Source organism: Canis lupus, chromosome 14 (genome assembly GCF_003254725.2).
Source record: "Canis lupus dingo isolate Sandy chromosome 14, ASM325472v2, whole genome shotgun sequence".
Lineage (NCBI taxonomy): Eukaryota > Metazoa > Chordata > Mammalia > Carnivora > Canidae > Canis > Canis lupus.
The window spans coordinates 59,656,307-60,809,739 of record NC_064256.1 but is presented as its reverse complement, the minus strand read 5'-3'; the positions used below and the strand labels follow the sequence as shown (position 1 = coordinate 60,809,739).

The window sequence follows — 1,153,433 nt, the reverse complement described above, 5'->3', positions numbered from 1 at the left end:
TCCTCAGTAAGTCTCCCTCTTCGGAAACTAAACGTTCAGAAAAGATACCTAAATTGATCTGAGGCTGTTTGCCTCAGCACAAGTGATTTCTCAAAGCTTTATGCCACTATTCTTCATTCCAGTTATTAAAATTCATAGCAGCAAACTCTGTGAACATTGGATCCATGTGGGTTGGAGGTAAATTTAGGCCTTAATAGAGGATGTCACTCACAAGGCAAGATAATTTAAAGATGGTCTCTTTGCATTTGAATTTTAAAGTACTACAGCAGGAAGAAAGAAATGTTGCCAGTGTAAATTTATGTATAGATATGGCGTCTGAAAAGTATCTTTAGAATCAACATATGGATCCCAGAGATCCTATAATAAGCTTGGATAAGGAAAGATCACTTATTTTTATCTCAGTTTATTTTTAAAGATGATTTTATACATTTTAATATACCCAGGAGCCAAAACTACATTTCCACAGGAGAAAGACATGTTTGGTGATCCAAAAACTTGAAGCCAAGTACCTGCCCCCAAAAGTTATACGACTATGTCATTTGACCATCTGGGAAAACAATATTAAATGGATAAATTGCAAACAGTGGCCATGATCTGCAAAAGTAATCTTTTTATTGTAGTTGCATCCTGTCTCCCACATGGCATGGCAGTAACACTACAAAGGTGATTTTGGCACTTATAGGTGTAGAACATCCAGTTAAGTTTAAATGTTTATTTGCTATATATTTTTTGCTAAATCTATCAACTCTATTATAGTGGTAATTCTTTTTTCTTATGTGCCTCATTTCATTTGGCAGCAGGTAGAGAACTGGAGACTTTCACTAGAACCAGAAAATTTATTTATTATACCTCTATTTTCAATAAATTTTCTTCATTTCCTCCCTAGGCCTTTCATCCTCAATAGCTATAAAGTGCAGCAAAACCAAACCAAACAGAACATGGTGAAATTCATTAATGGTGTTTTAATTTCACTTTTGTCTGTGCTTATCTATATAAATAATGTACATTATTATAATGATTTTAGCAAGACAAGCTGTTCAGCCTATTTACAAAGCCTTACTAGGGCAGCAGAAGGTGTCCTGCCTCCCAATCTAGATTCTTGGACATTCTCTGTTAAATGTCTTATGTTTTTAAATAAATTTAGAAATCTACGTATTAGTGCTCCTGTTAACTAAGCCAGGGAAGCCAACTCTTCAGGTCAAGGAGGAGCTTCAGCATCCGGTTTTGTATTTATGTGAAATTTGCATCAGGAACCAAGGGGGAAAAGCCTGGGTGAAGGTCGGGGAGACGGAGGGAGGGAATGAGACAGTGCTGGGTGAGGGCTGGGAGGAGCCGAAGCAAGCAAGCGTGTCATTTGGGAGAGGTTCTTCAGGAAGGAGAAAGGCCAGGCTCTCTATGGCCCTGGATACACGCCAGGGAGCAGCTGTGTAAGTGGGGCCGTTGTTTGGGCTCCCAGGCTAACGTGGGTTCCAAATTCTTTTGTCTTTCTGATGTTAATTTTACTTGCCTCCTTCTCATTCTAATCTTTGTCCTACCTTTCTTTCCCCCCCTTTGGAACTGATCACTTGTTCACCACACACAGATCTAGATTTCTCTGTGATCACTGGGGGAGACAGTGATTGCCAAGGGAGGATGGGCATGGGATTTCACAGGGCAGCCGTTCAACCAGAGTTCTGTGATATTTTTATCTCTAGCATAATTTATTCTGGCTACAGTATTTGGAAGCAAATATCTTCAATTTTATTTTTAAGGCTTAAGTTTGATGTGTGATGATATAGTTTCTTTTTTGTAAGTATATCAAAAACATTTCCTATTGGGCTTAAAAGCCAAAATGATCTGCCAAAGCGCCAATGATAGGCAAAATCCGGGCTCTGGAAAAAAATGATTGGGGCTCTCTTTACCCTCCCACGTATTTACTCATTTGGCTGGCCCTTCCCTGACCTCAAATACCGGAGCCTGATTCCCTCATATTGCATTCTGTCTTCCCACCAGGGTACTCTGTCCAGCTCTTCACCTTTTTCTCCTACCTGTCAATTCATTTGTTCATTCAGTTATATATTAGTTCATCTTGCAAGTAATTATCATCCATCATGCACTTGGCTCTCCTGGGTGCTGAAGTGCTGCAGTGAATGTCCTTGCCCCCATGTGTACGTGGGGGTGGGAGACAAATAATGCATAAGTAATATAATGTGTATGTATATAAATATATATAAATATTTAAATATAAAACATAAGTATATAATGTTAGCTGGAGATAGATACCATTAAGAAAAGTCAATCAAAGTAAGAAGAGAGAGGTTCTATTAGTTATGCTGTCATGAAAGGCCTCTTTGATAGGATGATATTTAAGTAGCAACCTAATTAAAATGAAGGAATAAGCCAGGCAGATAACTGGGGTGGAGAGTTCTGGGCAGAGGGAAGAGCAAGAAAGCCAGTGTGGGAGCAGGTGAGATCCCAGTGGTAGCCAGGGGCCAGGTCATACAGGTCTTTAAGGACTTTGGGACTCCTTTTATATATATATATATAAATTTATTTTTTATTGGTGTTCAATTTGCCAACATATATAATAATGCCCAGTGCTCATCCCATCAAGTACCCCCTTCAGTGCCTGTCACCCAGTAACCCCCACCCCCCACCTCCCCTTCCACCCCCCTAGTTCATTTGGAACTCCTTTTGGAGTGAAGGACGACTCTGTAGGGTTTTAGATGCAGGAAAATAACAAGGTAAAACTGCTATTGTGAGACACTTCAGTAGGACTTCCCAAACATACCGGTTGTTTCCATGCACCTGTGGCTTTGCACATACTGTTTTGTCTGCCCTCAAATGTTCTCTCTCAACCCATCTCCCTGCCCCCATTGTGTTCTTATGCCACAGTGCTTATGCCACATTCCTTATAAAATGCTCTAATCTTTTTTAGAAGACTATCTCTTTCGATTGTGTAGCTGCAGATGATATCCTCAGGCATTGTCCCCCGAAGTTAGAACAATGCATGTAGCCCTGCCCTTATCAGAGCGTTGAGTGGATACATCAATGATATGGAGTGGATAAATAAATAATAAACACTTCAGATTCTTGTTTGACTAAGACAGTTCCACATTAAAAAATACCTTTAACTCTGAAGATTGGTTTAATAATATGTAGCATGAACTTGGCTTTTATGTATTTTTCTAAAAAGTCTTTAAAAGCTAACTAGAGTCAACAGCCTGTTTTACTATGTTTTGTTTTCTAAAATTTTTTTCTTGACACTCTATAGACTTCTATCAACCCAGTGCTGTTAAAATAGGAGCCTGCTTAAATGGTATCATTCCTACCTTGTTTTTTCTTGTTAAAATCTGTGGGTGTGCCAGACATTGTGGGTTAGTACTGGACCACAACCCCTCTCTTTCACATGCTCTACTGTTTCCAGAGAGACCAGAAGCAGTTTCCCAGAACCCCTTGAGGGTTAGGTTTCCGACAGGTGCTGCGGGGGGCGGGGAGGCACTAGAGCAAAATTAGAAGGCCGCAGGAAGAGAGACAGCCTTCTGCTTCTGGCTCTGGTAGTGGGAGATAACTGGAGATAACTTCAGGTTCCTCCACGATGGCCTTGGATCCAGCAGCCAGGAAGAGCTGCTCCAAGAGTTGGTACAGCACAGAGCCAGCTTCATCTGTAGCCCGGGTGAGGGAGCAGGGCACCCCCTTCTCAGCTGCAGTGCCTGAATCTCCACCAGGCTTAGCGATGAGTCCAAGTTCCTGGCTCTGGCTCCACGGTGATGGAGGTGGCTTCCTAGTTTTGGGGTAACATCTCATCTCTGCTCTTCCAACGGGTTCCTTATAAATTCCCTGCATTAAATCCCCTTTTGTTGGAGATACTTGAAATAGGTTCTGTGTTCCTCACTGGATGCTGACTGATAAAGGAAGGAGGAGACTGCATTTCTACATTCACAGGTGTTGACCAAAACGTAGGCCGGAAGTCATTCTCCCTACCCTAGTTCCTAAATACATATGCTGTCCAATGTCATTCAAAATGATGCACTAATGATGCACTTAGTGCCTAAGTGCTTTTAGGCTCAACAGAATTCTTGTCATTTCCAGGTTTTTGACAGTTTTTTTTTTTTTTTTTTGGTTTGTTTTTACTTAATTAGGAGACGACAAAATCTTCTGTTACCCCACAGAACCCAGCATGGTGCTGACTCAGAATCACATGTACAAAAATATACCTATTGAACTGAAGGTAGGTTCATACAAAAGAAACTATAATCCATAAAGCTAAAAAATATGGATAAATACTCGGATGTATGTCATGATCAATCTGTATTGGGGGCCTAAGAAAGGGTGTGATAACCTTGACTTTGCCAGCTTTCGTGTTATCTGTTGTCTGTGGGAGGACTAAGATGATGTGCAGACTTTACTTGTCTCATTCACATAAATACGCCAGTTTAGTAGGTGAGTGTCTTACTCAGCCATGGAGTTTGAAGTGACCCACCACCTCTTCAGTGAGTGCAGCTCTGCTGATAACTCTCTGGCAGGGGGTGAGTGGGTGGTTGTAGAATGTAAGGAGCATTTGGGTTCTTTGAGAAATATTCAACTACTTTGGAAATGTGCAAAAGCTAATTGTCTAATTAGCAAGCGTCAGCAAAACAGGCATTTTTCCAGGCCAAGCAGATTGTAGATGTAATGGGGTGCAGGGTTAAGGGTGGGGTGGGGGTGGGGGTGTAAAAAGTCTTCAATATAATGAAAAGGAATTTGGACTTGATCTTACTGTGAAGTGTTAGCTATATGGCTGAAAAGGGGAGTTTAAAATGTGCCCTACTGACCCTTAGTACTATCCACCTGGGTATTTTTCTTTTTTTTTAAAGTAAATAATCCAAAAGATAACGTGTATCCACCAGGTAGACATAGCCAGTTACTAGTAATAAATTTGAGGAGTATGATATTAAAAAATTGAATTCATGTGCCAAAAAAGGGGCCATTTCAAAAAAAGTTGTAGAGCCAGGATTTCTGAATTCAACCAAGGCTTTCAGATTTTAAAAATTGGTATGTCCAATTTCCTTTGCCTCATTATCTGAAGGACATGTACTATGAATTTTGCAAATGGGAGTCACCATCTGATTTGATAGAAACAGTGATCATCGCTGCAATTTTTCTTCATATCTTAACTAGCTGTAATTTGTGGGACATTTGGGAGGAGTACAGAATCTCAGACTGGGATTAGAACAGTGCTAAACAGAAATGGAAAGATGGATAAAAGAGACAGCATGAGAAAAGAATAAAAAAGACAAGTCGATCCACATGTTGTGGAAAGAGCAATGGGGAGAGTGGAGGAAGAGCCTAAAGATCTCAACCTGAGAGTCTAGGATTGTTAAAGGGAGTGGGATTTATAGGGTTCTGAGGGTATAGGAAGGAGGACTTGGCCTAAGTGCTTTCAATGCCTTGCTATCCTACAAGCCTGTAATGGGTTTTGACAGCTCTCTAGCAGAATGGAGCCCTCTCTTACTGGGTTGGTTTGTCACAGTTTTCTATGCTTTATTCAAGCTCAGCCTCCTTTGTTTCTTCTCGAGTCTGCTGCACAGTTTCAGGGAGGTTTTCCACCTGCCAAAGCTCCAAGCAAGGACAATAGATTTTTATGAAATTCAGAGAGGCATAATAAGGAGGATTACTTTAAAAGACTAGAAAAGTCTGCTGAAACACAGAGATTTCTCCTGGTATATGAGCTGCCTATAACCTCTAATTTCAAGGGTTAGTAATTCTAATGTTAACAAATCACAGTTCTAAGTAGGGAGACAACAGCAGGCTGTACTAGTGGAAAATTTGGTTTCAAGATGAAGGCATTGCTAGTAATGACAAGATGAGCACTGAAACATTTAAACATGAATCTTTTTTATCTTGATGTGGAAAGCTATTCAGAATCCCAGCAAATGAGCTAGTGGCTGCTTGCTACGTCTTTTTGTTGACACCCAAGTATCCAGATCTGCATTCTATCTAGATCTAATTACTGCGGACTCTGTGAGAAAAGGTGGCTTATCCTTTTTTCACCTCCTTGAGTCTCATCTTGTTCTTTTTGGGGCCTTATTTGGTTAAGATCATGGCAGGATTCTATTTGAATTTATTTTTCTCGTGAAAGCTTCTTTGGAGCACTCTAGTCAATCTCTCTAATTCACTTTTGAATTAATGTGAAGCTTTGTTTAAGCCACAAGAAAGTGATCATTTCAACCTAGGATGTATTCTGAGTGGCAGTAGAATTTATAAAATGTTAGTAATGGGGATTGATTTTTCTCAGGCAAGGAAGGGAATGTAAAGAAGTTTCTTTTATAATAAAAGCTTAGCTAGAAAAGATTTTTACCAGTGTAGTTGCAGTTCTCTTCCATATGTAATGGTATTTACATCTAAATATTTAAAGAGAGCTACTTTGGGAATTCCGCTAATTAGTAGTCAACAATGAATTGCAATTAGATTTATTACCTCCTTTGTGTGACTAGTGCATGCCAGCCGTATGTTTTGTGTGTAAGTCATGACTTCTAATGAGCCTGAAAATGCTTGTTCCCTTTAGTAGATAAAGTGCTAATTTCTTACACCATTAATATATGCATTCCCAGGATCCTACAACCAGATTTTGGAAAAGCATCCTACATTCTAGCCATCATCAACTAAACACTATGAATTGTGCTAAGATACAGTTTTCATCTTCATCATTCTCTTCACCTCATCATTTATTTTTTGAGGGTTCCTTGTTTATTACTGTGAATTAGTAATACTTTATGTACTCTATCATCAAACTGTCACAAGTATTCCAGTAGGTGGTGAATTTTAACATTTTGTAGTGGTTCATCTGGACCAATTCACTTACCAAAGAAGCTGTCGGCGAAATGTGATATGTGTGTGTAGGGATCCCTGGGTGGCGCAGCGGTTTGGCGCCTGCCTTTGGCCCAGGGCGCGATCCTGGAGACCCGGGATCGAATCCCACGTCGGGCTCCCGGTGCATGGAGCCTGCTTCTCCCTCTGCCTGTGTCTCTGCCTCTCTCTCTCTCTCTCTCTGTGTGTGTGACTATCATAAATAAATAAAGAAAAAAAATATTAAAAAAAAAATAAAGTGATATGTGTGTGTAAATACCCATATTTTATAGAATATATATATTTTTATATATATCCACTTTAGAAGTGCTATTCATATCTAGAAATTGATCAGTTTATAATTTATCCTGGTGTATGGTGTGGAGAAGTCAATTTTATCTTTTTACCATTTTCTATTTGGTTGTCTCACACTTATTAGAAGTTCTTTCTCTTTCTGATTTCATATGATGCCTTTATTATATATTGAGATTTCATATTCGTTTTGGTTTATATCCTCATATACTAAATTGTTTCACTCATCTGCCTATTTATGTATCAATACTGTACAGTTTTATTTATAGACTTTATAACATGTTTTATGATTTGGTCTGGTTACCTCTCCCACATTGTTTTTCTTTCACAGGGCTTTCCTTTTCACTCATTTTAACAATTAGGTTAACTAATGAACTTGTAACCTAAGAACAACGTGATGGTATTTTATTAAGATTGTTTCAGATTTATAAATTTCAGGAAAATTGACATCTTTATGATGTTGAATACTCTAAGAACTCATCAGTGTCTTTCCATTCATTCTGGTTTACTTTTGTGTTTTTCCAAGAATGCTATAAAATTTTACTCATATGAGTCTTGCACTTCTCTTTTTTAGTTGATGTTTAGATATATTATTTTTTGTAGAGTAAAATATAATCTGCTCTTCCTTTATTTCTTCTAACTAAATTTTGTTTGTATGCATAAAATCTATGAGTTTCTATATTTTGGTTTTATATTCTGCTACTTTATTTTATTAAGTTCTTTAATAACTTTTAGTAGTTTTAATCATGGATTCTTTTGGGATTTCCAGATATTTAGCTGTATCATCTGCAAATAGAGGTGTTTTTGCTTCTTCTTTCCTAATTTTATGTTTATATTTACTACCTCTAATCTGTGTTAACTAATACCCCAATCCATCATTAAATGATTGTAAAGATAGCAGATCATGTTTTTTCTCAAATTTTATCATGAAAACCTCTAGAGATTTTCCGTTATGTGAAGATGCTGGCCTTGGGTTGAGGTATGTGAGTGTGTATATCTGTGCATGTGTGTGTGTGTGTGTATGTGTGTATGTGTGTTGTTAAAGAAAGTACATCAATTCTTGTTTTATTGAGTTTTTTAAATGGAAGTTGAATTTTGTCAAATTTTCATTAAAATCATATGATTTCTCCCTACCTCTTTTAATTAATATGATGAATGTATTAATGGTTTCACCTTATATTTTTGCAATAAACTTTAATTGGTCATGATATGTTGTTTATTAATATGTTTTTAAACTCTTCTTGCTAATCATTTATTTAATTTTTTTGTGCCAATTTTCTAAAGGGAAATGTCTATAATTTTTGTGGAATTTTTAATATGTTTTGACATAAGTGTTAATCTGTTTCACAAAAAGAACTTGTAACTGTTCCTTTTTTCTTGGGTCTAGAATAACTTAAGTAGCTTTGAGAATTACTCATCAGAAAAATCCAATAAAATTCCCTTGTGAAGCTGGTTGGGCCTGGTACATTGTAGCTTGGGAGTTATTTTATAATTTTCTTAATCTGTTTATGATAAATCATCTATTTGGACTTTATATCTCGATTGGGACCAATTTTGCTAAATTTCATTGTCCTGGAAGATTATGAATTTCTATTAGAATTTTAAACTTAATTTTATAGAATAAGTGAAGTTAACCAATCAATTTGATAGCTTTTTGTTTCTAGGTCATATTTTCAATATATCTTTACTTTTAAAATTCATAATAAGCTGACATTTTATAGTCTGTATTAAAGTCATGTGTAGTGTTCAAATGTTTTTTTCCCCCCTGAATCTCACACTGGCTTACTTGATTACATGGTTAACATTTTATTATTATTTTGAACTCATAGTTTGCTGAACTTAACCTAAGAGGCATGAATTAAGTCCTCCCAGCAAATATTTTCCACTACTGGGACCCAGAGGGTACCATCAACTGAGACAATGTGGACCCTTTAAGAAAGGTCTTGTTGCCCCCCTACAGAGAGTGTGCTAAGCAGACAACCTCTAGCTCCTGGCCACTTTAGTCCTGCTCAGCTGTAAGAAGCTACCACACCTGAGATCACAAAGCAGGTAAAGTGGCCTGGCTATTGTAGCACAACTCTTGATCCTCTGACAGGCAATACTCACTCCAGCTCACCCCGCTGGGTTGGCTAGCCTTTGGGAGGCAGTCATGTCTACTCATTTTTACCCCTGACTATCCTGCCCCCTCTTCCTTTCCTTTACAGGCATTGGTCCCTAATATAAAAGTCTCTCAATCTCTTAACCTCAGCCGTGCTCCTAAAGAATCCAACTTGCAAAAGATCATTTTAAGTCAATATATTGGCAAAGATTTTTCATGACCTTGCAATTAACTTAGATATGAATCCCAGGCCCAAATGCAGGAAGAACTGTGGTTAGAAGTCCCAAGAGGAGACTACCATGATTACATTTCCCCCCATTATGAACCATGGTGGACACAGATTTTAAGTTCCCTTTGAAATTTTGCCTCAAGTAGGCATATTTTCTTCTATCCTACACTTTGATGGTTAAGTGTGGTTCTTTGTGGGGATCTCAGGTTTATTTCCCTTTCATCTCATTCTTTCAAAACCAAAGGCCGGTGTCACTGGCTGCCTCACAGACTGCCATTTAATGCCTCAAACCCTAGGACCTCAGATCTTTAGTTCCCATTTGGCTGAATTTAATCTTGAGAATTTTAAGTGGCCTAAGGTTGAGAATGCTTCTCTTCATAGAGGACTTAGATGGTTCTATCAGATGCCTGAAGGAACTGCCAGTCACAAGCAGCGTAAACTGAGTCTTCAGTTTGGGGTGTTGGGACCTCATTGGAGCTCCACATGAGTGTGAGCTTGTGGTTTTGACTTCTCAGGAGGCACTTCCTCTGCCCACTCCCTTTTACTAGCAAGGCTGAGATAGAGCATTTTCTTACCAGCTCCCTTTGTGTTTATGTTTGCTTGATTTTTGACTTTACCCACTGAGAGTGTTACCCACTGAGGGTGTTGGCTTTTGGAGGTACGTTTATCTGGCTACAACTTCCCGCATGATGAGAGGGCTTGGTTTTGTCTTTTCACCTTGTTATGTTCCATTAAACCAAAGACTTCAGGGACGGACCCATGTCCTTAGAGGAACTGTAGCATTAACACATGCTCAGCTCTCAAGATTTCTGCTTTTTTGGGGTGTGGTTTTGAGCTTCTGAATTTTCTTAGCTTTCTCATTGACCAGGTAGGCATTGAAAGGGTACTTAAAAGGGAAGGTGTTTTTTTTTCTGGATATTTGGTCTTTTATTGTTATGAGGAAATGTTTTAGTTTTAAGCTAATTTGAACTGAGTCATGAGTTCTGAAAAGGAGGCATTAAAGGAAATAAATTCTAAAAGACATTGATAGAGATTTGAAACTATCTTGACGTTAAGGCTTATTATTATTATTATTATTATTATTATTATTATTATTATTATAGCAGGTTCTGACTATTCAGCTGTACCGAGAACGTTCCAGGAGAAAAACACGGATTCTGATCCAAAAGGATAGGTATGCAAATGAAGTTCTAAGAAAAATATTGGTATTTTCTTAAGGAAAAAATGAATTACCCACAATCTGAGATGTGGTCCATCTTTAGGATCTGCGGCTGCAAACATTGCTAACAGCATCGTGCTGGCATGGATGACTGGGAGAAGGTAAAGGTCAGATTATAGGGTAGCTGAATAGTAGAGAAAATCATCTTTCAGATGACAAATTTGTAGCTCAGAGAGATTCGATGGTCAGCATATAATCACAACGGATTGCGGTGCTATCTTGTGGCTACTTTGCTATAACAAGAAAATCTAGAAATGAGGTCAAATCAAACCGTATTTCTTTTAAAAAAATTTTAAGGACAATGTGCACAGTGGATATCTGTGCATATCCACAGATATTATTATTATTAGCATGAAAGTTTTAATGATAGTCACAGGCATATAGACCTTGGATGGTGTTTGGAGTGGAGCTGCTAGTGTGTGCAATACAGTGAGCACTTTGTTTTGTATATATTGTACTGATTTAGATTATCTCCAAACACAGTTTTGGCAGCAGATGCATAGAGTTTACTTTAAGAGCATTACGTTATGAGGACGACTAACAACTATCTTTCGCAAATATTCTTGCTCCCAGGATTCCATTCTGAGTGAACTCTGGGTTAATAGTGAGAGCCAGTCTTGGTTGACTCTGCTCTTTTTTTGGCTTTTTTCAGTGCTATCTTGCTCCTCACTCTTGCCATATGTCTCAGCAAGTGCTATAATAGGGATGATGGGCGATGTGTGTGTGATATCTTGGCTAAAATGAAAGCCTAAAATATATTCTGCAAAAAGCAACAGTGACAACACTTTGGGCATAAGCAAAGGTGACAGATGTTGTTAGGAGAAGGGCCATATTTTTCATGGATACAGAGCACCTTTCTCTGGGGCCAACATTATGTTCCTTCCCAACACACCATGTGTCAATGACTCCAAATGCTCCTTCTGCCACAGAATAACAGAAGCACTGATCCTTGAGGCTGTAATCACTGTCGCTGTAATTGCTCTTGTTACCGTACGCTTCGTACCATCTAGTGTTTTCCTTCCTGATGGGTAAGAGCATTCACAGCCACGTAGAGGTTCTGTTCTGTGCTGCTTCCAAAATCTTGTGTATATGTGCTGAGTCCCTGGTCTCCCACTTCAGGATTACTGGGCTGAACAGGGGCGGCCCTGCGTGATGTAGGTCTTGAATTGGCCCTGACACAATTGGCCCTGAATTGGATTATTGTCCATCGTTGCTGCCCTTCTCTAAGGATGAGAGGGCAGCTCTGATTAATTCAGATTCATTTCTTTAGTCTCACTGAGTCTTGGAAGGATTTAAATTCCCTTATCTTTTTCTACTAATTTTCCATATATTGTAAATGTTTTTAAGGGAAAGGCGATCTATACTGTATTTCAGACTTGGTGCATCCGGCTACACTCACGAGGTGTCCCTTTGTAATGCACCCTGGAGAGGTGTACCTTGCAGAACAAGGCTTGCTGCCCTCAGGACCTGCCTCACCTTCCCTCCTGGCCAACAGACCAGTTGGTAGGTCCACTAAGTCAAGGAAAGTCCTCTGCGCCTTCCAAGAAGTAGACTGTTTCGAGTTTGGGGATTTACATAATATATTCATTCTAGCAAGCCCGCTCCCCTGAGCCTTTGGTCCCTTTCCATGCTTTGTCAGGGCAGTTCTGGTAGTGTTAGTCATTTGATGGGAGCCAACACTTTTCCAAGTGTCTAAGAACCTTATCAGCTGTGCTTCAGGACTGGCACTCGTGCCAACACACTAGATTTTGTTTCACAGGAGAGTACCTCCATATTGATAAGTTTTGTTTAATTCAGTTTTGCATTTTGCCACTAATTATTTCATCCGGCATCATTAGTGCCCTTCCTAAGTACACCTTCCTGGTTTTAGCTGGTAAAGCCAAAGCCCAGAGCAACTTTGAGTAAAATCTGAGTAAAAGAAACAGTATAGGGAAGAGAAAGGAGATATGGAAGAGTAGATCCCTGGTAGTTTCAGGAAGAGTATTACAAGTATCTCAGCCAGAACATATTGTTCTCTTCTCTCCATGTTTACGACATGTCGCCTAAATCCCTGTTTCTTTTCTTTATTTTTTTTTTTTTTTAAAGATAAGCATTTTCTTTTTTTTTTAATTTTTATTTATTTATGATAGTCACAGAGAGAGAGAGGCAGAGACACAGGCAGAGGGAGAAGCAGGCTCCATGCACCGAGAGCCCGACGTGGAACTCGAACCCGGGTCTCCAGGATCGCGCCCTGGGCCAAAGGCGGGCGCTAAACCGCTGTGCCACCCAGTAAACCCCTGTTTCTAATCGGTTTAAAGTTTCTGAGTTACAGGTAGTTGTTTATGTAGTTGTACCCCAACTCAATGGTACATTTTTGGGGAATAGTCAGCCATTCTCCGTTGGACCTCACAGAGTGAACTTATACGTAGTATTTAATAATTTTTTAAAGATGTGTTTGGTGATATGCATCAGGGTTGGCAGGAGAAAACCTATAGCAATTCCTTTCATAAAGATGAAATATTCTCATTTTAATCTTTTAGGTCAATCTGAATCTTCACATGTTGTATTTGCTCTGTGGTTGTGTACGTCAGCCAAGATCTCAGAGATCCTCTGTTAGATACTTGTACAACCTGAGCCAACTCAAAAGGGTTTGCTTTGTAGCTGACAGCCAGCCAGCGATGGTCTTAGGAAAAGCTGTGGTCACCTTCTCAGAGAAGATCCTTGAAAAGAGATTCATTAAAGTAAATGTGGAGATAAAGTTTACTGAAATAAACTTTAGAGCCATGCCCAGAGAAAAACAAAATGTGCATAGTGAATTTTCTTCTCTAGTGTGGCAGAAAAGAAATATCTGCCACCCAAAGAATATCAGTAGAGTAGAAAACAAACAGGAATGAAGCTTTAACAATATATCAAACGTTGAAGGAGTTTTTTTAAATTGTTAAAAGGCAGAGGGGAATAACATGAATGAAACCCATTCTCTACGTAATATAAATCTCCTTTAAGGCATGAGGTGAACGCTTTTAATAGTTTGCTTTTTTCATAGTTGGTTGCTTTTACAATCTAATTAAAAATTATTCTTTGTACAAATATTCTGTCTGTGATGTTTAATCTACCCATCTCTCAGAGCAAGGTACTGAGGTACAGAGTTAGTAGACAACTTACCAAAAACCTAAGAGTAGAACTATGACTAAGCCCAAGTAAAAGGAGAGTTCATTCTGTGTTTGCTACAGCAGGCTCACTACTTGGTAGGACTCCAGAGCTTGCCACAGCTCTCCAAGCAGTCGTTGAGTCTTGAACAAATTGCTGTGGAATTCTCCTCTAGGATCAAGGAGAAACCAGAAGAAGGGCCTGCATGTTCTATCACGTATACCAAGATCAGTGTACTTATTTGGCATGCAATCCATATTTATTGAATTAATCAATATTCTCCTTGTTTTATGACAATATTCATGTTATAGATGGTTACCATATTATTTAACATTTTATCTCAGTACATTACTGAAATTTCAAATTTGAGTTCAAAATAGAGACGTAGTAGGATGTGGAGATTATCAAAGGTTGGAATAGTTTAGCTTAACTAAACTTAAACATGCTTCTGTTTAGCTGAACGCATTTGAAAAGATCTCTGTAAGGCTCATGAGTGTTCTTCAGTGAAGACTAAGTGAAGGATATCTGTTAATAATGACTCAGATATAAAAGTGTTCAGATAAAGTCCACATTTTGTCACATTTAGGTTTTACTTTTTTTTTTTTTTTTTTTTTTACATTTGGGTTTTAAATTGTTAGGTATATTCTCAGATCTGCTCTAACCTGAGGACTTGCAGTTAACTCCTTGGTGCTTATCCATCGAGCTCCACAAACCCCAGTTCCCTCTTCTCTCAGGAGGCCTGGCTTTCCCTGCATGGCCCACAGGAGGCTGGTGTGTGTCTCCAGGACGGAACTAAACTTCTCTGTGTTGTGAATAACGGAGGAAGCAAATGATACACAACTGAAACAAGTTTCTTTTTTTTTTTCTCTTTTTTTTTTTTTGTGTGTGGTATAGATTTAAATCATGATGTGACCGTTTTCAGTCCCTCCCTATCATTTTCCCCATTTTATAAGCAGGCATCTCTTTCCAGCTTCTACCTCTCTATGAGAACCTTGTCAACGTAAGGTGCTACGATACGTCTATATACACATTTCCAATCTCCGTCCTATCCTGGCAGTTTTGGTGCTACTGACCTATTTTATAGATAAGAAAATGAGGTTTAAAGAAGCTCACAAGCACGTGGCAAAGGTGCAACTCAAATCTTTGCTTCTCTCTGGCTCTGTGTTCCTTCCTGAATTCTGAGCCGGCAGACTAGATCCTTGGTGATGAGCGGATGATTGCTTCAGTGGTACACTCTTTTCCACCTTTTGGCTCCAGCTCAGTCCTGTTTATCCCTTTGGATCAATCAGTAGGAGAAGAAGCCTCTTTCCTATATGGGCTTTAGTTTCACTCACATTTGACTCATTTATTTGTTCTCCTTAAAGAACTTTAAAAAAAAAAAACTGATGATTTTACCGCTTGAAAGAAGCATATATTCCAGAATAGGGTCAGCTTAGGGCTTCAAATTCTCAGCAGCAATTCTCACCCTCCCTGAGGGAGTTTTAGGTTCGTAAGCCGTGAACTTCCAAATTTGAACCCAAGAACCAGGCAGATTTCTCACCTTGTCCTGAGCGACACTCTCTTCCTCCCCTTCCTCCTCCCCTGGCGTGGCCCTGCATACCTTACAGCACAGAGGGCAGAGGAGAACTTGGGCTCTCTGGAAGGAGGTGCTTCTGGAAGAAGGAAGGATGGAGCTGAGTCAAGCATGGGTTGCTCTCCCAAATTTGTAATTCATATAAACCATTTAATCTGCACAGGGGTAAAGTGAGTTGAGGCACAGAGAGGAGCCAATAGTTACTTTAACTGGGCTTTCTTTTCTCATCAGGCAAGGGGAAACCGTCCTACAGTAAGAGAGCCAATGTAAGAGCTTTAACGTAACTGTCTATAATCTCAATTTCAAGTATCCTTCTGAGACCACTACCTCCTCTCTGCCCAGCACACTCGCTTTGATACCCTGGCTTCATAGTAGAACCTACTATTCCTCATCTCGTTTTCCCATCTCCATCTCTCCGGATGGTGTCAGCTAGACTATGATTTTAAATACTAATCCTGAGGTGCCCTCTACATGGCTTATCAAGGGATCTCTGTAAGGTTAAGCCCTAGTTGCCATGGCTGTAACCAGCTCTATAATACTGTGACTTAATGTAAGAAACTCTTATACAGTTGAAGCCTTCGCATAATGGGTCAAATACTCAGAGGACTACTTGTACTGAGGAAAACCCATATTTGGCCCAACAACTTCATTGCAGGATTGTTAACCAGTTGGCATTTGAGATAGGTAACCAGAATCAACTTGCTTCCCTTGAGTTGGACATGGGTGACCTTATAGCTTCAATTCAATGCAAACTCTAGGCTTAGTGGTTGAGGACTAGCAGATTGCCTGAGATTTTTGGCTCTTTGGTCAAAAAGCACCAGTGTTGGGGCACCTGGGTGGCTCAGTCGGTTGGGTGTCTGACTCTTGGTTTCAGCTTAGGTCATGATCTCAGGGTTATGAGATCGAGCTCCGAGTCTGGCTCTGCACTCAATGGGAAGTCTGCTTGAGATTTTCTCCCTCTCCCTCTGCCTCTGCCCCCACTCGAGAGCTGTCTCTGTCTTCTCTCTCTCATCAATCAATCATCAATCAATTTTTAAAAAAGCATCAGTGTTTTGGCAGAAAGGATACTCATCTAGCCAATAACTCCCCAGGTGTTTATCTATTGATGAGCATAATGAAGCCTCCAGTTGTGTCTCTAACTTGGTCTGTCCTCATTCATGTTAGCCTCCTCTAGACCACTGACAGAGCATCAGTGTAGAAGCCTGAATATCTCATTGTTGGAAATTGGAAGGAAAATCTCTATCGACCTAAGAAGTAACTCTTCTCTCAAGGACATATGACCTCATAACTGGAGTTTTAGCTATTTAATATAATAACAAAATAGATAAGAATGTCAGGAGGTGGTGTGAGGAATAAATATATGAACATATTTGTAGAGGAGAGACCCAGGAGGAAGGTTTAAACTTCTAACTTTCCATACCCTAAACTTATATAAATTGACTCTCTATATATATATATGCATATATATATATATATGCATATATATATATATATGATTTGTTGAGTCCCTTCTTATTATATGCCAAGTACTTGCATTATTTTATGACCCTTCGTAGGCCTATGAAATAGGGAATATTATTATCTTGTTCAATAGGTGAGAAATCTGAGGCTTCAGAGGTTAAATAAAGAACTCGCCCAGGTGACCCAGCGAGTAAGTACTGAAGCCCTATTGGCTCTACCCACTCGTTCCAGAGGTCAGTGGAGATGCTACAGAGATTAGGTGATGGGAAGGGCACCCCTGGGGCTGTGCAAAGAGTCCTTTCACCGCCTCCATTGCCCTGGGCAAAGAGAAGGGTGGACTTAAATCCCCCTCATTTTATTCTCTATCAAACAGCCTCAGGTTGCAGGTAGTCTCTATTTTTGATGCTCTAAGGCTCTTGAAGGAAAGGCAGCACTAGGAAAGGGAAGATCATTTTTTTGTTGCTTCTGTTTAGTGTTTGCCTGGGTTTTAGGGCAGTGCCAGATTGACTTATGTTCTTTCTTGGGATGAAAAAAAGAAAACAATTTTTATTTAAAAAGGAAAGATTCTTGAAGTCTGTGGGAAATGAATGGGATTAAAGAAGGTTACTTTTTTTTTCTCTTTTGACATTTTCTGCTATGTTGACATTTTTCTGTGGTGTTTGGTAGGGGGTGAGACCTTTTCTGTTTTGCTTTATTTATATTTGCCTTAAACCAATCAAGGTCTTTGTTTTAAGCCATTTCCATTTCTTTTCCTTTTCTGCTTTGTAGGGGCATGCCTTTCCAAGAAAATACTAAACTGCTTTTATTTGGTTCAAGGTTAAAACACATTTATTGAAAAGATCTATGTTATTTTCCTGTGTTTAAAAAATTTACACTAGAAATAAATGAACATTTCTCTGGTTTAAAGGATTTTAAATATTTAGTTTCTGAAAAAGAGAGAGAAAAAAAAGACCACAATTATATGAACACTAAAGCCATGTTTATACAATACATGCAATTTTATTGAACTTGATTTTGGTAGGCAGAGTGAATAATTTAGGCCCAAACTCTCCTTTGGTATAAAGAAATATCAACATGCCATTTCATCAGGGAGCCCAAGTGAAGGCTTCCCAGCTCAGACTGTAAGGCTAGCATGCCACATTTTGGGAGTTCTTACATTAGTAAGTTGGTCCTAATGAGGACCATTTATGTAGATAATTGCTTGACTACACAATTTTTCTGGTTTAAGAGTCAGAATTATAGAATGTCAAGAATTAAAATGACTATCAGCTGGCTTTAGCCTTCCTATTTTGTTAGATTTTTTTGTTCTCTTTTTAAAAATAACATTATACATATTATAATAAAGAAAATATCCTGTTTGTCCCCCCTCCCCTCCTTGTATAAAGCCATTGACACCTCTTTTAGCTTCCTAGACCTGCCATAACAAGGTGCCACAAAAAGGATGGCCTCAAACAACAGAGATTTTTTTCTGTCACAGTTTAGGAAGCCAAAGTCCAAGTCAAGTTGTCAGCTAGCTCGGTTTCTTCTAGATGTTCTGAGATGGAGGTATCTCTTCCATGTGCCTCTGGTGATTGCTAGCAATCCTTGGTGTTCTTGCCTTGTGGACACATAGCTCCAATCTATGCCTCTGTCTTTCCTGACATTCTCTCCTGTGAGTTTTTGTCCAAATTTTCCCTCTTCTTTTTTTTTTTAAAGATTTTATTTATTTATTCATGAGAGACACACAGAGAGAGGCAGAGACACAGGCAGAGGGAGAAGCAGGCTCCATGCAGGGAGCCTGACGTGGGACTCGATCCCAGGACTCCAGGATCACGGCCTGGGCCAAAGGCGGGTGCCAAACTGCTGAGCCACCCAGGAATCCCAAATTTCCCTCTTCTTAAAAGGATACCAGTCATTGGGTTAAAGTTCTCTATAATCTAGGGTGGCCTCATTTTAACTAGATTATATCTACAAAGACACTAATTTCCACATAAAGTCACACTCACAGGCACTGGGGTCAGGACATCAACATATCTTTTTGGGAGATCCATTCAGCCCACACTGGCTCCACTATGATATGTTAGAAGTAGAAGTCTGGTCTTAGAAGACAGAGTCCATGCTTGAGTGAATAGTCAATGAAATGTTATTTACTCATTAATTCCATCATTGTAAATCTTAAAGGACTGTTCAGAACATTTTATTTTCCTAGAACATTGACTTGAAATGACTCAGCTATAGATTAGTGTATGAAAATCTCATATTGGTTTCATATTATTGATATTTGCTATAATAAGATTTAAAAACTGGTGATTTTAGTGGTCTCGGTAGTTTGTATGCATTAAAAAAAGTGAGTCAGGATGTGTGTGTAACAGTCTGTGGCCAGAGGAAGGATTTTGAACTTAGCACTTCCCACTCCTCAAATTGCTTGATGAAATTGAAGGCTAGTCCCCAGAGCAAGCAGGAGAAACAGCTTGGGGTGGGGGCAGACTTGGCACCGAACGTGTTGGGTGACTTCACTCTTGGGCATGGGCAGCCTCACTCTGGAGTCTCATCGCTACGTTCAGTGACGTGCTCATGTGCCTGGATGAGGACTTCTATACAGCCTCAGCCAACATACGTTTAGGTGCCCAGGGGACTGTGGAGAGGTCTACAAGAACGGAGGCCTGCATGTTAGGTTCTGCCTCTGAATAACAGGGCAAGAAGAATAGGATGGGAGGCCCCCACTGACACGAGGGCTGGGCCAATAAAAGGCAGAGCAGAGGATTCCCTGCAGGGAACTCACTGAGGAAAGATGAAAATATCTTGAGCCAGGACCCCATGTGTCAAGTGGGAATGCTCATGGTCAGACATTGTGAAGTTACTGAGAAACCAGAACTTGCTTGGTGAAGAGAAACAGCTTTGAATTTTCCTATATTGTCACCTAAAACCTCCTTCTGCTGTACATTGGCACATGTGCCTGTATGTTCGGGAATTGAGGGCAGCTTGCTGGGTTCTCCAGTGGAGAGATTGTCCCCGGGTGTCTGGGGGGAGACTTTGAGCCAGGGAAGGTTCCACTCAAATGAGGTGGTCTGGGTTTGTTCTATCAAGGACAAATCAGGTATGAACGTTATACTTTGAAAAGCCCTAAAAGTGTATGCAAAATTTCATGTCAATTTTCATGTATTCTCTGAGGATGAAGGTCCATAACTTTCAACAGGCGGCCTTCACGACATGGAGGAACCTCTTCCCAATCTCCTTTGAGTTGACTGAACACATTGAATTTTGTTTCATTTAGGACTTTTGTAATATGTGGGGATACGTTCCCTTCTCTTCCTGCCCTCCTTCCACCCATCCTCACTCCCCTGGACACCTTCTCAGACTTCAGGTCTTGGCTTACGTTTCATCTCTTTGACTCTCCCATCTCAAGTACGTTCTCTTCTTCCCTATTTTTCTCTGCTTAGCTCCCTGTTTTCTCTAAAACATGCATCAACCAAACTCAAATCTCATGCACAGCAACTCACAGAGCTGTGTACTCACAAAAAAGGAGGCTCAGGTAAGACTGACTTTGGGCCCAATTCACTGACAGATTTCAATGGCTAAGCCTTTCTGGTGTGTGTGTGTGTGTGTGTGTGTTTTAAAAGTGATCTATACCTAAAAATATTAGTCTGCCTTTCATTCGTAGTTCTAGTTAATTTTAAATTTCTGAAGTCAGTCAGATAGGATATGTGAAATCTATTTCTTTGTACCTAATGTGACTTTTTGTTAAAGAGTTTCTTAGCAGCCAGCCCCTTTCATGGGAGTGTCAACAGTGAAGGATTTAACTCTTCATCCAGGGCCAATTCCTAAACTTAGCAAAGTTGTCACTGATGTAATGGCATTTCAATTTAAGCAACAGAAAACTTGCTTTCTACAGATTATTGTTCTTTCATATAAAAATATATTATAATGCACATCAGAGAGGGCTGAGTTAAAGCTTGATTACCCAATGAATATTTCACAAAAAAGATTTTTCTCCAGTCCATTGCTTTAAGAAATGTCCACATTTTTCAGCCAAAGAGGTCTCAACAAACTGCACAATTGACCTAGGTTATAGCTCTACCTGTAGACTTCTAGGTTCAATAAAATATATGTTAAAAGCAAGTTTTGTATTTATTTATTTGTGACCTAATTTTCTATAGACATATAAGGAAATACACTTAAAATCTTAAAATATTTTTTTCTAACAAAAGTACTGCACAGTCATTGTAGAAAAACTTAAATGTGAATTAAAAAAATAAAGCATGCCCTAATGAAACTGTGATGATGTCCTTTTGGTGAAATATTTGTATCCATTTTTTAATTATTTCCAGAACAAATTTTCAGTGTGTACAATTTTCAACTATAATATGCATGTTTGAACTACATACTGATACTTGATTATTATTAATTAATCAAATGTAGTTTTTCTTTAAGAAGCAGTCTAAATATTAAGATAAAGCACAGATCCAAACAAACTTAAAAAAGAATGAGAAGTAAAACATTCCTAAAAGTATTAACTAGGAAAAAATAAAATAAGCCAACTCAGTCCTCTGGGTGATGTTAATTACATTGTGATTATGTTCAGGCTCCATGAGGACAGAGATTTTTGTTAGTTTCTTTCATTGCTTAATTCTTATGCCCAAAACAGTACTTGTCATATATCAATATTAAAAATCATTTGTCTTTGGCCAAAAAACAAAACAAAACAAAACAATCATTTGTTGAATGAATTAATCAAGGAAATATAATAAAATTGTGGTTTATAGGCAGTTTATAGCCCCTTTTGGCAGTATAAACCTAAATAATTGAAATGTATTCATTCAGTACTTTTGTGTTTGGAGCCCACAGATATTTGCCTCTACCTTACATATGAGGAAACCACAGCCCATATTGGTCTGTTTGGTTTTTCTTGCTCTAATAGTTCAGCAAAATTAAGAACTGGTCTACACACAGAGAAATGAGGCACGAATCTACTACAATATTTATTAGCGGCTATCTAAAATTGAGATCTATATTTTATACATAACTTACTAGAAAATCGTTCTCTTTTTTAAAAATGTTAATTCTAGTGTAGTTAACCTACAGTGTTATATTAGTCTCAGGCGTACAATACAGTGATTCAGCAGTTTCATACATCACCCAGCGCCACATGACGAGTGCCCTCCTCAGTCCCCATCACCTACGTCACCCACCCCTCACCCACCTCCCCTCTGGGACCCACCAATTTGTTCTCTATAGTCAAGAGTCAACTCCTTGGTTTGTCTCATTCTTTCTCTCTCTCTCTTTCTCTTTTGCTCATTTTTTTTTTTATCCTTTGAACTAGTGTTTTTGTATTTTGGGAGTGCTACCCAGTAGCGTGATTACTGGATCTTAGGGTAGTTTTATTTTTAATGTTTTCAGGACCCACTATACCATTTTCCACAGTGACTTCACCAGTTTGCATTCCCACTAACAATGCGAGAGGGTTCCCCTTTCTCCACATCCTTGCCAACACTTCTTGTTTCTTGTGTTTCTAATTGTAGCCATTCTGACAGGTGTCAGGGGATATCTCATCATATTATTGATTTGTATCTCCCTGATGATGAGAGTGATGTTGAGCATCTTTTCCTGTGTCTGTTGGTCATCTGCTCGTCTTCTTTGGAGAAATGCCTGCTCATTGTCTTCTGCCAGTTTTTAAATTGGAATATTTGCTTTTTGGGTATGAAGTTGTACAAGTTCTTTAAATAGTTTGGATACTAACCCCTTATCAGATGTGTCATTTGCAAACATCTTCTCCATTCAGTGGGTTGCTTTTTTAGTTTTGTTAATTGTTTCCTTTGCTTTACAGAAGCTTTTTATTTTGATGTAGTCCCACTAGTTTATTTTTGCTTTTATTTTCCTTGCCTCAGGAGACACATCTAGAAAATGTTGCTATAGCTAATGTCAGAGACATTATGGCCTAAGTTCTCTTGTAGGATTTTTCTTTAAAGATTTTATTTATTTATTCATGAGAGACACACACAGAGAGAGGCAGAGACACAGGCAGGGGGAGAAGTAGGCTCCATGCAGGGAGTCTGACGTGGGACTCAATCACGGGACTCCAGGATCACACCTTGGGCCAAACGCAGGCACTAAACCACTGAGCCACCCAGGGATCCCCTCTTGTAGGATTTTTATGGTTTCAGATCTAACATTTAGGCCTTTAAACCACTTTGAGTTTATTGTGTAAGAAAGTGGTCCATTTTCATTCTTTTGCATAGAGCTAACATGCCAACCCAAAACCATTTGTTGAAGAGACTTTTTCCCATTGGATGTTCTTTCCTGCTTTATTGAAGATTAGTTGACCATATAATTGTGGGTTTCTTTCTGATTTTTCTATTCTGTGCCATTAATCTATGTGTCTATTTTTGTGCCAGTACCATACCGTTTTAATCACTGCAGCTTTGTAATGTAACTTGAATTGTGATACCTCCAGCTTTCCTTTTCTTTTCCAAAATTTCTTTGGCTATTCTGGGTATTCTGTGGTTCCATATACATTTTAGGATAGTTTATTCTGGTTCTGTGAAAAATACTACTGGTATTTGATAGGAATTCCATTTAATCTGCAGATTGTTTTGGGTGCTATAGCCATTTTAATAATATTCCAATCCATGAGCATGGAATGTCTTTTCATTTCTTTGTGTTATCTTCAATTTCTTTTCTCAGTGTTTTGTCATTTTGGGTAGGTTTATTCCCAGGTATGAAATTATGTGTGTTGCAATTGTAAATGAGATTGTTTTCTTTCTTTTTTTTTTTTTTTGTAAATTTATTTTTTTATTGGTGTTCAATTTGCCAACATATTGTTTTCTTAATTTTTCCTTCTGCTGTTTCATTTTTAGTGTATAGAAATGCAATGGACTTTCATGCATTGATTTTGTATCCTGTGACTTCAGTGAATTCATTTATCAGTTCTAGTAGTTTTTGGTGGAGTCTTTTGGGTTTTCTATATATAGTATCATGTCATCTGCAAATAGTGAAAGTTTTACTTCTTCCTTACCAATTTGGATGCCTTTTATTTCTCTTTTGTTGTCTGATTGCTGTGGCTAGGACTTCCAGTAAAATATTGAAAGTGTTAAGATGGACATCCTTATTTTGTCCCTGACTTTAAGGGGGAAGTTCTCAGTTTTAACCAATGAGTATGATGTTATCTGTGGAGTTTTCACAAATGACTTTTATTATATTGAGGTATGTTCCCCCTACTTTGTAGAAGGCTTTTATCATAAATGGATGTTGTGTTTTGTCAAATGGTTTTTGTTCATCTATTGAAATAATCATATGGTTTTTATCCTTTCTTATTGATATGTTACATCACATTGGTTTGTGAATATTGAACCACTCTTGCATCCTAGGAATAAACCCCACTTGATAATGGTAAATGACTTTTAAAAATATATTGTTATTGGATATGGTTTGTTAGTATTTTGTTGAAGATATTTGCATCTGTGTTCACCAGAGATATTCGCCTGTAGTTCTCTTTTTTTGTGGTGTCTTAATCTGGTTTTGGTATCAAGGTGATACTGGCTTCATAGAAAAAAATTTGGAAGTTTTCATTCTCCTATATTTTTGGAATAGTTTTCAAGAAATAGATATCAACTCTTCCTTAAATGTTTGGTAGAATTCACCTGCGAAGCCATCTGGTCCTGGACTTCTGCTTGTTGGGAGTTTTCTGATTGCTGATTCAATCTCCTTACTAATAATTGATATGTTCCAATTTTCTGTTTTTTTCTGCTTCAGTTTTGGGAGGTTGTGTATTTCTAGAAATTTATCCATTTCTTATAGGTTGTGTAATTTGTTGGCCTATAGTTTTCCATAATATTCTTATATAATTGTTTGCTATTTCTGTGGTGTTGGTTGCTATTTCTCCTCTCTCTGTGATTTTGTTTATTTGAGTCCTTTCTCTCTCTCTCTCTCACTCTCTCTCTCTTTCTCAATGAGTCTGGCTAGAGATTTATTAATTTTGTTGCTCTTTTCAAAGAACTAACTCCTGATTTCATTTTTAGGTTCTCATATCACTTATATTGGCTCTAAACTTCATTATTTCCTTCCTTCTGCTGGTTTCATTTGTTCTTTTTCTTTTTTCAGATGTAAAGTTAGGCTGTTTATTTGAAAATTTTCTTGCTTCTTCAGGTAGACCTGTATTGTTATAAATTCCATCTTAGAACACTTTTGCTGCATCCTAACGGTTTTGGACCATTGTGTTTCCATTTTTGTTTATTTTCATGTCCTTTTTGGTTTCTTGGTTGCCCCATTCATTGCTTAGTAACATGTTATTTAACTTCCATGTATTTGTGGTCTTTCCAGATTACTTTCTTGTGGTTGATTTCTAGTTTCATAGCTTTGTAGTCAAAGAAGATGCATATTATGATTTAGATCTTTTGAATGTGTTGAATCTTGTTCTGTGGCCTAATATGTGATCTCTTCTGGAGAATGTTCTGTGTGCACTTAAAAAGAATGTGTATTCTGCTGTTCTAGGGATGCAATATTCTGAATATATCTGTTAAATCCATCTGGTCCAGTGTGTCATTGAAAGTCATTTTTTCCTTGTTGATTTTGTTTGAATGATCTGTCCATTGATGTAAGTGGGCTCCTCATGTGTTAGGTGCATAAATATTTACAATTGTATCTTTTTGGTAGATTGTTCCCTTTATTATTATATAGTACCCTTCTTTGTCTCTTGTTATAGTCTTTGTTTTAGCCTATTTGTCTGATACAAGTATTGCTATTCTGGCTTTCTTTTGACATCCATTTGCATGGTAAATGTTTCTCTGTCCCCTCACTTACAATCTCCAGGTGTCTTTAGGTATGAAATGAGTCTTTTGTGGGCAGCATATAGATGGGTCTTGTTTTCTCATCTGTCTTTCGATTAGAGTGTTTGGTCCATTTACATTCAAAGTATTTATTGATAAGTATGCATTGCCTGTTTGTTACTTGTTTTTTGTTGTTTTTCTCTGATCCTTTTTCTCCTCTTTCATGATATGCTGGTTTTCTCTAGTGATATACTTGGATTCCTTTCTTTTTATTCTTTGCATAAGTGTTTTGATTTGTGGTTAGCATTGGGTTTGTATATAACATCTGCATATGGCAGTCTTTATTAAGTTTGATTGCTTAAGTTGAAACTCATTCTTTACTTCTCTCCTCCATGACATTTTAGATATATGGTGTCACATTTTGCGTCCTTTTATTTTGTGAATCCCTTGACTTATTATTATTATTATTTTTTTACAGAAAGACTTATTTTTACTGCTTTTGTGTTTCCTACTTTTCATACTTCCATTTATGGTCTTTCTTTTCCCTTCAGAGGTCCCTTTAATATTTCTTGTAGGGCTGCTTTAGTGGTCATAAACTCTGGTGCCTGCTGCTTCCTGCAGGAGGCTATGTGTTTATGATGAAGGGCAGGGGAGGAACATGGCACTGGCCAGCTCTCCTGTTTCTGTAGTCCCTTAGTGAACTGAGATCAGCAACCAATTCTCCCTCATGCAAGCCCCAGACACCCCCCAAACTCCTGCTTCCAAGCTGCATCTCCACAGTCATTTGCTGTGCTGTCCCTTCAAGGGCAAGGGCTCAGCCCTCGTTGACCCCCTCCCCCCCACTCTCCCAGAGCCAAGCCTACTGACCTTCAAAGTTCCAGGCTCCAAGTCCTGATGATTGGAAGCACCCATAAATTCGGCCCTTTGATCTCAAAGCCAAATATCACATAGATTTCTCCTCCCTTTTTTAAGGCTCCTCAGTATGCTAGTTTGTTTCTTACTCCTCTCCACACCTGCGGATCCCTCCTTGTGGCTGTCAGATACGAGGGGTTTAGGTTCCCACCATGTCCTCACCTCTTTGATGTGGCTGCTTCCCTACATTTAGTTGTGGAGTTTGTTCAGCCAGTCTTTGGGTCCTTTTCTGGGTTATTTGCTCTGATGCAAGTGTTATCTAGTACCCATAGGATGAGATGAGTTTAAAGTCCTCCTACTCTGACATTTTCCCTGGAAATTAGAAAATAATTCTTAAAACAAGTTTAGAGAAACTCATCGAAGCTCTTTATGTGTAATATTACTCTTAGACCTCATTGTTGTGCACTCTGGGTTAATTTGCTACTCTGCTAATTTAACTGCAGTCTCATTTAGTTTCTCCATCTAGTAGCCTCTGTGTTTGTTTACATTTTCTGATTAGGCTGGATTAAGGTAATTGTTAATATTTCCCTTGTGAACAACTTGAAACGAATATAAACCACTTGGAAAATGCCTTTTCAGAACTTGTTGAACCCAAAGTTCTCTGTCCTGTAGCAGACAATCTGTTAAATTTCCCAAAGTCTTATTTTATGCATCTTCAGCCAAGCCTAATGATACAAGTTCAATCTCTATGCAGACTACTGCTTGTCCACTATCCTTATAACTCTGGTAGTTTCCCTCTCAATTCTAAATTCTTTAGCAACTTGGAAATCCCCATCTTTGCTGCCTTTTCTTCTGTTACTCCTCTTAGTGTCCACTCCTTGAGTCAGAGTAGAAAAATACCTCCAGGCAGAAGCCCAGGGCTATTTTGAGGCTCATGTTATGAGTTTTTCTTCTCTGAAGAATCATAGTCCTGTACTGCCTGTTGTTCACTACCTGAAAACAATAACCTCATATGTTTTGGCCAGTTGTGTAGTTTTTACAGCACAAGTGACAACCCTGCTTATACCATTTGCTCCTTCAAGTCCAAAATAGTAGTCTTATTTAATGTTTATTATGCCTTCTTCACCATTTTCTTCTTTTTTTTTTGTCCTGACTGAATACATTTTATTTATTTTGATTGAATATATATATATATATATTCAATTTATATATATATATATATTTATATATATATATATATTCCATTCTCTTTTTGGTGTGATTTGATATCAAGACTCTATTTCTATTAAATTAATGGCCATTAAAAAAAACAAATATATATGACTGATATTTGAACCTTTATTTTGTAACAAAATCAATAATTAAGGACTATGTTTAAGATTGCTCCCTCTAAGAATGTGGTCATGAAAATTGAAGCATAAATATTAGATAAGGAAGTTCTGAGTTATAATTTCAAATGCTGTTATTTATACCTAGAAAATCTAAAATAATAAATTGAAATTTATTACATCTAAGAAGATAGCTTAATAATTTGGCCACAAAATCAAGAGCCCTTCTGTGTACTAAGCCTTATGTATTGGCCCTGAGCAGAGAAGTGACAAACAGCCCAAGGTTGACTCCCTTGGTTCCCCTCAACTCTGGCTAATGCAGTTAGGATAATTGAAGTTCTCCAAAGGGAGTTGAAATCCCACCAGGATGAGTAGCCGGAGGTTAGGATTCTAATCCAGGTATCTCAAATAGATGAACAAAAGGGAACTGCTGCTGTGCATAACAACATAACAGGCTGTCATCTTTGTGGAAAATGCTTTCTTCAATATTACATTGCCTCTGATCCCTCCAGCTCCCCTTTGGAGGTGTGTGTATGTGTTTAAAAAATAGTTTCCTGTTGATTATCTTGGAAGGACAAGAAAGATTATCTTCTCTTAACACTGGTAAAGATATCTTGGAAGATACTAAGCCGTGGAGCGGTTAACTGGGATTAACGCAATTAACTGGGATTGTTCTATTGTCTGTGTGCATAACTACTAGCTATCCCTCAAGATGTAATTTTATTTTATTTTATTTATTATTTTTTATATTTTTTTAAGATGTAATTTTAAATTGAATAACTACATCTTTGGGAAAAAGTGTCAGAGTATATTATATCCTATGGATCACATTAGTGAGAGGAGGGAAATGGATCCTAAGAAGAAACATCTGTGAACAAGAAAGGGTAATGTTTTTCTAAAAGGTGGTAGATACTGGCTCTGTTGAGTATAAAGAAGAGACGCTCTTTAAGGAGAAGGAAGAAAGGCAGCTGTCAACTCAGAGAAGCAAGGATAACAACTGGATGGTCACTAACAGAGAGGTGATCTATTAAAAAAGTGACCTTCTTTTTCTTTTTTTTTTAAATTTTTTTTTATTTATTTATGATAGAGAGAGAGAGAGAGAGAGAGAGAGAGAGAGAGAGGCAGAGACACAGGCAGAGGGAGAAGCAGGCTCCATGCAGGGAGCCCGATGTGGGATTCGATCCGGGGCCTCCAGGATCGCGCCCTGGGCCAAAGGCAGGCGCCAAACCTCTGCGCCACCCAGGGATCCCGACCTTCTTTTTCCTAGGACTGTGGGAAGCCTTTTATTTACTATGTAATTTACATTTTTTCTCCAATATTTTAATTTCTTTAATTTACCCTTCTCGTTTCTGGTATACTTCTGTAGCCTGTGCATTAGCACTGTGAACAGTGACATAATGAGGAATTAAGGAAAGTGCAGTCTTGCCAGCTTGTGGCATTAAAACTGGATCAAGAAGGATGGTAGGTATGGGATCCCTGGGTGGCTCAGGGGTTGAGCATCTGCCTTTGGCCCAAGGTGTGATCCTGGAGTCCCGGGATCGAGTCCCGTGTTGGGCTCCCTGAATGGAGCCTGCTTCTCCCTCTGCCTGTGTCTCTGCCTCTCTCTCTGGGTCTCTCATGAATAAAAAATAAAATCTTTTTTTTTATTTTTTTTATTTTAAACAAAGGACAGTAGGTCTCAGTGAAGCAAGGGAAGCCCAGAAAAGCCACAGAGCACTAAGAGGGGGATTTAGGGGAGGACATAAGACAACCCATCACCTATTTGTCAAATACACCAAAGAAAGGCAACACTTGGTTCACAGAAGGCTAACAACTGGGTTATATAACAATTTAAAGAAGTTCATGAGTATCTTCTTTAATGTAATTTTAACTTCTGAGCTATGATATGCATATGTAACATCATTAACAACAACAGTAATAGATAACGTTTACTGAGTGCTTGCTATTTCTATACTTGGTGTTATACTTGAGTTCTCTCATTTAATCCTCAAAACTGTTTTATGAGGAAGATACTGCTATTTTCTCAGGGGAGGTAGTAGAGTTTTGTTGAGATTAAGAAACTTGGTCTTGCTCCCAAATCTAGTTAATGAAATAATCAGCATTCAAATTCAGGTACCTGATTTTAGACCCTATCTGTTTATATAACCTGAAGAAGCCAAATATATCGAGTACCAATATGTAGAATAAATAATACAGCTTGTAGCATAGCCCCATGGATAAACATCATTACTTCCAGAAATGACCTAACACACTGGAATTTTATATCCTCATGAAGTAAGTAGAAGGAGTATTTTCTGTAGGCAAGGTAAGCTGGGCATTCTATTTTCTGACTGCCTAAACAACAGGAGTAATTCCTTCCAGTTAAAAATATTAAGCAAGTTAAGGGCACCTATGAGCATAAAACACTGGGCACGTAAGGTCTAGAAGATAAACACCTGTTGTACCAGGAGTAAGGCCATCTAATGGTTTTTGTCCTGGACAACTCAAGGAAGGACATTTCTCAAAAGTTGTTTTTGAAGTACATAATGTTTTGTGGAAAAATGAAGATAATAAATGTTGCATATTAAAATGTTTGTGACAGGTGCATTTAAAGCCTTCTCTAACCTCCTGCCCCTAAGTGTGTTCACATGACAACTTCCTTGAATAAATACTTAGTCTGGAGACTATTCTGGAAAGCAGAGGCCCCTGATACATTTGGTAACTATAGTTACAGTTGTCTCTTCTTTTCCTGGAATGTAAAATAATATATCATCATCTCAGAAGTCATTTTAAAAGCCTTAATGAGATAAGCACTCATTTTTTCAGGCAATATTCTTTTGTTGAGTGCTAGTCATAATTTCCTTCTCTTAATGATAAAAATGATGCCTAGCCATAACGCAGAGGCAAGATGTGAATGCTAATGTCTTACAACTTGAAGAACAAATATATTAATTAAAAAAGGTATTCTAAGGAAAATGTCTTTCTTGTCTTTATTAAAGGAAAATAACTAATTTATTTAATTAATGACTATTCCAGATAATGATTATATTGAGTTTTAATTGGCTTATCCATACAAACTTGGCAAAACATTAATACAAACTGATTTTTAAAAATGTTCACCAAAAATTGAAATGTTCCTCTCAGCTTGAGAAAGCCATTGTAATACACAGAAGAAATGGGAAATTAATCCAGTAGCTTGGCAATGTGAAGCATCCCCTCAAACCCTTTGTATCTCTTATGGGAAGGGACTCTTCTCCAGGGTGCAGAAGGAAGGGAGTCAACAAAATTTGTCTCCTTAGTTCTTATTTGTGAGAAGAATTTATGAGGAAATTTAAAATTTTACTCCCTTAGTTATACTAAGAGGCATATCTATAGTAAAATAAAACACCTTTATCCTTTAAGATAGATTTGCCAACGTTTGCTATTATGTCCAAAGTATGGTATTTTCCCCACAAAGAAATAGAGTGCTTGATGTGCCAAGTAGAATTCTTCTCCAACTTATTTTCTACTCCCATTGTCGAGATCTGTGACCTGGAAGCCCAAGCCACTGTGACTCCTGAGCTCAGCTTGGGCTGGGAGGCTGATTTGCGTGGGTCTTGATGCTGTCCCTACCTTTTTATCCTATTGTGAACATAATGGATACCAAGAAAATACACTGATAAGGACACAAGAAATGATTTGGCTGCAGATTTTTATTTCTTAAGCAAAATTTTGTTATTCTGTTCACTTGTACCTCACCTTCAGTATTGACTTCCTTATGAATTCTGAGCCTTCCTATCACAGTAGGAGAACCCCAACTCCGAACACTGGAAAGACTGTGACTGTCAATATGACTCCTTATTCTCTACGTTAACCCTGTATTTCAGTATCCGATGTGTTTTTTAGATTAAAAATGGCGATTGGGAGACTGTCAATAACCTTTGGTTTCCGCCATTTTTATCAGATTGAGATCTTCAAGGGTTAAAAAAAACCCCAAAACTATGAAATGGGCACGTTTCTGGAGTACAAGTCATTAATATTGTTTTGTGAGTGCTGATTGGTCTGAGCCACCTCCATGGTGGTTAAGTGTAGATGCATGGTTGGAGTTGGGGGTTTAGGCACAGAAGAGCTCATTCCTGTTAGTATCCCACCAGGGTAAGTAGCCAGGGAGAACTAGCCAGGGGATCCAAGTCACAGTCATGTCAGGAGTCAAAGATAAGATGCGTAAATGCCAGGTCCACAGTAGCAAGCAAGTTTAAAAATAAAATGAGACCAAAGCCAAGAAGCAAGGTAAAAAGATGACGTGGATTAAAGCAGGAGTTCAAGAACTAGTGAGGAGGACTGCAAATAGCTTTTGGTGTTTGCATCTTGTCACCATGGGCCAGCAGGTAGGTAGCTCACACATGGGTCAAACCAAAGGGAAGAAACAGAGTTGAAATGGCCATTTTTCAAGACACTAGCATGTAAGTAGTTTTCATGGGCGTAACACATAAGCAGGTCTATTGGCTATATATTTCAACAAATTACTAAATAATTATTTATACAGGTGACTTTTCAGTATTTTATTTGAAAATATACATTAATTTACTCTATCAGAGAGTGAGCTGCTTGGAGGCAGCACTGATTCATATTTATTCTATCATCTATCTATCATCTATCTATCTATCTATCTATCTATCTATCTATCTATCTATCATCTATCTATCATCATCATCTGTCTATATCTATCTATCTATCTATCTATCTATCTATCTATCTATCATCTATCTATCTAAAACAGTGTAAGCACCCTTGCAAGGCTGGAGAACTCTTTCTGCCTCTCTCTCTGTATACTTATGTCTATACGTATCTATCTTCTACTATCTATCTATCTATCTATCTATCTATCTATCTATCTATCTAGTAAATCTCACCAAAGCTGGAGAAAAACAGAGAGGAAGAGAGAGAGAGAGAGGGAAGAAGGGAGAAAGAGAGAGAAGGAGAAGGGAGAGAGGTGAGTGAAAGAGAGAGAGAGAGAGACATACACAAATTGCCCATGTTTTCCTCCCTTTAGTAATAGAGTGAGAAAAAGAGTTGCAAAAGACAGCTGTGCTCTTGGTTGCCTTGAGAAGTCATTTCTTGTCCTTTGGTTGGCTGGAACTGCTGCTCCAACTTTCAGACACAGGCTCCCGTGGGCATGTAGTAAATCCAACATTTACCTCCATCCCATTACAGGATGCTTACATTCAGTCAGCTCTCCTAGACACCAAAATTCTTAGAAGATTCTTTCCACATCATCTTGAGGCAGCTGCCTCTTCACCTCAGGTTATGGTAATGAACTTCAGTATTTGGGGTTCTGTACCTAGTTTTAATGTTGGGGATGGTTTACGTCCACACCACCAAGCAAAGCTTTGGACACCAACTGTGTATCCTACAATTCACCTCAGTTCTGATGCTGTTCACTCAGAGATAGCATCAGATCCCACAGGATCTGTCCTGGAAGACTGCTTTCTGCTTCAGATGCCAGTTGCAAATCCAGGTTGTTGGCGGTGCTTCTGACTGACTGCCTATAAATTAGAAGTTCCCACGACCCTCTCCTTGGTTTTGATTAATTTGCTAGAGCAGATTTCAGAACTCAGGGAGCCTATTAACTCATTAGATTACTAGTTTATGACATAGGATATTAAAGGATACAAATCAACGGTCAATTGGAAAGATAGTAGGGCAAGGTATGGAAAAGTAGGGCAAGGGCAGAGTCCATCCCCTTGCCAAGCACACCACTGTCCCTGAATCTCCCCATGTTCACTAACCCATAAGTCCTCTGAACCCTCTCCTTTTGGCTTTTTATAGATGCTTAATTACATGGGCATTATTGGTTAAATCATTGGCAATTGCTGACTAATTCAAACTCCAGCTCCTTCCCTACTCCCTGGAAATCAGGGAGTGACACTGAAATTTCCAGCCGTTAATCACATGGTTGGGTTCCCTGGCAACCAACTCCCATCCCTACGTACTTTCCAAAAGTCACCTCATAAACATAAACCCAGTTGGCTGGAAAGAGGCTTATTATGAATAATAAAGTGTCCATTTAACCTTTATGGCTCTGAATCAATTTCAGAAACTGATGACAAGAGACCAAATATTATAACAAAAGATGCTTCCATTTCCCTTATCCCTCAGGAAATTCCAGAGGTTTTGGGAGAAGTGAGCTAGGAACCATGGATGGAGATCAAGTAAATATACATAAGAAATATATTTTGGACAACTGGGTATATGTCAAAATGCAAACTGCACACAGAGTAAAACAAAGCAGAAAGATGAATTTATTGCAAGGGTTTTAACCTGCAAGCTGGGAAACTCAAAGCTATGGGAGCTGTGAATTCTGAGTTGCTCACAAATTTAAAGGATTTTTATGGGGTAAATATGGAAGTTATTTGGCTTTTTCAGCTGATTGGTTGCCTGGTGGTCTTCTTTATTTGCATTAGGGTAACTGAGTCAGGGGAACAAGGAAATCCAAAGATGATGCAAGCAGACTTGGTGTTTGGGGACTGGTTGGCATCCTCTGCTGATTTTTTTTGAGAAAAGCTGTAAATTTCTGCAATTTATGTTAGGTAAGGTTAAGTTTTCTTTTTATTTAGTGCATCTGTGTTGGTCAACTCCATTTTGTTCCCAACATAAATGACTCTGTTTTTGTTTTGGTTCTACATATATTTCTTATAAATATCACACTCTGCAAGGTGGTAGGTTCTAATAATACCACCTTCTGCAGCTCTCAAATCTGATCATCTATGGAATTCATATCCTATAGATCTTGGGAATGGGAAAACTAAAATTTGGTGGGTAATTGTAGAGGTGCGGTGGTACTTATATATGGAGTTTTGCCATAATGTTGCCTCTGAACAAGCCTTGAAGAAAAGTGTTGGTCCTGATATTTGTAAGTTCTCTATTCTTAAAATACAGGCCATGTGCACCCAGGATAAGCTTTTGTTGTCAATTCCTGGAAAATAAGATCCTACATGGCATCTGACACTATCTTGTTTATATTATATGTCAGAGTAACACTTTAGCATTTCTTCATGTCACTTAATCCTTATTAGTAACTTATTTATTTAAGTATCATTAGTAGCTAATTCAGTCAATTAACTATAACTTTACAAGATGGCCTTTTGGTAGCTTGTGGGTATAGAAATATGGAATTCACCTAAAGTATGATAAATGAATTCATCTTTTTAATCATTGACACATGATCTTTAATGTCAACAATCTAATAAAGGTCTTAGGGTCGACTCATAAAAATAAGTAAAGATTAGAAAATGAGACCTCTGTGAAAATATTGAAAGTTCATTCAGGAAAACTGAGAACTCTTTTACTGATGATCTTCAGTTTGCTGATAATAAAATAAGGAGAATGTTCATAAAGAAAAGTTACTGTTCTTCATAAATAATAGAAGGAAGAGTGAATAAAGTATTAATTACTTTATGGGTCCGAAATTTCAACCACTTGGAAACTATTGAGGATTACTTTGGAAATGAAAGAAATTCAGAATTATTCTTTCTGGATTAAGATGGGACAGCTTTCTGATTTGCTGCGACCTGGGACAGATTAACTGAAGCACACAGACAAAGCAGGTTCACTCTTGGAAACCCTCTGTCATTCTCAGATCGGGCTCTGGGGGTCAGGGTTGAGGCATGGTGCTCGCTAAGCTCCCAGGTTCAAAATACAGTTCAAAATACAGCAAACATTGATGCTTTCGGTTCTCCATCTGGTATCATTCATAATCTCTAAGTTTATTTACTCATAAATGATAATTCAACTAACAAGTTAATATGCAATATTCTGTGTTATTGGATATTTGCATATACTTTTAATGTATACATTTAAGTAAGAGTTTATATTAGTCTCTCTATTAAAATAAAGAAGTTAAAGCTCAAAGAATTTTTTTTAAAAAATCTATTTAGGGGCTCAGTGGTTGAGCATCTGCCTTTGGCTCAAGGTCCTGGGATCGAGTCCTGGGATCGAGTCCCGCATCAGGCTCCCTGCATGAAGCTTGCTTCTCCCTCTGCCTGTGTCTCTGCCTTTCTCTGGGTCTCTCAGGAATAAATAAATAAAATCTTTAAAAATCATTAAAAATAAAAATAAATTTAAAAATCTATTTAGATCTTGAAACATGGAAGGATTTGTAAAATAATATAAAATAATATGTATCAAGAATGAAGGTACCTCAAGTCTATAATAATAGGATCATTTCAAGTTTTCTCATGTTCCTAAAATTTAGGATTGCAATCATTCTTTTAATTCAAAAGCATTTGAAAGCTCTCCAAAAATTTAAAAAAATCATTTGGAACAAGACAGAATAATTTACCATTATTATTGTACTTCAGTGTTTTATCAGCCCCAATTCAGAGAATGGCAGACAGCCAAAAGACATCTGTCCTCCGCACAGTCCCTCCTGTGCGTCCTCACTCCACAATTCAATGACTAGTGAAAGCTGGCATCCAGAAAGGGAGAATTAGAAGAAGGTTCTATATCGAAGAAGCTCTTTAACAATTTTTGGAGCTACATGCTTTCCTATTCTTTAGCTATTTTCTGCTTTCTTCCCATTTTTATTTATTTATGTATAAACAATGCTCCCAGATATCCTTAAATATTTTGGAAAAATATGAATGGTAGTCTTATCTTTTAAACATCTAAATGTTTAAAACATTTAAACATCTAAAAGTCCAACTGAGTTGCTATATTTAATTATATATATTGTGGTTGTATGACTTGAGCTGCTTCCGAATACTACGCGGTTGGGAAGAGTCTACCCTGGTAATTCTAGCAAGGCCCAGGCTTCCCTTGCTCCACTGAGCCCCTTCCCCCACTCCTGCCTCACTCTCAACTGTATTCTTTAAGGCTCCAGTGTCTTCTCTGTGAAGGCTTCTCAGATGCCGTCACGTGAACTCCATGCTCCTTGCTGGGTTCTTTCACTGGACCTTGTAGAAGTCTCGATTCAAACTCATGTAGTGCTGTGTTTTAAGTTCTTCTGTATTCCTTAAGTTTATCATCATGAACAACAAGGTGAGAGAGGGTATTCAAAACCTTTAAAACCCAGCAGTGTGTAGATGTTGACCAGTCAGAATGGAAACCAGCTTGAAATTACACCGGTGTAATTGGGGCTAAATAAGAAATCTCCGAACTAGCTTCTGAGCTCATTAAGTACAGGACTTCTGCACAACGTGGTGTTCTTGGGACCTAACACAGTACTTGGCATTTGGTTGACCAATAAGTGTTTTATGAGTGAATGAATGAGACGTCAAGGAAAGTTATGCATTAATTCCAGGACAGCTCTTGAAATCTTAGTAGTGATTTCAGGATGGCCGGGCACCATTTAGCCTTAGACATTAGTTTAGCTCGAGGCAGGTGTGTTGCTCCACAAAGGAGGCGATCCTACGGACACAGTCCACAAGGTCTACACCCTGAGTTGTCCCGCAGCCAAATTGCCCTGGGCCATCTGCTCTCAAACACTTTTCTGGTATATTTTTGAAGGACAGAATGGGTTAATTAAATTGGATTTGTGGAAGAACAGATAGTGGGAAAACCTACTTCTCAAAGAAAACAGTCTATGATGCCATTAAAAAAAAAAATAACCTGTAGTTAATTATTTAAAACATCTCAAACATTTTGAAAGCTGTTATTCCTCATGAATTATTATTATTATTTTTTAATTTTTATTTATTTATGATAGTCACACACACAGAGAGAGAGAGAGAGGCAGAGACACAGGCAGAGGGAGAAGCAGGCTCCATGCACTGGGAGCCGGACGTGGGATTCGATCCCGGGTCTCCAGGATCGCGCCCTGGGCCAAAGGCAGGCGCCAAACCACTGCACCACCCAGGGATCCCTTCCTCATGAATTATTATCACATATGGAAGAATATATACTGGATGAGAGTCATTCTTCGTTTAATGTTTATCTAGTGTGGGAAAAGATTATTTAGATACAATTTGGAATTATTTAAAATGAAGAAATACATGTTCAGTTTCCCTCGGGATAGTAATTCTTCAGAGCCCTTTTTTTTTAAATGTCAACCTGGTTTCCAACTATCTTTCCTGTGAGCAATTCCTTTATCTTATTCATTGGAATAGGTTTGGTTCCTTTGCACTTCTTTCTGGCAGCTGAAACTTTCTGCTCAGCAGAGCGGCGGTTCCTTCTGTCCTCCCCTAAGCAGATGCATATACGCTCAAAACACATGTTGAACCCAAGAGTCAATTGTTCATATTAGACTGACTCAGAGGAGTGAGGGTGGAGGCCTATGGTAGCTCTACATAGAATAATTATTTACCTTTACTTAATGTAGTGCTTCTAAATGATGAAACCACAGCAAGGATTAAAGGGCATGTTAAAGTTCTGTCCCCCAGTGCAAGTTAAGATGGAAATGAGGGTGGAGCTATAGGAAGCTTTAAACCAGCAGTCCAAAGGTCCCAGCTTTCTCCTAGGAGACCGTGTGATGGCAGGCAAATCTTGGACTTCTGGCGAAACTTCTTTTCATCAGAAGGATTAAGCATTTGGCTTAGCTCACCACTAAAGTATTACCCAGCCCCAAAATTCTACAATTTTTTTAAAGATTTTATTTATTTATTCCTGACAGACACAGAGAGAGAGGCAGAGACACAGGTAGAGGGAGAAGCAGGCTCCATGCAGGGAGCCTGATGGGGACTCGATCCCAGGACCCCAGAATCACGCCCTGAATCAAAGGCAGACCCTCAACCGCTGAGCCACCCAGGCGTCCCCCAAAATTCTACAATTCTTCAAAAGGGTTTCCATAGTTTTTCGTAGTTGTGATAAAGCGGGTGTTGAGGAAGAAGAATTTTCTTCTGCCCTTTAAGGTGCTTCTAGTTGGATTAAGAATCAAATTGATGAGACTGATTAACAAGAGAAAGTCAAATTTAGAATCCACGCGAACATGAAATTCCAAAGATAATGAAGCACCATGACACTTAGATGAGGTAAGGAGAGGGGAAGGGTCTGAGGACACTAAGGGGGAGAGAGACCATTAGCAGGAAGGTGAGAGGACATGTTTAGAAAACAAAGGCCACCCAATTTTGTAGATAAATTTCTTAGGAAAAGAGGAATCTTTGTTAATACTCTCTTCCTGGTATAAACTGGCAGTTGAAGGGGAGGTAAAAAGCTTTTCCTGAATCTGCTGGTTTAGATTGTTTTTCATGCGAAATAATGTTCATGTGAAATGAACCATCTTGGGGTGGGCTGCCCTTGGCCCCCACACAGGTTATGAACTGAGCCTGTTCTGCTTGACCAAAGGCCTCTGTCACCCTAAACGCCCTAAATGCTGGCATTATGACAGCTGGCATCTCTTCATCACACAAACAGTCCTTATCGTTTCAGCTCCATCATGTTTTTGGAGTTACTCTCTTTCATTTACTGATTGATTTCAAGGCACTGTCCCCTTCTAAAATTATGCCTGGCATTTATTATTCAAAGTAAGAGAATTACAAATTTGCTTTCTTAAGACATCAATGTAAATAAGTAATTTATTCTTCCAAAAATGAGACCAAGACAATAGAAATTAGTCCAAAACATGAATGCAAAAAAGATGAGAATAATGATGCTTGATCTTAAAAATTAACATTTTCTGTGGTTATGAGGAAAGTGCAAGCAAAAAGACGGAGCTGCTTTTCATAGGCTGGGTCTCGGTGCTTCAGAGAATGCTCCTGGATGAGGTCATCCTATGTCCTCCAATTTACAGTACTAAAACCCTATTTTCTTACTCTAGTTACAGGTAAGTTCTAAATGATTGAGTCATTTAGAAGGAATTGATTTGTTTACAGTAATGCCAGCTGTTAGTTTATGCTAAAAAAAAAACAAAAACTAAGAAGTAGACTAGCATCCCATGGAGGTGGGCAGCAAATTGTGTTTTTTTTTTTTCTTATAAGAAAGTTTATTTATGAAATTAAATCATTATTAGAAGGTTCCTCAGTAATGATAATGTTACAAGGTGGGGAGTCACACAAATCTGGGGACAATTAAAAGAATAGTGGAGACTGAGGAAGTCTCATCACCAATCTCTATTATAAGTCTTTATTTCTAGATGGGAATTAACCAGTCCCTTAGACAGTAATGGAAACACACTGGCCATTTTTTTAAAAAGATTTTATTTTTTTATTTATTCATGAGAGACACACAGAGAGAGAGAGAGAGACAGAGACCCAGGCAGAGGGAGAAGCAGGCTCCATGCAGGGAGCCCGATGTGGGACTCGATCCCAGGACCCCGGGGTCACGCCCTGGGCTGAAGGCAGCGCTAAACCATTGAGACACCCAGGGATCCCCCCACACTGGCGAATTTTTGCTATTGAATCTGTGTACTTGGAATGTTGTAATCACCATAAACTTTAGTTCTGATGATACTATCTTTCTGATTAAAGATTTTCCAAGATTATAGTTCTCCCAATTTAATTATATTTCAAATGCTTTATTTTATAAGGCACAGGGAGTTGTTTATTGAGATTTCAGAAATACAGTTGTCTGAGCAACCTATTTATAACTCTTCTCCTTGGAGGGGTATTTCTTAAGAAAATGTCAAAGCCAATCATGTTCATGCAGGTTATAGCTAGTACTTGTTTCTTACCAATGTTCATAAATGTACCTTATTTTGGATCTGCGACCCTTATCCAAGCTTACTGAGTGGACTGAGATTGGCTCTACCAGGCAGAGAGCTTACCTACATAGTGGTTCTCAGGGATTTGCTAAAATTTTGCTAAATGGCAAGCATTTGTAAACTTCTATTTTATTTTATTTTTTTTAGTTTTCTTCAAGACAGAATTCATTGACAAGGCTCTGTTTGTCTCATGTAACTCATTGTTACATGTGACTCTCAGTTTTCAATATGTAATAAGGGTCAGTAATTGTAAAATACAGTAAAAAATTGAATATAAAGCCAAAGTAAATTTCTTTTTTACTAGGCAGATTGAATCATGGGTAAAATATTGAAACATTTACAGTATCTAAAATGAATTTTTTGACTAACCAAAGTTATTTAGATCTCTTTTTTTTATTAAAAAAAGGAAACCTGAAGAAAGTTCAAGTTAGTTACTTGGCTAAAAATATTGATTGTATTCACTGTTTTTTAAAGTTAAAATAAAATTATAAACTTCTGAAGATAGTTTGGTTTAGGAACCATTGTCTCAGGATATGTTCTGAGCAAAAATATATAATGAGCACTCCTTTGGAAGTGATTTTTGTGATCTATTCAAAATACCCATATAGCTTAACTTGATGGCTAATATTGCCAGCAACACTGACTCCCTGTTCCTATTAACACAAAATTTTTATTTGGGAGAGTCGACACTTAAGTTCAAATTTTCAGAAGAGAGTAGAGTTTTAGGAATGAGGAATAAGACAAAACATGTTGAGCATAAATTATCCTGCATAGTCAAGGTAAGGTATGGGCAGCTGGAGACCCTAGATGGACAACAGGATATTAGGTGTGAAAGTACTAAAAACAAGAAAGGGAGTACAGAAAAGTAATGGAGTAATGTTTTCACGCCTATATGGGTCTACATATCCTCATGCATTTTGAGTTCAACTCCCACCTATGCAGTTTAACATGTAGGACCTCTGAAAGTCCTCTTACTCCAAAATATCCCTTCTGACATTCCTCCACAGTTGCCTGAAATTCTCATCATATTTATTTTGGGGGGATAATAGCAAGGATGATCCTGCCCTTTTCTTCTAATCAGCCTATAAGCATCTTGTTAACAAGGATCTGTATCCTATTTCTCTGAACCCTCACACAGTGCATAACAGGTGACCTGTTCATGTGAAGGAAGGTGGGGCGTCTTCATTTCTACCTGTTGCAACCTCCGCTCACCTTGCTATCCGAGGGGCACGGAGAAGAGAGAAGTGCAGGCTCCATAGAGGGATACTAGTAAGAGTAGGAATGAGGAACATTGGGCCACACACTGGCCTGGTCTCAATTTTCTCGTTGGAGGAAGATTTCTCATAAAGATGTTTTGTTGATCGAGTGCCCTTGCACTGATAAGAATCTTGCATCATCTTTAGAAGATGGCGTAATGAGGAAAATGTGGGCTCGGGAGGCAGAAAACAGAATTGATTCCTGGCTGTGGGACTTTGAACAAGCACCTCTCAGCTTCAGTTCCTGATCTATAACATGGGATACGACGGTAACTACCCTAGCCTTGTGGGATCCAGTGTCTTCTCTAGCCACCTAATGTCTGCTACACTGGAGTCCACCTCTTTTACTGCTCCTCATTTCCCTACCATCCCCAACATACCTGGTCAGGCGGGCCAGGGATCAGCACAGTAATAGTTATTCCTTAAAGCTTGAAAATTACTTACTTAAATAAAAGAAAAATCCTTGCCATGTTCTGATTTCAAATAACATGAAGGTCAATATCAACTCAGTCCAGAGACAAATTCCAAGTTAGTGTAGCCTGATCTGAAATCTTCTTCTGGGCCCTTAGACTACATGTAGGAAACCAGTTCCCTGTGCCTTTTCACATTTGATATCCGTTGGTACACAGCTGAGTATGATTTTCAAGGTTACAATTTACAGAATTACAATAGGGCAGAACATTTCATTGCTGTTACTCCTTAGATTTTTCTGATTAAACAGGAACTGAGTTTTCTTGGTTGAAGAATGAAGAGTGGAGCAATGTGGTGGGTTATTTGTTTATCTTGCCCATAATCTAATCTCTGCATGCTGGGTATTATTTCTTTCGTAGTGTTCTTCCTCCTTCTGCTATTTTAAACTATCTTTTAATATTTCAACTGATGTTGTATATTGAACAGATGTCTTGAATTATTTCAGCATGGTGTTCTGAGAAACCTAAGAACAATTAGTTTTAAAAATCGCTATTTGTTGCTTTTCCAAAACTTGGTAAAAAAAAAAAAGTGTTTCCTCTATTTTTTTTCTTTCCACAGTAGTACTCTTGATTTCATCTTTTGAGGTCAATATGTTGCCTCATATCTATATTAATTCACTGGAGCAAGGCCCTGAGTACATTTGTCATATGTCCAATTTGGTTATAACCAAGCTAATGAGTAACATTTGTTATTAATTACATCAATAAAAACATCATAATCTTATAACTCTGGTTTGAGCCTAATAGAGTAGGAGGTTTGAGGGATAAATATCCACAGGCAATTAATGGACCATTCTTTAGGAAAAAAAATACTAAGAATCATTTTAATAGCCTCTTTGCATCCTAACCAGACTTCAGTCAAATCAAACCATTTCTGGCTATAAAAAAAAATGTAATCGGTTCCTCAAAATTAAATCCAATGAACTTGTCTCTGTAGAAGGTCAAATAATATACTCTCATGAAAGAAAATGGTTCCTCATTTAATGCATCAGTTATTAAAAAGATGTTCTATTTTCCTGTTTGGGTTCTGTTTTTTTTTATTACTGCATATTAAAGTACCCATCTTGCCAACAAGCAAATGATATGCTAACTGAACATGGCTTGGCTGAAAGTGATGATGGAAGGGCCAGAGAGACCTATCAGCTGCATTATTATGCCTAAGCAGTGGAAAATCACTGAACTACCATCACCTTCTCTAGTTTGTGCTTATATGACTCATAGAAACAACATTAAAATATGGTGGATGATTTCTACTTTTTAAAAAAGAAGACATCCAAAGAATCTTATAGAATCTTAGATTTTGGTGTCTCTTTGTTGGTAGAAGAATCATACAGCCTGCATTTTCTTAAGGAATGTAGAAGAGAGGAAGGGAGGAGAAGGGGAAAGGAGGGAAGAGGAGAATGAAAGAGAGAAAGGTAGATAGAAAAGGAAAAGGAGAGAGTGGGATTAGGTAAAAAGACAGAGAACTAGACACTTTGTCATAACAGAGAATGACGCCATGTTCATTGAAAACATCTTACCAAACGCTGCTGGATACTTGGCATATCTTACGGTGTATAATCCTTTGAGGTATGTTTTATCTTCAGTTTTGAGTTAAAGAAACTACAAAGGCTTACAGTGCTCCAAACAGCTTGTCCAAGGCCACACACTACCAGGTGAACCACTTATCTTTTTGACTTTGAAGCCCATGATCTTTTCATTGGGTAATGCTAGCAAAAGGCACATGGTATCTAGTTTTTGGTAAGGAAAATCCATTCCAGTCTTACTAAAATTAAATTTCAATATATCATCATTACTTTCTAGCCTAATTGAAAAGTTGATTAGGTTTCAGACATGATGAAAATAAAGGAAATAGAGATTGCAATTTCTTGGCAGGTATGTTTGGATGTGCATGTAAGTGTGTGTGTGTATGTGTGTATGTGCATACGTGCGTGCTTATTTCTTCAATGAGCTAAGTCTCTATGTCCTACAGAAAAAGGCCCTCATCAGCTAGAAGCTACAGATACATCTCATCTGGGCTGGTTGGAATGATTCTCTCCCTGTCCTTCCTATTTTGGTTCTTGGATAATAATCTCCAACCCAAGGACAAGAGAAGTTGTAGATGACCAGGGGTGTTATAAAGGTCATTACTTTAAACAAAGCTTCTACTGGCCAAGACAGAAGGTCTCCAGTAAAAGCAGCTGAGCCTAGCTCAGAGGATAGTGCTATAATTAAAAGATTCTAGGACCAGTGAGGATGCTTTGGTTGGTCTGGTTAGTGGCATGTAGGCCCTGAGATTTAGCTATTTCCTTTTTTAAAAAATCGAGATATAGCTCACATACCATAAAATGTACCCTTTTAAAGTAGGCTATTGAGTGTTTTTTTTTTGTATATTCACAATGTTGTGCAGTCATCATCACTCTTGAATTCTAGAATATTTTCATAACCTCAAGAAGAAATCTCATTACTCGTTAGCAATCACTCCTTATTCCCCCCTCCAGTTCTTTGCAAACATAATTCTACTTTCTGCCTCTACAGATTTGCCTGTCTAGCTACAGTTTATATGCAAATAGAAGGCCACACATTTGATGATATTTCCTGTTACTGTTAATATTATTCCCATGTGGGCACTGGACAGTACAGTAGGCTGTTTACCCAGGTGTTAAAGTGAAGGACCCAGTGTAATTTCCCCACACCCCATCAAATGTACCCAGCCTCAGTTTCAGCATAGGGATTACATTTCCCCCTGGAGTTTATAAGCTTCCTTTGGACTCCTTGAGTTGTGGATACTAGAAAAATCATTAGAAACTCAATTAAATTTGAGTCTTAACTAGAAATGTTTAGCCTCTAATCTCACACAAGCAAATATTCATTAGACCCATTACTTCTATCTGGTTTTTCTCTTTGTTGTTAAATCTTACTTCTCCAAACATCATTTGTGTGCAATTTAAGATCTCCACAAGATCTTCCAATCCCTTGAAATCCATTACCAAAGCCAGAAATCCAAGAATCATTTTAGACCTTTCTTCATGGTTTTATTTTGCTTCCTCTTTCAGCCTAATAAACCATCATCAGACTCTATAGATTTTAACCACCCACTGCAATATCTTTCCCACCCCCGCCTTCATTTCTAGATCTCCTACCACTGTGAGAGCTCCTTCAACATGGAGTATGTATGATGACCAGATTGCAAGTACTTCTTTTCTGGTTTCCCTGCCTCCCATCGTGCCCCACTTCATTATCCCCAGTAGTGCACCCAAGTGGTCTTCTAATAATGTCAATCTGTTTATATCCCATCCCTCATCTTAAAATTCTTGAAAATCTCTCCACAGTTTTCAGGATGGAGTTCAAAATGTACTAGTTTCTCCACAATCTGCCCTTAGGCTCACCTTCCACAATTTTTCACTTGTACCCTTCCCTGCACCCACACTGACTGGCTTATCTACCCCAAATGGGTCACTCATCTTCAGGTTCACTGTCCCTGCACATATCTTTGCATTATCTTGAATGTTATTATCTATTTTATTCTTTTATTAATCCTTATGTTGTAATCTCCCTTGTCTGGAATGTAGGCCCTTTGTGGATGGAGACTGTATCATTTGTTCATCTCCACACCAAGTGCTCTGTTCATTACTGTGAAACTTTACACATTTTCCTCACTTTTCTATAATATCAATGCAATTCTCAATATCTACAACCATATTGGAAATGTATCAAAAATACAGATTTACAATTTGTAGCGGCTAGTATAATACCTAAGAAAATGTCCTTAGTATCTATTGAATGGACAAGAAGGAAAGAGAAATGAAGAAAGAAAATGAAAGAGAAACAGAACCCAAATGCTGCTTTTTTCATGTGCTGCATGAACTCATAGTGGGATACAGCACTTTGCCCTTAAAGCCCACCATGCCAAAAAAGCATAAGAGAATGAAACAAGTTTTATACTGTTGTTTGGAAAAGTTTTGGAAGACATGAAGGAGAGACTTCATAACGTAAAACACTTGGTAAACATAAAAGTCCCTATTTGACCTTTTTGTTTTTCCCCTCTTCTCCAAGAAGACATAGCAATCTTAACATACATGCACATAAAACACAGCATCAAAACATATGAGGCAAAAACTGATAGAATTACAAGGCAAAATAGATTAACCCATTATGAGAGTTGAAGGTTTCAACCCTGCTCTATCAGAAATGGACAAATCCAGCAGGCAGAAAATCAATAAGGACATAGCTAAACTCAAAACCCTATCAATCAACTGGACATAGTGGACATCTACAGAGTACTTCATCAACAACAGCAGGATATACATTCTTCTCAAAGTCACATGGAGCATTCACCAAGGTAGACCAGATTCTAGGCCATAAAATGAACCTTAGCAAATTTAAAAGAATAGAAATTACACAATGTCTATCCACTCTCAGATCATAATGGAATTAAACCAGATATCAATAACAGAAAGATAGTTGGAAAATCCCCCAAATACTTGGCAATTAAACAACATACTTCTAAATAATGGATGGGTCAAACCAAAAAAACTCAAAAGAAATTTAAAAATATGTTGAAATAAATAAAAATGAACACATAACTTATCAAAATTTGGAGATCCTGAGAAAGCAGCATTTAGAGGGAAATTTATAACATTGAATGCATATATCAATAAGAAGCAGCTCAATCTATGCCATGGAACTTGGCAAAGATTCCGGACTTAGAGGCACCCATGATTACACAAGATGGGGCTGAATACAAAAAGAATTAGTTAAAAGCCTCTGTGAACATCAATTAGGCCTGATGATCCTTTCTTCCATTTCCTGTAGCTTAATCCTACCAAGAAACTGTACATTTATTTTGTAGAGAGTAAATCTCAAAAACACCTGAATAACATAATATAGGGAAGAGCTGCTACAATAAAATGGTAAATGATAAACTAACAATAAAGACTATATGTGGAAACTTGAACTCCCACCTCAGTGCTCCTTGCTCTGTGAGCATTCAAAGTCAAGAATAGGCTTTCCCTTTTTCCTGGATAAATCTTACAGAATTCTTCTCTGGAGAAACTGAAGTGTTCCAAAGAAAAGACCTGTGGATACTACCCTAGCAGGAAAGCAGACTCATTCTAGGCAAATTCAAACAAAGAGACATTAATGAAGGAAGTACTTACAGTCTGTGCATGAACGAAGGAGGGATGATGAGTTACCTAGCAACTAGCAACAGTAAGAAGTCACTATATCCCCAGGGTTGAAGGCACAACCTGAAGGAGGGAATTATTTCCCTGGTGAAAAGTAAAACAGTGCAGTGGAACCCTCTCAGCAGAAACGAAGTGTGGAGAGTTACAGATACTGCAAGAGACTGCTGAAGCAGGGAGGAGAGCAGGGAAAAATGCCCTCAGTCCAGTTATTTAGGGAGCCCTGGTGTGTAGTTCTCAGGGTCAACCTCAGGGGACACAGAAAAGGACAGAGAAAAATAGAGAAAAGACAAGATGAGGTTCAGTGCACAAACAATACCTAGCAAAGATATGACACTTGGAGGTCTTCTAATGAAACCTCTGTGCTCCAATTTCAACACTCCATAAATCTGGTAAAGTGAACTTCCTCGTGGCACTGTAGTACTGCATTCTTAAATATGGTCAGTCAGCCAAGGATAACCCAACAGTTCGAAAAGGCCTCCAACTTAAAAGACAGTTGAAAGACAAACCAACCATATAATTAGTCAAAAATCAGAAACTCCAGAGGACAAAAGAAAAAACAGTATATTTAAGTATATTTAAGTCCGCATTCTCAGAGAATTGATTATATTTCATTCATAAAACAAAAGCCAGAATATTTTTAAACAGCAGCAGAAACAGCAAGCTTTCGGAAATGAAAAATATAGTAAAATAAATCAATAAAAGAATTATAAAGTCAGGAAATAATTGAGGAAGTAGAACAAAAAGGCAAAGAAGTTTAAAAGAGGAGAGGACATTGGATGCTAAATCCATGATCTCTAACATCTGACTCATAAGAGTTCCCAAAAGAGTGAACAAAGAAAAATAGAAGGGAGAACATTTTCAAAGAATTTATCCAATAACGTCTGAATCACTGAAGAATGTAGGACTTCAGAGGGAAAGGATCATTAAGAGTCCAATGAAATGAACACAATTTCACACCACCAGGGATAACAGGAATTTGCTAAAAGCCTTTAGAGGTCGAACAAATTGATATTCAAGGAACTGAGGGCGAAGTGGCATTAGACTTCTCAATAGCAACATTGGAAATTAGATGACAGTGGAAAAGATATCTTCAAAATTATGAGGAAAAATGATTTTTAACTTAGAATTCTATACCCGTCCAAGTGATTTGTCAAGATTAACACTAGGAGACCACACTTTCAGACAAGTCTCAAAAACTTATTTGTTTGTGTTATATCTTAGTTGTTAATGAAGGATGTATGTGTATGCTATCAAATTAACATGTTTTACTAAATTGGTGTCTCCAGGTAAGGAGAAAGAGGAAAAGGTAAAATCCCAGATTGACAACTATGCTGTTAGGCCTAGAAGGGAGCGTAGGCCTAGGGAGCCTGGATTGAATGAAGAGGAGAGACGTTCCCAGGATGAGTGTCTAAAAAAAAAGGGACTTAATTATCTGGTGTGCCTAATAGTGACTCAGATGGCCTTAACATTTCCATCAGCTTGACTAAAGTCTAGACAGTTTTCCTTATTATGGGCCCCTTACATACCTTTTCTTAGAGCATTTACTTTAGAAAACTTGCCATTGTAAATTCTTTCTCTGCCCCCTAGATTTGCCAGTTGTACAGTCCAGGAACATCTTCCTCAATGACTTGGGACCTTTGAAATGTAATCATCAAGTAAGTTAGAGCGCCTGTCTCCTGGTGTCTGTGGAAGAGTAGGAGCCTAACTTTGTTAGGTGCCAGTTAACAGGTGTCCTGGTCATAATGATCACTCTCTCAGCTAATGTCCATCAGTATTTTCCCATCAGTATTTTTGTGGTACTTAAAAATCACCACTTTCTGTTCTGGAGAAGTTGAGTTCAACCTATCTCCCCTACTGCAATAGCCCTAAGTAGGCTCCACACCCAGGGTGGATGGACCCCAGTGCAAGACTTGAACTCATAACCCTGGGATCAAGACCTGAGCCAAAATCAGGAGTTGGATGTCCAACTGACTGAGCCACTCAAGCGCCCCTGTAATAGTCTTAAATTAAGTCTTCCTTCCATGTTTAACCTATCCAGTGCAATTTTTCTTTGATAGTCCCAAAAATAGTATGAAGAGGTGTTTATTCATTGTATTGGATAGTCTGGGAGGAACTCATAATAGTGACATAGAAAACTGAAGTAAGAAGAAGTAAGTGATTAGTAAATTCAGTGTTTTCTTGCTGTATCTTTTTCTATTCCTAAGTTTCCTCCCCCAAAGTCTTCTTTCTCTCTTACCTGAGCCACAAACTGCATTTTGCTTATGCATTTCTTGTACAATATTTTGTCCCTCCTGGAATGCCAAATCCCAGTCTTCCATAATAAGAAGTCTGTAGGCTTACGTTCTGCCCTTTCATTGTCTTCCTTCCCAATTCAACACAGTATTTAAACTTTCTAGATTTTTAAATCTCATGTCCTGGGTGGGACAGTGCCTTACATTTACCTAGCATTTCATGGCCCACAGAGGGCCCTTATGCACCATCTTATTTGATCCTTATAACAACCTTGTAAGGTAAGTTTTGGTGCTGGATTCAGAAAAATGTAGGTCAGTACCCTAGATCTAGTTGAGTTTTCTAATCTAAGCCGCAATCTTACGTTACAGTGAAGTGGGTAGTACGTAGCTCATAGGACAGTTGTGAGGATAAAATGAGATCATGCAAATAAATGCTTTGCACAATAGCTGGCATTGTCAGCACTCAGTAAGTCTCTTATAGATTATAGTTATTTTACAAGGGAAGACTATAAAGTTTAGAGTCAAAAGAAGAAAAGTCACTATATCATGAAACATATACACTTAAATGTGTATATCTTTTGATTCCAAAAGCAATTTATATCGACTGTCTATCTCAGGCTGTCTCTCTAAATATGTATTTTTAAAGCAGTACCTTCATTAGAATTCATTAACTCATTATTTTAGGTGAGATGTTTAATACATAGGTATCTTTTAAAGAAGAGTGTGGACTACAGTGTGATAGGGAAGGAGATACTGGACCATCAGTAGCAGTGGGGAGGGGGACAGAACAAAAAGGGACCTAACCTCTCAGGCAGCTGTGAACAGCTGGGAGGCAGGGAGAGGTGAAGGGGCTGAGGTGGGGTCACTAAGATGAAGAGCAGAGGCATCATGGTTGCAATCTGTGGCACCTGAAGACAAACAGCTCGTGCCTGTTCATGTGTATCTGCTACGCCCTTACCATCTGCTGTTCTTGACAGTATTGGAGGAACCAGGCTAAATAATATCCCTGAAAGGAAGAACCACTGGAACAGAAAAGGGTCCTCTAATTTTAAGCCCGGGGTGCAAAGCATGGATTTAATTCATCCATAGGAGCAAAGAGAAAGGTGAGTTCTGTACGCATTTTTATTTATCAAATTTTTAAAAGTTTATTAATTTATAAACTCTTCACCCAAAATGGGGCTTGAATGCAGGATTCTGAGATCAAGAGTTGCATGCCCCACCAACCGAGCCAGCGAGGCACCCCTGTAAATGCATTTTTAAAACAGAGTGCCTGTGATGAAACAGACTGTGAGCGGACGTTTCACGGACAACAGCGCAGACCTGGGAACTGAGCTGTCTCTGTGACGGCTCTGCCCAAGACCTGCTGTTGTTTTCACTTTCTGATGTCTTTGTTCAAACCATATGGTGTAGAAACAGTACATATTTGTAAACAAATTGACAATGATTCTACATTCCTTCTGCGTATGTGACTTGTTTTCATCTCAGATTTATCACTCTCTAGGAAGAGAAGAGGGACTTGATTTCAGACAACTTGTGCCCTTAGGAAACTCGTAAGATGATTTTTCGGTGTGTTTGTTTTCCTATTTGACACAGTGCTGAACCTCAGCGTAGCAGAATAGGTACGGTGGAGAGCTGTTTCTGGATTTTGTAACGTTGGTTTTTTTAGTAATTGAAGGGATCTCTATAGTGAGTGTAAGCATTCATATCCTTCTTAAATTCCTTGAGAAGATTTTGAGATTTTCACTGATTTTGAATTTAATTTTATGATTTTGAATACTTAGGGTACCCTGACTCTGGGTAGCTTTTGAAGATAAAACAGGCACCTTCGGGGTTATTGAAGGGCAAAGGCGGTACGAGACAGGGAGTGGCTGGGTTAGGTCTTCAGACTTCTCAGACTCTGTAAGCTCTTGGCAGATGTTTGTTTGTTTTGGTTGGTTGGTTGGTTTTGACTGCTGAGCGATTCAAGCTGACTTTGGCCCTGATGACTTTGTGGTAGATTCTACATGTTAGAGCTGGAAGGAGCCACAGAAGTCACTACAGATGAGAAAACTAAGACCCAAGGAGCATAGCTACTTGTTCTGTACCTAGTAAGATATTTTATTCACTATGCGCATTACCCTAAAAATACCTTCATAACCCACACTTTCAAGTACAAATAATGGCCAGGTGTCCCTTCAGGTTCCCCATCTCCATCTCCATGCTCAGCCCTGCAATCTGCCTTCCACCACTGGGCTCATTGCTATCTGAAAGCCATTATTCTTGTACCATTTCCATCCCTTCTTGCATCCTCCCTCTAAAGCCTTCCCATTCTGTACGTTATTCCACAGATGCCAACTGACTAATCTGATAAATTTGTAATCAATCTGCTAACAGAGAAGATGAAAGGCCCAAATTGGAGAATATTCCTGTAATGTTAACAACACTTGGCAGAAATTTCGGAGCTGGCCACCATTGTCCTTTCTCCACACATTGTTTGGGCTGTTACCACACACCAAGCCTGACCCTAGAAAACTATGCTTTCCTTTCCTATGCTTCAAGCTCTACCCAAAGACCTCAGGGTTCCTTGCTTTGATCTAGGTTCTAGTTTGGGTACTGCCCCTACTTTTTCCTTTCTTAAGGGATTTTAGTCATAAAATATGTGCGTGAATGATGCCTTTGTCTCTGAAACTCCAGAACTCAAGCATAATCTATATTTCTGTGCTCCCTCTGAAGAGTCCCACTGTGGTTACCTTTTCCCCTGATGTGAGGATTTTCTTTTGATGTACTTATTCAACTATACACAGACCAGGATATTCAAGGGTTTGCTGGATCAGATTCAAAGTGAGTAGTCCTCAGATGCTTCCTGAAAAAGTTCAAGAAATAACAGCATAATTAATTAGGGAAATGACAACTGTATGCATGACCAAGTATACAATGCCTTAGGAAAGCATCCTCTTATGAGACTTTAGGAAGGGCAAGTAGTACTCAGTGATTAAGAACATGGACCCTGGAACAAGAGAATCCTGGGTTCAGATCCTGGTTGAGTCCATTACTAGCTATGTGACTTTGGGAAGATTACTTAAACTCACTGTGCCTTAGTTTTCCCATATATAAAGTGGAAGATAAAAATAGTGCACATTCCAGAGTTGTAGAAATTATATAACTAAATGCATATAAAGTTACAATAAGAATTATGTATTCTAAAAAAAAAAAAAAAGAATTACGTATTCTAGGGGCACTTGGGTGGCTCAGTTGATTAAGCATCTGACTCTTGCTTTCAGCTCAGATCATGATCTCAGGGTTGTGAGATCTAGCTTCACTCGGGGTTCAATGTGGAGTCTACTTGGGATTTTCTTTCCCTTTCTCTCTCTTCCTCTGCCCCTCTCCCCCCACCCCCTGTTCACACACTTTCTCTCTCTCTCAAGTGACTAAATATTTTTTTTCAAATGACTAAATCTTAAAAAAAGAATTAGGTACTCCAAACTATAATATCATATACATAATTATATATAGGTATTATACAATAGGTATTATATATAATTATATATAGATATTCTAAAATATCATATATATAATTCCATGCTTAAAAAAAGCACTTTGGGGTAACTCATTTAGTTCCCACTTTGTTTCAGCTCAACAAACATAAGTTGAGCAGCTGAGTTCTCTCCTGGACTCGGGCGATGTGAGGATTAATAAGACGAGGTCTGCAGTGTTAAGGGTTCAGGGTTCCACTGAGGAAAACAACACCTTGTGCCTCTCTTGATTGATTCGAACCCTCAGAATCATCACTGCCTCTCTGAGCCTTGTAGACAATGAATATGAAGAATCAGATTGATGATGGAAATTCCCTCAAATGATCCACGCACCTCCTGTGAGCACGAGGACCCTGTTTCCCTCTGCACAGCTTCACCTCGGAATGGTTCCTATATACTTTTCCCGTCTGCTATAATTCTCTGAGGTAGGCAGTTTAGAAAATTGATTTTAGTAAGTCCTAATGTTTAACTAGTATGAACAGGAGCACATTTTCATAGAGAGAGATGATTAACTTGATTTCATTTTCACATGACTATCCCGTGATAAGTTGAATTCCTAAAATAAAAACATGTGTCATTTTTCTTCCAAAGGGCAGCTATTAGGTGCTCAGTTAGACTTTTCCCCTAATAGCAGGACTTCCTCACCCTCAGAGTTGCTGCCCAGATGCCTAAGGAAAAGTCCCTTGGATTAAACAGAATGTGAATCAGCAAATAATTTTTTAGCAAGATCTGCCACTAAGGTGGCAGTCTCATCTTTCCTGACACCTGCAAGCTTTGCAACCAGAGGCTTAAGCAGCACAGAGGAAGCAGCAGCCATAGGTTTCAGGCGTGTGATTAGAGGCTGAGCCCCGGACCCGGAGCAGTTGCTGGCGAGAGTCACAGGAATGAAGAGAGAGTAGAAGAGGCCTGGTGCACACTGGATGTGGACGCAGGATCTGCCTCTCCAATGATCAAGTCACGTCCCTCAAAGTAGACTGATGTGTCATGAGGTCACGGGGAGCAAATGGAATAGATCCAAGGCCCGAGGCCCCGAGGCCCAGTGGTGGCACCAGCTGTCCTGCGGTCACAGGGTCCAAGGGTGAATGCAGTCCGGTGCATGGAAGCACTCAGAAATACTGTACTACAGTTTTTGTTTTTACATCATAAGGGTGTTTAGGGTATTTTATTATTATTATTATAATGTGGACTCATAATTCATTAACCAGAGATCCCTTTCCCCAGTCAGTGGTGCAGCATTTATTCGGAGGCACAAAACAACAAAGACAATCCTTCATCTCAAAGCTTTTAAGCCATGTAATTGTTAGATAAGGTTCAATTTGTTTGTATAAAAAAAAAAAATCTCAGTATGCGTTCAAGCAAAAAGGGTATTTGTAGAAAGAATCTAAGCATATTTGTAAAGGGATTTCAGTCATCATTGGTGTCATCTAAGTGAACGACACCACGGGAGGGTGTCCTATCAACAGGGTGGGAAGACGGAGGCTGTGGCTATGACCCTGGTCCCCCCACCCAGAGGGGCTTCCAAGGAGGCAGCATCCATCCCAGTGATAGAGGGGAAATGGGGAAGGAAGACATCTGAGGGCGGGAGGGTAGCCAAGCCAACCTTCCGGTGCCATAATAAAGACATTTTTATTTTCAGAGAAGTAGCAGTGGTGAGAGGACGAGGAATGAGGGGAAGTATGAAAAGGCTAAGCACGAAGGAAGGAGGAAGAATGCTAATTGTCCGTGATGCTAGGGAATTATTTCACAGAATGCAGTGAACTTATCCATGAGATTGCTTGTCCTACACGTGCTTTATGTGGGTAGAAAGTTAAATATTATTTTGCATGAACAGCATTGTGGTACTAGTCAGATTGCTTTGATGATTTATTCTCGACTTGGCCAACATAGCCTGGCACGTGAGAAACTGTCCTCTCAGCAGCCATAAATTTTCTAAAAGTTTCATTTCATTTTAGGGAGAAAATTAAGTGTCCACTCCAACAGTAATAAGAAAGAATAAATCCCATTTTAGGCACATATTTCTTGCTGTGAGCTTATAAATACAATCTTTACCAGCCTGTTTCTCTCTTTATGGTGAATTAATTTTGAGTCGCGGCTTTGAGGTATGCGGAGTAGGCACAGGTCCATAGAAAGAAAAGCAAAAAAAAGGATATGTCTCAGAGACAGTTTCTTTTCCTAAGATCGCCCACATGTGTACATCCTGGCCGATATCCGGCGATGCTTATTAGCAGATTGGTAGGCTGGGGCCGCATCGACGATCCTGCGCTTAAACTGCAACGGCCTTATGGGGACCGTTGGCCTTGTCCTCGGGCTCCTGGCAGCCCAGGGCAAACTTTTATTTCCAGGCATCTGCTCGCCCCTTAATTCGTGATTATCATTCCGGGGGCAGCCAGGGCCGGGAGCAGCGGCTCTAAATCCCCACTTCGGACAAGCATCTAAATGATGAAACCTCATCGGTGACTGACGGCTCCGCAGAAGGGTGATTTCTGGCGGTGTCACATCCTTCGCCTGTGATTGAGGAGACACAAACCAGCAGCATTTCGCTGCAATAACCAACATAATGAATTGTCCTATTGTATTTTCCTTTTCTTTGTTTCCTTCTCAATTTTGGGAACGCTTCAGTCTGGACCCCTAGAGGCAGTTTTTCTCTTATTAACAATAGCTCGGACAGTCACACAAATTAGGCTGTAATATTGGATTATCCCTCATTTTATTAGGCATGAAGATATTACATAAAGTGGGCTTAAATGCCGAGAATTTAAGGCCACGTTTAACTCCTGAGAACTGCATGACACTGGCAATGTTTCTATTACATTTCAAAGTTCTTTTTTTAAATTTTTGTTTCTGTTTGTTTTTTAAATTTCAAGATTTAAAACTTCAGTGGCAGCATTGTAAAATCTGTTTGCATGCACCGAGGGGTCAGTGCTCCTGGGTCCCTTGCTTGCTGTATGTCAGGCAGGTCATCTTGAGGAGTTCGGAGGGTTTGGGTAACGGGCGCCAAACATAATGATGCTGTTGATGGCCCAGGTGAGGCCCGGCGGCCCCTCCACGGACCTGGAGGGGAGGCCTCCTGGAAATGGTCCCCAGGTGCCCACCGTCCTGATGGCCAGTGACGCCACCAGAGCCAGCGCATCTGTGGACACAGGGTCCGGCCCAGGCCCGGCCTCTCTGAGTGTCACCGCGCAACAGCTTGGGCCTCAGGACGCCGGAGGCAGAGACGCCAGTGACGGTCGACAAGCCAAGGAAGGACCGTGGTATCACCGACCCAGGACTGGGGCAACCTGCGACACTCTATACAGAGTCACGGAGGTGTGTGACCTAGCAGAATGGTTAAAATGAAAAACAAATGGAAACCGGCCTAGGAAAACTCTGGAGCAGATAAAACCAGTTTCATCCAACAAACAAAGCTTAATTTAGTCTGTTTTCCAGACTGACTTGATCTGGGTCAGTGTTGCCTCTGCCTCTGGAAAACGTGAGAAAATTTCAAACTGTTTCTGAGACTGATTTCAGGTAACCATTAATCAATTCTTTATCGTTTAAGAAAATTCTAATATTATAAGCTCTGAGCTCTCCTGTCTTGCGTTCCTGCCTGTGAACACAGCGTGCACCAAACCCCCAAAGAACCGGCCTGTGGCTCGCTACAGTCGGTGTGTCTCAAATTCCGAATCCTATTCTGTTCCCCAAGAAACTTCTCTTTTTTGACGACTTGGAGTTTGCCTCTGTTTATGTCATTATTTAGGTTGACAGGATGAAAAGTAAAATAGACACTAACTTTTCCTTTTTTTTTTTTTAAAGATTTTATTTATTCATAAGAGACACACAGAGAGAGGCAGAGACACAGGCAGAGGGAGAAGCAGGCTCCATGCAGGGAGCCCGACGTGGGACTTGATCCCAGGACCTCAGGGTCACAGCCTGGGCTGAAGGCCACGCTCAACCACTGGGCCACCCGGGCTGCCCGCCACTAACTTTTCCTTTCTAGCTCTGGGCTCGGTTTGGCTCCCTCTTGTTTATGGAACATGTCCTTCTGGTTAGGATTTTGGTTCTAAAAATCTCCATCCTGTGTAAGGGATACACGCGGGTGTCACTGGACGCCTGTAACCCGGACCCAGGACTGTCAGACCCCAGGGCGCCGTCCTGCTGCTGGGCCCTGGGCTTGGGGGTGGACAAGGAGGGACATCCAGCTCCAGGACAGTGCTACTTTGCCCTCCCGGTCTTTTGGCACAGAACGTGTATTTATACACTTCCACTAATAAAGTTTAACTCTCTTCGTCTGGTAATTTCTTCTGTTCCTTTATTTAGTGGAAAGAACTTTAGATCTATCTTCCCTACTTTAAACTCATTCCCCCCATTTTCCCACTGGGGTGTAAGTTAAAAAACCGACCGCTTTTCTATTTCGGTAGGTTTGTATCTGGAGCAAGTACACAGCGCTCCTATTTCAACTCCATTTTGAGATTTTTTTTGGGGGGGGGGATGAGCATTTTTAAAAGAAAAATTTTCCCACTGGAGTAAATGATTTGCCAGCCAGCTAAAAGAGCAAGGAAATTGCTCATACTAAATCTCAGAACACTCAAAGTTCTAATGTGCCTCTGAAGTTTAGCTCTTAGAACTTCAGGTGGTCTCAAATACCTGAAGCCTAAAGGGAAGTGATACTATATAAGCAAAGGCTTCCTACTTCTAGGATTTAAACAGTAATGGACCTTGAAGAAGCATGCTAGGAATCCATGTTTAGATGCCATCTGTAGGTTAGTATTCACTTTCTTGAGATATGCTCATTAAAAATTCATATTTTACAGCATTTGCACGAATAGGTGCCCCCTCGTACATATGCTCATTACACACACACACACACACACACACACACAGCCTTTTTTCCAGAATTTTATTTCCTTTACTATATACATGACGCACATGGAATATTGTAAATAAAATCTATCAAGGAGTTAGAATCAACAATCAGATTAACTTCTGTATAACCAGCTAACAAACTGCCAACCCTCACCTAAAAGAAGGCTACTAACTACAGGAGACACTCGCTATAGCTAGAATGAAATGTATATTATAGATTCCATTGCAAAAATACCCTTACTAAGGCCATGCTTCCTTTAGAATCTATCTTCGAGTTTGAGACTGGTTAATCTCCAACTGTTTTTCCCACTTCCTCACCAAAAATAATAAAGGCTTTGATGCCATATTTATCAAATACTTAGCACCAGAGAATCTTAATATGAAAAGAGCAATTATGGGAATCATCAGAGAAATTTTCAAAAGACTGTTACACCACAAAAATGGTAGTAGTTATGGGGTAGAATTGTACCGCTTTGTCTCAAATGAACCATGTTCAGAATGAATCAGGAAAGAATACATACTTAGCTTGGAAATAGAAGACAGCAGGCTGTTCCTTTCTTCTTGATGTTATTTCTTATTTCATTGACATTACAAGGTAAGTAATATCAAGGTAAGTAACTAATACTTTGCTCATAAGTGGTAATACTGTGAGTTTCTACTTCTTTTTTTTTAATTTTTTAAAAAATTTTTATTTTTTGACTTTCTACTTCTCAGTGTGGTCCCCGATTGTGCTTGGGAATAAAGGTCTTCAGAATTAAGACAAGAAAGCAACTGGAAGCTGCTAACATCCTCAAATATAAAAGTATGAAAAGGGGCAAAGAACCTGCAGTGTAAGTCAGAGAAAGTTATTACTAACTGAGAGAATATCACAAAACAGGAGACCACCAGCAGAGTTGGCAGCAGGGGAAATTAGGATGTGTCTTTCTGTTCTGGACATCTCCTGGCCGTGTGCTCTCAGGCTTCCTCCTCAAATGCTCCTCCCGGCCCATCTTTTAGAAGCCCTTTCTAACCCAACAGCATCTACCTTCTGTCATCTCAGCGCCCTGCAGGACATAACTTGTCCAATTGCTCTGTTACCAACAACAAAAATACCTGAGCATCAAATATGTACAAGAAACTAAGGACATAAAAATTAGGTACCATGTTTAATGGTGTTAGCATTCCCATTTGTTCCTCCATTAGAAGGGATTTCTGGACAGATTAAAAAGGCAAAACTTTGGGATCTTTTTTTTAGGAAATAGATATCTAAAGGTATAGTCTTGTGACTTCCCTTGAATGACACTGTTCATATATATATCTGCTAATTTGATATAACTTTATGACTTAGACTTTGAGAGCATACACACAAAAAATCAGATGGCTTTACGGTATTCCAATCACTAGTATTTTGGGTTTTTTTATTATACGGAGTGAAAAATCTGGATTCTCAGGCAGGTTAAAGGAGTCATGGATTAACAAGATATTTTTTCATCCTGCAAATTGTTCCTTAATTTCTTATTTGATGTTCTCACATAAAATATTTGTTCTCCATTCTAAGGACATACTGACTTCAAATATTTAGCCTGTTCAACTTGACTTCTAAGAATCACCACACATACGCTCACACCTAATTGGAGGTAATTTAAGGACTAATAGGAGATATGACTTAGAACTTGAAGGTGGCAATAAACACTTTCACTTTCAATTCAGCTGGAACTGAAAAAATGGAAAATGTGTATAAATAAGCCATTATAAAAAATGATTTACCTTATTTGTCATTGAAGTTATGTCTTCAAATATTTGGAATTGAAAATTTTAGAGATCACATGCTTGATTCATGCCCCTTAACTAATTCAACAAGTATATTAACATGATAGCTCTTCTACTGAAGAACATTAATTCCTTTCATTAAATCCACTAGCGGATACTGGCAGTCGTTGCTAAAGTCAACTACAAACATTCCCTTTTGACTCTTCATTGCCTGTTCTTATTTTTTTTATAAATTTATTTTTTATTGGTGTTCAATTTGCCAACATATAGCATAACACCCAGTGCTCATCCCATCAAGTGCCCCCTTCAGTGCCCGTCACCCAGTCACCCACACCCCCTGCCCACTTCCCCTTCCACCACCCCTAGTTTGTTTCCCAGAAATGAGCATTTATTCAGCTCTAAATATGATGAAGTGCATGACTGGAGGATGATGTCTGTTTCTTAGTTCTTTTGACTTCAGGATCATTATTGTACCAAGCCTCTCAGTAAAACTCGCACAAGGAACACAAGAGCCTTGAAGGAACGCTTTAGAAAGCAGTTACATGCGGCCTGATAACCTTCATCCAGACAGTTGAATGTGAAATGTGCATGCCTCTTTAATGTGTTGTTTTTAATAACAAGTACCAAACATTTATGAATAAAATCATTATGTTATTTCACTTCTAGACTGTTGCAATCTGCTGTTTCAGGACAACCTAACAGGGGGAAAAATACAGATACATTTTAGTTTGTTTGGATTTCGTTTTTGATTACTTTTTAAAAAATTTTTACTTGCTATAGATTTCAGTTTCATTAAGAACCTGTAGTGGATTCTGTAGGGTGCTGCTCAGGTTCCCATTCCAGGAATGAGACTTGAGAGATTTACCTTTTGATGGCTCTTGGCTGCACTATCCTCAGCCTGAGAGCCACCCACTCAAGGCCACACCCTTTCCTGAGGCCAGCTACATCAAATGACTAGTTGACTTCTCCAGGTATGGGTTTGTGTATCTCACTCCCTTCCCCAAAGGCAGAGCACCATCCCTGCTCCAGAGCACCCATGTGATTGGGCGAGCCTTATTTGTGACTTCATCCAGTTGAACATTCTCTCCACCGTGTCTTCTTACACCCCTTCCTACTCAACTTCCTGCATGCATGCAACACACTCTTACCTACAGTACCATGCAAGTTTGAAAATGACAGTCATCTTTTGACACCCTAGACCAGTATTTCAAAGAGAAAGTTGAGAGTATAGGATAGAGTGACATTAATAGGCAACAATCACAAAAGTTTTTTCTCCTGGGGGGCAGGGTACACTAGAGCTGTAGAATCCAAGAATTAGTCAACAGAAATCTTCCTGTGACATAACTGATCTACTGCAAACAACAGAGTGTTGTGGAAAGAGTGCAGGGCAGGAAGAAGAGGCTTACGGTTCATCCTTCCAAACAGTGTGAGACCCTGGGCAAGGTTGGCTTCTTCCTGAGTGTGTTCTCTAAGGCCCCTTCCAATTACACAGATCTGTGATTTTCCCCAAGTGTATGAAAGAAGTGCTACTTATATTTAGCTGTTAAAGATTATTAGGACAGGGACACTTCGGTGGCTCAGTCCATTAAGTGTCAGACTCTTGATTTCGGCTCAGGTCATGATCTCAGGGTTGTAAGATCGAGCTCCATGTCGGGCTCCACACTGGGCATGGAGCCTGCTTGGGATTCTCTCTCTCTCTCTCTCTCCCTCTGGTCCTCCCCTACTCTAAAAAACAAAGATACAAAAAAAAAAAATTATTAGGACAATATTTACTTCTTTATAGACGTCTTCAGCAAGAACTCCAGAGACCACAAAACAGGGTTGAATGACAGATAACCCAAAAGATAACACTATTTTTTTCTAAATCATATTACAGATTAACATAACAATAATTCACTACAGCTGACAATGTGTCAAAGCAGCTGTAATGTTTATGAAGGATTGGCCCTGAGAGAGAGGAGAGTGGTAAGACTATGAGGAGGCATCTGAGAAAATGTCATTTCAACAGGTAGAAAAGTTACTCCCACAGGCGAAAAGAAACACCACACACACACACACACACAAAACTTGTTCTGTCTTTCCTTTTCCACATTTCTTAGTGAGCTGTGTTAACTCCAAATACCCACCACAACCTCTGCTTCCAGCTATTGCAGACTAACTTGTTGCAGACTGTTCTTCCAAGAAAAGCTAGAAAAGTGAAAAGCTGGATTAAAATACACACACACACACACACACACACACACACACACACACTATCTGTCTGAAGACATTAGAGATTCCAAGATAGTAAGGACTTGGGGTGCAGACAGCTGAAGAGAAGGAAACGAAAGTGTGTGCAACATCCAGTGCTGCTTTTCTCCTCAAGGCATCTGCCAATTTGTATGTAATAGTTAAGAGGCTGGAAAGCTGACCAGAGCTTTAAGACAAAAATGGAATTCAGAGATCGTTATGGAGGAGACAGACCTAGTTAAGAACCCAGGATTTCAACTGTGACTCCTGAAGAATTACTCTTTAATAGTGATGACAAACCAGAAATAGACTGGCTCTAGCACAGGCTAAAGTCTGCTTCAAACTAGCTCAATTTCAATTTCAGACTGGATTAGGTGAATCTCCCTTATACTAATGGCCTGCTAGAAGCCAAATGTCTCTAGAATTGTTCATACCCCCACCCCCCCAAAAAAAATAGAATTGTTCATACCCTATGTGCAGCATTCATTTGTGAATTTACCAACCTATAGGAAATAAGAACAAATGACTAATAGAAAAAAAAAACAAACATAAGATACTAGTAAAGGTCTTTAGCAATTTCAGCTCTTGGGGTTATCAAATCCCCATCTTTTGTTAATGTGCAAGTACCCTAATTCCCTCGTTTTTCCCAAGGCCTCTGATGTATTCAAGGTGATATAAAGTAATTTCACATAATAATTCATGCTAATAAATGAGGAGAACTTTTCTTCCATCTCATTCAACTCTTTGATAAACTTCCATATACTTCTAGGAAAAGAACTAGTTAGTTGTATAAACCCCAAAGAGAAAGTAGGAATTTTAGGTTACGTAGGAGACAGGAGTGTTGGTAAAATGGCAATATGTGAGGGCAATATTTTTGGGGACAGGAAAGGCACCATGGGAATCTAAGATTGGCTTCATGCAGTCAACTCTTCGGTCTGCCTCCATGAACGTAAATTGTTAGCAAGCATAATTAACCATTGGCCGCTATGTTTTTGTTTCTGCTTGATCTGCACCCTATAGCTACTCTATACTTCAAGCCCCTCTTCAATATTTCACGCAGTTCCGTTGTTTTAAAACACTGATGAGGTATGATGTGTTTTCAGTGAAGCGACTCTAAATCTGTCAAATCTGCCACAGTCAATATCAAATCCACCAGGGCAAGATAGTTGCCATAAGAAATGCAGATTACTTTCTGCTGGCTGTGCTTGGGTGAAGATAGACCTTGCCTGAAGAATCTAGGACTCTGACAAGATGAAGGGCACGGGGCTCTTGGTTTTGTTCTTTAGAAAAAAGAGAAATGACATAAAATAATATTTCTAAGTCCAGTAAAGGAAAAAAAAGAGAGCATTTATTTATTTAGTAAGTTATACTGTTGCAAGGTACAATAAAATAAGAGGGACAACAAGAAATTCAGTTGGAAGATTGAATAGTTGGGTCCAATAGAGCTATTGTTCTGTCAGGGTTGACATTACAAATTCCCATCTTTGGGTGTTTATAAAATCCAGTTATACCTAAAACAAAATACACTGGCTCTAGCCAGCAAGCAATTTAAAAAAAAAATGAATAATAGACCTTAAATCATTTTTAACTCTAGGCCTTGCAAATTGCTCTACCACCAAACCACTCTAAATGTTTCCAATCTCATTTACCTGGTCTTGAACTTGATTTGTTTCAGACACAGTTATGGTATATATAAGTATGACAAAATGCTCTTCAAAGATACTTTAATATGGATAGATGTAGACATTAAGCTTCATTACTACTGTCAAGGGGTATTACCTTTAAAATAGAGTCACCAGTGTGTATCATTTGAATTGAGCAATTTTATTAAATACTTTATAAGTACTGAACTTCATTTAAGTAACAGCATTCTGAAGAGCTGAAATTAAGGTTGTAAATTAAGATTTCAACAGGCAATAATAACCAAGTATAATAGTCCCAGTGCTGACGTAGAGGCCAGCACAACACTGGTGCTCCAGGGCCAAACTGGATCAATCAACCCTGCCTTTTTCCAGCATTGCTACATAAATGTTGCCAAGTTTTATTGATTTTGTCTGAGAGACAGAGAATAGAAAAAGATGGGGGAAGACACCAGGATGGTTATTGAAGAGATAATAAAAGAAAGAACCAGAAAAAATAAAGCGGGGAAACAGAGGAGATGAGCAGACATGGGTGACCCAGAAGCAGACTCATATCAAGATTTATAACATATTCAATGGACATTATGCTGCTCTAAGTGTACCACACATTTCATTGTTACTCATTAATTTACCAAATGATCACCAAACACCTAATATAAGCCAGGAACAACAACCATAATACTATACTGTGGGATAAAAGGAAAGCCACAGAAAACTGAAATACTCGATAACAAAATCACACAGGTCAGACAGGTTTGGAGTTCTAAGGTCTTTACATTGTTTGAGAGGATGATAAAGAAATTTATTGATTTCAGACTTGAAGAAGCTAATAGCTCATCATAGAAAGTTTAACTTACCAACAAAATTGGATTGTGGTATATGTTCTCCAAATTTGTAGTTGAAAGAGGAGGAATAAAATACCATAATCCAAAGTGGGGGAAAAGCAAGAAAGGAGAAAAAAGAAAGCAACATTAAAAGCAAAAATAAGGGATCCCTGGGTGGCGCAGTGGTTTGACGCCTGCCTTTGGCCCAGGGCGTGATCCTGGAGACCCGGGGTCGAATCCCACGTTGGGCTCCCGGTGCATGGAGCCTGCTTCTCCCTCTGCCTGTGTCTCTGCCTCTCTCTCTCTCTCTCTGTGACTATCATAAATAAATAAAAAAAAAATTTAAAAAAAAGTAAAATAAAAGCAAAAATAAGACCACAGAAATAAATACAAAGGTATCAATAAATATCATGGATAGAAAAAGATAAATGCTTTGGTTGAAAAATTGGCAGATTGAACCAGTTAATTTTTTCCATCTTATCAGTCAGAAGCACATCTAAAACATAATGATCCAGAAGTTCTGAAAACCATAAAATAGGAAAAGATATTCTTAACCGAGCAACAGCTGGTGTACTTATACTAGTACAATACAAAGAAAATTTAAAGGTCAAAGAGCAGAAAAAGATATTCCCAATAAAATGAAAATTAGCATACTCACATTAACATACAGAGAAAGCTGTAAGGCAAAACAAAACAAAACAAAACAAAACAAAACAAAAAAACCAAAACATGATTAAAGATAAACAAGGGGTGCCTGGGTGGCTTAGTGGTTAAGGGTCCGACCGGTGATTTTGGCTCTGTTCATGATCCCAGGGTCCTGGGGACTGGCAATCCGCAACAGAAATTGACAAACGTCCCAAAGCACGATGGGACACTTAGTCATATTTGTCAGTAATTGATGAATCAAGTGTACAAAAAATTCATACCTTTATTAAAAACGTAGACTAATGGTCCCGTGCTTAAGTCGTTGTGTGCTTTCACAAAACATAACTAGTTGCAAGAGACTTTCACAAATGCACTCTGGCCAGAAGTAAAAAACAAAAAACAAAACAAAACAAAACAAAAAAACCGACCCAAACAGAAATGACAAGACAGCGCCTTATCAGACATAATTCTCTTATAATTAATAGTTGTTGGAAAATGGAACTTGGCATGATTTACAATTCAGTCAACACTCACGGAGGCTGGATACCTCAAACATAAGGTGCCTTCTGACCACAAGAAGTGTTTTCATGCTCTGCAAATGGTTTTGTAGTTCGTCTCTGAAGATCAGTTACCGGAGCCAAACTCAGTCTTAACAAACAGACCTTGCACGTATGTACATTCGAAGAGTCTCTTGCGTCTTTCTGGGCCTAGTCATTCTCAGGCAAGAATAAGAGCTGCAACAAGATTCTCCATAGCGTGCATTTACACGTGATGCACAATCTTCATACACTCTCCAATTGCTTTAAGGCACAAGGAGGGCTTGTGGCAGGGCCACATTGGTGCGGAAGTTCCCGATGGAGGCGATCCCACCCTCAAGTGTCTCCCATTTCATCTCTTTGCTCAGCTTCACCTCAAGCCCTCCGTCTCAGATGTCACGTCTTTTCTCATTGGGCGTCCAGGTGGCACTCTGCTCTCCTTGCCTGGCACCTGGACAACTTTAATTTCTCCAAATCTCAAACACTTTCAACGTAGAATGGAAGTCGGAGTATCTAACTGATGGCATTGTTGTGAATTTTAAGTGAGACATATTCAAAAAGCTTTACCCAGAGATATTAATATTCTTCTCTCTTCCTCTCACCCCGACCTTGCACCTCTCACTCCTAATACCCTGGGACTTATCTTTTCACTCATTACCCTTCTAAGCGAGAGAATAGGTAAGAGGATTAAGAGCAAAGGTCTGCGACTGTGCTGTCGTATTGTATGCTCACCCTAACTCAGGATCTACCCTTCACTCCTTTGGTGTCTCCGCTACGGGTCATAGTCCAGGTAACCTAGACGTCAAGCCTACCAGCCAGGGAAGCCGCATTATGCTTTTCTTTCTATGGCCAACGGTGTTGATATTGCATTGTTTTGTGTTCACCGAACACCAGGTCACTGTTATTATCATCATCATTGCAACTGATGACAATAATAAAACAATCTCTTAGGCTTTTGCGAATGATGTCAGCTCTCCTCAGGCTGTTTGGCTGTTTCTGCCCTATTTTCTCAGTTTGATCTAAAACAGATCCCTGAGTTGTCTCTTAGTTGATAATATCTTTCCTAACTCATTTGATTTCAGTCATTTTTCCCCCTCCAGATTTTAAATGATGAACAAGTTCTGTACAGACTCTTCTCAGAACTGATTTAGTTTAGATTCAGTAGCAGTCTTGCAGGATCATGGAGAGACTGCTAAGCTTAATGCCACAATCATCTCAGCTCCTACAGAGTATTCATTTCATTGTCAGCTGGTGGGAACAGGCAATTGCTGTGCTCTAAGGCTGATTCCCTTCAGTAATGAAGCAAGGCACTGGGACATTTTCATTTCTGAATTCCAAGTGAGTACATATTGTCATTTCAGATGCTATTCTAAGAGCTATTATTTGCTGGAGTGCATCTGGTACCACATTTATTTACAGCATTCTAATTTTTCTTTAAAACTTAGGGAATGTGGGAAGAAACTGAGGTATCGATTTTGGGTATGTAGAGCTCAGCTAGTAAGATAGGGTCAAGCTGTATCCTCCAAGGGAAAATGCTCAATTTCTCATCATTTCTCATACTGAAGGCAGCATTAGAAGTAATAATTGAAAATAGGTAATGGACAATCAGCCAGAGGGTTTATTTGATAGAAAAGAGATGTCTGAGTCCCAGGGAGAGAAAATCAAGTTGTATGAGAGGCAAAGTGCTACCATGCAGTAAAAATGGGAGATTGTACAACTTTTTACTTTGATTGTGAAACATTTCTTATCCCGCTCTAAATGAGATGGTGAGCACTATTACCTTGTTAGAAAAAATAAAGAAAGGAAAAGGAAAGGGAAGAATTGTGGAAGATAATAATTGCCTTGCCCTGAGACAAAGCCATAAAGCAAAGGAATATTGTAACGCAATATCAAAAAGTGAATTTAATATAATTAAACAACCAATTGAAGATGTAAAAGACAACCACATTTCAGAAATTCAAAAACTCTGGAATTGTCAGCAATTGTGTAGGATGTTAGATATCCTAGATATCTAGATTAGATAAAAGTAGAATAACATTTTTAAGAGGTTCGAGGGAGAATGTGTAGTCCAGGAATTTTATATGCTGTTCTTCAATTTTCACAGCTATAGAAAACCCACTTTAACCATGTAAGAATTCAGGGAATATTGCATTTGCAAGTTCTTTCTTCCTGAGAAATCTTCTAGAGAACAATCTTCATCCAATCAGGAGAAAATTTTAGCCAAAATGTTTCTAGTGTGTATCGTTGCATATATTTAATTGTATGTACATCTAAGAGTAAAACAAAGATAAGATTAGAATGTAAATGCCAAATCCTCTGAATAGATAGAAATGTCATAACTAAAAAACGGGAGAGGAAGATATAAAGCCAACAACTGTACAGAATGTACAAGGAAAACATTAAGTACTTCCTAATGAAATATAATTTAAACAAACTGGAAAGGTATTCAATTTTCTTTGAAAGGATGAAAAGATCATCAGGATGTTGATTCTATCCAAGGTAGTAATAAGACCCTGATAAAAATACCAGGTTTTTAAAAGAACAGAATTAGATAAATATATGAAGTTCATATAAAAAAAATCAATCAAGTTCTGATAGCTTTAAAGGGGAAAACAAGGAAAGAAGAAGGCAACAGGCTGTGAGGAGGCCAGCATGAGAGATTCTAAAACATACCATGTAGCCTCCAGTTAAAGCAGTGAGGACTGGCACCTAAACGGACTGACGATCCAAAGGAGCACAATGGGAAACCCCCAAAGAGACTCAAATAACGCAAGATCACTTATGCCTCTTAAATCACTGGGGAAAAGATAACTCAACAAATTGTGTTGGGTTAACTGGAGAAATGATGGGAAAAAATTAAGTTGGATCCTTACCTTAAACTACACACAAGAATAGACTCCTTGGGGTGCCTGAATGGGTCAGTCAGTTAAGCGTCTGACTCTGGGTTTCCACTGGGGTCCTGATCTCAGGGTGGGGAGATGGAGCCCCACGTGGGACCCTGTGCTCAGGGGGGAAAGCCTGCTTCAATGCCCTCTCTCCCTCTGCCCCCGTCACATGCGCATGCTCTCTCACTCTCTAAAATAAATTTTAAAACCTTAAAAAAAAGAATAAAAAAATCTCCTCTGATTGATCAGAGATCTGAGTTTTTCAAAAAATGAAAATGAAAAAAAAATTATACATGTACCTTAAAAAAAGGAATTCCTCTATTAATTGGAAATGGAAAAACTTTCCTAATTATGACTAAAAAACTTTCCTTGAAAAAAAACCAAAAATAAATAAAATAAACAAATAAAAAACTTTCCCTGAAATTATTAGGGGAAAGATTGATAAATTCACCCTCAAAAATGTATAAGGCAAAGAAAAAAAACTAAATTGAAATATAAAAGATTTAGAAAGTAAAGGAAAAGAAGATTTGTCTTGCTACTATTGTCTTTCTTCATCTCAATTTGTTCTTAAAAGGTTTTGAGTAAAGAGGTTGGATAAAATGATGTCTAAAGTCTCTTTAACCTCAGTATCCTAGAATGCTGATATGCATGGACTCCTTAAATAAGAGAGAAAAAAGCTTATATGCTTAGAATGAATCTTGGTCTCTTTTTTGTTTTCTGATAACCGGACCTCTTCTGTTTAATCTCTTTGCCCAATCATAAAATACAGGATTATTCCTACTATCGCTTCTTTCTGTGTGGCCCTCACCAACAGCCTTCCCTCTTTATTCCTCTCGATGTGAAATTCCTGCTGTTGGCCCATGAGCAGCTCCTCGGGCCTCACGGGTCAGCGTTCCTGTTCCCTGTGCCTTTAAGCATCGAGGAGCTGTGGACCTTCAGAGTGACCAGGCAACAGCTGGTTAAGGCCCCAGGTCTGTGAAGTGCAGGGTCATACAGCTAATCCGGGAAGCTTTAGTCTTCTGAAAGGTGGTGGGAAAGGACAATATCCAGCAACAGGAAGTTAAGTTCCGTGACCTCTGACTCTGGGTGTATAAAAGGTAGTTTATGATTAGGAAGCGTAAGAAGGTAAAAAGGCACATGTGCAAAAGAAGCAATATTTTTATAAGAATTGTTTTTGTCAGTGATGACGACTGTAGTTACAAGAGCTTGAAGGAAAACAGAAGCTAATCGTGATTTTTTTCTAGATAAGTATACAACGTTTAGCTATTCGTAAAATATTTATTCCAAAGATGGTTTGAATTCACTTACGATAAAAGACGCATTTACAAAGAAAAAATCATAATGGTGTATGAGATTGAGGATAATTATACATACTACCTTGGAGATGAACAGTTTATAAGTTATGTACTCATATTAGGCAAAAGTAAAAAAAGAGGACAGAAATGAGCTATGTGTTTCTCATTGTCATTTAAAAGTAAGCACGTCTTGGGACGTATGAGTGGCTTCGATGGTTAAGCATCCAACTCTTGATTTTGACTCAGGTCTGGTTTGTGAGATCGAGCCCCCTGTTGGCTTTTGTGCTGGATGTGGAGCCTGCTTAAGATTCTCTCTCACTCTCCCTGTGTCTCTACACACTCCTTCTCTTAAAAAGAAAGACAAAGAAAGAAAGAAAGAAAGAAAGAAAGAAAGAAAGAAGAAAGAAAAGAAAGAAAGAAAGAAAAGAAAGAAAGAAAGAAAGAAAGAAAGAAAGAAAGAAAGAAAGAAAGAAAGAAAAAGTAAGCATATCTTTTTTTTTAAGTAATAGTTCTATTTTTATTAATTTATTTTTGGGACATCTTTTTAGGAGAGAGACATTTTTGTGTTTTTTTTTTTTTTCCTGTTGTTAAATTCTTTGAGAGGTTTGTTTATCAGAAGGATCCTTATATAGGAATAGGGAAGGAAACATTAACAGTGGGTCTGTAACTAGTTTCCTCTTTCCTCAGAGCTGCCTGGGGAATAAGATTGACCTGAACTCTTGCAAACAATGACTTCTGTAACTTACAGCTACCAGACAAAGGAGAGCCTAACGGGAATGCTTTTAGAAGGCTATACATGGTTTAGCTAGTTTGATTCTTATCAATAAATCTTAAATTTATGTAATTCCGTGCCAGGGCTGTGATGAAGAATAGGATTTAATTATGTAGCTAGAACGGGTCTATGTGATTAATGAAATGTATAAGATATCCCAAACTCATTGGTTTTCCTGTGTCTGGCTGACACCCAATAGATGGCATAACTCTGAAACCAAAGAACACAGGTGCAGAAAAGGGTCCTTGAAGAGCTGCAGCTGATGTTCGGGGCTTTCGTAGATCCTAATGCTGTCTGTATTATTGCTTTGATTTTTTTGCTAATAATAAAGCTTGAGGCTGAGGCAGACTCTTATTTTATGGATTGATAATTCGGGCCTTTGTGACTGTGCAGGAATAGTGAACCGTGTAGGTGGCAGCATCTCCCACTTTCTTTTAGGAAGGGCGCTGCTGCTTTCCTATGGACAACCTTCGTAGCTGCTAAAGACCCAACACAGTGCAAGCAAACTGCTTCTAAAAGGACCCAAATAGGCACCCCAGAAAGAGTAAACTATCTTTTAAACAAAATAAATAAATAAAAGGACCCAAATAGGGGATCCCTGGGTGGCGCAGCGGTTTGGCGCCTGCCTTTGGCCCAGGGCGCGATCCTGGAGACCTGGGATCGAATCCCACATCGGGCTCCCGGTGCATGGAGCCTGCTTCTCCCTCTGCCTGTGTCTCTGCCTCTCTTTCTCTCTCTGTGACTATCATAAATAAATAAAATTAAAAAAAAAAAAAAAAAAAAAGGACCCAAATATCCTGGGCACAAAAATGTGGCTTTTTGGAGGTTGGGCTCAGTTCAAGGCTAGACTCCCAGGGATCTAGAGCAATGAATCACTAGCATGTTCTACAGACTGTCTTTCAAATACTAACAACCTCCATAAGGTTTGTGTCAAGAGCTCTGCAGGGATCCATTCATGACAAAGCTTTCCAGAGAGCGGCTGAAGAGTAAGTGTTGATTGAAAGAAAGGTCTTTAAGATGTAGAGACAAGATGTACTGTACAGTGTTGGCAATGTTATCAAGTTTAAGAGATTTTTCCTCTTTCTTTTCCTTGGGACTGGATGCAAGACACTTACATGATCTATTCACTATTTATACCTGAACAGCAACCAGCAAATACAAATTCTGCACACATTCAAATGAAACTCAGAATCGTTCTTTAACGAATATTAGTTGCTTGTTAGAGTTCCCTTTACATGTGTCTAGTATTTATAAGTTGTTAAGTACGTAGTAGTTGTGTCTTCTTCACTTTTTTAAAACTCAAGAATACTTTTCCCTAGTAGGTTTTCTTTTTTTTTTTTTTTTTTTTCCTAGTAGGTTTTCCTACTGGGTAAAGAAGGTGTGATCCAGTGTGAAATTTTTTTTTTTTTTTGCCCCTGGAGTAGTTCTTATTATAAATTAATGAATGATCTTTTTGTTTGATTGACCTGAATCAGTCCCCTAGAACTTATCACATCAAATTTATATTTTTTTTACTTGTAAATATGAGTATATGACTCTAGACTCACAGGGAGCTTATCAAGGTGAAGATACCCTTCCATGTGTCCTAGATAAACCTACTAGGAAAAGGCCTCATTGTTAGGAAAGGTAGGGCCAAGGGGACCAGGGGATAAAATAAAATAATTTAAGAAACAGGGGTTGAAAAGAGAAGAGTCTCTTGAGTCATGGCTCTTTAAGTCCAAAATTTTAATTTTTAAGTACAAAATTCATTTGTACATTCTGAATGTACTGATATTTTATTGGGCAGTATTATCTACATCACACCCAAGGTGGTGCTTTTAATCAAATTCATTCAATTGGCAAAGGTCTGGTTTTGCTTAGCCCGGGACTTTATGCTAAGGATATAAGTAATTAGCAAAATAAGGCTCTTTCCCTTGGGGACACCACTACCTTACGACAGAAACTCAATTGATTATTTCATTATAATTGTGATAGATATCTCATAGGAGCTGAATGCCACGGAAGGCTGTAAACAGATGATCTGAGGTAAAATGAGGTTAAGTAAGGTTTTGTTTGTTTTTTGTTTGTTTAGAGAGAGTTGGCGGGCAGGGCAGAGGAAGAGAGAGACTCCTCAGTAGGCGCCACATGGAGCTTGATCTCATGACCTTGGGATCATGACCTGAGCCAAAATCAAGCTGGTTGCCTAACCAACTGAGCCACCCAGGTGCCCTTTGGCCTTAATTGCCAAAGACCATACAGTTTAGAACGCAGAGCAGAGCACTGAGGGGGGCACTTGACGGGATGAGCACTGGGTGTTATTCTGTATGTTGGCAAATTGAACACCAATAAAAAAATAAACTTATTATTTAAAAAAAATAGAATGCAGAGCAGACATTTGAATCCAGGTATAATCTTACTCCAAGGCACCTACCGCCAACTAAATAGTGGCGCAAAATACCATGTGAGCAAAAGGAATGGTATGTTAGTTTTTTATGACTGCTGTAACAAATTACCACAAATTTAGTAGCTTAAAGCCACACAATATATTATTTAATAGTTCTCTAGGTTAGAAGTCCAACCAGGACTCAAGGGCCACAATCAGGGTGTCGGCAGGTGTATGTTCCTTGCAGGAGGCTCTCTGGGAAAATCTGTTTCCTTGCAGTTTTCCATCTTTAAGAGGCTGTCCTCATTCTTTGACTGGTGGCCTCCTTTCTCCATCTTCAAAATCAGAAACGATGAGTCAGGTTCTTCTCACGTCACATCACTCTGATCTACTTTGTGCTTTCCTCTTTTACATGTAAGGACTCTGGTGATCACATTGAGCTCACTTGGATAATCCAGGATAATGTCTCTATTTTAAAGTCAGTTGATTCACAAACTAAATTTCCCTTTCATATACAAGGTAACATATTCACTGGTTTCAGGGATTGAGATGTGGGTCTTTGGGGGCCATTAGCTCAACTACCACAAGGGGGACATTCATTGTGGCCTGAGAGTAGAAGAACCAGAGATAGCGCTTGGTGGAAAGGTGTGCGATAGACAGGTAAGTGCTGCGGTGTGAGCAGGACCTGCAGAGGTGCTCCAGTTACCAATTTAAGGACTGTGGAGTCCAGAGGAACACGAATCCAAACGCAGTTGGACTCTGATTCAGAGTAGCAGCTAAGACATATCTTTTTATATCTATAAATAATTGGAAATGGGAAACTTCCGAGATACTTGATGATATGGAGCATTGGTCATCTCATCTTTTAGCTATTATATGGTAGCATTGCCATGTGGATAGCCCGTGCCTCGCCTCTTGGGCACCCGTGTGACCTGGCTGTGGGCCGATCCTGAGACACCTGGACTGGCTTCCAGTCGGAAAGGGAGAGAGGAGATGTCTTGGCTGCGGGTACGGAGTCAGGGTGCTGCGAGTTCGGGGACTCATCCTGCCCCGTGCTTTGGAATTTTCCACAATAAAAAGTCAAAGTTAAAAATAAAGACATGCCTTTTGTCAAGCTGAATAATATTCTGCTGTGTGAATATAACACATGTTCTTCATGCATTTATCGGTCAGTGGACGTTTAGGTTGCTTGCAGGTGCGGCTGGCACGAATGGCGCCGCAGTGAACACAGGAGGGACAACACCTGAAACCTTGGGGACGCTTGGCTAAGGGAAACGAGGCCATCACAGGCCAGATCTGATGCAGGGCTGTGTAGATGGGGCATCTCGTGTGGTGGAACTCAGACCGGGGAGCAGCGTGGCGGCTGCCAGGGGAAGGTGCAGGTGGGAGTAGCTGCTCGGCACATAAAGTCTTAGCTACTTAGGTCGTAAGGTGTCTGGACGCCTGCAGGACGCACTGCGCTTGGCGTCAGCAACACAGTACTGTGCACTTAGAAACTTAAGAGGGTAGCTCTTGTGTTACATAAATTTAAAAAATGAAGTCATGTCACCATTTTGCATCTTTTGATGAAGAACGTAAGTGATGACTCTACCAAGGATCATTAATTTTACGTTAGTTATAATCTTTTCAGGTGTCTTATGTAATCTGGTCAGCCAGTTTACTGTCCAAACAATTCTCATTAAAATGTTCACCTTTTTACTTTATAGATAATGATCTTACTCCGTGATGATACTATACTTCATAAATTGAATTCACTGGCAGAGACCTCAAGTTTAATTATCAACCTACCAGTCAATGATCTCTTCATTCCATCTGATAATATTATGCTGTAGTTGACCTCCCTAAGCGAAGATATAAGACCTTTCATCTTAGAGCTTATAAAAATACTGAGTAGATAAAACTTAGGACTGTGGCCTATGAATCATCACACCTGCGTTACAGCCTTGGCTCCGTCTATCAAAATGCATCCTTTTAAGGCCATTCAGTTGACTCATTTTTGGACTAGGGCTAATAATACTCACTTAAAAGAGAATTATCTAGATCAGTGAATTTAAAAATGTTTTCATCTGTGACATTAAGCTTTGACTGAGAATTTCAAAGTAAAATTAATTAGTGAAAATAATTTCAATTCTAAGCACATTTGGTCAAATATTTGTGATATATGTTCTTGACATGCTTCACAGTTAAAATACAGACTTTGAAAGTTGGCTGTGTCATAGGCAATGAGGGCTACTCTAATATGGCTCCTTGCAAAACTTTCCAATTTAAAGTCATTTCTCCCATCTTTTCTTTTATAACAACTCACGGAAGTAAATGAGAACAGCAGAATCTAACATAGATAACAACTGGGGAAGGGCACAAGGACGTCAAATGAAGACTGCCCCTTCAGGACCTTACTTTATTCTCTGACTTTTCAAATTTTACGTACCCCTTCTAGGACTTTGAGGCTAGGAGAGATACAAAGCATCAAGCTCACAAGTTATTTTGCATCTTTGGAATCAGGTGGTGTAGGTTGTTGGGCCTCATGAGCGTCCCCGGAGCTTTCCGCAGGGGTGTTCGGATGGTTTACTTAAAAGCCTAGAATGATTTCTCTATAGTTTAACCCCGCCTTAGCATTCCCACTATTTGTAGTTAAAGCTGTTGTCACAGGAGTATTCGTCGGACCCATGAGTACAGGAGCAAACTTTAAGGTACGTGAAAGTAGTGGTTACAGATTTGTGAGCCGTTAGTTCTGGGCTCCTGTTTGTGAGCCCGGGGTTTGCAGAAGGCCTCGCTGGATGCACCACAATCTGGGGCTGCAGAGTTACCCAGCGAACGGAATGTTCTTGGGACCATGACCTCCTTACTATGGTTCTCTAGTCAAACAAATGAAGCTGGTAAATACAAGCATCAAACCCAGTGGCCTTCTAGAGTGAGCCCTGAGGGGCTGAGGGCTGACGAACCGTTTGAATGGAGACCTTGGCAGTGACTGATGAATTATGTTAATTCTGAAATTCTCTCCGTTTAGTTCACCTCTTGTGGTCCCAGGAATACAGGACTGCTTTGCAAAGCTGGAACCAAGAACAATCTTCCTGTCTCCATCATAACATCTAGTTTTGTTGCCTTCAGTATTATCCACATGCCAGAGATTTAATAATTAGAGACTGAACGTCTTACATAAAGTAGGGGGGCACAGTGATCTATGGTGATCTCCTATCTCCAAGAAAGTGAACGTGTTACATTTGACCCGAGTTTTATAATAGTAAATATTGTCTTCACAACAAGTTCTCTAAATGGAGGAATACTGGTTTTGTATTGAAGTAGAAATAACTTCATTTTTTTTCTGCTATAAAAGGAATGTGTATATACATTCATTTCAAATAATTCAGAAAATACAAAACATATGAAAGAAAATTAAAAATCGTCACAATCTCATCACTAAAAGCCAATTTCTGTATTTTTTCAGACTCTTCAATATATCCACTATTTGTCTTATAGAAATATGATCATATTATATATGCTGTTGTGTGACCTGATGCTGTTTGTGACCAACCCCTGCCCATGGCTGCCCCTTAACCCTACACATGTACACACCCCACTGGGAACTTTCTATTTCAAAAACGTGCTTATAGACAACCAAAACCTAAAGAAGTTGAATATCATGTCTAATCTGAGGGTTTTCTGTTGGGAGTGGGAAGGAGGAAGGGTTACTACTTAACTATGAGAACTACCAGAAGTGTGTATGTTCCCCGAAGGATCACAAAGCTGGGTTAACATGATAGAGGCACCGAGGCAGAGTCTTAAGGAAAATGTCATTTCAGGGATGACATAGAGTGCAGTCGGACGGGCCCCTGTGGCTGAGAACAATTCTGAATTCCATCTCACAATTTCAAGTCTACATTTGTATTTTGCTTTAAGACACTTTATTGCTAAGCTAGTTACCAGCAGCTATGCATGAATTTATTAGTTACTGGTTTTTGGGTTTATTAGCAACCATATCCTTGTTGCTATATAAAAGCTGAATAAGAGGAAGATAAACTATATTTGCTGTTTATTTATGTCAACGATCAGGGAACATGGGATAGTGGTGCTGAAGGAGGCCCAGACCTGGTGGTGCCCACAAACCCGTCAAGTTCATTGTGATTAGAGGAAGCCTTGAGAGAAGCAGTTACTCTAGCTTTTGCGTTGCAGTGTTTGTAAGCTGCATGTTGCAGGAGCAACCTGTCTACTTTGAGATTGACTAAAAACAAACAAACAAACAAAAAAACCCCACCAATAATACAAAAAAAACCCAGATGTATTCAATGTGATTTTCCCATATCAGACCAGATTTACTGGGGATTTATAGTCTGAATTCTTGTCCTGAGCAAGAGTGTTATCTTGTCGAATGTAATAAGCATCTCCTTTTTGACCTGTGATCATAGGTTAAGGAATGTTAAATATGTACCTAAACATATTAAAGATTTATCTAGTCAAACAGTGTTTAATTCACCATTGGAAGAATTAAAGGCTAGAGAAGTGACCTTTTAAGATCGCATAAATAATTACTGACAGAGCTGTGATAGGAACCTATGACTCTTGACACCTAGGGAGTCTACTGGGCAAGATCAGGTATTAACTCTGTGTTTTTTTTTTTTTTTTCTGTATTCTGATTCTGTGTTTTATATTCTGTATTCTGATGCTTTGACATCTGGAGCCCTCTTGACCCTGGAGAGGCTCCACCTTACAGAGCTAGCCAGCTTCTAGAGATAGTAAATAACTTGCTTACCAGCACACTTTTCCGTTGCAAACTAACCAAGCCAGAGCCCACATCCCCATGCTGGCCTTGCCATGCCTGAATAATCATTAAAAATCCATATATCAAAACACGTAGACTTCCATTCTGCTGCTACCACCGGAGTGAGCATTATGTGTGCAGAGACTTTAATCATTGCCTCTGATTCCACTTCATCCCAATACTGCATTGTCTTCAGCCATTCAAGTTATCTAAGAGACGTTAGTACTGTACCCCTGTGAGGGTGTTAAACACACACAAACACACACACACACATAATAGCATTGGTACAAATGATGCACCTATTTCAAACTTTCCTCCCATCCAATTTATCCTTTCCCTTTTCCAGATTCATAAAGAGTTCGGCAAATGAGGTTTGCCACGAGAGCCTCTGGTGAACTGCTGAATTTAATTCAATGTATACAAGGCATGTGGCCTTTTGGCTTTGCTTTGGTAGTCCTGGGCTTCTCACAACAAAGCTCTTGCAACATTCTAGAAAAAAAAAAAAAAAAGATGTACCTAAAGTTCACTTTATTCATAAATTACATTCCCATGACCACAAAGAGGTCTATTTCCTATTTTGGGAAATAGGAAGAAGACTTTGGGGGAATCAAAAGGATTTGGCAGAGCACTCAGCAATTCTCAGTCGGAGAAAGTTTTTGCATCGGAATTTAGAAAAGTCTCATGTTAAACAAAAGGTATAATTCATAGAAAAATTGCTATCACCTGTCAGATTGGACTATAGGAACTTTCCATTCTTGCAGATAAAAATGGTTGAATATTTACAATTCCCTATGGTTCAGCCTATTAGTGGAGCAAGTGGGATTTTTCTCTGGCAAGCACTGTTTTGCTTTGTTTTTTTAATCAATGTGAGAACTAGAAATATGGGACTTTAGTAATCAAAGTTAGACTCTTACTCATGTTTAATTATCCTCCTAACCTCCAGATGGAAGCTTACACTACAGGCACAGGGCCTCTTGCCTCTATAAGTCAAGAAGTGAGGGAGTCAGATCATCTTAGGACTAAGAAGATAGAAGCTAACACTTAGTTTTTCAGAGTAGAACTTATTTTCTGCTCTGGTATTACTACTCGATCTTGTCATCACTAATCCGACAAGTTTTCCAGTAGCCTCAGTTGATGGCCTGGTAACTTTATTTTTATATCTTCCTCTAACATTCACAGATGGTGAATCTCATGCTGCTTTCAAGAAAACATGGACTATTAACTGATTGTTGGAGTTTCCTCAATATTTTTCTCCCTGGTATTATATTTCAACAGGGAAGGATTTGCAAAATGGATACTGCAGTTGGTAAATAAAGATTATATTAGTAAAGACCTGTGTATCCTCTGAGGAAAAGGAAGGGATTGAAGTGGAAAAGAGTTTCTGTGGTGTTGATCTTAAAACTAACATTAGCAGAGCAAAGCGCCTGGGAATTTTTTCTGTTTGTCGGCTTCAGGCTTCGGTGTCCGACACCTGCCTTTATGTGCACTGACTCTCTCCTCTCTCCTGATGTTTGGATAGCCGGGGAGCATCAGTGAACTCACGCTGGGGCCGGGTGTATACAGTCCACATAGTGAACAGTAGAGTGGATGACCCAGGACACTCCCTTGGTCAGTTCTTCAGAAAATAGAGTTTTCTCTGTCTTACCTTTGTGTATCGACTCTTAGTATTGTGTAGTGAATGAACGTGTGCTTTTTGGCTTGGTGTGTTGGAGAGCAAAGACATATTTTCTAAAATCCTCAACAATTAGACATAGAAATAGTATGGTCCTGGACATAATAGTAGTCCCACCATGAAAACCTCTTGGTCATGACAGTGACAGTCTGGCCAACTGTTACCTAAGAGCTCATCACAGTCTGAGATAAAGGCCTGAAATGAAGTAAATGGCTTTTCGCAATCTAGTCAGTTATTAAAATAACCAGTGGCATCAGCCGACAGATTTATTTCTATTATCGGAGGTAGTAATTCCTTGAGGGTTATTTCATAGGAAATAAGGTATTAACAAATGATATGCTGAAACATGTTCAAACTCCTGGCTGATTAAAAAGATTTCAAACTCAGAGCAAGTATGATGGAAATTTGTAACGATTTGTGATATTAAAAACTGGAAGCATCAGCAAGCATAATACAAAGAACGAGGAGAAAACACTCAAGTCTGGAAAAGAAAACGTTAGGAGGTCTAAGAAAAGACTGAGCTTCGACAACGGTGGAGACTACAGTGTCTAGGAGATCGGTCCTCCAGCCCACGGGCACCGACCTCGTGAATCGCTAGGACACGTTCTAAACCAGTGTTCTCTGGCATTACTTCACTATCTGCGTTTTGTTTCTAGAGTTCTCTTGGTTGGTTTAGCCCTTTTTATGGTATTATTTCAACCAAGTGATTATTTAATGGCACCCAATATGGTCTTCCTTTCAGCAAAGTGGTACTCTAGGAGCCAGCGTCTGGGAATAGATTAGCATCTGCTGTATCTATTCTAACTACACATAGTTGATAATCTTGTAAAGACTTCTCATTTTAATTGAGGTCTTGTGTCTGCTTAAGAAACCTGTATCGTTTCCCACCAGTTTTGTTTTTTTAAAAAATGTTAAAAATAAATAAATAAATAAATAAATAAATAAATAAATAAATAATAAAATTGTGTCTTACTGTCTGACCTAATAGAAATTAGGTTAGTAAGTTTTTACATTATTGCAAAGTTAAAATGTGGAGTGTGACTATATTCTCATCTATGTAGACCATTAGTTATTTGCAGAAGAGTTAAGAAACGTTAAAAAAGATGGGCTATAAACTGAAAGTACTGTTATAAACTGGTGGTACTGTTACACCCTGAACTATCTCATGACTACAGAACGTGCCCCATGGAAAGTGTGCTCTGGAGGTCTGGTGCTGAGGCGCCCGAGGCAAGGAAGCAGAATCAGGGGTTCAGGTATGAGCAACGCGAAAAAAATACAGCAGAAGCAGGAGGTAGGAAGGTCCTTTAGATTCTTCTAAAATAAGGAGAAGACTTTAAAAACACCAAACGGAGCTGATCCTGGATGATCCCGGGGAATCCAGGACAAAAGAGCTATTCAGTCCTACTTTAGCTAGAATTAGGCACCTGTTGTGAAACTCACCTGGTGCTTCAGAGTCCCGGTCCTGGTGGCCTGAGGTTGGTACCGCAGGTGGGGGGGTTAGATGCTTTCATCTTTCTCAAACTTGGACACTACCTCTCAAGTTTGCCTTATAAAGCTCTGTCTTTTGCTGAATGGGCTCAGGGAACAGCCCAAGAGTATTTTATTGAATGCTATTTTCAGGGAGCTTACTTTTATTTTTTAAAAATTGATGGACTGTTTAAGCCTGTAAGTTGAGCGCATAGCGCAGGGCGTCCCTGAGAGCCTCCTCTCCCGTGTGCAGGATGTCTGCTGGCACTAACATCTCACACGAAGTGTGCTTCCCGTGTTATCATCAGTGAACCGATGTCAATACGTTGTTACTAATCAAACTGCATAGTTTCTATCGGGGTTAACCCTTCCTATTATACAGAAAGTTCTACAGTTTTGACAAACCTGTAACGATGTGCACGGGCCGTTGAACTAAGGTAATTGTTCAGGTTGAGTGAATCGAAGACAACTTTAAACTGGCCATATGACGTGACCATAAAGATGTTTACATCTCAAGCATCAGTTTGACCTTTTCTTCCTAAATGATACATGGTAGTGAGGCTAATACTAATTTGCAATAAAAAAAAGTGTAATATAGGGGAAAGGAGAGAAAATGAGTGGGAAATATCAGAAAGGGAGACCGAACATGAGAGACTCCTAACTCTGGGAAAAGAACTAGGGGTGGTGGAAGGGGAGGTGGGCGGGGGGTGGGGGTGACTGGGTGACGGGCACTGAGGGGGGCACTTGACGGGATGAGCACTGGGTGTTATTCTGTATGTTGGCAAATTGAACACCAATAAAAATAAATGTATATAAAAAAAGGGTAATACAGAGGAGAGTGTAATATAGACGGTAGGGCAAAAACAGAAGAAAAAAATCTCCCCGTTAGAAAGACGGAGTGCTTGGGTTCCCTCTGACCTGGCCAGAGATCAAGCTACTCCCAGCCAACGCCTTCGTGAGAACGCTCACCAGACCTCGAAGCTCGCGGCCGTGCAATAGTGGATTGAAGGGAAGCACCGAGAAATGAGTATTGAGGAAAAAATCTACTTACCAGCCAAGAACTATTCCAGATATTCTTGGGTGCCATGATTAAAGACAGCTTACTCTTTATTATTTCAGATAGCTTCCTGACTTAGAATCAAAACTTTACTTAATTCGATACTATTAAATGTGGGTCTTTAAAAAAAACAGTTCAGTAGCAAGAATACAGTTAAGTTTTATTTTTTTTAATTTTTTAATTATTTTTAAAATTTTTTAAAATTTTTATTTTTTGGTTTATTTTTTATTTCTTGGCTTATTCTGTCCTTGATTTGATTGACTCAACAGCAGTCCAACTTCATCAATAATTAATAAAGCAGCCGTTCCTAAATCAACCGTGTTGCAGGACGTGGCTTTGGTATTGTCTCAGCTGGAGGGCGTAATACCATCCGTTGGTTTCTTTTCTTCCCCATCTAATTCCGCCTTTGGCAACTTCTTCTTTCCATTATGCTTACACTTTGTTTATATTTAAATAGTACCATTGTCTTGGTTATCTTGGTGGTTATGGTCTTTTCCTGAGGCATTGTGATGTTTTTCTAGCCGTGTTTTCACTAACAAATCTCTTCGTGCTGTCTCCTGGAGGCCCTTTCATCTTCACGGGGTGAACACAGACTCTGGGCTGTAACACGAGCTGCAATAGTGTGTGGTGTGTGATCTAGTCACACCTGGGTTGTAGGTAGAGCTGTGTTCTAGGGATCCGCCCCCTGGGAACCCAACGCTCTTGAGGGACTGTGTGTTAGACGTCCCTGTGTCCTCTCCACCACCACCACCCCCCCTGTTAGTTTTTTCCAAATCGACTCTTATTTTAATTTCTGTTCCCATTTCCAGACTCCTTTGGGAAATTTAAATCATCTTTCTTTCCACACTAGGTTTGTTTAACAACCGCCAATTTGGAATCATCAGCCAACGTTGGTTCTGAGAAGTTCATCTCTTATTTCAGATGATTAATGAAGACAAAGGTTGTTCTTCCCGTCTAGCTCCTATAGAACGATGCTTATACTTCTCTTATCACCTCCCAGGCAGCCTTGCACATGATTAGTTGTGTTTATTTTCCTTAGGAGATTGTCAGTGTCTCTAGAGTGGAGGATATGCAGCTTGGCATTTTCCACAGGGACCGGCATAATGCTTTACTTAGTAAATATGTGGGAATTACATTATTATGCATATTTATAGTAAACTGTGCAAAATACCTCTAGAAATCTTGCCATTCAACCTAACACATAGTCTGTGTTTTTTCTTCTCAGTGTCTTTCAGCTGATATTTACTGCATGTACTTATGCAAATTAATTTGAATTAAAACTGTTTTTATGGTTTGGGATGCAGCATTATGTCTTTTAAAATCCGGGCACACATTGAGTGTTACATTTGTTCTAATCACAACATGAAATTCAATGGAGAAGTTTTTTTTGTTGTTGTTGTTTTTTAAGTTAATTGGGCATTTCCATCCTGGCGTTTAAGATTCTGATTGCTTTGGTTTCAAGTATTTAAATGCTTTCCCTTGGCATTTTCTAATTATTACATAAAATAACTGAGATATATAGGAGCACTGTTTCAGCCTTCACTCTTGTTTTGCCAGGGAATCCAAAGTTATTTTGTTAGCATTGAGAACTTTCTTCATAATTTCCACCCGGTTTTCTGTAATAATATATTCTCCTGCTTTAAAATGGGAGAACAACGAGTGTAAAACAATGGAAAACATTAAAAAGCATTAACAAGGAAATAAAAGTTAACTATAATTTATAAATCAGAGAATTATCATTAATGTTTTAGGAATATAATCTTACAGTTTTTTTAATAAATTTTTTTGTGTTATCATTTTCTTCCTTCTACTTAAATGCATATATGCAACGTTTTTCAAGTTCTTAAGTACTGTACGATAACATTTTCAATATTTCTTATTTAATATTTTCAATTTTGACATATGATTTTGGCGATCTTTGTTTTGGATATGAAAGACTTTTTCTTATTCAAATCCTTATAAACACAAGTGTATTACTGTCAAACATGCTTTATGATAAATTACTTTTCAATAAATAGGCAGCCTAAAGGGTACACAAGGGAACCCTGACTTGGACTACCATGATAAGTTCCTAAAGTCCAATTACCTGTTTCTTTACTATTCAGTCAGTGCCATTGGTAAACCTACAGTCCAGCAGTTTCTAGGCACTGAAATTATGGTTCTTTACCGGAACACCATAACTAGAGAACCAAGATAAAGGACAACTGCTGAGGCATTAGTATGGCCAGAGAGGAAATGAACAAATACCGCAGCTTACGCCGTGCCATGGAGAATGAAGTGCATTTTATTTTATTATTTCTATAGTAATGATAGTGTAAATGCTGGTATTGACTTAATGAAAAATTGAGATGTAACTAAATTGGGAAAATGGGGAAAGGAGAAACAGGTATCATGGTGTAAGAGTGCCGTATCAGTTGTATCTGTTAGGATTAGGCTGGGTCATATATAAAATGAAAATACAAAAGGAGATTGACTTAAACAGATAGTAGGTTTATTTCCCTTCAGGTAAATGAGTTTGAGAGATGGACTACCCAGGTTGATTTGGAAGTTCCATCAAGTACGCGGGGTCCTATACTTTTTAAATCACTGCTTTGTCATGCTAGTGTGTTGCCTTCTTCCTCAAGGACCCAAGTGGCTTCTGGAGATTTACAGATGACAACTGCATTCCAGGAAGCAGGAAATAGGAAGGGGAGAAAAAAAACACTCATACAGGAAAATACTGAATCATGAGTACAGATCAATAAATTATCACAAAGTGAGCTTATCCAAGTAGCCACAACCCAGGTCAAGGAGCAGAATATTACCAGCATCATAGGAACCTTCCTGTGCTTCTTCGGCTCTGCACACCGTCCTGCTCCCTGGAGATAACCACGGTTCTCACCTCTACCCTTATGGGTTGGCTTTTCCTAGTTTGCGTTTTTACAAATGAAAACATACAATATATGTTCTTCTGTGTTTGGATTCGTCCATGCGACATTATTTTCTGTGAACTGATTCACGGTCTTGTAGGTAACTGCACTTCATTCAAGGACTTGGGCAGTGTCCTTGTATGTTCTTCCAGCTTCCATGTTCCTGCTGAGAGTAACCTGTGTTGAAGGTAACCTGCCTTCTTTCTTTTTCTTTAAATTTCTATGTAGTTACCCTACAGTGTTCTGTTAGTTTCAGGCATATAATCTAGTGATCCAACAATTTTATACATTACTCACTGTTCATCACAATTAGTGTCAACTTACTGTTAATCCTGCTAATTTATTTCACTCATCACCCCACCCACTTCCTCTGGTAACCACTGGTATATTCTCTATAGCTAAGTCTCTCTTTTTGGTTGTCTCTTCTTTGTTTATTTGTCTGTTTTATTAAATTCTATGTATGAGTAAAAGCATGTAGTATTTGTTTTTCTCTGACTGACTTATTTGGCATTATATCCTCTGGGTCCATCCATGTTGTTGCAAATGGCAAGATTTCATTCTCTTTTATGGCTGAGTAATATTCCATTGTATACACATGCCCCCTCTTCTTCATCCGTCAGTCAGTGGACACTTGGGTTGCGTTCTTTGTTTGGCTGTTGTAAATAGTGGTACAGGAAACACGGGGGGTGGGTGTATATCCTTTTGAATGAGAGTTTTTGCATTCTTTGGGTAAATAGTGGTGGAATTACTGGCTCATATGGTAGTTCTATTTTTTCATTTTTTTGAGGAACATCCATACTGTTTTCCCTAGTGGCTGTACCAGTTTGCATTCCCACCAGTAGTGCACAAGAGTTCCATTTTCTCCACACTGTCAACAACACTTGTTGTTTCTTGTGTTTCAAGACAATGAGGTAGGCCAGAGATGTGGGATTTAGCTGTAAAGTTGGTCAAGTTGCCTAAACACTCAGATCTTCTTTTTCCATCTTCTAAATAAGAATACTGGTAGTAGATATCTTATAAGGTAGTCATGAAAAATTAAAATAATTCATACAAACACTTGGCTTATAGTAAATGTTATTATATGTTATTCTTATTGCCTAATAAAGTATTTTTTAATAACAAAGAAAGATTGTCACAGTAGTCACTAAATCTTCATCATCTTTGGTGGCTTATGCCCTGTTTCCTTCTTTGGTTGGTTGGTTGGTTTCTATTTTGAATCGGTGTTACCAGAATTAACTATACTTTCTCCAGATGTACATAAGCTTTTAGCAATTTAATAGAAAGACTTCAGGGTACCTTTGTAGTTTTCAATGTAATTTTACATTTTGCAAAAAGGACAGTAGGAAAATTGAAAATGTGAACTAAATGCACTACCCGTTATATACAAAATTTACAGGACATGTACATCACTAGATATGTACACCAAACTTTTGTCTCCCTTTCTTTTTTCCCACTAGTGGATATAGATTTGCATAAACCTGACCAGTCCTACCAACTCATATTCAGCCTCCCTTATGTCCAACAGAATGTGTTAAATAACTGAAAGTGTATATGTTCAGTAGCCGAGAAACAAAGACAAAGAAGACAAGAAAAAATTATACTTCTGTTTTAATCCCTTTTAAACTCTTCTCAACAACTCTGATTATTGGCTCTTCATCTTATTTAAAGATAAAATGTGGCATGTCATTCTCTAGGAGGTAAATATATTATTTTTAAGGCCTTGAACCCTAAAATCTAGAAGAACCAATCCCTGTATTACAATATGAACATCTGCTGATATCTGGAGTCTCCAGCCTCCAGGGGTTAGCATCACATGGGTTAGCAGCATATACCATTTAAGGTCAAATTTTAAAAAAGTATTTACTGTTGGGCTGGTGAGACTGGGGACCTCAAAACGGCCGACCCCAGGCCAGCAACCTCCTGCCAACGCTGCCCTGTTGCCCTACCCTAACTGAGCTTACAAAGACCTATGACCCTGGCCCTAACTGGAATGCCGCCCCGCCCCCATCTTCCCCCAAAAAACTCCTTATAGACCCCCATGCAATTGCCCCGGGCCCCGACTTCCCCTGCTCTCTCCCTTCCCTGCGGCCGCCGAACCTCGCCCAACAGCACGTCCTATGAAAAGCCTGTTTTGACCAACTTTTGCCAGGCCTCTCTATTCCATTTCACTACCGATCAGATTAAACCTGACATTTACATTATGAGGGTTCTTTTTTTTCTTTTGAGAGAAAAAAGAATTCAGAACCAACAAAAGTCTATTCAAGAAAAACACAAGATTTCTTTGAACGTGGAACCCGTGTCTCATAGTATTTCTTATACAGTCCCCATGCAAAAGGTGGCCTCAAGCCCTCAGCTTCCCAGGGCCTCCGAAGCACAGTGCTGCCCTCCCACATTTCCATCTACCTCTGACACACGTTCATAGCCTCCTTGGTAGGAGCCATGTGCCAACCTCACTACATCCCCCTGTATATGTAATATGGTGGCCTGCGTGTTTCATGTAAAATAAGTGAATAAAAACCAATTAGCATAACTGGAGGCGACACACTAATTTCTTTATGCTTTATCTTGTCATATTCCAAACAGTCTGTTAACGGTTTGTTAAACAGGTCTGGCTACTACTCTGCTCACCTCCACTTGCCCAGGAGAATGTAGGCAGGGACACTTTGGTTTTACCTGACTCTGATACTTATTAGTGGCAATTTGAACACATTATGTCACGTTGGAGGTCTTCAGTTTATTCATCTGTAAAAGGAAGGTAATGTTTCCTTGCTGTGTTGGCCTCACAGATTTTCAAAAGGATCAAATAAGAACTGATACGAAAAGCTTAAAATATGCCAGTATACAAAAGGAATGTGCTCATATTAACCAAGCACTGAGCATGGGTTCACAGGCCAGGAAAGCCTTTAAGCAGAGAGAGGGTGGCTGTTAGGGGGTCCTGTGTTAGGTCTGCTCCCTGTAGGCTCTTCTCTTCTAAAATAGCTGGAGTCACCCTGCACCAGCTAACCAGTACGCTTGCCTTCCTGATTAGAGGGAAACAAACGGAGCACATGGACAGAAATAAGAGAAAGTAACAAGCCAAACACAGAATTGGAAACCAAACTGATTTTAGTCTGGATTTAAAAATTGTATGTTGTCAACATTTAGCAGAGCCATTCAAAACATGCACCAGAAAAAAAAAAAAACAAAAACAAAAAAAAAAAACATGCACCAGGAGTCATTCACTAGCTTTGCCTCAATATGGCTATGTCCTTGCCTCTTGATCTCTCACATTTCTTTTCCTCTTCTATCTTAAATATTTTTTCTCTGAGATTTTTTTTTGTTGTTGTTGTAAGCTTGAATCTCCACCCATCTCCTCCTTCCCCTAAATGGGCCAGGGCAAACCTGGTCTCTCATCTAATGCTCTCCTTAAAACCAAGTTAATGGCTGACCTAAGTTTTTTTTAATCTGATATAGTTATAAACAGCTTTTTCCAGCAGCAATTCAATGTACTAATGGATCATGAAGCAAAGATAAGAAGTACAGAAAGGGAAAAGACACAGAAGGAGGTATGAAAGTCTGCAACAAGCAAATATTCCGCTGGATATAAGTCTCTCAGTGATGTTTCTCTGCTGATTTTCTAAGCAAACAGGCTAGCTGAAGCCTACTGAACAACCTAGCCCTGGACTTACATACATTGCTTAGAACTTCACTTTCAAACATATAGAATCACTTCTTTCTTTAGGACTTAGAGCTGTAGAAATGCACATATAACATATAATGGGCATATTATATAAATAAATTATGTGTGTGTGTGTGTGTGTGTGTGAGAAGCATTAATGGTGACAAACCTAGTGCTCAACAAATATGTATTGGGCATTTGCTCCAAGCCAGGCACTATGTTAGGTGTTGGAGATAAAGCTATGGATAAGTCAAATTCAGCTTAGAGTGTAGTTTGCTTATACTTTTATTAAAGCTTTTGGTTTCTAAGTAAGCTTTTCTGCTTTCCTTGAAGTACTTAGCAGCAAACAGTTAAGGAAAATATACTACAAATATATTTGACTGTAATGCGTTGCTTTTCCCAGCAGTTAGGACTTCCTCGTTCACCTCCATGTGATAACTGGGATACATAAATAGTACTTGAAACACTGTCTGAACACGTGACCGGTCAAAAAAAGTTAGGAGGCAGGGGAAGGTAAAGATGATGGTCAGAGAACTCTAAGTAACTACTAGCTTTGAAGGTAGCACCGTGCTCCGAGGTAGGGGAGGCGCAGTAAGTTGAAGAGGCTTGGGTGCGAGTCCAGTATCTGCCATTTTTGTTTGAGCAGATTAGTCTCTCGGGGCCGCCAGTTCCCATATCGAGAGGGGAGGATAAATCACATCCTCCCATGTCACTGGAGGCTGCGTGGATCAAATAACGTACCATATGCGATCATCATTTCGTGAGTTGTAAAAGTACTATTAAGTATAGTGGTTAGTCAAGCTTTACGCTGAAATAAATCAAAGTAGCAGTAGGTCCACCTTCTTTTACCTTTTATTAAGAAATTCATACCACCGAATGCCCGAATTCCTTGGAAAATGTGAGCTATATTTTTATTTCTCAGAATGCAAACACAAGGGATGTCCGAGATAGGCATGTATTGCTTTTATGGGAGGGATAGACGCTTAGTTGTTTGGAAAATGGTCCATGCTGGTGAGTCTGTGCCAGCTCTGCCGTCTCCATGGCAACAAGCTCTGATGTAACAAACAGGGGAACTTGATGGAGAAATCGAAAATAGCTCAGAGATATGGCAATGGGATTTCATAAAGTCACTAGCAAAGTAAGAAAATTGTTTCCACGTAAATAATTCTCTCTTCCACTTCTGTTCCTAAAGTGAAATTCTTCTTTGAAAGTCATTTGTTATTGTGGTTCTTAAATTTTAAATATCCTCTAACCTTTCCTTTCTATTAAAAAGTTGGTTGTCAAAATATGAGAGAGACTCCTAACTCTGGGAAATGAACAAGGGGTGGTGGAAATGGAGGTGGACAGGGGGTTGGGGTGACTGGGTGACGGGCACTGAGGGGGGCACTTGATGGGATGAGCACTGGGTGTTATGCTAAATGTTGGCAAATTGAATTCCAAAAAATAAAAAATAAAAAAATAAAATAAATAATAAAAAGTTGGTTGTTGCAGAGTGAAGCATTTTTAGTAAAACAAAACATGACAGGCTTATAATTCCTGACTCACTTAAGGGGACATGTGGTACCTTGTGCCAGATAACATTCTTTGGCCCCAGCTGCGGTCCTAAGAGTAAAGTAGTCAGGAATGGGTCTCACTGTCGCTGGCGCTTTGGCCGTCAGGGTCACACTATGAAGGACTGCTAACCGGATTGTACTGCATGTCCTTGTCTGTTCTGGTATTTTCAGTATTTATTGATTAAAACTGAATAGCAATAATAGTGAACACGTAGTGCTCACAACATGTCAGCAATATTCTAGGAGGTGTGTGTTTTCATTCATTTTATTGTAATAAATGAAATTTATTTATTTATTTAATAATAATTTATTTATTTAATAAATTTATTTATTTAAATTTATTTATTTACTTTATGAAATATGTACTATTACCTGTCATTATTATTTATTACTATTATGTACTAGTTTTAATATTATTATTATTATTATTATATGTACTATTATTATTATACATATCCTATATATGTACAAGGAACAGAGAATTTCAGTAACTTGCCTCAAATCACCTAGCCAGTAATGTAAATGCTGCTGTTTGTTTTATTTGGTTTTTATTTGGTTTATTTATTTGGTTTCATATCTAGAGGTTCACCATCTCAGAATCATGATAGACCGTACTCCAAGTAGTAAGATATCCCATTTTAATCAGGGATGATGAAACCTTTAATACATAATTAAGCTCAAAGCAAAGGGAATGAGCAATGTTCTTCCTGAATAGGAACGAGGAGGAAGGGAGATACAGTTCCTTCTGGTTCAGGCCAAGTCTGGCTCCTGCACTTTGCAATAACATTGGTAGCTGCCATCGATATAAAGCACCTTTTTAGTGCGGAGCAGTAGAGTGCGTGTGTTATAAATATTTCTCATTTAATTTTCACAATAGCCTGTTCTGCGGGTGCTATTTTCACCTTACAAGTGAGGAAATGGGGATGAGTGAATCACGTGGCGGTAGAATTGTCCAATAATTTTTTATTCTTTCAACAGGGCCTTAGAAATTTTAAGCAGTTCATAACGGTGGGTGATCCAGGGTTTAGATCATAGGCGGCTCGATTCCAAGCTCTAGAGAGTGATCAAAAGCAACTCAGAAGGTAATCTGCTGCTTCCTCGCACTCTCCTGGGAAGAATCAGACCTAACTCAGACTGGAGAGTGCTCTTCAGGCCAGGTCTTCAAAGGACTGGGAAAAAAAACAACTACATTTTACAAAAGACCAAGCCGACTTGGTTTGAACAGATTTGCTTGGGTTCCCCTGTCGCTGTGGCGTTCTGGGCTTGTTTGCTCTTTATTAAAAATTAAGAGACTGAACTGAACAATATCTGAATTTTGGGGGGAGCTCAAAATTAGAAGATTCGAGGAAGCTTAAGGCTCATTTCTCTCCCACACAAGCACACACGAATATAAGGGATCCGGCTCTTCTATAGTGTCATCGATTAGAATTGTCTGATTCCAAACAACTAAACACCCCGGATCACTGGATTCTATGAAGTGATTGCATCGGGACATTTACCAGTAGTGAAGAGGACGATTAGGGAAAAGCTCCCTGAAAAGAGAACAGTTTACGTATCAACTGGGATGCGTTAGCACTGAGGAGTGGAGGAAAAAATTACATTTTTTGTGATTAGAGAGAGCACTGTCAATAAAGCAGATGGTCACAAAAGTCTGGGTGGGGAGGGTTATCCTCACGAACTGTCCCCCTGCAACGCAACCATCACACTGTGACACATCCTGAGCTGCAAAATGTGCGTACGGTCACCGTCAGCAGGACTTGGGAGGCGCCCCTGAGAAAAACCCTAGGTCCCCACGGCACCTGGCCCTCCCTGGGGTCGCCCTCCTCTGCTGCTCGTGGACTTGGACCCTTCAAGGCCACACTTTGGGAGTAACCCCTGCTCAGGACCCCACGTAGGGCCGGCCTGCAGGGCTGCTGAACTCATAGCTGTTTAGGCTCCGTTCCTGTCAGTGGAAGCCTGGAACCGGGCGAGCTGCAGCTGAAGTCAGGGTGGCCGTGGGGTAGTCGAGGCACGGCTCGCTCACCCGGAACTGGCGCAGGTTGGTTCAGGCTGACACGCCGGCTCCACCGACCGAGCGGGCCCGAAGGCCGTGGCTGCGAGCTCCTCCGGGGCTGAGGCGGGCCCAGCGAGTCGCCCTCAGGTCGGGCTCTTGCAGGAGGCCTCCCAGACTGTCCTCCCAGGCTGTCCTCCCACGCTGTCCCCCCAGGTTGTCTCTCTACAGTGTCTCCCTAGACTGTCCTCCCAGATTGTCCCCCTAGTCTGTCTTCCCAAACTGTCCTCCCACGCTGTCCTCCCATGATGTCCTCCCACACTGTCCTCCCAGACTGTCCCCCCACACTGTCCTCCCAGGCTGTCCTCCCACACTGTCCCCCTAGTCTGTCTTCCCAAACTGTCCTCCCACGCTGTCCTCCCATGATGTCCTCCTACACTGTCCCCCCACACTGTCCTCCCAGACTGTCCCCCACACTGTCCTTCCATGCTGTCCTCCCACACTGTCCCCCCATACTGTCCTCCCAGGCTGTCCTCCCATGCTGTCCTCCCAGGCTGTCCCCCCATACTGTCCTCCCAGGCTGCCCTCCCACACTGTCCTCCCAGACTGTCCTCCCAGCCTGTACCTGGCAGTCCTAAGGCACCACCTGTCCTCCGACCCCAGGCTCAGCTGCCTCGGGCTTCTTCTGTGCACCTCAGTCCCCAGGCAGTGGTTGCACACGAGGGGAGCAGACCGGGCCCAGGGGCTCTGGCTGCTGGTGGCCCTGCGCCTATGGTCCGCTCCTACCGGGGGCCTGAGCCCTTGTGCAGAGCACGCTGTCCCCAGGGGGCAGTGGCCACTTGGCTCCGGGCTGGGCTGCTGTACTGCACCCTGGGCCCCCACGGCTGGGCCCCACTACTGGGCCGCAGACCCCCAGGATGCTTCGGGAACGGGCCTGCTCCCAGGGCGGCCTTCCTCCAGAAAATCCCTGTGACCCCTTTTGGGGTCAGCACCGTCGGCCCTCGCCCCCAGGGGTGTGCTAACAGTGAGGGGTGCAGGAGAACAGGCCCAGGACGCAGGCCCGAGCTACGAGCCTCGTGGTGGAGCCCTCCACAGGAGCGCACCCTGGGCAAGTTGACAGCGTTGGCCGCGTGGATCCCACAACGTTCTTTGCCTCGTGTAGCCGCCCGACATGCACTTAACTCTCCGGGTTATTCATAGTTTGCAAAACGTTTTTCATGAGTGTCCCCTCACTTAATTTTCGTAATACTCCTGCGGGGTGGGTATTATTATTTTGAAGATGATCTTATTCTGCTGATGATGCCCTGAATGTATTTTTTCTTACGTGTTGTTTCAACAAACAAATGTAACTTAACGTGACTCCTGTGGTCTGCAGAGTAATGGCCCCAAACATACTGCCCCAAGGACATCGTCATCCCAATCCCTGGAGCCTGGATTTGCTAAGGCAAAAGGAAGCAGGACTGCAGATAGAATTCAGGTTGCCGTCCCTTAAAATAGGGAGTTTATCCTGAGTTATTGGGGGGGGAGCCCATTGTAAGCACAGGGAACTTAGAAGTCGAAGAACGGGCGGGAGAGGTCACGGTGGTGCTCTCTGAGAAGGACCGGACCTGCGGGTGCCGGCTTTGAAGACGAAGGAAGGGCCCCAAAGCTAGAGGCGAAGGCCAGGGAACAGGTTCTCCTCCGGCGCCTCCGGAAGGGAGCATCGTCCTTACTGACACCTTGACTTCAGGCCAATTAAACTTGCCTTCGACGGCTGACCTACCACGTGGAAAGACGGTGAGCTTGGCACGGTCTTAAGCCACTACGTATGAGGGAATTTATCACAGCAGCCATAAAACACGGATTTTTGCACACAAGTGATCGGTCTAGGTAATTAAAGTATAATGGTGTGTTTACAGTTTTAATCCTTTAGATGGAAATATCTGTTAAATACATTTCGCATTTCTCTACTACGTTGAACAGGATACACTGATCACCATTTAGCTTTCCTAATAACTGTGGAGCGTAGTTATGAACATAAAAATTTGGGGCTGTAATAGTAGAGATGAACCCCTCGGGCTACTGATGTAGGAGGGGCTGTTGGCATTAATACTAAATAAGCCTAGCCCAGTGTTTTTTCTTTTCTTCCTTTTTTTTTTTTTTTTTTTTTAGTGCTTGAGTCTCATTTCTGCTTGTCATCTCTTGCTGCTGGTGGTTTATGAATTTCTGCCAGCCACCCCCAGGAATCCTTATAATCTGCTTAGAGCCAAACTTGTTGAAAAGTAACTTAAAATGACATTTGATTGCATTCAGAACTGAGTGATACACACGCGCACACACACACGTACTTTTCCCTAATGTGCTTGTCTTCTGGGAGGATTGAACATGATATGAAGCACTGCCCGTCAGTGTTTATGTATTTAATGGTCACGAGGATCCTGTGGGATAAGTGGGAGACTAACAAATGCATAGTTTCTGGGTTATCTCTGCATCTGGCCTCCGGGGGGAGAACAGTGTTATTTTGACTCAACAGTCTGGAGGTCGGGGCTAGGGGGTCTGCGAGGCTTGCAAGCTTGAGACCCCGGAAAGCCCGTGTGGCTGAAAGGTTTGCAAAAGAAAACAAGGCAGGCTGCAGAGGGAGGCAGGCCGCTAATCATGAGTTTGGGTTTTACTCCAAGAAGAGAGAATTAGGGGGAGAAGCAGCAGATTGGAGCAGAAGGTCACTTGCCTGGTGTGTGAGGAACGGAGGGGCCGGGGTGGCTGTGAGCAGGAGGGGATGACGGGGCACCCGAGCGAGGAGGCTGCGGGAGGCAGTCGGCCGCGATGGCGCAGCAGGGGACTAGAGAAGCGGATGGGGTCAAGGCAGAGCCTGGAGGCAGAGCATTTTATCAAATCTTAAAGGAAAGGGTCAGTTATTATGCGGGGCGCAACATGCAGCGTGGGGGGAGCTCTGGCTGATGGAGACCACGTTGGGCACAGGGAAGGCCGCGACCACCACGGCCGTCTGCCCAGCGGAGTCCCTGCAGCCCTTGAACCGAGGCTGGCTCTCTGCCCCGAAAGCCCGAGCCTAGACCAGGTGTGGGGGACCCCGGCCCTCAGGGGTCCTTCCTCTGCCCGTCCCAGTGCGAAGCCCCGACGCCGGCCACCGCTCGGCCTGGCGGGCACCCCTGCTCGGCCCTGCGCTCACACCTGTAGCCCCGGCCCTTCCAGGAAGGCCTGGAGACCCGACACTAACGTCACAGGACCCTTCACTTACAGGAACCCACGGTTGATGGGCCTGATCCGGAGCCCCAAGGTTGCAATGACGCTGTCTGAAGCGTGAGAAAATCCAGGAAAGAGACCTATGTTCGGTTAAGCAAAATAGGCTTCACATGTTGAATTTCAGTTCATTTGAAAGTCTCCAATTGTTTGAACCAGGAAAGGATCCAGACACCGAGATGATGACCCAAGATTCCTTGAAGTGGACGCCTGGCTCTGAACAGCACCTGCCAAGCTTTCCTAATAAAAGGGACATTTTCTGGCAAATGCTAACGTTTATCATCCAAATATACCTTCTCATTTCTTACAGGCATCCCTCAGAGGTAGCCTGATTTTTTAACTAGGCATAAACTCTGCACATTCAGGAGAAATGTCTTGAGTCCTGCGTCAGGGTTTAAGGCCAGGTGAGCCTCGGGCAGCCCGGGTGGCTCAGCGGTTTAGCACCACCTGCGGCCCAAGGAATGACCCCGGGGTCCCGGGCTCCCTGCCCGGAGCCTGCTTCTCCCTCTGCCTGGGTCTCTGCCCCCCCCCCTCTCTCTCTCTGTGTGTGTGTCTCTCATGAATAAATAAATAAAATCTTAAAAAAATAATAAGCCCAGTCCTCCAGAATGAGGCCGATAAATCATTCCCGACTCCTTGTATTGGAAGTAATGAGAACAGTAACTAAAACAATTCGTAGAATTTGTGCTTTCTCTATATTAAAACTATTCTAACTAATAGCCAAAAAGAAAAGAATTGCTGCTTTTTAAAAAACGCTAAAAAATGGTAATAGAGAGTAGTCACAAGAGAAAAAAACCCTGAACGTCCTTTCTGCATCTCTTTCAAAGAAACTTAGACTGATTTTTTTGAACGTAACAGAAATCAAATGTTGCGCAGCCACACGCTGGTGTCCACAGGTGCTCCGCGGTGCTCCTAGAGGCCCCGGTGCGTGACCAGGCCGTGAGGCCCGTGCACAAGTGAAGACGACCCAGGGTCGAGGGCACCCATGGCTCCTGCTGGCCCAGGGGCCTCCAGGGCTCTGGGGCGAGGCTCCCCCGGGCGGCTGGCCCGGCTGCGTGGCCAGGGTCTTGCTTCAGACGCGCTGGGGCCACTTGGGGGTCCTGTCCCAATGGGAGGGGGTCTCAGCGAAGCACGATTTACGGGTCTTGGGGTGCAAAGTGCATTGCATCCGGGGCCCAGGAGCTCAGCCATCTGCAGGCGGCCCGAGGGAGGAAGGCCTGCACCCTGGGGTCCCCTCGAGGCCCACGCAAAGCCCTGCCAGCCCCCGAGGCCTCCCCTTGGCAGGTGGGAGCTGCTTGGCTGCTGGGCGCACACCTTCGCAGGACGAGAGGCAGCTGCGGCTGTGACCCTGCCCCGCCCGGGACCAACACACCCGAGGGGGGACCCGACGCTGGGCGCTCAGGGCCTCGGCTCCCACGCACAGCCCGGGGCCTGTCAACAGGGGAGCATCGGACCCGCACGGCGGCCGGAGGGTCCATGCAAGGCAGCCCGGGCACTGGGGGCGCGGAGGCCGCGGCCCAACTGTCTCATCAGCCCGGCCACGGTGCGGGGGCCTGTCCCAGCAGGTCCCCAGGTGCACGCAGGTGGCCGTGGCTGCTGGACCAGGAGGTCGCCACTGGCCACGGTCAGGCCGGCACCTGCTCCGCTCGCTGCAGGCGTCCAGGTCGCTGGACTGCAGGCCGGTGGCAGCTGGGGCGGCAGCTGGCGAACATCTGGGGACTGTGGCCGACCTTAGCCCTCAGTGGCAGAGGCGGGACCATTTCGCCTCATGACACCATCACTATCGATTCACTCGAGCGACAAAAGGCCAGAATCACGTTTACCGATTTTCCGCGGGGTCTTTCCAAACCAGAGAGCTTCTCCTTCCTAAATCCATCACGTCAGCCCAGCGGCTCGGCCACGGCGTGGCTTTCCGCAGGGATGTTCAGGTCATGCGTTGGCTCGGGCCGGCCCTGCCGTCCATGCATTAAGCTCAATACTGCAAGATCCAGCCAGTTAAGCTTTATTTGTCCTAAATTTAATTATGTGTGTCAAGACAAATATTTAAGTGTGAGGATTTCCAGCACAAGAAATAAGAAAAAAGTAAACTTGATTTAGAGGGAAGGTAAAAAGAAATATTCTCACGACACCCATCGGCTAACCTATATGATTCCGATGCCTTGGACTGAATTAAAAAGAATAAATGTGTCGGGTATTTAACAATCATGTTGCAAACACACGTATTAAAGCACATAGAGGGCAGCCTGGGGGTGCTCAGCGGTTCAGCACTGCCTGCAGCCCGGAGCGTGATCCTGGAGACCCAGGATCGAGTCCCGCATCGGGCTCCCTGCATGGAGCCTGCTTCTCCCTCTGCCTGGGTCTCTGCCTCTCTCTCTGTGTCTCTCATGAATGAATAAATAAAATCATTAAAAAAAAAAGAGAGAGAGAGATACTTTAATAATGTTAATGTAAATAAATCCAACCCCGACAGGCTGCTGCTGTCGCAGGATGAGATGATTGGCCCGTAGATGACCGGGTGGCACCAGTGGGACTGAACTCCCTAATGGCAGCTGCTTCCGCTGAGCTGGCGGCTCCGGCCTGGTCCCCACGCAGTCATGCAGTTGGGAGCCCATGGGCCTCCCAGAGCCCGCGCGCCTCCACTGCCCTTCCTCTCACGGTTAACGGGAAGGCGTCCTGGGTCCAGGTCCTCCGCACCTCCCCAGGCCCCTCCCGCTCCAGCCACGGGGCCCCGCTCCCCTTCCCCTGCACCTGCTCCCGAGTCTCTGGCTCCAGAGCTCTCCGCCTCTCTGAAGGCACTGCCCTCACCTGGCTTCCCTTTGGCCACAGGAAGCCCTCATCTCTCCCCATTACAGAACGGCAGGCCCACAAAATCCGAACAGGAGGATTAATTAGTTAAAATCATCTTTTGAGCACAGTTTTACTGAATTCCCAAATTATTGATTTTCTGTTTCCCAATTAAGATTCGTATGTGCCCTTAAACTCTCGGGCTTCCCACAAATCTAGAGGATCTGGCGACGGGTACAGAAGCCCTGGGAGCTACGGTCATTCCACCCAAGTCACTCCGGAGGCACCTACCTGCCTAGAGACACCTGCTGCGGCCTCCTGCTGTGTAGCCGGGCGGGGCCCCGGGCCTGGGGGGCAGGGAGCTGGATGGTGCACGTCCCAGGCCAGCTGTGGGCTCAGGCCACCCGGTCACCAGTGCTCTCCCGGGGCCTGGGGGCTCAGGCCTGGTGCTGGAGGGGGGCTCAGGCCTGGTGCTGGAGGGGGGCTCAGGCCTGGTCCTGGCGGGGGGCTCAGGCCTGGTGCTGGAGGGGGCTCAGCCCTGGTGCTGCGTGTGGCCAGTAGCTTCTGGATGCAAGGACCCCATTCCTTGCTCTGTAGCCATGACTCGCCACAGCTTCCGTTCACTCCTGTGTCTCACACACATGAGCAAGGTGGCGAGGGTGACAGATCACTAGGGGTCGCGGGGTCTGGGTAGATTAAATCGCCCTCCCAGACACCCACCCGTGGGGGTGGCGAGCGACGGGCTGGGCCTCAGCGGGCAGGTGGCGAGTGGTGCCTGTGGCCTCCTCCCCTGGGTCCCCGTGTCCTGCTGGCTCTGCGGGCCCGCCGTCTGCCGCCCCCGGCCAACGTCCCGCTCGGGTGGCCTAGGCCCGCGCTGAGCTGTGCGGGACCCCCGAATGGCAGCTGCGGGGTGAGCGGACCCGGGAGGCGCCTGAGCAGCCCGTGGGAAGGAGTCGAAGCTGCAGCGGGACGCGGGGTGTGCACCTGCCGGGGCAGGGACATGAGACTTGCACTCGCTGGAGCATCTACAGGGGAACCGCTGCACCTTGCCTTCCTAGAAGCAGGAGGAAATCCGGAATATTGTACCTTATTTTCCCCTGGGAGTGACTTAACGACGAGGCAGTGTGACACGGCGGGAGCAGCTTCGAAAGAAATAAAGAATGAAAGAAATGTTTTGGGATCTACTTGCGAGTCTTCAAGCGTAGAAGATACATGGGAGGGCACACGTGCGTGCCCCGTTTTTATTTGGATTTACTCACTTATTTCATCGTCAAGCAGTGAGCGACGAGGTGGCACCGCTGGAGCCGCTGGGACCCGGGAGCCCGGAGGCGTCGCCGTCGCCCGCCAGGAAGTGGCAGCTCCAGGGCTCCGGGCCAGGGACGCGGCCGGGTCCACGCTGCACCGGGTGAGGCCTCCACGGACTCCCAGGAACCGGCTCTACTGACACCGCAGGACACCCCCAGCGTCCCGGTCCCGGGTGGTGAGTCGGCCTGGTGTCTGCTCCAGCTCAGGAATGATCTCAGGGCCCTGGGACGGAGCCCTACCCTGGGCCCCCCCTCTCTCAGGTAAATAAATAAAATCTCAAAAAGAAAGAAAACGAAACAGCCAGGACTCGCCGGGTGGACAGGGGCTCACAGGCCTTCATCCTTCTCGCGCGGGGTCCCGTGGCCGGGTGCTTGCCCTCCTGCCACACTTGCCTCCAGGCGCATCCCAGATGGGCCTCCTGCACAACGCTCCATGGGTCCCCGTGGGTCTCCGGGGTCCCCGTGGGTCTCCCCGGGTCTCCCTGGGTCTCCCTGGGTCTCCGTGGGTCTCCCTGGGTCTCCCTGGGTCTCCCTGGATGTCCCTGGGTCTCCGTGGGTCTTTGTGGGTCTCCCTGGGTCTCCCTGGATGTCCCTGGGTCTCCGTGGGTCTCCCCAGCGTGGACTAGGTGTCCTCCTGTGTCTCTGTCCCCCTGGTGCCCTGCCTTTGGCCTTCGACCCTGCGGTGGTAGTCCACTGCCGTCTACTCCGACTAGGGGTGCCTCGAGAGCGGGGACTGTGTTCGTGCCGGTCACCCAGAGGTTCCCAACAAGGCCGGGTGTGAGCCTACGAGACCGTCGCACACCTGCTGGGTTTGGAAAGACTCCCCGTACGGTTCCAGAGTGATTGGATGATGCCCTGTGTCACCTGTGAGCGTCCTCCAAGGGATGTCCCAGCCTGGGAGGCTCGGGGCCCTGGTCCCCCTCCAGGCCTCTGCCCGCGGCAGGTGATGCCCTGGGCCCCTCTTCCCGTGCCCCCCCCCCCGGCCTCTGGCACCTTCTCTGACCTCCTAGTCACGGAGACCACTTGGGTATCGGGGTCGGGTGCCGCTTGTCCCCTGAGCCCTGTGCCACCGGAACCTCCTAAGATACTAATTCGTGTTTTCTTTTCGTTGCTGTAGAAGAATCAGCACCCTGGGAGCTACTGTGTTTTGTTTCCATGTTTCTCTCCCAGGTTTCTGGAAGGCCTAAAGAGGAGCTTCTGCTGGGCACTCCAGGAGGCAGAGCGGGAAGGCCATGCCCGTGAGGTCGGGGTTACGGGGTGGGGGAGGACATCCCCAAACCCTGGGCGAGGGACAGAGCAGCCAATCCATGCGGTGGTTCCATTCCAGTTCCTGGAGGGACCTCACAGGAGGTTCCAAGTCCTGCCGAGCAGCCTCCTGTTGGGTCTCTGGGGATGTCGGTCCCTTGGAACTAGACCCGTTGCCTCAGCTGAGAGTTCTGAGCTCAAATATAGCTTTGGGGGCAACGGGCTGCCCACCCTCCCCGGGCCGTGTGGGCCCAGTGACTTCCACCGTCCAACCCCGGCCTCGCCGGCCTGAAGCCTGGAGGAGGAGGAGGTGGGCCCTAACCCCGCTGAGATGGAGTTTCCCACCAGGCTGATGTGCTGGGGACTCAGAGGTAGGTTTAATGTTGTTTGAAGCAAACACATCCCCCTGACAGTTCAGGCTTACTTGACCATAACCTATACCCACTACCGAAGCACTGTCATGATTCGCAATTATCGGGCTGTTTTCACTGGTTCATTGTTTGCCTTGCAGATTCCAAGTTTGATGAGGACAAGAAGGCGCTCAAGTAACTTTTCTCAAATCGGTGTCAAATTAATGAATGTTGCACATAATACGGTAAAGACTAACCATTCACTCAACCCACCGGTGCAGTATCCTTGGCAGAGGGCAAGGCAGTGAATAGCGTCAGGTAAAAAATAGTCACTGAGAGGTCGATAAGCTGTCTCCACTTTTTATTCCTAGTTATTAGCAGCAGAAACTTAACTGAGAAAAATGTGGCCAGACAACCTCTTCCAGAATCTTCCTTACTTATGTGACAGTCATTATGTGGGGTGGTCTGTTGAAAATGAACAAGGGAATGGGGAGGGGCGGCTGTAAGGATAAAGGAGACAAGGACCTGAGACAGGAATGAAAGAGAAAAGGGCAAAAGGGGGAAAGAGCACACTGAGGGGAGGATACCCAGGAAAGGCCTGAGGATGATGCCTGAGAAGTTGCCTAAGAACATTCTGGAAGAACTGAGTGGACTTAGGGAAAAGTCACCATGAGAGGCGCGCTCAAGATTTCAGAAGTCCCGTGGGGGCTGAGTCCTTGCCCACCATTATGCGGAAGAGATGGTCCATCATCCGCACCTGGGCTTCCTCCAGTTGATTTCCCTTCTTGGCATGGACTAGGACCTCACCACAGCCTGGTCTGCTGTGGACCCTGAACCAATAACAAGACTTGGGTGCATCCCGCTCTTCATAATCCTAATCAAAATAGCTCTTGATGATTCAAACTTGACATATATGCAGATATTCAAATATCAGATGGTTTGATTGCAAATTTCTATATTACTGAACCGAAGCTGAACATCTCTGTCTCCTTCGACTCCTGCCGTGTGCCCTTTCTTTGCTTGTGCCTTTAGCGTGTGCATAGTCTTCTTGTTAGATAACCTGATCCCCCAAGCACACGTTATACAGTGGGACACCCATTAGTAGAAGGCGAGAACCCAAAAACCAAGTGGACATGAGTAAGGAAGAGCCGTGCCTGTAGTTTGTGATCCCTGAATTAAACACATCTTAGGTGTCTGAGCTGTGACAGCCCTGGTTCCACAAGTCATTACAAACAAGAGAAATATGTGGTCGTTTGAAGCCTATAACGGGAGTTCCTAATCTCTTTTGGAGTGGGGAGAGATGCTATAACAGGAGTTCCTAATCTCTTTTTGAGAGATGAGGGAAAGCTTCCCAGGAGAGGCCACATTTTAGGTCCAGCCGTGAAGATGAACTGGAAACGGTTAGGAGTAGGATGGAAATGTGGGTGGAATTCTGTTTAGGAGCAGTCCTGGGGCTGGGGGAGCTCCGTTCTTGTCCTCGTCCTCCCATCTAGATCTTACTGCACACCATAATCTACATGAAGGGGTTGACTACCCAAAGGTAAAGGATAAGGGTTCCACTCTCATCAAAAATTGTGCATAAAGTACGGGACTTATAATGCTCAAAAGAGAAAGTTAGGGGATGCAGGTGACTTTTTGGTTTGTTTGTGCTCACTTCTCCTGAATCTGTCAACTGGTCTTTGTATCATCTGCCTGGATGTCCTAGTCTTTACAAATCATGACAGCGGTGAGCATTCAAGCGCTAAGATTCTACCATGAGTGCATTGAGTTATGAGCTCTATTTCTTTTTTTAAAAAATATTTTATTTATTTATTCATGAAAACATAGAGAGGCAGAGACATAGGCAGAGGGAGAAGCAGGCTCCATGCAGGGAGCCCGATGGGGGGCTCGATCCCGGGACCCTGGGATCACACCCTGAGCCAAAGGCAGATGCTCAACTGCTGAACCACCCAGGTGTCCCATGAGCTCTATTTCTAATGGTGAAGATGGCTTTGTGCAGAGTGGCCTTAAAACCAGCCATCATCCTTGGATGCTCTGCATCTGGCCACAGTGGACCCCTGAAGAGAGGCTGTTGATGGAGCAGAAAGTACAAATCATCCATTTCTGATTTCCCTATAATGGGCCTGCAAAACCCTCTCCTGCCCCAAAAGAAAGCTTTAACTAGTCACAAGGGACCACTGGTTATGGGGAGGAAAACTACCTTTCCCCCTTACTTTAGCAGTAAAAGTCAGGATAAGAATGAGGGTTTGAGACAAAGGCTGGTCTTCACCGGCTCTCTTTTTTCTGTTGTGGTTTATGATGGTGGTGAGCTTTGGAGTCAGGACAGAATGGAGGTGTGGGGAGAGGAAGGGCATCTTTCAAAATTTACAAATTACTAATTAAAATAAATGGCCGGGCAGCCCGGGTGGCTCAGCGGTTTAGCACCTGCCTTCGGCCCAGGGCGTGATCCTGGAGACCCGGGATCCAGTCCCACGTCGGGCTCCCTGCATGGAGCCTGCTTCTCCCTCTGCCTGTGTCTGCCTCTCTCTGTGTCTCTCATGAATAAATAAATAAAATCTTTAAAAAAAATAAATATATAAAATAAAATGAAATGAAATGGCCTTTTGGCACTCTCTGAAGGGGGTCCTTGTAAAAGAAGAAAATCATTTGTTTTCCTTTTGCTTTTGGCATCGTGAGTATCCCTTTAGGAAAACTGTGTGTGGAGACTCCGAGAGTTCGTTGCTCTATTCATTCAGTGTGACAGGAATGAAAATGATTCTATGAAAACAAGGCAGTATGAGTTGGATTATATTTTATATTGCTCATAATCTAAACTTTTCCAATGCCATCGTGGTAGTATCTGTTAATAAATATTCATTAAGCTATCAATGTGTTTTCTCCCTAAAGTAATTGGATGAGGATGAAAGGAAAGGAGGTTAGGTTGGAATAAAGACATAGAACCCACAAGACTCTGGTATCAACCCTGCCTACGTTTCTATTATAACTGGAAATTGTATTTTTTAAAAAGATTTTATTTATTTATTCATGAGAGACAGAAAAAGAGAGGCAGAGACACAGGCAGAGGGAGAAGCAGGTTCCATGTAGGGAGCCCGACGTGGGACTCGATCCGGGAACCGTGGGATCAGGCCCTGAGCCGAAGGCAGGTGCTAAACCGCTGAGCCATCCAGAAGCCCCACGGAAATTGCATGTTAATGCCCTTTTTCAGGATATGGACTTTACCATAAAGGAGATATTTAATCTAAAAAAGATATTTAATCTAAAAACCTCTACATACTTGGGGTGAGGTTTTCACTTGTAAATAAACACGTGTGAGCAACTACCTGTGGCAAAAACACCAAGGAATAAATAACAGTTGACAGTTACTGATAGTGGAGTTAATGACTTGGCACTGTAATTCATGCTGGATAATAAAACTATAGACAACAGTAAATTCTGGAGCTGCTAAGTGGTTCGGTCTTTAAAACCAATTTGAAAAAGGAAGACATAGAGCTCTTGAATAGAGCTGTTCCCTGGGACAGCTTTAGGAATAGTTTAGGAATAATTCCCTAAATTCCCTAAGGATATTATTTCCCATGACCACACCTCTGGTTTCGAGAGTGCAGATTCAGTTTATGCCTGCTGTACCAACATACATATTAATGGATCCCTTTTAACTCTAAAAAGTATAACGATTGGATTAAAAAAATTGTATTGGGACGCCTGGGTGGCTCAGCGGTGGGCGTCTGCCTTTGGCTCAGGTCGTGACCCCAGGGTCCCAGATCGAGTCCCATGTCGGGCTCCCGGCATGGATCTGCTTCTCCCTCTGCCTGTGTCTCTGCTTCTTTCTCTCTGTGTCTCTCATGAATAAATAAATAAAAACTTAAAAAAATTATATCTACTCATGGGTCATCATACTACCATGAAGCGGTCTCAGTTTGAGGAGGATGAACCGTGTGAGTTCCAACCGAGTGTATTTATTGAGCAGCCGCTATAGAGTCAGCAATGACAGTAATAGGAGCAGTAGTTTTCGCAGGTAATGCTTGTGCTCACCGTGCTCTAGGTAAGACGCTGGGCACTTCACATGCATTAGCTCGTTAAAGGTCTGCAACAGTCTTACAGAGTAAATGCTCTTATCATCGTTAGATTGATTTTTTTAAAAAATGGAATGGAAGCACAGAGCAATAAGTAACTTTCCCAACATCACACAGATAGTTTGTATTAAATCCATTATTTACCATTTTTATTCCAAGCCCTATTTTCTTTTTTTTTTTTAGATTTTATTTATTTATTAATAGAGACACACAGAGAGAATGAGAGGCAGAGACACAGGCAGAGGGAGAAGCAGGCTCCATGCAGGGAGCCCAAGGCGGGACTTGATCCCGGGTCTCCAGGATCACGCCCTGGGCCGAAGGTGGGGCTAAACCGCTGCGCCACCGGGGCTGCCCTCAAGCCCTATTTTCTTAACCACTTTTTAAAATCAAGAAGCCTACTAATTAGTTCAGTAATTAGGGTAGGAAGTATGGCATAAACACACGAAATGGGGAACATGGGATAATTAATAAAATAAAATGTGTCGTATTGCCTATTTCCCAGGAGCTCTTCCATCTGTGAAACACAGAGTTACTGCAAGGAGTTTTTAAAGTTATATAAAAATGAAGTATTATTTATAAATTGAATAAATAATATGCTCCGTATCTCTGCTATACTTTTATGATTGATAAATTATACCTTAAATTAAACGCAGTACAGAACTCCCAAGTAGTTTCTTTTGTCAATTCAAAGAGATTTCCTTAAAACCCTACTACTTTCAGGTTTTCTGTGGCCAGGGACACGGAGGGTACCAGCAAGTCAGGAAAAGCTGGATAAACGAATTGCACAACACCCGCGAGCACCCTGTGTGGAGACAGTGAGCGTGACCGCTGGAGGGTTGTATTAGGTGACACGTGTGAGTGTTCAGGGCCACAGCAGGCTCGCGGCAAATGCTTACGAACTGATCGCTCCACGAAGGCTACTGAGGAGTGCGGCACGTGCTGTCAGTAGGGTGTTCGGTTGGCGTGGCACTCGGAGCTGCCAGGATAAGGATGGGAAGGTTAAAAGGAAAACCATCAATGAGTTGCTGAAGACGTGCTGTAGATCCAAGTGGGTCTAGCAGGACAGGACCAAAGAACAAGCAGGAAACAGTAGCTGGTGGTGGTACTAGTGATTGTGAACAGAGAATTTTAATATGTGGTTACTTGAAAAGGAGAGTAAAACCCTCCAAAGCACTCACCAAATCCTTCGGGATATTTGCTTCCTCCTTTTCAATTATTGCTATAATTCGCTTTCCCAGAACTCCTTTTGGTGACCCATTCATCCCTTTATTTTTTTTTAAGATTTATTTATTTGAAAGAGAGAGAGAGAGAGAGCAGGGGGAGGGGCAGAGGGAGAGGGAGAAAGAGAATCCTCAAGCAGAGTCTCTCCTAAGGGTGGAGCCTGACTCAGGGCTCTATCAGGAGCCTGGGATCATGACCTGAGCTCAATTGAGCCACTGAGGTGCCCCATTCATCCCTTTAAAGATTTTATTTATGTATTTGACAGAGAGAGAGAGAGAAAAAGAGCTCATGAGCAGGGGAAGCAGCAGAGGGAGAGGGAGAGGCAGGCTCCCCGCCCAGGACCCTGGGATCATGACCTGAGCCAAAGGCAGACACTTAATTGAGCCACCCAGGTGCTCCCCCATTCATCCCTTTAAAGCCAAATTTTATGTATGTTGAATTATATATACTAAAAAATAAACAGTGGGAGCATTTATAATAAGTTCAAAGAACAAATAAATGAAGTGATTTTTTTTTTTGCACTTATATTCCTCATTGTTTTCTGGGTGTTTTGTGATCATCCTCCACCCTGCAGTGAGATGTGGTGAACACTCTTAATTGTGGTCGTCAGAAAGATGGAAGAGTTTTCATATCACAGGTGTTGACAGCAAACAAATCTGTGGTTTCAGAAAAGGAAGTTTCAGTCTGAAGACGAATGAATGTTTACCAAAGCAGAAGAGATACTGCAAGGGTAATAATCTCAAATTTTCTTTAAAAACTATTTTATTTATTTATTCATGAGAAAGAGAGAGAGAGAGAGAGAGAGAGAGGCAGAGACCCAGGCAAAGGGAGAAGCAGGCTCCATGCAGGGAGCCCGACGCGGGACTCGATCCTAGGTCTCCAGGATCACGCCCTGGGCCGAAGGTGGGGCTAAACCTCTGAGCGCCCCCAGGCTGCCCCTAATCTCAAATTTATAAGGAGAACAGGCCCCGTCATGCTTGCAGCCCAGCTTTGGGACGTTCACTGTGAGGAATGGCTTCCATTCTGACTCCAGCAAGAGTGTTCATCGTTCTCTTCCCATGCGTGTCTAGTGCTACAACACAAATCTTCTTCCCTTAATCAGATTTTGGAAATTTAGATTTTTGATTCAGAAAGGTCCCACTCTTGACCTGGATTGTTCTGGGTAGCAGCATTGATGAGTCTTATTTCAGCAGCCCGGAGGTGCAGCCCATCGACCAATCTGCCAGTTTGTACCACGTCCCTACTATGCAGCTGGCTTTGTGTTGGTGCCTTCCAGAGCCCACCCCTGAACCGTGGAGCCAAAGCCTGCACATGGGAAATAATCGGAGAACCGTGTGGACCGACTCTCAATGCAATAGGAACTCACAGGAAAGAGAGAGCAGTGTGAAATACATAGGTTTAAAATTTTTTTCTTATAATTTTAAATCATTATTATAAATCACTACCATTATAACAACATTTGCTGAGCATTGTGTGCTCACCGTATCCCAGGGACGATGCAAAGCACTTTGTGTATCTTCTCTGATTTAATCCTCCCAACAACCCCCTTTATTATTCCCACTTGCCAGGAGAAAACAGCATACCTATTATTATTATTATTCCTAATTTATAAATAGGATATTACTCTTAGGGTGGTTATGTAATTCAGCCATAGTAGAGTTAGCAATGCCCGAATCCATATTTGAGGGCTAGTTTGTCTGACTGCCGAACCGTGATGCACAGCGAGCTCCTGCAGCCTTGTAGCAGAATGAAGTACCCAGAGGAAGTCTTAAAAAGTATGTGCAGATTCCAAAAGGCAGGAGAGAAGAGGGAGGGTATCTCAACAGCAGGGTTAGCATAAGCACATACCCTGACATGAGAAGCAGCCTGGCATCTGTGAGGAGCAGCGGCAAAGAGCATGTCCACAGCAGAAGGTTGGTTCCACGGAGGACTGCAAAGGCTGAGTGGGTCTGGTTTGCATGATCTTGTGTTGTGCATCGACACAAACCAAGGCGTGGAGCCTGAAGTTGAGTCAGACGGGCAACAGGTGATACAGTGCAAGAAATTAGAATATCTGATGGCAAAAGATTTACATCCAATTTGATGGCCAAGAGACTCAGAGACACAAGAATCAGAGTAACAGAATGAGAATAGGTAGGGATGTCATGCGTTCATTCATATCCTCCCTTCATTCATTCACGCTGCTGTACGTGAGCATCTACTACACTCAAAACATTGCAGTGGGCATTGTAAAAATTATAGAGATAAAAAAAAGCAGATTTCTTCCCTCAAGTGATTTGCGGTCTAGACAGGGTTGACTTGAGCTGGGGTTGTTAACGTATGCGGGAATGTGGAACAGGAAAAGTCTTTGAGGAAGACCTAAAGATTCCAAGTCAGCTGAAAGCTCAGTCAGAGGATTGATTGATTGATTGATTGATTGATTGATTGAATAACTATTTTTGAGCACATACCTTATGCTAGGTGTTGGGGAGAATGGAGTCCTCATAAAAGTTAGATGTGGTTAAAGGGTGGACATTAATAAGATGAACTCACGGATGAATATAAAATTACAGGGTCAGGAAAGGTTTCCCTGCAAGAAATTAATTGACATTGAGGGATAAATAGGGAATAACCAGACACAGAAGGGAGGGAACATTATTCTGGGCAAAGGAAAGGGCAAACATGAATGCTGAGCATGGGGTATAAGTGCAGTAACTGTAAACAACTGAAGGCCAGAGCCTCTGAGCACAAGGGATCATACTGTGTGAGACGTGGAGGGAAGACAGAACAAAGATCTAGAAGCCATTGGGCAGCATTGTCTCTATCTTAAGAGCAGTGGCGAGCCGAAGAACAGGGACAGAGGGAAGTGATCCATCAGATCTGCAACAACGTGGAGAAAGGACTAGATTGAATGCAGAAAGATCAATTGGGAGGCAAAAGCTTAAATGATGGTGGTGTTGATAGTGCTGGTAGGGTGGGGATGAAAAGAAAAAATCAAAATCTATTGATAAGGTAAAACCAGGAAGACTTCGCAGTGAATTAGATATAGGGGAAAAGAAGAGGAAGCACCAAGGAAAACTAGATTTTGCTTGTACCACTGATGAATGATGGTGCTGTTTTCTAGAAGACCACATTCTGGGAGGAAGACTATGAGTTTAAATGAGGTATTATGGGGAAATCCAAGAAAAATCTCAAGTAGGCGGCTGTACGTACGTGTCTAGATCTGAAGAAGAGTTCTGAATTGAGCATATATATTTGTGACTTTGTTGTATCAGATCTACAAGTTGTAGCTGAATTCTAAAAGGAGAAATAGGGATCCCTGGGTGGCGCAGCGGTTTGGCGCCTGCCTGTGGCCCAGGGCACGATCCTGGAGACCTGGGATCGAATCCCACATCGGGCTCCCGGTGCATGGAGCCTGCTTCTCCCTCTGGCTGTGTCTCTGCCCCTCTCTCTCTCTGTGACTATCATAAATAAATAAATTTAAAAAAAATAAATAAAAATAAAAGGAGAAATATAAGTTTTCTTCATGAAAACCCTTATTTTCATGTGGCCTAGTTACACGCTGTCTGAGGCCAGTGTTGTGCTGATACTTCCATCCTCACAGAGGAGACATCCTCACAGGCGAGAAGTATCCATCCCACCAGCATTTGGGGGCGTATGTAGCAAAGGCATATGGCAGGGACTTATACCATATTTGGTCTAGGAAAATCCATAATTTGTTTAATAAAAATCTGTTGTGGGTAAGGTCTTCTATTGACCTATCTGGGAGTTGAAATTTGAGTGAGATGCGGTCCCCGGTGATGTTCAGCATCTCCTATGGCTAACTCATGTGAAATCAGCATCGTCGGTTCTCAATAAGTAGTAAATCGTAATCAAAGCTCGTGGGTATGTTCATTATGATCTTTATAACCTAGAAAGGTTCCTAAGTGGAGCAGAGTTATATTAGGGCATTGAAGACTCAGGTTGAAGGATAACCAATGTGCTAAGACTCTGAGACAAGCTAACAAAAGGGGAGAAATCGCATAAAGAAAAGAGATGGACACTTTCACGGGTTCTGACCAGTCATCAGATAAAGGACTAAAGGACCGTATTTAGAAATGCAACGCTCCTGTGCACAGAAGTCACATTACCACTCTGCTTTCTTTACTTAAAATTTTCAACAGAGCATCGATTTTAATTGGAGAGACTCCACCCATGTTGATTTAGAGCGCATCTCATGTGAGGTAGAATTGCTATTTTATTTTATTTTATTTTATTTTATTTTATTTTATTTTATTTTATTATTTTTGAGGTAGAATTTCTATAAGGAACTTGAAACATCAGAAGGAGCACTTTAATGTACGTGAACCCAGCATATGCAGTGTGACTTGAAAGAAAGTGGATCTGATGAAGAACTTGTATTGAGAATATATAAAGAATATTTACAACTCAATCATAGTAATAGGAATAGTAGGAAGACTAGACATTCTGATTTTTTTTAAAGACCAAGATTTAAAGAAAGACTATATGCTAGAATAGCTAATAAGCACACGAAAGATAATCAACATCATTACTCAATAAAGAAATGCAAATTTAAGCCATACTGAGGTCCTACTACATACCAACCAGAATGATTAGAACTGCAAAAACCTAGAATACCAAGTGTTGACAAGGATCTGGAAAAACCGGAACGCATGTTCTGCTGGTAGGAAAGAAAAACGATTTGAGCACATTGGAAAATAGTATGGCAGGTTTTTTTTTTTATTATACACGCTCTAGGTATTTACTCAAAAGAAATGAAAATAGATGTCTGCAAAAGACATGTATGCAAGTGTTCATAGTAGTTTTACTTAGAATAATCCAAAACTGGCAACGATCCATATGTCCACCAGCTGATGGCTGGATAAACAAATTGTGGTGTATGGTAGGCCCATAAATCAAATAGTACTCAGAGGTTAAAAAAGAATAAAAACTACCAATATGTGCAAAATTATGGATAAAGCCTCATTGACAAAACCAGTGTAGTTCTTAGCCATAGAGTTTTGGAAAAACTGAATTTTATTCCTTTTCATTCTCCTCCAAACACTATCCTGTCCAGCTGCTCTCCATTCAGTGCCAGAAAGAAAATACCATCATTGTTCTACTGGCATATATTTACTTTTTAAATACTTTTGGAAATATCCTCTATACGACTGAAATACTGATGTATTATTATCCAAGAAGGGAAAAAAATCTCGGATTTTGTCAACAATAGGTTACTATAGTTTTTTTTTTTTTCCATCAGTGGAGAATGCCTTGGTGTACTACTTAGAAATTATTGTCTTTATTACAGCGTTCTCTTGCTGCCCATATCTAACGTAAGGGTGGCCTGGTGTTGGCATGCACTTGCTTCTACCCCAATGATACATATTCATCTAACCATTCATTTAAAAAAATTTTTGAGTAATCTCTAAAATATTCAGTTCTATGCTAGATCCAGAGAATAGGACAATGAATAAATCTTATTTCAAAGGCTTGAGCCTCATGGCAAGATAAGACATGCCAGTAGTTGATGAATGTCAGTGGTTCTCAATTCTGGCTTCATAATAGAATCGCCAGAGAGACCTTTCAAGAAATAATGATACTAGGTTCCAACTGAGAGATTCTAGTTTAATTGGTCTGAGGCAGTGCCTGGACATCAGCATTTTTTTTTTTCTAAAACAAGATACAAGTAAATTTAGTAGCATCCATAATAGAGGAAAATACTGGGTGCTGTGAAAGCATTTGGGAGTTGCCTGGGATCGAATATAAATATCTGATGGAATTGATTCATTCAGTGAAAAATATCTAATTACATCAGGAAGACGTTTCTCCCAACCAGATGCGTCAGAATATGGCAAAACAGGAAAGTCCTGCCTTCATTCAACAAATACTTAGTAATATCATACCCCAGGCACAGTCCAAAGAACTAAGAACCAATTCCCAGTAACCAACCAGAAATCACTCCTGCTCTTACAGAAATTATAGTACGACGGCAAACACTGACGTCACACTATTAATTGTGGAAATGATAGTTAAATCACAATTGTGAAAACCTCAGTAAAACACAGGAACTGTGAGGATCTATTTGGGATAGACCCAGCTGGCTCTGGGGGGCCGGGAAGATTTGCCAGAAGGACTGATGCTTATGTCGAAACTTGAAGGATGGACAAACGGTGGTCAGCACAGGTGGGAATGCGGAGAATTGCTAGCGGAGAAAGTCGCTGTGAAAAGCCCGGGTGTGGGATGCACGGTGGGAGTAGAAAGATGGAAATTGGCTACAGAAGAGTAATATAATCTGTAGATAAATACACAGAAAGAAAGAGGGGCCCTCCTAAAGAGCAGTCATCCTACTGTTTACTCACAGGTGGTCCCGGGGGGCCTGGTTTTCCTGGAGGCCCTGTTTTTCTAACAACAGCTGAGGGGGCTCTGGGGGGGTCGTTTCCTCCGTGTGGCGAGGGCCCAGGATTCGGTAGGCCACGCGGGGGCCTGAGCGTGTCGCGTCCCTTCTGTTCTCGTGCCGCATCGGCAGGACATCAGTGTGGGCGCCTCTTGGCAGTTCACCGAGTGTCTCCACGGCTATTTCATGTCCTCAGAGCAGTCCTGCCTCTTCGATGATGTTCCAAGACGCGAGTTGGCTTGCTCGAGTCCACATAGGTTAAAGTCAGTGAGTGGCCCCCAGGGCTGGTGACTCCCAACCCGAGCCTTTCCCACCACGTCGCAGCTGGTGTTTTGTCACGGGCAGACTGTGAACACCGCATGCGGCCACGTGCGGGGCGCCCTGCTGACCCGGGAAGCGCTGGTCCAGACCGTATGCCCGCCCGACAGGCCTGGAGCGCTTTGTGGCTTGCTGGTCGCTTTTATAGGAACGATGGAGCCCGAAGCAAAGGGCAGATTCAGCAGCAGCGAGGCAGAGGCAGAGGCAGACCCCGGGGGGAAGGGAGAGAGCAGGCAGCTGCGGGCCCAGAGCGGGAGGCGCCGCAGCACTCGGTGCCCGCCCGGGGGAGTGAGTAGGCCCAGCCCCGGGACTGGACGTGGACACCGGCTCCCCACCGCCCGGGTCCACTGCTGAGGGAGAAGGGCCTGGCCCGGCCGGAGGAAGAGCCCAAGGCGCCTGCGGGGCTCTGGGAGGCAGGGAAGCCGGGCCACTGGCTGCCGTGCTGTGGGTAGCACCGGGTCGGGGCCAAATGTCCCCCAGGCCACATTCCCAGGGATTGACCGAGCGCCCGCTGGGGTGGAAAAGATCCTGGTAGACTGGACAAGGCCATTCATCCTCCGCGCGCTTTTGCTTGTTGTAGTCCAGGCCGACCGGATCGTAGTAGCTATTACCACAAAAGGATTCAGAGAGAAATGTTCTCTGCAGACATTAAATTGGGACACAAACTATATATTTAAATAAGTAAACCACTACCTAGGTAGAGTGAATGCCAGAAAAAGTAACATCTGATAACCGGCTGAAAACATCAACTCCTTAATATTTGTCCCTATATCCTAAGTTTGCAAGACCTGTAATACGCATGTATTCCAGGGAATGGAGGGCGGATATGTTTGAGTGAGCATCTCGACTCCTTGAACATAACCAAGGGTTTTATAAATTATAAAATTATATATTATTAATTATAATTATATATTATTTATATAATTATAAATTATTGCCTCATTTGGTTAGTGTCCTTAGAAGGCAAAATATCCGAAAAGCAAATTTCTGGAGGATTAAAAGCAGACCCTTCAAACGGCTGGCTATATTTTCCCATATTTTCACTTTTTACCATCCTTTAGCATAACTGCCCTTTGGTTTTACCACATCTGGTTAGGATTATCACTCTTCCCGTCCCTCCAGGCTGCCTCCCCGTGGCCCTTTATTTCTCCAGATCCCTTAATCCAGTCTGTCTTCCATCTTAATAGATTCGACCCCCTGAAAGCTCACATATTTAGTCTCGATTCCTCTTTTTTCCATTTCTACTGTTGGTGTCAAAGTTCAGATATCACCTGAACCACTGCAAAATGTCTTCAACTCTTCTCATGGTTGCCTCCTTCCAACTCTAACTCGATGACCAGGTGGGATGGCTGTCTGCCATGAGAATCCAGCACCTTGGGGCCAGGCTTGCTGTGCTTGGAGAATGGCCAACGTTTTGGAGTCTGCCTTCCCAGAGAAATCCCAGAAATCTATGTTCTCTGGCTTCTTGGTAGCAAGGGCACAGGAATGGGGACTGGGCCCCATTACTTAGGCTCATCCATGCAACACTTGGATTCCCAAGTGTGTAAATGAAAGAAGGAAGCTCTACGTACATTCCATTTTGCTGGCAATTGTGGCCGGAAGTCTGGTTCTGGAAACAGAGTCACTGGGGTGTCCAGAGGCGGCATTTGAGACGGCCGTCTCCGATGGAGCCAGTTCTGAGCACGATTCGGGGTGTCATTCTTCAAAGTCGCCTAGAGGCTAGGTCTTCAGCTTGCCTCAGGGTTCCATGGATCACTACTGAGTGATCTGGTTTCTTTCAGTAAAATCCACTCTTTTTCTTGCCCCCTTATAAGCCCAAAGTAATGTTTCTCAACGGTAAACCCAATCATTGCACTCCCCTACTTAAACTTCAGGACTCTCTACTGCCTACATAACGAGGTCCAGATTCTTTAACTTGTTTACTCCAGGTTCATCATCATTTAGGATCCATCAGCTTCTCCAGCCTCGTGCCCTCTAATTCTCCCCACACGGGCGCTGATCCAGGTACAGCAAACAACATGCAGGACCCTCTATGTGCGGCTGTTTTTAGGGCTCTACGCTTTGCTTGGAATGCTCCTAATTCCACTTCTGTCTCTCCAGTACACAGCGCTCCTCTCCTTCTCCGTGTCCTAACTCACCCTGACCTTTATTCCCCACAATCCCCTTGGCAGAGTTACGTGTTTTCCCTCTTTCTTTCAAGGTGCATCCTACGTGTCTCTGTTTTGAAACTCATCACATTAGAGAAATGGCGTAGACATGGGCCTTACACCCAGGCTGTATGCCCTTCAAAGGCAAAAACTGTGCTATTTACCCTTGTATGCCCACTGCCGGCAGTCGCTGATGCTTGATATAAACTTTATATATAAACTTTATATATCACGAATAGATGATGAATTTACCCAGTCCTTTTAATTCATCCAGCTTCACTCTCCTCAACACCCCACTCACACCCCACCTACTCCAGCCAAGTGCTCCCCTCAGCACCTCCACTACCGAGGGCGCCTGACATCTTTGTTCCTTTCTGTAAAGTCCTTCCTCTGGATGTTCTCTGGGAAACATTTACGCAGTTAACGAAGCTGTTCAGTTGTCTTCTTCATTTCTGTCCCCTTTTTTAAATTCCCCAACAGATAGAACCACTCACTCTTTTGTTTTAAAACTGTCACCTAAAAAAAAAAAAAAAAAAAAAAACCAACAAAACAAAACAAAACAAAACAAAACAAAAAAAAAACCTGTCCCCTAAAGAGGTTTCATCAGTCTCTAAAATACTTCCATGCCGTTATTCACACAGTCCGCTTCTCTTTCCTATGCTGTGTGCCGTTGGGGACCAATGACTGGGTCTTCTTCATCTTCGTATCCCCAGCACTGAGCAAAATGCCTCGTAAATGAAAGAGACTTAATGAAAGTTTGACAAATTCCTTGAATGATGCTACCACATATTTTCTAGTGAAAGATGTATTTTGGCCTCTTTTTCTTGATCTTCTTTCTCTTTCTTTTCTCTTTTCCCTATCTATTCTTTCACTAAAAAAATCAATGTTTCCAGAGAAAGTGGAATTTGATATTTAGTTTTAAGGAATGGAAGGATGGATGAATGGATACATAGATAGACGGACAGATAGGACAACATAACAGAGAGAAAATTTAAAAAATTACAAAGCACTGAAACTTAACAGCTGAAGAAATTAAAACACGCAGTCGAGAAATGAGATAGTTCAAATAATTAAAATTCAAAAATCACAAGGCCCCGTCCTAATTTGTCCTGAAACCTGTGGCCAGAACTGGCAATCTTAAGTGCTTATCTATTTAAGTTGCTTTTATGCTTTAAATCTTCCATTGACCCAAATCTTAGCAAGACCTGTAGAGTTTAAGTATAACCTAACCCTTCCTCTCTTCCAACCTGGGAAGCTGATAAGGGGAAGATTTTTTTTTTAAAAGATTTTATTTATTTATTCATGAGAGACACACAGAGAGAGAGAGGCAGAGACCCAGGCAGAGGGAGAAGCAGGCTCCATGCAGGGAGCCCGATGTGGGACTCGATCCCGGCTCCCCAGGATCACGCCCTGGACTGCAGGTGGGGTTAAACCCCTGAGCCCCCCGGGGATCCCGCATCTCTGTCTTTCTGTTGGAGAGTGCCCCTGCTGTGCCAGGGTGGTTGGTCCCCACAGCACCCCTTTCCTTGGGCTGATGAGTGGTCTGCCCTGGGTCCTTCCAGCAGAAGCAGTTTCCAGCAGGTTCCAGGGCCCACTGCCAGCTGCCCTCAGCGGCCTGCATGTAGGGGTCCAGGTCACAGGGCCCTGCAGCGAACCAGTCGCAGGCCTTGCTTGCTGCTGTTTCTGCCGAGTTCCAGGGAGAGCCCCCGAAGAGCTCATTCGGGCATCTGCGGGAGTTCACTCCAAACTCAGTCACGGAAAATGATTCTACAGCGGAAGTTTCAGTTTATTTTCTCCCTTGTCCCCCCTTTTCCCCTTCTCTTGCTAAGCTGGGTGGCTCGGCTCTGACGTTTTGGCTCTCGAAGCCGCTGGAGGTGGGGTGATCTCATGGGTCACCTCGTTCGGACCCTCCTCCCGCGGGGCAGCCTCAGCCGCTGACCCCGACCTACCTTGCACCACCCCCACCCCCCACCCCCCCAAGGAGCAGAATCCTGGGAGCGTCGCCTTTGAGGCCCTAGACTGTCCCGCAGAGGTGGTCACAGGGGCAGACATCGGGCAAAGTCAGCCCTGCAGCTTTCTCCCTACAAAAAGCAGTAGTTTAGGGATCCCTGGGTGGCGCAGTGGTTTGGCGCCTGCCTTTGGCCCAGGGCGCGATCCTGGAGACCGGGGATCGAATCCCATGTCGGGCTCCCGGTGCATGGAGCCTGCTTCTCCCTCTGCCTGTGTCTCTGCCTCTCTCTCTCTCTGTTACTATCATAAATAAATAAAAATTAAAAAAATATATTTTAAAAAAAGCAGTAGTTTATTTGGTTCCTCTTAATGTGCATTATTTATCAGTAAGGAGTGGACACGGGCTATGCTGTGGGGCTGTTCGCATGTCCCATCGTGACGCGATGCTACATCCAGTGGGATGGAGAGGGGACAAAGGCAGCACCAGCATGACTGCGGCTGGAGTCCGCTCTGAGTGTGAAGCCCAGTTGCTCATCTTGGACACAAGGATCGGAGTTAGGAGCCCGAAGGCCCCACTGCAGTGTGGCTTCTGTGTGTTTAGCTCACGTCCCTGCTGGGTCGTGACCCGCTAGTGCCCTCCTGAGCAGAAGGCAGCGCGTCTGTAGTCAGAGATGGCTCAGGGACCGCGCACCACAAACGTGCATCTCTTGGGACACAAGGATGACGCCGACCTCTCAGACCCGACTTTGACGTTCTTTCTTAATTAATGGTAACAATTTGTTCTGAGTCATCTGCGCGCTCTGGGATATGGGACGAGCAAGGCATAGGTCTGTCCTGGGCCACAGGACGGAGGTTTAGGAACAACTACAAACGGGATCGTATTCATGCCTTCAATTCCGTTAGTGTCACACTGAATCGGTTGCCAACGTTTAAATATCAGGAAATGTCACATAAAAGATTAGGTTTGTGAGGGTTTTTCTTTTTAGAAAATCAGAGAAGTCTGACACCCTGGGACCTGTGGCGTGTCACACCAAAAGACTGGCCCTGCGGATGCTCTGTGGCCTAGTGGGCCTTCGCTCGGCCTCCCCCAGGTCCTCCGCTTCTTCTTCCCCTTCATCCTTGGCAGTCCTGAACTAAAGGCTTGTGGGTCTGCAGCCCTGCTTGAGGGCTATTGTATCTGCTGTACAGGGAAGGACCCTGACCTTAATGAAAGCAATTCCTCCTCCGGGATGGAAGGGGCGTGAATTCCGCAGTAACTTTCACCACAACTGCATTTTATTTTCTCGGTGAGATGAAGCTCCGCAGCCTGTGAATCAGCAAATCTATCAGAATCATAAATAAAACTTCTCTCCTAGAGACCGTCTTGTCACGCAAACTAATTTTTGACACTCAAAAAGAGATCCAGTGTTCAAGACACTTAGTGAGTTTTTTAGTTCATCTTAGGATTCTGGTAGCTCCCAGGATTTCTAAAATCCTGTACTATGAACTAATCTACTCAAGTCAGTCTTCTTTTTTTTTCACAAGAACCCTCTCCCCAGACCCTCAAAAGATCCCAGATCTTTACTTTGAGACCCCACCTAGGGATGCCTGGTGGGGGGGGGCTCAGTGGTTTAGCATCTGCCTTTGGCCCAGGGTGTGACCCCGAGGTCCTGGGATCGAGTCCCACATCAGGTCCCCGCACAGAGCCTGCTTCTCCCTCTGCCTGTGTCTCTGCCTCTCTCTCTCTCTCATGAATAAAAAATAAAATAAATAAAAATAAAGGGGACCCCATGATGCAATCTTCCTGGGATAGCCCCAGAGTAATTATTGAGAACATCCCTTTTGTTCTCAAAAGTGTCCAGATTCAGCAATCAAATATGTGGCTCCCGCTCCACTGGCTACCTCGATCCATAATGAAGCCTGCGTTCGTGGTTATCGCGAACACAGAGCGGTCCATGGTCTAGGATTCAACAATTAATGATTTTCTTATTTAATAGCAGTCTTCTCTGAGCGTGAACTGTTGTTTGTATCAACACCAAACTGGGTGGATGCTTCTAACTGCCTACCTCGCATAGAAGGCAAACTTCTTTCTAATAACAATGGTCTACCGCCTGCTTAGGTTAGTGCTTCTCAAAATGTGGTACAGGGACTCCTGTGGGTCTACAAAACTATTTTCATAATCAGCCAAAGACCTTATTTTCCCTTCCTCCCTTGCTCCCTCACCAGTGTCCAGTGGCGTTTCCCAAGGCAACACGGCCTGTAGGCCAGGAGTTGGAATGCGGAATCCAACTGTTTTCAGGCTCTAAAGAGATTTGCAAAAATGTGAAACAATATCGCCATTCTCACCGTTTATTTTTTTTTTAAGAGTAAATTCAGACTTCTTAAAATGTATTATTGACGTTAGCCTATAATGGGGTTATTACTTTTGGCTTTAAACAAATTGCTAAACATTTAAAATTTTTCTCAGTTTTATTTTCTAACAGCGTGTGAGAAAACGTTGAGGTAAGAGTACAGAGGAGTTCTGAGGCTGAACGTCTGAGAACTGCTGACAAAGTGCTTTTCAAGTAATTTTCACATTTATTACGTAATTTCGAGTCACTTTACTTTTTTCTTGAATTGAGATGTGATTCACATGCCATAATGTTCACTCTTAAAGTGTGCAATTCAGTAGTTTTTCCACAAAGTTGTACAATTATCACTGCCAATTTCAGCATATTTTCATAACCAAAATAGAAGCCCCATTGCCCTTAGTAGTTAATCCCCATTCTCCCGTTTCTCCAACTCTTGGCAACCACTCACCTACTTTCTGTCTGTGGATTTGCCTATCCTGGGCATTTCGGATGCAGGTTATTGTATAAAATACGTAGCCTTTTGTATCTGGCTTCTTTACTTGGCGGGATGTTATCCAGGTTTGTCCGTGTCATAGCATATATCGGGATTTCATTCTATTTTGTGGCTTATTAATATTCCATTGTACGGACATTCCATGGTCTATCCACTCATCATTTAGTGGACTTTTGAATTGTTTCCACTTTTCAGAAATCCTGTAAAAAATGCTCTTATAAAGACTCATGCGCAAGTGTTTGTTTCACTTGGGTGTGTACCTCAGTGTGGAATTGCTGGGTCGTAAGGCCACTGGATGTTTAACACTTGAGGAACTTCAGAATTGTTTTTCAAAACTTCTGCACAATTTTATGTTTGGACCATCACGTATAGGGTTCAGTTCCCAAGTCCTTGCCAACATTTGTTAGATGTTTATTGTTTATTGTTATTGATGTTATTGTTGTTTATTGTAGCCACCCCAGTGAGTTTGCAGTAATACTCCATTATCGTTTGATTTGCATTGCTTCGGCGACCAATAATCTTGAGCATCTTTTTTTTTTTAATTTTTATTTATTTATGATAGTCACACAGAGAGAGAGAGAGGCAGAGACACAGGCAGAGGGAGAAGCAGGCTCCATGCACCGGGAGCCCGATGTGGGACTCGATCCCGGGTCTCCAGGATCGCGCCCTGGGCCAAAGGCAGGCGCCAAACCGCTGCGCCACCCAGGGATCCCTCTTGAGCATCTTTTTGTAAACATATTGGCCATTTGTGTATCTTTTTAATAGAAATGTCTATTGAAGCCTCTTGCCCATTTAAAAAATGTATTATTTATCTTTTTATTATTGAGTTGTAATTTTTAAAAATAAATTCTAAGTACCACACCCTTACCAGATATATGATTTGTAAATATTCTGTCTCATTTTGTAGGCTGTGTTTTCACTTTCTTGACAGTGTCTTTGAAGCACAGAAGTTTTTAATTTTGATGAAACCCAATTCGTCTAGGTTTTCTCTGGTTTTTGGTATCATGTCTAAACAAAACAATGCCAGAGGTGTCAAGGGTTGTAGAAGTGGGTGAAGGTGGTCAAAAGATACAAATTTCCAATTATAAAATAAATAAGCTAAGGGCATGTAATGGACCACATTGTACATTTAAAAGTTACTAAGAGAGTGGATCTTAGAAGTTCTAATCACAAGGGAAAAAATTTTGTAACTGTGTGGTGATGGATTTTAACTAGACTCTGGTGACTATTTCTCAAAGATACAAATATCCCAAACCATTACGCTGTACACCTGAAACTAATATGATAAGTCGCTTATATCTCAATTAAAAAATAGACTAGAAAAAAAATAAATAAAAAATAGACTAGATAAAGCCAACGACAACACCACGAATGAATGGATGAATGAATGAATGGGTAAATGAATGAAAATTAAAAAAAAAAACAATGCCAAATCTAAGGTCACAAATATTTAAACTAATGTTTCTTCTAGAAATTCTATAGTTTTAGCTCTTACATTTAGTTCTTTGATCCATTTTGAATTAATTTTTGTATATAGTGTGAGGCAGGGGTGCAACTTCAATGTTTTGCATGTGGATGTACAGTTGTCCCAGCACTATTTAGTGAAAAGACTCTTCTTTCCCCATTGAGTTATCTTCCTCACCTTCATCAGAGTAGTTTTATTTTTTCCTCAATTTTCACTACTTCCAAGTCAGTCTCAACTACTTGTGCTTTCACTCAAATTCAAAGTGCACATTCTTGGACAGACCGCTGGCTGCCAGATAATTAGTGAAAACATGTGACAATGAAGTCAATTGTGGGAGACAGTTTACTCAGTGTCTATGAACCATCTTCCGGGGTGAGTGATCACAGCAAGCTGCTGGGTCTATGGAAAGATGAATGATTCTGTATAAAATCATCTGAACATTTCTTTTATACTATCTAGATTGGATTTCTTGAGGTTCTATATGGCAATAAGTTTGTCCAAAGCCATTTTAAGTAGCAAATCTCTTGGCTATTTGTTTCGATTGACTTTGGATAGTTTCTTTTGTATTAAGAGTTTGTTTTGTTTTGTTTCACTTTTAGGAGAAACCGCACCAAAAGAAATCTGTACATTTTTCTAGAAAATTTTGAGAATATTGTATTTTTTGAAAGAAAAATTTTAATGTATATACTGAAAAGAAATTATTTGAATAGAAGTCAGTTTTAGAAATATAGAATGTAAGAGCCATGAGATCATATAAATCCTTAATTTTTAAAGGGAGAGTAATGAGGCCTACAAGCCTTATTATGAAGCCGGAAGCCTTATCTATTTGGGGAACGGCCACAGAGCAGTAACCAGGCACGGAGGAAAGATGGTAGGAGACTATAGCTAAGGTCTTAAAAGAGCCGAAAAATGGAAGGAACTTTACAACTTGCAGTAATAATCCAGATATAATACATATTTGTAGAACCTATCTACTTCGTAAAATGGGCTCAGATGAACAAGCAAACAAGGGATTTTTTTCTGCACCGGTGTGTCACAGGGGCCTAAACAATTTTCCAAACCAGAGATACTATGATTCTCCAAATGTAAAGGAAACCACGTTAGGTCAGGACTCTTGCTGTGAGAATTTCTAAGTAGTTATTTTAGGGACTATGAACACGGAGGCTGTTGTGAAAGACAACAGACCAGTCGGCGGTAGTCGCCCTCCCACAGCGTGAGTCTCACGCTCTGAGCCATGAGACGGTCTTCACCATGTGCATGGTGTCTTCCCCATTTGATGTAAGCTCTTGCGGAGGCACAGTATCTTATTCACATCAATTCACTACTAGAAGGGTCCATTTTATTAGCCTCATTTCTTTTAAAATCTCCCAGAATTCAAACTACTCACCACTGTTATTTTATATCATGCTTATCCTATCCAGGCCAAACACCTAAATTAAGCTGTGTCCTCATGGTCTGTACGTGAATGTGGTTTAACTGCACACTCCTATAAATGAGAGGAAAATGTTGTTCTGAAAATGTACCTCTGTGAATCTGTGGTTTAAAAAAATGGACGAAAACGTAAACATAAATAACTTGTCGGAATAAATGTTGGTTATGTTTCTTCATAAGGTCTTCAGTTGGTACAAGGCACATATTAACTTCCTCTAAACAATGAATTTTTTCTATAAGCAACCACTTTGAACCCAAAACTGCCAAACCCAAACAACAAAAGCCATGGGGTGAAGACCAGTGAATGCTGTAGCTATGCCAACAGAAAATTACTGCAACAGGTCAGCCTGGCTAACTTCCTGTGTTCACGTTAATGACATATTGTGAAATATCCTACACTTGGGCAAAAAATAACTCCCAAGGAAGATGGGTCAGCTTGACAGTAAGCTGCATCATGTCAGTGCCGCTTACTACACTTGAAATGAAATCACCGTTAGGAGCTATGTTAACCCTTTCTCTTTTCACTGTCATCAAGGACAGGAGATGTTCCAAGCTTAAATGGGCAATATTTTTGGTGCTAAAAATGGTGGGAGAAATACCAATGTATTTTTCTGAGAGAGAGAAAAAAACAAAAAAAACCAGACACGAGGCTGTGGAGCAATAGTGAATTCGTAGCAGAATGGAGATAACCAGGGGAAAAATTGTTACCTCACTGGTTTCTTTAAACTGGTTTCTCTAGCTATACCCCAAGGCAGTTTCTGACCGCCTGCTTTGAACCCTAAGAAATCCTTCTGACTTGACGAGAAGCCTGGACTCGTGGATCAGCTGGGGTCATGTGGTGCTTCTGTGGTTCCTCAGCTTTATGGCCGAGAGCCCTGGAATCCATCATACGCGACCCTTCTTTAACCAGAGCAGCCCAAGTAAGCCCTGGTCTGCTTTCCCATCCAGATCCCGACTCCTGCTACATCCAGGAGTCCTGGGCTCACCTCTGGATACCCTACAGAGTATCACGAGGATGACAATACCATCTCATGTGTGCAGACTGCTGGAACATGACTGTTACGCAAGGGGATTGGCAGGGCAGGGAGGGACGGGCAGGGGGCAGTAAACAGAGTTCTAGACAATTCACCTTTCTTCTCTGATGGTTACGCTAAGTATTCTAGAAAGTCCTTTCTCCTCTTTCTTTCTTCTCAACACTTCCCTCTTCCTCCCTCCATCCCCCAATGTTTCCCTCTTATCTCCCAGAGAGCCCAAGATAAAGACATATGGTCAGCCTTGGTCAAGGAAACACATTCCTCCCTCCTCAGTAGAGGGTGTGACCAGTTGTGTCTGGTCTGGAGCACTAAGGTATTTTGGCAACTGCTTTTTTTGCTGGGAATTGGTCCTCTTTTTGGAATGTGCTTTGCTTCTCAGTTTATGGGACTTCAGGTCCTCACCTCACAGGACACAGTTCAATCTTCACTGTTCAGTCAACCATTTACTTCATGACAGTGGAGGAATGATTAGTGAAGTTGTAGTTAATAATCAGTGTACCAATGTAGGTATTTAGCCGTTGCATGGGAATCTGGAGTTTCTAGGGTAGATTTTCCTTCCCAGATAATGACTTTATTCCTTATATCAGGAAACAAAAATTAGAACTGGCACAGTTAATTGATGTGGGCCTGGAAATTATACTATATACATTATCTGTATGTTTCATTTTCATCAAGAGAATTCATCATCTTACAGAATAAAAAAGGGCCAGAGGAAATTGAAAATATTAAAAATTACTAGGGAAAATGATCTTTAGATGCCACTTAGGAAGGAACAAATTACCTTAGTTTCCACAGCATCTAAAAAGGTTTGGGGGCACAGTTCACATACGGCACCAGGGAGTAAACCCTTCACAGTGCAATGTGTGGCAGTTATGGAATTTATACTGTAACCAGAACATATAAATGGAGACGCACCATGAGTCAGTGTCAGAATTAGGGATTAGGTGAAGTTTAGAAACAAATGACTGTGAGGAGACAATCCGACCTATATTCCTTGAGTCGATAGTCTCAAGAACAGTAGTCGACTAAAGGTGCCATCATGCACTTTGAACTCTAAAATTTCTAAGAATGAAAATAGGAACACACCATAAAAGCATTATTTTTTCCTTGTCGAAGTCTATACTGAGTACAGACACTTTCTTATCTAAGCATTTATGGGTACATTTGCAACGGAGCAAATATTCCCCCATTAAACAAGCCACATCTCTTGGCAAACTTAACACTCTGTTGAAGAACTGCTCTTATAAACCATCCTCGGGATCCCTGGGTGGCGCGGCGGTTTGGCGCCTGCCTTTGGCCCAGGGCGCGAACCCGGAGACCCGGGATCGAATCCCACATCGGGCTCCCGGTGCATGGAGCCTGCTTCTCCCTCTGCCTGTGTCTCTGCCTCTCTCTCTCTCTCTCTGTGTGACTATCATAAATAAATAAAAATTTTAAAAAAATTAAAAATAAATAAAAATAAATAAACCATCCTGTGTCAGCAATGAGGCTAAGTGGTTCCCATTTATCCATATTTGTAGTTAAGCTTAGAGAAAGTTCTCACGGAGCGTTCACTTGTCCCTAGCACCTTGTTGGAGACATAAGGGAAATGAATTCATGTCCCCTGTGCTCAAAGAGTTTGCAGTCTTACTGAGGATTTAGGATTGACATGTATTATCGAAAGAGTAAGTAATGTAAGTCAGTTTGCTCCAGGCCAGAAAATATCTTACAGATACTAAGTCAATGGTTCTCAAATATGAATGTGCATGAAAAGTACGCAGGGAGCCAACTAAACATAAAGCCACAACAGGGCAGGAAATCTGTACCTTTGTCAGGCGCTCCAGGTTATTTGGATGTAGCTGGCCCAGTAAGACTCTTGGGTGGGTGCATGGAGAGTCAGGAACTGCCAGGATGGGTCTACAGAAGGCCGCAGATTTGAGATGAGTCGACAAGTCACACTTCAAGGATTGGTGGGATTTAAAAATAGATAAGGGAAGCTTATTCTCGGAAGAGGGAAAGGCCTGAAGCAAAGCACCAATTTGGGAGCAAACGTGGCGTAAGGGACACCCAGAGAACAAGGCTGGGGGAAGCATGTAGGATAGCCACCTAGAAGCTGGTTTCCACTCCCTTCAGGGTGATTGTCTACACAACTTATTTATTTACTTATCCTGGACAGTCTAACCTCTTTACAAAGCTACTCAGAGCACATAAGGAAGGGGGCTTTCTTTCCCCATATACTTGAACCTGAGTTTCACGTGTCTTGTTCATTCCTAAGGCTCAAGAAACATAAAAAAAAAAAGCAAACCCTAGAGCTACGACTTCTAAGCTGACCGAATCATGTGCCTTTGTACAAATGCTAGATCGGATGATTTGGTGTTGAGTGTCACGTTGACAGTCATTATAGTAGACATATGACTAGCACACACACGAAAATCATTGCCTTTGAAGCCAGAAAGAACTGGATTTAAATCATCATAATATCACAGAGTACCTGGGACATTTTATTTGGCCTCTGAATTTCAGTTTCCAAATCTATAAAAGAGAACTAATTATAACGATACCTACCATATCAATACCTTGTATCGGGTTTTGAAGATTAAATGCAGTGGTGAGTAAACTCCCCGGCACAAAGCAGACAACTGTAAATGAGTGAATAATGTTTATAATAGTCTTATATTTGTAAAGAGCATGTTTTAAATGAATTAATCCATGATTGCACATGGTGTAATTCATCTTAGGTCAAACAGGTAAAACAGCACAGCTGTGATGTATTAAGCGAGACTCATGTTTTTCTTGCTTAGGTGCCAAGGAGGCAGGTGCAGTGTGACGATGGCAGGCCTAGGTGGCAATGCGATGTGGCTTGAGGGGCACCCTCAGATATGTTTCTAAGGGGCCCAGAGTCTCCCATTAAGAGGGTCGTGCCCTGGTGACTGGGGGAGAGGGTGCCGCACATGCATGCTGGGCGTGAATCATCCCCGCAGCCCCCTGATCCACGTGGGGGGCATGGAGACCGGCTAGACACAAGGGAAAGGCCGAACCATTAGCATCAAGGGCGCCCGCAGAACCCTGGTGGGGGCCGGCCTCCGCCCACAGGACCGCCCTGCAGCCCCAGCCTGGTGAGAACAGCAGAAGGAGAGAGAAGGCGGCAGGGAGGCACCGAGCAACGTCGAGTTTTCCCTTCATCCCTGTCTGGATTGGGTGCCACTGTCCCCTCATTTCTGTTAACTGTCACACAAATTCCTTCTCATTTTGGGTGTCATCTCATAAAGTAAAATCCTCTAAGGTAAGAAAGTGGGGCTCAAATGGTCTCACCAGGTGGCCTAAGGGAATTTAAGAACAGAAATGGTTTCTTAAAAAAAAAAAGAAAAAAAGCATCCAGTGAACTGTACAGGGTGTTACATAGGAAAAAAAGAAGTGTTGAGACGGCCTTGAGTAACTCTGTTCCTTTAACGTGTTTTTTTTTTTTTAAACACTTTTTAGTATTATTGATCACTATTTATTACTATCATTTGTAATTACCGTCTCTCTTTTTTTTTTTTTCACCTGAGAAATTCAAGATATAATGTGACTTTTCTGGTTTGGAGACTTTTTTCCTATTTACTCTGCTGATATCCCTGAATCACTATGTGTTATGTATCTTTAGAAATTTAGACAGTTAGAGGGGAAAAAAATGCTTCTTCACCTACATTTAAAAAAAAGTAAGTGTTGGCGAAAGAATTATTTTCTTTGTAGGAAAAGAAAGCAGAGTTCCATTAGTGTGGAATCAGAAATAAGGTCTCAATGCCAACTAGAGACTGCATCGGAGCAAGGTTATTTATGCCAAGAGAAAGTGACTATAAATTACAGAAAGAAATGTGTTCTGTTGACACCTAGGACTGGGTGCTTAGTAGTTGTTTAGTTGAAGTACATTGGGTTATTAATTTACATTATAATGAGAAACAAACCAGAGTCCTTATTAAATGTATTAAAATATATTAATATTACTTATATTATTAATTAATTATATAAAGTATATGATAATTAATATATATAATATAATTATTAAAATATATCCCCCATATCACTATCATAAACATCCCCATCTTCACATTTGTGCTTATACACACGTACACCCCCTCCCCGGACTCACCCCATGGGTGGCCCCCATGACTCATCTCTGTGCAGATTTCCCGTTAATTATCTAATCCATATCAGCACAAGAGCATCAGCTCAATCCTGAAGGAGTAGAACCAAGGAGGGTTTGAAAAGGCTTGATAGGGGATCCCTGGGTGGCGCAGCGGTCGGTTTAGTGCCTGCCTTCAGCCCAGGGCGTGATCCTGGAGACCCCGGATCGAGTCCCATGTCGGGCTCCCTGCACAGAGCCTGCTTCTGCCTCGGTCTCTGCCTCTCTCTGTGTCTCTCATGAATAAATAAATAAAATCTTAAATAAAATAAAAAGGCTTGATGGTAACTTTTGGTTTGCTGTCAAAAGAGGCAATAGGGTTCAAGAAATACACAGAACTTGGCTTTTAAATGGTGAATAAATCATTTTGCAGCTGAGAGTGGTACTGGGGAGGAAATGCTGCTCAACAGCAGGAGCCGCGTCATCCACCTCTTGAACGAGAGCCGAGAATTCCTGAATGAGAGAGGTCAGGAGCTCCTCTCTGAGCCAGGCTTCCCGTAGGCAGTGTCGAGGGCTGGCTCAGTGCGTTATCTGAGAAGCCCTAGAAAAATCCACCTGTACCAAGACCCTTACCTTTCACGCTGCCATACATGAAGCTCCTAGTACGGGGATTGCTATTTCAATTCACACCCTGCAAGCGCACCGGAGGCAGCCGGTAGAGATGCCCAAGGTACCACCCAAGTGCAGAGACCGAGAGTCAGGGAACGTCAAGAGGGGCAGAGGGGCCGCAGTGTAGACAGACCCAATTTACCTCCCAAGGCTGCCTTCCCCTAGATACGGCCGGTAAGTGTTCTAGCCAATGTGAACAAATTAAATAAAGGAAGGACAACTCTGTCTTTCAAAAAGCCGCACCAGCAAGTAGCATGTGATTTCTTGCAAACACTCTTGGGCTTATCTCTCCATGTTAATTGTGACAGTAAAACAATAAAAATCAAGATTTAATTTTAACTCATGTTGATCCGTCTAGCGCAGGAAATGGTGATGATGGGCTGGAGAAATATTAATCCACATTGGTTATTTAACGTCTGCCTTATTTTGAGGAGAGCACTGTCAAAGGCTCCTGCTCGGGACAATGAAAGTCTTCAGTTATATTTTAGTTTATCGCCGGTTTCTCCTTATAGTTCTCCCTCCGTTGGTTTTACTGCCGCTGCCAATCATCGTTCGCACCAAGGTGAGTGAACCTGGAGAGGAGGCTGATGGCTTTCCTGGGTTATTTCGTTGTCCCTTATTGTTTCTGTGTGACGGCCCGGTTCAGAGCTGAAGGGAAGGTGCTGCTTCCAGCTGAAGTCACGATGGTCATACATTGTGTTTTTCTCCTTATTCGTGGTTAATGTTGATCGATTCTCAGTATGACTAACTAGAATAATTAAATAACATACTCAGTCAGAATTGTTCTCTGCCTGGCTAGTAGTTGAGAGGAAGAGCAAAAGCAGCACATCGCTTGGGACCTTCCCATTCCGGTCATCAATCTCCAAGGAGATCCTGGATTAGCACCAATCCGTGCCCCGCGCCCTGGCAGCCGTGCGATACGGGGAAGAGCTGGAAAAGCAACCGGGAGCCCCAGGGTCTAGCACAGACTAATTTACATGTCAGCTCCCTGGCTGGTGTGGGCCCCCAAACCCCCGAGTAATATAGTTTCCTTATGGGATGAGACAACATTGAAAGCACGAAGCAATTTTCCTTGGTTAATTAAGTTTCCTTGGTTAAGAAAATTAAGTTATTGCACCATGTTCTGATCATCTGAGATGTTATTTCATTTTGGCACCCTTATAAGCATTTTTCTGTTTACTTTAAAGTAATAGTCTACTAGTCCGGAACAATAAACCCAAGACATTTTTAATTCCATGGTAAAATGATTTGAATCAGCAAACAGTGAGCATTCTTTGTGCCAGGCATGAGCATGATGACTGTCAGTTGGCACGAGGACAACCCCTGGAGCTAGGCTTTCTGCATCAGGTCCCAGGTCCACCACTTGTACACAAGCTGAGGGACCTGGGCACACCAGCTAACTTCCCTATGCTTCTATTTTCTTATATGTAAGATTGGGATAGAAACAGGCTTGTTGTGAGAATTAAATGCATAAGTTCAAGGAAGTTCTCACTTCCTTGGAGCGCAGCTGGCACACAGTAAGTTGGGCTGCAAGAGTTTCCCAAATGTGTTGACCCACAGCTGGAGCGATTCCCACCGTCCCATAGTGCCTTTCTGATGTTCTTCTCCAACAAGCATCAACCAAGGTTTTACCAGTCTGGGTTAAAATAGCATCACAGTAATCACGATACAGGGGATCCTCAGCCGCCTCGGCAGTCCGCCCCTGGGCTGGGACTCTGAAGGAATTCATGTGAGCTAATGGAAAGGCTACCAAGGTAGTTGGAGAAGGGACTGGCCCCTGCTGCCCTGGCTACCTACCAACCACCAGCTCTAGCGGCACCCCTGGCTGGGCCTCTCTTCCCACTAATGTCTCACAGTTCCCTGTTGGAGAAGGGACCTTCCCCACCCCTTTCTGGTCAAACATCCTTCTGAACCCTCACAGCCCTAAAGAATGTCTAGTGATAGCAACAGGCACAGTCCATTGTTTTGGTTTGGTTGGTTTTGTTTTTCCAATTTTGTGGGGCTAATCTTCCCCTCTCCCCGTCTTCCCTTCCTAATCTAGCTACTTCTGAGGACTCCTCTAGGAGTCTCTGGCGGCCACTAGACGACACAGGGCTCTCATCCACATGCTCGGCCCAAGCCCCCTTTGTAGACCTGTTCCTCTGGCTAGCATGTGTGGTGGTTCCCTTTTAACTGCCCTGGGCCTGGGGCTCCCCCCGATCTGGTGACTACTACCATTCCACTATGACTGCATCCTGGTTCATACCCGGACCTTGCTATATTTTAATATTTCTGGTTAGCTTCAGTGTGAGTCCTTACTTATGGCGGAGAAAATGAGAAACCAAACAAGTCGATGCAAGCTTAGGCTGCGGCTGCGTATCTTCTGTGCTGCTCCTTTGATGTACTCATACATGACACTTTGATGATCTTCCATAATTTTCAGAGACAGTGAATATAAATTCTTTGAAAGGGAGAACAACCAAATAAATAAAAAGCGGTGGTTTCAGCGCATGATTCATTAATCAGAAAGTGTATTCTTGCCAAGAAATGCAGTCACTGATTTTTTTCCCCAAGGTGTTATGATACGAGTACGTTAGGCCTGTGGAGAGACCAGAGACCTGGCACCAAGTTGCATTTGACGAACTGTGTTCCTCTTTCCGTTTCCGCTAATCAGCTCATTTGTTAAAACTCAATCAATGTTAATGTGAGGGTTTTTTCCTAGTACAATAACATGATTTCATTTTTGGCTGCTTCAAATGCATATTCAATCATTCAATCAACTGCTGAATAAACTCAAAGAATATTATTTTAACTCTTCCTTACAATGAAAGCAGAACTTTTTTTTTTTTTTTTCCAAGAATATGGGCCTTTGGAGGGTATGAACCTAAAGTAGAGGCTACTGAGACAAGGACGCAAATCAACCTATTATGACTTTTAGGTTACTGAACTAGAGAACTCAGTGCTTCTAAACACTCAGTAATAGAACAACTAAAGAATCCAGACAAAACAAAAAAATCAATTTTGATTTGTAAAGACACAGTAAATCTACACAATGTAGGATGAATAATGAATTACTGACTGACTTTTTCCCCATTTTCTACCGATTATTGGGTTGTTTCTATGGACTGGCCTTACCCCTTACTTTAGTTCCATCTCAGTTCAGAAATGTGGCGTCAACGATAAGGAGCCCTCCGTGGTTTTATGGTGAATTACTCAGAGTGAAGGAGAAGGGAACCCTTCGCAGAGCGCACCTCTCCACTCGGCATCCTACGTGATTATCTTATTTAACCTTCATCACTAATCATAAGACAATCATGTATATCGTATCATCACAATTGATGCTCACAGATATGTGACCCAACAAACGTCGCCCACCCAGATACTGTAGGAACTGGACTTAAACCCACATTCTGTCAGAACTCAGAGCTCATGCTTAAGCAGTAGTTATGTCTTTTCCGTACTTATACTTTTGAAGATTGACCCCCTATTTTGCACAGTTAGATAAAGTGTGACTGGAGAGTCGCTATCAATAGCTCGGGTGTTTCTCTGAGTTAATACTTCGGATGGGTCAAACCCCAGGCGAGGTATATCTCAGCCATTTCCTCAGTTGACCTCATGCTACCCAACGTCTTGAAGGTAGATCATTGCCGTGATTCTAACCACAGGGAGGGGCCTGCACCGAAGCAGCAGTCGTCTGTGCCATTTGCTGAAAGTCCCAGAGTCCCAGCTGCACACGTAGGTCACGTGGGCTTGTCAGGATATGCTGCCCCCCTTCACACCTGTGCCCAGATGTCCACCAGGATCACAGCATTAGGTTGGCATCTTCCTATCTTCTAGTTGGAAGAAATTTTAAGATTGTGGTTTTCAGTGTTTTCCTGGAAATATTTTATAGCAAAGAAGAATATGCTCCCAGGCATAAGTCAAACAGAAGCTCTAATTTAATCCTTATAAATTGGGTATTATTATTATTATTAGTCCAATGTTGCAGATAGAAGCAGAGATGTAAACAAGTAAATACCTTGCCAAAATGTGGTATATAGATGTTTCTGATCAGCATCTGTCTAACTCTAGAGCCGAGATTTCAACCACAACTGAATATCTATGTGTTTATGGCTTCCACGGTGTTGTGATATGTATACTCGTAATACGTTGGGATAAATATCACTTTACTAAAGGAATCCTGTTTTCTCATTGCTTCACACTAAAACATCAGGAATGCTGTCTTTTTTATTGTCACATAAGCACAGAGGTAGTCTTAGTCTTTCTCCAAGTAGTTGTTAGTGATCAATTAAACAAGCCTGTAATATTATTCCTACTAATGTAAATAATTGAATGAAATTAATAATTGCACTGAATTTTTCTCACTTTGGAGAGGAAGTTTCTTAAGTATTCCCAGAAAAAAAGTTAAAATTGGCCTAGAGTACATGCCATAGTTCCAACGATATCCTCTTGCAACTTTCTTTTTTTTTTTTTACTATTTCAAGTATCTTGTTAATTTTTGCTCTTCTCAGTACTCTGTACTATGTCTTTTCTCATTTTTTTCAATTATTGGCTTTTCTTTGTCTCTCTATTAATAAAACAAAGAGATAGAAAGAAGGCCCGGGTTTTTTGAGGAGCTGTAAGTGGTAAAATTGAGCAATAATATTTTCTGTGTGTATAGTGCATTTCTTCCAGGTATGTCTCACTCTGTCTGGCTTATCCCTGATTTGTCTTTAATTAGGACCCTCCTTTTTATAGATTTTATTTTTTTATTTGAGAGAGAGAGAGAACGCACACGCACATGTGAGCATAAGTGAAGGGGGAGGGAGAGGGAATTGCAAGCAGATTTTGTCCTGAGAGAACCCCACGCCCAGTCCATCTCAGGACCCTGAGCTCTTGACCTGAGCCAAAACCAAAAGTCTGACCCTCAAGCTGCTTAACTGACTGAGCCACCCAGGTGCTCTAGGACCCCTTCCCGAGATAAGGGGAAGGGAAACAGACACACGGATATTGAGCTGCTTGCCTCAGTTGATTGGTTGTAAAACCAAAACCAGATTTCAGTTATTTCTCAGATACATCAGGATTTCTCTGCAAAATATTTTACATGAGGAGAGACTTGAAGAGAGAACAGGAGAGTCAACACAGCAGAGCATGAGTGCACAGGCACAGCGCTGGTGAGGGAGGGAGGAACCACAGCATGAAGGGCCAGTGGTATTTCTGCAGCTGTCACGTGCTACCTGTGTTTCCTTCACAATATATTCATCTGTTTCATTATGAATTTCCTTTTTTTTTTTTAAAAGATGTATTTATTTGAGAGACAGTCAGTGAGAGACAGCATGAGAAGGAGGGAGAGGGAGAAGCAGGCTCCCTGATCAGCTGGGGCTCTATCTATCCCTGAGCAGGGAGCCTAATGTGGGGCTCTATCCTAGGACCCGGGGATCATGACTTGAGCCACTCAGATGTCCCCATATCATGAATTTCAAAGTTATGATAGAAATAATAAATAGAAGAAATGATCTATAATGAGAGACTTATGGTGCCAAATCTAAAAAAAATCTGGGAGAAATATTGTGCTCATAGAGAAATGCAAACCTGTAAGTGAGAAAGAATGTACTAAAAGGAGGGAAGTCTGACAGAGAAAATGAAAATGAAGGGGATAGAATTTAAAAAGACTACAAGTGAAAGAAGAGGAAAGGGAGGAATTCCAAGCAAAACATAATGAACTTTGAAAGGGACAAGTCAAATAAGCATATTAACAGAAATAATTGATATTGTTTTAAATGTTCTTTTAAAATATGGTAGGGATTTAAGATAAGGGGGGAAATGCTGTAAACTCCAAGAAAGTAAGCATTTTAGCCACAAAAGAGCATCAGAATGATGGAGGGCGAGGAAAAAGAAAAAAGAGAAATCATGGTAATAGTAATGTGGTCGATGAGCAAAACCAAGAAATCCAGATTTGGTGTATATTCTCCACGAATATCTTATGAGAACTTGCTAAGCCCAAAGTGCTGCGCTAAGTGAACTGTGGGATATTAGCGTAAGTGTAAAGGAATGCTTCAGCTTCCAAGTAGCTTGCACAGTTGCCACCTACGCTATGGCAAATATTAATCACAAAACAAGGTTGTATATAAATATGTGCCAAGTGATTTAAACAAATCATTTGTGTCTAGACGTGTGATTAAAAGGTAGTTAATCTCCGGGGAGTCATCCTCCTCCATCCAGCCCCTCCACGTCCCCAGCCACACCCAGTCCCATTGCCCACCACCTGCTGCTCCTTTCTTTATCTCAGAGAACCTGCTGGCCTTCACCCCGTTCCCAGGGCTGAAACCTGTGTCATCTCAGGTGCTTCAGGTCATCGGGCTGTGTTGCCTCATCTCCAAAATCCAACCCCCTCCCATCTGCTTTTATTTTTTAAAGATTTTTATTTATTTATTCATGGTAGACAGGGAGAGGCAGAGACCCAGGCAGAGGGAGGAGCAGGCTCCCTGCAGGGAGCAACGTGGGCCCTGACCTCGGGTCCCCAGGATCACGCCCTGGGCCCAAGGCGGCGCTCCACGCTGAGCCATCTGCTCCGTCATCTGCCTTCCCCCGGCCCTGCTTTCCTCGGGCCGCCCCCTCTCTTTCCCATGGACCATTTCACAGTCTTCTCCCCCAGGCCTCCTGCCCAAGTGCTACTTCCAAAATATCAACCTGGTCCTATTGCGCCCCTGGTCCAACTTCTTCGGTGATTTCCCTTTGCCTACAGGGGAAAAAGTGTCTACACAAGCCGTGTCTACACTGATGGGCCTTTAAGATCTTGCCATGCATTTGCCCTAACAACCAGCCCGCCAGCCCAGCACCTGGTCCCGCGTTCACAGCTCCCACACCAGCATCATCTCCCTGGATGAAGTCCCTGGGCGGCCGCCTGGAGTCTTGGGGGTGCATCCTCCACCCTGGTCCTGGGGCGCCCTCTCCCTCACTCTGTCCTGGACAAGGGGGCTGTGGCTGTGGCCTCACGTCCTTTCGGCGCTCCCTTGCACCTGGCCCAGGCCTGGGGACAGTGTGCTTCCCCCGGGCCTATAGGCCTTGGAGACGTCGGCCATTGCAGAGCGATGCTGGGGTGAGGGCTGATGGCCTGTCCCCACAGAAAGATGGCCTGTCCCCGCAGAAGGATGACCTGTCCCCACAGAAGGATGGGGAGCTTCCCCAGCCTCAGAGGCAAAGATAGGGCACAGGAGAAGAAAGATGGGGAAAGGAAGGGACTTCAGATAGAGTGGAAGTGTAGCAAGGGGACGCAGCAAGTGCTGGTAGACGAGGAGGTCCATTTTTATGCCTGGCTTGGCAACAGTAATAAAGGTGACCGTGCAGTCTACGCCTCACAGCAACCTGAGAAATCCTCAGTAGCATCCCCATCATCCCATCACCCCCATCACCCCATCACCCCCATTACCCTATCATCCCCATCACCCCATCACCCCATCACCCCCATCATCCCCATCATCCTCATCATCCCCATCACCCCATCATCCCATCACCCCCATCACCCCATCATCCCCATCATCCCCATCACCCATCATCCCATCACCCCCATCACCCCATCACCCCATCATCCCCATCACCCTATCATCCCCATCACCCCATCACCCCCATCATCCCCATCATCCCCATCACCCCATCACCCCCATCATCCCCATCACCCCATCACCCCCATCACCCCCATCATCCCCATCATCCCCATCACCCCATCACCCCATCATCCCCATCACCCCATCATCCCCATCATCCCCATCACCCTATCATCCCCATCACCCCATCACCCCCATCATCCCCATCATCCCCATCATCCCCATCATCCTATCATCCCCATCACCCCATCACCCCCATCATCCTCATCATCCCGATCATCCCATCACCCCATCATCCCCATCACCCCCATCACCCCATCATCCCCATCACCCCATCACCCCCATCGTCCCCATCACCCCATCATCCCCATCACCCTATCACCCCATCACCCCCATCACCCCATCACCCCATCATCCCATCATCCCTATCACCCCATCACCCCATCATCCCCATCACCCTATCATCCCCATCACCCCATCATCCCCATCATCCCCATCATCCCCATCACCCCATCACCCCATCATCCCCATCATCCCCATCATCATCCCTGATGAGCAGAGACTTGATGACAGGTGGAGCAACCTGCCCAGCTCACCGCCTCCTGAAGGAAGGGAGGGGGTTCAAACGCAGTCTGGGCGGCTCCCGAGCCCATCAGGGACATTGCGTCTTTACTAGGATTTGTGTCCCACCTTTAGGAGCTCGTGCCCAGTTTGCCTCCCTCCATCGTCTCTGGGTTTTAATCACAAAGCGAGAGAGGAGGGGACGTCCCCTGCCTGGGCCACAGGGTGACCACAACTCGGGAGGAGCAGGAGCGGCCGCAAGCCCCGGTGGCCCTCAACGACAGGGGCTGCAGCCACCCCGGCCCCCCTCGTCTGTAAAGTGGACCAGGCCCTGGAGGAGCCTCCAGCGGCATCTGTGGGCGGCTGTGGGTGCGAAGGCCACGGCGGCCCGGGGTCCGGAGGCGGTGGTGCACCCTGCACGTTGGCCCCCAGGCCGGGGCTAGTGAGCTGGGCCACCTGTCTGGTGCCACCGTGTGCACAGCAGGTGCAGACAGCACGTCCCCCTCGCTAACTAGCTGCAGGGGTCAAATGGAAAGAGGGAGTTAAACATTCTCCAGTAATTGGCAGAGTGACTCCACCCATGGCCTTTCCTTGCCATCCATTTGGGCTAAAAAGTAACAAGAAATGCTAGTTATTTTTCCTTGACTTTGTAAGTTGAGCTCCTCCTTACTCTTCATCTTCCGACAGGAGAATATTTCTAATCATTTTAAGCCTTGCAATTAATATGGATTGAGTCTTGAGAAATCCCTGCCGCAGAAGGGGTAGGTGTATCACAAACTATGCAAGCCCTTTACAGGCTCTGTCAAATAATAATAGTGTTTTTCTCGTAGCACCCAGATTTAAAATGCATGATTTTTCTCCTTTCTTAATTGCTTTGCGTTCTCTTTAGAAAATCAATTGCAGCGAGTGAGGCCCATGATTGGTCCTGCTTTTCTCAAGCTGTGCTGAGCGATCGTGCCCACATGTGTACTAATTCATCAGCCAAATTGCTCCCTAATATCCGTCAGAGTGTCATTAAAAAATGGAGGGAAGGGGTGAAAAAAACTATGTTTTACAGACTAATTTTTATTTCAATTCTGTCTGGAGGTATAATTTAAAAGAGAAACAAGGTGATTTTTAAATATAATCAGCCGCACTTCCCAAGACAGTTTGACAGTCGGAATTTGTGGGGGAGAAGCCATTATCCAAATTGCCTAGTCATGGCTTCATGTGCCTTCCTGCCTCTGCAGCGAGCACCCCGGCTGCACTCGGTTGAGGTGGTGAAGACGAGATACGACTGCATTATTGTTAAGTGGGGCCTGGGGAAGATAGTGTTCGACTCAGGAAAAGTTTTAGCTCTACTTCTTGTTTCCTGGCAAGAGAGATGAGAGCTCCGGGAAACACGGAGAAACATTCCCCCTGTGGGGTGAGGTTACGATATCCAGTGCCAGCAGGTAGGAGAGAATGCAGAAAAGAAAGCAAGGTTCCTATGCTGAAGAATTTTATATCTAGGGTAGTGATTAAGACTTTTACATAGGGGTCAAGACATATAAATAGAAACAACCGTAGGAAGAACACAGCAAAACTGTGAAAGGAAAACAACTCAACAAATATTACTGGTGCTCACTACACGCCAGGCATTGCCTTAAGTACTGGGAACAGAGCAATAAATGACAAAATATATGTTCTCGTGGCGTTTCTGCTTGGATTGAAGCCCGGCTCTACCTCATCTTAGCAATGTGGTCATTGATCTCTATTTGAACAGGCAATTGCAATGCCTACCTCGAAGAGTTTTGGTGCAGACTAAATAAGAGGAGTTGTGCGGAACTCCAAGTACTGTACCTGGTGTGTGGTAGCATCCTCATAAAGCATCCTTTTACTTATTCAGAAGACAGAAAAGCAGCGTTGTCTATTTACTTGACAACTTACTTTAGATGTCTTTACCTTTTAAGTAAGTTCTTGCATCTACAAAGCTTGTGATCAGCAGTTCAGCTCACACAGTTAGGGCTCCTCCACCCCAACCACCCTCCACTCTAAACAGATGCATGTTTCCTGTGGACCAGAGTGAGTCAGACAAGCAAACAAGGGTAGTGAAGGTGAGAACCTTATGATTGAAATGCTCTCCCATCATCCTGGGTTCAGGCAAGTTCAATGACCTGAACTAAGGGCCAGAGAGTAATTTTCTTGTAGCTACCAGGAAAAAAAAAAAAAAAAAAAAAGCTACATCGACAACTGTCTGTGCAGCATTCACAGGAAGCAGGCGCTTCCCAGCCTCTCATCTAGGACATGACTCAAGCTACTGGGTCCGGCTAGACGAGTGGATTTGCATGGTCCTGGCCGGACAGGACCCCAGGCTGCCAGGAGAAGACATTCCAGGTGGGAAGCTAGGGACTTAACTGGAGGCAACTGTAAAGATTCTAGATGAGGAATAAAAAATACAGAAAGAATATGCACAAAAATAAAACAACTACCACACAGCATAAATATGAAAACAAAATCTCGGGCAGCCCGGGTGGCTCAGCGGTTTAGCGCCGCCTTTAGCTCAGGGCATGATCCTGGAGACCCAGGATTGAGTCGCGCGTCAGGCTCTCTGCATGGAGCCTGCTTTCCCCTCTGCCTGGGTCTCTGCCTCTCTCTCTCTCTCTCTCTCTCTCTCTCTCTCTCTCTCTGTCTTCCATGAATAAGTAAATAGAATCTTTAAAAAAATTAAAAAATAAAAAATAAAATCTCAACATGCAAGAAGACAATTAAGACTGAGAATGGAAGCACAGCGATGAAAGCACTCCAAATAGAATGAAAACAAAGGGGAATCAAGGCAAGTTTGAGAAAAATATAAGATGGGGGCTTGAGACACAGATTGCAGAACTTGTTGAAAAGCTGTAATAATGAAAAGAGTTTAATAATTTTGCGATATGTGATTTTCAAAAGGTGGTGATGACTGAGGGACAAAATAAAGAGCCCAGAAACCTATCTGCCTGCATTTGTAGAAATTTGGCACAGGAAATATAGAGCAATAGGAAGTGGTGGGGGAAAGATGGACCATCTAATTTAAAAAGACAGGCATTTTGGCTACCCATTTATGAAAAATAAGGTGTCTGTTTCCTATACAAATAAATCAAGGCCCCACACTTGAAACTTTATAAACTTTAGACAAAAAACATGGGAGTGTATAATATAGGAAAAATTTCTCATACAAGGTCGTAAAAACATAGCAAAGAATTTGATAATAACTGCACTACAACCAAAAGTAGAATAAAGCAAATTGCAGAGAGGAGCCAGAGATCAAGAAAAATATTTGGAAATATTTAAGTTATAAAGAAATGATAAGAATTCTAAAAATAACTCTACAAATCCATGAAAAAGAGAAGCAAACAAGCAACAGAAAAATGGTAAGAGGCTATAAATAAGGTAATTTGTATGAGAGAAACAATTATGTTTCAATAACCATGAAAAAATACTTTAAGGTATTCAAGCAAATACAAATTAAATTAAGAGGAACTTTCCATATCATCAGATTGTCAAATAAATAAACTAGCCCAATATACCCAAAGTTGGCGAGGTGGAATTTTCTCCCATTATTGCTACTGATATAAACTGATAAACCATCTTGGATACCAAATGGGCAAATATCCCTACAGTTGGACTCCTCTTCCACTCAGAAATTTCACCACTACTTTTATACTCTAGCTTAGAAAATCTCTTTCCTTTATCCACACGAAGATACGTACGAAGATGTTCATAGCCTTATGATAATGAACAATTGGGAGAAAAGCCCTAAATAGCCTTCAGTAGGAAAATGGACAAATGAATTGTAATATGTTCATAAAAAGAAATGCCATGTCCATTTAAAAGGAATGAATAAGTCTATGTGTATCACTATGAACGCATTTGAAATACATGAGTAAAATGATAGAGTGAAAAATAATATATTTCTTCTTTCACAAGTGGAAGAACAAGCCGAAAAATAACATATACAGTAAACCTTATTTAGTCTTAAAATCTTGTGTCGTTTGTCAGTGTGTTCATGTCTACGTGTAGGAAAACCACAAAAACATGGATGGAAAGGATACGACCCGCACCGTAGACGGTGGCTGACTTTGGGGTTGACAGAGGAGAGAGAAATGAAGAAGTGGCTTACATGTCTTGAACTATATGAGGAATGTTTTATTTTCCTAAAAAGTTTCAAGCAAATGTGGCCAAATCTTGCTTAAAAATTTGAAGCATAGAGTGTGTTATATTATTTTTCATGTGTTCTTGGTATTTCATTAAAAAACTCTTAAAAGATATATTGCTAGCAGGGTTCTAATACTTTGTTCTATTGTCAGGGAAGAGGAATTTCTTATCCATATGGGTAATCAGTCTACACGTCCCGGCTTCATCCCTCGGGTGGAGGTGGCCCCGCCGGAGCCAGGGAGGCACGTTGTACCCACCGAGGCAGGAAACCATGGCTAAGTGCCACTGCCTCATCCTGTGTAACGGAATTTGCAACATCTGCATTCGGCACGACTACCTCTGTCCATGTAATTTTTGGAAGTGGTAGGGAGTATATATATTTTTGAGCAGAAAATTTTGTCCTTTTATTTTATTTTGAGGTATTTTTATTTAGGGAAGCCCTCTCAGCTCCCTCCACCCCTTGTTTCATGTGTGTGGTATTTTGAGAATGAATCATGATTTTATTTCTTTTTTTAAAGATTTTATTTATTTACTCATGAGAGACCCAGAGAGAGGCAGAGACACAGGCAGAGGGAGATGCAGGCTCCCTATGGGGACCCAATGTGGAACTCGATCCCGGGACCCCGGGTAACGCCCTGAGCCCAAGGCAGATGCCCAACTGCTGAGCCACCCAGGCGTCCTAGAATGAATCATGATTTAAAAAATATTTTTTGTAAGATGGGTCTTAGAATTTTGAACCTTCCTTTTCTTTCTGTATTTTCCATCACAATAAACAAAAAAGGAGACATTAACGTGTTGCTCTACTTTAGCTCAAGAACTCATGTACTAAAGTTCTTTGCTATTTCTAGAACAAAATTTTACTCAAATTGTTACTTGTTATGGTTGCAGAGTTCATTTTAATAAAGACAACAGTACTTCCCCATACCCGAGAGGAATTGGAAGAGGGGGGGGGACTTGACAACTGGCCTTCTTTTCCCGTAGCTTTACCATCGTTCACGGTAGTGGCTGCGGTCGCCGTGGTGGACAGCGGCGATGATGGTAGAGAGGCTCTATTTTAGGAGTAAGGCGCTTGCTGAGAAGGTGAAGAGAGGGAAGAGAAAAAAATGAAAGGGATCCACAGGAAACAAAGATGCTATAGCTACAGATAACGGGTCAGTCTCCGGATTTCCACTGATGGAATGAAGGAATTTTATCCAGAACACAATTCTAGTGGTAGCACAGACAACTGACAATTTTTCTCCTTCATCAGAAGAATGTGTTTGCCAGAAATTATTCACCCTGATATTAGTGGTTTTTTTTTTTTGACTAACTATATGACTAACAGAAAACAATGGAATGTTTGTGTTTGCCAAAAATTATTCACCCTGATATTAGTGTTTTTTTTTTTGACTAACTATATGACTAACAGAAAACAATGGAATGTTTTCCTTTATCTTTTGTTGCTTCTTCTTAACAAGGATATTTGTAGATCTTGTTTATTTTTATTTATTTTTTTTTAGATCTTGGTTTTAAAAAAAAAGGATTCTATATATTTTAATATTAGATTCTTAAAAGCATCGTATCTGGATTAGCCTTCTGTTGTTAAAAGCCTGAAGAGTGTTGGTGGGAAAGAGCACTTTCCTGCCCACCTCTCCCAGCCTGACCAAGAAGGATCACAGGACAGAAAGCTGGAAGGAGGTATTCCTGGGATGGTGGACCCATCAGTAGGACGACTGTCGTTTATCAAAGAGGGACACTTTAGGAATGAAAAGGGTTGCTAATCAGAAAGACACCAATACAACAGGGGTAAACCAGCACTATCCCCCCAAACTGAGGCAGATTGCCCTCCTGCCCACCAGCCCCGATTCCTTCTCTTCTATGCTTTGATTTTTCATTAAGTTATGAAAAATGGGGCATTTCCCACAGATTCTGGGAAGCTATCTCTTTAAGGACAATGCAGGTGTGGTGCCTTAGCCAGCTACAATTATAATCCCCTGGGACTTATATGCAAAAATATAAAATGTGGGGATGCCTGGGTGGCTCAGCAGGTGAGCGTCTGCCTTCAGCCCAGGCTGTGATCCTGGAGACCCGGGATCGAGTCCCACGTCGGGCTCCCTGCATGGAGCCTGCTTCTCCCTCTGCCTGTGTCTCTGCCTCTCTCTCTCTCTCTCTGGGTCTCTCATGAATAAATATATAAGATCTTTTAAAATATATATATATAAAATCTGCATGAGTGTTTGGAGGAAGCTCCATAGACAAGATATAAATTTGAACCTTAACTCTGAAGGATGGGCAACTTTTCCAAATAAGTTCTGAGTGTAGGGATTGTACTTAGGCAAGACATGGCCTGGAAGCAAGTGTCTGGTTTCCGAGTTGGACCCAGAGTTAGAGATAAGGGGGAGGGTCTGGGGAGGAGGTAACCCGGTGCTTCTCAAACTCCAGCCTGTGCAGGAGTCACCTGGGAAGCCTGCTCCCGATTCAGTCTGGGGAGGGCCTGATGTCTGCCTGTGTGAGCTGCGGGTCCAGGGGCCACATGGCGGGGTGCAGAGAAGTGCAAAGGGACAGCCTGTGTGTTGATTCTGGAGCGGCAGGGCAAGATCTACTCGCAAGGCAGGGTATCTGGGTAGCATTTTTATTACCAGAGATTTTATTCAAATGCCCACAAAGGCTGAGCAGGGAAGCCAGAAAAGTGACGGGGAGCTGTGCACAACTGAAAAGCACAAGGCTGTCTCTAAAGGGTGGGCTCCCCTTGAGTGCAAAGGACTGTTGACATAGAATATGGTCCTAGCATTACCAAATTCCTCAGTTTTTCAAGGAAAGCCAGAAATCCCGATTTTATTTTTAATATGAAATGTGTTGGTTCATAAATCATAATTCTAAGGAAACACACACTCACACACATTCCATCGTGAGTCAAATACGTCGTATTTTCCTGTTGGGCTTGGTCATCAGCTTGCAACTGCTTCATCTAACTTGTGGAGCAGGGTCCAAGAGTCCAGAGTGTGGTTACAGGCAGGTAGAGCCGTGACTAAGGGCCCCTGGGGACTTCCCCGCAGGATCCTGGCTCACCATTACCTACTCAAGTTCAGGAGGAGGCTGCGTGATAAGGAGCGGGGGTCAGAGCCCAGACACCGAGAAGGATGTAAATCAACTCTAGGAATAGAGACGTGATGCCATGAGGTCGTGGGCTAGGTCTTCATACAGTCAGAGTGGACGGGGCCTCAAATGCAAGATGAGGATTTCAGATCATTTCCAATAAATCACTGAAAATCCCTGACTTGATTTCGCATCAGGGAAGGGCCAGGTGAAATAGGAACGTTGTTAGGAAAACTAATAATTCAGTACTTGGAATTTTGCTTTTGATCGTGCTTTAAAGTGGCCACGCGTGAGCGGCCGGTGACGTCCCGCTGAGGAGGCCCGTGTTGGGATGAGGCCGGGGTGGTGGCAGCTGGCGCCGGGTTTCCTATTTACTTTTCTGTTCCGGCGCTCAGCTGCAGCTGGTGCTCCCAGCGTCGGCAGGCGGCCGGTCCCTTAAACTCCAAGTGGATCCTTGGAAGACGGGGTGGCTGTGGGGCGGCCTGGGAAGAAGGGGGTGCAGGTTGGGGGGTGGGTCAGAGAGGGAGAACGATGAGGACGGGGAGGCGGGCTGGTGCCGGGTCCACTCATCTTGGAGACCCAGGTTCTCATCAGCAGGACGGGAAGCACCGTCGGGAGGAGGCACTTCGGGGCGTCCCCGCGTGTCCGCCAGGAGGACCACAGGCCCGGGCATGCACAGCTAGGCTGGTGTGGGGGCACGGGGGGCTGTCGGGGGGCCCAGGCTATCCGGGTCCCGGCTCAGGCCATGACCTCGGGGTTGCGGATGGAGCCCCGCCTCGGCCTCCGGGCTCAACTCAGAATCTGCTGGAGGGTCTCTGCTTCCCCCTCTGCCCCCCCGCCTGCTCACCTCTTTCTGTCTTTAAAATAAATAAATTAAATATATTTTTAAAAAATAATTAATGACCTAATTGAGCTCGTATTCACAAATTCTCTCCAGGGCAAATTAGGAAGTTTCAGTCAAGGCCTGGCTTTGTTCCATTGCTTTATTGTCAAGGTTACGGGACTTTCCATAAAACTGTCAACCTGCGAACCCCTTTCTGCTTCCTCCTTTCAAAAGACACAGTGAGGACGTAGCGTGGTCGCAGCTTCGGAAGGGTTTCTGAGGCTTCTGCCCGAGGTGCAGGGCTGCTGGGTGAGCAAACACCCTACGAGGGGGCTTCTGAGGGGAGCAGAGCTAGAAATTTTGCTGCCCTGGGAAAAGCATAAATAAAACCCCTCATTAAACTCCTCCTCGGAGACCACTCGCAGCAAAGTTCTCTCTGGGTCCACGTCTCCGTGGTGATGGGAGGACAGGGAGGCCCACGTGAGGCGGGCCATGGGCCGGGAGGTGCAGTTGGCAGCGCGTGCGACCGGCCCGGGGGAGGCAGCCTGTGACTGGGTGCAGGCCCGGAGCTGGGGTGCATGTGGGGGGCAGGCTCAGGGGTGCACATGCTCCGGGGCCGGGGTGCATGTGGGGAGCAGGCTCAGGGGCACACACTCCAGGGCTGGGCTGGGGGTGCATGTGGGGGGCAGGCTCAGGGGCGCACGCTCCGGGGGGAGCCAGGAGCTGTGCGCGGTCCCCCCCACGGGGAGGTGAAGGAGCCCCGCGGAGGAGGACTGGTTGGCGTCGCCTTCCTCGCGGGCTCCAGGGTTTGGCTCCTGCTGAGCCTCCTGCCGCTTCCCGCCTTCTGGGCTCGGTTTTGGGGGGTCGGGGGAGGCCGGGGTGTGGGGGGCGGGGTGCTGGGGCGGAGGCCAGGAGCGCTTGCTGGGGGCGGGCTGCTGCGGGGGTGGGGGTGGGGGTGGGGGTGGGGTGCGGGTGCGGGTGCCGTCCGGGTGCGGGTGCGGGTGCGGGTGCTCCGCGCCGCCTCACCGCGTCTCCCCGCTCCGCCCGCAGGAGGCCGAATGCGCCTACACCCTGGCCGTGGTGGCCGCGCTCTGGCTCACGGAGGCCCTGCCGCTGCCCGTCACCGCCCTGCTGCCCGGACTCCTGTTTCCGCTCTTCGGGATCACGGCCTCCAAGGAGGTGGGTCCTCCCCGGGGACAGCGCACGGGACCCGGGGCCCCACGGCCGCTCCCGGACCCCGACACCCAGCCCGGAGCCCCCCGCGCCCCGCCCAGCACCCCGCAGCGCAGGCGCCCCCGGCCGCACACCCCCCGGGCTGCGCCCCCGGGGCGGGAGGGCTGCGTGGGAGGGCTGCCGCCACCCGCCTGCACCGGCCTGCACCCGCCTGCACCTGCCTGCACCTGCCTGCAGCCACCTGCACCCGCCTGCACCTGCACCCACCTGCACCCACCGGCACCCGCCTGCACCTGCCTGCAGCAGCCTGCACCTGCCTGCACCTGCCTGCAGCCACCTGCACCTGCCTGCACCTGCCTGCACCTGCCTCCACCTGCCTGCACCTGCCTGCACCTGCCTCCACCTGCCTGCACCTGCCTGCAGCTGCCTGCACCGGCCTGCACCAGCCTGCACTGGCCTGCACCTTCCTGCCTGTACCTGCCTGCACCTGCACCCACCTGCACCCACCAGCACCGGCCTGCACCTGCCTGCCTGCACCTGCAGCCACTTGCACCCACCAGCACCTGCCTGCACCTGCCTGCAGCCGCCTGCACCTGTCTGCACCTGCCTCTACCTGCCTGCACCTGCCTGCAGCTGCCTGCACCTGCCTCCACCTTCCTGCCTGCACCTGCACCCACTTCCACCCGTCTGCACCTGCCTGCACTTGCCTGTACCTGCCTCCACGCACTGGTACCTGCCTGCACCCACCTGCACCCACCTGCACCTGCCTGCACCCGTTTCCATTTGCCTCCACCTTCCTGCCTGCACCCACCTCTACCCACCTCCATCTTCCTGCCACCTGCCTCCACCCAGCTCCATCTACCTGCCACCCACCTCCACCTGCCTACGCACCTGCCTGCACCTGTCTTCATCGGCCTCCACCTTCCTGCCTGCACCTGCCTCTACCTGCCTCCATCCACCTGCACCCACCCACCTCCACCTACCTGCCACCTGCCTGCACCTGCCTGCACCTGTCTGCACCTGCCTCCACCTTCCTGCCTGCACCCTCCTCTACCTGCCTCCATCTGCCTCCACCTGCACCCACCTCCATCCACCTGAACCCACACATCTCCACCTGTCTGCCACTGCCTCCACCCACCTCCACCTACCTGCCACCCACCTCCACCTGCCTGCCACCTGTCTGCCACTGCCTCCACCCACCTCCATCTACCTGCCACCCACCTCCACCTGCCTGCCACCTGTCTGCCACCTGCCTTCACCAGCCTCCACCCTCCTCCACCTACCTCCACCCACCTGCCACCTGCCTCCACTTGCCTCCACCCACCTCCACCTACCTGCCACCTGCCTGCACCCACCTGCACCCACCTCCCAGCGACAGGGCCAAGCCTTTCACGTCCTGCATAAGCTGCTGCTTTTCAGCAGTTTGGCTTCACACCATGTAGAAAAGCAATGTTTGTGTTTAATGAGGACAAAGCCACCGTGTTCTCTTGTCCACGCTCCTGCCACCTCCAGAGACAAAGCCCAATGAACTTTGCCGTGTGAGCCATCTGCTCTGCTGGAAGGACTTTAGTCCCGCCGGAGGTGCGACCCCCGACGCAGGCCGAGGCTCCGGTGACCTCGGGGCTCCCGTCACAGGCCTGGCCACCCAGCTCGAGGAGCCGCCCCAGGGTGCCCTCTTCCAGCACCCAATGCCCAGCACCCAGCACCCAGGTCCTTGGGGCACCAGGCCCGCAGTCCGGCGCCTGTGGACTCGGGTCTTAGGCCACAGCCCAACGACGTGGGGGCGCCTGTCTGGCCACAGGGTGCAGACTTTTCTTTTTACCAACCCATGACGCAGGACAAGAATCTTTCTGGGGTTTCCCTTCTCTTCAAGCCATCCTTCCTCCTTTTGCTTTCATCTCTCTGCATCTCAGATCTGCCTGTTCCTTTGTCCTCACTGCCGTTCCCCTTCCCTCCTGACCTCCACGCTGGCCTGCACGCCCTGATCGCGGGGGGCAGGGTCTCCAGAGATGGGGCCCGCCGCCCCACAGCGCCTGGGCCCGGCCCCGAATCCCGGGAGTGCCCGCGGGCTCTCGGTGAAGGGCCTGGCGAGCTCTTGGGATGACGTGTCCCTATGGGGCCCGCCCCGCGGCCTGGGGGGTTCGCCCCGAGGACCCTCAGGTTCGGCAGGGACATGCTTGGCTCTTCGGGCTGAACTGAGTAGGGCGACTATTTAGAGAGAGGCTGAGATAGAGACCGGCTCCCCGGAGTCGGGGCGTTTCCGTGCCCACAGCTTAGAGGAGGACAGAGCCGGGGAGCCGGGCGGCACGACAGCTGCCAGAGGGACCCTGGCCCTGGCCCCGGGCGCTGCGGAGGCCGAGCCCGCACTCCGACGTCAGCCTCGGCCCGCTTGCCAGCCGCTGGACCTTGGCCACCGGGCGGGGACTTCCCTCCAGGATTCCTGACAGATGAGGTCACTCAGGAAATAAAGGCTTCCTGTGTGGGGGCCTACAACAGCCCACACGAAGATGCATATTATTTTTCAAGACTTTTAATATTTAAGTCATTCACCTGTATTTATTTTTTTTAAGATTTTATTTATTTATTCACGAGAGATGCAGAGATGCAGAGACACAGAGAGGCAGAGACACAGGCAGAGGGAGAAGCAGCCGCCCTGCAGGGGGCCTGATGCGGGACTCGATCCCGGGACCCTGGGGTCACGCCCTGAGCCCAAGGCAGACGCTCAACCGCCGAACCCCCGGGGCGCCCAAGTCACTTATCTTTATTGAGCTCAAGTGTGAAACTCAGTCACTTTGATGCTCAGCATTCCTCTAAACATCCCAGGTCACACACACGCACGCACACACCCAACAAGAACAACAAAACCCCCCTCGCCTTCCACAGGACGGTGTTGCTTGGATGGGGATAGCTGTCGTTTCCTTCTGACGCCTCCCCACCTCGTCTGTATGGGCCGCAGCCCTCAGCTCCCTTCCTCAACCCCCACCGCCTCCGCCCGCAGCATCACCAGCATCTTCACTCCCCTTCCTGGAACGGCCTCTGGTTTGTCAGTGACGCTTACAGATTAACTAGTTAATCACGTGGGGAGCGCTCGGTGCACACGAGTCAGCACTATTATTTACACACTGGCAGCAGTGAATAGGTCACTCTAGACACATTCGGACTGTTGCAAAGCTAAGTGAGTCTATCTCCCCTCCGCTCTTTCAGCCTAAATTCATTTTAAACTTCGTGTGATTTTTTTAAGCTTAATGGGAATTTACAGCAAATCAAAGTCCTTAGGTCTTTTAGTGTAGACGACTTCTCTTCAGTCTTGTGATTCTCTTTCCAGACAGTACAACTGATCTTTTACTAGGAAATATCTGACCAAAGCTACAGGGAAAGGTCTAGAGCGTTAGAAGATCTGAGCCTAAAACCTGATATTCAGGACACCCAGGGGGCTCAGTCGCTTGAGCATCTGCCTTCGGCTCAGGTCGTGATCTCGGGCCCCTGGGATCCAGTCCTGCGTCAGGCTCCCTACTTGGCCGCGAGCCTGCTCCTCCCTCTCCCTATGCTGTTTCCCCTGCTTATGTTCTCTATCTGTGTCAAATAAATACATTTTAAAAATGTAGAAAAACCCACCCAATATTCACCACTAATTACTTATATGACCCTGATCTCTCCCTCGGCAACGCTTCTTTTTTTCCACCTATGAATAAGGAATGACAATGCCACACAATCCAGGGGTGGTTGTGAGAGTCAAGCCAATAATAGATGTGTAATGCTAATGCGTACGACGCATCAAGTATTCTTATGAATTTTAATACCCACAGTCAAAGGTCTTGGACTCTCATGCCAGCCCACGGAAGCGTACTGAATCTCAGCTCCTTGAGAGCCATTGACAGTCGTGAGTCTTTGGTATCCTCCCCTAAGCCCAGAGCCCTCCACAGCCTTCTCTGTGGCCACCATAGTTTTAATCTCACTTTCTGTATTTATTAAGACAATGCTAAATGTCTATCTTACCAAGCACCTTGTACCAAAGAATATCAACAAGTATTGAATTTTCTCGTGTCTGTTGAATAAAATCTGAAATGCTAAATATTTAGTGTGCCCGGTTAGATATTCCAAAACAGACATCATTATTATTGTCATTGAACATATGTTTATACATGAATTTTACACCCATAAATGTGGAGGTATATGTGCATATGCATATGCAGATGTCATGTCACATATTTCCACAGTCGTTTGATAAATATGCGCTAGGCTCTTGGGAATACATTAATGAGTAAATACAGACAAGAGTCCTCGTCTTCCTAGGAGAGAAGAGACAATATACCTTAATGTATAGGTGAATTACAGTGAGTTAGGAGGTAATTGGTGTCATGAGAAAATGCAACAGGACAATGGAGATCAGGAGAGTTTCAGTCTTAAATAGGATGATCGGAGTAGACCTCGATAAGGTGTCAGTACTTGAACAAAGACTTACACATGAGGGAGTTCGTCGTGTGGCCATCAGGGGAACATCCATTGCTGAGGGCAAACACCCACCACAAAGATGTCGAGGCAGGTACGTGTCTGTGGTGTGATGAGAGCAGGTGCAGACAGGAGGGAGGTGTTGATCTCCAGGGAGATCATTAGCAGAGGGCCTCGACCCCCAAGGGCCAAGGTAGGCCACTGCAAAGGTGTGACTCTCAATGAAATGAGACTGTCTAGTGAGTTTTAAGTAGAAGAGTGACATTATCAGTTTGACTTTTATTTAAAAGGATAATTTGGACTGCTGTATTGAGAAATAAGGCAGAAAGAAGGAAACGGGTAGCAGGTTATTGCAATAATCCATTTGAGAGGCTGTGGTAATTCAGACCAGGGATAGTAATGGGGATATTGAATCTATTGTTAATGTATTTTTAAGATTAAAACCAACAAAATTTCCTGTATGATTCGACACGGCATATGACAGGGAAGATAAAAAGGATTCGAGGATGCTTCAAAACTCTTTGACTTGGCAGCTGGAAAAATGGAGTTGCCATCAGTTGAGATGGGGAAAACTATGAGCAGAGTAGGCTTCTTGCAAAAGAGAGGCTGACACTGAGAGTACAAAGCTTGATACTAAGTTTGAAATAACTAATGTCTAAGTGAAGGTGTTGGTTAGGCAGTTAAATACAAATGAGTCCAGAGTTTATGCGATAGACCTGAGCTGGAAATACAGATTTGAGAATTGTCAAGCAAATAGACGGTATGGAAAGCCCTAAAATTTGATGAGGTGATTTAGAGAGTGAGTGAAAATTTAAAACAAAACAAAACAAAATCAAAGAGGACGGGGATCCCTGGGTGGCTTGGCGGCTTAGCGCCTGGATCCTGGGGTCCCGGGATCGAGTCCCACATCGGGTTCCCGGCATGGAGCCTGCTTCTCCCTCTGCCTGGGTCTCTGCCTCTCTCTCTCTCTCTCTCTATCATAAATGAATAAATAAATAAATAAATATTTTTTTAAATAAATAAATATTTTAAAAAATCAAAGAGGACAAAGAACAAGCTCTGGAAAACTAAAATATTAAGAGATTGATGAGAAGAGAAAGTACTAGCAAAGAAGAATGAGAAGGATAGGTTATTGAGGTAGGAGGAAGGCCAGGAGAGTGTGGAATCCTGGAATCCAAGTGAAGAAATGTTTTAAGGACGAGGCAATGATCAAATGTGTCAAATCTGTTAATAGGTTAATTAATGTGAAAACTGGGACTTGACCATTGGAATTAGTAACAAAGCATAAATAAATATTTTTTAAAACAGCAAAATATATGTGATATAATAGAATTATTTCTAATCATATGCATTATTACTAAGAGCTTTTCTAAAAAATCTCATTTAATTCACACACTTGATGTGCAGCATTATTAAACTTTTATGGGCAAGCATATTGACTTGTAGAAAGCTTGTGAACTGGTACATTTTATAGCCAAGAGAGAACCCAGGTGCTGTGATTGCAAAACTGCATTTTTTTTTAATGAAATCTCATTTTGAGACAGAAATAGGACTATCTTGATCTTAAAAATAGATTTCAAATTTCATTAGGAATTTTATTTGACATGCCTACTTTGCCTCAAAAATATCAGTGGCCTTTTTAAACCAGTAGCATTTTCTCTTATTACCTCCTATGTCTGTAGGCTATAAAGAAACACATATGCTTGTGACTAATGTGCTACAAATACACTAACCTGATGAAACCCAAAGAATGGGTAATACAATGAAAAGCAAAGAATGTGAAAATTCCTCCTTAAACTGCAATTGATTTCATTTAGACAATTGGGCTAGAGGCCATTTTTTTGTTTACATAGTCTATTAAGAGATTGGCACACTATGAATCTGAGGGCCAAATCCAGCCCGCTACCCAACTTTTAAAATAAAATTTTATTGGAAACACACAAAGCCATGGTCATCCATTTACATATTTTCTTTGGCTGCTTTTTTTTTTTGCTACAAAGACAAGTTGAGTAGTTGCAATAGAAACAATAAGGCTCACAAAGTCTAGAACATTTATTATCTGACGTTTTACAGACCAAGTCAGCCAACTGTTAGCATAATCTAAAGAGATCACAGTAAGAATGTCTCATGGTCCTGGCCTTTCTTCTGTGTTTAAGTACTTACTAATAATGGCTTGCTGCTCCTTTGTGTTTTTGAAGTCATTCTGCATTTATTTTTTTCATTGAATTCTCAGACTGTGAGAATAGGGTGACTGGGTCTTATTTTCATGAGCAAAACTGTAAAAGAGATGAGAAGAGAAAAATTCAAATGTCTATTCATCTTCTAAGAGTCAACTTGAGTATCGGGTCCTCTAAGAAGACTTTGCCAATTCCCCTAGAAAAAGGTGGTCGCTTACTCTTTGAGCCTCAACTCTACCTTGAAGAAATATGTCCCATCCACCTATGATGCCTTACTGCAGTCTGTTAACTTGTTTTTCTTACCTAATAACCTCTAAGCTCTAGTCTAGGGACTTAGTAATTCAATATCTCCTGGGTGCCAGTATGTGTCGGGCATGGGCCAAGTCCACAAATTCAATGATTAGGAAGATACATCTCTGCCTTCAAAATATGTCTAGTCTAATAAAGGGGATAATTAAGTAGTAAATGATCACTGTATAGATTAAGATGTGCTCTGACAAAAGGAAGTAGCATCCAACCAAGCTGAGGACAGTCAGGGAAGGAATCTTAGAACTGACGCCTGAGTTCATCCGTGAAGGAAGATGTTGGATCACCAAAGAGAAGAGAGTCATTCCAGGTTAAATGACAGGCAAGTGTTAGAGCATCTCTGTGACCAGAGAATGTCACACGTAGGAAAAGTTGGCCGAGCACTAACAGACTAAGCTGGAAAAGCGAGATGGGACTAGGTGATGAAGAATCGTAGGAGACATGTTGGGGGACAGCCCGGGTGGCTCAGCGGTTTAGTGCAGCCTTCAGCCCAGGGCGTGATCCTGGAGACCCGGGATAGAGTCTGGCGTCGGGCTCCCTGCATGGAGCCTGCTTCTCCCTCTGCCTGTGTCTCTGCCTCTCTCTGTGTGTCTCTCATGAATAAATAAATAAAATATTTAAAAAAAAAAAAAGAAGAAGAAGAAGACATGTTGGGTGGGAAATTTGGATAAAGTCTTAAAAGACGTGAAGTCCAGTGAAGGCGTACAAGGAGCACAGTGATGTGATTAGATTTACACTTCAGAAAACTAGCTGTGACAATGGTAAGGGGCAGATTAGGAAGACACAGATCCAATAGTAACCGTGTGAGAAGCAGGAAGGAGCTCCATCAAGGTAGTAACATTTGAATAGAGCAAAGTGGACAATGCTTTCTTGGGCAATACTATTTTCCTACCGATATAAATAAATAAATATCAGAAAGGGAGACAGAACATGAAAGACTCCTGACTCTGGGAAAAGAACTAGGGGTGGTGGAAGGGGAGATGGGCGGGGGGTGGGGGTGACCGGGTGGCGAGCACTGAGGTGGGGCACTTGACGGGATGAGCACTGGGTGTTATTCTGTATGTTGACAAATTGAACACCAATAAAAATAAATTTATTTAAAAAATAATAAATAAATAAATAATCATGGGTTTAATTATAATTTCAGGTGGCATCTGCTTATTTCAAAGACTTTCACCTACTGCTAATTGGAGTCATCTGTCTAGCAACATCAATAGAAAAATGGAACTTGCACAAAAGGATTGCTCTGAGAATGGTCATGACAGTGGGTGTGAACCCAGCATGGTAAGTACTCCACGTACTGTTCCAGGTGTGCTTTCCAAACAGAGCAAATAGCTAAATAGGTAATGCACATCCAGGCAGTCATTCATATCTCCGTGTAATTCATGCCTTTTTTCCTCTGCAAATATGAGAGGGATGTAAAGTGCTCTAGTGTTGTAGGAGGAAACAATAGCACAAGAGCTTCCAGGTCTAATTACAGGGAGGCTGGGCTAAGAGCACAGGACCCCTGCACCTTCCACATGCAGTGAGCAGCCTTGAACCCCAACAGACGGGACGGAGAGACTTCAGAGTAGATTTCAGGCCTATCTTGTTTATTTGGCTGATTTCACATGCAAGGCTTGTTCAAGAGCATCCCTGATCACAGGGAGGACGTTCAGAACCAAAGACAAAGACATAACTGGCAAAATGCAGATGTGTGCAGGAAAATTCCAGGGTGAACATTCTTCTTTTTAAGTGAACCGCTGAGAACCCAAACAACCAACTTAAGAAATTTCATCTACAGAGTGTGAAATCGCTCAGTTGACTGATTTTCCCTGCTAAAATAAATACTTTTTTCCCTTTATATTGTCTATTTTAGTTTTAATTCTAGCTCTTGTTAAGAACATGGATGTGAGCTAAAAAAAAATTTTTCCAGTGTCATAAACACTTGCATCATAACGTTAAGCTCTAAAGCCTTAGGTGGTTCTTCCCTTCTCATTTTTCTTGGAAAACAAGAAAATTGTATTGAATCATGTTGCATAATTCCTCCTAGAATATATCCTCATCTGTATTTATCATTTATGAATCAAACAGTTTTGTTAAATACAAAAAATAACTTAGATGAACCAATTTTTTAAAAAAATATTCGTTACTTTAATTTTTATGACATATATGTATTCATAGAATTTCACTCTTGAGATGAAATGGTGTTTCCTGCCCCTTGGGGTGCCATAGAGATGTGTATCTTTTCCTTGACCACCTGTTCAGTGACCCCAAGGGACGGGGTAGTGAGCTGCACAGCGGAGCAGAGTCCTCCCCATTGAGCCACTACGTGGCTTTGAAGGCATTCTCCCCACGCAGGCTTATCTGCTCGCTATCTTTTTTTACAGGAAGATTTCACGTCTAGCCAATGCCTTAAATTAAAAGTATTTCTAGTTTAGTTTTCATCGAGAACCATTTCTTGTTTAAACAGATATCTAAAAAGTTTTATATGTAGAAATCATTCACTTGATCTGAAGTTGAAACCTGGAGTGCAGACTTTGTCTTGTAGATCTACGTATAAAGGGAGTCACAGAATCTCATAAGTGGCTCTATATGGAAAGATCTGCCTCTGAATGATTTTCTGGGATTTCCAACTCAAAAGAGATGATATTTTTTTCCCCAAGTGTGATTTTGAAAGCTTAAAAATATGATTTAAAACCCTACAATCTGAGGAGTGCTATTTTTAAGGGAGAAGAACTACTCTATTTATAAGAGAAGACAATGTCACACATCCAGTTCTTGACCACAGGCAGGACTGTTGAATTCGGGAAAGCACAAATAATAGAATCTACAGAAAATTCTGACACTGCATTTCAGCTGGTAATTTTAACCATTTTCCTCCACCTACTATATATCGAACCAGGGCAGGCAAAGGTAAAAAGTAGATTTACAAATATTAATTTCTCCGCTTGTCCTTGTGCCTCCTTGGCACACATACTAATACACAGAGATGTGACCAAAAGATCAAAGAAAGAGTAAGGGACCCTAAATTGAAAAACTGATTTGATTTCATCTAAGTAGTATTTCAAGGTAAGTGTCACTCATCAAGGGCCTTCAGATATTGGTGTGACATGTAAGCGGTCATACACTCAGTTTGACTTGCAGTTGGTCATACACTGACCCCTCTCCTGGGGTGAGAGAGTCTCGTCCCATAGGAACACCACTCTTCCAAATGCCACTTCCGTCCCCTCCCGGCTCCCACCATCCTCGGGTTCCTCATCTGAGAGGAGCCCGAACCTACGTGTGTCTTGAAACTGTCCCCAGCCCAGCAGCAGTGTCCCTTCCAGTCGAGTCACAGAGCAGGGACGCTGGAGAGCCCTTCCCCCTAAAAGCCCTCTCGTTCCAGGCTGACGCTGGGGCTCATGAGCAGCACCGCCTTCCTGTCCATGTGGCTCAGCAACACGTCAACCGCTGCCATGGTGATGCCCATCGTGGAGGCCGTGGCCCAGCAGATCATCAGCGCCCAGGCGGAGGTGGAGGCCACTCAGATGACCTCTCTCGGTGGATCCACCAACCATGGACTGGAGATCGACGGTATCACATGGCGCCCCAGCCAGAAGCTCAAGGGGCCTGGCGTGGGTTCCACCGGCCACACCAGCAGGACGTGCATTTAACTCTCTCCTTTCTGTAGTTCCCAGTATTTATGCAAGGGAGCCGCATTGCTGCATATTTTACCTTCCTTTAATGGTTGAATCCACATTCTCTGGAAAAAGAGAGAGAATGCCCTTCGGAGCCTCCAGCCCCTGAGGGAGCTCTTTCCCTCCCCGCCTCTCGTAGGCCCCGATTCTCAGACAGAATCGACCTTCCTGCATAATGGTGGGAATCGTTACTTCCGACATTCCATTTGGAAAGAGTATTATTACATTTGGCCGTGGTTATTTCTGGCTCTGATAAATTGCCCTGGTGGAGTGAAAAATGGTAGGGTGATATTTATATTTATGAAATGCTTTATTAAAATGAATGTTATGTCAGTACAGGTGAATTTATTTTCAGTTTCTAGTAATGCCTGCGTCTTTACACACGCACACAGGCACATGCTGATAACCCTTTAAATCGTTTTTCTTTACTACTTTGCAGAAAGTGTTAATGGACAAGAAACAAATGAGAGGAATGAGAAAACAATACCAGCTCCAGGGTAAGGAATATTGACATTTTGATCAGGATTTTCTAAATTACATTTTAATAAAATTATAAACTGGGTCAATTTATTTTTCAGATACGGTAATGATGCAGGAAAAATTTCGAGCAAGACGGAGCCGGAAAAGGTAACTTAAATGTGATTCTTTCTAAATAATTATATGTGAAATTATCTTAGACCTGCAGTTAGAGATGTATGCATTTTTTTCTTTTATTTTTAGAAAGGGAGGAGGGAAGGGCAGAGAGAGAAAGAGAATCCTAAGCAGGATCCAAGCTCAGTGTGGAGTCCATCCCTGGGGCTCCATCTCATGACCCTGAAATCATGACTGGGTTGAAATCAAGAGTGAGATGCTCAACCAGCAGAGCCCCCCGGGTGCCCTGAGATGTATGCACATTAAAACCTGTTACTTCCTTCCTTGCCTACGTCAAAGCGGGTGTAATGGTTTGATGAGTCCTGGCAGCCATAGACTAAAATCAACACTCTGATAGAAAACATATTTGGGTTTGAGGATTAGCATCGTTAGTTTCTCCTTCGACTGAGTTCATGGTGATGAGAGTTAGCATATGCAGTTTAAAGAAATATAATTCCAGTCTCAGAATGTCTCATTTTCTTATTAAAATCTTATCAGCCTGAAAGCCTGATTTTCACTAGAACTATCCTTATTTCTTTCAGGTCATAAACTTAGAGCAACTCTTATTTGCCTAATTACAATCCAGTTATCTTTAGTGTCCCCAGTAAAAAATTCAGTACAGAATCGCTTTTGTCAAACAGATGAAGGAGTCGTAATCATTCTAGCTATTGAAGGAAGGAAGGAAACTTTTGTAAACTATCGTACAGAATTCATTGCACCCAGAATAAATCAATATAAAAATCCTATATTAAGTTGTATTGGGAGCAATAGATCTTGAGACCACTGAAAAATAATCCTGCATAGAAATGGTTTTCTGGTAACCATGGCATTAGGAATGGAGTGGGGCATATGGTCCTTCCTTAGACTACAATGCATTTACTTGCGACTCACTAGGAGAAAGAAAACCTTCTTGCTATTTACAGAAATCTTCAGGGAAAGAATGATTTCTTTGTAAACAGAATACAAATAACGAAGATACGTTTTAAGCCATTAGCTACAGTGTAAGGGTTAGGGGCTTTAAAGATGAGTATTGAATATATATTTATGAGAACATTATCATCTTTAGGAATAGAAATAATTCTTTTAAAACAGAAAATCAATAGTACGTGAGGTATATTACAGAATAATACATTAAAAATGAGCTTTAAATATCATGAAAATTGGCAAGCATAAACAGAAAGAATATACTTGCACAGTAACTTTCTCACGGTTAACTTTAGAAACCCAGTTTTCTGGCACGATGCCTAAATTTTGGGTCAAGCCCCTTCAAATCAACCTGATATCTAACACTGTCCTCGGCATTTTAGGAGGGTCCATTGGTGAAAAGACCTGCCCCTTACTGTAAGCAGCTCAGAGTCTAGTGGGGAAGATGGACTTAAAAAAAAAAAAAGAAAAAAAAATGTGTGACATAAATAAATCCTACGACAAAAGCATGCACAGGGGCTGAGTCTTCCAAAGGTAGAGGGACTCACTGAATCAGGGGATATCGCAGGACGGGGTGCGAGCGAAAGGAACGTGAGTCCAGGAGGAGACTGCACGTTCCGTCAGCAGAGTGCAGGCTCCATGTATGCAGGCGCCTTGTCTACGTCGTTGACCACCTTAACCCCTGGCACGCTTCGTCCCCTAACACAGGGTAGATGCTCAGTAGATCCTCAGTGTTAGATCCTGGTTAATTAACTAACGAGTGGAAAGATAAGAGGTATTCTAATTAGAAAAAGCAATGAATTCAAAGACCCAAGTATGAAGAGAGCAGGGCTCCTTCTGGAAACGTCTGTACCGCAGGTGCCAGGGTTGAGTTGTGGTGAGTGAGATGCCTGGAGAGCTCGGGCCGCGTTAGACACGGTTGTTGAAGCCAGCCAACGAGTGTAGAGCTTGTCTCAGAGACCTTAGGAATCGTTGAAGCTGGAGAGCAGCATGGTAGGTTCTGCCATTGAGAGACTCACTATGGCAACAATTCGAAGGGCAGAGGGTGTGAACCTAACTGGACTTTTTGATTAATCAGACTTTGAAGACAAGAGAGAGAAACGTAGAGAAGACGCTTTGCTGGAATAAACTTGGTAAAGGTAGGCTGTGACGCCACTGCTTGAGAAGGGGAACACAGAGGAGGAATAACTCTCCAGGGGGGCAAAAGTAAGGCAATTTGGGTACATCATAGGCAATAAGGATTGAGTTCTGAGTTTGGGGGAAGAGAGCAAGGAAGGCCTTTAAACAATGATTCTATGGTCTTTCTAGAACTCAAGGTATAAAAATTCAGTTTCGTGTAAAAGAAAAATTAAAGGATGACTTTTTACTTTACAGAAGTGTTCTTTATTAGAGATACATGAAAGTATTACCTGCTTTTGGTGTCACATTAAAAAAGTGTTGCCAAAACCAATGCTAAGGAGTATGTGCCTATGTTTTCTTCTAGGAGCTCTACAGTTTGGGGTCCTTAACTCATTTTAAGTTAATCTTTGTGAGGAGTACAAGATAGGAATCCAATGTTATTCTTCTGCACGTGGTTATTGAATTTTCCCGACACCATTCATTGAAGAGACGAACATGTCCTCACTGGGTATCTTGGCTCCTTGACACATGTGGGTTCACTGTGTACGTGAGGATTTATTTCTGGGCTCTCAATCCTGTTGCATTGGTCTGTGTGTCTGTTTTTATGCCAATTCCAGACTATTGTGATTATACAGCTTAGTAATATAGTTTGAAACCAGGACGTGGGATACCTTCAGCTTTGTTCTTCTATCTCGATTGCCTTGGCTATTTATGGAGATTAGTTTTGTTTTTGGTGGAAAGAAAGCAAGGGTTGGGAACTAAAATTTATCAGCCCTAAAATTCTTGTTAATAAAACTGCAAATTTCTGATGTAGATGATGATGATGATGATGATGAGGATGAGGATGAGGATGAGGATGATGATGATATTTTTGCCATTACTTTGGCTGCTGATGGTGATGATTACATGTTGGTTTTAAAGATGGTGGATAGTCACTAGTCCCTTAGATTCCAGAAACTGATTAAAGAATAGTCATCTTCCAATGCTGCATATCTAAAAATAGATGTTTTCCACGACTCGCCAAGTTCTGTTCTTATCATAGGCCATGACCCAAACATTAGCAGAGCTTCCTACTTGTGTCCAGAATAAATGTGGTGGGTAGATACTTAGCCTGTAAATCCTGCATGACTCCAAAAGAAGTTAAAATATTTTTTTGAGAAGAAAAGGGACAAAAAGAATGGAATACCCTAAAAGGACACTGGCAGTACATGGAGAAATATATTTGTCAGGTTCCAGTGAGAAAACTGAGAGACCGGTCATCATCACTCATATTATTTCCATTTTTTTACATACCAAAAGAAGAATGAAATTGCTAGATTTTTCCCTTCCTCACAAGCACTAGTATCATTCAAAGAGATATCCCAGATTTTTATACTAGATCCATTTCTAAACTCCAGGCATCTTCAAATGAAAGGAATCGGAGAATCAGTTCGCTTTTAATGAAAGGTCTAAGATAATTGTTTTCCATTCATCTTATATAATTTGTAGTTCTCTAAAGGGAAAAGTTCAAAGGAAAAATTTCCTTGAACAAATTAAATATTGCTTTTTAATTGAGTGTTTAGTTTGGGGGTGAAATTCCTTATTTTTGAAAACCGAATTATGTTAAAGAACACTGTTTAATGTTCTCCAAGAATTCAAAGAACCGTATTAACGGTAATAAGCACGGTTCATAATATCATGGTCTAGGGTCATTGGTTCTGCCAAGTTAGGGGATATCAAATCTAGAATATCTGGTGTCTATCAAATGTAAACAGGAGTTTATCCTCCTTGATTATGCTTCAATTCAATGTTGGGTGAAATTGGGTGGCAAGGCCAATATTAGTCCTCACCTGACACAACCTACGTGTCTTCTTTCACTCATCCAGCCGAGTCCTGTAGTTTATAGAGAGATGATGACAGAGAAAGAGCAGCATCGAAGTGACAGTAGATAACAGGTGTTGGCAAGGATGTGGAGAAAAGGGAGCCCTGTGCACTCTCGGTGGTGTAAACTGGTGCAGTCAACACAGAAGACAGTACAGAGGTTCACTAAAACATTAAAAATGGGATAACCATATGATAATTGGTAATCCCACTTCTGGGTATAGATCCAAAGGAAATGAAACAAGATCCCAGAGAGATATCTGCGCATGTGTTCATTGCAGCATTATTCGCATTAGCTACAATACGGAGAATGTGTCCACCGACGGATGGATGGATACATGCATTATGCATATTCAGTGGAATGTTATTCGGCCACGAAACAGAAGGAAATCCTGCCATTTGTAAGAACATGCATGAAATTTGAGGGCATTCGACTAAGTGAAAGAAGACAGGCAGCAAAGTACAAATATAGTGCGGTAGCATTTATATGTGGAACCTAAAGAAAATAAAAAGTCAAACTCATAAAAACAAAGAGTAAAGAAGTGGTTGTCAAGGGTTGAGGGATGGGGTGCAAACTTGTGGCTGTAAGACGGATAAGCTCCAAGCGTATAATGTACAGTTAAAGTATACTTGGCAGTGTTGTATGGTTGAAGTTGGTTAGGTAGGGTGATGGTGCTTGAATGTCCGATGAAAGAAAGAAAGAAAGAAAGAAAGAAAGAAAGAAAGAAAGAAAGAAAGAAAGAAAGAAAGGAAGAAAGAAAGAAAAAAGAAGAAGAGAAGAAGGAGAAGGAGAAGGAGAAGAAGGAGAAGAAGAAGAAGAAGAAGAAGAAGAAGAAGAAGGAGGAGGAGGAGGAGGAGGAGGAGGAGGAGGAGGAGGAGGAGGAGGAGGAAGGAAGGAAGGAGAGGGACGTGGTGGGTGTGCTGATTGGCTGGATTGGGGTAAACTTTTCACGATGTCTACATGTCTCAGGTCACAGCCAGGTGGCTGGGTGTCCATGTGGCCGTGAGAGGATCGCCCCTATCCTTTGGCAGCACCTGGGTGCTCACCCACTTCCCCTGTTTGGCTCTTGCAAGCGTGTGTGGGGGGCCTGTGCTCTGGGCGCCTCCCGCTGAGCAGGCAGCACGGTCCCCTGCAGTGGCCGAGCGTGGCCTCGAATGCCAGCCAGGTCATCTCAGGGCAGGCCGTGTGCACCCGCTGTGCATTGCGCGGCCTCTCCTGATGGGGCAGCGTCCTCGGCCTCTGGGAGGAGAAGGGGTTTCTAGAAGAAACCGTAGCCCCCTTACTTCCTAGACCAACAGAAGAGATAACATTTCGGTCCAGAACCCGGGATCCTGTCACCCCCAGTGTTGTGTGCGAGCAGAAGCCTGGGCTTGTGCGGGAGGACGAGGCCGGGCCATGGTGGAGAGCGTGTGAGGATAAGCTCCAAGGGTATAATGTAAAGTTAAAGTATACTTGGCAGTGTTGTAGGGTTGAAGCTGGTTAGGGTGATGGTGCTTGAATGTCCGACGGAAGAAAGACCGGCAGCAGCTGGGCCCGGTCACCCTGGAATCACACCCCGAGGACTTCCCGATTCAAGAGGGAAGCCGGGGCAACCGCCGGTGAGAACCACCACTCTCCTGAGTGAAGAATTTTTTTGACATTCGCTGTAACGCGGAGAGGGGATCCGGCAGCAGCCCAGGCCCACGACCTCCCCGTGGTCCCAGTTGTCGTGGAGGTCAAAGGCCCGGCTCCTTCGGTGTCTGCGCTCAGCCGTGTTTCCACACAACATTGTGCTGTTGAAACGACCGGTGAGAAGAGCTTTGGTCCCACGAGTCTTCCATCTGTGAGTCCCCGAAACGGGGCTCCTGGCATCTGGAGCTAAGGGTGGGCTGGGGTGGGCCGGGTGGGAGCCTCCCGTGGCCGCGTCTGCTCTACGGTGGACCTTACCTTCTCAACCCTCAGCAGCGTGCTTCCGTGCATCTTCCAATAGCATCCCCTAAAACAGGAAAGCATTCATTTTGCTTTGTCCCCAAATGGCTTTTGCACTTGATTATGAAATATGTGAAATAGACACACATTTATTAAATGTAACAGAAAAAATTTAAAGGATATAAAAATGCATGACACGGTATACCTCACATCACAGCTTAACTAATTCCGAAAAGTCTCGGGGCCTTGTCTGGTTCCGCCTCCTCTGCTCAGTCACTCGCTGGTCCCCTCGCCCAGACACACAGGCCGGAAGGTCGTGTCAATCATTCTCTCGTCCTCTTTTTGGTGTTTCTGCTCGTCCTGGTTACCCCTTCATCACCACAGAGCCCCAAATAGCAAGAGTCTTAACGAGAGAGAAGTAAGCGGGCAGGGCGGCTCCACATCACTGGGCCCGACTCTGCCTCCCAGCTCCGCGGCCTCAGCACCAACCGCCCCCCTGGGGCAAGATCGCTGCCTCCCCTCGCCCTCCCCATCCTCTACTTAGGCTCACAGGAAGAGGAGAACGCAGAAGGCAGAGGCTCTCAGGAATTACTCTATCACTTTCCTGGCTTTAGGATTAATTACATTTTCTATTTCTTCTTGAGTTGTATTTTTCCAGGAACAGTATGCCTTCCATCCTGCGGCTAATAGCATATGGTTGTTTATAATATCACCAAGACCAATTTAATTTCCAAAGTATTTTTAGTTATAGCTTTTGTCATTGCTAATATTTCTACTTAAGCTTTTAAGCTTTTTTTTTTTCAATAGTCTTTCAAAAATTAGTTTTATTAGTCTTACGAGTCTTGTCAAAGAACTGACTTTTGGCTCTTTGATCATATTTTATAAGTATTCTAATTTATTCATTTCCTCTCTTTATTATTTTGTTCTGCTTTATCTTTAATTCATTCTGCTGCTTTTTTACTTTTTATTTTTTTATTATTTTTTTCTTTTACTTTTTAAATTAGACATTCACATTATGAAATATGAGTGTTTCTTCTCTTCCAAAGTAAGGATTTAAGGAGATGAATTTTCTCCCATTAACTTAGCTCCATCACATATTTTTCAGTTCTTTGTATCTTCTGGATTTCTGTTATACTAGATTCTTCCCTTCATGAGTTGCTTAGAAGTGTATTTTAAAATCTGAAATAAATGAAACTTTTGTGATACTTTTTGTTTTTCTGTTTTTATTTCTGACTTCATTTTACTGTGCTCAGAAATTGTTTATATGACATCAGTTCTTGTTGAGACAGATTTATGGGCTAACACATGGTCAATTGTGATAAATGTCTCGTCGTGCTTAAAAAGAATTGTATATTCTCAACTTACTGGGAGCAATATTTTCCAAAAGTCTGTTAGATCAAGTTTGCTGGTTGTTTTTCAAATTGTCTGTGACCTGATTTTTTGTCTACTTAACCCAGCAGTTAATGAAACTGTTCTGTTAAAATCTCCCTCTAGGCTATGGATATGACTCTTTCTCCTGCTAGTTCTGTCAATTTTGGTTTCTATATATTTTGGACTTATTTAGATTATGTTATTGTGTCCCTACCAGTTTAGAATGTTTATATATTCCTGGTTAATTAATGCTTTTACCATTTTTCAGTGCCCCGATGTTTTGGGGTCTTAGAGTTTATTTGTCTGATGCTAATGAAGCAATGCCAGCTTTCTTTCTTTCTTTCTTTCTTTCTTTCTTTCTTTCTTTCTTTCTTTCTTTCTTTCTTTTTTTTTCTTTCTTTTTCTTTCTTTTTCTTTTTTTTTTTGGTACTTATTTTCATTCCAATATAGTTAACATACAGTGTTATACTAGTCTCAGGTGTACCACACAGTGATTCAACAGTTCTCTATATTAGTCAGTGCTCATCATGACCAGTGTATTCTTAGCTCCCATCACCTATTTTACCTATTTCGCCCATCCCTTTGCCCACCTCCCCTATGGTAACAACTAACTTGTTCTCTATGGTTAAGATTATTTTTTGGTTTGTCTTTTTTTTTTTTGTTCATTTGTCTTGTTTCTTAAGTTCCTTGTATGAGTGAAATTGTATAATATTTGTCTTTCTCTGACTTATTTCACTTAGCTTTATACCCTTTAGATCCATCCATGTTGTTGCAAATGACAAGATATCATGTTTTTTGCTAATATTCACACACACACACACACACACACACACACACATATATATACGTATGTCATATCTTCTTTATCCATTCATCAGTTGATGGACATTGGGCTCTTTTTGTAGTTTGGCTCTTGCTGATAATGCTGCTATAAACTTCAGGGTGCAGGTGCGCCTTTGAATCAGTATGTTTGTATCCTTTAGGTAAATACCCAGTAGTACTATTGCTGAATCACAGGGTAGCTCTATTTCTAACTCTTTGAGGTCCACACACCGCCCCCCCCCCCCCCCGCTGCTCTCCACAGTGGCTGCACCAGTTTGCATCCCCACCCACAGTGCAACAGGGTTCCCCTTTCTCCACATCTTCACCGACATCTATTGTTTCCCCTGTTAATTTTAGCCCTTCTGAGGGCTGTGAGGTGGTGTCTCCTTGTGGTTTTGATTTGCATTTCCCTGATGATGAGGGATGTCGAGCACCTTTCCATGTGTCTGTTGGCCATCCAGATGTTTTCTTTGGAAAAATATCTATTCATGTCTTCTGCCCTTTTTTTTAACTGGATTGTTTGCTTTTGAGATATTGAGCCATGTAAGTATTGAAATAGTAGGTTTCCTTGAGACTTCTCTGGAAATTCCTTAAGTCTTGAGTTGCAGCTTCCTGGAAGAGCTTTTATACTATTGTTTTTATTTTAAAAGACAGGTAACACGAATTTAGGCTAAAAATGCTCATGATTAGGAGTTTTTAGGCTACATTTTGTTTTCCTGTAAGTCAGCATTAGATTTCCTTATTGTCAACTTTTGCAGAGGACACCAGCTTTATGCGTATTTTCCTGTAGGGTTCCTCATAGATGATGGGCCTTTGGCATTATCCGCCATATCCAGCTCTTTCTGGAAAAAAAAGATTGAGATTCTCAGATCAAAAAGCTGCCTAGAAAAAAAAAAAAAAAAAAAAAAGCTGCCTAGTTACTCACTTAAGATTCCCACTTTCACTTGATTTAGGGTCAAGGCAAATTCCCTATTTTTGTATAGTTTTGAGATACATTTTTAAGGTGCTTTTTAAACATTTTATTTAACAGGAAATCTGATTTATCATGCTGTGGAAAAGAAAAATACTATATTATTTATATATTATGTCAGTCATTTTTACTGCTATAGAAAGAAAAAGATTTTTTTCTAATACATATTTATTTTTGGCTACTCACAAATGAATTAAAAAGGAAGCTTCTAAATATTTAACATTTAGGATAACATATATAACATTTTATAAAATAAATCTTCAATTTAATTATGATTTTTGATATTGCTGAAAAAATAGAATTTTTATAAAGAGTCCTCAGGTCTTAAGTGCTTAAAGACTTTTCTATTCATCATACTATTACTATGTAAAGTAATATTCCAATTCACAATATGCAGCATAATTCCTTATTAACTACAGTGTATATAAATCGTATTTCCAGGAGTCTTATTGATAACTTCAGTTTTGTTACCAACTGCTCTGAGTTTTTCAGGTTATTACAGACTAGATTCTTACCAAAGCTTCATGATGAGTTCATATCAACAGTAGAAGAAGCGTCTCTCCTCTTATTTTCTTGCCGTTCACTTACGTATTATCTTTATTCTGGGCTTTCTTTACATGAATAATTTCTTATAGAAATCATTTAAAGCCACATGCACGTTATGAGAGGGCTGTTTTAATTAAAACTAGAAAGTGTAACTGTTATTCACTTAACCAAGCACATGTAAACTCAATATGCTGAGAGCAAAGAGGGAGACAGGGCCCCGCTGTCAATCGCTCCTCATACTATTGAGCTTTTCCTCCCTCCCATCTTTCCCTATATCACCCGCTGATGTATAGACCATGAACGGAAGTCAGTCTGTGCAATGATTATTAGTTAAGATTAATTTATTTTTTAATGTAAGAGAAAGGTTGCATCTTCCAGTAAGATGCTAGATTGAATACACCCATTTACCTTCAGTATCTCCTAAATCTCCATTAAAACAGGAACAAATAGACCTTTTAAGTCATAAGTCATGATTATGTAAATGTCAAGAGAAGAGATGACAGCAAAATCATTTTGGAAGCTGGAAAGTAAAAGGATGGATATGAAATGACTCAGTTATCTCATAAAAGTGGAATCTTAAATCAACAGTGAGGAGAGGCAATGAACAATCCAGGTTACATAGCAGCAGCCTTCAAAGTTTTTAAAATGTTGAAATTCAGGGGTAAAAAACTGCTTATGAAAACAGATGAATTCCCAGATTTTTCCTCAACTCCACACAGATGCAACTGCTTCTCTTCCACCAAACACCAGTGTCCTCTTTAGACCAGTAAAGCAGAGAGTAAGGAGAACCAGGCACAGTTCAGGTCACACAGGGTTTCACGATGAAAGGGGGGGGCATTGAGAGGCAGTTTACCTGCAGAATGGGGGAAACCTTGCTTCTACTCCACTGGTTCCAGGATCCAGGCCTGTCCCTTCCAGGCGTCAGCAGGCAGGACATCAGGAGATCCTCTCCTGGGGAATATAATCAACATAAAGGAAAGGTGAAAATAAAAAAAAGAAAAGAAAAGGTGAAAATATATACAATTGGATTTTCTCAGAAAAAGAAGAGGCCCAGTCAGAGGTACTGCAGCGAAGCCCACAGTCAACAACTCCCAAAGCAGGGGTACAGAGCTTCCAGACAGCTTTTCATGGTCTCAAATCTAAGCAAACAGCAAGAAGGTCCCGGATAGCTGAAGAAAACCTCAGGCATGAAAGAGAGTTCCAAAGAAGCAAAAAGAAAGCAGAAAGCTACAGGAAACAGGGACTATGCAAGAAGAAGGAAAACACAGGAAAAGAAACTATCATTAATATATTCAGAGGAAAACAAAAGAATTGCATTCATGGAATATGAATATCCTTTTATTTTTCATAACATAGATATGTTGTTTTATTTTTGCTTTTTTTTTTACAAACAAACGTAGCATACGATATGCTGTATTGCACATTCCTTTTTTTATCTTAATTTTTTTTAATTTTAATTTTTTAATAAATTTACACCCTCTTCACATATTTTATCTGACCCGCTGCCTCCAGCAACTACCAATCTGTTCTCTGCATCTATGAGCTTGTTCTTTTGTGTGTTTTTATATTTGTGGGTTTTTTTTTTAAAGATTATACTTGTGAGAGAGATCATGTATTTGTCTTTCTCTGACCTATTTCAGTTAGCACAATGCCCTTGATCTCCATCTGTGTTGTCACAAATGGCAAGATTTTGTTCATTTTTTGTGGCTGAGTAATAGTCCACCATGTACATTTACCACGATTTCTTTATCCATTTACTCACCAATGGACACTTAGGTTGTTCCCATATTGTTGCTGTGGCAAATAATGTTGCAATGAACACAAGCATGCATATTTCTTTTTGAGTTAGTGTTTTCATTTTCTTTTGATAAATACCCCAAAGTAGAATTGCTACGTCATGTTGTAGTTCTATTTTAATTTTTTGAGGATCTTCAATACTGGTTTCCATAGTGGCTGCACCTATTTACGTTCCCACTGTCAGTGCACAAGGGTTCCTTCTTCTCCACATCCTCACCAACATTTATTATTTCTTGTCTTTTTGATAATAGTTATACTAAAAGGTATGAGGTGATAGCTTATTGTGGTTTTGATTTGTATTTCCCTGATAATTAATGATATGGAGCATCTTTTCATGTGCCTATTGGCCATTTGTAAGTTTTCTTTGGGAAAATGTCTGTTCAGACCTGCCCTTTTTTTTTTTTTTTAGAATTTATTTATTTATTCATGAGACACGGAGGCGGGGGGTGGGAAGAGACATAGGAAGAGGGAAAAACAGGAGGGGAACCTGATGCAGAACTTGATCCCAGGACCCCAGGATCATGCCTTGAGCCAAAGGCAGATGCTCAACCGCTGGGCCACCCAGGTGCCCCCTTCTGCCCATTCTAAAATCAAATTGTTGATTTTAAAAATAAAATTGGTGTTTTTTTGCTATTGAGCTGTATGAAATCTTCATATGTTTCGGTAAATAGCCTTTTATCAGAAATACAATTTGAAAATATTTTATCTCGTTTAGTAGGTTGTCTTCATTTTTTTTATGGTTTCCTTTGCTGTGCAGAAACTTTTTAGTATGATGTAGTCCTACTTATTTATTTTTGCTTTTGTTGTTTTTGCTTTTGGTGTCAGATTGAAGAAATTATCACTAAACCCTATGTCAAATAACTAACCATCTATGTTTTCTTCTAGGAGTTTTATGGTTTCAGGTCTTATGTTCAAGTTTTTAATCTATTTTGAATTAATTTTTGTGTATGCTGTAAGATTGTGGTAAAATTTTATTGTTTTGCATGTGGCTGTCCAGTTTTTCCAACACCGTTTATTGGAGAGTCTGTCCTTTCCCCGTTATATATTCTTGGCTCCTTTGTCATAAATTAATTGGCTATATCTATGTGGGTTTATTTTAGGGCTCTCTATTCTGTTACACTGATCTGTGTCTATTTGTATGCAAATAGCATACTATTTTAATTGCTGTAGATTTTTAATATAGTTTGAAATCAGGCAGCATGATGCCTCCAGTTTTGTTCTTTCTCAAGATTACTGTGACTATTCAGGTTTTTTTTTGTGGTTCCATACAATTTTAGGATTGTTTGCTCTTGTTTTTGAAAAATGTCATTGGAATTTTGATATCAAATTTTCATCAAAACTGTAGATTGCTTTGGGTAGTTTGGGTCCTAAAGATTGTTTTGAGTAGTATCAATTTTAACAATATTGATTCTTCTAATCCATAAGCATGTGATATCTTTCCATTTATTTGTATCTTCAATATTTTTCATAGATGTCTTATAGTTTTCAATATACAGGTATTTCCCATCCTTGGTTGAATTTATTTCTAGATATTTTATTTTGGGGGCAATTATAAAAGATGTAGTTTTCTTTGTTTCTCTTTCTGACATTTCACTTTAGTGTATAGAAATGCAACAGATTTTTGCACATGGATTTTGTATCCTGCAATGTTGCTGATTTTTTTTTATTAGTTCTAACAGTGTTTTGATGAAGTCCTTAAGGTTTTCTATATATAATAGCATTTCATCTACAAATGGTGACAGTTTTACTTCTTCCTTTTGATTTTGGATGGCTTTTTCCCCCTTACTTAATTGTTCTGGCTGGGACTTCCAATACTATATTGAATAGAAATGGAGAGAGCAGGCATCCTTGTTTGTTCCTGATCTTAGGAGAAAGACTTAAAGCTTTTTACCTTTGAGTATGATGTTAACCGTGGGCTTGTCATATATGGCCTTTTTGATGTTGAGATATATTTCCTCTGTACCCACTTTATCATAAATGGATGTTGAATTTTGTTAAATATGTTTTCTACATTTATTGATATGATCATATTATTTTTATAAATTTCACTTAATAATGGTATATGATTCTTTTAATGTATTCTTGAATTTGGTTTGCTTCAATTTTGTTGAGGATTTTTGCATCTATGTTCATCTTGGATAGTGACGTGTAATTATCTTTTTTTGTAGTGTCCTTGAATGGTCTTGATATTAGTGTAATGCTGGCCTCGTAAAATGAGTTTGGAAGATTCTCTCCTCTTCTATTTTTTGGAAATTTGAGAAAGATTGGCATTGATTATTCTTTTAATGTTTGGTAGAATTTACCAACGAAGCCATCTAGTCCTGGACTTTTTTGGTTGAGAGACTTTGGATTACTGACTCAATCTCCTTACTAGTAATGTGTCTGTTCACATTTTCTATTTCATCATGATTCAGTGTTGGTACAATGTGTGACTCTTGGAATTTATCCATGAATGGCATTCTTTAAAAGAGGACCAAGAAGACAAAAAATAAAATATGAATATAAATAAAATAAATATATAAAATGTAGTTAAAAAGATATAAAAATATATCATAAATGGAAAATCTAGTAGAAAAATGGCAAGAAACAAAGTAAGAGAATAATAGGAAATTTCAGAAAAAGAATAGAGAAAACTGAGGAGACTACATCAAAAATTGAAGAAAATTTCCATAGTGTAAGAATATAATCCCACTGGGTGCCAGCCAAGAGTTGAAACACACATTGAGAAGGTTATTGATAGTTCAGAATATTATGAGAAAAGAGAAAATCCTAAAAATTTTCAGAAAAATGACAAAACTGATTCATTAAAAAAGATAAAAAATATGTTTAAAGACTTCTCTACAGCAACACTGGAAACTCAAACAATTGGAAAAGGATGCCTTCAACATTTGGCATGACGTTTATTTTCAAACTTGAAATCAATATCCAACCAAGCTATCAATGAAGTAGGAAGACTGACTGAAGTTGAGATAAATCTTTGCAGACCCAGAGAGAAAAATGCTCGGAGTTAGGACAGGTTAGGAATGTCCTGGAAGACGTGCTCTAAGACAATGAAATGGGTAGAATATTTTATGTACATTAAGTATCTTACTTGATTGTTCTGAGAGAAGATTTAAACAACCATGGAATGTTTGGAGACTTTTAGTTGTTACTCAGAAAACTAAGCGAAACTTACGAAACCAAGCAAGCCAGGAGGGGTAGAGTAGGAGTACGAAGCAGGAAAAATAATGTAGGTCATATTTCTCAGAAGTTCATGGATTTCTACTAGACAACATTCTAAATGTTGAACTCTGCTCTAAGTAGGATTATCACGTAGCCGTAATAGGAGGAGGATGGGGACATGAAGTTTAAGTGTGTTGGGTGGTCGAGTGTATCAACGAAAGCCAAATCCTCATCAACTAACAGTGGAAATCTAACTATAATGCCTACAACTGAGAAATCAATATGTGATATCAGATGGATCTAATGCAAGTAAATATCCAAAAAGAGCTAGATTTTAACCTGGCTGTTTGGCAAGCAGAAAATGATTAGTGATATTTTGTACAAGTCATCTCACATTATTATTCAACCATAAATAGAAACCCTAACGGTTTCATGCCACTATCCCCCCAGTGAGTTGTCTTGTACAGCGTTGGAGACCCTGGGCTTAGCCCCTGCGGTTCACGGATGGAGTGTTGAGTAAGCCCCTGGGTCTGCACCTGTAACCACCAGGTAGCAATAGTGAGGCGTCCCTGGTCTTCGTACCACATTAATTTCTGAATACTTTCTGCACTAAGGGGTCTACAATTCTTTCATATGTTGGAAAGACTTTTTATGGTTGTAGAAGATACAAAAAGTATCAAGAAGGCAGAAGATATTCCCAATCCCATTGTTAATATTTTGACATATTTCAGTTTAGTCTATTTCTGGGCATTATATGCGTGTGGACATATTTTTATCATAAAAACTACATCCTTGTGTGTATTCAATTTCACATAAGTCCTCTGTTGTGAAACAGTATAAAACAAGCATTTTCCCATTCACAGTGTGTCCATGGCAATGCCCTTCGGTCACCTTAGCACAGGAGGTTCCCTCTAGCCATGCCATCCCCGACTGCCTACAGTTCCATCCCTCTAGATGCTTTGCTTCTCCTCCCTTCTTTGGGAAGGAATCTTTTTTTCTCTCCGAAACTCTTGGGAAAAGATATACCACACACACGCGCACACAGACACACACACACACAAACACCAAATTCCTCCTCCACTTATGGAAAAATGTCATGCTTATTCTGTTGTCCTAATATCTGCAAACACATGCTCTTAACTTTCCAAATGATTTTTTCCAGATCCCTTTGGGCCAAGGTCAAACCCTTGGTCTCAGGTTGAAACTAGTGTCTTAGGCAAAAGACTAATCTGTTGATGGTCCACCCTTCCCTTGTTTTTGTAGTTTCTGTACTAATAGTTGGCTCAATTAATGGCTCATCTTAATGGCTTTCCTAAGAGCTCTATTATTCTGCCATTGACCTTCCCAACTGTCTCTCTGGTCCTCGGTCTTTACCCCTTACTACAGCATCATCTCTTCAACCAGCCCATCAATCACATGCCCTAAGCGAAAAACCGTAATAGAGCTGACTGCAAGGGGTTCATGTTTACTGCCAAGATAATACAGACGTTGCCCTCGATCCCACTTCCCAACTCCTGCACTTACTCCTCAACATATATTATGGTATATTAGCATTACAATTTACTGCAGAATTTAAATTCACCCTGAACTTTTAATGTGTTTCTAAATTGTAATATTTGCATAAATATCACCTAATGTATGTTTTAAAGGTCTGTACGTAGGAAAAAGTATGAGAAATCCACAAAGGATAAAGCATGGCAAATATATTAGCATTTTCTTATTTTGATTCTTTAATTTTGTATCTACCCATACCTTTTAATCATTATGTTTTATATACACATATATATATCTGTATATGCATATATTTGCAATTAAGAAAGTTTAAGTGTGGTGAGAATTATGTACATTACATCTTTAAGTTTCCATTCTTATGTTCAGTTTAATAATATCCAAATTATATATCACTTCCTGGTTTCTGTTGTTTTTTTCTACAGTAAAATAGTTAATATTTAAGCCCCAAATTTCAGTTGCCACTTAGTACTACACTATAAGAATTTTTAAACTTATTTTGCTATTTTATTTACATACCATTTGTTTTTCAAGTTTTCAATGGAAACTGTTATCATGGAAAATATAAAACATTCCCAGGTATGAAATATAAGGCAAACAAGATATTTATACATTAATTTGTTTGGGGTGAAGAGTAGATACCCCAGGGAGCTAACTTTAAATTAATTAGAACATAAAAGGCAAATTATAATCCAATGCACCTGACCCTACTATGCTAGGTCATTCCCACATCCATGATGGCTTTCAGTGAGTACTAAATACTTCCTTTCCATGATTTCTTAAAAAGATCCTTCAGTGTATATATCACAGACAGCATACCTCTCTGTATGAAACAGGGTGATTCTTCTATTTGTATATTTTTAAATAAGGACAGATCGTAAATAAGCAAGAATTGATACATGAAGAAATATAAGGAGGCTATTACAATAACCCAAATCAGAGGTGATGTTGATTTATTCCAAAGTGATAGCAATGGAGATGAACATGAAAGAGTCCAGACATATTTATATAGATAAAATTGACCCAATTTGGTGGGAAGGAAGAGAATGTTCTCAGGGAGGACAAGCAATATAGTATAGTGGCTGAGGGTATGAATTCTAAAGCAAGACTACATGGTTTCAAAATCCAAGTCTGCCATTTCCAGACTCTGTGACCTTGGGCAAGCCACTGAACTTTACTCTGTCTCATGTTTTCATGTGTAAAATGTGATAAATACAGTGCTAACCTCATTCCACTGTAAGAATAAGATGGATTAAATTGTTTATTTACTTTGAACTTAGAATAGTGTTTATTATATACGGAGCACACTGTGTTTGTAATTATAATGATGATAATGCTATTAGCTTATATAGGTGATCCTAAAGAAGAACTACATTTGAGGAAGAAAATAGTGGGTTTGGTCTTGAACATTTTGGGAGTGGAGTTTTATTTAAGATTTTCAAGTTATGTTAAATAGTCAATTGGATATATAGGTCTAAAAGGAGAAGTCTGGGCTGAAGACCAGAATTGATAGTATGGTGTATCTACAGGCATTAAATCAGTGAAAATATATGAGATTTCCTAAAGATAAATACTTCAGAAAAAAGAGGTAGCCGTGACGGAGTTTCAAGAAACTCTAGTTTTAAGGAAGGATAAAAGAAAATGAATTGGCAAGGTAAATAGAGAAACAAGTAGAGATGTGGGAGAAAAACCAGAAGAGTGAGATATCACAGAAGCCCCAAGAAGAGTTTTGCAGCAGGAAGAAGTGGTTAACTCTTCTGGGCACTGTCAAGAGGTCTACAAGACTGAGACTGAGAAGTATGTGTTGGGTTTAGTAGTACATTGATAATCAAAGCAAGTGCGGTTGGGGTGGCCTGAAGGGACGGAAGCCAGATTGGAGTGGTTAAAGGAACAGAGTCAGTGAATGTAGACGACTCTTTTACGTAGTTTGTGAAAATGGGGGTGAGGTAAGGCCGTGGTTTAATTGAGAAGAATGTAACGAAGGCCGCCATTTTCCCTTTTGTAAAGATGACTTGAAAATGATGAAATGTTGGCGGCATGAAGCCAAATATTAAGCAAAGGACCACATGATGTATAAACTTTTTTCTTGTTGAACAGAACTCAGACACAGGAACCAAGTACCGAACAAAGAAGGACCACATGATGTGTAAACTTATGTGCTTGTGTATTGCTTACTCTTCTACCATTGGTGGACTCACAACGATCACAGGCACTTCTACCAACTTGATCTTCTCTGAGCATTTCAATACGTAAGTAAAATGATTGGATCGTTGATTAAATAAATAGGCAGCACATAACTTACAAGGCTTATTCTTCACTGATTCAGAGAATCAGGAACGGAAATTGCTGTACTGAGTTAACCTTTTTTCTTTTTTTTCATCAGGACATCTATAGGTCTAGAGACCTTCCCTTCCACTAAGAGTTAAATATGGAAGGTGTAGTGAATTAACAGGTGCCTTAAGATTCCCCAAGTCAGCTCACAATAGATAGTTATGTCTGGCTGACCATTCTAATCAAATGGGAAGACTTTTCTTGTTAGAAATAATACTGTGAATGATAGTTAACTAATGTGAATAGGGATTATCTAGGTAGGAAAATTTATGTAGGGTTTGGGAACTAGCATTTAAACATAAAAAATGAGAGTTGCGTACAAAGGTGCTTATTACAGAAGTCTTGCCTAGAATTCAAAAAGATTTGAAGGATTGGGCAATTGCAAGAAATGTCAGTGATAAAGCATTCTAAGGACAGACATAGGACTCTAAATATAAGTTTGCAACCGTGATGTTCATCTATTGGAGAACATGGGGAATCTGTGGGTAGAGTCAGATAACTTGGGTTAAAAAATCTGTAATTTTCAGCCACTTACTTTGTGAATTTGAACAACAAAAAGTGAATTACTCTCCCAGGACTTAAATTTTTCATATCTAAAACAGTCACAATTCAGATGATTAGTGTGAGACTTAAATGAAGTAAACCATGTAAAAATACTTGATGCTATTTCTGAGAGCTATTGTAAGAATTATTGATACAATAGTTTGAAAGTCCATGCTTTCACGTGAGGACTCAAACAGAATTCTACACCTGCAGTGTGTTTTCAAATACTAACAGGACAGATGATCAGAGTTCCAGCAAGGTGGGCCACATTAAGGATGCCCTGGAACAGGATGTACGTCTTTTCACAAAAAGACTAGGGTTCAGAGTCAGGAAGACTACATTCTTCAAAGCAGATTCACAGATTTTATGACCTTTCTAAAATTATTTGCAAAATGTTGTGCATGCATGGCTTTTCTCGGAAACCTAAGACAAAAATAATGTCACACTCCATTGTCCTAAAAAGAACAAGAACTGTGTGCAAAAAGCAGTGGGATAGCAGTTGAAGACCGTCTAATACAGACCTCCATGTGTATTTATTGTTTCCCTGATTGCACGTCCATCACGCATGCTCCAGCGGCCAACATCGATAGGAACCTCAAAACGGCATTTGGTTTATTAAGTGGGAGACTTCTGAAGCTCTCTGTGTCAGAGAGGATTTATCTAATGTGTCTCCTAATTCAAGACAGGAAATGTACTTGATCTCTTTCTGAAAACTAGACTTCCATCCTTTTTCATGAGTTCCTCCAGAAAGAGATTCCACATTTTGGTCTTCTCTGCAAATCTTTTTCTAAAATGTAGACCAAAAGTTTATTGTTTTACTCTTGGTGTTAGAGAACTGCTGGTTTCCAACATTCTCATGAGATCGATGTTGTTGCAGTAATCCATGCTGACTTGCCCTGTGTCTGCGGTCTTGCACAATGTATCAACCAAATTTTCTTTCTTTTATTTAACTGTTCCCTTGATTCTTAGGATGCAGTAATCCATTTGCAATGACAGATTGGGAGCATTGCAGCACTTTAAGCAAAATGTTTCAGTAACTATTTTCCCTAATTATCTAATCTTCCAATTCTCCTATTCATGGGAATTTGGCCAAATATTCTTTAATTTAGAAAATGCTTAATATGTACTTGAAATTTAGTGAAGTTTTTTCTTCAAAAGTTTGCTTTAACATTAGAGAATTATACACAAACAGAAAGAAACTCAAAGTATCCCTTCCTGATAGAAAATACTAGAATAGAGGGGGAAAACAAACTTATGTGAGGCAATATGATTAATCCTATTAAACAAGCCAGACAGATATTTAACCCACTTTTTCTTAAACATTGGCCCCAAGATACAACCACATCTCAAAGCAACAGTGGAATGAAATGCATTCAATTTCATTGGAAAAAGTGCCAAGAACTTAGAAATACAGGGAAAAAAAATTATATTCTTTGTCAAGATGTTTGGACCTGGAAAGAAATTGCCCTTTGTTTCCAAATCTTATGCAATAATGCCACCTTTTCCTCTTGACACTGCTTGCCATCCTTTTTAAAGCAGTATCGACAGTCATTGTGTATAATTTAATTTGGATCTTGCCTAACTCCATGGGTGCATGAATCCTAAGAATCAGTGACTTGACATCTAGAGAAAGGTGCTATCTTACAAACAGTGGGAAGAAGGGAACGGATTTCAAAGCCTTTGTTTATTCATCTATTCACCTATCACTTGCAGATATAAAATGTATCATGTTTACTGACTGAGTGAATGGGTAAAGGTTTATTTTTATTTGCACTGAATAAAATTTAGCTTCCTCAGAATAAACATTTGTTCTAGGACTGATGATGTGCAAGCAAGGCACTGTTGTGAATTCTTTTGGAGAATGAAAAAAATGAAACTTGCCAGGAAGCTTTGAGATTCTCTCTGGGTTCTAGACAAAATGTACATCTGTGAAAAACATTAAAAATTTTAAAACATAATAGCGTTTGGTTTTTCACATGGAGGCCAGTAGGTAGGTGGTATGTGTTGGATTCCACCTGCTCCGCAGTACACACTTACCCTATATGCCCTTGCTGTGAGGGCAGCATATGGAGGTGAGAAAAGCACAGATTCTGGGCTTAACTGCCTTTGTTGAAATCCCAGCTCTTCCATTTCCAAGCTGGGTGATCTTACACTACTAACTCTCTTTAAGCTTCTTACCTTGCCAGAAAAATGGAATATTAAGAACTCTCTTTTAGAGAATTGTTTAAAGTTTTTATTAAAAAATAAATAGCACTTTATTTTTTTATTATTTATTTATTTATTTATGATAGTCACACACAGAGAGAGAGAGAGAGAGAGAGAGGCAGAGACACAGGCAGAGGGAGAAGCAGGCTCCATGCACCGGGAGCCCAACGTGGGATTCGATCCCGGGTCTCCAGGATCGCGCCCTGGGCCAAAGGCAGGCGCCAAACCACTGTGCCACCCAGGGATCCCTAAATAGCACTTTAAAATCGTACCTGTCTCAGAGAATATGCTCAGTAAATGTTGGTTATTACTATGAGATTTGAGAAAGTTGATGTTCATCTAGCAGACTGAAGTTCGGACTATGGTCATTCAAACCCCAAAGTCTGTCTCCCTAAAAAATCACCTCCTTAGAAACATAATTGAATATACATCCCAAAAGGGGACTGTAGCTGTATGCAGCACCCTTCAAACACTAGAGATTTGTGCAACATGGCTCAATCCTAAAAGAGGTAAACACCACATTTATGGAGAAAATGAATGCAAATAATTCATAAAATGAAAGCACAAAAAGTTTGTAATCATTTCTTTTTTTTTTTTTCCTCAAGGCAGTAAAAGAGCCTGTGGATTTTCTTTTTCTTTTTTTTCCTTTACCTTTTTTTGCACTGTTTAAATAACAATGTGCAGATTGATTGGCATTCCAAGAGTCTGGGGATAGGAGACCATTTAGGAGTCTGTTACCAAAGTGCTGACAAGTGACAAGGGGCAGAACTAAACTAGTTATGAAGTGATAGGATTTAGACTCAAGATAATGTACAGGCAGAAGGTGGTGAGTAATCAGGTGTGAGGATTTAAGGGCCATGAGGGGTTAGGGCAAGTCTGGGATTTTTGCCGATCCAGCTAGATAGATGGTGATGCCACGAACTTTTAGGTTCATTGAAGAAATTAACAAATTTGATTTTAGATATCTCGGGATGGCTGCTAAGAGCCTATGCAAGGGTTTTTTTTTTTTAATTTTTTTATAAATTTATTTTTTATTGGTGTTCAATTTGCCAACGTATAGAATAACACCCAGTGCTCATCCTGTCAAGTGCCCCCCTCAGTGCCTGTCACCCAGTCACCGCCACCCCCCGCCCTCCTCCCCTTCCATCACCCCTAGTTCGTTTCCCAGAGTTAGGAGTCTCTCATGTTCTGTCTCCCTCTCTGATATTTCCCACTTATTTTTTCTCCTTTCCCCTTTATTTCCTTTCACTATTTTTTATATTCCCCAAATGAATGAGACCATATAATGTTTGTCCTTCTCCGACTGACTTACTTCACTCAGCATCATACCCTCCAGGTCCATCCACGTCGAAGCACATGGTGGGTATTTGTCATTTCTAATGGCTGAGGAATATTCCATTGTGTACAGAGACCACATCTCCTTTATCCATCATCTGTCAATGGACACTGAGGCTCCCTCCACAGTGTGGCTACTGTGGACATTGCTGCTGTGAACATCGGGGTGCAGGTGTCCCGGCATTTCACTGCATCTGAATCTTTGGGGTAAATCCCCAGCAGGGCAGTTGCTGGGTCGTGGGGCAGGTCTATTTTAAGCTCTTTGAGGAACCTCCACACAGTTTTCCAGAGTGACTGCACCAGGTCACATTCCCACCAACAGTGTAAGAGGGTTCCCTTTTCTCCGCATCCTCTCCAACATTCGTGGTTTCCTGCCTTGTTAATTTTCCCCATTCTCACCGGTGTGAGGTGGGATCTCATTGCGGTTTTGATTTGTATTTCCCTGATGGCAAGTGATGCCGAGCATTTTCTCCTGTGCATGTTGGCCACGTCTATGTCTTCCTCCGTGAGATTTCTCTTCATGTCTTCTGCCCATTTCATGACTGGATTGTTGGTTTCTGTGCTGTTGAGTTGAATAAGTTCTTTATGGATCTTCGATACTAGCCCTTTATCTGATAGGTCATTTGCAAATGGCTTCTCCCATCTGTAGGTTGTCTTTGAGTTTTGTGGACTGTTCCTTTTGCTGTGCAAAAGCTTCTTATCTTGATGAAGTCCCAACAGTTCATTTTTGATTTTGTTTCTTTTGCCTCCGTGGATGAATCTTGCAAGAAGTTACTGTGGCCGAGTTCAAAAAGGGTGTTGCCCGTGTTCTCCTCTAGGATTTTGATGGAATCTTGTCTCACATTTAGATCTTTCATCCATTTTGAGTTTATCTTTGTGTTGCACGGGGTTTTTAGTAGACATTTGCAAATGGAGTGGAAAACTTTGAGGGCTGTGTATATATAAACCCAGAAATTAGCATCTTGAATGTAGAAATGGTCACATAGGGAGAAGAAAGTTGAAAGAACCAAGACATGGATAGATTCTTGGGAACTATTGACAAGAAAGAAGATGAGAAAAGTTTATCAAAGTGGGTGGAGAACCATGGGCATGTGGTGTTCTGAGGGCTAAATGAGACCTTTTTCAGAATGGAGGATGAGTTGGAACAAGCCGCGCGGTAGAAGGGTCAAGGGGGACCGTGGCTAAGGGAAGGCTCCTTTCTGATGGGTGCCCTCCCATAAGACGTGGGAGGCGGGGCAGAGCTAGGCCGAGGAGAGGGAAGATGTGAGCAGTAGGGAGGGAAACAGCTAATTGGAATGATTTCCTTCGACGTTGAGGAAGCAAAGAAGAAAAGAGCAAAGTGTGGTGTGCCCAGAGGCAGAGAGCCCTCGTGGACAAGGAGGACGTCAGTTTTGTGTTGCGCTCAGGAAGGAAACTGTAAAACAGATACATGATGTTTTGAGAAAGAGAGAGAGAGAGAAGGAAATGACTGGCTAAGTGTCGGGTAGAAGCAGAAAGAAAATAGAAACAAGCGTAGAAACGTCGGTCTTGAAAAAGAAGGACGTGTCGTCCTGAGGACTAATGGGGGGAAGTAGAAAAATGGGAAGACACAGAAACTTCAGGTCACATATACGATTCCCTCATTTCACAGATGAGGAAACTGAGGCGCAGAGACTTTAAATATGTATTTATTTATTTATTTGAGTGAGAGCAGATAGTCGGGGGGGGGGGCGGGCAGGGGAGAGAATCTGGGGCAGAGTCTGCCCTGGGAGCCAGGCCCCACTCGGCTCCACCTCACGAGCGCCTGAGGTCATGATCTGAGCCCAAACCAAGAGTCTGACGCTCCACTGAGTGACCCTGGGGCCCCATGGCTCGGACACTCTGTAATGACCCCTAGTCAATGAAGGGACTGCCAGCTGAGGGCAGACGGCCAAGTTCCAGGCTCCTTCGACCCCACGGCCTGCCTCACAGACCATGGGGAAGGTGCCAACCTGCAAAGATCTAGAAAAACAAGTGAGTTTGCTGCCAGTAGCAAGGGCTACATCCGTGTTCACTTCACGGGTCGCATTTTCTTCCTATAAAACGTGAGCCTGCAAACACGGCGCGTGTTATGTGAAGTAGTTGCAAAGCTCAGTTAGCTCCGAGTTAGACTGAACCATCCCCTCGTCATGAGCCGGTAGACAGCTCGGAAGGTGACTTTCAGGATAATACTAACAAGACTGGAGCGATGTACTAACTCAACTATAAAGTGTGACATTTCTCACGTTCTTAATCCTGGAAGCGAGCTCCAGAGGTACCTAAGCTCTGACTTCTCTGTGATTAATTCATCGTTGGCCTTAATTGATCCTTGGAACAGAGCATTCTGGAAATATTTTTTGTTCTCTCGCCTCCTGTTACAACTTGCTGCTTTGTTAGGTTTTTATTGGCGCCTCCAGTGGATAAATCCTGCTTGCTCGGTGCTCTCTACCTGCCCCCCATTCCCTCCTGCTCCACCGATAACGCCCCCAGTCATCACCCAATCTCCGTCTTTCCCGACGATATCGTCAATAAATACCAGGCTGTCAGTAAGCCATTTCCTCCTACTCCGGTTCCCGGAAGATGGGCCGACGCTGCCAACTTCCTCCTCGGCCCGTGTAGATGCTGTTTCATCTGCCACTCTGTTCAGGTGCTGCTATGCCACCTTTCCCAGCTCCTCTTGTCATGAACTATATTCGCGTTTCTACAAACCTGTCTCACCCACGCTCACGCCATCACCCCTAATGATTTGAAATCTTGTCGAGTCCGCAGGGACCGCTGTCTCATCCTTTTATCACACAAAGGGCGATCAATAAGCACTATCTGAGATGGACCGTACCAAGACATACATGAAGCGTTTACTGTTCTTGGGAATCACCTAAATAACGAAATAATCTTTTGATATTAAAATTATGCTATTGAGGGAAATATTATTAGAGACAATGACTGCTTTCATAGCAGAGTAGTTTTGGTGCATCGATAGTAAACAAACAGAATAGCTATTAGACTCAAAAAACCAAATCTACCGGATTAAAATGGAAGATTATCCCGAGAAATCTCTCCTAGCTTGCTAATTGTCAGAGAATATGATTCAGCTTGTGGGTGTCAGCTTGTGGGTATACCAGAAGCACAGAAGGAAGTTTTGTTATCAATAATTAGCGCAATGACTGTTACTAATTACCTGTTAAATTATAACTACTCTAGGTTCACAAACTAAGAAATGGCAAAATAAATGTGTTCATAGGGGCGCCAACTTCAGGGCCCACCTTCCCGCCATTTCTTCTTGGCGCCCTGCAGAGGGGAGGGTGAAGCGCTTACCTAGCAGCAGCTGCCGTCAGAGGTCGCCCCGATTTTCCCCTGCAGGGACGAGCAATTCTATTTCTCAGAAATAATTTCTCTGGCAAACACCATAGGGGAGATTTGGGCATTGCAGAGTTTGGACTCAGACTGGCTCAGGTTTCAGTCCTGCCACATGTTAGCTTGACGTCTGTGAACGTCGCTCCTTCTGCCAAATGCGGCAATGTCAGAGGACTGCGAGGACTGCCTGGAGAATGCGCGCGTGGGCCTTGGCTCGGTCCGTCACGGAGCCGCCGGCTGCCCTCCTGGGCCTTTGCCCTCGTGAACGGGAGGAGCTGATATTTGAAAAAAAACGTCTGCAAATACACGAATACCAACGCGACGAGTGGCTCGGACTCAGGAGTAATCAAGGCAGTCCGTAATCTAAAGGACTCTGATCAGCGTGGCCATGGCTTCGGGCACTCGAAAGGCCAAACGTGGTTTGAAGGCCGCAAACCTCCCCAGCTGCCCGCCGGAGGCCGTGGCGCGTGGCCCGGGCCGTGGGGCCGAGGAGGGCAGCAAGGCCTCCCCCAGCTGCGCCGCGCTCCGGGCCGGGGCTGGCCTTCGTCGCGGTGAGAGCATCTCCACGGGGCTCTACCGCGTCCTGAGGACACCAGGTTTGGGCCCGGCCTGGGCACGTTCCGCAGCACACACGGACCCGTCTGTTCTCACCGGGGCTGGAGTTGAGGACACTGGGCTTCGATGCAAACACGCTGCGCTTAAAGCACTCCTCCTGGGGCGAGAATTCTGTTCGGCTGCACAGTCTGCGACCTTGAAGAGTCCACCGAAGCTCGTGAGATGGTGTCATCCTGCGGAAAGTGGAAAGATGCTGGCCGCGCCTTAGAACGTAGCGTGCGTGGCTCACCTGCTCGTCCTAACCGTCCGTGTGACCTGTGGCTGGACGCCCGGGGTGCGCGCCCCCTTCCTCCTGCCTCCATTTACTCTTGAAACCATCACACCCATTCCTCTGGTTGGCGGTGTCACCTACCTGTCGCTACCTACCCATCTTATATGTAACCTGCCCTCTGCCCTCGGGGCCAGACCCACGTGAGCACTTGGGAGCCTGGGGACGTTCCCACCTCAGGTGAGCATGCCCGCGGGGCGTGTGTGCCCAGCCGCTCCCTCCCCGTCTGCCAACCTGTTCTTCCCTCAGACTTCATTTCAATAAATGGCACCTATTCCCCACTTCTCCACATTTTGTCCCAAGTATATTGGAAACCAATGGTCTTCTCTTCACCTTCACTGCCACCAATCCTCCTCCAGCCAAATCTGCTCTACTTCCTACGCCATCACACCCTCCTCCTCTGCCAAGCTTCTTTGCCCTCTAATGAATTTCCTTGCGTATTTGTTTTATGTGACTGTTGTACAAACTACCATTAACTTAGTGGCTTAAAGAAGCATGAGTTTATGACTTCATAATTCCCAAGGTCAGGAATTCTAGGCCTGGGTTATGTGAGTCTGCTGCTTAGGATCTCGTTAGATGGAAATCAAGGTGGCAGCTGGGCCTCGAATCCCACAGAAGTCAGGGCCCTGTTCTCAGATCACCCACTGGCTGAATTCAGTTCCCCGTGCCTCAACTACAGAGGTGCCCACTGTAGGTGGCCTGGGGTCACTCCCTGCTTCCAGAGGCTGTGCCTCGATCCTCGCCACCTGAGCCCTCCGCTGACAACAGGAAAGCTCGCTTCCTTAGGCCAGCGGGAAAGGCTGTCCTTTGAGCACTCGCCTGATTAAGTCAGACCCGTCCAAGTCTCCCGTTTGAGTCACCGGAGTCTATCTCAATGGGGACCTTGGTTCCGCAACAAAATCCCTTCACCTTTCCCATGAAAGAACCTAATCAGACTCTGCCTGCACAGAAGGAGGGAGGATTATACAAAAATTTATACCAGAGGCAGATAGGGGGTCACCTATCACACCGTGGCTTCTACTCCGTGGCCTTCAATCCTGAGGATCATCCAACCAGGATGTTTTGAGTAAATCACAAATTTACAGACTCTAAATCATGTCACTAATGTATTTCCTGTGTTTCGATCACGCCTAGTTGCATTCATACTAAAATTCACATTTCTTCTGACGGCCTACAAGGTTTTATATGGTCTGATCCCTACTGGCTACTTCGTAGACTCGATTTCACTGATTTTAGCTCACCACCCACAGCCTCACGGCCTTCTGATCCTCAAACATGCTCCTCTTATTACTACCCTAGGGCCTTTGGACTGGCTATTTCCTCCGCCTGGAATGCTGTTTCCCAGTTACTTACATGACTGGCTCCTTCTTGCCATTTAGATCTCATTCCGAATCTTACCCTCTTTAACCACACTATGTAAAATCTCTCCTTCCCCCTAGCCACTTTCTATTTTATTATTTTGTTATATTTTATGATTCTTTTTATGCTTACCTATTTACTGCCTGTGCTCATTTAAATGTAAACTTTATGAGAGGCTGGACTGCATCCATCGACTTCACCACTATTTCCTCATTATCTGGAAGAGCGCCTGGTAGGTGTCTACATGGTAGACGCTCAAAATATGCTGTTGGGCGAAAGATTCTATCAGAATTAATCGTACTTAACATAATTCATGATGAAGGATTCTATTTTTACTTTAGGCAGATTCTTACAGGGTATGAGGAAGTGGGAAAAGAAATGGTGAAACCAGTCCCTCACAGTTTGCCATTCGTTCCATCATCGTTCAAAATAGTCACTGCAGATGGAAGCGTAAAGGTTGTGATCATGGAGGCCACTGTCCTGCGCGGTGTTCACTTCCTTACTAAAGAAAGAAACTAACACAAAACAGAATTTCACTTTTGCAGGCTTTCATTTTTCTACCTGAACTATCCCTCCAGGCAAAAATTCCAAATAAAACCCCCATTCAGTTAAACAAATTCAACAGGGTTGGGTGGAGAGAACCTGATCTCAAGGTATGAGCCGCAGATGGTGACAGCTGCAGCTGGGCGGGTGAACCGCAGCATCTCTAAATGCCTTTAGGCTGGACAGAGTAACTAGGTCATCGACCTGTAATCCAAGTCTAATAAATTGATGGGAAAAAAGCTTAAGCATTTCCTCCTTAATGCATTTTCCACCTGAAGACAACAAACATTTTTTTTTAAGTGAGCATTCCCAATACAGTCTTGTGGACATGATAAAGCATTTTTCCATTCATCAATTTTCTGTGTTCTCTAGCATGTCTTATTCATCATTTGTCGCTTCTTTTATTTATTTATTTATATTTATTAATTTATTAATTAATTATTTATTTATTTTCATTTGTCGCTTCTAATTGCATAATATGTAAATTAAGCTTTAGATCTCTTCGTGGTCGATAATAATCACCCTCAACTTGATAATGATAACTCTAGAATCCACGACAACTTCTTATAACCTCAAAGAAATCTTAGGAAACATTACAAACCTAGAGTTTTAAAAACCCATTGTTGTTTTTTTAAAAAGTCTTTGCATTACTTAGCAACCATCCTAAAATAGAAGAAGAAACGATTTATAAAGTACAAAAAAAAGTGGCTTCTGCTGATGCATGTGGTATGAAACATTTCATTTATTTACATGACTTTTTTAAATGGGAAAATACAAGGTGTGATTTCAATAGAATAAGAATTTAAAAATCTATCCGTCCTAGAAAGTTCTCTGTATTTTGTAATTTCAAAAATAATAAAAGTATGTTAATGGTGTTTTTATTGCTTCTGAATATTTCCTATACTTTCCAAAGTTCCAACTCTTTGTGTCGTGTCAAGAAACAAAATCAAGGACAATTGTCTCTCAAATTACCTGTTTTTCCCTCTTCTGTCACAAAATAGATAACTATATGAGATTTTACTTGGAATTTATACTACATTTTGCAAAAATAAGTGTGAGGTTACCAAAGAAACTATGCTGGTGTGTGACGCCCCCCAAGTGTCCTGTTACTGCTCGTGACTGTGTGGCCTGAACACCTGAAAGTAGGAGGAGTGACGGCCGAGCTCACGTTCTCCACAGAACTTTGGATTGATTTTAACTGGTCTCAGTGTTCAAGCGAGCCCAGGGCTAGCCTCGGCCCGCCTGGTGGTGACGGCTGCTTCAGGGCGGGCGACCCGGAGGGGGAGAGCCACGGGGGCCGCGGGGGCAGGTGCGTCCCGCGGTGGCAGCGCCAGTCGGATCCTGGGACTCGTTCCGGTGGCCATTCTGGTGGCCGGGACCAGGGCAAGGCCCCCGCCTGGAGGCCGCGCTCCCACCTCCTGGCCTTGGGTGACGGCCGGGCCTGAGCCGGCTCGGCCGCGCTGCCTCACACATCGACAGGAGACCCCGAGCCCCAGCTCCCCACCATCCTTGGAGGGGAAGCAGCCACAAGGGAGCACTCACGGAATCGGGACCCAAGGGCAGAGGTCAGACCGACCGCTGTACGTCCTCCTGCTGGCTGGGCCGCGGGGAGATGCGGGCCACTGCCCCAGGCCCCAGGCCCCCAGGCCCCCAGGTCCCCAGGCCCCCAGGCCCCAGACCCCCAGGGCCCCAGGCCCCAGACCCCCAGGACCCCAGACCCCCCAGGCCCCCAGGCCCCAGACCCCCAGGCCCCCAGACCCCCCAGGCCCCCAGGCCCCAGACCCCCAGGCCCCCAGACCCCCCAGGCCCCCAGGCCCCCAGGTCCCCAGGCCCCCAGACCCCCAGGCCCCAGACCCCCAGGCCCCAGGCCGGGTTCCGGGCGCACCCCCGTGACTCTCCGTGTCTCCACAGGCGCTACCCTGACTGCCGTTGCATTAACTTCGGATCCTGGTTCCTGCTTTCCTTCCCGGCTGCTGTGATCATTCTGCTCTTGTCCTGGATCTGGCTCCAGTGGCTTTTCCTAGGGTTCAAGTAAGTAGAGCCCCCATGCTGATGGCGGGACGAGGTTGCCTGGGCTCCCCAAGAGCAGCCGGAGCCCCGCGGTGCCCGGACTCACAGAGCCCCCGGGCCCGGCTGAAGGCCCCTAGCAAGTCCCCACACCAGGTTGGCGGAGGAGGGGCCCATAGAACCCAGCCCGTCCTGCCGTCCTTCGGTCCTACGCAGTGATTCACTGAGCGCCGGCGGGCCTGAGGCCTCCTCCTGATGGGCCAGGCCAGCCGGTCCGGGGGTGCTCCAAGACGTTTGCCCCCTCGTGTACGCGGGCATCGCCTGCGCCGTCCAGTGCCCGCGGCCGCCGCCAAGACTGGCACGTCCTCGAAGAGCCGCAGGGAGACCGAGAGTGCGCCCTGTGTGTCCGGGACGAGGAGCCGGAAGACCGGGGACAGAGCTGTGGCTCTTCGCGACGAGCCATCTGTCTCGGTCTCGGTGTTTCAATCATAAAACGATGGAATTTAACTGGAAGATGAGTAAGCCCGCTTCCCACGCTGTGGTTCTAACACACATGGTGCAAGCTGAGAAAAGGTCAAATCTCTGTATTCAAGGAGAATCGGCGAATATTACCTCGGCTGTGGCTGGAGCTAATGAGCTACTTAAATGACTTAAGTGACGGGCAGCGTCTAAAATCCCGAAGGGCTCCACGGCAGATCCGAATGCAGCCTATACCTGGAGCACATAAAACAAAACCCCAGAAAGACCAGGGAAATGACTGTAAATCAAACCCTGAGGATCTTTTCCTGAGAAAAAAAAACAAAATAATTCAAATTCATCTTTACTGTCTTGTATTCAAATAATTTCAAGGACCTGTGAGCAAAACCACATGCTCTCTGCCGGGCAGGGGGCCCGCGGTCAGCTCTGCAGCCTCACTCTGCAAAGCAAAGCGCAGTGACCAGGTGGTGCTCCCTGCCGCCCTCCGAGCCCCACCAGGAAGGTGCTCCCCCCCTCCTTTCCCCTTCCTGGGTCCTTTCCAGAACGGCCACAGTTTTGTTCGTAGTTGGAAGACGGTACTGATGGCTATAAAACAAAACAACCCACTCTCTGTGCAGATTGTGGGACCAGCATGCGGCCGTCCTCCCGCTGAAGCAAATGTGTGGCAGGTCACGGACCCCAGCAGGGGCCCAGGGAGGCCAGCTGCATCCTAACGCCCCTTCCTGGAGACGCACGCTGTTGGGGTGGCTTCAACCGCACGGGTGGCAAAGTGAGAGGCGAAGGGCGGCAATGCCAGCCGTGGGACACAGCGCCCAGGCCCAGACCCACAGTGGTGTCCTTCCCTTTCGCTACATAGAAGGACTTTATAAAAAACGTATATGACCATGGTCATTATTTTGAAGTGGCCCACCGTGTATAAAGGGAAAACCAAGAAAATAGAGGGCAGGCGCACTGAAGGGGGTTGTCTAGGAGATCAAGAATGCGGTGAGGTGCCTGCGCTAGGCAAGGCCCCTAACCCACGGCCCCGGGCGCCTTGGGGCAGCCCCCGCCGCCCACTGCATCCCTTAGGCCTTGCACGGCTTTGCCTCTGCTAAGTTTGCAGTGTCCGCCTCAGGGCGGCAGGGTCTTCACCTCCAGAGGCCTAAGAGCAACAACCAGAAATGATCAGCCCCTCCCCGGGCAGGCACCACACATCCTGATCGGGGCTGGGGGGCAACACGGCTGATGCCCCGTTATAAGTGACCCCAGCACACTTGGCGGGAGCAGCTCGTCTGTCAGCGCCCTGAACCTACTCAAAGCAAGAGCTTGCCACCCTGTCACAGGCCGCTCCAAGGCACCAACCTTCATTTGTCCAAAGCCATCCTGGCTTTGGACTTAACTGTTTATCATCTTCAACCAAAAAGACCAAGTACGTATGCAGTCCACTGGGTAAAAAACATTTTTTAAGGAGACTCACCTTTTTTTTTCTTTTTCTTTTTCTTTTTCTTTTTTTTTTTTTTTTTTTTTTTTTTAGAGAGAGGGAGAGAGCGTCAGGAGGGGCAGAGGGTGAGGGAGAGAGAATCCTAAGCAGGCTCCACAGCCAACATGGAACCCAACGAGGGGCTCAATCTCACGACCCTGAGATCATGACCTGAGCCGAAACCAAGAGTCAGACGCTTAACCGACTGAGCCACCCGGGCGCCCTGAGACTCACCCTTTTTTTAAAATTCTACTTTCTGTTCTCTAGGTGGATCTCAAAGTGGTCCGTGGATCCGTTTCTCACAATGCTCTTATTTAAGTTGTGACAAGGGGTAAAATTTCAAGATTGGCACTGGTCAGTAGTTTAGTTGAGACCATAAAAGTTAAATATTACCTCATCGATCTTAAATATAACAACATCCATGTAATTCTGTCCAGTGGTTGGAGTGTGTCCAGGAGAATGATTTTCAGTATGTACGATGGATGTAAGAATTGAGGAAAATCTGTTCATTCAAAGGGAATAAGAGTTTAAACATATTAGAATAGCAGAGCTACGGAAAAAATAAGTAAATAAAAATGTGTGTGATGGTTACGGTCACACCATCCTAGAGTTCTTATTTTTTCCCTCATGTATATCCATGTTTAGCTCAGCAATTTTATTTATTTATTTATTTATTTATTTATTTATTTATTTATTTATTTATTTATTTTTAGCCCAGCAATTTTATAGGAGAACATGCTTCTGCACTCATTCTTTTTTCCAAAACTGCTTTTACTGAGGCACGATTGGCATACAAAAAGCCGTAGATAATTAACGTATACGACTTGATGTCTTTGGAGCTACGTGGACACCCGTGAACCATCATCAATGTGAAGGCCATAAACTTTCCCATCACCTCCCAAAGTTTCCTGTTGCCCCCTTTGCTTTTTGAGGTTCTTTTTCTTCTTTTTCTCCTTTTATAGTCAAAGCACTTAACGTAAGAGCTACGCTCTCGGTAAATTTTTAAGTGACAGTACAGTGTCATGAATTATAGGCCTTACTTTGTGCAGTGGATCTCCAGGACTTATTTCTCGTGACTGAAACTTTGCACCCTTTGACTAACACCTCACCATTTCTGTCTCCTTACATTCCCTGACAAACAACTGTTTTACTCTCTGCTTTCATGTGTTTGACTATTTTAGACTCTACCATACAATATTCGGTTTTTCTGTGTCTGGCTTATTTCACTTAGCGCAAGGTCCTCCAAGTCCATCTGCCTTATCACAAATGGCAGGATTTCCTGATTCTTTAAGGCTAATATTCCAGTGTATGTTTATACCACCTTTTCTTTTCTTTCTATACCGCTTTTTCTTTATCGACTTGTTTGTCAACGGACATCAGAGTTGTTTCCACACCTGGGCTATTGTGAGTCATGTTGCCGTGAACACGTGGATGCAGGTATCTCTTCAAGATCCAGATTTCAATTCCTAAATCTCCACTCAGAAATACCTTCCCTACCCACACATAATGTGATCTGAGCTACTTATAGACATTCCAAAAGATAGAACATAAGAATCTAAAAAAAAAAAAAGAAAAGAAAAGAAAAAGAAAGAACATAAGAATCTAACCATTTGCTCATTTGCTTGTTCCACTGGAGGAATTTTTTTTTTTTTTTAAATCTAGGCCTAGAGCAGTACTTCACCCAAAAAAAAATAAAATAAAATAAAAAAGTTTTGAAGACCTGAGACTTCAGGAAAGGAAAATTAGTCACAAGGGAAAGTGTCAGTAAAAAACGGAGACTGGCAGTTACTATTAGCAGAAGATGGGAAACTAGTGGATTCTATTAGGACATAAAGGATGAAAGAAACTTGAAGAAAAAAAAATGTAATAGAGTTGGTGTGCGTCCTGAGCGTAAGAGCCCTAGCTTCGACTCCCCTCACGATCAGCGTACATGACTTCTCTGCCCTAGAGAATGGCTCGAGTCTGGTATATTTTGTGCAAACTGATGGATCTGACAACCAGCTGTCCCATAAATTTGAGGAAGGTTCTGTTGAGTTGACGAGTCAAGTATTTGTCATGCATGCCAGCGCTGAGTTCCAGCACCAGCGCAAACACCAATGGCACTGCCCCTCCTTCCAAGACTTCATTACCTAAAGAGATAAAGCCTACACATGTGCAGCAAGTAACAATCAAGGTCGACAATAAAGAAATCAAAATCTGTAACACTCAGGTACGGAATATGTCAGAGATGAGCAGCACGTGGCAAAATTCCAATGATGTGAACACTTCGAGAAGGAGGCGATCGGGGGAGGATGTGTGAAAATACAGAACAAATATTAAGCCTTGAAAACGGAGCAAACCAGGCAAGACGGGAAAAGGGGAGAGGACATTCAAAGAAGGACCTGGAGGCATCGGCGTTGCACACAGATCTCTGTTATTGGCGGGAGGTTGGTATTTTGTGAAGCTTTCGCGCAAATCTCCTCTTTAGGGAGGATCCTCTGCTTAATGGGCTCCGTTATTGTTTTCAGTTTCAAGGAGATGTTCAAATGCGGCAAGACCAAAACAGCCAAACAAAAAGCTTGTGCCGAGGTGATCAAACAGGAATACCAGAAACTCGGGCCAATGAGGTGAGACACGCCCACGCGGGCGCACGTGCAAACACTCCTACACACGCAGAGGCTTATGCGGCCTGTGTTTGTTTAAGGTGAACGTGCACCTTACCGTAATTTACCGTATTTAAACACGTAATGGGGGCCTGGAGCCCACTGACCTTTGTAAATATGACTCGACGTGACAAAACACATACTTCGGCCCAACAAAAATTCCCAGATAGAGTGGAAGGGAGCCAGGGCCCCGGCGAGGAGTCGAGTCCTCTAACCCGACGGTCACCCTCAGCTGCTGGTCGCCGTCACCTGGCCACGGTGTGGGGTCGGGCGGGCTCCGGTGCCTGCGAGTGTCCTGGCCCGGGGCCGACTAGGCACAGACTCCTCCCGCAGGTACCAGGAGATCGTGACCTTGATCCTCTTCATCGTGATGGCTCTGCTCTGGTTCAGCCGGGATCCTGGGTTTGTGCCCGGTTGGTCGGCGCTGTTCTCCAAGTAAGCATCGTTCCGTGTCCCGTGTGCTGACCCTTCCCGTCTCGCCCCATTTCTCTCCTCGGTGGCCCCACAACTCAGAGGGTCGGAGGGACTCCTCTCTCTGCTGGGAAGGTGGCTCGATTGGCTCGGTTCTAATCTTTTCGGGACAAGAGGTGGGAAGGAGTGAAATGACAGGGGCGACCGCAGACAAGAGGTCTATGCCCAGCCGGGCTCCTCCGAACAGGCCCTGCTGGTCCCCAAGGGGTGAGGTGGTAACGGGCCTGTGGGTGCCAGTGGGAGCAGGGCCCCGGGTGGGAGCAGAGCCCCGGGGCCCCGCTGGGTCTCACCAGGCTCCTCGCTTGGGGCGAGTCCCCCACGTTTCCGGCCTGGAAGGGACACTGGCAATGGTCGCTCCACGATGGGGGGGGGGGGCGAGATGCGTGTTTCTTAGGTGACATGAATGCCACCCTGTCCTCGCTGGCCCCCCGAGAGAGGCTCACATTCTGGGATTCTTGCCGGCTTATTTTTTTATTCAGTTCAGTATCTCGTCTTGCCCTCTCATCGTGCTCACCTGTACCCTAGTTCACTATGACTCCATCCCTGCCCCTATTTTGTAACCAGGAATTTCCAAGTAAGTAGTCGGACCGATTCTACACACTGACGTTAGGAGCTGGAAGCTGGGTCACGTTAATTTTACCTCCTCGCATCTCCCAGGCCAGCAGTCATGCTGAGTCACATGAAGTGAGGGGGACGACGAGACTGTGATTTTCTAAATTAAGGACCAGCCTACATATCAATATAAATACTTGGGTTTTTGAGATTTGTGCTGTTAATCCATCTCTCACCGAGGTGCTCGGGTTCTTAAATTGAGCAGATTCCTGGTGGGGACTTCCTGCCTCACACCCCACAGCGGAAATCCACGTTTATGGGGACAGAAACCAAAATTGTTGGGGTTAGAAGTACCCGGCCCACATGGAGTAAAGAATTCCCCGACCCCTGAGCCAGAGCCTTGGGCCGCGTGGGCCCTGTCACGGCTGTTGAGAGCTCCACAGGGGCGCAGGTCTCCTCCGGGCCCCCGGGCGCAGCGGTGCCGCGTGAGGGCGGGTTCCACGGGGTCGGCTTCAGACGGTGAACTTCGTGTTTCGAACTAAGACTTGTCACTTTGCAAAGTCCAAACACGAGGCAGCATCCGGTTATTCAAAGCAGGCTATTCATAGCAAATTAGCACTTAACACCTTCAGTATTACTTTTTAGTCTTATAATAGGTCCTAAACCAACATAAAGTGATTATTGTCCTTTTAAAATCTTACTCCTGGGCCACCTGGGGGGCTCGGCGGTGGAGCATCTGCCTTAGGCCCAGGGCGTGACCCCGGGGTCCCGGATCGAGTCCCTTGTCGGGCTCCCCACAGGGAGCTGCTTCTCCCTCTGCCTGTGACTCTGTCTCTCTCTGGGTCTCTCATGAATCAATAAATAAAATCTTTAAAAATAAAATAAAATAAAATCCTCGTCCTATTACCTTAGGAAGGGAGAAGGGAGAGTCTTCTCTAAACACCAGGGTGTAAAGACCAAATGAAATCAGACAGTAGCTAATAAAAACCAGGAAGAAATCCCAGCAGAAGATTCAATATAATCAGTCTCTAATTTCTATTCCTTACTGAAGGAGAGTGTAATTCAGGAGATACTTTGTTTGCAGCAGGAGAACAGAGTATATTTGCTATGGGCGGGTGCTCAGGTTACCTAGAATTCTGAGAAAACAATAGGAAAAGGAACAAAGGTTTGAGAGAAAAGGGGATTTGAGGATACAAATCTAATCAGCTTTGATTCATAAATTGCCAAAGCAAATAAAATTTGTGTAAGCCTAATATTTTGTAATGGTGAGACAACCTTTGTTCCTAATAAACTAAAAATAAAATGAAAATAACAATAAAATAATTATAGTTTTAAAAGTCTTTTGGAACAAAATGACTTCAGTATTTATAGCTTGATTTTATTTAAAGTATAATCTGTAGAATGTACATTATAGAGATTTTAAGCATTTCGAATTTCCAAAGCTAGAATGATATATCAAGATTTATGGCTACCACCTAATGTTTTCATTCCATCTGTTTGAACCTGGACTGAATTCAATGTGTCGTTTCATATAAAACAAAATCAGATTACATGATGCCTGACCTAATTTGGCAAATATACCGTAAAAAAATACAGCTCAAATAAAAGAAATAAGGAACAACAACATAATAAATATTGGTTACATTTGTTGAATGAATTACACCAAGATAGCTTTTTATTCAGCAAAGAAATAAATAAAATCTATATTTAAGGAAAACAGACTCCTTTATCAGACTCCTTTATCCTTTGTCAGGTTGAATAAAATAGTCCATTTCCTTGATTGTTTAGACTGCTCAAGTAAATCACAGATGTAGAGGCATCTATACTGTGGACACGTTGCTGAGTCACAGGAGAGCAAAATAATCTCCGGGGTGTACATAGCTCTTCTCAGACTGCAAATATTCACTAGCTAATATTGCTGAGTCTTAGAACTGAATTCTAATTATTTATGTCTGTTTCATTCATATCTGGTTTCCAGGTGCTTCTTAACTGTTGAGGCTTCTGGGAGCCTGTCTTATTTGCTGGAATGGCCTGGTGATTCTAAGACCCCATCTGTTCCTGAATCACTCTTAATTTGCACAGTGATCATTTATGAGCATCTCATAAACCATTCTAATAATTAATATTCTTGATTGAGTTTCATAGGGTGCAAAGCACTAAATGGGTTGATTTCATTTGTATGATATGGCTAGGGCCTATAATCACAGTAGCAGATGTTGCATCTTAGAAAAACAGATCAATTTCTTTTCAGAAGAATTTTAGAGGACTCCAGAAATACCCTTTCCTTGCCACAATGCAATAGTAGGATGTTATACAACAATCATACAGGGTTTTGCCTGGGCTAGCCAATTGTTGAATTGGCTCAATTCTCTGCCAATATAATTAAAAGAAATAATTCAAAGAAAAAGTCGTTTATCAAATCCTTAAGCTTTACCTTAAAAGGAATTTGCCATGTTGCCCTTGTATGTCAGCATGTATATTCATGGTTTTGAAAATAAGGAAACATTATATGTTGGAAACATATGGAAACAATGGGAACATGGTCTGAGATTTTTGGCTTTACTAAGTTTTAATATTTGGTTGGAAATCCATAGATGTTAGACCAGATTATCCAGAATGAAGAACCTATAACATCACTACTATTTGTATGCTTATTAGCATAGTCAATTGTTGTTCAGTTCATGCAAATTCTTGATGCAATTTTTTTAATGTATCCATCTGTCCTTTTTCAGGTATCCTGGTTTTGCTACAGATTCAACTGTTGCCTTGCTTATAGGAATCCTATTCTTTATTATCCCAGCTAAGAGATTGACTAAAACTACACCTACAGGAGAAATTGGTTGAGTATTATTTATAATTCTGAATGAATTTGACAGAAGAGAAAATATTACAAAATTCCATTGGTTTCAGTTAGTACTTAAAACAGAAAGAATGGACGTGCTCACCCTGTCTGGGCATGCCTTGTGTGCACATCGCAACCCTGATTCAGCCAGCACATGTTCTCCCCCTACAAGAAGGATCATCTTTCTTGGCAGAAGTGAGAAGTAGATTTCCTTATGTACCATGGTTAGGATTCCATTACGAGTGATACTATTTGGTCCACAATAAACCCACTTCCCCTGCCATAATCAGAATTAATCTTACTATTGGCAAACATAGGAACAAGAACTTGGAAGTCACACTTCATGAGGAGCCCTTGGTAATAAATAAGTGCTAAGGATCTAAAAAGATGAGGAATTTCAAGGGAAACTACTATTACAGCCTCACAGTAATCCTGGAGGGAATGCAAATCAAGCCCACACTTAGCAGAACCTAGTGTCACAAATGAAAGATGAGGTATTCCGTGGGAGCATTTGTTGTCTTTGTGATACGTGAATAAAGAAGTACCCACGTTATGTGAACCTACCCTTCCTTTGCCTGACACACACACACACCTTTTAAACATAGGATTCATCTGCATCTATGCTGTGTACTAATACAGTATGTTTTGGGTAGTCAGATTCCTATGTTATTATTGTGGGACAAATAGCTTAAAATTGTTTGAAAATAGTCTAGTATAGTTGTGGGCTTTTTTCTTGATGGCTTTTCTTTTATTTCTCTCTTTCCATTTTTTTTTTTTTTTTTTTTTTACTTAGATGGAACTGGGATTCATGCAGTTGGGTTGGCCCTTCTGACTCCCTGAGTCCAAACTGATAAATGACTAGAGTCAGATGTCTAGGACATGATATATGTAAATACCACAGCATAGATATAAGTGCCTTTTGTTCTTTACTTGAAACTAGAACATCTCAAAGCATGTTAGAAGGAGATATTAAAGTACAGAGTAACGATTTCTATGAGACCCTGAGGACTGACCATTGCACAAAGCCCTAAGGCCTGTCGGTGGCAAATGTTGAAGAACCAATGCTTGACTTAACTTTCCTGGCTCCCATATCTGAACCACCCACTGAGAAAGAGCCTTGCTTCTGTTGGGAAGAAAGAATTTTCTTTGCCCTTCAAGATTCTTGTAGCTGGACTAAGAATCAAGTTGACATGAGACAGATTAATGGTAGAAAATCAAATTTAATAGTGTGCAGGCAAGGAATCCACATAGACGTGGAAGTTCCAAAGGCAGTGAGGCAACATGACACTTTTATGAGCTGCGAAGAAGGGTAAGGGTCTGAGGATACAAAGAGGAAAAAGACCATGAGCAGGAAGGTGAGAGGAGATATTTGTAAAACAAAGGCTGCCTAATTATGAAGATAAGGTTCTTAGGTAAAAAGGAATCTTTATTAATCTCTCTCTTCCTGGTACAAGAGGGTAGTTGGGTAGTTGAGGGGGAGGCCAGGAGCTTTTTCTGAATCTGCTGGGTGTTGATTGCTTTTAACTCAAAATAATGTTCATGCCAAAGAGGCCCATCTTGGGACAGCCTGCCCTTAGACCCCATGCCCCTATCCACAATTCTCTCTCTTCTCATTCTTCAACTCTTGTTCTCCCTGAAAACCCACTCACGCTAGGTTTAAAAATGATATCATATGTTAAATTTTACATGAGAGGTACATTTCAGAGATGTTTGCATAATAACAGGACATATGCCTTAATTCAAGTAAGAAATAACAAAATTTCCATCAATAGTGATGGTAGGTTTGGCTTAGGTTTGTGGGAAAGAAATCGGAAGGGATCTTATCAGTAACTCTAAAATCTTACCTTGTAGAAGGCTGCTTGTTACACACAAATGTCAAATGTTAATAATATATTCATGGATGACTTTTTTTTCAATAAATCAAATGAGCCATTATGACCCAAATATCAAGAGAAATCTTCATGATAATTGCTTTATAATAATTTTAAGAGTCTTATAAATACTTAAATTATTTAATCTGAGCTTTGTTTTACACTGAAATCCTGATGAATCTATTATGACCTTCCTCATGATTTGAAAAAAACAATAAAGATTCAAGTAAATATTAGTGAATAAAAGTATAATGTCATACTGATGATTTTAGAACCAATGGCATATTATACACATTTTGTATAGCAAAGAACAGTACATCCCAATGCACTGTGTCGCTCATAGTAGGCAAAGATGTTAGTGAATGAATGAATGAAAGGCATTATAAAGGACAATGATATAGTCTTTCTAAGTTTACTCTGTAATATGATCCAAAGGATTTTTCCAAGATATGGCATTTTTTTTTCTTTTTTTGTAATGCAGTGTTCCACCTCAAGATAGGGATATTAAAAACTTCTCCTGAGATGGTGATTTAGGAAAATAGAAAAAAAATGTAATATGGTCATAATTAAGCAATGTATAACTATTGGGCTTGTGTTTTGCAGTTGCTTTTGATTATTCTCCACTGATTACTTGGAAAGAATTCCAGTCATTCATGCCCTGGGATATAGCCATTCTTGTTGGTGGAGGGTTTGCCTTGGCAGATGGCTGTGAGGTAATATGCTGTGACTAAGATATTTAACAATTAACTAGACTTTTTAAAAGAAAAACAGGAGACATTCAAGCTTTGGCGTATTCAACTTTATCCTATCATTTTAATGATGCAGATTTTAATAGCCATGCAGTAAGTATACCACACAGATGAAGTGAGTTTAATAATTTTGGCAGGCTGCAGGCATTAAACATCATTTTTAAATGATGTCTCAGTATGTCGAAAGGGATAAAGCAGAGAAAATTAGAATTCTGCAGGAAGGGGGTAAAGAGGGGCAGAAGGAGAGGGAGAGAGAGAGATTCTCAAGCAGACTCCCCACTGAGCACAGAGCCTGATATGGGGCTCAGTCTCACCACCCTGGAATCATGACCTGGGCCAAAATCAAAAGTCAGACCCTTATCCAACTGAGCCACGCAGGCACCCTGAAGATTAGAATTCTTAATCCATGAAATAGTATTAGAAACTTGACCAAAAAGAAAAAATATAAAAGTCATATGTACAATGACTCCTCATAAAACATTCTGTTTATAACCTTATCTTACTTCATGATGAATTTGAGTAGCTCACAGACCTCTTTTCAATATATCATAGTCCTAAGGCTGTCAGAGAAAGAGAAGGAGAAATAATAGTACTTTATTACATCATTTATTTATTACATATTAAGTATGTTAAAGGTGCTTTGTACATGTTTATGGAATGAAGTCAGAATTTTATATAACCATGGCTAATATTATATTATGTCCAATTTTAAAGAGAAATAAAACCAACATAAGGAATAAAATTCATGTCAAGGTTACAATTGCTGATTCTGATTCCCTCACAATTCAAAGTAGCTGTCAAAAGAATGGAAGTTATTGATTCTGAGAAGCCAGATCTCAGTCTTGCTGAAATAGTAGAAAAGTGTATTTGTCTTATATTTCTATCATTTAAACTTGAGTGGTCTATGAAGCAAGCCAAATCTAGACATCAAACAACATTGTAAGTGGCACTCAGAATTGAGACAATTTCTAAGATTTTCACCCATTACTAAATCGTATTGCCGAGAGCTCAGTGTCCAAATACAAAAAAACCCAAAATGACAATAAAGTCAGAAACAAAAAAACCCTCCCTATAGGCTGTTAAGAAGATAGCTGATAGTTATTTGTCTTGAGAAGAATAAAAATTTAACTCCCCAGAAGCTAAAAGGGTGGATACAACACATCTCTCTCACCAACCTTTTTACTTTGATGACTGGATAAGGAAATGGAACAGCCATGAGCTTTAAATGTTGCACAGAAGGCTTCGAAATCCGGAAATGAGAGGTTTTTAATTAGTCAAAGGAGTAAAAAATTTTCATGGACTTTTTGAGAAGATACTTTCCTTCTAGGAGTCCTACAATGACTTTCAAGTGACAAAGGCCTCCCCAGACTCGTACTTTATATAAACTGGATAGATCATAGGACAAAGAAGTAGCAACTTTATTCTTCACAGTACACTAAGTGACTCAGGTACGAGCAATATTGATATAATCATACTGGCAAACTTTAAACATTGACTTAATAAAAATGTGGATATAAGAGTAAAAGAAATAGGGGGACACAATATATATATATATGGTTGATGATGTAAGAAAACTAAATCCTTATGTAACATGTTAGAAAGTTAGTAAACAATGTCTAAATGTGAAAAATAGGAAAAAGCATGTTTTAAAAACTAGCTATACATAGCTAATATGGCTTGAAAATTGTGTCTGAGGAACACAACTTAGGAGGGGAGAGAGGTAGACCAGAGGCTGCCATTTTCCTAAAGCCGTATAGTGCCACATGACTTGTTAAACTATCCACATATATTAATTAGATAAAATTAAATTTCAATTGAAACAATGTGGGAAGACAATTCGAATTTCCTAAAGCATTTCAGTAGTTTTGAAATAAGAATAATTGAGAGCTTCTCTGTGTCAAAGCCGCCTAGATCCACCAAACCATGGGAAAATAGGAAAGATTAAAATTGTATTTTAGAAACTAAGTTCTTAGAGCAACTGGCATCTTATGCATTTAAATTGTGTCTGATTAAAATGATTGTTAATGAATAATATTGAAAATTTTTTTTTTAGGAGTCAGGATTATCTAAGTGGATAGGAAATAAATTATCTCCTCTAGGTTCATTACCAGTTTGGCTGATAATTCTGATATCTTCTTTGCTCGTCACATCTTTAACAGAGGTAGCCAGCAATCCAGCTACCATTACCCTCCTTCTCCCTATATTATCTCCATTGGTGAGTATCTCATTCATCTGCTTTTATATTCATCAAAAGAAGAGTGTTCCACTCTGCTTGTTCTCATATTGTGGTATAGAATCATTTTGGGTGTGAATGATCTTCCTGTAAGTAACTTATAGGGTGGTCTTTATTTGCATGAATACATTTTTAGGAGACCTTAAATCCGGAGAACTCTTTTCTTCCACATTCAAGTAGAAGGATCTTAAGAGAAGCACTTACCTTCTTCTGTCTCCCCGGATTTTATATTTGCAGATCATCGGGAGGGTCAGCTTGAATCCTTTCTAGCTGTAAGACTTTGGGAATCCATGTTTCCTGGCAACTTTGGCTCTGACACTGACACTTCTCTCTTCGGATTATTCTTCAATTTCTGAGAAGTGGTTCATATAAGTGATCTGCAAATGAATGAAAACCTAGGCTTACACTCAGGCTTTAAGCTAAAATATCTTAGACACAGTTCTCTGCGGCCCAGGGAATAGTTTTTAAAGAGAAGTAAAAAAGCAGATTTGCAAGGAGAGAGAGGAAAAGACAGCCTTACTTCTGTCTCCCCACCTAGCTAGCAATTACAAGAAATAGCCTTAAGTAAAGTGTTTTTCTTATGGGGACAGCTGAGTTTGGTGAAAGGATAGCACTTCAAATTAAGAAGGATCGCCCTTCTGGGATTGTTCTGCTACAGCTCAAGGGGCAGATGTTGGTGTTCTTGAGCTGCTGCTTCAAATTAGAGAAGAAATGTAGGCAGTTTTTAATGGTAAAATATCATTTTGGTTTTTCTCTTTTTTGCTTCTCAACAAGGCACAGTTAGAAAATTAGGTGATGAATTAAGGGTAGTAGTAACTCTTCTTCTAAAGATGATCCCTAAGCAATTTTAAATTGTATATGGCACAGGGGCAGACAATTAATGGAATAATGAGAAGCTTTGAAGCCAGAGGGACCTGAGACCTTACATACGCTCTACTGCTTGTCAGCTTTGTGTCTGGACAAGTTACTTTTGCCTTTCCGTGCCTTAATTTCTTATCTGTTATTTGGGGCTATAGTAGCCATCTCATAGGTCACTGGGAAAATTTAGTTATTTTATATAAATGCACCCCCCCACACACACACACACACAGAGCACCTGGCACTAGATGAGTAAAAACTATTTTTGTTTGTATATGGTTCTTGAAGTAAATGATACTTTATTTTCTATATGAACTAAGCTACAGCACTTAAATAGCACTAATTACCATATAAAAACAAGAGGAAAATATTCTTCAAGTGATAACTGCATTTCTGAAGAATATTCTTCAAGTGATAACTGCATTTATGTGTATAGTATTAGGTCTTTAGATTTTAACGTGCTTCTGGGAAAGCTTATCATACTAATCTTGTTCATTTTGATGCTTGGTGCCTACCTCAAAATTTTACCTAAACTCCTTCTTATCTTTTCCAACAGGCTGAAGCCATTCAAGTGAACCCTCTTTATATTTTGATACCTTCTACTCTGTGTACTTCATTTGCATTCCTCCTACCAGTAGCAAATCCACCCAATGCTATTGTTTTTTCCTATGGCCATCTAAAAGTTATGGACATGGTGAGTGAGCTGAAATCAGGTCCAATAGACATCTTTGTGTGTGTGTGATGTCCTGGGTTATCACTCTTTTTACACACTATCAACTGCCAGGAAAAGCAAGGCTTTAGTTCTGCTTCTGAAGGTGAGTACATGATTGGTCACAGAACTGTTTTTAAAAATGGTAACTAGAAGCAAACTTACCATTAGGATTTGCAGTCACAAACACAAAGATACTGAATGCATCAATAACGTACTTGAAAAATGAAAAGAGCACAGAGTATGGGCAACACAATGGCTTAAACTCGCATATCAGGATCAGGATCCAACTTGACCTAGTCAAAAAGAAGAAATAGGGTTAATGAAATTCAGCAATTACACGCTGTGGTTTTCTTTCTTTCTTTCTTTCTTTCTTTCTTTCTTTCTTTCTTTCTTCTTTCTTTCTTTCTTCTTTCTTTCTTCTTTCTTTCTTTCTTTCTTTCTTTCTTTCTTTCTTTCTTTAATTTATTTATTCATAGAGACACACAGAGAGAGAGGCAGAGACACAGGCAGAGGGAGAAGCAGGCCCCACGCAGGGAGCCCGAGGTGGGCCTCCATCCCGGGTCTCCAGGATCACACCCTGGGCTGAAGGCAGGCACTAAACCACTGAGCCACCCAGGGATCCCCACGCTGTGGTTTTCTACCACAAATATTTTGCAGCAAATACTTGCTTCACATAATACACTGGACTCAGTACCTGCTGATGAAAGGTCATCTTTCTTGCTCTGATTCTAATGGTGGCACCTGACATAAAAGCACAAGCAATAATGAGACATTCAAGTGATAAAACATGGTCATTTTTCCCAAATACAAAAGTAGTGATTGTCAAGGACTAGTTTGAGAATATTCTAGTCTCCCCCTAACCTTGATTACCAACTTCCAAACCAAACAAGGAAAAAAAAAAAAAAAGAATATAACCAAAGTAAACTCAATGAGCTTACTATGAAAATTCAGTTCCAAGGTCTCAGTTGCCTCCTCCCACACACAGTGCTGTCCCTACAACCCTGCAATGTAAAAACTCTGGAAAGCTCTCTATGCAGAAGTCACATAATATCCTTTTGGAAAAGAAAATGTGCATAATAGAATACAACCAGTGTCGGGTGTATGTGAATTTAAAAAATTAAAACAGGATTCTTGAGTGGGAAATATCAGAAAGGGAGACAGAACATAAAGACTCCTAACTCTGGGAAACGAACTAGGGGTGGTGGAAGGGGAGGTGGGCGGGGGGTGGGGGTGACTGGGTGACGGGCACTGAGGGGGGCACTTGACGGGATGAACACTAGGTGTTATTCTATATGTTGGCAAAATGAACACCAATAAAAAATAAATTTTTAAAAAACAAACAAACGAAAAGAAAAACCAGGATTCTGGATTAAATGAGTGGCTTGCATGGACAGAAAAGGGGGCCTCTGTAATAAACATTGCTAGGTATCCCCTTTTGCTTCGGGGCTCCATGTTTTAATACAGAGAATGCAGAGATAAGCTTTCTCTGTAAAGAGTCAGATAGTAAATATTTAACGCTCTCTGGGCCATATGCTCTCTGTCACAACTGCTCGGTTCCACCATTGTACATGAATGCAGCCAAAATATGTAACCACCATGGTTGTGGTCCCATAAAACTTAATTTGCCAAAACGGATCATGAGCAGGGGTTTGCCAACCTCTGTTTTAATGGATTAAAAGCAACTTTGAAATTTTTAGTGGACACCAGGATGATGACACAAGAGCTAGAAAAATGATAACTCTAAAGAAGATGAATAGAAGTGGCATTTTATTAAATCTCAATAAGAGAATACTGAAGGCTAAACTAATAATGGTATTGAGTGAATTTGAAAGATCCAGTTATCATATAGTGACCTGAACCTTATCCACTGAAATACAAGACCTCAAAACTCATATTCTGATTTAACATGAAATGGGAAATTTTTAAAGGGATTTTTCTTGAATCAGAGTGATTCCAGTATATTCCTAAAAGGAACCTCATAGAATTTGCAACTAAATGTCATTTAGTTGAGGATAGATTCTGTTTTGATATGAATGGAGAGCTCAATGTTTTGTGAAGTAACAACAATTTATGCTAATCATTTATGACATATATAAGTCTGACATCTACTTTCTGCGTTAGTATTCTGATTCTCCTATAGGTTTTCTTTTCAGGAAACTGACATTTATGCTCTTCCCTATTCAAGGTTAAAGCTGGACTTGGTGTTAATATTGTGGGTGTTGCTGTGGTGATGCTTGGCATGTCCACCTGGATTTGGGCTCTATTTGACCTCTCTACTTACCCTTCCTGGGCTCCTCCAATCAGTAATGAGACCATGCCATGACAAGCTGAATGCTATGACTATCCTTTGGTGAGTTTTGGAAACTATTGAGAATTCACTGCAGATACGGCATTGGAAAATTGGTGACTCATTTAAATTAGTCCTGTTGTAGCTGCTGTGGTTCCAGTAAACACCCAAAACCTGCCGTCGTAACCTAGAGTTCACAATTCCTTTGAGACGCAACCAAAGAGCGACTACGTCCCTTTATCAAGAAGCCCACAGCTGAGATTCTGCTCATGGACCATATGCATCCTGCTTCATCATAAGAATAATTTATAACATGACCTTCAAAAAGATTAGGCGATTTACTTCATTTTACATTTTGGGTTTGGTGTAACATTTCAAACATCAATTTATTATCTCAAAAACTTCCCATAAAGTTTGAAATAGAAAATAAAACATACCAGTTAGTTAATACATGGATAAATCATTCCTGTTGTGTTGTTGAAGGGAATTTGTTGAAAAACCAACACTGTGGTCATCTGCACCGTATTGCAGAAAAAAGTTTTAGTCTAAATGAAATGTGCATCCTCCCATTTAGAAAATACCATATTATTCTTCATGTATAGATATGGCATGAAAATTGAAATTGAATTAGTAGTTTCAAAATTATAATTGAATCAACTAAACAACAGAAAACTTGTAGATAAGGATTAATTTCTACTTGACCGTGTGGTTAGATTAATGTAATTCATACCTTTAATATCTCAGTGTGCTAAGAAATGCATTTTGTAGGGCTGTGACTAATGCTTGCTGTGAGATGCACTGTTAGCACAGCATAGTTATAAAAGAAAGCTAAACACTATAGAACTATTAACACATTTATGTAGCTGTATAGCAATTTTGCTTTAGTGTTTATCTTACTTCAGAAATACACAAAGTTAGGGGTGTCTGGAGAGCTCAGTCGGTTAAGCATCTGACTCTCGATTTCGGCTCAGGTCATGGTCTCACAGTCATGAGATCGAGCCCTTGCCTGGATCCTGCTTAAGATTCTCTCTTTCATTCTCCCTCTGTTTTCTCTCTCTCTCTCTCTGTCTAAAAATAAATAAGTAAACAATAAAATAAATTTTTAAAAGTTTAGAAATAGAAATACATAATGTCATGTAAAAAGACTCAGAAATTTAAATGAATTATCACTATGTATAGAGACAGAAAAAGGTCACACAACTCCATTATTATCAACATTGAGATGAAATATCAGATGGAAAATAAGAATAAAACTGTTGAAAAATTTACAAAAAGAAAATGAATTATTCATGGGCAAACAAACAAAAAAGGAGATCTAAACATTCAAACAAAAAGTGGAAGAGAATAGTCTCCTAATATGAGGGTTGTGAACAGGAATAAGGTCTATTGACATTCCAAAATCAGACTACAAGGGGAAAAATGACAATCAAAAACAAAATAATGTGCAGTTAGGAAAAGATGGAGAAGTTAAAACATAACAAATTTCATTCTAAAAATAAAAAGGAAGAGAGGCCAAGAAAATATCTTTGGTATTTTTAATCTTCATAGAAGTCATCAGACCTGGTTTGGGGTTTTTTTGTTTTGTTTTGTTTTGTTTTTGTTTTTTGTTTTTTGTTTTTTGTTTGTTTTTTTGTTGTGTTTTTTTTTTTTTTTTGCAAATGATGGTATTTATAAAGTTGTTCTTAAAAATTAAATATAGTAAAAAGTATTTTTAAAAAGGAAGACATTTCTTTAAAAAGCATACATGATAGATTGTCTATTATCTATTTATTAGTCAATGCACAATTTGTCAATTTAAACCTTAAAATATACTGCCACTTTATGTATATCTTCTAAGTTCCCCCCTATTCATTTGTTTCTTTCCCTATCATATGTTACATATTTACTTAAGATCAATAGTATTTCTTTTGGGCTTTTTTCTAGTCATTCAATTTATCACTGCCGAATTATGTGATGAATACATTTTAATTATGAAAAATGAAATGACTTTTCAAATTAGAATGAGTAAGTTTTGCTCTCAAGAAAATAATATAAACATTTCAACTTGAATCATTTTAATGAATTACTTCCAACAGCTGCCAGCTGAGTGCAGGAAAAGTAATACTTAGTCAAAATTTGTTTAAGTGAGCCATATCATTCTCTTGCTACATCTTTCTGTTTAGTTGGTATATCAAAAATGACTTAACTCATCCATTTCACATTTGTTCCATTTACATCAAAGTTCTCAAGCTCTTTTAGTTGGAAAGATGATCAAACAAATCTCTGTCCTCCCACTCTATGGTAGATAGTGTTTTTGTCATTATCCTCATCCTTACTTAAAGGTTAACTAGAAATCTTTGTCACTTTAAATCCCAGTATCTCACTTAGGGTTGGATCTTGTCTAGATAATAGTAGCAATTTCACTAAGTGCCTATTTACTGTCTGTTCATGCAAGTGCTTGGAAGACTCCACCGACATGTGTGGATCCTTCACTCACCCCAACCGCCTCTGAACATGTCAGCATCTCCAGAACTCAGACTTCCTTCCTTTCAAATGTCTGCACTCTTTCCACCTCACTTGGTATCCAAGGCTTTGTTCTCTCCTTTCAGCCTGGACATTAGGAAAGTATGCTTTTTGCCAATGGTACTAATTAATCCTATTAGCCAAAATGGATTAAAAAAAATTATCCTGATACCTGAACTGTTTCTTGACATGTGTACTGCATAGGATTATATTTCAAAGATTTGTTATTAAATATATTATTCTATCTCTGCCATGGCTAAATATATGATAAAGATCTGTGTCATCCGTCCTTTTATTCCAAAATTTTACTGATTCAGTTAATGAATGACTCTCTTTGCTTGATTATGTGAATTTCACCAAATTAAACTTTTTTTAAATTTTTAGGAGGGGTAGGGTTGTACTAAGAACAAAAGAATAAACTCAAACAAACTGGGTCAGTTTTAGTACTCTAACATAATCTAAAAAGGAAAGGTTAAAATTGTTAGTCTAGGACACCATTAGCCATGCTATTCAAAAATGAAGCACTTTAGTCAAAGGAAAAATTTGCTAGGTAAGTTTTGAAAACACACATATCAAAACCACAGGTCCCCATTGTAGAAGCGAGACCAGACTAGCCCAAGAGCAAACAGTGAAACAACACATAACCAAAGCAGAAGCTAAAGGGTTTTTCCAAATATGGGGATCTTCATTTACCTTGGAAGAAAAAGACAGCGTTTAAAAAAAGAAACAAAGGGACTTTTCTTACTTATAGTATAGTGGTAGAGATACTAGGGACAGTTTTGAGGGGAGTAGATCTTAAAGCCAAATAATAATAATAAAAAAATATTGTATTATGTGCATTCTGTGTCAGCAAGAAAATAATGGAAATTCTCCAAAGAGAAAGATGATGGAGCATCAGCAAGAATGCAGACGTGGCAACTGCTAATCCCTAGAGAGCTCAACATTTTCTTTTAACAGATACACAAGGAACAAGGGGTGGGAGACAAAGCCAGGACCCAAGCAAGTTGTGGGTTGAGTGGAAAACTATGAGTGAGGATCTCAAAGGACTGTGTTCTCTGAAAAGATGTAAGGTAGGACAAAATCCCATTTTATAAAGGGAAACCTCAAGGGAACCTTGATGTCTTGGCCTATGCACTGGGTGAAGGAATCTCCCTGGAGAATTCACAATGTGCAGGTTATGGGCCAATACCAGTGTGGGGGTGGGGGTGAGGGAAGACCAAACCCTTAATCTCAAACTTTATTTTAAAACAATTCCGGGTTGATAGTGTGCCTGAGTACCTGGCAAAAAAAGGAACACTTTCTTCAACCTGGGGCTCAACATATTACTAAGATTAAAGCTCGGCAAGAGATTATGATCGAAACTTGTCAATTATGCTAAGACAGAAAACATTACTGTTCAAGAGCCACATGAACAAAAGAAACAATCCGAGTGCAAAGACAACAGATACTCTAATTATCAGATAGAGAATATAAGATGAGGAAGTATGTTTGAGAATATAAAAGAGGGTATTGTAAATGTAATTGTGGTAGGAAGAATGCTGAAAATGTCTCCTAAGACTTCTGGCTCCTGGTTACTCAGTCAGACTCCAATCTAGGTACTGCTGTGAAGAGGTTTTACACATGGATTCAGCCAGCCTTAAACGATGGAGATTATCCTGGATTATTCAGGTGGTCCTAGTGTGATCCTATGAGCCTTAAGAAGCAAAAGAGAAAGGTCGAAGGATCAAGGGGGTAAGATGAGACAAGGGGAAATCAGGGAGATTGAAAGCATGAGCAGGATGGACCCAATATTGGCGGTTTTGAAGGTGAAAGGATTTATAAACCAGGGAATGCAGAAAGCCTCTGGAAGCTGAGAATGACCCCTGGTTGAAACCCAGCAAGGAAACAGAGTCGTCAGTCCTACAGGCGCATGGAACTGAACTCTGCCAACACGTGGGAAGCCTGGGAGTAGCTCTCCTTAAGAGCCTCCATTAAGGAGGACAGCAGAGGGAGGCCTTGATCTTGGTCCTATGAAACTTGTTTGGACTGGCCTGTTCATCTACAGAGCTTTAAGATAGTAATGACTATTGTTTTAGGCCACTAAATTTATGGTAGTTTTTTTCATGACAACAATAGAAATCAAATAATAAAGAATGAGAGACTGTGAAAAGTGACCATATCTGAAAAAGTATTGAATAGGAATTTTAGATATGAAAAGCATGGTAATTTAAATTAAAAATGTAATGAAATGGTTAAATAGCACATTACACCAACTAGGAAAGAAATGTGTGTGAATGTGAGGACACATTCCAAAAAAATTAATTAGAACGCAACACAGAGATAGACAAAAGGAACTCTGAAAGGGACATTAAGGAAAATACAAGCCAGGATGATAAATATAACATATGTTTAATTGAAATTCCAAGACTAGATTAAAAAACAAGGGAGACAACAATCATTGAACACAATGAGTGATAATTTTCCAATACTAGTAAGTGAAACAGAATTTTTCAGGAAGCATAAAGAATCCAAAGCAGGATTTAAAAAGAAAAAAAAAAAGTAAATGTACACTCACCTCCATGATTGTGGAATAGTGGAACCCCCAAAGGAAGGACAAGATCTTTACAGAGAAATTAAGGCTTAGCCTAAGGCTACCTTCTCCAGAGCAACTGGAAACAAGTATCGCAAGTGCGAAAACAAGGAACCGTCAACCTAGAATCGTACATCTAGAAAATCTACATTTTAAGAATAAAAGGAAACTCAAGAATTTTCAAACTCGCAGAAACTAAGGGAGTTTACCACCAGCCAAAGCTCCAAAGTTACTTCCAATGTCTATAACAAAGGAAAAGATAATCCAAAAAAGAAAATAATGTGACACATTATACATGGGTTTAAAAAACCGACTAGAATTAAAATCCTGCAAAAGTGTAACATACAGTTCAAAGGAGACAAAACATTCTAATTTTCTCTGAAGCCCCCATTTTTCTTGGCGGCAGAACACTTAATCTAGTTGAATCCAAGTCGAATTCACCATGTCTGTGTTTGAATGGATGTCAGAGTTTAATTTAGTCAACTCGGCCTTACGTTTTTAGAGCCTCTCTCTTATTGATTTCGCTTAGGGGTTTTATCTAAACTGTGTAGCGGGTGCGTCCACAGCCCCCTGGGAGGCCGGCTGGAGCTTCTGAACCCAGACTGTGCCCCCCCGCGCCCCATCCGACCCGTCGCTCCACCTCTGCAGAGCCAGCCTCGTGCTCTCTGCACCCTGGCCCCCGGTCTCCAGGATGGAGCCCCACCTGTGCCCAGAAGCCCGGCCCCTCCCCGCCCCAGGAAGTGCTCACTGCTTCTGCCCTGAGTTCTAGTAGCAAGGGGTTCACAGCAAAAATAAGGAATGTGACCTCGTGCCCCAGAGGGGAGCCTCGCATCACAGGAGGCCCCGCCCCCAGCCCTCACCTGCGCGGTCCTCACCTGGAGCAGCCGGGCACGGCCTCTAGGGCCGCGGGGATGAGACGAGGGGTCGCGGAGGCCCCTCCCCGGGCTCGTGCAGGCGCAGCGGGGTTAGCCCCAGGTCCCCCCAGGAGTCGCACCCACCACCTGGGTCTAAGCCCTGCTTTGGAAGACTCTAGACGGGTCTCCCTGGAGCCTGGGATTTACGGTAGAAGGGCGACTCCTGTTTGTAACGCCTAAATGCAGATTTCCAGAAAATCTTATTTTTACAAAATCAGTCCTTGGTTGAGAGAGAGCCCTGGAGGTCAAAGGGTGAACGAAGCATGTATCTTTTTAGACGGGCCCCCACTTACAGAGCCCGGCTCAGGGAGACAGTCTAGGAGGGTTTCCACCCCACATGGGATGCTGCAACCCAAGTTCAATAACTTAGTGAAATAATAATAGTGGCATGTTGGTGTCGAATGAGCCTCTGCTCCATGAAATTATTCTCATCACTGTTCTCACTTCAGGGATGTTCAGAGAGTTCACCCACCCCCGCCCTGCTGCTGGTACCCCCAGAGCTTGCCCGCCAGGGTGTTGATGGATCCTGACACCTGTAGCCCACCTGTAGTGCACCTGCTGGGGCCCACGTGCCCTCTGACCCCCCGTGGCCATGGAGTCGACACCTGCCTTTGTGGCTACAGTTCTGTAAAAAGTATGACCGAAAGATTGACCAAATATTGGAAATGTCACGCAGCCTCCTCCTTTGTTCCCAGAAAACGTATGTGCTCTTGCCTCTATTTGCAACAGCCAGCATTTCCATTATTTTTCCTTATTTATTCTAATTGCTTCATTCTATCCTTTTTTATCAGCACACCTGTCTTTCTTGACATATTGTCTTTTATTTTTATTTAAGCAAATGCGCTTAGACTTCTCAGAAAGTCAGACGCTACGTTTGTTAGAATCTCTAAGAATACTGGTCTCTGACGGCGTTTCCACACACAAAAAAATTACAAATAGATCACTTCATCCATGTATTCCAACCTCTGTTGTGGCCTATGGATAAATTTTCAAATAAAGCTGGAAAATTACCTACCTTATATTCTGTGCAATGGCTTTCAAACTCCAAGTCATCTTGATAGAGAGTGAGGGAAATGTTTGCTGGAAAAGCTAGGAAAGAAGAGACGAGATGTTTTGAAAAAAGCAAGTTTGATTTATCCTAACATGACTGCCATGAAATTGGCTTCCAGTTTGACAAAAGACGTTGATTCTTCAAACACTTTTGTATCTATTAGACGTCAGCCCTCCAGACTAGCTTCCAGGGTCCTTCCTTAACACTCTTGATGATGTTCAGGGATTTTACCACCTTAGACAATGAAAATAAGCAGGTACCAGTCGCAAAAAAGTTTGAGACTAGCACAGGAGCCCAATGAACTCTAGTCATAACAGATAAATCAACTCAGGAAGAATTGACATCATAAAATTTCTGAGCCTCCTGACCCAGGAGCACGCTGTATCTCTCTATTTAGGTATTCTTCAACTTCTCTGGGCAATGCCGTAGAGCTTTCAATGCACAGTCTTGTTCATCTTTAAACACATTTATCCCTAAGTGCTTCATGTTTTTGATATCACTGTATTTCATTTTTTGACGTTATTGTAAGTGGTCTGTTTTTTGGCACCAATTTCTGATTGACAGTTACCAGGATTTAGAAATGCCGCACATTTTTATAAACTGATTTTGTATCTTCACCTGCACTAAGCTAACTTATTATTTCTACTTGGGGTTTGTTTGTTTTTAAATAGATTTCATAAGACTTTGTACTTAATAATATCTTCTTTGAATAAACTCAGTGAAATTTATCCATTCCAATCTAGATATTTTTATTTCTCATTTTATCTTAAGATATCCTTGTCTTTTTTCTGCCCTTAGTAGCAAAGCATTTTTTTTAACCATTAATCATGAATGTTGGCTGTAGAATTTTCAGAGCCTCTTTATCAGATTGAGGAAACTTCTATTGCTAGTTTGCCGAGAGGTTTTGTTTGTTTTTTAATCAAGAATGGATGTTGGAATTTGTCAAATGCTTTTTCTATATCTTTGGAGCTGATCTTATGATTTTCTTTATAAGTCTGTTAGTATGCTAAATTACATTGAATTAAACAAACTTTGAACATATTTTGTATTTTTATATATATTGTTATATTTTATTTACTAAAATGTCATTAAGAATTTTTGCACCAGTGTTCAGGAGGGACATTGGTCTGAAGCTTTCGGACCTTGTTGTTGTATTAAGGTAATGCTTGCCTTGGAGAATGAGCTAGAAAGCATTTCTTCTCTTCAGTTGTCTACAAGAGTTGTAGAATTTAAATCCTTTTGAACTTACTGAGATTTGCTTATGAAATTTACATTCTGATAAATATTCTGCCTTGAAAAAGATATGTATTCTGCTATTATTGGGCAGAGTCTTCTAAAGTGTTAATTGGGTCCACTTGGTTGCTACTTTTTTTCATATTCTATATTCTGACTGATTTTTTCCCCTACTTGTTCTATCAGTGATATATTGAGAGAGGAATGTTAAAATCCTTGCCTATAATTGTGGATTCACCAATTCTTGCATTTTTATCAGGTTTTGCTTTATGTTTTTCAAAGCTGTATTTTTTGGTTGATGTGCCAATGTTTAAAGTTGCACATTATGCCTTTATCCCCATGTGATGCTCTTTTATCAATGTTGGTATTCTTCACTCTGAAATACATTGATATTAATATAAGTATTTCAACTTTTTAAATTAGTTTTAGCATGAGTTATCTTTCTCCAGCCTTTTATTTTTAACCTACTTGAGTTTTTAAAGTGAGTTTCTTGTAGGAAATATAATTGAATCTTGCTTTCTTATGTTTTAATAAAAAATGACAGATTCTTTTAATTTAGGTGTTTAGGTCATTTATATTTAATGTGATTACTGGTATAATTGCACTTAAGTCTACCATTTTGCTATTTTTTTCTATTTCTATTTCTTCTGATTTATATCCTTTTTGATGGGAAATGTATTTTAATTCCTAACTCCGTTCTTTTGAATGTAATGTGTATTTTTTTTTCTTCTGGTTGCCTTTAAGATATTTTTCTTTATTACTGATTTTGTGTAATCTAATTGTGAGGTACCTTGATGTCATTTTCTTTGTTTCTAGTGTTCAGGGTTCATTAGGCTTTGAAGTATTTATAGGTTTGTTTGTTTTTTAATCAAATCTAGAAAATCTTCATCTACTATCCCTTAAAATATTCTCTCTACACCTTTTATTTCAGAGACTACAATTACAAACGTATTTGGTCACTTGAAATTATCCCAAAGTACACTTGCTGGAATGGCTCTGTTTTTGTTCTTTGTTTTTTCCACCATTTTCTCTGTATTATTTTGAATAGTTTCTATCGCTACGTCTTTCAGTTCACCAATTCTTTCTTTTGCACTGCTGAATCTTCTATTAAATCCATCAAGTGTATTTTCCATTTAATGGAAATGTAATTTTCAACTCTAGAAATTTGACTTAGGTCTTTTATATTTTTCCTGTCATTACTGAGCATATGTATATTTTTCTCTACCTTCTTGAACATACATAGTATAGTTTTAATAACTTTTAATGTTCTTGTCTACTAATTCTATCACATATTCATTCCTGCCTCTATGTCTATTGCTTGATTTCTCTCTTTCAAGAGTCAGATTTTCCTGCTTTTTCTACCTGATATGTTTTTTCAATTGAAAGAAAGACATTGCTTATTTTGCTTTGTTTAATACCAGATATATTTTTATTCCTATATACTTGAATGTTATTCTGGGACACAGTTGCATTATTTGGAAACAATTTGATCCTTTTGAGGTTTGTTCTTCAGAGTTTTTTTAAAGATTTTATTTATTTTTGACACACACATGCAGAGAGGGAGAGAGAGAGAGAGAGAGAGAGGCAGAGACACAGGCAGAGGGAGAAGCAGGCTCCATGCAGGGACCCCAACGTGGGACTCGATCCCGGGTCTCCAGGATCACGCCCTGGGCTGAAGGTGGCGCTAAACCGCTGAGCCACCAGGGCTGCCCTGCTCTTCAGATTTATCGAGTGAGACTAGAACACCCTTTAGTCTACAGCTACACTTGCCTCACTACTAAGACAATGCCCTTTTGAGCATTGTACTTAATGCTCCATTAAATTTAAGGTTTTCCATTCTAGCTGGTGGGAACATGAATTATTCCCAGCCCTGTGTTAGCTTTTGGAGTTTGTTCCATCTAATAATTTTGATTAGTTCTTTCTTCACCCTCAGGTAGTTTCCTCTGAGACTTGTGTTGATCAGTAGTCAGCAGAATAGTGGACAAGATGCCCACAGATCTTTATGCACATGTCCCATGTCCGTGCCTGTTTTTCCTTTTTGATTCTCTGCCTGAAAACTGTAGCTACCACCTCTCTTCAGTCTCCCAGCTCCAACTATTCAACACATGATCACCAGCATCTGCCTGGATTCCTCCTTTTTTGAACTGCTGCCTGGATACTCTTCCCTTGTTGTAAGTTGGAATAATCAGAGGACTCAACTATTTTTTCTCTTTCAGCGATCACTGCCTATGTTGCCTGATATCCAATGTCTGAAAACTGCCATTTCAAATAATTTCTCCTATTGTAGTTGTTTCAGGCAGAGTGTATTCCTGTTCCTCATGCTGCATTTTACTGAAAGTAGAAGTATCTAGAAGAGTCAGATTTAATTACAGTCTTTTTTCATTTTTATTTTTCCTAGTAAGGTTGAAATCAGAACAAGTTGAGTTAATTGGATGGTTATGAAGTCTCCAATTTTAATCACTGGTGTATAATGCAGCTCTTAAATAAGAGCAAACCCTGGATGAGGAGCCTACTCTTCCTATTACCTCAGGAATGCAATTCTGAATTTGTTGAGTTTGAGATTTATTCACCACTTATGAGAGACTCAAGAAGAAATAACTAATGGGCACTTAAATAATCCAAATGTGAGATGCAGAATAATGGTCGGACCTGCATTCTAGTTTAAAATATAAGATAGAGTCTAGAACATAGTAAAAATGTGTAGGAACAACCTTTCTGTTTTTTTTATCAACTTCAATACTATGACAGCTACTTAATATTAATGTCCTAAATTGATATATTTTTAATTATTATCTTAATTCAAAACTGAAGATTTTATGGCCATACTTGAAATATAATTGTACAATATTATTTAAATGTAACTCGTTTTTGTTGTTGTTGTTGTTTTTATGTAAAAATAATTAAGGAATAAGCAAGTTTAAAATCCTGGGGAAATTGTTCAGAGAACAATTCAGCCCCAAAGTAAGTTCAACCTGAGAAGATTAGGTCTCTGACAGAGATTGTGGTCTGGCAAGAAAATTGTATCTTCACAGCCACGGGGCTTTCTGGGTAGATCATCTAACAAATGTTAAATGAATAATAAATAATGGCAGGTTATTCCTCAGGGTCTGGGAAGGCATTTTTGACTGCAGTCCTTGATATTGCTCTCCATAAACTTTTCATCTCCATCTCAGCTAGGAAAGTAATTGCTTCTGGCCAGAGCTGGGGGTTCACAGGAGCAAGAAGTCCTTTTCTCACAGAATCTGGTAGGGTCCTCATCCTCCCCCATACAGAACCTACTCATGGGCCCTCCCTAGAATTTGAACAAGGCCAGAATCCATCATCAGAACTGGAATTCGAATTCTTTTATTGCATCTGTAGTCAGGACTGTATGCATGATTTAATGTGCTAGATATTTTATACTTTGAGTTAAAAACAGCTTCATTATTTTTTTTTTAAGATTTTTATTTATTGATTCTTGAGAGACACAGAGAGAGAGAGGCAAAGACACAGGCGGAGGGAGAAGCAAGCTTCCTGCGGGGACCCTGATGTAGGATTCTGATCCCAGGACCCCAGGATCACGACCTGAACCAAAGGCAGATGCTCAACCCCTGAGCCACCCAGGTGCCCCTTAAAGCAGCTTTGTAGTTAATATATTGCTGAGGGCTATTGTTACTTGTGCTTGTTTCCCTCCCCCCTCCTTTTCTTTTGTAAAACCAGAACTCTGAAGGTTATAAAGAACCTCAGTCTTCTCATGGAGACAGAAGTCCCACTGGCCTCTGTGTACATACATACCATCCCCTATATCTATCTCCTTTATCTTCACATATTCATTTGACTAAAGAATATAAACAAAAAAACACAATTGTATGCAATCCCCTAAAGCACTTTTGAGCATTTCTAGCAGCTTGCTTTTTAAAGATGTCATTAGCCAAGTACTTTGCAAAATATAAAGCAAGTTTCCAAGAAAGAGCCGTTCTAACTAGTAATCCTTGATGGGTTTTCCTGGGAAAACCTATATGGAAAGCAGAGATGATAACTAAACACACAAGTATCGGTGATTCTAGTATTACTATTGCATCTCATGCAATCTCCTCTGAATCTATTCTCTAAAGATTATTGATATTGAATCAGTAGTAAAGCGGCTCAGTATATCCAACAAAAACATTCAAAGAAATTCAAAATAGACTTTAAATTTAGATTTTTGAATGTCATGACAGAGGACAAAACCAGACTAAATAGTTTACCCAAGTTCAAGACTTATTAAATAGATATAGTAATCAAGACTATGTGCTCTTGGGAAAGAGATGGACAACTAGGGTTGACACGAAATGAAAACCCATAAATACTCTCACATAACTATGCTTATTTTTGACAAAGCTACAAAAGTAATTTAATGAAGGAAAAATAGCCGTTCCAGCAAATGGTGTTAGAGAAGTGAACATCCATGGACCAAAACAGAAAACAAAACAAACAAGACTTTGACCTAAGCTTCATACTTTGTATGAAATTTAGCTCAAGATTGATCGTGAACTTAAATGCATAAAGTGGAAAAACATAAAATTCTAAAACATTTAGAGAAAAATATGGAAGATAATCTTTATGGATCTAGGGCTTAGCAAAGAGTTCTTAGAATTAACACCAAAAGTATAGTCCACGAAGCAAAACTTAATAATTTAAAATTTAAATTTGCTCAACAAATACCCCATTAAGAGAACAAAAAACAAGCCACGAAATGAGAAAATATTTGCAAACCACAGGGAATAATACTGATAATGGATGAAGGACGCCTAAACTCAGTAACAGACAATCCAATGAGAAAGTGCGCAAAAGATAGGAAGATACTCTTCCCAGAGGAGCCCATGCGGATGTTAAATAAGCACAGGAAAAAACTTCAACATCATGATCCAGTTAGATAAATGCAAATTAAAACCACAGTGAGATATTACCAGCCTCGCATCAGAATGGCTAAAATAAAGAATAATGACGGCACAAAATGCTGGCGAGGAGCGGAGGAAGGCGGCCACGCGTTAGGTGCTGCCCTGGAAAACTAAGCAGCAGCTTCTTAACAAAAAATTGGACACAAAACTGCCATATGACCCAGCAATTGCAATTGTGGACATTTATTCCTGGGAAACAAGAATGTATGTTCTTACAAAAACCTATATAGGAGTGAAGGTCAGACCTTGGAAACAGCCTTGCTGACCCTCAGACACGTCCGGTGGAGCAGAGCCACACACTCCTACCGGGGAACATCACTCAGCACTGAAAAAGAACAACTGCTTTGCACCGAGCTGGGGCCTTGTAGGGCCTAAGCCCCTGAGTGTCCGTGGCCGCCCGGTGGAAAGGCCCAGGTGCCTCTCAGGGTCGTGGGGTCGAGCTTCCCGAGGCGCTAGGAGATTAGCGGGAGTCCCTGTAAACACCTGCTGCTGATGTGGCTCTGAGTCCCCCCACCGCCAACAGGAGATCACGGTGAGCAGGGGTGTGGGGCCCGAGGCTGCGCTGCAAGGTGCTGGGGCAGTGGGGCACCCAGAGGTGCAGACGCCTGGGCTGCACAGGCACCGCGTGACCCTGGAGGGAGCAGCTCTGGGCCTCCTCTTCCCTTCCCAGTGTCATCCTTCACGACCCGTCTGTTCTCATTCTTCCTATCTGGGTGGCTGACACCTTTCCATCAAGCCCGCAGAATGTCTGTGTGAGTTGGAAGACGCATCCCCCCATGACTTCTTGTTTTCCACGAACCTTCGCATTGTTCGTTCTCAGCGGAGTCCGGGGACGTGCCACGTGCGAGGCGAAGCAGCAGGAGCTGAACCATCAATGCAACCATCGGCTCATCCTCTGACTCCCACTTGTGGGAAAATGTCAGCTTGTGAATTAGACTTTCCAAAATTTTCTTGTTGACATTTTCTATCCCCCTTTTTAATTCCCTCAGAAAAAAATATAACAAGAGCTGATCTGATAGTGCTCTCTGTTTCCCCAGTGTTGTTCTTAATGCCTATCAGCGTTACGTGCGAACATGCCAGGAAGAGTTGGGAAATCAGCCACGTCCCCTACACACACACTCACACACACTCACACACACATGCACACACACGCTCAGCCACTCCTGTTCAGAGGCTAGAATTAGTTGGGGGCTGATTCAGCCTGTTGTACAAAGCAAGAGCTTGCAATCGGTTCTAGGAATTCTTTGTGAGAACATATCATTGTAATAAATATTTCTGTCACTCTTAGGGGAAAAAAATCAGAATAAACAATGATCATCCGGAAAAGATCATTTAGTCCACATTCTCGCCTTTTGTATAAATGTGGGTGCTCAAAGATCTTTGATATGAAGAGCTCGTTGACCAGCTGATTTTAAGGAAGGTGTGACCAAGTTGTTTTGAACGAGTGAGTGGAATTTGAAAGCCTGGGGTGGGGAAGTACAAGATAAGGTAGGAACATGTTTGTATAATATTTAAGTATCATCCAGGGCACCTGGGCTCAATTGGTTCCATCACCGACTTGGTTTCTGCTCAGGCCATGAACTCAGGGTCATGAGAAGGGCTCTGTGCTCAGTGAGGAGCCTGCTGGAAGATTCCCTCTGCCCCACTCTTGCCCACGTGCAAGCCCTCATGCGCGCTCTCTCTCTCTAAAATAAATAAATAAATCCTTAAAATAAACAAACAAACACTATCGAGATGCCTTGGATTTAGATTATTTGCCAGAATACCGTTGTCTAATTTAAGATTAGGAAAGTTAAAAAAAAAAAAAAATATATATATATATATAAGTTAAGACCTGGTTTGAGAGTAGGAAATCCCAAGGCCTGGGGTGCCTGGGTGGCTCAGTCGTAAAGTGTCTGCCTTCTGCTCAGATCCTGATCTCAGGGTCCTGGGATCGAGCCCCAAGTTAGGCTCCTTGCTCAGCGGGGAGTCTGCTTCTCCCTTTGTCTCTGCCACTCGCCCCTGTAAAATGTCATACTACTGAGAGTACAAGATATAGTGCATGTATTTAGTTTTTAGGAAGCACTTTAAAATCATCCTCACTATTTTATTATTGCTTATAAAATACATTTTTGCCTATATGGATCGCAACTCTTATACAAGAGTAGGGTCAGAAAATCAACTCCTGTTGAATCCTCTTGATAATTTCTTTTACTCTGTTTATTTTTAAACTTTTACCCTGGACTTCCTTCCAAAAAGGATTGTGATTGGATTATAGATATTGCAATCTAAGATAATTTTTTAAAAATAGAGGCAGAAAGAGTATAGGGAAAATAAATACAGGAATATCAGTTGAAGCTAAATGCATTACAGTGCATTTAAGATAATGTCACACAGAGTCAGGTGTCTTTTTACCTTGGTGCTAAAGAGGATCCCAGCCTTCATGACATTAATATAATAGTGAAGCTCCTGAGCTGTTTCTTAGAATGCTCTGTAATAAAATCCTATAAAATAATCACAAGATATCACTCAGGAAAAGCAAGTCTTGTTACGACCCGGGTGGGCAGTGGGGGCGAGTTGAGGTGGGGAGGGCAGATGGAGGGGAAATGACACACTTTCATTTAGTTCAGGTGTTTGGTATCCTACTGGCTTGACTCAATATTTTATCTAAAGAATGACTATCATTGTTTTTGTTTTTTTTTTTTATTATTATTGGAGTTCAATTTGCCAACATATAGCATAATACCCAGTGCTCATCCCATCATTGTCTTTGAATGTTAATCAATTATTTTTATCTATTTTTTTATTTTTACCATGAAAGACTTCAAATATATAGAAAAGCACAGAAAATATTAGTAACAATACCAGTACACCCACTATCCCATGAATCCACGATGCAGATCTTTAAAATTAATAACAATGTATGATGTTCATTCCATGTATTTTTTCCAAAAAGAAATAAATATTCCAAATAACATCTAAAGCCCCCCAAAACTCATTATTTCCACTAGAGGTAATCACTGGCCTCACTGCCATCCATCCACGATGCCATACGTCCTCAACATCTGTGTGTATCCATAAGCAATTTATAGCACTGTGTTGAGAGTGGGTTTTTTTAAGTTTTATATAACTTTTCTCATTCTATCAGTGTATTTTTACAATATATTTTTCTTAGGAACTGTATCAATGTGTATTATTAGATATTAACAGATAACTATTATAATAACTGTATTAATAGATCTAGTTCATTCATTTTAATTTTTGTATAGCATTAGATCTTATGTTAAAAGACAATCTTATCAACTCCTCTAGTCGTGGACAATATTTTTTTCCCTTGTAATATTCTTGCCCATGGCTCGTTGTGCGCACGTATGAATTTCTCCAGAGAAGATCAGTACCATTGAAATTGCTCAGTTCCAGAGTACGGACACCTCCGGTTTTACTAGGCATCACCAAGACGGCTTTCAGGAGTGACCATTCGCATCTATCCTCCCAGCAGTGATGCACAGGAGTTCTCACTTGCCCACAACGTACAGGAGTTCTCACTTGCCCACATCCTTTTCAACGTTTGTTGTTAGACATTTCAATTCTCGCCATTCTCATAGGAATTCTGTCTTGATACTGCTTTAACATTTTTCTAATATGTTCTGAGGTTGACCATTTTTCCATATATTTATTAGCCAGCCCTCAGAATTTCATGTTCTTTGAAGTGTCTATAAATTGGGTTTCCCTAATGTTCTGCTATTTCTTTTTATTGATTCATAGTAATTCTTTTTTTTTAATTTATATTTTAAATAACAGTCTTCATGCTGGTTGGCAGGTTGTTGTTGTTTTTCATGATGGATTATCTTTGAACCAATTTGTTAATTTTAATGTAGTAAAACTTATGAGTTGTTTTCTTTAGCATTTTGTGGTTTCTGCCCTTTTTGCCCTTATGGGTATACTCTATGCACTCATTTAGGAAACCCATCCCTGTGCCCCAATGTCATAAAGCTATTTTCTTATGTTTTGCAGCAATCTCATCTATAATATTAGTTTATAATTTTTCTTTCTTTGTCTTTGTCCAATTTCCTTATCAAAGTTATGATACTCATCATGTGAGTTAAATATCTTTCCCACTTTTTCTATTCCCTGAAGTCATTTCTGTTTGCTATAGACTATCTTTCTTCCAAGAGTCGAGAGAAATTGACTACATAAGTATCTAGAATTTTCCCACAAAATTTTACTGTAAAAGTTCAGATATAGCAAAGTCGAATGAGTTTTAGTGAAGGTCCCCGTATCTACTACCTAGATTGTACCACTAACATTTTACTCTACTTGCTTTATCACGGATCTGTCCATCTCTCCATCCCTCTGCCCAACTAGACTCTTGGGGATAAATAGATTTGATTCTGCCTTGACGTAATAAATCAATTCGGACTTTAAAAAGTTTATTATGAATGACTTTCACCTCAGTTTTCAGTATTATCAGAATAAAGTTTTCGATACTATCCTATTATTTTGTCTATTATATCTGTAACTGAGCCCATCTCTCCATTATATTTTTTTTTACAAATTGGTTGATCATGAACTATTTCACAAAACCTCTCAGTACATCACAACAAATCAATTTGAGACAATGTTCTGTGACCACAATGTAATAAAATTAGTAGCTAATAATATAAAGATAGTTCAAAATAACCTCAAGCGTTACACGTTTTAAAAACATCTTTAATAAATGATCATACGGCGTGAATTGTAAGTCATGCTGGTGTGTTTGTTACGTATGTTCCATAAGTTGCTTCCAGTAGCATCTCGGTGCTGTCAGCATGTCTCTACCGAGCGATTTGTGCTCGTATGCCCTGTGCATTTTCCTCTGTGCTACGGCTGTTGAGATCCTGCTGTGTGTGCTTTCATAAGATTCCAGCCTTCTCCTCATAGGTCCCCGTGGATTTTATGTTGTGACGTCGTGGTCAGAACAAGCACCTGTTCCGTGAGCTGCCGTGCCTGTGGATTCCACACGATGCCCAGTGATTCACTGTAATCCGTCCTGCTCCTGTCACTTGTGCACCGTGGGAGAAGCTGCCGTCTCCCCCGTTCCTGTGGGACGCAGCCTGTGTCACCGCTTTCCTGACTTGGATCTCTGCTCCTAGTCAGGTTAGGCCATCACCCTTTTGCGACCGGGCCCAGGCGCTGCTCGAAGAACACTGGCTGCACACAGAGAAGAGCAGTGGAGCCCCGGCTGCTCCCACTGTGTGTCCCGGGCCCCAGACACCCCCGGTGTCGGGCACTGGCCCTGAGGACTTGGGGGCCAGGGCTGCTCCCCACCCCTTCCCCAGTAGCGGGGGACAGCGGGCACTTGGGGCTGGCCTGGGCCCGGCTCCCACGACAGGGCCAGCGTCCTCCTGGGCGCAGGCCTGCCCCGCGGCTCTCGGGCTCCCACTCACACTCAGGGCAGCAGCCCTAAGGGCACTTAGGGCTTCCTACACTGGGCCCATTCCCTGTCGCCTCACCGCTTTGTTAAAGGTGGAAAATTAGTTTAACTCTGATTTAGCGGCAGCAGGATCAGTGGGGGACGCGTCCTCAGCATTTCCCTCCTGCCCTTCCCGTTAGGGTGCAGCCGGCGCCGCCAGGCAGGTTGGGTCAGCACCCGCGTGCCTGTGCAAAAACACGCAAAGGCAGCCGGACATAATTCATTATTTGGAATTATACGCCTAAAATCTCGCCGGTGACAATAGAAGATTCTAAACGATCCTCACAGGATTTTGTTGTTGTTATTTTTTCCCTTCTTCATTCGTTTGGTGCTATTTTCTAAAGCCTTGCTAACTGCCTTTGCACACTTATCCCGCGGTGTTCGGCGGGGTTCACATAGATGAGGGGCATCTGCACCCGCACGGCCCCCCAGCCGCCGAGGGGAGCACCTGACCTGTGTCTTCCTGGGGCTGAGCCCCCCCCCAACGGCCACCTGCTGAGGCTGCGCCAGGCCTGCCCCATCTGCTGGCCGCGGGTCTGGGCGCTGCAAAGCCAGGGGGGCCCGGGAGGGAGGCCCCCGGACTCAGGCAGGACAGACGTGCAGACAGGCGGCCCTCCTTGGGCCTGGACGCCGCCCATCCCAGGGTGCTGCTCGCTGCCTGTGGTCGCTGCAGGCACCCACCGGCCTGGCAGCAGTGCCCGGAGCAGCCCCCCAGGAGCCCCAAGCATGGCCTCCAGCCACAAAGGCCCTGGGGGTGTGGGGCCAGAGCATCCCTGGGGAGGCCTGGGGGTGCGGGGCCAGAGCATCCCAGTGGAGGGGGCCTGGGGGTGCGGGGCTGGAGCATCCCTGGGGAGGGGGCCTGGGGGTGCGGGGCGAGAGCATCCCTGGGGAGGGACCTGGGGGACACAGGGACCTGGGGCAGCCACCAGCACCAGTTGCCCGGGCCCGGGGTGACACCTGTCTTACTCCTAATCTGCAGGAGACATGATGGTGGGGAGCAGGGAGGCTGTCCTAGCAACACGAGGTCTAAGATCCCATGTGGACAAAAGCAAATACAATCCTTTTTCCTGGGGATTCCTGGGGGGCTCAGTGGTTTAGCACCACCTCTGGCTCAGGGCGTGACCCCAGGGTTCCGGGATCGAGTCCCGTGTTGGGCTCCCTGCATGGAGCCTGCTTCTCCCTCTGCCTGGGTCTCTGCCTCTCTCTCTCCCTCTCTCTCTCTCTCTCTCTGTCTCTATGAATAAATAAATAAATCTGAAAAGAAAAGAAAGAAAAGAAAAGAAAAGAAAAGAAAAGAAAAGAAAAGAAAAGAAAAGAAAAGAAAAGAAAAGAAAAGAAAAGAAATCCGTTTTCCCTGAGCAGAAGTGACACGGATAGTGCTGGGTTCGGGAACGGGTGTCGTGGCCGTGACCAAGTGGCCTGAGGCCTTTGGAGCTGCGGCGGCGACAGCACAGCCACCAGCCTTGCGCGGCGACACTGTCCCCGATACTGGGACCCCCGGGGGGGGCTGACGCCCAGCCCCAGGCCCTGTCTCCATCGCCGTCCGCCACACACCACTGGGGGGATGCGATCCCAGCAGATTCAAGGATGTGAGAGTGGGAGGTCGACCTGGAATGACAGTCTCACTCTAAGTTTTGTCTTATGTTCGTGCTTCGTCCATATATGTGTTTCCCTTAATATATATTCATAATACGACACACGATGACATGCCTGTTCCCTGAGTTCCCAACGGCAGCAGAGAACGTCTGTGCACGAGGAGCCCACGTGGCACTTCTGGGGGAACCCACGCTGGGGCACCTGGGGATGCTGCAGTGCCTGGGCCCACGGTGCTAGGGAGTGAGAGCCCCCAGCCGCCAGGTGACCCCTGACAGTAGCCACACTCCGCTCCCACCGGGATGACCGACCATTTTCACTTACCCTCATTTTTTTTCCCCAACAATTGATATTTGCAACTTTCCTATAATCTCGGCCCACTTGGTGAACAGATAATCAGTATTTGATGATTTAAGTCTGCATTTCCCTGATTGATAATGAGAATATTTTTAATTTCTTCTCTGAATTGCTTCTTCATGTTTTCCCATTTATGTTTCTGTTGAGCTGTTGGGCTTCTGTTCGTCAAACTACCATCTCCTTGTACCTTCTTGTTTGTAATCCTTTGACACTTGCAGCCGTGTCCAATCGTCCTGATAAACGATTGTCTTTTGCCTTTGTTTATTTTGTTTTTTTTTAATAGAAGTGTTTAGGTTTAAACCCTCATCAAATTAGCTTTTAATCCTCATTAAGTTTTTATCAAACTAATGTCTCTTTTCTTTTTTATTCTATACGTATCTTATTTAAGAAGAGCCTTCTCTTCTCCAGTTAGAAAGTTATTTTCTACAGTTTCTTTTAAAATATTTGTTTTGCTTTTCACATTTGTTTTTAACCCATTTAAAATGTATTTTGGTAAACACTGAGAATAAGCATCTATGTTAAGGCTTTCAGTATGAATAAACCTATTGCCCTGGTAATATAAGTTGAGAAGTCTAATATTTTCCCAGGCGATTGGCAAGACTATCTTCTCACGTGCCACATTAGAATAATCCCCGTGCTAGCATTTTCATCTCTTTCATTGACCTATTGGTTCTATTTTTTAAAAAATAAAGTTTTAATATAAATTTTAAATAAGATTTTTTCAGATAATTTTAGATTTACAGAAAGTTGCAAAGACAGTATAATATTTATGTCTTGCACCCAATTTCCCCTATTATTGACATCTTAATAGGTAAGATATATTGGAATTAAGAAACCAATATTGGAACATTATTATTAAATAAAGTACTTTCTTTAATCCTGTTTTCTTAGTTTTACCTAATGTCCTTTTTCTGCTCCAGGATAAGACCACCTTCAGGTGTCATATCTCCTTAGGCTCTCCCAACAATTTCTCGGACACTCTTTGTTTTAACAATCTTGACGATGTTGAGAGGTCCTGGTCAGGTAGTTTGTAGAATGCCACTCTACTGGGGTTTTTTTATTTTATTTTATTTTATTTTATTTTATTTTATTTATTTTATTTTATTTTATTTATTTTATTATTTTATTTTATTTTTTATATAAATTTATTTTTTATAGGTGTTCAATTTGCCAACATATAGAATAACACCCAGTGCTCATCCCGTCAAGTGCCCCCCTCAGTGCCCGTCATCCAGTCACCCCCACCCCCTGCCCTCCTCCCCTTCCACCACCCCTAGTTTGTTTCCCAGAGTTAGGAGTCTCTCATGTTCAGTCTCCCTTTCTGATATTTCTATTGGGGTTTTTCTAATGTTTTTTTTTTTTTTTCTCATGATTAGACTGGGCCTCTAGGTATTTTGATCTGCTTGGGTGCCTGCCCTGCTCTCCTCAGAAAGCTTCATTATGTGAGTAATACAACGTTTCGTACCTTCTTGGTGCTTGTGTAGCTTATTAGCCTGACATAGGAACTAAGTCTGAGGAGGAAGGGAGACCAGCAATCCTGCCTCAGCAGGGTGCCCATCACGGTTACTGTTGGTCATTAAAACAAATTAAGATCTTTGAATTGAGGCCCTAAACTGTATTCTGGTGAATGTTTACAGAGCAACTAAATATTCTTTTAAACTTCTTACCAGGATATCAATTATGAACCTGTGATGATAGATTTTATGTTGCATCTGTCTGACTTTCCCCTGTGGCTCCACATGATACTTTCTCTGGGACTGTCGTCATTTTCTTATATTAAAAAGAAGAAGAAAAGAAAAAGAAAACGCTTTAAAGCTTTCCTTCTAATATTTTGGTATTTGATACAGCTTTGAATTTATTTTGTGCTGCTATAAGGACAAGATACAACTTAATTTTTTCTATATACATGACCAACTATTCTAAAACTGGTTGTTGAATGCCCCTATTTTACCCCACTAGTTTGAAAGACTCTGCCATATAAAAGATTTCCATGTACGGTTGTGCGATGCCACCACAGACTTCTAGAAGGGGGAGCCTCCAGCTTAGGCCCCGTGCTTCAGGGGGTCTGCTGTTGTTCCCCTCCAGGCACAGACCTTCTCATGCAGAGAGGAGACGGCGACGCAAGAGACTTACCCACCCGGAGCCCGAGTCCCAGCTTTAGACCTAGCCAGCGATAGACCCCCGGGATCCCAGAATCTTATGCCCAGACAACTGTGGGTGCACTGGTGTGGCTGCAGCGAGCCCCCCCAAGGGCAGACCACACCGCAGTAAGCATGGGGGCTGTGCTGTCCACGGCAGGAGCCTGGATGTGCAGGCCACGGTCCCGGCGTCCACACACAGGTGCGCATGAGACCCTCGGGGATGGAAAGAGAACAGGGTTAGGCTGAGACTCGGGAGCTGGAGCTGAGGTCTACTCCTCCCATAGCACCACATCCTGAGACAGAACTCCAGGAATCCAAGAATTATAAATTCAGATCTTGCATTCCAAATATATATACATATAAATGTGCATATATCAAAATGAAAAGATAAAACATATTTCGCTTCATTGTTTGCTAGCTTGATTAAATGGCATATGGGTTTTCGTTTGCACTCTTGCCCGAGACCCTACAAAGGTTAAGGGGCATCTTGTGTTTGTGTATATTTCTAGGTTCTTTATCATGTTCCATTGGACCATTTGTCTAGTCCTGTTTCAATAACATTCTGCCTTCATTAGAAAAAATGAGTGGGAAATATCAGAAAGTGAGACAGAACATGAGAGACTCCTAAGTCTGGGAAACAAACTAGGGGTGGTGGAAGGGGAGGAGGGCGGGGGGTGAGGGTGACTGGGTGACAGGCACTGAGGGGGGCACTTGACGGGATGAGCACTGGGTGTTATTCTATATGTTGGCAAATTGAACACCAATAAAAAATAAATTTATTAAAAAAATAATAAATCTCAAAAAACAATTCCCTAGATAACTACTTAAGAATTTGGGGTATTAAAAAAATAAAGAAAAAAGAACTCAGGCTATTAAAATGAACATTAAATGTTCAAACAAATATACATAAAATGTTTATTTTTAAGGTCTTGACTGTTAAGTAGTGACTTTTTTAACATAAAAATTCTATAAAAATACCACTTAGGTATTTGGAGGAAAAAAATTCAGAATATATGGTCTAATTACTTGTTGGTATGTAGTGGTTGCATATGTGTGTCCGTATAATCACCTATCTTTTCAACATTTAGGATATTTATATAAAGTATTTGTGCTTAGACATGTACAATTTTGTTTACTACCTAACTAGTAAGTGGATTTATATTTAAATGTAAATGTCTTTGCAGAGTTCAATGTGTTGAAATTCCTAATTTTCATACTAGACATTTCAAAATTTGCATGTATAATTGCACATTCCTTCACGCAAATAAAAACTTAGTTTTTGCCCTCCTGGAAAAAAAATTCTGCCTTAATTAATATAATAATTAATCGAAAGGGCAATTCTCCTGCCAATTTTATTCAAAATCATCTTCATTATTTTTGTCCTTTTTTTCTTCCAGTATAAATTTGTGGGGCCAGAGTAGCAAGTTAAAAAAAAAAAAGTCTCCTTTGAGCTATCACTTTGAATAAAAACTGTTTCATTCTCTTTTTAATTTAAAAGCTCCCTTTTAGCCTAATTTATGAATTTTCTCATATTTTAACTTCCCGCCATTAGTTCTACCTTAGTCTCTCTGTCAGTGGTTCTAGACCAGAAGTGATTTCTGCCCTCCAAGGGACATTGGAGATGTCCGGAGACATTTTTTGGTTGTCACAGCTGAAGTGAGGGGTGCCCCTGGCATCTAGTGAGTAGAGACCAGAGATTCCCAGGGCAGTCCCCACAACAGATTGTCTGACCAAAAATGTCACTAGTGCGAAGGTTGAGAACCCTGTTCCAGACGACACAGGAACACGTAGAAGCCGTCATGACGCACCCTACTCACAAGTGTACATCAGAAGTGTGTGTACTTATTTGCACATACGTGAGCGTATTGTAATCGGCGCTTAGCTGACCACTTTCTCACCCACTGCCTTCAGCTGAGATTCTCCGAGCGATTTACCAACAAGATCGTGTTAATCCTCACCCGGTGCTCCACAAATAGGTGACACCACGATTCCACTGGCTTTGTTAATTCAGAGACACAGATTAAGCGCCTTACCAGTGCTCCTTAAAAAAGGAAAACTCTTGAAAAACATGTTCCATGAAGTCCTCTGTTTCAGCTATTATGTGATAGTTGATAGTTTCTTCCTTTCTTCTGCTTATGAAAGTTGGATGACTTTTCTTTTTTTTTATAAATTTATTTTTTATTGGCGTTCAATTTGCCAACATATAGAATAACAGCCAGTGCTCATCCCATCAAGTGCCCCCCTCAGTGCCCGTCACCCATTCACCCCCACCCCCCGCCCACCTCCCCTTCCACTACCCCTAGTTCGTTTCCCAGAGTTAGGAGTCTCTCATGTTCTGTCTCCCTTTCTGATATTTCCCACTCATTTCTTCTCCCCCTCTATTCCCTTTCACTATTTTTTATATTCCCCAAATGAATGAGACCATATAATGTTTGTCCTTCTCCGACTGACTTACTTCACTCAGCATCATACCCTCCAGGTCCATCCACGTCGAAGCACATGGTGGGTATTTGCCATTTCTAATGGCTGAGGAATATTCCATTGTATACAGAGACCACATCTCCTTTATCCATCATCTGTCAATGGACACTGAGGCTCCCTCCACAGTGTGGCTACTGTGGACATTGCTGCTGTGAACATCGGGGTGCAGGTGTCCTGGCGTTTCCCTGCATCTGTATCTTTGGGGTAAATCCCCAACAGTGCAATTGCTGGGTCGTAGGGCAGGTCTATTTTTCACTCTTTGAGGAACCTCCACACAGTTTCCCAGAGAGGCTGCACCAGGTCACATTCCCACCCACAGTGCAGGAGTGTTCCCCTTTCTCCACATCCTCTCCAACATGTGTGGTTTCCTGTCTTGTTAATTTTCCCCATTCTCACCGGTGTGAGGTGGGATCTCATGGTGGTTTGGATGACTTTTCTTCAGGCAACAATACACTTCCTACTTTTCAACATGCTGTTGAACTCTAAGTACCTAATTCTTAACATAGAAAAGGAGTCTGATTTTAATACACATTTAAAAACTTGATCTGGGTGGGTAGAAATATTTTCATACTTGAAGAAAAAAAATCTAAGGAAAGCTTTTATAAAAGATGGTAATGGTTTAGTGATTAAGAATCTGAAAAGAGAAGATGCTGTAAAGGAATTTACTGAATTGGGATCCCTGGATGGCCCAGCGGTTTAGCACCTGCCTTCAGCCCAGGGCTTGACCCTGGAGACCCGGGATTGAGTCTCATGTCAGGCTCCCTGCATGGAGCCTGCTTCTTCCTCTGCCTGTGTCTCTGCCCCTCTCTCTCTCTCTCTCCCTCTCTCTATGTCTATCATGAATGAAGAAATAATATCTTTAAAAAAAAAAGAATTTACTGAACTAATGAGGATAAGCAATGCCATTAGGTTTTAGACTTGATTTGTAAGCTTAATATTTGAAAGTAAAGTGATCTTCAGTAATTCTGAAGGGATTATTACTAAACACAGTGATTCTTAGGGAATTATAAATCTGTAAGTGGCTAGAAAAGAGTATTTCATGCTGAAGGCGTTGGTCATGAGGGCAAGTCCAACCTCCTTGCTCCCCCAGCTGGTGGGATCATACTTCCGAGTGTGTGATGATTGACTTTAAGTGTCAACTACGTTGAGCCACGGTGCCCAGTATGTGGTCAAACATTTTTCTGGATAATTCTGTGATAATCATTGCTTTGGGTGAGATCAGCATTTAAAACAGTAATTTAGAATAAAGCTCATTACCCTCCTTACGGTGGATGGGCCTCATCAGGTGAATTCCTGAGAACTGTAGGCTGACCTCCTAGCAAGAGGGAATTATTCTGCGGCAGATGGCCTGTGTCCTTGAAGTGCGGCGTTGGCTCTTCCTGGATCTCCTGCCTGCCATCCCACCCTGCAGGTTTCAGATTTGCCAGCCTCAATAATCATATGAGTCAATTCCTTAAAATAGGTATCTTTCCGCACACACACACACTCACACACACACACCCTATTGGCTCTGTTTCTCTAGAAAACTCTGAGTAATACAGTATGTCATGAAATCCTTTTAAAAAATTCTTTATTATGATCAACAATATGAAGGAAGATGGCTTGAGAGACATATACTTTGAACTAAAAGGAATTATACCCTGTGTCAAGTAGCCAGCTGTATTTTCTTTTATTTAGACAACAGGTTTACACACCTTTTTGTCTTCTCTACTCTCAGATCCCATCAACGTGTTGTGAGTTTCGCAGACTTGCTGAGACAAATACCGTACATGCAGTTCTCCTGCCCTTGAACATAAGGGAAACTGGATTTCCTAGGAGTTCTTGCAATTAGGCAGGCCAGTGGGACTGGTCTTGGCTAAAGGAATGTGAATGGAAATGACCGGGTCGCTTCCAGGTCGAGGCGGTCCTCAGGCTCTCTACGCCTCCTACAGCAAACCCTGAGACCTGACGCTGAGTTGTCTGCGCCTCCCTTAACCAGGATCCTCGAGTGATTCTGTGGAGCAGAGCCCGCCTCTGCCTGGCCCTGACACAGAAATAAACCTTTATGGTCTTTAACTGCTGGAATTCACCGCTAATAGGTTGCCCGGGCATGGCCTAGTGTGTCCTGACCAATACATGTGCCGTGCTTCCTGCGGGCCCTACAGAAATACTAGGAGAAAAGTTGATTGCGACTATTCCCTTCTGGAACACGGTCACAGTCTCTAAAGGGATAATAAGGTGAACCCAGAATTAACACAATATAATCAAGAATTAATAAAGTTCTAAAATTAGCACCACCATGTTAACTGATACTCTGACTAAATTCAAACGTATTTGAATCAGTTTATGTCTCACAGTTTTTCTGACATCGTCCAACTCATCTCAGGTACCATGGCTTCCTTACCACGGTGACATAAAAATTAGGAAGATGGCTAGTTTTCTAACGTCGCGAGCTTCTCAGAGAAACACGTTTCACAAATATCAGCACAAGTGTCATCTAAGGCTAACATTCCAGGCATGTACAAATCAAAGAAGAGTGATTATGTAATTTTAGACCCATTAATGTACCATCATCGTTAATCTCTATCATCGGGAGCTGGAGATTGATAGACTCTCTCTTCTACTTCTTCTCCTTCTAGAAATGATGGAACATAGATATCACAATGAATGTTTTTCTGGTTCCTGAGCTAGACTTCCCACCTATGTGGATCAGGAGAAGAAGAAGAAGAAGGAGAAGAAGAAGAAGAAGAAGAAGAAGAAGAAGAAGAAGAAGAAGAAGAAGAAGAAGAAAAGAAGAAGAAGAGAAGAAGAAGAGAAGAAGAGAAGAAGAAGAAGAGAAGAAGAAGAAGAAGAAGAAGAAGAAGAAGAAGAAGAAGAAGAAGAAGAAGAAGAAGAAGAAGAAAAATGCTTGAAGCTCAAACTTATCTCAGCAGCAATAGTCACTGGTCTTAGTCATCTGCTCTGCTCGAGCAAACTGTTTTTCAACTCTGAAAGTCATGAGGACGGTACTGGATTTGCCTGACTCTGTGCACCCCCTGGATTTACTCTCTTATGATGCTGAGCTAGTCATTTAATCAACCTCACCTTCAATTTCCTCAATTCAGAAATAAATGTGTTACTATGTAGCTCATACAGGTCTAATTGGTGGTTTAAAATGACTCAAAATTATTGATGAATAAATATAAGAATGGAGGGGTGGGTGGTAATCACAAGATCCATAGACTGCGATAATGCTTGTGAAAATGTTTTCTAAATGACCGAGAGTTCGAGAGCATAGAGTATCATCAATCAAACAGTGTTTTGAAGACATTTTCTCTAATGTTTATTTATTTTTTTTTTAGATTTTATGTATTTATTCATGAGAGACAGAGAGAGAGAGGCAGAGGCAGAGGCAGAGGGAGAAGCAGGCTCCATGCAGGGATCCTGATGTGGGACTCGATCCCGGGTCTCCAGGATCATGCCCTGCGGCAAAGGCAGATGCTCAAGCACTGAGCCACCCGGGCGTCCCTCTAATGCTTATTAGATGGGAGTCTAAAACCCGACGGGTTGACAATGTGGGGTTCTTAGGGCTTCTGTGAGCGCTTAGTGGGCTCCTCGGCAGCTGGAGACTTCCCTCGGCAGCAACCCGAGCAGAGGAAGCTCCGTGCTCCCCCTTCCCTGGAAACATGCGCTGGGGCTGGGCTTCTGCACCAGGAAGCTAAAGCTTGGCCTTGTGGAAACGGTGATTCAGAAGGAGGTTGAGAGAGACCCCGCAGGAGCTGCCTGCGCGCCCCGACCTTCCACCCTCGCCTCTGTGGGGCGGCCCTGCAGGAAGGTGTCCGGTCCGTGGGCCTCCAGGGAGGAACTTGCTCCGAGACCCTGAAGTGGTGTGAGGCCTCGGAGCTGCAAGCAGTGCAGGCGTCAGGCGGAGTCCGCGTGAGGTCAGGCTCAGGGGTCCGAGGACCCTCCCAAAGGCGAAGCAAGTGCTTCTGAGCAGCTCTTTATTTTTTTGTTTGTTTTCCTGCTTTATTTATTTATTTTTAATGTAAAAGCATTGTCCTTTATTTTTTCTTTTTTTCTAAAATATATTTATTTTTTATTGGTGTTCAATTTGCCAACATACAGAATAGCACCCAGTGCTCATCCCAGCAAGTGCCCCCCTCAGCGCCCGAGCAGCTCTTTAAAGAGAGCCTGTGAGCAGCCGGGAGCAGCAGGCGCCCTGGACCGTCCCCCCGACGGCTGGAGCTCCTCGGAAGGAAGTCGGCCTGGGCCAGGGTCTGGGCCTGACTTGCTATTGATTCAGAGAAAACCCTTTTCTTCGGGCGTCAGAGTTGGATTTTGTCCCAAGCAGCAGCCTGTCATGTCTCGCTGCCCGGACCGGCTCACAGCAGGGGGTCAGCCTCTAACTGGGCCACTCATGGGGGCTCCAGGGCTGCAGGCCGCCTGCTAGCTACGTCCCAGAGCCGTCTGACGTGTCACGCGCGGAGCCATGTGTCAGAGCCCAGCCTAGCCACGTGAGGAGGGCGAGGGCCCCTGTGCCGTCTGCTTTCCCCCGCGCTGCTGTCAGCCCCGCTGCTCGCCCCACGCCGTTGCCACGCACCTCCACGGCCTCCACGGCCTCCACGGCCTCCACGGCCTCCGTCTTCACTGCTTGGGTCATACCTGCTGGGACGGTTTGTGAGACAAGCAGTGAGACCAAGAGCTCAAGAAAAAGAAGCTTCAGTCATGCTGTATTTAGCGTCTCCCTAACCCCTTAGTTCTGAAGGATCCCCTGGAGCTCGTTCATCACGGACGGCCACCCGCTGTCCCCTGGCAGGTGTAAGGGCACGACCTCCAGGCCGGGGCGGCCGGCTCGGGGACAGAGAGCCCCGGGGCTGGCAGCGTCCCTCGCTGTGGCTGCGGCCTGGCCTCGGGGGCTCCGTGCGTCCGGGCCGCTCCCTCCAGGTGCACAGGGACCCGGTGGGCAACCCAGGCTGTCGACACCCGCTGCTCCAGCCGGCGACGTCCCCAACACGATGAATCGGTAGCGCCAGGGGCGGTAAAGCCACGGCGGTGGAGAGTCCCCACGCCGTGGAATGCACCGGGGGCTTTCTTCTGTGGTTTTTGTTCAGATCGAGTGGACGAAGGGTAGAGACCTGTCACTGCAGCAGATAAGCTCCTCCCTCGTCCAGGCCCATCCCCGCCTCTGCCAAGGCCCCTGTGGTCACACTGGGTAATGGAGGCGGCAGGAGGGGCCTGGGCCTGTGTCCCCACGTTGGCGCGGCCACCCCACCAGTCATGTCACACGAGAGGAGGAGGGTCCATGCAGGGCGCTTGCAACGGGCGAAGGACGCAGCGGGGACTCGAGGCGGGGGAGCCCCAGGGCCGGCCCAGCCCTCCCGAGTCGGTGGCCGTGGCCCTCCGGGGGTCCCCGGGAGCTGCCCCGACAGAAGCCGCGGCCCGGCCCACGGGGGCCACCTCCTGCTCCCGGACACGCAGGTGCCCGCACCACCGCCAGGGCTGCCCCAGGGCTTCGGCCTCGAGGCCAGAGGAGCAACGTGATGCCCCCTCGAGCAGGTGCTCCGAGAGGAGGGGCCCAGGAGCGCCCCAGGGGGCAGGCTGTCCAGGCCGGGGCGGGGGCGCTCGGCTCACGGCCGACCTACAGCGTCCCTCACCGGGCGACCTCCACGGAATGAAATCGGGTGGAAAATACCTTATTCTAGCAGCACGAGAAGGGGCGGCCCCGGTGGCCTCGTCGGGAGTCGCGTCTCCACCCAATAGCTGAAGACCATGCGGTGTCAGGACGCTCCCCGGTGTGTTCTGACTATTGTGATCAAAACACAAAACTGAAAAAAAATAAAAAAAATAAAAAATAAATAAAAAAAAAACACAAAACTGATTTTCAAGTGACATCAAGTTACGCTACGGCCCAAGTGACCCGAGGAGCAGCAATTACTGTCCACGTGCTCGCTTCGTGCTCGGCGCCGGAGAGAAAGCCTTAGACCCTTTTCTTGCGTTTAACGACGTGCGGTGACGGGACGGCTGGTTCGTGCCCGCTTCCACGGTCACAGGGTGAGCTTTCTCAACAAGAATCAAGGACCTTGATTCTCATTCCTCCCCCCAACCCTCCCCAGCTCCCACCCCGGGCACTTCTGGTTTGTTTTTGTTTGGAAGTGGAGAAGCTTGTTTACCACCTGCTTCTGGAACATACTTTACGTTCTCTAGGTGCCCGGAAGATGTCACATAAATAACACTGACCGCATCTGGGGTCGGGCTCAAGCCAGCGCCTGGAAGGCCATGAGCTGCTTCTGAGCGACAGCCCAGGCCCGCCCTCGGCCCTGGAACCCCTGTCCCCATGGGGCTCGAGGAACGATTTTCTGTGTGTGACCCTCCGTGGGTCTCCAACCGCGCTATTGTCTGGGAGCAGAGAGGAGCTGGAAGGGGCTCACCTCTCGCAGGTGCGTTTCCTTGGCTGATGCTGCCCGCGGCCTGCGGCCCACCCTGCCCGCCGCGGCCCGGCCCCGCTCCAGAAGCAGCGGGAAGGGAAGCCCTGGGCGCTGCGGCCTCCCCGCCCTGCTCCCCGCGGACACGCGTGGACACGCGCGGAGGAGGAGCTGGAGGAAAGGACGGGCCGTGAATGCCATGGGTGTCTGGGCCCACCTCGCCCACCTGCTCTGTTCGCACGCTTCCATCGCAGCTGTTATTACCTTGAGCTACTTTGTTATCCCTTCAGTTGCATCTCCCCAGACTCGGAGATGGACTCCACGAGCGGCACCCCTGCCTCACTGGCACCTCGAAATACTGCATCCCTGTCAGAGCTCTCACCTTGCTGATGTTCAGGGAGACAAAAGACCGAGTAAATAAACCTGTTACCTTGAAGATCGCTTGTACTCCTCCGGGACACGCTGAGGACGGGAGAGCTGCTGCGTGTGGGGTCCCCTCGGGGGCGGGGGCCTCCCTCACCCAGCACGCAGGCCTGGCCCTGCCCTTCTACAAGGCTGCGGGCCCGCACCGGAAGCAAGGACGGGGGGTTCCCAGGGCACCTGCACCTGCCCCAGGGGCACCTCACCTCCCCGACCTGCACCCCCCCACGCCCATACCTGCACCTGGCCCGGGGGCACCTCAGCTCCCTGACCTGCACACACACACACACACACACACACACACACACACACACCCCGTCAGCTCCCACCTATCACCACCCACAGATGAGGTGGCCGTGGGGCTTTCAGAAGAGTTTGGGCCGATGACTCAGGGGAATACCCCAGTCGGGACCTTTCTGAATTGAATCTGTACCTTCTAGAATGCGTGAAAAGAGAAAGAAAGAAACTATCCTGAAAATAATGATGATGCTTTACAATGTAATTTTCTTCAATTTAAGGATATGGTCTAGGTTTCTTTAAAGAAGCTAGAAAGTGATTTGCTCTCAATTCCAACGGTTTTAAAATGTTATTCTTTAAGGAACTCCAGGCAAGCTTAAGGAGGAAGTTGTATCACTTTCATTTAAAGTTGCCAGATTAGTCAAAAGGAAGGAATATAACTTTCTTATTTCCTCTTTTTTTTTTTTTTAATAAATCGTCCTTTTAATTATATAAAGACTTGGTAAAGAAAAAAATCCAAATAAGCAGAAACTAGCTCACCTATTTTTCTTTTCAGAGTAAACATCTTTGGTGCCTAGCACAATATCTTTTCTATTCCTGAATTTTTCTAGCAAAAGTTTTTTTTCAATTGGATGCATAATTCAAGATAGGCTGTGAACTCCCTGCACCCTTAGATCATGTACAGAGAGACTGCCAAAAATGCATCATTCACAAGTGGCATTTAAATGGCCATTTTTCAATAGTAAAATATAAGGCTATAATTAATAGCCATTATTGATGGGTCAAAATATGACACACTCGGTTCACACCTGTGATTTACTCTGTGATTAGCTAATTTGAGAAAAGCTGTCTCTGATATGTTGCCTTTGACTTACAAATTTTCCAAAGATTGTTTTAAATCATATTTGTTCCAACTTTCTGTTTAAGTGACATTGTCCCAGAAATCAGATTGGCGAGGATCCCTGGGTGGCTCAACGGTTAGCGCCACCTGCAGCCCGGGGCGTGACCCCAGGTCCCGGGATCGAGTCCCGCGTTGGGCTCCCTGCACGGGGCCTGCTTCTCCCTCTGCCTGTGTCTCTCTCTCTCTCTCTCTCTCTGTCTCTCATGAATAAATAAACAAAATCTTTAAAAAGAAAAAAAGAACTCAGATTGGCTAAAATAGCAAATGCCTGTTTGGAACAGGACTTTGAAGAAGCAAAGTCTATTCATCGTGTGTTTTAAATCAACTGAACTCGCTGCCGTACGGTAGAGTTGCCTGGGAAGATCTAATTTTTTTTTTTTTGTATTAATAATGGAAGAGCCTACAGATTTTAATTTAATTGAACTGGAGTGAGGCTTCTAAAAGGAGCCAAGATCTGAACGACTGATTTTCCCTGACGGGGACAATTGATGGGTCAGGAGAAACTGTAGGACCAGGAGTCTGTGCATTAGTGTACATCCTTACCCACGAAGGATTGAAGACCAGCCAATGGTGCAAAGACCCCGACCTACTTTCCTGTTTGCTATCCCTATAGATTTCCTTTTTTTTCTTTTTAAATATTGTTTTATTTATTTTAGAGAGAGAAAGAGAGCAGGAGGGGCAGAGAGACACGGAGAGGGTCCCCAGCAGACTCCCCGCTGGATGTGGGCCCAATGTGGGCTCCGATCTGGTGACCCTGAGGTCACGACGGGAGGTAAAAGCAAGCGTGGGACGCTTCACCGACTGAGCCACCCAGGCGCCCCTCCCCGTAGATTCTCCTACATGGGGCTCACCCTTCATTCTCCAGCAAGCATACGGGGGGAGACCAAGGGCACAGAGAAACTGCGGAAGAACCGTGTCACCTTCACGCGGAGCTGCGGGCCGCTACCTGGTGCCGTGGGGCCTGGCCCGTGGCCCTTGTGCTGTCTGGGGCCGGGGCCATAACGGGCGGCCCCACAGGAGACCTACACTTCTGACCCCAAGATCGAAAGGCCAGAGAGGTCACGTCCCCTCCTCCTGCTGATTCAGAAGACGGAAGGTCTGAAAAAGCCGGAGATGCGTGGACGCGTGAAGGCCTGGGCAAGAACGCGGAGACCCACAGCCCACCCCATCCTCCCACCAGTGGCGGACTTCAGTGGCCTTTTGCTCACTCAAAGGACACATTTCTGGCAAACTCTCCCACCGCTGGCATAACAGATGCTCTGAAAATCATTTGTGAATTGATTAGAAAAATGGCAATAATAAAATGCTTGAATGCACAGGAAAATCCACAGGAAAAGAAGTCTTCTTTGGGGCCTCAGATAAAAGCCCATTGATTTACAATGATGAAGAAATGATTTATTTTTTATTTTTTAATTTAACAAACTTGGTCATCTGTGCCCCTAGGTGACATTAAACAACCTCTTAGAAAGGACAATTCGGCTGTTGAGCCAGAAGCTGACGCTGAGCAAGAAGAGCTGATATAAAACCCAGAGCTGGAAAAAATGGGGTCTCTCCGCATCCGCAGTAAAATTGAAAGAATTGCGATTTATCACTCCGGCTGCACGAGAGAACTTTCCATTCTGTTCAGGATATTGTACTTAACAGGACGAGAAAGTGCCTGACATACGTTGAGAAGACTTGACTTAAATATCTGAAAAGCTTAAAAGTTACTGAATAAATTCTAAACCTAAAAAAAAAAAAATTCTAAACCTCAGCATCACAAAATTTTAATTATGGGAAACCATTTATTTTCTGATAAAGCTACACGGATGCAACGACGGTCTTTGTCTTCCCTAGAGGACGCCGAGGCTCCTGGCCCTGGAGCAGATGCGCGCTCCTCACGCTCCCCCCGAAAGCCGGTAGCTGCCCCCCTTCCCGTTCGCTTCTCCCCGCAGCCGGGCTGCCAGTCAGCGCTCGCTCCGCTCCCGGGGCTTCTGGAGCTTGCGTGCTGACTCTGTAATTAAAAGCCCGTGCCAGGGAGCAGCTGTCAGCTCGGGCCTTCCCTCCTACTGCTGAATGTCTGTCAACTCAAGGATTTATTATTTTTTTTAATATGAGAAAATGTCAGTTGTCGTCTGAAATAAGGTTTTTGATGATTCAAGCGAACTGAATACCTGATGGTTAAATAAGTAAAAATATTTTAAAAATACAGGATTGCTTTGAAAGACACTCCTACAGGATCCCTGGGTGGCTCAGTGGTTTGGCGCCTGCCTTTGGCCCAGGTTGTGACCCCGGAGTCCTGGATTCGAGTCCCCCGTCGGGCTCCCTGCATGGAGCCTGCTTCTCCCTCTGCCTGGGTCTCTGCCTCTCTCTTTCTCTCTCTATATCTATCATGAATAAATAAATAAATCTTTTTTTTAAAAAGAAGACACTCCTTTCTCATTATCAAAAGGAGTTTCCCCAAGAACGCATCATAGATCATAAATGCTACATATTCCCATTTTGTGGATTGTGTGCGCGTGCGTTCTAGGGGCAGGATTTTTTAACGAGAAGAACCTCAAGAAACCTCGGGATCTCTTATCACTACATCTGTGAACCCAAAAATACTCTTAGTAGGAAAATACCATGAAGTTTCATAGCGGAGATGATGCTTCTTCATGACCTGACTGCACACGAGTGAGCCCATCTGGATTCCGTGCCAGGACAACAGTCTAATGTTTTTTGATTCCGAAAAAAAAATGGTTTTGGCATATTATGGTGCAGTCGACCCCTGAACGATGCAGAGTAAGATGAAGTCGCTCGTTCAGGCGGTGACTCCGGTCCCCCGTGACGTAAGCAGCCAGAACTCTGCAGCGGAGAGCAGATGCCCCCGAAACCCCCTGCAGCAGGTGCACCCGGACCAGGGAGGCCTGCAAGGCCCGGGGTTGGTCCCGCTCCCTGAAAGGGAGAGGCCTTGGGCAGCAAACTGCCAGGCTGTGCCCAGGCGGCCCCTGTCGGGGGGAGCACCCCCCCCAGGAAGCGAGGGCGACCGGGGCCCCACACTGGGCTCGTCCACTGCTCAGCCTCCTGAGACTTTGCCCCGTGCTCCGTGAGCTGTGACGCGCGTGGGGCCAAGGTGGATGCCCGGGGTGGGGGGGCCTCGAGTCCGGCCCTGCAGCTGCTCTACGACGAGGGGCTGACATCACGGACACGCGAGCGGCCACCCCCGGCAGCTGCACATCTGCAGGGACGTGGGCGCCTCCAAGGCTCGGCCGCTCACGGCCTGGAGGCCAGCAGAGGCCTTGCCGGTGCCGTCGGGCCCCGTGAGCACACATTTTGCGTGTGTTATGTACCCTGTTCCTACAATACTGTTTGGAAAGGAAATGTCATTAAGAAAGCTCTAGGGAAGGGGTGCCCCGGGGGGCTCAGCGGTCGAGCTCCGACTCTTGCTTTTGGCTTGGGTCACGGTCCCAGGGTCATGGGATCGAGCCGGGCAGAGCCCCGAGCTGGGTGCAGCGCCTGCTTGAGGTTCCCTCCCCTCTCCCGGCCCCTTGCCCTCATCTTTGTGCACATGCTGCCTCCCTCTCACGTAAATAAATAAATAAGATCTCCCCTCGGTCCCCTCCGCCCCTGCCTCTGGCTTCCTTCCCTGCGAACCTCCTTCCCTGTCCCGTCCAGGCCTGAGCAAATGCCTCGGGCCACTGAGTCCCTCAGAAGATCAATTCCTCCAGGCCCGTCTGAACCTCAAGTCACAGGATGTACAAGGGACACAGCGCAGGGCCCCCCTTGTATCTGCTTGAATACACACGGTCCCCTTCCCAAACCAGATGGCAGGCGACCCTTGGGTCAGGGGCCCCGAGGGAATCTCACCCTGAATCTGTGCGGAGATGGAGCCCTACCTGGACTCAAACCCGCAACCCCGAGGCCATGACCCGAGCTCCTATACATTCCTTCCTTCGCGTAACCTTTATGGAGACCTTTCCGAATTTCCGGTGAATCACTTAAAAAAAAAAAAGAAAAGCTACACAGGATGCAGGGCAGTGACAGGACATTAAGACAGGTGAGTTCACAGAAGGAAGCGGAGCTTGAAGGAGCAGCAGGCGGCGCGTGTGTGGTCGTATCCCGTACCCGCTTCTACGAGTTGCTTCTACATCACTGTCATTATAAACCTCAAAGGCAACAATTCCATCTTCATTTCATAGTCTTATGAATATATCCAGAGGTCTGTTTGAGGAGCACACAGTTAAATCCAGTTAAGAGCTACTAACGCTCTAAGATCACTCAATTGCTAAAGAAGGTGGCCCATGCTACGTTTTTATCTGCAGGCGCTGAAATAAATTCCTACATTTTGATTCCACGCAGCCAGGGGTAGGAATTACGGGAGATGCTAAGTTCCGTGGCTAATCTTTTTCTTGCACAATCAGGAAATGCATTTCCAAGTTTTAGCCATACGTAAGACACTATGTTAGGTATTTTGATGCATTAAAAAAAAAATAAAAATAAAAATGAAGTCACTAAAAAAAAAAAAAAAAAAAAAAAGTCACTGACCTGAAGGTGATTGGTTTGGAAAGGAAACCGTGTGTCTATGAATAAATACAAGGCCATACACAGGGCTGCAGGTTTGTAGATTTGTGAAGCTATGGAAATCCGAAATGTCTAAAAAGCATGTACTTCACACTTACACCAGCGTCTAGACCCCTGGTCAGGAACTGTTCAGAGATAGACTTTGTGTCCTTAGTCTTTTGCCATAAAAATCTCCATGTAAAAAAAAAAAAAATCTCCATGTAGCTCCGCACAACTGAGTTGCCGAGATCTCGTTATGGACACGTGAATTCCATCCTTTTTGAAATAAGAACATGGTTTTTTTTGAGATATGTTCCTGTTTATTTGTTTGATGGGTGATGAAGGCATTTGGTATGACACGCAAATGGTCCGACACCTAAACGGTGAAAGGTGGGTCTTGATCTCTTTTTCCCTCTCTGGTCAGCACCCCCCGGCTTCTTGTGTATCTTTCTAGACAAATGTTGCGGCTTCACAAACAGCACTAATGCTCTGCCGTTTGTGACAAATGCAGCATACATTTTTGTGTTATTCACTAAGAATGTAACTTAGAGCCGTTCTGGTATCTCTGTGCGGTCCGTGGAAGAGGGGGACGGACCGAGCACACTCCATCCGAGCCCCCGTAAGGAACGTTTAGCTATTCTCTGGTTTGGCGAGCACGGGCCGTGTCCGGGGGCCACCCGGGCATCCACGTCCTGTCACACGCGAGGCTGAGCTGCTGGACCCGGGGTGGGGGGAGTTGGTCCCGCGTCCAGCCGACATGGTCTCTGTCCAGTGATAAGTGTGTTCAGCCGCGAAAGTCACTTGTGAAAATAGCAAACTCCAAGCTGAACCTCTGTTTCTGTGCAAGAACCACCTGGTTTAAAAGCTCACACGTGAGGGCCGTGTCTCTGCCCGGAGTGTGGAGGCCAAAATGGCTCAAGAACTCTTTCGAATAAGGCGTTTGTCTTCCTTCGGGGGAGAAGGCTCCGGGCGGCTGCAGCAGGTGCACGGCCCTCGGCGCGAGGCACAGGGGCGGGCGTGGGGCAGCAGGTGCAGGCGGAGGCGAGGGCACACGGGCAGGCCAGCGACCCCAACCAGCCACTCCGGGCCCGGGGCCGGGAGGCAACTGTGGTGAGGCCCCTGGGGAAGCCGGGGCCACCTGCCGGGACCCGGGGGCAGGGCCACCCCCCGCGGGGCGCTCGGGGGCCTTCCTCCCACGGATGCTCCCCCCGCCTGCACCTGCGGTACCTGTCAGCCGCGGTCGGCCTCGCAGGTGGCTCCCGGTGTGACCGTGGCCCGAGGCCGCCAGTGTGGGGCCCTGGGCTCCCCCCAGACCCCGCCTGGCAGCCCTTGTCCGAGCCGTTGGCCCTTCGATGAAAGAGCACTTATGCGCCTGGACTTTACCTGAACAGGTGGGCTTCTGACGTCCCTGCCGTGGGCTCACCACGCCCGCCAGTCACCCCGCTCCCTCCGGCAGGTGTCCTCTTGCGACGCACACGCTCCCCTGTCTATCACCATCCCACTTTCCCTTTAGGTTAATACTTAGTGGAAAAGGCTCTGACGATGTTATGGAAATAAGCCCACAGGAGACCTTTAAGCCTTTTATTTTTCTTAACCTCCGTTGTGCGAGTTGTGTTCACGTCCTGAGAAAGGACATTGGATGGGCCGGGAGCCGCAGCGGTTCAGAGGTGAGGGGTACGCGGTGCCACCCCCGGGCTCGCCCACTGCCCGCGGCTGGCACCCCGGGGGGCTGGGGGCCTCACACCCCGTGGCTTTCTGTCTTCCCTTAACAGTAATGATTGCGGGTTTTGAAGTGATAAATATTCTTGGCAGCTCAGGTGACTTTTCAGATTGTTTTTCCTACTTTCGGCAGGACTTGCGTCACCTTTTTTGGGCTCCTCTGTTCCTCCTGCCTCCTAGTTTCTTCTCCCGCTTCCGACAGCCAGGAAACCGCGAATGTGTCTCTTACTTTCATTCTCAGACTTTGAGGCCTTCACAAAAGTAGAGGAAAACGTCTGAAGTTAATGAAAGGCAATTTTTCCTTCACCCACTGGAGAAATTGAAACTATGACCTTTCGAAAAGACGGAGGGAGGGAGGGAGGCAGCTGAAAGTGTGACAAAAGCAGCGTCAGAGTAGGCAAGCCCCCCCCCCCCCCCGCCACTGCTCTGCGGGGGCCCGAGCCCCCCAGGACCTGCCGCTCCCTCCCTTTCACCAGGGTGAATGACTCCTAATTTTGGCTCCGTGACTTGCTTTCACCCATTTGCAGACTAAATTACACGTCAGACACTGGGAACTCTGAACACCAACTTCATGCACGGAAAGTTGAAAAGAAGAAGCTCAGAGCAAGGTCTCCTGTGCCTGAAGAGAGCATCTTCATTTCTGTGCTGAGAAGAAAACACGCGTCCCATTCTGGGCTTAGATATCACTAATAATTTAATCTGCACTCAGTCTCAGTTTTCAATTGTAAAACTGAATAGAGGGATAAATAAAATAGAGGGATAAATAATCCTTTTAGAGAGGTCGTGAGATTGGAGGAAGGTCCCACCACATGGGCAAAAAAAAAAGAAGGTAGAATAATACTAACACGAAGTCAACGGTTGCCTAGAACTTGCAGTGTGGCTGGTTTCACACGCTGGGGGTTTAATTCGCCTTCACAACCATCTTGGGCTCCAGGTCGCTAGTGGACATCATGGCTGTGGGAAGTTAGACGATTCAAGCGACTTGGTCGAAGTCACACACCTTGGAGGAATCAAATGGCTGATTGAAACGAGGCCATCTGGTCCCACTCCCCAGACTGTCTTTCTATGCATTCCCAGAAAAATTAAAGTCTGTTTCTCTTCATTCATGAAATACTATTATTCTGAGAAACAACTGAAAATTTGTCATTGAAAAGCAGACTCTAAAAATGAGAAAAGTCTGGTATTCCAGTCTTTCCCTCTATCCGTAAATCTCTTTCATGACATCTCAAATCCTCTAGATTCCTCTGAAACGCCAGTGTCTGGGAGCATCCCACCTGTATACGCAGCCTGTTCCCTTCCTGAGTAGCCCCTGTTCTGGGTGGAACCAACTATTCCTTGCCCTCTTCTTCTAAGCACCTCTTCCCTCTGTCCTTCCACCACCGGGTGGTTGCCTATGTTCTTCAAAGACATCCTACAGAATGGGAGAGGATATTTGCAAATGACGTATCAGATCAAGGGCTAGTTTCCAAGATCTATAAAGAACTTATTAAACTCAACACCAAAGAAACAAACAGTCCAATCACAAAATGGTCGAAAGACATGAACAGACATTTCACGGGACATAGACATGGCTAACAAGCACATGAGGAAATGCTCTGCATCACTGGCCATCAGGGAAATACAAATCAAAACCACCATGAAATCCCACCTCACACCAGTGAGAATGGGGAAAATTAACAAGGCAGGAAACCACAAATGTTGGAGAGGATGTGGAGAGAGGGGGACCCTCCTGCACTGTTGGTGGGAATGTGACCTGGTGCAGCCACTCTGGAAAACTGTGTGGAGGTTCCTCAAAGAGTGAAAAATAGACCTGCCCTACGACCCAGCAATTGCCCTGCTGGGGATTTACCCCAAAGATACAGATGCAGTGAAACGCCGGGACACCTGCACCCCGATGTTCACAGCAGCAATGTCCACAGTAGCCACACTGTGGAGGGAGCCTCGGTGTCCATCGACAGATGATGGATAGAGAAGCTGTGGTCTATGGATACAGTGGGATATTCCTCAGCCGTTAGAAGCGACAAATACCCACCATTTGCTTCGACGTGGATGGAACTGGAGGGTATTATGCTGAGTGAAATAAGTCAATCGGAGAAGGACAAACATTATATGGTCTCATTTGGGGAATATAAAAAATAGTGAAAGGGAATAAAGGGGAAAGGAGAAAAAATGAGTGGGAAATATCAGAAAGGGAGACAGACCATGAGAGACTCCTAACTCTGGGAAATGACCAAGGGGTGGTGGAAGGGGAGGTGGGTGGGTGCTGGGGGTGACTGGGTGGTGGGCACTGAGGGGAGCACTTAATGGGATGAGCACTGAGTGTTATTCTATATGGTGGCAAATTGAACACCAATAAAAAATAAATTTAAAAAGGATATGTGAATAAAGCAGTCACACAAGGAAAAAAAAGGGGGGCTTTTACCGTGGCCCCCTGGACACCTACTGTGTGCTGGCTCTGCACGCATTTTATCCCAAGCTTCCTCTCTGTTCTGTCTTCTGTTAGGTACATTTCCCCAAATCCTGATACGAGACATTTACCTGCTTCCTTTCTAGCCTTAGCATCTGTTTTTTGTTTTTTTTTTTTTAACATTTCCTAATTGTCAAAGGAGCATCCAGTTGAAATTCTAGCTCCCTTCTCTATAAGACATTGGAAAAGCCACGTTTAAAACTCCTGCCTTCCATCAAGGGATGAGAAAACCTCAGAGAGCTGAGGAACTTATCTAAGGACACAGAAGTCAACGCAGGGCTCCTTCACAATATCCACTAATATTATTCTATTATTATCATGGTACAAATGATTCTCTCTTCTTAGATCCGCAAATACGAAATGCTAAAGTCACTGGAATGTTAAAAAACAGTCACCAAAGGAATGTTCTCAGGTGATTCTGCACTAAACCAGTCATTTTTGTCCCTGTTTCTTGGGGCTAACTCCTGAGAACTGTCAGGGCTCCCACAGAAGCAACCCTTGCACGCTCACGGAAAGTCACCCCCCAGCCATTGTAGCTCTAACACCCAACTGTCTAATGATATCATGCATCTCACTTCCAGGGAAAATTACTTCCAAGACTATCGCTGAATCTCTGTTGCTGACCATCTGGAGGACTGAAGAAATGTCCTATGTGTCTCTCAGTTACTAAAATTAGTCTACCTGGGGATGCTAGAAAAAAGAGTGTCATATGCTTACAGTATATTTCTAAGGTCTTGGTACAAGGAAGTATTAAATATACAAATATTTATTAGCTGGTATAATCAAGGAATAGATGGTTTTGATCACTCCTCAAGCTCCTTGGCTAACTGAGCATTCATCTCCTCATGTAGTAAAATCGCTGGGGCAATGCAAAGATTTGCCACAGAAATTCTGTGTGTGTAATTGCTTGCTCTTATTTTTAAACAATGTGTTTTAAAGCAGATGGTGGGATCCCTGGGTGGCTCAGCGGTTTAGCGACTGCCTTTGGCCCAGGGCGCGATCCTGGAGACCCAGGATCGAGTCTTGCATCGGGCTCCTGGCATGGAACCTGCTTCTCCCTCTGCCTGTGTTTCTGCCTCTCACTCTCTCTATGTCTATCATGAATAAATAAATAATAATAAATAAATAATAAATCTTTAAAAATAAAAAATAAAGCAGGTGGTAATCACAGAGGAGGTAGGTGGGCAGTTGGGTGAAGTAGGTGAAGGAGACTAAGAGTACACTCGTCTTTTTTTAAAAAGACTTTATTTATGTATTTGAGAGATATAGTGAGAGAGTGAGCACAAGCTGGGGGGTGGGCGGAGGGAGAGGGAGAAGCAGGCTCCCCACTGAGCAGGGAGCCGGATGTGGGGCTCCATCCCAGGACCCCGGGATCATGACCTGAGCCAGAGGCAGATGCCTGACCCACTGAGCCCCCAGGTGCCCCAAGAGTACATTTGTCCTTGTTGAACCACGATATTATACACCTGAAGCTAATTACCACTGTCCTAGCTACCCTGGAATTACAATTAAGAAAAATAAATACGGTGATTCTACAACTAAGGTATGACGACAAGATAACCAAGAAGCCTGGTTCTCCCTCTCCCTGGCTCCCCCAGCCTGTGCTCTCACCCGCTTTCTCTCTGTGTCATATAAATAAATAAGACCTTAAATAATAAATGGAGTTTAAGTAGGCACACAGGAAAAATAAATCATCTAAACTTTACATAAGTAAAAAGCTTAAGGAATAAGTAATAATAAAATTAAAATTTTTTAAAATCACAAAAATAAGAAGTCCAAGGAGTTTATTTTTTTTTAAAGATTTTATTTATTTATTTGAGAAACAGAGAGAGAGAGGCAGAGACCCAGGCAGAGGGAGAAGCAGGCTCCACGCAGGGAGCCCGACGTGGGACTCGATCCCGGGACCCCAGGGTCACGCCCTGGGCTGAAGGCGGCGCTAAACCGCTGAGCCACCCAGGCTGCCTAGTCTGAGATGTTTCTAAGAAAAACCAGAGGCTTAAAAAGTATTTGTGGTGGTCAGAATTAAAATGCTGAAGTCTGTCCATCTGTCCCTGCTTTATCATCTTAGAAACTATGATTTACATGCTTACATAATTAAAGCTTACTTCTAAAAAATATTTATTACCAATGGATTAAGATCACCGAAATTTCTAAAAAACACATTTCTTCTTCTTTTTTTATTATAACAACAATAATATTCAACTTAGAAAACTGGGACATATAGGGAAGCATATCTACAAAAATTAAAATTAACAACTTCATTACTCAAAGGAGATCAGTGACAAATCTGCCATTTATTCATTTAGCCTTTATTTTTGCCTAGATGTAAATATCATCAAATATAAATTTGAAATAGTGGGGTCATATGATATATAATGGAGTGTAACTTTTTTCACTTATGAAAATACCATAAAGACTTCTCTGTATCTTTTAATATCCTTCAAAAATGATTTTACTAAAAATGCTGTCAAGACATTATTATGGATATACAAAATTTGTTTAGTTCCCCTATTATGCATTATGTTGTTTCCATTTATTGTATCAAATTTCTTTCCGGTAAATAATATTATGTATATATGTATGTTTTATATACATATATACACATATATATGGGGTGGCATAAGGATATAGCTATTTTAAAGTTTTTTGGTGCACGTTACTAAAACACCTCACAGAATTTAATGATTTGTACTCCCACCAGACAAATATGGAATTCCTGTATTTTTTTAACTCATTGTTTTAACTTGCACCTCTCATTATTACTAACAAAATTATTGTGGTAAATAGGATTTATTTACCAATAAATAGGATCCCAAACAGTCCCCCAAAGATGTCCTTGTCCACATCTCCAAAACCTGTGAATATATTCTCTGACATGGCCAAAGAGACTCCGCCGAGGGGGTCCAGATCATCTCGGATTATCCTAATGAGCTCAATGGAGTCACAAGAATCCTTGCAAGGGGGAGGTGGCCTCAAGAAGTCAGAGAAGGCAGTGTGGCAGCAGAGGCAGAGAAGATGGGGTGACCGAAATAGAGGACAGAGAGGGAGAGAGAGAAAGATGCGGCACTATTGGCCCTAAAGATGGAGAGAGGGACGACAATCCAAAAAATGCAGATAGTCTTTGAGAAGCTCAAAAGGCAAGGTTATAGATTCTTCCCTAGAACCTTAGGACGCAGGAACACGGCCCTTCTGACCTCCAGAACTGTAAGATAATAAGCTTGTGTTGTCTTAAACTTCTGAACTCGTGGTAACGTGTTACGACAGCAATAGAAGCTAACACAGCTGCTTTCATTGGTTGTGGTTATTGTTAAATTATTGCAGGTCATCTTTTAGACTATAAAAATATTGTCTTTTTTGCTTTTGCTTTCATGAACATAAAAAATACTTGACAGTACTCAGAGACCATCTGCTGTTACCCAAGTTAATAAAATTATAGGTCTTACATCAATGGGAGAAGTAGGTTTCATTTACATCCTTGATGTGTAGGTAGACTCAAAGACCATTAGCTCTCCAAGGGGGTTTAGAGAATACGGAGTCCCACAAAAACTAGATCTTTTTACTCATGAGGGATACTTTAAAGTTTTGAAGAAGTGATGCACAATTAGGTGACAGTTTCATTTCACTTAACTTTAATTCAAAGTCACGGCGAGAATCACAATCAGCTGCTCTATAGGCATGAAAACAGAAAAAAGATCATCAAAGAATCTCCCAACAATACAAGTAGGGGAACCATTCGGAACCTAGAAAAAAAAAAGTCACACTCAGTAACTGATGGAGGAAGGCAACAACCAGTACTTTCTAAACTTTCCTCACAAAACAGAAAGGACATAGGGATTGTAGCTCTACAGTGTCCAGCCCCTATTGCACAGACACTGCGTGCTGCACCCCAGCACCCGGACCCGCTCCTCTGCAGAGCAGATACTCCTTTGCAATCAATCAGTGCTCTGCACTGCCCTGAACCAACTTCTTTTAGGACCCTGTCGAAATGGGAATGAATAATCCCAATGTATAATTTTTATTTTTTTATAAATTTATTTTTTATTGGTGTTCAATTTGCCAACATACAGAATAACACCCAGTGCTCATCCCATCAAGTGCCCCCCTCAGTGCCCGTCACCCAGTCACCCCCACCCCCTGCCCACCTCCCCTTCCACCACCCCTAGTTCATTTCCCAGAGTTAGGAGTCCTCATGTTCTGTCTCCCTTTCTGATATTTCCCACTTATTTTTTCTCCTTTTCCCTTTATTCCCTTTCACTATTTTTTATATTCCCCAAATGAATGAGACCGTATAATGTTTGTCCTTCTCCGATTGAGTTATTCACGAAAGTCCCAATTTAATTGACTTTTTAAACAAACAATGAGATGGAAACTTTTGGACACCAAACAATGGAATTCTGTTAAAGTGATTGTCAACCTATACCTTCCAACACCTACTATTGTTGAAATAACATTCCACCCTTTACCGGTGAGTCTCCTGTTCTCAAAATTTTGAGCAGACACCAAATGACTACGTTAGGTCCAGGTTTTCTGAGAAGCAGACGTCAAGATGGCAGTAAATGTGCAAGGACTGTAATATGGGAAATGCCTCTGTGGATGGAATAAAGAAGATGCTGGAGAAGCTTAGGAAACATTGAGATGAAAGCCTGACGTCAAGTGAAGGAGAGGGTCCGTTTTCTCCAGCCAGCCAGAGACACCACGCTCTGGAAATAGGAATCCCCAGTCCTAACTCCCAGCCTCACTCCACCGTTTAAAAAGTGTGCAAATGTGGACAGATGAACGTTCTCCAAGACTTAGTCTCTTTGGTAGTGGAATGCGGAGACTAATTGTGCTCCCCTGCCATAGCTGGGCTAGCGAATGAAATAATGCGTGTGATTCCAGCTCAGCGGTTGGCATTAAGCCCTCAGTAAATCTGGCTATTACAAATATAACTTCACTAGCTCATTTTTCTTCAAGATAAAAGAAAAATGGGTTAAAACAACATTTCTCTTTTAAGTGGCAGCACAGGATAGTGAAGAGTGCCATGAAGATATTCAGAAAGCGCGGGCCGTGCCGTCCTACAGATCAGAGTTTGAATCCCATTTCAACTCCCGAAGCTTACTGACATGCTGTGAATTAATTAAAATGGCTGAGACTTCCCTCATCTGTAAAACAAGGGCAACTGCAATATCTACGGTAAATAGATATGGTTGTTACAAGAATGAAATGAAGTAATAAATGTATTTAAGAGTGTCTACCCAGTGCCTAACACATACCAAGAACACAATGAATTTTCGCCAGAGTCAACCATTGTTCTCTGTTACATATGATAATTTCATGGCTGATGAAGTACGTAGAGTTTATCGATTCCTAAAGCTAATAATTCCGGTGATTGTCCTCAAGGTTTTCATCATCCTTTTAAGAAGTATTTCAAAACCTCTTTTGTGTCGTTATTCACCATTTTGATGGTCACACGCATCCTCGCCACCAGAGGATCTGTGGCTGTTTCTTTCTTCTTCGATTTTGCTTCTAGGCTGCTGACATGCTCAGTAGTCAGCGATGCAAATTTAACTCAATTGTGACTTTAAAATTTTTTTGACTCAATTGTGTATAAAATAAGAATAAACATATTGTGCGTGAGGGACTGAGAGCTGTTCCCCGTGCAGAGAGTTGAGCTTGAGTACCAAGACTTCTATGAAATATATTTTAATCTCCAAAGGCCACCTTCCCATGCCTCTTGCCTCTGCGATATTTCCCCGTAAGAACTGAGTCTCAAGTGGGTTACACCTGCCAACTACACATAAAAAACGCCAATAACGGTCGCTAATTAAGTGAAACAGAAATAAGTGGAAACAGTAGCATGATGCCCAGTCCTCCTCCGTATAAAGGTGGTACAGACTACATGGTCTGTAAATGTTCACGTGACTTTATTTCCATCAATGGCATCACATATCTGGCCATGTGTCGCTGGGAACTTTGATTTTCTCATCTTTTATACCAGTGAGAAAATGCAAACTTTGCTAGTCCTGTTGCAATCCTCTGTGAGGATCCATGCCCGTGTCTGATTAGACGAGTGTTGGTGGATGAGCTTTGCCTTCAGTCACGGCAAACATTCAATATCCCTCTGCTTATTTGGTTTTAAAAGGTTTGTGAAGTGTACATCTGGGTATTTTCAGCACTTCATTTTCCTTCTTTTCCAAGTGGCATTTAATACTAAACAAAAGCTGAGCAGAGGTTGAGAATTATCCTTGGCCCGTTGTGTTTCCATGGTTACGGGTCTGTGTTGTTCATCTTCCGGATTCAGCCTCAATGACTTGCGCTACCTTTGTGACCCGTGCTTATTAAATCTTGATTACTATGTTCCATCCATGTTGGCCTCTTACTTACACACCACAATAGCTTCTAAAGGGGGCAGCCTTCCTACATTGTGATTGAAGCATCTGAACACAAACACCACTTTTTTCGGTATTTCTCACTTCTCATGACCAAGTCCACACTAAAATAACTGACCCCCTTTTCAGATTACACTTTGAGGAAAGTAACATCCTTTTAGCCTCTCTCACCAATGTTATTCCTTCACAGTTCTTTCCAATGTTCAGCTAATCATCCACTTCTCTACCTTCCCGTCCAGAAAAAATATTATTTGTTTGTTTGTTTGTTTTACCACCAGGGGAATGAACGGATTAATGTAATCTAGAAAACAATGAAGCGGTGCTACCAAATTAATAGAACATTATAATGCTAAACTAAATAGTAGAATATATTTTGAAAATGGAAATGTAATTCTTTTGGAGTGCCTACTGCCCTTTGTAAGTAAATTTTAGAAACCTTAGATGAGAATATATATAAATTAGAGAAGACTGAATTTTTTTTAGGATCGTATTTTTATTTATTCATGAGGGACACAGAGAGAGAGGCAGAGGGAGAAGCAGGCTCCCTGCAGGGAGCCCGATGTGGGATTCAATCCCAGGACCCCGGGGTCATGACCTGAGCCCAAGGCAGACGCTCCACCGCTGAGCTCTCTGGGCATCCCATGAGCTAAATTTTAAAACTCTCAAGCCAAACTTTCGAAATGGTTATAGTTTATTCTCATTTTATAGAAAACAAATTTAAGGAGGTAAGTGATTGGACCAAAATCATGGAACCATTAAGTGGTGTAGCCAAGACTAACTCACTCAAGTCAGCAGGGAATTCCGTTCTCGCTATACGGTGGCACCATTCACTGGCTGTGATCCTCATTTGTCTCTTATGCTACTTGTACATCCAATTCGTATCTCCCTTGACTTCTGCTTTTTACATCCAATTACTTTTTTCTACTCATGTTCAAAAAAAAACAGTAAATAACGTAGCTTTTCTACTAAGAAGGGTTAGTTAGTGTCTTCACTGTCCTATTTTGCCTGATATAGTCCTTTGCATAAAGTAGGTGCTCACTAAATAATTAGGGGCAGCGAACGAGAGGGCTAGAAAAAAGCGATGGGTCATGTACTGGCGAGTGGTGTCAGCCGAATGGTGGAGGGAGAATTAGACTATGAGGTGTGGGCAGGGCGCCTGGATGGCTCAGTCGGTTAAGTGTCCAACTCTTGGTTTGGGCTCGAGTCGTGATCTCAGGGTCGTGACATGGAGCCTCCCATAGGGCTGCGCACTCGGCGCAGAGTCTGCTTCAAGCTCCTCTCTCCCTCTCCCTCTGCCCCTCCGGCCTGCCCTCCCTCTCTGTCTCTTCCTCCCTCTAAAATAAATAAATAAATCTCAAAAAAAAAAAAAGTGTGATCGGAAAAAGAAAGCAGGCAATGTTGGGTGAGTCTATACCCTTAGGTTTTGCATTACAAGATTAGAGGTTAAAGAAGGTCACAAGGCTTAGCAGGATTTCGTGCAATCTTGGTTCTGATTGTTTGGTTTTTGTTTATTTCGATTTTAACATCTGGGAAGGTTGAGAATGTTTGAGGTATAAAGCGTCTGAGGAAATGAGGTGAAAGATCAGGTTTGTAAAGCAGAGGACAACATGCAAAGGTAACCCCCCAAGGAAGAGGAGAGGAGAGAGGAGGAGGGGAAGGGAGGAGAGGAGAGGGGAGGGGAGGGGAAAAGAGGGGAGGAGAGGGGAGGGGAGGGAGCAGAGGAGAGGGGAGGGGAGGAGAGGAGAGGGGAGGGGAGGGTAGGGGACGGGAAAAGAGGGGAGGAGAGGAGAGGGGAGGGAAGGGAGCAGAGGAGAGGGGAGGGGAGGGGACAGGACGGGAGGGCAGGGGACGGGAGGAGAGGAGAAGGGAGGGGAGGAAGCTGGGTGGGCAGGGACTGGGTTCATGTCCATGGGTTGAGACAAGTGCCCGGACAGAGGAGGAGAGGGAAGGGCATTGAGGTGGGTCACGAGAGCGGAGCATGGCCCAAAGCGGTGTCCGGTGTCCCCGAGGGCCTGGGGAGGGGACACTGAGCTCGGAGCTGAGCCACCAGCCTGGGTGTCCAGGAGGGGACGGGAATGGGGGACCTGAGGAGCCCCGAGTCCCTGAGGCAGGGGCTGTGGAGTCGGGGGAGTGACCAGGTGGGGACCTGAGGCCTCACAGACCCCCACACCCTGGGGAACCTCAGGGGGTTCCACTGGGCTCACAGGTCAGAGGGTCGCTGTGGACGCCGGGCTGTGAGTTGAGGGCAGGTGGTGGTGGGGCCACTGGACCTGGGGTCTGCAGGGGAGCAGAGGCAGCAGGGTGACGGGCTGGGACAGCATCACTGTCTGAGCAGGTGCACAGGGCGAGGTGGTCACCCTGGGGGCTCGAAGGCAGCGGGATGCAGCGGGAGACCACACACGCCCTGTCCCCGCAGGCCACCTTCCAGGGGCGCCGGGGCGGAGGACGGTGGCCCTGGTCAACCTGGACCCAAACCTAGAGGCACACGGCCAGGGTCAACTGTCTTGCTCCAAAAACCCTGCAGTGAGGGGGCGACCTCAGCCCTCGTGTCCTCCTACGTGTCACCTGGAGTCCGAGGAGAAGCCCCCCACCCTGGCCAGCATGTCCTCCTCCGGGCCAGGGACAGAGGCAACACAGTAAGGCTGATGGCCCCTGGCCATCAGTGGGGACATCTGGTGACATTGTTGTAGCGACAGAGAGGCTGAGAACCGAGAGCTGGAGCGGGCTCAGGTGCGTTGCAGCAGGAACGACGAGCCGGGGCCTGGGAGCAGGCTGCAGGGCTGTGTGTCCGTCCGTCCCTGCTTCCTCCTGCCTCGGCATCGCAGGGCCCTGCACCCCACTGGCCAGGCTGTCCCCCAGGGCTGTTCCACCCCTAAGAGCAGGGGCTCCTTCTATTTTGCTTATTGATTCCCGAGGGAAATCACGCACCTCGGGGTAATAAGGGAAATCATACACCTCGGGGTAATTTTCCCCTTTGGACCGACTGCATCCTCTCACTTTGTGAAGTGAAGTGACTGTGGAACAAAGCCTTCATGGCCCCGTGAAAGTCGTACATACTTCTCTTCACCCCAAGCGCTATAGGACCAGCCTGTATAGCCTTGACCTTTTCTGGTTCCCTGTTTCCCCCCTTTAGGAGGCAAGACAGTCTTTAAAACATCCTACAAAAAGCAAAAGCCAAAAACAAAAACAAAGACGACATGGAAAAGTTTGGCCGTCAGGTTCACAGGGTGCTCCATTCCCCACGGCCTCGCTGCCCTCCAGCTGCGCGATGTCCCCGGGGACGAGCTCCGGGCCACACGGAGCCTGAAGACCCCAGTCTGGGCCCGGGTCCCTTAGCAGCCCCATGTCTGCCGCCCTTGGGTCAGGGTCTCCGTCAGCCATGGGGTGACCAGCTGCTCACCGAAGTCACAATCGTCTCCCCTCACTGCCCGGGAGGGCACTTTATATGGTCACTTGGCCACAAAGGAAGGACACAGGCCGATGAATCACATCCAAAGCTGATCATATAAAAAAAAAAAAAACAACAACCAAAGCTGATCATATTGTGAAAACCTGGGAAGGGACATCACAACTGCTGTGCCGTATGTTTTACTCTAATGCGTCTACGTTACATGTATGTGCTAATATTTTAAGTCACTTGAGCCTTTTCATATCCCCGTAACTTTCTCCAGAAGGTGATTAAGAGAAGGTGCAGGAGACTCACTTGCAAATGGATACACACAAGTCGGGAGAGGATACAGGAATGTGAAAACGTGTGGCCGCCACTGAGAGTCTAAATATGTTGTTAACTGGACGCAGTCTCCAGACTTCTGTTCCACGAGCCTCAGCTCCTCGTCACTCATAAAGATGTCGTAGCATTTATCTCCCGTTATTTCCCCAAGTTCACGAGTCTTTCATCTGCAGGGTTGAATCTATTTCTCCAGCTCCACTGAGATGCTGTTGACAGGGAGCAGCATAAGCAGGTTTCCTGCGGGCACCGCGGTGACTGGGCGCCACCCGGATCGTGCAGTGAGCAGCCCAGCAGATCAGCTGATGCCGCCTCCCGTCATATAAACCTGTCAGTGTGTGTGGTGATGACATTTGCTCATTTATTTCTAAATGTTTTTATTTACTTGTGTCCTGAGGGAGAGAGGCGTGTGATCATGCGAAAGCTGGAGCGGGGCAGCCAGAGAGGGAGGGGGACTCGCAGCAGACTCCGGGCCGAGCACGGAGCCCACGGGGCCGGGGGGGGGCTCAGTCCCACAAGTCTGCAATTGTGACCTGAAATCCAGAGCTGGGCCCACTGCGGCGCCAGCCGAGCCCCCGTGGTGATGCTCGCAGCCTGCCCTCCTGACAACTTTCAGGTGGGTCACACAGTCGGGTTCGTAGTCGCTGTGACGTGGGACCCACAGAGCTTACTCAGCTTGTGGCCAGGAGCCTGCACGCACGGAGCAGCAGGTGCCACTTCCCCTTCCTGCCCCGGCGACTACCGTCCTGCTCCTCATTCCTATGACTTCGGCTTTCTAACGCTCACCTGTAAGTGGACACTGCAGATGCGTCCTCTGCCTTCGGCAACGTCCTCACAGTCCTCATCCGTCGTTGCTCCACCTGACCCGCACCCTCTTGGGCCTCCAGTTGGCAGCAGCTGCGTGGACCGTTCCCACGTCTTGGCCAGTGTGACTAGCGCAGCGACGGGCCTGGGGTACACACGTGTCTCTGGGCAGCGGTTTCGTTCCCCTTGGAGACACACCCGGAGGCAGATTGCCAGGCCCCGTGGCAGCTCTGCTTTTAGTTTCTTGAGGAACCCGCATGCTGCGTCCCTGGTGGCCGTGCCACCACTGTGCTCCTTGCCTCTGGGCACCGGCGGGCGCGGGGTGACACCTCGTCGTTGTCCTCGCTGGCCCATCCCCGGGCCTCTGAGCCCTGTGATTGCTCCGTCTGGCCAGTGCAGGTCCCCTGCTCTGCCGTCAGCTTGTCTCATGGTCATTGGGGCCCTGCTGGGACCTAAGCTTGTTCACAGCCTGGCAGCAGGAGAGGACACGGGCCAGGCCCTGAGGGCTGCATCCCCGGCCTTCTGGAAGGCGCCTGTGCAGCCAGCAGCTTGGCAGGCGCAGCAGCTCCTGCGGGGGGGCCGGGCCCTCCGTGTCTGCAGCACCAAGTCCTGGTGCCAACCCTCGATGGCTCCCGCCGCCTGTCCCGGCAGGGCCTGGCCTCTGGCCCCTCAGACCTGTCTGGGCCACACGTGCTCGTGGTCCTGGGGCTGCCACCCCCTCGGGTCCCCGGCTGCTCAGCCGCCGCCGCCAGCCCCGCTGTGTGGGTGAGGCCTGGTGACGGGCGCGCTGCTGCACATGCCTCTGGCTTCCACCCCAGGCTCTTACCCACGTGTTCGTGATCTCAGAGTCCCCACCCCTTGCCAGGTGGCCACAATCTGGGGCACACCATTCCCTGATACCCTCCCAGTGACCCACCATCGCACCCACGGGCAGTGGGTTCCACTGATGTGTTTCCTGGGTCACCCTGGGGGCCTCCGGCTGCCGGGCCAGGGGCCGAGTGTCCCCGGACCACACTCGCGCTGAGGTCCTCTGCCTGCTGGGAGGGAAGGGAGTGGGTCCCCAGATGCCATCCTGCCCCCTGGCCCTCCGACGGCTCCTCCAGCCCTCGTGCTACCCCAGCCTCCCGAAAGCAGGCAGCGCCCCGGGTTTGCTGCAGGCACCTGAGCCCCTCGAGGGTGGAGCTGGAGGAGCCACAGGTCGACCGCCAGGGAGGTGAGCAGGCGGGGGGGACAGCGTGGGCATCCCGGGGGCTCCGCAGCTCTCGGCAGCTCTCGGCAAGGCGTAGCCAGCCTGGGAGGCGTCGGAGCCGGAGTCGGAACCGGAGCCACACGACCGGGGTCCCTCTGCTCTGGGGTCGGGCCTGCGTTATCTCTCTTTCTTCCCTGCCGGGCCCTGGGCGGTGGCTCAGGTAGGTCCCGCGGCTGGAAGCCAAGCGACGCTGCCCTAGCCGCTGCCCCTGCAGCTCCTTGCTGGCCCGTCCAGGAATGCTGCGCCCCAGGCTCTGCAAGGCACGACCCCCGTGCCTCTGCCACCTCAGCACCTGCTCCACAAACCGTCCCTTCCTCGTCCTCAGCTGCAAGGCCTTGTTCCCTACCTCACTGAAAATACAGGAAAGGACCTTGTACAAGTTATGGCCATCACCGTGCGTTCACTTCTCTCCTTCCTGCTCCGGGGGAAGACGTCCTTGCCGGCAGCAGAGGCCGACCCGTCCACCTGGCTACGGGGCCCATAACCTCTGGGGCACTAAACACAAAGCTCCAGAAGTTCTGTCTCTCAGTGTCTCCTCTGCCTCAGTTTCCCTCCTCCACGAGATCATCGCATCATACAAAAATATGCTATTATTTGTCTTTGAAGTTCTCATCCCCCCCTCCCAGGTACTAGTCAGTGTATCTGCTTCCCCTAGACACCACTGGTCTCTGGTTCCGCTCTTCACCTTCTGTCTTGAGCCAATCAGACTATTTTTCCCCACAATTCTATCAAAATGGTTCTTAACCCGGTATATTACCGTAGGGGTTATGCTGGGGTTGCCATAACCAAGTACCGCAAACTAGGTGACTCGAACAACAAATATTTATTTTCTCATGGTTCTGGAGCCTAAAAGTCTGAAATCAAGGTGTCTGCAGGATTGCTCTCTTTGAAGACCTGTCTTCTTGCCTCCGGGTGGCCACCCTGGTGTCTTCCCTCTGTGCACATACACATCTATATCACTATTTCTTCTTTTTATCAAAACACCCGCCATATCAGATTAGGGCCCAATATCATAGCCTCGTCTTAATTTTTTTTTTAATTTTTTAATTTTTAATTTATTTATTTTTCTTCTTAATTTCATTCCTGTTTTAAAGACATCTCCAAACACAGGTACATTCCAGGAGAGCTAGGGGTTAGGACTCCCCATGAATTCTGAGAGACCCCATCCAGCACACACCACACGGCCACCTACAAGCTCCATGTTGCTGACACTCAACGCTCAGTTCTCAGTGGTCACCTCACTTCATCAGTCAACTAGACTATACAGTTCAGAACTCAACTCTCTTTGAAACACTTTCATCTTCTTTCTTCTTTTTTCTTTTATTTATTTTTTTGAAACACTTTCATCTTCTTTTTTTTCTTTTATTTTTTTTGAAACACTTTCATCTTCTTATTTTTTTTCTTTATTTTTTGAAACACTTTGATCTTCTTTCTTCTTTCATTTTGTTTATTTTTTTGAAACACTTTCATCTTCTTTCTTTTCTTTTGTTTATTTTTTTGAAACACTTTCATCTTTTTATTTCTTTTCTTAATTTTTTGAAACACTTTTATCTTCTTCTTTCTTTTATTTATTTTTTTGAAACACTTTCATCTTTCTTCTTTCTTTTCTTTTATTTTTTTTTGAAACACTTTCATCTTCTTCTTTCTTGTCTATTTTTTTGAAACACTTTCATCTTCTTTCTTCTTTCTTTTCTTTTATTTATTTTTTGAAACACTTTCGTATTCTCACTCACTGGTTCTCTTTGCTCTCCTTTGCCAATTCCTCATCAGCTTGATCACTAAAGATCGGGATGCTCCAGAGCTCCTCAGAGCTCATTCACCAGGTGATACTGTGTAGTCCCCGGTTTTCAAATAACATCTTTATACCGAGGACTCCCAAATTTTTATCTTCAGCCCAGACTATGTCCTTGAACCCTAGATGGGCGTGCTCAGCTGCCCACTCATTACCACCAGGACAGTACCTAAAATCACCCTCTCAAACTTGATATACCCAAACTCCTTCTCCTTTCCCAGGGCCCAGAAGAAAGCCTGGCTCATAATAGATGTTTAATAAATATTTGCTAATAATGAATGAGTGAACACAAATATAACTAGCATTGTTTTATCTTTCTGGAGGAAATTCTCTCATTCGTGAAGTAAACTATGACCTGCTAAACTATGACTGCTTCCTTTGCTAGTTTGTAAAATTGAGATAACAGGAAAGAATAAGATGCTCTTTGCTCACAGCAAGATTGCTTTAATGAATCTTCAGGGTAAGCTTAGAATTTAGTCTTTATATAAAAAAGTCTTTTAGAGGACACCTGGGTGGCTCAGCGGTTGAGCGTCTGCCTTTGGCTTAGGTCCCAGGGTCGAGTCCCACATCAGGCTCCCTGCATGGAGCCTGCTTCTCCCTCTGCCTGTGTCTCTGCCTCTCTCTGTGTCTCTCATGAATAAATAAATACAATCTTTAAAAAAATTATTTTGAAAGTTGTATCTCCTATATTTGCATTTGATATAGAGTTTTCATGGAAAAGCTTACATGGGGAATTCTAACCCTATGGACTCGCTTCTGCCTCACACACTTTTCCCTGTCAAAGTGGTGGAGTGTAGCTTTTTACTGACTTTAGGTCACATGAAGGGTGGAGGTACTAGATTTAAAGACATTGAGTCAGATTGGACATTCACCTGATATTTCCAGCATCAGAAATTCTAAGAAAAAATGTGACAAATATTAACCAGCTATGATTTGATTAAAGGCAGTTGACACTACCAACACCCCTTCTGTCTGTGACCCCAGTGGCGATTAACAGCTTTTATTCCTCTGTTCTGTGTGTGTGTAGGCATGAAAGTAGGGGCTGGTCCCAGCAGGATAATGGCATGTAGTTGGCATCTTTACTCTTGAGAAATGATTGTTTCCAAACTCCAGGAACATAGTCCCAGCAGAGCCTTCCTTGCCTCTGCAAAGAGGGTCCAGGCAGACTGAACAACTCTGAATTCTGGGGTAAGACAAAAACCAGGATGCTTGAGAACTCTTGTCCTCTTTATTAATCCTTTCATTTTTTTCACCTTACTGTCTTCTCCTCTTGCATTTCCATTCCTCTTGTTGCTTTTGTTCCTACTCAAATCCTTTGAGTAGTACAGAGGTATCCAAGTTTTCCAAGACGGTTGCCACCATTGTCTGCATCCAGGGCTGGCTGATGAGTCACTGACCTTGTAGTTGAGAAAAATATAGAAGGAAACCAAGGGAAGGTCTCACAGCTCTTCAGTAGCTCATCTGTCTCTTACTCTTTTTCACGATATATCATTAAGATTTATTCCAAAACCTCTCCCTAAGGTACTCCACCTCTGAAAATGTTATACTGCCCCACATTAGAACAAGGATACTTTCATAGTGGGATGTTGTTTGTTAAAAACAAAAGCAAAACCACACTTTTTTATATGTGTGGAGAGTCTCAGCTTGGGCCAAAGTGTGTCTTCCTTTAGAGTCAAGATAAATTTATTTATCTTTATTTATTAAATTATTATGAATTTATTTATAACAGGAACACCCTGCGGATTGGCCACAAGGTAGCCACAAGGTACAAGGTCCTAACTCCTTCCAAGGTTAGAAGGAATCAGATATGATGTATTCATTTCAATAATTCTCCAACTTTATCAGCCATCAAAATCACCTAAAAGCCTTGTTAAAATTCAGATTATTAAGTCCACTCTCAGAATCACTGATTCAGTAGGTCTGGGTAAGGCCCCCGAATCTGCATTTCTAAGCATTTTCCAGGTGTTAACGATGCTGTTAATTGGTGGGCACCATGGCTTTAGACGCTGGGGGAGAGGAGGGTCTCTGAGGGCAGGGCACCGTTCTGTCCTAACCCCTTCCAGCCTCATGGATCTACACGACGTCCTAGGGAGACGGGGACAAAGCAAATGAAATGTCTCTGAGGCTCTGGAGTGTTTGGCTTTGGTACATTTCGAATTGAATATGACAGAAGAAGGGGGAGGTTGTTCTCATCCACGGCCCCACAGATCACCAGAGCCCTACACCTTGAGTGTTCAAAGGTTCTGAGGCATCACGGGTCGTGCCCTGTCAGGGTGATGAAACAGAGACAGTGAGCCAGTGCAGCACGTACATCAACTGTACAGAAAGCTGCATATGTTTAATGTGTATAACCCGAAACACGGTTGCTTTGTTGATGATGGTGGTGGTGGAGTCCAACTCCCTTTGGTCAGAGTTTTGCCTAAGGCCTTTGAGTGGCATCATTTTAGTATTAAATTATAGTTCTTGCACTTTCTATAATTTGCAATTTGCCAATTGACTGGGTACATGCTCCCAGGGTTCCAATAATGTGTACATCCAATAAATTAGAGACTAAACAGATTAACGCTATGATTCTTATTTAAAGAATGAGATAAAAAAGCAAAGAAAAACATTACTTGCTTCAGGCCAGAAAGGTTAGTGGCAGATTTAGAAATAGGAGGGAAAATGCTCCCTAACCTTCTGCATGGACCACATTAGTTACTATTAGATAATCTTTCACTGCTGACCATTTTCAAATGAAAATGATTAATTTTCATTTTCAAATGAAAAAGATTAATTCTGATTATTCCTGCATACTAGTAAAATAAGGAAGAAAATGTATTTGACTAATTGGGAAATATCTAAATCCACTGTTTGTTGTTGTTTTGTTTTTGTTTTTTTTACAAATCTGGGATTGCTCTAACAGGGTCAAAGGCACAAGACTCCATGACAAGCCTATGACGGGAGTTCTATTTTTCAAGAAAGGGAGTTATGAAGAAGGCAGGTAAACAAAGCGTGCTATTCATTTTGGGGTGAAGATGAAGTCATTTTCCTACAGTCGTTAAGGACGGATGCATCTTCCTTCACAGAGCAAATAAATACCAGGAAAAATGAGAGCATCACAGGCTGAAAAGAAGCTTCTCCTACTACAAATAGGAGCAAGAGTAGGTTTAAGTCACCTCCAAAGCTGGATTATCTCTGGATTTATATCAGACAAGGAAATTTAAAAGAGGCATATGGAGTATAAATCCTCATAGGAAAAAAAAAAAATCCTCACAGGACCTTGAGAGAAGGCTTTGTTTAAAAGACGCAGCCCTCGATGTCGTATAATATGCAGGCTCTAATGTTACTAAATAATTAAAATGTGCCTGGAGTTCATGGACGCTTTGAAAATATGACACACGTGGCATTAAATGTCTCATATGCAGTCACAGAAAAGCGGTGGCTTTTCTGGTATAATCAGGGCACCAGAATGTACATGATATTAGGAGGGTCACATGCATGTTCACAAATGCGGAAACTATGAAAGCTCCAGTGAAGTCTATGCTGTGTGGATGCGCTGAGGCGTAAAATATATCTAAGGAAGAACGTCCTCGTTCCTTGGATGGATGAGAAATATTTCCTGAAGAATTAGACATTTTGTCATTTTCCAGCTGCTGAAAGCTTGTGAAATTAAGAGCTCACTTTGCCTCACGCATGACGTTGGAAGTAAAAACACATGCGGGGGTTTTGTTGTTGCTCCGCACGCAGTTATCTTCCCCACAGAGTGGCTCCAACCGCAGTGAACCTAGAAGTAGGCTGCCGTCGAGAATTCGGGAGGTGACCTTTTAAAACCCTAAGACGCAGGCTATGCCCGAGACAATGAAATCAGAGTAGTAGGATGGACCTTCAGCCTCAGTTACTGATCTTACTATGGTTTTTATTTTTCAGCCTTACTGAGGTATAATTGGCATCCAGTGGACCCCCAAACACTGGCTTATAGGGCACGGGTCCGCTCGCCCACAGACCACACTGCAGTACGATTGATGCATCTTTCTCTTCCTTATGGTTTCCTCAGCCCCATTGTTTTCTCCAGCTTACTTTACTGTGAAACAGTTTATAGTACGTGTCACATACAGAATACGTGTTAAATAGCTTATCAGTAGGGCTTCTGGCCAACACCAGGCTATTAGTAGTTAAGTTTGGGGGAGTCAAAAGTTATATGTAGACTTTCAGCTACATGGGGGGGGGGCTGGTAGTTGATGTCCTGTTGTTCAAGGTCAACTGTACAGAAAGCTGCATATGTTTAATGTGTATAATTTGATGCGTTTACACATATGCCAACACTGGTGACAGCATCACTACAAGGTAATAGCCATATGCAGCTCCTCCCAGGGTTTCCTTGTGTCCCTCTGTCCTTTTTGCTTTATTTTGTTTTGTTTTTGTGGTAAAAACACTTAACATGAGATTTACCCACCTGATAAGTGTTATGAACGCACGATACCGTATCGTTAACAAGAGGCCCCATGTTGTATAGCGGCTCTCTAGCACTTACTCATCCAGCATAACTTAAACATTTTGCCTGCTGAATAATAAACCATTTCCCCCACTACTCAGTCCCTGGAAACCACTGTTATATCCTCTGCTTCTATGAATTTGACTACTTTTGGTACGTCACATAAGTGGAATCATGCAGTATTCACCCCTCTGTGACTATTTTATTTATAGGATGTCCTCCAGGTCCATCCATGTTGTCACAAATAGCAAGATTTCCTTCTTTTTTAAGGCTGAATAATATTCCATTGTGTGTGTGTGTATATATGTATATATATATATATTTTTTTTTCTTAATCCATTCATCTGTTGATGAGCATTTGGGTCATTTCCACATCTTGACTATTATGAACAGTGTTACACTGAGCATGGGAGTACAGATATCTCTTTGAGATCCTGAGTACAATGTTTTGGATGTATATACCCAGAAGTTAGATTGCTGGATCATATGGTAGTTCTATTTTTCTGTTTTTTGAGGAATCCTCATACTATTTTTCGTAGTTGTTACACCATTTTACAATCCCACCAATAGTATTCCAATTTCTCTGCAGCTTCTCCAATGCTTATCTTTTTGTTTTTTAAATAATAGCCATCCTAACAGATATGAGGTGTCAACTCAGTGTAGTTTTTTCTCTTTTTTCTTCTTTATGATGATGTTTTTAACCTGAGAACAAAGACTAAGATACTTATCTTCCACATTTTCTTTATTGCACTTCTAATGAGCATTTTCCTGATTATTAATGATTATTAATGACTAATGATTAATTTCCTGATTATTAATTGAGCATCTTTCCGTACACCTGTTGGCCATTTTGCAGGATCACAAATTTGATATACAAAACTGATTGCATTTCCAAACACTAATAATGAACGATCTAAAAACAAAATTAAGAAAACAATCCTACCTACAATAGTACCAAAAAGGGTAATATACTTAGGAATAAACTTTTTCTATAGAAATAGAAAAATAATTCCAAAGTTCATGTGGGATCACAGAAGAATTACAATAAGCAAAGGAAGCTTCAAAAAGAATGAACAAGCTGGAAACATCGTATGTTCTGATTTCCAAGTGTGTTAGGAAGTTGCAGTAATTAAAACAGCACCGTACTGCCAGACAGACAGACAGACAGACATGCTGACAGAATGGAAGAGGGAGCCCAGAAATCAACCTATGCATACACAATCAACTGATAATTGACAAGGAATTGGGAAAGGATAGTCTCTTCAACAAATGGTGTTGGGAAAACTATACACACATGCAAAGACATAAATTGGACCCTGATACTAAAGGACCCAGTTCGGTTGGACTCTATGCTGAGACCAATACAGAATGCATTGAGGACTTAAATGTGAGACTAGAAACTGTAAAAGCCCTAGAAGAAAACTTAGGGAAAAGCTCGTGGCCACTGGACTTAGCAATGATTTCTTGGGTACGACCCCCAAAGCACAGGCAACCTAAGCAAAAATAGTCAAGTCAGGAAAACATCAAACTAAAAAGTTTCTGTACAGCAAAATAAAAAAACAACAAGGATAGAAAGGCAACCTAAGGCATAGGAGAAAAAGATTTGCAAACCATAGAGGTAATAAAGGGTTGAATTCCAAAGGAATAAGGAACTCCTAAAACTCAACAGCAAAAAATCAAATAACTGGCTTAAAAATGAGCAAAGGACTTGAATAGACATTTTCCCAAAGATGTCAGTTACTATTCCTGATGCTCCACGGGTGAGTCCATGTGAAGGACTACTGCTCACAGGGGCCTCCACTGAAACGCCTGCTGTCATAAATAGTTCCTATGCAGCCCACTCGCACATACCCTTTTTTGCGACCTGATTTTTCACAGGAGCCTTTGTCTATTCTCTTGAGATTTTCCCTGTGTACAAACTCATTATTTTAGTAATTACCAAATACAGGTACCATAACTATGACTCAAGCTCACAGAGTTTGGTGATCTAATTCTTAGAGCTGTCTCAGTATTAGTTTCCTGTTGCTGCTATAACAAATTACTACAAATGTAGTGGCTTAAAACAACACTGATTTTTTTTTTTTTTTTTGTCATAAAGTTCTGAAGTGAGTTTTAACGGGTCAAAATCAAGGTATCCACATAGCTGTGCTCCTCCTGGAGGCTCGGGAGCAGATCTGTTCCTTGCCTTTTTCTGCTTCTAGAAGCTGCCTAGATTCCTTGGATTGTGACTCCGATGCCTGCTTCCATCACCCCATCTCCTTCTCTGACTCTCACCCTCCTTCCTTCCTCTTGTAAGGACCTTTGTGATTACCCTCAGTCACCTGGGGGCCACCTTTTCCAGGATCGTCTTCTTATCTCAAGACACTTAATCATATCTGCAAAATCCTTTTGCCACATAAGGTAACAAAGTCACAGGTTTGGGACATTCAGATGTATTTGGGGTCCACTATTTTATCTACAACAATGTAAATAAACTACCATGTGATGGGGGCATGACCAGAGCATTACTCGGTTGACATAATATTAAGCTGGGGTTCATTTTGCCAGGCCCATTGGTTCTCACGTGACATACTCACGCAGGGCAGGTCGTGAGACTCCCTCTCCACAGCGTCACACACTATAAATCACCATCTGTCTCATTCAATTTCAGTGCATCTGTTCAAACGAAAGGCCAAGCCACAACTTTTTTCCTAAAGCACATCTGCCGACGTGAGCGCACCTACCCTTTAGCGTCCTGGCCAATGTCAGTTGTCCGAATGGCGTAGGAAAGTAATCACAGTATGTATTTTGTGTCGAGCTCGGATGCTGGCTACGGTGGAATGGAGGGCTCCCCAGTCTGGTCTCCTGGTGCTCGTCATTCATTCAGGGGGTATTTTCTTCGAAGTCCCTACTAGGAGCCGCGGTCTTCTACATCAGGGGCCCCAGAGGTTGCACCACGGGATGTCGGGCACACACGGTGAAACAATCTTTAGGGGCCCCGGAGAGGCTCAGTCGGTTAAGCATCTGCCTTCAGGTCAGGTCACAGCCTGGAGTCCCGGGCTCCAGCCCTACAGGGCCTCCCATCTCAGCGGGCAGCCGGCTTCTCCCTCTGCCTCCACCCCCCCCCCCCGCATTCTCTCTCTCATTTGCTCTCTCTCTCTCTCTCAAATAAGTAAGTAAATAAATGAAATCTTAAAAAAAAAAACCTCACCCCTTGAACTCCTAACCCTGAGAGCATCAACCAGCAGGCCGCAGGGACTCATTTTGTGGGTCTCGCATTCAGGGAGCCGGGGTGGGGTGGGCGCTGTCACGGGGGGGCGCCTACCTGGAGGAGACGCAGGCCACGGCCCTTCCTGCTCCAACTACTACGGCTGCTATTGTTGGGGTCACGACCGAGGCTGGCTCTGCAGGACCCCCAGGAGGAGGCCTGCACCCCCAGGAGGCGGTGTCTATAGGAGGCAACATGCTCAGTGCCTCCGGGACAAAAGGCGGGTGTCCATTCCGTTACTGCGTATTTCCCTTATTCCCATTCCTTCCCTCTTCTTTCTCCTTTCTTACATGTGGATACGTTTCAAGCCAGTCAGCCTTTAACTGCGAACTACTGTCACCTCACTTTTTAATTTTCTGATTGTTACATTTCATTGAGAATGAAAAGCAGATGCTATTCTGTTTTCTAGAGTAATTTTTTTAGAGTAATTTTTTTAAACCTGGTTTACCTTTGTATCATGAGTTCAGTGGTTTATTGTGTTAAGAATCCTAAGCTTCGTGTTGATTACTTCTGTTTTCTCTGCCTTGAATGATTAAAAGTCCATAAGGTGGGGCACCTGAGTGGTGGTTCAGAGGTCGAGCATCTACCTTCGGCCCAGGGTGTGACCCTGGCTCCCAGGATCGAGTCTCGCATCGGGCTCCCTGCATGAAGCCTGCTTCTCCCTCTGCCTGTGTCTCTGCCTCTCTCTCTCTGGGTCTCACAGGAATAAATAAATAAAATCTGAAAAAAATATAAAATAAGTAAAAGTCCATAAGGCTTAGTACTTATCACCCATAAAGTCAATGACCTTCACTTGGCCTCTATACCAGCTATTAATCTTTAGAATTTGCACCTCATTTTTGAAGCCACTAATTAAGTATTTGGTGCCTATCTGGTATAGTTTTCCTGGACTCATTTCCTGAATTCCTCCTCTAATCTGCCTTTATAGCTATGAATTAATTCCTAGATATTTGTCAGTCATGTGTAGCTTATCCCTGGTCCAAAACAATGCTCAAAGTCTACAGATTCAGAGGTCCCTGCTCGTAGGGATCTTTCTCTCGGTCTTTCAACCTCATCTTCAACGTGGATGGCACTGGAGGGTATTACACTGAGTGAAGTAAGTCAGTCGGAGAAGAACAATCACCACATGATCTCACTCCTACGGGGAATAGAAGAGATAGAGAAAGGGATTATAGGGAAAGGAGGGGAACTGAGTGGGGAAAACCAGCAGGGGAGACAAACTCTGAGCGACTCCTAACTCTGGGAAACACAAAGGGTTGCGGAAGGGGAGGTGGGCGGGAGGATGCGGTGCCTGGGTGGCGGGCACTGAGGGGGGACACCTGAGGGGATGAGCACTGGGTGTGAGGCTATATGTTGGCCAATTGAATTTAAATAAATTTTGTTTTAAAAATTTGAATTACTGTCTCAGTCAATCATAGAATCCTCATCTCGCATGTTGTAAAATCTCAGAAAGCTGAAAAAAAAAAAAAAACACAAACGGTGAGCTCCATACATGCATAGAGAATAGCAGGGGAAACGAACTTCACCTCAACTAGCACATACATGGACAGTCTTCCAGAAGCTGTTCAGTGTTTGTCACACTCTGTCTTCTTTTGTATAAAGTCCAACGGAAAACTCCGGACATACAGAAGGTGGGGTATTGGAGGTAGTTGAAGGGCTCCAGAAACAAAAATAGTAATAGGGTAGAAACTGAAAGCATGGGGGTCCCTGGGAGGCTCAGCGGTTTAGCACCTGCCTTCGGCCCAGGGCATGATGCCGGGGTCCCAGGATCGAGTCCTGCGTCGGGCTCCCTGCATGGAGCCTGCTTCTCCCTCTGCCTGGGTGTCTGCCTCTCTCTCTCTCTCTCTCTCTCTCTCTCTGTCTCACATGAATAAATAAATAAAATCTTAAAAAAAAAAAAAAGAAACTGAAAGCATGACTGCCCTTATGCTGTGGCACCTAGTAGCTCACATAGAGCTCTCACATACATTTTATTAGTTTCAGCCAAAAAGACAAGTCACGATCATCCACTCCAGCCCAGGGGGGCAACAGACCCAAGAAGGTCAGTGAGTGACCTAAAGGCACACGTCCGGTCAACATCAGACCTAAGAGGCAAAGGAAAAGAAAGGGACACCAAGGGACAAATTTGAAAGAAGCAAAAGGTTGCGCTCGGAAGCAGGCGGTTAGCACTTACAAGGGAAGCCCTTTGTGAAGAGTGACGGTGACGTTTGGACCTAGAACCAGGAAGCTCCTCTTGGAGACATGGAGGCCACAAGAAACGAAATTCGGGCTCCCAGGGGCGATGCACCTGCTGCCCAGCTGCCCCCAGTAGCAGCGTCACTGGCCACGGGCCTGAGCACGGAGGCGACAGGCACCCCAGAGGCGCCCGTGAGGGCCGCGGCCGTGGGGCACTTGCACACGCAGACTGCGGCCCTGCGGCCTAGGTCAGCCGGGCCGTGAGCCTGGGGACGGGCCGTGAGCCCGGGGCCCGGCGACCTGGGTGCGCTGGTACCTCCCACGTGCCCACCTCTGGCCCCGCGGTTCGGGCTACATGGGCCCAAAACCTCCAGTTGCATCATTTTGCTGATCTGTGAGCTCACTGAGGACTTGACAAGTCGTTGGGGCGCCCGGGGAGCTCCTGACCCCGGGTCCCGGTATTGAGTCCCGCATCGGGGCCCCCAGGGAGCCTGCTTCTGCCCCCGCCTGGGTCTCATGCATTAATAAGTAACGTCTTACAGCCCCGAAGCCTGGCCAGGCCGTCCTCCGAGGCCGTCCCCTCCCCGTGGCTCCCAGCGCCCTGCACCTGCTCCGGCCTGTCGCACCTGCTCCCGCCTGTCACACCTACTTCCCCCTGTCACACCTGCCGTCTTAGTCTCTGGTGTCCACCCCGCGAGCAGCCACCGCTTTCTTCCACCTCTTTTCCCAAAGCTGAGACGTCGCTGCCCCGTGTCGGCTGCACTCGAGCCACGCACCTCGGCGCCGTCAAAGCCCGTCGGGTCACCTCAGCCACGTGTTTCTGTGCTGGGGACAGTCAAGGTCTGGCTGGAGAGTGACTTCCCAGCCGCGGTCGCAGCGAGGCGCAGCAGGACGGCGGTGCTGCCGGGTCCCGGGCTCTCGCCGGTGGCCTCACACCCAGCCCCAGCCTCAGCCCCGAGCCCTCGGCCTCCACACGCTTGGCCGCCACGGTCGCGGGCGGGGGTGGCAGGGGGGCAGCGAGCGGGCCCCGGGGAGGCGAGGCCTCCCAGTCCCCGGACGGAGGCTGCCCCCGGGCCCTGCGCCCCCCTCAAGCTCCCTCACCAGGTCCCGTGGGCTTCGGCGGTGGGTGCTGCTTCCCGAAGAATTCAGCCCCACGAAGCTGCTAGGACCGGGCCGGGCCGCCGGTGTCCGGGGCTCGGCTCATCCTGCCGGGCAGGCCGGGGGGCTCAGCCAGGCCTGGAGGCCGCGTGCTCACCCCCCCCGCCGGGACCCCGCGTGGAGCCCGCAGCCACCGGAGGACACGGCCCCGCGGGCAGGTGCGGGCGGCCCTGGACGATGCTCGGCGCGGGATCCCAGGGAGCCGGAGCCGCTGCGTCCTCCAGCCGACCCCACCCCGGGTCAGGGGAGCCCCGCAGGAACACGGGGACCCGGGGGCTGAGGTCCTGTCCCCCTGACGCCATGTCCAGCCGGCCCGCCCTGGGCTGCCGGGCCTGCTCCCGGGCGCCTGGCCTTCCCCTCCCGGGGCCACCCAGCTGGACGCCAGTGCCTCGGCCAGGGCCGGCTCGCTGGCTGCGGGGCCCTGAGCCCCCCAGGGCGCCTCTCCCTGCTCCACAGGTGCCCGGGCTCCCCTCGGCCCGGGATCCCGCGACTGTGCGCAGGCACCGCGGCTCCTGAACGGGCGCTGAGCGGTACTTGTCACAGGAGGCCCTCGGGGTCGGGGGCTGACTCCGGGTCCAGGTGGCCCCGAACTGGGGCATGACCTGGGGCATGAGATGGGCCCAGGCGACCCGACCTGGGGTGTGACCTGGGGCCCAGGAGGCCTGACCTGGGGCGTGACCTGGGGCCCGGGTGGCCACTGACCTGGGGTGTGCCCTGGGGTCCGGGTGGCCCTGACCTGAGGCGTGACCTGGGGCATGAGATGGGCCCAGGCGACCCGACCTGGGGTGTGACCTGGGGCCCAGGAGGCCCGACCTGGGGCATGAGCTGGGGCCCAGGTGGCCACTGACCTGGGGTGTGACCTGGGGTCCGGGTGGCCCTGACCTGAGGCGTGACCTGGGGCATGAGATGGGCCCTGGCGACCCGACCTGGGGCGTGAGCTGGGGCCTGGGTGGCCGCCGCCCCCACTTGGGGTCTGCTCGCTCCCACTCCCTCTGCCCCTCCCACACTCTCAAAACTAAATAAACAAAATAATTTTTAGAAGGACATCTGATGGCTCCTTGAGGTGACGTCACTCTCTGCTCCTCTCCGATACACAGCTTTTGGTACGTAAGAAATTCAACATTAAAAGGCGATGATGACAACGCAGGGGTGACCAACGACACTGAATGCCGATGGCACAACACGGGAGTCGCCCCCAGTGCCACGTGCTCCACAAATCGTCCCCGGAACCTACTGCACTGCTGGGACCACGGAGGTGGGCGGGTGGCCACCGAGGACACCACGGGGACTTCCGACATCTCACACGGGAGCTCTGTCGTCTGCAGGGGCTGCTGGCACCGACTGGGACCCTCCTGGTTTCAGGAGAACCTGTGGTGGCCCCACGCGGGCCTAGAGCAGTGGGTGCTCGGTGGCAGGTGCCCCCTCCCAGCCCGACCAGGGCCCAAACCTGCAGCGCTAGGGACCAGCCTCCACCTGTGCCCCAACCCCTCGACGCTCAGACTCGGGTTGTGTCCCCGGGTCACTCAGAGGCCCTGGGAGGGCAGGAGGGACAGGGACGGGATGGGGACAGGACGAGGACGGGGGACCAGGCTAAGTAGATACATCAGGGGCAATTGAGCATCTTAAAGCCCCAATGGGAGACTAGTTGTAGAAAGTTGTGGCATCTGTAACACGGTCAGGGGTGAGAGGGAGCATCCTGGGGACAGCCTGGAGGCCGAGGGGACCGTCCTGGGGACAGCCTGGAGGCTGAGGGGACCGTCCTGGGGACAGCCTGGAGGCCGAGGGGACCATCCATGGGACAGCCTGGAGGCCGAGGGGACCATCCATGGGACAGCCTGGAGGCCGAGGGGAGCATCCCTGGGTCAGCCTGGAGGCCGAGGGCAGCATCCTGGGGACAGCCTGGAGGCCAAGGGTGGAGAAAGGCTTGTGTCTGGAGCTCAGTCTATCAACGCACCTGTTACAGGAGACCTAAGAGGCAGTCATCGTGACACGACACACCTGTCTAGGCCCTCTGAGGGTGTTTGTCCTGAGTTGTGTGGCACATTCTCCCTTAAAGGACCTTGGGACGAAGCCTTTCCTCAGAAGGAACTCAAGCTTGGGGCCCGGGCCGTCACTGCCCCTTGTCCCTGAATTCAGGCGCAGCAGCTCCGACTGCACCCCGGCCCCAAACACGTCTCTAAGGGGCTCCTGATGCGGGTGCTGCTCCCTGGCCCTGCTGGGGGTGTTGCTCCTTTAAGGACCTTAGAGTTCTTATATCTCAGCTGTAAATTGTGGCGAGTCCTTCCTTGTCTTATGAAAAATAAAGAAAGAACAAGCCAGGGACGATGGAGGAGCAGCATTGGAGCAATAAGACGATGGTGACATAACTACAAATGCAAATCAAATTTTTAAAACTATCCAGACTTACTCTTAGTCCTGAAACTTGTATTAAAGGAGAAAGTTTAGGGAACTCTTTCTTGTAAAGCCTCAGGGAGCATCTAGCTAAAATCCGTGGCAAATAGGTTCTCCATGTGAGTGTGCTTAATGTCAAAATGCTTCCTAACAGGAAGGGAAGATGCATCTTCTTTGGCTTTTCTAAAAAGAGCTTTAAATAGAATTCTTGAGACACTCCACCATCTATTTATTAGTCATTTCTTAAACTCCCAAAGGAACATTTTTCTTAAAGATTATTTGTTCTATTTTTAATAAACCTAACAGAAGTGTGAATTGACTTTTTGCTAGTTTTGATGGCAAGCATGGGGCTGTATAAACTATGTCGTGGTGCCAAGTTTCCCTCCAAAATTTTTTAGTTAACATAGGTCAAAAAGGACAGGTTAGATGGGTTAGAGAAGAGATAAGTTTGTTATCATGGATTAAGTTTTTCTTAAAATTTTAACCTACATGAGAGATTTTATAAAAGATATTTTTATTAAAACTGCTAAGTGCAAGACACTGAGACATAGCCAAGATACAGTCGAAATGACTGGAAATAATCCCCGACATCTGCAGGGGAAATAGATGTTAAGATTTAAGTTTCAAATTAGAAGAAAAATAAGTTTCCTGAGCCTTCATTCTTAACGTCTAAAGATAGACTGTGTAGGTCGATATTTCTCGAGAATATTGGCAGATTGGTGTTGTCAGCACTTGAAGGCTTGAATGAGGCCTGCTCCAGGAACTTGGAAATAGGATCATGTTCTTTAGAGGAAATCAAGGAATCAAGTTCCCTCCCTATTCCTGCCTGAACGCAGCGGCCTAAGCACTGAGGAGACAGTGGGAGGCTGGCTGGTCAGTGGTCGGCCGGGAGCACGGGGGATGGGGGTCGGCAGGGAGCACGGGGAGGACGGAGGTCAGCAGGGAGCACGGAGAGGACAGAGGTCACAGGGAGCACAGGGAGGACAGAGGTCACGGGGAGCACGGGGAGGACGAAGGTCACGGGGAGCACAGAGAGGATGGAGGTCACGGGGAGCACAGGGAGGACGCAAGTCCGTGGGGAGCAAGGGGGACAGAGGTCACGGGGAGCACGGGGAGGATGGAGGTCGGCAGGGAGCACGGGGAGGATGGAGATCACGGGGAGCACGGGGAGGACGCAGGTCGGTGGGGAGCAAGGGGGGACAGAGGTCACGGGGAGCACGGGGAGGATGGAGGTCGGCAGGGAGCACGGGGAGGACAGAGGTCAGCAGGGAGCACGGGGAGGATGGAGGTCATGGGGAGCACGAGGGTGATGGAGGTCAGTGGGGAGCACGGGGAGGACGGAGGTCACGGGGAGCACGGAGAGGATGCAGGTCGGTGGGGAGAACGGGGACAAGGCCTGAGCCAAGAGAGAACGCGAACAAGGCTGTGGAATTCATCGGCAATAGGTGAAAAATGCAGTGTTTACATCTATGAAATAAAATCAAAGCGGTTTTCGTGCGGAACGCCTTTAAAAACACAGATACACAAGTAATATCTGTGGCTTAAACACGCTACTCCAAAAGCTGTAAAAGGAAAACAGAAGAAAGCAAGAGAAAATAAAGATGAAAGCAAAAATTGATGGATTTGAAAACTGAAAAAGTCAAAGTAATAGAATTTAACGCTGTCACTTAAACTCTTTAACAACACGGGCAGATTAGTAGCTAATTTAATCGAGGAATAAAGGGAAAAACCGGAATCATCCACACTTAGAAAGAACAGGAGCATGTGTACAGCAGGGCTCAGGGGGCCTGGGGGCCCAGGCAGGCCTCCGGACCGTGGTTTGGGCTCAGGTCACGGGCTCAGGACCCTGAGATCGAGGCTCCCTGGCTCTGCCCAGGGCCCCGCGTCCCGCTGCGCCTCCCCCACTCACAGCTCCTTGCTCTCTAACACACGCATGAATCTTTAACATAGAAACAGAACTTTTAAAGAAAATCAGGAAACTACTTTGTACACTCTGAGCATTAAATCCCTTTAATTTTTTTAAGGAAGGATTTATTTCAGAGAGAGAACGCAAGGGCGAGCGCCCGAGCGGGGTGGGCTGAGGAGGGGAGCAGGCCGGGGCCCTGAGCGCCGAGCCCACTCGGGGCGGCCTCCCAGCCCTGAGGTCAGCAGCCGGGGCCGCCCCACCTTACAACAGATGAACATTTAGTAAAGTGGGGCAGAGGGCCCCCAGCTTGGGGCCACGTGGAAGGAGCCGCCACTGCCCTTGCAGCCCAGCAGCGAGTGCCCACCGCGGCCTCCTGGCCAAGGTCACCGGCGGGTCACGGGGGAGCCTCAGGCCGAGGCCCTGCTGTGAAGCAATGACAGTGACACTGTCTCTGTGGCCTCCCTCCTAGAAACCCAGTCTAGGGGCGCCCGGGGCCCAGTGGTTGGGCATCTGCCTTCGGCCCAGGGCTTGACCCAGGAGTCCCAGGATCGAGTCCCACATCGGGCTCCCCGCAGGGAGCCTGCTTCTCCCTCTGCCTGGGTCTCTGGGAATAAATAAATAAAATCTTTTTAAAAAATAAATTTAAAAAATACTACCTTCCAACCATTTCATTAAAAAAAAAAAGTGCTCTCCTAGACACCCCAGGCTCCCAAGCCCACACCTCCTTCTGCCGCCACCACTCTCCTCCCCTGATGCCCGCATCCCCACACGCACGCCCCCACATTCACAAGGACACACACTGCAAATCCTCTCTTTTTCCAGAGACACCTAAACCTTGTTGCCCGGGGCTTTGCCTATTTACTAATCAAAGCTTTGCATGGGAGAAAGTGTAGATGCTCACAAAGAGAAATAGGAAGAGAATCGAAAGGAGTAGAAGTTCTGTAGACATGACAGGAAATGGCTGCGTGGAAGGGGATCTGCGTGTGAATCTCTGCCTTCAGGATCTGGAAGAGCCGGACGACGTGGACGTGTGGATACAAAATTTGCGAGTGGGCGAGATCTTTGAGGCCGAGGCTGGCAGATAAAGAGAAGAAACAGGAGTGGAGAGTAGGTGACTTAATTCAGGAATTTAAATAGTTGGTGGGGAAACTGGAATTGGAAACTGCATCTGCCAGTTTTTCGATTAAGATGCTGAGTTGTTTTTTTTTTCTGTTCACACAACCGTAGGCACGTGCTCCTCCCAACCCACGTGGGACACGACTGCCATTTGCCGACCTCCTCTTGCGAGATGGTTGTCAGCCCGGGAAGGGCGGCTGCGCATTGGCTGATCCCCGGGTTCGGGGGAACCAGCCGTCTGGGGCTTGCAGGGGGGAGGACCTGCTGCTCAAACACGCGAGGAGTAAACGGAACAGTCAACGGTGTCGATCACCCCACGGAGCACTGGAATGTCACGCAGGGCCGTCCTAGGAACCCGGAGTTTGGTTCCTGTTGGGCGGTGACATCTTCCTGTCCTGCGCCAGTGTTCTCAGATGACGTGGACCCAGCTCACCCCAAGTCTGATGCTCTTGTTTTTGCTGATAATAGACCTTTCTTTCCCCTTCTCTGTGTGCATGACCCATTCCAAGTCCCCGAGAAAAATGGCAATCACCATTTTTGGTGACTGCGCACACAGTGCACCTGCGTGGGCCTACTCTCAAGGCCGTGACTTAACCCCACGATTTGGCTCCTGTGGGTCAGATGCTCGTCCCTGTTTCCCTCAGGTATGGCCAGGGTGGCCTCCTCAGTGGAGGCCATGGGCGGAGCAGCCGTGTGATTTCCAAAAGGATCGTCGTGACCGCAAGCACGTCACACTCCGCGTGGCCTTGCCTTGAAGAGCTAAGCCATGAAAAGAAACCCGTAGACGATGAATTAATACGTGATATATGCGTGGGGTCCACCTAAGGCAGAGGGTTTTCTGGCTGCAGCTGAACGTACACAGTGGCCCCCCCGGAAACACGCTACACGATGACAGAGGAGGCGTAAACCCACGGAGATGAGGAGAAAGGAGGGAAAGACCACAAACACAAGGTTTTGTAAGCGAGAGAGCAGACGCTGGGCCACCGAGTCCGCATTCCCGAGAAAGGCGAATCCTACACGGACCATAGGGAAACCAAGGAGCAAGCAACCTACACGACGTAACCCTCGAGGGAGACGAGGCACCAGGCACCTCCGCGACGGGAGTGGAAGGGGCCGCGGCACGGCGAGAAATGCTAAGTGCAATTGTTCTAAACCACCACGTTGGACGGATGTTCACCTGAAGATCGCGTGAGAATCACGCTCTTGCCTTTTCAAAACTATGCTTTGGTGACAGCCGGCTCGTCGGTTTTCTCAGGTTGAGATAATGCCTCAGATTGGGGGAGAAAGAGGCAAGATGAGCCTGTTACTTCGAGTAATGGGGTCAACGTCCAAAGAACCCATTAAAGTTTGAGAGCGTCGCTTTTCCCTCCCAATCTTTACAGGACTCTTGTTTTCTCCAAGTCTTAGGCACGTGGAACTTGGCTGGGAGCCCAAACCACCTCTCAAAACGGGAAAGCCAGAGAAAAAAGGAAGAGGAGGAAACGCGCCGAGACGTTCGTGCCGGTGTTGGGGCCGGGATGGTGGCTTGCAAGCGGCTCTATTCTGTGCTCAGGAACTGACTTACGCAGCCTCTAACACTGCTCTTGTTTTCCAAATTTTCAACAATGAGTATACACTGCTTACATCATTATCATCAGAAAGAAAGAAAAACCTTGGAGAGATACGGAAAAAACAAACGAGAGCAGTGAGAAAGGGAAGGCCCTCGCCCGAGCTCCTTGCTCTCACACACACCCGGCTCCTCCACGACTGTCGACTCTTTTTAGGTTTTTGGTTCTTGCAGAAGACAAACCTCAGAAAAATAAACTGGCCGGTATATGGCAACTTTCTTTGATCGAATCCTCCGTACTTCTCGGTACCTTTAGGTCCCTGCCGCCTCCGGGCCCCTGGGCCGCTGGCTCTGCCCCCCAATCCCCCCCACCTAGACCCCGTCAGGAGATGCAAACTCACATCCTCCAGGCCCACGATCTGATTGCACGTTAAACAGCGGTTAGACCTATGGGAGCCGAATTACAATCCCCGTTCCCAAGCCGTTGGTCCAGGTCCTGGACTGATGTTGGCCAGGGACCAACAGAAGGTTCCTGGTGGCCGGTCCCCCTCCCGGGAGCTCTTTGGAAGGGGAGCCGAGACGCCGAAGGTCGCCCCGTTGTCGCCCATCGTCGCCCGTCTACACCGCTGCTTGTGCTACAGGCTCATCTGCGAACCACATAGAGTCGCCGCAAACCCAAGGGCCTTACAGAGCCGGCCGCTCAGGGAAGCGCCCTCGCAGGGGTTTCCAGGAGGTCCGCTCTTTCGTTCTTAGGAAATGGGCCAATTTTCACAAAGAAGACGATGTGGGGACAGGGAAGGCCGAGAGGAAAGGGCAGAAAAGGATCTGTCCCTTCACTAAGACGCACGTATTTTATATGTGAACGCCGGGGGTAGCTTCCACTCTGGAGTTCGAGTTCTTTATTCTCCAGCTGAATATTGGAGAATATTCAGGAATATTGCAACGCGACGGCGTTTTCTGGCCGCGCCGCTGTCACGCTCCACGTTGGGGTTCACCCTTTACATTGTGCTTCAGAATACACATAAGGCGGTTGTCAATACTTTCCATATATGCTTTATAAATTAGTTTGAATATTTGCATTTTTTGTAGGAAAAAAGTCTCCCTCATCCTCTTTTCCCATCCCTCTTTTCTCTCCCTTTTTGGGACAGAAAAAAACCCCACTATTATTAGCTGAGGGCAGGGCTAAAGTATTGGCTAAAGTAGGAGTATTCATGACTAAAGTATTCACTCATATCTAAAAAAACCTATTTCGGCAAATTGTTGCCACAGACAGCTCTAAGAGCATGAAAAGATCCTGATTTCTACGCGGCGCGCAGCTGTGTTTATATATAGAAGAAGGTCTTGGTGTGTAAACACTAGCGGCTCCCGCAAGAAATAACACCGACTTCCCCGGTGCGGAGGGCCCGGGAGGACTCACCCCAGGGGAGGAAGGGAGGAGGAAAGGAAGCAGGGAGGAAAGAAGGAAGAAAACAGGAGGAAACAAAGAAGGAACGCTACTAATTTAGACTGCATTAACAAACCCTAATCCGCAAAGAAAGTTTAGAAATGCTGATTTATATTAAGAAACACATTTTCCATCATATTCAGAAGTGGGAGAAGGGACGCTGATCACATGAAAAAAAGGAATCCTAAATCCATCTTATAAAGCTGTGAACAATAATAATCTATCGTCATGACTTTGTTTTCAAAGGTACCAAAGAAAATAAAAAGATTGAAAAAAAATTAAAAATAAATAAAAATTTAAAAAATACAACAAAAAAAATAAAATTAAAAGATCGAAAAAAATAACTTTATTATACCTCCCAGTCATTGTAATAGATGAAAATTAGGGAGATGTGGGCCACTTACTTAGTTTTAGAGAACTTTTGAAGGATGGAAATCTGGGTGGGTTCTGGTTTTTTTGTTTGTTTGTTTTGGGGGGGGGGTTGGTCAGAATGTATTAAAATGTTTTGATTTATAAAATAAAAAAGTCAGAGAAAACTAAACATGATAAAGATTAAAATAATAAAAGAAAATGTACAAAGAATGGGGATGGGATGGAGAAGTTAATTACCAGCTTCTATAATGATTCCACCTATATATTTTTTTAAAGATTTTATTTATTTATTCATGAGAGAGAGAGAGAAAGGGGGGGGGCAGAGACGCAGGCAGAGGGAGAAGCAGGCTCCATGCAGGGAGCCCTATGGGGAAACTCGATCCCGGGACCCCAGGGTCACGGCTTGAGCCCAAGGCAGATGCTCCACCACTGAGCCCCTCAGGCGTCCCTCTTGCACCTATATTTTATCACAATCCTTGAATCTCACTTTATTTTTTTTATTAGAAATCAGAGTATTTTAATTACATAACCAAAGTTTGTAGTTCTTTTTTTATATAAATTTATTTTTTATTGGTGTTCAATTTGCCAACATATAGAATACCACCCAGTGCTCATCCCATCAAGTGCCCCCCTCAGTGCCCGTCACCCCGCCCACCTCCCCTTCCACCACCCCTAGTTCGTTTCCCACTTTAAACACCATTCCAAATTTCCCTTCTCTTCCCTTCAAATCTCCACACTCATCCCTCTTCTCCTCTTATTCCCTCTTCTTTTCTTGCTTCCCTTCCCTTCTCTCCCCTTTCCCTCATAGCAAGAGATATGCAAATTTTAAAACAAAATAGAAGTATTATTTTTAAATAAAATGGAAAAAAAAACATCAAGAAACACAGCAGAACATTTGGGAGATCAGCTCAATTGTGCTTCCTTTCTGCAAAAGCAGGATGAAGACAGAAGAGAGGGGGAAGCAGGAAGAGGAGGTGGAGACAGAGGAGAGGAGGAAGGAGGAGACGGGGATTTGCACAAGTGATCCCTCGTGACCTTGGGGCACCTACCCCAACGGGAAGCACGAGGAGTGACCAAGCCAACCAGAGGGACCGACGGGGGAGCGTACAGCGGGGGCCCGCGAGGAGTGAAAGCTCAGGGTTAGTGGTCAATATAAAGCACACAAGCAAGTGAGTACGTCGATTGCTAACGTAGCTTCTCAGGGCTTTCGGTCGGTCAAAGCAAGAGTAGGACGGTGGGTTAGGGAAGCTTTCGTTTCAGTGGCATCAAACGTCAGGAATGAGGAAGCAAAATCACGGCGAAGGACGTTACTGAAAAAATACGTTAGTAACACTTGAAAAATTATAGCACAGGGATCCCTGGGGGGCTCAGGGGTTGAGCGCCTCCCTTGGCCCAGGCCGTGACCCGGGATCAAGTCCCCCGTGAGGTTCCCTGCAGGGAGCCTGCTTCTCCCTCTGCCTGTGTCTCTGCCTCCCTCTCTCTGTCTCTCATGAATAAATAAATAAAATGTTAAAAAAAAAAAGTTATAGCACACATAAATTCTTAAATATTGCCCACTCAAAAGTATTAATAATTCAACTTAATATGTAGCTGCTGCTCCAGACAAATGGTTTTAGCATATTTATTTAAATAATGAAAGACTTCATTAATTATGAAGATTGGTTAGTGGGATAAAAAGGCATTCAAATTAGTCTCTTTCCATGATATGCTCTTATAGAAACTGTTAAAATCCTCTAAGTTTAAGCAAAGATGAGATTTGCAATCTATTAGAATACCAAAAACTAAGGGCTATAATATTGCTGGATATTTATTTGTACTTAAATTATACATTCTGTAAGGATTTACCTCCTTTTTTAAAAAAATTTACAATCGTACCTAACAGATTGCTTGATTGTTCTATGTCCAATTTTCTTGTGAACATTCTAAATAATAAATTTTTACATAAGTGGAATTATAGCCAGGTGACAAATTTTTTATTGAAAAAATACCATGATAGGCAAGCTTATTGGTAATTTAATTTCTGGTGGTAGGACAACTGTGTCAGAGCAAACAAACTTAATCATTTGCAGAGACAAATATATTTTAAAAATACATTTTCTAAGTTATTTCAGTCAAAATTGCTGAATATTTTAGGTGAGAGACAAAAAGACAAGTAATTACAAAACCACACCTGCTTTTATGTATATTTTAATAGTCCAGTAGTCCAGTGGGAGATCAGAAGTGGGAGAGATAAAAATAATAATGGAAAGATCTAGAAATCCCCATGGATTGGCAAGAATAATGCAGTGCCTTCCACAAACATCACAAGGAGAGAAAATTTGAAAAGAAGGTGAAAAACAAGAAAACAAGAGCTAAGGCACAGAGGTGGGCGCCTCTTGTTTCTGAAGCTTCTCTCCTGGATCAGCCTGAAATCCGACGCTCTGGGATTTCCGCTCTGATATTTCTCCCGCCTCCGGGATCACACACACTAGACCTACTCATTCTTTTAGAAGAAGCCTTCTAATTATTGCTGATTGCATCTGAGTCTTCCGTAAGTAAAGATCTTTTGTTCCTTCTTAAATGACAATTTTGAAGTGTTTCTTAACTGTCAAAATCTTAAATCGCTTTATCATCTCCATTGTCTTCTTCCAAACCAGTTTCGGACTGAGCCTACTGTTCCAAATGTGTTGTCAGGTGTCTTTTCAACAGTGACAAAGCAGAACTGGATTACGAGAGCTCCTGCTCCCAAACACAAATGAAATCAAACAATAATCAAAAAATGACAAATGTATTGCAATCAAGGAAAACAGTAGAAAATCCTGGGGCTTTTGTATGTGGCTCTGAACCCCCAAGAGGTATTATTAAAGGAAAAAGTGAATTGAAATCCTAAAAGTCTCACTAATACTGACAAGGTGGAGAGAAACGTACTATGTGTGGTGAGTAGGAAGCGGGGGAAAGCCTTGAGAGTAGAAAACAATATGACTTTTCAGGACTTTAGAAGCTCAGTGGAGGCAGAGTATGTTGGTGAGGATTGCCATTGTCCAGAGGTCAATCCCAAAATAGAGAACCAACATAAAGCCTTAAACTATTTTTCTTAAAAATACAGCATTTTTTGGACTCGGTGGCATAGACCCCGTGAGGCCCGGGGAGGGCCGTTAACAAAATATTACACAAGAAGGCAGCATTCGAGCCCTCTGCGGAAGAGGAAGGCCGCTCCAGGTCCGGCTCTCACCCGTGCTTCAGCTCCAGAAAGGTGGAAACCACGGGGTCTCCCGTCGTCCCGCAGAGGGTAGGTCTCAGGTCGAGTGCTAAGGCTGCGTGGAAGGATTCAGTCACTTTACAGCAGAACCTGGGGATTGTCTGGATACAACTGCCCACACCAGACATGAGCAAACTGAGGAAAAAGGCAAAAACAACAGCAAAGGAAAAATGAGAAAACAGAGAGAAGGAGGAGAACAAGGCGTGCAGAGATGAAGAACCTGCTACGGAAGAGGGCACTGCCCAGGGCAACAAAAAATATCTTCCAAGAGTGCTCTGAGCCCTGGAAAAATACATTATGAGTAGGATTTTAATAAAACATAAACTCAAGGAGAAGCTGATAAAGCAGCTGTGTAAATGGCTATAAAGAAACAAATTGGGGGAAAAAACCTCATTATTTCAGAACTTATCAGTGACTTAGGATCAGCAAGGATGTGGCTGAAAATCTATTAGTTGTGTAGAGAAAAGACCTGGATGTCATGGTAACGGCCACCCAAGGCATCCGGCTCGGCCCCTGAAACCCGCGGATGTTACCTGACAAGGAGAAAGGATCTTTTCAGCTGTGATCAAGTGAAGGATCTTGACCTGGAGAGGGGATCCCAGATTACCCGATGGGCCCTGAATCTAACCATGGGTCCCTGTAAGAAGGAGGCAAGGGGAGATCTGATGCACGGGGGAGAGGCAGAGGCTGCGGTGACAGGGCCACATCCACAGGGAGGGAGGCCGGCGGCCACCAGCAGCTGCAAGACGGGGGGACGGAGTCCTTTATTTATTTATTTATTTTTAAGATTTTACTTATTTTCTCATGAGAGACAGGGGGAGAGGCAGAGACCCAGGCCGAGGGAGAAGCAGGCTCCCTGCAGGGGGCCTGGGCAGGACTCGATCCCGGGACCCGGGGTCCCCTGGGCTGAAGGCGGGCACCCTGGCTGCTCCAGTGGCGGCTCAGGAGACAGGGGGTGGCTGCGCCGCCCTTGACCTCCAAGCGCAGCAGCGCGGCTCTGTGCAGCTCTAACCCCGGCCTAGGGCCTAGGGACGTGGGGCGCAGGAGGAGCCCGGCCTGCTCAGCGGGGGCCGGGGCGGCCTGGGGCCCGAGCTCTCCGCCCACAGCCTCCAGCCAGGGAGCACCGCTCTGCAAGCAGAGGCCGCTCAAGCGAAGGTCTGTTGTGCTTGTGAAACGAGCCGCTGCCGGTTCGCCCGGCCTCGGTGCCGCTTCCCGCCTCCCCGTGGCCCGGATGCCCCTAGCCTGACACTGCACGGGGTCGCGGCTTCCCTCTTGCAGTCACATAGTGGGCAAGGTCAAGTCACTTTTTAGAATTATTTAATCTCTACCTCAAGACAAAACTTCGAGAGGACGTGACAAGCAGCGAGGCCTGGGGCGCTCCGGGAGCGGGCTGTGTTGCCCCGACTTCCGAGCGAAGGTGACATAGGGACGGGCCGAGGGCACCCGCGTGCCGGACGCGTCAGACACTTGGCCACCCGGTATTTTTTCTGATTGTCACTCTGTCTCTCATTTATTTATTAAAAAAAAAAGAAAAAACAGAATCAAAGAGCAGCCGTTTCTGATGTGCAAGAGCGGTACCTGATTTTAAGTGTCACGCAGCATCATAAAAGAATTCATCACATGGAGGCAAAGATGTTCCCTTTCCAAATATCTCTCCGTTGATCATACCGAAGAGAAAGCCTCGACCTCTTGCCAGTGTCTTGAACGTACTTGCAATGCACTGATCCCTTTACGCAAACAGAGATCAGGTGTCAAGCTGAGGGCCGTGGCCAGGCAGTAGGATTTGCTCTCGTTTGCTTAGTGCTTTTGTCTTGCCAGTCTCTTTCCACGTACTTACTTTTATAAATGTCTTCTACTTGCTCCAAATTATATCAATTTCTGTTTATATTAGTTCTAGAAAGCCAAGTTAAGGGATATGGTCAATGAGGAAACGAGAAGTGGATGTGGATATGGCAGGTGTGATGCAGGTAGTACAAAAATGAACGAATTTAGGGAAACTGCGGGGAAATCGCGCAGCGGGCATCCATCACCACCCCCGGCGGCGCAGGAAGAGGCTGCGTCTCCAGAGGCTGTTGCTGTGAACCGAAGCTGCTGGATTTACACTTTGAATTGTTTGTCACAAGGGAAATCCCACAGGAAGGAATAGGCACACGTGCAAAACCAGACTCACTCAATGACGCTGCCGACCAGCTGCGATGACTGGCAACTGGGTTAAACGCGGCCCGGAGCAAGCACACTTGCATTCCTCTCCGCAGCAGGTGCACGGCAGGGGGGGCAGGGGTTCCTCTTCCTAGGCCGCGGCAGCTGCTGCAGGTTCCACGAGGCCTCGGCACGGGCCGGCCTCGCACACCGCGGAGGAAGGGAGAGGCCAAGCCGGGAAGCTCCTCCCGAGCACCAGACCCTGGAAGGCGCCAAAGCATTCGCTGCTTTTAAATATAAAGGAGCTTGGCTGGCCAGTCTCGTGGCCCGCCGAAAATCCCATTACTTCAGAAGCAGAGAATGGATATTAATGGGCAGGAAGCAGTCTGTTCAAAGATCAAGGGATTTCTCAATACAGAAGAGATGAAATCATATTTAGTATTATTTTATCATTACAGCATTTTATTGCATCTCATGGTTCGACTCCATATTAAATTAAATACAAACCTCTTGGCCTAAAGTTCAAGTACCTTCACAGTCATCTGCAATATAAAAATATGACATTAAGTTGCAAAGACATTTTGAAACGGCAGCATGTTAGAGCTGCTTCTTTTTTAAAAAAATCTGTACAGCGCGACTGAGTTTATTTGGGCGGATCTGATAATTAAGCAAGATGAGAATTGGAGCCCTTACGAGCATGTGCGTGGGGTTTATTTCTTGATGCTATCAACTGACCGTAAAGCCTGGAAAGGTGTTTATGTATTTTTAGCTCCGCTAATGACCAGCAGGTCACAGAAGGTAAACTTAAGGCCCCCACAGAAGAGGCTGACACTGACAAATGAATATGAGGTCACACGGAATCATTATCAAAATCCCTCTGGTAAAATTTCAGAAAAACAGAAGTTAAAGCCAGATGCTTCCATTATACAGCTCTCCCAATGTAAGTCCGCACAAGCATCAAAAGAGCTCTAGTCTAGGACTTTATAGCAAATGCCCAAGATTTTGGAGAGTGGCAGGAGGCGTGGCGAGCGCTTGCCACTCCTGGGACGTCTCGTATGGGGCCCCCAAAATCATATCACTTGAGTTATGGGAAGCCCCTGGAATCTGTCCTAGATCCAGGGATCTTAAATCACTTTCAACATCATGATAGCACCATGGGGAAAAATAACCTTTAAGCTTTCAGTATCTTGGAAATGGTTGTGGCATGCGGTGAGCAGAAAGGTCATGGGGACGCCCCACTGCCACCCGCCCTGAGAGTATCACGGGTTCCATTCAGTGTAACAGTGAACGTAGATGAAAACACTCATTAGTATAACAGTGTTATTACCTATTACTCAAACGGGACCAGAATATGAGAATTCACTCCTGTATCAGAGCGGAACATGTTCTCATTGACCTAACACTACTTTGCTCTCAAATCTTACGATCTTCTTAATGAGTAAGGAATTGTGTCCATCCATCCGTAGAAATTAATGCTACCCTGGACATGAGGCAATTAGCTTAACTGTCACTAGGTGTAGCTCTAAACAAGACAGTAGTGTAGCCAGAACCTGTCTTCACTGCAGCCTACAGGCTTTGCAATTTCCTCTTCCTGCTGGTGCCCCCCCCCTTATCTTTCGAGCACCTGGTCTCCTTGCATCCTCCTCTACCCTAACCCCTGTCCTGGCCTCTGACCCGCTCCGTGCCATCCCTGCTCTCAGAAAAGGATCTCTTACACAACGGCAGTAGTGCATTACATTTCATATTCAACTGTAAAGAGAAAAGAAAGACCCACTACGGGCAGGTGGCGGGATATCCTTGCCCTCTTCCACCGATAGTACCTGGTTTCCCATGAAAGAATTCATGCCCCACTCACTCTTGGTCATGCCGTTTGGATGGGATGAACCATTCCCGGCTCTGGGGGTGAGCCATAAGACTGTCTTCTGCCATCTGTAGTCAAGTGCCTGGAGAAGGTCAGGGCTTGAGTAGAAATAGAGTCTAAGGACCGTGGAGTTGGTTGGTTACTTCTAAAAAACTTGGGGAAAGAAAAACGATGAGTTTAGAGCTTTAAACTTCCAGCTCAAGGTCTAGGGAACACACAGAAAGCTTCCTTACATCCTAGAGCTAATGGGTTGGTATTTCTGAAAACAAACCCAAAGTCCAATCCTGCAGGTGACTAATAATGTACCTAGAATTCACAGCCACAAATTCTTTTAAGTTAAAGGTATAGAATTGATTAGAAGAGAGTGGGAACTGTGAAAACTGGGTAAGTTCTAGAGAAGCTGGGCACCTTGAACTTCCAGATTCTTCTGTGTCTCCTTTGCCAGGAGAAGTAGCCTGTTTCCACCATACAAGGGGTCAGACTCTTCTTGCCTAAAGAACCTGTAATGACCTTCCCAAAAGAGTTGCCTTTTCAAGGAATCTTCATTTTCTTCTTACTACTACTCCTGACCTATAATTATATTAAAATGCGAGGCACTGAGAGTAAAGTACGACCTGGGAAGAAGCAGCATGCACAGTATTGCAAGATTCTACACAAACTACAACCTGAGGACTGTGTATCATATAGATTCTAAGGGTCTGGAATCAGGTAGAAAGATTGCAATATTGGCCAAGTCCAGACTTATTGATACGGGTGGATTAATGAGAAATTTTGAATTTAATGTGTTATCTAAAGTAGCTTGGATTGGCTCGATGAGTTCAACTGCTTGACTGACATTTGGAGTTAAATGTGATTTATGCTGACTGAAGGTGAAGAACCAAAATTACCCTGGTATTTTGCAGGGAAGTGTATCAATGTTTAAGGATTATTGGCATGCTCTGGGGACTTCATAACGCGTGACTTCCTCACCCATCAATCACATAATGTCCCCGAGGAAGATCTGGAGGACATGTCCTTCATAGAGACTTTGAGATGTAGGCTAGTGAAGGCATCACCAGCATCCTTGAAGGCCTCCGTACTAGCTGCTCTCTGGAGGCCAAGGGTAGCAGTGGGCAATGCTGCTATTAAAATAAGTCCCCTCTCTCTCTCAGGGCACCTGGGGGGCTCAGGTGGTTAAGCATCTGACTCTTAGTTTTGGCTCAGGCCATGATCTCAAGATCTAGAGATTAAGTACCATGTTGGGTACCATGTTGGGCTACATGTTCAATGGGAGCCTATTTGAGATTCTTTCCCCCAAACTCTCCCTCCCTCTCTGCTCCTCCCCCAATCCACACTCTCTCTAAAATCAATCAATAAAATATTTAAAATAAAATAGAATAAAACCAAATAAATAGGTTCTCTGAATTCCATGTGGGAAAGTACAATCCCAGTACTATGGGCCAAGTTCCAGTCTCCAGTAATTCATTAAAAGTCTACTACCTTCTCCATGATGTTGAGAACTCCATAAGAGCAGAGGATATGGTGTGATCATCTCTTTATCTGTAATGCCCAGGAAAATTTCTCAGCAAATTTCAACACATTTTTTAAAATTTTATTTATTTATTCATGGGAGATACAGAGAGAGAGAGGCAGAGACACAGGCAGAGGGAGAAGCAGGCTCCATGCAGGGAGCCAGATGTGGGACTCAATCCCGGGTCTCCAGGATCACGCCCTGGGCCAAAGGTAGCTCTAAACTGCTGAGCCACCCAGGGATCCCCAATTTCAACACATTTTTATGGAATGTGTCCCAGCATGAAATAATTAGGGCCTAGACAAGGAATGTGGGAATACAGCACAAAGGAATAAATGGGTTAAATTAAATTAGCAAGAAAGTTGTACTGGGGGCAAAGAGCTGAGAGAAGAGTTGAGAAACAACAAGAAGCATGGGAAGCATGGACAATGACAGTGAGAGTTCTGCTTCTCTTTGACTAAACCTGGGGTAGAAAAATGAAGTTTTAGTGGAGGATATAAATAGAAATTTCAGGAAAAAAATGTCAGAAGAAAGTCATGAAGTTTAGTGTCTGTGAATATAAAATATAAGGAGTTCTTCAAGGCAATTAGTCTCCCGAGGAAATAGTAGGTCCTCCAGAAAGAAGCATAGTCAAATTAAAGGGGAAGAAGAAGCAAGCAAAGAAGAAACTTCAAGAGCAAGTAAAGAGGAAAATGGAGAAACAAGAATAATGTAGTTGTGTCAAAGTGGGCGGGTCTAACAATATTACCAGATGTTGAGTAAAGAGGGATAAGCTTTAGTTATCTCTGGTCACTTTTACACTGGAATGATTTCAGCAAAATGGAAATAATGGAAACCACAACACAGAGTCAAAAATTTGAGAAAAAAATAGGGAAAGGCTACAGGGATATTCTATTTGATCAAGAGGAAACAAAGAGATGCAGTAGAAGCATTCAGGGGGAGTTTACACCAGGAGGAGGACGTACCTCCGCATGTTGGAATAGAGCAGGGTTGGAAGCAATGGGGAAAAGGGGAACAATGAGAGGAAAAGCAAGAAATACAGGCAAGGGGACGAGACTGAAGCAGGTCAATGGGTGAAGAATAGGTGTGTCTGTGGCCAACAGCTGGCTTATGATTACGATATTGGGAGATGGGGGAAAGTGAAAAAAGATTAGGTGCCACAATCAGTGATGTTTCCCCAAAAGTCCACCTCACGGGGGCAGGGAAGAAATGATCTATGGGGAATGATAGTTTCAAAACTGTGAGTGCTCATTAGTGGCAAAGAAAGGGATAAGAGCTGAAGATTGTAGAAAAATGTGCATTGCTTCTCCTTGATGTGCCTTGTCGGCCTCATAAGTTTTCATTTCAGTTGCATTCGGAGAATACAGGACTACACTTGATCACAGTCTTGCGTTTTGGATTAGCGAATATTTAACAATAAATTTTATCGTGACTTTGGTGTTAAATCATGCTATGTCCTCAGTAACCTCAATTATGAAACATAATGTTCCAGATCCTAGCTCGGTAGCAAGGTACATGCACATTAACAGAATCTTTAAAAGCCTATACATATAAATCCTAATTTAAATATGAAAATCATATACGTTATACAATCTTAGGTTTGGAAGAGATGGGAAGATTTAAGAACTGCTCTTTATTCTTGCCCCATAAGATTAAACAAAGTTCTAGAGGCTTCCCATCGAAGCGAAGCTTATTATCTTGAATATTTCCCTTCTACTTCATTATTCCTATTTTCAATCTGAAAACTCAATATAGTCTTAACATAGTTTGAGTTTATTTGTTTATTATTTTGTTTATTTTCCTCATCTTGTTTAAGAATTCTGGGGGAATAGGAGAGGAGGAGTACCCTTCAAACTCCTATATTAATGCTGCTTTCATTGAATTGCATTCAATTAATTGGCACCTGACCTCAAACCTATGTGCATCCTCCTAAAAAACATTAATTAAAAAATGTTCAGTAAGCATGCTCAGTGAAAGAGGTCCAAGTGATGATTTTCAAGACTATCTTTTCTACACACATTCGGCTGCCAGTTTTGAAGTTCTGTTCTTTTATTATAAAGAGAGAGCGGTCATAAACATAGCTAGTCACTAGAGCTTGGGAGTTTTTAATAAAGTGAAAATTGCCTTGTTTCTATCACTGATGCTCTTTCTTCCTTTGCTGGCATTGAGTAACAACTATTAAATGGGTTTTTAATACTAATTCTTTGGTAAACTCTGTGAGGTTGCAGGGAAAAGACAAGCCAAGTTAGATGATATTGTGCTATTACAATGGCCCTGAAAAGTAAAGAATCATGAGAAACCACCTCCGCGGAGTGCATCTGCTCCAGGAATAGGATTGCACTGAGCTCCCTCAAGAACCAGCAAGGGCCCATTTTCACCCAGGATTCATCAGACTAAGGCCCGGGAGCCCACCTCCGATTGAGGTCGCTTCCCTAATCAGGCCATCCAGTATGGAATATCCCAATTCGGCTGAATATTGCATCAAGTCATCTCAGTAGCAGATGGCGTAACTTCTGTCTATAAGACGGTACATCTTATGTCTATTTCATGTCCAAGTTTACTTTATGCAGGGCACCTATTCATAGCTGGATTTCTGTATCTATTTCATTTCATGCACCTGCCATAAACCATAGCAACTTAAAATAGAACCTCATTTCCTTATAAAGGGTTTGAAGGCCACCCTTGTCCATAATTTCTCTCTGGTATCATTGCTTCCGTAGGCAGGTACTGCGAGAATAGTAAACCATTGGTTGTCAAATGTGAGAATGTAGGATTAACCTGTAACGCTTATTTCAAATGTGGGTCTCGATCCACAGTGCCTAGATATTTTGATTAAATAAATCCAGAGAAAGACTAGTGCTTTCGTTTTTAAAAAGCACCTTCTGTGTTTCTGATGAAAGTGGTAGAGGATTGCACTTTAAGAAATTCTGTAGAGAGAAAATCCGGGAATTGAGGTTTTCTCCATCTGCTCTGCTTTTTGCAGGATACTTGAGGTTATTCAGGGTGTTACCTGGCCACATCATCTTGCAGTAAGGTTCTTTAAAGTCTAAATGTTTCAGAACCAGACCAAGATACCCACAGAACAAGAAGAGAACTCGTCAGGGACAAAAGTAGTTTTAAGAAGTTATGGGGATCCCTGGGTGGCGCAGCAGTTTAGCGCCTGCCTTTGGCCCAGGGCACGATCCTGGAGACCCGGGATCGAATCCCACATCGGGCTCCCGGTGCATGGAGCCTGCTTCTCCCTCTGCCTGTGTCTCTGCCTCTCTCTCTCTCTCTCTCTCTCAATCTGTGACTATCATAAATAAATTAATTAATTAAAAAAAGAAGTTATGTATCACATCAAAATAACAACAAAACACCGTATCAGAAATTATTTTGTGCAAAATGCCTGTAATTCACCACCGTCATCACTTCTACACTGTTAGACGCCATTGGAATAGAGGCTATTAGAAGACTCCACCCAGCTGGGTTTGGAAACTTGATGAGATCATAGCCCAGTGGCAGATGGTAGCTGGGAAAATAATGCAAATCACAACTAAATGATAGTAGGAAAATGAGGATCCATATTGAGAGGGAACACACCATAATCTTTAACTAATGAGAAATTAAGTTCAGTTAACTAAGCTCATCCAAGCCTTCAGTGTCATGCCGCATGAGATTACAGAAAAAAAAATTCTTTGCCAAACATGAACAAACCATTTCTTTTATAGACAACTTAACTGTAATCATTTATCTTCTTATATTGGCAGCGAGATAATTTCATCACCAAGTTTTCCTTTAAAAATATTACTTCTATTTAACAGGTATTTATGAATAAATTTAGAAAGATACATAAAACATCATTGGGAAACTTTGCTGTTGGGTTTGCAATGTGAAAGATATGAATTACTTTATTTGGAAGCAGTAGAGGCCAATGCTCCTCTACATGTACCTCCCCCAAAAAGATTATATGGGTAATACTTCTAAAACATTACGGGAGCTTTAATTAGAATTACATAATTCAGCGTGTAGGATTTGGAGAAGCAGTGTTAACCAGCAAGAAAGGAAATATGGGCTCTAAAGGAAAAATCACAAAGGCTAAGCATGACAGGGCTGGGATAGATTAAGAACTAAGATGGGACAAGGAGCCAAATCATGGAGCGGGTGAGAGCTTGGACCATTTCTCTCTCCCTCTCTCTCTTCTCACCTAGTTTTGTAATCCTAACCCTTCTCTATCTGTAAAGAAGGGATAATAACACTCTGTGTCACAAAACCATTGGAAAGCATCAAGGAGTTACCCCAGGTGAAGGGTTCAGAACAGCACCCGGCACACAGCAGGCCCCAGGGAGCTCGGCTCCTACCGTCGACTGCAGGAGATTCCTGCTACTGAGTCACGAGGGCTCAAGCCATAAAACCTTTCCCGGAGGTACAAGCCAAATCCCTTCCTCTCTTTCAATTTAGACTCCTATTCTCTCACTCCGTCACTCTCGGCACGGGGACTAGTTGGGCCCTCTCCTCCGCATGATGGCCCTTCACGCTCTGAGTGATTTCATGTAATCGGAAACATTCGTGGATGTAGAGCCCTTCAGGGAAAAGCGTGTCCCAACCTAATTTCACAAAGTAATGTCAGGAAGGAAACAATCAAAGAGGTTCGTCCAAATCAAAGCACTTTAGAGAAAGTCTTTTAATCCATCTTTAGGCCAGTAAAGCATGGAGAGAGAATCACTGCTGTTCGAAGGAGGTTTATCTCATCTCTACTTCCTACTATATTTTGAGGCTAAAATTAAAGATTAGGGGAAGATTTAACCTATTAAATCGGCATGATTTGAGGAGGTCTGTTTCCACATTAGGATAATTTTTACTTACATGATTTTGAAATATCCTAGTCTTAGTTTTAGTCTCCTATGTTAAGCAACAGCTTGAAGGCAGACGACACTATTTGCACATACTCAGATTTGCACAAAACTTAGCCAATGGTTTACATATTGCAAGTGTTCATGAAGCGTCAGCACTCAGTGAGTCCATAGAGGTCAAATTAGAAATTTAGGAACTAACACTTTCTGAACTCTGTTTATTGAAAAGAATGGCAACCCGGGGAACATCACGCTGTGATATAAACATTCAATAAATATGTGTTTCTTCAAGTGGTGCAAACAGTAAATCAAGGCTAAAGCTCATTTTCTTTCATGAGTGCCGAGGGTGCTCGTAGGCCAGTCGGGATTCGAGGGTGAGGTGTCCCCAGTGTCTCACGGGTGGGGTTCTTGATGGGAGTCCCTGAATCATTTAGTGGGAACTGCATCCTCCTAATGTCCTCTGAGAGCCTATCGGCCACTGAGCCTCCTCATGCAGCTCAGGACACAGTGCTCCATGGATGGTGAGAAGGGATTGGCAACAACCCACGGGGCTGGGGAGGCATGGGGCTCAGTTCTGTGCCCTCACTCTCCCCTATGGGAGAGAGATCCCAGGCCAGTAAGGTCTTGCCAGGCACTGAGCTGTGCCCTTCGTTGGGGAGACTAACACAAGTGAAGTCAACGTCAAAGACTTCCTCTTCCTCTCCCTGATGCATCTCCTACCTTTTGTTTGTTGCTGTTCTGGTGGTGGGCCGGAGCTTCTTCTCTGAAAACCTAGACTTCCACAAAGTTTCTCTCATCCATGGGTGATTGTCTAAGTCAGTCCACAGCCAAGAGGGGCTGGAGCCATCTCATAGGCCACTGCAAATGTTTCTCAATGTTTTTTCATTACTCATATCTTATCTTCCATATGTACTTAGGTAATGGGCAAAGAGCTTTAAAGTACTCAAGATCGGGGAGCCTGGCTGGTTTAATCAGTAGATCACGTGACTCTTGATCTCCAGATTGTGGTGGTTTGACTCCCATATTGGGTGCAACGATTACTTAAAAATAAACTCTCAAAAAAAAACAAAAGTACTCAAGATCATGCAATGGGAAGTTAAGAACTAGAATCCATTAACTACAAACTATTTGAATTATAGCTTTGCAATAATCTTCCGGTAATTGCAAGAGCTTAAGATGTCATCATTGCATTTTGAATTCTTTTAAATATAAGCTTATTTTTATGTTTCATGTTGTGTAGGATTTTGCTTAGCTTTTGCTCATGTTCATTTTCATCTTTTTTTAAAATCATCTATATTTAAAGTTTAAGCAATTTCTTACTAAATTGTCACTTCCAGGTAAGGTTGGTGAATGATTACTGATGACACTTAAACTGTACAGAATTCATAAATATCCAAAATATTCCTTACTGGCACAAGGTTTTAATTCTTTTAAATTAAAATATTTAGACCTCATAAATCTCTTATTAAAATGCAGATGTGGGGATCCCTGGGTGGCGCAGCGGGTTAGCGCCTGCCTTTGGCCCAGGGCGCGATCCTGGAGACCCGGGATCGAATCCCACATCGGGCTCTCGGTGCATGGAGCCTGCTTCTCCCTCTGCCTGTGTCTCTGCCCCTCTCTCTCTCTCTCTCTCTCTGTGACTATCATAAATAAAAAAAAAAAATTAAAAAAAAATTAAAAAAATAAAAAAAAATAAAATGCAGATGTGGTTTCAAAGGATAGAAATGGAAAGAATAGTTCCAAACTCGTTCTATGAGGCCAGCATCACCTTAATTCCAAAACCAGACAAAGACCCCACTGAAGAGAATTACAGACCAATATCCCTGATGAACATGGATGCAAAAATTCTCACCAAGATACTAGCCAATAGTATCCAACAGTACATTAAGAAGATTATTCACCACGACCAAGTGGGATTTATCCCTGGGATGCAAGGCTGGTTCAACGCTCGTAAAACAATCAACGTGATAGATCATGTTAACAAGAGAAAGAACAAGAACCATATGATCGTCTCAATAGATGCAGAGAAAGCGTTTGGCAAAATACAGCATCCATTCCTGATCAAAACTCTCGAGAGTGTAGGGATAGAGGGAACATTCCTCAGCATCTTAAAAGCCATCTACGAAAAGCCCACAGCAAATATCATTCTCAATGGGGAAGCACTGGGAGCCTTTCCCCTAAGATCAGGAACACGACAGGGATGTCCACTCTCACCACTGCTATTCAACATAGTACTGGAAGTCCTAGCCTCAGCAATCAGACAACAAAAAGACATTAAAGGCATTCAAATTGGCAAAGAAGTCAAACTCTCCCTCTTTGCAGATGACATGATACTGTACATAGAAAACCCAAAAGCCTCCACCCCAGGATTGCTAAAACTCATACAGCAATTCGGCAGTGTGGCAGGATACACAGTCAATGCCCAGAAGTCAGTGGCATTTCTCTACCCTGACAATGAGAGTGAAGAAAGGGAAATTAAGGAGTCAATCCCATGTACAATTGCACCTAAAAGCATCAGATACCTAGGAATAAACCTAACCAAAGAGGTAAAGGATCTATACCCTAAAAACTACAGAACACTTCTGAAAGAAATTGAGGAAGACACAAAGAGATGGAAAGACATTGAATTGTCCTATTTTATTTTTAAAAAAATATTTTTATTTATTTACTCATGAAAGGTACAGAGAGGCAGAGGGAGAAGCAGGCTCTCTGCAGGGAGCCCGATGTGGGACTCGATTCCGGGACCCCGAGATCACGCCCTGAGCCCAAGGTAGAGACTCAGCCGCTGAGCCAGCAGGTGCCCTCAAATTGTCCTATTTTAAACATTAATAGTAACAATTGTGTTTAGAGTATAAAAAGAAAAAAAAAAACAGTTAATCCCTTGTTTTGATGGAAACAATGTTAATTGATATAGACTTCCTGGCAATTGGGTGACAAGTACACAAATTTTCTGGCAATTAAAAAGATTATATCAAACATCTTGAAATATATGTTTATCAACTTAGAAAGACTTCTCCTAAAAAGTCGTTCAGAGGAAATATTTAATGGTATCCGCAAAAACATAGCTGCATTATTGAGGGTTATAAACGGGTTAAGTACTCGTGTTTCACAAATTGACATGTAGCGTTACTCAAAATTATTGCTAATCAGGAAAGCCTATTTTTGTAAAGAACAAAAATATATAAGCATATATAAATATAAATAGATATAATTTCAGGAATATACATCAGGGACTTCTGGGATATCTTTTTACTATTCTATTATTTCTATTTTATTGTTCTATTTTGTCCACCTCTGTTATTTTTGTGCAGTGATTATGTATTTAATAAAATTTTAAAAATAATCTAACAATTATTTTACAGAAGTGGACTATGCCTCAACTATATCTCCTTAAGCTGTGATCCTTTTCCATGAAAGCAAATTGGGTAATGTCTAGAAACCCACTGAGCCACGCACCCAGCAGCATGCTCAGCCCTGGCAACTGCCCTTCTTTACCCCGTGGAAGCTCCGCAGCTCTGTGTGTAATGGCTAATGCTGTGGGAACCAGAGCGGGCATAGGTACAAACGAGGCCACTCAAAGCCTCTTTCCCTTTATCTGGAACCGGAATTCTTTTGACTGAATAACTAGTGAGCAATACCTGAACTGAAAACAAATAAACCCAGAGCTACGGGATGTCGTGAGAGACAGGTGGAGAAAACGAGCCTGCGGAGAGATAGAGAGAAGGCGAGGACAGAATGGAGCAGGTGACAAACTGTGGAATTACCAGAGAGATAAAAAGGAGAAATCCTAGTTCTGAGCTCTTTCCAAAGCTATCGGGCCTGATTGTACGTCCTGTCTCAGGATTCCAGGAGAAATCTCTATCCTACAATAAGTTAAAGAGAGTTTCTGTTGTTTGCAAAGAAAAAGCATAGATTAAGAAATATTCTATCAGTTAGGAAAGCAGAAATCACAGCAACTGTTTTAACCAGAAAATTTAATATTAGGAATTGATTTAACTGTTACTGGATGATCAAAAAGAGAAAAAAGAGAGACACTGAAGTATCGGATACAGAAGCAGCCCGCGCGATGGGAAGCTACCGCCTGCCGGGCTGGCATGATAAAGAGAGCAAAGTGGGGGTGCTACAGAAACCAGCAGTTGGAAAACAAGCTGCCTGGTTGGCGCTTGTGACTCAACAGTCTAAGGCCCCAAGGACCTGGGACTCAGACGTCTGAGGATATGATGCCAGCCACGTGGTGCAGTGGGCATCTCTGAGAAGGCAAAATGGGGCTGATTACGGATTACTGCTTTTGGGGGAAAGAAGTCGAAGGTAGAACCAACCACTACTTCTCGACGGCCACTTCCAGGGTGAAAAACCATAGCTCAGGGGTCACTGACAGTGAGAGGAAGTAAAACAGGAAGGAACACGGCCCCGTTTCCTTCTTGAACCTCCCGTCTTCCCTTGGAATTCTCTGTTGTCAAAGTCTACGAGGGGTGCAACGGGCAAAGGGCAGTGTGGTTTGCACGGTTCCAGCCCGGGTTACACACAGCAGACTGGGAAGCTAGGCCTGAAACAGCAAGAAAATGGCTTAACACGCCAATATGGTAGAAGTAAATTTTATGTTACTTCTTAATTCTATGCTTATGCCAAATTCACAGTCTAAAAATACCTTCAAAATGAATGAATAACACAGTAGAGAAACCATAGAAACCATTCAATAGATAAATTAGCAAATTCAGGGGAGATTTGCTATTTTGGCAGCCTGTGTTCTGCGAAAAAAAGTCTTTTAATTAGCTTTGTTTAGTCCTACATATAATTAAGTTTGTGCATTTAGGGGCAATTTTGTATGTTTCAGTTGAACAAAAATGAGAAATTGTTAGTAGCTTTTTTTGGTTGAAAAATATTAAATTTTGACAGATACTGTAACCTGAAGTAAAAGAAAATAGAAAGAGATAAATAAATGGTAACTGTGTGAGGTGATGAATGTGTTAATTAACTTGATTGTGGTAATTACTTTGCAATGTATGCTTATATCAAAACATCACATTGTACACCTTAAATATATATAATTATTTGTCAAAAAAGAATAGAAAAATTAAATACTCCTAAACTATTAAGGAAATAAATCTACTATTTTTATAAAACAAAGAAAACCACATTCTCCAAAAACTCCACTAGTGAAAATTTCCAAACATCAAAATAACAAATAAGACCAATCCTAGATAAACTCTTTCAAAGAATAGAGGAAGAGGGGAAACCTCTTATTTCATTGTTTGTCAACATAGATTTCACAAGAAACAGAAATTACAAACCCCCTCTCTTGCAAATACAGATGCAAAATACCTTTTAAAATGATGTCAAGTCAAACATAGCCATATATAAAAAGGATAATGCATCAAAACTAACTGGGGTTTATCCCAGGAATGTAAGGATAGGTAAACATTCAAAAATTGACCTGTGTAAATTTTTACATTAACAGAATAAAGGAAAAAAAAATCACTTCAGTAAGTATAAAAATAGTATTTGATAAAATATAATACCTACTCATAATTTTAAAAAAATACCTCTTTGCATACAGAGATCAGAGGGAATATTCATATTCTTATCATAGTTGTCTATGAATAATCCATAGCTAACAATTATATTTAATGAAAGAGTAAATATTTTCACCCTGAAGGTAGGAGCAAGGCTTAAAGATCAACACTCACATTCCTATTCAACTTTGTACTTGAGGTCCTAGCCTGTGTTATAAGACAAGTAAGAGAAATAAAGGGTACAAAGATCAGAGAGAAGGAAGCAAAACTCTTTTTTTGCTTATGACACGTGTATATATATTTTTAAAGCCGGGAAAACTATTTGGAAGTAATAAATGAGTCTGGCAAAATTGCAGGGCTAACAAGATCAAACACAAGGTTATTAACAAGGTGAAAATAATTAATTAATTAATACAAAATTAATTTTTCTATATACTGGCAATGAATAGTGGAAAGAAAATTTTATTTTCTTTAATTTTTTGGAAGATTTTATTTCATTTTATTTTTGTAGGTAAGCCCCATGCCCAACCTGGGGATCGAGTTCACAGCCCTGAGACCAAGAGTCACATGCTCCACTGACTGAGCCTGCCAGGTGACCACCCTAAGGAAAGTAAAATTTTAAATCAATGTCATTTGCAATAGCATCAAGATCATCGAATACCTGAAACTAAATCTAACAAGAGATATGAAATGCCCTTACAATAACAATTTCAAAAACTTATTAAGAAAAATCGAGTAAAAAAAAAAAACCGCAATAAATAAATAAATAAATAAATAAATAAATAAGAAAAATTGAGTAAATAAAGTAGTATTCACCGTATTTTTGGCTTGGAGGCCTCAGTATTTTTAAAATATCAATTCTCCCTAAATTAACCTCTTCTTTCAATGTAATTCCAACCAAAAATTCAGAAAGATATGTGTTTGCGATTCTGTAAACTGACAAGATGTTTCTAAGAGTCACATAAAAATTCAAAGAAACTTGAAAAACCAAGACATTCTTAAATAGTAACAAACTTGGAGGACTTCTATCGTATTTCAAAACTTATTATGATGCCACAACCATTAAAACTACAGCAATCGGGGGATCCCTGGGTGGCTCAGGGGTTTAGTGCCGCCTTCAGCCCAGGGCGTGATCCTGGAGTCCCGGGATCGAGTCCCACGTTGGGCTCCCTGCATGGAGCCTGCTTCTCCCTCTGCCTGTGTCTCTGCCTCCCTCTTTCTCTGTCTTTCATGAATAAGTAAATAAATAAAATCTTAAAAACAAAAAACAAAAAACCTATAGCAATCGTGCAAGGATAGACAGATAAATGGGAAAATGGAACCAAGTGGCAAAAGCACCACAGCAATTCATGGAGAAATTAATTGCTTTTCAATAAATGGTTCTGCAATAATTGAATATCTATGAAAAATAAAAAGGAGCTTGACTCTTTACTTCATGCACTATACAAAAATTAAACTGAGGTGTATCAGAGGTAAATGTGAACAGTAAATAAATGAAGCTGGGGAAAAACCCAAGGGACAATATCTTTATTATTTTGGGATAGGCAAATATTTCTTACACAGGACAAAAAAGCAGTAGCAATAAAAAATGGATATGTTGGACTATTTTAAAATTAAAAACTTCTTTTCATTAAAAGACACCATTGTTGAGTCTGAAAAGGTTACCAGGAAATGATATTTGCAGTTTCTGTAACTGTCAAGGGCTTAGATAACAGTTTATACAAAAGTCCAGGATATTTAAGAACGCGCATGAATCCATTAAAAAAAGACAAACACAAGAGAAAATTGAGCCAAAAAAAAAAAATAGCATTACAAAGACAGGAAAAGTGAAGTGGCTGGTAAATGCACAAAACTTGTCCAAGTTTACTGCACAACCAAACTCCACAAAAATCTCAGAAAGGACGACAGGCACGTGGAACACACGACGGGGGACATTTACACCGATAGCCCCTCGTGTGGGACACGCACACACCGGACAAGTTTCTGTTCCTCTGGACTCACTTCAAAGAAATGCGTACAGTTGGTAATAAGGACGGACGTGCACAGGGATAGTCAGGGCGCTGTTGTCCGAATAAATCAACACGGGGTTAATGACAAGGTCTACCTGCAGTAAAAGTGATCAGTAAATTCCAGTATATTTTTAAAAACAAGATGCTACAGGGGCATCTGGGGGCCGCAGCAGGTCAAGTGTCCAATTCCTGGTTTCAGCTCAGGCCGTGACCTCAGGGTTGTGGGGCGGGGCCCGCGGGGGCTCTGAGCCCCACCAGGACTCTCTCCCTCTCCTCTGCCCCTCCCTCCGCTGTGCTCTCTCTCTCTCTCTAAAGTAAATGAGTCAATCTTTAAAAAAAAAAAAAGGGATCCCTGGGTGGCGCAGCGGTTTGGCGCCTGCCTTTGGCCCAGGGCGTGATCCTGGAGACCCGGGATCGAATCCCACATCAGGCTCCCAGTGCATGGAGCCTGCTTCTCCCTCTGCCTGTGTCTCTGCCTCTCTCTCTCTCTCTCTCTCTCTCTGTGACTATCATAAATAAATAAAAAAAAAAATTAAAAAAAAAAAACAAGATGGAATATTCCTCAGCCCTTAGAAACGACAAATACCCACCATTTGCTTCGATGTGGATGGACCTGGAGGGTATGATGCTGAGTGAAGGAAGTCAATCGGAGAAGGACAAACATATGGTGTCATTCATTTGAGGAATATAAAGAATAGTGAAAGGGAATAAAGAGGAAAGGAGAAAAAATGAGTGGGAAATATCAGAAAGGGAGACAGAACATGAAAGACTCCTAACTCTGGGAAACGAACTAGGGGTGGTGGAAGGGGAGGAGGGCGGGGGGTGGGGGTGACTGGGTGGCGGGCACTGAGGGGGGCACTTGACGGGATGAGCACTGGGTGTTATTCTGTATGTTGGCAAATTGAACACCAATAAAAAATAAATTTATTAAAAAAAAACAAGATCTGAAAGAAAAACAGGATGCTATAACTTAGTGACAATGGTCAAACTACGATTTCATACAACAGCACAAATATACCATTGGAAAAAGGAAGCCATAACCAAAAAAGAATATATTCTAAGGTTCCATTCGCAGAAAGTTCAAAAAAATAAAAATTGGCAAAGCTAATTATTACATTAAATCAGGATGATGGTCACCCTTGAAATAAGAAGAGGGGACAGGATGGGGCACAAAGGGGCCTAGTGAGGCACTGCTAACGTGCCGGTGAACTGGGCATGTTAATTTTGTGAAAACACATTAAGCTGCTCTATGATTTGTGTACTTTTAAAATGTATGTTATAATCCAATAAAATTTACATTAGCAAACCCGAACGGAAAGATGAAGCCGCTAATTAGACACAGGTGAGAAATAATGTGGTGACGAGAAGATAGAGCTGAAGGAACCGGAAAATAGGGCACGGGGAGAGAATATGAAAAATAAAAGATGCAGGAAGTGGAACCGAATGAGGGTAAACGCAAAGGGACACACACTTAGACACCACGTAGTGAGACACAAAATGATGCAAATCCGTAACGGGGAGAATGACTACCGGGACACAGGAGGACGTCAGGAATCCGAGCTGTATCCTGTAATATCACGACAAGAGGATTTAATACCTCCGGACATCGGTTTCCTTGTTCAAACAATCTAGGAGGAGGATGGAGAGAGCGAATTAATCCAGACGAGCCCCTTAGAACCAAACCGTCTAGGCCTCTTGGCCTTTAATATTCCCGGTTAGACAAAGCCTCATTTTCCTTTTTTCCATTTAAGAAATGGTTACGTCTAACACCTCGTGCTCCTGGTTGCCCTTCTCACGCGCCTCGGCGGTGGGCTCGCGGCCTGTGCCGTGACAAGCACGTGGGGGGTCGCTTTCATGGAAGCACATACTCGTAGTTTGATGGCATTGGTTTTGGGCTCACCCACACGATCTGGATGTTTTTGCAGGACAAGGATGGTGCGTTGGGAGGGCATTAGGGCTCCCGACGAGCACGGGCTGCGGGAAGAGCAGGTAGGGCAGTGACATAGGGTCCGGGCGGGAAGGTGCCAGGCGAGTGGCGATTGCCACCTTCCCGGGCCCTGGGAAGAGCCGCCCTGACCCAGCGGCTGCCAGGGGCCCGGGGCGCGTCCTTACAAACCGCAGTGCGTGGCCACGGGATAGGATACGCGTGGGGAGCCGCCGAGGGCCTGGGGCTCAGGGCCCGGAACCGCGCCAGGCTCACGGATCTGCCCTCGACGACAACGGGCCGGGTCTCAGGCAGCTCGGGCTTGAGGCGACCCCCGTCCGCCCACCTCGGGACGAGCCCGTGTCATGATCCCCGACAGGAGAACGTCTCGCATTCCTGTCTCACGTCGGGAAAGTTGTTGCCTGTGAAACATCTCGGCACGTGGGAATCTGAGGCAAATCATACAGCAAATGGGGAGAAGTCTATAAAAATGCAGGAAATAATGTTGACAAGTTATGGATTTTATAAATTGTTACTTATTACCCAGTGAACGGTACAAATCTTGACATAACCAGGAGCACACCGGGGGCCCCTGGGCGGCCCACTCCCGACTTGAGCTCAGGTCACGACCTCAGGGTCCGCCTGTCCCTGTCCCTCTCTCGGCTTCCCTCCCAACGGTGCACAGGTGCACGTGCGTGCTCTCGCGCTCTCCTCAATAAATACATTTTTGTCAAGAGCAAGTTGGCTCTGATTTCTGCATCCCTGAGCGCAGTTGGTCGTGGCTGGCACGAGCAGCCCTACTGGAGTGTCCGGCAGAGTCACGTCGCTGGGCCTCTATGCAGGGCCTGGTGACGGGTGTGGCACTAGCTCCCCCTCGGTCTTGGTCTCCCGGGAGCACCTGCTTCCGGGGGAGGAAAGGCTCCCCACGCGAGAGGCGCCCTGGACGCCTCGGACGGTGACCGCGGTCACAGGCGGCCAGGCCACCTCCAATGGCAAGGGTCCCCGACGTGCTCGCTACTCGGCAGGGGTCGGGCGCCCAGGCGGTGACAGGTCGTGCTGGCCGGATGACACCTCCACAAGCTCCCAGCCCCCTCTTCCCGGTTCACCCCCACTGTCCTCCCCATCAGTCTCTTCTCTGTCCATAAACTCAGGGGGGTTGTGGGTTTTTTCTTTAATTTGGGGTTTTTGTGGTGGTTGTGGTTGTTTAGATCCCGCATATAGGTGAGATTCTATGGTATACATATATTTTTAAAAGTTAGGTAAGCCTTGGGGAGCCTGGGTGGCCCAGTGGTTGAGCCTCCACCTTTGGCTCAGGTCTGACCTTGGGGTCCTGGCGTAGAGCCCCCCGTGGGCCTCCTCCCCATCCCTCCTCCACTCATCTGCACACACACACTCTCTCTTTCTCTCTCTTTCCAATAAATAAATAAAATATTAAAAAAAGAAATGTTACGCAAGCCTCTTGCTAGCTCGAGGAGCCAGACTGTGCTTCTCAATGACCCAGGGATCATCTCTTTGGAAATGTAAAATCGACATAGATGACGCCTCGATTTCCTAGTTTCTGTGGGAGGTTGGTGGCCTCACTTCAGTGCGAGTCTCATTCCAAGTTGCAAAACGACTTCCTGTCATAAAATAAGCGATTTTTTTCTTCTTTTGGGTGAAGCCCATTAGCTAACACAGATGGTCATCCCAATTACCAAGTAACTATGACGACCTGTGCGTGACCAGTGGGGCTCTTCTCCCAAGGGCTAGTTGCTGCTCACCTTCGGAACATTTACCCAGTGGACCGTCTGCGGGGCCGCACGGAGTGACTTTCTGCTTCTGCAGTCCCGCTGTCGGACTGCCTGTGGTGTGCGTCACATTTGGGTTTACTGCTTATTCAACAATAAGCTTGCTCACCTTCTCTTCTATTTCTGCAGCAAGGTTTTCTGGGCTAGGAGAAGATTTGGTTTCTAATTATTTTTCTCCAACATAACTCGTTTTCCTCTGATTCCATGCTTATTCCAAACTCTTGATTTAAATGGCTTTCCCTAAAAAAAAATAAAAAAAATAAATAAAAAAATAAATGGCTTTCCCTTAAACAGTCTGCATCAAATGCATTATATAGGGGCAAGAATTTGTGACCTGCATTATTCTTCCTCTCCTTGTAAAACAATAAGCATTTGATCATACACATCGGATTCCATGAGTAGTTAGTGGTGTGGTTAGTGCACCTGTCAAGTTTTTAAACTTGTAAATCTGAGAACCAACTTCTAAGCCCTGATGAATCGCCACAATGAATGCTATTCCTCTTGGACTCTCAGCAAAGAGCCAGCAGGCTTACCCTAGCGAATTACCTTAGACATGGGCCTTTTCATGCTTCAGAAACTAGAAGATAACAGATTGAGAAAACTCGTCTCCCCAGCAAAAATTGCTAGATCTGTTCAGATCATGCGCTTAGCTTTGCCCTAAAAAGACATAAGTCTTGGGATGCCTTGAAATTTCGTTCTGGGATATCCAAGAGAATTTATCAAGGTGGAAAGAAACAGGTATTGTACTGAGGAATGAATGAAATAAAACAAAACATTGTGTTTCAGTATTTTCTATCCTAACATCTCTCAAGTATAGGGCTTGGTAGACAGCAGATAGAGAACACCATTCTCTGCCTAATTCCCATTAAAAATATATATGGAAGACTGAAGAAAGTCCACAGGCTGTTATTTGTGTTATCAAATGCTCATCCTATTCTGCATTTGTTGTAGATGCTCTTAAGTAGCATTAAAATAGAAAAAAATATCGATTTTTGGGGGAATTTCAAGATACCATTGAATATCTGGAGCTGACCTTTCAATCAGCAACATGCTTGGTCCCTGTTCCTTCGTGTGAGGTTCTAATAACAAGCTCTCATCTCTATTTATTCTTTCTATGCTCATTTTGTCTTTCAGCCCCTTAATATGCTGGCACACTTTTATCCAGAGCAGCTTGTATTTACTATATTAGTTTTTCTTTATACTACATAGAACCTAAAGCTACATGTATATACACCACACCTAGCTACACCCAGCCTGCACGTGTATGAATTGCTTAAGATATAAAATTACTGGGGGCACCTGGCTGGCTCAGTTGGTGGAGCACGCAAGTCTTGACCTTGGGGTTCTGGGTTCCAGCACCATGTTGAATATACAGATTATTTTAAAAAATAAAAGTACTGAGATTTATGTTCATTTCTTCGTTTGGGGTACTTAATTTTGGTTCTAGATTGTCTTATTTTTCAGTATTTTAGTTTTCATTTGTCTACTAACAGATCTTTTAGTTTGTGAGTTCATGGTTTGGGGATTCGCTTAAATTCTGCTTATGATATGCATTGGTGGTGTGTCCTGAACTAATTTCATTATCAAACTAATTATGCATCTGAAGTTTATCCAAAAATCTAAAATGTTTATGAATATAGTGGCTAGTTACATTTGAATCTCATTCCTCATATCCATGCTTTGTAAGAAAAAAGGTAACAGATGTATAGACTTACTAATCTCAAAGCTTTATTTCAACTTAACCCCAAAATGCATAAAATATTTAGTCCTTGTCATGCTCATCAAGGGTGAAAAACAACAAATATAGAAAAAATGGGCATTTAATAATAGAAACAATAATTAATCTGTAGACATTTTTCAGTCTTCCATAAATATCTTTTCATGGGAATTAGCCAAAGAGAATGCAAGAGAATGGTAAATATTAACAACTCAACATGTATTTCAAGATAAAACTTAAACTGTACTTCTGAACCACAAACATCACGTACACATGTAAACATCCTATACGCACACATACATACATGTACACACACACACAGCTTCTCCTTTATTTTCTGAATTCCCCATATTTTGTACCTCTTTATAATTTTTTCTAATTTCTTACTAATAATTTTCACTTCTTAAAAAATGTTCTATATCATTGTCTTTTATAAATGATTGGTTAAATTGAGGTGGCTTTTGCTTCATTGTAAGAGATCACAAATCTCATTTAAAATAAAGGGCATGCAGATCCCCATCTCCACTGCCAAATAAACCCAACTGATTTTTTGATTTTTAGTCACTCTTCAGATGTAAGAGTTTTTTTTTTTCAAAGTAAGCTCTGGGCCTAACATGGGGCCTGAATTCCTAATCCCAAGATCAAGAGCTGCACACTTTATCGACTGAGCCAGCCAGGCACCCCAAGAACTTTTAATAAAGGCCTTAAACATCTACCTTGTCTTACCCTCTTCAATGCTAATCAAGAAAATTACAAATGGAGAACGTGACTCTTCCAATTAAAATATGATGTTACCATTATATCACTAGGAATGTGATTTCTTTAAAAAGTATAGTAAAAATTTGCAATTTAGCAGTTATATTTAGCAGTTAAAATGTTATTTAATTGAATATTGTTCTAGAGAGTGGTTGAAATGCTACATCCAAAACCATCAAGACAGAAGGAGAAATTTGGGCTTAAATTAATAAATGGCAAGATTCCGATTAAGCTGATAAAACTATTCTGATAAATGGCAAGAATTGGATAAATAGTTAAGACTTTTTGGCACTCAATAAAACCTGAGATGCCAAGAAAACCAAAAGATCAAATTATTTTCTTATTTTATCTTAGCAATACCTGCTTGTCAGTTGCAAAGAGGCAAAGAATCAGGGTGATTCCTGTAGTATTTTTCTGTGCTGGCGGAGCAGTGTCAGAGGAAGTTCACTGGGACACGCGGGCGCGCTGCCACCGTCTTGGGGCCGGGCGTGCAGTCTGCCCTGCAGAGCTCGAGGGAGCGCCGCCGCCTGCACCCGTGTGTTTATGACCTTGGCTGTCTGTCGGGATGGATGCCCGCGTCCTGGGGAAGGGAAGGGTGTCTCCTAATACCAACGACAGCCGCACTCAGGCTGCAGCATCTAGACTCAGATTCCAGATCCACATTGAAAACAGTAATACAAGAAGCCCAAATCTCTGCCTGATTAGGTCACAGCTTCAACTAAACCTGCATCTTCCGTGAAAACATATGGAAATTCAAATGTAGTATTTCCTCACGATATTTAGCGACTTTACTGAGGATACCACATCATGAAGTAACATAATAAAAATGATTAGCTTTTATAGTATGAATAGAAATAGAAATCTACTGAGTTTCATTATTGGCTCCTCCCTGTTGCAGTTCTAGTTTATTTCAGTCAAGTACGGCTAAAAACTTTGACCATCGTGATATGAAATGCAGTATATTTAGACAAAATACAGCAAGGATTTTTTAATGAACAGTACATTCAAAAAGTAATATAAGAAACACAATGAGGTCACAGGTACAACCGGTAAAATAATGGCGCCTTAAATTACTTAAGAATATTACAGAGGAAGAAGTAGTTGCCTATGATGCTGTTAAAAAGAATTATATAACACATAGCATGAACTTGAAAATAATATATTAAGATATAATTATATTGTATAATTATACATTAATGTATTAATATATAATATAGGGAAGGTAAGTCCAAGCCTGCTCTTACAGAAGATACGGGGAAAGAACACTTGTAATAAACCCCCCAAAATAAGACCGCAAAAATTTAACATTGAGGAACCGTTCTAGATGCCTGCGGTGGGCAGAAACAAAGAGGTGGGGGAAGAGATCTTGAATAACCAAGAGAAAGCTGTCCTGCGGTCAGGAGACGTCTGGGGAGCTCGTTGCAAGAGAAGGATAATAATGAAGACGTCAGAATAAACTCCAGAAGTAGGAGGAAGTAAAGGAGAAGGAAGAAAGGAAGAGTAGCCCTCGAAGGGAAGAAGCCCGTATCCCATAAGGTAGTGGGTATGATCCAGGATGAAAGCGCAGTGTCTCGCTGGCTTGGGTTTGAATCCTACATCCGCCGTTGAGCTGGCTGCGTGGACTCGGGCAAGGCATAACCATCTCGGGATCAGACCTTCTGTGAATGTGGGATTTGTCGTAACAAGATGCAGTGAGTACGTCCAGCCATCTAATCACGAATACGCATATTCCGTATCTTATATTATTACGGCAAAAACCACTGAAAGAGAAGAGAAATGCTGCCAGCAGGAAGCGTACTCCCAGGCGTTTTCATCTGAGCCTGGAAATCCCAAGACGTAGAGGAAGCGGGATAATAGATCCCTCTCACCATATAGTTGAGAATACCGCTAACTCTGCTTCCTTTCCGTCCTTAGCTTAAACACTGAGCCATTCGGAGTTTCTGTTGACTATACCTACATTTTGCCTTCTTGTGAGTTGGTTTTTCCACTGATTTCCTCAAAATGCTACTAAATACTTAGTTTATTATTGACAGTTTTGTAGCTGATGATGTTTCTTTGTCCTACCAATTTGGTTCTCTTTCTTCCTTCCTAGCAAAACGTTTTCATGGATCAAATGCTTATCCCTCCCTCTGCGGGGCGTGGCCTGATTGGACGAAGGTGAATTCCAGTGATTGCTTCAGGGGTCCAGGCCTCGGCCAATCAGCGCATGGCCTACCTTAGGGGCTACGAGATGCAGTCGCAAGCGAGTATGTGACCCAATTCTGGCTAAGTGGGAGAAATTTGCTGAATATTTCGGGAGGGGGGGAAGCATCTTTGTCATTATAAGATGATTCCCTGAGTCGTTTCTGTCTTTCTCTGGTGTAGTAACAGGTGATGTGCAATATGGTATTTTCCCTGGTACGTAGCGAGCAGCCTAAGGAACAGCCCAATATTCAGAGGAAGGCACAGGGAAACTGTGACGGAAGCAGAACCATAATGACTGAATTAAGCAGACCCGGAGTCGGGCCTCTGGAGCCTCACTCATATAAGCCAATAAATTTTCTTACTGCTTGAGCCAGTTTGAATTGGATTTTGAGGCACTTGTGTGTGACTTGGCTTCTATATCAAAAGAGCTGTGGCTCATTCTCGGACCAGAGCGCCCTTTATCTGGTTCGCCTGACTTCATAAATTACCGTACTTTGCCCAGAAGGACTTTAGGTCATAAAATCTTGGGGGACCTCTTGATCAATTCTGGAATGAGCCAAAGAATTAAAGACTTTCTAGATATCTAGGAAAATCTTAGGAAAATCTTCCACTTGTTTGCACTAGTTTGTCCTTTTGTTCCAGGTTCACAAATAAAACAGATTTCGTTCTCATAATTTCTTTCGCTAATGTAAGAAAAGCTTGAATGCAGTACAAAGCCAAGAGAGGTACTCGGCGATTTCTCGTCCTTTTCCCTGTTAGATTTGGACAGGGTTACCGCGGGGCTTCTATTGAGAACTGTGCGTCACGGGAAGTAGGCTGCTAAGGAAGAAAAATGAGATGATTCTAACCTAAAACAGTTTTACCTAAATGAAAAAACCTAAGACAAATAGAAATTAAATGAAAACAAACGCATCATGAATTTTATACTATATTTTTAATGAAGAGACTACAATCTGCACATTATGTTAAATATTCTGAAATCATTGCCATTTCAATAATATAGAATAATATTGGAAATCGAGGAAATGTACACTGGAGGGAAAATAATTCAAAATTAAATGTGTCTATTTTCAAAAATCAAACAAACAATTCTTTTGCGACTTTCATCTTCAAATCACTATCATCTCAAAATTTGATTTCCAATCCGTGTAAGGAGTACCCCATTTCTTCTACTTTCAGGGGTTTTTCTCCTTATTTGTTCACCAACACTTGGTTGACTTACTTTCCAGAAATAAGCTTTGGGGGAAAACATATTAAACATCTTTTAACAAATTTCAAACCTCAGGCTACCTAGCATTTATTCAGTTGTGTCCTGGACCATGGGCTTGTACCCAAGCCAAGCTACAAGTGACCTTTCACGTCTACCATGTCTCTTGCCTCACAGGTGTTGGGCCACATGTTAGAAATCACTTGACCAGGAAACGATTCCCTGGGGAGTGGGCAGTTCAGCTATCACCCCCTTGGGGGAGGCTGCCTGGAACCTCCTCGAGCCGCTTGCCCAGCCTCCTCCGTTCCCTAGAACGTGCGGGACACGCCATCCTCACGTCTGTGGCATGTCACCTGCTTCATTCTCATCCACCGACCGTCTGAGGTACTGTCTCCTTGCTGGCCTACGACGTCTGCAGCCCCCAGCGTCGCTGGACTTTGAGCCCCGCTGCCCACCCTGAGCCCTGACGCGGTGCAACCTGTACCAGGTCCCTGTGCTCCGAGGCCATGGAAGGTCTCCCGGGGAGCGTGCCTCGTTCAGGCCGCCTGTGCCCAGAGGCTGGAGACGGCCCCTTCACCTCCGTCGTGTCTGCAGCGCGGCCTTTGCAGCTCCTCGAGGTCAGGAGGCCAGCTTCCAGGGTCAGCCCACCTGCGGCCAAGTCCAGCTCTTACTTCGTAGGTGAACCACCTTGCAGACGTCGCTTAGTAACGTCGAGTCTCAGTCTCTTCGGCCGGAACGTGGGCCTGATAACAGAGCCTACCCCTGGGGCTTTGTGACGATCCGGTGAGAGACGTTCGCTGAGGCTCCTCATGCGGCAGGGCCCTGCTGCCCATCTGCACCCCGGGGGCGTGATGCCTGGGTTGGCGGCGGCCGTTCCCATCACCGTTGCCCTTACTAGCTCCTTGAGTATCGAACTCTCAGCGCGATTAGACGTGACAGTTCAGAGTAACGAGACTTTGTTATGAGAAGGAAGGCTGTTGGGCAAAGGTGGCTTTGGAAGAGCGCCCGGGGATCCCACAGTTGAAGAATGAACAGTATGGACAAGAGCGTTGGGGCCGGAATTGCATGCGTATGGTTCATAGGCTATCGTCTACAGGAGGGCAAGGTTCATATTTCCCGTCAGCCTGTATTTCCAATCTCTGACCCACCATTTGAATTCAGTGGCTACTGTCATCAAGGTATGAGCATGTGAAGATCTAAGTACACGAACTCTGGAGTTCAAATCAGCACTTGATGGGGGGGGGGGTTGCTGTATATTCAGAACGCTGCGAACTTCCTCCTATTGCCCTACATGACCCGTCATCGTGGAGAAGCAGGGGTTCGGAGACATACGGAAAATGGACGACAAACGCTGGTCATTTAGTATCCTCCTACTAGGTCTTTAATTTTTTCTTTCTGATTCCAGCTCTTGAAAATTTGTGGCTGGTGGAAACATGTGTTGGTATACGTTCGCCAGGGGAAAGTCTATTTGTTTGCGGCAGTGCTTCCAGGCGAAGAATCCCCCAACATATAGTCTCTTAGAATTTCAAAGACTCTCACGTGACTGTGGTTCTTTATTATTACCTCTTTGAAATATTCAAGTCGAAAAATTAGCTGGAACCAATAGAGACTTTTGGTTGGACAATAGAAAATTGGAAAGTTTTTTTGTTGTTGTGGTTTTGTTTTTTTTGGGTTTTTTTTTTTTTTTTTTTTTTTTTTGGAAACTGACCCTGAAAACTCTACTATGTGATTTGTAAACTTCATATGCGGGAAAGAAAAAACAAATGTAAGATCGACTTGCGTTCGGGTGGACCAAGCGTAAGAGGGAATCAAGTAGGATCAGGGACAGGCTCCTCGGAGACACACTAAAGCTGTCTGGGTTTTGTTAGCTTTTGTGAGCGCTTAGGCACTACGGCAACCTCGGGGCACCCTCTCTGAATCTTGGAGACTGCGTATGAAATGTTTGATTCAGTTTTTTTGCCAGTACTTCCAATTCTTTTAGTGGAATTACGTGTACTGCCTCTAGTGTATGCAATTTTACACCTGAAAATTCCCTCCCAAATTTACAACAATCAACCTTTGGTGAACCCACGGTCGGCAACGTCATAGCCCTGACTAAACTACGACAGTTGTCCCCTGTTGTCTGCAGGGCATATGTGCCAGGACCCCCAGTGGCTGCCTCTGCATAAAACCAAACCTTATGCAGAGAGAGTTTTCCCCAAATCTACAAAGCTATGATAAAGTGTAGCTGCTAAATGAAGCCAGGAAGAGACGAATAACAATAACTGTTGACACAACAGGACGGCTGTAATAGTTCCTATAGTGACGCGACTGGTCCTTGGAGTCCCCCATGGGGCCGGCTGTTGGGCTCCGTGTCAGGAGGCCCGGCAGCCCAGGAGCAAGGGCCCTGCAGTTAGAAGGGGACACGCGGGGGACCTGGCCCTGTGCTCGGCCCCCAGGCCTGGGCAGCCATCGGTCTTCACGACAGCGAGTCTGAGTTTGGAAAGAGCAGTGTTACCGTCATCACCCTTTGTGCGGTGATGTGTGCAGGAGGAGATGAGGTGGGTGGGCCGGGTGGGCAGCTCGTCCCCCACCCAAGGCTGCCACCCACCTGCTACCCACCTGCCGCCAGCAGTGGGTGCGCCTGGGGACCCCCTGGGCCGGGCTGCCCACCTGCCCACGGGGGCCACCAGACCTCAGCCGGATCACGTCCTTTCTGCTCCACAATAAATACCACGGGCCCGTAAACCCCAGTCCTCTCCAGGCCACAATTCCACGCCTTTTAGATAGCTTCCCGTTGTGTTCGCAACTTCCCTGAGCTGTGGCTGGCTGGGTTTTGGTAGACGTGCGCCTGAAGCTGCTGCCATGACCCGAGGCCCAGAGGCTCTGCGTAGCCCCCAGAGCAGGCCCCGCGGGGCCCAGGCAGCACCCACCTGCCTCCAACCATCGCTTGTTAGCTTGCAATTTCCGTACTTTCACATAAGCAGAATGAGACATACGGACGGCTCGTATCTGGGTTTTCTCGCCCATCACGGTAGTTTCCAGATTCATCCACGTGGCCTCTATCATAGAGGCCACATGCATTGGCTACATTTTTTCCACTCACCTATTTATTTGGATGGTTTCTAGCTTTGGCGCTGATGAGTAATGCCGACCGGAGCATCCCTCGACGTGTCTCTGCATGGGCACGGGCCTCAGTTCTCCAGGGCAAAGACGTGCTTAGGAATGGAACTGCTGGCCCATGTGGTGATTTTATGTCTAAACGGAAAAGAAACCGCCAAACAGGTTTTCAAAGCGTTTGTACCATTGTACACTCTCACCTAATGAGGTACAAGTTCGGGTGCCCCACAGACGGACCAGCAACGGCTATTGCTGGTCTCCTTCGTTTTAATTCATATGAGAACGTAGTACGGTGTCGCCGAGACCTTCATCACTGCAGGGAACATCATGTAAACGTGGGGCGGAGGTGAAACCCCAGGGTCTCCCGCGAGGTCCCACTTCTGTCCTGACCCTATCTCTGCTCAGCAAGTTTCATGGATCGTCTACCTTGTGTCACGTGCTGTGTTAGGAAAGATGCAAGGATAAGACAGTTTCCTGGAAGATCATGCTTTGTGAGACACGAAAGAAAGAAAAAAGAAGTCACATAAAAGTCCCATAGGACCTAGTTGCTGCCATAGTAAAGGTTTAGAAGAAAATGCAGACGGTCATGGGGGAAGGAAGACAAGTTGGAGAAGGCTTCACGGGACGGTGTCACTGAGACTGAGTCATCTCCATGGCAATTCCTTCTGTCTTCTTTTGAAAAGGAGATTCGCTTATAACAGAAAATTTAGAGAAAAAAAAAACACATAAGGATATTTACCTCATTCTCCTGTATTTTGGGAGGTAGCGGTCTCATACGGACGGACAAGCTGAGCCAGCACATGGGCCTTAAATAAGAGAAGGAAGCCTGGTGGACTTGCTGATGGGCCTTCCCTACGGATGAGCCAGGCACTGCCGAGCTCACGAGAGCCAGCCCCGCTGGAGTGTAGACCTACCGTCCTGGGCCAGACCCAGGTGCCTCCCCGGACCCAGGCATGGCTGTGGGAGAGAACACGGGGGCGGAGAGGCGGCAGGTGGGCCGAGGCCGACAGAGCACGAGTGCTGACTGCTTACCCACGCGGGACAAGCGTCTTCAGTGCTGTGCTGAGTTCTCACAGCAACGTGAGGCCGGTTTTCCTCAGAAAGAAGCCCAGGTAAGAGATATTAGGGCTACGGCGGTAGATTAGATGATCGTTCAGAGAAATTCAGTCTCTCCCCACCCTGCCGCCCCCGCCCTGACCTCCCCATCCCGTTGATACTTAGCTTGGTCACGTGACGGGCTCTGGCCTGGGATGGACAGACTGTACCCCCCGTCTCCTCCCTTGGGAAGGCTCGGGTTGGGCCGGGTGATCTGCTTTGACCGGCGGGATGCTAACAGGCAAATACACGCAGAGGCTCAGAGCCCGCATGCAAGGATGGCTCGTCCTCTCGCCCTCTGCCGTCACAGTGAAATGGGCGCCCCTGGAGAGCGCATCAGCACTTGGAGGATGAAGGGCCGGTGGAGCCGACCCAAACCAACCTGCGGATGCAAGCACAGCCCGGCTCGGGTCAGGGCAACCCACCGACAAGTGGGAAACAATCGTCGGCTATTGTTTACTCCACTGAATTGTAGGCGGTTTGTTATTCAACCACCCAAGTGTCAGGAAGGATTTGCTCTCTTGACAATCCAGCTACAGAGCCTAGGCCACGCTGCCGCTCATTCAGTGATTCTCAAATATCTAGGGAAAGATAATCGGCTAGAGGATGAAAGGTAATCAAGAGGAACTGATGGGCCTGGAATTAGAAGAATGTTTTTATCAATTAAAGAAGTAAACCTTGGGGGAATTATTTAAACTCTCTGTGCCTTCCTCTGTGCCGCCCGCCCCCCTCACCGCTCGGACTATGGTAAAAAAGAAAATGCAGTGATAGCTACCAAATGTCTTCGAATACGGTAAAAGTGTTACAGAAATGCTAGTTGCTCTCTCTTTCTATGATTTTATCTGTTTATTCATGAGAGACACAGAGAGAGAGGCAGAGACACACGCGGAGGGATGAGCAGGCTCCCAGCAGGGAGCCCGACGTGGGACTCGATCCCGGGACCCTAGGGTCACACCATGGGCCCAAGGCAGCCGCTCAGACACTGAGCCACCCGGAGCCCCTGAACCTCAGAACCTTGAGTTTCCTCTTTAAATCTATTTTCTTTCCCGCTGTTTCTTGGTGCCTGCAACAGTACCTGATGTGCAATAGGTGCTCATTAAATATTTGTTAAGAGAAATTAAAGTGAACTATTTTCAAGTAGTACTCCCAGGGTGTAAACGACAAAAATAACGAAGCGTGTTTGTCATCAGGGAAGTAAAGTCTAGGCAGTCACTTTGTCTTAGGGCAGATCCGTGTGGGAAACCCTGTACGGAGAGTGAGCCTCCGCCCCACCGCCCAGCCAAAGGCTCCCCCACTCGCGCTCTGTAAATGCTCGCGTCCAGCGACAGGGCTGTGGCCGTCGTATACGCCGATGCTTTCTGCCTCAGAGTGTTTTATTAATGGGAAAATATTTGAGTTTGCTCTTCGTTCTGCAGCTTGAAAAAGTGAGCCTTATTTAGAACACACAGGTAATCCAGGAAACAGCCGAAGGAGCCCGTGGGGTTGAAAGTTGGGTCACTACAACGACAGATGGAAAATGGCCATTTACACCTTTCCCTTCTCCGTTTGCCACGAACAAGGCAAGGTCTAGTCCAACGAGGTGCCTCGCTTTATGGACACTTGCACGCACATGCCTCGAGGGTTCAGACGCCGCAGGCCGTGCGTGCCGGGGCCGGGCTTCGGTGAGCAGCTTGTTCCCCTCATCGTCGCAGAGGTGGGACCAGAGGTGCGATTCCACGTGCTCCATTTTCCGACACACACACACGCTGCCTTTTTATCCCAAAACTCGTCCAGCGATTTCCCGAATTTTTGGCGGTGCAGGCAACGTGTGACATCAGTTCCAAAGTTTCCTGTTAAAATACTACACGGGCCACGGGAGCAGGACTGCCCCAGCGCCGTGGGCCGCCCGGCAGCCTGGAAGCACCGCAGTTCCCTGAAGTGTCCCTCCCGGGGGGTCAGCCCGTGACCGAGGCCCTCCGGCTCCCGCGGGCGGTGCGCGCCGAGCTCCGTCTGTCTCAGCCACGAATCTCTCCACAGCCACCCCCGATCCTGGCCGTCAGGGGCCAGGTGGGCCAGGAACGTCCCTGGTCTCCCGGTGTCAGCCGCCCGTTGCCCGTTACAGACTGACCCGGTGTTGAGGGGCGGGAAGGAAAAGATCAGTGTTCTCTTTCCTCCTGCTGTCGACGTTCACGACCACTTCTTTGTTTCATTTCTTGGAAACCTACTGTATGTGCACAGAGACCAGCCATGTGCAGCTCTGGACTTGGACCCTGCAAGAGAAGGGACACAGACATCGGGAACAGGAATTTACCCGATACTCTGATCCTTTGGACAGGATCCAGGGTACGAACGCTGATTTTCGTCTACTCGACAAAGTTTACCTAATAAGCCCCAGACTCTGGATGAAACAGAAACCACGGGAGACGAATTTGGCCTTCCAGTCGGGACTTAAATCTTTTTTTTTTTTTTTTAAGAGAAAAAAAGGGACTGAATTGCTCAAGATTCCATGGGATGAGAAAGACCAAGACCACAGGGTTATTTTTTTAAATGTGATAAAAACAATTTTCTTAATTAAAAGAATTTCCAAAGTCCACTGTTGTACCAACTCAGGAACGAGGGGGCCTTACTATCTTCCTCTCATTCTGGTGCACCACCCGCTTCTTCACCAAGTTCTCTCGGTTGCAGCTCCTGTAATTCCTTCCAGGTGTTCCCTCTCCTCTATTGTCACCGCCTTCCCTCCTGCCTGCCCTCGTGTCATGTCTGCAGTGCAACCTGAGTGGTTTTTATCATAAGAAATACAGCGTAAGAATATAACCCTGCTGCCCGACGCCCGTCGCTGCCCGCGGGGAAAGGCCGAGGCCTTGGTTGGCGAGGCCCCGGCCTGGAGATGCAGCCTCAGGCCAGCCTTCCGGCCCTCGGGCCTTCTCTCGGGGACACGGGGCAACCCGGGGTCCCCGCCTGGGCCCGGACGTCCCGTCGCTGCCCATGCACCTGTTGGCGGGTCGAGCACAGCCGGGCGAGCAGGACTGAGCCCACCGCCCCCAGCGCCCCCAGCGCCCCCAGGCCACCGCCAGGCTGGACGTGTGCTGACGGACACCTCATCACCTGCGCCTTGCCCCAGGGCCTCCGCCCGCCCCCTCGCCCCTCGGCCAGATGCACCTGCCCGGCCCCAGCTGCTGCCGCTGACCGTCGGCCTTCGTGTCGCCAGCTCGTGTGTCACTGCACGGCCGCCGGGGGAGCGGGAGCCGCGTGCACAGCCACCTCCATCCCCCTGACTCTGCACTCACTTCCCGTGGCCCCACGTGGCTGCGGCTCATTTGGCCTAAGATTGTTGGTCTCGAAAGTAAAGGACCCTGAGGCCACATTCAAGTGCTCTGTTTATTAAATCTGCTTACGAGCGACGATCTGGTATCACTGCTCTGCTTCCCCGGAGGACCTCACCCCAGACCGGAAGGGCCAGGGGATTGTTAGCGCATCCTCAGTCGGCTCTCCCTTGCTGCGTCGGGCACCGACTAGAGGAAGTTGTGGAGTTGGTTCCTCCGGGGGTAGAAGTGTTCTTCTAGGAAGTGTTCTTCTCCAACACTGCGAAGAGGCGCTTGCATGTGGCATCATGTCTAATTGCCATCAGATGGGATGCTTCAAAGGATTTTTTTTAAGAATTTATTTATTTATTTATTTATTTATTTATTTATTTATTTATTTATGATAGACATAGAGAGAGAGAGAGAGAGAGAGAGAGAGGCAGAGACACAGGCAGGGGGAGAAGCAGGCTCCATGCAGGGAGCTCGACGTGGGACTCAATCCCGGGTCTCCAGGATCACGCCTGGGCTGAAGGCAGGCACCAAAGCGCTGCGCCACCTGGGCTGCCCGCTTCAAAGGACTTTTATTATTTTTAAATTTTTTTTCCAAAGGATTTTTAAACTCTATCATTAACTTTGGTAGAAATGGATACTGGATGTCATTCAGCTACTTTATTCGCCTTATACGGGTGTGCAACGTGGCTACTCTCTAGAACGTGAAAGTTGAAATGAGAATTTCAATCACTTTTTTCACCTAGAGCTGGTGACTAAATCTGGCGGTAAAGACACTTTAGCAATTGTGTGATACGTGAAAAATAAGTGGGTAAAGATTCTGGTTATGCTTATGCTGACATCTCCACATCCTGAGACTTGTTAAAGGTGAGACTCTAACCTAGTGACTGTGCTTGTGAAGGACACGTTTAGCGCTCAGCGCGACCAGATTAAATAAGATACAGCACCATCTTATGGATATTTGTATGTTTGTGAAAATTGGAAATGCAAAAATCATTTTGGGTTTGTAAAGGGACATCTTTATCAAGAAAATTTGTAGGAGGACAGTATTTTAAGTTAACAGAGAAAAATGAGGGACGCCCAGGTGGTCGAGCAACTGCCTCCGGCCCAGGGTGTGACCCCCGGTCCCGGGATCGAGTCCCGCATCAGGCTCCCTGCATGGAGCCTGCTTCTCCCTCTGCCTGTCTCTGCGTGTCTCTCTCTCTCTCTGTGTCTCTCATGAATGAATAAATACAATCTTTAACAAAAAAGATGCAGTACTGAACAATCCGAGTACGCGTGTGCAGGTACGAACGAGTATGATCCCGGGGGCACGGCCACCAAAGGCACAAACTGAGATTTGTAGTCCTTTTTCCTGTCAAAATTAGAAATTCTAATAAAAAGAAAAATAAAAGATTGTCATCACAATGTAAGCCCCCGACTTTGTGAACTAAGACACGGCGCCCGGGACTTCTGAGCCCCTTATCACTGCAGCATCGCTGGGGGCCCCCGGCCCAGATGCTTCGCAGGCGCCGAGGCCCAGCAGCCCAGGTGTGCCCAGCCGCCAGCCCCACCTGCGACGTGCCCACGGCGTGGGGCGAGGAGCCCGGTGCCCTCCGCCGACACCGCGCAGCTGGTAGCAAGTCTCCTTACCGTCGTCCGGCCCGTAAAGTTTTCATAAGTGGTTTACGCACATCATTATGCTTAGATTTTAGGTGCCAATATCTTCCAACCGACACTTCTTAGGGTGACGTGGACGCAACGCCAGTTCAAGGAGTTTAGGGAAAAATTGAGGAACAGGCTCCCCACTTAGTTGTTTTGTTTTTAAAGATTTATTTATTTATGATAGACACAGAGAGAGAGAGAGAGAGGCAGAGGGAGAAGCAGGCTCCATGCCGGGAGCCCGACGCGGGACTTGATCCCGGGACTCCAGGATCACACCCTGGGCCAAAGGTAGGTGCCAAACCGCTGAGCCACCCAGGGATCCCATCCCCGCTTAGTTGTTAAGGGGCAGCGAGGTGGGTGCAGTTCATCCTCGACCTCTGGTCCCCCTTGATTGTCAAGCTGGGCCTGCGGCCCTATGTGATCCCCCGGGTCACAGTTCTCAGGCCACTGCACCCTGAAACCCAGGCTCGGGAATTCTTGGCTCTCTGGAGTCCTGGACTCCAGGGGAAAGGCCTTGGAACCTCTCAGTCCGCGGACACCATCCGTGCTCAGTGGGCCCGTGCTCCCGGGTCTGGGCGGCGCGGCCGGGGGTGTCTACCATCCAGGGTCCTGGGGCCGGTGACCCGCTCGGTGGGGACCTGCCTCTGCCTCTGCCCGGGCCTGTGGCCTTGCTCTCCCTCCCTCTTAAATCAAATCAATAAGATCTTTAAAAAAAATAAAATAAAAAAAAATCACAGTGTTCTCCTCACTTTAACATGTCTTTCTTTAGGTCCAAATTTGACAAACAAAAGCCAGGAACTTATTTGCAAAACTGTGAAGTCTTCTTGTGGTAGAGGATCCATGATTTTTATACACACACGCGTACAAATATACACACACTCCCATTTGATTTTAACTCATTTTCCCCAACCACTAAATCATATAAAAAAAATCGGTGTGTACAAAGGGGTTCTCACTGGTTTTCTTTTATGTAGATTTAATTTTCATGTTATTTACTTCAGAGCAAAATCTAAAAATATGGCATCGACTGCAAACAACATAGAATTTTTGGCTTTATCCAAAAGCACCATCTTATGGATATTTGCATATGTTGCCAGAACAGTATAGTTTCCAACAGTGTCTTACTAGGACAATCATTTTCTACATAATGGAGACTCTTGAATCTAAATTTCTAAATTTTGTTTGAAATGGAAACTTGTCACCGATTAATAAAATCAAGTTATTCGTTAATTAGAAAAAAATAATTAATAGAAAAAATATGACATAAAGCTGAAAAATTCTGAGCATACCATACACATATTTTTATGTTCATTTCTTAGATGTCGACAGATATTTTATGGCTTAATAAGAAACCCAGGGAAATTCAATAGACTTATAATAATGTTTATATTCAGATCCAAGACAGTATATTAGACGTTACATTAAATTTTTAATGTCATCAAATGCAGAATTGTCTCTATATAAAAATTACTTTGTTCATTAATATCCTAGAAATATCTTGATAATTGAATATGCTGCTTTAATTTTTGAGAGAGACTGCATAATATTCATGGAAAATTTAGATATCTGATCATTCAAAATTTTCACAAGCCATACCTTTACCTGTAATAACATCCATGGGACATGTTTGTTCAACATAGTGTAAGACTTACTTTATTCTGAAATCAGGCAGAGAAAAGATCTGCAAGTGAATAGCTGCTGAGTAACAACAGTGTGTTAGTCCTACAAAGAGTAAAATTAGAAACTTGAAGACTAAATTCTCAAAATATGGTCTTTAAACCCCCGGGCATCCCTAAGGCCCTATGGGAGAGGGTGAACGTATTTTCATGTAAATACTAGGACAAACATTATATGGTCTCATTCATTTGGGGAATATAAATAATAGTGAAAGGGAATAGAAGGGAAGGGAGAAGAAATAGGAAATATCAGAAAGGGAGACAGAACATGAGAGACTCCTAACTCTGGGAAATGAACTAGGGGTGGTGGAAGGGGAGGAGGGCGGGGGGTGGGGGTGACTGGGTGACGGGCACTGAGGGGGGCACTTGACGGGATGAGCACTGGGCGTTATTCTGTATGTTGGCAAATTGAACACCAATAAAAAATACATTTATTATTAAAAAAAATATTAAGATGGTGTTTGTTTTCTCTGTAAAGGGTTTTGCGCGGGAGCCTCAGCGTGAACCAAGGCCACTGTCCCCAAATCCACCGGTAACCGTGGGGTCCAACCGCACAGAGTCACAGAAAGAGAACAAAAAGCCAATATCCCTCAAAATATTCCTGACTAAGCAGTAAAAAGTATTAATTGTGTTAAATCTCAACCCTCAGTAAAAGTATCGTGTAGGTGAAGGAGAGGCCGACGTCGGAGGCTCGCGTGGCCCCTGCAGGGGCAGGGCTGCTGGAGGTGAGCTGGGCCGGCGGCTTTCTCGCAGAGCACACTCTTCACTGGAGAGAACGACTCGACAAACAAATTACAATTATTCATAGTTGGGTGACTTGGCAGACATTTGCCCAAACGTGAGCGAAGTGAGCTTGTCACAACTGACGCTATTGTGGCCAGTGATAAAATTCAAGCTTTCGTGCAAAAATTAGAATTTGGAAAACTTCTGTCTGCAATTATGAGCTTGATAGCTTTCTGGTACTTCATGACTTTTCTGAAGAGATTGCTGGTCATCGGTGAATGTAATTTTGGGGGTACTATATAATTAAAGAAAATATGTGAATTTTTGGACAATACATTTCCCGATGAACCAACATAAGAAAGGTTTATTGACGTGGTTCTAGATTCCACATTGCTGCTAATCTTAAAGAAACCACCCCTTGTTGAGTTTGGGGGTAATATCAAAATAGAAGAGCCACAATTACATAAAAAGGCTATTAAAATACTCCTTCATTAATTGCGTATCTATGTGAGATTGGGTTGTCTTCATCTATCTCAAACAAAGTAATATATTTCAACAGATTGTAGAAGCAGACATGAAAATCTACATGATTTTTAATAAGTCAGACATTGAAAAGATTTGTGTAGTTGTAAAATGATGTCACTCAGAATAAAAATAAAAAAATGAAATAATAAATAAAATCAAATAAAAATAATAAAATAAAATTAAATAAAAATAATAAAATAAAAAATAAAATAAAATGTCACTCTTTCCACCCATTTTTTTTTACTTTGGAAATATAGTTTTTTTTTCATACTAATATGTAACTAATGTCATATAACAGTTTTGTTATTTTATGTTTAAATGAATTAATAAAGAACTATTTCTAGATTTTCTTGGTTTTATTTTCCTAATATTAAAACTACTAATAAGTATAACCATAATCCACATAACCAAAAGATCTTGGGGTCCTTAGCGACTTTTAGGAGTGTAAATGGGTCCTGAGAATAAGTTTGTTAATCTCTGCTACAGACCGGAGTAACAGTAGTTAACAAAAATATATCTTTATTTTTCCCATGTAACGTGACGATCACTTATAATTGTCTCTGATAAACACTCCACCTCAATTTGGTCTAATTTTTTTTGACATTACTATTGAAATGGTTTCAGTTTTATTTTGCAGTAGTAGAATTCTCATCTCCTAGTGAGACATTGGTTGTATTACTAGTCAATCAGTGCAATGCTGTCTCTACTGCGTCCTAGTGCAGTGCTTAATATAGGATAGACACTCAATAAGTATTATTGATTGGCAGGAAATGTGTTTAGCAACAAAGTCAATATAAGTAAAAAAAAAAAAACTATGAAAGTTAGAGGGAAAAAGGCTCTAGTCATTGCTTTATCCAATTGTGAGCACAATTTCTACATTTTATCCATTTCCACAAAAACTCATAGTTTGTGTCTCTATTGCCGTTTAAAGCACAAACCTCTCCTCCAGGCTAAATGCCCACTTCTCTAGGAGAACATCATCACCGCATACATTTTAGGTCCTGAATTAATGTAAGACTTTTCTCATGACATTTTGAGCACATAGGTCACAATATGCTTCTCCCTTTTTCCTCTCCCTGTATTTCACAACCAGTTCATTTCTGTTACTTCCTCCAAATTTCCCACAAGATGGAAAGTTAAAGAACAAAATTTTAATCAAATCATTAAAGAGTGCCCACAGATTGAATAGGAACAGAAGGAAAGTAGCTTCTTCTTGTGGGATTAGACCTTCTTATAAAAATCATGAAATCTTTTGAGATTTTTTTTTTAAACATTTTTATTTATTTATGACAGTCACAGAGAGAGAGAGAGAGAGAGAGGCAGAGACATAAGCAGAGGGAGAAGCAGGCTCCATGCACCGAGAGCCCGACGTGGGATTCGATCCCGGGTCTCCAGGACCGCGCCCTGGGCCAAAGGCAGGCGCCAAACCGCTGCGCCACCCAGGGATCCCTCTTTTGAGATTTTAATAAAAATACCTTAACACATATTTGGAAGTTTCTTTAGTCTGATTGTTTCAAGACAAATAATCTAGAAATACAAATTCTAAGTTATGTAAAGCTCAATAAAAATGCGTAGAATCATTTACTGTATTATCTACAGTTTGTTTCTATAGCCGTCTGGATAGCAGTGAGCTAAACAATGAGGCAGTTAAAATAACAGGAAAATACTTGGCATTTGCTGAGTATTTACTCTGTACCAGAGGTTGTTTTTTCTTTATTTTTAAGACCTTGCATGCATTATCTTATTAATCTTCACAAGCAATCCTTTGACTCTATCGCATGAGTACGTACGTGCGTGTGTCTGTGTATCAACACGGGCTACTCGTTCACTGGTCCATTTGTGCTAATCACTTGCATATATTTTTACCCATTTTCCGTAAAAAGTGGAGTCCTAAAACAATTCTCTGCTAGGACGCCAATTCTGACTGGGGAGGAGAGAAAGGGAAAGGTGAGCAAAGAGAAGAAAGGGATTTAAACGGGGTCGCCAGGAGGATTAAATGCCTCATCAGATATAAATACCTTAGAATTTGTTGTTCTTCTCCGGCTCCTGTAAATGCATAATCTTTTTCTTAGCTGGGTTTGTGAGTTGACGGTTTTCCCGGACATATTTGCAAAACTGGTCTTTCTATTTGACCTGAAAAAGATTCCTCTCTCTGTTGTAATGTAATTCTAGTGATAACTAGACTACAAGCAATAATAGACTGTCCAATTCCAAAACACTGAAGGGGCATTTTGTGATTTTTTTTTCCTCTATTACCACAAGAGCACCTATTACCATAATTTCTTATTTTGCTCATGTCTGTTTCATACGCATCACCTCGGGGACTTTTATTGCTCTTATCTACTCAGAATAGTGCCTAGCCCAGAGAGGGCGCTCCCCAAAATATGTCTACTCAATGCAAGAACAATTTCATCTGTGACTTGAAAGAGTTAATATCTTCCTTTCAGGTCAAATGCACAAATCAATTCTCAACCAGAAAACAGACCACCTATAGCTATTCAGGTCACACACCTGTTTCCTTAAATATCATCGCCAAAGCGCATTTGATAACTGTGCATCCATCTTCCGCTAGCATTAGAGGTGTTTCATTAAAAAGCAATATAAGTCCAATTTGTTTTTATATTCACCTTGACAAAAGTAAAAATCACTGAGTAAGTTCATGTGTCTTTTGTGCATTTATGAAATCACACAAACCAATCACAGTCTTACGTTGGGCATCGTTCATTCAATTATCCAGGAGCATCAGTTGATGTTATGATGACCTGAAAAGGTAATATCCAAGGTAGAGATTTGGCCAGAGTATTCCTGTAAGCACAACGTTAAACATGTGAATCAAGAACAATTAATTTTTAACGATCAGGCTGTCTTTTCAGGTAGTCTTTTCTTTGGACCATCCCTTAACTGGAGGAGAGGCAGGGAGAGTTCCCCAGGGCCCACCGTTGGCCTGCGTCTCACTCTGAGCACGTGACTCTGGCCCTTACCGTCCAGAGCTGCAGCTTCCTCCGGCACCAACGTGCGGATGACCCCTCAGCCCGTAGTAGGTGTCAGCAAGGGCTTGGCCTCTCCAGCTGAGCCCAGGAGCTCTGTGACAGGCTCCTCAAAACTTTGTGTTTCTCCAAAACCTTTAGGACTTCTAGAAGTCTGTATTTCATCTACTATCAGTCAAATCACCCCATCCCAAGAGTCCCATTCTTTCCTTAGCCCCCTTCATTAGCTCCGCAGCCCTCTTCTGTTGAGTCCTTGGCCGCCTCTGAAGCCTCCCTCCTCCCCTTGTCTCCGCTTCCCTCCCAGATTAAGTTATTTCATTGTATTTGGTTTCTGCCGTCAGTGTCGGTCCCTTGCTCCAGAGTGACCCTCCAGAGTCACAGATCACCTCCTACCGTCTGACTTCCGAGGCCGGGCACGACCACAGGGCCTGCCCGCCGTCCTGCTCAGCGCCGACTGTCTCGGCCTCTCGCCCGCTCTCACCCTCCGTCTTCACACGTCCACGCTCACCTGGGCCAGGTGCACTGGCAACTCCCTGCAGGGGGTGCACAGCGGCCCGCCTTCGCCAACACGCTTCCTCCTGCCCCCGCCGCTCGGAGTCGTGCTCCTTGGACGTGTATCCGGTATCTCTCTCTTCCTCCGTCCTGCATATGGTAGTTCTTCTCCATGTCACCATTACCTTCGGGTCGTTAGGACAATCATCAGATTGCAGTGTCAATGTTTATCTTCTGCTTTTTAAAGTACGTTAATTTTTCATTTGTCATTCTTTAATCTACACACTTTTCAGGGTCCAAGACTGTATCTTGTCCTTCTAAATACACGCAGCAGATTTTTAACATTTTTAAGCAATGTCACTTTTTTTTTTTAAGATGTTTATTTATTTATGTATTCATGAGAGACACAGAGAGAGAGGCAGAGACCCAGCAGAGGGAGAAGCAGGCTCCATGCAGGGAGCGGGACGTGGGACTCGATCCCAGGACCCCGGGGTCACGCCCTGGGCCGGAGGCGGACGCTCCACCACTGAGCCCCCCAGGCGTCCCTAGTTATCAGTTGAAGGGATCATACACTTAATGTTCCGACCTGTAATCACAGGACAACACAGAGTCGCTCTTTGGAACGAGAAAGGACTCACGTTGGCTCTAACAGCCCGTGGTAGGGAAGGGGGTTCTCTAAGTCCCAGGTTCCTTATCTGTACAAAGGAACTTAAACCAAATGACAGAATGTATGTAAAAGGCTTAGCGCAGTCCTGGCTGTGAAGCCGGAGGAGGTGACAGTCGTCCTCCCATCGTCCGCACCTGTTGACCCGGGGTTACTCGATGACCTCGGATGAGCAGGCGGACAAAACCTGGCAAGCGGACCCCGGATTGTTGGCAAGCAGTAGACGGGAGGCCGCGGCTCAGGGGCTCGTCGTCTAGCTTCGCCTCGCCGAGCGCACCACGGCCCCGGACTCCCTGGGTCCCCGGGACCCCCCCCCCCGGGCCCTGCAGCTGGAGCCCCGCGACCCCACCGCGACGACAACCGCGGGCCCAGGGCGAGTCGGTCCCGGCACCTGGTCCCGCGGCCCCTCCCGGTCCGCCCGGCGCCGCCCCTCGGCCGGGTGGAGGGGACGGGGGTCCCGCTGGGGGCGCAGCGCACGGACCGCGGCAGGTGCCGGCGGGCGGACCCGCGTCGGAGGCGGCGGCAGGCGCGTCTACACCGCACGCCCCGGCTCCGCGCGCGGGTCGGGTCTCGCCCGGGGTCCGCGGGTCCGCGGGGGGGGGGGGGGGGCGCCTGCGCTCGGGGCCGCCCGCTCCGGGCTCGTCCTTCCCGAGGCCGACTTAGTGGCCGGGCGGTCGGCGAGGGCGTCCGGCAGCCGCGGAGCTCGGTCTGCGCCCCCCGGGCCCCGGGTCGCCCCGGGTCGCCCCCTCCCCCCCGGCCGGGGCTCAAGCCGCGGGGATGAACCACGCCCAGGCCGCCCCTCCGCGGCGCCGCGTCCACCTGCGGGGGCACCTGGAGGGGGAGGGGGCGGGGCTCAGGGCGGTCGGGCCGCCGCTCCCCGGGCCCCGCCCCCCCCGCCCCCCGCCCCCGCCCCCGCCCCCGCCCCCCCAGGCCCCTGCACCCCCGGCCCTCCCGTACCCCCCAGGCCCCCGCCCCCCTTTGCAGACCGCTCGGGGCCGGAGCTGGGGCCGGAGCTGGGGCCGGAGCTGGGGCCGGAGCAGGGGCAGGGGCAGGGGCCGGGGCCGGGGCCGGGGCCGGGCACGCGCACGCGCACTGGCCCCGGGCGTCCGCCCCCCGCGGGCCCCACGTGTCGCTTGTTGTGGCGCCGCAGGTCGGGGCGGGCGGGGCCGCGGGGTCGAGGTCCGGGGCGGGTCCGAGTCCGCCCGCCCCGCCCCGCCCCCCGCCGGCTCCGCCCCCCGCCCCCGCCCCCGCGGCTCCGCCTCGACGTGTCCGGGAAGCGGCGGCTCCTCGGCGGCGGCGGGCGGCGGCGGGCACCATGCTGGACCCGTCCTCCAGCGACGAGGACTCGGACGGGGCCCCGGAGGCCGAGCGGCGCGAGGGGCCGCGGGCGGCGGGGGCCGAGGGCGGGCGGGCGCGGGACGGGGGCGCGGGCGGGGGCGGCGGGGCCGGCGGGGCCGGGGGGGCCGGGAGCGGGAGCGGGAGCGGGAGCCCCCCCAGGCCCGGCGACGGCCGCCCGCAGCCCGACGCGCGGCGGGACGAGGAGCGGGAGCGGGAGCGGGAGCGGGAGCGGGAGCGCGGGGTCCGCCTGCAGCTCTACGTCCTGGTCGTGCGCTGCATCGCGCACCCCTTCAACGCCAAGCAGCCCACGGACATGGCCCGCAGGCAGCAGAAGGTGCGTGCGCGCGGCGACCCGGACCCGGCCCCGGCCCCGGCCCCGCCCGCAGACCCCGGGACCCCGGAGACCCCAGCCCCGGGAGACACCCTCCACCCCGGAGACCGCCCGGGAGACCCCCCGGGGCACCCCCACCCCAGGGAGACCCCCCCGGGAGACCCTCCACCCCCCCGGGGCACCCCCACCCCAGGGAGGCGGCCCCTCCCCCTCCCCCTCCCGACCCCGGGCCGCCGGCGCCTGCCCACCTGCTCCGCGCGGGCGCTCGAGGTCCCGGAGTCGGCGGGGAGCGCGGTGCAGGCGCGGGGCTCCCGTCCCCTCGGTGGGCGCCCCCCGGGCTCCCTTGTCCCCGCGGGCCCCCCTCCCCCCCCCCCGCGGCTCCCCCCCGTGGCTCCCCCTCGCCCCACAGGCTCCTCCCCCCTTCCCCTCCCTCCCCCTCCCTCCCCCTCCCCCCACGGCCTCCCCCCCCTCGGGCCCCCCCCCCCCCCCCCCCGCCGGGCTAGGACGCGGCCCGGTGGCCTCCAGCAGCGCCCCGCAGCCGGCCTAGCCCAGGGTCCACCGGCCGCGGACTTGGGCGGAACTGCTGGGACCTGCCGGCCCCGTGGCTAGGCCGGTCCTCGCTGGGGCGCAGGGGTCGGAATTCTCCTCCGTGAATTAAAAAAGAAAAAAAAAAAAAAGTTCATTTGGGTGCAGGGCGCGAGGCCGGGACTGCACCCGGAGCCCCAGAAGTTGCTGTGGGAGGCGGATCCCGCCCGATCCCGGCCCTGCAGGCCCAGCCCAGGCGCCTGGATGGAAAACAAAAGGGTGGTGGGAAGCCTTTAAGGATCGGGCTCTTGTTTGTGCTTGTTTGTGTCCCGCAGAGGCAGGGGCTTCAGGTGCAGGTCTTCCCACTGCAGTTTTAAAACAAGATCCCAGGGGGCCTAAGGTCCTGCAGAGATGAAGGCCATGACCCAGGCCGCCCCACTTGGGAAAATGTTCCAAATTAAACGTGTCCAGGGAATCCAAGAGAATGCGGAGCCTAAAGGTCCTAAAGGTGCCCCAGGAATCTAAGGGTGTCCTCAGTTGGCCCCCGTGTGGAGGCCCAGGGCGCGTGTGATTTGCTCCAGGCCTCTCTAGACGCGCAACTATTTATTTTCACAAGCAGGTGAGGCCTTCCTCAAACACTCGGGGGCATCGGGATCCCCTCTGAAACGCCCCTGCGGCTTCTGGCAAAGGCAGTCTTCTTGCCACCCCCCCTCCTCACTTATCGGGCTTTAGAAACACCCAAGCTAGGAAGCGGTGTGCAGCCTTCACTCGGGGTACCGAGGGGAGGATCCTCTCCAGCTGTCCGTCCTTCCAGGCCCCGGCGCTGTGGGTGATCCACGCACCCATTTCCTAGTCACAAACCGGTTGGCACAGTCGGGTCCCCGTTGCGCATGCCCCGTGGGGTTCTTGTGCGCCCACCACCCCGCTCCTGGGTGGGTACAGAGCCTCCTCCTCCTCCTCGCTTGCAGCGCCGTCACCTGTTGCTGCTCCACTCCCGAGGCCGAGCAGCTTTCAATAGTCGTCCTTAAAGTAAGTGCAAGTTTTGACCTGTTCCACGTGGTGCTGTATAGAGCGTCTGACGGCCGTCCCGGGCACCACGTTGATCATGCGTGGGCCATTTAGGCTTATTTTCAGTGTATTAAAGCATAAAAATGTACGGTGAAGCTAAGGCTGTTTCCCTCTGGACGATTTAGCTTTTTTGTCACTGGCAGCCGATCTATGCTGTGCTCACGTGTCGCATTCTGTCACGGAGACCTGTGCCTGTTCGTAGCTGCAGATCTGACTCCTATTTAAATGAAAAGTTTCTCCAGCTCCTGTTTAAACTTTCAAGCAGGTAATTCATAATACTAAGGAAGCTACTGCTGTGACGTTAGGTTATAACCGAAATCCAAACAAAACACCCTGCTTCTGGCCTCTGCAAAACGGTTGGGATGCTCGGCGACTTCCATTCTGTAAAGCTCGAGGGCACTGCGTATGGTCAGATTTAATTCTGTGGATTTTTATTGAGGAGGCGGCCACATAACAGCCTAAGTACGTATTTCCCTTATTCAGAGGGCTCCACGGTTTTTTTTTTTTCTAAACATGCTGCTTTCTAAAGGGAGCTGGAGCATTTCTTGGCAGTAGGTTTTCTCCTAGGACAGAGAGAAGTGGGAATTTATATTCTTGTGAATCTGATGTACAAGTCAATTAATGCCAAAAGCCTTAAGTCTTGAATTACACAGTTGGGTTTTATAAAGATAACAGCATAATTGCAAAAATCACTAATCCACTGTGTATTTTTATTCTGTATCTTCAAGTAGTCAGACAGTGAGTAAAAGGATTTAATGGCGTAAGCATCTGAGATGCATATTGCTGCTTCCTCCTCGAAACGGAGCATTTAGAAACCCCCCCAGAATTGATCTCAAAGGGTCTTCGTCTTAGAAACGACACAGGGGCCCCACGGCGTCCGTCCAGCTCTCCGTTAGGTGTGGGTGAGCTTCAGGCAACTAGAGCCGAGCCACAGTGCGGGCGTTTTTGTTTTCTTTCTTGGCTGCAAAGCCGAGGAGACTAGTTTGGTTTTTTTTCTTTTTTTTTTTTCTTTTTATCAATGAGGTACCTGAGAAAGCTTAGTAGCATTCACTTCATTTGACTAAAACATACCTTTCTTTTGCTTTTGGCTGGAAAACTTCGATTCCAGGAATGGCAGTGGCCAGCGTGTGCCAGTGGGACCTGTGACTCCTGACGGCTTGGCAGGAAATCGGGAGGTGAGGGTGGACCTGGAGAAAAGCTGTGCACACGGTGGTCACAGCACCTGAGTGGCCACAGCCAGGGTTTCACAAGTGACACAAATACGGTGCAACGGCCGACGGCGAGGTACTTGCGTGGTGCAGTGCCCCAGGCTGATGCTCCCGCACCGCGGTTGCGTGTGCGCCGTCAGGATGCCGCAGCAGCGAGCCCTGGCTCTGGTTGCGGCTGGGTCAGTGTGGCAACGACAAGGCGGTGACACATGAGCAAACCCATTTCATCGAAAGGCGATTTGCTGAGCCGTTGGAGAACCTGGAGACCCTGGAGGAAAAAATAGGTGGTGTGCAGGGTGCTCAGAGGGTAGGAAGAGCCTGACGGCCACGCCGATGCCGCCGCACAGGGCCCGTGCGTGCCCCTGTGGGCAGGGGTTAGGCCGCAGGCCTCCGCTTGGAGCCGCTTTCTAGACGTTTAGGACCTACAGCGCTGTAGTTCGGCGGGGTCTGTAGTGAGTGGTTGCACGGCTTTGGTTCTCGTTTAATTTAGTCAAGTCAGCTGTTGAAGGAGCCGACTCTTTAGAAATGAGCAGGAATTAAAGCTTGGTACCTAGTGGCTTTGAGCGTGAATCCTCCTGTTCTGTGCATGTTTACGTGCAGGGCCACTGTAATCACACCGAATGAGGACTTATTAAACCTTCATGTGGAATAATTATTCCCCCCACTTTGCATATTTTCCGTCTCTCGTAAGTTTGAGAAGTATAAGCAAATAATACCGTGAAATCGGTGGGAGGGGCAGAGGGAGAGCAGAACCCCGCGGACTTTGGCGCCTGACGTGGGGCTCCGTCTCACGACCCCGGAATGATGACCTGAGCCCAGAGCAAGTCCGGCGTTAGACCGACGGAGCCACCCAGGTGTGCCTTCTGAGACCTCCCGGATCCCCACCCCGCAGGGAAAGCCGTAAAAACGGTAAGGCCTGCTGGGGCAGAGCCCACGACTGCCGAGGGCAGCGTCGTTGTCAGAGCCACCACCAAGCCCGGAGCCCAGCGGCACACCTTGCTTTCTTGTCCGCGGGTTTCAGCAGACGGGAGGGGCTTACTTTTTTTTTTTTTTTAAGATTTATTTTTATTTATTTATGATAGAGAGAGAGAGGCAGAGACATAGGCAGAGGGAGAAGCAGGCCCCATGCCGGGAGCCCGACGCGGGACTCGATCCCGGGACTCCAGGATCACGCCCTGGGCCAAAGGCAGGCGCCAAACCGCTGAGCCCCCCGAAGACGTGAGAGTCTTACAAAAGCCAGACCTTTGGGAGTTATGAGGGGCCGCCCCGTGTGCTCCTCGGGCTTCGGTGCATGTGGTGCAGATGCGGAGGGATGGGTCCTGTCGGCCTCTACTAGCAGGGGTGCGGTGGGGTGGAAAGTGGGTGGAAGCGACCTCGGACCGGACCTTGGCGGTATCTCGGGGAGTCGGTGTTGCTTCGGCTCCTCCAACCCTCCGCTGGGTATCTGGGACCACAGCACGTAATTTAGGGAGATGAGTTGTGCTAATGAGAACTCAGACATGTTAAGTGATACCGGCGTTCGCCGCTCCCCAAAACGAAATCAGCTGTAATTGTGATACACGACGACTGCTTATCGAGTGCCATAAAATAACAGTATTATTTTCCCTCTTTAGTCTTTTTTTTTTTCTAAATAGAAATCACACTCTTTGTACACTCACAAGATAAATAGCACAGTTTATAAGGTTATTAAAGAACTTAAAAGGAAAGCCAAATGCCAGGTTGTGAAGGATGGGAATTCTGAGTGGAAAATCCCACAGTTATCATTTGGTAGTGAGGCCAGCCTCTTTTGAGTGATCGCGATTTTTATAATGCATTTCAAACTGATGTGGATCTTTGGGGAATAAGTGGTGGGTCACACAGTCATGTGTCTCTGCTGTTTCGATTTTTAGGCTATGAAAGATTTAATGACTGTAAATAGCGGATGTATCATTGGAACAAAGGACACCGTCCCAGAGGTGAGAATATTTAGGAATCAAATTATGAAACTATTGTCCTAAATTGGTAACACCTCATCTTAGGACTGTTTTGTTCCCTTTGTTTCAAACTCAGCTAAGGGTTTTGGTGGGATTGCCTTTCTTTAAAAACAAAACAACCCAAAAAGACCAAAAACCGGTGCTTTGTATCTTTAGCTGAATATTAGAATTACCCGGAGAGCTCTTCGGAATCCCGTCATCCAGGTTGCACTCCTGACTAATGAAATCTCCGAGGCTGTGCTCTTGCAGCTTCCCGGGTGATGCCGGTGTGCAGCCCAGCTCGAGGGCTGCCGCTTGGTGTTTAAAGCTGCTGGCGACCGGGCTTATGCGAACCTGGGCAAGGTGGAAGTGTTCCTCGTAAGGAGTGAGATCACTGAGTAATTAAGTCAGTATATTTCATATTAAGGTGAAGGCGACCGGGATGCTCTGAGCGTGGAACAAACGCATCCAAATAATAACCTAGAGTTCATTGAATCAGTGCAACGGGAGGCCAGTACCTTGCAGAGGGTCTTTAATTAGGTAACGTGCTAGAGGCGACTGCCTTGCATTTGCGATTGCGTGATTCCCTCTAAAACCACAGATGACAGCATTAGGAACGGAAAATCTAGGAGGCTCAGGGTAAGCGTGAGTGTTGCCTTCCATCCCAAAATAAACTGGGAAGTATAGTGGAATCTAAGTAGGAGTTGACAGCGAGAAATGCCTGACTGAGGAGTAATTTCACCAAGGTCTTTCAAGATCCTTAGTGGGAGGACTGTTTCCTGTGTCTGTGCTGGGAGTGCGCACGGGTCCTTCAGAAAGTAAACCTTAGGAGGCATCCGTAACGGATTGTCTTCCAAGTGATGGACTTGGATTTCCTGTTTATTTTTTTTTTAAGATTTTATTTATTTATTCATGGAGACACACAGAGAGAGAGGCAGAGACACAGGCAGAGGGAGGAGCAGGCTCCATGCAGGGAGCCCGATGGGGGACTTGATTCCGGGTCTCCAGGATCACACCCTGGGCTAAAGGCAGGTGCTAAACCGCTGAGCCACCCGAGCTGCCCAGATTTCCTGTTTAAACAGCTTTAAATGTGTTATTTTTGCGTGCAGTCTTTTTTTTTTTTTTTTTTTTTTTTGCAAAATTTTAGCATTAGTTAGTACGGAAAACCTATTCCAGATTGTGTCAGGTCAGTGCTGTACACCTGAAGCTAACACTGGGTATCAACTACACTTCAATAAATTAAAAAAAAAAATAGCATCAGTGGGTTGTTGGTTTGCATTTTGGAGTCTGTTTGTAGAGCGTCATGGATGGTCTGCTTTTTTGAAACTTTATCACGTCGCTTTGTAAGCACCATGGTTTGAATATTTTCATCTTCTAGTCTTCAAGTTAGTGATGAGTTTTTGCAATGAAAATGTTACTGGGGCAAAAGGTATGAACAACTCGAAGGCGATCTTTCCAGTCCGGTAGATGGGACGATGGTCGACTTGCTCCTCGTGGGTAGTGAGGGTGGGTGTCTGTACGGTCTAACATCCTTTTCCCGTTTTTCTATTGACCTACGGGTTTCACCAAGGTGAACTCTTTATCAAGGTGTTGAGGAAAGCGTTCCTTTGTGGAGGGTTTCTTGAGTCTTACTGCCTTTAGATATACTTTGATTTTTTTGACATTTGTTCTCTCCCATGGAGAACTGTTTGAAGGACGGAGTTGACTTATTCCCCCGAACAGCTAAGTGATTCTTGCAGCCCCGATTCCTGATAATACTCTGCTTCCGTTACTGAGCTGTAAGGCAAGTTCATACCGTTTCCTTCATTACCTCATTGGTCAAATATTTACTGAACCTCTACCTAACACCATCCGATGTTTTGGAAAGACAGTAAAAGATAAAACAAGGAGAAATACCCTCACAGGCTGGTGTTTAGTGACTTACGGATTGTGCATGTTTTCCTTTACATCTTTCTCTAGGTTGGCTCCTCTAATTGATCTAGTTTTTCCTGTTTTTTTTTTTTTTTGTTTGTTTGTTTGTATTATGCTGAGTGAAATAAGTCAATCGGAGAAGGACTTTATATGTTCTCATTCATTTGGGGTAGTTTTTCCTGTTGCTAGTACTACATACATTTGGTTCTGGATAATCCTTTATTTTAATAACCTGATGGGGTTAGTTCCCATCTGTCACATTCTTTCCATCCTGTTCCCCCTTCTTTTTTTTTTCTTTTTTTCTTTTTAAAGATTTATTTATTTATTTATGATAGACATGAGAGAGAGAGAGAGAGGCAAAGACACAGGAGGAGGGAGAAGCAGGCTCCATGCCTGGAGACCGACATGGGACTCGATCCCGGGACTCCAGGATCGTGCCCTGGGCCAAAGGCAGGCGCTAAACCGCTGAGCCACCCAGGGATCCCCTGTCCCCCCTTCTTTTAAATAAAATTGCATCAGTACAGCAGCAGCGAGGAAGTCCAGGTCTTCGGGGGTTGGGGGGGGCCTGGGCTCCATTCTTCAGTAGTATCCGTGCGTCGGATGAGTAAGGCATCTCCTTTCTCTGGGTCTCTCGGTCCTGGCTTTTTCATTTGTAAAATGGGGATAATGCCCGCGGAGATTTTTGTTGTAATTAAATGATATATATCAAGTGCTCAGTTCAGTGCCTACGATACATACGCTTTGGGTTGCGTGTTATCTTTTTTTTTTTTTTTTCGGTCAGTTAAGCCTGTTGGCAACTGTTTTACGAAATTCAGTCTTCTCGCAACATCAGCATCACTCATTGAAGCCTCTTATGTCTTTGTGATGTTTTATAGGTTTCATTTATGTAGGCTGAGGTTGATGACCAAGGTTATTTTTAAGAATTTTAACATTTTTTAAAAACTCTGGCTTCTCTTGTTCTGTTGGTCAATGCTCAGCTAACTTCGTGTTAACTGATGATGTTACTTTACTGATTATTTGGGTCATGATTACCCCAATCCTTCTAGGTCATCTGCGTGGGCGGGTGGATCCTCGGATAGTAGGGACTTGTCCTGACCGGAGCTCCACCCTTTCTGCTTGAGGTCACTGGTAAGAGTGCTCAGGAGCATGTATTTTTGGCCGTGCTTTTGTTGATCCAGGCTCTACCGAGGAATGCCTTTGGTATTGTGCTAGTGAAATATTAGTGTTTTAGGGTATTCTTTGTTACTCTGTTACATTAGGATAAAGACATCAGGAATGGACTTTGAACGTCACCAAATTCCTTGTCACGTCAATTGAGGTCGTTGCCCAACCTAATCTCACTGGTGCGACCTAGTTTCATATTTTTAAATCATATTTACATTTCTAGGGTGATTGCTCCCCCATCGTGGTTTTTAAAACACTTCTGATTTCTGGTTCCCTAGACTTTTATTGCTTTATTTTTTGCCTGTGTTCCGAAAGGTCCATCACATGCTTGATTTTAAGGAATAGTATTAAGTGAGGAATGTATAGACTTTGCTCAAGGATGTAAAATAGATACTTGTTTGACAGCAGACAATTCACTCGTGAAATTAACTATACCCAGAATCTATTTTAGATTTTTCTTCTTTGATCCTATTTGATGTTCTCCTTATTCCACATTCAAGTATGATAATCATGACTTCAGAGAATTGGCCATTTCTGGGTTTTCAGCTATATTAACATAGTTGGACATACCTCTTTTGTTTTCTCTATGGGTTTTCAGTCTTCAGGTTTTATCTGTCCCTTAAAAAACTGCATTCGAGAGGCGCCGTGGTGGCTCAGTAGGTTCAGTGTCTGCCTTCAGTTCAGGTCATGGTCCTGGGGCCCTGGGGTCGGCCTGCAGTTGGGCTCCCTGCTGGGGTGGGGGGGACTCTGCTTCTCCCCCTCATGTACTCTCGCTTGCTCTCCCGCTCATGCTCAAGCTCTCTCTCAAACGAATAAATAATCTTTAAAGAATTCATTAGACCACCCAGATACTCTTGCTTTTTAGATGTAACTTCATAAATCTTTTTATAGTTGCTGTTTCCCTAAGATTTTTATTTGAGGTGGGGGGAGCGGAGTTGGGAGAGATAAAGGTGGTTCTTTCATCTGGCAGCTTAATTAGGATTCTTTTATTTTCTGCTTCATAATAAAATGAAAGTATATGGAGCTATGAAGTTACCTCTAGATACAGTTTGGCATCAATTCTATAATAATATGAAACTTTTGCTGTTTTCCTTTTGAACCAGTATTAACACAACTAGAATACTTAGAAATTTCTAGTGTTGAAGTTTTGTTTTCTCTTTAATAATTTCTAATTTTACGTTGACACTGTGGTTCACTGAACTATTTCTTTGTAGTATGTGATTAATTTTTAAGAATTTTTATTTTTATTTATTTATTTATTTTAAAGATTTTATTTATTTATTTATTCATGATAGTCACACAGAGAGAGACAGAGAGGCAGAGACACAGGCAGAGGGAGAAGCAGGCTCCATGCAGGGAGCCCGACGTGGGATTCGATCCCGGGTCTCCAGGATCGCGCCCTGGGCCAAAGGCAGGCGCCAAACCGCTGCGCCACCCAGGGAATCCCAATTTTTAAGAATTTTTAAAGTATGAGTCAGGGGGGAGGAGCAGAGGGAAAGAATCTCAAGCAGAGATTCTCAAGAGAATCTCTGAGAGCTGCATGCGGGGCTTGATTCCATGACCCGAGATCATGACCTGGGCCACAAGGGAGTCTGACATGCAGCTAATGCAGCCACCCTGGTCCCTCAAGTAGTATTTCATATCACAAGTCCTGTGCAGATTTTCTGACTTTAGGATTTTTTTTTATGCATCTAATAAGTGTGAGTGATCATTCCTGTCTTGTCATCTTTATAGTGACTGTTACCCTACTATCATTCTACGATTATTTCTAGAAGTATTTAATTCATAAGTTTTGATACCAAATTCCTGAGTGTGAAGGTAAGTATATACTTAAAGGGAGTTCCTTTTCACTGATTTTGATTCATTTAGTGTGGTATTGGGCAAGGAGTTTTTGTTCAACTTTAAAGTTGAAATTGCTCTATCAGGTGCTGATATCTCCAACACACATGCTCTCGCTCACCTGTATATGCCTCTAAACGTGCACGTGCGTGGATGCATGCACGCATTTTGAGGTTTTTGTGTATTGAGGAAAATCAATGCAACAATTTTGGCCTAGTCTTTGCTTTTATAAGAGCTTGAAACGGTCATTGCTAGTGTAACCATCTCCTTTTCCCTCTTGTTCTGTGTTTTCCGTTTCCTTTCCTTTTGTTTTATCTTTATTGTATGCATTTCACCTCTCTCCTATGCTGGAGTCAGGGACGGGGAGAGTGGCAGGACATAGATCTTAGGCCTTCCTTGTGGTTGTGCCTGTTACTTGGATTCACTGGGCAGAGCGTATGTGTGTGTTAAGCTAGGTCTCTAGCTTTCTTCATGGATTATGAAGTTAGTAGACGTTCATCTGAATGGATTTCAGTTTTATATTCAGTCTGCAGTGTTTCCTTTAAAGATACTCTTACGTATCTGCATGAATATTGGAAGATGGGAAAATTAAATTCTGCTGTGAAACCCGTATTTTTATTACTTTCACAAATTTAGGGAAATATATTCCAAATTTTATTTAAGGAGATGAGAATCTTATTTTAATTTAGTTCTCTAGAAAAATATTTAAAACTCAAAACACTGCTTTAGCCAAAAAGGCTTACAGAATGCTGCGTATCCTCAGGAGCCATTCTGAACTATAACAAGACAACTACTGATTACGTTTTTGAAGCTCTGGTCTTCCTGACCGGAAGGACTTCACGTATTCTTGAGCAGTGGGAAGTAGGGGGCTTGAATGCATGTCCTTGTTCTTTCATCCCTGCTTCAACTAGAGGGCCGCGTGCTTTCCATGATCAAACAATGCACCTGAAATGACCGAGGGAGGCCAAAATGTAATTTTTCATAATTGTGGTCCAAGCGCACAATATCATAAGAATTCCTGTAGTTTGCTCACTACGTCCTAGAATCCTAGCCTTTGGACTTTATTTCCTTTTTTTATCCTTACGAATACTTAAGAAGTGCTGTTGCGGATAAAATACAGTTGAACCCAGTACAAATCCTGCCATAAGGAAGCTGAGATCTAACACGTGAGATGTTGAATTTGTGGTCCTTCGGATGAGTCGAGATCAAAAGGACAACTGTTTGGAGCTCAGGAGCAATTTGGGTACAAGAGGTAGATTTGAGAATGGATTGTACTATCCATCGTCACATGGACTGTAATTGAAGGCATGGGCTTGGATGACGTGGTAGGAAAGCAAGTCCAGCAAAAACGGTTGTGATGCCTTGGTCTTCAAACTTGAGGATTTAAGCAGGAGACAAGGTTGAGCTGGTAAAGGAAATGGAGGAGGGGCAGTCACTGTAGAAGAGAGGATCTGTTTAATAGGATGACGTAGAAGACAAGGTCAAGTGCTATGGAAGGTCAAGTAACACGGGGATTGGAAAGGTTACCTGGATTCGGCGATACGGAGGTGACCCCGCCAACTTCTTTTAGGTTTAATGTCATGACGCAGTTTTCATGTTATTTCCAAGCTGTATTTTATATGCTGAATTCAGGCTTTCTTACGTTCTCTGACGAACAGCTTGGGTTCTACATGGTGGCTCTCCTACCCCGGACTAAGCCTCAGTGCTGCTCTTTGTAGACTGCCGTGTACAAGGACGATATAAATACAGCTCTATACGTGTGCATGCGTATGTATTGTGCTTTATGAAAGGGAGATAGAAGTTATTGATGAGCATAGCTTTCAAATGTGCAATGGAGCCCTACGCGACGTATGCTACGGAGAGCAGATCTTTGATGTTGATTGGCATTTTTACTGAGTTTAGAAGTTAATTGTGTATAAAACAAAGATTTTGTGTGAGTGCTGGCATGCATACAAGGGGGAAGGAAGGCCGTTCTTGGTATTCTTAGCTTATTGGTAATCTGTCTCCCCTCCTGTGTCGTCCCCTCCCTTTTGGCCTTTCCAACTTCCACTCTTCTTTATGGAAAGCCCCCAGAGGAGCAGGGCTCTGCCTTTGTCTTCTCTAAACTGCTCTCTGACGTGTGAAAGGATGGATCCTCCAAGATGCTGTGAAGACCCTATAAAACTCCTGAAATGCACCTAGTGCGGTGCCTGGCGTGGAGTAGGTCATCAAAGGGTTTTTTTCTATGTTCTCATTTTCATTTAGAAAAATGTTCTATGGAGCCTGTTAACATTGATGTAGGCAGCGAACAGGGGCGGTGTTTCAACAGGTATTATATTCTAGGCTCTGCTTTAGGCACTGGGGGCGTAGGTGTGGACCTAACTGCCCTGGTGAAACTTGTAGTAGAGATGGCATATCAGCAAGTGTATGTGTAAGTGTCGAGGGGCCGTGGAAGGGGGTTGGCACGCATCGCTGATTCAGGTGGGAGGTCAGAGGAAGGCTCCCTGAGGAGCAGGGACTGGTTGACTTAAGCAGAAGTCTTTGAACCACTTGAAAATGGGGTTGAACGGTGAGGAGAAAGAACACGCAGAGGGCACGGACAGCAAGGCGGAGGGCTGTGAGGGGCAGTAAAACCGGCTGAGGACAGCAGAGGGGTAGGGGGCTAGAGTGGGACGAGAAAGGGAAAGTAGAGAAGGGACGACTCTGAGATGGTAGACGGCAGGCTCACGTACGTTCTGTAGGTCATGTTAGGATGTTCAGAACTGAAGTTTGGGAGCCGTTGAGTTTTGGGCAGGTACAGGAAGTGACCGGATTAAAAATCTAAAAGGATCTTTGACCTGAGAATCCTGCACTGCCTAACCCAAGGGGCCACCATTTATGTGCAATTTAATGTACACGGCGAAAGTTCTCTGGCCTCGAGAACAGGCCGTGGGGCAAGAGTCAAAGTGGGAAGACCAGGTAGGAGGACTGTGGCGTATGGCGATGGTTCTGGGTTTGAATAGGGTGGTCGCCTAAGAGCTGGTGTGCGGTATGGGAGGTATTTACTCCACGTCATGATGTGTTTGGGAACTTAAATGATCAGCACGGTAAAGTAGTGCTGCTTGGAGAGTCTAATGTGCTCAAACCAAGCCATTCAGGTTTACGTACGTAGTTCAGTAGAAACCTTGCAGAACTTAGGGTTAGTCTGTCCATGCTTCCCACTTGCAGCCAGCTTCCCGGAAGGAGCCCTTTGAACTCTTCATTTTTTAGTTCTTTTGGAAAAAACTTCATAAATTGAAATACCCGCAGCACTTTCTCTCATTGATTCTTTCTAGGCTTTACCCTTCCCTCCTGTAGAGCACATGGCAGGGAGAGTCAGCTCCTACCAGCATCTGGCTCTTTTTCTTCTACTTGGAATATGGTTCTTTACCATTGCTGGTTTCTGCTAGTTGCCTCCGATATGTTATTACCGTCTTGCAGGCGGTAGAATTTTTTAGGCACGTGGCTGTCTGGGTGAAGACCCTTCTTGCCGCCCCCCTTTTGCTATCCACAGGACTGCGCATGGTCGTCCAGAGAATGTGGGTCGAGACGATAGCCCTGGAGGACACCAACTTCATTTCTCCCCTGTGAGAGCAGGAGCACGTCCATGGCACCATCAGTCCTCATGGGGATGACACAGGCAGTGTCTTTGTTTTTCACACAACCCTGGAAGACCAGCTCCAGACTTGAGGTTCCACGGACGAAGGCGGGAAGGGAGTCTTGCCACTATAAGAGCAAGGGTGTGGCGTGCAGACGGTGGCCCCGAGTCGTTTTGATGGCTGGGGAACAGTCGGAATCGGATATGTGTTCCAGCTCCTCATGCGGTGACCTGGAGCCAAGACGGATTTCCGACTAGTGGGGTGTGGATGGAAGCGATGATGCGTGCAAACATATGGGCCACTCTCTGTGAAGGGGAAGAGAAAGTCTTCTCTACCTTTGACGTCTTCTAGCTGGACTGAGAGTTAAATTTACATGAGGCAGACCAACAAGAGGAAGAAAGCTTTATTGGCTGCACACATAGGCCCAATGATAGGGACATAAATAGGGCAGGTTTTCTATTTTTAGGCAAAGACCATAAATCTGAGGAACTGACAGGACAAAGAACTGAGCCTGGGGAGCTTCCATTATTATGGAATTCTAGACAGGATTTGGGCCGGGCAGGGTAGTAACGTAGTAAAGGGTTTTCTTGTGTAGGCTCCCGGACTCCACGTTTCCCCCCTCCTGTGATGGGGACATCTGTGTACCTCTGGGATAGGAGGATCCTTTCACGTGGGGGCACGTGCAGAGCTGGGTGTTGTCCTTGCAGAGGCGTCTCCAGTAACTTACAGTACCACGCCAGGGCCCCGGGGTGGCCCATGAGGCGTCTGACTCCTGGTCTCGGCCCAGGCCGCGACGTCCCGTGGGAGCCCTCGCTCGTGGGGGGTCAGCTTGCCATCCTCTCCCGCCCCCTCTCCCTTGGCCCACAGGAGTCTCTTCCTCCCTCCCGCGGCCGGCACACCTGCCGGGCTGCACCTGCGCAGCCACCTGGCCGGGGCTGATGCCGCTGGCTGAGGGTCGCGGAGCGGCGCCGTGCAGAGGGACGGCCACCCCACTTCTCGGATCTCGAGACCGAGCAGTGACCTCGTCCTGTTGGTGCTGATTTTCCAAGTCGCTTGGGTTTCCCCTGTCAGGGCAGGTCTGTGCTGTCGTGGTCTAGCTGCATCAGTCCCGTAGCAGAAGCCACCTGTGTTCCTGTCCTGCCGTGGGAGGCAGGAGGCCTCTTGTGGCCACGAGGGAAACCCCGCAGGGATCTCAGGAACCGGGATGCACATCCGTTGCTGCAGCCCCTGCCTCTGGCCCGTTCCGTGAGGACGGTGCCCCGCCAAGGCCCCCTGTATCTTCGAGCATCCGGAGGCCCTCGTGCTCGGAGCGGTTGACTCTGGAAACCGAGAGCTACCGAGTGAGGCGAGCTGCTGTCGTGACCGTCTCACGCCGCAAAGCCAGCTAGTGGCCGTTGGTTGCGGGTCTTAGAAACTTTCCTTGGAGTTCTTGGTTCTCTTCTCTGTCCCCCTTCATTGCCGCCTTAAGTTGGCGCACACTATAAACCAGCGGTTCTCCGCGGGGATGATAAAACCCCAGCACACGTTTTTAAATATCTGTGGGATACGTTGGTTTTCTCCACGATTGGGGATCACTATTGGTGTTAGTGGGTAGGGCCCGAGGATTCTAGAAAACCTGAGATGCACGATGCTCTGTAGGGTGAAAGACACAGCATGGGGGTGTCCTATTGGATATTATGCAGGAAAAGCCCGTCTAGTTATTTGAGCCTCGAGGAGAGCTCTTTATATAATACAGAGTGTCTCGTGTGTGGGTTTAATATGGACGATCTTCCCAGAAATACAACCTCTGGGTAAATTTGGGGAAAGATTCCACTTTATTTCTTTTTTAGGAGCTTTCCTGAGAATTGCTCACCGTGTTGCAGTGTCACCAACAGCAGTGGTGCTCGTGATACTTGTGTTACGGACACAGGATGCTAGTGTCCACTTTTATTTTGAATTGTCCCGTTCTCCTGGATTGTATGATAAGTGAACTACCGAGCCCTTCAAAACCCCAAAAAGAAATAGCGCTGGCCTTTGGGTCACGTGCTGCTCCACTCAGCTTACTCAGACTTGCACCCTGCGTATGTGGGTGCGTGCGTCTCTAGTCTCTTTCCCCGTGGACCAGCCGTGCCCAAGCGCTTACGTCTGAAATACATGTTATTTCCCTTCATCTATTATTCCAGTTAGGATGTTAGGTTTTTGAAAATATGAGCAAATTATCTAACCTGGTGATAGATTTCACTTCTGTGTAGCAAAAGGGGGGTGTTTTTCTAAAGAGGGGGCGGCTCATGCGTTAGGGCCCGTCAGAAAGCGCTGTCGCACGGAGGGGCAGCTCACGATGAGGCCCCGGCAGCTTTAAGGGCACCGGTGAGGGACGGGAAGGCTTCAGGGTGGGGGGGAGACCATAGTGTCTTTGGCCTCTGTGGGCAAAGGCGGGAACTCCGGCCTGAGTTGACCAGGAGCCAGCGGCGTTGGGTCGCAGTCGGACGGGGTGGTCTGCAGGAGGAGCAGGCAGCGAGCCTGGGGGCCGTCTCCCTCCGGCTTCTACGCCCCCCTGACTGTGCAGGTCCCTCACCAAAGGGAAACCCGAAGAGGAGCCGAAGAACAGCCGGCCTGGCTGTTGGGGCCTGTTAGTCCCGAGCCACGGAGCGAGGGAGCCTGTGGGGCCGTGGATCCGGGGAGCGTTGGTGTCCTGGCCTCCTCCCCGGCCACCCCACTGCTGTGCTCTCCCGGGAACTTGGCGTCGGGGCCACAGGCTGAGTCGTGCTCCTCCCGTCACAGTTCTTGTGAGTTGAAGATCTCGTGCTCCGGTTTCCTAATTTCATTTGAACCTTTTTTTACATGTACCTTTGAAGGAGCGTGACAAATTTTCTGAATTTATGTGGGTTTGAAATTCTGTTTTGATAGAGAAATTGGGCATCACACTCTGCGTTGAAATCCTCTTCCCTCAACTTTGAAGATACTAATGCCCACCCTTCCGGCTTCCAGAGTTGCTAATGAGAAGTTCAAAGTCTGGTTTCTTTTTTTTTTTTTTTTTTTCATTCTGGATCCATTTTTTTTTTCTCATGCTGTTAATGTTGGGTTTAGAGGGTTCTTTTTTTTTTAATAAATTTATTTTGTATTGGTGTTCAATTTGCCAACATGTAGGATATTGACTTGCAACAAATTATTTTAAGATTTGTGTGGAATCAGAAAAGACCCCGAATAGCCAGGGGAATTTTATTTTATTTTATTTTATTTTATTTTATTTTATTTTATTTTATTTTATTTTATTTTTTATTTTATTTTATTTTATTTTATTTTAATCTTATTTTTTTATTATTTTATTATTTTATTTTATTTTATTTTTTATTTTTTAAGTATTTTTTTTTTTAATTTATTTATTCAGAGAGAGAGAGAGACTGAGAGGCAGAGACACAGGCAGAGGGAGAAGCAGGCTCCATGCAGGGAGCCCGACATGGGACTCGATCCCGGGTCTCCCGGATCAGACCCCGGGCTGCAGGCGGCACTAAACTGCTGTGTCATCGGGGGTACCCAGCCAGGAGAATTTTAAAAAAGAAAACCATATCTGGGGGCATCACAAAGCCAGATTTCAGGTTGTCCTAGAAAGCTGTGGTCATCAAGACAGTGTGGTACTGGCACAAAAACAGACACATAGATCAATGGAACAGAATAGAGAACCCAGAAGTGGACCCTGAACTTTATGGTCAACTAATATTCGATAAAGGAGGAAAGACTATCCACTGGAAGAAAGACAGTCTCTTCAATAAATGGTGATGGGAACATTGGACAGCCACGTGCAGAAGAATGAAACTAGACCACTCTCTCGCACCAGACACAAAGATAAGCTCAAAATGGATGAAAGATCTAAATGTGAGACAAGAATCCATCAAAATCCTAGAGGAGAACAGAGGCAACACCCTTTTTGAACTTGGTTTAGAGGGTTCAAAAATGTTACGATCTCTTTAAGTGTCTTGTGCTACGTGCTTGTTAATTCAGTGTGGCTCTCGGCACGTGTCCCCTTCATCCAAGGAAATTCTAACTTTTTGTGCGCTTGTGATGCACAGAGGCTGGGTTCTAAAGGGCGGTGGTTGCTTTTGTTCCGGGTGAGACAGCTCCTGGAATCGCTCCACTGTCTGAGCGCACTCAAAATTTCTCAAGGTTCTATCTGGATGAATTTTCTAATCCTGCTTTTGAGATTATTGTAAAGGGTTTCCTCCTGCCTCTTGGCTTTAGGTATCAGAGAAATGTAAAATTAGCTTAGGAAAATCCAAGAACAGAACAGAGCGTATTTATGTTATATGTGTAAAATAATGCCCTATTTTTCTTTTAATTTTCTATATGACTCACGAGTCTCCTCGTTGGCTTCCATGGGGGCTGATGGAGCTGTTAACTGGAGCGAGGCCCATCGTCTCCGATGTCCCTGATGAAGACAGAGAAAGTTTGTCCGAGGAAGGGAATTTCAACAGAAACGTGGTTGTTGAGCGTGGTTTTTGCCTGTGGGCATGAACCGGTTGCCACAGATGTCATGAAGAAGCCAGACCTAACCAACCTCCTGCGTCATGTGTAGGACCTTCCATGTCTAGTCACTGTGAGATGGAGTCGTGGGGAATTTTAACGTAAAATGTCGCAAACTTATAATTAACCAAAACCCCGTTAATTTGAGTATTTTAAGCAGTCTTAGGAGCACCCTGCGAAGGGAGCAGTGAGGGGAATCGAGTATCTTCTGAAATAGCGTGTGTAGGAGCTGGGGTCCGGGAGGAGACGGTTTGCAGTAGGACGTCGGAGGCTACTTTTCACGGTGTGAGGCCCTCGGGCCGCGCTCCCCGACTCGCCAGTCTGCTGGTTCCACTGGGTCGTAACGTCTGTATTTTCTCTCAGGAGCCAAGCGTGTGACCGTAAGAACACTTGAACTCTTCATTAAAAGAGTATTTGCTCAAAATCCTGCCTTCTTCACTGGTGAGGCCACTGATGAGCGGAGACGCGAGCCCGCGGTGTGTCACTCACGTCGGCCTCCTGCGCAGCGGGGGAGAGGCCCTCCAGCGGGCGGTCCCCACGTCTTCGCGTCGCGGTTTAGCGTCCGCGCGTAGAGGGGCCCGCAGCATCGCTGGCCAGGCGTGCTAGACGTGTGAGCTCATCTCGTTTCCCTTTCCGTGTTTGCTCAGAAAATGTAAGCAGCCTGCCTTGGGGCGGCTGGTAGGCCGTGGTGTCGGAGTTCTGATCTCGGGGCCCCCGTGGCCCTCCACGTTGACCTCGTGGGCTCCCCTAGATGGCGTCGCCCCCCCCACCCCCCCCCTTGCAAAGGAAGATTTGTAGTTTTTCCCCCGATACAAGAGCTCTGCCCTAAAACCGGTCGGACTGCCCTGACGTTGGGAGCACGAGGTCCACCGCAGGATGCGTGGCCCGGCCTGGCTCATGCTAGCGAGCGTCACGGCCTGGCCTGAAGGGACGAGAGGGTTCGCTGAGCTTGTGCAGCGGCAGTAGCAGGGAGGTGCTTGGGCCCACGGGGGCCGGTTCCAGTCGCAGACCTTAGTGTCGGCCCCTGGCCTTGGACTTGTGAGTGGTCACGAAGTGCAGTGGCGTCCGTCCAACGGCTGGGATGGTGGTCGGCCTTGATGCCTGGCGCCTGCTGTTCGGGGGCGGCCCGAGGGCTTCTGACCTCGTCACCCGGGCAGCCCTGGACCTGGCTGTGGGACGCGGAGAGTGCGCGTGTCGCCGCGCCTCCTCTCCCACGGACCGTGCTACAAACTGTCCTGTAGCTTGGCTTTTCCCCGCCCCGGCACCATATCCTGAATGTTTTCCCTTGCAAACGACCTACTAGTCGCGTACTCTTTCCTCTGTGGACCCTATAACCTCATTAGCGTTTCGGCCGTGGTGGCCCGTTCAGCGTCCCGTAGAGGGACGAGGTGTGGATTTCGCGGTGTTTGTAGCCTGGGCGTAACGAGTGTGCGCGTTCTGAGGCTTACGTACTTGGCCCCAGTACAGGGCACCAAGCACGCCCCCGCCCTTCAAAGTCAAATCTCTGGATAACTTTGATTTCCTGAAAACCTAATCCCTTAAAAACGTACCTCCGGTTTTCACGCTGACGGCTTGCTGTGGCCCGGAGGCCTTCCCGGCGACCTGCGCCTCGTGGATGGGCTGCGTTACGGGCCCGCACTCTGGTCCACCAGGGAAGCCAGAGGAGACGTTGAAGGAAAGTAACGTCTGTCCCAACACCCACACGGAGCGGCCCACGTAGTTAGACTCCCGTTCCGGGGGTGGAGTCCCGAGTGACGTGTCACACACTGTGGGGTCTGTGCAAGCACCATCTCCCCGTGTCCTCGCCAGCCCCGAATTCGCCCGGAACGACGCCTTTGGGGGCCGCCTTTGGTGCTCAGAAGACGTCCCACTGGGCCACGCCAAGGTCCAACGTCTCTGCATATTGGTCGTGAAGGGATCTCGCTCAAGGATGTGGGAGTGTTGGCTTTTCAGGTGTTCTTGTAGCCGTTGTCGGGCCGTTCTGTGAAGCAGGTGGTGAGGCCGGGTGGCATCCACGACCCACGGTGGTGTCTGGAAAGCCTGTCAGGAGAGGGGTGTGTGAGGAGGAGTGTCCTGGGGGCGGAGGAGGTGAGCGGAGGGGGTGAAGGCGGTGGAGGGGCTCGGAAGGCCGTGCGATCTGAAGGCGCGAGCGGGGAGCACACGGGCCCAGGTCTGCGGGGAGACTTGAAGGTGACGCTGTGGGTCGGGGCATCGCCTCCCGTGAGGGGTCAGGTTGGGGCACCGCCTCCTGCAATGTGACCTAGACGGCGCCCGGAGGGGACGGGAACGACTGCTGGGCCCCCAGGCTGGGAGGCAGCCTCCCCGGCTCCTGGGGTGCTCCTGGGGTGCAAGCGCAGGCACCTGCCCTGCAAGGCTGTCTCCCCGGCCATGGAGCGGCCGTCGGAAGCTGTGCCCTGGGGGGCCGTTGCCGACGAGATGAACGGTCTGCTCGGAGACGTGGGGCGCTCCCGGTTCAAACAAGTGAAACGTAAGAACAGATGCAGCAACGTGGGAAAGGGCGAGCCGCGCAGCTAGGGGGGAAAGCCGGCCACCCGTCCGGTGGTCACCGACCTCTCCTGGTCACGAGGGGACTCCGGAGCCACAGAGGATGAACGAGGGTGGGGCGCGGGGCGGTTCGGTGGCTGGAGTGTCCCACTCGAGCGTTCAGCTTGGGTCACGTCTCAGGGTCGAGGGATCGAGCCTGGCCTCTGGCTTGGGGGCTGCTAGAGATTCCCTCCCTCCGCCTCCATCCCCAGCTTGCATGTGCACACACGCTCTTAAAAAAAAAAAAGGAAGACTAGAGACTTAAATTCAGGTTTTACTTTTTATTAAAAATCTAGGTTTTTGAAGGCCTGGCTCTGAAACTGCAGCATGTGGTAGGCGGCTAACAGGAGGCCTCTAACTGCACATCCCTGAGCCTCCCGCCAGGCGTCCCGCGTCCGCAGGTACGGGTAGGGCGAAGGAGTTCACACTTTAATAGGCACCACGATCACGGCCACCAGCGGTCCCTGGCCGAGGGGCGTCGCGAGGTCCTAGGCAACGATGCGTTGCGGGAAGGCGGACGATGCCAGGTTGCGGGCTGTCTCACGACGACGACTCTGTCCCTTAATCAGCTCTCCTAGGATCATCCAGACAGAACCATCTGTCGTGCGGGCGTGGGGATGCCCAGGAGAGCCCGTTGATGGGGGACTTGGCTCAGGTGATCGCGGAGGCCAGGAGACTCCAGAGTCCGCTCGGCAAGCGGCAGAACCGGGAAGAGTGCTGACCTCACCTGAGATGAAGGCCTGGGAGTCGAAGGACGGAGCGCCAAGTCCGCGGACGGCCGCAGATCCAGGAACCAGGGGCTGGCGTCCGGAGCAAGAGAGGAGGACGTGCTACGCAGCCTCGTCCACCGTTTCCGCTCTCCTCGGATCCTCAGTGGCCTCGTGACGTCCAGCAGCCTCGGGGAGCGCAGTCTTGCCCCGTGTCCCGATCCGCGTGCCGGTCTCTGGGGAGGTGCTCTCACGCCCAGGGATGGTCACCAGCCCTCCACGTGCCCTGCCGCTCCGTGCCGATGCCGCACGACGCCGTCCTCTCCACTGTGCTTCCTGGAGCGTCGGTTTTGACCATGTTTGGGCCTATTGGCTGCTCTTCCCAAATGGGGTTAACCGGTTCGGGTCTTCGTGTTTCCGGCTGTTAGGAGACTCAGCAACACAGATTTCTGTTGTATCGCTTACGTCACAACCCCTTTTATTTCTGATTCTCATGCTGGATCTCTGAATACATCTTTCATTTGAAAATTGAAACAAACAAACAAAAAAAAATTGAGGCGGCCCTTCAGATCCCCCGTCCTTGGCCTTAGATTTCCTGTATTCGGTGACTTTTGCATCCAACTAAACTCAACCCAGAGTTTACTTTTGAGACTTCAAAAAGTGCATCCGTAAGGATTCTCCACCCTGGTTAAAAATTACCGTGATTTTCTTGGTATTTGAGAGGATTTGTACCTTTTGCTTCAGGCTGCAATTTAGTATACAATCTTCCCAGCATATGAAGCAGTTTTTCTTGCACAGGCTTGTTAAATCAGTTTTTCATCTTTTTATTCCTTAGAGTAGAGAGGAATAAACCGTCATGACTAGGCTTTATAGTACCTTTATCACTTAATACTTGAACATGCTCAGCACTTTAATTTTAATAGGACTAAATGGAATATGTAAGATGCAATGCTCACCATTTAGCACCTCGCATCACAGTAGACGTCTCAAACCTAATCGTGAAATCCCTGCACATAAACGGCTAGAACGCAGCGTATTTCCTTACTTCTGAATTTTTAGGATAGAGGTACGTGCCCCAGTTTTCTCTTCATATATTTTAACCATCGTGTTGCACAAAAACCAGTACAACCTTGTGTTTTGTTCCTTCACTACCCCCCCCGCCCCCCCGCCCCGCCATCCTTGGATGGAATCTCCAATAGGTATTCCTGGAACACAACAATCTGCTGCCTGTAGTGCCGCGCATCTCATTTCGGTAATTAGTGTTCAATTCTGAGTTGTAGTCGAACCCTCCGACTTCGAGGTCTGAAGATCGTCTTCCTCCGAGGGCCTGCTTCGGGCTGAAGCTTGCGGTGGGAGCGACTGATAAATGAAGCTTCATGTTTTTTTTTTTTTTTTTTTTTTTTAACAAAAAGAAAAAAACATGGGACAATCTGGAACATACGGGACATTAATGCGAGAGGGCTGATTTTAATTGGGGTGATTGGAAAAGGCACCAAGGAAGATGGCCTTTGAATGAGGTCTTACGGCTGAAAGGAGGTGGTTTCAGAGGAGCCAGTGCGGCAGGGATGCTGAGAGCCTTTGGTGTAATCTGGTGAGATTTGCACGTGAACGGGCATGGGGGTGGTAAGGTTGGGCAGGCCAAACCCGGGATGTCCGAGTACCGTGCAAAGAAACTGGGATGCAAAGAAGGGAGCGCCCCTTAGTTGTCACACAGTACACGCCAAGCCCAGCCTCAGGTCTGCGCTGGAGGAGGCGATCTTCAGAGATGTGATAAGGCTTCACAGTGATGTCACGCAGCGACCCATCCAAGGACTTTGGGAAAGATCCTTACCACCTGCAGTCCTGGGTGGCCATTATCCTGCTTCTGATGGATGGTGATAACCTGCCTTCTCCCTCATTCCTAGCAGAGAATTGAGGGTCTCCGTCCGTTTGGCTCTGCCCATCAGTGGGGAAATGGTGATTGAAAAGCCCAATTTGAAGTTTTAAATCTCCCAGAAGCCCCTTGACCTTGCCCTGCTAGGAGTTTATGGGGTAAGAATGACCTACGACATATGTACGTACACACGTGCCTATGCAGGGACTTGGCAACAAAAAAGCCTCAGAATAAAATATCGGTACATCTTTTCATTTAAATATGGCTTTAGGGCTCATGTCTATCTTTATAGCTGAGTTTTGCTCAATCCCCTCAAATCGCCTCCTGTAAATCTCTTGTTTCTCAGACACCGATAGCTGACTGACTGACCACGTCGAGCTCCTGATTTCCGATCCCTTATTCGATGTGACTTTGGATAGTGTCCCGGGATGGCATACATGACACCTGAGTCCCTGCCCCCAAACTAATTTGGGATGCATCCCCGTAGGGGTATTTGAGGAGGTGTTTTCTACTTAATCTGTTCACCTGTATCTTCGATCCGAGTGCCAGTGTCCTGCGGGATGTGCATCGTAGGGAATGTTCCTCGAGAGGGGAGCTTCTGGGAACGGTGACAGGTACGTGTCCGTGAGGTGAGCAGCCTAGACCCCCAGGATGACCAGGATTTACTAAGTATCCCTCTTGGAGGCAAGGCCAGCGGGTAATTGTCTGAGGCTCCAAGCCATGAAGACCGTTTGTCACTAATCTGGGACGAATTTCTGTATGACCGCGAGATGCACCGCAAGTCCCAACCCGGACCCCGCCCTTGGGTTCAGCCTCGGCCCCAGGCAGGGTGAGCTTCGTCCTGGGGGGCCGCTGCGAAGGGTCCGGAACAGGAGGCCGTGACAGCAGCCCTGCTCCCGCCTGGGTGCCCGCCTCGCTGCTCCGTGGCCGCTGCCTGCCGGCCACCCTGTGCCCCTTCGGGTGCCATGTCCTCCCATGGGATCCCTCGTGCACCTTTCAGCAGCCCCTGCGCTCGTCCCGCCCGACGTGGCCTCCACTTGGACCCGGTTTCCCTTGCGCCCTCGCGCTGAGTCCTTCGCCCCCCAGCCCTGCCATCCTGTGGGCCCCTCTTGGGTGGCATCTTTTACGCCCAGGCCCTCTCTACCATCTCTTCGTTGGTGGACTCTTTTTTTTTTCTTGCTCTTGTGCTCTGGTCAGTGTGGAATTTCAAGTCCATCCTTCCGTAGTCTGTCGTGTCAGATGGCTTAATGCATAGGCCTGATGGACAGCTGAAGAACGTAAAGCTCTGACATCCGTATCGTAGAGTTTACGCGGGGACACACGGGAAGGCCCGGGACGAGCCAAGCCTGGGACGCTCCCCTTGCTGATCTTCGGTTCCCGTAGCTCTAAGAATGTGGGTGCAGAGCCGAGGATTGCGGGTGGCGGCTAAGCTGATCGTCGTGTCTCCCCGTCTTCTGCCTCGGGACGAGGCCTCTGTGGCCGCACACCTGGACGCGGCCCTCGCAGCAGCTTTCCTCTGGGGCTGAGAGCTGACTTCGTCTGCCACAGGCTGATGGAGCTGCTGTTGGGGCTCCGGGAAGCTGGGTTCTAGGGAAATGAGCATCCTCCGGCCAGGAGGGTAGGAGATAAATCTCAAATATGTGAATGATGAAAAACCTAGATTTGCAAGAAGACTGCCTAAAAATAGAGGAGGATATAAACTCATTTTAAACATGTGTGTTTTAGAGTCAGGTGGTGAGGACACCAAATCACTTAATTCAGTGCTTTTTTATGACCGGTAACGTATAATGCTGCTTGTCGCGTCGTCAAATAGGACTCACTGACCACACAGCTGTACTCCAGTGTTTATAACAAATGGGTGGCATGAGGAGGCCTTGTACGATCTGTAGCGTGGCGCCGAAATGCCTCTAGTAAACCAGCTTGTAAATCAATGTGAACATACTGGAGTCCAGCTGTGGAGAAGCTGCGCTTTGACCCACACGTAGTCCTATTTATATAAAACCACGGGAGGGACCAGTCGGCAGCACGGGCTGTCCTGAGTGTTTTCGGTTGTTCGTTCAGGTAACGTGGACCCCAATATGATTTTCCGAACTAGCAAATAAGTGTTCAGGTTTCTAGTAAAATATGGTCTTATGTGCATTTGCATAGTAGTTGTTTTTGAAAAATTGAGTATATTAAAGTACACAAAAATTCTTCTACATGAACGTAGCATTAGGCTCAGGTCCCTGTGGGTGTCCCGGAGGGTGTTTGAAGCCCCAGGACCGCCCTTCGTGTAGATTTTTTAGCACGACTAGCTCCTGCTCATGTAATGCCAGCTCCGTGCCTTCACCCCCGTGTCACGGGACAACACAGATAAACCTGCAGAAATTGCAGATGCCCGTGCACGAGGGTGGTGGGCGCCTGCGTCGTTCGGCGGGCCGTGCACCCCTGGGGGTGAGCTTCCAGCCTGCCTGTTAGAGCTGAGCAACTGGGTGGGGTGGGGGTGGATTTCCTTCTCAGGGTGGCGTCTTTGAGGTGACTGATGGGGCACCTTGATGGGAGCCTGGCTCCCCAGGTCTGGGCTGAATGGGACCGAGTCCTCAAGGGGGTTCAGGGGCTGATAGCACCGTCAACAGGCTTCTGATAAGGGTTGCAAAGGCAACTGAGGATAGACTCTGTTTCCTCTGAAACAGGATCGTGCCGGTCAGAGGGGGCCGCTGGCGGCTGTGAGTCAGCTGGTCCAGAGGCCCCCAGACGCGACCCTTGATAGTCCATCTCAGGTTGGTCACGTGCCGGCATCACGTAGCCCTTCATTGTGAAGCCTGGTTGAAGTCCCCTTGCCGGCTCCCAGTAGTGGTCAGAGCCCGCCAGCTACCTGCCTTCTAGGTTCACCGTCCTGACGCCTCGGTGGCTTCGTCCTTCGTGGCGGATGGGCCTGCAGCTCTGTGCCCCGCTCTTCTCCATCCTTCTGTATCGTTGAGGGAGAATTTCTTCCTGCTTTTTGTAGGAAACGAAAATACCCCTTTTAGTTAAGTGACTACAGGCTCTTGCTGGTGTCCCTTTGGCAACGGGGGTGACCTGGTAGTCAGAGAAAGCGTCGGTAAGGCCTTCGCTTTTCCATCGCGGTGCCCTCGGCTAGTTGTGAAAAGCAGCGTAGCCTCTTGAGTGCCTCAACCCTATCCCGTTAAAGCGTTGCTTTCCGTCGTGCCTGCTTCCGCACGCAGATAGTTGTTTTTGATGTCTACCCTGGTTGGACAGGGTTTTTTTTATTTTTATTTTTAATTGAGGTGTTAAACAAAAGCAAACCCAAAAAGTCTCCTGTGGGGATGTGGCTTCTGAAACGCTTAAGTTCTCTAATTATCTGTAGAGCAAAATCGTGATTGTTTACACGTTAAGCACTGGTGGCCCTCCCTGGATCGTGTCGGACACCTGCTTTCCTCGTATTCTTCCTAAACTTTCCTGCCTCTACTCGTATCTTGTGGTCTTTGAATTCCCAGAATGTGCGCACGCGTGGGGGTTGACATGTGTGTTCGCGTGCTGATGACCGCGTGAGCCGTCAGCCGCCGCGTGCTTATCCTACGTGGTTCTGTGAGCGGGTGTTGGGCTTCAGGCAGCCAGCTTAGTGACCCCCCCCATATTGTCACTTCCTGGTATTTAGGGCCATTGCGATTATTTGTAGGAAGTGTCAGTTTGTGAGATGGTTAAGGCGGAGTGGAGCAGGGGTGCCCACTAGGCCTCCGGCCGGGGCCTCCCTAGGCGTTAGGGCTCCAGCCGAACCGGGCGAGGACGGGCTGCAGGTGGGAACTGGAGCAGAAGAGCGGCCTCGAGGCGGCCCACCCCATCCTGCCAGAGTGACTGTTTGCTCCTCTAGGCCCACCTTCCGCCCCTTCTCACCCCGATCTCTGCCCCGGAGGCTCAGGCCTCCGTCAGGTGTGGCCCTGGGGCCCTGGCTGAAGCTGGAGGTGTTGGGGGAGGAGGTCTAAGTGTTCACCGCCCCCGCCCCCCGCTCCCCGGGGGTCACCCGAGGGGGCTGTTGAGCCGGAGCGCACTGCTCTCCGCAGAGCAACCAACTGTACGGCTGTTTCTGGGGGGCCAGGAGCCGCCCCTTCACCTCTTTTGGGTTGTCCTGGGTGGTTGACTTGGAGTAGAAAATTCCGAGTGCCACACTTGGTAGGAATCAGGCCCGTGAAATCTGGATTTAGTTGACTCAGCCTTGAGGCTCTTCAGTTCTTCTAAGCATCGTTTTAGAAAGAAAATGCTGCCTTGGATTCCCAACTATTTTTTGAGTGTCTTATGGTGGGCAGAGAGGTGGTGTTTTTTCTTTCCATAATCAGATCCTTGGATTTTTTTTTTCTTTCTGATGTTTCTTCCTACTCTTGTAGCAAACCTTGAGAGAAATTAATATCCCTATGGAAACCTCAATTTTGATCCTCACCTCTACTTTCATAAATGGCTTTAAATTCATGGTGGTTGTGCCACGCTTCATGCTGTGCGGTAGATTTAAGTGGGAGGTTTTCTGTGGTGCTGTGTTATCTGGTTATTTTTCCTAATCCTTGAGCTTCGTATTGAATTTATCGTACATTGAATTCCATATAATTAGATCTCAGACTTGATTTTTTTTTTTTTTTACTCCATCTGCTCTAATTTTGCTTGTTTTAGTGGTGGCGTAGTGTACAAGGTGGGGCTAAACTGCCTTGTCCCTTTCCTGTTTCTCCGAGTGTTTGAACCTCTTTCAAAGTAAGGTTTATCGTGTCAACGAATTTCTGATAGTTTGACTCCCTTGTGTATACGTGTACCCGTGTGTGTGTCATTTGTGTGGTACGTTTACTTTAGAACCGTAGATCTGCTTTCCATTTGTCACGTTGACCATTACCCCATAAAATCTCCACCCTACACAAACAGTGTAAAGAGTTTTAAACAGTTCAAACTCCAGCAGTACAGACACTAAAAGGGATTTTTTTATCCTGGGTAGAAGACTGCCCAACGGTGCCCTTAGACCACTGCATGTCGCCTCCAGCGTGGCAGTGTGTGACCAGCAGTGATCGTTTGATAGACCTGTATTTTCTGGAATATTAGTAAAAACTATTTTTTTGGTAATACTTAGCTTCGTCATAAAGGAATGTTAATGTTACAGTTTATATTCACATAAACTTTCTACCTGTTGGTGTATGAGCATGCAAGTTTCATTATATACTTGGCTTTAGTGAAGAATCCTTCCTGCAGATAATGTATCTGCAAATAATATAGCAATTTATACGATTTTACTGTGCTCTCCATTTCCTGTCACATTAAGAATTTCCCAAGGGATATTAATGATGGTAATAGAATTTTTTTTGGATCTTATAGATTTGAAGAGAAGTTCTCTACTTTGCCTTGAAGCATGTTTTGGCTTTTGGTTTAGTGCGATATATTCTATCACGTTTATCGACTTCCTACTATTTCTAAAACGTTTTAACTCAAAAATGGAAAAATTGTTTTGTGATTTTTTTTTTTCCAGATACTCCATATAGTAACGAAACCCCTTAAAAGTTGGAGGGGGCCACGGTTAGGCTTTCTCCATTTGTGGCATGTGGCTATTTTTGGCCATGAAACCTTTTTTCTTTTTTCTTTTTTCTTTTTTTTTTTTTTTTAATTTTTATTTATTTATGATAGTCACAGAGAGAGAGAGAGAGAGAGGCAGAGACACAGGCAGAGGGAGAAGCAGGCTCCATGCACCGGGAGCCCAACGTGGGATTCGATCCCGGGTCTCCAGGATCGTGGCCTGGGCCAAAGGCAGGCGCTAAACCGCTGCACCACCCAGGGATCCCAAACCTTTTTTCTTTAGTAGGCTCCGTGCCCAGTGTGCCCAGCTCCAAGCAAGTCTTGAACTCACGACCTTGAGACGAACCTGAGCTGAGATCAAGAGTTGGATGCTTTACTGACAGAGCCACCCAGGTGCCCCGTGAAACATTTTTGATTTAAAGATTAAGGCTTCAGGGGCATCTGAGTGGCTCAGGCGGTTGGGCATGTCTGCCTTCGGCTCAGGTCATGATCCCAGAGTCCTGGGATCGAGCCCCACATCGGGCTCCCTGCTCAGTGGGGAGTCTGTCTCTCCCTCCACTTGTGTGCGCTCTTGCGCGTGCGCTCACTCTCTCTGATATCAGTCTTAATTTTTTTAAAGATTTTATTTTTCTTCAATTTTAGGCTCACAAAACTGAGAGAAGCTACAGAGGCTGCCCCCCGGCACAGCGCTTCCCCATTATCGGCATCCTCACCAGATCAGCACGTCTGCACCGGCACGTCTACTCTCGCAAAGCCCATAGTTAATTTTGGGGCTCGCTCTCCGTGTTGTACATTCTACAGTTTTGGACAAATGCACAATACGTACCCCCCGTCGTTACTGTACTTAGTAGCGTGGCTGCCCAAATTCTTTTAATCATCTAGTGGTCTCTCGCTCTCCCTATTGGAATGGCTGGGTTCCACAACCAGGGGAGATTTGGGTCGTGCGCGCGTGGAGGGCACTATGCTGTGGCCGTTTCCGTGTCGCGCTGTGATTCTTCGGCTCCTGCGGCATAGCCAGCTGTAGTTTTGAATTACTGATTTGTATGGCAGCATGTTTACATATTTACCTTAGTTTCCTTTCAGTGGTAGGTAGAGCCAGGCTACCGTAGTGCCATCTAGTCCCATGGGTACACGGGTGGATTTTGGGAAATACCGGCAGAAGAGATCTGCTTACGCTCCATTCCTCCTTGATGCAGATGGGAGATTAGACCCAGGAGAAGAAGCCCTTTTATTTATAAATGACTTGTGATCAGGAGTGCTAGGGTAAGATTAACTTGAGGGTAAATAGACTGGAAATCTGGAAGATTTAAATCTGTAAGACTGAAAACTTGTTTTGCTTTAGTAGGAATCACATTGGGCTGCCTTCCTGTTTTATTGGGAAACCCCAAATAATACCAATTAGGGCATAATATTATTGCTTGACGTGATGAGGTAATATAGGTCTGAGTCCCTTATATGTTGACAGTGTAATGTTGGACTGGGGCCTCCTTTTGTCCAAGGAGAACATCAAAGAATAGCCCAATTGATCATGTTCAAAGGGGAGAAAGCAGAGGAGGTGGCCTACTTCCTAGTGTGTCGCTGAATTTTGCATGGGGTACTACTTGGCTCCGACGTAGGTTCTGAATTTCTCCTAGAAAAGCCTAATAATATGGCTCTCAAATGTTTTTTATCATTTAAAAGATTCTGGGGACGCCTGGCTGATTTGGTGGGTATGATGCGAGACCTTGGTCTGTAGGACATGTTGGGTGTGGAGCCTGCTAAAAACAAGTGTTGGGTTTTTCCTATTACCACTTAAATCTCCTGGTTCGGTGTCTTTTTATCATAAGCCCCGTTTACTGAAAGTCCTGATTGTGTTCTTTTAGTCATACTTTGTAAGTACCTCCTTTTGAATTTCATAGTGTTATAGTTGGAATTTATAAATGGAAAACATGACATTTTTTTTTCTTAAATAGAATGAGGTTATTTTATAGCTGAAGGAGACATTTAATTATTGGACTTGGAACTGTCTTTAACTTTTACAGTCTGCAAATCGTTCACTTTATGATTAATCTTTTTGCATGTTTTCTGAATAACCTACTAAACTGAAGACCTAATATCTAGATGCAAATCTTTTTTTTTTTTTTTTTTTGCAGTTACTACAAATTGAAAAATGCAAATTACGGAAAAATCTACTAAGCCTGTTTATCCTCTTCTAATGCACAGTATATGGGAGCAGTTAAATTTCCTTTTTTGATACTTCTTGCTTAATTTTAATTTGCTGCACGTTCTGAATAGTTTTTCTCTGTGTACCTTTTGAGACCCTTTTGAGACCCTTTTGAGACCAGTGGGATTCTCATCCTTTGATTTTTAGCAGCATTCTGACTCTAATGAGGCTTAGTTGATTTCACGCTATTTCTGACTGTCAATGAGTGGAATGACATCTTTTTGTCCTCGTTTAAAATAGAATCCTTATTCCATATATTTTACACTTACTTTTTGCCTTTTAATCTTGCAGGAGACACACTTTTGCTGATTTCCCAGGACTGCAATCTCTGAATGTAATATTGGGTTAATGGCAGGGACAAGAGAGGCAAACTGTCTGCATTTTAAAGGATGGTTCTGCCTCCCGTTGGTTGGTTGACCTTGGGCAGGCCAGGTTTAACCTTTTGTGTCTACAGTATTCTCACCTTGAAATGGGGAGACCAGTTTCTTCTTTATACTGTGGTCACTGCTGGGAAGTATAGTGGATCGTTGCAGGCCTCATTCTGTGAATCCAGAAGTATTTTTGTGTTACTGCACGTCACAACACTTGAAAACGTAGCTGCCCTTCTGTTTTGAATGCGCTTCGCCTAAATGAATTATAATCTTACTGCCAACCTCTGAGATTAAAGCCATCTTTGATAAGATTTTTTAGATTTTTAAACGATTTTTAAAAATTGCATATTTTCTGCCAGGTAAAGATGCCAAGTTGTAGAACTGCTTAAGAATATATTTAATACATGAAATGATAGACGCTAAAGGCTTAAGGTCACGTAAGTGAAGCTCAGCTGGTACATAAATAGTATCTATATTGTAAGCTTTTCCTACAAAACTCATCTAATGCCTTCTTCACGGGATACAAAAGAAAGATAGCTGAATCCATCTACCAGTTGAACATAAATCTTCTTTCATAGGGTAATTGAAAAACAGGAGTGTGGCTCTCGCACGCTTCAAGGGTAGGAATGTGGGAGGTTGACCTTGCATGCCGTTCACAGAGGTTGCTTCTTGTAAAACATTTACCAAAATCGGTTTATTTCGTCAGTGTGGAGGGAAGAAAATTTCTAAGTTTTGCTTTTAGATCTTCTGCTTCCCCCCCTCCCCTGCTGTGTTGAAGGAAATTGAACACGTTAGAATTAGTGCAAGTGGTAGGAACTTTATACCTAATCTTAAAACGTGGGTAGAATTGGTTGGATTGGAGAGTGGACAACAGTGCTCTTCGACCACAGAAGAATACTCAGGTGCTGGCCTGCAGACCTCGGTCCGTGCGCTTCCCGTCATCGTGGCCCTGTTCCTTCCTGAAGGACAGGATAGGGCCATCGTGGTTTTGTTCGTCTCCACATCACCATCTTGAAAAGTCAGACTTTTTACAAAAAGGATTTAAAAATTTACACATCTAAATGCCAAGAAAAGATGACATCAGGGACAACCAAAGGAGAACTGTAAAATGTGATGGGAAGATGAGCGGGGTGGGAACAGCACCGTGTCTCGGGGTGTTTTCACATTCCTGCCACACAAGCCCAGCCACACCTGGCATTTCTTGCGGCCTGGGATATTTTCAAGTGCTAAACTTGAACTGTCAGCGTCAAATTTTATATCCAGTGGAGGTATCCTTAAAGTAAAAAGGGGGAAATAAAAACATTTTCCTTAAGGAAAACAAAGAACTTGGTGCCAAATAGGTTGGCTAAATGTCTTCAAACAGAAAAACAAGAAGAAAACGTGGTGCATCATAAAGGAAAACGCAATGAAATCTAAATTCAAGTATATACGAGAGACTAAGCTTTGCCCAGGACTTTCATAAACAGTACTTGATGGGCACAGATTTTAATACCATATAATCATCAAAACAGGGGGTCCCTGGGGGGCTCAGTGGTTTAGCACCACCTTTGGCCCAGGGTGTGATCCTGGGGTCCCGGGATCGAGTCCTGCGTCAGCTTCCTGTATGGAGCCTGCTTCTCCCTCTGCCTGTGTCTCTGCCTCTCTCTCTCTCTCTCTCTCTCTGATGAATAAATAAATGAAAAAAAATTTTAAAAACCCTAAAAAAAAAAGAAAACAAAAACAGTACTTAAGTGGGGGTTGTAAAAGGATCTAAGTGCAAGTGAGATTTCCGTATTTCCCTGGAGGTGATAAAATGCTGATATCCCAGAGTTGCTTTAAGTTGTTTTAATATTCAGAGCACCCCCTTAAAGAACTATATGGAGAGACACATCAAAGAAATCAAGGTGGAGTTCTAAAAATATTGAAGTAACCTGAAGTTAAACAGGATAAAAGCCAGAGAAATACCATGACTTAAGCACTAACCTGTCAATTACCTTAAATGTTTGTTTTTAGGGAGGGAGCCAGATGAGGGCTCTGTGGCTGGCCTGGCCTCACCACCCTGAGGCCCTGACCTGAGCCAAAACAGTCTGAGGCTTAATTACCCAACTAAGCCAGCCAGGCGTTCCTTTCCTGTAAATAAAAAATTAAGTATGTCAACCGACAGACATTGGCGTATTAGATAAAAGTTCCTCAGTTGTTTTCTGTTTACAAGAAACGTGAAATTCAGTGCCATCGCAAGGTGAAATAAACCCCACGTGGTCAGGGTATAGAATTCTTTGTATTGCTGGGTTATATTCCTTTAACACTGAGGATTTCTGCATCCGGTAATTTTTTTGCATGGTCTTTGTCTCATCCTGGTATCAGGGTGGTGCCAGGTTTATAAAGAGGAAAGTATTCCCTCTAGCTTCTGGAAGAGATTGTATAGAACTGTGGCAATTCTAAAGCCCTGGCTGGAATTCTCTAGTGAAACCATCTAGGCTGGGACATGTCTCTATGTGATTTTAAATTCGAAATTACACATTATTCAGATTATCCATTTCTTCCTAGATGACTTGTAGGTGGTGGTTTTTGAGGAATTGATGGCGTTGTTTTGGTGAGCTGTCCAACTGTTGAGCATGAAGTTCATAGTGTTCCATCATTTTTAATGGTTACAGGATCTGTAGTGTCATATTTCATTCCTGATAATGGTGATGTGTCTTTTTCTCGATGGTTATTTCTAGGAGTTTTATATACTTTTCCTCTAAGAACCAGTTTTTTGCTCCGTTGATCTGTCTTCCCCCCCCCCCCCCATTGATTGCCTGTTTTCAGTTTCTTTCAGCTTAAATTGGGTTTATTTCGTTCTTTCTCTAGGTTCTTGATCAGAGAGCTTAGATTGTATCCCACAAACCTAAATACATCATATATTCAGTTTAACGTTTCTAAAAAAATTCTCTTGAGACCCTCTTTGACCCATTGATTATTTAGAAGTACACTGCTTATTTTTCAGGTGTTTGGAAATTTTCCTGTTGTCTTTACTGATTTCTATTTTTTTTAAAGATTTTATTTATTCATGAGAGACACAGAGAGAGAGAGAGGCAGAGACACAGGCAGAGGGAGAAGCAGGCTCCATGCAGGGAGCCCGACGTGGGACTCGATCCTAGGACCCCAGGATCACGCCCTGGGCCAAAGGCAGGTACTCAACCACTGAGCCACCCAGGGATCCCCTCTTTACTGATTTTTAGTTTGGCCCCATTGTGGCCAAGTAACACACTCTATCAGTTATAAATTCTTTGAAGTTTGTGAACTAGAATATGGTCTATCTGATATGTGCTCAGGCTTTTGGATGTGTGTTCTGGGCAGAGTGCCGACATTAGATTCTGCTGGTTGGAGGTGTTGAACTCTGTGTCACTGCTGGTTGTCTCCCCTCATAGCTTGAAGCCTCCAACTGCATTTGTAGGCTTGTATATTTTCAGTTTTATGACTTTCACTTTACACATTTTGCAACTCTTTTTTTTTTTCTTTTTAGCACACACATTTAGGTTAGCTATGTCATCTTGGTGGATTGACTTATGTAATATTCTTGTGATTTTCTTTGCTCTGAAGTCTGTATCTGAGTCCTAATTTCCCCTCATCAATGTTTGCATGATATCCTTTTGCTTAGATGTACTTTCAGTTGCCGGTATCCTATTTGAAGTGGGTTTATTGTAAATAGTATACCGTTGGGTCATGGTTCTTAATCTGTCCATCTGTCTTTAATTGATGTATTTGAGCCGTTTATATTTAATATAACCATTTTTAGGTTAGGGCATAAGTCTGCCATTTCATTTTGTTTCCTCATTTTCACTTCTTGGTCCTGCTTTCCTATGGATTATATATATATGTGTATACATGTGTAAATATATATATATATATATATATATATATTTCAAAGACTTTATTTATTCATGAGAAACAGAGAGAGAGAGGAAGAGACACAGGCAGAGGAAGAAGTAGGCTCCATGCAGGGAGCCCAACGTGGGACTTGATCCCGGGACCCCAGGATCACACCCTGGACTGAAGGCGGTGCTAAACCACTGAGCCACCCGGGCTGCCCAACTTCAGTATATTTTAAAGTCATATCTGCAATAAGTAAATCCTGATAGCTTTCTAAGAGGTAGCTGTGTAGGTATGACCTACGTAGACATAAGTTGTGACAATCTACTGGTATCACCTATTTGCCAGTCCTATCGAAGTATAGACTCTCATTTTTGTTTTAGATAATTTCCTATATTCCTGTGTGTGTCTGTGTGTACCCCCCTTCTCCCCATCTTCATCCATTCATCTGTCAGTGGATACTTAGATTGCTTCTCTATGTTGACTATTGGAGATAATGGTGCAATAAGCATAGGGGTTGCACATATCTTTTTGAATCAGTGTTTTTGTGTTCTTTGGATAAACACCCAATAATGGAATTATTGGCTCACAGGGTATTCCTGTTAATTTTGCGAGGAACCTCCATATTGTTTTCCACAGTGGCTGCACAGGTTTGCATTTCCACCAGCAGTGCACAAGTGTTCCTCCCCTCTCCCCACGTCCTTGTGAACACTTGCTGTTCCTTTCATTTTAGCCATTCAGACAGGTTTGAGATCTCATTGTGGTTTCGATTTGCATTTCCCTGATGATGAGTGATGAACATCTTTCCCTATGTCTGTTGGCCATCTGTTTGTTGTCTTTGGAAAAATGTCTATTCAGATTCTCTTCCTGTTTAATTGGATTCTTTTTTTTTTTTGGTATTATGTAAGTTCTAAATATATTCTGGATATTATCTCCTTATCAGACATATCCTGAACAAATATCTTCTCCCATTCATTGCGCAATGTTGATGGTTTCCTTTGTTGTACAAAAGCTTTTTATTTGGATGTAGTCTCGATAGTTCATTTTTTTGACTTTTGTTTCCCTCACCTTAGGAGACCTATGTAGGAGAATGTTGCTATAGCTGATATCAGAAGTTAGTGCTTGTGTTTTGTGGTTTTGTGGTTATGTGTCTGACATTTAGGTCTTTAATCCATTTTGAGTTTATTTTTGTGTAGGGTATTAGAAGGTAGCCCAGTTTCATTTCTTACGTGGGGCCATCCATTTCCCAACACCATTTATTGAAGAGCGTATCTTTTCCCTGTTGTATAGTCTTGTTTCCTTTGTCATAGATTGACCATAGAAACATGGATTTATTTTGGGGGCTCCATATTCTTCTGTTCCATTGATCAATGTGTCTGTTTGTGCTAGATCCAGAATGTTTTGAGTACTACAGCTTTGTGGTAGGTTATGAAATCTGGAATTGATATTTTGAGCTTAATTCTTTCTCAGAATTGCTTTGGCTATTTGTGGTCTCGTGTGATTCATACGAACTTTAGTATTCTAGTTCTGTGAAAAATGCTGTGATGCTTTGAGCAGGATTACATTAGATCTATAGGTTGCTTTGAACAACTTGGACATTTGAACAATATTCTTCCAATCCACGAGTAGGGAACATATTTGTGTAGTCTTCAGATTCTTTCATCAGTGTTTTTTATGATTTTCAGGGTACAGGTCTTTCAACTCCCTGGTTACATTAAGTCCTGGATATCTTATTCTTTTTTGGTCCCATTGTAAATGGAATTAGTTTCTTTTACTTTGTTGCTAGTGTATAGAAATACCGATTGCTGGGTATTTTGTATCTGCAACTTTACTGAATCCCTTTCTTTTCTAAGGGTTTTTGGTGGAGTCTTTGGGTTTCCTATATAGAGCGTCTTACCCAGCCATAAAAAGGATGAGATCTTGTCATTTGCTACAACACGGATGGACTTAGAGGGCATTTTGTTCAGTCAGACTGAGAAAGACAAACACCCTAAAATTTCACGCATGTGGAATCAACAAGAAAGCAACAACAAAAGAAAAAACAAAAAGCAGAATCAGGCCTATTTTAAACAAAGAACAAACTGATGGTTGCCAGAAGGAAGGGGTGAGGGCGTGGGGTGATAGGTGAAGGGGAGCGGGAAAGGGTCTTCCAGTTTGGGAAGGAATGAGTCATGGGAATAAAAGGTGCGCAGAATAGGGACTGTAGCCAATGGTACGTGACGGCGATGTATGGTGGGGCTGGGAGCTCCACTTGTGGCCGACACAGCGCACGTAGGGAAGTGGAGTCGCTGTGTACCTGGGACAAAGACAGCACTGTCAACTATCCTGGAAAACGAAGTGGATGAAATAATTGTTTTTATACCTACTCTCGGAAATAAGTTTTGCTTCAACCACCAGCGTGGTTTAGAACTCTGAAAGGAGGAAAGGCTGTTATGTTTACCTGCGTTTCGGTTTATTCTGTTGTTCTCCCTTTGTGATGGTCCAGGGTATTTGCTTTTGGTCTCTCTTCTGGTTAGAAAACACTTCAGCCGTAGCTTTAAAGTGGGTTTGATTGTGACGAGTTCTAGTTTGACTTTATCTGAGAAATTCTGGATTTCCCTTCTATTTCTTGAGGATATTTTGTTGAGTTACAGGAGTGGAGGCTGACGGTTTATTTCAACTCTTGCGTGACATTGTCACTTCTGGTCTCCAGGATTTCCAGCGAAAAATATATTTTCTATAAAGTATATCATTTTTCTCAGCTGCTCTAATGATAGGTCTTTGGGGTTACTGTATTCGGGGTTTTCTGAGCTGCTCGAATCTGTCGGGTTGTCTCCTGGAAAACTTGGAGAGTTTTCAGCCACCGTTCAGTACTTTTTCAGGCTCAGTCTTGTTGACTGATTCTGTTTCTTCTCTCCTGTGATTACAGTGACAAAGTTAATAATCCCATAGTTTGCCAAGGCGCTGCGCTGTTCATTGTCTTCAGTTTATTTTCTTTGTTGTTCACATAGGCCATTTCCTATTCTGCTTTCTAGTTAATGGGGTTTTTTTTCCTGCTCCCTCCATTCTGTCGTTAAATGAATTCACTGAATCTTAAATTTTGGTTGTTTCATTTATAAAAATGTCAATTTGTTTTTTTCCTTATTTCCTTGTTGAGACTTTTGATTTCTCTGAGGCTATTTTTCTTCCCATGGGTTTTAAATAATTTTAATTGTTCTTTTGAAGTATATTTATGGTGGCTGCTTTAAAATCTTTGCAGAAACCCAATATCTGTCATTTCACTATTGGCGTGTGATCCTCTCTTCATTCAGCTTGAGATAATCCTGGCTCTTGGTTATGATTTTTCTATTGAAATCTGGATATTTTTGTACCCTGAGAAACTCTGGGTGTTATTTAAACGTTGTGTTTCAGCCGGTTGTGTTGACTGCTGGCAGGGGCAAGGAGGTATAGCCTAGGTTCTTTATTCAGCCTGTGGACGTGCATATGAAGGCTCTTAAGTATTGCTGGTTGGGGAGTCCTTTCTCTCTCCACGGACCCCATGGCGTTCCCATTGGGTGATGGTGAAAGTCTTTAGTTTCCACTCGGCCTCCTTTGTCCCCACTCAAGGGGGAGAGATGCCACCTTGAGTGGAGGCTGCAGTCCAGGCTCACCGTGTTTGCCTCCAGTGACCTGGAAGGAGAGTGCTCGCTGTTGCCCAGAGGACCGTAAACCCGCTTCCTCTCCTACTTGGCGGTATTTGGCACAGCCAAGGTGGGAGCGTTCAAAGCGTGAAAGTCCCCAAAGAAGGTAGAATTATAGGCTTCTGCTTGACCTCTGCTGGCAAGGGTGAGGAGAAAGGGGGTAGGTTTGGCAAGTGGTGTGTGTGTGTTTGGAATAGAGTGGCTGCGGCCTAGATGTTTTCTGTCTTTTCAAGTTGCACGTTAGTTCTTTGGCTAGAAGTTCTTTGGGGAAGCCTTTGGGTGGGGCTTTGTTTGGTTTTGGCCCATCGGTGTTTCTAGGTGCCCTACATCTTCAGCTCCAAATCTCAATATATGAGATGGAACCAACCAGTGTCGCTTCTTGGTTTCTAGCCTGTCTTTTTCTCCTTAATACTCGTGTCCTTATTTTCTCTATGATAAACGAGATTTTTAGTTGTGCTTAATGGGAGGAATGGGGAAAAATACATCTACTCAGTCTTCCCAGAAGCAAAAGTTAACTATACAGCACTTTCTAAAGGTTAAAATTCTAGAAATCAAAGACCTTAGTTTTCACCAGGGGTTAGGGACCAGGTGGGGTGATGATGTTCTTAATGGGCCTTGGGGTTTTGTATCGATGGCGTTGAATTAGAGGAACCATCACGGGTGATAAAATCACAACCTAATGTGCATATACAGGGAATACAAATTAAGCTGGGGAGATTTAAGACAGATGGATGGTGTCAATGTCTATATGGTGGTTTCAATATTATTCTCTACTTCTGCAATTATTACCCTGGAGCAAACTAGACAGTGGACCTTTCTCTTTCAGCTGTGTGCGACCTGCAATTATCTCAGTAAAAATTTTAATTAAGAATAAGTTAATGAATTCAAAAACGCAAAAACTTTGTTTCCAAGACTAAAACTATAAGGTGTAGTCACAGAAGTCTTGTTTTCGGTTATATTCCCTCTTTCCCACGGGAACCATATCAGTGTTTTTTTTATCCTCTTGTTGTGAAAATACATTTTATATCTATTTTAATTTTGCTCCCTTGCCTGCCCGCTCATCGAGGAAGAATCCTATTGGAACATCATTGTGTATCATCCTTTTTCATTGGGTAGTTTTCCTTGATCGCTCCGTGTAGACTGGTCTCCATAGTGCGCTTAGAGCTCTTTATCCTTGCGTTGGTAAACCAGAGTTTGTTCTTAGAAATAATGACACTATATTTGTGCTGCGGTGGTTATTTTGTAATTTTGTATTCATGAGCATGTCTTGGAATACACTAGAAATGGGGTGTCTGGATTAAGTGTAAATATTTGCCATTTGGTGAGAATTTTTAATTCTGGAGAATTTATAGTACTAGGGTGGGTTAATCCTCCTTGTCACCCAATTACTGTACTTTTTCTGGCTGCTATTGCTATTTTTCCCCCTTGAACTCCTCAGTCAACAAATGAAGGGCATCTGCATTGTTTCTTTGCCATTGGATTATGTCTTCATTGTTTCATTGATTATAAAACTTAGTATATGAAAAGGAGGGTGTACCAATTGAGGAAAAAATGGACTTCCTAATAAATAGTGTTGAAACAACTATAAACTTAGAATAGTTCCTCACGTAATGCACAAGAATAAGGTCCAAACTGAGAATAAATTACAAATACAGAAAATGAAATAGGACGAGCACTTAGGAGTGGAGGAGACATTCCTATACAAGGTTCAAAACAAGAGGCAATTAAGACATTTGTACATTTGCCAAAGTTCAGAAGCAAGGTCGAAAAATCAAACAGAAGATCTGCAGTACGTGTCACATAGAAGGAGGACTAATCGTGATTTATAAGGAGCTACTGAAACTGAAATAAGAACCTAAAAGAAAAAAGGGTGGAAGAGAAAATAGGTGCCGGTGGGCCTCGAACGTAGGGAAGGATGAAAGCGATGGTCGCGGAGGAAGCCGTCCTTGGCCCAGGCGTCAGCGCCCCGAGTCCCGCAGGGCCCGAGGAGGCACCCGGACCCAGAAGCCCGGCGTCGGGGCTCGTGCCCAGTGTGCCTTCCGCGGGGAGCGGCTCAGGGCTCGAACTCTGTACCTAGCAGGTGCGGTTCCTCCCGCTGCCCACGTGCCCTTGCACACACTTCTGGACTTACCTCAACTTGGCGTCTCGTCAGTGACCTGGGGATGGTACAAAAGCTTTATCCCGGGTGATTTCTGTGACAATTAAATGACACATTAAGTGAAAACCCGCTTTTCCATGACTTGTATCCTCACCAGTTGCTGATTTTTGTTGGACGGCGGTGGGAGTCGCTCATTAGGGGAAAGATGTAGGGGCGCGGGCGGGTCCTGGGGTCGGGGTCAGGCCGGGGGCTGCAGGCCGTGGTGGGGAGGACGAGATGGGGAGTGGGGCTCAGTGCCCAGTGGCGCGGACGTGAGGGCCTGGGCCACGGAGGACAGAGCCGGGTGCAGGGCGGGCGGGCCTCTGCCCAGGGAGGTCTGGTTGCAGTTCCTGCGTGGATGCGCCCAGTGCGGCCGTGCCCTGCGGTGACAACGGCCTTCTGAGTTGCAGCTGATCTCACCCGTGCATCCGTGGTGGAGCCCTGCTAGCCTGGCCTGGGCAGGTGGGACGGTCCCCTTTAGGAGGGAAGAGCAGCCCCCCCGGGCCTAAGGACTAAGGCTGCGTGTCATCACTGTCTGCAGGGGATGTGAATGCGTATCTCAAAGCAGAAGCATGTTTACTTGAGACTCCTGGAGGAGAACTATCTAGAAGAGGGAGAAAGAGCCCATTTTCATAACTTGGACTTTTATTACCTCATCAGTGTCCTTTTTCATTCCTAGCATTGAGACGTTATGACCGTATCCTAATCTATTAGCCATTTACATGCTAAGGTGGTGTTTGAACAAGGGATAGCATTGCCATTTAGTGCCCGAAGCTTGGGACGGAGGTTCTGGGGTCCCATTACGGTGGGCGGACAGACAAGGGAGGCTTTTTTTTTTTTTTTTTTCTTTTTTCCCCCTTCTTCCCTGAAATACCGCAGCACTGTGCGAGTAAGACAGGACTTCGAGATGAGCCTCAGGTATCTCTCTACTGAATAAAGGACTGAAAAGTTTGAAGCGCACTCCTTGATATAAAATGATTTCTTTAAACGCTAAATTTGAGAAATTTAGCAAGTGGAACTTCATCTTGAGACCGTGGAATCTTTTGTTCTGATGAGAACCTGGTTGTTGCCTAAGCAGAATGATCGCAATTAGAGCTGCTGTCTGCGGGTTGAAAGGAAACTTTGCCGCCAGTGGCTGGTAGGTCAGAGGTGGTAAATGATGCAGTTTGATGGCCCTGCAGGAACTGGCGAGTCTATTCCGTATTTGTCTTGTCAAGGCTTAACGATTCTCTGGAATATGAATTTTTGTTTTCCGTTATTAGCCATGGCAGGGTTGCTTTTTTTCCCCTCCTTTGAGGCCTGCTTCTGTTGTGTCTCTCCGCGGTCTGACCTGCCGAGAGCATTCCTTGCTTGTCTGCAGCCAGGGAGCAACTTGGACAATGACGTATTTTACCTGACTTCTAAATGACGGTTAGGGTTTTGATCTTTTGTTAAAAACTGTAGAGGAAGTTGCTGGGGTATGGCTTTTGTGAAATCAGCGGTTTTTCCAGATGTGAGGTCAAAGCATAATCATTCGAACTGTGTTCTTGAGCATCACATGCAGTCGTGAGCACAATTCTTTCCAGAAGCAAATTAGCTAGCATTTTGGGTCAGGTTAGGAGTCTGTCTCCAGTAGGTGAGCTTTGCAGATACTGTTAAGGCTTCCGACGAAGGAAAGCATACGGGACGTGTGGAATGGTGATGAGCTGCAGGAATATGTATTTACATGTTCAGACCACTTCATTGTGGCTGTGCTGCAAAGTCTATGCAGGAATCTTTTTTTTAATTTTCTATTTTTTAAAGCCTGCCTCACATCTTACACACATCTTGACTTTTGCCTGTAAAACCGCCTGCTTCAGTTTTACTTTCCTTCATGCTTTCTAATTTGGGTTGTTATTTATTTATTTGTTTGTTTGTTTGTTTATTTATTTATTTTTGAAGATTTTACTTACTCATGAGAGACAGAGACAGAGCGAGAGGCAGAGACCCAGGCAGAGGGAGAAGCAGGCTCCATGCTGGGAGCCCGACGCAGGACTCGATCCCGGGACTCTAGGGTCACGGCCTGGGCCAAAGGTGGCGCTAAACCGCCGAGCCACCCGGCCTGCCCTCTAATTTGGGTTTTAAGCTTTGTGTGAAAGCTCCATGGGACTGACCTAGGAATAATTCCCGCTCAGCCTGGGACGGTACACAGACCCTGCATCAGGTGTCTAAAGGAGGCATCCATGAACCAAAATACAGCCAATTCAGTAAAATGACAACTGTGTGAACATCTTGAGTCACAGGAACTTATAAAAAATAATGAAATGCTGGCTATCTTTAAAGCCATAGAATCAAATGACTCCATTTGTATTTATTGGTGTAAATACAACCTAAGTATTTTGGGCTTTGCGGGCCATAGCGTGTCTGTGGACTCTTGCAGCGCAGAAGCCGCGCCAGCGCCCAAGCAGATGGACATGGTCGTGTCGCGGCAAAACCGGACACAAGGTTTAACCTCACAGAATTTTTGGTATATTGTGAATAATATACTTGGTTTGAAAAAACAAGCCGTGTAAACACAAGAATACCATTCTTGTAGGACGTACGTTTCCTAAGCCCCACGACACAGATTTTCTAGTTCTTACTGGTACTGTTACGGTTACGTGGCGCAGCTCCAGGCTTCTCGGAGTATTTCATGTGATGTTTCCGAGCTCTGCGTTTGTTTCAGGCTTCACTAAATTGAGAAGATTTCATGTCATTTTGGTTATGTGATCTGCTTTGCATCTCTCCTTCTTCCCCCATAGGATTTTGCTGATATTCCCACCCAGAATGTTCTCTGCTTGACCTGTTTTTCAAAGTGCTTTCCAGGAGATCGCTTGCAAGGCAGACAATCTGATGCAGTTAGACTTTGTCATCAGGTTCCACATGCGAGCTGTGGGCGATTTGGGCCCACTTTTCCTTAGCCTCATCTTATTCTGCTTTAAAATGGGAATACTGGGGATCCCTGGGTGGCTCAGTGGTTTGGCGCCTGCCTTTGGCCCAGGGCGTGATCCTGGAGTCCCGGAATCGAGTCCCACGTCGGGCTCCCTGCATGGAGCCTGCTTCTCCCTCCTCCTGTGTCTCTGCCTCTCTCTCTCTCTCTCTGTGTGTGTGTCTATCATGAATAAATAAATAAATAAATCTTAAAAAAAGTAAAATAAAATGAGAATACTAGGACTAGCTCTGCACCCCGCCCCCATCCCTATACACCGCACCCGAATGAAGTAATTTTAAAGCCGAAGCTGGGAGAAATGCAAAGTACAGCCGTGAGCTCCCACTACATACCTGTTAGATTGGCCAAAACTTGGGACATGGACACCACCAGATGCTGACGGGGAGCAATAAGAACTCACGTTGCTGGTGAGAATACAAAATGGAACAGCTGTTTTTGGAAGATGGTTTGATGCCTTCTTAACCTCTCTCCGTACAGTTTAGCAACTGTGGTCATTAGTATTTGCCCAAAGTACCTGAAAACTCATGTTCACGGGGAAATCAGCACATGGATGTTTATAGCGGCTTTATTTATAGTTTCCAACAAGTGGGCGCAACCATGATGTTCAGTAGGTAAGCGGGTAAATAGCTGGTATGTTAAGACGGTGAAATATTCAGGACTTAAAAGAAATACCAAGCCATAATAAATGCAGAGGAATCTTAAAATGCATATTGCTAAGTCAAGAAACCAATTTGGAAGGCTTCTTTTTTTTTTTTAATAAAATTTTATTTATTTATGATAGTCACACACACAGAGAGAGAGAGAGGCAGAGACACAGGCAGAGGGAGAAGCAGGCTCCATGCACTGGGAGCCCGACGTGGGATTCGATCCTGGGTCTCCAGGATCGTGCCCTGGGCCAAAGGCAGGCACCAAACCGCTGCACCACCCAGGGATCCCTGGAAGGCTTCTGTATGATTCCAGTCATCTGTAAAAGGCAAACTATAGAGAAAGTAAAATAGCTGAATGGTGGTTGAGGGATAGGAAAGGGATGGATGGCTACAGAGCACAGGGCTTTTAGGGCAGTGAAAATACGGGGACATACTCATGGGTACATGTCGTTAGTATACATTTGTCCAAAACCATAGAGTAAGCCCTCAGGTAAACCTAGGCCTTTGGATGATTATGATGTCAATGTAGGTTTATTAACCGTAGCAAATACACGTCTCTGGAGGATTTTGATAATGGGGCAGGCTGTGCATTTATTGGGGTAAGGGGTCTTCTGTGGGGACGCTGCTGTAAAAATAGTTTTAATTAAAAGCTGGCATGGATGAACATGACTTCTAAAACTTTAAGTCAGACCTCCCTTCCCCTTGGTTAAATTTTCTTTTCTTTAGGATTTAATACTAGTTAAAGCATAATGGATAATTGGTTTCAGGAGTAGAATTCAGTGATTGCTCACTTACTTATAATACCTAGTGCTCATCCTAACAAGTACATTCCCTAATACCTGGTTAACATTTTTATGGGACGTACTCCTTTTTCAGGGTTTCAGCCTTTGAGGAAGGAAAATAGGGGAAGTTAGTACATTTGTAACTTAAAAAGAATCCTTGATTAGTTAAATATTTCCCATTATTACCCTTTTTTTTGGTGCAGTACTAAAAATGCCCTTACTAAATAAAGCCCTGAAAAAGTAATTGAGACCAAGCTATTCTTTAGAACTGTGCAGTTTTATTGCGGTGGTATTATCAGAATATTCCTGAACAGCCTACATGCATTTCCAGGCATTTACTTAAGTCAAACTTTATGATATTAAAGTTGAGTTCTTAAGAGAATTTCTGAACCTCCAAGATTCTTAACATAAATACGCAAGGTAATTTACCAGTGATGGCGGTTTGGCTTGCTTTTGGACTAGAAAACTATAAACACTCCATTTGTGGTCAATAAACAGCTAGAAATGATGAGTTATATAACATCACAATAACATTTTAGCAAAAAGACTTAAATGTAATTATCACAAATTAGCATAATTAAGCAATATAATTATTGTAGGCTGTTGATATAATTTGGAGCTTGGACTTGAATAGAAAACGAAAGTGTTCTTATGCATGATTATACTTTGTTTTTTTTAATTGGGAGTAGGAAGAGAAGAAAAACCCCATAAATGCAGGTATTGATTTACATCTTGCAGGGAGGGTCAAAAGGGACTTAGTACAGATAAAGATGTAATTAGCTTGTACTTTTCTCTAAGATAATGTTGACTTTGAAAAATCTTTCCTTCTACCTATTGCTGGTTTAAAATGTGAATGGAGGAAGAATGGGAAGTGGTGGGTCCTTGGTTTCCTTTTTCACAGCTTTTCCAGCTGTGTTCCGTATTGGATGTAAGACCGGAAAATTCCTAGCTTTATGAGGCTCAAGGAGCAGTTAACAAACAATATGTTGAGAGCCCAAAATAACTACTAGGTTTTCACTGTAATAACAGTAGTGTTGGTTCTACAATAAGTTCGTAGGAGGATATACCATACTTAAAATGACCATAAATTTAAATAAACCATACTAGCAGTAATGGAACTAGATATTTTTAGCATCTAACCTGTAATAACTGGAAGACAGTAATGATTGAAATACTGAAAGAATGAATGCTTGTGCTAGATCATGCAGAGAGATCCCTGAATATGATAAGGGTTGGACCTAGCATAATGGAGGATGCCCTCCACACCCGTTCCTATAGACGACTAATACTTGCAATTCCCATATTATAGTTCTTTTACACCGTATTTTTTCCCATAACATTGACCATCTAAGAGACTTTTTTTAAGCTTTCAGCATTTGCTCAGAGTTTTAGATCTGTAACTAGAAGTAAATGCTGCTTTCATTTTTTGAAGTTCTGTTTTGTCAGTATATCATGAAAATCCTTTAGAATAACTCAACATTTATAACTTTCATGGGCTTATGGCATCATACAGTTGGGGAATTGATGTGTTACCAGAAATCACTGAATAAGGTACTGGTACAAGTAGGTTGTTTTAGTTCTTGGGGACTTGAGTCTTCAAATTCCATGAAAGGAAGTGGACAGGTAGGAGAGAAATGAGTAAAATTCCCAACTAGCTGAGGACCTAGGATACTAGAATCTTTAAAAGATTGAAAAAGCAACAGCAAGTGATCTAAATGATTGAAATAGAGTTTGCTCAGTTTACCAAATAATTTCCCTAATTAGTAGTCTTGCTTAGTAGTGGGTAATACAGAGTGGTTTCCGAGGACTTTTTTTATGTCCATATGTAAAAACACCACTTAGTAATATGCATTTAAGATTCCTCAAGGTCTTTTCATGGCTTGATAGTTGATATTTGTGGGTATTTTAAAATACATTACAAAGCTGTTTTGTACTAAGATGTGCGGAAGCATTTCTTAGACACTTGTTATCACAAAACTTTAACTGAAAATTTAAAAGATATGAAATAGACAACATATATGCAGAAAATGATGTGAAACCATGAGTCACTAAAGGGACACAGCCTTGTTTCCGTGGCAAGGTGGTGTCTTGCCAAGTACTTCAGAAGCCCACCAGTGTCCTAAGAATCCAAGCGACTTGAAGTCCTAAGTTGGAGTTATCCATATATAGACCTCCACACGCAGGTGTGCGTACCTGTACATCAAAATCCTATCTCTCTATAAAGGTAAAGGTGACTTTCGTAGCTCTTTCCTTTCTCCTGAAAATACACAGAAACAATCCAGTAATAATGAACATCCCTGGTGCCAAGACTGAGTTTTGAAATACTGCTTTCCATAAATTTATCCAGTATCTTAGTTTTACTGAAATAGAACATTATTGTGGCAAATTCTGGGCCTTCAGAAAATGTCAGGTGGATGCTATGCCTGTGTTCAGAGCTATGTGAATTCAGTTTGCTTTATGTACATTGATAATGAAAACTTCAGTCTCAGTCTGAGGAATCAACCTTGAGCTCCTTGAGCTCCACCTTCAAGACAACACTCAGGTGTCTGCATCCTTCTTGTCCACTCTGGAGGAGCAGTTAGGTTTTGTCACTTCACTGCAGCAACCTGCAGCTGCTGCTACCCAGGTTTCTAATGTCCTACTGCAGGACCTGGGTCAGTAACATCCTGACGGTTAAGAATGGTGGCAAAACATTCAACAGAACTATACCAGAATTCAGTAAAACTACACTTAATTCTAAATCACAAAGGTCTGTAAGCATAGGAATGGAGTCATAAAAACACGAGCATAAAAATGTAAGGATTCCAGTCTAAACACCACTGCACCATCAAAGTATCAAAGGGTTCGACCTGGAAGCAGAAACTTTTGCAAAACTTGAACAAGAAAACCTTAATGAGATTAATGATTTACCACAAAAGGAGCAAAGAGAACTTTAAATGATGTCTTCATGAGATATACGGGAGCGTCCAAGTGTTATGGGCTGAACGGTGCCCTCAAAATTCATATGTTGAAATCCTGATCCCCCATTATGCCAGAATGTCATCTGATTTGGAGAGCAGATCTCTAAAGTTGTCACCAAGTTAAAATGAGGCTGTTACGGTAGACCCTCATCCAGTCTGGCAGAGGGGACGAGGACATGCAGAGCGAGACAGGGATGCATGCGCACGGGGAAAGACCGGGTGAGGATCCAGCAAGAGGGCGACCATCTATAAGGCAAACAGAGGGCAGAAAGAAACTGAACTTGCTGACGCCTTGGTCCTGGACGTGAAGCTCCAGAATTATGAGGAAGCAAATTCCTGTTGTTTGAGGCACCTGCTCTGTGATACTGTTGTGGCAGCCTCAGCAAACTAATCAACGAAGGGAGCAACACACTTGGGAAGAGACCCCCTTCTCCAAGGCTGGAATTTGAGATCTCACTGTAGAGAGTATGGCTACAGCCCACATGTATCAGAAGTCGACTGGGGAAAAAAAAAAAAAAAAAAAAAGAAGTCGACTGGGTTGTCCAGGCCAGAGCTGTGGAGAAAAAACCTATGTAAGTGGTAGTTTTGGCAAAAATTCCCGGTGCTAGCCTCGGGAACTCATGGTTTTGATCTGTACTGTTCACTGAGATAGCTGTAGGTTTCTCGGGCTAGAATAAGCTGCAAGAGAAAGAAAAGAACCATTAGAGTTGCTGTTAATAGATGACAGGAATCTGGGTGAACAACTTTTTTGTCTAGAAACATGCAGTTATTTAAGTCAGTGTTAATGGATTTATAACATAAATGCTAGTTTAACTGTCGTTGCCAATATAGTGAAGTTACTGGGGGGAATTAATCGATTAATCGGGCAATACATTGTAGATTCTGGCCTCTATTTCCTCATCACTTTGTGTTTTCTTTTCTTTTTTTTCTTTTTTTACTTTTTTTTTTACTTTGTGTTTTCTTTTCGCTTGGGTCCGTCGTAGGATAAGAAACAGCAGGTCAAATTTTTATTCCCAGCTCGAGGCCAGTTCATTTTAGCGTCGAACTGAGATAGTTATAGAAGTGATTTATTCACTCAAAAGGGCACACTCCTCTTCGTCGTCCTCAGAAAGATTTATGTAGGAAAAGATGTTTGTAGCTTTGACTTGAAATCGCTTAAATGACCCGCGTTATGAATAGCTTCTGACGACACAGGTCTCCTCCCATCAGCGCCTCCGCCACACAGAGTATCTGAGAACCTGAAGTCACTGGGGCTCCTCGCTCTTCATCGGACTTTCGGAGAGGATGGTGCGGCCCACGTGCGCACGTCCCGTGCTCTGCCCGAAGGACCACTACGATGAGGGGCCGTGACTTCTACTGGAGCAAGTAGAGAGCTTGGCCGGAGGGTTCGCAGGGAAGCACCGAACAAGCACCCATGAGGAGCCAGGGGTCCAGGTCGGTGTGGCTGCGTCCTCATACACAGCTGTTTGGGTTTAGGCCTGGGCAGGGCGGGAGCACATTGGTAGTACCACGCACAGTGGTTTTCCTTTTTCCCCTTTTCCCCTTGTTTGGGGAAGGACCATGGAGTGTGTAGTGTTGCCCCCGGTTAGCGTTGGCTTTCTCCAGCCCTCGATAGTTCTGAGACCCTCCCCCTTGGCTTCTCCCAGTACCTGTCCTGGTTCTCTGATGGCTTGGATCACAACCAGGGAGGGAGGTTATGACGTGTTAGGGTAGAGAAATATGGGAGGAAGAGGTAGTTGACTTCAAGTCCAGACCTGGAAAGGTCCTATCAGGTGTGTAAGCATGTAAGGTCTGTCAGTGCAGTCATTACATACGGGGAAGCTGACCCCCACGGTGCGCGGCGTCCTGAGGACGCCCTGTTACAGCCTCGGGTAGGAATCTCCAGTCACAATAATTCAGAGGTTTCAGAAAAGCTTAGGTATTCTCTTTCCCGTCGACTCACTGCCACACATACTCAAGTTGAACCAGAAATGCTTGGCGTTTCCTTAAAAATGCCATTGAAGAAATAACCTGTGAAAATGGTCATTTTGCTCCAAGCCAGGAGATCATTGATTATCAATGATTCCAAAACTGTCACCCATTCATTTGCACAGGATTTCAGAGCAGATGTTTTATTACATTAAAAATATTTTCAGAAAAGAGAATGTATATCTCTGGTAGTCAAAAAAAAATTGCTAGTCTTCAGTGGTTGTGAATGTTTATATTCCAGCTGATGGTAGATGCTTATAAGTAGGCCTTGTTCTGGCTTAGAAGATGTAAAAAAAGTCACTTACTTGTAGAGAGCACGATCGGGGGAGGGACTGAGGGGGAGAGAAAATCTTAGGCAGGCTTTGCACCGAGGAGAGCCTGACGCGGGGCTCGATCTCAGGACCCTGAGACCATGACCTGAGCTGAAATCAGGTTGGATGCTTGATTAGGCCTCCCCGATGCCCACATAGGAAGCCATTTGAGAGGACGTTTCGCCGACCTACAGTACATCATGGGCCTCGAGGTGGTGGTCAGTAACGCATTAGCTGCACGTGACACCCGGTGCTCGTCACATCACGTGCCCTCCTGAACCGATGGCGAATTTAATTTAAATGCAAAAAAAAAAAAAAGTGGTGTGTGTATACACGGCTCGGAATATTAATCAGCAACGAAAGTGAATGGGATCTTTCCATTTGCAATGGCGTGGATGGATCTGGAGAGCGAGCAGAGTGCTAAGTGAATAACCAAGTCGGAGAGACAAGTACCATGGGATCTCCCTCCTGTAGACTCCAAGAAACAAACCCCAGACGAAGGAAAGAGGGCAACAAGGAAAGACTGTTGTAGAGAACAGACGGATGGTTACCGGGGGGGATGTGGGTGGGGTGGGTGACGTAGGCGAAGGGCAGTAAGAGCACATTTACCTCGGTCACTGAGCAACACATAAAACTGCGGGATCACTGTTCTCCGCCTGAATCTAACAGAAGAGTAGACGTAACGTAAAGCATAGAGATGTTCGCTATGGGTAGGGAAGGCCGCCTCTTTATAGACATCAAGATAGAAGCCCTGACACCTGAGTGTTAACCACGCTGGCGTGAAAATAAGATCTAAAGTAATTAAAAAGAAAAATTGGGAAATGTTTGAGAATAAGGCATTAGCCAGTAGTGGGCCTGTGGTGTAAAAACACAGAACTTTTTCTTTTCTTCTTCTCCTTCCTTCCTTCCTTTCTCCCTCCCTCCTTCCCTCCCTCCCTTTCTTCTTCTTCTTCTTCTTCTTCTTCTTCTTCTACTTCTTCTTCTACTTCTACTTCTACTTCTACTTCTACTTCTACTTTCTTTTTTTTTTATATTTATTTATTCCTGAGATACACAGGCAGAGGGAGAAGCAGGAGAAGCAGGACTCAATCTCAGGGTCCCGGGGTCACGGCCTGGGCCAAAGGCAGGCGCCCCACTGCTGAGCCACATGGGCGACCCCCCCTCCAAGAAAAACTTTTTATAGGTGGGAGAGATGGTAACTACAACTTAGCATAGTGAGCGTTTCGTGATGGATATAAATGTCCAATCACCGTCACACACCTGAGATTAATATATTGTATGTCAACTACAATTAAAAATAAAATGCAAATATGGGGAAAAAATGAAGTTTAAGGCAAGTTCACTGGTTTTTTCTTCTATAGAAACACCGGTTATCCCAATGCCCTGCTGTGATGTTTGCAGCTCAAGATTAAAGCTTTGCCCTTGGACCTTTCCAAGCAAACTTGGAGTTTGGGTCTAGTCCCACCGTCTGAGACCAGAGGATCGTGGTGGCTGGGAACGTGGGGCCACCGTGGATTGATGGCTGGGGTGTCCCTGTTAGTCACTCGAAGCAAAAGACTCCCTGTGAGCCTGGTACTGACCGTCCCCATTCAAGACATAAAATGATAAAAAATGAAAAAAAAAAACCAACAGTGGGAGCTCAGAAGCTGGAAGCTTGGGGTCAGGAATTCCCGTAGTGATCCGTCCCCTCAGCTGGTAGGTTGGGCTGGGACTGTGCCGGAGGAGTCAGGCTTCCGGATTCCTTGTGGTCCGTGAGAACCGCCCTGCGGGCTCGGAAGGGCCCAGGGCTCGGCTGATACTGTCTTGTCTCTTGAGGGGCACATTCGTGAGGATGAACGGGGGGGGCAGCTTGGTTCTCGAACTTCTCTTTGTTGAGGGGCCAGTGGGGTCAGGCCGGATCCGTGAAGCCCCCACATCACCGTCTAGAGCTTCAGGGTTCCTGTGCGGAGGCCGTGCGCCCCCTTGTCCTCCGCTCGTCATCGTCCGTGGCGCGTGGCAGTGGACCCGTGTCCGGGACCCCGGGCGGAGGCTCCCCGATGAGGTGTTTGCTCCCTGACTCTTCCTCTTGCGTGACCAGGGCCGGACTGTGGGACGCCGGTGATGGCCCCTACCTTGCGAGGAGGAAATGGGTCTCCCCAGATCGTGACTTCTCTGCGGCATCCTGGCGGTGCGTGTCCCCACCCGGGACGCGCGGCTGTCTAGGGCCGGAGGGGCCGGATCGGGGGCTGCGCGCAGGGAGGCCCGGGGTGTGTTCGTGGCTGGCCGCTGAGGCCCAGGACTCGGGGCGGGGGGGTGGTGGGTGGCGTGTCCTTAAACACCTGCCGTAGCGACTTACCCACGGGGCTTTCTTCCCAAGTCCCGCTGCTTCAGAGAGATGAGCAAGAAAAGGACGTGAAGGTGAAGGTGCGAGGCCACTTGCCACGTGCAGAGCCGTGGGCTTCCGTGTACGTGAACTTGTCCCCGGGGATCGTGGCCCCGCGCGGTCTCCTGCAGGGGCACCGGCTTTCACTGTTTTTAGCGATGTCGTTTGTCGACCCAGTGGTTTGTTCCACTGCAGTCCATGCGTGTGTCAGTGTCTAACGGCGCGGACCGTTGCGGTTAGTAGTGGGCCTCGAGGGTCTGCTTGAGGAACCTGTTCTCTCTCCTGAAGAACAAGCCCGCGTGCCGGGCCGCTGCCAGCCCCAGAGGGGAGGCGTGTGGCCCGTCCGGGGCGGACGCGGTGGCTGCGAGGGCGCGGGGTGCGCCGGGTGGCGGCGGAGTCCGGCCGCTGCTGCGGGGCGGGGGGTGACAGGCGCTAGGCCCCGGGCGGCAGTGGCCCCACTGGTTGTGAAAAGGAGCAAATCTTGGAGCAACTATTTTTCCCTCTTAGAAACGGAATTACAGGTTCGGTGTCTTAAAAGCTGGACTTTCCCTTTTCCATGTGGGGTGGTTTCGGGGGGTCTTCGGCGTCCGGAGCGCAGATGCTTCCGTAGTAGGGCTGTAAGCTCCATCCAGGTTATTCTTGGTACGTCCGGGAGCTTCTGACATTTGACCCGCACCAACCCCGCTCGCGCATTCCGAGTTTTCTCTCTTAAGAGCCCTTTGCATCTTGTCGCCTGTCCTTATAGTTAAACCCTTACTGAAGTCTCATGGTTCAGTTGTCTTGGCTTTTCCATATGGATCTGTAATTTCTAGTAAAGGCGTATCTTCCTTTCTTCAAAATGCTTATTTTTGATTAGTACGGTTGCACCAGAAACCCCAGTGTGTTGGTAGCAGCGGCGGGACGAGGTCCCCTCGCCGTCCCTGGTGTAAATGGGAGCGTGCCGGTAGCTCGCAGTGACCCGTCATCCGGGGCCTCCAGCCACATGTGCTTCCCTAAGGGGCAGACTTCAGTGTCGCTCCTCGCCTGCTAAGTACATCTTATTTGCAAAAAGGTGACGGAGTCCTTAGCCCCTTCCAAGCACTAGTATGATCACAGGGCTTTTGCTCTTTAATCCGTTAACGTGACAGATCGCACGGGGCCACGTCTTTCTCGCTGGACCTGTGCCCTCCCGGCGTGACCGTCAGCGGGTTTGGGGACTTTGTTGTCTGGGGACTTAGACGTGCAGGGTCGCAGGCCTTTTCCAGCTACCGAACCAGGATCTGGAGTTCCGCGAGGCTCTCAGGTGGTCTCCCGGGGGCGCAGGAAGGTGCGCGTGTGCACCCAGGTCGGGTCGGGGCACCCGTGTGGGGCTGCGTGTGTGGGTGCGCGGTGGCCCCGAGCATGGGCTGCCGTACGCGTCCAGCACAAGGCTGTGCAGGTATTGGGTATTTTCTGCGGAGGCAGAAATTGGGTGCAGGTATTGGGTATTTTCTGCCAGAGGCAGCCTCTTTAAAGTTCACTATTTGCTTGTAGGTGGCGGGGCCAGGACGTGTTGATTTATCTCCCCTAATCTTTTAGGTCTCAGTGATTTTTTTCCTACAGCAATCTATTAACTGGGGAAAAAGTGTGAATATACGGCATCAAACCAAATCCCCTAGAAGAGAAAGTGAATAATGGAATATTTTTAAAGAGTCGTAATTGTGAGGTGCAAACTAAGTGCCACCAAGTTCAAGGTTTTCAGTGAAAAGATTTTTTGTTCAATTTGGTTCCATTTTAATTCTTCAGGTTACTTATGCGTCGTGTACTTAATGAGCTACACTCGCTAAAGATATGCTTGCAGCTTCTATTAAAAAACACTTGTTTCTTGGATTATTTGGTTACTCTATTTCATAGTTAATATTTTCAGATAAATTGGCAATATTTCAGGGTTGGTATTTAAAGTGCTGTATTGTTGAGTGCTGGGGATCTGACTGCCTGGAAGCTGACTTTGTTCACAAAACCGCTAGATGTATCACGGGACTGAAAGCGTCACCAGGATTTTCACAATGGAAGACCATTTTTCTAAATGTGGGTTGTGCATGAACAGACTGTTGCTCGAGTGCTCCTTGGCATTGATAGAGGACTTTTCTGGGGATCAAAGTGCAAAGTAAGGGCTAAGTACTTTCTGCAAAGGGGAGACTTCTCTTCCCCCTCTTGTCTTAGAAGAATCTGGCAGCAGGTAAGACAAACTTCTATAAGTATCTTCTACGAGCTTAGGAAACTTCAAACATTTCTCCTGTAACAAAACTCTTTTGTTTTCCTCCTGGAACAAGAGTTCCACGAAGTAGTTTAAAATAAAATGGAAATCTCTAAGGTTCCAGTACAGTTGGGTCTACAAAAACATTGTGATGGAGAATTCAAGATTTTAATAAGAATTCAAGATTTCTAATAAGAATCCAAGGTTTTAATAAGAGCTCCGCATCGAGTCTTTGGTTTGAAAGGCTATTTTTAAATATTTTGTGTTGACTAAACCTTTGTGAAGACTAACCTTTTGGTGGGCTTTGTAGTATTTGGGAGAATAAAAGGCATGAGTATAGGTTGATATAGAGACAGGCTATAAATGCCATCCAGGTAACTGTGATCCCCCTTTAAGGGGTTTATCATTGTTTCAGCTAATTCGTATCTTAGATAACTTAGTCTGCGGGGAAGTTTATATGCTTCTTTGGCTTTTCATCAAGGAAAGTAGCGTTTGACCTTGCTTCGGGGGCTGAGCGAGCTCCGTCTTGAGCAAGCAGTCACGGTTGACTTGAGATTGGTGTGTTCCGGGAGGTGCATAGAGTGAGGAGTTAGGGAAGGAAGGACCCCCTTGGTTAGAGCGCTTGATAGGTGTTCTTGAAGGTACTGTCAAGGTGGAATCCCTCTCTGAACTTAAGTCAAAGAATAATGTTTCGGGGTTAAGGGTTGGAGGGATGGACCGAGGAGTTTTAAACAGTGGAAGTGGAAAGATACGGGGAAACTTGTGAAGTCCTACGTACTTGACACCGTGAATCTGTACTGCTTTTAGGGAAGCTTTTAGTGTATATATGGTACAGCTGAAGTGTAGGACTTTTGTTTTCTCATTTGCACTCAGCGCTCTTTGCATGAAGTGAAGTGTTCGTGTTGGATTGTTCGGACATGCAGTCGGGGGTCACAGGAGGACTGTGCAAATCCTGCCCAAGGTATATGGACTGGAAGTCAACGTAAGACAAACGCGGTGCTATAGGGTGAGCAGTTGATCTTAAGAGACCAGATGCTGTCCTGTTAGTTTCTTGGCTTGGGGTAAGTGATGTACCTTTATTCGTTCACTCCATTTATGTTTAAATGCATCATCTTGTAATTCGGTTTCTTTGTTTTGCTTTATAAAATACGTTGTTTAAAAGACATCAGATCTACTTTACTTGAAATCCATGGTTTCATGCTACTCAAAACCTTTGATAATCTTAGAGGTGCTTCTTTAAAGGCTGTTGAATTTTTAGTAAAAAGTAGTTTAAAACGATAGGTTTTCTGGACTTTTTTTTTTTTTTTCAGGTTGTTACCAGAAAGGTAGTGATCTCTGTTCACCAAAGGGTATTCTTGGAGATACATTTTGCTTTGGTATAAGATTGTGATTTGATTGATAGACAATGAGTCTGCCTTTTGTTTATAGGCTTGTTGATTTTTAATATTCAGTATGAGAAAGCAAATGGGATATGTAGGATTTGGTCTGTTTACAGCCTGACTTAGCCACTTGACTTAGTTCCCTTAATCAAACACTTAATACAGAATGTAGTTTTTTCACCAGAGATTTTGAGAAATGATTAGATGCATATAAATCATCTAATTTAATGACAACATTGAGATAAAGATGCATTTATTTGTGGTTTAATCAACCCGTTTGATAATTTCTAAAACTTAACGGGCTTCAATTCTGAACAAACATTCTAGATTGTGGTTTATAATTAGATTGAGTCCCTTTTTTTTTTTTTTTAACATTTAAAAATTCACTCTGAAATTGAAAAACTTCCAAGGAAGGCTGTCTTAATAAAATTTTATGTCTTGCTATGCCGAGAATAATTAAAAAGCAATAAAATATGTTGGTAAAGTCAGCAAATCACAATGTACTTGGTAATGGCATTCTGTGTAATCTTTCTCCAGATTGTTTGAAAAGCTGTTGTTAATCTGGCAGATGCTATTAATTCCTCTGCTGGTAAATCTCACTGTTTCAGTCTTACCCTTTGCCCAATTCAGAACATACTCAGGATTTAGTTCACATTGAGTATCAAATAACCCAAGGAAGACTAGAATATTCAAAAGAATGAACCAAGAATCATAAGGTTTAAGAACTTGTGTTTGTGTCTGTGAAAAGGACACTCATCTCATCCGTCTCTAGTTTCCCCAGTGTTTGTATAATTTAAAGTTTAAAACTTCATATTTTATCCTAAAGTGGAAAAACATTTTCTTACATAAGATGTGATGTAAAAGTAGGAATCTCAGCGTCTGAAACTCCTACGTTACAAACTGGTCATCTGCACTTGATCGCACGAGGACAGTCTCACTCAGCAGATTTAATTCTTCCCTGGCCAGTGTGGTCTACACTGTTCACGAACAGTAGTGTAGACGACTAGTAGAATTGAGGCACCTTTGCATTCACTGTGGGCACGCCGCATACGGAGCTCTGAATTTTAAGTGATTAGTACCTTTACCCCTTTGTTTTATTTTAAGGGCTACCATTTACTTTTGTACTTGCTCATAGTTGATATTCCTAAATCCTTCAGTGCTAAGACGTGATAGCCCGGAAAAGTTGCAAAGATGGGCCCTTAGGAGACTGTGGTTCTATGGAAAGCTTAGATTTTTTTGTGCCAGTGAATTTTCAAGTAGCAGCTCAATTAGGCAGAACTGGTCATGCATTGGGGTATCTTTTAAGAGTGATCTTGAAAGAAATTTCAGACCTAGATGGTGTTCATGAACAATAATGCCAAGAATGAAGGACCGAGTACTAAATGTAGATGCTTGGAGAAAAATCAATTTCGTGTGGATTAAGGTGGATGTTTCATAAGAGCTCATTTGATCTTTATATGCCTTGATATTTGAAAGTCCCGTCTTTCTTGCATTTTGAGTTCATTTCTACAGCCTTTATTTTAAAAAGCTAAATTGGGTGGGGGAGGATTAGGAGCATTTTCTAAAGTTATACAAGAACTTTAATAAAATTGCATTTAAGGAAAGCTCATCTGCTCTTGGCTGTTCTTCTGGCTTTAATCGACAGCCTCATTGCAAACTTGGATACAGGGACCTGTGTTTCTCAGAAAAACAAAAACAAAACCACCCAAAACCTGTCTGGTAGGATTTTGATTCTTTATTCTTACATGAAAATGTAGTAGTATTTCCTTCAGCACTCCACCTTTTCTTGTTTTTAAAGATTCTAGAGGGGGAGAGAGCACGCACCGTGCCTGAGCGCAAGCCGGGAGCGGGGAGAATCTCACGCAGACTCTGCTGAGAGCGGAGCCTGACTGTTGGCTTCAGTGTCACCGCCCTGCGTTCACGGCCTGGGCGGAAACCAAGAGCCGCGCACCTGGCCTGCAGCGCCACCCAGGCGCCCCTTCAGCACCCTTCCTCTAACTAGAGTTCATTTTTCTAAGAACAAGGGTTAAGGCCATTTTTATTTTTTATGAATCCCGTATGCAGGTCCATGCTCCGTCAGCTAGCTGTGTATGTGTCTGCATCGCGGATGTTTCCCCACACCGAGTTTGGCCTTTCAGGATGGTGTTTTATCTTTTGCTTTGTGTTTCCATGCGCAAGTTTTAACTTTAGTCAAATCATCAATATTTTCCTTTTGGCCTCTGGGTTTAATGTACAAATAATTTTTGAGAAGCATTTATTGAATATACACATTTATCTAATGGATATTCTTAGTTAAAGCATCTCTTCTCTGAAAGTGGGGATTTGTACGATGTCCTTTGGGTTTGGGGATTTAAGATGTTTTGAGGTCAGACGGTGATGCTTCTCTAGTGAGCGCTTGAACGCTGTCTGCTCTTGGCCGTCATCCCCGGAAGGCCTTTTCCTGGACGCTTTCCAAAGCAAGATAACGTGGTTGCGGCAGTTAAGTAGGAGCTCTCACCACTCATCACTGGGCCTGTGGGGTGACTGAGCCAGTTAGAGGCCAAGCCTTCCTCGAGATGACGGGCTAGTAGAGCATAAAGGGCCTTTCTGAGGGTGGAGAAGGGGCTGTGGGGCCGTGGGGTCCTGGGTGCACCGGAAGCTGCGGCGGGCACCCTGGCCCCTCGCCCTGACGCCGCCATCCTTCCCGTCGGGGCATCCCCTTCACCCGCATTCTTCTGTGTCACACGCGGGGCCCGTGCAGCCGAGCTGAGGGCCCGGAAATACCATTTTCCTCGCCTCTGCCATCTGACACTTCCCGTCTCTGAGGACGTGTGGCCTTGCGAGTGTCTCAAAGCCTGGGACCAGGAGTTGAAGGTGGGGGAGCCGGTGCCGCTTCCTCCTCTGTGGTCGACGTGGGTGACAGCCAGGGAGCCGCAGGCTCCGGGGCGGGGCCTCAGGGAGCGGGGCCGTCGTCGGGGTGACCGCGGAGGCCTGCAGCCCTGGAGGCCTGCAGCACTGAGGCCCGGGCGAGCACAAGTGACGGAAGCGGAGACCCCGACCCAGGGAGACCAGACTTCAGGCCGGAACTTTGCTGGAATCTAAAGTCGCGCACGGAGAGGCTGGTCACCCGAAGACGTCCCGAGGGTGTCGCCCCGGCCCGGTCGGCCGAGGACGTCAGCGGCCAAGCTGCTGTCACCGTCAGGTTTATTCTTGGCCGCGAGGGAGACGACACAGCCGACGAACCACTCAGCTGCTCACCGCTACAGGGAAAATACCGAGTTCTTGTAGGATTTTGGAGAAGAGTGAAGAGTAGGGGAATGTGAGGGAACTTTTGGGTGGCCTTAGAGCAGGGCCGCCCGGAGAGGTCGCCGTCGCTGCTCGGGGGGCACAGCGCCGCCTCTCCGGGGGCTACGAAGCCGAGCGCTGTGGAACGCGGCGTCCGTGACCGTCCCGAGGCTCTGCGCCTGGGGTGCGACGCAGGCTCACTTCTTGGCCCAAGTGACTTGGATCCTCCAAGCGAAATGAAGTGCTTCCTTCCTACCGTCAGGGTTCCCAACAGCGGAGTTGCTGAGTCTGATTTTAGAGAACCGAGTTTCTTCACGACTGAGAAAACGGACCCCCGGAGGGGGTATGACTATGGCACGTTCCGGGAGCAGGAGCCCTGAGGGGAGCCCTGCTTCCTGTTGCCAGCGAGGGGGTGTTCCTCCAGCCTGACGAGCGGCTGGGCAGAGTTTTACTTGAAGTCAGTTTGTACTTTCCTCATTTTCCAGCAGCGTGTGCTGAGCCTCAAAGGACATTTATGTCATCTGGTCTGCGCCCTGCTGGTCGGGGACTCCTTGTCCTCTCTGTGGACCACACATGCACAAATCCTTTCCGGGTTTTTTTAGGATGGTCGTTGGACCCTGAGAGGTGTCTGGTGAGGGTTGAAGGTCACGTATTCAGTACCGATTTGCCTCATCCCCTACCGTGAATTCTTGTGAGCGGTGAAAGATATCTCTGAAGGAGTCTCTGCTAATCTGAGCTTCTGGAATGAGTTGCCTTGTCAGGTTTGAATCTACCCCCTTTTCCCTGCCTTTCCTCCCCCCCCCCCCACCTAACACATACAGTTGGAAGCCTGTGGAATGCACTAGGCCCTTAATGTTAATACACTGTGGTTTTTGTCTTTCGGGAGCTCTGTTGGAGGAGATGGATATGAAAGCAGGTGGTCGCAGTAATCCGATAGTGGTAGACGGGAGGTGGATTGTGGGAGACACAAAATTGGTGTTGATGAAGTGCCCGTTTCCAACTTCCTTTTGAACTCAAATGACTCTTGAGTTACCTAGAATTTGGGCCTTGCAACGGGATGTATCTGGGCTTAGAGTCTAACAGTTAGAGAAGAGCACATCCTCCAGAGGTTTTATGATAGCTGGTAGGCCTGTGGCTTTTCATAGACCCCTCTGCGATGGCCCAAGAAAGGGTATGTGTAGGTTCATGAAGCTTGACACTGCTGTCAAATGGTGAGGAAATGAGGGATTCAACCTTTATCTTTTTGTTCTGAGTGGGGAGACACCTTGTGAAACCCTTATGAGATGCAGGGAGAGTAAATATCTTGTCTCAAATCACTCAGCTGGTAAGAGCGTGAGCTGCTCCTGGTGCTGAGTTGGACTGTTTTTGGAATGACGTGATAGAATGACTTAACCAGAGGATATTTAGACTGAAGGAATTAGGAATTGTTTCCAAATAGTTCTATGTATTCCTGGGGGATTCACTTCTTACATGCTAGGTTAGGCTGCCAAATGCCTGGCATTTTCTAGCACTGAGGACGTGGCTGTGAGAAACATCAACACTTCATTCTGCCGTAACCTGGTTTCCAGCAGAGAGCGTGCTTTGGGCTGGGAAGGTGGAGTCATAAGTAGTCCTGATAATTCTGCTTTCGTCTGTTTTGCGGTGTGAGCTTTTATTTCAAATTTCAAATTCCTTTTGAATAGAAGGTGGCCAAAATCAGTTTGAAAACAAAACCACTTTTATAGAGAGAAGTGGAATCTGGTGATGCTTTATTGCTCTTCACTTCTCCTGGAATAGAGTTCTGAAAATACGAGTTGCAATCCTGTCTCAAACCTGAGACTCAAAACATGAGTAAAAACGTTTATATCTGAAGATTAGAAGGCAAAATTGTTCACAGAAGTTGTGCTGTATATATATCTCACTACTGAGCACCACACACTGCTGAATCCATAAATATCAAAATTCTTAAAAGCAAAATTCCCCAGTGTTGACAAATACTACAAGACATACAAGGATATCCACTCCCTGTTCACCCACTTCTCGCTAAATATCCTTGTTGTATAGATCTGATCTATAAACGTGTTGCTTTTCTATTTGTAAATCATTTTGGTGTTGCTTCAGGCATTCTGATTAGTCCTCTTTCTCCTGGTTTCTTGACCGCTTAATCATCCTCCCTCCCCTTTGAAATTTGCTGTTGGCATTCTCATGCTCATTATTAGCTGACCTAGCGTTCTCCGGCCTCTCACCCTTATTTCTCCAGCACTGCTAATTTGCTACCTAAATGAACAAAAACTAAATTTAGATGTTGACTCTAACATGGGAGTGTAAAAGATGGAAGTCCATGTGATCCCTCCTAAGAGGATAAAGTTTGAAAGCAAGGGTACGTGTAGGTGTGTTCTGTGTCCCTTAGAACCTTGTTACCTGGCTCTTCGGAGCTACCAGGACCAATAGGCAGCAAGGTTTTAGGGATGGGGCTCCAGGGAAAGGAAATGGAGGCTTTCTCTCAATGGCGTGAGCCTTGCTGAATGAGTTCTGTTAGGTCCCACAGGATGAAGAGCTTCCAGGAGATCCTGGATAAAGCCTGGCCTTCAGAGGTTTGAAGGTTTCTAGGAGTCAGACTATGAAAATGTGCTGGATGTCTCTGACCTCAAAAGCCCAAGAGGAAGTTGAATGACTAGAGTGGGTCACCCTTGCTTTTGCACCTGAGCACAGAAAGGCGTCCCTCTGCTCTCTGCGGGGGAGTGCACATGGTGCACGTGGTGTGATTTAGAACCAAGTTTCTGGTTCTCACACTTACCTGAGGAATTTGCCTAAGTACTGACGCCTGAGTACAGACTCCAGGGATCCTTATATAATAGGGCCTAAGAATTTTAAATTCCCTGACCGCCCAAGTGAATCTAACGTGCAGCCAGACCGGAGAACCACCAGACTGGAACCAGCAAAGATAATCTATGTAGGACAACCTGCAGCCGGGAAAAGGAAAATCAAAACAAATTTGGAGTGACGTATTCTACTGGAGGAGGAGACGCATTAAATACTTGAAAAAATAGAACAAAACCACCTATGGAGATTCATTTGCAGCACCTAAAAAAATCTTAAGCATGATTCCCAATTAACCTAGTTCATGAATAAGAGGGAGGTTGGTCCCTGCTTAGACCTGAGTTCATGTTCTGAAAGATCAAGTAGAAAAATGTTTCAAATTATGGAAGTACAAAAAAATAATAAAAGATAAAATCACGAGAGGAAAATATGAGAATGGGAGAGTAGATTCCAGAGGTCTGAAAATAACGAAATTCAGTGACGTGAAAAAAGAAAAATAGGAAAGACGATAATTATGTAAACAGTCTTCCTGACCTGAGCACAGGAACGATCTGGGCCAGCAAATTGAAATGGCTCACCAAGGTCTAGGCTCACCTGATGAGAAAGTCCTATGGTCTAGACCTATTCTGGTAAAATTATGTTCTCTAGGCTATAGATGGTTCCAGGGAGGAAAAAAAAAAAACCCCACAACTTACTTTAGAAAACAGTGGGAAGTGGGAACCAGCCTGGCATTGGCTTTCTCATCTGCAAGTCAGGAAGAGAAGAGCTGGGGATATCCACACATTACTGAGAGAAATGGGCCATAATCCAAGAATCCTATTTCCAACTTATATAACTTACCTGCTTACATGAAAGATGCTTGAGGAGATGCACAAATTCAGAGAATCACCCGTATATAACCTGTTTTAAGGATAGGTTGCTGACCTATCTTGCTATGCTACGCTGACCACATGCTAAATGAACCTAAATAGGGGCTTCAAGATGGGAAAAGATAGAGCAGATATTCACCTTAGCCCTTAACATATATGTGTGTTGAAGATTAGAAACTAAACCTAAATGGATGGAGATGGCTGTCCAGGGAATTTGTAACTTAAGTGCAAAATAAGGACACGTTACTTTTAGGCTTTCTAGGAAAGACTTGAACTACATCAGACAACTTGAGAATGGTGGCCAGAGAAGTGGAAGGAAGCGTCCTAAGAAGATTATAGGAATGTTGAGGAGAAATTAAAAACAACACACACACACTGAGATTACCAGGGGAATAAAAGGTCATGGTGGGAAAATCCAGTGTATCTTACTGGAACTAGTTGTAATATTTGTTTTCAAAGAATGAAGCCCTATCATCTTGTGAGAACAGGGGAAGGAAGGTGGACTCATAGAATGGAAAAATGTAGAAGAATGTCCAATTAATAATGGGGAAGGGGGGCAAATAAGAAATTGATCAGTCATTTAAGTAAAAAACTGCATCATAAAATCACTAAAAGAAGGAACAAAAGGACGAAAATCGTATTAGTCCTTGTGTTAAACGTGAACAGAATAATTACAAAACTCAAAGCCAGATAGGAGACTAATGAGAAGAGTAAACCAAGCTAGATCCTGTTTATGGCTTACTGCCATTTATTGTCCATTGTTAATGTTTATAAGAACATTTGAAAGACATGCATTAAGGTTAAGTATCATTTTTATCATTTTAGAAAGTCCAAAATAAGTCAGAGCTGTATTAAAAGAATAGGATTGAGAATCGTTAGGAAAGAATAGATATTGAATAAAGACGAGACAAATTTGACAAGTTAAAAACACACCAAACGTCAGTTAAACTATAAAGGAAAAAAGTGAATAAAAGAGAAAATCAATACACATAACCCATTATGTAATCACATTTGGCGTAGACGACCAAATACTTCTTGGCATGTGCTAGAGCTTCATAAGTCCTTTCCAATGAAAACTAATAGGCATAAGAAGGAACTTAAAGGCAATCTGTAAAATTTTAGAAAAAATGATTCCTAGTACAGTTTCAGTTACAACCAAGTTATCTAGTTGTGCTATATATAGTATTTCTTGAAGATTTTAGTAAGCGTAATAGCAAAATAGCAAAGATGTTGAGGAGAGGTTATTTCTGTAACTGAGGGGTGTAATTTTATACCTAGAAAACAGTCTAGTAAGAAATAGAATTTGATAAGGTCGCTAGATACATGGCAACAACAAAAATATCCGTGGTCTGCCCTCTAAGCATCTAGAAGTAAAAATGAAAATAATTGACAAAACCATATATTTAGTGACAGATTCAAGATAAGCCTAAGACCTACGTGAAAAAAACCAAAGTTCTCCTAACATAAAATCAAATCTGAACAAATGAACTCATCCTAAGATGGAAGATTCAATAGCGATAAATATCAAGTCACTCAATATACTGCTTTAAAGCCTTGTCATTTCAGATCCAAACATGGGTATTTTTTAAATTGGAAGAAATAAATTAATGGAGAATAAGTGCTTGGATAGAAAATTTACTGAAGGGGAAATAGTCTCATTCTCCAAATAGAGTATAATTCCGTACCCCATATAGTTAATGTAGTATTATGCTTAGGACAGTTTACATAGGGGAGTAGAACAATTTAAAAATTTGAATACTTGAATAGAAAGGAATTTCACACATGGTGATAATTTTTTATGGAAAGGTTAGATTAAGAAAAGGGTATTCACTGAATGGTACTGACACAATGGAAGGAAATATGAGTTCTTCTATATTGGAAAAAATAAGACATAAAAAGTCCATAGTAGTAGAGAACTTCATAATCAAGACAAGAAGCACAAACTATCAAGAAATACTGACTTTAAAAAATAACTCTTCAAGGGGCCCCTGGGTGGCTCAGCGGTGGAGCGTGACCCCGGGGTCCTGGGATCGAGTCCCGAGTTGGGCTCCCTGCATGGAGCCTGCTTCTCCCTCTGCCTGTGTCTCTGCCTCTCTCTCTCTGTGTGTCTCATGAATAAGTAAATAAAAAATCATTAAAAAAAATAGAACTCTACAGGATTAGCACAAGAGACCATAGAGTCAAAGGCGCCCCCGGCCCCTGCCTTGAGACTAGTAGGAAGTCTGTGGAGAGACCTGGTGATGAGGAACAGGGTAATGAGTTAGGACCCAGGCTGTTCAGAAAAGAGCAAACCCAAATGATCAACAAATGAAAGATGCAAATTATTTTTTTTTTTTTTTTTTTTTTTTTTTTTTAAAGATTTATTTATTTATTCATGATAGACATAGAGAGAGAGAAAGAGGCAGAGACACAGGAGGAGGGAGAAGCAGGCTCCATGCACCGGGAGCCCGACGTGGGATTCGATCCCGGGTCTCCAGGATCGCGCCCTGGGCCAAAGGCAGGCGCCAAACCGCTGCGCCACCCAGGGATCCGAAAGATGCAAATTAAAATGAAGCTTTCCACTTAACAGACTAGTAATTTTATTTTTATTTTTGATAGCACGTCAGAGTGAGTGGAGTTGGGGTTTCGGGGGGGGGGACGCTCAAGCAGGCTCCGCGCCAAGCAGCCCGACACAGGGCTCGATCTCACAACCCCGAGATCCTGAGCCGGAGTCAAGAATCGGGCACTTAACTGACCAAGCTGCTCACAAGCCCGTCAGGCTAATAATTTCAAAATCCCACTCGATCGTGGACATGATAGCTAAGGTACTCCTGTAACCTCCTGCAGTGTTCGACTGATTTAAAACATCCTGTACTTCCACTCGCGGGACTGCCCTCTAGAGTGAAGGCACCCCGAGGTGGTGTGGGTGTGAGGATGGGTACTGGGACATCGCTCATAGGGGCACGGCAGTGAGAGCCCGAGTGCCGTCAGGAGGGGACGGCCCCCGGCTGGTGGCACAGCTAAGTCGCGAATGGTGCCGCGTGGGCCCGAAGAGGACGGCCCTGCGTGGGGGGGGTCTCTAGAGCCGCTGGCGGAGGGACAGATGTGCCCAGAGCTCCAACTGCCCATTGTCCCCAAACAGTGCACGTGGAGTGCCTGCGTCTACGCGGCCATGCGCGTGGGGCGGGGGAGCCCCCTTTGCTGCCTGTGGGCCAGGGCTTCTGACTTTCCCACAGGACACACAGCGCGGAGGCTGAGGAAGCCGTGGACTCGGGCCGGGGGGAGAACGTGACCTAACGACCGCGAGATGTGAGGGTTTATGAGCGACTGTGGACGTAGGCAGGTTTCAAACCAGTCGTCTCTCGGTGTCTGACTTGAAGAAAAGTTGGGCCTGCCTATTTACCTGTTTTCTCCTAAAAATGTTAACAAGAAGCCTGGAGGATGCCACGGAGTAGCCTGAGCCTCTGGGGGCTTTCTCGCTGTCCTGCAGCGGGCGCGGCGAGGTGACAACAGTCCAGGGGTGCTGGCGGCCCTCGACTCCTCGCCTGGAACAGTGGGACTCCCGGGAGGGGACTGGTTCCCGGGCGGCCTTTCACCCCGAAGGCTCCAGTTGGTCGGTGGCTGCAGAGCAGCGGGGGGAGCGAGGGCTGCAGCGGTGCTCGGCGGCGGGCGAGGGCCCGCGCACATGCGTCGGTCCGCGTCGGCACCCCGACCTCCCCAAAGACTGTTGTGCAAACCAGCGGGCTCTCGGCTGCAGCGGGCTGTGTGAGGACACGCGGCTCTCCAAGACCTGGGGGTCGCTGATGGGGTGTGAAGCGGGCGTCCTGCTCCATCGCGTGTCGTGGACCAAGTCCGGCGCAGGTTGTCCGGCAGATATCTGCTCCCCCTTGTGCCTCCATCTGGGCACGCTTTACCGTCCTGCCCTTTCACCTTGAGTCTGGCCTTTGGGCTTGAGCCGGAGCAGCGTCTGCGGGTGTTCCTCGCCGAGTGCTGCTGGCCGGGGTCGGGCCTGCTAGCGGCAGCCTCCACCAGGAGGACGTCTCCGTGTGCTCCCCGGGCCCGGGCTGGCCCGGGGTGAGGCCAGTGCCAGGGTCACCCGGCTGACCGGGGTGCTGGGGGTGGAGCTCTCTCTGCCCAGGGCTGGGCCTGCCAGCTTCCGTGGTTGGTCCCTGTACAGCAAGAGACTAAGGAGCCGGTTTGTGGATGGGAAAAACCTGTTTTACAGGTTTAGGAACCCTGAGCTCCTCTAACCTACTAGAAGGATTTCTCTGCGGTTGAGGAAAAGTGCTTTAGGCAAATGCAGCGGGAACCCTAATAAGGAACTTGGAGGTGGAGCGGAGCGGGACACCGGAATCAGTAAAATTCATGATTAAGTCTAAACGACAGTTCCTAACGAGGCTGTGAGCCTTAACACAGTGGTTAGACAAAAGGGTTTTCAACCTTCAGGAGCTGTTCTGCTGCAGCAAGGACCTGGAGTCCAAGCTCGGTAAATTCCAAGAGGCTGCCAGGCAAGGAAACCAAAACCTTGTGTAGTCCTGCTCTACTAGGGAGAAAACCCTCTATAGAGAGTTCATTCTTCATGGTGATGAAATATAGGTGGGAATAGGCTAAATTAAAGGTAAAAAAAAAAATTGCAGTATTAAAAATCTGCCCCCTGCCCTCTGTGACGGAGGGAGTGTCTCCTAACCAGGGCAGGACATAGAGCGCCTTTCCTTCGTCGGGGAGGAGGTGTGGAGAGCTGTGCAAGCAGCTTCTTTAAAAAAAAAAAATAGGGGGCAGCCCGGGGGGCTCAGCGGTTTAGCACCGCCTTCGGCCCAGGGCGTGACCCCGGGGTCCTGGGATCGAGTCCCGCGTCAGCTCCCTGCATGGAGCCTGCTTCTCCCTCTGCCTGTGTCTCTGCCTCTCTCTCTGTCTCTCTCTCTCTCTCTCTGGGTCTCTATGAATTAATAAATAAAATCCTAAAAAAAATCAAAAATAAAAAAAAGCACATTTCCCAAACCGGGGGATACTTTAGCCCCCACAAGCCCACGGTGCACGCAGCACCTTGCTGGAAGCCCCCGTGCGTGCGCGGCCTCTGGGACTGAGCTGGGAGAACCCGTGAACGGGGGAGCTGATGCTGCCCTCTGTGTTGGGAACAATCAGATCCTTTCATCTCTGACCCAGGAGCCTCCTCTCCTGTGACAGCATCTGCAACACGCTGGCAGCCCCATTTGTTGCCGGGCGAACACTAAAATCTCACACTTTTCAGGCACTTTGCACTGTTGTGAAGATATTTTTCACATCACCCCTGGAAAAGAGCTGCGGCCTGCTGGACGTATAATCGTCATCAAACTTTTATGACACAATCCACATAGCGACTGAATCTATTAAGAACCCAAACTCCTGGAATTAGGTTATTCTGTACCTTAAAAGTCCTGTTTTGGAGGCTTTAACCTGGTGTTTACAATTTAACAGTTGGTCAAACCTCCCCCAAATTTTTGTCTGTTGTCCTCAAACAGCTTGATTATATAAGATTTTGATGGATACACATACATATGCCATTAAACAATGTAAGCATCAAAAAAAAAAAAAATAGCGTCCATGAAACAGTTAAATATAGTGGAGCCTTCCAAATGGAAGTTCAATTAATATTAAAAAGTAGAAACACCTCAGTCTTTATTTGCTTTCCTAAATCCATTTAAACTGAAAGTTTGAAACGGCCAAATTTTTTTTTTTTTTCCGGCCAAAAATTCTAACCTAAGAGAAATGAAACCATCTTCTAAATAATCTTGGGATCAAGGAGGATATCGAACGGGAAATTGCACTGCAGGATTGGGAGGAGACCTGTTCGGTAGCAAAGGTCGTGCGTGGTCTGTGCTTGAACCGCAGCTGGTGGGAAATTCACGACCTTACGCTTTGATTAAACAAAGGGAAATGAAAAAAAGAAAAAAAGGAAAAATTCAGACCTTAGAAACTAGGGAGTCTTAACCAACTTTTCCTTGGAGATGGTTCTGGTTCTTACTGCTAAATATAAGCTTGTGCTAACACATTGTTCCATTTTTAGAAAAGAAAATAGCTTTTTAGCTTTGAGAGAAATTGGCTCGAGAAGGCTTTTTTGTCAGTTAGTATGTTTCCAGAGTGTGTATTTTTATTTTTATCAGAGACTTGAATCCATTTCAGTGTATTTTTTTTTATATTCAAAAACTGCTTTCAATAATCTATACCTAGAGATTAATACGTAAGGCTGTGGTAGTGCTTGGGATTCAAAGAAGAGTTATTTCCTTTTAAAATCTAAAATGCTTAAAAGACTTTAATTCAGCATCTGAACTACATTGATTTTTTTTTTTTCTGGCTATTTGGTATTTTTCCTTCTTTTTTACAGCCTGTTAACAGAACATTTGAGCTGTAAGGCGCAGGGCCCGCGGGCGGAGCTGAGCCCGGGGTCGGACCCCGACGGCTGCGGTCGCCCTCGCTCCGCTAAGACGGGGCAGGAGCCTCGAGGGAAGCTTCGCGAGGGGCCTGGGTCTCGAGCGCTGTCGCGGAGGGGCCGGCGCGCGGTAAAGATGAGCAGGCGTTTGCATGCCGGCTGCCTTTTTTCCCTGATATTGAAGCAACGTCAGAAAGTACTCGCTCCCTCTTGACCGTCGGGCGCATGGACTGGGGCGTCGCGGGGATCTGGGGGCTCGTGAGCGGCTCCCTGACCGTCGGGCACGTGGGCCCCAAGAGCCGGGGCCCGGCTTCCCTGCAGACCCGCGTGGCAGGTTCCTGCGTTACTCGCAGTTTCCGTGTCTCAGGACCCGTCTTCCTCGCACACGCACACTGCATCTCACAGACCCTTTTCTGCATTTTCCTCTGGGCTCGTGGTCCTGCCCTGGGTTCTCCCGTGACATCCAGTGACCTCCCCGCTCAGAAGCGTGTTGCTCGGCAGGTGAGCTGTGCCTGTCGGGGCTGCGCAACGGCCTTTAACACGAGCTGCCGACCGCAGGCCTTCCGGGTGGGAAGCTGCCCCAAAGGCTGGGGCGACCCCTTGCCCGGGACGGTCCTCGGTCCTCCACCCACCAGGCGGCTCTTGTCTCGAGACGCAGGTCGTGACGTTCCCGCCAACATTCACTGAAGTCTTGGGATCAGGAATCCCCGCAGAACGCGACAGGTTCTTCCTAACGTGCATCGAGATCACTAAAAGGCGTTGGGGACGTCGGCCTGCCGAAGGGGCCTGCTACTCAAATTTGTATTTTAAGCCATTTTTGAAGGAATCTGACCTACTCCAGATGGACGGTTATTTTAACATTAGAATGAAATTGATCCGCTTGTATTTCCCCAAATACTTTTAAGTCGCGTGTTCAGGACTTTTACGTACGCTCTCCATACTCCGGCCGCTTGTGTTGCTCTGTTCTCCTTTTAGTGACTTCAGATGATTACCCTGACTTTTTTTTTTTTTTTTTTTTAAGATTTTATATATTCATGAGAGACCCAGAGAGAGGCGGAAACCCAGGCAGAGGGAGAGGCAGGGGGGACTCGATGGGGGACTCGCACCCAGGCCCCTGGGGTCACGCCCTGGGCCCACGGCCAGCGCTCCACTGCGGAGCCACCAGGTGTCCCGTTACTATGTCCATTTTGAAGGATGAAAAGCCAGCTTTCAAGGTGGTACATGGACAGCCGAGGACCTGGGATTCAGCAGCGGGCAGGTGGCAATCGTGTGCATCCCTGAGCCTCTACTTTGTGTCTCGCCTGCTGCTCCTGGGTGAACAGGAGGGTGCCCGCACCGCCAGTGGGTACACTGAAGCCTCTTGTCGGGGGGCGCGCGCATTCCCCTGACCTGGGCTCACCCACGAGCCTGAGCTTTGGCGGCCGCGCGCTGGGGCCTCCGGGAGGAGAGCCGCCAGGGCCCTTCTGGGGTGACGGGGACGGGGGTCTTAGGGCCGCGTTGACAGCAGAACGAGGGCTGTTGCACCCGTGATCCGACCTCTGGCCGGGCCGCGCGCTCTTGGGGGCGGAAAGTGCCGGTAGCTGCTCATCCATCCGTGGCTGCCCCCGTCCCGCGGTGGTGTAGCGGGCCTGGGGCGGGGGCAGGGGTGCACCCAGCTGTCGCCGTCCGGCACCACCCGCGTTCTCTGTCGTGGCTCCTCACTCGGGTCTTCCTTTTAGAGTAGAGCGTCTTCTGCGCACTCGTGACTGAGCTGCGAGATCGTGGGCCTGCTCCGTCCTGCAGGCAGAGGCGTAAAGGGAAAGTACACGAGGCTCAGCACTGGCGCCCGAGGGAGCTGCCCTTACCTGCGTAATCCCCCACGGTGTGATGCTCCTCACCTCTCCGCAGGAGCTTTAACAATAGCGCATTTTTCTGCAAAACTGAAGACGTGGCTTTGTGTCCTTTGTTTTCAATCTGGGAAAAACAAATCCGTCTTCTGTGTTGTGACGACCCCTCGCGAAGGACGGGTGGCGAGGCCGGGGGACCGCTCTCAGACAGAAGCGCAAAACCAACCCCTTGGAGGTGGAGCCCGCCCTGGACCGTAAGATTCACAGTCCTCCCTGGCCGCCTGTTCGCCCCAAAGTCTCCCAGCGAGAGGTGGCCGTCGGTTCGTCGGACGTCACGGATCTCCCGTAGGAGTAGGTCAGTGTCCATGTCGCCTTCCCACCCGCTGCCCAAGGCCTGGAGCAGAGGCTTGCACGTGGGGCTGGACCTGGGGCTGCTGGCGGCGGGTGTTCCCGGGGCCGTGGGGCACCGTCCCGCGCGTCGGGGAGCCTTCACGGTAGCCCCTGTGCTGGGCTCCCCGGCCTCTCACCCGGCACGTGCCCTGCCAGCCCCGCGTCCTGGGGCTTAGCGACGTCACTTCTCTCCGGATCATCCTGGTATCTAAGTCTTCCCTGAGCCAAACCTGTACTGGGAGGGAAGGGCCGGGCCTCCTCCGGGCCCTGGTCCGCCGGCGTGGGCCTCGGGCGCTGTGTGCCGGTGACCCTGGGTGCGCCGAGGCCCGGGAGCGAGGGGCGGGGACCCGCGGGTGCACAACACTGTCCGTAAGTCATCGAGACCCGGAGACGACAGCCGGTAGCGTCCGTCCGCGTGTACGATCCTCACGGGACGGGCTCCGGTCAGGAACGGCCGCTCACCTGCACCGGAGCATTGAGGCTGAAGTCGAGCGCGCGGTGTCGTAGCTCCGAGGACAGCGGCTCCCGGGGACCTTGGCAGCACGACCTGCCCGGGCTGTGACTCCGCGTCAGCAGAAGTGGCAGCTCGGGGTTGTTCACGTGGTGAAGCGGGTTGACGTCTCAGCCGGTGTCGCGGTGGAGGCTTCCGGGCACTGAGCTCTGCGACCCGGACGGACTGTGACGTTCTCCGGGCAGGACGCACCGTCCCTCACTAGCCTGTGCTCCAGCTCTGGACACGCCCGCGACAGCGTGCTCTCGGGGGGACGGGGTGACAGTGTTCACGAAGAGGGCGCCGCAGGAAGCCCCGAGGCCGAGACGGAGCTGGTGAGGACCGTCCTCGGGGGAGACAGCCTGGGGACCCGAGACCCACGGTCCTGAGGCTTCTGCTGTCTCCCAGGGACTGACTGCTCAGTCGTTGGTCTGCGTGTGTCTTTTTTTTTTTTTTTTAATATTTTTAAGATTTATTTATTCCGGAGAGAGAGAGAGGCAGAGACCCAGGCAGAGGGAGAAGCAGGCTCCATGCGGGGAGCCCAGCGCGGGACTCGATCTCAGGACCCCAGGGTCACGGCCTGGGCCGAAGGCGGTGCTAACCCGCTGAGCCCCCCGGGCTGCCCGGTCCGCACGTCTCTCTGATGACCGCCCCTCATCACGCCGGGTGCCGTCTGGGCTGGCCGTGCGGCGTAGCCTCGGGGTTGAGCTCCTCCTCTTCTGTCCCGTGGGTCACCACGAAGTCCTGCGTCGCCGGGCCTGGGGCCGTGTGCATCAGTGGCCTGCCCAGAGGGAGGAGTCGATACCGGGCTCGGCCTGCACATACCCGGCTCCGGGGGAGGCCCACCGCTCGGCGCCCTGTCTGCGTCCTCGTGACTTGGGCCCTACTTGGGGCTGCAGCCCTCCAGGCTCTGGCCGGCGGGGCCGTCGTCCGGGGCTCCTGAACCCTCTCCCGCAGTGGGAGCTCCGGGGGGACGTGCCGGGGAACGGGTCGCGGAGCATTTCAGGACTGGGGCGGCCTGGGTGAGGCGATCGGAGACGGTCTGGCCCGGGGGCACCGTGGCCTCGCACGTGTCCTGGTGCAGCGGTGGGATGTGCGCTCGGGTCACACTGGTCCGCGAGGCCCTGCTCCCCACAAAAATGAGCGTGCTGCTTTTGTCCATTTAGTGACTTGGGACGTCTCGGGCGTCGCCGTGCGTGTCCCCAGCTGGCGGGGTCGCTGGCCCGGTGGCCGTCGGGGAGGAGCAGCACAGAGCAGCCCCGTGTGCCGGCCCCCGCCGGTGAGCGCACAAGCCCCGGCCCTCGGGGACACGGGCCACCTGGGCGTCTGTGGCGGTGCTCCCCGGAGGGCGATTTGGTGGCCAACACTGGCAACAAAGCCACCCTCTGCCCACCCGCCTGCGGGCGTGACCTGCCGTGGCCGTGGCCTGCTGCCCCTCGGCACCTCGCCCTGTGGCCCCGGCCCCAGCCCCCCCCCCCCCGGCTCCGGGCTTGGGCTCCGCTGCCTCTCGCTCGGCGGCCGCTGGCTCTTCGCCCGTGCGAGTGTCCAGGACTGGGAATCGCTGGACTCCTCCGGGGTGAGCAGGGACTTCCTCCTTCGCTGTGTCGCCCGTTACAAGTCACCTCACCACCTAACGGCCTCAGCACAGCTCTGCAGAAATTAGTCACCTTTTTTTTTTGTTTGTTAAAGATTTTATGCATTCATTCATGGGAGACCCAGGGAAGGGCAGAGGCGCAGGCGGAGGGGGAGGCGGGCCGCGTGCGGGGTTGGACCTGGGCCGGGCACCTGGAGCAAGGAGGACCTGCTCTCCGATCGGGGCTCCCACCCAAGAGCACCCACCCGGCCGCTGCGTCCCTGCCCCGAGGCCCTGGCGTCCCGGGCCCCTCGCCTTGCTGCCTGCTCGCAGCCGCTCCTGGGCGCATGTCCCCTGTGTCGGGGGAGCATCGTTCCGATGAAGTACGTCCTCCAGGGACGTCCTGAGAGCCGGGGCCGGGGCCTGGGACTGCTGAAATGGTTGAGATTTGAAGAAGGCTTTTCACTCAGCCCCTCACGGATCGTGGGACCCGGTAAACAGTTTTACGTAGAAATCCATTCTGTCCAATTTTTTTTAAAGACTCGGCCCCATCGTCCTAGTTCCTGGTGAGCCCGGGAACCGGGGCTGCCCCGACTCCTCCTCTTCCCACCTCCTGGACTCCTCCCCAGGATTCAGGAACGCTCTCTCCACCACCTTGTCCTAGGTCAAGGCGATTTGCGTGAGGAAATGTACCAAGGTGGTAGCTTTTTTCTTTGTACTTCTGAAAAATCAGAAATGTATTTTTATGAAAAATTTCTTCTCTCGCCTTGCATTTCAGTCCACCCTTTGTCACGTGTCTGTAGTCCTATTGCCTATCGACATCCGTTTCATTACTCTTCAGAGTATAAGCTTTCTCCGTGGAACAAAGGTTACTCAGAACCATAATGACCTTGATGGCTTTGGTCATATCTCGTAAGACGGCAGTTATCCATTTAGTGGGAAAAGTGGTTTTTTTTTTTTTGTCCTGTTCAGCTCCATAAAAATATGGTTTACTGCTCTGGAATCTACATGGATTCTTTGGCCTCTTCTTTTTCCTTCAAGTACTTTGTCTTTTTTTCTCCTCCTGAAATAAGATAGCCTTTGGACGCTGGCTTGTTCCAAGTGAGATTTTCCTTTCTGAACAAATGCACTCTTTGCATGTGTGCACCTTAAACTGCTTTTTTTTCCCCTGGTCCTTTTCCCCTTGAACTTTGATAAAGATTGGTTTAAGAAACATTGATGGTTTGCAGCTATCACTGTATTTTTTGTTGTTTTTTTAAATCCCAAAGGCTTTCAGGGGAGACATAATTGAATGAACTCAGTTGTTTTTAATTCTGAAAAGGTGGCTTAGCAGGAGCTCTGAGGACTGCTTAGGGAAAGGTCAATACACATGTGCAAATCACATCGTCCTTTGAATTTAAGTAGCCTTTGCCCCGGTGTCCCCCACAAGTCTGATTTTATATCATTTTAAGAGCAATACAGATAATTTGACATATTCCTGTTTAAAAAGTGGCCACAATTTAGTATATTTTGAGTAGGGGATCTTTTAAGAAGCATAGATGCTGAAATTCATGTTGTTTATCCTAAGTCAGGCTCTTAATTTCAGTCTCAAAATAGTTACTTTATACCTTCATTGTGCTTTATGTCCAGTAGAGACCTTCAAAAATAAGGTGCGAGATTGCATTTGCTTCACCTCCGTGGTCATTACAGTAGGTGTGAAAACGTTTATGAGAGTCTTCGTGTGCGTGATCAAAGATTTGAGAGATTGAAGTCCAGTACCAGCGAGAAGTTTTATTTGTAGCCTGACCGTTTTCCTGCTGTGCCGAGGTTGAGTGCCCAACACCAAAAGGAAGAACCTAGAGGGACTATAAAAATAAGATGTCACCATTTTCTTTCCTCCTTTTGAATTACAACTGACACACGGGAACACTGGTTTCAGGTGTGCAAGCGAGCGGTTCACTATTTCTACGTGTGCCGAGACGGTCGTCGCGGTAGGTGCAGTTAGTATCCGTTACTGTCCAAAGTCATCCCAGCGTCATGGACTGTGTTCCCGTGCTGGGCGTCTCGTCCCTGGGGTTATTTTATGACTGGAAGTTGGGCCCCTTAATCGCCTTCCCTTCGCCTCTCGCCTCCCTACCCAGCGCACCTGCTGGTTCTGTGTATCTGAGCCTGTTGGTGGTGGTTTGAGGTTCCACCTGCAAGCGAAGGCACGACGCTTGCTTTCCTTTGCCTGACTTATTGCACTTAGCCCCATACCCTTAGGTCTGTCCACGTTAACACAAAGCTCTGGATGTCATTCCTCTTCGTGACTAATGCCGTAGTGTGTATAGATACCACGTTCTTTATCCATCTCCCGAAGGACAGTGAGGTTGCTTCCATATCTTGGCTGCTGGAAACAAGGCGGCGGCGAACCTAGGGGCAATCGTAGCTTCTTGAATTCGTATTTCCTTTTATGTCAGATGAATATCCGGTCGTTCTGTTTTTAATGTTTTGAGACACTTCTGTACAGTCTTCGTCAGTGGCTGTACCAACTTACATTTTCACCAGTAGTGTTAAGGGTTCCCTTTTCTCCACATCCTCGTCAACACTTGTTATTTCTCATACTTTTGATCCTAGTCGTTCTGACAGGTGCGAAGGGATAGCTTATGGTGGTTTGGATTTGCATTTCCCTGATGATGAGTGGTGTCGAGCATCTCTTCGTGTGCCGGTGGGCCATCTGGATGCCTTCGGGAAAAGTCTGTACAGGTCCTCTGCTCATTTTTAGTGGTTTTTTTTTTGTTTTTTTGTGTTTTTTTTTGTTACTGAGTTTTGTGCGTTTTTTATATGTTTTGAGATTCAACCCCTGATACGTTGTTTGCAGGTATCTTTCCCCTATTAAGCAGGTTGCTCTTTCATTTTACTGGTTTCCTTTGCCGTGTAAAGGTTTTTCAGCTTAATACTGTCTTATTTTTTGTCACCTTTGCCTGAAGAGAGTAAAAAAAAATGCTAAGAGCAGTGTCAAAGAGTTACTGCTTATGTATGTTTTCTTGGGAGTTTTATGATTTCAGGTCTTAAATGTAAGTTCTTAATGCCTTTTGAGTTTATTTTCTCCATGGTGTAATAAAATGGCCCGGTTTCATTCTTTTTGTGTATAGCTAAAGTTTTTCAATGCCATTTATTGAAGATTGTCTTTTTTCCTCATTGGGTTCTTGCCTCCTTTGTCATTGTTAAATTAACCATATGAGCTTGGATTTATTTCTGGGTTCTCTGTTCTGTTCCATTAATCTATGTGTCTGGTTTTCTGCCAATACCATACTGTATTGATAACTATAGCTTTGTAATATAGTTTGAAATCAGGGAGTATGATACCTCCAGCTTTAGGATTCCTTTCACTGTTTGCAGTCTTTTGTGGTTCCATACAAAGCTTTGAATTTTTCTAGTTTTGCATAAGATGCCGTTGGTGGTTTTTTTGATGGGGATTATATTGAATTTGTACATTGCTTTCAGGAGGGTGAACATTTTAACAATATTCCATTCTCTTGGCACAGTAATCCTTTCCATTTATGTTATCTTCAGTTTATTTCAACAGTGTCTTAGAGTTTTCAGAATACAAATCTTTTACCTCCTTGGATATATTTCTGGTGTTGTTATCGATGCAATTACAAAAGGGATTTTTAAAAACTTTACTTCAGTTATTAATGTTTAGAAATAGATTCTGCATATAAATTTTGTATCCTGCAACTTTATGAATTCTTTTTGTTGGTGTCTTTAGAGTTTCTGTATGTACTATCGTGTCATCTGCAAATAGCTGACTGTTTACTATCCAATTTGTGTCTTTTTTTTTTCTTGCCTAGTTGCTGTGGCTACGATTTCCAGTCCTGTGTTGATTAAAAATGGTGCGAGTGAGCATCTTGGTTCCTGCTTTTAAGGGGAAAGTTCTCAGTTTCTCACCATTGCGTGTGATAGCTGTGGGCTTGCCAGGTGGCTTTTGTTATGTTGAGGTGTATTGTGTCCACTTTGAGCTTTTACTAAAAATGCATATTATATTGTCAAATGCTTTCTCTGCGTATATTGAGATAATCATGACTTTTGACATTCATTTAGTGAGTGTAGTATATCTTGTTTTGTAGATGTTAAACCATCCTTACATCTTGGAATGAATCCTACTTGGTTATTTTGCATGATCCTTTTAATGTATTGTTGAATTCAGTTCACTGACAGGGTTACTAGCCTGAAATTTTTTTGTAATGTTTTGTATGGTTATCAGCATAATGCTGGACTCATAAAATGAGTTTGGAAATGTTTTTTCCTCTCCTGTTTTTTGGACTACTTTTTGGATAATAGGATTCACTCTTTAAATGTTTGCAATTATTTGCGAAACCATCCAGACCTGGTATTTTGTTGATTGCTGATTCAGTTTTGTTACTGGTAATCTGTCTTCAGATTTCCTATTTTTCATGATTCAGTTTTGGAATATTGTTTCTAGGAATTTATCCATTTCTTCTAGGTTGTCTAATTTGTTGGCAGTTTTCAACCAAAAAAGGAACTCATAATAACAAAAATATAATTTAATCCAAGATCTAAAAACAAAGAAGTTTTTAACAAAGCATAAAGGGAAGCAAGTTTTTCTTTGCTTCTAATAGATTTGATTCCTGTTTTAAGAAAATAATATTAATATTTTAATATTATTAAAATTATGAATGTTACTGTCAAATGATAGTTTTTTTAAACTTTAGCATTTTATGTAGGAAGAATAGAATTATTTTAGGAAATTATAACTCTATTTGCATGGTTATCTTATGCTTCTGATGTTAATTTTTTTTGAACTATGTGGATAGACTCATGAAGACCCCCCAGGGGTTTGATGTAGATAAGCTTTTTATGACTTTAAAATGATCTCAGCATAAGTAGTATCATGTGGGTAATGACCACCTCCTTTTTTTAGGGTCTAAAATGTAACTTCACGTATGTAATTGTTGCTAGTCAGCTTTTTTAGTTCAACTAGAGATTGAATGTCCAAGCAAGAGGTTATGTCAGAGGACCATTCAGTTTTTCAGTTTTCAGCCAATATTCAGGACTTGAATGTTAGGACTGTCTGCATTTGCAACATAAATTACTACAGAGCCATCTTGACCAGGAACCTAGGAGTCTGAGTTGGGCCAAATGAGCCTCAACCAAAGGTATTTCCATCCCCTCAGTTGCTCTGTATTTATAGTAAGAAGCATTTCGAAAAAATGTGCCCAACTTAAGTTAACAAACTGATGAGCAGTATTTCAAAACATTGCCTTTTGGCCATATTTTAGAGATTTCTCACTTATGTGCTGGAACACACTAACATGGTCATTATGCATATGACCAAGGGCTGCCTGTTAGCAGAATCTTAGGAAGTACCATTCGCATTTATTCATCAGAAAAGATAGCCCTGGAGTTCTGCAAGATAGCAGTCCTGTATGCTGCCGCGAGGGCCGCAAGCCGGAGGGTATAGGAACATCTGTAAGGGATTGAAACAGTGCAGGACATTTTTTAAAAAATTTTTTTTTATGATGAATGACTATGACATGGGAAAACATCAAAGTATTTGGAAATTCAGTTGTTAAGGGTATAGATACTCTAAACGTAGCATCTCTTCATGTGGTAGCTGTACTTTTATACTATAAACGAATTTCAAATTGAGCTTTATACAGAGAATTTCAAAATGACTCTTCTTTATGCGTAATTAGATGACATTCCGCAGTGTTAGGATACAAATAACACCAAGTAAACAGTGTGAGTGACTCGTTTTCGCCTTGCTTTTCTGAAGTTGCGTTATTAATCTTTCAGCTTTGTCAGGACATGTTAATATGTGTCCATCCAGTGTGTGTAATTTCCGACAAGTTCATTCTGGTGCTCCAGTGTCAGCCACCCTTTGAAGCCAGTAACTGTCCCAACAACAAATCTGAAAGGTGAGACCAAAGCATTGACCGTTTTCTTTAAAAAAGAAAAAAGAAATCACCATTTAGTTCCCACTGTAGACAAACTTTCCCGTGCCCTTAGTGTGCCGTGGCGGGAAGAACAAGGGATGGTCTGATCCTGTTGCTTCACGTAAAAGCTGGAAACAGATGGAGCGGTAGCCGCGTGGGTCACAGTCACCATTGTGAGCATCATTTAACGTGGGATCCAGGCAAACTTCTATAGGAAGGGTCTTTTGGAAGAAAATGATGTGTTAATCAAATTGCAATGTTTTCAGGATAAGCTCTTGCTGCCGAAGCCTCTGCATATTCCCGTCAGTGCGGAGCATACACACAGGCCTTGTTCGTGTAACGTCTTACTTGTTTCTCGGCTTTCTTCTGCCGTGGAGGGTATGTCATCCTTAGTAGTTTGGGGATTTCTCTGCAGAACGAATCGTATTCTTCGAAGCATGACTGTTCTGGAATTTTAGGTAAAAGAGGAGACGCTGTAAACAGCTGCAGATGCATTAATATGTAATATTCTTTTTGATTTAATAATCTTGGGAATTGTCTGCTCTCTGACATCGTCATTACTAAGAATTTTGACCAATGAATCCCTTTCAGTGTTCTCTGCCTCACTTGTCCCATATGCAATCTAATGTTGATATGTAACTGATAAGTGATTTTGCAATTTATGTGACAGATCTTGGCTTTAGCTTTTACTTGCATGACCTTGAGCTCAGAATGATGCATTTGTCACCTCGCTCATAAAATTTCAAAGATTGTGAAATTTTTCCACTTTCTGATGAAGTATAACATGGATGTGTTATGAGAAGGCTTCAGAGTGGTTTGTGTAATGCCTTTGCTTAACCTGATAATGCACACGATGAAATAAGACCTTTAGAACACAGGAAAGAGTTAGTGGGAGGCACAAATCCGGACATGGTATATTCCTCATACTGCCTGTTAGTGTGCAGCCTTTTTACTTGTCACTATTACCTGAAGGTATTCTAAATTAAAAAGGAGAAAAAAAGTTGCTCCTTTTAGTTGAAAGAGATCTGTAAAAAATTTTATTTCAATCTGCAGGAGAGTGAGCTATTGTGAAGTTAGAGACTTGATCCAAAAAACATCTAAGGTTGCCTTTTGTAAAAATGTTTAATAGACTATATTCAAAAATTTAAAAATATGTTTAGGAACTACTGAGATACAAATGCCATTTAATTGAAATTTAGGGATTTACACAAATGTAGAAATGTAGGGATTTACACAAATGTAGATGTTCATAAAATTAAAAATTAGGAAAAAAGAAACAGTTTGAAGTTATGCATGCCCTTGATCCTTTCAATCAAATTTTGCGAATTGGGGAGCAAACATTTCTTCCTCATCAAATTCCTTCAAGAGCCAGACTTTGGTTAACTAATAACAGCCATATTAGATAAATTTATAGAGAGTTGATCAAGTTCACACACAAAAAATAGTAGTGGCACTAGTAATGGTCACCAGTGCTACACTTCCCACGTTAGTAGGAAAAATCATGAAATACAAAAATAATCTAAATGCAATGAAAACTCAATATTTTACAAGTATGCTAAATAAAACTCTGGCTATCAACGAGGACAGCAGCCCCACTGACAGTGAGTGAGCTGGAGGTCAGGTGGATGCAGCTGGTGAGGGGCCCGCACTGCCTTTTCTTGGGGGGCGTGCTCTGCGCCAAGTCTGGTCCGAGTGACGACGACCTCTCCAAGAGGGTTTACGGAAGGAGCGCGTCGATAATGTTCAAATGTGACTCAGTAGTTTGACGCTTCTACAGAGTAGTTTGAGAAGGTTGATTCTGGCGCCCTGCAGCCCTGGTTGGGAAGCTCGGCAAGCCTGCCAGCCAGCCCCCTGCCGTGGGACGGGGGCGTCCCTTCTGCAAGTGCCCGTGTGCCTCTGCATGTCCCCCCAGTGGGGGCTCTTGAACGCGGCCCGCTGTTGGCAGCCCTGGCTGCGAGCTGTGTCCTGTCGCACAAGCCAACGTCGCGGGGGGACAAAATTCCTTTCTTAAATTGCAACTGTATTTCCAAGTGCCCGTTTATTTTATAAAATATTGGAAAATGAGGCATTTTCCCCAAGGTACCAGTGAACTCTTTGAGGGTAGGCGTATTCCTTTAGTCCCCCTGCTCGTCCCAGGACGTTGGTCTGCGGCAGGTTTACGAATATTTGTGGAATCGCGGTCCTGAGTATTTGAAGAAACCTGAAATGCTAACAGTGTTTGTAAATGAAAGTCGAGGCAGTTACGGCTCTCGTGTCCCGTGTGCGTGCGCTGGAGACCGAGGGCGGCGCAGTGATCGAGAGGCGATGCGACGGCCTTCGCTTCCACGGGGAATGACCTGCGAGTGACTTTTGTGCTTCGTACGGGTGCAGCGTCGCTTTTCCCTAAAAAGTCATGTCTGACTTATCAAACCCTACGAGATCGTACTTCAAAACTGTGCTTTTAAGATGTATATTCAGCGGCTGATTCTCGGGCCCGTTGATCACAGCGACAAGCAGTGTTTTCCCCGAGGGCTGCTGACAGGCTGGGCCCCCGGAACCTCCACGGGGCGCTCCGTGGGGCACACCTCAGTCCTCCCGTGCCTCCCGGCACCCCCTGCCGCGTCCTGCCCACGGCCTCCTGCGGCCTCGCCCTTCTCGCCCCTTCCTCTGCCGGCCCAAGTCCTGCTCGGGCGGGGCGGGAGTGCCCTGGGCCCCGGAGCGGCTGCGGCCCAGGGAGCCGATCGGAAGCTGCCGCCGTCGTAAAGAGCTCGTGGGTTTAAATCCTAACCTACTGCAGGAACTTTTAACAAGGCCGCGGTTCTAGGCAAAGCAACACTCCCCCCAAAGACCTGGTCGTGATAGAGTGCCAGGCATTTTAGTAGGCAACGGTAGGATATTTGAATGATGTTTAGGAAGAGGCGACAAATCACAGAACTGTCAGCTGAAGCCATTTGAATTGTATAAAATCTACCCAGTGTCGTTGGGTTTTGTTTTTTTTTTAGCTACTTTGTGTAATTCCTTGCAATATACTAAATTCTATATTAAATTGTTAATGTATTTTAATTTCCACATTGAAGTCTATAATTCTGTCTTGTAGCCGAATTTCACAGTGATATCCAGGAACATTGCAAGAGTTTAAAATACTCAGGACTGCAGAGAGCTACTTCAGAAAGCATGAGAACGTGCCATTCTTTGCTACGAAGGAAATTGGGTAGTATTGTAATTTAGCAGTGTCAATAGATATTTTATAAGAGAAGTAGGTTTTGTTCATAGAATTTTTTTTTTCTGAGAAACATTAAACAGAAACTAACACCGGAATGTCTTCCAATATGGAGAAAAGAATCAGATGTGCCTTAGCAGAAAATATTTAAGTTTTCTGTTCTATATATTCACATCCTAGATTATCTTTCAGTTTTTAGCATCTTGAATCTCTTTTGAGTTATCTTAAGTTTTCTTGGACATCTGTTTTGTGAATCTAAATTTTCTCCTGTAAAAGGGAACCGATAAAAGTCCTAAACATTAACAAAGAGTAAATAAGGACTCCTTTCGTTGGCTTGGCTCTGGGTCTTTAGGTGGGCAGCAGGTGGAGGAGCGCCAGAGGCAGTCCTTAATAGACAGCGTTGGGGCCAGAATGCTAATGCTGGGGCCTGAGTCACATGGCACTTCACTGTTCACCCTTTGTTTTTATGCGTTCAGTATAGCATAGGTTTTCTCTTGAGACAGACGTATTATGAGACAACATATAGGGCATCTGGTCACCCGCGAATGGTGCTGAGCCCAACCTCTTCTCTGTCCCTGAGGTGTTTGTGGTATTCAGAAGGTTATGTCTGTGTGGCCAAAGTCTTTCCATGTTTATTTGAGCTAATTTCTTTACAATATATCTGGCACTCTGTGTTTTGTTTTTTTGACTTGTGGCTTTGGTATATGGATTCAGCCATGTTAGGGTTCTGTTATGGGAGCACTGACGTTGCTGGGCATGCTTCTGATTTCTACCACGGTATGTGTGCTCAGACTTGTGCCTCAGTGCAATAGGTGGGTGAAGCTCAGGGGTTCTGTGTTTTAATTCCCCATGCCCTGGTCATTATTTCCAATGAGAAATTTCCTTTATGTATATAAGCTTTTTTATATTCTGTGCTTTCCGAGCAGACAAGACTTCAGACTTAAGAAATTCCTATGTCTTAAAACTATGACTCACATGGACCGGAAGACAAATCTTTTTTTTTTTTTTTTTTTTTTTTTTGAGATTTTATTTATTCATGAGAGAACAGCTGAGCCACCCAGGGATCCCCCAGAAGACAAATCTTCTGTTTTTCATGAGTAAATATCTAAAAGCTGATCTTAGTCCTGTTTATCATGCTTCTGTTTCTCCATTTTATGTTGGTCAAAAATACAAATTGTGGAGTTGAGGGATGCCTGGGTGGCTCAGTGTTGGAGCATCTGCCTTCAGCTCAGGGCGTGATCCTGGAGTCCCAGGATCGAGTCCCATGTTGGGCTCCCTGCATGGAGCCTGCTTCTCCCTCTACCTGTGTCTCTGCCTCTCTCTCTCTCTCTCTCTGTCTCTCTCTGTCTCTCATGAATAAATAAATAAAATCTTTTTAAAAAATTATGGAGTTGAAGCTAAGTAGTGGAATGCTGTGTAGATAAACCTAAATTCACTGCTGCCTCTCTGCATTTGGTTTAGTTGGGTAGATGTCATAACTCATGGACACCGATCCTGCAATCCTGTAACCTAGCTGCATACCAAACCCTCCGGAATTTAATTGAATAGCCTTCCAGGTCACTGTATTCAGAACTCTGAAAATGGCAGGTCTTCAGTATCTGCGTTTCTGGAAAAGGTCTCAAAGACCGTCATGAGCCAGGCTTGAGAAACTCACTGGTTTTTCGTTCTTTTGAAAGCGATCACACTTGCCTCTTACTGGTATCTCGTCTATTTGTCCAGTTCTCGTCTTGCACAGCCTACTGAGTTGTGTTGTGAAAATTTCCTCTTGAGCTTCCTTTTCCGAGAACACTAAAAAGATAAAGGAGTTGGAGGTGACTGTCGCTGTGACACATCGTCAGGCCCTAAGAGGTAGAGAATCACAAGGCAACGTGGAGAGCAGAGGGAAGACGTTATCAAAGCCTAAGTGAGTCAGAGGTAGAACAGGAATGCAAAGGGAGGATCCCAGTTACATTGGGGTTTTAGGTAAACACTAGGGAATATTCAGCGTAAGTGTAACCCAAGTATTTCATGGGACGTCCTTGTCCTAAACACTACCCCAGATACGCACTTAGCACACGTACGCATCATTATCCATGGCTTGTCTGAAACCCAGATGCACTGGGGGAAGCCTGCCCTGGAAGCCCCCGGCGGGAAAGGAGGCCGTGGGGTACCGCTTGGACGCAGCCGTGTGGCAAAAAGTGGGCTTCCAGAAGTTGCCTCTAGAAGCAGGCTGTATTTCAAAATACCTTATGTTGTCATTTTCAGTTACTTGAAAGCTAGCCTTGTCGTTGACAGAATAAACTCGTGTTTGCTTTTCCTGAGCAGGGAAATGCGCGTGTAGTCTCTCTTGACCTCCCTTGTGCGCAGCTGTCCCACGCGCTGGCCTTCACGCACCGGCAGCATGCTGTACGCGAACTGAGAGTCGCCGCTCGAATCTAAAAATCTAAAGCAAATACTTACGCCATCCTAGTCTAGGTACTCACTTCTTTTCATGTGAATCTCGAAGGAGGATTTTTATCCATTTAATCTACACAAATCCAGGAATTTGCCGATACAAGTGTTGCGCCATCACGTCGTGGCGTAGCGTTTTTTGCTGGCTAAAAATTTTGTTAGGTTAAAGAAGGAAATAAACAATTCTCTGTAAAGGGGTAAAGTGATCTCTGCAGTAGTCAACCTGAGTCTCCCCGTTTTAGGTGCAGACAAGAATTGTCTTTGTTAGGGAAATACTGTTAGGCCTTAGGAGACGTCAGTCTGTCTTCTTTCTCGATGCCGTTTTCTCGTTCCAGCCTTCTTCCTGGAAATGTCAGGACGGGATGGCCGTGCTGCTCTGCCTACGTGATAGCCCTTCCCTAGTTACAGTCCTTCCTTAACCAGACCTTTGAATTTGTTCAGATATCAGACCACCATCGTGCAGGAGTGGCTGGATTCCTCTTCAATCCCCAGGATGACTTTTTTTTTTTAGATTTTATTAATGTATTTGAGAGAAAGAATATGAGTGGGGAGGGAGACTCCCTGCTGAGCCAGCTGCAGGTGTAGGGCTCAGTCCCAGGATCCAGAGGTCACGACCTGTGCCAAAGGCCCAGGTGCTCTTCCAGGGGGGCTCTTGATTGGTCAGTCAAGACATTCTTTTCTTTATTTTAAGGATTTCTTTAGGAAGGGGCCCAGGAATCCCTTCTGGATGCTAATGTGCAGGGAGAGATCCTACAGGAGGGGTGTGCTGATTCTGGGAACGTTTTCTCACTCTGTGCCCTTCAGAGTAAACCCGCTTTATTCAATCTTCGGTTTTTGTGATGAGAGAACTTCAATAGAGTTAGTATGGATTTCTTTGGAGGCAGGGAAACTGAGGACAGACCAGCACATGGAAGGATATATCTGTATAGTTGGAAAAGGCCTGGATCCTTGAAGACTTCATTGAGCTACTGCATTAACAGATCAGGAGCCCTCTTTTCTTGAGATACGTCCTAATAAACCCCTTTATCGTTTACTAGGCCCTTTTGAGTTGGAGCTTCATAACTTTCAACCCAGTGGACTCTAACCAGATTAAAGGAGTAAGGTAGATGGGCTCTCACTAGAATCTGCCACTCTCTGTGTCACGGGCATAGGTCCACAAAGATGGCAAGCTGAAATTTCCTTTCCTTCCGCCTCGTACACTTCGCTATTTCTCACGCATCCTTAGGAGGAAGCAAGACCTTCAGACATTCCTGGGGAAAGCAGATGCAGATCATAGTTGCTCGCAAAAGCAGCTATCCCAGAGCACCTGGTAGCTACTGGAAAAGGCCACTGTGTGACTTGGAGCTGGTCAGCATGTTTAAGGTTTCAGACAAGTACACAGTTGTCTGCTGCTAAGTCTGTCCAAATTCTTTGTGACGAATATAAAATCACTGTTTCTTCAGCATACGGAACTTTGCCATGAAATACCAGATGGTACCAAGGCACAAAGTTCTTCCTGCCTGAGAACAATATCATCTGCAAAACAGAACTACTCACACTCCGGCTCAGCAAAGAAATCCTTTGCTGGTCCTTAGGCCTCACGGAGGGTGGCCATGAACTTACTCAACAGCACGTGATCTGTGTTGGAATCCTAGGACTGTTCCCGACTCCTCACTCAGGTATGTCACCGCTAGTGTCTTTCGTCAGTGGTTAGGACGGGATGCCCACAAAAAGCGGTCGTGTGCGGTGATAGGCTCTGCCACTCTAGATTCTCTTCTACTGTAGATGAACTCACATCAGCAAATATTCTACTGAGTGGGAGTGCGGATATTTGGATGACTGGCGTTTCTGAGCAAAGAGCATGTGCTTTGCTAAGGAGAAAGTCCTATTTTGCAAATGGTAGGGTACATGGGAGGTGCACGAGTGAGAGAGGACATGATGACCTCATTGGGGGAGGAGGAAGGAGATTTTTGGAGGTTTCATTTGGGTTACTTAGGAAGAAAGGAACTGTAGGCAGAGGGAACTGGCATGTTGAACAAGCACGATGGGGTAATGATCGCAGGGGAAGAGCTTTGACCCAGTAGTCAGGCCAGTCGGATCATGTAACAGCTTTGCTGTGTGCTGAGGGGCCTGTGTCTTGAGCTGGGTCTAGAGCATGACATGCCCAAGAAGAAACCCCGAGGTACCAGTGGTCACGAGCGTGCTAGTCAGATGTACCTGGGTCTGCCTCCGAATGACATGAACTGGACCCCTTTCTTCTCCGGGTCTTAGCTTCGTGTTTCACACAAGGAACCCACCTCATGGGGGCTTCAGAGGATCCTGGTAAAGAGGTTAGAGATGTGCTTACTACGTGGCAAGTGGTCCATTAGTATTAGCTGTCACTGCGTGTGATGTTTATTAAGGGTGGTCAAGGGGAAGCCCTGCTGTCTCAAAAGGGCGATGATCTTACCTCCCTTGACGCGGGCTACCAGATTGTAGGAAGATGGGACTAGAACCTTTGTCTTATGACAGATGCTGCATCTGACTTCGCGAGGTGGCAGGACATGTGCGGACTGCTTCCTGTTGCCTTTTTGACATAGATCATCTCCCATGTGACTTTCTTGGGAAGCCTTACTGATGTTTCTCAGATCTTAATGGAGGAGAGGGTGAATTTTGGTTGCGGTAAAACCATCTCAGAATGTCTCAAGATTTGTACGGCCATGGTCATCTCTGACCTGATTGCTTGCTGCAGACCTCTAAGGTGGTTATTTATGATAATTGTTGTATTTGTCAGGATTCTCTAGAGAAATAGAACCCATAGGATATAGATACAGAGCCGTGATATTTATTCCAATAATTGGCTCACATATTTATAGAAGCTGAGACGTCCCACCATCTTCCCTCTGCAAGTTGGAGAACTGGAAAGCTGGTATAATTCAGTCTGAGTCCAAAGGCCCAAGAACCAGGAGCTCTGATGTCCAAGGGCAAGAAAAGGTGAATGTCATAGCTCAAGAAGAAGGAGAATTAACCTTTTATCAGATTTTTTTCTGTTTGGACTGTCAATGACTTGGATGATGCCTGCCCCTAATGGTGAGGGTGGATCTCTTTATTCAGTCTACTAAATCCAGTGCTAATCTCTTCCAGAAACACTTCCGCGGATTTACTGAGAAACAATGTTTTACCAGCTATCTGGGATTTCTTAGTTCAATCCAGTGGACAGATAAAAAAAAATTATTACAATTGGTTTGCTTTTGATGAGCTTATTATTTGGGACCATTAAAGGCGTTCGTAGGCCCATCCCATCCTGAGTAGTGAGCGAAACCGATGCTGGAATGAATAAGAAGGGCTTAATGCAGATTGTTCGAGGACAATGACAAGATTTGCCAGTTTGCTCTCACCCTGTGTTCATGCTCAGAAACACGAAGCAATCCTATTGATTAGGACTTCCTCCGCCCTTGACTTGCTAGTCTTCATTCAGTTTAATATCGGACAATCAAATAAGAACCTGCAAGTGGGACAAGCAGCATGTAGCGGCAGGGTGGAAACCGTGGCCGTGGATTCAGGATGCCCAAGTTGGGGTCTTGGTCCTGTGACCTAACTGGTTTGGTACCTTGACCTCTAAGCCTGTTTTCTCACCCATCACATGGGACTAATAATAATACCTACTTCATTCTCTGGCAGTGAAAAACAGTAGGCAAAGACTTAAGTATTGCCTTTGGGTTCTGGTTCAGCTTCTCCTCAGTCATTCATACCACAGAACTTTGCTACGAGCTGTAGGCTGGGGTCCTGTTGTGAGTGAAGCCACACGTGTTTGGCGGGACATAGCCTGGCCCTGTCCGTCTGCCTTCAGTGGACATTGGACCATCACATACACATTTCTCAATCCCACTGCTGTCCAACTGAAATAAACTGTGAGTCATGTAAGTAATTGAAAACTTTCTAGTGGCTCTTGAAAAATAGATGAAAGTCATCTTAAACATTTACCCCATAAATGCAAAATGTTTGCAACGTATAACCAGCATCTAAGTATTACACACTGTCAGTATGTGAGTATGCTTTTTTTTTTTTTAAATTTATTGTGCTGCGTATCTGAAATCTGGCGTGTTAGACTTGGAGCATGTGTCAACTTGGACGAGCCACATTTCTAGTGCTTGGTGGCCGGGCATGGTCACGTACGAGACAGCATACGAGTCTATTGTTAATTATCCATCTGCATCCTTCTTCAGATTGGTTTTTGTCTCTGGCTTCTACAATTGCAGAAATAGAGCCAACACGTATATCTTTTGTTTCATCGTGTATTTCTAAAACAATAGCAGTCATAACGCATTTACTGTGTGTTAAGCAGCTTTCTTCCTGTTTTACTGACAACAGCCTTATTATGTATTACTACTGTCCTTATTGTTCAGATAAGGAATAGAGATCACAAGGTTATGTTGACCGGAAGACCCTATAAATTGTGGGGGATCCTGGAAAGTGACAACGGTGGTCTGACCCCGGAGCCTGTGCTCCTCATCACTGCTCCATTCGTTACCTATAACCTTCTCCGGGAAACAGGTGAACCTATTTTCGGATCCGTTGTGGTCGATTGAGGTCATCTTGAGGTCTTATAATCGCATGCTAGACCAGCTTTTTTGCATAGGGGCAGGTGATCATGAGAGTGGAAGATGTGGCTACACTCGTAAGGAATAGTTTCATAGCAACTGGTGTTCGTTTTTTCCTTCACTTAAAAAAAAATCGAGCCCTTTCTATGAGCTAAAAATCATGTTCTTATCCAGGTACAGATTTTATTCTAGTGGGGGGACTTAAGTAAAACACACACACCATGTGTGACATGTCAGATGGTGATAAACACCTGTTACTGAGGTGGGGCGGGGGGAGGAGTGACATGGGGAAACAGTGGTGTGGTGATTAGAAAGAGCATAGGCTTCAGATCCGGATACTGGTTTAGATGGGTCACCTGACGCCCAGCAGGTGGGAGGTCGGGCAAGGTGCTTAACTTCTTTGAGCTTCATTTCGTCAATTATAAAGTGGGGGTCACACTGATCTCTAGCAGACTAAGGAAAGAGTCGGCGGACGTGTATGGAAGGTGCTAAGGATGGGGCCGCGAGGAAATGGCTAGAATGGGAGGACTGAGCATTCCTGGTTCGGGGGTTCCGCAGCAGGTGCGCCCCCGCCCCTCCCATAAGGCAGGTCATTCTGCTGCGGCCGGAACGTGAGTGGGAGGCCGTGGGGCGGACACGAGTGGTGGCTCGGTGGCCCAGGGGGCCTCGCCTGGCGCCCCATGTGGGGCGGGACCGTGCCCCCCGGGCCTCAGCGGCACGCGTGGACTGCAGAAGGGCCTCGTCGTAGGAGTCACGTCCGAGCGTTGGCCTTCAGCCGCAGGGTGACCTGGCAGGGGGTGGGCGTAGCGCGGGTGCCGAGTCTCGGGGATTTGGATCTGATAGGATGTGGTTTGGTCCCAGACACTAACGAGCTCCCTTACGATGATCTCTCCACACAGGCTTATTTCTGTTTTCAGGTGAAGGAAGTTGAGGGGTGGGCGCTCCAGGGTTGGAGGGGCTGCTCCGCCTTGAAAAGCGCATCAGGCTCCGTCTTCACCCGTCGTCGCGGGCCCACCTGCCAGGTGCGGCCAACCCTCAAATTCCAGCTGCTAGAAGAGGGAGGAGGTCAGTCGGGGCAGGCAGCTGCCTTGCAGGGTCTCCCGCCAGTCACGGACCCTGTTGCTCACAAGCCCTAGGCCTTCCCTTGGAAGTGCCACGTCGCTGTCGCCCGTGGTCGTACACATTCATGCGTGGGTGGCAGCTGCCGATGGCAGCGCTCGGGGGGTTCCCGCGAGTGCGACCTGGTCACGGCCCCGTTGTTAGGCCCTGGTGGGCAACCCGGAGGGTCTGTTCGCACAGAGACCTGGAAGGCGCCGGGTAATCTGCTCCGGTGGTTGCGGGGGGACCTTTCCAGTGGCGCCCAGGAGGGAACATGGAAGGAGCACCTGTCCTTCGCCTTTCCTTAGGAGTGTCTTCTCCCTGCGCGTCGTTAACACGCACAAGAGCCGTGCCTGTGCACGTCGGAGGCCACCTGTGCCTTCTGCTCCCTGGAAAGACGTTTGTGAGAATCGCTTTGAGGTCCAGGCCGTCCTCCACCCCGTCCTGGGGGGCCTGAACCTGCCGGCCCCTCTGCGTAGGGCACGTCACGCAGCGCCTGCCCGAGGGCTGGGACTCTGGATGCAGGGCACAGCCGTGCTGGCCGGCTCCCGGGCTCCCGACTGTCCTCGGGCTGGTCTCCTGCTGTAGTCGAGGTACGGCTGGGAGTCTTCAGTTGGTCATGGCTTAGAAGAAAAAGGCTAGACTCTAATTTGAACATGGGAGAAAAAAAAAAACACCTAAGAAACATAAAACATCCCTGGACTTGGGGAATTGTCTTTCCTGCGGCAGTTATCACGGATAAATCACCGCTGGCAGCCAGGATTCATAGGCCCGAGCTTTCACTGTCGGTGTTGGAGCTGTGGTGTTTATGAGGCTCATCACTTGGCTGTATTTAGATATTTGCAAAGATATTTATGTTCTAGTTTCTGCAATTTAGTTTCATATAAAAAGCTCTCTAAAAATTCCCATTGGATAATTTTCGCATTAGAATTTTCTCTGTATTAGAGAAATGGTGTGCATTCACCCATAAACACGCTAGCGCAGAGGCGATGTGTGGGCAAAGCTGGGACAGGGGATGAATCTTAACAAAGCTGCCCCAGAGAGCGTTGAGTGGTAAACCGTGTCACACTGGACGTGCCCACGTCTAGAGTTGCCACAGCTCCTGTTTCTCTCCTTCATCCTGAACTGAGGGCTTCCTGTAATGGCCCAGGTGAAGACCGCGGGCACCACGTGATGGCAGCGCATGAAGCTAGGAGAGTTCCTTGGCCGTTGGGTGAAGGGACCAGTGTCCTAAAACATACTGAGCAACTGGAACAGTCGGCCAAGTGTAGCAGGATGGAATGTGGCTTCATGGGACACGTGCGGGGGTATTTTGGAAATTTCTGTTGAGCACGATGGGAGTCCATTGACGCGACTGCCAAGAAGAGTCGATTTGTCTCTGGTTGGGGTCAGTAGTGCCTGGGACGTGGGACGTGGCCCACCGTTGGGAGAATCGGGACCCGTCCACACAGCACACTTGCCGGAGGGACGCCACTGTCAGGCCATCGTGACCTACGACGTCCACACGGTGTGAGCTCAGCTGTCAGCGCGCGTCTGTGTACTTACGCGGAGCTGAGTCTTACCAACGGTGGAGTGTTTGGTCCACGAACATGGGAGTGTGTGCCCCTGGGGTTGTCGGGGGACTGCGGCTCGCGGTGGGAGGGAGACGGCTCGCGGCCAGGCCTGCGCCTGCCCTCCGGCTCCTGGAAGTAAGCGTCCGTGTGTTCTGTCTTAGCGGTAGGACCAGGACGGTGCGAAAGTCGCAGGGGAGACGCGTTTCCATTCTGGACGATGAGGACAGGCTTCGCGGCGAGGTGATGGAGGCGTGTGCGGGCCTGAGAGATGCCCTCCCTGGGATTTCGTGAAGATTTTTATTTTTTTTAAAGATTTTATTTATTTATTCATGAGAGACACAGAGAGAGAGAGGCAGAGGGAGAAACAGGCTCCACGCAGGGAGCCCGATGTGGGACTCGATCCGGGGTCTCCAGGATGACGCCCCGGGCTGCAGGCGGCGCTAAACCACTGAGCCACCCGGGCTGCCCGGGATTTCGTGAAGATTAATGCCTTGATCAGAAAATCGAACGCGATCACTACTCTGGTTCTGTTCTGTTGTCGAAGTTTTTCTGAATCTCTCAACAATGAAATGTCAGAAAACAAAACAAAACCAAAAAAAACAAACACAGTGGAGGACGGTCACGATCAGATCCTCCACATGGAAGAGGGATGGAAAGGCCCGTTGGTCTGTTCGGTCTCCCGGCAGGATGATCGGATCTGAGGTCTGTGCAACGGATCATGACCGTTCCGAGTCAAACACGTGCAACGTCGCCACCATGACTTAGATCTAAATTAGAATTTTGGTGAAGAGTCCTGGGATTTGAGATCTCAGATGAATATAGCAGGATACGGTGAAAAATCTCTTCCACTTATTTTCCATCTGCCCATTGCCCGCAGCCATCCTCCCCCCAGTCTCCATCTGCGTAGGGAAGCAGATTCACATCCATGTTCTAATTTTGCCCTTTTTCAACGGGAGTGGTGGCTTATTTTTACATACTGTTCTACAACTAGCTTCCTTCCCCCCAGAGATCTTAAAGATCTTTTCACATCGTACCTAAGAGAATGTCTCCGTTCTCTTTATGGAGCTAATAGTGCTGCCGCTGTGTGGGCGTGGTCCTCGTTGGCCCCTATTTATGGAAACTGAGGCTGTTGGCTTCTCTTTTTCCTCTTTGCCCCCTGCCCTCGGCCGAGGCGTGGGGGACGACTAGCTGCCCCTGGAGCGGCGCCGAGATCGGCCAGGATGGACTGCGGTGTAGACTCCAGCCTTGCCCTGTGACTTGCAAGCCGTCCGGAGACTCCAGAATTCCCCGGCTGCCGGTGCGGGCGTCGGGGCGGGACGGGACCCCTGGTGCCTCCTGCTGCACCGTCCTCCCGGCACCCTTGCTCCGTCACGTGGCCTCGGTCTGCATTTTGCTTATTATGAACGAAGTCAGGCTGCTCGCCCCGCGGAAGGCTCCTTCTCTGCGTCTGAGCTGTGCCTTCGCCCACAGACTTCCTCTCTGGTTCTTACCCGCGTCTGGGGGCCGTGTGCGCGCCCGGGCTCTTTCCCGCGGGAGTCACGCGCGTGCTTCTTCCTCGCTAGTCTTTGTCTGATGGTCTTGCATGTGCAGTTTCTGCTGCGCAGAATTTAATGTTTGAATTTATGAGCTGAGGCTTGGGGTTCATGGTTCCAAGGGTCTCTGACGTGCCCACGTCTAGAGGAATTGAGGCTTCGTGCACCTGGACGGCTTCATCGTCTTACAGTCGACGTGACTTAGACCCTCTCCTATGACAGCCTATGTGATGCTGCAGGTTGTTTTCCGCTTGGCGACCCGGTGGCTTCAGCACCATTGACGAGACCTCCTTTCCCAGCGGCGTGAGGTGCTGTGAAGGTCTTTCCTGGTGCGTCTCTGAGCACATCTGGATCTGGTTCTAGCCTCTCTGCCGGTGGACGATGTGGTTTATTTTGATGATGCAAATAGACTCTAGGGAGCTCTGGGTTCTAACAGCTCTCCCCACTGCTGGGTGTTAGATCTAGTTTTTTCTCTCTCTGTTTTGTGGACACGTGACCTCTCTGTACTTATAAAACAAAGTTGACTTTGACGTATCACTGTGGTGTTGGCCGTCGTTTTAGATCGCGGAGGTAACCACCGTCACCGTCGCTCACAGGAGCGTTGAAGCCTGGTACTCAGCCGGGCGCCTCTGGCACCGTCGTGAACTGTTCTGACGTTGTTGGGGCTTCCGAGAAAACCGCTCAGCTCTCCTTTCCTGGGTTTGGTATCCGTGAAATTTCCAGGCCAGAACCCCCAGAAAGTCACTCCTTGGCACACTGTAAAGGATAAGATGCATCTGGTAAGGGAAGATGGAAGTTTCTAGTTTTTGAGGCTTATTTCCTCTTTCTTAAATCCAAAGAGGGAGCTGGGGCCAAAGCTCGTGAGGGCCTGGGCAGTCGGGCGAGGCCTTGCTGCAGCCCCTGCAGCTCGGGGCCCGGCGGCCGGCGTGTCCCCCGCGAGGGCTGCCCGGTGCCAGCTGGGCCTGGAGCCGTGCGGCCCGAGGTCGCCCTCCAAGGCGGGGGAAGGAGCCGGCTGGTGCTCGGGCAGGGGCCCCGTGTCCCGGGTGGGCCTGCCCCCGCGGACGGCCTGCCGCTGCGCCCTGCACCAGCTACCCCTCCTCTGTTGGACGCGCTGGTCTCTCCTGCTGGAGGGACGCTGCGACAAGCCTGTCCCACCGACAAACCCGGGGGCCCGAGCTGGCCGCGGCCCACCTGCCAGCACGGAAAGCACGCCTGGGCCGCGTTGTCCCCTGGCCGGGGAGGTCCCGGCTGCTGTGCCCGCCGCGGTGGGCCCGGGCCCGCGCTGGCCTCCGCCTCCACCGTCCTGAGCTCCCCGATCTCCCTCAGGGCTCTCGTGGCCCCGGCCCGAGGCGGCCGCCAGCGAGCGGGTGGTTCTGGGTGGCCGGCGCCCCAGGAGTCGGGGGTGGTGGCCCGGCCGCTGCCTTGGCTCTGGGCTCCCCGACCGTCGTCCCCCGCAAGCACGGAGGAGGGTGCCGGGGAGCAGGACGCCCGTGTCTCCCGGCTGCTCCGTCCTGGCGCCCTGCCTCCTGCGCCCCCTCGGCTGCGGCAGCCGTGGATCACCCACCAGCACACCCGCCCCTGCTCTCTCGGGGACGGCGGGCCGTGTCCACAACAGTCCGCTTCTCACCGCAGTTCTGGGCTTGACCCGTTTCTGCGGAGACCAGGCCGTGAAGTGTGTGTTGGGTCGCGACATCGGGATCCCAGAGTGTCAGGAAGAGCCGGAGACACTTGGGCGTTGAGCCGCAGCATGAGTAGTGGGGCTTTCAGCTCTTTTTTTTTCTCTACCATAAAGCTAACTGTAGGCGTGAAATGGACTTGGGGCCATCAGGATGCTTTAGAACCGATGCTTTTCTCCGCGCGCAGTGTTGCAGCTCACGCCCTCTCTGTCTTACAGCTCAACAAGCAACAGCTGCAGCTGCTGAAAGACCGCTTCCAGGCCTTCCTCCACGGAGAGACCCAGATTGTGGCCGACGAGGCATTCTGCAACGCCGTGCGCAGTTACTACGAGGTAGGGCCGAGGAGCTCCGGTGCCCAGGGCTCCATCCTCCCCTAACAAGTCCCTGACCCTTCCTGTCCCTGGGAACTCCCCGGGAAGGCCGCGCGTTCTCAGCCTTTGCAGTTTGAAACTCTAATTCCACAGCCCGGTTTCCAGAGATAAACAGAACTGGAGATCAGTCACTTTTGAGGAGAAGCAAAATGTCGGGGAGACTCTCCTGGGGATGGCTGGTTGAGCTGAGAGGCGCCGGCTTTGGGTCCGCGCGTCTACATGACCGTTTTTAACCAGGATGTCAGCAGTTGTGCCCTCGGGTTCCCCACGCTCTGTCCCGAGGGCTGGTCCCGGCTCCTCGCGGGATGAGTTGAATTCTGTTTCCGTCCTGGAGGAAGCATCCTGCCAGCTCCTTGCTGTGTTCTGGGTTTCCTGGTGGTTCGTCAGGAGTTCGGATCACCCCCGAGCCCCGCGTCTCACACTTGGTCGTTCACGGCCTCGGCGAGTTGCCCAGACTTCCCTTTTCATTCTGGGCGTTTCAGAGGCGCTGGGGCAACGCATTCCTTTGTGTCGGGCCGATGGTCGAGGTCTTTACCCGCAGGAGCGGGACGTGCCAACTCGTTAGACACGTAGAAGGGCGATGTGGATGCAGAAGGTCAGAACCTGCCGACACGGGGGATCTCTTTGCGTGAATTACCAATTGCGTGATTGACGTGAGTCTCATGACAACAGGGACCTTGTCGGCCTGGATCTTGACTCAAAGTACCTTCGGCAGGAGACCTCACCAGGCTTGAGGATAGTATTTTTAGTATTTTATTGCCCCTAAAGTCAGTCTTGCAAGGTGAATTCTTGCCCCGGATCTTACCAGATGAAATACAAGGGCCTGTGCTAGTGTCAGATAATGTAAGAGGGGCCAGAAACCTGTGTTCAGGGTGAAGGAAATGTGGTTCAGGAAAGTAATTTGTGTAAAAAGATGTCATTTTATTTATTTTATTTTTTTAAATATTTTATTTATTTATTCATAGAAAGAGAGAGAGAGAGAGAGAGAGAGAGAGGCAGAGGGAGAAGCAGGCTCCATGCAGGGAGCCCGAAGCGGGACTCGATCTCAGGTCTCCAAGATCACACCCCAGGCTGCAGGTGGTGCCAAACCGCTGTGCCACCAGGGCTGCCCGAAAGATGTCATTTTAAAAATAGCCCATTTTTGGTTCGGGTGGACGTACCACGGCCCCTGGGCACGCTCACATTAGGGAATTGAAACCGCGTAAGGGGAATGTGTGGGGGCAGTACTCTGTCTTCCATTTGTGTGTGAGCCTAAAATTATCCAAAATAAGTATATTCTAAAATAATAAGCATATTAAAACCCACAACGTGGGGCGACTCAGTCCGTTAAACGTTGGACTCTGGATGTTTGGCTCAGCTCGTGATCTCCAGGTCCTGAGATCAAGCTCCGCGCTGGGCATGGAGCCTGCTTTAAGACTCTCTCCCTCTCCCCATCCTCCTCGTCCGCGTGTGCTCGTGCTTCCTCTAAAACCACACGTAAAACATAAAACCCAACGTGACACGGCCACGCTTTCACAGAAGGCACACGTAAGCCGTGCCGGGGTGAAAACGCTGTGACCGTAACGAGCGTCCCCTTGGCATCGCACGTGGGGATCGCGTCCTCCTCTGCGTGCCGGACGGGGAAAGGTGGATAAACTGAGGCTCTCTGGTCTGGAACATAACGCGTGTAGGTCATTAGAAGGAGCAGGGGAGGCCGAACCTGGAGACGGGTTGGGTGGTGTTGCGTCTGGGAGGTGATCCCGGTGCAGCGGCAGGGCAGGGCGGGCTGGCGAGGACAGGTCCTGGAGCTCTGCCCTGGACGGTGACTGAGCATTTCAGGATCTGCGTCACCAGGACTCAGACTGTGTCCGCCCCGTAGGTGGCCAAGCGATGAGATGATGGTTTGCTGGGAGGACTAGGGAGAGTGGTGAGAAGCGGAGCGGCGGGCGGGCTGCCGGCCGAGGGTTTTCCAGTCTTCCCAGCGACTGTGCCCACCCTGTCGCTGCGCAGCCCCCGGCGCCGTGTTACGGTCGGTGACCATTAGTAACGTGTTCGTGGAGACCACGCTCCTGATTTACATTTGGGAGTCACTGCCCTCGGTTGGTGCTTGAGCTCTTGAATAAGGACATTTTGTGGATGGATGTGGGGGGAAACATTTGCTTCTCCATTTTTTTTTCCTCCCGAGTCTTTTCCATTTATGGATCATAGTTTTCTATGCTTTGCGATGACCGTGCAGCGCAGGTGGTCCGTCTTGACTTTACGTGGTGTGTTTTATGGCTTAGTAATACCTGAGTTTTTTCTTCCAGCGTCTCTGGTAGAGAGTTCAGATTTTACCCCCAACTTGCAGAGGCAGGAACTAATGCTCACAGGTGTGGAATGACTCGCCTGGTACTATGTATTTGGTAAGCGTCTGAATGAAATTTGAATCTAGATTTTTTCAGACTCATCCTGATAAAGTGGTTTCATGGCTGCCTTCTTGAACGCACCAGTGTCAGGTGGTGTGCCCGGAGCACGCCGAAAAATATTTTCATTCCGTAGAATCAGCCTTTTAAACAGACTCCTCAATTTCATTCCTAAAATAAGAATTAGAATCTACACGGCTGATTAATAGCAGAGCTGAAAAAAATCTCTTTCCGCTAAAGCTTTTTGAAAAGTAGATTCTTGGGTTCCACTCAAGCCTGAGTCAGAATTCCTGAGGATGGAGCATCCGAATTTTGAACTTTTAGTCTCGGTGACTTCAAATCACCCTGTTTTGCAAAACATGTGGAACTAGATGTTATAATTACTGGAAAAGGTTTCCCCGAAGGAGCCACTGCGTGCCCCACCGCGTAGCAAAACATGCGTTCAGCAAATACTGGCTAAGTGAATGAGGATCGAAGCGCTCGTTTCTCTATGTAGAAATGGTGTATTTTGTTCATTCCTCTCCCCCCCACACACATCTTTTTTCTAAAAGTATTTTTCTGAAAGTATGGGATCTGTTTTGCTGTAACTGTTCTCATTCATGGTTTGCTTCTTCAGGGATTCCCAGCACGGTTGAGCTTCTGTGTTCTTGCTGGTTTAGAATCTGTGGTCCTGTGGTCTATCTTCTTACGTCCTTTGTTGGATATTTTGCTGGTAGCTAAATACGACTGTTTTCAACTGTTAATCATCTTATCAGTGGCAGCATTCTCATGCATTAAGTTTTGTAGCTTTTAGCTGTGGTGTCTGTCATTACCGTTAGAAATGGCCACAAAGAAACCTAGTAAGTGTGTATTACCAATAAAACAGTGTATCTTCGTGCTCTAGGAACACAAGTTCTCCCAAAGTCTGTAGGCTACTGATTTTTTTTAGCTTTTTAAGATTTTTTTTAGCTTTTTTAGCATTTAGCTAATATCATAAATGCTATTTTAATGATTTTATGACGTCTTTTCCAGCTCGATTGTATGTCTATTTTCTAAAGACAATTAAGAGTTACCTGGGTGTTCTTAATGGGTTTAACTTCAGATATTTGTTTTATGTCACTTTATCACTTGGGATCTCCATTATAGGACTTTAAAAATTTTTTTTTATTTATTCATTCATGAGAAACACAGAGAGAGGCAGAGACACAGGCAGAGGGAGAAGCAGGCTCCATGCCACGAGCCTGATGTGGGACTCGATCCCAGGACCCCAAGGTCACAGCCTGGGCCAAAGGCAAGCACCCAACCGCTGAGCCACCTGGGGATCCCCCTCCATTATAGGACTTAAAATACACTTTTCCTCTACGTTATTTGACTTAAAACATCTCTTCAAGGTACATTCGCTACCCTAAAAGGTAATTTCTTTCAACCAGATCAGGACAGGATTGGATTCTGGTAGTATGTGATGCCCTGTCCGGGGTGCGTTCACGTGCCTTTGTTTTAATAAGTACTTAGTGAGCACTATTCAGTATGATGTGTGTATCGTGACGGTAACAGTTTTTATTTGACAACGTAATCTTTATCGCATGCATTTTTTTAAGATATCATAAATTTGGCTTTAATGTCGGCCTGTAACGTACTAAGAATAAGAAGTCTGTTTTTGGTGAAATTTTACCAATCTTCGTCCCCATAAAGTCCAGCATAATCAGAAAAAAGGTGGACCCGAAGTCTAAACCGCCTAAGAAGGCAGCCACCATGGTACAGAGGGACCCGAATAGGGAAGGAAGTGGTAGGTAACATAGGTAGCTACCCAGTAAAAGTCAGCACCTGGAACCCTGACGGTGTTACGGCTGCTAAGTGGTTGTTAGATTCTGCTGTACTTTATTTGTATTGAAAATTTTTTCCTCCAGGAAAAAAATGTGTGTGTGTGTGTGTGTGTGTGTTAACAACCCCATAAGTAACTTCCTATCTGGAGGAAGACATGAAGTGGGCATGAATTCTACAAGTATTTGGCTTTTTCCTGGCTCTCTAGATGCATCACACACACGTTTTAGTTGAGGCAACTTCAGCTGATTCTGGGAATGGGGGAAACATCGGTCTTATTGCAACGTGATACTTTCCAACGTGTTCTTCCCCTCGGGTATCTGCTTGTTTCACAGAAATGAAGTGGACTTTTAAAAATGTAAACAAAGACAGTGTGATTCATAACAGATACCTGGGAAAGTAAATGTCCTTTCTCAGATTTCCAAAAGAATATGCAGATGTTTACTAGTTGCTTTTCAGCATAACAAACATTCAAGTTCTGTTAGCATGCAAAAAAAAAGTTGGAGTTTTTTCTTTTTTCTGGCTTTTGTTTTGTTTTGGTGGGTTGGCTTTGTTCACAGCTTTTCAGAGAAGGTGTGATTTTCTTATTTCAATTGTTTATGTTCTCTTCTGGTTTTGACAGATGGATGAGGGCTGCAGGGGTGTTTGGTGTTTAAGAAATTGCCAAAAATGTATTGACATTAGTCTCTCTCCACCATCACCACCACCATTTGCTTTTCAGATTTTCTACTTGTTAATAAGACAGAATGAGGGACGCCTGGGTGGCTCAGCGATTGAGCCTCTGCCTTCGGCCCAGGGCGTGACCCCGGGGTCCTGGGATCGAGTCCCGCATCGGGGTCCCCGCAGGGAGCCTCCTCTTCCCTCTGCCTGTGTCTCTGCCTCTCTCTCTCTGTGTCTCATGGATAAATAAATAAAGTTCTTTTTTTTAAAAGGCATAATAAGAATTATTTCACTAAACTGAGCTTTTTTCAGTGTTTCTCAAATTTCATATAAATTGAAAAATTTCATCTCAAAATACATTGAACTCTAATTTTGACCCTTTCATTGCATACTGTAATTTAAAAAAAACATTTTTGAATTCTGGGACTCAGGAAATTTCTACTTTATTAAAGAACACTTTTAAGTAGAATATTGTTAGGGAATTAAATAACGAAGGAAATTTGCTATCCTAAAACTGTTAGAGAAAATACAATATTTTAAAAAGAGGAAAACAAATATCACCTTTGATTCCACAACCTGTAACTCCTTTTAACAGTTTAGTATTGCTCTTTAGCACATGTGAAATTGAAATTATTTGAATTTTTAAAAATACTGTGTCATGAACATTCTGTAACAGCAAATGTCCTCCATAATCATGGCTTTGAATAGCTGCACGATAGACTATTAATTTAAAAAAAAAAAAACCGACTCTAATTCTGTTTAATTTCCTTCTTGTTAGACATTTAAACTTTTCCATTTTTAGCTACAAAAATGCTGACATGGTCATTCATGCTCCTTTACTTCTGCATGTGCATTACCAGCTGACCTGAAATGAGCACTATTTACTTTTTTTTTTTTTCTTTTTTTCTTTTTCTTTTTTTTTTTACTGTTTACTCTTTATACGGGTCACTAAACCGCCCTCAGCAAAGGCACTAATGTTTATGGTACTAAAACTCGGAGAGTGCCATTTTTTCCCTCCACACTGGTGTTAATGTAAAATAAATGCCAACTCTTAGGGTCACTGGCTTCTAGTTGTAGGGAAGCTTAACACTCCGTACTGGTCATTCCTGGTTCTTTGTGAGTTACCTGTTCATATGCTTTGCCCATGTCTCCATCTGAAAGTTCCTTGAAACTATGGTTTATAGGCCTACCTGGGTGGCTCAGGTGGTTAAGCATCAGGTCACGGGTTCCTCCTCTGCACGCGGCCTCTTGCTCAGCAAGGAGTCTACTTGGGATTCCTTCCCTCCCCGGCTCCATCTCATGCACGCTCACGTGCGCACGCTCTCAAAGATCCTAAAAAATATATATATACTGATTTATACGTGTTCTTTATACACCAAGACGACTACTAACCCTTTTCTGTGCGGTGGTTCCTCCACTTCCTGGTCTGGTGGATTGAAAGACATGTTCACACCCCAGATAGGGGCTGCACCCCGTTCTGTGTGCTTTGAATTCTCTGGTTCAGAAACCATGGGTGGCGGCGCTTCCCCCTGGCGCTTCCACTCGCCTCCACCTTCCAGCGCCCACCCGTCTTGCGTTGGTGGCCCTGTGAGTAGAGAGCCGATGGTTGGTGCAAGTCCTGTCCTAGCTGTGGACCTGCTGCTTCATCCGCTGGAGGCGGGAGAGAATCTCAGACTCCTTGTAATTGCACGAGTCTCTGAACGGTAGTTCGTGTCTTGCGACTCCTCCTTCCTTTGTCCTGTATGGTCTCGCGTCTCACCCAAGATGGAAGGAACAAAGGAGCATGGCTTGATGCTGTAGTAATAGGAGGAATTTCTGGGCTGCGGTTTTGGATGTTTATACACACCTATTTTTTTTTTTTTAAATTTTTATTTATTTATGATAGTCACAGAGAGAGAGAGAGAGAGAGAGAGGCAGAGGGAGAAGCAGGCTCCATGCACCGGGAGCCCGACGTGGGACTCGATCCCGGGTCTCCAGGATCACGCCCTGGGCCAAAGGCAGGCGCCAAACCGCTGCACCACCCAGGGATCCCTATACACACCTATTAAAACTGTGTCGGACCCCAGGGAGCTTCATTCAGCCTCTTCTCCCACGGGAATTAGGGAGGGATCTGTTCCAGCTTCCTGGGACCGGCAGTCAGTGCTGCATCCTTCCTTTTACCTTTTGCTTTCCTGGATATTTTACCCCAAATCAAAGTATGTGCTTAAAAATTAAGTGCAGGGGCGTCCGGCCGGCTCAGTCAGCAGCAGAGCACGTGACCCGTAATCTCGGGGTTGTGAGTTCAAGCCCCACGCTGGGTGCAGAGCTTCCTTCTAGAGGGTTCACCTCAAGGGTCGACCTACTGTGATGGTCCAGGCAGGGGTGACAGTGACATCAGGCCTGGAACGAGAGCCCTGGAGATAAAGACCCGCGGAACGATGGGGATATATTTAGTGGTTAGAGATGAGCCTCTGGCCTTGATCGTTATCCCCCTCGACCTTGTGTTGACCTCAGTGATAAAATTCAGTTACTCATAATCAAAGAAAAGCAGTCGCTTAATATTTGATTTTTCAAATCTGAGAACCTTTTAATGGACTTTTAATTACTCTTTTTTAGAATTGACATGCACAACCCGAGTGTTACTTTCTCTTGCGTGTGCCAACTCCACGGAGAGAGGCTGAGAGGTCCACATTCACATATTTTGATGAAAATTTCTTTATCCTTTTACTTTGGGCTAGAAAGATTTACTTGTCCTATTCCGAGGGACGTTTGACCCGTCAAAATTTTTCAAGGTTTGAAATACCGCCCTGGAAAGGGCCTAGTTTTTCACAGTGCATTGGTGATTGCTGAGTAAGCCAAGACCGGCAGCCTGGGGCGGGAGGGTCTGAAACGAGGTCAGCACGCCCGGAGATGAAATCGTAGCCGGGAATGCGGGCCGAGGTTTTGAATTTGCATCGAGCTCTGCAGATCACATCGGGTCTGTCATTTTCGGTGTCTGTGGTCTCATTTCACATCACGTTTTCTTGGGTCGGAAGGCTGGCACTTGCAGGTGGGCGTCTGCAGGAGCGTAGCAGACGTGTGGTCGCGGCCCGGGCTCCCGTTGCTGTTTGGGGCAGAGGCGGCGCTGCCCGTCGCTGTGTTTGTGGGGTTGGCCTCCTGCCTGACGGCGTCCCTTTGGGGTGAGGGAGGCTCCGGACTTTCTTGCTGGCCGGCAGCTGAGGGAGTCACCTGGAGCGTTTTCCTCCTCTTCACCTGATCTGGGAAGGACCTGGTGGGTTTTCCGGACCCCCACGCGGCGGCCGAGGCGGGGGTGCGCCCTGCGTCTGCGCTCTCCTCTCCTCCTGCCCCCGACGGCCTTGGGCGGGGCGGGCTGGGCCTGTCCCGCGGCCGCGGCCTCCCTCGGGGCTCCCGGGGCCGGGTCAGCGCCGCCTCAGCACCTCGGCCCGGGCGCCCGGGCTCCCCTGCCAGCGGCACCGGTGGGCCTGTCCCGGGCTCGGGCTCCCGCGTGGCAGGGTTGTCTCCGGGGTGACGGGCCCGCGAGCCCGAGTCCTTGGCTCCTCAGGGCCGTGCTGGCGGCTGGGTGTTGGGCGGCAGCCCCGCGGTACGGGTCCGTGGCCCTCCCGGGCGTGGGTGACCCCTGGACGTGCTTGGGTGACCGGTTCCCCGAGGCCGGTGGTGCACGGGCCACGTGAGGGTGCCCCGAGGTCGGCGCGCTCCCCACTGCCAGGCCGGCCTTGCGCCATCGGGCTGCTGGTGGGAGGCGGCCGTCCCGTCGCCGGTGCCCCGGGGCTCAGGCATCCCCCGTCCCGGGGCCACGCCCGTCCTCGCCGGTGTCCCGAGAAGCGGATGGCGGAGCCCTTGCCCCGCACAGGGCGTGACACCGGGGAGCGCCGGCCGCAGCCCTCCCCCGCCTTCCTGTGCCACCTCGGCCCGCCCGGCCCGTCGCCTGCAGAGCACGCGGCGCCACGGCCCCCACCATCGGGCGCTCGAGGCCGAGGCCGAGGTCCGCCGCGCGGCTGCCTGTGGGGTGGGCGAGGGGAGCTTCGTCTCAGCAGCTCACCTGCCTTCAAAGCAGCTTCATTCTCCGGCGGAGGACAGCGGCCTGGACGCCCTGCCGGCCGCTCACGAGGGCCTGCCGTGCGCCGGAGGCCGGGACAGAGTCGCTGTGCGCGCGTCGGCTGTCACCAGCACCGCGAGGTGCCGCCCGCTGTGCGCTCGGGCCGGGGTACGGGCGCTGCCCCGCGAGCGCAGCCGTCCCGGCGGGAGGCCCCTGGAGCGCACAGGCCGAGGAGCTGCGGTGAGTCTGGGCGCTCGGCCCCGTGAGCTCAGGCGAGCGTCAGGCCTTCCGTTCACCGGCCTCCGGCCCAAACGTGGCATCTGCCTCCGCGGCGAAGGCGGCCGCAGGGCGCAGGAGCGCTGGTCACCCAGCCCGGCGCGGCCTTGCTTCGCTTTTGCTCCTGACTCCAGCTCTGGTTGCCTAAGCCCCGCGCTTGGCTCCGGGAGTAGGACTCAGGGCCTCGAGAACACACGCGGCTTCGTGGCACATAGTTGACTGCAGCGCACTCGAAATGCCGCGCGGGTTCGTGAGCTGCGCAGACACGCCAGACCTCGTGTTAATGAGTCGCCAGGTGCACGTGAATCTCTACAGCACACATTTGTTTTGTTTTGTTTTTTTTTTAAGATTTTCTCTATTTATTCAAGAGACATAGAGGCAGAGACACAGGCAGAGGGAGAAGCAGGCTCCACGCAGGGAGCCCAAGGCGGGACTCGATCCCGGGACCCTGGGGTTACGCCCTGAGCCAGGGGCAGACACCCAGCCTCTGACCCACCCAGGCGTCCCCACACATTTGTTTGTAAAAATATTTTTGTAATTCTTTCAGCAAAACTGCTTTCCTTCATAATCTTACGAATCTGTGTCTCAAAACACGACCCTGGGAAGGGATTCAGAGGCTTTGCCCACAGCCCGAAAGGCTCCTGTCCCCGGAATGGTTGGAATCTGACTCGCAGGACGTGCGAAGGCCTCGTCACAGGGAAAACAGAGTTGAAAGCTCAAGGGGGAAAGGCAGGCAGAGACAACGGTGCTTCGTTTCCGTGGTGGAGACGCGGGTTTCACGCCCTTTATCCTCGTGACTCCTCCCCACTGCGTTTTCTTCATCTGTAAAACGGTGACGAGGCACCTACCTCCCGGGATCGTTGACGATTAAACCAATTAATGATTTTTAATTGCTAAGCACGGCGCGAAACGTGCACGGCTCTTACTACCTGGAGCGTCGCTTTCCCAGAAGTACCTGCCATGTGTTTTGCCCAGTTCAGCACTTAATCCGTGTGACCGTGTGGCTGCCGCCTAATGGGAAGCTCGCCGGGAGCAGGACCCCGAGGCCTCGTGCTGCTGAACACTTAGACGCCACGTACTCGGTTTGGAATTGAGTAGCTCACCCGATAAGCACTTACTGAAGCGCTGATCGGGATCTGTCTTAAGTCCTGGCAAGAGAAGGGCGAGAACGGCGGGGTCCCTGGACCCCGGAGTCCGGGTGGTGGGCAGGGGATGCGCGGGCCTGTGGGCGACACGGACACGCGGTGCCGAGGACTAGGGCGGCTCCTCGACGGCCCTCGAGCCTCCCACGCAGGCCCAAGCCGACCCGGGCGGCTGGCGGCGCCCTCGACGTGAGAACATCGACATCGTGAGGTTGACGTCCCGTGGGCATCTCCCGACCGGGAGGAGCTGGGGCAGGCTGGGCCGTCATGGCGCGTGGCACGGAGGGCAGTGCGAAGGGTGCCTTGCCCGTGGGCCCCGAAGCGCCGATGGCTTGACAGAGCGTGTCCTCCGGAGGCGCCGCTGACTAGTCAGACCGGGCGTCCCTGCCGCGTGTTTCAGGCCCGCGAGTCGCAGGACGGTCCAGCCGTCGGGCCAGAGTCACACGTGCTCCACTGTGTAGCGTGTGGACCGAGGCACACGGTTTACAGGGGGTGAGGTAGAGGATCCGGAAGGTTCCTCGTGCGATGGGGACACATGCTTGTCCCATGCCTTACGCTCTCTCCGTGTCCGGGTCCGTTTAGGTGTGTGCATTGTGATAGCATTGATGCTGCGTGTCCGCGTCCCCACCTGCGTCCCCAGGTGTTGGCGCGTCTGCCTGAATCACGTTCAGCAGGGGACGCACTCCCGATTCTTCGGTGACTCGGTGTCCTCGCGGCGGCGCGCATTTATTATCTCCCGAGCGGCTGACACTGGCTCGCTGGGCGGGACGCCCTCGGGGCCACACTCGGATTCGCCTCGACTCCCTCCAGCCGCCCCCGCTGACCACGTGCCGTCGGAGCGGCCCTCCGCTAAGGTAGGGGACTGAGTGCGGGTGCCAGCCTGACATCTGGGCAGCATCTTGGTGGTCGTAGTTGTCGGGTGCAAGAGCTCCTTTTTGTCCCAAGACGGGAGGTACAGGTTTTCACTTTTTATTTTTTACTTGTTTTATTTATTTTATTTTTACGTTTTTACCTTTTAAATCACAACAAATATTTGCGGAGAGAATCTTTCTTTCCCTGATGGCCTTTAATCTTTACATGATTTTTTGATAAAACGGTAAGCGATGATTTTCTACCTTTGTGATATTTTTTTTCCGTCACCTTGGACTATATTTTATCCTTCGTATGCTACCAGGTTTTTAGCTTGACTAGTTTTTTTTTTTTTTTTTTTTTCTGTTCTGAAAACGTCTATGTCACATAGGCCAGGATGGGAGGGAAACCCCCCTGTGCTGTACTTCCCTCATGAAACCGCACGCACCTCTAGCAGAGCCGGGGTCGGCGTTCGAGCGTGAGCGCTGTAGATGCACGATGAAGGGTCCTTCCAGAGCCCGCGCGCCGCGGAGACTTCACCTCGGCGCCCTGCATGTTGGGAAGAACAAGTGGGACCCGCTTCTCCTCCTCTTTCTGTGCCCGGTAGCCTTGGTGTTGAAGACTGGCAGGGCTGGGGGCGGCGTGAACTTGGTCGCCCTTGGGTCCTCGCCTCATGGAGACAGTAGATGGCTTGCACGAGCTGGGGAGCCGAGGGGACACGGCCCGCCGGCCCCACCTCCGTCGGGCTGCCCTTCCCCCCCGGCCCCCTCGGCTGCCTTCCTCCCTGCCTGGCCCTCCTCCTCCCACGCTCGGAGGCCTTGGCTCCACGACCTTGGTTCTTCCCACGGATGCAAACGGGGCAGAGTCCTTAGAACAGAGGAATTGGTACGCTGGCTTCTCTTTTTGTTTTTTTGTTTTTTCCTCCACCTCTTCAAAATCCATACGCTTGGGCTAGCGTCGGGGAGCCGTCCCTGAAGGTTGTACTGTTGAAACAGGACGTGGCAGGTGATTATTGTAGATGCAGCAGGTTGGAGGTGGAAGCGAGAGCGAATGCGCCCTGACCGTAGGTTCTCCGTCAAGTTCTGTGTGAGAAATGAGTTTGTTTGCTTCTGCTCCCTGCCGTGTCGCGGGTGCGGTCAACTCCTTGGCTCCCCACGCTGTCCTGACGGGGTAGAGTCCTTGGCTCTCGGCTCCTTTCTCTGATCCACGGTGTTTCCTCTCTTCTCCTAAGTGCTGTGGTGCTTGGGTCACACGGGGACCTGCTTGGGTTCCCTGCTGGCTGATAGCGTTGCCGTAGTCCATTCAGGCTGCTAGACTAGAACAGAACACGCAGGGGCAACCCGTAAACAGCAGAAACGTGTTTCTCGATGTTGCAGAGCCTGGGACGCCCCGAGGTCGTAGTTCTGGCAGAGTCAGTGCGTGGCTGGCAAGGAGCTACTTCTGGCTCGTCCACCGTGCTTTCTTCCCGTGTTTCTGTAGGTGCAAGGGGCTAGGGGGATCCACGGAGTCTTTTTCACAAGAGCCCTGATCTCATTCGTGAGGGCTCACCCCTCAGGACTTAAGCGTCTTCCAGAGGCCCCACCTCCTAATACCTAGGATTTCAGCCTAGGAATCTGGGGGGACACAAGCCCGCAAAGCACAGCACCTCGTTTCACTAAACTTCCTCATCTGTACTTGACTCATCAGCGAAGGGGGGAGAAGCTGGAGTTGCCCGAAGATCACACGTGCATCTTGCTTTCCATTGTCCTGCATCCTGTTGGCTCTTTCCACCCTCCTGGATCTGGAGAACGCTACTGTCCTGCAGGACTGAGCTCCCCATACCGTATCTTGTAGGTGACCCTCCCTCCTCTCCCCCTCCTCCTCTTCCTCCTCCTCCTCCTCTCCGTCCTTTGTCCCCCTTATCCTCTCACATGACTTTCCACGTGAGAAGATCTATAGATGCGTAGGGATATGATGGGCAGCGTGGACATGATGGTCCTGGTGGTCAGACTAAGGTGCAAGGACTGAATTGCGTAATGACGGTCACGTAAGCTACACAAAGTTTCTACCTTAGTAAACCCTAAATGTGCACTGAAAAAGAATGTGGCACATACTACAGATAGATAGTATTCCGGTACTTTCTGCCCAGCAATTTTACTGCATGAGGAAAATGATCATCCTCTGCACAGTGCAGTCTTGAATTCAAGGCCCTTGAGCGAGAAGATGGTGAGATTTCAGTTGCTGAGTGTTGTATGAGATTTTCTGTAGTGGAGTGTTTTTATTCTTTATTATCTTAATGCTACTTCATTATTGTTAACTTTAGGGTATAAAAATTAATTACTTTTTCATTCATAAGATAACCTCCATATGGAAAAATCTAAGTATTATCTGGAAGCCAATTTATAGTCTCATTGGGAGAAAAAGTTTTTGCCACTTTTTGTCATGTTCTTTACAATCTTTGTAGAAAGTTTTTACGTGGTCGTACCCATTTAGTATTTTCAATTAAAAATTTAAAAACTTAATCCACAAAAACTACTTATGGTCTGTTTTTTTTTTTTTTTTAAATTTAATTTATTTATGGTAGTCACACAGAGAGAGAGAGAGAGAGAGAGAGAGGCAGAGACCTAGGCAGAGGGAGAAGCAGGCTCCATGCACCGGGAGCCCGACGTGGGATTCGATCCCGGGTCTCCAGGATCGCGCCCTGGACCAAAGGCAGGCGCTAAACCGCTGTGCCACCCAGGGATCCTGGTCTGTTGTTTTAAAAAAAAGTCTTTGTGCCTTTGGGACACCTGGTTGGCTCAGTCTGTGATGCGTCCAACTCAGGGTTTTGGCTCAGGTCATGATCTTGAGGTCATGAGATCGAGCCCCGTGTCGGGCTCCATGCTGGTCATAGACCCTGCCTGACAGTTTCTGTCTCTTCCTCGGCCCCTGGCCCCCTGCTTGTGCATGCGCTCTCCAAAAGAGAAAAATAAACTGTCTTTGTACCTTCAACTTACACATTTTTGAAGTTGCCAGACTATTGAGGCATTGCTACTAAATATGTCCATTTTTGTTTGTTTGTGGGACCAGACAGAGGAGAGGAGAACATTTCCTAATTAGGTTCTTGACAGGCTATTTGGGAAGTTAATGCAAGTGGTAAAAAGTGATAGGTGATGCCAGATACGAAAATAAACTGGGAATGTGTCGTATCCTCAGTTGAGAAGCATTGACTGTACGGAAGAGTTAAAAGGAGAGAGGATTTGCACCACAAGACGATCTTTGTTTTGTCCTTTAGCTCATTATGAATTTCCCTTCAGTGGCAAATGTTGTTGGTGATGAAAAGTCAGACACAACACGTGTGTGTTACAACGTCCACATTGAGCTTTCCTGCCGTTGTAGTGAGACGCCTGTTGACATTTCACAGAAACTGAACCTTCTGCGTGGTGTCGAGTGGCTGTAAATAGACACATGCTACTTCAGGCTTGTCTCATGTGAGTGTGTTGCAAACGTTGTGGGACCCAGGAAATTTAACAAAAATCCCCTACCCCTGGACAAGCAGAGCAGGACTGACTCCATTGTGTGCTGCACCCGCCACCTCCCGTATGACCCCCACAGGACCTGCTTATTGCTTAAGGCGCTGCCTCACCCTAGTCAAGCCGCTGGGCACACTCTAATGGGAAATCGGCTCATAACAATGTAACCCCGCCTTGTGCCCGCCAAAACTGTGACCTGATTCTGACCAAAATAATAGGCCAGCTCAAGTGGATACTATAGGGTAAAATGTAATTCAATCGGGCACCTGCGTGTGGACCTACATGACTGCAACTTTCTGCGTATGTTACAATCTCATGGGCCACTGGCCCTATAAAGCTGCTACGCCTCTTAGTCTCAGGGTCCAAGTCCCTGCTCCGCTGTGTCGGGTGCACTTGGACCCAAGCTCGAGCTTGTAATAAACCCTCGTGTGTTTGCATCGGTGTCGGCTCCTTGGTGGAAGGCCCGCCCCTGCCCCCCGGCCTCGCCTGCAGAAGGTCGCGCCACATCCCTGGAGCAGCGCCCGGCCGTCGAGCACTGCGGGTCGGGTGTAGACAGGTTAAAGGGAACCTCTGGGAGTCGTCATCGCCACCCAGGAGGCGAGCCTCCGCTGCCCTGCCAAGGGGCGGCAGGATCTTCAGCAGCCCCCTGACGTCCCGGCGTGGATGCCCGAGTGGCAGGCCCCCGGGTCACATCAGCGCCGCTGCCGTGGGCGGGAGAGCATCTAGGAAGCACTGCAGCCAAGGCCTGTTTTTCCCCTAAACCTTTAGCCTTTGCTTTTCTGTCTTTGCTGTGGTTTTTGCAGAATGTACCACTGCCTCAGTGACTGCCGTGTCGCGGAGTCCGGGTGTTGAATTCTGTAGACAACAGCCTCAAAGAGTAAACTTGAACGTAGTAAACCTACAACCAAACCAGCAAAGAAGCCAGCACTAAAGTCTGGTTGTAGGAGACTTGGGCACGGCCACCAAGATCAGTGAGGAGGCGCCCGTAGCACGGTCGTAGTTCAGTTGGGTTTTGGCTGCTTTGGACAGGCCGGGCCGATGAATCTGGAGACTTCTATGAAGCGATATTTCTGTTGGAGAAGTTGAAGAAGAAATAGAAAGCCCGGATGAACTGCTGTTTGTTCATGAAGATAGTGAAGTGATGAGTCTGTTCGACCAAGACCCTGGGCTCAAATACTTTTACCACCCCTTCAAGGAAAAATAATTTCTCAATAAGAACTGTTCTGGAAATTAGAAGGAGTGCTTGGTTCTCTTTGTACAGTATCTTTGTACAAACCAATCTTGGAAAAAGATAAGAACAGAAAACCAAAGAGCAGTGTTTTTACATGGATACAAAGATCCTTGATCGAATATCAGGAAATACATTTCAGTGCTCTGTGTGTCCTGCAGCACGTGATGCCCTGAGCGGATGAATCAGGATTAAAACTGTTAATACCATACTGAGAAAAGAGATCATGATTATGTTAATGTAACAGAAATGGCATTATTACAATTCAACATGGGTTCAAGATAAAAAATGGGCACTAAAAAAGCTCTTGAATTTCAGATTATTCACAGAAAGTATTCCTCAGCCATTAGAAACGACAAATACCCACCATTTACTTCGACGTGGATGGACCTGGAGGGTATGATGCTGAGTGAAGTGAGTCAGTCGGAGAAGGACAAACATTATATGGTCTCATTCATTTGGGGAATATTAAAAATAGTGAAAGGAAATGAAGGGGAAAGGAGGGAAAATGAGTGGGAAATGTCAGAAAGGGAGACAGATCATGAGAGACTCCTAACTCTGGGAAACGAACTAGGGGCGGTGGGTGGGGGTTGGGGTGACTGGGTGACGGGCACTGAGGTGGGCATTTGACAGGATGACCACTGGGTGTGATGCTATATGTTGGCAAATTGAACACCAATAAAAAATAAGTTAAAAAAATAAACTCAAATTATAATACCATAAAAAAAAAAAGAAAGTCTCCTAGTTAACCAAGACTTTGAAGTTTTCCAAAGAAAATCAGGAGTAAGACAAGGAAGGATGTCACCCTGACTATCCAATGTGAAGTCCTGGCCACTGAAAGTGAGAAAAGAGTCCTTAAACTTGTAAACTGTCCCCAGTTGCAGGTGCTGTTTCCTGCCTAGACCATTTCAGGAGGAGCCGTAGGGAACCTGCTGGAACAGAGGACTTCGGGGTTGCCGGAGGAAAACTAGGCAGACCTACAGAAAACAGTCTTTTACTTCTTAACCGGGAAGATGGCAGGAGAAGAAAATCCTTCTCAAACATAAAGTACTCGTGAGACACAGATCCAGCCAAATGCTGTACGGCTCCAGGGGAGGAGAAATAGTAGAAAATCTCACTGAACGTAGAGAACACGTTTCTGGTTGGGGAGATCGGCTGCCAGCTCGTCCGTGAGTCGGGCAGGCAGTGCAGTCACACCCCCAGCAGGCCTCCTGCTGTGTCTGCTGTTCCTTGATACGGATCCTGAAACTACACGGAGAAGCAGGGGATCCGGAGTAGCCAAGGTTTTGTAGGAGAAGAGGCGTGGCGCAGGGGTCGTGCCCTGCCAGGGGCAGGGGGTGGAAGCGGGAGGGCCTGTTTGCTCCCCCGCTGTCAGTGCTGCCGTAACGGGTCCTACGTAAACCTGCGCATGGATGTACGCTTGCTGGGCTCCCAAGGGGCGTTACAGACTTTTAATGAAATGATGGACTGATGAATAAACATCGCCAGGATAATCGGCCTCCCATAGGGAGCTAACTACTGGCATCTGTCCTCACACTCTGCACAAATACATTCTAGACATTAAATACATGTGCAAAAAGCAAGAACTTTGAGGAAAATGTAGGCAAAAGTAGAAAGGATGGCAGGTTTTTTAAACCAAAGAAGGCACAAGCCATAAATGATTAGAAAAAAAAATTTTTTTTTTTCTAAAAGCAGAAATATTTCACAGGACAAGACAAAGTGGCAGGGAAGGGGGGTGGTTATAAAACAGATGGTATTACAGCCAACAAGCCTATAATGCACGTAGCCTTAATACCTGAAATACATATATAACTGCCCTATGTCTGTATGGAAAAGCAAACAGTCTCTGAGCAGAATGAGTAAAGAATATGAATAACAGGGGCGCCCAGGGGGCTCCGTGGTTCAGCGTCCGCCTTCAGCCGAAGCCATGACCCAGGGTCCTGGGATCGAGTCCCACATCGGGCTCGCAGGGAGCCTGCTTCTCCCTCTGCCTGTGTGTCTGCCTCTCTCTTTCTGTGTGTGTCTCTCGTGAATAAAAAAATAAAATCTTAAAATATGAATAACAATTCAAAATATAGGAGATCCTAGTGGTTAATAAACTGGAATACTTTCATGTGGTTGCTGTAATAGTTGCTACAAAATGACTTCTATTCATTCTCCTAGTTTGGGAGGTTAGACATCTGAAATCAAGATGTGAGCGAGGTCCATTCTCTCGGGTCTAGGGGAGACTCCTCCAAAGCTGCTCCCCGCTGCTGGTGTCTTTGGGCGTTGTCTTCCCGACCCCTTGGATCCCGTTATTCCAGAGTCGACCTCCATCTGAACGTGGGCACCTTCGATCCTTCCTGCCACACCTTCCTGTGTCCCATAAGGACACTTATCCTTGGATTTGGACCCACCTGAAAATTGAAGATGATTTCAAGATCCTTAATTTTATTTATTTTTATTTATTTATTTATTTTTAAAGATTTATTTATTTATTTATGATAGACATAGAGAAAGAGAGAGAGGCAGAGACACAGGAGGAGGGAGAAGCAGGCTCCATGCAGGGAGCCCGATGTGGGACTCAATCCCGGGACTCCAGGACCATGCCCTGGGCCAAAGGCAGGCGTGAAACCGCTGAGCCACCCAGGGATCCCCGAAGATCCTTAATTTTATCTGCAAAGACTGTCTTCAAGAAAACTAACATTCATAAGCTCCAGGGACTTGACATGGATATCAAATATATCCTGGAGCAATTGGACCCACTACAAAATCAAGAGATGATTAACATCCTACTAATCAAGGATATTCAGATTAAAATGAGATACTGTTTGTCTTTTAGTTTCACAAACTTGGAAAAATGAAATTTTAATAAGGATATAGGGGAATGAGTATATACATGCTTCTGGCTGAAGCTGTGAATCTTCGTAAGCACTCCGTAGTGCCTGTATCTTTTGACCTGGAAATTGAACTTCCAGGATATACTTTAGAGAAAGCTGAGCACAAGGAAGCTCATAAAGGAAGGTCCGTTGTGACATTATTTGAGATATTAAGAAGTGAAAACAGCTCAAATACCAATAAACGAGTGAGTAAGTACAAAGCATGACATCCATACAGTAGAATGCAATAAAATTGGTAAATCTTGAAGACAATGATCGAAAAAGTTGCAAAAACAGTTTGTATAGTTCTATTTATATAATCTTATTATATGTAGTGTGATTTTTTTTCTATTTCTATAAATAGATGCACATAAAGCTTCCTGAAATTAATACCACATTTCAGAATAAGGTTTATCTGGATGGCATATAAAGGGCTTCTAATTCATTTTTCTTAGGAACAAACGCTGTAGTGGGGTGCATGGTGTTCTTCCAAATTCAGATCCTTTAGAACCTTAGAATGTGACTTTGTTTGGAAACACTATTTTGCAGAAGGTGAGGCATACAGGAGTAGAGTGTGCTCTACTTAGAGCATCCTTGTGTCCTCATAAGAGGAGAAAAAGGAGCTACGGCAGAGAGAACACCCACGAAGATAAACAGGGCAGACCTGGGAGTGGCCGGTTCGTACCAAGGCACTGAGGGTTGTGGGGAACCCCCAGAATGTGGAAGAAAGCGCGGACCAGGTTCCCTTTGAGCTTGCAGGAGGAGCCAGTCCTGCCAATCCCTTGATTCTCTACGTCTAGCTTCCAGAACTATGAGGAAGAAGAAAATCCTATTGCAAGCCTTGCAGTCTGTGGCATTGTGTTACGTAGTTCAAGGAACTGAATGTGTCTCGGGTGTTAAGATTCGTTGAAGTTGCGTGACGAGTGCACGAGCGTTCTAAAATTCTAGCTCTTTAAAATCTTGCATCTTAAGATACTCAAAAGCAAACAACCCCCCACTAATTTGAAGTTCCTATGATTAACCTTTTTGATGTTGTTGAAGCACAAAATACATGAGTCCATAATTGTCGAAATGAGCGGTGCTCCAAATACGACAGATGGAATCATGGCTGATACTCCTGGTAAAACCCCTGCAGTATGTTTCCTATGGTCCATTAAGATTTTTAATATATATTTTTTAGATTTTATTTATTTACTCATGAGAGACACAGAGAGAGAGCGAGCGAGTGAGCAAGCAGAGACACAGGCAGAGGGAGAAGCAGGCTCCATGCAGGGAGCCCGACGTGGGACCCGATCCCGGGACTCCAGGATCACACCCTGGGCCGAAGGCAGGGGCTAAACCACTGAACTGCCCAGGGATCCCCAAGATTTTTTTCCCAAGATTTTTAATATTAAAGTGGGGGACAAACTCAACATCAGAAGAAGATGCTTGGCCGGTATCCACTATGGGAAACAATGACGCATCTCAACCTAGTTATTAAAAAAAGTAATTGGGCTCTGAGACATTCAGATGGACTTTGGGGTCAAATCCTGATGCATCTACTTAACTAATTCTATGGTGTTTAAGAGATTGTGGCTTGGTTTCGGTTTTCTCCTTCATAGCATGGAGATTCTGAATAATATGAACTGCATTGTGAATAGTCAGATATATAAAGTGCTAACCACCAACATTCGGTAAAAACTCAGATTGAAGTTTGTGTTACTGCTCACAGCAAGAACATGATAAATCACTATAATTCAACAAGTTATAGAAGTACGGTGGTTGAAATACTAGCTAGAACGGTTGGTATCGATACTACAGTAATAACCTTGAGGGTCCTTTTTTATTCCTGTATGTGGCAGTAGGTTTTGTCTAACTTGCTCTCAGTCTGTCTCACACTCGGCCCATCTTGCATGTTTTTGAGACACAAATGTAAAAAACCCACAAGTTTTGTGACTGTCTTCCCAGTTTTTCAGGGATTCTTTCCATAATTGTTTAACCTAAGGCTCTACTTCTGGTTTCATTTTATTCCATGATTGATGAAAGCGTTAAATTTACCAAAGAATTTAAAAGGAAAAAGTGAGATGCAGAAAACTGAGTTAAAAATAAAACAAGTAGAAATAATTCAAAAAGTTGTAGAGGATAGAAACTGTGAACCTAATAGAGTTGGAAATAAAGACACTGTCACGTATTATTTTCAGGTTAACTGTCATTTTTCCTCCTTTTTGAAGTTTTACCCCCCATTTCATATTACCCCCAACCTCTCCTGTGCTAACCATCTATTTGTTCTCATGTAGTTAAGTCTGTGTCTTGGTTTCTTTTTTTTTTTTTTTTTTTTGGCCCTCTTTGCTCAATTTGTTTCTTATATTCCACATCAGTGAAATCAGATGGTATTTCTCACTTATTTCTCCATCCGTGTCATTTTATTTTTATGAAATTTTATGATTAAAGGTTTTAATTTATTTGACAGAAGAGTGTGTGCGAGCATGTGTGCAGAAGCAGGAGGAGCAGGGGGAGAAACAGGTTTCCCGCTGAGCAGGGAGCCCAACACAGGGCTGGATCCCAGCACCCTGGGACCATGACCTGAGCCAGAGGCAGATGCCTCACGGACTGGACCACCCAGGGGCCCTCCTCTGTGTCTTTTTAAATGGCCAGATTTTATTCTTTTTTTTTTTTTTTATGACTGAGTACTATCCCATTGTGCGTGTGCATACATGTACGCATGCCACATCTTTATCAATTGATGGGACACTTGTGCTGCTTCTGTATCTTGGCTGGTATAAAAAAAAATGCTGCTATGAATACCAGGGTGCCTGTACCCCCTTTGATTAGTGTTCTTGTAGCTTTGGTAAATATCCAGTAGCGTGATTGCTGGATAGTGGGGTAGTTCTGTTCTGAAGTTTTTGAGGAACCTCCATATTTTTTTGTAGAGTGGCTGTGCCGGTTGGCATTCCCACCAACTGTGTTAGGATTGTTTTTTCTGCACATCCTCACTGACACCTGTTTCTTGTGTTGTTGATTTTCACCATTCTGACAAGTTGTGAAGTGATCTCTCTTTGTAGTTTCAATTTGCATTTCCTTGGTAAGTGACTATGAGCATCTCTTCACATGTCCCTTGGCTATCTATATGTTGTCTTTGGAGAAATGCCTGTTCGTGTCTTTTGCCCATTTTTTAATTGGACTTTTTTTTTTTTTTTTAGTTGTATACTTTCTTTATATATTTTGGATAATAACCCTTTACTGTATGTCATTCGGAAATACCTTCTCCCATTCTATAGGTTGCATTTCGGTTGTATTGATTATTTCCTTCACTGTGATGCCTGCAGCTTTGCTTTTCTTAAGATTGCTTCAGCTATTCAGGGTCTTTTGTGGTTTAGTACAAATTTTAGGATTTTTTATTCTACTTCTGTGGAAAAAAAACGCTCTTGGTAATGTGATAGGGATTACATTAAATATGGAAATTGCTTCAGGTGATATACCCATTGTAGCAATATTTGTTCTTCCGATTCATAAGCCTGGAATGTCTCCATTTCTTTGTTTTCTGGTTCCTTCATCAATGTTTGATAGTTTTCAGTACACAGGTCTTTGCCGTTAGTTAGGCTTATTCCTAGGCGTCGTATCTTCATGCAGTTGTTAAGTGGGATTGTTTCCTTAATTTCTCTTTCTGCTGCTTCCTTATTGCTGTAGAGAAGTGCAGCAGATTTCTGTAGATTGATTTGGTATTGTGTATGCAACTTTACTGAATTCGTTTATCTGTTTAAGGGTTTTTCTTGGTGGAGCCCTCTGGATTTTCTGTAGATAGTATCGTCATCTGCAAATAGTGAAAGTTTGACTTCTTCCTTGCTGGTTTGGATGCCTTTTGCCTCTTGTCTGACTGCTGTGGCTAAGACGTCCAGTCCTATGTTGAGTAAAAGTGGTGAGAGGGAGGGGTACCTGGGTAGCTCAGTCATTAGAGCATGTGACTCTTGATCTCAGGATTGTAAGTTTGAGCCCCACACTGGGAGTGAAGATTACTTAAGAAAAAAAAAACAAAAAACAAAAGGAAAACCAAAAAAAAACCCAAAATAAAGGTAGTGAGAGTTTACATGCTTGCCTTGTTCCTGACCTTAGGGAAAGGCTGTTTTCCCATTGAGGATGACAGACACCTCTGGGCTGGTGCTTGTCCCCCCTAAACCTGCTTGCTAAGGGTTTTTATTGTGAATAGACGTTGTACTTTGTCAGATGCTTTTTCTGTGTCTGTTGAAATGATGATACAGTTTTTGTCCTTTTTCTTATTGATGTGATGTGTTGCACTGATTTATGAATATTGAGCCGCCCTTATAATCCCGGACTAAATCCCACTTGATCATGGTGAATATTTTTTAATGTGTTGTGGGATTAAGTTTGCTAGTATTTCACTGAGGGTTTCTGCATGTGAATTCATCAGACATACTAGTCTTTAGTTCTCTTTTTTCATGGTGTTTTTATATGGTTTTGGTATCTTGGTAATTCTGGCCTCAGAGTGAACTTGGAAGTTTCTCTTCTATTTTTTGGAGTAGTTTGAGAAGAACAAGTATTAGTCATTCTTTAAATGCTTAGTAGAATTTGCCTATGAGCTGTTGTGTCCTGGGCTTTTGTTGGGAATTTTTTGATTACTTATTCAATTTCTTTGTAATTGGTCTATTCAAATATTCTATTTCTTCTTTCAGTATTGGTAGGTTATGTTTCTAAGTTTCTGGGAATTGATCTTTTTTTTTTTTAGATTGTTTAATTTGTTGACATAGAGTTTTTCATAATACTATGATTGTATTTCTGTGGTGTTATTTCTCCTCCCTTATTTGTGGTTTTGAGTCTTCTTCTTTTTTCTTGATGAGTCTGGCTAGAGATTCATCAGTTTTGTTGATTCACACCCCTCTACCCTCCTACCCTGCCCCGAAGAACCAGCTCCTTGTTTCATTGATCTCTGTTGTTTTGTTGGTCGGTTGGTTCCAAACTTTCCTTCCTTCTGCTGGTTTTAAATGTTATTTTTCTTTTCTATCTCCTTAGGTGTAAGGTTAGGTTTTTGGACATTTTTCTTTGTGACATAAGCCTGTATTGCTGTAAACTTCCCTTTGAGAACTGCTTTTGATACATCCCAAAGGATTTTTAAATTTTATTTAATATTTTAAAGATCTTCTTAATTCATGAGTGACAGAGAGAGAGAGAGAGAGAGGCAGAGACACAGGCAGAGAGAGAAGCAGGCTTCCTGCGGGGAGTTCAGTGTGGGACTCGATCCCAGGACCCTGGAATCACAGCCTGAGCCAAAGGCCCCTAATTAGGTGCCCCTAATTTTATTTACATTTCAAGTTAGTTAACATATAGTGTAGTGTTGGTTTCAGGAGTAGAATTTAGAGATTCATCACTTATATGTATACAGCCCTCCCATCCCAACAAGTGCCCTCCTTGATGCCCATCATCCAATTAGCCCATCCCCTACTCACCTCCCCTCCAGAACACTCAGTTCTCTTTTTTCAAAAAAGATTTTATTTATTTATTCATGAGAGAGAGAGAGAGAGAGGCAGAGACACAGGCAGAGGGAGAAGCAGGCTCCATGCAGGGAGCCTGATGTGGGACTCGATCCCAGGTCTCCAGGACCAGGCCCTGGGCCAAAGGCAGGCACTAAACCACTGAGCCAACCAGGGATCCCCAAACCCTCAGTTCTCTAGTTAAGGGTCTCTTATGGTTTGCCTTCCTCTCTGTTTTTATCTTATTTTTCTTCCCTTCCCTTGTTCATCTGTTTTTTTTTTCTTATATTCCACATGAGTGAAATCATATGGTATTTGTTTTTCTTTGACTTAATTTCCTTTAGCATAGCATAATACACTCTAGTTCCCTCCACATTGTTGCAGGTGGTAAGATGTGATTTTTTTGAATGCTAAGTAATATTCCTGTGTGTGTCTGTGTGTGTGTGTGTAGTATGTGTGTATACACACACCTTCTTCATGGATTCATAAATCAATGGACACTTGGGCTCTCTCCATAATTTATTGTTGATAGTGCTACTATAAGCATTGAGTACATATTTGAATCACTATTTTTGTATCCTTTGGATAAATACTGAGTAGTGCAATTGCTAGGTCATAGGGTAGTTCAATTTTTAACTTTCTGAGGAAGCTCCACACCTTTTCCCACAGTGGCTGCACTAGTTTCCATTCCCACCAACAGTGCAAAAAAGGTTCCCCTTTCTTTGCATCCTCACAAAAATCTGTTTTGTCCTGAGTTTGTTAATATTAGTCATTCTGACAGGTGTAAGGTGGGATCTCATTGTGGTTTTGATTTGTATTTCCCTGATGATGAGTGATGTTGACCATCATTAATGTGTCTGTTAGCCATGTAGGTGTCTTCTTTGGAAGTGCCTATTTATGTTTTCTGTCCATTTTTTTAACTGATTGTTTTGTGGGTGTTGAGTTTGGTAAGTTCTGTGTAGATTTTGGGTATAACCCTTTATCCAATATATCATTTGCAAATATCTTCTCCTATTCTGTCAATTGCCTTTAAATTTTGTTGATTCTTTTCCTTTGCTGTTAAGATGCTTTTTATCTTCCTCTATCGATATTCTCCAATCCATGAGCATGAAAGTATTTCCATTTCTTTGTGTCGTCTTTCATAGTGTTCTGTAGTGTTCAACATACAGACCTTTTACCTCTTTGGTTAGGTTTATTCCTAGGTATTTTATGGTTTTTTGGTGCAATTGTAAATGGGATCAGTTCCTTGATTGCTCTTTCTGCTGCTTCATTATTGGTGTAGAGAAATGCAACTGACTTCTGTATGTTGATTTTATATCCTTTTGACTTTTGTTAAATTCATGTGCTAGCTCTGGCAATTTTTTTTTCAGGTTTTATACGTAGAAGAGGATCGTGTCATTTATGAGGAATGAAAGCTTGATTTCTTCTTTGCTGAATTGAATGCTTTTAATTTCTTTTTGTTGTCTGCTGAGGCTTGGACTTCCGGTACTCTGTTGAACAACAGTGGTGAGAGAGGGCATCCCTGCTGTGTTCCTGACCTTAGGGGAAAAGTTCTGTTTTCCCTATTAGAATGATATTAGCTGTGAGTCCTTTGTATATAGCTTTTATGATGTTGAGGTATGTTCCCTCTATGCATTGTAGAGGGTTTTTATCAAGAAACGATACAGTTTTGACAAATGCTTTTTCTGCATCTATTGAGAGGATCATATGGTTCTTATCTTTTCTTATATTAATGTGGTGCATCACATGGGTTTGTGGATGTTGAACCACCCCTGCAGCTCAGGAATCAATCCCACTTGATCATGGTGAATAAACCTTTAAATGTATTGTTCAATTCTATTAACTAGAATCTTGGTGAGAATTTTTGCATTCATGTTCATCAGGGATATTGGTCTGTAATTCTTTTAGTGCAGACATTGATTTTGGAGTCAAGGCAATGGTGGCCTCATAGAATGAGTTTGGAAGTTTTCCTTCCCTTTCTATTTTTTGGAACAGCTTCAGAAGAATAGGCATTAATTCTTTTTTAAACGTTTGGTAGGATTCCCATGGAGACCCATCAGCCCTGGGCTCTTGTTTGTTGGGAGATTGTTGATTGCTGATTAATTTCTTTGCTGGTTGTGGGTCTGTTCAAATTTTCTGTTTCTTTCCATTTCACTTTTGGTAATTTATGTTTCTAGGAATTCTTCCAGATTGCCTAATTTATTGGCATATAATTGCCCATAATCTTCTTATAATTGTTTGTATTTCTACAGCCTTGATTGTGATACCATCTTATTCACTCGTGATTTTATTTATTTGGGTCCTTTCTCTATTCTTTTTGATAAGTCTGGCTAGGGCTTTATCAATCTTATTCCAAAGAACCAGCTATTAGTTTTATTCTGGAATTTTTAAAATTTCTGTATCATTTATTTCTGCTCTAATCTTAATTATTTCCCTTCTGCCGGTTTTAGGCTTGATTTGCTGTTTTTCTAGCTACTTTAGGTCTAAGGTTAGGTTGTTTATTTTAGACTTTTCTTCTTGAGGAAGGCCAGTTTTGCTATAAGGCCTCCTTTGCTATGTCCCAAGGGTTTTGGACCATTGTGCTTTCATTTTCTTTTGTTTCCATGTATTTTCAAAATTTCTTCAATTTCCTGGTTTACCCATTCATTCTTTATTAGGATGTTCTTTAATCTCCTTGTATTTGTGGTCTTTCCAAATTTTTCTTGTGGTTGACTTCAAGTTTCATAGTATTGTGGTTGGAAAACATGTATTGTATGATTTCAGTCTTTTTGTCCTCCTGATTGAACGCTGATTTTGTGACCCCAGTATGTGATCTGTTCTGGAGAATGTTCCGTGTGCACTCAAAAAGAATGTGTATTCTGCTGCTTAACGATGAAGTCGTCTTCTGAATATATCTGTTTATCTGGCCTAGCATGTCATTCAAAGCTGGTATTTGATGTTGATCTTCTGCTTAGATCATCTGTCCCTGGCTGTGAGTGGGGCATTAATGTCCCCTTACTATTACTATATGATTACCAAATTTATTAAGTTTGTTATTAATTGATTGATATATTTGGCTGCTCCCAAATTGGGGGCATAAATGTTTACAATTGTTAGATCTTCTTGTTGGATAGACCCTTTTATTATGATATAATTCCCTTCTTTATCTCTTATTAAAGTCTTGGGTTTAATCTCTAGTTTGTTTGTTGTAAGGATGGTGACTCTAGCTTTCTTTTGATGTCCATTAGCATAATAAGATGGTTCACTCACTTTCAATCTGGAGAGGTGTCTTGGGTCTAAAATGAGTTGCTTGTAAACAGCACATGATGATTCTTGTTTTCTTTCTTTTTTTTTTTTATCCATTCTGATATCCTATGTCTTTTGATTGGAGCATTGAGTCCATTTACATTCAGAGTGATTATTTGACAGATTTGAATTTAGTGCCATTGTATTACTTGTAAAGTTGCTGTTCCTGTAGATTGTCCTTGTTGCTTTTTCCAGTTCAAAGAGTCCCCTTTAATTTTTCTTGCAGAGCTGTTTCAGTGTGTTCAAACTTTTTTAGGTTTTGTTTAGGAAACTCTTAATTTCTCCTATACTGCATGACAGCCTTCCTGGATAAATGACTGCATACTTTTCTCATTTTGCACATTGAATATGTTATGTCACTTGTCTCTGGCCTGAGAAGTCTCTGTGACAGGTCTGTCCTATGAAATGTCCTAACTTTATGAGTCTACCATTGTAGCTTAAAGACTGATTGTCCCTACCTGCTTTCAGAATTCTTTCTTTGTATTTTGCAAGTTTGACTGTGATATGTGTTCACATTGACCTGTTTCTGTTGATTTTGAGGGGAGTTCTCTGTGCCTCTTGGGCTTGAATGCCTGTCTCCTTCCCCAGCTTAAGGAAGTTCTTGGCTATAATTTGTTCAAATAAACCTTCTGACCCTTTCTCCATCCCCCCACTCCCTACTCTCTGCTCCTCTTCTTCTGGGACTCCTACTTTAGGGATACTGTTGTATTTTGTGGGATTGCTGAGTTCCCTAAGTCTGTATTTGTGATCTAATAGTTTTCTTTCCCTGTTCTTTTCAGCTTCATTTTCTATAGTTTTGTCTTGTACATCACCTATTTGATCATCCTCTACTTCTTCCATCCTCACTGTGATTTATATCCAGTCGGTTTTCCATCTCAGTTACAGCATTTTAAAAATTTTTGCTTGACTAGATTTTAGGTCTTTTATCTCTGCAGCCAGGATTTCTTTGATGTCTTCCATGCTGCTTTCAAGCCCAGCTACTATTCTTATGCTTGTTGTTCTAGTCTTGTTCAGATATACTGCTTGTATTTCTTTTGAGAAAAGTCCCTGGTTCTGATTTCTTCTTGATCTTGCTTTTGTGGAGAGTTCCTCTGGCTTGTCACTGTCTAGGTTTCTGTATTTTGCATATTATGAAAACTTATGTTTCCTGCTTCTGAGATTTATACCATGTTAAGAAGGGATTGTACACTGTCCAGGGCCTGGTTCTTCAGGAAGTGTTTCTAGATACGTGGGATGCACTCTGCTGCTGTTTTGGCTGCTCTTTCCTGCATGTCAGTCCTCTACAGAGTTCCTCCTTACTGGCAGTGGGGAGTGTTTGGACTTTTAAGTAGGTGTGCCTTGATTTAAGATGAGCCTGATTTAAAAAAAAATGGCGAGGGTAGAGGGGATGGGGGACCTGGGTGGCTCAGTGGGTTGTTTGTCTTTGGTTCAGTCATGATTTCAGGGTCCTGGGATTGAGTGAGGAGCTTGTTTCTCCCTCTCCCTCTGCTGTTCTGCCTGCTTGTTCTTTCTCTTGAATGAATGAATGAGTGAATGAATGAATGAATGAATGAATAAAAATCTTTTAAAAAATTAAAAAATTAACCTGATTGAAAGAAAAAGAAGGAAAAAGGGGGAAAGGGGGAAAAAAAAAGCGTGATCCAAAAAAACAGAGAAGAGGAAACAAGCCAACAAATGAACAGAAACTGTTAAGTCTGATTCCAAAGAACCAGAATCTTTATTAAAAGATAAAAAGATAAAAAAGAAATTGAACGTATATAAAACCTAAAAAAAAAAGAGGAAAGCCAGGCCTTGTTTCCACCAGAACTGAAGCTGATGCTTTGGAGCACCAAGGGATCAGTAGACTTGGTACATGTGGGGGCCGGGGTGGGACCTTTGGGGAGAGGCCTGCTGCGCTGGCTCCCAGTCAGACCTGCCCTTGCAGAGGTGCCCCTGCTGGGAGGTGGGATGAGGGCATGAGGGTGGGCTCAAGGGTTGGTGTGAGCGACCCCAGGACCACTGAAGGCTCTGTGTTTGTCTTTGAATATGACCACGCTGGTGGGCTCCGGGGTGGAAGGTGGTGTCCCTCTGCCCCTCATCCCTGGGGAGGGGAGCTCCTGGCCGTTGCCATTCAGGAAGCCTTCCCAGAAAAGCAAGCAGTCTCCCCTCCTGTGCTGCAGGCTTTCGTCAGATCCCCACCTCCTGCCAGTGTCCAGCCATCGGCTCACTCAGTGCCAAGGCCACAATTCTCCTGTATTTTATCTCTAGCCAGTGGCTGGGATTCAAAACTCCATTCTTTTATTTTTTTTTTTATTTTTTTGGAGAGGGAATGTGCATGGGAGTGAGGGAGGGCAGCAGGAGGGGGAGAACCCTAGGCAGGCTCCCTGCCCGGTGCAGATCCTGATCCCCGGCTCCATCGCACCACCCTGAGACCATGACCTGAGGGCAAAAGAAGAATGGGACACTTACCAGACCAAGCCACCCAGGCTCTCCTCGGAGCTCCAGATCTCAGCGGCACCCAGCCGGGTGTGGGTCTCTCCTTCTCCCCAGAGGGGAGCCTCGCAGCTGTGTGCCCGGTGCCCGTGGGGTTGCCTGATGTGCCAGGGGAAGCAAAGTGACCAGCTGCGACCAGGTTACCTGCCCTGTGCACCTGTCTCTGGCCCCTGCTGCTGCCGGGCAGGCCTGTCGTCCTTGGAGAGCAGGGAGCGTTCTCTCCCAGTGCTCCCAGGGGATCCCAGCGAGGCACTGGGCGAGCTGTCCGCACCGCGCTCCCTCTCTCCCTGACCTCTCTCCACAGAAGGGCTCCCTCCCCTCACAGCACCCTGGCTTTTCTCTCCCCCCAGGTCAAGTCTCTGAACCTCCCATCTGCCACCTTCTCTCCCTCCAGGTGTGCGCATTGTTTTCCTAATCCTCAGATTGGTCTCCTAGTAGATGAAAGTGATGGGAGGCTGGCCTCGCCCTGTTCAGGGTTGGGGCACGTTTAGGGTCCCCTAACTACTCCATCATCTTCTCATCTCTTTCAATAAATGTTTGCATCCCAAAGGTTTTGAGCCATTGTTTTCATTTTCAAAGCATTGTTTCCATGTACTTTTTTATCTTACTTCCTGGTTGCCCCCTTCATTGTGTAGTAGTAAGTTATTGAACTCTTACTTTCTGTGATCTTTCTGGATTTTTTCCTGCGAATGACTTCCAGTTTCATAGCCATTGTGGTCAGAAAAGATGCCTGGTATGACCTGCATATTTTTTAATTTGTTGAGGCTTGTTTTGTGACTTAATATGTGATCTGTTCTGGAGAGTGTTCCGTGCACTTGAAAGAAATGTGTATTCTGTTGTTTTAGGATGGAATGTTCTGAATATATCTGTTAGATCCATCTGGTCCAGAGTCATTCAAAGTCAATTTTTCCTTGTTGATTTTCTGTCTTCATGATCTGTCCATTGTGTGTTAAAGTCCCCTACTATTACTATATTATTATTGATTAGTTCTTTTATGTTTCTCCTTAACTGTTTACATTATTTTGGGGCTCTCCTTTTGGATGCGTAAGTGTTTATAATGGTTAATCTTCTCATTGGATTGTCCTTTTTTTATGTAGAGCCCTCCTTTGTCTCTTGTTACAGTCTTAAAGTCTATTTTGTCTGGTATAAGTATTGCTACTCCACCTTTCTTTTGACATCTATTAGCGTGATAAATATTTCTCTATCCCATCACTTTTTTTTAAAGACTTTGAGAGTGAGCACAAGTACGGGGAGGGGCAGGGAGGAAGGAGAAGCAGACTTCCTGCTGCCCAGGGAGCCAGGTGCAGGGCTCCATCCCAGGGCCCTGGGATCATAACCTGAGCCAAACGCAGGTGGTTAACAAACTCGGCTACCCAGGCGCCCCTCGATCTCTTCACTGTCAATCTGCAGGTATCTTTAAGTCTGAAATGAGTCTTGTAGGCAGTGTAGGGATGAGTCTTGGTTTTTATTTATTCCATCGCCCTATGTCGTCTTGATTGGAGCAGTTAGCCCATTTATATTCAAGGTAATTATTGTGTATTTATTGCCATTTTATTACTTGTTTGGTGGTTGTTGAAGATTTTCCCTCTTTACTGGTATATTTGGATTTCTTTCTTTTTATTCTTTGCATATTAGTGATTTTTTATTTATGGTTGTCATTAGGTTTATGTAACAATTATGTAACATTTGCATATAGCAGTCTGTATTAAATTTATGATTAAATTTGAATCTCTTCTTTATGTTTTAGGGGTGTGGTGACATATATTTTATGAGATCCTTAACTGATTTTTTTTTTATGGAAATACTCATTTTTTACTGCTTCTGTGTTTCCTACCTTTATACTATCACTTGGTTTCCCTTTCCATTTAGAGTCCCTTTTAATATTTCTGGTAGAGCTGGTTTAGTGGTCATGAACTCTTTTAGCTTTTTTTGTCTAGAAAACTCTCTCGTGTTCTGAAGGATAACCTTGCTGAATAGGGTACTCTTGGCTTCAGGTTTTTTCCCATTTAGCACTTTGAATATATCATTCCACTCCTGTCTGGCTTAGAATCTTTCTACTGAAAAATCTGATAGCCTTCTCATGGGGTTTCCTTTTTATATATCAAGTCATCTTTTGTATTGCTGCTTTTAGTGTTTTTTTGGTATCAGCATATTTTGTGATATCTGATTACAGTATATCTTTGGATCTGCTTTTGTTAATTTTGTCAGGGGTTCCCTGTGCCTCCTGGATCTGGATATGTTTCCTTCCCCAGGTTAGGGAACTTTGTAGCTATTATTTCTTCAAAGGGATTCTCTGTCCCCTTTTCTTTGTCCTTTTCTCTGGGAACTCTTATACTGTGAACGTTAGTTGATGGAATCAGAGTTCCTTAAATCTATTCTCATTTTGCATATTCCGTTTCTCTTTTGTTCAGCCACATTTCTTTCCATTACTCTGTCTTGTAGGTCATTAATCTGTTCCTCTGTTTCTTCCGGCCTGACGTCCATTCCTTCAAGTATGTTTCCCCTTTCATCTATTGAGCCCTTTATCTCTGCTACTCCTCAGCTCTGCTAAGGTCTGTCTCACCCTTCTGAAGTTCAGTAGGATCGTTGCTTTAAATTCTCCATCAGGCCTGTTACTTACGCCTGTTTCACTTAGTCTCCCGCTGAGGCTTGTCCTGTTCTTCCATTCGGGACGTTTCTCGGTCTTGTTTTGTCTGGGTCTCTGGGCCTGTTTCCCCGTATTAGGAAAGTCAGTTACTGCTTTCGTTCTTGAGAGGAGCGGCCTGGTGAAGGGTCCTGTGGCGCCTGCACGTCCCGGCGCCCTCTCCCAGGCCTGGCGCGTCCCTGGTCTTCGGCGTGAGCCGCGCGCCTCTCCTGTCGCGTGCTGGCCGCTTTTGCCCCAGGCCAGCCTTCTGTCCAGGCTCTTTGTGCGTCGTGGGCGGTGTGTGGTCCCCGGCGTGAATGTGGCGAGTGTTGGGTGTGTGCTCTGGTCCGCTGGAGAGGAGGCCCGCCCGTCTCCTGTGCCGCCGGAACAGAGGACTCTGAAAACTCCGGGTCGGGAGTCGCGGTGCGGGCGGGGGCTCGGGCCGGTCTTCTGAGACAGGGGACTTGCTGGGGCCAAGACTGAGGCACGTGTGACGGCGAGGGTGGCTCCCCCGGCGTGGGGGGCAGAGCGTGGAGTAAGCGGCTCGGTAGTGAGCCTGGGTACAGGCTGGGTCTGGCGGGCGGCCCCGCGCTTCGGGAGGGTTCTGTCCCTCACAGCCGCCTCTCTGGGACGCGCCGCAGATGGGCAGCCCGTCCCCACGGTGCTCCGCGGGCTCCCTGGCTTGCCGCTTCCACGCTGCTCACCCCAGCCTCAGCGGCCCCAGGCTCCCCCGGGCGCCCCAGAGCCGCGCCTGCTGCCCCCCGCGCTGCCGACGGCAGGGCTCGGGCACTTGGGGTCCTGCTGTCCCCGCAGCACTTGGCGCCGAGGTTCGCTGGCCCCGTGGGTGGCCCGCTGGCTGCTCTGCCCGCCGGTGCCCGGTCTCGCCTCTCCCCGCCCACACCTGCTCGGCCGCACCTGCACGTGGCTCCCGCTGTCCTCCGGCGCGACGTGGCCCGCGGCCGTCAGTCTGTCTGGGCGCGCAGTCCCCGGCCAGGCAGGCACCTGCCAGCGGCTCCCCTCCCCGATGCACGCGGGATGCACCCAGCGAGCTTAGCCACCCGGGTGACCTTAGTGCGTCTCAGTAAAACAGCGTAACAGCCACAACGCGGCTCCGTCTTGCATAGAACCAGTTCTTTATGTGGATTCTACAAGCACTTTGCTTCCTCACGTGATAACATCTTTTCCTTAAAAAGTGGGGTTTTGAGTCATTGGTGACCCGAATCTTGTTCTTGGAGTTTGATGCGGGTTAGTAATGTGACAAGTAATTGGTGAAACAAGACTCCTTTTCAGCGTAGCAAACAATATTGTGGCGGGAGAGTGGAACAAAAGGTTTAATACTTTGTCTTGTTTGTTTTTATGGGAGGTCTCTGGATATAAAGGGAAAAAAGGACCTTTTGTTTGAAGTTGGTCATACATGCTAGGATAATAATCAGATATTTTCTTGCCCCCTTTGTGAATCCCAAAATACTTTCTCTAATGGAAAATCATAATAGCTATTCAGTTGGTGACAGTAAGAGGCATTTATGTAATAGATTTCTAGTCTTTAGGAGTGAATGTTATATGTAGGAAAGTGATACCAGATGTTCTGTGTCAGTTTAGAGACTTTCTTAGAATTCTAGGATTTTAATCAGGTTTCTGGGGATTGCAGAATTTGATTGCATTTTGGCTCGGGATAGTAGAAGGCCTTCTGGGTTGCTGAAAAAGTTGATTTCATTTAGAGCTTTGTGTTTTCAGCATTCCTGCTGATCTGAGTTAGGGCTTTGGGGTGCTAAAATGTACAAAATTGATCTGATATAGTTTTCTTATAATGACCATTTGATGTATGACTTGAGATACAGATATGTTGATATACAGATGAGTAAAGGATTTTTAATTCAGTAGACTCTACTTCTACGTTAGAAATAGTTGTTAGTTTATGGCTGTATATTATTCCATTTTAAGATACAGAGATGTGGATGGAATTAATTCTCTTGGAGAGAAAATGTAAGACAGATGGCCCCTGATCTTGTGATATTAAATAAACCTTTTCTGGACAACTGCTGTCAAATCATTCTTAGCCGAGGGAAGACTTGTCAAATCATCGCCTGTTTGTATTTTTTTTTAATGGTGGCTTTACGGAGCAGAGGTTGCCAAAGCTGCTGGCATGTCTTCATATTTTGAAGAATAAATGCTTGGAAAGTTAAACATTTGACAGGGACCTGACCCTGAGCACTAGTCCCTGTGCTAGTATAGCAGCAAGGGGAGAAGAAACAGGCTTTATGAAAATAAGTTAACACTACTCCTCACAAGACATTTTAAATCAAGCAAAACTATGATCAGACACAAGCATGTGGCTGCATGTGATGTATGGCAAGATTGACTGTAAAGAGGTGCAAAAACAGAGTGTTACAGGAGCAGGTGCTTTTGTCTGGGGAGACTGCAAAGGGGAGACTGAGATGGGTTTTGAAAGTACAGAAAAATCAGGTGGAAAATGGAGAGAAATTGGCTGTGTAGAACTGGGAAGGTGAAGAAAGGCCCATCTCGCGAGCCCCTGCTGTGCCAGCAGTGTGCTTGGTGATTTGCCCATACGTGTGACAGCGGCCATCTGATCCTCCGCCGTGGTGCCGGGAGGCTGACGCCGCTTCCCCATCTCACACAGGAAACCTGAGGCTCAGTGTGGCTCACGTCACTCAGCTAGGCCGGGGGTCACGGCAGGTCCGTCCCACAGCTAGAGGCTTCCGCTCAGTTGCAGTTGCGTTGGCTGTGATGACTCCGCTCTCCTGCTCTTCATTGCTGCCGCCCGGGAGGGATTCAGGTACCTCATAAATGAGGAAGGGTTTTGTGACCTGTGAATTGGAAAAATAGAACTGATCTAAGTGGGAAAATCTCCTTAATCACTTCTACCCTGCTGTTTCTGGCCGCTAAGAGCTTACTCAGTTAACTGCTCAGCGGGACTGGTCTCGGGAAGGCAACACACAGAAACCTTCGACGACTGACTTGGGCTTAGGAAGGCCTGGAATCGACCTCAAGGTCCAGAACCACTCTAAAGCAGCGAAGCCCCAAAAGCAACCTTCATAACTCGTTTGGGCCCCATCATTGGCTCTCGTTAACTCCAGGAGCAGACTAGTCTACTAAGAGAACAGGACAAGTTTTGGTGCTTACTCAAAAGATTCTGCTTTGGTATTTTTTCCCCTTTTATTAAGTGTGTTACTTATTCTCCAGTCTTTCAAACAAAACTCTAGTCTAAATGAAGGGTCAATATTAAGATGTCTTTTGTCCTTGGATCAAAGAAAGATGAGCATACCATCAAATACTGTCTTTAATCTTGTGTTTCCCTGAAGACCTTCAGCTCCTTCCTCTGTCCTTCCTAATGCAAAGGGTACGGTGTGAAGGTTCTCCCGAAGTACTTCTCAGGCTGGTTAGTAATGGGTTCTTGCTCTGTCGACTACCTTTCCATGTTAGTTATGTGAACCTTGACTTGAATTCTGAATGCAGAACAGAACAAACCCAGAAATGGGTTTGGTTTATACCCATTACAATGTAAAGAGATTTGGTCATATTTTTTTTTAAAGATTTTATTTATCTATTCATGAGAGATACACAGAGAGAGATCGAGAGAGAGAGAGAGAGAGAGAGAGAGAGAGAGAGAGAGGCAGAGACACAGGCAGAGGGAGAAGCAGGCTCCATGCAGGGAGCCCGATATGGGACTCAATCCCGGGTCTCCAGGATCATGCCCTGGGCCGAAGGCAGGGGCTAAACCACTGGGCCACCCAGGCTGCCCTTTTTTTTTTATTTTTTTATTTTTTTTGAGATTTGGTCATATTCTAAATGCTTGTTTGTCTTTGTATTAAACTATGGCTATAGGAAATCCAGTTTGGAGGATTAAGTCTACAGAGCAATTAAAAACTGAACTCATTATACATATTCTAACTATGTTGTACTCTAAGATTATCACCCTTATAAAGATAAAACTAAAGAGATACAGTATTGCATGAGGAACAGTGTAGGTTAGAATATGGAGGATCATGACACTATCAATTTATTCAGCTTTCACTGAGAATTTATGATGTGCTAGATACAGTGGTAGAGGATGAATACTGAAAAAATGAGAGATTGAGACTTACCCCGCAAGGAAATTAATAGATAAGATAATTTTGTGGAGAGAACTGTATCAGCTGCTACATAATAAACCACCCCACAAAACCCTGTATATTGGGGACATTTTTTTCATAAACTACAAAATAAGAGTCAGTATCTGTTACTGCTCGGAAGTCTAGGGTTGACTAGGCGAGTCTTCAGGTCTTGGCTAGACTCTGTCTTTATGATCACAGAGACATCCCCACTCATCTTGTGCTCTCGCGTGTGTTGGCCTATCTGTAGGTTGATCGAGGGTAGGCTCAGCTAGGTTACTTACCTAGGGTCTCCTCCAAGTTGCTTCTTGTGTCTGCTAGGCTGGTCTTCTTTACTTGAGCGTGGTGGAGTTCCAAGAGAGGAGGAACCAGGGAAGAGCATAAGGTCTCCTAGGCTCTGAACTGGCACATCAGTACTTCTGCTCTAATCTGTTCTCCTACATAAGTCGCTGGTCCCTCCAGATTCAAGGGGTGTAGAAAAAATCCCACGTCCTGATGGAGGGAGCTGCTAAGTCACATGGCAAGGGGTTTCACTTGAGGGAAGAAAGTCATTGGTGTCATTTGCAATCGGTGTCCCTGTCATAGGGGCGATTTTGTAGAAGAGATGAAGCCTGTGTAAGGTCTCCTATAGTGACTGGTGCAGTAAGAGTTCGGGAAACTGTCAGCTGTTTGAACTAAGGAAGCATAAAATTCAGGATTGCTAATGGTAGAAAATGAGGCTAGATCAAAGGAAAGAGGACTAGGCTGGAGAGGCTTATATTCCATTCTTAATGCTTGGGTATTATTCTTCGGATAGAGCAGGCCACCTAAGCAAACAGGAATGCCATTGTAAACTTCATTACTTTTTGTCTAAAGGTTGCTCTGGCAACAGAATGATTCCAAGGTGAGCAAAACAATGATGAGAGATAAGATAAGATGTATTGCAAAACCGTACACAGGGAGAATGATTTTGAAGGCCAAACAAAAGCAGTGCAGAGTATTCATTCAAGTGTGGTTAAACGGGCCATGTTATTCATTCAAGCAAGCTCTTTTGAGCCAGCGCTCTAAAGGGTTTGAGAAATGCGAGTATTCCCCGTCCTCAGTGTCGTGCTGGCTCCTTGGAGCTATGGAGCTCTTACACAAGCTAAACTTTCTCCCTGCCTCTGACTCTTAGTGTTAGGCCTGCAGGTAAACAGAGGGGAATAGTAATACTGGCTCACATTAGTGAAGAAACCGTGGTTAGTGATGTGGTGATTTAAAATGTGTTTGCTTTGGCTGTTTGTTTTCTCTAATATACCTAATTACTAGAGCCTTTAATGATATTGAAAGTCATTAAATTGGTTAATACAAAGGATAATGAAGAGCCTGAGTAAATTTTGTGGTTTTCATGCATCTGGGCCTGAGCTAGTACATAGTATGTGACTTTCATGGTAATTCAGAAGCTCATGTTATTTTAAAACTCTACTGTATTTCACTTTAGCATATTCAGAACTTTTTTCTGGGTTCAGAAATATTAAGAGGAGAAAGTCCATTGTTATGTCAAAGAATGTTTTATTGCATATATCTGAGAATATGTGCAAGTAGTCATAAACTTACGGGAGAAATTGAGAAAATCCATTGTTTATGAGAACTTTCGAGCTTACAGTCAAACATAAAATTTTAAGCTAAGATTTCGTTTTACAAGATAACTGCTTTCAGAAAATACCAGCATTATTTGCTTTTTGGTGGTTCTCCGTGAACTACTTTGAGTCCGTATTCTATTCCTGCCGGTTCCCAATATGATGCATTTAATTACTCGCAGAAAACCTACGTAGTTTTCAAACTTATGAAATGCAAATCCAGTGTGTTTTGTGGGTTCCTGGATACTACGACTTGTGAAATTTATTGAAGTTTCTCCAGTATTCCCAGTATCTTAGAGCTAGTGCCTTGGCAATGCTGTATGCATATATTGGACTGTTTCTCGCTCATCAGAGGAGAGATTCCTGGAAGTTTGAGGATTCCTAACAGAGGGTGACCAACAGCAGAGGGGCAGAGATCACCTGCTTTACACACCCCCAACTTCATGAAAATTATAACCTTTCTTGAAATGTTAGTTGGAACCTGGAAGTTAAGATGTATACGCGCACATTCCTAATCTGTGTATGACCCCTTTCTCCTGCCTGGGTGATGCCCTCCGTCGCATCGGAGCCGCGTTGTGGTCCTTGTAACGCAGGCTGTGGCTCCCATCAGTACAGAGCGTATGGTGTGTACTACACGGTTGTTGTGGCTAATGGTTATTTAAGTAAAACTCGGGAATTTAGAGCCTTGCAGCTGCTCTGTTTACCTGCGCACGTTCCGGGCTACCCCTTCCTCTCGGTGGCAGAGCACCAGCTCCCTTTACAGCCCCTCTCGCCCCGTGCTCTGCGGGGGGACGGGCTCTCCTCAGCAGATCATAGCTAAGGTTAACCTAACCCTTATCATCAGGATTCTACTCTGATTCCTGGGGGTTCCGTTAGGCATGGCTTTGTGAAGCTCTGCTAGCCAGAGTGACATCGAGGCAAGTTAGGTAGGTTTCTGTTAAACCTTGTTCCTCTGTAGACACACAGTGGCAGAAAGTCTCTGTGCATCTGGATGTGGTCCGTCATGCTGCCTGCTGCCAGGTGGAGTGACCGCCCCCGGGGAGGATCGTGATGTGAGCCTGAGTAAGGGGAAGACCAGCGTACGGAGGCAGAAGGGCAAGATGGAAGGAGTGGGGGCTTTTGAACCACCGGATCAACCAACCACAGGAGTCCGTTTCAGTTCCCCTCAGTCCTCCTGCAGAGGGCAGAGTGAAAACTTTAATTCTTGGCTCTTAAAAAGAAGTCTGCGTATTGAATACATGGTCTGAAAGGAGCAGGTTAGAATAGCTCCAGTCACCCAGCCCATGTACCCTCCCCCTTGCTTTCTCTTCAGCTCTCCTGGACCCAGGAGAAAAGACTCGGGATCTGGTCCTGATGAATGGATGCAGTTTGTAATCAGGCTACACGGACTAATAGGTTCTTGTGCAGGTCTCCACTGTTTCTATTCCAAGGAAGATGGGAAATGGAGATGGGGTGAGGGCATCGTTCTTGATAGATTTTTTTTTTTTTTGTCAATTATAAAAACTTAGTCCATGATACGAGCTTAGATATGATTGTTTATCATGGAGAAATTACTTTTGGGGTAGTTTCTTCCTCCCAGGCCTGTTCCATTAGTTTCTTAGCCTTACTGTTGACATTTTGGGACCAGCTAATTAATTCATAGGCTGTCATGCACATGATATGGGATGTTTAAAGGTATCCCTGGCCTCTACTCAGTAGATACCAGTAGCACACTCCCATTGTGACAATCAAAAATGTCTCCAGAAATAGCCCAAGTATCCCTTTGGAAAGGAAGGGTGTTCCCTGTTTGGAAACCACTGTGTTGGAAGCAAAGGATCATTTATTGCGGTTGAATTTGTCTTTAGAGTCACTGCCTTAACTACTTCACCTTATGGTGAGAAAAACACAATGAGGTAGTGAACTTTTCAAATCTGTCTTTTCAGACAAAGAACCTTGAGCTTTGAGATGTGTTTTAAGGCAAAATATAGTTACCGTGTAAACTCTATGCCCTTAAAAATTAGCAAACTAAAAGAATTATTTTTACCAGCTTTACTGAGGCATAATTGAAAATTGTGTAAATTCAAGGTATACAACGTGATGTTTTGATACATGTATTTGTCTTGAAATCATAGCAGCGAAGCCAGATCACCATCCCCTCACATGGTTATCATCTGTGTGTGTGTGAGAGAGGGAGAGACTTGAGATCTACTTTCTTGGTAAATCTTGAGTATACTTTATTAATTTACTATAGTCACCATGCTGTGTACATCTCCACAACTTTGTGATTTTTTTAATAAACTCATTTGAAGAAGGTAATTCCAGTGTTTTAAAATCTGTTTCAGTTGTGTTTTTCAAGTGCGACGAACACACGGTGTCACGTTACTTTCGGGTGTACACGTAACGTTTGGACAAGCTCATCCTGGATGCTTTGCTCACGCGTGTAGTTAGCATCTGTCACCGCCTGAGGCTCTTACGATACCATTGCCTGTACTCCTTATGCTGCACCACTTACTCCCATGACTTGCAGAATTAGTTCTTAAAATCCTACCTCCAAATGTTAATAATCACAGATTGAATAAACAGCCTCTGATGTGATGATGTAAACAGTCTTCTTAGTAAGGCTTCGCTTCATCACTGTGAATGGAATAGGCCAGGAATTCACTCGGTCTGCAACTGGGGAAAGTCTGCATTTTCGATGTCTTTACAACCATTCAGCTGTGAACTGAATGACACTTGAAGAAAATGGTATGAGTGATGAAAATTTGTTTCCAAATTTATTTTTAAAAATGAATATTAAATAATATGGGCAAGGGGGTACAATTAAATGCTTTTGTCAAAATGAGAAATATTCTCTCTACATGCCTCTGATTCCTTTTTTTCTTGCCTTTTTTTTTCTTTGTTTTTGTTTTTTTTGTATCCTCGGGGTGTTTTAGCATGCCCGGGACATAGAGTATATCCCATATAAAGCATATAATGAATGTTTGAGTGTTGCCAAGTTATTGAAGCCTTGAAACAGACTTCAGGTGAATATTTAAAATAGAAGCAAATCAACAATCATCACATGGTGTCACTCATACGGAGAATATAAGAAATAGTGAAAGGGATTATAGGGGAAAGGAGGGGAACTGAGTGGGAAAAATCAGAGAGGGAGACAAACCATGAAAGACTCCTAACTCTGGGAAACACACAAAGGGTTGTGGAAGGGGAGGTGGGCGGGGGCATGGGGTGACTGGGTGACGGGCACTGAGGGGGGCCACTTGGGATGAGCACTGGGTGTTATACTATATGTTGGCAAATGGAATTTAGATAAAAAATTTTTATTAAATAGAAGCAAATCAGCATTAACGGATCTTTAAAACAGTAAAGATGGCATGGTTTGCAACAATAATGTAGTAACTGGTGACGGTTGTGGTCATCCTTTCCTGTACCTGCTACAACCTTTCCAGTTACCACGACTGTTAATTCAACCTTTGAAGTAACTTGCGGACTTGTCTGCGTCTCTGCTCTTTCAGGGGTTCCAAGCCGCTGTCCACTTAGGCTCATCTCACCGCTCTGCTCTCCTCCTCCTCCGACCCACTTCCCATGTAGGGCACCAAAGTGTACTCGTTAACAAGTCAACATCGTAAAATGCTTATTATAAGTTGCCTCCCCAGCTTGGAACCCTCCAGCGTTTCTCTCGTCCCTGGGACCTAACCCTTAATCCTTGGTCCTGAACACTGACTGCTGTTTGCTTTCTCCCTCATCACCTTTCCTACTCTCTTGTTTTGTCAAACACACATTGCTTCACATCTTCTCACTTGCTACGTTCTTTCCTGCGTCAGCATCTGGAAGCTGCCATTTCCTCTGCCTGAAATATTATTCTTTTCTTGGGCAATTCTGATTTATCTTTCAAGTCTTAGACTAAGCACCACACTTCCTTAGAGAATCAGTGCTTCGGCCCCCTAATCAAAGGCTGGCTCCTTTTGTATTCATTCCTCTGATACCCTTTTACTTTCAGAGCCATGCTATTGCAACCTATAGCTATACATTTGTGTGTGTGTGTTTAAAATCTGGCCTCAGTAGATTGTAAGCTTCACATAGTAGGTGTGTGTTTTCTTCTCCAGTATATGAACCATGCTGAGTGTCTGCCTAGCACATAGTAGGTTCTTAGTAACTTCTATAGTGAAAAGTTGAATTTGCCTTGCACATTGCCAACGTACCTGTTTTATTTTTATTTTTATTTTTTTTTATTTCTTATTTTTTTATTTTTTTTTTTACGTACCTGTTTTAGAACACGTTTATGGTCCTCGTGTTGAATCTGGGATAAGCATTTAATGTTGGAAGAGAGTGGGAGTGATTCGTTCCCACTGCCCATGGATTAGCATATGGGGTAGCATAGAACCATGCATGAGGACTGGTGACTGGCCACCCACACGTACTGATACGTAAATGATTTCTACTTCACTTAACAGATAGAAAAACAACGAATATAAAGTAGCGTTAGGCAGCTTTTCCCTTTTCACCGAGGTGGGAAAGAACTGCTTTATTGCTTTAGAGTTGATTCTGGTATAACCACGAGTCTCTGCTTAGTAGCTTTCTGGCCAATAGGATTTCAGTATGCAGTGCCCTAATATAAACAACTGGATTGGCTTAAGTACCTCTGATGTCACAATTTCCCCATTAGGGAGTCATAATTTTCTTGAAATCACATTGTAGTAATAACAACTCTTGCTATTCTGTCTCATTATAAGAAAGACAGTCAACCCAAAATAAAAATGCTGGAAGGAGCAACATACCTTTGACCGAGGCAGGCCTTTCTCCATAAATGTGCTTTAATTATCTCCTGCCAACAACCGGAGTTAGCGTCTTTGTTTTACAGTTGATGTTTTGTTTTTTGTTTGTCAGTTAATAGGCAAATGGAGGAATGAGCCTACTTCGAATTACTCCTAGTTCTGTTTCACCTCAACTGCTGAGGCTTAGCATCTTTCTACTACTTAGCCTTCCTGACTCAAAAGGAAAATCCATTTGGACAGCCCACCTGAATATAACCTTTCAGGTGGGAAATCGGATTATATCGGAATTAGGAGAGAGTGGAGTGTTCGGGAATCATTCTCCTTTGGAAAGGGTGTCTGGTGCGGTGGTACTTCCTGAAGGATGGAATCAGAATGCTTGTAATCCCATGACCAACTTCAGCAGGCCGGAGCAGGCACACTCGTGGTTGGCCCTCATTGAACGCGGAGGCTGTACTTTCACACACAAAATCAACGTGGCAGCAGAGAAAGGAGCAAATGGGGTGATCATCTATAACTACCCAGGTACGGGCAACAAAGTGTTTCCCATGTCTCACCAGGGAACGGAAAATATAGTCGCAGTGATGATAGGCAACTTGAAAGGCATGGAACTTCTGCACTTGATTCAGAAAGGAGTCTATGTGACCATCATCATTGAAGTGGGGCGAATGCACATGCCGTGGCTGAGCCATTATGTCATGTCCCTGTTCACCTTCCTGGCTGCCACCGTGGCCTACCTTTTCTTGTACTGTGCCTGGAGACCCCGGGTGCCCAATTCTTCCACCAGGAGGCGAAGACAGATGAAAGCAGATGTGAAGAAAGCTATTGGTCAGCTTCAACTGCGAGTGCTCAAGGAAGGCGATAAGGAACTAGATCCAAATGAGGACAGTTGTGTTGTTTGCTTTGACATATACAAACCCCAAGACGTAGTACGTATTTTAACGTGCAGACATGTGTTCCATAAGGCATGCATTGACCCCTGGCTCTTAGCCCATAGGACATGCCCCATGTGCAAGTGTGACATTCTGAAAACTTAAACCCGGAGAATCTTCTGAAGATGTAACCGAGTCTTTCCAAAGATTGAAATTAAATGAATTCTCTTTTAGCCCTTTATGCCGAGAAAAAGCTCAACTTCATCTTCTTTACCTAAGTACTAAAGAGGATGAAATTTGTGTGTTTTTAAAATAAAACTCCGTATCTTGCCCAGCTATTTGAACTTGTTGTTTTTCTATTAGACAGTTACTTTTTGGCCCTTATCCAGATAAGAACCTTAGTATATGTTAAAGGTAAATTACTATTCAAATTAAAATGATTATGACCTTGTGGCCAAAGAGTCATGATATTTCAGTTTTTTTAACATCAATTTTATTTCCCTATTTTTGATATCTAATACTGTTGTTAAGCTTCATTATAGAATTAGATCTTGATTTAATTTTCCATGGTTAATTAATATGGAGTCTGGTTTCCAAAAATACTGAGTAGGTAATATGTTTTAAGTAATAACTTTAGATGATAGCACTTCTGGTTATGTAACAAAACTATTTTAAATAAGTATAGGTCTCATTGAGGAGAGCATCATCAAAAAAATCACTTTTGTTAGCCACAGCCCTTTAAATCCTAGCATACTGAATGGCTCTGGTAGCAAATTTCCCATCTAGAAGTGACTCTAGTAAATGTTTTTGTTTTTTTAAAGTGGTGATAAGTGTATGTCTGTGCATTTTGGTAAAGATCTAGAGCAGAGCTGACATTTTGTTTAGTCGCCTTTACAAACTGTGTCTTTTGCCGTATTTTGCCTCTGTTTAAGTAGATGGACACCCATGTATAACGGTAAGGCTAAGAGATGTGAGTTTTCATTTTGACTGACGTATTTGTGGGTGAAATGCTAAGCCATTGATAGCCAGCCTAGGTGGCACTTTGTAAGTCTATACACTGTGTACTACACGCTTCATGGGTTTTATGGAAATAAAATCAGATTAAAGGCCTTTGGGAAAGAAAATTGACCATGATGAGCTGAAGTTTACATGGTAAATTTTCTTTTTGTGCCACTTTGGTTGAGCCTGTAGGATCCTTTTCTCCTCCTTGCCTGCCTCAGATTGTTTTGATTCACATTTCATGAGAAGAACTAGCTCCCTTAGTCCTGGTGAGACCCAACCAAAACGGTCTCTGAGCATCCTGTGTGTAAAGGTCAGACCTTTGTGATCAAGGTCAAAATTCTTGGTTTCCTAGCGAGTGGATAAGAAGCACCTTGAGAATACCCTCGAGAAAGTGTGTGGCGGCCCCCAGGCCTGGCCGCGTTGGTTAGTTCACAGGTTGCTTTGGTCTGGAGTCATTTTGTGCCGTTGATGGACGTGTAGCAAGAACAGAAACAGAAACAATGCTGGGTCTTCTTGGCTTACGGAATTCAGTTTTCTTTGGCTTCTTAGAACTATTGCAGAGCCAGTGCCGTGTGGACTGCTTACATGAACATCTCCTTTCACGCTGGGAAAGGCAGCGCTGATGGTATGGGGCGGGGGGAACCCACCAGGGACTTTGTTGGTTTTGGCAAAGGTTTTGTTCAAAGCATCTATGACCTTTTAATACAACTATTGGTGGTTAACTCTAAATGGGGACCTTGAAGTTTTCCTTTTTAAAATCAATAGCTGCCTTTTTGTTCGAAATGCATTATGTTAAACTAAGACTGCTACGTAGTTTTTTCCTTGTACTCTTCCTTTCTTCCCTCAAAATTTTAGATCAGTAGCAAATGCCAAGGTCTGCAGAGAAGAGAGATTAGTAACGTCCTTTACCACTGTCATCCCTACGGATAGTCCCTGTGAGAGTGAGGAAGTGAAGCTCAAGTCATCTTATAGGATTTAGAAGTGAGAATCCTCCTTTTAAAAATCAGAATCAAAACCAAGCCGAACCAACAAACCTGAGCAAGCATTTATTAAATGAACATAGTGCAGCGGTTTACATGAGAAATAAATATGCCCTGGGACCGAATGTGAGGTAAGGGGTATTACAGATTTCACTGCTTTGACCACGTAATTATTCATAGTGCTGATTTCTTTTTTTTAAAGCTTTTTTTTTTTTAATTTTTTTATTTATTTATGATAGTCACACAGAGAGAGAGGCAGAGACACAGGCAGAAGGAGAGGCAGAGACACAGGCAGAAGCAGGCTCCATGCACCGGGAGCCTGACGTGGGATTCGATCCCGGGTCTCCAGGATCGCGCCCTGGGCCAAAGGCAGGCGCTAAACCGCTGCGCCACCCAGGGATCCCTCATAGTGCTGATTTCTATTTAAAACTTGCCATTCTGTTAAATGTTCCTTTGATTTATGGTCAGAAAAATGATAGTCCTATGACCTTCTTGCATAGGCTTTTCAGGTTTCGTATGCACATGTGTAATATGAATTTTATACTTAATTTTTAGTTTGATACGATACGTATTAATGTGTAGCTCAGGGACTGAATTGACCTTACAGCATAGGCCTCTCCCATGACAGTATTTGAAGCATGCAGACCAAGAAGTTTCCGGCAAGTTCAAAGCTCTCCTCTAATTGGCTGTGTTGTCTTTTAGGTCATAATCACATGACCCCCCTGTAAATAGGATCTGGAGCTACATTAGTGAGACTGGAAATTTCCCCCCCCAACCTTAAGTGTTTCTCCTTCTCTCTCTAATAAAACATCTGGGCCTCGTAGGACACCTTTGAGAACTTCTTACAAGAAACATGCTGGAGGACTGCGGAGCCTGCTTTCACCAGGAAGGTTTCTCTCCTGTGGCTCTTCTCACCTGATGGCCAGCAGATGTGGAGGGCACGTGCGCGCGGGTCGGCCTGCGGGCCGCGTGCAGGGCGCGAGGAGTCGGCCCCGGGTCGGCCCCCGGCCCGCCGGCGCCGCGGCCTCCTGGCTCATGGAAGTCGGCGTCCTCTGGCTTCTCGGCCAGAACTGCTGCGCGGCCGGGGCCGTGTGGACCGCCTACGTGAACATCTCCTTTCGCGTCGGCTCGCGCCTGCTGTCGGAGCTGGGGGAGGCCGGGGTGTTCGGACGGAGCTCGGCCTTGAAGAGGGTGGCGGGGGTCCTGGCGCCGCCGGAGGGGAGGGCGCAGAGCGCGTGCCAGGCCAACACGAGCTTCGGCGACCCGCCGGCGGGCCCGTGGCTCGCGCTCATCGCGCGGGGCGGCTGCACCTTCACGCAGAAGATCAGGGTCGCCGTGGGGAAGGGGGCCAGCGGGGTGATCATCTACAACTTCCCGGGAACGGGCAGCCAGGTGTTCCCCATGTCTCACCAGGCGTTTGAGGGCGTCGTGGTGCTGATGATCGGGAACCTGAAGGGCGTGGAGATGCTGCACCTGATCCAGAAGGGAGTTCGCGTCACAGTCCTCGTTGACGTGGGGAGAAGGCACATCATCTGGATGAATCACTATTTCGTGTCTTTTGCGATCGTCACAACGGCTACCCTAGCGTACTTCATCTTCTACCACATCTGGAGACTCTGGGTAGCCCGGATTCAGAGCCGGAGGCGGCAGCGGCTAACCACCCACCTCAAGCAGGCCTTCGGGCAGCTGCAGCTCCGGGTCCTCAAGGAGGGGGACGCCGAGCTGGGCGCCAGCGGGGACAGCTGCGTGGTTTGCTTCGAGCTCTACAAGCCTGACGACACGGTTCGTATTCTCACGTGTAAGCACCTTTTCCACAAGGACTGCATCGACCCCTGGATCCTGGCCCACGGGACGTGTCCTATGTGCAAATGTGACATCCTCAAGGCTCTGGGCGTTCAGGTGGACGTGGAAGACGGAGCGGAGTCGTTGCAGGTTCTCATGTCGAGCGAGCTGTCTGCCGCCCTGTCCCCTGGCGCGGAGGGGACCGCCGCCGACCTCCCTGCCCCGGGCGGGTCGGACAAAGGGGCCCCTCCCCAGAACGACAGCCAGCCTCGTTCGGGAGCAGAGGGTGCGGGTCCTTCACCGCGACAGCATGACCCTTGAGGAGGTGGATTAAACCTGTTTGTCAACTCAGGTCCTAATACTGACAGGCAGTCTGTCTGTTCCAAGTGTGCTTTTTGTGTCCCTTTCTGTTACTGTGGCAACTGTCTCCATCCCTCCTCAAGCAGATAAAGGGCCTAGCAGGATTTTTTTGTTTCCCTTTTTGCCTTAGCTGAGTGTGACCTCTTGTCAGTGTCACTCCGGGGGGCGTCTAGGTCCCCTTGCACGTCCAGGTGCACGTAACAACCGAGGACGGCTTCCCCTGCGTGTTTGTACAGATGTTGGGCCCTGTCTTGGTAAGAAAACTGTTAACGTGTTTGCGTGTTCCTTGTACAGAAACCATCAATTGAGTTTGGAAAACAGAAGTTCTTTTACGTGCCAGGACAAGTACAATATACCCCTTTGGAAGTCCTTGGGCTGCATTCTTTGTTCTTAGCATGAAAATGTTGCTGTACGGAATTTTATGACTGTTACCCTCGACAAGCAGCTCTCTTTAAGCTCTTAGTACGTTTTATGTGATCTGTATGTGCAGTGATAGCAATTTTAAAGGTAAAATATTAGCTCTTTCGAGTGAACAGCAAAGAATCCAGTGCCCAGTATAGCTTATAATTACTCCATGTTCCTAATCTGTATAAAGATTTAAATGATAAATCCTCTTAGGTTTAGTTACGGTGTATTTCTTCCCCATGGGTTCCTCCGTACTACCCAGTTGCTTTTGCCACTAAATAGTCAAAACGTTAGATTAGGGCAGCCCTGGTGGCTCAGCAGTTTAGTGCCACCTGCAGCCCGGGGTGTGATCCTGGAGACCGTCGGGCTCCCTGCATGGAGCCTGCTTCTCCCTCTGCCTGCGTCTCGCCTCTCTCTCTCTCTTTCTCTCTCTGTGTCTCTATGAATAAATAAATAAAATCTTTAAAAAAAATTATTTTGGAGATGGGTGTCACCATGTAGCTGTTGTTATGACGCCTTGGGATGGTGTTCGTCACTGCATTCCCAGGATCTAGCACAGTGCAAGGCCCTGAAATATTTTTGGAGTGAATGAACTGGTAACTCATGATTTTTTTTCATTATCTGAATATGTGTTAATAAATAACAGTATGCAGTATTCTAGAATCATTACCATTTTGTGTCATCTAGAGGACTGACCTGGGTGCATGTTCCATGACAGACCCAACCCTTGAGGATTTTGTGGTTTGCTCTTTACATGAACGCTGTTCTCCGTCAGTCTTTTCTATGCAGCCTCATTGGGTTTCTCCTTTCTTTTCTTGGTTCATTGTTGTCAACCTAAAACTTGACTAACCATGTGTATGAAATGAACATTTCCTCACTTTTATAATTCAGTGTCTTGTGAATATGGACGTTGAACCAGCATGTGCTTGTTTTGATTGGAGAATTTTCAGTGGATGCCCTTTGAAGGGTCCGTGAGCTGGGGAACTGTCTTTGCTGAGCGCCTTGCAGGTAGCAGCCAGTGGGCTGAGCGCTTTCTGTTGCTTTTCCTTATGTCAGAACAAAACAGCCTTAGTTTTCGCCCTTTGAGTGTTGTAAACAGATCAATAAACCACTTTGAATTTAATAACTGGGATCTGAAATAAGACTATGTCCAATGTAAGGTGGTATTTCTTATAGTAGTTTTCTACCTTCTTTGTGGGCTATGTCATTTTCTCTTAATGCATAGTGATGTAAATAAATTTTGTCATAATGGCATGGGAACATCATATGAACTATTTTGCCCCTAACACCAGTGTCATGATGGATTTCCCTTGCATTTCTCCTTTGTGTGTATTTTTGCATTCTCTAGTGGTTTGATTCCCCACACCTCAAATTAGGGGTGTTTCTTAGATGTTTCTTAGATAAATGCAAATTTGTTTCTTTATTACTGGGATAAAATAGGTTCAATATTTGCGAAAGTGGGGATCCCTGGGTGGTGCAGCGGTTCGGTGCCTGCCTTTGGCCCAGGGTGCGATCCTGGAGACCTGGGATCGAATCCCACATCGGGCTCCCGGTACATGGAGCCTGCTTCTCCCTCTGCCTATGTCTCTGCCTCTCTCTCTCTCTCTGTGTGACTATCATAAATAAATAAAAAAAATAAAAAAAAATATTTGGGAAAGTGAAATGGATTCTAAAGAGCCCAAGCACTGATTAGATGATGCAATAGGTGATTTTACCTGTGTTCCCTTGTATTACAGGACAGGCCGATTGTGTCCCTGTCCCTTGCTAGAGGATTGCTGTGATGCAGTCGTACTGCAGAGAGACGTTGCTCAGCCGTCATATTTACCGTAGTGTGGGTACTTCAGAGGGTCTAGGTGGGATCTGGTGTTTCTGATGGTATTGAGGTTTAGTGCACAGTGTTTTCTCCTACAAACCTACAGCTTTTCGAAGTAGCACACAAGTGGGGGAAAGGAGCAGAATTCAGAGAAGCACTGATGTGAAAGGAGTAAGCCTTCACATACTGCTCCTGTGACAAGGAGCCTTGGCGACTCCATGTTCTTGCTCCACCATTGACTGTGGGCACCCGTTTCTGCATTAGAACTTACCTGGCTTTGTATTTAGTGCATTTTAAAAAATGTTTAGTGTGGGTGATGAAGAGGTAGGAGGACTGAGTTGTTAGAATTACCAACACAAATATCTTAATATATGCTTGTTTTTCTAGTCTGCAAGAATTCTTTGGGGAGAGGAGGGGGTAATGAACCTGAAATGAGTGGCTCCCTGTGCACACAGGTGTCAGAACTCTTTGTCAGTCCCTCCACAAAAACCTCCCCTTTTCGTAGACGTACCACCTATAAGCATAACAGCCGTCTTCACGACTGTGCGGCTAGCTTAGACCTCCAAGGTACAGAACTCCTTGATGACTTCAGCTGCTGACACGGACTTTCCTCACTGCTGAAGACCAGAACAGTCAGGATTTCAAACCTTCTCTACGTCCGTGATATCGTGATATTCATCTCCCAATTCAGCAGCACGCCATTGTTGCCACACATCAGCTTTTGTCATTTTTGAAAACTTCCCAACTAAGGAGCATATTTTTTCAGAATTCCCCCTCTGAATTCACTTGGCCTTTTTTTTGGGGGGGGGGGGTCATCTACTTCTCAGTTTATTTTTTAATAATAAATTTATTTTTTATTGGTGTTCAGTTTGCCAACATACAGAATAACACCCAGTGCTCATCCCGTCAAGTGCCCCCCTCAGTGCCCGTCACCCAGTCACCCCCACCCCCACCCACCTCCCCTTCCACCACCCCTAGTTCGTTTCTCAGAGTTAGGAGTCTTTATGTTCTGTCTCCCTTTCTGATATTTCCCACACATTTCTTGGCCTTTCATTTCCATGATTTGCTTTTGGTGTCACTTCACGCAGGGGTTCCTGCACCATTCTTTCCCAGCCCATCTGTTTTCCAGCTGCAGCCTGGAACCCAGTATGAGCCATTTGTTGCACAGGCCCCTGAGTTCTTGCCCTGTAGACTTCTCTGCAGGATTGTTTGCTGGTCCTCAGTCCTCTCTACTGATTTTCTTCAGATGTTTACTTCCATTTAAAAATTCTTTATTCTCTTAACTCCCTTTATTTCTCATAGAGCAGGACTTCTCGACCTTGGCTGCATGCCAGAATCACTTGGAAAGCTTTTGAAATTCTCTACCCAGGCTGCATCTAAGGCCTGTGCTGTGCTCTGGAACCCAGGCATCAAAAATTTTTTTAGTTGCCCAGTTGATTTCAGCAGACAAGGTTGAGAACCACTTAACCCTAGGGCTGTCCCAAAGAGCCTTTACATTCATCAAATTCTCAATTTTACCTTCTGCTTCCTTCACATTGACTTGTTTTCACTTTTTCAAAATAGTGAGGTAGAAATATAAATAACAAGTTGTACAGGGTGATGCTTCATGAAGAGGAATTGACAAAGGCGTCTGGGAATATGAAGGACTAGATTTCAACTAGAGAAACGAGGAGCTACCACTTGGGAAGAGGGGCATTCTGATGGAGAGAAGGATGTGAACAACAGTGGTGGTGGGTTTTTCCCTCAAGAAAGATGTTGATTGTTGGTAATTCAGGCAATAAAATAATAATCCTCCAAAACTTAAGAACTCTGATAGATCATGGATTCCTAATCTATTTTTTTCAGTTTTTATTTACATTTCACTTAACATACAGTGTAATATTAGTTTCAGGTATAGAATGTAGTGATTTGTTGCTCACAACACCCAGTGGTCACAACAAGTGCTCTCCTTAGTCCCCATCACTCATTCAAACCCTCCCCCCACCCAACTCCCCTATGGTGACCCTCAGTCCTCTATAGTTCAGAGTCTGTGTAACAATCGTGTTTTATAAAGAAGTTAGTGACCTATAGAATTTTGGTTTTCCAGAGGCTGTTGTAATAATCCAGGAGTGATGAGAAAATAATAGTGATAAAAAGCAATAGTAGATGGAATGGATGAGATGAATATAACGTGGGCCACCTTTAAGACGGTGTTCTTTGATTTCATTTGCTGGTTTGTATTTTCTAACTCACTTCTTTTTTTTTTTTTAAGATTTTATTCATCTATTCATGAGAGACACAGGCAGAGACACAGGCAGAGGGAGAAGCAGGTTCCATGCAGGGAGCCTGATGTGGGACTCGATCCCAGGTCTCCAGGATCACGCCCTGGACCGAAGGCGACGCTCAACCGCTGAGCCACTCAGGCTGCCCTGTAACTCACTTCGTAATGACCAGGGTGGCACTGATTTCAAAACTGGTCCATACCCCTGACCATCTTCTTCGGTTTATTTCCCATTTAGGAACATGGTAGATACTGAGTGGAAGAGTTAGGGTCACAAGGAATTGAGGAAGACTCAAGGATGACTCCTAGCCCTGCTGCAGAGCTCTTGGAGTCAGGAAATCTGGGAGTGTGCTGTGGGGGGCAGATAGCTGTTTTAACAAGTCCTCCAGGTGACTGTGGGGAACACTTAGGTTTAGGGACCTCTACTGTGTCTCAGAAAGTCAGTGTTCAAACAAGAAGGTATCACACAGCTGTAATTGGAATGAAATCATATAAATGTAGATAACTGTGCATCTTAAAGCACTACACAAATAATAGTTGCGGTTGGTACATTGAGAGACACATTTAGGCATATTTCACGTGTTCAACTTCTCTGATTTATGCCTGACTTGTGAATATAAATGCTTACTCCCTTCCTCTCCCAGTTCTAGTTTCTCTACCACCCCATCACACTGCCACTCATCATTTGTGAGAAAACATATATTTTAGACAATGTATGAGTTCCAAAGTTAGAAAAAGACAAAAAAGCAGAAAAAAGCAGGTTAGAAAAAAAACAGGTTAGAAAAAAAACAAAAAGAAAGAGCTTTGGGCAGTCCACACCGAGTAAGGATGGTGTCTAATACACTGATTTAGTAAAGGTCTGAGGAAAACGTATGCAAATAGAGGGCCATCAGAAATTCAGAAAGGAATTGTAAAAATGCCTAGGTTTGGGTTCATAAAACTAGCTTCACAAATACTGGAGGGAGACTTAGTGTCCATAAAAATGTAGCTGGAAGTCCATGTAAGCAGGCCACCCGAAAGTGTGTGGCATCTTCCGTGTCAATAGCACAGCTACTGCGTCTGTAGCTACAGTTACTCCTTTTCACGTTCATGATGAGATCTTACTCCCGTGGCAAATTGATAATTTTATTCATACAACAAATATTGATCGCCCTGGAAATACAGGGACAAACCATATGATTCCCATTGCCCTAATGGAGCTTGCTTCCTAGTGGGATTAAGTTACAGCAAAAATATAGTATGGTAAATGGTAATAAGTGCTGTGCAGAAAAACAAAACTGAAAATAGGGCAGGAACCGTCAGAGGCAGAGTTGGAGGTTTAAGTGGAGGAGGTTTCACTGAGAACATGAGCAGTTGAACCGAAGACCTGGGAAGAATGCAGGCTCTGCACTCCCACACATACGTGGGAAATGTGGCAGGTGCTGAGAGCCGCGGGGCAGGTTAGGGCGCCTGACACCTGAGGAATGTTTACCCTTGAACACCGTGTTCACAGCCACTTAAAATGTGAAGAATGGCCTTGGGAAGAACTTTGATTTCCTTGGCTACTACAGAGGAGAGAAGTCAGAGAGAATGCGGGCTGTAGGGAACGTGTTGCCACCAGGAAAGGGGTGAGGCAGGGGGAGAAGGGAAGACAGAGACCCTGAATCCTCAAGCAGAAGCCCCGCTGAGCTTGATCCCAACACAAGGCTTGGTTCCATGACCTTGAGATCATGACCTGAGCTGAAATCAAGAGTAGGACGCTTAACCAGCTGAGCCACCCAGGTGCCCAGAGGAGTCTACGTTCTGAAAAGGCTCTTGGATTTGTTCCCTTGAAGTTCCTCACTATCTGGAAAACTCACTTCTGGGATTAAAAAAAAAACCAACATTCTTATTCCATGCATAGTTGCCATCTGGTGGAATAACAAATAACTACAAGGTGTGAACCACAGAAATTGATTCAACAAATATTTATCCAAATATTTATCGAGAGCCATTAGATGTCAGAGAGGTTGTCATTCAGTGATATTTGGGTTCATTTTTCTTTGACTCAGCAGAAGGTTTATTTTGAAGATTTACTTTCCAGAATTTTTTTTTTTTCAGTTTGGATCTTCATTTCCCTGCCATAGGCTCCTGGGTTATCAAGAGTAAATAACTTAGTATCCTTATGATTCACATTTTACAAATCTAGAATGTGAAAGGCTGGTAGCTCATTCTCTGGTATCCTGATAATATTGTAGGAAGTAAAGTGATTTGGTTTTTAGAAATATTCTCAGTTGCTCTGTCAACATTAATATATCACTCATCTTCTCAGAAGTTTCCTGAGATATTGTATTTGCAGCAAAGGGACCAGTATTTGTTTTCCAATCCATTGTGGATTTTTTTGTAAAATAAAAATCATGTGTTTAACTTACTCTGAATTGCATAACATAATTTGGATTGATGGAGGTGTAGATGGGTATGTGAGAGAAACACTAGACTAGAATGTCATTTGTAGAATCTAGGCTGGAGGTATATGTCAGAACAAAGGCAGTTGTTCGTTTTAATGATTTTTTCACACTTGATCAAGGAATGAGATTGGTTAAATGAGTGATTTTTCAAACCACTACAAACATTTTCAATTTTTCTATATGGACACATTCACAACAAAATGTCGGTGTAGAATCCTGGTTTTGGATGTCATGGCAACATCACATCACTGTGAATTTCTAAAAATTCTCTGTTGTCTCTAGTGGACGAATACTAATAATTTAGTTTTAGATTATTGGGGCATTGGTCCACGGATCACACTTCCCATAACCCTGATGAAACTCTTAATTTATTATATAATACTAAAAAAGTTTTAAGAAAGTCTCTCTTTTCCACCAGCGAGGAAACTGACCCAGGACGTTGCAGGGTTTCTGGGCTCATGTCACACCTTGAAACCCAGGTCTGATCCCCTCTGGGGTGTGTTACGTTATTTCCCTGCTGATGAAAGGAGAACGGCACAGAGGTGAGGGTGAGGTGAACAGAATTACAAAATTGATGTTGGAATATTGTAAAGCTGGAAGACCGAGCACATTTTCTTTGTTCCATATAATAAAGGATTTATTGAACATCATATACTAGGAGACTACACAAGTCATACGCTAATGCAAATTTTTTACATATCAGCATCATGAGGGGGGAATAAACCTTCTTCTTAAGATAGGCAGGATGAAGTAACTCAACCCAGGAACTTAGTGTTTTCTGTGGTACCAGGAAACACTGAAATAAGGGCAAGGGCACGTGTCGAGAGAGGGCTGCACCTTTTTCACTGACTGTATTCATGTAGAAATTCACATTTGCTATGTCCTCGCTTCCTTTTCCACTGTGAACATTTTTTTTTTTAACCGTACACCATCCCAGTCTCAGAATTGGAAGCCCTGCTAGTACCCGATGGTCTTGCTTCTATGTGTATATTTGTCTTTAGAGTGAGGAACTTGGTAATTTTCTCAGTTTCAGGCTCTGTTGTTACCGGGCTAAGGAAAGTGCACCGTTGGCTTAGGGAAGTTCAAGGATATCCCTGAGTTGGAAGTTCCTATAAAGAAACCTGAAGGATCTATTATTACTAGTTCATAATATATGAAAAAAGGCTTTATAAAAACTTTATAATATGGATAAGTTGATAGGAATAGCATGCATATATTTTTTAAAAAGAAGTTTCAGATCACATTTATGTTCATTTGAATATGAATTCTTCTCAGTCGAACCTCAAGACAATGCAAGAAGGTTTTAGTAGGTTAGACGGTTTAGACTTGTTCTAAGGGCTTTAGTTGTACGGAAGGGTCGTTTGAGAGTACCTGCTTTCTAGTTTAAAGATAGAGGGTAAAGGTAGCACCTAAATTTTTCAAATAAGAGATTGTTTGCTATCAGTTTTAAGTTATCATTTTTTCACATTTGACAAGGGAATGGCACTGGTTAAATTAGTGGTTTCCAAACCTTTGGTATTCATGGATCCGTAAACACCAAGGTCAAGTACAGCTTTTTTAAATTTTTTGCCAAGAAAGATGATTGACCAAAATAAGAAAAAATTAACCCACGATTAATAACACTGTATTACAAATAAGTGTCTGTTGAACCTAAGATTTCTACTAAGATACTGAATAAATTTAGCTTTACTAAAATTACTTTGCGGTCTACATTAATGTACACTGAATCAGACAAAATTACATCCTATAGGGGTCAAAACACCACCTTTTGGATTCAGTAACTTTCCAAAGTCCATTACTACTCAAAGGACCTCATGCATTCCTTTAAAATTTGAGTATTGAATGATACTCAGAGGCTTTAAAGGTGCAGGTCTAATGAAATGCATGGTCTAAGCAAGGGAGAAATACAGCGATGCTCCATGGAGGACACGACACGTATGTTTGATACCTTCAGAGAACATAGGGAGCCCCTCCCTGAAGGCTCAGAAAAAAGAACTGGCATCAAGCAGGGAGCAACTTCACAAAGGAGGTAGAGAGTAACAGGAGAAAATTCTACTTACTGATTCTCTTCATTCAAATCGGTTGCTCAGTTTAATGAGCTCTAAATTGGTAAATCCCCAAATTTGATTATATGGTGGCGAAGAAGGCAGCTCTCAAATGAGTCCATTTGGGCTTAGATTCTCACTCTTAACCTCTGGCATGTTTCTTTCCCCGCCACCCCACCCCCCCCATGCTGCTTTTTTTCTTCCCTTAGCCTTTGGAATAGCTTCCGGCACCTACTTTGTGCTAAGGTTAATATATGTAAAAAGCTAGAACATTTTCTAGCTTTTTTTCAAAATGCTGTTCTAATCACATGACTCCCTGACTTTAAGGTTTGGAAGGCGTTCCACGTTCTTGAGATAAAAGCCAAGGACCTTCCAGGGGTTATGAAGCCTGTCCCTCCTCTCTAGCCTCTTTTTATTCCACTGGTCCTTTCACTGAAGCCCAAGGAGCCTTTTCAAGCCCACTTAGATAAGCTGTGTTCCCCCAACCAGGATCCTCGGTATCCCCACATTTCCAAACACATTCCTCTCCATTTTTGTATCTCTAGGCACCTCCTCAGGGAATCCTCTGTGACTTCCTCAGATGGGCTCAGAACTTTGTGACACTCTCAGGGCTCTAGAAACTCCCATTGTATTCACCAAGCTGCCGCCAGTTCCTGTAATTATCTTCCCTCCAGTGTAGGTTCTGTGAAGGAGCTCACTCGTCTCTTTGGCTCCCGAGTATATTCTCAACACTGAGCACATTGCCCAGCGTGTAGTATGTTCTGATAAATATTTATGGAACGAATGGGTGAGGTTTGGGGGAGGAAGCCTGTAGAGTGTTGAGCTAAACAAGTGTGCCCCTTTATTGGAACAGAAAATGTGTCCTCCAGAGAGGTGGAAGGGAAGACTGGAAAGGCCACGTGAGGGAGACCCAGATGGATGAAGACACCGGCACAGTCCAGTGCAGATGGGGAAGCTCGTTGACAGGCTTGAGCATGTGCAGTGAGCTGATGAACCCCGGTGTTGGTACTGGAAAATGGGGAATTTACATAGAATGGCACTAAATTCGTCGCTGTTAAAAGGCTTCAAGGATTGGCTAACTTCCCCTCTGAAAAAGTTTCAGAAAACATGCCTTGTTTCTCTAGGCGCAGCATACATTATGGGAATTATTAGCAGTTGACGTTGTTAAGGAGAGAAAGGCATGTCTTATGGGTGGGACTCCTGTACTTTGTGGCTGTTTTCCTGGCTGAGCACATGCTGGCAGCCTTCCCAGGAGCCATCTCCTGGATAGCCACCATGATCTGGCAGGCAGGTAATGTTCTTCCTGTCATTGTACAACCCTTCTGAAGCAAAGAGGCAATGCACGGATCAGATCAAAAGTACTGTGTGAACAATAAGTGCTTCTGTGGAAAAGTCCGTTTGAAGTCTTATTTGGACAGCTGGGCAGACTCCCCTTCTGCAGACACAGTTTTCTGTTGTAGTCCTCACACTTCAGTCTTGTTATTTACCACGACTTTAAGATATTCGGTGATTTTTTTTTTAGTCCATCAACTGAGCAGGTGAATGGAGAGGGTGGCCATTCGTGGTGCTCAGGAGGCCCCCATGCGGGGTATAACTTGCTAAAACGTGGGAAGCCGTGACTGCGAGGATGTTGCAGCGTTTTGATGCCCGTGTCCTGACTCCCACACTGAATTACTTGGATGTTCAGTGGCATTTTCACATAAAGGTCACTGATTGGGAACTCCACAGATCGTGGCCCGCGCCGTCAGGATAGAGGCTGCCAGGGGTGAACTGTGATGAGTGGGAGGAGGGAGGGAGGAGGTAGGTAATGCTGCTTTCGAATTCTGTCAGTCTCTGCTCTCCCGACGTGTGACCGTGGGCTGGTCACTCCATAGCCTAAGCCACTTAATCCATGAAGGATAACAAGGCACAGGGTGATTGGGGGCAAAAGGAGATAATAGGTGAAGAGCTGTAGGGAGACACAGTGAGTTTGTTGTAAACTGAATTCCCTCGGTTGCTTCAGCACCAATACGGCAGCCGAGGTGGGACCCAGACAGTGTCTTTGAGGATCCTGGGGCGTCGAGCGGAAAGCTGGTCTAGGTGCACCTGAAGCTAGGACCACGCTTTGTCTGCCTTTGACTAAAAAATAATGACCGTGAAAGGATAGAAGATTAAGATCATTTGTCTCTACTGGGACTAAGTCCATCATCAGTTTCATAACTTATGTAACACCTGAAAAAATCTTAAAAACTACCACTTCGCAATTACAGCAGATTGTTGCTTAGGCATTGCATTTTTGAACAATATACCTTTTCTTCACAAAACTAGGTTTACTTTTCTCTGCGATGTTACCTCTGCTTCCTTCTGCGATCTCTTTTTCGCATTCATGTGGACAAGGTCCACGTCTGAGGTTAAGCATCTGATTGAAAGTCAGTAAACCCTAGTGGTTCATTGAAGTTAGGCAAGTGCGTGGATGGGGAAACAACCGTCCAAACCATTGATTCCCTCCTCATTCGCACATTGTCTGGGTATTTTCTAAGCACTTGCTCTGTGCTTGAGTGGTGGTGCGTCCTACAGATTCGGTGCGGGGTGACACCATCTTTGGGTTCATGGAGCTTGCTCTCTAGTGAGGAAGAAAGTAAAATGGCCATAAAACCTTCCCTCACCCATCACAGGTTGCTGGGGTTGCATCTGCACCATACAGGATCGGCCGATTCAAGCAGTTGGGGAAGGAATCAGTACGGGAGGGTTGATGGATCGGGGATGGGAAGCCTTAGGAAGAGAGGATTGGGTGATGGTGGGGTGGACTGGGTGAAGTTTGGGGAAGCAGAGCAGTGGGGCTGGAGCACGGGCACTGAGCGGGGCAGGATGCCGAGCGAGGAGGCCAGAGGGGTAGTCTGGAGCCATCTGAAGTAGGACCTTGGTGACGATGTGGGGGGAAAGTTAGTGAAGAATTTGTAAGCCGGGGAAGGACCGACATGGCCAGGTTTCTCAAAAGGAATCCTAGCTGGATACCCCCGGAGGGAAGAGGCTGGGGAAGTGAGTCAGGCGGCTTCCAGGTCACTTCTGAGGCGGGAAGGCCCGGTGACAGCTCTTGCTCTTGGGACAGGGTGAGGGGCAGGAAGGCGTCGCCTGAGGAGCTTGTGCGGTGGGACCGGCCGGCGGGCGTCGAGGCCGTGGGGCCGGAGAGGTCCGCGCGGGGCAGACAGGGCCCGAGTGGCGCCGGGTCTCCAGGCCGACGTCGCGGAGGCGGGCAGGGCCGCCCAGGAGCAACCTTGCACCTGAGCCCGCCCGGGGCACCCGGTCCGTCAGCCGCCCTGAGGCGTCGCGCTTCGGAGCGTCCGGTGGGTCCGTCCGGTGGGTCCCGCTGTGACCCGGTCGGCTCCGACGAGGGGGCTGGCGGCTGCGGCCTGCGACGCCGCGGGGAGAGGCAGCCGCCCTGGGGGGGAGGGGGGGGGGCGGGGGGCGGGGCCTCGGAGCCGCCTCACACTTCGCTTCCTGGGGCGCACGCGGCGGCGCCTCGGGAGACCTGGGAGCCGGGTCCTGAGCCCAAACTTAGCCCGAGGGAAGCCAGGGTCCACGGGAGGCCGTACTTTCTTCAACAGATTTTTTTTTTTTTTTTTTTTTTTAATATTTTATGTATCCCTGAGAGACCCAGAGAGAGGCCGAGAGCCAGGCAGAGGGAGAAGGAGGCTCCCTGCGGGGAGCCCGATGCGGGACACGATCCCGGGCTCCATCCAGGTCTCGATCTGGGGCTCCATCCGGGGCCGACATGGGGCTCCATCCAGGTGTCCATCTGGGGCCCGATCCTGGGCTCCATCTGGGGCCCAATCCGGGGTTCGATCCAGGGCTCCATCCGCGGCTCCATCCAGGTGTCCATCCGGGGCCCGATCCGGGGCTCCATCCGGGCCCGATCCTGGACTCGATCCAGGGCTCCATCTGGGGCCCGATCCAGGGCTCGATCCAGGGCTCCATCCGGGGCTCGATCCGGGGCCCGATCCGGGGTTCCATCCAGGGCTCCATCCGGGGTGCGGGGTCACGGCCTGGGCGCTCCCCGGCAGAGCCCCGGCAGGTCGGCCTGCAGGCCGGGCTCCGTGGGGGCGCCGGGTGGGCTGCGCGCAGACCCGGGGCTGCCCTGCGGCGGGTACTGACTCGGGGGGACGCAGACGTACCTGGCGGCAGGTGCTGAGCAAGCCCGAGCGACGTGCGAGTGCGAGACGGCGGACGGGCCGCGGGGGCGGGGACAGGGCGGGGACAGGGCGGGGTGGCCCGGCGTGGGCACTGGCCTCGAGGGCCCGGCGCTCCCTGCGGCCCACGCCGCCTCCCGCCCGCCCGCGCCCCTTGCGCTCTGCCCCGGCCACTTGGGTCGTGCTGCGTGCCGCAGGCTTGCCCTGCATCTCGTCCCCGCGCCGCCCTGCTGCTGAGGACGCTCCGTTCCCCAGGCAGCGACCTGGCCCCGGCGGATGCTCGGATGCTCGTCCCGGGACGCCTGTCCCCGACCGCGTCCCCGCGCCCCGCAGCCGGAGCTCGTGCCCGGGCTTTGCTCTGCACTCAGCTGGGCTGGCCCCGCCCCCCCACGCCGCCCCGCCCCGCACGCAGGCACGCGCACGCACACATACAGGCACGCGCACGCACGCAAATATACATGCACGTGCTCGCGCACAGACACGCACGCACACAGATATACATGCACGCCCGCGCACGCAGCCATACGGGCACGCGCACGCCCGCGCACAGGCATACAGGCACGCGCACGCAGGCGCGCGTCCGAGCTCTTCCTTTCCGGGTTGGGCGCCGGCGGGTGGAGCTGGCGCGGCCTCGTCGGCGGGCGAGGGCCCGCGGGGCGGGGCGCGTGCCCGGGGCGGCCCACCCCGCGGTGCTGCGGCCTCCTCGAGGCGTGCGGCCCGTCGCGAACGCTCCCTCCTGGCAGGCGGCTGGGCCTTCCGCTCTGTGCCGAGCGGCCCGAGTGCGGCGGCCGTTTGGCCGGGCGTCCCGTAAGCGGCTGTTCGGTGTGTTTGCGTGTCTTGCAGGTCTTCCTGAAGAGCGACAGGGTGGCCAGGATGGTCCAGAGCGGAGGATGCTCCGCCAACGACTTCAGGGAGGTGTTCAAGAAGAACATCGAGAAGCGTGTGCGGAGCCTGCCCGAAATCGACGGCCTGAGCAAGGAGACGGTGCTCAGCTCGTGGATAGCCAAGTACGACGCCATCTACAGGGGCGAGGACGACGTGTGCAGGCCGCCCGGCCGCGGCGCCCTCAGCGCGGTGTCCGAGCTCATCCTCAGCAAGGAGCAGCTCTACGAGATGTTCCAGCAGATCCTGGGCGTCAAGAAACTGGAGCACCAGCTGCTCTACAACGCGTGCCAGGTAAGCGGCCCCGAGCGCCGGCGGCCAGAGCCCGCGAGCTGCCAGCTGCGAGCTGCGAGCCGCGAGCGGGGCGCCCCGTGGCCACCGCGGCTGCCAGGCTGAGCGCGCGTGAATTCTCGCGGATGGGCGGCCGCTGAAGGAAGGAGAGACGAGCATCCGGACGCTCCATCTCGTACGCAGTCGTGCCCTGTCCTAGGATGTCACGCTTTGTGTCTGCGGGGCGTGTGAGGGGCCTGCGCAAAGAACGAAGTGAAAATCCTCTGTTATCTGATTGCGAAGATTGTGCCCGGGAAACCCCCGAGGAGCCGACACCGGTGCAAACACACGAGGGTTTATTCACAAGCTCGAGCCTGGGTCCAAGTGCACCCGACACAGCGGAGCAGGGACTTGGACCCCGAGACTCAGAGGCGCAGCAGCTTTATAGGGGCCGGTGGCCCATGGGATACGCAGGAAGTTGCACAGTCCGTGGGTCCACACGCAGGTGGCCGATTGAATTACATTTTACCCTAAAGTTCCATTTGAACTGGCCTATCACTGAGCCGATTTCCGATTAGGGTGTGCCCCGGGTTTGACTAGGGTGGGGCAGCGCCTTAAGCAATAAGCAGGTCATGTGGGGGTCATACAGGAGGTGGCGGGTGCAGCGCACAAGGGAGTCAGTCCTGCTCTGCTTGTCCAGGGGTAGGGGAGTTTTGTTAAATATCCTGGGTCCCACATTATCTAAAGAAGTTGCATAACTTATAATACAGAGATATTCCTGAGTGAAAAATAAGTTTTTTTTTTTTTTTTTTTAAATAAAGTTATGCTCAAGGCACCTGGGGGGTTCAGCAGTTGAGCGTCAGCCCAGGCCGTGACCCCGGAGTCCTGGGATCGAGTCCCACGTTGAGCTCCCTGCAGGGAGCCTGCTTCTCCCTCTGCCTGTGTCTCTGCCTCTCTCATGAATAAATAAAATCTTAAAAAAAAAAATAAAGTTATGCTCATCTTTTGAGTTTTATAGAAGTAATCGAAACTCACAATGTCTTTAATCCAGATAGAAATGAAGATGTTGCTGTACTACGTAATTTAGAGATGATGAAAGAAAAAAGTATTTTTCTCTTCGGTCATTATTCTGATAATTATGTGGGACAAATTGAATGAAATATGTTCCACGTCTTTCATCTTTGGACCCTAGATTTGTCTAATACGTTCATTTGATATTTGCATTTTATTTTAGTGGTATAAATTATTTATGCCCTAATATACAATTTAAATAGACAAAATTCAGGCATTTTGAAATTCATGCTTTCATTAGGAGTTACACTCCTATAATGTATATAATTTACGTCTATTTTTAATCTTTTCACAAATCTCTTAATTTCTGCATTTTTATATCATTTGCTTTGCATTACTAACATCTGAGTCACTTCAAATGAATAAATTGGCAATTAATAGTAAAGCCTCTTAACCCTGTGAACAATTCATGCATTCATCATGCTTGCTTTCATGGTTAATAATCCAGGCAGTTACTAAATAGTGGAGGATGACTGTAAAACCTCAATCTTCAGTTTTAAAAGATTAATGCAACTGGCCTTTGTATTTTTAATGGAACAGTGGCTCACTTGTACAGTTAAAAATCGATGAACATAGTGAAATTCAGATTCACACATATGGTAGATATTTATTAAGTATTCAAGTTTTTGACTTGCTAGATGTTGAGAAAACCAAACTGAGCAAATGAAAATATTTGTTCTGTGTATCTCCATATGTTGAAGTCTGATAAAGCAGATGGACCTCCAAAATGAGTTATTACAAATGCATTCGGATTTATGCTGTGTGTTCCAGGATCATGACATCCTGTGGACCAGTTTTTTTTCTCATAATAGCATCACTGTTGTCCTTTATATAATTAATTTCTTTATCGGTGTATAAAATCCCTCTTTATCCCTGGTAATTTTATCTTTTCTGAAGTCTGCTTTGTCTTAAACAAATATGGCTTACTCCAGCTTTCTTTTGATTAGTTAGCCGGTGTCTTTCTCCATCTGTTTACTGTTAACCTATCTGATTCCTTATTTTGGTTTTTTTTTTTTTTTTTTGAAGATTTATTTATTTATCATTTATTTTTTTATTTTTTTTTATTTTTTTATTTATTTATGATAGGCACACAGTGAGAGAGAGAGAGGCAGAGACACAGGCAGAGGGAGAAGCAGGCTCCATGCACCGGGAGCCTGACGTGGGATTCGATCCCGGGTCTCCAGGATCGCGCCCTGGGCCAAAGGCAGGCGCCAAACCGCTGCGCCACCTAGGGATCCCCAGATTTATTTATTTATTCATGAGAATACACAGAGAGAGACAGAGACACAGGCAGAGGGAGAAGCAGGCTCCATGCAGGGGGCCCGATGTGGGACTCGATCCCGGGTCTCTAGGATCACACTCTGAGCTGAAGGTGGCCCCAAACCCCTGAGCCACCCGGGCTGCCCCATGATTCCTTATTTTGAAAGTGGGTTTCTTATAGACAACATAAAATTGCCTCTTGGTTTTCTTTTTAATCCATTCAGACATTCTCTGTCTTTTAATGGCTGTGTTTAGACTATTTATATTTAGAGTAATATAGTTGGTTGAGGTTCTACAGTCTTTTTAAGTGTTGGGTCATTTCCTTGCATCTGTCCTTTGTCCCCTTCCCCACCCATTTCTGCCTTCTCACATTTGAATTGAGCAGTTTATGTGATTCCATTTTGTGGGATTTTCTTTTGATGTGCTACTTGTTTTTTCTTTTTTTGGAGCTTGTTTAGGGGTTGTTTATTGGTGGCTCTAGGGTTTAAAATCTACATTTTAAAATGCTCAAGTCCACATTCAGATAACACTCTCAGGCTTCAAGTGTAGTACAGTTGCCCCATAATAGAGAATTTCCAACTCCTCCCTTCCATTGCTTGTGACATTTGTCATTTATTTCAGTGATATTTCTGTCCTTCATTACCTGATGTTTTTGTCATCCAGTATATGATTACTATTATTTCTTTAAACAGTTAATATTTAGATATTAAGATTAAGAAAACAAAACAAAAATTTGTATATCTTCCCTTGATGCCTTCTCCTTACACTTTCTTTATATAGACCCAAGTTTCTGACTCTCTCATTTTCCCTATCTTTCTGAAAAACTTCTTTTAACACCTGTTGCAAGGCAGGATGACTGGCGATGAGTTTCTCAGTTTTTGTTTGAGAAAGTCTGTTTTTCCTTCATATTTAAAGGATAATTTCACTGGATATAGGGTTATCAGTGAGCTTTTTATTCTTTCAGTACTCTGCAGCTTTCACCTCACACTTCTCTTGCTTGTGTGTCTTCTGGTAAGAAGTCTGAAACCCCAGTGTTCTGACTCCTTGTCTCACTTTCCTGAGTTTGAATATGATGTGTCTTGGGATAGGCTCTATGGTTCTCTTGGTTGGCATTCTCTGAGCTTTCTGGATCTTTGGGTTGGTGTCTGTCATTCCATTTGGAAGATTCTTGGCCATGATCACTTCACGTTTTCCTTCTGTCCCATTCTCACCATCTTTTGGTAGTGCAGGAGCATTTGTGTCATCCCCATTTGATATTGTCCCACAATTCTGGGATGTTCTTTTTGTCTGTTTAATTTTTTAGGCTTTTTTTTTTTTTTTTTTCCACTTTGCATTTGAGATTGGGAAGTTTATGTTGACCTTTCTTCAAGTTCACGGATTCTCTCCCTCAGAATCCTCAGGTCTGCTGATGAGCCAGTCAAAAGCTGTCTTCATTTCTGATCTCTAGCATTTCACTTGGAGTCTTAAGAGTTCCCATCTCCTTCATTCCGTTACCCATCTGTGCTTGCATGTTTTTAACTTTTTCCACTAGAGCCCTTAACATATTAGTATAAGTTATTTAAATCATTTTTTTCTTTTTCTTTTTTCTTTTCTCTCTCTTTTTTCTTTTTGTTTCTTTCTTTTCTTTCTTTCTTTCTTTCTTTCTTTCTTTTTTTTTTTTTTTGAATTATAATATTTCCATCACCAGTAAATCTCATTGGGGTGCTTGCTTTGTGTTTCCAGTCTTTCTTTCTTTCTTTTTCTCTTTTGGTATGTTTTGTCATTTTTGTTAAAAGCCAGACTATTATATCAGATAATAAGAACTGAGGTATGTTAGCCTTTAGTATGAAGATTTACATTAATCTTGACTGGATGTTAGGCTGTGTTTCATGTTTGCTATAATGTTTGTGGGTACAAGACGCTTCAAGTTCTTCTAATGTCCTTGTCTTTGTCTCCTCTATTGACTTTAGGCTTCCCCAAGTATTCGTCGTCAGTAAGTCTGTCATACAGCTCTGATCCTCTGCTGTTAAACGGGGGCTGTGTTGGTGTTGTGGCAGAGTGTTGGCAAGTAGGCGCTGGTCTCAGATTTTTTGTGGCCTCTGTCTGGGGGCTGTAGCCTGCATGGATGTTTCTGTCCCTCTCCACCATGTGACTTATTCCCTTCCATGCCTGAATCATCCCTAGTCTGTTTTCTTGAAAGCCCTCCCCCCTCCCCTCGTTCACTTAGGGTTTGGTTCTCCCAGTAGAAGAGATCAGAAGGCTGCAAAAGGCTGCAGAGGATAGTCTTCTCTCTCTCCAGCTGGGACAATTCCATCCCCCTCTGTTATGTTGAAGAATGTGGGACATTTAACAGTGGCTTTTCTTCTCTTCTTCCTGCAAGTCCGCATGGGGATCTTTCTTGGATCCCTATCATGAGAGCTCGGTGGGGTCACTGGAGGTAAAAGCCAGCAGAGTAGGGGAACTACCTTCTGATTTTAGCCCCAGGAGTTTCTAACTCTCTGCACTCAGCTTCTGGTAAATGACCAGTCAAGTAAGTGGTCCAACTCTTTATGGCCTCCACTGACTTCTGCTCCTGGTGTTGTACCACAATTTGGTTTTGATCTCCAGGGTTTGGGTTAGTGGTTTGCCATGCAATCTTAGTTCTCTCACAAGTCCAAGAAAAATCATTGATTTTCAGTTTGTTGAGCTCTTTATTTTAAGAATGGGAGTGACAACTTCAATCTCTTTACAGATCTGAGCTCAAATTGCAATTCCTTTTTTTTTTTTTTTTGGTTCTGAGATTTGAAAAGCTCTTACAGATTATTTTTTGATTGATTGAAAAAAATACAGAAAATCATAAAGGAAGAGCTTTACTGTGGAGTAACAATCATTTTATGAAATCAATGCAGTTATGAAAATGGATGGTTAAGAAAACAGCTGAGATTGTCTTTTTCTTTCTCAAGGGCATATATATCTTATTTGTTCTTCCATTGTCTGTCAATAGAGGTTTAAGAAGAAAAGGTGATAGAAAACACATAAAATAGTCTGCTCTTTACCGGTAAGAAATAGTTTAAGAAGAGGAATAGTAGGAGGAGCAGAGAAACGACCTAAAGCTAGCTGAGCTGTTGGAACCTGGCTTCAGATGTAGGGCAGTGAAATTACTCCACGTTCCTGGCATCTCAGGAAAGGCTTTGAGACTTACTGTGACTCTTCTGTGGTGGTTTACTCTTAGCTGGTCCCTTGTTTTTTTTGCTGGTAGTGGTCCCCTAGGAAATCTCAAGGATGTGTGCTTGCTTCAGGCCAGAAGCTCAGGATAGAGAGCTGTTCTGCTAGGAGGTGCAGGATGGCAGCAGCCAGATAGTCCCTGGTACTTAAGAAAGAAAAGACCAGAATGTGAAGGGAGCCTTGTCAGAGCTGCAGCCTGCTGCCGGCAGGAGCCTAATGGGGTCATAACAGTCATCCCACAACTGTAGGGTCAGTATCAGGAAGGGAAAAGCAGGATGCTGTCTTCTGAAGAAGCAGAGGTGTTTATGTGACTTTTGATTAGTAGAGCCAAGAAGTTATTAATTATCGAAATTAAGGCATAAAAGTTAAACACTACTGTAGAGGTTATCACAATTAAATTATAAAAATTAGGGATAATTGAAAGAAAAATTATTACATGTTACCTTCCCCAAAAAAGAATAAGAACAATCCACATATTTCACAGATTAGCTGTTGTGCTCTTAAAATTATCTGTCACACTTTGGATTCTTTGGTTTCAGAGTAATGTGTCAGTATTGCTCCACATTTACAGAACTAAGTATTAGGTAAAAAAGGAAGGAGTTCCTTCTAAAATGAGCAACATGACAATATAAAAATCTGAAATTGTTAACCATGATTTATTTGAATCAGACTATTAGAGATACAGTGAAGTAACAGGACTAAAGGAAGAACAAACAAAATTTGTTGGTGAAAAGTTTAATTTCAGGATAATTTTAAGGAAGTGTAGTGAATTTCAGGTAAGTATAGTTACAGCTTTAAAGAAACAAAGGTAGTTGATATTAAAAGTATGTATTTTATGATCCTAAGTTAAATAAAAATTCTTTCACATATTTTTTAATAAAACACTGCTACTTAAGTGGTACTAATCAGTTGCCTTTGAACAGAAGTAGGTTATTAAAGATTATTTAAAAATAATGACAAAGGCTAATACATTATATTTCAAGTCAGTCAGTGAACTCAATCTCTATACTCATGTACAGATACGTATCATAAGAAAGTTCACGCCAAACAGTATATTGAGTGATAGAAACAGAGAGACCAGACCTAGTTATTTGCTAGATTCATTTTAAGAGGAAAGAAAATAATAAAACACCGTTGTAAATGGCACAGGGGTGTAGAGAGTTCCTGGCTATATGGTCTTGAGGTTGAAGAGAACACAATATTGGAAGAGTGTCATGAAGACACCAGAGTAAGACGCTAAGAAAGTATTCTGTGAGGAGGGATGAGCACGTGTAGAGTGTCCAAAACAGCGTGGCACTGGGGAGTGGCAAGTCTGTGGCTGCTGGGGTATGAGGGGGGGACGGGGCTGTGGTCTGAGATGACAGTGAGCAGATACAGGCTGAGGCGTCGCAAGCTGGAGAGCAACCCAATCCTGCATGACCAAGTGTGCGTGGTGGGGTATGTAGTCCTGTATCAATAGTGACTCTCCTCCTCTTGTTTATTTGTACTTTAGGAGAATTAGCAACTGAACTTCACAGCTATCTGTATCCTCATCTTTTCTGCCCATGGCCACCTTCATTAATCTTTCATAATCTCATTCCATTAACTGAAGAAAGTACCTCACCCGTATTTGCCCAAAAGTTGAAGCAAAGTTAGCTAAAATCTTCCTCTAAATATCCCTCCATCGAAATTTCTTGTGTTCTGATGAGTACAAGAACTCTGAGTGATACTACAGAACTGTTGTGAATTTTAAGGGATAAGAAGGAATAATTGACAAAATGGTTAAAAAGTAGTGTTCACGGGGTACCCCGGTCGCTCATTTGGCTGAGCATCTACCCTTGGCTCAGGTCATGATCTCAGTCCTGGGATTGAGCCCCGTGTCAGGCACCCTGGTCAGCGTGAGGGCGGGGGCCTGCTTCTCCTCCTCCCCTCCAGCCCCCTTAATCTGTACACGCTCACTCTCAAATAAGAAATTGTAAAAAAAAAAAAAAAAAAAAAGGAATGTTCAGGTTTATGATACCCTTTGTCTAGGAATTTTAGCTTTGGAGTATAAGCACTTTGGGTTTCAGAGTTTTAAGGAAATCAGATCTAGGCAGTGGCTGTGTTTCTTGCCCCCTCACTATGAGTCTTCCCTCAAAGACCTACATCAGGATGTCCAAGGAAAATAGAAGAAGAAGAAACGTGAATGCTCAGGGGCAATTGTTATTTGCCTTTCACTACTGTCCTCTTTCTTTCTCTCCGAGAGTAGCATGTGCTTTGATAATACTTTTTATTTAATATAACTTGTCTACTTTGGCAGAAATAAAAGGCACACCCTAGGGAGGCAGTTACATTTCATAACAAAATCATTTTCAAAGAAAGAAAATAAAGCTGTAGAAATGACAATTAGGATGTCAAATTTTTCAAATCTGGATAATTTTAAAGCTAAAAACTTTGAAGAAAATATTCAAGTAAATGTCATTAAGTGGCAATTGTTATGTTTCAGGATGCAGCAAGAAGTTTCAGATCTTAATGAGTCAATTCTTATAATACCTGACTTTTTAAATTCTGGAGTTATTTGGAATGGCCCTAAGATTTATATATAGGTTCACTTTTTTAAATGAATGTGTCATGGTATAAGTGAGATGACTTTGATTTCATTTAAGTGAAATTTGAATATCTGATTGGTAATACTGAATCAGTTTCTTCTCTAAAAATTGAAAATTTTTGTGGATATAATTTTAATACATTAAATCAAATTACATTCTTATCAGTAAGTTTGGCTTCATCTGACTATGCATTATTTTGGTTTTTTACCTTTGGCCTGTATGTAAGAGAACTACATAAGGATACTCCTAAATAAGGGTTCTCCTAAAGTGTTTTGCTTTGCTTCTTCCCAAATATCACTAGATCACAAATATAGGCTACCTTCAGACATTCCTTGCATTTATTTTTAGATTTTTCTTTACCCAGATCTTCCCTATAGAGTGGTATAGGGTATTATCCAGACTTTTCCATCTTTAAGAGAACAGAAATCTTCAGAGATGAGGCATCTTTGTAGTAGTAATAGTGGGGGCGATGGGGAAGTATTTTTGCTAAATATACTTCAAGACCTGTTCTCAACTTTTCATAAAAAGGGATCGTATTGGATACCTTGTTTTTAAGTGTAATAAGTAATTGTATCTTTTTCATGATTGTTCATGAAAATATTCGATCAAAATTAAAATGAGATTTAAAAATGTCAGCAGGGAAAATGCAAAGACGACAAGATTTGGTTCTTTGAAAGTATTTGCACGTGGTGAGGAGAACAGATCTATAAAACACGTAACAGTATAGTTAGGAAGTGTGTTACTAAAGGCATATGTGCGGTGTATTGTAAGCATGTGGATGACAGTGGTTTAATGGAATATTGGGTAGTTTGTGCAGCCTTCTTCAGCGCTCTGCTCTGGCTACACATTAGTATGACCTGAGAAGCTTTAAAAACAACTCAGACCAAGTGAAACCATTTGTGGAAATGGGGCTCATTGTCTATTTTCAAAAAGTCTCATACATTATGCTGATGAAGACACATGGTTTGGTTGGGGAGACCTGGCCTGAGGGCCCATTGAGGACCCGTAATGCCCCGGTGACCTCAAACCATCCAGCAGCGTGTCCAGGAAGAAGAGCTGACGTGGCAGCACGGAAAACCTAATTTTCATTTGGAGCTTTCGTGAAGCTTCTAAGAAGGCCCACATCCCTGAATTTTAGAAGATGGGTAGAAATCTAACAGCCGGGTGGAAAATAACATTTTACAGAGGCCCGGGGAGAGTGAAATGTCCTGTAGTCTGCTAGGAAGGCCTGTCCTGTGTGTGCTGTAGCAGGAGACGAGGCTAACGAGTCAGGCCTTGAACATCAAGGGCCTGAACGCTTGTGGGGTGAGCTTGGAGGGAACTGTGACGAGGGAGCATGGTAGGCTGTCCGCACTGACAGGACCGGAACAGGTTGGGATTCTGGGGGCTCCTCTCTGGGGCCTGCAGGATAGACTGTCCATCGCCGGTACCCTGCCTTGCCCACCCTGGGGCACGACCCAGCATTACTGAAACACGGGTGGCTCAGGACTTGCATGTTAGCCCTTCAGGTGATCTCTAGGCCCTGCTCCTCGCCCCACCCATGGTCCTGTCTTGTTTCTCCATTGCCTGTAAAGTTCCTACACTACTGGATTCGACCTCGGAGTCTGCCTTCACATCCTCTTGGATCCATGCCTCAGAATCCTGCTGGGCTCCCTCCGCACCTGGGGACCTTGTCTTGGGTCAGAGCACTGGAACACCCGCTTGTCTGGACAGGGTCAAAGACGGAAGTCTGCGAACTCAGGCAGAGACTGAGAGTCCATGTGGGTCTGTAGACCAACATTTTCTAGAACTTTGAGTAATATGGCCTAGCCCTCTCCCTCTCTTTTTATGGAAAACATAGTATGCTTTAATAGCTGTCTTTCCATTTGTTACTGGATATATGATGCAGCATTTGTTAACTGTGGTCTGATGGGGCATCTGGATGAGGGTGTTCTTTCATCATAGTCCTATTGTTTTAGGCTTTCAATATGTGGCATTCCCTGTCCTCAAGGAACAACATTTTGGGACGGAGAAGGGTGGGGGAGAAATCAGGCATTCTGTTTTGTACACGCTGAAAATACTGAATGTCCATGTGGAAATGGCAGGTGGTGGTAGAGTATGCAAATCTGAAATTCCAATGAGTCGTCAGGGTTGGGCATACAGATTTGGAATCATTTAGAGAAAGTTAGTATTTGAAGCCTGGGGAGAGTCTGGAGATCATTTTAGGAGAGTCTGGAGATCAGGAAGATACAGGATCCAGGACAGAGTCCCATGGACACCAGGATTTAGAGGCTGCACAGAAGGGACAGAGCCAGTGAGGCAGGAGAAAAACCAGAGTGTGGCGTCAGGGAAGCCAAGAGGAGACATGTCAGAGGAGGGTGTTTATGCCACATGCTGCTCAGAGGTCGGGCAAGGTGACAGCAGTGGTCCTGGAGTCCGTGAAGAGTAGAACCAGGAAGGTAAGAAAACAGAATTAACAGGAAAATCTCTAGGGGATCAACCAGAGCAAAGAACAATATACATTCAAGGAATCCCTTCTATATAGTACTTTGAATCATTTTATTAAATTTATTGGGTGCTTACTGTGGTGCCGAGCTTATAGCATCAGACTTTCTTCTTTTTTTTTTCCTTTGACTTTTAGAAATGAGTGGCCCAGAAAACGTATCACCTGTTTCTTTTGGTAGACGGTTACACCAACTTCTCTGTTTTTGTAATTCACTTTTAGAAAAAGCAGTTTGAAAAGGCTGAGGAGAAGGGATTGACACATTCTCACAAAGAGTACCCGGTGATATTTAATGCTTTGAGCTGATTATCAAGTTCATAATATCCTAAATCCTCTTTGCTTTAGACTATAAAAAAATTTCCATTTACCCTAATCATGTTAGAGCAGGGCCAGCTGATCGTTATCTTAGTAAGATTTTCCTTCTGTAATGGCTGGCACTGATTGATTCTGGCTATTTGTTACAAACTTCTAGAAAGGCCTTTATGATTGTTCACTGTTTAAAATGATGTCATTTTCTATTTGTGAGTGTTTCCATGATTCTGATGCAAAGCTCTCCAGATTAATAAGGCTTACGTTTCAGTCTGAATCCTCATCAGAGGGTTGTGACTTTGTATACGGTTTGGTGCCAAGAGCAGCAATAGTGTTTGAAAAATATAGATAGGTTCTCCGCCCTGTTTTGAGAAAGGAGATGCTACCATGATTGTTGTACTAAGTTAGATCCCTGAAAAAATACTGCAGTGATTAAAAAAACCACCTCACTCTGTGTATTTTGAGCAGCTCCGCCTTTTACCCTTCTCACTGAGGTCAGCCCTCTCTTTCCATGCTGTCTCAGTGGAGCCCAGGGCCAACTGATGAGCCTCAAAGTCCTCAGACACAATAGGTTCAAAATGCCATTTTTCTCATCCTCCATGTGGTTCTCCTTCCGTTTGTGTTCAGCCTTCTGACTCATAACCATCAGTCCTTTTCTGTCTTCCAGCCCAGTTACCTGCCCTGCTGTTTCTCCACAATACTGCATCATCTCTTTCATTTCCATGGGCATCGCCGTAGCTCAAGACATCAGTACCTCCCCTATGGGCATGGCGGTCATCTCTCAACTGCTTCCCCCTTCCATCCCTACATATTTTTGTTGCCAGGTCAATATTATTGGAGCACCATCCAGTTCTCATCATGACCCAACTTTGAATAGAAAAAAAGTGCCTTCTGTCTGTCAACAGAATGAAGTTCATACCTCTTAGTGTTCCATCTGGCCCACCTGCCTGGCTTATGTTCTCTCCCACTTAGCAATTCCTTACATACCCCATCCCATATTCCGTGTAAACTGAATCACTCCCTGTATTCCCTTGGATTTTAATTTTGTCTTAGGGTATTCTCCTCACTTGGGACTCCCCTTCTTCCTTCAAGACCCAAGAGAAATTCCACTTCCACAAATGTTTCCCTGCTCCTGCCCCCAGTCTTTTTTCTTGAATATTGGGGGAGGAGGAAAAAAGGGAAGAATTTACAATTACTTATCAGTACCCAAAGGCCTATTATATTTCTACTTTGTATTATATTTATATATAATAAATTCTTCTACTTCATTGTCATGGCTTGAGTACAGGGTATTAATCTTTGTGCCATTAATTTGACAGTATTGTTTAATGTGTTTCCTGTTGTGGGTACTTCTAGATAGTAAGTGACCAAAAGAATGGAAACTGAGTGTGTGACATTGGGAATGATGTGATGCAGTTAACTTGAATCCTGCACTCAGATTGCCTAGCCCCATATTAACTGTGTGACCTTGACCTGGGAAAATTGCTTAAAGCAATCTGTGCTTCAGATTTCCCATCGCTGGAATGGGATAAAGTTATGACCTATCCTGTAGGGTTTCTCTGAGGCTTAAATGCCATCGTGTTTATAAAAACATGTAGGACAGTCCCTTACATGTAGTAGGTGCTGTGTAAAGATAGTCTTAGCCTCGGTGAGGCAAGAGTTCTCATGTGCTCTGACAAAGTTCCTTAATATTCCTCATACTGTGTTAACCTAATGCTAAACTCTCTCAATTTCAGCCTTATTTAATTATTAATGTGAATGTATACTCAGCTATTTTATTGAGGTGAGTATAGTTAGTAAGTAGTTGCTTGAAAGTATTATTAGTTCATTACTTTTATCTCCCAGGAGATAAAATGTTAATATCAAATGAAATAGGAAAGATTTCATGATGATTAAAAAATTTGCCATCTACCATTTTAGAGAATATGCATACATTGTCTTCAGGCCACTGAAGTCCCATGGTTTTTATGTTTGAGGCTAAATTCTTAGTCTTGGTTTTGAACATTTTGATTGATTATTTAATATAGTTTAGTTCACATAGAATAATTTTATATCTAATTAACTTATTCATCTTTTCCCTACTTTTTAGGATTCAAGTGAAAGTGTGGTTTGGGAAATACACTTTCCCCCCCCACTTCTATTGAAAAATAATCGACCCATATCTCTATATAAGTTTAAAACATACAGCATGACAGTTTGATTTACTTAGGTTGTAAAGTGATTACCACATAGGTTTAGGAGCCTCCATCTTCTCATGTACGTACAATAAAGAACACAATTACTTCCTTGTGATGAGAACTCTTTTAACAACTTTTCCCATCTATTCTGCAGCATTACCGTATCCTCAGGCTGCACATTACATCCCTGGTGCTTATTTATCTTCGGCCTGGAAGTTTGTACTTTGTGGCCACCTTCCTCTATTTTTCCCTCACTTTCCCCTGCCTGCCTTTGGTAACCACAAGTCTGATCCCTTTCTGGGAGTTTTGTTTTTTTTTTTAACTATGAAAAAAAATTTTTTTTAGATTATACACATAAGTGAGATCATACAGTATTTATCTTTCTTTGCCTTATTCTACTTAGCATATAATGCCTCCAAGTTCCATACTTACTGTCACAAATGATAGGATTTCCTCTTTTTATGGGTGAATAGTATCCCAGTGTATATACGCACCACAATTTCTTTATCCATTCATCATCAGTGGACATTTATGTTGTTTCCATGTCCTGGCTGTTGTAAATTATGAGCATGGGGGTGCAGATATCTTTTCAAATTTGTGTTTTCATTTCCTTTGGATATATTCCCTGAAGTAGAATTGCTGACCATATGGTGGTTCTATCTTTAATTTTTTGAGGATCTTCCATACTGTTTTCCATAGTGACTGCACCAATTTATAGTCCCCCTAACAGTGCACACAGGTTTCCTTTTCTCCACATTCACACCAACATTTGTTATCTCTTGTCATTTTGATGATGACCACTGTATAGGAGTAAGGTGATATTTTTGTAGTTTTAATTCACATTTCCTTAATGACTTGTGAAGTTGAGCACCTTTTCATATCTATTCAAGTCCTTTGTTCATTTTTAAAATACGGGATTTTTTTTTTTTTTTTTTTTTTGCTTTTGGTTTATATGAATTCTTTATATATATTGTGTATTAACCTCTTAACAGTTGTGTATTTTGAAAATATTTCTTCATTCCATAGATTTTCTTTTCAGGTTGTTGATGGTTTCTTTTGCTGAGCAGAAGCTTTTTAGTGTGATATATATAGTTCTACTTGTTTGTATTTGATTTAGTTGCTTTTCCAAAAAAAAACATTACTAAGACCCAGGTCAAGGAGCTTTTATTTCTGTGTTTTCTACTAGGATTTTCATGGTTTCAGGTCTTATATTTAAGTCTTTAACCCACCTTTAGTTAAATTTTGTGAGGGGTGTAAGATATAGGTCTAGTTTCATTCTCTTACACGTGAATATCTAATTATTCTAGTGTCATTTATTAAAGAGATTGTCTCTTTTCCATTGAGTATTCTTGACTCCCTTGTCAAATATTATTTTTTTATTTTTAAAGATTTTATTTATGTATTCACAAAAGACACAGTGAGAGAGGCAGAGACACAGGCAGAGGAAGAAGCAGGCTCCATGCAGGGTGCCCGATGCAGAACTCAATCCTGGGTCTCCAGGGTCACGCCCTGGGCTGACGGCGGCGCTAAACTGCTGGGCCCCCCAGGCTGCCCTCTCTTGTCAAATAGTAGTTGAATGTACATAGTTGGGTTTATTTCTGGGTTCTCACATCTGTTCCATGTGTCTTTGTGTATGTTGTTATGATAATACCATACTGTTTGTGGATGACTATAGCTCTATAGTATAGCTTGAAATCAGGAAGTGTGATGGCTCCTGCTTCTGTTATTTATCAGGATTTCTTTGACTTTTCAGGGTCTTTTGTGGTTCCATATACATTTCACGTGTTTTTTCTACTTCTGTAAAAAATAAATGCCATTGTAATTTGATAGGGTCTTCCAGTCCATGAACACAGGATACCTTTCCATTTATAGGTTTTCTTGATTTCTTTTATCTATCAATGCCTTGTAGTTTTCAGAGTAGTGATCTTTCATCTTTTTAGTAAAATTTTTGCCTAAACATTTTATTGTTTTTGATGCTATTGTTAATGGTGTATTATTTCTTTTTCAGAAAATTTATTGTTAGTGTATAGACATGCTACTGGTTTTTGTATACTAATTTTGTATCCTATAATTACTGAATTCATTGATTAAATCTAAAAGTTTTTTGTTTGCGTCATCAGGATTTTCTGAACATGAACCATTTTCTCTATAAATAGACCATTTTACTTCTTTGTAGTTCTGATACCTTTTCTTTTTCTTGCATGGTTGCTCTAGCTAGGACTTTTAGTATTATCTTGAATAGGGATGCTGAGGGTAGGCACTCTTGTGTTGTTATTCCTGATCTTAGAAAGCTTTTAACCTTTCACCACTGAGAGTGATGTTAGCTGTGGGCTGGTTTATTATATTGAGATAAGTATGTTCCTTCTTCCTTCTGGGAAATGCATTTTTAAGACTGTTAGAATTGGGACGCCTGGGTGGCTCAGCGGTTGAGCATCTGCCTTTGGCTCAGGGTGTGACTCCGGGGTCCTGGAATTGAGTCCCACATCAGGCTCCCTCAGGGAGCCTGCTTCTCCCTCTGTGTCTCTTCCTCTCTCTGTGTATCTCATGAATAAATAAATAAAATATTTAAAATTTAAAAAATACTGTTAGAATTGTTCTACAAGGATTGTGGCCAAACTGCAATTTCTGAGTCAGGTTTTTTTTAATATATAATCTGGAGTATATAATAAGGGAATTCTTTAAATACTCTGCCTCTAGCAGATGTAATGTTACCTGAACATCATATATGCAGTGTGTTTCCCTTGAGGGTATGGGAATAACTTCATTTTCTTATTCCTGCTGTTGCACGAAACTACAAAAAGTTTGTTACAGTGTTGTTGGCTCATTTTCTTGATCAAGAAAAAAAAAGGAGGGATCGGATTTCGTTTTTCTGAGGGAGATTGACTCACAGAAGATGAATCAGCTTGGAAGGGTTGTTAGGGTCAAAGGACTTTTTAATTCTTTAGATTTAGATTAAAACTGAGACCAGTTATGTGAATTCCACCATTGGAGATGGATTTGTTTTACTCTTCTTCAATGGCGTAGGGTGAACTGACAAAGAACATATACTGCAATTTGAAGTAGAGGTCATAAATAATCTGAAGTTTAGCAATAAAAGGAAACTATAAAAGATCGTCAGATAGTACCTGCTTTATTATTAAAGGATTGGGTAGGTAATTTCAGATTGAGATTGATCGAGACAATAAAGGTTAGGTTAAGAATGTTCTAGGCAAAAGAAACACAAGCAAAATGCATGACTGGGAAAATGTAACATCTTTGTAAACATTGAACAAAACTAATTTGTATGAATATGGAATTATCCAAGACAATGGAATAAAATTTGGGAGGGCCTGAATACTAGGCTAAGGTGCTCAGGTATCATTCCTTTTATTCGTATTCACATGCTAATTTAATCCCTCATCTCGTTTCTTTTTCCTTTCCTCCCTCCCTTCTCTGAGATTGTAGCCTGATCTAGGGTAGTAGGAATGATATGTAGAAGTAGAGAGCCTTGCTGAAGAGAGGATGATAAAGAACAGGTTCACTTTTAGCTTGAGGGCATTGTGGGTACCTGAAAGGAAAGGCCTTGCCTTCAGTTGGAGAGCTGGAACTCAAGAGGAAGACTAGTGGTATGTATGGACTTATGACACTGTTTTGAAAAATGGCTGGAGGTATTCTGATGTCCAGAATAGCCAAGGGTGTGTGTGTGTGTGTGTGTGTGTGTGTAGGCATGTGGAGTGGGGAGGCAGCACAGAAAACAGAGCAGAGATCATCAGAGCTAGTAGGGTAGAGTTAGGCTCTATTTTTATGATAAAGTGTGGTTTGAGTAATAAAGTAGAGAATTAACACAACTTACTGATGAAGTAAATTTAACACTTAAAGCTTTTGATCAGTGGTTTTACGTTCTCTTGCAAAATTCATATATATTTGGTCCAACACTGGGCCACTAGAAAGCTATATGATAATGGATTGGTTGGAGTGTTCTTTTGCAGTCAGTGTTAGGTTTGTGCCAGTTACTTCTCATGATATATTATCTGTAAGTAACTAGATTTATAGATAATATAAATACAGTGGACCAGCATATCAATTAATCTCAGGGAAAACACCAAGTTTATATAACAAATCCTAGTCTATTTTCATTTTTCATACTAAAGAATAAAGATGAATATTACAAGAAAATAACAGGATATAATGTGTTTGAAAAGAGGTATGCCATAATTGGAGAATGATATCAGAGAAAAAACTAATTTCTTCAGTGGGAGAAAGGAGGACATAGTTGAGTAGGGTCGGCACATATGAAGGTGTCATTATGGAAAAACAGCTATTAATTCCTTTTTTTAGTGATTGACAATGTTAATATAGTTATCCTGGTTCTAGAGAATAGATTAATGAGAGAGGGTAATGATGCTAAACAGTGCTGTGAAAAGTGCTTTTTATAAATGATCTTTTTTTTTAAGATATGAGCAAATTTAATGAATTCAAGTATTTGATATTTGTAGTTTTTAAAGCATTGGAAGAATGATATCACAAGTTAAATGGAGGTGTGGGGTGAAACTTAGTAAAGTTATTTTTATGCTGTTTAAAATTTTCATAGCTGTGAGAAGGTTGGGCTCTACACAGGCTTTGGGTCTTCCTGAGGCCTTCTGCAAAGGGAAATTTGTTGATCCCTGCGGCCTGATGGAGTTTGTTTCCAATGAAATGAGAGGAATGTGGCAAGGAAAGTCTAGCGTTGGAGATTTGCAAGTGAAGACCTGTAGACTGCTGCATCAGGTCAGCATTTTCTCTAAGTCCATTTTTTTTTTTTTTTTTTTTTTTTAGTATTTCCATTTTTGCAAATCCATCCTGTTGCCAACCAACCAAGAAACACAAAAGAAACACAATACCTTATAACTGCACATGTCTTCTATCGCTAAGTTCTTACAGCACTTGATCAGTAGCTTTCTTGTGGCAATTATATCCTGCTTTGTGTACTGTTTTCACTATTTTTGATATACAGTATGAGCTCCTGGAATGTCCCTACTTTTGTAGCTACTGAAGAGCCTTCACAGTGATTGCTGTGTGGTAGGTGTAAGAAAGAATAAATAGAGTAACTGTGGACCATTGCCAACACTGTTGAGAGCCTAAGTGTCCCTTTACAAAAATTTAATGAATCTCTGTAAGGGGTAAAGTTGATGATGTGCAGGTCTGAGGTGACCTCCTTCCATGGTTTATGTTTTAAGAGACCCATAGCCTCTTCTAGAAGAAATAGAGGCTTCTTGAAAGTTTCCCTATAGCAGGGTTCTTTACCTCTTTCGAGTTAGGGAGTTGGCACTCCTTTGAGCTATGAAATTCAAACCATTCCTCAAAGGAAAAAATGCGTAACTCTACAAAATGTTGCTCACAACTTGAGTGATTCAGACTCCCAAAGGTCCAGGTTAAGAATTCCCTAGCCTAGAGAATTTTAAATGTGGAAACCATATAATCCTTGTGTAAAGAACAGGAGGAAAATAAAAGTATATTACTGTATTAAATATTTGTCAAGGCAGTGAAATATTTTCATCATTGAAGTGGCCATTGATTTTTGAATATGGTAATCAATTTTGAAGTGGTTATTTAAATTTTTAATTTTCAATTGATAATTGAAAATCCTTTGCGTAATAGATACTAGAGGAATTGCAGAGAATAAAAATACCTTTGGGAACCTGTTATGGTCCTGGCCATTGATTGATTCTTTTTAAAAAGACCTGAAAAGTATTCTGTGACAGAGGATTCTGAATATGGAAACAATACTTCCTTTGTAATGAACAGGAGGAAAATAAAAGTACATTTTCTGTACTAAATATTTGCCAGTCCAGAAAAATACCTTGATAATTGAAGTGGTAATTTATTTTGAAGTGGTAATTGAAATTGATAATTTTCCATTGATAATTAAAAATTCTCTATGTAATAGGTACTAGGGGCATTGCAGAGAATAAAGATACATTTGGGCATCTGTTATGGTCAGGGTTGAATGACTCTCTTTATAAGACCTGGAAAATATTCTAATCCAGGAAAGGACATCTGTGAGGTAAGTAATATATTGTCACAAAGTGTTGAAATCAAGAATTAAAAGAAAATGAAATTAAAAATGAAGTTGTCCTCATAGAGTGATGCTTGTGTCTGGACCCTGCCATGAACTCTAGAGTCCACTTATCCCATTTTCTTTATCTTATAACCCAAGTACTAGAGACAGATGTGTTACCCAGCATTTTAAAATCTGATGTCTCACATCTATAAACCATCTGTCTAAGCTTTTCTTCTTTTCTTTTCTCTTTCTCTCTCTTTCTTTTCTTTCTTTTCTTTCTTTCTTTCTTTCTTTCTTTCTTTCTTTCTTTCTTTCTTTCTTTCGAGGTGGAGAAACTGGTGTAAAAACCCAAGTTTTCTGGAGAGTTCAGAAAAGAAAAAGCATTATTTTCACCATAATCTTATGTACAGCTGTTCTTGTGGAAAGAGATATGCTTGAAGTGGTCAGGAAAACCCTCCACCACAAAAAAAGTAGAGCCCTGCCTGAGACATCAGAGTACCTGAATTCTATTCAACTTAAATAATGTGATCTAGGCTTCACATTGACTGTGGATTGGTTGGATATGGGCTGTGAGGGATAAGAAAGGTTCAATATGACACCTAGGTTTTGGTCTTGGGCAGCTGGGTTGAATAGATGTGCTATTTATAGGACATGGCATTATTCATGGAAGGAATGATTGGGGAGCTAGAAGTCAGGATTGCATTTTGGGGCTTGTTAATTTTCATGGAAATTAAAACAGTGATAAGCAGTTGGAAATGTAACTCAACATTTTGTGAAGGGTTGGAGCTATAGATGCATTGTCAATGAGTAGATGCTGCTTGTGGCCATGTACTTTGAGGAAATCACCCCTGTGGTAACATGTGGATTAAAAGTTCGAGGCCCCCATCCAATATTTACAAACGTTAACCTCCCATGGGTGCACATCTCCAGTTTCATAATGGAAATTAGAAGAAAATCCATTTGCCTTATTAGAATTTATTTTTAAACATCGTGAAAAGCAGTACATTATTAATAAAACTAATCAACTGAGGATTGGCTGAAGGGAGGTGGATGTGGTTATAAAAGAGCAACATAGAGTATTGAAACTGCACTGTTGGGGGCACCTGGGTGGCTCAGTTGGTTGGGCATCCCACTCTTGGTTTAGGCATAGGTCATGACCTCAAGGTCACGCGTCGTTGGGCTTCGTGCTCAGTGGGGAGTGTGCCTGATGACTCTCTCCCTCTGTCCCTCCCCTCACTCACATATGCTCATGCTCACCTCTTTGACGATAGTGGTGAATATATGAATTTAGATAAATGATAGGTTAATACAAATGAGTAAGCATAAAACCGAGAAAATCTGGGTAAGATGGCTAATTATATCCAAGTCTGTATCCTGGTTGTGATCTAATAGGACAGCTTTTGTAAGATGCTGCCATTGGAGGAGACTAGCAGTGTATAACGGGCACGATTCATGAAACTAATTGCCATTGACACATCACCTTTTAAGGAAATGAAATCATCTTAAGCTTTCAGTTAATTTAAAAAAAAAGTAATAAATGCTCAGGAAAATAAGGGGTGCCCGAGTGGTGTCATGGATTAAGTGTCTACTCTTGGTTTCGGCTCAGGTGGCGATGCTCAGGGTCCTGACATTGAGCCCTGTGTCCAGCTCTGTGCTCAGTGGAATCTGATGGAGATTCTCTCTCCCTCTTCTTCCTCTACTGCTTATTTATGTACACACATAGTCTCTCTAAAATAATAAATAAATCCCCCCCCAAATAAATGAAACATTAATATTTTTACATGTAAAAAAAAGTTAACTGATTTACTTCTTTCAATTCTATCTAGTGTTACATGACAGAAAGATAAAAGAAATTCGTTGTCTTTACTATATTAGTTCTTCCTTTTTTTTGTAATGTGTTTGGAAGTATGCAGTTCTGGTTTCACAGAATGACACCAGTAGTCACCAAAATTAGTAAGCTTTTAATCTCTGACAATTTTAAGAGAAGGCTATTAAAAGGTCATTTGGTAGAGCAATGCTCTGTTTTTCTCTGCCTACATTTTTTCAGACAAATGCAGTTAGGGTATTAATATTTTTTAGAAATAGTAGAAAACTGTCTCTTATAAAGAAAATACTTGCAAAACCCAGGAGTAAGTCAAATAATTTCACTCAAAATTAAGAGCTGTTAATACAAAGATAGAAATATCTGAAGATGTTAAATAGTATTTTGTGAAGTTTGAACAACTATGACCTTTTATTTGAAGATGTTAAATATTATTCCTTGGTGAAATTAGAACTCTTTACATGCAAGTAACCATTTTAATTTTTCTATGGAAAGATATTTATCAGAATTTAAGCAAATATGAGAACATATTCCTTATTCCATTTGAAATATTGTAGTTACAAGCTCTTACACATAATTTTTGCTTTTAGGACCTTGATTTCAGTTTCCTAGAGCAGACATGCTACACATTTTTTAACCATTTTATTAGTTTTTAGTGTAAATCATTTTGACTTTGGGCACAGTGAAGAGAAACTTTGTTTCTTTGACTTTGCATCCTATTAATGAAATTACATTTGTTCTATAGATGACATAGAAAATTACTTACCAGCAGTTTAGTTTAAGAAAATTTTGACTGGGGGCAGCTGGATAGCATAGTTGGTTAAACATCTGCCTTGGGCTCAGGTCTTGAACCCAGGGTCCCAGGATGGAGCCCTCTCCCCACACCCTCGCTCATGCATGCTACTAGCTCACCCTCAAATCTTTTTTAAAAAAAATCTTGACTATTTTTAAACTTGTTTTGAAATGAATTTAATTTCTTAAATCTACCTGGAAACATTTTTCTAGGAAGATAACAGCAGATCTGTTTCTTTAAAGAGTAATATCAGACTTCCTATGTCCCCCTAAGCTGTTGTTTGTGCTAGAGACATTGTGTTCTTTCTAAAATCCCGTTTAAAATTTTTCCAGGAATCGCTGTGGTTGAGGAACCGACTCCAGACTCTCCAACATGGCTGTGAAGAGTGTTTATGAAGTAGCTAGCCTCTTTCCAGCCCCATTTGCCATGAACCTTCCCCTGCACCCCCAGTATCCATCATTTCCACAACTATCAACCTCACCTCCAAACTCTTGGTGCTCTCTTACTGGAACATCTTCCCCTTTTCTTGACTCTTTATATGTGTCCTGACAACACCATCCTGTTGACCTGCGTTGACCCTACTCATCTTTTTCAGGCATTTTTTTTTTTTTAAAGCTGCTTTAAGGAATGTAATCTGGTCAGTTTGTAGTTCTTCAGCAAATAGAAAAGTCAATCCTTATTCTCCTGTGTGTTCAATGTTGTATTCAATACTAATCCAGGCTTCAGGTGTACCTGAAGTTGTATGGTGTGTTCCAGGTTTCTTAATGATGGAAGTAGGAAAGGAGAAGGAATTAAAGTCGAGAGGAGTATCTGTAGCTCACCCAGTGCCTCTCACTGGCTCATAGGACTGCCTCAAATTAGCAGATTTTATAATGAACTAATACAGGAAATGGATTGTGGATAATTAGGGAAAAAGGGAATCATGAGGAAAAGTTTAAAGAAACTGTATAAGAAAAGGATTATTTCACTGGATAAGTGAAAGTCATTTTCCATGTAAATAACTTTAAAAATGATGATTGCACAGTTTTCTTGCTTTCAATCAAATTTAGCACAGGAGAATGGAATTCTAATGTGGTGCCAATCTGTAAGAGAGTGGAAGAGTTTCTTGGCATTGTGAGTCTATTGATACTGGAATGAGGAGAATATGAAGATTTAAATGGTTGGAAATTCTTATCTGTCAATCAAATGGTAGCTTCACAGTTTAGCACCAACTTGTTATAAAAATGAAGGGAATATTTTTTTTTTTTGAAGGGAATATTTTTTGAAAGGACAAAGAAGTAAAGCATGACTCAGTATCTCACCACTCTGGAAATTTGAAAGCACAAAACAAGATATTTATCTCTAGAACTATTTAGGACTGACCTTCACAAAGACAGAAGGATGGGCTGAATAAGCTTAAGGACAATTTAATGTAATTTCAACGAAACAAGGACTTCCTGGTTTAGAGTTGTTGTGGACAGGTTGGACAAGAAATTTTCATAATTAGATTTTGGGTAAACTGAGCAATTAACCTTAGCAATTTAATAACTTCTTTTGTGAACAAAACCAAAATGAAAAGTGCTTAAGAAATTTAATTGGACTGCCAATCTAATTAAATGCCATTCTATGTTCTCAATAGGTAGCTGAGAGAATTTATTAAAAGCAAAAATTGAGTCCTTAAGTCTTTGCTTTAATCTGTAGGTCACTGTCATTAAGTAATCACATATGTGTTATTTCTTTCTTAAAGCTGGATAATGCAGATGAACAAGCAGCCCAGATCAGAAGGGAACTTGATGGTCGTTTGCAATTGGCAGAAAAAATGGCAAAGGTAAATTATTAACTTTGACAAACTGTATCTCTTTTCTTTTTACTCCTATTTCTGTGAGCTGAAACAGTTCTGTATAGATGGTATCAGTTTATCATCTTCTTCTCTGTGTGCATACTTATTAGGCCCAAATATCTGAGTTTATAGTATATAAATGGAGCATATTACCTGTTTTACATATCCTTCCTGATACACAGAACATGTTTAAATTCAGTAACTTAGTAGATTATTATGAAAGCAATGCCTAAATTTCTCAAAAGGCCAGATTTAGAAGAATTTTAATACTGTGCTTAATGTAACCTAATCAGGGAAGTGAAATATTGTCCGTGCAAAATCGGAGTCCAAGATATTGAACATGGTGCTTGGCATGTTGCGGAGTCAACTAATATTTGAATGGGTGAAAAATCTAACTTGAAGTTTGTAGTAAAAGAGTCTCACAGGTAGTGTGTTCAATATGATTTTATTCATGCAATCGCTGTGTTTCTATGTAACAGGAGTAAGTTCAAACAAAAACCATTAATTTCTTTTTTAATACTTAAGATTTCTTAGAGGATAAGAAACTTCATTATCTGCATCATTCTTTAGTAAACTGATGTATTAATTTATTAATAGTAAAAGAAAACTTAGTTTTTCCTAATAGATCTGTAATACGGTGTTTTGTTTTGTTTTTCCTTTTTTTCCCTTCTGCTAATCAAAACTTTGAATATTTGGAGATAAACTCTTCCTTTAGCATCCTCCATCTTTTCAAAGAATCCTCCCTATTGAGGAGTTTTCTTCATTTCTTTAAGATTTAGGTATAATGTGCTCAGTAAAACCTACAAATATTTAGTTTACAGCTCAGTGAGTGAATGTGTATATGATCCGTGTTAACCACCTCCCAAATCAAGATAGTGGACTTTTCCAGCACTTGAGAAGAAGATACATCCCATGCTGATTTTAACAAGTGAAATGTTTTTGTTTTTGCAAAGAAAAACGCATTTATGAATAATGTGTAAGTTTTAAGAATGCTAATTCTGTGTTATCTAAAAGTCTATTAAAAAGTAGGGAAATTGTTGAGAAGTTGGAGATAAACAGGGAAGTTGAGAAAATTAAGACAATTTGGGTAGCAGAAGTGACAGTAAGTTGTAAGAACCAAGCCAGAGACAGACGACAGGGAGTCTCCAGATGTTTGAAAACATAGGATGCTGTAAATAGGGGCTAAAGAGGTGCATTCATACAACGGACAGTGGTTAAAAGGGCAACATGCCTCGTTACTATCCTCGGGATATCTGGAGAGGTACTACATCATTTTGAAGATTCAAATGTCGAGTTCATAGGATGGAAATCAAGAAGGTGAAGGCTATTTGGAAGCTTTATAGAGAAAAACCCCCAAAACCTTTAGCTGAATTGGAAAACTGGCTGGAAAGACATTAGCTTTTCTTGAAGACCTGAGACTGGGGTGTTCCAGACTCTGCAGGGCAGGACTCTGGACCTGTGGTCCACATTTGTAGATTGCCTCAGTGTATGTAGATATGGGTACACTGAGCCTGTGCATGTGGTCATGAGTTGGATTTGCTTCTCTAGGGGCCTGGCTGGAGATGTGATGCTTTAGAATGAAGTGTAGATGAATTTCTAGAGGGGTATGAAACAGGAGGGAGAGCCTTATGTGTCTCATGTTTATGCTTGGGAGGAGAATGTGGGTTTATAACCTCGGGGCTTAAAGGGAGAGGGTCAGTGAGCACACACACAGATAGCACCCACTGGTTTCATTACAGACATTGATACATTTAAAAAAGTGTAGAGAGAGCAGTGAAGCCAATGGAATTGGAAGGAGAAAAAGCCACCAAAAATAAGATGCCTTTTGTTAATGTTTAATTGCTTTCTGATTCAGTTTCACCAATTGTAAGCCACCGTCATAAAATATTCATAAAGCTAATTGGAATTTACTGACCTTGTTGCATTGTATTTCTACAATGATCTTACGAACCCAGAAGTGGAGATGAGAACAATGAGTTCACTGTATAGATGAGGAGACTGAGATTTAGGGAAGATTACTGACTTGAAGATTATGGAACTAATAATATGGTGGAGGCTGGCCTCAAACCCTGGTCTTTGACTCCAGAGCCTTCAGTCTGATAAATCCAGAAGTATGGTCCATTAACAATCATTGGTGATCGGTATCACCTCCTACCATACTTCACAGCACAATATAACAACAACAAAACCCCAGGGCAGAAATCTATTTCAAAGGATAGAAATACTGGCTTTAATGCTTTTGCCATGCCATAATTATTAGAAAGTAGCAGGAAAAATGTGGACTGGGGCGGAAAAATCTGTAGGCAAATCCATGACTGCTCTTTCCTAGATTTAGAACATTAGGCAAGTTTATTTAACTTTCTGAAGCTTGAATTTTTCTATCCATAAATTCATGGGATAAGTGCTTATTGAAGGCCTCCTAAAATAACCAGGCAACGTAACGTGGTAGGCACCTGGGATTCATCCAGACAAACGTGTAGTTGTCTTGGGCTAAAGCCAGACAAGCATACTCCTGCCATGCCCTGGTGCAGCTTGCATTTGAAGAGCCCCACGATAAGCAGTAAGTGTTCGTGTAACTGAGTTATGGAGGGGATCATTTGCTATTGGGAGAATAAAGGCAAGGTGAACTGGGAGTGTAGGAGAAGGGGAGGGTGCTCAGCACGGCCAGGTAAGTGCTCAGGGTAGGCCAGTTCCTGGAGGCACTGTCTTGAACGTTACACCAGAAGAAACTTGAATCATCTCTGACTCCTTCTTTTTCTCGTGCCTCATGATAAATTTATTAGGAGATCCATTTGCATCTGTCTTCAAAGTATTTCTAGAATCTGACAGCTGTCCCCATCCTCCACCTACCAATCTGGCCCAGGCTTCATCTACTGGAATATTAGGAGCACTTAAAAAGGGACTAGATTTGAATACTGAGAATTTTTTTGTGGAGCAAACATTTTCATGTGTATGATGTCTTAGGGCCTCTAATGAGCGAGTAAATTAGAACATTTAAACCCTGGTGTATAAGAAAGACTCACAGTTAAACTAGAGAATAACCCACTTCTGATTCTGTTCTAATTTAAAAGATTAAATTTAACATGTATGGTTGCCTGAAGTACAGTTGATTTTTGTTTCCAAGAGAGAAACGACATAAGCCGGCTAAATAAAGTTGATAAAATACTATTAATAAACCTCAGAGCTTTAAAACAGAGTTGTCTTTTCCCCCAAAGAGAAAAAAAAAATCAAGGATAGTGTATTTCTTGAAAAGTTGGAAAATGTTGATAAGACAGTCAATTTTGGTGACTGTCTGCTCCTTGAAAAATGATAGTGAATGATGTGTTTATAACTAAAGCTAAATAAAAAGTGGGTTTTTGCTAATGCTAAGTTTTCCATAAGATGACACCTTAAAAATTTGAGAAAAAGAAAATTGGCCATCCAGAGTTTCAAACATGATTTTCTTTTGCTTTGCTAAAGTAAAATTTTTTAAAAGGGAAAATTATGAATCCTGCAAATACGAAATGAACACACAGTAATTTCATTCAGTGCATAATGAATGAGCAAACCAGTTACATGTTAAAACTAACGCAAGGAGTATATATCAAAAGTGATGTTTTTAGGCAAAGTTAAAATAAGATTCATGGATGAGATCTAAAAGTGGTCAATTTCTTGGGCAGCCCAGGTGGCTCAGGGGTTTAGTGCCACCTTCAGCCCAGGGCCTGATCCTGGAGACCCGGGATCGTGTCCCATGTTGGGCTCCTGCAGGGAGCCTGCTTCTCCCTCTGCCTGTGTCTCAGCCTCTCTCTCTCTCTCTCTCTCTCTGTGTCTCTCATGAATGAATAAATAAAATCTTTTAAAGAATAAAAAATAAAATAAAAATAAAAGTGGTCAATTTCCAACAAGGTTTTAAACTCAGGCATATATGAATCTCTTCCAGACAAAATTCTGTAAGGTAACGCATAAGCTCACCGTCTTGTACCTTAAACCAATAAATAGTAGGTTACTAAGTGTATTTCCTCAGATGACCTTTGGATGCCCTTTGCCCCTGTAAGACATAGAAAGGACCCGGCCTTCACCTTTTTGCCTTATTTCTGAGTTTTGGATACTTCTCATAACAGCTTTTAAAGTCAGTGCATACATAGAAAAATTTTCTTTTTTTTTAAGATTTTATTTATTTATTCATGAGAGATACACACAGAGAGACAGAGAGAGACACAGGCAGAGGGAGGAACAGGCTCTGTGCAGGGAGCTGATGCAGGACTTTATCCTGGGACCCTGGGATCACGCCCTGAGCCAAAGGCAGGTGCTCAACCGCTGAGCCCCCCAGGGATCCCTAAAAATCTTTTTACAGCTTATTCTGCTTGTTTTTTTTTCTTCTTTTTTCTGTACTGAGAAACCATTCCAGAACATTCCCTCATAGCCGAGGTATTCTGTAACTGAATAGTTGAATATATTTCCTCACTCTTCTAGAATATTGCTTCAAACTATACAAGAATGTTAAAAGGATACTTAAGAATCTTCCTTAAGAAAGTTAAGTATGCCCAGGGCATGACCCTGGGGTCCTGGGATCGAGTCCTGCATCAGGCTCCCTGCAGGGAGCCTGCTTCTCCCTCTGCCTGTGTCTCTGCCTCTCTCTGTGTCTCTTATGAATAAATAATAAAATGTTAAAAAAAAAGTATGAATGTGCTTACTTAATTACTATGTGACAATAAATATGCAATTTTAATATTGATTATATGCAAATTATGTTAAAAGAAATAGATGACAGTTATGTTTGGGTGAAGAGGAAAAACAGGTGGCCTGAGGCTCTGGGAGTGATCTGCAAAGCGGTGCCAGATGTTGCTCTCCATCCCCTGAGCAAATGGTGTGAGCGAGTGAGGCTGGGTGCAGGCTGACGAGAGCAGCACGGATGGGTTCTGGTCCCAGGATGGGGATCCCTCAGGCTACGCTTCGGATGACGTCCAGGGAGCTGGAAAGGCACGGAGCTTTCTAGAGCAGTACGCCACTGGTGGAAAGGTGGCTGGCTGCTCGCATTCCCAGCCAGCCTTGTACAGTTGTCGCCACGTCACGTGGTACTTCGTAGAGCTGTCACCCGTTTTTAAGGGAAAGAGCTGAGGCCAGGTTGTCAAAGATTAAGAAGGAGCCAATAGCGAGAGGAAGCCTCCTTTTGCTGTTTGTAGGAATATAAATGGGTGTCCTCTTCTCGAAGGGCAGTTTGGCCATATATGCCGATCTTTTAAAATACAAGTATTCGGAACGTCCTTTTCATTGAGTGAAAGAAGCTGACATCTGATTGCAGAATCTAAGGATCAAATGGCGATGGTCAGTTAACGCAAAAAGGAAATCAGTCATCTAAATTTCTAGTTATTCTTTATGTACAACTTTATTCATAAATTGGCCTTTTGTTTTAAATTTAAAGTTTTCTAAATCTTTACTAGAAAACTGATTTTATAGTCATAAGGGGTCTGGTCATATTTGTGTGATGTGAAAATTAATTTTAGAAATATCATTATATGGCTATTATGTGGTTTTTAATTTGAATGCTTATAAAAAGGGATATTCTCTTAACAATACATATCTGAGGTAAGAAAGATGAATAAAATGTTTGTTTCCTAATAGGTACTGCAGTGTATGCTGAACATTTTTCTTACCAACCGATTTACCCCAAGCATTTCAAAGTTAACAGTGGCTAATTAAGATGTATCTAGACCCCGAATTTTCTCCCATGTAGGTTTTCAGTTTTTCCTTAACAAGTACATTATCAAAAATAAAGTTAGGGGATCCCTGGGTGGCGCAGCGGTTTGGCGCCTGCCTTTGGCCCAGGGCGCGATCCTGGAGACCTGGGATCGAATCCCACGTCGGGCTCCCGGTGCATGGAGCCTGCTTCTCCCTCTGCCTATGTCTCTGCCTCTCTCTCTGTGTGTGTGACTATCATAAATAAATTTTTAAAAAAATTTAAAAAAATAAATAAAGTTAACGTGAAAATGTTACTCATTTTGTACCATAATTATTTTGAAAAAGATATAAGGTACTCTTAGAAATAATCAAAATTACCGAAGCCTGATGATTTTAAAGCTTGGAGACTCAAGTATTGGGTAGACACATTTATATTGACCATCACAATTTCTAAGACAGCAGACTTATACATTGTATAACCTTCTATGATAGAATTGAAATATGACTTTTGTAACATTGTTATTTTAAAATTTGTTTTCAAGGAAAGAAACTTCCCCAAGTTTATAGCAAAAGAAATGGAGAGTATGTATATAGAAGAGTTGCGGTCTTCGGTGAACCTACTAATGGCCAACTTGGAAAGTCTTCCAGTTTCAAAAGGTGGTCCAGAATTTAAATTACAAAAGTTAAAGCGTTCACAGAATTCTGCATTTTTGGACATAGGCGATGAGAATGAGATTCAGCTGTCGAAGTCGGACGTGGTGCTGTCATTCACCTTAGAGGTAAGTGACTTCACCCCACGCCTCTGACAGCATAAACAGGACTGCAAAATAAGCTGTGCTGACCTTCGTGGTAAAGTTTTGAATTTAAAAGCAGTGTGATCTATTTTGAAGGAGTCATATTATTCTTCATTTGCTAGACAATCAGATTGTGAATGCAAATCAATGCAAATTGTGCTTTAAACATAATAGCAGTTCTAGGATCAAATAATAAGTTTTGAGACAAGTTGTCTTTATGCCCACTGGGCTGATGTAAGTTCATGGATAAAGTAAGCACCAGAGCACATTGGGTGGAGCCAGGAGTTAGACACATAATTGAATGCTCTGTGATTTGGGAATTGCTTTCAGGCTTTTGGTTTGCTTTGTTTTCAATCTACTTCACCTATGGTGTTTTTCTAGAATCGAATCACACCGGCTAGCTTTGCAACACGATATTGGGTGCAGATAGATGATAGGTAGACAGTTATTCCTTTCCAGGATGTTCGGTCTCCTGATAGCTACACTACCTACTATGAAGAACAGGAACCAACGTCATGCGTTTAGAATTGTGATCCCGAAGACGGCAGAGTTTTATCCTTCGTATGCAGGTCATTCACTGGGAAGCAGATGTTGATGCAGACTCTTACCACAGCCCCCGTTGAGGTTTTCCATGGCACTGTTTTCTTGTTGCTAATGTTTCTGTTTGGGCTGATCCCTGTGTGTGGTTATGCCTTTATACACAGCACAACACATACTTCCCGTATCAAGCTTAAATTTACAGCACTCTCAAAACCTAAAGCTTGCAATTCCTTCCTTGCATTGTTAAATCTTCCTTTGCTGGAGCCCACTACTGCTATTTAAATTTATAGGTGGACCGAGGAAAGTACATGGAGTCTCAGGAGGTACCATCTTAAATTTCTTTGTTGATACCTGTTACTCGTGGCTTGCTTATTAGTTTGTGGCAGAAAAAGCAAATGTGTGCTTTGATTCTTTCCTGCGCTTACTCAACTCAAAGATAAATTCAGACCTGAGGATAAGCCAGCTGCCTCTCTCTTTCTTAACTGCCAGGCTAATGATTTCTTTGTAGTTTAATAGATTAAATTTACTTTGAGAGTTGGAAATAGGTTTTCATCTGACTCAAGACTCTTTTCTGGGGTTTCCTACTGATTTTACCATTACTGGGTTTCTCCTCAATCTCTTCAATACCTTAAGGAGATATTTAATGGGAAACTACACAGTATCTTACCTGTACAATTGTCTTCTCCTTCCTGTCTGTTTTCCTACTCACCAAGATATAAAGTGCCACATTGCTTTTCTTTTCCTCTTAAGGCTTTGTACAAAATATAATCAGTTACTTGATTATAGTATAATTTGTAATGCAGATTATTTTTTATCATGTGTAAACCTATCATGCAGAACTGGAAATCATTCAGAACACCTTCTCTTTTCTCTGTTTAAAAATTCTTAAACAAAAGTTGTAAATAGCTGGCTTTTATGAACTCCCTTCCCTTTTGAAAATAAAATCATGCTTGTAAAACTGTGAATTATTCCATACTTTATTGCCAGTATATTAAACAGGGCTGCTCAGTTAACAATAAAATCATGTTAAGGGGAGAATAGGAGTTAAACCTCCATTTTGCATGGCCTGAGGAGCTGCCTGTTTATAACCCTGTTTTGATGGTCCTCTGTTGCCCTGACTGTATAAGGCAGATATTTTCCTTGCACAGCATCTCAGAGATGTTTTCCACGATGTACCCCAGGATTATGAATAGGAGTGTGTGTCCAACAGCAAAATGAAGTCATACCTGGTGCAGCCTACACAGTGTTCACTTGTGGACCCGGGGGAGGATAGACTAGGGCCCCGCTGTCCCCAGGGCCTCCGATCTCCGCCCCGTTAAACCCAGTAATTACCCCTGGCCAGTTATCCGAGCCTTGCTCCTCAACCTCAGAAAGTTCTGAAGGCAAGCAGTTAATCCAGTTTTAGGGTCTCACGTTTCATCAGCCAGGCTTAGACTGCATCCAGTGGGTAAAGTTTTTCTTTTTCTTTTTCTTTTTTTTTTTGGGGGGGGGTAAAGTTTTTCAAGAAGTGATGTCTAAGGAGTACGTGCAGATCTGAAAAACTGCTGAACTTTATCACCTCTTTATGACTGCCACGGACTGCTCTCTTCTCTCTCTGTACCCTGTTTGTTCTCTTGTCCGGCTGAATTTTTGCCACAGCTCTTACCACTTAACATGTAATTCAGTTGTTATGTTTATTGTTCACTACCTGGCGCATCCTATTAACATGTAAGCTACAGGAAGTCAAGCACTCGTCTTGTTTACTGAGGTATCACAAGAGCCTAAAACACTGCCTGGCATATTTGACTTGATAAATATTGATTGAACTGGGAACTTTGATATCCAAAAAGCAGCAGTTACAAAAAAGAAAAAGGCAGCAATTACTTTTAGGTCTCTCTATTCAGGAAGCCTTCAGAGGGAATAGTAAGGCAAGGGGGAAGCTAACCCACAGAACCATAAGCCATCCAACGGTACGTTAAGTATTCAAGAGAGAGGAGGACGACGGCTGTTAATCTATGAAGCTGAGTGTGCGTGTTGTAGGAGAAGCAGTGTCACTGGCACGGATGCAGTTGATTTTCAGTTTTCATTGGCGTTAGGCTGGCAGACAACTTCTTTGGCAGTACGAGGTCTCCAAATACCGCTCAGCTTCGTTTTCACAAACCTGCAGGTGGCCGAGCGCTGCGTAACTCAGGATGATGCTGCGTGCAGAAGTATGCTACCAAGATTTGTATTTTGTACACGCCTCCCTTCTTTCTGCTTCTATAATAACTCTGTATATTTTGTCTTTATTATATCCGTCACAGAGAGATTGGGGAAGACAAGATGGAATTCAGACTGGTTTTATTTTCCATGGTTCCATAATCAAGTTTTGTGGGGAGTTGGTCGAAGCCATTGCCTAAATTAGGTCAGCTGATGGTCCATGGAATTCTGGGCTGTCTTTGTCATCAATGATTGAGACTAGCTGCATTTTTAAAAAATTCCTTTTGGAAATCAGATCTGTAGAATTTTGTTGTTTTATTTATATGTATGGATTCAGAGCAGAAGTTAACTTCCTTTGAAAGTGGCAGTTCTGCAGAATAAAACATTCCCAGCACAGATGGGAGTATTGTTTTTTGGAACAGAAAACTGTTTCACAAGTTGTGTGTTTCAGGAGGTCCTGTTTACAGTAGCTTGTGGTGGAGGTGACAGGAATAGTGGTAAGCAGATGCTTCCCTTCTTCTCCCTTGCACTTTGACTGTTGAGCACACGATAGGAAGAGATGCAGTGCAAGTAACATGTTCCCAAATAGGAACCAAAAGATTTCTACATTTATTATGTGTACACAGTTCTGTTGCTTCATATGTTTCAAGTGACCTTAAAAGATTTTACTAAGAAGTCATTTGGGTCAGACGCCTGGGTGGCTCAGTGGTTGAGCATCTGCTTTTGGCTCAGGTCGTGACCCCAGGGTCCCGGGATCAAGTCCCACATCGGGCTCCCTGCAGGGAGCCTGCTTCTCCCTCTGCCTGGGTCTCTGCCTCTCTCTCTGTGTGTGTCTCTCATGAATAAATAAATAAAATTTTTAAAAAGAAAGTCAGTTGGGTCATGTTGCTAAATAAGTCCATGTGGAATCCGTTTTTCATTGATATGGTTGATGTATTTCATTTGCCTCAGCTTTTGCTTCATTTTATTTGTATAAGGATTTAATGAGTTTCAAAATGACTAACAAGTTGATTTATTTATTTATTTATTTATTTACAAGTTGATTTATTAAGACTATATACCTCCTTTTACTTACCCTCCACAAGACCAGGTGCTTTTCTCTAACTTCCTTGAGTGTATTACAGCAGTGAGGAGAGGTATTACTGTTCTCCATTTGTTCTTACTCTCTTTTCTGTTATGTCCTTTTCTTAACTCATATACTGGTATGCATCTCAGTGCAATAAAAAGACAAAAATCACTTGAGGCAGGAAAATGCTTCTGAGGTTGGCATTTCTTTTTTTGGTGATTAGTTTCTCATTTTTAAGAAAAAATAGCCGTTTGTATTTACGAGCATAGCCCTTCTGTTGTGCTGAAGAGTGGAAGGCAGAGAGGTTTTGAGATGGCTTCTCTGAGACCTTTGGCCTCAAGATTCATATCACGACTTAGTGAAAAGTGCAGTGACTCTGATAATGTATTACATGATCAATACATGATGATAGGATGATATTTCTAATGGCTGTTTTGGTAGCTGCATAGCATGAATGCTGTTAGCCTTGTTTGTACAAGTATACCATGAGGTCAGTGAAGACGTGAATGAGCGTGTTATAAAAATGCCATTGAATATATTTCATGAGTTTCAAGAACTTAGGAATGAAGATGCAAGTTTTGATTAGAAAAAAAAATTACAAAAAGTACTTAATAAAACTTGTTTATGTGTACACCCAGTGAAAATATTAGGTTACAGTATTTTAAAATCAATAGCTATTTATATGAATGTGAAAAGCCCACTTGAAAAATATTTGTTTCCCATTTTTCCAGGAGTTATAGATATAGAAACCATATCAGTCTTTCTGCCCATTCTTGGTGCACTACACTGAGTTAGCATGTACCTTTAGTGGATGGAAAAGTCATTTTTTTTTCCTTGCCAAGTTAGTGGTAAGATATTCATTGGCAAATCCTATTTTCCATATTTCATAATAAGATACACATTTTCTATAATATTATTTTATAAATATTGTCATCTAAAGTAAGTAACTGCAGAAAATTCTGATGATGTCACATACTGTTGACGAGTTGTGATGATGATGTGCACCATTCATAAATAGTATTTCATTTAATGTGAAACCAACCTGCACTGCTTTTAGCACATTCACCCCATTTTCATGGGTGAATCTGCTTTACCTCTGCTTGACCTTTAAGGATCTGCATTTACACCTCAATTCAGTAGGGCTTACATTTAGAGATTTCAGCCTTACTTTCATAAGCTGGCAGGAGATATTCCTTCAATACTATACTTCCTCAAAGTGTTATTTTCTCTACCTACGTGAATGCAGGTAGATCCTACAGAAGATAAGATATCGTCGGCGTCACCAGATAATTTTACCCATTAGTGATTCTAATCGTAGTTAGTGTCACTATCTTTCTAGATGGTTAAAGATGGCCAATCTGATGCATCATCTCAATTCTTTTTGTATCTTTAGATTGTCATAATGGAAGTGCAAGGTTTGAAATCCGTTGCTCCCAATCGAATTGTCTACTGTACGATGGAAGTGGAAGGAGGAGAAAAACTGCAGACGGACCAGGCCGAAGCCTCAAGGCCACAGTAAGCCACTTGAAAAAAATGTTTTCCCCTTCCAAAGAAATGTGTTTATTTATCTGAAGCATTGTTTGGTCGTATGCTCCGAGACAGTTACCTGTTAGCTCTGTCTGAACCATGTTAGAATCATGGTGCGTCTTTCTAGATCAGGGTGCTGTGTCATGCAAACAGAAAATCTAACCTGCAGACGAGAAGTGAATAATGAAACAGGTAAATGTAAGTCATTGGAAAGGAAAGCATGGATTATCCTGGGGTATTTAGAAGGTGATGCTTGATCTAATTTCATCCTCTAGAATTGTAACCTGGTAGTTTTTCCACTTCCTTGTGTTGCCCAGGACCATAAAACACTGAAGACGTGGGGGTGGGTACCGTGTCTCGCACAGTGTCTTACAACAAGTAGGAAATAGGCTTGAGTTAGGGAACCAGTAATCAGAGAAGCTAAAGCTGTTCTTTTCTGGCAGTTTTAGGTTTCAAATTCTGGGATGAGTTTAAGTTTGGAAGACGTTCTTTGTAACTGATGGAAACTTGGGAAACATCACCGTCTCTGGTAGAAATAACCAGGCTCGTCTGAGGAATTTGAGTGACATTTCCTGATTTGCATTTTTCTACTGCCTTTAGAAAAGGGTTTTTTTTTTTTTTTTTTTCCGTTCCTCAAGAGTTAGGATTTTTGTCTTGTCACAACATGATGATGTGGCCCGTTCATTCAGGAAACGTCCCTTCAGATCCTGTCTAGGCGCTGGTTAGATAGAGGTGAATAGAAACTTTCTTTTTCCTTAGGGCTGGCACTAGTTTGAGGTGGGGACACAGTAGTGTTACAGGACAGATGTGCACAGAGTATTAGGAGATGGAGAAGCAGCACATTGAAACCTGTCTCCCTGCCTTACACAAAGCCCTACAGGCCTGCCCCTCACCAGCCTCTCCTTATCCCTGGGACCTCATCTAGCCTCGCCCTTCCCCTGGTCAGTTGCTGGACTTCATGCCATTCCTCTTGCTTTTCCCACCTTCCAGTTTATCTTTGTGTGGTTGGACTCTTGGTATTAGACATTTCTCCAAAGAAGACCTGCACATGGCCAACAGATGCGTGAAAAAATGCTCAACGTCACTCATCAGGGAAATACAAATCAAAACCACAAGGAGATGCCACCCCTCACTGGTCAGAATGGCTAAAATGAGGGAACAGCACATGCTGGGGAGGATGCAGAAAAAGGGTATCCCTCTTACACTGTGGGTGGGAATGCACACGGGTACAGCCACTCTGGAAAACAGTGTGGAGGTTCCTCAAGAAGTTAAAAATAGGTGTGTGTGTGTGTGTGTGGACAATGGAATGTTACTCAGCCATCAAAAAGAATGAAATATTGCCATTTGCAATAATATGGGTGGAACTAGAGTGTATTTTGCTAAGCAAAATAAGGCAGTGAAAAACAAATACGATATGATTTCACTCATGTGGAATATAAGAAAACAGATGAACACAGGGGAAAGGAAGGAAATCTAAAATAAGATAAAAACAGGGTAACCATAAAGATTCTTAACTATAGGGAACAAACAGGGTTGCAGGAGGGGAGGTGGGGGTGGGGTTGGGGTAACTGGGTGATGGGATGAGCACTGGGTGTTATATGTAAGTGATGAATCACTAAACTCTACCTTGAAACTAATAGTACACTGTAGGTTAACTAACTGGACTTTAAATTTAAAAAATCTTGACTTGGCGCACATGGATGGCTCAGTCAGTTAAGCACCTGACTCTTGATTCCAGCACAGGGCTGAGTCTCAGGGTCCAAGGTGCACTGGTCTGCACACTGGCCTTGGAGCCTATTTTTAAAAAAAATCTTAAGCCTCACTTGCTGAGAGCCTCTTTGAGGTGACCCAATATGGAGCAGAATCTTTCTGGCTCATTCTAATCTTCAGACTAATGTGTTTCTTATCTGTTCATTTTATATTTCCCTCTTGAGAAAGGGACAGATATCTTGTCCTCCTTGATCTTCTCACACCATCTAGGCTGTCAGAATTGACTCAGTTGCTTGCACTTACTTTTATGGCTTAGTCACAGTAAATATTGAAGGGTGTGGGCTTCACTCCTTCAGGCAAACAGAGCTGAGTTACGGTGTGACAAGGAAGGGAAAATAATGAAAACAAACAGCCCTTTCAAGAGAGTCTTTAAACCTAGGAGGAGGCTGTGAGGCAGAAGGAAATCGATGGGGGATATTTTTGGTGGGGCGTATGGAGTCCAGAGAGAGGTTTGGTTTTTGTTCTAAGGGTTAGTTCTGTTAGTCTGCAGTAGTACGTTCACAGAGTTGTGCAACCAGCAGCAATTTCAGAGCCTATTCATCTCCCCAGTAAGAAACACCAGCCTCAGAGCACCTGTCCTGACCAACTACTGATGGATGTCTGTCTCTCTAGAGTTGCCTGCTGGGCATTTCAGGTAAATAGAATCATGTCATATGTGCTCTTTTGTGACTGGCTTTTCCCCTAACCTGGTGTTTCCTGGCTCCTCCATCTCTGGCATGTATCAGAACGTCATTCCTTCTCGTGGCCAAATCTTAGTCCAGTGTACGTCTATGCTGCGTTTTCTTTATCCTTTCATTTAGATTGAGGACACGTGCATTGTGTCCACCTTGTGGCTACTGTGAAGAATGCTGCAACTAATGTACAAATATCTGTCGGAGTCCCTGTTTCAGTTGTTTTACACACACACACACACACACACACATATATATATATATATATATAGGCGTGGAATTGCTGGGTCACATGCAACAATAATTGCATGTTGAGATTTTTGAGGATCCACCAAACTGCAATAAAATCATTACACCATGTTATTTTCCTATCAACAACATATAATAATTTCAATCTCTTCACATTCACACCAATGCTTAGTATTTGCCCTATGCAGTCATTCTAGTAGAGAAGAAATAGTATCTCATTGTGATCTGATTTACGCTTCCCTCCTGACTAATGATGTTGGACATATTTTCATCTGCTATAGCAGCTATTTGTAGATCTTCTTTAAGAAAAAGTCTATTTAAGTCTTCTCCTTTTTTATTGAGTTGTCCTTTAAGTTGTAAGAGCTATTTATATATCCTAGGTGTTAGATTCTTATATATTATTTACAAATATCTTCCCCCATTGTGTGGATTATCTTTTTATTTTCTTAATATTGTCTTTTGATATTGTTCAATTTATCTACTTTGTTGTTGTTGCTTATACTCTTGGTACCGAGACGAAGAATCTAGTGCCCAGTCCAAGGTCACAAAAATTTAGCCCCATGTTTTCTTCTAAGATGTTCATAGTTTTCTCTCTTTAATTTAGGTCATTAATCCATCCTAAAAGTTTATTTATTTTGAGAAAGTGCATGCATGTTTGCACATGTGGGGAGGGCAGAGGAAGATGGAGAGAGCATCTCAAGCAGACTCTGCACTGAGCCAAGAGCCCCATGTGGGGTGCAATCTCATGACCCTGAGATCACAACCTGAGTGGAAACCAAGAGTCAGCTGCTTATCCTACTGAGCCAGCCAGGCGCCCCTCATTAATCTACTTTTACGTTGATTTTTATTTGTGGTTGAATGTAAGGGTTCAGTTTCCTTTTTATGCATGTGATAGTTCAGTTGTTTAGTTCTTCAGTTGAAGAAACTATTGCTTTCCCATTAAATGTTCTTGGCAGCCTTTTGGAAATGAACTTACCATGGATAGACGGGTTTGTTTCTGGATCTGAATTGTAGGACATTCATGTCCTTATGCTAGCACCACGTTATTTTGATTGCCGTTGCCTTGTTTGCAGTGGGTTTCTGTTTCTGTGTTGGCCTCGTATGACATTTTAAAACCATGAGTATGTGTTTTCTGGCTATGTTCTTTTTCAAGATTATTTTGGCTATTCTGAATTTCCATGTGACCTTTAGGATAATTTTTTTTCCATTTCTACAAAGACTTTGCAAGTATTTCCAGCTGGGATTTTGGTAGAGATTGTGTTGAATCTGGTCAATGTGGGGAGTACTGCCATCTTAATGAACAATGTCAGGTCTTCCTATGCATGAACATAGAGTGTCTCTCTGGTTATTTGGACCTTTGTTTCTTTTAACAATAGTCTGTAGTTTTCAAAGTGTAAGTTTTGCACTTCTGTGGTTAAATTTATTCCTAGTATTTTATTATTTTTGATGCTATTAGAAATGAAATTGGTTTCCTGAGTTATTTTGGATTAAGTACATAAAGATGACTCTTTAACTATTGGCTTTATATGCTACACCCTTGTTGAACTTGTTTATTCTAATGGGTGTTTTTTTTTTATTGGATTTTTAGATGTCTGTTTATATAAGATCATGTCACTTGCAAGGAGTGATAATTGTATTTCTTTTTGCCCGATCTGGATGCCTTTTATTTCATTTTTTTTTTTTGCCTAATTGCCCTGACTAGTTCCTCCACTGCAGTGGTGGGTAGATGTGGCAGGAGTAGGCATCCTTACATTCTCCCTGATTTTAGGAGGAAAGCGCACATCTTCCTTGGTTAAGTAAAATGCTAGCTCTGCATATTTTTTGGAGATGCTTGTTACCAAAGTGAGGAAGTTCCTTTCTATTTGTACCTTCTTTAAAGTGTTTTTGTCGTGAAAAGATGTTGAATTTTGTTAAATGCTTTCTCTTTATCTGTGGAGATGAACATACAGGTTTTACTTTTTATCCTGTTGACGTGATACATTACCTAATTTTTAGGTGTCAAACCAACCTTGCATTGCTGTCACGATTTGCACCTAGTCAGGATGTATGATTCTTATTTGTTACTACATTCAGTTCTCCAGTATTTTCTTAAGGACTTTGGCATCTCTTTAAGAAATAGTGGTCTAGGGGTAGCCCTGGTGGCTCAGCGGTTTAGCGCCGCCTGCAGCCCGGGGTGTGATCCTGGAGACCCGGGATCGAGTCCCACATTGGGCTTCCGGTATGGAGCCTGCTTCTCCCTCTGCCTGTGTCTCTGCCTCTCTCTCTCGCTCTCTCTGAATGAATAAATAAATAAATCTTTAAAAAAAGAAAAAAAGAAATAGTGGTCTATAATATCTTTTTTGGTGACCTGGTTTTATATTGGCCTTGTAGTATGAGTTTGGAAGTAGTCTTCCCTTCTTTTTTTTTTTTTTTTTTTTTTTTTTTGGTGGGGTGGGGGAAGTATGAAGAATTGGTATGAATTCCTTAAATGTTTGGTAGAATTTACTGGTAAAGCCATCTAGGGCTGGGCTTTTCTTTGTGGGTAATTCTCCATTACTGATTGAATATCTTTATTTCTTGTAGATCTATTCATATTATCTCTTCTTGTCAGTTTTGGTATTTGGTGTCTTTCTAGCAATTTGTCCATTTCATTCAAATTACCTAATTTATTGATATTGCAGTTGTTTATAGTATTCATTTATAGTGTTTCATTTCCATAAAATACTCCCTCTTTTCTAAAATGAATTCAGTGAATTCTAGTCATTTGAATCTTTTGTCTTTTTCTTAGTCCATCTAGCTAAAAAATTTCCTGATTTTTAAAAAACCCAACTTTTGTTTTATTGATTGATTTTTTTATTCTGTTTCATTAATTTCCAAGTAAGTCTAAAACCTAGCAAGATAAATTCCTTTAGTCATTAAGTCTCAAGAATACTCCTCTTTGGTACCATGCTTTGTCTTTTGGACCCACTAAGGCAGTGACCACACCTGTGTGGTTCTGCTGGATGGGTACTTACCCCTGCACTCCTGGTGGCTTCCATCTGGCATGTTGAAACCAAGCAGTGGCCCCATCCACAAGGCCCTGCTAGGCAGAAGTCTAAGCCTTTGAAACTGAGGTGGAGATAGTCCTATGTGCCCCTGCCATACTCCCCCAAACCCCCGCAGGCTTGTTGCACTAGAGTCCTGTGCTGGGGTTGGCAGCCATAATGATCTCTGAATCACCTTTGTAGTCATTCCACCCTTGTCTTGAAGGCGAGAATGTGTTCATAGCTGAATCTCTGGTCTAATTTTGTAGGAATTGAGGAGTTGAACAGCCTTCCTTCATTTCTTTCCATCTCCTTTGGTTCAAAGCAGTAGGGTTCCTGCTGGGATGGTTGGATATCTGCACTTACTATCTGATTAAATGGCTGGTCAGCCACACCTTTAGGAGTGCTAATGAAATGCTTTTTCATTTTTTATAATATGAACAGGCTGAGACTTGGTAATTTATGATATGGAACTTTTTACATAACAATTGTTTTTAATTCATTTTCTCATTGCATTTTACTGTAAGTGGTTGGGAGCAACCAAGCTGCTCCTTCAATACTTTGCTAGGACATTTCCTCAGGTCAGTCCCCAGTTTCATTGAATGGAAGTCCTACATTTTAAAAAACACTAGAACATGAAAATAATTCAGCCAGGTTCTGTGCCACTGATAACAAATATCATCTTTCTTACAGTTTCCAATAACATGTTGCTCATTTCCACTGAGAACACATCAAAATAGCCTTTACCATCTGTATTTTTACAAACATTCTGTTCATAATTATTATGTAGTCTCTGAGAAGATGGAAGCTTCCTCTATAGCTCTCTTTTCTTTGATTCTTCACCAGAATCTACTTTAGAGTCCCTTCATTGTGATACTGGCTCTTTCTGGCATGCACCTCAAAATTAATCCAACTCCAAACCTGCCTCCACATGTTTAGATATTTGTTATAGCAGCACCACACTTTTCAGTTTGGGCTGCTACAATAAAAATACCATCGATTGGATGGTTCAAACAGCAGACATTTATTTTTCATAGTTCTGGAGCTAGAAGCTTGAGATCAGGGCATCAGCAGAGTCAGATTCTTGGTGAGGGCCCTCTTCCTGGTTTACACATGGCTAAGTTTTTGCTGTGCCCACACATAGTGGAGGGACAGGTCACCACCTCCCCACCTCCATGACCTCATTCAAGCTCCCTAACCCCAACCGCCATCACACCAAGGATTAGTGGCCTCAACATACGAATTTGGAGGTTAGAGGGGGCATGAACACAAGGACAGTGGTAGTCGATGAAATCTTGAGGGAGTGCAAATGCCCTAGGGATCTGAATACCATGTTATTTTTACAGAATCTTTTTAAAAAGCTTTATTGAGGCATAATTTATACAGCATAAAATTTTTCCATTGTCAAGTAGATGGTTTTTAGCAAATTTATGCACTTGTACAGCTATCAACTTGTGTTGCTGTCAATTCAGTTTTAAAACCCATCACTTCAAAAAGTCCCTCATGCCTGTTTACAGTGTTCCAACTGCCAGTTCCAGGAAGCCACTCATCTACTTTCTAGTGCTATAGTTTTATTTTTTTCCTGGACGTTTCATATAAATGAAATCATGCACGATGTGGTCTTTCGTATCTGGCTTTTTTCATTTAGCATAATTTCTACAAAATTTGTTTGATACTTAAATATTTAGTCTATCAAATGAATTAACTTTTATATCAGTAACTTTTTTCACAAATAAATTTTCAGAAGATGTTTCTCATCTAATTTATGAGGGATTCACAAAAAAGTTCTGATAATAGGCAACATCTAAGTGGACAATTGAAATGAATTAAAATACTTACAAGTTAGAAAATATTACCATAATCCTTCAGTATTCTTTTTGTTCTTACCACAAAGAAATTCAGCTAAATACCTTCTCTCTTTCCTTATGGACAGAGTTAACTGTAAAATGAATTAAATGATTTATATTTATTATTGTTTCCCAGGGGTAGATTACCTTAAAAACGTGTCTTCCGAGTGCTGAACAACTGCAGCCTTTCAGCAGTGTGGTTACTTTTATCTTGAACTCCTCTTGCACAACAGGAAAGAGATTCATCTCCTCCATCATTATAGTGACTCATGCCTCAGACACGTTTTCTAAATTTTATAGCTTCAACAGTTTGTGTGGTATTGAAGATCAATTCGTCCTTCTGTCTGGTACTAATTAAAGTGCCTCATTTAGCCCATATTTCCAATAAACTTAATCAAGATTTCTAGCCACTGCCTATTTCATTCCTGTAGTTCCTATTTCCTGCCAGCAATTAGGTGGAAACAGCATGTGAGGTTGGTGCATAACTCAGAATATAGAATCTGAGATCCAGAAAAGTGTGTTTAGAGACAAGTCTGATTTAGAAAGAGTAGTAGTGAGTTAATATTTTAAAGTTTTTATTTTGTAATGGAGGGAAGGGCGTGTAGGTGAACTGTATGTACTCTGGTTGTGTTGGAAACTACTGATGGATTTGTAAGTCATTGTCTCTTAGTATCTCAGTGAGCCAGGCAAGGTTTTGTTCTGTATGAATAGAGGCACAGAAACATCGTCGCTAGGCTTGTACAGCTTTTTTACCATTTGCAGACATTTCATTACTTGATTTTTATCCCATACCTTTAATGGTACCACCTGAAAGAAAAGGGAACATGAGAAGAATGACGGTCATGTAGTCATCACAGATCTCCTGATAACATTGTGCCTACAGATAATGACCATCCTGTGAGCGCCTGAACCCACAAGCATTAATAACATCCCATGGAGGGCAAGGATAGATCTTGGTACCAGGGAGATGAAAGCAAAGAAATAGGTTGTTGGAAACAAATCAGGAAGTGGGAGGACGGGGAAATGGGGAGTTGCTCTTCAAGGCGTCTAACGTTTCAGTTATGCAGGATGAATAGTTGTGGACACCTGCTGTGCAGTATTAGGCTTGCAGTGAACAATACTGTACTGTCTACTTGAATGTTCAAGAGGGTAGGTCGCATGCTCTATGTCCTTAATGCAATAACAAAAAAGATAAAGAGGGAAGTAGCACTGCTTTGGGGAGGGTTTTTTTGTTTTTGCCATACTGCTCTTTTATTAAAGATATTTAGGGTTGATTGGTATCTACTTCCTGCCCTCTGACAGTAATAAGGTAGAAAGGTAAGGAGCAATAAGAACTGATGAGTTGCATCATTAGAGAGATAACATGTCCAGATAGGAGGACAGAACATTCTTCAACCTCATGAAAATGAGGAAAATACAGGTTCTAGTACCTGTTTCTGGAAACTCGGAATTCTGAATCAGAATCATCATAATCTGTCAAACGATAGAAAAAAAAAGGCACAGCTGCAAATGAAAAGCTTATCAGAGTGACCAGGTGTGCTGGGACACGTGTTTGAGAGGCTAAACACGAACTGCATATATAAGTAAAGCTAGCCGTGCTTTCTGTAAAAGCATATTAGTTGTCATTTTAATTTAGTAATGTCTGGGTTGGGTTTGAAGCACAGTTCACTAGCCTGCCACTCTTGCAGACCAGAGAGCAAATATGCTACATTTTTAAATCTAACAAAAAGTGTGCCTGTTTTTAATGAACCTAAGGGTAAAGACTTGGATCGGGTAAGTTTTAGTTTTCTTTTTTTCATTTCCATCTTTAAAAAGATGAGATTGCTTTATCTTATACGAATGAATTCAGCAGAAGTAACATTTCTCTAAGCTGATGCTACTGATGCAGAATAAAATGAAGCCAAAAGAGACAAACATTGGCCAAACACAGAAATTACATTCATTGAGAATTTATTTGGGAGTAAAGGAAGCTAATTTGGGGATCCTTGTAATTAGAGACATCTGAGTTAAAGGGAAAAGATGATAGATGAAGGTTCCAGAAGCTGGCAAAAGAGCCCTTGTGAGCTAAAATGGAAAATGACAGAGGGCCTGGGAGAAAGTTGGTATAATTATGATGATCAACATCTCTATGATTTTACAGTTTGTAAATCCACTTCCCTTTATGATCTGCGACTTTTTTCCAGAGCAACTTTTTGTAGTTTTCATTATTATTCCATTTAATTTATGGTAACCAATGTGTTGAATGGACTAAATTTGGCAGAATGTGAGTAGCAAACAACTTAGTTTTTATCCCTGTATTACTCTTCAGACATACTCCAGGATTCGCCTTCCGTATCCTTTGAAGACGTCTTGGCAGAAATCGTAGCTGCTCTGGTCATTGTTGGGTATTAAGTCACACGTTCAGGTATCGCAACTTTCAGATAGTTCTAAATCAACACTTAAGCCTCTTCCAAGCTTGTTCCTTTTCTTCCAGCCCATCCAGACACCTGTAGGAGGGGAAAGGTGGTGTTGTCTGGTCTTTTGCCTCCTCTTCTCCTGTCTGTCCGTACGCTTTTTCTACCACTAGTGAGTAGGGTTGAGGGAGGGAGAAGAGGAAAAAGTGAAGGGGCACGAGGTTTTCTGTGGAGGCGCTCTCTGTAAGTCCGCCAGTTACCAGACACCTCGGTACGGCCCGTGTCCACCTGACTGTTCCCCGGCGCCGTTCCCCATGCTGCCGGGAACTTGTGACACCACGCTGGCCCTCCTGGAATGATGCATCCTGAGGCTGCCCTCTTCTTCTTTGCCTGAGCTGCTGGCTTCCTAACATCACCCACGCAGCCTCTTCCCACTTGCGTTGAATTTTCGAAGCAGATGATTCAAGTAAGGAAATAACGAAGAGGCTCCTTGAAGCCAGGGGCTGTCGAGGGCACCTCCTGGTTTCTGTCTGGCTCCAGCTGCAGTGATGTGGACCGAGTGCTCAGCAATCTACAGAGGGTGCTCTTTAGAAGGTGAGAAATACGGGCTCCCAGGAGGTTTCGCAGAATGACACCAGGGCCGGCGCTGAGTGTAGTCAGCAGAATAGCCCGTCCTTGTTTCTGCATGCCAGGTTTCCATTTTCCTAAAAATTCCTTGGAAAAACCTACTCTGAGGAGCCACTTCTGCTTGTGTGTGCTGTCTGGCGACTAGAACTCAGAATCACTTCCCACTCTTGCTACCTGGGCTTTGTTGAGCTGGGGGACCTTCTGGGAAAACAAGACCATTTCTCCAGTGATGTAGAGGGACAAGTATCATTTTAATAGAATCACTGTATGACTCCTTAGTTCGTAAGTACTCATTCCTAAGGCTCTTCCTTCTAGAAAAGAGCCCCCCATGCAAGTGCTTTCTCTGCTCCCTTTTCACAGACTCTGAGTTGGCCAGGGAAAGGCACCTCTCTCAGCCAACTTGTCTCGCCGTGATCTGGTCCTAGAGTGCAGACACCTCCAGGTCACTGTCCCAAAGGAAAATCTGCGATGTGTTAGTTTTGAGAAAGTGCTAGACAAATGATGTCATAAATCATCTGTAAATTACATGGCTTATACCTCCTTGCTTTCAACAGAGATGAAGGATTTATTTTGAATTGCTAAACAATTCAAAAATAATTTTTGCTCGTCAATCATTTTATTTGGTGACATTTAAATAGAAAATAAAGCAAATTGATGGAAATTGCTATAATAATGTCTACTTTATTTCTGTATCCCTATAATAGGAAAACAGAAACCTGGCAATTGATCAATTGAGATTGATGCTGAACTCAATCTAGAATTTTTTTTAAAGATTTTTATTTATTTATTCATGAGAGACACAGAGAGAAAGAAGCAGAGACACAGGCAGAGGGAGAAGCAGGCTCCATGCAGGGAGCCCGACGTGGGACTCGATCCCAGGACTCCAGGATGACGCCCTGGGCTGAAGGCGGCGCTAAACCACTGAGCCACCTGGGCTGCCCTCAATCTAGAATTAAGTAGTAGTCACCTTAAAAGGTGACTTAAAAGGTGATACATTAATTAATTGGGGGGAAAAAGCACTATTTCATTAAGAGATGCATATAAAAAAACTTTATTTTTCTTATTTACTAGTAAGAATCACTTGTCCTTTTTATCTTGGATCATTTGAATGCTGTAATAATAACCAAACTCAGAAGGAATTTTATTTCCTAGTTTAGTTTTTGATTTGGTTTTTGACAAATAGCTATATATTTAAGGTGTAAAACATGATATTTTGGTATGTGTTGTGAAATGATTGTCACGAAGAGACTAATTAACAGATCTGTCCCATCCCATAGTTATATGTTGTGTATCTGTGATGAGATACTTGAGGTCTACTAAGACTTACTGTCTTAGCAAATTTCAGGATATAATATTATAAACTTTAGGACTGTCACCATATTATAATTAGTTCTTGAGAACTTAATCATAAATAGCAAATTGTACCCTTGGATTCATATCTCCTCGTTTCTTCCACTTCCAGCTTCTTTAACCTCCATTCTTGTGCTATTAGTATGCATTTGACTTTTCCATATACAAGTGAGACCGTGCAATATTTGTCTTTCCGTGTAGGGCTTATTTCACTTGACACGATACCTTCCAGGTTCATACATGTTGTTGCAAATGACAGGACTTCCTTCTGTTTTAAAGCTGCATGATGCTCCGTCGTATGTCTATACCACATTTTCTTTAGCCGTTCTTCTGTTGGTGAATGGTTAGGTTGTTCCATATTTTCGCTACCGTGAATGATGCCGTAGTGAACGTAGGAATGCAGGTATCTCTTCAAGATGGTGATTTTATTTCCTTTAGATACATACCCATAAGTGCAATTGATGGATTAGATGGTAGTTCTACTTTTAATTTTTTTGAGGAATCTCCACTCTGTTTTCCATAATGGTTGTACCAGTTTATGCTTTCATCAAAGTACAAATGTTTTCCAATCCTCACCAATACTTACCTTTTGACTTTCTGATGATAGCCGTCCTAACAGGTGTGAGGTAATATCTCATTGTTTTGATTTGCATTTCCCTGATGATGAGTGATGTTGAGCATCCCTTCATATACTTATTGGCCATTTATATATTTTCTTTGAAAAAAATGTTCAGCTCCTTTACCCATTTTTAGTAGGGTTATTTAATTTTCGCTATTATAGGAATTCCCTACATATTTTACATAGTAAAATTTAATCAGATGTATGCTTTGCAGATATTCCAGAAGTTGCCATTTCAGTTTGTTGATTATTTTCTTTGCTGTGCAAAAGCTTTTCAGTTTGATTTTTGCTTTCGTCGCTTTTATTTTTGGTGTAATCCAAAAAATCCTTGCCAACACGGGATGCTTTTCCTCTGTGTTTCTTTTATGGTCTCAGGAATTATGTTTAAGTCTTTAATCCATGGAGTTTTTTTTTTGTGTAAGGATCCAGTTTTATTCTTTTACATATGGATATGTAAAAGTTTTCCCAGCACCATTTATTATTAAAGAGATCTCATCCTTTCCCCATTGTGATTCTTGGTGCCTTTGTTGAAAATCAGTCGAACGCACATGTGTGGTTTATTTCTGGGTCTCTTTTCTGTTCCCTAGGTCTGTGTGTCTTTTTTCATGGCAGTACCATATTTCTTTGATCACTACAGCTTGGTAATATTGTTTAAAATCAGCAAGCATAATGCCTTCAGTTTAGTTCTCCTTTCTCGAGATTGCTTTAGCTGTTCAAGGGTTTTTGTGGTTCCAAACTAATTTTAGGAAATTTTCTTCGATTTCTTTGTAAACTGCCATGGGAATTTCATAGGGAGGTATTATATTGACTCTGTTAGATCACTTTGGGTAGAATATATATATATATATATATATATATATAAATTTATTTTTTATTGGTGTTCAATTTGCCAACATATAGAATAACACCCAGTGCTCATCCCGTCAAGTGCCCCCTCAGTCACCCCAGTCACCCAGTCACCCCCACCCCCCACCCTTCCTTCCTCCCTTCCTCCCTTTCTCCCTTCCTCCCTTCTGCCTGCCTGCCTGGGTGCCTGACTCATTGCTGGCCAGGACCTCCTATATTATGTTAATGTAGCAAGAGTGGGCACTTTTCCCTTGTTCCTGATCTTGGATGAAAAGCTTTGTGTTTTTCACTGTTGAGTGTGATATTAGCTGTAGGCTGGTCCTATGTGACTTCTATATTGAGGTATATTCCTGAAGGAGATAAATCTGTGTATGTTTGCATAGATAGGTATCTTACATAGATAGGTATCTTTATAGATACAACATTATACATAGTAACATATATTTACAGAGCATTACCAAAGAAAAAAGATTATATATAAATTTGGTACAGGTAGTTATGATAGGGTCCTCAGTAAAACATATTCAGGTATTAAAGTATCTACAGTAGTATAAAACTAATGGGGGGGAATGGAATCAAAGTAGAATCTCCAAGTAAAATGAAAGGATGTCAAATTTCTTTCTTTTTTTTTTTTAAGATTTATTTATTTTAGAGTATGAGTAGGGGAGAAGGGTCAGGGGAGAGGAGAGAGTCCTCAAGCCAACTTGCTGCTGAGCACAAAAGCCCAACATAGAGCTGGACCTCATGACCCTGCAACCATGACCCGAGCCCACATCAAGAGCTGGGCACCTAACTGACTGAGCCATATAGGCCCCCCTCACGTTTCTATTACAGAATAATTATACAGCTGTTTTTAAAATGGATGGTGGCAGGATTATTTTGCCAGATAGATTCCGTTGAGTCCCCTTAAGAATGACCTCACAGTTTTATGTTAAATGTCAGTGGTTACAGCATACAAGGAGTTAGACCCTTTGCATTTAAATTTAAAATTTCTAGACGTGAACTGAAAAATGTGTGAAGAGTATATACAAGCTTTCAAGCATGCCGGAGTTTTCGAGTCAGAGTAAGTCCTGAGGTCAGAAGACGTTACTGTTGCTGTGCTTCAGATGCAAACTACCTAACTCATGTGGTCAAAAGAACGCCCTTATTCTTAGCTTCACTCATCCTATCAAGAAATCAGTTTGGCAGTCCGGGAGAGGTCCTGGGGCCCACCTCCATTGTGGCGGCTGCAGATCCTCACCTGAGTAGAGCAGTGCCCAGGGGTGTGATAGGACCCGTCCTCCTGAGGCACATGTGCAATGATGACAACTTGGAAAACTGCACGAGGAGAGAGCCAGGGTAGCTCGGGCAAAGGATTTGCCAGGATCCTGGGAACAATGCATGAAGGAAGAAGAATGATGGTGATATCAAGAGGTAGAAAAGACACCTTAGGAAACCTAATCGAAAAGCATTTAATGTGAAGTGGTAAATAAGTGCATATTTTCAGAAATGACCAGAATTTATAATCATTAGAAATAGACCTATATTGGAGAAAAGAGTTATGGAGGTAGAGTTTTTAAAGAATTCAGATTGTGAAATTTTAAATGATCATTTCAGAGTGATTTTGGTGGGCATCTACCAGAACATGGTTTTAAAGAAAAGAATGAGTCAGAGTGGAACACAAATCCCAGCTTTGCCACAGATTCACCATGTTATCCAGGCTAGTTGGGGCTCTTTCAGTGTGTGTCCTTATTGGTGAAATGGGGGCGATAGGCTCGTATCGAGGGTTATATTGTGAATTTGAGATGTGTGTGCATTCAACCACGTTCTTCTGCTTTTACCTCTCTTCATGTGCTGTTTTTGTTTCTTTTAGCCCTTGTCACTGAGTTTGTTAATGTTTTTCTTTTCAATGTGTGCATGATCTCTTAGCATCTGTCTCTGGAGAATTAGCAGGAGAGGGCTCGCACACGATGAAGGATTGAGTACTCTTGACAACAGGAAAGAAATTTATTTTACGAAGTGAAATGTGCTTTTGACTCCAGAGTCCTGCCTAAGATTTTTGGCTGGGGTGTTTTTATTGTCATGCAATATTTATTTGGTGAGAACCCTATCACCATCTTTTTTTAAGATTTGAGAGTTTCAATCAAATGTAAGCAGTTTTCAACATGAATAATGGCCTGGTGTCAGTTACGAAGGGACAGCATTCTTTGGTTGTCATATATTTACTATCAGCATTGGTTTTGTTTCTCAGTTGATGTCACTGAAGATTTATATCTGCTCTGGTAAAATGCAGCTGTCAGAGGATCGCTAGCACTGTGCACCAGAGCGTTCTGCGATTGTTGACAGTAACTTTGCAGCCATGTCCTCCACGTTGGCACCGTGTTAATACGTTATGTGCAGGGCACTCAACTGTGACTTGAACTGGAGCTGCGGGATTGAAACACAGCTGGGGACTCCCACTACAGTTGACGTGTGGCTCAGCAAAAGAAAGAATAATCTTAAATCCAACGCGACCCTATGTTACCGGGATTGTGTAAGATAGAGGGAGATCTGAAACAGTTTGTAAAAATACCTTGGAATCCTTGGTGGGCCCTCAGTGGTGGGAAGGGAAGGCAAGAGGTGGTTTGTGTAGAGTGTTTCAGTGGCCTTGGTGACCTGGAGATGCAAGCTAAGGGGCGGTCAGAAATGCCGTGCTGCACCATCCCTCTGCACGTGAGAGCAGGGTGCTTCGTTGGCTTTTCTCTGTCCGAGAAGTCTGAGTGCTGTTCCAAGACCAGTTGGGCTGGGTGAAGGTTTTGCAGGCAGATTGATCTCAGCACAGTTTTCCTTTATTAAAGTACTTTTTTTACTTAAACATAGTGAAATATTAATACAATGTATTATAATGTTTTAAATTTTTATATTCATTCTAATGACTCCTTCTATCCTCCTAGATAGCAAAACTCATTTTGGGGTAATATCTATAGCGTGTACATTTATGCATATACATTATTATATAGGTTTTTTTTTTCAATTTGGTAAGTGTATGAAATACAGTTGCAGTAGTTGTAGTTAGATGAGGACTGACATCCTTTGCAGGTAAAACTTATTTGTCGTGGTAAGACACAAATTAAGAACACAAATGAAGACAGGATCTCCTGTCTTAATAAATTTTTAAGTGCACAGTACAGTATTTTTTATAAGCAAAATGATTTTCACTAGATCTGTAGAATTTATTCATCTCCTATAACTGAAACTTTTAACTTTTTTTTAAAGATTTATATGAGAGAGAGAATGCGCGTGCATGCACGCAGGGGGCAAGGGGGTTAGGCAGTGAGGCAAAGGGAGAGAGCAGACCCCCTGGCCGAGCGCAGGGCCCAACATGGTGCTCCATCTCATGAACCTAAGATCATGACCTGAACTGAAACCAAGAGTCAAACGCCCAACCAACGAGCCACCAGGCGCCCCAGAAATGGTTTACCCCTGGAGCAGTACCTCCTTGGCTCCCCCTCCCCCTAGCCCCAGGCAACCACCATTCTGCTCCGTTTGTCCTTTCATGACTAGCTACTTATACCTAGTATAAGGCCCTCAAGGTTCATCCTTGTGGTCACATGTGGCCAGATTTCATTCTTTTTCGAGGTGGAGTGATTTTACACACCTTCTTCCATCCATCCATCCATCCATCCATCCATCCATGATGCCTTTGGGTTGTTCCATATCTTAAGTATGGTAAGCATTGCCGCAGTGAGCATGCGAGTACTAATATCTCTTTGAGATCTTGATTTCAGTTCTCGTAGGTATATACCCAGAAGTAGGATTGTGCTGGATCGTGTAGTAGTACTATTTATTTAATGTTTTGGTGAACCTCCATACTGGTTTTCCATACTGAATGCACCATTTTGCATTTCCACCAACACTGTTACAGGGGCTTTACTTTCTCCATGTCCTGGCCAGTGCTTGTTATCTTTGGTTTTTAGATTGATAGTCATCTAACAGGTGTAAGGACTCTGTCATTGTGGTTTTGACTTACATTTCCCTAATGATTACAGATGTGGAGCATCTTTTCATGTACCTGTGGCCATTTGTAGATCTTGTTTGGAGATATGTCTGTATGAGTACGTTACCCATTTTCTAGTTAGTTTTTTTTTTCTTTTTTGCTCTTTAGTTATATGCTCTTTATGCTTTGGATATTAACCAAAATTATTAATATCAGATAATAAGGTTTGCAAATATTTTCTCTCATTTCATAGGTTGCCTTTTCACTCTGTTGATTATTTTCCATACTGTGCAGAAACTTTTTGATGTAGTCCCACTTTGCTATCATCGCTTTGTGGCTTGTGCTTTTAGCATCCTATCCAAGAAATCATTACCTAGACCAATGTCGTGAAACTTTACCTTATGTTTTTTTCTATAAAATTTACAGATTCGGATCTGACATATAAATCATTAATTCATTTTGAGTTGATTTTTGTGACAGTGTTCCAGTTTCATTCTTTTGCATGTGGCTATCCTGTTTCCCCGGCACTGTTTGTTGAAGAGACTACCCTTTTCCCCAGAGTGCCATTACGTATTCTTGGCACTCTGGTTAAAGATCAGTGGACCGTGGATACGTGGGTATGTGAGTTTGTCCTGTTCTGTGTCGTTGGTCTGTATGTCTGTCTTTATGCCAGTATCATTTTGTTTTAATTACTATAGCTTTGTAATGTATTTTGAAATCAGGAAGAAAAAAAAAGAAATCAGGAAGTGTGATACTTAAGTTTCTTTCTCAAAATTATTTTGACTATTCAAAGTCTCTAGTGATTCCATTTGATTTGTAGGATTTTCTAAATTTTTGTAATGGCTGTAATTTTGATAGGGATTACATTGAGTTTGTAGATTGTTTTGGGTATTATGAACAGTTGAACAATAATAAATTTTCCAATCCATAAACATGGGGTTTCTTTCCATTTATTTATTCTTAAATTCTTCTTAAATTCTTTCATCAATTTCATATACTTTTCTTTACCACTCTGGTTAAGTTTATCCTAAATTAATATTATTTTTGATGCTATTGTAAATGGGATTTTTTTTCTAATTTCCTCTGTGGATATGTCACTGTTAATGTATAAGAAGGTATTTAAATTTTGTATTTTGATTTTGTTATCTGCAAACTTACTGAATTTGTTTTGCAGTTTTGACAGTTTTTTTATGGAATGTTTAGTGTTTTCTATATACAAATAATAGCTGCAAACAGATAATTTTACTTCTTCTACTCGAACTTGTATGCTTTTGAAATTATTTTTTTTTTCTTTTCATAATTCCTCTGGCTAGGACTTCCATTACTAAACTTAATAAAATGCTAAGAGTGGGCATTCTTGTCTAGTTTCTGATCTTAGACGAAAAGCTTTCTGCTTTTCACCATTGAGTATGATGTGTGCAAGGGGCTTGTCATATATGGCCAATATTTTATTGAGTTAAATACCTTTTATACCTAATTTTTCCAGAGACTTTTATCATGAAGGGTGTTGAATTTTGTCAAATGCTTTATTGTGATGATCATGTGATTTTTATTCTTCATTCTATTACTGTGGTGATTTTCATATGTTGAGCCATTTTTGCATCCCAGGAGTAAATTCACTTAGTCGTGGTATATGATCTTTTTAATTGCCTATTGATTTTGTTTTGCTGGTATTTTGTAGAAGATTTTTTTATCTATGTATGCCAAGGATATTGGCCTGTAATTTGTCTTTGTCTTTGTCTAGCTTTGGTATCTGGATAACGCTGGCCTTTTAAAATGAGTTTGAAAGTGTTCTCTTCAGGGCCGCCTGGGGGGCTCAGTTGGGTCAGCGTCTGACTCTGGATTTCCTTTCAGGTCATGATCTCAGGGTCGTGAGTTGGAGCCCTGCACTGAGTGGGGAGTCTGCTTGAGATATTCTCTCTCCTCCATCTGCCCCCCTCCCCTCCTCCCATTGGCATGCCCTTGCTGTCTCTCAGAAATTAGAAAATAAAAGCAAAGTGTTCTCTTCAGTTTTTTTGGAAGAGTTTGAGAAGTGATTAGTACTTAATTCTTTCTAAACATTGTGTGATTTACCAGTGAAGCCATTTGATCTCGGGCTTCTCTTTGTTGACAGGTTTTGGTAACTCATTCAATCTCCGTGCTAGTTATAGGTATGATAAGATTTTTTTTTATTCCTTCATCAGTCTTATATGTTTCTAAGAATCTATCCATGTCTTCTAGGTTGTTCACTTTATTGGCATTAATTGTTCATAACAGTCTCTTACATGATTTTATTTATGTGGCATTGGTTGTAAGGTCTCTTTTGTCTGATTTTGAGTCTTCTCTCTTTTATCCTGTCTAGCAAACTAAACAAATTAGTTTAGGAAACTTCTGCTCCAACCATAGAAGTGACATTTTCTTCACCTACCAAGGCACTCTTATTAGTGTATCATGACAGTGACTTTCCTATTTTAAGTTTTTTCATTACTAGTTTTTTAATAAATTATGTTTGAATTTATGTAATTTTTTTAAATCATAATTTTTAATTTCCTCTTTAGAAGAAAGAGGACACCTTGAATATGTCTAAAGTATTGTCAATTATCTGATAATTTTGGCAGAATGAGATGTATTATTCATAGTAGTTGTTCCTATTCTATAAAACCTGAAGAACCCTCTAAGTATAAGAACCCTATTACCTGGAAGATAGGACAGTGTGTTTTCTTTTCTTTTGAGGTAAGAATAAGTCTTCTATAAATTTAGGTAGGGGGATTTTGGTGGGATTTATTATTATTATTATTATTATTTACACTTGAGTGTCTTCCAATTTAAAACTATAGGCTCTAGAAATATTGCTGCAAAAATAATAACATTAACGTTATTTAGAGTTTTGAAAGTTTGGGAGATGGGGCAGCCCAGCTGGCTCAGCGGTTTAGCGCCGCCTTCAGCCCAGGGCGTGATCCTGGAGACCCGAGATCGAGTCCCACGTCGGGCTCCCTGAGTGGAGCCTCCTTCTCCCTCTGCCTGTGTCTCTGCCTGTCTCTCTCTCTCTCTCTCTCTCTCTCTCTGTCTCTCATGAATAAATAAATAAATTTTTTGTAAAAAATGAAAGTTTGGGAGAAAAGCCTTTTTAAATTCTTTTGTTCTCAGAAAAGACTTCATTGATACACAACCACCAAAGAAACCACAGTGATGGTAATTTGGCAAAAGAAAAAAAAGTGAAGCATTAGTCAATTTTTAGACAAGTAACACTTTTGTTATCTTGGCTCAGATTTCCTTATTATATAAAATGCAAGATGGATTTGTTTGGCAAAGATTTGATATCTTTTGGCTTTTATAAAATAGCAAAATTTTACCTGGAGCAAGGTTTTGAAATTCTGACTGTGTTCTTATGTTTAATTTTCCTCTTTTTGCCACAATATAGCTTTGCTGGCAGATGGCAACATTTGGATCATATTGAGTTTGGCAAATTCTCATAAGAACCTTCAAAAATTTTAATATTTGCATGTGAAAAAAAAACACAAATTTTACATATCTCTGCCAGAATGGTAGAGACAAAGTCTTCTGCATTTTTCTTATTTTCATACCCTGTGTTACTTCACATTTAAATATGGTAAATGTCTAGGAGGAACATGAATGCATGTATTACAAATACAGTTTTAGGGATGGAACAACTTAACCTATCCTCTTTCACATTTAAAAACTGTGTTCCTAAAGTGGCATCTTGTGTTTTTGTTAAAATATAATCAGTAGCTGAAGGTCAACATTTACATCAGCATTAAACAACTTTTCCTGTAGACTCCCTACAAAAATTCAAGACGTTTGCATCCAGGTACTCCTCCTGCCTGGAGACCAGTGCCTTGGGTCTCTTCGTTCTCCTGTGCTCCCCAGGTGCAGGCCGCAGGGGAACTCCCAGGAGAGACACTTGTTAGTTCTTAAGTAAATTAGCCCGAGGTCAGGAGGACCAAGACAGATGGATGTGTTTTAAGTTCACCTCCAGACAGCTTCATGTCACCGTTACATCCGGGGGGATTTCAGCGTTTATGTGAGCTCCCTGCTTAAGCACACGTCCTACTTTTATGGGGCTAGAATTGTAAATGGCTTAGACCGGAGGACTCGATTTCTGTGGCAACTCATTAAAATTTCAGAATTCTTTCTGGAGGCTCAGAACAGGTTTGTGGACTTAATGCAATTAGTGACTTTTGTGATGAGACTTACTGACAGATGGACCTGTTTCTCCCATAATCAGACAGATTGCTGATTACATGAAAATTATCATTAATATTTTCTTGGGCATATCTGTGAATGTTTCACGGCTTCGTTTTCCAGAGAAGGTCCCCAACCTCGCCAGTGACCTTTGCTGTTCTCCCTCAGCTGGTGGGATCTTTAAAAAGAGGAAGCTTGTTTACACCAAGCTGTGCTTGGCTTTGTTGCTTTGACTCCACGGGGCTGCTCTTTCTGTTCGCAAAGAGGCTAATTCCTTTACTTAGCTACTTTCTGTGGTTTGCTTTGTTTTCTTGCCATCCTGTCGCGTGTGGCAGCTTGGACAAAAAGTGTGCATCTATTTTATAACCGTTCTTGTCTTAAAACCAGCGCGAAGATGTAACACGCAAACCCCGCGTTCTTAGAAAGGGATCACGACTGTCCCGTTTCACCGCACTTCTCCTGTAAACCAAGATAGGTTACCAGGAGGATCGTTAATCTGATCTAGAAATAGTCGTCCATCTGGCGTGGGTGAGCAAGAACCTCACCGTAGGATGTAATCAGTCTCCTTTGTTAGATAGGAGGCAGATACGATGTATTCTGTATTACTTCAAAATGTGAGCGATTCATAATGTATGTGGCGCTGTTCCTCCTGAAAGAAACCTCTGCGGGCCAACTCTTGGGACAGAACACGAAGGAAAATGGCTTTCGGATTCAGAAAGCTGTTCCTGGAAGTCACTGTCCACTGGACAGGGTCTCCTTTTTGATCCTCCACGTTGACACGGGGTGGCGCATCTGTGTGGTCGCCTTCACTCGGGGATCTTAGACTCTGAAATTCAACACATTCAAATAGAGACACTTCTTTGTGACCCTTAGCCTTGGACCCGCATCCCATCCCGGGAGTGGGGTGCCTCCGTCTGCACAGGGGCCCCAGCCAGATGTCTGGGTGCTGAGCATTCCTTCCTCTTTGCAGTCCCTGTGTCTAAATCCTGTCACGTGTGTCTCCTCGTCGCCCAGCAGGATGATTTTCCTTCCCACGTCGCCTGGTCAACGGCTTGGTCCAGCCACTGCCGACTTTACTTTGCGAGGCTCTCCTTGGTCTCCCTGTCTCCCTTCTTGCCTCCCCCGTAGCCCAGTCTCTAAAACAGTGACATGATGTCAATCCCGGTGACATTCGGTGGTGACTTCCCTGTGCCTTCATGATGCCGTCTCCATGAGGGGCCGTGTTTACTCGACTTGCACTTACCTCTGCACCTGCCTCCTGCGTTCGGTGGGCCACGGTCTTTTCACGCAGGAGTGTGATGCTGCGTTTTTATGGCAGCAGTTTCCCTCAGCAACTCCCTCGGCAGGAGGGGGAAGCATTCGTGGAGAGAAATACCGTCTGTCCTGGTACGAGGCCGCCTGCTGCGCCCCTGGGGTGGGGTGTGCGGTGCTCCCCTCCGCGGCCTTCCTGTGCCCTGGCGCTCACTCTCCCAGCAGGTTCCTTAACCTCGTGTGGACTCTGTCCCCCAAACTCTATGTGTTGCAGCTTCTGCTATTTGCTGCCGCTCAGACCTGTAGGTTTCCTGGGAGGCAGACACCGGGTCCGGTTCACGTTGCGTCCTCAGTGGCTCTGAGGCTGACCTCTCTCTGTCGGAGCATTTGACCCTTAACAACTGATGACAGGATTCTCTTGGATCTATTCCTTAAGCATCAGGTTGATTAGTCTATAGGGGAAAATACTGATCAACAAAAACTGGATGTACGTATACAACTAGATACACACTGACTGGTCGTCTGGTGTTCAAGTGTAAGAAAGTCAAATGTGAGTCTGGACTTAACTGGGGCCAGTTGTCATCCTGATCTCCACCACCACGCGCGTAGATACAACCTGCTGAGTGACACTGCACAGATCACTGTCCGTGTCCCACGGCTTCCTTCACAAATTACACATAATCTAACCCTGACATCCCATCATGTACGTCAGGACATTTGTACGGTGACAGACTGAACTCTCCTCTATAGATCCCATGCGGTTTCTAGGGGCAAACGCTCCTTAGTTAAGCTAGAATTTTAGCATTCCTTAAAGTCGTTGTATCTTTGTAACAAAGGTAGGATATTTTTATTTAACCAAATCCACAACTGTGCTTGTTTTCACTTAAAAATGTCCCACCCATGTTGCTTACTTATTTCGCATATGTAAGTATTAACAAGTGACAGCAAAACATACATACATACAGGTGGTTAAGGAAAGGGAAGTTGTAATTCCAAAATAATTAAATATCTAACTGGGCAATTAAACTGTTTTGTGAACACATGATTTTGGAGGTCAGAGGACCCAGATGATGGTTGATGCCAGCTCTGGCTTTGTCACAAGTTCTGTATGCTTCCATTGAAAAACATGATGAATGTATCTCATTTGATTAAACAGGAAAACAGGTTGCCTCGGCGGGTGGCTCAGTGGTTACGCACCTGCCTTGGGCTCAGGTCATAATCTCCTGGTCCTGGGATCGAGCCCCTCGTTGGGAACGCTGCTCCCTCTCCCTCTGCTCCTCCCTACCCCGGCTCCTGCTCACTCACCCTCTCAAATAAACAAATCTGTAAAAAAACAAGAACAAGCCTGAAACACAAATCCACAGGTAAATGTGATTCTCCTCAAGGTGGAAGCATCTCAGACCTATTTGGTCAACGTAACACTGGTGAGGTGTTCAAAGGGAAATTGGGAGTAAACCACCTTTCTCGTCTGGAGTTACCATTGAGTTTTACAATGTGTACAAATAGTCTTTGCCTCGTTATTTCATTTTTCATGTCAGGGAAGACTTCGGTGGATGAAAAGACCAGAGATACACCTCATAGAGAAAATTGTGGCTGCTCCTGAAGCAGTCATGGAGAATTCAGTTCTGGTGGGGTTTTCTGCGATGATTCTCTGCATAAGCTGGGCACAGGTGCAATAGTGGTACGATTAAAAAAAAAAATGTATCCAAACAACTGGAAAAAAAACACAAAATAGTTTTATTCAGTCACTACAAAGCTTAACAGAAAACTTAAGTGCTCAAAATAGATGTTTAATGAATAAAAACACACCTGTTACCCATTAACAAATATTTGCCTAAAGAAAGTTCTACTTTGTCACTGTTGGCTGAGACTGATTGGCTAAGAAACGAATGGTGGTCCCAAGTAAGCACACTTAAAATAGATGCACGTGTTGATCAGCTGTGACAGTTCTGGTATGAAGACACCTGTTTGCTTTAGAGTCTTAACCACTATAAACATGCTAAAGTCACAGAGGATATTAGCCAGAGGCGATGTCATCTCTTAAAATATAGAAGTGGCTTTCAGACTCAGGTGACCATCTTTTTAACAGTAACCCCCCCACCCCTCTCCTTGAGTTGGCTGCATTATCCATAGAAATTGTTCATCCATAAATATGACAAATTCTGTGTATGTTTGTGTGGCTGACAGTCTGGTGTAGAAGTTTGCATGTGACACTTGTGCAGTTGCCCCATGGGGCCGTGATTCAAGGAGCACCGTTCCTGATCCGACCTGGTTCACCTCCTACAGTGAACACAGCAGGATATACTTGGGAGCTTGGTCATCCAAACACTGTGGCTCTCTGCGTGGTCCTTTGAGGACTGTTTAGAATAAAGCCTATGCTGTTGTTTATTTAATGATTTCAAGCTCTGCTAAGCGCTACGTGGGTGCTGGGGTGGAGATGATGCCTAAGATCAGACATAGCTATGGCGAATGGCACCTGTCGTCGGAAGCAGGGGAGACAGGCATTAATAGCAAAGCACCTAGGAACATACGTCATTACAAACTGGGTGACTGCTTTGAAAGAAACGAGTATAATCCTATGCAAATAGGTCACAATCTACCTGATTTGGGGGATTGTCCTGTGGAGCAGGTGGGGACGGGTAAGGAAGTCTTTCTGAGCAAGTGGCCCTTGAGCTTTCAACAGAAAGATGCGTTGTTGCCGGACAAGGGTGGGGCACGTGGGACAGCGAGGGATCCGTCCTACTCAGGAAGAACAGGCAGGTGGCTGCTCTATGGCCAGGCGTGTGTCTTGACTCTCTGGTCCTTCCAGTCACCTCATCTGCAGAGCCATTCTTTGCTTTTTTTGTTTGTTTAATCTCCACCTTTTAAAAGTAAGACTGTTGATGACCCTTATAGCCCAAGGACAGAGTAAGTGAAGGAAAAACAAATGAGAAAGCTCAAGTGTCTTCCTCTGGCTACCAGACTAAACGGGGGAGAAGAGAGCTGCCAGGTGGAGTCTTGAATCTTAAGAGAGCTTAAATTCTTCTCAAGACTGGACTTTCTGCAAACATACTGAAGCCCCTCCTCCAGTATGAGGTTCTCAGAGTAGCCAAGATAAGCGCCAGCTGCATACAACCTATAAAATGCGGTAAGGATGGATCGTCAGTTCTTTGGTTTCAGAGTTTCTTCCAAAGAGAACCTCTGGGGATTTTATATTTAGGAATTCCAAATATGTTTGGCACAGTATTCTCCAAAATGCAGCGTCTTACCTTAAGATTAGGGCACCATGACTATGCAAAGTAGCAGTGCTTTATATCCGCGGATAAAGCATCCGTAAAGCCAAAACATGTGTTTGCCCTGTTTGCTGCAGCGGATTGGGCAGCGATGGCCTTCCCAGCAGTCAGCGTCAGCAGAAGCTGAATCGCCGTGTGCCTAGAACCGGGAGTGTTTGACGACCTCTGTCCTGTCGTACTCGATGTTTGCTACTTCCCATGGAAAAGAGAATATACGATCACTCACAGGACTTCTTTCCCTTCGGGGAGCTGGTATGGGAAGGTGATCGGGAATTGGTCACTGGGAACTCCATCCTGACTTCAGGAGGACGGGGTGCGCACGTGCATGGAGAGTAAGCACTTGTGTGTAGGCCTCCTAGTTTTCCAGGCAGCCGGGTAATTCCTTATGGATGTCGCTCATTCTTCCGAATCCTTAACGTCAGGTGGGCCTCATTACTATTCCTGTGTTCTACATAAGAAAACGGATTCTTAAAAAATACTAAGCAGCATATGTAATTAGAGCAACTGCTGAGCGGAGAGCCAGGGTGGAGACCCAGGCGTCCTCAGTGCTCCTGCACAGTCAGAACTGCAGTGTGTGCAGGTCGATCCAGGGCCACGGGGGCCGCAGTGAAGGATGCGCTGCTTCCACAGCTGTGGGTAAACTCGGTAGCTGCTGAGACCAATCCTGAAGGTGGAAAAGTGATGCGGAGAGTCTGCCCTCTTGAGGCAGGACGCTGCCGCCTTCCTCAGTGACAGATGGTGTGTGCGACGTGCCTGCCCATCCCTTCCCTACGGGCCCTGGCCCAGGCTGCAGCCTGTTCCCTCATCTGCCTGTGCTCCACCTGCAGCCCCGTGATGAGCACGTGCCAGGTGCTTATGGTAGGTCAGGGCCAGAGGTTGCACACGTGAGGACAGGAGCTAGAGAGTGTCGTCATGTAAAGGTCCCCTCAGTTGCCTGCTAGGTTGGTGTTGGAGGAACCCAAACCGACGCAGCAGTTTCCGGGCCCGTGGAACCCCAGCAGGCTGTGTTCCCGTATTAACTCATGAGCACCGGAGTCAGTTCCTAAAATATCGGTGTGAATGTCCTTAGCTGTCAAAGGCATGTCTGCGTTACGTTTCTGTTCTAGGGTCGTCCCAAAGGCCCGTTGCTGACCATCAGAAACCTGCAAGTGGGGATTTCTTTTCCCGAATAACATGGGGCTGGGCATCAAAGGATCCTGGGGCAGCGACTACGTAGCTCGTGGTCCCCGCGTCCCCGGGTGCTGTCCCCGCGGTCCCCTGCTCGGCCCCGGGCGCTGCATGCCCTGGTGTCTGCCTGCCTCTGCCCCCTGCATCCTGCCCTTCTTGAGCACAGCGTGCGTTTTGCCATCTTCTCAACCCCCCAGGAATTGTGCCCTTGGGAGATCTCAGGTATTTGTGTAATTCAGATACTTCGTTCCTCCGAAGCTCCTCCTGTGCAGTTGAAAAGTTTTTTATTTCTCCCAAAGAGACAACGTTTTATCTGCAGAGAGCGCCCGGGAGGACCATTCCTGGGAGACACGGAGTAACCCGGGTAGATAATTCAGGCGGGCTTTCTCTCTTTAAAGCCCCCGTGTACAGCCATACGGACCCCGAGGGGGAGCGGGGAGCACTTGCTTTCAGGCGCCAGCCAGTAGGAAGCGATGACTGACATCAGAGCACCTCGCGAGTCCAAGGTGTTCATAGAGAAAATGTAGAGGAAAGCATTTTCGCACCCGTACATCTGGCCCCCGAGAGCATGAACCTGCCTTAAAGTTCTGTCAAATTAGAGATTGACTATTGGGATGTATCTGGTAAAAATCAATACTAGTAACATGGATGTTCCGATTTACTAGCAGCACCATGCTCTACTGATTCGTCACAATAGCTTGAAATCCTATATTTTAAATTTCCTTAGGACATTTTATCTTGGAAGGAGAATGCATTATTTTCACAGTTGAAAGGCTTTTTTTTCCAGTTCATATAACACAATCACATTTTACTTTGTATCAAAAAAACAAACCAAAACAGGAACAAACCACACTAATGTTCTATTACTTCAAAGTTGAGGGTATAACCCCAGGATGGACATACAGTGATACGTGTGTGGAGGTGATTGATTATTGGTTTATGCAGTGTAGTTCTGCTCCTTTCTGCACCAGTGCATTTTAGGATTTGAACCTCTCTGTAGAGATGCGTTGCGTTACTTCATGCTCTAGAGCTACATTAATGGAGCTTCCATCAGTTTTGTGTTTCTCTAAGTTCTTTAAAATCTCAGTTTCCATCTTATAAAAAGTTACATTTTCTGTGCTGCCTTGACCAAGTAAAATGGTAATGCAAGATATGACAAATGGTTCTCTTTAAAATTCGATGCTTCAAGCTAAGATCTTTGAACCACCCCTCCATGAATGAGAGAAAGGAAAATGCTTGGGAGGGATTATATCTTCTATTTTTTCTGAAACCCGATTTTGAGCTAACATGCCTGCTAGACTTTCCCAGAAGAAAATGGTATAAGTGTAATATGATTACTCTGGATATGGAGGTTTAATGGCATGAATACTTCACAAATGAAATACAGACCTTGAAGGATAATTGTATCCTGTTATTCTTGAGGCTTTAGTGATCCTGAAAGCAGCGACATGGGAGCTGTCTCCTTGCAGGGAAGTGGAAATGTCCAAGACCCAGGAAGGGACGGTGGAGTGGGGCCCCCGGGATCTCTCTTGTGTTGTGAAAGTGACCAGTGCCCACCGCAAGCCATCCCCAGGTGTCCTTGTGCCTTCAAGTGAAAAATGTCATCTCAGGATTTCTCCTTCTGCCGTGTTGACAAGATAACTTTGTATTGTCTTTCCATCATAATCAAAAGTTTTGGGGCTCCAGGGGGCTCAGCAGTGGAGCGTCTGCCTTCGGCCCAGGGCGTGACCCCTGGTCCTGGGATCGAGTCCCACGTTGCTTCCTGCATGGAGCCTGCTCCTCCCTCTGCCTGTGTCTCTGTCTCTCTCTCTCTGGGTCTCTCATGAATAAATAAATAAAAATCTAAAAAAAAAAAAAAAGTTTTAATGGACCAGTTTTGAAAGATCATCCCAGAAGTCAAGTAATCAAACTTAGTTTAACTGTAAAGGATACTTTCTAGTCCTGTTAAAATTTGCTTCATGTCAGCATTTTAGATTGAATTATTTTGTAAAGGAAGATGGCAGGTAATGTGCAAAACTCTTAGGATTTATTTAGGGTAACACTGAGGTTATAAGGTTGGCCCCTTACTAAGCCTCCCTCCTTTCCTCCATCTCTCTCCCCGTCTCCTCACCACCCTCTCTCCTCTTCCTTTTGCTCTCCTCTCTCTCTAGTTTCTTATACTCTCTGGATTCCAGTGTTGCCTTTTCGTGAAGCTCATTAGACTTCCCTGTTGCAGACTACCCGTTCTTCTCCGGGATGTGTCGCTCTGCTGGGCGGTGGAGCCAGAGGCCCTGGCACGGCGCCGGCACCCTCATCCCGTGCGCTTCCCGCAGGACAGGTGCGGGCCGTTGGGGCGGGCGCCAGGCTCATCGCCTGCATCCGGGCCTCGGGCCTCGACGGTTGGTGAAGGGGTAGGATGAAGTGAAGGCGGGGCCACGGCCTGGGCTGTGCCTGTCGGGAGCGGCCGTTGAGTCCAGCTCTGGCTCCAGTGTCTGCCCCATTTCGCCTCTGTACTCTGCTGGGGGCAGCCACTCTGGAACTGGGTCACAATTTTCTTTTCCTTCTTATTTTTATTTTTCTTAATCCATCTGTGTCCCGCCTCGCCACACACACTCCTCCGCAGGAGACTGTTGAGAGCAGTGATACATCGGGGTAGTTGATGTCCTGGGGGTGGTCGTGGTGCCGCTGTACAGATTGGTTCCTTTTGTTGAAAGAACAGAATACTTTGTCTTAAATAACAGTGTCCTTTGTCAGGTAAACGTCAGCTTCGTGGCCTAAAAGGCCGCGTCGTGATTTCATTCTTTAGCATAGCGATACTGCCCTGGATATATTCCTAACCTCTTGTGCGGTTCAAATTCGATACCAAATTGAAATTTCAAAGATGTTTAAAGAATGTCAACAACAGTAATAGCAATAAGTAAAGCATTTGTTATAAACGTTATTGATCACCTAACTTAAAATTTCATTAAATGTATAGGATATTTGTTGAATGATATATTCAGTGTATTTTTAAGGGAAGTTTAAGTCTGTCCTACAGATTATTAAAATTGAAAGTGAAGGATGTTTGTTCACAATAAAATTCTCAAATCCTAACATACTTGGATTTTATATTAAAATGAATTATTTTAGAATTTGGACTTTTAGTAGAACAGGGCTGTTTGTGCTGCATTTTATTTCCATAGGCATTCATCTTATGAATCAACTTTTAAAATAGTATATTCTTTTATATTTAAGAATACTTTAATTTTTTTTTAAAGATTTTACCTATTTATTTGACAGAGGTTGGAGTGGCAGGGAGAGGGAGAAGCAGACTCCCCTCTGAGCAGTGAGCCCAACCTGGGGCCCCATGCCAGGACCCCGGGATCACGACCTGAGTCGAAGGCAGACGCTTCACCGACTGAGCCACCCAGGAACCCCAAGAATAGTTTAAAATCTTGAGCTGTCTTAGAATTCTGTCCTTGGCGGTTTCTTTTTTCTTTTTAAGAGAGATCATGCATGATTTGAGGGTGGCAGTTGAGAGGGGCCAGGGCAGAGAGAGACAGGGGAGGGCAATTATCCCACTCAGGCTCCACGCCCAGTGCAGAGCCAGATGCAGGGCTGAGCTCATGGCCCTGAGATCAAGGTGATGTCTTTGCAGCACTTTTACAATAGTTAAAATTGGAAACAGCCTTAGGGTCCATCAGCAGAAGAGCCCTACAAGGAGGGGTTGCTTTAGAGTCTTAAAACTGTGTACGGTCCACTGGTAAGTAAAGAAGATCACTATGGCGTGTTATGTAATAGAGCACAAGTGAGCAATGTGAATATCCTGTGTATTTAACGACAAAAAGCCTATGTTTAGGTGCACACGTGCCCATCTGGCTAGAGATACATACGCAGGCCTGGATTTGTGAGATACGAACTCCTCCCATCTCCAGTTCTTAAGGGACACCCTTCATAGGGACACGCATTCCTGTAGTTCCTCCTGTCACCTGTTAGTGACTCTCAAATCCGAATCTTTATTTGCAGCCTTGTTGCTAAAGTCCAGATGAATTTCCAGCAGCTTGTTGGAATCGGACACTTGAGTTTTCAAATAAGTCCCTTCGCCTCTTGTAGTTTTGACCACGGTAAATGATGCCACCAGCCGTCCACACTTCCGCAGAAACACAGTCAAATCTTCACCTTTCTATCCTTATTCTTTGGCTTAAGTCCACCAGTAATTGATAAACCTGATATAGCGGGCCCTGGGAAATGATGCAGAAATGTCAAAGTTTTTAAATACCAAAATCTGCTCTTCTAAAAGTGTCTTCTGCTTGGAGCTTTCCATAAAACTGTCTTCATTGTCCATATTCATCAGAAATGCTGTATTTAAAAGAATTTGTTCAGCACTTAATATTTTAGAAGGCTTTCATTGTTGTATTTAACTTTTACTTATATAATAGACTCTTAGTCATTCTTTAAAAATTCTCAATTTTAAATTATTCCATTAAAAAGAGATAGCCCTGTATATTTATACTAATGGGGTCTTGCACTTACTTTGTGTATTTTGCGAGTCCTTTGAAGGTACCTGTTTTACATACATGCCGGTTTCACAGTAGTTTCAGTGTATTTCTGACAGTTGTGAGCAGGACAATGGCAGAAACCAACAGATACAAGCAAGGGTTACAGCTTGCTTTTTTTTTTTTTTCTAAACATTTTATTTATTCATGAGAGACACACAGAGAAAGGCAGAGACACAGGCAGAGGGAGAAGCAGGCTCCCTGCCCGGAACCTGACATGGGACTTGATCCCAGGACCCCGGGGTCACGTCCTGAGCCCCCGAGGCTCCCCGGACACAGCTTTCTTGATGGAACCAAAGCACACCTGCCTGTAGCTGCATGAGCAGGGCCACAGCTCAGGTGATGGTGGTGACGCTCCTGAGGATACAAGCATCAGGCTTTTCTGACCAACCCACTGCACTCCATTGTGCGGCATTTCTATTCCCTCTTGGTCCCTCTTAAGGAGCTGGTGAGGAGTGGCCATCTACCCTGTCACCAAATAGGAGTAATTAAAACTGTCTCAAAGCAGTCCTGACAGTTTATGATGAATTATATGAATCCAAATTAGTTTGGGGGGCAAATCTCCTACGGGACAGCAGGAGGAGACCTCAGACCTATGTGAGATTGATTGCAGTAGACGTGGGAAGATTTTCTACTTCTTAAGTAAATAGCTAAATCAGTGCTACTTCAAATATATGATGTTTGAATGTTTAAGTTATGAGCCTAAACTTTAAGGAGGCAAATATTCTTAGATAAATGTCACATCATTTAATCTTAAAATGCCTGCTTTAAAAATGATAATCTGTGGTTAGATTGTGTTTTTCATACTGCAGTTATTTGAAGAATTTTATTTGTTTTAACCCTGTATTTAGATGTTTTCTTAAAAAGATTTATTTATTTGGGAGACAGAGATAAAGAGCACAAGCAGGAGGGGCAGAGGAAGAGAGAGAGAACGCCAAGCAGACTTCCCGCTGAGCACAGAGCTGGACAAGCGGCTCAGTCTCACGACCCTGAGATCACAGCCTGCACTGAAACCAAGAGTTGGATGCTTAACCCCCTGGGCCACGCAGGCGCCCCTCTAGTTAGATGTTTATTTCATGTTTTCCGTTAAAAAACAAGTGAGGTATTTGGAATTAGAAATCATTGTTGATTATTTTAATAACTCGGTTTTTGTAATAGAATTGTAATTTGGTGAGGAAAACATCACTTAAAAGCAATCACTGGATTGGAAATGAGGCAAAACTATAATTTGTAGAAAGAGTTTATAACTGTAGTGTATGCCAGCCATTGTCAGACAGTATTAAGGATGCAGATTCCTTAGAATTCCAAAATATAAAATCCTACGAAATAGCTTTAACACAGAATGTGTAGAAACTACATAGTAGAAGGGAAAAGGACTTTATGAAAAAAAAAATGTGTATATATATATATATATATATATATATATATATATATATATATTAGAATAGATTTACTAAATGGAGAGAACTCCCTTTTACTGAATAGAAATAAAGTTGGAAATGTTTGTTTCCTTCTTGTTCTAACTGGTATCCTAACATCTCATAAAACCACAAGAATTCAAACATTTTACCACAGCTCAGGACATCAATCTTTAGGACAAAGTTCATCACCAAACCCCAGTTTTTGTGATAATACTGTAAATATATTTGACTTCTAAACCAAATGAGATCAGGATAGATGAAAAATTAAGGGAGAAGGCCATCCAGCATCACTATTAAGTCTTAGACAACTTGAAGGTTTGAACCATAGAAATATGTTGAAGAACTAAAGATTAGTATTTAGATAATCTTTAGTTAAGTAAAGACTCTTTAAGCAGGTGTCACAATCAAACTATAAATCAAAGTGCTAGAACTTGGCTATCTAATATTTTAGAACTATACATTTTTTTAAAAGCCATGAAAAGAGTTAAAAAGAAAATAACCAGCTGCAACAATATTTGCCATACATGGTATCAGAAACAGTAAATCGTTATCTTATAATGATTTTTTTTAATCAAAAGGAAGCCTACTAGATAGCCTAATGTAATAGATAAATGGGCAACAATAATAAAGCAAGTCATAAAAGAAATTCAGATGACTCATAAAAGAGAAAATGCTCAGTCTCAGAAGTAATTTTTAAAAGTGCAGTTCATAACCCTGTTCAATTTTGTGTGATTGGATTTATTATTTATAATTATGAGTGTATAGGTCTCTCTCTTCTACCAGTCTGAGCTCATCTACAACAGGATCTATGATCTTGATTTTTTATTATTATTTTTTTAATGCCTGAGCTTTCCCAATGCCAGTCACACAGCTGGATGGATAAAAAGATAGAGAGAGAACATAATTGTGAAGTTACATATACCCTGTTCTTCAGGGCCAGCCATAGGTAGGGAGTGTAGGTTGAGCCTATTTTTAAGTTTTCGTTTCTGTCATCATGTGTGCATTATATGTTTATAATAATAATTTTGAATCAAGGAATTTGGATGATTTTGATAACTATTGCACTGTTGATGATTTTCAACATAATTGGAAACAAATATGCTAGTAAGTTCTGAAAATCCCTTTAGGTTACATTTTAAATCTACTTCCGTAGACACTCTGAGAGGCATGTCAGGAACAGAGGGCAGGCTTCAGAGGAGTATGTCATGGTGCATAATCAAGTTACTTGCTGTCTATCATCTATTAGAATATAAGTTCCATGAAAACAGAGACTTTGGCTGCTGATTCTAGGATATTATCTGGCACATACGACATATTCAGGTTTTGTGAAAGAATATGAGGCCCAGACTGTTTGGTGTCCCCGCCGCACCCCACAATACATCCCACCTGGCCTTGTATCAGCTTCTTGGCCTCGCTTTCAGTACCAGAAAAACACTCCACTGTGTGCCACATAATTGACATGATCTTCCCCTCGTGTTGGATACTCCGGTTGCTTACTTCTGCTGCCGTATATGATGCTGCAGTGAGCACGTTCCCCCCACCTGTAGTCTTTTCAGTGTTCACGACTATTTTATTAGGGGAGATTCCTAGAAAATAGCCTTACTGGGTTAATGGACATGTGCATGTATTTTGACTCATGGTACGAATTTCCAGTATACTTGATTTAATACCAAATACATAATTAATGCCCGTTATTTCAGTCAGTGTGTGAGCTACTTTGTGTTTTCATAGCCAGGAAGTCCTGCTGTCCTCATAAAGGTGCTTTGTAGGGATTTTATTCTTTTGAAGGTTTCCATTCGAAGTCTGAATCCTCATAAATAATACATTAATAGAAGTAGAAAAAGGCAATGTATTTTGAGTCAAAGCAAATTGACAGCAAGGGTAATATATTCTTCTATCACATAATACAGAGAAAATAGTAGGAAGATAATAACTGGTATTAATTCTTGAAAGTGTTTAAACATGCCAGTTAAGTAGAAAACAAGGAAATATCTTGGTGAATATTGAAAATACTCACCTATTACCTTCTTCCCTCCTTTTCTGCCTTTTTGGGGAGTGGGGTGGGAGGGAGGACTTCTGTCTTTAATTCATTTATTGAAGAATTCACAAGCATTTTCTAACTGTATATAGCTTTTAGTTTTTATAAGAGAAATTATCATGGGGGTGCCAGTTTGTTTGTATTCTGGAATGTTGGGGTTTATGAGGATTATTAAGAACCACTGTATTTACATTAATTCACCCCTTTAAAATTGTACATTTTTACCAAATATCATGAAGGTTTAGTCCCCTGGCTGTTGTAGTTCAGATCTGCTGGTCCCCTTGTGCCCCTGCTTCTCCCTGCCGGCAAGCATGTTGTTTATTCAAGTCTCTCTCCTTTCGCAGGAGCTGCCCGTTAGCACTCCTCGCCCTTGACTCAGGAGGACCTAGGCCTTGGTAGGCAGACAGATTCCTGTGGATTGCCTACCAAGGCCTGTGATACTCCTGTATCCTGCCTTCCTTGCCTTAGGCTTTAGGAACAGATAATCTGGGTTGCTTTCCAAGTTCTAAATTACTAACAGCTTCCTACAAACTTCCTCTAGCTCTCCGTTTTCTTATCAATTACTGGCTATACTCTGTAATATGTTGATTAGGTTTCTTGTGTGACTTCTCTAAGCATGTTTTCTATGTTATTACCATTCCTAGCCTAGTGTTGTCTACTTTTACACAAGTCTAATGGTAGAGAAGTAATCATGGACTTCAGATTATAAAAGATAAATGGTTCATACTCAAAGGCCATGGTTGCTATTAAACATTTTGGTATCACCAAATAGGATACCAAAAGTTGACAAAAATATGAAAGGAAATTGTCAAAATCCCTATCTTGATGGGGGATTATAATACTTCGACCTTGCTGTGTAAAGGATACCAAAACATCAGTACTGATAAAATAGACTTAAGTAGCACAGTTAACATGCTCAATCTAATGGCCATGTATACAACAATTAAGAATACTTTTTATTTCCACATACTCATGCAAGAGCTAAACACACACATAAACACATAGAGGGCAATATGTCTTGGAATATATGAAAGGTAGTTTCCGTTATTTCAGGAGATTAGTATCCTGCAAGTTCTGTTATCTAACCTAATGTACTAAGTATAGAACTTACTTGGAAAAAGTAAAACTTCATTTATAAATTCTAAAAACACACCTGTAAACATCTAAACAATGAGAAAAATTATATAAATTTGTGGGACACTGTACTCAAAGTGGTCTTAGGGAAATCTATAGCCCAAAACGCTTACAATGCTGAGCTTGAATGCTTACAACAAAAGGCTTGAAATTAATGAGCCATGAATTCAAGTTAAAAATGTAGAACAACAGCAGAATTAACACGGTTGAATTAGGATGAAGTAACAAAGAGTTTAATGAAATAGAAAACAAGCATGCAATGGAGAAGATCATCAACGTCGAGCAACAGTAACTTGAAAAGAACAAAAGGCCTATATCAAAGTTAGACATGTAAAACCAATATTAGGAGTGAAAGAGATATATAACCACAGATGCCATAGATGTAAAAGATAAGAGGTATTTTGTGACTTTGTGCAAATACTTTTGAAAAACTTAGATGAAATTAGTATTTTTCGAGTATTATATCAAAATCGGTTCTCATTGAAAACCAGAGTAGTTTTATAACTAGAACCAGTGAAGAAATAGAATCAGTAGCAATCTTCCCATGAAGAAACACTGGGCCCAAACAGCTTAATGGATAAATTCCAAGAACAGATCATTCTCATTTTTAAAAAACTCTTCCAGATAATAAAAATGTGGCACTGTTTAACTCATTCAATAAGGCTATATAACAAAAATAGGACAATACAGGAATGTAAATCCATACACACACAAGTAAATCTGCAGGCCAGTCTCAATCAGGAATATTGATACAGAGTGCAAACTACAGGAGCCTAAGTCTGTGGGTTTTTTTTTTTTTTTTTTTTTAAAGGAAGGAAATTAGACTTATCTCTGAAAAGCAAGAAAATGGATCAGTATAAACCACTGCAATTACTGATCATCTCAGTAAGTATAGGAAAAAAGTTTAGTAGAGCATTCATTTCTGGATTACAGGTAGGTGGGCTGTGTCTATGATTTGATGCATATTCCTATGATATATAGGATATCTATGATATGTCTAAGACCGTCCTTAAAATGTACCTCCATCTGTGATAGGAAATCTAGGACATAACTGATATACCATGATATACCATGATATGTATCACATATCTGACACGTGTATAAAACACAGATTTTCATTTATTTGTGGATATTTAATGAACTAAGAAGAGCATTTCCTTTCCCTATTAAAGACCAACTCTAAGACACCTGGAGCAGTGGTCGTCTGTAGAGGTAAAATGCTAAAGAAAAAAAATTAATTAAAAAAATCCACTTAAAGAAAAATGAATTTAAGACCATTATTAATATAGAACCCAGGATCCTAGCACCCTGGTGGTAGTGCAGTCTTGGGATGAGAGGAAGACATGACCAGGGCAGGTCACAAAGATGACTCTTCTGATGTGCTGGCATATTCTCCATCTTAACCTCAGTAGTGGGAATGCTGATTTTTATTCTTTAATTGAGCATCTTATTTTTAGGCACTTAATGTATAATTTACATAATAAAGTGTTTCTAATGAGTCAGTGAGAGATGGCTAGTGAATGAAGACTGGAGGTATAAAAAAAAAATAAAAAATAAATAAAAAAAAAAAAAAAGACTGGAGGTATAAGTGTGGAAAACTATTCCTTTCTTCCAGTGTCTTTGGTTGCTCTTATAATTGACATAAGACAGATTAACAGGAGAAAAACAAATTTAAATTTATATGAAATATGAGTGTCAAAGAAATGACCAAAGCAGACAGCTTTTATATTTCTTAGACAAACTATACATTTGTGAAGAATCGACAAAGAAGTTTGGACCCTGGGGTTATTAGTAAGTAAAGCAGTGACAAGATTTGTCCCTATTTCTGGTAATAAGGATGTTTCCTACCTTCCAGTATGGGTGGCCGGGGAGGGTACCTTTCCTGTGGCAGACGGATTTCCTGCTTTTCAGGGGCACAAAAGAAGGGTGAGAGTACCTTGTTGCACCTGCCTTATCTTAAGTAACTTTAATCCAAGATAATGTACCAAAATGGCATATATTGGAATAGCCTGTCCTGAACCATCCAAGAAGAGTTGTTGAAGATGTGTGTTCATGAAGGATCGGAGGGGTCGAAGGCAGTTTTCTAGGAGTTCACCGCCTCACGAGTGAGCACAGTTCTTCTCAAATGCACTGTTGTTTGTCTCATTCAGACAGCAGTGCCTCTGCCTTCACACACCATCCGTGCTCAGGGGCCACGCTAATCTTGTCTGTATTAGTGTATGTGCTGCTGCGGCGAGCGCACATTTCCCTTCTTGTGAAGTGGCGGGGAGATGGGGGTGGAGGATGAAACTCGCCAAGTCCCCAGTGACAGCTAATGTGGTCATCAGTATTTTTCTCTTTGGAGAACCATGTATTGTTGTAGATGGGGAATTACGAACAATCGTAGAAAACAGTTTAAGGGCTTTGGAGGGATTTTTGACATTACAGGGGGGAAAAAAACCCAAACGAATTTTTACAAAGAGAATTAGTTTAAAAGATAAGCGAATTCTACGTGAACCTATTTGGCTCTGTACATAGCTACTATAGATCTTTGATTTGATTTTTTTTAATATTTTATTTATTCATGAGAGACAGAGAGAGGCAGAGACACACAGGCAGAGGGAGAAGCAGGCTCCATGGAGGGAGCCCGACGTGGGACTCAATCTCGGGTCTCTAGGACCACGCCCTGGGCCGAAGGCGGCGTTAAACCACTGAGCCACCCGGGCTGCCCCGAGATCTTTGATTTTAGTTGTAAGAAAATGTCTCAAAGGATTAGTTTTCCAAATTTAATCCTATGACACCAAATAAAGTTGATATGTCATGGGAATCTACTCCGGAGTTGTCATCTGGACGGCCTTGACCATTCAAGGCTGAAGATCCCACACATTAAGTTGAGAATTTTTCTCCCTTATTTTGGTTCTGAATCCATTTCATTGTTAGTCTTATTTTAGCTCTACTTTATCTCAGCAATCTTAATTCTAGGAAATGGCAAAAATTATTTGGTAACCACTTTCTACAAGTCTAAAATAAAAATTAAGCTGCTTTTCCATCCTAATTGAATATCTCTTTGCCCTCTAGTGTATGACTTTAATTTCAGGGGAACAGATTGCATCCGGATACTAGTTTCTTTGGTCATTGAAATGGCCTCTGCTTTACTATACACACACTATGGTGTTACCACTGCTGTGGTCAGAGAGGAAGACCTCACAGTTACTCAGTTTTTATTAGACTTTCTCCATTTTTTTTTCATTTCCCAAGCTTTCTGAATATGGTTTATAAGACAAAGTTTAGATAATCCCTTCCAAAGAGTAAGTTTGGGTTTTTTTTAAAACAATTTCAGAAAATCAGTATTTTTATATGGCAAGTTATTTGTAGCAGGAATTTTGTTAAATCTCACTTTCATGTGTTTTTCTCAAAGGCATTTCCTTCCTGCTGTGCTGCATCTCATGCCTGTGATCTCAGAGTTATGAGAAATATTGATAAGATTCTTTAATATCAGGTGTGCACCAGTTGAGTTTGTAAATATGCTGGGATGAATTGGTGTGTGGTAAAGCTGAGATGCTACTAATTAAGAGATAAGCCAAGAAAAATGTTATTTTGTTATAATGATTTGAAAAGCCAGATGTCGACAGACTTACTGCATTCCTAGGAGAGTGTATTGGGAAATTAACTGCAAAACGTTCATATTTTTATAATGATTATTTCTTTCCTTTTGACAGAAGCTTTAAAAAATCATATAAAGTAATAGACTTGAGATAATTACCTCCACTTTTAAAAATATAAAACATCTAGTAAAGACTTTCCAAGAAGTGATGGGAAAGTGTTTAGCATCCAAAAAAAAAAAAAAATAGTTTTCTGCAAAACTATCTCCTATAAACAAAGTTTTAGCGATTTCCCTCTAGGCATCTGTAAAAATGGAGTTATATTTTGTATTTGAATGAATAATAGGTTTCAGTGGCTACTTATAGAAGGCTTTACCTTAACCTAAATTCTCACTGCACAGTCTTTTATACTCTAACGTGCTCATTTCTAGAACAGCTTTGGAATTATTACAAGCTGTAAAACTTATTGTTGTTTCTCCTCTTGACTGTGCCATCTGTCAGAAACAAAAGCGAAGTTGAAAATCTCATTGAGCCACCAAAGATTCTGTGTTGCTTCATGAGCCTCCTAAGGAGATACACCTGTCTGTAAAAAAAAAAAAAAAATTTAATGCTGCATTTTAAAGAAAATCTTTGTTACTTCATTACAGATGGGGAACTCAAGGTGATTTCACCACCACTCATCCTCGGCCTGTGGTCAAAGTAAAACTCTTCACAGAAAGCACTGGGGTCCTGGCCCTTGAAGATAAAGAACTGGGAAGGGTGAGTCCTGGTCCGTGCTGTGTGTTTGAGGTCACATAATTTTTACTTCTTTCAATTCACAGTTAATGTGGCGCAGTATGTAGTGTGTAAACTTTCTGTTTATAAACTACATAAAATAATTTATTTGTGATCTGTAAAATAATTTGTCATCTTCCACGAGCCCAGATTACAGCTCCAATTTATTAGATGTAATTGTGAATAACACAGAAAGCATTGTGATGGGCTTTGGGTACGTAAAGGTCGTTTACAGGATCACAGTCAGGGGCCCATGTGAATGGTAGACACCAACTTGTGTGTCCTTCCTCGTGAGAGATCAGTCTCACTTAAACATTTCTGTCCGTGAGTTAAACGCGGCATCATGATATTTGAAGTCCTCAGTTTAAGTCCTTTGTGATTAGACGGATAACAGAATATCTAAATCTGCTTCTCTCCCACTTTCCCTGTGAGAAGGTCTTTTTCACGCATCTTGTAACATTGAGATTTTTTTCCTGCACTTTGTACCTAGAATATACTTATTCTCTAATTCCAGTATCTTTCTACTATACTCAGCTTCTTCTGGGAGTTAAAAGCATTAAGATTCGGGTAGATTTGTGATCTTAGCACCTCTCTATGTGAAAGATTTTCTGCAGTCTCATCTATGAAGTAGACGTGCTCTCGTCGGGGGACTGTAGGGTCCTCTTCTGTAACATGGTCTCTCTTAGGCCTGAAGGCTGACTTCATAGGTGTTTGCCAGAGATTAAAGCCTGCAGAAATCTCACCTGAAAATCTCTGGTGATGATGATTGACAGCTTGTGTGATGCTAGATGTTCAAGGATACTTGGATTGTTGGGTATATTGGAGTTTTTTCCCTCAAAGTTGGGATTTTTATCCATTTCCAATCTTTCTCCTCTTCTGTCTCCTTTAGAGTTTTTCCATTTTTAGGGATTTTATGAGTCTGTCCCCACACTCCAGAAATTGAGGATCAGCATTCCCACATTCCGGTTTTTGTCTTCTGTTTCCTTGTTAACATGTATTCGTTAAAACCTAGAGCTAAGCCATACCATTCATTCACGTGCTTGCGTGTCTGCGCACCTACTCATTGAACAAACGTGTACAGGTGTCATGATCTCACACAAGAGCCCTGGAAACTACAGATGGTCTTACGGATTTATGAATCAGGATTTTTCATTTAAACTATTACATTAATTTTGCCCTATGTCCTTATTGTAACTATTTTTCACTAATAGCAGCCATTTTAAGTCTAATGCTATACTGTAATTCTTTAGATATTTTTAATTCATTTCTCTGCTGAATTTTAATTCATTTCTTAAACATATATATGTTTAAGCAGTTTCTAAATTGAGTATGCGATTGGTGTGTTTTCCAGTCAGTTGTATGTCTGAGAAGGGCCTACCTAGTGTTCCTCACTCCCTTTATACAAGACCACTGTTGTTTCTGTACCAGTTTCTGAACCCCACACTATTGGTATTTTGAGCAGGAAAATGCTTTGTAGTCAGAAACTTCTCTGTACACTTTCTGTTTAGCAGCATCCCTACCTCCAGTCAGATGCCAGTAGTTCACCCAGCCTTATGTCAGGACGCTCAGCAGTGTCTCTAAACACTGCTAACTGTCCCCTGGGAGGTGTGCGGAATCACCTACTTAGAGATCCATTGAACTATACTAATGATCTGAGTAGGTTCCATGATTATAATTATCATATATGTGTTATTGACTTCCAATTTTTAAGATTTTCTTACTTGGAGCTTCAGTTTATATATCCAGCCTGCATACTTGGTATTTCTAGTTGCATTTAACAGTTGTCTCAAACCAAATATTTCTAAAATACAACTCATGATTAGCACCCTCGTTGAATCTTGCATAGAGGCAGTTTTCTTATTTTTTAAGTGAAACAGGCATGCCATATCACCCAGCAGTTGCCCTCTTAGGTATTTACCCAAGGGTTTATTGGTAAATAAATATCTGTATGGGAATGTTTATAACAGCTTTCTTCATAATCACTAAAAAAACTGGAAGCAGTAAGGTGTCCTTGAGCAGAGGAATGGATAAGCAAACTGGTACATCTGCAAAATTCTATTCAGTGCTAAAAAGAAATAAATTATTAATTCATGCAGTAACATAGGTGAAACTTAAATGCAAGGGAAAGAAATCAGGCCCTTCGCCCCATTGAATCCTTTTTGAGAATGGTAGTAACACTGCCTGTTGAGACAGAAAAGTAAGAATCTGATTAAGAGCACTCAACAAGTGTGGGAGTCCGTATTGGAACCAGGTGTTCTGACAGCAACACCTGTGTTCTACATCATTAAATAGTACACCCGATGAGGTGAAGAAGTGTGGCAGTCTTTTCCAAATTACCATCTGAGTGTGGGCCAGTTGAATTTCATGGCTTAAAGTGGGAACCAGCTTTTATTTAAGCTAATGTCATTTTATGCATAGGTCATGAATACATTTCATATCACTTTAGGCCATGATTTGCATCCTATTACAGTACCTCTGGCTATGCTTTTATATGTGACAGTGCTTCTCACCTCTTGTGCACATCAGAACCCCTTTAGGGAGAGAGTGCAGGAAGAGACTCAAGCTGTGAGCTCATACTTTTGTTTTGGTCGGTTTGAGGTGAGTCCAGACCTCTCAGGATATAGTATGTGTGCATAAGGTTGAGAAGCACTGGCACAAACAGTACCACTGAACAGCCAAGGTTGAGAACTAGTAAGTCATAGGGGTAAGAAAACAATCTGTATAGCATATAGTTTTGTAAAATGGCGGTTCAAATGTAGGCATTGGGCAGTTGAAAGTTATGTTCTTTGGCAAGTGCTTGGCGGCAGATTTTGTTTGTAGGTGGCAGGTGCAAATACCTATTTATGGAAATGCAGGTGGCATATGGAGATTTTTCATCCGAATGAGTGGCCAGCCCTCCACCAGGGGCCTTGGGAATACCTGGAGGCAGAACAGGAAATTTTCCATATTACGGGCTTGTCCTCGCAGGCAGATAGTTGACCAGTCCAGCCCCGAAAGCATACAGTTCATCAATGACATCGTAATAGTGCTGAATGGTGACAGATGGTAGCTATGCTTATGGTGAGCGCAGCATAAGGTGTCAGCTTGTCAAATCACTATGTTTGTACACCTAAAACCAATGCAACATTATGTGTCAACATGCCCAAATAAAAACAAAATTTTCAAGATGATTTTGTCCCAACAACTTTAAAAGCAAAGCTTGCTTCACCTAACCATGTAAAAAATCTACATACGTCACACATTTATCTGCAGACAGCAGTTTCCATTGAGTCCATCAGAATGAATTCTTGCACTTAGTAACTTTTAAACTTGCTGAATGGTATTCTTAAGTGCAAAATGAATTTTTATTATTTTTTTATTTTTTCATTTATTTTGAGAAAGAGAGAACATGGGCAGAGGGAGAGAGAGGATCCTCAAGGCAACTCCCCGTGGACCCCGACCTGGGGCTCAATCAATCCCAGGACACTGAGATCATGCCATGAGCCTAAACTGAGAGCCAGATGCTTAACCAGTGGAGCCATCCAGATGCCCCCAAAATAAATATCTAAAGTTTCTGCCCATGTGACTTTTTAAGTTTTAGAAGCATTGTTGTAAAGACACTCTAACCATTGTTAGGAAAAGAGCCTGCTGTCTATTCATACACTTGGAGTCAATGGCCCTGGGACCACATCGTGAGTGTCCACAGAGGGCTGCTGGTTCTTCTGCCTCTCTGAGGATGGAGACTCCTACAAGGAACCTGTTTTCCTTTACGATGCGCTGGAGCCAGATCACCTTTCTTCCAATTCGATTACATAATATTTCAACATAGCTAAAGACTTAACAGTTTGCTTCCCTCTTAGATCCACATTTTGAAGTACTAATATTCTTGAGATTAAGATTTTCATTTTGTGTATTTCTCTCACTTTTTTCTTTCTATTTGAGTATCAGTACTTCTATTTAACATTTCTTGAGATGTTCGTACTTCATAATTCACAGCGCCAGTCATCATGCCTGTTTCACAAATACAAATACTATGTGGAAACAGCAGCTGGTGGTTAATTTCAGATACATTTTAAATATTAAGATAAATTAGAATTGCTGAATGGATTACTCCATTAAAAGGAACTATTATCTCTCAAGCAGCTTGTAATAGTGTAGCAAGTAAAAATTAGCTTTTATATTTGCCTTTTCCATTGAGTTGTTTCTTCAGTTTGCTTTATGAAGCATCCAAAGGAAATTTATCTGAAGAGCAGAATATGCATGATTTTTGGTCTTGAAACTTGGTGAGAGGAGTGATAGGGGGGTGTGTTGAAAGGTCTGTCATCTTAGAGAAATACTGTCAGGAACTCTAATTAAACTCGTCAGTCTTCTTTTCTCTTTCTTGCTTCTCTAGTTCTTCTGGAGTATATCCTTTTCTATTTTTCTCATTTGTGCAGTTTTGGTTGAGCTGAATGCTCTGTAAGTTCTTCATTAATGTTAAAACTTTCAGGAGGTACCTTAATTATTTTAGCCAAACTTAGCATATCTAATTGGACATTGCTTACGTAACTAGTTAGAACACATCGAGCTTGAACATTTCTCCAATTGCCTGGTTTATACACAGTCATCATAGAACTTCTGGTTTCAACATACAAAGTAATAAATTAGAAGTAGACTACAGATGTTTTGAGTAAGAATTTGGATTTTTCAGAAATAAATACACAGTTAATAAAAATGACTTTAGGACTTTTTCCTTCATTCAAACAGTCAAAGTTTATATTTGAGTATTAAAAAGTTTCCAGAATGATATTAATTTGATTCACCTACATATGAATCAGCACTAGAGAAGCTGCTAGCAAAATTATAATAGGTATTTTTCTTCGCTTTGAAAGTAGAACTTAATATCCAGTTTTATTGAAATTGCCAGCACTGGATGGCTGCGACTATGGCCAGCGAAGTAACGTCCTCTACTGCAAGGTGGAATGTAGACTCATTTGCATTTCATATGCCTAATTCAACTACTCTCTACTGTGGACCTTAATTTTGGTAATTTTAGCAAGTAGTGTAGCTTTCCTGAAACTAAAAATCATAGAAAAGATCTCCTTCCTTCCTTAAGCTGTTCCTGTCGCTGTTCCTCACAGGACTCTGCTGTCCTGTCCTAGGAACCATCCCAGTGACCAGAGGCAGGACCACAGACAGGTGCAGGGCCACAGATAATTCATGCGTGGCACAGATTCTCTCTAAATACTTTTTCTAGCTGCATTTAATTATGTCTGGCTCATTGGTCACATGCTGTGAAGAGTTAGAGAAGACATGGAGTCTGCCTTCGAAGGATGGGAGCCTCCGATTACTTCTGTTGTTAGTGGCTGTGGCTCAGACTTTACCTCAGGAGTTGACTGGCTTCCTCACTGTTTTCTTACTTGCTCACATTCAAGAGGGTGAACAGGTTGTAAATAGGCATCCTCGGTGGGTCCACGTGGGTGATGGTATTAGCAGAGGTTGACGTTTCCGTTTCCCCGTGAGGATAGAGGTCTGCCCCCCTCCCAGAGGGAGCAGATATGTACCTAATATGTATCTCGTATTTCTAGTAGGTGTGGTGTTACTTCATTATGATTTTAATTCTAACAACTAATGTAATCATGCTGAACATCTTTTTGCATGCTTGTCATCCATACATCATCTTTGATGAATCCCCAACGTTTTTCTTCTTTTTATAGCATGCATGCGTGAACTTGGGGCAGGGGCAGAGAGAGAGGAAGAGAGAATTTTAAGCAGGCTCCACACCGAGCACAGAGCCTGACCCAGGGCTCGATTTCACAACCCTGAGATCATGACTGAGCTGAAATCAAGAGTTGGACGTTCAACTGAGCCACCCAACTGCCCCAGTGAATCCCCAACTTTTATTGAGTTGTTTGTTTTTCTTGAGTCTAGAGAGACCATAATAAAATGTTTACATCTCCTTCATCAAAGATATGATTTGTAAATATTCTCTTAGTTCTGTGGTTTGTCTTTTCATTCTGTTAAAGAGTGTTTTCAGAGAGCAAGAGTTTTTTTTAATTCTGATGAAATCCAATTTGTGAATTTGTTTTTATGGCTGATGCCTTTGGTGCTCTAAGAAATCTTTGCCTAGCCCAAGGTCAGAATTCTCTTCTGTTTTCTTCTAGAAGTTTTATATTTTTATATTTTTACATTTAGGTCTTTAACCCACTTCCAGTTAATTGTTTTATATCTAGAGCAATGTATAGATCAAAGTCCACGTTTTTGATAGATGAATATCTGGGTGTCCTAGTGCTTTTTATTGAAAAGACTTTCTTCACTGAATTTCCTTAGCATTTTTGTTGCAGATCAATCGTATATGGATCTGTGGGTCTATTTTCAGATTCTCTAGTCTTCCATTGATCTGCTCTCTTAATATCAACAGTGCACTGCTCTGATGAGCTTAATCCTAAGTCTGTCATATCAGGTACTGGTGGTTCTCCAATTTTGTTTTTTATTTTCCAGTTCTTTTGACTTTACTTTATCCTATGAATTTTATTTTTTTTTATCCTATGAATTTTAATATCAGTTTGTAGCTTTCTATAAAAAACAGTGTTATTTTGACTGTGATTTCATTGAATCTTTAAGTCACTTTGAGAATTGATCAATAGTGTGGGTTTTGACCCATAAATAAATATAGTATATCCCTCCCTTTCTTTAGGTCTTACTTCATTCCTCACAGCAAGATGTTGCATTTTTTTGTCTGATCTGTCCTTGAGTATTTCATATTTTTGACACTATTGTAGATGGTGTCATTTTGCTTTAATTTTTAAATTAGACATTGCTAGTATATTGACAGATGACTTTTCTATATTGATCTTCTATCTTGCAGCATTGCTAAACTCATTAGTTGCAGTAGCATTTTGTAGATTGTTTTTCTATATATAATATTGTTATCTAAAATACTGTTTTTTCTTTCTAACCTAGATGGTTTTTATTTCTTTTGGTTGCCTTATTGTACTTACTAGAACCTCCAATACAGTGTTGAACAGAAGTAGTGAACATGGACATCCTTGTCTTATTCCCAATCTTTTGGGGAAAGCATCTAGTCTTTCTTCAACATTAAGTACAATATTAGCTGTAGGGTTTTTTGGTAGATACCTTCATCAAGTTGATCAAGTCTTCTTGCTAATTTTTATTTGTTTGGGCTGTGATATTTTTTATTTCTTTTGTATCTTGGGTTTATTTTTTTTTTTTTTTTTTTTTTGTATCTTGGGTTTAATTTGTAATACTTTTTCTGTTTCTTAAAAGCAGAAGGCATTGGTTTGAGAAAATTCTGTTTTTTCTAAACTAGGTATTTGGTGCTATAAATACTCATCCCCTAATTATTGCATTAGTGGCATCCCACAAATTTTTATCTTTTTTTTTTTTTATTTTTATCATTTTGAAAATACTAAGTTTTATTTTGATTATTTTTCCCTTTGGCTGTAGGTTATTAAGCATGTTTTATTTAGTTTCCATGTTATTTTAGAGTTTTTTAGAGTTCTGTTAGTGATTTCTAATTGAAGTCTGTTATGATTAGAGAATATACTTAAAGAACTTTGATCCTTTTAAAATTTACCGAAGCTTAGTTTATCACTCACAATATGCTCCATCTGGTGAATGTTCCACATGCATTTATAAAGACTGTGTATTCCTCCACTGCTTAATAGGGTGTTTCAGAAAAGTCAAATAGTTCAAATTATTATTCAGATCTGCCATATTCTTACTAGTTTTCTATCTACTTGTTTTTAGCAATTTTTGAGAAATTCGTATTAATTTCTGAGTATAATTTTGGGTTTGTTCTATCATTTTCCGCCTTTTTTATTGTAAGTATTTTATTTATTTCACGAGAGATACACAGAGAGAGGCAGAGACACAAGCAGAGGGAGAAGCAGGCTCCATGCAGGGAGCCCGACGTGGGACTCGATCCCTGGACCCAGGGTCATGACCTGAGCCAAAGGCAAATGCTCAACCGCTGAGCCACCCAGGTGTCCGCCTCCCCCCCCCTTTTTTTTTTGCTTCTTGTATCTTGAAGATCTCTTGCTAGGTGCATACATATTAATCATCTCCATATCCCTTTAATTAATTGACTGCTTTGTCATTATTAAATGACCTTTCTTATCCCTTTTAATATACTTTGCTTTAAAATCTACTTTATCTTAGGCATCTGATTTTTTTAAACAAGTATTAGCATATTATGTCTTTTTCCGTCCTTTAATCTATTTCTTTACTTTTAAAATATATTTATTTAAACAATGTATAATTGGGTCCCTATTTTTTATTCAATCTGGAAATCTTTTAATCATTAGTAAGTTTAAATCTGTCATTTAGCTTATTTGTTCTCTGTCTCTCATGATTTTTATTCCCTTTTTCTCTTCTTTAGAATAATTGAATGTTTTTATGATTCCATTTTTTTCTTAGTTGACTTAGTAACTTATTCTAGGTCTTGCTTTAACTCATCACAGCCTAACTTCAAGTAGTATTATGAAACTACGTATAGTGTATAAAACTTACAATAGTATATTTCCATTTCCTATTGAAGATGAGGCATAGGACATACTATGATGTCACCAACATCTAATAGTTTCTGACCTACAATATCTGTCCAATTAATGCTAGGAAGATGAATGAACAAATGAGTCTCTTAAACTTTGCCTAATTCAGTTTCATTTCTCCTACTGTAGACAGTAGAGTAACTCATATTTTGAAAGCCTGAGCTTCCCAACCAAGTGATAAACTGAAACAATTGCAGAATAATGTCTGGCTTAGACCCTTCAGGAGGAGTGAGGTTCTAGTATGTTCAGCCCATGTCTTACAATACATGGAAGAAGCAGGTTAGAACATCCTCGAGTCCATGCCTAACCTCCTCTTAACAGTTGCTGCCTTAAGAAAAGAGGTTCTTATGCATCTTGGAGCTATTCAGAGACACTTAAGAACATTCGTCTTCATGGTCTTTAGCACTGGTACTGAAAAAGCTAAGTACTTCTATTCCCTGCCAGCTATTATCTGTAGTGTTCGAGTCAAAAACAAATTCTTTAGGTAAAAGGTAAAAGATTCAGATTAGTTGTTTAGCACCAGAAACTGAGAAGTTTTAAACCCTGCTTCCAGAAGACACTGATTCTGGTATTGGCTTTGTAGCCATTAGGACAGATGGACAAGTCTCTAACTTCTCATTCTCTGCCCTTTCATTCCCTACCACCCTCTATCTTACCCTATATTGAATGTATATCAACTATATTTAAGGATGCAGCTCCAGTCACCCAGGTTTAGACATAGTCTGTAACTTTCTCTTCCCATCCTACTGTGGTATGTTCTGGACTAACAGAAATAAAACTGACTTGGCTCTAAAAATTCTTACAGTACTTAATAGATAAATGCATACATGCTCTCACAGCATTTAGTAACCCAACAAGAACAAAGCCACGTCAGTTACTATCATGTTTGTGAAATAATTAAGGGAATAATTTGTCGGATTGAGGAGGGGGATGTAACATTGAAGGTGTCCGTTGTTATCCTGAAGTAATTTTCCTTAGGTATTATTCATTTAACTTCAGTGTCAAATTATTTACATAACAAGAGTAATGTGTATCTTTTAAGGGTGATTGTGAGAATTAATTTAAATTCCACAAAGCACTTTGAGGCATTCGGTTGAAAGGTTCTTTATAAATGCCAGGCATTATTATAACCAGACTAGTAAAAAGAAACCGTGATAAAGCTACTCATGCAGTGTCCTCTAATAGAAACTGTATTGGTAAGAAATATAAAGGTTACTGCTATTCATAATTTATGGTCAAGGGGAATAGATTAAGAATAATAATGATGCTTTTCTGTCCAGATAAGTCTTAAAAAACACAAATGTAGCTCTGATGGAATATATTGCTCCATCCAAGGAGAAGTATGAAATCGATACCTTACAAGCAATAAAAATGATGTATGAAGATGAATAAAGGCCAATATCTTTAATTGAGCCATAAAGTATATAGTGACAGCCTTGACTGTGTCTTTCAAAATCTTCAAGAAAGACATTATAATAGAGGAGATAATTCTTGATTGTTTGAGTATATGAAACTTTAAATTTGTTAGAAACAGATGCATGATGGTCTTCATTCTAGTAACCAAAGTAACCAGTCTAATTATTAATCATTAAAAAAAAAAATACAGGATAGGAGAAGTCAAAACTTTAACAAAAATTTTTTAAAAAAGAAAAGAAAGAAAAAGAAAAGACTTCAAAAGATTTCATATAAGCAGAATGCTTCAGGAATGTGAGAGAAGTAATCACACACAAAAACCTCTCGTTAAAATAATCAAAGCTACTGATAGAAGTCTGTACGTAAAGAATCTGTCCATCACACACTGGGCAGAAGCAATTTGAAAGGTAAATTTAGTGTTCTTTTTTTTTTTTTAATTAGATGTCCACATTTAGTGTTTTTATGATCAAATCTCAGCCTTTATTGTCTGTATTCGTTCCCTGCTGTGACTTTCACAAATTGCCAAAAACAAGACAAATTTGTCATCGTACAGCCCTGGAGGTTGGAAATCCAAAATGAACCTCTGAGCTAAAGTCGGCATGTTGGCAGACTGGAGGTCCTTTCCGGAGGATCTAAGGGAGAGGGCAATTTGTTTTCACCTTTTCAGCTTCTAGAGACTGTATTCTTTGGCTCGCGGCTCCTTTCCACGTTTAAAGACCTCACTGGCCAGTTGAGTGTTTCTGAGTCTCGCGGCTCGGACACAGGCTCTCCGGCTTTCCTCTCCCCTGGGAACTCTGCTAGCTGCCTTCCCCCCGGGTGACCTGCCGTCATCTTCCTAGTCTCAGGTTGCTAATTCGTGATCTGAATTCCACCTGCTGCTTTGCCACACAAGGTAACCTACTCACCGTTTCTGGAGATGACATGGAGGCATCTTGGGGAAGCTGCTTCTACTTATCGTGGTCCAGGAATGGAAAGAGGACAGTGTTATAAAGTTTTAAGGACTGGCATCCTGGCCTTCAGAATTACTGCTGTCATTTTCTGTTACCTGGTTTGACAGACCTTTTTCTCCTTTGACCCCAGCCAAGCATCAATTTTAGGTTTGCATTTTTATTTCTAATTTCCCTGAGCATCTATCTGTCTAGTCAGCCAACCAGCGAGTACTTGGTAGGTGTGTCCTGCAGGCTAGGAAGGGGGACTCGTGGTGAAGATGGGGGCTCAGATTAATGTGGAAGCCCCCGATGACGTAGCTTCTGCCTTCGGGGAGTGTGGTCTGCTGAAAGCATTTGACGAGTCCCTTCGTAGAGTGGTTCATTATCAAGCAGAGATTTCAGAGAAGATTCAGGAAGAATCCATATACCTTGGCTTTTCTTGCCCATGCCCTCTCCCCAGCCCCCAGCGTGCAGACAACAAGGTTGTTCATCTCTATCTTATAACAACGTCAGGAAAAAGTACCGAATCAAGATAATGTTTTTTCTTGTGCTGTTTTATTTGAAAAGGATCTTCTTTTAAAAGTTCTACACGGAAGAAAGGAGTTGGGTGGTTCTGCGTCAGGCCAAGTACACATTTGGTAAGGGGTTGGGACTTTGATCAGTTCCATATTGTAAATTCCAGGATTCTTTCCAACTCTGAAAATAAAGGGAACTGGATTTAGCGTAGGCAATAAGGTTGACGGAAGACTTAGGGCTAATCTCTCCGTGCACAAAAGAGCTTTGTGCCGGTGAGAGGCGCAGGTGTTCTTGTTTCAGCTAAGGGGGGCAGGAAGCCCTGATACTGAAACGAGGGGAGCTGCTGTGGACGGAGCAACCTCCAGCGTCCTGGAACCCGGGAAGATGGTGCCAAGGAGGTAGATGGTCTCAGGGCAGCCCCTGACTCCTCCTTCCTGCATGCTGAGAATGCAGAGGCTCGGTCCTGGGGGGGACGCTGCTCGCCACCAGCTGGGCACCTCCAGATTTGCTGCGACGACGTAAGTTCAGCTGGTCTCCCCGTAGCTCCAGGAAGGGCCCTCTACGTGAAGGGTTCTCGCTGTGATCCTAGTGGGAGTACAAAACCCCGTCGTTTGAAGGACAAAGATAGAAGCGTGTGGGCTGAACCCGGGGAGTCAAGGCCTCTCGTAGCTGCTGACCCGACGTGCTCCCTCGCCCGCGTCCCCAAAGGGCTCCGGGGCTCAAGGACACCGGTTGTCGATTGTCGGTGGGAGGGATTTCCAGGCACGGATGGGAGCGTGATTCCAGCTAATAGCACTTGTACGGGCTTCCTCTGCTTCCACGATGTGTTCCTAAGGGCAGTTCGTCTTCGTCGGAGGCCGGACGCCACGCCGCGGCGTGGACCGGAGCCGCCTCAGCTCAGCGCACCTGTTCACAGCGACGCCCGGCCTCCCGCGCAGCGTCCCGTCCCTACCTGCCCGCCTCCCCGCCGTGATACCCCAGCCTAGGCAGACAGCGCTCCTCCAGCCTGCCTGCCTCATCCCTGAAGACGGCAGCGAGGTGCCTACAGTCCTCGGAGAGGTTGTCGTGCTTGAAGCCATCCTAGTCTGGCCGCACGTACCGTGCTGAGATCTTAAGTGATTTCCCCGTTGAACCAAGCAGTTCCCCTTCCACTGTTACTGTGCTTAACGGCCCCTTGGCCCCTTGGCACTGGTGGCCACTTCCTACTCCCCAAAACACTGTCCACCTTGAATACAGCATATCGCATTCTGCTCTTTCTGCCTCCTTGGCCTCTGGTCTCAGTTATACAATTCTCTTCCTAGTCCTCAGAAGTTAGTGTTTTTTTTGCCTTCTTTTAAAAAAAAAAATTTTTTTTTTGACTATATTCTTTTTGCTCTACTTTTTCTCTCTGTCACATATTCTATAACTGGGAGTTTGTACCTCTTAACCCCCTTCCCTTACTCTGCCCAGATCCCTGTCCACCGCCCCGTGGCAACTACCAGTTCTCTGATTTTTAGAGTTTGAGTTTTTTCTGTTACTTTGTTTTTTGGTTCTACATATAAGTGAAGTCATTTGGCATTTATCTTTCTCTGATTTATTTCACTTAAGGTAAATGGTTTTGGGTCTACCCACATTGTCTTAAATGGCGAGATCTCATTCTTTTTTATGACTGAGTAACATTCTGTTCTGTTTATACACCACATCTTCATCTGTTGATGGACAGAGGTGGGGTGGCCTGGGGTGGCCTTCATATATGGGCTATTACAAATAATGCAGCAAGAAATTTAGGGGTATGTCTATCTTCCTGAATTAGTATTTTTCTTTTCTTTTTTTTTTTTTTTAAGATTTTATTTATTCATGAGAGGCCCAGAGAGAGAGAGGCAGAGACACAGGCAGAGGAAGAAGAAGCAGGCTCCCTGCAGGGAGCCTGATGCGGGACTCGATCCCGGGACCCCGGGGTCACGGCCTGAGCTGGAGGCAGGCGCTCAACCGCGGAGCCACCCAGGCGTCCCAGTATTTTGTTTCTTTGGGTAAATGCCCAGTAGCAGAATTACTAGATCATATGATAATTCTGTTTTTTTCTTTTTTGAGGAGCCTCCAGGCCTCTTTTCCACAGTGGTTGCACCAGTTTACGTTCACAGTGCATCAGCTTTCCCTTCTCCACATCCTCACCAAGACTTACTTTGTGTCTTTCTTGAGCCTAAGCCCCTCTGACTGGTGTGAGGTGTCATCTCATTGTGGTCTTGATTTGCATTTGCTCGACGACTCGACTCGTGATGTTGGGCACCTTCTCATGTTTCTGTTGTTGTTCTCCTTACCTCTTGCCGAGATAGAGAATTGACACGGTGGAAGATCTAATGAGCATTTGTATTGATTGAAGTCCTTTGGAGGGCCAGCCATGGGAGCTGACGGGGATGGGTCAGGGAACCAAGAAAGAGCTGACCAACTAAGCTTGGGGAAGGGCTTGAGAACCAAAGGCAGTAGTGGGAGTATTAGCACAGGATTGCAAGCCCTTTTCTAGAGTGCCACCCTTAGGGTGGCTTAGTTCCAGCAGCCTCAGGTCTTTGTCTCTGTTTCCTTCCCATGTCTTTTTTTGCCTTGTAATTCTTGGGTGCTCCTAGTCATCCAAATGGAAGTGATTTCCCTACACATTCTGTCCTGATTGCTTCCAGAATTGCTGGTTGCACCCATCTTTGAGCTAGAATTCTATCAACTGTGTATCTCAGTTTTAATTTAATATTAAAATGCAATTATTATAGTCACATACTCTTTTTTCTTCCTCTAGGCTAACAGATATTTATAGAAAAGGGTAATGAATTGTTTATCTAGCCCCAGGGCCTATCTAGCTTCCTCTCACTCTAGATTTTTTTTCTCCTCTAAGTTTTTACATTTTTCAGACCTTTGTTGAAATGGTGTAGAAGTTTAGAAGACCTTAAATGGATAGGTCACAAGGTTCAACTAATGCAAAATGTACACAAACACACATGGTTTGGCTTCAATATACCTTAATAGGAGGTGAACAATGTGGAAGTGTCAGCTTGTATAAATATAAAGATCCCATGAACCTTATAATACTCTAAACATTATGTATATACGTATATTTATACTTCATTCTTAAGGGTTTTTTTGCTGTGTATTAAATTTGACAGAATTTTAAACAAAGCCTAAAAAAATTTGTGTTTTTCATTACACCTCAGCAAAGATGGCAAGTAATGTTGACATTTTATTATGAAGAAGATACATTGGTTTTATATTTAAGATAAGGAATCATAAAATGTGTCATGCTAAGTGACAAGACATTTAAAATGTTGGTGACAAAAATAAACTAGAAGCAGAAATGTGTATCCAAAGGTTCAGAGAAATGAATAGCAAAGAACAGACTACTTGCTAAGTAATAGAAGCTAACTATTTTGTCCAGAGCTATGGTTTTTTTTTTTTTCTTTTTTAAGATTTTATTTATTTATTCATGAGAGACACAGAGAGAGGCAGAGACACAAGCAGAGGGAGAAGCAGGCTCCATGCAGGGAGCCCGATGTGGGACTCGATCCCGGGACCTTGGGGTCATGCCCTGAACCAAAGGCAGACGCTCAACTGCTGAGCCACCCAGGCATCCCCAGAGCTATGTTTTAATTTAGATGTTAACCTGGAATATCACAGAACCCCCAATTAATTTTTATACCGATTAAATATTTTGTTATGCTAAGTCCTATTGAGGTTCAACTGTTTATCTTAAAATTTTTAAGCACTTACCTGTGAAAGAAGACCTAGGAAGCCAGACTCTGTTAATGGACTGGTGTTAAATACTATGACAAACATTTCACTAGTTCAAAACAGTACCCGCCTAACAGTTCACTGTGAGATGAGGATTTCTTCTCATTTCTAGAGTTTGGAATTCTCTGCACTTGGCTAGTAGATTAAATAAAAAAGGATGAAGGAGGCCTACATTTATCTTCATCATTTTTCCCCAAAGTGACACTTACCACTGTCTTCATATTCCAGTAGCCAGAATTTTCATGTCCCTACTTAGCTGCAAGAGGAGCTAGAAGATAGTCTCTGGCTGACTCGCTGCTTCTAGCGACGGTTCTGTGCTGGTGAAAGCATGCGTCCTAGTGAACAGATGACTGGCTGTAGGTCGCCCCTGTAGCCAAAAATGAGAATAGTTGTGTTACCCTTCCTTCTACATTAGAGCATTCACTTCAGCTCAAGGGAATCAACCCAAAGTCTCCTGCAGGCCAGAGTCCAGTATCTGCATCAGGCCCAGACTTGGCTCTTGGCCTCCTGGTGACCTGTGAACCAAAGTTCATGTGAACTACCTGCGACTCCACCTCCCCTCGCTCCCCACCGTGCCCTAGCACAAGTCCACCCCCAGCAGTGGAACAGATGCAGGAGAGCTACAAGCAAGTGTCCCTTTGGGGGGGGGGGGGTAAAGTGGAAAATACGTAGCAATAATACGTTGTCCCCTGACAACACTGAAACCAGGATCTCTTGATTAGTCCCTTGTTATGCGTCTGAGAAAGAACTTCTTTGTCCTTTATTCCTCCTGGCCCTTTGGGCTCCACACATTGGGAATTGCTGCTTGTCTGTTACCATCTGTGCTACCATCACGAAGAGAACTATGACCACTTCATGCTTGTGCAGTTTGGGGACCTGGAAACTGTTTCACAGTCACTGATAAGACTAAGTTCAGGCTTTATCCACCAGGTACAGTCTTTTAGAAACAATGGATTTCATATGTACCAACCTCCGTTTGTTACATGTGTCAGTGTTTGTCCCGAGAAACAGACAATTCCAGGTCTTTCAAAAGGAGGAAACGTAAGCCAGGGAATTAGCTTCACATGTAATAGTACAGAACCACCAAAGAAATGATAGTGCGTAAACCCAGAGACTGACAAAATGAGAAAACTTGCACACCTTAGGGATAGAGGGACAGTAAGAGGAAAAGATGTCATTAGATATTATCTAAGCTCTTAGCTCTGATAAGAAACTATGGGGACGCCTGGGTGGCTCAGCAGTTGAGCCGCTGCCTTCTGCTCGGGTCATGACCCCGGGGTCCTGGGATCGAGTCCCGCATCAGGCTCTCTGCATGGAGCCTGCTTCTCCCTCTGCCTGTGTGTCTGCCTCTCTCTCTGGGTCTCTCATGAATGAATAAATAAAATCTTAAAAAAAAAAAAGAAAAGAAAAGAAACACAACTATGAACTGCCTGAGGGATCTGAGCCCTCCATATCTTTGACCTTTGAGTGTCCCCACATCATGAGCCCCCAAATGTTTCATTGAACAGAGATAAGCAATAAACCCTTCCCCTGACTTCGCTTACAAGTACCCGTTAGGAAACCAAAATGAGGCAGAAATGATGGTAATCAATGGGACATGATCTTTAATTCGTGGATCAGATGCAATTAGTTATTTCAGGACCTAATTTAGTAACATGTCATCAGCATTTAGAGAAAGAGAAAATTGTCAAAAGTTTTCATTTAAATATTCTCATCCTGTAAACATAGAAGGAAGAATTAAAAACGAATAAAGTCTGTAGGTGGCTCATGCCAAAATAAATTTTGGGGAAAAAAGGGTGTGGTGGGGAGAAAGAGAAAAAGCTTTCCAGAATCGCTAGGGAAATGCCCGCTATCCTTCAGAGAGTGGATATGCAGCTGTCTTGGTCTTTGTTTCCTTTTTGGAATCTTCTTCTAAGTTGATGATAACATTGCTTTATCTACTGGTCCAAGCTAGAAATTATCACTTTTTTTTTTTTTTAACTGTCGTTTAAGAAAGAATCTGTAAAATATTCCATTGGGTATTTTAGCCGTCAGGACTAATCCTATATCATTTTTTAAAATACCACAAATGCCATTTTATCTGTTACTGGATGTGCCTTTATATGCTTAAGTGTATAGATACGCTGGATTCAACTCTGCTGTGGCTTTTAGGATAGGCTAGAGAGAAGTCTCAAAATAGCAGTTGCATTTAACAACTTGGAAGTTGAGAATAGTTTGAGAAGCTTTTATGACTGTTGTCTTTCCTAGAGAGAAAAAGAGCTTTGCTTAAAAATTTCTCTGTGAATAGTTCACTTATACATGGAAATGAAGACTTTTTTTTTTTTTTTTTTGGTGGATCATGCCAGATTCAGTTGCCATGTTTTGTTTCTGAGAACGTTTTAGCATACCTGAGCATGTTTAGAATTCTCCCATTTACATAGAGATTTCAGGGTTGTTTACTTTTCACCTTGGTATAAAATAAGAGTGGCTTAAAATATATACTGCATTTACTATCTTTATCCTTCAGAGTATAGTCCTCTCATTTAAAAATATCAAGGCTCAAAAAAAAATTAAAAATTAAAAAAAAATAAAAATATCAAGGCTCGGATATAGGCTGTGTCTACATAAATGTTATGACTGACTAAAGAGGGGAAAATACATCATGTTACCTACAGGCATACCTTGGAGATAGTGTGAGTTTAGTTCCAGAGGTCTGCAATAAGGCAGATATCCTTGCAAAGTGAGTCAGGAGTTTTCTGCTTTCCCCATGTACATAAAAGTTATGTTTATACTGTATTGTATTATGTGTGCAATGATACTGTCTTTAAAAAGTACATACCTTAATTAAAAAATAAGTATTACTAAAAATGCTAACCATCACCTGAGCCTTCAGAAGGTTGTAATCTTTCTGTTGGTGGAGGATCCTGCCTTGATGTCGAGGGTCGCTGACGGATCAGGGTGGTGGTTCCTGAAGGTTAGGGTGGCCATGGTAACTTGATAAGACCACGTGACGTGTGCCATTACTGATTGATGACTCCTTTCACAAGTGATTTCTCTAGCACGCAATGCTGTTAATAGCATTTTGCACACAGTGGAGCCTCCTTCAGAATTCGAGTCAATCCTCTCAAACCCTGCCACTACTTTGCCAACTAGGTCTGTGGAGTATTCTAAATCCTTTGTTGTCAATTCAGCAATCTTCAGGGCATCTTCATCAGGAGTAGACTTCAGCTCAAGAAACCAATCCCTTTACCCGTCCTGGAGAAGTACCACCTCACCTGTTTCGGTGTTATCATGAGACCGCAGCCATTTATTACAGCACTCTGCCTTTCCCTTGAACACTCACAGGCCATGGCAGGGTAGTTAACTGGCCTAATTTCAGTAGTGTTGTATCTCAAGGAATAGTCGTTCAGTCACATCTTCAGGTTCCACTTCTGGTCCTCTTGCTGTTTCCGCCACATCTGTAGTTACTTCTTCCTCTGACGTCTTCAAACCTCCCAAAGTCATCCAGAAGGATTGGAATGAGCTTCTTCCAAACTCCTGATGCTATTGATATTTTGACGTCTTCTTAATGGCATCTAAAATGGTGAATCCTTTCCAGAAGGTTTGCATTTACCTTGCCTAGCTCCACCAGAGTAGTCATTATCTATGGCAGCTTTAGCCTTACAAAATATGTTTCCTACATAAGATTTCAACGTGAAAATCACTCTTTGATCCATGGGCTGCAGGACGGCTGTTTTGTCAGCAAGCATGGAAATAACAGTCTCATTGTCCATCTCCGTCAGGGTTCTTGGGTGACCAGGTGCACTGTCCTTCACAGTAATATTCTGAAAGGAATCTTTTTTTTTCTTAGCAGTAGGTCTCTCCAGTGGACTTAAAATAGCCAGTAAACCATGTTGTAAACAGATGTGCTGTTTACAATTACCAACGTCATTCCATTTACAGAGCTCAAACAGACAGATTTAGTGTCATTCTTAAGGACCCTAGGATTTTTGGAATGGTAAGTAAAGGAGCTTTAGCTTTAATTTAAAGTCACCACCTATATTACTCATAACAAGAGTCATCCTGTCCCTTCAATGCTACGTAGCCAGGAACTGACTTCTCCTCTCTGGCTTATGGGAGTCTAGGATGACATCTTCTAGTATAGGACTGTTGCATGTACGTTAAAAATCGGTTGTTTAGCATAGCCACTTTAATTAGCTAGATCTTGGGTAACTTGCTGTGGCTTCTACATCAGCACAGACTGTGTCACCTTGCACTTCTGTGTTATGGAGACAGTGTCTTTCCTTAAACCTCAGGAACCAACCTCTTCTAGCTTCAGACTTTCCTTCTGCAGCTTCCTCACCTCTCTTTGCCTTCATAGAATTGAAGAGAGTTAGGGTCTTTCTCTGGATGAGGCTTAAGGGGATGTTGTGGTTGATTTGATCTTCTATCCCAACCACTAAAACCTTCTCTATGTTAGCAATAAGCTGTGTGGCTTTTTATCACTTGTGCAAGTACTGGAGTCCACTTTTAATTTCCTTCAAGAGTTTTTCCTTTGTAATGACAACTTGGCCCAAGAGACTGAGCCTTCAGCCTATCTTGGCTTTTGACAAGCCTTCCTCGCTAAGTTTAGTGATTGCTAGTTTTTGATTTAAAGTGAAAGACGTGTGACTCCTCCTGTCACTTGAACACTTAGAGGCTATTTTGGGGTTATTATCTTAATTTCAGTGTTCTTGCTGAAATACAGAAGACTGTAGAGATACAGCATAATAACCAATTAGTAGAACAGTTGAAAAACACACATTTATTGATTACGTTTGGTGTCTTATGTGAGCATGGTTCGTGATGCCCCAAAAACAGTTACAGTAGTAACATTGCAGTTCTTCACTGATCACAGATCCCCATAACAAATATAACAATAATGTAAAAGTTTGAGACATTATGAGAATTATCAAAATGTGACAGACGAGAGGTGAGCAGATGCTGTTGGCGGAAGGGCACCAATAGGCCTGCTCAACGAAGGGTTGCCGTAGTCTTGCAATTTGTAAGACACAGCATCTGTGAAGAACAATCAGGTGAAATGCAATAAGATGAGGTCTGCTTGGATAAGGCATGTAATATCTGAAGAGTAAGCTGTTCTTCTGTGTTGGCTTCGTGAAGCTGTAGAGTTATGCAATAATCACTTGGTAATTTGGAAGTTTTCTTAAAAATAATTACTTCATTTCAGTCATTATATCATCTTTATAGTTTTAAAAACATGTCATCAGGGAAAAATCCTTTTTTGGTATTGATCTAAAACAAAAAAATGTGCTATGGTATCAGTTTTTTCCGTCTCTAATTGAGTTTATTTCCTTTAACAATGAAAATATTAAAACATGAGTTGTATTTTTGCTGCCTAAAATAATTAGTTTTACTTTTTTAAACAAGCTGTCTGTAATTTCAAAAGATAGTTCTTTCTGAACTTTTGTTCTGAGAAGCTTAGAATAGTCTTGAAATAATAGGTGTTTAACAAGTATTTCTCAACTGTCAATTCAACTGTAGCCTTTGTGCTATTACCTCATTATGAAGTGACACAGGAAGAAAACTCGCTATGTGATAATACGAAAACACATATTTGTCAAAAAGATAAATGAGTCTGTATTGAAAACCCATCTGTTGTGGTGGGAGTCAAATGGTTTAGACATTGGGCATGATACCTTCTTTTTAACAGGAAAACATAGAAAAGATTTCCATTCCAACCCTTAGACACCGTATTGTGCACTTAAATGTTTTCCTTTTTTGTCTTTTACAGGTGATATTATACCCAACTTCTAATAGCTCCAAGTCAGCTGACTTGCACCGAATGATAGTTCCAAAAAATAGCCAGGACTCTGACTTAAAAATCAAATTAGCAGTGCGAATGGATAAACCACCACATATGAAACATAGTGGGTGAGTGTGTACTTGAAGATACTTTTCTCCTGAATTACTGAATTCAATTTCACTGTATCACTTTTGTCAGTTTGCTAAGAGAGCCAGTATATCATGGAATGTTCACCCCCAAAAATGACATTCATGGGATTACTTAATTTTTTAAACTCCTAGACATCTTTATATCTAAATACACAGATATTTAGTTAAAATAGCTGCTTCCATGCTAACATACGGTTGGTAATTGATTGCAGTGGTATTCCACATCACTTCTATTGATGAAGAGTCATGCTAGATGGAGACGACTTCTAGGATGTTATAACGATGTTTGAAACAAGCGTAGCGTTCAGGTCTCCAGAAATAAACTTACATAAAATATGTTAAAGCTGAAATGTCATTCAGATATAACCCAGGAGGCTGTGAAAGTTTTGTCAGGGAGGAGTGTGGGGGAACCGACGCTGGTGGGTGAGCCAGAGCACAGGGCCTGTCTCCTGGGGACTGCCGTGGGCCGGGGTCAACCTTCATCTCCGCCAGGGCTCCTTTTCCCTTGTGGTTGGCGAGGTAACAGGTCTGAACTCTTGAATACAATAAAATGAGTTTTTTAGAAGCCTGAGTCCTCAGGTTAGCACTGTGGGACTCACAAAGCCAAATCCCAGCACAGAGTTGTTAGTTATTAAGAAAGAACGTGACCTTTTTTCACCATAGGGAGAAGCAGTGGCTAAGGTGGCTCCCTCTGAGATTAGCAGCCAACATAAGAGTCTAAGAATATGTGTTCCTGAACAGACAGATGCCATCTGCTGGCTTTGGACTCAAATTACCAACACTGTGGCAGAGCTAACTGATGAGTCCATAGGATAAGTATCCTTTAGATGACCAACATGGGACCAAGGACTACAACACTTCCTTGGTTGGATGGGCAGTGTACACAGTGTCAGAACCAGTCTTGCTGATGGGAAAAACAGCTCAGGATGGGCTCTTTGAAGGGACAGCATAATTTGATAGCCCCCATTATGGCATCTTCTACATAGTAATGCAAACTAAAGGTTAACCATGACTCAGCTCATGATGCAGACGGAGTTCCTGGGATTTAATATTTAGAGTTCTTCTCATTGATCCATCTATCTGCTCACCGTTGATTTATCTAGCAGGTACGTATTGAGCACTAACTCGTTCCTCCCAGAACAGACCGCAGTGAGATACCATCTCAGACCTAAAGGAAGTGGCTAGTCAGGGATTCAGGCCGGTATACAAGTATCTAAAATAGTGATAAAGGCTGTAAGAGAGGAATGGGAACCGGTGGAAGGAAAACCTGATTTTTGCTGCAGTTAGTCATGAAAACCTGACTTTCGAGATAAAATCTGAACTATGAATTCAGGGGGGGCAGTGAGGACAGAGGGCATCCCGATCACATGACATCGTATATATCTGGGCAAGAGTTCTGGAAGGACTTTTAGCCAATGAGGACAAGCTGAGCTCAGCTAGCCTCGAGAGCTTTGACTAGAGGGTTGGAATGCTACCTTAAAGTGCTTAAAGACTAGTAGAGCCCAGAGTTGGATGTAAAGGAACAGGTGTTCCAGGCACTGCAGTTATTTCTCTACTCTTTGTATTAGCCTCTTTTGATGAATGGTACCATAAGGAATTGGAGCCTACATAATTTCCAACATAGTCTTTAATTTACAAATGGCCACCATGGTGAACACTCCTGGAGCCTTCAGAGTGTCCCCAAAACCAAGATTAAATGTGAGGTTGGGCACATGGCAAGTTTTATAGCCTTTCATTTCTGTAGAGAGAAAGCCCTATTCTCATCTTTGGCAGCTTCTTCTTTTTAGAATGCGCCAGGGCAGGAGGAATAATCCAACCTCCCCGTAAGACTTGGTTTTTTTGGTTGGTGGTTCTTCTTCTTTTTTTCTTTTTTTTTTTTAATCATTCCTTTGTACTGAAGGATAACTGGCTTATATCCTCTCTCTGAGCCCTTGACTAAGTCAGGAACCCCAGGATGGGTCTGGAGTTGACTTCTGTCCAAGACTCCTGGTGAAGGGGATCACTAAAGAGAATAGATCATAGTCTTTCAACTTAATATAGTAAGCCCAGGAATTCACCTTGGATTCAGATCAGGAATGCTTTAATCCAGCCACGTGACTTGTCGTCTGCCATTCCTAAATACCAACAGGCAATTCTAGGCATACAGGTATCTCTGCAGTTTATTGTATGTAAGAGGAAGGAACTCTAGAACTGAATCTGTGATGCTCTTCTTCTAGTTGCTATGTTATGCAGCATAATTAAGAATGTCATATTTCATAATAGCAATTCAGCAAAAACTAATGTCGGTATTGGACATAATCATAATGACTGATCAACCAGTTAAAGGTTCTCGACATTGCTGTAATGGCATTTTCTCCCTGTGAGCAGTACAGGTGCTTTACCGCAAGCACCTGTTTGGGTTCCTCAGTGCGCTTGGAAACAGGTATTTTAAATACCACCCCTGTGTATATGGGCAAACACGACTTGACCTACATCATAACTGTATTCATTCTTTTTTTGGCAGTGTTTCATAAATGGGTTTTACTGAACTTAATTACATTTAAGAAGAGAAAGTTCACTAACCTTTTTCTTCCAAGTACTCTATCAGATGCCAACACGATAATAGGATGTGAGTAGTAGATTAATCGCACTTTGCTTGGGGGCTGGATTGTGTTCTGTCAATAATTCATCCTACAATGAATAATTAACAGATGAGTAATGAATAATTGAAAAAGAGACAAGCCAAGTCAAAAAAAGATTAATTTGTCTTTAAAATACGGCAAACCTCTCTCACAGATAAACTTGTCAAGTGGATTAAATGATAAATTGGGAGGGTTATGGCTTTTATCTTCAAAGCACTTTTGAGAACTAGACTTTGAAATCCTCTGGGTCTTTAGTTATAAAAACCTTTTGGATGTTCTAATACTGTGGGCATCTCTTATGTGAACTATCATAATATGTAAGTAGATCAATATTCATCATATTTATGGCACCTGTGTGGGCCCTAAATAAATACATTTAATCAGTGTTTATTTTTATTGCCCTCAATTGCACTGTGAGTTTCTTAGACCTGTTTGAATCCCAGTACCCCCCATGGTATGTGGTCAAGGATAGGTATTAATATAATAATGATGATGAAAATAGGAGTGTGCTCCTTAGAGCCTTAAGGAAAAAATGAGAGTAAGTTGCATTCCTAAGTTGAAATGCAAAGGGTTCTAAACACAAGTTAGAGAATAGAGTATAATTGTAAGGTGAAAAATACCTAAAATGAGTGTGTTTGGTTCTCGACTGTTGCTTTATTTTTTTTAAAGATTTTATCTATTTGAGAGAGAGCGAGAGCCGAGAGCACATAAGCAGGGGAGAGGGAGAAGCAGGCTCCCCGCTGAGCAAGGAGCCCAATGTGGGGGCTCGATCCCAGGACCCCAGGATCATGACTTGAGCCAAAGGCAGATGCTTGACCCACTGAATTACCCAGGCACCCCTCAACTATTGCCATTTTAAATAACCTTTTTTTAAAGCAGAAAAATATATCTGAGCTAAAGCTCATGTTTCTGATAACTAATCAGTCCACGACTGCAAATTACAGTTTTTTTGGAATAGGATTGACTCAGAATGCCCTGGTGGCTCAGCGGTTGAGCATCTGCCTTTGGCTCAGGGTGTGATCCTGGGGTCCTGGGATTGAGTCCTGCATGGGGCTCCCCATGGGGAGCCTGCTTCTCCCTCTGCCTGCTTCTGTGTGTCTCTCATGAATAAATAAATAAAATCTTAAAAAAAAAAAAAAGGAGGACTGACTACGTGTAAATGAAAATACATATAGTCTGGATAAAATAAACAAAAAGATGATTTCATTCTTTTAAAACCAAACTGGATGTTACCACATACATAGATTTGTTTTTTTTAAAAAAGGGCTCATTTATTCTTTTGGAATATGTCCTATAAACTAATTATATAAACTTCTGTACATCTGTTAAATGAATTACCAGCTAGATTTTGAATGGTTAAATAATTCATATCCAGTTTTTAAATTTATTTTCCTGCTTTTTTGGGGTAGCTGGAAGATAGAAGTATTCTTGAACAAATGGACTATCCTTTAGCATAGCCTAGTGGCTGAGTAACAGTATTAACTTATTTCTCAGAATACTCTTCCTGTTTTTATCAAATACCATTTTCCTAATTCAAATGTTATTTTTTTCAGTCAAAAGAAACGCAAAGTAGAACTAAATAAAACAAATGATTCTTCTAACGATTCTACAAGGGGAAAGGAGAAAAGAAAATTAAATTGTCACAAATATGTAGAAACAGATGACCAGGATCGCTCCTAGGTCTGCCTGCAACTGATTATTTTGTAGGTGAAAAACGAATGAAAGCTTCATGAATATATGACTGTATAAGGGTTTTGTCACAGTTAAGAACTGGTAAGATAAAGTGTTAGCCAAATCACTGTCCCATAAATCTCCCATTTCTTTTCTGCAGAGTCATGCTTGGCTACTTAAGCATTTATTGATCAGATATACTGAAATAATTTGTAATTGTCATTTATAAAAGTCTCAGCTTAATTTATATCATAAAGGTTTACAAGGCGCTAGGCCTGTTTCTTGCTGCAGGGAGGGGCAGTAGTTCAGGCAGGAAGCGCGGTGTAGTCTCCCAGCTGGCCGCGTTGCTGTCCCGTGCTTTCCGTGGAGCCGACCGCCGTGCACCCGGGGGCTGGGTGTCAGGCTGTCACACAGGGCGTTTGCTCATAACGTGAAATGACTGCACTCTGATAAAATGGTCTTGTTTGTGACTTACAGGTTTATGATCTTCTGATAGTTTAGGGGATAGTCCCATTATCAAAGGGAGAGAAATCTTCCTTTGGTCAAGGTGGCCTTTCCTTAGAGGGCCCAGGCCTCACAGAAAGGACAGGTCTGTTTTTTACCCTGGAGAAAAAAAAAAATTGATTCTCCATTTAAGTTGACCTTTTAGGATGATTTTCCTACCTGTCCTAATCTAAAAGAGCCGTGTTTTGACATTTGAACCGATAGATAGGTCTGTTTGCCTTCCTGGTGTGAATTTACCTTATTCAGGCTAATTTCATATTCAGTCTAATTTCATAGAAATCCCGCTTCTTACTGCTTTGCCAAAACTTCTGACAAAGTATTGGTTAGATTCTTAATTAATGGTTCTTTTTCCAAATACAGCTTTCAGAAGAGAAGCCGGCCTCTGGTACCTGGTAAACACCAGTGTAACTGCTGTAGAATAATTAAAGAGCATAGGCCATAAAGCCAACTTTGTTTTTCCAAATGCCTTATTTTCATGTCCCTTTCAGTTGCTAATTTAAATCATTAAGAACTTTATTTCTCATCTCAATTTACTAGTGACTAATTATGTAATAATGGTAGAAACATTTTTAAGCATGGCTTTAATGATCGCTAAACTAGATGTTTTAACTTATATTCCCTTTGCAAAACTTCTCTGATTTCTTCTGTGATAAATTTGTTTGCCTTAAACTGTAAGATTAAGTGTGGCTTTCTGTTCAACACCCTCTTACTCCCAGGATTTTTCTCCAGGGTGAAACATTTTAACCTTATTTTCTTCTTTTTCCTGCATCAAATGACAATTACTTTTCATTCTCCTTCTGTGTCCTGTCCGAGCATCTTAAAAGCACAGCAGGCAAGATAATTAAAAGCAGAATATGAGGTCTTTTAAAATTCTCTTTCAGAAACCACAGACCGTAGTCATAGGTTATCCTAATTAATTTGGGGCACTCTAACAAAATCATAGTGAAAACTATTTAGGAGTACTATATAATTTTATAAACAGTTAACATACAGAATCATAATTGGACAGTTCCATCTCAGTTGATGCCTTCCCATAAAATTCTGTGCTATGTACTGGCAAAGTAGTACTTTTTATTGCTTTGCATGTATCCAGAAATTTTAAAATATTAACCCTGAGTTTATACAGCAAAACTCTTGGGCTTGTTAAACGAGCCTTGTGGGAGGTCAGGGAAAACTTGGGCTTTATTTAAAGATACTTGTTTGTAGTTGATTCCCCTGACAGACGTCGCTGGGCGGTGATACAGGTGGAGGACAGTGCAGTCGCAGTCGTGTAGAACTAGCAGTGGTTTCAGAGCCAGGACGCTGGTGTGTGTGGTCTCGCTCTGCTGCTGACGTGGGTAAGTCACCTCGCCTGGCCTGGATTCATCCGTTGCTAAATGGGACGTCTGACGATCAGGAATTTGGCCCCTTGAGCCCCCGTAAATGCAGGACTTATCAAATCATGTCCTCCTTGGCCCCGCCAGGAATGCTCCCCGCGTTCCATGGCGCGCGCAGCAGCGTAGGGAGGACGTGCAGGGCCTAGGGTGAACAGGGGCGTCGAAGGGAGGACGCCTGGGAAGGTGAGACGTTTGGGGATGTGTCTGCATCTTCTCAAGATGAGAAGAAAAGGAAATATGAAGACTGAGACATCAGGCTGCCTTTATGTGAAATTCACTTGAAAACTCCTTGTGTTCTGCTCATGGCAGTCAGGAGCAGGTGCACGCGGGGTGCCTGGGTGGCTCAGCCAGTGGTGTGCCTGACTCCTGATTTCGGCTCAGGTCTGTCTATTTTGTGTCTTGCGACTTTGCTGAATTCACCTACCGGTTCTGATAGTCTTTGGGTTTTCTCTGTGTCGTATCACATCGTCTGCAGATAGTCACCGTTTTACTTCTTCCTTACGATTTGGATGCCTTTCATTTCTTACCTGACTGTTGTGCCTGGGACGTCGGTGTTGCGCTGAATCAAAGTGGTGAGAGCAGACATCCTTGTTTTATTCATGGTCTTAGAGGGAAAGCTTCCCAGCTTTTCACCGTTGAGTCTGGTGTTTGCCATGGATTTTTTGTATTTGCAGAAGTAGTACCTCAATGTGCATAAGATGCTTCCAGGAGAAGGTGGCTAACCCGCGGTGATAATATGTCTCAACGGTTATAAGACCCTGGAGAAAGTAGGACTGGGTAGGACGTGCTGCTCAGGCCTTGGGGCCGTGAGACCATACTGAGGAGTGCAGCCCCGGCTGGGCCTGCACGTGCAGAGCCATGTTGGTAGTTGAGTGACAAACCAAACTTCCACCGGGGCCGGCTGGCCATTCTGCTCTTTAAATCTGGTTAAAAGCATGGCCTGTATCCACACCCAGTGATCCATCCGGGAACAGGGACTGCAGCCCAAACTCTTGAGTACCAGAGACGGAAGTCCTCAGCCTTGTCGAAGGGGACACCTCAGTCTTTGAACCTTTATTGTGTTTTGTGCAGGTTATTCTCTGTATGAATGGGTCGTGGCAATAGAACAATTAGTAAAAGAGCCTCCATGTATATTTTCCGTCCCTCTCCCCCATATTTTCCCCCCTCAAAAATCCATTCCTTTCTATATATATAAAATGTATTAGAGACATGTGTGTCAGGTACGAGTTGTTCCGATCAAGGATTGAAGGTGGCCTGGCACTTGATGTTGACGAGGCTGCAGGAGGTCGGTCCTGCAGTCGTTGAAGCGTCTGTGGGATATCATAGACCAGTCCTCTCACTACTAGAGTATCTCCCACCCATCCTGCAACCTTTATGCACAGAAGAGTACTACCCAGAGGTGCCTGTCAGGAGACGGATGGCAGAGAAACTTCTGAATTAAATCTTATTACCAATCTGGTAAATGTTATCTTTAAGTGCTCATTTTGTTGGAATGTTGCTATAGAAGGTTCCGGACCTCGGGTCTCAGGTAGTTTTGATGAACACTCAGTAGAACTCCTTTATCCAGGCCTCCTAGGGCTGTGAAATAAGTTGATAGTAAAGTTGAGCTTCTGGGAAATTTGCTGGGCTCTACGTTCCTCCCCTCCCTTTCTTCCTGCCTTGTCCCAAAGGATGTTCTAAAGGTTAAAGGTGGTCCTAAAAAGAGAAAATGAAACTTTCTGAGCCACAGCCCTCCACGTGATTCTAAAAAAGTCTTTTCAGGAATTTAAGCAAGCCCATTGTGCTGTGATTTAATTAGCTGTGTTTAGAGACCTCATGAACAATTCATTAAAAAAAAATAAGGCACTGTTTCCAACTCACCCCCCCACCTCCAACACCTTTCTGTTTTGCTCCTTCTCCAGCCCCCCTGAGGACTGCTGACCTAGGTCTAGCCACTGTGCCTGTGGTCGCCCTGCGTCTGCAGTCACAGGCCTCCTTAGTTTCTTCATCTTCAAAAAAGCATGACTGAGCTCACTAAAAACTGTTTTCTTCCAGCTCTGAGATTTCTTTCAATTTTATTTTAAACCTAAATGTAGACGTCCTAAGGAAAGCAGGATAGAAATAGTTACAATTCCTGGGGCAGGATAGAAACAGGTAAACGATTTTCAAGCCACATCATTCTCTTTCAGGACAGGAGGCAGGGTACGGAGTGGTTAAGGTCACAGGCTTTGGAGTTAGACCTGGGTCCAGCCTTGAGCTCCGCAGTTTTTACGTGACTTCTCATAGCATCACTTTTCTCAACTGTGAAGTTGGATTGTCCCGAGCAAGAGACGAAAATCATGTAACTCAGTGCCTGTTACACGCTGGGTGCTCAATCAGATTAGTAGCCATTGTTATTAGAATAAACATTATTTTAAAGAATTCTAGTCCCATGAGCTATAATAAATCCTTTTAGTTTTAAACACATTGTTAGATTATACTTGGAAGAAAATGCTCAAAGACAGATGGGGTTGGTGCCCAAATTCTAATTCCATCAGTTACAAAAATAGGTCCCCTGCTAGGACCCTCTGATTTAATTGTTAGGCTTTAATGTGTTTTTATTTGACAGCTATTACGGATGTAGGTGGTGGTGGTGGTAGTTCATGTGTGTGTTTTTCGCTGCTGACTTTATTTTGCCTTCTCTATGTCCAAGGGGAGAAAAACGGAAGGTATTATATAAGAGCGCTCAGATAAGTTCAAGTTCTAAAAAAGAACACCTGGAGACTATTTCATAGCAAGCAAGAAGAATAAGATATGACTGTACTGGGGCTAAAATAAAGGGAAAAGTTCTAACTTCTTTTTAAAATAGCAAATGCTTTTTTAAAGCATTTATTTTTTTTTTAAACAGCAAAAGCCCTGGGGGGCTCAGTGGTTTAGGGCAGCCTTCGGCCCAGGGCGTGATCCTGGAGACCTGGGCTCGAGCCCCACGTCGGGCTCCCTGCATGGAGCCTGCTTCTCCCTCTGCCTGCGTCTCTGCCTCTCTTTTTCTCTCTCTTTTGCGTGTGCGCATGAATAAATAAATAAAAATCTTTAAAAATATAAAATAGCAAATGCTTTCAAAGCATGTTATTTTAAATAACTAGTGGTGCCTTGTCTATTTAGGGCAGTGGCTAATTTTACATTTGTTGCTTAAATCGTTAGACAAGTATTGATCCTCTATAGCTCTAAGCAGTCTGCCTGGTTTTTCTAGTTTCCATATAAAAACGGGTCCACTTTTTAATAAGTTGTTGATCTCAATAATTTTTACATACCCAGTAAGTTTTAATGTGCATTCTAAATTGGTTTTACATGTGCTTCATTTAAGAAAAGTTTAGTCGGTACTTACAGATGCAAAACCTTGTGTGTTGTAGTTACCGTAGCATCCAAGACATTCATGTAGTTGAGTAATTAATTAGATATGCTGATGTTTTATGAAAATAATCCCTGGGAGAGATTGGCATCGTTGAGATGGGGCTTCTGAAGATGCTGCTTGAATGTTCTCAGCTGGTTCCTGGTGCAGGCCCTCCAGGGTGGCAGACACGGGAGGGGCAGTCCTCCCCGTCCCCTGCCCCGTGCTCGTCCCTCTGTGGTCAGGTGTGCTGCTGTGCGCAGGCCATCCTCACCGCCCAAAGCACAACAGTGCATTTCTGCCCCTCCTAACTGGCTTCATTCTTTAAGCTCTTACCATTATGTGATACTATATTTACTGGCTATAGTTTGTCTTTCCCTAGAATGTTAACTTCATTTGGGTGACTTGCTGTTGGCCACCCCCGCCCCCCAAACCAGATCTAATTTCCAGAGGGAAATTTTCATTGTCTTACTGCTATTTTTAAACCTAGTTTTGGCTTTTTCGTGTGTGTTTTTTTTCTTTAGAAACTGCCTACTGATTAGTAGAAGCTGAATAAATACTAGAACAAATGTTTTCTTTTCCAAAAAAAGAGCAAATGCAGAATTTATGTTCACAACTCTTTTATATTCAAGAGAAGTATTGGATTGATTGGATATAAACTTCAAGTTATGGCATTATCTGATTGTTACCCTACTGTTAAGTTTGTTGGAATATGTTTCAAAATATTTCTCCAGAGGAATTACAGTAGGTTTTATTAGTCCAAAAACTTCTATAGGACTAGAAATCTAAAGACTTAGGAAAAAAATGTATTCTTGTTCAAAATATATGAAATTCAAAGTCCTTATTCTCTACAGCAAGGCTTCCTTTAATAACTTTTTGCCTAGCTATGATGGAGAAAGTACATTTTTAATATCTATTACCTGTCGACATGTTGATATGTAGACTATTTCTGTGATATGTGCTGGAACCGTAGGACAGTGTCCATATACACGAATAATATATAACCAATACTTATTAATGGAAAAAAAAAACCCTAGATTTGACTTTTGTTTATACTGTCTTTGTGGAATCAGTAAGTCTTTTGCTTTTTTTCTCCTACAGTAAGTCCTGATTTGAAAGTCATATTTATTTCAGAACTGATTTTGTCAGTTGTGTTTCGTGAACACTTTTACCCTATTTATATTGCCCCCCCCCAAAAAAAAAAAAAACAAACTTCATGAAAATATTCTCCCCAACAACTGACAAAGCACAACAAAGAGGAAAAGGAACCAGTGCCTTGCTCATCAGAGACAGGAAGCGTCATGGATACATCGGAGGGAAGGGAGTGGAGGGCCATGGGAGCAAAAGACCTCTACCTGCTGCCAGCTTGCGTGAAGATTACAGAGAGCTCAGAGCGTAGGGTGGGCACGAAGCAGGAGGAAATTAGGAGCCACGAAGGTTACGTGAACTAGAAAACAGGATGAAGCTGGGCAGTAGTGAAGGACAGTAGCCAGAAGGACTTGGTCAACATATATGGCAGCAAAGCTGGCCTCATTTGAGAAACCCTGACAAAGAACAAAGTAGGTTTGGGACAGGCAGTGGGGTGGTAATGACACATCCCAAGGGAAGAATATACGTGTTTGTGGAAAGTAGTGATGGGGGTAGAACAGCACCAGAAAACACGGACATGATGAGAAGAAACATCTTAAACGTAGTCCCAACTTCCCTACTGGTGTATCTAGGTCTTTCCACATAGGACATCCAGTCCTAAGGAATACTTCCCAATCCTCTTTATGATCATAGCTGGAGTTGAGCAAAACGGCATTGGTAACAGGATATACCATCTCAACCACTGTTCCATGTCAAGATGGTGTTTGAAATGCCTCAGAGTCATTAAGTCAATGATGGGGAAGATACCAGATGGATCTGTCTCAGCTCCATGGGCACATGTATGGTCTGGTTATAGAAAGAATCATCGCAACTTTAACATTAATGCCCGTGTTAGTGACATAAACAGAGGGCGCAGAGTTCAAAAGTATTAAAATGTCTAATCACTCATCCTGGGATCCTTCATGTTCTTAGGGAGGGTACATTAATATCCATATCAGAAGAAAATGCTTATTTTCATGATTTAAAAAATCAGTGTGTTGCCTTTATAAAAAATACGAATATATATTTTAGTGCCTTTTCTTATTTCATATATCAGGACTTCTGAAAAATTCTAAAAAATTGACAGTATATACAGGGGTATAACCATAGACCAATTTTCAGTCAGAACGTTGGAATATCCACTATTTCTATCTTTGTAAGATTGGTAACCTTCTTTTTGCCAGTTAGGTCTTTAGGTTTGTCTTTAACCACTTTGTCTTCACTCATAGTAATTAATCCATATTTTTCTGTAGTATTTCCCACAAATCAATCCCTTTCCCTTCCTTGACCCAACCCAGGGAGGTCAGGTCCTCCCTGACCACACTGCCCCCCCCCCAAAAAAAAACCTGTTTCAGTAACTTTTGTACTGATCTGCCTGTATTTACCTATTTTTCAGTTGTTCGGGAATTTAGGAGTACTACTTATATTTTTACAAAAAATTTCTAGTGCTTCCTGTTGCTAATGGGGTTAGATTCACATCCTTTAGCCTAGCCTTCGAATTCTTCAACAATCTGGCCCCATCTAGTCTTTTCCAACCTTTTCTCCTTTTAGTACTCAAGGCAAACCCCTAACTTCAAGAAAATCCATCTGTCATATTCCCAACATGCTTTTACTAACCCAGCTCTCTTCCACCCTCACTCAGTGAAGTGCAGGTCTAGTCCTAGGTTACACGTGTTCTCGCGCTAGTACAGATTGCCAAGACTTGTCATTTGTTTTCTCTGTAAGAATCTTCCTCGTGAGCGGACGGTCCACTGACTGGCAAGAACCTTTGTCCTCAACCCCTGGTTTTGAGGGAACGGGTCATCTTTCCACAGCTGTCTTGTACCAGAAGAGTGGGCTTTCCTCACTTCTGTCTGCCTAGGACCTTCCTTATGTAAAACCCTTTAGCCACTAGCAGACCTGCTTTGAAGAGAGATGCTTGTATAGAAAATGCATTCTTTGTGCACACGGTAAGTTAATTGTGTAAGTGGATCCAATAAATGGACTCCCTAAGCTACATCTTTTGCTCTGTATGTTCAGTCCAACACCGGGCTCAGCCATGTGACTTGCTTTGGCCCCTGGAACAGCAGGAAACTTGGCACAAAAAGCAGTCACGCATGTTCACTTCCCCCCTTGCTCTCTGCCTTCATCATGAGGAGTCCTGTGGGCTTGCTCACTAGAGGAGCGGAAATGAGTAAGCCCGGTTGTTCTGGCCAAGGTCTCAGACATGGGTGAGCCCCACAAAATGAACAAAGCCGGCTAGCCAATTTAGAGCTGACTCATAGATGGATGAGTGCATCATGTAGAGCCCTCTGATCAGATCAGTGAATAATAGGCTTATGAGAAATAATAAATGATGTTTTAAGGTACCAAGTTTTAGGGGGTTAGGTTACACAGCAAAGGTTCGTACTGTGCACTCTGGTCTTGCTACTAAAGCCTGTTCTCTTTTTTCTTCTATACATCAGATGTATTAGTCCTAAATTAATTAGTCCTAAACTAATCCAGAATTGGATTAGTCCTAAAGCTGTAGAGTGCTATAGTTGTCCACACATGTAATCATGAGGGTGACCTTTCCTGTATAATATGCCCTTCTATAAATATATAATTTATGCATTTTGCCAAAATGGGCATTTAGGTGATTTCCAGATTTTGGCTCCTTGAGACTGCTACTCTACGTGTCTTATATAGACCTCAAGAGATGCTGTTTCTCTTGAGAGTGTACCTGAGAGTAAAACTGCTGAATTGATGAGAATGTCAATGTTACCTTTACAAGATAATGCTATGCTTTTTCAAGTTTTACCAATAGTTGCAGCAATATACGTTTTTATACATTTCATGTTCTGTGTATGGCTACATTACCTTCTGAAGGCAGGGAAGGGATCCTGATGTCCACTTGGTTACTTTGTCCATAGGCTTCAGAATATAGTGGATAGAAATTAAATATTGACAATTGATTGGTTTTTATGTACTTTTAAATGAAGAGGCAATATGAAAATTCCTTGATACTCCTCCTGTTTCCACTTCAGGCTGACTGAGCATGCTGAACCTGTGTTCAGAGATACCCTGAACATTCTCTATTACAGAATTGTAACCGTCCACACTCTGTCCGGTTATGATGAACTCCTCGTAGACTGGAGCGTGTTAGTCCCCACTGTTTGACCAGGCACTTAATACAGGTGTGGTTTCATCAGATGAGTCATTCAACAGCATTTTTTGATGACCATGTGCCAGACTCTTTGGGAGGAAGAATGGATGGTAAAATTTACTGTAAGAAAATAATGTTTGAGGTACCTGGCAGGCTGAGTCAGTAGAGCATGGCACCTCCTATTCTCAGCGTCATGAGTTTAAGCTCCATTTGGGGGGATAGAGTTTACTTTAAAGGAAAAAAATGGTGATATTTAACATTAGCAGGAGAAATATATTCGATACAAAAGAGCTCATTACTTTCCCCACTGAGATAGAACAGCCTTTAGCCTAGTAGCAGAGGCTTAGAAAGTGAAGAGAAGTGTAAAACAGAGAACAAGCTGGCAAAGTATACTTGTATGGAAAGAACGTAATGTTCTAACAGGTGATTGTTTCTTCCATGACTTTGACATCCCAGTTGAAGAGAGATCATAAATGAGTGGTTGACAGAATGTATTTTAGTCAGAATTCAGAAAGTCTTTAAAAACAGACAGTTTTTTTTTTTTAACTGTTTTACTCTCTGGATATTTAATATACACACAGAAGTATTGCTCAGGTCAGTGGAGGTTTAATTTTCACTGGTCACTCTGGTCAGTGACAGAACAGGAATATGATTATTTGAGAACAATATATGTTCACTGAAAAATACTGTGCCCAGTAGGTAGTGATTGTGAAAATTGTGTTTTTGTGAATATTTATTAAATGAAACAAGTATGACACATATTTAAGAACCACGTGCCACAAAATGTGAGAAGCCACAGGAGAAATCTGTGACTCATCCAGATTTCTAGCCTGATGTGTAGACTCTGATGACCAAGGCAGAAAAATTGGGTGAAGGAAGTCAAGATGTACAAACTTCTAGTTATAGAACAAGTCATGGGAATATGACGTACAGCATGATGACTGTAGTTAATAACATTATGTTGCATATTTTAAAGTTGCTAAGGGAGTAGATCTTAAAAATACTCATCACAAGAAAAAAAAAATGCCTGTGAGGTAATGGATGTTAACCAGACTTCCTGTGATCATTGTGCAACATATACAAGTACTGAATTATGTTGTGCACCTGAAACCAATGTTGTATGTCCTTCATACCTTAATTTGAAAGATAAGTAAGGATTGGACCTGCAATGGGTAAAACAGTGTAAAATGAATAAGATAGCTACAAGGGAACAGCGAGGTCATGTTTCAGGTTGCAGATACTGCAGAGAATGTGGGTAAGCTCTTGTGCTTTACCATGCTACTTTCAGCTTTGGACACAAATAAACCTTTTTATTCAAAGGAAAACAAGTTTCCCCTGAGTTTAGTCTTTGACTTGACCTTAAACAAGACCCAGTTGTGGACTTTTGATAGGATCTGTTTGTAGTTTCCAAAATTTGCACTTACAGGTGTATATTGTTCGCTCAAAAGTTTGATCATTAGACCTACTGAGTATATCCGAAAGAATGAAAGTGTTAGGTCCACATTTCAATTTTATGGTATAGAATTATGTAATCTGGGTATCTTTGAGATGTTTTCATATTATAGTAGTAATAGGCCCTATAAAAAAAAGTTACAAGGGAAACATCAAAAAGGACATAAAAATCTTTAGGCATTTAAGGCATTTAGGCATTTAAAAGTTAAAAATGAAAGTCCTGTATTTTCTGATCCTCTCAGCTATGTAAACAATTTTGTGCATATATTTTCATTATATTAATACATTCGATTTAGAGTAGTTTTAGAAGTCTCATTTTCAGCACTGATATTTCTGCTTACCATCAACCACATTAATGTTCTGACCATTAAAGTCATATCATGAATAAATGGGTTAAAAATTATTTCTTAATTAAAATTACTCCTGCAACTTGCATTTCTACAAAATCAGTTGGTTGTAATAAATTATATAAAGTGAAAAATTGAACTTTGTGATACAGAGCACAAATTGCATTAATGATTGATAGGCAATATGCATGAAATGAAAATTACTAGGCAGGAAGAAGAAAGTGTTTATCCTGCAACCAAATATTCAGTGAATGGATTATAGCTGTGATCTTCCCTCTAATGTTCCTCATAGTTATTGTCAGGAAAAGGTATGAAGAATCATGGGACCTTAATAATATGCCTTGCCATTTTAATTGCTGAGACAAGTAAGAGAATCTTAACTGCCAGGAGATGCATTACTAATTAAAGTGTCATTCCGCATTCATTCTGAAATAATTAGTTTGAATATTTGTAAGAGCTGAGATATAAATTTAGTTCCAAATTCAACAGCATACCCACAACAGACTTTGTGAAAATGATCTATGGTTAAGAAAGGTTAACAATCATAAAATTTTTAATGTTTCTTTAATTTGGTACAATTTGATTTTTATTGGATTATTGAACTTGAAAGAATGGAGTTCATGAAATTGTAAAACTTAGTATGGTTTTCAAATTGCTGTAACACTAAGTTGAATTCCTAAACTCCTTTCAGATTTCTGGGGTATTGATATTTTGTTTTGGCATTTTATCACAGTTTGGGAAAAACCTTTAATGAATAATGATGTCAACACAGAGTTACATTACAATGTCTGAATTATAAGGTCTGTTAACACTACGTGGCCACTCATAAATAAGTCATGATTCAGTGAACTTTGAAAATTTGGGAGTGCAGTATTTGAGATTCAGTTGTTAAGACTTGCGTATGTTATATATCGTTCTAGGTCATTTCTTTTTTGCCGTATAACATTCCATGGTATTTATTATATTTTACCTAGGTAGTGCTCTAAGGATGAACACTGGACTTGTCTCCAGGCCATCATGATAATGCTCCCGACTGTCTCCCTGTGTGTCCACTTGTAGGCCTGTGTAAGAATTTCTCCCCACACGTAGCCAAGGATCAGACATAGACATACTTAATTTTATTAAGTATTCCAGATTTGCTTCCCAGCTTATCTGTTCCTGTTTACAATCCTACTTCTCTATATCCTTACCCAAAATTAGTATATGTCTCTTTCTAATGTTTGCTTTTTCTGATGAGTGGGAAATAATGTTTTATTATGTTTTTATTTTTTATTTTTTTGTATATTTTTTCATTGGAGTTTGATTTGCCAACATATAGCATAAAACCCAGTGTTCATCCTGTCAAGTGTTTTATTATGTTTCATGCGTTTGAGTATCTAGTCCTCTGCATTTTCCACTAGTGAGGCGGCTGCTTTTGTGATTCATGTGTTCTTTCTTCCCTGCCGAGGCCCTTTTTTGTTTTAAATTTTTTTCATTGTCTTGCATACGTTCTTTCTGTGTATCACCTCTGTCAGAGAGAACTTCAGTGATGGAAATATGTACCTGGACTGCCCATTAGGTTGAACTGCTATGACGCTAAGTTGAATTCCTCAGTTTCTTTCAGTGTCCCAGGGTATTGATATTTTTTTCATGATTTTGTTTCAGGATTTATCACAGTGTGGGGACTACATGTGACTTTTGAGCACTTGAAATGTGGGCTAGCATGACTGAGGAACCAACATTTTTATTCTACTTAATTTGTATTTAAGTTTAAAAACGGGGCACCTCAGGGGCTCAGTCAGGTGTCTCTTGATTTTACTTTAGGTTTTTTTTTTTTTTTTCACTTTAGGTTTTGATCTCAGGATCGTGAGTTCAAGCCTCATGTGGAGCCTACTTTAAATAAATAGCCACATTCATCTAGTCTGTTGGACAGCAGAGCAGTCCTAGATAATCTTTTATTGGTTTTAACTATTATGACGTCCTCTTGATCTATAATTTGCTGGATAACCTTCTTGAACAAAATGCTTACTGGTCAAATCCATCAATTTTCCTCCCATGCATTTGTGTTTTGGGAGTTGTTTTAAAAGTGTCCTCCATCTCTAAATCACAGAAATGATCTCTTTCATTTTCTTCTTTGAAGTTTATAGATTTATCTTTTACACCTTTATCACGTAGGGGCTTCCTTTGGAATATGGTATCAGAAAGGCTTCCAGCTTTTTCTCAACAAGCCAGTTTTCCCACCTCGTGGGGAGTCCACCTCTACCTTTGCTTTTGTTGTACAGAAGGTATTGTTTATGGTCAGCTAACTTGATCAATTCTCTTATTCTATCATCTGCAAATAGTAGGTTTTTTTCCTCTTGATTTAGTGTCTTTTCTCTTCTACTATGGGCCAGAGCCTCTAGTGCTCTATTACTTAGAAGTAACAGCAGGCAAACCTGCCTTTTCCCAGCCTTGGAACTAAATCTGTGTTAGGGTTGTCCAGAAAAACAGAACCAAGGGGCTACACAAACGTGTGTGTTTTTATTAGGTGCATCATACGGAATTGGCTCATGTGATTATGGAGTCTGACAATTCCAAAATCTAGAGAGCTTATGTCTGAATGAAGGCCCAGAGTTACTGTAGAACCCAGAAGAGCGATGTCTCAATGTGAAGGTCATCAGGCAGGACTTGATGTCTTAGTTCAGAGACTGTCAGGAGAATCCTCTCGTACTGGAGGGAGGTTCAGCCTTTGGTTCTCTTCAGGCCTTCAACCAAGATGAGGCCCACATACTTTGGAGAGAGCAGTCCACTTGGTCTGCCAATTTAAATGTTAATTTCATCCAGAAAGCATCCCCACAGGAACCCCCAAAATAACGTTTGACCAAGTATTTGGGAACCCTTTAGCTCGGTCAAGTTTACCCATAAAAGTAACCATCACAATATCTAAAATTTCTTTTATTAGACATATTTGCTTTATGTTCTTGGTATGCAGCTTCTCTAAATTTCTCAAACCAAAAATGGTTAAACTTTATTAAATGCAAATGCTTTCTCATGTCAAATTAGTAATATATTTTCTTATCCTTTAGCCATCAGTATGGTGATTTACATTGGTGATATTAAACCATTCTTACATTTACAGAAGACAAGGTTATATTAAAGTTATTTTAAATTTAAATATTCTCTACACTGGCAATGAACACTGATCACCAAATTCATTATCTTTAAATTGTTGATAATTCATAGCATTCACACATACATACTGAACGAGTTTAACAACTGTAGTCTGCTTCAAAAATGATGTATATCTAACATCATCATTAGAATGATGTTCTTCTACTTGGAGTTTATTGAATTTCTTTGATGTAAAAACTAGTATTTCTCAGGGCACCCCGGTGGCTCAGCTGTTGATCCGCGGTCCTGGAATCCAGCCCCATCTGGCTCCCTGCTGGGTGGGGAGTCTGCTTCTCCCTCTGCCCCGCCCCGCCCCACCACCACCACTGCTCTCTCTTCTCTATCAAATATTTTTTTTAAAAAACGAAAAAACTCATTTCTCATCAAATTTGGGAAGTTTTCAGCCATTATATTTTCAAATATTGTTTCTAGCATTTCTTCTGAGACTTCCATTATGTGTATATTAGTGTGCTGTGTGGAATTCCACAGATTTCTGAGCTAATCGGTGCTCCTTTTTTCTTCTTCTCCTCTATTTGTCTTCCTTAGACTGGATAACCTCCGTTGCCTGTTTCCATATATATGGATTCTTCTGCCAGAAAACACTGTCTTACAGAATGAATTTCTTTCCTTATTGACATTCTCTTTTTGATGAGACATTGCTTCATAATTCATTCCAAAAGTGTTTTCTTTAGTTTTGGAAAATATTTTAATGTCTAATATTATATCTTCTGCCTTTTTCTATGGAGATTATATTGTGAGAAAATTGTTGAGAAACCCAATTACAAACATGATTTCTCTGAGGGTGCCTTGCCCTGCTACAGATTTTCTCCCTTTCTCCCATAGTGAGAGGTAGTCTAGGGTTTCTTCCAAGGTCTCCTTATCCCTTCATCCTCAAGTATGATTGGAAAACCAAGAATAAGACCTACAGTGAAATTCTTTGAAAAGTTGTAAAAGGCTCCAAAAAAACATGAGTCAGCTTTGATGACATTAGACTCAATATTACATCCCATAAGCTGCCATCTTACCATTTATCCATTAAAACAAGGTCTGTTTGCCGTGGGATTCCTGTCAAAGTTTCAAATACATGTGTCTTCATCAGCGATGCAGTGGTGCTCTTCATTAGGTCAATGTAAGTAACCTGTCCCCCGTCTGTACAAGCCATGTGAGCACACTGGAAGGAGTCCTTGACAGCAGCAAGCAGTCGATTAAATAGCACATGTATCCATTACCTGGTGGGGCCTTAACCCTGTCCGAGTACACATCTGTTACACTAATTAGCAAGAAGAGGAAGCTATGATTTCCTATACCTGAGACATCAAAGTAGAGCAAAGTAATTGCTTCAAATATATTGAAAGGCACTTTACAGGTAATCTTACTTGGTTATTACAACTTGATGTGATAATATATGTGATAAATAGATGATACAATTTATACAATGTATTTACGTATCATTTGTGATATTAATGTCACTATTCTGTCAATTTACAGAGAGATTAGTGAGGCAAAGGAAGTTAAGGAGTCTGATTAAACTCTTGTAACTAGTAAACGACCATGGCTTAACCCCATTTGTGTGATTACATCCACACAGTACTCTTCTCAAGTGGTTACAAGTTCACAAAAGTCAAATGCTGCCAAAGGCTGGGCAAATCAAGTATAAATGCATGAAGTCATTAAGAATAAGGTCATGAGGAGTGGAATAGTCAGGACTATGGGAATCGAGAGAACATGAAAAGCAATTCAAACTGTATATTTTTAATGCTGTGCTTTCAAAGTACATCTGCAGTCCCTATTTGTCCCATAAGGTCACCATTTTGCATCTCTTGGTTTATGGAAATTATCTCTCTCTATTCTTACCTTTGAATAGTTTTTAAGGCTTTGCTGGTTGCCATATACTCAGAAATAGTATTTATTTTTTAATGAGTAAGGAACCTTAAGTTGTTACATATTTTCTCATTGATTTCACTGAGGTAAGAGAATGAAAGGAATGTTAAAAAAATTTTTTTAAAACCTTCTTCATATGTTGTCTTAATGAAGTCCTCATTCATGAAGGACTGTTATTACTCTGCCATCTAATCGAATGATCCTTTCTGTTATCTCTGTTGTGGTTATCTGATATTAAGGTTTTAGAGGCTTGGCCTTATTGGTTACTGAATAAGTAATTGGAAAATCCTAAATATTAGGATCTTGATTTAGGATGTAACCTAACATTTGTCCAATATTTACTCATCCTCTCAGAATTGTATCCATCCACAGACTTGGCATGATGAATATCTTAATTCAGAAGTACATTTTAAGTCTGTGCCTTGGTCATAAATATAAAAAGCAAGTCTGCATACCATCTTTTAGCCAAGCAGATATACTTGATCCCTTCTGCATTTACATCCTCTCCTAGCAAGGCTTTGTGGAAGTGGGCCTTACATGTTAAAAGCTTAGAATATTCCTAGTTCAAGGAATTTACCAAAAGCAAATGGTTTAGATTGTTTAAATGTAAGATTTAGTAACAAAAGTCCTCATGTTAAATGCTCTAGAGTTTAGATAAAAATCAAAATCATCCCTTTTAAAGAGTTCAATAAATGGAATTTAGAGCACCAAATATTCAAAATCCTAAACAGTGGCAAATTGGGTAATACACAGGGCTGGAGATGTGAATATTATATAATGAGGATAATAAAGGAGTTGCATGTGGTGTGCCTTGGGAGCACGTTAGCAGCTAATTCCAAGAAGAACGCTTTGCAATCATTTGCCCGTTGAGATGCATGTGTTCAGCTAAATGGAAATCTTGGACGGTCTCTCATACACCCCATTATTTGTAATTGAACACCTGATTTCTATCATGCAACAAATTAACATCTGCACTGGATCTGTCTTTTATGCATATGGATACACTGATTAGAATTTTGCCTATAGGCAGATACTTGAAAACAAAAAGACAACATTGTGAAACACTTCCAGCCATAATTTTTGATTACATATTGAGAATCGTTTAATTATCTTACTCCACTTAATTAGCCCTTCTACTTAGGTCAATTGCTTTTTTTATTAGCATGACGTGTTGGCAGTTTGTTAATTGGCATGAAATAACATGAGACTTTTCTGGGTGTTTTGTATGAGCTACATATTTCATGTGTGCTGAAGGAAGTTAAGGAAAATTCCGAGAGGTAAATGTACTCAGTAGCCGCCTTATAGCCTTTGCGAGGGTCACTGTGCGGTGCCACCGAAACCTCTTTCTGCCCTTTGAATTTCTGTTCTTTTGTTATTTTGAATGAGTTTGTTGGTTTGAATGGTGACAAGATTTGTAGACCCTGTGTGTATATTTAAGATAGAAGATTCTTGGGGCGCCTGGGAGGCTCAGCCCATGAAGCAGCTGCCTCTGGCTCTGGTCGTGACCCCGAGAGTCCTGGGATGGAGCCCAGCTTTCGGCGCCCTGCTCAGTACAGAGCCTGCGGCTCCCCCTGCTTGTGCTCTCTCTAAATGAATGAATGAATGAGTGAATGAATAGAAGATTCTTTTCTGAAATTAAGAGAATGATAAAAAAGAATAGATGGGTGTGAGTGTGTGTGTGTGTAGTAGGTGAAAGGGAGATATACACTGATGTTATGTAATAAATACAAGTTTCTCCGTGAACTACAGAGTGTACTGTATGAGTGTCCATGGAGTGTGTGATTACAGCCAGGAAGAACAGTTTATTTCCTCCGAAGACTTCCTGCGGGATGCCCTGGGAGGCAGGCGCTGCCACAGCCCTTGTAGCCACTAGCAGCTGTTGCATTATATTCAGTCATTGAAGTATTCAGTATTTTTTCCCTGAGCCCTACATTTTACCACAATTCTGAGGAACTGTGTGATGGTGAGAATAGAGAACATAGAATAAAGTCGGTTTTCTTGTTCTTTATATCCTACTTTTTTCTAAATAGGATTTGTAGTTATTTTGCATCAACATAAAATTAAAGGCTAAGAGAGATTTGGGGATGACGTGGCCCAATAGTAATGCTGTGTAAGTAAAACGCTGAGGGCAAGGGCGGTAGGTTTTACCGTGGGCAGGTGTCTCTTCAGCTAACCTGTCCGGAGGGTCTGGTGCCCAAACACCACGGGCTGGGCTCCCTGGCAAATGCGAAGGCAGCGGATATGAGCTCCATCCCAGGGACGATCGCTCCGTCCTCCTTTCTTGTTAGTAATGTTTTCTTCCACTTGGGGGCACTGTGAGCAAATTTTAGAAGAAAACTTACTTTGATTTATGCCACTTAGAAGAATTGTTCAGAGTAATCTAAGGAAATTATAACCGATTATGTACTTTCAGGTAAAAAGATATTTTAAAATATAAAGGTGTGGCTTCGGGTTTCGTGAAGTTTTAGAGCAGGTACAGCTTCGTAAGTGGTTGACGCTTGGTCTCTGGGCCCGGAGCACCAGCATCCCTGTGACCCTGTTACAAGTGCAGATTCTCCGGGCCCAGCAATCTGTATTTCCACAAGTTCTCTAAGATTTCATTGCTTGCTGACATTTGAGAACCCCTGAATTAGGATACATGGGTTTTGATGTGTTTTTGACTTCCTAACGGTTCAGAAATTATTAGGTTAAAAACTAACCTATCTGATGTGCCTGAAATATTGTTAAAATTCTTTCTAGGAAAGGATCCTTTACACAGTAAATAAATGGGTCTGAAAAAAAAAAAAGCTGGTTTCAGTCCGTGATTATATAGCTGGGTCCATGGGAGTCAGAATGGTTAGTTGATTAGTCACTTTCATCCCCCTATCCCTCCCCAAAAATGTAATCTAAGTGAAAGTATGAACTGCCACTTGTTTATATAGATCAATCAGCCAACTGATGGAATTTCTCAAATCTAACTCCCTGTGATGACATCCAGACACGGCCTGGATTTCAACATCATGCTGCTGGCAGTATTTCTTTACATTTTATAAGCATGTTTACATTTAAAGATCTATTATTGATTGGGTCATTAGATTCTCTTGAGAGGCAATTAAGAGACCAATCATCAGAGGCACCCGGCTGGCTCAGTCCATGGAGTCTGCAACTCTTAATCTCAAGATCAGGAGATCGAGCCCCACATTGGGCCTTGAGCTTACTTTAAAAATGATATAGGGGCGTCTGGGGGGCTCAGTGGGTTCAGCTCAGGTCAGGATCTCAGGGTCCTGGGGTCGAGACTCGCCTCAGGTGCCATGCTCGACGGGGAGTCTGCTTCTCCCTCTGCCCCTCCCCTCGCTCATGTTCCCGGCTTTCTCTCTAGCTCTCTCTCTCTCAAATGTTAAAAAAAATTAAAAAAATCTAAAAAATAAGAAAAGTAAAAAAATAAGAAAGAAAGAAAGAAAGAAAGAAAGAAAGAAAGAAAGAAAGAAAGAAAGAAAGAAAAGAAAGATAAAAAGGTCATTTAATCTATTTACAATTAGATAAAAAGACTCCACTGAGATCAATTTCAGATTTCTTACTAAGTGTAACTTAGTATAGGGAGTGTACTAGTTCTCTTTTTCATGAGTAGTTTTGTTCCAGTGTTCCTCAGAGTTTATGGAAACTACGCGAAGGGCACACTGCTGCCCTTAACAGCTCCAGCCCTTTAATCTTTTAGGAGGGAGGACCTCCTGGAGAGCTGGGGTCCTGGGAGGGAGGAGTTCCTGGAGTCGCAGTGCCTGGGAGGGAGCACAGAGCCTGTGCATTTTCCCTCCTGGGGAGATCTCTCCCATCCTTGGTCCCTACCAGGCCGCAGTAGTGCATTGTGTGCCCCTCACTCCCGTTCCCTCCGTGCAGACCTTCCTTATCTCTCTGTTGGGTGGAGCTAGTGTAGACCTTCTGTGAGTGTTCATGCCGAGGGAGGAGGGATGTTGCAGCCCAAAGACTAGGAGGAGCCGCTGTGTTGCCATCCCCTGCTGCTGCCCAGTCGCCGTGCTCTCCTCCAAGGCTGACCTGACTCGGTGGCCCCGTTGAGGGGCCCTACTGCCTTGCTCTTAGTGTTTGTCCCAGGGGAGAGCTGTATCTTAAGAGCCGCACCTGGGGCCTGGCCTCCTGGCAGGACAGGGCACCCGTCGCCAGCACTCGGAGTGGCCTTGATCTCAGCCACCTGAGGAGACGACTGCATGCTCCCTGCGGACAGTCTTCCAGGAACATGATTGCTCCGTGGACATCGCAGCTGGGGGCCATTTCTCCGCTATTAATGATAAGGGTAAATGAATCGGATGGCAGAGTCAGAGGGTGTTAATAGTGGATGTATCAGAAGGTGTTTATAAACTGTGTGACGGGGGCTCCTGGTGGCTCAGTGGGTGAGCATCTGCCTTGGGCTCAGGTTGTGACCCCAGGGTCCTGGGATCGAGTCCCGCATTGGGCTCCCTGCAGGGAGCTACCTTCTCCCTCTGTCTGGGTCTCTGCCTCCCTCTCTGTGTGTCTCTCATGGATAAATAGATGAGTAAATCTATCACCAAAGGACACTATTTCCAAGATAACTGTACAGTCTTTGAACTAAGTTTGTTGTCTGTTTCCTTCTTTAAAAAAAAAAAAAAAAGATTTTATTTATCTATTTGAGGGAGAGACATAACGGGTGGTGGGGAGGAGCAGACTCTGCTGATCAGGAAGCCAGATGCAGGGCTTGATCTGGGGACCTAGAGACCAAGGCCTGAGCTGAGAGCAGACGCTTAACTGACTGAGCCACCAGGCCCCCTTGTCTGTTTTCTTCTAATTGTAGAGCAGAGGCAGGTAGAAAGAGCACTCTGAGAAGCTGAAAAATGTTTGGATTCTCCTCAATTATAGTTACGTTGTAATTGATAAGTTTCTGTTGATTCACTCATCCCACTGAAAAGCAGATACATGTGTGCCAGCGACTCAGTCAAACCCCAGCCCCAGGACGTAATTGGACCTTCAAGCCCCTCATTTTATTTTCCTTAAGAAAAAACTATGCCTTCTTAGTTGAAAATGAACAAATCTCACATTTCTTTACAGTTCTTCTGCTGTCCAGGTGGTGCCAGCATAAAAAGAATTGGAGGGAAAAAGGTAGAGGTCAGCTTCTTCTATGTATTCATCTTTTTTGCACCATGTTTTATTACTGGGGTTTTTACTATTAAGAAAAATGCAGGGAGTAGGGCGCCTGGGTGGCTCGGACGCATAAGCATCAGACTCTTAGACTTCAGCTCAGGTCATGATCCTCAGGGTCATGAGACGGAGCCCTGCTTGGGTCTCTGCAGGAGCATGCAGCCTGCTTGAGACTCCCTCTGCCTCTGCCTCTGCACCCCCCCCCCCACTCACTCTTTCTCTGCCTCTCAAAAAAAGGAAAAAATTTCAGAATTCAGAGATCCCTTTGGAATGGCTTTATCAGTTCTTTTCTGTGAAGCAGTCTTGATACTGTACGAATTTGTGGAGCAGAATTCTGGTCTTTGTCCCTAGCTGTGTGGATTCATGGCAGGGGGCCTCTGCTTCCATTTGTCTTAAAAGTAGATGCTGGTCTATTTTTTTATAAAGAGAAAAATGGTTATTTATCTCCTTTGCTCCATCTGTGTTTTTCTATCTCACATACGCTTCTGCCTATGAATTTACAACTCTCGAACGATTCCATTAAGAAGGGAATGTTGAGTTATTTGAACTAATGTATATTTGAATGTGTTTGAAATAACATACATTGACTTGGGGGGAACCTTGATTTCCTGTGCTGACTCATGCCTTAGAGTGCAGGAAAGAGAAGGACCAGATTTTGTTTTAAAGGAAAGTATCTTTGGAAGTGTCATAGTTTTGTTTGATGGAAGTAGTCCTGTGTCTCTCCAGTAGATGGAGCAAGCATTCCCTGAAAACAGAACATTTTTGTCCTTTGAGAACTTGGTGATAAAGGTGGCACTATTTAAGGAGTATTCAGTAGCCTTCACGACATTTTCTTTTTTAAAAAATGTAAGAAGAAAGGTTAGGAGAAGGTGAAGTGGTAGTTCACTTTGGACATATCGAACTTGTCAAGACATCAAATTAATGTAGAAAAACTTTAATGCTTAGTAGTAGGTAAATGATCATAGATGCCACTAAGGTCATTTTTAACCAAAAATACCTGAAACTTGAAATTTCAAATTTCTTTTGTAAATGTCAAAGGTTTTTTTCTTTTTTTTTCTTTTTTGTATTAACTATCTTGATTTCATTTCTCTTTGTATCCTGCATTCATAGGCAGAAGTACTGTGAATATAGTCTAATAGGCAAAGAAATAAATGGAATTTTTAAGCTTTAAAATGAAATAATGGGAGACAATTTACAAGCATAGACCAATGAAGGTGCCATGTACAACGAGGCTGGGGTTAATTAGACTATATTCACTTTCCTTTATTGTGTTATTCTCCCCCAAATAAATAGACATAGGTGAGAAAGAAACTGTATATCAGGGTGCATTTTTCCATAGTATTCTAGAATTTTTTTTATTTGTTGGTAAATAGGAATTTCTCAAGAACCTAAGAAAATTCAGTAGCTGGAACACATATGTACGCTACAGAAAATTGACTTTTGCCTGATGAATGAGAACTAGCTTTGTTGTAACTTGTGAAATATCCTAGTTACACTTGATTTTAGAAAGACAGACACATTTTTGTCCCAGTCTTGGAAAGTTGTCTTTAATGGTCAAAGCTGGAAAATTTATTGTCACTCCCCCATGCTTTCCAGAAAGTCCTTCAAAGAATGCAGTTGGATAGGGATATTTTTCAGGGTGTCCTGCTCCTACTAATGTAACGGTGACGACGGTCCCTGGATTGACCTCGTGCCTTACAGCTGCGGAGGCCCCTCCACGTCCCTCACTCTGTTTCTGTAGGGACGCTGTTGGTCACACTCAGGGCAGATACTACTGTTCTGTGTGTGAGACAAGTGGGGAAGTCCTCCCAGGCACCAAGTAGTTGAGGGGACGTAAAAATACCACTCGTTTGTGTCCTCCTCTGCTCTCCCTCTCCTTCCCTGCCTCCGTCTCTAACTGTGTTCACTGTTTCATCTGTCTGAAGGAGCATATATTGCTCCCCCTGATACTCGCTTCCGCGTGCAGGGATGTCCGTGACCATGGTGACTCCTGGCCTTAGCTGGCGGGGTGGGTGAGCGCAGGAGCCGGCGCCCTCGGCATCTCCCGGGCGGTCCGTGGTGGCATCCTGGCACAGACGGCCATCCCGGCCAGCACGGTCTGCGGCTGCAGTTCGGACACTGCGTCCAATAGGAACGCCTAGGATGGAGACAAAGAAAAGAGAAAAATCCGTGAAAAAGTACTGGGCCTCCTCAGAGATGCCCGCGATGTCCACACGTCAGCAAACTTTTTGTAAAGATTATTAGTCGAGTTAGAATCTGGGGGAACTTTGAGATCGCTCGATGTAGCACGTTCCGTTTTGACTAAAAGGCCCCATGGTTCTGCGGCCCTGGTTCACACTGTGTCACCTGAAGTGCAGGCGACTCCCGGGCACCTGGCCGCCGCGGGGGGTGGAGCAAGCGACTCCTCACCTCAGGGCTGGGAGGTCAAGCCCCGGGTTGGAACTTTAAAGAGAGAAAGTGCAGGAGTCCCTTTTGTGGATAACGGGGTAGTGGCTAGACTGGACTCCCGAAATCCTGTGTTTGCTTTCATAGCGGCCAACGCTTCTCTTAGGTTTTGATCTTCCGCAGTAAGGTAAATACCAAAATAACATTCTGTTGAAACTATTTGAATACTCGTGATTCAATAAAAGTATAAAAATATCAACTTCATGGAATATCCTAGGTCTACCCAAGGCTTTTTCTCTTCCCTTGACACACAGAAATTTTTGCTGAAGATTTACTGCCTTTCTGTTCTTATAATAGTTCCTAATGACAGACCTAGAAACGGCCATGTAGTCGTCCCCCAAACGTCTGTGGAGCATCTGCTGTAAGAGGCACGGTGCTGGGATGGAGTGATGAGTCGTGGCCGACGCGGCCCTGGCCCTTGCAAGGACGTATGGTCCCGTATGTATGGCGCGCTATAGGCCGTGGCAGGGCGATGGACGTGTCCACATCCTGCCTAATGTGCGTAATAACGGCATGTGACCCCACCAGGGGTGCCAAGGAGGGGTTCCCCGAGAAAGGTGATGGTCACACTGGGGGGTGGGGAGAAATGGAGACGTGAGACTCCAGAGCTAGACTAGTTTAAATTGTGGGAAACGAGTGAGGTTGTAGGAAGTGTGGGACTGCTGGGCTAGGACAGAGCACGGGGAACAGGGGGCGTGTACGAAACAGTACGTGGGGTCAGAGCCGAGGAAAGTGTCTGTGGGCCTCAGAACGGGCAGCGTTTACAGATGTGAGCCCCCACCCAGATCTAGGCCCACTCTCGTGTCCGGAGTTCAAGAGCAGAGGATCAGAGAAAGGTGAGCCGGAGCAAGAGCAAAGCTGGGTCCCTGCCTGTGTGTCAGGCAGCTTATCCCCACGGTCGGGCCGAGGCGCCGCGCCGGAGCCCCCACGTCTTGAGCCGCAGCCCCACACGGCCCCGCGGCCACAGATGAGATGGGCCACGAGGCGTAGATCTGAAGCCCAGGTGACCCAGTGTTGGCAGAGCAAGGCGGGGAGGGAAGCGAGTCTGTGAAATGGCCGGCGGCAGGAGGGATTCAGACGCCCTTGTGAGGACGCGCGTGAGGATGAGTTACTTTAAAGGCGGGCAGTTTGTCGCGTGAACGGAGTCCTCCAGAAGTGTCCCCGTTCCCGAAGACCAGAGGGCGACCTCCCAGAACGAGAGCTCCTCCGGAACGCAGAGGTGATCCCCGGAGCCCATGATCCAGGTGTTACAGAAGCTTGGTTTTCCCCCAACAGAAACGTCTAGAGACTCTAGTAAGATGATGTTGGAAGTGAGGGTATTTCCGTCATGACCCGGATGCTCGTCAATTTGGAGCGGAATGCAGGTGCTCAGTGGTGGCACCGGACGGCCGCCTGGCTGAGCCCGAGCGCCTGTGAGGAAGACGCGGCCGTCCTGAGGCCCCGTGTGTCCCCGGCCCCGCACCCTCCTCCCCTCACGCGGCCCAGGGTGTCTCCCGTGAGCTCGCCGCGGCCTCGTCCTTTTACTGCGGGATTCCTGCCCGTAGCCGGCAGCCCCAGACGTGCTGGGAAGCTCGGAACCTCAGATTACCTGTTCGGTGACTTGAGCTTGGAGCGCGCACACCGGAGGAGCCTTCCAGGCGGCGCCTGTGCCCACGGTCCGTCTTGAGACCCGCCGAGCACGGAGAAGGCCCGACTCTCTCCCGACGGAAGGCGGAGGCCTGCGGTTCTCTGCTGACTCGGTGACGCGGGTATCAAAGTCGGGCTCTGCGGGCGAACGTCGGGCCAACAGGGAAGGCGCTGCGGAGCCAGGAAGACCCGGTTCCATAGGCGCAAACCCTGCGCTGAGACTCCTGTTCGTTGCGCCCGAGCCCCTTGCAGTTCCTAAAAGGAGGAGAGTTCATAAGGGCCCAGTCACAGACGCCGGGACGCCGACCCGCTGGGCGTGAGTGCTCGCACCCTGGCTGCTCGGTGCGCCGCGTGTCCGCCGGCCGTGACCCCACAGCGGCCCGGGGAGCCTGGCCGCGGCCTGTGCCCGCCTCGCGGGGGTGGAGGCGCGGGCCTGGGTGTGCGCGGGGCAGCCCGCTTGGAGCCGCCTGCCCCCCAGCTGCCGTGCTGCCCTCGGAACAAAGCGGGAACGGCTGCGCCCGTGAGATCCGGCCTGCGGGTTGGCGTCGGCGAGGACCGGCGGGCGGCCTGGAGGCCGTGACCCGGGCGCTGCATGGGCGCGCTCTCGCCAAGGCCGGCAGCAGAGCTCCTGCCCGCTTGTCCTCCAGGTGTGCGCGGGAAGTTAGGGGGCAGCGCCCCGACGGGCCGTGAGCCACGGGGACAGCGCCCGCGACGGCCCGCGCAGGGTGACTGGGTGGCGTCGGCCTCCGCAGAGGGCCCCTCGCAGCGCCGCGCCCTGTGCTTCCGTGTCGTCGGGAGCGGCCCGTGGCCATGTGAGCAGCGTGCTCGCACCGACCCCTCCGGTGTCACCGCTGCCCCGCCAACGCCAGCCTGGAACGCAGCCGGTGCACGCCCTGGGGACTCCCGGGAGACGGCGCCTCTGAGCAAGAGGGGGCGCGGCGCCTCTGACGGCCCCAGCCCCGGGAACCTGCTCGGAAACGGGGGGAAGAAGCCCACATTCACCTCACGGTTGCCGTGGGAAGTCTCCACAGCGCCCCCGGCTGCGCGGCCCGTTCCACAGCAGGAGTCTTGGGGTTCTTCCCGGCAAGCCCGTCAGATCGCGGGGGCTCCTCACCGTGGCCCTCAGAGCGCGGGGGCTCCTCACCGTGGGTCCCTCAGATGTGGGGGCTCCTCACCGTGGCCCCTCAGAGTACGGGGCTCTGTCCGCCGACGCCCCGCGGGCCCTCCCTGCTTCCCCACCGCCCGCGCCCCACGTAATTGGGGGAGCCTTGGGCCCCGGGCAGGAGTCGGGTCCGGGCGTCTCGGGGCGGGTGGCGGGTGGCGGTGGCGCTGTGGTCTCCAAGGCGGTGCCTGGGCTGCGGGGTCGTGGAGGTCGTGAAGGCGGGAGGGCGGGAGGGCGGGCGGCCCCGAGGCCGAGGCCGAGCAGCGGGCTGAGGGCTGCGGGCGCCTGAGGGCGAGCGGCCCCCTGGGCTCCCCGGAGCCGCCGCTCCGCGCCCGCCCGCCGCATTGTTGTCAGTTAAATGGGATCACGGGTGTCTGGAAGGTGTTCGAGAATGAACCGAAAATCATTTTCACAAGTGGATGATTACTTCTGCCACATGTTAACCGAACTCTATCAGAATGGCCCAGTTCTTGAGCCTGCATTAATTGCTCTTTCAACCTTGACTGAGGTTTCTCTTTAAGAAAGCCCTTTCCAGGACTGAGCGCCTCTATATATTGATTTTCCCCCCTTTCTGTATTTTTCCTTGAAAAACGAAGCCCTGTGCAAGGAAGACTTTATCATTCGACATGTAGATTGATGGTTCCATTGCTTTGAATTAAAAGTAGACTCAAGTGATCCAGCAGAATAGTCCTTTTATCCAGGCGCTGAAGGATTCCCATGTTCTGTACACAGTTAAGGTTTTCAAATATTCATTAGTGATGATTTTTCATCATAAAGTGAAACCATGAACTCCCACAGCATGGACTCAGTGCAAATACACGGGCACATTCTCCTTTCTATTAGACGTGTGGGCCACCAGCCTAATTGAAACTTAACTACAATATTTAGTACGGAGGATTTTTCTGCATGTCGAAGCGTTCTCTGAACAATCTTCAAGTTAGAAAGAGTCTATAAAGTGCTTTTAAGGTGGTTGGGCAGCTGTAACTAGTGATTTCACGTTCCCATTTTCCATCTTAAATATGGCACACGGCGTATTAGCTGCTTGTTCACTAGAATACTGCAGGGCGTGCTGGAGCTCAGACGGACTGTGTCAGCAAGTGGAGTTAAATCTCAATTTTAAAAACTAACTAGAAAATGAGTTCTTGAGATTTCATTAACTCTGTGCCCATATGTATTAGCAGAAAATATACACCATTTACAGAAAAGTGGTTTAATTTATTATTATTAATAATTTTGGAGGGATTTTGGCTTAAAGGAAGGCAAATCACAGAAGGATATACGTGAATCTCCTTTTAAAAAACGTTCAGAGGGGCATAGTAATGTTACCGATTTTTGTTTGCTTGAAGCTCATTTTTACCAAACTCCATTTTTCTTACTCTGTTCTTGAGACCATTTCATTGGTAATAATACATCTTGGTAATGAGCAACACAGATCAAACAGAAGTGTTTATTCCTGTTGTCACAAAGCATTCTGATGGATTTCATAAAGGCTCTGCTTTTTTTTTTTTATTTTTATTTTTTTAGGCTCTGCTTTTGTCTACAAAATGAAAACTTCAGAAGCAACTTGGCTTATTAACACATAACTCTTGTAGGGACCATAGTGATATCATAAAGATTGTGCCGTTTGTGGTGTTGAGAGTCTCTCGTGACTGTAGGCAGCTATGGGTAGAGAAGATGAAAAATAATGCCCTGTTTGCCTTGTTGGTGGGCCTTATCAAAGTTCTTTAATTTTCTCTTTCCTTCTCTTCACGAGACGTTTTTCCTAAAAGCACCCACATCCTATTTTAAATGTGCAGTCAAAAATCTTAAAGTTCAGTGTCCCATAGCCTATATTTGAGGATAGAGGATGACCCAAGAATACTTGGCAATACCAAAAAAATGGTCCTAAGCGAATGAAACATTGGTACACAGTTTTGTGCCTTGTTTTCGAGCAATGGTCGCTGTGTCTCTTTGGAACTACTTGCACTCTCCATCAGAAGCAGACCTAGAAGAGGGATTACTTCTTTAAGATTATTGCTGTGTTTATACTGATTTATAAAACCAAATGCTTCAAGGCTTTAAGTCTTATGTGTTAAATCCAAGCTTTGTGTCAGTGCTGCTAATTTCTTTGTCACCTAATCCCATGTAAGAAGAGAAGATTTTAAAGTTAAGCAGGCAATTTTTTGTTCAAAGGGAACAGCTTCTTAATACCTTAAGTTGGATGTATTGATGAAAGCAAACACTATTAAGTAGTATCTGAGCAGTTACTTTAAAGTAATCCAAAATACTCCAGTTACAAGAGTATTGTGCTGCACTGGAAATGGTTCACTGGAAAAAAATGTTACATCTTTAGTACAAATTAGAATTGGAAATATATTCTTTTCAAATATGTATGTACAAAAGAATATCTCTCTTACTCCCATTCAAGTAATTCTTGGATCAGATTTAATTTAGATGAGGAATTTTTTCCCCCACGGCTATACTCTAATAGAGACCTGGAGAATGTAGTAGGACTGTGAAAAGGGCTGATATGTGTTCCTTCATTTTCCATCCACTTGCTACTTAGCTGAAATAATTTAACAAGGATAAGTATAAAAAATGCTTCATTTAAAACCAAATTCAATAGGTTGATGAAAATGAATAATGTTGAAAACCCTATGAAAAAAAAAAAAGAAAAAAACCTGGCTTTCCTCTTTAAAACCTCTTCAAAATAAGGTGAAAAAAGCCTAGCAGTGCGCATTAGAGAATGTTGCTCTCACGCTGTATGATAAATATTTATTTTACTGGATAACATCATAAATTGTCACGTAGAGCCCAGTTAACTCTGTGTTCCCAGTTTGACTGGTATTTGACAGGTCTGATTTACATACCCTTGAAATTTTTTTTTAATTTTAGTTAATTATACAAGATTCAGAAGAAGCTAATTATGACTCAGCAGGTTACAAAATATTCAGGGAGATTATAACTGCTGAGCCGACTCCCCGACAGACCTATAGGACATGAACCAAGATAGTCTCTGTCCAGAATGACGAATATACTGCCTGGAAGATATTCTCTACATCTTTATTGTAGAATCAGATTCTATAAAGCAATAAAAAACCAATTTGTTTAGAATTCAGAAAGGATAATATTAATAATAGGTTTTTAAAACTCTAAACTATCTTTATGAAACAGAAATGGATGACAGGTAAATAGCTTTCAAAGATCTGTTTAATTAATATCATTGCTAGATTTAGCCCTGTCGACCATACGTTCTCCTTTACAGAATTGTACAGTTATAATTGATGTTCATAATAATGACCCTGAGATGCTATAGGGTCCTTTCTAAATCATTAAAGAAAGATAAAATTATATTTTATAACTATTTGAAATCAAGTTGATGTATATATATACAAATTCTTTAAAAAATAGTTAATGGATATAGTCTATATAAAGTAACTCATTTTTAAATAATTAAGAATACTCAGTATCACTATGTAAGTGTAATGAACTGAATCTTACTGCCTAGTAGAGCATAATATACTAAATGTAACTTTAATATATTTTTCTGAAATAAAAACAACATTACTGGGTTTTTATCCATAAAAGAGAATTTGTAACCTAACACTGAATATTAAAAAAAAAAAAATAGGTGACGAGAGAATACCTTTTGATGTTTATAGAAGTTTCTAATAAATGGACTATGTGATGATGACCAAATATTCAAAAGATTTTGGCTTTTTGCTTACTCTCCCCACAACTCAGTCCTCCTAAAGCTAAGGTCACTGAACCACAAACTTGGGAATAGCCTTGAGAACTCGTAAACCATTTAACCGTTAAAGCTTGTAGGAGTTCTGCAGTACTCGGGTAGCTGTAGACCAAAGATAAGGATGTTTGTCAGGGTACTTGATTTTGTCATATCAGGGATAGGACTTATGGCTCTATAATGATTATGGTCCCCAAATTTCTCATAATGGTAATTTCTTTCTGATCATGAAAATAAGCCGTGCTCTCATACATTGCTAGTGGTAGTGTAAACTTGTACAGCCACTTTGGAAAACCAGTTTGGAAATTTCATGTAAAGTTACACACTTCACATATAATTCAGTGATCCTGCTCCTAGATACTTACCCGAGAGGAATGAAAACATAGGCCCACGCAAACACCTGTACATGCATGTTTATAGTAATTTTGTTTATGATTTGCTAGAAAAGTGAAAGCAATCCAAATACCCACCAACTGGCAAATGGATAAACATGTTGAAGTAACTTCATACAATGAAATATAATATTCATCAGTGAGAAGGAATGAACTCCTGATACAGACAACGGGGTGAATCTCAGAAGCCTTTTATTAACTGAAAGAAGCAAATACAATGTGCTCCATACTGTCTTTTTCCATCTATATGGCATTGTGGAAAACCATGTAAAGTCAGAAATCAGAACAGCGCATGCAGAGCTAGGGGATGTGAGGAGGAGGTGAATCATAAAGGGGCCTGAAGGGAATGTTGCAGGGTTGCAGGTGGGCTGTCAGTCCACTGTGGTGGTGGTTACTTACCTCCCTGTGCCAACACTCACCAGGTCACACACCTGAAGTGGATGATTCTTCCTTCATGTAAACTCTACTAATAAACCTTACTTTTAAAAAAATGGAAGAGGGATCCCTGGGTGGCGCTGCGGTTTGGCGCCTGCCTTTGGCCCAGGGCACGATCCTGGAGACCCGGGATCGAATCCCACATCGGGCTCCCGGTGCATGGAGCCTGCTTCTCTCTCTGCCTGTGTGTCTGCCTCTCTCTCTCTCTGTCTGTGACTTAAATAAATAAATAATAAATAAAATATTAAAAAAAAAAAAATAAAAAAATAAAAAAATAAAAAAATGGAAGATATGCTCAGTGAAGAAATTCAGTGGAAAAGTAAAGACGTAAAGACCAATATGAAGGAGCACCTGGCTGGCTCAGTAGAGCATGCAACTCTTGATCTTGAGGTCCTGAGTTCGAGCTCTACGTCGGGCATAGAGATTATTAAAAATACATGTATGTATGTGAGATTCATCTTTAATCTCCAGCATGGTATTAACTGCAGGCTTAACATTTTGGTGCATCTTACTGGATGTTCTTCCTATGCATATACTATAAGCTCATAAAGTTAAGTACATAAAGCTTATAAAGTTAGCTTTATAATAATTTTTCCATATCCTCCCTTCTTGGCATCACTTTTAATGGCCATTTACCCATTCCTTACCATTTGATTCTTTAACGGTTTTGGAGTTTTTATTTTAAACAATATTGATGAACATCTTGTTCTTCACTCTTAGTTTTAAATTTCTCTCACGCCTGGAATCTAATTTTATACCAGTAAAAAAGCAGCTAGACAGTGATACTAGGTACTAATCATTCCTAGAGTGGAAAAAACCTCGAAATTTGTTGAAGTTGAATTCAATGTGTTCTTATTCAGTATAGTTATCTTTTCTGATGTATTTGTGTCCATTTTATTTCATAACATTTTTGTCTGGCTAATGTGGAAACTGAAGAGCAGAAACTATCATTTTTACCACATAGCATTTATAACATTTCCCTTATGCAGTTAATCTTTTTTTGAATTGTCTTTTTTTTTTTCCTTGTACAATTCATGCCTAGCAACTTTCTAGACGTGCTTGTTCAGTTGTGACTTCCATATATGGCTGATTAAATTCCTTCTCGTAGTGCAACACCCCAAAATACCTCATGGCCCAACATTCAAATGCCTTCCTTGGTTCCAGTCTCAAATGTCTTTCATCCAATTTCTTATGACACCTCCCAATGTCCAGTGTACGCATCTATGTGTCCACCCACAGCTCTGCTGTTGTCGGAGAATTCCTACATCGTCATTCCCAGTTTGTTGGTGCGTGATTTTGAATGATGTTGCAGCGGGTGTAGTATTCCTCGTGTAAGACCGTTGCTCCCAGGAAGACTTGCCGACACTTGCTTGGGGTGTTGATGGTTTGCATGTCACCGTTCACCTTCACTTGCATATGACCCAGCAGCGTGCTGAGCAGCGTGCTGAGCGAGACACTTGAAGGAGCGGAGAAGCGGGCCGTGGTCACAGGCAAAGGTGACTCCAGATGTCTTCTGTGGCTCCGAGGCAGCTGTTTGGTGTACATCTTGCATCTGTCGTGTCCACAGTACCCAGCTCCTGAGGTCATTGCTGTTAACCCTGTGAGAGGAGTTTGGGTGTGTGCCTTTCAGGAGAGGGAAATGACACAGGAGAGGCAGCAAGAGAGCAGCGAAACACTGTCACCAAAACCGTAGAAGAGAAATTAGAGGCTAGAGCGCAGGTGAGGCAAAGGGCGTTGGAGGGACCTCAGGAGGAGCTAGTGAACAGCTGAGAACAGTAGCCGTGGATGCTAAATGAATTCGAGTTATGCCCAGGAGCGTGGTGTCAGGGGTGTTGTGCAAGCCCAGCAGAAGTTACCCAGCTAGCGGATGTGTCTGGAAGAAACTACGTAATTGATTTGGGCAGTGCAGATGATGATTTCCCATGCAAAAGCCTAGTTTTTATTTCCACTTTGAGTAATTGCAGGTTTATTTTCTTGATTCTGAAAATCCAGAACCCAGGACACCAAGCTCATAGATACAGAGACTGGATGGGTGGTTGCCAGAGCCGGGCGGGCCGGAGGTTGGACAGATGGGGAAGAGGTATTAAAAAGAATTTAAAAAGAGTGCCCATCCATTTCAACATGCCTCAGCCAACATCCTGCATTTCTTCTTAAAAATGGGGCGAGGTTTGCTTTGCTTTGCAAAAGAAAATTATTTAAGTAAGACAGAAACGAAAAAGTCATGCCAAGATTTTAGTTTTAAAAATCATGAAAGCCTCTGGGGGTGCCTGGGTGGCTGCGTCGTTTGAGCTTCTGACTCTTGGTTTGGGCTCACGTCATGATCTCGGGGTCGTGGGACGGAGCCCCACGGGAGCTCTGCGCTCAGCAGGGAGTCTGCTCCTCTGCCTCTCCTCTGCCTCTCCCCTGATCACGTACTCTCTCTAAATAAATAAATATTAAAGTAAAATAAACAAAAACAAGAGTCTCGAGACTTTTAAGCCCCCAAATAAATGATTAACCGTAGTACTTTTTTATTACTCAGAATTGCAAATAAATTTAGTTTGCTTAGCCTTTACAGTGACAAACCTTCACATCAGAAATAAAGGACTGTGATAAAATATTGAAAAATCTTGAATTTAAAAATTAGGCCTGCAGTCGTCACATTTCAAACTTCTAACCGTGTTTCCCACTGTCGTAGAAGGTGTGTTTAAGGTTCCATGGTCAAATTTTAAAATAGCTCTCCATGATACGCTTCACTTGATTAATTTTTAGCATCATCTTTTTCTTCCTTGATATATGTATCTATATATTCAGTGAGAACCCAGGTCCTATTCTCAAATGATTGACTATTCATTTCAACTCCTGTTACCCTTAGCAACGCAAAGTTAAACCAAAGCCCAGGTTGTAACTCTGTTGAATTAACGCCACGGCCTCCTCACCCACATTGCGGTCTGAATTCCGTGGTTAGGAAAATTTGCAGTAAGATACTTGCATAAATCAGCTCAACCAGCAAATCGTGAGACTGGGAGACACCGCAGAAATCAGCAAACCAAGTCCTCCGGTTGATAGTCGAAGAAACGGGAACGGCGGGGCTGGGTGCCGGCCTCACTCGGGGTCAGCTAGCCGGACAGTGACTCTTGGCTCTGTAGCCGCTGCCTCCGTGGGCCACACTCCCCAGCCCCGGTCATCGGAGAGCCGGGACACTGGGCGCCCTGTCCCCAGTTGTCGCCTTGGTCTCTCCGAAGACGTGTGTGTAGGAATACAATTCCCACTGGTTCTTTGATTATCCTTTCTGGCTCCAACTTTGCTCAGTTTGTCATAAGAACTAACAAATCGATGAGCCACATAAGTCAGTTCCCTTTCAAGAACCTAGAATAAGCTCAGTCATCCTGTACCACAGAAGCGACGTGCTGTCTCGGCGTTCAGATGAACTCAACTTCGCCTTTAGCAGGCCGGTCTCAGGAATAGACACCTACGGAAGAAACACGATTACACAGAGCCGCACCGTTATTCATCTAAAATATTCTTTGCTTGTTTTTCTTACCAGATATCTGTATGCCCTGGGACAGAAGGTTTGGAAAAGATGGAAAAAACGGTACTTCGTTCTCGTTCAGGTCAGTAAATTATTTTCGTGTTACAGAATCCATCCAACACAGCAGTTCTCAAACTTTTGTCTCGTGGGTTAGATCTACTGATTGATATTCACTGTGTTAGAAACTAAAACTTAAGACCTTTAAATATTTCATTTTAAAATAAAAGTACTAGGTTTTTTACATGCTAACACAAGCGACATTTTTGTGTAAAATAACTGTTTATAACTGTTTTCTGAACCAAACAATTTAGGGAAATGAGCGGCATTATTTTACACTTTTTCACATCTCTTTAATGTCTAGTTTAACAGAATGCAGCTGTATTTTCATATCAACTTTTGCATTCAATCTGTTGCAATATCAGATGAAATTTAGCCTCTGGAAAATTCCACTGTACACACATGAGAGAATAACTGTGAAAAAGGCAGATGATGCCTGAATATTATTATAAAAATAGTTTTGACCCTGCAGATTCCCTGAAACGATCTTAAAGTTCTCTAGGATGACAGGACCATACCTTGTGAAAAGCTGCGACATTCTGGTATTTTATAGATAAAGCATAATACTTAGAAGCTCCCGTGTTTTACAGATAAGCAATTTTTACGACCTATGCACATAATTAAATCTTTAAATTACCTGGACTGTGGATTTGATTGCAGTAGGGTTCTGCATATAGACCGATTACTGGGGTGGACATTCTGGTGGACTCTGTTTTGTTCTTTGTTTTTTAATCATGGGGGACGGTTGCTCATAGAATATACTCATCAAGTTAAACGTGCATAAGAGTGACCTTCTGAGTAGTAGTCGTTCATTCTATGATGAGTCCAAGCCATTTTATTCCCAATGGGTATATATGAAAAGAAAATCATCCTTGGTGCTCTCAACATAAAACAGTCTCTAAAATCTTATCAGTTCCTACGCATGCGTTGAGCAGACTTACGTGGCATCAGAATGACATGGTGAACGACGAGGTGGGAAACCTGTCAGTAAGGCTCTCTGTCCATTGTTGGATGTGCCACCATTGCATGGTAACTTCATGAAAAGTGTGAAAATTCGGTCAAAAGCTTTACCTGCATAGCACACAGCCAGCCTGTCTGGTTAAAATGTAGCTTCATGTGATGAAAGCCAGGATTTGGTCAGCTAATTTAACCAAAGATACACCTACATGTATCTCTCCTCTGCCTCTCCCCTGATCACGTACTCTCTCTAAATAAATAAATATTAAAATAAAATAAAATAAATAAAAACGAGAGTCTCAAGACTTTTAAGCCCCCAAATAAATGATTAACCGTAGTACTTTTTTATTACTCCCACATTGCACACCCACATCGGCAATCTTGATACAAAGCCCAGGCATTTGCTTTGAGTGCGGATCTCCTGTTTGAAGTTCTGGGTCGTGGTCTGTCCTCCAGAAACCAAACCCACGAGACCTCTCCTTGAGTTTCCAGGTTTAATTTTTTTACATTGGCACAAGAACTTAAATGCATTCATTTACTAAGCAGTTTTAACGCAGATCTTTCTGGGCATTTGATTTTATTCCTATTTATGTCTCCTCTATATCCTACAGATGTCTCACTCATCTATAACGTCACAACTTTGTATTAGCGACTAGTCTTTATCAGATCTTTTTAAAGCACTCAACTGATTTTTCACAGAAACAGTAGCTTTTTCATAGTCACACTTTGTGCATTACTCTGCAGATTTTTTCTTAATTCCATATTTTTAATAGCTGATGTTATTGGCACAAAACTGACTAGCTGACTCTTCACAAGCAGGGAGTCTTACATATTAGTCATTACATTTTTTTTTATTTTTAGGGTTTTTTTATACAGACTTTTATTTTTTTTTTAGTATTTTATTCCTGAGAGAAAGAGAGAGAGAGAGAGAGAGGCAGAGACCCAGGCAGAGGAAAAAGCAGGCTCCACGCGGGGAGCCTGACGCAGGACTCGATCCCGGGTCTCCAGGATCAGGCCCTGGGCTAAAGGCGGCGCTAAACCGCTGAGCCACCAGGGCTGCCTCAGACTTTTATTTTTTTAGAGCAGTTTTAGGTTCACAATAAATTTGAGAGGAAGGTACAGACATTTTTCCATATGCCCCCTGCCCCCACACATGCCACAGTCTCCCCATCATCAATGTCACTTGGTACGTGAGCCAACATTGAACATGACAGTCATCCAGCAAGTGCTGTTTATGTTAAGGTTCACTCTTGGTGCTGTGTGTTGTGTGTGCGCCAACAAATGTTTGATGGCCTTTGTCCATCGTTGAGGTGTCCTGCAGAGTATTTTCACTGCCCTAAAGATCCTGTTTCCTGCCTATTCTCCCTCATGGCAAAAACCTCATGGTGGTTTTTACCATCTCCGTAGTTTGACCTTTTCCAGGGTCGGAATCATACAGCACGTAGCCTTTTCACACTGGTTTCTTTCACTTAATAATATGCTTGTAAGTTTTCTCTATGTCTTTTCATAGCTCGATAGCTCATTTCTTCTTAGCACCGAATAATATTCCATTGTCTGGGTGAATCACAGTCTGTTCGTTCATTCACCCGTGGAAGGACATCTTGGCTGCTTCTAAGTTTTGGCAATTATGTATAAAGTTGCTATAATCACTCCTGGGCAACTTTTTATGGAGACATAAGTCTTCAGCTCCTTTGGGTAAATACCAGAGTGCAGTTGCTGGATCGTGTTCATTATGTTTTAAAGAATGAATCGGAGAGTGTTCGTTAGTCTAGAGACCTGGTTAAATGACGGGTTAAAAGAGTTCAACTATGTTCATTGTGTATATGAAAATGGACTCCATTAGAGCTGTCTGGAGAGATCAGGTGATCACCTCAAGCGTTTGGCCAGGCGAGGTTTGAGGTAATCCTCTGCTCCTTGCCTTATTTTCTGGCGTGGGATTACAGGAATCAAAAGTTATAGGACAAACTCGTATATGTTGATGATCACTCTGTAAAAGACTTTAGGAACGAAAGAATACTTTGAGATCATTAATTGAGATATCTTTGAGGAACATTAACCATGTCTCTGGGAAGCTAGAGCGTCCTCTTGGTAACAAAAGTAAGTTTAACATTTTAATTTTTTTTAAGGTTTTTATTTAGTTGAGAGAGAGAGAGCATGTAGGAGCTGGGGATGGGGCAGAGGAAGAGAATCTCAGGCGGACTCTCCGCTGAGCATGGACTGCAACTCAAGGCTCCGTCACAGGACCCTGAGACCATGACCTGAGCTGAAACCAAGAGTCAGATGCTTACCTGACTGCACCATCCAGGCGCCCTAAGTGTAACATTTTAAAGGGCACATTTTTAATTTAAACCCATAGGTAAAATTTAAAGGTGAGCTCATATGTTCCATAATTGAAATGCAGAAAAAATCACCGCCAGACTATAATGAATTCAGATTTACTCTACCTGAGATACCATCTTGCCATCTAAAGTCACATTTAAGCATTATAATTTTGCACAAATATACGTAATACACGTGCACTCGTACAGAGAATTCCACGGCCAGACCTAGGGAGGTAAACATGCCAGTACTCTGGCAACTTTTTGAAGTTTTAAATACATTTAAATCTTCCTTTCAATTCCAAATGTAATGGGAAGACAAACTGAATGCACACACTTCAAAATCAAGATGGATGTGTATGGAGATTCAGTGCGAGTGACCCGTTGGGAGGAACTGGGTGGTTTTTTTTAGTATTTTTAAAGAGCACTCTCATTCTGTTGGCACGCAGCTTGTAGGTTCATACCTGCGGGCTGCATTATTGAAAGGTGAAGGAGTCATTTTTCTAGGGAGGCCACTGTCCCCCTGCTGTGTCTGCTGCTGCCGTCGGCGGAATGGTGCTCTGGCGATAATGTGAATCTCATCACCACTTGTGAGTGGGTATTATATGAGTGATATAGCTGGAGATGTAGCCATCAGCTCAAGAATTTGTACTCATAAAAATTGATTGAGAGTCTGGTTTGGCCAGCTGCAAAGTCATTGTTCGAAGTGAACACTCGAATAGCTGCTGAGGTGAAAAGACCTTCATATAAACATTTAAAGCAGAGTCCAGAATGGGGAAATATTGATTAACGTGGGGTGCTTATTTAGCTTCTAAGTACGATCGTAAATGAGATTAGTTTGGTCCCCATTCAGTTTCTGAAGTCAGTGTAGTTACCATATTGAATAGATTCTTACATTTTGTAAGAGGCTGCCTTTTTTTTTTTTTAATGAAGATGGTAAATGTTAGTTTAAGCCAGATTGAAAGAACAATTGATTTTGAAGAATATGTTGGAAATCTTATCAAAATTAAACTCCAGTGTTTCTTATTCATTTTTCTTGTGCTTATTCAGCATTTTAGTATTAGATTTGGAGGATATCATGGTTGTAGAGTGCTTATAGCACTAATATATTTTTGTTTGTTATATAACGTGCAACCATTTAATAGCTTTGAAATTCTCGGATTTAATCAAACTGGATTATTTCGTGATTCTATAGTTTCTAGTGCCTATTCAAATGCTTCCACATGTTACATATTCTACAATAAAGTTAGATATTTCTGAAGCAATTCCCTGCTACAGTTATTGCTGTATCTTTTCTAATATTTACTAAGCAGTAGTAGCAGCCATTTGTGTGAAGCCCTTTTAACACATTATCTTATTTAATCCTCAGAATAAGGTATGTTTGAGGGATAGGTAATAAATACGATCCCTGTTGTACAGACGCAGTCGACGTACAAAGGGATTATTACCGGTATGTGGTGGAGTCAAGCATTCAAATCCAAATTTAATCTGCAAAGTAAGGAGGCTTTTATTTTCTCTGTCGTAACGCCGTGGCTAAATCGAGGCAAAACAAACACAGTTGATCTGAAGACCAACAGATACAGGGATGTAGGAATAATCACCGTGGATCATTAATTTCAGGAGGCACCAAAGAGTCTGACGACAAATGGCCAGTAAGTGAGAGCACAGAGCGTCTCACGCGCACGAGGGCCACTTACTGGGTGACATCACTAGAAACCGAAGTAGACATCGATGTTGTTTTGGCCCCGTATCAAAGTGTTCACTGCTTGTTGTCAACGTGTCAGAATCATGACTCGAAGTTGCTGCAAACAACAGCAGGCTATCAAGACGTAATGTTAATTACCCATGAGCTGAGTTGGCACAGGATGCGAACAGTCGGCCGTGTCACTGAGTGACGCGGAGCTGCTGCAGGCTTCCGAGCGCTCCCTGTGAGACGCCATCAGGAATCCGCCTTAGACGTGAAAGCAGTGGCTGCCCCAGCCTGTCGCCCTCAGAGATGCTCAGGGCGCGTGCAGAGCCCCCGCCGCGGGCTGCTGTCCCGTATGTGAGATACCGGTGATGCGTGGGGCTGTGTGGTCAGGGTGGAGCTTAGGCAGCGGCTGTGTCGGCCCAGAGCAACGTGGAGCGCAGAGACACTGTCAGACCAAGAAAGTCATGGACAGTGGCTCTCTAGCTGTATGTTTTATTTATTTATTTATTTATTTTATTAGAGAGAGAGAGAAGCAGGCTCCATGCTGGGAGCCTGATGTGGGACTCGATCCCGGGTCTCCAGGATCACACCCGGGGCTGAGGGCGGCGCTAAACCGCTGAGCCACTAGGGCTGCCCGCTTTATGTTTTAAATTTATTTAAAGTTTACAAACCCAGGGCACGTTCAATGTAGGATAAAATCAAATCATACAGAATTACTTATGGAGAAAATGAAGAGCCGTCATCAACAACAGCCCTGCCTTACGCACAAGCATTGCCATCTTATTCCGTTCTCCTTCCCAAACGACCGTTGCCAGGGAACCATCGCCGGTAGGATGGCCTTCTCCACTTCTCTCAGCGTGTTTGTGCTCACGCATGTGCGCACACACCCTTCGCTTCTTAACGGGATCATCCCGTGTGTATGCTGTAGACGGTTTTGAGCCCCGTTAAAAATATTACAGATGAGGTGCCACGTCAGCACATAAAAATCCACTTTATTCTTTTGACTGAATCCTATACTATGGATTAACTGATGTAATAAATGCCCCTCGTTGTTGGACATTTAAGTTGTTCCTTTTCTTTAGTCAATAAGCGATGCTGGGGCGCCTGGGTGGCTCAGTCGGTGAAGCATCTGGCTCCTGATGGCGACCTCAGGCTTGGGACACGGAGCCCCGCGTCGGGCTCCGCGGTGAGTACACAGCCCGCTCACGATTCCTCCTCCCCCGCTGCCTCTCTCTCTCCCTCTCTTTGAAAAGACCAGCAGTGGTACAATCAATATACACAGTTATCAAGCTTTGTGTGCGTGTGGCAGTGTTCTTACAGAAACAACGGATAACTGGGCCAAAGGGCGTGGGTATCTATACCATGGAGGATTACGAAGCTTTAGGTGACTCAGGAGTGCTTAGCTACCAGAACTTTGGCCTGCTTTTTCATTTGTCATTTTTTTATAATTAATAAACAGTCCTCATGTGTCAAGTAGCATACATTATTTTATCTTTCAAGATGCACAGTTGCCATATGAAAGAAAATCGAAAGTCCTATTGGTTGTAGGGCTTATTTGAAGCAAAATGTTAGTGAACAAGAATTTTTTTAGTTTTTTACTTTTTTAAAGATGACTCTTGCTTTGTGATCATTGAGCTTTCCATAATGGAGAAAAAATGGTCATATTATTTTATACAGTTTACCCCTGAACATGAACCACCAATGCATTTACTTTTCAAAATAGTTCTAAAATGTGAGCTATCACATGACGGTTTACCTGTGTCTTAGGAGCTAAAATCACAAAACACAAGATGAAGTGAACATGGGGTGGATTTAGTAAGGAGACTCTCGTAAGGATCAGGTGGTGATCCCGATGCAAAAATGCCTCTTTTGTATTTACCCGGTATTCCCTTAAAATTCCTGTTGTTGTCGTCCTGTTTAAATTCCAGGGAAATGTCTGATTCCTCTTACTGTATAGCTCATTCCTACAAAAAAGTGCAAAGGACCTATGAATGAGAATTGCCCAGTATTGTGAAGTCAGAATTAAATATTGTGGGCTCAGGGTTTTTTTTTAGAAAATTGTTTTTCAAGTCTCAGTTTTTGCAAGCTGTCTGTGCGCTGACGCGTATGTATGTATTTATATGCACACACATCTCTGTCCGTGCTACATACAGAGTGCGCCTGCCACTTAGCAAAGACTCAGGAGGTATTTAAGTGAGTGAATATTATCTGCCCTTTACTTTGGGTTCCTGCTCAAACCTCTATATGGAACATAATATTGTCTTCTGTTTGTGCACACACGACAACACCTACGTGTCCTCTTTGACCTGTAGCCCAAACAGTGTCCCGCTTACATCCGTCCTCTGCAGTTCATGTGCCGCTGTCCTGGCTAGAACTACCCTCAGCTTCACACCGACTCCTACGGTGTCATCCTGCCATTCTCCCTGGAACCTACTGTTTGCATTGCCAAAATCATGTATTTGAGGCATAACCCAGGTCTCGCCATTTGCTGCTGAAGTCATCCAGTGACTTCCCATTAGGCTTACAATTACCCCGCCGGCGACCTGGAGCAGGCCCTGCAGACCCGGGCCCGCGGCTTCCTGTTTGGTGTGTCCTCTCACACCGAGCAGCGCTCCGGCTTGCAGTGTTCTCCCTGGATTAATTACGGTGCCAAGAATTGGAGTTCAGTCTCTCAGTCACTGCCCTCCCTCTCCAAATGTACCCCAAATATATAATGCGGGTTTATTTTTTACGATATGATTTCTATGCAAATAGGCCTTTGCGATGAGTCCTGTGCTATTTGCACGTCTAATGGTTGTTGGGCTACTCGTCAGCCCGTCTATAGAAATTCTGAACATTCTCTTGCTTTCGCTTCCCCATGGCTGGCTCATTCTGCCAACCCATTTAAGTATCCAGTCAAATGTCATCTTAAATGGGCCTTTTCTGCCCACCCAATCTAAAGTATCTCTGTCCCAGCACCTTGTTTTATATTTTTCAGAGTATTTATTTCTAATCAAAATGATCTTTTTTATTTAGGTATTTTCCTATTAATTCTTTACCCTTCTAGAATATATGTCCCATGAAAATAAGGACCTTGTCTTTCTTATAATCTACTGTGAGTAGAAACTATTTGTTAAATATATGTGTGTTATCACTCTGAGCATTGTTTTTAAAAGACTGCCTTTCCCCTCTTTAGTTTCTACACCAATGGCTAAATTGTTTTTATGCCATTTGGTCAAGACAATGAATATATATTCCCCTCAAATCCATCATGATCTTGAAGATATAGTCCTTTTCCTTGATTAAATTAAGCTGTGGGATTTTTTTTAAAAATAACTCTAGCGGCACCTTTGGCCTCTACCAAGAGCGTTTCCAGCTAAGGATTTTTTAAGCCTTAATCTTTACTGAAATTAGATGGTGGCAGTTGCTAAGCTGCCAGCTGTTAACATGATCTCTGCAGTAGGAATACAACATGCAAACCTGAACGCTGTGGTCTCTGAAAACTCATAGTTAGCACTTACACGTGTGGACACAGACAGGTGTTGAACAGGTTGGCAATTGAAAATGAAGTGGGCGGGTTCCCAGACCAGATGCAGGTACCTCATGGGACCTCAGCAACTTAAGGGAAGGTGCCCCGTCAAAGGTAGTGATGCCAAAACCCGATTTAATGCTGTCCTCAGATTAAAGTCTGTTTTATCCCCCATTTCTCAATAAATCCATTCTTGATGGAGTTAAGAGTGGATTGGGTAAAGTATACTGAATGTTTATCATTGCTCTATCTTTCCACTGAAAGGATTTTCAATTGCAATGTAGTATATTATATAAGCTTTGTTCCATAATAGACATGGAAGCTTATAAGTGAAAACAAATACTAGGTCAGACCACCTGTTTCTGTCTAATTCCCTGTCATGTGGTGATGGGACAGTGTGGAGGCTGCAAAACCTTACCTTGGGGGCCCAGGGAGCTGGTCCCGTAGCTTCTCTGCCAGCAACATGGTTTAACCATTCGCGACAACTGATACCCTGTTGCGGAGTGCAGCTCCTCCCGTTACCCTTAACTCGTTGGACACTGGCTAGCAAACCGGCAGCTACAAGGTGTTTGCACCATTCAGGAGCGTTCACTAGAATGTACGCTGCAGGTTCATTGTGGAGTTTGGCTCAGGAGTGTGATTGAACGTGACCTCGCAAAAGACGTGGGTAAAGTGAAAGCTCTTGGGAAGACTCAAGAAATCCAAAGAAGTGTAAAATACAGTACTTTTATGGAACTAGAACTAGGATCCAGTGAGTTAAAGGGTGGTATTCATGGTTAGTTGCTTCTGGAGCCAATGTATTAAAAAGCCAAGCTGTACTTTTTTCAGTTGTCTCCTGGGTCAGGTTTCCTAATTCTCAGTGATAGTTTTGTTAGTGGCAGGTGTTTTGTTACTCTTCCATCTGTACTCTTCATTAAAACCCTCAGCCCAGGTACGACTCATTCTGGGTCTGTGGAGGGACTTTTGAGGTTTTAAAAGATTAAATAAAACATTAAAAGAAGTACAAAATAAAGCAAATGTTTAATACATTGTCATTTAAGTCACCATGGCTGGGCAGCCCAGGTGGCTCAGCGGTTTAGCGATGCCTTTGGCCCAGGGCGTGACCGCGGGGTCCTGGGATCGAGTCCCATGGCAGGCTCCCCGCACGAGCCTGCATCTCCCTATGCCTCTCTCTGTCTCTCTTTGTCTCTCTCTCTCTCTCTCTCTCATGAATAAATATATAAAAAAATAATTAAATAGAATAAAATAAATCACCATAGCTTTAGAAAGTAGGTGATTCCTTTGAAGTTAAAGGGTTTTTTGTTTTGTTTTGATTTCTAAAATTTCTAAAAATCTTGAATTTGGTACTTAAAATTTTATGTATCATGTTAAAGCATTATTTAAAGCTAGCTAGAAATATAGTACTTAAAGCATAAAACAGTAGCCAGACTTGTATTCCAAGTTACATAAAGAAGCAACACTGATGTTAAGCATTTTACATTCCATATTAAAAAAAAAAAAGAAAGAAAGAAAGAAAGGAAAAAACAAGCCTTTTGACAGGTAATTTTGAAGATTAGACTTTAAATGGCAAGCAAATTTTTAGCATTTTAGGTGGGTTACACAGACTGTTACCCACAGTCTGGGTTCTTTAGTGCATGACCACATGAACATAATTAACGTAGAGATCTTTAGAGATGAATCTTTTTTTAAATTATTTTAAAAACGTATATTGAAGTATATAATCAAGATAATGTCCATTAGAATAAAAGAGATAATATCTAAAACTACATTTAGAGGCATCTCCACTTTCTCAGGTTCTTGTTCATTTACATATTCATTCAATGAATCTGTATTCTTAGTGGGAAAGAAACAACCTAAGGGAGAGAAAGAGAGAACCAAGTGAGGCTGGGACACAGAGGCCGAGACAGGAAAGCCCTCGGGTCGTCCACAGCAGAGGAGCGTAGGGCCAGGATCAGCGCAGGCCCTGAATCAGCCAGGTGCCTTCACTGTGCAGCAACAGAGCACATCTCCAGCCCCCAATGAAAGGGTTCTCGGAAGTCACAAAGGAAGAGAGGAGGATGGTTCCCTGACAGCTGGGTTTGGTTTGTTGGGAGACCAGCACGCTCGGCAGGCCGGAGCCAGGTACTCTACATCAGCCCCGTAGGGCATGTTATTGTTGTCTCTGATGGAAAATCAGACTGAGGCGTGTAAGAGTGCAAGTGATGTCCTGAGGTCATGTCAGAGCTGAGTTGGAAAGAGTAATTGAGGGGGAATCAAAGTGGGACTTCCGCTTTGCAATGGGGGACTCCCGTTAAACCTGCTTATATCCCTTCCCTTCCATTTTAAGCACCTTAATATGATTATCTGCAGAGAGCCATTTTCTGGCCCAATTATCAAAAATATGCCCCCTTCAATACCATTCTCTTTTACTCTGTTTTCTTTTTCTTCAAAAACAATTCACACTGAAAGTTGCTTTAGATACGTCCTTATTTGTGGAGGCTTCTCCCTTCTGTGTGAGATTGATATTATTTTTCTAATTTTTTTTTTCTGACTCTGATGCTGGGGACATTGTTGTAATGCTCAGGACCTAGAAATATTCATTGTAGGTCCTCAATATTTGTTGAATGAATGAATGAATGAATGAATGAGGGAAAATACCCATAAACAAGGGAAGATAATGAAAATCATAAATATACATGAAACTAAAGTCAGTTATTCACTATTCTGACTAGTGAACAATGAAAGACCAGCTCCCAGATCTCTCAAAGATATCAAAGGACCAACTATATCTTTATAAAAGACCAGATTATAGTCAGATTAGTCTTAAAACTGTTTTGCTAATATGTCCCTTAAAATAAGTTTGTACAACTAACAGGTCATTGTAAACTTTGTTGGTGGTGGGTTTTTGTTTTTGTTTTTTTGAGAGAGAGCGAGCGAGCAAGGGGCGGGAGGTAGGGGCAGGCAGGCAGAAGGAGGAGACAGAGAATCTTAAGCAGGCTCCATGCCCAGCACAGAGCTCAACGCAGGGCTCGATCTCAGGACTCTGAGATCATGACCTGAGCCAAAATCAAGAGCCAGATGCTTAACCAAGCCACCCAGGTGCCCCAGGTCATTGTAAACTTTCCATTGTAAATTTAAGTAGTTGCCCATGGATGCAGGTCCTAAAATAAAACCATTAATCAATCAATTGTAAGCACAGATCTAAATGCCACTAAATAGGATCTAAATGCAGCTACCTGTAACCATTGAAAATTGTATTTTATTAGCTTTTTGTCCTTGAGTTCTTATTTCCCTGGCTCTTCTCCAAATGGGATTCTATTCTTAGGAAATAAGATCATGATTCAGAATCCTCTTTGAGTACTCTATCATGTTTCTCTGCAACTAAAAAGAAGTACATAAAGTTGGAATTAAAAAAAAAAAATCCTATGAAGTCCTAACTGCCAATACCTAAGGATATGACCTTAGTTGGGAATTCTGTTCTACCTAGAATGAGGTCATACTAGGAAAGCATGGGCACCTGATTCAGTAGGACTGTATCCTTCTAAAGAAGAAGGTGTTTGGGAGCAGTCGTGCACACAGGGAGAACACCACGTGAAGATAAAGACCAAGACCGAGACGATGCTTCCACCAGCCAAGACATGCCCAAAAATGGTAGCACCACTGGGTGTGATGGGAGACACCAGGGATGGATCCTCCTCACAGCCCCCAGAAGGAACCAACCTTGATTTTAAACTCGTAGCTTCCAGAACGGGGGGGGGGGGCGGCAAGGGGGCGGCAAATTTCTGTGTACGCCACATAGATCAAGAAACAAGCTTAGGCAGAGGACAGAGGTACCTTTTTATGTAACATAAAAAGTCACATAGGAAAGACAGCCCCTTTACCTAAAAGTGGCTTTGTCATTATGTCTTTTTATGCTCAACACCCAGATTTATTTCCCCTTCTCCCTCCATTTGAGCAAACCAGGTTAGTTAAACGACCTTGCTTGAATAAAAATGACGGCGAAAAGGAAAAAACAGACTCATAGAAACAAAAGGCTTCACATTAAAAGTTCTTTTATATTGATGTACATTTGCAGTTATGAGTAGCAGACAACTGATAAAAGCATATAAATAAGTGACAAAATTTTAAAAACAATTATTAAACGTAAAAAGTAAGTTTTATTGGCAAATGCCTCTCTTCATGAACTGGCTGTAGCTTCCCTTCCCAGTTTTTCTGTAAATGAGTATTTTTCTAAAATGAGAAAGAGTTTCAGACTGATTCCTTGTTTATAGCATTACGGAGAGAGGTGAGCATGGATAAGCCTGGCTCCCCTCGGAGCTGGGTGGAAACCGTCTTGTCACAGCACTGCTCACTTTCTCAACCGAGGTTTGGTCGTGTGTGTGGTTTTTCTAGGCTCCTAAGTTAGATGCCCCCAAACATGTAGTGAAATAGCATAAAAAAAATGTTTTTGAAATTCTATCATCTTCTAACTAGTTCCTTCTAGAATTTTGCCAAAAGCAAAAAATGTAAAAACCATCTAATAGTCAAATGCTTGGTTTTGCCTCCAGCCGTACAGAACCCCTCCCAGTGCACGGGGAAAACTCCTGTCCAAGCCTCACTCCATCAGTAACTGCTAGAAAATACAAGGTTAGGAGAGCTGTTCATTTCTACTTCCTCTCCAGCTCGAGACTGAAGAGGTATATCCTGTCAGTGCTCTAGTGGGAGATGAAGGGGGATCAACGAGGATTTTCTGTCGTTCAGCAGAGTCAGACCTTGAAAGATCAGTGTTGGTTCGAGGATAGACAAGAGGAGAGGTGGTGGGGCTTGGGGAGGAGGAGTAATGGAGACCCGCGAAGGGATTAGCTCATTAATGCCCATCTCGCTTCTTTTATAACAAAGGTGGACTCTACTGAATACGGTTGGTGAAAATGATGAAAATGAGAGTTGGCTGAGAGAGCTGACAAATAAGGCAGTAAAACCAAACCCGAACTGAGGTCCACATTTTAGGCAGTGACGTACAGGAGCAGCACTACACGGGATGAAGTCAGTAGCAGAAGACAAGAGAAGCTCTGAAAGTCTGAAAACCCTACCCACAGTGAAATATGAAGGAAAGAAAGAAAATGCCCAATAAGACAGAAAATCTGCTTATCTAAGTGGAGAGAGAAGAGAACACAGATAGAAGTAGTAATAAAAGCAAGAATGAAAGTAAAAAATAAAAGGGAACATTTTCTGATATTTAGAAAAAATTAGTCGGCAGATAAGCCGACTTCCACATTTCAGGAAATTCAGTGGGAAGAATCTTCAAACATTTCTTCTAAAATATTTTTTTCGATTAAAAATAAGTGTGTTGGGGCACCGGCTCAGGGGGTTCCGTGTCCTCCTCGGGCTCAGGTCTTGATCCTGGGGTCCTGGGATGGAGCCGCCCCCGACCCCCTGCTCGGAGGGGAGCCTGCTTCTCCCTCTCCTCTGACCCTCCCTCCACTTGTGCTCACTCTCTTGCTTTTGCTTGTTCTCGCTCTCAAAGTCTTATAAAATGTGTTACCTCCTACATCTTAGCACTCTACTACAGAAGTCAGTAGGGCTAGATCTACAGAGAATTGATGGGAAATTGTGTGACTTGAGAATTTAGTATGCATCTAAGATCTGTAGGTCACCTTCCTGAAAATATTTAAAGGGGAGCTCTTCTGGTATTTGAGATGAATGAATATAGTTTCTCAGAAATATGAAATTCAAAATATAAAAGAATTAAAGAGTAATGATAAAATTGAGCTAAATCTGTTGCTGTTCTAAAATATCTTGAGTCAAACGTACACATGAAAAATTATTCCCAAACAAGTTATAGACATATGAAGTAATTTTTTCTTTAAGATTTATTTTAGAGGGCGGGAGGGGAGGGGGCAGAGGGAAGGAGAATCCCAAGCAGACACCCCACTGAGCACAGAGCTCGACACTGGGCCCCATCTCAGGACCCTGAGGTCATGACCTGAGCCAAGATCAACAGTCAGATACTCAACTGACTGAACCACCCAGGTGCCCCATGAAGTAATTACAACAAAACGTGAAACCTAATTTCCATGTTTTGTCAAAGTTAATGGAGTGTTAAAAACAGGCTATACTTCTCAAGTTATATAAGAAACAGTAAAAAAATGATTTTTTTCCATTGGAGAAAATATGGGGTTAGCGCTCTCCTTGAAAAGTCTTAAGTACGTAGTATAGAATAAACATGGGATGTTGAGAAAACTTGAGTAAACCTAAAACAAAAGACAGCAATACATATTTTCTCACTACATATGTATTAAATGGATGTATTAGGAGTCGGATTCTCAGAATGGGATTAAACAAATCCATATGTCTGGTGATTTTAAGAGATATGCCACAAACAGCAAGAGTATGGAGGGAAAGTAGCATGACAATACTCAGACCAAGGAAAATTGAAGAGGGGTAGTAAACACATCAAAGGATTATAATTTAATATTAATTGAAGATATAATCAACAGTTACTAAAACATTTAGTTTGACTTTATACTAAACTTTAGTATAACTTTATGAACTTTTAGTATACCAAACTTTAGTATACGACTTTAGACTAAAACATTGAGTATGAATTTACTATAAGCATACAGTAATAAAACTATTACTGTAAAAATTACTATAAATGATCTATTGGATATGTGTCTGAGAGAAATAAAGGGATAATGCCTCAAATTACTTGCTGTTCAATTCACTTTTCTTTCTCTCCCAAAGTAGTCTTAATAGTCTTTGATTATAGATTCTTGCAGATAACTATATATCTTATAGCTATCTTATTTAATAACTTTGCCAGAAAGTGAGAGGTAATTGGCTTATTTGGGAAAGCAGTGTAAGTTTCAGAATGTGAATCATAAAATAACGTGGCATAGTAAAAGGAATACCTAACTAGGTTTGAGGAGACTTCTGTTCCTAGACGTACGTGATCATTTCCTCCTGGGTGACCTTGGGAAAGTCCGTTTCCTCCTCTGTGAGTTCTGGAGTTGAGATCATGACCTCAAGGGCCCCGAACCCTGATCCCTCAGTATCAGTATGTTCTAGAGAATAATCTTGTTTTCTTTCCATTGAAGCTTAGCTGTAAGTAACTCTCTGTGATTTCATGAGACTTGAGTCCTTTATATATCATAGTTTCCAGTTTCCCAACGTATTCTCTTAAGATCCTCACCACAAGTAACAATATTGTATTCATTAATTTTTACCGATTAAGTTAAGACAGTACCTTCAGAAAGTAAACCTGTAACGTGGAATCCAATACTGTCTATACTAGTACGTAATGTGTGTCTTAAGTATATGTAAGAATGAAATTAGACAGTTCATTAAGTTCCATTATAATTCCAAAACTGCTTATCATTTTTTCCTGATCAGTTTTCAATTTATAATACTTTCTAATGTCTTGGCTTTACCTTTTTCTCAAAGTAAAAACACAAAATATAGCAAGATCTCATTTATGTGAATCACGTGTTTTTGCGAAAGTGGGAATTTCTTTTTAATACAATGACTCCCTAATTACTTGCTTCCCAGTTAATTTTTGATTCGTTATTTCATTTTGTTTTTTTCTTAAAGTATCTCAGCATTGTAATGGGTTTCTTATGACTGTAATCACATCACAGCTACCAGTATACCTGAAAGAGTAAGACCTGGGTCCTCCATGGGTCCATCACATTCTGGATGCTTAAAATGGTCAGTTGGATAAAGGAATGAATTTAGTCTCATGTTTATTGTTTCCTGAACATTTTAGTTGGAGTGTTTGACATTTTTAAAAATCAAATACTATTTGTAAGTGGAGGAAGATTCATTAAAGGGTACAAGTTGGCAAACCTGGGAGTGCTAGACTGTTGGTATTATTTTTAAACTAGGAAAGTATGTGATCTGTACTATCAGGTAGATTTCCAAATGTGACTGAATATTTTATTGAATTGAGATAAATTTAATTTCATGGAGAAAATAAAAGGCGGGGACTATATGCCAGATACTGTGAGAGCCAGTGAGTCAAAAGCAAAGAGACAGCATACTAGTAAATGTAGTTAGAAATGTGTAAAGGGGACAATGTGTAAGGGTCCTGGAAAGAGGAGTAGGGTTTACCAGATTAGGAAATATGAATCATGCGATTTTAAAGGTGAAGGTGATATATTCCTGCTTGGGAGTTCAGGTGGAGAAATGAATAAAAGTAGGTGAGTTTTGTCGCAAAGCCTGTCTGGAGTACCAAACGCCGTGGTAGCTATAAATTCCAACTAATATTTGCGGGAGATTTTTGCAAGCCATGCAGGGAAGGCAGACCTTTCTGTGCTAGTCATCTCTCTCCCAGCAGATTCCAGATTATTCGTGTGGTGACGAGTAAGGAGACTTTCATTCAGCCAAGATTTTTAAGATTCTTCCAAATGAAAGAATGGAACAGGACACTTAGGAATTATTGGCTCAATATATTTTCTATTTTGTCAATAATTGGTGACAAAAGTATTACTTAGTCCCCTGAAGTCTAATAATTATAGTTTAATTATAAGACAAATCTGAACGTATTTTGGTTTCCTGTACTAACCACGTCATAGATTTTTTTTTTTCCTGGAATGTAGTGAAATGGGAAAATGAAAAGTTTTTCTCATATATATGGAAGTTAGACGTGTTATTCAGAATCTCCACAATAAAAGGAAAATTTAAATTAAAATAAATTAATTAAATTAAATTAGCCAAAGGATTTGAATTGGTGGTCTTGGCTAGCCCTAAAGATAATGCTAAGAATTCTTTTGTGGAAAACACCTAGAAATGCTGGGCAAGTTCTAGTGCACATCTTAACTGCAGAGCTGAACTGCAAGCAGGAAAACCTCAGGGACTAGCTAGGGAGGCTTGTGAGTGGACGTTGTCGCCTGTTGGGGCTGGAGTGGAGTATGCGGGGACAAGAGGTGTTGATGTTGGTATGTAGGGATTGTATTGTCCACTCAGAGAAAGAAAACATACCCTGAGGCATTCTCAAAGTGGGAATTTGGGTAAGAGATAGTCTCATGAAGAACTTGAAAGAATAAAGAACTTAAAAGAGCTAGATCTTGTGAAATGTGGACTAGAAAACAACCTGCCCCCAAGCTAGTAAATTAATATTTGACCTTAGGCTCTGGATATGGAGTAAAAATGACTCCTGAGAGTTTGTGACTATTAGACTGTACTCAGAGAATGTTGAAGTTCTAATTTATTTCATAACAAATATAAAGGAAATGCCCAAGTTAAGAAATTAACACAAAAAGTACTTCTGGATCGGTGATATATCTGAGGCATCTGACATTTTTTTTTTAAATTGTTTTTGGAGAGATGAACCTTTTACATAGGTTTTGTAAAACATCTACAGATGAAATGGTGCTGGATATGAGCTCGTGGTTAAAAATTAGAAAACAATAAACCAATTATTTACGCAACTAAGAATTTCAGTAATAATTGTCATATATGTAAACTGTGAAATAATTGCATTTATGGTGATGAAATTTATAAACTGGTTCAAAAGTATAAGAACAAAAGAGAGAACATAACACTATGAAAAATGAACAAGAGGGTTTGGAATGGGGCTATGTAGAGCTACTAGTAAAAAATTGAAACAGTCATTGAATTTACACCCTTATTGGACAGGTTAGAGTAGGTTAGACACATCTAAAGAGAAAATTAGTGATGTAATTAATGATAGACCATTATAATCTTAAGAAATTAGTACTCAGCATAGAGAAATGAAAAAACATAAGAGCTTAAAATAGGGAAGAGAGAATATAAAGTTCCAAGATACTTCTGACAGAATTTTGTTTTGTTTTGTTTTTAAGATTTAATTTACTTATTCATGAGAGACACACACAGAGAGAGAGACAGAGACACAGGCAGAGGGAGAAGCAGGCTCCATGCAGGGAGCCCCGTGTGGGACTTGATCGCTGGTCCCCAGGATCAGGCCCTGGGCTGAAGGCGGAGCTAAACTGCTGAGCCACTCGGGCTGCCCATTTCTGACAGAATTTGAAGAAAGAATAAAGGGAAAATGAGGTAGAGTCAACATTTGGAAAGATAATGAACAAGATTCTAAAATTGATAAAAGTCATGAATTCTAAGATACAAGAAATACTACAACTATCAATCAGGATAACATTAAAACTCCCCAAAATTTCGCAGTAAAACTAAGGATAACAGGGGCACCTGAGTAGCTTAGTTGATAGAGCACAGGATTCTTGATCTTGTGTTGTAATTTCAAGCCTGACATCAGGAGTAAAGTTTACTTAAAATTTTTTAAAATTAAAGATTAAAACAGGATAACAAAGATAAAGAGAACATTTAAAAGAAACCAGAGAGAAAAGGCAAATTAACTACAAGGGGACCACACGTGGACTTTCATCGAACTTGGTAACATGGATATATAAGCTTCTGGCAGTGGCATGATGTCCTCAAAGTGCTGAATGATGACTAGCCTGAAATGCCATATATACTGAATACATACTAATATACCAATATACTGATACCATATATACTAAACAGTCATTCATAAGGGAGAATTAAAGACTGATTTTAAAATAAACACTGACTCAAAAAGCTTTTACTAAAGAAGGAAATTGAACTCAATGATGGAGTGTGATTCAAGAAACAGTAGTGGCCAAAAATCGGTAAAGACAAGGGCTGCTATAAATATTGACTGTATGAGAAAACATATTTTGATACTTCCTTTTACTATATGTTAACACACCAAATATTACTCAAACAAGGTAGAACTAACGAAAATGAGCCCTGATTTATAAGATGGGAGGTGACGATACTAGAGCACTCAAAGGTCCCCGTATTCAGGACAGAAGAGTTAAAAACAGGATTTGAGAGAGCAATCACTAAAAATAAAAACAGAACATATAGTTTCTGCACTATTGGAAAAAAGGGGAGATTTTGTTAATGTTTAATAGAGACAGAGAATAAGAGGGAAAATAAGTGTGTTAATGAGCACAGGACGATAATAGAAATGATTGCAAATATATCACCAAAAGTAACAAATATAACTTGCCTATTAAAAGGCTAGATTCTTGGAGATTTAAAAATCCAACTGTATATTGTTAATAAAAATTTAAAATAGAACACAGTGTCAATGAGAATAAAAAGATGAAAACAATTTCAGGCACATACTAACCAAAAAAGGGTTGTATTGCTTTGTGAACATCCAACAAAATAAAACTTCAAGGCAAAAAAAAAAAAAAAAAAAAAAACACCTTTTGGGAATTAAAAACAACTTACACAGATATAAATGAAATTATATACCATACCTCTCGGTAACTGACACCTCAGAAATATTAGAAAACCATATAGAATATTTTACTAATATCAAATTAGCAAACCTGATAAAATGGACATAATCACTGAACAATAACCATAGAAGATGCATTCTTTTTAAACTTTCTTTTAACAATTGGCCATGTGCTAGGCAGTAGGGCAGGTCTCCATACCAAGATTTGAATCATTCGAGTCACAGTGGAATTACTTTAAAACTCGGTAAGAAAAGTGCAACTGCAGATACAAATTTAGAAGCGCACTTGTAAATAGCTCGTGTGTAGAAAAGAACTAACAAATGTAAGAAATACTTAGAACCGAAATATTTCGAAAATGCTCTATATAATTTGTGAGATGAAGCAAAGGCAAACTTAGAATAAACCTGAATATACGTGCGTCTAGGTTTGTCAGCCCTATATAATAACACCTGAAAATGAGTAAGGTAGTAGGTGAATTAAAACGTTCGTGAAAGAATAAAGTTACCGCCCCCCTTCAAAAAAAAGGAAGACAGAAATAATAAGGATAGGAAAAAATGAAAACAGACTAACAAAATGCAAGGATACTCTGCAAGAGCTCAGAAAAGGAAATAAGTCTTTGGCAAAACCGATTTAGGAAAAAGGATTTGGATGACTGATAGGTTAGAAACCGAGCCGACTTGTTTAATAAAGAAACCCACAGAAAAAGAAATCCCAAGTGGCTAATGAAAATACGAGGAGACGCTCAGCGATATGAGTGCCGAGAATCAAACCTCAGGTGGCAGGGAGTTCCACCAAAATGGGTCAAGGGTCAGCAGGCTCAAGTGTGGGCTCCGGGTAGCGCCCAGGCCCGGGGGTGGGGGTGGCTTCGCGCATCCGCCCCCCCTCCCCCCCCCCCAGCGTGACCCGCGGCAGCCGCCCGGACCCGTCAGTGGGCTGGACTCCGGAGCCGCGAGGGTGTGAAGACGCGGCCGCGACGGCGGGTAGGACGGGCGCGCACGTCGGGCCGTGGGCACAGGCGTCTCGCGTTACTCAGCGGCCAGACCTGGGGGCAGGTGGGGAGGGCGTCCGGCCGCTGGGCAGGGGACGAGGGACGCGGCTGGGGACCCCGAGCTGCAGCCCCGCAGCGGTCAGACCCGGGGGGAGCCCGGCGTCGCGGGTAGAAGCAGCGGGGCTCGGAGCCTCCAGCGTGTCGGGCGCGGCCCGGGCCCGCCTGCCTCGAGGGGGCTGCGGCTCCCGGGATTCGAACTCCGTGGCTCTCCCCGCGGAGCTGGCGTTGAGGCAGCGTGAGGCACCCGCGGGCCCGGGACGGAACCCGGGACGGAACCCGGGACGCTACAGGCGACCTGCTCGGAAGGGAACGGGCAACGCTCAGCGGGGGGGGACCGCGTGGGGGGCCGCGTGCGGGGACGGGACGGGACGGGAGGTCGAGCCGGTAACTGCAGCAAAGCCTCCCCGACGCCCACGTGCCCCCCAGTGGTGGTTCGGGGCGCCCGGCTTTTGTGTTCAGCTCGGGGTGACCTTAGGGGGAGGCCGCCCCGCGTCAGGCTGCGCGCTCCGGGGGGTCCTCTCGGTCTGCTCCCGCCCCGCCCCTCCTCCCCGCTCGCTTGCTCGCTCTCAGGTCTTTCAAAAAGGAAAAAGCTATGATGGAACAAGGCAGGATGATCAGTGTCGGCATCACCTTTAGTATATGACAGTACTTTTGTTTACGCTTGAAATACTAAATGTATTAAAATGGTGATAGCTGTACTCTTTTTCCCTCATTAAAATGTAATTCAGGGGCGCCCGGCGGCTCAGTGGGTAGAGCCTGTGGCTCTCGTCGGGGCTGTGAGCTGGAGCCCCATGTTCAGTGTAAAGATCACTTCAAACAGATTTTAAACATAGTTTTTATTTTTTGAAAAACTCAAAACGCTAAAAAAAAAATGAAATCACCCACAATTGCACCTCCTGATAATTACTATGAATATTTTAGTCTGTATCCTATTCATACGTATGTGTAGTGTCAACCAAAAAGAGCACACTCTACATGTTTGTTTTTCGCCCGCTTTTTACGCTGTATTATCTTAGAAGTTATAGTCCCACATCCGGAGAAAAACACGTCCGTCTTTGTGTTTGGACGGCCGAGCAGCGAGCGCTCTGGGGGCACCGGAGGGTACTCACCGAGCCACTGTTGGTTTCTCCGCTTTTTGCTTATGCTCCGTGCTGCGCTCAACACACCACACGTGCATCTTTGAATGTGTGTCCGTTTGTTTATTTGCAGTAAGTTCTTCAAAGGAGACTTGCTGGATCCAAGGGGTCCCGTAACACACAATAGGGCTTACAGGTCGGCGAGTGTCCCGCAGGACTTGGTGCCGCAGCCCTGAGGCAGTCGCCTCTGCTCTGTTCACAAGAGACCCCGAGAGAAGGGCCGAGACACGGCCGAGGGAGGAGCGTGCTCCCTGCAGGAGCCCATGTGGGACTTGATCCCGGGACCTGGGGTCAGCCCTGAGCCGCCCAGGGGGCCTGTGGTGTCCTTTAATACAGAGAATGTCTTAATTTTAACATAATCTGTGTAATTTTTTTTTTCTTTCATAATCAGCTGCCTTTTTGAGTCCTCTTTAATCTTTGTCCACTGAAAGGTATTTTTACGTTTCCTTAGTTTCATCTGTATTTCAAAGTGGAAAAGGGGCATAATTCGCATAACCCTGTTTTCCATGGATCCTGTGTTAGGAGATACTTTGCAGTTTAGCAATTAATCCACCAAACACTCTTTTCTCCGGTTAGGAAGAGCACCTCCTCTCTCCATGTAGGGGAACTTCTCAGAGCCCACCTATGGAGCCATGGGATATGCTTGGCCACAGGTGTAAGCTGTTGACCCAGATTGGGCCAGCGTTACATTTACCCCTTAGCCCTGGTGATCCGTGCAAATACAGCCTTGTGACTCCGGGGGGACCGTCAGGGAGGTGCCGGACAGCTGTTTGCAACTGTAGGTATAGGTCAGCCAGGCTGAAGCACCGGGACGTAAAGCCTGTTTCAAAAGAGAAGTAGGATGGAGAGACGATGTAGACCTGGGCGTGTTGTCACTGGCTGCCTAAGACTCCAGCCTGTGAGGCAAAGGTTATGCAGGCCACTGAATTCTCAACTTTTATTGAAATCTTTTTTTTTCTTAAGTATGCTTTAAAATGCTGTTCCATGGGCCACCTGAGTGGCTCAGTCAGTTAAGCATTGGTCTCTCTATTGCAGTTGAAGTCCTGACCTCAGGATCAAGAGACTGAGCCCCACATGGGCTTGTTGTGCCCAAGATTGCGAATCTGAGAAGCCACCAAGGAGCCGACACCGATGCAAACACACGAGGGTTTATTCACAAGCTCGAGCTTGGGTCCAAGTGCACCCGACACAGCGGAGCAGGGACTTGGACCCCAAGGCTAAGAGGCACAGCAGCTTTATAGGGGCCAGTGGCCCATGGGATTGTAACACACACAGCAAGTTGCACAGTCATGTGGGTCCACACGCAGGTGGCCGATTGAATGACGATTCACCCTATAGTGACCATTTGAACTGGCCTATCACTCTGGTCAGAATTGGCGCGCAGTTTTGGCGGGCACAAGGTGGGATTACATTTTTATGAGCCTATTTCTGGTAAGGGCGTGCCCAGCGGCTTGACTAGGGCGGGGCAGCGCTTTAAGCAATAAGCAGGTCATGTGGGGGTCATACAGGAGGTGGCGGGTGCAGAACAAAATGGGATCAGTCCTGCTCTGCTTGTCCAGGGGTAGGGGAGTTTTGTTAAATTTCCTGGGTCCCACAGGGCTCTGCACTGAGCATGGAGCCTGCTTAAGATGCTCGCTCGCTTGCTCGCTCTCTCCCCCTTCCCCCACCGTGCTCACACGCGTTCTCTCTCTCTCAAAAAATATAGTTCCATGATCATATAAGTTTGAGAATGCTCCAGTTGTGTCTTAAAGATTCACAAAGTAAGTTAGCCTATTAAAGGCCACGAGAAAACACGCAGAAGCCTGTTTGTATACCTGTGATTCTCAAACATATTTTTAACAAAAGCGCTTTTTTATGGTACTTCTATTAATATCTCATAGAATGTTGACCAACAGAAGGTTGGTTTGGGAAACTGGTTTGGGAAACGCTGGGCCAGAGGCATGGAAGGCCTGACTGCAAGCTGACAGATGAAAGGTGCTTTAATCTCTGAGCTAGGTTTTGAAAAATGCTAACATTTAATAATTTATAAGCAAATCATGTGATTTTTAAATTTTGACAGAGTCTTCTAATAAAAGTTAAAGAAATGTAATGCAAGCAATCTGCAAACCTTTTCTTGTGCAGGTTAGCCAATACACATTTGCTATGTGTAGCTACAGAGAAAAAAAGTCTGAACCTCAAGAACTAATGCAACTTGAAGGATACACTGTGGATTATACAGATCCCCACCCAGGTAATTCCACATTACATCACTTTCTCTGCTTTGTATTGATGAAATCCTCATAAATATCCTGTTCTGTGTTTCAAACCCATGAATGAACAGGGAGCATGTTTCACTTATGTACCTGGACAAGACTTCATGAGTGTATCTTTCTGAGGGCTACTTGGCTTTAGCCATCACTCCTCATTTCTGGTATCTTTTGGACAAGGATGCGATATGTAAAAGTTACTGTAATGGAAAAATCATGTGAGAAATATCAGCAATGCTTCTATAACTTCTTGACAGGAAAGCAAAAAGGTACAAGAGATAGAAAAAGGGAAAGAAGAGGCAAATGAAATTTTACATATTTGACCCATTTTTTCCCCAATCTCACATTCTTATAATTCTCTCCATACCTCCATATTAATCCCAGGTATATGCTAGACAGTGGCTATCTAACATTGGCAAGGGAATGAAGTAATGAATATGTGGAGATTAGGAAAATTAATGAAGCAATATTAAGAAATACAGAGATTTAATAAATACAGAGATCACAGTAACTGGTCACAGAAAAATACAAAATACCTTCTTTGTGAAAAAATTTTGCAGAGGTTAAAATGCCATACAAACACAAGTATCGTTTTTGCCCTACCTGTCTTTCTTTTCTGCTAAAATCCCATATGTTTCTCCTGCCGGTTAATAAGAAATGCACCAAAAGATCAGACTGTCTTCTCTGGCGTGAGCTTGCACACCGCGCTGTGTATTTCTATGGACTAGGTTTGTATGGCTTGCAGGATGTTACCCCTGTGTCATGAACTGTTCGTTTCCTTAAGCTATTTTTAATTTTTAAAGTGATAGGAAAATTTAAAGTTTCTCTTATTAATAGCATTGAGCTACTAATGTCAGACTGATTGTCTTCCATGTGACTGGTCAGTGAATGAGCTTGAAATCTGCCAATGACGCAAGTTTTTAATGACTTTTCTTTCTTCCTCCACAGGCCTCCAGGGTGGTCAGATGTTCTTTAATGCAGTTAAAGAGGGAGACACTGTGATATTTGCCAGTGATGATGAACAGGATAGGATATTATGGGTTCAGGCCATGTATAGGGCCACAGGCCAGTCATACAAACCCATTCCTGCGATTCAAACCCAGAAACTGAATCCTAAAGGAGGAACTCTCCATGCAGATGCTCAGCTTTGTAAGTTGTGTTGAAAAATAATTTGATTATCAATTAATAACCTTAATAAGATATAAAATTGAGACACATTTATTCAGTATCATAGTTTATATTATTAATGAATTCCTAATTGAATAAAAATCATTTGTATTAGTAGCCATAGAATCAGCTCTCTAATTTTTCACACGGACCTGGAGTAGATGTTGCCTGGGGTTTTAGTCATGAATTTGCCAAGCACTGGGGTGTATCTGTGAATCTCAAGAACTCATAAGAAAATTCTCCAAAACTTCAATAAAATTTTTCTTATTATTTTAACTTACGTGTGCTATAAAAATAGGGAAAGTATTGTGAAGTCATATAGTCTTTGATAGGACTCTGGGACACCAGAATGGTGGACCATCACTTCCTAAGGTGGTTCTTAAGCGTTCTAAAGGATAATAGGGCTGTTTCCTGTTGTAGATTGGTAAGAAAGAGTAAGTCATCAAGCCAACTTTATCTAGATACCTTAGTATTCATGTCATCCTTTGTATGCTGATTTAAATCATTAAAAAGTTATTTTTCATTTGAATCTACAAGTGATTAATAACAAATGATGGAATAATTATAGAAACATTTTCAAACCCAGCTTTAATAATCATTAAACCAGCTATAACTTGTTGCACTCCTTTGCAAAGCTTCTCTGGTCTCTTGTGTCATAAGTCAGTTCTTCTGTGACTTTAAATTCAATTTTTGGCTTCTCAGTGAAAAGGTTCTACTCTTAAGCCTCTTCTCCAGGGGGATAATGTCTTGACATGCATTATTTTGTTCTTCTGTTCATACATCAAATAACTAGTCTCTTTTCACTATTCTATCTAGGCATCTTAATAGCACATATTAAGCCAAATAATTGAAGATGGAACATGAGCTCAAGTCCAGGGCCTTTGTGTTTCAGGGTTTAAAATGTCCATCTTTCCACTTACCACAGTCCATCTTCATGTGATAGCAGAGCCCCACATGCATCGTATATGAATCTTAAAATAGTTTACTTCCATCTCTCCCTTCTGGGGCTCTGGACTACTCTTGTCCTACATTTTACTTCTATCCATGGTTATAAACCCCACAGTGTCTTGCTCTTATCATCATTGCTTTCACATTCAATGATCTTCTAGAGAAATTAAAATAATATGAGAAAATATTTGTTATAAACTTACCCACGTAGTTATCAGTTCTAGCATTCTTCAATTCTTCATTGTCTTGTAAAAATATTTCACTTCTTGAAGGATTTCTTTTGACTTATGTGCAAGTCTGGTGGTGATTAATTCTTTTGGCTTTCTTATACATGGAAAAATAATTTACCTTCATTTTGAAAAAAAAAAATTTCTTCTGGTGCTTTAAGGATTTTGCCTCATGCTCTAACACCTTTTTCTTTTAATATTGAGAAATATGCTCATTTTTTGTCTGTTCCTCGGTATATAATGTGTCTTTTTTCCTTCTGCATTAAAGATTTTCTCTTTAACACTGGTGTTGAGCAACTAGCCTATAATGTGCCTTGATGTAGTTTTCTTCATGAAATTGTTCTTGAGCTCTATTCTCAGACACAGTTAAGTTACTTGGAAACAGTTCAATCTTTTCAAATATTACTCTTAAGTTTTGTTAGATGGGACTAAACGGTGTCTAGTCTTGGGTTAATTTTCCTCGTTTCTGGACCAGGATTCTTCTTAGAGCCTGACGACCCATGAGCTTTGAGGTTTCCTACTGGCTGTTGAGAACAAGCAGTATTGCAGGCTCTGTGTGAGTGTGGGCACTGCTCCCTCTCGTCCTTTACGCTGAGTTCTTCCCTGGCCGCAGGCAGTGTCCTCACACGTGGGGGTGGTCAGTGTCCCCCCGAATATAGAAAGAGGCAGCGGGAGCAAACCGCCTTCTTGCAGGCTGGCTCCAGCCATTCCAACCTCCCTGAACTGTCCGTCCATCTTCCCCACGGGGCGAGCACACGGGTGCTCTGGGGCTTCTCAGGCCTGTGCCACAGCCTTGAAAGTTTCTCCTGCATTAACTTGAGCCTCAACTCACCTCCTTTGTTTCCCATCTCTCAGGAATCACTCTCCTGGGTTGCCTGATACTCCATGTTTTGAGAACTATTTTTTTAATGTTTTTTTGTTGTTTGTTTTTTTTTTTTCCAGAATTTTTTTGTGTGTCACATAGGAGGTAAATCTCTTCTCAGGGACTGCATCCTGACAAGAAACAGAATGATTGTTTTTTTAAGTTAGAGCGAGATTTTTCAACCTGGGCGCTAGTAACATTTTGGGCCAGATAATGCTTTGTTTCAAGGGTTGGCAGGAGGGCTGTCCTGTGGTTTAATAGGATGCTTAGCTTCATCCCTGGCTTCCACTGCTAGATGCCAGTAGCAGACCACCCCCTCCTTCCAGTCTGATAACCAAAAATATCTCCAGATAGTGCCAAATGTTCTGGGGGCCAGAGTAAAAGATGAGCTAGAAACACCCTCATTTGATAACCACTGAGTTATAGTACCTTGAAAATTATTTTTAGGATAAGATTTCCTCATTGATTTGTGTGTCAGTATTTTTTAATATCCTAAGGGCAGGAAATACCCAAGGGGTGCACTGAGGTCTTGGATACCATCCGTCTTGTGTGCTGGCAAGTGGTCAGGAACCACTGGCCTAGGACATTAAGGCCGTAACTACACGATTCAGAATTAACAAATATAAGATCTACTAATGAGCTGATTCAAAGAGCCATGTAATCTCTCTCACAAAACCTTTCTGCTATCAGATGTCAGCCTGTTGTCAGAGCGGTGTCCATTAGGCTAAGTGGAATGGGGTTTTCCTGCCCTTTGATTCACTCGTAAAAAATCCAAACTTGTTAGGTTAACGACAGCTTTCTTGTATTCCAGGCTTGTAGTAAAGTTTTCTATCACAGCAGACTGCTATTTTATGTTTCTTTAAAAAGGAAGGTGAGGAAGAAGGAAGAAAAATGTGTTTCTGCCTCATTGAATGAGAATACTGCTCCTGACCTCTCTCAGAGAAGCCATTGGACTTCTCCAGAGAGCAGTTAGCCCCTGGCGTATTGTCCTGCCTTCTGGGACCTCCACAGCATTTCTTTTTCTTCTCTTTTGATCATCTCTAGGAAGAACAACTTTTAGAGTCATTAGTAGAAAGTAAGGAAATAATATGATATTTCTGTTGATAGCTACAGAAATCAATATGCTCCTAATCCATTTAATATGCTTTTTCTTTTTTTCATTCCTTGCTGACCTATAGCTGGTAAGGGTAAGTATTTTCATGATTTTTTTTTTTTTTTTTGCTTCATTGTACTAAAACATTATATGATTTTTGAAGAAATTTCACGATCTTGTTTACAATGCCAGTCTCCTCCTTTCTAAGCAATCCCAGAATATTTAGGTTAACTTTACCGTTTATGAAACAAAAGTCTATTTTTGCCACAACAGAAAAGTAGAAACAACCTAATATCTACCATTCATGTGGGCATAAATGTAATGGCTATGAAGTTGATATGCAAAAAAAGAAAAAAAAATAGTAATGTTAAGTGGAAAAATGCTAAATTATTATGTGATATTTTAACTATGTTAAAATTTTATAAATATCGCTAAAATTATACCTAAACTATTCACAGTAGGTGAGTTTAAGTAAAGGGACTAGTTACTAATCCACTTCCTTCTGTTTTATGAATTATCTATGTTATAAAACTCTTAAAAACTAAACACATTAATTGTTTAGAGATAGAACAAAACAATTTATAAAGTCTACCTTATCTGAAGACAACCTTATTATCTGTTTTAGGATATAAATAATATGTATTTATAGATTTTTCTGATACATGAATCTACTCAACTTCCCTCTTTCTTACACTTTCAGGATATTTAGAAATTCTAAGCAAATGGTAAACTGAATGGGTAGGGTAGGGTAGGGGTCTGCTCGCTATACAAATTTTCTGCCAAACGGTGCATTGCCTTTTGCCAGACATTCTTCGGTTAAACTATCCTTTACTATGCAAAGCACCTGTTTTTCATTTTTCTCTCTTATGTATATAATGTAATACAATATGTATGTAACATAATACAACAGAGTACTATTTGACTTCTAAAAGTAAAAAAAAGTCAAAAATGAACCAGAGAAGTTACCTTCTTTTAAAGTCAAATTAAAAAAAAAAAAAATTCTTCAATCAGTATATAAACTTACATTTAAATTCTTTAGCTTATTTTCTTGATTGATCTAGTAATTACACTTCACACTTCACAGGTATATTTTACTATACATCAAATATATTATTTCAAATACATGTTGAATGTTGGTTTACTTTGCTTATGATTCTATGTATGTGTTGATTAAAATTGTCATCATGTGAAAATACTTACTTGTTATTTGCCACCATAAAGCAAGATGTGTAAATTCATACATCCGTTTTTAGTCAATTTAACAAAAACAAGCTAAGAAATTATTTGGGTCAATAATAGAGGTGTGAACAAACTCCTAATTAATGCAAGTATTGACATTTCTCTTTGGTGTTCAGCATAAAACCATGTACATAAAACAAAAAATGCCAACCAAGATAATCTAAAATTTTGAAACTTCCTGTTACTGGCTGCATGGGTGCTATCAAAAGACAAGAGGTCCTCTCTGCACCATGTTTAACTTCTTGTGAATTTTCAAGCTTAATGAGAGTTTGAGCTAAAAGGAAAATAAAATCAGATGTGGGTATGGGTAAATGCAGCTACGGGCAAACTCTTAACCACAGGATAATTTTAAACCAAGTTATTGTATTTCCGAAGGTTCATATGTTGCTTAGTTCAGGATTTTGCAGAGGAGCAGGTGAGCTCTTAGGCAGCAGCACCTTCTTCACAGTCCTTTTTGGTACTTGAGTCCCCGGCCCGGACATCTGGGTGGCCTCAGAATGCTAAGTGAATGGCCACCTCCTCTCCCGCTGTGTCCCATTTGCCTCTTCCCCACTCCCTTTTCCTCTTCTGTATTTTATTCCTAATTTTTCTCAATACAAGGAGCAGGAAAAAAAAAAAAGGCAGCATCCTTAGAATTAGTTGCAAAGGAAGAACAAACATTTCAGTTAAATTTTTGCCCATCTCACATTCGGCACTGTGACTTAGATGCCTGTCCTTGGGGCTTGGATTCTTGAGCACCCAGGGGCTGACTGTGCTCCCACCAAAAGCCCCCCTCCCACACGCCACGGGGGTCCTACTGGCTTGCTAAGAGTCCTCACGTTGTTTTGTAGGCTAGCTGTTCTCAAGCCCGAGGCAACTGTTTAAATTGGTACCGTCAGCCTACTTATTCTTTCCTCTTGACTTCCAACAGCTATTACCCTAATGAAAAATTTAAATTTTCAGGTTCCATTTGAATAAGCCTCCATAATTCCATAAATCTATAGCAAATAATAATCTTTCTCAATTTGGGTCTTATTCCATCCACTTTTACCACACCTGGTGACAGTACCACCTAAAGACGCCGGAGCATATATCCAACTGTTACCATAGAAACTCTCCACCAGTATCCTCAATTACCATGTCCCACATCTGTAGTTAGTCCATAGGTTAATCATCACAATTTATGACAGTTTTGCAGTTCATTGTTCAAGCTCATATCTTGTTGGTTTCTTCTGATAATTTTCTTAAATCATTTTGGAAAACAAACTGAACTAAGACTTGTCATGATCACTGAACATTTGATTAGTGCCATGAATAATTTTTCTTTTAAAACTAGTCACCGTAATTTTGTGTTTTAATAAACATTAATTGAAGATAATCGAGTATAACTCAGTTTTAAAGCAACTCTCCAAGCCTTGCATTTGGCTGTGTAATTGAAAGGACAATTCATTTGATCCAGATGGTATCACTTTATTTTCTAAGGGTAGATGTAGATATATTATGCCAAGAGAAAACTATATGAAAATAGTATTTTACAGAAATAAGAAACTAGGTAATATTTTAACAATAGATATTTTCCTATTTTACATTAGTTCATGAGAAGATCTTAAGGTGAAAGCTTTCTCACACAAGGAGATCAAATCCATTGCTTTTTCAAAATGTATGTCTTCATAAATTCATAGAAACTAATGAATCAATGGTGCATGGTAAAGTATATCTGCCTAAAATATTTTAAATTCTGCTTATCAGACAGACATAAAAAGAGAGATGCTTAGTCCTTACAGCCTGTGTTTTGAAGATGGGATAATCCCTAAAAATGTATTTCACTTTCATGAAATTATAGCCCCAGAGAGATTGTAGGGTTTTTTTTAGTAGAATTTTGTTTGCCTACTTATTTTATCACTATCAATATGGAGTCTGTTTTTGTAACTTAAATTGCTATTATGAATATTTTTACGCTAAAGGAAATCATTGGCAAAGTAATTTTTTCATTTGTGTGTGTGTGATACTGAAGGGCTTGACACATAGCAAACATGTAGTTTAGAGTTATATTTCATGAAGAAAACACTTCATAAAGTAAATTCATTTTTTAATATATGATTTAATTATAGAAATGAACCATAGATTCATTTTTTCAGGAACATGTAGATTTTACTTAAAGACTATGTATCCATTGCTTTAAAATAAAAATTTTACTTCTGTAAACCTTTATAAAAAGTAGAAGTAAAAAAAAAAAAGAACTATGTGGAATACACTGTAATATTTATGTATATAATGTATGTATTTTATAGAATAAAAGAATTCTGGATTTTCTGTGAAATTTCTTATATATCCTACTCTCAACAGATAAGCCATTAATGGGTGTTATTTTTGGCTTGTTACGACCTTCCCTGGTGAAAGAAATAATGAGTAAAATTTAGCAGTGTTTTATAAAACTAGTGATTTCCTAAAGGTGTTACTAAAAGCTTTTTTACTCAAATGAAGATTCTGAGATTATTTAGGATACAGAATAACAGCTTTATATCATATGTGCCTTGAGTTTTTCAGTATCCTGTGTACTCATGTGATATTATTTCACACTATCATAAATGTAACATAAATGTAAAAGACTTTCCTTTGAAAGACTATCAGACATAAGAATAAAAATACCAGACAAGTTGAATTGTCTCATTTCTCAGTTCAGGAAAAGCAGTTTAATAACACTTAGTGTTCATCCAGTTAATACTAATTCACCTCATGTAATGCACTTAATCATTCAGTCAAATAATTAGTAAATGTAAAGGAATATACATACGTACGCCAATTTCTCCGTAGATCCTAACCCCAGACCTTACATCCTCAGTGGATGCCCACTCCGTGCTTACTTGCTACATTCACCTTTTGATATCTGTCACTGGTGTGAGATCTTTTTTTCTTAAATGTGATTCTGAAGACCCTTCAGCTTGAATTACATAGTTCTTCCATCCGCAAATATGGCTGAAAGTTGAACTTGACATAGGATCAATATGATCTGGGCTAAATATCTAAATGTGACTGATTATGTTAGCATCATGTCCACAGATCAATATTGAGTTTTATTATGAGCCTGACTCTATAATTGCGTTTAATCAATAAACTTTTGTCTCCTTTCCTTTGCAATTTTAGGATTGTACCCATATAGGTTTTAAAAACTACATTTAGCTTACATTTAGGGCGCCACTTCTTGTAATGACCAGAGCGAGACCTATCTGTGAATTTTAAAGAACAATGGGGCCTGAGCTCTACCATTGTCAGGAGAGTCCGCTTTCATCCTGATAACTGATTGCTTGCCCGATGCGCGCTGCGCTTCTAGCAGAGCTAATGTCGTAACACCCCAGCACTCCTTTTGGGTGGTATACGGCTTTTTCTCTCTATGCTGAGTAACTAACTCACATTGAAGACTTTGACAAAACATACCATTAATGAAAGCAATCGTAAAAGCTTGCCTTTTGATAAACCCGCAGGGTCGACAGGCGTTGAAAGATGCAATCTGTAAAGAACAATAAATTTGGACCTTTGATTGAAGTGCCATTTGGGACGTTACGCTTTGTCTGCATATTTGCACAAACATGATGCTCCCTTTTTTATGTCTCTTAAGCTTGAAGCTTGAGAGCATTCATTGCCATTTCTACATTAAGGTTGGTCCCATTAAAGACTAAAAAAAAAAAAAAAAGACTGGAAGTGGTCCAACAGAAGCCTGTGTGTTCATTTCTGCCCCAGTTTGCCATTTGGAAAGCAAGCTTCTAGCTATCCTTGCTGTTTTTTATGAGTAGATCTGAGTTCTTTTCCAGTCAGTTCCTTCTATAAATACATACTTAAAATGCATCTGCTTTTCTTAAAATTAGAAAATAAGATTATTTCACTGATGGATATTAGAATTTGCTTAGAGGGGAAAATGGGATTTCTACCTTTCAAATGATTTGCAGATTTTTCCAGGTCATTTTTCATTGGGGTCCAAAAAAATAGCAATTTATATTAATATGCTGAATTCTTGGCAGTGTATTTTTTGTAATGCAAAGTCATCTGTTTATCAGGAAGCATGCATTTTGTGTCCCAAAAACTGTATTTGCCCATCGTTAAGCCAGAGAAATAAGTGTATTTTAACGCGCTTTTCTGAATTTACAGATGCAGACCGTTTTCAGAAACATGGTATGGATGAGTTTATTTCTGCCAATCCTTGCAAGCTTGACCACGCCTTCCTTTTTAGAATACTCCAGAGGCAGACTTTAGATCACAGGCTCAATGATTCCTACTCTTGCTTGGTGAGTACAAGTCTCTCTCTCTCTCTCTCCGGTGTGCTATAGGTTAGAATGAAAGATTTTTCTTAAAGTGAGAAACACTTGTTATGAAGCGGCATTTTATTCCTGACTCCTTTAATAACTGTAGTGGGGAGTTAGGGATGAAGGATTCCGATCGATTGCTTCCCAATTTGAAAATTATACACTTGAAGACCACTGCTGTGCCACTCAATAGACAGGAGAGTAGACTCCAGCAGACACGGAATCGTGGTCCGTCAGTCCCTCCGGAGAAGGCTGAATGAAAATAAAGGCTTTAATGAAGGTCAAAACAAAACAAAACCACACCTCTGAGATGAGATTCACTAACACCTGTGCGGACGTTTTAAGGTTTACATTCTCAGCAAACGTTGATATCTTCCGTTTCTCTCTTTTGTTCCTGGAGCACAACCTAGCGCTGGGGGAAGGAAACAGTAGAGAAACCATATGACACAGGAAATCTTCAGTTTCATTGATCCTTCCAGAGATCATTTGAATTCCTTAAAAAAAAGGGGGGGGGGTATCACGTAGCTGAACTGCAGCTCTCTGTGTGTCGAAACCAGCCTGAAGTTGGGATGTAAAGTACAGTTCGCATTTTTTTTTAAATTTTTATTTATTTATGATAGTCACAGAGAGAGAGAGAGAGAGGCAGAGGGAGAAGCAGGCTCCATGCACCGGGAGCCCGATGTGGGATTCGATCCCGGGTCTCCAGGATCACGCCCTGGGCCAAAGGCAGGCGCCAACCCGCTGCGCCACCCAGGGATCCCTACAGTTCGCATTTTGAAGGGGCGCTACCCTCCTCGCGCTGTGGGCATTGGCCACCTCTAGGCGCAGCCGGTATTTTCTTAGTTCACTTTATAAAACGCTTCTGGCAACGAGGCGATTTCACTGATGGTGCCCCCTTTAACCATTGTCTTCTTAAGTGATGCACACGGGGATTGAAGTTTTTCAGAACGTGACTGTCTGTGACGGACAGTTTAGGTACTGTGAGTAAATTTGGCTAATTTTGAATGACCGTGGAGGAAAGCGGGTTGCCCGCGCCGTGGCAGTGAAGGGAGCATGGCACTAGGTCACCAGGGCCCCAGGTCAGGTCCGAAATGGACGTTAGCTTTATGGAAATAACGTAAACGTGCCACTAATAATAACAAAGAATTGTCAAAAGACACTTGGATGCAGCTGCTTCTAATAGCAAAGAGGACGCTCAGGTGGCTCAGGGCCCGGGATCGAGTCCCGCATCAGGTTCCCCGCAGGGAGCCTGCTTCTCCCTCTGCCTGTGTCTCTGCCTCTCTCTGTGTCTCTCTGTTTCTCTGTGTCTCTCGTGAATAAATAAAATCTTAAAAAAAAAAAAGAGTGCCTACAGAAAAGCAAATCAATCCTAGTACAGAAAGGAAAAATATATATGTTTTTTCTCTTTTGCAGGGTTGGTTTAGCCCTGGCCAAGTCTTTGTGTTGGATGAGTACTGCGCCCGTTACGGCGTGAGAGGCTGTCACAGACATCTTTGCTACCTTACGGAGCTGATGGAACATTCAGAAAATGGTGCTGTCATTGACCCGACCCTGCTCCATTACAGCTTTGCATTCTGCGCCTCTCACGTGCACGGCAACAGGTATTTTTACTTGCAAACACACAGTGAAATGTGTAGGGTTGACTGGGGAAGAGAGAAAAATGTGCTTGGCCACAATCACCTAGTAACAGATTTTAAATAGCAAACACTTCTCGCAAGAGGCGGGAAAAAAAACCCACAAAGGAAAATGTACATCAATATGCTTGTTGATTTAGGTGGGCTGCACTTTATGTTTCTTTTTGCCGTTAAAGCCACTTGAAAGAGAAAGGAAGAGAATGTCTATGAGATAGAAGTTGCCTTCTGGTTCTTAGGTACCACCCAGTTCTAGGGTCTGCACAGCTGAAGTGTCCTCTGTAGCCCGTTGTTGTGCACACGCACGTCTGGGTGAGGCTCGTCGATAGGCCCGGGTCCACCTGGGGGTTCTTGCTTTTCCACCGCGGCGGAAGCTTCCGCTGATAAAGCAACAGACATGAGGAGGTTTCTGTGGAGTCGCCTCTCAGCCCTCTCCCTCACCTGTACTCTAGGAAGAAGGGCCCCCTTTTGGTTCGGAGCCCACGGGGTAAAAATATCCCCCCGAGGCGGGTTCCCGCACCCGTGTTCCTCGAAGTTCAAAATCTCTCCACGTCTCAGCCCCTCTCTTCCCAGGGACCCTGTACTGGGGCTCCTCCCACTAGGCAGGCGCCCTTTCTCCCACCCCCTTTGGGCTGTTCCTACCATTATGCCCTCCCGCTCCTTTCGTATTTCCTTTCTTCCGACGAGCCTGCGTGAGCTTTTGCCAGCCTCACGGCGCCACAGGGTGCTTGAGGGCTGTGAGGTCCGGCTGCCTGGGTTCCGGGAAACACGCCTCGGTGGTGCAGGCGAGGCTAGCCTCCTGATGCGGTCGTGTCGGAGCCCCCCGCCTGCGAGACCCATGCAGCGTAGCGTGTGTCAGACCCAGTGCATGAACGTGCACCAGGGACTCGGGACAGTGCCCGGCACGTGGACCCTCAGGAGCTGCGGGGCAACCGGCATGGTCTAAAATACTGTTATCCGGGGGCTCCGCAGCGCAGCGGCCGCCTTGGGCCCAGGCCGTGACCCCGGGTCCCGGGATCGAGTCCCACGTTGGGTCCCCGTGGGGAGCCTGCTGCTCCCTCGGCCTGGGTCTCCGCCTCTCTCTGGGTCTCATGAACAACGATCCCTCACGTATACACTCACGCCCTGAAGCCACCTGGCGTTGCTCTCTGTCTTCCCCACCAAACACCCGTCTCCGTCCATCCCCGGCTTCCTGATGTAGACGCAGCGACAGCCTCCTCTGTGGCCCATTGGCAGCTTCCCTCCTCACTCCCATCGGAGAGCTGGCGCTCCGGACCTCGTGCCTGTCGAGCCGCCGCGTGCCTCCCGAGGCAGCACCATCTCACCTCCGCTCCGTCTCGGTTATTCTCGACCATCTCTTTGCTGACGATTTTTGTTCCTCCAGACGCCCGAGGGCAGTAGCGTTCTTTTCTCACATCTGTTCCTGAACTTGCTCTGCCCTGAGAACGTTTCTACTTTACAGGAAAGTCGTACTTCGGTGGTCTTGCCCCTTTCCGCAGCCCCAGTGACCTGCCTTTATACAGATGACTCCAAACCAGTCACTCTCCTAGACTGACCCTGTCGACAGTTGACAGCCTGAATGTCCCGGCACTTTGAACTCTCTGGGTATAAAATTAAGTCCACATCTTGGGGCACCCGGGCCGCTCAGTGGGTTCAGCATCCAGCTCTCCACTTCGGCCCAGGTCATGATCTCAGGGTCGTGGGATCAAGCCCTGCGTCGGGCTCGCACGGGTTCTACTTGGGATTCTCTCCTCTCCCTCCGCCCCTCCAACCTCCTCCAAAATAAACAAATGTTTTCAAAAAAATTTAAGTCCATCATCTCACTAAAGCAGCTCCTGTCCCTTTTTTGGCTGTTAGGGTGCCTGGGAAAAAGTAACACCCGTGGCACAAAGTAAGTGTTCAGCAAACATTCCAAGAATGAACGAATGACTGCACTAGTGTTAACATCACTTCCTTCATGGCCTGGTCGTTTTCATGCGTCTTCCCTCCACCTCCTTGGCCCCGTGCACTGCTGCTGCCGCCTTCCGCCTTTGCAGCACCTCTCGGGGTGGCCTCGGTCATTGCCCGGGCACCCTCTGAACTCCAGCCGCCTTCTTCCTGCTTGTTTATCTTGATCCATTTCTCCCCCGCCGCGCTCTCTCCCTGCGACGGTCCAGCAGTCGCCTCCAGAACTACAGATTAGAGCTTTCCCAGTGTTGTTCTTTCCCCCCTACCCAGACTTGTCTCCGAGTATCCGTCCCTGCGTAACCTTTACCCCAGGCAACTCGTAATTCTCCCCGTAATGTCTGTTTCCAAGTTTGTGGTAGTCGGAGGTCATAAAACTCCTCGAAGGAGCCCTCTGCTAATGCGGACCCTACACACCTGCTACCTGGAGTTTCCTTAAGAACTTGATCATGCAAACCCAGTGCTGAGTCCAACACGCGGCTCTGCCCGTCTCCTGAGGTATTTTGAAGGCAATAGCCAGTTCTCCTCACCCGTTACGCGCTGCAGGAGGAGGAGGATGTACCCCATTCCTTGCATGTTGTGGGCACACAGTGAGTATTTGTTGGACTGACATCATCATCGTTGCTGCCTGTCCTCCCACAGTGACGTAAAGCCAGGCCTAGTCTCAGCTTCTCTTCAGGCTTGTACCTCGTTACGGAGCTCAGCCTTCCTTGGGAATGAGGAGAAGCTGCAGATCGTAGTCCTGCTTCTCAGGACCCCAAACTAAACCATCTGCAGTCCGCAAACGTCGCTGTTGGGGGTGGGGTGGACAGTCAGGAGGCGGCACCGTCGTGAGGGCTCACGGACAGCCCACCTGAGCCGCTGTTGCACGAACCCAGTTTCTTGGCTCCTGGTCCTTTCTGTCTGACTCCCTCCCGACCAGTTGATGTCAAAAGACCGTCTCCCAGGGTTAGGACTCTGACGCACGAGACGATAAAAAGATCGCAGCGAAACAGACATCCTCAAAGAATTTTGTATGATCAGGTGGGTTTCGTCCTCAACACCAAAAGGGATAATTAAATAGAGAACGTGAAGTAGGAGATCCAGGTAACGCTTTCCCAAAACGTGTATTTGAGACACATTTTAATGGAAAGTTACTGAGGCACCTGGAAACCGCTGCCTTGGAGGCAGCCTGATTTGAATCTGCAGGTTGCCATAGTTACTTTTATTCTGTAAAACCATTGTTTTCTTTATAATGTACACTGTAAAGTGTAATTTAAGATGTGTTTGTATGTTTGTGCGCGTCTTATGCTCAACAGTGCACGTGAAATCAGTTTTCCAGGCTGAAATGTGTCCATTTCCCGGTGCCTCTGGGTGGCGTAAAACCAGCTGGAGTCAGTCCGAGATTCAACATTTGGGTCACATGGAGCTTAAGGGGAAAGAAAAAGGGAGAAATGAAGGTTCTAGGGAAATCTGAACCTCCGCTGAAGGTAGACGTTATCAAAGATACACTGAAGGGTGTGGCGTTCCGTGTCCTCAGGCTCTCAGATGTCATTCAGAAACGCCGCGCGTCGCAGCCAAAGAATCAGAGGCGGCCAAGGGTGGCCCCTGAAGTCTGACTGAGATCCGCGCAGGGAGCCAGGGGGGCCAGCGCCTAACCTTCCCGGCCCCCCGAGGTGCCGCGTGTCGGAGGACGGCTCCCGGCGCGGGGCAGCGGTGCTTGCCCTCTTCTGCCGGCCTCCCCGTGCCCCAGCCCCGGGACGTGAACCGCGAGGGGAGCACAGGGCGAGAACGAGGCCGCGCCGCCGTCCCTTAGAGCCCGGCCCGGTGCGGCTGTCGCGGCGCGTGTGCGGTCGGGCCCTCCCGCGTCGGGCGCAGTAACCGGGCTCCCGGGACCGTTCTCTGCCCGTCCGGGCGCCCGGTCAGGGCACCGCCGCGCTCGTTACCTGAGCTACGTCCTCGGGCAGCCGGGTCGGGCTGCGTGGAGGACAGCCCTGCCGCCGCGTGTGGAAGGTTCCGGAGGCGGTTCCCCCGCATTGAGCCCGGTGCCCCGCGCCGCCCCGTCGCCGAACAGCCCGGAGCCCGGCAGGAATAAAGGAACAGGGTTAAGCAGCGAAGGCGTGGCCGGCCCTGAGACCGAGGCCGACCAGAAGCAGGAAGGACCAGGGGAACACCTGCGTCCAGGACACACAGACACACTCCCGGGTGGAGGCCCGGCCTCGAGGGCCGGGGGCAGGGAGACAGGGACTCGGCCGAGCGCGCCCTTCGGCAGGCTCGGGGCCCACGTGCTGCTCAGGCTTTGAGGTTTGGCTGGTCAGGCTGACGGACGGAAACGAACGCGGCGACACAAAATGGCTTTTCTGTCTCGGTTCTCCCTGAGATGCGTGTGCACGTCTTCGCAGGCTCTCCCGCGGCTGCGGGGCTGTGGGGGCCGCTCTGCACCTGACCCGGGCCCCGCAGGGCGCGGCCTTCCCGGGGCAGGTCCCCCACGGCCCTCAGGACGCGGCCTTCCCGGGGCAGGTCCCGACCTGGGTGGGGCCTCCCGAGGGCAGGGCCGGGGCTGGGACAGGCCTCCAGACTACAGGCAGAGTCAGGGCCGCCCTCGTGCCCCCTGCTGTGCCGCAGGGTGGTAGGGAGCCCTCAGGCCAGTCCCCTCGCCCACGAGGTCTCCTCCTCAGACGATGTCGTCTGTTACCTTCCCCTTCAGAAACCGTCCCTCCACTTCTCGTCTCTCCTTCTAAAGACCAGGATGCATTTCCGAGCAACATCCCAGGTAGCTGCGTCAGCGTAGCCCGGGGACGGTTCCTCACCTCCTTCATTTCCCCTGCGGCGTCTTGATTCTGGTCCCTGACGCACGACTGAGAGAAAAGAAGTGCAGGTCGCGTCCGCCGCGAAGCTAGAGACTCGTTTCTGGGACCCTGGAGCCAGCAGCTCAGATGCCGGGAGCGAGGCTTGTCCTCCCATAAGGCAGCGGCGGTGGGACGGGTTCGTCCTGCTGCACAGGTAGACGCACAGCGGCCGACCCGTGCCTTTGAACTATGCTCTGCGGGTCCCTCGTGGATTCTGTCGGAAACTAGAGAACGGCCTCAGATCTGCCGCCGTCAGGCTCGCCCAGCGACGACGTCCCTCCGCGCCGAGCGTGGCCTTCGTGCTAGGCGAGGTGACCATGGCCTTCCGGAGCAGACGCACGAAACCCGAGGTGCTGGCGGGCGTGCTGCCATCGGCGCTGAGGCCGCACTCACCGCGTGCCTTCCCTCGGGCTCTCCCATTTATGAGCTGTTCCATTTTGAGGATTGGTCCTGCCTGAGCCTCAGTTTCCCCCCTGTTCGCTATGAATAACTGTGGCATCGTGTTCTACGTCACGCCGCCGGAACACACGGCGGCTCTGACGGGCCCATGGCCAAGACGTGGCCCAAAGCAGGAGCGAGGAACGCGGCCGTCCAAGGTAAGGCCGTCACCCGGGAACAGCGACCCAGGTGGCCTGTTCGTGGCTTCTGTTTGGCCTCCGCGTCCTTCAGTCACAGCGCACGGTTCCTAGACTTGGGGCTAATACGTGAAGAGCCCCCGAGGACAAATCGTTGAGGAGCCGACACCAAGGGTTCCCTCACTGTGCGTCAGGATCCCGTCAGGTTCAAGCAGAGGCAGGAGGTGCCCCCACCCCACCCCGACCCCATGCTGGGGGGGGGTAGCTTCTCTTAAGAAGGGGCCTTGAGAGCCTTAGCCTCTGGAGTTAGGTGCGGGAGGCTTGCGGTCCTCGGGTGGGTTCCGCGTGCTTCCCCGGGTGCCGAGGTTTCAGCAGCGCGTGACGCGGCGGCACCCGGGCAGACGGCTGTGGGCGCCCCGTGCCCCTTCCCGCTGCCACCCGGTTCGGAGACTCTGGGTCTGCGCTGACGGCAAGATCGGCGCCCCCCTGCCTCTCAGGCTGCTGGTCAGGACGCGCGACCCAGGCGAGGGCCTCGAGTGGGCCGGCGCCCTCCAGCTCGCTCTCTGTGCCAATCGACAGATAATATCTATTTTTTTTGACATTTATCAAAAAGTCCTCTTTAAAACCATCGGGGCCTTGAGACGTCCCTGCGGAAAGGTTGTTCACCTACCGAGTGGGGCCGCCCTGTACAAGGGCCCCCGGCTTTCCCCTGACCTCTTGAGTGAGCTTGGTCAGTTAGGGCCGCCAGGAAACGGTGCGTTCCCGAAGCCCCCGGGTGCCCTGGTGGTAAGTTCGGGCGGCTCTCGTGGTGCTTTTTGCACTACGTGCACTTTCGGCCTGTGCCGTACTGTTTATTTTTACCTTCCTTTTTTCCCTTCAGTTCCTCTTGCCCGAAGGTCTTTTCTAAGGTGTAACTTACCGGCTTTCTTAAACTGTACTGCTCCTTCCCCTTTTGCTTAATTTTTTTTAATCAACTCTTTTAGAATAATTTTAGGTTTACAGGAAAACTGCGAGGACATTACAGGGACTTTCTGTATTTGTTTCCCCTGACATCACCGTCCTCTATTAGGGTACTTTTGTCGGAACTAAGAACCCGACATTGGCACGTTACCGTGACCTCACCGCCCGTTCTTATTTGGACCTCACCAGTCCAGTTTTTAAATTAATGTCCTTTTTTCCTGTTTCAAGGTCCAACTCAGGATGCCATCCATGTTGCATTCCATTGTCCCGCCTCCTCTGATCTGTGGCAGTTCCTCAGTCTTTCATGCTAATTTTTGCATTGTATATTTTGAGGCAGCTTATTAGGTAGATTCAAGTTTAAAACTGCTAAATCTTCCTGGTAAATGGAAATTACTATTATCTGATGACCCCTTTCATAACTAACGATGTATTTTTGCATTCTAGTTTATTTAGGTGGTTGTCACGCCCTTCCTTGCTCAGGTGCTTATTTTGCCTGGTATTTTAGGTGTATACTTTTTTGTTTATTTTCTGTTTTATACTCAATACTAGCTTAGGTTAGAAATTATTTTCCTTTTTCCTAAAGTATATTCTTTGGGATGTTCTATAACGGAGCACCTATATGTAGTGAATCTTTATTTGGAATTGTGCTTGTTTCATCCACATTTTTTTAAAGAAAATTTTGCTAGGTGTATAGTTCTGGATTGACAGTGACTTTCTCTGAGAACTTTGAAGACTTTCACTTTCTTGCGGCTCCTTTGTGACCGATGAGAAGGCTGTCGGCAAGCTAATTGCCTGTCTTTTGAGGGGGATGTGTCTTTGCTCTCTGGATAGTGCAAAGATTATTTTGTTCTTTCTTCATGTTTTGTGGATTCACCATAACATATCTACACGTGGATTCCTCGTCATGGATTCTGTTCGGGATTCCTGTGGATTTCTGATCCATGTGCCCTGATACTGAGTAAAGTGGATTTCTTTGAATTCACTCAGATTTGGAAGTGAAGATCCCTATTTGCCACCATCCTGGAATATTGTTATCTCTTTAAATACTGCTTCTTGAATCTCACTCTTTTCTAAAATTCCAAAGCTCCATATATGAGGCGTTTTATTTTCTGTATCTGTTAACGTCTGTAGTACATATTTTGCCTACTTAATTCTCCAGCTGCCTTCTATGGTTTTTTTTTTTTTTTTTTTTTTTTTTTTTCCGTTCTTTTCCTCTGGTTCAGAACTTGGCAAAGTTTTTTTCTATAAAGGGCCAGATAGTAAACATAACTAAATCTTTTGGGCTTTGTGGGCCATATGGTCTCCTCCACAATTGTTCAACTCTGTGTTTTAGTGCAAAAAGAGCCATGAGCAATATGTAAATGAATATGGTTTGTGTTCTAATAAAATTTTATTCATAAAAGCAGGTGGTGGGCTATAGTTCCCAACCCTTACTCTACTTAATTCTCTCGTTAGCTATAACATCTACTTTTCAACCCACATATTGTTAACTTCAATTACTAAATATTTTAGTTCTGGAAATACTATTCACTTCTTTTTAAAACCCATTTGATTATTTCTGAGTATCTCTGATCTAATTCTTGGTTTTTATCCCTTCCTCTTTTTTTCCTTAGGGATTTTATAGTTATTTTATATTCTGATCAATTTCAATAACTTAATTTTCTAGGTGTTTGTGTCTTGTTTCCACTGACATTTTTGCCATGGTCACTGTTTTCTTATTCGGCTAGCTTTTTTTTTTTTTTTTTTTTTTAAGTAAGCATACATTTTGACATTTATGGGAATTCTAAAAGGCCTGGGTTGAGAATACTTTTTTCTAAAGAGGATTTGCTTTTATTTGGTGGTCGAGATGTACGACTAGAGCTACTGTATTTCCTTATCCTGGGGATTTCTTGATTCCGTAGGTAGTACTCAGTTTAATGAGGCCAGACATATGGTGCATATTCTCAGGAAAGCCTCTTTCACTCACTCTGTAGATGTTGTAGAAACAGATTTCCTCATTGGCTCCTCCTTACAAGAATATTGATTCTTTCTGGACCACCCCTTAACTGATAGTACAGCCCATTCATGGCCTCAATTTTTGCAGGAATCTCAGGTTCTGCAGTCTGTGGGTCACTGACCCAGTGGTGCATTCTCTTAAACATAGCGGTGAAGCCCCCTTGGTACCCACATTTTCCCCCAAGGCAGCCCTGGTGTTCACAGTTACCCCTCCTTTGGTTTCAGTTTCTGTATCATTTTCTTTTTCCTGGCCTTGGGGAAAAATTTTTTTTAACTTTCTTCTAAGTGCAATACAACATTTAACTGCTTGTTATAGCTAACATAGTGTTGAGGTGTTTGGTAGTGGAAAGGGATTTTTGGAGTATCAAGTCAGTCCACTATATGAGGAGAAAAAGTCACATGATAAAATTTGTATTTTGAAAAAAAAATATTTGAACCTCTCTCTGGAGAACCTGTTGGAGCCTTTTCTATGACCTCTGCCTCAGGTTCCAGCTAATTAACTGCTTCTCGTCTATCACATCTTAACCTAAATATCATTCCCAAACTGACTCCTTCCCGAAAAACCTATATGACTTCAAAGCTTTATGCTTTTGCCCTTCTTCAATTTAATTGTATGTTACGGTCTGATTTTTCTTTTTTATACCTTTCCCTATTATAAATTCCATTAGGGCAGGAGACATTTCAGTTGTGCTTATATTATCCTCATGACCTAGGCAGGTACTCAATAAATATTTGTTAAGTAAGGAAATGAATGGCATGGGACCATCTGTTTACAAATTTATGGGTGAAATGTTGGGGGCACTTAGTAAGTTGAGTTCACAATTAAACATTATTCTTAATGAATCAAATGCAATGATTTTTATGACCCATGGAAGGACCCTGTGTAAACCAGAAGAATTGTATCATTTTACCACACAGAAAGTAATAGATTAAGACAATGAAATACCCCTTTTATGTATAAAATTGAAAATGATTATAACAAGTGATAAAAAATGCATTTGATGAGGTTACAGGGAAATTAATCATTTTATGCACATGGGTCACAGTGCAAACTGATAAGTAAGTACTTTCTTAAAAAGCAATTTTGTCGTATCTATCGAATGTTGAAAATATCATTGCATTTGTCTTAGCTTGGGCTGCCATAACAAAATTCCATCACCTGGGTGGCTTAAACAAAAATTTATTTTCTCACAGTTCTGGACAGTGGAAGTCGGAGATCAGGCTGTCAGCACAGTCAGGTTCTGGGGAAGACTGTCTTCCTGGCTTACAGATGACTGCCTTCTCCCCGTGTCCTCAGAAATTTCTCCCTCCCTCTTCTTACAAGGCCACCACCCTGTCACATTACTGCCCCACCCTGTGACTGACCTCTCTTAACCTTAATCATCCCTTACAAGTACCATCTTCAAGTATAGTAACACTGGGGGATAGGACTTCAACATATGAATTTTCATTCAGGGTGGACACAGTTCAGTCCACAGCACCACTTAAACTAACAATATATGTTTAGGAATTTACCCCAAGGAAACCATAAGAGATGGGTTAAACAAATTATACCGTAAGATTATATATATGTAAGAATGTAAGGACATGGGATCCCTGGGTGGCGCAGCGGTTTGGCGCCTGCCTTTGGCCCAGGGCTCGATCCTGGAGACCCGGGATCGAATCCCACGTCGGGCTCCCGGTGCATGGAGCCTGCTTCTCCCTCAGCCTGTGTCTCTGCCCCTCTCTCTCTCTCTCTCTCTCTCTCTCTCTCTCTCTCTCTATCATAAAAAATAAAAATTAAAATAAATAAATAAATAAATAAATAAATAAATAAATAAATAAATAAATAAAATCTTTAAAAAAAAGACTTTAAAAAAAAGAATGTAAGGACATACTGTATACTCTATGGTAAGAAAAAATAGAGGAAAAATCTAAATTCTAATGGAATAGTGGTTTAATAAATTATGGTACATCCATAAAATGAAGTATTATGCTTTCATTAAAAAGCACATGTTGGGATATTTAAATAATGTGAGGAGATGCTTATACTTCATTAAAAGAATCAAAAATAAAAGAGTCAAACTAAATCAGAATTGCAATGTATAATTAGATTTTATAGAATGAAAACTGGAATTTTATTTACAAAAGGGTATGACCTATTATTTATGATTGGGGCATTTAAAGAAATTTTAATTTTTGTCTTTGTGTTTTTCTGAATTGCTCTCCTAGATTATGTACGTTTCGACCTTTAACAAAAAATTATCTTTTTAAAATAATATTGGGTATGGGGCAAAGATGACCTATCAGAGAATACTACCAATCTTAATACTCTTTTTAATAAAAAAAATCACCTCAATATTTTATTTTTATTCAATTCTAGAGTTATGTGCAGTAATGAATTTAGCTTGATTCTGGGAGAGGCCAGTTGTCTAACACCTTAATAACTCTCCATGACCTGTCTGTCCGTCACTAACTTCACACAAAAGATATGAGTCACTGATCTCATATCTTCATGGAGCTCAGTTACTGCTTTTTTTTTAAATAAGTATCTTTTTTTTAAATAATGTCCAAAGAAAATAGACTACAGTAAGAAACTCAAATAAAGAAAGGATTAGGAGAGAGACGTGCTTGGAAAGAAAACAAGATTTTTAAATTTCATTTGCAGAATATTTTCTCATAGAAAAATGTTTCCTCTATCTCAGTAAACATAGGATCAAATTAATTTCTTCTGGATTAGTAAGATTTCAGGGAGAATGAAAGGACCCTGATTATGTGACCAATATATACGAATCCAAATGAGATGCCACGTTGTTTAAAACAGTAAGAAGCGTTCCAGGTTAGGGAAGAGAAATAGGAGACTATTGTTTTCTCCCTCCTCTTCCCATCATTTCTCATTCTCGTGCTGTGTCTTCCTCTCCTTCTTATTCTGTTCACAAATGGATATTGGTGGGAAATACACGAAGTGCAAAGTGACTTTTACCTGCTGTGCTGCCGTCAGAATTGACAATTCAGAACTGCTACTCTCTAGGTGTCTCTCTCCTTCTCGCTTTGTCCAGAGGAAGCTAAGATATCCCACATTCCTCATAGGAAAAGAAGCCTCTGAGAAACTTAAAAGCACCCCGAGCTTGGTCATCCACCCTGTCATTGCTTTCAAAATATCTTTACCGCAAGCCTCCAAACTGCCAGGACAGACGAACCTACTTGATGAGCGGGGAGGGGGGGCCGGTGGGGGTGGTGAAGGCAATCTGTCTTCATCAATTTACCAGACTTCTCTATGCAGCGTGAACTCCCGGCGTGTTAGTCAACCCGTAAGCTTCCTGCGCAGTCTCCTAGAAATTATAAAACCAAGGACACATTTATCCCTCAAGTATCTACAGGCTGCTCTGGCAGATAAAATGATTGAGAAAATAACCATAGGCTGGGTTACAGTTTTCATTAAATAATAAAACAGATGGCTCGTCAGCACTTAATGATGTTTGTAAGTGGGCATTGTGGAGAGATCCCATGATCGATTTCAAAAAAGTGATGTTAAGCAGATTTCTTTACTGTCAGACTCCTCAAACTCCTTAATAGGCCCAGCTTACATTATCGACCTCCAGCAAGGTCTCATGATTTGTAGGGTTCAAAAAAAAAAAAAAAATCCTTGGGCTCTCTAACCCTTTTTGCTGGAGTAGGTCTCAGGACCATTGTTTTTTAAAACCTCTTAGCAGCCAGGTGAAATGGATATTTAAGTCTGTTCTTATTGGTCATTATGGGTCTCTGAAATGTTATACTGGAAAAAAGGGCCATAAAATGTGTGAACTATAGGTTAGTCTGTACTTAAATATGTAAGCAGATTCCTCATCGATAGTTTGCTCTTCTGCTCAAATGCCTGACTCTGCAACCCGGTTTCATACTCTTTTCCTCTTAGAGCTTTCCTGAAATACAGTGTAGTGATTCTTCCCTTCATAGAAACTAATTTCATATCAGAACTACTCCCCAAAGCCATTAGAGATAGGAGAAGATGGAGAAGATAATACTCATGTTCCTGAGTTGTCTTTCAAAACCACCCTGCTCAATTTAGAGCTGATATTGTACTTTTTACAGAAAAAATTGATAGTGATGACAGGATGTCCAGGATACAGAATGGATTCTGTTTTAAAATGCCTACAGCGGGGGCAGCCCGGGTGGCTCAGCGGTTTAGCGCCGCCTTCAGCCCACACAGGGCGTGACCCCGGCTCCCGGGATCGAGTCCCGCGTGGGGCTCCCTGCATGGAGCCTGCTTCTCCCTCTGCCTGTGTCTCTGCCTCTCTCTCTGTGTTTCTCATGAATAAATAAATAAAATCTTAGAAATAAATAAATAGATAAATAAAATGCCTAATGTGCCAGATTGATGACTAGCACGAGTTATAAAATGCATTGTGAGATCTCTTAGTTCATGTCGGAAGTCAGTAAAGTTGATTTGTTCGTATAGGAACTATTTCTGGATGAATCTGCCTTTCAAAAAAGGTAGCCTGTGTGTGGGCACCTGCACGCACCTGTGTGTGATGCTCTCTCTGAAAGTAGGACGGGGCCTAAGGCAGACGTAAGAGGAGGCTGTTAAGCATCAGTAGCGTAAGTTCCATTGTGTGTGAATTCTTTTTTTTTTTTTAAGAATCTTTCAAAGTATAACTAACAAAGACCCAACTACATTTGGCATTCCTTTGTTTATTGTGTAATGCCAGGAGGAAGTTCTGTGTCATAATTTGCATCTATAATTAAAGGAAATACATCTACCATTGAACTATATTTAATAATTTGTTTATATCTTCAACTTTCATGGAATCTATTCTTACTAAAATCATGTGACTTCAATAACTAAAGGCCCCAGGAAAAAAAAATGAAAAATTTAAATCTCAATATATGAGAATTCATGCAACAGTTTCTTTTTTCTCATTGGAACAGTTTTACTATTTATATTTGAGTCATATAATTAAGTTTCAATTGACATTAAAATCTGAAAATTGGCCTCTTACTTTAGAATTTTCCATGACCATTGGCTTTTTATCAGTATCAAAGAGGCATTATTTATTTTACCTTTTATTATCTTGGGGGAAAATTCCATTCTTGAGATTTAAGGCAAATGATTTATTTCATTAATAATTAAAATGGCAGGTAAATACTAAAAATTTTCTGCTAAGTGTAAATACAGCCAACTTTTCTGAGTGATCTATTTATCCAGAATGCTTAACTATAATTCCTATACTATTTGCTTTTTTCAAAAATTTCTTGTTTTACCTACTGTTACATGATTTAAAACATTCCAATTAATTTATACCCTATTAATACTAATAATTAACAATAATTGTGATGTTACTCATTCATGAATTTTTATTATCTGCTATAGCTGAAATTTTTATATTCTGTGTATCGCTTATTCACATCTTTAACATTTATTTGCCATTTAGCATTTAGCATCAGGCTGTCGGCTTCTGTTCTGGGTACCAGGGCTACCATACAGGGAGGCAGACAATAAACACGTCACGTGTAGGGCGATGGCATTATGTACAATGACCAGCAGTAAAGCCGGTTAAAGGACAAGAGACCTGTGGGAATGGGAGGCTACACTTTTACATCAGGTGGCCAACCTAGAGCAGGCCTCATTGACCCGGAGTCGCGTGGGCAGCGATGAGAAGGCAGTGAGCAAGCCCGTGTGCCCAGGCGAAGACCTTCGCCGGCAGTGGGAGCAGCATGTGCGTGTGTCCCGTGTGAGGACCAGCTAGGAGGCCAGCGTGGCTGGAGTGAGGTACAGGAGTCAGAGTGAGCGTGGGGAGGGAGGATCCTATAAGGTTTACAGGTCATTATAAGAGTTTTGGCTTTTACATTGAGCATTATTAGCATTGTAAGTCATGACTCATGCTTGAAAAAAGCTCACTGTAGAGTGTTGCCAACACTGACATTGAAAAGATGAGAAAAGGAAGACAAAGGAGGCTGTCGACACACTTGAGATATGTTTTGAAGGCTCACCTGACAGAAATTAATTTATAAGCTGTGTTTATAGAGCTATTATTTTAAATCTGTACTACCCTGGGTCCCCTAGATGAATGTGCAGAAAATACAACTGGTTTAAGTTTCTCTTCAAGCCATTTTCTACAAGTACAAATTTTAGGACTGACTTTGTTGAGTTTTTGTTTTTTTTTTTAATAGAGTTACTGATTCAGTGTCAGATACTTAAATTTTATTGATTTTTATGCTCCCTGCCTTATGTAAGTAACATAGAAAATGTCTGATGTAAGTAAGTGTATTTAAAATATTCCACATTGCTTTTCAGATACAGTTCACATTTTTAATAGAGATTTTTTTTCCTCTTATTTTTGGTGAAAACATAAAGGAAAGAGAATAAGACATGGGCACCAAGAGCCCAGGATTTGGAATGTGAGAGACCTAGGTTCAAGTCCAGGTCCCTGTACGTACTAGCTGTGTGACCTTGGGGAAGTCAGCAGCTTCCCCTCTCGGAGACTGGAGAACGGACTGCTGTGAGCATCCTATGTTATGCATATAAAACAGCAGAGTACCAGGAGCATATTTAGAATTCGGTTACTGATAATTGTTATGTTTAATTTGATAATGGCTGTGACGAGGAAGATATTGATGGCACCGGAGGTATTTGCGTTTATTGGGAAGAATAATTTTAATATTTTTTAAAAGGTTTTTATTTGAGAGAGAACACAAGCAGGAGTAGGGACGGAGGGAGAGGGAGAAGCAGACTCCCTGCTGAGGAGGGAGCCTGATGGGGGCTCGATCCCAGGACCCCGGGATCATGACCTGAGCCACCCAGGCACTCCAGGAAGAATACTTTCAGAAGGAGCTGTTGCCTTTATGCATGACTATAGCGAAGCTGTCATTTATTCCCAATCACTTAGGTATAAACACCTACTTCGTCTACCTAATTTTCAGTACATTGTCTAGTCTATGTACCTAAAAGGTGTATAAATAAAGACAAGTCCAAAATACTACCTATTGTATTTAATTTGTCAGATGTATAGTTAATTTAATAATAGACTCACAAAAACGACAGCCTTTCACTGTGTATAACAGTCTGTATCTTACTGAAAGTTGTCACAAGTGATATTCCTCTGACTTACCCTTCTCACTCTTCATCACCTGAACCCCCGATTCCATTGTGTTGAGTAGGCGAGCTGTCCCAGTGAAGTTCAATGTGACAGGATGGCTTGCAGCATCCCTGTGAATCACAATCTCCTTTGACAGTTGAAGCAAACAGTGAAATTCACTCTAATATAACCATGTGGTGGCTGTCAGAGAGTGAAGTCAAAGAAACCATACCAGGCATCAGAATAATAAATATAAGATCTTTGCTTTTTTTTTATTTTAAAGACTATTTATTCGTGAGAGACAGATACATGAGAGACAGATAGAGAGAGGCAGAGACACAGGCAGAGGGAGAAGCAGGCTCCATGCGGGGAGCCCAAGGTGGGACTCGATCCCCGGACCCTGAGCCCAAGGCAGACGCTCAACCGCTGAGCCACCCGGGCATCCCTAGATCTTTGCTCTTTACATCGAGTTTGCATAGGTGTATATAGTGAAACACCTACCCACAACTTTGTGCTATGAGTTTTTGCACTATCTATACGATAATATAGCGACAGTTTGCATCTGATCATGCTGATTCTCAAGTTAATGACTTATACAGAGCTCTCCGCTTGAACTTCTGTGATCATTATTATTCTTAAGTTATAGTCTGGGTTTTGTGCTATCATTTGCTCAGTGGGATGTAACTCTGAAGTAATATGTGAAGAACTCCATTATATTATAAATTATTGTAATATAATAAATTATTGTAAAACATTGGGGTGAGCTCACAGTTCATTGTTTTGTAATTTACAGATCAGACTTTCTTTTCTCCTTCCTAAAAATATTTGAAAGACCACCGTTTGCCGTTAGTTTTTCTGCAGTTCACATTAAAAATATATTCTGATGGAATGTATTATTCTGACTACGAAATAAAATAATTGATGTTTCCCTATTTAGCAATGAGGTATAATTGTTAAGATTTTCAAAGCATAAATTCCAGCAGCATAGGAGTTTCTTAAATAACAAATAATTTACTCTATAATGACAAAATTTCAGACTTAAATGATGCTTTGATATGAATAAAAGGTCTTTATGTCATTATGATTCAAGTATAACTTTAATCGTTTTTATCCTAATTGACTAGTTGCAAGCATCAAAGATACATGCACACATTTACATGTTATATATGTAAAACAAGAATGGGATTACTAAATAAAAATCTTCTTGGGAAAGTTATAAAGCATTCATTTTTGTTTATTTTTCATAATCATGTCTACCTATTTTACACATAAGTATTAAGAATTCAAATTGTAAGTCATAAATCTTTGGGAACAAAAATATAATCTTTAGAAAAGTAAGCTAATAGAGGAAGGTGCTAATTAGCAAGTGCAAAAGATTCATTTCGTTGAAATAGATACTTATGAATATAAGATTAATAGATCTTTCTCTTTGCGTTAACAAAGTTACAATTCATATGTTCAAAATTTTTGATGACTGTTGTGCAACCAGATACTTCCACTGATCAGAATGAACTCTAAATCCATTATTAGAAATATTTTATACTTTTAATCCTGATCTTAGTAAAAGAAGATTTCTGTTCATTCTATATAACTACTTCTAAAAATCCTGACATGAACTTGCCTTGATTCCATAGGAGTATTTGTCGCACAAAATCTGGAAACAGCTGATCTGTCTTCTCTATATGTTTTTATTCAAATATTTATTTTGATTTGTACACCCCCACATTTAAACAAAAAAATAATGCAGTAAACCACTACATGTATGCAAAATTGCTGTTTTTTATAATTAAAATGAAATATCCAATTCCACAATAGCTTAATTTTTATTTGGGAGAAAAGTAGTTAAAACATTTTAGTTTGCATTCAATATGCTTTTTGATATTTTCATTTATTCAGTTTTTCAAATGTTTGGTACCACATAAAACACTTTTCACTACCATTCTCAAGGACTAGCCATTGTTTTCAGTAGATCTGGAAAATATTTATTATAACCCTTTACCTTGAAGGCTGTCTAAAACAGAGTCATTCCATTCCATTCATTCCAGGTCAAAATATGAAGCAAATGGCTATAAATATCCCCTTTAAGTAAATTTCCACTATAGATGCAAGTAATATGTGTACCGTGGACCAGTATGCATTTTCCTTAATTATTCTTCAGGGAAATATAAAGCTGCATCTATCTATAGAATTATATATTAAAATAAAGAGATATAAAGATATAAAATATATGAAAGTAACCATTCTGTCAGTACAAATTACTGATTCTGTTTTTTTCCCCCCCCAGGCCTGATGGAATTGGGACTGTTTCAGTGGAGGAAAAAGAAAGATTTGAGGAGATAAAAGAAAGACTCTCTTCTCTTTTAGAAAATCAGATAAGCCATTTCAGGTATATAATCTATTCGTTAATATTAAGTATTTTCTTTCTTCACCCAACACTCTGGTCCCCTACAGATGTTTATTATGTCTTTCTGCGGCTACTCCCTCCTCCATTGCCTGTGAGGTAAGATCCGTATTATTCCTTGGCCTGTGGTCTGCTTCTAAGCCTGCCATTCAGTTTCCATCATGCATTAAGGTTGGTCTCTTGCCCCTTCAGTTGGTGGGATGCATCTCTCACTTGCTGGTGCATTTCTCATCCGTGAGTAGCCTCTTCCCTCAGCTCTGGTGACTAGTCCTCTCTCTCTTTCAATCACCAAGTAAGGAGCTTCTTCTGTCCTGTCTTCATAGTAGAGCTGTTTTCAGTCATTCCAACAAAGACTGGAAAACCTGAAGCCTTTTAGCATTTATCATCTGTACTCTTCACTAGTTGCTTATCGCATAGTTTTAATACCCATGTCTTTAAGTCATTAGTTATTTTATTTGCATTTAGTGGGAACAAGGGCCATGTTGCCTGGCACAGTTCCTTGCTCAAAGAAAATTAGCCGTTGGTACTAAGACACATTTACAGAATGAAAGATCAATATCTTGATATTTTTCTCCCTGGTTGTAGTTAGCTCACTAGAATGATTGTTAAAAAAACAGAAATATTTCTGAAGAATGAAATTCAAGACAAAGGAGAAAACAAAGAAAGAGGGATAGTTAAGATCCCTGAACAGAAAATCAGCATTAAAGAGGAGGGAATCTTCATAGTGATAGTTAATAGAAAGTGATGATTGATTGAGCTTAGAAAGCAACCAGTTCTGATGAGAGCAGGTCAGAAAAATTCTTTAAGTAAATTAAATTGACAAAATACTAAGATGTTTTAATATATTGAGAGAGTATTTACCAACCTAGAATTGAGTTTGGAGTTCTATTAATTAGATTGTATTAGTTATATTGGAGTTTGGAGTCACATTAGATTAAGTATATAAAAAGAGGATATTAAAAACAAAGACAAGTTTTATAAACAAAATAATGGCACATAAGTTGTAGTAAATACAATGTCTCTGTTATCTAGGGCATTTACATAATATGAATACTGAATTTAGTCCCCCAAAATGGCATAACCATGTTAGAAAGATAGGAAGGACAGGAATTACATTTAGGGTGGCTGAAAGTAATCAAAAGAAAAAGAAAAAAGCTACATATGTCTAAAGGGGAGTAACATACTCTCCCATCTGAAACAAAATTTTCTAAGGATAAAATACGTGGAAAAAGCTTTTCAACACGTTAAACATAAAACAATGAATAAAAGTCATTCTTGATAGATGAAAAACAGATGAATAAGGCCTTTCATTGTCTCTGCTTGGCACCAGTAGAGTGCTTCTGGGCTGTGGGCCAGGGAGGAAAATCTCAGTGGACACCCTGATTTGAGGAGACAGAGGGAGAATCTAGAGAGGACAAGGCAGCCAGAGTTTGCAGGTCAGAATTCTAAAGAAAAGATAGGAGAGACCTACAGGCATTTGCTGAGGTTTCCCCCGGAGTCAACTAAGTATTGATCTGAGCGTGTATGTAAGGAAACTAAAGTCGGACAAATAATCCTTTAACTCTGTGGTAGTATTGTAGGAGATAATCCTCAAAGCTAACACAGAGCTAAGGTGAGTACCAGTTTTTGCCACCCAAAGTGGAAAGACTCTAAGTCATGGACAGAGAGTAGAATACTCCAGAGAATTTGTGCCTCAGTAATAGAAAAAAATTAGCTTTTTTAAATCTCTCCTAATGAGGACTAAAGCCAGTATTCTAATAAATCAAACTGTTTTTAGGTAATTTAACCACATTCCAGAACAAAGATCAAGAATAAAGGAATACAAAAATATTGAGCCACCATATTGTAAAATAATAATGTCTAGCATCTGGTCAAAAATTTCTAGGCATACCAAAAAATCGCCAGATATGACCAATGAAGAGGATGGAAATATCCAGAAATGGAAATGAGAATTACTAAACAGGAATATTAAAAGAATTCTTACCAAATGTCATATATTCAGCCTGTTAAGGGCATCTGTGGAAAACCTACAGCTTCATACTTAACAGTGAAAAGTTTGAATTTTTTTCACCTAAGATCAAAAGCAAGGCAGGGATATCTGCTCAAAAATCAGCAACCAAGGTTGTATAGTACGGACAGTTCAGAAATCAACTCACACATATTTGGTCAATTGTGATTTTCAAAGATATACAAAGATGATTTTCTAAGTATCCTCTTTTCAATAAATGGTGCTAGAACTAGTTACATAGCCAAATGCAAAATATTAGCCTGGACCCATACCTCATACCTGATTAATAAGTTATTTCAAAATGAGTAGTCCTAGGAAACAGAAAATCTCTTTGTCCTTAGACTAAGTAAAGATTCTTTAAAACACCAAAATCATGATTTGTAAATGGAACAATGTTACATTGAACTTCAAAAACATTAAGAACTTTTGATCTTCCAAAGACACTGTTAAAGGAGTAAAGAGATCTCAGAGTGGGAGAAGATATTTGTACAATACGTATCCCACAAAAAACTTGTATCCAGAATATATAAATAACTCTTAAAACTTAGTAAGAAATGAAATAACCCAGCAAAAAATTGTTTCTAATATTTCACCAAAGACGTGGTGAAAAGGCAGATGAAAAGATGCTCAGTATCTTTATTCAATAGGGATATAGAGATTAAAACACAATGTAGTACTGCTGTTATTAGTCTAACTAAAATTCCAAAATCACTACCACCCAACTCTGCATATACTCTTGAGAGGAGTATAAACAGATAACAACCCACTCTGTAAGATAGTTTGCAAATTTTAAAAAATTCAAACACTTAACATATGACCCAGCCCAAGATAAGCGAAAGCACGTGTCCACACAAAGACTTCTATGTGAATGTCTGTACCAGCATTATTGATAATAGCCAGAGTATGAAAACAAACCAGGTGGCCATCAACAAGTAATAGATAAACAGTGTATTGAGATACTTCTGAGCAATAAAATGGAATGAACAGTCGATGGTATGAATGAGTGTCAAAATATAGTGAGAGAAATCAGAAGCAAAAAAAGTATGTACTATAAGATTCCTCTTACATAAAATCATAGAAAATACAAACAAATCCAAAGATAAAGTAAATCAGTGGTTGCCTGGGCCCGAGGGCAGCAGGGAAGGAAACATTTGGTGGTTGTGATCATGAATATGTATATTAAATTGATTGTGGTGATGGTTTCACAGGTGTATGCATATGTCTAAACTTACCAAATTACATATTTTAGATATGTGCAGTCATTTGTCATTTACATCTCTAAATCTGTTAAAAACTCAGTACTCCCTAGTGGGAAGTTAGTAGAGTAATATTTAAAACTGAAAAATCAAGAATTAGAAATATTAGAATGTAAGTTAGGAATATAATGTTTAAATAAAGAAATAGCTAAAAGTTAAGAACTTTTTTTTTTCCTGGAGAAATTGCTTGGGGAGTGGGGTGGAAAGGGCATAAAAAGGACTGCTTTTCATAAGAAGCCTCTGGAAGAACTTGCCTTTCAGACTATGTGCATATCTAACTTTGATAAAAAGAAATACTGTATTTTAAAATGGTAAAGAAAAGAAACCAGTTTCATTGTAGGACATGTCTAGGCCGGGCTCATCTATCTGTGTGATCAATTTAAATTTACTAAGGTGGGAATCAAGATGATTTCAATTTATTCAGATTAGATTCTAAATTTGGTTGAATTTGATGATTGGGCATTTTCCACTTTGTTATTACAGAGCTGTCAAAGTGGTTAAAAAAACAAACAAAATATTTATCTTGGAAGGCAGAACAAAACTCTTCCTTTCTTTTAAAACTCGTTTTGTAAAGATTAATTAAGCTTCTGTGTAGTTATTTTCTGTACTTTATTGATTCAGGATTACTTGTACCCTGTAAATGTGTTGAATTATTTACACATCGTGGGCAGCTAATGCTAATTCAGAACAGACCCAGTGGGACCTCAGAGCCCTGAAATGCTAAGTGTAATCTGGGGATCAGTAACATTCCATTCATAAAACGTGTCACCCACCGGTTAATGGAAATAAACAATAGGAAAGACAATGGGTGGATTATGCAAATGCACTGAAAAGATTTAAGCGGGGGAGGGGACTGTAAGAGCCCAATTTGTGTTTTATTTAAACGTGGATTAAGATGTATACAAAATGAGGACAGCTACTTTGCTAATTTGCTCCTACTCTGATGAGCAACACTGCGCAGGGAAAAAAAAACTATCAAAAATAAATCGTTGCTTCTGTGAGTGGCAGCAGAGAGGAGTAAGACAAGGCATCGAGGTAAGAGTTGAAGGAAATTGTTAAGGGGAAAATAGTGTTCTGAAGAAAAATTTGGCTAGATTTATGACTTTTTTTGCGTTTACCTGACACTAGTAAAAGTTTTCTGAAACTAAACCCCAATCCTAATTTAAATTTAGCAACTGTTTGGTGAGAAATTCATCCTTAATTAAAAGTTGCTGCTATAAACAATGAATTTAAGATACATGTGTTTTTAGGGAAACCTGTGCAAATCGCCTTGTAAAACAAATAATTTTACTGTGAGGTACGTCTTACAAGACGTGTCTGCCAAGTCCCTGAGTCATGATGACAAAGGACATGGAAACATACTGACTTTAGGTTCCTGGCTTGAGGATTCCTGATCCGGAGCCCAGTGGCAGCCTAGGGGGCACTTGGTCTTGAGGCGGGGGTGGTGGTCGATCTCAGGGAGCCAGGGGCTCCGGCAGGCTGGGGTGGCCCTGCCCTGCTCCTCAAGTGGACCGTGACCTGCGAGGGACCCCGGGAAGGAGCAGCACGTCTGTCCCCACCGTGTGCCACCAAGTCCCATGGAGCCCGCTCCCTTGCCCTCCCGGACCCCACTTTCAGAGCAGTGGTGACCCGCCCTGGGGGTGGGGGGTTGGGGGTTGGCCAGGAGCCGGACAGGGCCCAGTGCTGTGGCCCAGTGCAGGCTTCGGTTGGGGCGTTCCCGCTCGCAGAGACCGGCAGGTGTCAGGAGGCAGCAAGCGGATCGCGTGTTGTCCTCAAAGGGCATCAGCGGCAGAGCAGCCCGAGCAGCAGGCCTCCCGAGCAGCAGGCCTCGGGGAGCTTCAGGGGCTCCGTGCTGCTCCCTCTGCCTGGGAGCCCTGGAGGTTCATTCTGAACGTATGTCACCAAAATGTGGACCCTTTTTATCACAGTTTATACTCTTACTGTGAAAAGAAATTGCAAGCATGGAACTAGGGGTGCCCGGGTGACTCAGTGGTCGAGCAGCTGCCTTGGGCCCAGGGTGTGACCCCGGGGTCCCGCATCGGATCCCTGCAGGGAGCCTGCTTCTCCCTCTGCCTGGGTCTCTGCCTCTCTCTCTGGGTCTCTCATGAATATATAAATAAAATCTTTAAAAAAAGAAAAGAACATGTGGAACAAGGTAAACTTCTGCTGTTAAAATTTCCCCAGATGGGTTGATGCTATTTTAACCACTTTTCACCATTTTTCAATAATGCCAAGTACTACAAAAGGGAATAATTCGGTGGTCTTGGATATTAAATGTTTGACTTTCTTGTTCCTCCTTTTGTTTTTGAAGATACTGTTTTCCCTTTGGACGACCTGAAGGTGCTCTAAAAGCTACGCTTTCGTTACTTGAAAGGGTACGTTTGAACACCCCTTTATCAGTACTTGGTGTACTGGTGGCTGAGTATTGGTGGCTGAGTATTTTAGATGCTGGACCAGGCAGACAGGCCCATCCCTCACGGCAAGTATGCTCTCCGAGGCCGTCGGTCCCATTTCATCACTTCTCACCTGCCCTTCCTGCATCCCGACCCCTCCTACGTCCTGCTGCTTCCTCCTGGCGGCTGTCCTGAGGCCTACCCCTGCCATCCTGTGCTGAGTCGATGGCGTGTTGGTAGGTCCCGTTTCCCCACCTCCTTCTTTCCCTCATGAAATAGGATTTTTCCCCCCAGTTGAGTGTAATCGTGTTTCTCAGACTTCTCAGTGGTCTTTCCTTCCGCTCCCTTGCTCCCGCCCCAACTTGTGCTTCCACCAGTCCCAATTCTCATACCTGTGAGGGTTTATCATTGAACATGCACAAACGTATCATTCCCTTCATTCTAAATCAATCTCAGAATTCATTTCAACTTGTGTTACTTTAAATGAATTCATGAGTTGTAGAAATTCGTTTTCCCTCAAAAAGTAAGTAGCAAACAAGAATTTCCTATCCATGCTAAAATAATTCATTGACGAAAGCACATTCTCCACTCCTGTTTCTATGCAGACTGGGTTGGAATGGGAAGGGTCCTTTTCATTTATTTATAAAACTATTCATATGGTGTTTGCTCCTAACAGTTAAGTAATGTGGACAATTCCTGTTCTTACTGGCATCAAAAATAATTTCTAAGGATCGTTAATAGCTGGTGATTTGATTATTCTGGCCCTGATTTATTGACTTCACAGCATTTGGTCTTGTCCACTTTTCTGCCAAAGAATTCTAGATATGTTACGTTGTTTATTAGCACTTCTATTAGAAGTGAAAAGGGAAGGCATTTTTCCAGTGATGTAGGGACTTGGAAGATGAGGGTAGACCTGATGTCTGTATACATTGGTTGCGTCTGTCTGTCCCTGTCTTATCCTGGATTCCGGTGCACCATGGGACAGAAATATTATGGTGGAAGTTGCCTGTTTTATTAGAATTTTTATAATAAAGCTGCAGGTAACACAGGCTTTCCAAAGTACTCGTCTTATCCAGCTCATTAAGGTATCAGAAAAAAGCTAAAACCTTTACAGAGAGCTCTGCTTTTGGGGTGGCCTCCCATGCTGGGTCTGCGTGCAGCCTCTCTGCTGGTTTCCAGGGGGACAGTAATGGCACAGACTTCCTCGGGCACTGGCAGGGGGCAGGGGACGGGGGGAACAGGGACCTTTTTTCCAGTTATAGCCTCTCCTGTCTCTTGCTCAGTTGAGGGAGACATGGTAGGGCCACTTCTTCGTTTCCACATCTGTGTACTTATTGACATCTTAGGAAACTGAAATCTGCATGTGACTTCTTCATACTTCCTATGCTTTGGAAGAAGTGGAGAGGGTACGCGAAGCAAGCTGGCCCTCCCTGTTTGTCCTCGCCAGCCTTTCATCTGTACTTTGCCAGGAAAGACGACACAATTCCCCCCACTCCAAATTACACATCCAGCTCCTGGGTCATATGAACTGTCCCCTGATTTCAACCCTGGACCCTCCTCTGTCGTAAACATGCATTCTAATTTTAACAGCTATGTCTGTTATTTCAAAGTCTGTTGGGCACCCGGGTGACTCAGTCAGTTAAGCGTCTGACCCTTGATTTCAGCTCAGGTCACGATCTCAGGGTTGTGGGATCGAGCCCTGCATGTAGGCTGCACGCTGGGGTGTGGAGCCTGGCTTGGGATTCTCTCTGCCCCCACCCCCCGCCCTTACCCCCCCACCCCCACCCCTGCTATGTGCGTGCATGTGCACACGCGCGTTCTCTCTCTCTGTTTCAACAAAATAAAGTTCATGGTTCTGCATATGGGACAAAATTAATTTTAGATTTAAATTTTAGTGATAGTCACGTTAAAAATAATAGCACATTTGGAAACAAAAATAACAGTATGTTAATGCTTGTTTTTTTCAACTATGAGCAGAAAAGATTTTTTTTGCCTATAAAGAATCTAATGTGCAGTTCTAATTAAAGTGCCAAATGTATGTAAATGTGTTAAAGATTTTTAATCTATGAAGAATGATTGAATTTGATGGGAAGGAAATTTTTAAGTGATAAAATTTGCTGTTTTGAAAAGGAAAGCTTGCCTAACAAAACTAAATATGTTGTGAAGGATCACCAATGCTTAAATGGTTGAGTAAATCAGAGATTATAAAGTCCTTCATGCTGAGGCCAATCAAAAGAGAATGAGGTAATAGAGCACGAAAGAGACGTTTTCATATTCTTTTGATGAATCTTTAAGGTAAAAGACTAATAGAACAGTAAGAATACGTACTGTTCTTGTCTTCTCTATATACACATTTTACCTTTGATTTTGTAATTTCAATGTAAGTAAAGCCAGAAAAGCTGCATTAAATACATGGAAAGATAGAGGTTAACGGAGTAACCAGTTTTATCATTGAGAAAGTTTTAAGGAAAATTATCAGTGAGTCATTACAAAAGTGCTTAAATACATTATGTTTTGCATTCTGGATATAAATTGTATTTTCCCCTTGCTAACAGTAATACTTCTAGAGAAAAAAAAATCCGAAAATATATTTAGGAACTCAACAGAAATAATCTGTTCTTTTTTTAATTTCAGAAAGTTTCTGTGTATTTTAACATTTGATACTCCCTTCACTTTGCTGAAAGATTCCTGCCCCCTCCCCCCCCCAGATCCCAGTAATTAAAGTTTAAGTGTCAGAATTGGAGATGTTGATTTTCAGAGAGCTCAAAAACAGTGCTTACTCTTCGCAGAATCTTGTGACTGTTTTAATATACCTCACTCCAAAGATGTAAAAGCTTTTAATTAGGAATTGCGAGACAAACTATTACTCGTCCCAAGGACTCTAGTCCCGATCCCAAACAGCTGTTCTAATGGTGTTGCGGCCCCCGGAGGAGAAGTGACAGTCGTCAGGGTGAATGGTGGTCCGGCCTCGGGAGGTTTTGATGGGCATAGATGAGGCTTCGACAGGAGGAGCCAAGAGGGGAGGATCACGTCCCGCGCTGTGAAGTGCCGACTCATTACTTTCCCCCGGTGCCACCTAGGCCCCCTTCCTAGTAATAGATCTCCGACAATTTGTGTCATTTGATTGTGGTGTCTATTTTATGCAGCCGCTTTCTCTCCCCTGCTTTAGGTTTTAATGAAAGATATTGCCACTCCCATACCAGCGGAAGAGGTGAAAAAAGTGGTCAGGAAGTGTCTGGAGAAGGCTGCCTTGATCAATTACACCAGACTCACAGAATATGCCAGAACAGAAGGTCAGTGCGGCGAGCGCTCGCCCAAGTGGCGGTGAGAGCCAACAATGCCTATTAACTGAATTTTCTGTGCGGAGTTCTTTCCTTCCCTGAACAAACCTGTACCGTGGCAAAGGGAAATGTCTCATTAAAATCTCAGCTGGTGAACTGAAGAGCTTTTTCCTATTCATTGCTTTAATATGCCTCCTGGGACTCTGCTTGAATGAAAGACCCGGGATTCGTGCTTAAGTTGCCCTTTGTTCTTATTTTGAGTTTTCAAGGGACCAAAAGGTGTTTTCATGGGTTGTATTTTTTGACATTACCGTAAGTATGTCTAGCGTTTAAACTCTGGGCAGTGTCTTCTTTCCTGATCGGTTAACGGTACAGTGTCACATCATTTTATTTTCTGTGCAACGGTGTCTCTCAGAGGAGGAGGAAACTGGATTATGGCGAGGGCCCAGATAAACTGATAGGATTCCTGCAACTTTTCATTGCTGGCGGTATATTAATGCACTTGAAAGATTAGAGCTCTGGAGAGGACTGCACATTTTTTCCTCTTCCTTCAGCTTTCATTCCTTAAGAAGACTGAAATTTAAGATGCTTAGAAATAATGAGATTGAAATCTGTGACAAAATCACTTTATTCAACAACCCTTTAATATAAATAAAAACGAAAGAAAGGGGCTCAGATTTTTTGCTTTGATTATGAAACTGTCTTGTGTGGTACGTGCAGTGCTTACTTAGGAAAAAAGTTTGTAACGTTAAATACATCTAAAAATAAAAGCAAATCCTCTATTAGAAAAATTTTCGTAACTTAATATAAAATTGTACTTAATCATAAATTTATTAATTACTGATATTAAGATAGTTTTATCAAAAATGGGACAGTGAGAAAGACTGATTATAATTGGCTGTTATATCCTTTTTTTCTCTCCAAATCTGATCGAGCTTTCTAACAAGCATGCAATAACCAACCTCCTGAGTGATTAACAAAAAAGCCATCCCATCACTATAGCAACCAATATTATATCACGAGAGTAACAACATGAAACCGCCTTAGTTACCAGTTTAACATCATTAATTATGATATCACGTTGTGTTAAGGCAAAAGCAGTGAACATTAGATCATTTGGGGAAAGTGGAAGATAAACAGATTGGTTTTCACCTCTTGAATACTCATTCAAACAATTTTTGTGCTTCGGAATATTATGTGTCGTGAACATGGGTTGAAAGAATCCGTACAAAAACAGGCATTTTAAAACCCTTCAAATCCGACAAAAGGGAAAAAGTTTGTGCACAACTTGAATAAACACAATATTATTTTATCCTAATGTTTAAACTCTATCCAAAAAAACCTATGAGAAGCCTTTTGTTCTTAAGTCTCTATTCTAGTTAATATTTTTGACCACTGTCTTATCCAAGGATACTGAAGGGATCTGCAGACTGTTTGTTTTCTCATCAGAGTCCATTTTAACATGGACGAATAAAATTATCTGTCGCAGCCACAGGTAGCTTTTATGAATTAGCTGGACATGTTAACACTGGTGGTCGAAAGGCACGGCTGTTCTGGATCACACACAGAAATAAGTCCGTGTTAGAGAAGATCCTATTATAGGACTAACTGGACAATGAGCAAGGATTTCTCCCACCTTTTTCCCGTCTGGGGTCATTGGTCTCTTCTAGCTGACTGTGAGAATATTCTAGAAAATGGATCCTAGAAATCTAATTAGGTCAAACTACTGAGCCATCTCCATTTTCAAAGAAAAACAAAACAAAACAAAAAAATGCATGCTCTTTACATGAGAAAACCTCTAAGCATTTCACTGTCTCCTTTTCTTCCAACTCCCTTTTGTGTATCTTAAAAAATACAGCACTTTTTTGTTTATGCTCAGGACCACCCCAGGAACAAAATCTAATTTAACTTAGAAAAAGGAAGTGAGCCCCTTTTCTTTTGCTTGATTGACTGCCAGCCTGGGTGCAGCAGCACGGGGAGGGTCTGCTTTTCTCCTAAATTGTCTTTTCTTATGTTTTAGGCCCAGCAGAAAAGGACACAGGTAATGACCGTTTGTGCATGCACGCGCTGTGATTTCTGTCGTGGCGGCATGATGTTTGGCGCTGATGAATAGCTGCCTACTTTCCAGGGCTCCTATTAGATCACTTTGATTAAGATACTGAGAACACTTGGATTCTGTTGGGACTATGGCTCGTGCTTCGTAGGGAAAATGCAGGCCATTTACCTCTGGAAAAGTTCGGCAGTATTTTTTATATAAATTCAAAGTGAAAAAGCCCCGAGACTGTATGAACGTTACACATTACGTTTGAAGCGTGGACACCATCTCAGTTGGAAGCCACTGCCGATATTTGGAGGGCTCTTACCGCAAGGAAAGAGGACCGTCTTTCCTTTATCACTCCTGAAAAATAATGGGTAAAAAGCATAAATGCCACTAAATGAGAAGTAAGCAGGTCTTAACTCTGCAAGTTGCTAACGGGAGGAAGGCGCAGGGGTTCTGAGATCCCAGCCTCAGGCCTGAACGCTGCGGGGAAAGCGTTCTCTGGGTCTCTGAGTTTGATAACGGTGCTGTTCTGGTCTCCTTATGCCTCTGATCACAGTTGTGATGAACTTAACTGCATGTGCCGCTACGTGTCCGTCCTGCCTGCGTCGTCCTTAGCGGGCAGGACCCTCGTGGAAGGTGTTCCCTGTTGGGTCCCAGCACCCAGCCCGGCGCTGCGCCCACAGGGAGGTGAGCTGGTGAGCTCCCTCTGACGACCGTGGGACAGGAGAGCAGTGACGAAGCGTCCTCGCCCTAGTTTGCCGTCTCTTTCGAACCCACACGCAGCGTTACAACACGTTTGGGTGGCTTTTAACTGACGTCTTTGACTTAAGGGCCGTCTTTCTAGCTTCTGAACTACCCCTTCTGTTGGAGCATTTGACGGCGGAGAGGCAGAGAATGACCGGCCCCAAGCCGTGCCCCCAGGGTGAGGAACACAGCTGCACTGACCCCAGAAGTGCACCTCGGGGGTCCCCGGCCCTCTTGGGCAGCCTCTCGGGGTGGACTTGTCCAAGATCCCTCACGGCATTGTCTCTCTCACAATGTCAACGTCGTGAAGTAGTTTGTATGTCATTGGCCCACAGTCGGCTCAGGGTCGTTGGCCCACAGTCGGCCCAGGGTCGTTGGCCTGAGTAGGCCCAGGGTCGCTAGGGCCTTTCCTAGTGACCTGGAGAAAGAGTCAGCCCGTGGGGCCGAGGTGGGTGTCCTGAGCTGGTCTGCAGGGCTCTCCTGCCTGGGCTGTTGGGGTACTTGGGGTGGGGGGCAGAGGTGCCCTGGGGCAGCCCCATCAACAGGGGACAGGAGGGGACTGTGCTGTCCCGCGGCCCCTCACTTCCGGGCGGAAGCCCGCTCTGTGCGTGAGGACCATTGTTCGCTCCTCTGCTCAGGCTGAGACTCCAGGACCAGTGCTCTGTGAGCTTCAAGGCCCATGGGGGCGCCGGGCAGGCTCAGCCAGTGGAGCACGACTCTCCACCTGGGGGCTGCGGGTTCGAGCCCACGTCCATGTAGAGATTACTTACGAATCTTTAAGGGGCGCCTGGGTGGTCGGTCAGGTGTCTAGTTCTGGGGTCGTGATTGTAGGGTCGTAGGACGGAGCCCCGCTCGGGCTCCCCCTCGGAGTGTAGTCTGCTTAACTCTGCTGCCTGCCCCCACCGCCATCGCTTCCCGTCACTCGCCTCTCTCTCTCTCTCTCTCTCTCTCTCTCTGAAATCAATGCATCCTTTGGAAAATCTTTAAAAAATGTTTCTGAATTTTAAAGAGTGGAATTAAATAGGAAAGTGGAAAACCAGTGTAGTCTAGTGATTGATGTGGATGAAGGGAGAGCTAGCCTCAGGTGAAGAATCTTCTCAACTAACAGAACAAAGGTTTTGAAGAAACGTCGTTCCGTTTCTTGGGCCACATCTCGTAGCGAGTGCACAGGGTCACCTCGTGAATGTCCTCGGAGGTGCTTTTAAAAGTGACTGAAAACGAGGGTGGCCGTTGGGTGTATGGGAGGCGGCCGCTCCCTCGGGGGGCTCCTGCCAGCTGGGAAGAGCCCCCTGTGCCCAGGGGCGTCAGGGTGCCGTCACCCAATGACCCCGTCCCCTCCGAGGACTCTGCTCCGTTGGCTCCTCAGAGCAGGGGACGGTAGCCTGCCAGCTGTGTGCTGCTGTTACCAATTCGGCAGACGTGGGACTTGCACCCGCGTCCCCCGTGTTCCTGCCGCCAGGGCTGATTCGCAGCCGCCGCCGCACCATCGCTCGAGCCCCAAGGTCGCTTTGGCCAAAAGTACAGATCTTTATTCCCCAAGAGCGGACACTCGCTACAAGTACTAAGAGTCTTAAGCACCGTGCACGCACCCGTTCACCCTTCACGCCTTCCTGCTACTGCCTTTCCAGGAGCCCGGAGCCGGGAGGGCTCCAGGCGCGGCCGGGCGGGGGGCGGGAGTGCAGCAGCCTCCTGGAGCTGTCGCCAGCTGCCCCTGGCTCGGCCTCCCTCGCTTGTCGTGGCAGCTCGCGTGGTTAACTCTGCACCCGGTTAAAACCTGGGAAGGGAAGTCGGGAACAGTATGGCCATAGAGTCCCGAAGAGGGCCGTAGACGCCACTTAAAATTCTCTAGTCGTCCCGTTAAAGAGGTAAAATGAGACGGGCGAAGTCGATTTTAATAGCAGTTCCTTTAACCTGACACATCCACGTGGTACTATTTCAGGGCGTGTTCAGCGGACAGAACCACTGAGGCATCTCACGTCACTGTCTCGTACAGCCGTTGAGGTCAGCTGCGTGACTTACTGCACTGGCACGCGGCGTAGCCCCACGTCCAGGACCCGTCTGCCGGCAGAGTCTCCCTGTGCTCGCCCCCCCCCCACCACGTCCCAGGTGTTGGGAGTGACTGAGATCTGTAAGCGCCCCGCCCCCGCCCCCCCAGCGCCTCCCCCCTCCCCGACCCGATGTTTCCCTGGCACTTAGGATCTGACACACGCAGGCCGGTCACCCTACTGTCGCCCTAGACCGCCCGCTCCACAGGGGCAGGGCTCTCGTGTTTCAGGAACCCGCTCTGTCTCCGGGGCTGGAAAATGTGCCCGGCACATAGTGGGTACTCAATTACTATTTACTGAATAAATGAATGAGTTTATGGCAGAGGGTTGATGAGGCTATTTATAGCAGAGAGAACATCTGTAAACGGGCAGACTGGCTTGCGGAAGGTCCTTCAAATCAATCACTGAATGATTAACAGTATAAAAGCAAAAACTAACCGCTTCACAGTAACAAGGTTGGAAAAATTGAACCAGAATTTGATGCTCTTATTGTGGGCGGGGGTGAGGTGGGGAAGGGGCGCCCCTCGGCCCCGGGAGCCGCAGGTCACAGAGGACAGTTGCACTGACGACCGTTGGCCATCTAGCCTGTTTGGTTGAATCTGTAATTCAGCAGGATGCTCGTTGGACTCCTAGTTCTCTTCCATCCTTGGGAATTCTTCACGTTCTCCATCTGCAGCACAAATTTGCAGAATAAAGGGATTTTAAGACTTTGCAATACGTGAAAACAAACACCTGCTCTCTAAACACCGCCTTTCCTTTTCGGGAATTCTTTGCATTTGTTCCATAAGAACAGATCGTTCGTTTTGAGAACTTAAAATTTCCAGAAAGCATTTTTTTTTTCCCCTTAAAATTTTAAGAAATGTTTCAGATTTACGTGGCTGCAAAATCAACTAGTTTTCCTACTTGATTAAATCTCATCACGACTGTTCACATAACAGTGAGATCCTTTGTGCGGTATCTACAACCTAGGGTTCAAAGAAGGGCCAAACCTCACTTTCCTGTTGTCTTTTTGTTTTTTTTTTTTTTTAATTGTGTACCTCGTTGATGCAAAGTAGCTCTCAGTAAAGGAGAATCGGTGCCTTAATTCAAGGAAACTTCTTAGGGACGAGAACTGCAGTGACCCATCTAAGGACAGTCCTGCTCCCAAGCGCGGCGCGGACCTGCCACGGCGGTGCCCTGGGCCAGGAGGCAGCCGTGAGCAGGCCCGGCGTGCAGTGAGGCTGCCTGGGCCCTTTGGTTGCCAGGTGCCCGGCCCTAACCCCCAGGTGCTCTCATTCTCCGAGTCTCCATTGAACGGGGAGAGATGCTTTCCCAGGGGGGCCGCGCCGCTCACCTTCCCTGAGAGAAGTGGCGCTTCGCAGCCCTCGCGGGGGAGGCCGTGGGCCGTGGGGTGCACACCGCTGTCGGGGGGCGACGGGCAAGAGCTGTGCCGCAGTCCCTGCGACTGTGGAAATGGGTCGATGAGAACTATGCGGCGCAGGAAGATACTTTGTCAGCGAATAGTTTCTTCCTGATATTCCCAGAGTAACTCTTTTCTCTCATAAAAGTTTTTTTCATACATTTGATTTAAAAATTTTTTTGATTATATGTTACAATGAATTCCAGGCTACTAATATCTAAATAATAAACCTGAAATCCTGCATTCCCATAGGAATTGACAGTACTGTGCGGGAAGTACGTCGTATATCAGAAACAATAGAATTCTCCTCTTAAAAACTACAAAGTTGAAGCATTAAAGGATTTCTTTGTAGGCTTTTTGGGCAGCGTGGCTTGAACAGTGGGACTTTGGCACGAAACTAAAACCTCTGTGACCGTTTCTGCTTCTGAGTCACCTGATGACTTAGAGACAAATTGATAAATGCAATTTCTGGCTGTAGGAGAGAATGACTTATTGTCATCTTTAAAATATTTGTGAGAATCATAAATCTATAAAGAACTTGTAGTCTGTAAAACAGTATGTGTAGGTAGAGTAAAACTTGCTGCTTGAGCTACATCATCTGGATAGGGACGAAATTAAAATTTATTTTTGTCCTATATACAAAGGAAGACTGGCTGTTTTTCGGAGGCTCAACGGATGCTTTGAATTACCTAAGAAGATAAGTTTTTTCTGATAGCCAAGAATTACCTTTATTCCATCACCTATTAGGCAAATGAAACGTTAAACTATCTTTTTCGGCATGTTCTCGTCAGTATACGGAGTTCAGTGTCTTTACCACCACTTCCCTGCAACGCCAGGAGCCTCACTCAGTGTAGCCTACACACCCGGAAGGACTAGGACCATCCTGTGTCTTTACATTTTTTTTTTTTATTATTTATGATAGTCACAGAGAGAGAGAGAGAGAGAGAGAGGCAGAGACACAGGCAGAGGGAGAAGCAGGCTCCATGCACCGGGAGCCCGACGTGGGATTCGATCCCGGGTCTCCAGGATCGCGCCCTGGGCCAAAGGCAGGCGCCAAACCGCTGCGCCACCCGGGGATCCCCATCCTGTGTCTTAAGCTCTGTGTCAGTGATAGGAGTTTGGCCGTTTCCACATCTGATCTGGAAGGAATGCAGATTTGTGGTGTGTGTGTGTTTGCTTCAGCCTTTCTCCCCACCACCTCGCCAGCCACACAGGATAGCAACCCCACACTATGATCTGTGTTCACACCAGTTAGTTGGCCCATGACCATGCTGACAGATTAATTCCTATGAATCAAGAGATGTTTCGGGGACCTAATAAGCAGGAGTTGCAAGGATTATTGACCAGAAGAGGCCAGTGGAGACATTGGCTGCCCTGCGATGGGGCTCTAGAGCAGGGTGCGTACCCGTGCTAGATCAACACCCACTGCAGACAGGAAGGGGCGTCGTGCACTTGCACACTAGCTCTCTGCACACTCGGGTAACTAACCAACGATGTGAAGAGCCAAGTGAGGACACAGGAGCGCCCTGTACCAGGGGCAGCGTGACGGTAGCGTTTGCAACGCTCTCGGGCCCACCACACCCACCACCCAGCTCTGGTGACCCAAGGACGAAGGTCTGTCAACTCCAGACAAACCACGGAGACACTGAAGGGCGCTTAGCACCCTCTGCTCTTAAAATGGTTCCGCGTCTGCATTTCGTTAACATCCTTCCTGACTTATCTGGGCTTAATCGTGAGGAAGCATTAGCGTCTCACTCAATTAAAAACAACTGCTGGCAGCACCTCCCTGCTCCCCTGGGTTCGGGCTTTTCATACCCTACGTTCGCGTTAACGTTGCCAGCCCTGGATGGTTGGCCACGCTTCCCCCCGGGTGTTCTGTGACCTACCCGGGTGGCACCTTTCCTTGACTCACAGTCTTTGTCATGAGTCGTCCACCCTTTCCTTCTCTGTTTTTGAATCGTGAGTTACAACAGGTAAGGACAGGCTCAGTCAGGATGGTCAGAGCTAATCCCATATTCAAAATGAAAGTGGCTTCAATCTTGATTGATGTTCTCCTTCCAAACCAGGCTGTCAGAGGAGCTTTAAGTTGTTAAGATCTTAATCTTAAATAAGTTTATGGTATTCAAGGGCAGTCCCTTCCTTTCGGCCTTGGAAGCACAGTAAGCCTCAGCTCTTAGCCTCTGTGCCTACAAACTTATTGGCATCCCCACCTCCCCATGTCTCCTGTTGCCCAGCATCAAGGGATGAAGTATCTTCCTTTTCCAGGCTGACTCCTCCGTGTGTGATACTGATTTCAGTTGCACCTACCTCTTTCTGGGTGGAATCTACTCCATATTATCTCTCTTCTTTCTCCTGTTTTCCTTCTACATACTTCTTTTCCATCTATAACCCCGGTGTCTCCCCAAATCAAGCTGCCCTACCCTGACCTCTCCACTGTCTCCCATCTGCCCTTCAGAGAGCATTTACTCCCTCTCACTGCACTTGTCTGCCCAAGGAAGTTTGGTATCCAGTCTCCCCAGTGTGTCTGGTGGGGAGTCATACCAGCAGGAGTACAGCTGCGCAGAGGGAGCGTGCACAGGGCATCACCTTGAGACAATCAGTGCCTTTCCTTTTGCCTTTGGAATTGGTACCTGTAGGCCAGGTGGCTGGTGTCTGTGGCATTACCAAGTTGGGCCCACCTGTGCTGCCATGCGATGAAAGCTGGGATGGGCTGAGCCACTCTCGGGCAGTCACGCCTTCGCTCCTCTGCATCCCAACCTCTAGCCTGGTGATCTACAACCTAAGCAGACTTTTGGTCAAGTGCCGCAGCTTTGAATCTAACAGCTTAACGGTGAGTCCCTTTCCTTAGTTGCCTAATAGATCAGAAGCAAAGGGGAATTACCAGTATGGGTCCTGGATTCTGGGATTTTCTGCTCCAAAGCTGACGTTTTTCTGTCCTCAAGGGACCCAGGCAAGCACCTGTCTCCATCTCATCCTGAGTTTCTCTGAATGGCCCTGAGCTTTCGAGTCAAAAATAATCAGACTGCTGAGGAGGACAGCCCCTTACGAAAGACAAATTATATGTATCATCTAGAACTTAATATTAGGAGCAGAAATTTAAATTATGCAAAATACACTCAAGGACATATAGGAAGATTATAGCAATATGATGCAGGAACAAGAAGTCATGCAGAACCAAATGGAAATACTGCGTATGAAAATAATATGGTGGTAAGAAACCTTGGATAAAGGATGAATACAGCCCAAGAACTTATTAGTCATCTGGGAGATCAGAGTGAGGGCAGCAGGAAAGGCAAAAGATGTCGACAACGTAAAAGGAAAGCTAAGTGATGTAGAGAGTAGAAACCATAGGGTTAGATTTCCGTCAGACTAAGAAAAAAATTCAGGTAAATACAATATGAAAGAAAAATAAGAGACACGAGATACAGAAAATAATGGGAGAGTAGTATGAACAAAGACAAAAATTGAAAATCTAGATGAACTTGATACTTTCCTGAAAAACTGTGTTGATATGATCGACACAAGATATGAAACTCGGGCCAATTTTAAAGAAATTGAAAGAGTTGTCAGAACCCTTCCACTCCCAAATCTGTAAGTCTGGTTGGTTTTGGAGATGAGTTCTACCAAATTTTTAAGGAACAAATCTTATCCAGAATAAGTTCAGTGAAATGGAAAATGAGTGAAAGCTGTCCAGTTCATTTCACGAAGCAAATATAATCTTAATTCCCAAATGTTCTAAAAGTAGTAGAACAAAAGAACATTATTATAGGCTCATTTCCTTGTGAGCATCTATGCAAAGTCCCTAAGTATTAACTCACAAAATCCAACAGTATGTTGGGAAAATAATATTCCAGGAATATAAGAGGGGTTCAACATCAGGAAACTAACAAACTAAAGACAAAACTTATATCTCAAGAGATGTAAAAAAAAAAAAAAAAAAAAAAGGTTGGGGAAACAGTTCAGCACAAATATTAAAAATTATACTGTTAGCATCCTAGAATTCCTTAACTTTATAAAGCCCATATAGAAAAAACCTTCAGCAAGTATTTTACATAAAGAAGAAACTTGAGAGGCTTTCCCACTAGGATTAGTGACAAGTACTAGAGCCCTTGTTGTCCAACCCTGAGAGGCTTGGACAACATAAAAGGAAGGAAAAAAGTAAATCCAAAGAACAGAAAAAGGTGGCAAAACCATCATTGCGGATGAAATGATCCCCCCCCTAGAAAATCCAACAGGATCTGCGTAGGACCTTTGAGGTCCAAGAGTCCAGCAAGGTTGCCAGATGTAAAGTCAACCTGCTGAAGTCAGTACCTTCTCTGAACAACCATGGATCTCGAATGTTTAGTCCCACAAACTAGTACACTCTAATAAAACCCCCAATCCCGAGGAGCTTGTGTCTCGATGGGTTGCTGCTACCGGATTTACCGTACTAGAAGCAAAACTGAGAAATATACAAAATACTAATTACAAACGATAAGAGTAAACCCATCATCTGTCAACATAAATAGGTTTTGGGGAAAAAAAAATTTTTGCCCTCCCCTCTTTAATGGCCGTCGTCGTCTTTTTTTTCTTTTTTTTTTTTTTTAAGATTTGTTTATTCATCATGAGAGACACAGACTGAGAGACAGGCAGAGACACAACACAGGCAGAGGGAGAAGCCGGCTCCTCAGGGAGCCCGATGCGGGACTCGATCCCAGACCCCGGGATCGCAGCCTGAGCCCAAGGCAGGCACTAAACCGCTGGGCCCCCCAGGCGACCCTAATGGCCGCCTTAATAGAAGACAGCTGGCCTCTCAGAGGTGCTTCTTGCACCGAGTCCATTGCAATGTGTTTTCTCGGTTGATACAGATTTTTTAAAAATCTGGCCTGGTACTTGTAGGCAGTTGGAAAAGGGAGGAGGCTTTCAACAGACTTTTTAACACAATTGTGGGTTTTGCGCTATGAGATGATACCAAAGCTCGAAAAGTGATCATTTCTTACAGGTTAATTGCAACGTCGAATCTGAAAGCATGTCAGTGAACCTGTTCAAACTGTTAAGTCCAATTGGTTCATCGTGGACTTTGAGTAGATCTCTCGCCAAGCATGATTTTGTGACACACGGGACTAATTCAGAAAATGTTGGTGTGCCCTGAGTGAAGATCTTAGTGTCAACAAATATACCAAAAAGTCACTCTTGTTCACATGACCTGTCTCGCGGTCTTGGGAAGCTGTCAAGTTCATGACAGATACAAGTTTCTTAAAATTCTAGCTTTCCTTGAAAGCTTTCATTTCATAATTGGCAACAAATACTGCTTAAGTGACAAATTTAATTCATTGTTTCAAAAAACATGGGCCAAATATCCCCAAGTCTGAATAAGCATACTTTGTCCATCAGTAGTCTTTTCAACTGAAACCGGTTCTCTGAAAATAGCAGTTCCACCTTCAAACAATCACACACTTCTCCTTTAGATAAACGTCACACTTCGGTGTGCAGACGTGCTTTAAGCAAACTTCTCATTTTGTCACAGAAATTTAAAAATGTGTACTCCAGGGCAGAGATTGAATACAGTCAGTCCTTCTTTTATCCTTCCTTCCTTCTTTTCTTTTTTCTTTTCTTTTCTTTTCTTTTCTTTCTTTTTTTTCTTTCTTTTTCCTTCTTTCTTTTCTTTTCTTTCTTTCTCTTTCTTTCTTTCTTTCTTTCTTTCTTTCTTTCTTTCTTTTTTTCTTTCTTTCCTTCCTTCCTTCCTTCCTTTTCTTTCTTTTCTTTCTTTTCTTTCTTTTCTTTCTTTTCTTTCTTTCTTTCTTTCAACTTTTGAATGTAAAACTGTTTCCTTGTGTGCACATAGAGGTAAAGATCCCAGCAGTGGGTATGATGGTTTAGCACCCTGGCCTTGGTCTGTGCCGAGGGGACGGCAGTTTTCCCTCCTGTTGCTTTTGTCCCATCGCTGTAAATATCAACAGTCAAAAACACAAACAAAAAAAGCTGCTGGCGGCCTGAAGAGGGGCGGCCCCCCTGCCCCTCGCCGCCCCCCCATGGCTCGCGTGGCCACATGCTCTCCCCCTAAAAGTAAGTTGCTCTTGGGATGGGCCTGGGAAGTGGGCAGGGCGGACGGCAGCCCTGCGGCCGAGGCCAGGCTCCAGGGAGGGCAGGACGCGGGACAGCGAGGCCCCAGCCCCCTCCACGGAGCCGGTGTTCTCAGTGTGAGGGTCCCCAGCTGACGTTTTACCTTTTCACTCTCTTGATGGTTTCCTAAGCGTATCTGCTACCTATTGAAGTTGAAACAAAATTGCTTTGACTTTCTTAAAAAATCTAGCGTGTTCCATTTTAGTCACTTCATTTTCTAGCTAGAATTGTCAGCTAACCGTCTATGCTTGGGGGAAAAAAAAATACTTAACCTACCCTGAAGGGATGCCACGAAAGCTCCATGAATCATATTGATTCACAGTTGCAAGAGAAGAAAGATTCATAATATAAGGTAACCGCACAAAACAGTGCATGAGGGGTACTTAATTGAATATGTCCCAGATTCCCCAGGATCTGGAGGAAATTACATTCTCCCAAAAGCTCCCCTTCAATGAATATTTGCCTTCTGTAGGAATTCTTAGCGCGAACATAAGCACCTCCTGAGAAAACCAAGCATTTATGTGCTGTCTCCTTTGGCGTGCCCCTTCCCGGGAATCACTCCCTCAGCCGCGGTCTGTAACACTCTGAACAGCTCTTGCGACAATCTTGTCTCCTTCCTCTGAAGATGCATGGAAACCTCATTACAAGTGTTCGACACCTGTTCCCTAAAAGGTCTCAAAAAGGATGTCAGTTTACTCAGCTCACTTGACAACGTGTCATGTATTTGTTGCGTGTGTTGTTTATCTTTCTTTTTTTTTTTCTTTAACGTGGAGTGCGATGCACAGATAAGTGCAGTCTTGACATAGCACGTTTTCTTTCTTCCGTGAGCAATTTGGTAGAATTTATCCTCCTCCAACTCCAAAGTTTGAAACTGAATGATTGGTGACCTTTTTGTGTATCTACTAACATGTGTCAACAGGTAAACCAAGTGACACGTCGCCGTGCGGCTCCCGCGGCACCTTGTTAATCTGAGTAGGTTAGATGTATCAAAAAGTCTTTTCCAATTGGACAAAACCAGAGTAATGCAAACTGACAGATTTCACCTCTTTATTTCTCAACACTTTGTAAGTACTCAGAGCCAGGACAGATGAATGGTTTTAGAAATCAGTTTATTACCTACAGGTCATAACTCAGTGCCCCTGTAGCTTCCAGCACTAAATTAAAAGGCTTCATCGGGGTTTGTAATGCCAGATTTTTTTTTTTTTTTTTTTTTTTAAATTTCAGAAGACTAAACCTGTCAAGTCCCTGAGGAGTTTTGTATAGTGGCTGGCAAGCCCCGGATGTTAAAACTGTAGAAATATTCAAGATATCCCTAAGCCCGACGCCCCTCGACACCGGATCTTTACACTTGTCCATCTAGGAGACAGTCTGCAAACCTAAGCGTCACAGATCGCCCCTCATGCTTTAGTTGGCTGCCCTAAGCCATCTTGCTTCCATGTCAAAGGAAACAGATACGTTTGACGACAAGATCCCCGACTCCTTTCTCAGCACCCAGGTCACACTTCTGTTCAAAGCATATCCTTCCTATGCGTTCTTTCTTTTCCTCTGCTTGCCTCCCCCTCCTGTTGCCCATTTCTTAACATCTTCCCCTCCACTATCACATGGGATCCTGCCTGACTCCCGTGGCCCATGGCAGACCCTCCCCTTGAGAATGAAAAAGAGTTTAAGGGGCAGGAAGAGAGTGGGCGTGTGGAGGTGTGATGGTACTTCTTAGGGGCTGGAATATAACAACTGACCATGGAAAGGCCGTTCTCAGTAAATGGAATTAGAAGACACGAAAACCTAGGCATGAAATCTAAGACGCTTAATTATACGATAATGGAGTATTGGCCTGGCAGTGGCTGTAACTGAGATTGTTCTGACACTTTCCAATTTCTGAATCTGAACTATGCTGAGAGGAAATGTATAGTGTATATATAAAGAACAGTAATACCAGGAGACTGTTTATCAGTGTCCACTGCTGAATATTCTTCAGTGGGAGATGCGTACAGGATGGAGAGATATGACGGGTAGGACCTACGGATACGTATCGGGGGTAAAGACCAGTCTTTAGGAAAACCCATCAGATAACTAGGAGGCAGAAATACCAGTGGAAAATGTCTACGCGGTCATTAGACTCCTGCGGCGTATTTCCAGCCAGAGCCAACCAGAGCTAGCTAAATAGCCATTGTAGAAAGTTTTCTCCTCCTCAAGCCTTCGTAGGCCTTGCAACCAGCAGCACTATGATGATTTGTTTTCCTACAAGGTCTTGCATCTTCCTGCTTCACACACTTGAGAGCCAGGGTCTCGATAGTTAAAAGGACGACTTTAATGAGACTCTAGCCAAGGTGTCTGTGTTTTTCCGCCCTCATAATCACAGAACTATAAAAGCCTGTGACAAACGTTAGACTACATATTAAAGCTTATTGGTGTGTCTCTAATTCCATCACCATCATCCCTTATTTTAAGATCTTAAGAAGAGACTATGTCTCCATATTCCTCCTGAAGAAAGTCTCACAAAGCATCACTGACATTTACCTCACATACATATCTGGTTTTTTATGCCCCATTACTCCTGAGTCTCCACTTGGTCTTGGCTCCTGCAGATTGTTCAATTTGGGTCCAGTCTGGCTACTATTGGCCTAGACTCCAGTGGGCAGTTCTCCTTTCTTTCACAGTTGATCATTTGCTCAAGAATGAATTTATTGATGGGAAAGATAATCCAGGTAGTTAGTGTGACTGTCACCACAGGACAATTATTCCAAAGTACCATATTATTAGCATGGTTAATGCCAAAGAGGTATCAACTGGAGCTGTTGTTTTTAAATGGCAGGGTCATTAAATGAGTTGGTCCCAAAGGGATTCTAGGAATTAGCAGGCCACAGACCTGTCTGTTTTCAAACATCTGTGTTATTAGTATTCTCACAGATTTTAAACAACTGTAGGGAAGCCATAACGTCCTGAATATTTTCATTCACACAGATTTGTTCAAACATGCACAGCACCCTATCTGGAATAACATTACAGAAAAGGAAAATGTGTTCAGATTCTACAAAAAAAAGTCACCTTTTTTTCCTAAAACGAAGTTTATGCAATGAGGTAGCTTGATTGCAGGTAAAGGAGGGGATAATCTGAAGTTTCAACAGGTCACCTTTGTATTTAAGTTTTTCATAAACACTACTTACTAGTTCTCGAAGCTCATTCGCCAGACCAGCATCATTGGCATCTCCTGGGAACTTGTTAGAAATGCGAATTCTTGGGTCCCAAACAAGACCTACTGAACCCGAAACTTTGAGAGTGCTCCCAGGCAGTCTGTGCTTTAACAAGCTCTCCAGGAGGTTCTGGTGCATGCTGGCGTTGAGAACCAAGACCTGCAAGGAAGGTATTCCACTCGTTGATTAAAGGGATGTATATTCTAGCTCTCACAGAACTGTACCAGCGTCCGGGTCGCAGTCAGACAAACTGGGAAGGAGTCAATGTTACATCAGTCTCTTGCATTAATTGATGACATCAGGTCTTGGGGAGTCAGGCATTGGGCAAGTTGGAGTCAGGTTGGCCCTGAAGAATTAGGGAAATAGACTTTAGTTTTAGAAACTACTTCTCCCCTAGATTCTGAGGCAGTCTTGTTAGCAAGGTGTGTCCCATTTCCTCTAGTCAAGAGAGACCCCCCCAAAATCAGCTAATCACAGAATCAGCTGGTCACAAGTTCTGAAAGTGGCAGGCAGGTTTGGAGAGGGAGGGGTGGTGTTGCTTAATAGGAAAGAAAGCATTTGCTCTCCTACCCTCCCTCTCAGGGTGAGAAGTCCCGTGAGAATTGAGATCTGGCCAGGACTGGGACTCCCAGGAGCCGGGTGGTGCTAGGGTCTGGCGCTGTTGTCACCACACGTCCCCAGGGCTAGAGCCAGAGGATGGGTCAGAAAACCTCAATGAAAGTTTAGACTTTCCAGTTGAGTCATCTGTCTGGATCATGCAAAAGGGGAGAACATTGACACCAGTAAGAATTAAGGTTAAAATTGGGACAGAATCAGGGACCAGTAGAAAATCCCCTGAACCAGTTCAACTGGTCTAAAGGGTTTGATGAATGGAAGAAGACATCGAACATGGAGCAGTAGCTCAATGGGACCTTTTCTGATCTGATTGGAACACATTGTTTACGCGCCCACAGCAGCGTGTGTGTGTGTGTGTGTGTGTGAAGGCGAGAAAGGAGGAGGAAGCGATCGCTGTCTACCTGGAGAAGGAGGACAGCACAGGAAAATGGAGGGATCCATCCTACCATTGCTCAGCCAGGTCTGAGGGTAGAGAAGTTTTTCCATCCAGCAGTCCATGGAGAGGATGCTGATCGTCCTTGCCACTGGATGACCTTTCAAGTTCCAGGTAGAAGGAATCCGAGCTGGTACCGCTGGCCCAACTTTCTTGATCTTTTGAACCTGTCAAGACGAAGCCTCACTGCTTGGGGCTCACAGTGTATCCGGGTGATTGTGTCCATGTTACTGATCTCTCCGCTCCTTCCAAGCTGTGGTCCTTTGTCTCTTTTCCCTACGCAGTACTCGTGTTTGCATTTCCTCCCCTCTTTCCTCTTTTCCCCCCTTAAGGATCCACAATTATCCCTATAGTTTCTCTTTGAGTCTTAGAGATTTCTCACCTCCATTCCCTACTGAGTATCAGGGCTTTCTCCTCATCCATCTGACTGATGTTCTTTAGAGGAAGGGAGAAGCAACACCAGAGTGAATGTGGGTTTTGTTTTGTTTTTTTTTCCTTCTGACAGGAGGAGAAGGAAGGTGGGAGCCTTAAATGTTAGCCTGCTGCTAACTTTCTCTCATCTAAAGTTCCTGACCTCAAACACATGCCCATTAAAAGAAGCCTTTCTTTCTGAAGATCTCCCTATGTTATCCATGAGCAATTTAAAGCCTTCCTATCAACATATCTTTGATCCCATTTCTTTCAAGATAATAATACTGTTCTTGCATGTTGAGTGCATTTAATTCATTCTCTACGAGACAGAGCTTTATGGCGGAATTTCCTCATATTGACCAAAAATGGGTGGTACGTAGCTACTCTCTACCTTATAATCTGGTTAGGGATAAAGATACAGAAATTCTTGGAGGCAAAAATATCACCTTGTCCGTCATTGTATCCCCTTAGTTGTTAGGACAGTAACTTCCAGGCAATAAACGTTTGTTGAATCAAATTCGGGGTCACAAAATCAGGCTGTCGAACCAAGAAATCTTAGTGCATACACAGGAATTACTTTTTGATGCACTCTAGCTGGTCATCATGACCCAGATGCAAGGGAGAGAAGCATTATGATGGCTTTATGTCATCATCCTTCAATCCACCATCTCGAATCCTTTCTTGCTTAGTTGCAAATAGAGTTTGTAAGACTTAAGGTCAAATACCTTACTAATTTCTCCATATCCCATATGGGGGAAAAAAAGAACTGAAATGATTTGGTCTTTTCCCCAGGTCCCCTTACAACCTTCACTCTGAGTATCACTGTGTGTCCACCACTAGGGATTTTGACGGGAAATGGCTGGAAAGGAGGCAGCTGGAGGGGGAATGTGCTGGGAGTATGCAATGGGGGAGCAGAACTAAAACCTACCAAAGCGAAACAGCCAAGCTGTCTCCCCATCTCCTGATCTTTTCTCCAGCAAGACCACTTCTTATATGTATAGAGGCCTAATTAAAAGGAATTGCTTTGAGCAGCCAGGAAGTGTTATTGTAAAAAAGTAAAAGTGTTCCAAAATGAAGAAAGATGGTACCCAATGCGTTGAAAGTCATCAAGAAAACTTGCTACTTTGGGCATACTTATTTTAAATGTATTACAACAATCAGCAACTTGGTGTGAAGCTTGAAAAATACAGAGGCATCTGTAATACTGTGAAAATGTTACAAACAGTGAAAGTGAACATTTTGAGAAGGAATTCTCAAATATTCAGTGTTCAGATTTATAATGGAGCCGTTGGTAACCTTGTTATCTAATAGAGTTCGGACTACAGAATGCATTAAACTTCTTGGCTGTAGTCAAATGAGTGACAGCCAGAGATGGCATACACGGTGTACTTGATAAAAAAAAAAAAAAAAATGCTGTTTATTTAAAGTATTAGAGTGGCCATTATGTTCAAGTACAAAGTTCTGTTCCTCTCAGTAAATTTAGTCTAGAAAAAAATACCATGTTTAAGGCTGTTTTTAAGTTTCAGTAGAACACAGGGTACTTTCAGAGTCTTTCCTCAAGATAGTGTCAAATGTAAAAGCTGATTTTACAACGTAAACAGAATAACTTTTCAGGTTGTTTCTGTGATTATTTTCCATTATTGCATACTTGTGACTGAGGATATGGTGACTTTATAGACTCTTCAAACTTCCAGCCATTTCAGAAGTTTCTATTGCATTTATACAGTCAGTTTACTGTTTGTATGTGTGTGTGTTATTCAGAGAATTGAAAATGAAAAAGAATTCAAGTCCTTGCATTATTGTTGCTTACCTGACATTAGAGGGAAGGTTTTAATCCTATCCCAGCTAGTGTCCTGTATGACCTTGGACACCTTTTTTTTACTCCGGAAATGGGGGCCATAATCATCTAACTTGCAGAATCGTTGTAAAGATTCAGTAATTAATGTACTAAATAGGTAGGAAAAATAAGTTCTTTTGTGATAAAAAAAAAAAATTTGTTGCCTCTCTATTTCGTTATGAAAAACACATGATATAAGCATAGGGATATGTTTAAACAGTATAATCCAATGTAGAGAAAGCCTAACACATTTATAGGAAACATAGAATACCCTAAGTTTAGTTTAGAATAATTAATTTATGCATATATGGCAATTAGTCCTAAAATATATGGAATGTCCCGTTGAAAACCGATTCCCTAGTTTCATCAACCTGCACCCTCATTCCCTAAGCCACACAGTCTCCAAATCTCAGGACCATTCTTCTCTATGGCCTGTAATTTCTAGTTACTCAAAAGGGCTTCTTTCTTCAGAGCATTCCTGCACCTTCCTCATCTATTCTCACTCCCATCTTCCCAGACCTGACCCTTGGGATCCAGGTTGCACAACTTCACCAATCCTTCCTTTTTCTATACAACCACAAATGCATTTTCCTAAAATTAATTTAATCTGAAGCCTTACAAAGAAATCCTTGCTCTGAGTTACACATAGGACAGTTATCCAGGATGCTTATTATTTCACTTAAACTCTGCCATAATCTGAGCTCAGGCTCACCACCCACACATCTCACCAGCACATTGTGCATCAGCCAGGCAAGGGGGAGGCAGAGATGGCAGGAGCCCATGTTAAGTTCAGGTCTCACCTTCTCAAGTGAGAAGTCTCAGCATCTCCACTTGCGAGCTGTTGCATTTCATCTCTCCAAGTTTGTTTCCTTATCTCTCAGTTATATGATCAAATAACCAAACAACTCAAAGCTGTTGGGGAAATTAGTGTGATGATGCATGGAAAGTGCCTGGTGCTATGCCTGACACGCAACTGGCTCTCAATAAATGGTGACATTTGTAATCATCGTCGTCATCACTTTCCTCTGAAGTCACCACATCTCTGTCACATAGACGTTTCTAAAAACCCATCTACTTTCCCAGGTCGTTTGTTCTTCCTTTAGGACCTGCTTCAGGTCCTGCTAACCTTCCTGCTGATTCCTGTCCCCAGTCCACTCACTCTCAGCAGTTCTCACCTCTCCTGCATAACCGCTGTTTGCTCTGTGTTGTTTCCAAACTTTTCTTAAGGATCTTGTCTTTCTCACCAGGCTCTAGTAGCTAGAGCTGCCCCCAAATGGAGTAGACTGTCTTGCAAAGTCATGAGCCTCCTTGACCTCACCCTCTTTTGAGGATGTTGAAGTGATCATGAAACAGGCGGAAGATGGAATAGTTGATGTCTAAGGATCCTTTTAGTAGAGATTTTTGGAGTATGAGTTGTTTAAGATCAGGGACTTGGCTTATACCTCCTCCTGTTTCTCACAGCTAGAAACATCGTAGGCACACTCAATTACGTGCTGTTTGGCAGACTGGTTTTCTGCTCGTGATCCCCGTCACAGACAAGCATGGCTTTCCATCCTGCAGGGACGTTTAGGAGGATGAGTGCAGGGTTGGGGGATGTTTATCACACGGGGACTTATAGTAAGCTTATAATAAGTGTTTAATGAACATGCACCAGCCGTAAGCAGGGTTTCAGTGCATCATTGTACGTCCCTTGGCAATGAGCAAATGGAAGAGAGTATCCTTCAAATTTAAGGCTGAAGTTTTAGGAAGAAGTTGAAGGAAAAGATCCATTGCCAAAAAACAGAACTCCTGAGGTTCCACCGAAAAAGCTCTTTTTTCTGAAAATTTTATCTCCCTTCCTTTTACAACCTCCTTACTGGGACGAAGAGAGTCCACAAACGTAAGACAGTATTTATCTTCAGCGTCCTTACTGGAAGCTCTGTTCTTCACATTCAGTTTTGAAACCATTTCATTACACAGGACAGGGCACCTCTAATTTCTGCCAGTGTGTTGTATCCTGAAATCGACCGCTCTTCCTTCTCTGTTGCTCACTGTGGCCTGGCCTCCTTTATACCAGTTTGCCTTGATGCTGAAAGAACCTTCAGCTTTCAGAACACCCCTCCACCACCCCTCTCCAGTTAGAGGAGGGGAGAGGGTGACATAATAGTGGACGGGGAAGCAGGGGAGGAAATGGATTAATTGAAGGTTGTCAGAGTGTTTTAGGTGACTTTATACGTCTTGAATGTAAGATCAACATACACTATATAGACATTTCAGGCAGAGGATTTAAATAACAACAACAAAAAAAAGCATGGTTTTGCTAATGTCGAGAATGACTCATCTGGTAAGAATGGTATTGTATTGATAATACAATACAGAGAGAAGGAAAAGACTGTGGTATCTGCTCTCTTTGTGTTTCTGACCTTGAGGAGAATTATAACTTGTTTGTTGCAGAAGTTGAGCATCTAATGTGCTGATGCACCTGTTAGTTCTTATATATTAAATGGCACAACACTTGCAGTTCCCTGTGATTGCTTTGCGGGTGAAATGTTTTCTGCAATGTGGTGAACTGGTTTTTTTTTTTTTTTTTTTTTTTTCTTTAAGAATGTATTTGTATTTTTTGTATGTCTTGTTTCTCAAAAATGTGCTTTCTATTCTATTTCCACACCCTGGTCTCCTCATTATACATGGAAATATGTTTGGCTTTTGATTTTCAAGGTAACATTATTATGATCTCTTTCTAACAGAGACCATGAACCAGGCAACTCCTGCTAGAAAGCTGGAAGAGGTTCTTCATCTAGCAGAGCTCTGCATAGAAGTCTTGCAGCAGAATGAAGAGCATCATGCAGAGGTGATGACTTGCTTTCACTGTCATATAAAGTCACATAGAATGCTTTGCCGCGGTGAGAACAGCACTGGGACGTGCCTGCCCGTAGACTTTGATACACGTCTGCCCATTTAACGTGTAAAAAACTGAGAACATTTAAGTGCATTTCCTGGATAACAATTCCTCTATGTTACAAAGGGGTTGTATAGTATATAGTGTATTATCTGTTCCTGACGACAGTCACTCTGTGAGGAACACGGGACAGCTTATGGGATCTGCCAAAGTCTGCAAGTAGTAAGGGAAGCTGGAATCCCATGATGGCAGCAGATTGCTGCCGTGATTGCTTTACTTTAGAAATGTAAACGAATCAGCATGCAAAAGGAAAAATAGTGATAAACTCTAACAAAATCAGATAGAAGACTTCATAACCATATGGCTGATAACTAATCTTTTATTCTTACCATCAGACTTTTCTTTAAAGTTTCACTAAGCCTGCATTGTTCATGGTTTTCGAAAGTTTTAATTATATATTAACGTTCACTCTATGGAGTAAAATTCCACAGCCAACTGCTTATTCTAAGACTTAAAAGTGCCACTCTAGTAGTCATAAGCTTATTTTTAAAAAGAAAAGTTTTATGACTTTGAATTGGGTGGGAAAAATATATGGAATTAAATAAATATAACAAATTTCAGCACTCTAACAGTACTTTTATTCCTGAAGAAGCACATGGAATGGGCGAGAATTTTTTCTAAAGCTTACTTAAGAATTTATACAATATTCGTACGTAATGAAGCCAAGTTTTCAAAATTATAAGAAACTATAGGAAGTACACTTTAAGCACATTCTTAAAAAAGAGTATTCATGAAGCCTTACTCTAGGTAACCAAGATGTATTGTATCTGGTTATAAATATGATCATTCAAAACATCTGCTTTTAGCTCACACTATGGAATCTAGTTTTTACCTTGCATCTGTCATGTGTGAACTTGTTATGGATATTGTATTTTAAACTGAAGAAACAGCTGCTTCAATAATTCGAAATGAATCCCCAAGAGGATCTTTTCTAGGCTGGTACTACTGCTATGTTACAATGAAAATGATTATATGATAAAATATATATGTGCGTGGTCTTTGTCTTTTGTTAAAAGGCATTATCATCAGAGTATTAGACCTTTTTGAATTAAAAAAATACTTCTGATTGGATAATCAGTTGCAGTATATTTCACCTAAGCAGGTACATCTAACATTCCCACGCATTTCACAGAAATAATATTTAATTTTCCTGCCCTCATAAGAAAAATAATTACTTTCCTGTCTTTTAAATGCAATTATTAAATGTCGTGTACTCCATGCAATCACTATATGCTTGTTAATGTAGCCAAACCTGATTAAAATGTAAATATTATTTTCTAATCCACAAAAATCGGGTTGGCTTTATTGAACAGAGATAATCATAACTCATAAATATCTCTCTATGCTGAAATATAGAACTATTATGATGACCTCTTTTTAAAATGTTTTGTAACAAACACTGTGGCATTTTCCATCTCCCAATGCTTCCAAATTCTTGGAACCCATCAGGGAAGAGAGGTGAGTAAAACTGTTCCCACTATTTTTCTAGCATGGGATAACTCTTTTAGTGATAGTAAGATAGAAACCACTATTTCATTTTATTTATTTATTTATTTTTATTTATTCATAAGAGAGAGAGAGAGGCAGAGACACAGGCAGAGGGAGAAGCAGGCTTCCTGCAGGGACCCCGATGTGGGACTCCATCCCAGGACCCCGGGGTTACGCCCCGGGCCGAAGGCAGGTGCGATGCTCAACCGCTGAGCCACCCAGGCATCCCATCCCACTATTTCATTTTAAAGCCAGTCTAGTTCTCCTCCTTGCAATTAAACACTGTTTCTCTGAATGGGCTTAGAGTTGTAGTGTTTTGGTAAATATGTCTTATTAATAATTGCTTGCATAATTAAGGCCATCTGAAAGGATTTTGATAATTTGGTTTCATCCCTTTTTTCTTTTGCCTTTTTCTTTTCTTCTTTTTTTTTTTTTTTTTTAAGATTTTTATTTTAAGTAATCTCTACACCCAACATGGGGCTCGAGTTCACGATCCCCAGATCAAGAGTCACAGGCTCTACTGGCTGAGCCAGCCACGTGTCTTGCCTTTGTCTTTTTTTAACCAGAAGATCCAACTTTTCCTCCGAACAGTCCTGGGGAGTGAATTGGTCTGGTTCTAAAGTCATTTCCAGAGTGAATTGGTAGACTGAACTCTGCACTGATCTTTCTTCTGCTGGATGTTCAAGCTGGAGTCTCTTGACTCCACGAGGGAGCGCCTGGCTCAGCTCCGTCGAGGAGGTCACCGCGTCTGCCTCGCAGAGCCCTCCCTTTGGCTCTTGTGCAGGCTTCCTTTACCTTCACCTGCTCTCTCCCAGTGGTAGTTCACATCCAGGGCTAAGAGGTTGTTTGTGTCTTTCAGCAATTTCCCAGTCAAGCAGTTTTCACGTCCTTCACATTTTCGACAGCGACTGGTTTATAAGCTAGTCCTCCCTTCCCTCCAGTGGCCTCTCCACCTCTTCTCTCAGGCTTTTTTCTGAGTTTGTTTTCTCTTTAAAAAGATACCTTAGGGTCCTTCCCAGAAAATCTTGAAAGCCGTCTCCATATTCCAGTGACTAGACTGTGCCTGGCCAGAAATTTAGGCAAACCAGTCCGTCAGCTGTCCATCTCAGGGCCAGGAGGTCCCGATGCTCATGAGGAAGCCCGGGCTCTCGCCAGCACACCATCCCCACGTACGCCATCTGACCCGTAGGAAAACTAACCCGCACACGTTGAGCAACTTAGCGCACATGGCAGGAGGTCAGTGACGGGACTCCACCCAGGGCACCTTGCAGGGAACCACGTTGCTATTTCTCAGTAAATACAGGGGTGGGATGGTTGTCCTCCCCTGGTTCCGCTGCCAGGGTTCACGCCAGGCAGCAGAGATGTAAATGCAGAGGGGATGGTGACGGCGCAAGCCTGGAGACGTCCCTTCCATCCGTCCTCTTCCTTTCCTTGCTGTCTTGTGTGCCTAGCACGCCGCCCAAGGGGATGCAGCGTTGAAAAGATCAGGAGAGGGGCCCCGGGAAGAAACGTGATCAACACAAGCACAGTTCAGGTTGCTAGTTTGTTGGAGGTTATCACACCAGAGGCGTGATTTAAGGTCCCTAAAGCAGTCCAAGTGTAATATCGTCCACCGTGTCGGTGACCCTGTAAGCAAAAAGGGTGTTTTGCGATAATTTGGTATTTGCTGCATAGACAGCTCTCAGGACACCACACGTGGCTGATTCAGCCTGCACTGCAGCCGCATGTGTCCCACGCTCCTCCAGCGACCGAGGCAGGACGAGGAAGGGAGTTCAGTGTGGACTCACATAGCTGCACGTTTGCTCACATGAACGCCAGTGTCTGAACCAGAGTGTTTCTGGGTGGATTCTAACAAGAAGAGAAAGGGCATTTGATTCTTTTTTCCCCGTTTGTTTTGCTTCTTTGTGACCTTCCTCTTCCCACTAGCATGCACACCTACGGAGCATCTTAAAGTCTGCTTATTGGTTCATGAACAAGATCTGTTTATTGCTTACTACAAACTAAATTACAATAATCACGACAATAGGCTTGTATTAAGTACATAGTATTTGTATGTGGGTAGCCGGTGAAATAAACCAACATTTTTTAAGGTGGTTTTAGGCTTAAGATTAGATTAGCCTCTGATCGAACAAATATCCCTCATATGGGAAGAAGATGACCAGCGTATGGCTTTTAGATGCAAAGTCATAGCCACAGAATTCCATTCGCAGCTGTGACTCTCAAATGAACTTCTATGGGCATAAGTATCCTACGAAAAATTTTCGTTGATTATTTAGTAATTTTTAATACTGTGTATATGATAATATATAATAATAATATTATTTTACCCTGAAATACACCTTGAAGTATTTTCAGTTTATCATCACATTTGGCTATTTCAGTATTTATATTCATGTATGATCCCAACTAGGGAGAGATTTTGTTGAATCCAAAGAGTAGTAAAAACCTTATGGTTAGTTTGAAAGTGATTTAGGTGTCACCCTCTCTAGTCCATTCTCTTAGCTCCTCAAAAGAGCTTACATATTTCTAGAATCTGGCTTCTCCGTGTTACATGCATGTGTATGTTGGGACTGGGAGGTATCCTAGATACTAGACTATTTCCAGAGCTTTCAGGATCATCTACAAAATACAGGATTGAAAAAAAAAAAAAATACAAGATCGCAAACTGATCTTTTCTTGGGGGAAAAAAATGAGCATATACCGCATTCCAAAATCAAATTCACTGTTTTTGCTCATTTATGCAGCCATCCAAAAAGAGGATGTTACAACAAAAAAGATGTTGTAAATTATGAATTTTAACTATATTTTGAGGGTAAAAGTAATCAAAAGCCTCTGACCTCCAAGAAATCAAGAAAGATACAAAGAAATAAGATAGGAATAGATGCTCTGGCCAGAAAAAAACCCAGGACATTAATGGTGGTCTGATCTACAAAACATGATGGACGTACAGATGCATATGCAAGGTACGGGCTGCATATAGTTAATTAAGAATCTGCATGTGAGGGAGCTTGATTTCTGTGCTCCTGCTGACCTGGATTCAAATTACTGTTCTGTCACCGACCAACTGTGTAACTCTGGGCAAGTCGTTTAATCGCTCTGAGTTTGCTACAATAGAAAATAAGGGTAATTACTCTATCTACCTTTCTGGAAGTGTTGTCTGAAGGTTAAAATAACGTATAAAAAGCCTTTAGGACAATAGTTGGCACAAAAAACGTCTAAGCTCACATAAGATGTGCCTGCATTTCAGTTCATCTCTGTAATTGCTGATAGTGATTAGATTTTGACTTTTGTAGAGCAAGAGATTTCCCTATTCACTGAATCTTCACAGCAACCTGGGGGGGGGAGTCAGGACAAGTATTATTGTTGCCGGTTTGCAGATGAGGAAATGGAAATCCGCCCAGGGAACTGGTTCGCCCACAGCATCGGGGCTCCCCACCAGGTGCAGGAGCTCAGGACTCACTTCCAGTTTCAGGATCCGTTCTTACCTGCCACTGTTTCCAGTGACACTCAGCAGCGTCCAGGGTATTGTCACCTTGCCACATACATTGTTTTCATCGTGTGAGATTTTTCCTTATTGTTAGGACTTTGATAGGAATGGTGTGGCTGAAGGATGGTAATCAAGTTTTGTTTTGTATTTCCCTCTTAATCAAATTAAACACTGCCTTCTGCCTCTGCCATTTCGTTTACACTAATTAGTGGCTTAGCATTAGAGTCGGGATCACTTTAACCCAGATAATCACGGCTTGATTGGTGCCCTGCGGATGGTTGTGTTTCTGAGTGGGGTTTTCTTCTCCCCGGTGGAGACCCTGGTGCTGTGGAGCCTCCACCGCCCCTCAGGAAGTGGCCCTCGAGGGAGGCCGCTATTCACGCTCTCCTCTCACTAACAGTCCAGGTTGAGGTGACCGCCACCCAGCAGACTGGCAGAAAGGATGAGGGGATGGGTGTAGAGTCCACCCCGTGTTCTCAAGGTAACAGCCTTGCTTTTGTGACGGCTTAATGCTTTCTCTAGTCATCTTGAGGAAACAAGAAGCGTTCATCGCAGACTGGCTTACATTCATCAGGGATACAGTTTGAGACACAGACACACACGTCTGCAAAATAGAATGAAAATTTTGAGTTGATGGTAACATCTTGCCATCCTGAAGCTACTTCTTTTTAATCTAAATATTTTATTTAAATTCAGTTTGCCAACCTACAGTCTAACACCCAGTGCTCATCCCATCAAGTGCCCCCCTCAGTACCCGTCACGCAGTCACCCCATCCCCCCCGCCCACCTCCCCTTCTGCAACCCTTTGTGTGTTACTATGTTCTCTCTGAACATATATCATCAAAATGTAGAACCTTTCATCACACTTTATACTCTTACTGTGAAAAGAAATTGAAAGCATGGAACTAGGGACGCTTGGGTGGCTCAGTGGTTGAGGGTCTGTCTTTGACCCAGGGCATGACCCCGGTGTCCTGGGATCAAGTCCCGCATCAGGCTCCCTGCAGGGAGCCTGCTTCTCCCTCTTCCTCTGTCTCTGTCTCTCTCTCTTGTCTCTCATGAATAAATAAAATCTTTTTTTTTTAAAAAAAAGAAGGAATTAAATGAAATTTCACAACCGTGTATCTGATATGTTCCTAGAAAGTTCTTGAAAGTAAATGTTGACTTCTCCAGCCATAGTATGACAAGTCCTTTCTTAAGTGATTAATTCTAATTGAAAGAATAATAAAAATTTCTGTATCACAGAAGTAGGGTGTTTTGTAGTTATTTGGTTAAAAAGTAAGTAGCAAACAGTAAATTTAAAAAGAGGAAAAAGTGGGTACCTGAATGACTCAGTCGGTAGAGTATGTGCTCTTGATCTTGGGATCATGAGTTCAAGCCCCATGTTAGGTATAGAGTTGACTTAATAAAAAAAAAATTTAAGTGGGGGAAAGACCCAAAAAATCAATTCACTAAAAACGGTATAAAGAGAGCCCTTACATCTATGAAAAAATGTTTGAACTCATAGTTAGAGAAATGCAAATTGAAAACAAAACAGACGCTATACCCGGAGAAATCCACATCACTTGGTGTGAATGTGGTAAGAGCACTTAACACGAGATACAGCCTCTAAGCAAAATGCTGAGTGTGTAAGGCAGCACCGTTAGCTGTGGGCGCTAGACTTGTTCGTCCGGTATAACCAAGTCTTTGCACCCTTTCACTAATTCCTCCCTGTTTCACGCTCCCCCAGCCCTTCTCCCCTCTGAAACCACCATTCTACTCTCTGCTCCTAGGGATTTGACTATTCTAGATTCCTCATTTAAGTGAGGTCATATAGTGTTTGTCCTTCTGTGTCTGGAGTATTTCGCTCAGCATGACATCCTCTAGACTTAACGATGCTGTTGCAAATGGCATGATTTCCTTCTTTTCTAAGGCTGAAAAATACTCCATTGTTTATAGACATTATATTGTCTTGATCCATTCATTCATCTGTTGATGGACATTTAGGTTGATTCCATGTCTTAGCTATTGTAAATAATGCAGTGACCATGGCAATGCAGATATCTCTGAGATTCTGATTTCAGTTCCTCCAGGCGTATATTCAGATGTGGGATTGCTGGAGCATATGGTACTTCTATTTTTTTTTTTTTTTTTTTTTTTTTGGAGAAACCTCCATACTGTTTACTATAGTGACTGTAGCAACTTGCATTCTCACCAACAGTATACAAGAACTTCTCTTTTCCTACAACTTCAATAAAACTTACCTTTTATATATATATATAAATAGCCACCCTAATAGGTGTGAGACGATAGCTCATTGTGGTTTTGATTTATATTTGAAAATCAAATTGTGATTAATGATGTTGAGGACCTTTCCATATAGCTGTTGGCCATTTGTAGGGCTTCTTCAGAGAAATATCCATTCAGGTCTTTGCCCGACTTTTAATTAGATTATTTGGGGTTCTCATGCTGTTGAGTTGTAGGAGTTCTTTATACACTGTGGATATTAATCCTTTATTAGGTCAACTTCTTGCAAATATTTTCTCCCATTCCATAAGTTACCTTTTCATTTTGTTGATGGGTTTCCTTTGTCATGCAGAAGCTTTTTCGTTTGATGTAGCCCTTTTTATGTATTTTTGCTTTTGTTGTCTGTGCTTTTTAGGTCATGTTCAAGAAATCACTGGATAATGGTTTCTTATGATCTTTTTTATTCCTGTGGTATTGGTTGTAATGTCATTTCATTTATGATTTATTCAAATTTTCTTTCTTTTCATTAGTCAAAAGTTTTGTTGATATTATTTGTTAAGAAACTTAACTCTTAGTTTCATTGATCTCTTCTATTGTTTGGATTCTCCATTTTGTTTATTTAAGCTCTAATCTTAATTATGTTCTTTCTTCTCCTAACTTCAAACTTAGTCTGTCCTTCTTTTTCTAGTTTCTTGAGGTGTAACAGGAGGTTGTTATAAGATCTTTTTTCTTTTTTAATATGAATGTTTATTGCTATAAATTTCCTTCTCAGTGCTGCTTTTACTGCAACCCATAAATTTTGGTATGTTGTGTTTTCATTTTTGTTTATCTCAATCCTATCCAGGTTTGGGAGGTTTCCAACCACTATTTTTTTTTAAATAAGCTTTCTTCCCCTTTCCCTTTGTCTTCTCTCTCTGGGATTCCCATAATGTCTATCTTGGTTTATTTAAAGATGTTCCACAAGTCCTGAAAGCTTTCTTTACTCCTCTTCATTCTTTTATTGTTGTTGTTTCTCTGACCAGATAACTTCAAATTACTTGTCTTTGAGTCCATTGATTCTTTCTTCTTAATCAATTCTGTTGAAGCTCTTCATTCAACTTTTCAGTCATTGTTCTTCAGTTCTAGAATATTTGTTCAGTTATTTTCATGCTTTCTGTCCCTTTGTTGAACTTCTCAGTTTTTGAAATACTGTTTAACTGATTTTATTTAGTTGTCCATCTGTGTTCTTTTGTAGTTCATTGAGCTTCTTTGAGACAATATTTTGTATTCTTTCAGGGACTTTATAGATCTCTATTTCTTCAGGGTTGGTCACTTGAGCTTTTTTTTTTTTAAGATTTTATTTATTTATTTGAGAGAGGGAGAGCACAAGCAGGGGGAGCAGCAGAGGAAGAAGGAGAAGCAGATCCATGCTGAGTGTGGACCCCAACATGAGACTTGATCCGAGAACCTTGAGATCATGACCCGAGCCCTAGTCAGACACATAACTGGCTAAGCCACCCAGGCACACCACTGGAGCTTTATTTTGTTCTTTTGATGGTTATCATATTTCTTTGATTCTTATAGTCCTTAGACTTGTGTTTGTGTCTGCACATTTGAAGAAGCAGTCATCTCTTGTAGTCTTTACAGACTGGCTTTCTCAGGGAAAACCCTTTACCAGTCAGCCCAGCAAGAGATTCTTGGTGGGCTGGGTAGTAGGGTTTATGGGCCCGCTGGCTGCAGGGACCATGGGAAATCAGGCCTGCTGCTAGATTCCATGGGCAGATGGTATTGGTGCTGTGATCCATCATCAGACCACATTGTTTTCAAGAACTATCTAAAAAGTAAATATTAGGGGATCCCGGGATGGCGCAGCGGTTTGGCGCCTGCCTTTGGCCCAGGGCACGATCCTGGAGACCCGGGATCGAATCCCACATCGGGCTCCTGGTGCATGGAGCCTGCTTCTCCCTCTGCCTGTGTCTCTGCCTCTCTCTCTCTCTCTCTCTCTCTCTCTCTCTCTGTGACTATCATAAATAAATTTTTAAAAAAATTTAAAAAATAAAAAAAAATTTAAAAAAGTAAATATTATTTTCACTCATCTAAAGATTTTTTTAAGGTGATTAAAGTACTACAAATAAAAAGCAATATTTTTCGAACGTGAGAAGAAATTTCATACACAAATTTTAGATAAGCAGATGCAGCATTGAATAAAATAAAAAATCTAAAATAGAATAAAAATGCAAAATGATGGGATCCCTGGGTGGCTCAGCGGTTTAGCACCGCCTTCAGCCCAGCCAGGGCGTGATCCTGGAGTCCTGGGATCGAGTCCCACGTCGGGCTCCCTGCATGGAGCCTGCTTCTCCCTCTGCCTGTGTCTCTGCCTCTCTGTGTGTGTGTGTGTGTGTGTCTATCATGAATAAATAAATAAAATCTTTAAAAAAATGCAAAATGACTTTTACTGCTTTATTTTAAAAATACATGTTTACTTCAGAACATTTGAAAAATATATAAAATAAAATTTGTGTATCTCATTATTTAAGCATAATGACTATGATGTTTTATGTATTTCTAATATCTCTTTTTTCTGTAAGAAATATTCTATAATGTGATACCCTATTGTACAACATTCTACAATTTCACTTTCCGTGACATGTTTTCAAGTGGCACAATATTTGTGTGTATTTCTAAGAAGTCATCTAATTTTACATTATTTTTATCCTTTTATAGGCATTTGCTTGGTGGCCTGATTTATTGGCAGAGCATGCAGAGAAATTTTGGGCTTTATTCACAGTGGATATGGATACCGCACTGGAGGCCCAACCACAAGACTCCTGGGATAGTTTTCCTCTTTTCCAACTGCTCAATAATTTCCTCCGAAATGACAGTAAGCACGTGGGTTTTCTTCAGTATGTGTAGTGGGGCCGGGGGGTTGGGGGGAGGATGGAGAGAATGTGTGTGTGAATGTGGATTTATAGAGCTCTCTCACTCACCAGCAAGATTGCCAGAGTTCATTAGTGTTTGCTCAGTCTCCCTGACTCTTTCAGGCCTGGTTCTGGGGGAAACCAGGAACATGCCCACATGGCTCCACTGGCCTCTGAGGTTCCTCTTATTTCTACCCTCCTGCGTTTATCAAGAACTGGTAACACAGGCATCTTTTCTCATTGCACCTTGTGAATCAGAAATCTTCAAAGGTTAGCATTTCTAAAGCACTTGAGAATACCTGTGTTTCTGAAAGACCCCTCAGAAATGTGTCATTATTCTAGAAATTCATGTTGTGTTAAGGTTTCTACTAATACGCATTCTGATAATATTGTTTGTCTAAGAGGGATTCACTTCCCTGGATGATGGTGTAATATGCCACGTGGTATGGGTTGCTCTCGCTCTGTATTAAGAAATTTAAGAGAATGTAAAGGTCCTGTATTGAGACATTTCTTTTCAACGCAATAGTAATCTTCACAAATTTTCTGGTGCATGGTCTTCCAGCAGCCCCAACAAACCGAGTTTTATATCAGGACTTTAGAAGGACATTTCTTAACGTAGGTTCCCAGCTTTTCCTATGATGACTCTTCAGACGTTTCCCTTAAACCCAACTTTGGTTACTGCTGACCGCTTTGCTTTACCACTTGCAGAGACCAGAGTTACCAGTTATCTGTTCTACGCAGTTCTTCCCTTTACAAACCAGTTTAATCTCTGCCTCTTCCTGAGCTCTGGTTCTGACTTGTTCTACATGATGGATGTAACAGTCTTTTATATGGTGTGTTTTCTTCTCCGAGCCGTTGCTGCGAAGTCACTCAGTTCTTCTTCACATGATAGGGTTTCTGTGCCCATTACCGTCTTATCACCTTCCCCTGCCCAGACCTCACTCCATTTTTCAGTATTGCTCTGGGGTGTGGTGCTGTGAAGAACACAGTGTGACCTGAGTAACCCAGACCCCCCAGAGAGGTGCCCTTCCTGTGCCCCGTCTTTCTGCAGCTCCTGCTGCTCTAACTCACCAGGGAACATAGTCACCCTGTGATACGTTTCAAACTTGCTGCATTTTAGCACTCCAGAGCTGTTTGCTGTTCTCCTGCCAGGGGACTACTACTGTGTACTTTTAGGCATAAACTTAAATCCATATTTTTACATTTGTCTTGTTTTTTTAAAAAATTCCTTTTTTTTTTTTTTTTGGTTTTGTTTGTTGCTCAACTCCATTATTTCTTACCTTTCTTTGGTTGTTCATCCCTTTGAGCCTCTGATAAAACTAGTACTGTTTTACTGAGGGGGGAAAAATTCACATTAATATGAAATTTTGTTTAGTATTAGACCTCCCTATGGACATCAGATTTAGGATAGCAGGTTAAGAGCCTCTGTTATAGTAAGAGGGGCATCATTTTGAGTAATTGATAACACGGACTTGGATACCAGACAGATTCACATCTGTCTCCGCCACTTGCAGCTTGACCTTTGACAAGAGCTTAACCCTCTGCAGACTTTAGGTTCTTTACCTATAAAGGACGGAAATGCTGGTCCCTACAGCATCATTGGTGGCAAGGATGAATCGGAGCTCACTTAGGGCTCCGATTCATACAAAATAAGTGTTATAGATGTTAGAGTATGAAAATTTCAGTCTTGACTCTTTCAACCAATTTCATCTCCCATCCAATTTCATCTCCAGAAGATCCTATTAGAAAGCCAAAGTACTAAGCTACATTTCCCGCTTGATATTTCACCAGCGTCTACTCTCAGAAGTTCCTAACCTCACACTGAATTATCTGTATGTGAATCATCCATCTACAGACAATCCCCAGCCAGCTTTGAAGTCCTACTTTGCTTTTCTCCTGCCAGCTAGAAGACTTCAAATGACCTTCTTCTCTTCCCAGTCTTCTGGCATCATTCATCTTCTAAGAAATTTTAACTCAGATTTAATATTATTTTAAGACAATAAACCTGTGCTAAAAATAAATACATATATTATGCATCAAGTCCCTAACTGAAAGTGAATAAGCATAGGCATATCTCTAGCATTACTTTCTCCATTTGTATGAAAACTCCAGATTTGACCATATTTAGATTTGTTTGGGAGTGGCATTTATTAATGTTCATAAACAGTAAAGATAATGAATCATCCAACTTATTCAACATATCAGAATTTATTTATGGAGAAAACAAGTGTAGATAGACCTCTTAGAAAATTGGGGGGGGGGGGTGGCCTCTACTGCAACTCCAATGAGTTAGCACCCTTTAATATTTATTTTTAAGAAGAGTTCTTACATTACAGGTGCAAATTTTAATGAGCGTTCTATCAACAAGAACACTAAGGTGAAGGGCCCGTCTCTGGGGGGCCATCGCGGGGAGGGTTCCCTCTTGTCCTCGGCCAGGTTAGCCCTGGAGGATCATTGCTGGGGCTGCCGCGAGCTGGTGGCTTTGTTGTCCTGCCCCGGTCATCCGTAGTTGCCGGGAGCGCCCACTTGGTCTGTGCCAGGCCTTCCCCCTCGGGTGGGAAGGCGGCACTGGGCACGGGCCCGGCTCTCCTTGGAGAGTGCCAGGCCCGAGGCACCCATCTGGCTGCAGGCTCCGGGAGTCGCTGGCCTCCTGCCCGCTGCCTAGACACACAGGGGCGCGGGGCGACCGGGAGCAGGTGCTGGACAAGAGGCAGGCCGCGGGCACTGGGGCACGAGGCCCGCGTCTAGGCCATCAGCCGCGGCCAGCTGCACAGCTCCAGCTCCCTGCCTGTGCGCGGGAGGTTTTCTGTGCAGAGGTGCCTACGCCCAGCAGCTGACACGATGGTGCCTTAGAAAGGTCTTCAAGTTCTAACAGGTTTTCTTCACCTACAAAAGTTCTAAAATCAACTTTGTTCTAAAAGCAATGAACCACTTTCTGTGGGATTGTGGGGAAAAAAACCCACAAAAATGAGAACAGAAGAAATTTAAATTTTAGCCAGACTTGCAGATATTTAACTCAAAAGAGTTGCATACTCCCTCTCCTGTTTTAAACTATTTCTGTAACATTGGCTACTGGTAAATGCATAGAGTACAGTTTCGTGGTTTTCAGTTAAAACAAGGAAGCATCTATTACTGATCTCTTTTGAGCATTGTCAGTTTGGGGGTAAGTCCAGATCTTGGCTTTGATTTTGCAGTGATTAACGGATTTGAGAAAACATCAATTATTTCGGAGAAAAACAGCTCCTCCATGTAGTGAGGTAAATAGAAAAGTTCCCCAGTGCCATAATTGCCTTTTGGTATTGGGAGTACAGTAGAGTCTGGGGAATTGAAATAGAATGTATTGACTTTCATCTCAAACTCACAAGTTACTACCCAGAGCCAAGACCACTGAGTGTCTTAATAATTGGTAAAACATACTCCTTTTTTTTGCTATTAATATCATTCTTGATCATAACGAAGAATATTGTTAAGAATTTATGTTTTACTAAATTCCTGAAATATTCAGATGGTGACTTAGTGAATTTCAATCCAAATGTTAAATGTCAACCTATCACTGTTCCCATATTAGCTTTTGGAAAGCTTTAGGAAGACATAAAACTTCTATCCTTTTAATCCCACCTGAAAAGAAAGAGACTTCCATCACTGCCGTGGCCTGACAGCTTTTACCACATCGACCCAATTAACATTATACCCCAAATTCTAATTAATTACAACTTTAGCCAAGAGTAATAGAAACAGACTGCTCTGAAGTGTCCAGTCTTGGAAGGGGAAATAATTTGCTAAATGACAGTATTTGCTGTTACCTCAACATACGGTGCACAACTAATTATATAGCATAGATTTTAAGTGGTTGTGATCTATAATAATATCGCATGTTTATGTTTGCTCTTCCAAAATAAAAATTTCTAACACATCTCCAAGTACTTGGAGGTGTTGGTCAGAATTTTCTCTTTATTTGTGCCTTGAAAACTTGGTAGCCGAGTTGTTTGGGGTTTTGTTTTTTGAGGGCTCATTCAGATGTCCCCACTGCTTGCTTACCACCTTTCTTTTACTAAAATCTTTATGCTTTGATATTTTAAAATAGGTGTTTATTTTTTGAAAAGTGGACAGGATTGTAGACAGAGCTCTTCATTTTCCAGCGGAGGAAACTCAATCCCAAGAGGCAGTGTGCCCGGGGAAGGAGCTTGCTGATGGGCATCACGGACAGAGCTGGCCGGGGGCCTCCTCGCTTGGTCTCCGGCGCAGTCTGGGTCTGCACGGACAAAAGCAGGTTCCGGAGACATTTGTAAAATAACAGAATCCTTTAAAGGAAAATAGGAGATTCCTTGAAGTTTTATTTTTACCTTAGAAGATTCTCATAAGGTCCTGGCATCGTTGGGGGGCGGGGGGTGGAGAGGGCCAAAGGGCATAGAAGGAGCCAGACAATGGCATCTGTTGTCCTATCACACATGTGACAAAATGTCCGTGGTGAGAAGGCCAGAGACTCGACCCATGAGCTGGGGGCAGGATCCAAGACAGCAAATCCAGTTCCTGTATTAAGGAGAAGAAAATTCTGTCGGGGGCAGGCGTCTCTCCTTAAAGTTGGGCGTGATTAGGGAGAGTCTTAGCCGTAAGAACCCTTGGAGATGAACTGTGGTTTTTCCTCCAGGGAAGAGTACCAGCTGCACCCTAATTTTAGCAACTGTCCCCAATCTCCTGCCCCTCACAGACTCACCCACTGATTCCCAGAGCAGAACTGATTATGAAAACAAACTCGGGCGCCTGCATTTCTGCCCAGAAGACACTGAGCTCCTGCTCGTCCCTCCAGCCTACCTCCGTCCACCCCGGTCACCGCCCCCCCCCCCAACTAAAGAGATGATTAAATGGGTAATCGCTTTAAACGGTATCTAAGGAAACAGTCTTGAGAAAGAGGTGTATTAAAATTGAGGCAAAATAAATGTTTTCATAATGAAGCAATTAGCATGATAGTTAAGTGATGCTGTGCGCCCATCAGGCTGGTACAAATAGATCCCACCCCTGCATGCTGCCTCTGCGACGGTCCTGGCGATAATGGATACGGCCAGTGACCGCTCCTGACAGATGAAAGCCATCTGCAAATGGCACAGATCATGTCTTTCAGCACTACTGAAAGGCAAACCCTTGGAGCTAGTCACCTTTTAATCTGTGGATATGTTAGCAAGTGGCAAATGACCATTCTTTTGGGAACTGATTCCCAAGTGAAAAATACCACGGTGCTTCTTCTTTAATTAACAGCCTTTTCACATTGCTAGCACATTAAAGCCATCCCGAAGAACACCCGTGCTTATATAATCAGTGTCACAGCGTCTCTGCCTAGACCAATAATAAATGTTCGGGCTCTGCACTAAGTGAAAACCTATTCTCCAAGACTTTCACCTTCATAAAGATGGGCTCATAAAAATCGAAAAAAGAAAAATTGGAATGTGGTCTCATGAGGATAAAAAGGCTAGTGTTAATAATTAACAAGGAGAGTGAAGTGGAGTCAAATTAGCCATAATAGAGCCCAGAGTGACTGGCAAAGTCACCTCTCATTATCAAAAAACTCATTAAGAAATGAAGAAGTGGAAATCCCGCTGGGTTATTCTCACACTTGGGCTGTATCAGAGATTATTTTTCAGATTTCTTTCAAATGAAGAACTGTTAGGTCACCATATTGTATATGAGGTTAATCTTCAAGCTTTGAAATGTGGAGGGTTGACACCTGCGTGTTATCCTTCCGCAAGCGCTTAAATGAGCTGTGCGTCTGAAATCCACGAATTGGTGTTTATAGATACATCTGTCCATACGTCTGCCAGGAGCGACGCCGGGCGGATGCAACTTCGGGACTCGAGCAGGGCTGTGCTCGGCCTCATTTTACAGGCAGGCGCTCTGACACATGCGGAGACGACCACCAAAATGCGACAGTGCGTTTAACTCCAATCTCCAGGGCTGACTGAATTCGAAATTATATGTCAGAATGTGTTTTGCTAGACTGGGTAGCAAATAAAAACGCAGGAAGTCACTAGCTTTTTTTTTTTTTTTTTTTTTTTTTTTTGAGTTCTATAGTGTTGCTCTAGATTCTTTACTATATGTTGACACTTTAAATTCCTAGTCAGCTTTTCCTGTTTTTATTTTCTTTTTAAGATTTTATTTATTTATTCATGAGAGATACACACACACAGAGACAGAGACACAGGCAGAGGGAGAAGCAGGCTTCCTGTGGGGAGCCCAAGGCAGGACTCGATCCCGGGACCCCGGGGTCACGCCCTGAGCTGAAGGTGGTGCTAAACCGCTGAGCCACCCGGGCTGCCCTGCTTTCTGTATTTTTGTAGGACTTAATGCCTTCGAGAAAATAACCTCTGAAATGCCTCTAAAAGGCCTGTGTGTCTTTCACAGTAGATTTGCAGAAACCTCTGTAAGTCCCGAAGGCCGTGAGCATCGGGAACCCTACGTCTGATCACGTTACAGCCGTGCTCGGGTGTTTTCATCACCCAGAGCAAGCAGTGGGGGACGTAATCCCGGCCAGAAGGCTGTCCATAGCTGGAATAAAATGACAGACTTTTCTGTTTGGCTTTAATATCAATCTCGTAAGAGATGGGAAGCTTGAGAACTGCGGGGCTGTGAGTCTTCTTTGTCTGTCTCTACCCTCAGCCTTGGTTAGTGTTTCTTTTGTTTTTCCCTGAATTAATTCTGCAAGAAACAGGCCCTGAATGCCTAAAATTTGCAAATCCCGTCACCTTGTAGAAACATGTATCTAAAACCGTTCTGGCCCTTGAAAAGCATACCGTCTAGTGGAGCATATGCACACACTCACTGTGATGCGATAGTTACTAAAAACGTTAACTCCGTTATGCGTACCGTGCGGTGGCGTCTTTAGTTGTGGTTTGAAGCTTAGGTCTGTTGGATCTGGAGTTGTTGTCTACAGTGTAGGAGACGTCATAACACCAGGGCTCTCACCCCTTAGGTACATACGTAGGTAGATTATTTTTAACAAGTGCACCAAGGGGAAAGGAAGAGTTGCATGTGGTTTTAGGAGGTTGTTACGCAAGGAAAATGTACAAATTAAATATTACCAGACTGTATAAATTTACCTATTGGGATTTTAATTAAAAGGAAAATAAAACCCAATGTGTTTCCTATTCTACTTAAGCTTGAAAAGTGCACTCTCAGAGTTTCCTTTAGGCGCTGGATGTTTGATGGTGTTTATTCAGTATTTATTTTGCTATTGATTCAGTGTTTATTCACTCAAACATACATGTATTGAGGGCCTATATAATGTGCCAGACTCTTGGCTGGGAGCTACTCGGAGATCTCAGGGGATTTTTTTTGTTTGGTTGTGTGTATTTTCTTCCTTTTACGTAAGTCTGTTCTAGGCTGCAATCCTCCTGACGTTCCTCCTGAAGCCCATGTTCGTGTTTCCAGTGACGGGAATCCTCATTATGTGCACTTGTTAACGCGGAGAGTGGCCTCCTAATTTTCTGTCTTAGTCCAGTGGGCTTTCATTGTGCAGGGCGTCTACAGTTTGTAGTCCCTCGAATACTTGTTGTTTCCTGGCAAAGTCCTGGTTTTTATTGTGGCCGGTGTTGTTTGTTTTGTTAATCATGTGTTCCTGGTTTCCTTCTGAAATGCCTATTTAGAATTTCAGTGGGGAAGTCACTCTTCCTAATAATCCACTCATGCTGACTAATTGGAATGGGGTGGCACAGTATAATATTGGATTATACGGACTCAGGAGTCAACAGCATATTTTTACCCTAAAAAGAATACAGGAACTCTTTTATCTGCTTATTCTTCATTTATCCAGTGACTATTATCTCAGCAATTGTCATTAATTGGATCATAGTTGAAATTCTCAGTCGAAATCTTACTATTAAAAGCATATGACAAGTTCCTTTGTGAATGTAAGACTCTTTTTGGTATGTAAATAATCAACACTAGTTTATTAATTATTGGGATGCTCAAAATAATTGGGCATCCCTAGTTTACCTTTTATTTAAGACTTTTGCTTTCTTTTTGCCATTTCTAATTGTACCGTTGGACTGGATGTCATTGATGCTTCATTATTTTCTGACAGGGTGATGTTTGGAAATGTGGAACCTTTTGGGGGAAAAAAGATTATTTAACAAAGTGGATGCTGGTCCTCCACTTACATTCTTGTAACCACTACTCCAGACTCCTTCTGAGCAGTCCTTTCTGCTTGCACACGTCAGATATAATGTCAGAAGCATTCTTGGATACGGCCGCACTGAGAACTTGGCTCTTGCAACGAGCTGTTAGAATGGGTGCCTTGGAGAGGCTTGATTTGGACAGGTGGCAAGCCCCGAACCACAGCCTCTCCTTACTAAGCCAGATGGGGAAGATAGAAGCGCTCGTTCTGATGCCTGGGGTTACATGTTAAGAGGGCTTTTGACAGTGTCTGATAGGAGTGGAATGCAAACTGGCATATGGGCAACTGAGAAAAAGAGGGTACATTTCCATACGCGTGTGTAGTGTCATGTGTGTTTCTGTAGTCTTACCTTTCGACACCAAGCTTTCTCTTCTCTTTCCTGCCCCCTCTGCATTTTTTCCTTATTTCTCCTCTTCTCTCTTTCTTTCCTTCCCTCTCTCCTTCCCCTTTCTGGAGTCTAATGTCCGAAGAAATAATACTACCAGTTGCCAATTTTCTAAAACTTTGGAAAATGGGTCTGTAATCTGATTCTTAAAAAAAGAAAAACACTCACTGAAACATGAGCAGGCTCTGGGCCTACCATGCAAAGGCTTTTATAATTTGTTGTGATGATCCACTGAAAGATTATAATCTTTAGGTAGGATATTATAGTTTTATATGTTGGCAGCCCCCTGCTTTGAGATTTGAAGAAGGTGGATTGACAAAGGGAAAATTAGGACCCTGAAGACAAAGAAAGAGATGATCGTACTAATCAAGGCAAGAGATGAGAAAGTGAGAAGTAGGGCAACAGCAGTGGTGATGAAGAGAGGAAGGGATGTGTTAAGGGTATGAAGGACACAGAGTATGCTGGGTGATGGGCATTAAAGAGGGTTCTTGTTAAGATGAACACTGGGTGTTTGTTTAAGTGATGATCAACACATTCTACTCCAGAAACCAATACTGCACTGTATGTTAACTACCTAAAATTTAAATCAAAAAAGAAAAATACACAGGTCTTGATTGCTAATTGGATGTAGAAAGTAAAGGCCAAGCCTTGGTACAATCACCAGGTACGGATAGAGTGATCTGGTGGCCAGTCTCTATTGTGACTCCCATGGTGGGAATACAAGAGAAGCAGGCTTATTTAACACGTTAATGAATTCAGTGTGTATCAAGTGCATCAAAAAAGAGAGGTCTTGCTAGAAATACATTTGAGTCATCTGGGACTTAATCTTAGGATCATTATAACATTTAATAACAACATTGAGTGTTGATTCTCCTATGTGCTTCTTCATTTTAACCAACTAAGTAGGACTTAATAGCCAACATACCTAATCTCTAAATGTATAATAGAGCATTTGAATGATGAGGTAGGGTACTCATTTGCAGATGTAATAATTTCCTAGGTGAGCGTGTCTTGGACTAGTTAGACATAATGACGGCACTTAACGGCACCTACCGAGATGTAGAGCCTGTGGGTCTTTCCATTTTTTTATTAGTAGGCCATATCAATTAAGGGTTAAGCTACGGTCTAGCTGTATAAAAAGGTAAAGTTGCCCAGTTCTTTATGTGTATTATGAGCACATGAAATATGTTCACAGTGTTAATTCATCTGTCAGCTCATTCAAATGTAATAGTTTTCCTCAATCTCTTGACTTTTCATAGTGTAGATGAGTTTTTCAAAATTCTAATTCTAAAAATATATAATTCGTCTAAGATGTGGAGTAATGCATGTGTCATTTACAAGATTTTTTTCTACCTCAAATGATCTCCAACATTTCTAGGTCTTAAAAGACGGTGACATGCTGCCGATAGGTTGGGTGACTGTATGAATGGATGGATAGATTTATGGTAATTGACAGTAATGTAAATTTAGGGGTGATGGTAATATAATCTTGGGAGGTTAAGAGGGAGCTTTTAATTATTGTCTATTGTTCTGTTGTTTTATTGTCTAATGACTGGATGACTTCACCACATGTCCCTAGATTCTCTGTGCCTCCAGCTTCCATATTGGTAAGATTGAAAAACATAATAGTGGTTCTCTCACGGAGTTTTTGTGATGATTTCTCAATCATTAGCAGCTGTGCTTGACACCAAAAATGCTGGTGAGGAGGAGAAGGAAGAGAAAGAGAGTTCCTAAGTGGAAAACCAATAAATTCAGATACGGGCATATTTTTTAATTTGCTTGCCACAATAATTTAGGTGGTTTGAGTGAGAATATTTCATCCTTAAGTTCAACATCCTTATTTAGGCGACATTTGGCAAAAGGAACTGATCTATATAGTACCTTCTAGCTCTGTGATTGAATCTCCAGGAATAAATAAAGCTCCTTTCCGTGTGCTAATGAAAACATCATTAAGATAACATTAATCTCCTAAATAGGACATTTATCTTTAAATATGATTACCGTTCCCACTTTAATAAGAAATCTTTTAGCATATAGATAAGCCAGAAAAAATTATTTAACCACAGAAAAGTACTAGGCCATATTAACTAGAAATAGAAAAAAAAAAAAAAGTGTTGTATTTCCCTCTGTATTTAGAATTGCTTCCCACCCCACTTTTATGTGTCTCTAGTTTTCCAGCCTCTGACAAATTCCAGAATCAGTTAAAACAGTGTTCATGCCACTGTGGTAAACGTCACATACTTTGCCTAAATTTTAAAACACTGTTTAACGTTCAGGGTATTTTTGCCCTGGAGAAGATTCTGTGGGGAAAATGGCACATTCAGCTGAGTACTTTATAAGGCATTACTTTAAAATTATTAGTTACCAAATTTCGTGTATAAGCATGTACAGCTATTGGGATCCATAAAAGTGAATGGGATTGCTGAGAGACCTTTCTTCACCTTCCACCTCTGCCACTGTAGTCCAGGCCGCCATCATCATCATCGTCATCCTTCACGTGGTCTGCGGCAGTCAGGCACCAAGCGTGAGCCTCCTTCTGTGCTTCCACCCTCGGTCACCCGCTCCATTTTCCACCCAGCAGCCAGGGATAGTATATCGTGTCACTCCTCTGCTTAATAATAATAAAAATAATCATGCTTCCCTTGTACCCAGTAAATCCCATACTTCTCACCACGTCCTACTGTCTAGACATACTCTTGAACTATTCTTTGCCCTCCCTCACGCTGCTCCTGCCACACTGGCTTTGGCATCCTTCTGGAAGTACCCCAGCTCATTCCTTGCCTGTTCCCTCTCATGCTAGCTGTTCCCTCCACCTGGAGATCTTTCCTCCAAATCTTCCCTGTCACTCCCTGGCTCCCCTGTCACTTAGGCTCAATAAAAATATCATCTCTTCAGAAATACCTTCCCCAGCCATGATGGGATATGTTTTAATGAACATGTTTTCACTTTGAAAGTCAAAAAAAAAAAAAAAATCACTACTGGGTTTAAGATATGTTCACTTGAAGGAGCTCAGTGGTTGAGCGTCTGCCTTTGGCTCAGGCCATGACCCCGGGGTCCCGGGATCGAGTCTCACATCAGGTCCTCGTGGGGAGCCTGCTTCTCCCTCTGCCTGTGTCTCTGCCTCTGTGTCTCTCATGAATAAATAAATAAAATCTTAAAAAATAAAGATATGTTCACTTGAGAAACAAATACGTACCATCATCTAAAAAATTACGCATTATTTATTATTACTGAACATTAGTATTTTCCTATAGATTCTCTTTCATAGGGCAACTTAGACACACACCGACTGTCTCTGTCTATTCAGGCTGTATTAACAGGACACCAGAGACCGGGTAGCTTATAAACAACAAAGTTATTTCTCACAGTTCTAGAGGCCGAGAAGTCCAAGGTCAAGGTACCCACAGGTTCAGTAGCTGGTGAAAGTTTGCTTCACAGATGGCCGTCTTCTTGCTACACCTTCACATGGCGGAAGAGTCCAGGGGTCTGGTCTCTCTCCTACAAGAGTACGAATCCTGCTCACGAGGACTCTGCCCCCGTGACACGATCACCCCCCCCCCCGTCCCCACCATCACATTGGACGTTAAGATTTCAACACGCAGATTCAGCAGAGGAGTGAGTGGGTGGGACGAGCAGTCTGTAAATAACACTGACCTATCTTCTAGGGAAATTACGTCCAGTGCGTGGAAAGCGTCTACCTTCTAGTGTAGGGAGGTGCACCTTTCCTATTACCAATCTACTTAACAGCCCTATCCTGACGGCACAAATTCTACGACTTCCACAGCTGTTTCAGGCAGGATGTTCCATAGTATCTAACACATTAAACACAAAGGGACACCTGAAAAATGCATGTGATACGCTCTTTTTAAAGATGCATATAGAAAACTGGATGACTTACAAGAAAATCCACAAATAACTGAAAAGTTCATGAATCAGAATAGACATTTCCAAGGCCACAGTCATCCTGCTGGTGAATTAAATAAGTGTATCTCTTAGAAGTAATCGCGCTTAGCTCTTAGAATCGAACGCGTGGAGCTCTTCCGTGAGGTGCCGTGTAGCACAGGGATCGTAACTCCCTTCTCACGGGCGTGTGTCAACCCGTCATGTTATCCAGCAGCTCCCTTGAATCTCTAGCAAGTGGTCATACGCCTCACGTGCTAAATCGCTTGGAAAGTAAACGCGTCCCACCCGCCAGGAGGATTTTGCAGAGATATAACCTGTTTGTGTTTTGACAGCCGTTATCTAGGAGGTTGATTATGCTTCTTGATTAGCTTTCACGATATATTCCATATGAGGAGCAAGATCCGTTATCATCTGTATTTTACCCATCCTTCTGCGCCAGACTCTTTCAGGAAACGTTTTTTCACCCCTATTTTCCCCAAATGCCTGATAATGATCCCTCTGACAAACGCTGTTTCTGCTTGACTGTTTCAGCACTTTTATGTAATGGAAAATTTCACAAACATTTGCAAGAAATCTTTGTGCCCTCGGTTGTCCGCTACGTCGATCTCATGGAGTCCTCCATCGCCCAGTCAATTCACAGAGGGTTTGAGCAAGAGACATGGCAGCCTGTCAAGTAGGTATCCTGCCAAGTGTCCATGGAACATCTGTCTCTTCAGTCCTGACCTTATGACTTTACACGTGGCCCATCTGTAGTTATTGCTTATGGTGGTCCCTTCCCACGTTGTTTGTTTCTTTACAGGAATATCGCCAACAGTCTTCCCAATGTAGCTCTTCCAAAAGTTCCAAGTCTGCCTCTTACTCTTCCACAGATTCCTAGCTTTTCTACTCCTTCATGGATGGCTTCTTTATATGAGTCCACGTGTGTATCCCTCACTTATTTCCTGGTGGTGTGTTAGCTAGTGCATGGCCTGGGCTGTGTTCTGTGCACCTGTGTTCAGATTGCATGGCACTTATCATCACTGGTCGAGGAATACTATGTTTTGGTTTCATTTGAGTTTTTTAAGCTGTTGAGCTAAGCTGAGCAAATTGACGATAAATGATACAGATTGGGGGAAAAAAAAAAAAAACACTCACTGGTGTGATGTAGTTCCTATGTGACCTGTAGGTCGGAGGTCATTTTGTGAGTCAGGTTGTAGACTTCTGCCTGAAGGATCTACCACAGTTCAGGCGATCAGTGTGGCAAGAGTATATCTAGGCACCGTAGCGGCGTTGCCACTGCCCACATAGTTCCTCTTCTACGTGTAGAAAACCATCAGAAGAATAGTTTCAAGAATATAGTGTTTTCTTTTTATTTTATCTTAGTCACACTTGTAAAGAAATAATATTTCAGGTTGCAGAGAAGCGATTGCCCTTTATTTCCTAACACCAGCAAGTTCTTCATTTGTGCTTTCATGTATCAGTTGATGCACTTTGTTATTTTTAAATAATCCTTATAACATAAAAACAGTATTTATCAGCTCCATGTTGTGATAAGCCCACCTACCGCAGGTGTGCGGTAACTGAGAGTCACTACAACGAAGAGGGCACAGGCTTTGAAATTCGAATTTAGATCCTACTTTAGTAATCATTAAGTCTTTCTTAGCCTCAGTTTCCCCAGTGCCAAAATGGTTATGACACGTAATTTAAAGACATTTTTGTGCAGATAAAAAAGAAAAAAAGGATGATGAAGAGTGCCTGGCACACTCTGAGCTCTCAATAAAAACTACCTTATGGTTTTCACTTTTACTGCCATCAGTCATCATTATTCAAAACGGTATAGTTTTCAAAAGTATGAACCTGGGATCCCTGGGTGGCGCAGCGGTTTAGCGCCTGCCTTTGGCCCAGGCGCGATCCTGGAGACCCGGGATCGAGTCCCACGTCAGGCTCCCGGTGCATGGAGCCTGCTTCTCCCTCTGCCTGTGTCTCTGCCTCTCTCTCTCTCTCTCTGTGACTATCATAAATAAATAAATAATTAAAAAAAAAAAAAAAAAGTATGAACCTCCGAGCAATCAGATGAACTCAGTACTAGTCCATGCGTGGCCAAGATCTCATATGAAGTCAGCTAGAAAGAATAAAATAACTAGAAGAAAAATAGCTCCCACTCATTGAGCATTTAGTAGTACGTTCCAGGTACAGTGTCAAACCCGTTATCTCAGTTCAGCCGTGCAGTAACCCTGGGAGGTACATGTCCCTGTGCCCATTTTACAGTTAAGGAAACTAAGTCACAAAGAAGTTAAAGGCCCCGAGGTCCCCCAGTAAGTAAGCGGCAGAGGCAGGCTCTGAACCGGGCTTGTCTGCCCAGCGCTGTCATTCCCCTACCCATGTGCTCGGCCTCGGGAGCATGTGCAGAGCCCCCCGCCCCCGCCCCGCCCGGTCCCCCGCCACGGCTGAGGCCGCCCCCCGTCAAGGTGCACACCCTCAGGAGGAGACAGAAGACGGAAACGGAGAAGAATAACTTGGAGAATAGCTTAGCGGCATTTCTCCAAGTGAAACGTCATCACTGGCCCGTGACAGTTATTAGGTCACGCGGGGATCTTTCTCTTTCGGGCAAACGCTTTGGGTGGTTACAGGGTACGGACTGGTGTCTGCGTGCTTGGCAACTATCTAGCAAGTATAATGAATCTAAGTTTATGTGTTTTTTGTGCTTCTTAATACTGTTTTGCAATTTAACTGCTCTTCTTCCTCACCCCTCACCTGTTCAACACCCTGGATTTAACCACGAGCACTATTATGGGCATTGCCTGGTGAACTTTAGACTTCTTTTTTGGTCATTATTATTTTTTTTAGCTTTGAGATATATGTGGAACGTGAACCTCATTTATTGGGAGTCCCTTTTTAAAATGATCTGCATTTCAGGACAGGAATCATGACAGATCGTGGCTTTGTAAATAAAGTGCTCAGACTTTCATCATTCTGAGGAAATAAAAAATATGTTTTACAAGGAAATCACTGTCATCTTTACGTGCCAGGATTATCAACATTAGGCTCTTCATCGGGGTGCTCACAATTACTTGTAATGTTACGATGTAGTCACTAATTTTGGGGGTTCTGGGTGGTTTTTTTGGTTAAAGATTTTATTTTTATTATTTTTAAGTAATCTCTACCCCCAGGGCAGGGCTTGAACCCATAACCCCAGGTCAAGGGTCCCATGCTCCCTAACTGAGCCAGCCTGGTGCTCTCAGTTTTTTTCACTTTTCATTTTAAAGCACTAATTATAAAGTTCCTCAATGTCTTCCTTCTCCATGTTTTGTTTGTTTGAGTTTTTTGGGTTTTTTTTTGTTTTGTTTTTTTTTTAGCTCCAAAAGTAGATGCCAATAAGATGTGCTTCCTACTGGCATTTTTAGGAAATTATCTGAGTCCATTATTCATTTTTGAGTTCTTTAATCTGTTCATAATACTTTCAGAATGGGTCACTGATTAAAAATAATTTTAAAATGAAAAAGTTCTGAGTAAATTGCAGGTTATGTATTCCAGCTCAAGAGAAAACCTACTTACATTTTTTTATCTATTTAATCATAACAGACACTTGTTACCTTAATTACATTCCCAATTAAGCACATTTATTGTTCCAGAGTCTTACCATAGCATCAAAGAACAAAAGAAACATATATCCATAGTCTCTGTAAAGATTTAATTGTCATATGTTATGAGAAAGTCTGTTTTCAGTAGAATTCCACCTTCAGTATTTCAGATTTTGTTTTGATGATGGTTGTGTTGTTTTGTTATGCTGTTAAGAAAACACACATTTCCAGTACCTACCTATGTCTCTCCAAAGTGAAAACTTATTAGATTTGCTTCTTTAACCAATTAGGTTCAATTACTCTTAAAATATAGATCCTCTGATTTACCACATGAGCACTGTGGGTATGTAATAGAGGCTTTGCCTTGTCATTTTTTTTTTCCTCTTATTTTTATTAAATATATGGCAACAGGGAAAAATAAACACAGTGTTTTTTCTAACATTTTTCACAGCAATGTCTACATGATGTTGTCTGGTTCCTTTGTTTCATGGTACGTTGGGGGCTCCGATTTTTAAGGTGAAGAGGTATTGGGGTAAAGAGCTGTGGGTGGCGTTCAGGGCTCTGCCGCATCGGTCCTTTGAGGACTTAACTCCGAGCACGTCTTGGCTAGGCGAGGAGACCACGAGGAATCACTGGCAGAAGGGGAGACGGAACACAAAGAAGGTTGGCGACGCAGGAAAGATGCTGAGCTGCAGGTGGGGAGGGAAATAGCTTTTAATTAAACGAAGAAGGAGGTGATTTTTTTTTAAAGCCAACTAATTAAGATATATTTAGCTAAACAAAGTGGGGATTTAAAAGAATTTTATCTTTATACAAGTTTTCCACTGTGCTCTTATGATACACTATTTCATTTCTCTATTTTTGTTTCGAACACTGAAAAGACAATTTTCAGCTCAGTGTCTGTCCAGCATGGACGGGAAAGCTGAGGAGAGGTGAATCACACGGCACCTTTTTCTCCTTTTGTTCTCTTCTACTATTAAGTTTCAGGGTCTTCTAACATAGGAGCATTTTACTTTCAAATCATCTGTTTCCCTATTAGGCCAGATCCTTGCATGATGGAAAGCAGTAGTGTTATCCCCTGCCCACGTGCCCTAGGTACCGTGCTACCAGCCGCCTTCATGGGTGGCGCGAAACTCCGGTCCCCCGGAGTAATCTTGGCACAGCCGTGAACGCATAGCGCATCCGGGCCCCGAGTTCCAGAGATGGGATGACCCGAGATAGGTGATTTGGCTCCCACCCCAGAGCACCCTGGATGTCCTTTCTCTGTTAGACTCTACCCCGTACCCGGAGGCTCCATTAGGAGCTAGAAAAGTCACGAAGCATTTCAAACCAGGTGTAAGGCTTGTTCCCCTACTCAGCTTGTTATTTCACTTGTAGTACCTGGTCCCCTTCTCCTGTTGCTGAGAAATGTGAGCCCCCCCCGCTCCGTACACTCCTGTCTGTAGACGACAGAAGCCACCGGGATGAGCACAGCACCACGTGTGCGCGAGTGGGAGAGTAAAGCTGCCGCGGCTGTCATACAGACTTTCTTTCATAAAACGTACTCTTTTGAATTTCTAGGAGGAAATATTTCTGTATTTGTATCCTACACATTGGTTAAAAAAAAAATATATTTGTTTTTCCTTGTATCCTTGGGCTCCTTTTCCTCAGTAAAATATCCTTGTGCATTCAGGCCCTGTTTATGACACCTTCCTACTATATTCATCTCTATTTTTGGGGGGAGTTGCCTTATTTATTAAGATGTGAAAAGAGATTTAGAAGGTGGAATAAAGAAAATATCGACTGTTAGAGATTTTATGTGTTATTTTTTCACTAATGGCAAACGGTACGGAAAGGGAAACGACAATGTATTGGCCATCACGGTGGAAGTTCATGACGCTCTTCATGTTTCCTTTTTCTTCCAGCAATGGCTCGGCAACATCAGAAGACCTTTTTTGGAAACTCGATGCACTGCAGATGTTTGTCTTTGATCTACACTGGCCAGAACAGGAATTTGCCCACCACTTAGAGCAAAGACTCAAACTAATGGCCAGTGATATGATAGAGGCCTGTGTCAAAAGGTAGACCTGTGTTTTCAAGTTGCTGCTTAGTACGCCGGCGCCCAGAGTAGCACTTGTCACCAAGTATCTGCTATATAATTGTCACAAGAAAGGTGATGTGAATTTAGGCGTAGACCTAAATTCTGGGGCCTCGTGTAACTGATAAAATTGGCCCGAAACTGTTTTCCACGCCTCCTAACACTGCCCTCGTCCCGTCTAGTGATTGTTTCTGTTTCTGTGCTGGTTGTTGTCTCTCTGGGAATACTGTGCTTTAAATCCCGAGGCAGTAACTGCCAAGACATATGGAAAAGGCCTGTTAAGTACTTTATACGTTCTGCACCGTGTCTGCGTGCTGTGAAGTGGCACTGCAAACCCAGATTAGGATCAGGGCCGTCACTTGTTCTGTTTTCCAGTGTTCTCTATCCACGTCAGATGAGTTCCAAGCATCCAGTTACATTCTTCAGAACTTAACCAGAAATAAGTGATGAGGCTTAGAATTCCCCCAACTGTGCTTTCATTTCTTTGAATAGTTCTCACAAAATCGGCTTTGTATCTCTGATTAACCAAGCATCGTTTTTCCCGTTGCCCCTTTACAAGAACAATGGGGGCAGCATATGGGAATAAACACCGGTTGGAGCGATTGAATAATCCTGAATTCTCCAAAGTTAAGGAAAATACAGCATTTAGAATAATGTTTAATGGCTTCCTAAGGCAAGGCCAGGAATTAGATTATATGATGTTTTTTTTAAAAAAAAGTCACACTTGTCGTATGTGGTTCTAATGTTTCAAATCTGTGGGTGATCTTTGAATACTTTAGCAGAAAACAATTCCAAATTGCCTGTTGCACAGTTTCTTTCAAACACCCATCTACAACTTTAGATACTTGAAAGAAAACCTAAGTGACACAGAAGAAGTAGACATTCTCTGCTGTACATTAATTACGATGCTTTAGAGTTTTCCAGACTTGTACATTCATTTATTTATTTATTTGTTTATTTACTTATTATTATTATTTTTTTTTTTTTGGTAAGCCTCACACAGGATTTATTCCACTTTAATGCAGAGATGCAAGTGGCTGTTTTACTTGGAAATTAATTCAGGCAGTTAAGTAAAACCAAGAGATTTTTCCATAAAACGTCTTATGCTAGATGAAACAAATGGCTTCCTTTGGGCAGAGATACTGTCTGCATGACTGCAGACGCTGTTTCATACAAAATGCCTCCCCAGTCTTTCATGAGACACCTGATAAAGAAGAGCAGGCCACCCCCTGGCTCCCAAACTGATGCCGCGCTCCTTATTTGCATGTTTTAAATTAGCATCTTGTAGTGTTGATTTCACTTTGACTAAGCAGGTGAGACATATTTCAGAATTTCTTACTCTGAATTCATGTTTCAATGAATAGAACAAGAACCGCGTTTGAAATCAAGCTGCAAAAGGCAAGCAAAACAACTGACTTGCGCATTCCGGCTTCTGTGTGCACAATGTTTAATGTACTCGTTGACGCCAAAAAGCAAAGCACCAAACTTTGTGCCCTGGATGGAGGACAAGAGGTAAGTGAACCGAGTGTCCCACAGGGACGTGCAGCACAAGGTGCCCCAGCTGTTTCCAGAAGGCTCTCACTTGGTTAGATTGAAAGGCCAAGTTCTTCAATAGAAGCCCTTGGTCTTTTCTTCACTATAATAGCGGACTTCATCCCGGCTCATGTCACTTTCCTCTCCTTTCTATGAACACTGCCCAAAATTTTACAAGTGGCAGTTGAAGCTTTTAACAGCTTAGGTGTTGTGTATTTACATAAACCTTGCTTTTCACAAGCAAATAAGAAAGCTAGAAAGCTCCCCGCTTTGTTTATACAAATCTAGAGTATCCAGAGTTTGCATTCAAAAAACAAGGCACAGAAAATAGCATATGAAATATTTTATTCATACAAAAGTTTCCGTGTTTTAAAAATAAAGTAGAAATGCACTTTAAAAATTAGACTTCTTTTTTTAAAATGAATATCCCATTTTTTCATTTTGATTCATGTTTTGTTTGGTTGTATATTGCAAAACACACCTCATGTTATCCCATGATTTCTTTTTGTTGAAAGTGACGTTTGTGTGAAAATGGATCTATTTTTCTTAGATTATCTGTTGAAGCTGACATTGTGTTGCCGCTTTTCTCATTGTAATTACTTTTTCATCATTTTTTTACTCTTCCCTTATGTTCTCCTTCGTTGTCTTTTTTTTTTTTTTTCTCCATGGCATGATCCAGTTTGGTAGTCAATGGGTAAGTCGCTCTCTTTTATTTATTTTTTTTGTTTGTAAAAGCACATTTTCACTTAAATTATTATTTTTATAAATGTACATTTTTTTATTTTCACCTTTTCCAATTAATGTAATTAATTCCATTTTCAGGTTTATGTTTTCTGTGTATGTGTAGAACACTGACAGCTTATTATAACATAGCAATACGCAGAGAGACATTAAAACACCTATAAATACTTACACCTTAAATAATGTCAAGGGAAATGTTTCTTCCCTATTAGACTGCAGAACCTACAAACTTCCCTTAGATTGTTTAAGGATAAGATTATTTAAAAAGAAATGAATTCACCCTCCTTTTTAAACAATTTCAAAATTCAGAAGCAGAGTGATTATTACTATTTCAAGGTGCATATATCTATAGTATATACTTTGACTAATGCTAGAAAAAATTGGAGTTCTGGATGACATATATCAGGGCACCTCCAAATTTGAGGACCGGGAGGCCGCTGCTAAGGTCACTTCATGGAGAAGAACCCAGTTGTGGATTTCAGTAAGGTAGGTACGCGCCCAGCAGCGTACAGTCTTGCCTCCCGCTCATGGCCTGGGCAGTAACCAGAACCAGAGGCAGGCCTGGGTCAGCAGCCCTTCCTCTTCCCCACACAAGGTTGTCTTGAATTACTACCCAGAACTTCAGAGGAACATGATATGAAAAGTCGTATGCATACAAAACAGAGTTGCTCTCATATATATATATATTTATATGAGATATATATATACACACACACATATATGTGATCTCATATATACATATATAATCATATATATCATATATGTATATATGTGTATATATATTTACATTTATATTTATATATCTGTTCTATATATACATGTGATAAGCCAAAGGGGTTTTGGATATGCTCTGTGGATATGTTAAATCTTACAGGTCTTACAGTTGCCACCTAGGAATACAAGTCAGGGTGACTCTACTAAGCTAACAATTCTCATCCAAGCAGAAGGGCTTAGGTAGCTCTGAAAGGGGATGACAAGGCCCACTATTTACAAATTTCATACTTATTTAACCCAGATACAGACACTGGCTATTTGGCCATAATTTATGCACATGTACTTATTTCGTTCTTTGAGCAGTTTCGAGGGGAAAAGATGTATTTCTATTACCATAGCACATACAACCTAACAGATACATTAAGTAACCGATATGTGTTATAGAATGTTCAGTAATTATTCTCTGAACGCCTGCAACGTGACTTATTACCTCTAATTATCTGAATGAGGAAGCAGCTGGCTTGGATATCAGTGGCTCATCTCTACCATTTCATGTTTTTACTACAGATGTGAGCCTTTGATGGTCTACTCAGAAATATTGTCTTAAGTCTTCACACGTCCATCCATTTCTCATCAGGTTTATAGGAACATCTTGCCTCTTCCCACTGATACTGGATTTACCCATTTGCTTTTATTTTAACATGCATGGCAGTACCTGACACATAACAGGCACCGAGTAAATATTTTTTGAATGAACAGACTGATTGGTCGTCACCACTTTAAAAATCCTCCCCTGAAAAAAATAATAAAATAAGTAAAAAAATAATAATAAAAAAATCCTCCCCTGTAAGAAACGACTCTCTCTAGTACCTAAAAAGAAAAACAGGTACACGCACAAATGACAAAGCACTGTTGCATTGTCAAATGATCCTTAATATTAACAGGTAGATGGTTTGGAAAAGTAATCTGCTACTGTTCATTATATTTGCATCTGTACCTTCTCACCAGAGACAATTAGATCCCCACAACTTTCACACAATTAATACAATTCAAAATGTGCAGGTGTCAAACCCATTAGCAACTATGAAAAGTGGTAAATAAGAATTTCAGTGCAAAAGAAGGATTTTATGCTTTGCTTTTTACTCACCAATACATATACCCGCATGATTGCACAGGGTTTCCCTCTCTGTGCTTGAGGTAAGTTTTGGAATTGTTGCAAATTAGTAAATCCGTTACATGCAGAGGTGAGCCAGTGGACCTCATTCTGCAGTAAGCAACAAATAAAAAACTAGATTATCACACAATTGGGAACCTTGTAAAATACCTGCTTACCTAGATAAACCTAGTAGGGATAGTTGCCTGAGTTGTACTGAGAGACCTCTCCAGAGTCCCAGGAAATTTGTCATATGGCATTGCCGAGATGAAACTTTCCCAGCTCCTTTTCCACGAGGCGGCCCCTTCCCTGCTCCTACGTTACGGCTGTTTCCTCACGTGGCACGTGGTGATGCAGACGTGCTCAACCGCAGCCCAGAATGGTGTCTAATGGAGTCATTAGTGAGCCAATGATCTGCTCCTGTAACAGCTGTGTGTAATGAGTCAGCAGTCTCGGGCCAGTTCCTCGGGGACAGGTGTTGAGACCACAGAGCCACCAGTGTTTAGATATCATTGTTCTCCACCGACTGCATGGGTCTGAGGTAATTCTCGGCCCTCAGCGCCCCTGCATCTGATAGGAGCCCATCCATTAAGGGTGAAAGCACAGTAATGGAGGCTCCTTGTGTAGGATTCTCCACGACAGTAAAATGTTTCCACCTCCAGACCTAACAATTCAATTCCGTTAAAGTTCTTCCCAAGAGAAAGACCCAAATCTTTTAAGAATGCTGGGTTGTGCTGGCATTTGATTAGTCTTCGTTTCCAGTGTGTTTACATTAGCAGCAGTCAGATGAAAAGAGAGGATAGGTACCTGAGGACGGGGGCCAGGCTTTCAGACCCGCGTCTGATCTCTCAATTCCCTGCGCTCCGTGGAGTGAGAATTCCTTACAGGTTAATCTTGATTTAGAGTCAGAGTCATCTGCTGGAGAAGCACAGACCCGTTGCTTTTGAGGGCAGACATAAGGAGAATTAGTTTAAGAAAGGGGCTGTAGGGATCCCTGGGTGGCTCAGCAGTTTAGTGCCTGCCTTTGGCCCAGGGCGTGATCCTGGAGTCCTGGGATCGAGTCCCACGTCAGGCTCCCGGCATGGAGCCTGCTTCTCCCTCCTCCTGTTTCTCTGCCTTTCTCTCTCTCTCTCTCTCTCTCTCTCTCATAAATAAATAAATAAATCTTTAAAAAAAAAAAAAAAAAGAAAGGGGCTGTAATTTGCCAAAGCCCTGGGATGTAGGATTATCGATCCGGCTTGGAATATTCTGATAGAAATTGTATAGGTTTTTATTGTTGCAGACAAAAACTTTGCGGATTTTTATCAAAAATTCAGTCTATTAATGCCAGTAAAATATCTACCAGTTTCAGGTTAGGTAGCGTAGATGTCTGTGCAGGCAAATCCTCCTCCTCTCGGTGCCCTCCTTTGGTGTATCTGGCCTGTCTTTGGGCGCTGTCTGGACCCCCTGATGAACAACTCTTCCCGCCTAACCTTCTGTCACCTCTGTGTGGTGTATGTGAATTATTCTCCTTGCAGAATGTGCATGTAAAATATGGATTCTGAGGCCACCTGCCCACTCCCCTCCCCAGGGCCTCCAGACCACCTCTGACAACTGTGTAGCGAGAGGAGATTCTGGAAGTTCTCAGCAATTTTAATATTAGTGAAAGCCCGAGCTAATCAGATAAGTTTACAATAGCAAAATGTCACATCATAAAAACCTAACAAACCTTACGTTGTTTGGGTTTGCCCCTTGGGCAGTACATTTACTCTACTTTCTTCCTTTTTAATTTTTTGTGTTTCTCTCTCCGTCTCCTCCCCCTTCCCCACTCCCCTCCCGGCTCCCTCCCTCCCTCTCTCCTCTCACTGCTTTTGGCTGGATCAGGTGTCAAAGAAAATAGTCTTAAGGTGAATATTATAGGAGAATTTGATGGCTCCTGGGGTCCATACCTTTCCCTGCCTCTTGATAAAAAGGGTGTGAGGAACCCCTTGAGTGGCTCACCTCGTAAGATGTGTCCAAATCGATCCAGTCTAAAAGTTTAACATGTAGAAGCTCTACAGTTTTATGTCCAGTAGCCTTTTGATGATATTTGATTACTTTTGAGTCAAAAGATGACTCTATGGCAGGGGCGCTCGGCTGGCTCCATCAGCAGATCCCGTGACTCTCGTTCCGGGGTTTGTAAGTGTGAGCCCCATGTTGGGTATAGAGAATAACTCAGCAATAAATCTTTTAAGAAATGAAATATAGACACACACGGAACATATCAAGTATATATTTAAGAACATGGAAGCCCTCAGAGGTCTGGGCGCCTGGGTCCCCATATGGCCGATAGCACTTTGCAGGAGAGAGAAGTGAGAAGCCCGACGCCTGTATCCCTTTCCAGTTCTCCCCCAAAGAGGAGCCTCGTCTGGTATCTCACTTCCACCTGCTGCACAGACACAAATTTGGAGAGAGAAGGATGTAAAGAGAGAGTAGCAGGGAGGGAGAGCCGGGCACAGCTCGTTGGCATAAGCTCCTGACGCAGGTCAGCTCCCGCTGGCGCTGGGGACCTGCTGGTGCCCTGTCTGCGGGCCTTCCCAGCTGTCTCAACGGGCATCCAGGGTCTTCAGGCGGTTTCTCTTCTCCTTTGTTTTTCTTTATTTTCCGCCCCTCTTCCTTCTCTCCAGGATGTTGTAAAAAAGCCAAGGGGTCCACACTACTGTGCTAGAAATCCACCCTCTGTGTTTCTGTTGCTTCTGGAGAGCACGGGTTTGAGAACCAGGAAGGCCCTTTTTCAGGAAGACAGACACATAATTCTTCCCTCTAGGAGAAATACATGCCTGGAAAGTTCCATATTCACATGTGTGTGATTAATTTTAGACCACAGATCAACACGCACGTGTACGTGCAGAAAAGAAAATTGACGTGCTCCAGAATTATGCTTCCCTTTTTCTTTATGCAGGTAGACGGCCACTTGTAACTGTCAGAGCCTGTGGGGGGATCACGCCCGTGTATTCCAGAGCAGACCTAAGTTGGTGTTTTGTTGTGTATGAAAACTTTGAGACATGTTTTCAGAAGAAAAAAATAGCCTTCAAAAACTTACATCCTAGGAAACCATTCATCCAGCAGCTGTTAAGTTGGTCTAATGTTTATACTGACCTGAGTACTTTTACTCTGTGCATTATGTTAGCTGTTCCAAGAAGCCTTGAACCATCAAGATAGGGTTAGTCTTTACAAGTCACATTTTCTGTGAAGTGGCTATTGGGGACAATCGGCTGTCAGATAAATGCTTCTAAAGCAAGAATTACTGTTTAAATGAATGTGCCTCCACACACCGCAGAAGCCAAAGCTCCTGCTAATTTAAGAATGCAACTCTCCAGTATTCTCTAAAGAAAGCAAAAAAGGAGGCTTTCAGGTTTATTTTAAATACACCTTTTTTATATTTACTTAAAGGCGTCTTTTTCATGAGGAAGCAGTGATAAAACTATGGGGAGTGAGTGCTGCTTCATTATACCTTTTATGGCCTATTAATTTGTTACCATCTATTCACCTTTGTTGATGAAATTTTAATTTTGCCCTTGCTTGAGCATATTGTAAGAATTGTATAAACTGCTGCTCCGTGCGCTGACAAAACGGTCCTTTTAGAGTGAACAATTGGGAGCTCATTTTATTTCTAGAGCACATTTAAAATAACTTATGAATGAGAGTTGTCAGACATGAAATGCTGTATTAATTAAATCTTTTTCTAGTCTTTTTGCTTCTCCAGCTAAACCAACCCTTTAGAAAAATACGCGGCCACCTTAATTATAGAGGAGAAGACAAAAAGTATCCTTCACATTCCTCTGCCTGAATAAGAATAAGAACCCAATTCATCTATATAATAACCCCATTAGCTGCTTAACTCAACAGCGCACATGGGAAAATTTTCAAACCACAATGTAAAAAGTGTTGATTGGGTGGATCGTTTTCAAGGTTTTGTTCTTCTAATGTTCAAAATGATCATTTTAAGTAAATCCGATCTGTCATAACTGGGAGCTTTAAAGCATTTATGACTTAGAACAAAAGTTTTGTGTCCACATCAACTAATGCATCTTTGTCTTTTAACATCCAGCAACAATACCATTCAAAAATAGATGATTTGATTGACAACACCGTAAAAGAAATCATTTCGCTGCTAGTCTCAAAGGTAACGTATTATTTATTCACCTTAAGTCAGATTCGAAAATCATTTTGCTGAGCATGTTTGGGGAAAAAATCTGTCTTATGTTTCTAAATACCTAATGGAGAAACAGTAGTTTTAAAAATAGCTGCGAGAAAAGTTCAGATTCTAAGAAGAGTTCCGAACAAAACATTAACACTCTTTGTCAACAACTTTTGATTTTTTTTTTGTTTGTTTACAATTCATCTCGGCTTTTCTTGCAGCTGTTGGCTTTTAAAAATAACTCTGTCTTCCAGCAAGACTTTATTATTTTACATTTATGTCCTCTTTCTACTCGTCTGTTTGGCTGATTCAAGCAGTCACCAGTCGTTGAGTGTAGCCTGTTTGTTGGGATGCCGTTGGCGAGGCTCTAGAGCTGGTCGCAGGTGGACGGAGGAGGCGGGCAGGCTGCGGTCTGAGGTTCTCCACTCCCAGGGGGCCCCCGCGACTTCCAGCTTGATGCCACACGTATCTGTGACAAACCCCACGGCCTCTAATTGTCTAAGGGATGAAGCATAAATGAATATCCCATTGAATGCCTTAGATGATTTGCCGTCCCACTGAGGTCACAGACTGCCATGAGCGACACTGGAGATCCAGGGCTGCCGGGGAAGAGACGGAGACTGGAACGCAAGACAGAGAGGGGTCCGGGTGGACGCGGTCGGGGGGACGCCCACGGGAACGGAGAGAGCCTGTGCTCCCGCAAGGCTTGGTCAAAGAACCCCCGTCAGGCTTCATGAAACCATTGGAAGAACGTACGGAAAGCAAAGGAAAAAACACCCCCGATTTAATAAACGAGGGACATGCTGTTTAGAAAAGAAAAAAAACAGGTGCCCAATAAGCATGAAAACGTTAAACCTCATTCACAATTTGAGGAATGAAGAAAAACTACAATGAATATGCCATGTTTTCTAGGAAGTTAGCATAGGTATTTTTAAACCGACACTTGGGTTTGGAAAAGGTGAGGTGGGACACTCCCGTCTCCCGTCTGCAGGAGTGTAAACTGCCACGGCCTTTCTGGAGAGAGAGAGCTTGGAACTATGTGGAGCACATGAACACCCTCTTACCTAAGAACTATTTTGTGGGTTTATCTCCTGCTCAGAGAGATGCACAAGGTATATATACAATGATAGGGTTGCAATGACTTCTAATGGAAATTTGGAAGCAACTTTAATCTCTAACATGAAGGGAACGGTAAAGTAAATGACGGGGCATCTATATTAAGAAACCATGGTTTCAGAGACTATTCGTGATAAAGGAAAGGTTTCCTAATATACTAGTAAGTGGGGAAAAAAAAAAAAAAAAGCTTAACATTTTAGAAATGTAAAGTATGACCTGTCTTGGCATCACATTAGGAAAGGACAGGATAGACTCCGAAATGTTGGCAGAGCCGCTCTGGATGGTGCGGTCAGGCTGGAATTTGGAGGCAGGTAGATTCTTTGGGATTTCAGGGGTTCTTTTGTTTTGTTTGTATTTTGCAAATTCTTTGGTAGCAGGTGTTGAGATGGGAAATAGCCACCAAGATGCAGTTAGAACAGCCTCACCCCTCCAGCACGTTCTTGTTCTCGTTACTTCTCCCACCACGAGAATGCCTCCCGCTTCGCCCAAAGTGGAAAGGGAAGAGGCTAATGGGAGACGCGTCCGGCAGGTGGGGGAAAGGCGAACCCCGGGGAGCGGAGCCCCAGGGGGGAGCAGGGGCTTGCAGCACTGCACAGAGGCTGGCCCACGGCACAAGGGTGGAGGTGACACGGGACCGCCCTTGCCTGTGAGTCAGCCGGGGAAGTTTAACCGGGCGGCCCGACCCCATCGTCACGCTGCCCCCGTGCGGGTTGTCTTGTGAGTCGGGGCCTCACGGAAGCCCTTAAATTGCCCCATAGCGCGCAGCTGGTAGAGCCTTAAACAGGCAGCGAGGAAAAGGGACCAGGGCGGGATTTGTGCCGGCGCGGGGAGGGCTGCGTGTCCTCTGCGTTCTCTCCTGGCGAAGGAAAAAACGGAATCTTTTTTTATGTCAAATACATCTGTTAATCGGAAAAATAGTATATTTGACTCAAGTAAGGAAACAGTGTTGTAGAGATCAGTGCTATTCAGTAGAGCTCTCTGCGGTCTAAAAATACCAGCACCATCCAGTGCACGGCCTCCTAGCCACGCGTGCCCACGGCCACTGGAACGGGCCCAGTGCAACCGAGGAATTGAAATTTTAATTTTACTTAATTATATAAGTAATTTTAACTAAAATAGCCTACTGTAGCTAGCTATTATAAATGGGGTTAGCGCCCTTCGCTTCTAAGAGGCTTCCCGCAGAGCTCCCTAGCTCCTTCTGCCGTGTGGAAATGCAGCCAAAAGCCGTCATCTCTGAACCAGGAAGTGGGTTCCCACCAGACACAAATACACCGTCGTCTCGTCGCTGGACTCCCGGCCTCCAGACCTCTGAGGAAAAGACGTCCGCTTCTATGTCACCCAGTCGAGGGCGTGCGGTCCAGCAGCCTCCGGGCTAGTAACGGGGAGACGGAGGGAACCCTGGGTGCCGTGGACTGGCGCAGGGTGCCTGGAAGAGGGACAGATTGCGAGGGGAGGACCGCGGGGCAACACCGGCCCGTGCAGGCCCAGCTGTCTCGGAGATGCGGGCAGGAGGGGGCGGCCAGCGACCCCAGCGGGTGGTCGGGTCTGGAATTCCGAGGAAGTCGATGGAGCCAAGCGATCAACCCGATTATAAGATGTCAACCATTAGGGATGATTCCGTGCGTGGCTGCTCCTCTTAGGCAGATGTCCCATAACTGGAAACTCCACGGAGAAATAAAAATCAGCCTTAAAGGGGAAAAAGATAAAGATGCTTCTAGCCCAAAAGGGACTTAGGTATTTTTACTGAGAAAAAAAAAAAAAGATGACAGCAGGAACGTTCTTGTTCATTGACTTGTAGTTGTGAGCGGTGGGTGATTTTGTGGGTTTTGCTGTTTGTATCCCTTAGGATACCTGACAGCGTGCAGGACTGTCACTCTTCCAAGGTGCGGCTTCGGCCGCAGCCGCGCGGCCCTGTTTCCGTTTCTTACATCATGTCGCACCCGGTGCGGGGGGAGCCCCTGGGGAAGCCTGTGCTCCTCTTGCAGAGACTACTTTGCGGTAATTGACCAGCCACCGAGAGAAGCGGGTCTCCCGTGCGCTCTGGGTGAGCTCGCGGTCACCGGAGACCAATAAGCCGCGTCCCTAGCACTGTTATCACTTTGTTGAAGAAGCTGCTATGTGAACAAAAACCAGCCTTCGTTAATTTCCCTTTTCGTATTTGAAAAACCTTGTCAGGAGTCCCCCTTTGGGAGTTTATAATTTGTCAATAGCACGTGTTATTTTGGTTCTAAAGAGGAAAGATGTGCGGCGGTAGATTCCTACTGAGTTCTCCTCCTGTCTTAGTATTTCCACTCGATGACCTCTAACTCCCCACACCCTTGGTCATAGGATGCGTACACGTCTTAGCTGTAACTTCATAGAGGAAATGAACTTGTAGAAACGTAAAGCACTCGTGAGATGAATTTTAAATCCGTAACACTCACGGGGCGTGGGCGCACGCACAGTGGTAACCGTGGAGGGCCCCGTGGGCGTCGTGCTGGCCCGAGCTCCCACGGTGGTCAGTGTTGGAATCAGGATCTAGAACCTCGGTCTCGGGCTCTTTCCCTTGCAGCCTGCAGCACGTTCGTCTGTTTTCTCTCCAACTGCTTCGTAAGCTTCTGAGAGCAGATTTGATCCCTGTGTGTCTAGTTAGAGCCTCTCGGTAAAGGCCCGGCGCCTACTGTCGGGCTTCCCTGCAGTGTCACAGGAGCATCGAATGTCACACATTCCTCCTGTTACCTGGTCACTTTTATTCAACTTCTTCAATAGATAGAAATGATAGATAGATAGATAGATAGATAGATAGATAGATAGATAGATAGATAGATAGATAGAGAAGGTCAGGGAATGGCCAACTATGAGAGAAAGGAACTTGAGGAAGCTTGACCATCATTGCTTCTAAACATCAGTACTGAGGTTAGCCTCGGGAACTTCAACTTCTTTATTAAAGGTTTAAAATAACTCATGTGTTCTGTGAAAAGGCTGCTATTACATATTATTTTTTTATCTTAAAAAAAATTTTTTGTGTGTGTATTATTTCCAGCAGTGGAAAAGGGCCGTAGGGCTCATCTTCACATGAAACAGTGAACCTTACAAGTCAGCCCTCCGCTGCTGTCACTTTGTTCATTGTGGATTTTTGTGCTGTGGGGGAAGTTGGTCCAGAAATTATTCCCCCTGTTATTAATTTGTAACATTCTAAATACTCACTATAAATGATTACAGTTTGTTTCAGTGTTGGAAGGGGTGTTATCCAAGCTGTCAAGATACGATGAAGGCACTTTCTTTTCATCCATCCTGTCATTCACTGTAAGTATTTGAATGAGTTCTCTTCTGCTGTCTTTTGACTGCTGTCATAGTGCTTATCTAGCAGTTAAGAAAATAATTCTCATAATTATCTCTTTTCCACTTAAGGTGAAAGCAGCTGCAAAATACGTTGATGTTCCAGTAAGTATTTTTTATTTGCTTTTAAAAACTGTGTGTGTGTGTGTGTAACTCTATCTTAAATAATTACGGTTTACCACAGATTTATTTCAGATCTTTAAAGCAGTGAGTGCCATTCCCTCGGGGAGCAGCTTATTTTCCTTAAGCAAGTGCTAACTCTCATAACAAGGCTTGACATGGTGATTTCAGTGTCCTTTCTCCACTTTAACTCAGGAACTCTCGTGGAGATCAAGTCACTATGAGAACATGTCAGCTCGGGTGGTTCTAATACTCCAGGACTGGGTACAAAATGCCTCAGACCATTTACAGAAAAATGCTTACTGTCTCTTCGCTTTATATGAAAGCTGTGCCAGGTTTCTCATAGGAGTTAAAGTAACAATAGAGATGAACCAGTTAAATCAAAGAACTAGTTTTCTCTCTCTCTTTTTTTTTAAAGATTTTATTTATCCATGAGAGACACACACAGAGAGAGGCAGAGACACAGGCAGAGGGAGAAGCAGGCTCCATGCAGGAAGCCCAATGGCGGGACTCAATCCCAAGACCCTGGGGTCACAGCCTGGGCTGAAGGCAGACGCTCAACCACTGAGCCACTCAGGTGCCCCAAATAACTAGTTTTCTAAATAAAAATGTAGTATGAATCAATATTCACTTATTTTAAACACTTGGCATTTTGCAGAATTCTTGGGAAATAATTTGTAACCTGTAAATCTGTTCAAAGATTAAGATACCATGAGCTACCATTAGAAAATTCACAGGACAAATATAATCAACAAGTTACATTTGTAACTTACATTACAATTATAAAATGTGTTACACTTAACATATTTTAAATTGATAATCCTAAGCAATTACGTTTTGCCTTCATCCTATTATGACATATGTATGATCAAGGCCTATTATGTTCTGTTTAATCATGTATCTTGGCATATGTATCGCTTTGCAAAGAATTTGAGCACAATGAAAATAAAACTTACAAATTGAAACTAAATGGAATATAAGTCAGGCAACCTGGGTGGCTCAGTAGTTTAGCACCACCTTAGGCCCAGGACGTGACCCCGGGGTCCTGGGATCGAGTCCCACGTCAAGGTCCCTGTGTGGAGCCTGCTTCTCCCTCTGCCTGGGTCTCTACCTCTCTGTCTCTCATGAATAAATAAATAAAATCTATAAATAAATACATACATACATAAAATGGAATATAAGTAAATGAAATATAAATAAATAAATAAAAATAATAAATAAATAAATAAATAAACAAACAAACGGAATATAAGTCATCTTATCTTTGCTTGAGATTGTGCTTGGGTAGCATCACATCTAGCTTGTCATTATGAACGTTAGTGGTTTAGGGACTGGCAAGCTCTGTATACCAGTTGTAGATGGCTCTTATTTTTTTTTAATGTTATTTAAGTTCAATTAACATATAATGTAGTATTGGTTTCAGAGGTAGAGGTCAGTGACTCATCAGCCTGTGTAACACCCAGTGCTCATCACGTGCCCCTCCACGACCCTCAGTTTTGTTTCCTATGGTTAAGAGTCCCTGGGATCCCTGGGTGGCGCAGCGGTTTAGCACCTGCCTTTGGCCCAGGGCGTGATCCTGGAGACCCGGGATCGAATCCCACGTCGGGCTCCCGGTGCATGGAGCCTGCTTCTCCCTCTGCCTGTGTCTCTGCCTCTCTCTCTCTCTGTGTGACTATCATAAAAAAAAAAAAAGAGTCCCTTATGGCTTGTCTCCTCTCTGACTTTATCTTGCTTTATGTTTTCCTCTCTTCCCCTATGATCCTCTTGCTTTGTTTCTTAAATTCCACATATGAGTAGGATCATATGATAGTCTTTCTCTGATTGACCTATTTCGCTCAGCATAATATCCTCTAGTTCCATCCACGTCATTGCAAATGGCAAGAAAACTCTTTCTATGGCTGAATAGTATTCCATTGTCCGGGTAGACCACGTCTTTATCCATCATCTGTGGATGCACATCCGACCTCATTCCATAGTTTGCCTATTGTGGACATTGCTGATATAAAACATTGGGGTGCAGGTGCCCCTTTGGATCAGTACATTTGGATCTTTGGGAAAAATACCCCGTAGTGAAATTGCTGGATCATAGGGTAGCTCTATTTCAACTTCTTGAGGACCCTCCATACTGTTCTCCGCAGTGGCTCCACCAGCCTGCATTCCCACCAGCAGTGCAAGAGGGTTCCCCTTTCTCCCCATCTTCACCAACATCTGTTGTTTCCTGACTTACTCATTTTAGCCATTCTGACAGGTGTGAGGTGGGATCTCCCTGTGGTTACTTCCCTGATGCCGAGTGATGTTGAGCATCTTTTCATGTATCTGTTGGCCATTTGTATGTCTTCTTTGGAGAAATGTCCGTTCACGTCTTCTTAAATGGCTCTTATTTTTACTGTGGACTGAATAACCCCCAGATTTACTGCTGCCATAATTATTATAAATGAATATTTTAAACCTTTTTTTCATAATGGTAAGTGTACTCTTTAATCCCCAAACCCTACTTCCCCTGTCCCCCCACCCACCCACTTAACTCCCCTCTGGTAACAATCAGTTTGTTTCCTGTAGTTAAGAGTATAAATGGATATTTTTTAAGGAAAAGGCTATGGATTTTCCCAGCTCTGCATAGAGTTTCTTTGGAACAAGGCTTTTTTATTTCACAAATGATTCCCAAAGAATTCTTGGTGTCCTCTTTGTCTTGTACCTAAGAATCAGAAAATCAGCACTGGGCAATAAGCAGAAATAATCACATGTATAGGGTCTTGCAAAAGAACAGCACAACAGAGAGAAAGGAAAAATTAAGGAGAATTTATATTCCCTATCTTAAGACAAATAATCGTAGGAACATGTGAAATTCCTTGAAATTCCTAACATGCTTTAGAATACAGCTTTGTTTTTATTTTGAATTAAAAATGGAATGGGATACCATAATTATTTCTGTTCTTAGGGCTTTTGAAGTTTTTTTTTTTAAGACTTTAATCTATTTTTTAGAGAGAGAGAGTACGAGTGGAAGGGGCAGAGGAGAGGGGAGGAGAATCTCAAGCAGACTCCACTGAGCAGAGGAGCCCCACCCAGGGCTCAGTCTCATGACCTGAGCCAAAACCACGAGGTGGATGCTTAGCCGACTGTGCCACCCAGGCGCCCCACGGCTTTCGAGGTTCTTAATTTGACCTTGTGCTAGATCTGTCAGACCTTACAGAACTTGAGAGTTGAAAGATAGAGAAAGCGGTTCATTCATCCTCCGCCTCATTGCAGAAACCGCCCTCCCTTCATACCCCTCACAGAGATTCATTCAGGCTCCGTGAATTTTTTTGGTGATTGCAGGCTTATGTCTAATGAACTGAAGATCTGCACCTCTGTGAATTCTTCCTTGATTCTAAACCCTCTTCTGCATGATAGCCCTTCAAATAGTTGATGATAATAAGTCATGCCTCCTCTTCCCAAAGGATGTGGTGGCTGGTCAAAGGGATATATCGTCGGAGGAATTGTTACTGTCTCTATTAGACGTCTTCAGTGTCTTCACTGAACTCACTATTTATTTAACACCAAGTGCTAGGCTCTGGGCTTACGTGATTAACAATATACATTGACTGCCCGCAAGCCAGTCCGTGTCTAGGATGAAAGAGGTAGAGAAACAGACGTACGTTAAAGCAGCCACAACAACTGGACCCAGGCTCTTTATCGTGCCAGTAACTCGTCGCTCCCTCGAGGGATTCGCATGCCAGTGTCAGTATTAAATCAAGCTGCCCCCCTGCTCCAGCAGAGGATGCTAAATCATAGAGTCTGGCCCTGGGAGATTAGTAAGGGAGGACTTCCTCCCTCGGATCTGGACATTACACCTCAATCACTGATGCCGGTGAATATCAACCTCAAAAGCTGTAAGTTGCTGTTAACTCTTACTGTTTTTTATGCTAAAACTCCAACAAGGTGGAGTTTTACACCTCTCTAAAGCAGTCTTTTAAGGAGAAACTCATGAGAAAGAAGAACACTGGTTCATCAGTCACAAAAAGGTAACTCAAGACTGATCAAAAACCTACCAGCAAAATGCAAACTATCAAACTTCTAGAAGAAAGCATAAGAGAAAATATAGGTGGTCTTGGATTTGATGATGAGGTTTTAGGTGCAACAACACCGGAAACATCCATGAGAGAAAAACAATGTAAATTGGACTTAATAATGAACTATTCTGCACTGTTAAGAGAATGAAAGGACACCCCTACACACCCATTAGTGTGGCTGAAATTTAAATTAAAAAAAAAATGACAATAGCAAGATGTTAACAAGGATGCAGAGCAACAGGGACCCTCATTCATTGCTGGTGTAAATATAATATGGTACAACTACTTTACGAGACCGGCAGTTTCTTACAAAGCTAGTCTAACCATGCAGCCCACCCACTGCATCTCTAGGTATTTATCCAACCGCTTTGAAAGTGAACATCCACACCAAAACTGCACACAGATGTCCCTACCGACCTTACCCGTAATCACCAAAACTTGGAAGCAACCAAAATGTCCTTCAATAGATGAATGAGACAAGGGGAATATTATCCAGGGAGAGAGAGAGCCTGCAGTGGGGATGGGCAGAGGAAGAGGGAGAGAGACACCCAACGGACTGCACGCCCAGGGTGCTCCACCGCCAGAGATCAGACCCCGGCCAAAACCAAGACCTGACGGTCTGACCGCCTGTGCCACCAGGTGCCCCGTGTCAGAGGTGACTTTTGAAGGTACAGTCAGGGGCACCTGGCTATGTCGGTAGAGCTTGTGACTCTTGATCTTGGGGTTGTGAGTTTAACCCCCGCATCGGGTGTAGCAATTACTTTAAAAAAAAAAAAAAAAAAGGTTCATTAGTGCCCATTGGTGATGGTTAACAGTTGAATAAAGGCTTTCTTTAAAATTAAAAATAATGATGTAGTCGGTCAGTTTTACAGTATTTTCCCTCCTTCCTTTGCATCAAGATACTATTTATTTCTTAGATGAGGCCACTTGAATACTCAATGCTTTACGTCAGGATAAGAGCCGGGAAGAATCCAGAGAATGGAGCACTACCCGCAGGGACATAGTGCCCTGGAGGGAGGGCTGCACAGCAGGACCAGATTACAGTCCCCGCTGTAGGGGCGCGGAGCTTGCCCGCTGCCCTGCCCAGATGAGCATTTTGCTTCTCTCCTCTTCTTTTGTTTTCTCTGTTGTCTGTTTTGTCTGGCTGGCTCTTCCCTTACGAAGGAAATCCCGGGACCGCTGCTGGACTTCTGACATCCCAACATCCTCAAGGCCCCTTGAGGCCAAAATCTGAAATGTTCCCAATTGGGACTGAATAAATCGGTCCCAGTCAATCTCACTTTTAAAAGCTAAATTAAATAATACCCACGGCATTTTAATTTCACGTCTTCAAGTCCTCCGTGTAGTTTGTAGGGTTGACATCATAACACCTGTAGACAGACCAGGGAGAGGTGAGCGAACATGTTTATAAACTGTGGGATCAAAAACCTTCACCTTGGGCAGCCCGGGTGGCTCAGCGGTTTAGCGCCGCCTTCAGCCCAGGACCTGATCCTGGAGACCCCGGATCGAGTCCGTCGGGCTCCCTGAGTGGAGCCTGCTTCTCCCTCTGCCTGGGTCTCTGCCTCTCTCTCTCTCTGTCACTCATGAATAAATAGTCTTAAAAAAAAAATCTCCACATCATAATCATTACTTATGAAAATGAGAGTGTAAAGGAATTACGTGCTTCACATATTAGCACTTTCCTTGCTCGGTAGTCCTGTATCAGCACCTGTCCCTCCGAACTCTGAGATGTTAGTCATCCTTATTACAGAAATAGCAAGAGAAATACCGGAAGCTCATAGTGTCAAATGGGCAAGACATGACGGGATTAACCTTGAGCCCATAAATCTCAGTTCAAAGTCCACCTGCCTCTTTTCCTGGAGTATTTCAGGCTAAGGTTTTAAACCATTATTCAGTATCCCTTTTCATATTTAAAATAACCTCCTCTTTGGAAGGATTTTTTTTTCCACGACTATACGACAAAATATTTGTACGTGCAAATGCTTACACCTGTGAGTAACCACATATCACTGTGTAGAAGAAATCCTGTGAAGCATCCATGTGAGTTTAAGAGTGAAAACATTATGACTCTGTGAGGTCTCAGTATTAATCACAGCAGATTCTGGTATGATATACTCTGGTAGCATTAGGGTAGGAACCTGCTCTCTACTAATTATGTTCATGGGGAGCAGACCCGAGATCGAGATCGTTATCCAGAGCAAGAGGAGGAATGGAAGTCTCTCCCTTAGAAATGTGGGATTGAAGGAGGTGTGCATACGGGAAACAGGCGTGTCCCAAGTCTAATAGATGTTTTCCAGGGGGTGTGGGTGACATTGTCTTTAAACCTGAATTTTCTGCCTTCCAATTGGGAGTCAAAATGTATAACAGTGTTAATGGAATACTGCTGAATTTAAGAGAAAGGTAATTCTGGCCACTTCACTGCTTGAAATCATAGTGTGGAGGGTTTTATGGGTTTTTTGTTTGTTTTTTTTAAGAACATTGAGATTTTTTTTTCATTGTTTCAAAAAAGTCAGATACACTATTATTAGAAAATCTTGAAAAATGTATATCCTTGTGATGTTTTTGTTGTTCACATTTCTCCCCCTCCCCCCCACTTTTATGAATTATTCCTCTTCCCCGGCTTATGTAATACCTAAGACGGGGTAAATCTAGTTTGAAGGATTTACTTCCATTTGTTTCCTTTTGCTTTTCTATGTGAATACAATATAATCATTCCACTTGTACGGAATTGGTAAAAGATATATTTTCACAACAAAATCATCATGGGTATGCTCAAACCTATTTAAGTTTTCGAGGATCTAGAATTTATTTAGCCTACTCTAAATGCTTTTGAAAAGCTTAACTTTAAGAACATTTTCGCTCAGATGTAAAATTATAGAAATTGCTGCATGAATGCCAAGGTAATAAAGAGTATATTACACAGTGAAAGAAAGCTATATAGTATTGTTAGTAATACCTGGATAAGTCATATGTTTGTAGAATTATGTCCTGCGGTCCCTGGTGATCAATTACAGACTACTTCTGAATCTGAAATGCTGGAGCTGAGATAATAAAAATTCCTCCTATTACAATTTCAAACTGAGGAGACCTGTGATTGTTTGAAATCTCAGAAGATCCATATGTGCAAATTATCGGAAATCAGGATATCAAAGTTCCACTCTTTTGTAGGTTCTGTAGGTTCCAAGCTTTTGTAGGTTCTGAGAAGTATACTTTCAAATTAAGTCAATTATACTGTAGCTTCTGGTTCATCTTTGAGGCTGGAATAGTTTATTTCAAAATTTGTCTCCTTGTTAACTAGACACCATGACAGTGTTTGCATAGTGTGTTGTTAACCTCCCGTGGAAGGTTAAGCGGCTTCTTCTGCATCTAAATCCGTTGCTGTGGAAAATGACTTCAGCATTGCACACACCTCCCCGTGAATAGGGGACTGAAGACGTGCACCTGTGGGATTAGGTGTAGCAGCAGGAAGTAAGAGCATTTGCAGCGTATAATTAGCAAGGAATTTTTTTTCTCTCTTTCTAAACAGCATTTTCATCTCACTAGGTTAACCAGTGATTAATGCTTGAAAAAAAACTTGCTGGAGCTTACACCCTTGCTTAAACTTACTCGCTCACTGGTTTTCAATTACTTACGCAGCCGAAGTCAAGAGGCACTCTCTTTACCATACTTCATGTTCTTCCACATTTATTGATTCCTTTATGATCATAGAGGAATTTTTTAGGTATTTGTGTCCTTTTATTAGGACTTCGTTAGTCAAATTTTGTTCTTTTTTGAATCAAATTAGAATTCGAGAACTCCTGTTTTGCGTTAGAGAGCACTGCCCTGATAAGATGGAGAAGTTAGTGCCCAGTGAACCAAGGATCTCAGAGATTTAAATGGGGGGATGAAAAAAAGCATTGACTCTCAGTGGTATTTAATGCATAGCGTGCTTGCTATGTGGATTTTAAATGTTCTTTCCTCAATTTTGTTAAGAAAACTGCGATTACCAGTATAGAAGAGATTTCTAAACATAGCTCTGTAGAACACAACATTCTTGATTAAAAACTCATCCAAAGCCACAGTTTTTGAAGTTTAGCAGACGTCTCCTTTGGAAGGGTAGTGGACGCCCTCCTGTACCAGCATGTGTAGGAATTCCTTGTCTCCGCCTGGCAGCCTCGAGCATCCCATTCGTTTACACACCAAAACAAAACAAAACAAAAACTTAACAGCGTGTTCAGTTTTTACTTTTTAACAAAACCTCATTTCCTAATAAGGTACCGTATAATGATGAAGTTAAATGCATAACATGTAATAATAGAATTAGATGCAGTGACTTCCAAAGTATGTAAATTTTACTGCCATAAAACAGAGTCTTTGCACAAAGGAGCACTGAACCAGTGATAATGTCTTCTATCCAAACACATTTGTACTGTAAGTAGAAACTGTTTAAAAGGAAAATTACATCTTTTTTCAGCAATTTATCAGAGATAATTACCCTTCATACACTAAAGGAAGGGATAAAGAACTAGAATTCTAATTGGTAAATGTCACCAACTGTTGCAGTTACTCTTACTTGTGTATATTCTTTTAATGATTATAGTCTCATGCCACAGCTACATGAAAATATATTCACTAGGTGTGAAATTCCCATATGTCACAGTTTCAAGAATAGGTAAACAGCTCAAAGATAAAGAAAGAAATAATGCTAATGAGAAATGTAAGAATTCTGGGTTTTGTTTTCCAGGCAAGTGGATCTTAATTTGCCAAAAGGGGAGGAAATACAATTTCAAAAAAAGAAAAGGACAAGCACTTAATTTTGTTGAAATAAACTTTTAAAAGAGCTTCACTTCACACCCTCAACCAGAGATTCTTCTTTCCTTAGAAAGTTGTAGAACTGTCTGCACCCATGGATTCAGTATCATTTCCCTTGGGTCTGCCATCAGGAACAGCATTTACTTTTGGGCTTAAACTGTAAAGTGTTTGTTAGTTTTAGATGTTAGAAGATAAACTCTTCCTGGCTGGTGTTTCATTATGTCGAATGTTATCTTGAAGGAGATCAAAGAAACAGGAAAAAAGACCTTAGAGTCTACGGCCACGGCCACATGTTTAGAGTCACTATTCCCCAGTCCCCCCAGCTACAGCTTCGTTTCCAATGAGGCTGATGGGTCAAGTGATTGACTACATAAAACTCTCAAGCCTACTCTTCTGTGGAAAGAGAGAAATAAAACTGGCATTGAGTGGGGGGAGAAATGGTAGAGAGAGCAAGCCTTGGGTTGGCATATTCTCTGCCTCCCAGGTCAGCCAGGCGGTGCCCACTGCAGCGTATGCGTACGTAGGTCACAGAGGTTTATTTCCAGGCACCTGCCTCGAGCTGCCGAGCCTAGCCGCCTCACTACCCATTATACATAGAAATGTGTCGTCTGGTCATTTCCATTCTGTGCGGTACATTTTCTGAATGTTCTCATTTTCGGTGCTTTGACAAAGTTTGAGAAGCGTGGAGAGAAGTGCTTGTCTTACGGGTCAGCCGTCCTCAAGTATTAATAGTAATAAACTTTGTACAAATCACCCGACCTCTTCACTGGAAAAACTGATACATGACACATACTCCCCCCCCCCCCCAAAAAAAAAAAGAACAAACAACCCTACGTTTCATTCTTGGTTATCCTTGTCATTTCATTTAAACTTTCAAACCTTGCTTAAGAGAATTAGGTGGAAAAACAGTGAAGGAATGACTTGGGTAAGTTACCTCCATTATGTTGAAACATAGTCACCACGTGGTACATGAACGCTCTTCAAGGAAAGACCAGTGAAGACCTTTAAGTAGTTGTTTCAAATCATAACTAATAACTAATTTTGTTTATATTGGGACATGTTTGAAAGGATCCTTGACTGTACGTGGTATGTATCTCCCTTTGCCCAAATGTAAGAGCAGTAAGAGCTTCCTGCGACACTCAGGACCCAGAAGCCACTCCGTTACCAGGAAACCAATTTAATTTTTGTTAATGAGATGTTCATTTCCTACACACTGGTGAAGAGATGGGCAGTCTTATCACCATATATAAAATTTACTCCCCCCATACTCACCCCCCAAAAAGCGATAAGAACTTTTTGTTGTTCTTTAAGGAGAGGCGCTGCCTTATTCAGAACTATGACCTGTTTCCCCCTCAGTGGTAATAGTTAAATGACCCATATTCTCTTTCACCTCATTTCTTTGCAAGATTTACTTTAGCAAAATGAGTCCGTTGATAGAAGTTATAAGGTACATTAATGATGCAAGACCAGGTGACTCATCTGAGCATTAGCTCCACCATTTTGTTCTGATTAATGCCGTATTCTAATCAAACAAATAGCTCAGTACAGATTACGAATCAACCACAAGTGTAGATCGTCCAAATGAGTATTTTTATTAACTAGTCCAACTATATGAAACTTACTAAAGATAAGTCCAGAAGAAAAACTTTTTAGAAGCCATTCAGGTGTTTGTCCCTTCCTGGGACTGATCTTGTAGACTCTGTAACAAGGAATAATTGTATTAACTGGCCTCTCTCCTCTGGCATTACAAGACACCAGACGCTGGGTAACTTCGGAAAGTTACCTGATTCCCACTTTAGACTCTTCTTAGAAAATTGGTTCATCAATATTCTTATTGTATTTCTGAAATAAAATAAATCTTTGACGTAGTATTGATGAATATAAATGAGTAGAAGCAATGGATAATCCTCAAAATTTCGGTTTACATTTCAGTTTGTGATCCTTTAAAATTTTTGCCCAATATCTTCCCAATAATATTTTACTCAATAAGAAAATGCAGCTTGTATGCCTTGAGCATCTAGAGTAGTTGAGAAGGGCAATCCAAGGAAAAGTAACATTTTTGGTTTTTTATATGGATAACGAGCCAGAGACAGTGACAATTGACTATATTGGCAATTAAGAAATGGTTATTGCAGTTGGGGACTTTTTAAAAAAATTCATTCATTTTTACTGCTTGGCATATTAACCTTTCAAGATAGCCCTTAAAGAAAAAAGATAACTGGTACTTTACAGCCACATGTCTCTCTACTCCTTTTAGTAATGATGAATGACTGTGACCTCGAGTTACGGACGTCAGTAATAAACTTTTATTTATTTTAATTAGGGAATTTACTGAAGGTGTGCATTGTCAATTTTGCTATTGAGCATATTTTACTAATGTAAGCCTTGAAATGATAGAGTGAATTATTTTCTAAGGTTGTGATTAAATAATACTTTCACCACTGAGACCTGATCTTTTATTCCCCACGCTCTGCTCCCACAACAGAAACCAGGAATGGATTTGGCAGATACCTATATCATGTTTGTTCGGCAAAACCAGGATATCCTTCGAGAGAAGGTCAATGAAGAAATGTATATAGAAAAGCTGTTTGATGTAAGTAACTGCCCTTGCAAGGCCTCCTGGCATCCTAGAAATATGTGCAGGAAAAACCGCCTTTGGCTGGTGTGTTTGCAAAGCAGGCTCCTCTCCTGGTCCTTTTTCTTCTGTGCAGCTAATATAGTTGATAATTTTATTTCTCTGACTGTTGACAGAAGCCTTAATTGGCTTCTTTTGTACATGAAAACTGTCACTGTTAGAATGAGAGTCTCAAAAACCTTCTGAGGTTAATTTTAACAAGCGGGATGATAGCCAGTTTATCACTGTGTACAGCATCATTTCCATAAACAGAATCATGCTGTAATGGATTTGGCTCCTCCTATAAAAGTTTCTCAAGTCCAAATAATGCTCCCTAGTTAAACAAAGACATAAAGTGCACTGAAGCCAAATATCTGCCACTCCCCAGTTACTGAACATTTTTATCTTGATTTACAGCCCTGATGCCCACTCACAATATAACCCGGCAGTTGTGTCAGGACAGAAGTCTTCATTTACCCTTGGCAACTCCTAGCAATGGGGAGGTTGTGGTCTTAGAGAGCGTGATCATTAAGTTTCACTTGTCTAGTGTCTGGAAAGGAAACTAAGAGAGCAATCCATTTCAATCACAATGTTGTCACTCATTTGTAATTATTTAACAGTCAAGTCAAAGGAAGTGGCACTTTGCTGGGTTGTAACTTCACATCATTCACAATGCTGATTCTGAAATGGAATATTTGCTTTGAACTGTATTTATTTATGTTACATCTCCCCTGCATTTTAGAAATGCTTTTCTGGCAGTTTCATTTAATTATGCAAGTTACTGCAAATGTTTTCATAACAGCAATTCACGGGCTTCGTGGTGACACTTCAGCTGTGGCAGGTACAGAAGGTCTTGCTACGTCATCATCTCCACCATGGTCTGTTGTGTCAGTGTTCGCTGTTTGTCAGGTTGGGTGGTCAAAATGAGTCTTCCCTTTCATATTTTACACTTCTAGCCTCTACCCAGGCTGTTTTACAATAAAAGTATCATCTGTTTTAATAAGCTAAGTGTTAATATGTGTGAAAAGAATGATTTCCTAAAAGCTTTGATGCCCTGCAGGGGTAGAAAAATTATCATCTATCCAGCTGGCTCTTTTACAAAATACTGAAACCATATTAGCAACTTCTGCTTCCATTTGGTATTGCTCTGAATTTACAAGCATATGTTTTACTTCCAAATTCTCTTTTTACTTTTTTTTTTTTTTTTGCTTATGTGGTAATTTTCAAAAATGTTGAACAGGATAGGAAATTGGGTTGATGTTGTTCCCTTTATGTTTGCTCTTGGTATAGCTAAAGCACGTGTTCTATGGTGCAAACAGGTAGACGCATCTGGAAATAGGCCACTGTAGGTAGGTGTGTGTGTGTGTGTGTGTGTGTGTGTGTGTGAACGTCTTCAATTTTTCATCCTGGTGACCTGTTTACTACAAAGCTTGCCAGCAGTTCATAGCAGAAGTAGAATTTCTTTCTCTATAAAGATATTACCTACTTCAACTCCAGCCCCTTCACCAAACTTTTTTCGAAGACTTTTTGTGTGACCACAATAACGAATGGAGCTAACTGAAGTGGATGCAAAGGGGCCGACATTAGAATCATGTCTAGTTGAGGGGCACCTGGCCGCTTGGTTGGTAGGTAGAGCATGAAACCCTTGATCTCAGGGTCGAGTTCAAGCCCCACCTTGGGCAAAGAGCTTGCTTAACACACACACACGTGCAAAATGATGCCTAGTTTAACTGTCCTGATGAGGTACACTTTTCTTTGATGCCTAAGCATCTGACATGGCTGTAAGTTAGCTTTTGAAAGGAATGCTTGACAAGCAATTCTGGTTTGGTTGTGAAGGTTTTGTCATTTTGCATATCCCCAGTAGGACACTGGACTTGTTATTTGTAAAATAGTTATAATGTCCTTAAACATTCTAATATTTTTAAATTGCACATTTTTATTACTATAATTAAAAATAAAAAAGTAGACCCTAATTCTATTGATATGTCATCAAGAATAACATGTATGAGGGGCTACTAAGAGCCCCTAATTAGCCAAGACTGAATTTGCCTCAATTATAGTTAGTAAATGAGAGGTTATCAAGTATGTGTTGAAAGGTAAAGCAGAATGTGTATCTTAAGCAACAGATCATTACCGAGAGACATTATATAATTATTGGAAATCCTCTTGGCTGGAGCTTAAAATAATATTGTTAGGTGTCAAGAAACAGTTGAAAATAATGACCCTATAAATACTGTTGGCAACCTTAGTCTATTACAGAGAAAAAGATGGAAGAGAACAATTTTATTCAGGCCTCATGACAAACTTTTGCTATTCCAATTAAAGTAAGAAGTAAATAGAAGGAAAGGAAGGAAACAGAGACTCCTGCCTTCAGCCGCAGAGGAAAACGTGCGCAGCACACAGCGCGTACATGCGAGCACCCTACAGTGAGTCAACGCTCCGGGGTTTGACCAACCCAGATAAGGGTAAAGGGGATCGAGGTTCTGGTCCTGCTGTGTGAGAGCATCCTTCCTCAAGAAGGATATGCTTTTAACCCGGTCGAGATTTCGCTTAGTTTTGGAAATGCCGCAAATTGCAACGTTTTTACATAAAAGTTACTCTGAAGACACGTAGTCGTCCTGCCTCCAGTACCAACACTTCAACACTTGAGTGTCTTACTAAATAATCCTTTTCTGCATGACGCTCCACGCATGGGAAAAACTACTAAAAACTTTATGAAACTTTCCCTGACAGTAGTAGTTCCTTGTGGTGTTTCTGTCCTCAAAAACTTTTGATCATTTAAGCGTCTTAATTGTCCCTGGTATGTGTACTGAAATACTTTAGGTTCCATTTGAATAACTGTAGCAGTGCCTACAGACACATAATGACCATCGCCCTAGATTTGTGTCCATTGTTTGGGGACACCTCCTACAGTCGTCCATACACAGCCCGTGCAGCCACGGGCCATGACCCAGTCTCCTGAACGTCTCACGCTGCTATTATTACTGTCCTGGCCTCCATGGACAACAGTGTTTTTGCTCCTTATCTTCAAAATCTTAAAGAGAAGGATGATTAAAATATGTATTCTCTTCAAGGTCCTAAAGATAATCCTACACTTTTACATTAGGTCTTGAAACAGTAAAGCCAGAAGTACTCTTGCAAGATCAACAAAGTTAATATTAGGACAAATAACCAAGATATTCTCCATTCTGTAAGTGGTAAAATTTCTAAAACATTGTTTGCATAACAGAATTTTTTTTTTTAAGTCTAAATAAACGATGGCAGATTCATGTTGTTCCTAAAAGGAACTGAGTTTGTTTTAAGGTATATCCCTAATTCTCTCAAATTATCGCAGGAGCAATCCCAGCCCTAGCTGTCCCAGGGCGCCTGCTTGTACCAGGAGGTGGCTGGGCACTTCACTCGTTTCCAGCCAGCTCAGCCAGATGCCATCGTCCCCATTTGTCCTTATTTTCAGGGTTAAGAAATCTCCCACTTGAGGAAGACAAGCGACTTGTTGAATCAGACTTTGAAATTGTGCTTCAGGTTCAAAGTCTGTGCTGCCTCTATCATGCTTTCAACTTACAAAATCTGAAGTGGTAAAGCAGTCCTGGGGGAAGAGGGCCGGGCCAGGAGTCCACGACCCTGAGTCCCAGCCTCGGCTCCACTGCCGACTGTCAGGGTGGATTCTGAGAAGCTTTGTCGCCTGCTCAAAATGCAGCAGAGTCATCACATATAAACTGAAAAAACTGGTCTAGGATTTCAGCTGGTTTCTGAAATAGCTTCCAGATTTTAAACCAACGAAATTAAACGAGTTTTAATTTTAGCTGTGAGTGATGACCAAAATCAGCGGGCTGGTTGGATGCTGAGTCTCGCACCCCAGAGTGGCCAGTCGTAAGGTTGTCGTGGCGGTGAAAGCAGGATGTCCCCCCAAGGAGCAGTACAAAGTGCAGTAGATAAAGTAGCAAGGAGATCCTATACGAAAATATGGCTGTGCTGTATGACACTCCGTGTATCTGCCACCAGGGCGCCGAGCCCCAAATTCAGAAAGTCAGTTGGAACTCGTCTACTCCGTATCCGTGCTGAGTCTGAGCAACCAGAACATTCTAAACAGAGACCACCCATCCTCTCGAGTGAGTGGTCAGTGTTATACATGCTAAGTTTAAAGTCTATACGTTAAATTCAAATTTTTCAGTTTGGAAAAATATGTCTTATCTGGGTAAGAGAAACCCCAAGGAAGCTGTCCCGTAGCCAGAGGGTTCACCAGGGGGTCTTTCTGCAGGTCCGCAGGCTCTCGCACCACAGGCCGGGTTCCCTCTTACCCATCAGCGACCGTTTCTAAGGTTCTATCAAATCAAAACCACCTACCACTTGTCTAGTCCCGCTCCGGCAGTTTGGCAAAGATTTTCTAATTCTTAAATTGCATCTTTAACGTCCACTCTGGTGTTTTCTTCCCACCCGCTGGGGCCTCAGGACACTTGGCGAAGCCACGGGTGCCCGAGGGAGGGGACAGGCTGGGTAGGGCTCCAGAGCTTGGAGCTCCGGGTCCGGGGGGAGGTGGCTCCCGGCTGCAGCCGTGGCCCCGCAGTCGTTCCCTAGTGCCCGCGAGTATCAGGGGCCGGCCAAGCTGCGCCTCTGGCCAAGCACGCACGCCGAACCCACCTACCTGCGGGCCTCCGCACTGATGGGCATCGCCCTGCCCCGGGCCCTTTAAAACCATTTCGTTTCAGCTCTCGTGTTGCTGAGGACACGTCGAGGTGCGGTGTTTAACTGGTAAATCATGCAGATTAAACGTTCTCTTGTGATATAAGCTGATTAAATATGTAATTGTTGAAGAGTTTCAACGAGATTTTTTTTAAAACGTTGTGATGCCTTGTAAACCTAAAAGTAATTCTTTAAATGATAGTTAATCAGTTATATTCACCTAAATAGTGTTTTACAAAGGATTCATTTCTCAGGACTTCCCTGGAAAAGAATTCTTTTGAGGAAAGAAACTCTAAGTTAAACATTTTAACTAAAATGGACCTAAACTATATAAATGAGTCCAGTAGCCATTGTAAGATACGGTAACACGCAAAGAAAACAAAAACCTGAACCCATCACAAGAGAATATGTCTCTCAAAATAAAACTCCCTTTCCGTGTGTGCGCCAGCCGACTCTGGCCTCCCAGATACGGAAGGGCGGAGATTCTCAGATTTTGGAGCACAGGGTTTTGCACCAGGGCCCGAGCCTCGCAACGCAGGCATTTATCCATCCCCAGTTAAAGTCAACGCTACTGTCCTTGACCTTATTTAAAAATTCGGCTTATTATCCTGTTGATTTCACAAGAGTAAGTGAAACAACAGAGCCTGGCTGGGAGCGGCTGCCTCATCCCGCCTTCTTCCCGGGCCCTCGCAGGTGTGTGTAGAGCTCCCTGTCTCCGGGTTCAGTCCTTCCCTCCGGAGGAATTTCCTCGTGTGTAATCCGCCTCTCCTGCGGATGCAGGCCGCCGCCCACTGCGAGTGGAGACTCCTTTGTCCTCTTGCATTTCTCATAATTCCGCGACATTATAGATACAGTCTCTTGCATGTGGATGTCAACTCACACATAGCAGTTTTCCCCTTTTTTAATAATCTTTTACTTTCAAATGACCAGGAAGTTGTTGCATGAGCCACATAAATTCGTCTAGATTCCCATACAGAGGATTTTCACTTTGACGTTGTCTCTCTATAAAAAAGAATTGAAATCCAGACATGAACTCTTGGACGATTAGGCCCCGCCATGATTTTCCTGCCAACACTCAAGGTTAAATGTCAACAACAGTCATTATTTTCCCGTTTCATCAATAGAAAGGGACGGATGATGTACGTTCAGCGACCTACTGGAGGCTCTAGAACCTGCCCATGTTGGGCGCCCAGCACCTCACTGTACTTGACGCAGATGAAAACTTTGATCTGTGTGTCGTGTGTGTAACTTTCAGCACCGTGTTATTTAGCTGCCGTGATGCACTGTCCCCCAGGTGGTTTTGGTTTTCTTGATTGTATTTCTGGTTTGTCTTACCTACAGTATTTGGACTCCTACTGAAGTCGTTTGACCTCTCTCAAGATAGTCACAGCCAAACCTGTTGTGCAGATTGCCTTTTCTACCTTAGTAGAGGCCATACAGAGCTTGCTCCGTAGCTACATTCCCCACCCCCCTCAAAGTTTGTTTCTTTTTTACAGCCTCTCCTCTGGAGTACAGCTGTCTGGTTTGTTTTTGTTAATAACCTTATTTTAATGTTATTATTTGTAAGTATAAGAATTTATAAAGGGATCTACTTTTGATGTACAGTAGGTGCCAAAATAGCTTTGGCAAGTCCAGACGCAGCTTGGAGCAGCCAAGGGCCTTCATTTGAATCTAAGCTGTTGGTGAATTAAGACCTGAGAAACTTGAGATGCGCGTGCCTAATTGCCTAAAAGAAGCTCAGCAAGAAAATGTAGTGTAGCGTGTTGATCTGATTTCTTTGATAATTCAAAAGAATCTCCCAAGAAATATGTGGACTTCTTACTTCTATTCTTGAAATGTGATCGTGAAACACAATTGTCATTTGGCACATTCCCAGAAATACACATCTTTGCATGAGGCACCTGGACATATGTGGCAGGTCTGTTAGAATCAGCTAATTAACAACACAGGCTTAAACAGGCACCTCATCTGGCAGTGCAGTCAGTTGCCTGATGGTGCTCAGCAGGATGGGGTAGTGCTTTTTATTTTTCTATCCTAATGGTCTGCTGCCCACCTAATTTTGCCTTATTGTCAGTCACTACTTACCGCAGCTTGGGGCCCTCCCAGGAGGCTAAATTATTATCAAAGGATTAGGGAGATGTAGCCTTGCAGCTCTGACATTTCTGATTACTTGTCTATGCCAGAACACTAATTAGCTGTGACTAATTAAGAAAAATGTCCCTGCCATAGAAAACCATTTAAAAGAACTGAGAAGTAGAAAAGCAATTCAAAAGCTGAGCAGTGCTCAGATTTGCCGATGCTCTTTAGATTTCCACCAGAGCCTTAACTCACCTTTAATTGTGCTCAGAATTAAAAAAAAAAAAAAAGAAAGAAAAGAAAAGAAAAGAAAGAAAAGGAAGAGAAAAAAAAAATCTCACATGTGAACTGATCTGAGGTTTTTACTTGAAGAGGAAAAAAAATTGTGGAAATTGTGGTTGATCACCTAAACCCTCTTAGCGATGGTGAAATTGTCTTTGATCAGTGGAAGATGACAAAACTTTGATTTTCATCGAGAAATTTTTCTGGACACCAAATGTGTTGAGCGTGCGTTTGCATTCGTTCACCCAAGCCGACAACAATGACTTCATAGTTCTCGAAGGAAGAAGAATATTCTCTTAACCGGTTTTATAAAAGATGGCTAAAACGGTTACAAGCCGCACCTTGAGCGTTTTCAAAGCTGTTTTCCGTTGATTTCATGCTGCTTCCACATTTAAGATCATCTGGGAACCTGACTTCGTGGGCTGAGCGGCCTCTCCGCGGTGACCTCGCCCGCCTGGACTGGGCTGGCCGGGCGCCTTGCTGCTGGAGACCGGGGCCCAGACTCCCGGCCCTGGGGCGGCCACGGCGGCCACCGCCCCTGACCGCCCGGGCAGCCGCTCGAGGCCCCCCACTGCCCCCCGTGCCCATCCCCCCCACCCTGTGGCTGCCCTCCTCCTCTCCCCGCCCCCAGCTGTGGCTTGTCTGCACCTCAGCGAGTAACCCCTGTGGGTCTCCCTCCATGTCCCACCCACGTCCCGCCTCTGGCCCCTTGGGACCGGCCTCGGAACTCCCCTCTGCGCAGCTCCACCAGCTGGGGCTGTGGGCCGCGAGCTTTCATGCAGCCGCAGGACTCCCCAGGCCGCAGCCCGTCCCTGCCGCTGCCCCTCTCCACCCCTGCTTCCCCCCCACACACACTCCCCTTCCCCATGGGACCGGCTTCAGAACTCCCCATCAGCGCCCTCCGCCAGCAGGGGCTGTGGGCCGCAGTGGGCCGCGAGCTTTCATGCAGCGCACAGGACTCCCTGGGCCACAGGACTCCCTGGGCCGTGGCCCATCCTTGCCGCCGCCCCTCCCCACCTCTGCTTCCCCCCCCTTACTCCCCTTCCCCGTGGGACCAGCTTCAGAACTCCCCATCGGCGCCCTCCGCCAGCAGGGGCTGTGGGCCGCGAGCTTTCATGCAGCGCACAGGACTCCCTGGGCCACGTCCCGCCCCTGCCGCCCCGCTTCCTGCTCCCCTTTCCTACCCCCTCCCCATGGGACCGGCTCCGGAACCCCCCTCTGCGCCCTCCGCCAGCTGGGGCTGTGGGCCGAGTGGGCCGCGAGCTTTCACGCCCCGCAGGACTCCCCGGGCGCGTCCCTCCCTCCGCCGGACAAGGCCGCGGAGCCCCTCGCCCCGCCCCCACTGCCCGTGCGCCGACTGCGGTGTCCGCCCGCCCGCCGAGGGCCCCAGAGCTGCAGCGCACAGTCCCCGGCGCGGGAGGAGCGGGAAGCCGGCGAGGCCTTGGCTTGGTTTGGCCGCGGGGCCAGCGTCTCTCCCGGCGACCAAGACGAAACGGGAGCTGGTGTTCGTGCGGCCCATGTTCCTGCCGGCCCTGCCCCGTGGCGACGCTAAAGGAGCCCCCGGCCCTGGCGCAGCGGAGCCCGCCTCCTGGGCCAGCGGGTCTACTGGCGAGAGCACCTCCCGCCGAAGCGTAGGCTGGAGGCTTCGTGGACGGAGCAGACGGGCCGGAGTGCAGCCCCCGTCGGGAGAGGCCGGTGACCACGACGCTCGCTCACTCAGTGTCTCTTTCCAGGGGAAGGTTGGAAACCTGCCGGCGTGGGGGCCAGTGAAGGTCTGCGCCTCCCCGTTCGCGGTACCAAGCGGTGACCCTGCGGTGGGGGCAGTGCTGGAAGCCGGGCTGACGTCGCCTCCCAAGAGGCTTCCCTGCTCCCTCAGGCTGACGTCAACTAGGCCACAGCACTGGTACTTTTCTACGTTTATTTAAACACTCGTAGCTCACAGAGCCGACAGGCCTAGAGTTCGCCCAAGACACATCCCTTGGTGGTGAAAGTGCACGGGCAGCCTTGGCCGCACCCCACACGGGCCCAGCCCCAGGTACGACCTGGCGATGGGCCCACAGGCCCTAGGCCCGGCCGAGCGTGCAGCACGGTCGCCTTCCGTGTAAGGCTGTGCTCGTGGACACTCAGCATGGACGCACTCGTGGGGCTTCCTCCTCTGTCTGCGTCATCACTCGAATGAAGTCAGACTGTCACACTTAGAGCCCGCTGTTAGCCTTACGTTCCCCTTCTTTAGCCCAACGCAGTCGTTGACTTCTGGGCGATGCCTACGGCTCTCACATCCATTCCGTTAGTTTTCTGTTACTGAGACGCATGGATGAAGTCAACGCCCTGGCTCCGACGCTTCTGTCGTCTGTCGGTGCAGAGGCTGCACGGTCACTGTTACACATGTACACCCTCTAGCCCCAAATACCGAAGCGCCTTGGGTTCTTTGGCGGGTAGGCAACGTGGGCTGCAGGCCGGCCTGCTGAGGCCCGGAGGCAGCAGGACGAGGGAGGCTTTGCCGCTCCCCGTGCTCACCCGTGGCCACCGTGGCAGCTCTGCAGGACGTCGTTAGATATTTCTATCCATGTCGGGGCTTGAGGAGCAGGGAATGTGTGAGCACCCGATTGCGCCTGGTCAGCGAGAGGTAGCACAGGCTTCCCGGCAGAAATAATGAGGGAAAGGAGTCTCCATGGTTCCCAGAGATGAGGCCCAGGAACCGGTGGTCGGGATAGACGTCCAGGCAGAGGGATCGACGTGCCCAGAAGCCCTAGATTTAGAGAAACCCAACATCCAGCAGAGCAGCAGCTCGCTGGGCTGGCAGAGATGGGTTCCCTGGGAGTGGCCCGTGGGCTGCAGGCAGAACGATGGCTGGCTGGTCCCGTCCCCACAACACTCTCAGAAAGTAACTCCGGAATGATTGTTTTCCATTTTTATAAGGAAATGGAAACAGAAAGGCCTGCTTATAGTTAAGTCTCAGGCCTAGATCTTCTCTCCGACCATGCTGCTCAGTAGCCATGCCAGACGTCCAGTTTATTTTATCCAGATCTGACCGTATGGATTTAAATGCAATATTGACCAAAAATTTTTTAAAGATTTAATTTATTTATTCATGAGAGACACAGAGAGAGAGAGACAGAGACAGAGGCAGAGGGAGAAGCAGGCTCCATGCAGGGAGCCCGACACAGAACTCAATCCGGGGACTCCAGGATCACACCCTGGGCTGAAGGTGGTGCTAAACTGCTGAGCCACCTGGGCTGCCCTTGACCAAAATTTTATACATAGTATTCAAAATGAGTCATTCAGCCAGGTGAAAGTGTCACGGTGCCCACACGAGCTGTGCAGTGGCAATGCGCCCCAAACTGGTGTCTACAACAGCATAACTGGATTGACAGCTGGGCCAAACCAATCATCATGATCAGTCATTTTGGTCACAAAACATTAGTCAAACCAGCATGTGTCCCATCATTTGTCATGAAGTAGGAGAGAGGGGAACAACTGATCATCTGAAATTTTCACTTCGTAATCTTTATCTCTTTTAAGATTTTATTTATTTATTCATGAGAGAGACAGAGGCAGAGACCCAGGCAGAGGGAGTAGCAGGCTCCCTACGGGGAGCCCAACGTGGGACTCGATCCAGGACCCTGGGGTCACGCCCTGGGTAGAAGGCAGATCACTGAGCCCCCCCTCTCCGTGTCCCCACTTTATAGTCATTTTAACCCCAGGAAAAGACCCCCAGAACAAAATGACAGAGGTATTACCTAGTTGATAATAATAATAAAGAACAGTATTAATTTGACTTGATTTTAAAGATTTATCTATCTTCGAGAGGGAGCATGAGCAGGGACAGAGGCAGAGGGAGAGGGGTCTTAAGCAGAGTCTGTGCTGAGCGCGGCGCCCCACGCGGGACTGGGTGTCACGGCCCAAGATCATGAGCTGGGCTAAATCCAGGTGCTCAGCTCCTGAGCCACCCAAGCGCCCCGAGAACAGTCTTGATTTTAGTGCCTTTGTGTGGAGTGTCGGGAAGGGTCGACTGGCTTAATAGTGTACTTCCAGGACATTTGGGAATGAAGGGAACTTGGGATTAATGAGGTAGAGCAGAAAAGAGGTCTTTGGAAATGTAGATCATTTTAACTTTGCAAGGAAATGTGGTGGACTTCTTTGGAATAATGAACGAGCACGTCCTGGTTACTTCACGGTCCGCTGTCGTGACGACTCTCAGGGACCCCCAAGAACGGAGGAGGTTGTCTTCTTGGTTGTCTGCTGGAGGCAGCGAACTGCCTTCAAGAATCAGAGACTTGACTGGCAGGACGGAATGGTTTCTAGAAGGAGATGGCCTAACCCAGGCTGTCACGAGTCCACACTCTGAAGCATGGATATAAGATATAAACTATGTGTATATAAATCAGGTAAAACATAAAATGCCACTTATTGTATAAACCCGAATAACACGTTCAGTCTGACCTCGGGTTTCCACCCATACAAGCTCAGTTTCCACGGGTGCAGTTCGGCCACGATGATAACCGTCTCCCGAAGGTCGCTGGAAGAATTCAATGAAATTTTAACTGAGATACTTACATTTCCCAGGGAGGACTGAAAAAATAGACCGGATGCCTTTATCATCAGGATCCGTGAAAATACCAGACATGAGTGACTGCACCTGCCGGTTCTTTAGAAATCTCCTTCATTGCTCGTGAGTCTTCGTGGTTTTATTTTTATGTTTGTGCTTCATCAAAAGGCCAAAATGAGTAAGCTGAAAACAGACAAAAACAACAGGTAATGGACACTTCTGGAACTCTAAACTTGCACATTTTTTGTCTTTGAAGATAAAGCCGTGTTGAAGGACCACGCAGAAGGCAGAGCGCGATCATTTGGCCTTCCCCGCGGGTCCGTGTCCCAAACAAGGCGGCCGTGCTGGGGCCGGGCCGGGCGCCCTGGGCCGTGATCGGCGAGGCCGGCGGCGGAGGGGCGCTTGGGGGAGGTCGGCCCCACGGCACCTGCCCATCGGTGACAGAGGAGAGACGCGCGGCCCGAGCTGTGGGCCCGAGCGCCCCGGGTTCCCGACCCGTAGCCTCCCGGAGCCGCAGAGCGGGCCTGGAGAACGGCTTGTGTTTGCCAGACTTTCGAAGACCTTCAGCATCTCGAAAATATTATCCGTTCTTTTATCCAGGCCGCGTAGCCCTCAAAAGGTGCCATTTCCCGGGGTGACCTCTCGGGCGGCAGCTCACCTGGGCGCGGTGCTGCGGGTGCCCAGCCTGCCCCCCAGGAGAGGGCCGCACACCTGCACCTGCTGGGCCCCAGCGCCCACGGGGGTCGGGGGGTGCGTTTTCCTGTCATTCACCTACGGAGGCAGCATAGCTGGAGAAGAATGAAAATATATCAGCTAGCCGGACCGACTCCTAATCAATAAAAAGCTAAACGCTTAAGCAGAAAATTCGTCACCGATTTGTTCCAGCAAAGCGGCTCTTTCCTCGTCGCCGTCGTCACCAGAAGCCACATTCTGACAAATGACTTGCTTGAAGCCGCCGTGATCTGCGAGCCCTATGTGGTCGGGTGATTCGGATTGCGGGGTATGGGCCACAGAGCCCTAAAGGCATTGTGCATCAGCATGTATTGAGACCTCGTTCCAGGTGGCCAGCCGCTGGACTTTCTTAAAAATAAAATTCCCCAAATAAACGCGGAGCGCCTGTGTCCAAGCAGTACGTGTTCCATTTAACCGAATCACCCTCGAGACGTTATGAATCGGGCAGAAGAGGGAGTTGTGCATATTTAATATATTTGTTTTATATTTCCCCTAGCCAACAGAATAATGAAATTCCTTAACTACTTCTCTTTAACTTGCATGAAGAAAGCACGGTATGTTGCTAAATCTCTTTTCAGCGGCACCGCGGAGAAACAACTTTAATCCTTGTTAGAAAATTGCCGAGTCTGGGACTGACAAAGAGCTCATGCTTGTTCCATTGTTAGCGGCCGCCCGGAGCAGGGCCCTTTACAGCTGCGCGGATCCCGCGGCTCAGCTGCACTATTTAGGAGGCGAGGTTTGTCAATTCTATTGACAATGGAGAGAGTTTTTCAGGGCCCGTAGCAGTGCGGACACAGTTGGGGATCAATGCCAGCCATTCAGACTGCACCCTCTTTCATTGCTTTGGTTTGTTAATTCAAGACTAAAGGTCCACTGAGGGGGTTCAGGGTGTTTAAGAAAGCTGATGAACTGTTTAAGAAAGCTGATGAACTGCAAGCGTTTCTAGCCCTGGTGTGGCAATTTCCATAGTCAGTGGCAACTCCTGGCACTGAGGGAGCTATGTCCTTGTTGACCTTCTTGTTATTAAAAATGCACAAGTGCTGCGCTTCTCAATATTTCAACACTCTTTCATTGTCAATACCACCTTCTGAGCCCTTCAGCTTGTTGCTTGCTCTAAAGATCTTCTTAGATTGGGTTTGAAAACTTCACCTTAAACACTAGATTAGACTGATGTTCTGTTTTCCGTGCTCCTGTTGATTTGTTGAACCTTCCCAGGGCTGGAAAGCAAGTAGCAGCTTGATGGGGAGACGGGCTGCTAATATGATTTACCAGTCTACAGTCATGCACAATAAGTGTGAATAAATACAGGGGTCTCACAGAGTCAACCCTAGCCTTTCCTTTTCTTTTCTTTTTGCTTTAAAAGAAATATCTCAAGAAAATGAAGTGAGTAATGCATGCCCTTACAGGAGTTGAATGAACCACAAAAAGAAAAAAAAAAAAAAAAACCCATATTTTTTTTGTTAAAGCGGTAGGCTGCTGTCACGGATTGATGTGGAAAAAAAAAAAAAAAGGCACCACCACACCGTAGAATATACACTTACTGCTTTATTCCTAAGTAGAGCAAAGCGAAGAATGAAGCGGTAATGCCATGCCCACGGCTTCGGTGCAGCGGCAGCACTGCTTGTCATCCCCCGAAGGGAAAAGTGAATAGTCAGCCCAATGTTTTCTAAAATGAACTTTTCCAAAACGAAAGGACACTTGCCAACATTCAGACTTTACTGCACATTCACCCTTTCTGAATGTTTTTTGTTTTCCTTCTTTCTTTGTACTGAGGGCTTGGCGTGGTCTGGGGTGCGGGAAGAGGCAGCTGACCTACCTTTGGACTTTTTTGTCAGGACGACAACCCGGGACCCACCCATATTGCAGCACCCAAAAGGGGAACGTGTCAGTCCCCGCACCAGAAATAGGAGCGTGCTGGGGACCTCTGGCTGCTGGTTTCGTTTGTTTGCTTATTTGTTTGCTTGGAGTGTGTGCGAGTGTCTCTTTCACCAGATGCGAGAAAGCAGCAGTCCTCCTGGGTTTTGTTGTTGTCGTTAGCTTGCTGTTAGAAGCCACAGAAACTGAGCTAAAGTACTGCTTTCTCCCGATTGCTTGATTTAGCCGAAAATCGTCAAAATCCTTTGACTTGGGAACCGAAAAATACGCATTTTTATCCGAAAAGAACAATCTCTCTTAAAGAATTTTCCTTATCGAGTCACTGGTTGCCTTTAAAAGTAAGATGATGGTAAAGTAGCTGAAGCCTTTTACTTCACAAAGGTCCTCTTTTCTTCTCTGTCTTTATAGTTAACTTCCAATCATTTTATTCCCAACATATTTTTCTCTAAAGTTATGATTTTGCCATTGTGTTAAAGTAGTTCTATTAATAATAAATTTCTGTTACATTAGATGTCCTTTTGATTATCACTTAATCATGAGTATCATTTATGTGTAATGGGAAAAATGAGTTAATTTTAAATCGTGTTAGATTTTTTTAAAAGCATAAAGATGTTTATGGAGTAATTTTAAGAAAGTATTTTCATTTCCCTCAAATTTATACAATTTACCATGGATATGATAACTTCACAGTCTAACAGATTAACTGGTACGTTACGCTAGACTCCATATTTCATAGTTTGTTCTCCCCTACAAAACGTTGTCTCTTGCAGAAGGACTTCATATAATTCAAAAATCATAGCTGTTGTGACTACATTTTAGCTTCCAAATTACCTGGAAACTGGTGTAGGGGTGAGGGTCTTAATTTAGTATATACTCCTACTCACCATCAGCAATACCCAGGAGTGTTTACCTGTATTAAAATAGAACTCAAGAGGTTGAGGCTATAAGTAATCTGAAATAAGGAAGTTTAGGGTTTAAATACTATTAGAAATCACTGTGTCAGCTGAGGTACTGAATCCATTTGCACCTTTTTTTTTTTTTTTAAGAATTTAGGAGTGTGTCTTATTTTGTAAAACTTATTTCTGATACTTTTATGATATCCAGAAAATTTAAAAAGCCATCATTAGGAAAGAGCAAAAGTGGGCACGTGGATAACATTTTTTTAAAATCATAACCTATCTCACATTTTAAAAACCTGGAGTTCTCATTTGTCCGTGTGGTATCAGAATATTTAGCAAATCAGTTATTCATTTTAATTAGCTTATTTTATGCATGTATGTTCAGTGTACTAACAAATTAATAGAAATAAGTCTAGTGAAACGGATTCAGGTTTAATTCATGCTTAAAATACCATTTCTTACACGAAATTTTATCAGAACAATGTTAATAATAAATACAAGGCCAGATGAATTTCAGACTTACTCGCATCACATAAGATTTCTCTTGGAAATTGAATTTACTATTTTGTCATGGGAAAAAAAAAGTATTTTTTAAGGTCTTTTTTCTGTATTTGAATACCTAAGCACACATGCACCACACATACATGATCTGTGGGGTCACCCTACATCCGTACCCTGTGTCTGTCCCTTCTCTTTCAAAAACTCTCGTCATTTCCTTAGTGCTGGATGGACTTTGCTATTTCTCACGGTTATCTGAATGAGCAGCATTATTATTTTTACAGTATTACCTGAACCTAGCTCTGTCACTATGAGTAGCAGATTGCCTTTAAAATGAAACAAAAGCAAAATGTCTGCTTTTACTATACCGATTGACGTTATTTAGGAGCGGGAAATTACATTACAGAATAATTTTGGTTTTCCCCTCAAGAGAGTGGTCATGGAGAGGAAAAAATACGAACCTTCCGAAAACACTAGCAAACTGAAACAAATCCTTTCCTTTCGTGACTTAGTCAACTGACCTCTTCTTTCTGATTCTTGCAGACACAGCAATTCCGTCCTGACAACATTCCTTCCTAAGGTCTCAAATCTTTATCTTGGGTGGTTTTAAAACAGCTTGGCAGATACTTAACAGATAGTAGATGAGGGCGTGATTGGGGATCCCTGGCTCGTAAGCCCTGGCAAGGCTTTACCATCGCTGCCGTAAAATGTCATTTCTAGGTACTGACAGCGTGCGTCAGGGCATAAGGCGTCTGCTCTCTGGTTTTTACATAACATAGAGGCTAATGAGAAATTTCCCTTTGAAAATAATTCACCTGCTTCTTCCTGCTGTGGGGGAGCCCCTTCAGTCCCATAACGTGTATTTAGCGCCCATTGTTACCTAGAGATTACAAAGCAGGCCGCTAGGCTGCAAGTGCAGAAACACGGTTTCCCATGAATATGTTACAGCTGAAAGACTCATGTTAATTCATGTAGAGAACAGCCTAGGTCAACTTAGCAGATTTTCTAGCAAAACATACAATTCTGTTAACAGGAAATTATAGCATTATTGACTTCAAGTGCTGATCTGTGGTCATTCCAGAGTGTGTCATTACCCCCTCATTACCGAATCTGTTACATGAATACTGCAGAGGCTGTTTTCTGTTTTGTTCTCCTCCCCTCTGCCCCCATCCTTCTTTCCAGCAATGGTACAGCAGTTCCATGAAAGTCATTTGTGTCTGGTTGGCTGATAGATTAGACCTTCAGCTTCATATTTACCAACTGAAGACGCTCATCAAGATTGTGAAGGTAAACAAAATGTGTTTAGATGTGAATTGCCACCAAGCTACGAAGAATAATGGCTAGATATTGACATACAAGGAAATTGTATTTGATGCAACTGAACGGATGTAAGTACTTTAAAATCATCACCCTCGGCAAACCATAGGCTACTGTTCACTTACATTTTCAGTTAGGTCATTAAGTGTATTTTAATTTTTCTGCACTAATACAAATATTTTATCGAGTAATCACATTTTAAGATAATGTCCATAAAGCCTTGAGCACATTTACCCGATTGTAGTAGGTCCACAGTAATCTGGTACTAATGTTCTTGATTATAGAAATGTTTTCTCCTAATACAGTTCCTTCATATTTATTAGGATCACCTATCATCCTGAGGGCTTTTGAATTGTATTTGCCCACAGCATAAGGAGAGTTTCCATTCTTTTGTTCTATCCTGACGTGAAAGTAACGTCGTCACTGCCTGGCTTCCTTTGGAAGCACGCCCCATCTTCTCTGTAAGTCAGAAACGATCAGTTTGAGTGTTGGGGACCATGCCAGCTACCAACAGGTGTCACATCCCTTAAGCGAGGCCGTTTTAACTTTTGCTCTTCAAAAGAAAAGGCTGACAACATACATATTATATTTAGCGAGTAGGGGCTTTAAAATCATATTATATTTAACATGGTTTTTCACACTTTGTAAATTCTAGTGGAAACACAAAATTTGCCCCGAGTATAGCTATGTCTTAAAATTGAGACAGATCCTACCTTCTGCCTAAAAACAAAACTCTAAGCTATTGAGATTCAGCTATTTTTTTAAAAAGACGACCGTCGCTTCCATTTTAGTGCCATTCACCAAATGGGATACATATGCCATTTATATATATGTATGTGCCCATATATGTGTGTTGTGTATCGGCACATATATTATGTTTAGATACGTATGTGCACGTATGACACACACACGTATACTCAGTGGTTCTCGGTGTCATCCCTGACCTATCATCACCAGCATGCAAATTATCATGTCCCACCCCAGACTTCCGAATCAGAAACCCTAGTGGGGCCCAGCAATCTGTAGATTAACAAGCCTGCCACGTGATTCTGATGATAAAGTTAGAGACGATCTGTTGCATTACGTTGTTTTTTCCACATTACCAAAAGAAAAAAGTTTTATCCACACTAAAATATTTCCCATCGTGCTCTAGGTTCCTGCAGTCTAATTAGAATACATGTTCTTTTGTGCCATAGCCACACAGGCTATCACACATTAGAACCGTAAATAGGAAAGTTCCGTTCTAAACTGAGAAATTGGCGAATCTCCTGGAACATAGAGCCGGAGCTATGATCTCACAGCAATAGCAATCACAGTTAGTCATAAACGGCAAGTAAAATTATAGCCACCCGCTAATTTTTAATACTGATAAACATAGTCCATTACAATGGACAAAATACCATTGGTCCGGAGCACTTCTTACCAGGTGCTCTTTAATTTACAAAGAAACCGAAAGCACACTGAGATACATTCGTATTTCCCTTCGTTTCTGCAATGTCTCTTCCTTGTTTCTATAAATGGGACTCGGAGAGCTTCCAAATGCATTTTGTTTTTCATAAAAGACAATCCGATTGTCTGCGTACCCTCTAAATTCCCGTGTATGTTAAGGGTGCAGTGCGTGCACTGGGATTGGCTGCCTGCCCTTACGATCAGCCGTATTTTCAGGTTCATATCTTGCCTTCAAGGTGCCAGAGAGGACCTCTTCAGCTGACCGGTATTCGCTGATAGATTGTTAAGCTCTCTGTTTTTAGAATAAAATCTCTATCGTTTATTAACCCATCATTTGTTCCTTTCAAAGTTATTCCCCTTCTCATATTCACATCATTGCGATGATAGATCAAGCACAGTGAATACTTTAGCAGAGTAAAATGATAATGTCATGAATTATACGGTGACATTTCCGTTGTACTCGAAGGCAGTCAGTTGATCTTATTTTAACACAGTCTTCGTTATGGGCCACTAGTAGTCCAGACTGGTAAATATGAAAATCAATGTCATGAGTAGGTTTGACTCCCCATGCTTTGTTTCTCGCAGGCAGGTCCCCACACTCAGCCAATGCTTGCTTTGGCTCATACAGTTAATCAAATTGTAGAGCTTTTATTTAATAATTAAAAGTTATTATTTTCATAGTGGAAATCAGAAAGAATTAATAATTTAATGTTTAATTGTTTCTTTTCCTACTCTGAATATAAACAGACTTTAACCAATTTCATACATAGATTCATAATTCTTCAGAACTTCAGAGTAGTGGTATTTTATAACGTTCACTTTTTGTGAACTTAAGAAGCTATTAATGGCACGTGCACACAGTTGTGAAGGTCGGTGAGTGGGCCTTCCTTCCATCGCCACCGCCTAGGGCGAGTCGGAGGTCACCACAGAGCAGCGCCGGCTGCCCAGGAGCCTGGCTGCTCTCCTCTGGCAACCTGGCCCTCACTACCTGCACGCATCCTCGTCCCCCGAGCCCACCGGGGCCCCAGATGTCGCCAGGGTGTATGGGATGGCGGACTTTGCCCCACGAAGACATTTAGGCACCAGTTGGTTCATTCACGTTGCTCACTAAGAAAAAACAAACTCCACTGAGAGTTTCATAGTTTAGGACTAGGAAATTATTTGCAAAGTTTTAACATCAGAATGATGTATTGTGGAAGGGAGAAAAATAGAATCCTCAGAAGATCAAAATGCCTGATGGATTTGCATCCTCCCAGCGGCCGCAGGACGTGTAAAAGCAGGTCACATGAACCCGCGGCCTCTCTTGCTAAGACAAAGGAGACAAGTGAGCAGCACCCTGAGGCAGGCCCCATCTTAGGAGCTGAGCAGACCTCCGTTGGCAGCCACAGAGGATGTCGGGCCGTGGTGCCCTGGGAATCCTAGAAGGGAGGCCGAGCGGGCAGGGATGCCCGTCCCGCCCCTCCCCTGCTGCGTGTTGCCTGCCGGTAGAACGAGGAAGGGGAGTCCTAGCTCCCCGGGCAGAGAAGGCTTCGGGGCTGCGCACCCACAGCTCGGGCGTCCTGAGCGACCTCCCGGCGGGCGGCTCGGGGAGCCCAGAGCGCAGGGAAGGCCCGTCCTGGTGAGAACGGAGGCCGCGCCCCAGCGGGGGGCTGCGGGGCAGCGCTGACTCCCGGTCTGGCTCCGGGTCTGGGGCGTATGGTGTGTGCTTGAGGTAGTTTTAATCGAACTAGAAACAGAGGCTCGCACGCAAACCCTGGCCAAAGACTACGTGCGTTAGCTACCAGGTGGCCCAGCTTCTCCTGTGGGCTTGGATGCAGATCCCCACGGGGTGTGGCGCAGGGAAGCCGTGGGGTGCAGGTGACTCAGAATAGCAACATGTGAGGCAACAGGAGCTTTGATCATTTGAGGAAGAAGGGAGCACTCTCCGAATCAGGTTTTTATTTGCTGTTCAGACACTGACGGCCGAGGCTCCACAGTATTGGTCACGGTTCCGGGGCAGATTCTCAGAGACGAGTCGGATTTATAACAAGGGATTCCCCACATGGAAAAAAAGTGTTCACCGTCCATCCATGCTTCGGGGTGTCCCCTCTGAAATGCGGGGTGTCCCCGGGCCGAGGCAGATTAGGAAGGGGGGGCAAGCGTGACAATGGCCGTGCTCCCTCAGCCTTCCCGGTTTCACCCTCCTCCACCCTCCTCCACCCTCCCGAGCCCGCCAGCCCGTCAGGTGCCGCAGCGGGAGGCGGCAGGGCCCGTTCTCGGGCGTCCGGCCTCCCGGAGGAAGCGCCTTCGCTTCGGCTGCGAGGATAGCGGGAGTCTCCTCCGGGGCCCGTCGGGACGGCAGCCCTGGCCCGGGGGTAATTTTCAGCCCCCAGAGTCGTCCTGTTGGGCCAGGAGGTGCCGCCGCCTTCCTCTTTGGCTTTTCTCACCTACTGAGCGCGGAGCCACCACCGGAGCGCGTACCCACTAGAGAGCACCTGGACGGACACCGAGGCCCGGGGGCAGGTCCCGATCCTGGGGCCCGGCCCTGACGCAGGGCAGCAAACGGGCGCTGGGAGGTGGGCAGCGTCCGGGACGCCCGGGCCTGCCCCGCGGGGCTGCCTTCACCTCAGAGTCCGGAGCGAGGGGCGGTCGTGAGGAGGCCGAGGGGGCCGCCTCGGGTGTCGCCTCGGGTGTCGCCTCGGGGGCCTCCTCAGGTGTCGCCTCAGGTGTCGCCTCAGGTGTCGCCTCAGGTGCCTCCTCAGGCGCGCCTCAGGGCCGCCGGCTCCCGCTGCCGCCCCCCCCACCCCCCACGAGGGGCCCGGCGCTGGGCGGCCGGCGCGTGAGGCCGGGGCGGGCCCGGGCAGCGGGTGGGGGTGGTGGGGCGGCGCGAGGGGCCGCCGAGGCCGAGGCCGAGGCCGGGCCGCCACGCGTCGCCTGAGCGGCTCCTCTCTGTTCCGCAGAAGAGCTACCGGGACTTCCGGCTGCAGGGCGTGCTGGAGGGCACGCTGCACGGCAAGGCCTACGAGACGCTGCACCGGCGCCTCACGGTGGAGGAGGCCGCGGCCTCGGTGTCGGACGGGGGCGGCCTCCAGGGCATCACCATGAAAGACAGCGACGAGGAGGAGGGCTGAGCGCGGGGCGGCGGCGGGGAGGATGGAGGCGGACGGAGGACGGAGGCCGAGGAGGAGGCGGAGGAGGACGGAGGCCGAGGATGGAGGAGGCGGCGGAGGAGGCCCTGCCCCTGCCCCTGCCCCTGCCCCTGCCCAGGCCCGGGCCGCCCAGCCGCGCTCGCCACACGCAGAGGCTGGCTCGGCCCCCTCCGTGCGGCCCCCCCGCGCAGCAGGATCGATGGTTTTGTTCCAACACTTGCCTTTTGCTTCTGTGAGCGCGTCACGGCAGCGCCCGTGGGCCTCGCCGCGCCGTGGGGCCGCGCTGTGGGGCCGCTGGCGCCCGGCCCTGCCCTGCCCTGCCCTGGCGTGACCCCGCAGCCCGCATGCCTGGCCTGGTCCGCCGGCCGCGTCGGGGCGGCTCCACGGGGTGCGGGGAGGCGGGACGGCGGCGCCCCGGAGCGTGTGGCCGGCCCGGGGGCTCCAGAGCTGCCCACCGGCGGCCCGAGTCCCCGCGGAGCAGCAGGCCCAACGCCGCCTCGCACCTGCCGGGCGCACACGTTACGGGCCGTTCCCGCCCCAGCGCGTCTGCCCAGCGGAGCCGAGCGGCGGCCGACACCAGGGGCCCCGCGCTGCCCGCCGCGGTTCTCAAGGAGAACAGGGTCGCACGTCACCCCCACCATGACCCTGCCACGGCAGCGCGTCACCGCCTCACTAGGAGTTTGAGTTCTTGTATTTTCCCCCTAAAACGCCCCGGCACGTCGCGACCCCCCGCCCGCTCCCAAGCGCCCTGCAATGCGGGAAGCCGAGGCAGCGCAGCTGGAGGCCGCTGGCCGTGGGGAGGCTGCGCCCTGGAACGCGGGTGGGCCCCCGGGGTCACGCCCCGGAGTGTCAGAAACCACGGCCGCTGGCCACAGGCCCACGGAAACCCACGCACTGCGGTCACTGTAACAGGCTTTGCGCTCAGATCCGGGTCCTGAGGGTGAGACACCCCGAGTGACACAAGATACACACGCAGGCGACCGCGCGCCTCCCCGCTAGACACGGGCCCCGTGACTGTGACCTGGGCCCAGGGCAAGGCGGTGGCCCTCCTTCGCTCGCCCTCACAGCCCCCGGCCCCCGGCTGCGGCACAGCGCCAAGGCTGCAGGCTCCCCAGGTACCGCCGTCCTTCCCCGGGGGCCTGGCGCTCCTCTGGGCCTGAGCGGCCTGGCTGTCCCGGCTGAGCGCAGAGCGACGGCCGCCCCCTGGGCCCACACGCACCCAAGGACGCTGGCTAACCCGGGGCCGACGGGCCGGGCAGCACTCGGCCTGGAGCAGCTTGGGCCGGGGCGCCTTCACCTGCCCGGGCTGTGGGCAGCCCCCCCACCCCACCCCCAACACCCCGCTCTCCCCCACACTTGAGGGCTCTCTGCGCCTTCCCTGCTGTACCCAGGAGCTTCCAGAAGCCCCATCCCCAAGTCCAAGCTCCAGTGGCTTCCATGCGGAGGACAGGGCCAGACGTGGGGACTGCGACGCTCCCAGGTCCAGACAAGGCCGCGGGCCGCCCTCTGAGCCGCCTGAAGGTGCCGGAGAGCAACGGACAAAGGAGAGCAACGGACAAAGAAACAAACGACGGCGGCCCGGGGAGGGGGGGGCTCGGCGCTGCCTTCAGCCTGGGTTGTGGTCCTGGTCCCGGGATCGAGTCCTGCCTGGGGCTCCCTGCGTGGAGCCTGCTTCTCCCTCTGCCTCTGCCTCTCTCTCTCTCTCTCTCTCTGAGACACATGAATAAATAAAATCTTTAAAAAAGAAAACTGAAAAGAATGAAGAGTCATTTTTGGGTTTTTGCCCAGAAATTCTCTTCAACATAACTGCAAATTGCTTGAAATGACTTCATAATTGTTCACCGGCGTGTGTAAGCGTTGGGGTGAACGCCCAAGCTCCTGTCTATTAAAGGAGGCCAAGCGTTATTTTTTAAGTATTATTTCATTTAAAGGGATTTCACTGAAAGCCTAACAAATCTTACAAGATTTTTTTAAATGAGAATCATTTTTAACTCAGCAGAAATAGCTCCCCCTCCTAACCGGTTCTGGCCGCCCCCCCACACAAGGCATTCCCCTTATCACACCTGGAAGTTTCTCCAAACACAAGGAGAAAAATAACAAACTCCCTTCCCGGAAACGGGGAACCGGCTGCCCGAACCCCTCCCTCCAGGCGCGTCCTGCTGTTCGCCCAGTTTTCCACTCGAATTCCCCCAGGTCTTGCTCCTCGGCCTCGCTCCGCAGATCTGCTGCTCCTTCTGCAGTAAACGCAGGAGCAGAGTGTTCGGGGCTCCCCCCGCATCCCACATCCCGCCACCCCCGTGGCCCATCCCCCACCCTCCCTCCCACCAGCACCCCTGCCCCATCCCACCCCGCTGCCCCCATCCCCCATCCCACCACCGCTGTCCTCATCCCATCTCCCACCACCACCACCTCCGCCCCATCACCCCAACCCCCCCCCCGCCCTCATCGCCCCCTACTGCCCCCATCCCGCACCCCCGCTGCTCCATCCCATCTCCCATCCCACCAGCACCCCGCCCATCCCCCATCCCACCCCCGCGAGCACCCAGGTCCCCCCCCCTCCTCCTCGAGCTGTGCTCCCGACGGCCGGGCCGGGCTCGCGTGGGGGCGGGGAGGAGCCGGTGCAGGGCCGCCCTCGCGCTCTCCTCTGCGGGCGCTGCGGCCGTCGGCGGGGCAGCGGGACGGACAGACGGACGGGCGGGCGCTGACCGGGTCCCGGGGGTCACGGGGGCGGCGTGCGGCCTGGGGCGGCGGCACGGGGGGGGGGCAGCGGGGTGCGCCCCCGAGGGCAGGGGACCCCGACCCGGAGGAACACCCAGGGGTCGCGCGCGTCTGCGGGCCGCACGTCGGGCGCGCACCGGGGCGGGCGGGGAAGTCGAGGCCCGGGAGCCCCGGCGGGGGGGGGGGGCGGGAGAGAAGGAGGAGGGAGGGGAGGGGGAGCGGCCCCCGCGGAAGCCGAGCAGGAAGAGGCGGGGAGCCCTGGGCAGGGTGCCAGGAGCTGGGCACCCCGGGAGGGGGAGGGGAGGGCAGGGGAGGGGAAGGCAGGGGGAAGGGGGAGGGCCGAGGCTCCCGCCGTCCCGCGCAGGCGCCCGCGCACGGCCCGGCAGCTCGCACCCCCTCACCCCCGCATTCCGAGCGGAGGCGACTCTGTGCCTCTTTGCGGGTGACTTTAAAACTCAGCCACTAGAGGAACCCGGGGTGACCCGAGTCGTTTCCACCCCACCCCCACCCCCACCCCCACCCTGGCAGAGGCACCAGCGACTCCGGTCTGGTCCGGAGGTCGCGGGGCTACCTGGAGCCCTGAGCCCTGGAGCCCCGCGGGCCGCCCCTGCCCTGGGCCCCACCCCCGGGCCCCAGAGGCTCGCGCGCCGTGTGCGCCTTTGCAAAAGTCACAAGCGGTGCGTCCAATCGCTTCCTTGTCTCCTCTAAATCAATTCTAGTTTGCCTTTTAACACTACTTCCTTGCTGACACCCAACAAGTAACACCTCTCTTGGGTGTGATTGGCAGGGGAAAAAAAAACGCATAAATGCTGAAATTTGTTGCTTAGGGCATTTCCCTAAAATGCCCAGGAAGCAGAACCGATTGTAACTTTGGAAGATGTTGGTGAAAGGGTTACACAGTGGAAGGTCAGAACTCAACAGGGCCGTGTTGCAAAAAGTGGGAAGGGAAACATGGAAAGGCGGACTCTGGCCGGAGAGAGCTTTGTGGGGTCCTCCCCACGCCCACAGCCCGGTAATAATTTTATAAAACACACTTCCAAGTCGCCGTGTTGCACAACCTCATTCGCTGTCACTCATGGAAACTGCCCGGCTTTGTAGCTAGGTGTGTGCCTTCCTGTAATTAGGACAGTCTATCAGCAAGCTGATTAATTTTAGAGATGCGTAACTGCTTCTAAAGAGACGAAATCTGCCTTCATCAAACTGGGATTTTTGAAAAGCTTTTGTGAAAGGTTAATTCATCATTCTACGGAAGAAAGTGTCCCCTGGAGACCTCAAGACTGAATGTGGGAGAGCAGGCCCCCAAGGATAAGGACAAGCCTCAAGGTTGTGAAAAATAATTTAGCAAACACGATTCCGTGTGTATTTTAACACGTCCGCGTACTTAGCCAGACGCTGAATCACTGAGCAGAAGGGTTGTTTTTTAAATACAGTTGTCTGGAAAATATTGTGGAAAAGTTTGTAGCCTAACTTCTTAACAAGATGTGGGATAGCTTTTCATATGTAAAGTAGTTTATTTTAACGTCTCTTTTCAAACTCCAAGCCTCCCGAGAATGAAGTGGGCTTTGATTTAGTCCCATTTCACAGACAAACAATTCAAGGCAAAGGGAGCTGCCACCGTCTGTTCTGGTTCAGGAGGCCCGGCGAGCTGTGTGGCCTTCCCCAGCCCCGGGCACCCTGGGTGAGGAGGCCCACGCGGGGCAGGAAACCGGTCACTTATTGCAGCTGCCAAGTGTCTGGGCAGGCGGGTGACAAAAGTGCTCACGGGGAGCTTCCTTCCAACGGGGGAAGGTGGTTCTCCACTTCAATGGACAATTGAAGAATCCAGCTTTAAAGGACAGGAGGGGACCTGGAGGAGCAAAGGGGATTACAATTCACCTTTTATGGGGCAGAAATCGGGGGGCAAGTGGGGTCGACTTCACTGCGCACTTGCAAAAGGGGAGGCTTTCCCCTCTTCAGTCTAATTAAAAGCTCTAGAAATTCAAGCACGACTGCACACTGCTGATGGGATGGGTGGCAAGTTCTAGAAAGTGGCCAGTGTTTTTGCAGAGAAAGCGGGAATAACGGTAAGAGCAGCAGGCGGCGGAGGGGGAGCCGGCCTTCTCGGTTCCCACTTCCAGTCCCCGCGGCCCCATGTCCGAGCCAGGCCCGGAGGCGGTCGGAGGAGGCCGAACAGGAGGAAGGGACGAGTCCGAGGTCCTGGGGGGGGGGAGGGGAGGGGAGGGGAGGGGAGGGCGGGCCGCCGAGCCCGCAGGTGGGAGCCGGGCCGCGGGGCCGCGCTGGGGTGTTCCAGGGCCACGCTCTGCTGCTCGGGGCGCGGGGGGCGCGGAGGGGGGGACCGCGGCCTCGAGGCAGCACAGGCTGCTGGACCCCCGAGAGCCAGGCCAGGCCGCCGAGGCCCCCCGCCCCCCAACAGCGCGTGAAGGTGCAGGTGTTCTCTGGACCCCGCCGCTGCGCCCGCACCGGGACCGCCGGACCCAGGGCGCCAACAGGGGCCTGCGCTTGGGGTGTCCATCCGCCCTGGAGCTTGTACATTCAGGGGAAGCTGTGCCCGCAGGGTGAGGCGAGGAGGGGACCCCCGCGGGGACCGACCCCACGCAGTCTTGCACGGATGCACGGCCTCGCCCCCCCCTTCCCCGCGCCCGCTCCTGTCCCGCCACGGCCCGGGCCCCCCAGGTCCCCAGGTCTCCAGGTGGCTGCAGACCCCGGGCCCCCCCCCAGGTCCCCAGGTCTCCAGGTGTCCGTGGACTCCGGGCTCCCCCAGGTCCCCAGGTGGTCGCGGGCCCCAGCCCCCTCCAAGTCCCCAGGTGGTCGGGGGGCTCCGCCCTCCCCCAGGTCTCCAGGTGCCCGCCGACCCCGCTCCCCCAGGTCCGCAGGTGTCCCCGGGCCCCCAGCCCTGCTGCGCCCCGCTCCCCTCCCCCACCCCCTTGCAGAAGCCTCCTGGTCCCGGAGGCCTGGGGGGGCGCGGGGGGCAGGCCCGCGGGCAGCGAGAGGCGGGCAGGTCACTGCGCTCGGGGCTGGCGCGTCGGGGACTCCGGATTAGTTCAGACGGGGCCGAGCTGGCCACCCCGCGCCCCGCACGCTGCGGGATTCCGTGGAGGACCCACGGGCGGCCCCAGGGCGGTCCCTCGGGCTGGGCTCCGGGGCGGTCCCCCCCCCCCCCCAGGAGCGGCTCGGCCGGGGCCGGGATGCGCTGCGCTCGGGGCCGCGGGGAGGACTGCGCCGCCGGGGTCCGGGGACGGGGACGGGGACGGGGACGGGGACGGGGACGGTCCCGCCACAGCCCGGGGAGCCGCTCGGGCCGAGGTCGCCGCGCCGCGCCCGCCGCTCCCCCCCCCCCCGCCCCCGGGCCCCGCCACCTGCGCCGGGTCTCTAAGCCCGCCCCCCCCGCAGCCCCGGCGACCCGGCCGGCCCGGGAGCGAGGGAGGGGCGCAGCGCGGCGGGGCGGGGGGCCTGGGGGGCCCTCGGAGCCGCCGACTCACCCGCCGCGCGGGGCCAGCGTCGCAGACCCGGGTCGCCCCGGCCGACAGGTGCGCTTGGTGCCCTCGGGCTCCGGCCGCCGCCTGCGGGGGGGGGGGCTCGGGGGCGGCAGGTGCACCCCCGCGCCGGCCCCCGGCACCTCCCCCGCGGCCGCGTCTCTCCGGCCTCACCCTCCGCCCCACGCGGCGGCGCTTCTCGTCCAGCTTCCCGGGAGGTGAGGACGGACGGACGGACGTGCGGACAGAACGACAGACCCGCTCTAACCTTCTCGGGTGTGTCAAGGAAAGAACTGCGCCGGGTTGAACGTAGTTTTTATTCTGACCGCGAAAGGGCTCAAACATCACCTGGGGACGGCGGCGGAGACGTGGGAGGGCGCGGGGCGCGGGGCCCGGGGCGGGGTGGCCTCCCCGCCTGCCCCCTCGGCCTCAGCGGGCCGCTCGGCCTCGGCGGCTTCACTTCAGGTGGCTCCTGAGCGAGCCGGAGACATGGGGTCCCCGGCGGCGCAGCTCCTCCGCCACCAGCTCCTCCGCCACCAGGTCCAGGTGCAGGTGCAGGTGCAGGGGGTGCAGGTGCAGGGGGTGCCGGCTGCAGGGGGTGCAGGTGCACGGGGTGCACGGGGTGCAGGTGCAGGTGCAGGGGGCGCAGCTCACAGGCCAGCGTCCGGGCGGTGGGAAGCAGAGGCGCGGCCTGCGCGGGACAGCTGCCCTGGGGCTCCCCAGCCACGCTCTGGAGCCGATTTAACACGAAAATACTGTTCTGAGAACCGTAGCCTCACTCGGCTGCCGCGGAGCCCTGATAAGAAAGAAATAGTGGTGACCACGGAGGGCTAAAGGCAAACAAGGAACCTCCCCCCAGGAAAGGTGGGCTCCAGGCGCTGAGCGACCCCCCACACACACACCTAGCCCGGACGCCGCCCCGCTGGGTCTGCAAAATCAGCAAAAAGTTTGCTCCAAACTGAAAGCCCGCTAGCAGCCTCAGATCGGAACTGTCACCCCAGGGAATACTGAGGTGCTGGGTTCGCCCGGGTCTTCACTGCCTAACCCGAGGGGCTCGAGAGGCTCCTTCCTCGGCCCTGCAGACCCCCGGTGGGGGCCCACTCCAACCCCGCCTCCCTCACACGCCACCAGAAACAACAAAAGACCAGACATAAAGACTGAGCAAAACTGTACAAGAATTTAGGAATGTTTTTTCCTCCTCTAGGAGGAAGGTAGGTCGCTATTTATTAAACGGAAGTGCGGGCGCAGAGCGCCTGGGGAGGGGGGACCCCCGCTCAGAACAACCACCTTCTCTTCCCATGCAGCGGCGGCTAACAGGAAGCAAAGGGAACGAACGCGCACTGCTATTTTCTGATGAAGAGGCAAGGGTCGCGATGTTGGAGAGGCCCGAAGATCCTAAAAACAACCAGAGATAAATTAATGCGCTTGGCAGAAGTTCACATAAGTTATAGTATTTTGCCATCCACCTTTTTATTCTTTAAAATTTCAGGATTAAAAAAAAATAATAATAATAATAAATAAAATAAAACTTCAGCATTTTCTGGCTTATTAAGGAAAAAGAGATGAAAGATTGTGGATTACTTGGTAGTCGATGGCTCCATCCTACTGCCTTTTAGTTCAGAGGGCAGCAGTCTTGACCCAAACCCTGCATCTGCTGGCGATGGGGACGGAAATAAAAAGCCTGTGAAAACCATGCAGGTTCTGGAGCAATCGAGAACGCGGTTTAAGAAGCACCGAAATAAAAAAAAAAAAAAAGGTTCTGTAGGCAAAGAAATGAGGACTTTGAATAATTTCAGAGGAGTCGAACTTTCTCCTATTTTCTCAGGAGGTCCTCGCTCTGCGGCGGGCGAGCCGGTCTCTTCACATCGAGGGCTGCTGCGCTTTCCTCGGGGCGTCTCACGCAGGATGAACCGCACACAATCCCTTCCACGAGGATTTAAAGTGGGGCGAATAAATGCTGCCTTTCCGCGGTTGGGAAGGGGAGGGACACTTAAATCACCAGCTCTGGCCGAAAAGAGGGGATTATAAGATTCCGCAAGAGAATCCAGAGAAGCCATAACGGAGTTTCTAGTTTGCCATTAACAAAATGAGCAAGGCCCGTCTGCATTCTCTTAATAAACGACTTTAAAGTGCTGAGCAGTGTCAGAAGCCTCCAGATTTGCCAGATATACTCTGCTTCCCTCGGTGGGCTTTTGTGGTGGTTGCTACCTTTCAAACGTGTTTGGGGGAAAAAAAACCCAAAGTACCGGACAGATTTGACAATACGATGGGAGCCCTTCCTAAATATATTTCGCGACTTGTTTGGGGGTGACCCTTACTTAATACAGACTTTTATCTTTAATTAACAGTGTGAGGTTAGGGTTCGAATAGAAAATACTCATCAACAAATGTTGGAATATCGAGACCTTGATTTATAAAAAAAGCCCCTCTTCAGTCTTTAGGATTAGCAGGCTCAGGTCTGACGTTTTAGAAGAGGGGCCTAATTGCTACTTTGCCATATTGGTGTTACTCAAATGACATCGTACTTTCAAACACTTGTCAAAAAGGCAAAGCCCGAGAAGGCCAGTGAAGGGCACGCAGCGGAGCTGTTACCCGCGCGGAGCACCGTGGCCCTTGGCCAGGTCCACCAAGGAGGCCTCCGCTGGGGGGTGGGGGGGGACGAACCTGAAACCGCGGCGGGGCTCCTGCCCTGGGCGGGAAATCCGACCTGCCCCGAAGGCCGCAATTACAGTCTTAGGGGACCCATCTGCCAGGGGACGCCGCCCCCCCCCCCTTCCCCCGGGCGTCCGCGCTCTTTGTCTGAGCAGGGGAGACTGGGGGGGGGGGGCGGACCTGGGGCCCCGACAGCAGAAGGATGGGAAACGTCTCGCGTGGGCGCGCCCTGGGTCACCAGCCGCGGCCGACACCCGCCCGCCGACCTGCGGCACCTGCCGGCCCGGCCAGGGTCCCCCCCCCCAGGCTACCCCAACCCACCCCGGGCCACCCCGAGGTCCCACGAGCCCACCCCGAGGCCCTCCAGGCTCCCCCGAGCCCACCTGGGGTCCTCCGGGGTCCCTGAGCCCACCTGAGGCCCCCCGAGGCCCCCAGAGCCCACCTGAGGCTCCCCAAGCCCACCTGAGGCCCCCGAGGCCCCCACGCCCCAGGCCGGCACCCCCAGGCCACCCCAAGGCCCCCGGGGCCCGCCCCGCGCAGCCCTCCCGCTGCCCTGACTTCCACGGGGACTCCCGCCCCGTCCCGGGCACCCCCCGCCCCCCGCCCCGGGAGCCCCCCCAGCCCCCGGGAGCCCGGGCCGAGCCGGGGCGCGGCGACTCCGAGGCTCACCTCCGCGTCCGGGTCCGGGTCCAGCCTCCCGCTGCGGCCCTGCCCGCGCCCCCATCCCGGCCTGCGCCCCCGCGCAGCCGCCAGCGCCCCGGGCCGTGCGGCCTCCCCCGCCTCCCCCGCCTCCCGCGCCCGAGGATGCGCCCCGTCCCCGGCCTCACGGGCCCGCAGCCGGCACGTGCGCGCGGGCTCCTGGCGGGGCGTCGGGGCGTCGGGGCGGGCGGGGGCCGGGCGAGCCCCGTACCGCGGTGGCCCGGGAGCAGGGCGCGGCGGGGCGCGTGCGGGGCCGGTGACCTCCCGCGAGTCCCTCGACGGCCGGCGGAGGGGCCGCGCCTGCGTCCGTGGCGGCCCGAGCCGGGCTGCGCGCCCTCCTTGCGCGCGGACGCGGTGATGGCGGACGACGTCACCGGAGCCGGGGGAGAAAATTGATGTCGGATTTGCTTGTGGCCTTTAAAGCCCGGTTGAGCAGATGGAGAATTAAAAGGACCGAGGGACGGGCGCGGGGGCGGGGGGCGGCGGGGCGCGGGGAGGGCGCGGGGCGGGGGCGGGGAGGGGCGAGCCGCGCGGGGAGGGCGGGGCGGGGCGGGGCGGGGCGAGCCGCGCGCCGGGGCGCCCCCGCCTCTTGGGGGCGGAGGAAGCTCGGGGGCCAATGGAAAGTGCTCGGCGGCCGCGGAGGAAAAAAAAAAGTTTTGGCGGCGCCTGTCGGGGGCGAGGCTGCGCGGCGTAGAGCACCTCGCGCGCTCGGGAGCCTGCGGTCGGCGCGGTCCCGGCCGCCTCTGCAGCGCAGCCCCGGTCGGCGCGGAGCGGCGGCTGCCGTCGGGCCCCGAGCGCAGGGCGCCCCGCGATGGGCCGGCGGGAGCCCGCGGGGCCGGGGCCCGGGCGGCGGCGGCGGCGGGCGGCAGGCGCGGCGGGTGCGGCGGGTGCGGCTCCGTGACGCCCGCCGAGGCGCAGCGCGGCCCCCGCCGGCCCCGCCATGGACGGCAGCCGGCCCGGCGCGGCCGCGGGGATGCGCACGGGCCCCGCGGGCGCCGCCAAGCCCCTGGCCTTCTCCATCGAGCGCATCATGGCGCGCACGCCCGAGCCCAGGGCCCTGCCCGCGCCGCCCCTGCTGCCCGCCGCGGCGCCCAAGCCCGACGCCAAGCCGCCGCTGCAGCTCGGCCCGCCCGTGCCCTGCATGATCCCCTTCGTGCCCGTGGCCTACGACGCGGGCCCCAAGGGCGCGCCCGGCGGCCCCGAGGCGCGCAAGGCCGGCCCCGAGGCCCCCGCCGCGCCCCCCGCGCCCCCCGCGCCCGCCGCGCCCGCCGCGCCCCCCGCGCTCCGCTGCGGCGACCTGCTGCACTGCGCGCTGAGCCTCAAGGGCGACCTGGCCCGCGACGCGCTGCCGCTGCCGCCCTACAGGCTGGTGCGGCCGCGCGTGGTCAACCACTCGTCCTTCCACGCCATGGGCGCGCTGTGCTACCTGAACCGCGGCGACGGCCCCTGCGCGCCGGCCGCCGGCCTCAACATCCACCCGGTGGCCTCCTACTTCCTCGGCTCCCCGCTGCACGCCCCGCCCAAGACCTACCTGGCCGAGAGGAACAAGCTGGGGGGCCCGGCGGCGGACAAGTTCCCCGCGGCGGTGGCCTTCAAGGACTTGTCGCAGGCCCAGCTGCAGCACTACGTGAAGGAGAGCGCGCAGCTGCTGTCGGAGAAGATCGCCTTCAAGGCCGCCGACTTCAGCCGCGGCTCCCCCCACGCCAAGCCCAAAGTTTTCACTTGCGAAGTGTGTGGCAAGGCAAGTAGCACGGCCCCGTGCTTCCCGCCTTCCTCCCCTCCATCCTTCCTTCTCTCCTTCCTCTCCTCTCTTCCCTCCTTCCTTCCTGCCTGCCTTCTCTTGCCTTCCTTCCCTCTTTCCTCCCGTCCTTCTTTCCTTCCTTCCATCCTTCCTCCCTTCTCTCCTTCCTTCCTTCTTCCCTACCCTCCTTCCCTCCTTTCTCCCCTCTTTCCTTCCTTCCCTCCTTCCCTCCTTTCTTCACTCCTTCCTTCCTCTCTTCCCTTCCTCCCTTCTCTCTCCTTCCTTCCTTTCCCTCCTTCCTTCTTCCCTTCCCTCCTTCCTTCTTTTTTCCTCCTTCCTTCCTTCTTCCCTACCCTCCTTCCCTCCTTTCTTCCCTCTTTCCTTCCTTCCCCTCTTCCCTTCTTCTTCCCTTCTCTCCTTCCTTTTCCCTCCATCCTTCCTTCTTCCTTTCCCTCCTTCCCTGCCTCTTTCCTTCCTTCCCTCCTCTCTTCCCTTCCTTTTCCCTCCTTCCTTTCCTTTCCTTTCCTTTCCTTTCCTTCCTTCCTTCCTTCCTTCCTTCCTTCCTTCCTTCCTTCCTTCCTGCCTTCCCTCCCTCCCTCCCTCCTTTCAAATCTCATTTTATTTTCTTATTGTTTGTATACGTTTGCTATAAGGTCACCTCCTGACATGCCCCCCCTGCACCCCGCACCCGTGCCCGGCTTGGTTTCAAAGTGCTTGCCGGGCTAACTGTTCTCCTTGTCTTTAACTTTAAGGTCTTTAACGCGCACTATAACTTAACCCGTCACATGCCAGTGCACACAGGAGCCAGACCCTTCGTTTGCAAAGTGTGTGGAAAGGGCTTCCGGCAGGCCAGCACCCTGTGCAGGCACAAGATCATTCACACCCAGGTGTGTTCGTCTGTCTCAATTTCACCCCGCTTCCTTCCAAACGGTTTGTAGGAAGACAGCGGCAAACTCTCACTCTTCGTTCGGCGTGAGGTCTAGAATGTGCTAGCTGCATGGGGGAGACGCCGGGGTTTTGCCTTTGTTCTGCTTAAACGCACGAGAGACCGCATGACTGTTTGTGAGTTTGCAGGACCCCACTTAATAACAAAATACCTTATACCTGCCCCGCTTTTCTTCCCTCCCTCTTAGGAAAAACCTCACAAATGTAACCAGTGCGGCAAAGCATTCAACAGAAGTTCCACTTTAAACACACATACCCGAATACACGCAGGCTACAAACCGTTTGTGTGTGAATTCTGTGGCAAAGGATTTCATCAAAAAGGTATAGAACCCAGGAGGCCCTGCTTCCACGAAAGTTCTAGTCTTTTCCAGATATTTTAGAAAACTGTTTTCTGAGGTGCAGCTAGTTACTGGCGCGTGTGTCGCCGCGCAGGCTCCTGCCGGGTTGCGATGAGTAGGGTCAGAGAGGCGCGGTAGAGACCCGGAGGGGGACCTCCTCGCCTGGCTCTCCCTTTGGAAAGCTGGGTTAAGAACCCGTGTTAGAGCGCGGAGGAGCGGCCTCGGCTGAGGGCAGCGGCCAGCCCGGTGCGGTGCGGCGCCCGCGGCAGCTCCTCCCTGCCGTCCCACCCTCGGCTCCTCTCTTCTCCAGCTCTTTTCCCATGTCCGCCCTGTCGTCTGTGTTGCAGGGAATTACAAAAACCACAAGCTGACCCACAGCGGGGAGAAGCAGTTCAAGTGCAATATCTGCAACAAGGCCTTCCACCAGGTTTACAACCTCACCTTCCACATGCACACTCACAACGACAAGAAGCCCTTCACCTGCCCCACGTGTGGCAAGGGCTTCTGCAGGAACTTTGACCTCAAGAAGCACGTCCGCAAGCTGCACGACAGCAGCCTGGGGCTGGCCCGCGCCTCAGCCGGGGAGCCCGGCGCCAACCCGTCGCCCCCTCTGCAGCAGATGCCGCCCGCGACCCTGCCGCCGCCGCTGCCGCCACTGCCGCCCCCTGGGCCCCTGCAGCCCGGCCTCCACCCGGCCCATCAGTGATCAAGGCCAAAGTCCCTTCCCAGCCCCTTTGGGGTCCCCACTACGGAGGCATGGGGATAGAGCTGGTCCTGCAGACCCCGCCGCGTCTGCAGGCCCCAGGGCGTGTTGGGCCCCACGTGGCAGCGCCCAGACGGGAAGCCTCTGCATTTCCTGGCCTTTCCCCTCTTGCATGCACCTGCTACATGGTTTTGTGTATTATATCCTATAGAGGCACTCACAATCATGAGAAAATTCGGGGTTTTGTTTCTGATTTTTCTTTTTTGATTTGGAAAGACTTCATCTCTGGTGGAGAGATGCTGTTTGTTTTGTTTTGTTTTTTAAAAACAAAATTCTACTGTATTTATTGAGATCTGTATTATCCTACCCGGGAATGCTGCACCATTTTAATTTTATTGTTGTATATATTTCCATTGTGTTCTCCTGCCGTCTCCAGATGCCTGCCGATCGTTTATTATCATTTCCTCTTTCCCTGAGGTAACAAGACACGGTGTGTATGTTATATATACACGCATAGGTGTGTGTGCCTGTAAAGGCACGTTCCGCATTCGTGAGTGCATACACACACGTACACACTAGGGAAAGGGGGTTCGATATGGATGAATTTGAATTTTGGTTTTGATTCTTGCACGTGAAAATTGATTCATTGACTTGGAAATAAATACTTGGAACACGCTTATTTAATCAACAAGCTTCGGGGATCTTCGTATTCGGCTAGATCAGGGTCTGGCTCCCCCATCCCTCCGTGGTCCTTCCAAGTTCCTCCCTCGGTCCATACCGCCTCCTGTCCCACCTGAAAGATTCGCTGAGAACGAATGATAGTCTCTTTAAGCCGCTATGACTTTGGTGAAGTGCAGAGACGGGAGCTGTGGGGCATGGGCTGGTCTCCCGCGCAGCAGGTGCTGCGCCCCAGCCACGGTCTCGGGGTGAGTTGGGGTGAGTCGCTGTGGCCCGGAGCTCCCCTTGACCCGATGCTCCCCTGGGTCCGGTGCTCCCTGTGTCCCTGTGTCCCCGCGACCTGGTGCTCCCTGTGTCCCCGTGCTCCCCTCTGCCTGATGCTCCCCCGGGCGGTGCTCCCCTTGGCTCGGTGCTCCCTGTGGCCCTGTGCCCCCGCGACCTGGTGCTCCCCTTGGCTTGGTGCTCACGGTGGCCCTGCGCCCCCCCCGGTGCTCCCCGACCCGGTGCTCCCCGACCCAGTGCTCCCCCCCGGTGCTCCCCCACCCGGTGCTCCCAGGCCGCGCGGGGGGCGGGGGGGAGGAGGCCGAGCGCCGCGGGGCCTCGAGCGCTAACCGCCGCTCCCCTCCGCGCCGCTCGCCGCTGCTGCCTGCAGGTCTCTCCTGTTTTCTTGCCAAAACAGTGAAACAACCGCTAAAGACTTTAATTAAGAGGGGTAATTAGTTCAGATTTATCAAAGCCGGGTTGTTAGACTATTAGCTGCTCAGTAGAAGCTGCCAGACGGACTCGCGGCGCAGCCCCAGCCCCAGCCCCAGCCCCAGCCCCAGCCCCCGGGTCCCTGCGCTCTCGACCCCCCCGGCCCCCGCCCCTCCCCCCGGCCCCCGCCCCCCCCCGCCCTCCGCTGGCCCTCGCGCCCCCAGCTCCGGGGCCGACCGTCGGGGTCCTCGTGCCCCCCCCGCCCCCACCCCCCGACCTGCGGCCCGACTGCGGCGCGACCTCCCGGGCGCCAGGACCCACCGCGGGGGAAGCGCGGGCGCCGCGGGGCGGGGAGGCCGCAGCCCGGGGTCAGGGAAGGTCGGGGGGGGGCGGGGGCGGGGCTCTCGAGGGTCCCCCGGGGCGCGCCTGTTCCCTGAGCAACGCGGGGAGCCCGGGTCGTGCCAAAGGGCAGACGTCGGCCTCGGCCTGGCCCGACCTCGGCTCCAGGAGGTTTGGGGTTACTGCCCCCCCCACCAAGGGACACGATCTCACTGTGAAAAGCAGGTTGAACAGGGTGGAGGGAACCAGCAAAACCCCTGCAGCCCGACGCCCGTCCGCGTGGTGGGGGGGGGAGGGAGGGAGAGAGGGAGGGAGGGAGGGAGAGGGAGAGGGAGGGAGGGAGGGAGGAAGGAAGAGAGAGGGAGGTGGAGGGAGAGAGGGAGAGGGAGAGAGGCAGGGAGGAGGAGGGAGAGGGAGGGAGAGAGGGAGGGAGGGAGAGGGAGGAAGGGAGGGAGAGGGAGAGAGGCAGGGAGGTGGAGGGAGAGAGGGAGGGAGGGGGAGAGGGATAGGGAGGGAGGAAGAGGGAGAGAGGGAGGGAGGGGGAGAGAGGCAGGGAGGTGGAGGGAGAGAGGGAGGGAGGGAGAGAGGGAGAGGGAGGGAGAGGGAGGGAGGAAGAGGGAGAGAGGGAGGGAGGGGGAGAGAGAGAGGGAGGGAGGGGAAGGGAGAGGGAGGGAGGGAGGGGGAGAGGGAGAGGGAGGGAGAGAGGGAAGGAGGGAGAGGGAGAGAGGGAGGGAGGGAGAGAGGGAGGGAGGAGAGCGAGCTTGTGAGCCTGATCCCGAGGCCTTCATGGGGGGGGTGGGAGCAGCAGAGTCCGCTGGAGGCTGGAGGGGCCTGGAGCGCTGCGCTCAGGCAGCAGAGGCCGAGGAAATTCTCTAAAATAAGCAGCACTGGAGACAGCTCCTTGTCCGGAGGCGGATTACCGATGAACTTTGATTTAGGGCAGCTGTTGGAGCTTCCGGACCTCAGGAGCGGCCCCTTGACGGTCGCAGGGCTCTGGAGATGAAGTGGGGGGCGGGCAGGTGAAGCTGATGAGAGGGCCTCTCCTCTCCTCTCCTCTCCTCTCCTCTCCTCTCCTCTCCTCTCCTCTCGGGAAGGCCTCCGCCCGGCCCCCTCCCCCCGGCAGAGAGTAAAGGCTGAGCTCCCCCTTCTCTGGCCAACCTGCCGGCGTCTGTGCTGCCCTAAGTGTTCATCCGTTCCCTGGCAGGACAGGCCCCGCGACGGGGAGCCGGCTGGTCCCAGCCCACCTAGGGCTGCCAGCAAACTCACTCATGTTTCTCAGAAGAGCGGCCAACACCCAGGGGACCTGCAGAGGACACCGGCTGGTCCTCAGCCGTCTCTGTGGAAAGTGCCTCGTGCTACCGACGGTCGGCGGTGGAGCAGGGGCTCAAGGACCGGCTTTAGGAAGTCACTCTCCTGAAGCTTCTGGTTTGGTCAGCCTGGGAGATCAGAATATAACACAGAACGAACACTCTAAATAGTTCCTACCGATCTTAACACAGAATGCGAGTCCTGATTTCCAAATCTCTCTCCCCCAAGGATGTCCTCTGTTCAGACTCTCAAACTTTTAGTTTGAGACCAAGTTTTTGTGCAAGATCAGAACTAAGGTGTCCCATTTTTTCAGTAATAGATGAAAGCATTAGTTACTAGCAAAGCAGTTACTTGTCAGTGAAGTTTGAAAGTTTAGGAGGTTTTTGTTTTTTGTTTTTTTTTAATAGAATTTTGCTCTTTTACAAATGTGGAAGAAATGAATCCAAAAGGTGTAATGGAGTCCTGACTCCCGGAATCTGTGCACCACCCTGCTTGATGATGTCTCTTTTCTTAGAGGTAGTTAGCAATGTCATAAATCATAATTTTGCTAGATTTGGTGACGATTCAAAGCATTGACTAAATTATAATTGTAATGGTCGTGTTTTGTCTTTGTATTCACCTCCAAATAGACGATATAAAGTATAAATTATCTCAAATTCAAAATCGGGGAAGAAACAAAAATGTCTTCTTCATCACTTTGTGAACGGTCGTAACAGGCAGATTTTTGTTACACTTCAAGTTCATGATTTTGAGGAATCATGATTTACTGCTATCCAACAGTACATGTTTTAAAAGCATGAAAATTAAACACAATTCTAAATTTCAATGGGTAAGAAGAATATGAAGTTGTTGACTTGTCCGGAAAAACATTTTGGGCCAGATGAAACATTGCCTTTTTGCTCTGCTTTTGCCAAACCGCAAGATTTCTTCCACACGAGAAATGATATATTTCCATTAGGTTAATTAAAAAACCAAAGAAAGAAACCATATTCATGATAAACCTTATCATGAATTTCACAGTTTCTAGAAATCAACGCGTATGTCCGTTCATTCCAGCTCCAGGGCATAGTAACAAAAAACAAATATTGCAAAGATAAATTAATCAGCACTGGGCATCTGTGTGTTCTTGGTGCTGAAGCAGTTGCCAGTTGAAGCCAGGGCAGGTCGTCCCACTCCGGGCGCAGAGAGGAGGGAGCCTGCTGCTCCATGACCCTGCCAGGCGGGCCGGCCTCCGCTATTATTATATTTTTCTGCCTGCAGTGAGACACGTCGCTCCTAATGAACTTTAAGCAAAAGTGAGAATCCGTCATGCACTTGAAGGGGCACAAAGTCATTACAAATGCCCAAGTACCTTTGCTGTCCAAGTTTGAGGTGACACTGGTATCAAGTGAAATCATATTCCTTCTGGTCTTGTGGAGATCGAGTTACTAAATAAAGATGAAACACACTTCTGTCAATACCAGTCTCCAGGGCTAATATTTTGCCGTCAAACAAACACATGTTGCTCATGGACGCAGCAGTGGGAGTGGGGAGAGGAAAACACCACATATCAGTTCTTTTTTTTTTTTTTAAAGATTTTATTTATTTATTTCTGAGGGACCCAGAGAGAGAGAGGCAGAGACACGGGCAGAGGGAGAAGCAGGCTCCACGCAGGGAGCTCAACGGGGGACTCGATCCTGGACCCTGGGCCCAAGGCGGAGGCTCCACCCCTGAGCCCCCTGGGGCGCCCCACGTATCAGGTCCTAAGGGGAGCTAGAAATCTACCACAAAATGAAGACCAGATCTCCGGTTTGATTTAACTCCGTCTTTCTTGATGAAAACAATATAGACATTTTGTGTATAAATAATCTGAAGGTTCAGACCCCTCGGGTGCAGCTCCCTCCCCTCACAGTAACCAACAAGCTGAGGCCTTTTGATGCCCACCCCCCCCCAAGAAGCGTGATTCTTCAGTTACACGTGAACCAAATCCGGAGTAGGTGACACATTCCACAAGTAAAAAATTGTTTACACAAATCTCTGAATCAGATTTGCACCTTAAAAATTTCAGCAAAAACCGGAGTTTGGAATCAACCTCTACAGGACAACAAATGCAATTGCTTTGACAAGAAATAGGAAGGGAGAGGGGGAGAAAGAAGAGAAAGGGGAGGAGGAAGGGCAGAGCAAAAGGAGGAGGAGGAGGAGGAGGGGACCAGGACAGGCAGGACAAGAAAGCCTGTCATTTAAAAGGGATTTTAAAAACAGAATAACTGGGAGGCCTGGAGGCTGAGCGGTTGAGCATCTGCTTGGGGCCCAGGTCGTGATCCCGGTCCAGGGACTGATTCCCACATCGGGCTCCCCGCAGGGAGCCTGCTTCTCCCTCTGCCTGGGTCTCACGAATAGATAAATAAAATCTTAAAAAACAAAACAAAACAAAACAAAAAAACAGACTAACTGGGGCACCCAAGTGGCTCAGCCCAGTAAGGATTCAGCTCTGGATTTCAGCTCAGGTCCTTATCTCAGGACAGTGAGATGGAGCCGCATGCTGGGCGCAGACCCTGCTTACGGTCCACTCTCCTCTCCCTCAGTCCCTGCTCCCTCTTTTCTCTCTCTCTCTAAAAAATAAGAGAAGAAAGAAGAAAGAAGAAAGAAGAAAGAAAGAAAGAAAGAAAGAAAGAAAGAAAGAAAGAAAGAAAGAAAGAGAGAGAGAAAGAAAGAGAGAGAGAAAGGCCAATTGCTACATGTGACTCTCCTTTCAATCTCCAATCAATCAAATGAACTGTAAAAATAAAAGTCACTCAGGAACACCTGGAAATTTGAACACTAAGTGTTTAATGAAATTAAGGAATTGTGTTGACTTTTTAAGATGTGAAAAAAGCGTTTTGGTTCTGTTTTTAAAATAGTGTTTTTGGAGCTCTGTCTTCAACGTATTATCAAATATGTCTGGAATTTGGCCTGAAAGCAGAAGGAATGGGACGGTGACTGGGGTGCAGGTAGGTGAGCGGCCGGCTGAATCCCAGGTCCCAGGTCCCAGGCCTACTCCGGGCCCCAGGTGCCAGGTCCCACTCCAGGTCCCAAGTCCCAGGTCCCAGGTCCCACTCCAGGTCCCAGGTCCCAGATGCACTCCACATCCCAGATCCCAGATCCCAGGTCCCAGGTCCACTCCAGGTCCCAGGTCCCAGGTTCCAGGCCCCACTCTAGATCCCATGTCCCAGGCCCACTCCGGGCCCCAGGGCCCTGCCGCTGAGCCCGCCCAGCCGGCCCGTTTCTCCCACGCACGGGGCAGCGCCTGGAGGGGAGGCCACCTGGCCATGCAGAGTGCCTCCGAGGCCCAGCAAAGCCAGAACTCGCACTCAGCACCCACCGATCATTCCACCGCTTTGCTCCCAGCACGACAGGTGCCAGCGGCCGTGCACCCGGACGGGGGACTCGATGACTTCGGCTTCCCGGGCCCGGCCCTCTGGGGGGACGCAGGCCCACGGCAACGGTCAGCGGTGTGTGAGCCAGACCACAGGGCTGTCTCTGGAGCGGCCCGAACCCCAGGGGCCTGCTTGTTCTCATTCACTAGAGCTGTGGCTCCAGTGGGGACACGGGTCTCCCAGAGGGCACTTGGCCCTGGCGGGGACCTCGGGGTGTCCGCGGCCCTGGAGCGGGTGCCCCGGCATCTACCGAGTGGGAGCCACTCCGTGTCCCAAGACGCTGTGCACTAGAGCGCGGAGACCTGTGCCCGCGACAGAGGATGACCCGGCCCCGCATGTCCGGGTGCCAGGATGGAGCCTCTCATTCCCCAGGCAGGTGCTGAGCGGGCCAGGCCAGTGGCCCCACTCGGCGCCGTCCGGGTGCCCCCGGGCTCCGGCCTTCTCTCCCGCGGTGTCCACTAGGCCACTCCGCTCATTCAGTGGAAACCTCGCACCCACTCCACGGCCGGTTCGGAGCATCCGTGTGTTCGCCTTCCACGGCGGCCTCTTCCTTCCCCCAGATTCCCCATCTATTTGCTCTCCCGGGGGCTGTGAGGGTGTGTCCGCGTCCTGCTAACGCCAACACCTGTCACCTGGGGGATGTTTCTGTTGTTTGTTCTCCAGATCATATGCCACATTTTTTTTTGCGTCTTTCTGCCTGTATCGATGTTTTATCGTGGCTTAGATATGTAATTCGAGTTACCATATTGTTAACTTCCGTATCCTTTAGCGCTGAGGATTTTAGAAAGCAGGCAGTTCATCTGCTCTCGAGTCAGCGTGATCCTGTTGGGGCTCAGGGTTGGGTCGTGTTAGCAGGGTCTGTAGCAGCCACAGTTAAGGCGTAGTTTTTCTGGGGTCTCAGCGAGTCTCTCCACTCCTGCTGGTGGGAATTGCAACAACTCCCAGCACCGGCAAACCCCAACATCTCCGGTTGGCTCAGAGGGCCCCAGCTGTTCCCCACCAGGCTTCATGGAGTCCCTCTGTATGCATAGAGAGCTTGCTCTTCAGCCACAGACCCCAGGGGACCCCATGCATGTATCTGGAGCTCCCCGCTCCATGCAGGTCATAACTTACCCTATAGTTTCTAGCCACTTCAGCAGCCCCACCGTCTGGCATGTCTACACCAGGAGATGGCTGCTTTCCATTTGGACTCACTTCTCTGGGCCTGGGTTTGGAAAGAGCCTCCAGGGATCCCTGGGGTCTCAGCGGTTTAGCGCCTGCCTTCGGTCCAGGGTGTGATCCTGGAGTCCCGGGTCCCACCTGAGGCTCCCTGCATGGAGCCTCCTTCTCCCTCTGCCTGTGTCTCTGTCTCTCTCTCTGTCTCTCATGAATAAATAAATAAAAATCTTAAAAAAAAAAAAAAGAAAGAGTCTCCATTGCTAAAGGCAGAAGATGGAATACCATGTGATTGAGGAGGTTGAGTATTTTTAGCTTGGAGGAAATGTAGTCTTTCATTTATATAATCATTTATCTTAAAAAGTTACAGGAGTAGTACGGGAAGTGGACCGACATCAGGACTGTCCGTAATCTCACACGAGTTGGCAGAAAATGTTGCACAGTCCATGGTGCGTCTTCACACATGTTCATACAGCATCCGTGCGTATATACTGTGGTTCAATTAAGCACAAAGGTTTTATAAAGTGAGTTTAAAATAGAATATGAGAAATATATATGTAGTTAGAAGTAACCAAAATTAGTTAAAAGGATGAAAAGTACAATGGAAGAGAACTGAGAGTCTCTCAAAGAGGATCTAATGAGGTCCTGGAGGGGGGCAGTGGATATTTGAGAAAGCTTTCCCTTTTTTAAAAATTTAAATTACACTGTTTTATTTAAATTCAATGAACCAACATATAGTACACCATCGGTTTCAGATGTGCAGTTCCATGATTTATCAGTTGCCTGTAACACCCAGTGCTCACCACGTCACGCGCCCTCCCTAGCGCCTGTCACCCAATTACCCCGTCCCCCCACCTCCCCTCCAGCGCCCCTCAGTTTGTCTCTCATGGATTTTCTCCCTCTCTGATGACTTCCCATTCAGTTTTTCTGAGGAAGTGGTTTTAGTGGGAGAATTTTTACCGCCTTCTGGATCTTCCCTGTCTATAACCCAATCTTTTCTGCAAGAGACAAATCTTAGGGAGTAAGAGAAAATACAATTCAGAACAAAATCGTTTCTGTTCTACTTGGAGCCTCCCTGTTGACCTCTAGAATTTATGGTGAGAAAAGTCTTAAAACCTAGTCTTCTGCAAGAGACAAATGATTTTTCTTCATTTCCAAGTGCACATTTAGTCCTTCTGGATATCTTAGAGGCAGTTCTAATATTCGTCTCAAGCATATAAAAGATAAGGAATGTAATTATTTCTATAACACCTGTTTGGCTTGTGCCAAAGGTAAGTCGATCTTGGAGAATGACACCTGAATTATGAAACTTTATCGGCGGCTGGTTCTGATTATAACTGTCGTCCGTTGGCCAACTTCTGGAGTCACGGACATGTACCTTGGAAGGACATGAATGCTCCTTCTTCTGCAAGAGGAGTAAAGAGCGCCCGAAGCCACTTGGTTTCACCCGGAAAGGACAGCAGTACACTTTGTAGCTTCTCTGCTCTCTACACAACCTGAACTGCTAGAAACTCGAGTCTCACTATTCCTCAGGAAATCATGTCAATCCACTGTATTGATTATATCATGCTGACTGGCTTGGTTGAGCAGGAGATTGCAAGTCTATTAGAGGCCTTGCTAGGGCACAGGTGTGTCACAAGGTTAGTAACAAACCAGATGAAAATTCAGGGGCCTGTCATTTTAGTGACGGTTAAGAGGCCTAGAGGTGTGGGATATGTTGAGATAGCACCTCCAAAATGAAAATGTGGCTGTATCTCACACCTCCTGTCTTTACGAAAAATAGCACAACACGTGACGGTTTTGGTTGTACAGTAACGTATACATCAGACATTGCTCCTTGGATGTATTCGCTGGGTGGCCTGAAAGCCTAAAAGTTTTAAGTGGAATCAAGAGCAAAATAGGTCTTCAGAGATGGTACAGCTGCGGTTCAAACAGCTACGCAACAAACTCAATAGTAATATAAATGTCAGTGGCAGATCCGAATGCTGCACAAATTCTCTGTCCAAGCTCAGTTGAAGAATCTCGGAGCATATCTTAAGGTTTTAGAACAAACTCGTATCTTCTTCAAATAATTATGCTTTATTTCAGAAAAATCTCTTGATTTGTACTGAGCCCTGGAGGAGATTTGGTGCCTGTCCATAGCTTTTTTTTTTTTATTCCCAAATATCCAATAGCTTTAACACCCAGTCTGACACTGGTTATCGCTGGCCCACCATGCCACAGATTTGAGTTTGTAAAGCAGGATTCTGTTACCAAGAGAAGGTGGTAGATTTGAAAATGGGCCTGATTAATTCCTAAAGGCATAAGTGAGTTGCAAGAGGAGATGCCCAAGGCTTTCATGTCACTTGTATTTTAAACCACATTTGCGGCCTTTTGGGGGATATTCTTTATAATAATTGACTGGGGGAAGAAATAATGAGCCCAGTTTAGAGATTGCTCTAAGTGATATGCTGACATTAGTCAGAAGTGAAACCTAGAGCATTATAATCCCAAATAGAGGGAGAAGTAAGGCAAATACTCCCTTGAGAAAGAACCTTTGAGCAGTATATCTGGTTGTTCACTTGAAGGAGAGATGGCAAGAAGTATGGATATATGTTTATTCTCAATCGGTGGCGAATATTTTACCCCGATGGTCAAGGACTGAGAAGGAACATGATTGGAAAATGTATGAAAAGGAGATCTGGAAAAGAGATATATGGATGGGCCTTTCTGAACAGCCCCACATCTGTGGATATTTCTGTCCTGTATGATCGAAACAATCAACAACTGTGATGACACGTTCTTATCAGGTAGGCAAAGTACCTCTTTCCCCAGTCACCCCATACCTGCCTGCTGGGTTCATAAACAAAGTGGCCTTGATGACAAGGGTGAAAGCTACGTATGGGCTCAATGGACTTTCCTGCCACCGAGACCGTTGTGACTTTCATGGATGAATGACACCCTTGCCAATAGCAGGATCTAACGCAGAGCCTTTCTCATGGTGCTATGGGACTAGCTGCCTACCTGGTGATACGCTGGTCACAGTGGATCTGTTCTTCATGGCGGAGAGCATGTTGTCGTTGCTGGAGTAGACGTTTATCGTGTCTAAGGATTTCCCTGTCTCTTATACAGAGTGCTTTTTCCCAGCACGTCCGTCCATGGATTCTCTAAATTCCCCATTCCATGCCACATGAATATTTTAGATTAAGAAATGTTATAGCTAGAAAATGGGTCCTGTGAATATACAGTGAGTTTATAGAACGTATTTATAATGAGCAAAATGGCTAAAACATTCAACACACATAATTGGCTAATAGTTTCCAACCTATATAAAGAATCTTGTAAGTCAAAAAGAAACGACAAAACAAAACCAATAGAAAAACAGGCAAAAACTTGACAAGGAATTACAAAGGAGGAAACCAAAAGTGCTCTCATACGTGTGAAAAGATGATTGCTTCATTTTCTTAGGAATCATCAAAGTGCAAGTTATCACCCCAATGAGATCCAGTTTCATACTTAACCAACTGGACAAATTAAAATGTTTACAATAGCAAGAGTAGTGGCTACACAGAGCATCCGTAACACCCAGAGGCTCTCCATGGGGAGGGAACCCAGAATAGTTTTAGAAATCACTTTATTTTTAAAAATTTTTTTAAAGATTTATTTATTCAGAGAGAGAGAGAGAGAGAGAGAGGCAGAGACCCAGGCAGAGGAAGAAGCAGGCTCCATGCAGGGAGCCCGACGTGGGACTCGATCCCGGGTCTCCAGGATCACACCCCGGGCTGCAGGCAGCGCTAAACCGCTGCACCACTGGGCTGCCCTAGAAACCACGTTAGAAGCCCTGTCGGCACTAACAGGCCAATTTTCTATTCACTTTTCCTATCAGCTAGAAATTCCTTCATTAGCCGTATAACTTAGAGAACTTGTGGTTCCCTATATGCCCATGGTACCAGGGACGTGCAGGAACTAGGGTAAAAGACCTCATCATTGCACTGTTACAATCATAAAAAATTGGGAACAACTCACACGTCCATTAACAGGAGGATACGCCCATTGTGGTGTGCGTACACAATGGAATAGTGTGCAGCAGAGCATAGACGGAGGACCGCCGCGTGTAACGGCCCGGAGACATCTCAGGAACATACTCTGAGTGAATATGCAGGTTACTGAAGGGTGCACACTATGTGAATCCATTAATAAAAAATTGTAAAAGCATTTGTGGTAAAACTACCAATAAAACTCAGAAATGAAGAACAAAAAATTTAGAGTAACAGCTACCCACGAGCCGGAAGTAAGTGAAAGAGGTAGGAAGCACAAGAGGGGTCAATGCTAAGAGTTACGGTCTTTTTGTTAAAATAGACTATTTTCACCAGTCGGAATGTGAACACCTGAACCAAATCAGGTCTCTTCAGCGGGGAAGGAAGGAAAATGACCAAGGGGCAGGTGGGTCGCGGGGTCTGCTGCACACATACACTGGTGCACTAATGATGGGCCCTGAAGGGGGGGGGGGTATGCCGTGTGTCCTCTTGAGCCACAAGTGAACCACGTGCTCTCCTGAATCGTGCACCAGTGTATGTGTGCAGCAGCCCCCGCGACCCGCCTGCCCGTCGGTCATTTTCCTTCCTTCCCCGCTGAAGAGACCTGATTTGGTTCAGGTGTTCACATTCCGACTGGTGAAGTCAGAATCTGACTTGTAACTTAGGTATATTTTGCTTAATTTATGCCAAGCATTGTGGTTTTTTTTTCCCATCAGAGATTTGTTGAGAGTGAGCAGTGGGTATTGGTAAATATCGATTGGCTCTCAAAAAAAAAAAAAAAAAAAAGAAAGAAAGAAAAAGAAAAAGAAAAATGAATAGAAAAGAAAAGAAGAAAAGAAAAGAGGCCAGAGGCGCCTGGGTGGCTTAGTGGGTTAAGTGGCTGCCTTCAGCCTGGATCATGATCTCCGGGTCCTGGGATCCAGCCCCGCCTCGGGCTCCCTGCTCAGTGGGGAGTCTGCTTCTCCCTCTCCCCTCACTCATGGTCTCTCTCTCTAATAGATGAAATCTTAAAAAAAAAAAAAAAAATCCTGATTTGTAGCATTCAACAATTTCCCTGGTGTAGATACTCCCACTGTGGCCGGTTCAAGCTACCAATGTGACGTCAACTGGGTCACAAAATTCCTGAAAATTTAACAGTTCCCTCTTGCAAGCCAGTACGAGCCAGCTACAACACACTCCTGACAGTGAACACCTGGTTGTTTCTGCCAATAAGAAATGAGGGAGATTATTCTGGAAATTATTTGGGGGAAAGCTTTCATTACTCATGAAAAGAGACTCAGAAGAACAGACCATCCTTTTCCTTCTGGGGGCTTTTACAGCTTCCTATTGCGAAAAAACAATCAGCAAAGAGGAAAGGTTGTTATAGTAAAAGTACGTACTCACCACCTAGAATCTCCTATTAATATTTTCCGGTAGTTGGTTTATCACATATCTACCCATCCTCTATAACTCCATTGATCTTACTTCTTAATGCACTTCGAGGGACATTACAGATCCCTTATCACTAGACACTTCAGCATGTATCGTACTAACTAGAGTTCACTAGATGTTGATAGTTTTCGTCTTTTGAAATAAAATTTACAGATGAAATGTAAAAATCTGAAGTGATAAACACATACCCTGTGTAACCCAATCCCCACCAACATACAGAACATTGCTCTCACTCCAGAAAGTTCCCTCATTCTCCCTCCAAGTTAATCCTCACCTCTTCCGCCAAGAAGCATCTGTTGTGTTTTTTGCTCTCATAGCTTGATGATGTCTATTCTAGAATTTCATATAAATAAGATCATGCACTATGCCCTTTCTTGTGTAAGGCTCTTCTCAGGCAGCGTAGGGTTTTGGAGACTTACCTACATTGTTGAATGTGTCAGGGATTTCTTCCTTTCATAATCATGTAGTAGTATTGCATTGTGTGATATGCCACTCTTTGTGCATTCTTCTCCTATTGGACATCTGGGACTTTTCCAGTTTTTGACTGTTTTGAGTCCAGTTGCTATAGACATTTTATACAAGTCTTTTTGTGGAAACATGGTCTTAGTTCCCTGAGTAACCACCCAGAAGTGGGCTTATTGGGTCAAAGGGAAATGTGTTTTAATTTTGTAAGGACGTTTTCCCCCGTGATTGTAACCCTTTACACTCTACAAAGAATAAATGCAAACCCTAGGGACTCTACACGTGGCGTCGTGGTGGGCATGTAGTGCTATCTCATTTCCTTGATGACTAATGATGTTGAGCACTTTTTCATGTGCCTATTAGCTACTCGTTCTTTTTTATCAGATATTTATTGAAACATTTTATCTGTTTAATTGGGTTGCTCATCTTTATATCATTAAGCTGTAAGAATTGTTTATATATCCTAGATACTGGTCTTTTAACAGAAATACACTTTGCCAATGTTTTTCCTGGTCTGTAGCTTCCATATCCATTTTCTTAATGGTAACTTTTGATAAGCAGTTTTTAATATGGATGAAACTTAATATACCAGATTTTTTCCTTTTGTTTATCCTTTCTAAGAAATGTATTCTTAAAAAAAAAAGAAATGTATTCTTACCTCAAAGTCATAAATGTTTTATTCTGCTTTTCTTGATGAGGTCTAGAATCCATCCTGATTTAATTCTGGAGTATGATGTGAAGCAGGGATTGAGGGTCACTTCCTTTCCACATGCATATCCAGTTTCCCCAGAAATATTTGTCAAAAACCTTCCTTTTTCTCATTGGATTTCTTCAGTGTCTTTACTCAGAACAAGATAACCATATAATTGAGAGTCTGCAGTTGGAGTTGGTATGCCATTCCATTGATTTAAAGACTATCTTCGTATACTATCTTGATTACTGTAGCTTTGTAGTAAGTATTTATTATTACTTTTTAAAGACTGCGTTTACTATTCTAGAAAGTTTGGATTTTTATACACATTTTAGAATGACCTTGTCATTTCCAGAGTCCTGCTGGAATGATGGTTGGAGCTGTACTGAATCTATACATCAATTTAGTGAGAATTGATGTATTGATGTAATTGATGTATTAACAACATTAAGTATTCCAATCCATGAATATGGTTTATCTCTTTATATAGACAGCATCTAATTTCTGTGAGAAATGTTTCACAGTTCTCAGTATGGAGGGTTTACATATTTTGTTGTATTTATTCCTAAATATTTCATGTTTTCTTGGTCCTATTCTAGATTGAATTCTTTCTAAATTTAACTTTCTAATTGTTTACTTCTAGCTAATAGAAACACAGTGGAGTTTTGTACATTCCCCTCATAACCTGCAACTTTGCTAAATACATTAATTTGTGCAGTTGATTAGTAGATTCCATTGAGTTTTCTGAGTAAACATTCATAATCCGCAAGTAAAAATAAATTTAATAAAAAATAAATTTGCTTCTTTCTTTTCTGCCCTTTGGCCTTTTATTTCTTTTTTCTTTTTTCTTTTTCCTTGACTTATTGGAATGGCCAGTGTCTTCTGGGTATTTTGGTGTTTCTCTTTGTTGCCTAAAACCTTAGCAGCTACCTTGTAATATGAAGGAAGATAACTTGAGGGACGCTTGGGTGGCTCAGTGGTTGAGGGTCTGCTTTTGGCTCAAGGCATGACCCCAGGGTCCTGAGATGGAGTCCTGCATTGGGCTCCCTGCGGGGAGCCTGCTTCTCCCTCTGCCTCTCTCTGTGTGTCTCTCATGAATAAATAAATAAAAATCTTTTTTTTTTTTTAAGTAAGATAACTTGAAAAGAACTTGCTGAAGATGGCAGAGCATAAATCTGAAGGAACCTACACCCTAACGACTTTATCAAGCTGCTGTATTCATTCCCTATTGCAAATTTACGTCTAGACTTCTAGTGAGGGGAGGTAGAAATCATTTTTGGAGGCAGGTTTAACATAAAACCTAAAAATCAAGGAGTTTCTCTTGCATAGTACTTTGTAAGACCCGGAGAGTGGCCTAACAATATTAAATTTGTAATTTCACATTCTTTTGCACGAAGAGAACTTCAAAAGTGGTAGAAGCTTCAGGTTTCATAATGCTTGAATCTGCCTAAAATCCTCCATTGTTGAAGTCATTTCCAGTTGTGATTTCTGTTATTTGGAGCTAAGAGCATCTTTAAAAAATAAAGAGATAATGTGGCATTTGCATCCTTTAACATCTTCTGACAGAAAATACATTCTGGCTTTTCTTTGTTTTTCCTCTTTTGTCAGTGCATATTCTCAAGATTGGGACCACTTGTCAGCTATCATCATCATAGTATTTACTTTTGAATCAGAAAGTGGGGCCTCTCTCCTTAAGAAAATGAATGGCCCTGTGTACTAATTAGATTTCTGGGGACAAGCCATAAAATTGGACCTGTATATTTGAAAAGAAAAGGCATTTGCTAAATGGAAATTGTTTGGTTTACAGACCCAGTTGGTCCGAGTTAGGATCACAGAGCTTTGAACTGAATTCTGAAACAAAGAGTGACAAGGAACAGTCATGATCCTACTCGGGATGATGCCATAGGCACCATCGCCACTGGATACTTGACACCAGCACAGCCAAGGGCCTGGTGCTAATATCTCAGAACAAAGAATCTCAGCCAGAAATACTACATTGGCCTTTCAGTGAATGGCGTTTTTGAATGTTTACTCTACTCATCCTCCTGAGCTTCCCCAGATTATAGATTCAAGGCTCATTAAGAAGTCCTCAAAAATGAGTTCCCAAAGACCCTTTCTTTCTTCCCCCACAGCAAGATTCTATGAAGGCCGGTAAAGTAGATTGAAGAGTAGCATTTAAGGAAGAACGCTTGTAATGAAATACAATTTTCTTTTCCCAGTTGGGGAATCTGAAATACCTTCAGAATTTTAGGAAAGAAAGACATTCTAAGAAAAGTTTCTGTAAGAGCATTGAAAATGATTTTCTTTGTCTCAGGAGGAATTTAAACCAGATTACTAAAATACATAAATATACTAAGAAAATGAAGTTTAGAGTTAACAGATGAAAAAAAAAAATGAAGGCAGGAAAGATAAAATCAAGCCTGGAGTGGGTTTAGGACGTGAACTGTATTGGCAGGTCTTGTTGTTTATTGGTGCTGAGACACAAGTTATGATTTACGCTTTTGAAAGGGAGAAATCGCCAGAGGTGCCACTGCCTGGACCTACACAAAGATACGCTGCAAAGGAGTAAAACTACACCAGGAGTGACACCCGGTGGAGATTTCCAGAGTAGGTCTTCCTAGAGAGGACCCTGGGTGGAGGCAGTGGATTTCATCCTCATAGATTTCCTTACAATAGACACTAATTCTTAAAAATGGTGTCCTGGTGGGGGTCTGGGTGGCTCAGTCAGTTAAGCATCTGCCTTTGGCTCAGGTCATGATCCCAGGGTCCTGAGATCAAGCCCCATGGCTGGCTCCCTACTCCGAGGGGACCCTGCTTCTCCCTCTGCCCCTTACCTGCTCATGCTCTCTCTCTCAAATAATACATGAAAAAAAAATTGTATCCTGTTGCTTTGCTCAGCCTGGGCCACTGACAACATGTGAAAGTAAAACTTAACAGAACAACCAGTGAAGGGCCTAGCAGTTTGATTCAGGAACTCACTTCTTTTTTTTTTTTTTTTTTTCTTCTAAAAACAGAGCATTTATGGGTGTAGTTAGACTGCATTTCAGGTATTTCTTCATGAGTGTTGACTTTCAGTGAATTGAAGTAACATAACCCATAATATAACCCAACAAGCAATGTCTTAAATATCAATAGAGGTGGAGGATTCAATTAAAATTCCATTATGAAAATTGAGGAATCCGAGTCGGTTATGTGCTGGAATAGAGTGCCACGCTACTGTGGCACAGAGAGGTGTGAGGGACCCCGTTAGGCAGGGCCGAGGGGTCTGTGGGACGTAATTTCGACTTTGCTCTTACCTACAATGAATCTTTGAAATCTATTTTTTTCTGTTATAGGGCAGAGCTGAAAATTAGTTTAGCCTGGAAAAATTTCACAGCAGTTGTAACCAAATACTCACCTCGACCATAAAAAAAAAATTAAATAAAAACAACAACCTCCCCCCTACACAACAAACAGCTACCCCCCTCAAAACCTCAGGTTATTCCATACTCTGTAACGCCGGGTGGTGGAGCTGTGCTCGCTGAGGAGCTTTCTGAGGTAAACTGGTTGTGAATACGCGGCCAAGCAGGACGGTGAACTTACTCTCCTGGTAGCGTGGGAACCTGTTCATCCTCAGGTCGTAACACGCTATTACATATAAGGGAGAAAAACACCTCTTTATTCTGCATAACACCCACCGCCCAGGCATGACCCTGGGTTTGATCGTGAACTCGGTGGGTTTCAGAGTCTGCGTAATAGTAAAAACTATTTCCTTCCCGTAAATTTAAAGCATGAAAAAAGATCGTAAAAGCTGGAAGCAATTTCTTGAACAGCTTTAGTGAAGTACGATTTACACACCAGACTAAGTTTTTAAAGTAAACCTACAGGGTTGTGCAATTATTACTAGAGTCTAACTTTAGAACATTTTCATCCCAATATAGATACTGATATAAATATGCGGACATAGACATAGAGATATTCTGGAAGTCTAAAAACAACTTTTGGGGTAATTCTTTCTTTTTTTTTTTTTTAAGACTTTATTTATTTATTCATGAGAGACCCAGAGAGAGAGGCAGAGACCCAGGCAGAGGGAGAAGCAGGCTCCATGCAGGGAGCTCGACGTGGGACTCGATCCCGGGACCCGGGGTCATGACCTGGGCCCAAGGCAGACGCTCCACCCTGAGCCCCCCGGGGTCCCTTTTTGGGTCATTCTTAGCAAATTTCTCCACCAAGGTAAGGGCGGATGACCCCGCTTCAATCTTTGGCCACATCCCCTGGCCTGTAGTCCGCAGGCGCCCCAGCGGCAGCAGGAGGAGCAAGCCGAGGGCACAGAGCCCTTCACTCGGGCCTGTGCCCGCCATTGGCTGTGCAGGGACGGCCACCTGCAGGGACCTTGTCCTTCCCGCCTCTTAGGCACCTTTCTGGATCTCAGGGCAGAGATCACTCCCTTGAGGGACCCTCAAAAGGGAAAGGGAGTGTGGCCCTTGCAGCGCGTCTCCCAGGAAGCGATGGGTGTCTGCGGCCTCCCGCGGCCCGGTCGGTGGGCTGGTGGCGGCCGAGCACCTGCGGCAGGGAGCACCGCCAACGGCTGAGCTCACGACGGACCGAGTCCTCCCCACATCATGTGCAAGAGTGTGCCCCCGGCAGGTGTGCGTGAGGCCACCGGACTGCCCTTCAGAGAGGTCTCCCGCCAGACCGTGGCCAGCACCCCAGCCAGCGCGAGGGCCGTCCCCGGAAAGTCGGAACTAATACAACAGAATAGAAAGAATTTTAATGTCCTTTCATTAATAATGAGCTGCAGTAGTTGTGCACATTCACTAACCACATTTATCTTTGTCATCAGGCATCGTCTCCTTATGTCCTTCGTCTATTTTTTTAAGTAGACTCCAGGCCCGGGTGCGGCCTCGACGCATGACCCCGAGACCAAGTCACATGCTGTCCCCACTGAAGTGGGGAGCACCCCCGCCAGGTGCTCCCCCTTATTCCTTGGAGTCTCACGTTCAGGAGGACTCAGCTTTGTGCCGCTGCCGACCACCGGCCGGGCTGGCCTGAGTGTTCAAGGCTGCCTCTGCCGGAGGCTGGGACTCCGACCCCCACCTTCCTCCCAGACCAGGGGTGACCCACAACCTCTTGCCACCGTCCGCTTAGCAGGCTTATTGGGGACTGACGCTTTCCTGAGTCAGCAGGACATCAAGTCAGGGTCAACACTTTCCTCCCTGTTGAGCTGCTTTTTGTGTGCTGCTGGCTCTCCCCAGCGTGCCTGCTTGTTTCCAGTCTCCAGCACATTCCAGCTCCCGCCAGTCTCCTGCTTTCTGCATATTTGCATGGCTTTGGGGGTTGCTGTTTGCCTGGTTTCCATCGGAGTCCTTTGCTCCCGCCTCTCCTTCACTAAGCACCAGTCTCCTCTGAGTTCTGCAGTCCGGTCCTTCCACCAGGCTTCTTGCTTCCTGTTCCTTGACTGGCTGCTGCCAAGAACCCACTTGGACAATAGTGTTGGGAGACCACCTGGTGGCATCCAACCTCGGGCCTAGGGCAAGGAAGCAGTAACATATCATCATGGAGCGGTGCTGTAATGGGCAGGTTACAAAATCAAGAAACCCTGAAGAGGTGTCGTCGAGGGTGCTGTAGCACGTAGCATCAGTCCTGCTGTCCAATGAATGAATGTCAATGGTGCCGGCTCAATTAAAATAGTCCAGTATAGGCTAAGGGACAGAAATTTCTAGCATAAATATGGAAAGGGGCTTTTGGATTGCTTGCTGGGACAGGCCCTCCTTACAATCCCTCACCTAGTCCGTCATTACTGATATTTGGAATTGGTGGTTGTGGTTGAAAAAATAATGATCTGAAGCTCCCCCGTTGTGAGTCTAGTCAGCATTGACGTCCCCCTTGGATTGTGCTCCTTAAGCGATCTTCCTCACAATCAGCAATTATCTCAAACCGTCTTTCAGTGCACACTTCCCTTATTGATGAGCTCTCAAATCCGCTTAGTTCTCACCTCACAGTGGTCACTTCTGTAGCTTGAAGTCCTCAGAAAATACTTCTTCCAAATTTATACCTGGCTGGGACCAGACCCTTAACTGATACCAGGAAATTCTAGAGGAATTTATAGGACATTGATCTGCAGCTCCTGGAAAAAAGTTGGACAAGTGTGCCATTTTTTTTTTTTTAATGTAGGCTCTACGCCTAGTGGGGAACCCCATATGGGGCATGAACTCACAACCCTGAGATCGAGCCCCAAACTGAGATCGAGGTGCTTAACGGACTGAGCCACCCAGGTGCCACAGGTATGTCCTTCTTAATACCTTTATTCCACCTATGTTGGTCAAACATCTACTACCGTGGTAAGAACCAAAAGAAATAACAATTAGGGCAAAATGTGAGTTTTACCTTTATAGAAATTTCAGCTTAATATTTATTGGGTAAACCATAATCGAATGTATAATGTGACCTATTCTGTGATAGACGTATAATCAAAGGCCATTTAATTCAATAAATATCATTGAGTGTCTATAAGAGGATGGAGATACTCTTGTGAATAAGTAAGACAAAAGATTTTTCCCTCAGGTCCAATAGGTAAAGGACAAGTTGCTTTTCATTTGAGGAACTTGTCACTTCAGTGATGACAGGGTCTTGAAGAGGGTCCCCAAAGCACAGGTAACGTCTACCCAGGGTCATCCCCCCACCAGTCATCCATGTGCCCGGCAAGCCAGTCCTCCGGCCGGCCAGCCAGTGTGGCCTGGTGTGAAGCTCACATGGAGGAAGCTCGGACTCCACGGTGACAGAGGGCCCAGGCCCGTAGAAGAGACCGGGAATGTCTTAGAAGATGGAGCTGGAGTTGCGTGGAGGGGGACGCTGCTGATCTCTTCAAGGGATGCAATTCCGCGCCTTTGCCGCCTCGGCCTGTGTCTTCTTTGGGGGCCTGGACGCACCTCACTCTTCAAAGCGAAATGCTCCAAAACTATCATCGCCGAAAGGCTGTGGGGAAAAGGCAACGCTCATGCACGACTGGTGGAGGTTCACTGGGCGAAGCCGGTCCGGAGCTGCCGCAGAAAATTAAAGATGGAGTTGGTAGAAGGGACGGTGCGGCCGTGCCTCTTCCGGGTGTCCCAGAGGAGAGGAAATCGCCACCTCGAAGCGGCATCTGCACTCCACGTCCACGGCAACATTATTGAGGGCAAACGGCCGGGACCGGGCCCGCCGGGCCTGCCGAGGCCTGAGGCCTAAGACCGCGGCCCAAGCCCGGCGCTGAGGAGCGGGTCTCCGGGGGCTTTGGCCCTCAGGCAAAGGGCCTGTCGCCTTTCGAGCCATCCCCCGTTCCCCGGGGGCGTCCCCGCAGAAGGCCGTGGTCACCGGGTCCCTGCCGCGGCCCGGTCTGGCCCCCACGCCAGCCCCCTCCCGGGACCCTCAGCGCCCTGGCCTGCTCGTGCTGCACCCTCGCCCCCAGCTGCGGCCACGCGTGGGCCGCCTCTCCCTCGTGCTGGCCCTGATGCTGGCACGCCCGGAGGCCGCCGGAGCCGGAGGGTCACTTCCCGGGTGCGACCCTGGGTGCGACCGGCTCCAGCCTCCGGGACGGTTCCGGCCCCGAGGCAGAGCACCTACATCAGTTACCTGGGCTTCTGCAAGGGAGATTTGCCTTCTCCCCATTCATGTATTTGTTTAATCATCTATATAAATCAGTATGGAGTGAGGGGGGCTCACTGCGTATTTTGGGTCATAACACAATCCTAGTTTATTTCTTTGCTCTGACTGTCCCAGCTTTGGTCGTTGGGAGCTTGCTCAGTTGGCTCCTCTGTCCCTCTAACATAACCTCATCATTGTCAGTGTGTGTGTGTGTGTGTGTGTGTGTGCGTGTGTTTCCTTATAAGCTGACACTGCAAGATGTCCCAGGCTCACCCTAGGAATTTCCTACTCTAGGCATAGATGCAACAATTTCCCCAACTATCTCTGGTTCTTTTTACGGGAGAATGACATTAGAAATCAAGGTTGGGGGGCGCCTGGGTGGCTAAGTTGGTTGAGCATCCAACTACTGGTTTCAGCTCAGGCCATGATCTCAGGGTCATGGGATTGAGCCCCGCCATGGGCTCCACACTCAGCAGACTCTGCACCACACTCTCTTCCCCCTCTTCCCCATGCTCTCTTTCTCTAAAATGAGTAAATCTGAAAGAAAGAAGAAAGAAAGAAAGAAAGAAAGAAAGAAAGAAAGAAAGAAAGAAAGAAAGAAAGGAAAGAAAAGAAAGAAAGAAAAGAAAGAAAGAAGAAAATAAATAAATAAATAAATAAATAAATAAATAAATAAATAAATAAATAAATTTGGGCACTAGGTATGTTCTTTGCTACTGGGCTGTCATTGCTTCCAGTCTCAGAGCTGTCAGAGCAAGTGTGTATGAGTGTGTGTTATACCTGGCATATAACATACTGAAAATATTTCTTTTTTTTGGAAAATATTTCTTTATGTAATATTTCTGTATGAAGCTAAACATGAGTTTGTATTGATGTCTCAAACCTGAGTCAAGTAGCACATGGATCATTCTAGGCCTCCTTTGTTCCTATTTGTTTTTTTTTTATTTTTTTATTTATTTATTTTATTTATTTATTTATTTATTTATTTATTTATTTATTTATTTATTTTATGATAGTCACACAGAGAGAGAGAGAGGCAGAGACACAGGAGGAGGGAGAAGCAGGCTCCATGCCGGGAGCCCGATGTGGGACTCGATTCCGGGACCCCAGGATCGTGCTCTGGGCCAAAGGCAGGCGCTAAACCGCTGAGCCACCCAGGGATCCCCGGTCAGCACTTTTTCAATGAGATTGTTGTATATATTTACAATATAGTTAGATCTTCTTGACCCAGTCTGTCTTCCTTTCGGGGAGTCTAAGACCTTCTAAGTAATTCTTAAAAAAATTTTTCACATATTAAAGTTTACTCCTTGCGCTATGAAGTCCCATGAGTTGTGGTGACTACACGGTATCATAGATCCACCACTGTTGGGCCATGTGGAATTATTCCACCACCCCTCACCAAAATCTAACCCTCGCTTGTTCAGCCTCGCTACCCTGGAGCCCCTGGCAAACACTTACTGATTTCCAGCCCATGGGCACACACTGTGTCTCCATTTTTTTAGATTTCTTTAATTTCTTTCATCAATGTCTTCTTAGTTTTCCACATATAGATTCTGTATGTATTATGCTAGATTTATACCAGAGTATATAAGTTTTTGGTGTTATTGAAAATAGTATTAAGAAACATTTTTAGATTGTAGGTGTTCATTACTGGTACTTAAAAAAAAAAAGTCTTCCTTTTCACATTGACTTTGTATCCTGTGAACTTGTTGTACTAGCTTATTAGTTGCAGAAGTTTTTTGTAGATTCTTTGGAGATTTCTCTATAAACATGTCATCTAGCACTAAAAATAGTTTCATTTCTTCCCTTCAAATCTGTAGATCTTCTTATTTCTTTTTCTCATCTTAGTGCATTAGCTGGGATTTCTAGAACAGTGTTGAGTAGGAGTGGTAAGAGTGACCGTCTTTGTCTCGTTCCCAATCTTTGGAGGAAAGCAACCAGTCTCTCACTATAAATTTGATGTTAGCTGTAGATTTTTTTGTGTTTTTTTTTAAGTCTTTATTTTAATTCCTCTTAGTTAATGTATATAAATGTTATTTATCAAGCTAACGAAATTCCCCTGTATTCCTATTTTGTTGAGAGTTGTTAATCACTAATGGGTATTTCTGATTTCTACCTAAAGCAGAAAATTGATGCTCTTTCTGCATCAACTGATGTGCTCATATGACTTTTCTTCTTTATGTTACTGATACGGTGCATTAAACGAATTGATTTTTGAATGTGGAAGCAGCCTTGGACATTTGGAATAAATCCCACTTGGCTGTGGCTTATAATTCTTTCTATACATTGTTGGGTTATACAAATATGAATTTAAAAAAATCTCCTGCCTTGAAAGGTCCTTATAGTTAATTATAGGGGAATAAAGAAAAGACACATGCTTAACTATAAAATCCAAGGTGGAGCATAGCAAATATTCTAAAAAAAGGGGCGGCGGGGGGGGGGGGGGGGAAATCCTACAGGTTTTTAATAGAGGGAAAGATCCTAACTGGTTTGGAGGAGTTAGGGGACACGGCTAGTTAACATGTGGCTAATGGAGCATCGGAATTTGGGACCTAGAGAAGATTTTTGGATCGTCTAATTCAAATCCTCTCCCTTTCTTATGAATGAGATAGTATAGTGCACAGTCTCTCTCTCCCTAAGCAAGGAATTGGGGTCTGATCTGAGTTATCCCATCTTTACGCCAGGCAGCTTTCCTCAGCCTCACACAACCACCCACTAAAATAAGTAACATAAATCTTGACTTTTAAGTAGCTTATTTAGAAAATGAGCATGACTGTTCCTTTGAATTTCCTCATTCCTTCGATAAAAAGAAAATGGGAGGCACTAGGTGGTTATGGAATTGCCTAATTCTGCAATTGTGTTCCATCGTGTTCTTGCGCCTCAGCCCCATAAAGCCAAACAAAGAAAACGTAATCCCCATCTGCTACAATCTGTAGCTACCCTGCTCCTCCCCGAGGGAGCTGGTTCCCGGCTGATGCAGCCATTACTGGATATTCTCTGCACGGACTTGCCTTTCACGTGAGTTAGCTCTTTTTGTTAGACTTGGGCCATTTTTTTTTTCCCATGGAAAATTTACGGGGAAACTTAAGTCGAAGTTCACCTGTGTTTATTCTTTGTGATTTAAAGTGATACAGCTCACTTTGCCTTAAGGACGTTCTACATAAGGCATTTCTGATGGCTTATTCCAAGAAAGGTACATTTTTTAAGGCTACTCCAAATGAAAACAGTCACTTTATATAATTGCTGGTAATTGGATTCTTTCTGTCATAGCCATGCGCAATAGTGGATGGGTATTTTTGCTCAATTCATATAGAGAATTAATTTTCCTGAAATAATAATTATAACCATGAAGATAATAATGACAGTGTCTGGTATTTATACTTAATCTTCCAATGTGACTAATACTTTCTATAGATGAGTTTATTTTTTATTTTTTTATTATTATTTTTTGGAGAGGGCAAGCAGGCAGGGCAGGGAGGGGCAGAGGGAGAGGGAGAGGGAGACTCGTAGGCAGGCTCTACAATCCACGTGGAGCCCCACACGGGCCTCAACCGCATGACCCTGAGATGGTGACCTGAGCAGATGGCCAACCCACTGAGCCACCCGGCGGCCCTTTACAGATGACTTGTTAATTCTGTCCATCAGCCCCTGGATTAGGACTTGTTAATATCATCCCCATTTGAGGAAGAAGCTAATTTCTGACTTAGACAAGGTAAGGAGTTTGCTGCGGGTGGTGGAGTGAGGAAGTAGCTGACCCAGTATCTCGGTTGGCTGGTCCGACGTCGGTCGTTCAGTCCTCACCGCGGTGCTCTGCTTACTGGCACCACTGGCCGACCCCTGTTGGCCTAAGTCCTTGGCCGGCACCCACCCCCCCATGCCCCTTAACTCCCTCTCCCCAGTGGCCTCTGTGGCTTCCAGTTATCCTGACATTCAAATCCATCTGCAAAGGGCTTCCTCCCCTGCAGCCACCCACATCCCACATGAACCCCAATCCCACCAAAGGAGTCCCCTTGCTTTTTCCCCTCCCCTTGAAGTGTCCCCTTTGCTGAGGCAGCTCCCTTCAGCTGCAGGGCCCACTCCCACCTCCTCAGCGCCTCCCTGTATTCTTGCTGGGTCAGCCCAGGAGAAACATCTCCAAGGATGGAGAGAAGATAGGCAGTGGGTGGCTGAGCCCAAGGTGAAATAAAATAATGTTTTCTTTTATTGATTTACCAATGTTTGTCTTTTAATTTCTGGAGAGCCTCAATTGCATGCAAAAATGTTAATAGGAGTTGAAGGTCTCTTATTCATGCGGTTCCAATCTAGTCTGCAAATAAAAAACAGTGAAAATGATTCATGTGCGAATAATTCCCCCAAACCTTTGCTTATTGAAATGGATCAGAGATAATTACCAGGTTGGAGAATTTGCATCCACACAATTTTCTAGTCTCACAAACATAATTTTCTTTAGAATGAATAGAAAATATTTGCTCTTTTAAAAGCTGTTGTGAGCGGTGGAACCGTGTTCTTTCTGTGTCTGCAGAAACGCCACTGCCCTGCCCACCGCTGCCGCTCCTGGGCCGGGGCCCTCTCCCGCCCAGCCTGGCCGCCCTGGGGGCCCACGTCCCTGGAAACCCCCAGTGCCCCCCACCCCCCGGGGGGAGATCCCCTTAGTCCGTGGGTCGTCACACCCACGACGGCGGCCAGTGTGATCCTGCAGTCCGAGGGTCAGTCGCTGCTTCCTGCAAGATCGCTCCACGTCCACGCACGAGTCCGGGCGACCGGGGTGACCTGTCACATCCTGGGGGTTTATTAACTTTCAGTATTTAGCGCGGTGAGTAGGAGGAAATTTTAATTGGCGTTGCTCTGAAAAGGGGGTGGAGACCAACGCTTTTTGTCCGTGATCCTTCAGAACCATCTGGAATACACATGAGATTCGTTTTCTGCCATTGTGTCCCCAGAGCATCAGGCTGTTGTTCCAGGTGTATGGGGCGGCAGCATGGCTTAGGGTTAATACTTGGTTTTCATTATGCCCAACAGCTTGGTCCTTTATTCTCCGAGGGATGTGTTTTCAATACCACAGGAGATTTCTTTATGCCCAACCAAATGGGTCTTTACAAACAGCTCAACTGGTGTAAGGCCTCAGGTGGGCTTAAGGGACCCACAAGAACAGGGTTTCTGCGTGGGCCCAGGGCACATTCAAATGTGGCATTATATTAAGGGCGTTTTTGATTTCTCTATTCGGGGTTTCTAGAAAAACAAGCACCCTTCCTCCTGGCACTGAAATGCAAGTTCCAGGGTTCCTTGAAACTATGTTGGAAAAAGAAGAAGCAAAGCCTGCACGAGGCACTGAGTAAAGCGAAATGAGGATATTGTGGAAAAAGAGAGGAAATAAAGGACGACAATTTAATGTTTTTAAAGGAGCAATTGAGGGGGAAAAAGTGATGTCTAGAGATGAATTTCTAGAGACGGACGAGGTTTATTTGTGTTGCTCTGAGTTAACACATTATCTTTATTATTTTTTTATGTTTTTTTAAAAAATTTATTTATTCATAGAGACACAGCTAGAGAGAGAGGCAGAGACACCGGCAGAGGGAGAAGCAGGCTCCATGCGGGGACCCTGATGCAGGACTCGATCCCGGGACCCCGGGGTCACGCCCTGGGCCAAAGGCAGAGGCTCACCCGCTGAGCCCCCCAGGCGTCCCTAAGAATATAATTTTAAGTGAAAAGTCCCCAGAGATTACATCCTGCATGATACTTTTAAATAACCCTTTTTATGGTGAAATGTACCCTAAAATTGTGTGGAAATATCCTTTTTATAAATTTATAAAAAAGAACCAAACCCAAAGTATATGCTATTAATAAATAGATATGAGTGCCATATAAGTACATCCGAAGGAAAGCAAGGCAACAAGGAGCCCAGGTTCTGGGGTGAGAGCACGGGGTGGGGGGGGGGTGCGCAGGGAGGTCAGCTGCTATCATCATTTTAATTTTTGTTGGGTGGTGATTTCACAATTATCATTAAAAATCAACAGGCCAACAAATGCACAACCAACAAACAAATAAGAACCTTTTATGTATGAATGAGGGAAGCCTGTCATGAATTTAGGACCATGACTCCAGCTGTTCCGGGCACCTGGGGTCCAGCTTTAGGACCTGACGAGGGCAAGGGGGAAGGAGCTCTCGTTCCCGAGCCGCGTACTGCAGGCGCCGCTGTGCCGGGCCTGTGGCTCCCCCGGACGGAACAGAAAGTATTCCCCTGCTCTCCATGGTCTTTGGCTTATATATATATGTACACACACATATATATATTTTATTGAAGTTCGATCTGCCAACACAGAGTGTCACACCCAGCGCTCATCCCGTCGCGTGCTCCTCAGTGCCCGTCACCCAGTCCAGTCTTCTCGCCTTTGAATATAGAGAATCTGTAGGGCCGGGGAATCTCTGGAGAAGTCGCAGTCCCACCAGCAGGTGTCAGCCGTTTGGGAGAGCCCGACCCGCCTCAGAAGAGGGTCATTTGTGCAGGCGTTGCAGGCCCCAGCGCCCTCTGCCCTCTGGCCAGGTGTCGAAGCCCTGTGCAGGGTGTCACAGCCCATGCAGGGTGTCACAGCCCCGTGCAGGGTGTTGGTGCAGGGTGTCGCAGCCTGTGTAGGGTGTCGCAGCAGGGTGTCACAGCCCCACGCAGGGTGTTGCAGCCCATGCAGGGTATCACAGCCCCATGCAGGGTGTCACAGCCTCATGCAGGGTGTCGCAGCCCACGCAGGGTGTCGCAGCCCATGCAGGGTGTCGCAGTCCATGCAGGGGTTCCGGGGGGACACTGCGGGGCTGCGGGGCCGCCTGCACAGGCCTGGGCCCTGGCCCCTGGGGCTGCACAGCTTGGGCCACGTCCCCAGCCAGGCGAGGGGCTGGTCCACGAAGCACCCTTCTCAGGGGCGCCCCCAGCCCACCCCAGGGCCCCCTCACAGCTGCCCTGTTCCCTGGGACGCACATCTAGCCCAGGTTGGTGGGGCCGCAGGCGCCGACGTTGCAGGTGCAGGTGCAGGTGCTGAGCCATGAGCTCGGCGAGGCCTCCCGGCCCTGGCTCTGGGTCCGCGGGGACGCTCGCTGCGGGTGTCACTGGATGTCCTCGGGACGGGTCACCTGCTCGTGCCCTGACCTCACTCTGTGCCCGACCTCGGACGCGCCCCTGCTGCGGCACCTGGCGGTTCTCTGCTGGCCCAGGACCCTGGGTCTCCAGGGTCGGAACTCTTCTGTGGGATCTACCGTGAATCCACAGAGCATCTTTCCTCACCGGATCCCTCCCGGGTGTGCTGCGTCCTGTGGGCACTGGCAGGGCTGCTGTGCTGCCGCCCCACCTGCCCCCGAGCCCCCCTTAGACGCTGGCAACCGTCCACCTCACTCGGTAAATAGGGTGGAGCCGGATCTGCAGGTGTGAAGCGTGTTGGCCCTAGAACCTCAGGTGCGCTTATCCCGGCAAAGCTCAGACCCACGAGATCCTAAAACACGAACACACAAAAAATACCCTTACTGAGGGTCTCCAACCTACTGGCTGCTTTTGCTCAACTGGTCCCTTTGCCATGGTGCCATCGGTAGAGTGGGTCCAGGTTACGCCACACTGAATGTCAGCGTCCACGTGGGCGAGGCCTTTTTCTGGACATATTGTGACGGAGCAGGGGAGAGTTCATCTAGTCTTGGGGCAAGACTATGAAGCGCACTGTCGTCCACCTCACCGGGTGTGAGTTGTGTCTTGTCCTCCTCGAAAGAGATGGAAAAGAAAGCACTCGCCAGACCAAGGGTGGGGCGTCACGTATCTGGAACCGCGCGGATCTGCTCCAGAGAACATTCCCCATCTGGCACCACGAGTACAAGGGGGGCTGCGACTGGCTGAGCCTGGAATATCGACGGATCCGTCAGCGTTACAGCGGCCACACCAGTGACTTAGATGGAGAAGCGCAGGACACTGCCCACCCCTGCAACCTTTGGATTTCTAAGGGTGCTGGAAAATCTCTACTCCCCGTCCAGAACAATACATATTCGATTATTTAGTTTGGTTGGTTGACCTTCACTGACGTGTAGTTCACACCACAAAATCCCGCGTGTGTAGTCCAGCGAATTTCGGCTGTGTAAGCTCCCGCGGTCGAGACACAGAACATTTCTACACCCGAGGAAGTTGTCATGTACCATTTTCAAGTTAACTCTCCCTCCCTCTCAACCCTGAGCCCAGGCAGTCACTGACCCACCTTTTCCCTATATGGTATATTTGGCTCTTCTGGAGTTTTATATAAATGGAATCATACAGTAGGAGTTCTTTGGGTTTTGGCTTCTTTCTCCCACCACAATGTTTTGAGATGCATTCATACTGCTCCTGGGATCGGTTGTTTGTCCCTTTCATGACTAATATTCTGATAAATGAATATATTATGACTCGTTTCCCACCCTCCTGTTAACGGACACTTGAGGTATCTCCCAGTTACAGCCGTTGTGAGTACAGCTGCTCAACACCCTCATGCCAAGTCTTCGTGTGTGTGCACATGTGAACATACATTTTCATTTATCTTGAATAGATTTTTAGGAGTTGAGTTGTTGGGTCATAGAGATGTTTCACTTTTTTTTTTTTTTTTTTATTCATGAGAGACACAGAGAGAGAGAGAGAGGCAGAGACACAGGCAGAGGGAGAACAGGCTCCACGCGGGGAGCCCGACGTGGGACTCGATCCCGGGTCTCCAGGATCACGCCCTGGGCTGAAGGTGGTGCTAAACCGCTGCGCCACCAGGGCCGCCCCGATGTTAAACTTTTTAAGAAACTTTGCAAACTACTCTCTAAAGAGGTGATGCGAATTTTCCACTACCACTGGCCGTGTATGAGAGCATCAGTCGCTCTGGATCCTCATCGACATCCCGCACCCGGACAGCGTGGGACTAGCTGCTCGAAGACGTGCGAGACAGTATTTCACTGTGGATTGTTTGCTTATTTAAAAGATTTTGTTTATCTAGTTGAGAGAGAGAGAGAGTGAACCGGAGAGCTCGAGCATGGGCAGAGGGAGAGGGAGAGGGAGAGGCGACTCCCCACTGAGCAGGGAGCCTGACGCGGGGCTGGATCCCAGGACCCCGGGATCATGACCTGAGCCAAGGGAGAGCGACTGAGCCACCCAGGCCCCTTCATTGTGGTTTTAGTTGGCATTTCCCTGAATAATGATTTTGAGCACCTCTCCATTTGATGTTGGCTATACCTAATCTTCTACTAAATGTCCGTTTAACTCTTTGATCCATTAAAAAAAAATTTTTTTTAACAGTTGCTTGGTAGCCATACTCAAAAGTATTACAGCTACGAGTTCTCTCCTAAGGACATGCTGCATTTTTGCCAGTCTCTGGGTTGACTTTTCACGTTTTAAGGTTGAAATACAGTTCACGTGCAACACTATGTTAGTTCCCGCGCACAACACAGTGACTTGATAGTTGTGTGTGTCACGCAGGGCCCACCGCAGTGAGTACAGGCGTCCTCGGTCGTCGCCAGACAGGATTATTACGGTGTTATTGATTTTAGTCCCTAAGCTGTACTTTTCACCTCCGTGACTTATTTATGGTGAAACTGGAAGTTTGTGTGTCTTCATCCCCTTTACCTAACTCACCCATTCCCTCACTCACCTCCCCTCTGGCAACGACTGGCTCTCTGTATTGAAGAGTCTCTGTGTTTTTTTGTTTATTTTGGCTATTCATCTCTTCAAAAAAATTTTTTAATTTTTATTTATTTATTTGAAAGAGAGAGCAGGAGTGGGGATGGAGAGGAGGCGCAGAGGGAGAGGGAGAAGCAGGCCCTCAGCTGTGCAGGGAGCTGGACTAAGGGCTCGATCCCAGGACCTTGGGATCACCACCTGAGCCGGAGGCAGAGGCTTAGCCGCCAAAACCACCCAGGCGCCCGTTGGCTATTCATTTCTTGAGAGGCCTCTGATGAGCAGAAAATTTTCTTTTATGGTTAATACTTTTTGTGATTTAAGAAATCTTTTCCTACCTCGAAGTCATGAAGCTATATACCGATACTTTCTGTTAAAAGCTTTATGAAGCTAGCTTTTGCATTTACGTTATGATCCGTCTCAAATTAATTTTGGGGTAGAGGTCCATTTTTCCCCATATGTTTATGCAGTTCCAGAATCATTTCTCAGGGAAAAGGACTTTTCTTTTCCCATTGAATTGACCGTACGTGTGTTGGTCTGTTTCTGGAATCTCTATTCTGTTCCACTGATCTGTTCATCTGTGCTTGGGCCGATACAGCATTGCTCCTGTTATCGTAGCTGCAGAATCATTAAGTCAGGCAGCGTAAGTCTTTTACTTTGTCCTCCTTTCACAAGATCGCTTTGGATATTCTAATTCCTTGGCATTTTCATAAAAATTTTAGAATCGCCCCCTGAATTTCTATGAAAATCCTTGCTGGAATTTTGACTGGGATTGCACTGCATTCGGAAAGGCAGGAAACACTTACCATATCGACTCTTTTCGCTTTATGACTTCTTTAGTTTCCTTCAGCAACGCTTTGAAGTTTTCAGTGTAGATGTGTTATAGGTACGCTTTGTTACCTTTGTTGACTGTATGATGTTTTTCACGGAATTATAAACTATATATTTTTATTTATTTTTTTAAGATTTTATTTTATTTATTTGAATGAGAGAGAGAGAGAACAAGCAGTGAGGAGGGGCTGACTCCCTGCTGTGGAGGAAGCCTGACTTGGGGCTCAATCCCCGGATCTGGAGATTATGACCTGAGCTAAAGGCAGACACTTAACTGATTGAGCCACGCAGGTGCCTCTAAACTATATATTTTTAAATGTAAAGTGTTTTGGATTACAGTTGATTTCTGCATACTGATCTTGTATTCAGTCACCTCGATCCATTCATTAATATTAGTATTTTTATTGCTGGTGTTATTTATTGATATTTTATTTTATTTGTAATTTTATCAGTGTTTTTGTAAATTCGGTTGAGTTTTTATGTATTCTTAACATGTTGTTGAAGCGTAGCTATGGTTATACTTCCTCCTTTCTAATATTTCTTTTTTCCATTTCTTTTTCTTGCCTTATTACATTAGCTGGGATTTACATTATAATGTAAATCATTATAATTTAAATCATTAATAATAATTAATGATGTAAAACATTATAATGTTGAACGGAAGACGTGACAGCAGACATCCTTGCATTGCTTCCTACTTAGTGATGAGAGTTCAGCGTTTCGCCATTCTGTATACTGTTAGCTATAGTTTTTCATGGATGTCTTTTATCAAAAAGAAGTTTCTTTCTCTTCCTAGTTTGCTGAGAGATTGTGTTTTTTAAAAAAGATTTTATTTATCTATTTGAGAGAGAGAGAGAGAGAAGGGAGGAGCAGAGGGAGAGGGACAAGCAGACTGCTGAGCACAGAGCCTGATATGGGGCTCAATCCCACATCCCTGAGCTCATGACCTGAGCTGAAATCAAGAGTGGGACTGAGCCACTGACCGAGTCACCCAGGTGCTTCTGCTGAGAGCTTTTATCATGAATACATTTTTCCCATCTATTAAGATGTCAAATACTTTTTTTCCACTTATTAGGATAATAATTTGATCCCCCTTATGCTGTTAATAAGGTGAATTACATAGATTGATGTAAAAATGTTAAGTCAACCTTGAATTTTTGGGTTAAATCCCACTTGATCATGTTGTATTAACATACACACACACACACACACACACATATATACACACATGTATATACATACTACTGAATTGGGTTTGCTCACATTTTGTTAAGATTATTGTGTTCCTCTGTTCACAAAGTAAATTATTTTGTGGTTTTCATTTTTTGTTAGTATCTTTTCAGCCCTAATCTCTTAAATTGATTTTGGAAGTATTCCCTTCTCTTACATTTCTTTTTTTTTTTCTTTAATTTTATTTATTTATTCATGAGAGACACAGAGAAAGAGGCAGAGACACAGGCAGAGGGAGAAGCAGGCTCCCTGCGGGGAGCCTGACATGGGACTCGATGCCAGGACTCCAGGATCACCCTGCCCTGGGCCAAAGGCAGACACACTCAATCGCTGAGCCACCCCGGCATCCCTCCTTTTAAAGTTTCTGCAATAGTTTGTGTGAAATTACAATCATTTCTTCCTTAAATGTTTAATAGATTTCACTGGTGATGCTATCTGGGGCTGCAGTTGTTTTTGTTACAAGATTTTGGTCACGTATTTACTTTCTTTAAGAGATAGAAGGCTATTTGATTTTCTAATTTTTCTTCTGTCCACTTTGGAAAGTTGTAATTTTTAAGGAATTTGTTCATTTACTTTATATTGTCAAATTTTTTGGCATGAAATTGTTCATAATATCCGCTCGTCTTTTTAATATTTGTAGCATCTGCAGTGATGTCTTCTTTCATCCTGCTGTTAGTAATTTGTGTCTTCTATTTTTCTGATAAGTCTTACTGGAGGATTATATATTTAATCAGACTTAAAACTTTTAAAAATTTTTGTTGATTTTTCCTATTGTCTATTTGATACTATATTGATTTCCATTCTTTTCATTGCTTTCTTTCTTCCTTTGTTTTGGATTTAATTTACTCTACTTAAAAAATAAATTATTAGGATGGAGGCTTAGATAATTGATATACTTTTTAAATTGTAATATAAGTATTTAAACCAATCTTTTTTTCTTGAAGCACTACTTTTGCTGTAGCTCAAAATTTTGATATGCTAATATATTACAATTTTTAAATGATCTTTTAGTACAAAATATTTTCCAGTCTTTCTTGTATTTTTTTCTTACTTGACTCATGGGTTATTTAGAAGCATGTGACTTAATTTACAAATATTAGGGATTTTCTAACTATCTTATTTTTTGTTGATTTCTGATCTGAAACCGTCATGGTTAGAGACCATACTTTGTTATATATCTATCATTTTAAATACTGGCAAATGGTCTTTATGCATCTGAAAGGAATGTGTATTATGAAATTTTGATTGTGGTTTATTCATAATATTAATTAGGTGAAGTTGGTTAATAGTGTCACTCAAATATTCCAAATCCTGAGTGATTTTGGAGGGGTATAATTTTTCTAACAATTATTGAGAGAAACCTGTTAAAATTGCCATCTATAATTGTGGATTTGTCTACTTTCTTTCCCTCATTTACCATCTATATTTTGTTTCCTTTTATCCCCCATTGATGCCTTCTTTTCTTTTTTTTTTTAAGATTTTATTTATTTATTCATGAGACACACACACACACACACACACACACACACACACACAGGCAGAGACACAGGCAGAGGGAGAAGCAGGCTCCATGCAGGGAGCCCGACGTGGGACTCGATCCCAGGACCCCGGGGCTATGACCTGAGCCAAAGGCAGATGCTCAACTGCTGAGCTACCCAGACGTCCCAATGCCTTATTTTCAATAAAGTAATTTTTTAGGACCTTAGTTTATCTCCTCTTGTATTTTTAGCAATATCTTTGCATTTGATTTTAGTGCTTTCTCTAGAGATTATGTTGTGTATTTTGTCACAAAATATCTTCAAATGATATTCTATTACCTCATGAAATTTATAATAATCTTAAAATAATGCAGTTTTTATTCCTTCTCCTGACCCCTGTTCTCTTATTCTTATATATTTTACTTCTGTATATACTATAAAGTTTACATAACTAATGTTACTGTTTTTATTTTTCATAATCCATAATCATTTAAATAAAAATTTTAAAATATATAATTATATAATTTAGTGCTTTTATTCTTTCCTCATATCCAGTGTTTGATAGCATTTTTCTTCCACCTGAGAAACTTCTTTTAGTGTTTCTTGTACAGATCTTCTAGAGGAAAAAATCTTTCCGGTTGCCACTAATGTGAATGTCCTTATTTTATTTTCATTTTTGAAGGGTGGTTTTGCTGGATATGGGATCTAAATTGGTCTGTTTTTGTTTTTGTTTTTGTTTTTTTTAGCTTTTATAGCTTGCTGGCAATAGTGTTGGAGCAATAGACTCATTACCGTGTATATTCTCACTGGAAGTGGAAGTCTCTTGCTTTTCTATTCATTATCTCAGATAAGGAAGGGACGATTCAGAAGCTCCCACCTGGTTTCCTTCACTACAACTGCTCTTGCCTGACATGTCATGGAATTATTGTGTAAATTCCGCCGAGCATTGAGTATGTTCGTTCACAATCCAGAAAATGACCATTGGATGAGTCCATGAAGTGACTAGATCCAGCGGATCTACCATGAATCAAATCTAGGCCAGAACATCACATGTTATTTAATTCCCGTATGCTCCACCTCTAACAACTGGACTCTCATGGCACTTCAAGTCCCTGGGTATCAATTTCAACTTAGACCATTTGTCCAAGAGCCTAAAATAAAATATAACATAATTTAAAAAACCAAAGCAAACTGTGCATTCCCTCTCCCAAGTTTACTGTTACCCAAGTATCTGGGCTATGAGGCTTTGGGGAAAGATCAGAAGAATTCTTGTCATATACTTGCCAGACTTTGCATGGCTCTTTCTCACAGCATTTCTCTCTAGGCTACATTATTCTCTCTTTAAAGTGACAATAAAATGGAAAATTGCAGGGCATCAAGAGATAGAGCATGCTAAAGATTTTTTCAATCCAATTATACCCTGTCAAATAGAATACTGAGCAATCCTGAGATGTTCCATTGCTGTTCCAATCCTTTGCCTGAAGGTAGGATTCTTCAATTTTTGAAGCATTCTGGGCCATGAGTTGACATTACTTTTTCACTATGAGGAATGGACAATGAACAGAGAGGTTCTTGAGACTTCCAACTGAGGCTCTGCTGTATTGAAGTGCTATCTCCCAAAGGAGATATTATGACCCCTTTTATTGACTTTCTCCAGGATGCAAATTCCAGCAAAAGCTTTAGGTGACCTGGAATCTAGTCATCACTCATTTACTCTTGATAATTTCTACTAAACAGGACACTAGAGGGAAAGTGTCTTCCTATTCTCCAGAAGAAACACAGAGACTGGGTTTGCATAATTTCTAAACAAAGAGGGACTTGTAATAGGAAATGTGCAAATATTACATGTTATCTTCCTTCGTTGCAATATGTAGTCTGTCTTCTGGGAAAGAAGCCCACACATCTTAAAGCCATTGACCCTAGTCCAGTCCCAATCTATTAATTCCATCTCCTTCCCAAGGTGGGGGGGTGGTAGTATATATTGCTTATTAACCAACATCCAGTGGGCATCTACAGTCACCCACGTGTTGTTCCAAGTAGTGGAGATGCTGTTAAAAGAGACAAGAGCTTTTATGGGGGTTCTAGTCCAGTGAGGGGAGGCAGTCAATAAATCAGTCAGTATGTGAGGTGGTGTTAAGTACGATGGAGAAAAAGGAGAACAGGGTAGAGAGCTTCTGGACTGGAGCTGGTGATGGTTGTAAGTTTAAGTGAGGTAGTTAGGAAATTGCTCACTGCAAAGGTGACATTACAGATTCTCTGTGGGAGGGTGGCAAGGAGTCTGAAGGCCCAACGAAGGGAGTTTTTCCAAACATCCCCTGTTACACCTAAGTTAGCAGCAAATTGGGACCGAAATGCAGGTATTAGGATCCCTTGTGTCCTGTTTTCTCATTCTGTGACACTGTTATAAGGACCTATATGGGATTCTCCGATGCACTATATCAAGTAATGTGGTGAAGCTGTGACCTGTTGGCAAACAGGAGTTGCAAACAAATTAGCTAAACAAGTCTCCATTGATTACCTACTGTTCAGAGGCGGTCACAGGTTCCCCAGGGATCTCAGAGAAATACACACTGGATTTCCTGCCTTCAATAAGCTGACAACGTGGGGTGGGGGTGGGGGTGGGGGTGGGGGTGGGGGCAAAGACAAACAAATCAAGCCAATGTTTTGATGATACGACCTAAACCTGCAGCCGCAGAACTACAACCAGCGATGCTCCGAGGCCCGTGTCTTTTGCCAAAATCCAAATGATGTTTCTCACAGGCTTGCTGTGAAGGAAGACAATTCTGTTCACTCACCTTCTTTTCAGCCTTGCTCACACACATGGATTATCATACTGTCAACAGTATAACCTAATAAGAAGGATGGCAATATCTTGTCTTTTGTGAGCTGGCTGAAACCCAAGGACCGTGGCTGTTGAACACAGAAGGGCAGACAGGTGGGAGCTTCATGCTGTCCTGTAATTGCAAAGTAGCCTTACCTCTGAGAGTCCTTTCCAGAACTGCAGCTATTACCTGTGGCTAGGTTGGGATGGTACTCTTTAAAATAATATGGAATAGACCAACTGGTGAAATTTAATTGTTGCCAATTAGATCTAGCAGAGGAAGAATTCATATCAAGCTCCACGAGTCACCTAATTGGACTGCAGAAGCGAAGCTGTCACCATAACCAGGACAGCGAGGACTTGTTTTAGATGCCAGTTTTTACACTGCATGAAAAATCGTGGCTAGAAACCTCCCCGAGCTGCCTACCGTGGTGCCAGGTGATTCAAAAGGTGTTAAAAAGCAGTCCCAGGAAAAAGAAGAGAGATTCAGAAAGTCTAAGATATATCTACTTCGCAGCAAACCCAGGCTGTTTATTTGATCAGACAATTCCATAAGGAAACATCAGCCAAACTAGTGATTGGCTATGGATTTTCATAAAAACTTATTCATATCATTAAAACAGTCTGGTATTTGTCTTTTGAGAAGACTCTGTCTCAGTTTTCTTTTTTTTGTTGTTTGGCTTTACCTTTCTCAGTTTTAAAGAGGTATATTTACAAAAGTTCAAATTTTATGGCATATTTAAACATTTTCCCCTTCATCCTGTTATCTGTTTAATGGGAATTATCAAAAGAAAAAGAATGATGGGTGTATTTGAGGTTACATAAAGTATTTGCATGGAAGGTGATAAGAACTTAGTGTTTAGGGGGCGCCCGGCCGGCTTAGGCAGTAGAGCATGCCGCTCTTGTGAGTTCGGGCCCACGTTGGGCATGGAGCCTACCTAAAATGAAGGAGAAAAAAAAGGGGAACTTAATATTTGGGGTTTTAAGATTAATTCTATCGCTGATTTTGTGTTTATTTTTTCAGTTAATGTAAAATGGGCTCCATGGATCCTACTTCTTTTTTTTTTGGGGGGGGGTCCTACTTCTTAATATACATTTGTACACACACATATACATATATATGCATAATTTTCCCTATATCACACATTTCTTAAGAGAGACATTCCCGGTCTACTAGATTTTCCTATTATTGAAATGTTACTAAGGACCTCATTTTTGGAGTGTGAATTAATTAACTACTTAACATTTAAAAGCCTTAAATACCGGGGAACCTGGGTGTCTCAGTGGTTGAGCGACTGCCTTTGGCCCAGGGCGTGACCCCAGGGTCCTGGGTTCGAGTCCCGCCTGGGGCTCCCTACATGGAGCCTGCTTCTCCCTCTGCCTATGTCTCTGCCTCTCTGTGTGTCTCTCAGGAATAAATAAATAAAATCTTTTTTTTTTTTAAAGTCTTGAATACCTGGATTTTTCAATTAACAGTAGATACAGTATTATTGGATTTTTACTGGAAATGCTGCTTAAATTGTTTCAAGATAATCTCCAACAGGCCCCAGAAAAAGCAGCTTCTAAGTGCATTCAGGCCGGAATCCCCTGGGGAAAGGACTTGCCTGTGCTTCATGGAATCAGGCACCATCCAAAGATGAGGTTTATTCTAATTTTCTGTAGGCTTAGAATTTGTAGGTGGTCCGAAAGGTCAGTTCCATCACTCCTAAGGTTGTCGTAATGAAGACCGCGAACTGGAATAAAAGGTTCTGTGGCCTCTCGCCTCGAGCCGCCGTCTGTGCCAGGGGGCAGCGGGGGCGGCCTGGCTGCCAGGTGCCCCCCCCACGAGGCCCCAGGGCGCTGGCCTGGCCAGGAGCGGAGGGGCGGCCCGGGCACCGGGGCTTCAGGTCTGACTCTGTGAACTTGGGTTCTATTGGTATTTTGTGTTTTCTCTTTTTATATATATGTATATTTTTTAATTTACTTATTCATGAGAGACACAGAGAGAGAGAGAGAGAGAGGCAGAGACCCAGGCAGAGGAAGTAGCAGGTGCCCTGCAGGGAGCCCGACGTGGGACTTGATCCTGTGACCCCGGGTCATGGCCTGGGCGGCAGGCAGCGCTAACCGCTGGGCCACCGGGCTGCCCTGTATTTTCTCTTAAACAAACCTTGCTGCTGCGGCTGTGGCTGCTGCTCCCAGGAAAGTGCGATGGTGCCGAGGGCAGTGGGGCAGGGCACGCGCTCCCACCCCTACCCCCGATCCTGCAGGGATGGGGCCCAGCCCGGGGCAGTGGCCCCCCGCTAGGCTCCTTGGCAGAGAGAGAGACAGAGACAGAGAGACACAGAGAGAGAGACAGGGAGAGAAAGACAGAGAGAGACAGAGAGACAGAGAGACAGAGAGAGAGAGGGAGAGAGAGACACAGAGAGAGAGACAGGAAGAGAGAGAGGGAGAGAGAGAGACAGGGAGACAGAGAGACAGACAGAGAGAAAGGGGGGTAGACAGGAGCAGACCCTGCAGAGCCCGGAGCCCTACGTAGGAATCCATCCCACGACCCTGGGACTGTGACCCGAGGGAGGCGGACGCGTACCTGACTGGGCCTGACTGGGCCGCCCGGGGCCCCCATTTATTTATGGTAAGTATTTACCTATTTAAGTACTCGCTACACCCCATGTGGGGCTCCGATTCGCGGCCCCAAGACCAAGGGGGCACGCGGTCCCGGCCGAGCCAGCAGGCCCCCGGCTCACTGTCCGCGGCCTGGGGCTAGTACACCTGTTCCCCGAGGGCGGAGGGGCCCAGGGGGTCGCTGGGGCCGCGCAGCTGGGAGTGGGTGGAGTCAGGAGCAGGTGCAGGCGGTGGGGGCCCCCCTAGTGCCCCCCGTGCCCCCCACGCCCTTGCCCCCTGTGCCCCCGCCTCATGCCCCTGCACCCTCCCACCCCCCATAGCTCCGTGCCCCCGTACCCCTCCAGCCCCCTGCTCCCCATGCCCCTCCGCCCCCCGTGCACTCGTCCCCTGCCGCCCCCCATGCCCTCCCCGGGTGCCATCCCTTGCACAGCCCTGAGGGGTCCCACGCCCCCCCCAACTAGTAGGGCCTGGCGTCCCCCTGGGACCTTGGAGCAGGCTTGGGCTCCTGTCGCAGCCGGCCGGCAGTCCCTGCTTCCTGGCCTGGGGTTGTCCCCGTGACTCCCAGCTCCTTGCGTCCCCTTCAGAAGGTGGGGGCCAGGGGTCCCTCCCAGCCTGCTGACAGCTTGGCAGGAGCCCTGGGGGTGGTGGCCGAGCTGACGCTGACCCGGTGGCTGTGGCCTCAGCAGCCGGGGTCTCGGGGACCCTGGCCGCCTCCCAGTGCTCCCCAGCAGAGGCCTCACCTCAGCAGCTTCTGGACAATCTCTTGGGAGGTGGCTCAGTGTGAGCTACGCTCGGAGAAAACCTGCAAGTCATCTTTAATCATGTATTTTTCCTGCCGCATTTAAACTCATTTTTAACTCAGGGCCTGATATGGCATATTTCCGTGGCATATTTCATCACTTAGGTTTATTCTATTGTTTAGCCTTTCTGGGTATTGGTTCTGTCACATGAAAATAGCCGCATCCAAGGGCTGTTTTCTTCAAGATTTGGTGTCATCATCAATGTCCCATGGAAATGATTCAAACAGACGGTGAAAAGGCAGGTCAGAGCCTGGTGATCTGACCCTAGGAGCTCTCATCAGAAGATTTTGGGGCACCGGGTGGTTCAGAACAGAACATCTGCCTTGGGCGCAGGGCGTGACCCCAGGGTCCCGGGATCGAGTCCCACGTCGGGCTCCCCGCAGGGAGCCTGCTTCTCCCTCTGCCTGCGTCTCTGCCTCTCTCTCTCTGTGTCTCTCACGAGTAAATAAGTAAAATCTTAAAAAAAAAAAAAAAGCAATTTTTATTCTCTTTGGAAAGCTAAAGCATTGTACAAGTCAGGAAGGACAAGCAGCTGTTCTGAATTTTAGCAAAAAAGCATCCAGAAGTGGTCTGGCAAAGCCCCTCTGCGACTTCTGCATCTTCTCAGTGCACCTGTGTGGAGGCCCGCACCTGGGATGGGTCCCTGAGTTACACGCGGGTTCGTGGGCCTTGAGTGAGAGACCCTGGTCCCCGGCGTGCGTCTCTCCACATTCCCTCTGGGGAGGACAGCGGCCCTGGTGCACTAAGAGCCCCCTATACTCCACCACGGTCTCCTCTTAGCTGCTTTTGCGGTGACCCTGTTTCCCAATAAGGTCACACTCTGAGGTCCTAGGGAATAGGGGTTCGACACACCAGTTTGGGGAGACACAATTCAACCCATACCATGTGATCGACGGGTGATGTGCTGCCGCGACCCTCTCGGCTTCGGAAGATGTTGCAGGAAGAGGGCCTCAGCTGCCACCGCTTCCTGGCACCGCTGGCCGCTGGGGAAAGCGGCCTCCCCCAAGAGCCCGTCCCTCCAGGGGGGTCTGCCGCACAAAGCTGAGCACCCCGTGGCTCTGTGTCCAGCACTCTTGCCCCGGTCTGGATGCGTCTGAGGGGCCATCCCCGCTGCAGAGCTCCCCTGGGCCCAGAGCAGGCCTCCCCTGGAACCGTCTCAACCCGCCTGTCCCTGGCCACTTGCTTCCACCCCCCACCCCGGGGCGATCCCTGGGGAACGTGGAAGGGCCCGTGCTTCAGGGTTGGCTTCCGGTCTCCGACGCAGGTGCCCTTTACCAAAAACTCCCAAAGTTTCAACGACTCTTGCTCATGAGCCACTGTCTGAGCTGCCGTGCAAAGCTGGCCTAGAGGCCACGGGTCATTGCTTCGATCACTCTTCACTTTGCCGAATGCATCGGTCTCGTCTCTTGCTTCTGGGCCGTCCCTAACGCACTCACAGCGTTTGGCTTTATCGTAAAAGCGTGTGCACGGGTGGGTCTAAAATGTTGTGTGAGGACAGGGAAGGGGAACACAGTGGGGAAGAATAAGAATTTGCCAGTTTCTTACAAATTCACCGGCTCCCCCAAGTTTTAAAAATGCCAACTGGTGGTATGAAACCATCGTTCTCTCTGTGGATTCTCTTAAAAATTACAGTGTAGGCTGATTTTCGACTTAGATGAAAACCTGTGGTTTCTATACAGAAACATGGGAGGACGTACAGGTCGTGGAAGAGAGACTTTCAAGGTGGGTGGGCTCAGGTTCTAGGCCGGTGTTGCCATTTTTCCAGCAGCGGGACTTAGGGACGCCTGTCATTTCCTCATCCGAGACTTGCAGAATTGCGTGGATCAGAGAAAACATACATAAGGTGCCTGGTAGGTGCATGAGGTCCACTAGAACATCAAAAGATTGTATTCAAAGAGCGGTAATAATGTAAATATTAACAATAGTCACTACTTTATTTGGAAGTAGAATGATGAATTATCTCGAGCGGCTCCTGTATGTATTTAAAATACATTCTAAAGGGGATCGTGGGGGGCTCAGCAGTTTGGCGCCTGCCTTTGACCCAGGGCCTGACCCTGGAGACCCGGGATCGAGTCCTGCGTCGGGCTCCTGGCAAGGAGCCTGCTTCTCCCTCTGCCTCTCTGTCTCTCTCTCTGTGTCTATCATGAATCTTATAAAAAAATAAATCTTAATACATTTTAATAAATGTAATACATTTTAATAAATCTTAAAAAATACATTCTAAAATGAACATAAAAGTGTATAGATTATTCTAGAATCATGGCTTGTGTGGGCTCACCCTTCTCAGATCCTCCTGCTGAAATCGTCTCTGCGCCCGCGGGGCCCGGATTATGCTGAAGGATATGTTTTTTGTGTGTGTAGTGTCTCAGATAGCATCTTCACATCCAATTTCCTGAATTGTCATTTCAACAGTTTGCAGTGAAAGGAGTAAACCATCACTTGAAAAGAATGTATTATATAAAATGTGTTTCTAAGGAACTTGAATTTATTCGAAAAATTTTGTGGGGTCTCAATTTTCTAATGAAAAACATGATTTCACCTAAGTAGCTTTTCTGAAGAATTGAAACTTCTCCATTAAGTGCTAACGATTTCATGTGGCACCAGGTTTTGAAAGGTTTTTAAAAGAACACCTAAAAGCGCCCGTGAACAGCTTATGCTGCCTGTGTGCTCAGAATTAGAATAAAGCTTTTGACAGTATCATCAATGCGCTGACATTATTAGTAAAGGTCCTTAACCTTATTCTGGAACAGTTGAACAATACTTGTTTGTTCATCCCAGAACCACGTAGGAAAGACCATTGGGTTTCAAGGTTTTCAGGTGCTTTTTTTTTTTTTTTTTCTTCCTTTTCTTCTTCTTCTTCTTTTTTTTAAATCAAAAGTGATGTTGGCAAAGACAAAGAGCAGAGTGACAAGCGGATAGTACCTGTGCAGACAAGTTCTCATGTTATCGTTAATTGTGATAAGAGTCTCTAAACAGGGGTGATTTTTGTCATACACTCATTTTTTTTTTTTTTTTTTTAAAGCTGAGTACTTGCATAAAATTGCTTTTCTCCCCTGGGGAATTCACTTACCCTTGTAAAATAACCTGTTATATGAACGTACAACGGATCTTCCAATCGTGTCTCCCATTGCCGCAAGTGGGGGCCATGGGGTGTCATCAGGCTGCCGGGTTCGCACCCCAAGGTGACCGGGGCGCACCGCTGTTATGGCTTTGATGATGTCACATTCTAATCTACCTCTCCACTTTATTGTTTAGTGTCTTAAAAAATATTCAGAAATTTAAAAAAAATTCAGAAATATATAAAGTAGACACAAGTGGTACGCGGGCACCATCCAAATACCTCCAGTCGAATTTTTTAATTAAAAAAAAAAAAAAGTGCTACGGTCACATGATTAGAAAGTCACGACAGGGCTGTAGGTGCCTTGGACGTGTGTGGTGTTGGCAGCACTTCACTGTGCCGTTCGCAGGGATGGATTTTATCATTATGCTTCAAAATACGTGTGACTGTTGCGTAGATAGTTTTGTACGCGCTCACAGCTGCGTGGAAGACAATCCTTAACTCTCCTTCAAATAAATGAACCACAGTGGGGCGTCTGGGTGGCCCAGTTAAGTGCCCAGCTCCTGATCTCAACTCGGGTCATGAGCTCGGGGTCGTGAGATCGGGCCTGGGGTCAGGCCGGGCATGCAGCCTGCTCAAGATTGTCCCTCCCTCTCCCCCTCCGCCTCCCCCACATCCCCTGCTAGCATGCACGCTCCCTCTAAAATAAAGAACAACAACAAAAAAAACCCCTGAAATAACAAAAAGTAATAATTTCTTCCATCCCCATGTAGTCTCCTTAAAGGAAACCACTATTTTGCCAATTCTAGTGTATCTTTCTTGAAAATGTTCTAAGCATATAGGAATATACATATTTTTAAAATATCTCTTTTATTGGACTGTTAAGACAGAGCTAGAACCTGGGCTGGAATCCTATCTCCTCCAATGACATTATGTGACTCTGAATAAATTATTTAATCTCTCTGTAGTTTAGTCCCTGCATCTGTAAAACGGAGCTACTAAGCCTCAGAGGGTGGTTTTTAGGGTTGGAAGTGTTGTAGTAAACACACTCCCGGGGGCGCCGGGGGGGTGGCTCAGCGGTGGAGCGGCTGCCTTGGGCTCAGGTCGTGACCTCGGGGTCCTGGGATCGAGTCCTGCATCGGGTCCCTGCAGGGAGCCTCCTTCTCCCTCTGCCTGGGTCTCTGCCTCTCTCTGGGTCTCTCATGAATACTAAAAAAAAAAATCTTTAAAAAAATAAAAATAAGTAAACACACTCCTGGCATGTAGCATTCAGGAGATGTGAGCCACAATAACCGTTTATGCCAGATTGTTTTTTCAGTCTTATTGGGGTACAATTGACAAAACCCTAAGATACATAACGCGTACAGCATGATGGCTTGGTGGGCGTAGAGGCCGAGAAGGGGCTCACGAACACATCCATCACGGCAATTAGCGCCTCTTTTTTGCCGGTGAGAACATCTGCCCTCCTAGTGGGTTCGGGCGTGCGGGCCACGGCACCAGCCCCTGTCCCAGGCACGCTGGCTCCCCGTCCTCATTTATCTTACAGCTTAAGCCTGTGCCCCTTTCTCCGCCCGCCCTTGTTTCCTTGCCCCCCTGGCCCCTGGCAACCACTCTGCTACTCTTTCCTTTAGGAGTTTGACTTTTTTTTTTTTAATTTCATGTATAAATTGTCCTAGGGGGTTTTTGTTTTCTCTCTAGGGCTGATTTTACTTAACCTCCTGCCCCCCAGTCTCATCCATGTTGTCGCGAATGAAAGGATCGCCTCCCTCTGTAGGGAGGACGCGTACCTACACGTCCACATGCCCATAGCTCACCTTTGTTTCCCATTCACCGTTAATGGGCACCCAGTTGGGGTCATATCTGGGCCACCATGAATAATGATGCGACCAACACGAAAGGCCTCCCTGAGAAGACGGCCCCGCGTCCTGTGGCCAGGCCCTGGAGTGGGGTTGCCGGCTCTCGGGGGGCTCTATGTTTGGCTTCCCGGGGGGACCCCTGCCCTGCATGCCCGGGGGCCCTCGCAGTTTGCCTCCCACCAACACAGCTCAGGGCTCACTTTTCTCAGCCCCCCACCGACACTCGTTCTCTCCGTCTTTGGGGTCTCCTTGTGGTTTGCACCTGCGTTTCTCTAGCGATCAGTGACGCCGAGCAGGTGTCGGCGACCTGTCAGTCCTGTGTGTGTCCTCCTCGGAACAATCTGGAGTTGATTTTCGTGCGTGCTGTAAGATGGGCGTCCAGTTTCGGGGTTTTGCGGGTGGCCACCCAGTTTTCCCGACACGAAGAGACGGGCCTTCCCCGTTGTATATTTCGGCTTCGTTGTTGATCACGAATTGACCGCAGAGCCCAGGTCCACTTCTGCGCTCTCCACGCTGCCCCATCGAGCCCCGTGCCTCCATGCCAATGCCAGGCTGTTTCTCGTAAGATACCCAACCTTGGGTAAATTTATTTCTTTGGCAATTTGCTTACAAATACAAAAGTATGGATTTGAAAGAAGACCTATTGCAAGAATTAATGACAATCTCTGGTGCATGAATTTTCTCATTTTTGTGTCTACTAAAAATAAAGCAAATGGTTTGTAACCAAAATGTAACTTTAAAAATTTTAATTCCGGTGTAGTTAACATATAGTTTCTATTAGTCTCAGGTGTACCATATAGAGACTCAACAATTTCATGTACTATTCAGTGCTCATCAAGGTAAGCATATTCTTTTTTTTTAAGATTTTATTTATTTATTCATGAGAGACACACAGGGAGAGGCAGAGACACAGGCAGAGGGAGAAGCAGGCTCCACGCAGGGAGCCCGAGGTGGGACTCGATCCCGGGACCCCAGGATCACGTCCTGGGCCGAAGGCGGCACAAACCACTGAGCCACCGGGCCGCCCAGGTAAGTGTACTCTTGCTTCCCTTCACCTCCTCTGTTTGTTCTTGATAGTTGAGAGTCTGTCTTTCGGTTTGTCTCTGTTTTTGGTTTTTGCTCATTTATTTTGTTTAATTCCACATATGAACGAAGTCCTATGGTAACAGTTTTCCTCTGAGTGGCTTGTTTCACTTAGCACTGTGCCCTCTAGCTCCATCGTGTCATTGCAAATGGCAAGATTTCATTCTCTTTTATAGCTGAGTTCTATTCCATCATATATATATATATATTACGCATAAATACACCACCTCTTCTTTATCCGTTCATCTATCAGTGGGCTCTTGGGCTGCTTCCACAATTTGGCTATCGTAAATAATGCTGCAATAAATAGGGGTGCATGTGTCCCTTCAAATTAGCGTTTTTGCGTTCTTTGGGTAAATACCCAGTAGTGCAATTACTGGGTCATAGAGCAGCTCTATTTTGGATTTTGTGAGGCCCCTCCACACTGTTCTCCAGAGTGGCTGCACCAGCTTGCATTCCCACCCACAGCGCAGCAGCTTCCTTTTCCCCTACAACCTTGTTGACACTTGTTTCTTGTGTTTTTGAGGTTGGCCACTCTGATAGGTGTGAGGTGCTGTCTCATTGTGGTTTTGATTTGCATTTGCCTGGTGATTGAGTGACGTGGGGCATCTTTTCATGTGACTGTTGTCCATCTGGACGTCTTCTTTGGAGAAATGTCTGTTCATGTCTTCTGCCCCTTTTTTAATGAGATTAAAAAATGGTCCGTGATCCATTTTAAGCTTATTTTTACGTGTATGGTGTAAGAAAGTGGTCCAGTTTCACTCTTTGGCACAAAGCTGTGGGGTTTTCCCAACAGCATTTGTTGAAGAGACTATTTGTTCCCATCGCATATTCTTGCTTCCTTTGTCAAGGATGAAGTGACCACGTAATTATGAGTTTGTTTCCAGGCTCCTTGTTCTGTCCCTGTGATCTGTGTGTCTACTTCTGTGCCAGCACGAGACTGTTTTGACTACTACAGCTTTGTAATATAAGTTGAAGTCTGGAATTGTGACACCTCCACTTTTTTCTTTTTCAAGATAACTTCGACTGCTTGCGGTCTTCTGTGGTTCCATACGTAACGTCGGATTGTTTGTTCTAGTTCTGCAAGAAATGCCGTCAGGGTTTTGATAGGAGCGGCACTGGACCTGAAGATTGCTGTGGGTAGTATAGACATCTTAACAATATTCATTCCTCCGATTCATGAGCACGGAATGTCTGCCCACGTTTGTGTCACCTTCAGTTTCTTTCATCAGTGTTTGCTACTTTTCAGAGTACAGGCCCACTCACCTCTTTAGTCAGGTTTATTTCTAGGTATCTTATTTTCGGTGCAATTGTAAATGGGATTGCTTTCTTAATTCCGGTTTCTGCTGATAGAAATGCAATGGATTCTTGTACATTGATTTTGTGACCTTACTGAGTTCACTCATCAGTTCTAGCAGGTTTTTGATGGAGTCTCTAGAGTATTTATATCTATGTATCTATATGTATAGCATCGTGTCATCTGCAAGTGGTGAGAATTTTATTTCTTCCTTACCAGTGTGGATGCCTTTTATTCCTTTCTCTTGCCTGGTTGCTATGGCAAGCTCTTCCAGTACCACGACGAATAAGAAGTCCCTCAGGAAACTCTGAGATGAGGGAATAACTCTCCCTCCCATACACCCAAGGTGTTTTTTTCCAAACTTCTGCTTCACTGCTGTACCTCCATGAGTGTTTGTTGTGCTGTCTCTTTAAGGATGAGGCCTCAGTTTCCCATCCCGCTCCCAGCTCTCTCGAAGCCATGCCCTGATCTTCAAAGTTCCAGGCGCAAGTTCTGCGGTTGTAAGAACTCATGAAATTTGGCCCGTCTGGATTTCAAAGCCAAATGGTGTGGAGATTGTCTTCCCTGTGCAAGCCTTCCAGTGTGATGACCTGTTCCTGGCCTTTCTCTGCACCTGTGATCTGCATCCCCCAACCCCGTGTCCCTGGCCTCCTCTTCCCTGTGGCCTCTTCTCTACCTTCAGTCCTCCAGCTCACTCTCCCAGTCATCAGGTCATTCTCTAGGCTGTTGACACTGAGGTCAGTGTCATCTAGTTGTATCCAGGGGAGGAGGGGAGCACAGGGTCTCCCACTCCACCACTTCCCTGCGCGTCTCCACCCTTCTGTTTTGATGACTCTTGCTTCGTCTTACAGCTTGAAGTCAGGGAACGTGATACCTCCAGCTCTATTCTTCTTCTCAAGACTGCTTTAGCTGTTTGCAGTCTTGTGGTTCCATACAGATTTTAGGGATATTTTTTTCTATATCTGTGAAAAATGCAATCGGAATTTCGATAGAGATTTCATTGAATCTGTAGTTTGCTTTGGGTAGCGCCGGCATTTTGACATTATCAATCCATGAACCTAGAATATCATTCTATTTATTCGTGTCTTCGGTTTCTTTCATCAGTGTCATAGTTTTGAGCGTGTGGGTCTTTCAGCTCCTTGTTTAAATTCCTGTTTTATTGTTATTGATACCTTGTAAATGGAATTCTTTTCTTAATTTCTCTTTCTGATAGCTCATTATCAAAACGGATGATATAGTTTTTCTTTTTTAATTAATTAATTAATTGGTTTTTTACTGACATTTAATGTATTATTAGTTTCAGAGGTAGGATTTAATGATTCATCAGTTGCATACAACACCCAGCGCTCATCACATCACGTGCCCTCCTTCATGCCCGTCACCTAGTTACCCCATCCACCCCCCAGGTCTCCTCCAACAGCCTTCAGTTTGTTTCCTATAGTTAAGAGTCTATAGGATTTGTCTCCCTCTCTGTTTTTGTTTTATTTTATTTTTCCTTCCCTTCTCCTATGCTCTTCTATTTTGTTTCTTAAATACCACGTGTGAGTGAGATCACATGCTATTTGTCTTTCTCTGACTGACTTAATTTGCTTAGTGTCATACCCTCTAGTTCCATCCATGTCATTGCAAATGGCAAGATTTCATTCTTTCTGATGGCTGAGTAATATTCCACTGTCTATATGCACCACATCTTAATCCATTCATCTGTGGATGGACATCTGGGCTTTTTGCATATTTTGGGTTATTGTGAACATTGCTGCTATAAACATTGGGGTTCATGTGTCCCCTTCAAATCTCTATGACAGAAAAGAATATATTTTTATTCCTGCTTTATTTTATTTAGCTCTGTGTGACCATTTTATATTTTTTCTTTTTTATATATATTTTTTATTTCTTCATTTTAAAAATTCTTCTGAATCACATTGTTTTAAGTGTGTTTCTTATAAATAATATATAATTTTAAAGTATCAAATATGATTTTTTCTTTTTAGCAGATGAATTTATGCTGTATTTTCAAATTCTCTCTTTTTTCTTCCAAATGTTTATTTAAATTCCAGTTGGTTAACATGTACTGTAATATTGGTTTCAGGAGTAGAATTTAGTGATTCATCACTTATACACTGTATTTATTGATATAATAAATTTATTGTGTTTTATTTATTTTTTGTTATTTTAAGTTGTTAATACTTTCTCCATAGTCTTTCTTTTGCTGCATAGATTTTTTGATATGTATATGTTTTTCTTTTTATAATTTACACAATTATTGTCTATTTTTAAAACTCTACTTACATTTATAGCATTATATGTTATACTTAATCTTTTATTTTTATTTTTATTCTAGTTTATTTTTTTAAGATTTTATTTATTTATTTATTTATTTATTTATTTATTTATTTATTTGAGAAAGAGACATAGCATGAGCAGAGGGAGGGGCAGAGGAAGAAGCAGACACCCTGCCGAGCAGAGAGCCCAACTCAAGGCTGGATCCCAGGACCCTGGAATCATGACCTGAGCCAAAGGCAGTTGCTTAACCAACTAAGCCACACAGGTGCCTTAATCTTTTATTTTTAAGTTAAGCAATTTTAACCAATACTATTCCTTGCAGAAGGAAACAAGAAAATCATCAGTTTACACTTTCTTTTAATTCTTTTTTATCTTCCACCTTCCAAATGTTGTTAGTTACATTCTTATTTTCAGTCACTTTTGGTAACGTGGTAGTGTTTAAAAATATAAATCTTGATTTATTAACATAAGAATATTTTTATTCACTAAGAAAGATGCCAAAGGTGTAAAATTTATATTTATTCCCATTTCCCTTCCAAATTTTTACTTGTTATTTTATAACTGCCAAAATTTAAAGCCTTCATTTTCTGCAATCGTATTTCCTTAGTTATTTGTCTTTGTTTTATATTTGAGTAGATTCAGTGCTCATAACAAGGTATTTGACCCCAGAAGTTATTGAGAATGGTGGTTTTAAGTTTGCCTTGATGCTGTAACTTCTTGTCATTGTTGTTAATTTACAACATATTTGCATTGTGGTTAGAAAATATGGTCTGAATGGTAAAATTCTTCTTGAGCCTTACTTTGTGGCTTGTGGCTGATTTTTCGTTTTCCATGCACTGGACAATAATGTGTATTCTTTCTTTTTTTAGGTGGAAGATTCTACATACATCTAGGCTATTACTCTCATCTTTTCTGTCTGTTAGCCTTTCAATAATAGAGCTGTATAGATATCTCCCCCTCTGAAGGTGATTTTTTCATTTCCTACTATGCTTTTAGTATCTTTTTCTTACTTATTTTGAAGTTATTTTACTAAGTGTATTCAAAGTTAAATATATATATTTTAAAGATTTTATTTATTTTTTGAGAGAGGGCGCAAGAGAGCAGAAGCAGGGGGAGCTGCAGAGGGAAAGGGAGAAGAGGCTCCTTGTTGGGCAGGGAGTGGGGCTTGAGGGCACGACCCTGGGATCATGACTCGGGCCAAAAGCAGACACTTAACCAACTGAGCCACCCAGGTGCCCCTACAAAGTTAAGTTGTTTTTTTTTTTTTTTTTTTTAAGATTTTATTTATTCATGAGAGAGAGAGAGAGAGAGAGGCAGAGACCCAGGCAGAGGGAGAAGCTGGCTCCATGCAGGGAGCCCGACGTGGGACTTGATCCCGCGACTCCAGGATCAGGCCCTGGGCTGAAGGCGGTGCTAAACCTCTGAGCCACCCGGGCTGCTCCAAAGTTAAGATTTTTAAGCTGCCTTGACTAATGGAACTTTCCATTTTTATATAGTGATCTTTCAAAAAAATCACACATAAAATATTTGTCTTATGGTATATTTTATTTGCTATTAAAATACGTATCCCAGCTGTCTTTTATTTTTTTTCCTGCATAGTACTGAAATCTTCTATTGGTTCCTATCACTTTGTGCTTTATATTTGCCTCATTTACTTTTCTTTTTTTCTTCCTTTTCTGTTTATTTTGTTTTTGTGTTTGTTTTTGCTCATTACATACTTTTTTATCTATTGGAAATTGTACACCCTATTTTACTTTATTGGTCATTTCTTGAAACTTTGCCATTTATATGTAACAAATTCCAAAATTTATTCCTAACCCCTATCCCAGACAAGGATCTTAGCACATCTTAATTCTAATTGATGCTTCTGTAGCTTTATCTACAATTATTATTATTATTTTTTTCTGGATTTCTTTTGATTTTTCCTGAAGCACATCGTTAGGAAGTTCCTTAGTAGAACTCTCACTATGTGCTCAGTTTTTATCTTCCCACGAAGATGACACTAGACTCAGACACATTTTTAAGAAAATTTTCATTTCTAAAAGATAGTTTTGATGACTCTAAGATTCTAGTTTTTTTTTTTTTTTCTAATGAACTCTGAATATGTTACTTTGCTGTTCTCTAGCAACTACAGATGCTAGCATAGTGGCTGTTGGTCTATCCATCAGTCCTTGCTTTCCAGCTGGTTACAAATGTAAGGTTTTAAATTGGAAATGTTTGCTTCAACTTTCTTCTTCAATTTCATTAGAATATTTCTAGGTGTGAATTTTTATACAGTCTGCTTTGGTTCTGATATATTTAAAATCTGAGACTTGGTATCTTTTATCGGTTCTGAAAAGTGTTAGCCATTACCTCTTCATAGCTCCTTTTCTCCATCTTCCTTCTTGTCTCTTCTTAGATTCCAATTAGACCATCTTATTTGAACTTTCTTAACTCTTAAATTTCTTTCCTGTTTTTCATATTCCTGTCTCTTTGTGTTGCGTTATTGTAATTTTTAAGCTCTCTTTGTGGTTCTTCAATTTGCTTTCAACTGTGCTTAACATGCTGTTACCCTATGCACTGAGGTGGTATCAGTGGCGGTCGTAGCAATAAAGGTAAGTTGCTAGTTCCCAGGTTAGGTGGTGAAGTTCCAAGTGTTCATTTTATTTATTTTTTATTTTTTATTTTTTATTTTTTTGCCAAGTGTTCATTTTAGTTTTAAGATAGAATAAAATTCAAAAAGACCATTCTTGACAAATAATTATAAAATGTCATGATTCAAGGGTTATGATAAAGCCAATTCTGTGCACCTAATTTCTTTTTTCTTTTTAAATTTTTTAAAAGATTTTATTTATTTATTCATGAGAGACAGAGAGAGAGAGAGAGAGGCAGAGACACAGCAGAGGGAGAAGCAGGTTCCCTGCGGGGAGCCCGATGTGGGACTCGATCCTGGGTCCCCAGGATCACTCCCCCAGCTGTAGGCAGCACTAAACCGCTGCGCCACCGGGGCTGCCCTGTGCACCTAATTTTTAATAAAAATAATAAAAGTTTTCAAATTATTTCAGATGTTTTATTTTTTGAGCTATTTTATTTTTATTATTTTTTATTGTTGACATACAATGTTATGCCAGTTTCAGGCGTACAACATAGTGATCTGATAACTCTGTTACCCAGTGTTCATCATGATAAATAGTTACCTTCTGTTACTATACAAAGTTATTACAGTTTCATTAGGTTTACTCCTATGATGCGCTTTTCATCCTTGTGACTCATTTATTTTGTAACTAGAAGTTTTTACATCTTAATCCCCTTCACCTGCTTTGCCCTGCCGCCCACCCCTTCCCCTCTGGCCGTGGGAAGTTTAAATTATTTGTTTTTCTCATAAAAAATTCTATTTTGTATTTTAAAATATTTCCCACCTAGTGCTTTGACATTATATATCTTTTTCTGGATATTAAGTATGATTTATTGAGGTAAATTCACGTAACATAAAATCCACCACTTTGAACAAAGTGTACAGTTTAGTGGCACTTGGTACACTCACGGCGTTGTACAGCCATCACCTCCGTTTATAAAATAATTTCATCACCCCAAAAGTAGATAGTGTACCCGCTACATGGTCCCTTCTCATCTCTCCCTTCCCCAGTCCCTGGCAGCCACCAGGCTGTTCCCTGTGACTTGCTTATTCTGGACATTTCGTGTCTATAGAATCCTGCAATAAACGAGGTTTCCTTCACACGGCGTCAGGGTTTCAAGGTGAATCCGTGCTGAGTATACAGCAGTATTTCTTTCCTTTTTGTGGTTGAATAATATTCCGTCGCCGTGGTTGAGCACCTTGTGTGTCTCCGTTCATGCACCGACGGACTTTGGGGTGTTGCCACCATTTGACTATTTTGAATAGTGTTACTGTGACTATCAGTGGACAAGTTTTTGTTGAACTGTCCTCAGCTCTTTGCATAAACACGCAGGAGTGGAATTTCTGAGTGATGAGGTGACTTTGTGTTCGACTTTTTGAGGAACCATCGAACTTTTTCCCAAATGGTGGCACCACTTCACACCCGCCCCGGAACCCACAGGGCTCCAATACCCACACTCTCGGCAACACTTGGTGTTTACATTTTGTTTTCTTGTAGCCGTTATAGCGTATGTCCGGTGATACCTCATTATGGTTTTGATTAGCATTTCCCAAATGACTAATGACATTTAACATCTTTTCATATGATTGTTGAATATTCATATATATATATATATATTTTTTTTTTTTTTGAGAAACATCTATTCAAGTCCTTTGCTTCTTTAAAAAATTGTTTGGCTTTTGGTAGTTAAGCTGTAAGAATTCTTCATATATTCTATAGTGAACTGGATGAAACATGCGATTTGCTGATTTTTTCTTCCGTTTCATAGGTTGTCTTTCCATTTTCTCCATGGTCTTTTCACTATAATGAACAGATGCTTCTGTTTTGATGAAATCCTTTTTCCGTATTTTTCCTTTTGTTCCATGTATATTTGGTGTCTTTTTAAAGAATCCATCGCTAAATCCAAGGCCATGCAGATTTACATCTGCGTTTTTTCCTAACTGTGCTAGTTTTAGCTCATAAAGTTAGGTCTTTGATATATTTTGAGTTAACGTTGGTGTGTTGTGCGAGGTAGGGTCCCAGCTTCCTCCTACTGCAAGTGGACATCCATTTGCTGAAGAGACTTTTGTTTTTCCACTGAAGACTCTTGGTATCCTTTGTTGAAAATCAGTTGGTCACAGAAGTGTGGGCTTAGTTCTGGACATTCAATTTCATTTTTTAATAAGTTTATTTAAATTTAATTTGCCAACATATAGTATGACACCCAGTGCTCATCTCATCACTTATCCTCCTCAGTGCCCGTCACCCAGTTACCGTGTCCCCCATCTACTTCCCCTTCTCGACATTATATAGCTTATTTTCAATATCTGAAGCTGAATCTTTTAGTTTTTTTTTTTTAAAGATTGATTTATTTTTGTTTTAGAGAAGAGGGAGGGGCAGAGGGAGAGAGAATCTTAAGCAGACTCCCTGGTGCGTGCACCCCATGTGGGGCTCAATCTCGCAACCCTGAGATCATGACCTGAATGAGCTGTAGCCAAGAGTCGGATGGTTAACTAAGCCACCCCAGGTGCGCCTCTGTTCTTTTTTTTTTTTTTTTAAGATTTTATTTATTTATTCATGAGTAACACACACAGAGAGAGAGAGGCAGAGACACAGGCAGAGGGAGAAGCAGGCTCCTTGCAGGGAGCCCAACGTGGGACTCGATCCCGGATCTCCAGGATCACGCCCTGGGCTGAAGGCTGATGCTTAACCGCTGAGCCACCCGGGCTGCCCCATCGACACTAAATTTTTGAGCAAGATCACACAACAGGTAGTATACGCTCTCCTCCCCTGGCAATATTTAAAGCTAAAGGTTAATTTTTAGAACAGAAGCAGTCTTCAAATTGGAATCTTGGACCTGGAGACACAAGTCCTTTAACCTGGATGTCTTCACTTCCTGGTGAGCTATCCTGCAAAGTACACTTGAGAAGCAGAGCAGAGCTGTGTTTTCGTTTTAACTTCCTGAGCTTTTGAGCTCCTGTGGACAGAGGGGAAAGTCCTAAACAGCCACTATTCATACTAAATATTTTACCTGAATATGTTTGCCTGAACTGCTTGACAAATAAAATGCTTGGAAAGTTAATATTGATATCTCTGCATCCGTCATCGATCCACGAATTCTCTCCAATCGCTGGGCGTCTGAAGCTGTGATGAATACTTGCTACTGTTTGTCTTTTGGTGCCTTATACGCGGAGGCAGACTGCGAAACACTCATAACACTCCGAAGGGATTCTCTTTCCACCATGAAACATATTGTCTGACATTATATTAAATAGCTTGAAAATACTGTAACCATTGATGCACTGCTGTTGTTAAAGTATCTTAGAATCAATGAAAGAAATTAATAAACAGAAAAGCCACTCTTAAGAGAGATCTTCTCCTGGTTTCCTAGCTAAGAAAAAATAAATTAGCGCTCTCAGCAGGGGAGAAGGCAGTAGATTGTGTGGGATTCTTTTGAAAAAGAAGAACTTCACTCCCAATGTTAATTTAATTTGCATGCACTTCTGGAGATGTCATTTATCACCTTACTACGCACATACCTCGGATAATATTTATGCTTCTCTATAAGCGTCTAATAAAATATGCTATCATTGGAATACCAGCCCCGGGTTGGTTAGTAAGGGAAGCAACTGAAGGAAAGTTCCCATAAGAATTTAGTGCAATCCCTTCACCTATCATTTTGGGGCCTATTTCCCGGCGTTAGGATCAAAGACTGAGAACAAGGAACTTCTGGTTGTATTTATTCTTCTCTGGTGCTGTCTATGCGGCCCCAGCTTCTCCCTGAGGCGCACAAGGCCGCTGACTTCAGCCCCACGCCCTTCTCAGTGGCCGCGAACCTGGGGCCCAGGTGCAGAAGCAGAAGAACCCCATCGTCGAGGCTCGTGACTCTGAGGGCACCACAGGTGTCAGAGGGACCGGGCCTCCGTCTCACCCCGCTCCCGGGTGGCCGGGCCCAGCAGCCCGCCAGGGGGAAGGCCACCCGGTGCCGGGGTGAGCACCCCGGGGAGCTCCCGCTCCAGGTGCTCTGGGCTCCCGTTGCGGTCACCGTGCCCTCTCCTTGCCAGAATGCCCCCGAGGATAGGCCCCATGCCCAAACCACCTCATATTTCATAGGAAAAAGGTGGAGGCCAAATACCCAAAAATCAAAGGGATTGCAGGTGTGTCCTTATCTAGCACACATCTGCAGCTGCACGTTAGACTCATATTTACATCATTATATACTTACATAGTTGTAGAATATGAAGTTATATGTACTTACATATAAAATCATCTAGAATTATATATGCATAATGTCTAATAATTGATATATAAATAAATAAGCATTATTTATATTATATTACATTTAACATATTATGTATTTATCATATATAAATACTCATATATGTGTAATAGTCATCTGTGTGTAAATATAATCATAGTGATTATATTCATTATAATTAGAGTGCCTGGCATGTTTTAAATACACACTAGATATTAAATTTTTAAGAGTTGGACACTTCTTGCTATAGGCTGCAGGTCTCGGGGCAAATGTCCTTTTTCATGTATCATGGAATTGATCATTCTAGTTAGACTCCCTTATGTTCCTGACAAAAGTCAAGAAAATTCTGTCTCTTAATTAACTAAAATGTATTGTCTGACAGCTACTTAAATTTAACTCATTTTTTTTGCATGTCCTGTCTGAAGTTTTAAATGGAAATATAAATTCTATTTTTAAAAGTTGAGCCGTAAAATAGTTTGGGATGATGAACTGATTGACTTACACGAAGAGTTTTAGGCCTGAATTTTCCTTATGTTTGCTTTTACTCAATGGTGATCATTTTCACTCAAGTAGCTTTCAGGACTTGACTGTGAGAACGATGCTCCAGAAAATCCGATGTCCTAGTGATAATGAGATTGGCCAGTGACATTTAAATGTGTCTTTACCCTTTATCTAGTTGTCTGTCGCAGCCACTTCATGACTTACTCCATATCTGGTCCACTCGTGTTTTGTCTCCAAGACAGAAAATCGCCTCTATTAGAAAATTCTGTACGGAGCTGTGGGCTCTGAGCTCTCTGCTGTCATGTGAGTAAATAATGCTCTTTAAATAAAAAGATTGTGCAATGTAAAGGTCACATTATAACTACTCGCTTTAGTCTTTCCTATGACCAGCCCTCAGAGGTGGACTTAGCACTGAGATTTGGATGAGAAAGACCCGCAATTCTGATTTTCATCTGTGCATGTTGGCAACACTTCCCGAGGACGGTGTGAACGAAACTCCGAGGCTAAATAGCCCATAGCATGATACACCCTCCCGCCTGCTGGGAAATGGAGGGGAGAAAATTAAAGCTCCAATGGCCTCCTAGAAGGATTTCACAAATTATTTTCCAGGACAAAAAATGAGTTTGAAAATAGCTCTCCTAACACTTTTTAGACTTGTATCAGCTTTGGAACCATGACAAAAATCCAAAATTCCGAAGGCATTGACACTTATATGATTTATTTAATTACGAATGAATATGATTTTAATTGCAAACAGTCCGAGTGGAATACTTAGGACTCGCCAGCCGCGGGGCTCGGCGCCTCCCGCCCGGACGTTGGCTCACTCAGGTCTCAGGGCGGCTGCGGCGGGCGCTGTTAGGTGGCCCATTTCATAGGTGAGAAGCTGAGGCCTGTAGATGTTGGGGACTTGCCTGCTGCTGCACGGGGCAGGAGCCGGGGTTCCAGCACCCTTGGGTGGGGCCTGGATTTTTCTTGACATTTCTGGCCCATGGACATACTACGTGTATTGGCTTATCTTCTCCATGGAAACTCATATATTTATCACTTCCCACAACTGAACACAAGTTTTTCTTTTAATTGTTCAGTTTGCACACACACACATATTTATATATTTTTAAAAGACTTTTTACTTTAGAATGATCACCCCGCTCTGGGGCGATTGGGGCGGTGGTGGGGCCGCGGGCCTGGAGGGACAGAGGGCCAGGGTGGGGGGTGCGGGCGGCCGCTTCTCTCCCCGGTCAGTCCCAGGGCCTGGCCGTGCCCCCAGGAGGAGGGTGGCTGAACCCTGCCCCCCAGCGGGTCTGCTCCACAGGTGCCCCCGACGCCCCGGAGGGACCTGAACCTGGGCAGCCCGCGCGGCCCTGACCTCGGGAGGCGCCCCGGCCCCCCAAGGAGACTCCGCGGCCCAGCCTCTCCTGCAGCCCGGCCACGCGTGCACGCCCCCCACGGCCCCCCGGATCCCGCAGCCCCAGCCCCGCGTGCCCACCAGGGCGGGTCACAGGGTCGTGACTCGGGCCACCGCACAGAAGGGCCTATTGTCTCTCTCCCCCTATTTCAGTCTTTTCCGTGGCTGTGACTTCCACAAGTTGCCTACGGGTGACCTCCCACCTGCACGTTGGGAAAATACCTTTTATTACACGTTTCTCTCAGGGCTTCTTTCTCCTTTTACACTTGACTCTTCTGCTGCACAAACAGCGTCTGGTTCCCGAGCGAATGGGGCCGGGGAGGCCGCTTGCCCAGCAGCCGGGCCCTCCCTCCCGGCACTAGGCCCTTTCATCCTGTAGATTCCTATATTTCGGTCCTCTCCGTTTTGTCCTAGTTTTCTTTGACTCCACCAATACTGTGTCATTTACTTATTAAGATTAGCTTAGTCTTTTTATTTATTTATTTATTTATTTATTTATTTATTTTTTTATTTATTTATGATAGTCACAGAGAGAGAGAGAGAGACAGAGACACAGGCAGAGGGAGAAGCAGGCTCCATGCACTGGGAGCCCGACATGGGATTCGATCCCGGGTCTCCAGGATCGCGCCCTGGGCCAAAGGCAGGCGCCAAAACGCTGCGCCACCCAGGGATCCCAGTCTTTTTATTTTTAACTAATTGATGGCAGAGAGCGAGAGGGGATGAGGGGCAAGGCCAGAGGGAGAGCCAACCCTGAAGCAGGTGCCCCGCCCAGCGCAAAGCCTGACCCGGCTCCATCCCCGGGCCCCAGACCATGGCCAGAGCCCAGTACGTCTGCACCCAACGGCCCGAGCCACCCAGGCGCCCCAGCACCCCTACTTTAGAGTACTTGAGACTGGTGTGACTGTGACCCCGCCTAACGAGGAAGCGGCGCCGATGCGCGGCCTTGCAGCTAGAGCGGCTGCTGCCTTGTCCAGGCCCTCGGGGTCCGGGCAGGCCCCACGGCCGAGCTGCCCGCAGCCGGTACGCATCCTGACGCACGTGGGGCCCAGCACTCAATCAATAGGGACGGGCTCATATCATAAACATGATCACATAAGTCTTTCCCCAAAGCCTCCCATTTCGATTTTTTAACACAACTTTCTGCCCAATCGCTTCTGTCACCCTTAAGTGTCCACCCCTGGCCTAGCGGAAAGAATTTGATATTAGAATCAAAGACCCCCACAAGCTTCCCCATTTATTAACTGGGAGACTTTAAGCAAATGACTTCACCTCTCAGAAGCTCAGTTTCCTTATTCTGTAAAAGAAATAACACTTATGAATATGGTTGGACTAATTATTACATGAAATAATACCCATCAAAACACTACGTAGAGTGTCTGGCTCTACAAGATACTTCTGCTACATAGACGTTAGTGGGGTTTAAGCAGTAACTTACCCAGGGAGGGACACACGTCTGTTGATAGGGGCGCCTTTTAACCCATTAAATTCAGGCAGCTAGGAAATTTGTAAATAAACGTTTCTTTATGAGCTTTACGTATGGAACTATTTCGGGTCCTCCTTGGGGAATGCAAGTAGCCGTTGGACGCCAGTCCTCACTCTTGATAAGCTTGTAGCCTGGTAAAGACACAGATGTTGTTGAGTTTAGGACATCTCCCCCGCCCCTTCCTATCCAGCATCCTTTCTCACCCTTTCGGGACTTGGCCACCTTACACTCAATTTGTGTGTTCTTGATGGGGTTTCACGTGGATGTCGGCATCGATGCCACAGGCCTGGCCTTTTGGAGATGACCACTTCCCAACTACTACGATTGCTCCGAGACTGGCCATGAGACCAATGTCAGCTCAATAAACTGAGTTTTGCTGGAGCTGTTGGGAAAGAAACTCTTTGTACAAATTGTTAGCCCAGGAAAATTTGAGTTTGAAGCTGACCATGAGCCATCATAAAAAGACAAAACCAGGGGATCCCTGGGTGGCTCAGGGGTTTGGCACCTGCCTTTGGCCCAGGGCGCGATCTTGGAGTCCCAGGATCGAATCCCACATCGGGCTCCTGGCATGGAGCCTGCTTCTCCCTCCCTCTGCCTCTCTCTCTCTCTCTCTGTCTATCATAAATAAATAAATCTTTAAAAAAAAAAAGACAAAACCAAAAAACCCCAACCCGGTTGGTTAAGCGTCTGCCTTCGGCTCAGGTCATGATCTCAGGTCTTGAGATCGAGCCCCACATCGGGCTCCCTGCTCAGAGGAGGGCCCTCCCCCTGCTCCTGCAGTCTGTCTCTCAAATGAATTACTAAAATCTTAAAAACGAAACCCAACACCAGACCTCATTAGAAAAACACCAAAACAACAACGACAGCGACAAAGACATGTCCAAGAGAGACAGCAGCTAGAAGGGGGCAGGCAGGATCGAGAGACAGGGGAGGGGAGACCTAGGCGGACTTCGTCGTTGGAGCCCTCAAATCCACCTCAAATTCAGCCGTCTGTGTTTCATCGCGTGCACTTCCCAGTTACCTTTTTGGTTTGAGAACACAGCTTGAGGTGTCTTTCTGTTATTTTTCAACTAACAGTTCTGACCAATATAGAAATATAATGCAGGTATGAAAATCATGCCAGGAAGCTTACAAAGCAACAGAGATACTCCGAAATCCGAAGGTTTATTTCTCTTCCTGGGCATCACTGCTCCAAGTCTGGCTCATACACCCTGGGGAGGAGTTTTGGGAGTAGATGGGAGGCATTGCACAATTTAAAGAAATAACCCTTAGATTGGGGTTCCTTTTGCTGCAAAGATAAGGGAACCCAAGATTTAATACAGGGAGATCTTCCTCCTTATAACTGGTCTTTATTATGTACTGGATAAGTCTTCTCAGCATATTTCCTTGGGGGAAGCAGTGAAATGGAACTATTTTTAAAAATATGGAGAGAGGGATCCCTGGGTGGCGCAGCGGTTTGGCGCCTGCCTTTGGCCCAGGGCGCGATCCTGGAGACCCGGGATCGAATCCCACGTCGGGCTCCCGGTGCATGGAGCCTGCTTCTCCCTCTGCCTGTGTCTCTGCCTCTCTCTCTCTCACTGTGTGCCTATCATGAATAAATAAAAATTAAAAAAAAATATGGAGAGAATTCATTTTGTTGTAAAGGATAAGATAATGGGCAGTGTTGAGGCCCGGTAGGAAGTGCACTGAGGTGGGGACGGCCTGCAGCGGGGGCTCTGTTCTGCAGCCAGGGTCGGCCCCCCCAGGGCCTGGGCAGCCCCCTCCCTGCCTCCCCCTTCCCCCACCCCAGCCCAGGGCGCAGCCTGTACCTCCGGAGTCGCTCCTGCAGTTTAAATACCCGCTGCCCGCACCCATCTCGGTTTAACTGCAAATGGATCTGAAAAGGTGAAATTTGGTGCCATCCGGTGGCAAAATGGCAAATCGCGGCACAAGCTGGCTTGGGAGGAAACCGGTTCCAGGGGAGGCCTTAGGGTGGGTGGCCTCGCCCTGTGCCTGGCGGGGTCAGGACCCTAGAGGGACCCTCGTATTTGGAGTCACCCGTGACCGCGGCAGGAGGTGACATCGTCGAGAAATCATTTTATTTTAATTTTTATTATTTTATTTTATTTTTATTTTTTTAAAATTTATTTATTAATGAGAGATACACAGAGAGAGAGAGAGAGAGGCAGAGACACAGGCAGAGGGAGAAGGCCCTGGGCTGAAGGCGGCGCTAAACTGCTGAGCCACCGGGGCTGCCCCATCATCTAGAAATTAAACCTGGAAGTAAGAACGTGGAGGCTGTTCTGCAGCCGGTGGCCCTGCAACATTGGAGTCGGTCCTGCGCTCTGGGGCTGAGAGCTGGAAGATCCGTGTGTTTGTTTTTTAAGACAAAAAATTACGATTCTATGTCATTAGAATTAGATCATAAAAAAAAAGATTTCTGTATTAAACTCTGTGAGGCAACATCTTCACATTTACACGTTTGGAAAAAAAAAATTACAGGAAGGAGGGTCAGAGGGAGAGAGAAACTGAGGCAGGCTCCACGCGGGCCCGGGGCTCCAGGCCCCTGGCCGGCGGCCCGAGAAACAAGCGTCGGCATTCAAGGTCCCAGTGGAGACCCTGTGCTCACCCCACCCTCACCCAGGCCCTGTGCTCACTCCCCCCCCACCCGGGCCCTGTGCTCACCCCCCACCCAGGCCCTGTGCTCACCCCCGACCTGGGGCCTGTGCTCACCCCCACCTGGGACCTGTGCTCACCCCCCCCCACCTGGGCCCTGTGCTCACCTCCACCCTCACCCAGGCCCTGTGCTCACCCCCCCCCCCCCCCACCCGGGCCCTGTGCTCACCCCCACCCTCACCCAGGCCCTGTGCTCACTCCCCCCCAACCCAGGCCCTGTGCTCACCCCCCACCCAGGGCCTGTGCTTACCCCCACCTGGGACCTGTGCTCACCCCCGCCCCCCACCCGGCCCCTGTGCTCACGCCCACCCGGGCCCTGTGCCCACCACTGTCCCCACTTTGAGTCCTTAGGTAGCTTTGAGTAAGGATCACAGTTAGATGATTAAAGCTTTCCTTTGTCATTTAAAGATCCGAGACAGAGACAGTTTTGTTGACAGAGGGACTCTCTGGAAACCATGACCTTTCTCTGCTGTTGCCAACACCTAGATTATTCTGGCTTGTGCTGGGAACTTCAGGATCTCTCTTCTTTTTTTTAAGATTTTATGTATTTCCTCACGAGAGACCCAGAGAGAGAGGCGGAGGCCCAGGCAGAGGGAGGAGCAGGCTCCCCGCGGGGAGCCCGACGCAGGACTCGATCCCAGGGCCCTGGGGTCACCCCTGGGCGGAAGGCAGCCGCTGCACCGCTGGGCCCCCGGGCGCCCCCTCTCTCGCTCCTCCGTCCTCCGTCCTGCGTTGCTAACCCGCCTGAGCCACGAGATCCTTCCCAGGAGCCTGGGCAGGTGCCAGGGCAGTGCTCACCTTGAGAACCGGTCCCTTTCCCCCTCCCTCCCCATGGCTCCACCACTTCTCTGCCCTGAGCAGGGACTGTCCTCGGAGAAGTAGAGGCTCTTCAGTCCCGAGTCCCCCCCGCCCTGGGCAGGCTGCCCCGTACCCGCCACTTTGTTCCAGGCGAAGTGGGAAGTGGCCGTCGGTGGCCGGACCATCCCCGCACCGACACTGCGCCACTCTGTCTTCTCCACGGCACTGGTCGCTCCTTGTCCGTCCCCCTTGGTGGACCCTTTTCATTTCTCTCTAGCTCTGTTTCATTTTCCACTCTCAGGTCATTTTTTCTCCTCTTTCACTCCCCGGGTGACTTCCTCCATTTGCACAGCCGAAGTGCCGTCTAGGAGACTTCAGGTCCTCACGCACCGTGCAAAGGGCTCCAATTTTAAGTGCTTAAATCTGAGACGACTCCCAGATTTGTACCTTCAGTCGAGCCCTCTTACCTGGACTTCAGACGGGTGAGTCTAAGTGCTCAGCCTCTCAGGCCAGAAACCTCGAAGCCATTCTTGGTCCCTCTTTCCTCTTGTACTAGATTCAGTGTGTTTGGCGGAGTCTGTCGCCTGCAACTTGGAATAAATCGTATCAGGACTCGGTGAGAGAAGCAGAACCACTGTGGGACCCGAGTCAGCATCTAAAAGGGTTTGCTGCAGGGACTTGACCTTAGAGAAGGGCTATGGGAGCCGCTGACACCCTCTGTAGAGCTTGGTCATCACTTCCGCCCGGATCCTGAAGCCCGCAGCTCAGCCTGTGCGACTGGGAAGACCTCTGTCTGTCTGTCTGTCTGTCTGCAGATGTGCTTACAAATATCTGTGTACTTATTTACGGATATATTTATTGCTACACCTGTAGCTGGGTACAAAGGGATAGATACGTATGTCATCACGCTTCTGTCTCTTTCACAAGGATCCATCCTGACACCCTCATCAAAAACTTACCTGAAGGGGCACCCGGGTGGCTCAGCGGTTGAGCATCTGCCTATGGCCCAGGTCATGACCCCAGGGTCTCGGGATCAAGTCCCGCATCGGGGTCCCTGCGTGGGGCCTGCTTCTCCCTCTGCCTGGGTCTTTGCCTCTCTCTCTGGGTCTCTCATGAATAAATATATAAAATCTTAAGAAAAAAAAAAAACTTACCTGAAACGGAATTCTAAAAAAATCATTCAAATGTAGCCAAATCAAGAAGGCACCATACTCCAACCCCTGTTAAGTTGGCATCCCTGCACATTTCCTTAAACCATACTTAATCTCAAATTACAACAAGAAAAAGTCACATTTTCACCGTACCTGCTACAACTATCTCACCTACAACTAAAAACTATGCTAACTCTTTCCCCAGGAGGGGTCGTAAGTCTCTTTCTGTGTGTGTTTGTGTGTTCATTCTTCTCCGCGCTGATTTAAACTCCCTCTTGGATATCCTGTTAATTTGATATTTAGTTAACGACTATTAACACATCTAATGTTAGATAATAAGGGGCGAAGGAGGGAAGAAAACAAAAATAGTCACATAAAAGCTGAGTAAAAACACTGAAAGCTGTTACAGTTCTCATTTCTTCAACAGGTCACACGATGCAGCTAGAGCTTGTAACTATCTCCTTCTACTGCGTCGTCAGTATTTCTTTTGCCTCCACTGGTCGTGCTTCTTTGCCTGGTGAGGTGACCCTCATTTTTATCCCTGAAGGGTCCAAGCCATTAGCAGTTCTACTCACATTGTTGAAGTTTTCCATGAACTTTACTCAGAGTCCGTGAGAGTATTAAGAAGCATCCTACAGGATCTTCTGGTTTCTAAACTCATTTCTCTCCTGTACTAGCAACCTCAATTTCCTCCTTTTCTTTCTTTCTTTTTTTTTTTTTTTAAGATTTTATTTATTTATCCATGAGAGACACAGAGAGAGAGGCAGGGACCCAGGCAGAGGGAGAAGCAGGCTCCCTGTGGGGAGCCCGATGCAGGACTCGATCCTGGGACCCCAGGGTCAAGCCCTGGGCTGAAGGCAGATGTCCAACTGCTGAGCCAGCCAGGCGTCCCTCAATTTCCCCCTTTTCACTGCACACCAATCAACCCCTAGCCATGCAAGCATCCCGTGTTTGGCCCGTTGATTCAGTGTCACAAGGGGCTCAAAGTGGCCAGGTGCCAGTCTTAACTCCCAGGATAACGAGTTCACTGGAATGTTCCGTAAGCATAAGCTCAATATGGTGGCAATGTTGTTTGGAAATTTATTGAGATGGAGTTTTTTTCAAAGATTTTATTTATTTATTTGAGAGAGGAGGAAAGCTCGTGCATGAGCAGGGGGAGGGGTAGAGGGAGAGGGAAAAGCAGACTCCCCGTTGAGCAGAGAGCTGACTCAGGGCTCAATCCCAAGGTCCTGGGATCACGCCTGAACCGAGGCAGACGCTTGACCGATTGAGCCACCCAGGGGCCCTGAGGCTGATTACTTAAGCCTTATCCTCCTAGCTTTATCTCTAATAGACTTCAAGCTTTGGGGGCGCCCGGTGGCTCAGCCTGTTAAGTGTCTGACTCTTGATTTCAGCTCAGGTCATGATCGCAGGGTCCTGGGTTCAAGCCCCACATCAGGCTCTGCACTCAGTGGAGAATCTGCTTGAGATTCTCTCTCCCTCTCCCTCGGCCCCTCCCTCTGCTCAGGCTCTGTCTCTCTCAAATAAATCAATCAATCTTTTTTTAAAAAAGATTTTGTTTATTTATTCATGAAAGAGCGAGGCAGAGACACAGGCAGAGGGAGAAGCATGCTCCCTGCAGGGAGCCCGATGTGGGACTCGATCTGGGGACCCCGGGACCACACCCTGGGCTGAAGTCAGGTGCTAAACCACTGAGCCATCCAGGGATCCTTTTTTAAAAAAAAAAGATAATAATAAAGTTCATAATTTTATTTCTGTCCGAGTCCTGCATCTACTGCAGTAGGGAAGAGAGGAGTGCTATTCATGGGCTCTCGAAAGCCACAATCACAAGGTCCAGAAAAATAAAATATTCACATTTTAAGTTATACCCAGTAAGGCCAGTATAGAGACATTTAGGGTAGACATTCAGGAATCTATACTTTTGGGACTTACGCTGAGTTCGCTGAACTCAATTTTCAGGGATTCTCTTGCACATGCCTGCACATAGGGGTCCAGCGTAGCCTTTACAAAGGCAGCTGCTGAATGCTGGGAACCTTGAACCCTCAACGTTGCCGGAACCTAAGTTCTAGGGGCCAGACCTCAATTTCCTTGTGGCTGAGAGGCATAGCCTTTCCTTTGTAACTCATTACAAAGGGTTTTCTGGTTTCACACAATGTGAAGGAGGTTGCCTAATAAAGCATGTTGTGCAAAGAAGAAAGGTGATTGGGAAAAAAAAAAAAAAAAGGTGTAGCAACAGCAGTCCTTTCATTTCCGCCTGTAAAGCATTTACTACATCTCAAGTATTTTGTGCTTCTTCCTCAGTTATGCACATACTCCCTGCTTTTGGGATACTTTGGCAGTTGTAACCAGAGTGACAGAAAGGATGAAAGTTTTAGAATAAAACTGCATTTGTAAATCATTTGTACTAGAGTATAATAAGTCTCCCAGATGTCACCTGTGCTGTTCAAAAGCAACTGCATATTTTAGTCGCTACTGACAAGCTCTACCACTGGGGGAAAAAAAAAAAAAAAGATCATCTAATCTAAATTCCTTTCTAAGAGAATCGATCAATGATGTTGGTAAGAAAAAGGAATAGAAAAACTGTTCACCTCGTAGCCATTGTTGTACATTCATTGCTGAGACTTCTGGCTTGGTTGCCATTGAGGGATTTTTCTTTGAAAATGTGAAAATCAAGGTAACAGTTTATTGTCAGACTTTTGTTGCTATGGAAGTAGTCACTACCTTGGAACATCTAGTGCAATGGAAACAAATAGAGTCATTGGAGGCATAAATGGAATATGAACTTGCGGCTCCTTAAGCTGCAGCTAGAGCAAGTCTCTTTCCTGCACTTTCCCGGTAGGTTATCTGCTGAGACACTAATCTGTGACAGTCTGGGGTGGTAGTTGGAAGGGGTCCACTAGGCGAAGTCTGGGGGAGCTGAACCCAGACCATGCTGCCTGGTGATGCTCATGCAGGGCTTCAGTTCAGGGCGTGGGGAGCAGGCGGGGAAACAGCATTGTGGAGAGTTCGTATGTTTCCTTTGGCAGCGTTGGCATGAATAGAGGTGGCCCAGGGTGTCTCTGGAGCCTCAAGGCAATGATCCAAACCCCAATTTTGGTCACTTTCTAGGTCTCTTAAATGGATCAAGGCAGCGGATGAGACATATCACAAAGATCACGTGCCAGACTGTTCCCCGCCATCACTGACCGTCTCGGGAGCAATTCAGCCGACATCCCACCCATTCCTTCCAACGAACCACGTCTCCCTTATCAGGTCATCGACTCCTGGCCCTTGGCAGTTGGCCGGTGCCAATCTCACTGCAAATCCTAGTCTTACCTCCAGATTCTGAAGACCCATTTTGGCCCTACTGTTGGCTTTTTCTATCGAACAAAATCTCAGAACTGGCTTTGAGCTGCTGTAACTCCAGACCCTCTGGATGGGAAAAGCATAGGGGTGGCTCAGAGAAGGTTGGAAAGCCGCGAACGGGGAGCAGTAGGGAGGTTGCACGTGTGTGGCTAACACATTGTTTTGATTCAGCTTGTTTGTTACAGAGCAATGAAGATGCAGAGTGGGGTTTTTTAAGTGCTTAGGGATAACACTGAGAAAATACTCGTACCTAGGAATTCTGGTCTATTGGCTTAGAGACAGACAATGGGGAGCATGGGGGAGTTGGGAATGAGACCCTGACACAGCCCCACACCTTCATTTTTAAGCACCAGATTCCAGTACCCTGTTCTCTAGGCCTTTGATTGCCCATCAGAGGGATGTGACAAAACAGCCAGCGGCACCCGGATGAGGCAGAGGGTACATCGTCTACACCATATAACCTTCTCTGACCAGCAGTCAGCGCTCTCAGAATCATGGCGGCAGAGAACCCAACCCCAGTTGGCTTAAGCAAAGAGCTACTTGTCTACCATGATAGCAATGTGCAGGGCTGGCGCTGGCGCTGGCTTGGATCCACGTGACCCAACTCCATCCCTTGACGTCGTCCTACTCCACAGGTTAGTGTCGTTTTCAGATGGGCTCTCGCCTTGCCACGGTGAGACGGCTGCAGCAGCCCCAACTTCACATTGTCACCCAGAAGAGGCCAGGGAACTCCCTTCCTGGTAACTTCCCTGTAATTCCCGAAAGGCTCTTGAGGTCTTTTGACGGATGAAACACCTACTTAGAGTCAATGAATTACGGACTTTATCACATCTACAGAAGATCTCCACGGCAATACCTAGGTTAGTGTTTGATTGAATTATTGGGGGTCGTGGCCCAGCCTAGTTGTCCAAAAACCTCAACCACCACAGCAATGTTCTCAGCCTTTAAGATGGTCCATGTAAGAGACTCTGAGGCTTAAGCTTCATTCGCTTTATTATTATTTTTTGTTTGTGTAGAGTTGACACACAATGTTACACTAATTTGACTGGGCAGATGTGGATGTTGTGCCGTGTTCACCCCAAGTGTAGCCCATCTGTTCCCTGCATCGCTATCACAGTACCATTGACTATATTCCCTACGCTGCGCCTTCCCCCCCATGACTTACTCATTGCGTAACTGGAAGCTTGTATCTCCCTTTCCCTTTCAGTAATTTTGCCCATCTTCCTACCCCTCACCCCTCTGGCCAGTCATCAATTGTTCCCTATGTTTATAGGTCTCATCACACTTTTTGTTTGTTTATTCATTTGGCTTTTTAGATTCCACATGTGAGTGAAGTCATATGGTATTTGTCTTTCTCAGTCTGACTTATTTCACGTAGCGTAATACTCTCTGGGTCCATCCATGTTGTTGCAAATGGCACGGTCTCATCCTTTTTTTATATTCTATGTGATATTCCATTATCTATCTACGTATCTACCTCTTTATCATCTCTCTCCTATTCCAATCTGTACATATTTCGTTATGTATGCACACGACTCCCATCTTACTTAACTATTTGCCTATCGATGGACACTTAGGTTGCTTCCATATCTTAGCTATTGTAAATAATGCTGCAATAAACTTAGGGGTGCATACATCTTATCAAATTAGTGGGTTGTTTTCCTTTGGGTGAGTACCCCGTTGTGGAATTGTTAGATCATATGGTATTTCTGTTTCTATTTTGATTGGTTGATTGGTTTTTACACTAATTTTATTTGTATTTATTTATTTATTTTTTACACTAATTTTATTTAAACTTTTTGAGACTTTAGCTCCAATACAGTTAACAGACAGTGTCATATTAGTTTAAGGTGTACAATATAATATTTCTTCTTTGGAGAAATGTCCGTTCGTGTCTTCTGTCCATTTTTCAACTGGATTATTTGGCTTTTTTGTTGTTGAGTTGCATTCGTTTTTGGCATATTTTGCATACTAACCCTTTATTGGATATGTCATTTACAAGTATCTTCTCCCATTTAGTGTGTTGTCTTTTAGTTTTGTTGATTGTTTCCTTTGCTGTGTTTAGAAGCTTTTATTTTGATGTAGTCCCAATCGTTTATTTCTGTTTTATTTTAGTTTATTATAGTTTCCCTTGTCTTGGGAGATCTATCTAGAAAAATGTTGCTACAACTGACATCGGAGAAATTACTGCCTATAGCTAGCTCTCTTCTCTGATTTTTATGCTTTCAGGCCTCACATTTAGGTCCTTAATCCATTTTGAGCTTTTTTTGTGTGTATTGTGTAAGAAAGTGGTCCATTTTCATTCTTTTGCATGTAGCTATGCAGTTTTGCCAACATCAGTTGTTGAACAGACTGACTTTTTCTTACTGCACATTTTTGCCTCCTTTGTCAAAGATTCATTCACCATATAATCATGGACTTATTTCTGGGGTGTTATTTCAATGCTTACTTTTTTTGAGGAAACTCTATACTATTTACCACAGTGACTATACCATTCGCACTCCCACCAACAGTGTATGAGAGTTCCATTTTCTCCACATTTTTACCAACACTTGTTCTTTCTTATCTTTTCGATTTTAGCCATTCTCCAAAAAAAACATACAGATAGCCAATAGATACAGGGAAATCATGAGGGAAATGTAAATCAAATCCACAATAAGATATCACTTTATACCTGTCAGTTTGGCTAGAATCAAAAGCTTCATTCATTTCAGATAAATTTGTGCCTAGAGAGGACAAAGAGAAGGAGAAGGAAAGAATGAAGATTATCCAGAAGAACTTTACATTTTGGATCAGATAAGCCTTACAGCCTCATTTATTTATCTTGGGCTATTTATTTCATATATTTCTATTAGTCTTTAGTGATTTTTCTAAGTTGAATTTATAGAAGGAATTACATTGGAATTTCTCAGGATGATCCACTGTCTTACCCCTGAGGAACGGGAAATTCATGGTTATACGACGTAGCATATCCTGTAGTGAGTATGTAAATAGAGTCATTTGCTTCTATTGTTATGTATCTAAGAATAATAAAGGTCAATACCCATGAGTAGCTAACATGAAAAATTTTGTTAGTTCTAAGTGCTCACTGTTCTTTGTCTACATCTAGTTTTTCAAAAAAAATAAAGACTTCCAATATTGAGAAGTCAATAAAAATTACCAGGGTTTTGAAACTAGTGATCTTTCAAAATCAATCTATTTGACTGAATTTTCTCATTGAATTGAAAAAAGGAGTCTTTTAAAATGAATACCAGAGACACGAATAATGCTTTTGAAACATTTTGCATTAGGGTGAGACACTTAATACCCCCTTTTTTCCCTTCATATATAGAGTTTAGTCAGTGATGTTTTGTAAGAACCGCAGGAATGCTCATAAGTGGCAGTGTTCAATATACTTGGACCTTGGCTTTGAAATGTTGGTGAAAGTGTTTGAAGGATTAATTTTTGTTCCTTTTGTTCAAGGCACAAAACAGGCTGCTACTGCATGGGAGGGAATAGCTTCACTGTTTTCTGCATTATGTCAGGGAATCTTTGTGCGTATTTGTAATTTCATCAATTCTTTTAGTTTGCCAGAGTTTATTTAGCTTTTGCCTTGGGTTCCCTTGACCAATGCTAACTTTTAAGTATCAAGTTTCTTAAAAAGTCTACATGAATATGTACTTAAAACTGAGGAGAAAAAACTTATTCATACATATATCTCTAAATCCAGATTAAAGGATCTTAATACATTTGGATTTCAACACTTTCTTATGACACAGCCAAACAAAATATACCTGATAATGCAGAATTGGCTGTATTGTCATCTGCCAGAAGTTAGTAAACTTATGTTTAAATCACTTGGAAGAGAGATACTCCCACGGTGAGAAGATTAGCATGAGCGTCAATGACAGGGATGGTCAGTGGTTTGCTAAAAAATTAGCCCTCTGAATGAATGAATAAATAAGCAAGCCAGCTCTGATTTCTTTTTTTTTTTATGGTAAAGAAGAAAGTTTTTATTGATTTTTAATACAGTAATAAACAATTGTGTTTTATTTTTTGTGATTCCTTGCTGTATGTTTATTTATTTATTTTTTGTATATTTTTTATTGGAGTTCAATTTGCCAACGTATAGCATATCACCCAGGGCTCGTCCCGTCAAGTGCCCCCCTCAGTGCCCGTCACCCAGTCAACCCCGTCCCCCCACCCACCTCCCCTTCCACCACCCCTTGTGCGTTTCCCAGAGTTAGGAGTCTCTCCTGTTCTGTCTCCCTTTCTGATATTTCCCACTTATTTTTTCTCCTTTCCCCTTTATTCCCTTTCACTATTATTTATATTCCCCAAATGAATGAGAACATACAATGTTTGTCCTTCTCCGGTTGACTCACTTCACTCAGCATCATACCTTCCAGTTCCATCCATGTCGAAGCACATGGTGGGTATTTGTCATTTCTAATGGCTGAGGAATATTCCATTGTATACATAAACCACAGCTTCTTTATCCATCATCTGTCGATGGACACCGAGGCTCCTTCCACAGTTTGGCTGTTGTGGACATTGCTGCTAGAAACTTCGGGGTGCAGGTGTCCTGCACTTTCACTGCATCTGTATCTTTGGGGTGAATCCCCAGCAGTGCAGTTGCTGGGTCGTAGGGCAGGTCTATTTTTAGCTCTTTGAGGAACCTCCACACAGGTTTCCAGAGTGGCTGCACCAGTTCACATTCCCACCAACAGTGTAAGAGGGTTCCCCTTTCTTCACATCCTCTCCAACATTTGTGGTTTCCTGTCTTGTTAATTTTCCCCATTCTCACTGGTGTGAGGTGGGATCTCATTGTGGTTTTAATTTGTATTTCCCTGATGGCAAGTGATGCAGAGCATTTTCTCATGTGCGTGTTGGCCATGTCTATGTCTTCCTCTGTGACATTTCTGTTCCTGTCTTTTGCCCATTTCATGATTGGATTGTTGGTTTCTGTGCTGTTGAGTTTAATAAGTTCTTTATAGATCTTGGAAACTAGCCCTTTATTTGATGTGTCATTTACAAATATCCTCTCCCATTCTGTAGGTTGTCTTTTAGTTTTGTTGACTGTTTCTTTTGCTGTGCAGAAGCTTTTTATCTTGATTAAATCCCAACAGTTCATTTTTGCTTTTGTTTCCCTTGCCTTCGTGGATGTATCTTGCAAGAAATTGCTGTGGCCACCTTCAAGAAGGGTGTTGCCTGTGTTCTCCTCTAGGATTTTGATGGAATCTTGTCTCACATTTAGATCTTTCATCCATTTTGAGTTTATCTTTGTGTCTGGAGTAAGAGAATGGTCTAGTTTCATTCTTCAACATGTGGTCAGCCCTGATTTCATAGTGTTTACTGATTTCTATGGTGTAAACATTCCCATCATGGTGACTTTTAAGGTAATAAGGTTGGCTCTCAACATTTTAAAATATTTAACCATCAGTAATATCCAGCTCCAGTTCTGCACATTGCCACTCATTTCTTTAATTAATTGAATAAACATTTACTGGGTATCTACTATGTGTTAACCATGCTAGATATTTATGAGAATAAGGAGATTAATTAATATGTTCTCATTCACAAGGAATTTGTCATTTGCTCTTTCTTGAAGTGAAGAAATTGCTTAAAATTTGGGATATAAAACTGAGGAGCAAATAAAGAACAGGATCTCATGATTCGGGAAGCTTGTACTAGCTCATGAAGTAAGGTATGGAAACTTCATTTCCAACATTCAAGAATAAATTGCAGTGGGGGCCCCTGGGGGGTTCAGTCAGTTAAATGTCTCTTGATTTCAGCTCAGATCATGATCTCGGGGTTGGGAGATTGAGCCCCATGTTGGGCTACACCTTCAGTGTAGTGTCTGCTTGAAATTCTCTCTCCCTCTGCCTCTGCCCCTCCCCCTTTCAAAAATAAATACATGAAATTTTTTTTTAAAAAGAATAAATTGTAGTGAACATCTTGCTACCATTTACATTGTTCCATAATTCATGACTTGCCTTGAAAATCAGATGACCTCATTTTCAGGTAAAAAAATACAACCCAGGCAGCCCGGGTGGCTCAGCGGTTTAGCTCCATCTTCAGCCCAGGGTCTGATCCTGGAGACCCTGGATCGAGTCCCGCATGGGGCTCCCTGCATGGAGCCTGCTTCTCCTTCTGCCTGTGTCTCTGCCTCTCTCTCTCTTTCTCTGTGTCTCTCATGAATACATAAATAAAATCTTAAAAAAAATACAACAACCCAATAACTAATTCTATTTCCTTAATGTTTAAAATGATGAGTCTATTACTCAATTTACTGGAGGCTCTTCCTACATCAGTGTTCCTTTTGAAATCTTTGGGTTAATTAAGTACTTTGAAAAAGGGGAAGCATTTTCCCTTCTTTCCTATGTTTCTGTGTCTCTTCATAAGCAAGAGATTTGGGGGTCCAACCCACACTAACATTTCAGAGGAAATTAAAGGGATCCCCTCTGACTCTCCTTTTTTGCACCCCATCGTCACTTCTCTCTGTGGGAGAAGGAATTACAATCCTGATTCGTTGGAGTCTAAGTCACTATGCTACATCAGTGTCTTGGTAACACAGTCTCTTGGCCTCTGACATGCTCTTGGACTTAAATGAAAATTGGCTAAATTGGATAATGTCTTTATAACAAGCAGAAGACTGGATTAATGAAGTAGGCCTGACCTTCTCATTCATGTGGCTGGTTGGGTTAGTGAATCAGATGAATGTCTTGGCCATCATCTCTCCCTCCAACTGTCCTTCCCTCCCTTCCAGTACTCATAAGAGAGTAGATTTCCCTTTAATTTTGAGCTTAAACTATATCTTCTTATTTATCATTTACCATTGAGATATAGGGGATTTATCAGGTGTTAATAAAATTGACAATAAATTTTTACTCAGCTACTGATTTTTATAATATGTTCTCTCCATCAGGCTACCTCAGAAGGGAAGAGGGGCAAGTTATAAGAAGTCGTATGCCACTAAAAGTCCTCCGATTACCTTTCACCATTTTTTCATCCCTATCCAGTTCAATCTAATTTTTTTGTTTTTTTGCAAATTCTGCCCAGGCTTATATGTCCTTGAAACTTCCCCCTTGACAGAAGTTCTTTTCTTTCTTGATAATTCTGTTGTCTGCAAACTCCAAAATATTTCAAACAGTCCTGTTACTTTTCTACTCAACAAAACCCTGACTTTGTTGAAACTACATTTATGTTTTATAGTATCTCAGGTACTGTATCAGGTATTTTTAGCCCTTCATATCACAAGATGAAGATAAAAGAGCATGAGGTTACTTTCATTATTCCTCTTAACCGCTTCTAGCACCAGTTCATAAACCTTCATTCTTAACCAGTTATTCCAGTCATCACTGATTTTCAGAACTGGAGAACAGGAAGGGATGGAAAATCATGGGCACAATAAATGGTTTAAAGGGTGATAGTCTGAGGATGCCTGGGTGGCTCAGTTGGTTAAGAGTCTGACTCATAATTTTGGCTTAGGTGATGATATCAGGGTGGTGAGATTGAACTCTGAGTTGGCCTCACACTCAGTGGGGAGTCTGCCTGAAATTCCCTCTCTTTATGCCCCTCCCCTTATCAAGTACATAAATAAATAAATAGATAAATAAAATCTTTTTAAAAAGATGATATTCTGTAATGATATGCCAAGCTGGGACAAAAGAGAGACAAGGACTCACAAGTATAAACGGCACCATGCTTAGAGTGAAACTGGTCCATAAACACAAGATGTCACTTCCATTTTTCTGTGTCTTTTAAAATTTCTTTCATCAATGCTTTGTAGTTTCCAGCGTACAAGTCTTTCATTTCCTTGGTTAAGTTTTTTCCTAAGTATTTTAGTCTTTTTGGTGCTATTATAAATGGAATTGCTTCTTAAATTTCCTTTTTGGTCCATTCACTGTTAGTGTATAGGGATGTTAGCGTATGTATATTTGTGGTTGATTTTGTATCCTGCAACTTTGCTAAATTTATATATTAGTTCTAATATTTTTAAAAATGAAATCTTGATGGTTTTCTACATATAGGATCATAGGATCTGTGAACAGAGATAATTTTATTTCTTCCTTTTTGATTTGGATGCCTTTTATTTCTTTTTCTTACCTAATTACTCTGGCTAGGACTTCCAGTCTATGTTTAATAGAAATGCCAAGAGTGAGCATCTTTATTTTATTCCTGATCTTAGAGGAAAATCAGTTTTTCACCATTGAGAATGATGTTAACTATGGACTTCTCATATTTGTCCTTTATTATGTTGAGGTAATTTCCTTCTATTCCTAGTTTACTGAGAATTTTTTTTATCATGAAAAGGTGTTCAATTTAGTCAAATGCCTTTTCTACATCTATTGAGATTATCATGTAATTTATATCCTTTCTTCTGTTAATGTGTTGTGTCAGATTGATTGATTTCCATATGTTGAACCATCCTTGGATTTCTCAAAAAAATCTTAATGTTCTTTTTATTTATTATTTTTTAAGAGTTATTTACTTATTTTAGGGGAGGGGCAGAAGGAGAGAAGGGGAGAGAGTCTTAAGCAGACTCTGTGCTGAGCAGGGAGCCTGACATAGAGCGTGATCTCATGACCCTGAGGTCATGGCCTGAGCTGAAACCAAAGTCAGACACTTAACTGTGCCATCCAGGTTCCCTGGTGTATGTTTCTTTTAATGTGCTATTAGATTCAGCTTGGTAGTATTGTGTTGAAGACTTTTGCATCTATATTCATAAGAGCTATCAACCTGTAATTTTCTTATAGCATCAGCCTGGCTTTAATATCAGAGTAGCACTGGTCTCACAAAATGAGTTCAGAAGTGTTTCAAGACTAATTATTGTTAAAATTTCCATACTACCCTAAGCAATTTATAGACTCAATACAATTTGTATTGAAATGCTGATGACATTTTTTATAAAAATAAAGAAAATCATAAAATTCGTATGAAATAACAAAAGAACCCAAATAGCTAAAATAATCTTGAGAAAGAAGAATAAAACTAGAGTCTTCACATTTCCTGACTTTCAAATGTATTACAAAGCTACAATAATCAAAAAGTATGGTATGATACTGGTAGAAAGACAGACATAGATATCCATGAAACATAATAGAGTACAGAAATAAACCCTTACTTATGTGGTCAAATAATCTTTGACAAGGGTGCCAAGACTACACAATGGGAAAAGGAAAGTTTCTTCAACAAATAGTGTTGGGAAAACTGGATACACACATGCAGAAAAAATGAAACTGGATCTTTATCTTACAACAAACACAAAAATCAACTCTAAATGGCTTTAAGACTTAAATGTAAGACCTGGAACTATAGAACTTCTAGAATAAAATATAGAAAAAAAGCTTTATAACTCTGTATTTGTAAATATTTCTTGGATATGATGTCAAAATCACAGAAACACAAGAAAAAATAGACACATGGGACTACATCAATCTCAAAAGCTTCTGCACAACAGAAGAAAGTGAATAAAAAGAGACCTATGGAAAGGGAGACAATATTTGCAAACCATATATCTGATAAAAGGTTAGTAACTAAAATATATAAGGAACTCTTATAACTTAAGAGCAAATAAGCAAATAACCCAATTTAACAAGGGGCATTTCTCCAAAGAAGATATACAATGGTCAACAGGTATATGAGAAGATGTTTAACATCACTAAATAAAAATGCAAATAAAAATCATAATGAGATACCACCACACCTCATCTGTTAGAATAACCATTATAGGGGTGCCTTGGTGGTTGAGCGTCCGCCCTTGGCTCAGGTCATGACCCTGCCGTCCTGGGATCAAGTCCCACATCGGGCTCCACGCAGGGAGCTTGCTTCTCCCTCTGCCTGTGTCTTTGACTCTCTCTGTGTCTCTCATGAATAAACAAAATCTTTTTTTAAACAAATGACCGTTATTTAAAAACAAACAAAACCCAAAATAGAAAACAGTATGTTTGAGAGGATATGAAGAAATTGGAACCCTTGTACATTGTGATGGGAATGTGAAACAGTGGATCTTCTATGGAAAACGGTATGGAGGTTCCTCAAAAAATAATAAACAGTACTACCATATGGTCCAGCAATCCTATTTCTGGGTATCTATCCAAAAGAATTGAAAAAGAATCATTGCCCTGTCGTGTTCATTACAGCATTATTTATAATAGCCAAGAAGTGGAAACAACCTAAATCTCTATCAGTAAATGAATGAATAATGAAAATGTCTCTCACACACACACACACACACACACACACACACATACATGTGAGCATGTATGTGTGCACACAAACAATAATATTATTTAGCCTTAAAAGAAGAAGGAAATTCTAGAGGCACCTGGGGAGCTTAGTGGTTGAGCATCTGCCTTTGGCTCAGGGCATGACCCTGGGGTCCTGGGATCAAGTCCCACATCAGGCTCCCTCTGCCTGTGTCTCTTCCTTTCTCTCTATGTCTCTCATGAATAAATAAATACAATCTCAAAAAAAAAAAAAAGAAGAAGAAAATTCTATTATAAATTACAATGTGGATGGACTTTGTAGACATTATGCTAAGTGAAATAAACCAGTCACAGAAGGACAAGTACTGTGTGAGTCTACCTATTTGAGGTATCTAGAACAGTCAAACATTTTCAGATGAAGAAATACTAAGAGACTTGTTGCCAGTAGAGCTGCTCTACAATAATTGCTAAGGTACACTTTTCAGACAGAAAGGAAATGATACCAGAAGGGATATCAGGAATGATGAAACAGGTAAATATATGGATTAACATAATAGAATGTTCACCTCTTATTGAGTTCTGTAAAATATGTTTGATGGTTTAAAACTGGATGTAAGACCAACAAAAATGTCAATTATATTTCCACATATTAACAATAACAGTTGAAGCTGACATTTTAAAAAAATGCCTTTTAATCACTCCAAAACTTTGAGTACTTGGATATGAAGCTAACAAAAAAATGTACAGGATCTGTATGCTAAAAACTGCAACTTTGAGGAAGGAACTCAAAGAAGGCCTAAATAAATGCGCATGATTAAAGGACTTAAAAATGAGGACATCAATTCTTTCCAAGTTGACCTACAGATTTAATGTAATTCAAATGAAAATCACAAGAGGGTTTTAAAAATATATGTAAACAATTATATGTGAAGGCCAAAGAACTAGGATAGCCAAACACTTTTTAAATTTATTTTTGACAAAAATGCAAAGGCAATTCAAGAGAGAGAGGGTAGCCTTTTAAACAAAGCATACTGGAGTGATTAGATAGCCACTAGCCAAAAAAAGAAAAAGAAAGAAAAAAAAAAAGAACCTTGACATAATTTTACATCTTATGTGATTAATTTTAAAATGGGTCATAACTCTAAATGTAAATTTAAAACCATGATAGAGGCATTCTGGAAAATAGATTGGCAGTTATTTATAAATTTTAGAAGCGAACCTAGGAAAAAATTTTATAAAGTTAAACAAGAGTTCTTGGTTAAGGCAGCCAAAGCACAGTCCACAAAAGATATTAATGAATTAGATTTAATCAAAATCAAAACCTTTCTTTCTGTGGAAAGCTCTGTCCAGGGAGTCAAAAAGAGAAGTTACAGATTGAAAGAAAATATTTGCAATCCAGATGGTCTATGAAGACCTTATATCTGGAATATATAAAATCTCTCAAAACTGAAGAGAAAGAAAAAAAAACAATCCAACTGAGAATGCACAAAATACTTGAAAAGTCAGATCACCAAAGGGACTACGTGAAAGGTCAACAAGCAAATAAGCACATGCCGGGATGTCCAACGTCCTTAGGCATTAGGAAAACACAAATGAAAACTTCGATTTGGGGGCAGGTGGGTGGCGGGGTCGGTTAAGCGGCGGACTCCTGAATTCAGGGCAGGTCAGGATCTCGGGGTCCTGGGATGGAGCCTGTGCTGGGCGGCGTGTCTGAGCTCAGCCAGGAGTCTGCTTCAGGGTTCTCCCCCTCCCTCTGCCCCTCCTCCTGTTGCCCGCTCGCTCTGAGGTAAGTAAATAAGCCTTAAAAACAATAAAACCACAATTTTAATGCCATCATAATGCAGGTATTAGGCCTTCTGAGATGAGGATGACTAACCCTGTGGGGTACTGGTGGGCGTGCAGAACTATCTCCCTGGCTCCTGGGGGGGGACACATGCCAGAGCCACTCTGGGAAGCAGAGCGGTGGTTCTTAGAGAGTGAGGCTCCCCATAAACCTTGTAACCCCCTCCTGAGCAGCAAGAGGAAACACAGCATGTATGGAAGGAGGATCTCACCAGGAACCGCACTTGCGGGTGCCTGGTCTTGGCCATCCTGGCCCCCAGAGTGCTGAGAAGCCCCTATTGTCGGGGTCACCAGGTCTACAGAATTTTGCTGCAGCAGCCTTAGCGGGGAGAGCTGCCGCCTCGGGGACACGTTACTACAGCAAGAAGCCTAGGTCTTCCAGCCACAGAAGCTCGGGTCCTGCGTCGCGGATGACCCTCCCAGAGCTTCAGAGCGGACAACAGCGTGTTAAAGAGTCTGGGAAATACTTCGTCATCATAAAAAAGAAAGGAAACCTGTTGGATTGAGTTGAGAAATTTTTTTTTCCTCCCCCATCAAAGCTATTAATTTCCCTTGAACCATTTCCCTCAGTAAACCAGTTTGGGAAGTTCTAGTGCTCAACAGTCTTTTGAGGAGTTTGTCAACAAGTGAAATAAGATCAATGGATCTTTCACCTGATTGGGAAGGGAAAAAAAAATAAAAAAACTTGTATATAAAAACTATATAAAAACTTGTATAACCATTACTTCATTTTAAACATAAACATGCTTGGGGCACCTGGGTGGCTCAGTCCGACTCTTGGTTTTGGTTTGGGTCATGACCTCAGGGTCTGAGGTCGAGCCCCGTCTGTCTCCACACTGGGTGTGAAACCTGCTTAAGAAACACTGGGTGTGAAACCTCTCTCCCTTGCCCTCTGCCCCTCGCCCACTGCACACGTGTGCACGTGCTTTCTCTCAAAAAATAAAAATAAACATGCATTTACCATTTTTTGGAGAACTAATCTATGAATTTTTAACACATGTATAAATTCTTTTTTTTTTTAACACATATATAAATGTTTAAGTTCTAACCACCAGCAGAACAGTTATACCATCCACAAAACTCCCTCCTGCTAGTACCGTCCTGTGTAGTAATATCCTGTTCCCACCCTTAACCCCTGGCAACCAGTGATGTGTCGTCTGTTGCTGTAATTTTATCTTTTCAAAAATGACCTATAAATGGAATCAGAGTCCAGGCCAGAAGAGTTTGTGTCCTTAACCCTCTTCTTTTTCTTTGTTCTCAATACCTCATCAACTGGTTTGTGTTGAACCATCAACTCCTGGTTTGTGTTGTCTGCGCACACCCTCCCCTCCCGCCCCCCAGATCCTTCTCTACAGCCTTTTCTAACTCCAATCTTGAATTTTCCTGTATATGGTCAGGTAGGTATCTTGCTGGAACATTGCTTTTGAATTTTCTTTTTCTTTCTTTTTTTTTTTTTTTTTTAAAGATTATTTATTTGAGAGAGAAGGAGGAAGAGCAAGAGCATGAGTAGGGGAGGGGTGGAGGGAAAATGAGAAAATCCTCAAACATACCCTCCACTGAGTGCGGAGCCCGATGTGCGGCTCCACCCCAAACTGTGGTCATGACTCAAGCGACATCAAGCATGGGGCTTAACCAGCTGAGCCACCCAGGCTGTCCAGCGCTCACATTTTCCAACCCGACTCCTCCCTGCCATCTACTGTGTTAGGCACGAGCCTCCTACTCCACCATTTCCAGTTCTGCTGTCTCTTTCCCCGTCTCCCCCTTCAAAGTTCTATTGACTCTACCACTGTCTATTTTTCCCACCGATACGAGCCTTCCTTTTTTTCACGCCTTTACATTCTTTGGCTGCTTCAGGTGCTCCAGGCACACTGACTCACTGCCATGAGTGCTTTTCATGGCCTCTCCCTTGGTGTGGGGACTTCTTTGGGCCCCTCCTCCCCTTCTCACATCAAACTTCCCCTTGTATCCGCCCCATTTGGTTCACATCATACTCTCTTAGTACCTTTTTTCTTCTTTACTGTTCCAGCATGTGCCCCCTAGGATTCTCTATTACCTACACAGTCACACTCTAGGCCCCAGACCAATATGACTGTATGACTTAGTGATTCCTGATACGTTATCAATATATCTCAAGAGAGTTCCAAAAAATCATCTGTCACTAGTCCACTCCATCGTGTGCTGTCACAATAAGAACTGCGTGTCAGTCAACACACGGAGGAAGGAAAGAGGTAAACATGAGGCTGGAGTTGACAGGGAGGCGGGAATATGGCTTCTACGCAGCGCAAGGCTGATGTCGCAGTCCAAATAGATCATCCGTCGTAGGTTGAACTGTGTCTCCCTCAAAATTCATAAGCTGGAGCTCTAACCTCCAGTACCTCAGCTGTGACTGTATTTAGAGACAGAGACTTTTAAGAAGTGCTTAAGTTAAAATGAGGCTGTCAGGTGGGCCCTCATCCACTTTAACTCCTCCTCTGGGAGAGGAGTCCGTAGAGACACAGGGAGGAACCTGCGCAGAAGAAAGGCCCAGTGAGGACACAGTGAGAAGCTGCCCAACCACAAGGCGAGGAGGGAGGCCTCAGAAGAAACCACACTTGGCATTTTAATCTTGGACTTGTGGCTTCTAGATATGTAAGAAAATAGATTTCCATTTAAGCCGCCCCGTCTATGGCATTTTATTATGGAAATGGTAGCGAGCAAGCTAACACACCCCAATAAAAACAGTAAAATGTGTGCATGCCACAAGCTGTAAGCTGGTGTAAATATTAATGATCAAGCTTCAGGGAAACAGACCCTGGGCAAATTTGGTGCTCACAATGAAGTAAGGAATAAAGGAAATTGCACTTCTCCAGTTTCATCCGCTTTCTTCATTTATTGAGCTAGTGATGCACGTAATAGTCATTAGCTCACGCTAATGTCGTTTTAAATATACGTATGTTGAAATGAATTTATTTATCTTTGCAACAAGAGCAGCAGTCTGCACACCAGCCAGCTCTTTCCTGCTTCCTCTCCTTCGCCCAAATGAAAGGTTTATGGGGAACAATCCTAGTAGGTGTTGCTGGTAAGAGGCTGAGAGAAGGACATGCAGGAAATGAAGCTTTTTGCCCGTTCTTCCTCAAATTTGTTTTTGCCTCTATGAAATGGATATAATTGAGTGAGCATAAAGCCATCCTGGCCAGGTGATGAGAAATTTAAGGAAAGGTCTCATTTGCTGTGGTCATTTTGTTTGCTTTACATAACATTGGCAAACATGTACGGTATTATTGAAGGACTATTTCTAGTTGTAATTATATCACGCATAATTTGTAATAAAATTATATTCTAAAACTGACAAATTCCATTTTAACAAAATTACACCAACAAATTATTCAAACTCATTAAACCTCAAAAGGAAAATATAATCAAAGTAAAATAATTATAAGTCATGTTGACATTTGCCGAGTAATCTTCCCATTGAGAAATGGATTGATTTTTTAAGATTTTTTTATTTAAATTCAATTTAGTTAAAATATAGTGTATCATTAGTTCCAGGGGTAGAATTAAGTGATTCACCAGCTGCAGTGCTCATTACATCAGGTGCCCTCCTTAATACCCACCACCCAATTACCCCATCCCCCTACCCACTTCCCTTCCAGCAACCCTCAGTTTGTTTCCTATATGTTAAGAGTCTCTTATTGGTTCACGAAGAAATAGATTTAGATAGAAGGGTCCCAGACCCTTAGATCAGAGAGTCTTCCATACACACGTTCATATAATCTTTTATATTAATTAATTTAAAAGAGACAAATATTGATATTTCACTCAGGAAAGAAGATTTAAATGTCTTCTCAACCTTAAATTTCAAAATTCAGGAGTTATGGCTTAAAAAACAAGTTACTTTTTAAAAAATGTCTCATTATTATCTGACTTCTCCACCTCACCCATTCTCCTGGTTTCCCCGACTTGTGCTGTGACCTTTACGGATTGCAACACCAGTTTCCCCTAAGTTCTCTTGTTGAGTTGTGTTGATGAGATACACAGGCCAAAGTTTGAAGTATGGGGGAAAAAAGATGCCAAGGGATTCGTAGTGAACCATTGTGTTTCTACTGACACCCTGGCTGATTTGAGAAGTGACCCCAGGAGGCAGATCCTTAAAGCGGCATTCTGGGATTGTGGTGGCACATATTTGAGTGTGTGGAGGACTTCCTTTGGGGGGCAAAGTGCGATATAGAGTATCATGTGATGACATCACGTTACTCAAATATCACTGAAGGTAGCATGTGATGGAATACAGGGAGAGAACTAAAGAGTGAGAGTCCAAATAGTTGCGGCACAGAGTTGCTATGGCAACCGTGAGATTAAATTGTGAAATGGATTTAACACTTTGGGGCGCTCTGGAGAGTGTACATGAGGGATGGAAGTAAAAATCTACAATTCCCAGCTCAAAGCACTAGTCAATGAAAAACTGCAATAACTTGATAAAGTCAGAAACACCAAGGGCTCAGATTTTTCAGGGAAGAAGTTTTGGGTACGTTAGTAGATAAAGAATTCTGTTCATTCCCATGCAGTGTACGAGGATTCCTTTTTTTCCCCTACATCCTCTCTAACACTTGTTATTTCTTTTTTTTTAAATTTATTTTTTATTGGTGTTCAATTTACTAACATACAGAATAACCCCCAGTGCCCGTCACCCATTCACTCCCACCCCCCGCCCTCCTCCCCTTCTACCACCCCTAGTTCGTTTCCCAGAGTTAGCAGTCTTTACGTTCTGTCTCCCTTTCTGATATTTCCCACACATTTCTTCTCCCTTCCCTTATATTCCCTTTCACTATTATTTATATTCCCCAAATGAATGAGAACATATAATGCTTGTCCTTCTCCGACTGACTTACTTCACTTAGCTAACACTTGTTATTTCTTGTGTTTTTTTAATTTCAGCCATTCTGACGGGTGTGTATATTCATACCCACATACAGGAACATTACACAGCCTTAAAAAAGGATGAGATCATGCCATTTGTCGCAAATGGATGGACCGAGAGGATATTATGCTAAGTGAAATAAGTCAGCTGGAGAAAGACAAATATCCTGTGATTTTACTCACATAGAGAATCTAAAAAAGCAAATGACTAAGCAAACAAAAAACAGAATCAGACTTATAGGGAACAAGGGATGGTGGCCAGAGGGGAGGATGTAGGGGGGATGGGCAAAATGAGGGAAGGGGAGTGGGAGATGCAGGCTTCCCTTAAGGAACGAGTAAGTCGTGAGAATGAAAGGCACAGCATAGGGAACGTAGTCAATGGCATTGTAGGAGCGATGCTTGGCCACAGACGGTACCTACCCCTGGAGAACACAAGATAAGAGACAGAGAAGCTGAGTCGCTATGGTGTACACCTGAACCTAATGTACAGTGTGTCAACTGTACTGAAATTAAAAAAAAAAAGAATTCTGTGCTGCCAAAGTATTGGTAGTGGGAAAGGGAACGAGTGCTAAAACAGGGGAGCTCAGGACGCCTGGGGGGCTCCGTGGCTGAGCATCTGCCTTCGGCTCAGGCCGTGACCCCGGGGTCCTGGGATCAAGTCCTGCATCGGGCTCCTGCATGGAGCCTGCTTCTCCCTCTGCCTGTGTCTCTGCCTCTCTCTGTGTCTCTCATGAATAAATAAATAAAATCTTAAAAAAAATAAAAATAAAACAGGGAAGCTCTTATTATCAATTCAGGGCTTGTGACCAGCTTCAGAGCACTGTAGAAGGTAGTTTTAAGTTAACTAACCATTTTCTTATTTCGTCTTCTTACATTTTAATAAGAGTGCTAATGGTGGCTAACGTTACAATTTGGGTTCCAGTAGGAAAAATGGCAGAACTGACATTACTCAATAATGATACTGTGGCTGATGAGACCTTGTGTTTCTCCAGAAGGGATCAGAAGTTCTTCACCCAATTAAAGGTCAAGAGTGAAAACTGAGTAGCAGAAGGGAGATGGACTGCATTGGTCACTCTCAGTCTGCTCCCCCCACCCATATCTTGATCCGCACCGTGCCCTTCACCTTGGGTCCCCCAGGTTAATGACCTCTATGGATTCCATTACTAGGGTCCTTTTGCCCTTTGGCTTCTAGATGAGTTTGGCTAAAGGAAGGCAGCCATGAGGACTGAAAGGTGGGGGAGAAGGGGGTTAGGATACTTGCCCCCCCCCCCCGCCTTTGCTTGGACACAGCTTTGGGGGAGGCTGTATTCTACGCTTACAGCTTCTGTCAGAGTCTCTCTTCCGTGGCTCCAAGCTTTTTCCCGTCTCTGGAAGCAGTCCTCACCATCCTTGCCTCCTCAGTTCAGGCTGGCAATGATTTCCCGTTATTGCTGGTCCCTGAGTGCTTCCCCAGGCCTTTGGCTCCCCTCAGCCTTGTCCATATGTCTTAAAATAATATTTTTATTAAAGTCTTTCAGTCCCAGCCTTTATGCTTATGCTTTCCTTCCCACTAGTACGTGGACTGATACACTATGGAGAAAAGGACACATGGGGAGAGACCAGGTGAGGACAGCCGCTGGCACTGGGATGCCGTTATGGGGGTAGGGGAACTGCAGCTTGGAGGGCAGAGCCCAGGATACAGGGAATATGGGCAGAGAGCCGGGTGGTCCTCTAACTGAGCAGTCGGCACTACAGAGGAACAGCAAGGAGTGGTGGTGGGAACGGATGGGCGGACGGAGCAAGGGAGTGAAGGATCTAAGAGCAGGGTAGCCTGTGGGAGAATCTGGAAGCCACGGAGACAGAATGAGAGCATCAGGATTTCCAGACATCAGGACTTCAGGCACCTGAGCTCTTGTCTCTGTCTGGGCTAGATGGCTCAGTTCCTAAACAGATTATCCAACACTGGTTAATTTACTCCGTATGTCTGCTTACTAGTTCATCCCTTCATAAAATACGTACTGAGCTCGTTCTGAATTGCAGGCTGTGAGCCGGGCATCAGGAGCGTAAAGGTGAATGAGATACATTATCTGAGCTCATGGGGCTCACGGCCTGTCCGAGGATGAAGACACGTGGTGACTGGACGCCTGGATCGAGACATTCTGCGGGATCTCAAATGATGCACGAAGCTGAAGTCTTCTTCTTCTAAAAGGCACATCCCCTCTCCCACCACCCTCTTTCGTAAACGGCACTGCTACGGCCTTGACCAGGGAAGCAAGGTGTGATTCTTTGTAACTAAGGCACTGGTTTACCCCTTGGTCCAATGGCCTTGACCATTCCTCTTTTTTAAAAAAATTCTATTTTGTATATTGTGATTAGAACATTTTTCCTATTTGTGATTCTGATGCACAGCCGAGGCCAAGGACCACGGTCTTAGATATAAACTCATCCTAAGCTGGGGCTGTATTTGGTCTTGCGGGAATGGCGTGTGCTGTATCTTGTGAGGTGGGTGTGTGTCCGGGAAGAGTCAAGTGTTTCTTGCTAAGTAGATATACGGGCTCGGAACCAGGTGCTCCTGGTTTGAAGATGTCAAAACTACGGCGTGGCTGGCTGCTCAGTTGTGATCCTCGCTGTGATATTATTTGCGAGGGTCCCCAACACTCAGCCTCCCCCGCTGGGGTCAGTGCCGTTCTCAGGGACTCCTGCAGATCATGACGATCTCTCTCAAAAGAGGTCGGAAGCCAAAATGTCCATTTATTATTAATTTGCAGTTAGAAGTTGCGTCCCTGGCGGACGGTGCACTGTTCCCGCTCAGGGAAGCCGAGTGAGGACGGGCTGCGGCCTTCTCTACAGAAGTAGACGTCATGGGAGGCCAGACCCCTTCAGCCCCGGCCTCCGACCCAAGCGGCCCCTGAGCGCTGGGAGCCCCGGGAGCCCCGGGAGCCCCGGGCACCCGAGAGGGTTCTGTGCAGAGAGGAGAAGCCGGAGATGCGACCGACAAGACTTTCTCTGGACACACTGTGGGTCACTTGCGTAAAGAGATCTCAGAGCTGGGACCTGAACCTGCAGGCCTCCAGTAGTCCGCTGTGAATTCTCATCTTCGTGTGACTGCTGACTTTTCTATTTCATTTTGAATCCACAATTTTTTACCTTTTATATTAAAAAGGTCCCTGGGGGGGCGCCTGGCTGGCTCAGTTGCTGGAGTGTGACTGTTGGATCTCGGGGTTGTGAGTTGACGCCCCACGTCGTCGTGTGCAGAGCTTACTTTAAAAGAAGAAAGAGAGAGAGAGAGAGAGGAGAGGGACAGAGAAGGTCCTCCAGAGAGTAGTTCGGGCATCTGGGGTGTGGATCTGCCCCGAGTCTCTAGTGTTGGGCGCAGACCCTGCTGGCGTGGCCAGAGGACACTTCCAGGCGCGGGCCCCGCTTACCTGGGGTTGGGTCCACGTGTCCTCCTCCTCCTTCACGGCGCGTCCTCCAGGCAGGAGGCAAGCAGCTGAGCCACGGGCCATCCGTACTCTGGGGGCCGGGGGAGGCCTTGGGGGTGCCCAGCAGGGGCCCCGGGAGGGGAGCTGGGGCATTCCTTAGCCTTCCAGCAAGTCGTGTAGCCACAACTGCTAAATTTGGCCACTTCTCTCCATCTCTTGTCATGCATCTGTTCCGTTTGAGGGTGATACTTTTCTGACTTTTTTCTCACATTCTGGGCGTTGTTGTGCCCCGTGTACCGTGCACAAGGACAACAACGATGCTGTTTTCAAGATCGTATTCACCAGTTCTTCAGCCTCCGAACCAGGGAGCGGAAGTTACAGACAGTTTGTCAGGAATGAAATGATTAGAAACAAGTTTGTTTCCACCACTTTTTTTTTTTCCCACCACTTTTCACAGTTTTTGGTGAGCGAGATACTCTTGCTAAATGGGTCTGTAGAAATTGTGCATATAAAGCTGCTTCCCCAGAATCCCTGGGCGTAGGTTTTTTAAAAATAGGGCCAAAGAGCTGCAGTGGAACTGTATTTCAAATTGATTTTAGCGCGCACAGGCGAGCTCTAAGTCAGCTTCGATTTTTCTAGACATTGAGAGCAAATAATCTTTCAAAGATCAATCTAACACAATCTAACAATCTTTTAAATTCCTGCTCACGCGGCTATTGTACATTTTCACTTTCTTTGTTCATCGTATGATGTTATTCCGTTTTGTGCCTTCAGGTAGCAGGTAGTGGTACATGAACAATCACCCAAACGCTGGGTGGCAGCCTGGCCTCGGGTGGCTGCAGCGTGTACTAGTCCCCAGGGCTGTGTAACGGGGGACCACAGACTGGGTGGGTTGGAAGCACAGAAATTTATTGTTTCACCGTCTTGGGGACCAGAGGTCTGATATTAAGGTGTCGGCACCATCAGGCTTCCTCTGTAGTCTCGAGGGGGACAGGGAGAGAATTCTTGCTGCTTCTAGTTCCCGGTGCTTTTGGGGCTCGTCGGTTTGTGGCAGCAGAACTCGTCTTTGTTTTTGTTTTTTTTTTTTTCTTTTTTTTTTAATTTTTATTTATTTATGATAGTCACAGAGAGAGAGAGAGAGAGAGAGGCAGAGACACAGGCAGAGGGAGAAGCAGGCTCCATGCACCGGGAGCCCGATGTGGGATTCGATCCCGGGTCTCCAGGATCGCGCCCTGGGCCGAAGGCAGGCGCCAAACCGCTGCACCACCCAGGGATCCCGAACTCCTCTTTGCTTCTGACTTCACTTGGCCTTCCGCCCCGCGCCCTGCTGTGTTCTCTTCTGTCGCCCACACTGGTATTTTCAATGGCTTTAGAGCCCACCTGAATCCAGTGTGAGCTCATCTTGGTTCTTCCCCTGATTTTATCTGCCAAGACTGTATTTCCAAACAAGGTCACATTCTGAGGTTCTGGGAGGACGTGTATTTTGGGGAGACATCATTCAACTCAGTACGAAGGCCACTGAACTCCACTGGGTGCTTGGGAACACAGTTCCTTTCCTTTCCGGTGAGAAGGTAGCCGAGCCGCGGAGCTTTCGCAGCAGCCGGGAGGAGGCTGAGGCCGAGGCCCAGAGGGGCTCAGGGTGGAGGCAGCCAAGGGCAGCCTGGGCCCGAGGAAGAGCAGTATTAAGGGCAGAAGTTGCGGCTGCCTGTGCAAGGTGGCCTCCGCTAATTCCCTCCTCCTCCTCCTCCTCCTTGTTTTTCTTCTTCCTCCTCCTCCTCCTCTTCTTCTTCTTCTTCTTCTTCTCCTTCTTCTCCTTCTTCTTCTTCTTCTCCTTCTTCTCCTTCTTCTCTCCCTGAGTATCAGGGGCAGGGCACAGGGAGAGGAAGAGAGAGAACCAGAAGCAGGCCCCAAGCTCGGCTTGGAGCCTGAGGGGTGGGGTTCAGTATCACCACCCTGAGATCAGGACCTGAGCAAGAGGTCGGACGCTTAACTGACGGGGCCACCCTAGGGGGCCCAAACTAGTTTCCTTATTAAAATGCAACAGAGGTATTCTAAGATTTGGGTGTTTTCACAAGACCTTTGACTCCTTTTCCCTTTTTGAAATACTTTTCTGTCCTCAATGGCAGCTCATCCTTGTTTCCCTTGCACTGGACTTGGACACAGTGAGTAAATTTTGCCTTAATTCTCCTGCCGTAGGCCTGGCTCCCTTCTCTCACCGCCTTCACTCTTTATCCTTGTTTTCTCCCACTCTCCCCAATCTTGTTCTCATCGTTTCCCTGTTTTGTCCGTGGTCCAAATCTATTTCTTCCATGTCGCTGCATGGATCCCTCACACCTCAGTGTGTGTCGAGGGGGAACAGTAGACACTGGTGGATTCCAAAGACACAGAGCACAGAGTCTCTGACTCCCAGGAGTTTATACATCGGTGTGGTGTTTGTCTTGCCATATCGCTGGCATTGTGGACATTTAGCTTCTTAGGGCAGGGGAAGTATTTGTTTAAACTGTTTGCAAAACAGCTAACAAACACTTGGAATTAGCCTGTGTATATTGGCCCAGGGAGCACTCTGGTTATTTTGTAAATTCTTGCCTTTTGCCTTTGTTTGGTTTTAGAGGGTTGGGGTCCTTCAATTATAGTAAGTGATAGGGACCAAAAAGGCCTGTGCCCATCATGGGCAATGTCAACATTACACCGTCCAACAGGGAAAACCCCTTTTGGTGTTCTTTTCAAATTCTATTACATTTTTCTGAGGAACTATACAAATGGCGATTGTCATGGATGTCAGTTCAATGTCAGGGATACTTTCTCCACCTGATTTTCTGCTTTCTGCTGTGACCTTGCCCATGCTGAAATTATTTTTCTAGCTGCTACTACCTAATACTGCAAACCCCCCAAATTTTATGGTTTTTTTTTCTTTCTTCCTTGCTCTGTGGTGAGATGACAACAATGAAAGATTGGTGTCATTCAGTTCCTGACCCAGTCTGGGATGAGAAGGAGAAGGTCTTGGCTTGGGATGCTCTGGTGGCCCAGGGGTTGAGTGTCTGCCTTCGGCCCGGGGCGTGACCCCAGAGTCCCACATTGGACTCCCCACAGGGAGTCTGCTTCTCTCTCTGCCTGTGTCTCTGCCTCTCTCTCTCTCTGTCTCTCAGGAATAAATAAATAAAATCTTAAAAAAAGAAAAAAGAGAGAGAGAGAGAGAGAGAGGTCTTGACTTTCCTACCTCCTAAGCCTGGCCCACTACTTGTCTCTGGCTCAGTTACACTTACAAATACTCCGTAAAAATCATACTTGTGTTTTATTTTTTTAAAATTACCTCCTCCCTCCTTTCTCCAATCTTTTCCCAGTCCCTCAAGTCACATTCTCTCTTGAGACTTTCATTCAAACCAGGCTGAGAGGAAGAGCACTGGGTTTTCTTCCTTGATTTGGATTTATTAGATCTATCATTTGCCAGGGAGATATACTCCAAAATTTGCGTTCCCCAAATTTGCTTATATTATTATAGCTTATAATTCTCAACCAATTTATAAAATACAATGATATGTAACAAAATTGGCAAGTCCTAGCAGACTTCTAATAACAGTGATTAGGCAAACAGTGGTGGGCAACAAGCTGACCTAGCGGGGTACACCTAGCCACACTTAACTCTCAAGGGATGCCAAGACCTTAAGGATTCTGTGAAACAGAGACCAGTAAAGGTTGACCCTGGAGATGCCAAGCAACTTTGAATTGTCTTGAATTTTATTTTCTTCAGGAATGCTTGTTAAGGATTGCTAACAGTAGGGGAGGTAAACTAGGAATTAGATTTCTCTGCTGCCTTATAAAAGGATGGGAGGGGGACGGTCCCCCAGGACATCATCTCCACCCAGAACCTGTTTGCAGGAATTGAGATTTATCTGTGGGTGGTTCCCGCTTTTGCCTTACCTGGTCAGAGTTTTAAACTGCTTGAAGATAAAGAAGGTATGTTTCATTCCCAAGATAACTGGGGAGGCAACAGTGATAATTGTCATTTAGAAACTTTGCCTTCCTAAACTGTATTTTATTTTGTACATTTGATTTTGCACTTTCTGTCTACAAGGAACTTGTCTTTATAACAGAATAATTTATTAGGGTGGGCAGATTATCGGTGATATAATAAAAATTGCTGTTCATGTAAGAAATGCAAAGTCTTGAGAAATAAATAAAACAAACTTAGAATCATGCTGGATTGTTCCCCCCTCCTCCCTCTAAGTGTCCACCTCTTTTCTCTTTATGGCAAAGTTCACTTAAAATTCTGGACACCAAAAAAGGCAGGGAGAGGGGGGGATAAGACAGATTGAAACAGTAAGCACCAATAATAGCTCACATATACTGAGAACGTGGATCGCTTAATCTTCTTGAGAACTCTGTGGTATTTCCCACCGTCCCAACAAGGAAAATGAAGAGACAAAATGGCTCGTTAGTGAGTGAAGCACGAGAGATTAAGTCCGGGCCCAGCTCACTGCAGGGTCCAGATGCCCAGCTCGTACCCTCATGGTCTCTCAGGAAGGACAGAACCAAAGCAAGGAACAATTAGGGAAGAGAGAAAGCCAAAGAAGGTGGGAGAAGGAGAGGCAGCTTGAGACCCCAAGTCAACTTTCTCATTTCGAGGGTCAGCCCAGCACCCCACACCGCTGGAAGGGGTCTCCGGGATCGAAGGGTCTGAGGGGTTGACATGGGAGCTGACTTGGGGTGTAGCCCATTGTTTTTAGTCTCATCTGTTGCCCCTTTTCATTATGAAGCAAATTAAACCAACTGTCACATTTATTAGGACAAATATCACTACGACGGAGAACATTTGAATTCCTCATTTTAAGGAAAAGTCTTTCTCACTCACATACTTTGCAAAATTCCGGAATCCCATAAAAGCAGTTGAACAGGGACGCCCGGGTGGCTCAGTGGTTAAGCGTCTGCCTTTGGCTCAGGTCGTGATCGGGGGTCCCGGGATCGAGTCCCACGTCAGGCTTCCTGCATGGAGCCTGCTTCTCCCTCTGGCTGTGTCTCTGCCTCGATCTCTCTGTGTGTGTCTCTCATGAAAAAAAATAAATAAAATCTAAAAAAAAAAAAAGTCAGTTGAACAGTAGTTAGAAATGCACAGAGAGGGGATTTGGGGCCAGGTGGATATTTCTTGGAGGTGAGGGCAGGGATTTCAAAGTGAAGCAGGAGAGAAGCTGAGTGAGCCTCATGGGATTTGGGGCCCCTTCCCCAATTGGCCCGTTCAGGGAAGCAATCTGGGTCGTCTCCCCGTGAATGTTTAACCGTTTGCAGAGTAAGGCGCAGTAGCCAGTCGGAGGAGGGTTCATTCCTGTCGACAAGCGTTTGCTCAACACCTTTCGTGCTGAGCATTCTCCTTTGAATCTTCTAGAATCTCTGCCCCCTTCTCCACTGCTCTGTCCTGAGGGACTACCAGTGATGGAGTGCACCAACACTCTGGCTGTTCTTGTGTTCAATTTGTAGGCAGCACCCCAGGCGATGGGAGGGCAGGAGAATGATGGGAGGTCATTCATCCCCTGGGCCAGAGGTCCACGTCTGCCCTGCCACTTGCTCTGATAAATACAGTTTTCTTGGCCCACAGCCACGTCTCTCCATTCAAGCATTGTACACGCTGCTTCTAGACCCCAAATGACAGAGCTGGTGCTGTGACCGAGACCGTCCGGCCCCTTGCAGGAGACGCTCTGCGCCTGCCTTAGCTCCCTGTGCGCCCAGTGAGTGGTTCCTCCGGCCTCCCTGCGCCCAGGGCCCCCCCACTCCCGGCCCAGGGGCTGCGGCTCTTTCTGAGCCCTGGGAACCCCGTCTTGCGGCCCCACTCCCTGCTCCCCCACTTGGGCCTGCAGGTGCTGGGCCCCCGGCGCGGCAGCAGCTCTTGCCTTCCCCGGCGGCCGCCGCACTCCTTCCAGGTCTCCTGCTGCCCTGTCCGGGCTGTGCCGGCTGTTTCCTTCTGAGCCCTGACTGGTGTGTCACGCACGGTATTGTGCCCGACACACACGTGCATATGCACACCCGCACACACATCCTTGCTCCTCTGGGCTGATGGTGACCACAGGGGAGGGATGGAGGGATGGAGGGATGTCTTCCCTACCTTGTAGGGGCCCATGCGGGAGGAGGTGAGCTAAGTGCAAGGGGGCCGCGGCCCGGGGTGGGGGGTGGCAGGGCCCGGGGGGCAGGGGTGAAGCGCGGTGGGCCGAGCCCTAGAGGGTGGATTCGGTTTCGAGAGGCCGATGTTTTTGTTCGTGAGAATTACAGGGCGGTGACGGCCTGACATACTGGGGGGACAAGTCACGGTCACTGGTGCCTTTAGACGCCGGGCAGAGCAGTCTGGGCATCCGCTTGGTTTATTCTGGGCAGCTCCCCGCGAAGTAGTGAAGTAATTCCCGTTATCACCCCATCAGCAGAGAAGGGAACCTAGGCCTTGTTGAAAAGGAGGTGACTTCCTCCTGACTTACTGCCTGAGGGAGGAGTGTCCAGGCCAATCCTTGGGGATAAAGTCGAGCACCCACTGGGTTTCAGTGTCCCTGTGGGGAGATGAAGCGGAGCTGGCGGGGTTGGGCCTTGAAGCACCTTGGTCCTTGTGTGGAGGATGCGGGGCGGTGACCTGCGGGGGGGGGGGGGGTGGTACCAGGGCCTTCTGCTCAGGCCCATGCGATGCTCAGAGTTGTGTGCTTGAGGGACTATGACCTTGGTGGCGGGTGCGAGGGGTTTGGATGAGAGGGACAGTCGAGGGATTTTATCATTATTTTTTAAGATTTTACTTATTTATTCATGAGAGACACAGAGAGGGGCAGAGACAGAGGTGGAGGGAGAAGCAGGCTCCCTGCGGGGAGCTGGACGTTGGACTCATCCCAGGACCCCTGGGTCACGGCCTGAGCCAAGGGCAGGCACTCGACCACGAGCCCCCCAGGCGCCCCACAAGTGGAGTTTCTAAGGATGTTGTAGGATCCAGGTTATTGACACAGAATTTCAAGGTCACAGACATCCGTGGTAGGTGCGAGAAACCTGCGTGCTGGAGGAGGCCATGGCAATAGGAGGGAGGGACAGCCAGCCCGTGGCGGGGACCCCCGGGAAGGCCACCGCCTGGCGTTTCTGCAGCCTGTGCGCTGGGGCTCTCTGTACAAGGCGCCTGTTCCCCTGTCCTTCTAGGGCCCCTTCTAGGGCCACGGGCGGTCAAGAACAGTAGTCAGTCGGGAAATTACGTGGTCTCATTCATTTGGGGAATATAAAAATTAGTGAAAGGGAATAAAGGGGAAAAGAGAGAAAATGAGTGAAAATATCAGAGAGGAAGACAGACCATAAGAGACTCCTGACTCTGGGAAAGGACCAAGGGGTGGTGGAAGGGGAGGAGGGGGTTGGGGTGCCTGGGGGACGGCACCGAGGGGGGCACCTGCTGGGATGAGCACCGGGTGTGATGCTACATGTTGGCACATCGGACTCCAATAAAAAAAAATTAAAAAAAAAATTTTAAAAGCGCAGCAGGCTGTGTCCCGGCCCCGGACTGCCCGCGCTCCCGCAGGCGGAGGGCCCCCAGCTCCGGGCTCGTGGGGGGCACGCCCTGAGGCGCCCCGAGGGTGCCCGCCCCCGCCCCCGCCCCCGCACGGCTCGCCACCCCCGTCCCCCGCGTGCGGCCGCTCAGCGCCCCGAGCTCGGGCGCCCCCCGCCGAGGACGCGCGGGTCACGGGGGCGGGGCAGGAGGCTCGCGGGCGGCGGGGGCGGGGGCGGGGGCGGGGGCGCGGCGGGGGCGGGGCGGGGCCGGGCTCCCGGCGGCGCCGCCGATTGGCGGAGGAGGAGGTTGTTCCCCCAGGGCGGCCGCTGATTGGCTGCGGCGGGAGGGGGCCTGACGCCCTCCCAAGTTGTGCAAACACCTCTCCCGGCCCCGGCCCGGCCTCGGCGGGACCCGCGAGCTGCGGCGGCGGGAGCTCGGGCGGCGGGAGCTCGGCCACGCGGAGGGACGAGGTGAGCAGGGCGGCCCGGGGGCACGGGGCGGGCGGGGGCTCCGGCGGGGGACCGGAGGGGACGGGGCGGGGAGGGAAGGGGCGAGGAGGGGGGACGGGAGGGGAGGGAAGGGGCGAGGAGGGGGGTCGGGAGGGGAGGGAAGGGGCGAGGAGGGGGGACGGGAGGGGAGGGAAGGGGCGAGGAGGGGGGTCGGGAGGGGAGGGAAGGGGCGAGGAGGGGGGACGGGAGGGGAGGGAAGGGGCGAGGAGGGGGGTCGGGAGGGGAGGGAAGGGGCGAGGAGGGGGGACGGGAGGGGAGGGAAGGGGCGAGGAGGGGGGTCGGGAGGGGAGGGAAGGGGCGAGGAGGGGGGACGGGAGGGGAGGGAAGGGGCGAGGAGGGGGGCAGAGGGGAGGGAAGGGGCGAGGAGGGGGGCAGAGGGGAGGGAAGGGGCGAGGAGCGGGGCAGAGGGGAGGGAAGGGGCGAGGAGGGGGGACCCGAGGGAAGGGAAGGGGCGAGGAGGGGGGCAGGAGGGGAGGGAAGGGGCGAGGAGGGGGGCAGGAGGGGAGGGAAGGGGCGAGGAGGGGGGACCCGAGGGAAGGGAAGGGGCGAGGAGGGGGGCAGGAGGGGAGGGAAGGGGCGAGGAGGGGGGCAGGAGGGGAGGGAAGGGGCGAGGAGGGGGGACCCGAGGGAAGGGAAGGGGCGAGGAGGGGGGCAGGAGGGGAGGGAAGGGGCGAGGAGGGGGGCAGGAGGGGAGGGAAGGGGCGAGGAGGGGGGACCCGAGGGAAGGGAAGGGGCGAGGAGGGGGGCAGGAGGGGAGGGAAGGGGCGAGGAGGGGGACCCGAGGGAAGGGAAGGGGCGAGGAGGGGGGCAGGAGGGGAGGGAAGGGGCGAGGAGGGGGGCAGGAGGGGAGGGAAGGGGCGAGGAGGGGGCAGGAGGGGAGGGAAGGGGCGAGGAGGGGGGACCCGAGGGAAGGGAAGGGGCGAGGAGGGGGGCAGGAGGGGAGGGAAGGGGCGAGGAGGGGGGACCCGAGGGAAGGGAAGGGGCGAGGAGGGGGGCAGGAGGGGAGGGAAGGGGCGAGGAGGGGGGCAGGAGGGGAGGGAAGGGGCGAGGAGGGGGAACCCGAGGGAAGGGAAGGGGCGAGGAGGGGGGCAGGAGGGGAGGGAAGGGGCGAGGAGGGGGGCAGGAGGGGAGGGAAGGGGCGAGGAGGGGGGCAGGAGGGGAGGGAAGGGGCGAGGAGGGGGGACCCGAGGGAAGGGAAGGGGCGAGGAGGGGGGAGGGGAGGGGAGGGAAGGGGATAGGAGGGGGGAGGGGAGGGGAGGGAAGGGGAGAGGAGGGAGGAGGGGAGGGGAGGGAAGGGGAGAGGAGGGAGACGGGAGGGGAGGGGAGGGAAGGGGAGAGGAGGGAGAGGGGCGAGGAAGGAGGACGGGACGGGGAGGGAGGACGGGAAGAGAGGGAAGGGGCGAGGAGGGGGGACGGGCGGGCCCCTGGGAGGCGGCGGAGGCGGGGCTGCAGGAGGCCGCGGAAGCTGCGCGGAGACCCGGTGAGTGTCGGGGTCGGTCCTCGGTGCCCCCCGCCCCCCGCGCCGACGCCGAGTCCTGGCGCTCGCCGGCAGGTGGGGAGCCCTCGGCCCCCCGCGGCAGGTGCGGCCCGGCAGGTGGGGGAGGGCCTCCGGCGCTCGCAGGCGGTGGCCTGTCCTGCCCCACGGGGCCGGGCGACCCCCAGGGGTGCTGCGCGGTCGGGGAGCGGGGACGGGAGGAGCTGGGGCCCAGGACGGGAGGACAGCGCCGGTCCCCGACGCGGGGGCAGCCAGGAGGACCGCAGCCGGGGCGGAGGGGGCGGAGGGGGCGGAGGGGGCGGAGGGGCGGCCCCGCCGGAGCTCGCAGGCTCCATCCTAAAGCCTAAAAGCCACCAGGAGACTAGCCTGGATGCCTGGGTGTCTCCGCGTGTGCGTTCTGTCCCTTTACCCCGTGGGTGAGTGAATGCAGGGGTCGATGACCTTCTGGCCGGGTCAACCTGTGGCCGTTCTGCAAAGGCAGGAAGGACAAAGATGTAGGCCAGCTTCCCCTAGTGACTTTTCCACTCTCCAGAAAGCCTTATTGGTTTCCAGTCTCACTTGGTATTGGTGACAGGATCCTCAGAACTTTAATTTGATTGATTGATTTGCAATGGAACTCTCCTCCCCTCTCCCCTCCCCTCTCCTTGTCCTCCTCCCCTCCCCGTACCTGTACCTGCAAGCTTTTAAGCCTTAACAGACCTTGGCTCAGGAATTTGTAAGTGATCTTTGGTATGTTTGCAGCGCCCCTCTAACAGAAAAGTTTCCATTTTCCAAATATTCTTTTTTTTTTTTTAAGATTTTTATTTATTCATGAAAGACAGAGAGACAGGCAGAGGGAGAAGCAGGCTCCGTGCAGGGAGCCCAACATGCATCTAGATCTGGGACTCCAGGATCACACCCTGGGTCAAAGGCAGGTGCTAAACCACTGAGCCACCCAGGGGTTCCCCCAAATATTCTTTTATTAATTATCTCACAGAAACAACGTTGCCAACAGTGGCAAGTGTCTTTAGTGAGATGACCAAAGAATTCTATGGAATTAGGAAACTGGACATTTGGCATGGAAAGTAACATTATTACTGTTTTCATCCAATCTAAGATGCCATGGATTGTAAAATACATCCCTATTTCAGGGAGATGTGAAAGTTGTATCACAAATGTAATGAAATGCAGTATTAAATGCTAAGTTATTTATATTGAACACCCAGGCCTGGAGGGTGACGTTGAGGAGAGGAGTTACTGGGCTTCATTTTGTTTCCCTTGAAAAATGAAAAGCGGAAAAAAAAAAAAAAAAAAAAAAAAAGGAAAAATGAAAAGCGGGAGGGAGGGTCAAGGCGGAGCCATTGTGAAGGCCTCACCACAGTGTGAGGAAGAGGAAGGGAGGGCAGTGTTTTCTGTTAGTGGTGTGGCTGTGCTCCCCTTTGAGGACAGGCCAGGCTTGGGGCCGTTGTGTGTTCTTCACATGCATTGAGCGTTAACGGCCGGCGTGCAGGAAGGTGCTCCGCACTCTGTGCATACTAGTGCAGATGAACCTCCCAGTAGCCCTGAAAGGGAGACATTAATATGAATCCATTTTGCAAATGAGGCGCGAACAGGTCAAGTTCTGCACCAAGGTCACAGAGTAAGCATTTATGGTTTAGCGAAGGGGCAGACACATAAGCAGATGAACGTTTTGGATCACAGTCCGGCTTAAAACTGACTTTGCATTCCATCTCCATGATACTAAATCTGTGGGCCACAGACCGGAAAGAAGAGTCCTGCGTCTTAGATCTTTGGATGACGTTGAGTAGCTGCTTGGAAACATGAATATTCTTAGACCAGATTAATTAATATTAGTGGATTCCCCTGCCGCCAGTCTATTGTTTGTTTGTCTGTTTGTTTGTGTTTTAACATATGGTTAACTGTTCTACAGGGAGTGGACGCATTAAAAACCGTACTGATGCCACAGGAGGTGGACGTCCGGAGGGTAGTGTTGCTGCCTGCCCAAGCCGCGTTCTAGCAAGCCTTGGGGTGGGGAGGCGTGGGGAGGAGTCTAGGCCATCACCAGGTGTTCCACCAGTTGGAACCCTCTTGGGCCTCTCCAGGATTATTTTGGTCTGGATGCCAACTACGTGGTGCGGGCCGAGACTCCTGGCCCGGAGCTGCGTCCTCTGCAGCTGTCAGCTGTGATCTTCTCTGAACACCCCGCACCCCAGCTTGGTTCCCTCCTGTGATTAAGGGTGCTAATGTCCTCGGTAGCCAGGGTCTACTTCACAGTAACTGAAAGAAAACGGTGGGGTATGTATGGAATTCTGGGTTGTTCCGCCTGCCTGGCTCTGTCTATCCTCTTTATCTCTAATGGCCATCTTCCCTTCCACTTCTCTTGAAAAGGATAGAAAATACCAGGAATTTGTATTTGAGGATGTCCTCCCTCTGCCCCTGCCCCGTCCTCACTGTACATTGCAAAGATAGATCATTGTATGTCACGAGTTCTTTCCCCAGTGAAAGATGCACAGGGAGGTGAGGCGGTGTCCTGGCGAATGTTCTATTGCTACCCCGCCCCCCACCATTGCCCTCCCATCTCCGTGCATGTCTGTGCGATTCCCTATAATACTCCCATGACTTTTTAGAGTCATTTCAAGGTCCTGAAGAATCTTTTAAATTTCATTCTTATGCTATTTGGTACCTTGACCTTTTTCATGTGTTGAAGGAAAAAGACTTTAGAAATTGTCAGAGGAAGGGTCTTACTGCCTTCGGCTGGCTTGTGTGACTGACCCTTCTCTTCTGCTCCTCCTCCTTGTTTTCCCTCTTTCTTTATCTCTTCATCTCCTTTTCTTGCTTTCCCACATCCTCCTTGCTCTTCCCCCAGGCTGTCATCAGCACATGGCACTGTCAAGTGATCTCCCTAGAGCCAGTAGATAAGCCCGGGGTGGGGGTGGGGGTGGGGGTGGGGGGGTGGGGTTCCCTGCTTGGTTTCAGTGAAAGCATTGCCAGGAGCATATCTCATGTTTACTTCTTGATATTCTTGGAAAAGTCCACACCATAGGGGACAGGGAAATCCCAAACAGCTCACCTGGGCATTTCCATGAAATACCAGGCACCTGCGGTGCCCTATCTAGGAGCGCGAAAGAAATCCTCCCTGCTGCAAATTTCTTGATGACCGCAGAATGAAATGAATGGTGGACCTGGAAAGTTCCGTGTTGAGACCACATTTTGAGGCTCAAGGAATTATTAACAGTAATACCTGCTATAATTAAATCTCTATTTCTAAGCACCCAGTAACCTAGAATTTACCCTGGCAGTGACTCAGGAAGGATCTTCGGTAGCACGTAGGAAAAAGACGGGTAGCAGCTCCCCATGCCGGGAGAGAACCGACCCTTTCCTGCCTTACGGCTCTGATTTGTTTCTGGAATGAGCAGCGGTGGCTTGGCTCAGGTCTACACGGTGTGCGGTGTGCGGTGTGCGTCGGTGGGCTTTGGCCAAGAGAAAATCCCGGGTGTTAAATATTAACCTGGGGGTCCTGCTTCTGCTCAGAAGCAACAGCTCTAGTCAGATTCCAGTTCAGTGTTTTCATCCGTAAAATGAAGATAGGTAACAGTATCTGCTTCCTAAGATTTTTGCGTTTTGCGCGGAGGAAAGGAAATCATGCCTGTAAGGCGCTCAGCATAGTGCTTGACATATACTGCTGAATCACTGGTTACTGTGGCACTATATTGTGTTACAGCTGACACTTTCCTACAAAAAGTGAAAGTGAAAGCAGCTTCCCTAAGAAACTTCAGAGGATCACGCCCAGCTACTCTTCTCGTCTGGTCTCCGTACAAAGCCTGCCTTTGCGAATACATACGTGTGTTACACGTGGGCACGTCTGTGCCTCCTCCCACCCCCCACCCTCTGCTCCAGACCGGGGAGGGGCTCAGAGAGGAGGGGGGATGGCCACTGAGTGGGGTGAGGCTGGCATTCTAGATCAAGGGGCACCTGGGGGCCCAGCGGTGCAGGGGCCGCCTTCAGCCCAGAGCATGACCCCGAGGTCCCGGGATCGAGTCCCGCATCGGGCTCCCTGCAGGGAGCCTGCGTCTCCCTCTGCAGGTGTCTCTGCCTCTCTCTGGGTCTTTCAGGAATAAGTACATAAAACCTTTAAAAAAAAGAAAAAGATTCTAAATCAAGTTTGGGCTGCAGGGACACGACCTTACCGGAACATGTTCCCTCACACTGACTCCGAGAATTGCTTCTAAGAATAGAGGATGCAGGGTCCCTTGGTCCCTGGTGGTATGTGACAGAGAGCCCCGCGGGGAAGGCAGCACCTTCTCTGGGCTCATCTGTGTGTCCAGAATAACTCACTTATTTTTGGAATCGGTTTCATTTAAGAACCATAGGGACTTAAGTCCTATGGGAGGTTGTAGTTTTTCCTGTGGTTTGGAAGAATTAAGTGCAAGGAGCCTGGGCTTGGGTTTGGGCCTACCGTAATCTATCTATCTATCTTTATTTATTTATTTATTTATTTATTTATTTATTTATTTATTTATAATTTTTAGATTTTATTTATTCATGACAGACATGGGGGATGGAGAGAGAGAGAGAGGCAGAGACACAGGCAGAGAGAAGCAGGCTCCATGCAGGGAGCCCAACGTGGGACTCGATCCCAGGACCCTGGGGTCACCACCTGAGCAGAAATCAAGAGTCAGGTGCTCAACACTGAGCCACCCAGGGATCCCCTATAATCTCTTTTCAAAACAAAACCGTATGGCAGTGCGTGGCCGGCTCATCTGGTTGAGCACCCGACTATTTCTTCGTCGCCCTGTGGGGAGCTCAGTCCCTCTGTCTGTCCCTCTGTGGGGCCTGAGCGTGGGGCCTCCTCTGCACTCTCTTCCTCTGCTCTTCCCCGCCGCTCCCACATGTACTCTCTCACTCTTTCAAAAAAAAAAAAATTAAAAAAAAAAAAAACTGGATAGATATCCCAAAACTTAGAGAGTATGTAGCAACCTTTTACTGAAAATACTGCTCTGAGCCTTTTGCCCCATGTGAGAGCGGCCCGAGCCTTTCGGCTGTCGTGGGCGTGTTCATCGGCATGTGCATTGCTTCTCTCACTGGCCCTCTTCTTTCTAAAGCCTTTTTATTTTTATTTTATTTTATTTTATTTATTTTATTTTATTTTATTTTATTTATTTATTTTTTAATAATAAATTTATTTTTTATTGGTGTTCAATTTGCCAACATACAGGATAACACCCAGTGCTCGTCCCGTCAAGTGCCCCCCTCAGTGCCCGTCACCCAGTCACCCCCACCCCCCGCCCACCTCCCCTTCCACCACCCCTAGTTCTTTTCCCAGAGTTAGGAGTCTCTCATGTTCTGTCTCCCTTTCTGATATTTCCCACTCATTTCTTCTCCCTTCCCTTATATTCCCTTTCACTATTATCTAGATTCCCCAAATGAATGAGAACATACAATGTTTGTCCTTCTCCTATTGACTTATGTCACTCAGCATCATACCTCCAGGTCCATCCACGTCGAAGCACATGGTGGGTATTTGTCATTTCTACTGGCTGAGGAGTATAGAAAATGCTCTAAAGCCTTTCCAGCTGATTTCCTCACTGTTTGCTTTGTTCGGTGAGCCTGTCGCTGTTGTGAGTTGACCTGAAAGTTTTGTATCCAAGTGGCAAGTACTTGCTCCCAGGAGATGCGTGTGCCATTGTTCAGACACAACTTCCCCGTCTGTGAAGTGGGTCTGATTTGGAGACCACGGTCTGGCATAACAGAAACGTGCTTCATAAGGACTTTGGTGTCTGTTAGCCGGGACTAGTAGGAAATTTCGAGAACACGTGAAAGCATTTAGTCCCTACATTTTGATGCCGACCTTAAACATAAACAACGAAGGTTTGGCATCCAACGATCCCCGAGTCATCCGTGAGGTGACCTCTGAGGGCAAGGTCCGAGGGGGGCCGCAGGGCTTTAACGGCCGACGCACAGAAAGCCTCTTGTAGCTACTGCTTGTTGGGACAAATGAGCCGTGTTTCGCAATCCGGAATCCCGAAGCCGGAATCGCAGTCAGAAAACTGGTGGAGACAGGTCTGGGTTTAATGTAACAGCAGGAGGAAGTGGATGATGGAGAGGAAACCCTGACCCGTGACGTCGGTAGCTGTGAAGGGGTGGGGGGCGGGGGGCGCAGGCCAGGGCTTCTCCCCTTCCAACCCCTGTCCTGGAGGAGCCTGTTTGTTTTGTTCTCTTAAATTTCCCATCTGCCTGGACAGATTGGGGCACGAGGAATTACTAGAAACTGGCCCTGTGCTGTCAAGGAGCCCGGCCGTCCTTGCTGGCCTGGGCCTCGCTGGGCCGCCAGGAGCAGGTCACTACCCAGGGCCCCCCTCGCAGTGGCACTAGTTCGGGGACGGGTCCAAGGTGCAACCTGGCAGAGGTGGCGGCTGGATTGTCCAGGGTCTCGGCCAGGACTGAAGGTCACAGCCTTGAGGCCGGCACAATGGGCCTGAATCCGGGCCTGTAGGTGCCCTGGGGGTGGGGTGGGGGGGACACCTGCCCAAAGCTTTTGTCCTGAGCACACCTTTGAGGAGCAGAGGCACCTGGCTTCTTAGCTAAAGGAGCACTTTGACCCTGGAAGGTCTCCCTCCCCTTTCTCTGGCTTTCACAGCAGAGCCCGGCCGCCCCCAGCCCGGCTGTCCCCTTACCCTGTCTTTGCGGTCCCCAGGCCCCGAGATGCTGCGAGCGCCGGGGAGCAGCCTGGGCCGGCGGGGCCTTCACCACAAGGCCGTGATGGCCCTGAGGCGGGAGGACGTGAACGCCTGGGAGCGGAGGGCGCCCCTGGCTCCGCGGCACATCAAGGGGATCACCAACCTGGGATACAAAGTCCTAATACAGCCTTCCAACCGGCGGGCCATTCACGATAAGGTACATGTTTCTAATCGTTTCTAAATATGTGCAGCTAAAATGACCCGCGTATGGAAGTCAAGGGGCCTCTGAGTAAAAATGAAGTGTTTACTAACGTCACTTAAACACCACATGACAACACTCCTTTCTTGTGATTACGATGAGATTTCTAGTTAGAATTTTTATTTGAGCCTAGAATTTAGTCCGTCGAGTCTTATTTTCCCCCGCTGCCCTGCTTTCTCCAGCTGAGGGATGGAGGGATTCCCTTCAGAAGGAGGGCATGTCCCTCAGTCACCATCTCCCTGTGCCGCCCTGTCCTGGGACTGCGGCGACAAGACCCTTCTGCATTTCCTGGGGGTAAATCACTTTCCTACGTAACTCTCATACCTAAAAAATTAATAATTCCATAATATCATCTCACATCATCCATTTCAAAATCCCATGGTCTCAAATGTCTTTATGGCCTTTTTTTTTTTTTTTAAGATTTAATTTATTTATTCATGAGAGACACAGAGAGAGAGAGAGGCCGAGACACAGGCAGAGGGAGAAGCAGGCTCCATGCAGGGAGCCCGATGCGGGACTCGATCCCGGGACCCCAGGGTCACGTTATGGTCTTTAATTTTAATTGAGGCTTAATTAATTAAGGCCTGTTGCATTTATTGTTATGTCTCTCTAATCCAGAACAGCCCACCCTTCTGATTTGTTTGTTTCTAGGACACTGGCTCTTTTTGAAGAGTCCGGACTAGCTGACTTGTAATGAATGGCCTGCTTCTGGGTGCTGTTGGTCTGGGCCTTGTGATTAGATTCGGGTTAAAACACTGTTGACGGGGATCCTGGGTGGCTCAGCGGTTTGGCGCCTGCCTGGATCCTGGAGTCCCTGGATCGAGTCCCACATCAGGCTCCTTCCACGGAGCCTGCTTCTCCCTCTGCCTGTGCCTCTGGCTCTCTCTCTCTCTCTGTCTGTCTGTCATGAATAAATAAATAAAATCTTTAAAAAAACAACAACACTGTTGACTTAGATATTATAGGCGTGGTGTGTGCTCTTCCCACGAAGCGTCAGGCTGTCCCGAGGGCAGGAGTTCGCAGCAGCTTGGCTGAGACCTTGCCACCGGGTCTCTCGACTGTCCAAGCACCTTTAACCTTTGTAGCTACAGAGTCGTCTGCGGGATGATGTTTTGAGACCCGTGAATCTTGTTTCTCAACTACCTGCTGCTGAAGGTGTTAGCATATACTGATAATCTTTGCCTGAATCATTTTTGTGTGTGTGTGGAAGCTTGTGATAATTTTCTGATTTTATCAGTCTTCTAAGTTTATTGGCTCATATTCTTCTATAGAAAAGAGACTTCCCTTAGTTTCTCTTTTCTCTCTTGCTCTTTCGAGTATCAATCATTACGGATGCATGGGCATTTTTCATTTAATGTATGATGATTTATTAACTATGTTTTAAATATCCCAATTATCCCAAATTTGAGATAGATGGTTCCTTTAAGGGTGCCCCTATGTCCTTTGGACATGAATCCATTTATTTTTCAGCTTTCTTGTTTCCTGCAACAACAAATGGTCTTAGTCTTACCTCCTGCTTTTTTCGCCCTGCCCCTGGGATGAGCCATTTCATCAGGGAGGCCTGATTTCTTTTAGTTCATAGAACCCAAGATTGGATATCTGTGTTAGGTGTGCTTATTTTTACTGGTTGCCCTTAGCACTTTCAGTGAATAGAGCTAAGAAATGCACAGATTACACATGTGTATAATATAGATTATTTAATTTTATTAAATCATGAGTTAATACTATTTCAATGAAGATTTTTAACATTGCAGGTTTTCATTACCTTAAAAATTTTATATTTGTATCTATTTTATCCAGCAGTGAAAATTTTAATTCTTTATAATAATAATGCATGTTTTCTGCTTTATCCTGTATTACACATAAAGTTAGTTTTGGAATCACGATACTAATATTACAACTAAAGCAAACCTATTAACGCAGAGAGTAGGTCTTAAAAGTTCTCACATAATTATGCATGGAGATGGATGTTAACTAGATTTATTGTGATGATCATTTTGCAATAAATACAAATACCGATGATTGTGTTGTACGCGTGAAACTAATGTAGTCTATGTCAATTATACTTCAATAAAAAATAAGCCTATTAAATGGGGTTTAATATTTTTGAGTTAAAAGGTTTTTTGCTCTTAGAATATATCTCACAAAGAATGTCCAGAGTGCTGTATTCAAGTTATTTGAGTCATTCTTTCTATGTAGTTAAATTGTCAATGTGATATACAGTTGGATTTATCTACATTTTTCTATACATTTTAAAGTTTGCTTTTAAATCCTTTTTGATTTAATTATATTTTTTAAATAAGTGAAATATTTACAAGTTTCAAAGATTAAAACTGTAGAATGATGTAATGCAGAGAAGTCTTCCTCTCATCTTAATCCGTTACATACTGTTCCCACCCACTCCCTGGGTTACTATCATCATTAGTTTCTGATCTGTTATTCCTATATTTCTTCTTGCAAAAAGGAGCGTGTATATGTGTATTTTTGGTTCCCCCTTAGTCTGACATGGAAGGCTGTCTACTATGCATACTTCATGGTACCTTGTTTCTTTAGTCAACAACGTATCCTGCCACTCACTCCTTGCCTGTTCATGGAGCTCTGCTTCATTTCTATTTAATGGCTGCGTTTGAATCATTCTGTCGTAATTACTCCATGATTCGTGATTTATTTAAACCCATCTACTACAGATGAGCCAATAGATTGCTTTTAAAGAAACCAGCTGTAAATCGTACGTTCATCCTTGTAGCGTCTATCCATCTGTGGTTTCCTTTAAAGTAGGTTCCTCCCTGGAGCCATCTTCCTTTTATTCAACTGCCACTTTTGATGCTCTTTTAATTCCCCCTGGATCATGCTAACCCTTTATTCAGATATCTGGAATAACTTCTATTGTCTTCATGTACTAGCTATTCAATCTCAGATAAATGTGTAAGCCTCACGTTTCCCATTGATAAAATGGCCATAATAACAGTACCTACCTCATGGGAGTTTTATGAAAATTAAATGAAATAATTCCTGCAAAGAGCTCAGTAAGGTAAGTACTAATTTATTAATCAATGTTGATGATGATTTTTATTTTTTGTCCAACAAAGATCATATTCACCATGATAATATTTAGTCTACTTTTCCAAATTGATTTATCCATTGTGCCCAAACATGTCCTTATTTTCCTGTCTCCATATTTGTATATATTTCATCAATACTTTTTACTGATATTACCACCTTGCATTTCTCACCTCTGTCTCTCCAGATCCTACCTAGCCTTTTAGATTACTTTAAAGTTTCATATTTCCTTCATAATCTCACCCAGGAATTGTCTCAATATCCATTGGACTAATGTATCACTTAGATTCTGCTATTCAGAATTCTTTTGAATTCAGCCTCATTTACTGTGCTCCTGACTTTTTACTGTATTTTGTGAGCTGCTTTATAGGACAAATGTCTGTTTTTTTGTGTGTGTGTCTTACCATCTCATCTCTAGCACAGTCTACTGGATGGAATGGGGCAATAACAAATACTAATTGACCCCCCCCAAAAAAAAGGGAAAAAAAATAAATATTGCAGATATATATTTCTTTTAAAAATATACCTGAGTAATAAATTACTAGCTTGCATTTAGCATTTCAGTGCATTGTTCATACAAAATAAAATATACATTTCACAAATATTTTTAAGTGATATGAACTAGTGGTTATGATCAAACTATTAACTGGTCTTAAATAAGAGTAGGTGGTGAATTTTCTCACTGGTTTTTTTTTTTTTTCTACAAAAGTCAAATATTAAATTGATCTTTAGCTAGAAACTAAAAATACCAGAAGTATTTATTCTATCAGTCACTCTAACCCATACAGATTTTATGCCTTCAAAAGATTGTGCCTTTAATTGTTACACTTATTTATTAAAGAAAGTATGAATATAGCAAATTAGGGAAATAACTTTTAACCAAAATTGCATTCCCAGGAATATGTCAAAGCTGGTGGCATTCTTCAGGAGGATATTTCTGAAGCTTGCCTAATTTTGGGAGTTAAAAGACCCCCAGAGGAAAAATTAATGTCTAAGAAGACTTACGCCTTCTTCTCCCACACAATAAAGGCGCAGGAGGCCAATATGGGCTTACTGGATGAGATTCTGAGACAGGTAATTAGTGACCAGTAATCATTAATATTAACATAGAAACAATATTGCCTTTTGCCTAGTAGAGTTTTAGTTTTCTTTCAGCATCTAGGAAACACATCCTGTTATTCACCTCACTAGGAAAGGTGGTGCTCGAATAGTCTGCTGCTCTTAGGGCTCCTCTGCTCTACAGGTTTGGAGTTTGTAAGAAGAGAAACCAAACACTGCATCGCTTTTGTACTGAAAAGAAAGAATGTTAGAAGTGTTCCCCCTACATGATTAGCGCTTTATTAGGTCAATTGGTCAGATATTACAAAGTGGAATTTAGAGCTAAAAAGAGCCTCCGGGATCATATATTCCACCTCCCTCATTTTTCAGATGGAGCCCAGAGAGGCAAAGTGACTTGGCTGAGGCTGCACAGTTCTGTCATGCCAGAACCAGACTGGGAATTCCTTTTACATTTATTAACATTCATAAAGGAAGAAATAATTTTTGAGGTATAAGTACTATGGAAAAACTATCAGCTGATTAAAATGCAGAGTATTCATTCGATAAATATTAAGCGAGTGTCTGCCGTGTGTCGGACACTCTTCACTGCAGTGGCAGTAAGGTACCCCTGTCTTCGCAGGGCTTACATTCCAGTGGGAGGAGACAGATGATAAATATATAAATCAGATAGCCCACCTGTCATTTAGAGATACGTGTGATGGTGATAAATAGGACCCAGGAGGCGAAGGGGGGCTCTGGGCACTCTGGGGAGGGTGTGACAATAGTTTAAATAGGATGACCGGGGAGAGACTCAGCACAAATTTGGCACTGAGCAAAAATTTGAAAGATGTGAAGGATCAAGTCATATCCGTTGGGGAAGAGTCTTCCAAGGAGAGAGCATCGCTGCACAAAGTCGTGCAGGTCTAGTTGAGTGGAGGGTTCGAGTCCATCATGTTCTAAGGTGCTTATTCAGCCCACTGTGTGGGTGATATTGGAGATGGGAGGAGCAAATTGATGTGATGTTAGTCCAGACTCGCAGGGACACCGGGTTACAGAGGACAGTGGCTCACACGAGGGTGGTGGAAGTAGAGGCGGTGAGACAAGACCCGATATTGGGTGTCATTTAGAGGTCAGACCCTGCAGAAGTCGCTGGTGAGACGAATGTGGAATATGGGAGAAGGAGCGGAATGAGAGGGGTCCAAGGTTTCAGCTTGAGCAGTTCGAAGGAGTTGCCACGGACTGAGATGATGGTGCTGCGAGAGGGAGCAGGCTTGGGCGGGAGCCTCAGGCGTCAAGTTTAGGGCTTCTTGAGTTTAATTTGTCCGTTAGAGATCTAAGGAGATTTTAGACTTTAAACATTAGATTTTAAGGAGCGAGCCATTGGTATGAGTTTGTAGCTCAGGAGGGCGGCTTCTCTCGATAGGTATTTGTAGTTGTCAGAGACTTGATGGCTCCTACGGCCATGAAACGGGCTGAGGGTAGACAGTGAGTGTGGATAGAGAAGGCCAGGCTCCAAACCGGGTAGGGTGTTAGATTAGGGCATTAGAAACTAGGCTAGAATCTGAGAACAGGGAGTGGACAGGAGACCTCACAAACACTGAAAGCAATGGAGGGAAATGTGTTTGTGTAGCCTATGGAATACATTCCCACCCACTTCAAATAGGCTAGACCTGGGCTAGTGAATTTCTAGTGATTTTGAAGAACAAATTCAAAAAGTAAATAATGGAAATAATATTATAAGAAAAAGGTTTCACCTTAAGCAGATAGACTCCTTAAAAAAGTACTTTAGAAACATTTTGTTGTTGTTGTTATGATACGAACTTTTGTTCGTGACAAGAAAATTAATAAAAACAACCAACACGGCAGCTTTTTGTAACCGATGACTTGCAGGTGGATGAACACTAAACATTCTTTTTTTAAAATTTTTATTTATTTATGATAGTCACACACACAGAGAGAGAGAGAGAGAGAGAGAGAGGCAGAGACACAGGCAGAGGGAGAAGCAGGCTCCATGCACCGGGAGCCCAACGTGGGATTCGATCTCGGGTCTCCAGGATTGTGCCCCGGGCCAAAGGCAGGCGCTAAACCGCTGCACCACCCAGGGATCCCAACACTAAACATTCTTAAATTCAAGCACATGGTAAAAATCATATGATCTTTGAGGAGATAAAATGACTATTTAAAACATTCTATGATTACAGTGTATCAAGAGCTTTTAAGCATGAATTACTAAGGCATTTCTGAGAGGGAAGATTCCCAAAGACAAACGAAGAATGTGGTTTTAGCGAAGGTGAGAAAGTGAAAAGTAGGCAGCATGTGCTACTTTGTAAATGGATGGAGAAAAAAGAGGGAAAGAGGAAGGGAAACAGAACAAGATTGGTTGCATGTATGGACTTAGAGGGGGTGCTGTCATTTTTAAGGTAGGAAGGAGCAGGGTACATAGGGGTGATGCCGGAAAGATAAAGTTCACGAGTGGTCGTGGAAGACATGGGGGAAAGGCTGGGATCCAGCTGACAGAGATTAGCCCCGGGAGGGACTTGTTTTCTCTGAGACTAGAAGGATGTGGGGACGAGTGGGACTATATAGATAATATATGTAGAATGTGCAGGCCTAAAAGCTAAAGGAATTCCTGCCTTTCTTATTTTATTGATTACCATCAGGGGGCCTTTATCACCCTGCTAGGACCATCTCTGACCACAAACCTATCGTTGGTTTGTGATCTAGCGTTTTCTAAATATTTCATGGTACACCTGAGGGTGACTTATAGAGTCAAGATATGTTTTATAGGAGAAAGAAATGTGGAATATTTATTTGCTCATATATGTGCTTTTACTCATTGAGATTAAGCTTAATGGGTCTGGGTGAATATTTTTATCCTTTCCTCAGGAAATCCGGCTTATTGATTATGAGAAAATGGTGGATCATAGAGGAACACGGGTAGTGGCATTTGGACAGTGGGCAGGTGTGGCAGGTAGGTATGCCAGGGCTTTTATGTCACCCACTTTCTGAATTTGCCTGGGAAGTTACTGTGCTTTCTTTCTTTCTGTGGCAAGGGCATAGAAGTGTTCATTTCCACTAATACAAATAAACACGGGGGTGTGACTAAGGGTGATGAATATTGGGAGAATAAAATAACAAGGCAAATCATCACATATCTTTATCACAAAAGTTAAAAAGAAAAAGAAAGCAAGGACAAGGAGAGCAACTATGAATAGGATCTGACTTTTTAGATAGTTCTGTTTGGAAGACTAGGAGAGGTCAGTTTGGTGATGAGAAATTGTGGAGAAGAAGAAAGGGGGAAAGAAAGGGAGAAGATGCAAGGGCAGAAACCAAGAGAGGAGTGGTCTAGAAAGGATAAGAGCTGGAGTTGGGGGGAAACTCCACTTGATTTTTGTCCCAATTAATATTTTGAACCTTCTTTAGTTGAAGAAACATCACTTTATGTTATAACTCTGTATTAGGTTCAATTACTTGAAGGTCTCTTATTGTTAAAACAAGTAGAAAATTTGTGGGGATATAGAACAGTAAGACCCCATCAGCCACCCTGACATAACTGACGGTTGTTGAGCATTCACCCAGAGGGCCCATATGCTGGGTGACAGTACAGTTCTTAATAAACATGAAATGTTTGAAATCACAGAGTATGTGCTCTAACTATAATAAAGCTGATGTTGAAATAATAGTAGAAAGATATCTAGAAAATTTCTAGATATTTGGAAGATAAACGGTGTATTTTTGAATAACCCATAAGTCAAGAAGAAATCACAGGGAAAATCAGAAAATACTTTGAATTGAATGAAAATTTAAAACAGCATACCAAAATTTATGGGGTAGAGATAAAGTGGTGCTTAGAAGCAAATTATAGCATTTAATGCTTTTATTAGAAAAGAAGAAAGTCCAAATTAGTGACCTAAACTTCCATCTTATAAAGGAAAGAAGAAGTAATTAAAGCAAATACAAGGAAAAGAACAATAAGAGGAAAATGAAGTCAGAAGCTAGTTCTTTTTAAACAAATCAATAAAATTGATAAGCTTCCTGTTAAACTGATTTAAAAAAAGAGAGAAGCCACAATTTACCAATATTAGGAATACAAGAGTGTTCTTCAACATTGATCATGTAGACATTACAAGGGTAAGAAAATACTATGAATAGGCCAATAAATTTGACAATATTGATCAAATAGACAAATCCTTGAAGGACAAAATTATCAAAACCAACTCAGGAAGAAATAAAAAAACTTGAATATCAATCTATACAAGAAATTCTACTCATAGGGATTTATCAAGAGAAATGAATTATTTTCTTATAAAGACTTACTTCTAGTAGCTTCATTCATAATAGCCTAGAAATAATCCAAATGTCCATCAGCAGAGGAATGGATAAATTGTGATATACCTATAAAATGGAAACTCCTTGTCAATAAAAAGTAGACTATTAATACACTGAATTATGTATGAATCTGAAAAACAAGCTGAGTAAAAGCAGACACGTCTAGGAGAGTATATAGTTACAATTTCATTTACATAAAACTGTAGAATTAACGACTCTCTACAGGGAGAAATAAGATCAGCAGTTTTCTGGAACAAAGGATTGGGGAGGGTTGACTCGGGGGATGGAACTATTCCGTATCTCGATTTTGTCGGTGGTAATATGGATGGGTACGTGTGTTCACAGTTATCAAATGGTACATTTTAAATCGGTGCGTTGTATTGAATATAAACTACTCTTTTAAAAGTTGACTTCAGAAAAAAGATCAAAGAACATTTGGAAGGGAAGTTCTGTTCCTAAAAAGAGGAAGAGGAGAATGGATGCTGAGGTCTTTGCTATGGGTATGCTGAGTTTTCACTATTTGAGTCCAAATCGAGAAATCCATGAGGTAGTTGGTCAGGTCTTGAAATACAATATCAGTGTTAGAGATACAGACTTGGGGTCATCAGCATATACAGAATACTTGAAAATTAGGACTCGATAAAATTAGCTAAGGAAAAAATAGTAGAGATTGAAGAGAATAGGGCCCTGGTCAGAATCCTGAAGCTGATTAATGCTCGAGGAGAGGGCAGAGGACACTAATTTAAAAGAAATGGACTTGGAAAGAGGGACCTATAGAAATGTGGGATGAAAATTTTCAAGTCAGGGATGCGGAGGGAAGAAAGGGCTCTAAGTGAGGGATTTCACAGTGGCAAGTCTCTGACAGGTAAGTCGAGATCTGACACTTGTTCACTGAATTTGCTGAGGGCAGCCAGAAGGTCAATGCTGACCTTGTGTTTGTTTGTTTCTTCGTTTTAATTGGAGAGAAATGCAAGTGTTTTTGAATGTTGAGAAGAGTGAGCCTATAGGGAGGGATAGCGAAAGGACTAATTTCAGGAGTGAATTCCTTAGAGAACGCATGGGAGGGGATGGGATCCGGAGCGGAGGCGAGAGGATAAGCACAGGAGAGAAAAAGGACCCTCTTTCCATTCTGGCAGGATCGGAAGTGGAAGGGACAGGTAGGGATGCAGCTGGGTTAGCGCTTTGGACGGCAGGAAATTGAGGGGATGGATATGGTGACCCCCGGCCCCCTTCCAAATTTGGGATGCTGTGGTCTGTGCTTCATCAGCGCACCGAGCAGGTTGGAGGATGGTCGGAGAGAACGGCTTCGGCTCCTGATAACGGCTCTTCTGTTGGTCTGATTCTGCAACAGGGATGATCAACATTTTACACGGAATGGGGCTGAGGCTCCTTGCTTTGGGACATCACACACCTTTCATGGTGAGATGTGTATTTTGTTTATTTCTTTTGAAAATGCGTATCAGGAAGATGTCTCAGGCTGTAGGCTAACTGGAATTCGTGTGTGCTTGCTTCCAGCACATCGGCATGGCTCATAACTACAGGAACAGCAGTCAGGCTGTGCAGGCCGTCCGTGACGCTGGCTACGAAATATCTCTGGGTTTGATGCCAAAATCCATAGGGCCTTTAACATTTGTGTTCACAGGGACCGGTAACGTCTCTAAGGTAACTTCTTAGATACTTCTGAGAAATTCTTCTTTCTGTGAAGCAGTCGAAACTCTGAAACTAACCCCAGGATAAGTGAGCATTTTGTGGTCATTTCGGAGCCCTGCTTCTGGAGGAGCAGGTGTTCTATTTTTGGTCCTTTTCCTACCTACCTAACTTTTCCCACAGTATAGAGCGGTGACGGTCCAAACTCATCTTCTTTGCTTTTAGTTGACTCCACGCTGTCAGAGGCTTTGAACACTTGTTCTTTTTAGAGGGATAAACCATTGTTAATGGTATGAAGGTCTCTTCTCCGGGTGATCTGTTTTACCTTTATCGCTGAGATAGCCAAAAGTTTCAACATGAGCACAGGATGTGAATTTTTTTTTTTTAAATGATTTGGAGCTTCGCCCAAAATATTTTAGGAAGCTTAATTCAGGACCGGAATTAATATTTTCTCCTTTCTGGGATAGTTTTGAGAAGGCATTTGCGATTGGTGAAACTTGTAATTGGGAAAGAGATCTTTCAATGAAAATATTTTACAAACAGGACATCACTATTTGTATTACACTGTGAGATAAGCATCTGATTTTTTCTCATAGGAAATATAGTTTCCTCACTTGAAATAATTCTGCAACAGAACAAAAAGTAAATAGAAATATTTTATTGTGCTCCCATTTCTAAACACTCCTGTGTCTACTCCGAGTAACTAAGTAAAAAAAATAAATAAATAAAGTTCCTTCCAATGAATGCTGTTCATACTTGAATAAAAGCTGGTTTGTAGACCATGCAAGAGGCTTATCTGTACTTCTGTGTTGCAGTCCTCATTGCCCTACAGGACAAGTGGAGCTAAAAATTGTGGGGAAAGTGAATTGGAATCTTTGCAGGAAACTGTGTTGGCTTTCGTCCCATTGATTTTTAGATCTTTACTCATGTATTATTTGCAGGGAGCCCAAGAAATCTTCAATGAGTTACCTTGTGAATATGTAGAGCCACATGAATTGAAAGAAGTTTCCCAAAATGGGGGTAAGGAGGAGGGGGGGGTGACTGTACATATCTTTTACTGTTTTTAACAGTTTCTGTGTTATAATATTTTATCACCATAAATCTTTACCATTTGTCACCTACTTTACTAATTTCTTTCTCCTCTGCAAGACCTGAGAAAAGTGTATGGGACGGTGTTAAGTCGCCATCATCATCTTGTCAGGAAAACAGATGGTGTGTATGATCCTGTAGAGTATGACAAATATCCTGAGCGCTACATAAGTCGTTTTAATACTGATGTGAGTATCACCCTCAGCTTCTGGGTTGGTTGCTCATAATATACTGCAGTTAGGCTGCTTCCAAGGAGGGATTATAAATGCATACTTTGGTTTGCTCCTCATATGGACTTGTGAATCCTTTGGGTTGGCCCTAGGAGTTGTTGGCTTCTATTGATGTTTGGAGTGGCCTTTGCTTAGGGGTTGAGTGGGTCTGCTCTTTGCTTTACTGTCTGTGTTTCTACTTCAGGCCTGTGGAGTACTGTTTTCTGTATTTATCCTGGATTAGTTAATGCTATGGGCAAAGCACACTGTCTATGAGGTTTCATCTCAATCTAGGTTCATCCCTTCTATGGCCACAGATTGCGATCCTGACCACAGCCAGCTGTTTGGGAATGCCCGACATTGATTGTAGGGAACTAGGGTGAAATAGCACAGCTGCATTAGCAGGGATCTATCTCCACTGTGCAAAAAGTTACCTATAATCCAGAACCTTCTGGTGGGAACACGCTGGCCTTATCTCCTAAGAAGAACAATGTATTTGTGTGTTCTGTCGGAGCTACTGCAAAGTCCTCCTCAAAATAAACCAACAAACCAAAAAAATAAAAATAAATAAACTAAAAGTGCCTGCAATTATTATGAAAAGGAATGTTTTAAATAATTTTAAATATGTTTGGACAACAAGATTGTAGATCCTGGTTTGAAATTTAGCTGTTATAGCATGTAGAGCCTGTAGCTTGAGAATGCTTGAGATGCCTGGGAAACAAAGATCATGAAGCTAGTTTCAGACTGAAAAATTAAAACTCTAGTAAATTTCCATTCCTTGTCTTCCCCCAATCACAGAAATATTGGTGATTGGATGCATCCTAAGATTTATAACGATCTAGTTGCCACATATGCATGCATGTAGCATGTTTGTCCATGGAGCTTACAGATATTATCTGAGTTAATCTTCACAGCATTCCTTTGAGGAATGGGGTACATATTCCCATCTGGCAGGTAAGGAAAATAGAGCTCAGAGGTAGTTGAGGCAGCATGATGTCGATCACACAACTGGTGGTTGAGCTGGAAATAGAGAGCTGGGCCACTTGATTCTGTCCTTTCCTTTTTCTTGGCCGTGCAGCATATGGGAAAACAGAAATACTAACACATTTATGTTCATGTACTTCTCTATCACGGAGTAATCCTACGCTGAAATCTGGGTGGCTATGTATTGTCCTTGCCTCACAGAATGGCCACTGGCATGGCAAATAGTAAGTCAGTTAGAAGTAACATGGAATTATTTCTCGTAAACTTTACTGCTAGGTCTCCCGCGGCCTACTGCGTTGAAATTTGCTGTTGCCTGTCTTGTTGAACTTGGCATCTGCTTTACAGATTGCACCCTATACAACTTGCTTGATTAATGGAATCTACTGGGAACAAAACACCCCTCGTCTACTAACTCGCCAAGATGTCCAGAGTCTCTTGGTGCCAGGCAAGTCCTCTGTTGCTGGTGTGGAAGGCTGCCCTGCATTACCACACAAGTAAGGACTTCACTTCAGTAATGATGGTGGTTTTTAGCAGTAAAGCCCATTTTTAGGGAGTCATCCACAGGGGACCCACATATCACCGGATCTGAGGCTTAATGACTAGCGATCTGCTTTATCTCACCTGATCTCTTGGCAACATTTGACAGTTAACCTTCCTTCTTGAAACTCTTTTCTCTTAACCCTACATGAAGCTTAAAGGTAACTTCCTACGAAGGATCTTCTGTATCCCCATTCCCATCTCTCTCTGGTCTGTCACTATTTTTCCCCCTGAAATTCACGATCATTTATTTTCCTGTGTTTATGGCTTTTCTCCCTCCCATTAACATTTAATCTCCTTAAAGATAGGGGTCCTGTTTATCTTGGCTACAAGAACGCAGGACATTGCCCGACATAACAATTTGCATTCAAATAATTATTACACGTTGGATTACATAACCAATCAGTAAATATTTGTGAACACCTCATCTGCCTGGCATTCTGTTAAGCTGAAAGATGGAGAAAAGATATGATTGCTACCCTCAGGCATGTAGCTGGCATGAGGTAAATGCCAAGGGAATGCTAGGAGCAATAAATAGTACAAGGATTGAGAAGAAAACGGGAATACTGGGCTCAGCAAAGCCTTGAAAGGGAGCACTGAAGACAACGAGAATTTCAAGCAATAGGATTGGTGCTTGATAAATATGGACCCACCAAAGCATGATTTAAGACACACTGAGTCTAACAGTCTAGCGCTAGTGCAGAGTTTATTTTATTTTATTTTTTAGTGCAGAGTTTATAAAGGCAAGTGGTAGTTGGAGATTGGGTAGGGAATTCTTGGTCATCCCCTAAAGGATTTCAAAAGCTGGGCTGAGATTCCTGTTCATAATTCTAGAGATTTCCCTCTATTAACATGTAGAATTATGTGGTGGCTAGACAAGCCCAGGCCTGTCCCCACTGCACAAAGAGTGAACTACAATTCCAAACCTTCTGGTGGGGCGCACTGGCCTCACCTTCCATGGAGGACAAGGTATCTGTGTGTCCTGTCGTCATTGATCATACAAAGTCCCCTCAGAATAAACCTTGTGCCTCTAAGCAGGGTGGGGGTGGTGTAGTCAAACCTTCATAAGTTATTCAGAATTGGCTAAACAGGTTAACGTTAACTAGACTGTTTCTTATGATTTCTCTAGGGAAGGGGTTTTCTACTTCCTTGTTTTCCTTAGGAAAATAGGGATTTCCTATTTTTCTCCTGCTGTTCTTTTCCTTCTTATTTTTGTGTGTGGAGACTAAAACTTGTATTGGGAAGATTGTCCATACCCTAGAAGAACACAGCGTCCCGAACAGTGAACTGTAGGAAAAAGAGCTGACGAGCCCAGGAAATATTGGGCACCCCCTGCTAAAAGTTGTTCAAGTACCTTTCATTTTTACTCATTTTCAATCTTGTTGAGAAGTTCCAAGCTCTCACCCGAGTGTCATTTTCAGGCTCGTGGCGATATGCGACATTTCGGCTGACACGGGAGGCTCTATAGAGTTCATGACCGAATGTACGACAATAGAACATCCCTTTTGCATGTATGATGCGGACCAGCATATTATTCATGACAGGTGAGACTGCAAGGCTGTGGTTGGTGAGAGATGGAGGATAATATGTCACTTCCTTACCTTGACGTACTAGTTTAAAACATTCAATTCCTCCATTTTTATGAAGGCGATGCAAAGATCCAGGCATCTGCTCCGACGTCTGAAAACATCGGGTAGAAAGCCTGCATGCAGATTCCAACCCTTAGATGCCTCACCTTGTAGGCTGTACTCAACTGGGAGACGGGTTGTGGAAGAAGGGCAGTTTTTAAAAAATTTTTAATTATTTTATTATTTTTTTATTTTATAAATTTATTTTTTATTGGTGTTCAGTTTGCCAACGTACAGAATAACACCCAGTGCTCATCCCGTCAAGTGCCCCCTCAGTGCCCTCCTCCCCTTCCTCCACCCCTAGTTCGCTTCCCAGAGTTAGGAGTCTTCATGTTCTGTCTCCCTTTCTGATATTTCCCACTCATTTTTTTCTCCTTTCCCCTTTATTCCCTTTCACTATTTTTATATTCAAGAAGGGCAGTTTTGTTCGAAAAGCCTGTTTATTTCCTTCTATACTTTGGTGCACACTCACACATCATTACGGAGCACATATAGTGGAGTAGACGTCTGGAGAGGTTAGATGTCGCACAGGACACTTTGTACATCTGAATAAAGCATCTTGCTTCTCCTAGTGTGGAAGGCTCTGGGATTCTGATGTGTTCCATCGACAATTTGCCAGCACAGCTTCCGATCGAAGCTACAGAGTACTTTGGAGACATGCTTTACCCTTACGTGGAAGAAATGGTAAGCTGACCGGCTGCATCCACAGCCATCCGTGGCTTTCACAGACTGCGGAGGATCTTAGGAATGTTCTGGTCTTCGGTATCCGAGAAATCTGTTGTGAAATGAAATGCCAGCCCTCCCTCAGAAGCGTTTATGGACACTTTTTAATGTATATTCGGCTTACTTGTCTCATTGGGAATATAATCATAGAACGGCCTCCGTGAGTAATTACAGTCGGGTTTATCTCTCATTATGCGTATTTTTATTGAGAATGTTCCTGACACATGGGATAAGATTTCCTTTTCTTCACCCTTCCTGCTGGTCGAGGTCAATGCGTGGTAGAACATTCTTGCGACGCTGTCATGAACAGATTTGAAAAATCAGAAAGACAGAAAACTTTATTGGATGTTTATCACGAATGCTTCGTGGCGTGACAGCTGTTGTTGTGGCCCTGTACTGTTTAGTGTAATCAGTGATTGGCCACTGGAACACTATGTTACCCGAATCACATTTTATTTGCCAAAGATAAGCGTTCTTATTTCAGTATCTACCTTAAGCATACTCTTCTCTTTCTCTGTTGAGAATTTCTGTCTTTTTGTACATTTTGAGTGTACTGTTCTTTATCATATGGACGTAGTTAAGAAGCCACTGTGTAGTCTTTACATCATATTTCCAAAATTCTGGGTCAGCTTGGGGTCGAACTTTATTGATTGTCTTTTCCCTTGAAAATGAGCCAGGTCCTAGGTTTCTTTTCTTTTTTTTTTTTTTCCCACTTGAATAATTTGGGAATTGTGTCCTGAATGATGTGAAAAGTTATGCTGTGGAGATTCTGGATCATTCCATGTTTCTGAAAAGTGTTGATTTTTGTTTGTTGGTTTGTTGTTTGTTTGAGAATTGACTGAGCTAGACTTACACTGGAAACTTTGTGGCACCTGAGGCGGGGAGTAGCTCAAATAAAAGTTCAGCTCTTGTGTCTTTCCCTGGGTCACTTACCCCCACACACTCAGTTTGGGGGTTATCCGGAGACTTGAACAGAGGTCACGTGGAAGTTGGGCTTCACTCTTTCTGAATCTGCCCTTTCTGGCATTTTCCCCTCACATTCTGCAGCTGTGGTTGCTCTAGTTCTTTGCCTGATTCCTTAGATCAGAAAGTAGTGAGCCGGCTGCATGTTTCTCCTCCCGGCACCAAGTGGCTCATCATCAGGACAACGTCCAAGGCAGAGTACACTCAGCTACGGTGCTGATTATTTCCTTCAAGTTCTGACACTTCACTAATATGCTTGTTTACTGTTAATTGCCAGACATTGTGTATGTAAAACTTTAGAGATGGTTTGGGGCTCTGATGTGTCATTTTCTCCAGAGGAGATTTCCTTTATTTCTGGCAGCGAGAAAATCACCTCAATTCAATAATGGAAGGGAATGACTCAAAACCAGGCTTTAGGCAGGTGGGAAACTGATGTTTTTCAGCTCATCATTTATTTTAGAACGTAGTCTTTCAAGATCCCAAGTGAAAATCTGGCATTGATTGGGGTCCCCTTCAGCAGAACTGAAACTCCAATTTTTTGTTACCCTGTTGTCTAAAGTTGGCCAAAAGCTCTTCTCAGTTTCTCTGCATCCCAGCTACCACTTCCGCGTTGGCAACTACACCCACAAAATGTGGTGCCAAATGCTAGACTCATCTCTCTGGGCTTTCTTCCCTGGAATCACGGTGCAGTAAGTCTTATCTACCTTAAAGTATTTTTTAAGATTTTAATTCCAGTGTAGGTAACATAGGGTGTCATAGTAGTTTCGTGCGTACAATAGAGTGATTCAGCCATCCTATAATACTGAGTGCTCGTCACGAAAAGCATACCCTTAACCCCCACCACCTGTTTCACACATCCCTCCATTCACCTCCCCTCTGGTAACCACCTGTTTGTTTTCTATAGTTAAGAAAAACCATTTGTTTTTTGGTTTGTCTCTTTTTCCCCTTTGTTCCTTGGTTTTGTTTCTTTAATCCTGCATATGAGGAAAATCATACTGTATTTGGCTTTCTCCGATTGACTTATTTTGCTTAGCACTATACTGTCTAGCTCCATCTATGTTGCAAATAACAAGATTCTATTCTTTTTTATGGCTGAGTAATATTCCATTGTGTGTGTGTGTCTATATGAGCACATACGTATATATGTGTGTATATATACACACACACACCCCATATCTTCTTTATCTTCATCTATTGTTGCACACTTGAGCCGCTTCTATGATTTGGCTACTGTAAATAATGTTGCAATAAACATAGGGGTGCATATATTTCCTATTAGTGTTTTCGTAATCTTTGGGTAAATACCCAGTAATGGAATTACTGGGTTATATGATAGTTCTATTTTCAATTTTTTTGAGGAATTTCCAAACTGTTTTCCCAGTTTGCATTCTTACCAACAGTGCAAGAGGGCTCCTTTTTCTCCTCATTTTTTCCAACACTTACTATTTCTTGAGTTTTTTTATTTTAGCCATTTTGAAAGGTGTGAGATGATATCTCATTGTGGTTTTAATTTGCATTTGCCTGATGGTGAGTGATGTTGAACACCTTTTCATGTGACTGTTGGCCATCTGGACGTCTTCTTTGGAGAAATGTCTGTTCATGTCTTCTCATTTTTTAATTGGATTATTTGGGTGTGGTTTTTTTTTTTTTTTTTTTTTTTGGTGTTGAGTTATATCAGTTCTTTTTATAGTTTGGGTACTAACTCTTTATCAGATATGTCATTGGCAAATTTTTTCTTCCATTCAGTAGGCTGTGTTTTTTAGTTTTGTTGTTTCCTTTACTGTGCAGAAGCATTTTATTTTGATGTCCTCCTGTTTTTGCTTTTACTTCCCTTGCCTCAGGAGATGTATATAGAAAAATGTTGCTATGGCCAATGTCAGAAAAATTACTGCCTGTGCTGTCTCTGTGATTTTTGAGAAATTTATGTTTTACATTTAGGTTCTTAGTCCATTTTGAGTTTGTTTTTGTATATGATGTAAGAAAATGGTCCAATTTTATTCTTTTTCATGTAGCTGTTCGGTTTTCTCAACAGCATTTGTTGAAGAGACTTTTTTCCCTATTGCTTATCCTTGCCTCCCTTGCCAAAGATTAATTGCCCATAAATTTGTGGATTTATTTCTGGGCTATTTTGTTCTTTTAATCTATGTGTCTATTTTTGTGCCAGTACCATACTGTTTTGATTGCTACAGCTTTGTAGTATAACTTAAAATCTGGAGTTGTCATACCTCCAGTTTTGCTTTTCTTTTTTAAGATTGCTTTGGGCTTTGGGGTCTTTTGTGATTCTATACAAACTCTTAGTATTGTTTGTCCTACTTTTGTGAAAAATGCTGTTGGTATTTTGATAGGGATTGTATTAAACCTGAAGATTGCTTTGGGTAGTATGGACATTTTAACAATATTTGTCCTTCCAACCCATGAACATGGGATATCTTTTTATGTGCTTGTGTTATCTTCAGTTTCTTTCACCAGTGTTTTATAGTTTTTACAGTGCAGGTCTTTCTACCTCCTCATTTAAGTTTATTCCTAAATATTTTATTCTAGGTATAATTGTAAATGAGATTGTTTTCTTAATTTTTGTTCCTTCTGCTTCATTATTAGTGTATAGAAATGCAATGGACTTCTGTACATTCTGATTTTTGTATCCCACAACCTTACTGAATTCATGTATCAGTTCGAGTAGTTTCTTGCTGGAGTCTTTAGAGTTTTCTACATACAGTATCATGTCATCTGCAAATAGTGAAAGTTTTACCTCTTCCTTCTAATTTGGATGCCTTTTATCCTTTTTTTCTTATCTGATTGCTGTGGTTAGGATTTACAGTACTATGTTGAATAAAAATGGAGAAAGTAGATATCTTTGTCTTGTTCCCAACTTTAGGGAAAAGCTCTCATTTTTCCCCAGTAGGTATGATATTAGCTGTGTGATTTTCATATATGACCTTTATTATGTTGAGGCATTATCCTCTAAACCTATTTTATTGAGAGTTTTTTATCATGAATAGATTTCATACTTTGTCATATTTTTTTCTATCTATTGAAATGATCATATGGTTTTTATCTTTTCCCTTGTTGATATCATGTTGATTTGTGAATATTGAACCAAGCTTGCATTCTAGGAATAAATCCCAGATTTATTAATAAATTGTGGTGAATGAAATTTTAAATATATTGTTGGATTTGATTTGCTAATATTTTATTGAGGATTTTTGCATCTGTTTCATTAGAGATATCGACCTGTAGTTCTCTGTTTTTGTAGTGTCTTTTCTGGTTTTAGTATCAGTGTATTGGCCTCATAGAATCAATTTAGAAGCTCTCCTTCTTTATTTTTTGGGATAGTTTGAGAAGAATAAGTATTAACTCTTCTTTAAATGTTTCATAAAATTCACCTGTGAAGCCATCTGGTCCTGGACTTCTGTTTGTTGGGAGTTCTTTGATTACTGATTCAATTTCATTGCTGGTAATTGGTCTGTTCAAATTTTCTGTTGCTCCCTGATTCAATTTTGAGAGGTTATATATGTTGCTAGGAAATTATCCATTTCTTCTAGGTTGTTCAATTTGTTGGCATACATTGTTCATCATATTCTCTTACAATTGTTTGTATTTTTGTGGTGTTTGTTGTTTTCTCCTCTTTCATTTCTGATTTTATTTGAGTCCTCTCTCTCTTACTGGATGAATCTGGTTAAAGGTTTATTAATTTTGTTGATGTTTTCAAAGAATCAGCTTCTGGTTTCATTGTTCTGTTTTATTGGTTTTTGTTTGTTTCTATTTTGTTTATTTCTGTCCTACTCGTTTAGGGTCTTGTTTATTTTTTTTCTAGATCCTTTTTTTGTTTATTTGAGGGTTTTTGTTTTTGTTTTTGCCTCTTTAAGTAGGCCTGTATTGCTATATACTTACCTCTTAAAACAGTGTTTGTTGTAACCCAAAGATTTTGGACCATTGTGTTGTATTTTCATTTATTTCTATGTATTTTTTTTTTATTTTTCTCTTTGATTTCTTGGTTGCCCCATTTATTGTTTAGTAGCTCATTATTTAATCTCCATGTATTTGTGGTCTTTCTAGAAGTTTTCTTGCCATTGATTTCTAGTTTCATAGGTTGTGTACAGAAAAGATGCATGGCATGTCTTTAGTCTTTTTAAATTTGTTGAAACTCATTTTATGGACTATTACGTGATCTATTCTGGAGAATGTTCCATGTGCACTTGAAAAGGATGTATATTCTATTGTTTTAGGATGGAATGTTCTGAATATATCTGTTAGATCCATCTGGTCCAATGTGTCACTCGAAGACAGTGTTTCCAGGATCCCTGGGTGGCTCAGCAGTTTAGCATCTGCCTTCCGCCCAGGGCATGATCCTGGAGACCCAGGATCAGGTCCCACGTTGGGCTCCCTGTGTGGGGTTTGCTTCTCCCTCTGCCTGTGTCTCTGCCTCTCTGTTTCTCTCATGAGTGAATAAATAAATCTTAAAAAAAAAAAAACAACAAAGACAGTGTTTCCTTGTTGATTTTCTGTTTTGATGATCTATTCATTGATGTAATTGGGGTGTTGAAGTCCCCTACTATTATTATATTGCTATTAATTACTTCTTTTATGTTTGTTAGTAACCGCTCTATGTATTTGGGTATTCCCATGGTGGGTGCATGAATATTTACAATTATATTTTCGTGTGTGTGTGTGTGTGTGTAAGATATGTCTATCTTGTACAATATAAGTATTGGTACCTGGCTTTATTTTCACATCCATTTGCATGATAAATTCTCCTCCGTTTCTTTATTTTCAATTTGCATGTGTCTTTAGGTCTAAAATGAGTGTCTTGTAGAGTCATGCTTTTTTATCCATTCTATCACCCTATAGCTTTTGATTAGAGCATAGTCTATTTACATTCAAAGTATTATTGATAAGTATGCACTTATTGCCATTTTGCTACTTGTCTTATGGCTCTTTTTGTGAATCTTCTCTGTTCCTTTCTTTTGCTCTCGTCTTTCATGGTTAGTTGATTTTCTTTAGTGATGATATTGGGTCTTTTTACGTTTTTGCATATCTATTACTGATTTTTTATTTGTTATTCTTATTTAGTTTGCTAACATCTTCTGCATATAGTGGTCTATATTGAGATGATGGCTGCTTAATTTTATTTATTTTTAAAATTTTTAAATTTAATTTTATTTATTTTTAATTTTTTTAAGATGATGGTGCTCAAGTTTAAATGCATTCTTTACTCCTCTCCCTCCTACATTTTAGGTATATGATGTCATACTTTACATCTTTTTAGTCTTTGAGTCCCCTGACTGATTTTTATAGATATACTTAATTTCACTGCTTTTGTGCCTCGTACTTTTCTTGCTCCTATTTATGGTCATTCTTCCCACTCAAAGAGTCTCTCTTAACATTTCCTGTAGGGCTGGTTCAGTGGACATGAATTCCTTTATCCCTAGTTTGTATGGGAAACTATTTTCCTTCAATTCTGAACCATAGCCTTGCTGGATAGAGAATTCTTGGCTGCAGGTTTTTTTCTTTCAGGATTCTGAATATATCATGCCACTCTTTTATGGCCTGCTAAATATCTGCTGAAAAATCTGCTGATGGCTTTATGAGGTTACCCTTGACTATAACTGTTTTCTTTTCTCATGCAGCTTTTAAAATTTTCTCTTTATCACTACTTTTTGCCATTTTATTTATTATGTGATTTTGTGTGGATCTCCTTGGATCAATTTTGTTGGGGGCTCTCTGTGCCTTTTGGATCTTGATTTCTGTTTCCTTTCCTAGACTAAAGAAGTTTTCAGCTATTCTTCAAATAAATTTTATGCCCCCCTTTATCTTTCTTCTCTTTATGGGATCCCTATAATGTAAATATATTACATTTGATTGTGTAGCTGAGTTCCCTAAGTCTATTTTCATTTTGTATTATTAATTTTTTCTCTCACCTGTTCAGCTTGATTATTTTCCATTATTTCGTCCTCCAGGTCCCTGATCTTTTCTTCTGCTTTCTCTAGCACACTATTTATTCCATCTAGTGTATTTTTCAATTATTGAGTTCTTCATTTCTGATTTGTTATTTTTTATGTTTTCTCTCTCTTTAAGGGTCTTACTGAGGCCCTCCACTCTTTCCTCAAGTCCAATGAGTATCTTTATAACCATTACTTTAAATTCTCCTGCAGGCATTTTACTTATCTCCATTTCACTTAGGTATCTTGTGATTTTGTCCTGTTCTTTCATCTGGGACATATTCCTATGTGTCCTCCTTTTGTCTAACTCTCTGTGTCTGTTTCCACGTGTCAGCTATATTTCCTACTCTTGAAAGTAGTGGCCTTAGGAAGAAGAGGTCCTGTAGCACCCTGTAATGCAATGTTCCCTGTTCACCAGAACCTGGTGCTTCAGGGATGTTTCCTAGGTGTGCTGTGTGGACTCTGCTGTTGTGGCTGAACTACTTTTTTCTTCAGTCCAGTCATCTGCAATGTCCCTCTTTGCCTGTTGTGAGTAGGGTTTGGTTCCTGTGGTGTTAGTAGATACCTTGGGCTTGATTCGTGCCAGATATGGCATTTGCCATAGATGTATAAGTAGCACTGAGGTGAAGGTTGCTTTCCCTGTTTGGTCCTCTGAAAAGCTTTTATGGTGATGCTAGGGTCCAGTTTGACTGGTGTGTGTGGTTTTCTTCCCTTCTCCCTGGGGCAGGCATCACTTTGGAGTGGTGCTGGCCCATCAGGGCTGCTTGCATACTGCCAGACTTGTGGCACTGCTTTGGATGGGCTCAGACTGAGAGTATATTGGAGGGTGTTGATCTGCAGAAGCCTGTGGTGTCTGATGTGGGATGTTAGCAAGGCTTGCACAGGTCTTCCATGGGAGGAGACATTGAGCTGAGGCCTGGCTTGAGGGGGTGTGTCTGCAGGGGAACACATGGGCAGGGCATACTGTTGGCAAGTTAGGTAGGAGTGTAGGTGCTTTCAGCTGGTGGCATGTGCTTAGGCTAAGGGGTAGGGCAGGAAAATAGTGCAGGTCAGCTACTTTATTCCTAGACAAGTCTCTCATGGATCCTTGCCCATGCTCTTAGATTAGTAAACAAATCTTCCTCTCATATGACCCAGGCGTTTTTCAAACTGCTGCTTCTATGCTGTATCTCAGTAGGGCTTTTTCTTATGCTGTGTCTTTAAGAGTAGGGACTCAGCTTCATTTTGCTCTCCTGGCTCTCCCAGAGCCAAGCCCACAGATTTTTAAAGTTCTAGGTTTTAAGTCCCAGTATTTGTAAAAACCTGTGAGAGTCAGCCCTTCTGATTTTCAAAAACAAATATGGGGATTCATCTTTCCTGTGTGGGCTCCCTCATGTGAGAGTCTATTTCTCCCCCTCCCTGAGTCTGTATTGCTCCTCCCTCCTGTGGAAAGTCCCTTGGGTTCCTGCATCTCAGCCCTTCCTACCCTCTTCACTATGGCCTTTTCTCTTCATTTAGCTCTGGAGAGTTCTGCTAGGCTTCAGGTCATTTTCTGAGTTATTTAAACTGATATAATTGTTATCTACTTGTAACCATGGAAAGAGATGAGCTTAGGGTCCTTCTTTTCTGCTGTTTTCCCCAGGAAAAAAAAAGTTTTAAACTACCTTTTAAAACTAAAAACCATGGCTTTTCATGTTTTACTGGTTTTACTCAATGAGGGGACTGGTCTGAAAAGATCTAATTAACCATTTCTGGAAGGAAAATATACATTTAAAAAGGTGATATGTCTTTGCTTATATAAACTGGCAGTTAAGAGACTCTTAGTATTGTGACAAGATTAAAATTATCTGAGAGCGAGGTATTGGAGGTTTTTGTTCAGACTGAGGCAGGCAGGTGATATTGCTTAGATGTCTATTGACTAATTGTCACAGCCTTTTCCTTTTATACATCACAGTAGTCCTCCAAACAGTGTGGTGAGGTTGTCTTAGTGGCATCTGTCTCAGCACTGTCTTTAAGCACTGGACATTGTGAAAATTTATGGCTATTGTAGTCTTGATATGTGTGTATCTGCTTTCCACTAAAAAATTAAGTGTATTGTCTGTGTTCTCTTCTGATAACTGTATGGGAGCTATATTTAAGGTATATGCACTGTTGAGGCGCCTGAGTGGCTTATTTTGGCTCAGGTTATGATCTCAGGGTGGTGAGATCGAGCCCTGCATCAGGCTTTGCTTGTCCCTTTCCCTCCCCCATGCCCCTCTCCCTGCTCTCTCTCAAACAAATAAACAAGATCTTAAAAAAATAAAAAAAGTATACGCATCGTCTTTCCCCTCCTAGATTTTCCTTTTTGATATAAAGTTCAGACTCTGTGGCATTAAAGGGCCCAGGCTATCATTCTGAATCAATATAGAGAAATTTGTTTCACTTGAATTAATTACATATTTATTGTCTGTCAGAACATAAGGCACACATATGGATGAAGAAAATTAAAATACACCCTCTGACCTATAGAAGCATGAGGTCCAGGAAATGGATGAGAGAAGTGTGCAACCCTGCTATAACGTGGAATATGGCAGCCATTAGGAAAATGCTAATGAAACTGTGAGGGGAGAGGCTTTGTTTTGTTGGGTAAAGTCTGGAGAGGTTTTAGGAAAGAGGTGACATTTGAGCTGATTCTTGATAGATGTATAGGATCTGTTCATTTGCTTGGGAATGGGAAGCCTACCATCTGATGGAGACAGGAGAGCGAAGGTGGGAGTTGATTTAACAGAGTTTCTGTGAGCTGTCAGGTCTGATAGAGTAAAGGGAAGTACGTTGGTTCCATATTGGAAAGAGTCTTGACACCTGGGTAAATAGCTTGAAATTAATTTAGGAAAGAGTGATGAGCTCTCTCAAAGGTGCTAGAGGTGAATGTGGCAAGTCATACCACATGCTTTAGGACCTTGTGCTTGCAGCTGTGTCACGGTTGAGTTCTAGCAAAGAAACACAGTTAAATGCAATAATTCAGCAGCCTTTTGTTGTCTTTCATGTTTGCCATTCTTTAGGTAGATTCAAGATAGTTATTTCATTTCTTGGGAAAAATCCATGTGATTATTGCATATGTCCACTAATCTATTTATTGAATACCATTTTATTGTGCAGGCAAAATGCCAAGGCCAGTTCTTTTTTTTTTTCTTAAGATTTTATTTATCTATGCAGGGAACCCGATGTGAGACTTGATCTCACTCGATCCCAGGACTCTGGGATCACGCCCTGAGCTAAAGGCAGACGGACGCCCTGCTTGGGGCAGATTTTGATCAAAGTTTCACAGAGGAGGCAGTTCTTCAGCTGTATCTTGGAGGATGAAGAGGGGGAATTCCATGTAGAGGAATAGCATGTGGGGCATCCACATGGTGTAGGACAGAGGCATGGGAATGTTGATGCAGATGATCAGGTCCACAATGTTAATAGGACCAGAGTTTTGGGTATGAGTCAAAAGGGAGAACTGAAGTTGGAGAGGTGGAGACAGACTATAGAGAGAGTCTTGGGGGCCACCTAGGGAGTTAGAGACTTTATCCTGAGGGTGTTAAAAAGCTACTGGATTATTTTAAATAGACACAGAAGAAATAATCAGATTTGTGTTTTAGATTGAAGATAAATGGAAGGAGAAAGGTGAGAGGTGAGGTTCCCATGGTCTCAGTAAGGCCTGAGTAAGACTGCAGAATTACAGATAAACAGGAGAGACAATGATCGGATATACAAAAATTTGGTGTTTAGCCATATGTAAAGTGAAATCCAAATCCCATGTTGTTATTCACTAACGGTTCCTGGCAGAAGACAGGTTGGTAGGGGGAGGAGTCGGCTTGCGGCAGGATGACTCAGGGATGCCCGGATGAAAGAAGCAGTGGATGACACCAGATGTGCCAATTCCATGAGCTTCCCCAAAGAAGCCCTACCTGCTTAAAAAAAATATATATATATATATATATATATATAAATATATATATATATATATATATATTTTAAATGCCCATAACCCAGGAATAGATAGCCTAAGTGTCATGTGTTTTAGACACATGAAAATAATTTTGATATTTATTTTATTTTTTGAAAATTTATTTATTTATTTTAGAGAGGGAGAGAGAGCACAAGCCAGAGGGGCAGAAGGTGAGGGAGAGAGAATCTCGAGCAGACTATGTGCTGAGTACAGAGTCCGACACGGGGCTTGATCCCACAACCCTGAGCCCCCAACCTGAGCTGAAACCAAGAGTTGGATGCTTGACTGACTCTACCACCCAGATGCCCGATGTTTATTTTAATACAGTAAACAAATATTTTTCTGCTAGCATCTGGTAGGTATATTTTGCTCTTGCTCAGCTAGGTGACTGCTCTAGACTTTAACCTATAAGGATAAGGAGGGAATGGTTGTCTCATTGACCCTAAGGTCCTGACCATCAGAGGCAATACTAACTTACGTGACTTTCCTTTCGGCAGTCTATTCAGGAGTTGGACACCTTGGAAGAAAAGAGGAGGATTAGAAGGATGATGGGATGTTGATGGGAGAGATGTGGCTTTTGTTGTTGGCCGTCTGACTCCTTCTTGTGAGATAATGGGAAGACTGGTTGACTTTTCGAGGTCTACTTTTTCCTGATACTTTTGAAATGCTGATGTGCCTGTACATAGAACTAATAATGATCTGAGAGAAATTCCGATTGTAGGGTTGGTGACTTTTTGTCTGAAAGACCCATTCTCTCTTCTGATAGAATCGTGTGAACCTTTGGTGGGATTCAGGCCCTCCGTGGGGACTATGGCTATACACTTGTGGCGATGTTGGCCAGCGTGTTCAACATGAAACGTCTACCTGGTGGGGAGGGATAAACCACTTTGTGTCTTTAATAAGCAAAGATGATTGGAATCAAATTTTAGTTTTAAAATTGGAACGTGTGCTGAAAGTATGTTCTTGGGGAACAGAATTCTCTGCTTGTAGACTTCTATTACCAGTTATTCAGTGATCTTCAGAAAACTTTTCTAAATTCTTTTTTCCCCTCCGACTAATATTTTAATATGGAATCAAACACCAAGAATCCTTCTCTGCACTGTCACTTATCTCTTCCCAATCTCATTTTCCTTTCAGATACTCTCAGATGCGACACAGCCTCTTGAAAGTCAGAATTTTTCTCCTGTGGTGCGAGATGTAAGTCATGAAAACAATTTTTTTCCCCAAATGTATTTTTCCCACTACCATCCTCTCTCCTTCTCTCCCTTCCCCTCTCTCTCCATCTTTGTTACATGAGCTCATGTTTGTGGGTCTAAAACATGGACACTAAAGAAATGTCTTGTCATACACATTTAGGCAGTGATTACATCCAACGGTGTATTGCCTGATAAGTATAAATATATCCAGAAACTCCGAGAGAGCAGGTAAGCATTATTCTTACGTTGGATTTGTTGAGTATTTTTTTTTTTTTTTTTTAAAGATTTTATTTATTTATTCATGATAGTCACAGAGAGAGAGAGAGAGAGAGGCAGCGACATAGGCAGAGGGAGAAGCAGGCTCCATGCACCGGGAGCCCGATGTGGGATTCGATCCCGGGTCTCCAGGATCGCGCCCTGGGCCAAAGGCAGGCACCAAACCGCTGCGCCACCCAGGGATCCCGGATTTGTTGAGTATTTTTAACTGCTTCTCTGTGAGTTCATGATGCTAGGTTTACACAGTTTTAAAAATGTCTGCAAATATAGAAAATATGCAAATATAGAAAACTATGTGACTGGCTGGAACCAATGGGAGTTATTTTCCCCTGAACATCATTTTGCCTTGCTGATCGCCTGTGTAGACTTGGGTGTAAGCAAGCAGAAGTCCAAACAGTTGTCCTCTGGTTAGCCCCTTGCTCCTTCTCTAATGTTTTGCGTTATCGACGTGTCTCTGTTATTTTCTCAAAGAAAATAAGCACACTAACCCTTTCTGTGGTGCTTTCAGTCTGGTTTTTAGTTGAGGGTTTAGACTATTTTGTTTAGGCAAGTGGGCTCTTATTTAGAAATTACGAGAAGCGGTAAAGAAAGAAAATGGTGAGGGGTCAGTTTTCCCTGGGAATTCTTTTTAGGAGGAAGGTGCCAAGCAGTAATGTGATAAATGTAGCCAGGAGAAGGGTTCTCTTAGAAGGGTACTTGGCTAAGGCCCTTGTTTCCTTAATTGAATTTACTACTCAGAGTTTGAAAACATTGACATTTCTTTGGGATGTGTCTTTATCTGCTCCACTGGTCTATTCACATTTAACAAAATAACCGACGCACTGAGTTCTCAGGAGAGACCAGAGTGGGAAAAGTAAAAAGAAGCAAACAAACTGCCTTATCTTCTTTCTCAGTTCTTCTAGCTGTAAGAAGTAAATAAGAGATCACGTGCTTGGATCACGCCGCTCTACCGCCGTGTGGGTCCGTCTGTGTTCGTTTTCTTATAGTTACTTTTTATGTGTCAACAAAATATTCCGGGATAAGATACCCAGAGATTTTTTTCTTTTTTTAACTGGCTAGCACTATAGCCCTATGGGCAAGTTTCTTATAGGGGAAACGGCATGTGTGTTGGTTTCTCGTAACTCTCTGTATCTTCTGATGCTTATCATCTGATGATCTCTTATTACTAATCCTAATAACATGTCTAACATGACCAGTCACGATGGTGTTTTCACTCTTACACACCGTATTTCTTGTAGCAGCAAGTCTCCTAGGACTTCCTGCCCTTCTTCCCAGTGCAATCTCTGTCCAGAGACTGATAATGAAGATTGTATTTTGAAAGGAAATTTAAGTCATCTTAAATATCTGCCTTATTCAAATGTTTTCTTCATCTCTTAGCACAGTGATTATTAACCTCGAGTGTTTGAGATGGCTGATGGGGCGGACAGTACTAAAATCTAGGAGTGAGTTTTTAAAAATATATTTTGAATATTTTATTTTTGGGCATCAAAACAATATAATTTAATTACATAAACTAGAGAAAGTGTTGTTAGAAAGGATATACAATAGCCAAATAATTGTGTCTTTTTTTCCTGGGGGGATGAAATGGATGGGGGTGGAGATTAAAGGAGACTCACCTCATCAGTAACAGGAGTGTGGAGGGTGAAGAGGGGCAAGGACATTTTGTATTTAAATTTATTTTTATTGACTTATAATTAATGGAAAGGTTAAAGCTTGAGAGACATCTTGACCTAAAAGATTCTAACAACAGAGACTTTTGTTATGTCCCTGGCACCAAGCCATTCCCATGGTCTTCCACTGATATCTGTAAATTTAATTTAACAGAATCTTAATGAGTATCTTCCATTAAGAAAATTTGTTGAGCATTAATGGGTTTATAAAGATGAACATGACAGTCACGATCTTGGAGGTCATAGTTTGTAGGAAAGACAGAGGGTTAATCTGTCAGGAAGGGACAAATTCCAACAGAATAAACTGTTCAAACATTAAAATCCTGCTGAGTTAATTGTCATCTTAGGTTTTTACATTTAACCCATGGAATTTGCAATTTCAAAAGTATGGTTTTAATTGTCTTCAAGGGACTCTGATGATAAATGACAAAACAAAAATATGGCTAATAATAATATCCTCCTCTGATTGTTGTAATAATTAAGTAAGGTGTCTGATGTATAGTCCCTGGCATGGACATACATGGATTTTGAATCATGTCCCCTGGAAGGACAAAATGTGAAACCAAGTTACTCGGTTGTGAGTAAGCCAGGTGGTAGCCTGGCATCTGCACCTCGCCTGTAGTTGGGAATTCATGAAAGTCTGTGGACACACACTTCCGAGAAGTCAGGGTCTGTTCTTCATTGTACAAAATCTAAAATAAGGGACACCTGGGTGGCTCAGTGGCTGAGCACCTGCCTTCAGCCCAGGGCGTGATCCCAGGGTCCCAGGATCGAGCCCCATGTCGGGCTCCCTGCGTGGAGCCTGCTTCTCCCTCTGCCTGTGTCTCTGCCTCTCTCTGTGTGTCTTTCATGAATAAATAAATAAAATCCTTTTCAAAAATCTAAAATAATGAATAGAAAGTATTGGGCAAGGGAATGTATTGAGGTCTTCATTATAAGAAACGTGGGAAAAATCATTGCTTCATAGTCTAAGGTTCAGTTTTTTTGGGGGATAGCAAGATTTTGTTATTTATTATTTTGTTGTTAAATTTTTCTTCCCTTCTCCTCTTTTATTTATAGGGAACTTGCTCAGTCACTTTCAATGGGCACCAAAAAAAGGGTCTTGGTTCTTGGATCTGGTTATGTATCTGAACCCGTTTTGGAATACTTGTCAAGAGATAACAGGATAGACATAACAGTAGGTAAATAAGCCCTAATTTTTAAAGAAGAAGAAGAAAGAAAACTGATTTCAAAGCATACTTACTCTGTGAATTTTAGATGACTATCTTGTTTCTAAACTTTGAGGAATTGTTTTTGGAGATGTTGAAATGTGTTGTACTCTCGGCCTAGTGAAGGATAATATAAAAATTGGACTTTTGTATTCTTGGTCTAGGCTCTGACATGAAGGACCAAATTGAACAGTTAGGCAAGAAATATAATATTAATCCTGTTAGCATGGACATTAGTAAACAAGAAGAGAAGTTGAGCTCCTTGGTGGCAAAGCAGGATCTTGTCATCAGGTTAGTATCTAGGAAGAGATGATTGTCATATATTTTGTTGTTGTTATGTCTCCTTCCTTATTCTCTCTTTCTCCTAAGAAAATTTTCAATTGAAGCGTGTACCCAGAAATATGCCCAAATCCTAAGTGTATATAGTTTGGTGAATTTTCACAGTGAACACACTTCATAACCATCATCCACATCCAGAAACAGAATAACAGTACCCCAGGAGCGCCCCATGTGTCCGTTTCCATTATTAGCCCTGCCCCTAAGGGTAAGCACTACCCTGGCCTCTCACATATACATTGATTCTTGCTGGTTTTTAGCTCCGTCCAATAGGAACCACTCAGTCTGTCCTCATTCGCAGCGACCTTCTTTCTTCAACACTGACTGTGAGAGTGGTTTGTGTTGTTGCCTGTCATTGTAGTTTACTCATTCTAATTGCTGTGTAACGTTCCCAGTGCGTGAATACCCCCTTACTATTCACTTGGCCATGGATGGATGTTTAGATTGTTCCTGGAGTTCGGCTATTATGAATTATGTTGTTATGAACATTTTAGTATTTGTCTGTTATTTGCCATTTACACATATCTTGGATGTGCATCTAGAAGTAGAACTTCTGTGTCAAAACTATTCATGTTTCATCTATTTTAGTGGCTATTTTATCTTTCGGACATAATAAAGCTTGAATGAAAATGACTAGATTCTCGAGCATTATGACCATTTTTAGTCTTATCAGAGGAATACATCTCGAAATTCAGTATTTATTACTGATAAAAATATAGGTCTAACTTCTAGGTACACAGCTACATGAGAGTCACTCTATAATTAAACTGGGTTTTGAAATACCGAAGTGAGGAGAACAGTCATTTATTTTTAGAATATAATTTTTCCAAGATGGAAGGAAGAAAGCTATTTGCTCATCCATAATTGGGTCACTTTTATAGTTAAATCAGATTGAAATGATATCTTTGGAGGAAGCTCTGTGTGTCCCACTTCAAAAAAACCCAAAAAACCAAATGGGTTTCGAAAATATACAATGAAAGGTAATCTTTTGTGGGAACTTGTAGATTAACTCTTGATGTATTTAAATTATACACTCATTTTGGGCACTTAAGATGTTATCCTATTTATGTAAATTTAATGTGCAATAATTTTTATTCAGCAAAAACTAATCAGTGACCCACAGACCTTGTCTGTTAGTGATATGACTATGATTCATAATGGAATGTTCTAGCCTCCTGAATAAGACAAAGAGAATTTGTTTTGCCACCCACAAATACCTAAGTAAAACATTGTGGGTTTTTTAATATATATATAAATGTAAGGAAGAAAGCATGATAAGACACATTTGGAACTAAATCTGAAGCAAAATAGGACAAGATAATAATCTATTAATATGCACATATTTTAAAATTTAGCAAACTGATGGCCTCAAATAAAATTTAACATTAACAAAATCTGTTTCATATTTAATTTTTCTCAATTGGTTGAGTTTCCATGCCGGAGAGTGGTAATATTGTTAAACACTCTCACCTTGTAGCGTTCTTTAAATAATTTTTTATTTTTTAAGTTGGAGAAAGGATACTTGATGAAAACACAGTAATACTACCAAAACAAAATGAACTAAGTATGTTTCACAAAAAAATTTATAATATGTCAAATCCTCATGACTTTAATTTGGCAATTCTAGTTCTTAGTGTTTTAATGCAAATCAGTAATTGAATTTGATAAGTTACTTTGAAAATTCCATTTCTATTTTGTGTATCTTTTAACCAGCTGCATTTTAAATTATTTGGATTAATTGGGTTGGAATCAACTCAAATAATTCAAGAGTTATGTCCCTTTGAGTAGGTTCTATATTACATATGCAAAGAGTTATGAAAGCTAATCCTTTTGTCTAAAACAGGCACCATTAATCAAAGTTCTGGCATTCTAGTTCTTAGCATATCATTAGGTTAGTACAGATTATGCCATCATAAGAAGTTTAAAAATGTTATTAGATCTTGATAAAATTTTTATCAAGAAAGATTTTAATGTGGGGAATGTGACCCCAAAAATCTCTACTGGGGCACCTAGGCGGCTCAGTGGGTCAGGCATCTGCCTTCGGCTCGGGTCGTGATCCCGGGGTCCTGGGATGGAGCCCCGCATCGGGGTCCCTGCTCAACGGGGAGTCTGCTTCTCACCCCCCGCCCCGCCCTGCCCTCCTCCCGCTGGAGCTCGCACGTGCATGTTCTCGCTTTTTCTCTCAAATAAATAAATAAAAAATCTTAAAGAAAAAAAAAACTCGATTTAATCTTTAAGATGATGTCATTATATACATTTTCTATTGATACTTTTTCAATAGAGTTTTGCATGTATTCTGTTCATTGGCTTTTAAGGGGTTACCATGTTTGGTAATAATTCTTTTTTGATTAAAAAAGTAAAAAAATAGAGAGTAAGAGTTTTCATATTATGACTGGCAAGATATGAACACAATTTTATTTTACATGATAATAAATCTAAGTAGCAATACTCTATTAACCTGAGGAGGCATAAGTATCTGAGAGGTGATTTTATTGTTGTGTCTTATATAAAATAGAGAAAATGTGAAGTTTACAGGATGAATTTGACAAGTACAGTGATATAGTGTGATCATATTTATAAATTTGTAATTATATTTTCATTGTACTTTGTAGAGTGCTTTACCACAGAGGCAATAAGCTTGTAGAACTGGAGTATTGTTATGCAGTTGACAGGATGTTTTATTATTCCTTGGACAGAATATGAATATATTCATTTATATTAACACTTGCAGAAATTCGGTCTTTTTTTTTTTTTTTTTTTTTTTTGTGATTGTGTGGTCCTAGTGCCAAATTAAAACACCAAAGCCAGATTTTTAGAAAATCCAACTGAAGTTGAGTTTTGAACACATTTTAATTTTTGCTTAGCACATCGACTTCTAAGCATTTAGATAGCTTTTATACCAATCAGTACCATTAAGCTTATTTCCTCCTTTGGACCTTCCTAGATTCTACCCTGAAATGTAACACCTGGGTCATTTTGACTTAGTTTCACCCAACCTGATAGCCATTTGGGAAATACAGAGGAAAAAGAAAAGCAATCTTATCTTCTAGTAGGGGAGCCAAGACAGAAAATGATAGAAATATTATAAGGATAAATGGGACTAATCCTATTAAATGTTGCAAAGAAATAGCTGAATGGATGTAGAAGATCTGGCTTTGGGGGAATCTGGGAGAGCTTCTTGGAGGAGATGCCTTTTCCGACATTTGTTTAAGTAGGGTCTGGCCTGGGCAGGGATCAGTGGGTGGACATAGTATTCCAGGTAGAAGGTTCAGTGAGAGTAAAGTTGCAGAGCTGGAAAAGTACCGGCTGTGAGTGGAGAATGACAATAATTTCTTTGGTTCCCATATATGGCTTCTGAAGGGGATAGGAGAACAATGGAAAGGCTAGGTGAAGGCCAAATTGTGGAGGGTTTTAAATGTGGTAACTGGATGAATTTATTCTGTAGTTTTCAGAGTCATTGGTGACCTTGGACGGAATAGCTTAATCAGAGCGATGACTTAGCTTTAGTGCAGTTCAAGGTACATTGGAAGGTAGGGTGGGAAAAGTGTCTGATTAGTTTCTCTCTGTTTTTAAGCTTATTGCCTTATGCACTGCATCCTCTTGTGGCCAAGGCATGCATCAGAAGCAAAGTTGACATGATCACTGCAAGCTACATCACACCGGAGCTAAAAGAATTAGAAAAGAGGTAAGTTTCAGTCATCTTCAACAAAATAGCTCCGTGGCGTGGAAAATAAATATTTTTATTTCATATCCAACTTTTTCATCCTCCCCTTTCCACCTGTTGTAGTGTGGAAGACGCTGGCATCACAGTCATTGGTGAACTGGGATTGGACCCTGGTCTTGACCATATGTTGGCGATGGAAACCATAGACAAGGCCAAGGAAGTAGGAGCCACGGTGAGTCCAATTTACACCCAAAAGTCCATTTAGGAAAATATTAGAAGGTCCCGATTTTTGTGTACAAAAATAATCTTTTTATAATTTTGATTAAGGAAGCTGATAGAATATAACTCAAACTTTGAGTAGAAATTTCAAGTAAAATCCTCTAACTGCAAAAGTATCTGTATGATAAAACAACATCCTAGGCTTAGCAATCGATTTTTAGAAAAATAGATGGTACTATACTATTTTGGTTTAATGAAAGCTTTCAGACTGAGATAGTAAGGTTTGACTTTTAAAAGTGGGAAAAATTTTTTGGAATATTGTCATTTTTTGGTATATGGAGTCTGTTTTACACATGAGAAGGAACGATTGGATATGAAAATGTGATGAGTCAGATTCAGTGGTTTAGGTTGTATGTATGTCACATGCATGGAATCAAATATAGAATCAAATTAATCATATTTTATATAAAGATTAATTATATTGTATATCATTCTGTATTAATACTAATGAATTACACTTCTATCACAAAATATATAATCAAACATATCATTTGAACACAAAAGTCAGGAGGAACCAACTAAGCAGAATTGAATTAATAGTTGGATTTTTAACTAGTAAAATATTAGTCACAAACTCCAGTGGATTTTAAAAATTATATATATATAATATCACTGACTTAATCGGATGGCGTTTGGCTTTAAGGAAGGCTTTTGAAAGCCTTTGTAAGTTTAGGGAAGAAAAGACAGCAAGGTTACCTCCTCTATCCCATTTCTGCCATTGTCTTTCATCCCGTATTTCACAGATTGAATCCTACATTTCCTACTGTGGGGGGCTTCCAGCCCCTGAACATTCAGACAATCCTTTGAGATACAAATTTAGCTGGAGTCCCCTGGGAGTCTTGACCAACATGATGCAGCCGGCCACCTACCTGCTCGATGGAAAGGTGAGGGATTATCCGCGAGCTTTCGCGAGGCAGACCTGCAGCACCTGTCTCAGCTGGGCCCACACTCCTCCTCCCTGGTGCCAAGGCCTTTGCCAGTCCTCCCTCACCCCCTCCTCCACCCCCACCCCGGGCTGACGGTGCACCCCCACCCCGCACCCTCACCCCGGCCTGACAGCTTGCCCCCACCCCCACCCCCACCCTGCACCCCCCCACCCTGCACTCCAGGCTGACAGCACACCCCACCCTGCACCCCCACTCCGGGCTGACAGCGCACCTGCACCCCGACCCCGGGCTGACAGCACACCCCCACCCTGCTCCTCCACCCTGCACCCCGACCCTGCACCCAGGCTGACAGTGCACCCCCACCCTGCACCCCCACTCCACCCTGCACCCCCACCCCACCCTGGGCTGACAGCTCACCCCCACCCAACCTGCACCCCCACCCCACCCTGGGCTGACAGCTCAGCCCCCCGACCCCCCTCACACCCCACCCTGCACCCCCACCCCCACTCCCTGGGGCCGCCTGGCCGGCTTCTGGTGCCCAGGTGCGATGGCCCCGGGCCAGGTGTAGTGACCATGGTGCCCCCTGATGTTCTTCAGGTGGTGACAGTGGCGGGCGGCATCCCCTTTCTGGATGCAGTGACCCCCATGGGGTATTTCCCGGGCCTGAACTTGGAGGGCTACCCCAACAGGGACAGCACCCAGTATGCGGCGACCTACGGCATCCCGACGGCGCGCACGCTGCTGCGGGGGACACTGAGGTACCAGGTGAGGGTGGCAAGGCCTGCGGCCTATTGGGGGGATGTGCCCGGGCCCAAGGCAACCAGACCAGCCGGTGCCCCCTGCTCCCTCGGGGCTCCTTGGAGGGAATGTCCCGGGCATGACTGAACCCGGCCCAGCCGGGAGGTGATGCTGTAAGGAGTCGGGTGTGGGGGGTGCAGGCCGCTGCAGGCCCCCAGGGATCTGGGACCAGGTGACCCCACTGCTCAGCTCCCCCTTGGTGCTGGCCGCCGTCCCAGGCTCCCGGTGGGGGCAGCATGCAGCCCCTGCCTCTTTGGTTCACCTCGGGGACTGGACAAGGACGCTAAGAATATCTCCGTTGTCCCCTTAGGCCCTGAGGCCAGGGGGTGAACTAGGCCGCTCGTTCCATGTCCCTACAGCTGAAGATGCGGTTAGTCCACTTTCCCCAAGCAAATCTGAAATGTCTTTACCACCAACTGGGGGTGTGGACCCCAGGAGCGTGAACACAATCGTCCACCACGTACTTACCCATCACAAAAGAGCGGGGACAAACACCAGCAGACACTCCCGTCTGAACTGAGGCCGCAACACCCTCAGCGCCGGCAGATTTCTTGATTCTGTTTTCTTCATTTTTTTTTTTTTCAGAGAATATCAGTAGTATTTTTTGGAGGGGTCCAAGAATTAGGATTTTTTTCCTTCCTTTTTTCCCCCAGCCCCGTGCCCACTATAGAGCCCGCCGTGGAGCTTGAACTCACAACCCTGAGATCAAGACCTAAGCTGAGCTCAGGAGTTGGACGCCCAACCCACCGAGCCGCCGGGCGCCCCAGCAGTTAGGGTTTTCCGAGGGCCTCCCGTAGAGGCTCTTGCCGACCTTGCAGACCCGGGAATAGGAGGTTCTACGAGTCTACGAGGCGACTAGAGCGCCCCAGGCCGCGTGGATGAGCGGCCCAGGGAGTGTCAGCGAGGCCCCCGCCGGCCAGGCCGGCGACCCTTCACCAGCTTCAGGGCTCTTTCCTCTGACTATGACAGGGACCCCAGGCCCCCCGCGTGTCCCTTCAGGCGGAGCTGGCGGTACCTGCCGTGGCTCTCCCTCAAGGCTCCCCCTTGCCCCCCCATCGTGTGACTTAGGAGCCGCTCTCGGGGGCCTACCTGTGGCCCTGGCCGCCGTGTGCGGGGGGACAGCGGCCAGTCGGCAGGTGGCTCCGGGTTGGGTGACCTTCGGGTTCTGTTAACGGCCTCCCCCGAGCAGCGTCCTGGCCCTCGCCTCCCCTGCCCCCGCGAAGGGAGAGCCTCACAGCCGGTCACTGATCCCGTTCCAGGGCTACGCCAGGGCTCTCACCGGCTTCATGAAGCTGGGCCTGATCAGCAGGGACGCGGCGCCCGCCCTCCGGGCCGAGGCCCACCCTGTCACCTGGGTGAGTGACCCCCGAGCCGGGTGCGCTTCGCTGCTCCAGGGATGGGCGGCTTGGGCTTTGGTTCCAGGGAGGCTCCCAACCGCGGCCCGGACGCCCCCGCCCCGGGGACCACCCGAGAGGCCCGGGCCTGGCCCGCCACGAGGTCCCAGCGCCTCGCTCACTCCGTGGCTTTTACCTGTGAGCACTTCGGGTTTCCGCCACTGAACTGCCCGCACCTGTGCCGCATCAAGCCCTCGGGGCGTCGGGGGTGCCAGGGGGTCACTAGCCGCCGCCCTCACTCGCCGTGTCCGCGGGAAACGCCACCGACTTACACAGGGTGAGAAAGACCAGCGTGACCAGCCCCGGCGACCTACCCAGCCTCTGCATTAGGCGCGGTTTTCCATGAGGCCGAGAGCCCCCCAGTGTGTCTTACGTTTCACTAATGTACGTGTTGGACAGAAGTGAATGAACACGTATGGGGTGAATTCTGAGGTGGAGGCAGCTGGACGGCAGGGCTGGGACGTGAACCCTTAGGGGGGTCCCAGGATGCTAGTAGCTACAGAAGAGGCCCTGGCAAACTTTTTTTTTTTTTTTTTTTGTAAAGGACCAGATTATTAATATATTAGGTTTTGAGGGCTGTACGTACTCATTTCTACATAAACAAATGAGTATAGCTACCTTCTAATGCGAATCTTCTTTACAAAACCAGGTGGTGAGCCAAATATGGCCTGTGAACCATTTTGTTTTTCCTTGATCAAGAGTCTAACTTTTTCTCTTGGGATCCTGGAGAAAGTCTTGTTTGGAAAGTAGAACAAGCTATGACCATGCTTAAGTGTTCTTGCTTTGAGATTTTATTATCTGCAAGGTCTTTCTCTTCTCCTGAACCTACAAAAGAACTCTGGTTGCTATTGGCAACCATAGCAATGAGCCCATTCCATTTGATCCTGGCCAAAATGGACTACTGGAGGGAGAGGGAGAATGAGTGAAAACGTAACAGAGACGATGTGATGGTAAATACGGTGCCATCGTTTTAGAATTGATTTCATGCCATGGTCCATTTTTATTGCTGAAACATCGTTTTAGAATATCATTTGTTCATGAGTGTGTAGATGTGTGTGTCTGCCTGTGTCAGTATTACAGTTTATTATTTCTAGTCATTTCTGATTTAAAATATGAGGTGCATTTGTGATCGAATGCCTTAGTAGGATAATTTCTCAACTGATTACTTATTAGGAACTTAGGATTTTATCTTTATTTTTCTGACCAGAAAGAGCTCCTTTGTGATCTGGTTGGGATTTCACCGTCCTCCAAGCATGATGTGCTCAGGGAAGCTGTCTTTGAGAAACTGGGAAGAGATAATACCCAGCTGGAGGCTGCTGAATGGTAGGCACCCACCGGTCAACTGAGCACAATATTGGATTCCTTCAATATCAATAAAAATATCAATGATTTCTTAGTCCTTTCTAGTAAAAGGGACTAGACGTTTTACATTGTCTTTGATTAATTTGCTGCTCTAATGTTGGCCTGTTGTAGAGAGATTTCCATGTACTGTGTTCATGTGGGGATAAAAAGGCAGATAGAAACTCAATGGCAGTTGTGACTTGGGAATTACTTGTTTTGAGACACTTCACTACTCAGTTCCCCAGAAAGCTGGGATATTTTTTTTCTGTCCCGTAGGAGATTCTCCTACTCTTCTGCAACTACTTCACACAGTTGTGGCCCATTATGCTGCTCTTCTTCCTGTGGGAGAACTAAGCTGTACGTGATCTCACAAGAAGCTTTGCCACAGTGCGGACTTAGCATGTGTCAGTTCTGCTCTGGGGAGCACTGCCTTGGGGAGTCTGATGATTCTAAAGATGAAAACTTTGCTATTGTTAATGTCTTTTTACGATTTAGGAGAGTCCTATGGCTTGGACTGTCACCTTGCGATTGTTCCCTTTTAAGATAAAATCCAAAGAGCTCCCTTCTCCTTCCCAAGTGAGATTCTGTGGAAGACTTGACCTAACACAGCCACCTCTTGTGCTTCTCAGGTTGGGCTTACTCGGGGATGAGCAAGTCCCTCAAGCCGAGTCTGTGGTGGATGCACTCTCCAAGCATTTGGCCAGGAAACTCTCCTACGGTAGGCCGTGGGCTATTAGCTCACATCCCAGAAGCGGCGTCATGGGATGCAGTCAACACAACTAGTGGACGTGATGGGAGGGCTGGAGCCAAGCTGTAGGGGTGGGGAAGTGTGCTCGAAGGGAGGGGGCACTTGGGCTGTTTTTCCAGAGGGAATAATAAGAGAATTATCACATAGGAATGAACTTGGGGAACATAGAAAAGGAACAAATGATTAGTTTTATTTTTTAAAAAATTTTTTTATGATTAGTTTTAGTGTTAATGCCTTTGAGAAACGCTGAAGGAGCATTTCTGGGGGAAGAGTGGGAGCTTTACCACAGCGCCTTCATGTGTGTAGCCAGGCCACAGTGCTACCAACCCGGGCAGAGGAACGTGGCCAGAGTTGTCATTTGTTGAGTTTTTCACTCGGCCTTTGGGCTAAAGAGCAATATAGATGATTGTCTAAGGGCTGCACACGGTGAGAGGAGAAACCTGTGAGAGCAAAAGGTAGATGCTAATGAGTTCCGGTGTTGGAGTTGTTCGGTAATGACATTTAAGAATATGTGTTTATTTACCTTAAGGCCCTGGAGAGAAAGATATGATTGTGATGAGAGACAGTTTTGGAATCAGACATCCTTCTGGACACTTGGAAAATAAGATTATTGATCTTGTGGTTTATGGAGACGCCAATGGCTTTTCAGCCATGGCTAAAACGGTGGGGTTACCCACGGCGATGGCAGCCAAGATGCTGCTTGATGGTAAGTTCTTTCATTGGAGAACTGAATCGGTCTCCAAATCATCTCCAAGTCATTCCGTGCCTGGACATCAAATAATTACTCTTAGTGTGACACGAGCGTCCACTGAAAGTGAGCTGTCTCAGACTTCTGAGACAAGTACTGCCCGGGAGACCCCGTGGTGCGGGAAAGCCCTGGGTTTTAGAGTTACACCTCTTTGTGGCTCGGCTCAATCACAAGATGACCGAGTGATGGAGAGCGAGTTGCTCTCCGTAGCTGAGCTGCAGCTCATCTTTCACGTGAGGATTCTCATTCCTAATTCAGAATTTTTTTGTGCTGCTGAGGTGAAATAATACATAAAGCTCCTACCACACACATGACCCCACCAGGCAATGTCAACTCTTCCTTTCTCCCCTTCATTTTTCATATCTTAAGGGCGCTAACCCTGAAATAGCGGAGGGTATTCACTTTCAGATCCCCCCAAAGACAGACCGTGTTCTACTAACCTTCATTCCTTAGTACATTAGCAGCACTCGATAAATATTTTGAACTAAGCACATTTCAACTCCCCTGCCCCCTGAGATCATCTGTACGCTCAGGAAGCATCATCTCTGAGTGAAATCCTTCATTTGGCCCTCGTGAGTGTGTGAGGGAGTAACAAGCATCAAGCATATAAATGTGAAAAACGGAGAAAATGTATCTACAGTAGCTTATCAGCTAATATCAAATTAAATGACCTACTTAGTTATTGAGGAACCGGAGTAGAGAAGTGATGAGGGGGCGAAAGGAAAGTACTCAGATTTGTTGTTTCAGTTGTCTTAACGGAAGCCTGTGCCAGGTAATCAGACTGGTTTTAATTCGTTCCGTTGGTGTTCTGCTTTTTTAAAAAAAGCATCAGCAAATAAAGCAGACAAATTAGGTTTACTTTACGTTCTTATTGCGCTTTATTCTCCGATCATTTTGGCAATAGTTACTGCAGTTCATCCAGCTGTGCTTTCATTCTACAGTTAGCGTCTTTCCCTGTTTATGATACGGAGGCTTGTGCGGTGGAAATTAACCTTAATAATGCCTTTAAAACGATAACTACAGATTTATTTTCTTCTAGGTGAAATTAAAGCTAAAGGCCTGATGGGGCCCTTTTCAAAGGACATCTATGAACCAATACTGGAGCGAATTAAAGCAGAAGGCATTGTATATACAACACAGAGCACAATCAAACCATAATTGAGAATTATCTCTTGTTTTTATCTTCCCAGACAACATAGCTCTGAACATATGTGCAACAACCTGCTTGCTAATATGCTACTTTGAAATATAAAGCATGGTATTTTTTTGAGTCAGTCAATACAGTGATGTTTTAAAAATATAAATCTCTATTTTAATATGAAAACATTTGGAGAAGGAGATGCCAGTAATTACCAGAGAACTCTAATAATTTTACATTTATTTTTTCATGTGTATGTAAAAGTGATGATTGTGCTATATGTTAATTTATCGTGCATCTTTTTTTTCTTATAAGAATATATTTTCCTATGATCAGATAAACTTTTATCTTTCTAGTAAAAAAAATATCTTCACACAGCTATATTTTTGTATTTTTCAAATTGATTCAGTTAGATACTCTTAGATTACCTATCCACAACCTTTGTAATAATTCTATTTTATGGCTTTTTTGGTAATATTACGATTTACCTAGTAAATGACATTTCTGACAGTTTTGAGTGTTTAGAAAAGGAAATAGGTAAGATTAAATCAAAATCCACATGATCACCTCATTAGAGACAGAAAAAGCATCTTGCAAAATTTAACACCCTGTCATAATAAAAAGATTCAAAAAAAAAAAAAAGATTCAACAAACTAGGAGTTGAAGGGAGCTTTTCAACCTGATAAAGAACATCTATGAAAAACCCATAGCTAGCATCATACTTAATGATGAAAGACTGAAATATTTCTTTCCCCTTGAACCAGAAACAAGGAAATGATGTCTTCTCTCTGCAGTTCTACTCAACTTGGCCTGGAGGGTGTGGTCAGGGCAATTAGCCAAGAAAAGGAAATAAAACACATCCAGATTTGGGAGGAAGAAGAAAAACTATCTCTATTTGTAGATGGTATGATCTTATACATAGAAAATCCAAAAGAATACTTTAAGAAAATGTTAGAACTAATACATGAGTTCAGCAAAGTTGCAGAACACAAGATTAATATACAAAATTGATAGTATTTCTATACAATATAAATAAATGAAACAAAAATAATACTGAAAAAGGCAATTCAATTTACAGTAGCATGAAAAAGAGTTAAATAGGAATAGATTGTGAGTCCAGAAATAATACTCATCTTTATGATCAGTTGATTTTTAAAAACGGTGCTAAGACAATTCAGTAGAGGAAAACAGTCTTTTCATCAAATGGTGCTGGAACAACTGGATATCCACATGCGAAAGAAGGAAGTTGGACCCCTTCCTCACAGCATATATAAATGTTAACTCAAAATGGACCAAAGACCTAAATAGAAGAACAAACACTGTAAAACCTTTAGAAGAAATAGATGTAAGTCTTCATGCCCTTGGATTAGGCAATGATTTCTAAAATAATTGAAACCAAAAGCACAAGCAACAAGAGGAAATTAAAAAAAAAATAGATTAGCACCATCAGAATTAAAAACTTTTGTGCTTCCAAAGGTAACATCAAGAAGCAAAAAGACGAGTCATAGAATGAGAGAAAATTTTTGCAAATCGTTTGTCAGGTAAGGGAGGAACCAGTATTTAGAATAAATAAAGGACTACTATAGCTCAGTAAGTAGACAAAGAGCCCAATTTAAAAAAATCTAAGGATATGAATGGACAGTTCTCTAAAGAAGATACAAAACCAATAAGCACATGAAAAGGTGCTCAACACCATTCACTACCAGGGAAATGCGAATCAAACCTACAATGATACCACTTCATATTCACCAGGATAGTTATAATGGAAAAGACAGTAACAAGTGTTGGTGGGGGTGTGGAGAAGTTGGAGTCCTCAAAAACTGCTGGTGGAAATGTAAAATTGTGCAGCCGTTTGGGAAGACAGTTTGGCAGTTCCTCAAAAGGTTAAAAGTAGAGCAACCACATGAGCCAGCAATTCCACTCTTAGGTACACACCCGAGAGAAATGAAAACATATGTCCACACAAAAACTTGCAAGCAAATGTTAATGGGAAGTCTCAAAACAAGCCAAATGTTCATCGACTAATAAATGAATAAACAATGTGGCATATCCATACAGCGCAATATTATTTGGCAATCAAAAGGAAATGAAGTTCTGATCCATGCTACAACATGGATGAACCTTGACGAGATTATGTTAAGCGAAAGAAGCCAGACACAAAAGTCCATGTGTGATCTCATTCATATGAAATTGTCCAGAATAGTCAAATCTACATAGAGAGAAAGTGGATTAGTGGCTGCTTAGGGCTAGGGGTTTGGGGGAAAGTGGGAGTGACTGCTAATGAGTTTGGGTTTCTCTTTAGAGTTATGAAAATGTTGTGGAGTCGATGGAGGTAATGGTGTCACAGCTCTGAATATATTAAAAATCACTAAACTGTATACTTTGTGTGAATTATATCTCAAGTTGTTGTAAATGATTACATTATAAATAAAAAATTTTTTTTTGCTCTTTGGGGGAAAATATAAACTAAATATTCCTTTAGAAATACAGAGTAAACCCTTGTTTGACTCTCTAGGACTATACACAGCTCCTGGCCCTATGGACTGACCTCTGCCCTTGGAATAAGTAGGTATTATATTTGGGGGATATGGAGGTTGAGAAAACATCGATGCTATTTAAAAAGGATCAAAGTTGATTGAGGCCTAGTCCTACGTGCCAAAAATAATGTATGGAGATCAATATTAATCAATATTAAAGACATTTCTGTTATGGCACTTTTCTTAAATCACAACATTGGGTTCAACAGAGTCAATTAGGAAATATGAGTGTCACCCTGATTCCACCTCCAACCAGGAATAGTGCCCGGATGGAAGGGGGACTAGGGAACTAGCCCTTAGTGGGGGTGAGGGAAACGTGTTGAGTCCCCGTTGAATTATTGGCTTCATAATACCAATGAACGATAGAGGGGAGAAGATTGAAGAGCTAGTCTTGCGGCAGTGCTAGAAAAGGGATTTCAGTAAACTCGAGTAAGGATGATGTCATCACACACTGCGTGGACTCTCAGTTTTCCATCAGGAATTGCAGAAGTGGAGGTGGTGGTAGTGAGCTGGGAATGAACGGATAAGTTGTAATTACAAGCATGTGGCTCACTCAGGGGTCAGCAAACTTTGACTATTAAGGGCTAGATATTACATATTTTAGGTTTTGTAGGCTAGAGGGGGCCATAATTGCTCATTTCTGCCTTTGCAGTGTGAAATCAGCCATAGACAGTACATGAATGAGTGGACATGACTATGTTCCAATAAAGCTTTATTTATAAAAACAAGTCACAGGCAGACTTGGCCCCTGAGCCAGAGTTTGCTAACCCCTGGTCCTCCCATTATTTTTAGGACTAGCTGATAATGCTGAGGAGGCGGGTGTTTCTCTGCAGGGGTCGCCTCTTTCAGCGCTGGTTCATAAGCCTGGACGTCACCTGGAGGGTGTCACCTGGTGATATGAGTCAGCCCCAACCATCGCAGTCACTGTGTCACCACGGGGCAAGACTAGGTCAGTCAGTCATCGGGGCTGGCGCGGTGAGATTTGTGCTCCGGAAGGATTCCTTTCGCTCCGGTGCTCAGAAGGTCTCAGGCTAGGGCGGAAGAGCAGGATACTCGGGGCTGCTACAGCCGCTCAAGGTAGAAGCCACCGAGAAGGTCATGTACACACTTGTCCAGGCCACCGAGTCAGCGTTGGGAAGAGGGAACAGAGACCCCCTGCTGGCATTTGGAAGAGCAAGGCACCCGAGGCGGTGGAGCAGGGGCAGGGGCGCCCACCCAGTGGGATGCAGGCGCTGGCCCTCGGGGCGCCGGGGGCTTAGGCCCCAGGGGATGCTCAGGTCACCAGCTTGGCCGCGAGCTGCAGCCCCGACGGAGTTTCAGGGAGGGGGGCACGGGGTGCGGGGCGCGGGGCACGGGCACTCTGCAGCCAGCGGGCTGACCTGGGCAGGCGGCCGTCCTGGACTCTGTGGCCAGGGTTCAGGGGCTCATTCACACCCATGCCCTTAGCTGCAAGGGAGTCGGGGACTAGAGTTTGTGGCCATTGGGCTTTGAAATGTAAGAAGTGTTGTCACTGCCACGACCGTGTCATGAACTACCCCAACCGCAGTGGCTTAGAACAGCACGTCCCTGGCTCAGGCTGCAGCTGGGGCAGGACCCAGGGCCCCACACAGTCCCACGGGGGGCTGACCGGGTGGAGAGGTCCTGTCCCCGGAGCTGGCAGGGTCGCGGCTGTCAGCTGGAAGGCCCCCCCACCCCGGCCAGGGGCCAGGACCTGGGGGTCAGACCACACGGATCCTTCCATGTGTGGGTTCCGTCCTGCCCTGGCACTGCCAGGAGCGCGCATCCCAAAGGAGCTAGCAGAGCTGCACCGCCCTTCACCGCTTAGCCTCAGAAGTCGCATGGCGCCTCTTTTAGCACAGTCACAGGCTCACCTGGGTTCAAGGGGAGGGTTCCCAGACCCCACAGTCAGCGGGATGAGTTAGGAAAAGTCCTATGTGGGAGGGAGGATACTGTTGAGCGGTTTTTGGAAAAGAGCATGTGCCACAGGAAGCCACCCGAGAGGGACAGTGGCGGGCGGGTGCGCGCGGCCAGTAGGCCTCAGTGGCCCCGGTTATCAACCCCTCGTCATTGGCCTTATTTTCTAAGCATCTCATGTTTTCTCGATCTAGTTCTTGAGTCTCTTTAGGTATCCTCACAAGCTTTAAACTGACATACCATAATGACGAAAGCTGGGAGATTTCTCATTTACTCTCTAAAAAGTCCAAGAAATGCAGATTTAGCTTCCTGACTCCATTACACCAACTGGAGTCAAGGTGCCTCAAAAGACTCCTCTGATCCCACATTCTGCACTAGGAACCTTCATGCTGTAGTTTTGGGGACGTGGCTTCATTAAATGCGTGAGCAGCAAAGGGAGGAATTTCTCGCATCTGTTCATGTCTCTGCATAATTCAGAACTGAGGCGACTCCTCTAGGGCTGAAGCAAGACCGTAAGCATCTGAGACACAGGCTGGTGGCCCATCTAGAGCCGCCGAGGAAAGTATCGCACATTCGCCCATCTGCAAAGTTCCTCAAACGCCAGCCCGTGTCTCCTGTGGGCTGCTCAGAACGCGTCACCGTGGACGGACTGCCAGGACTTGTGTGCGCGCTGAGAAGTTTCCAATTCACACCCACAGCCTTTCTTACTCCCACTTTCATATCTTGTTTTTCATTTTAAAAATGATTACTGCAAAAAAAAAAAAAAAAAAAACACGCCTCCCAGCTCTAATGCCAAGAATGTCTGGTTTCTTAAAACTGGTGTGATGTGTCATTTATATGCCTTAGCATTTAACACCACCTACTCCGACACACTAATACTGTACTAATGAAGAGGAGACCTCTGATGCACCAGAACATTTTGCAATTAGCAAGTGAGTGGATGATATTCAATCACGCTTTATGATAATAATAAAAAGGTGTTTTATTTTGACAAATATGTAGCTTTTCCAATTTTCCCTAAAAAGTTCACTTTAATCCAATAAATGATTAGTTCTGATTCTATGTGCTATTTGCAAGTGGAGTTCAAGCCTAATAAAATATTTAAAAATAGATCTGCTTATAAGGAGATCTTAGTTTCCAAGTTCTGATTATCAGAGAAATGGTCTAAGGCGTCTTATGTGCTAACAAATTAGGGGGTTTCAGATCAGAAATAGGAAAATTAAGAATCCTAAGCTTCAATAATGAGTAGAATATGTATGTACGAAATGTCTGTGTTCCTTATATGTAAAGAAGGCGATGCCCCAAAGTCTCAGGGAGTCTCACACTGCAACTATGATGGACCTTACAGTTCTGCTACAGTTATTAGAATCTGCCTACAAAATGTTGACTCACCATACATGTTACTTGCATAACTACTTCCCTTTGGAAGACATTCTGCAAGGCGCCTCATTGATAAACGATCATGAAGGCAAAAAAAGAAAAAAAAAAAAAAAAGAAATTCCAGTTCTCCCCGAAGGGTGTTTGCTCTCGGGACAAAGGCCCAGGGAGAAAGAGAGCAAATAACTACGGTGACACGTACTCCCGGTTCGCATCAGCTGTTGATCGAACACTGTGGCTTGGGAGGGAAAGAATATAAAGCAAGACCAGAAGGTTAGAAAAGCTACCGAGAAATCAAAAATAACTTTGCAGCTTTCTTCCCGAGACAGGGTGAGAAAGAAGCGCATTTCTTTCTCTTGTGCCTGGTAAAACCCTGCCCGACCCCCTGCGACCTGTGACACTCGGCTCTTTGGTGAACTTTTTCCTACTTCACATCTCTTTGTGACTACTGCTTTAAAAGGAAAGCCAATTAATTTTGGTTCTGCGTTAAGGATTTGGTGAACATTTCCTGAAGTGCTCGGGCAACTGGAGGCTCCCTGAATTGTTGCTGCAGAGCTTGGTCCCCAAACTGTAGCGCTCAGTAGACTGCTGACCTTCCACCTCGGAGCTGCTGCTGTGGCAGGTCAGGGATGGGAGTCCAGGGTTCGCATTTCTATCCAGTTCCCGGGTTTTGCTGATCCTGCTGGTTTAGGGACCAGACTCGGAGAGCCACTAGTTTTTTATTTTATTTTTCTTTTTTATTTAAATTCAATTTGCCAACATATAGCATCACACCCAGTGCTCATCCCCTCAGGTGCCCCCCTCGGTGCCCATCACCCAGTCACACCATCCCCCCGCCCACCTCCCCTTCCGCAACCCTTTGTGTTTCCCAGAGTTAGGAGTCGCTCAGGGTTTGTCTCCCCTGCTGGCTTTCCCCACTCAGTTCCCCTCCTTTCCCTATAATCCCTTTCTCTATCTCTTCTATTCCTCGTATGAGTGAGACCATGTGATGATCGTCCTTCTCCGACTGACTGACTTCACTCAGCATCACACCCTCCAGTCCCATCCCACCCACGTCAAAGCACATGGTGGGCATTTGTCCTTTCTGACGCAAGAGCCACTAGTTTAAAGGAAACTTTCCTGGCTCTTGCCCTGGGCATCCCTGGGGGTTGGCACCTCCTCCTCAGGGCTGCTATTAAACGGTCCCAGCTGAGGCAGGGGGCAGCTTCCGGGCTCCAAGTCCGCCTGTCGCCAAGGCTGTTTCTGTCTCCCTGCACTTCAGCTGCCCAGGGCTCTGGGATGCTGCCCATGTGCCCCGCGTGGGGTGTCCTCCCTTCTTTCTACCCCGGGGTTGAAGAGCTCTGGGCCTGGGTTTGTCAATCCACCCACTGCCAGGCCAGCCTGGCTCGTCCCTGACAAGCAAATCTGCACAATTCTAGCCCCAGCTTGGTTCTAACTGAAGTTTCCCACCATTGCTTGGTCCACGGTGAGTAGTGAGGTCCCAGGAAGGCAATAATAGTGGTTGCGCGCATCAGTGAGCTCCCGTGCACCTCGGCGCCCAGGCTGGGAATCGCAGCTCCATCCCATCAACCTTTCTCCACTTCCACCATCCCAGGGGCCCCCGTGTCTACACTTTTCTACTGCACGTGCCCCAGCACGACACTCCCCAAACAACTGCAAATGGATAGCAATATTCATATTTATTTTTGCAAGGCCTTGGATAAAAACCATTGAAACAATGCTGGGTAAGGTGTTATTCTCATAAAAACATCTTTTGAAACAAATGTATTTCTATTTCCCATAAAAGTTAAAGTTACATGCTAAAACAGAGTTAATTTATAAGATACCACGAAAGAACGTCAGAGGGCTTGTAAAGTAAGACCAGATAATGAATTACATCATTAAAAGAAACAATTACACGTAACTAGAAAACTGACTCAGTAGTAAAATATAAAAATCTACAATTATAAATATAAATTTGGTCCATGGAGACACTAGAGCAGTATTTACAGTAAGTATCAGATTATTTCTACTTTAGGCGAATACTGCGGTTGTAAAACGCTGAATATCATAGGGAACGGCTTGTTTTATTTACAATCTACTATATTAAAAGTTATATTTCTAGCAAACCTGATGATTGCTACAAATACAGCTAAAATCTGACAGTACAAACAAACATGTGTTCTGTAGTTGGGAATTCCTAATATCTATAAATCAAAATTTTTCTGTTAAAATCAATATGAAAAAACAAACCCACAATTCCATTCTTAGAAATACTGTAAAATTCAACCATTTTAGTTCAAACGCAACTAAGAATCACAAGAAGTTCTGCAGAAAGGCACACGCTGTTAATGACGGGAGTTCGGCAGCGGGATCCCACGCCACGATGGTCCCGGTCAGGTGGTGGACGTGAGCAGGTAGCGGAGCGGAAGCCACTTGTCCTGTCTCGATCTGGGGACGGCCGCGCCCCGGCCGGGCTACACCAGGGACTCCAGGCTCTCGGCCGTGCTCCCGGGGGCCAGCGGCGCGCCGTTGCTGTCGGTGGCGGTGGGCGGACTCTCCTCCTGCCTGCTGCCCACGAGGCTGAGGACCGCTCGGTAGAGGAACTGGTACTGGTCCTGGGGACAGAGCAGCACCGGTCAGCGGGCCGCCGCGAGGACGTGCCTGGAGGGGCTGTCCCCCGTCCTGCCTGGGCGCCGTGGGCCGGGGCTGCGGGCACCTCCGAGGGGATGGCCAGCACCTGCTGACCTGGAGGACTCCCCCACCCCCCCGCCGGGCAGGCGCTCCCCCACACTACGCCCTGGAATCAGACGGTGATGCCACCCGGCAGCGGTCCTGACTCGTGGACGCGCGTGACCCTTTGGTCCGAGGCTCCGTGAGGCCCTACTTAGGAGCCCTCACAACTCACCCACCCTTTCCCCTTCTCCAGCCGCGGGGAGGTCCGCTGGGCTCCCCAGGCACAGAGAACCCCAGAAGGGGCTGCGCTGTCGCCTCGCGCATAGTGTTTGCCAGGAGCCTGCACACCCCCCGCAGGTCTCGGGGTGAGACCCAGAAGGACAGAGATCTCTTCCAGGTGCCCGTCGGGGGCTATGGGGTGTAGAACATGAGCTGGGACCACAGCGGGAGGGCCTCGGGCCTACAGGTGCTGCTGCGTCGTTCCAGGCACTCACCGACCAGGGGCAGGTCACCAACCAGGGAAGGTCACCAACTGGGGAAGGTCACCAACCAGGGAAGGTCACCAACCAGGGAAGGTCACCAACCAGGGGCAGGTCACCAACCAGGGAAGGTCACCAACTGGGGGAAGGTCACCAACTGGGGAAGGTCACCAACCGGGGAAGGTCAGCCTCTGGGAGAGCACCTTGCAGAGGTGCAGCTTGAGGTGACTCAGCTGGCCTGAGGGACTTTGAACAGGGCTCCCCTGGAGCGTGCGTGTGCCGGGGTCACCTTGCTTTCTGACAGGCCGGGGAGCGGGGCCACGGCCACCACGTCCCCTGAGCCTCTCCCCCGGGGACACTGGCACTAAGCTCCCTGTTGCCTTTCCAGCCCTCGTTTCTACAAGAATCAAAACTTCAAGTTCTTCTCAGAGTTGAGACTTCTCTTTCCGAGTGTGCCGCGTCCCTTTCCTGGGCAGGTTTCTCTTTTCCACGAACCCAGGAACCACCCATCCGCTAAGCACCAGAACGATCCAGCCCCGGCCCCGGAGGACACCGCACAGCGCAGCGCCTGGGCCCCTGCAGAGTGTTCTCGGAGGCCCACGGACCTCAAGCCCCGGCCCCCCTGAACTATTTTTGCGGCTAAGGTGGATTAGTCGGTGCTTCGACTGAGGGTATTTTTCAGAATGTGACGTTTAAGGACTTTTATCCAGCAATTTTCTATGTTCATTGTTTATATTCCCGTCCTACAGCCTGTGGACGGATTACCGTGTCACTCAGCCCGAACGCTCTGCGGGGTAATAGGTTAGGGGTCCACCTGATCTTTTCTGAGACGTGCCTGGATGACTTTGGCGGCCTCTAGGAATCAGCAACGCTCTAACGGGGGAGTGGGGTTCACTGTCTTTTACTCACAATGTCAGCAAAGACTCCCGGCCTCATCAGGTTGATCATCTTGGCCACCTGGTAAACGTCCATTGAATTTTCTTTCTCTAGCTGGTGCATAAGGGTTGTCAGCGCACAGAAAGTTCCTGCCGTCACTCCTCCAGGCCTTGGAGCAAAGGGAAGGGACAAAGACTCCATTCAAATGCATCAACACTCAGAGTGGGAGCTCAGAAAGCCCCAGAGCCCCCGGGACAGCCTGGCAGGGGGAACAGGGACACTTCTCATGGGGCGTCTCTGTCTTTGGTGCAGAGAACTAAGGTATAATTGGAAACGTCAGCAAGTGTTCACGGTGTTAGTAACGGGCACTTCATGGGACTTTAACGTCTGCTCACACACTTGTTTGTCTGCTCTGGGAGGGGCCGGCAAGAAGCCAGCACGACTGACAAGTCATCACACCTGGTGTATAATACGTGCAGATAGCATGTCATTACTCCCATGCTTCTCTTGTCTGCCCGTAACAGGAGCCTGGAGAGATCTACTGGATGGATTCCTGCTCCTGGTAAATAAAAACTCTATCCACCTTCATCCTGTCCAGCGTGTCAAGAACTTAGAAATGGGGATCCCTGGGTGGCGCAGCGGTTTGGTGCCTGCCTTTGGCTCAGGGCGCGATCCTGGAGACCCGGGATCGAATCCCATGTCGGGCTCCCGGTGCATGGAGCCTGCTTCTCCCTTTATGTCTCTGCCTCCCTCTCTCTCTCTCTCTCTCTCTGTGTGTGTGACTATCGTAAATAAATCAAAAAAAAATTAAAAAAAAAAAAAAGAACTTAGAAATGTCTCTCGGGTTAGCACCTGCAGAGACTCAAGGGCCAGAACACTGACTCGTCACCGAGTGTTCTCCGCACGCAAGGCCCAGGCACCTTCTCGTGGTTAGGCGTCCATCGTCTGCCTTCAACAGGATCACCAAGAGAAGTGGGAAAAAAAAATCTAGTTCTGTGTTAACCTTGTTTATAAGAAGCAGACAATCCCCCCTGGCTGAGTCACCCCAACTGGTCCAAACAAAACAGAGATATGGAGAGCGCTGGGGCAGGAAACAGTTTAAGGGGAGGGACTTACTCATCGTGAACAACCACAGGCCCATCTCTGCTGGCAGCTTCCTCTTTGATGATACTTATGAGTTCAAACGTCTTACTAATGGGGCTATCTGGATTTGGCCATTTGGGGCACTGAAAATGCCTCACTTCAAGCACATAATCGTCCTGGAAGACAAGAGAAAAATTAGTATTTCCAGAAGAGTTACCTTGGCGAGTGCCAGTATGAGTGGGATGGCTGGGGAAGCCAGGACTCCCTCCAGAAAGGTGATACAACCAGGGACACCACGAGTGAAGGGCAGCGGTTGAGGCCCGTCCTCCAGCTGCGGGGGAAGAAACTGCTGCGATGCCTCGTCTCCCATGTGCAGACGCAATCTCCTTTTCTCATACTAAAAATAAGCCTTATTTGTGGGTTCACTACGGCGATCGCACTATGAGGTCAGGTACCAAAGACGTGTCTGTGCCACTCCGTTTAATCCCAAAAGAAATCTTCAACGTTCACATTTGTCTTAAAAAATCCCACGGACCTGTTCAAATTCCGGCATTGCTCGGGATTGCTCGGGATCGATGCGGGGAGGGCGCAGGACAGCGCGAGGCAGGGCTGGCCCGACGCCGACGCCCGCGTGCCACCCCAGCCCCTACACCCCCTCTTCCTGAAGTGTACTCGATAAAATGCCACATTTAAAAATACGCAGCAGAACCTAACTTTTTATCCGGTCCCCCACTTTCAGAATCAAAGTGCGACATTTAAACCACCGAAAACATGATTTGACCTTTCTCTGGTTGGAGACGTACGCTGCGTCTCACACGCCTTCCTCCTTGGTATCCGTTAGGATTTTACTCAGCTGTACGATAAATTATGTCCTCTAATTACATAAATAGTCCTTGACAAAGGATTCAGGTGGCTGCCTTATAGGTAACCGGGAAGGAGCACCACCGCCCTGGTCGCAGCACCACACTTTCAAAGCCCTTCTCCACTGACATCCAGCACACTGTCTCCTGGTGGAGGGCGCTGGGCTCATTTTGGTAGATGATATTTCTCCCATTTTACTCAGAAGAGTTCAAGATAAAAATTTACCTTAGAACACGAGAATCAGGATTAATGGAATTATTATTTTTTCCCGAGTTTCTTTTCTTTTTCTTTCTTTCTTTTTTTTTTTCCCCTGAGTTTATTTTCAATTTCAGTTCTATCAGAACGACTCCGGAGTAGGAGAGAAATCTTTGATTTCCTGTGTCTGAATGCTGTAGTTTGGTGGTGACTGATGTTTTAATGATTCTACGGGATTTTTTAAGGGAAAGTGACAAGTAAGGTAAAATTGACTATTTGGGTAATCTGTCTTAATTTGTAAGAAATTAGGTTCCTTCTTTTTATTTCTAGGGAAGATCCTTAAATCAGCATATATTTAACATAACATGTGCGTAAAAGAAAAAAGAAAAGTCTTTTCAAGTAGGTCCATACCTGTGTCGCTTCTAAGATAAAATCTTGAATGATAAGCTTTTCTTCATTAGACAGACATTTGTGTTCTTCAGCCATAAGGGTGACCTTAAAACTCTCACAGTTTATAGGCTCGTCTTTATTCGGCCAGTAAACAAATTCATCTTCTGCCTGGAGGATTAAACACCACAGAAGAGTCTAGATTTTACTCAAATGTTTAATAAGTCAGACTGTGAAATGAAGTTGACTGGTTGACACAGACAATTCAACTCGAATTTTCCTTCGGATCTCAAAATCTACTCTGGAAATGTTGAGCGTTAAACAAGTCTGATGTGCAGAATAAAATATTACACTTAAGAAACTACACTATGGCTTTGTGTTCCGCTCTCGGCTCTTCAGTAACAATGGCAAGTTGTGGCTTCCGTAAACGATAAGTGAGGAGAGATGATTCAAGTGATTTTAAGAGCTCGGAAATTTCCAGTGTCATTTGGAATGGTCAGTCTAACTTTACAGCTCAGAAATAAATCTCCGCGTGAAGTGTATGTGCAAAGCCTAAACACAATAGGGCTTTTTGGGGGGCATTTGTATAGATCTCCTTAAACTAGGGACTCTCCAAGGATCCTCAGGAGTTTTATTTTTTAAGAATGTAAATAGAAGCATATGGACTGACTTCATGGTTGCAGGGTCACAGAACACCTGAATTTAAGTTAATTTTAACTTACTTTTACTTAAAACTGTCATTCAACAATTTCAAGACCTGGGAGGCGACGTAACCGAGTGGGGCCCAATCGTAGACAAGGTGCCACTCCAGTGACATGGGTTCACGAGTTGAAAAACAATCATGTGCTGGAACGCGAGGGCTTCTGCCTGCCGTGACTGGGTGCGTCTTAGGAGGCCAGCGCCGAAGGCGACCGGGGGGCTTACCATGTTTTGACCATCAGGAAGCATGACTACCAGCTGGGCGTTATGGTCCCATATCATCCTCCAGAAATCTTTGATGGTATGGAGAAGAGGATGCTGGGTGACGATGAATTCACTGCTCTGATAGTAACCCTACGAAACCAAAGAGAAGACAGGAGGAGCCCTGGCACGCGGCCTTAAATGTTCCAAATACGTGCACGAGCGAGGCAGCCTTTCGTAGACGGCGCCTGTCAACAGCAACGTGACTGTTGGAGCCCGTGTGTCCACGGCACGGTCTGCACAGCGGGCACAGGACTAGCGCGCTCTTTCCCTTAGGTCCCTTCTGCCCCAAGCAGTCATCACGCGACAGGAACGGTGACCCCCTCTCTCACAGAGAATTCCACTGAGGCCTGAGAAGTTGAGCGCTGTGCCCACGGCCACCTGGCTGTCACGCCTGGGGGCGACTCAGCAAAGTGCACGCGGACCATGTCCCACTACAGTAGACAGGACGCAAACCCAGAGGGGAGCGCGTGCTTGTCACTTCCCACAAGTCCCAGTGCAAAGTGCCTGAGTCCATGCACTGACCACGGGGCGCCCTCGTGCCCAGACACCCTCCGCGGGAGAGGACCAGGGTGCAGTGGGCACCTGCTGGGAGGCTGGGCCGCTGCACTGGGGACCATCCGCACGCTCAGCCCTGCTCCTGTCCCCAGGCCTCAGTGGCCACCCGCACGCACCTCCCTGCTCCCGTGACCCAGACTGCGACAGGCCTGGGCACAGCACAGCCCCGCCGTGGCCACAGGCCCTCGGGTCCTCCCGCGTCACGCTCCAGTGGCTGGCCGTGGGCCGCAGCTTGGAATGTGTCAGAGGACGCTGCAGGCCACGATCCTGGGACGTGGCTTCTACGCCACCTGGGTCTGCAGTCGCCGCTCGGGGGGCCCTGCCGGAGTCGCTCTGGGGACACAAGCCGGCCGGCGGCGTTCGGGGACGTGCCCGACTTACCATGACATAGGAGGCGTTGATGTAGTCTGCGCCTTCCCCGCTCGGGGACGAGATGCCGACCCGCGATCTCTCCACTGGAACACAGAACAGTCGTGGTGACCCGCCGCGCCCACAGCTCTGCACCCACCCCCCCCGCGAAGCTCCCCTGCGTGTCCCGAGCGGAGCGCCGACGGTCTGCAAGCTAGTTTTTCTATTATTTTTGCATTTATTAAGAAGCACGTCAGGATTCAGGAGTCCCTTTTTAACAGGCACGTTATCGGACGTAATTAGAAAACCACGGAGCGCACGGACTCATTCCGCGATGTACGAATATTGCCAAGTTGCCTCCAAGGCTTCCACCACCGGACAGCGCTGGGTTTTCCATGGTGCGGCATCACGTACCGGGGATGATGGAAGAAGTCCTGTTCTTCTCCCTGTTGCATTGCTTTAGGGCTGTGGAATAGTCGCTCTGCTGTATATTTGATTGGCTCAGGAGCTGGAAAAATATAGACTATTTAAGTCACCCAGACACTCACACACACACACACACACACACACGTGACCCAACCAAGAAACCAAGGAACGATACTGGTTTTCCAAGAGTCCCTTGCTCTAACTCCCTGGCACACCTGTGTTCCCTGCACCAGGGCTGCTGCGAGCAGCACGCACCGCCCCCCCGTTGGACGTCCACCGCTGGGAGAGTGGGAGAGGCTTCCCTGCGGCTCCCTCCACAGGTGTGCACCCTCCATGTCTCCCACTGACGTCGCACACCAGAGTTGGGAGAAAATGGCGTGAACTGTGTGTGTGTCTGTGCACGTAAATGGATAGGGCTGGATTTCATTCAGTCTCTTAGTACCCGTTTTACGAACAATCGACTTGCTATTTTTCTATCCCCCCAACTAGTGAATGTTAGGATTATTTCCAATATTGTGCTTTTCTAGACTTTGTAGCCATGGATATCCCTTGCATATTTCTTAACACCCACACACGGAATTAGGAGGCATCACCATTTGATTTTCGACAGTCTGATAGATGCAACGTGGTTTTGATTTGCATTTCCTTAATTACTGTGAGATTGTGAATTTTAGCATTCATTAGCCATTTTGATTTCTTCTTCGATGATCGCCTTTTTATATTTCTACTTCACTGTCATTGATTAATTTGTAGGAGGTTTTGATGTCTTGAACGTTAGTCTATAATCTGTTTAAAAAGTTGCCAAAGTCTTTGTTCTCTTTAATCACTCAGACGCTCATGACCAAGTCATTTTTTAAGGTCTCGGCAAATTATGTTTTTATTTAAGAAGTCCTTTTCTACCTTGATGTCTTCAAAATATATATTGCTAGTATTTTCTTGTAATAGTTCTAAAACCTTGCTTTCACCTCTAGGTGCCTAATACATCCTGAATTAATTTTAGTGTTTGAGGTGCGGTAAGAACCCAATTTTACTTGTTTACACACGGAAACTGTCCCAGCCTCCTTTACTGTTTACTCTGTCATTTCCTCACTGATTTATAGTATCCTATCTACCCTATAACCCTTTTTGAATATTTATTTATGTGTACTCTTTTCTTTTCTCACCAATCTGGCTGTAGGTTTGTTTTATGTCTTTGACAGAACTTGCTTTTGGTTTTGTTTCGTCTCTGTTTCTATTTAATAACTTTAACTTTCTAGTTAATTTAAGAAAGCTTTAACTTCCTTAAAATTTTTCTGTCTCCCTCTTTGGGTGTACCATGTTTCTCTTCTAACTTTTACATGATATGCCTATTTCATTTGCTTTTTTTTTTTAATTCTCAAATATATTTAAGGCTATAACTTTCTTTCCAGATATAACTTCAGTTGTATCGTATACATTGTGCCAAGTAATGCTTCTGTTGGCCTTTAATTCTAAAGATTTTATAATTTCCTCTTTAATAGATCAATTATTTAAAAGAACATTATTATTGTCCAAATACGTGGATTATTTTTAGGACCAGTTTTCATGGTCAGTTTCTGATTTTACTATATTAGATTCTGAGACTACAGTAAGGACTGTGCAGAGTCCTTGAAATTAACTCTTCACCCTCTGGCAGCAATTTGACATCATTATTTTAGAATATGTATACGAGCACACGTGTGCACCGCATGCCCATGCACACACACCTCCTGTGTCACACTGGGAATAGAAGCCACAGAATTTTCCCTCAGTCTCCAGCCTTGGAGCGCATATGCTTCCTGCCATACACACCCACTTAGGTGTCCCTGCTTTTGGCCGCAATCCCTCTTTTTTCCTGAATCTTACTCCTTTGCACCTTCCCAGGATCTCCTCTCTCTCTCTCTCTAACAATCTCTCCTCCCCCCACATACCCACTACCATGGATCTCTTTCTATCAGTTTTTTTTTAAGTAATCTCTCTTTGATTTAATTTAATTTAATTTAATTTAATTTAATTTAATTTAATTTTATTTTATTTTATTTTATTTTATTTTAAGTCAACGCTATTCCCAACATGGGGCTCAAACTCATGGCCCGAAGATAAAGAATCGCATGCTCTACTGACTGAGCCACGCAGGTGCCTCACTTTCTAATAGTCTTTAAACAAACTCAGATGCCTCTCATTAAAACATAAAAAAAAAAAAACCCAAAATACATAAACCAAAAAATATCTCTTTCCTTCCCACTTGAAGTTGCCTTCTGGCTACCCCTGTCATTCTCTTCGGAGTCCAAAACAGCTTAACTTCCACATATGAGTGAGATCGTAGGATGTAGCTCAGAGAGTTTAAGTCATTTGGCCAAAGCTGTAAAGCCAGCAAGGAGCAGAGTCTGAATTCTAATCTAAAATTACTGGTAAACAAATAACATTTTCTTTTCGTTACACCACTACATTTATAGCTTGAACTAATTTGATTTAGTTGTTCAATGACTTTAGAGATTAGTCAAATCTTTCACAAATGATAGGCCTATTTATAGACCCACCTCAAAGAAGTAGCCTGAATTAGAACATATCCAATCCTCTTGGCAAGGTACATTTTAACTTTGTTTTATAAAAGAATGAGCCTGTGTTTTGTAGAAGACGAAAGATTGGCTAAAGCAAAATCTATTTGCCTCATGGGATAAGCACGGGAACTCAAAAGCAAAAGGGAAGAATAAAGTAATGGTATCAATATAAAAAAATCATGTTTATATCCTAGTATCAAACACAAAAGCCTGCATGTGGTGTCCGAAACACACTTGTTTTCTTTTTAAAATGAGATATAACTGACATATGACATTACGGTAATTCCAGGTGTACATCATAATGATTTGATGTCTGTATATATCGCAAAATAGTCACAATAGGTCTAGTTACCATTACTCACCGCACATAGTCATGAAATTTCTTTCTAATGATGGGAACTTTTAAGATCTTAGCAACTTTCAAATATGCAATACAGTATCATGAACGATAGTCACCATACTGTACGTTATGCCCCTACGCCTACTGATCTTATAACTGGAAGTTTGCATATCTCGACCCTCTTCACCCATTTGGCCCACCCCCTGCCCTCTGCCTCTGGCGACCATCAATCGGTTCTCTCCATCTATAAACTTGATTTTTTTTTTTTAAATTCCACATATAAGTGGTATCATACAGTGTTCGTCTTTTTCTGTCTTTATTTATTTCATGGAGTTCTTTCTGATCTACTTCACTTGCCATAAAGCCCTCTAGGTTGACCCATGTTGCTGCAAATGGCAAGATCTCATTCAGTTTTGTGGCTGAATAATATTCCATGGAATACATACACCACATTTTCTTTATCTAGTCATCCTTCAATGGACACTTAGGCTGTTCCCCTAAATCATGCTGCAATGAACGTAAGAGTGCAGATGTCTTTTTGAGTTAGCATTTTTGTTTCCTGCAGATAAATACCAGAAATAAACAGACATGTAATTTATTTCAAAGAATCGTTCCTATAGATAAACTTGAATGGCTAATGTGTTATAGGATCATGCAGATGCGCGCACACACACACACATCCCTCCACCTCCCTACTTATGTGTTAGTAGGATACAGAGTCAAATGTCCCTCCCTTCACTAAGATTCTGGCCCCATAACTGATCTATCCATTTTGATCCTGGGTTATCTAGTCTAAGCCATATCAATTCTCTTATGCAGTCATGTAGGCATAAGTCATGCTGAAATGAGAATTCTGTTGAAAATGAGTAATGTTTACATATTTTTTAATTTAGAAAAAAAGCTATCCTAACAACCTAATGTTGATGTTTTATACTCCTTTATTGTCTATTTCTGGGAGCCAAGCAGCATACTTTTTCTTTCTTTAGTGTTCTGTTATCACTCAGATAAGCTCTGCTGAATAAAAACATTTATGTCTTCCCGACAGCAGGTTCCAAGCGCAGCATTCACCCCTAATCTTTCTCTTACTCCTCCAAAGGCACAAAAGGTGCTGACTGAGAAGGCAAAAAATCAGAAGGAATTTGTAGTGACTAACATCTTTTATGTGGTAGCCTGGGGAGAAGAGGAAAAAAACACCCTGCAATTTCAAGGTTTGTTAACTCTCCTGGGTTTTTCCAGGGTCTTTCCCATTTTCCCTAGACAGTCCTTCTTCAGAAATGGGCCCCGTTTCTTTAGGAATCCCGGGAAGCAAGGAGGTAGGACAGGCCTAAGGGGGAGTGAACAACACAGCCTCCATTCCTTGGGAAAGCCACATCTGTGCGCCTCCCCCTCGCTGCAGGGCCCAGGAAGATCTGCTTTCTGAATTCTGTGCTGACTGATTTCTGGAAGTCAGAGAACTAGGGTTGTGGGAGGTATGATATTGAACAAAACACACTCCCTGCTCCAGTTCACTGCCTCGTGATAAGGTGGGTGGGAGAGGCTGGGGTTGGAGAGCTATTGTTCTGGTGTAGCCTCTTCTCTAGTCCAGGGCCTTCAAGTGAGACAGATTTTTCCACAGAGTAGCATCAACAGCCTGAGCCGGAGCACTCATCGTCAAGTGGTCTGGTTTTCTCAAAGGAAAAAGAGCACTTAGGCCGTCTGTATTATGAGGTCTGCTTGCCCCTGTTCCGCTCCGTGCCCCCCTTTCCTGGACCAAGTCTGCATTTGCAAACATTAATCTAGAGTTCTTGAGAACTTTCCTTCTTGTTCCTCAAAATTAAGATTCTCCTTGAGATTTACCACGTGGCTTTGGTGCCCACTATAGAGAACAATCCAAAGCCACTGTACCAGTGGAGCTCTGAACCCATCCACCTGGCCTTGTCGACTCAACCGAGGAGACGTGGGAACACTGAATTGTGTGGTGACATCCAAGAGGCTTCCGAGAGAACTCACCTTGAATTGTTTCTCTAGCTTTGTTTTGCCAGTTGGTCCAGGAATGAGGAGCGCGTTGACATAGGCATGAATGTGGCTGTCTGGCACCTCGGTCTCCTTACTGAGTATGGCCTCGACCAGAGCATCGTGAATGAAAACATACTGTTCCTGGCAATGACAATAGGGGACATTATTTCAGGTTTCCTTTATATATGTCTAAGAACAAAAGTAAGAGTCTTCACGGACGGACAAAACCAGTTTTACATAATGGCGGAGGCGGACCCGCTCAAGATGGCCTCCTGGCCCAGGCAGGAAATCAGATGTAGGGAAGAAGGCGGTCGGGAGAGAATGCAGCTCTTCTTGTCCCTCACCTCTCTACTCCTAACGTGTTGACATTTGGGGGTAAGAGGCAAAGCGACACGCTCATCCTTCAAACCTGGGACCCGCTTCTGTGTATTTTGCATGAGGGCTTTCCTGGCTCTTCTACTTCTCATGGCTCTTCTTCCATCCATTTCAATTCTCCTTTTAGCCAGTCATATACAACTTAGCACAATTTTACATATAGCTTTTAATGGCCGTCTTCTGGTTCCTGTATGGGACTCTTCCCTTGTCTAATCTGACTAGTGTGTCATTTCCCTCATGGCATGGTGTGGCTGCATGGCATGGTGTGGCTCTGTGGCATGGTGTGGCTGCATGGCATGGTGTGGTTTGATTTTCCCCCACATGGCCACATATCTCTGACTGCCCTCAGGTTGCCATCCATAGTTTGCAACTTCAATTCATTTTTATTTAGAAAGAGGAGGGAAAAAATACAGATATGCAGACTTCATCCGTGTCACGTAAACTGTGTATGACGAACTCTATGGGCTTAAAAATGGGATATAATTCGAGCATAATTCATATTTCTAAAATATGAAAATGAGTGCATTTATTCACTATATGCAGGAGAGACCTGAGGTGTTTGCTAGCTGGGATGGGTGCTGTCCAATGCACTGACTCTTTTCTTTGAATCTTCTCTGTCATCAGTGTCATTTCAAAGATATGATCACAAAATAGACAAAATGTAGCCGGTCCATCTAGGACATCTAATGCAGTTACCTGGTGTTGTGTGTGGAATTGTATCCCCCCAAAAGACACGCCGAAGCCCTAAGCACCCCTGACCAGTACCTGAGAACGTGACCATATTTGTAAATAAGTTCACTGTGGAGGTCACTAGTCAAGATGAGGTGGTGGCTTTTGTTCTTCTAAGAAAAGGAAATTTGGACACAGAGAAGACAGCTGGGTGAAGACGGAAGAGACTGAAGGAAGGCTGCTTCATCCGCAGACCATGCAGGGCTCCCCGAAACTCAGACAAAGCAGGATCCTCCTTTAGAGGATCCAGGGGCAGCACGGCTCCACTAATACCTTGATTTTGGACTTTCATCCTCCAGAACTATAAGGCAGGATGTGTCTGTTCTCTCTCTCTCTCTTTTTTAAAATTAATTTATGTATTCCTGAGAGACACAGAGAGAGCAGAGAGCCAGGCAGAGGGAGAAGCAGGCTCCCTGCGGGGAGCCCGATGCGGGACTCGATCCCAGGATCACGTCCTGGGCCGAAGGCAGGTGCTCAACCGCTGAGCCCTGCAGGTGCCCCACGTCTGTGTTCTTTGGAGCCACCCAGTTGGTAGCGCTTTCAGACGGCGGCCCTGTGACACCAATCAACCTGGTGAAACAAAGCCTGGTGCTCCCAGTGCCAGCATCTTAGTGGCATCTCCAAGCCTTACGGAAGTCAAAGTATCCTCCTCAGTGGGGGAGGGAGAGAAGCAGCAACCAAGCGCACCCTTCTCATACCTCAGTTTGCACCAAATAATTTCTTTGTGAACGAATGTGTTTCAAGAAGCCAAATATGTTGACGGTCCCTTCCTGTTGAATTTGCTGCAACATACTGTCCAGCACGATGTACGTGCCTGTTCTTCCAACCCCAGCGCTGAAGGGGACACAAAAAGAGAACCGTTTCAATGTCAAGGATTAGATGAACCTGACGTTGGGTCACTCCTGGCTATCTCGTAAGTGAAAATAATTCTCTCCCCCAAATGACTGAGCCACATGAGAAATAATTTAGCAATCCCAAACCAAACAGGTTAGGTGCTGAGTACAATGCTTCAAATAACAAATTGGTTGCCTTTTAATTTTTGGCCACAGGGCAAACTGTAAAACAACCTGTTTCTGGGGGAGATTTCTAATTCATTAATTAGAGATCTTTAAATCTTCAATAATCGTATTTGTTATTCATCATACGTGATACAGAATGAAGACGTTCTGCACCCGAGCATAGCAAGTAGACATTTAATCGGAGAAAAACGAAAACATCAGCTTCAGCCAACTCTGAGAATAAAAGGTCCTGGGTCTGTATTGTCAGGTAGACATGTTTGTGTAAAGGTTTTCACATTAATTGGAAAAAGAATTTGATAAGGCTTTCAGCTGAAAATATCATTTCAGCGAGCCCGCGAGGAATAAAGCCTACCTTCAGGCATTTCTAAAGGGCCATTATCTATTGACTTCTTCAAAGCCTCTACCGGAGGGACGGGACTCATAGGCAGGGATTCTTTTCAAATGCTCTGACAAGTAGGAAGTGCTAGAGTGGAAAATTAGCACCTGCTCCTCACAATACCCGGGTCCTTCTCCATTTGCTAAGAAACAATCCCTGACCTTCAGAGCTCTTTTTCTTGCATTTTCCTGTTTCTCTCAGCTTATCGTCAGGCTAACAGATGAAAAACCTCAAGATAGGTCTCTCAAACTTTGTCTGAGGATAACTCCTGAGATAGATAATTAGAATGTGTCAGATAAGCTGTATATCAAAGGAAAACACTTGCCTCTGTAAAAACACAGACGGGCTCTGACACAAATACCGTCCACAGAAATCAACTTGATTTGTGTGGTCCTAAAGCGTGGCGCACACTCAGCGCTCAGTGCATGTTAACTGTTATTTCTCTTTTAACTGAAAAAAAACAGGAGGTTAAAACCTCTGACACAGTTTTTTTCTCTTTCTTTGAAATATCATTATTTCTCTTCATCAAATTAGTCTTGGAAATAAAGTAACCGGGTAACGACGAGTTGATAACACCTTAACCTATTAGACAGAACTTGGGAAAATGAGAAAACAAGTTTGATCCCAAGCTGTTAAAAACATCTTAAAAAAAAAATCTTAAAAGTAGTTCACCAAACTCGTCACCGTCCGGGCGCGTTCGTTTCTCTAACATAAACCTGACGTCGTAACGGCGCGAGAGGCCCTAACTCCCAGGGACCGGGTATGTCCCACGCACTTTGGTCCCAGAATAAATGTTTAATGACGAAACACGTTTCAAAAGCTAAAATCCAACTCAACAGTGAAACAGAGTAAGAAACACCATGAACATGCCCGGTGCTTGGGAATCCTTGGCGACGGCGCCCCGAGTCTGCTGCGTGCATTTCTGAGCGGTCAAGATGCTGGAGTTCGGGCATGTAGTCTCGCTCCCCCGACTCCACAGAGTCACGCCAGCTCTGGCAAAACCCTTGTTCCAGGGACTCCCTCTTGGGTAGCAGAAGCCATGCTGTGGGTTCAGGAACCCGTGCCTGGGACTCACCTGCAGTGGACGACGACAGGCCCCACGGCGTGGCGCTTGGCATGGGCCGCCTTCCGCACGAAGGTCAGCACGGGCAGCGAGTACTCCGGCACCCCCATGTCGGGCCACTGGGTGTAGTGGTACTGGGTGACCACACGCCCGCTGGGTCTTCCCTTCTGGGAGCCCTGGGAGACAACACAACAGGACACGCACGAGTGCGCTCGCGTGGAAACACACAGGCACACGCAGGTCCCTAGCACCGACTCGAGTTCCGTGGCCCATAATGAGGCATAAAAACACACTGTGGCTTGTGACGGTTAATTTCATGTGTTCATCTGGTGAGGCTACGGTGCTTGGTCGTTCGGTCAAACACCAGCCCTGCCAGATGTTCCTGTCAAGGTGGGTTTTTTTGTTTTTAAGAGATTTTATTTTCTTAAGTCATCTCTACACCCAACATGGGGTTCAAACTCACAACCCTGAGATCAAGAGTTGCATGCTCTACTGACTGAGCAGGCCAGGTGCCACCCCCCTCCCCGTTGGGGTATATATATATATATATTTTTTTTTTTGGTGTGATTGACATTTAAATTAGTAGATTTTGAGTAAAGCAGATCACACTCCATGATGTCAGCAGACCTCATCTAATTAACTGAAGGCCTTAAGAATAAAGACTGAGCTTTCCTCAAGAAGGAATTCTTGTGACTAGAACATAAAAACTTTGCTTGGATTTCAAACATGGAGTCAATTTCTTAAAAAAATCTCCCTCTTGGGGCTCTTGGGTGGCTCAGTCAGTTGAGCGACTGACTCTTGGTTTCAGCTCAGGGTTGTGAGTTTGAGCCCTGCATTGGGCTCCACGCTCAAGGTCGAGTCCTTTTGTGATTCTCTCCCTTTGCCCCTCCTCTCAGTCTGCGCGCTCTCTCTCTCTCTCTCAAATAAATAAAATCTTAAAAAAAAATTCTTCTTCTTTTGATGTCAATCACACACATGTGCACACATTGCTCTCGAGAACCCTGATTTATACGTCAGTGCTTTTTTTTTTTCCTGCCTTATTTCAATCTCCACTATTTTTAGTTAGATGCGCAGTTATCACATGGGGCAGGAACTTTCATTTGTGCATCACATCATCCACTGCACCTGCTGGCACCATGACCAATCTGGCTCCAGGGCCATGGCTGGCATTTAGAGACTTAGCAGGAGCCTTTGGGGATGAGCGTGGTTGTGATAAGAACTCTTGATGCCTTCAATGATCTCTATTTTCAGCCTGTTTTGGTTGTACCACCCACTCACTTACAAAAAGACCAGATGTATCACTTGACTGAGGATGTCCTCCATGCGTGGACTCACCTTTTTTATCTTTGTGTTTCTTAGAGTAAAACTCCTCACAGTATAATAGGCCAGCATTTGAGCACTCTTCTGAGTGACCAGGAAGTTCCCGTACTCTTCACTACCATCAGCAGGCCAGTACTGGTCACATTTTCTCTGCAGAAGACAAAGTAAAGATGCTATTTCCATATTTCAAATGTTTGATGTGAGAGTTGTCCCTGGAATCAGGAGGGGTCTAGCCCTGGGACACAGACGGGCTCCGTCACTCTTCCAAACATTTTCTTTTCTTTCTACAGGATTGCAAGTAGTTTAGAGGAGCCTGCCGAGCCGAGAAACCTGAAAGGATCTGACCCAAACTCCCCGTTTCAGATGAGGAAAGAGAGGCCAGATGTACTGAGTCACCACAAAGCTGGACTAGAATCCAGCTCCCGTGAATTAAAATGTTTCACTCTCCTTTGCTTTGCAGTGAAGCCCACTGCAAAGGAGCTCATTACTCTTTTCCTCACGGCATGAAGAATGCATTTAAGCAGCCAACAGCTCGGGGGCGCCTGGGTGGTTCAGTCACTTCAGTGTCTGACTCGACTTCAGCTCAGGTCACGATGGCAGGGTCCTGGAATCGGGCCCCACATTGGGCTCCACGGTCAGTGGAGGATCTGCTTGAGGATTCTCACTCTCTCCTCACCTCCTTCTCTCTCTTTTTTTCTCTAAGAATAAATAAATATTTAGGGGCACCTGGGTGGCTCAGTGATTGAGCCTCTGCCTTCGGCTCAGGGCATGACCACAGGTCTGGGGACCGAGTCCCACATCAGGCTCCCTGCATGGAGCCTGCTTCTCCCTCTGCCTGGGTCTCTGCCTCTCTCTCTCTCTGTGTATCTCATGAATACATAAATAAAATCTTAAAAAAAAAGAAATGAATTTCTATAAATGAATATTTTTTTTAAAATAGCAGATAACATGATTTACAGTGAAACTGTGTGACCTGTGACCTACAGCATCAGGCTTCCCATAGCCGTCCTCCACAGAGGAGGGATCCCGATTAGGCTTCAGGACTGCTGCTCCTTCCTGATGTTGAGATGTTGAGCCTATTAAACGCACCTCACAGCACTTCGGATGACTACCTGGGGGATGAGAACGCAGATCACGACCTACGTACCCTTCCTTTCTCCACGAGGTTTGTTATCATGACGATCACCTCCACGTTATGCTCCCATATCATTCTCCAGAAGTCTTCGGCAGTGGACTTCAGCGGGCCTTGGGCAGCAATGTAAGCTTTTGGTCGGTTGTAGCCCTGAAGAAACAAGTGACACACATTTTTTTTTTTTTTTTGCTAAGTTGCTGATTTTATGCCATTTTTATTGTACAATAGTGAGTTTTTAAGGTCAGTGCATTTTTTTCCATAAAAGAAAAACAATAAAAAATAATCCTGCGATGGTGGAGAAACTTGGCAGTATCAGCAACAACAATTCTCTAACTATAATCTTTGGGGGGAAAAAGTTCTCTCTGCTTCAATCCAGATGCTATTCTCTGCATCTTCAGTCCAAGTACACTTGATCTATTTACTATGGGCTTTCACTGCGCTGCTTTGAAATGTTTTTGAGGCACTGGGGCTCAGCTGTGTCTGACAGTGGGGAAGCCTCTGGTGTTGTCTCCCTCCCCAGCCCCGGGGGTACCAGCAGTGCTAATCACGAACAGCTATCCTGCCCTGGGCACCTGCTGATACCCAAGATGCTCTATGAACATTTACCCAAATCCTTGCAAAATGGAAGCCTTATCCTTGGTCTAGAGATGGGGAGAAGCTCAGGGGAGTTAAGTGGCTCTCCAACCTTTCGTGGCCACCCAGTGACAGGGCTGGGATTCAAAATCAGTTCTAACTCCAAAGCCCATGTTGGATCCGACATACAGGCTGCCTCCTCTGGAGCACGAAGTGGCTGCCTGTGACAACCCCCTGGATACGTATACTCGGTGCTCACTTCTGCGAACTAACTGTTCCACACAGCATAACCTGCAGGCAGCCACACGGGAGGTGTAACTGAACTCCCCGACACCAGCTGACCACAGTGAAAACCCAGTCAATTAGTCCGTGGCCTGTGGGGAGCTCTAATGAGTCCCACACGGTTGGGGACCCTGAGGTGTGTGCCAGAGATGACGAGGTCGATAGCTGGGCTAGGAATCACGTGTTTGTCTTTTAGCCAGGACGGCCTTGGGAATCCTTCAGTCAGGATTTATGGATCAACTGCTACCCATACAATATTGGGCGAGGAACTGTAGAGCATTCAAAATAAGCAGGAGTCCAGTCCCTCACATTTCAGGAGCTCCAAACCTGTCCAAGTGAGTATACACCATCCCCCTTGAACGTGCATTTCCAACCTGAAATACCTTTCTCACCCACGAGAGAAACCAAGTTCAAGCACTTGCATGTTACTCAATCTGAAATCCTTTAGCCATGGGATGTCCGACTGCTGATTCATATTATCTACCGTATAACATGTATTAAGCACTATATAAGTACAGTACAGCGGCCTAATAAATTCCTAGTCTAATCTCCATGAACGTTTCAATTGGAGCATGCTTACATCGACATAATTGGCATTGATGTAATCAGTCAGCTTGCCATCTTTCTCAGCAAGTTGTGCAAGTTTAACCCTACTATGATCATCTGTAATAAAGAAAAGAAAAGATGTCACTATGGCATGGACTAATTTTCAGCAAAAAGGTCATTTATATTTACATAATGATACATCAAATACAACCCAAATAAGTGCAAAAATAATTTAATTTTAGGAGTCTTTATGGGGATACAGAGATGACAAAGGTAAATACAACAAGGGCCCCGGCCTTCAACAAGTTGTCTAATGCACATCATGAACGTGGACACATACACAGAAAGGAATGTTCAGGTGTCAAGGGAGGCGCAAAGTATGAGGGGGGACTGGAAGGCAGAGATTGTGTTGGTTTGGGATGTAATAAACATCTTCACTAAGGTTGGAAGGGGACACTGGCATCTCAGATGGGTTTCTAGAGATGGATCTTAGGGCTGTGAACAGTGGAGAGCCACTGAAAGGGAGAGAAGAGTGTCGGGGGCGTCTTAGAAAGCTAAGGAAGGATGGCAGTGTATGTCCTCTGAACAGGAGGCTGTGGGGGAAGAGAAAGCAGAGAGGGGAGGAGAAGGGACCTAGGACATCTCCGTGTAGGGTTACGGCAAGTAGCTCTCTCAGGAACAAGCTCGAAGTGCTGCCACCGCATAGCGAGGCCAGAGAAGGGCTCCCCAAGAACAGGGGGTGTGGGTCCCGCACTGTCTATTTAAAGGGGTGAAAACCATGGTAACTTAGACATGGTCTCCTGTGGCAATTAAAATACGCAGAAATGAGGACTCTGAGATGAACTTCAGTTGTACAGAGAAATTATATGTATTTGGAGGAATGACATAATAAGAAAGGGAAGTCTTACTAGAAGGAAAACCAAGAATTTCAAGGGGCAGAATGTATTTATTGTTTTCAAGGATGAAGAAGTGAATACAAAAAAAAAAAAAAGTGGATACAGTCCAAACCATGACAGTGGAGAGATATCCTGGGATATTACTGCTTCTGGGACAACAGGAGCTCACAAAGTGCAGGGAATGTACCCAGAAATAGATGCATGGCAATGGAAGGATAGGTTTGATGCCAGGCTGACATTTTTGTTTTTTTTTTGTGTATTTTGGTTCTAATATTTTTAGAAGGATGTTACTGGGTAAATTTTCTGGATTGTTTTACTTCATTTCTACAGTAGGATTGTTATTATTGATATGCCAGGTTATTTCAGGGATTAAATGGAATCATGTGTTTATGGGGCCAGGCACATAGAAGGTGCACAACAAATATTAATCTCCATCCCTTCTTAATTACTGGGTAGGTGTTTTCTATTTGGCTTGTAGTGCGAATAGTTTAACAGCTTCACCCTGCCCAAGAAGCAGCTGAATTTTTATGTGCAGCCAGGATAGTTACTTCAGTTGAGGAAGACAAAGATGAAGCAGAATGTCCTCCTTAAACCTTCTAATAGAAATTTGTGTCAGCCCTGTGCAAAGGAAGTAGCATTTATCCAAACTATTTAAGGAAATGTGACCATAAAAGGATTAGTATTCAAAATACATAAAGAACCACAACTCAACACTGAAAAAAAATCCAATTAAAAAATGGGCTGACGGCATGAACAGACATTTTTTTCCAAAGAAGACATCCAGATGGCCAACAGTCACATGGAAAGGTGCTCGACATCCCTCATCATCATGGAAATGCCAACCAAAACCACAATGAGACACCACCTGACACCTGTCAGAATGGTTAAAATCAATAACACAAGAAACAACAGGTGTTGGCGAGGATGTGGAGGGAGGGGAGCCCTCTTACACTGTTGGTGGGGATGCAAACTGGTCCAGCTAAGCTGGAAAACAGTGTGGAGGGTCCTCAAGTAGAACTACCCTGTGACTCAGCAATTGTACTACTGGGTATTTACCCAAAGATACAAAAATACGAATTCAAAGGGGTACATGCACCCTGATGTTTACAGCAGCATTATTTACAGTAGCCAAACTATGGACACAGCGCAAGTGGCCATCAACCGATGAAAAGATAAACAAAAAATGGGGTATAGATATAGATACATTACTCAGCCATGAAAGAGAAGAGAATGAAATCTCGCCATTTGTAAAGACATAGACGGAGCTAAAGTATTATGCAAAGTGAAATAAGTCAGTCAGAGAAAGACAAATACATACGATTTCACTCGTATGTGGAATATAAGAAAGAAAACAATGAGCAAAGGAAAAAAAGAGATAGAGAAGCGCAAACCCAGAAACAGAATCTTAACTACAGGAACACACTGATGACTAAGGGGGTGAGGGTTGGGGGGAGGGAGGGGCGAAACATTGGGTGGGGATTAAGGAGCGCCCTTGTGAGGAGCACTGTGGTGTATGGAGGTGTCGACTTACTATACTATACGCCTGAAACTAACATTACACCATGTGTTATCACTGGAACGTAACCCAAAAAGTCTGAGGGAAAAAAAAAGGAGTGCAGTTTCATTGGCTTCCAGAAACTAGAATGGTGCCCGAACTTAAATAACCAAGCTGGTAATAGCATGCTCATAGGATCCAGGGAGGCCCACTGAATACTTAAGGAAGGAGAGGAGAATAAGTTTTGGGGGAGGGGATGTAGATGGATTTCAAGAGATGGAGGAGAATATAAAGGAAAACCAGCAGGAACATATGTAAACAGGAGATGCAGTATGAAGATGTAAGAAAGATGGTAATTTCATAGGAAAAAATTAGGTAAATGTGCATTAAACAAGAGATAGGTAGCTGCTCATTGAGGAAAAAAAAAAAAGACAACAGCTAAGAAAATAAAGGGAAAGAGGAATAAAAAACAATCCAACTAGCCATAAGACCCCAGGAAGAATGGCAAGAAAGACACGAAAGGCTAGAAGGAAAAATAAAGTCTAAAGGAAATCTCATTTGGTCAGTAAATTCACCCAGAAGTAAACAGATCTCAAGTGAAAATAGGACCAGGGGATGTAAATAATGACAGATTTACAGCCCATGGGGCTTGAAGGAAGGCCAGGATTGAATTTGAGCTTCTTTTGTTTAAAGGGCACCTATGGTTAATTGTAGGATGTGTAAGTTAGAGGAATATATGCTCTGGGCCACCTAACAGCAGCCCCACTCCCCAGTACCCAGGGCCTGAGCCAGCCACACCGAGGTCAGCAAGGCCAGTGACAGCAAGGTCAGGGCCGAGGAAGGACATACTCACAGGCAACGATATTTATGTACCGGTTCTTGTGCTTATTGTCGGGGTGATTGGAGCTGTCTGCTGTAATGCCTAAATCAACAGTACAGCTCTGCACCTCCTGTAAAGAAATTTACGTACGACATTTTAACACATATCCTTTCAAACCAAGTGCCTTAAAAATATAACATAAAAGACAAAACAAATTAGTCTATCCAAAAAAAAAATTTTTTTTTTTTACATGTTACAACTATTTCTTGGCTAAAAGAAAATGCAGTGAAATAATGCCTTACCTGGTAAAACTCTTTCAGTGTCTAATGAGGGAATGAATGCCAAAAAAGTAAAGAAATCAAATTCCACAGCACACGACAAATGAGAAAAAAAAGCGTTCATATTAGGTTTACAATGGAAAACTATGATCATGCAATAAATACATTTGTCAAATAGTAACAAAACAGAATGTTTCAAACAGTTGCATGCACATCAAAACTTCCAACAATTTGGAACCTTAAAATTATGTACAAGGAAAAAAATAACTTTTAAAAGGGGACAGTGGTATAATAATACGAATATAAAATGCAGATGAGAAAAACCATCTATTTGATGACACGTTTTCTTGTATTAGATTTGCTAATATCCAAATATAATTTTATTTGACCACTATAGCACTATTTGAAACTCTAAATTAGTGACACATTCTTTTTTATTTGTTTAGAGTAATTTTAAAGAGTAAACAGCTTCCTATTAGGTGGTTTGTAACAGATTTAGGGCTATCAGAACATTAACAATTCTAAGATTTTTTTTTATCACATATACTATATCATTTTGAAACAAAATTTAGACAGCATTACTTTCAACATATTTAACTAGCAGATTTCTTTTTAATTTAAACTTTGATGGGTACAAAAAATTATTCTGCCAATTATCTTTAAAATGAATTAAAATCCTTTTCAGAGATGTTTTCTAAGTACATTAGGTAGGAACTTACAATTATTTAATATAAGATAATAACATGAAAGCTTTATACTTTTTGAGAAAGTGTATAACCCAAATACGAATCTGACTCATCAGCAAATGGCCCAGCCTCCCGCAGTAAGTTTTTAAGGCCTCTTTTGCAGTAAGCCATTCTGACTCTAGATCTATACACAATTTAATATCTGAACCACTTAAAAGGCATAGCATTATTAGTTATTAAGCTAATTACTAAGTTAATGAAACATTTTCTTGAATCAGACTGTGAGTTAAAAGCAATGGAATTAAGAATACACATTTTTACATGAGGTTATTTTATTAATTTAATTATCATGAGCTGGCTTAACATTCTTGAAAATGATTTTATAATCATAAAAACTACAAATCTGCCTTTGTGCATATGCTATAGGCAACTTTTATTATAAATTGTCTATTTTTCCTTGTGGTTTTTAACATTTGGGAAACGAGGCCCATCCTCGTCATATTCTCCCTCTTTCAATAACAATTTTGTTTGATGGGAGTCTGATAGTTTCTGTGAGCCAACATAGTACCGCCTCCCCTCTAACCTCTATTCTGGTAAGAAACAAATAATTTGGTGTTTTAAATATATAATTCTTTATATTATTCCACTTAGTATTACCTTGTACTGCTTTCTATTTCAATGACTTAGAATTCTTTTAAGATTAAATGAACTGGCTTCTATTATTTTTCATTTAGCAAAAACACATCACATTTCACTTCTATTTCTTTTGATTTCTTAAAGCTTTCTAATTTATGGCATTTTCCTTCCCTAAATACATCTTAGCTGATGTGACTCCTGGGGAGCAGAAGTCACAAAGTGCAATGGGGAAAGTGGGCCACCCTCTACTCAGGATCAGAGCTCAAGGTGCTTCCAACAAGGAGGTCCATAGAGCACTTCCGGAGAGTAGGGATTATTCTAAGAGGAGAGACAGAAAAGTAATATGATGTTTCCTAGAGCAGAGGGATTAGAGGGGAGGCTAAAGATCCCTTGCTTGCTGGAACGAAAAGTATGTTTCAATTTTTATTATTTCTATTTTTTAATTCTTTTTTTAAAATTTAAATTCAATTTACCAGCATAGAAAATAGAATTTAAATTAAAAAAAAAATTACAGACCTAGGTTTGAATCCCAGTCCTGCCATTTTTAAAAATTAATTATTTAAATAGAATTATAATTAACATGCAGTGTTATATTAGTTTTGGATGTGCAGTATAATGATTCAATAATTCTACACATTACTTGATGCTCATGGTAAGTGTCTCAGCTCTGCTATTTAGGGGTTGTTAACTGACTTCTGTGGAAGTTGATTTTGTCAGTAATATGAACAGAAATAAAAACAAATAACCTCCAGAGTTGGGTAAAGATTGAATGTAGAAGCATTTAGTCCAACGACCGGCATGTTAGGGAGTGCTCAATACTGGTCAACTTTATTTTTTTGCAGTTGTCATTGTTAACTCCAACTTATTTTGAAAACTCTGTTTAACTGATAGTTTGGGGGCCATGGTAAATTTGCAGCAAATTTCTCTGCCTCTTCTAAGAGTATTTTATGGATATTACTAGAAACATTTTTACTGATTGTGCAGTTCAAATGTTTTTTAGAATTGCATATTTTCTTGAGGAGAAGATAGGACTTTACCTTGTTTAGTATTTATTAGAACTTGTATAATAAATGCTTCTGCATTTACACTGGTGTAATACTTACAACTGAGAGTTTATATGTACTTTGGTTGAAAATCATGAAATTTAGTAGTTTAGTATAATTTATATAATTTAGAAAATTAAAAGGAATCGGTGTTACTAATTCAGATTAAAATAATAATACTGGAATTCTGTACTTCATGGGAGAAAATTAACAATGTTTTTTTCTACGAGTACCACTTGGTTTTTAAAATGGGAAACCAATTTTCTAAATTATATGATAACCATAACACATCTCCTAACACATAAATGATTACAGAACTAATAACATTCTTCCTAGAAGTGAAAATGGTTTCAATGTCTTTAGGTCAAGAAATAGCCTACCGCTGAATCTTTTAAATTTACTATTTTCCATATAATTTAAAATAGGCATATTAAAATCATACCTCAAATTCTTCAGTAAACCCACTACTTGCATGTAAGTCTGCAACATGCTTTGGAAAGTGCTTTATTGGAATTGCCCCAACATCATCTAAGTAAAAAAAAAAAAAAAAAAATTAGTTCGCAAAGGATAATTCATCAGAAAGGAATACGCCTGTCATTTATAAAGATTTATAAAGTGCCTTCTTCTAAAACAACTTCAAAGTTTAATTATTTCTACATTCCTGAGGGAACCGCAGCTTCCAATGAAACATCAAGCAACGATCAATTTTCTCCAAATTTACTATCAATCATAATTTGCATTTTACATGCTTTGATCATGAATCGCTTTTCCTTTCATACTTTAAGAAATAAGAATCAATTTTTGATGTTAAATAATGAATGCCACCAAAGCCTCATGTCTTATCAATGGACTCCATCTTTTTATGGGTGATTTTCTTTAACATGAATAGGAGTTGTATTTACATTAACACATTTAACACGAATGTGATTTCTGGGTAAAAAAAATGCAGAAATAATATATTTTCAATTCTACCCCGAACTAAACATAATATAAAGCGTAATTTTAGTTTCATAAAATTACATAGTTTAATGTTTTACAGTTAGTCAGATGTTTACATTTGAAAACATTTTTCCTTCTCTATAAATAATAGAAAACATTGATATGCAGACTATTCATTAAGGATAATGTCAAAAACCTTTGGGACTTTTAATATGTAAAATTTCAAGAACTCTAACTTGAAAATATGCTATGTAAACAAAGTCATTGGATCTGTTAATTAATTGTGAAGGGGCCAAATTATTTTAACTGGCTCTGTTTTTTTCCCCCCTCTAGAAAGACTTTCTTAGATTAAACATATCACTAGTTCACAGTATGCAATTTCACAAGTGATTTCTTTGACAAGGAAACATCAAACACATTTCACGAGAAACACTTATTTACATCAACAGATGTTCAGCATCTAGGCCATTTAATATTTTTAAGCTTCAGTTACCAAGAATTTGTCGATTTTTTTGAAAAGTAGAATCCATCTGTTCTCTCTTTTAGATGAGTGTACCTGAATACTAAAATTGAATTAGCCAGTTAAGCTTGAGAAACACTAAACAAAGGTGTAATCCTGCCTTCACATCTACAGAAGGATCTTGCCTGGAAGGAGCGTTTATAATTAGACAAGAAAACAGAAATAACTTGTCACGTCTAAGTCATTAGCTCTTCCCGTAACGGTCCCTCAAGCCCGTAGATGCCGCCTGCACGGCTAACCTCTTTTCACAACCAAACTGACTACTATCTATTTCCAGTCATGTGTTTTGGTCATTTCTTTCAAAAACTGGTCTGCAAGTAAGTGAGACCAACATATCCTTTTAATTCCCTATGTTCTGTGGAAAGGCAGGTATCTGGGTGATCTGGAGCGCGGGTGACGTGAGGAAATGCCCTCGGTCACACGTGTTCTGAGAAGTACAGCAGGGGATGCTGGAGTTCCTGGACTGCGTCCTGACTTGGGATTATTTACTGTTAATAATAAGTGATATGGGACTTGGGAAGACCATGCATGTCAACTTGCTTACCCATGCTGAGAGCATCTGTAGGAGAGCCATGAAAGGGAAAAGAGTCAAAACGCAATAGGTACCCGAGAGCTGTCAATCTCAAAACCCTTAATATGTTAATGAGAAAGGGTGCTGTACTAAAAGAAAGGTACAGAATTTTAATATAAACTAGAAAAACAGAAATAAGTGGTATCTAAAGGCTCAGAGTGGATAAAAGAGGAAAAAGAGCCAAACACTTCTAATTCCTATGCCCACTGAAAATCACACAGAAAATGCTTCTCTTTGTTTGTTGGTTGTTGGTTTTTTTGAAAATATTTTTTAGATCATGAGATTTCAGAAGATAACATCTTGTGGAACTTGGGCCTCTAACAATAACATATAGAGTATCATCAGACAATTGAAAAAGAGGCCTCTGTAACATAACCACATTGATGAATTTCTCCTTTTGTTTTCCCTGGTTTGGTGGTTCTCTGTGTCCTTGTGTTATCCTCTATCCTCCAGGACTTCTTCCACGGTTCACATATTTCTAGGCAATTCCTTTTTTGTTATCACTTTTCATTCTGAAATGTTATGCAATGTTAATCAAATAAGTGTCTGTGAACTCCAGGGTCAGCGGATGTCTGGTTAATTCCTGAATATTGTTAACCAGGTGAGTTCTGATAAAAATAGTCGGTATTCAAGCTGTTTGACATTGTGACTTTAAGTATTTCAGGCAATTACACATTCTTCGTGCACTCATGTTTTTCTTCTACTCCCACCACTTTCTAGTTTTTAGTTTTAGAGTTGGTTTTCTTTTTTTCCTACTGTAGCGAAGGAAGTTCTTTTCACATAAATTCAGAGGATCAGAAAGGAACTAAGCTTTATCCTTATTTTTGTTATTTTGTCCTAGCCACCCTTACTGCATCGGTTTGGTCTGACTTTTGTTGCTCAGGTTTCCATTAAGGTACTGGAAATGACTGAAGGTCAGCCTCCAATTATATTTTATCGCTATGCCTGTGTTAACAGACTACAGCTGACTATCATGAGTTACTTAGCCATATCGCCTGTATGGCCAAGAATGTTCAAAACTATTAAGAACAAGATAGAAACCTTGGCGCCTGATACACGGCTGTAATAAACATTTTGGGCAGCTCAAGTATTTACTCATCCACATCAGAGCCATTTGCAAAGTACTCCAATAAGGACAACCCTTCCCGCATTATGCTTTTCATTCAACAACTACCAGTTACTCGTGGTCACACCTTACGCTATTACCTGAAATTGGAAAGATAGGTGTTGGAGGTGTGGATATTACTCGAGGGGATGTGCTGTCCTCTAAATAAAAGTGTGCAGTCTGGAAGCATTTCCTGGAAAGAAAAGAAAGCAATTTAGGTACCAGTTGCCATAAGGCCACTTCGGAGCTGCTTGAAAACTATGACAGAAACTTCCAGAATTAAAGCATGAATGGAAAGCTACATCTATTTTACAAAACACAAAGTATTAAAGAATTTCACGGCCTCCAAATTCATCTCAATTGTACGTGTGCCAGACGCACACGGGTGAGTAGATATCAGACGCCCTGAAAGCAGAGATGGCATTTGAAGTCGTGGTTGGTGCCAAACAGGATTTTGCCAGGATCAGGACATCTCAGGGCCCGAGTCACTCTCCCTCTGCTGCTATGTACCAGGGGGTCCTGCCACCTTGGACTGGACCGGAGGGGAAAAGAAACCACGTCCGAAGCTCTTTTCACTCAGTATTCCAGTGAGCATACCTTTCTGAGCACATTCAGCTGCTAGCAAAAGGTAGCTCTGACTTGTACAAATGAAATTCTACAGTGCCGTGATATTCTGATGAAAAAGGAAGACCGCTTTATACTGTGAGTATGATAATGCAGTAAGGACAGAACGAAGTGAGGAAATAATGAGCATATAACCAAAAACAGGCGTGATTTTCTTTCCAACAGATGCTAGCCTTGTTGATGAGGGTTTTGAGAATGAATATATTTGGAATCAACGACAACTATGACCTACAATGTCACCTGAATCTATTTTCATTCAGATAATAAGAGTAACATCTGGTAAGAGCACACCACAAACTATTGAGAAGAGCAAAGAACCAACTGCTGCTTTAAACTAATGCAAACCGTACTTAATTAAAAAAATTTAGATAATTAAAACTGCTAATGACACTCTTTGATGTGGGTCATTTAATTTATCTGAAATATTATTCATGAGTGGTTAGGCTTAAATAGAAATATCTGTTTGAGTAAAAATGCCAATCTCACTTTCCATTTAAGAGTCGAGCTACAAGATATTTATTCTAATGAGCTTTAACATAACATTTGTTCTTATAGGACACACCTCAATTGTAATATTCCTTCAGTAATCAGCTCCCTGCATAAAATTCATCAGTGGCTTCCCAGTGGAATTCGAATGAGAGTCAATTATTTCAAGAAGGGCTGTAAGACCCTCCATGACCTGGTCCCCCACCTACATCAGGGGTGTCCTCTCCTGGCCTCCTTACTACTGGCCTCAGGTCCACACTGGTCCTCTGTGTCTTCTTCCAAGAGGCACCATCAGCTCACCTTGGGGCCTTGGCTCTTGACCTTCCTTTTGGTTGCCTGCCTCCTTCCGAGCATATTTGCACTGGCTAATATGCCACCTCCTGTGACAGTCCTTCCCTGACCACGTCAGCTAAAAGGATCAGCTCATCCCACCAAGTCACTATTCCTCTCCCTAATGTCAGCTTCGCGTCACTTGTCGCTTTCTGAAATTCCTTACTTATGTATTTGTCTCGTGTGGTTTTAGCCGGTCCTTCCTCATCAGAATGGAAGCCTCACGAGGGCAAGGTGCTTGGTCTCAATGCAGTGTTGGTCCTCAGCGCGAAGAACAGTGGCAGGTGCCCCACATCTTCAAGTTGTAGGTGCCCCAAATATTTGCCCAATGAATTGACTGCTATGAGTAGTATACAATTATATAGTTTATTTATAACCTTAATGTCACAGGCAAAAAAAAAAAAATCCAAAAGTAAGGATGTGCATAGTAAAGACTAGCCCTCTGCTGTGATCGTGTAAGCCTTTGATAAGAGGACACGTATCACCAAGAGAACACGAGAATGTCTTTAAGGGAGAACAGGCAGTGTAGGAGGAAGAGGAGTGCACGTGGAATCAAGTGTTGAAGGGATGTGAGCTAGGTTCACAGCCTGGAAAGCGGAAAAGAGTACAGCCGACCATGAAGAATGGGAGGGATGAGGGCCACTGGTCTCACGGGAAAGAAACTACCCAGCTGCAAGTCTGCATTTGAGCACCCCTGCAAGCAGGCTGGAGCAGAGACTCCAGGGGAAGTTTGGTGTCTCTGTGCAGCCACAGATGGAGCATGTCCAGACACACTGATAGGAAAACACTGGGTTTGATACGTCTTTCAGGATCACAGTTAAATCTCTTTGATTCCTCTAAAATGCAGATTACTAAGGCTAGGAAAAGGGTTTCTATTTATGTTTCAATGAATCTTCAAGTCGTAAAATGTCTTAGGGGACCTCGTGCAATATCACAGCAGATGTTAAGAATCTTTCTGACGCATAAAGATTAGCTCTGGTGACAAGGACCTCACTGCTTTATGAGTCATCTCGAGTCACTAGATATTTCTTTCTCATGCTAACTGAAAGTACCTCTAAATGGTACCCACTGTTATGCCTCTTACTGTTGATATTTTTTTGGTATTAAGCCAAAAATCTATCTTCCTGTTACTTGGCCATATTGGTTCTATTTCTGTACTTGACTGTTAGATACTGGTACCTAAGATCTTTCAGCACTTAAATGCTACCCCTCTATGGCCCTCACTTGTTTTCACTTTCTCCTTGAAGTTTATACTCCAATAATACAAGTTGCAGATCACTGAACATGCCTTGTCCTGCCTTCACTCAGGGTTTCTTTCCCCTGCTTTAAAACATGGTTCTCCTGGGACGCCTGGGTGGCTCAGTTGGTCAAGCATCTGTCTTTGGGTCAGATCATGGCCCCAGGGTCCTAGGATCAAGTCCCACTTTGGGCTCCTTGCGCAGGAGGAAGCCAGCTTCTCCCTCTGTTTGTGCGCACACTTTCTCTCAGACAAATAAATAAAATCTTTAAAAAAAACTCTGCTTCTCCTGATCAAAATGCCTCACTCATGAATATGCCAGAGAAATACTAACCTCCTTAAAGACAACTCGGTGGTATCTTCTCTGTGATAAAGGTTCTCAATCCTAAGTAGCCTCTAACACTCCCATTTCTCTGTTTTCACTGCACTCAAGACAAACTTCCACTCATCCTCACCTTGACAAAGACTATTTTGAAAAATATGGTTAAGTAATCCAAGGATGACCTTCACTTCCTGAACTCTACAGAATTAAAAAAAACTTTATTAATTGGTAGCTAGGGTTATGATTTTGCAATATATTTGTTTTGTGCCTATATCCTCATTACATTTTTTAAAAGATGAGGCCATGTCTTTTGATTTCTGTAAACCCAACTCTGAATACAGTGCCAAGAGTACAAGAGGTGTTAAATGTCGAATGTTTAGATGGATTTCCAGGAGCAACTAAATCTCACCAACCACAGGTAATTCAGCTGCATCCTAGATTTCTTGCCTACCTGAGCCTCAAATGGGATAACTTAAAATCTCAAAACATTTGGGAGAAGGAGGTGAAACATATATAACTAGAGGAAGATGGATGGATGGATAGGTGGATAGAGAGAGGATGGGTCTGAGAAAATGGGAAGAAGGCAGGACCTCACAGAACAGAAAAAGGTAAATTAAAACTTATTGGTATTAGGCTTTACTATGTTTAATGTTCATTGTATCATCTGTGCAAATACCAGCTCTACTCTTTTTAGCTATGTAAGCTATGTAAATATTTGTTGGTTTAAGCAAATATGGTCCAATGGTGTTACTTGTATTAACAAGCAACAAAAGGGTATTATAAAATCATACCAAAAAACTCTGTAAGTTGGAAAAGTTAAAATTAAGATAGTGTAGGATAAGTTCTTGATGACGATCATAACATATTGCTTCAGTATACTTGATAGTGCAGTTCTATCCCGGAAGTGACACTCTCCCGGAGGCAGCATGGTAACCGGAGGCCTCCATTCTGGGTTGGTAGCTATCCTTAGTGACTCATAAATTTGAATTTAAGATCAAGAGAGAACTCATATTGCTTTTCTTCCCACTCCCCAAAGCTAAAACAACTGTCTACATAAAGTTCTTTTCCATACTGCTTTTGATGGAGTGCTATTTTGTTGATTATACCTTTGGTATTTTTTAGGTTCCAACTGTAAAAAAAAAGCTCCCAAAAGTTTGCCCTTTGTCTTCTTTAAAAAGAACTTTTTGAAAATCTTCCATCTTGACGTCATTTTGCAACTTAGAAACTTACGATTTGGCTCATGTAAATCCTACCTTAAAACATCTGGAAAATAATTTCAAGGCATATTATTTAATGTATGACAAGATTCAATATCTATAGTCCATCTGTTCTGTACAAGCAGCGAACGTCTTCACGTCTATGTGCTAAGTGTTGATAACTATGTCTCTTGCTAATTATCACTCAGCCATGATGAAAAAAGTGATGACTGTTTTAAACTTGTAGACATAGGTCCTATCAATCAATGTTAATCTGATTATTTGATTTACACCTTTTCATCACAGTATTTAGAATTAAGAGCTAGAAATGTGTAATTATTATTCCATTTTTTTTGGATCCTTACACAAATAGAACCACATTTATTCATTATGCTGCATGCATCACAGAAACCCTAAAGAAGGTCTGACTGCAGTCTTAGAAATGATCTAGTGAACCTTCCCCCAAAATGGTAGAGAGAGGAAAACCAGTTCATAGGTGGATAAGTGACATGTCCAAGACCGCAGAACAAATGGCAGGCAGAACCAGGAAAGGGACCCAGCTTTCCTCACCTCTAATTTCTTGTCTTCCTACTACAACATGCTTTCTCCCAAGTTTTACACAAAACCTAGGGGACTGCCTCGAGTTAGGTGAAGAGACAAAAGAAAAGACTCATTGTACCACTTTACAATTATTTTTTCTCCCAGGAAATTAGGTTAGAAAAATATAAATATATCGGCTTTAAATATAGCCTTTAAATATATCGGCTCAGAAAATCTCATAAGGACTGAGTCACTATTAGGACTTCTTTCCACAAAGGTCTAAAATGTTTTCATACTAGCTAGTGAAATCACACGGGTCTACATCAGAATTTGAATATCTCACAAAAACCGTGAAGAATTTACTAACACTGTCATTTTGTGATTCACCAACTAATACCCCTGGTGTATTACTGATCTAAAAAGTTACATTTTGAAGTGAATTCATTTCAAATGGATGTGAAAAGGACAGATATGTTAAATTTTAAATGGGTAAGTAAAAAGAGTGACAAATTTTATCAGAACGTTTGATGATAGATATAAAATATATACATAAAATCGTCAGAGTGCTCAGATTTTAAGCTAATGCACTCTACTCAAGGTACCAAAAGTGTTATTTGTGAGGAAAAGGCGAATATCTTATTGGTGAAGGTCAACTTAATATTTTTACAACTGGCAATTTCTTTCTTCTTCACATAATACAGATGAGATGACCCATTATTAATAGACTATAAAAACCGTTACAGATTTTAATTCTCCATAAAATACCAAATCATATTAAATAAGAAACTTTCAAATTTGCAAAAAGTAAACTTGAAATATTAAGTAACAAAGATTAAAATCCTCATTCTAATTATTTCAACATCATAACTGAAACCATCTGACATTTTTATTGGAAATTTATTCTAACACCATTTATTATGAAGTAGAATTTGGGTGTATTTTCCATCTCACTTTTAAAAAATTAACTCTAATTCCAATAACTTCAAAAATTGGTTTTGCAGGGAAAAATCAGATGAGATAAAAACCCGTAATCTGAACCAACATAAAATCAAAGTTGGTAAAAAGTTTGGCCAACAAATCCAGTGGGGAGTAAGGAGAAAAGCAAAATGAATTCTTCTTGAGCAAACATTTATGGATTGTGCACTGCGTTCATGCTACTCTGCTGAGCATGGAATCTTCTATTAAAAAAAAAAAAAAAAAGAGTCCCCAGTAACTACAGGCATCAGTTAAGAGAGCAGCTTTGTTTGCGTCACGTTATGGACAAAATAGCCTCCCGACTCCTATATCACAGCAAAAGGAGGATCTGTTCTCCGTACTCTGCAGTTTACTCTCTTCTGTAAAGGTGGTCAGACAGGAAGCAGTTGGTCATGAAAACGCTCTGCTCTAGTCAACCGACGTCCAACTACATGCAACCGCGTGCTCCAGACGTCACTGTCAGAGCGCTCAGGACCCCTGCTTCCTGTTGCTCCCACCCGCGGGGTCCCTGCCTGAACGCTGCTCTCTTGCCTCCACCTGGGTCCTGTGGCACGCAAGCCCTACCTGTTACATTTACTGTCATCCCGGCCTCTCGAGACCCCTTGTTCTCTGACCACTCCCACCGTTAGTGTTCAGTTGTCATGTGTTCACTTCTATATAGTTTGTTATAAATTTTTCATGGGAAATCCTCAATAAGCATACATTTCTCAGCCATAGTGACTCATTCACTTGTTCATTCATTCATTCATTTTTTTATATTTTCCACAGTAGTCAACATAGTACTATACACATAGGAAATAGTCCATAAACACGGTAAATATTTTTGAATAAATTGAGAGAATATAGTTTAGAAGAACACATCAAGAGTGGTCATATGAACTTGTAGAAAAATGTTGCTAAACAAAAAGGAATTAATTATAGAGCCTTTGAACAAAAGTCTCTTTTAAAACAAAGGAAGAAATCACCAGGCTATGATTCCTTATATCATCATAAAGGTTTTGTTTTCCAGGACACGGTTATAATAGTCAGACTGACTTACATGGCTTCCCCAGTAAACCCCCTAATTTGCAGTGTGTTCTGCTTGCTATGGGACAGGAAGCTTATGATGGGTGCAATTTTCTTTGTCCTTTAAAAGTTTTAAAAGGATATTGATGACAGCAAAGTTATATTTCATCCTCAAAGCAAATTATAATTAACTTTAAAATCCCATGCATCTTAATATAGTCATCATCTTTATTTTCTTATTATATTCATATTTTATTTGCTTGATTTTTACTTTTGTGTACGGGTTATCTTCTTTTTGTTATTAGTATGCTGCTGATGCGCAGCTTGTATAAAATCCACTATTGTAAATAAACTGTGTTTTTACTGTATCAAAAATTACGTTTTTCTAGACAATAGCTTTTGAGATTGTAACAGCTGGAGCATTTAAGCGGAGAAGCTTAGATTTACCTTAAATGCTACGATAACGTTTGAATGTTAATTAGATTAATATGAAAGCACACTGTCGAAATACGGTCTTCAATATTAACTGAAGCCAGAGTTCCTCCATTTCAACTTTAGTTGTTTCATGGAAGTATGAAGAACAACCAAATCTTTGCTTATTAGGTCTCTGGATTTACAGAATCACTGTATTCACAGTTAAGTTAATGGTAGATGCATAAATTAATGGTACCTATCAAGTAACAAAAATCATAAATATGCTTTGAAGAAGTTTCAGGTCAAAAAACAGGCAAAATCTAAGCTTTATGAAGCACATTTCTACAACAAGCACTCAACTTACCTCCAATAGATGAGAATACCCACAAGAACCACTAGACAGATAAAAGTCAGGGCTGACACGATCACAAGGGGTATAACTGCCTTCTTCTCGGATTCCAGCCCCTCAGCTAGACCAATACGAGACTCATGGCTACTATTACTGGCCTCTGTAGTTGGAGAAAATTGAGAGAGTTGATATTGAAGCTTAAGAAAAAGTCACAACATTTTTCAACCGAGTAATCGCAACCTTCATTGCTGTTGCTTACCTTTACAATTTCAAATAAAAAAATGTCTACCTTTACAAGCCGGTTTAAGTAAAACAAGGTTTAAAAAGTAAGGCAGGCTATCAGAGCAGAGACTGGCACCTAGGTACGGGTGCTGTGGCAAGAAATGAGCATAACACTGCCCTGAAAGGTTTGCTAAAAAGAAAACAGAAGTATTAAAATAAGAAAAACGATCCAGTTTTTAAATAAAATGACCAGGAAAAACAATGCGACTTACTGTACCATATATCATCTTGATTTTCCAAGTGTGATTTTAATAAAATGTTTCTGATCCTGCAATTAAGTAAGTAGCTAGGAGCAATTAATAATTCCATAAAGAGGGAATCTTGGAATAACCCTTCGTACATTAAGATAACCATTCAATCCAGAAAACTATTAAAAATTTAAACATAGGTTTCTCGTAAAGTGACAGCAAATGACTATTTTTGTGACCAGTTGGGTACACTATCGTTCTAGTACTTTTGAAATCATTGCAACTGGAGCAATCCTTCCAAGTTGCTAAAAAGAGTTTCAGAACTTCAGCGTATCTGCGGCCGGTCACAATGCTTCCCTTCTACTTTGAGGCATGTGCAGTGGCGAACCAAGGCAACTGGACATTACGAGTGCTCTGCTGTGATATGCTGACACTGCTACGGAGTTAAAGCTCTCAGCGTGTGCCTGCAGAAGTTCTGGAAGAACCACACTGACGTGCCCCCTGAGAGTCTATATTGCTTTCTAGACACCTGGCACATGAGGTGCTTTTATGCCAAGCAACTCACTTTAGTTGATATGAGACAAAGGGAATCGATTTAATTTAAAGGTTTCAGAATAAATTTGGGAGTAATAAATTCACAAATACAGCCCTGAAGTATACCTAACGGCAGAGCGCTTCAGATTTAAAATGGTGGCTTCCTTCTGAAAGATGAAGCAGAAAGGGTCAAGAATTTAGTCCATTGATTGAAGAAATGTATCCGTAGACAAAGGACACCCAAATTTCCCTAGACATTTGTTCTTCTAATTATGGATGCATTTGCTAGAAAAGAGTAGAATCCAAAGGTGTGACTTAAAAAATCATAAAACTGAGTAAAAATTGGGAATACTGTAAATCAACTGATCCCTCAGCTGTAGTTAATATTCTTGTGAGAGACCCAAGCTTTAGTTTCTATTCTGTTAATCATATGCTCTGGTCATTACACATTATGATGAGGCTCATCTAGAAGCCTAAATAATCTGATGGTGAAAGCACTGAAAGAAAGTTTCCTTATAAAATTTAAGAAAGGATCTTGTTTTAATACATAATTGTCTTCACTTTTTTTTTCTTGACTATAATATTGTTACCTAAATGGACATTTTGAGGCTAAACAATGAAATAATTCACTTCGTAAAGTCCCTGGCACCTAGAAATTACAAATGGCAGTTAATATCATTATCTAAATCATTCATTCTTGAAATGTGGTTCTCAGAATATTGGCATTGGCATCACCTGGAACTTGTTAGAAATGCCAATTTGGGGCCCCATGCCAACCATCACAAATATGCTGAATCGGAAACTGTGGGTAAGGCCTAGAAATCTGTGTTTTAACAAGCCTTCCAGGTGATTTTGATCCACATTTACGTTTGAGAACCAATAATGTACATTAATTTATGTACAACGTGAGCTTATATAATTATGTGACCACAAATATTTATAGAAATACGCACATAGGTGTGTATACATATATGCATGTATGTAAATACATATCTCACTTATATATGTACGTGCATATGTATATATGAGATAGATCTGATCACATATGTGATATATATGTAAGATTCAGAACACATAAAATATGTAACAAATTACCATATATATCACACTCACTATACACATGCACTATATACACACATGCACACATAGAAAATCTTGTGATACAGACTTTACTCGTAAGTTCTCTGGGAGGCCTGATTTTAAAATAAACCTTTTTACTGAGGAGTCAGAATGATAAATCCATGGTAATTATATATTAGGAAACCCAGGTATTTTATTCAAGATGAGCTACTACATGAAAGTATAGATAATACTGGCTAGCTAAGTGTCTGCTAGTGTTGAATGTCAGGGTCATGAGTTCAACCCCCACGTCGGATGCAGAGATTATCTTAAAAAATAAAATATATAAAATTCAAAAAATATATTTATAAAAAAAAGAAGCATGATCAACTGGTTGCTTTACATGTTGCAGTGAGGAACGACTACTGGTATTGATCTTTAGATTCATCAGTTGAGACTAAAATACCTATTTTGATATGGTTCAGGAGTGTATATGAGTTACCTAAATAGGACAATAATCTTCCAACAGATGACTAGTAAACATAAATGAGATTAATACTTCAAAATACATTTTTAAAAGAAAACAGTATAATTTTGGCATTACAAATTAAGCATCATATATATTTTATTGTCCTCAATGATGAAAGCATAGTCTCTAAGAGATGGACACCAACAACACATGATCCAGTCTCAGTTTTGTGTTAACTTCCTTTGAGACCTGAATCAAGTAATTTAGTATTTCTGGGTCTCAGTTTATGCCTTCATAAATTGCAGATACTCATATTTGCTGCCTCATCTACTTGGTTTTAGGGAGCATGTCTCATAAGTTATTCTACGTTCTAGAAGTGCATAATAAAATAGTAAGTTTCAGAATTACCCTGTTGCATTTGATAAGGAGGCATATTTAATTACGTTATAAGACAGATACAGTATTAAAAGTAGACAAGAATTTTTCCCTGATTTGTTTGATCTTATTACTCCATTAATTATGTTACCTGGTAATATTGGAAGTTATATTCCTACTGTTTTCTCCTCACCAGTGGGAGAACATACTCTTCATAATTAATCACATTAGTGCACTGATAAGAAATTACTAAGTTTTAATCGATAATTCTAGGTTTGGCACGTTGCAATATATATAGTTTCTCCATAACAGCATAATCTAGCAAGGACATACTGATGATGTTACTACCTAGTAAGATAGAAAAAAAAAAAAAAAAGGATGAATTCCTAATATGTCTTTAAAATAAATCTAATAATTTTTTTTTAAAAAAGCCATGTACTATAATTGAAGCCAGATAACAATCATATATATGGCAACACTAATGAATATGGTGACCTATGGATTCATTATTCATTCTCACATATCAGAGTGTAATGTTTAAACTGGAATGCAATGTTAAATAGGTATCAAGTCAGAATGTAGAAAAACTTCTCTATCAAAATGTACAAACTTTTAATTGCTGCTGCACTGAAAGAAAAATATACAACTAATTCAAAGGATGGAAATAACGAAGAGAAAAAAATGTCCTAATGAGACTGGTATCTATGATATGGCTTATAAGTATCTGCATCTATGAAGTAAGATTACGAGATGGTACCTTAAACTATCTTTTGACTTACTATGTTGAGATTTAAATATTTTCATTGTTAATTTTTAAAATGCCTTAAAATTTAACAAACTATAAAATTCCTACGATCAACTCAATGAAATTATCTGGTATTTCATATGCTTAATGGTATTGAATTTCCCTTTCTCCCCATTGGTATTTAAAACAAACATCTGTATTATATATGTTGCAGGTAATCTGCTCAGAGAAACAGCTGGCCAATAAACTAATTTGCATAAAATACATTAACAAATGAAATGCATTTCTACAGAGAATGTTCTAGTGTTTTACATCTTGTCATACAATACCTATACAGACTATGCATATTAATGCCATTCTCTAACTTCTTAGAAAGGCGAATCACTGCAAGTCCAAAGTAGAACGTATCTTGTTAGTTCACACTGCCCTCTTTAGGCAACATTAGGGTAACCAAACAAAGACGACTTGAAAAAATTAAAACCTTAAAAAAAAAAAAAAAAGATCTTAGCATTAACTTTCAAAACTCAGCAACAGAACCCTTTAAAGCTCCCCAGGCAGACGTGGATGTGCAGACTATCATATCTTTTCCATGGGGTGGGTCAGAGAGGTGTTTCTATCATATTATTACTATCAGAATTTAATCATCCACTTTATCATTCAGTGAGATTAGATCACATCTTACTTTAGAACATAAGTGAATATAAAAGTTAAACTGTCCAAAAACAGCACACTCCAGTCTATCATTTAAAAGGCAGTATACTAAAAATGCATTGCACACACATAATTGCTCCTACATGGAACTGGCATCTTGAAGAATATGAAAAATTTAGAATAAATAAAAAACGTTTTTTTTTCTCTCTGCTACCAAAGCATGTCGAGTATTCGTTTGAAATGAGTAAAATAATACTTTAAAAACTGTAAATTGATTATGTCGAATGTCTTGATTCAAAAACAAAACGATGTGCCACTTTACCACTGCCTCCTTCCATGGTTTTTCTATTTTTGGAGGAAGAAAACCACCACACCTCGGTCTATCTCTCGGATCCAGAACTAACCTGCCTCTGAAATGTTGAATACTTCCGAGTGCCTGCTAGTCACCGTCGGCGTGGAGGACTGAGGGGATCTGGGGGGGGTTTCTGAGTCACCTGCTTCCAGGCCCCCATCCACATCTCTCTCATTAATGTCTGGAAAACTGAAATCTGTGGAGGTGTCGTTGTCATTCAGGTTATCCACGAGGGCGTGCCCTGAGCCGCTCTCTTCGTCACCGGCAACCACGGCCCATGCTCCGGGCTCCGGGGGGCGAGGAGGCCGGGCCTTCCCGGTCTGAGGGTCATGTTCCTGCTCCCCGCTCCGGGGCTCTTGGGGCGGCTCGGGTGCTGGCGGGGATTTCTCAGCGCCTCTGTGCGGGGCCGCCTGACTGTCTGCTATCACACCTGTGCCTTTACTGTCTTCTGCAGAGCTTTCAGATAGTGACCCTGAGGTCGGGGCGGCCTGATCCACACGACTGCCCTCTCGGGTGTCTGCCTCGCTCGTTACCCTTTCCTGGGACTCCCTATAGGAGGAGCACCACATACACCTGCTCACGGACAGGCCTTCTCTCTCCCTGTCGTCGTCGTCGTCGTCATAATCGTCAGAATCCCCATCGTCACCACCACCCACTAAACCAGCATCAGCCCTGGCACTCGGGATCTGCCCGGAAGCTGGTTTGGAAGGAAGGAGCACCTTGGTTGTGGGGACAGGGCTCTGTGTGCCGGTGGGGACAGCTGTGATGGAAGCGTACACACTTCCTGGGGGAACAGAATGACGGGTGGTTACAGGCGAGTCAGAAAACGTGGCTGGAGCCCCAGCCAACACCTCGTCGGCCAGGGACACGTAGGTGGAGGTGAGAAGCTCATGGGGATATACGAGCTCGCTCGTAACTGTGCTCGGTGGTGCAGCCGTCGGTAAGGCAGGGGTAGCAGGTGCACGCCTTCCGCCCTGGGTGAGCGCATGGCTCACCTGAAGACTGGCCGTCGAGGTTGGAGCCTCAGCCAACACCTCGTTGGCCAGGGACCCCTCGGTGGAGGTGAGAAGCTCATGGGGATATACGAGCTCGCTCGTGAGTGTGCTCAGTGGTGCAGTTGTCGGTAAGGCAGGGGTAGCAGGTGCATGCCTTCCACCCGGGGTGAGCGCATGGCTCACCTGCAGGCCGGCCGTGGAGGCTGGAACCCCAGCCAACGCCTCGTCGGCCAGGGACCCCTCGGTGGAGGTGAGAAGCTCATGGGGATATACGAGCTCGCTCGTGAGTGTGCCTAGTGGCGCAGCCGTCGGTAAGGCAGGGGTAGCAGGTGCACGCCTTCCACCCGGGGCGAGCACATGGCTCACCTGCAGACTGGCTGTGGAGGCTGGAACCCCAGCCAACACCTCGTTGGCCAGGGACCCGTCGGTGGAGGTGAAGACCTCATGGGGATATAGGAGCTCGCTCGTGAGTGTGCTCAGTGGTGCAGTTGTCGGTAAGGCAGGGGTAGCAGGTGCACGCCTTTCACCCGGGGCGAGCGCATGGCTCACCTGCAGCCTGGCCGTGGAGGCTGGAACCCCAGCCAACACCTCGTCGGCCAGGGACCCGTCGGTGGAGGTGAGAAGCTCATAGGGATATAGGAGCTCGGTCGTGAGTGTGCTCGGTGGCGCAGTTGTCGGTAAGGCCGGGGTAGCGGGTGCACGCCTTCCACCTGGGGCGAGCGCATGGCTCACCTGCAGCCAGGCCGTGGAGGCTGGGGCCCCAGCCAGCACCTCGTGGGCCAGGGACCCGTCGGTGGAGGTGAGAAGCTCATGGGGATACAGGAGCTCGCTCGTGAGTAAGGCCGGGGTAGCAGGTGCACGCCTTCCGCCCGGGGCGAGCGCATGGCTCACCTGCAGCCCGGCCGTGGGCAGCGGCTCCTCACTGAGCAAGGACGGAGCCCACTGCGAACTTTGGCGACTAGGCCACAGCGGTTCGAAGGATTTCTCAGTTGCACGAGAAACGGTTGAACCCTGGGGGTCAGCGGCGGGCCCCAGGGCCCCGGGGGCGGACGCGGTTCCCCCCGGGGCGGCCCGGCCTTGCCCCGTCCCGGGTCCCGGGCTGCCAGGCGTCGGGGGCTCTCGCGGCGCGGGCGGGGCGGCGGTGGGCGCGGCGTGCCCCTCGGGGGCCCGCAGGGAGGGCTGCAGCGGCTCCGCGGGGAGGGCCGACGGCTCGCAGGGGGGCGGCGGGGCGGGGGCGGGGGCAGCAGCGGGCTCGCGGGGGGCGGCGCCCAGCGCAGGGGTCGGCCCGGCCGCCCCGAGGGCCTGCGCCCCGACGGCGTCCTCCGGGGCGTCCTCCGGGGCGTCGTCCGGGGCGTCGGGCACCCCCTGCGGGGCGGGCTCGGGGCGGAGCGCGACGTCGGCCTCCGCTCGCGGCCCCGCCTGCCCGGGGGGCACAGGTGCGGCGCGCGGCGTCGCGGGGCCCGGCCGGCCGTCGGGGGCGGGGAGCGCGCTGTCCGCGGGGGCGCCCGACCAGTCGGCGTCGCCGTCGCCGTCGCCGTCCCCGTCCCCCGACGCGCCGGGCGGGGGCAGCAGCGGGGGCGCGGGGGGCGCGGGCAGCACAAGCGTCGGGGAAGCGGCGGCGGCGGAGTCCCAGGGCGCGGCGTGCGGGGCCGGGGCCGGGGCGGGGGCGCGGCTGGCAGCGGCAGGGCTGGCGCTGCGGGTCGGGCCGGCAAGCAGCGGGGGGGCTAGAGGGCGGGCCGGGCTAGCGCGGGCGGGCCGGGCGGGCGTCTCACCGTGGGAGCCGGGCGGCGTGCTGGGCGGGTGCGCCGCGCTCGCGGGGGGCCGCGGGGGGCCCGGGTCCTGCCGTCCGGGGGGCGCCGTCGGGGCCGAGGCCGCGCTGGCGGAGGGCGGCCCGTGCGCGCCGGGGGTCGCGGGGGTCGCGGGGGTCGCGGGGGCGCGCGGGGCCGAGGGCTGCGCGGAGCCGGGCCCGCCTGCGTCGGAGGCGGCGTCGGGCGGGGGCTCCTCGGGCCCGGAGCCGGAGCCGGAGCCGGAGCCGGAGCCCGACGCGGCTGGCTCCCCGGGGGCGGGCCCCGCGGGCGGGGGCGGGGGCGGGGGCGCGGGCGGGGCTGCGGCGCGGGAGCCCCCGGAGCCCCCGGAGCCCCCGGAGCCCGGGGAGTCGGCGGCGCGCGGGGCCAGCCCGAGCGCGGTCAGCAGGCCCTCGTCCTCGCCCAGGTCGCTGGACGCCTCCGGGGACTCGGCCCCCGACCCCGCGGGCCCCGGCAGGTGCAGCTGGGAGCGGCCGGGCGCGGGAGTCCCGGGGAGCCCTGGGCGGGGGGCGGGCGCCGTGACCCCCCGGGAGGTGGGGCGCACGCCCTGCCCCGGGGCTCCGCCTGCCCTCGCCGGGGTTCGGCGGGGCTCGGCCTCGTCGCGTTGGGTCCCCGCGAGCTTGTAGCCGGCTGTGGTCGGAGTCTGGGGCTCCTCCCTCCGCAGGTGGCTTGTGGCGCCGTCTCTGCGGGGATGCACGAGAGCGTCCTCTCCGCTGTCTTCGCCCCCGTCTTCCTCCTTTGAAAAGCAAACGAGATTCAATGGGACCTAAGGAAGGAGGAAGCGCCCGAATGCGCAACGACGCCTCACACCGCCCTGCACCGCTCACCTCCACGGTGCGAACCCAGGCCGCGCCCGCCCTCCCCTGCCTCCAGCCCAGGACCCTTCTCGTCCCCCTCCCAGGACACTCCGCAAACCCCTGAGGACACCTGTTCACGGCTGCCTTTATTCTTTTTTTTTTTTTTTTGATTTTTATTTATGATAGTCACAGAGAGAGAGAGAGAGAGAGAGAGAGAGAGAGAGAGAGAGAGAGGCAGAGACACAGGCAGAGGGAGGAGCAGGCTCCATGCACCGGGAGCCCGATGTGGGATTCGATCCCGGGTCTCCAGGATCGTGCCCTGGGCCAAAGGCAGGCGCTAAACCGCTGCGCCACCCAGGGATCCCCTTTCATTTTGTTTTAAATATTTTCCACTCAAGGCATAGGTGGACATCGTCGTCTTCTTTTATATTTAAAAAAGTTTTTATTTAAATCCAATTAACATCTATTATTATTGTCTTAAAATATTTTATTTATTTGAGAGAGAGAGGGAGAGGGACGGGTAGACTCCAGCTGAGCACAGAGCCTGACCGGGAGCTCGATCTCAGGACCCTGAGACCATGGCCTGGGCCAACACCAAGAGGCCAGACACTTCACCAACTGAGCCACCAGGTGCCCCACAGACACTCTGTTAAAAACAAATTGTCAGAGTATGCTTCTAGCACCAGGTAATTTTATATTTTCCTTTGAAACACCATTGGGGTGACCCAGTCTTTCAGGAACACTTGTCACTGCTGTGGCCCAGGAGCACTCTGGCTAGAGGTCAACCAAGACCCATGGTTTTTGCTGTTTGTTTTTTCTTTTTTAACTGTGCATTTTATGACATGTCTAATCATGTGCTTCAAAAACAAAACGGCCACAGGTGTCGTCCAGGTAGGCTATGGGACATGCTGTTGTCACTCTGAAGCCTGGGATGTGAACCTCCTCGTGAACCGTGCTTCCCTTTAGGGGGACACAAGGGGAGGCAAGGCAGCAGCGAGCCCAGGTCCCCGGGCTTCCACTCTAGCTCGCTCTCGTCCCCAGCCTTCTCTCTGCTTCCCAAAAAGGTGTGAAGAGAGCGTACGCACACATTCACCCCCAGAGAAAGCAAAGGAAACGGCCACCCCTCACGCAGCACGGCAGCCCTGTCCCCGCCGCAGACTCCGGGTCACCACCTGGACTGGTGGACATGAAACAGCTGCAGCGGAGCCGGTCTCCTCATCTGCTCTCCCCGCCCCGGCGGCCAGCTTTCAAAGACCAGCCTCCGCTGCTATTGCCCCCGTCAGCCTCAGCAGCATTTAGGGACTTTCTTCAAACACCCAGCCAGGGCGTGACGGTTAACGTCAAATCTGGCCGCACAACATAACCCATGGGGCTGGGACATTTATCACATGGGGGGGGGGTGCTGGAGACTCCAAAGGGGCCTGAGGGGTGGGGGTCAGGCAGGGGGCTCCCGGCCTGGCTTTTCCTCCATCCTGATCCTCAGATCCCTCAGAGCCAGAGAGATCAAGGGGCTACCTCTGTTGGCCCGCAGGACTGTCACTTGTCAGATCTTTTAAAGTCACATCCCTTAAAAGAAGAAAACTGACAGTACAAATTAGTAAGAACTAACCAATTTTAGGAGAAAGAATCTGAATCTTAAACTGTGTTCATATACCTCTCAGAATCTGATGAAAATGGGGGTGCTGGGATGGAGCAGTCGGTTAAGCATCCAACTCTTGGTTTTGGCTCAGGCCCTGATCTCAGGGTCATGGGATCGAGCCCTGGGTCAGGCTCTGTGCTCAGTGCAGAGTCTGCTCGAGACTCTCTCTCCCTCTCCCTCTGGTCCTGCCCCCTGCCCACGCTCTCGGTCTCTAAACTAAATAAAGAAATCTTTTAAAAAATGTGATGAAAATGAGGTGCCATTCATTGATCCTACCTAACCACATCTTGTAGATCTCTATGAAGGCATGTGACCTCATGTCAACACTTCAAGAACAGATCATTCATCCTCTATGATTACTTTATACAAACCTGAAACCACAAATATTTTAATGTATACTCCTTCCTATATTTTCTTATGAAGTTACTGTGGATCTTTCTTCCACTATGGTTTTGAACTGTGTCACACCTGTTATTCTTCACAGCTTCCATTTAGGAAATTTTATTGTAAGGCCTGGATCATGCTGGAGATACTTTATCCTTCAAAGTAATGCATTTTTATTTGAAGACAATCTAAGAAACATCGCCCAAACTATTGGCTTCCAAATTCAGTTTTTAAAGACCATTACATGGACCCTGGGTGGCTTGGCAGATGAGTGCCTGCCTTCGACCCAGGGCGTGATCCTGGAGTTCTGGGATCGAGTCCCACATCGGGCTGCCCGCAGGGAGCCTGCTTCTACCTCTGCCTGCATCTCTGCCTCTCTCTCTCTCTCTGTCTCTCATAAATGAATGAATGAATGAATGAATGAATGAATGAATAAATAAATAAATAACCATTACAGATACGTTCCAGGAATCTGCCAACATTCATCCCTGCATGAATCCGTGGTAGTGAATAGTGTCATGCATGGACTAAATATTTGTACCTCCCTGAATTCCTATGTAGAAATCCTACCCCTCAGAGTGATGGTATTAGGAAGTGTAGCCTTTGGGAAGTAACTGAGATTAGATGAGGTCTTAAGGGTAGATCTTCATGAATGGGATTAATGCTCTTCTAGGAAGAGTCATGAGAGACCTTGCTGCTTCTGCTCTGCTCTCTACCGTGTGAAGATGCAACGAGAAGCCGGCAGTCTGCACCCTGGTGATCGCGGCTAGGTTTACACCTATCCATGTGTAGGCACACAGACACACACAAAGGTATCCTTGGCTGGATTTTGTGAACTCTCGTTGAAAGGTAGACTGCTCACTTTGGTAGAATAATCCTTTGTGTATAAATTAATCCTTTAATTTTTATAAGACATAAAAATTATTGAGATAATTCTACGTGTGAAAATACAACCTAGTGGCTATTCATTGCCAGATAGTAGTAGCATTAGTTATCATGCTCTATGGCCTCATACACACATACATACATACGTGTACATTTGTATTACATTAAGAACAGCACCTGCATTTAACATAATTTCAGTTACGATGAACAGTACATTTGGCTGTACGGTGAGGCAGAAGATGCACCAGTCATTTTGTCTCAATTTTAAAAATTAAGCTAATGTTAAAATTTATAAATCTTTTAAAGTACTTATTTACTTATAGGACGTTATGTTAGCAACAAACATTTATAATAAGAATAATCCATACACAATTGTTTAGATTCAATGGGCAGAAGCGTATATACAACCTATGTTTTGGCTCATATTTATATCAATCTGTCAACCATTAGTTATTTATAAATAAACTGCAGAAATGTTAAGAATTGGTTAAATATTAGTCTTTTAGAAAAACTTGAACATTGAAAAAATTCTGAGTTATAGTTTATAGTTATAATTATCTTGAAAGTTCACTTTTTAAATTATCACCAACCTTTTTGGTTTTTTTTTTATTATACTATCAAAGTGTCTTCCAACTCTTCCGTGGAGGAATCATGTATATCAATTACATGCCTACCTACGAAGCTCAGCAACTAACTCCTACAATGAATAATGCCGCACAAACTTTGGTTAATGCAACATCTGAAATCTAGCCAATAACTGAAAAAAGACTTTTTAATTTTAAAACATTGTAATATGAAAAGAGCTATAATACCTTGACTATTTCTTCAGTTCCAATCAATTCAGGGAAGAGGTCAAGTTCTACAAAAATAGAAACAAAATTATTAAAACGTTTATTCAACTATTTCAACCATGTGGGTTTACCTTTGGATGGAAAGAGGAGAGAGAAGGGGGGGGGGAAGGCTTTTTAGCTTTGAAAATACAGAATCTCCAAAAATAAAAATCTCAGATTTTAGTTTCCGACAGTACTGAACACTGCGTAACACACCACCACGCCAACCTACGTGAAGCTGCAGTCGAAGCCTTCATCTCTATCCTCTACCCCAACTCCCTTCTCCTTCCTCCTCCCCTCGTGTGTGACTGAAGCTAAGAAGGGAGAGGGGGACAGGCTGACACTACGGAGTATTAAAAAACCCAAATGATTTTTTCTCAGTGTAGACCTCCATCTTTAACAGGGTTGATAGTTAGGGAAATGCCAGGGATTAGGGGGAGAATTGACAGGACTTATTTTCTTATTCGGCTTCTTATCCCTTCAGTTCCTCTTCGGAGTGAGGTCAAATGATCCTCTTATACCGTGGATTTGGGCTCACGCTCAGACGTACGCAGGGCATTGCACCAAGTGGCCGATGTCTTCCCGCAGGTCCAGCCTGGTGGCCACAGGACCACATCATCCCAGTCCCTGCATCATCCCAGTCCCTCCTCTCCAGGGAAACCCGGCTGTGCTGTTTAGACGGGGAATGCACTGGCCAGGATCATTCAAGCCTGCTATTCCCAAGGACCAGAATCCGTGTATTTCCAGTACATGGATTATCTCGATCTTAAAACCTGTCCGCGAACGAGGAGAGACTAGGCGCTGGTTCTCTCCCGCCACAAGGAGACCACACGGGTCACTGAGGGCCGAGCGAGAAGCAGGTTCACTCCGCATCTGAGCTGCGTCGGGCTCAGCTGGAACGAGCGTTAGCACAGCGATGCTTCTCTTGTTCCTATTACTTCACAGAATCTCATTCCACCCCCGACACTCACGCTCTTCCCTAGCCCAGTGCTGCTTGTGGCCTCTAGGTATCCTCAGGGGAGATGCACATTCTCTAAAGTTTTCAAAGGTAAAAGTAAACTAACAGGAAACGTTACAGGAAATGATCAAATCCAGGCCTCTTCTATAATACAGACTTCCTTGAGTTTATTTTTATCATAAAATTTCTAGGCATTAAGAAATGTTGAGGCCATAAAATGTAGTCCTGTGCATGGATTCCATTTAGAGGAGAATTCAAGAAAAATTTAGAAGTGAGCCAATCTCTTAGAGAATTTAGGCAAAATTAATACTCTTAGCCATTCAGCTCTCTCAAAGTTTGTTAGCCTAAACAATTTTAATTGAGTTAAATTCTAACCCTCAACTAGTTTTTTTCTTATTAAAACTGACCATGAAAAAGTTTGGAAACCTTTATTTGGACCATCAATGTTCTCTGTTTTCCATTTTTTGTTTTTCATGCTCTTTATTCTTCATGTTTTCGAATTGAGAGGATTTCAATAGTTTGAAACATTTGTGTCTCTATGACCTCCAAGGAAATCAGTACAGTGAGTTTAAAGATGGGATGCAGCTAAACTATAAAAGGCAAATAAGAACCTTCAATATGATTTTCTATAAACTACATTTAGAGAAGTTCATGCATGTGAGAGCCTTTAAATTCAGCATGTGAGACCATGCATAATTTTACCAAAATGCTCTTAAGTGGAGTCACACCCTTCATGAACTTTTAAAATATTTTAATGTTAGTGAGGGCAAGTCATAAGAAATGTTTGCTAGTGACACATATATTATACTATTGCTTTTTCTCTGCTCAGAGGCTATGGGAAAAAAGTCTCAATGATAATCCGTTCTCTTCAACATGTTTAAGGAAATGTTTTAAAATTAAAAACAAACAAGCAAGCAAATTAAAACATGGTCTATCTTTACCTAACTTCATACTTTTAACAGGCAAAAGTAGTTTTCTTATTGATTGTCAAGGCTGGGGCAGGGCAGGTATAATTATCACAGTGATGACTGATTTTCTTTCCTTTCAATATTCTCTGAGTGCATCATTGCATGTGATTTATCCTTATCCTTTTGCCACAGCATAAGTTAACTTCAATTTGGTTTCCAATTAGATTATTTGAATTGACTAAAATTCTGGGGTTGCCCTGGATCACCTTTTACCCCATATAATCCAGAAATCTCTCTGCTGAGTGTCTTTAGAACAATTGTTAAACACAATACTTTTAGAAAATTTTTTCTATCAGGGGCGCCTGGGTGGCTCAGTCAGTTAAGCGTCTGTCTTGGGCTCAGGTCATGATCCCAGGGTCCTGGGATCGAGCCCCATGTCGTCGGGCTCCCGGCTCAGAGGGGAGTCTGCCTCTCTCTCCCTCTCTTTGCCTGCCCTTCCCACTCCCCACCCCTCCACAGCTCATGCTCTCTGTCAAATACATTTTTTTAAAATGTGTGTGTTTTTTTTTTTAATCTTCCTGGAGATTCTGAAGCCATACTTCTGAGTCTGAGAGTTCACAGCGCCCAAGTCATAGTTCTGGTGATGGGCGCAAGCTCATATTGGGTACCCTCTGGCTTGCTGGTTCTTCACCAGAAAAACTGGCATTTTAGCAGCCATTGATCGGACTCAGGCAATACTGATATATTAAGTAGTTCAAAATCATACTGGTTTGCAGTCTTCTCACTCACTTCATCAAAATAGACTGCATGAAGGCTATAAAAAGTCCCACAGTAAAGACGGTTAATGTATTTTTTGAGCGAATACAGAAAATTCACATGTGTGATAACTGAACAAAAGCTATTATTGGTTCATTACAGTTTAGTTTGGGGGCACATGTTATGTTAAGTTTTCTAGAAGAGCATGTTAGTAACACATTAATATTCCACGACACAAAAAAGCAACACTGATGTAGGTTGGCAAGCAAGGCTTATTTAATTGTCTAAAGAAAGCCAAGTTTCACACTGCAAGAGGTCGAAGCAACGTAGACTGCAATATCTTGAAACTGTGATTTTAAATATTATATAATAACAGCCATAGCACATGATGATACAGAGCGAGGACAGAGAGACCGTGATTTAACAAACACAACTGTTACACAACTGACAAGCACACAACAACAGAAAAATGTGTGGATCTAAGTCACCATGCATTTAAATTTAACACATATAATTACCAAGACCCTAAAACGTGTACTTAAATGATATCCTCTATAATTGTATAATAATTAACTCTACATTATAGAATAGAAATGACACACTTATTTTAGTTACAATGAAATAAATATATTTATGAATAGTTTATTCATAAATATAGTTTTCTACAAAGTATTTGGAAAGAATATACTTTAAGCTTACTAACCTTTCCTGAGGAATTCGAATAGTTTCTTAATATGAATTTATGCAGGTTATTTTAAAATAGCAATTTATAGACATATTTAATGGACACTCGTTTTATGGTGACACTGTGGTACACAGCAAGTGTAATGAAAATGCACAAGCAATAATCAAATTAGCCAAAGTTAAATGCACAACTTAGAAGGTTGAGTTTTCCTTCATAGATATTGATTAAGATATTTGAAATCTACCATTGAAAGAATGAGGGCAATTAGAAGTGACCCCCTTCATTTCTTTTTAACAAAAGTAAAAAACAATACAGTATTTAGAAAACAGCTTATCCAAAATAATAATAATTCAACAGGGTACATTACAATGTTACTAAGGTAATGAACAATATGATTAACAGGATGAAATGGTACTGATGAAAACCATGAAATAAGCAGCAAACTCAAAAGCCACTTACATCTACATTAGCCACATAAATTATAAAATTCACAAAGCTGGTAGGTACCATCACACTAAAACACAAGATAGTACTTTTATCAAGACTTCTACTGTGATATATTTACAACAGACACAATATTTAAGATAATGTAGTTTTAGTAACAAATTAAAAATATATGAATTGAAACGCCATTGCCGCCTTTTAGATCAGAACAAAAGTTCCAAAAGAACAAATCTTTTCTTTATGAAGAAATAGGAAGACCCCAAACTTTGGGTAAGTTGGTTTTTGATGAAGGACTGCCACCAAATTATTTTGGTGGCAATAATTATAGAATAGTCTAAGTTTTTAACCTTGGATTTACAGAGGGATATCATAGTGAAACATCAAATCAAATACCATCTTTTACTAAAACATCATTACCGTACAAAATGCTTTAAGGGACTGAGATATCCATGGGGACTAACATCTCATTAGTTCGACATTGTCCTCAGCCTTTGAATAAATGGAAATCAAGTTATAATATTTGTTATTTTGTACAAATGTGAACGTTCTACAAATGATACAAGAATGTTGTACTTTGTGCCAGTATAGAGTCAGTCTAAAAGGATCACTCAGAAATTACTTCTGTAGAAAATAGACATTTGATCTGTTTTTCTTTATGCAATAAGCATTTCAAAAGTAAAAACGAAAGAATTAATAAAGTTTGAAATTCTGGCATAGTGGATAGAGCAAGAAAGATATAACACAAATAGCTGGAAGTAATTATTTTTTGTAAACTCCTGGGACATTGTTTCATGTGCAGAAATGAGAGTGTTATAATTAAACCAAGGTAGTAAATTAAATGAATGCATTTAATATAATTCATATCCTAAAATATACAATAGGATTCGAGGAGATTTTTACGTGCCATACTTCTTCAATTCACATATGATATTGGCCAATATAGTCAATGTTGCACTGCTAGGTGGATCGATATGGGGAACTGTGGTGAGGGATGACAGTGGAGGACGGTATAACTGAAGCCAGGGTCAGTAAATTTGATACCCACCTTTCAATAAGATTTAGTGTTCACATTCCATTTAAAAGTAGCCTAATTTTGAAGAACAATGCTAAATAAAAGCAATACATCATACCCAGGCCATGATGCAGATCGTAAGAAATATTAATTAGTGATACTGTCATCATGATAGTAGTAATTAATATTTATCAGCCATCAACATTTTAACCTGGGAAATAGCTTGGCAAGTTTCGTAGCCCGTGGTTTAGAAGCACATATAATCTATCATCTAATGCTCTGACATATATACATCAACTTAAAAATTTAACTAGTGAGACCAACTATGTTGAGGTAATCAATGAGCAAGCTCACAAGGGATTAAAGTCCTTGCTAATTCATATAGACCACAAAGGTTAATCAATATATCGGTTTTCCTTCAATGTCGAACTGGAATATGCTATAATTGATATAGTTTATTTACTATCCATCTCCATTAAAAATTTACAAAATATCAGTGAGTAGACTTAAGGTATGGTAGTGATGACCGAAGAATATCTACATTTGTGTATGCATGTTTGTATATATTTATGAATATGCGTATGCATGTCTATGTGTATATAAACATGTACATATACACATGTATACGTACATACATAATTCTATCCTATTACCTTAAAACTGCTTATGCTAACAAAGGGAAGATTTTAATTGTATTCATTTGTAAATGGTCAAATTATGATGTTGTGCACTTCATTCGATTATTGCATAAGGTTTTAGATCAAAAGACTTTTCCATAATTCTTAGAGAAGATCCATGCAAATAAAGCACAATTAGAAACATCTTCGTTTTGCTTTGTGAAAGAATACTGGCAAATCAGCTAAGAAGAAAACACTCTACCCCCTTCACACAGAATTATAGAAAGTGGATAAAAATACCTAAGATAAGCTGCTGGATACTTTGTACAGATATTCCAAAGTACCTCACATGAGCCTACGATCACATGTATACTTACTACAAAATGCTTTGGGTGCTGAAAAAGGAAATAAGCACAAATGAAATCAACTCTTCGTTATGAAAATATAAGTCTTGATATTTACATAGCTATTTTCATTTGATGACCATTACACATAACAACTGATTTTGCTGCTCTTAGTTTACAAATAGGAAACTTCAACGTTTAGAATGAATTTACTTATTGTCCTGCACCACATCTGCTGAATGAAAATGGTTTCCAAGCTTCATAAAATTAACTGATGATCCAGACCAAAAAAAAAAAAAAAAATCATTTCGCCCTTTGGCCAAAACAATATAAAGTCAGAGATAAAGCACCAACTGTATCCAGTAACTAAACAAGCCTCATATATGTAGATAACATAAAGGATGTCAGGAGAGCACTTACCGGGGTCATCGGAAGGCATGTCAACAATGAGCTGGTCACTGTACTTTCCATATAAGCCATTAGTGCATATGGCTACTATCTGAAGCACATAACTCATATTGGGTATTAAATTATTGAGAATAGCACCCTAAAAGAGAGATGTCAGTAATTATACAAGTGTATTATAAGAGTCCTAACATAATAGACATCTACCTTTGGAAAACATTTCTTATTTGTCGGTGGAATATTTATCTTATTAATCTAAGAAAAAATTTATGGGCTGTTGTTAAGTTGAACTTGTGATATTTGTGAATTAGGCTTTTTTGGTTTAGAAATTAGTTTTAGAAAGTTTCATTTTGGGATGCCTGGGTGGCTTGGTCAGGTAAGAGGTTGCCTTCAGCTCAGGTCATGATCCCACGGTCTTAGGATCGAGCCCCACATCAGGCTCCCTGCTTGATGGGCAGCCTGCTTCTCCCCCTCCACCACTTATGCTCTCTCACATTCTCTTTCTCTCTAAAATAAATACATAAAAACCTTAAAAAAAAGAGAAAGTTTCATTTTTACTAGAACTCATCAAATTCATAAATGAGTACCCCAAACTACAAATTAAATATTTTAGACAAACATGCAGCATTGGCAAAGAGCAAGATGTGAAAAATACAATGAACACCCAACTTATCTTTTTATCATAACAATATAGATGCCAGACAAGCTAGAATTATTATCTTCTCAACATCATTATGAAAAGAAAGAATGGAATATTCTCATAAACCTCACAGTGGACGTACTTCATAATGTCTCTGTTCTAGACACCCGGGTTAAAATGTTGTTATGTATTTTATCAGTTTAGTCCACATGATACTCAGCACCGTGATAACAAGGACAGTTTTTGTCCAGGTGCAGATACCCAGACCTTGAGGGATGCTGGCCGTCTGAAGGCACAGTCAGTAGTGACTCCGGCCTGCCGTGGGGCTTTCCTGGAGCCATACCCAGACAGGGTCTTCTCAACTGGACCCCAATCTATGGCCAATCCTTCCCTACCAAGGCAAAATTTAGTACTGAGATGCTCAAGTCACAGAAGGAATCTGTTACTTTTTTTAAAAAAGTATTAATTTTAATTCCACCTAGTTAGTAGACAGTGCTGTATTGGCTTCAGGTGGACAACATAGTGCTTCAACTGTCCCATACCGTACTTTATTTTCTTTAATTTGCGTGCATGACTATGGAGGAAGAGGGAGCGGACCTTTGCCTCAAAATTATCTGCCTCCTATTCCAAAGGTTCGGGCTCAGGTGATTTCACATCTGCTACTTGGAAATTCGATGCAAAGAGTCCCCTACTGTATTTTTTTGTGCCAGCAGAGGATGGTGGGGACAACGATATATGACCGTATCAGAGCACTGAGATTCTACGTTCAATTATTTCCACAACTGTGAGAAAGTCAAGGTCATAGTCAAGGTATTTAGCTCTTTCTTGAGTCCCTTTATTTGTAAAGAGAGGCTACGCGAGATGAGTTTTAGTTCCCAAGTCTTCTGCAAGTGTCTGCTCTATAATGCTGTTGGTGGCCAAGCTGTGATCTTCCTGTCACTGAAAACAAGTAAGAACCTAGTGTGATTCACTGTGAGGTCTGACCTTGTTTGCTTGGTATAGCTTCTGCTCCCCTCCTCCCCACCGGAGCGTCTCACACAGAGTTTAGGGCAACAATATATCATCATCCGTTAAGTTCTCACCTTGAAAATTAAACGCTAGTGCTATCACTACATGAAACAACTGATCTTATAGTTACCAAGTCTTGATAGCCGTCGGTCAAAAATTCACGCTTGGTTTGGTCTTCTCCCTCTAGCTGCTGATACAGAACGGCAAATTTCTCAATCATGGTATCATAAACCACTCGTGGTCTCTCCCACGTCACAAGCAGACTAGTATAATTTTCCGGGTCAGCTTGGACATTTTCTGGTTCTGAACTACAAACTTCAGAGAGAGAGAGAGAGAGAGAGAGAGAAGGTACAATTAACGATACAAATGTCGGCCTCCAAGATTTTAACAAGTAAAACACATTCTACGAAAACGTGTTGCGTTTAATTTCAACAGAAGGTAAAGCGTTACACTTCTCCACTGCGGAGCTTTTGCTTATGGCATCTCATGTACCTGGAACACTTTTCCTTCCCTCCTACCTCCACCTGCGTCTACCTTCCCGTTCAGGAAAGGCCTAGGTCAGAGGCTCCCTCCTGTTAGGTGGGCTCTGATCTCTGAAGCGATCTGGGTCGTTTTCAACTGTCTGTCCTAACACACAACTATTGCATTAGTTGCATGTTCTCTTACATTATTCTCTCCTCAAGAGGGCTTAAGTCCTATACTAGCTTATACACACAAGCATCACAGCTTTCTATTTCTATATTGCTTAGAATACTGTCTTGAATATATTTGGCATACAAATTCATTTTTAAAAATAAAGGATGTCTTCAAGCTCGTGATGTTTTTATTTCTCGTTTCATGCCCAACAGATATGTTTAGCTCAGCATGAGGAGAATTTAAAATGACAACATATGGTCTGTTATCAGACGTTGTTGTTTCAAAATCCTCGAAATAGTGTAAAGTTCCCTATCAGAGAAAACTATAGGAGAACAACTAAAGCTACCGTTTCTGTATTTTTCAAACTTGCTGACAAAAATCCCACGTTGGCAATTGATTTTAGGAAATTAGAAGGGATCCCTGGGTGGCGCAGCGGTTTGGCGCCTGCCTTTGGCCCAGGGCGCGATCCTGGAGACCCGGGATTGAATCCCACATCGGGCTCCCGGTGCATGGAGCCTGCTTCTCCCTCTGCCTATGTCTCTGCCTCTCTCTCTCTCTCTCTCTCCCTGTGTGACTATCATAAATAAATAAAAATTTTAAAAAAAGGAAATTAGAAGATTTGTTTGTCTGATCTGAAAAAAGAGTTTGAAAATAGTTCAGGGACTTCCTAACAATGAATTCAAGCCCGTGCTGGGAATCCTGTCAAAAAATTTTGTCCCATTAAAAAGAGGATTTTGATACTTCCTGAAGTATATTCATAAGGTGATGATTTGGACTAATTACAAGGATGAAAATCATGAAATTTTATGATATTGTGCTATTGGAGCAGAGCAATAAATATAATCCGTTCACAAGCCAGGTCAGTTTGCAAAAGAGGAGAAAGGTCTGTAACACTAAAGACTGACATAGTCACAGAATCCAAGCTTTGCTCCTGGGAGACACCTGATGTTATGAAGCCACGAGATGAGACTATGAGGTCGACCTGAGTCAGCCGACAGCCGACAACCGACCGCTACAAAGACTCAGTGAAAATATACTCAGGATAGCATCAGGGTGGGACCAAAAAGGCTGTGGTCTCTTCTAGCTTGCAGTTTTGCTCATGAACACAAGAGAGCAGTCAAAACTAACACCTGACCGCATAAATCGAAATCTGAATGGTCTCTGCATGTGTGATAACAGGAATTTGAGCCCATGTATGCTCTGCTGGCAATGGTATGTACATGATCCAGAAAAATATAAATATATATGCTTAATAATACACGCATGACTTTACATGAGTGAGAGACAGGAGGATTCACTGTACAAACTGTCATGTGTTGTTGTTGTTGTTGTTTACTAAGGATTTAGGGTGAGGTGTTCCTTTGGGAATAAGAGGACAGTTCTCCAAAAATGTGAATTCATCAAAAAGCATGAATTCAGACTAAGACAAGGCATTCTTCTCCAGGTCTAGACGACATCATTACTCATCTAGGGACACTTCTTCAGTGGCCACGAGATGGCAGCAGACCGTCGATTATCCCCAAAGTGAGCCAGCCACGCTGGGAACTGTCCAGGGAGGAGCAGGATTGCCTGGGTCTTGCTGCTAGGGAAGCCCAGGTTCCTTCTGAGAAGGTCAAAGCAATTCTGGACAGTAGCATGGGTAGACTTTGTCCCACAAAAAATCAATCCCCCTTTTTAGAAAGCGGGAATGATTTAAAGTGAACTATTCTCTCCCCCCACCAAATGAAACTATCTTAAAATTCATTAGAGTTGTATGCATGCACACAAAGCAAAAATCTCTTGAGAAAATAGAAAATTATTGGCTGCAAATATGCCCAAAGGACTGCTACTTAATTAACACACAATTACTTTGGCTGGATGTATGTGTTTATTCCGCCTTAATAGTTGAAATCAGCAGATGTTTTGAATTTTAAGAATCAGCATTAATATAAAGTAGGAGTTTAAAAACAAACTTGCATTTCCTTGTCATCGGGTTATTATTCCCCTTGCTTTCTGTGTTTTACAAATCTGTAAAAGCTTATAGGTAATTTAATAGTGTAGGTTTACATTTTAATTAGGGATTATTTTTTTAAGATTTGTTTATCAGAGAGAGAGAGACTGTGTGAGTACATAGAGGGAGAGGGAGAAGCAGATTCCCCACTGAGCAGGGAGCCCGACCTGGGGCTCAATCCAAGGACCCCGAGACCATGACCTGAGCCAGGGCCCCCGAGACCATGAGCTGAGCCAGGGCCCCCGAGATCATGACCTGAACCAGACCCCCCGAGATCATGACCTGAGCCAGGGCCCCGAGACCATGACCTGAGCCAGGGCCCCGAGACCATGACCTGAGCCAGGGCCCCGAGATCATGACACGAACTGAAGGCAGATGCTTAACCCACTGAGTCACCCAGGTGCCCCAGGAAATTTTTTAATGTTCCTTTTGTTTAGTGATAATCAACAGCTTAGTAATATGTTATAAACCTTTAGCTAGACTTTATCATTTAGATGCTGAAATAGGTGATTTTATGGGAATAATACACTTTAGAATGTGCTCCAGAGGAAAACCCGTACTGCTGTATATTGCTTATGGTCTTGCCAAAGGGCTGCCCTTCTACAGGGTAGGGATGGATCTTTAAAAGAACAATCTAGTTCATTCCATATACACTACGTTTGGTGTACACACAAAAAGCTGGGTAATGGTCATGGGGTAAGTTATTAATTTGCACTAAATTTTCCAGGTTTTCCTTATTGGAATTGGCTTATGTTATGTTCGCAGGATATATACTCTGTAAAGCACCGTACTTGGATTAAAAACCAAGAAGAGTTTTCCAGATTCACATGTACTCAGACACCCAACACAAGCTACTAACTGATACAATAAATAGTAGCAAAACTAATTTCCTTCATCATGGGGAGTGCCGAGGGGCAGGGAGGCAGGGGTGGGGGGGTGGGGGGGTACAGAGAGGCCCAGGGGTAGGGAGGCCAGAGGATAGGGAGGCCGGGGGTTGGGAGAGGCTGAGGGGCGGGGAGGCCGAGGGTAGGGAGGCCGGGGGGCGGGGAGGCGGGGGGTAGGGAGTTCTGAGGGGTGGGGAGGCCCAGGGGCAGGGAGGCTGAGGGGCAGGGAGGCCTGCTTTCTTCAGGACTGAAGCCCACGCCCAATGCCTTCCACAGCCACTCGTGACCCGGTCACAGGTAGTGTCTTTGAGCAGCACAGGCCAGGAAGCGGAAGCTGGCTCCCGTGGGCCCCCTGCCGGGCCCGGCCACGACAGAGCTGGGGTCCGAGGCGGGTCACGCGGGGGACACCTCGTGCCCTGGCAACGGGCGAAGGCCGCTCACTCAGGAAGAACGGGGGCGGGGCCTCCTCTGCGAGCCACTGCAAGTGTCACTCCTTGGAGGCCTCGTCACCGTCTGAGGCCACATGAGCAGGGGGTGCGGTCCTCGCCCTCGGGGAGCTCAGTACCAGGGCAGGGGCAGGGCGGGGCGGGCGCTCCTGGGAAGGCGGAGAAAGTGTCACTGCTGTCCAGGACGTGCCCAGAATGTCCCCAGGATGTCCTCAGGACGTGCCCAGGACATGCCCGGGACATGCCCGGGATGTGCCCAGGACTTGCTCAGGATGTGTTCAGGACGTGCCCAGGATGTGCCCAGGATGTGCCCAGGATGTCCCCAGGACATGCCCAGGATGTGCCCAGGACGTGCCCAGGATGTGCCCAGGACGTCCCCAGGACGTGCCCAGGATGTCCCCAGGATGTCCTCAGGACGTGTCCAGGACATTCCCAAGACGTGCCCAGGACCTGCCCAGGATGTGCCCAGGATGTCCCCAGGATGTCCCCAGGTTCAGCCCGGCTGTGTGCCCCTGGAGCAGAGGCCGGTGCGGGTAACACAGCTCGCAGCCCCGCTGAGGCCCAGCCGCCCTGCAGACACGGGGGTCCTGGGGAAGCCTCAGCCAGGAGCCCGAAGACTCGAAGGCAGGAGGGAGTAGCAGGTCGTGACAAAGTGAACGTGAACGCCAGCACGAGTGTTAAAAGCCATAGCCCAAAATGACCTGCCCCAACGTGACCCTGTCCGCGGCGGGACCCTGTGCGCGGTGGCGTCCTGGCCTCAGGTGAGAGGCCAGAAGGCGTCTTTCAGCTTCCAGCCCAGTCATCAGCCTTTCCGGGGACACATGGGCCTGACTTCAACAAGATACAGGACCTTCTAGGGAGAAAATGACCCTCAGGTCACTCTTCTGCATACAGCTGGAGGCCAGGGGTCACGGCCACACGACCTTAACGGATGCTATTTAAAGCCACTGACCTTCAGGAAGGCGAGTCTACTGCTGTTTAATTCATCATGACATTTTTCAGGGAAGTAGAGAAAATGTCTCGCGACTCAAAGGCGGTTTTAGGCTGCAGGGTCACCCTTTCATGCAAACCTGCCTTGAAAAGCATTTTCTATCATATTTTTTTAGACTGTTTGCATTGAATGTATTGCAATGCTAGCAAGTGAAATCTGAGGTGCGTTTATGATTTAGTTCAACAAGCCAAAGCCTTAAAACATGAAAAGCTTGAGGAACGCCCCACACCTGTCGTGATAGCTTGCCCCCCTGACACGCACCACACGGCTGTGTGCATGCACACACTCCATGCATAGCAGCGGCAAGTCTGGGACATATTATGTTCGAGGGACTGTACTGCGTTACAGACTTTAGCCCATTTAAACCTCACAACAAGGTGGTCTGATTTTATAGGTCCAGTAACTTGACAATCTTTTAAAGATTCTATCTATCTATCTATTTTAGAGACAGTGTGTGAGCCTTTGTGTGCATGCGCGGGGCAGGGTGGGGAGGAGGGTGGAGAATCCCAAGCAGATTCCTCGCTGAGCGCAGAGCTTGAGGCGGGCCTGACTTGGTGACCCAGAGATGACCAGAGTCGAAATCAAGAGTCAGGCGCTTAACTGACAGCCACCCAGGCACCCTGTGACTTGACAATTCTCATTTAACCAGTAAGTACTGGCAGCAGGGTCTGATACCAGAGGCCGACTGGATTTTAAAGCCCCAGCTCTTCCCCCGCTGTGCTCCGGGAGGTCCCTGCTTCTTAGCTGCGGGAGAGACCTGCTAAGAAGGCGGCAGGAGAGCTCGAAGTTGAACTTCACCTCCTTCACACGCATGCTGTGTTTGTACAGTTAGTCACACAGATGTCTCATTATCGAAGACAGTTTTTACGGACTCCTTCAAGGTTCTGTTAAATTCTGTGGTTCTTAGAAGAGGCGGGGTCCATCCCACGATGCCAAAAAGAAATGTCTCTAATAAAGGGCAGCTCTACACAGAGACGCAAAAACACAGGGCCGAAGTTCTAGTAAAATAGGAGTAAAATACGCATTCATTTACAAACATTCACTGAGTTCCTGCTATGAATGCAAAAATGAACACGTCTTAATCTGTACCTTGCGGGAGTTTACATAGATATACAGACCTCACGTGGTTTTTGCAATTATTTGCAGTGTGTTTTTTGCAAAATGTATTTTTTCCACAGTGCATTTACTAAAAACCATATTCTGACAATTTTCATGCCACCTCTTCTCTCTTGGTCAAAATGAGGATGCTAGATATTTGCAATATCAAAGTATACTAATGCAACCTGAGTGTCCAAAATTGAGCATCTGGATTAGTAAACTGTTATGACTATACAATGGAATGCTACACAAAATTAAGAATGCTGTATTGATATATTTGTATCATCGAGTAAAATAAAATCAACAAACATATATGTACTGTAGTCTCATTTTTGTGAGGCATAAGAATATATTTCCAATTTAAGAGAAAGTCCTGAAAGGATAGTCACCAAAATCCTCATGGTGGTGATCTCTGGGCCATGACATTACATAGGATTTTACTTTTTTTCCTGTGTTTATATGTGTTCTCTGCCTTTTTAAATAATGTTCATATAATTAAAAACTTATTTTCATTTTAAGTTTAATAAAGATTAAAACCAGGACATAAATGCAATCCTCAATTTTTATTCTCAAATTAAGTCCCAGAAAGTAGAAGGGGTATAGTGTGTCCATTAAGAAGAAAAGCATCACAGGAATATGCCCAGGAATATGCAAATAATAAATGCAAATACTCATGATGGAAAAACCAAGAATTCAATCTTTCTAGTTTTTGAAAAAAGCCAATGCCTTTTTTTTTTTTTTTGGTAGGCTCCATGCCCAAGGGGGGCCTTGAACACAAGAAATTAATTTCTTGAACAAGAAATGAAGTCTCATGTCCTAATGAGTGAGCCAGCTAGACACCCTGCCAATGCTATTTTTTTTTTAAAGTGTCATGTCATTAAGGCCATCAGTTTTTGTTGTAAAACTTGGGAGGCTTTAGAATCAGATCTGTGTTCAGGTATAAAGATATAGCTCTGTGCAGGGCAAGCCACTTGGCATCAGCTTCCCAAACTGTAAAACAAGAAAAATAAGGCCAACTCCACGATGGTGTTGGGAAGCTGCAATCAGATTCACACGGTTCCGTGCCCAGTTAAACCACTGGTGGACACAATACATGGTGATTATTGCTGCTTTTGTTATTACTTGGTTTCATCACTTATCTGTGAAAAGAACAATGTCCTACACAAAGTTTTTACATAAAACAGTGCAAGAGGCACCCATCAAGCATAACTTTTTTTTTTTTTTAATTATTTTGTTTATTTTAGAGAGAGTGAGTGCATGAAGGAGCATGAGCAGGAGTGGAGCATAAGGGGAGGGAGAGTGAGAGGGAGAGAATCTTAATCAGACTCCAGGTGAGGGCTGAGCCAGATACTAGGCTCCGTCTTACAAACCTGAGATCATGACCTGAGCAGAAACCAAGAGTTGGCCACTCAACGGACTGAGACACCCAGCTGCCCTGCTAAATTTTTATTATATGAAAACGGATTCTTTCAGCGAATATTTGCTGAAGGAGAGCCTTGTATTAGCCCAGCAATGGAGGTAAAGACTTAATTACTTCCAACACGGAGCCCATGTCCAGTGGGGGAGGCGAGTAAGTAAACAGACAATTCTTATACTGTGGCAACTGCTACACACTTTGGATGCATGGAAATGACACTACTCCATGTGAGCAACACTGATTTTGTCCTCCATGGGCACGGCACCTTCACACGTGCACAGTCCTATGCCCGGGCCACAGCCAGGCTTGGTGAGGATGGAGACAGACTCAGAGATGGCTCCCCAGTGGATACAAAGTCTGCTTGAGTGTTGAAGAACAAGGAGGAGGCAGGCAAGTGAAAACAGCAGAGAAGACAGCCACGGCAAGGAAATAGCATGTAAAAATACAACCTGGGAGAATGTGATTTTCCATCTTCACGGGATATCAAAGAGTCCATTCAGTACAAGAGAAGGAAGCCAGTGGCGGAGAATAAATGCTAAGACGAGTAAGTGCTAAACAGGACCATGTAATGATGAATGGTTTGGGTTTTATTCTAAAAGCAATGGAAAGCCACTGAAGGGTTTTAATAAAATACAACTGACAAAAGTACATAGCAAATAAATATCATATTTATTTAATATGTTATTTGATCTATTGTATTTTTTCAAAGGAGATGGTTAAATGTAGTTTTTTTTTTTCCTAATCAATTCTCTATTATTTACCAGCAGAATGTTATAAGTATTTAGTACTGCTGGTAGAAATATAATGAAATTTCCTCACTTTGGGGCAATTCAATTAGAAATTTATTGTCATGTTACATGTAGGTAGCTATTCATCTCTGTTGTGCTCTATTTTACTGTTGCTGTTAAAGGATAAATACTTCTCATAAACATTACATTAAAATAATAAAAACATGCTGTTTTAATGCTAATCCTCAAAAGCAGATGATTATTAGATTAATATTACAGACGGCCAAAAATTCATCGTACAGCTGAGATCAAAGAAGGCCGTGTACTTGGAAATGTTTTAAGTCCCCAAAGCAAAGGCTATTTCACCCATTTGTTTCATCAGCTGGTACATTATCAATGTCAATGGAAAAGGAAAAGTCAGTAGGTGTATCTGATTGTGTTCTCTGGACATCTTCAAAGGCTTATGACTGTGTGTCAACTTCAAAAGACACAGAGGGCACTCTGGAGACATCTCCCTGGTGTTCTCTCCATTGCTGGCCCTGACAAACATCTTTTCCCCCAAAGAAGGAAACTGGGGGAAAGACTTCCTTTTTATTCATTAAGAATACAGTCCATTTGATTTTCATCCCCATGTTATACTCTTCCTTCAGAGCTGCCAACACAAAGACTAACACTTTACACCCCAAATCATGCACCAAGGCTCAGCTCAAATGTTGTTCTCTCACCGAGGCTCCTGACCACCTCAACCAGAAGTGACCTCCCCAAACTCTGTGGACCTAAGCCGCGTATGCATTCATTTCCTGAAGCTCTTAGCACAAACACTAATGTGCATTTGGAAGTTTGTGCATGTGGTTTTGCCATCTATTACTATGTGTTTAATAATCACTTTCCTTACTGAATCTCAGTATTTCCCATCTGCAAAATGGGATAATTCTGGTGGGGAAGAACAGCTTTATTTATTTTAAAGTTTTTATCGATTTATTTTGAGAAAGACAGAAAGAATGTGAAAGTATGCAAGCAGAAGGAGAGACAGAAGCAGAGGGAGGGAGAGAATCTCAAGCAGACTCCATGCTGAATGTGGAGACCAACATAGGGCTCAATCTCATGACCCTGAGGTCATGACCTGAGCTAAATTCAAGAGTGGGATGCCTAACCGACCGAGCCACCCAGAAGCACCAAGGACAGCTCTTTTTACATGTTATTTTATAAATGTGGTGAGATTCAGAGAAGTCAAATAGCTTACCTAAAGCTATAAAGCTAATAATCAAATATTTCTAAAATCTAAGTCTTGTATATTTCCCATTATTCCACAATTATCTGCTATAACATTGAATCTGTAAAAGTAGTAGAAGAATTATATTTCAATACATACCTGCTTCATGAATCTCTTCCTTTCCAGTATATGAGGAAAACACCTGTCTAGAGAATTTGTACTGTTGTTCTCGGAAATTATTTTGTAAATAGTCCATCAGCATGACATAACCAGACTGCTGCATTGTAAGAACTTCACAAAACACAGCCAACTGGAAAAAAAACATCATTTAACATATAGCTTAACATATCTGCTTCAAAGGCATCTGCAAATGCTTTAAAATAGATATTCAGTAGTAAATCTTAGAAAGTAATTATTTTTAAGTTGCTTCAAATTTCTGCATTTGTTTGAATTTCCAAGATTACCTGGCTTTCAGAGATGCTAACTGTATCTTTAAAAATAATCCAGTCCACAGTGTCTGTGCAGGGAGGAGATGTCAATGAGCCGTTGTAAGTGTAATACTTGTCAGTCGAGTTTGGCAGAAGGTTCAGCAATATGAAGGGATCTAAGGCAGCCTGTTTCCCTACAAAGTAACAACATGCATCTCGGTTGGAATCTCAACACCTGAACTTGAGTGGCTCAAGGCTTCTATGAAACAGAGGCATATGGTTTGTTATAAATGTAATAAGAAATGAAACTAAGAATATTTGAGATACATTTCAAAAATGGTGACAAAACCAACATATTTTGAATTTCTTTACAAATATTGCTACATAGGGTTAAATATTTCAACTTTCAGAGACTGATTTCTCAACTGGAGAGATTATTTCACATATAAAATATATTCAGAAATCATGTAATCATCTTAGTAGATACAGTAAAATCATTTGAGAAGACTTAATACCAGTTTGTGAAAAACATCAAAAGCAAAACCATATTCTGGTGAAGATTATTTTCAAAAGCCTGTAGGGGATCCCTGGGTGGCGCAGCGGTTTGGCGCCTGCCTTTGGCCCAGGGCGCGATCCTGGAGACCCGGGATCGAATCCCACGTCGGGCTCCCGGTGCATGGAGCCTGCTTCTCCCTCTGCCTATGTCTTTGCCTCTCTCTCTCTGTCTCTCTGTGACTATCATAAATAAATAAAAAAAAATTAAAAAAAAATTAAAAAAAAAACAAAAAACAAAAGCCTGTAGTAAACATTGTATTTAAGAATGACTTACTGGGTAAGTTTTCCTCCTAGAGATAAAGAATGAGAGAAAAAACTCCTGCTATCACCATTTCTAATTAACCCTGAACTGGAGGACTGGGCCAGTGCAATAAGGTAAGAAAAAGAAAAAAAAAATCATAAATATTGGATATTTTCCAAATACATGATTGTGCATGGAAAACACTGAAAAGGATTTATAGACTTAGAATTAAAAAATATATTTTGTAAAGTCACTGTACATAGGACCAATATACCAAAATTAATTTTATTTCTATGTACTGGTATCAAACAACAGAAAATGAAACTTAAAGCAACGTAACAAATATCAAATACAAGCAAACCTAACAAATGATGAGTATGACATCTACAATGACAATCACAGAACTTTCTTGAGATTAGATAAAAACCTTAAAATGATGGGAAATACCAAGTTCATGAGTCAGAAGATTTAGTATTGTGAAGGTGTTGATTGTCCCCAAACTGATTTATGGAGTCAACAAATCCCAGAAGCTTCTGTACATGTGTGTATGTATGTGTATTTACTGACACACTGATTTTAAAACTTAAATGGAAAACAAAAGTTAAGACAATCTTGAACAATAACAAAGTCACTGGAGAACTTTCACTACCAGGTAAGAAGATCTATTTTATTAAACTATAGAAATCATGACAGTGACATATTCATGCAAAGATAGACAAAGAGAATAATGAAAGAGAATAGAGAACCCAGACCCATACATATAGAGTCACTTGGTTTAAGACAGGAAAAATTACCATGTAGTGGGAACAGACAGCCTTTTGAGTAAACAGTGCTGTATCAATTGGCTGTCCTCATGGAAAAGCTGAATCATGATTCCCTACCTCACACCGTAAGCACCATGAGTTCTAAGTAGATTAGAGATCTAAATGTGAACAGAATCATAAGGTTTTTTAGAGGAAAATAGAAAATTATTTTTATGACTTTAAAGTAGGCTGAGATTTCTGAAATGGCACACAAGAAGCTTTCACCATAAAGGGAGAAATGATGACGTCTAGTACATGATAATTAAGATCTATTTATCAAAAGCAACTACTAAGGAAATAAATGGTAAGACAGGATGGAAAGCATAGTCTGGATACAATATACAGGATAATAAATATGGATTTTATTTCTACATACAACAATAATGATTTTATATCTTGTGCCCAGAATAAAGAATTCCTTTTTTTTTTAAAAAGGATTTTATTTATTTATTCATGAGAGACACAGAGAGAGAGGCAGAGACAACAGGAAGAAGGAGAAGCAGCTCCCTGCAGGGAGCCCAATGTGGGACTTGATATCAAGACATCGGGGTCATACCTTGAGCTGAAGGCATTGAGCTCAACCATTGAGCCCCTCAGGCTCAGAATAGAGAATTCCTATTAAAAAATTGGTAGAGCTTTCCATCTGGCCTTACACCTCTGAAACATTCCAACTGTATCTTTTTCCTAGGATCCTCCCATTTTTGCTTTTGGATCTTCCCAGCAGCACTTCTCAGTAGCACCGTCTTGGCTACTCAGCTTTCCGCCTACCAGCCCTCACTCAGACAGCAATGTGCCAGCCAGAGGACATGTGCCCCCTCCCCTCCCCATCCCATGTCCCCCTTCCATCTCCGTCCCTTGTCCTCCTCCCCTCTCCATCCTGTGGCCCCCTCCCCTCTCCATCCCATGTCCTCCTCCCCTCCCAGTGTCTCCCTCCCCTCCCCATCTCGCCCCCCCATCCCATGCCCCCTCCCCTCTCCATCCCGAGTGCCCCTCCCCTCCCTGCCCCATGTCCCCCTCCCCTCCCCATCCCTTGTCCTCCTCCCCTCAGAGCATGCCCCACTGGGTGCGGGGGACCCCCCGCCCCAAGCTGGGGGGTGGTGCACTTAGGGCCTCGCCTGGGAGCCCGATGCTACTGTGGTCATCACAGCATCTCACAAGTTGATGAGAGCATCATCCGCGTGGCTCTGTGGAAACCGAGCAGGTGGTGGGAGCTGGGGGCGCGTGGGGCACACGGGGCGCGGTGACCGCATGAGCTGCGGTGGGAGGACCCCCGGGCCTCAGCCCCCCGCGGCCCGGCTGCTGCGGGAGAAGCAACCCCGCTGCTTGAGCTCCCCGAGGCTACCCGGAGGCCCCGGGGCTGCACAGGAACCCAGGACGCCTCTACCCGCCGGCCACAGCGTCAGCCGGCTTTCCGATCAGCTGCGGGGCTTTAAATAAAAACACCAGTGTTGGGGATCCCTGGGTGGCTCAGTGGTTTAGCGCCTGCCTTTGGCTCAGGGCGCGATCCTGGAGTCCCGGATCGAGTCCCGTGTCAGGCTCCTGGCATGGAGCCTGCTTCTCCCTCCTCCTGTGTCTCTGCCTCTCTCTCTCTCTCTATGTCTATCAGAAATAATAAATTAAAAAAAATATTAAAAAAAAAAAAAAACCCCACCAGTGTTCCAGACCCCACCTGGACCGATTTAATTTAAATCTCTAGGAGTAGGGCCTGCGCATCTCCATTTACAGGAAAGCATCCCCTGGTGATTTAAACATGCAGCCGGCACTGAAAACCCAGAGTAGGGGCACCTGGTGGCCCAGGGCGTGACCCCGGGGTCCCTGGGATCAAATCCTGGGTCAGGCTCCCCACACGGAGCCTGCTCCTCCCTCTGCCTGGGCCTCTGCCTCTCTTTCTGCATCTCTCTGAATAAATAAATTAAATCTTAAAAAAAGAAAAAGAAAACCAAAAGTACGGTGAAGCTTTTGCAAGATGTTAGGTCTTTTTGAACCCTCTTTCCACCTGATAAAGTAAAATGACTGGCCTATTTTCATAGTCTATTCCAACTCTAAACTCCATGAAGACTGGGCATATCCAGAAAGCCTCAAAGAAAAAGAAATCCATTTAGAAGTTAAATTACTGAATGCTAATTTTTCTACAATCCAGAAAGTTTTGAAGGAAGGAGGGAATGCTGGTAATAATTAAAATTATAGATAACTGCTTCCAGTCTGAAATTAAGACTGAAACTTAGAAATGAAAATCTGCTTGGCTGAATCGATAATGTTGTGTATATACAACCTAAATCTAATTTTAAACCGTTGGAAAATTCAAGTTCTGCTTGGTTTAGCAGATTCATTAGTAACTTCTAAAAGTATGTCTCCCTCTCTTTTCGTATCAACATGAGATTATCAGAATTCAGACTCGGATTCACGTTATCTGAAACTGAGAAAAATATCTTTAATATGTGAATGTTTCCCACTTTCAGATTTATGCTTTTAATATCCAAAAAATGTTATGACTAAATAACCTCCTTCTTAATCATCAATGGGCTACAACTGTTTCTTTTTTCTGCTGAAGACGAAATTTATCTTACAAATGTTCTGTGGAAATGCGGATGTGGAGAATACTAATTAAGTCAGGAGCCAAACATTGACTCACTGCTAAATTAGGCGGGAAATGAAATGACACCGTGAGAGTTTTGAGGCCAGAACTCAAAGGAAGAAAGGAGGTGAGATCTGAATAGGGACGGTGAAACAGAGAATTTTCTTGAAATACTGTTTTGTACCTTGTTTTGTTTTTAAAATGTTATTTACATATACATCCTAGATTTCTGTCTTGGATATCACAGGACTTTTCAATTGAAAGTAGAGCTTTTCAATGAGGCCATGGTCTTTCAAGAAAATTGGAATAAGGTAATTTTTTGAATATACGTCTAGCAAAGACATTTGCTTCCTCTGAATCACCTCGCTACTGTTAACACAGGCGAGAATCACACCTGAGTCAATGCGGCTGTACTGGCAACCAGTCGCTATTCATTTGAACACACACTGGTGACTAACCCATCAACCAGATGCTCCCCTTTTATAGGAGGTTGCTAGCAAGGGGGGAAGATGAATAGGAGGGAGATAAGGAGACAAAGACCGTGATAGGGTCACGCACAGGGAAGAGCCCCTAAATACCTGACCGACTCTTGCTACTTAGGGCGGTAAGATTAAGAAGGGGCCATGTCAACACAGTCTGCAAGGACTCTGCAGTATACAAATTCCTGGGCTGAATTTGTGATTAAGAAAGCATCAGAAACCGTCCTTATGCCAACTCCCAGTTGAGAATCACGGATGATGTTCCTTGGGGTGTGTCTCTTCCTCTGCAACTTGGAAGAGTCCAACCAAACAACAGTTCTCTTGTTTTCGTGGACTCCGCCTGGGGGTATCAACATGCCAGCCTGTGTCGATGCCGCCTCACCCGCTCTCTCGCCCGACACGGAGCAGGTATGGTGGAAGGAAGGGACAGAAGGAGAGGTCGGAGTGGGGAACGGACGGGACATGGGTCTGTCTCTTGGAGGAATATAGGAAATGAGGAATCGGCCCACGTTGGAATAAGAGATTTCATAGTCTCGATGATCGCGGAAAGTGTTGCTCGTTGAACAACTGACATTCTGCGGAGAATACGGAGCAGGACCGGGGAGCGAGGCTGCAGCTCCACGTCACCGCCTCCCGGCCGCCACGGCCAAGGGCCAATATTGGGAAGCCTTCAGTTTATGGGGCACGAGGGGATTTTCTAGACTCTGAGATAGATTTAGTCTAAGAACTCTCAAAATAGAGACATTTACCTTTCAGAGGATTTCACTTATTTGGTTTGTACAGATCATATCTAATAACCATTCAGGTCAAATTGACGCATATAACTAATACGAATCCCCACAGCGTAGAGGGAGCAAACTCTGTGGACAGAGCAGGATCTGCACCCTGGCTCTACTACCACTTCTTAACCATATAAGCTCACGTGTCCTTGCTGACTATATTGAAATATTAAGTGTCTAGTGGGGCGGGTGATACACCTGCAGGATTATTATTCTCTTTTCTGGTAAAGGAGGAGGAAAGAAGCCAGTGCACAGGTAGCAGGGCAGAGACTCAGAGAGCAGAGGACCCGGGGGGCAGATTGGGAAGTGGCCCCAGGCAGTCCGAGAGACAGGAAGTTCTGTTTCCAAACTAAGAGCCAGGAGACAGGCCGAATGGCGCTGCTGGGAATCCAGATTCTCAGGGAGGTTATTAGGCGGCAGCCGAGGCTCCGATGAAGCGCTTCCCTCAATGGCTTGCGCACAGTTAACATTCAAAAGGAAACCTTAGCCAAAGAATATGAGCAAATTGGTTCTTAAACTCCTGTGAGCCTCATAGGACGCTCCTAGGGAGACCCAGAAACAACGATGAAGCCTCGGGAACAAGTGGCCCAAGTGCTGCAGCCCAAGTCAGGACTAACCCCCTCTAGTTGGGCCCTGGGGCTGCCGCAAGGCCTGGGGACATTCAGAGTTCACGTTCCGCACGAGTTTCAGTGTAGGGATTCAAACAAGCTGCCTTCCTTCAGTCTTGATAGAATCCACTTTCCGACTAAGTGAGGGAAAAATTAAGCGTGGCTTATGGCATTCAGTGCCCAATTCCGCAATCGAGTGGATGGAGGGAGGTAACAACTTCATCTTGCATTTGATTGCACCTTTCAAAAAAAACCCAATGAAAGCAGCCCTGCGTGAGCTCACCGATTCCTGACTTCTGCAAAGTTCTGTCAATCAAGATCATCACATGTGGGCGACAGAGAGGAATCAATGCTAGGCCTGGCTTTTGCTTTCAAAAAGGATCTATATGAATTTGGTTCCTGCTTTCAAAATTTTGCAGCTTCCTGGAGAGGAATGATTCTTATTTTAGCAGTAACTCAGAGCAGCAGCTTTAATACCGTGTGTGTGGATGCTTACTAAAAATAAAATAACAATAATAACAGGTTGGCTGTCTGTTGCCCATGTTGTCACAAGCATTCACCGTGACAAATGCCAAGATCCATGGTGGAACAATATCAAAGCATATGGCATCTTCTTCTATGTAAGTGTTTGCCTTCTTCCAAAAACCCTGTCATACTGGAAAAGCAAAGGACCTATCAAGGAAACCACCGGGAAATAAATTTTAACTTGAGTAATAATTCTCTTTTCAGTTTGAAACATAATGTTTATGAAATTAACTGGTCTCAGATTATAGAGTCTTTAACAAATGTACAATGCAGTCAGAATGGATGAATACATTTTATTTTTTAAAGATTTATTCATTTGAGAGAGGGAAAGAGCATGCTCCAGCGCATGTAGGGCACAGGGGGAGGACGGAGGGAGACACAGAACCCCAAGTGGACTTCTCACTGAGCATGGAGCCCAACTCGGGGCTCAATCCCAAGACCTGAGATCATGACCTGAGCCTAAATCAAGAGTGGGATGCTTAACCAACGCCAACGCAGGCGCCCCCAGAGTAGATAAATACATTTTAAATGCGTGATGTCATTATCTTCAAGAATAAAATCAAAAAACTTCAATTTCCTGCTTGACATGAACATTTTATGATTTTTATAAGACCAAAATTTCAGGTAAGATATTCTTTAGTGAGACGCGTATAAATCGTCAAGTGTGAGAACTGAAAGATTGCTCCTCTTTGAAAAGGTCTTTCCTTCCTCCTCTTGGAACAACTTACATTTGTAATATTATAAACATTCACATGCATCCAAAGGAGAAATCTGGAAGAAAGAGATTTCTCCAAAGAGCTTACCGAAACGGCTGACACTCTCGACTCCGTCAATAATTGCTTTGTAATCCAGATTTTCTTCCATGCCAACCTATTAAAGAACAATGACATTCTAAGAATGGGATAAAATATTTGATTAACTCTTCAATGACTCTTATTTGATGACTCTTCAATGAAAAGATGAATGCATTGCATTTTCAGTGCCCAAAAGCAAAGCCCTCCAAACGCATACTTGTTTTTTAAACAGGGAGATAAAAACAAGTAACGCACACAGAAATCAGCTACCTTTTCAATTCTGCACGGAGAAAAGTACACCGTAAAACTGCGGCTTCACAGCCCCTGCTCCACGTGCTTAGGATGCTGTGCGTGTGCCCAGGGGCCAGTCCGGGCCGCACAACAGCCGCCCGCGGGAAGCCACGTACCCCATCAGTGAAAGCAAGAGCCCCCTCTGCCACACAGCAGCCAGGGGGCTGTTCTGTTTGAAGACCATCACCAGTTACTCCCACTGGCAAGCTCTTCCATCAAAGAGCATGCCTCAAAACGTCATATCAGGTGATCGCGGAAGGAATTAGGTTAGCGTTCAATCTACGCATCATGATTACCTCGAACAGAACGGATAAAGCTCTTAACTTCCCTTTTGCTTTTACTGCTTCCTCAAAACTTGAAAACCGGTCCGCGTCAAAGCAGTAGATCTGCATCTGCGGATGCAACAGTGACAGCTTTATTATACACGAGGACATCCAAAGGGCACCACAGGAGCAATAAAATAATTCACCAATTCAATAAATACTGTTAGAAAGGCTCTTTAAAGCTGCATGACTCTATATTCTGTACAGTTTCAGAATCTTTTATCCATTACACGTGCAGACGCCTGCATTCACTATCACTTACCACCCTGCAGGGAGGAAGGAAATGCAACGTGAGACACATGGAGGACAGAAACGGCCGCAATGGGGCTAACAGGGAATACTGAGGCAATAACATCCTAGAAAAGTCGTCTCATAAGATAAACTATCAAATATCACTGTGACTATTTTGTTGGAATTCTTTCAAGTGTGGTTTCATCTTTGGCTGGACGTGCCTTTCCTAATGGTCTGGGTTACCTTTTTGGACATTATCATACCACCTTTCAGTTCTTTTGAGACTTCTGTATTTATTTGAGAGCTAGCGGGAGAGGGCGATTGCGGGGAGGAGGGACAGAGGGGGGTGGGGACGGAGAACCTCAAGCAGACTCTGCACTGAGCTCAGAGCCCAGCACAGGGCCTGACCTCCCAACCTTGAGATCATGACCTGAGCCGAAGGCAAGAGCCGGGCGCTCGGTGGACTGTGCCGCCCGGGGCCCCCGCGTTCTGCTAATGGTGAAACGCTCAAGGACTCTCCACGTCTACCTACAAAATACCAAAAAGAATTTCAAGGTCCTTATTCCGAGTGTCCTGTCCTGCTGCCAGGCTGTGTCCCTTGTGAGGTTCTCCTTCAGCCTCTCCTCTCGCTGCTCACCGTGCGCCCCACGTCCCGAGCATGGAAATCGGGCCCCTCAGCCCGTTGGAAAGCCTCTGCCAAGGCCGATGCTGGGTTGGAGCCACAACTGGAGAGACAGCAGGTGTGAGGGCCAGGACGGCCGTGGCTCCTGCCCCAGGTGATGGCAAAGACTGCTGGGAGAGGGGCTGTAAACCAACCTGGGGGGGGGGCAGCTGCAACACTGGTGGAGGAGGTGAAGGCGGGTGTGGGCAGGGGGCGGGCAGGGGGCAAGAGGGGAGGACCGAGGGCACCGGGAGGTAGCTGGCTGTGACTGCAGCTGAGCGCACGGCGGAGAAGACACAATGGTGGGGGACAGGCAGGGGCCACGCCATGGGGCTCTGGGGAGCATAGGGTCCCTCCAGCCACCTGGGCCGGGGGCGGGGACCAGTTCCGAGGCAAGAGACAAAGGTGGGCCGCAGTCCCTCGGCCCTCCCACCTCACCTAGGGCCAACCTGAGAGGACGGGGTGCAGGAGCCAACCCCCACCAAGTCAAGGATACCCTGAGCTCCCTGCGTGCACCTTGCTGGACAGAGTCCAAGGAAGAGAGACAACAAACACACAGTCCCTGGGAGAGAACCCGAGGGGCTTTCTAATAAGAAGATGTCTGAGGTGTAGTGCACAGATGCTGCACCATTTGTTCTGCTGGTGCAGGGGCTTGTGTGGTGAGGGGTTTTCTTCATTCTCCTCTTTGCTCTAAATGAGCAATATTGTGACAGAGTGAATCTCCCTGACGGGAGAACGTTCTATGTGTAAGGCATTGACTCTTATTTCCTTCGACAAACCAAATTTGATGAATGTGTTTTTCCTTAAGGATAATTAATATCCTTAACAGTTATCCACTGGGAAAAAAAATGGATCAGCTGTAAATCAGAATGTGCTTATCCACATTAAAAGTTTTTTAGTCCTTTAACAGATAATTCACTCATCTTATTTTTATTCTTGATAATAACTATTTTGACAACAAAAGGAACACAGTTTCATTACAACTAACTTTAAAAATATGGGAATTTTGAAGGAGAAAAGAAAAGGCACCTATCAGGCCGTCACCCAGGGAAAATCACTGTTCATGTCTTCTTGGCTTCCCTCAATTATTTTTACAACAGTAATAATTCTCTCTCTCATTTAATGTTCATAATAACTTCATAAGGCAGGTACTACTCCTCTTATGTCACTTTCACAAGGGAGACATGGAAGCTCAGGTAAATTAAATATTTGCATAATGTCACGTCCATGATTCCTAAATGGTGAAGTCAGTAGTCAACCCTAGTCCATCCGACTCAGAGTCGGGGCCCTCAGTCACTGTTTAACGAGCTTCCATGTTTTACAAAATCAGAGTAATGATACTGCAATATTATTTTATATTCTGCTTTTTAAAAGCAGTAATATCTTAAAAAAGAAAAAACCCATTAATATCTCATAATGAACCTTTTCTGTGTAAATAAGTCATTGAAACACATGATTTTTACAAGATCGGTAATATTCCATCATAATATATTTTTTAAATACATTTTTATTCGCTAATTTCTAATTTCTACACTGAATGTGGGGCTCAAACTTCCAACCCGGAGATCAAAGGTCACATGTGTCACAGACTGAGCCAGCCACAAGCCCCTCCATCATGATGTATGCAACCATTTCCTTTTCTTTCAATTTTTTATTATTAAATATCTTTGCACATACATTTTTGAGCCTGTCTTCATTTTTTAGACTAAATTGTTATGAGTAGAAATGGTGGGCATTGGGAATAAAATGTGTAAAGTTCTGGATAAAAACAAGGAAAATACCAATTTATACTATTTCCAGATGTATCAAAGCGTTTGTTGTATACTCATTATTTATTATATGTATATATTTTTTTACCAAATTCAAACTTTAATTTTTTTTATTTATTTATGATAGAGAGAGAGAGAGGCAGAGACATAGGCAGAGGGAGAAGCAGGCTCCATGCACCGGGAGCCTGACGTGGGATTTGATCCCGGGTCTTCAGGATTGCGCCCTGGGCCAAAGGCAGGCACCAAACCGCTGCGCCACCCAGGGATCCCTTTTTTACCAAATTCAAAACTGAAAAATGTTCTAATTTTATTTTGCATTTCTCTGATACTCCAGTAAATTGATAAAATTTTCTTTTTTTTTTCCTCCTCCTGAGCTGTAAGAGAAATTTCATTTCTTTTACTCAACATCTGCTCAGACGTCAGACGTCTATAGTGTGGCCCCCTGGATTGCCAAGAAGCGGAAAATCAAGTATGGGTCTTACTGAGCTTAGTCCAGTGAGGAAGGCAGATATCAACCAAGAAACCAGACAGATATAACTATAATTTATAAAATTTGATCATAAATTAATCAAGTCATACACTACATAAAAATCTCAATGGTTTAGAAAACGAAACAGAGTAACCCGTGGAACCAGACTTACTTCAAGTGGAAATTTTTGTCCTTCTAAACTATGTTCCGATCCTTCAGAAGACATATTGCATTTTCCCCAGTGGAAACTTATCTTGCTTGCTTTGAACACCATTTCTGAAACTCCTCCACTGAGACGGTAGTCATTAGTGAGATTAATCTCCACTTTAGAGAAAAAAAAAGACAACACAGAATTGCATCTCTTTCTGAACATCAAAATTACAAATTTCAACTAACTTTTCCTCAGTCAGAGGTACATTAAAAAAAATTATTTGCTAAATGAAAAACAATGAAGTTGCCATTTGGAAGCTAAGCTTGTAACTCTGCAAAGATACACTGGATGTATCTCAGTGAACTAAGACAAAGACCTTCACTGCCTTAGGACTCGAACTGCAGCAGGCAGCTGGTCCCTCTGCCCTGTCCTGCTTGGTGTCCCGAAATCACCTGCCCCACAGCTCTGCTTTCCTAAGGCATTTGATGGTGCTGAGGGGACAGCGCAGAGAGAGAAGGAACAGAAAAGTGGAGAAGAAATGTCTTCCCTTGGAGGTGCCCCCGCTCACTTTCAACCCTCCCCACTCCTTATCAGCAGGTGTCGTGTCCCATGTCCTGGTCCCTGCAAGCAGGCATCATCCCCGCTTCAGGAGGCTCCCGCACTTCTGTCGGGTGGGAAATCCCTTCCCACTGGAGGGGTCTTAGCCATGTGATGTTTGCACCCCAAGGGGCAACCCAGAATCTTAACTGCTCTTGTTTGAGCTCCACAGTAGATATTTTCACTCTATTTTACAAACGGTCTGAAACCAATGCTTCTTTTAAGAGCCTTTTACTGTCTCTTCATCAGATTTAAATAGTCTTTGTTCCATGAGGCAAGAAACCATGGTTGGCGTTAGGGACTGAACCCAACATCTTGGCCAGCTAGCTAGAGACCTAAACTTCCATTAGTAATAATAACAACAACAACAAGCACAGTAGCAGCAATGCTCAACATTTCTGTATCACTTGCAATGTGCTAGGCACTGCACTGAGTACTTTATATGTGTTAAACACTTGCCTTTTACACAACCTCACACAATGAAGGAAGGGACACCATTAATACCCCCTTTTACAGACAGGGAAACTGAATCATAGAGTTTAGGTAACTTGCTAAACGTTCCACCCGTCACGGTTCCACTTGAAAGAGCCAGCAGTGAACCTAAAAAGGTCAAGCATTTAACTAGATTCCACTAAGGAAAATAAAGCAGATATTACCTGCTTTACTCCTCTGTAACATCTTTCAAGACTGGTAATGAGAATGTCAAGTTTCGGGACAATATGCTGTTATGTATTTAATGAACATCTTATAATGTATAATCATTTTATTAGTTATTCATTAATTTAAGAACACCTATTAAATGCTTAGTGTGTATAGGAACTGATAGAAAATTTCTTACCCTCATTGGACTTAAAATTACTACATTCAAATAATTGCATTACCAAAATATCAAGAATAAAGACTCACTAATGATAGAACCACTCAACATAGCTTCTATTATAATTTAGAATAGTTTTTCTGATGAGTATATTTGCTTTTATTATAGAACTTCCCCATATACATACAATTTTGTTTAAAATATAGTATCAGAAAAGGAAAGTTATTCACTCTTGAAGATTATTTTGTCCCTCTATTGTTTACTGGAATTTTTTGTGGTATTATATTTTGTATATTTAGGAAAAAAAAGACAGTCTATTTTAAAAAAGCATTTAGAGAATTCTTTCTAAGGACAGTATATAATTTTGAACTTTCTATATAGAAGCATTAATTTCTTTATTTTTTTTACTAATTTCTTTTCTTAAAATTCAATTATAGTTGATTGCTTTCTTTCGTGTCCCAATATTGAACATAGTATGGGGCTGAGCAAACAAGCGCCAACACAGTGTCCGAGGAAAGGAAATTCTGATTAACTAGGTGATTTAACCAGAGATGGAGTTATTAAACTGCATCAGCTGTATCCTGTGTTATCAATTCTTCTGGTGGAGGCATCACTATTGTTCTATTATTGGAGAACAGGATGGGATGACCCAGGTCATTTTATTTTTGTACACATTTTCAAAATGTCATCTAAACTTCCGATTTACTGTATTCTACTTGGTTTCTTCTACTATAGTTTCAGGGCAGTTCATAGTACTTTACACACACAAAAAGGAAATGAAATAAAATGAAGGAAATGAAAATAAAATGAAATTGATATAAACATACTCTGAGCCCAATAGGCACACTCAAGTCAAACAAAATGCAAACATTTTACCTGTTTTCCCCGTGTTATGAATGAACGTGTTTTCCAAAGACGTTTTATCCCAACCCTGAAATTTAAGTTTCTTAAGATTCACGTTGACTTGGGTAAGATCTTCATCAATATTGATGGGAGACTGTTTGGGGCTACTACACGTTGGGTACTTCTTTCCCCAGTTTTTTTGATTCAGTGCTCCTAGGGAAAGGAAAGGGTAAGAAGTTAGTTTTTTAGATACTGTGCAAAAGCTCAGCTTTGTATTCTCAAGTAGTCCAGACATTTCGTAACCATAGATATAATAGTAGAAAATACTGGAACATCTTTGAATCGGTTCCTAAAGCAGTTGTGCCAGGGTGGGGTTCTGGGCTTTGCTGTGATCCACGGTCGGAGGCCTCTGTGAAGCCGCTCGAGCTCTGACTCAGCAAGGGCTCGGCTCGGCCCTCGCTCCTGGCTGATCGACAGCGGCCTCCCACCACCTCTCCGGCCTGTGCAAGGCCAGGTCCACCCAGCAGGTGCAGCAGGTGCCAGGTTCTGGCCTCCCTGTGTGCTCCGTGGGGTGGGTCCCTTCCGGCCTCCTGTCACCCCACCTACGTGATCCTCATGCTTTCCCTGAAATGTCTCCTCCTCTCTCTCACTCTTGTTTGTTATTTGTTATGTTGTGCCCAAGATTGCGAATCCGAGAAACCACTGAGGAGCTGACACCGATGCAAGTACACGAGGGTTTATTCACAAGCTCGAGCTTGGGTCCAAATGCACCCGACACAGCAGAGCAGGGACTTGGACCCAAGATCGAACTTGTGAATAAACCCTCGTGTACTTGCATCGGTGTCAGCTCCTCAGTGGTTTCTCGGATTCGCAATCTTGGGCACAACATTTGGGGGCTTGTCCGGGATCCTAGAGACCCCCAGGACCACATCCAGAGGGTTTCACGCCTGGTGAGTGTACTCAACTTTTTCCACTTTTTGCACGCATATTCTCTGAGAGCTCTACACTGTACTTTTACCTGTAGGAATTCCCATCTGTATTAGATTGACATTGGCTTAGGCGGATGCACTGGTGGGCCGTCGACCGGGGGTCTTGAGGAGATGTCCCTTGCCCCTGCAGGGAGGACTGGGTCCTCATCTGCAAGGAGGGCCGTCTGCCAGCCCTTTCAGGTTACTTTCTGTTTTGTCTCTGCGGCCACACTGGAATGTTTGTCTGTGTTATTGTGTCCTTGTTAATCGTCTTTGCTGTGTCTTGGTGTGGGTGGGGGACATAATGGGGCAGACAAAAACCAGTCCCCTGCCTCTTATGCTCTCCCACTTCTCGGACGTTAGGGAAAGAGCTCATAATCTGAGCACAGACATACGGAGAGGGAAATTTCAAACTTACTGCATGTCAGAATGGCCAACCTTTGACGAGGGATGGCCCCAAGAAGGAACTTTCCACCTACCTATTATCTTAAAGGTTAAGGCCGTGATCTTCAGGGACAAGCCAGACGGCCACCCTGACCAGGTGCCCTACATCCTGGTCTGGCAGGACATGATCGAGAATCCCCCTCCTTGGCTAAAACCATTTTTACTCTCCAAAGCACACAACTCGGCTGAAGGTAAGGAGAGACTCTAGGTCCACTGCCAGACTCTCCCGGCAGGTCTCCAGGCTCCTCGGCAAGCCTACCGATCCGGCCGAGGTATATGGTGTGAGACAGGGTAAGGATGAGAGTCCAGCAGCCTTCTTAGAGACAGTCATGGAGGCTTTTAGGCAGTGCACCCCTAGGAACCCAGAAGCCCCGGAAACAAAGGCCGCAATTATCACGGCCTTTGTTAACCAGGCCGCTTCAGACATTAAAAAGATATTGCAAAGAGTAGAGAGACTGGGGGAGAAGAGCTTGCAGGACTTAGTAATAGTAGCAAAAAAAGTCTATAATAATAGAGAAAGTCCAGAAGAGCAACAAACCAAACTAAGTGACCGGCAGACCTGAAACTTGGCCAAGATCCTGCTGGCCACAACCATGGACGACCCACGGGAAAGACGGAGGCACCTCAAGAAGCTGGCTTCAGGGACAGGTAAGGAGGATGGCCCTGGTCCCCCTCGGGAGCGCCCTAAACTGAACAAAAACCAATGTGCTTATTGCAAGGAAGAGGGCCACTGGGTGAAAGACTGTCCTAACAAAAGATCTAAGGCCCCTGCCAAGGTCTTGGAGATGGAGGACCTGGGCGACCAGGGGAGTCGGGGTTCGGCACCCCTCCCCGAGCCCAGGGCAACTCTCAGAGTGGAGGGGCAACCCGTTGAATTCCTAGTGGACACTGGGGTACATTTGGTTTTATTACAACCCCAAGGGAAATTGGCAAACAAGACCTCATGGTGCAAGGGGCCACGGGCGCCAACAGTACTCATGGACTACCCAAAGAACTGGGGATCTCGGCATGGGCCGGGTATCCCACTCCTTCATGGTCATCCCCGAGTGTCCCTACCTGTTGTTAGGTCGGGATTTGCTCACCAAGATGGGGGCACAAATTCGCTTCTACCCCGAAGGGGCACAAATCCTAAACAAGGAGGAGCACCCGATTCAGGTGCTTGTCCTGAGTCTAGAAACTACTATTGTCTCCATCAAACGCCCTCAGCCCCAGTGACTGGCACTGACCGTTGGCTGCAGGAATTTCCCCAAGCGTGGGCAGAAACTGGGGGAACTGGGCTGGCCCGGCACCGACTGGCCATATACATAGAACTAAAGCTGGAGGCAGACCCTGTCAGGGTCCGCCAATGCCCCATGCCTCTCGTCTCCCTAACCCAGACTGGGACCCCCTCTGCATGACTGCCAAGAAATTTTGGCACAGGTGCACGGAATCAGAGTGGATCTGAGAACTTATTCGGAAGACGCGCCCTCTTCCTGGAGAGCCGGGAGCCGATGGCCTTCACTCTGCCCCGGGCCTACTCTGGCCTCTAGGCACAGCTTTATGATTCGGCCCATCTGCGCCTTGTCCCGCAAAGATCGTGGGCCCGGGGCAAACTGCTCGGCCGACTGATGGCGTGCGACGGCAACGGGAACGTGCAGCAGGAGTCCGTGGGCCCGCGCACGCTCCTCTGTCCTCCCGCACCCAGCAGGAGGCTCACGGTCGTGGTGCAACAAACACGAAACTCCCAGGGTCCTCGAACGAGCCTGCGCTGCGCGCGTGGCTGGCGGTCACCTCTGCGGACCCTGGCGCGGCGCGGCCACCACCGAACGCTGGACTCCTGCCGGGCAACCAGCTGCTCCTGCCATCTCCGTCATCCCCTGCACGCAGAAGCCATCCCGGCGCCCGTCCCTGTCTCCTCCCCATCGAGCCTCTGGGTCCGCCTCCCAGGGACGTCCTCCAGCAGACGGCTCAGGACTGCCGCTAGCTGCCCAGCCCAGGCCGCTGTCCCCGCGGGCCCCAGTCTTGCCGCGCCCCGAGCACCTGCCATCACCCGGAGACCGTGAGGGAGACCGAGGGGCAGGTCCCACCAGGACGCTGCTAAGCCACAGGCTAATTTTAACCGGGTCCCCAGGAGATGCATGGACACATTAAATTTTGAGAAGCAACGGCTTGGACGTTTCCAGGGCCTTCTAGTGGGTCTCCGGCTTCTCCTCTGGCCCCCACCTACAAACCCACTCTCCCTGACATGGTGGGAAGACCTCTGAGAATATGACGGGATAGCCATTCCCGTAACCAGGTCACGTTACACGACAAAGGTGACGGGGGTCCCTGCTGCAATGCTGTGACGGTACAGGAGGCTCGTCCCGGCTCACTGCGGACGGAGAGATCCAACGTGCCAGACGTTCGAAGCCGTGCCTGCCCCCCGCCGGGGCTGGAAGAGCGGGGCGTCCAGCCAGGCCCCGGATCCCGGAGCGGCCCCAGGCCGACAGCCAGCAAAACAAGCACACCACATGCCAGTTACAAACAGACCAACACCGGGTGGTTCCTCTACACACGAGGCTCCTAAAATAACCAAATTCACGGGGAGAAAGCAGAACGGCTGTCACCTGGAGACGGGGCGCTGCTTAATGGGTACAGAATCCCGCTGTGCAAGAGGAAAAGTCCTGGGGATCTGTTTTCCAACAACGTGAGTACACATAACACGACCAAACTGCGCACTTAAAAATGCTGAAGATGGAAAATTCTGTGAGTCTTTTTTTATGGCAGCGGAAGTAGTAGTTAAGCAAATAAACAAAATAAACAAACAAAAAATAGGGACCTGGACCTCAATCTTGCAAAAAGGAAGGGAACCCTGCCAACGCCCCGCAGAAGCCCCGCACTTCACGTGAGAACACAGCCCAGCCAGCGGCTCGGTTTCACTCAGGGGACCCTGAGCAGAGCACCCGGTTCAGCGGTCACTCCTCTCTGACCCCTGACCCATGGAAACTATGAGATAATAAATTATTTTTTTTTAAGATTTTATTTATTTGACAGAAGAGAGAGAGAAAGAGACAGCAAGCATGAGTTAGGGGGAGAGGTCTAGAGGGAGGAAACTCCCCACTGTGCAGGGGGCTCAACGCAGGGCTCGATCCCAGGACCCACAGAATCACGCTCCATGCCGAAGGCAGATGCCCAACTGACTGAGCCACCCAGACGCCCTGATAAGAAATGTGCTTAAAAGCCACAAAACTTGGGGCCCCTGGGTGGCTCAGTCCATTAAGCACCTGACTCTCAATTTGGGCTCAGGTCATGACCTTGGGGTCCTGAGGTCAAGCCCTGAGCCCAGCTCCAGTGTCAGGCTCTACACTCAGTGGGGAATCTGCTTAAGATTCTCACTTCCCCTCTCCCTCTGCTTCTCTCCTGGCTCCCTCCCTCCCTACATATATAAAATATTAAAAAAAAAATAAAAGCCACTAAATCCGAAGCAATTTGTTATGTGACATAAGAAAACTAATACAATCAATAACTTATCTTTTAAAATATTTATCAAATCATGTTGTTTCCTGACCTGGGTCCCTCTAATATCCTCCATCTCACTCAGAAGAAAATGCAAGCTCCATTTTTAAAAAAAAAAAAAAAAAGATTTTTATTTATTTATTTATTTATTCATGAGAGACACACACAGAGAGAGAGGCAGAGACACAGGCAGAGAGAGAAACAGGCTCCACGCAGGGAGCCCCACGCGGGAATCTATCCTGGATCTCCAGCATCACGTCCTGGGCTGAAGGCGGCGCTAAACTGCTGAGCCACTGCCTGATAATGCAAGCTCCCTAACGCAGCCAAGAGGTTCTCTAAGACCCCATCTTTCGCATCCTCTCTGATCCCATTTCCTGCCTTGGATTCCAGTCACACAGGCTTCTCTCCTTGGAGCACGGGAGGCCTCGGGGCTTGGCACTCGCTGCCACTTCTCCGGGAATGCTTCCTGACGGCTCCGCCCCAGGTGTCTGCAAGGCCCACCCACTCACGTTCCCACGTCTATCAGGTCTCTCTGCTCAATGCACCTCCTTGGGGAGGCCCTCCCTGAACACCCTGCATAAAAAACACTTTCCTCCGTGGTCGTTCTCAATCCCTTCTCCTTATTTTGTATTTATTCTCCTAAAACATGAGGTTTACTGAGTAGTTTCCGCACCCCAGCAGCTAGGAAAAAAAAGCCTGGCACGTAGTACATGTTCAATAAAATACTGGTTTAATGGCTAAATCAGACAAATAAAACATGATCATGTTTTTTGTTTTATGAGTTTAAAATCTCAAAGAGATCTACCACGCGATGACAACAGAAAAAAAAAAAAAAGAAAACAATTAAGAAACGTTTCTGAAACAGGCTCTAGGTCGTATCTGACTGGCACATGATAATTTTGTTGAGTAGTCCCTATTAAATTTCTGCTGAAGAGTATCCAGAAAGACTTTTAAGTCTGGACATTTTAAACCTCAATGACCCTAAATGACTAGATTATGTGTGAAGTGTATCAAATGATTATATTGAGTCTAGATTCAGTTTTAAAAACCAACTAGATCATGGGACCAAATACAGTACAGGTTCAAGAACACTCTTGAATCTTTGTGATTAAGTTGTGGTTTAATTAATTGTGATTAATTGTGATTAAATTGAATGTTTGTGATTAAAACACAAAAAGATTCCAAATTCTTTTCGTGAAAAGTCTGTAAAGCAGAAAAAGCCCAGAAAAAAAAATAAATAACTTGAGGTTCTTCTTGCAGAGGGCTCTAGAAACAAGATTGTTTCAAATCATTAGAAGTAGCAAGCCAAAGGAAGTAAACTAATGAAGTGTTAAAATTGTGCACGAGGATGAAACACAAACCAAGGAAGCATTAAATAGATTTTACCTATCTTTAATAATGAAATGTCGGTTTACTCTTATGCTTAAACATTATTTTTTAAATTCCCAATTAATATGCTTAACATTGCAGCTGGAACCTTCAGTGGCTGAGGCAGGTTGGCGTCCCTGAGAAAGCAGGTGTACAGAACTCATCACAACGACCCCGTATCCACCTGAGTGTTATCAGCGACTGTCGTGAAGGAAGGATTAGGACTCACTGTGGTTGCAGCAGGAGACGATGAGGTGGCCAGCCACGCGGAGGCCTGCGGAGGACCACTCGTCCGCTCTAGACAACTGAAATAAATGGTCCGTTCACTTACTCCTCCATTCTTCCACCCGCACACCGACTCCTGAGTCAGGGTCACCTGTGAGATTCCCGCGCCCTCCCGAGGGCCCTCAGCAGACCCTATTCTGTTGGTGGAGCCTTAACTCATCGCCACGGGATTGCCAGACTGGGAGTCAGGCACAGAGTAGAAACCCACCAAAGGCCGTGATGGGGGCTGTGGGCAGCAGTGCACGGATTCAAGATTTACACTCGGTGCAGCCTCTACTCCCACCAGGAGGAAAGCAGTTGGAGGCTCTGCGGGAGATCTGCGAGTTCAGGCTGGTGGGCTGGTCTGCGTGCTCCCGCACTCCAGAAGGTCGTGGGGGGCAGTGCAGAGGCCGGGGCCAAGGGAATCAAGGGCTGACCAGGCGGGGCAAAGCTCAGGCGCTCCGAGAAACGAGCAGTGCAGCGTGGTCCGGGGAGCGCCAGCGGCCACCAAGCAATTCCAGGAGGCCATGGAAAGACAGACGGTCACATGCCACTGGGTAGGCCGGTGGGAGGCAGGGAGGCGTGGAGGAGCGCAGCTGCCCTGTCAGAGACGCAGCTCGCCGGGCCGCGGGACGGGGAAGAGGGACGGGCGGCCTCGCGGGGCAGTTTCAAAGGCATCTTCCGTTCGTCTTCATTCGATCTTCACAGAATCCCTGTGCAGTAGACTGAATGCCCCAAAATCCATCTTAAAAATTATAATACGATCCCCCGTGGGATGGCCTCCGGGGGCGTTCGGCTCATCAAGGGCAGAGGCCCTGCGATTGGGGTCCGTGCCCTGGCGAAGATCCCGGAGAGCTCGCCCGGCCGAGCTAAGGAAGCAGCGCCCCCGGGGTTCGCCCTGGGCCTCCAACCTCCCCCCCTGAGAAACAAGCTGCGGCCCACGGAACCGGCCGCTAAAGCACTTGCTGCCCCTCCAACTACACGAGGCCTGTCCCCTAATCAAACCGTCACTTCAGTACCGTTCTTAGAACCTGGCACTCAGGATTGAACAGTCGTTTCCCGAAGGAATCTGTACTTCAGTCCGACGGCCAGTTACCCCCCTCCGACCTTCTTGTGCTGACACCTGGACCAGGGAGCATTCTAAACCCGGACACGTTTTTAAAGACATTCTGTGTAGGAAAATATTACTTCACCAGTACCTAATATGAAAATAATATAAAAAATCAACTGAAAATAAATAAGTAATAAAAATAAATAAAAATATCAACTGAAAAAAAAACAGTTAAGTGAGTTTAAAAAAAATTGCAGGTTTTTAGCATTTGGGGAAAATGAGAAAGGGATGAAAACAAAGGAAAACCAAAGAAAAAATTATTTTGCTTTCTTTTTTGCATTATGCTTGTGGAGTCTTACCTTCCAGTCTCAGAAAAATGGATATATTTGTTATAATAATTATAATATTGGGTAAAGTATTCAGTAGACAGCCCCTGAAAATTCACAGAAATGATAAAAATCCCAACATTTGCTTTTTTTCTTTCAAGATTTATTGATTTATTTGAAGAGAAGGACAGGGAGAGGGCAGAGACACAGAATCTGAAGAGACTCTGCACCGAGCGTGGAGCCCGAGGTGGGGCTCAATCTCACGACCCTGATCTCAAACCTGAGCCGAAACCGAGAGTCAGAGGCTTTAACCAGACACTGTGATCAAATGCGCCACCCAGGTGCCCCCCCCAAATTAATTTTTTTAAGGTTACAATAAATTGCTGATTTTTAGCAAGATTTGAACAACACCACACTTAGAACTGATTCTTTAAGGACCACAATATTATTAATAAAAATATGTACTTCTTTTAAACATTATGAATCTCTTTTCTAGGATCAGCTTTCATGCAAGAACATGTTTGCAATGTCTATATATTTGCATATAAAAATATTAGTAAGAGCAAATACAAATGTAATATTGAAGTGCGGACTGTAGTGATGATCATAGGATCTGTTATTACTTGCCTTGAATTAACTTCATTCAAAATTCCACACACTAGGAGTCTCAGCTTTAGACACTACTAGGGGCTTCCTTTATATATGCTAACGAATCTACCAAAACCCAAAACTTAGGTCACTGAAATAGTACAGAGCTATTGATAGTGAACGACTTGGATCAAATATCAGTTAATTCCAATATAGAAATGAAACAAACCAGTGTTCTTGCCACTCAAGATTTAGGATAGAATTCAGAACTCCAGCAATGGAGCTCCTAATGGAAATGGTGAGAGATTTCAGTAGACACTTCTCAGGTGCGGCAGCCTGAGAAAGGGAGCTTCCTCAACGTACTGAATAACGATCATTAAGTGATGTTACATTACACCAGTAAATGTCATCACATAAACGGACAGAAAGCAAAGAAGGCTGTCTGAGCTCACTTCCCATGATGGAAACCAGAATGAGGACATATTTACATGCACACATCAGCGTGTCTGTTTCTGTTCTTGGCCAAACAGAAGTTTTTGGAGCTCCTAAGAGCGAAGCAGTTGGCGAACATAGATAATGGTTGTTACTAAAACTGGACTGGAACCGGATCAAATGCAAACAATTTCAGAAGAAGCTGTTTGGTCAAGACTGCATTTTCCTTTGTCATTTGTTCGAATGGGACCCTTGCATCAGAATGGCAGAAAGTCTTGGCCTGGCCAATATATCCAATTGAGACACGTCAGGGAAGGCCATTATCAATTTATCTAGAAAAATGCTAGCACAAAGTTTCCTTAAACATTAAGATATTTAAGAAAATAAACCCATAAATATAGAGGATTCTGGTGGTTGCCAGAAGGGAAGGGATTGGGGAGATGGGCACAAAGGAGAGAAAAGGAGTGGGGGTCACAGACTTGTAGTAATGGATGAAAAGTCACAGGGACGACAGGCACAATGTAGGGAATAAAGTCAATGGTATTATAATAGCACCGTATGGTGACAGATGGCAGCTTGTGGTGCGCATAGTGTGACATATACAGTTGGGAAAAAAAGAAAATTATTTTTATTTTTAGATTTTATTTATTTATTCATGAGAGACACAGAGAGAGAGAGAGAAAGAGAGAGAGAGAGAGAGAGAGAGGCAGAGACACAGGCAGAGGGAGAAGCAGGCTCCGTGCGGGGAGCCCGATGTGGGACTCAATCCCAGGACCCTGGGGTCAGGACCTGAGCTGAAGGCAGACTCTCAACCCCTGAGCCCCCAGGCTGTCCCAAAAAAGAAAATTATTAACTGAAGTTCAGTATAAATAGAAAGAGAAAGATTGGGCAGCCCGGGTGGCTCAGCAGTTTAGCTCCGCCTTTGGCTCAGGGCGTGATCCTGGAGTCCTGGGATCGAGTCCCACATCGGGCTCCCTGAGTGGAGCCTGCTTCTCCCTCTGCCTGTGTCTCTGCCTCTCTCTCTCTGTGTGTATCTCATAAATAAATAAATAAATAAATAAATAAATAAATAAATAAATAAAATCTTTAAAAAATAAAAAATGAATAGCTTGAAAAAAATTACAAGTTTAGGAGAAAGGAGTATTGTGAAATTCATAAAGACAGTTTTGTCAACGAGAGATTATCCCACTGTAGATATCACACACGGCAGGGAGCCCGAAGTGTCATGACTGAAGAGTAACTACTGGATTTGGTTATTTCTTAAACTGAAAATCTCATCTTTGTAGAACAAAACAGCTTCAGTAAAATGATGAACCTGGAATCCAGACTACAGCATGTAGAAGAGTGAACTGGAGGTGACACAGTAGAGTTAAGAAAATGCTGTTCAAAAGTTTGCTATGAGGGAAAGAACAAGGATAGAGTCGCATCCAGAGACAGATACGAGGATGAGGAACGGATTTTTAACACAGAAAGAGCTTTAAGCATGTAGATGTATTGAGGCGATAAAATGATTACAAGAAGGAGCCGGAAGTTAAGGGAAGTCCATGCTCAAGGCCCACCCAAGGGGAGAAGACACTGGCCACGGATGGAGGAAAAGAAGCATAAAAATAATCAAAGAAATATGGATTTGTATCTAAATGTTCAGAAATGGGAAAAAGAGAAAATTGATGGATAATACCACGAGCTTCAGCTGTAAAGCAAGGCACATCACACGGAAGGAAAAGCGGTTTGGGAGTAGAGCACACCATTTAGAGGCGCCACACGTCTGTTATGTTATCTGCAGTAGGAATAGTAATCTCAGTACTCTCAGTGTGAGAGTAATCTCCCACTCTCAGACTGTGCCGATTCAGTAAGATAACATATGTACACATGCTGGAGTGCATGAATCTCCTTACCCTCCCTCCTCATGTTCTCAGGAAAACTGGAGGGGAGACAGGCTCATCAGCTGCGGGGTAGAGGCAGGAGAGCCTGGGCTCAGGAAAATCATGGAGAATGAACTAGTGGACAGATGAGACTAACAGAAAGCACCAAGGGCCCTCCTGAGGTGGGAGGCCGTGAATTTGCAGAAACATCTCTCAAAAGCGGGTCCCTGTGTGGTTTCGTGTGTGCAAGTTCAGTGGTCCTGATGGACAAGCACAGAGAACAGGGAGCTGTGGTCCTAGGGTGGCCAACAGGAGCATGGGCAGGATGGACCTCCGAAAGGTCAGGACCCTGGAAGCTCCCTGCCAGCCCCTCGCTCCCCTGCCCCCCAATCTCAAATCCGATATGGGGAGAGAAAGGTCATTTTTAAAATAGCTGTTCAACAGCTACAACCACAGCATCCTCTGTCACCTTTCAGAGAAGTTAGAAAATGGTAGGAGTGACAAGAAGCCCAATACTGCAGTGTTTCTACTGCTATGGGCTGGTAGGGAATATTTAACTAATTAATATCGGAAAAATCCTCATTGAAACCTAACATTCGCCAGAAACTATGGGGCCTTCTTGTTGCTCTTTCATCTCCTGATAAGCCACCACTTCTAAAAGGAAGAAAAGGCTGAGGGTTTAGGTAACTCTGTGATTAATGTTACGACCTGTATATTTGCCCGATTCTCTCCAAATGAGTCCACTGTTTAATATTCAGGATTGAGACTGAGGGCAACGCAGGCTGACTAATGGCACAACTTCTCTGTTGCATTTGTTGTTAACTAACTGACCTCGATGCACGGCAGGCAGACTCTGTAGATTGAGGAGAGGCACACAGAGCGAGCAAGGTTTCTTTTCTTTGTTGCTATAGTCTGGCTACTACTGATGTGATCATAAATACAGAAAGAAAGAAAGAAAGAAAGAAAGAAAGAAAGAAAGAAAGAAAGAAAGAAAGAAAGAAAGAAAGAAAGAAAGAAAGAAAGAAAGAAAGAAAGAAAGAAAGAAAGAAAGAAAGAAAGAAAGAAAGAAAGAAAGAAAGAAAGGGAAAGAAAGAAAGAAAGGGAAAGAAAGAAAGAAAGAAAAAAAGAAAGAAAGAGAAAAGCAAAGCAAAGCAAAGCCAAGCCAAGCCAAGCCAAGCCAAGCCCTGGAAATTACTCCTTCGTATGGAATTAAAGATAAAAAAACTCTCTGTAGCATAGCTCCGAATGTCGCCTTGGCGTCCCTGTGGCTCTTTCCCATACCTTTGGTCAGAGGACCAGGGATTCAGGGTTGAAGTCTGAGTCATGGCTATAACCTGATATCCTACCACTTGTGATAGGATAAGACTTAATTCCATTAAATATAGCTTTTATTTGTTCATTTGTTCACTCATTCATCAAATATTGGTGGGGTGCTTAACGTTGGACAGAATAGAAGTCTGGTAAAAACAACTCAAATAAAAGAGTAACCATCGTCAAGAACTCACATTCTGGGGGTGCCTGGGAGGCTCAGTCGGTTAAGCATCTGACTCTCACTTTTGGCTCAGGTCATGATCTCAGGGTCGTGTAACTGAGCCCCACATTGGGCTCTGCACTTACTCAGCCTGAGTCTGCTTGAGTCCCTCTGCCCCTGCCCCTGCTCCTCGGGTCGCATGCATATGCTCATGCTTTCCCACTCTCTCAAATAAATAAATAAATAAAATCTTTAAAAAAAGTAATAAAAGAACTCATGTTCTAGATTAGTATCCAAGGCATATCAACTATTTCTTTTAAAGATTTTATTCATTTATTCATGAGAGACAGAGAGAGAGAGAGAGAGAGGCAGAGACACAGGCAGAGGGAGAAGCAGGCTCCCTGCAAGGAGCCCGACGTGGGACTCGATCCCGGGACTCCAGGATCACACCCTGGGCTGAAGGCAGGTGCTCAACTGTTGAGCCACCCGGGCTGCCCAGGCATATCAACTATTAATTAGAATATAATCTAGTAAGTATGATAGTAGAGATGTGCATGGAATATTGCAGGGACACAAAAGAGTTCTTCTGAACCCAGATGGGACAAAAGACGAAGAAGGCCTCCTGAATGACAAGATGCCCGAGATACATCTTAACCAGAGGACAAGTGCGATCAAATTAAAGGTGGGGAAGGAAGTCGGGAAGAGGGAACAGCATGAGCACAGAAGAGAGGAAGAGTGGCTGACTGGGAGGAACGGTCGGAGGGTCTGTGTGCTGACAATGAAATGCAAGGCAGAGAGAGAGATGGAATGGGAAAGGTGAGCAGACACCGCAGCTCTGGATGCCGGGACGAGGGGCCTGACCTTTGTCTGCTGGGCTTCGGAAGGGCTTTACGTCACGTCACGGGGAGCACGGTCTTATTTAAGTTCTATGAAGAGTCTGTTGGCCTTTTGCAAGTATTACCTTTCCTCAGTCTCACTATATTGTACCACGGTCCTTCCAAACCAAGCGCAAGTCCTACAGACAGACCCTCCCATGGACGATTTGAGGGAAATGACAACCACATGTATTTCTTCACGACCAATCTGTAATAAAGCGTGAGAGTGAACAGAACTCTGAAATACAAGAGGAACAGATGACGAAAAACATCACCCAAATCAAAAGGCTGAAACAAGAAAACAAAAAACGTTTAAGCGGTAATTAAACCAAACTTCTCTTTAAAGATAGCAAATTTATTGTGAGGTTCTTAAAATCTTAAAGTCGAATCATGAATTATAATGAGTTTTTTTAAATATGGCATTAGGCAGCTTGTGAGAATGACATTGACTGCTGCTGTGTCTCCGACCTGTTGGCTCATTCTGCACTTTTTTTTTTTTTATTAAATCTCAGGAAATGCCTATAAAAGAACAGAAGTCTGAACACAGGCTCTTTCCTTTTATTTCTAATGTATATCTTAGCAATGAGGTTTAAATAGAAGAGTTTTTGAATATAAATAATTCCAGTCCATGGCAGTGTATAAATCTGATAAAACAAGCCGGCAACCTATTCACATTGCAGACACTTACTGCCAACGTCCCTGAAGCCAGCAAGTGCCCCTACTCTTTACTTACATATGTAAAGAGGTTAGAGAAGAGGAAGGATTTAAACCTGGATGATAGGAGTCCCTGCCAAGGGACTATCAATCCCAAAGAAGGATAAAATGGTCATGCAAAACAAGTAGATTTGGTTTTGAATGAACTGGTTATTCTAGGTTCTATCCTTTATGCAAAATCAAGGTATACTTGTATGGATTCGAAGGTATCTGAACGTGTGTCCAGCCCACGGGATGACGCCTTAGGAGCCTTTCCAGTAATGACAGATGTAAGCAGATCTCTTTTGGGACCAGCAGGTTTCCTGTCCTTCCTTGCGTGACTGCATAGCATTGGGCCAAAGGTGCAGAGAAGGGAAATCCCTTGGGGAGTTCCAGGAATCCTAAGGAGGATTTAGGATTTTCATGGACCATGGAACTTGAGGGAAGGAAGAGGCAGGTTGGCTTCTGAGCCAGCACAACCTACATCTTTGAAAGGTTGGAAGGCTCCAGATGACATCTGTTTGAGGCATTTTAAACTCTGTGATAATGAGAACTGGCTGACCCCAGAGCAAGTGACCGGCAGCTGTACACGGCCAGAGGGGTCAGGTGCGGTCTCTGCAGCCCCACATCTTTACATCTGCTGCTACCAAATAGTAGACCTCACGCTTCTAAAGTATCGAAGTCAAATTGTAAAACATTCTTCAAATAAGTCATTCTTCACAGCTCCGCAACAAAACTTTTAAAAGTTTAGTAGTACCAAAGCACTGCAAGGTACCTTTTTCTTCGGTGGTGGGCAGCAAAAGGGTTACAATAATCTCCACTCCAAGGGGCCACAGCTATCCCTTACTTAAGGAATCCATCTAAAATGTTGGGCGTTTCAAAGAAGTTGGCCCTAAGCCATATCTCTGTAAAAATCTACACACTGGCTTGGCATAAAACACTTATTTTCAACCACTTCCCTGCAATTTCCTCTGGCAGACCTCTCGAACACCAAATGGAGAAATACCTTCCAGAGCTAAGATCTAGTTCTATCACAACTCATCATGCCTTTTACTGAAAACACTTGGATCTTACGATCTCTTCAGTGAAAGACGTACTTTGTGAATTCGTGTTCTGACGCCGTGGTCAAGGGGCACCCCTCTAGGATAACTGGAAAGTGAATGCTGGCCACAAATGCACTTCTAAATCCAGGTTTGACTTTCTGATCCTACGCTCGGCACCTCTAAGGGCTTGCTACTTATGGTCTCAGTTACTTTTTCGTAATACTCTAGACCTGACAACAAAAATACGAATTTTCCTTCAGTGGCTCTAAGGTCTAGCTGAAGACATTAGATGAACCAATCGATACACTGAAAATTACAAGTAATCTAATAAAGACACGAAATATGATCAATTCCCTGGGGTGTCAGGATTGGTTTAGAAATGGACATGATGTTGAGAGTAGAAAGGTGAGGACGGGTTCCCTACGACAGGGTGACTCCTTCCAAGTCTCAGATGGGTCACCATAACTAGAGAAGACAATGGGGTTTCAATATCCAAGTGCAGCCCTCCTATTTGGGATCTCACTTTGCTTCTTCAGCTCTGTCCCGCCCGGGGGTCTCCGCCATGCTCTGCCAAGCCCGAACCTCATGGTTTCTGATCATAGCTTGTCCATCATAGAATCTCAGGATTGGGAAAAACCACCCAAGTTCAATGATCCAATCACGGCCGGAGCCCTCCCCTACACAATGCTTAGTAACAGGTTTTTTTTTGCCTCAGCTTAACTACTTCTGATGTTGGAGTTTATCTCCCTCTGCACCGCTTTTCCCAGTTTTTAGATTTTTTGATGTCAGAGTCATTTCCTTTATCAAAGCAAGCTCCTCTCCAAAAGTAATTTCTCCCCAAACTGTATCTACTAGGGGGCCAACAAGACGTCTAATTATTTTTCCACCCAATGACCTTGAAAATATATGAATAGCGACAAAGAAGTGAACAGTCTCCTGAGCTGCATCTTTTTCGTGAGTCACACCTGCTTCACCTGTGTCAACATTCTTCACTAGCTCTTCCCGATACTCTCCAGTTCGTCTACATTCCTCGTAAAGCTTGGCAAATGGAGCAGGGCGCAACGTTCCTTGCGGAATGAAGTATGGAAATACAGAGGAGTTTTTTAAGCTATAAAAGGTAACTGAAACTTTATCATAACAACCAATAAGTAATTTACACGAGTATGGTGCGGTCTTTGGGAAACAGCATCATGTAAGGCTGAAAGCATGGGTTCTGAAGTCAGACTTCCCGGGTGAAAATCTGGTCCGGACCACTTACAAGTTGACTAATCCTTGGTGGGTTTCTTTATCATTCTGTTCCCCGGCGTTCACCCACTTAAAAATATGGACCATGTTAGGATGAGCCTCTTAGGATTGCTACAAGGCTTAAGTGAGCTAATCAGAGGAAACCATTAGCACAAGGCTTGACACAAAATAAGGGGTCATGTGCCCTCTCCATTTTACCATGCTCCTCTCTCCCTCAATCATACCTCTTTTTTTTTGTCCCAGTGCCTTTGCACTTGCCATGCCCTTGCCTGAAACACTCTCCCCTCTATAGGTCACTGGCCAGCTCCCCCTCTTTCTCAAATCTGAGCTGAAATATCCCCCTCTTGGAAGCCGCCCCCCTTCTGCTAAGCTCTTACCTGTCACATCACACTGTGTTTATTCTTTTCGTAGTTCTTCTCATACTCGGCAATTACCCTGCTTGCTTGTTTTTCTTTCCCTGCTAGAATACGAGTTTAATCACAGCAGGTACCTTATCGGCTCTGTCACTGCTTCTACTACAGAGACTAGCACTGAAGAATACATTGATGAGTATCGCCTACGACTATTACCCTTTTTGGATTTGTTAGCGTTTATCATTTCTCTTGGTTCTCCTGCGCGCTCTCTGCAGCCGGCAGATAAATGAATTCACAGTTTTAGAATAACTAATGTGTGCAGCAAAATGCATTTCACAAAGGTTAAGGGGAAGCACGGTCACGAAAATGAATAAATCCTCTAAAACGCTCCAAATGTTTCTAAGCAGCCACAGAGAATTCAGTTCAATGGAGCATAAAACTCCATTTCATGTGCCCCAGTTTGTCGTATTAGGAAGTTTCAATATGCGTATTAAATGAAAACACTTATTTAGAACCCAGAATGATAATGTAACCATGGCAGATCTATTTAATTTAGTCTGGATTCCGCCTCACAAACAAAATTCTTCTAACAGAGGCTAAACAACAAAGTCTTCAAGAGTCACAAAACAAATTCTCACTGCAACATCCTGTTTTCATTTTAGTTAGAATCCTTGGCAGATTTGAATAAAGGGAAGCTCACATTAAATGATGTATTTTTGAGGCTCCAGTATTATTTTCTAATCCAAACTTTTTCTATAGAAAAATCATTAAGCTCAATGCAAAATTACCAATTGAATTATCTCTGTTTTTCAATTAAAACTCAAGGGTAATTCAACAGTTGAAACTAATTGAATTTCTGCTTTGGTAGGCACATAGTTGCAGGCTCTATGATATTATTTTTCCCTTTTCTATTAAACAATTCGAATTTGCACGCAGTTTCAAATGAAAAGAGCAACACGTAAGACTATAGAGTAAAACAGTAAAAGCCTCCATTTTAACCCTCCTCCTCATCTACTCCTCTCTTATGTATTTTTTATTCTTTATTTTCTTCCTGGTGTAAAAAGAGATTTTTCTTACAGCACGAGGACAGGACCAGTGGGCTGACTGGGCGGCCTCGGGATGGCCAGGAGCGGTGGGTTAAGTACTTTTAAATTGGGAGGGACGGAGAGAAAGGATGTTTCCAGAGGGATTTTCATCATATGTTAAAGAAGACTCCCCGGATCCCGGAGGATCCCGGAGGTCGGGCTATTGTCAAGCGAAGGTTGCTCTTGGGCCTCTAGCGAAGCATTAACACTAAGACAATTGGGAACCCCGGGAGGAGGGTCCCACTCGAGGCTAAAGGAATGTGGTTTTATCTGTACTTCCTTTTGTCTTTGTTCTCATCACGCCCCCCTGAGCACCCACCCCCCCCCCCAAACCTTTCCGGTCCCTGAGGGTGGGAGGCCTTATCTTCTAGAACTTCTTCCTGCTGGACTGGGGCACAGAGATGTCCCCATCTGTGGTCAACATTGGTCAGTTGGGAAACCTATGTCTCTCTCTCTCTATCTCTGTCTCTCTCCCTCTTTTCTCTATCTATGTATCCCTATCTCTCTCTCTATCCCTATCTCTCTATCTCTCCATCCCTATCTCCCTCTATCCTTATCTCTCTATCCCTATATCTATCTCCATCCCCATTTCTCTATCCTTATCATTCTCTATCTCTGTCTCTATCCCTCTGTATCTCTCTCTCTCTATCTCTCTGTCTCTCTCGGTCTGTCTCTGTACCTCTACCTCTGTCTGTCTAGGAGCTACCAAAGCAGGGGCCACTGCATCCGCGGGAGACAACACACCTGAACCCCGCTGGGCCTCCTCGTCTCTTCCAAGTTAAGTCCCATTACCTGGTCGTCATGATGAGGGAACCGAGGGGCCCAGCCGCCGCCCGCCCCAGGGCGAGGTCCCTCCGGCCGCCCTAAGCCAAGGAAAGGGAAAGCAAGCACTTCGCTCCCGAGATCGCGGCCGGCGACACCCGAGCGTCCCCCGGTCTGGTCCCGGAGCTCAGCTCCTGAGAAGAGCGAAGCGTCTGTCAGCGTCCGGCTGCCCGGGTTGTGCCTGCGACCCTGCAGCCCGCGGCCCCCGGACGGACCCGGCCACAGGCGGCCTCGCTGTGGCGCCTAAGGGCCCCGACACGGCCCCCGCTGGGCCAGGGCGAGGCCTCGGGAGGTCGGGCCCTCGGGTCCACACGGAGCGCCCTCCGGGGCCCGGCGCAGCCCCGGGGCGGCAGCTCTTCCCCGGCACCTCCAGGGCCGTCCTGGGGCTGCGCCGCCCGCACCTGGAGGCCGCCCGCGCGGTCCCGCCGCACCTGCCTCAGGGGGCGCCAGCGCCTCAGGGGAGCCCGTGCCTCAGGGGAGCCCGCGCCTCAGGGGTGCCCGCGCCTCAGGGGAGCCCGCGCCTCAGGGGAGCCCGCCCCTCAGGGGTGCCCGCGCCTCAGGGGTGCCCGCGCCTCAGGGGAGCCCGCGCCTCAGGAGTACCCGCCCCTCAGGGGAGCCCGCGCCTCAGGGGAGCCCGCGCCTCAGGGGAGCCCGCGCCTCAGGGGTGCCCACCCCTCAGGGGAGCCCGCGCCTCAGGGGTGCCCGCGCCTCAGGAGTACCCGCGCCTCAGGGGTGCCCGCGCCTCAGGGGAGCCCGCGCCTCAGGGGAGCCCGCGCCTCAGGGGAGCCCGCGCCTCAGGAGTACCCGCGCCTCAGGGGAGCCCGCGCCTCAGGGGAGCCCGCGCCTCAGGGGTGCCCGCGCCTCAGGGGTGCCCGCGCCTCAGGGGTGCCCGCGCCTCAGGGGAGCCCGCGCCTCAGGAGTACCCGCCCCTCAGGGGAGCCCGCGCCTCAGGGGAGCCCGCGCCTCAGGGGTGCCCACCCCTCAGGGGTGCCCGCGCCTCAGGAGTACCCGCGCCTCAGGGGTGCCCGCGCCTCAGGGGTGCCCACCCCTCAGGGGAGCCCGCGCCTCAGGGGTGCCCGCGCCTCAGGAGTACCCGCCCCTCAGGGGAGCCCGCGCCTCAGGGGAGCCCGCGCCTCAGGGGAGCCCGCGCCTCAGGGGTGCCCGCGCCTCAGGAGTACCCGCGCCTCAGGGGTGCCCGCGCCTCAGGAGTGCCCACCCCTCAGGGGAGCCCGCCCCTCAGGGGTGCCCGCGCCTCAGGGGTGCCCGCGCCTCAGGGGAGCCCGCGCCTCAGGAGTACCCGCCCCTCAGGGGAGCCCGCGCCTCAGGGGAGCCCGCGCCTCAGGGGTGCCCACCCCTCAGGGGTGCCCGCGCCTCAGGAGTACCCGCGCCTCAGGGGTGCCCGCGCCTCAGGGGTGCCCACCCCTCAGGGGAGCCCGCGCCTCAGGGGTGCCCGCGCCTCAGGAGTACCCGCGCCTCAGGGGTGCCCGCGCCTCAGGGGAGCCCGCGCCTCAGGGGAGCCCGCGCCTCAGGAGTACCCGCGCCTCAGGGGAGCCCGCGCCTCAGGGGAGCCCGCGCCTCAGGGGTGCCCGCGCCTCAGGAGTGCCCACCCCTCAGGGGAGCCCGCCCCTCAGGGGTGCCCGCGCCTCAGGGGTGCCCGCGCCTCAGGGGAGCCCGCCCCTCAGGAGTACCCGCCCCTCAGGGGAGCCCGCGCCTCAGGGGAGCCCGCGCCTCAGGGGTGCCCACCCCTCAGGGGTGCCCGCGCCTCAGGAGTACCCGCGCCTCAGGGGTGCCCGCGCCTCAGGGGTGCCCACCCCTCAGGGGAGCCCGCGCCTCAGGGGTGCCCGCGCCTCAGGGGAGCCCGCGCCTCAGGGGAGCCCGCGCCTCAGGGGTGCCCGCGCCTCAGGAGTGCCCACCCCTCAGGGGAGCCCGCCCCTCAGGGGTGCCCGCGCCTCAGGAGTGCCCACCCCTCAGGGGAGCCCGCCCCTCAGGGGTGCCCGCGCCTCAGGGGTGCCCGCGCCTCAGGGGAGCCCGCGCCTCAGGAGTACCCGCCCCTCAGGGGTGCCCGCGCCTCAGGAGTACCCGCGCCTCAGGGGTGCCCGCGCCTCAGGGGTGCCCACCCCTCAGGGGAGCCCGCGCCTCAGGGGTGCCCGCGCCTCAGGAGTACCCGCCCCTCAGGGGAGCCCGCGCCTCAGGGGAGCCCGCGCCTCAGGGGTGCCCACCCCTCAGGGGTGCCCGCGCCTCAGGAGTACCCGCGCCTCAGGGGTGCCCGCGCCTCAGGGGTGCCCACCCCTCAGGGGAGCCCGCGCCTCAGGGGTGCCCGCGCCTCAGGAGTACCCGCGCCTCAGGGGTGCCCGCGCCTCAGGGGAGCCCGCGCCTCAGGGGAGCCCGCGCCTCAGGAGTACCCGCGCCTCAGGGGAGCCCGCGCCTCAGGGGAGCCCGCGCCTCAGGAGTGCCCACCCCTCAGGGGAGCCCGCCCCTCAGGGGTGCCCGCGCCTCAGGGGTGCCCGCGCCTCAGGGGAGCCCGCGCCTCAGGAGTACCCGCCCCTCAGGGGAGCCCGCGCCTCAGGGGAGCCCGCGCCTCAGGGGTGCCCACCCCTCAGGGGTGCCCGCGCCTCAGGAGTACCCGCGCCTCAGGGGTGCCCGCGCCTCAGGGGTGCCCACCCCTCAGGGGAGCCCGCGCCTCAGGGGTGCCCGCGCCTCAGGAGTGCCCGCGCCTCAGGGGAGCCCGCCCCTCAGGGGTGCCCGCGCCTCAGGAGTGCCCGCGCCTCAGGGGAGCCCGCCCCTCAGGGGTGCCCGCGCCTCAGGGGGTGCCCACCCCTCAGGGGTGCCCGCGCCTCAGGAGTACCCGCGCCTCAGGGGTGCCCGCGCCTCAGGGGTGCCCACCCCTCAGGGGAGCCCGCGCCTCAGGGGTGCCCGCGCCTCAGGAGTGCCCGCGCCTCAGGGGAGCCCGCCCCTCAGGGGTGCCCGCGCCTCAGGAGTGCCCGCGCCTCAGGGGAGCCCGCCCCTCAGGGGTGCCCGCCCTGGACTCCCGCTGGGGCCCGGCTCTTGGAGGCCCCGCCGTCGCCCCTGAAGCCGCAGCCTCCCTGAGCAGCCCCCAACGGCCCTTCAGGTCCCTGGGGAGGCCCACCCCGCCGGGAGTAGCGGCCGCGGGAGCCGGCGCCGCCCTCACAGCCCTCTGAGCCGCGGCCGGGCGCCCAGCGTGGTCAGAGGCAGGTGAACGCGCTGCGACCTGCGGAGTGACCCGAGGGCACGACGGGGCGGCCCCAAGCGGACACGCGGCCCTAACCCTGGGGGGCCTCAGCGCTCCACAAGGTCATTCAGGTCAGTGATCTCTCTTCCATTTTGACGCCTTTGCCACATGAAAACCAGCCACTGTGAATCAGACACACACACGCGCGCACACACAATCGATTAACCGTAAAACAGAATCAGAATCCAGGTTCCTCAGCAGTTACTTGACTGAAAACCCGCGGTGACCAGTGTTAGGGCAGCAGCAGGGCTCCTGGGGCCGCCAGGCCTATGCCAGCGCGACTATGACACAAGAAATTGTGATGAATCATATTTAACAAGTTTACCGCGATAATAATTCTGTTGAGGTTTGAAGCTAATCTAGGATTTTTAATTAAATGAAATTATGCTCTTAGCAAGTCAGCTTCATGAAGGAACTCTAAATATGTCTAAAAATAAATCCGCCACTGAAAAATAATTTATCTAAATTTTATCTCTTTTGTTTACAAAGATAATTGTATAGAAAAATATCGCTCGAGCGACGCCTGGGTGGCTCAGCGGGTGGAGCATCTTCCTTTGGCTCAGGGCATGACCCCGAGGTCCCGGGATCGAGTCCCACGTTGGGTTCCCTGCATGGAGCCTGCTTCTCCCTCTGCCTGTGTCTCTGCCTTTTCTCTGCGTCTCTCATGAATAAATAAATAAAATTTAAAAAAAAAGAAAGAAAAATATCACTCAAGGGGAGTCTGGGTGGCTCAGTTGAGCTTCCGACTCCTGATTTTGGCTCAGGTCAGGATCCGTGGGTCTTGAGATCGAGCCCTGCCTCCGTCTCCTCTCTGGATGTGGAGCCTGCTTAAGATTCTCCCTGTGAACTGCCCCCTGCATCCTGCTCTCATGTGCTCTCTCTCTCTCTCTCAAAATAAATGAATAAAATCTTCAAAAAAAAAAAAAAGGAAAAATGTCATTCATTAACGTTATCTCATAAAATCCAACACTCTTCAAGGATGAGTTAACCTAGGCAACCAGACTCTCACATGTGTAGGACAAATTTAAAGGGACATTTTACTCTGAATTTCATCAGCCGATAAAAGGAGAGGTTGGGGTGGGAGTCAGTGACACAGTAACCAGGACACAGGCAAGTGAGAGGCAGCGAGGAGAGTGACCTGTGCGTGTGATTATGGGGCCTGAGGCAGATGTACAGCGACTGGGAGAGCAATGACAGACATCTAAAAAAAGAGGTTTAAGCAGGTTAGACTGGGTTCTTCACAGAGTCAGGGAATCGGGTGCTCTTACGAGGCTGGTAACAGAACTTTAAAGGGACTAGAACTCATAGGATCCCCTTTGGGTGACCCCCTCTCCCACTGTCCCAGGAAGGACAAAGCCAGGACATATCCAGTGCGGGTGGCCAGGATGGGCCTGGCTGTGCTGCTGTTGAGGATCTAGGCTGCAGGCCGAGGGTTTCTGAACCCGTCCAGGGGAACGCCATCTGCCCTCTTGGCCTTGCAGGGATCCTTTAACTCCCAAAGTTAATCTGAGACGTAAAGACAGACTTGGCTCTTCTATTCCTCAGAGGCCCTAGGGATTCTTTATAAAATTCTGAGTTATCTGTTAGAATGTTGAGACTCTTTTGTCTTAAAGGAGCTTGAGTTTCCCATTTTATTGTTTGGGTTTAGACCCATCAAGTCTAGACTGCGTTCTTTCAGAGTATAACCATTTTACCAACATCCCTACCCTACCAAGCAAATACCGCTAAAATCTGCACCATTTCTTTTCTTTTTTTTTAAATTGAAGTTCGATTTGCCAACATATAGTATAACACCCAGTGCTCATCCCATCAGGTGCCCTATTTGGTGCCCATCAACCAGTCACCCATGCCCCCCCCCACCATTTCTAAAGGGGCCCTACAGACCCTTTTCTCTACCTTCTTATGTGCAATGTCTTTTCTAAGAAATGGATTCAGACCCATGGCAACTGATTTTAGGGTTAATATAAGAGGGAAATAGCTCCTACATCCCATAGTCTCTCATGAGGGAGGCTCTGAATTTCCTTCCAGACTTCTATGCTCCCTTACATCCTTTGGGGTACAGCCCTGTCCTTGGAGTCCAGCAGAGGTTTCCACTAGAACTAGTATTCTGGGGCCATCCTTACGTACAGGAATATGAGAGTGGAGAGGAATGTTAAGATGCTCCACATTGCTGAACAGTGCCTTAGGATCTGTAGGGAATCACTAGGTCCTTTCTCCATTTCTTTAGGTAGAAAGAAAATTCTTATTTCAAATTCAGGACACTCAACAACTATTCCCCAATTATAATCAGATCAGAGTAGGAGTGTTCTTCAGGATTCTCTGGTATTAACAACCTAGAGTCCTGACCAACATCTACTAGTACACACATGGTAGGTAAGGTGCAGAACTATATATTTTTTAAAAAGATCAATTTATTGAAAGAATACAAGTAGGGGGGAGGAGCAGAGGAAGAGGGAAAGATATCCTCAAGCAGATTCCCTGCTGAGCACACAGCCAGGGAGTGGGGCTTGGTCCTGAGGACCTTGAGACCACGACCTGAGCCAAAATCAAGAGTCAGACACTTAACCGACTTAGTTACCCAGGTGCCCAGTGCGGAACTTTTAGTGAGTGAAGGAGATGTCACAGTGAGGGCATGGCGCCTATGAATTCTACTCTGAATGCTTAATGATAAGAATTTGACCAAAATGACAAGCTGCTTCTTATAAACGTTTGAGAAAATAATACTGTTACTCAGTCTAACATTCTTCCCAGGGTTCTGGAGAAGAGGTTATCTTTTTTTTTTTTTTTTAAAGATTTTATTTTTTAAATTTTTATTTATTTATAATAGTCACACACACACAGAGAGAGAGAGAGAGAGAGAGAGAGAGAGAGAGGCAGAGACACAGGCAGAGGGAGAAGCAGGCTCCATGCACCGGGAGCCCGACGTGGGATTCGATCCTGGGTCTTCAGGATCACGCCCTGGGCCAAAGGCAGGTGCCAAACCGCTGCGCCACCCAGGGATCCCAAGAGGCTATCTTTAATCCACAAAAGATATCTCCTGGCCAACAAGGGAGAGAAAATTCCTCCTCCCTGCACTGGACCTGGATTGTGATATTATGTCTCCAAAGTATGGGTAAAGGGAGGTCCAGAAGGTAAAGAAAGAACAGGTATGTCTAGTCACAGATACTAGTGAGAACTAGGATACATTCAGTAATTTTCTAAGAGTTGCCAACATTGAACCAAGCATAACGAGGCATGGCTTACTTGGGATTTTTCATATGAGCTTGGAGGTATAGTATGACTCTTTCTTAGCCCAGAGGGAAAAGTGAGTCAAAGGAAGTAAAAAAAAAAAAAAAAAAAAAAAGGAAGATGAAGAATTTGCAAAATTTTCAACTTTGAAAGTTATTAAAAAATAGTATTTACTTAAGATAACATCTTGGCCTTAGAAATTGTGTAGTTGTTCATTTACTTGCAGTTGTGGTCGCAAATTCTAGAATTTTGGAATATTTCCAGAGCTAAGAGAGTAAAATGACTGCACTCAACATTCATGAATAGGACAGCATCCTCACACAGCGCGGTGTAACAAGTCACCATGAGTCATTTCCTTTACCTGCACAAATTTGCCTTTAGTCTGTACGGTTTCTTGTTGCCAAATAGGAAATGCTCAATTAAATGTGTTGAATGAGTGAATGAATGAGATTATTACCCAACAAGTACAGGCTCTGTCATCCATTCTACAATTGTCAAACAAGTTCTGTGCTACAATCATGAGATGTGGCAGGTGTTTTCTCTTTTTTGTTTTTTCCCCTCAATTTTTATGGACAACAATTACAATTTTCAAAAATATTTCCCAAGGTAAGAGACTAAATCCCAATAAAAATACAGGCCAAGGATGGAAAATGTAATTTGTATGTGTAGCAGTTGACATTAGTGGTCTGAAAAGTGACAACTACCTGTTGGGTGACTTAATTCTGAACAGTTGCTTAAGAAAAGAAAAAAAAAAAAAATGAGTAACGTTTCCTGAAAAGAAGCTCAGAAATATTTCTATCCTATTTTTGAAGTTTTGAGGGTAGCACTGATTTATATTACCAACAGCCAGAAAAACATGGACAAAGTCATTATTAACAAGAGAGTTGAGGAGGGCTTTGACACTGGAATTTGGAAACAAGGAAAGGAAGAAGAAGGAAGGATGGTGGAACTGATAACACAATCTTGTTATCACCAGGACCCAGGAGCTTTGGGAGCCGGGTCAATAAAAATGATTTTTAAAAGGTTACATAAAAAGAACGTTCCTTGGAAATTGCTATGGATAAATGTGTCAAGAATAATTCAAGGTCAAGATCACTTGCAGCCCAACTCACTAGTAAGAGATTCCCAGTGGACGCACCTGGGTCAGGAGCTCTCCTTTGTAGGGAATGAGGCCCCCGTCTAGATGAGCAAGTAACGGAAGCTGTGTTAGCAACTGTTCAGTTACCTCACTGCTTTGCTGATACGGATGGTGGACTTTGAAAATAGCATCATCATATAACATTATATGCTGAGTGGAAGCCACAGCATTATTTCATATCAATGTATCACAGCTGGAGAACCAAAGCAGTTTCCCATATATGAATTTATTCATGCATATGCTTTCTCTTTTTGACTCTTAACATTCATTCATTTATTCCACAAATCAAAGCAATATAAGGAGAGACCGATCTAGATTTGGATACTGCAATATGAAATTTCCCAGACCAGTGGCAGCAGGATCACCTGAGAATGTGCTAGATATGAAATCTGTAGTCTCCATCACAGAGCTACCAAATCAGAAATCCTGGAAGTCAGACCCAGCAATCTTATTTTAGCAAGCTCTCCAGGTAATTCCGATGCACATTAAAGTTTAGAAACCGCTGTTCTAGATTACAGACCATCTACACTTAATGTTCTCTTTACTCTTTATCATTGCAATGGCTCCTTTGGCAATTTCATTTTCAAAAAAGAAACAAAATGTAAAGGTTTAGAGGCACTCCAATTAAGAAAATAGAATTCCCTGTTAATCCAGTATTTTATTTTATTCTATTTTATTTTTAAATATTTTATTTATTTATTATGAGAGACACACAGAGAAAGAGAGAGGCAGAGACATAGGCAGAGGGAGAAGCAGGCTCCATGCAGGGAGCCAGATGTGAGGCTCATCCGGGGTCTCCAAGATCACGCCCTGGGCCAGAAGGCAGACGCTTAACTGCTGAGTCACCCAGGTGTCCCACCAGTATTTTATTTTTTAAGTGTTATTTAAATGTAAAGCACTTTCACAAAGATTGTTACAAAAGTTATTTTTTACTTGTTTTATGTTCATAAACTGTGAGTAAATGTAGACTAAAGAATTGTGATTAAAAAAATTGTGATAAAAATATTGTGATAACTTAGCATGAATCCTAATATGAAACAATTGTTCAGTGATAATCTATATCATACAATCTAAGGTATATGAATTTTCAACATGTCTTGTAATCTGTCCTAACATAGTCCAAATATGGTAAAAAAAACTTACATATATTTGGCAAAGTTTAACATTTATCTGGCCAACAGCTGCTTGCTGTTTAATTGCTTAGCATTAGGAAATTAGAAAGTGGTGTGATTATCTACTTAAGGCCAAATATTAATTAGGATCAAATAAATATAGTCCCTTAGATCTCTGTGGTATCTAATCTATATAAGCATCTTGCAGTGATAACTCATAAATGATTAAACAAAGGCCAGATACATTAGAGGAATTTGCATCATATGCCAGAACTTAATTTTCTACTCAATTTACTTTTAAAAATGTTGATGGCATAAAAACACGTCAAAAGGACTTAGATATTATTTTAAATCAAGCCTTCTTCCTTATGCTTAAATATGAAGAAGCAATCACCACAAATGAAAGGACTTATAATTTCCTAAAATATGCACATTCTGGGGGGTAAAAGATCATCATGAAAAGTCATAGAACCTTCTCTTCTTATCTCCTCTGAAGCCACATGAACATATCCCAAACTGGGATGTGTTCCTCCTTCATCATCTCCACAGAAATTAGAGATGTAATTATTCTGCTAAAAGGAAACAATAGAGGCTGTTCTCTAAAGATGAGCTGAACTGTTCTCCTTTCAAAAGAGAATGAGCTCTTTCATGTCAATAGAGACTCACTTAGAGAATGGAGCATTGGGGTGGAGAATCCTTTGATCTACAGGTCAGCAACATCGTAGGATCAATTTGGAGACGAAGTTGAGCTCTAGGAGTGGGTGACCACTCTGCAGCACATTTGGAGGGCACGTCAAGGCGACAGGTTACCTGCATAATTGTTCTGACTTTTTTTTTTTTTAAACTATACTTCCTGGTAAATGATGTAGAAAATGTGACCGAGCTGACAGTGATTCAGACAATCAACTATGAGAAATTGATTCTCACTGAACTGGGATAATGATCCCAGATTGTGAAATGAATGTGAAGTCAGTACGCGGTGCCATAGCCGAGAGGAAAATCAAGTTGTGTGATCCTTTAAGTGCCCTCGATAGAATCCTGGCTAGGTGAAGTCCAGGTGAAATGCAAATGTACAATGATATGACCATTCTTCTAGGAGAATATCATCTATTTCCACATGGATTACAATTCATCTGCCCTTTAAGGATACAGATGACTATGACAGTATTTCTGACCTTACTGATGAGTAAAGAAGTTCACCTGTTACGGTCACATAGACACAGGCCCAGATATAGGCCCTTCAGACTCATAAACCATGAGACCTTTACAGAGTGAGGAAATACGCAAGGGCAGAGGACTCTGTTATGCAAACCAACTTGGTAACCCCCCATAGAACAAAGATGAACTTAAATAGATTCATGTTATATTAAATAGACATTTAAGCTCTTTTTTCCTCCCTGCTCAGTTATAAAACAAACACATGTTTGGGGTAGGGAAGCTAGAGGACATGGACGAGCAACGAGATGAAACAGAAGGCACCCACCTCTCCCGAGCGGCTGCTCTCAACACTGTCCTTGAAAAGACACATGAATAAAACAAAAAGAGACCATACCAAGCACAATGCTCTGGAACCAACATTTTCTATATCCACACAAAAATTCAAAAATCGAACAGCATTTTGCCTGTGCTATTGGCCAGATCCCTGAAACAAAGGAATGAGACGTGCCCCCAGGACTCTCAGGAAACAGCGCTGGGAATCGAGGCCCAGGCTCACCTTTCAAGTCTTCTGCTCACTTTGAGATTCTGGGCAAGTGACCCGAATCTCTGTTTCTACACTTGTAAGATGAAACCACGGTCTTCTCAGATCCATTCATTCATGCCAAGCACACCGACTGACCACATACCGTGCACCACGTTCCTGTTTTCTGTCCAAAGGCAGGAAGGATTTTACAGCTTCCTCACTCACCTACAGGTTAGCAAAACTGCCCCCTTGCCCTGGAATAATCTTTCACCCGTGTTGGCTCAGCTCCCACTTATGCTCTATCTCGATTTAAAATACCTTTCAGGGATCCCTGGGTGGCGCAGCGGTTTGGCGCCTTCCTTTGGCCCAGGGCGCGATTCTGGAGACCTGGGATCGAATCCCACATCAGGCTCCCGGTGCATGGAGCCTGCTTCTCCCTCTGCCTGTGTCTCTGCCTCTCTCTCTCTCTCTCTGTGTGACTATCATAAATAAATAAAAAAAAAAATTAAAAAAAATAAAATAAAATAAAATACCTTTCATTGGGAAGCTCTCCGTCAACCCCAGAGCAATGTAGGAGTCTCTAGACCTGTGTCACCACAATCTACCACTAGGCATTTGTCCTACTTTGTAATCGTTGTTGTTTGTTGGCAAGCTTGTGATTGTTTTCACTCCTCCCCGCGTCCCCAGAGCCTGCACATGTTATAATCCTGGTATTAGTTAATTAAATGAAGTGATCTCAAAACCTTACATTTTTCTTTCCTGAAGAGTATCTAATGACATTCAGGTAGGAGGCAAGCCAGGATAGTGATAAGAAAATGGACTCCTTCATGTTCTAACAAACAGATGAACACAGATGAACCTAAAGATCTTTTCGAGGGTATGGGAGGTACATTCTCAAATGCAACTGCTCTTCAAGGATAAACTTCTGGGGTTTTGAAAAAGAAAAACTGTATGTTGTTACCTATAAAAAAAAACTGCTGCAGGCAGCTCTTACTTCCTAGAGATGCTCATGAAATATGAGAGGACGGGAACCACACTCATAGAAAAGCTAGATTAGTCCTTCCCAGTTTAGAGATAATGTAGCTTGGCATATGCCAACTTTTTGGATTGGCTCTGCCACTAATTCTGGGCCGTTCTGCTTATTGCTTCTATTTCTAGCTGGCAGAGGGCTTCAGAGTTCAGCCTTTCCTGTGTTCCAATTAATTAAGATTTATAGCTACTTCTCATATACTAGAACTTGCACCTCGATACTTACTTTTCATGTATCCCTCCCTATCCGTTGCAAGAAAGATTTCGGTTGGTTCCCTAAAATTATGTTATTACTAGTCACAATTCCTCCCAGGGAAAATTAATTCTGTGCCCCAGTGAGGCTGAAGGAAGTTGGGTAAAAACTACCTTTTATGGGCCACCTACATGTGAGGTCTGCTGCAGGCATGGGGCTACACCGAAGAGAAGCAAGCTCTGCTCTTAGCAGAGGCCTCGTTCGGTTTCCCTCACCCTTAGTTACTTAGGCCTGGCTACAATATTAGGAAGGTATTCACAACCTCTTATTGAGGTAAAAGCAGAGCACAGAGCAGTACATACAGTAAGGGGCTGTAACGTGTCAGAAACGATCATTAGAAAGGACAGACGGACACCAAAAGTCAGAGACAATTCTCCTTGTTGGATATCGGGAAGACACTTCTCCCCTTCCTTTTCTTAGAGCATTTACTTTAGAAGATTCTCACTGTAAGAAGTACTTTAACCTCTCTCTCCTTGACATATGTAGAAATCCTTTTGAGACCTTGGTAGGTCTTTATTCTGCTTTATGATCCCGGAGTGTCTTTCTCAAGGGCCTGGGAGCCATCCCCAATGAAGGGAAACGGCGAGGGAGGTAACACCCGTCTCCCAGTCTCTGCGGGAAGGTAGGAGCCTAATTGTGGTGGGCACCTTGTTCCAAGTTGCAAAGCTACCTCCTCTCATGAAGATATGAGGCTTGCTTTTCCTCCCGAGAAAGCCAATAAGCTAACACACGAAGCCACTCCAATTACCGGGTGAAATTAGGATGAACTGTGTGTCACCAAAGCTGCTGTCAAATCTGCATGGAAGAACAGTCATCGTTTATCTCAAAAACATGTATGCAATGGGTTGTATCTGCTCGGCTAGGAAGGGGGCGAGATGCCTTCTTGTTTCTTCAGTCTCTTAGTGGACTGTCTGGCTTAATGCTTATTCAATAATAAAAGTGTTTCCTTTCTCTACTGTCTTCAGAAAGGACGTTTGTGGGTTGGGAGATTTTTGTCTTTAATTATATTTCCTCAACGAAAGACACTAGTTTGGCGTATGCCAACATCACAAATATGTACATATTTGTGAATATATATTTAGATACTCATGTATTTTGAATATTTAGGTATACATCAATGTATATTTATATATAAATCACATATATATGATGCTTTTTTAAATGATGATGTATTATTCTTATAACGAGAAGTAAATGCAGTGGTTTTCATTTAGGGGGAGACCATAGACCAAACTGGCACCTAAGATACTCATTGAGATAATGGCCCAGATCTGGACACCTCATAGACCTCATCATTGGGGGAGACTCATCAGAAAGGCATCTAGAGTCAAACTACGTGTGGTGTCCTCAGCCAGGATACAGTCTCCTCTTTCTCCATTCATCATCACAAGTCATTGTCTTAAATTAGGGGGCTGAACAGCACCCCTAAGGGAAAAAAATTTAGTCCGTGTGGACCAGAATCTGATTTTAAGTCCAAGGTTGCTGCTCCTTGCTCCGGACCCTCAGTCATCATCCCCGGCCATGGCAATGGCTTGAATGGACTGGACGCCTGCAAGTCTGCTGGTCTGCCCTCCTGTGTCCGCCTTGGAACTCCAGGGTTTTCCTCTTCTCATTCAGGCTCTCTGAGAAGGAGCTCCACAATGGAGTTGCTTGGGCTCTGCTTCCAGCCCAGCGCCCGCAGGCATTTAAGAGCCAGGGAGGCTGTGGGTGGGGAGTGGCCTAGCAAAGCAGCCGGGAGCCTCACAGGGAACCTGGCACCTGCTCTCCCAGATAGGGCTCTGCACTCAGCTGCCAGGTTTCTTCCCTAGACACCATTGTTGCCTCTCAGGGGCTCCCTATTGCTTCTCTTTAGGTTCTAGCATCCATTGGGCCCACCTTCCTTAGGTTATCATCTGCTGCTTTGAACCCTAACTGTAAATAGGTTTCGAGTTCCCTCCCCTTTCCTTGGAATCCTAGGCTTATACAGTTTGAGGAACAAATCTGAGCCGCTGCCACAAGTGTCCCAGAATATTCTATGATAGTTAAGCAGCTCCTTGCAGTCTACAACAGTTTGCAGGCTGGCATGTCAGAAGCCACAAAGGACTTCTAAGACTGTCTGCATTCCAGCCAGGAAAAGTCCCAGGGTGTCTAACTTGAACAAAACACACTGCATGGTTAAAACAGAAACTTGGTATCCAGAGGTGGCAGGACGGAGACACAGTCATATAGATATACTCAAAGGAAAAAGGAAATAAAATCAATGAATCTTAAACATATCCGAATATATTTCAAGGTTATATTTTTGTAATTCTGTGCCTCATCCATAAAAATATAGTTCATTTAATAAAAAAATCCTTCTGAGTGTAAGAAATGAGTCATTTGGATATTTTCTCACTTTTGGTCTTTGAAAATCCTTGGTTAAAAGAGTCAGAATTACCATACAGAAGAAAAAAATAAGAAACTAAGTAAGCCTTGCACTTTGCCTTTACTGATTCCTAAAATAGGAGGGTGACACAGGTCAACTTAAACTATTTGCCATGGTATTTTGCCCAGAAGTTGAAAACATTTAAATGAGCTTTGTGTGGCGACACCAACCATAGCCTGATCTTGAATTTTGTGTTTTTTTTTTTTTTGTAGCCATGTAATAAATACGCTTTGCTTTTCTTTTGACCAAAGATATAGTTCATGGACTAAAGCACTTGAAAGTAGAGAACACAGAGTGAGATAAAAGAATTCCAGAAAGGAGAAGGTGAACAATACATGCAGACACAGCCAGAAGTTTAAGCACAAAGGAGAAACAACCAGATTTTCTCCCCCTGAGCTGCTAGAAGACATCCAATCCATTTAAGACTCTACCAGATGCTGTCAGCAGGGGCACTTAGGAGTCCGCACCAGAGAATCTACAGGATTTCAACGTTACTCGCTGGGGAATACTCCTTAGCATACGGTTTTATTATTAGATAAATTTAGCAATGATTGTTTAATTGTGATACTCTTCTGCAGTCATGTCTCTTTTTTTCAATTCTATACTGAATGAGAGTTGCATATAAATAAATTCTGAATTTTAGATCATTTAACTAAACTCTATGCAGTTTTTGCAGTGAGGCACACTCTACTTCCCATATTTAGCACAGGGAAAGTTTGCCTGGAATATAAATCTTAGTGGAACTTTTAAAAATATGCAGATGATAGGAAATACCTGTCTATAATATGCATTCAAGTCAGTCGGCTCCGAAATCCTCTTGCGAGATGATCAGAGACACCCAGACTTGTTTAATGTGTTCAGGCTCAAGCTAAGAGACGGTCAAACCACAATCACTTGGACTCGTATACCCGTTCAAAGAGATTTCCTCTGACAGCGTGGAACACGTATCTCCTCTATGTGTGAGGACATTAGGTCCTACCTGTAGTCCTCATGCCCTACAGTGACTATGATATTATTAAAAAACATTTTACTGGCAAGAAAACTGAAATGCACAGCAGTGGGGTGGCCTGGTCTGTCTGCATGTTAGCGATGTCCAGAGCATGAAGTGCACTCCATGCTCCCAGGGGGTATCTGCGACACCCTTTCACCTCAATGCGGCTAAGCAGAGACCCTACATTCTGACTGCTGAAAACACAATGCTGTGGTTCTTGCCCAGACACCTTGCCCTTCTTGTCTAAAACTAATCTAAGTACGTTGAAAACACTGGTTTCAACATATTTATACAAAACATTAGCACAATCCAAACAGTATACAGTAAGATGTGAACGTCTCCCGGCTCCTATGGCCTTCCAGTCCCATTCCTCAGGGGCACCAGTGCCAACAGGTTGGTGTGTCTCTTTCCAGGCCTTTCTTCTATGCCTATATACACATGTAGTGTTTTTACAAGGATGATATAATGCTCTGCATAGAGTTCTGGAACTTGCTTTTGCATTCCTAAGTTGGAAATGAGACATGAACAGTCTGTTTACTATAAGGAGTGATAGATCAAAGATGAAAATATCGTATGTTAAAAAGGTATTTCAGATTCTAGAAGAAAGGCCTGGACAAGTCAGAAATCAGCCATTACGAGACACGGATTCAAAAAATTCTTCTTCAAGTTATGTGTGGCCTACTTTCTTCTAGGTTAAGAGAAGTAAAACACAACACCTAACTGTATCCAAAAATAAATGCCAAACATCTAACCACATTGTACACCACCTTATATTATGGCCCCTTTGTTTTCCATAATAGTATCTTCTAGTCTATATATCTCTTGGAATGGAAATACCATTTAGACTAAATATTCTATTTAAGGAAACAATAAATTCAGTGTTTAAAGCCCTCCTTCATTCTGGTATATTCAGCCAAGCATCTAATATTGACTCCTGTGTTTCCTTTCTTACTTTTACCCAATGCACCTCTTCAGCTAAAGCTTAAAAGTGCCTATAGGTTTAGGAACATTTAGGATATATCGGTATAAAATTTTCAATTTCAAGTTGCTTTAGAGTATGATGGAAAGGAAACGAGTAATTTTTAAAGTCCAGGAAATAAAGGCTGTATTTCAATAGGGACTACTTCTAGGGCGAAGCAGTAATAGTTCATCCATTTCTGATGATCTTATTGCTTGAAATTACAAATGTCTAACAACCCAACGGAAGGAAAACGTGTCGTCTTGGAGTATAGCTGACAGACACACAGACATAGCTTCAGATGCACGACACAGTGATCCAGTAACTGGGTATGTTACACTGTGTAACAAGGGTGGCGCAAGGGTGGCGCAAGGGTGGCGCAAGGGTGGCGACCATCCATTACCATATGACGCTCTTACAAACCACTGACTATATCCTCTTGCTCTATCTTTTATCCCTGTGCCTTACTCATCCATAAAGAGGTCTGTGTCTCCCACTCCCCTCCCCCCCATTTTGCTCATCCTCCTACCACTCCCCTCTCCAGCAATCATCAGTTTGTTCACAAACAGAAGGAAAATTTTAACATTTCACATAATTGTGGGCTATGTGTTCATGATCTCAAAAAAAAAAAAAAAAAAACCCACACCAAATGACTCATTTTTTTTTTCACTGAACTGTCTTTTTTTTAGGCATTGTCATAGAAAATTCAAGGTTAATAGGAAGAAGGAAATTCATTTTCTGAAATCCTTAAATTAAATGCAATTACTATGGAAAGAACTAGATTTTAGTGCTGACATTCCCAGATTTATAATTCACTCTTTTATAGCAGCATGACAAACAAACCTTGCTCACCTTCCTATAATAACTTTAAAAATGGGATTGTCCGCTGTATTTATCAACCCTTTCATTTCCCAGCATAATTATAGCATACGTCCCAAATAGAGAAGTTGTTTTTAACCTATGTAAAAAAACACAACTGAAAGAGTAATACTTTCTCCTCCCCTCCCACCCTGTTTCCCCACCTGCTGATAGGACAGATCTGCATTGTTTCTTCACATGATTGTGCAATCCTTCACAAACAATCTTAGTCCTAATGGTTCCATTTCAATAACATCCACTATCTGCTGTATATTTTTAAATGGCTTATGGTAAAGCCAGGAGCTCTTTTACAGAGAGATGTTATGATTTTCTTAGTAACTGTTGTTAACAGAATTCTATATGTACAAATATTCAAGGGCAAGTCCTTCCTTCTGAGATTGTAGCTAATCTGACAAATTTAAGTGATAATAATACCGGAAGGAACAGAAACACAGAGCTCAACAAGATAAGCTGTTATGTGTGAAACTAGGACTAAGATGTGGTCGAAACCAACCTACTGGGCAGCCCGGGGGCTCAGCGGGTTAGCGCCGCCTTCAGCCCAGGGTGTGATCCTGGGTCCTGGGATCGAGTCCCATGTCAGGCTCCCTGTGTCTCTCATGAATAAATAAATAAAATCTTTTAAAAAAATATTTATTTATTTATTTATTTATTTATTTATTTATTTATTTATGAGAGAGAGAGAGAGAGAGACAGACAGAGAGAGAGGCAGAGACCCAGGCAGAGGGAGAAGCAGGCTTCATGCCAGGAGCCTGACTTGGGACTCAATACCGGGACTCCAGGATCGCACCCTGGGCCAAAGGCAGGCACCAAACTGCTGAGCCACCCAGGGATCCCCAAATAAATAAAATCTTAAAAAAAAAAAAAAACAACTTACTTGGGCCATTCATAAAAGTACTTAAATTTAAGAATCTTAAAACTAATTTATCCTGAAATTCTATACAGCTACATGGTTTTTCATTTTCTACATGGAATAAGTATAGAAAGGGAAAATACTACCAAACTTTAACTATTTGTATTAAAAAATAAAAAAGAGGCAATAAATTTATGGCAAAGAATCTACATCTTCAATGCCTGGCTTTCGTGTAATCCGCTTGGAAGAGATGTGCTCATTTGGATAATGGCTTTCATTTGTTTTTCTTTTTGACATTCTGAGAATTCAGACAGAACAATTCATCCACACTCTGTTTGAGCTAAGCAGCTGTAAAATGTCCTCATCTGAAACTCTTTCTAGTCTCTTCCCTAGGATCCTCAAATATTCTAGGAACAGATAATTTTCCAACCCAACGAGAAGTACCAATGTAAGTAGAGCAATCCATTCTTTAAAATTCTGATAAGCTCCACCTTCACCTCAACTCTGGAAAATCTCCTCTTGAGACCTACCATCCCTCCCCCCACCAAATAACACTTTTGGTGTTATTTGGTGTTATTACACTCCCTTGATCACTAGACTGTCTCCTAAAGGACCTAAAGCCAATAGGCCTCAAGTTATAAGCAGGATGATGAACTTCTTAAGCAAAGAATTGTGCACCGTTTATGCACAGACCCATCCACGAAATCCTGACCACTCTATAAGCACCATGTCCATACACAATTAGCTCATTAAATGGAAGAGCTCTGTGGCCTCCTCATAAGACAATAGGATATGCATAACAGCATGTGCGTAAAACCAATGGTAAATCTGTCTTTTCTTGACTTGATGAGGCAAATCCAGCTGCGCAAGGAGCCAGAGCTGCTGAAAAGCATAGGTCCTTGCTTGGGGTGGTAAGAACTGCTACCCTCTCTTTCCAGGCTACAGGTCCTCCATTTTCTAAGTCTCGGTTTGGGGAGAATGGAAGATGCATAAATAATGCCCAGATGATGACAACAGCAAATAATTTCCAGGAGAACCAGGGTGCTAAGCATTGTGATAGCATCTTCCATGGCTAAGGAAGAACTCCAAGCATTCATAGCCTTCACTAATATGATTCTTATAATTACTAGGGGGGGCAAAAATTAGCTGTAACTTTTATCAAATACTAGAATTTCTATTTTGGAGAAAGAGAAATACAACATGGATTATAGTTGTCAGATATAAAGTTACAAAGCATATATAATTTTTATATATAATATATATTATTATCATATTATCTTGTCTACTATCCAGTGGGGTAGTCACTGACTTATACTATAAATAGGGTAATCTCTCTGGAATGCAATTAAACCATAGTATCAAGAATTGTGGAAGCATTTACTTTTTTTATGCTTAGTAACTGCCTGTCAAGGATTCTCTAATAAAGAAATGATAAAAATAAAAATAATATGTATGAAAAATATGAATGATACATATCTGTTCATATCATATCTATTCATCCATTTGTCATTGTTTATAGTAGCTTAGATATATAATCAAAATATATATAGAGAGAATATAGAGAGTCAAAAATAAAACATTTATTCAATGGAATATTAGGCATACCGTTTAAGTACCATGATCATTAGGAATCATCACTGAAATGAGGAAATGTTCAAAATAACTCCTAGAGTAAATTGGATGCATAATTCTATGTAAAATATACAAATATAAAATAATAAAAATTGGCCTCAAAGGAATATAACTTTTTTTTAAAGTGAATATCCCTGGAGTGAATAGTGATATGTACTTTCTAAATTTTCCAAAGTAAACATTTACTACCTTTTTTTTTTTTTTTTTTTTAAGTAGACTCCGTGCCCAGTGTAGAGCTTGAACTCATAACCTTGAGGTCAAGACCTGAGCAGAAATCAAGAGCTGGACATCGAACCTACTAAGCCACCCAGGCACCCCAATATTTACTACTTTTAAAACAAGAATAAAAAAAGAAAGAAAAGAAATGCATGGCTATCTACTAAATTCATTGTGCTGCTGCCCTTCATCTGTAACATAAAGTTCAAGTTGGCTAGGCTCATGTTAAAGCCCTTGTAATCCAATCATGTCTTATCAGCCCAATGTTATTTCTAAGGAATACCCAACTCTGTCTTTGATGGTCGGTCACCAGGCCTGTCATGGGCCATTTAGATTTGACTGTGCTCTTCTGACAATTCTACAAAAGTCTTTTTGGACCCTCATTCCAATTGATTCAGCAAAAATAATTTAGAAGGAAGCCCTGCTGAGAATAAGAATCCCATCAATATTTGTTAAATGAATGAACAATCACTACTGTGGTCATAATAGTAACGGCAAGTAACATTTATTGAAAGCTTTGTATTTATAAGAATGCACTGTGCCAACTTCATTGATCTCATTTAATACTTTGAACAATCCTCCATTTCACGGGTGAAAAAACAGAGCCTCAGGTAGGTTCTGTATATTTTCCAAGGAGGTACAGCCAGTGTTGACTTGGGATTCAAATCCCGTGGTGTCTGATACCAGTATGCTCTTACACTACCAAATTCGCTAATGGAAATCGTTCTGCCTATGATATATTTTTATTAATTAATCTAGCTGAATATCCATGAAGCTAAGTAAAAATGATGCGTTGAATTACAAAGCTTTCTTTCCATATAAAAATAGATACAAAAGCAATAAAAATTTTCTGTTGAATCTCATTACATAATGAAATGTTTACCTGTATAGGACCAGCCAATCTCTTCAACAAGTTTTCTTTGTTGTCTGTAGTATCCATAAGTCCAATCTACAACCAAGAAAAATCAATTGGTCAATGTGTAGAAAAATATATGTGACCAAATTAAAAATAAATCGGATGCCCAAATCATTCATACCCCAGATGGTCCTCAGATACTCCTTCCCATGTCACCTTCCCCAAGATCCCCTGAATGCCAGCCACCATCATATAGTCTCTGTTTTTCCTGTTCTAGTAGTTGATGTTTTAAAGTTTAGGGGGCACATTAAAAAAAATTGAAGTTCTGGTAGGGATAAAGCAAATACTCGGGGTAAAGCAGGAGGAACCTAGAGGGATACATCCCCCCAAAAGATGGGTCAGAAAGAATAATTTGTCCCATCTCCAAATTTTTAATATTCCTCAAGTCAAACATCTAAGATCCTGTTGATTAGAGATACTTTTAGGTTTACAAAACAAGTTTGATCTATCAACGCACCCTAGGATACCCAGAGATTATCATGTTTTCAAAATTTGTTTCCTTTTTGCCAAAAATGAAATTAGTCACCTTGAGGAAATGAGAATTCAAATGTGTATATGTTGGCCGGGAGGAAAGCTATGTTAGACAGTGTAGGTGACTTTGTCTCTTAGAAGAACCTAGATCCCCGAGAGAGGTAATACAGTGGGAGATTTAGGCCTCATAAAAGAAGATGCCTCATGACCCCAAGAGAGTGGTTCTAGATCAAGAACACAGGGCAAGTGAGATAGAAAGGAAAATGGATGGAAGCCAAAATCTCGCTCTGCATAATTCAAAATGTTGCCAGGAGCCACCCCTGCACTCAAAAGAAACTGGGATGTGATGATGCAACCTCCTTTCTGTGCCACTGTCTGTTACTAACATTCGATTTCAGCTACATGGTAGGCAAAATAAATCTTTGTGAGCTAGCTTTAAAACCTGGTCACTCTTGACAAAGCATTCTGCAGAATAGCTAATTTACAAATAAACGCACAGGACATTACTTATTCATAAATGGAGTTTCTATCAATATGGCTTTCATTTGAATACAAGGATTTTATACTAGATCATACCATACCTGTATTTAAACATATATTAAACATTAAATATGTTAAATACATTTTATATATTAAAAATATATTATATATTATAATATATTTAATATGTTATATTAAATATACTATAATTTAATATATTATATTAAATACAATACATAATATATTAAATATATTTAAATATGGTATGGTATGATGTTTCATCATTTGGGAAAAAATTCTATTCTTATTCTTGCTACACAGTTGTTTTCTCTTTATTGACAATTCTCAATTTCAGGAATGTAAATATCTAAGGACACTGTGGAAATTATTTTCCTCTCGTCTGTGTCATATATTCCCTGGTTAGTACAGCATGGTAATAAATAACTGCTAAACTGTTTCATAAAAGCCAGAAAGCAGATCTGCTGTCAGAAATACATATTCTGAATCTATAGATTATTCAAAACCAAAACTTACTTTTAAGAAACAAAGATTTTCTTTTCGTTGTAGAACTTTGATTGGTCAGAAATATAGGTAAATATTCTATTGTCCATATAGCACATTACAGCACATATCTATTTTTATAACAGCTTTACTGAAACAAAATATATACATCATACAATGCACCCATTAGAGTATACAATTTAATCCTTTTCAGTATATTCACAGACTTCCGCAATCATTTCCACAATTTTAGAACATCTCCATCACTCCCATAAGAAACTCCAATCTTTGGCAGCCCCAAGCCACCCCCAATCCCATTGGTCTAGGCAACCACTATCTACTTGGTTTCTATACATTTGGACATTATAGACATTTCATACATCAGGATCACGCAATATAGGCTTTTGTGACTGGCCTCTTAAGTTCAGCACAACTACTGTTTTCAAGGTCCGTCCATGTTGTAGCCTACATCAGCATTTCCTTCCTTCTTTCTGGTCGCCTAATGGGACCTTACCGTACGGTAACCAAGATAGTCTTGAAGTTTCCTTCAGCTCCGTTAAAGTTTGGACAGGCTTCTTCCAGACTCTATGTCCCTGGTCCCCCTTTTCTGAGTACTTAGTTTAGAAAACCTGTCATTGTAAATTCCTTCTCTGGCCCTTTGAGATGTAAATCCTTTTTTTTTTTTTTTGAAAGCCACATGCCAGTTTTACAACCAGGAATATACCACTCAAAGACACGGGAGCCATCTCTTTGAAAGGAAACAGGACCCTTATCTCCCAGTTTCTGTGAAAGGGTAAAAGCTTAATTTTGGCGGGGTGCCTTGCTCCAAGTTGCAAAAACCAGTTCCTGTCAGGAAGATCCCAGTTTATTTTTCCTTTGGACAAAACCAATTAGCAAACAAATGGCTTATGACTCCTGCGAATATCATGCATTACTGTTCCACTGGGGCTCAACATCACCCTCAAAACAATGTACCCCTCTACTTCATCCAAGTTGAGTTCGGACTTGGTTCTGACTTCTCTCCTCGTTGCAACAACCCTGAATAAAGTCTCCCTTGCTTGTTTAACTTTATCCAGTGAAATTTTGTTTTGTTTTGACAACAGATATGCCACATTTTATTTATCCATTCTTTTTTTTTTAATAATAAATTTATTTTTTATTGGTGTTCAATTTGCCAACATACAGAATAACACCCAGTGCTCATCCTGTCAAGTGCCCTCCTTATCCATTCTTCAACTGATGGATACTTGGGTTGTTTCTTCCTTTTGGCCATCATGAACAATACTATTAATATTCATGCCTATGTTTTTTTTTTTTTTTACTTAAAAAGGAATATTAGGTTCCTAATTTATTTTTCAAATACAGTTGTCAACATAAAATGGTAGTTATTTAAGGTTAAATTCTGGGAGCAAGTGTTTCTTCATGATCAAGAAGTATATACAACTAGATGTTAGAAAGGGCTCCAAAGGTCATTTGACTGAGACTTTAACAGTCTACAAAAAAATGATTCCTAGAGATCAGGTAATTTACTCAGCCAAAATGTAAATGGTTTCTAGAAGAAGAAAGTGGCAAAATGGAAGCAACAAGGCATGGCTCCTGCCTTCTACTCCAGGGAGCCTTCTCCAATATCAAGGATCCCTAACGACCTTGACCTCTTGGTTACTCTCTTAAGGTGCTTTGCCCAAGGAGGAACCTCTATAGCATGTATGCTTTCAAGAGAAACAAAATGAAACACAAAAATAAAAATTCAAGTGGCCTAGAATTTAACCCGGAGAAATTATTTGGACAAGTAGATTAAAGAGAATTGATTATACCTGTTTTGACCTGGCTGTCACTTGAAATTTTCCTCTGAAATTTTGCACTGGCCGGAAGGAAAAGATGTATTGTCATTTATTACATGTCTTACATAGAAATATTTTTTAAAGGTAAGGCATTTTTGTCATATAAATGGATTTGGAAGATTTCAGAAGATCAAAACCTACGCTTAACAAATAACCCATTGAAATAAATAAAACAGTAGGCTCTTGTTTTAATGATTCGGTCTAAAAGATGACAGCAAAATATCAGCAGATTTTAGCTTTCCTTGCAGGGCTTTATCACTACACAATGAGCATTTGTCCTTGGTTTTTAATTACTCACATTAAGAAAGCTTTATTCAATACAGGATTCCCAGGTGTTGGTAGCTCTCTTCAATTCCTTTATGTATTGTTCCCTTAATTGTTACTTCAAACAATCCGTTACACATTCATATGCTAATTACACAGTCCTTGGGCGTGAGAGAGTACCCCACTTTTAAAATTCTACTTAGAGGTCTGATAGATGAGATGTGATAGCTTCAATGAACAAGAAAAAAGAAGCGAGGTTCACTTTTTTGTTGTTGTATTATATACTTTGAAAACCAGTAAATCCTATATAAAATGAATCTATCAAAGTGCTTACATGTTTTTAAATCAATTAAAATAATGAAATATAGAATGTTTTTTTCCGGCTTCTGTGAATTTTAGTTTCTTTCACTTTTAATATTTTGTTTCTTTCAATTTAAAAGTATTTGCCCGGTCTGTTTCGGTGTGAGTGTTTTATAGTGGAAAAACGAAGAGAAATTTCAGAAATGAATTGTACATGCGATGTACAAGCAAATACACATGACTAAATTTTGTTAAGGCTACCCTAAAGTTTGTCCTGAAAAAATATTCTTCATGAAGTGGCCTTTTGACCTGCTACCAAAATTAGGAGAAACCTCAGGCACTCTTAAATGTTCCTGTTTCAACATATTCCATCTTGACCTACCTTGAGCACCTACAGACGTGCAAATATGTGTGTGTGTGTGTGTTTTATTCTTAAATTCAGATAATGGAAATCAAAGTCTATCACACAGAAGATGTAGATTAATCTAGCTTTTTCTTTTTACATTTTCTTTTTTTGTTCAAGTTCTTTTTAAAAAAACAGTAACAAAAAATCTGGATGCTTATCTCCTACTAAAAATATCATTAACTATTTTGAATTATTGGGGTGGCTGGCTGGATAGGCCGTGGAGCATGCGACTCTCGGGGTTGTGAGTTCGAGCCCCTTGTGAGTCCTGGAGCCTGTCAAAAATTTAATACAAACAAATAAATGATAAAAATGCCTCTGATATTGGCCTGAAGAAAGTCACTGCTTCATGTTAACTAGTAATTTCATCTGTATCCTACTATGTAATCTAGCAGCAGTCCTCTGACAACACGCTCACACACGTATTTGATGCTATCAAGTGGGCAAACATGACAAGGAGAGGAAATAGACTGGTCCTCTGAAAAAGAAACTTCAGGTAGGAAATAATGACAGATAACACTTGAAGATGAGGATTTAAAACTAGATTAGTCAAGGTGGACTTTCCGGGGTAAATGATCCTTGCATATTTCACTAAAGAACCACAGAGGCGGAGGGGCCCCTGGGGGGCTCAGGCCGTGACCCCGGAGTCCCAGGATCGAGTCCCACATTGGGCTCCCTGCATGGAGCCTGCTTCTCCCTCTGCTTGTGTCTCTGCCTCTCTCTCTGGGTGTCTCAGGAATAAATAAATAACATCTTAAAAAAAAAAAAAACAACTACAGAGGAGGAGAAAAGGATGTTAGATGATGATCAAAACCTGGAAAGGCAAAGGAGAAGGATGAGAATTAGGGACAAATTTTTAAAGCCCTTGAACAACACTTTGGCAAAGAAAGACTTGGGGAAAAGAAGAGAAACCCTGCAGGTAGAGGAGAGGCCTGTGCACTAAGAGGTGGCAAATGGTGGAACCCGCGGTGGGAGAGGCCAGTTGGGCTCTGGCGTAGGCTTTGCAGGCAGGTCACCAGGGACTTGTGCTTGGCGACAGCTCACCAAGATATAAGGGTGACGTCAATTTTCAGTTTTTGTCTTCCTGCTACGGTCGCCTCTGACCTAGATTTCTTCTGAAGAAGGAAAAGAGATCGTCTGCTGAACTATCACAAAGCCTTGCATGTATTTCCTTTTTAAATATATTTTCAAAATGTTAAGAAGGGTATTAAACAAACAAACAAACAAAAGAATCAGCGTATGTAATTGAAGTGAAAGGTAAGGGGCTGGCGACGCCCGGGGTACAGCCCAGCGTCATCGGCGGCGCCGTCCCCTCTGGCCGTGGGGGCCGATGGAGAGCCGAGGCCCAGGCCGCACCGGGAGCTCCCCTGGGAGGACAACCGCCTGCGACTGAGGGACGCCCGCGACTGTGACCGTGACCTGGCCCCGGAGGCCCTCTCCCTGTCACACTCCCTGCGACAGGTCCCTTCGGTGGGTGGAGGCTGGGTCTATGGCCAAGTGACCTCGCCCAAAGCCTTGGTAGCAAACCGGGGCCAACCTTCCAAGTGAAATGACATCCGCCCACGTGCGTGGGATCCAGTCTACACCATCACACACGGCAGATTGTTCCTCGGTGGACTTTCCTGTCACTGAACATTAAGAATTAGCCTGCTGCCTACCTGTGGCATCACGAGGCCTGTGTCTAGACTTTTATCCGGCACGTACACAAAAGCACTTGTGAGGCATAATTCGGCTGCTTGTGATATCCAGACACGCGCAGGGTACGGCTACAGTTCAAGCACATTTGCACTCATCACTACAGATACAACTAAATGCCTTAAAAACAAACTGCTTTTAAAAAAAAACAACAGATACGTATCATTTTCTCCTAAGTTTGCTTTCTAATTTCTGCTGCTTTCTAGGGTTACAAGAAGAGTCTTCTTGGTTTTCTCCCCTCCCCAAAGGATTACAAATTAAAGTACTTTTTAGAGTCTCTAAACTCAAACTGTGACTTATTGCCAAATCGGAGAGCACATGACATCCTACTGCTAACGACAGGGAACTCTGGGGAGAGGTGAGTTTCTAGAGTCCAAGCGACCTCAGTTGAGGGATAAGGTTAGAAAGATGAAAAAAGGTAGATATTTGAGGCACTATATGCAAAAAAAAAGGTCAAATGGTATATTATCAAAGCAGATGGAGATACTGGGCATATGGATAATGAAAGGAAACAAAAGGAGCCATTTCTTCCCTAGGTTTGTTTTAATAGCCAGACATCCGATTAAATACATAGTTCTCACAGGACAAAGGGCGAGCCTGGAGGTGAGCAATTAGGTCTTTACTGTCCCTTAACACTGAGGACAGTGTTTGCTTTCACAGGGGGGACGTGTATGGTCCCGGAAAAGCACCCAGTGTTTGTCCTCGTACTTTAGACACAAGTGTTTAACCTAACGTGATTTGTCTATATTCCTAGATTGAGGTATTTTCTGTTAAAAACATTTAATAATTTTATCTTTATCACATGAGCAATAATACATGTCTGTTTCAGATAAGTTAGAAGAACAAAGATAAGCAAAATAATTTTAAAAATCATCTGTAATCCCGTCTCCTAAAGATAACCATTCTTTACCATTTTTTACGTGTGTATGTTTTCCTAGATGTTCTACTGTGCATACATAGAAAAGTTACACTTTACATAAATTGAATTACATTACCTCATTACTTGCTGACCCACATTTTCTACGCAATAATAAACTGCTGCTATTGCTCAAGTTAACAAATATGGCTTCGCAGCATCATAACAGTTCATTTAAAGAAGTCTCTGCTTTTGGATATTAAGATAAAAAGTTGATTTAACTTTAGAACATTTATTCTTTAGGCTTAAATGATACGAGGAATGAAAGAAGTTCTCATTAAGCTAGTGTGAGCTTTATGTATAAAATAAAGTCTGTAGGACATTAAATACCACATGTTTCCCCTGTCAATCTTTTTCTAAAACCCCCCAAAAACACTAAATTACATGAACTCATCACTATAACATGATAGTGAATATACTCCACCATAAGAGAAGATCCAATTGTTGACGAAATAGTGATAATGGCCACAGAGATGGAAATAACAATGTGTAAGAACAACTATTAGGAGAAGAGTTAAAAACAAAACAAAACAAAACAAAACAAAAAAAAAAAAAAGGAGAAGAGTTAAAGACAATATTAAGAGCAGGAAGAGAACCAAACCTGTATAGGAGAAAGCAGATGAAAGTGGGTAGAAAACATGGAGTTCATCAGATCCCAAAAATAATGTGCCATTCTCCCTGTTACGTATTATCATATTATTACACTATTATGTTACTATCCAGACAATAGTAGTGTGCTATTATTTACCAATCTAACTGATGCTCCTCTTGTAAAGTCTTACGTCCTTGCGCTTTCCCTGAGGTCAGGAGCACGACAATGGTGTCTGTTCTGTAGCTCTATGATTAGGATCGCTTGGCAGGTTTTGGACAACTGGCACACTAAGATAACCAATTAGAAGATATAATGGGATTCCATGGACATTTACTATGAAAAGCATAAAAGGCCAAAAAAGTGCATAAACAAAACTATGAACTACTATTAATATGCAAAAAAGGTGAATAAAGAGACTCACTCCTATCCTTTTTTTTTTTTTTAAAGATTTGATTTATTTATTCATGAGAGATAGAGGGAGAGGCAGAGACACAGGCAGAGTGAGAAGCAGGCTCCCTGCGGGGAGCCTGATGCGGGACTCGATCCCAGGACCTGGGGTCACGACCTCACGATCCAAAGGTAGATGCTCAACCCCTGAGCCACCCAGGCATCCCTGTTAACAGCATTTTTAACTTCAGTTTAAGACATCACAGCCACGTCTACGTACGGCTGTACTTCAGCTCCCAAGACCTTAAACAGAAGAGCCAGAGCGAAGCAGAGCACGCGGCGAACTCACAGATCATCCTCTGGGCCCTGATGACCAGCAGACTGACTGGATCGTCTATTCATCATCAATACGGCCTTATTTTCATTTGCACCTTACTTCTAAAACACTACTTTTTTGCTTAGGTAAAATGAAGCCTAAACCTAAGTATAAATCCACTAAGCAGGAAAATCTGCCGACTTTAGGGTTTGACTTTTCACCCTGTCCCAGCAAGGGTGAAAGTTTTCTTGACTTCTTTCCATGGAATTGACTGAAAATTCATTTTTGTCATTTTTTTTTAGGCTTTCTTTTACTGTTCTAGAAAAATAAAATTTTTATTCGTAAGAAACATACTCATTTGAATACACAGACTGATGTTTTTTAATGGATTTTTCATGATTTAAAATATTTTCAATTTGCCAACATGTTTTACAAGCTTACTAAACCACATACTATTGCTTATTCAGCCTACTTAGGCTTTCGAAAAGAAATCAGGATGACCATGGTAGGTCCATCTAATTTAACTATAAACAACTATCAGTGTTTGGTGCCTCTTTTTATTAATCCTTAGGGTCAGAAATCTAGACCCTCCCTTTGAGTCGAGGCCTTGGATATACAATTGTGTATCTACAATTATAAAATGGAAATAGGTGTCCTCCACTTGCTAATGACGATACGGTCACGAAAGCTGGGGCATATGTTAAACCATCTGAACTCTTTGTGAAATATGTGCTTATACCACCTTATATCATTTCCTGAATTTATTTTTCAAGGATTTCATTTTTACTTTCAATAGTGAAGCAAAGTCCAAAAAAAGCAATGTGATGCTTGTGTCATATGCATACACCTGACCAGTCACAAAAAATATTCATTTGTTTACTGACATTATCCAGCTCTCAGGCTAACGTATTCTTTAGTCTTAAAGATAAATGTGGATCCTCAGAGTAGATGGAAAATACAACTCCCTATATTCAAGTGTTGAACTGAGTCCTACAAGAACGTGAATGATGAGAAACATATAATATTTAATTTTAATCAAAGAGACTACCATTATCTACTTTTGTAGCTACATTCCAAAATGAATACATTTCTAAAAGCAAAACTTCACAATATTTGTATTTTCCTTGTTTCAGAAGACTTGGGGCAGCTTAAGACCATTATTTAGAAGTTCATATTGTTCACGTTTTAAAGTTCTTCATTTTAGAACCACTTTCCCCTCTAGCAACCTTAAGGAATTACACGCTTTGATGACATTCTTAATTTGCTGACTTTTCGTTATCAAGCACTTACCTATATTAGTCACTGATTTTGTTCGTAACTATTTAAAAATGATTCTATCTGTTGCTTTTCTGGTATAGACGTTTCATCGTACTAGACTACCAAGTGATAATTGTTACGTATCTTCTTATTTGCTCTGTTATAAGATTTATTTGAAGTGAATGGAAACTGCTAAAATCCTCTTGGCTGAATGGACGGGCACAGCATAGGGATGTTCTATCTGGCTGCAGAATCATTATTTTTGCTTCACTTTCTTCTGCTTGATATTTTTATCCCCGTCACCTTCCCCCCCCCCACCTCCACCTCATGCCTCTACTCCTTGTGAAGCATCCCCTGGGTATTATCTTTCTCAAGCAGATATATGAATCTTCCTTGGAAACTGGTGTCTCCACGATGCTCACTCTGTGGCCCACCAAAGTCTAAGAAAAGAGGTGTCTGTTCAACCATCAATCACAACACACCTATCTTCAAGTCTTGCATTGGTGACCTCTCCTGACCAAAGGCAGTACTGGGACTTAGTGGGCCACTGTTGTTAAAGCTTTTCCCAACTCTTGCCTGAAATTTGGAAGTTCTCTGCAGTGGCAGATGCTCAGAGATGTTCATTAGGTTGCCTAGATGACCCAGGTTCATTGCCCTGTTCCTGTTAGGGCATAATTAATATCCTCGGAGAATGCATCTCATGAGCTACTTTTATACACAATCACAAATGGCCAGCCAGAGACTGGATATTATTTATTTTGGAACAGTTAACTCACTTGGAACAAATATGTTTTCTCTCTACATTTACCTTTCTGTTGGCGAGGATGTCAAGAAACTGAACAAGTTAATGCAACGTTTCCAACCTGGACTGCAACCAGGCTTCCGCTGGCATCTTGCCCTTAAGTTACTGGGCCACTGGGACACCTCAAGATAATTAACATACTCCTGCAGTGTCTAACGTGATCATCATAGTGGTTAAACGAAAAAGAACATCCTACAACAGACCAAGGGTAGCAGCACCTTTGCATCTCAAGGGAAAAGAAAAAGTGTTTTTTAGAGACGAAATTTATGCCTTAGACTTCATGATATATCATGAAGGCTTAAGATATTGACATAAGACTTACATTTTCTTAAAGGACATTCAAGCATCTAAGTGACTTCACACCTTTATGAAATTTATGATGTTTCCCATTAATTTCACTAACAATGGGATCCCTGGATGGCGCAGTGGTTTGGCGCCTGCCTTTGGCCCAGGGCGCGATCCTGGGGACCCGGGATTGAGTCCCACGTCGGGCTCCCGGTGCACGGAGCCTGCTTCTCCCTCTGCCTGTGTCTCTGCCTCTCTCTCTCTCTCTGTGTGACTATCATAAAAAAAAAAATTTAATTTCACTAACAACAAGTATCTTTTGGTGGAAAATGTTTAACTGGTCATCTTTCATTTATTTAGCCAAAGACATCTTGATTTAATCTTGGAAATAAAATCTAAAACCCATTTTGTGTTCAAAGGAATGCTATTTTATCGATGTCTTGATTTTTGCAATAAAAAATAAACAATCTGTGACTAAACAGACCTGTGAGTATAAAGAAATGCTGTGCGTGGCACTCCAAGGTCAAAGTATAAACACGGGGGTGTGCGGTGCCTGGGTGGTGCAGTCGGCTAAGTGTCCAACTCTGGGTTGCGACTCAGGTCATGATCTCAGGGTCATGAGATCGAGTCCTGCGTTGGCCTCCATGCTGGGTGTGGAGTCTGCTTGAGACTCTCTCTCTCCCTCTGCCCCTTGCTCCTCAAAAAGATGAAGTAGAAACACGGTAAACTTTCACTTAAGAACAATACTTTACTCTTCTCCCACATTTATTCTTTAAATGGTCATACAGACCTAGTACAGATTACAGAAAGAAAAGGCAAGAGCTGAATGTGCAGTGACCGTGTACCTTTGACATGGAGTCCTAACATTTCGTTCAAGGTTTTATATTCACGTTATCTACTTTATAGCTACTTTCCTCCCGTCGCATCTCAACTTCTCCAGTCAAGGGTGCCTCTCCCAAAACAAAGAGCTGGTTTTCATGTGTGACACTCTCAAAGGCTGTGCATCATCGCGAAAAGAGATCGGGATGAGAGACGGGGCCAGAAGAACTCGGAATATAAGCCCTGGCTTTGAAACTGCCCAGCTGCGGACCTTCGGAAGAGTCATTTGCCCTCGCAGTTCTTCTGTCTGAAAAATCAGGTCCTCCTCTGCTGGTGAGGAGTTTAGAATCATATCGATTAATTCATTTGAATGTGTTTATAAGGGATAAGACAGTATATTGACATAAGTAATAATGCTTTCGTCGGGAAGTAAGCTGAACTCATTACAAATTATTTTCTCAGATGACTAAAGGCTATTTAAAGGTTATTTAAGGCTAGCGTGTTCTATCTTTTCTTTTACGTCCCATGTGAGATAGTACCCAATGACATTGTTTAAAATGGCTCTTATGGGGGGGATCCCTGGGTGGCTCAGCGGTTTAGTGCCTGCCTTTGGCCCAGGGCGCGATCCTGGGGTCCCGGGATCGAGTCCCGTGTCAGGCTCCTGGCATGGAGCCTGCTTCTCCCTCCTCCTGTGTGTCTGCCTCTCTCTCTCTATGTCTATCATGAATAAATAAATAAATAAATATTTAAAAAATAAAATAAAATAAAATAGCTCTTATATTGCTTATCATCTCTGTGGGCAAGCCGATGTTTCTGTCTCGATTCCTATAGCCACATAACAGGCATAATAATGATATCAACATAAGCTTAGGATAAGGCACATATAGCCATTAGTCCATATATATTATGTTAATGTATATCATAGTAATTTATAATTCATTAATATACGTTAGCTATGTAATTCTATGTTATTACATATTTAATAGTTTTTTAAAATTTTTATTTATTCATGATAGTCACACAGAGAGAGAGAAAGAGACAGAGAGAGGCAGAGACACAGGCAGAGAGAGAAGCAGGCTCCATGCACCGGGAGCCCGACGTGGGATTCGATCCCGGGTCTCCAGGATCACACCCTTGGGCCAAAGGCAGGCGCTAAACCGCTGCGCCACCCAGGGATCCCTGTTATTATATATTTATTACATATTTGTATTTCACTTAGAGTTCATTCTACTATTGCTTTTTTCCCCCAATTTCAGCAATTTCACGGATTCATTATTTTCTGTGCAAAACAACAAGCTTCATTTGCCAACAAATACGGAGTGGCGAGTCATTTTACACAAACACACCTTGAGGAAAATTGTTCACTGAATTTCAGTACAAGCAAGAGTACACATTTCCCCCCTATGTGAATAGAGTCAGTTCTACTCAATAACACACTCAATCTGGCTAAAAAGATCCAAAGGAGAAACAATCAATAATATACAATTTTAATTTAATTAAACTGAAATAAATTCACTTCAAAAGATGAATATTTATAGAGAGAGCTCTGGAGCAAAGGGATGCACAGAGTTGTTCTTACATCACATTGGCAAGAGAGTTTGGGTTCTGACATTCTCAGTATATATACAAGTATCATGAATCCAGGAGAAAGTAAGAGTCACAAAGAGAATCTCACAGTAATAGATCTAGTGTAGGAAACTGTCTAATGTGAAGGAGAAAATCTGAGGCAAGAAATTCAAGCAGCATCAAAAGGTGACAGCAGAGAGTTGAAGAAGGTCACCAGACAACCATTAAAAATCAAAAAGACAACTTAAAAAATAGTAATGGGCTCTTTCATGACACGGAAAATGACATTCATTCTCCAACAGTGTCTTAAGGAACTGTAACAACTGAGAACGCCAACAGAGATGTCATCTAAAAAGTTACATTACACTAAAGATATTCTTTTTTTTTTTAAAGATTTTATTTATTTATTCATGAGAGACACACAGAGAGAGAGAGAGAGGGGCAGAGACACAGGCAGAGGGAGAAGCAGGCTCCTTGCAGGGAGCCCGACGTGGGACTAGATCCCGGGACTCCAGGATCATACCCTGGGCCAAAAGCAGGCTCTAAACTGCTGAGCCATCCCACACTAAAGATATTCTTAAAAATATTTCATTTATTTGACATACAGCTGGAGACAGGGCACAAGCGGGAGCAGCAGAGGGAGACGGAGACGCAGGGTCCCCGCCGAGCAGGGAGCCCGATGTGGGACTCGGTCCCAGGACCCCGGGGTCACGCCCTGAGCCAAAGGCACATGCTCTACCGCTGGGCCACCCGGGCGTCCCAAGGTCCCCTATTATTAAAGATATTTTTTAACAAAATGGAAAAACCTGTTTCTATTTTAGAAAGACTTTTATCATACACCGGGGAGATTTTTAAAACAAATAATTTGTGCTTTAAAGGATTTATATCAGTTACTCCAAAAATTCAATTCTGTAGAATGCCCCATTCCATCAGCATGATGCTAAGTGGAACGTCATGCACAGTTCACAGCTGGTGGCTTTCTATTAGATGTCACCCACCAGAGATGCACAGCTCAAATAAGCAGGGCATCTTCGAGGAGGCCCCCGACCGGCAGCTATCGCCTAGAGTACCTTACCACGTCGTTCAAGTTCATAGACAAGAAAATGTACTTATTGAAATAATTATTTTGGTTTTTTTTAAAGGTTTTGTTTACTTGAGCGAGAGCGAGAGCGAGCCACCCACGAGCAGAGGGAGGAGGAGCAGGCCCCGCTGGGATCGCAGCCGAGCCCGAGCCCCGAGGTGCCTGCCCCCCGCCCACCGAGGCCCGGCCACCCCGAAATAGCAGCTACTTACGCTGTGTTTTTTAAAACCTCAAAGAAAAAAAAAAACAGTTTACAGAACAGTCAACTCCTTCAATTTTAAGTAGTATTTATGCACCTCCAGTAACTGAAAGGTCTGCTTCCTATAACATTGAGATGACACGAATATTTCTCCTGCAGATGCAATTCCCAGAGGCCTCTGTGGTGTCAGATGCTGGGCCTTCCTGGCATCCCGGCCACACCTGCCGTCCCTGACCCCGGGCAGGGAAGGTGCAGGGCACAGCCGTCCCCGCGGGGTCAGGGACCTCCCAGGGCATCCCAGCCACACCTGCTGTCCCCTACCCCGGGCAGTGAAGGTGCAGGGCACAGCCGTCCCCGCGGGGTCAGGGACCTCCCAGGGCATCCCGGCCACACCTGCTGTCCCCTACCCCGGGCAGTGAAGGTGCAGGGCACGGCCATCCCCGCGGGGTCGGGAGGTCCTAAGAGGCCCCCAGGAGCACTGAGGGTCCGGGTATCACCACCGCGGCGCCCCGACCCCAGGGCCCCGTGGGCCCCACTTTCCCGCCCTCTGCCGGGTCATTTAGGGCCAGCCCCGCTCTGAGGCCGACGAGGAAACCTGGTCTGTCACCCGGGGAGCCGGGCACACAGGGCACACGGCGTCGCAGTCCTAAAGCTCTGCGGGGTCAGCCCTGGGGTGGCCCGACAGCCAGCACCCTGCCACACCCTCCGGGAAGGGGGGCGCTGAAGACCCCAGCCCATGGGCCTCAACAATCCTGCGGCGCCTGACTTTAATCATTATTGTTTACCTGGGTCTGTACAACCCCACTGACCACAGGGACATTTGGGCAAAAAGAAAAAAATTAATAGATAATTTATGATTTTAATGAACTTGATTCTTTGAATTCAAGGCATGTCTTGAGGATGTTTCACAAAGACAATTGATCCTATCCTGGCTTACTGCCCCGAAACTTCCTGCCCCCAGCCAGCAAATTGCCATGGACACACACTCCCACGCTTTTCACACTCCGGGTCTCCACGAGTTTACATTTGGGTAAAAGAAGAAAGAGCAGTGCATGTCTTCTATGCACGAAGCTTACTCACTTAAAACCCTAAATAGGCACCTCTGTAAGTGACCATACAAATCCCTACCAGAAATCTAGGGTATGCTAAAAATTTTTTCTACACAAATAAAAAAAGAGTAATGCTCTAAAAATTCAGATAATATCAGCCCACCGCAAACCAAAGACTTAAGACAGGCGAACACGAATGTTTTCCCAGAGGTTGAACATCCCACAGCGAAGAAAAGCCATGCCGGGCTTTTAATTTTTAATAAACAGGCACCGAATCGAGAGGTAAAGAAGAAAAGTACACAATATCAAAAATAAACAGTCTGTGCGGCTGGGTAATTCAGGCAAAAGTTCTAGTTTTTCCAAGCAATGAAGCTGGATTATTTTTGCCTGAACGTTAGAAATAATAATAAAAAAGAAAGAAAGAAAAGAAATAATCCCCTGCGTGTACTTAGTCTGTGTCAATAGTGGAGAATTCTTTTGGTTAAATATTAATAATTTGAAACTCCACTCAATCTGATTCTATTGTACAGACCACTCAATAAAAAAGGAATGAGAGAAAGATTTTCCCCAGACCCAGTATGTCCAAGGTAGGAGAATTCTTACTCTCTTGGTAAGTAATTCCCCAAATAAACTTCCATTTTACATGCCATCTGGGCATAGACGGGGTAAACACAGCATCATTTTCTCAAATACGTATCCGCCAATCAAATGAATTACGCGATTGTAAACATGAAAAGTGTCAACCTAAGTACCAGAGACCTCATTTGCTCCGGGCGCCTTGCCCGTGATCCAGGTGAGAGGTCCTCAGGCTCAGCTCCCTGCACGCACAGCTCCCCTGTGCCTCCCGCCCAGGCAGCGAACGGTGACCCTGCAGCGCCAGCACTGGGCGGAGGACGCGGCACCGTCACCTGCTGCAGGCCCAGGGCAGCGCGGCAGGAAGCACCGCCCTGGGGCCCGCACGCGACTCACCTCAGGGCCTTTGCTCAGTCGGTTCTCTCCCCGCATACCCGACCCTCCCCCTTCTCTCCTTTCCCACGCCCAATCCTCCCCGCCCTTCAGGGCCATCTTAACACCTCTTCTTCGAAGAAGTTCTTCTGCGAATCCTACAGTCTTTCTTACAATCATCACTGAATAATTTGTGTGATAATCACTTAGGTATTTGTTTACCGTGCGAGGCTGTGAACTCCCCGAGAATTTCCAATGTGTCTCCCTTGGTCGGTTGTGAGCTCAGCACCCGCTTAGGCACACAGTGTTGTTCAACGAATACCCACTGCGTGAGTACACTACGAATTTAAGATTTATAATCTCAGAGGAGTACCCCCTGCCATCCATAATCATTTACCCCTCTACGACCATCAATATTTTCAGACCAGGTACTGTGCTAAGTCCCTCCCTTTACTCTTTGGTGCGGACTCAGCATTCTGTCAGCACCAAGAACGTGGAGGCCATTGCACAGGACTTTTTGCAAGTTCCCTTCTGTCCATCTTCACTCCTAGGCCTCTTTCCCATAGAGGAAGGTGTCCCCACACTTTCCCTTCCTTCTACCTCCTATAAGCTATTTCTTGAGCTTCAATTCTCCCTCTTTCCTTGGGCTCCTCTTCCCAAATGTACTAAGCATCTGTTCTCCCATGTATTTGCGTAATGGCAGCCGTGACCCTCCTTCAACGAACGTGTCCTTGGCTGTATCCCTTCTGTCTGGCGTTCACTTCAGGAGCAGAAACCAGTGAATCCTTGCATCCTCTCTGGTGCCAGGCACAGATAAGTGCTCAACACATATTTAATGCAAAAAATTTTTTTAAAAAATCCTTGTACATAGAATGATGCAAAGTAGTGCTGAACACAATATCAACTTTATAAATATCTCTTATTCTGTTTCCCATACTTGACTGCTCTCAAGGAACAGCAGATACAATACTGATAAGCATATGCAAACTTTGCCCTGTCATTATTTTCATATAAAATGGTTATTAAAGATAAATATATAAATATATAAATATATTTTTACTATATATAATATATATAATAAATATATATAATAAATATATAAAATTTAAAAAGTAAATCTATAAATTTACTTCAAACTTGCACCAAAACTGACAAGATTTTGTGGGGTTTTTCTTTTATCTAATACTTCTGTTCAATTATTGAACTATTTATAAACTAGTCCCTTATGGGTAAAAGAATCTTTGTATTCACACTACTGGAAAATGTTTCATTATAGATTTCTATTTCGAATATAACATGGAGGGAACCCCAGGTGGCTCAGTGGTTTAGCGCCACCTTCAGCCCAGGGCGTGACCCTGGCCGGGGTCCTGGGATCGAGTCCCACGTCGGGCTCCCTGCATGGAGCTTACTTCTCCCTCTACCTGTGTCTCTGCCTCTCTCTGTCTCACATGAATAAATAAATCTTTAAAAATAAAATTAAAAAAATAAAATTAACAAATATAACATGAAAACAAGCATTTCCCTTTTCTTCTTTTTTAACTTATATTCAATTTGCCAACATATAACACCCAGCGCTCATCCCATCAAGTGCCCTCCTCAGTGCCTGTCACCCAATCTCCAGCCGCCTCCCCTCTGCCGCCCTTCGTTTTTTTCCCCAGAGTTAGCAGTCTCTCATAGTTTGTCTTCCTCTCTGATTTTTCCCCACTCAGTTTCCCCCTCATCCCCTGTGGTCCCTTTCATTGTTTCTTATATTCCACATTATCAGTAAAACCATATGATAATTGTCTTTCTCCGACTGACTTACTTCACTCAGCATAATACCCTCCATGACATTTCGCTTTTCAAAATAGCTCTACTTTTTAATTACCAAGTCTTTAATAGAACTTTAATGAATTTTACCATTAAATTCTTCCTGGGTAGATTTGCCATTGAGATAAACACAGTGATTGACCTTCCATTTGTTGAGGTGCCAAAAATATTCAATACCCTATTTAAATATTCAATAGCTCATTAAAATGAAAGGTATTATATACACACATAAATGAAAGAGAGAGGAAGGGAGGGAAAGGTTTTTTCTTATAGGGTATATATGAGATGACAGATCTTACACTTTGAAAGGTACAGTCATGAAGGAGAGCGACAATCAACTGGTTGTGAAAACAACTGTGTTTATATTGTAAAATACTGGAGAATGGGGTTATTTCCTCTGAAACTTTTTCTTTTCACCTTGAAACTTCTTAGCAGGATAAAAGGCTTTGAAACATTTGCCACTTTCCTACCACCACCTACGTGCTGCCCACCTAGGTTTCAGAAAAGGGAGGGACTATGAAGGGCAAGAAATGGAAGAAGAATCAGATAGTGGGAGGGTTGCTGTACACATCTGCTCAGGGTGTGCACGAGAATTCAGGCACGAACACTAACTATATATGTTTCCAATATAGAAATATTTATTCTTAATATGAAAGAAAACCACAATGTATATATACTAGTCATCACTAGGGGGAAAAACAACAACAACAAAGGAGTTTATTAAACTGGCTGATTAAAATGTAATCATACTAATCCATAATCAGTGTTTTCAGATATACAGTCAAAATGAAAACAGAATCTTTTTCTAATTATCTTACAGTTTAATAAATCACTGCAGGACATAACTGTGTATGTAATTATAAAGAAATGTATATAGGTTTTCTTTTCTAAACAAATGTTACAGATATTTGTAGATAACAATTTGCTTTCCTAAATTGTCATCAGTAACAATCGACTCTTTTAAACAAAAGACTATTAATAAGTCCAACCTTTTCTTTACCCAAGGTATGAACTGTTACATCCTAAAGCAGAAACAGCTTTATCTTAGTAAACTGCATCCAAGCTAAATAGATGATGAAACTTATTGGAAGACTTTTGACAAAAGCTTTTTGTGGTTGTTAGCTAAATTATTACACCATTCTTTTCACTCCAAATCCAGAACTTCCATGGGTTTAAGTGAAACTTAATTATTCTTAAATTCCATTTTTGCATGGCTGTGAATACTGTTCACTTCTAATAACATATATTAGAATCCTGGTATTTTTAATTTTCAGGTATTTTCTGCTCACAAACTTGCTGAAATGTTGGTTTTAGACATACTGTATATTTTCCAACCATTTCATCAATTCCATGTTCAATAGCTATCTGCAATTACTTCTCTGCGCTTGTCTTGCCTCCACCCAGACTCAAACTACCACCACTGCCTATGAAATAATGCAATCACTTCCTAAGTAGTGTCCTGTGTTTGCCCATCCCTCCATTCTTTTTGTCCTGCTTTCCTTTAATCCCTTCATTTAGTTAATTGACTCACTTACCCAACATATACTGATTGCCTGTTGGGTGCCAAGCACCAGGCTAGGTACCTGGGATACACTGGCGGGAAACCAACCAACCAATCGACCTGTCCTTGCAGAGTTCTCGTTTTAGTAAGGAGAGGCAGAAAGTAAGCAAGGAAGACAACAAAGAAGTCAGTTGTACAGGATGTAAGAAGGGGGCAGGTGCCCTTGAAAGAAGTATTACAGTAGAATAAGGCGAACAACTGAGCAGATGCAGTTTCTTTTTTTAATTGATATGTCATTTTTTAATTTTAATTTTAATTTTAATTTTATTTTTATTTTTTATTGGTGTTCAATTTGCCAACATATAGAATAACACCCAGTGCTCATCCCGTCAAGTGCCCATCTCAGTGCCCGTCACCCCCCGCCCACCTCCCCTTTCACCCCCCTTAGTTCCTTTCCCAGAGTTAGGAGTCTTTCATGTTCTGTCCCCTTTTCTGATATTTCCCACTCATTTTTTTCTCCTCAGATGCAGTTTTATACTGGATGCTCCAGGGCGGCCTTGCTGAGAACATGCTGTTGAAAACCTTGAAGGAGATAAGTGAGCGAGACTGTAGACACCTGAGGGGAGGGCAAAGCCCCTAAGACAGGATCGTGCCAGGGGGCTCTGAGGAACAGAAAGGAGGCCAGCAAGGCTGAGGCAGAGAGAGAACAAAGAAGAATAGTTGGAAATGAGGATAGAGGCTCCCTGTGGGGCAGAGTCCGTTAGGAGTCCAGCTCTTGGTTTCAGCTCATGTCACCATCCCAGGGTCATGAGACTGAGCCCTGCCTCTGGGGCCTTGCTGAGTGCGGAGTCGGCTTGGAAGTCTCTCTCTCTCTCTCTCTCTCTCTCTCTCTCTCTCTCCCCACACACACTCTCTGCTCTCTAAAATAAATAAACCTTTTTTTATTTTAATTTTTAAAAGATTTTATTTATTTATTCATGAAAGACACACAGAGAGAGGCAGAGACACAGGCAGAGGGAGAAGCAGGCTCCATGCAGGGAGCCCGACGTGGGACACCATCCCAGGTCTACAGGATCACGCCCTGGGCCAAAGGCAGGCGCTCAACTGCTGAGCCACCCAGGGATCCCCAAATAAACCTTTTTAAAAATGAGGATGGAAAGACAAAAATGGCCTATTCTCACCTACTCTACAAACTTCCAGCCGCTACCAATTTAATTTCTTTCTTTTAAAAAAATATCTAATATTATAGAATAATGCATAAATGCAGTTTAAAACTTCAAGTACTAAGACTGAGAAACAGTCCTCCCTTACCTCACTCCACCTCTCTCATGCAGTCTCCTTGAGGCCACAATTCTCCACTCTTACAGCTCTCTCTTCTGTAATTTAATTTCATAATTTTAAGTCATAGTTTCACTGTGATTCCTTGTCTTATGAATTTTAGATATTATATATTGCCTTTTTGTTTTGATGATGTGTTTATCTTCCAACTGAAATAGCCCCCTCTCTCCTCTCCAAACTGGCACTATGGAGATCATCTTTTAGAAACATTCAACATTATGACAGTAAATCCTGATGACTACCAAGGGGAGTCATCCTTAAGTGTATGATTACACCTTCTAATCAATGGTTTCTTTTCCTTGCTGTTAGTTAATGCCTTTAAAACTTTTTTTCATTTTCCCAGCACCAAATGCTAATTTCCCTCAATGTAAATAAAATCTCTCCAGATCTCTAAATCATCTATAGATTTCAATATTGTCTGATGTGGTCAATGAAGTAGGTAATATAGTATTTTTATTTTTTATTTTTCCCTTGAAATCCTTCTGTTCCAATTGGTGGCACCACAGACTGCTGCCTAGCTGGTATCCTCAGGTTTTCCTTCCTTCTGATCGCTGTTTCACTGGTTATAACCCTGGTTTCCTGAATTTCAGGCATCTTCTTTATTGATTTATTCCCTTGTTTTTGGTGGAGTGCTGAAGCACATCCTCCAACAGCTTCCAAGAAAAAAAAATGTGTAGGATAAAAGTTTTAAGATTGTCAGTTTCTTGCAGAAATCTCAGGTCTTTCTGGGTGATCTAGTCCCGTATTTACAAGGTTTTGTTGTAGCCTGAAGTGGGAAAGTGAGGAGAGGCATCCTTTACAATAAGCGTGGTACCAGGAATTGCCCTGTCTCTCATCCAGGACTGTCCTCACAAAGGCTAGAGAGCAATGGGAAGGATGCAGGGTGATAACTGACTGCAGTAGGAGCTGTTCTCCTTGCATGCCCTGGGGTAGGGTGGGGGTGGGGGCTGCCTCCAGCTGTTGGTTTTCTATAGAGTGCGGGACTTAGGCACCTTTGTTTCCACCCAACGAAAAATACCAGCAATTCCACAGCAGGAGGAAATGTCTTTCTCAGCATCTTCTTGCAGAATTAAATTATGTATAGTGTCTCTGGTGAAATCAGGATGAAAAGTATATACTAAGGCTCAAACCAGTAAAAGAGCAAGTGTTTTAAAGGTAGATAAATCTATATAAATAGAGTTCACGTCAAAAATCTTTAAATGGACTGAATAACTTAATAGGTAGTAAAAAATGAAATTATTTTCAATCTATCAAAGTCAAGCTAAGTACCAACCCATAGTTCTTAGGTACATTAAAAACTGAAATATTATAGATTTATAATGTAGTTATTTTTCTAGTAGTTGAACAAAATTGCGTTTGTTAAAGCAGCGCTACATGAAAGTTGTTTCCTATCCAGAGTCAAGTTCTCATTATCTTCAGACACCAAACCATAAGTTCTAGAGATTACAAAATGATTCCTTCCAATTCTAGAGACTCTGGAAGCTACAAACTCTGGAAAGCTATCCTTTCAAACTTACAGGACAAAGTTATCTATCTTCTGATTATTATGTCATTAAAATTTCATTAGTAAAGAATTAAAACACATTTCCTGCTTCACAGGAACAAAGAGTGAAAATTATTTATTGTGTTAAAATGGATAAACAAATTGTTAAAGCCTAAAACAATTATTGTATTACTTATGGTTATCTAAGAACATCACGAGAGCACAAAAGCAGCACATGAAGAAAGATATAGATAGGAGTGCCTGGCTGGCTCAGTCTGAAGAGCATTTGACTTTCAATCTTGGGGTCATGAGTTCAAGCCTTACCTTTGGTGTAGAGATTACTCAAATAAAACTTGAAAGAAGGAAAAGAAAGAAAGAAGAAAGAAAGAAAGAAAGAAGAAAGAAAGAAAGAAAGAAAGAAAGAAAGAAAGAAAGAAGAAAGAAAGAAGAAAGAAAGAAAAGAAAGAAAGAAGAAAGAAAGAAAGAAAGAAAGAAAGAAAGAAAGAAGGAAGAAAGAAAGAAAGAAAGAAAGAAAGAAAGAAAAGAAAGAAAGAAGAAAGAAAGAAAGAAGAAAGAAGAAAGGAAGAAAGAAGAAAGAAAGAAAGAAAGAAGAAAGAAAGAAAGAAGAAGAAAGAAGAAAGAAAGAAAGAAAGAAAGAAGAAAGAAAGAAAGAAAGAAAGAAAGAAGAAAGAAAGAAAGAAAGAAAGAAAGAAAGAAAGAAAGAAGAAGAAAGAAAGAAAGAAAGAAAGAAAGAAAGAAAGAAAAAGAAAATATTTTGTTCTCTAAATATCAGTTGAAAAAATGGATGAGTAAATGAATAATAAGGTAAGCAGAAGAAATTAAATTCAAGATTTTGCTGAAAGTTATTAATCTGAGATATATTAACTGTGTTCTAGTCTTTAAGTCATAAAAAAACAGTAGGTGTATGGCCCTTAAGAGTTTGAAGGAAAAAGGTAAAAATAGAAATTCAAGTGAAAGACCTCCTTTGACTACAAATTACTTTTTCTCTATTATTCTGTTAAGCGAGGACACCTCGAGGCCTTCACTGATAGATCTCCAAATGCTTCTCATGTGTTGGGCATGTGTTTAGGAAGAGGGTGTGTGGATCTCCCACTTCCTCCCTGAGTAGGGAAAAGGGGTTTGGAGAGACAAGGGAGGGGGAGCCATTCCTCAGGCATTCCACCCAAGAGGCTGACTGCCAGTTGAAGGCCGCCCAGAAGGAAGAGAGTGGGATCATGGGTGGTGAATACTGAGATGGGGGAAGAGGACAACCTGAAACCAGGCCTCCCATACTAAGGATGTGTGCGGGCTCTACTCAGCCTCCTGCAAAGAAAGCAAACGCAGCCAACACATGCCCCACAAGAGAGTCAAGCCTTTGGGCCCCACCCATGGGAGGCATTAGCCAGAGAATAAGCAACTACTAACAAGGAGAGGATTACTAGAATAATCCTTTCTTTTTCCTCCTCTGTGATTCTCAGATTAAAGGAGTATTTGAGAGGGAGGACGGGAAAGGCGCCAAAGGGTGGATTAAATCTCTCTTTATACTTCAAACTCCTCAGGTCTGAGCTAAGGAATGGGTAAAAGATGAGGTTTGAATTGAGTTTGAAGCTGTTTTTTTAAACAGAACTGGACTTTTAAAAAACCAAAAGTGACCAGAAAATTGTGGAACCTGCCCAGGATGTCATTATTTGATGGGAAAGTGTAATTCAACCTAGCTTAGCTGGACATAATGACGTGATCAAAAATAAACATGCTTATGCTTCTATTCCATGGAATTGATACTCAAGTGTCACAGTTTTACTCAGAAATGAACAACAGAACCTTCGTTTTCCTCCAACTTGTCTTAAAATCTGGTAATCTCTGACGACTCAAAACAAATCACTGCTTCCACAATAGGAAAAGTCTATCATGACCATTTTCTTATGGTTAAAAAATATGAATATGATGACAACTTTTAAAGTAAACAATATTGCAAATGATAAAGTGACAACTAGAGAATTCCTAGCAAACTCATGCCTGCCAGAAAAAAGAATATGTATGCATTTTTATTAGGTTAATAAATCCAGTTTAAAAATTACCATTCAATATATTCTAGGATAGTTCACCACAAAGAACAGTTGCCCAGCCTTAATTAAGTGACTCTATCATGACTGGATTGCGCTCGTAGAAGGACGTACAGCAGCGCTATTCTGCTGGGGCAGGGCTGGACGGTCTTGCTCTCCTCCACATCCCAGCACTGAGCCCGCTGCCTGACATGGGACAGTGGCCCTATATGGAATGAACGCTTCGAGCATTGAGAACAAGGAATCAATAGTGACAGGGAATAAAGGGGAAAGGAGAAAAAATGAGTGGAAATATCAGAGAGGGAGACAGAACATGAGAGACTCCTAACTCTGGGAAACGAACTAGGGGTGGTGGAAGGGGAGGTGGGCGGGGGGTGGGGGTGACTGGGTGGCGGACACTGAGGGGGGCCCTTGACGGGATGAGCACTGGGTGCTATTCTGTATGTTGGCAAATTGAACATCAATAAAAAATAAATTTATAAAAAAATAAATAAAATAAATAAATATTTAATGCAATGCCTATCAAAAAAAAAAAAGAAAAAAGAAAGTAAAGAAAAGAAAAACAAGGAATCCGTGGAAAGCACCTCTGGTTTTTCTTTCTCCTACATTAATCTGTAAATCTGATTTTTCTACCTGGTTATGGAATTTAGGAGAAATACAGAAAGCAATATTCTAAGGTTTTTGCCTCACTGTAGGCATACAAGAAGGATATTACAAACAAGTCTATAAGCGAATAAAATAAAGAAATGAATAAGAACCTTTTTCATAACACTGGATTATGAAAGGTGAAAGAAAATTTAGGATGACAAATGAGAGGGACAAAAGAATCTCTCATGCTCCGATGTGCATTTCTGGAATAATTCCTACAACCATTTCAGTAAACAAAATCAAAGGCCAAGCAATCAATATTTTCTAAAAACACTCTTCCTGCAATGAAACTTTGAAAGACTAATTATTAACAAATTCTGGTTTAATTTGTGAACTATTTCCTTCAACAAATTTTAGAATATACTAACCCAAACATTTTTTTGGTAATGATATAATTCCATAACATTCACTGAATCTTTAAAAAACGGTCTATGTTTTCTAGTATATCCCAGGACAAACACACGGAAGAGATTTTAAGGGCTCGTTGCTCTGTTTCCCCAATTACCAACCACTTTAACAAAGTACATCTCTCTTTGCAATAATATTTACCTAAATTTAGCTATTATGACATTGCTCAGGAACTTTACATTACGTTGCCTCATCCCTATTTTTAGTTTTGCTTTCTCACTTCGAGTAGGTTGTGAACATGAAAATGAGATTACTGGCACGCATAATGTCTTTGGCTGAGTTATGGAAGGAACTTCTTCAAACATTGTTCTGTTACTACTTTCATTCTTAAGAAAGAGACAGTACTCAGAACCTAAGGGCATTCATGGTGGTAAATATTAGAGAACGGGGTACATACACAGGGCTACCCCAAGAGCCTCCCTTTCCTTTGGGCTCAGACACTTTAATCCAAGCTCTCCTATTTACGAGCTACATGATACTGGGCAAGTTACTTGAGCTCTCTATACTTCATTTGTAAAATGGATACAACAAAGCTTTTGGTTTGCTGTCACAGCAAAGTCACACAAAAAGGAAAACCACTGGGCAGCCCGGGTGGCTCAGCGGTTTAGTGCCGCCGTCGGCCCAGGGCCTGATTCTGGAGTCCCGGGATCGAGTCCCATGTCGGGCTCCCTGCATGGAGCCTCCTTCTCCCTCTGCCTGTGTCTCTGCCTCTCTCTCTCTCTCTGTGTCTCTCATGAATAAATAAATGAAATCTTAAAAAAAATGAAAACCACATAGTAGTGTGTGACATGAGGGTCATATACAAGAGAACAGTGGTCATCGTGCTTTAGCATTAGACTTTACAGGTAATGATCTCATCATCTTCATTTGTACCCCAAATACTGATTGTGGCCCACCCAAAAGTACATACACCCCACTTCGGGCTCTGGGCTTATGCACACATCCCCATGCCCTTCTACCAATGCAAAAATCCGGAGCAGGCGGAGACATCTGAATGGATGGTGGCAACCGGCTTACCCTTATCCGTATCCCAGAACGAACCAATGTATCAAGGCTACTTGTTGTTTCCTCCACACACAGATACAGATACTCCCAACATCTCTGACCACTCAAGACCGTCCCTATGCCCTGTGGTGAGTCAGACTCTGGCACGAAGGCGTTCACAGACCAGAACGGGCAGAGAAAGCTATGGTTACTATATAGTGGGATCCAGGCAACCGGAGGTACCAGGGCAATGCGACTTCACGGAAGAGGGAGCGACCCTCTTCGGGTGGCGAGAGAGGAGTCAGAGATCCGTGATGTCCGCATTCCGTGGTGAGGATGAGGGGCCTCTCCCGGGTTGTCCTGGTCTTCTGAGCTCCCAGGGCTTTGACCCCGTTCATATTTATGACTGTGTCTGTGGATCCTATTTCAGGCCACCCTTCTCCACGGTCATGTTTCCTACTTCCTTCCAGCTCCTAAACCTGACCTCTGCGCTCTATAAAGCAAATACGGATTCTTGACACTTGCATCTCAGGTTTCAACGTTTGTTCTTGCGTCCTGCTCCCCCTCAGTGCACTCAGCATCCTGCCTCGGTGTTATCTCGACTGACACTGTGGTCATGAGAGTATCCATTGACTGGGCTAGAATTTTCTTCAGAAGATGGATCTGGGTCTGTGGCAGGATCAGTGCAGGCCCCGGTGTTTACCCACAGAAAACATCATTGTCCTGCTGTCACACAACTAGGTCCTGAGGCACAAATGATCGTTCTAGAATCTGCTTGCTCTTTAAGAACTCTCTATGGTCCCAGGTTCCCAGTGTGGTCCTCAACCATAGAAGGTACCCTTGGACTCCATGCAACACTACTTCGGGGGATCTGTCAAGCCCCCATTGAAAGCTGCTCCACATCCCACACTTGGCCAGCAGAGTTTCACAGCCTTCCAGCCAGATCTGGTTCTTGCCTGGGCCAAGGCCCAGGCCTCCCTTGTCCCAAGTCAACAGACACCTCCATCTCCTAGCCTCAGCTCTAACTCCCAAGAGCTCCAGAATCCAAGCTCTCTCAGCAGGGAGAGAGTCTGAAAGAAGACTGGGTGACAGGCCCTGAGGGGGCACTTGATGGGATGAGCACTGGTTGTTATTCTATATGTTGACAGATTGAACACCAATAAAAAATAAATTCATAAAAAAAGAAAGTAGATCAAGTTTCTAAATGATCGTTCCATTCAAACAAACTCTGAGCTTTTGGTAACTTGGAAAATAAAACTTCTGATAACATAAATGTGAACTTGTACACATATAGCAGGATTGATCATCTCCACATTCAGTGTTACATGTAAACTACTGAGGCTACACGAGAGCGAGGGAGAGGCAACCTTCTTGGGTCCCCTTCCTCCTCGGGAGCTTGGTACTACTGCTCAATAAAATTTGTTTGGCTGCCCACCAAAAGGAGAAAAGAAAAAAAAAAAAGAAAAGAAAAAGCGAGAAGGGAGGAAGATGCATAAGAGAGATCTGGAAGTCATTTACGAATCTGTTTCTAAGCATTAGACCTTAGAGACATTCTGAGTCACGACTGAAAATAAATGTAATCAATTTGAATTGGGCTGTGAATTGCTATGTCTAATAGGATTTCCAGAGAACAGCAAGAAAAATGGACACATTCTCATCACCGCTGTTTCAGTCCAGTGGAAGCCAACAGACTGAAGGGCCTCTGAGGCTAGGAACTGTCTAATACCCTGGAACTGGACTCTTGGTAGATGATATTATATGAAATACTTTCCTCGGTAGCTTATTCCTGGAGGCGCATCCTCCTTGTTCCGATGTATAAATCAGTGGCACTTCTTGGAAAGACGTCTCAATTTATTAAAAAAAAAAAAATTCAAAAATATCCCTTCATCTACCCAAAGCAAGTGTAGTGATACAATTGAACTTGCCACTATTCTTGCAGGGTGGGAAAAACACTATTCAAAAAAAAAAAAAAAAACAAAAAACACCCCCAAACAGTAAAGGTTGACAGTGAGCTACAATTTCTCATGCCTTAGAAGTTACTATTTGAATATAACAGAGATGCTACGTATCATAGGTGTAGTGTAATCCCGCAAAACAGCAGATTAAAAGGCTTCCGAGAAATCCTTTTAATAGCAGAGACACATTCTGAAATGTGTGGAACAAGGCCACGCTGGGATTGCAGGAGACTTCCATGTCCTGCTTCTCTTCTTGGGTCCCGGGACCACCCCACGCGAGAGCACGAGGAAATCCACCCAGCACTTCCATGGTTAGCAGAGGTGGGCCCTGAAGGGAGTTCAGTGAGTGGGCTGGAATCTGCGAGAGGCGCACATGTCCCTGGGCGTCCCTGAATGCTTAGGTCATTGTTTCAGTGCCAACTGTACACATTTTCAGGCATTACTTTCTGCTACTACAGCTAATTGAATATATTACCAATAGATATTACTTTACTACTTACTGGGGGAAAAAAATCTCCTCCTGTCCCCGCTCTTCCTTTCCCCCCCACCCGCCCCCTTGAACTGGGTCAACCAAGGGATCTATACGGCATCACAGGGTGTTAGGGAAAATGACAACTGTTGAAAACCCGAGTGGAATGACTGAACGAGCCACGCACGCAGGAAAGGGCTAACTGCCTCCGTGTGTTTCTGGCCAATACGGTCACTGAGTGCCGCGCATCACTTGCTCTTTTCACCCAGAGAGCGGACACCCTCACTGCATGTCGCACGGGGAAAGACGTGCGCCCGGCTCTAGGGGCAGGGCTGCGAGAGACCTGCGGGAAGGTGACCCGGGCCCGCTCCCAGGGAGGAAAGGGACGGGGCCTCGTGGCTAGTTACAGGGAGGAGTGTTGGTGACATCTGGGCGTTAGGACAGGCCGCAGCAGACACAGCCGACTGGCCCGCCAGACGCCGCCGTGCTCCAGACTCCGGGAGGGACAACAGTGACCGACGTCCTTACTTCTGAAGGCACCGCGGTAGCAGCGAGCCTGAAACCAAAAGCATCGATGTAAAAAAGCTCAAGATTCTGTTGTTGTTTTTAATGTGCTCCATTTTCCCCCAAAGAACTTAGTGCTTTGCACTGCGTAGGCCGCGAGACGGAAGGCCGCAGCCCCTGCCGCTGTTGTGAATAAAGCCACGTTCACCGAGCGACACGGGGGTTCCAGGCGGAGGCTTTGCGATCAGCAGCCCTGGGTTCGGGTTCTAGGTCTGCCACCTTCCAGTTATGCTAAAGCTTTAGCTTCCAAGGAAGCTAAGGGTGAAGATGGAGAGCGGCCATCATGTCTACTGCAGCAGCGTGAATTAGATGAGGAACTAACTATAAAGCGTTGGCGACCATGTGGATCTCAAAAAATGGTAATTATTAGTAATGCAAATGTTAAGCTAGTGTCTCTTGTCACATAGGCCGTGCTGGTTATTAAATAAATCCCTTGTCAATTTAGAGATGAAGACAAATGACCAATGGGGAAAAAGCAGACCGGCTTCCCAGGCTCGGAGCAACGGAAGACACTGCACCCGAGAGCCCGCTGCCTCAGTCCCTCAAGCGCACCTGCTTTGTGCTTAGGCCAGTGACACAGTCGTCGATGCTCAAGTGCTTCTCCCTTAAGATGTACGGAGGGCCTGCGCTCGCTTCGGCAGCACACATACTGAAGATGTACGGAGGTCCTTACTAATTTTGCCCATTTACAATGGATTTCAGCAATCAGATAATGAGTGAAGAAATATGCAACCGAGCAGTCAGGGCAAAGAAATACGCGATTTCACGGGGACGAGAGGGAGCAAGTGACTAATCAGGACTTGGCGAGACACTTGGCAAGAAGGACCCCGAGAAGGTGTAGCAAGAATGGACACCGGCCGTCAAGCGCAGCCTGAAGAGCTACGTATCCGGGGAGGGCAGGAGAAGAAGAATGCATCAAGGACCAAGAAACCTGCTAAGCTAAACTTTTTTTTTTTTTTTTTTTTTTTTTTGCGTGGGTGTCTGATAGGCCCGGTTTTAGAAATTATTTTTTTGAATGTTTTGGTGTCCAAACTCTAGGCTGACGATTCCTTATATATCCTGTCCTCACAAGGCCAAACTGAGCCCTCATGAAGACTCTTGAATGATGTTTTAAGACAAAGGGATCTTTATCCCTGACATTAAAAATGTGCAACACTAGAGGATTCATAATAGCATAGCACAGAATATAATACAACTTTGTACACTAAGCCTTCACCACAACGTGCAATATATAAAAATCTCTCCTCTCTTCCTAGAGTTCACATTACTTAAAATACTATTTTTTCATATCTCTCTTAATAAATATCAAAAAAAGGGGATCCCTGGGTGGCTCAGCAGTTTAGCACCTGCCTTTGGCCCAGGGCACGATCCTGGAGTCCCGGGATCAAGTCCCACATCGGGCTCCCTGCATGGAGCCTGCTTCTCCCTCTGCCTGTGTCTCTGCCTCTCTCTCTTCTCTCTATGTCTATCATAAATAAATAAATAAATAAATAAATAAATAAATAAATAAATAAATCAATAAATCTTTAAAAAATAAATATCAAAAAAAAAAAAAAAGAAAGAAAGAAAGAAGAAGGAGCATCGCTATTTTGGGGGCAAATGGTCTGCAAGAATTCTAATCAGTTTATGGAATCACTCCCGCCCAACACAGTCAACTCCTAGCTGTCCCCATTTTCTTGCACTAGAATTCCAACACCTGTCCCCCCAAAATACATAGCTATCATCACCCCACACCTGCAGAACCTGAATCGGGGCAAAAACAAGACTAGATAGACGGGAACAGCAAGGTCTTGTTTATTTTTCTCGTCAGGGTCACAGCCAGACTTGTTTTGGGCCAATGCCTGTTTCTATGGGACTTAAAACCAAGGGTACATCCTCTGTTTTCAGAGAGAAATAACATATCTTTTCTAAGCATCTGGATCTCAAAAGAGCTAACGATATTTAAGTAAAAGAGATAATCGACTTATGCAAATAAAAGCCTTCAGAGAATATATTTCACTTCTGTCCTCCACACTCTAGGAGAGAGGTATTATTTTTTAAATTAGGGTGATACTTTCATAAAGAGTCAGCTGTCATGACATTTAGGCTATTTTTCACTTTTAAAGTCTATTCGCTTATGGAATGATAAATTCCAAAATTATTCTAAAAGCTAAATAACAAAAATAGTGAACATAAACAAATAGAATATGTCAAAACCCAAAGATACGAGGGGAAATCTGATGTTTATACATGTTTAACACAAAGACTTTTAGTAACTTATTAGTAAAAGAACGAACTTTATGGGATAAAGAGCAAAATATTTGTACAAAAGACAATTCACAAAAGATATAATAAATACAAATGTGTTTAACCTTATTATTCATCAATCAATAGATGTCAACTAAATGCAAACTAAAACAAAAATAGGGTTTTTTTTTTTTTCTTTCTTTTCTTTCTGGCTTTCTTTCCTTTGCTGTTTTTTTGTTTTTTGCCTCTAGTATCTAACCACTAAGGGACTCTCTCATCCACTACTGATGGGAGCATCAACTGCTACCTGCTTTCCAAAGGGTACTTTCTGGGGCGACTGGGTGGTTCAGCGGTTGAGCACCTGCCTTTGGCCTAGGTCATAATCCTGGGGTCCCAGGATCGAGTCCCGCATTGGGCTCCCTGCATGGAGCCTGCTTCTCCCTCTGCCTGTGTTTCTGCCTCTATCTCTGGGTCTCATGAATAAATAACATCTAAACAACAACAACAACAAAGGGTACTTTGACAGCGCGCACCAACAGCGTTAGACTTACGCATACCTTTGTGGTAGAGCTTTTCTTCCAACAATTTCCCCTAAAATGGTATTTAGACAGTAGGTACTAGGACTTGGATTCAGAAGTCAGATAGTCACGGATATGAATTTCATGTTAATCAACCATTTATTAGGGCTCTGAATGTGACCAGGCCTTTCAACACCTCGTTTCCCTTCCACGCATCCGACACAAGACTTCCTTTCTCAACTTCCTCAGTCTTCTCTCTGAAGGAGGATGAAGAAGGGTATGACGGTCGGCTGAGAAGACGTATGTAAACTATTACCCGACACTCGGGCACCTGATACCGTTCCGATAATCCTGCTCCTCATCCAGAAGTTAGCATCAGAGGGCGCGGGTGTGGGATGATGAGGATGCTCCAGCCGGTCGGAGAGCAGTCTCATGAACTACTACTCCGACGGTGACCTCCAGTTACCCCCAACAACCATCCCCCTCTCCTCCGACAGGAGCAAAATGTTTAGCTGGGCAGCCGGCTGTCTAAAGAAACCTGAAGTTTTCAGGTCTTGGGACGCTCGGGGAGCTCAACGGTTGAGCGTCTGCCTCCGGCTCAGGCTGTGACCCCGGAGTCCTGGGATCGAGTCCCACATCGGGCTCCCTGCAGGGAGCCTGCTTCTCCCTCTTCCCGTGTCTCTGCCTCTCTCTCTCTCTGTGTCTCTCATGAATAAGTAAATAAAATAAAATAAAATAATTTTTTAAAAAGTGCACGCTTTTCTCCTCCCCTCCCTGTGCGCCTGGCATGTGTGTGTACGTACGCAGAAAAATGTCAGGAAAGAGCTAAAGCAAAATGTTAAGAACGTCTATCACTGATGAAGCTCTGCGGGATACTTGTTTATCTGTATTCAGGCAATTTCTGAATATCTGCAATGATAATTTCATAATCATGAAATAGATTTTTCTAAAAACCAGGAAATTGGGATCCCTGGGTGGCGCAGCAGTTTAGCGCCTGCCTTTGGCCCAGGGCGCGATCCTGGAGACCTGGGATCGAATCCCACATCGGGCTCCCGGTGCATGGAGCCTGCTTCTCCCTCTGCCTGTGTCTCTGCCTCTCTCTCTCTCTCTCTCTGTGTGACTATCATAAATAAATAAAAATAAAAATAAAATAAAATCATAATAAATAAATAAATAAATAAATAAATAAATAAATACCAGGAAATTCACTACCGTGCAGAAAGTATTATACACCGTGGAAGGGCTAGTGCATTTTTAAAGTTTTACATTGTTATTATCTTTATTTTGGGCCAATCCCAAGGGCCTTATCAGAAAGACTGGATTATTTTCTTGAGTCACTGCATGAAATTCATACATACACACGTACACGTACACACATGCTCGTGTGTCCATACGCAGATCCAGACCCAGACATGATGGGAAATGCCCGCCAACTCGAAGATCCATCAGACATTATGACTTTGCCTCTCAAACGGTGAAGTGGTCGGGCGCCCGCTGGGATGAGCCCTGGATGGTATACTCTATGTTGGAAAACTGAATTTAAATAAAATATATTTTTTTAATTTAAATAGAATATTAAAAAATTGAAGAAACAAATGGTGAAATAGAAAAGCCAAATTGAACACTGGTGAGATGGTCTTGTTAACATTACAGTTGCAAGTACATGATTTTTGATGTATTTAATTATTTTGACAACGGAAGAGAGGATACCTTCTGTCGGTGCAAGGTCTCGGTCGATCCAATGCCTGTGCCCCCTCCTTTTACCGCAGACATTACATTCTGAAGAGACCAGGGTGCTGCTGTACCCCCTCAGCCCTGCCTTCTTTTCCAGCCATCAGATACGCCCGTTCTGGCCGAAAAGAAGGGGCCCTTGGGGGAATTTTTTATGGATTTCTCAGTGACAATAAGAGCTTCAAGATTTAAAAAACATACATTCAGTAAGAAAAAGGTCGCAATCAAGTAATTTTACACCCATCCTGGTTACCTTTCATACGCGAAGGAAAAAAAAAAAGGCTTCAGCATACAGAAAGCAAGTCACCTACGTCTCCTTTGAGCGAGGACGTCAAGGAGGAGTCCAACCAAGAACGATAAAGTTACCGTAGGAAACAACAAAACTGTAGACTCCGCGGCTCTGAATGTAAGCCAGATACGTCTTCTTCAGCTGCTTGCTGAACCAATCATGAATGCCCCAAAGGAAAGGTAAAAAATCCTAACTTAATAACAATGTTCTGTGTTTAGTTACTTTTTAGTTTTAGTCTTTAAAGATTTTTATTCATTTATTTGACAGAGAGAGAGCGAGAGCGAGCACACAGGCAGGGGGAGCGGTGGAGGCAGAGGGACAAGCAGGCTCCCTGCCGGGACTCGATCCCAGGACCCGGGGTCGCGCCCTGAGCCAGAGGCAGACGCTCAGCCACGGGGGCCCCCGGGCGCCCCAACATTCTGTGTTTCGATAATGAGCCTGTCTTATGCCACCGGGTGCCAGGACCACGGTGGCAGCGGAGGCTGGTGGGTGTCGGCACCCACGTCTGCTGGCGGTGAGGGAGTCCCAGGAAGCGTCCCCCTTCCCAATCGTGCCACTATCAAAGCTGTGCAAACAGCAGGAGGCGGACACCGGGTCCCTTGAGCCTTAGGGTCGCGCCCCCGTCCTCAGCCGCGCCGCGGTGTGCAGAACTGCGGGGACTTAATTCATTCCCTACACAATTGCGTTGCAGAATCCGACCTTCCCAAAGCAAGGCCCGCGGGAACCGTCCCCTGCTCGGGCTTCCTCCACCGGCGGCGTCGCGTGTCCCCACAAACGCGGTCTCTCCAGCGTCCTCTGATCGAGCGCCTGAGCGTCTGGGTCCTTCTCGGCAGATGTGCCGTTTCCCCTCAGTTCTGGGTTCCCTCAACTCTCCCGATCCCATTTCTGTGCTGGACGGATTAACAGTCGGAAGCTGTTTCGGGACCCAGCCGCTGCTCCCTGTCCCCGCCACGCACAGAATGACGGCGTCCCGCAGGCCCGTGTCCCGCCAGCGGCCTCCCCGTCGTCGCCCGACCTGGGCAGCTGCACAAGTCCGCGTGAACGACGTCTACTTGCCCACGAGCCTCACAGATGAGTGACGCCGGTCGACCAGGGCCTGGCGTCGAGGGCACCTCGGAGGCCCCCGTCCCATGTCCACAGACCCGTTCCCTCGTCCCGTCGCCCCAGGGATGCTCCACTGGGACCAGGATCCGGACCAGACACGACACTCAGATTCCTGCCCCAACGCGGGGTTTTCGAGTGTCCCTGTCAGTCCCCAAGGCGGGGGGCGGGCCGGGCCGGAGCCTGCTGCTCTCTGAGGTTTTGCGGCCGGAGGGCCCGAGGAGGCCGCCTCCTTTCCACGGAAAGTAGCTTTGATCCACGGCGCCCACGTGGCCGCTCGGGCTCCCCAGTCAGATCCCGACCACAGGGCCCTGCTGTGCGTCGGGGGCTCGAGCTCAAATGGAGACAAACGGAGGAACAGGGCAGCTCTCGAGGGACAGGTCGGGGCGCCGCAGGGTGGAGCCCGGGTGCCGTCCCGGGGAGGGGACCTCCGGGGCCAGGAGCGACGCAGGGGACCGCTGCTGGCTGGCGCGCTGGAGGACAGCAGGTGTCAGCCCCGGGGCCCCGGCCTCTCGGCGGCCCGAGCCGACCCCGGCTGGACGGCAAACGGCGGCCACCGATGCGGCCCGGCCTCCGGGTGGCAGAGGAAGCAGCCAGTCCCCTCCGTCCCGTTCGGGCCCTGCGCTGCCCCTCGGCGCTCACCCCCGACCGCAGGCCAGTCACTTGGTTCTCCTTCCTGCAGCGTGGACGCGGAGTACAAGGCCCGAGGGGGCGGCCGCGGCCCTGGGCCAACGCTGTCCTGAACCCATAGAGACGCTCTGGCCCATCACGACGAGAATGTGACTTGATTGACCTACTTGTACTTTACTTGTTGAAAATAAGGGGGATTGAGTGGATTTGAGGGTGAACTGAAGTCTAATTCCAAATGCCGTAGCGGGACCCCAGGTTTCCTCTGCCGAGGAGCGTCCTGAACGAGCGGGTGTGGGGGTGACACTTTGGGTGGGACAGGCTAGATCCCGCTGGTCTCTACTGGGGACGGCCTTGGGGGGTACCGCGTGCCCTGATTTACGCTGTATTCGCGGGGCACCCGCCACACGGGCAGGGGCTTCACGGCCCCGTGCGCTGACCTCTAGACACCGACTCCTTCAGGGACGAGGGCTACGGACAGCACGGAAATCCGACGGGAGTGACGCTCCCGCCTCCAGGCAAGGGGCAGTGATGCGTCGCGTGCACAGCACAGGTGCACGGTCTCCGGGGACGCGAGGGACCTCGGGCCACCCAAGGGAAAGGAAAGCAGGAGCCTAGAGGCAGGAGCATAGGTGCGGAGGTCCAGGGGAGGCCGGACGGCTGTGGCCTGCCGTCGGGTCCTGCGGGGCCTTGCGTGCCCGGCCACGAGGCCACGGACACCCAGGGTCACCCCAACCTATGGCTCCTTCCTCACGCTGGGCAGGAACAACACCGCACCCAGTACTTTCTTGACGGTGTCCACGGACGGAGATCCTCGTTCCTCGACCGTGTTCAGTCCTCGCGGCGGGGGCGGGAGCATCTCCTCCTGACCATTACTGGACCCCCCCTCCCCCCGCACCCAGGACTCAAGTTCCGAAGAGCCTTGCAATGCCCCCCGCGGCGAGTTTGCAGAACACCTGGTTAACACGGGCCTCAGCGAGCCGTAACTTCTGTCAAGCGAGTGATGGGTCAGTTGAGCTGCATCCACTCTGGCATTTCTGACCTGGATGTCCCAGGTCAGCAGGGACGTGTCCGAGCTGTTTTCCTGGCCCTGTGTGGGGGCCTGGGCGACTTTCCAGCTGCGTTGGCATCACCGGGTTTGTGCGCACGGGGTTCACAGGTGACCGAGCAACGGCGCATATCAGCAAGCGAAACTCTTCATTCTTTATTACTGGGCGCCGCCGCGCAAGAGTCTTGGGAGGGGGACGCCCGGGGTGGGGGGGCTCAGCGGTTTAGGGCCGCTTTCGGCCCAGGGGGTGACCCCGGAGATCTGGGATCTAATCCCACATTGGGCTCCCTGCACGGAGCCTGCTTCTCCCCCTGCCTGGGTCTCTCTCTCTCTCTCTCTGGGTCTCCCATGAATAAATAAATAAAATATTAAAAAAAAAAATGACTCTTGGGAGGGTCAAACGCCTGGGACTTAAACTCCAGCCTAAAACGCTAAGCGGGATTCCCCGTGAACAGGCTTCCCCCGGACCCGCGTGGCCTGGCACATTGGATCGTGAGCAGGACGCAGTGATCCTGTGGAACTGCTTCCGCCCAAGGAAGTCCGGTCAACCTCTGTCGATGACCTACTTGCAGCGGGGCTCCTCCAGGAAGGCCATCACCCTAACGACCGCGTGCTACAGTCTCAAAGCCTCACATTAAAAAGCACAGAGCACACCGGCGCTCCGCACGCACGTCTGAGGGAGCCCTGGGTGCGAGGAGGTGCAGGGGCCCTGCCGGCACCCAGAGGAGACCCCACCTGTCTCCCCGGAAAGGGTGAGCGGACGGGTGAGGCGGCTCCGGAGCCGTGACCCTTCCCCGGCCTGGAAGCCGCTGCGCCTGACGCAACTGAACCTCTCATCGTGTCTGTAAGGACTAGGAGTCGCTTTATTTTTTTCAGGTTGACAGATGCTGCAAGATTCCAATTAAAAAATGTAACGGCTGGGGGAGGGAGAGGGAAAGGAGAAAGGCAGAGAAGCCGCCAGGCCTGGAAAGCTCTTGCCAGACAGGGACCTGGAACCGGAATACTTTCTTATGGCTGTTTTATCATTTTGGGGAGTGGGGTGTGGGGGGGGGGTGAGGGAGTCGGGGGGTTAGTATTCAATTTTGAATACATTATTGAGGCACAAAGAAGCATCCTGTGTTTGGTCAATCCCTTCTGCCAAGAATACTAAAGAGCTGAAATGCGATGAGAGGTTGGGAAGAAAATAAATCGGCGTCACAGGCAAGCAAGGAGCCTGGGCCGACCGGCCGTCCCCGCGCTGGGACAGAGGAGCCCAGCGCGCCTGCCCCGGGGGGACTGCGGCCACGCTGGGCCGTGCTTGGCCCATTAAGACTGACTTCCTTCCTTCCTTGGTGCTTCTTTCCAGGACCCATCTCGCGGCCGGCGCTGCAAGCTTCCCGCCCCCCGACGGCCTGTGGCCCAGAGTCCCACGCGGGGAGGCGCCAGCAGCTTGCCTGCGTCCCTGAGCAGCGGCTGCCGGCACCGGGACTCAAGTGGCAGCTCGGGACAGAACCCACTGGAAACTCCGAGCCACTCCTGGGGCAGCGGCGGCCAACAGGACACGCCCCTCTGGGTCTCGCCCCAATGCGCTGGGGTCCCCGGGGTCACCCAGGGTCGGCTGGGGTCACCTGGGGTCGCCCAGGGTCGGCCAGGGTCTCCTGGGGTTGGCTGGGGTCACCTGGGGTCAGCCAGGGTTGCCTGGGGTCGCCTAGGGTCGCCCGAGGTCACCTGAGGTCACCTGGGGTCGCCTGGGGTCGCCTGGGGGCCGCTGAGAAGGACGGGCGTCCCAGACCAGAGCCGCGCCCGGCTCCCGGGGCCCAAGCCTCTCGGGCCAGTCATCCACGGTGGGAGGGGGCCACGTGTCCCCCGCTCGGAACAGGACAAGGAGGAAAGGAAAGTGGGGCACGCTCCTGCTCGGGCGACGGGCCACACCCAGCGGCACCTGCAAGGTGAGCTCGCGGCCGGCTCCCCTCGCGTGACCTGCCCAGACCTGGAGCCTGGCCCACCCGGTCTCTGCGCCCCATTACTCTCCATCCCGGGGGCTCCCACGGGCCATTTCGCACATGGAGGGACGTGAACGCCCCAAGGAGACGCAGCCACAGGCGCCCAAGCACAGCCGGGAGCCAGGCAGCTGCTCGGGGCACCTGCTGCCACCTGCGCTCCCCCAGGCCCGGCACCCCTGGACTCTCGGCTGCTCCGTGAATCGTCAGGCTAAGCACCCCCGGACAATTCCCACCGAGGAGACTGATGATTTTCCCAAAGGATTTAGTCTCTTAATGCTTGGAATTAAACATAAAAGCACGGAGAAGCCGGAAACCACACACACATACTCCTCACGTACGGACTGTGTGTATATACACGCAGACAGCACGACACACGCTCACGTACACATGGGCACGTGAGGAGCACTTACGCAGGTGCGCTTCATAGCGCGTGCATCCCACGTCGTTTCTCACTCTGAAAGCCGTCAGTCGAGGTCTTCCCATAACTATGTTACTATTAAGAATCTATTTATCTGGATTTCTTAAACATGGAAGGCTGCATCCCACTTCTGTCGAGCACAGTACAGATCTCCTTCTTCGTTATGTGACTTGACATATACCACGCGTCTATCCTTGACAGCCGCCACTTTATCCCTTTCCTAAATGTGATCCTTTGTCGATTTTTCACTTCACGTACCCTTGACGTATGTTAAGAGACATTCAGTAGATAACAAAATTCTATTGCGTTTTTCATGAGTTAAAAAAAATTTGTTAAAATAGATTTTAAATAATAGTGAAAGGGAATAGAGGGGAAGGGAGAAGAAATGGGTAGGAAATATCAGAAAGGGAGATAGAACATGAAGACTCCTGACTCTGGGAAACGAACTAGGGGTGGTGGAAGGGGAGGAGGGCGGGGGGTGGGGGTGACTGGGTGACGAGCACTGAAGGGGGCACTTGATGGGATGAGCACTGGGTGTTATTCTGTATGTTGGCAAATTGAACACCAATAAAAAATAAATTTATCATTAAAAAAATAAAAAAAATAAAATCGATTTTAAAAATTCTGGGAAGCCTATCCTAACGGATTATTTCTCACTGCACTGCTTTTATGTAAAACACAAGTTGAAGGCAATTTACGAACACGCTAGTTTATGCCACACGAACGGGCCACCTTCACGCAACCTGACGTTGTGGATGTCGAGCAAGCCCGTGTATTGGCAGACGGCTGACTGAAACGTCTCAGTAGTTCCTGAGCACAAATACAGGGATTTTAGAGGTGAAGTCAATAGTTTTGATGAGACTTGATAAAACAAGCCTGACATGATGCTTAAACTCCAACTCCTCCCATCCTCAGGAAAAATGGTGGGCTTTTTTTTTTTGTCGGCACTATGACCTCTGCCAAAATAGATAAAAACAGATCATTGTAAGTGGCACTATCTCTTCTTACTAATCCTCCAGGCCCCGAGTTAATCAGTTCGGGGGAAATGTTTAGCTTCAACTCCGTCATGCTATGGTAACAAACGTGGAGTTCCACCATCGGTAAATGAGCCATCTTCAAGCTACCCGCCTCTACTTCTCTCTCCTCTTCCCTTCCAGTTATCAGCTTCTGTAGAACTGTTATGCATTTGCTGCCTCGACTTCTCCTTTCTGGATGATTGCTTTGACTCTATGTGGTCCTCGCTACACCTTCACCTTTCCAGGGAAGATACCCCCTTGAAGACCACCAACGACCCATTCTCCAGAGGGTGGCACCAACTCCCAGCAATTACACCCACTGCACTTACATCAAACGAGGTGACGTATTTGCAAGTACCTGTTCGTCACTCAAGTATTCTTAAAAAAGGACGGTGCAATTACACCTCCAAATGGTCGACCAAATATCCCCTCTGACTGCCACCCTGTAACAGCCTTTTGCTTGTGCTTCCCGAGCACCAGTCTCGCTCTCCAATCCATCCTGTACTGATACTTACCCGTCTACAGTAAAGAGACCTACTCAAGTCATTCCACTACTCAAAACCCTTCAATAGTTGCCCACTGTATACTGGATAAATTCCAAACTCCAAACCCTTCAGTTAGCCATGGGGAATCCTACCTACTATTCGGTGCTTTTCCACTAGTACACACCTCTCCCAATTTTTTCCAAATACCACACTTATACGCAGTCCATGCTTCTGTGTATATACCATCCTTTTTGCCACCGATGCCGTTTCATCCCTTCCACTCTATTAATGCCCTAGCCAGGCACCCTGCAGAGTCTACACCCAACCCCACCTCCTCCGAGGCACCTTCCCAGAGGTGAATTTAGCCTACACTCCCAAATTGCTCACACTTTCATATTCTACAACGTCTGCATGTATGACAGCTACTTTTTTTTTAAGATTTTCTTTATTTATTCATGAGCAACACAGAGAGAGAGAGAGAGGCAGAGACACAGGCAGAGGGAGAAGCAGCCCCCACGCAGGGAGCCCGACATGGGACTTGATCCCCGGTCTCCAGGATCACACGCCGGGTTGCAGGCAGTGCTAAACCGGACAGCTACTTGTGTATGGATTTTTCTCTCTTGCAAAAGCCCAGGCAACCACTAGGAGAATAGTCTCTCTAGGGGAAATATTTATTATACGGAAGATGCTCGATAAAGATTCAGCGAATTGATTTCTGCTTGCGTCTTCACCATTAATGATAAAGAATATGTCAGTAGGCGTTTGGACCATGTAAAAAGGTCTTTGTTAACTTTTAAACAGAGCTCTTAGTGCTTCTCAAATACAGTAAAAACCAAATGCCCTAGACCTGATAGATAATGCACATGTAATTTTAAGATGCACGGGCGAAATGAAGTGCTGAAATGAAGAAATGCAGCTGAATCTTGTGTCCACCACATAACAGAAATAACTCAGGTTCTAACAAATTGTACATGCAGAAAGGAAATAAGCAAGACAAGGGAGCAACGAGGATGTGCATCATTGACAAAATAAAAGCCATTATGTGCCTATGTCCTGATAAACGCAATCACCTCCCACCTCAGAGGCTGAGAGACTCGGATCTTTGGACCAACTCCAAGAACGTCTGGCCTCTTGAAGTTTCTCTGCCTTGCAAGACCATGAGGTCAACCACCGTAGTCCATACTCCTCCTTCTAAGGTTACCCTGAAACTGAAACTGCCTTGAGAAGGAGGAGGAGGGCTGGGCAGCTGTCCAGGGCCTCTGTCCTGGGACACCAGCTTTGTTTAGGGCAGCGTGGAGCCTGCCAATGCCTCTACCTTAAGACAAGTGAACGAAGATTAGTAGTATCATGAGGTTGACCTAGAATGGTGGTTTTAAACCTTGGCTGTCGTCTGTAGTCACTGCCAAGTCTTTAAAAATATACTGGTGTCCAGGCTCTGCACCGACACATATACTTGATCCAGGGTGGGGCCCAGACATGCGATGTTTTAAGTCTCCCAGGTATACGGTCAGCCCGGGCTGCTCTAACAAAACACCGCAGGCCCAGTGGCTTGCACAGTGTCTGCTTTTCACAGCTGTGGGGCCGAGAAGTCCAGGGGCGAGGGGCGAGGGGCGAGCTGGAGGGAGGCCTCTTCCCGCTTATGCCAGCTGCCTTGTCACTCTGTCCTCATGATGCAGGAAGACCAAGCCCTGGTCTGTCTGTCTCCTCCTCTAAGGATATTAATCCCAGCATGGGGACTCCCCTCTCATGACCTCATCTGAACCTAATTACTTTCCACAGGCCACACCTCCAAACACCATACACCTTCGGTGGGGGGCTTCCAAACAGGAATGTTGGGGGGACGCAAGCGTTCAGTTCTCGACCCCAGGTAAGTCCGAGGTGAGCCAGGACCGCGAGCCACCGACTAGATCCATGGTTATCCACCTGTTTTTTCGGCATCGAAACAAACGTGACAACCAAACCGCACGTGCAGCGCCGAGAGTCCGTACGAGTCCGTGTGTACAAGTCCCACTCGGGAAATGCAAGAGGGTGAAAATGTCCCCACGGAAATCACTTTTAATTTTCAGATGACAATGTGACTGAAAACCATGAGAAGATCGGGAAAGTTCTTTATATCCGGCCCGTGTTTGTTATTCTAAGCGCACAATCAGGACTCTGGTGGTGATCACGATCTCTGCGTTAAAAAAGGGTCATTTTAAAAAGCAGCATTTTCTTTTATTCCCTCTCATGGTATTGAGTTGATCAGTTCAGAGGAAAGGTCTTGAGGTAAACGTATGAGGGCTTCAGAATTCGAGAAATAAGCGGTCCAGTCAGTGACAGTGAAAGAACAGAAAAATTATGGAGTAAATGTTAACAGGGAAGGCAGAGAAAAACAAGGACAAAGTAATTCTCCAAGAGTGGAAAGCTATCTGTAGTCTCTGTCATCGGTATTTTAATAGAAAACCCTTCTTTATTGCTATTTAATAAATCATTCTTTCCAAATATATAAAGACTGTATTTTCAAGGAAATCTGTAAAAAAATGCATCTTTGGTCAACATGTACATAAATCGATGTGCGCTTACTGAATGAGACTAGAAGGTTCACATTAATGAGGACCCTGAATAATTGAATTTACTTTAATCTGTGTGCAAATATCACAAGTAAAATTAAAAAAAAGAAAAACAACCTGCCCATTTTAACATACAAGAATTTTTAAGAGGAAAGAGGCGTTAACCCATACTTTTAAAACACGGGCTCCTAGCTGGCTCAGTCAGAAGACCATGTGACTCTTGATCTCAGGGTTGGGAGTTCAAGCCACATGCTGGGTATAGACATTACTTAAATCAATACATAAAAATTAGGGATCCCTGGGTGGCTCAGAGATTTACTGCCACCTTCAACCCAGGGCTTGACCCCGGAGACCCAGGATCGAGTCCCGCGTTGGGCTCCCTGCATGGAGCCTGCTCCTCCCTCTGTGTCTCTGCTCCTCTGTCTCTCATGAATAAATAAGTAAAATCTTAAAAAAAATCAATACATAAAAACTTTAAAAAGTAAATTAAATTTGTTAACTACAAAGCTTCCCAAACGATATCAACACAGTAAAAATATTTTTAGATAATCGTATCAAATAGTATCAGTCTCCTATCAAACTTCTCATCAAGATGCTGAGCAATGTTGACTTTTTTTTTTTAAATCTTAGATTCTCGTTTAAAGGAAGTGAAGATGGAAAGGAAAAAGCCACAAATACACACGTACAAAGAAGGAAGGATGGTGAATGAGAAAATGACACAAATGTCCTATTAGAAGAGCAAGTCTTTTTTCTGCTTTTAACTCCTGTGGGGATTTCTAACTCATCCCATTGTCTGTTCCATTTGCATCCAATTCAACCCAAATGCTTGTGGGGCCCTGCTGCGCGCAGGGTGAGCACCATCTCCGTGATCCACCCACAGACCAATGCTGAGCGCACACGTGTCCGTATAACCCAACCGCACTTCCTGCCCTTACCCAGTTTCCAGAGCTGCCTCGGGCGGTCACTGATGGAAAATACAGTCTCCGTGGATTCCAGGCGCTTCATTTCTCATTGCGGCCGCCCCTCGCCCCGTTCCCTTCTCCTCCCCGACAGGTGAGCACAGGTGCGCACCCACGGCTGGGAGGGGCTCTCCGGGCCGTGACGCCCTGCCCCCGGGCACAGAGCCGGCTTTCCTGGGGCCAGGCCTCTAGAGACCAAGGTCCCAGTGCTCCTGCCACCACACCGGCAGGATCCGGCAGGGGGCTGGATTTGCAGGCACAGAGTTGACGTGATGCACAGGCTCTGCATGAGGCTTACGTGCATTCGAGGGAGAGTCAGACGGTGGGGTCCCGGGGCCAGAGGAGCCCTGGAAGTGAGCGGGCCAAGGTGGATGCTGACCGCCCCGGAGAGGCCAGGAGGCCGGCGGGAGAGGCCGCAGGGGGCCGGGCCACCCCACCCCGAGGAGGAGCTGCCCGCGGCCTCGCGGCGCCACCTCTGCGGCCCTGCCGCTCAGGCACCTGTAGGCACTAAGGCCCACACTGCGGGCGGGTGCGGGCCGGGTGTGGGCGGGGTGCGGGCGGGTGCTGGCGGGTGCGGGCGGGTGCGGGCAGGTGCAGGCCGGGTGCGGGGCCACAGCGTCTGCTGCCCTGAGAGCCACACCGAGCGCCGGGCGGGGACGGGCCCTGCCTCCTGGACTAGCAGCCGGCTCTGCCCGCAGGCTCCGGGAAGGCCAGGCGCTCTGCGCTGCTCATCCACGGCTCATCTCTGGTTTTCAGAGGGCCGACATAACTAGGACGCAAACAGCCCTCAGCTATCAACGCTTGAAATAATTTTAATGACTTTGGGGCCCCTGGGTGGCTCCGTGGTGGAGCGTCTGCCTGGAGCGCAGGGCGTGACCCCGGGGTCCTGGGATCGAGTCCTGCATCGGGTCCCCGCACGGAGCCCGCTTCTCCTCTGCCTGTGTCCCTGCCTCCCTCTGAGTCTCTCAGGAATAAATAAAATCTTAAATAAAATTTTTAATGACTTTAAAAATGTTTTTTGCTGTCGACAACTTCTCATCATTTTATCCACTTTTTATTACTCTAAAACAGCTATTCAGTAGACTCTCTGCAGTGACAGACATGTCCCGCGCCTGCCCTGCCCCGTGCAGTGGCTACCGAGCACCTGAAATGTGGCTACTGTGGATGAGGAACTGACTCAATTCACTTTAGTGAACTTAAAGTTGAACTGTCACATATTCCTAGCAGTGATCAGAAATCAGTCCTAAAATATAAGTGTTTTAGGATTGTGCAATATGACCAAATAATTTTCCCCTTAGTGCCTATGTGGTATGTTACACGTGTCTGTGAAGAATTACACACATGGGACGCCTGGATGGCTCAGTCAGGTAAGCCACTGCCTTCGCTCAGGCCACGATCCCGGGGTCCTGGATAGAGTCCCGAGTCCCAAGCCCCCCACCGGGCTCCCAGCTCCATGGGGAGCACTCTCTCTCTCTCTCTCTGCCAATTAAATTTTTAAAATCTTTAAAAAAATTATAAACATGGATAAAAACTGATTTCCTTCCATAACCTGAAGTTGCGGCTGGGGGCGAGACTCCCATTAAAACATTAAAGCACATTCTAAACATGCCTCTGTCTTGTTTAAGTTGACTTTGACTTTTATCACTGGCTTTCCTGCTAAAACGGGAAACATTCTAAAATATCTGAAACTTAAGACAGGTAACACATTAAGAGATACTTCAGAAAGACTGTTTTTTTTTTTTTTTTTTTTTTTCTCAACTAGTGCTAACCTAAGAAAGTATCTTAAAAGTGAGATTTAAAGAAGGTTTTCCCAGTGGGGACTGACCCGGATCAGCTGGATGGGAGGCATCGCGAATGTGAGGGCTCTTTATGCCCTGCGGAATGATTACTGCCTAGCGGAGGTCAGGCACTCAGTAAACACGGAACAAAAGAGTAGTTGATTGAGATAGTACGGGCAGGAATATGCCACATCTGGATCAAGGTGGTTAAGTGACCACATGCATCTGTAAGAACTTGCAAGATGGTAAGCTTTTTTTTTTTTTTTTAAGATTTTTATTTATTTATTTATTCATGAGGGGGGGGGCGGGGGCAGAGACAGAGGCAGAGGGAGAAGCAGGCTCCACGCAGGAAGCCCGATGTGGGACTCGATCCCGGGTCTCCAGGATCAGGCCCTGGGCAAAAGGCAGGCGCTAAACCACTGAGTCACCCAGGGATCCCCGATGGTAAGCTTTCTAGGGTAAATTATGCCTTAGTTTCGTTTTTTGTTTTTTGAAGGGGAAAAAAGTGGTATGGGAGCACACGGGAACGTGAAACGTAGCATCACCTCTCTTATGAAACAAGCCAATCGATTCCAAACAGGAAACTGGTCTCCTCGGAAAGTAAAGAGAAATAGGCTCAGGCTGGAGGGTCAGAAGCGATGCATAGGCTGAGCCGGGCTGTGGGAAACCGGGGAAGTCATCTGACTCTTCTGCGTTTCACTTCCCCCAGCTGTGAAAGGTGTAAAATGAAAACACCTACCTCCCACGGTTTGGGGAGACTGCAATGAGAAAATATACATAAAATATTCAGCACCTGGCAAGCACTGAGTAGATGGTGAATGGAATTAAAACACAAGCTCATCTTTTAATCAAGCCCTTCTTCTGAGCTCCTCCAGCTGGGAATGGGGGGTTCCATTTCTCTACCACCCTCTAAACAGTTGGCAAAGGGGTGGTCAAGCAAAGCTACCAGATTAGACATAACTCTAAGCTCGCTGGAGTAAGGGGAATGGGGAAATGCAGTGCATGTTTCCAGAAAAACCTGAAGTTTTGCCAGAAGCAAAATTCCCACGACATAAACTTTTAAGCAAGTTCCCAAATATCTAGCGCAGACACGAGAGCAAAAATGAACTGGTCAGTGAAATGATTTATCCTGGCAAACTTCCCTGAGTGAACACAAGTACAGTCTATATAAAAAAAGGAGAGAGAAATGAAATAAAGAAAATTGCTGCTCTGCAAATCAAAAGTAATTAATTTTCTGAATGGAGGCTACTTCTTATTTGGGGAGAAAAAGCGTGAATCTTTTCTATTCCTGGTTACATTTGTTTTCAGAGAATAAACAGACCAAGCTGAGAGTCACAACATTTTGGATTCTACTGATTCCATACTCAGGATAAACTGAGCAATTAATCCTTGCAAAGGAATTGGGTATAATTTGTAATTAACGTGTTCCTTAAAGCAGTGAGATGTGACCTCAAAGTTCGGAATCGGATTCATTACACATTTTACAATGTGTGAACACTTGAATCTAGTGTACCCTGCAAGGCTGTAACTTACTTCATTCAAAGATCCTGAATTCTCATGAGCTGAGAAAAACTATTCCTTCAAAGCTCTTAAAACACCTACCTTCTCCTCTATGACTCAGAGTTAAGCCTCCTTACAGGAAAGTCACCGCATGCAGTTTTCTCCTATTACCTGTTCGGTGGGTCAAGATTAAATAATGACAGTGTTGTGCTGCCATTATATTAGTTCTCCACCTACCAGAAAACCTCTCCATTATTCTAGAGAAGGTCCAAATTCACTTGGGGAGTGATCTTGGAGTCATCTTCAATTTCTGCCTCTCTGACCGAGCATCTCCTTCAGCTGAGTAACATTCAGTGTTGTCTAACTCATGCCATTTCAAAAAATACTATTAGGTTAGGTATCAGAAATCAAGTCCACAGTAAGGACCTGTTAATAATCCAGAAACTTTACTGACATCTAGATGTCAAACTTGGCTCAGGAGCTGTCAAAGTATGGACTGGCACCAACAGCATCACCATGTCCTAGGAATTTATTAGACGAGATTCTCAGGCCCTGCCCCAGATCTACGGAATCAGCAGCTCTTTGGAATGGGCCCCTAAATCCGTGTTTTAATAAGTTCTCCTGGTGATTCTGATGCTTACTCAAGTGTGAGAACTGTGATCTAGCTAGTTCTGGCAAAGACAGTTGAGGCCACAGGCCAATCTTGATAGAATCACCCAAACAGATGAACCCACAAATATATTTAATCCCCACCCACCTAAAAACACCCATTTTGTTCCTCTTTAGTCTCCAGTGATCCCTGCTATTTGGAAAGAAAGGATTTGTTTCAGTCCAAATGATTTAATAATAATTTTTTTTTCTGGAGAGTTATTAGAAAGAAAACTGGTCCAGTTCAAAACATGTGGATATTCTAACACGGAGAGTGGTGGAGTCACTAACTGCTAACTCATTCTTAATTGCTAACAATGAACACTTCAGCTTGTTCCAGGACAATGGTTAAGAACGGCAGCCTATCCTTCATTCAAACTGGATTGGAGCTGTGACTCTGCACAGCGCTTCTCAGTTGACAGACCTTTCCTGAGCATCTGTAACATGTGCTGGGCCATGTGATTGGCCCCGAGGACTCTGAAGATAAGCAATGAATATACCCACAGATACAACAGTAGATGTTGAGGGAAAAATAATTGAAACGGAGGTTGCATGTTTTATTTGTAGATAATACGCTTCCGTTTTTCCAAGACATGTTATCCTGAAATCGAGATACTCATCCAGTGTGAGGTTGACAAAGCCCCTAAGTCAACGTGTGGGCAACAATGTTCAGAGGCCAACTTTGTTCAAATGGGAAGGGATACAAAAGCTGTCACCCGTCAGTCACAGAAAGAGAGTACAATGTGAGTTCTGACACAGGCTTACCTTCACTATCATTACATAAACTGTGATACACTTAAGCAATTAGTTTGATTCTTTACAGTTAAATTTTACATCATCAAAGCCTTAAAGACAACATCCAATAAACCAAAATCTGTATAACCGAAAATATTAGGTTACAAATAATGCTTTATTGGGAAAAACCTTTGCAAACCATGGAATATCGGAATGGAGTATCTATCACTGAGCCACAAAAAGGAATGAAGTACTGATACAGCTTACGGCATGGATGAGTTCTGAAAACATTATGCTAAGTGAACGAAGCCAGGAACCCAAAGGCCACGTATTGTATGAATCTATTTATATGAAATGCTCAATAGGCCAATTTACAAAAAAAGAGAAAGTAGCTTAGTGGTTGCTAGGGCTGGGGTCAGAGAGAATAAGGAATGAGTATTAACGGAGTTTCTTTTGTGGGTGATTATAATGTCCTGTGATTAGATAGTGGTGGTGGTTGAACAACCTTGTCAGTATATTAAAACTCACTGAATCGTACACTTTAAAAAGACGAACTGTGTACCATGCAATCTATGCCCCAATGTATTCAAAGCAGCGGTCTGGACGGCCTACAAAGCAATGTTCTCCGGTTTATTTGTGCACTACAGTGAGATTCACTTTAAATAATAATCCGAGTACCAAAAGGATCTGGGTTTCTTGTTAAAACCGATCTATAACAGAAGTGTAAATTCAACAGGTGTATATTTGATGAGCACAGCACTTTAAAAAAATTTCTCCCCCCCTCCTTCCAGATTCAACTCTGGGGTTTTAGGGAAAACCAGGACCAGACTCTCCTGCGAGTCTTCAGCCTCAACCTTGTGTATCACATCACCCCCGAGTATTCTTGTAAAAAGCTTTCGGAATTTAAACTGCGTCCCTGTATCTGGAGACGGGAGCCATCGGCAATCACCACCGCGTTCAAAACGTAATTCTCATTAATTAGACCATGAAAATGATGTCTCTTTGTAAAGGTTACCGTGCCAAGAGCAGCACCGTCCATTCTCAAAATGTAGGTTAATATGTACTTTATAGGAATAATCTAAAACGTTAAGACATGGGATGCTCTCGTTGAAAAGAGTGAAATATGTGTATATTTGCAAGTGGAGGCACAGTTTCCAAACTTTCAGCTTAATACCTCCCAACCTATGATATAGTCCATCGTAACAGAAAATCATTACGAAGGAAAAAAATTTTTTTTTTAAAAAAGGGTAAAAATCCAATCTTACAATTCTTCAGGGAAACGCCTGGCCCTCTTGAATCTGCATGCCAGGTAAATAATTCCCAACTGGCTGCTGCAAAATGCGATCCCAGGACTGAATGCATGACCTGGAGGGGGGCGGATGAGGGACGCATCCCTGAATCCGTACATCAACCTGCGGCTGCCCTGCAGAGAGATTCTGATAGAAAACTTTTTTCTTTTTTTTTCTTTTACGGGATGGCCCAGGCTTGATGGCGACTAGGTTAGAGGCAGGGGAGCCGGGCAGGTGGGGCCGGGGCTTGTTCCCGCGGCTGCCTGGGCGCGTGCGGCTCGCGGCGGGCACGTGTGTCTCCAGGCAGCGCTCGTGCGCCTGCGGCCCCGCGCCCCTAACCCGCGTCCCTAACCCGCGTCCCTAACCCGCGCCCCTAACCTGCGTCCCTACCCCGTGCCCCTAACCTGCGCCCCTAACCCGCGCCCCTAACCCGCGCCCCTAACCTGCGCCCCTACCCCGCGTCCCTAACCTGCGTCCCTACCCCGCGCCCCTACCCCGCGCCCCTACCCCGCGCCCCTACCCCGTCTGGGCGCCCGGGGGCCGCACGCTCTGCTGCGGAGCCTCGGCGCGGACGGCGGGGGCACCCGGCGCGCCCCGACCCGGCCTCCGCCTCCCTGGACCCCCGCGCCCCGCGCCCCGCGCCCCGAGCCGGGGCCGCGCACTCACCCAGGCGGCAGACGCCGAGCAGCTGGAGCCACGCGAGGAGGCGCCGGAGGACGAGCATGTCCACGCGGGCCGGGCCCCCACGCGGCCTCCGGGCGGACGCGGCGGGGGCGAGGGAAGGGCTTCCTCCTCCGGGGCACACGCAGCGCGTCCGGGCGCCGGGGGCTCCGGGGGGCTCCGGGGGGCTCCGAGGCAGGGCCGCTCCGCGAGGCTCCCCGCGCCGCGTGCAGGTGGGAGCTCCGCCGCCGCGCTCTGCTGCTCCGGGCGCCGCGCTGCTGCCGGCGGGGGCGCGCTCGGGCGGGCGGGGGCGGGGGCGGGGGCGCGCAGGGGCGGGGGCGCGGCTGGGCTCGGGTCCGGGGGATGCGGGGCGGGGCGGGGCGGGGCGCGCGGGGGGGCGGGGCGCGGGGGCGCGGCTGTGGCTCAGGGTCGGAGGGCGCGGGGTCGGGGGCACCGGGGGCGCGGCTGAGCTCGGGGTCCGGGGGGCGGGAGCACGGGGGGCGCGGGGCGCGGCTGAGCTCGGGTCCGGGGGCGCGGGGGCCTGGCTGAGCCTTGGGGTCCGGGGGCGCGGGGTCGGGGTCCGGGGGTGCAGCTGTGGCTCGGGGTCGGGGGCGCTGCTGGGCGCGGGGGCGCGGCTGGGCTCGGGTCCGGGGGCGCGGGGGCCTGGCTGAGCCTTGGGGTCCCGGGGCGCGGGGTCGGGGTCCGGGGGTGCAGCTGTGGCTCGGGGTCGGGGGCGCTGCTGGGCGCGGGGGCGCGGCTGGGCTCAGGTCCCGGGGCGCGGGGGGCGCGGCTGAGCCTTGGGGGTCCGAGGGGCGGGGTCCGGGGTCCGGGGGCGCGGCTGGGCTCGGGGTCGGGCCCCGCGGGCCTTGTCCCCTCCCTGCGGGCGGACCCGCTGCGGCTCAGACTCTCCGCGCGACGAGGTGGGTCCGCGGCCCGCGCCCCGGGGGAGGGGGTAGGGGGAGGGGGAGGGGGCGGCCCGACCCCCTTGTCCCGCGCAGCGGGGGGCTGACCTCTAGCTTGACCCCTGGAAGCGTCCCGGGTTCCTGTCCGACCAGCAGGTGCCGGCCGGGCTCCCCTCTCGGTTTCCTTCCCTTTTACCAAACCAGCAGAGGGGCCGCGCCGGCCTGCAGGGTCCCGTGAGGCCTCCCGGTCCTCGGGCCGCGCCCTGGCTGTCGGGCGGCCTGGAGGACCTTCCCGCGGGCGGGTCCCCGACGGGTCCGCGGCCCCGAGGGTGCAGAGGCCTCGTGCACGGTGCTGGGCGGCCCTGGCGGCCGAGGTCACGCCCCCGCGCCCCTCGGTCTCTGCAGCCGGACTGAACCCCTGGGGGCCGCAGCTTCCTCGCGCCCTGGGCTGACCCTGACCGCGCTCGCGTGCAAAGGCAGGACTAGGAGCTGGACCCTAAGGTCTGTTGAACTACCCTGAAGCCTAAATGAAAAGAGAAGGCACCTGGTATCCTCCAAGACCCTGACTGCACAGAGCCCTGAAAACCCGCGTGCTCTCTTCCAAGATTTCCATCTACATATTCTTTAGGCAAAAGTACATTTTTTCTACTTAGGTGACACCCAGTCGGAGCAGGGAAGTCAAGTTCTGGAATTATCCCCTTTATCCTTAGGAACCATTTGATGCAGGCGACCTGTACTGTGTGTATTCCCGTGTCCTGCTCTTGGTTCTAAAATGGCATTTCAGCTTAAATATTTAAAGAAAGCTTTTCGCATTCAAAATTGGGTTCTGAATGTATTTTGACGATTACTATCGGTTCTCGCTAACACACCGGCCTCCGAACACTCGTTTGACACGTGCAGAGCTACTGACGCAACCTACTGTTGCTTCAGGAATTGATTACAGTCCTGTAATCACAAATCTCAAATCTACCTGGAATGTGTATTCAGGACTGCACGTGTATGTTCAGGAATTGATCTTGATCTTATTTTCCCCACGAATTAGTACAGAGATGCTGTAGCTTTTTTTTTTTATTATTTTTACTTATTTGTGATAGTCACACAGAGAGAGAGAGAGAGAGGCAGAGACCCAGGCAGAGGGAGAAGCAGGCTCCATGCACCGGGAGCCCGACGTGGGATTCGATCCCGGGTCTCCAGGATCACGCCCTGGGCCAAAGGCAAGCGCCAAACCGCTGCGCCACCCAGGGATCCCGGGATGCTGTAGCTTTTGGAAGGGTTACAAGGGACAGTGCTGATGGCTCCTGTGAGTTTCCACCTAGGAAGAAAATTTTTGCCAGCATCCGCAGGAAGCGTAGCTATAAACTAGAAACGCACTTAGAGCTGCGAGGGTGTTTAGCACCGGCTGGAGTCGGCAGAGGAGGTTTCCCAGAGGTGAGTCGTTGATCGAGGAGGACTAGCCAGGAAAAAATTGTTGTGCGAGGAAGTGGAGATGGAAATGAAAAGCAGATGTCATGTGCTATAAAAAACAATGTGAATTAAATTTGAGCAGGTTGAGTGGAGTCAGTCTAGGGGAAACACTGATTTCCTACTGGAGGAGCTTGTACCTGAAATAGTAAGCGAGAAAGAACCACAGAAGAAACTTCCAAGAACTTCAGCTGTTTGGAGGCTAGGTTTGCTCCAGGGCACGTATGGTGGTCCAGGAGGTCTCAGTGGTCAAGTCCACACCAGCAGCCTGCTAGAAGAATCCAACAGTAACAAATATCCTGTCTCCCTTTACTTGGTCAAAAAGTCACATCACTAGTCACTCTTTTGAGCTAGATGGCAAAGCAAAGGCACCGCTGAGGTCATGGTTACCCAGGTAGAAAGGGCAGGGAGGTCCTGTGGTTTCTGCTAATTCTGTTCTCATATTTAAAGAGATAGCTACGTACTTGGGGAGGCACAAAAGCCGCGTTGCGGAGTAGTCAGGTTGCTGTTAAGGTTTGTACAGGGAGAGGAATGGCAACTAATTCTATGCAACTGAGTGACAGCAATGGAAAATGGACCCGGAGGACCAGTCAGCGTGGATCTGATAGTCCTGGGGAGGGTGGGGGTGGGGGGCACAGCTCTGGAGGTTCAGGTCCTTAGAAAACCAGGTCATTGCAGCAGTCCAGGTGTGGGAGAAGAGAAGGTGTCAGAAGGGCAGGGACCAATAAACATGCCGTATTTCACGTTTCACGATTTTATGGGGGGTCATGACCATATCTGAGATGTGTTATCACACATCATCGTCAATACACATTAGACAGGGATCCCTGGGTGGCGCAGCGGTTTGGCGCCTGCCTTTGGCCCAGGGCGTGATCCTGGAGACCCGGGATCGAATCTCACGTCGGGCTCCCGGTGCATGGAGCCTGCTTCTCCCTCTGCCTATGTCTCTGCCTCTCTCTCTCTCTCTCTCTCTCTGTGACTATCATAAATGAATTAAAAAAATTTTTAAAAATGCATCAATACACATTAGACATTGTGAGGTATAAACCTGTAAAACCACATGGTTTCATTCGAGTCTAAACTTATGTCTCTTTTTATCTACCTATTTGTCCCCCTATCAATAGATAAAAATAGAAAGAGTTCTACATTCTATGAGTTTTTGATATATTTATATTTTTTAAAAATATAAATATTTTATATTTTTTGTGTGTGTTTTGCTAAAGTTTAATTACGTTATGTGCCAATCACTTTTCAGTCCTGAGAGTTTGTACGGAATTCTGCACATTCCTGGAACAATACTTTCTACCCGCCCCCTGCCAAACAATAATAAGACAGGATACGATCAATAGACATCTCGCTTTTTTTTTGGGGGGGGGGTCTCATCTGGGATTTTACAGTGACTTGTGTCCAAGTTACCAGAGACTTGTTGAGCGCTTCAGTTTTCACCATACGCTCCCTAATCCCCCAATATTTGTATAAAGATGTGCATCTTCCAACGGGTCTCCATCTCGGTTTTCAGCCAGAGCCGTGGTTTCCTCAAGCGTAACCTAGGTTGCAGCTGGGCATCCAGAGGTCGCACACACAAGAAGGTTGCGCCCATTTCCATTTACGGCAGAGCCACCGCTGGAACCAGAAAGAGAGTAACAGGTTTGCTGCTTCTGGTACCAGTTGGCCAAAGGGGTAACCCTGGTGGTGCTGAACCTCTGGCTTCACTCTTTGACAGTACCAGTCACAGTGATTTTGTTGAGCTACGCCAACAAAAATAAGCAATAAAGTAAATATTTCTACGTATATCAGCTCTTTAAAAGTCATCCTTTCCATTCATTCATTCATTCGATATATTGATATATTTTTATTATGTATCAATTATATATCAGACAGTGCTGTAGGGGCTGCCTGTTCAAATATGAATTACTCCGCCCCAACGGTAAGGGAACAAGGGAACGCACCAGCTAGTAGGAGAGAAAGACCTTGCTATTACAAAATGTCCTGGGAGAGGATGCCAGATAAAATGCAGGATGCCCCGTGAAATCAGAACTTCAGATAAACGGTGAATAATTTTTTCGTATAAAATAATTTTAGTGCAGTATGATGCGCTAAACTTACTGATTTTTTTTTGTATAATGAGTGATTTTTTTTTCTTTTTAGCACAAAGTAGTATTTTAGTGCACTCCATGCAATGTTTGGAACATAGTTATATTAAAAAAATTATCTGCAATTCAAACCCAACTCCGTGTCCTGCATTTTTATTTGCTGAAGCTGACCAACTCACTTTGTGTCTGGGTATTGTCTGATGCGAGAGCTAAGCATTTGTGGTTGTGAGACGTCTGTGGTTTCCCATTAGTTTCCTTACTCCACAAATCACTTCCAAAGTATCTCTGATACAAATAAAGTTAGGGGCAGATGGAGGAAGGAGAGTATTTTCTCTGCAGAATCTGCTTAGCTCATAAATTCAAATTAGGGCTAGGAGACTACAAAATATTGTGCCCTCACTAAAAAAAAAAAAAAAAAAAAAAAAGGAATTAAAGGGGAAGTAAAATGTCTACTTCTTCTGCTATGGCAGGAACAAGTTGCTCCTGTTTGGCTCACATACATTATTGCTCATTTTTATCCATTGTCTTTGACAGATACATTTGAGTAGATGTCATTAGGTTGGATTGCTTAAATATTTACAGTTTGTGAAAGTAATCATTACCTATTTAAAAGCAGAAGACAGCTGTTGGAATTATAAGATGTTTGTAAGACGCAGATCGTGTGACTTGAAACCCTGTATTTTAGATTGTGAGGATAGATTTGTCTCATGTTTGGTACTTTGACAAATTGTGTTCACTCTGATTGACACAATGGCATCGACGTATGGCAACTTGTAGTGAAATCTCTGAAAAGAGTTGAGAATAATTTTACTTTCTACAACAAAGTTAACCCTTTCATTTGGATTTGTCCAGCTAGTAACTTTCTGCCTGAAAAGCAATTGTGTCCTACCTGCCCAAGGACCCTCAGGAGTTTAGTCAGATGGCCTGTTACTGTCTTTTCCTGGACATAAAACTGGTGGGAGGTTACTCAATGGTAAGTCCAGGGCGGAGTGTGATGCGGGGTTCGGAGTGCATTTGAAAGGAGCATAACTGTGGTTAAGAGAAGACCATGGCATATCACATATTTTGCCTTTTAGTGTCTTGGTATGTTCAACTCTAAAAGAATTTAATCGTATTGTATGCAAGATATATAATTCAGTGATTAAAATTGTCTTAAAAAATACAAAAAGAAAAAAAATACAAAAAGGCAGGAATCGTTCTTTTGTCCATGTCGGGAATATTTAGCATAGTACCAGATTCAGGATAATTCTTCCTCTGCATGTTAGTAGAATAATCCTTTTTTCATATTTTACATATTTTCATTTTAAACGATTTTAAAATAGTTTTTAACTATTTAAACTATTAAAACTATTAAACTATTTGAACTATTAAATAGTTTAACTATTGAATTATTAAATTAAATAATATTAAATTATTAAATTATTTTAATAAATTAAACAAGGTTAAACTATTCAAACTATTAAATAGTTTATTTTAAACTATTTTAAAATGAAAATAATGGTCAAAGCATAACCATACATTTGAAAACTATTTGTGGATGAATATTGCTGAAATCTAAGTCAGAAATGTGCTACATGCCTAATTGTTGGTTATGTTAAGATAATTGCTGGGTGCACTAAGAGAATTGTATTTTATTTTGTTTTCAAGATTTTATTTATTTATTTGAGAGAAAGAGACAAAGATAGAGCACGAGCAATGTGGAGGAGGCCAAGGGAGAGAAAGTAGACTCGGGTTCTCAGAGAAAGACGCTGAGCGGGGAGCCTAACGCAGGATTCGACCCAGGACCCTGAGATCATGACCTGAGCTGAAGGCAGATGTTTAATCGACTGAGCCCCGGGGGCCCCAAGAATTACATTCCTTAGTAGAGGTGATGCCTCTTCTACATCGTGCTGGTCGTAAGGTAATGACTGATATTTCAACATCTACAAATCTGGCCCCCTTCTCCCTACCTCACAACCATCTCTGTTATGACACAGAATAATCATATTTTTCTTCTACCCCAACAACAGGATGGGAACTCCGTCACTCAGATAAGTTCCAAGGGAACGTGTCTTCAAATTCGTATTGCGTTACAAAGACCCACAGGGCCATATTTAGGTTTAGTAAACCCAAATGCTACTTTCACTTCATTGCCATTTAAAGGTGAAAACACATTTCTCCCTCTTCTACCAGAGACAAGCTTGGGATTTCGAGTCTTCCAACCAGCTTAATTTAAAATCAATATTGGTCTGCTCTCTAGGTCTTTGAAAAATGTCCAAGATGATGTTGGAGTAGAAAGCAAACGTGTAAAACAAGTTCTGCAAATCAGAAAATCAGCCCTGGACTCGGTCATTCAAATGAGCTGCTATATTTCAAATGCATAAACATTTCTGATAACTGGCCATTTAGCTGTTTCCTGCCTATCTCCAGCCAAAAATAACGTAAAACAACTCTAAATGATCCGTTGTGCTTTTGACGTTAAAAAACACTTTGTTCATCTTTATTTTTAGCCAAACTATGATCTCTATATAACTGCCCTCCATTGATTGATTTCAGGGACCCAGAACAAATCTCTTCCCTTCCCTCGTAGAAAGAAATTCTGCTTTCCGCTAATACCAAATAATGAGATTTACCTTCTCTTGCCAAACTTGACCTGAACCCTAAGCTCTTCTGGAGCTGATGATCCGTCATTTCTTTGGATTGCTCTCTCCCAATTTATTCTTCTCACCAAGCTATTAAAATATTTTTTTTCCAGTAAAAAAAAAAACTCAAAACACAAACTTCTCTTGACCACATATCTCACTATATAATTGTAGTACCAGGTGTGTTTTCTTTCTTGATTTTCTTGTAAAAATAGACCATAACCATCATCTTCGTTTCCTTACTTTTCGGTTTCTCTCGAAGCACTAACATTAGGCTTCTGCCTTCCTGACTCCATTATAGTGGTCTTTAAAAGGTAAAAAATCACACTCTAATAGCCTTGCAAGTACAGTGCACCCGAAAGTAAAAACTCACCATTCCTCCCCAGATGGTATTTTCTAGAACCTACAAAACCCGAGAAGTCTTCCTCACCCCTCCAATGTAATCAGTCACTAAGTTCCACACTCACTCTTAAGTCCCATTCTGTTTCTATCATGACTTCTTCACATAATCAGTGGGCCTGGCATATATTCAGTGATTAATACATGTTTAAATATATGAACTAATTCATGGAAAAAGGGCAGCTCTCGGGCCAGTTCTAGCAGCTACTTCTCTCGCCTGCTTCTTTTTTTTAATATAAATTTATTTTTTATTGGTGTTCAATTTGCCAACATACAGAATAACACCCAGTGCTCATCCCACCAAGTGCCCCCCTCAGTGCCCATCACCCAGTCACCCCAACGCCCCGCCCACCTCCCCTTCCACCACCCCTAGTTCATTTCCCAGAGTTAGGAGTCTCTCGTGGTCTCTCGCCTGCTTCTAACAAGTTTCCAGAGAGCTCCTGGTGTCCTCTTGTCAGTTCCTGGTCGCCAACCTAGATCCTCAGACTAAGGAGCCATCCTCTTCCCCTTATTAACGGACTTAGACTATTGGCCTTGACCTAGAACTTACGAGGTAATTTTGTTCCTCAACTGACAGCGTGGCTGGAAGGCCTAGAACACGTCCAGTGCATTCCTGGCCTGGTGTGACCTTGTTCTCTCCTCCTCCTGCACAATGAACTCCTCCTCGACCGCTTCCATTCAGGCCGAAGACTGGCCAGGCCGCGGAACTTCAAATTTCCCCCGATGTTTCCAGTAGCAGTATTTGGCATTCAGTTATTTTAAGTTTGGGGAGTGAAGGACAATCTGTATTTCTGGGCTGTTGCAAAACCCTGACATTTTGCCGTTGGCCGTTCCTGATAACCATCCACGTTTCCTTAGGTTATTTCTAGACAGCTTCTTCTGTTCCTTAAGCTCGGCAGAGCAGCTGAGGAGGCCCGTGGCCCCAGAGCCTCCCCTCATTACTCTCACAGGAAAGGATACAACTAGGATCACGCCTGTGCTGGTTCTCCTTTTACCAGGTAGCGATGAGAGCCGCACACACACCTATTAGGTGGCAAGTGTTGCTCTAGAAGGTGCTGTGGAGGCCTGTTTAATCCTCCAGCAAATGATGTGTGTGACATTACCATCTTCCCAATCTCATAAAAAGGAAACAACAAAAACCGAGGCAAGATTATGCGTCCGATCCCATAGATTGCAGGTGGCAGAGCTTGGGCGTGAAGCCATGTGCTTCATTATGACTCGGCGGGGCCTCTCCCTGAAGACAGACCTCAGACCGGGGCCTTACGTGGTCAGAAACATGTCCCTACTCTGCCCTCCTGGTACGTGCTACACTTTACAGGTCCCAAGTCACATGTCAGTGATAGGGACAATGTGTGATGCGACACATAAATGCCCTCCCGGGACTTCTGATGTGCTGGCTGCCCAAGAAGACTCCCACTGGCCTGAGACGAGTACGCCGCCCCCCTCATGGGTGGTCTCTGTCTCTGCACCGTCAGCTCCCATCACCAACCACAGGGGTGACCCCTGACGTTACGTCCTGGGCCGCGTCATTGCCTCGCTTAGTCTTGCAGAGGCGTCTCATCATCTCACGTCATCACGAGAAGGGGGGGCGGAGCACAGCACGACAAGCTATGATAAGAGAGTGAGACCGTATTCACATGACTCTCATTGCAGCCTGTTGTTATAATTGTCCTATTTTATTATTACTTACTGTTGTTTCGCTCTCATGATAAACTCTATCATAGGTCTGTGTGTGTAGAGAAGAGGGTCGTGTGTGCAGGGTTCAGCCATCTCCAGGCCCAGCAGGGGCCTTGGGCCTATCCCCACGGATAAGGGGGGCCTGCCTGACTGGCTTGTGGTCCCGTCGGTTACCTAGGTCGATATATTTGAAACTAATCCTTGCAAAGATTTGGGAAATGACTACAGGGGAGTTGAGCAAAAGGAGACATTAAAGCAGAGAACAGGGCAGCCCAGGTGGCTCAGTGGTTTGGCGCTGCCTTCAGCCCAGGGCCTGATCCTGGAGTCCTGGGATCAAGTCCCACGTCAGGCTCCCTGCATGGAGCCTGCTTCTTCCTCTGCCTGTGTCTCTGCCTCTCTCTCTCTCTCTCTCTGTGTCTCTCATGAATAAATAAATCTTAAAAAATAAAAAATAAAAAATAAAAATAATAAAGCAGAGAACACCGGGGATATCATCTGGAACTTTCTTTTCTTCCCTGAGGCCGCTGGCGCCTGGTAAACTTCCAGAATCTTATCAGAAAGCAGGTAATGACACTAATAGTTATCCTCTCGACCGCTTGCCCTATGCTGACTCTCTTGCCTCAGTGGCTTGGAGCGTTCTCAGACCCCACAAAGGAGACGCATCCTTTCCTTATTTTGCAGGGGTTTTCCGAGGCTGCGAGAGTTTCCTGTTACTCAGAATCCAAGAGGTTGTGGTGGCGGAACCGGGATGAAGAGCTGCGTTTCTCTGGTTTCAGCCGTGGGCTCTCTCCATAGACGGGCCTTGAGTTGTGAGTCACAGGAGGGCATCCTGCGGAGAGACCGAAGCGCGGTAGCCACCGCGGTATGGGCCAGGACCAGTGGGTCGGACCGAACGGACGCGCTCCCTGGTCGCTGTGTAAGCCACACTCCGGGGCCTCGTCGCGTCTAGGCCTGCACCTCTGTACACGTGTATCTGACAAACTTAGGTTTGAAGGTTGATCAAGCACATTGAGTAACGGGAAGAAATGCCCAAAGATAGATGCTTTTGTCATTCATACGCGTGATGCTTGTGCGTTCAGGCTGCCGTGTGACACGTGCCTCCCTCAGACCTTGTTATGACCTTGGCAGATCACCAGTCTAAGGTGGAGAAAGAAGGAAAGAAAGAAGGAAAGGGAAAGAAGAAAGAAAGGAGAAAGAAGAAAAGAAAGAAAGAAAGAAAGAAAGAAAGAAAGAAAGAAAGAAAGAAAGAAAGAGGAAAGAAAGGGAAGAAGGAAAGAAAAAGAGAAATAAAGAGAAGAAGGAAAGAAAAAGGAAGGGAAGAAGGAGAAAGAAAGAAAGAAAGAAAGAAAGAAAGAAAGAAAGAAAGAAAGAAAGAAAGAAAGAAAAAGAAAGAAAGGCCTCAGGATAAGAGCAAATTAAAATGAAAATCATTAAATTAAAGTGGGGAAAGGGGTTGTGCATAGTAAGTGTGACAATCGGGATGGGCTAGGTTGTACCACAGTAACAACAACAAAAAATTAAACTGTGATCAGAGAAAAATGTCTTTGTTGCTGGCCTGAAGCCAGTTTAGGGTTCCAGTGACCCCCGAGGGTCCGCCTGCCTGTGGCTGCTCTGCGCGCGGCATCTCCTCGCAGTTTCGGGGAGAGGGAGGGCCGGGGGGCACCTGCCCTGTCATCTTGGGTCTCCCCACAGCGACCTGACAGGTGTCACCCCAGCGTCAGCCCCGCGGCCCTCGGATGGGCTGGAGGGAAGCGGGAGCCCGGCAGGGGAGGGTGCCGGGGTGTCGCCCACCCAGAGCAGAGTGAGGAAGAGGAGGAGCGGGCGAGTGGGCCCCAAGGAGGGAAGGCCGGCAGCGTCTGTGTCTCAGGATTGCGCAGTGGCTTGAGCGTCGCCTTCTCTCCCCGACGGTCCGAATGTTCAAGGTGACTCTACAGCCTTCAGGGGAAGGAGCTGTGACAGCTCAGGCCATCGGGCTGTCCCCTGCCCCCCGCCGCGTGGCCCATCCTGCAGGCCCTTGCAGGGGCCTAGGGTGGGGAGCCGGGGTAGGACCCCAGAAGCGCAGAGTCTGTGTCACCAAAGCAAATCACTGCTCGGATTCCTTCCGACCTTTTTTTTTTTTTTTTTTCCGACCTTTTTTTTTACCTTTGAAAGGAAAAATGTTGATTCGTCTCTAAGCTTTAAGAGCACGAAGGCTTGAGCTCATTGCTCGTATCGCTAACAGCACCAGGCACTCGATCACCGCCTAGAAATGAAAAATGACTTTATCACTATTAGCCTGAGCCCCAGTTGGTTTTTTTTTGTTTTTTATTTTATTGTGAGAATATAGTTTTAAAGAGAACTATTGCCGGAAATAAGAGCCCGAGGAAAGCACACGGCCCTTCAGCTCGCTGGAGGGACGCCGCGTTCCTGTCTGTCGTTCTCCCCGGGGCTAATGTCATCTAAGTGACATACAAATTGAGTTGGCCCTCCAGATTTTCATAAACTTGTAACAGGCTGTTGAAGAATATAGACTCGTGGAGGTAAAAATAGGAGACTTAAAATGTTTTCCCCAATTGTCCTCAGTGGTCCTGTTGCTAGCAGTTGCTTTTACCATCTCTTACTGCATCTTTGTCAGCGTCTATAAATCTTCCGGGCACTTTTGTCCATGAAAGCTCCAAGTCAAGTCTACGGCATCGATACTGCGTGGGTTCAGAGCGCTTCTCCTCCAGGGATCAGGGCGCGTAACTTGGTGGCGGTGTATTTCTTCTTATAGGATTCCTACTCCTAAATCTTGTACAAGTTCTGAATCCTCTGGGCTTGGGATGCAGATCAGAGAAAAGTGACAAATCCCTCCCCAGGTGGCCGTATGACGACGCAATCCTCTTCTTTTTTTTGTTTTCGTCCCCTCTCTGTCGCTTTCAAGACTATCGTTGTCTATGCTTTTTGGAGAATATTCGGTCTAACTCTTAATGGTTAGGAAAATATATGGGTTCTTTTGAGCCTCTCCACTACGACGTTTCCTGTTGTGCATGACCTAGGGTTGCCTCCTCTCTCCCCCTTTAAAGCCCACGACCAGGGATCCCTGGGTGGCGCAGCGGTTTGGTGCCTGCCTTTGGCCCAGGGCACGATCCTGGAGACCCGGGATCGAATCCCACATCAGGCTCCCGGTGCATGGAGCCTGCTTCTCCCTCTCCCTCTGCCTGTGTCTCTGCCTCTCTCTCTCTGTGTGACGGTCATAAATAAATAAAAAAAAAAAAAAAAAAAAAAAAGCCCACGACCACTGGTCCGCCTCGGTGCCTGGTTACCTTACGGTCCAGCAGCGGGAATCTCTGGGAGGTGATACCAGCAAGACAGCTGAAATCCGCCCACCTCTGCGTTGTCCCAGCCGTCCCTCGGTGTCACATGGTGCTAAGAATGGCTGGTTCTCCGAGGATTTCCACACCCGAATCCCTGAAATCTATGAATATGTCATGTTATATGACAAAGGGAAATTGAGGTTGCAGACACCAGTAAGGTTGCTCATCCCGAGGGACCTGGAAGGGGAGATTATGCTGACCTAGAGTCAAGGTCCCATGTAACCACAGGGGTCCCGAAGAGCAGGGGAGTGCGGCCGAAGGCTGGGTGAGGGTGGTGCGATGTGAGGCCTTACCTGCTGTCACTAGCTACGAACCCGGGAGGAGAAGGTTATGAGCCAGGGAGTGTGAATGGCTTCTAGAAGCTGGAAAAGGTGAGGAAAGGCTCCCAGAGCCTTCAGGAGAGAATAGATTCGTGCCTACCGACACCTTGACGTTAGGCCAGAGACACCCGTGTCAGAATTCTGACCCACGGAACTATAAAATCCTAAATCACAACTGTAAGTCTGTCTCAAAGCACTAAACTTGTGGTGATTTGTTGGGAGAGCTCGACGACGAGTGCTCGGGGCCACCCTGGTGTCCCTCCGTGCCAGGGCCGCACTGCCCCCGGCGGCCTCGTCCTCACTGTGGCCAACCCAGGCGAGCAGCTGCACAGCCGTGTGGACGTCTACACGGGGGCGTGACAACTTCCCTTCCTATAAGCAGGGGCTTTCTTTGAACTTTTACGTGTATTTTTTCCCCTCAAGTGTACCCAAAGAGAGCAAATGCTTTATAAAGCTCTTTGCAAGACACGCAGCAGCCTCTTGCGTCCGCCCCCTGCACCGCTTCCTCCTCCAGAGGTAGCCGACATTCATCCAGTGGCTGCCTCTTGGTAGTCAGACCTCTAAGTGCCGTGCTTGGACGTGATACTTCTCGATCTTTCCCTATCTGTCGACTTCCCCGAATGGCAAACTTGACTATACCTTTCCTACATCTTAGCCCACCACATGTAAACTTTCCTCCCTCCCGTCTTCCCAGGAGGGCTGTGTTATGATTTTGTCTTTTTTTTTTATGATTTTGTCTTAATCACTCTTAAGAATTGACAGTGCTATGACCATGTAAATAGGCAGGTGGTGTACTGTGATTCTTGTCTTGTAACACACATCATCTCTGGAATGAAAATCGTCTTTTCTGTTTATTTTTTTGATTTTCCATATCCACATTACACTTCCGCCTCAAGTTTTTGCCAAATAATATAAATCCTCCACCAATACTTTTAGGCACAACAGGTGTTCTATTTTTAGTATTTTTGGAGAAAACACCACCAAGGACTGATCGCCTTCGATCTGGGCGGGGTGCTTCTCCGTCCCTGCAAGCCATTCCCCCTGGGATCTCCTTTCGGGGTCTTCCTGAGGATTCTTGTCACCTTTGGCTTGTTGCCGGATCTGTTTGCAGTGTCCAGCACTGAGAAAGTGTGTTCAGGAGGCAAATTGTGAGGATTTTGTTTATCTAACAACATCTCTACCTTTGTCTTGAATTGGTTTTGTCTGAGGGTTGTACTGAAAATAATTTTTGCTCAGGATTTTGAAGCAGTTGTTATATTCTCTTCAGCTGTCAACCATGTTGATGACAGGCTACCAAAGCCATTCATTTTTTTTTCTTTTAAGTAATCCCTCACGCTCACCCATCTATCTCCAAATTTAGAACCTTTTGATTTTACTTTTCTTTTATTTCTTTTTTTTTTTTTTTGAATTGGAAAATAATGTATCTTCTCCTGGTGTGGATCTATTTTGAGTCCATTGTCTTGGCACTCAGATCTTACAATTTGGAAATTTTTATTCTTCTGTTGATAAAATATTTGAAGTATTTCCGATGATTTCCTCCCTTCCATATTCTTCTATTCTTCTGAATTCTCATTATTTGAATATTGAACCCCCTAGACTGACACTCTGCCATAGATTGAATATTGGTGTCTGTCCCAAAATTCATATGTTGCAACATGATCTCCGATGTGATGGTATTTGGAGGTAGAGCCTTTGGGAGATGATTAGGTCATGAGCTTTCTTGGATGGGAATGGTGCCTTTCTAAGGGGCTGAAGAGACCAGAGCGCCCTGGTTCCCCATGCGAGGTTACAGTGTGCAGAAGAGTGTGCTGTGCACCAGGATGCTAGGCCTCAGTACACACTGAATTGGCCGGTGCCCTGACCTTGGACTCTGTAGCCTCCAAAATTGTGAGAAATAAATTTCTGTTGCTTGTAAGCCTTCCAGTCTATGGCATTTGTTATTAGCAGCTCAAACAGACTAAGGCACTCGCTAAATTTTATTTTCCCTCTCCCCCTCCTTTCCTTCCTTCCTCCTTTCTTCCCTTTCTTCCTTGAGAGATCCTGCTTCCTACGAGATCTCAACTCCCTTCCAACGTGCCTATTGAGTTTACTGTTGCTCTTACCATAGTTTTGATTTTCAAGGGCTCCTTTTGGTCTCTAAATGTACTTTAAAAGTAGTATCCTGTAATTGTTTCCTGAATGCTGCATTTTGCCATCTATTTTATCCTCTCCAGAGACTAAAACCTCCATTATCCACCGGGTTAGAGAAGATATAGTAACCTGAATATATGAAGTAAGTGAAAGGATCTAAGATTCTAACTTCTTCAACAGACTTTCAGCCAATCTGCTGTTTTAAAAACCATCTTTCCCTTACTTCCAGAGCATCTGGTGCTTCTAACTACTGGAGTGTTTTCAGGGATCAGCAATGCAAATTGGGTTGCTTATTGGCTTTCACCGCTGCCAGTTTGGGAAACAGCTCTCTCAGGGCTGGTAGATCTTTTAACATTCATTCGGATTTTCATATTCTGATTTTTCTCAATTTGTCTGCTTTTGCAATTGCTTTTTCGCTGTCTTCTTTGTTCTCATGATATCATTCCTTTTAAAAAAATTCTGTAAAAAGTTGTTTAAGTAGGGTTTTTATAATAAGTAGGGCTAAAGATATGTGTTTAGTTGACCATATTTAACATCTTGAATTGGGATGGGACCACACATTGTTATGAACAATTCACTTAGAATCATCCTCCCAATTCTAATCACCTGACTTAGTGGGGGTGGGGGAGGGGGTAGTACAAAGTATAGTACAAAGAAAGAAAACCCCCTCAACACAAACACTACTCTTCTTTGAGAATTGAGCACTCCCCCTGCCACTCCCCAGGTGGTGGTTGCAGACCTGTTTCTACAGCCTCATGGAAAATGTGTTAAGGGTCTCATTCTAATTTTTGTTTTATTTTAGAGGTTTGCATTTAGTTTTTGGCTTTGTACGTTAGCTAAAATTCTGAGAGGACAGGGAAAATTCCACTCAATATCCTCTTATATACTGACCTGGTTTTTATTTCTTTCCTAAGAAGTCTTTTCTTTCCCAAGTTAAATTATAAGGTTGTTCTGGGTAATCAAACAGTTGATAGTTATTTTATTTGAATATCTTTCACCTGTGCCTTCTGATTATCTCATATCCTTGGTCTTAAACATAAGGATAGGAACAGATTTTTTGTTGTTATGCCCCCACAAATTTATGCAGGTCTTCAAATGCTATTAATTTGGTGCCAAGAATGCATATGTCATCCTAAATGAAGATCTGATTAGGTAGATTTCACACATGATTCTGTGTGTTAAAGAGTAGAATTACTGAATTAGAATTTGTAGGGAAAATCTTTCTATAAGACCTTCAATCAAATCAAATAGATCACACTACATTTTGAAGTATTTCATTTTTCTTTTCTACCTTTTGAAAATGTTTAATAGCTTAAAACAACTTTAGTACTCTTCTAATCCCGTGAGCATATACACACATACATCATAAATTCTTTGGACATAAGGTTAAATGGTATCATAATTGATGGTTTATAACTCTGTAAATCACTTCCCTCCTTAATGCTCCCTGATTCCATTTAAGGAACTCACTCTAGGACTGCGTTTATTTCTAGCAATAATAATTTTTATTCGTTGTCATTGTTCTTTTATATTATTCTATTATTATGAAGTAAATTCAAATGTGATTTCATTTTACTAGATGATGGAAAATAGGTTGTCGATCTATTAATTTTTACATGCAAGAATTTCTTATTTTTTCATTTTTTTTCCTGACAGTGTGGTACTGGCAGATTTTCCTCAATGATAAGATTATCCAAAAGGTAACTCCATTGCTTCTGTGCCTGGTACCTGGAGTTCATTTTCACCCTTCTTGTTGATCTTATAAGCTTACTGCAGGTGTGATGTTGGTAGAAGAAAGTTTACCTCATCTTGTGTGTCTTACACATGCCTCTTGACAAAGTTTTTACAAAAATTTAAATAGGTTAGAACTATTCTAATTCAATCATAGTAAAATAAAATAAAGTAAAATTGCACTGTACTGCCAAAAATTGATCTAGAGTGCTTACTTAGCAAGGTGAAGCTTCAATTTTTGTCAAAGGTGACGACTACATTTTGTAGGCCGCCAATCAGGAAAGAAACATAATGGGAGCAAGGGCTGGCTTTACCAGGAATTGAGCCATCTTGCCCAAAGCAAAAGGGAAAAATAAACTCCAGCAGAGTAATGTCATTTAAAGGAGGTTTTTCTTTGTGTGCAGTAGCCAAGATGTTATAATAAAGCCTGATGTAAGTTTTGGGGCACAGAGACCCATCAGGACTTTGCCATTTGCTTGCTCTGTGATCTTGGGCAGATTACTTATCTAAAGCTCAGTTGCTTCTTTGGTAAAAAAAATTTTTATATATTGTAGACTTCTTGTAAGGACTTGGTGAGATAAAGTTTGTGAATGTCCTTTGTGAATCTATAAATTCCATGGAAATCCAACTGGTATAATTGTTTACTGCTTTCTACAGTGCAAGGGTTGCATTTCAGGACTATCTAACAGTATCTGACACAGCATATACTCAATAAATAGTAATTCCTTTCTTTATCCAAGGAAGAAAGAGAAATGTTCCATCAATAAAAAGCGATAAGATACCAAACAAATTCCAGCACAGCATAAACATTTTTGAGGGGCATAAAAGATAGTTACATGGAATATTCTAACGTCTATACAATCTAATTTTCCAAGAACTATCATTATTATAGAAAAAGAGTAACAATGCACATATGGTATATATGGCATAAGTGGCTTCCCCTTTTCACAAAAATAAGACTAAATAAGCTAAAATTTACATGAGATGTCAATAACTTAGATGATCATCATAATGGTGAAATTTAACATTTTTTAGGAATAGGAGAGAAACTAAGAAATCCCCTCTTCTACATATCAGTGACCTAGTATCACTCAGAGATCTCATATAAGTAACTAGTTATTTACTTAAAGGACTGAGTTACTAAGTAATCTATTTAGTCAGTAATAAAACCAGAATTGAAACACGGATGTATTGATCCCTAACTTAGTCCTCTTTCGACAATAGTAGGCTGCCAATTCTCTCTCTTATGATTTCATTCATTTGACAGGACTTTAGAATATATTAGTCACTGGCAAACATTCTATTACTAAACATTTTCTTGTTAAAATAATACTAAATATTCTTCCTGAATATGCCAGTTCCAGGATAGAACTAAAAAGCCCCCATTGGTGCTATATATCTGGGCCTCCTTGGCTCCTCCTCCCCTGTATAACCATGATGGATGAAAGCAACTGTTGACTTCCTACCAGCAGTGGTGGATCCTGTGTATCAACATGTGTTCTAACCCCGTGTGGCATGCAGAAGCAGGAAAGCCAAAAACTACATTTCTCAGACTCACTCGAAGCAGGAATTACACCATCAGACAACCTGAGGGAGACCTCTACAGAAGTGAGTGTGGGTAGGCGTGTGGTCTTCCCCTTTTCACTGGTGCAAATAGCAGCAAAGTGGCATAATTCTGGGACTGGCATCTATTTTGGAAGTTCCTCCTTGCACAGATGCCTTATTGAATCAGAGGCAGCAGATTTTTATGCTTCACAATCTGATGTTCATAACTATAATGTTGGCTTGGTATTTCATTAAATGACTAAATCATAATTTTATTAAAAATTTCCCCATTGCAGGTTATTAATTGATTTCTTCCAATTCTGTAACATCACAAGTACTGTTGGAGTATAAGTCTGAATGCATAAAGTTATCTCCTTTAAAATTTTCACTCCTGAGGATAAATGAATAGATAGGAAAGTTTGAGCTGAAGGGCATGCTCACTTTTATAGAAATTTATTCTGAAGAGATGCCTGTAAAGGGGCCTCTTCTGGGTAGAGGACAGAGAAATGGGTGTATGTGCAAACTGGAAGAAATGCGGTCTTATTTGAGACCAGGCTGCAATGGCTTTGTCCTGATTTCGTCCGCATCCCTATAAGCTGAGAAGACTCTTCTTTATGGAATGATGCTGATCAAAAGTATTGCCGGGAAGGATGGTGGAAGTTTAGGGAACGCTCCCTTTGGATGGAGTAAGAGTGGAGAAGAGAACTTCAACCTTTCTTCTGTGCTGACCCTGAGAAGAAATATTAGGATCTACAGTCATTTATAGAGTTAGATATAGTTACTGGATAGCTATTTAAAGAGGTATAATTTTTATACAATTATGAAATTTTTGAAATTTCCCATTTTAAATCATTGAACTTTGCTAATTTTCCTTAGTAATGTTCACTAGGATGATTCGAATGAGTAGGGAGTACCGAGAAAAGGAGGAAGCTGGGGATTCTGCTACTTTTCAGAGCCACAGTGGAAGAGTATGGCTTAGGGGTGGGCCACTCCGTGAGGTGAGCTGGCTGGCTCCTTATCCTGTGTAAGCCTGGGATCAGGTGTCTTAGTCAAGGGTGTCTGGGGATTGAGAGCTCTTTTGTGTGAATAGCCAAATCCCACAATAGCGTCTACCTGACTGGTATACTCAATGGGACGAAGCTCTGTTAACAACTTTTTTTTTTTTTTTTTACTTTGTTAACACTAGTGTTCTTAACTTAATGGTTATTTTATGTCTATGAGATTTCTTGGCAGAACAAAAAGGTCTAAAGTAATAATAAAGCACTGAGAACATCAATAAGTCCAATTGTGAAATATTTCTAACATAGTTAACACAAAATGAGACCTAGCAGCAGATACAAAGCTATCAGATTGAAAAAAAAAGAAGTTTGCATAAGCATTTGTCAACTCAACTAAAAGTGTGTATTATTCACCTGTTTTGTCCATTGTGCTAGATACCCTGGGATGGGGGGAGAAGCTAGGAACCAAGAAGCAGGAGAGATGTCTGTCCTAGTCCTCCAGGATCTACCAAACTACCAAACTCTACTTCAGATGAACACCAGCCAGGTAGACAGTAGGTGAGACATAGATTGTGTATGCATGTGTCTGTTGAGTTTTGCTCTCCGTAGACACAGTGTGGAAGTGCTGAACTCTCTAGCACAGACACACATATTAGCAAACGAGACTCCTCTTCAGTCATGGTTCTTATAATGCTTATGTGCAACATATTTTTTTAGACGTGGTTATTGGTTATACCCAAGAATGTACTCTTTTTTTTTTTTTTATTGTGGAAATAGATTCTTGATTGAGAATTATGGGCCCTCTCTTGTGTCTGATGTGTTGATTTTTCAAGCTGCCTATTCAAGCTATCCTATTGTGCAGGATAGGTGAGTTGCACAATATAATGATGCAGGCCTATGTTGTAAGTGGACGAGAACAAGTTTAAATGTGTGTTGAAGTGGTTTTGAGCAAATTTCACAACACTAATTGTCCTTCAAAGTAATCTCTCTCAGGAGTAAATCTAACAAAAGAATTGAATGTCATCCAGCTATTATATAAAACAAATGTAAACTTGATCATAACATATGACTGTGACATAGAAGAACACTACATGATATAAGCTTAGCATTTTTTGATAATTGGATATATAAGTTAGACTGTGTTATGTAAATTGATAATATTTACTGTATCATTTTTTATGAATATGAAAAATTTGGCAGAAAAAATACATAATAATCCTGCAGTATCTACTCAATCTAATAAATAAATGTAAGTACAGATTTTTAGACATATATTATCCTTAAGTAAGATACAAAGGAAACACTATGTACTTTCATTATATATGTAGAGGCAATAATATTATCTAAAAATGTAGTTATTGTATGTCACTATATTTTATACAGATGAGAAACCTCATGATAAAATTATATTTTTAGAAAATGGCTGTTATTTTGTTTTACAAAATTTATTTGGGAAATTATCCATTAACTGTGTTGATTTGATATTCATTAAAATTTTTATTCTGGAACTATTGTCTAAAATATCCACTGAAAATGAACATGTCCATCTGCAAAATAGGCAGTTAATTCATTTAACTGCTTTTTCTGACAAATATAATGAACTTTTAAACTGTTGTTTTATTTTTTAAAAACATTTTATTTATTTATTTACTCATGAGAGACCCAGAGAGAGAGGCAGAGACACAGGCAGAGGGAGAAGCAGGCTCCTTGCAGGGAGCCCAATGTGGGACTCAATCCCAGGACCCTGGGGTCAGGACCTCAGCCAAAGGCAGATGCTCAACCACTGAGCCTCCCAGGTGCTCCTAAACTGTTCTTACTATAATATGTTTTATCAATAAGGCTTTATTTTTTAGGTGATATGATGAAATAAAAACAATACTTGAGCAGGAATTGTATTATACCTGTTACTCATTATCCCTAAAGTTTTGATTTATTTTTGGATTTATTATCATTGACACTTTAATTACTTACAATTATAAGTGGGATGAAAAAACTAAATTTTAGTGGAGTCATTCTATGTTGAAAGTACGTTTTGTGGCTTGTGTCAATTATGACTTATATTAACTTGCTTTTGCTTTTGCTTTTGAGAAAAACTGAAGAACATGCCAAATATGGCAATAAATCAGTCTGGATTGGGCAATCATTGAAATTTCAAGTCTTTTACATCTTCCGCATCAGCCTACACAATCTCACAAAGTGAGAAAGTAAGTCATTTTGCCATAATGTAGTGGTATTTTTTTTTAAGATTTTATTTGTTTATTCATGAAAGACAGAGAGAGGCAGAGACCCAGGAAGAGGGAGAAGCAGGCTCCATGCAGGGATCCCAACGTGGGACTCGATCCCAGGACCCCAGGATCACCATGACCTGAGCCAAAAGCAGATGCCCAACCACTGAGCCACCTAGGCCTCCCGTATTTTGTTTTTAAACACAAAATTTGTACTCACATGATACTTTATTACTAAAGTAGAAATACTAGAATCTTAAAATTATTATAACATAGAGTAAAAAGAGGAGATACTGTTTGTGATTCTGTGCACAAATAGGAGGAAATGTAAATTATGCCCTGAGACTAGGGGATAATTGTTTTGTCCTGATTCTTCCACGTACCTACAGGCTGAAAAGATTCCTCTTCCTGGAATGATACTAATCAAAAGTAGGGGCGGGAAGGATGGTGGAGGTTTGGGGAGCCCTTCATCTGGTTTGAGTAAAAGTGGAGAACGAATTGTGTTCTGTGAAGATATCTTACCGTCCGTATTAGCTGTATATTGCTGTATAACAAATAGCCCCAAAACTTAGCAGCTTAAATCAACTAACATAATTATCTCACATAGTTTCTGGGGATTAGGAATTTAGGAATGGCTTCGCGGGGTGGTTCTGGCTCAGGACCTCTCATGAGATCATAGACTGTTGGCTGAACTCATCTTCGAAGACTTGAGTGCCACTGGTGGATCAGCTTCCAGGTTCATCCATCTTGACGTGACAGGAAGCTTCATTTCCTTGCCTTGCGCTGCTCGTGATGTGTCTTCTGTCAATGCAAGGGACCCAAGACGGAGGCTGTGGGCTTCACACTACCCTCAGAGCTGGCGCACCTTCCCTTCCACCGTAGGCTGCTGGGCACACAAATCCACCCTGATAAAATGTGGGACACGACTACTTAAGGACGTGAATACAAGAAGCCAAGGTGTGAACGTGGCTACAATCCCCTTCCACAGCATCCTTCATTCCATCCTTTATCTATACATTCTCTAGTCTGTGAACTCTACCAAGCCTTCCTGCCTTCTAGGAACAGTGTTAGGTCTTGGAGATAACCAAGATACACGGTTTCTACCCTGACCGAGACAGAGGAGTGCCAGGTAGTCACGGTGGGTAAAGCTAGGTTAAGGACGCCCACAGACTAGGTCACATGCTCCCCTGGTATTTTGTATTTCCTTAACATAACTCTGCTTCCTGTCTGACTCCACGAGGGTAGGGAGCATTCCTGCCCCAACGAATATGCTTCCTCTTGTCTGATGATTTTCACTTCCATTTCACCTTACTACATGCCCACTCCATGCACATCGTGCAAATTTTCTTCACCTAAAACCTCTTCGCTTTCAAAAGCACTAATTTAAATAATCCACTCTTTAATCACAATTGATTTTTCCAACTTCTTTATGTAACTAATGTATTAGGATTGTACTTAAACACTATTGTGATTTCTAGTCCCTTTATCCCCATACTTTTTTCCCATCTATCTTACTTCTCTTGTCTCCACTTCCCCTTCTATCCTCTTAATTTCTATGATCCATCATTTTAATTTTCCTGTTGCCAATATCCCAAATTCACTTCCCTTTGTTTGACAAAATGCCAAACTAGGATGAACTCAATTATCTATTTCTTTATGCCTTTAGGTGACAGCTAGAGCATTGTAAGAAAAATCCAAAACAGGGTATATGGATTTCATTATAAATGTATAATCATCAAATTCAAATGTATCCCAAATATGCCAGAAACCTGATCTCATTTTCCAAGTCAGTTTGTTCTTCCATTACACACTATTCCATTCCTTTTCTACTCTCCTTAAATATCTGACCTGTCTCCACCATTGCACCCTCAACTTTTAGCAGAAAACTTCTAAAGAGGTAATAGAAGCCACTATCTAGAGTTGACTCAACTTCTCTCTATTTCCAAATGTAATTCTATCTGCACCCATTCTATCTTCCATCTTTCTTTGATGAATTGGAAAACCTTTGAGTTTTAGGGAAAGATTAAGATGGTATAATTTTAAAGCTCCCGTTTTAAATTAGAGATGAGCAAATCCATGATTGAACCTAAGGAACTACAACTACGTAGGTTTTTCTGTTATGTTTTAATGGCACCCCACCCCATAGATACCCTTCTCCTTTGTCACGATAACTGTTTACAAGCTTATCTCCCTGGACTCCTGCATCCCCGTATCGAGGAGAAGGCCTGACTGAGGACGAATGACAGTCCTTACAGTGACTCAAACCCTTACCAAGTACAACCTATGAGGCCATGTTTTATGAGTGAGGTAAAGCTATGAAGGCTGCAGGAGGAGTCAAGCAAAATGATGCAGTTTGAGAAAATAGAAACTAGTATGATTTAAAAAAAAATGCTAACTGCACCCCCTCAAAACCTATCAATGAAATAAGAGAGAAATAAGTGGGGAAACAAGGAAGTAAGTTGAATCATATATGAACAATTATTAAAGGTAAAGGGTTCAACTGCAGAAAGTTAGTGGATTCAAATGTGTGGTTTCTCAGGAACTATTTTCCAAATTATTAAAAACATTGTCCTCTATGTCAGTATGAGGGTTCTTGCCTTCTTCGTGGAAGACCCATACAGGTCATTGCTACCACTCTCCACACATGATTTCATAACATTGGAGTCAGTTTCAAGAAATCTCATATGTCTCATTTATTCTCTGGGTGTATGACTAAGTTTAGATAGATGGTCTCCCCATTGGCCCATGAGAGGTAGATATTGGATGATTTATAGTTATCTGTAGTGATAAATTTGTTTTGATTTTTTATTGCTTTTATAGTTCTTTCTTATCTTTGAGTGAATTGGATGGGAAAACTGGAATTGAGAGTCACCCTCTTTTATGTTCTGCTATTTGGGAGTAGGTGCACATGGGTGCTTGTGCAGGTGTGTGTATATGCTGAGGGGACAGGTTTGGTTACCTCTTGCTACCACATTTCTCCCACCATCCTCTCACTTTCAGGATTTCTTCTATAAGACAGTTGGTCAATGTTAAAATATAGAGTTAGCAAAGATACAATATTAAGAATTATTAGGTCCATTTAAAAGTGAATTATAGTTTCTAAAGGCTGATAAGATTCATAGATGAAAAAGGCAAAATGATAAAGAAACATGAGAAATAATGAAAAAAAGTGGAAAACCTAGAGAAATACTTGAGATAAGACAAAATGGCAGTCTAATTGGTGAACATTCTTTGAAAATAATTAAAATCCAGATCAGATCTAATGAAAGTTCAGAGGCATCAAATTCTGAAATGATTGATGTAGCGCTGGAGGGCTTGGGTGTCTCAGTTTGTTGAGTGTCTGACTCTTGATTTTGGCTCAGGTCATCAGCTCAGGATTGTGAGATAGAGCTCTGCCTTGGGCTCCATGCTGGGCATGGAACCTGCTTAAGATTCTCTCTCTCTTTCTCTGCCTCTATCCTTAATCCCCCTCTGAAAAAAAGAAAAGATCTGTGTAGTGCCAGTTATTAATATTCATTTAAAAAATGCTGTATTATAAGCAAAGAAAGTATGTTACTGGATTTTTGGTCTCTTAGTGCCCGTGGTTCTTGGTCACACTGCTTCACAGAATGAAGAGGTAGACAAGATGAAGACTGGGGGGCAGCAAAGTTTATTGAATGATAATACAAGCTCCCAGAGCGGGAGGAGACCCAACAGGTTTGCCATTTTGGCATTCAAATCTCGGGGTTTTTATAAGCTCTTTCAGGAACTATCTGAAGCATTCTCAGTGTGGGCGCCTGTGGATCGGCTGCTGACGTGCGCCAGTTAAGGCTTTGATCATGCACCTGTCTACCTATCAGGTTATTGTTCACATGTTAATGGTCTTTTGGGCTGACACCTGGAGACTAACTGCCTCAACTTGTGATAGCGACCAGTGTTTCATGGTCGTTTTGTTTCAGAATGTTTTGTAAAAGTCACTTCTGCAGAACCTGCTACACAGGATGTTCCTGGGCTCTTGTCTAAGCTGTAGAACAGGATGCTGGTGTGGTTTTGTCTTAGCTGTCCCGGCCTTTTGGCTTTCTTGTTGGGGACCCTGACATGACTACCTAAGTGTCCAATTAATCTCTAACATTTATTTGAATTATAAATAATGACACTTCATAATGCTTGATTTTATTTTATTTTTTAAAAGACATTGATTTTAAAGAGAGAGAGAGAGACAGCATGCGGGCTAGTGGGGGAGCGGCAGAGGAAGAGGAAGAGAATCTCAAGCAGACTCCCTGCTGAGTGCAGAGCCCTGGCACAGGGCTTCATCCCACAACCCTGAGATCATGACCTGATCTGATTAACTGACTATGCCACCAACACGCCCCTGCTTGATTTTATTTTTAATTGATTTTACCTTCTCCTATTACTATCAGCATTTTGAATCCTGAAAACTTAATTCTCTGTCAATGAATCCAAAATCAATGCTAAAAGATTTTTTACACACATTAGTCATATAGTACCAAACCATTTTAGAAACAATATTAGTATAGTTTAAAAACTAAACAAAATACAGTGTTGAACTCAACAGAGACAAGTAGATTTCAGATGCCAAAATAAAAAGAAGTGGAGTGGGGGGGGGGGGGGGATCAAAGCAGAACAATAAACAGGTGCTGATACCAACATGATTTGTGGGATTTGGAAAGTGGAGCTAGAATTTAAATTCTGTTGTGGGTAAAGAAATAGGGCCAAGGAGGAAGGAGAGGTGGGGAGTGAGAACCGACTTATCCTCTAAAGCCTGCAATTTCTAAAAACAGCCTGCTGCTATCTCTTCCCTGTATCCAGGAAGAACCTAGTACCCGTTATGTAGGATAAATAAGTCACCCTTATGGAGTAAATCTTTTCTTTCCAGAGAAAAAGGAATTAGCTCAATTATATGGTCCTCAGAGCAAGGGTAGATCTCAGTGTGAGGCCACATTTGCCCCATGAAATTGCCGTCAAGTCTTTCTTCTTCCTTCTTCCACCATCCCTCCCTTTTTTCGTTCCTATTATTTTTTCATCATTTTGCTCTTTTTTCAGAATAGTGCATATACCTGATTGATAATTATAATCCCAGCACAAGCTTGAACATAATTTATGATTAAAATCAAATGTGGAGATAGTGATATTTTATACCTAGCAACTTAAGGATAGTGAGAGTGGCCCCAGTAGAAGGTTCAAAATAAGGAGGAAATTAATATAAAAATTGGTATAGGATTTATAAAAACCCTGGTGAATGGACATTTCTGTAATTCAAGTTCTATAAGATTCTCTCTCTCTCTCTCTCTCTCTCTCTCTCTCTCACACACACACACACACTCATACACACAGTTGTTATGCTTCCAGTTAAAAACTACATACACCATAAGAAAAACTACTATAGAGTTATCAGATTTTGAAAGTAGAAAAACTTTTGCCACAAGAACCAGAAATGTGAGAACAATGAGAAATACCTTAAACATTGTGCTTCTGTAGATTACAGGGATGGTCCTGTGACTCCACCCACTGGGACCCAACCCTCCACTCCAGAGTGGGCTCCCGCACACTCATCTGGGGAGGTGTGAATTGCTGTGGGAGGTGGAGGTGAGTCCCAGCAGTGTGGATGTGAACTTCGGCCAGAGTGAAGCAAGAGTTTTGTTGAGAAAACTGGCTACGTTTGTGGGGGGTGTTATAGTGGGCAGTAAGATGGCCCTGCAGTGATGGTCGCGGCGAGCAGTGGACAGAATCTTCACGCTCTCTGGTCATGATTTTGGTGGTTGACAGTAGACAGAAGGCCGCCATAGCAGGTGGAATGGAATTCCCACCTACTGTCTTAGAGGAGAGGCTGGTTTCTCTGATAAAGAAATGGTTACAAGTGACTAATAAATGGTTCAATTAAGCATCTCTTTCCAGATGACTAGTTTTATGATACATAGTTCTTTTGTAATCTTTTGCAGCAGATGGTATTAATGGACCTGGTGTGCTAGCAAACAATGGAGCTTTTGTAGCCCTCTTGTTAAGAGAGGTTTCTTGGAATGGGTATTGTTGGAGTGATATAATTAGGAATGATTGATGGAGAACGTGTTAACATAATGTAAACACACACATAAATGTCTTCTCATACTTTAAACCTGATGGATGCAGGAGCACCAAAAAGTCAGATTGTTATGTTGAAAGTGTCTGCAAAAAATGTAGTGCATCAGATGGTGGTGAAGTCTACCCAATGAAAGATTCAGGCCACACAGCAACGAGTAAAATAAACTGGTGCTATGAAACAGTTAAGTCAGACATTTTTAAAAAAAGATTTTTATTTATCTGAGAGAGAGACAGAGATGGGGACACATAGCACACAAGCTGGGAGGAGAGGGAGAAGCAGGCTCCTCGCTGAGCAGGGAACCTGACACTGGGCTCGATCCCAGGACGCTGAGATCATGACCCAAGCTGAAGGCAGATGCTTGACCGACTGAGTCACCCATGTGCCCCGATAACTCAGAAACTATTTACTGCTTTCTGAGAGATTGTGAAGTATAGTCGTACACTTACCTTGGAAGGCAGCATTATTTCCCTTTAATTTTGAACATTCAAAATTTCCAGAGATAAAACTATCAAGAAGACACTATTGGATACTGAGGATAAACAAATGGAACTTCCTAGAGGTCATTCCACATGAATAGAACCCTTTAACATCATTTTTCAGGAGGTTTTCAGAAGTATTATTTTGAATGACTACCAAAGGTATGATGGTTGAAGTATGACTGCACTTAAAAATATAAATTATAAGGTTGATGTGCTTAAAACTCTTCATGGGTGAGCACTACTTTAAAGAGAACAATTGCTGGCACTTTGAACTGTTACATTTGATTCATTAGAATTCGCTGTGAAGTCCGATTTTCTTATAGTAGAATAAATGGGATAAGAGGTACAAGTTTTACGTTGCTCTATGAGGTTCCTACTTACACAACTAATGAAATTGATGAAGTCATTCATGTAAGTAGAAAAGAACGTGGGCGTGGTGCTCTGACAGATAAAGCTTTAGATACTGTTATTCACAAAGATTTTGTTTTCACCAAGAGTCACAGTTGAGATCCTTGAATAAAATGGGCCATATTCTACAGCCGTGTTCTCCAGTAGAACTCTTTGATATTTCGAATGTTCCATATTTGCATTGTCCATCGTGGTAGCCACCAGCCACATGTGGTTCCCGAACTCTTGAAATATGGTTAGAATATCTGAGCAGCTGAATTTTTAATTTAATTTATTTATGTTTGAGTTTAAATAGCCACATGTGATCAATGATCACATTATCGAGCAGTGCATGTCTACAGCATTGATCTAGATTGAAAGTTTAGATTAATGAATGCAGGGGTTCCAGCTTTGTCTGCTCTTGCATATGTGGCGATGTGATTAATTACCACAAACTGTGAAATAAGAGGTCATTTGTTTACAGAATTAATGGAAATTGAAGTTTAAAATGAGGTGATATGGATTTTAGAATAGCTGACATCCATAAGGGAGTAGCTGAGATGCAACCCAATATTAAATTTCCAGGGGCACCAATAAAAATTTAATGGAGGCCATTTAACAAGCCTCAGTAGTAAAGGAGAAGATGTAACAGGTAATGAACAAACAACGCAGAGCCTCAGGCATCTAAGAAGTAAAACAGACCTGTCGTGAAAGCTGTCCAGATTCCATTATGATAAACGATCCAAGATTTTGGACCAGGGAGATATAATTTCAAAAACTTGAGGTATTAAGGGAGTAACTATTGATCAGTTGGCTGGAGAAACATTTCCTGTACTTGCGTCCCCACGCCTGAAGCAAGAGGCTTCATTTCCAATGTCTACAAAGACAATGAGGGGCTGCCATTAGAGTCTGAGGCAGGCTCCGTGACACAGTGACAGGCCCCAGAGGCCCTGGAGCAGGGACAGAGCTGTGCGCACACATGACCGCAGTACGGTTTTACCAGGTCCTGCGTGATCAATGCAGGATTAAATATCCCGCCGTCCTGCACTCAGAAATCGACCAAAACATCAAGGTGAAGGATTGTGGACGTTCTCTGGCCGATGGTAGGATGGTGCATCATTGTAAATTAAATGCTGTAACTCTTGTCAAAACTCTAAATCATAGAAGCAGGATGGTAATAGAGAGGCAGTTTCTCAACTATTATTAGCTCTTCGTCCTCATGATTTCTTAAACAATTATGGAATAGAATTTTCCACACCAACAAAGAGTTCAACATTTCAGGAGTACTTTCTCCTGTGTGGGTTTATGTACAAAATAAATAGGTACTAGTATTTTATTCAAAGTGAAATAGAGGGAATTAAAAAAAGAAACAAAAAGAAAGATGGGGGGAATGTGAAAATAGAATAGGAATATCTGAAGCATAGTGAAGAATGTCTATAAATGAAAAATAATTATTTAATTAAAAATAAACAACAGGTGGTTTAGAGAGTAAATAACTGAAAAAAAATGTTAGTAAATTGTATGCTAGGTTGAAGGAAATTTCTGGGGGGAAAATACAGAGAAATAAAAGGATAGAAAAATAAGAAAGATAGGTCAAGGGAAAAGATAGGCTAACAACCCAAATTTTCTTTGAAATGATGTGTCCTCGTCTACTGTCCAACACTGTTTTCTTAGCTGCAAGCCAGAAGAAAAAATGATCTGATAAATCAATATTTCAAAACAGAAGAGGAAATAAGCTACTAGGAAAAAACTTCAATAGACAAAAAAAAAAAAAAAAAAAAGAACAAAAGTAAACTCAAGGACCCAAACTTCAGTAGAAAAAACAAACAAACTAAACTAAACTAAACTCAAGGACCCAAACATAGTAATGATCAAAAATATATTATAAAACAATTTATGAATGAATGTTTAAGGAAGTAAAATAGGAAACCATGAAAATAAGCAAGCAGGGATCCCTGGGTGGCGCAGCGGTTTGGCGCCTGCCTTTGGCCCAGGGCGCGATCCTGGAGACCCGGGATCGAATCCCACGTCGGGCTCCCGGTGCATGGAGCCTGCTTCTCCCTCTGCCTGTGTCTCTGCCTCTCTCTCTCTCTGTGTGACTATCATAAATAAATAAAAATTAAAAAAAAGAAAATAAGCATCAATAAGATTTAAAATGGCAAAGCACATCTGAAGAACAAACCAGAAATTAAAAATATATACATAATCACTGAAATTGCAAGATAGACTTGAAGAAATTATTAAAGATTCATTAAAGAGAAAGAAAATGGAAAAGACAAGTTAGGACATGTGGGTAGTAGAATGAGAAAGGGTCACATACATCATCTAATCAGAATCCCTAAAGGGTAGAAATGCAAAAGTGGGAAGAAGTAATATTTGAAGAGATAGTGGCTGATTATTCGCAGATTGAGGAGACATGGATTCTCGCGTTCAGAAAGCATCTCAAATCCCACAAGGATAAATAAAAATAAATCCAAGTCAAGACATATTTAGCAAACTGCAAAGCTCCAAAGGTAAAGAGAAGATATCAAAACGCCTGGAGACACCGCCTATCTATGCAATGTTGTTTTGATTCACTGCAGGTCTCTCAAAAGCTATAATAAAAAAACAGAAGATGATAGTAATATCTTAGTAAGGTTAGAGGAAAGAACTATCAACGTAAAATTATATACTTGGCAAACTATTTCCCAAGATCAAGGAACATTTCTTCAAGCAAAGAAAAAACAGAGTTAATTACAAGAACTTTCTTAAGAAGAAATATTACAGAAAGAAGAAAAAAATCATCTCAGACTAAACAGTCTAAGATGCAATTAGGAACGAAAAACTAAGGTATTGTAAAACATGTAGGTTAGCCACAAATTATCAACCATAATAATGTCTAATTTGTGGGGTTAGTAAACAACTAAATAAAACTTGTTTCTGGATACAAATATTACATTAGATAGGAATGTGCTATGGGAGTTAAAGCCCTACGTGTTAAGTGTATGTTAAAAAGAAGGTAGGCACTGATTAATTTCGATCTTTTAAGTTAAATATGCATGTTACTTTGTAGAATATTAATTAATAATAAAAATAGAGTAATATTTGGGTCAGTATTGGAGGGAAAAATGTGATTTAAAAAATGCCACTAGAAAGCAAGAAGACAGGGAAGAAATGAAGATTAAATATATCAGTATTTAAATTGCTAAATATAAAAATTAAGGTTAACTATTATTGTACAAGCAAATATAAGGGGATTAACCTCCCCTCCACTCCCACACTCAGAGCTAAAAGATAGACAGTGGTTATTTGTTACCTACAGAAGATCTATACAAACCCTGAGGTCACAGAAAATTGATATACTTTTTTTTAAAAAAGATTTTATTTATTTGGAAGAGAGAGAGAGAGAGAGAATGAGTGGGAGGAGAAGAAGAGGCAGAGGGAGAAGCAGACTCCTGCTGAGCAGGGAGTGCATCTTGGGGCCCCATCCTGGGACTTGACCTTGGGACCCCGGGATCATGACCGGAGCCGAAGGCAGATGCTTACCTGACTGAGCCACCGGGGCGCCTCTAGGTTGACATACTTTTAAAGATGGTCATATAAAGTCAGATATTTCCCCTTTTTTTCTCCTATAAACCATTCAAAATAATGAGAATAAAAACTAAAACTACAAACACCAGTTTGTTCATTTCTTTTAAATCTGGCAGCAACAGAGACCTTCCATTCCCAAAGTGGAGAGAGAGCTGGCAAAGCAGGATCAGATCAGGGGCAGGAAGCAGGACCTCCTATCAGCCAGCCTCAGAAGGTTATGAAAGACGTATCCTATCCTAAGTCCCTTGTTGGCAGCAATGGCAATGGGCTACCCAAACTGTTTTACGACTTTGATTTGATTCTCTTCCAAGAGTAGAGGAGTCGAGGCTAAACCAGGGACCGCAAGATGAAGAAGCCACATTTCTAGGCAGTAGGACTGTCTCTAGCCGCACTGCGAAAGCAAGTATTAGAAACATCCTATATTGTCTTTCTCTATTTGGTTCATAAGGAAAACTCTTGCTAGCCTGAAACTCCTCCCTTCCCCCTCTCCCCTTCCATGCAGGACTGGCTAGATAATCTTCAAGGCCTGATGCAAAATGAAAACGTGGAACCTTTTGTTCGGAATTATTAAAAATTTTAAGATGGTGACAAGCAGAGTATTAAACCAAGCACAGAGCCTCTCTGTGCAAAGAATGTTTTGCTACTGAACATCTTGTATGTCTGTGAAATCTTGCCTCAATGGAACGCTCTTTCCCAGAAAAAACTCACCTCCTTAAAATATGAAATAGAGAAGAGTCAGCAGAGGGTTTCGTTGGAGACACTACCGCAAAATGGAAAGGAACAGGAAGACAAGTTCACAAAAGCAAGACCTTCATCAGAAAATGTTGCTGTGAAACACTAGAATATTGTCCAACTTTTACCATGAAAATATAAAAAGGAAAACTGTCTCTTCGTGGAAGAGGATAGGAAGAAATGGATAATGGAAACTGAATTAGCAGAATGAACGAAAACAGCAAAATGATAGCATCCTGTGCTAGCCGAGCCTGGCTGTCTACTAGAACCACCTGTGGAACTCGTAAGTCAGACCAGTGCCCCCAACCTGCGTCCATGGGCTCTTCTCTAATAGTCCTGGCCCGGAGCCCACTCACTGCTGTGCTTCAAAATCTGCACCGGTGACTTTCAAGAGCAGCCAATGTTGATAGCCACGAAGGACAGTTTAGAAGGCAGGGACGGTGACGATCTAATAAAAACCAGTGGGAGGCAAAGGAGAAAGAAAATGGGAGCTACTCTAAGGTACCACTTTCCTTATTTTTATTAGCTGAAGACAACAAATATAATCTTATAAACCAATTAAGGTGTATATAACCATATCAGCATACATGCAAAAACTAAGAAAGACATTAAGGTAGGAAAATTAAGGAGTTGGAGAAGGAAATGGAGGGGGGTACAGATAAAATACACTGTCTCAAATGAACACCATAAGCATAATACATAAAACTATATAGGTAACGAGTAGTATAGAATATAACACTTCTCAGTTTTCAGGAGAAACAGATACCAAAAACTAAGAAAACGTACAACAGAACGAATAAGATATACTGAGAGGATGTTGAATAATTTAACAGGACTTAGACCACATATACATAAACAAGTGATTAAAAAGTTAAAAATAAAAGGTTGAGTAAAGAAAATACAGTCAACTAAAACAAAACAAAAAATGGAGATTTTCAATAGCAGCTAAAAGATAATGTAGGTAGGAATATATTTAACATAAAATGCACACAATTCATCTGAAGAATAACAAGAAAACTCTTCAAGAGACACACATAACCATAAAGTCTAGAATATTTAAACAAATGGAAATTCACTAGCGGCTCTAGATTACAAAGATACAATTCACAAAGATGCTAATTCTCCCTGAGTTAATAAATAGCCTAAATAATAAAATTCTAGTGAGAAATATCAATAGGTCTTTGCTTACTCATGATACGTGGAGCCTCCTTCTGCCCATCACAGCCACTGGTCACATACCCACTCTCTCCACCTCTACTCCTGAACCCCGAGGATAAAAAATACCCAAAGATCCAACATTGAAATGCAGACATTTTGGGACCTGGGGGCTCAGTCGGTTGAGCGCTTGACTCTTGATTTTGACTCAGGTCATGATCTCAGGGTTGTGAGGTGGAGCCCCGCATTGGGCTCCCAGCTGAATATGGAGCCTACTTAAGATTCTCTCTCCTTTTGCTCCCCACCCTGATCTCCCAAAAAGCTCACTGGTCTTCATTATTTTAAAAAATACATTTTATGAAGTCATTATTATCTGAAAAAAAATAAGGCATAAAAGACTAAATAATAAACAGTACTGAATAACCACAAGTTTACTTCTTTACCTTCAGCCCACAGACTAGGAAGGTTAGGGCATTTTATGCCATCCTTTTACCTAAATTGGGTCAGGTCTCTGTAGAAAGCATTTTAAAATCAAGTAAAAATACTAAAATAATTCAGAGAATATGGAAATGTATGTTTGGTTTTTTTTTTTTTTTGGAAAAGTAGGTAAATATTCCAATACATTTATAGCTTAACCTATCATTTCATATCCTAGATTATAAAAATTTTGTGTGAGGCCCTAGGAATCAGCAGGCCTCTTTGTAAGAGGACTGAAGGAGAAAAATGAAAGAAAATGATAATGTTTAATTTCATGTATTGATTCTTTGAGTTGATTGCCTATAGTCCAAAAGTATTTAGCTTAACTTAAAGTTTTCTTCCCTATGTTAGGTTTACAGTGGTTTTCCTTACTGTTTATATGGTTTGTTTCAGTCATTTATTCATGCGTACATTCATCCATCCCAACATTTGCAGGGAATATTTTTATGGTTGCTCCTGTTGTCATTCTTATAGTAAAAGGAAAAAAACCATTTCTCTACTCAGAATACTTCTGACACTAACTATCTGGAGTGTAGACTCCACAGGTTAATGCTAGAGTTCCACCCGATTGTCCTCTCTTCAGAAGCCTCTTGAAAGTTCAGACCTCTGGTACTTCTGACCAACTGACTGTAACTCAGGGGTTCCCACACTCCACTTCTTGGGTTTGATCATTTGTCAGAAAAGTTCACAGAACTCAGGAAAGTACTTTACTCTACCCATTTAATAAAAAGGACATAACCTTGGAGCAAGCAAATGGAAGAGAGGCATAGAGCAAGGCATGGGGAAGGGAAGTGGAGTTCTGTGTGCTCTCCTGGCATGGCAGCT

At 44.1% G+C, this 1,153,433-nt stretch overlaps 7 protein-coding genes, 4 long non-coding RNA genes and 1 other non-coding gene across 34 annotated transcripts; 8 read left to right on the top strand and 4 right to left on the bottom strand.

The window, feature by feature from the left end:
- The first annotated feature begins 38,677 nt into the window (after positions 1–38,677).
- LOC112678077 (uncharacterized) lies at positions 38,678–57,246 on the top strand. 4 transcript variants are annotated; one of them, XR_003147367.3, is made up of 6 exons: positions 38,678–38,729; positions 39,334–39,462; positions 48,817–48,884; positions 50,438–50,563; positions 53,220–53,397; positions 56,765–57,246. It is a non-coding gene; the product is annotated as an uncharacterized LOC112678077 (long non-coding RNA). The 4 variants fall into 4 exon arrangements; XR_003147368.3 differs by lacking the exon at positions 56,765–57,246 and adding an exon at positions 54,609–56,757; XR_007402160.1 differs by lacking the exon at positions 56,765–57,246 and having other exon boundaries at positions 53,249–54,602.
- A 71,476-nt stretch (positions 57,247–128,722) lies between these two features.
- On the top strand, positions 128,723–232,884 carry SLC13A1 (solute carrier family 13 member 1). Of its 3 annotated transcripts, none has more exons than XM_035698436.2 (16): positions 128,723–128,880; positions 145,542–145,670; positions 153,744–153,880; positions 155,964–156,151; positions 156,695–156,752; positions 156,834–156,882; positions 174,972–175,123; positions 187,336–187,455; positions 191,875–191,973; positions 192,343–192,444; positions 195,765–195,871; positions 198,349–198,458; positions 200,548–200,709; positions 202,142–202,279; positions 204,483–204,647; positions 232,394–232,884. In XM_035698436.2, exons 1-15 carry the CDS (start codon positions 128,782–128,784, stop codon positions 204,618–204,620), a joined length of 1,788 nt encoding a protein of 595 aa, XP_035554329.1. In that variant the 5' UTR covers positions 128,723–128,781; the 3' UTR covers positions 204,621–204,647; positions 232,394–232,884. The 3 variants fall into 3 exon arrangements, with proteins under 3 accessions (XP_035554329.1, XP_025332900.1, XP_025332899.1); XM_025477115.2 differs by lacking the exon at positions 232,394–232,884 and adding an exon at positions 222,672–223,488; XM_025477114.3 differs by lacking the exon at positions 232,394–232,884 and having other exon boundaries at positions 204,483–205,032.
- Positions 232,885–324,176: 91,292 nt separating this feature from the next.
- Positions 324,177–327,410, bottom strand: LOC112678080 (uncharacterized). 2 transcript variants are annotated; one of them, XR_007402159.1, is made up of 3 exons: positions 325,546–327,410; positions 324,937–325,051; positions 324,177–324,842 (listed from the first exon to the last, which is right to left on the bottom strand). It is a non-coding gene; the product is annotated as an uncharacterized LOC112678080 (long non-coding RNA). The 2 variants fall into 2 exon arrangements; XR_007402158.1 differs by having other exon boundaries at positions 324,937–327,410.
- A 1,164-nt stretch (positions 327,411–328,574) lies between these two features.
- Positions 328,575–782,919, top strand: CADPS2 (calcium dependent secretion activator 2). Of its 15 annotated transcripts, none has more exons than XM_049093868.1 (30): positions 328,575–328,733; positions 424,686–424,799; positions 486,811–487,143; positions 510,529–510,609; positions 516,822–517,058; positions 522,251–522,372; positions 562,921–563,032; positions 583,936–584,075; positions 623,131–623,197; positions 647,176–647,284; positions 648,249–648,449; positions 656,959–657,095; positions 658,527–658,714; positions 676,383–676,484; positions 682,075–682,138; positions 685,326–685,449; positions 687,458–687,478; positions 706,982–707,085; positions 717,095–717,251; positions 730,272–730,413; positions 730,540–730,659; positions 735,205–735,360; positions 736,742–736,889; positions 737,590–737,604; positions 743,588–743,662; positions 747,995–748,078; positions 748,184–748,216; positions 759,557–759,664; positions 776,459–776,563; positions 780,982–782,919. In XM_049093868.1, the coding sequence occupies exons 1-30, from the start codon at positions 328,713–328,715 to the stop codon at positions 781,150–781,152; spliced, it is 3,591 nt and encodes a 1,196-aa protein (XP_048949825.1). In that variant the 5' UTR covers positions 328,575–328,712; the 3' UTR covers positions 781,153–782,919. The 15 variants fall into 15 exon arrangements, 14 of the variants coding, with proteins under 14 accessions (XP_048949825.1, XP_048949826.1, XP_048949829.1 ...); XM_049093866.1 differs by lacking the exon at positions 328,575–328,733 and adding an exon at positions 384,082–384,588; XM_049093869.1 differs by lacking the exon at positions 687,458–687,478.
- Positions 467,760–469,066, top strand: RNF148 (ring finger protein 148). Its single transcript, XM_025477141.2, has one exon. It carries the CDS (start codon positions 467,991–467,993, stop codon positions 468,891–468,893), a length of 903 nt encoding a protein of 300 aa, XP_025332926.1. The 5' UTR covers positions 467,760–467,990; the 3' UTR covers positions 468,894–469,066.
- Positions 471,436–473,461, top strand: RNF133 (ring finger protein 133). The gene has a single exon (XM_025477140.3). It carries the CDS (start codon positions 471,629–471,631, stop codon positions 472,811–472,813), a length of 1,185 nt encoding a protein of 394 aa, XP_025332925.1. The 5' UTR covers positions 471,436–471,628; the 3' UTR covers positions 472,814–473,461.
- On the bottom strand, positions 658,863–661,951 carry LOC125752503 (uncharacterized). Its single transcript, XR_007402157.1, has 2 exons — positions 659,387–661,951; positions 658,863–659,124 (listed from the first exon to the last, which is right to left on the bottom strand). It is a non-coding gene; the product is annotated as an uncharacterized LOC125752503 (long non-coding RNA).
- Positions 782,920–787,909: 4,990 nt separating the features above from the next.
- On the bottom strand, positions 787,910–790,732 carry LOC112678070 (uncharacterized). 2 transcript variants are annotated; one of them, XR_003147362.2, is made up of 3 exons: positions 790,683–790,732; positions 788,649–788,756; positions 787,910–788,157 (listed from the first exon to the last, which is right to left on the bottom strand). It is a non-coding gene; the product is annotated as an uncharacterized LOC112678070 (long non-coding RNA). The 2 variants fall into 2 exon arrangements; XR_003147361.3 differs by lacking the exon at positions 790,683–790,732 and adding an exon at positions 788,943–789,892.
- Positions 790,733–791,652: 920 nt separating this feature from the next.
- On the top strand, positions 791,653–795,022 carry FEZF1 (FEZ family zinc finger 1). The gene is made up of 4 exons (XM_025477110.3): positions 791,653–792,453; positions 793,206–793,340; positions 793,587–793,719; positions 794,084–795,022. The coding sequence occupies exons 1-4, from the start codon at positions 791,653–791,655 to the stop codon at positions 794,440–794,442; spliced, it is 1,428 nt and encodes a 475-aa protein (XP_025332895.1). The 3' UTR covers positions 794,443–795,022.
- Positions 795,023–891,548: 96,526 nt separating this feature from the next.
- AASS (aminoadipate-semialdehyde synthase) lies at positions 891,549–944,353 on the top strand. 2 transcript variants are annotated; one of them, XM_025477143.3, is made up of 24 exons: positions 891,549–891,671; positions 899,879–900,078; positions 904,078–904,254; positions 907,105–907,189; positions 909,899–909,966; positions 910,063–910,209; positions 911,136–911,214; positions 911,344–911,471; positions 912,822–912,970; positions 914,435–914,557; positions 915,214–915,325; positions 927,356–927,415; positions 927,575–927,642; positions 930,420–930,541; positions 930,733–930,859; positions 934,479–934,589; positions 934,692–934,800; positions 935,591–935,731; positions 936,332–936,499; positions 937,792–937,887; positions 939,134–939,249; positions 939,897–939,985; positions 940,545–940,721; positions 941,803–944,353. In XM_025477143.3, the coding sequence occupies exons 2-24, from the start codon at positions 899,887–899,889 to the stop codon at positions 941,919–941,921; spliced, it is 2,763 nt and encodes a 920-aa protein (XP_025332928.1). In that variant the 5' UTR covers positions 891,549–891,671; positions 899,879–899,886; the 3' UTR covers positions 941,922–944,353. The 2 variants fall into 2 exon arrangements, with proteins under 2 accessions (XP_025332928.1, XP_035554277.1); XM_035698384.2 differs by lacking the exon at positions 891,549–891,671 and adding an exon at positions 893,138–893,190.
- Positions 944,354–949,389: 5,036 nt separating this feature from the next.
- PTPRZ1 (protein tyrosine phosphatase receptor type Z1) lies at positions 949,390–1,107,052 on the bottom strand. The gene is made up of 30 exons (XM_035698435.2): positions 1,106,666–1,107,052; positions 1,067,310–1,067,375; positions 1,028,475–1,028,654; positions 1,026,206–1,026,357; positions 1,022,877–1,022,972; positions 1,022,299–1,022,365; positions 1,014,967–1,015,124; positions 1,014,662–1,014,812; positions 1,005,230–1,005,414; positions 1,003,467–1,003,593; positions 997,305–997,351; positions 990,040–993,523; positions 985,348–985,492; positions 977,956–978,047; positions 975,162–975,247; positions 972,379–972,399; positions 972,110–972,206; positions 968,900–968,982; positions 967,480–967,614; positions 966,348–966,482; positions 965,025–965,188; positions 963,253–963,388; positions 961,445–961,591; positions 956,546–956,639; positions 956,165–956,238; positions 955,190–955,318; positions 954,290–954,436; positions 952,856–952,998; positions 951,773–951,908; positions 949,390–950,326 (listed from the first exon to the last, which is right to left on the bottom strand). The coding sequence occupies exons 1-30, from the start codon at positions 1,106,736–1,106,738 to the stop codon at positions 950,186–950,188; spliced, it is 6,891 nt and encodes a 2,296-aa protein (XP_035554328.2). The 5' UTR covers positions 1,106,739–1,107,052; the 3' UTR covers positions 949,390–950,185.
- A 21,432-nt stretch (positions 1,107,053–1,128,484) lies between these two features.
- Positions 1,128,485–1,128,588, top strand: LOC112678094 (small nucleolar RNA U13). Its single transcript, XR_003147381.3, has one exon. It is a non-coding gene; the product is annotated as a small nucleolar RNA U13 (small nucleolar RNA).
- Positions 1,128,589–1,153,433: the final 24,845 nt, after the last annotated feature.

Coding starts and splice junctions, on each gene's coding strand:
- SLC13A1 (XM_035698436.2), top strand. CDS start 128,782: ATGAAAGTCTTCAGTTATATTTTAGTTTATCGCCGGTTTCTCCTTATA. Junction 153,881..155,963: donor GTGGGTGTGAACCCAGCATG/GTAAGTACTCCA, acceptor CTCTCGTTCCAG/GCTGACGCTGGGGCTCATGA. Junction 200,710..202,141: donor TCCCTATATTATCTCCATTG/GTGAGTATCTCA, acceptor CTTTTCCAACAG/GCTGAAGCCATTCAAGTGAA.
- CADPS2 (XM_049093868.1), top strand. CDS start 328,713: ATGGCCCGCAGGCAGCAGAAG. Junction 424,800..486,810: donor CCGTGCGCAGTTACTACGAG/GTAGGGCCGAGG, acceptor CGTGTCTTGCAG/GTCTTCCTGAAGAGCGACAG. Junction 510,610..516,821: donor TGGCAGAAAAAATGGCAAAG/GTAAATTATTAA, acceptor TTTGTTTTCAAG/GAAAGAAACTTCCCCAAGTT.
- RNF148 (XM_025477141.2), top strand. CDS start 467,991: ATGAGCCTACTTCGAATTACTCCTAGTTCTGTTTCACCTCAACTGCTG.
- RNF133 (XM_025477140.3), top strand. CDS start 471,629: ATGGCCAGCAGATGTGGAGGGCACGTGCGCGCGGGTCGGCCTGCGGGC.
- FEZF1 (XM_025477110.3), top strand. CDS start 791,653: ATGGACGGCAGCCGGCCCGGCGCGGCCGCGGGGATGCGCACGGGCCCC. Junction 792,454..793,205: donor CTTGCGAAGTGTGTGGCAAG/GCAAGTAGCACG, acceptor TTTAACTTTAAG/GTCTTTAACGCGCACTATAA. Junction 793,341..793,586: donor ACAAGATCATTCACACCCAG/GTGTGTTCGTCT, acceptor CCTCCCTCTTAG/GAAAAACCTCACAAATGTAA.
- AASS (XM_025477143.3), top strand. CDS start 899,887: ATGCTGCGAGCGCCGGGGAGCAGCCTGGGCCGGCGGGGCCTTCACCAC. Junction 911,215..911,343: donor AGAAGTTTCCCAAAATGGGG/GTAAGGAGGAGG, acceptor CTCCTCTGCAAG/ACCTGAGAAAAGTGTATGGG. Junction 930,542..930,732: donor CAGGATAGACATAACAGTAG/GTAAATAAGCCC, acceptor TTCTTGGTCTAG/GCTCTGACATGAAGGACCAA.
- PTPRZ1 (XM_035698435.2), bottom strand. CDS start 1,106,738: ATGGGAAGACCTCGACTGACGGCTTTCAGAGTGAGAAACGACGTGGGA. Junction 1,026,358..1,028,474: donor TCATAACACGGGGAAAACAG/GTAAAATGTTTG, acceptor TTTTCTCTAAAG/TGGAGATTAATCTCACTAAT. Junction 997,352..1,003,466: donor CATGCCTTCCGATGACCCCG/GTAAGTGCTCTC, acceptor CTATTTTTGTAG/AACTTGACCTCTTCCCTGAA.